The following is a 953,849-nucleotide window of genomic DNA, read 5'->3' as shown; positions in this document are numbered from 1 at the left end:
CAGACAATGCTAGACAGCGCAGCAGAAATCAGCATAGCTCGCAAGATCCTGATGAATCATCTGGAGACAGTGGACACGAATTGCTAGAGCGCGCAGTTGCCCCGGGTCACCCGAGTTACCAATTCTTTACACGCACTGGGCCCTTGGCGTGCAAAAACCTTTATTACCACACTAATTTGTTTGGGTGAACTGGGTGAGGATTTCTCCTCCTGCACGCTGCTAAGAGTAATCAAAGTTTGGATTTACCTCTGCTTACCATGTACCCGACTTACCTCAGGCACAATTCTTACGACGACCTAGAGCTATCAGGGAAAATAGTAGACAGGCCTAATATCAAATACTTTTTAAAATCAGTAAAATACTTTCCACAATTCTGTAAAATGACCACCGACACCTGATGAAGTTTAAAATTTTATATAAGAATTCAAAGAGAAGATGCCAAGATAATAAGCGATACACAGAGTAATATATCAAACATTAAAATCAACACCAATAGGTAACTTTGCAACAAAAATATGACCATTAGGATATATGGGAAGACTAAAGGTAGGGGTTTAGAACAAAACTAGTTACTGCAATTTATACTAGAACATAGGATGTGGATGAGACCTAGAACATGTACTTAACCTAAGTGTTTTAAACTATTCTTGCTAAGTTCACTGCAATCCACTAAAGGAAGGGGAAAACCGGGAACATGCTTATTACTTTTAAAAATCAATAGACTCCTAAAGGAGAGGGGGAGAGAAGGAACCAACTAAATCCAGACACATATATTTGATATTTCAATGGCAATAGAGCAACATCACAGGTAAGAATGCTTTAATAGATCAGACAAGAAAGAGGGAGAAAGAGAGGATACGCAAACCCACAATCAATAATTACCTAGTTTAGATTGAAGACCAACCCTGGCCAGGGTCAGTTGGGAAGACGGGGACAGGGACCCTCAGAAAAGGAATGCCAGAATGCGAGCAGGTACAGCTCACGGACAGTAAGGACAGGATACCCCTCAGGTTTCAGGTCAAAGGACTGGGCCTCCCAGGGTACGACCAACACCCACAGCTTCGGACAGCAACGCCTGCGTTACCCCCTCCTGCAAGTAATCCGCCAGAAACCCCGATTGGATTTTCGAATTTCCCAGCAAAGTGCTTCGCCAGCACTTAGGATTTTCCACCCCTTAGGAGATTTGTGGAAAGTATGGACAAAGTGCTCCGCAGCACTTTCAGAATGAGCACCTATTGAGATCGTAGGGTCAGTGACAGGTCTGCTACTCGGACAAGTCGGACAATTTCCCTAAGCGAAACTAGGGCAATTATACTGTTTTGGGGACCCTTAGACCACCCACCAATGTTGCAAGTGACAGTTTCCCACATTGTGATTGGTCAGGAGAGGTGGCGCGGTCATTACCACCTCCTAGAATTCAACTTTTCCCATCAAGAAATTTAAATTTTCTTGTCCGCCCCTCAGGTTCACGTTCCCATCCATAGAATACAATAGAAAATATGAGCGCACAGCATATAGCAACAGTGTATGACAATTCAAGGTGTAATCTTGCATCTTCGGGATGGGTTCCCAGGCGCATCGGGCTCCAGGAGCCAGCTGGCTAGTTTTAGCTTCTGCGCAGTTAGGACTTTCCCTGGTCAGCTGACAGGGTTCAGAGTAGCCTCATCATGGCGTTGCTCATGTATGCCCCAGCCCACAAAGATGCGGTACATGAAAAGTAAGCGAAAACAAATTAAAATCACACATAAAAATGATCGCACTGTATACCATGATAAAATCTAACCAACCCTTACTTTATAATGACTATAGCATTATGGATTAGTGCGAAAAGACAGATAGGCTAAAGCAGCAGTAGCAAGCGGAGAGCGTGGTGAGAGACAAGCGGCCATGTTTGCATCAGTGCGCATGAGCACAGAATCCCTCCAGAATGCGAGTGCGTCCCATCACATGGGTATGACCGACGCATGCGCAGACTGAATTTCGGCAAAGCAGCCATTTTAGTGCAAGCTTCGTTTAGTACGAGAAAAGACAAACAAGCAAGCATCCTGGGGACACCCGTGTGTTGGGAAAAACACTTTACAAATGACGAATAAGGAGGTTAATATTATTATGCAGTTTAGACAAGGGTTTTGTATACGAGCAAGGCGCTTTACGTGCGAATCCTTGCTCCATCAATCCCCTCTTTGATGATATTTACTATCATCACTACATAAAGGAAACAGATGCCAACTTTTCTCATTCATCCACATCGTCCATTTCAATTTCAATAAACTTATTGTTTAGTTTTCTTTCAGCTTCCCTATGAGAGTGGTGATTTTTCGCCTTTTTGTAAATTGCACTCTTTAGCTCTTCTAGTTCTAGTTCATCAATGTTTCTTTTCACCCCCCTCTGATTTACTGTATATTTCTTTTTGCACTTTTGGCATTTGCAGCAGATAAAAATGATCAACACAATTACACCTATTATAACTATTGGCATCAGTATTTTCCACAAAAGATTTTTACCTAAGTTAGTAAACCAACTACCTATAGAGGAGAGACCTCCAGTCAGTCTCGTCCAGGCACTGTCAACCTCCAATGGTTTGAGTTCCTTTTCCAAATTAGTTATGTTCTTTACATATTGTTTTAATTCGATACTTTTATCAGGAATGTAAGTGCAACAATGTTGCGCTTTCAGCATTCTACAGACCCCGCCCTCTTTTGCTAATAAGGTGTCAAGGGCAAGACGGTTTTGTAAAACCATTGATCTGATCGCAACCATTTCAGTATTGACCAGCAGGAAACCAGCAGCAGTGTCCGTTGATAACCGGTCCACTACTGTAGACAATTTGCAGATTCTATGGGTGTTCAGAACTACCCCCATTCCAGGTATCAGTGCACTAAAAATATCACCTATAATTTCACCTACACTTTCACGTCTACTACGCACTAAGCCATTAGTTTCTTCATCGCTTCCAGCTGCATTATTCACATGGTATATTTTCGGGAAAACAATGCCAAAGTAGCAGCTTCCATACCAGTGATCCGGCAATTTGAAATAAGCCTTGTTCCCACATATATAATATATTCCGGGAAACACAGGTTCTGACCCATTTTTGAAACCCCAACCTCCAATTACCTTGTAATTATGTTCACACTCGCTGGAACCGATGAATACATTGTTATAGTACTCTGTCTTTTCCCTATGGATACAAAGTTTCCCCTTTCTTTCAAAATCCAGCAACAAGGCAGGACTAGCTTCGCCTTCTGAGGTGTTATCCATGTGCTCAGCCCACCTAGGGATTCTATCCTTCTCGTCATTTGCCTTCTTTTGAAACTTTTCTCTCCTTCTGTCTGCCATCTTTATAAACATCTTTTCCTGCTCTTGCAGTGAACAGGTCAGATTATCTTCTCTTGCTTGATTTAAATCTATGTTACCTATAGTCAGGAAATATTCTCCCATATAGCGGGTCACGTCACTTGTAGTATGTACACGGTTCAAGTGTCCTCTAACAGGAAGTTCAGAAAATACTACGTCATCATTTGAATAATAGTATTGCAAGGTGCTTCTATAGAACAAGCTAGCTAATATACTACAGGAGATTCCATAGGTCAAAGGTAGATGGTGGTATGTCACGCCTTCAGCCACTGAGGTTGGTAGCTTCATGCAGACATAACAGTCCTCTATTTCCATTGCTTCTACATAATGCACTAACAAGTTAGCAAAAACATTTAGATGCGTCCTGTTTTTCATTTTGTGAAAATGGAGTCCATCCTCATCTGGTGCTTCTAATTTAGGTCGTGTGTGTGTCAGTCCTACTCGTTTGTCGCGTCTTTCTAGGCTTCGTGGTGTTTCTGCAGTCTGTACAACCCCTACGTCTACTGCTTCGGGTTCAGTAGGGGACAAGTTAGGATTTTTACTTATCATAAAAGGTAGAAAGACTGTTAGTCCTATCCACATTATTATTAACATGGCTACACTACACAAACATATTTTACAACAGGTTTTGAGACACCCACACCTGGATCTCCCAGAGACATTCGGATCAGACATATTTAGCTTACAGGTGGCTTTTGCTACCCCTCTTCGTTTCTTTGCACCAAAGGCTCACTTCAGGGCTCTCTCAAGGAGGGTCTTCGTCCGAACTCCGATCAGCAATGGACTCGTCGTCACTGTTGCCACTGTGGTGTGGCTCGTCAATTTCCTCCAACACAAAGTACGTCCACTCAGGGCTCCGATACAGTCTGTTCTGTTTCTTTATTCTGTCGCTCTTTCTTAGCGATTTGCCTTGGGCTGCATTTCTTTCACTTTGAGCCCTTTTTCTGTCTTTCTGGTTTTCTTCGACTGTCTTTAGTCTGAGCCTCAGTCTCTTGACGTATCGGGGTGCACTTCTGCCTCCGTGCCTCCCAGTTGTTGAGGAAACTTGGCCTTCTTCGTGCACTCTTTTTACTCTTTGATGTGGCACTTCTGTTTCCCTGCCTGTCTGACTTGTTCCAGGTCTTTCATCTACTTCTTCTGCCTGGTCCCTAATCTGTCCCTGCTCAGATTCAAATCGCACTTTCTTTTTATTTCTGGTTACTGTTGTTTCCGTTGTCTGAGCACTTTGATCTAGTTCTATCTGTTCCTGTTCACGCTCTTCGACCTCTTCGTTTTCTTCTGCATGAACGTCAGCTCTGATTTCTAACTGTCCCTTTCCACTCTCAGGAGTTTCAGGAGTAGTTTCGATGTCCTGATCTGACCCTACTTGGCTTACGTCCTGATCAGGTGTGTTGTGGCTTTCGTTGACCTGACCTTCTTCTTCTATTTCTGACTCACCTGGACTATCCCACTCACTGTCTAAGTAAGAATATTTCCGGGTTCGTATTGGATCATGAACCGGTTCGTCGGCGGGATACCATTCAACGTCTCGACTTGTGCTCGGCAGTTCAATGTCAGCTAGCTCCGTACTCTCTTCCTCGGAAGCCTCTTCGGCTGCGCTGCCTTCAGCTCCAGTCGCGTTTTCTCCAGATACCCGCTTTGTGTGGCTGGCGTGGATCCACTTCGGTACACCAGCGCACTTCACAGCAGTGGTAGTGACGAGGATCACTTGTCGTGGCTTTCCCCACCTTGGCTTCAGGCAACTGCTCCGGGTGTGTTTCTTTAACACCACCCAATCTCCTGGTTGCAGTTTATGTGCTGGAGTCTTTGGCCACTCGTCTTCTGTCTCTCCAATCTGCTGAGAGAGAGAACGCACTTGGTCACCCAGCTGCTTGCAGTATTCTAGCACCATATCATCAGAAATGCTTAGCAGTTTGTGTCCGGGTACCCATGCCTGGCGCATCACTCTTCCCATCAACACTTCATGGGGACTCAGGCCAGTCTTTCGGTTCGGGATACTTCTCAAACTCATCAGCACTAGGGGTAAAGCCTCTATCCAGTTCATTTTTGTGGAATCACACATCTTTCCCAATCTGGACTTCAGGGTGCCATTTATTTGTTCCACTACCCCAGAAGCCTCGGGATGGTAGGCACAGTGCAATCTTTGCTTCATTTTGAATGCTTTACAGAGTTCTTCCAATACATCGTTGGCAAAATGCCCACCTTGGTCCGTTTCGATTGTCTCTGGGATCCCATACCTAGGTATCAACTCCCTGAGCAATAGTTTGGCTGTGGTGATAGCGTCATTTTTCTTAGCTGGATATGCTTCCACCCACCTGGAGAATAGACAAACTATGACTAAGATATATCTATATCCTTTGCATTTGGGCATGGTTATGAAGTCTGCCTGCATTCTAACGAAGGGACCTACTGCCTTTCCAATAGTGCTCTGTTCCACTACAGTCTTTTTTCCTGCATTGAATTGCTGACACACTAGGCACCTCTGGCAAAGCCTTTCCGCCTGGTTCCTGAACTTTGAATTACAGAATACCTGTTCAAACACCCGACACATCGCGTCTCTTCCCATATGTGTTGGCTCATGTATCATTCTGATCATGGGGTCGATCAAGCTATCAGGCAGTACAGGCACCCCATCCGGATTTGTCACCACACCATCTTCTCTCAACTCGCATCCATTTGCGGCCCACCTGCCCTTTTCTTGCCTGTCTGTGGCTTGTTGCAACTCCTTTAATTCTTCCCACGTTGACACATTCTCAAACAACATAAGTTGGCAGCTGGTTCCATCCCACAGGGCAATTTGTAGGGACATATGGTGTCGGGCACAAAACTGTGCAATTTGGTCAGCGTACCTATTACCGGCAGTCACATCATCATTTCCAGATCTGTGAGCCGCACACTTGACCACAGCCAATTCTTTGGGCAATTGGATAGCTTCCAGTAAGTCATGCACCACCTTCCCATTTCTGATAGGTGTGCCTGAGGAAGTCATGAATTCTCTTTGTAGCCACAACTGGCCGAAGTCATGAACGACCCCAAAACAATACTGGCTGTCTGTGTAAACAGTTATTCTCTTGTTCTTACCCCTCTTACAGGCTCTGGTTAACGCGATGAGCTCTGCCACTTGTGCAGATTTCACCTCGCGCATGTAAGATGCTTCGATGGTTCCTGTCAGTGTAACCACAGCATAGGCAGCACTCAGACTTCCACTCTCATGTCTCAAACACGAGCCATCCACGAACATTGTTTTATCCCCGTCAAGTAGCGCTATTTCACGGATGTCTGGACGGGGCTTTGTGCTATATTCAGTTAGATCGATGCAATTATGTTCCCCGTCCTCATCAGATTTCACATCCAGAGGGATAGGCAACAGTGTCGCAGGGTTTAGGACATTGCACCTGGAAATAGTTACATTTTCAGCACCAATCAAAATTCTCTCATACTTAGTCAGCCGACTAGGTGTGAGGTACTGGGTCTTAGTTCTAGTCAGTAGGATGACAACAGAGTGAGGAACATAGACAGTGACGGGATGTCCCATGACAATGTTCTCACTCTGTTCCAGACTGACGCAAGTAGCAGCAACGGCTTTTAAGCATCCCGGCAATCCAGCAGCCACCGGATCTAGGGTGGCCGAAAAGTAGGCTACTGGTCTTCTGACTAATCCGTGCTCCTGGGTCAGGACTGAAAGAGCACAATTCTCTCTCGTGTCACAGAACAGCTCAAAGGGCTTAGTGTACTCCGGCATACCCAATGCAGGGGCGGTACATAGACAGTTTCTCAGAGTTACCCAAGCATTCATGCTTACACTGTCCCAGTGGACGGGGTCTTCTACTCCTTTCTTTGTCATATTTATCAGGGGTCGGGCTAGAGCCGCAAATCCTACAATCCATTGTCTGCAGTAACCCACAACTCCCAAGAACATTCTCACCTCTTTCTGGGTTCTGGGCAGTTCCATTGCTTTGATTATTTTGATCCTTTCGGTAGTGACCTTCCTGATTCCTTTTTCTATCTGGTGCCCCAGATACTTTACTGAGTTTTTACAGAATTGTAACTTGTCAGGCGACACTTTATGTCCTCCTTTTCCTAAGTGATTCAGCAAGGCAATTGTGTCAGTGACGCAGTCAGTCTGGGTTTTAGATGCCACTAACAGGTCATCTATGTACTGTACCAAAACAGACTCTCTTGGCAGCACTAGGGATTCAAGGCACTTTTTCAGTATCTGGTTGAAGATAGAGGGACTTTCGGTGTACCCCTGGGGGACACGATTCCAGACATAGATATGGCTGTTAAATTCAAAACTGAAAAGGAATTTGCTTTCTGGGTGCAATGGGATGGAAAAGAAGGCGTGGCATAGGTCAATGACAGTGAACCATTCTGCGTTCCAGGGAATCTGATATAGAATTACTGCAGGGTTGGGCACAATAGGACAGCAAGGCACAACAATTTGGTTTACCTTGCGCAAATCTTGCACCACCCGGTACTTTCCACTAGGCTTTTTGATCCCAATGATAGGCGAATTACAGGGGCTGCTCATCACTTCTTCTATTATTTCTGCCTCGAGCAGCCTGGTAATTTCGGTCGCCACTCCTGCTTTTACTTCTGCACTCATTTTGTACTGTCTGGTTTTGGGGTATACAGCATTTGTTTTTATGGCTATTTTCACTGGGTCCACATTTGCCATCAGGCCTACATCTTTTCCTGTGAAATCCCACACTTCTGGTACTACTCTTAACTGGAGTTCTTCAGGTAAATCCTCAATTGTCAAAGGCTTGATATCAGCATCTTGTCTGACCAACATCAGTTTATACAGGCCATCTTCATCGGGGGTCTGAATTTCTACGCCATTTGGTGTGCAGAAAATGGTACACCGCATCTTGCACAACAAATCACGTCCTAGCAAGTTTACAGGACTGGAATCACAGACCACAAATCTGTGCATTTCCTTGAAATTTCCTATAGAAATTTCCATTGGTTCAGTTACAGGGGTACTTATTATCTGATTTGAGACGCCCACTACTTGGATTGCTTCTCCCGAGAGGGGTAGGTTAGGAACATCCACTGTTCTTACAGTAGATCTGGTAGCACCAGTGTCCAACAGAAAGGTGACGTCTTTTCCCTCAACCTTTCCTTCAATGTATGGTCCAGTCTGGTCTACCGGTAAGGAGGCGCCAAGTACGCACTCCTCATCCTCCCCTCTCAGGCCCCGTCAATCTTGATCCTCACAAAGGAAGGTATCATTTAGCAAGTACTGTGGAATGACTGCGTTTCTTTCACTCTCAACCTCCCATACTTCCGCCCTCTCATTCTGCTGACCCTGACTCTTAAAATTCTGTCTGGGAGCGCGGGGTACTGGAGGTAATTTTACCTGTTGCTGGGTTTTTCTTGTCCCCTCTTTCGGCACCTGTGGATTTAAACCATTTACAGGGGCATTACCGGCCTGTAGGTGTGGACACTCGTCTCTCCAATGCCCCATCTGGCCGCACCCATGGCACGGAAACTTTTTCATGGCCTCTTCACGACTCATTTTGGGTCTGGGCTTTCCTCCCCCCCCAGTAGTGGTATTCTGAACATTATTATCGGAAGTCAATTTACTTAACTGTTTTTCTTGCTGTTCAGCTAATTTCACCTGTGCCCACATGACCTTTTCCTTGAGGGCCTTCTTTTTATTTTCGATTTCATCTTCGCAGTATTTTGCATATTTCAGGACATCATCTATGGGCTTTCCCTGCCAACTGATTTTGTTATCTCGAATCCATTGTGAGATTTCAGGCCTTAATCCTAGCACAAATCTGTAACTGAAATGGGTCATGTCTTTCATGTCTACATTATCGATACCACTGTAAGTTTTGAATACCTGTAGTAACCTTTCATAAAATGAATGCACCGTTTCATCACGTTCCTGGGTGGTTCTATCTATTCGGGTCCAATCTGTTTCCTTTGCTGGTACCTTTTTCTTGAGGTATTGTATGACTTGCTCATATTTCCTCATTACTTCAGGTGCGGGAGCTCCTGTTTTCTCATCTCTGGGGAATTCCTCACTGGGCCAATCAATTTCAATTTTACAGTCGGTCCACAAATCTACAGGGACCACAATGTCGAAAAACCCATCCAGGTCTTTCAGCAGACATTTCTGAACTTTTATGAAACGTTCTACCTGTCTGTACCAGTCAACTGGTTTCTCACGTAATTTCGGGAAGTCGTTTGTAAATGACACAATGTCTTGTCTGGACCAAGGGACATGGACATATTTTCCTCCCGGGACCTCTCTCATGGGGCACAATTTTTCTGTTTGGGTTACTTCCTTTAATACGAATTCTGAAGTTACTGACCCAGCCCTGCTACCTTCCTTTTTCTTTGCCCACCTGGTTCTCCATTTTCCCACTTCGCCCCATTTCTGCAGGATTTTCAACAATTCTCTTACTTGGATCTGTTTTCCCATCACATTCAGGCTTTCCAAATCCTTGTCTGAAAAGTCCACTCTGTAGGGTTTCTGAAGAATTTTGGAGCGACTAACATCAACTCCCATTTCTGTGGCGGTATCCATTATCTTTTCATGGAGCACCCTAGCACTCCGGGTAAGACTTTTGCTGATGAACAGTAACTCTTCTTCATTATACGAGCTTAGGCGCTCAACTCCTACGTTCCCAGCCATCATTTCTTCTATTTCTATTCTTAATTTATATATTTCCAATGCTTTAGGTTGGGGAGTGGTCTCCTTTTCTAGCTCCTTTGTCCATCTGTCCAATTCTTCAGGGGAAACTAAAGTGGCACTCCTAACTCCAGTTGCACTTTCAATCACCACCTCCTTTTGTCTGGGCTGACTTCTTGTCCCTGCTATACTAGCCCTCGATTCCCTAATGGGCAGATCCATCAGAACCACAGATTCACACTCACTTTCCTGATCCTCATCTATGAATACTTCCTTCCTCGGGGTCTGGATGCTAGGAGTAGGCAGTATTGGGGTGATAACAGGAGGGTGGGGACTAGTCAGGTCATTTCTATACAGGGGAATAGCAGGACCAATAGTTACTGGAATAGTCAAGGAATCAGGATGGGGATGCATCTGGGCAATGGTTCGAACTAATTCTTCTCGCTGTTTGGTCAGGGCTTCTTTCTCTTTTTCCTGCAACCCCCTTTCTGCAGAACTGCCATGCAATACTTGAGGTACTAAGGACGGATAAATACTCGGGGCAGTCGGAGCAACCAATCGAGGTGGACTTTCTCCAAATGGCTGATAATTTGGGACTGTGGATTTAGGTCTGCAAAACCCATCCCTTTCACTGGTTTTACTGCCTGTAGCTGTTCCGTCTGTATCACTTTCCCTCCTACTTCGGGGATAATTTGTAAAGGGATTTTGAGAATGCACCGGTTCTAATTCTGCAACATAGGGAGGTGGATTCTTCATTAACAAATCTTCCAGGTGTTCGTCTTCTATGTCCCCCATAGGTGCTAGGTGATGGGTCTTTTCTTTACATTTTCCTCTCTTCTCTTCTAACACCCCCATCATAGGGAACAGCCCTTCAGTCAACATAGATTGCCTCCACTGTTTCATTTTCTGCTCTTTGGTGGGCGTTGGAAGCCTGGGATACCATTTACTCACTCCCTTATCCATCCGGGGTTTATCTCGCTCTGCCGCCTCAATCTCCCATTCCTCCAAAGCTTCGTACTGGGTCAACCTGGGTCTAGGGTGTAATTCATTCATGCGGGTCCTTAAGTTAAACAGGATCCGACCATTAAATGTACCTTCAACAGGGAATGCTAGGACTCCGTCATCTACAGTATACTTTGCCCAATTTTCTAACCAGACACAAGTGTGATGCCCTTTATCGAACAACATGAATGAAGCAGGGGTATTTGGCGGGGGAATGAGTACGCCTTCCCTCGTTCTAATGGGCTTGTCAGTTTTGAAAAAATTCTTTACTTTATCGGAAAATGACAGTTTTCTCTTTATTCCATACATCATGTGTGGTCTACCTCGTAAAGTCTGCTCCTTATGAAATCCTAGGTACTTGGGATTTGGTATGAAGTCTGGATACCACATACAACTCTCCAGACTCGCCTCTAGCTCGGCCGGATTAATTTTGTTTACCTTTGTGCTTCCAATGCTAGCGCGACTTTTATTTCGCACCACCCAATCAGGTCAGGAAATACAAATACTGTTAACCAATGGGTGCGCGGCCTTTTCGCAAGACAGAGTCTCACGCTTCGGCACTCACCCCTCCTTTACAAATTCAGCTCCACTACCCACCCGCTGTTTTGACCAATACCAGCGCGGCACGGAGTGACGTCAGAGCAGCTCTCCGACTGACTCCCTCCTTCACAAGGTAACGGAAACTTTTTACTCTCTCTAAAGTGCGAGTGCACGTTTTAGTTAACAACACACAACGTTTGCCACTATGTCTGAGTGTTCTAAAGAGAGAAAAGACTTTTCTTTCGCTACTAGTAAACCACTTCTGTCTACTTTTCATTCACTCTGGATAGACTTCGTTGCCTGTCCCTTCACACTAGTAACATAGAACCCGTTATTCTTCTGACTCATCCACCTTAGTCGGGGATATGTACTGAGCCAGGATTTCACCAGCGAACTATTTTACTTACCAGACAAGCCTCAGAGACCCTACTACTCCTTCCGTATGCGACCCTTACTAGGTGATATCGCAATGAAAGTTTTTATAAAGGACTCGTAGCTATCATTCACTCTAAAACAAAAAGGACCTAATTAGTGCTTCCAGTTACTCCTTTAACCCTGCACTAATGATTCAAACCCTAGTGACTTCAACAGCTAACTGGATTCTACTCACCGTTAGCTAAAATACTTCCCCGGGGATTCGGACTACACTGAACTTTCACAAACACTGGTTAATATAACATTTATAGCAGCAATGCAAAAATCATGTACATTTACATATAAATCCTTAAAACATTTCAAAAATTTGAATCAATACAGTAGAAAATCAGCAGCACACTTAATCTTCACGGTTTGTTTATGACCTATCCTGTCTACCTAATCTAACTAGTCCAAACCATCCTCTGGCTGCCAGAAAATTACTGCTAGAGCGCGCAGTTCCCCCGGGTCACCCGAGTTACCAATTCTTTACACGCACTGGGCCCTTGGCGTGCAAAAACCTTTATTACCACACTAATTTGTTTGGGTGAACTGGGTGAGGATTTCTCCTCCTGCACGCTGCTAAGAGTAATCAAAGTTTGGATTTACCTCTGCTTACCATGTACCCGACTTACCTCAGGCACAATTCTTACGACGGACCTAGAGCTATCAGGGAAAATAGTAGACAGGCCTAATATCAAATACTTTTATAATCAGTAAAATACTTTCCACAATTCTGTAAAATGACCACAGACACCTGATGAAGTTTAAAATTTTATATAAGAATTCAAAGAGAAGATGCCAAGATAATAAGCGATACACAGAGTAATATATCAAACATTAAAATCAACACCAATAGGTAACTTTGCAACAAAATTATGACCATTAGGATATATGGGAAGACTAAAGGTAGGGGTTTAGAACAAAACTAGTTACTGCAATTTATACTAGAACATAGGATGTGGATGAGACCTAGAACATGTACTTAACCTAAGTGTTTAAACTATTCTTGCTAAGTTCACTGCAATCCACTAAAGGAAGGGGAAAACCGGGAACATGCTTATTACTTTTAAAAAAGTCAATAAACTCCTAAAGGAGAGGGAGAGAGAAGGAACCAACTAAAATCAGACACATATATTTGATATTTCAATGGCAATAGAGCAACATCACAGGTAAGAATGCTTTAATAGATCAGACAAGAAAGAGGGAGAAAGAGAGAGATACGTAAACCCACAATCAATAATTACCTAGTTCAGATTGAAGACCAACCCTGGCCACGGGTCAGTTGGGAAGACGGGGACAGGGACCCTCAGAAAAGGAATGCCAGAATGCGAGCAGGTACAGCTCACGGACAGTAAGGACAGGATACCCCTCAGGTTTCAGGTCAAAGGACTGAGCCTCCCAGGGTACGACCAACACCCACAGCTTCGGACAGCAACGCCTGCGTTACCCCCTCCTGCAAGTAATCCGCCAGAAACCCCGATTGGATTTTCGAATTTCCCAGCAAAGTGCTTCGCCAGCACTTGGATTTTCCACCCCTTAGGAGATTTGTGGAAAGTATGGACAAAGTGCTCCGCAGCACTTTCAGAATGAGCACCTATTGAGATCGTAGGGTCAGTGACAGGTCTGCTACTCGGACAAGTCGGACAATTTTTCTAAGCTAAACTAGGACAATTATACTGGTTTGGGGACCCTTAGACCACCCACTAATGTTGCAAGTGACAGTTTCCCACATTGTGATTGGTCAGGAGAGGTGGTGCGGTCATTACCACCTCCTAGAATTCAACGTTCCCATCATAATTATTCAATTTTGCACACCCGCCCCCCTGGTTCACGTTCCCAGGCATAGGAATACAGAAGACAATGCGAGAGTCCAGCATATAGCAACAGTGTATGACAATTCAAGGTGTAATCTTGCATCTTCGGGATGGGTTCCCAGGCGCATCGGGCTCCAGGAGCCAGCTGGCTAGTTTTAGCTTCTGCGCAGTTAGGACTTTCCCTGGTCAGCTGACAGGGTTCAGAGTAGCCTCATCATGGCGTTGCTCATGTATGCCCCAGCCCACAAAGACGCGGTACATGAAAAGTAAGCGAAAACAAATTAAAATCACACATAAAAATGATCGCACTGTATACCATGATAAAATCTAACCAACCCTTACTTTATAATGACTATAGCATTATGGATTAGTGCGAAAAGACAGATAGGCTAAAGCAGCAGTAGCAAGCGGAGAGCGTGGTGAGAGACAAGCGGCCATGTTTGCATCAGTGCGCATGAGCACAGAATCCCTCCAGAATGCGAGTGCGTCCCATCACATGGGTATGACCGACGCATGCGCAGACTGAATTTCGGCAAAGCAGCCATTTTAGTGCAAGCTTCGTTTAGTACGAGAAAAGACAAACAAGCAAGCATCCTGGGGACACCCGTGTGTTGGGAAAAACACTTTACAAATGACGAATAAGGAGGTTAATATTATTATGCAGTTTAGACAAGGGTTTTGTATACGAGCAAGGCGCTTTACGTGCGAATCCTTGCTCCATCAATAGCACCTCTAAGTTTGTAGGGAGAGATGTGTCCAGCACTGGATCCTTCGTACTGATGTTAACACTAGGGAGGTCAATATCTAATCCTCCCTTAGGAGAAAGTCAATCAACCTCATCCAATACACAGTACCTATTTGGATGGGCAAACTGCGTATAGGAAGGGTTGAAAGACAGAGATGGAGACGGATCCTGCCATGGCTGTTGCCATTGCAGATTAGTAAGTGATGGCTGGGGAAGTTGTTGCCACTGCTGGGTAGGTTGGAAAAAAGGAGGTAAGGGGTGGAAAGGTTGTTGCCACTGGGGACCAGCATGATGCGGGACAAAAGATGGAAAGTTAGGCGGTTGCTGCCAATGGTTAGAGGCGTAATGGTGAGGGGGACGTACAGGCCCTTGATTACTTGGCCAATGGAAGTTGGGTCTTGTCGAATTGGGGAGGAAGTAAGATAGGGGGAGTGGTTTGATCTGGGTGGCTGGACCGCTGTTAGGTGCATTACAAATGAAAGTCGCAGCCCCCACATCCCTAAAATTGACAGTAATTACATCCCCTGGTATTGTTTTCTTACTCCTACCCACCCAATCTCCTCTACGCACAGTGAGAATTTCCCCACTCATACTACTGGGTAGTGGTCTGTGTAAATGGAGCCACTGGGCACATTTATTTCTTAGCTCTACATAGGTCTCTCTAACTCCTTCCTTCAGTGGGGGGACAGCAGTCAACACAACCACAAAAGGAGAAACTTCTCCTGGCAGACTAATAGACTTAAAACGAGTCTGCCTTGGTTTGGGGGCTTCAGAGTTATTGGTAGAGTGAGGGGCTGGGATATTCGTGGGTTTCCCTTTGGGGTCCGTGGCTTTGGGAGTGGTGGATTTCAATCCAGCAGCTGGTTGCTGGACGGGTGGAGAGTTGCTCACCGCTTTTGGTAGTGGTTGAGCAAGATTAATCACTGAGTGGGGAGGATGTGAAGCAGATTGTTTTTTAAAAGGTGTAAAATTCTTCACTTTATCAGCTGTAGACTTAGTGACCTTAGCTGGTGGTTGGGGATTGGGTGGTGGTTCTCTGTACCCTTGTTGCTGAACGGGCCCAGGCTCATTGATCTTATTGGGCCATTTAGTATTAATGAGCGATGTTAGTCTGTCCAATTTAGAAATCAAGGGTTTAATTTGGGCCACTATTGTGGTTTCAAGGTCATGCTTAAGGTCCGTGACCATGTTTTCGACCCAGCATGGGATGCCAGGCGTTGTATGTGGAGTAGGTGTCACCAAATTATGGTTGCTAGCTTTGGCTTTAATCTTCTCCTTAGATTTAGACTCCTTGATTTTGGGCTTAGTTACTGCTTTTGAAGGGATAACAGTAACCTTTCCCCTGGAATCGCTGGGCACATAAGGGGTCGACTTGGCAGTTAACCCATCCAGGCCCGGCTCCATCTCTCCGGGTGTCCGACAGGCTTCTTGATCTGGGGTCCCCTCCAGATCCACAAAGGACGGGTCCGATTCTGAGCAGGTAACTGACAAGTCGACAGCACTCGGTACTGTAACAGTGCCCATAGTGGTCAAGGGCAGGGGTAAGGAGCAATTGTTCGAAGCTTGCTGAGAGGGTGAATTTGCATTTACAAGGGAACCCAGGGAAGAACGCTTAGCATTCATGAGGTCGAGAGAAACTCTTTTCTCTAGGAGTACAATGCTCTTGTCGATTGTCTCTGTTACCCGTGAGATAAAGAGGTCAATAGGGCCAGTCACTTGAGCTACCTCCGCAGCTTTTTTGGTACAGCTTCTAGTTTTGTGCCGCATGGTTGGCGTTAGCAAAAAACAGGCTATACCTGGTATTAGGTAGCTGTGGCCTCAAGGAAGGCTGAGCAACAACGATCTACCTGGTTGATGGTCTCAGGGCGATGAGACAGGGATTCAGGGCCTGGGCCGTCCTCTGCCGTCCTTGAACGGCCTTAAACGGCCCGCTCTTTGCCCGGTCTTCGCCCCGAGCTGCGTCCCGCGCTGCGGGAGAACACACACTGTTTATGGTAGTTTGAAAGGGCGGGGGGCGGAGCTAGAGGGAGAGCGGACCGGAAGATGGAATCGGTCTCGCAGGGACACCTGGATCTGGTAGTCCCTGCACGCTCGCAGCCCTCAAGCCTTCCAATGCCCAAAGTTCGCCCTGGAGTGCCCCAACAGAGAGCAAGCAGAGTCAGCAGCAGGACCCTCGGCGAGCTGCAACGTTGATGTCAAGAGATGAGCGCAGGTCCAAAGATGCGCTGGTAGCAAGGCAGGCAAACAGGCAAAGTGTCCCAGGGGTCGAGGGCAGCACAGGTGATTTTATCGGCCCTCCGATGGGCGGGGGGCGGAGCTAGAGGGAGAGCGGACCGGAAGATGGAATCGGTCTCGCAGGGACACCTGGATCTGGTAGTCCCTGCACGCTCGCAGCCCTCAAGCCTTCCAATGCCCAAAGTTCGCCCTGGAGTGCCCCAACAGAGAGCAAGCAGAGTCAGCAGCAGGACCCTCGGCGAAGCGGCACCCGCGGAGCGGGTGCGGCGAGCTGCAACGTTGATGTCAAGAGATGAGCGCAGGTCCAAAGATGCGCTGGTAGCAAGGCAGGCAAACAGGCAAAGTGTCCCAGGGGTCGAGGGCAGCACAGGGGATTTTATCGGCCCTCCGATGGGCGGGGGGCGGAGCTAGAGGGAGAGCGGACCGGAAGATGGAATCGGTCTCGCAGGGACACCTGGATCTGGTAGTCCCTGCATGCTCGCAGCCCTCAAGCCTTCCAATGCCCAAAGTTCGCCCTGGAGTGCCCCAACAGAGAGCAAGCAGAGTCAGCAGCAGGACCCTCGGCGAGCTGCAACGTTGATGTCAAGAGATGAGCGCAGGTCCAAAGATGCGCTGGTAGCAAGGCAGGCAAACAGGCAAAGTGTCCCAGGGGTCGAGGGCAGCACAGGTGATTTTATCGGCCCTCCGATGGGCGGGGGGCGGAGCTAGAGGGAGAGCGGACCGGAAGATGGAATCGGTCTCGCAGGGACACCTGGATCTGGTAGTCCCTGCACGCTCGCAGCCCTCAAGCCTTCCAATGCCCAAAGTTCGCCCTGGAGTGCCCCAACAGAGAGCAAGCAGAGTCAGCAGCAGGACCCTCGGCGAAGCGGCACCCGCGGAGCGGGTGCGGCGAGCTGCAACGTTGATGTCAAGAGATGAGCGCAGGTCCAAAGATGCGCTGGTAGCAAGGCAGGCAAACAGGCAAAGTGTCCCAGGGGTCGAGGGCAGCACAGGGGATTTTATCGGCCCTCCGATGGGCGGGGGGCGGAGCTAGAGGGAGAGCGGACCGGAAGATGGAATCGGTCTCGCAGGGACACCTGGATCTGGTAGTCCCTGCACGCTCGCAGCCCTCAAGCCTTCCAATGCCCAAAGTTCGCCCTGGAGTGCCCCAACAGAGAGCAAGCAGAGTCAGCAGCAGGACCCTCGGCGAAGCGGCACCCGCGGAGCGGGTGCGGCGAGCTGCAACGTTGATGTCAAGAGATGAGCGCAGGTCCAAAGATGCGCTGGTAGCAAGGCAGGCAAACAGGCAAAGTGTCCCAGGGGTCGAGGGCAGCACAGATGATTTTATCGGCCCTCCGATGGGCGGGCGGCGGAGCTAGAGGGAGAGCGGACCGGAAGATGGAATCGGTCTCGCAGGGACACCTGGATCTGGTAGTCCCTGCACGCTCGCAGCCCTCAAGCCTTCCAATGCCCAAAGTTCGCCCTGGAGTGCCCCAACAGAGAGCAAGCAGAGTCAGCAGCAGGACCCTCGGCGAAGCGGCACCCGCGGAGCGGGTGCGGCGAGCTGCAACGTTGATGTCAAGAGATGAGCGCAGGTCCAAAGATGCGCTGGTAGCAAGGCAGGCAAACAGGCAAAGTGTCCCAGGGGTCGAGGGCAGCACAGATGATTTTATCGGCCCTCCGATGGGCGGGGGGCGGAGCTAGAGGGAGAGCGGACCGGAAGATGGAATCGGTCTCGCAGGGACACCTGGATCTGGTAGTCCCTGCACGCTCGCAGCCCTCAAGCCTTCCAATGCCCAAAGTTCGCCCTGGAGTGCCCCAACAGAGAGCAAGCAGAGTCAGCAGCAGGACCCTCGGCGAAGCGGCACCCGCGGAGCGGGTGCGGCGAGCTGCAACGTTGATGTCAAGAGATGAGCGCAGGTCCAAAGATGCGCTGGTAGCAAGGCAGGCAAACAGGCAAAGTGTCCCAGGGGTCGAGGGCAGCACAGGTGATTTTATCGGCCCTCCGATGGGCGGGGGGCGGAGCTAGAGGGAGAGCGGACCGGAAGATGGAATCGGTCTCGCAGGGACACCTGGATCTGGTAGTCCCTGCACGCTCGCAGCCCTCAAGCCTTCCAATGCCCAAAGTTCGCCCTGGAGTGCCCCAACAGAGAGCAAGCAGAGTCAGCAGCAGGACCCTCGGCGAAGCGGCACCCGCGGAGCGGGTGCGGCGAGCTGCAACGTTGATGTCAAGAGATGAGCGCAGGTCCAAAGATGCGCTGGTAGCAAGGCAGGCAAACAGGCAAAGTGTCCCAGGGGTCGAGGGCAGCACAGGTGATTTTATCGGCCCTCCGATGGGCGGGGGGCGGAGCTAGAGGGAGAGCGGACCGGAAGATGGAATCGGTCTCGCAGGGACACCTGGATCTGGTAGTCCCTGCACGCTCGCAGCCCTCAAGCCTTCCAATGCCCAAAGTTCGCCCTGGAGTGCCCCAACAGAGAGCAAGCAGAGTCAGCAGCAGGACCCTCGGCGAAGCGGCACCCGCGGAGCGGGTGCGGCGAGCTGCAACGTTGATGTCAAGAGATGAGCGCAGGTCCAAAGATGCGCTGGTAGCAAGGCAGGCAAACAGGCAAAGTGTAATACTGTTGTGCGCCTGTTTACGTGCACCCTGTTACAGGGGTACTGCTGCAATTCTGGGACTGTTTGTGTGCACTCTGTGCAGATAGTAATTGTGGTGCGTGCCCGTTTCTGTGCACCCTATGCCAGAGTGCTGCGGCTGTGATCCTGTCTGTGTACAACACTACTGCTTCTTGCCTGTTTGTGTGCACCCTGTGCCAGGGGTGCTACCGATGCGGTGGTAGTGTTTGTGTACATCCTGTGCTGATAGTAATATTGCTGTGTGACTATTTCTTTGATCTTTGTGTCAGTGGTGTTGCTGGAGTGACATCGTTTGTGTTGTGTACACCCTGTGCAGACAGTAACACTTCTACATGCCTATTTCTGTGTACATTGTGTCAGTGGTACTGATTCTGCTGCTGTGGTAGTGTTTGTGTACATCCTGTGCTGATAGTAATACTGCTGTGTGACTATTTCTTTGATCTTTGTGTCAGTGGTGCTGCAGGGGTACTGTTTGTGTACACCCTAGGCAGATAGTGATACTATTTTGTGCAGGTCTTGGTGCACCCTGTGCCAGGGGTAACGCTGCTGCTGTGGTACTATTTGTGTACACCATGTGCTGATAGTAATACTGCTGCAAGGCCTTTTCGGTGTACATTGTGCCAGTAGTGCTGCTGTTGCAGTGACACTTGTTGTGTCTACTCTGTGCAGATAGCAACCCTGGTGCGTGCCTATTATTGTGCACCCTATGCTGGCGTGTTGCTGCTGTGACACTGGCCGCTTTTGACCACCTTATACAGAAGGCACTGCTGCGGGACTATTTCTGTACACATGGTTCAGCTGGTACGGTTCTTGTACTGTTTATACTTGGTACTCGTAGTACCTTTAATGGACATACTTTATGTACACCTAACTCAGGTGGTAATACTGATGTACTCAAATAGAGTTGTTAGACAATTCCCAAATTCATGTGCAGGTAACACTATTTGTTGAAATACTATTTTACATATTTTGCAGTAAAGTGGTCAGATTATTACTAATAATAACTAAATACTTTTGAACTTAAAGTTATCCGCACTTCAGCGTTTTTTTAAAAGTGGTTGTGCTATTCATTTTGCTCGAACCATGGTGCTTTTATTGTTGTTGAGAAATCTAAATATTAGTGCTGCTATAAGAACTAGCCTGTTGGAGGATGTTATATGATGCAAAATGTTTAGACATTTAACCCCTTTCGTTAAACTAAAAAAAAATTCTTGTGCTTATATGTAAAGACATGGACTTGCAAACTGATATAGTTTTGCTTTCTGTGTGGCGTATAACTAAAATCCTTTCTCGCATTTTGTTGATAAATGGAATTCAAACACTTTTTTTTATAGTTTTATAAAACTTAAGTTAATGTATTTGATAGATATGTGTTAATTTGATACACTTGTTTTTAAACTTGAATAATCAATAAAAATTGAAATAAGCACCTGGTGTAAGTTGTACTGCCTCTTTCACACTGGCGCCTTGATGGACTGGCATGATCAGGTAAAGTACACACATTCCCAATATCTTCCCTTTTCTTCGAGTCCCCGTGGGTTTATTATTAGTTCAGCTTTAAATACCAAACATGTTGGCATTCATGTACGTAAATAAACAGGTATTTTTTTCCACTTAATGATTTTTTAAGCTTTTCAGTCTTTAACTTCACAAGCCTTGCCACATTTCAGAAAGGTGACCCACGGTTGAAAAATTCTGCTAACATGAGGTGTCCACTGCACAATTCTTCCTGTTAGAAGAGAATTTCTTGTAAAAAAAAGTGTTCTCAAGAAAATCGTGTGGTGAATTTTTTTTTTGCTGAACGTTTCTGCCACAAGATCGTCTGGGACTGGTTGGGGAAACTACAACCTGTGTAAAATTTACCAAGTTCACCCCAATTTGTGGCACAGTTTGACGCTTTGTCAACCCTAACAACATGCACTGCAAAGGCAATCTTTGGCTTGCGTACATTTTATGCAGCGAAAGAGTAACATAAAGCAAAAAATGACCCATCACAAAAATAAGAATTAAAAAAAAAATGAAAGCAAAAATAAAAGTAGGGATTGATCGGTCAATCCTTCTACTGAAGTGGATCTATTTTGTAGGTGGTTTTACATAAGGGGCAAGTTGTCATTCACAGTGAAGAGAGCCAAGGGCTGAATTGGATCCTCTGTCCCCTCTTGTATACCGAGGTGGGTGGAAGCAAAATTTGCATTACTTGGACAGCAAATGGTTGAAGAAGTCTGACCGAATACATACATCTTACATACATACAGACGTGGCCTGTTCTAATGGGTGGAGGGACCATGCCCCCTTTCTTTTTGTCCAACAAGAAGAGTGTCTGTCAGGCTAAGCAAAGGTCACCTCGACAGACATTTTATTTTCAGGTCATACAGCTAGCAGTTAGACATGTGCTTAATGTGCAGGCTCCTGGATGCCTGAGCTGAAAGTTGCAGGGTTGAAGATGTGGGTATGACCTCTCCAGTCACCTCTTCTTGTTGATATGACCTCTTCAGCCTGGCAAAGCACCTTGAGGCCCTCCCCCTCATGACGAGGGGGAGTGTCACTGATTGTCTTGGATCTGGGCGCTTCAGTTATATGCCTTGAAGTGCCTAGGGCTGAGTGTCAATCACTGACACCTCGTCACAGAGAGGATGGGGTCAGCGTCTCTTACTGATCCAATCCCACTCAGTGAAGAGGTAGGGACTATTGCCTCCCCTCCTTGGCTGACCTAAAGGTGGCCAGTTAGGGAAGGCAGCAGTTCCAAACCTCCTGGGATCTCTGGGGCAGAGCTGCACAGGCAAGTGTGATTTTAAAAAAAAAACATTTTTTATTGTATGTGTATATGTATGAGTATTTGGGAGTGAGTGTTATCAATGGATGTGTTTGTGAATGCATGGATGTGAGGGAGTGTGTGTGTTCCATCCGCTCCCCTTCCTGCTAAAATGACTGTCAGCCATTGGATAAATGTATTCGTTTCTTTTGAAAACATGAGGCTGGTGAGGTAGCTAAAGTTATCTCTCCGTCAAACCTAAAAATTAGGATCATTACTATTTTCTTTTCCATTACATTTTGGTTTCCTGTCCTGTACTTCTCTGTTATCAGAGCTTGAGATAAGAAAGCTAATGTGCAGGTGTCATTTTTCACAGGGCCTGCGTCCTTCGAGTTGTATTGGCACTGTACTATTAAGAGCATTTTAGTCCAGCTAAGAAACACCTGGAAGTTCCAGCGCTGTCACTTAATTAATTTATTTTAAAATAGCGATTCCGAGTGGGGTCGCAAATCAAACAACTTCATGAATTTTAATGAGGTAGGCCGCAATTTGTGACATACTGGGAATCGCAGCATAACAGGGATGGTGGCGTGCTGGGGTCAGCAGACCACCATGTCTCTGATCACTTTTTCATAAAACAAAATGTTTTCTTTGAAATGCAGCATGTTTTCCTTAAAGAAAAATCGGATGACTTTCAAACAAAAAACTAAAAGCTTTGTTTCTTTTTATAAAAGTAGACAGTAGTCCGTTTGACCACTGCCTGCTCTTTAAAAATATATGTTTTTTAATCTGTCAAAGGGGAAGGGATTCCCTGGAGGTCCCTTCCGGTTTGTAAATGGTTAACACTACCTTTCAGTAGTCTGTGAAAAACAGTTTTGTGACTGTGAATTGGTCGCAAAACATTAAAGGATGCCCTAAGCATGCCCTTTCCAAATACCGACTTGCAAAACCAAATTGTGAATGAGTAGCAAGTGATTGAATCGCAATTTGGTTTTGTACATGCATTTTTGTTATTGCAAAGCAGGCCGTTTAAGACCTATAAATAATCTTTGTACATATGGGCCTTGGGCCTTCTAAGATTTGCGGTTTTGTCTTCTAAAGTGTTTCAGGTGTGCAGAATATCATCCTTACAATTCTTTCAGCATTTTAAAGCGGTGTTGTTCAAATAGTTAACAAATTTATTATAAGCAGGGCCGGCCTAAGCAGGGGTGAAACAGGTGCGGCTGCACTGGGCGCTGACCTGGAGGGGGTTGCACTGACCTCAGGGGGGCACTGTGTTTAGCAATAACATGCAATTTACAATACCTGCTGCATACCTGCTGCAGAGTTCCTTGTGCATCCTGCTTTCAGGTAGCAATACAATGTTACAATAACTCTGGTAGTTAATGTTCCTGCTAGAGGGAGAGAGACTGGAATTTTGTCTATTAGCAGTTTTGGCTCACCATAATGTAGTGCAGATTGTTAATATGGCTGATGCAAAGAACAGATTTGTATATTTTGTGAATTTGTAAAGCCAGCCTTTACCAGCGCTTTAAAACAAACGAAATGTATTTGTGAGAGGTGCTATGCAGAGATGAGGGGTGCTTTTGCCGGCTGGTGGTGAGGGAATCCGAGAAAGAGATCACATGGGTGTGCACCAAAAAACATTGTCGACCCGGGCGCTACCAGCGTTAAAGCCGGCCCTGATTATAGGAATGAAAGCGAATAATGCCCAGCTTTTAGTAGTGCTTCATCCTGCAGTTTCTCTCTAAGTGCTGTAATTAATAGATTTTGCCACAAATAAGTGTCTTAAGAATTTACCTTTAGCAACTTGAAGTGTTTTTTTGTAAAATGGATTTCATAGGGAGCCTGTGAAGACCTAGGCCAGGTTTATTAAACTTTCTCAATGACTTTGCGAGGTCAAAGTCTGGGTTGAAACCCTTAGGTCGACAGCAAGGAGCCAGAGTCACAATCTGGTGATGCTTGGAGTGCAGAAGATTCGGTTGAGACCTGCTCTTCCATATAGGCTCTTGTTGATTTTTATTGTTTTTTTTTTTTTAGGTCTCGCTTGAGCCAGCGTATGCGCTGATCTGGTGAGACATTTAGTAGCTGGCTTTTAAAAGTGCTACTTTTGCCGGCCACAAGCTTGCTGTCACACACACAAGCGCGCGCGACATGCACAGCTGCCATCTGGCTTGTAAAGGCTAAGTGCACGTGCGTAGACGTGATCACTGCTGCACGCGCACATCCTCGCAATCGCTTTTACTGCGATCGCGATCACTTTCGCTTTCATGGCGGCGCGGCCGTTACTTTTACTGCTGCGCAGCCAATACTTGTTCATAGGGTCTCTCTGCCCTGTTTTCTGTGGTTATTTTTCACCTTTCACTGGCGATGATATTTTACAAAACCTGACTTTTATTGATACTCACACATACCTTGTTAGTACATTCATTATTTTTGAAAAGTGGTGTAACTGGTTTGTTTCTGTGTTTTTACATTAATTCCCAGCAGTGAGGTTACCATTTTATTTTACGTAAATCACACATGTTTAAGAGCACCCTGAAGAAGCAGTTTTCTGACCCCTCTTAATAATTTCCAGTGGCTGAGATTAATTCAACAATTCCACCAAACACGTTTTTGTTTTCCTCTCAGCTTTCTGCATTCGCCTGAGTCTACAGAAGATGAAAGTTAATAGCACATGCTCACACTTAGCATTAACAAAGGCCCACCTCTCTACTAAACATGAAATATGAAGGTGTAATAAATTGCCCATGGTCCTTTCAGAAAATTGTTCTGGAATGGTTAACGGCATCAAACTTCAGAAATATGTCCAGAATTAAATCAAAAATTTCAGTTTCATTTGTGATAAATTAGCTTTTTGCAATGGATCCAACGCAACCTGCGTGTGTTATTTTATTTTCGATTCTTGGCCAATATTACGTTTCCACGTTTGCTGGATTATTTTTTCTGCTGCCCCTGCTCAGTTTGAAGTTTGAAATGCCCAAGGACAACCGTACAGTGTACAAAATGCAAAAGTGGCTAAGCCTTTGGGGTGCTCTGCAGTAAATCATTTTACACTTCAACGAATTCTGCCCGGCCCGTTTCTAACACTTGGAAGTTCTAAAACTAATAATCATGGAAAAGCAGCATGTGCAGTATGCCACCTAAATGAAACCGCAAATATTTAGCTAAAATATGTACTTAATGCTTCATTGAAAAAATACAAACCCTCAGTGTGTTACGGCCTTCCAGAGCAAGTTCACTGCGCAGCATGGCAGAGTGCTGACAGATTGTTCGAGAGCGCCCGCTCCGCTTACGCAGGTGCGACTTCAGTTCTGACAGGCCCGCTGGAACCCACTGCGTCACGCGGGCAGTACCATTCCTAGCAGGCATCCGCGGTCCGAGCAGGTAAGAGCGCGACGTCCAAATCCCCTACCCCAATGCTACAACGCCCAACCGCTCTTACCTGCACGGGCCGTGGCTGCTAGCGGTGTATTCAGAAGTCTCCAGAGATCTTATTTTTTGGAAAGCCAGAGAGGCTTATGGCATCGTGCTTCAGGTGAAGATGGCAACACCACCTGTTAGAAATGAGTGTGGAGTGTTAGCTGACCCGTGCCGGTTTAGCATGACGTTTGCCTTCCCTTTCACACATATTCCCTTTATAAGTATTTTTGCTAGACATATCGTCACAACAGCCTCATTCATAACAGCCTCATGCACAACTGTCTAATCAATACTGTTTTCTTGGATTTAAATTACTAACAGGCCGAAATGGCCTACGAGTGCATGTCTGTGGGTTCTTATTCACCCAAAGCAACACAGAAAAAAGAACACGAAATGAAAGGCTCTGACCAACCATTGAAGCATCAAGAAGCCTTCAATAATTGTGTTAAATGACTTAACTTGGTGAGATGGAGAGCACTTTGGGGTCTCGACAAGAAGTAGGAAACGTTGCGGAAACACCACACTAGAATACAAGTGAGAGACTTGCTTGCTATGTGAACATATTTGCTTTTATGAAATAGGTAAAATTTTATAGCAACAAACTGCCACTCTCACCTATACCTAATAACAGGGCACAAGTCCTAAACAAGCATTGGCATAGTCAAAAGGTCTCCCCTTTTTGGACCTTATAAGTGTTTAGTTATCCAGCACAATATCCTTGGTGCAACTAAATCAACTGTTGCATGGCTAAACACCTATAAGGTCCCAAAGGCGAGATCTATTGGCTATGCCAATGCTTGTTATTTTCTGGACCCAGCATAGGCCAGTTCTTTTTGGGGTGCAGATTATTAGTATTTACAAGCCAAGCTGTCATTCAGCTGGACTGTATTACATTATGAGGTGACCATTTGCCTTGCACCAGGTATGTATGTCCAACCCTGGGAAAACCCTTAGGTAAAAGGCACTGCTAAGCTAAGTTGCACTGCACTTTGGTTCCCCATTCTTCAGCATACCTTAGTTGCAGTTTGTATTCAGAACGGGGGTTATTCCCCCAAATCTCGGCCTGCGCTTTGAAAAAGAACATCAAACACTCAATTTCAAGTATATTTTTCAGTACAAAGCATCTCGTGGTGAAAATACCAGCAGCAGTTGGCAGGGAACGAGAGTGGAGGGGTGGGGGTTGCAGGGTTTACAAAATAAAAGAAAACACTTACCGCCTCGCAGCGTCTCGAGTAGTCTCTCCTCCATGTCCCTCGTCGTGACATCACGCCTCCGCCGGATGCACCCAGGTTCCCTCCCTTAAGCCAATCGCAATGCAGCAGTGAGTGGTCTGTGTGCCGTTGCTCGTTGCTCAGACAGGGAAAGGGATGCTTGGCATGTTCACCACCAGACTGTGTAATGCAACCTGATGGGAAACATGCAAAGTGCGCAGGGTTCCCAGCCACACCCAACTTGGCTGAAAAAGGTAAAATAATAACAGAAATAACTTCCTTATTATCATTTTTCTTTACACTGCTCCGTGAGAAGTGGGGTGATGCTCCTTCGCCTTAGCGGAGGAGCCGCCACTGGAAAATACACCCTCAAACCTACTTGTGGCCCCCTCCATGCAGAGACATGTAACATGCTGTGCACGGGTTTGAAGCAGAAAGTTCATGTTTTTTTCTGAACAGATGCCTTTGAAACTGCACAGGGAATCTCTTTTCAAAACTTTATTGTATTTTATTTTTAATATGTATGGGCACTTTGTATAGCTTATAACTGTCTCAAAGGCAGTGGAGCGCTGAACATGGGTTGAAGGCGGCGATACATTCGGAATAGGCAGAAGGCCCTTTCTCTTACTGACATCACTTCTTACAAGCGGCATGGAGTTGTATGCTTTTCATCAGGGCCAGACAGGCCTTTTATTCCATCGGGCATTTCCCTGGTAGGCCAGAGCCCTTGAAGGCTGGTTTTAAAAGCTGGTCCTTGTGCCACCTGCTCTCCGTTTGCTTTTCTGTTACTGCTCCACCCCAAAGTTTAATTTTTTTATTTTGCACTTTTGCTCTAACGATGTAATTTTGAAACATAGTGATCCAAATGGTGTCCACCATCTTGGAATGGTAAACAAAAATTTAAAGCAAATGGCACCTGCATCATTCCGATGGAGTATACATGTGTTTTGATGCATGTACTCGCTTATGACATCTTGCATGCATGTGCCAAAGGAATATCGAGACAGTCATCAGCGCTCAGGGCATTAAAGTGTATTTACTTATTTTGGACTTTGCTGCACAGCATCAGGAAAAATCCAGACACTGTATAGCATCGCCATATGGCACTGGCAAACCCAGTACTTCCCAAAGGCAAGACCTACCGGCTTTGCCAATACTTGTTACACAAGTCTCGCTGTACCTCTACATTAAGTATGGGTGTTCAAACTCCTCATTGCTATGCCGCACCGTGTATTAAAAAAAAAAAACTAGGGCCCCCTAGGATGTTATGTTATGTTATGTTAAGGTGTGCTTGTAGAGCGCACTGTCACCGTGGGTTTCCTGGCGCTGATCTGATGCTGAGGGGACAAAGGGATTTAGCTGGATTGTAGGAAAAGCCAAGTTTTTAAGGATTTACGGAATTGAATGAGAGAATTGGAGGTTTTGAGCGGGGGAGGGAGAGAGTTCCAGAGTTTAGGGGCCAAATGTGCGAATCTCCGACCTCCAGATCTACAGAGTTTGATAGAGGGGACAGCCAGGAGATGGAGGTGAGAGGATCTGAGATTACGTGAAGGACAGTAGGGCCTGATGAGGGATTTCAGGAAGGCAGGGCAGGGACCGGTTAGAGATTTGAAGGTGAGGCAGCCGATCTTAAAGGCTGCCCTCGAAATGACAGGGAGCCAATGCAATTTGGTGAGGAGAGGTTTGGCGGATTGCCATTTCGGGATCCCGAAGGCCAATCTCGCCGCTTGGTTCTGAACGATTTGTAGTCTGAGGAGAAAACATTTAGGCAGACCGTGATAAATAGAGTTCGAAAAATCCAAGCGGGAGAGGACAAGAGCCATGATGACTTGGATCAGGGCTTCGGGAGTCAAGAGATAGGCCACCTTCCTGATCCTGCACAGCTGGTGCATGCAGGAGGAGACCACCATCCCTATCTGGGGTTTGAGGGATAGCTCGGAGTCAATAGTGACCCCGAGACTTTTCACCGAGGCCACAGGGGTGGGGGGGGGCCCAAGCTCTGCTGGCCAGAAGTGCGGGCCCCAGTGGGTAGAGCTCTTACCCGGGAGAAGGAGCTCCGTCTTTCCGGGGTTCAGTTTGAGTTCGTTCTGGCACATCCACTGGAGGATATGGGACATGGCCGCCTGGAAATTAGGGATAGCAAAAGAAGAGTTAAGAGGAAAGATGAGTTGCAGGTCGTCAGCGTAGTTGAAGACGGTGACGTCCCACTGCCTCAGAGAGAAGAGAAGAGGTCGAAGGTAGAGATTGAAAAGGAGAGGAGATAAGGAGGAGCCCTGGGGGACCCCGCAGAGTGAGCGCTCCCTAGGTGCCCTAAAAGAGCCAAAGCTGAGTGTCTGAGACCTCCCGGTCAGAAAGGATTCGACCCATGCCAGCGCCAGGCCCTGGATGCCGGCCTGCTCGACACGGTGGAGAAGGATGTTGTGGTCCACCGTGTCGAAGGCGGCCGACAGATCTAAGAGTACCAGGGCCTGGGGGGTACCCTTGTCAGCGCCGTCTCTCAGAGCATCCAACACGGCCAAGATCACTGCCTCCGTAGAGTGGCCGGGTCTAAAACCGACCTGGTTGGCCTCGAGAAAGTTGGAGCTCTCGATGAACTGTGAGAGACAGGCGGTGACGTGAGCTTCCAGGATTTTAGAGAAATAGGGCAGGAGGGAGATAGGTCGATAGTTCGCCAGGACTGCGGGGTCGGCTCCAGGCTTCTTCAGTAGAGGCACCAGGACAGCCTCCTTAAAAGAGCTGGGCACCGTGCCAGAAGAGAGAGAGGAATTCAGCAGGGGGAGGATGCAGTCAGGTAGAGTAAGGCAGATGTCCCGTAGTATGGATGGTGGGCAGCAGTCGTCCGGTGATCCAGACTTGACGTGAACGGCCAGTGTGGCCAGGGATGCAGGATCTAGGGGGGGGAAGTGTGTGAAGGAGAGAGCATTGTGAGGGGAGGGGGGAGACAGAATCAGCGCCAGGGAGGGTGACTGGGATAGTGTCCTTAATCATAACAATTTTCTGTAAAAAAAACGTGCTAAGTGCGTTACATGATTCCTGCGTAGGGGCCTGGGTCGGGAGCGTCCTAGAGTCAGAAGTGAATTCGTCAAGGACTTTAAAAATCTCCTTCGACTTGCAAGGGGCTGATAGGATTCTTTCGGAGGCATAAGCTTTTTTGGCCGCAATGATAGCTTTTTTGTATTTGTTGCGAGCGGCCACATAAATATCTCTGCTTGACGGACAGTAATCTCTACTCCACTTGCGCTCCAATTGGCGAAGTTCCAGATGTAAGGTTTTAAGTTGGGAGTCGAACCATTTATGAGAGTTGCTGTGTCGAGAGCGGGGGAACTTAGTTAAGGGGGCGAAGATATCGCTAGCTGACGTGAGCCAGTGAGAGATGTTACCATCTAGCTCATTGGTGCAGATATCGTTGGGGAAGAGGGGACGGGTTTGTGACAGATGAGATAACAATTTAGAGGAGTCAGCGGCCCTCCACTTGCGGGCGGCACCGCCCTCCCGCGGGGGGATCCTGATCTGACCGACGACAGAGATTGTGGTCTCAATCAGAGAATGGTCAGACCACACACAAGGTGTGATCAGTGGGCAAGAGGATTGAACCCCATGGACCCAAATGTGGTCGAGGATATGACCACCACTATGAGTAGGAGATTTGACAAGTTGAGTGAAATTTAAGCTCAAGAGGGCTTCGAATAATTCAGTGGCATGAGGTCCGGCATCCTTATGTTGGAACCAGTAGTTAAAATCGCCAAAGATGGCGACGCGGGGGGAGGAGGTAGTGAGATTGACAAGCTGTTCGGTGAAAGATGAAGGGAAGGAGGGCATAGGGTGAGGGGGGCGGTAAAGAATTATGAAAGTGACTGCGCCCACCTCAGTCCCAAGACTGAGAGCCAAGTTATCCACTTCAGGGAGAGTCATGGAAGCGGTAGCAATGATCTTTAAATTTTTACGTATTACCGCTGCCAACCATCCCCCCCCCCCGGAGCGACCCCCAGGGCGATTAGTGTTCAGCAGATACTAATCTGGGGATAAAGCCGCCAGGATGTCAGGAAGGGAGTCGTCGGTGAGCCAGGCACACACATTTTCTCACAATTATTCTATAACACGTGCAGCTCTGAACATATTTAAAAAAATCAAACAATGCATTTATGTTTAGTTATTCCGTTTCAAAATACAACCAGTCACACGATAGCTTATATTGTTTTGGGGGTCAAGTTTTACTTACAGTCTAAAGCTATCTACAGTGTGAGCCTTTATCAGAAATATGCGGTGGGACTTTGATTGTGGGGTAGATCTTCAGCCCGATAGTTTAACACCCACTAGCAGCCAGGAGATGTGTCACTAAAGACCTTACTGATGGCCTATAACAGAGAAGCTCTCAGCCGCTCAGCTTTCTTTCACGAAGGACACAGCACTGTTTTCGCATGCTGGTTGACTTTCTTCCTCGGGGCATAATAAATGCTGATCTTGGCTGGGCGCTTGCACCCACAACCCTGTGGGATCAATACAGCCCTCCCACACATAGTTTGAAGGCTTCTGAGCTACATGCATGCAATTTTTTGGGGAATCAAAGGTTTGCACCTTTAAATCAGTGGCGTAGCTACCTGTTGTGCCACCCGTGGCGGCCAATGCGCTTTCTGCCCACCCAGCGGCCGCATGAAGAGTGAGGGGGGGCAGTTAGGGGGGTAATGGCGAGCCCCGCGACACCCGCAAGTAAGGGGGTTGGCCGCAGCCCCCCCCCCCTCCCCCTAGCTACACCACTGCCTTTTATTAGTCAAGGTCTCCTGCATGGAATCGTTCTCTGCAAAGGCTTCTAATCTTTTCTACCTAGTTGTGCCTTGTGCTGCATTTTATTGCAGATAAATGTAGTTTCACATGAAAGATGGGCACCTTTTCTTCAGGTGCTGTCTCCTTTAAATAAATATATTCTCATTGAAGATTAATAGTCATGAAAACAGCACTGACCATACTAGCACGTATTGGCTTTAAAAGTGCAAATAGTTCGTGTGATGATGTTGGTGCTTGGTTGCTGTAAGCTTTTGTGTAGTTGCACCTGGTGCCAGTTCCCTAGCCTGCTGCAGCACCTTAGGGTAGCTCCTGGACGTCCTTTGCTCTAACATTATGATTACAGTCTACATATGTAAACATACATGAATGGATATTGAAGGAAAGAGATCTAGTCTTTTTGGTGCTCACACCATGATAGGATTTTAAGATGGCAGATGAGGTGTGTCTTCAAGACTCTCTCCTGAATATTGTGATGTGTTCAACAAATGTCTTGGATGCCATCACCTACAGCTGAAGGAATCAGAACATGTGCAATCCCGCTATCATGTACACAAATAAATGACAACAAAATGGCCACTCTACGTGGGCTGGGGTGTGCTGCTACTTTATGCAAATAAATGCATCTAATTTCAATCAGTTGAGAAACATTATTGCAGCACATACTTTGCATGACATACATCATGTCCTAACACATTAGAATATGCATGAACGTAACCTAACCCAGCAATTCTAGCTGTCGAATTGAAAGCGAATACACACCGCAGTAAAAGAACCACACTCAACAGAATAATTGGCACTCCTCTGATGCTTCCTAAACATCCAGTCTATCACATGATAACAGCATGACCACATATGCATGACAACTAGGTTACAAGTAGCATGATCATTATGCATGCATGACATGAAAATTAGAGTACAAAACCAAATGGCTATTGTAGTATCTATACACATGTAAATAATAATAGAGTGAATAACCTTGAACTAACTAGAACACTTGTAAACTAACATTCATATACAGAAGTTACAAACTCTCTATTGCACAAATTGTACGGCATATGTATTAAAGTCAGGACCACTCGAATTATGCGATTGTGTGGTCGCAGTGTTTTTTTGCAGGAAAATGGATTTGCTGCATTTGCCACATAGTCCATCACCTGCTGCATAATCTGCAGATTTCCTGACACCTGTTGGCGCTCAGTGGAAGGCCCTTCGCAAAGGTTGACTGGTTACCTTTCTGTTGCTTATTATTATATTTAGGTGTTACATTGGAACCAAAGAGGGGCAACCTGCGCCCAGACAGTGTGAATAAGTGTAAAAATGTCAAAATAATGAAATACTAGTACAAAGTGTGCCACATTACGCCTCATAATTACATTTTGGGCCGCATAATATAGCCAATCCCTGCCACATAATTTGACCTTCACCTGCCGCATAATTCCTAAGGCTTTGATTAAAATGCATGATCCTGAATGCAGACAGACCTTTATGTATGCCCAATCCCCCAACACTGAGCTCCCACAGAGTAACGTGTTACCCATTCGGAAAGCTTTTCTGGGGTAAGTGCTATGGAACTACTCATACCATACCTCAAGGGTGGTCCAGAGTAAAGCTCACTGAAAAGTGGGGAATCTGTTATTCTTTTGAACGTTGGTGACCAATCTCGGGCGCCTGGAAGGTTGTATCTGTGGTAGGAAACATAACGCAAGGCTATTCAGAAGGCTGCAAAGAGCCACAAATGATCACTTTTGGTTGTCTGCTGGCCAGCTCGGTTAACCGGGAGCACAGCCGATGGAGCCATTGAATCTTCTACAATGCAGGAGGTGGTGTGGCATGATTTGCATCCTTTTAAACCTGTTCAAGTGTTGTTTCTGGCAGTGTGGCTCCTATGCTCAAAATGAAAAATAAAATGATAAAAACTGTTATTAACTTTTTATTTTCCATATTGCAGTCAGTGGTGGGTAGGCAATGCTGGCCAGAGCAGGGGAGGAGTAACGTGCACTCCCTAAGTGCGCATTAACTGTTTGGCAGTCCCTCTTGGGACGACCATACAGTTCATGCCCACTTTGCATGTTCCTACCAGGCTGCATTACACAGCCTGGTCAGGAACATGCACAAGCTCCCTGTTCCAGTCTGAGCGTCGATCCACTGCGCTCAGACCAATCACAACGCTGCAGGTTCAGGGGAGCCTGTCTGCCGGGTGCTTCCTGCTGCTGCCGGCTGGGACAGGAAGAGGACGAGGATGAGGACAGTGGAGATGTGCCGGCTGGCCATTAAAGGACAGTACTTTTTAAAAAAAACAATTTTTTATTACATTCCTCCCCTCCCGCCCAGCACACCACCACCGTCCGGTAGCAGCCTCCCTTTATTTTCATCAAACCTTGCCTGCTCCCTACTTCCGCTTGCAGTCATTCAAGCTTACACTCTAGTTTGGTCAAGGCATTCACTACTTCCCTTTGGCAGCCACATTCTGCCACTCATGAACGCATGCTTTCAAGGTGCCAGGAATACCCAGAGTGTAAGGTGAGGGACCCTCTAACATCTTAGATTCTTTATTTATATTCATGACCTCCACCCCAATACCTTCAATTCCACAAACGGACAATTCCACATACAGACAATCGTGTTTGAGTCTACCCTTAAAAGAATAGTCTGATTGAAATAAAAAAAGAACTAAAACCCATGACTACAGCAAAGATTGTGAACTCATTACTGGTATACCTTTCCTAGCAAAAATCTTAGACGAGTGTGTAGATAAACAGCTAAAACAATTCATATAGGAAAAAAGTTCCATAAAAAGCTACCAGTCAGCTACACTTCGCTTCAATGACGAGGATGACCATCAAATGCTGGGCAGAAATAAATCCTACCCACCTAACACCATGCCCCTGTTATCTGAAAAGAAAGAAATGAATATCCTAATGCAGACTGGGACACCTCCTGCTATGGGAGGCAATAAAGCTTCCTATTTATTCATTTATTTAGAGGTTTTCTATAGCGCTAGCCAGACCCGAGGGTATCGGAGCGCTTTACAAGAAGAGGAGACAAAAATAAAATACAGGGCAAAGGCATGGTAGGAAAATACAGAAGAAGTTCAAAAAGAGACTTTACAGTTCTGCTGAGCGTCAGAGGTGTGCCGTTGAGGTAGAGAGGTCGAGGGGGCCAAGGAGTGGCATTGAGGAAGAGTGGTCACAAGGTAGTCTCAAAACCTAGGGAAGGCAAGACTAATGCTGGAAATGTTCTCTTCTCGGTTCCGACACAGGGGCTGAAAGTCCGGAGAGAGGGTATGAGGTAGGTAGTGGTTGTGCAAAGACTGAAGGTTGCTCGTTGGGGATGCGCTGTCAGGTGACTGCCTGGTGGAGGTGAGAGCGTCAGGAAGGCGCGGTTGAGGTAGAGGGTTTTTAGGAGGCTTTTGAATTTTGGAAAGGAGGGGGTGGTCAGTGGCGTCACTAGGGGGTGCGGGGGGTGACACCAATCTAGTTACTGCTTTACTTAGCTGTCTGCTTGCCTGGCCAGTGGCACTAGTGTGCTGCTTAGTGCACTGAAACTTGAAGCGCACGCCACCACCGTGACCGCGCCACGCACGCCCCGCACCAGATGTATATGGAATGTGATGATCTGGTCACTGGTGGTGGTGCGATGGCGATGCGCGCGGCGCGGCGTACGTGCACAACAGTTTGGTCCCAGGGCCCTCAATCTTAGCGCTACTACCAATGACGGCCCTGGGACGCCCCCGCGTGCTGTGCGCAGCGCACCTGCTGCTCCGACGCATTGCGGCGTGGTCAGGCGCCCTCCAGGGAGTGTAGGACTGAGTGCGTGCGCGGTGGTGACCGTGAAAGATTTCATCACATCTCAGAGACCACCATCTTCTCTGTGATATCGCGTTGTGATTCGCGAGCTCCGTAGTGGTCTCTCTCCCCTTCAAATTTGGGACGCCAGGGACGGTGAGAGAGAAATAATATAATTACATCTATTTATATGATACTGCATGAACAGTGAAGTAAGTTAAAAATGTGACAGTGCAGTGGCACACAAATAAACTGATCCGATTCAGTGCACAGTACATGCTTTTTTTTTTTTACTGTAACTGGCTGGCACAAACCAAACGAAAACACGGCCCTCTTCGGGCGGGTGCACCAGGCTAAGCTTTAAGTTCCTTCCTCGGACTGTCAGCACAATAGGCCTGAACTGCGCGGTAATGGCATTTTGTTTGCTTAATTGCTTTGATACTTGCACATCATTGCACAAGTGCCACCATTGCTTACGAACGAAACGTTTGTTCTGCTGTGATTGAGTGTCCAATGTCCATTGCAGTATTATCCTTCTACCTGCATTTGGTACTCCTTTGTAACATGCACACGTCACTTTTCTCTTGTTGTAACACACTGTTTGCTACCTCCTACATTTTATACTACTGCAACAACTCATCTGGATGTCCATTACTTACTGGACCCAGGTGTATACATGAAAGCAGCTGCAGTACAGGTTCGTTTCATCTTTTATTTAGGATTTAGAAAATATCATGACATGCATTCTACATAAGATATGATGTATAAGAAAGAGAAACGTTGCTGAACAACGTTTTTTACAGTAAACAAGAACAATCTACAATTAATGATAAAAGAAAACGGGTACGATTATTTGACTCAACATTCTTTGAGAAGGATAAAAACAAAGCAATAAAAGGTGGAAAAGGACATATATCAAAAAGATATGCATGAATATAAGATGATGAAATCTTTCGAGAAGAATAACCATTAAAAATTGACAATTCCAAGCAAAAACACTGAATTGTATTGCATTAGCATGTAAATGTACATGAATTTATATAGCGCAAATCACCACTGGTTTCTAAGCGCTTACTTAGGGAACCCGTCCTGGTATTCCCCTGTGAGATAACACCGGCAGGGTATCCGCAAGGTGAAAGCCAGGCATCCCGCCGCGAGGGGCCGTTGTGGAGATTAAGCAAGCTATTGACCAGAGTCGCAGTGTGTGAACCCATGAATCGAGTAGGCACCGGAACGAGAATTGTCGAGTCCATGGACATATTAGGACTCAAGACCCCGCCGAGCCGGGAATTGAACCCTGGTCCCGGGCTGACCTCTGCTTCCAGGTCTGCCTCCTCTAACCAGTGAGCCACACTTCTCCAATAACATGGCAGCGACAATTCAGCCTCCAAAAAGACGCAAGAAATGTTTTTCAGCAAGCAGCAGGGGCCTTCGTGAAATTCCCAACTGATACCTAGGGTTCTTGTGTCCTCATCTGTCCCCTCCAACCAAATGCATTCTAGTTGAGTGAATCAATGGTTTGTTTAAAGGATAGCGTAGTTTCTGTATCTTGGCATTTCTCTGTTAGTGCATTACAGGTACCAAAAATACACTTTATGTGTGTTTGCTTATTTAGTTAGCATTAAGACTCTTCGGAAATAAACATGTATAATAAAATCAATTTATTCTAAGTTTTTCTAAATTTGGAATCAATGATTTTAGGCAGTTGTTTGCTTTAGATACTTGCACAAGTGCCACCATTGCCTACGTAACGTTTGTTCTTGTGCTTGAGTGTCTACCATATATTGCAGTATTATACCTCTTCTTATTGTACTTTTTTTCTCTAGAGCAGACTTCACTTTAAAATAGTTTATTGGGATTAGACTGTAGACACCTGATGCAGAGATCTATGTTTACCCAACAAATTCCAAAGCATTGTAGCTGTAAGATTAAGATAACTTTGGTGGAGAATACACTTGCTGGCGAGATCTGTGTGCAGTCTAGTTACAGGCTGGCCTGACTCATACAAAGTATAAAGAGTTAATGTAATGTCCCAGCTGCAAAGTGAAGCATGCACCATTTAGGTCACAGATTTGTATTTTTTGTAGGAAGCTCAGCGAGTTATTGCTTTCATTGCAGATATTCTCGAGTGAGATAGGTCTCAGGTTACCATCCTTGTAATAGTTGGCAGGGTATGCTCAGACGTGCTCAGACGTGAGTCCCTTGCTCACTTTACCACTGGATTCAAGCAAGCCTGGCTGAAGACGGCTGTAATCCAGAAACCGGTCCTAGGAAGCTAGTTTCCGGTCCAGGGAAGGCATGGCTTGGCAGTTCGGGCTGGACTGTTCCCATGAGACACAGGGTCAGACTGATTTGCATATGGCAATGTCTGAACTGGGGTGACAGAGTGGGCTAAAGAACGGTGATGGATTAAACCCAGATCTGTTGACTGGGTGTGAGTGTTTGTTTGGTTCAGATGCTCCGTCCATCATCACCCTCTTTTGTACCGCTTTGTTCGCCATAAGTTGGCAGGGTATGCTCAGATGTGAGTTCCTTGCTCACTTTGCCACTGGATTCAAGCAAGCCTGGCTGAAAACGGCTGTAATGCCAGAAACTGGTCCTAGGAAGCTTGTTTCCGGTCCAGGGAAGGCATGGCATGGCAGTTCGGGCTGGACTGTTCCCATGAGGCACAGGGTCAGACTGATTTGCATATGGCAATGTCTGAACTGGGGTGGCAGAGTGGGCTTCTGCCACCCAAAGAACAGTGATGGATTAAACCTAGATCTGTTGACTGGGCGTGAGTGTTTGATTGGTTCAGATGCTCCATCCATCATCACCCCCTTTTGTATTTCTCCAAGTACACTGGCTGTGCCATTTCTCTTTTGGGTTTCTGGTCTGTTGGAGGTAAAATCGGCATTATGGGGTTACCAGTTAGAAAATAGAGCATTCATGCTGTGCCTTTTAAAGTGCCCACAAAGAGAAGAGTGGAACCAGATTTTAAAGTGAAAGAGACAGTCAATCATGAGATGAAAATATGGTTCTATGATTTCATCACATGCCGCAGTAAAGAGAAACTGTTTGAACATATATATATGTTTGCCATCTGTGTCGACTGGCGGACACGGAGCGGAGGAGGTCCATGCGGTAAGCCGTGAGGGGGTGACACCATGAGTTACCCGCACCGGGTGACACCAACCCTAGTGACACCACTGGGGGTGGTTCTGATGTCGACTGGGATGGTGTTCCAGATTTTCAGAGGGTTTCCTGCAAAGGAGAGGGCAGCAATCTTTTGTTTACACGTTTTTAGGGGAATGAGTAGGAAGGAGTTGGAATTCCTGAGGCTTCTTGCTTTCCCGGCTTTCTTGAGTTTGGAGGCTAAGTTTTCCGGTTTCCCTGTGTGCAGGGCTTTGTGTGTGAGGCAGGCTGTTCTGAGTGAGGCAGGCTGTTCTGAAGCTGGCCCGCAATTTGACTGGGAGCCATTTTAGATCTCTGTGCGCAGGAGAAATATGGTCAAACCTCTTGATTCCGGTGACCATTCTGGCTGCTGCATTGAGCGTAGTTTTGAGAGGGGCTTGGTGAAAGCGAGCTGTACCTGAGAGGACTGCGTTCCCATAGTCGTCTGGACAACACCAGAGATTGGGTGGCTTGCTTGAGGTCGGCATGAGGGATTTGATTTTGTTGAGGAGCTTCAGATTGAAGAAGGCGCTCCTTGCAGAGTTCTTGATGTGATTGCTCATGGATAGTTTGTGGTCAAGGGTGATTCCCAGAGATTTGACCGAGGTTGACCGGGTGAGATTTCCATTGAGGCCATCAATAGCTTTCAACCATTCAATGATTTGCGGATTTTCTTCCTTGTTGGAGATGAGGAGGATCTCGGTTTTTTCCCTGATTGAGTTTGAGGTGGTTTGTTGATAGCCAATCATGGACTTCTCTGAGAGTATTGTTGAGTCTTAGAATGTCGTTAAAGGATGAGGTTTCCAAGTAGATCTGTGTATCATCTACATATAGATGAAAAGGGATATTTGCTTTTTTCAGAATGGAGGTGAGGGGTTCCATATAGATATTGAACAGTTGAGGGGAGAGAATGGAGCCTTGAGGGACGCCTCTGTTTACGGGGAGGAGTTCGGAGGCAAAGGATTTGATTTTTACTCTTTGGGAGCAGTTTTGGAAGAAGGAGGAGAACCATTGGAGGACCACTTCGTCTGCATCTACCCGCTCTTTGAGAGCTGTGATGAGAAGATTGTGGTCTACAGTGTCAAAGGCAGCTGACAAGTCTAGGAGGATAAGGAGACAGCAGTGGTCTGAGTCGAGGGAGTTGAAGATGTCGTCCATGATGTTGAGGATTGCAGTTTCGGTGCTGTAGCCTTTTCTGAAGCCTGATTGGTGGTGGTCAAGCAAATTAAAGTTGTCAATCTGTTTGTTCAGTTGACGGAGAACACATTTTTCTAGGATTTTGGCAAGGAAAGGAAGATTGGAGATAGGTCTGAAATTATTCAGGTCGGTTGAGTCTAAGCCTTAAGAGGAGTGACCTGGCCGACTTTAAGGCAATCTGGTATGGTGCCAGTTTGTAGGGAGCTGTTTATGATTTTGCACAAAAGTGGTGCCAGGGTGAGTTTCAGTTCTTTGACCATTTGAGAGGGAATGGGGTTGAGGTTGTGAGACGATGGTTTGGAGGAGGAGATAAAATTGAGGTTCTCTTATTCTGAGATGGGGTCGAAGGAAGGCCAGGTTGTTGCTGGTCGCCGTTTCGTGATAGTTTCGCTTGTTGGAGAGCAGTCTCTGTCGAGGGGGGGGGGGGGATCGAGGTTAATGTCCAGAGAAAGATTGATCATGGTGATTTTTTCATTAAAGAAGTTGTCAAAGTTGTCACATAAGGATTTTGAGGGCTGGACGAGGGATGTCGCTGGCTTGGATGTTTGTTTTTTGATGATGTAAAAGAGTTCTCTTGGTCTGTTTTTTGCCTTGTCCAGCGTGGTGCAGAAAAAGTTGGATTTTTCGTTATTGATATGTTGTTTGTACTTTCTTCTTGCTGCTCTGAGTTCCTTGTAACGGCTGGAGGAGGGGTTCTTTCTCCAGAGACGTTCAGAGGCTCTGAGTTGCCTTCTTTCCTCATTGATGTCCTTGTTGAACCAGGATCTGGAGGAAATGTTCCTGGGTTTTTTCAGTTTCAAGGGGGCTAGTTCGTCAAGGATAGGGGACATGGTAACGTTGTAGTGGGATGTGAGTTCTTCAGTAGAGAGGCCGTCCGGAGAGATGGGCAGGAGGGAGGATATTTTCTCTTCTAACTCAGCTGTGTTGATCTGCGATGAGTTTCTCGACCATGAGGGGGGGGGACTGAGATGGAGGGCAGAGGCAAGGCCTGATGAGGGAGGTGGAATAGGATAAGGAGATGGTCTGACCAGTTGACCGGCAGGATGTGATCTATAGTGATTGCGTTATGATCGGCGATTATGGCATCCAGGATGGCTCCTTTGTTGTGGGTTTCTCATGAACAGTGCTGGGTGAGGTTGTTGGTAAGGAGTAGGTCATTTAGGGTTTGTACAGGGGCACTGTTCTTATCATTCCAGTGGAGGTTAAGGTTGCCTAGAGTAACGTTGTTGGTATCTCGGAGAGAGCAATGTGCAATTAGGTCTGATAGGTGTTCGGTGAACGTGAGGGAGTAGCCTGGGGAAAGGTATAGGAGGTGGCAGTGCACTAGATTATTGTTGGTGGTTTTGATGTTGGCGGTTAGGCATTCGAAGGAGTTGTACATGATATTATTGGTATCGGACACTGATAGGGTATTGTTGTAGATGATTGCCACGTCTCCGCCTTTTTGGTCTTTTCTATCTTTCTCGGTGATAGAGAAACCCGGGGGAACGAGCATATCCAGGATCGGAGGGGAGGAGTCATTGAGCCAGGTCTTGGTGATGAAGGCAATGTCAATGTCATGGCTGAGAATGGATTCGGATAGCTCTGTAGCGTGTTTCATGGCAGACCTGCAATTTATGAGCATGCAGTTAGTTCAGTGGGTCTCTTTAATTGGTTCCGTGGGGATGGTGATGAAGGAGGAAGGGGGTCTGAGGGGTTTCTGGATAGGAAGCTTGGTTCTGGGCCCAGTGATTACCTGGATTTTGGATTGCAGGTCGTGGGTTGGAGGGGAGAAGTAAGAGGAGCCCAGCACGATCGCTTCCTCCGGGGACATGGCTTCAATAGCCCTCTTTGGTCTCGGGGCCTGGGGCTAGGGAGGGTGGACTGACTGCTTGGGGAACAGAGGGTTTGGAGGACAAAGGGGGGATGAGGGGGGCAGGGGGGGCGGGCGGCGGTGTTGAGGGGGAGTGACGAGAGGTTGGTTAGGATAAGACTCATGCCCTGTGTTAGGGTGGAGAGTTGGCATTTAATGCGGGCGAGGCGGCAATCCGTGTCTTCTGGACAGGGGTGGGTTGCAGCTGGGAGTGATCTCTTCGGTGAGGGGGAGCGCTGGCAGAGATTGGTTGACTTATTATGTTAGTGGATGTCACAGTTTGGGTTATGGGGAGTGACGAGGGATGCAAGGGATCGGGAAGAGGTGGGCTATTTTTCTTGCTAGGGGGAGGATGAGGCTTGCGGATGCCCAGCACAGGATGCTGGTGGGTTCCGCGCGCGGGGTTTGTTCTGGAGGAAGAGGTATAGCAGGGGGGGGCCGTGTCATTGGAGAAAGGGGGATTTCCCATGGTCAGAGGATGTGCTATGGTGGATGGGGTGACAGAAGGCGGAGTGGGGTGAGAGTTCCTTAAGAGGGATTGACTTTCCAGGCGGCGGGTGAGCGGAGGGTGGGGGAAGTGAGGGGGTGCTGATTGTTAGAAGAGAGGGGAAGAGGAGATCAAAAGCTTCCAGGTTGGCATTGTTGGCTTGGATCAGGACTATGCCGTTAGAGTAGATGGTCACCGAGGTGATCCCGCAGAGAGGCAGTGGGGAGGGGGCGTAAAAGGAGAGTTTGCAGCTATGGGTCGTCTTTGTCATTTTGGTGATTTGGCATCTGTCTCTCAGGGAGGATATTCAATAGGCGGGGCTGGTTGTGTGGAATATGAGGTCCATTTTTAGTTGGCCTAGGGCAGAGGAGTGGTATTAGTCGGCAAAGAGAGATTCCGAGAATTGTCTGATTAGTTTGTGTTTAAGGTTTTTTTTTATTTCGGAGAGAGAATGGGTGGGAGGGTGATCGAGAAGGAGTTATGGCCGTGCTGTTTTATGTAGGGTGTGGAGAGAGGGTTTAGGGCGGGAGTCGAGGTGGGAGACATTCTAACTGGGCAGATGGTGAGGATTAGTGAGGATAGTGTCTGTTGTGGAGGGCTATTCTGTAGCTAGGGTGAGAGGCGGCTAGCCGCTGCGGAGCAAAGCTGTTAGCGGTGGCCCGGGACAGGTCGGTTGGCGGAGGGAGCTCTGTTCAAAATTAAGAGAGGGGGTAATTGAGGAGAGGTCGTGAGGGTCAGGTGGGGATAGGGGATAGTCGGTAGGGGAAGGTTTTAGTCTAATTAGTTTTAGTAGAGGGGAGGGCGGAGGACCCCTAGAGGGGCAGGTGGGGATTTAGGAGGACATCACCAATGCTTGTGATGTGGCGTGGTTTACCTGTGCCGGCTTCTGGGTGCCCCTAAGGAGGAGGCAGAGTACTGAGAGGTGCAGGGCTGGATGTGCTGCCCTATTAGAGTCAGGGGCGAGGAGGCGAAAAGACTAGGGGCTACAGATTCAGGACCAGGCAGCTAGGAGAGAGGGCAGGGGGCAAGAGGCAGTCTCTAGCGCTGCATGGTTCGACTGTGCCTTCTTCAGGGAGCTCTCATGGAGGTCGATGGCAGGGAATTCTAAATAGGCAGTCCTGGTTGTGCCGCCCTGTTGAGGTGGAGTGGAGAGGGCAAATGAGGGCTTCAGGTCCATGAGTGCGTACCTAAGGCGAGCTGGCAGGGACCAATAGGCTGTCTCTAGGAGTGGTCCGGCGCAATTCGCGTTCGCTCGTTTCAGAAAGCTCCCGGAGAGGTTGTGGCCGGCAGACTTTGATTGAGTCGTCCTTGCAGGGCCGCCATTTTTAGGTCCTTCTCAGGGTGTGCACCAAAGACCTGGAATAACATCCTGCTAAGTATAAGAATGAGACTCATGCTTCACATCTTTCAAACACCCCCTGGAAAAGCACCTTCTCCCAAAACAGCAGAACATTTCTGTTAAATCCTGGACGGTCTCTAGGCGTGATTCATGACCAAAACTGCATAAACGGATAGCTTCTGGTTACTACACAGTATCCCATTTACCTGTGAAACACTCTGACATCTTAACTTGCAACTTGCCCTGGGAATGTCTGACCTTATTTCAAATCATATTTTACTTTGCCAGCTTGTACCTTATCTCATCTACAAACCTCTGTAATTTATTAACTATTATTGCGTATTTTATTTGTTTTTATGTAAAGCACTCTGACTTCTTAGAAAATATCCACAATTAAATAACAAGCAGTGGCAAAGCAATTGGTCTCATCTTTATAATGCGTCAGCTGAGCTGATGCTAATGTTGGTCTGTACGTATTGTTTAAAAAAGTAAAAAGATGGCATCTCAAAAACGTACATTGAATGCTATGTTTGGAATGGCTTGGCTTATTTATCAAATACATTTCATTCAATGAACAGTGAAAGGAAGTACAAAAAATAAAGTGTCAGAATGTAAAGGGAAATTATTGCAAAAGCATAATTTACATTCCACATTATTCAGCCATTTGGTCCTCTGTAGTAGCCCAGGGAGCAGATTTATGGCCCTTCAAGAGAAGTGTCATGTTAAGTACACCTTTTGCCTCCGATGGAATCACTTCCCACAACGCTATTAAACCCTTCATGTGCCAAAAATTATGCTTTCATACCATATGTGGACTGAAGGAGGTGATCTAAAAATATTTAAAGGCTGCTCTTCAGTGATACCCGGGCAAAATGTCCCTGTTGCTTTATAGAGAAGTGGGGAACAACACAGAGTGAAAGAGTGCATTTGAGGGTGGGGACGCGGCATATGAAGGAGAGAGATAGAAAATACATGCACACTCACTGTTTGGAATGAAAAAGAAAACAGTGGTTCCCTAAACGTGAGTAGGTGAAGGATACAAGTCCGCCAATCAAAACGTTTGTAAAGAGGCCATGCTCTAGGGGAGGGAAAAATACAAGAAGAGGAAGGCAAGCCACTGAATAAGCAACAAACAATTGAGAGTGACGAAGCCGACCAATGGTACGCAAAGGACAGGCTATAAGCCCGAGATAAGTTTACACAATAAGTCTTTCACAACCAGACCGCTAAAAATATGAAGACATAAATAACTTGGCATACAACTGCAGCTGCTACATTTCAGTAACTTCTCCCAACCTGTGGATTTACATTTTTAGCCTCTGAGATCACAGACAATATGGTTTGTTCAACTGACAAGGCACCAAAAAATGTCTCCTGGCTGCACTAAAACAGATGAGTGGAAAGTAAACTGGTTTGGACTCAAAACATTTGAATTTCAAGGAAGCCAGGGCAATCTCTAAAGGGCTCCTCACTGCTACAACAATGCTCAACAACCAACTTTTATATAAATATAAGTGCTTCCTAGTGATTGGAAATTTCCGGTCCAATGTAAAAAACAAAGCCCACAATATTATTGTTTTGATGGTCACTGCCCACCCTTTTCCTGTACGCTCGCTCAAGGGCTTCTGATTCAATTTAGAGCATAATCCATAGCCCCTTAAAACCAAATATTCCCTTCAACCCTCACCAGTGCAGGGCTTCGAAATGCAGCAATGCAAAATAAAAAGGGGAGTTTACATGTAAATTCATTTCAGAGGGGGTAGGGGAAGGTTAATGGAGGTGAAAAATCCACTTTCGACTTTTCAAACCGCATGGCCAACTGGCCCGCAACACATTTTGAGAAACTGTATGCGAGCCAAGAAATGTCAGCTTTTCATGAAGCACCAAATAGTCTCGCGTTTCTCATACCTCTGCTTGAAAATAAAAAGATGGATTTAAAGACGCACCAAAGGCAGGCCGTAGAACTTGCCAAGGATGCGAGGTGTGAGCTGAGATTATATATCCTTTCCCTGGGCAAGTTGTGTGTCGTCTACTTGCAGAAGCTGGCAACTGCCATGATGAGCTGTTAAAGGAAAGTGTTTTGACATCTGGCGAAGACTGTAAAGTTACAATTAAACAACCCGTGTGCGTGTGCGCGCGCATGCATAGCTTTAAAGGGACAATGCGGTGAATGATGTCACAATAAATCGCTAATCCCAATTGACATTACCAAACAAACAAACATTCTATAATGTGCATTGCAGAACGGAACTAAGAAATGCCCCCACCCCTACATTGGCTGGCCTCTTTTGCTTCCCCTTTCGTTGTCTGCCATATTGCACGGACAGCACCAGCTGCTGAGAGGAATGGAGGTTAGTTATATTGTCCCACCCCTACTCAGCTTCAAAGGTACTCCAGGCAAAATAAATCAATGTTTTCACTGCATTCTTCTTGAAAGGGCCGTTTTTAGGGGCTCGAATCCGAGTGATGAGGGAGGTGTAATGGAAATACTTTCATAGCCCAAATCGGTCAAGCACACATAGTATTTTGCTTGGTTATTGCCTGTGCTGTTAATGACCCTGTGTGAGCATGTGGCCTTGCAGTTGGTGGACCGGTAGTGCCAGGGCAGGTGCTGTGTGCTCTAGTATCTATGACCCTCTTCCCATTCCCCTATTCTTAACGAGCCCTTAGCGTACCACCCCATAGCGTCAGATCTGGTCATGTGGATGGGACATTTGTCTGTATTCACTGGCATTGTGAGAAGCTGGAGTTTTGTGCCACCGCCTCCTGCAATGTTCCTAAGGGGTAGCCAGTTCTTTAAATGGGCAGGTACTCTTAGGTACCAAGTACCTGCAGTCCTTTACCTTTAAAAAACACTTCTCAGTGGGGCAATACCTTTTTAATGGGCACTTTTCAGATGCAAACATACAATTGGATAGTGAGCACCCGCACTTCCTTATTTTGCATTTCCAACTCTGGAATGGAGCGAGACCACCACGGACTCTGTGGACGATGGGCAGTAATGCTGGCAAGCTCCTGGCCCTCATCCTTCAGGCCCAGCCGCCATTGGCCTTGGCTGCCTTTATGCGCATTCATTTGAATAGCATGTCTGACTGAGATGATCTACGTAGAATATGCCATTTAACAGTCAGTGACTGCAACAGTGACGAAGGGAGGTGTGTCGATTGCAGGGCGCTTCATAAGAATGGGGCCATTACACTGTGGTTAGGGGAGAGATCATTCTGTATCTTAGCTGTGTGGCTTCTGCTGGGTGAGTTAATGGTGATGGTTTTTTGGATGCAAATGTGATGGTGCTATTTAGATATATCCCAGATCAGAGTGGACAGTCTTCCAATGAAAGTGCGACAGGTGGAGAACATGTTCAGAATGATGTGTTTGGGAAGAGTTGATGTGCTGTACAATGGTTCTGGATTAATGCATGGCGTTGGCGAGGGGTACAGAGAATGAGTGAGTGTGCATGGTGGGTCGAGTGGCCATTGGTAATTTGTACTCCAGGTCCTGCACATTTTTAGAAGCACCAGGGGTCGTAATATTAAATTGACACTTGGCCTAGGGGGTGAAGCAGCGTGGGATGGGGTATGTACATGCAGATCATTGGTGCAAATCCAAGTACAAGCTACTCTCGCCGGACCTTTGTCGCGAATCAAGGCTTCTCATCTGTATATCAATGACCTTGTAGCACATTTTGCCCCACAAGGATGACAGAGGGTAGTAGATTTTCGAACCATAAAAGTTTAACAGATTAGAAAAGTTACAAACTCAATTAATTCAGGTTAGTTATAAATCAATCACCTTGTGAAAGTGAAGTTCAATATATTCCAAGGCATGAGTCAAAATAGCAAATACAGAGACAAATTATTTAAGGATTGTCCTATGCAATCGAATCAAGTTCCCATGAAGGGAAACTCACTATTGCTAAGCTAAGAATTCCAATAAGGTCGGGGAGATTAAGCAGCAGGTGTCAGCCAGTAAAGCCTGTAAAGGCAGAACCAAATAAAGGTTCAAGCCGGCAAAGGATAGATTTGCTTGCCAGTATAAGTCTATGAGAGTGGTAAAGTAAGCATAAGATCTAAAGACAGAAAGGGCATCTACTCTCGAAAGACTACACAGGAGAATAGGAAAAGTAACTAGGTCAGCAATGCACAATAAAACATAAGATGCAACTAATGGCTACACTGCCCACTGTTGTGAAGCAATCAAAAATCAGCATTTTGTCAATGAGGTGTCATCCCCTTCTTCCTAGGATCACACAAAGGAAGGTTAGGGCTGCACGGCCTTCAGAATATATCTCGTACATGATGTTATATCATGGTGAGGCCGTCCCAGGCATCGGTGCAAGAAATCAATCATGCAGTTACAGTGAAACTACCAATAATATTTCTCATGACAACGAAACAAATCAGGTTTTTTTGTTATTTCAAACTACTGCAATATATCTTGGCCCCTGAAATGAGAAGAAAAGGTGAGATAACACACAGCTGTCAAAAACACAGTTTCGATGTTCTTATTTAGCTGAGGCCTACATTAACTATGGCTAACTTAACATGAATACACTTTGACTATGATCCACTATAAAGCGAGAATCACTAACTATGGTCAAACTTAACATGAAACTCACAAACTAAATACAATATGTAATGTGCATTAGTATAATTGCCAAGCAAAAAGGAAAACAGTGACAGAGCGTGACCAGGTGCACCAGAGCTCACCTGAAATGGATGCATCACGCACCGGGCGAGGTCACGTGTTTCGTAAACGAATCAAATGGTGATTAATCCTGTATAAGCACCACATGAAGCTCAGATGTCCTACACACAGATCTGCAGCTGCGGTCTGCAGGTGTCCTCTGATACATGTGAAGGATCCTGAACATGCCTATCAGTCAGGGCTTTAAGTGGGCCGGGTCTGAGTACTGGCAGTTTTGTAAAATGGGCCTTGAAACGGGTCTCTATCGGGCTCTGTTTTGAGCCCTGGCACAGGCGTTCCGTTTTTTTCCCGGACTGCAGTGACAGCAGTTTGCCTTCTCTTTTTTTGAAACGCAAGAGCAGCAACATTGTGGTAGGGTCACCAGGGCTTTAATTGGAAGCTTTTTCAATATTCTATGTAACAAGCCATAGTTGCAGCTTATTTATCTTATGCAACTAATAACCATTGACAAAGCCAATAGTCCTTACTTGTTGTAGGTATGATGTTACTTGTTGTATCACATATCTGGATGCAATGACAAAAACAGCAAAATACAAGTCGGGGGCACACTATGCTAAACACAGATTTTTAGCTTGTTTTAAAACCACGCCCCTAATTACACTGGCCACGACCCTTTGAGAGACCCCCCAATTTTTTCATCCCACTTAAAGCCCTGCTTATCAGGGGTGATGGAGCACACCCCTTCTGGGGACTCCCAGGTCTCTCTCAAGGACCCGGGTGAGGGGAGCCCATGTGCAGATATTGGAAGTGATTTCTGTTATTTTTGTGTCAATTCATTTGCAACGTTCCTTTGAAAGGGGACAAGCCCGTGCCCCTTCAGCCCCCTCCCGTCATCGCCTTTCTGTTGTTTAAACACGTGCACATGCTTCAGTAATTTGCAGCATGCACATAGGCAAAGGGATTCCTTCATTTTCATGGACCCATATCCCTATGAATTCCCTATTTGTAGTGTGCACCGACTGCAGGGGCTGGCTCTATACAACATTGTGGAATGAGCTTTATGAGGGCCAAACTCAGAATAACCGAATGCTACCGCATATGCTCTGAAGAGGTGGTTGGACATTGGGTAGGTGGCCGCACAGTACGTAACTCTCATCAACTTTCCTCTGTGTATCATCAGTTCTGAACTTAAGGACAACTATAAAGAGTCCTCTTTTTCCAGATGTTGCTTGTGCCCTTTGGAGCCAGCTTCCAGATGGTCATTTTCTCTGGTTGCACAGTGCCCAGTTGAACATTGTCCCTTCTGACACAGAATGTAGACACAGGGGTATTTTATATGGCTCTATATCCGGGTGGGTTTTGTTTCCACTGGTATAAGATTCATCCTTGTCGCACACGAACTTGATGGATATTTTTATAGCAAGCAACCTATCCCGAATATTATTGTTACTCTATTTTCAAAGTCTCCAGAGGTAATGGACATTCACAAAATACTCAATTCTTTGGGACACTCACAAGCTTGGTTGGGTGGGAGTTTATGTTCCTAATAACCTTGTTGCTGGGTGTTGAACATTAATGGACCCACACTAAGAGATCACTAGCACAGCAACAACTATTGTTGCACTATTGAAAAGCATTATTAATTGTATTGCAACATTAATGTAACGCTTACTACCCCTACGTGGGTGCTGAAGCGCTGCCTACATGGCTAGACCCTACACTGTGTATAGTGTTTGGTTAGAAGTGTTTTGTCGTTATTAATGCCTGTTTTAAGCTGATCCTCATGAAGTGGTTCAAAATGTGATCCAAGTGGACCCTCAGAAAGTGTAAATGAATAGAGGTTTATTACAATTGGACAAAAGATGAAATCCCAAAGATGTGAAAATCCAGAAAAAGCCAACATCCATTATGTTTTGTGGTAAAAACTGTGTTTGCTGGTATGTTTTTTAACTGATGAGTTTCACAATTTTGGACACCAGCGAGTCCAGCATTTCTGTCTGAAACATTAAGGAACTTTCAGTCTGGTTTTGGGCACTGAACGCTAGTCTTATTGAATTCAAGTGAATCTTCTGTGAAAACGGATAAGTGGCAAAAACACAGAGCAGCTACACTTGTAAGAGATAGGCGTCATGAAATCACTGGCCAAGACATGGTATCTTCATTTTATTGAGAGTTTTATAAAGCACATACAAGACCGGGGGTGCCAGAGTGTTGTACAGTGTAGGATAATAACCGTTAAAGTGGGAAGAGTTTTGAAGAAATACACAACGACAAAGAATATATACAATAGTTAGATAGTTAGATATAGGAGAGAGGGAGTAACTCATTTAATCAATATGGAGGTTTTGAAGGGACTATAGGCCATATGTACTAAAGTTTTTTTTTTCCCCATAGACACAGAATGAGTAAAAAAACCTTTGATACATCAGGCCCTAACTTCAGTAGATAACGATTGGTCCGTTCATTAGATATCTTTCAAGCAGAAGGACTTCAAATCTTCTTGAAGAAATCCAGGAGGGGTTTGCGTGGATCTCTGGAGGTAGTGAGTTCCAGATCCTTGGAGCGTTTCCAGTGATGGCGCGTGCGGGATCTCCCTTTCTTGAATCCAGACGGCTCAAGGAGTAGCGGGTGGATGTGTCTGTACACCTTATTGGCAAACAGTACGTAAATCCTGTAAAACACGTCCTGAAAAGGTAATGCAGCAGAACTATGTTCAAAGTTACCATACACCAACATATCCAACAGAGGAGAGAGTCTGTTGATAGATCCATAAACAGCTAATAAAAAGACTTGAATCATTAGACCTACCTGTAATAATACTAAGGACTGTGACCCCCATCAGACCTGTCAAGAGTAGCAGTGCATGGAACTGTCCGCAGCACCTCTTTGCTTGGCAGGAGGGGGGAATGAAAAGAAATGGAGCAAGTCACAGTCAGTACTTGGAATGTATGCATTGAATGGAAATACAATGTCAAAACTGGAGATTATAGACATTAGGTGAAGAATATAAAGGCAAAAACACTTCACAGTGAATATTGAATGAGTTTTGATTCGAAGTTATTCTGGATATATGCACAGCATAGTGCACAGTTCATTGCACAGGCAAGTTAATTACAGATATCAGCTGAACTGGGGCCTAGCTTGAGGGAAACGGATGTCTAATGTGTGGAGTGGAGTGGTGTGGCTCACTGGTTAGAGGCGGCAGACCCGTAAGCAGAGGACGGCCCGGGACCAGGGTTCGATTCCTGACGCGGCAGGGTCGTGGACCAGGGTCAGCGGGCTCGATAATTCTCGCTTCGGTGCCTACTCCAGTCAGGGACCACACTCGGCAACTCTGGGCATTAGCTTGCCTCATCTTCACAACGGCCCCCCCAGACCGCCGGGGATGCTTGGTCGCACCTTAGAGATACCCATTAAGGACCATCTTTTATGGTGAACCAGGACGGGTTCCCCAGCGGTCGAAGCGCGGAGATACTCCTCCGGGAGTCGATTCTAGCGCTATATAAACCCACAATTAAATTAATGCACACAAATATTGGTAATGCTACAAAATACATAAAATGAAGCCATACCTTCAAAGCTCTGGAGGGCAATAGCATTGTGCTCTCTATCATAGCCATAGCTATATCAGTAATTCTGGTTTAAAAAAATGCGCTGATTGACATTAAATGCTACTATTATTTGTATCTGCACTAATCAAGAATTGATTACTTACATATTTCTGCGCAGCAAAGTTATTTCTGCACATGAAACCTTTTTATCTGACAGGCCAAGGAACTAGATGCTTGCTTTAGGAACCAGAGTGCTTTTCTTGTTGTTGGCTTCTTGTGTGTTTTCAGTGCAGTAAAAAGCACGTTAAGCATTTTTTATTTTTTTTATTTTAATGTCTGATAAGTATTGAACGAACATTTGCTTTCACAAACTGAGCCTTTGCCTACAACAAAGGGCCAGGCGGGAAAGTTTGATCTTTTTTTTTCCACTTGGGAACGCTGTTTATTTGACCTCTGCTAAACTTCTTGAGTCTGGTAAACACATTCTAAGCCTATGCACTATGTAGCAGCTGACAAACTATTCTATTATCCGTTCACCCCCTGTTACTATTGGCATTTCCCGAATCTGGCTTGACAGTGGAGTGGTGTGGCTCACTGGTTAGAGGCGGCAGACCCGGAAGCAGAGAACGGCCCGAGACCAGGGTTCAATTCCCGACGCGGCAGGGTCGTGAACCAGGGTCAGCTGACTCGATAATTCTCGCCTCGGTGCCTACTCTAACCAGGTATCACACTCGGCAACTCTGGGCATTAGCTTGCCTCATCTCCACAACGGCCCCCCACAAACGCCGGGGATGCCTGGTTTCACCTTGAAGATACCCAGTAGGGACCATCTCACAGGGATAGCCAGGACGGGTTCCCCAGCGGTCTATAGCGCTAGGACGCCTCCGGGTAGCAGTGCGCTTTACAAGACACACACATTTTCATTACATTATACTAAACCGTTACTGCAGCCTGTTGAATTTCTACAAGGTGGCTCCCTGATCCTGCAAGATTGGTGCAGTGTAGGGTATGTCAGCCCAGTTGTAAGGTAAGACGTGCAGCTTTGTGCTCTGCTGCATTCTGAAAACCGCTTGCTGCAAACCAGTCTATCTTTTTAATATAATGCATCTCCCATGCATTTGGAATTCTACTATGAAAAATACCTTGTTACAAAAATTCTGTCCTTAATGGAACCTTACTCGAGAAGTTAAAATCCACAATTGTACACAAGGCATCTATTTTAGTTTTGTAACTTTTGCAACATGGGATATTGTGTAGCTAATCCAATTGCAGTGGATAAATGAGATGTATATTTTGGCAGGGAAAGGAAGGTTATTCATGACTGCTGCACCCTTCTTCCAGGGGGTCAGTTTCAGCAGACTCTATCTGGGCAGTGCTTTTGAGAATGCATCTTCTGCTCCATTGAAACTGGCCTCCAGGGCAGGACTGGCCGGTAGCGGGCATTGGGCGTTTTCCTGGGAGGCTGGAAGGCTGAGGCCGATTTTGCAGTGGTGGCGGCTGTTTTTGTTATTGAGGGTCGGTTTTGCAGCAGTGCTGCTTTTTCGGCCTCCAGTAACAAAAGTAGCTGGGGGGCTGATCCCTTAAAATTGCCAGGGCTGCTTTGAGTTCCCAGTCCAGTCTTGCTGGACTCACACTGTGGCCAGGATGAGAAATGTTGTTTTTACTTGCAGGTAATGCCATTACTCTGAATCCAAACCTCCTTGTTGGGATCATTATGAAATGAGGTGCCTACGCCTCCAGAAACCGATTTAACCAGCTCAATGTCCTAAAATCACAAAACAAAAATGAACTCCTCCCTCCTATATGAGGATACTTGCCCCTTCCTTACCCCTTTCTACCTGTAATGTAACAAACTATCATCTTATTTCCCTAATTCCACTTCCCATATAATAATTTGATATTTCATAACGGGAGGGGTAGAGGGATTTAATGATCAGAACAAGGAAGTTTGGGCTCAGAGTAATGTACCTGTAAGTAATTTAGGCATTGCCTCTTGACCCCTTCCTTGTTACTCTCATTATGAAATGAGGAATACCCAAGCTTTACCTTCAAATGATTATTTACCATAAACACCTGTCAAGAATTAATGAACACTTTTGCAGATATATTTTTATACTATTTGCTTTATAGTGGATACAACCTTAATACCAAACACATCATTCTGTTTGCTGACATTTTCAAGCCTGTAATGTTTAACAAAGGCTGAATGATTTGACCACTTTGCTGCCCGCTAAATCTTTGTTAAAGAATCTCCTTGAAATTCTGCCCAAGAAACAGCCCTTCTTCTGGTGGATCTACCTTGGGCCCCAACTGGAGGAGAAACTCCTTTCTGTCGATATGCCAGATACATTGTAGAGGTTAGCCACCTGCTTAGTGTCTGAGAAGAAAGATGACCCCATTATTTCCTGCACCAAAATTCACAAATATCGATTCTGTCTTTCTTAAACGAGATCCCCTTTCCAAATAAATCAGAATGGCCTTTTTGATATTGTTTATTCCGTTCTTCCTCCTCTGGAGAGGATAGATTAGGATAAAAAACTCCGGAAGATGTATCTCTTGCTCAAACTTTGATCTCGAAAGACACTTTAGGAAAAAGAAACAAGCATTTGCAATGCAATAGGTCTCGCATTAGGAAAGTTTGAGCTATTGGTATTGTAAATGACAATTTTTTTATTTCTGTGTTGGTTTTGAAAGTAGCGAAATTAATAGCTTTGTCATTTACAATGCCAATAGTTATAACTTTCGCAAATGTGACACCTATAGCATTTGTAATGCAATATGTGTTGTATTTGCGTGACTTAGATGTATTGATATTACAAATAACAATGGCTTTTAATTTTTTTTAATATAGATAGAGTGAGGGCGATAGAGTGAGGGCGATAGAGTGAGGGCGATAGAGTGAGGGCGATAGAGTGAGGGCGATAGAGTGAGGGCGATAGAGTGAGGGCGATAGAGTGAGGGCGATAGCTAGAGTGAGGGCGATAGCTAGAGTGAGGGCGATAGCTAGAGTGAGGGCGATAGCTAGAGTGAGGGCGATAGCTAGAGTGAGGGCGATAGCTAGAGTGAGGGCGATAGCTAGTAGAGTGAGGGCGATAGAGTGAGTGAGGGCGATAGAGTGAAGTTGAAGTTGATAACAAAGTTTATTTAGACAATAGTCTATAAACCATACATAGACAATGGATTACACATAGTGATAAAAGATCTTTAAACTACAATTCATTTTACACATTTACAACACTTGTAAAACCATAGCATAAAATTGGGAAACACTGTACTTTTTAATCTCTCTCGCCCTCCTTTGCTACCTCCGCTACATATTCTCTAGTTGCTTTCAGAAATTTCCCCAATGCAATTGTAATATCCAAGAAAGACATTTCTGTAAGGAGGTCAATGGCATCTGCACGGGAGGTCACCTGATATTTTAAAAAAATTGGACGTAAAAAGGTTTTCCGAATTGCTAAAATCCATGTACAATCAAACAATATATGTAAAATATCATTTCTTACTCCTAGACCACATTTACAGGTTCCGTCCGGATGGATCAGGGCCATTCTTATTTTTCTTTTAATCTTCCATGGGTTTAGGCCCACCCGAGCCTTTAAGATTTCGTGTCTTAGCCATCTATTGGGCAGTAAATCCAAATATGGGAACCGGACCTCCTTTTCCCATTCATTCCTTACCCAATTCACTGATTTTTTTAACCTCAGATAATCCAGGTCTTGTGATCTTGAAAATTCAAGCCCTTTGTCTCTAAGCATTTTTTTTAGTGCAGACTATATTCCACAATGGTGGAGAGAGGCTCAATTTCAAGCGCGCAGCTACCGTCTGGAGAGTTTTCTTCACATCTCGCGCCCAGCGTAAGCTGCTCGCTTGAATTTCCTCTCTACACCAAATCGATACCTTCTCTTCACCACCAGACTCCTGTCGGTTCCAAAATCTTATTAAGGACGTTTGAGTCTTTACATCCCATGATGTCAATCCCACCTCCATTCTGATAGATTGGATCATGGAGCTATTTGGTAAGGCCAACAACATTTTTAAAATTTTACCTTCTTCCCGATCCCACCCTCTTTTACCACTCAGGTAAAGCACCTCTGCACCATAAAGCACTTGTGGGGGGATAGAGTGAGTGAGGGCGATAGAGTGAGTGAGGGCGATAGAGTGAGTGAGGGCGATAGAGTGAGTGAGGGCGATAGAGTGAGTGAGGGCGATAGAGTGAGTGAGGGCGATAGAGTGAGGGCGATAGAGTGAGGGCGATAGAGTGAGGGCGATAGAGTGAGGGCGATAGAGTGAGGGCGATAGCTAGAGTGAGGGCGATAGCTAGAGCGAGGGCGATAGCTAGAGTGAGGGCGATAGCTAGAGCGAGGGCGATAGCTAGAGCGAGGGCGATAGCTAGAGTGAGGGCGATTGAGTGAGTGAGGGCGATTGATTGAGTGAGTGAGGGCGATTGATTGAGTGAAGGAGGGCGATTGAGTGAGTGAGGGCGATTGATTGAGTGAGTGAGAGCGATTGATTGAGTGAAGGAGGGCGATGGATTGAGTGAAGGAGGGCGATGAATTGAGTGAAGGAGGGCGATGAATTGAGTGAAGGAGGGCGATGAATTGAGTGAAGGAGGGCGATGAATTGAGTGAAGGAGGGCGATGGATTGAGTGAGGGAGGGCGATTGATTGAGTGAGGGAGGGCAATTGATTGAGTGAGGGAGGGCAATTGCAATAATCTACATATACACGGCATTCACACCTTCCTCCAAAAAGCGGACTGCGTGTGACACCCACAAGAGCGAAGAGTAACGAGGGTGCCGTGGGCAGTACAGCCCCCCGGACCCGCACAGCACGTCTGCAGAGCAGCCATACGGACACAGGGCCACACACTGCAGCATGGTACCGTGGAAGAAAGGGAGCCCAGGGTAGGCAGAGACCTAAAAACTGATCTTATTGCAGACTGACTACATCTACCACTGTAATCAAACAAACTTGTTTTCCGTTTTAACTTTGTGACAGAGGCGGTTCCAAAAATTACACCATGACAGGGCACAGCCCTGGTGATGCGAAAGTGTGGTCTGGTGCCAGCAGTATTGCCCTCGCTAGCCGCTCACTGGACAGTCACCCAACCCCAAGACATGGACGGATGGAGAGAGTGGGACAGTGCTCCTGCCCAGTGTAACTCATGTACCTCCTCAGTCATGGTGACCTTAGTCTGACGACGCGCATCACCCCGGCCTCCACTCTAGCACCCCTCCCTCCCACCGACCTCCCTTTATTTCTGTTTTAAAAAAACACACATTGTCTTGGGTTGTGTTAAAAAAGGGTGCACGTACCCATCATGCAATGCTTCACGTTGGTTTTATTATCTGCATGTCATTTGCATTTTGGGAAGAAAGTAAAACGATGACTCCTGAGGTTGAAATGTTGCAGTGTCTTTGTGGAACAGGCAGCCCAGCAGAGATGGGGCAAAGTCAGTGACTCGCTATGTGAAACCCGCATGGGTCTGGGGCAGTGACACACTAGGTGGTTGAAACTGAAAGACCCATGGGTCTGGGGAGGAGTCAGTGGCAGGCGATAGCCGCATTATGAGGAGAAAGTATAGGGCATGTAAACAGCAGGGAAGGCGTGGTTCTCCATCGAGGGTGAAAGAGAGTTACAGTGACTAATGGGCGCCACACTAGTTTTATAGACCTCTCTAGGATAAAAAAAAAAACTGAGCCGTCCTTTCCGATACTGGAAGGTCCAAATCGGCATTTTCATGTGGATTTTTACGGCAAGTGTATGAGTGAACTGACCAATCCGGGACTTGCTGGTTCCCCGCATTCTCTGCAGTAAATGCACCGACCCTCTGAGCTCTTTTTCACGGCATGTGGGTGACTGCCCTAGCCCAGCCTGACTGCCCAGAGGCTGCCTTCGGTCTGTTGACAATGCCCCAGTGCCCTGCACCCGCCCCATGGGATGTGTGTAAATAGCATTTGTCTGCCTGGAGGGGGCGGGGTTCGCGCTCTATAGCACATGCTGCCCCGGGTGGTGAATGCCCCGTGTCTGGGCACCCATGCTCGCTGGGCACCGGCCGCAGGGACGGGTGGTCGCCGACGCGAAGTCCAGTTATTCAGAGTAAGCGCATTACTTTGGTGCGATGTTTCTTTGCAGAAGCCCCCAGGGGCACGGTCACCCCATGGATGGACCCCTCTCTCCTCCTCATGGTCTCGTCCCACGCCCCGAGTGCGTGGAGAGGTGACAGTGGGCCATTGACGCGCCCCTCGCATAGCGCAACTCTCGCCTGTGCCCCACTCGAGGTTCATCATCTTGCAGACACTCACTGCACCTACGTTGATGATCCATCCCCTGGCACAGGCCTGTATGTTCATTAAGCACCATTTTCTGGCGCAGACTTATTTTATGCCCATTGAAGAATCACCTTGTTACATAAACTTATTTTGGGTATATAAAGGATTCATCTTCCTACGCTAAGTCTCACTACATCTGCCTTAAAATCCATCTTGGTTTCGCTGACTCCATTTATTTGCATTAGGATTTTTTTTTACCCAGTCTCAAATGTACCTGCTGCGAGGATTCATCTTCTTACAGATGCATACTCGTTGCCGCGCTGCCATTGGCGGACCCCTGAGGCAGGAAGCCAGGCAACGGGAGAGAAGACGTAGGCCGAGCCAGAAGAAAGAAGGAAGTCCCGCCTGCTGCTGGGCTATGATTGGCTGCCCGCCGGGATGAAGCAAAGAAGCCGAGTCCTCCCGCGGCCCGGGGCTCCCGTGAGCTACGGAGAGCCCCGGGGCCGCCCCAGAGAAGAGAAATCCTGCGTAGCCGGTGAGTGGGGTCCGGTGCTGGTGTGTGTGTGTGTGTGTATGTGTATGTGTGCGATTGCAGCGGCGGCGGCGGGGGGAGGGGGGTCTTTGTATGTGTGCGTGCATGTGTGTAGGTGCGCTGGTGTGTGTGTGGGGGGTCTCTGTGTGTGCGTGTAGGTGCGCTAGTGTGTGTGTAGGTGCGGGGGCAGGGGGGGTGTGCCTGTGTATGCATGTGGCTGTGTATGCGTGTGGCTGTGATGTGTGCATGCGTGAGTGTGGGTGCGCGTGCACGCAGCTGAATCCAGCCGGAGAGAAGCGCGTGGCAGTTTCTTGTCCTTCATTCCCCCGAGTCAGCTAGCTATAGTTCTCCACCTAGACCGCATCCTTCGGATGCGTGTTCCCAGGCTCGACCTAAAAATGACCTAACCTCAAAAATACACTATCTGGGAATTCCATTAGATAAGGATCTCTGAAAAATAACCCAGTTCTCCTATTTTGGTTTCTGTGATTGCCTCAAGAAAACACACTTTCGTAGACTGAAATTTTAACACTATTGACTCTAAGGGTTCAAAAGAAGAGTGCTTTAACCACATCGATGCTAGGCATTTTCCCCTGCTGTGCTGGGGAAGCTCCAAAATAATGGTTTCATGACTAGCTCAGCTCGTCATCAGTGTACCAGCAGTACACTGCATGACAAGCTGAGCTCGTCATGAGTGTCGAAGGTGTTAAAGTGTCTAGCACCAGTAATATATACTAAGGAGGTAATTGAATTCTTACTTCTGTTCATATATTAGAGAACCCCTTAAATAATCTAGTTGCCAAGATCGAGACGTCTCTCCAATTCTCTCTGAAGTCATTAATAGATGGCCACTGCAATGTTAATGTGACCACTTTCTGATATAACTCAAAACCATCTTGAAGAAACTGATGTATTGCCATGTTCAGACAATGCAAAGGATCTAACTGTGCACTTCCACACCTTATGGAGAAAGCAACCCAATGGCGAGAGTAAGACATTTGAGTGGCTTCTTTCCTAGATGTTGGGATAGTGACTGCTAACTCATGTAGAATATCCAAATTCTTTATCGCGAACCTTTCCATCTCCAAGCCATTAATTGGAAGTGCCGAAGTGCCATCAGAGATAACTGATGGAAAATCAACTGAGTTGGCCCGATGGGAAGTAAACATTCCTGCCCACCGTTCGTTTTCACAATCAGAGGGAACCAGAAGGAATATACCCAGGCTGGAGCAATAAGAATTATTCAAGTTCTCTCTGTCCTCTCCCTGATCAGAAATTTCGATATTAGAGGGAATGGGGAAAGGCATAAAGGGTTTTCTGAGGATAAGAATAGGTAGAGCATCCACATTCAACACTTTGTCATCCTTTACCCTGGAATAAAATTTGGCAAGAAGGGCGTTCTGCTGACCTGCAAATTTATCTCCAACTGGTGTTTCCATATTTGTGCAAATATCTGAAAACAATACAGGATTTAGATGTAAATTCTGCAAGGAAGGAAATACTCTGTGTGAGAAGTTGGCCCGATATGCAGCGTTCGCTATTCTAGCAACCACTATGCATCGGTCCAAACGACCCTTATGGTGATTGGTTGTAAGTCAACCTTAGACCAGCTATCCTAGTAGCGTGGATACGAGCAGTCTTCGGGCTAAACTCTAGAGGGCGTGTTAAGCCAGCTGTTATACCATCACATACCCCTTGAACACCAAGTGAAAGGACACCACACAAGTGTTATGAAAATAAACAGTATATTTATTAAGAATCACAACAGCCCTGGACTCTTTATGAGGACAGGGTACTAAGCACAGAACAAAACTCTTAGGAAAATACTTCAAGTGCACAATTAAAACAAATGCCCGAGGGCACGGAAAGTTCTAATGGTCTCGGGCGGACCCGATAAGGCAAGTCGGAAGCGAGGGACTCAGGACCCTAGAGTAAGGAGGCTATGCAGGCACCGAAATGCCGAAGTTACCTAGCCACGAGGGCTGCGGCTGCACAAGTCTTACAGGCGTCGGGGGTCTTCGCGGACGAGCCAGGAGCCGGAAGAAAAGGAGTTGCTGGCCGGCGACCAGTGATGAATAGTTCGTAGAGATCCAAGCCTGGATCAGTGATCGATGATACCTGAAAGCAGAGGGGACCAAGTTCGTACTACTAGCCAGTAGTCAGAGGGTACCAGGAAGGCACCGGATGGCCGTCACCTCGACTAGGTGAGTGGGCGACGCTAGGCTCTGTAGTCTCACGGACCAGGAGGCGTTGTCGGCGACCAGGATGGAGGTGCGAGCTGTCCCACGAAGGTTGAATGCTGTCGGCGTCGCTGGGCCCAGGATTGGGGCAACAAGCCTTGGCAGATTTCAGGGCCACGTGGTGGGCCTAAAATGGCGTCTTGAGTGGGCCAGGAGGGTCCGGGGTGCTTCTCTCAAATAAGGAAGCAAGGGCTAGTCTGGAGCAACCAGACCAGCAGCGTTGGTTGTCGGATGTCGTCAAAGAAGGGCACAAGCCAGCGGCTAGTGACCAGACAACGTGCTGAGCAGCGAGCAGAAGGGCCCCACGCAGATCGTGGAGATGCTGGGAGACTGCACTTCGGTGCTGGAGCTGCTCAGGGTCGGGGCTTCTCGGACCCCAGAGCACTCGCCAGAGAATTGCTTCGATGGTCGTGCTGATTAAGAAAGCGTGCAGGTTTTGATGATGGCCGGTCCCTGGAGGTCTCGTCGCACCCACCGATCTCAGCTGAGCTGACGACGTGGGTAGAGGTCAGAGGTGCCAGGGAAGCCGGTTCTCGTCGAGCTTGGCCGTCGGATCCTTGAGGAAGGACTTGCAGCAAACCGCAGAGTTCTTAGATGGTGCCCGCTGATGCAGGGTGACTACTCCTTAGCCACAAGGGAGAAATCTTGAGAAGAGTCTCGAAGTCCTTTCGTAGAAAGTATTCTTGATTCAAAGATGATCTAATTTGGAAGGGTCCCCGCTCCGGCCTTTATCCCAAAGAAAGGGGTGGGTACATGACTAGGTCCTGCCCTAGGGGTGGGACCAAGAAGGGGGGTAGTTACACCCCTCTCCCCTGCCGGACTTTCCCCAGGTCAGGGGCTGCGCGCCCCTGGAACTGGTTCTGACCGGCAGATGCGTAGTGAGCACCGGGGTGCCACTCCGCAGTCACCTTCTCGCAAAGCCCTACCTACCCAGAATACACAAACCCTGTCTGGGACGGTGCAAACACCGCCCTGGACAGGAAACCCTTTGTCCAAGCTCTCCTCGCTGGAAGGACTCCCAGCAGCAGGAGGTCAGACTCGTGTCTGTGGTGGCAGCATCCATTTTGTGGAGCTGAGGCTTCAGTTAACTTTAACCGGGGTTCACAGTTACGTACATGTCGTGTCCCTCTAGAAGGGTGGAATGCTAACCTCGTCGCCAGAATTGGTGAGGGGGCAGCATCCCGATTCGTATGACACCTTACTCGACATGTCTTGATAACGCTATACCGAAATTAACCGATATGATACGCGTTATCATGGAACAGCCATTGGGTCTTGGTTCCGCAAGCTGCAACCGGGCTCGGCTCGTGCCAGAGCCCAATTCACACGGGTCCATGCACTCTGCCTTCAGGATTGTCCAGGCCTGCCATAGGAGTGACTGATAGGAACCCGGGTGTCCATTGTGAGGTTAGATATAGGGATACTATACCTAAAGCAACGAGCGAGTACGCTACGTTGCCCCAGCTGTCGTGCAGCCAGTTGTGTCAGTTTTAGATGGCCATCCAGGGGTGGCATAATACATGCTTCAGCCCCTGGTAGGCCCTGGGTACACCGATGCCCTGAGTTACAGGGTCTGACAAGGTGGCCCAGTTCCAATTGGGTAATGCACCTAAGGTACACGCATCAATTTAGCGAGAGAACAGCTAGGCTGTGGGTCTGATTAGCAGGCCCACAGCCCGAGAAAGTCATAAACCAGTGAAACAAAAGCAAAAAGTCCGGGTGATCATAGGATTGCAGACCCTACTCTCCTACATGACCCCCCCCCCCCAAACGCTGGGACAATAAGCTAACCTTGACCAGGTGAGTCTTCTTGCTCTAAGTGGAAATACCTGGAGAGCCCATCTGCATTGCCATGATTAGTGCCAGGTCTATGCTCCACTGTGAAATCCATCCCCTGTAGGGAAATGGACCACCTAAGCAGTTTGGGGTTTTCACCCTTCATCTGATTTAGCCATAGGAGGGGCTTATGGTCGGTCTGAATCTTGAAATGAGTGCCAAACAAGTATGGCCTCAGTTTCTTCAGGGCCCACACCACAGCGAAGGCCTCCCTCTCTATAGCTGACCAATTTTTCTCTCTGGGGGTCAGCCGTCTGCTTATGAAAGCAATGGGCTGGTCATTACCATCGAAATTCAGTTGAGATAGAACAGCTCCCACACCCAACTCAGACGCATCTGTTTGGACAATGAATGGTTTGGAGTAGTTTGGACTCTTGAGGATAGGTGCCGTGCACATGGCCTGTTTTAGGTCATCGAATGCTTTTTGACAGCTCGCTGTCCACTGAACCTTTTTTGGCATTTTCTTACTCGTCAGTTCATTAAGCGGAGTCACAATCGATCCGTAATTTCTGACGAACTTCCGGTAGTAACCAGTCAGGCCCAAGAAAGCTCGAACCTGAGTCTGGGTGGTTGGAGGAGCCCAGTCCCTGATTGACTGTATCTTGCTCTCCAGTGGTTGAACTTGGCCTCCGCCGACAAGGTGGCCCAAGTATACAACCTGTGTCTGCCCTATCTGGCACTTGGTAGCCTTGATAGTGAGACCTGCTGCTTGCAGAGCCTCTAACACTTTCCGCAGGTGGACCAGGTGATCCTCCCAGGTGGAGCTAAAGACAGCAATATCGTCAAGATACGCCGCACAGAAGTCATCCAGCCCAGTGAGAACGTGATTCACCAACCGTTGGAAGGTGGCAGGTGCATTTTTCAAACCAAAGGGCATCACCACGAACTGGTAATGCCCACCAAGGGTAGAAAATGCGGTCTTGGGCTTAGCGTCCTCAGCTAACCTGATTTGCCAATACCCAGCTGTCAGGTCAAACGTACTTAAGTAGTTGGCCGAAGCCAATCTATCGATAAGCTCTTCTGCCCTTGGTATTGGGTGGGCGTCAGTCTTAGTGACTGCATTGAGACCCCTGTAGTCTACGCAGAACCTCATCTCTTTCTTACCGCCCGGGGTGTGAGGTTTCGGCACTAGAACTACGGGACTAACCCAGGGGCTGTCCGAGGGTTCAATGACTCCCAGCTCCAACATTTTCTGTACTTCATTCTTGATGCAGTCTCTAACGTGATCGGGCTGCCGGTAGATTTTACTCTTCACGGGCAAGCTGTCACCAGTGTCGACCTCATGGGTACACCAATTGGTCTGACTGGGTGTTAGAGAGAACATATGCCGGAAGGATTGAAGAACCTGTTTACAATCCTCCTGTTGATGTTCGGAGAGGCTGCCACAAAAGACAACACCGTCTACCGATCCATCATCAGGATTCTGAGTGAGCAGGTCGGGGAGAGGGTCACTCTCCTCCTCCTGTCCCTCATCTATGGCCATGAGCAAACTCATGTCCTTCCTGTCGACATATGCTTTGAGCCTGTTGACATGGAGCACCCTGTGGGGGCTCCGGGGAGTTTCAAGGTCCACCAGGTAGGTGACCTCTCCCTTTTTCTCCAGGATGGTGTAGGGCCCGGACCATTTGTCATTGAGTGCTGCTGGGGCCACTGGATCCAACACCCACACCTTCTGTCCGGGCTGATAAACAGTCAAGACAGCCTTTTGGTCATGCCAAGCTTTCTGGAGTTCTTGGCTGGCCTTAAGGTTTTCAGATGCCTTCTCCATGTACTCAGCCATCCGCGAGCGGAGACCAAGCACATAGTCCACTATGCTGGTTGCAGGCTTTTTGAGAGGTCTCTCCCATCCTTCCTTCACCAAACACAGGGGTCCTCTTACAGGATGCCCGTACAAAAGTTCAAAAGGGCTGTAGCCAACCCCCTTCTGTGGGACCTCTCTGTAAGCGAATAAAAGGCAGGGAATCAAGACGTCCCATCTCCGCCGAAGCTTTTGAGGTAGTCCATGAATCATCCCTTTTAGGGTCCTGTTGAATCTCTCAACAAGCCCATTGCATTGTGGATGATAGGGTGTAGTGAACTTGTAGTTGACACCACATTCCTTCCACATAGCAGTTAAGTAGCTCGACATGAAGTTTGCACCTCTGTCGGAGACGACCTCCTTAGGGAAGCCCACTCTGGAGAATACTCCAACTAGGGCTCTTGCCACCACAGGGGCTGTAGTGGTCCTAAGGGGAATAGCTTCAGGATACCTGGTGGCATGATCCACTACCACCAGTATAAACTTGTGCCCTGATGCTGTTGGTGGTTCCATGGGACCGACGATGTCGATCCCCACCCGTTCAAAGGGCACCCCCACCACAGGCATTGGTATAAGGGGGGCCTTTGTCGCGCCACCTGACTTACCACTGGCTTGGCAGGTGACACAGGAGCGGCAAAACTCCCTGGTATCTTCGTTCATGTGAGGCCAGTGAAAGTGCGAGACAAGCCTGTCCCACGTCTTCGTCTGGCCTAGGTGTCCTGCTAAGGGAATCTCGTGGGCCAAGGTAAGGAGGACACCACGCTGAGACAAGGGGATAACCAGCCTCCTGGTCATGCCAGGCTTGGGGTCTCTTGCCTCAGTGTACAGGAGTCCATCTTCCCAGTACACCTTGTGGGTACCTGTGGCGTTCCCAGCAGCCTCAGCAGCAGCCTGCTGTCTGAGGGGTTCAAGGGAAGGGCAGTCTAACTGGTCCTTCCCCAGGTCTTCTCGTGTGGGTCCCCCTGAGCCCAGAAACTCAACTTGATCAAGTTCGAGTTCTTTAGGTTCAGTTTCCCGCAATTCCTGGAGGTCAGCCTCCTCTGAGACTTGATCCTCGACCTGGGGCAAGGGGGAAGGCGAGGCCTTAACCCGACTGCTCTTCTTCTTGGGAGGTGTCTGGTCCGTTGTTCCAGGATCCAGCACCTGTTCAGTGGGGCATCGTCTGACCTGTGACCTGGTCACAGCAAACACATGTGCTGGCAAGCCTAACATTTCCATGTAAGTCCGTTGCTCCACTTCCGACCATTGTGATGACTCCAAATCATTGCCCAACAAACAATCCACTGGGAGGTCTGAACTAACAACAACCTTTTTCTGGCCATTTACCCCTCCCCAGGAGAAGGCAACAATCGCCAAACTATGACTGGTAGTGACGTTGCTGGCATTGGTCACCAGGAAATCTGTACCTGGCATGATCTGTCCAGGGTCCACAAAGTGAGGCGTCACCATTGTGACACTGGCACAAGTGTCCCTATAGGCCTGAGCCATTCTTCCATTTATTAAAGGCGTCTGTCGGTATTTGCCCAAAGTATTGGGACTGACATCAGGGGATATATCCACATCCCCCGTACAGACAAGGACAGCCTGAGTGAGCGTACCAACTAAGTTGTCACACCCCTCAGAACCCCAGGTTAACCCAACTAGTCCCTTGGGAGGCGCACTCCTACTGCTGGCTGTACTAGGGGGCACAGGTGCCTTAGGGGCTGCAGTAGCAGGAGTCTGCCCTCCTTTCTTGGTGCACTCACTAAACCAGTGAGTTTTACTTTTACAGTTTTGGCACCACCTTTTCGATTGACCTTCTTGATTCTTCTTTTTCTGGGAAGCCTGACCCCCCCCCCCCCCCCCCCCCCCCTCTTTGGGTTGTTGGGGACCTGTCGAAGACTTCTGGTCAGTTTGTTCCCCTTTCGAATCTCTACCCTTCTGGTATGCTTTCTTCTGACCACCCTGGTTCTGGCCCTGGTCTTGCTTAACCCTTGTTCTGACCCATCTGCCTGCCTTCTTTCCCAATTCTTGGGGAGAGGTCAGATCCGAGTCGACAAGGTGCTGATGCAACAACTGGTTCTGACAATTGTTTAAAATCTGTTCTCGCATGATCAAATTATACAATCCTGTGTAATCAGTAACCTTACTGCCCAGCAACCAGCCCTCCAAAGCCTTAGTGGCACAATCAACGAAATCAGACCAGTCCTGAGACTGAGTTTTCTGGGTATCCCTGAACAGCAACCTGTACTGCTCAGTGGTTAAACCGAACCCATCAATCAGTGTGTTCTTCAGGACCTGGAAATTGTTAGCATCCTCGACCCTTGTGGTGAGGAGCTTATCTCTACCTTTACCTTCAAAGGAGAGCCACAAGATAGCTGCCCACTGACTCTGGGGGATGCACTGTACAGTGCAGGCCCGCTCCAAAGCAGTAATCCATTTGTGGATGTCGTCCCCTTGCTTAAAGGGGGGCACTATCTTATTCAGGTGCTTAGTGTCTAAACTCCTGGGTTCCCGTGGGGGAATGCTGCCACCAGTGGGAATTGTCCCACTCAACTCTTGCTCTCGAGCAAAGGCGAGTCTCTCTTTGGCTAGGGCAAGTTCTTCCCTCTCGATCCGCAGTTTGACTTCCCGCTCCTTTGCTTCGTACACTCTCCTCTGAGGTGATGTCATCCCTCTTCGAGCAGAGCCTCGAGAGCCATTGGTTCGAACAGATCTGTTAGAGCCTCCTGACAGAGACCTAATTCGTCCGTTCCCAATGTTAAGCTGGCCCGAGAGAGGGCCCAGGGGTCCCCTAGTACCAATCTCGTGCCGGCTTAAGTTGTCCTGAGTTAGCTGACTAACTATGACTGGACCTTTGTCTGCCTCGTCCCCAGATGTCTCTGGCTCCTCGTCCTCCTCTTCGCCCTCGGCGGAGAGATGGATAAGGTCAGGGTCACCTCGGGTTCCCTCGAGGGGGGGCATATCCACTTCCGTATGAGAAGGGTCGGTGTTACCCGCCCTTCTAGCATCATAGGTCTCCAAGAGACCAATCAGAAACGGAATGGTAGGGTTTGCACCCTGTTTTAGCTTTCGAGATGTACAGATCTGTCGCAGCTCGTGAAAGCTAAGCGCAGCATATCTGGAGGTGACCTGTGGAAGGTCGACTGACACAAGGGGAGACTCAGAGTTTCCGCCTTTGTCCGACATGCTGCTTCTAGTGTGGTGTAGGTGATGCACCTACCTACACTATGGGTTTACCTACTGATCCCTTGCTAAGAGTTGTAGCCAAGGTGTGCTAAGCCTTGAGGAGCTACAACAGCTGGTTCAGTAGAACTCAGAGTATTCTAAGCTAAGTTATATGTACCTGGAGTACTTATGTGATCTTTCACAAGATATTCTTAGGATACGCGTGGTAAAACAACAGCAAGCTCAAATCCCAACCGCTGCTCACCAATGTGAGAAGTTGGCCCGATATGCAGCGTTCGCTATTCTAGCGACCACTATGCATCAGTCCAAACGACCCTTATGGTGATTGGTTGTAAGTCAACCTTAGACCAGCTATCCTAGTAGCGTGGATACGAGCAGTCTTCGGGCTAAACTCTAGAGGGCGTGTTAAGCCAGCTGTTATACCATCACATACCCCTTGAACACCAAGTGAAAGGACACCACACAAGTGTTATGAAAATAAACAGTATATTTATTAAGAATCACAACAGCCCTGGACTCTTTATGAGGACAGGGTACTAAGCACAGAACAAAACTCTTAGGAAAATACTTCAAGTGCACAATTAAAACAAATGCCCGAGGGCACGGAAAGTTCTAATGGTCTCGGGCGGACCCGATAAGGCAAGTCGGAAGCGAGGGACTCAGGACCCTAGAGTAAGGAGGCTATGCAGGCACCGAAATGCCGAAGTTACCTAGCCACGAGGGCTGCGGCTGCACAAGTCTTACAGGCGTCGGGGGTCTTCGCGGACGAGCCAGGAGCCGGAAGAAAAGGAGTTGCTGGCCGGCGACCAGTGATGAATAGTTCGTAGAGATCCAAGCCTGGATCAGTGATCGATGATACCTGAAAGCAGAGGGGACCAAGTTCGTACTACTAGCCAGTAGTCAGAGGGTACCAGGAAGGCACCGGATGGCCGTCACCTCGACTAGGTGAGTGGGCGACGCTAGGCTCTGTAGTCTCACGGACCAGGAGGCGTTGTCGGCGACCAGGATGGAGGTGCGAGCTGTCCCACGAAGGTTGAATGCTGTCGGCGTCGCTGGGCCCAGGATTGGGGCAACAAGCCTTGGCAGATTTCAGGGCCACGTGGTGGGCCTAAAATGGCGTCTTGAGTGGGCCAGGAGGGTCCGGGGTGCTTCTCTCAAAGAAGGAAGCAAGGGCTAGTCTGGAGCAACCAGACCAGCAGCGTTGGTTGTCGGATGTCGTCAAAGAAGGGCACAAGCCAGCGGCTAGTGACCAGACAACGTGCTGAGCAGCGAGCAGAAGGGCCCCACGCAGATCGTGGAGATGCTGGGAGACTGCACTTCGGTGCTGGAGCTGCTCAGGGTCGGGGCTTCTCGGACCCCAGAGCACTCGCCAGAGAATTGCTTCAATGGTCGTGCTGATTAAGAAAGCGTGCAGGTTTTGATGATGGCCGGTCCCTCGAGGTCTCGTCGCACCCACCGATCTCAGCTGAGCTGACGACGTGGGTAGAGGTCAGAGGTGCCAGGGAAGCCGGTTCTCGTCGAGCTGGGCCGTCGGATCCTTGAGGAAGGACTTGCAGCAAACCGCAGAGTTCTTAGATGGTGCCCGCTGATGCAGGGTGACTACTCCTTAGCCACAAGGGAGAAATCTTGAGAAGAGTCTCGAAGTCCTTTCGTAGAAAGTATTCTTGATTCAAAGATGATCTAATTTGGAAGGGTCCCCGCTCCGGCCTTTATCCTAAAGAAAGGGGTGGGTACATGACTAGGTCCTGCCCTAGGGGTGGGACCAAGAAGGGGGGTAGTTACACCCCTCTCCCCTGCCGGACTTTCCCCAGGTCAGGGGCTGCGCGCCCCTGGAACTGGTTTTGACCGGCAGATGCGTAGTGAGCACCGGGGTGCCACTCCGCAGTCACCTTCTCGCAAAGCCCTACCTACCCAGAATACACAAACCCTGTCTGGGACGGTGCAAACACCGCCCTGGACAGGAAACCCTTTGTCCAAGCTCTCCTCGCTGGAAGGACTCCCAGCAGCAGGAGGTCAGACTCGTGTCTGTGGTGGCAGCATCCATTTTGTGGAGCTGAGGCTTCAGTTAACTTTAACCGGGGTTCACAGTTACGTACATGTCGTGTCCCTCTAGAAGGGTGGAATGCTTACCTCGTCGCCAGAATTGGTGAGGGGGCAGCATCCTGATTCGTATGACACCTTACTCGACATGTCTTGATAACGCTATACCGAAGTTACCGATATGATACGCGTTATCATGGAACAGCCATTGGGTCTTGGTTCCGCAAGCTGCAACCGGGCTCGGCTCGTGCCAGAGCCCAATTCACACGGGTCCATGCACTCTGCCTTCAGGATTGTCAAGGCCTGCCATAGGAGTGACTGATAGGAACCCGGGTGTCCATTGTGAGGTTAGATATAGGGATACTATACCTAAAGCAACGAGCGAGTACGCTACGTTGCCCCAGCTGTCGTGCAGCCAGTTGTGTCAGTTTTAGATGGCCATCCAGGGGTGGCATAATACATGCTTCAGCCCCTGGTAGGCCCTGGGTACACCGATGCCCTGAGTTACAGGGTCTGACAAGGTGGCCCAGTTCCAATTGGGTAATGCACCTAAGGTACACGCATCAATTTAGCGAGAGAACAGCTAGGCTGTGGGTCTGATTAGCAGGCCCACAGCCCGAGAAAGTCGTAAACCAGTGAAACAAAAGCAAAAAGTCCGGGTGATCATAGGATTGCAGACCCTACTCTCCCACACTCTGCTCAGCTGATCTTCCATCTGATTACGAATCACTAGAATATGAATGACGGAAATCCTCTCTAAATGAATCTCTGCCCACTGAAAAATGTGCATTGCACACTTCATCAGTAACTTTAACCTCATGCCTGCCTGCTTTTTCAGCTAATCCTTTGTTGACATATTGTGTATCCTTATGAGAACAGGTTTGTTCTCAATTGTTGTGGAAAATGTCTGAGAGGTCGATGTACCACTTCCATCTCTCTCCAGTTGGAAGACTTTCTCTGCTCCAGAGAGGACCACCTCACTTTAACTATTTGGGAACTCAACCAGACTCTTGAAACACTTCTTACTGGTATCTGTTGTTATGATTAACCAGTTCGGGGGATCTAAGTGGAAGACATTTGACAATTGTGCTGGATCTAACCACCATTCTAATTCTTTCCTGATCTCCTTGGACAGAAATAACTTCTTCTCCAAATAATCTGATGCTGGAGTTCAAACTTGGAGGTTCTGTTTGACAAACACATTAAGGTGAAACTTCACCTGAAAAGCTAGAATTATGGCAGCCGCCACATCCCCCTGAATTTTTAACCAATCTCTGGCTATTGGATGAGTCCGCTTCCGAAAATTGCGAAGAATTAAAATTATGATCAGCTGCCTTCTTAAAGGGAGAGATAGTCCAACATCTGTTTGGAATCTTGCTCATGTGAATTCTAGGTCCTGTGAGGGAAACAGCTGGGATTTTCCCAAATTTATCAAAAATCTATGCTGCTGCAAAGTCTCTAGAACGTTGTCCTTCTCTTTGTAGATCTGGTCCTCCGGTGTGGACTAATCATCCAAGTAGGAATGCGAAAGCACCCTTCTCTGCGCAGAATGCCCACCAAAGGAGCTAGCACTTTAGTAAACATCCTTGGTGCAGATTTGATCTTAAATGTGAAGGCTGCAAATTGAAAATGTTGATTTTACTACTACAAATCCCAAATATTTTTGGTGATGAAATAAAATCAGGACATTTATATATGCATCCTGTTAATCTATGGTGACCATGAACTCTTTCGGTAATGCCATAGGAATGATTTTCTGTAGACTGTCCATCTTGAAATGTACTGTCTTGATCCATTCGTTGATGCTTTTCAGATCCAAGACGGATCTGAAGCTCCTATAATAATAATAATAATAATAATAATAATAATAAAAAACATTTATAAAGCGCCTGGTTACACTATAATCAGTGTGTCCCCGCGCTGTGAATACAGTCCAAAAGGGGGCAGTCAACATGGCAATCAGCGGAAAGCAGAGGTCAAAAAAACAGATTCAAATTTTATTCTTAGTGAAAAGGCGAGTCTTGAGTTTCAGGCGGAACCTTGTTTCCGAAGGCTCCATCTGGAGTTCAATGAGTAGGTCATTCCACTGTTTGCAGGCTAAGTACCTAAAGGAGCGACCTCCCATCCGAGCTTTGTGAATACGAGGGACATGAAACTGCATGCTTTCAAGAGGTCTCCGGAGTTGTTTAGGCCGGTAAACGGTCAGCATATTTTGAAGATATGCAGGGCCCTTACCCTGTGCAATACGGTGAGCCATGCACATAGTTTTAAACCGAATGCGTTCCCGTATGGGGAGCCAGTGCAGGGTAGCTAAGGCCCGTTTCCCTGATGACTTCCTGGGCAGGTTAAGTACGAGCCTTGCGGCCGCATTTTGGACACATTGGAGTTGGTGCATACCTTTCTTGTTCAGACCACTAAGCAAAGAATTCCCATAGTCCAGGTGGGAGGTGACTAAGGCGTGTATCAGCGTTTTCCTTGCTTTAATGGGAAGAAGGTCTAAGACTTTACGAAGAGTTTTCAGAATGCCATATCTTTTGCCTGTCATACTTCCAATGTGTTGTTCAAAGGAGAGATTGGTATCCAGGTATACACCTACGTTCTTCACAAGGACAGAAGGAGTAGGTGTAGGACCTGATGACTTTTTTACGAGACCGAGGATGGAATAAAACCTAGACCATGCTCCTCCCTGAGAACCAGCACTACTGCCCTTTTTCCAGCAAAGTCTTTATACATTCTTTCAAAGCCGTACCTTTTTCTGTGTTCTTGGGAACAGGAGTTTGGATGCTTCACCAGTTTGGAGGCTTGGATTTGGATTCTATCACATATCCTCTGTGAGTAATATCCAGAACCCATTGGTTGAAAAACAATGTCTTTCCATCCTTCAAGAAAACATTTCAGCTGGCCCCCAACTGGAAAATTCTCCTTTCTGGAATAGTCAGGATATCTGATGTCTTTGTCTCAGCCTAGGTCCTAAAGACATGGAGCCCCTTTCTTCCTTCTTAGGCTGGAAATGCTTCCAATGTGATAATTTGATATAATATTATCCTTTCTTCTTGACTTCATAGTTTCTTAAACTGATTTCGCCTTTGTATGGCAAAGCGTGCTTCCTGTCTTTGAAGATCTCTCTCACCATTTGCTTCAGCTGATCTCCAAACAATTTTCTGCCTGGGAAAGGTATTTTCAACAATGTTGTCTTTTTTCTGCTGCTTTTGCATTCCAGTGGCTCAGCCACATGTGTCTTCTGGCTAAGTGAGGCCCCTGTTACTAGTGCTGCAGATTTTATGGAATTGCAGGAGCTATGTTAACTAGTAACTCAGAGCAACATTCTTCCTCCAGAATTGCAGCTGCAAGGTTTTCAAAATCATTTACTAAGGATTATTTTGTATAGGTGGCAAATGTCCCAACTCTTAGCAACATATTATTAGCTTCATGTGCCACTTTTATCGCCTTTTCAATCCTTTTAGCCACCTGATCCTTAGGTGTACAGTCTTTTGGATTAAACAAAGTGTGGCCAATTAAGGTGGGTAACATTACATCGATCTTAATGCAATGAGGAGAATGTTCCTCTGCCTCCTCCAACAAGTACAATTTTCTGGAAATCTTTTTATACTCAGGTGTTTCAGATCTGTCCATTCATGTAAGATTAAAGCTTGAATTTTCTAATGGAGCAGCATGCACAGTTTTGACGGTCTTAAACTGTTGAAACAGTTCTTCAGCCTCCAGGGAATTCACCACTTCCAGGAAGACAGATTTAGATCTTACATGATCCAAGAATTGGCAATACTCATCTTCGCATATATATTTGTCACCAACTGCAGAACTTGTGCCTGGCTCAAAATCTGAGAAACAAGAGTACTCTTTCGTTTTCTTTCTCCTGCTCCTTTCTTCTTTTAAGGTTATTGCGACCTCCTCATTAATCAAAGTGTCCACCTCATCAGCAGAGACAGATATGTCCTCAAGAAGTCCCTTATCCCTTTTACATAGCATGAAAGGGCTTCTGGAGCAATGTCTCACTTCCTCCTCCTCAGAAGAAATAGAAGAACAATGTCTTCCCTTATATAAACGTGTACCCTCCATCAATCAATATGTATTTGTAGAGCTCGGCTATTCACTCGGAAGTGTATCCAGGCGCCATGGTTCTCACTCAAAAAAAAGGGAGAGTTTCCAGAATATATGTAGGCCCCTTAGAACACATCCAATAAAGTAAAAGGTTGCCAGCTATCCACCAATCCCAGAAAAGCCTCCTTTTTGCTTTTTTTGTTTTCAACTCTCTTTGAGTGTTCAAATTTATACATATCCTGCTGCTCGAGACAGCGCGTTTTCGGCACAACAGACATCTAATAGTTTGTTGCCGCTAGGTCTGAAAATTCACCCGGCAATTCAGTATGATAGGCACAACAGCCATTTCATCCTATTTGTGTTCACGAAAAGAAAGGTGACGTCGTGTGTGGAGTTCTTAGTTGAGCCAGCCTGACGATTCCTTCTTCTGTTCGAAAGAAATATTAACAGTTTAATCGGCCGGACGAAGCTCTTGTCTAAAAGAACGAAACGCGTTGGCTGCCTGCCTGGTGTTTTGTCTCAAATAAAAAGAAGAATACAGAAATCTGAACATTTCTAATACTGGATGGTCATTTAACAATTATTTTTATTGGATACTTGGATTCGGTGGTGCACCCTACAGTTGATAATAGCCTGGAAGGGCTTCTGGAGCAATGTCTCACTTCCCCCTCAGAAGAAGAAACAGAAAAACAATGTCTTCTCTTATATAAACTTGTACCCTCCATCAATCAATATGTATTTGTACAGCTCGGCTATTCATTCGCAAGTGTATTCAGGCGTCATGGTTCTCACACAAAAAATAAGGGAGAATTTCCAGAATATATGTATGCCTCTTAGAATACATCCAATAAAGTCAAAGGTTGCCAGCTATCCAGCAATCCCAGAAAAGCCTCCTTTCGTTTTTTTTGTTTTTCAAAAACAGACAGGACTAAAAATCCCATACATTGTTATTTTTTTTTCTAAGGGCCAAGCTGGCTTGATTATTGCTGCTACTGGCGCAAGAGCCTAAAACCATAATGCCTTATTATAATCACAATATGTGAGTTTTCTCCAGGGGCGGCCTTAGGCATGTGCAAGCTGTGCACCTGCACAGGGCCACCAAACCCCAGGCGCCACCACGACAATATATATCCTTAATATATGAATCCTCTGAGGATGGATACATATTTGCGCAGTGGCCCTTGGTAGGGATTTGGTGGCCTCTGGCCAGGGGCGGATTGGCAAGGCAGGCATTCGGGAATGGGCCGAAGGGCCGGTGCCTCAGTGCCCTCTGTGGGCCGTTTTTTTTTCTCCCCTGTCCCAGTCCACAGAGAGTGGACTAGGAAAGGGGAGAAAAAAAACGGCCCACAGAGTGCACAGAGACAGAGAAAATGAAAGCAGCCTCGCTGTGCGGCCAGACAGCGATTTTCAGCTGCGGGCTCTCCTTCACCCCTGCCCTGCCAAGCAATCAAGCTGAGGCTGGGCTGGGGAGGGGGGATTGTTTGCAATAATCGGCCTCTCTGGGGGCCAGGTGTTTCTCAGGCCTTTGAACCATTTGCACCTCGGCCCCCTGGCGCCCATGCAGCCCAGACACGGTGTTAGTCTTAACACCTCGCCCACATTCAGGGCACAGTGGGCGAGGAAGAATGGGTCTTGCTGTGGGGCCCTGGTGATGTTTGAAATTTTTTTGTTTTATTTATTTATTTATGCGATGTTATATAGCGCAGACTTTACCCGAAGGTGTCAGAGCGCTTCACACTAGGAACAGCAATAATACATGAGGAGAAAATTATAAGTGGACAAACTACAAAAGCAAATGTTAAGTTACATGAATCAAAAGTGACAATAGTGAGCAACCAAAATACAAGAGGAGCAAAGGATACATTACAGGAGGAAAAAGTGACATGTGTGCAGGTTACAAAAGCGTACAAAATACAAGTAGAGGTATAATACTGCAATTAATGGCAGACACTCCAGCACAAGAACAAACGCTACATAGGCAATGGTGTCACTTGTGCAAGTATCTAAAGCAAACAAAAGTGAGAGGAGCAAACAGTGTGTTACAAGAGAAAAGTGACTTGTGTAAGTTACAAAAGGGTACCATACACAGGTACAAGGGTAATACTACAGTAAATGGTAAACACTCAAACTGCCAGAACACACTGGGAAGGCACTTCCCATGCACCAGCTTCACCTCAGCCTCCCCCCTGGCTACCTAGCTACCTTGGATGACCCAGAAAGCTGTGTTTTGTGCTCCCCTGCCAGGACATTTTCCCAAGGCCTGGAGGGTTGATTAATTTACTAATTGCAGGGGCCTTACCTCTGTTCATGTGCTCCTGAGCTGAAGGTCTGGGAGGGATGAGTAGGTTAGTAATAGCAGGGGCTTTGCTGCTTTTCAGGTGGTCCTGTGCTGGAGGGCTGAAATAATTTTGTGACAAAAAGGGGCCTTGCTATTTTTTTTAGTTGCTCAGCATGTAGGCCATTGTCACCTTGGCCCTGTGTTGTGTGCAAGAACAGTATCCTCCCACTTTCATTCCTTGTCTGTGCAAATGGTGTTTCATGAAAGGGCACGCCCCTTGAATGTGGGCCACGCCCCTTAAATATGGGCCACGCCTCTTGAATGTGGGCCACTTTTTTCGTCAGTGCCCGGGCCGAATTGTGATCCCAATCCGACCCTGCCTCTGGCTCTGTTCCACTTCCAAACACCCTGACCCCCCCCCCCCCCCTCTTCACTGGCCTCCGCGCTCCGCCCTGCCCGGACCCCCTCTTCCGGGCCCCCTACTTACGCTCCCTGCCCAGGGCCACCATGAGCCTAGAGCCGCCCCTGATTTCTCGCTGAGAGAGGCTAGAACTCATACGTTCTCTCTTGAACTGATACACAGTAACAATGTGAAGTTGCTTAAAGACAAGGAGCTGCTGTTCAAATGTCTAGCGAGCCCTCCCTTTCATTCCGGCCGACGCTGCTCAGGAAATAAACTGCGAGCGTTTTTTGGGGACTAATACATCCTCCACGTTTCCTGGGCCTGTTAACCGCTGCTATGAAATGCGCGGTAAATAAAGAACTTGAAACGCTCTCGGCTACTATAGCACATTAGGATAAAATAAAAGCACGTTTAGGATGAAAGTAAAAGGGAATGGAAGTATTCAAAATAAAAAGGCTTACTTTGTGTGCAGACGCCCCCCCCCCCCCCTCTAGCTCGCCTACAGGTACGCAGCCGGCACGGATGCTTCAACCATGACCCAAGCACCGCAGAGGTCATGGAAACCGATTTGATGAGACCAGTTGATGCAGCCTATGCCTCGCACTCAGCGGACCTGTAGATGGTGACAAAACATACAGGCAGAGAAAGGGAAGGAAAGGACATATATCCTCATATGGGAGGGATGAGTTTGTTTTTTGTTTTGTGTTTTTGGGAGATTGCGCTTTTTTAACCTGTCTGTCGAGGCATAGGTGACGCGTTTCGTAATGAGAGTAACCAAGAGGGGGGATGAAGAGGTAATCACCCGGAGCACTAGTTAGCGATTCTACTCTCAACGGAGGCGATCACACTACATCCTTTCTACATGCTACAGGTGTTGGGGCCCAATATGAATAACGTACTAGGAACTTGAACAAAATTAAGAGAGATGACATTGGTCATACCGGATAAACATAAAGCAGCAATCACTGCAGAAGGATAGAAACAATCTATAGAATAGAAAAGATAAGGCATGGATTGGAGATCTGCTTCTTTGTTGTTAATAAGAAAATGGGGAAGTCTGTTAGTAATTCAGATAGAGGTGAACGAGGCAAGTTTTTGGATGCTGCTTAAATATGAGCACTGAGGGTTTCGTTTGTCTACCTGGAGGGTGATGGTTTCACAGAGGGGACTGGAAATGGGGCGCCTCTGCTGTGGCTTCTGTTTGGTAGCATTGCTGAGGTTAGGGAAGAGCATCATGACCCATTTGCGCTTTCAGTCTTATGGATCATGGCCCCTCCCCACACTCAATAGCAGTAATAAATAGCATATTGCACCCTGAACATCTGCATGTATGGTTTTTGCTTGGGTATTTTTTCATGTGCATTAAATGTGTGCACTGAGATGGAATGATGACATTGCCGAAGCTAGGTTATGGCCCTAGTTGTTTTCTTCTGTCAACTGTTTCTGGAACAGTATCTGTGAGGCAATGAGCATTGTTTCCTCAAAGTAGCTAATCAGCACTATGGTAATACCATGGAATTTGACATTTGCACTCTGGTGATAAATGCTTTCATGAATGTTTCTTAGTATGCTTGTTCCTAACAATATGCTGTGTTTTGTATCATTTTTTTTAGCCGTAGCACAAATGTATTTGTGCATGGCACTGAAAACAATACTTGTTCGTTAATACGTTATTTGGAGCAATTATACTAATAAATATACATTTGTACATTTATTACTACAGCGGTACGGTTTTCACCATAGCACAGTGAAATAGCACAAATTTAGCCCATAGTGTCTTGATATTGGTTAAATATATTTATTTAAACAAGTACATGTGAAAAAAACATGGCATAAACAACATATGCAACTGTGTAGAGTGTAATATGATGTTTATTGGTGCCTGAGGGTAGGGGCTTCGTGACCCAGTCAGTCAGTCAAAATAATTTATTCGATAATTCAATATCATAAAAAGACAGTGATGAACAAAATACAATCAATTACACTCGCACATTTTAAATATATTAAAAAAATCCAGCCAAATTTAAAAAACGTTAAAAATTCAAAAGCATTAAAAACGATCAGTTCACAGAGTGGTAACTGTTATGATAGGTCACTTATTTAAAAAGACAGTATATACAAAAAAGTGCATTTTTATAGTACATTTAAGCACGAAGTTTCATTATCTTATTTCTCTCCCTCGCTGCCCCTACCAAAAAACTAGCAACATGAGAAATAACCCTCGGGCTGTCTAGTAGTTGCAGGTATAGGAGTGTGGGCCTCACTTGAATGAAGCCTGCCTCCCTAAGGATAGGCACAAGAAACTTCCTCCTTGCGGCTAAATAATGGCCACAGAACATTACAAAATGCATAGTGTCCTGCATTGAAAAATTATCGCAGGAACACGGCGGTGCCTGATCAGGAGTATTCCATTCCGTGAGTTGACCCAATGTTAAATAAATCAAATTTAAACGAAAACGCGTTAAAAGAAACCTATGATAGGGTCGATTTGTAAAACCAAGTAAAGTTCAGGGCCAGGGGGATTAGCAACCATAATAAAAGATCTATCAGTGGTTTTTCTGAGCTCCCTTTCCTCCTTTTCGAGAGACAGCATCTGTAACATAGTCTCCTTCGTAAATGCCATGTCCCTACGAATTATACTTTCCGGGGAGTGAAAAAGCTCAGGTCTTCCAATTTTCTGAAAACCCTGTTTGACGTAGGATAACCACTTAATTTTATTTTGGTTGTCTAAACTAAGACAGTCCTTAAGAATGACATGATTCAGGGAGAGTTCATCGTTCAACCAAGTCTTCAGCCAAGTTATTAATGGGGCTACCTTCAACATATCTGTGATAAAACCAACACCCAACTCTGAATGCACTGCAAATGAAGGGGGTTGACTGCGGCACCGACAAAATTGATCTCATGATTTTTTTTTCGGTGATTTGCAAGCAGTCCGTAGTACTGTATCCCCAAAGTGAGCAGCCATACGTGGCAACTGCCAAACACTTTGCTTTGTAGATGTTTAACATAGCTGATATGGGTCTAGCCCCAAGTTTTTTGCTGAAGGACATGACTGCCATAGAGGTTCTAGCAAAAGCAATATTTCTTGCTTTAATCTGTGGGCCCCATTTCCCCCTCTCCTCAAAGATAATACCCAAGTACGGAAAGGTGGGGACTCTGCTCAGTTCCTCATTGCAACAGAAAAAAGTTTTTATATTTTTCTTTCGAGAACCTCTCCCAGCTATCATTATTTGTGATTTTTTTGCATTTATTTTAAGATCTAAGGAATTCATAAAACGACCGAAGGCATCCAGCAATCATTGAAGCCCCACCCCGGTTCGTGATAGAAGCACAGCGTCATCCGCATACAGGAGAACCGGTATGCCCAGGTCTCCTACATGCGGTATGTCTGCCATGGCCTCCCTGAGTACAGGTTCAAGAGCATTTTTATAAACTGTAAACAAGAGAGGGGCCATAATGCACCCTTGTCTGGCCCCCCTTTCTGGGTGGAAATGGCTAGAACAGCGTCCCGCTGAGTTTACTCTGACAGAGTCCATAATTTTGATCGGTTCACAAGGTCGAAAGCCGACGAAAGGTCCATAAACCCCAGATATAATATCCCATCCTTAGCAACGGTATATTTGTCCACTAACAATTGTAAGTTAAGACACTGATCCACAGTACTTCTTTTGGATCTGAAACCGTAATGAATATTTGACAGAATCCCTTTCTCTTCAAGCCAATCCTGTAATTTAAAAAGGATGACCCGTCCCAGAATTTTAACTGACAAATCTATTAGGGAGATCGGTCGATAGCAAGCTGGATCTGACCGATCACCCTTCTTAAAAACAGGGACAATAATGGACTCTTTCCAGGATGCTGGGGTGTTATTATGATTTAGTTTATTAAAGACCTTGCACAGTATCTCCGACCATAATTTTAGAGCACACTTAAAAATATCAGCGGGAGCCCCGTCCGGGCCGGGAGCCTTATTTCTCAAGGTCTGGTCTATTGCCCTTCGTGACCCAATTGAGCCTTTGACTTGTCATTATTGGCTCGACCCATACTCAACAAAGATAATGAATAGCACATTACATTCTGCACATCTGCGTATGTAAAATTAGTTCGTGCGTAATTGTCTTCCTGTGAGAAATTTGAAGTGTATTGCATTAATTGATTAAGATTACTGTTGAAGACAGATTGATATTATGGCTGTTTTTATATTGGTGTGGCTTTTTGTTGCTGTTAACTTGTCGATTCTTTTGTTAAACATATCCGTTTTGCTTGATTTATCACCTTTATTTTAATTCCTCTTCTTTCGATTTGATGTCCCTGTGGTTAAGAAATATGCAGTACCACTTCCTGTGATACGGTCAGGTTCAAGAGATTTTACGTTATTTTCTGTCAAACTCATCAGATATCCAAATTAATACCCCACCTTAGAATTCGGAAAATTGGCTATTTGCTTCTACCATTTTAAAGCCACAGTACCTACTATTTAGAGGGCAAGAACATATTTTAAGGGCGGACATAGAAGATAAAAATGTGTGTTCTTAGGTGAAAACCTCTCCTTGAAATGGGTGAGGCATGGTCCCTGCATATGAATTCTCATGTCCCTCAAAGTGCTCACTCCTCACTCCTCAATGAGGATTACGTTAGGTGTAGCCATTTTGGGACAGTGATTTACAGTTACCCAGAACATACATAATGGCAACATTTTAAAAGAGGAAAGTGGGAAATTTGGGGGAAAAAACAGTCACGGGAGTACAGCTTCCCCATTGATATCTATTGACGTAGAGGCAATTTCAGGCAGAAAACAGATAAAACAAAGCCATTTTTTTTGTGCTTAAAAAGTCGTGAGTCTTCCACCACCCGAGTCGGGAATTTTCGCAATGATACCAGTGGCTGCTTTCATTGAGAGCTGTCAAGGCAATCAGCTGGTTCATGGGGTAAAAGCGATTGAAAGGAGGCTTAAATGAAACCACTGAGCAAATCTCTTTAAATCAACAGCATTATTTGATCATAATCTAATACACAAATGCAAAGTCAATCAATCAATCAATCAAGACATTTATAGAGCGCACTACTTACCCGGAGGGTCTCAAGGCGCTTGGGGGAGGGGGGGGTGCTGCTACTGCTCGAACAGCCAGGTCTTGAGCTTCTTCCTGAAGGAGAGGTGGTCTTGGGTCAGGCGCAGGTCGGTCGGGAGGGAGTTCCAGGTCTTGGCGGCCAGGTAGGAGAAGGACCTTCCTCCTGTAGTCGTTCTTCGGATGCGGGGGACGGCGGCGAGGGCGTGACTGGCTGATCGGAGGTGGCGTTTGGGAGCGTAGAAGTTGATGCGGTTTTTGAGGTAGCTCGGGCCTTGATCGTGTAGGGCTTTGTGTGCGTGGGTGAGGAGACGGAAGGTGATTCTTTTGTTGATGGGGAGCCAATGCAGGTCTCTCAGATGTCCGGAGATGTGGCTGTGTCGTGGGATGTCGAGGATGAGTCTGGCTGAGGTGTTCTGGATCCGCTGGAGTCTCTTCTGGAGCTTGGCGGTGGTTCCGGTGTAGAGGGCGTTGCCGTAGTCCAGTCGGCTGGTGACGAGGGCCTGGGTGACCGTCTTCCTGGTCTCGGTGGGGATCCACCGGAAGATCTTCCGTAGCATGCACAGGATGTTGAAGCACGACGAGGAGACGGCGTTGACTTGTCTGGTCATGGAGAGGGAGGAGTCCAGGATGAAGCCCAGGTTGCGTGCGTGGTCTGTCGGTTTGGGTGCGGTGCCCAGGGCGGGGGGCCACCAGGAGTCGTCCCAGGCGGAGGGCGAGGAGCCCAGGATGAGGACTTCCGTCTTGTCTGAGTTCAGTTTCAGGCGGCTGGTCATCATCCATTCGGCTACGTCTTTCATCCCTTCGTGAAGGTTGGCTCTGGCAGCGGCGGGGTCGTTGGTCAGGGAGAGGATCAGCTGGGTGTCGTCGGCGTAGGAGATGATGTTGAGGTTGTGTTGGCGTGCGATGGCCGCGAGGGGGCTCATGTAGACGTTGAAGAGGGTGGGGCTCAGCGAGGATCCTTGAGGGACGCCACAGATGACTTCAGTGGCCTCTGACTTGTACGGTGGTAGACGGACTCTCTGTGTTCTTCCGTCGAGGAAGGAGATGATCCATTCCAGTGCCCTCTCCTGGATTCCGACGTTGCTGAGGCGCTGCACTAGGGTGCGGTGGCAGACAGTGTCGAATGCCGCGGAGAGGTCTAGGAGGATGAGGGCCGCTGTTTCTCCGTTGTCCATCAGGGCTCGGATGTCATCGGTGGCAGCGATGAGGGCGGTCTCGGTGCTGTGGTTGGCTCGGAAGCCAGACTGTGAGGGGTCGAGGGATCCATTAGTCTCGAGGAAGGCGGCCAGCTGTTTGTTGACGGTCTTCTCAATGACTTTGGCTGGAAACGGGAGGAGCGAGATGGGGCGGTAATTCTTGAGTTCGGTGGGGTCCGCAGTTGGTTTCTTTAGTAGAGCGCTGAGTTCGGCGTGCTTCCAGCTCTCCGGGAAGGTCGCGGTGTCGAAGGAGGAGTTGATGATGTCCCGCAGGTGGGGTGCGATGACAGCGTCGGCCTTGTTGAAGACGTGGTGAGGGCAGGGGTCGGTCAGAGATCCGGAGTGGATGGAGTTCATCATGCGGACGGTGTCTTTGGTGCTGATCGGAGTCCAGGTGCGGAGGGTGGCGGTGGGGGGCGTTGGTGCGGTCGTGGCGTGCGTCGGTTGAGTGCTGAAGCTGTTGTGTATGTCCGCGATCTTGTTGTGGAAGTAGGAGGCGAGGGTGTTGCAGAGGTCTTGCGATGGGGTGATGTTGTTGTTTCCGGCGTTGGGGTTGGAGAGCTCTTTCACGATGTTGAAGAGTTCCTTGCAGTTGTGTGCGTTGTTGTCCAGCCGGTCCTTGAATGCAGTTTTCTTGGTGGTGCGGATCAGTTGGTGGTGCTTCCGGGTGGCAAGCTTGAAGGTGGTCATGTTGTCCGGTGTTGGTTCCCTTCTCCAGACTTTCTCGAGGGCTCGGCAGTTCTTCTTGGAGCTCTTGAGTTCGTCGGTGAACCATGGGGCTTTCTTACTGCCGGGTCTGCTGGGCGGGGTCCTCAGTGGGGCGAGTTCGTCCGCGTAGTTGCTGATCCACTTCGTGAGGTTGTCGGCGGCCTGGCTGGGGTTCGCTGAGCTGGCGGGAGGGTGCTGGCTCAGGGAAGCGGCGAGCTGGTCGGCTGTGATCTTGTTCCAGCTTCTTCGAGCAACCTGTTGCTGGTGGTGGTGGATCGTCGTTCTTCTGAAGGTGAAGTGGACGCAGCTGTGGTCCGTCCAGTGGAGTCCTGTGGCGTGGCTGAAGGCGATGTCTTTGCTGGATGAGAAGACGGAGTCGAGTGTGAGTCCGGCGAGGTGGGTGGGGGTGGACACCAGCTGCTTGAGTCCGAGGTTGGCGAGGTTGTCGAGCAGGGTGATGGTGTTGCGGTCGTTGTTGTTCTCCAGGTGGAAGTTGATGTCCCCCAGGAGGATGTAGTCAGCGGAGGGGAGGGCATGCGGGCTGACTAAGTCGGCGATGTCCTCGCTGAATTGTGTGCGTGGTCCCGGGGGTCGGTAGATCAGGGTGCCTCTGAGGGTGGTCTTCGGGTCGGTGTGGATCTGGAAGTGTAGGTGTTCGGCGGTGGTCAGGGTGTCGTCGGTGTTGGTCGTGATGTGGATGGTGTCCCTGTGGATGATGGCGATGCCTCCTCCCATCTGGTAGGCGGTGCGGTCCCTCCGGGTGATCTTGTAGCCCTCTGGGATGGCGATGGCGATGTCGGGCGCTGAGGAGTCGTTCATCCAGGTTTCCGTGAGGAAGGCAACGTCAGGTGCTGTGGTGTCGAGGAGGTTCCAGAGTTCGATGGCGTGTCTGTGGACGGAGCGGGTGTTGAGCAGGATGCACTTGAGGTGGTTGCTGCTGGTGTTCGGCTTGGCGGGTGCTGGTGCGAGGCAGGTCCGGATGCAGGTGAACTTGCAGGCGTGGCAGCTGAAGGGTCCGTGGGTGCGTCTCGGGGTGGCTCGGTAGCATCCAGGGGTTCGGCCGGTGTTGAGTGCGTTGAGGGTGGCGGCGTCGTACGTCCGGCGGGTGGGCAGGGGTCTGCGAGGGCCAGGGGTCCTGGCGCGGGGCGCGGTCCAGGTGCGGACGGGCGCAGACGGGCTTACCTTTGGCGCACCTTCGGCGCTCAGTCGGTGCTCCCGCTGCGCGGTCGCTCTGGGGGCGTCATAAGAGGGTAGCCGGGAGGGAGGGTCTGCGGGGAGGCGGGGAGCGCGGCAACCAATCGGCGGGATAGGGCGGCGGGGTTTCGTGGGAGTCCGGCGGGAAAAGGAAAAGCCTGGGGGCTCGGCGGCGGCCCTGCGGTGGCTGGGGCGGCGCTGGGGCGGCCCTGCGGCGGCTGGTGTGGCTCCGCGGCGGTCCTGCGGCGGCTGGGGCGTCGTACAGTGCGAGGCTCAGGCAGCTGGTAAGGAGGAGCAGGCGGGGGGTGTGGGGCGACCAGGCCAAGGGCGCAGTGGTCACTCCTGGGCAGCGCGGTGGGTCCCCTTAAGAGGGGAGCCGGGAGGGAGGGTCTGCGGGGAGGCGGGGAGCGCGGCAACCAATTGGCGGGCAGGGGGGTGGAGTCCGATTTGCTCCACAGTGTTACCTGACTGTTAGTTCCGGCTGTTTGAAACAAACAAAAGTATTACTGATGTTGTGTTACTATCAGTAGTTAATTTGCTCCGGGGCATTGGCACTTATTTCCTGCGAGTGCAAGATAGGGAAAAACACACAAATTGTAAAGAGGAAGGAAACGGAAAAACGCAAACAAAAAGAAAGTAGGAACATGCAAAAGAGAAAAAGGGGCAGGGAGCGTCTGGTAGTGGATACAAAAATTACCCCAGGCTTGGTATTCGGCGAGCCGACGTTTAATTGCACCGGCCACTAACTTCTGAGTACAGCTTCGACAAAGGCACTTTTTGTTTCATCAAGTAATCACTCACTACTGTGAAGAAGTTTTAAACCAAGCGCTGGGTGCCTTGTACATCTCTGCCTTACCCATAAGCCCAGCGCACTTTCGGTCCTTTCGGTGCAATAGTTTACTTACAAGCCTTGTTTTTACATCACGACTTTTAAATGACTGAGAAAACCAACAAGAAACCCCCAAGTCTTCTCTTCTGAGTTAAAAATGGAAACAGGAAATGCAAGTAGAAAAAATTCTTGTGTTTTGCAGATGCATCTTAGACCACTAAATTTATAGCAAAGCCAACAAAAAAAGACCTACGACGAGGTCAAATGAAAGCTGGTTTTGCAAGTTGTACTCGTGCCCTCTACATGCTTCTAGAAACTGGGAAAACCCTAAACTGATTTGAGATCAGCCATAGTCTCTACTTCTCGCCTGCTCAGCATCCTGTTTCAAGCTCCTAAGCAGCGGCCCTCATCCTCCCCCCAGCAGTTTTATCAACGCCCTGCCTCTTGCCTTACCACAGCTGTCCCGTAACTCTTTATTTTCCTTCCATGTTTTTAGGTCTCGCCTGGCGTCAGCAGCGCGCATGCACTGCTCTTGCCTTGCGAGGGCTTCTTGGAATTGATTCGATTCCAGAAGCTCGCTTTCTGCTCCGCCTGTGTTTTGCATTGGTGCACGTCATTTTGCGTCACCAATTAAGCAAAACCGGGTGTTATGATTGTCTAGGAGGGGTTTAGTCCCTCCTGGTTTCCACCCTGTCTGCTTTTGGATCCACCCACCGGGATTGCATCTTTTCTGGCGGCGGAAGACTGTCTCCTTATTAGCCGCTACTCACTTTTATGTTCTCATTCAGCTTTGGCAAAAGCAGCCGCATGTTTATTTTTGCATCCCGCTTTCACTTAAAGTGAAGGCGCAATGCAATTATAAACAAGCGGCTAACTTTGCTGAGAGCTTGTATTTAACGTAATTTAACCCATTCTTCCAACATAGGTGGGGCATCGGCAAGGACGTCCAGAGTAGGTGTGCTTTCATTCCTCAGCTGGTTTCATTTAGTTGAAACTTGTTTTCTCTTGCTGTGGTGAGCCCAGCCTGTGCTCAGACTCAGTGCCTAGAAGCCCTCAATATTATTGGCTGGGATAGGATGGGTGATTACAGAGATGCTGACTTTGGAACTAGTCAATCCGACTCGAGTCCCAGCGTCAGCTCAGCACCCTGTGAATCCAGGCAAATCGCTTCACCTTCCCTTGTTCACAATATGAATGCGTCCCTGTGTTATGTAACTGGTGCTTGTGTAAAGCGCTCCCTTGGGTCGGTTTCGCGTTAAATAAAACTGCTCTGATGAGAACTAAACAAGATCTGTGCACAGCCCATCCCCGCCCTCATCGCCGCCACTGATGACATCCGAGCCCTGATGGACAACGGAGAAACAGCGGCCCTCGTCCTCCTAGACCTCTCCGCGGCATTCGACACTGTCTGCCACCGCACCCTAGTACAGCGCCTCAGCAACGTCGGAATCCAGGACAAGGCGCTGGAATGGATCGTCTCCTTCCTCGATGGAAGAACACAGAGAGTCCGCCTACCACCGTACAAGTCAGAGGCCTCCGAAGTCATCTGCGGCGTCCCTCAAGGATCCTCTCTGAGCCCCACCCTCTTCAACGTCTACATGAGCCCCCTCGCGGCCATCGCACGTCAACACAACCTCAGCATAATCTCCTACGCCGACGACACCCAGCTGATCCTCTCCCTGACCAACGACCCTGCCACCGCCAGAGCCAACCTGCACGAAGGGATGAAAGAGGTAGCCGAGTGGATGACGACCAGCCGCCTGAAACTGAACTCGGACAAGACGGAGGTCCTCATCCTGGGCTCTTCACCCTCCGCCTGGGACGACTCCTGGTGGCCTCCCGCCCTGGGCACCGCACCCAAACCGACAGACCACGCACGCAACCTGGGCTTCATCCTGGACTCCTCCCTCTCCATGACCAGGCAAGTCAACAACGTCTCCTCGGCGTGCTTCAACATCCTACGCATGCTACGGAAGATCTTCTGGTGGATCCCCACCGAGACCAGGAAAACCGTCACCCAGGCCCTCGTCACTAGCCGACTGGACTACGGCAACGCCCTCTACGCCGGGACCACCGCCAAGCTCCAGAAGAGACTCCAACGGATCCAGAACGCCTCAGCCAGACTCATCCTCGACATCCCACGAACCAACCACATCTCCGGACATCTGAGAGACCTTCACTGGCTCCCCGTCAACAAAAGAATCACCTTCCGCCTCCTCACCCACGCACACAAAGCCCTACACGACCAAGGACCAAGCTACCTCAACAACCGGATCAACTTCTACGCTCCCAAACGCCACCTCCGATCAGCCAACCACGCCCTCGCCGCCGTCCCCCGCATCCGAAGAGCGACTACAGGAGGAAGGTCCTTCTCCTACCTGGCCGCCAAGACCTGGAACTCCCTCCCGACCGACCTGCGCCTGACCCAAGACCACCTCTCCTTCAGGAAGAAGCTGAAGACCTGGCTGTTCGAGCAGTAGCGGCACCCCCCCCCCCTCCCCCAAGCGCCTTGAGACCCTACGGGTATGTAGCGCGCTCTATAAATGTCATTGATTGATTGATTGACCTTCAAGGCTGAGACGGGACCCACCAATCAGAAGGCGGTACAGCAGAGCGTCATCATCACCAGGTGGATCCTGGCTTCTGTCCTTTTGTGTTCCAGTCTGATCCTTTTTACAGTGCTTAAAAGCTCCCATCACCTGCCCTGGCTGCCCACCACAACGAGGTGTCTGCACAGGGGTGTCATCCCCAATCCCATGTTGCTTTTTTGTTTTAAACCCCCTTTATATGTACAAGATCAGATTGTCAAACACACGTGGCATAAGAACCTGCCTGTAAGAAATCTCTTATTGTTTGAGAATGCACCAGACCTTCACAAGACTGTGAATAAACAGGACGTTTTCCTTTTGATAACGATAAAGACGACCGACCCATGCCTTTCTTGTGTCTGAATACCATGTTTTGACTATTACTCAAACATCTCGCCGTGTGTTCAGTTCACAAAAAATCATAGTGCTATACGTCTGTAGGTTTTTTAAATGACAACTACATTTTGGGGCATTTTGGAAAAACTTGCTTTTTGTAGCTTACATCTCAGTGGTGTCGGTGAATCGGTTCCAAAGTTTTCATTTAGCGGAAAGGCGTGTTTCTTTTTTACGTGCAATACTTACCAGACTTAAGTACATGTCAATTCAATCCCCATTCATCAGTCTCATCATATTTTGTGCTGCCTATATGATCTGCTCACACCTTCAGCTTTAATATACCAAATAATCCCATATTAAAAAGTATATAACAAGCATTTGCAATGCAACAGGTCTCACATTTACGCGAGTTTGAGCTATTGGCATTGTAAATGACAATGCGTTTTATTTATGCTTCAAAAACCAAAACATAAATAAAAGGCATAGTCATTTACAATGTCGATAGCTCAAACTCGCGTAAATGTGAGACCTGTTGCATTGCAAATGCTTGTTCTTTCTGTAATTAGTTAATCTTGTCCCATCGATGTGTCCACATGAAACGTCTAAAACTAAATTGTGGGAGCAGGTCTGGACTGACTACCGGGCGTTTTGGAATGCTGCCGAGCTGGGGGCTGATTTCACTGCGGTGGGGGCTGATTTTATTGATGGTGACCTGCTTGTGCTTCGAAATAAATAAAGCAACACAAATTTCGTTCAGCACATGCAGGTCCCCATCAACGAAAGCCGCCCCAGCTCAGCAGCATTCCAAAACGCCCGGTAGCCAGTCCGGCTCTGTTAACTAGGGCAGACAGAAGAGAAAGAACTAACATGGCTACTACAAAACGCTTCCCTCAAACTGGCCAGGCTCTAGTTAAAAGACTCTGTGGCCCCAGTCATGTCCAATTGGTAATACTGGAGACTAGGTTTGCCCCCTGGCCGGTTTTATACTGTCATGACGGGTCTTTGAATGTTCCTGCTGGTACAACAACTAGAAAAATCACCTAAATCCGGTATTTGTTTTCACTGCCTACTAAAAACGGTAAATGTTGAAAGAAAATGCTTTAAAATTTTGTCTACAGCTGCCCCTTTAACCCCTTACTGATAATTAAAGTACACATACAGACGATTTCATGTAAAGTTCTACTTAAGAATCTGCTTCGGGCCTTTGCAGAATCTTAAAACCTAAATGGATGGGCGGTATTTTTCCCTGGGAAAGGTGGCAACCGTACACAAGGCCCACAATCCAGTTAACTCATCCGCAAGTACGTTTTTGGCAGTGCCATTTAGTTCATCAGCATTGCGCCTCTATCGTGTAGCTACTGTGTACCTAAGTCAGAAGAATCGCATTTTGCCTGCTTGGAAGATATTACACAGGTGACTGCTAGCGGCAGACCTGCAAGGGCGTGGCTTGGGGTGGGGGAGGTGGGGTGGGAGGGGGGGGGTTGGTTGGGAGGGGGAACTAGCTATGACCATACAGACATGGTAACCTTGAAAAGTATGTTGCTATAGAGCTAACTGGGACCTAGTAAGGCGGGGGACTAAATTTGAGTCTGTGCTGCCTAAGTAGCCCGATAGGGGCCTTGCAGAGCATAGATCCAAGGTGAGTGTGTGGGGTTCTGAGCCATCACTGCTTGAGCAACCATTTGTGCACTCTTCAAAACACAAAGGCTTCTACCACCTGGGAGGATGGAACATCATGCATGCCCCAACTCCACACATGATTTGAAGATCCAGCTTCCAGCTGCCCTTGAGTTATCGTGTGCCATCAGCTCTTCACTGGATGACCTTGTGAAAGATGCACTTGTACATCAGTTCTTCACTGGATGACTTTGTGAAAGAGGCACATATATCAGTTCTTCACTGGATGACCCTGTAAAAGATGCACATATATAAAAGTTCTTCAATGGATGACCTTGTGAAAGATGCATATATATCAGTTCTTCAGATAATGACATTGTGAAAGATGCATATATATATCAGTTCTTCACTGAATGACTTTGTGAAAGAGGCACATATATCAGTTCTTCACTGAATGACTTTGTGAAAGAGGCACATATATCAGTTCTTCACTGGATGACTTTGTGAAAGAGGCACATATATCAGTTCTTCACTGAATGACTTTGTGAAAGAGGCACATATATCAGTTCTTCATTGGATGACTTTGTGAAAGAGGCACATATATCAGTTCTTCAATGCATGACCTTGTGAAAGATGCACTTATATATCAGTTCTTCACTGGATGACTTTGTGAACGAGGCACATATATCAGTTCTTCACTGGATGACCTTGTGAAAGATGCACTTATATATCAGTTCTTCACTGGATGACTTTGTGAAAGAGGCACATATATCAGTTCTTCACTGGATGACTTTGTGAAAGAGGCACATATATCAGTTCTTCATTGGATGACTTTGTGAAAGAGGCACATATATCAGTTCTTCAATGCATGACCTTGTGAAAGATGCACTTATATATCAGTTCTTCACTGGATGACTTTGTGAACGAGGCACATATATCAGTTCTTCACTGGATGACCCTGTAAAAGATGCACATATATAAAAGTTCTTCAATGGATGACCTTGTGAAAGATGCATATATATCAGTTCTTCAGATAATGACATTGTGAAAGATGCATATATATATCAGTTCTTCACTGGATGACTTTGTGAAAGAGGCACATATATCAGTTCTTCACTGGATGACTTTGTGAAAGAGGCACATATATCAGTTCTTCATTGGATGACTTTGTGAAAGAGGCACATATATCAGTTCTTCAATGCATGACCTTGTGAAAGATGCACTTATATATCAGTTCTTCACTGGATGACTTTGTGAACGAGGCACATATATCAGTTCTTCACTGGATGACCCTGTAAAAGATGCACATATATAAAAGTTCTTCAATGGATGACCTTGTGAAAGATGCATATATATCAGTTCTTCAGATAATGACATTGTGAAAGATGCATATATATATCAGTTCTTCGCTGGATGACTTTGTGAAAGAGGCACATATATCAGTTCTTCACTGGATGACTTTGTGAAAGAGGCACATATATCAGTTCTTCATTGGATGGCTTTGTGAAAGAGGCACATATATCAGTTCTTCAATGCATGACCTTGTGAAAGATGCACTTATATTTCAGTTCTTCACTGGATGACTTTGTGAAAGAGGCACATATATCAGTTCTTCACTGGATGACTTTGTGAAAGAGGCACATATATCAGTTCTTCACTGGATGACTTTGTGAAAGAGGCACATATATCATTTCTTCAATGCATGACCTTGTGAAAGATGCACTTATATATCAGTACTTCACTGGATGACTTTGTGAAAGAGGCACATATATCAGTTCTTCACTGGATGACCCTGTAAAAGATGCACATATATAAAAGTTCTTCAATGGATGACCTTGTGAAAGATGCATATATATCAGTTCTTCAGATGATGACATTGTGAAAGATGCATATATATATCAGTTCTTCACTGGATGACTTTGTGAAAGAGGCACATATATCAGTTCTTCACTGGATGACTTTGTGAAAGAGGCACATATATCAGTTCTTCAATGCATGACCTTGTGCAAGATGCACTTATATTTCAGTTCTTCACTGGATGACTTTGTGAAAGAGGCACATATATCAGTTCTTCACTGGATGACTTTGTGAAAGAGGCACATATATCAGTTCTTCAATGCATGACCTTGTGAAAGATGCACTTCTATATCAGTTCTTCACTGGATGACTTTGTGAAAGTGGCACATATATCAGTTCTTCACTGGATGACCCTGTAAAAGATGCACATATATAAAAGTTCTTCACTGGATGACATTGTGAAAGATGCACATATATATATATATATATATATATATATATATATATATATATATATATATATATTTAGAGTTTTATATAGAGCGAAATAGACCCGAAAAATCGAGTTTCAGAGTGCTTTACATGAGCACCAGTTTCGTTACAGAAGGACACATTCATTTTTTGTTAGGCATGGGGGATTAAGTGATTTGTCCAGAATCACAGGATGTTGAACATCGTTGCCGAGACTCAAACCTGGTTCCCCATCATTGAGGTCGACCACTCTAGCCACAAGTCTACATCCTCTTCCCATATATCAGGTCTTCACTGGATGACCTTGTGAAAGATGCACATATTTCAGTTCTTCACTGGATGACCTTGTGAAAGATGCACATATTTCAGTTCTTCACTGGATGACCTTGTGAAAGATGCATATATTTCAGTTCTTCACAGGATGACCTTGTGAACGATGCACATATTTCAGTTCTTGGCAGGATGACCTTGTGAAAGATGCATATATTTCAGTTCTTCGCAGGATGACCTTGTGAAAGATGCATATATTTCAGATCTTCATTGGATAACCTTATGAAAGATGTACCTATTGCAGTGGAACTGGTTGAGATGGTGTGCCTGTAATGGCCAGAATACAATTCCAGCCCTTACTGTTGGCTCACAACGGTTTGGCCTGTCTCAAGTACAGGATCACGTGCTACGTCTGCTTGAACACTGTACTCCAGCAGCAAGTGTTCTTTTGGGATGCTGAAGGTGGTTTTTTTAGAGTAGGAAGGGGTTCTTTTGCTTCAGCTGTAAAGACCTGCACAACAATCTCGCATCTGTATGGGAAGTAAAACATTTTTATTCAAAGGAAGGCTAAAGATGTAATGATGCCAAGACTCTAATTGTCTGGCTGCCTCAGGGTTGAAGTGCTTTATAAAGTGCTGCTGATTATCAACCACTTTTAGGAAGGCCCTCAAAATCTTCATATTCATCAATGATCGCCTTTGAGATGAGGACTGGCCCCAAATCCTCCTGGTCTCCTCCGGGACTAGATTGAACTGCACCTGACTAAGCCATGTGTGGGCCGTCTTTGTATGCGTGTCGTATGTATGCAGCTCGAACCTCGCCTAAAGGCGTTGGGGCGCTATGCAGCATCAAAGAGCAAATCAGCATGTAACTGGAGGGGTAGCTGTTGCCTCAAAGGGAAAGTGGGCTTTTACTTCATCATGATGTAGTGTTCCTTTAAAAGTTGCGCCTTCAGATGTTTCTTAATTACTTTATTTATTAGTTGTTCCATTACTACTCGACTATAACGAGAAAATGACATGGCTTCTCCATTGTGTTATCACAGTCAAGTTATGACATATCCACATTTCCAGCTGGATCCAGCAGACCTCATGAAAGCCTGGCCATGGAGCAGAATGACTATTGTTCCACCAATGGGAGATCTAACTAGTAGCTTTCAACTCTTTCTCCTAAATATGTTTGCCTAAAGTTTCACAGTTGTTAGCTGATATGGAGACATGTATTATAGTATGTGTGTTATTGCACTGCTGGACTTCATTTGAAGAAACCAAAACGACCTTCTGTCCACCAGACATTCTAAACTACAGCCAATATTTCACAGTGACCTGTTCTCCATATCGGTACAAAAGGGGGCGGTGATGGACGGAGCATCTGAACCAATCAAACACTCACACCCAGTCAACAGATCTGTTCTCCATATCAGCAACAATAAAATCTTATTGAAGAGGCCTTGTGGCCATAAGTAGAATTGCTTCCTTGTGCAAAATAATTCTAATGTGCCATATGTAAGGCATTAAACAATGTTTTTCTCATGTCTGTTCACTCTACTGCTGTAGTAAACTGAAATTCGATGTTTACACTGGAGTAATATAAATGTGTGAATATGCGTTTATTAGCAAATAAAGAACATGTTATTGGGTCACATTTATTTTCACGGCCGTGGGATAAATGCTCATAGTTGATCATGATGTGGCCCTGGGCTAAGACTGCAGAAATGCCTACATGTAATGAGGTGATATAGACTAACGCATACAAACTGTGTCGTTTTTTTTTAACTCGAATACCAATTATTATGAACCACGTTTGCGATGGTCATTACAGATCACTAACTACTTGTTTAATTAGTTTGCGTTTTTAGCACATCGAAGTGCTGTTCTAGGAACTACTCGGACATTTCGCACCAATAGGAAAACTGCAAAAGCTTTTGTAGAGGGACCAATTTTGTTTATCTGCTGTTTTTCCCATTCAGTTCTATGCAATGGGACTTTCTGTGACTCTGTATAAATGCCAAGGCAGAAAAATGCCAATTAAGATTGCATTATACCATATGGGGATTATACAGTTCTATAAATAGACCGTTGTGAACTTGAGTACAATCTTTCCCAGGCACCTATGAAATGCTGGAAACAATGATCCATTATATGGATCCCTTGTTTTGTATGGCGTTTCAGTTTACAGTGCACAGTAGCGCCAGTTACTGGCATAGTGATGTGGTTGTTGTAGCGATATTAGAAATTCTTTCATGAAACAGATATCTTGCTGCTCTCTTTACAAGCTCAAACATGCGTCCTCGGGACGGGTGCACACCTCCTATGTCACAATGTCTCTGGCATAAGCAGCGATCTATTTGGGTTGTCACTGGCTTTTCCTAGAGGGTACCAACTCCATTTGTTCTGTCCCACTTTGGATCCTACCACAAAAGTTGTTGAATGTCACAGAAAAAGACACCTCGCATTGTCGAACACACTTTTGTATCCAACCACCTTTCCCTGTAAAAAAGAAAAGCTAGGGGCAGATTTATGTTAACTGGCGCATCCCCAGGGATGCGCCAGTTAATGTGCGCCACAGTGCGCCACAGCTACGCCATCCATGGTGCGCCGCATTTACAATGCGGCGCACCATGGTGCAAGGCAGGGAAGATGCGTGTCGCATCTTTCGGCGTACGGGCGGCGCATTGCTGGAGTCATGTCGCAAGTGTGACATGACTCCTGCAATGCACAGGTGCCACCCCTACATTGCATGGTGCATCACCCTTATGCCTGCTTCAAGCAGGCGTAAGGAATTGACGTAGAATGTGACTCAGTGAAATCTTATAGATTTCACTGAGTCACTTTCCAGGGGCGTTCCTGCGACGGAACGCCCCCCCCTGCACCGGAACGCCTACATGAAACCTGACGCAGGTTTCATGTGGCGCAGGGCCTTACGTGACGCATCTCCATAGATGCGTCACGTTGTAAATGCCTCGTAGGGATGCACCACGTTTACGCCGCCTTGCGTGACGCAACAGCGGCGTAAACGTGGCGCAAGGGCCTCATAAATCTGCCCCCTAGTATTTAAGGAAATAAGCGAGCCTACGTTTACTTAAAAATGTCAACATCTGACTTTGTGTATGCCTATATATTTATATATATGCATAGATACATTTAAAGCCATAATTAAGCATTTTATCAAAAGTGTGCACATGTCCCCAGACAAGCACTTCACGATTGCACCTAGCAGGTGGCCCCACCAGTTTTATCTGTGACCCTTTGTGGGCTCTGTGTGGGGTGAAAAAACAAAATTGTCTATAATGTCTGCAAACTGAAACGCCCTTCAGGTGGCACACAATAAAAAGGGCACCTCATATGCCTTGTAAAATTTGGACAGTGCTCTCTAAAATGTCATGTAGGTTGGCCACCTCATAGATATACAAAGGCCATAGGCAGGCCTGGACTCGGGGCCAGTCCTTGGCACGGGTGAGCTGGGCCCACACCCAGGAAGAGGGGTGCAGGAGCTTCCTGCAACAGTCTTTTTCTGACGTGGCTCCAAAGAAAGGTGAATTGAAACACTGGTTCTGGTGGTGGCTTGTGCCCATGTCTGTATTTTGCTGCTTTTTATGGTCTGGTTGACAGTGCAGCTGTCAATTATGTGAGAATCACCAGGAGAGGGGCTCTGATCCGCCCAGATGTTGAGAGCCGGGAGTACATGTTTTGATTTTACAGAAGTTGTGTGCTTCTACCAAACGGTGTTTATTCCCCAAATACTGTGATAACTTTGTTTATTTATCCAGCTGCCTGAGCTTGAATTTTCAGGGGCAGACACGTGACATATTAAAGTGTGTTCTAACAAGATGATCTTTAACCTACATATATTTTTAGGTCTGGCATGACAATGCAACAGTCACATGACCTTATGTTATCAACAAAAAAAGCTTTCTGAGTTCTACCGATGGAGAGGCTTAGTCTCCTCTCACATGTTGGTCCACCTGAGCACAGGATTTGATTGGGCCGAATTTGTGTTCTTCTGCTAAAATCATTGCATGTATTTTACTTTTTGGCTTCTTGCAAAGTTCATATTCGAGGTAGCAGGACTGAGTTGGTTATGATGGCAAGCCAAGGTCACAGTTCTGATTTCTTTATTATGAAATGTTATAATAAAGGCATTAGACCAAATGCATTTATTGTGAAAAGCATATGTTAAAGTCTATAGAAGTTTATGGGCTGGTTTATATCACATGCTAGTTGCCAGTTTATGTGCACTTGAATAGGCTGAGGTTTGGTAACGTTTAATGTTAAAGAGTAAAGGCTTCATCAGTTCATTAGGAAAAACAAGACCGATTTAATAGATTTGATCTGTTTATTATGAAATGCTATGGCAAAGCCAGTGGGCCTGACCTACTTATTGTGAAAAACACGTGTTAAAGTCAATAGGCATTTAAGTGTGGGTTGCTATTACTCTGAATTAAAGCCTACTTTTTGTTGCATGGAATCATATAAATCACCTCATTAGGCAAGAGTTTTGGTGCTGGTTACATCCTCTGATAAACTATGAGTACAGAGGACTTGCACTGTGAATATCACTGTAAGCCCTGTTAGGATGGATACAATTTTGCATTCCCAACTTTAATTTTGTCCATTTCATGACTGTGTGCCTTTTGGTAGCCTTGTGGCAATGTTCATGCTCAGTACAGAAGGTGTGAATTGGTTATGGTGACAAGCCAATGATAACAGCTATAGGCTTGATTGTTGTACAGGGAAATGCTATGTCTAGTGTAATGGGTCTGGTCTATTTATTATAAAAAGGTATTGCAAAAGCAGGAGGCCTGGCATATTTATTGTGGAAAGCAGTAGACTTTTAACAATGTTTTGGTGGCTAGGGGTGGGTGGGATTTGCGTGGTTGCACTACGCACAGCTCCGCAAAGCTCTGCAAAAACGGTAAAAAATCTCCGCAAGCACGTTAAAGTTCCTCGAACACGCGGAATTGCTTGTTCTGCCCATTCGTGATGCTTTTTTCCTGTTTGTGGACGCTGTTTGCATGCTCGGGGAAAAATATCTTGCAAACACGCATTTTGAAAGTGCGAACAAGCAAAAAATTCTGCGAAGCCGCGAATCGGGGCATTTTTGGCAATTCCGCGTTCTACGCAGACCTCGAAATTACCCAAATTCCGCAAATTTTGTGAGCTGAACAGAATTCACCGCCCAGGCCTATTGTTGGCACAGTATATTACAGGCTGTAAAATGGTATTTGGTTAGATATAATCACAGAGATTACCATAGTAGGCAAGGGTATTGGTGCTGGTCACTGTAGGAAGGTGGATATCTGACTATATGGTTACCCCCACTTTTTGCCTAGTGTTTAGCTGGTTTTTGACTTAGTTGGCCTGGGATCCTGCTATTCAGGGCCCCAGGCTATCTTGTCTCTCTGTAAAATGGACTCCATGTACTTTAGGTACATATCTAATTGGGAAGTGGGCCACCTTTGTTAGCCCCTGTATAGTGTATCATAGGTACCCAGGGCATAGGTGCATCCAAGGCCTACCAGGGGCTGCAGCATGTATTATGCTACCCCTGGCTGGCCATCCAAACTGACACCACAGGCTGATCACTCAGCTTGGGCAAGGTGGTGTAATCACCCCTTGCTTAGATATAGTATACCTATATCTAACCTTATATATAGACACATATATACCTATAAGTCACTCCTATGGCAGGCCTTGACAATCCTGAAGGCAGAGTGCTTGGTTTTATGTGAGATGGTGCTCTAGCATGTGCTGAGCCCATCTGCAGCTTTCGGAACCATGTCCTTATAGCTATTCTATGATATAGCCATACCATATACTCTTAAGTGCATTATAATCCTCGCGGTTAATGCTAACTTTGGTTTGGCTTTATCAAAACATGTTGTGTAAGGTGTCAAACACTTTGGAATACTACCCCCCCCACCCCGCCAGTTCTGGCGGTGGGGGTAGCATTTCACCCTTCTACGGGGAGAAGACATGTAGTTACTGCTTTACCCGGTTAAAGTTAAACAGAGCCTCAGCATCACAAAATGGATGCTGCTGCCACAGACACGAGTCTGACCTCCTGCAGCTGGACAAAACCCCGGCAAGGGAGGCCTGGACAATAGGTTTCCTGTCGAGGGAGGTGCTAGCACCTCCCCAGACAACCTGTAGTGTATTGGGGCAGGGTGGGTTCAATGGAAAGATGCTTTTCCAGACACTGCCTGGGGCACACAAGGTGCTCCATGCATAGCCCGGTTCAAACCAGTTGCTGGGGCACTCCAGCCCCAGCTCTGGCGCGAAACTGGACAAAGGGAAAGGGGTGTAACCACCCCCTTCCAGGTTCCACCCATAGGAGAGACCTAGCAGGTGATCCAGCCCCTTAGTTTAGTATAAAGATAGGAGCTGTGTTTAGAGACATTAGATTATCCTGGAAAGAAACTCTGAAATGAAACTCTTGGACCTTTGACGTTCCATATTGACTGGAAGACTGAAGACATCTCCCTTGTGGTCAAGAAGTGACCACCCTGTGCAAACAGGCACCACCAGTAACTTGCCGGTTTGCTTTGTCGATGCTCCCACCGGAACCCGAAGACTTAGCAACTCAGGAACTAGACTTCCAGACTTCTCTGACTCCGATCCACATCCACAGCAAAGCTGAGACCTGTGGCAGACACGAGAAACGTGGGACCAGACACCCTGGACTACCTGCTCTTTGCTAACCGTGCAGCTTCTGAGGTACCCTCGAAGTTGTACATTAGGGTTTGAGAATCCCCAGACCCGAGCAATTTGCACCAAAGCTCAGCCCTCCACACTCCACGAGTGCCGCGTGGGGCCTGCGCCTGCATTTCAGCTCAACGCATCTTCCCGGTTGCTAGCCCATTGGCTAGTGAGCCCTATGAAGACTTCCTTTTGAAACAACACTGCTTGCCTGGTTGCTCCGGGCTTGTTCCAGCTTCCCTGCAAAGGAGAAGCTCCCCATACCTTGCTGGTCTGACCTGAAGCCAATTTCCCCATTCTGCGTGGATTGCATTTGCCAAGGCTTGTTGGGTCCAATCCGGATACCAATACCACAATCAACAAAATCCTTTGTGGGACAGCTCGAATCCAGCGCCTGGTTGTCGTTGACACCTCCTGGTCCTCGTGGCTGCAGAGACCAGCTTCACCTCTTCACATGATTGCATCTCGACATCGCCTGGTATCTTCCTGGTTCCTTCCTGGTCACTGGCTAGTGACCCAGGCTTTGTCCATGCTACCACTAGGATAGCTGGTCTATAAGGTTGACTTTACAACCATTACCATAAGGGTTGTTTGGACTGGTGCAGGGTGGCCACTAGAATAGTGGACATCATATACCAGGCCAACTTCTCACAGTCACCAACTCTAACAAACTTTGAGAGTACAGTTTCACTGTGGTTGTTCCTGTTAGGCCATATTAAGAGAGGCTATATATTGTTTTCCTAACTGTAAGTTTGTACATATTTGTAATTTTATAAAATGTATGACTGATGGTTGCCAGCTTTTGCGTTCTTTACTAGGCCCTGGTTGTATATAGTTTCACGCCATTGGTAAAGGATAGAGGCCTTATCAGTTCACTGGGAAAAGGTATGTCAGATTCTAACATTTTGAGCTGTTTATAATGAAAAGTTATGACAAAGAAAGTAGGCCTGCCTTACTTCTTGTGAAAAGTATGTGTTAAAGACAAACCGCTTTTAATTGTGAACTGTTATTGCACTGTGCTAAAGACATTTTGTTACATGGAATCTAACAGATTACTGTAGCAGGAAAGGGTTTTTGAGCTGGTGACCCACCTGAAAAAACCATGGGGATAGACAATTTGCACTATGGAAATCCCTACTAGGCTCTATTAGTAGGATTTTGTGTTGGTTTGGCAACTGCATTTAGTACATGTTTGTACATGATTACAGCACACCTGAAGGTTTCCTTGTGGGGAGGCTTATGAACCAGCACTGTAGGTCTGATTAGTTAGGGTGACAAGCCAATGAGTAGGTTATAGGCATGATTGTTTCTAATCAAGGATTATGATAAAGCCAGTAGGCCTGACATATTGATTATAAAAAGCATGTGTTGAAGTCAATAGGCGTTTAAGGTTAGAATGTTATTGCTCTACATTGAAGCCTAAAGCTAAGCATTTTGTTACATGGACTCTCACAGATTACCATAGTTGGCATGCATTTTAGTTCTTGGTAGCCCCCCTTGATAAATCATGGGAACAGAGGATTTTTACTGTCAGAATCCCAGTTAGGCCCTCTTGGGAGAGATAGAATTTTGCTTAGCCAACTGTAATTTTGAGCACTATGTAATTTTATGAGTGCATTCCTGATGGTTGCCTTGCGGGAAAACTTACAGTCAGTATAGAATGGCACAGTTGGTTGTGGTGATCAACCATTGCTAACAGCTATAGGTCTGTTTGGTATACTAGGAAAAATATTTCTGTTGCACATATGTGTGATAGGTTTATTATGAAAAGTTATAATAAACACATTAGGGTTGATATATTGTTTGTGAAAAGGATATGTTAAAATCAATAGGCAATTAATGGTGGGTTGGTATTTCTCTGTTTTAAAACCTACAGATAAGTATTTTGTTACACAAAGTGTCAGATTACTTCTTTAGGAAAAGATGTAGGTGTTTGTTACTGCCTCTAACAAACCCTAGAGTCAGACGATTTGTGCTACAAAAATTCTTGATAGCATCTCTTCGTAGATGTCTGCCCTTTTGCCTCCACTTTTTTTCTGCGATTGGTTGGTCTGGGTGTCATTTACACTCTACTTCCACCCATGACAGCAAACCGCAGGGGGCAATGGGGCCGTCTGTTTCAGCCAGTGGCCTTTTTGCCTTGTGAATGATGGCATTTTCTTATCACATGTGTACATCCACCTGAAAATGAGAGCGCTCCAGTATCAGGGCTGGTTGGCCAGTCCTTTAGTTTTTAATTTTCTCATTTTATAGTTCCCATTTCATTTATTTGCTTCTCCGCTTTTTTATTTGAATGTTTCTTATGATGATTCTACAGTTCTCCATGCAGTGCTAACGAGTTGCTTGCTTGCTACTCAATTCATCTGTGGTGCACCACATTCCACGTGACCACTTCCTTTAAACCAGAAGATCATTATGGAAATGCTAACTGTGGCGGCCATCTTAGAACTTTAAAACAATGATAGACTATCTATATTATCTTTATAAGATGGACGCCTGCTGCTATATTTAGTTTTGTTATTGCAATCATATGCCTGCTGTGCTTAGTAGGCAGCATCTTTTCTTTTTTCTGCTTGTATTCTTTTATTTATTTTGTATATGTTGTTGAGCTTGTGTGTGTGTTTTATTGCAGTTGCATCAGAGGGTGAATGGAAGAACGAGTCAGTGGATTGATTAATGGATGCATGAACGTTAGGATGAGCGAGTGTATGATAACTTATTGAGTGTCCACACATGCCAACGTTTTAGATGAGGAAAGTGGGAGATTTTTTTTTAATGGGATGCTGTATTTCCCCCATAAACTCCTATTGAAACGGAGACAATATCAGGTGGGAGAAAAGTAAACCTGAATCTGGTCTAGTGGCATGTATGAGCGTCTGCACCTATCAGTGACACAAAAGGCCCTTTCCTTCACCTATTGTCATCGCCAATGCTTTTATTCCCATGACTCTCCTTTCTGTTACTCTCCAACCCCTCCACTTTTTTCAACACACAGCCAGTTAAAAAAGATGGATGGGAGGGGGCACACCAAATTGGTTTGGCCCAGGGTGCTCTCTGAGCAGAGGCCAGCTCTGTCAGGACTGGATGATTTTTGCCACAGGATATTTCTCTGGTGGCCTGGAGCCACTGGAGGTCAGTTGTTAAGGCAGGAGGCAGCTGCTGCACCTCTGCCACTTTCTCTAGCTCCCTTTGGTAATTACAGCAGGCACAGGGGAGTTTCTGATGCGAAACAGGTGAGACAGATGAGAAACGAGGAAGAGAACGGCGCTGGCCTACACATGTTTGCCAGAACTGCTTTTGGCTCACAGTCCAGTCCAGGCAGTGAACAGACCACTAGAGGGATGGGGCTGAGGTTCCTTGCACCAAAGGGGCCAGTCTGCATTATGCCAATAACAGCTGGTATTCTGCAAGAAGTGTGAGATTGGGAGAGAGGGGAACAGCACATACCATGGACAACGATTTTTGTGTGAAAAAGGGCTGCTTTTGTTGAAACAGGTTTACATCAAACGTTTCCCTGGGCATTCTGCCTTACAAAACGAATGCCTCACTGTACAGAAAAAAATACCTAAATGTCTTCATACCCCCATGTCCCCTCTTGTAACCTAACCCTGTTACTATCTACATCACAGCTTTCCAAACTTTTCATGTTGGTGACACACCTTTTAGCCAATCTTCAGCTGGTGACACGGTAATGTGAACGAGCGCAGCCAGCGAGCCCGAACCATTTAAGGGGGGAACACTCTGAATAAATAGTGGGCAAATGGTGCATTTTCAAGCAAATTCGAGAAAGCAGGAATGTTAATAAAGCAATTGTGAAGTGGCAGACAGGTTATTGCCTGGGACGCTCCTTGGGATCGTGTGACTGACCTTTGGCTTCCTGTTGGATTTCTGCGTGCTGTTGTCGAGGACCCGTCCAGCGCCTCGCGGGTCCCGCAGCGCTTGAGGATAGTGGACTGCAGATTGCTTGGAACATTACCGAGGGGAGCGCGGGGCAGGCAAGTGTGTCGGCGGGGCTGCGAGTACACAGGCAGGGACTCCAGTGTCCAGGAGTCCCTGCGCGCCCAATCTGCAACACCTGGGCTGCTCTCCCCGCTGGCCACGCCCCCCGCCTACGGAGCTAAAAACAGTTCCTGCCCACAGCCTACTGGGACCCTCCTTGGGATCGTGTGACTGACCTTTGGCTTCCTGTTGGATTTCTGCGTGCTTTTGTCGAGGACCCGTCCAGCGCCTCGCCGGACCCGCTTCGCGGGTCCCGCAGCGCTTGAGGATAGTGGACTGCAGATTGCTTGGAACATTACCGAGGGGAGCGCGGGGCAGGCAAGTGTGTCGGCGGGGCTGCGAGTACACAGGCAGGGACTCCAGTGTCCAGGAGTCCCTGCGCGCCCAATCTGCAACACCTGGGCTGCTCTTCCCGCTGGCCACGCCCCCGCTCAACAGCCTATGAGCCCGTAGCTTCTGACATTAAAGGTGACCAGTGCTACCGCTTCGCGGGAGCGCGCCGGGAGAAGCCCGGGACAAGGGCGGGACCGTCTAAGGCCGTCATAGGCCGGAGTAGGCTGGGCTGGGCCCACTCTCTTGCTTTGGATCTCTGAGTCCCGGTTCAAATAGTAGTTATAGCTCCCCATATACTATCATCTAATTCCTGCTGACATGCCGTCTCCGGCAAGGGAGGGCACCCCCATGAAGCAGGGAGGAGCTAAAAATAGGACCTTAGAGAACTACTTTCCCCAGGCTGTGGGGGATGGGGACAAGGAGAGTACCTTAATCCGACTCAGGGCAGAGCGGAGACGCTCTATAGATAACTTGAAACACAGACCCCTTGCAGAATATTCTACCACGCTTAGTGAAGAGTCGACCTCAATAGACGATGTCCCCCTCCTGTTGAGGGACTGTACGAACACCCCACCAGTCCCATCTACGAGTCTAACCCCAGCCACCAGTCCAAACCCAAGCAGGGTAACTATCGACTTAATTTCTCAACCCCCCCCAGCCCCGAAAGCTAGGAAAGCCAAACCTAAACCAGCCGCTGTACAAGGTGCACATGGGTCCCCCCCAAACAAACGTAGGAGGAAGTCGAGGGGTGCCCAGGGCAAAAACAAACCCAAAATTCCTCACTCTGAGTTTGGGAGGTCATCAAAACCCTCAACACCGACTGTGAGATCAGAGGATGATTTACATCCCAAACCCGCTGCACAGGTTGCCTTGGCCCCTGCTCTGACAAAAGATACTGGAAATAATATTGCTAATGTCCCCCTTTCTGTTGCCCCGCTAGGTAACCTGGAATTCCTGCTCAGGTCACTACTACTACCAATCAGCGAGAGCATTAAGAAGGTCGAGATAAGACTCACCATCCTGGAGGCTACATTAAGTAGCATGAAAACCCCGGCTGGCCTCCAGGGAAGGTCCCCGGAGCTCATTTCCACTCCCACCGCCCCCCGGCAGCCCTTAAATAGCGTAATGAGCTTAGCCCCCCCACAGGCCGCGAATGCTGCGGCCCCTCCACAACCCCTGAGGACTAATCCAGTACCAACCAAGTCTCTTAACCCCAATAGGCCTACTCCTCCGGTAGACCCTGTCCCTCTGGCACAGCCTGTAGTTAGTGCTGCACCGACACATTTAATGAAGCATCCCCCCAGGCCACATAGACCTAATCTACCTCCAGAGGCAAATGATTTCACGGTTGTCATGGCGGGCGTCCCCCCACTTGAAGCGGGTGAAGCTGAGGATTTTTGTTCCTTAAAAAGCAGGGTAATCAAGTGGCTAAACATGAACAGACCCCTCCCGGTACATCTAAATAACGAAATTATAATGGTTAGAAGGGTGCCATGGGTGGGGAGAACACATAAATCTATAACTGGGGACTGCATACTGGTGAGCTTCAGGGATGCTGGAACTGTTTCTCACATATGTCAAGGAAAGAACAGATCTCGGGAATCAACAATTCAAACCCTTCAGGTGTCCTTCTTCTTTCCCCCCATCCCTGCCCCTGTGCATCCGTTTCAAACCTATGATAACTGGGAGAGGGTTGGTCGGAGGGGAAGACATCATGAATTTAACCCCAGGCCACTATTTAGCCGCCCAGAGCCACCCTTTCACACTTTCAACCGGTTCAACTGTTTGAACGGCCTTGAGGGGGTTGATTGACAAACGGATACTGTCCCTCTTGGAGATGGGGAAAAAGAGGCCTTGGTAGAAGAGATGGAGGAGCAAAGTCTCCGGGCACAGCAAACTCCATCGAGTTGGGTCGGGACGGCTGGGTTAGAGGGGCCCAGGGTTACAGATATTGAATGCATAGGAGGGGGACACGGGCTGGATATACAAGAGTCAGAGTGTGAGACACAAACGGGGCTCCAAGGGGGATTAGAGCGGAGTGGTGAGGTACTGAGAATGATTTCTTGGAACATAGCAGGTTTGGCAGGTAAATTTAACAATAAAGAATGGCTTGATTACATTAGAAAATTCCATGTAATCAGCCTGCAGGAGACATGGGCCCCGGAGAATAATTTTCACTTGCAAGGGTATAAGTGTTTCTTTGTTCCCGCACAAAAATCAAGATCAGGGAGAGCCATGGGAGGACTATCTATTTACATAGATTTAGACCTTCCGGGTAGTTGGTCTTCCCCAGATTGGAACTCCCATGGGATTCAGGCAGTTCGGTTCTCCGGGAAGGGGCTAAGATTCACAGTCTTTAATATCTATAACAACGAGATAGCGGGAATTCATACCTCACTTGTAGCTGAACTGGATTATAGGCTGGGTCAGGAAACAACAGTCCAGAAAAAGGGTCAGTCATATGCGCTGCTGGTTATGGGAGACTTTAATTGCCACCTTTGTCCGGCATTGGTCCCAACAAATACTGACTGGTCCCAATGCCCCACGGAGAAGGGGCCACATTTTTCCCATACGCCGACAGGGTCAGCCTTTAGTATGCTCCGGCTCAAGTATGATCTTGAGCATACTATTAATATGATAGGCACACAGCAGGATGGTACACTCCCACCCACATTTAAGGGCAGAGGATGCTCATCCGTCATAGACTACATTCTGGTCTCAAGATCCCTGCTAAATAAGATAGTTAATGTAGGGATTGAATGGAGCAGTTTCAGCGACCACAACCCACTCGTTTTGGAGCTGATGTATAGGGCGGGCTCAAAAAGTAGAGACCATCGCACAATCACGGAGAGGGTAACAGACCAAGGTAGGAGATTAAAGTGGTCCAAAATAGATGGGGAAAAGTTTTATAAGGCCTTGGTGGACGCTGGCAAATCTGCCATTAATGACTGTTTAAATACAGAAGTCCACGGATCAAGGCCACTGGAAGCATTCGATCAGATTGCTAATCTGATTGATGGCCTATTAAAAACTAGTGCGCCCACAAGGAACCACGGTAACCCTCGATGGTTCGATAATGTATGCTCCAAAGCACTGAGGGAGCTTAAAAGCAGCCTTAAATTTAACCAAGGGACCCCCAAAAAATCAAGGCGTGTAGGGTGATATATAAAAAAGAGACTAAGAGGAGGAAACTCGCTCTCCAGGCAGAAGCGTGGGCAGACCTAAGAGAAGCAGGGGAAAGAAAGGATTTAGCGGGTTTCTGGAGAATCATTAATAAACCAACCTTCCAGGAAAACGACACCCCGGAGATAGGGTCAAATATTCTCCCAGAACAGTGGGTCACCCAATATAGGGGTCTGTATAATCATGAGCCCGGTACTCCCGTAGAGCTACCTGAAATTCCAACCCAGGCTTCAACGGTTGTATTTACTATTAAGGAGATCACTGCTGGGATAGAGGGTCTGACCAAAAACAAAGCCCCGGGCCCTGACGGAATTCCCCCCGACCTGTTCCTGAGCAGCATAGAACTCTGGGCCCCTTTAATGACCAGGGTCATAAATACTGCCATTACTTGTGGTCTGCCACCGTCCTGGTCCAAAGCGATAATCGTGCCGATTTTCAAGAAGGGCAATAGGGACGATCCCAAGTGCTATCGTCCTATTTCCTTGATTGACGTTTCGGCCAAACTCCTGGGTAGGGCGATCCTCAACAGACTGTCCGAGTGGACCGAAGAAAATAACATCTTCTCGGACACTCAATATGGATTTAGGACAGGGAGGTCCACTAGTGATCAATGCCTGAACCTTTACATGTTAATAGCCAAATATACCATGGCCAGTGATGAATCGATCTATATGGGATTCATGGATTTGGCAGCGGCATTTGATCACGTCAACAGGGAGAAACTGTGGGACATGATGTCCAGCATGGGGATAGAGAGTGGCCTAATCAACATACTTAGGGACCTGCATAGCGATACCACGGCCAAGGTCCGATATAACAGGGAGGGGGGACTGACCGACTCTTTTCCCTGTATGAGTGGAGTCCGGCAGGGCTGCATTCTCGCCCCTTTTTTGTTCTCCCTTTATATTAACAACTTGGAGCAGCACCTGTTAGGTTTAAAGGCAGATTGCCCAAGGGTGGGGACGCGTCAGATTCCTGTCCTGCTTTACGCAGATGACGCGGTCCTGATTGCACGCACACCCAGGAGCTTACAAATCTTGATCGACGGATTCGTTAAGTTCATGGGTGCCTTAGATCTCTCTGTCAACCTGGGCAAATCCTACGTGCTCCTGGCTGGCAAAAAAACTTCCTCCAAATTCACCTACACAATAGAAAGCCATGTAGTAGAAGAGGTCAAAACGTTTCCTTATCTTGGTGTAACTTTTGATGGCGCCTTACAGTTTAATTCCCTGGTAGAGGAGCGTTGTAGCAAAATGATTGCTTCTAACGGGGCAATAGCAAGTTACGGAAGGAGGCTAGGCAGATGGAGCCCGGAACAGGTGATGAACCTGTACAGCTCTGTATCATGCTCTAAAGTAATCTATGGGGCTTTGTTAATACCATAAGAATTCAACGGGAAGAAAACAAATATCTAAAATCCATACTGAGGGTACCCCCAAGTACTGCTGGCTTCGTAACACACATGGAATTAGGGAGGCCAAACCTAGAAGACTTGGTAAAACTCAGGCCAATTGTGGCCTGGCTAAAAATCTGGGTTAACCCTGATGCGTCTCTAAGCAGAGAAATTTTAATGGACTGTCTAGAGAGGGACAAATGTATGCGTATTCCCTGGCTCAATTATGTAAAGAATACCGTAGAGGAACTAGGCTTTGGGAATATCTTCACTAACCCTGTAACAATTGTAGCCCAGCATAAGATGCAAGTAGGGAAAATTTTCCTAGAGCTGAAAAGTCAACGCAGAGCTGAGGCTGAAGGGCTTAAAAAGACAGTGAGGGCCCACAACCTGGTGAAGAGCGTGGAGGGTATGGAGCCATATTTGTACCTTATGCATAACGCACAGGATAGATTCTTGATGTGTCGTTTTAGACTGAACCTACTCCCTTTTATATTGGCATCACCAGCAGGCTTCACAACATCAATTGAACAGAAGGGATCCTGCGGCTGCGACAATAGGTCTCCGCAGGATTCCCTTCACTTTGTTTTACTCTGTCCTTTTTTTACAATGCCCAGGCGCAGATTTCTTGTAAATGTCTTGAAAAAAGCCAAACTAGAACATGCCAGGGAGGCATTAGTCTTTTTACAAAAAGCATCGGACCCCTTAACACTGTGCTGTATAATGAATTTTATTAAGGTAGCGGTCCGTTTAAGGCTAACTAGGGGAGATGAATGAAATGTTTCTGATTTTTACCTTTTTAAATTGTTATATTTTTTCCTGCTTGTGTTCTACATTAATATTAACACTTTGTATAAGGATCTTGAAAATGTTTAATGTTTTTTTATTCATGTAAATGTGTGTGTGCTTTTATGGTGTTTTTTAATCACCGAATAAAGAGTCTTTGAATTGAATTGAATATTGCCTTGTGGGTGAGGCAGCAGAATGGAGTGAGTGGCGAGGATAAGGTAAAGTGGGGGAACAGCCAAACTGGGGAGAATAATTGCTCCGGTCATCAGAGTCCAGCAAGTTATGTGGTTAGGGTCCATTTCGCTTGCGTGAAAACACAAGTAGGGGAGAACAGGCTACTTCCTACTTAAAGGCTGCTATGTCATCTCACAGCGTGAGGAAAGGGTTTCCAAGAACCCGTGGGTAACTGGTGCGTTGTCATCCGCACAGCCCTCCTGAGGTACAGTGAAGGGGGTTCTCGGAGGAGCAGCAGTTAGCTCTCCTAGAGGCAGATTTAGAAATCATGTCCTTTCTCTGGTGCACTTCCAGGACCGCTTCTATTCCCCAGAAGGAGGTGCAGCCTAGGAGGAGGTGGGGTGCTCTATGGGGAGAACAATCAGAGTGCCACGCATGGATGGTACCTATACATCCCAGGCCAGTTTAGCGCAACACCTCTACTCCTTGATGAGTTTGAGCTCACCAGTTCTGCTCGATGTTGGTGCCTGGTGTGTATCACTGCAACTCCACTCCCTCCTGGCTGATATCAGGGGCACTTGCCAGAACACCCAAGGCTGGATGTAGGGGCTGTGGTACATACCCCGTTTTAATCTGCTACAGTTCGTCACTTATGCTGTGTCTGCTGAAGTCTCCACACCCACCTGGTATAAGATCACAGCAGGGCCTCCTCTGTCTGTCCCACGCAGCACACGTGTGTCACCAGTCTGGCTGCAGTAGATTGAAGGGTTCAACAGCCAGTGCTTGCTACTTCAGGGATAGAAAGGGTGTGCAAGAGATGACTGCACACCCATCTCCAGTTATGTGCCCTCCAGGCCCATCACCGCTCCAGTGACCTCTGGCATTTTGTACACGTTAGTACGACCACCTGTGCATTTAAGCTGGGCGTTCACAACAATGGAGTGTGACTCCAGCAGGCGAAATCGGGTCGCAATTGTCACCTTTGCAGGACAACACTTTCTCATCGGCTGGAGAGCACTCAAGCTGTTCACAGGTTGGTGCAGGCCAGTGGCAGCGCAGCTTCTCGGTCCATCCTGCGCCGCTCGTGGGTGTCACTGAGTCTCCCCTGTAATTCAAGCCGTTCACACCGGCTGAGCAGCCCCTGAGCCGAAACAGACCGACTGGGGCGGTGGTACTCAGTAGAAAGGCTCCTAGCGCCAGGTTGTACACGACCCGATAAAGCATTTTTTAAAACATGTCTAATCATTTGATGGGATGCAAACTTCATCCTTTGTTAAGTTCATTAGACAAATGAGAATTTTGAAAAAAAAGAACTTAGAGGTGAATTGTACGTATCTAAAAATGTAAGGCAAATTTTACAAGGTGAGCATAGCAATTATTCATCATTCCACAAACTAAGACCAGACAGCAAATCACGAGCGTGAGACTGCACACCTTTTGTTATCGATCTTGCTATAAACAATGGAGGAGATAATGGCGGCTACCGGGGCCTCTGAGGTCTCTACGTAGAGTCGGCCCTAAACAGTTTTAACATTTCGAAAATGTAGCTTATGTCACTGCGTCATTGAGCGACACACCCACACCTGGGAGGCGACACAGTAATGTGTCCAGACACACTTTGGAAAGCACTGATCGAGACATGCCAACTCTCCCGATTCAGGCATGAGACTACCGATTTGAAGGCTAGTCTCTCGCCTCCCGATTCCTACAAGCAAAAACCCGATTCCTCGTTGGTTTCAGCTGACAGGGCTTGGTATTGTGTAAAGTGCTAATTCTTTCAGCAAAGAGTGGAGATGCAGGGGCTCTCGAAGGAGTGAAAAACCAACAAAGCGTCATTAACAAGGGAATCGTCTTTTAAAGACCTGCAAAGTAGTGGTGGTGGAGGAGGGGGGGGTGAGGGGGGCTGTTTCAACCCAGGCTGCCACATGGGGGGTGGGGGGTGCATGTGCTGCCATCAACCTGCCAGGCCAGTGCCCAACACTTGCATCACCCTCTCTCTGCCTGCCATTATGCTCAATGTTTCTGAAAGGTAAGAAAAAAACGTGCATTTGCGTTTCAAAAGTCCGATCCTACAGCAGCCACTTCCAAAGCCCATACATGCCAGTAACCCGATTCAAGGCCCCATTCTCCCGATTTTTTTTTTTTTAATCTCCCACTTTGCTCTCCTGAAATGTTGGCATGTATGCTGATCTACATCTTACCAAACTAAACGTCTGCAATTGTGACCTTTAACTTTTCCTACAGCTTATCGCTGCATCTATTAAAATCTAACTAAAATAACTTCCTATAATGTAATCTTTCACTTCCTGCCTCATCAAGGTGTGAGCTTGTTCACACCCTCTCTTTCACTCTGGTACACCAATAGTACAACCATCCAACGCACACCATGACCGAACAACCACCCCCCACCACCACCCTCCACGCCTGGACCCCGATCAGCACTGAAGACACCATCCGCACGATGAACTCCATCCACTCCGGATCACCGACCGACCCCTGCCCTCACCACGTCTTCAACAAGGCCGACGCTGTCATCGCACCCCACCTGCGAGACATCATCAACACATCCTTCGACACCGCCACCTTCCCTGAGAGCTGGAAACACGCCGAACTCAGCGCTCTACTCAAGAAACCAACAGCGGACCCCACCGAACTCAAGAACTACCGCCCCATCTCGCTCCTCCCGTTTCCAGCCAAAGTCATCGAGAAGACCGTCAACAAGCAGATGGCCGCCTTCCTCGAGACGAACGGATCCCTCGACCCCTCACAGTCCGGCTTCCGAGCCAATCACAGCACCGAGACCGCCCTCATCGCCGCCACTGATGACATCCGAGCCCTGATGGACAATGGAGAAACAGCAGCCTTCATCCTCCTAGACCTCTCCGCGGCCTTCGACACGGTCTGCCACCGCACCCTAGTACAGCGCCTCAGCAACATCGGAATCCAGGACAAGGCGCTGGAATGGATCATCTCCTTCCTCGACGGAAGAACACAGAGAGTCCGCCTACCGCCGTACAAGTCAGAGGCCTCCGAAGTCATCTGCGGCGTCCCTCAAGGATCATCTCTGAGCCCCACTCTCTTCAACGTCTACATGAGCCCCCTCGCGGCCATCGTACGCAAACACAACCTCAGCATAATCTCCTACGCCGACGACACCCAGCTGATCCTCTCCCTGACCAACGACCCCGCCTCCGCCAGAGCCAACCTGCACGAAGGAATGAGAGAGGTAGCCGAGTGGATGACGACCAGCCGCCTAAAACTGAACTCGGACAAGACGGAGGTCCTCATCCTGGGCTCTTCCCCCTCCGCCTGGGACGACTCCTGGTGGCCCCCCGCCCTGGGCACCGCACCCAAACCGACAGACCATGCACGCAACCTGGGCTTCATCCTGGACTCCTCCCTCTCCATGACCAGACAAGTCAACAACGTCTCTTCGGCGTGCTTCAACATCCTACGCATGCTACGGAAGATTTTCCGGTGGATCCCCACCGAGACCAGGAAGACCGTCACCCAGGCCCTCGTCACCAGCCGACTGGACTACGGCAACGCCCTCTACGCCGGTACCACCGCCAAGCTCCAGAAGAGACTCCAGCGGATCCAGAACGCCTCAGCCAGACTCATCCTCGACATCCCACGAACCAGCCACATCACCGGACATCTGAGAGACCTTCACTGGCTCCCCGTCAACAAAAGAATCACCTTCCGCCTCCTCACCCACACACACAAAGCCCTACACGACCAAGGCCCGAGCTACCTCAACAGCCGGATCAACTTCTACGCACCCAAACGCCACCTCCGATCAGCCAACCACGCCCTCGCCGCTGTCCCCCGCATCCGAAGAGCGACTACAGGAGGAAGGTCCGACTCCTACCTGGCCGCCAAGACCTGGAACTCCCTCCCTCCCGACCTGCGCCTGACCCAAGACCACCTCTCCTTCAGGAAGAAGCTGAAGACCTGGCTGTTCGAGCAGTAGCGGCACCCCCCCCACCCCCCCCCCCCCCCAGCGCCTTGAGACCCTACGGGTATGTAGCGCGCTCTACAAGTGTCACTGATTGATTGATTGATTGAATAGTGACAACAATAAAACGAGCTGAACGCATGCACGCTGCTCAGCTAACCACCAACTGTACTGTCATGTACACAGCGCGCAGCATGAAGGAAGACTCAGGACGCTGATCGGGTGTGTGGAGGTACTTCTTTATTTTGTTATCTCGTCAGTCCGCCAGGGCACGTCTGTCCTCGTCCTCTTACTCCTGTGTAATGTCCTTTCCTGTCCCTCGACAGGAAGTGGTGTCCGGTGACCTGGTCACCACCCTGTGACCCACAGGGTCCTAGCGTCCAGCGTCTGTCGTCGTGGTCATCACATCTCCCCCCTTGTCACAACAAATACTTTTCCCATGCACAAGTCCTGGCGATACTATCCACTCTGGAGAGAGAGAGAGAGAGAGAGAGAGAGAGAGAGAGAGAGAGAGAGAGAGAGAGAGAGAGAGAGAGAGAGAGAGAGAGAGAGAGAGAGAGAGACACTGACTCTACATTTCTTCTATCAGTCTCTTTGTCTTTTTGCACTCTCTTTTCGGTCTTTGTTCTCCGCTCTGTTCTGGTCCTCCACCTTCTTCTTTGTATGTTGTCGCTTCTCCGTTTGTTCCTTGCTCTCTTTCCTCCACTTCCGGTGTCGATATTGCTCTTTCTCCTTCTTCCATTTTGAACTCCTTGAAGTGTGAGCTGTTTCTTGTTATCTTCCGATGGTCTGAGACCGCGGTCACCATTGACCCATTTACTCCAGTCACTACCAGCGGATCTTTTGAAAAAGGGCTGTCTGATTTTCTTTGCTGTGTTTGCTTCACTATTACTAAGTCTCCTTCCTTTAGTTGGTGTTCAGCTGCATGTCTATTTTTGTCAGCATATTCTTTCATTTTCTTTTTTTCTTTGTTGTCTCTTTCTGTGATCTCTTGTCTGCTATGGCTTCTCTCTGTGGTAGCCTTGTTTTGCTTGTTCTTCCTAACACCAGTTCTGCTGGACATCTGCCCGTGGTGCTGTGAGGGGTGTTCCTATAATCTCGTAGTACCTGACACAGCGCTTGTCCAATGGAAATCTGTGTCAATTTTGCTCGTTGGATTGCTCTTTTGATGGTCCCCATAAATCGTTCTGCCATCCCGTTGGCTTGTGGCCACAGTGGAGTTATTTTCCTGTGTTTGATCCCCAAGTAGTCCACGAACCTGTGGAATTCTTCTCCTGAAAATGGAGGACCATTGTCTGTTTTCAGTGTTTGTGGTGAGCCCTAGGCAGCAAATATGTCGTCCAGCACTGGTAAGGTGGCATTTGCCGATGTCGATGACACTTCCCTCACAATTGGGAATCTCGAAAATTCGTCAATGACTACCAGCAGGTACTTTCCAGTCTCCAGTGGCCCATAGAAGTCTGCCGCTAGTTCAGTCCATACTGCCAATGGCAGTTCCGACATCCTCAACGGTGTGGGCTTACTGGATGATCCGGTTACTTGACAGGTTTGACATTGTGACACTTCTTCCTCCACCATGCTGTCTAGTCCGGGGAACCACACTCTTTCTCTCAACATCTTCTTTGTCGCTACTATTCCTCTATGTGACTCATGTGCTATCTTGATTGTTCTCTTCCTTAGTCGATGTGGTATTACAATCCTTGAACCTCTCATCAGGACTCCATTCTCCGTCTCCGACAATTCTTCGCCTATCTTTTTGAACGCCAACAGTTCTTCTTTGTCAACCCCTTCTTCTGTGACGGTGTTGTTATTGATGTGTCTCCATCTCTGTAGCCTCACTATCGTTCCTATTGTCTTCATTGTCGGACCTCTTTTTGTCTCTCGCTCCAGTTCTTCACTTGTTATTGACGCTGGAGTGTTTTGTTTCACGATGAAGTTTAGGTATTCTTCTGCCATTGTGGTACCACCATTCCGATACGGGAGCGGGTGTCGCGACATGTAGTCGGCTGGGTTTTGGTCTTTGCCAGGTTTGTGTATTATTTTGAAGTTATAGTCCATCAGTCTTATTCCCCACCTTTCTATTCTTGGTGGTATTTTCGCTTTTGGGTTGCCATAGATAGTCACTAGCGCTTGGTGGTCTGTCACTATTGTGAATGGTTTTCCATATATGAACATGTGGTAGTGCTCACATGCCCATACTACCGCCAAGCTCTCCTTCTCTGGTTGAGAGTAGGCTCTCTCAACATCGGACAGGCTTTTTCTTCCGTATGCTACTATTTGTCGAGGTGAATCTTTCCCAGGTTTGTGTTGTGCCAGTATTGCACCCAGGCCTACCGGACTGGCGTCTACTGTTAGTTCTGTGCATAGGTTCGGGTCGAAATACGCTAAGTGGTCTACTGCCGTTACTGACGCTCTTATCTCTTCAAACGCTTTTGTGCACTCTGTGGTCCATTCGAATGGGTGTCCTTGTTTTGTCAGTTCTCTCAATGGTGTGCTCACCGTTGCGAAGTCTTTTATGTACCTCGCGCAGTAGCTGGCAAGGCCAAGAAACGAGCGCACGTCAGCGACGTCTTTTGGTTCCCTCGTTTTTTCGAGCGTGTCTATCTTGCTCCTGTCTGGCCTCATTCCTTTTCGTGAGAATATGTGTCCAAAAAACACTAGTTCTTCTCTTCCCAGCTCGCATTTCTTCTCGTTTACTGTCAGGCCCACCTCTACTAACCGTGAGCATACTTCCCTCAATGCCGTGTCATGCTCTCCGTCTGACTTCCCAAAGACCAGAATGTCATCGCTGTAGTTTAGACTGTTCGTTATCGGTCTTATTATCTGCCTGATCGTTTCTTGGAATATTTCTGCTGCTGAAGATATTCCAAAGCTCAGCCTTTTGTAGCGAAACAGTCCGAGGTGCGTTGAGAAGGTCGTTATGTATCTGGATTGCTCATCTAGCTCCAATTGATGATATCCCTTGCACAGGTCTAGTTTGGAAAATTTTCTCATTCCCGTCAGGCAGCTTATCATGTCGTCCAAATGTGGCCCTGGGTGCCTTTCTCTTTCGATGGCTGTGTTTGGTACTCTCATGTCCACACAGATTCTTATCTGCGTAGTGTCTTTCTTTGGTACAGCCACTATTGGGGACACCCATGGCGTTGGTCCTTCTGCGGGCTCAATGATATCCTGTGCCAGTAAGGCCTTTATTTTTTCCTCCACTTGAGGTTGTAGATGTATTGGTACCCTTCGATGATGCTGTGCAACTGGCCTGACAGCCTCATTTATGTGTAGTGTTATTTGTTTTCCTTTTAGCTTTCCTAGTCCTTCCGTTAGTTTCGGGAATTCCTGTAGTATGCTCTCTTTTTCTGACATGTGATACATCATTTTCAATAGTCCCATTACTTTTGCTGTTACATTGCTTAGTAGACATGGTGCTGTAATGTCTCCTCGTAACACGTGTATTTCTTCTACGACAGTCTTGCCTTTGTGCGTCATGGTGTCCGTGAATTTTCCCATGTTTGTTACAGGATTTTGTGCACCCCACGTAAATACTCTTACACTTGATGGTTGGAGCGGCGGCTTCTTCTTCATCTTGTCATATTCTGTGGCACACATGATGTTGCACGTGGCTCCGCTGTCCAGTACAAATTGTGTTTGATGGGGCCCTACTTCAATTGTCACCCAATCTGTCTTCTTTATTGACTTCCTGTCTATTAGCCTGATATGTTCCTCTTCATGCCCTTCGTCCGTGGTCATGAGATATAGGCGTTCTACTTTTCTTGTTGTTTCTTCCTCTTCCTCTTCTTCTCCTGATTCCCCCGACGAGCTCCTCTCCGTCGCTTCCATGTGCCGTACATGTTTTGTTGTTGTTGTTCTTGGCTTTCCTGGCCTGCCACGTTCACTTTTGAATTGTCCACCTTGGCACATAGTAGCAAAATGGTTGCTTCTGTTGCATTTTCTGCACGTTTGACCAAATGCTGGGCATGGTCCTCTGTGAGGGAATTCCAGGCCACACCTGTAGCATTGGGAACTTTGTTTCTTCGCCGCTTGTTCCTTGTGTCCTCCTTTCCAGTTCCCTTTCTTGCCGGTGTCTGCCATTCTATGTATTTGTTCTCCTTTTCGATCCATCTGCTTCGCTTGTATCATCGCTCTTGCTTCTGCCCTCGCAAGATCTAGAATTTTTTCTACAGTGGTCGGTTCTTTTAGTAGTCTTGTGCGAAATTCCGTGTCTCGGCAGCCTTCTATCAGTATGAGTCGAAGTGCCTGTTCGTTGTCGTATTTTTCAAATCCGCAATGTGCTACTAGCTTTCTCAGCCTCGTTGCAAAATCATCCATTGACTCTTCTGGCTGCTGATATGCCATGTGAAAAGAATATCTCTCAAAGTCGACGTTTCTTTGGGGGTCGAACTTAGCCGTCAGACACTTTATTAATTTCTCATATGTTTCTAATTCACTCTGTGGCAGTGTTATGAGGAGTACTATCTGGTTGCGCAGGGAAGTGTTATGAGGAGGTCATCCACCTCATCCCCCACTAGGTTTAAGAATAGATCCAACTTTTTTTCATTCACCACATCAGTCGCCTTCATGTATCGTTCAAATTTTATGATCCACTTTTCCCACCTGATGCCCACTTGTGGCTCCGATACAACGAAAGGCACTGGTCTGCGGTATTGTGCACTCTGTGACTTTGTGTCTGGCATTTTCTTTAAGCTCTTTTATATCTTTCTTTAATACTCTTGTCTTATGCTGACAGTGTTGTCCCTTTTTCCTTCTTTTTTGGTGCACAGGACACGATGTTGATTTCTCTAAGTGTTCTTTTTATTTTCTTTCCTTTGTTTAGCCTTTATTTCCTATTTCTTGGCTTTGCCTGTGCCTGGTTTCTCCTTTTTCTTGCAATCAGCACTTTTTCTCCTATTTTCGACCTTTTCCTGACTTTAAAATGGCCGCCCAACTTTCCTGCTCGCTGATTGGCCCTCGCGCCTGACTCCAAAATGGCCGCCGAGACTCTCGCGAGACTTCTTAGCCAATCCGGGCACTGCCTGACTTCAAAATGGCCGCCGCGCTTATTCTTCGTTTCTATTGGCTCTCCCGCCTGGCCCCAATATGGCCGCCGAGACTCTCGCGAGAGCTCGCGCTGGCTTTTCAGCTTTTCAGCTCTTTGAACTTCGCGCTCTTGTTGCTGGCGCTTACCGGCTGTGTTGTTTTTTCTTTTGCGGCGGTCGGGGTGGGCTCCCACGTCGCTGCTGATTTCTGGACGGCGCTTCACTCTTCCCTCTTCCTTTTGGCCACAACGCAATCCAGGGTGGGCTCCTGGTTTCAAATCGCGACTTCTGCACGCAGGGACCGGATCCGTCCTTCGTCGCCAGATGTCATGTGTCATGTACACAGCGAGCAGCATGAAGGAAGACTCAGGACGCTGATCGGGTGTGTGGAGGTACTTCTTTATTTCGTTATCTCGTCAGTCCGTCAGGGCACGTCTGTCCTCGTCCTCTTACTCCTGTGTAATGTCCTTTCCTGTCCCTCGACAGGAAGTGGTGTCCGGTGACCTGGTCACCACCCTGTGACCCACAGGGTCCTAGCTTCCAGCGTCTGTCGTCGTGGTCATCACATGTACCTTTCTCAAAGCGTCAACAACACAACATAATGTGCCCTGCACATCTGTTCCAGCATAAAGCACCACACAGGACGTGAATCCACATAGCAATGAATAGCCCACAACTGTAGGGAAAAATTAGGAATGGATCAGAGGGACAACATTTTCGTTCTTACCCAATACCCATTACAGCCACCAGGTGACCTAACACACATTGGTGGCGAATATCCCAATTACCTGTGACTATAAGCTTCTGCTCCACCCCTCTACTAGATATAGCCCAAAAACCTGAGGACAGTCACCCGGAATGTACCACTCACCCAAACATTCCAGGGGGCAAATATCCCCTGTTCAGCTGCCCCCAACCCCTTATTATTCACAGAATTGGAGATGCCACACGCACTTGGAGAGCGCGAGACAAGGCAGACACGTGCTGCACTTGTGCAGCCATCAGCTTTGGCACGAGAAATGAGGTCTGCAGATGGGCAGGCCCCCTGTGAGCAGCAGAGAAATAATTAAAATCCTGCACAATCACTTTTTTGAAAACTGAACACTCCACCGTTAAAAGTCCCCCAGGCCTCTTCGGTAAAAGCCCTTTGAATATTAAACGAGGCATTTGGAAATGCGTCAAAGCTTTCAGTGGTGTGCTGAGATTTTTGCTGGCTGTAAAGGCAGAAATTAGGTGTGCCTTCTTGAACCCCCCCCCCGCTTCCAATTAACATTAAAAGGCAGTAGTCGACTGACATCTCTGGCACTTGTCTACAGCAAGAATTATTTGTTATGGACCAAATCTTCTGACGTTATTCCAAGCAGATGTACAAGCATCCCAAAGTTAAATAAAGTGCGGCTTTCCTGGGAAACCATCGGTTCTTTCAGCTTACATGTTGTTGTGAACTGACAATGTGGCTCTGTGTGAATCTATACTACTATTATAAAGAGAGAACACAAACCTTTTGGCAAGGTAAACTCGGGAACCACAGTGCCAATCCACACACCCAATACATTGTTGTAATCCTCAGGGTGTGCAGATGGACATAGGCTATAGAAAAAAAAAATAAAACGTAAATTTAAAAATATAACTTAAAAAAAAGTAGTGCCCTGAAAGTAGCGCCACAAAAGGGGGTGGTAATGGACAGAGCATCTGAACCAATCAAACACTCACACCCAGTCAAAAGATTTGGGTTTAATCCATCACCGTTATTAAGCCCACTCTGCCACCCCAGTTCAGACATGGCTATATGCAAATCAGTCTGACCCTGTGCCTCATGGGAACAGTCCAGCCCGAACTACCAAGCCATGTCTTTCCTAGACCGGAATCAAGCATCCAAGGACCGGTTTCTGGCTATCAGCCTTCTTCAGCCTGGATAGATTGACTCCAGTGATATGGAGAGCCTGGGACTCACGTCTGAGCATACCCAGCCCACTCGGGGTGAAAATTGCAAAAAACACAGTTGATGGACAGAATGCAGAACAATGTCTTACATTCACCCCAGTACAAATATCTGGGCCGAAATCCATCGTTTTTTTGCACTCCACACCACCCTAGGTCAGACAATGGCTATATGCAAATCAGCCTTAACCCTGTGCCTCATGGGAACAGTCCAGCCCGAACTACCAAGCCATGGCTTTCCTAGACCGGAATCAAGCAACCAAGGACCGGTTTCTGGCTATCAGCCTTCTTCAGCCTGGATAGCTTGACTCCAGTGATGTGGAGAGCCTGGGACTCATGTCTGAACATACCCAGCCCACTCGGGGTGAAAATTGCAAAAAACACAGTTGATGGACAGAATGCAGAACAATGTCTTACATTCACCCCAGTACAAAGATCTGGGCCTAAATCCATCATTTTTTTGCACTCCACACCACCCTAGGTCAGACAATGGCTATATGCAAATCAGCCTTGACCCTGTTCCTCATGGGAACAGTCCAGCCCGAACTACCAAGCCATGTCTTTCCTAGACCGGAATCAAGCATCCAGGGACCGGTTTATGGCTATCAGCCTTCTTCAGCCTGGATAGCTTGACTCCAGTGATGTGGAGAGCCTGGGACTCACGTCTGAGCATACCCAGCCCACTCGGGGTGAAAATTGCAAAAAACACAGTTGATGTAAGCGCTTTTATTCATTTATTTCTTTACTCTCTACTTTCCCGTCGTATGTCACACTCCACTACCCCCTACCAGCCCCGCTCTCGCCCCCCTCAGCGTTACCTGTGCGAGCCGCCACTGAGGACAGCACCATTGAGGACAGCGCCACTGAGTCCCACACCTCTTTGGCCAGAGCAGGCAATTCTGTGAGATCCTCTGCTTCCAGAGGTTAATGTATTCTTGACAAGAACACCACGTTTTAGGGGTCTTGCAGTCTCCTCCCTGTTAGAAAAAGGTCTCCAAGAAAAAGAGTACCACAGGGAACTTCCTGGTGCCATAACAGTGCTGCACCAGCGTGACTCGTCCATATGTGAATCATTCAACTCTGCACAGAGAATGAGTTGGAAGGAGGACATTTTGAAAATCCCAACATGTGAAATGAATACCAAAGTTATCGTCACATGGTCTAAAACCAACAACTCATGGCGTTAATTGTATTACCACAATGGATAGGTCTCTGGGAGCTGGCCAGCCAATCAGAATGCTCCCTTTGCGGGTGAAAGCTATTGTTAGAGCCCCACTAAATGTATTTTATGCCAGCTTCTACCAACCCTCCACTGTAGCCTTAGGAATTCTGCAGGGGCTTACTCATACCTGTAGAGTTAGGAAACAAGAATCAACAAAGCCAGACCTCGACTTTCTGAACTATTGGGTTTGCTGATGATGTGCAGCTTTACAAAAAAAGCAAAATTGTTTTTGATAATTGTAGGAAAGTGGATCATTGTTTGAGGTGGATGTGTGTCCACTTCAAAGGAAAAGGCCACCCTCTGCTAGGTATCACACAAATTAAGTAAAAACAATCTGTGGTCAATACCTAGCAATGTGACACAAAGCAGCCACACGTAAATCAAAAGCAATGTGTTAAGTATTTAAGAAGTGCATAGACAGTAGAAAAGTCACCCAAAACAACATAAAGCGCTATAACCCATTTACATTTTTTATTTTTCTTTAAACTATGAGTAAAGTAAGTCCAAAATAGCAAAAATCAAATAAGGTGAACCAAAGATGAATTTGATTAAGTTTTAAGTAGAAATAGCACCAAACAGAGCAAAGCATCAATGATAGTCAATGTTCGCAGTAGACCGGGACCTATGTGCTATTTGAGGTAGACTGCGATGAAGCCTTGGTCAGACATAGCAAGTGAATTGTTCCCGGTGAAAGTAAAACCTTTCATTTAAATTTCTTCCAAGTCCCAATACAGAAAGGGTCTTTGACACTTTCTGAGAAGAAATATCCTCCCTAAGTGGGCGTCTTCTGAAATTGTAGCTGCTGCCATTAAACCGAAGGCCAGATACTTGAAGGATGTTGCTCCTACTGGAAATCTGGAGTTTTGGAAATTTCTCACTAAAACGTTTTTCAAGTCCCAATGCAGAATGGGACTCGGTCGTTTTTTCGAATGTGCTGGGAGCCTTGAGCGGGACAAAGCTGAAATTCATTCAGACGCTGCGGAACTGGCGGTTGAAAACTTCTTCCTGGAAGTCCCCCTTAGCTCTGGAGGAAAGACTTTCAAAAGTTTCCAAACTTTCTCCTGGTTCCCACAGGAGGGCACTCCTGAGGGCCCAGGACATTGGACCTTCAGAAGACTTCTCAATACCTGTCTCTTCGAACAGTAGCAGCCCCCCCAACCCACCCCCCAGTGCCTTGAGACCCTCACGGGTATGTAGTGCGCTTTACAAATGCTATGATTGATATTTGATTGGCAAGTGCAAGGTAAGTGGTTTTATTTATTTATTTATTTTATTTTCTCTATCCTATTGTATGTCCACTTGCCGCCCCACTCCACCACTCCTACCTGTACCAACCGCGCCTGAACATTACATTAATAAAAGAAAAGCTATGGCACAATAAAACAATACAAAACCATTGAAATTAATAGGTACAACAGCATTCCTTAAGGATTGACATGACTGTTGGTATTGAATTTTTCAGTAAAGCATTTCAAAATATGTCAGTGAACACCATTAAAACATGTAATGACTGGCTTTTAAGTTTGTTTTCATCAATAAAATCTTTCCATGCCTAATTATTTAAAGAGTCCTCTATTTTTCACATGCTGCCACTACAGCTTTAGGGTCATCAAACAATTTCCGTGCCCTTAGAGTTCATGTGCAAAAGCACGCTCCTGGAGTGCTTAATAACCAATTGCACTGCTCCCAGGGGCATCAATATAACCATTTTGTCGTTTTAAGATGACGTTTTGGGGGGAATAGTCAGACATGAGGGTCTCTAGTTGGCAATGGCTGGCCACTGTCCAAGTTGGGACCCTTCTTCCTAAGTCAGAGTAAGGGGGCTACACCCTTTGATAATCCCTGCTCAACCCTGTGGTAACGTAGCACGAGCAGCTAGGCGTATCTCAGAGGCATTGTGTGAAGCATTTATGATCATACACAATAACACAGTGAAAAACAGTACAAAGGGCCACCACACAAGTATTATCAAAAAGAAGTATTTTTATATATAGACTTATCACAAGACCAATAACTTTAAGAAGCCACAATACTGTAAAATAGCGTTATTCCTGAAATGCTGTAAAAATAGTTCAAAGTGTGCAAATAGGAGTTCAGTTCAAAGCAGTGGTCTCTGCGACCCTTTTACTTGCAAAATACCTGGATTTCGTAGCAAAACGAACAAAATGTTGCAAATGAGCATTAGCATTGATTTGCCTCACGCGAGGCATTGAATCCTTTCCACAAAGGAGGATGATGCGCTGATCTGTGGATGCGTGCGAGACACAGCAACAAACTTCTTCACGCAAGGCCAGCGATGCGTTAAATCCTTGCTGCAAGGGAGGATGATGCACCGGGCCTGTTGCGTGTGTGACCTTGTTGCGATGAGAAGAAATGGTGCTCCGCGAGGGAGCGACGCTCCGGGTTTGATGCAATGAAAATGGCGGACGCATGGCGCCCACACTGCGTTGTTGCGATGCGATGATCTCGATGCGAGGATCGGGGGCTAGCGAGCACTTGAAAAGCCCGCAAACGTGCAATGCGATGATCTTTTGGTGTTAGTGAGCACTTTGTGGCCCGCAAGCGTGCAATGCAACAGTTTTTGGTTTGCGTGCGCTCGGCGGCAGCAGCACAGTGATTTTTCTTACGCTCTTCAGCTGCGGCGGCTCACAAACGGGCGTTAGCGACGATTTCAGCACTCTCTTCTCTGTATTAGAACTAGAGGCCCTGGAACTCACAGGGGCCTCACCTGCAGATAGAAGTCCTCACTGGGAGGAATCAGGAGGCTGGTGGGGGAGTCAGATGTGCTTGTGACTCCAGCAGTAGGCTAGCTCTCTTCTAGCCCTTGAGTGATTGCTTTAGCAAGTTGAAATTAAAGTTCTCTCAAATTCCTTTACACTCTTTTTCCAAGTCCAAGGCAAACTACTGCAGGCCAATCCAAGAAACAGCACACAAGCACAAGGATAGTCCTCTCCTGCAGATTCCTTCAGTTACACAGACAGAGGTTCATCTTGATGTCCAGCAGCAATACCAAAATCAGGGGTTTGGGCACAGATATTTATACCCCAAAATTATTTGTTCTAAAAAGTCCCTGGTCACTGAACTCAGCCAAAACCAGTTCTGCTCATGCCTGGAGCACTTTGTTTACCAGGCTGCATCCTTCCTTTCAGCAAGAGGGGATCTGCCATCAGACGCACAGTAGGAGGTGGAGCCAGCATTCACCTTGTCAGGCACAGCCCTATTAAGGTCAAGGAGCTACCCCTCCCCAGTAGATTTCTCTATTCAACCCAGGTCTGACTTAGCCTGCCTTGCCCCTCTAAACACAGACAGCCAATACACATAACAGCAGAGCACACTGGAAGGCTTAGACAAGAAAATTCCTACTTTCTAAAAGTGGTATTTTCAAACACTGAATATTAAAACCAACTTAGCTAAAATATGTATTTTATCTTTCTGAGTTCAGGCATACTAAACTCGAATTTCAACCATGTTCCCTGAGTCAGTTAGGACTATAAGATGTAATAGTCAAACTGCCCATTCTAGCCTATAGAGAACAGGTAGACTTGCAGTAGTGAAAAACGAAATGGGGTATAATTCACAACCAGGACATGCTACACATATCAAGATATGTCCCACCTTACACACACAATGCACCCTACCATAGCGGTGACAGATATGATGCCAAGGGAAGGTTCCGGGGCTGGGAAGTGTGGGCACTTCACAGCCAAGATGGCAGTTCTGGACTGCACACAGACACTGCAGTGGCAGGTCTGAGGTACACTTTACAAGTTGCTTCTGTGGGTGGCGCAAACCAGCGCTGCAGGCCCACCAGCAGCATTTGGGTTACCAGCCCTGGGCACACACAGGCCACACTACTAGGGACTAGCAGGTAAACCAAATAAGCCAATCGGTGATATACCAATTCACAGTCATATTTACACAGGGAGCATTCGCGCTGTGGCACTGAAGGGCAGTGGCACAGCGCCCAGAGCATCTAATACCAGCAAAAACAGAAGAGACAAATGGGAAAAATGGAAGGGAGACCCACGCCAATGGTGCCAGGTCTAACTTGAATCTTCTGTGGGGGAGGAGCAGCTTTTCCTTTGCCAGACCCCCAAACACTTTCTCAACACACTGGTGGTTCCCCTTCCACTCCCCTTCCTAGGGCACCATTCCAGATTACCAAGTAGACTAAGTAGGCACCGGCCTATGGGCCCTACTCCTTTCAGGGCCCCTAGGCAACGGATCAAAAAATATCGATTTGATCTTGATTGAAAATTACATTCAAGCTTATTGCTTCTAAAAGACAAAAAAAATTAAACAACTCAAAGAAACACAAATTTTACACTATATGATCTATAGAGAAAATACAATATTAATGTAACGTTCCCATTAACAACTTAAAGTACACAATCCAGAGACCTCAGAATCACATAGCTAGAGCATTAGCTGGCCATGACAAGGAATGAACGTAACATGGAAACATCTTGTGGGGGACTGGCAGTAGACAGCGCTTGCACTTTAGCAGGATCAGGTGTCCTGTCTCCATTAGAAAAAATATGGCTTAAGAATTTTAACTTTGTCTTATGGAATTAACATTTCTAAACATTCAAAGTTAAACCACCAACAGTGAGCAACTGACACACTTGAGTAAGAGCTTTGTCGTGCTCCTTCTGTGCAGCATCAAAAACCAATATGTTATCACTGTAATTGAAATCATTCTTAACAGGCTGAATGATATGTTAATGACATCTTGGAATAGCTCTGCAGCTGTTGACACACCAACCCTTAGTCTCTTTTAACGTAACAGACCAACATGCGTAGAAAATGTTGTAATGTATCTTTACTTCTCTGTGAGTTCCAACTGATGATATCCTTTATTCAGATCAAGGAGAGAGAATACCTTTGCCACATTCAAATGTGTTTTGTCAGCAATGTGCGGGTCTGGATGTACTTCGTTTTCACTGGCCTTCTTCGCTGGACGCATATCCATGCAGATGTGTACAGCTCCTTCACTGTCCTTTGTGGGTATTACCACTATTGTAGAAACCCATGTAGTCAGACCAGTAGAACACTCAATGATATTGTGCTTGAATAAAGATTCAAGTTCCTTTTCAACAGCTTCCTGTTAAGTGAAAGGCGATTCATCTCTATCTTTCATAGTCCTGACTTTTCCCAATTCATTAAATAATGTTGGGAATTGACTTACTATTTTGTGATGAGCATTCATGTTTTAGTTCACGGATATCAGTCCCATATCAGTGGCTTTGCTGAAACAGAGCACACAGGCACTTAACACTTTACGTTGAAGTACATGAATAGGCACTTGAACTATTGTTTTCTTCTGTTTCATCGTTGCCACAAATGAACCTTGACTTTTTAGTGGCATTGATGCTGCCCCCGTATACACTTTAGTTTTCGATGGCATAAGGCGAGGCAATGGAGATAGTTCATTATATTTCTGCTCAGGCATAATTTATTGATGCACCACTATTGATAATTAAAGGTATTGAATAACCATTGAAATTTAGCATGATCGTTTGGCAAGGTTTTAATGTCTTTGGTGCTTTGTCATGTCGGTGTCTCTTGGACCGATACTTTTTCTCAATGATCGCCAGTCCAACAAGTGCATGCTTCTCTGAGGTGAACATATACATGGCACACCCATATTCTTCACCGTCAGTTGATATTGACATGGAAGAACTATTTGACGAAAATGTTAGTGTCTTTCAACTTCGTTTGATGAGGATTTGCCTTAGCTGATATTTTTGCTTAGCCTTATGGGTATGCGTCAAACATTGCTTCTGGATCGTCCGAGTGGCCATTTTGTCTTCACTTTGTGATGCACCTAATATTTTTTTCTCCTTGCACTCCATCACAAAATGGTTCTCCTTTCCACAGCCTTTGCAGACCTGCCAAATTGTGGGACATTTACATTTGTGTGGAAAAAAATCCACACCTTAAACAACTTCTTTTTCTGTGGAGAATTAACTCTGTGTGCTTTGGCTTATTTCTTACATTCATGACTGATTCATTCTGGGCACCTCTGACCTCCATGTCAGCAGCTTCTGGATCAACACGCTCTTCAGCTCTGGCAGCCATGCAAATGCAAATTCACTTCAGACTACAGGTTTCTCTCAGTATTTGTCGTCTGAACAAACCTGACAGGCAACCATCAAACACTCTGAGGCGTTAGCTTCCTCATCGTTAAATTAATTGAACTTAGTGTTTGAGCAGATCTAGTCTCTCAACAAATTTTTCAATGGTCTCACCAGCTTTCCGTCTTTCTCTCATAATCTACATTTGACAGTGGATTGAATTTAAGATTCAAGTGTGCTTTGATTTGACTGCATGTCATTTCTTTAGCTCTCAGCATTTTCTTTCACTTCTTTCATGCTTTCACCAGCAAGATAATCTTAAGCTACTTGATAAAGATAAAAGACTTGAAAAATCTTTTTTCAATGTTTGTGTCAATTTTGTATCAACCTCTTCGTATCACTCTTTGTGAGTTTTTTATTTATTTTGGACTATACACCAAATAAAGACAGGTCAGTGTGCTGAAAACAAAACTTTAATAATATGGAGAAGAATGACAGAGAATGGTACTGCAAAAATATCATTGTATTTATATCTCTTAATACCACTGACGAGGCATGAATGTTCTATATGGTGAGTAGCATGCTACTCTTGAAATCAAGATTAAAGTTTTATGATTAGTAATACAGGTTTTTTGCCCATTGTACATTAGTTGTGTTATGTTTGTGCTTTTGATTTCTTATGTGTTTAGTAGAGGTAAGGTTAAGGTTAGTATAGTGGGTGTGAATTTGAAAGGGGAAGCAGTTTTTTCTTTCTATAACTGGCCATGTGTGCCTGTTAGGAGACATGGCTAACAAAGGTCATGGCAGTTTGAGACGGATGTGTGGGAGTTCAGAGTAGTCAGAAAGGTTTGGAATGGGACAAAGGTTGAAGGGAGCATTGTCTTTTTATATGTTTATGCACATGTGACTGGGTAAAGTTGTAGTGCCTGCAGTCAACTACTCTATATAAATGCAAGCAGCAAAATTTACATTGTCTGATGTGCACTTTGATCTTGTTGGGTAAAGTATGCACATTTTTCTTAAATAACTTTTACATACAAATATACACACAGCATTTCTTAAAGTTTCAGTAGCAAGTGTAAACCCCTCTATATAAGCAGCTATGTGTACATAGCAGAAGCCACTATGACATGGTCTGATATGCACTTGTATGTTGTGGTGTAATATATATTTTTTCTCCTTCTATAAATGTATCTGCTCATAACTGGAAGCATAATTGAATGTACAATGGCGCTTGTATAACAACAACCCCATCTTCATACCAAAAGAAACAGTTTGTCATGTCTGAGTATGCTTCTGTGTTGTAAGTATAGTCGTCATGTGGTGAAGAACCAGCTCTTGACTAATCTTCTGAAGCTGAGATGGTTGTCAATGGATCTTATGTTTGTGGGTTGTGAATTCATTAGTTCTTTGTAAAATGGGATATATGGATTCTGTATATTTTTGGCTTACAGATTTCAGAGAGTATTTGACAAAAATAAGAAAGTGAATAAATACATTAATGGAGTTTAAGTGACAGTAACACATTGTCACTGTAAACACATTAGTATCTCCAAGGTCTGCCTCATTATGGAGTGTGCAAGACAATGTTGCAGCGTGGATTTCTTCAGGAAATGTTGTGGGAAATGTAGGTTAGTCGCTGAATTTGTTTGATATTGTACATAAGAATGCAGCAATACAAATATTTCAATTTACTAAATGATTTACAAACAGAAAGCAGCACCATACAGTTCAAAACAATGGTAAAGTGTTTCAAAGTCTTATCCGGGTTTCATTGAATGATTACATTAAATCATTGGATATTTTATTGTGATAGCAAAAACAACTTTGCCTGACACTGAGGCTGTGTTTCATTCTTGAGATTAAAATGGTGGCGATTATATAGTTTAAGCTGTGCCCATTGTTACAGATGCTTTGCACGGCTGCAAGTTTGTTTCTATTGAGAAGTATGCCATTGTTCTGAAGCCTGATTGTTTATAAATTTCACAGAGAGTTTTAATACTCAAGGAACAAACGGTGCTTATTACATTCACAACGGTGCAAGCATTTCAGAAATAGAAACTGATAAAAAAAAAAAGTGTCACAACACAATTAATTGTCAAAGGTTTCAGTTCTATATTTGATCGGGGCAGGAGTTAAATTGCAAAAAAAAATAACTGCCGGGTCTCTCGCCAGGAGGCAGCTAGCACCAGCTCATTTCTCCTGTTAGGGCAGCGGAACACAGAACCAACTACCATGTGGGGAGAGGATGGGGCATAATTGCCAGAGCCGCTGACTTTGGAGCTGGGGAACCAGGGTCGAGCCTCGACGCGTCGGTTCAACATCCTGTGATGCTGGGAAAATCCCTTAATCTCCATGTGCCTACCATAAATGAATGTGTCTTTAACTGGTGCTCATTAAAAGTGCTGGTGTTCATGATTAAGTGCTGGTGCTGAGCATCGGAAACTACTGGCTCAAATTAAGCACTGCATCCATGGCTTTAGGGGCAGCACTGGGTCTGGTTGTCTGGTGGCTCAAATCCCACCAGGTTCGCTCAACCCTTCGCTCCTATGAGGTCCATAAAAAAGTATCACTACATTGGGTACAGATAAACACACCTTTTCTGCCAGTGGCCCCAAGGGGCTGCCTCAGGTGTGAATGTGTGCTATACAATTATACCTGTTATGATCATGTTGCTTTTCCTAGCTACCGTTCAAAACCATGTTTCTTTTGTGCAAACTGTCAATAGGATACAAGATAAGCTGTAAGCAAAACCCTTCTGTGCAGATGTTTACCTTTTGCTGACGCCATAATTACAGGTCTCTGCCATCAAAGGTATAATCTAATATGCAAAGCTCCAGTACAAGTCATTTATTTATTTCTAACCGTCAGTTGGGCTTGCAGGAGCCATTTCGGCTGGAAGGGGTCTTTGAACTCAAATAGGGCAATCCAATAATAACCCAGGAAATTGTGCATGAAACTGCGAGTGCAAAAGGAGCCCCAGAAGGAATAATTTAGGAAACAATACAAATAAATTCAAGAAAGTTGTAATCGCATTTATATATCGCTTATTACCCCTGATGAGGCATCAAAGCGCTTTTTCGGCGAGTAACATGCTACTCTGGAACCCAAAAAGGATTAGTGGGGAATTAGTATAGGGAGAAAATAAATTAATTTGAGCGGTGCACATATGAGTTTATTTGGATTGAAGGACGGTGAAGGGATAGAAGAGGGAACGGTTTGTATTAATGAATCCAACCTAATAAACTAAGCTAATCAACATCAACAGCAAATACATAACTGTATAGATAGTATGAAGAATTAATGTTGTCACTTTTTTTCATTAGTAAATCAGAGGCACAGGTGATGAAGACATACACAGAGTCAGAACAATCACACTCACTGATGTCTGCAACCCACTTATTACATGCGACGTTCTTGGATCTAGAAGTGGCATTAATCATTGAAAGTTCCACTTGGCCATAGATAAAGTGTCCATCAAAATCAACTTAGTCGTAATGAAGGAAGCACTGTGAAGAAATCTAGGGCCAGTGTGTAATAGTCGTTGACCTTTCAGTCTTGAAGGTCAATAGGAAGTAAGACCATCCTCAGAACTATGTGACGTACTGTCAAAATGGCAGTCTCTTTGAATCCAGAATGTCAAAAGTAGAAGGAAAATTATTCCTATGCTGGGATCCGAGAGGCTGCTCAACAAATCTATCTTTCCCATGCAGTGACTCACAGTTGTATCGTGCAAGAGTAAATAGGAATTGTATCTTTGTAACATCTGAACCACAACGCAGAGAGGCACACCCAACAGTGGACACTGGAACCGCCTATTATGAGTTTATGATTTGTTGTGAGGGGCGGCGCTGCTCTTGTTATGTCGATACAAGGGGATTGAATTTATTGTGTGTATCAATTATGAAAGGGTACCGAACAGGTTGTTCTGCACTGGACTCACTGCACTGTTTTTGTTACTTTGATTATTTACCTTATTTAAATGGTCATTTAATTGCATATAATTTCTGCATATCTTTGTAACTCTCCAGTATCTTCAGAACTAGAGATATATTTGATATTCATGCTAATATTTCTGGTCCTACTATCCAAAAAACACTCACAGGCAAACAGTGGGAGAAGGCCCTAGGAAACACACAGATGGCCTCCCGCAATGCAAGGTTCAAATACATGTAACTAATAACCTTCACACAACCTACTTAACACCCAAAAGACTCTGGTGAATGACTTCTGGCACTGTATACAGTTACCTGAGCTGTGAGCTTGTGGACGCTGACTTTACGCACATGGTATAGGACTGCGAGATGATAGCTGATTTCTGGAGGGTGACTTTGGAATACATTGGCAAGGAGCTGGAAGGGGAAGTACCCTGCACCCCCGAAACATGCCTACTGGGACAGTGAGGGTCAGCTCCAGGTTCCTGACACTTGCGATCACCCTGGCCAAAAGATGCATAGCCATAAGCTGGAGGGCTGACCTGCCTCCTCCACCATGCAATGGAGGAGAGATGTGGCCCAATGGGCACAGAGTCGCACGTGGCACTGAAACTAGAGGGGAGAAGGGAATGTAGGAAATACCCTACTGGGGGAAGTCCTGGCATCATTTGAAACCCCGACCTGACACTACCGTTTGATTGAAACCCAAAGGGGAAGACTGTCAATCTGTTACCCCCATGGGTGGTAACCTATACAATGAGGAAGTGTTGACAGTATATTGTATGGTCAAGCTGGTGAGGGATGTGTTTAGTTTGGTGAACTGTTGAGTCGATAAAGTTACAATGCATAATATGTGCCAGCATAGAAACACACTGTTATATGCAAAGTTATTGATGCGTAAGAGAAGTGAAATAACCAATGTGGAAACTGATACTCATGTACCAGACATGCTATTGGAGGACAATGTTTATTCTTTTTTGGCCGCGAAGGTGTAATGTCAATATTAGTAAGGATGAGATCCAAAATAAAACCAGGTCTTACACATCCAGTAAGAGTATTCTAAGATGGAGTGTCGCCCACTATTTCTTCAACCTACCAGGATTAGATTCTTCTCTGGGGCCTTCATGATTTCCCATGCAAATGGAGCAAGAACCTCGTGTCCTTCCCTGATTAACTCAGATGCATATGAATCTTCTAGGTAGGATTTAGTTATGAAGTGATGACCTTGGTCTCTACTGATGAGATGTCTTAATAGTAAAACTAGGGGCCACTGGGGACTTGACTAAGTTGGCTCTAAGCTCTCTCTCGACAGGAGAGATGTCAGAACTAATTATTTCAATTGTATCCTTGGGTGTTCGCTATTTTTTTTTTAAATCAGTAATTCCCTTACGTATTGGAAAAAAAACTATTGTAGTATTCAGAGCTGCTCTGATCTGTTCATACTGTTGTCTTTTAGATTTTATCATAGCTTTTTTTGGCAAACACTTCTATCCTTCTGTGGTAACGCTTTTTTCAAATCCGTGAGCTTTCTGTGTGGCCCGTTCATATTTTCTGGCCATTCTCTGAACTGTTTGAGGTCTCTTTGAACACTGAATGCCATTTATTAGTACACCTGCTCACTGAAGAGTTTAGAGGAGCAAACGCATTGGCAAAAGCAGCTAAGGTAGAGTTAGACTGTCTGGAAAGCACTTTTTCCTACAGCCACTTCGCTCTTCTAGTAGCTATACATTTCCAAATCAATAGTGGCATTTGATGAGAGGATCCAATCAAGGACATCACCTCTGGTATTTGTCAGCCGAACAGAGTCATCTGTATGGTTTAAATGTTTTTGTTAACATCAAGAACCATATCAGCAATTAAACATTGCTATCTCCCACGTTTTTCATTTCAACACATATTGTATAATGCATGAAATGGTTCTAAAGAAGCCCACATTTATTTTAAATATGACGTGTTATGTCTCTGATCCTCAACACCGTGCTTGTGTGATACAAGTTGAGGGAACAGGAGAAAAGGAGACTTGTCAAAAAAGTAAGCCTGCCACTCCTTCAACAGGGACTCCTCCATACTGCCTTTTGACTTTGTTTACTGTTAATGTCTGGGTGATTGCCCTGTCCCTCACCACAGTGTGGGGACCCGCTTCATCCTGAGTGGTCTTCTCCCTTTCACTTCCTCATTGCCATGTGTTGGACTTAGCCCTTTCTGCAGGGTCATCTCCAAACTATTTGCTTGCACCCTTCTATTTTCTGGCACCATTTATGCTGACCTTTAGTACTCTGTGCACTTTACCACTACTAACCAGTCCTAACATGCTTGCGCTCTCTATTTAAAACACAGCAGAATTGGCTTACACCCAATTGGTCCATTTTGTAAGTCCCTAGTAAAGGTGTTGTACATGTGCATTAACTGTTACTAGTCATTAAGCTAGATCTCCTGAGAAATATAACTGCAGGAATAGCACTATCCAGTGAGAGTAGTAGCAATTTCCCAACCCTATACTACAGACTAAAATCGATTTAGTAGCAGTCCCCAAGAGTTACAAACAGCAGATTAGAACCATTTTCATTATGGTCTCCGCTGTTTGATTTCATGAATGTACGACTGGAAAAAAGCACTTGTGAAATTGTACACATGATTTGTTTTTAATTTGTGAATTTAGTTTCTCTGGTTTTTGTTTCTGTTTTGTAATAAGTCTTTCACATCTTGATTTTGTTTGATGTATTTAAAGTGTACACATCCAAAATGATGAAAGTGGTCCCTTTTATGACAAAAAATTAACTGTGATTTTATGAAAATTAATGAAAGAATCATAGTAAATAAATACAAGGGCCAATTAAACTGAATTATTGGCCCTATTTTTAGAATTGGATAGTGGTGTAAATAGACAGCTAAAACCTTTTTTGATAATTTATTAGAGAGGCCTATTCTAGCTGATACTAAGGGCCCAACCCATTGAAATACGTGAAACTTTTAGAAAGTCTGTATTTTCTTGCTTTAGCCATGTAGTGCCAGCAGACGGTTTCTTAGTAACATGACTAGGTGTGGTTTGCAGATGGCCTTTGTGTATTCCTCTTGGACGGCCAATCACAATATGGAGTTTAGGTGTTCCTGGATGAACCATCACTTGCAGGATGGGGGTGGCACAGATGGACACAAGCCCCACTTACACCTGAATAGGCTGTGTCCTGCCTTTCGCACAAAGGACTGCAGACCCCCTGTAGTTAGTCTGGAGCCAGGGCAGGGGAGGTAGTAAGTCTGAACATTTCAGCTTTTCCAACTACAAAGGAGGTATAAATATTTGACCACAGAGACTAACTCTTCAGTACTCTTCTGGGCCCCTGGGGATACAACAAAAGGGCGGATGTGCTGCTTTGCTGCCAGGCCTGCCACTCTCCTGCCCTCCTGCTTTGCTGCCTGCTACCCTGCTGGCTGAGAAGGAGGATTGGACCTGCACCCTTCATTCCAGTCTGAAGTGGTTCCAAGGGTCAGCCAACTGACCTCCTGTAATGAGCTACAGGGACATAACAAGCTCCAGGGGTTCCCTGCAGCTGACCAGCCAACCTATTACCTGGACATGCAACTGGACCTGCCTGAGCCCTGCTGGTGTCTGCTGAAGTGGTTTCCTAACCGCCAAGTGGTGCCGCTCAGTGCCTGGATCTTTGGTGTGGCCTCATTTGAGCTCCCTGAAGTATTTGGGCTCTTCACAAACACGAACGGGCCCATTTGCATGAAAATCTTACCACCCACCAGCACAAAGTTCCTGGAAACCTGAGTCTTCACGTTATAGCAATAACCAATGATGCTCAGCACCGCGAAATCTGCACTTTACAGTACAGCATCGACAGCTCGTGCTGATGGCCAATGTGAAGCTCCATTTAATTATTTTACAGAATGATATGGCGCCAAAAACACACAGGTCTGGAAGAGATTTTCATAGTAATATAACATTGTATAGTTTATATAGATCACAAGGTCCAAAATTGAATGTGAAATAATTGTTAGCAGGTACATCACAAAAAGATATGTGAAGACTAGAGAGGAGGACAGAGTGGGAGAGACATAGGAGGGAGGTAAAGAGGGCAAGGAAAGGGGAGTGGGAGAAAAGAGGGACTAAGAGAGAAATATAGACTATGTAGGTCTTGACAATACCAAAGGGGATGATGGACCCGAAACCCGTCCCAGGATGCTTGTTTCCGGTCCAGGGAAGACATGGCTTGGCAGTTTGGGCTGGACTGTTCCCATGAGGCACAGGGTCAGACTGATTTGCAGACTGATTTGCATATGGCCATGTCTGAACTGGGGTGGTGGAGTGAGCTAAAGAATGATGATGGATTAAACCCAGATCAGTTGACTGGGGGAGAGTGTTTGATTTGCTCAAACGTTCCGTCCATCATCCCCTTTTGTATCGCTTTGTTAGCCCTAAGTCGGCAGGGTATGCCCAGACCTGAGTTCCTTGCTCACTTTGCCACTGGATTCAAGATAGCCTGGCTGATGAGGGTTATGAACCCGAAACGGTCCCAGGATGCTTGTTTTCGGTCCAGGGAAGACCTGGCTTGGCAGTTCGGCTGGACTGTTCCCATGAGGTACAGGGTCAGACTGATTTGCATATGGCCTTGTCTGAACTGGGGTGGTGGAATGAGCTAAAGAATGATGATGGATTAAACCCAGATCAGTTGACTGGGGGTGAGTGTTTTATTTGCTCAAACGCTCCGTCCATCATCCCCTTTGGTATCGCTATGTAGGTCTTGAAGCAGAAGGAGAGGCTAAGGAGAAGGATGAAAAGGGTGAATGAGGGGATCATAAGGGGAGGCAGAGGAGGCAAGAGGAGGGCCAAAGAGAGAAGGGGAAACCTGAGGAGAGGAAAGGAGAACTAGAGAGGACAAAATGAGCGTGAGGGGAAAGGAATAGTGAGTGAGGAAGAGAGCATTGAAAAGAAGTTGGGCTGAGAGAGGGAAATGGGTTAAGTAGGAACAGAGTTGGGAGCAGGGAAGGTAAGAGTCGGTGGGTGAGGGCAAGAGATGGTGTGTGAGGCTCAAGGAGAACAGAAGGAGATGGTGAGAGGATGGATTATGGGAGGGACGGGCAGGACTCCAGGCAAGCTGAAGGAGGTGCTGGATGCAGAATGAGGTAGAGGGAAGAAGACCTTGAATTCTTGTTTGGTGATAGGTGTATCATGGCTGACGGCGTATGTAGTTCAAAAAGAAGGATTCCTCTGTTCCAACCAGGACATTTGAGTGGTTTAGTTATCTTTGCATGTCATTGGTACTGAAATTCTTGAAATCACACTAAATGTTGATGCTGGGCGTTGGGTAATGAATGCTTCACATCCTGGCTCACATCTGCAGAAGGATATACCTAGTGTTACATTACTTAAAACCTGATAAATCCACAAATTATCCAAAACTCTGTTCTGGTGGAACACCTCCACTTATTTGTCTACCATTTTATACTTGCATACATCTGTTTGGGTATAACATTAGTTACATTTCATGCTGTGAGCTGCTGTTGCATCCTTAAGCACATAAGGCAGTTCCATGTTCATTTCCGCTAACAAACAATGTTTTGAAAGAACTGATTTTGCTCTTTTAGATAGATTTGTGGAACCAATCAGCCAATAAATTCAGTCCCATCAATCATGACATTGCCCAAGTAACTGCTCAGTGGCTACCAATAAATCCAACCCAGCAGCCAAAGTTGCTGCCCCTTAACTAATAAAACCCAGCAGTGGTCCATACCCTCCAGAGCACCAGTGTGCCCAACTATGCATCCATGTAGTTACGGTATCTATGTAGCTCACATACAGGCCGGTACCTCAGTTGGTGGTATTCAATGATTGGAAGTTACAGGTGTTTGTAAGGGATGGGAAATGGCATTCTTACCCTTATCACTGCACTCACATATAATATTAGCCTAGTTTGTTTGCTGCTATTTGTATTTCCTTGTTCTGCCATCAAATTATATGTTAAAATTCTATTGGATATTGAAAGCTTTGTGACTACTTGAAGAACCAATTAAGCCACACTAGAAGGGGAGGAGCTACAAACATGATGATATTACACAATAATCATAAAGAAGCAATTGGAAACATAACAAATGCTCATAGTCAGTCATATGTTATGCTATCACTTTGCCTGAGTTCCACCGTACTGTATTTCAGTAAACGTCATACATATCGTGAAATCTGGTTTACAGAAATCTGAAGTTCAAATTAATCAACTACCATATTAGAAACTGATCATCTCAGACACCAGTAAAAATGCTAAAATGTGTGAAATTCACACTCATTTAAAGAGATCCACAATTCCAGAAATGCACCTATTGGTAGCGTGACTACAGTTCTGAAAAAGGTGAATAGGGAATATCAAGGTGAAGTATGGCTGACTTTCCTGGAGATGCTGGCAGTAGCGGTAGTGTAGGCAGAGTCTGCCGGAAAAGCGTAACATAGGTTACAACAGATATACAAACTGGTACTGAAGGTCTAGTGTCCAACTTTGCATTTACTAGGTGGGACCGTGCCTCTATTAATCAAAGATGAAAAGCTTGTGTTCCCATTAGTTGGTTTCTTATTGGCTACTGGAAGGACAATTGGATCTTTAGTGCCAATAGTTCTCTGTGAAACTCTTGTAGTGTTGTCTCTTTTACTAAGTTATCAGTTTCTGGTCTGCAAAGATCAATCTTCTGTTCCTAGATGATTCGTTTTTCTTTGCCACTGCTTCTAGGTTGACTCACCTGCTCTGAGGGTCTCTTGGCACACCTTGAATTGATCCCTTTTTAGGTCGAGCAGACGTACTCTCAATGCGTGAGCATTGAGAGTGTCTACTCCAGACCTAATGTGGCCCGTATTTAGGAAAGTGGACACGACTCAGACGCGCGCTTTTGCAGTCTCAGTTTTGACTGCGGGAGCGCGCGTCTGAGCCGCGCCTGCGCAGAGTAAGTCACAGCCCCTGCTCACACACAGACACAGCCAGCCCCCACCCCTCTGCATGCACGCACACACACACAGGCGCGCGCACACACACACACACACACACACACATACACACGCTGCCGCCCCCCACCCCCCTGCATACACACAGACACGCAAGCACGGAGCCCCACTCACCGGGACTTCTACTCCGCAGGACTCTTCCGGGGAGACAACGTGCCCAGTCAGGTCCCGCTCCGGGCTGCTCACTCCGACGTCAACGGGCACAGGGACACCGGCACTCCGCTCCTTGGCTTCCCGGGCGGACGCCGGCTGCATGCAGGGCTCTCCTCTCTCTGCACCGGAGCCATGCGCCAGCCACTGCAGCCTGCCTCCTGGGAAGCTCCTGTCGCGTGTCCGGCCCCGCCCCCGTCCCAACAAAGGTTGCCTGGCTTCCTGTTGAAGCCGGGCTGCGGCGGTGAGTTTGCTTGTTTACTTTCGTTACAGTGGCAGCACCCGCGCTAGCGAGACCTATTGCATTGCAAATGCTTGGTTCACAGGTCAGTACAGCAGTCAAGAAAAATAAAATGCATTATGTTTAATTATAGCCACTCTTAAATAAAATCGCTAAGGCTCGCATTTCGAGTAGCAAAAGCAGTTACCATTACTGCCGTGATTCTGATCGCCAGGAACGCCGTGTATGTTTAGGTTTTTTCCCTCTTAACCTGGAGAGTAATCTCTAGGTTAAAGTCTGTAAAGTCTGTAGGAGAATTTGGGGATGTGATAAGGGACAAACGAGCCTTGAGAGAATCACATTTAAATGTCTTTAGTAGTTTGCATACTAATGTTCAGGCATAATAAAGCAAAACCGGAAACTGCTCGAAGACCTTCAGCAGTAGCTTATGCATGCTAATAACAAATGCCCCATACAGCTGCCACAAGCACACAGTCCATGAGCATCCAAGTGATACTTGATGAAAAATGTCTTAACAGGTAATGGGGGAGCTGTTTAGCCAAAGTCCTTATTTGCTGGATTCATTGTCCGATGGTAATATTAATTGGAAGCCATGGAATGTAATGCAGCCCTACAACTCACTGACTCTCCCTCCCACTCACTGACTCTCTCTCCCACTCACTGACTCTCCCACCCACGCACTGACTCTCCCACCCACGCACTGACTCTCCCTCCCACCCACTGACTCTCCCTCCCACCCACTGATTCTCCCACCCACCCACTGACTCTAACCCACTGACTCTCCCACCCACCCACCCACTGACTCTCCCACCCACCCACTGACTCTCCCACCCACCCACTCACTGGCTCTCCCACCCACCCACTCACTGACTCTCCCGCCCACCCACTCACTGACTCTCCCACTGTCCCGCTCTCAACACAACACATATTGCATTACAAATGCAATAGGTGTCACATTTGCGAAAGTTTAAGCTATTGGCATTGTAAATAACAATGCTATTAATTTATCCATTGTCAAAACCAACACATACAAAAATATTGTCATTTACAATGCCAATAGCTCAAACTTTCCTAATGCGAGACCTATTGCATTGCAAATGCTTGTTATGTAAATAGCCCCTTATATATGGAATCTATAAACTGAGTCTAAATAATAGTTGGCATGCCGCCCTCCTCGGATGTTACATTAGTAGGGCGCATTTCCACATGGTAGGGCCCTGTGTTTAACGGCACAATGATAAGAAAAACAATGGAGTGGAATACACCAGGAGCAAGTCCAATTTGTCAAAATCAGTACATGCACTTAAACGCATCACTTTTTCAGATCCTGCACAGATTTCTTATGTTTCACATAATCTTCTTGCAAACAAACTCTTGCAATGTGCTGCTGCCTCTCACTTCACATGGCTTACATTTTGCATTTAAGAGCAATTGTGATGAAGACCAATCCCCTGTGTTTTGGTACAACGCTCTAGAAGAGGTTGTTCCAAAGCACCTACTTTCAAGCCTCGATTTTAGCTGCTTGTCTATCTGATCCACTCATCTGCATGGCAGAATATGGTTAATTAAAATGGCATCTGGGATAAATATTGTGGTCTACATGCTCCTTATAAAATATATTACTCTGTTGGGTGTACTTTTTTGATTAATAACTCCAAAGGGGGTAAGTTTCTGTTACAATATGTGGGAATAATATTTTTGGCGGATGATATTTCATCATTGATATTCTGTGACATATTTATCAAATGTGTGTTTCATACTTGGCATGGTTATTAATAAACTACTCCAATACGTGTCTGCGCATTATTGCCAGATGTTTTGTATCCATCTGTGTTTTTATGAGCAATCACCTATGCCTTATAGTGTGTCTTGCATGAATTCGATTCAGGGACATTTTAACGATTTGGGGGCCCCCTGGCCCGTCTTATCATGTGGGCCCTTTGAATGTATCATCCGGTTTCAGCTCTTTCATGCCCTCTCTTTGATCAGCTCACTGACACTGCACAGGTTCACTCATCCAAACTCTAAATGTGTTTACATCTACTATTCAGGGATAATGATGTGTTTTTAATATTGTAACTCAGCAGCAGCTCACTAATATTGCAAATGATCCCTCTGACACCCTCCAATTTCTCATAAGTGAGGTCCTGTTTTGATCTAAAAGAAACTTTCTTTTATAGCTGTTACATGAAACATAAACACAACATTTGTTTGCAACAGACTCTCTCACACATCACCCACTTGAAAAATAAATTAATGGAAAACAGTATTTAAAACAATAACTTTCAGAAATATTCAAGGTCACCGGGGCAAGACTCTTTGGAAGAGAGCTGGCTCTGCCAGGGGACCCCCTGAAAGGCTGGGGGCCTGGACTACGGCCCACTTTGCCAATACCTTAAAACGTGCCTGATTAGATTGCTTCCTTTCTGTATGATAAAACCCAGGTTGAGAGAAGCAACCTCCCTGTCCACATCTCACCATGCCAAACGTGGGGATGCCCTAGAATAAATACTCTTTAAATGTATACAGAAGATTAAAGGGACATACCATGCAGTCCTTTATATTGAACCTATTATTGATGCATTTGAGCCTCAAAGGTGATGGCATATAAACAAGCAGTTATCAGATTTTCGGCTAGCCAACACTGATCCAATTAGAACTCTCATGAAGAATTCACTCTAAACAACCATTTGCTTAGCGGGTCCAAGATTCTTAATTCTATTTTATAATAAACTGTCTTCCAGTTTGTAGTTTGCAAAGCTTCTACCAGCTTTCCCTTCTGGAGCAAATTACACTACATTTCAGTTTCATTTTAGCCTCAGATAATTTTATGAATGTTTTTTACTGTAACTGCAGAGGGATGAAATAACCAGCTATGCTGTACCCCCAGCAAGCTTTGGGTTTACAAACAGTGGGGCTCTTCTTTACATGGTCTTCTTGGACTCAGTTTCAGCCCATACTCTTAAGACTTCACTGAGGTCTCCTGTCTAATTGTTCATGGAACAGCTCAATACATGTAGTCTCGGCTCTTTAAAAGGTTTAAAATGATTAAATTGCGTACATCCTTTTGATGCTAAATGAATAACCGGTATTCATTTTACTTCAAGATTTAAAAACATCTATTTGGGACATATAGAGACAGTGTGCGTTACTTTGCTGATTTACCAACTAAAATGTAATTGCAAATTGGTCAGTAATACTTCTGTGGCAAATGGGTTGTGCCCTTTAGCCCACCAGGATTTCTCACAATTGACAGTGGTTTTCGTACTTTTACTGTGAGTGACTCTCACCACCTGAGTTCCACCCATGGTAAATTCCTAGTAATTGGACTGAGCGTTTTAAGCACCAGTGTTTGCCTTAGAAGATGCGGCCACTGCTGCGCAGCTAGGGTAAGGGGCACTAGGTTAGTTACTCGTGAACACCTGTGCACATGCCTGTGCACACGTGCAGATACCATTGTGTGCAGCTCCATATTTGCCTACAGGTAGCCTGACGCAGAAGGCACTCTGCAAGGATTAGTACTGACCTAAGGAAGGCCTTATAATATGAGTGGGAATTCATAGTGTAGGTAAATGGTTCTTAACCTTTTGACTTCTGTGGACCCCACTTAACCACTCCCTGGAATCCAGGAACCCCCACTAAATAATCATTGGAAACCGGGGCCCCCCATGGTGCCTTTCCTGGAAGCCGGGGACCCTCCCTAAAACAATTTCGAAGATCTGAACCACAAAACAATACACAAACGATTAAATATTTGATTTAACTCACAAAAAAGTGTGTATATGATACTGGCTCTCCCCACTTCCAGCCGGCGAAGAGAGCGTCATGGACTCCAATATTGTGTGCCAAAAACAGGTCTTTATTTCTCACAAAGCCATATGACGCGTTTTGGACATCAGAGTGTCCTTGATCACATGCGGAAATGCAGTCCGCCTACATTTTTATACTATTGTGTTTTACTTCCCCCGTGTCACGTGATAGATGGACATATACAGCATACTATGTTGCAATATCTCACATAGTCTGTTTTCCAATCTGTATGCTCTATAAATCAGGTAATTGTAATTTCCAATGTACTGTAAGTGTGTTTTCAGCAGGCGACATTTCAATGACTCTATCATGTTTGAAAAAGCACATGCTTTTGTATAAATACAAATAACTTATTGCATAAATTAAGCATTGGTTCAATTGTTACATACAAAGTTATCTAAATTCAATAAATAAATAAATATATATTTGAATATTACACAATTAATTGAATGATAGATAATAAATATACAGTGTAGAAAACCTTTTCTATTGCTTCATGGATGCAGTTTAAAACATTTGATATTAGTTAATCGACTGAACTATGCAAAGACCCACCTGACATCACAATAGTTCTTCATATTCAAACATTTGAACATGACTGTTGCATGGAGTGAAACTCCTATTACTGCATTAATGCTGTAACCTACTGTAGCGCCATTAGTTCATACTGGTCACCTGTCTAAAATATTGTAACCACTATATACCCTGGGGATGTCTTCTGATGAAAGCTAGAGCATAGATCGCTGTATATATAAAGTGCAAAATTAAGTGCATAACCAAGTGCTGCTACCTTGGGAGGGCAGCCACCCGTCCAAGCTATAAAGTGCTAGTGCAAAGAAACTATAAAGTTTAAAGACAATGGGAATAAAACAGTGAATTATCAGCTGAAAACCACTTTGTGCATATACCTACGCCACATCATACCTGAATTAATTCATTCTTATATGTCCAATTCCTTCGTACTGTTACATGTGCTATGGACATGGGCAGTATTGTCTACAGGATCGCTATTAAATCTCATATCTAATCTTTCCACGTTACAGGAAATTGTGCAGATCCTCCCTGTTGTTAAGCCCTTTGGGAGTTCTGCTATCAAGCGCTAGAATCATGCGAGATTCTAGTTGACGCAGAGACCTTTCCCCATTCCCTCCTCTACGAGGGATGGGAACCGCCGCAATGACAAAGGTATTTCAGGCATTTTAAGTCATGATTGTGTTCGAGCCAGAAATGTCTGGCAACTGGATACACTGTATCGTTATTTACGATCGCTCGTAGATGTGGCAATATTCTGACATGCACCTGTAGCTTTTTGCTTCCCACGTATCTTAGGCCACAGGTGCACGTCAGAACATATACAGCGCGTACTCTGTTCTACAGTTGCAGCTGCCTTTGATCAACATTTCAGTAGGACTGAAAGGGGTCATATACTTTGTCGTATTTTCTCCAAATATACATGCGTTGCATGTTGAGCATTTGAAGAACCCCTGTCTTGGCTGTATCCACATTTGCTTAGAGTGAATTTCAGGGCTACTCTTGACAATTTGGGACCTCATATAGAAACCCTTCCTGAAAGTGATTGTGGGATTGTCAGTTAGGTTTGGTGCCAGAACCGCATCTGTGAGAATGATTGGCCAATTTCTTTTGATGATTGATCTTATTTGTCTTTCCTACTGGTTATAAGTTAGGATGAGTCTAGGTGCATTTATTTCCTGAGAATCATCTATAATTTAGTTTTTTAGTTCCAACTGTGATTCCCTAGATTTTAGGGCCACTTTGGCTACCGCCTCCTTGAGGACTGAGTCACTGTACCCTCTGTGTCTACATCTCATTAGTGCCTCCTGTGTGCACTCATCTTGATCTTGTTTGGTACTGCATATTATTTTTATTCTCAGGAGTTCCCCATAGGGTACCAGGTGTTTGAGATGTGCACTGTCAGCATGGAGCGTGGAGCTTCCTGCTGGTGTTTTTCTGTGTAGAGTAGTAGCAATATGTCCTTCCCTAATGAATAATCTAACATCTAAAAACTCGATTCTCTCTCTGCTAACATGTGAGGTGAATCCTAAATTTGCATAATTGACATTAATGCTATTAATGAACAGAGTGGCACTTTCTTCATTTCCTTGCCATACAATAAAAACATTGTCTATATATCGGAGCCAGTATTTCCCATGCCTGGCATACATGTCTGAGTGTGTAGCCCTGAGAGCCCGCTCCTCCCACCAGCCTACCATCAGACAGGCATAGCTGGGAGAAAATCAGGCCCCTATGGCAACCCCCCTCAGTATTTTGTACATATCACTTCCAAATATAAAGTAGTTGTTGTTGAGGCACCATGCTATACATTCCATCAACAATTTGTTATGTTCACAACATTCTACTGGTCTGGTATCTAAAAAGTACTTGATCGCCATGACTCCTATTTGATGGTCCATGCAAGTATATAATGACTCTATGTCCAAAGTTATAAACATCATGTCAGCTTCCCACTGAATGCCTTTACCTTTTTTCAATATATATATATATATATATATATATATATATATATATCCCACTGTCAAAACGGAGATCACCCAAGTTTTGTAAAAGTCCAAATAGTGATCCGAGACAAGCCGGGGACTCCCGCAACTGATCTGTCTTCTTTTTTAAGGATGATGTTATTGAGAAAAAGCTTGCAAGACCCTTACGTTAGCAGTTGTGGTGGTCAATCCGGCAACACTTCAGTCTACAAGCATCTAAAAAGTACATGAGGCCATCCTCCGGACCAAAATATCTAGCTTTACATATGTGTAGAAAGACCCTTTATATACAATGGAGCAGTAAGCCCATCTCAAAAGTAGACTAGGGAGACTTCTATGTATAAAACCATAATCCGGACATACTGTACCAAGGAGTAATGAGAAAAACAAGATCCTCAAATATATATCAACACACAGACACATGTTACATGCAGTCTCCCGTGTAGCCAATTCACGTGAGGCTCAGTATACTGCCTGCACGAGTGAATCCTTTCGCCATTTTATAAACGTTGGCAAAACTTTCCTGGAGTGCAATTTTGCTCTACTTAGGCCTACAAAGTCCAACCAGGTGTCAAACTGGGGTAAATCATGCAGACCAAGCTCGAATTTGCAGTTCCCAAAACAAACATCCACTTCTTATGGACTTCAAGAATAGTTTTATTTGTCTGGCTGAGCTTATACACAAAGTCCAGGCTTATGTCCCCTCCTACAGGGCGAGGTTAATCACTCTTCTCCCCAGCAGAGAGAACATAGGCTTTCCCACACAAAAAGAGCAATCAACAGCGATTAACTAATTTCCTGGGAAAGGAAGAGGTACGGGGGAAATCTGCATTCAATAATTATCTTGTCATACTGCACCTGGGCATTGGACAGCTCAGGTCCATTTGAACGAAGGAGGTAGTCCAGACACCCGGAGCAACACTGGAGGGGGCTTGCCTTTGACATTTTGGTGGGAAGAGATCAGGTGGTGATGCCAGTTAGGTGTGTAGCTGAGAACCTCAGAGGAGCTTTTTTTCAGGGAAAACGAAGTCGCTATTTTGGTTTGTACCAGAATGTTGTGCAGGAGGGTTGAGACGGAGATGTAAAGATGATGTGGCATTGCAGGATTGTAACAACAACTATTCAGAAGGAGGGTCCCAGGGGAAATAATTTAACGACCAAGCACAGATACGTCCCCCAAAGAAAGACAGTCTAAACAACAAAGAGTATCTGTGGGTCTAAACAACATGATCCATGACACAGTGTCTGTGGTGTAGCTCTATTTCAAATTATATTGTACAATATGCCAAAACATACATAGGCTCAATGGGATACTCCCAAGTTCTAAAAAAGTACCCATCCGTTAACGTCCGGTACCGCCCTTGTCATCATCTGGGCCTCCTCACACCAAAGAGAGTATTCTTGCAGCCACTTATGATGTCAAAAAGTGGGTGCCCCCGTGTGTGGATTGTTTTCAGGAAGGTGACCATGGACTGATAACTACAAAGCAGTGTGTCAAAAATATGTGAGTAAAAATAATAATGTGCGACTAAGTGCAAATATTAAAATTGGAGAACCGGGAGGGAAAATTATTTATTAGGTACCTCACGTGTTTCCAATACTTAAAACCAGTGCGGAAATACTGGTAGGTTTAACAAATAACTACCATATACATTTATATAAGGTCAACTTGTTTCTGCAGTAAGTGGACCTATAATGGTGTCCGCTGCTTTCTTCAGCACCATATCTCGCTACTGCTTCAAAATAACAAATAATAAAAATGGATTTTTTACTTTACGTGTTCACAAGTGTCACCTGGACGTTCTTGAACAGTATAGATCCTCCTAAACATAGACTTGTAGGTAGGAGGAGAATGCTACGCCTCACCTGGCTGCGGCTCAGGTAGATAGAGCAGGGAAGGGGTTAAAGACTGCCGGCTAACTAAATGTACAGGCCTTGGACATATGGTATACCACTTTACAAGGGACTTATAAGTAAAAGAAATATTCCAAACCGGTGTAAGCCAGTTTTACTATATTTTAAGTAGGTAGCACTTTAGCACTGGCTAGCAGTTCTCAAGTGCACAGAGTCCTAGAGCCAACACAAACGAAATCAGCAAAAAAGGGGAGGGCAAAGGCAAAACGTTTGGGGGTGACCCATCAGAGGGGGCCAAGTCCAACAGCAAGGATAACTGGGAAAAGGGTTGCAACGTTGTGCCTGTATAAAAGTAAGAGTATCCTGCCTATTGCCTGTGGATGTTTGTGTTATGCAGCCCTTGCCGAAGGTCAGTGTATCTGATGTACAAAGTCAAAGGAAAATATAAGTCCCCTGTGAGGTAAGCAACCCTGGCGCCTTGTTTGGTAATCAGCTGAAAATGAAATTCAAAACATTAATTATGTTATAGTGCCTCAACTTTGAGTTTGAGCCAAGGAGAAACAGAGAAAACCTCTGCCTGAAATAAGTCTGTATTACCATTTACAACAATTTGCAAGTGATGGCAACATCCCATTGTCCTCATTCTCTATAAAAATGACTGCAATTTTACAAGAACACGTAAACAGTTAATACACACTATTTCAGTATTGTTTCAATATGTATACGCGCCGCACAAATTACCGTAAATCAAGTGGTAGTAGCATAACAGATTCTGTGGCCTGATAAACGCCGTGTAAATGCTGATGAACGGAGGGGCAACTTGTTGGCTAGAATAGATTTCATTGGTGAGGTGCTGTGTGCACGTTTTATGGGATTTCTGTAATTGACGTCCGACAGGTGCAGTCCGGCCCCTCGGTTGATATAGTGTGTTGTACCTTTAACGACAATATTTCCAGTGTTGAGGGGAAAAGTACGCCTTTGTTTCAAATCATATAATTATGGAAAAGATACAACTGAATACAATGTCTGCTGATGTCAGCAAGCGCGCCCAGACTCGCTCGACCCCATTTCAAGGTTTCTGTGTGGAGTGCGCTCTTTTCTGTAACAATCCACCGTCACCCACCCGCAGGTTCCGTTCCACTAACAGTTCTCCTGCTGGGCGCCGCTTGCTGGGAATTCAAACATATAATCTTAATTTAATTACAGCACAGTGGGCCTAGACGCGTCTAGTGCCAGCAGCCTGTCTTTTTTTAACAACTGTTTATTAAGTGACAAAGCAAGGGTTCCGTAAAAAACAGACCCGGTCTGCACACTTAAAACCAGCATCAAGCACCGAGCAATCCCCGGGTTTCTGCGCTGTTTTATCAACAAAATAATTACAAAGCTAGTGGTAAAACTCAGAAGAAAGCACAGGGCCGCTCGCTAGGAGCGAAAGAGTGGGAGAGGAAGGTACTGAGAGGAACACATCATCACCAACCCGTTGTAACCCCTACGGAGCCCGCGAGGCAACGTTACCACTGTACTGTATGTATATATGAAAACATTTGCTAATAAAATCTGTTGAAATAAAAAAAATCCACTACAACACAAACTCAAAATCAATCCGGATTTATAAAGCGCGTCTTATCGCCTGATAGGTTATAGAGGTGGGTAATAATGTCTAGCATAGAGGTGGGTAATAATGTCTAGCATTCTCATCACCTCTCTTCCTGGGGGCTTATATTGGCAAGCCACAGTTGTAGGGCCAAAGACCACCTCCATCCCCTAGGCTGCCATAACCAAATTCACAAGGGACCCCTAGACGTGAAGGTCGCTGTCCAATCCCTTCCAGGCTGCCAAGGAAGGACCAGGCTGCTTTGCCTTGAATGCAAACATACTCTCGCCTTTGGTGCTCTCTTCCATGGGGTTTTTCGATTGCAGGCCAGGAAACAGAAGTAGATGGGGACCATCGCGCATCATTGTTCTCTTTGGGAACGCTCCATCTATTTCCTCCTCTCATCACAGACAGCACCGCGGACAGGTTCAAAGGCTGCATGCGTGAAGTAGGTACTTGGATGGCCCAAAACTGTCTTAAATTAAATTCTTCAAAGACAGAGGTGCTGCTCTTTGGCTCCAAATATAACTTCTGGTCCCCGAGATGGTGGACTGAAGAAATGGGAACCCTGCCCGTCCCTGTGATGAAAGTGAAAAATCTTGGCATCCTGGTGGATGATCTATTGTCTTTTAAACCTCAGATTAATGCCCTGGTATCATCCACCCATTTTGTTCTCAAAACAATCAGGAAAGTGCTACCATTTTTGGAGCAAGAACATAGGAAAACAGTGGTCACCGGTCTAGTGTTATCTCAGCTTGACTACTGTAACAGCCTTATGCTGAATGCCCAATCCAGCATACTTAACAAATTACAAACACTACAGAATGCTGCCGCACACCTGATAACAGATACACCCAAGTTTGCATCTGTGGCACAGGACCTGGCAAAACTTCACTGGTTGCCAGTGCGGAAACGAATCACCTTTAAATCACTTTGTGTGGTCTTCAAAGCGCTTCATGATATGGGCCCCAAATGCATGAAGGAATTATTCTTTTGGTACAAACCGGCAAGATCTCTCAGATCTGGTCAGCAGGCATTGGTATCAGTCCCTAGAGTCAAGAGAGCTAGATGGGGTGGGAGGAGCTTTTCTTTAGGAGCAGCAGTAGCCTGGAACAAGCTTCCCCTCCTCATCAGACAACTGCCCGATCTTCTATCCTTTAGAAAGGCATTGAAGACCTGGCTCTTTACCCATTAAATCACCTACCCACACACACCAGTTTTAAATCTGCTAGCGCCAGGACACCTCCGGGTAACAGAGCGCTCTATAAATGTAAAAAATAAATAAATAAATCATTCCGCTGAGGCCAAGATCAACACCACTGTTATTCCTGTATTTGACTCTGATGCTTGGAAATTGAGGACTTTCTGTTGCTCTCACACCATCTGCTGTTCCATCTCTTCTTGTTGACCAGTGGATCATACAGCTCCGTAACCATCACACCCATGAGGGATTCCTCAGAGATGGATCGAGGGAACACCAAGCAGATGTTGCAGCGCGTTTCTCCTCCGGTGATCTAGCTCTTCAAGACACAAGAAAACAGTCTTTTGGAGCTTTTGAAGATAAGGATTTGACCCAGCGTCTTGTTGGTTTTGAATCTCTGACCTTTTAGAACTTGTATCATGGCACAGCGAAGATCATGTTAAGTTCCCTCCCCATCGCATGAGTTGAGGGGCTTTCATCTTTCCTTTCAATTTTTTTTTAAATATCTTTATTTGCATTTTGTTAAACATACAGATTACGGGCAGATTACAGAGGCCTGTGGCTTGACCCCCCTGTGGAACGGGAGGATTTTCCGGGGATGACATGAAAGGACTGACATAGTTGGTGACTGTACACATTTGATTGGACACTGTATTTGGAATGTGAGATAATATCGTGCGGCGGGGTGGGGAGGGACCGGGGAGGGGGGAGTTTGGGGCGAGGGGGGGGGGATAAAGGGTGGGGGGGGCAGAGAGGGCGATTTGATATTGTTGCTTATTCTAAAATATATCCAGATTGCCAATTGACTGATGCTGTATAAATGCTTGCAGTTTACTCTGGGTTACGGAGAGCCGCGCCTGGGGTGCAATCTTTCAATAAAATCTGTTTTGAAAAAAAAACATACAGGGTACAATTTTTTATTTTTTATTTTTTTAATACATTTTCAAAAACATATACAACCATAAAGACATTAGTAGTTGTTTAGCCATATAAAACTTAGGCTGTTGAGTCAGCTCGTTACAGCAGTTTCTTACCAAATTACTAAAGAGTCAGGCATCAGTACGACAGCAATAGACCTTAAAAGAGAAACGAGCAGAGCGTAACATCACAGTGCACAAAAAGGCCATCAGATATCATTTACAATATGCAGGTAAGGGGTTAGTGGACCCCATATGTCACAAGGCTTCGAGGCCTTGGGTAGTTCTTCAGGATAACGAGTGGGTTTATCCCGGGTGTATACCATGTCCTGTAATGTCTAGGTGTGGGCGCGGGTCTACCACCCCAGCATATAGAGACTCTGCGTTTAGCTAATAGAAGCACCACTGCCACCAACTTTCTAAAAGCTTTAACATTGGCAACATTTCCCAACAGGCATAATTGTGGAGTGCATGCTATGGTGCTCCAACAATCAGTGTCAGGCTGCGTGTGACCTGCCCCCAAAATGCGCCTACCTTCGGACAGGACCATGCTAAGTGATGAAAATCAGCATCTGGAGTACAGCACCGTTTACAAGTGGCAGATTCACATAAACCAAATGTATACAGTTGAGCAGATGTGTAATATATTTGATGCAGATATTTATAGTGGATCAACCTTAGATTGCCATTTGCCGTTAACTGCCCTGTCAGCCTACAGCAGTTGCTCCAGTCCTCTTCCGACAGTTGCTCGGAGAGAGTTGCATTCCACTTATCAATCAATCAATTAATCAATCAGAGTACTTGTAAAGTGCATTACTCACCTGTGAGGGTCTCAAGGCGCTGAGGGGAGGGGGGTGCTGCTACTGCTCAAAGAGCCAGGTCTTGAGGAGTCTTCTGAAGGCGAGTAGGTCTTGGGTCTGCCGTAGGTGGGTAGGGAGGGTGGTCCAGGTCTTGGTGGCGAGGTAGGAGAAGGATCTGCCACCGGAGTCATTTGTTGGATGCGGGGGATAGCGGCGAGGGCGAGGCTGGCGGAGCGGAGCTGGCGGGTTGGAGGGTAGAAGCTGAGTCTGCTGTTCAGGTAGGCTGGTCCGGCGTTGTAGAGTGCTTTGTGTGCGTGGGTGAGGAGCTTGAAGGTGATCCTCTTGTCGACAGGGAGCCAGTGTAGGTCTCTCAGGTAGGGGGTGATGTGGCTGCGACGGGGGACGTTGACGATCAGTCGGACGTAGGCGTTTTGAATGCGTTGTAGTCATCATAGGTGTTTGGCTGGGATTCCTGCGTAGTGCGTTGCCATAGTCCAGTCTGATGCTGACGAGGGCCTGTGTCACCATTCTTGTTTCGGTTGGGATCCACTTGTAGATCCTGCGGAGCGCGCGGAGGGTGTTGTAGCAGGCGGAGGAGACGGCGTTGATCTGCTTAGACATGGAGAGGGAAGAGTCGAGGATGAATCCTAGGTTGCGTGCATGGTTGGTGGGTGTCGGTGCTGTTCCCAGTATGGTCGGCCACCAGGAGTCGTCCCAGGCTGAGGGGGTGGGTCCGAGGATGAGGACCTCCGTCTTGTCCGAGTTAAATTTCAGACTGCTGCTCCTCATCCAGTCGGCGACGGCCATCATTCCCTCGTGGAGGTTCGTTTTGGCGGTGTGTGGGTCCTTGGTGAGGGAGAGGATGAGCTGGGTGTCGTCGGCGTAGTAGATGATGTTGAGGTCGTGATGGCGGGCCACTTGTGCAAGGGGGGCCATGTATACGTTGAACAGCGTCGGGCTGAGCCCTGAGGGACGTCGCAGATGATTTCGGTGGCTTCGGGTCGGAAGGGTGGGAGGCGGACGCTCTGGGTTCTGCCGAAGAGGAAGGACGTGGTGCAGACCAGGGCCTTCTCTTGGATTCCGGCTTCTTGGAGGCGTGTCTTTAGAGTGCGATGGCAGACAGGTCCAGGAGAATGAGGACTGATCTTTCGCCGTTGTCTAGTTGGCGACTGATGTCGTCTGTGGCGGCGATGAGGGCTGTCTCGGTGCTGTGGTTTCATCTGAATCCGGACTTCGACCGGTCCAAGATGTTGTCTTCGAGGTGGCGGGTCAATTGTATGTTGACGATTTTCTTGATCACGTTTGCCGGGAATGGGAGCAGGGAGATGGGCCTGAGTTCTTGAGGTTTTAGGGGTCCGCCTTGGGCTTCTTGAGGAGGGCGTTGATTTCAGCGGGCTTCCAGCTTTCCTGGAATGTCGCTGTGTCGAAGGAGATGTTGATGACCTTCCGTAGTTGGGGTGCGATGGCTGCGTCTGCTTTGTTGAATACGTGGTGTGGGCACGGGTCTGACTGAGATCCTGAGTGGATGGAGTTCATGACCTTGCGTGTCTCGTCGTCGTTGAAGTTGGACAAGGAGGTCAGGCGGTTGGCACTGGTGGTGTTCGCAGGGGAGGTGGAGTCTGGCGTAGTCGGGGCGGTTGTGGTGTTGAAGCTGTCGTTGATGTCCGCGATCTTGTGGTGGAAGAAGATGGGCAGTGAGTCGCACAGTTCATGTGAGGGCGGGATGTTGTTGGCGCTGGAGTTGGAGAGATCTTTTACGATGCTGAAGAGCTCTTTGCTGTCGTGTGCGTTGTTATTCAGGCGGACTTTGAAGGAAGATCTCTTGGCTAATCTGATGAGGTGGTGATGTCTGCGGGGGCATCCTTGTGGGCTGCGTGGTTGCCCGGTGTGCGTTCATGGAGCCATTTTTTCTCCAGTTTCCGGCATGCGCGTTTGGAGGTCTGGAGTTCGTCAGTGAACCAGGTGGCTCTCTTGATGGCGTGGCTGTTGGAGGGTTTCTTGAGTGGGGCAAGGGTGTTGGTGCAGTCGTCGATCCACTGTCTGAGGTTGTGGGCTGCGGCGTCTGGGTTGGTGGGGTCGGTGGGTGGATACTGGGCGAGGGTTGTGATCCGCTGGTCTTCGGTGACTTTGCTCCAGCAGCGGCGAGGCAGCTGTTGGGTGCGGTGGTGTATGTATTGCGACTTATATAGCGCACGTATCACCCGAAGGCATCAAGGCGCTTGCCTTGGGAACCCGTCCTCGCTTTTCCCTGTGAGATAACCCCTACTGGGCATCCCCAAGGTGAAAGCCAGGCATCCTGCAGCGGGTGGGCCGCCGTAGTGGAGATTAAGCAGCTATTGCCCAGAGTTGCAGCGTGGGACCCCATGATTAGAATAGGCACCGAGGCGAGAATTATCAAGTCCGTGGACATTTTTGGGTTCAGGACCCTGCCGCGTCGGGAATTGAACCCTGGTCCCGGGCCAGACCTCTGCATCAGGGTCTGCCGCTCTAATCAGTGAGCCACACTTCTTCTGCGTGGTGCGTGGTTGGTTTCTTGAAGGTGAAATGGATGCAGCGGTGGTCGGTCCAGTGGAGTTGGGTGGTGTGGTCGAAGGCGACGTGGGTGCTTGTGGAGAATATGGGGTCCAACTTGTGGCCGGCAGCGTGGGTGGGTGCGGTGACGAGTTGTCTGAGGTCGAGGTTGTCGAGGTTGTTGGTCAGCGTGGCGGAGTTGCCGTCGTCTTTGTTCTCGAGGTGAAAGTTTAGGACCCCGAGGAGGATGTAGTCCGTGGAGGCGAGTGCGTGGGTGCTGGCGAGGTCGGCGATGGAGTAGCTGGAATGAGCCCGAGGGGGATCTGTAGACGAGTGTTCCTCTGATGGTGGTGTTGGAGTCGGTGTGGATCTGGAAGTGCAGGTGTTCGGCGGTGTTGAGGGTGTCGTCTGTGTGGGTGACGACCTTGAGGGTGGACTTGTGGATCATGGATATTCCTCCTCCGATTCCGTTGATGCGATCCCTGCGGGTGATCTTGTAGCCGTCTGGGATGGCTGTGGCGATGTCGGGCGTTGAGAAGTCGTTCCACCAGGTCTCGGTTAGAAAGGCCACGTCTGGGGCGGAGGTGTCAAGCAGATCCCAGAGCTCGACGGCGTGTTTGCGTGCGGAGCGGGTGTTGAGGAGTATGCAGCGGTGGTGGTTGGGTCCAGTTCTTGGAGGTTTGGGGGCTCTGTCGCAGGTGAAGCTGCAGGTGCAGCAGGAGAAGGGTCCGTGGGTCCGTTTCGGGGTGGCCTGGAAGCAGGTGTGGTTTCGGCCGGCATTGAGTGCGTGGAGGGTGCTGGCATGGTAGAGGAGTCTGGTGTTGCAGCGTTTGCGGGTTCCAGGGGTTCTTTAGCTGGGTGCTGTCCTGGCGTGGACAAGTGCAGACAGGCTTGCCTTCGGCGCGACAGCGGCGCGGCTGTGCAGCGTCCGGCATATATGGGGAGGTGGGAGGGAGGAGCAGCTGGGAGGTGGGAGGCGGGAGCAGCGAGTGGGCAGGGGGTTGGGGAAACAGTGGGACAGAAAGCAGAATGGGGCACAAAGTGGGGGAAAACAGTGGCACAGAAGCAAAAACGGGGCACACAGAGGGGGAGAAACAGTGGCACAGAAAGTGAAAACGGGGCACACAGAGGGGGAAAGCAGTGGCACAGAGATCAAAAACAGGGCACAACAGAGGGGAAAGATGAGTGACAGAAGCAAAAATGGGGCACACGGGGGAAAACAGTGGCACAGAGGGCACAAACGGGGCACAGAAACGGGGGTAGAGCACACTTACCAGCGGGTACTCGGCAGCGGCAGCAGGGGCACACAGGCGGAGCTGCGTGGAGGGGTAGCGACCTACCAGGAGGGTCAGGGGTCGCTCACCTCACCGGCAGCGTTCGGCATTTAAGGGCGTATCCATCGAGCTTACCCCTATAACAGCCCCCTCTTGTTGTGAAGCTCAATATAAAAGTGTGATGAGTTTCCAAACGCGACGGAGTGGAGTAGAGAAGTTGTAGTGCCTCCAAAGTTGGTGTTTCTGCAGGAAACTGTGGGTATAGTGCACGCAATGCAGACGGCAGCATGGTGTATACAAATGTTCCCATTGGGGCATGCTTCCCATCTGCAAGGAACGTCGTTATCTCTACAAAGTGACCCCCAGGAAACACGTCACCCAGGGTTTACAATCCCACCTCGTGCAGAGTTTTAAGTGCACCAGCCTCCACTGAAATAGAGATTGCAGCATGGTGTAAAAGCAGCATATTTGGCCCGTAAAGTGGCAATTTCTGTGCTCGCCTCCCAAGTTCTTGCCACGCTCTGGCCGTGTGTGTTTTGCACCATGTCTATCTCACCTTTTTCAAAGACTTTGTGCTTATTGACTATCATAGCTTTAGGTGGTATTGGAGTACCCGCCCCTGCTTCCACCGCAACATGGGGAATGTAGTCTGGTGTTTGTTGCCAGTAGTAGGCGTAGTGCGCCTCTGCGCAGAGATAGTACAGCTGAAAGTCTGGTGCAGTGAGGCCACCCATATCATAAGAAACATACAGGTTACAATTGAATGAGAGGGGGGGGAAGGGGAGGAAGGGGGAAGGAAGGGGGAAGAAGAGGGAATCGGGCAAGGGGGAGAGAGCGTGGGTGAGATAGGGAACAAATAACCATTACAAGTGCAATAAAGGGTTCAGCATGTACTGTCGGGATATTTGCAAACTGTGATTAATATAAGTTCTATACAGCAGGTAACTGACCACAGATTGTATTCCTTTTGTATTACATATAAATTAGTTATCAGAAGGTTCGCACATTGATGTTCAAATGGATATAAGGAAAATATTCATCCTTTCTCGGCTTTACCCATAAATATCTGGATCTGGTTATACATTTTGGTATCAAAATTGAGGCAAAATCAGATACAATTTATAATCCTACAATCGAACATAAAAACAAATGAAGAAAACTATTGTCATATCATCAATCCCGGGTCAGGATATGTAGTGGAAATGTGCCGCCATCACAATTGCCCTGTTTTAAATATACCACCCTGTCCTCCTGGTGATGGAAGGAATTACCGGCTGGGTCTTCCCCTTCCTAGCTCGTCTATGTCCCAGGCATGGCGCCCCTCCCACGTCAGTCCTCGATTTCACTCAATCCAGGGGAGCCATGCATCTAGGAGCCAGTAACTGTGTCTCGTCCTCCAACCCCTTGTGGAGGGCTACTCCCCGCTTCACCATCTGTACGTGTAAAGTCCCCAAGTATAGCGTCCCAACGCTGTGCAATGGGGTATTTACGTAGCCCTGCTATTTCCACCCTGTGCAATGGCGTTTTCATGTTTCCTTACATGCTCTCACAGCTGCTTCCATATTGACATTTTGTTTACTTTTTTATTTACTTATTTCAGACTTACCAGAAAAGTTAACAGCCAACTCTGTGTCCTTTCTTATTAAAGGTGCAAGATTAAAAAAAAGTGCATTTATTTTTGTGTGTTTCACCCATTGCCCTTGGAGCAAGGAAATGTTTTGTGATACATCAGCCAAATGTAAAGGGCAAAATACATGCAACGAGGGCTGGAGAATGGAGATCTGTACGGAGTCCCATCCAGCTATACGTGCGTAGCCTCTACAGGGTCCTTGGAAAACTTTACCTAGTGTCCGGGGCATAATGAGGGCTGGCAACTTGCCGCATGTAGGAATAAAGCATGGGGCCCAAGAGGGGAAACATCCTTTACAACGCAACTTTTACCACGCAGTGCCTTTACGACGCAACTTTTACAACGCAAACCATTACACCGCATTGCGCTGGGGGGCGCTCTAGGATAGGGAATAGGTTTAATTTACTATCCAACACCTTCTCTATTATCCACGGGGACTGGAGTTGGAATAGTAAATTAAACAATTCACTATCCAGCGCCCCAAAGCACTATGCGTTGTAAAGGCATGCGTGGTAAAAGCATGCGTTGTAACGTCATACATCCGCCCAAGAGCCACTGTCACTTCAGGTGTGTTTCCTCACCGACCTGTGGCTCTTATTTCACTGCAGTGCTCGCGGCTCTCGGAGTCCTTCCCCATGACGCGTCACTCATTTCTCTGGTTTCTATGTTACCTCTGACAATTGTGGTCTTGAGGCCAAGGGACGCTCAGGCCAGTGGTGTAACAAAACTTGAGGGGGCCCACCTGCAAAGTACATGAAGGGGTCCCATTCCAGACTTACTCAGGAGCTCTCAGGCCAGGGTACTGTGCTGAGGGGGCTCTCGCACTGTGGGGGCTGCGGAGGCCTTTGTTACGCCACTGGCACAGGCTTACTGCTTCCAACACTGTGTATGACTGTACACTGGACTCAAGCTGCCTCCAATTCCAGGCCATGTTGAAGGAAAGGTGTCCATGGGGTCTGCTGGAGCTGACAGACCTTTTGCAAATATTGGGTTTTCTCACAGATTCCTACACTGTGTTCTTAGTTTGTAGTGGATCCAAGGCCCTCCAAGGTGAGTTAGAGAATCTGGGTACTCATCAGGAGCCCAGAAACATTGCCCCCATCTTGCGTTCAGCCTAGCCACAACCTTTGGCCACCATTAGTCTTTGATTTTTAAAAATGTTTTATTTGTAATTTTTTTAACAATTTTTATTGCAGCAGTAATATTTGCATACTCATGTCGTCTACAATGTCAGAGACTTGCATTCGTGGTATAACAGTTCTGAATTGGGATACTTAGTCTAACACGGCCATTTAGCTCACATCCCTGAGGTCGAGCGGCAGTCGTCAGGAGAGTGGTATTCGCTAAGAGCTGCCAGGGTATTCACCTATAACTGTTTCCCATGTAGTGCATCCACTGCGTTACCAAACAACAGGTTACCACTAGTCTTTGATGCAATAACAACAGCTAAACTCTGATCAGGGTGCAATTCACCTATACAAATCATTTATCACTAATGTAGCAATTGGGCTTTAAGCCCCAGGCACAATAAAACATGTGGCCTATTATTTTCATATATACCTGTTATTTAAGTAATATACAAAACAAAGAAAAGGGTTACTTACCTCCCCAGCGGACACTATAATGGATCTGCCTTTGCATGTAACTGCATTATAATTAGAGATCCCACTTTTATGGTATTTATTTTGTTAACATTGCCGTCTGTCATTTTAAATTGTTCTTTTTTTGCTCATCTTATCTGTATTTGTCCACCGAAGCTGAAGCACATTTAGCTGCTAAATGTACACTTGTACTTGAATGCCAGGCAGGTTTAATGATGCCAAAACCCACAGATGATAAAACCATACACCTGTTTTAAATCATGGATATGTGACTATCAACTTTGTATACATCTACTGTTTAAGCCTCATTACTTAAACATCTTTCTTTTTTAACCTCCTCAGCTGTAGGTCCACACAGCTCATGACTGACAGCATTTAGAATCATTGAAGAAATAACCTAATTTCTGTTTTTATCCATATTTACAAATTAATAGAGACAGGAAAATACATGTTTTTTTGTCTGTATTTATCTGTAGCAATCTGTAAAAATGGAAAACTGTGAGCCTTAATTACGATGCAGTCATTAGAGCATGATAAAGCAGATTTATTTTGCATTCACCATGCTTGAATGTGTATTACAGGGAGTTTGGTTCCAAGTCTGCCTGTAAGGAGGATATCCAGGTAGGCACATGAGGGATACCTGGCTGGACTCTAAAACTTACAAGGTTGTGAAAAACACAAGAATTAAGAACCTTTTAGTATGTAGTAAAGAGAGCCATCCTTACGAGAAAAGATAAATGAACATGTTCTCTAATAAATAATACTAGGAAAATATATGAGAACAGTTCTCTTCAAAATAAAATCGTACAAAGGAAATAAAAGCAAACACAGAGACACTGTTCTAATGGAAAATGTTGAAATGCCCCATATATAAACTAAAGGAGTCCCACAACCGTAATTATGGATCCCAAAATCAGGAACTCCAAAGTGAAATGAATAAACTTAAGGGAACAGTAATGATTCTGAAACAATGAAATGAATATAACAGAGTGGGGTAAATGATAAAACACAGAGGTGCTTGGTCAACCAGAAAGAGACACAGAGAAGAACTAAAATGAAACATTTCCATAATAAAACTAAAAGAGGAAGAGAGGCTGATTGGAAAAATAAGGAGGAGGAATATAGGAAAACTGTGACAAAGGGAAACAGGGATGAAAAAGAACGTGTAAGACTGAGTTGAATGGGAAGCGTAGGTTTTTGGGAAAAGAGACTTGAGGGGAAATCAAAAATGACAACCTCGGCATTTGGTAGTGCTAGCTAGGGTCTCCTAAGAAGCATTTCGTTCTGGCATTGGGGCAGTGCTAAGTTTGTAAAAAAAAAAATTATCATAATCGTAATATAAAGTGCCAGGATTCACGCTAGGAGGCCACTGCAGCTTGCACCACATATTGCCCGTCCCAGCGCTGCCAATGATAATAACAGGACAAGTACTAACCATCACACTCCTACAAGTGTGACAATTAGGACTATTTCGGACCCCAAAACTACAAGAATGGCTTGGACATCAGGTAATAGTCATTCAGTGGCGGCCGGCATAGTTTGCAGTGGCGGGTGGGTACAGACATGCAGGTGGGAGCAGAAAGGGGGGAAACTGTGCGCAATAAAAAAAATATATATAATAAAAAAATAACACTTACCTTGCCACGCCGGGTCCTGCGTCTCTGCTCTCCTCATCAGACAGGCACCAGAAGTACAGCCAGGCTCTCCTGACCAATCACAATGCTGCAGTGCATGTTTTGAGTGTTCTGTTTCGATGCTCAACCAGGGAATGGGGGCCTGGGGTTGTTCTCCACGCAGGCTGTAATACAGCTGTGCTGCTCTGCTGTCAAAGAGGATGCAAGAACAACTGGTAAACCAATATGGACAAGGCAAATCGATTTGGCCTTAGGATACTGGAAAGATTTTCACAAGAGTCAGTCAGAGACACAGGACAGCTGGCATATCAATGATCTGATCTGATAGTGAGACTGACACACTGAATAAACTGAATAAACACATGTAACAGATTAAAGATGACCAGATAATTATTGAAATCACAGGTGTTTTAGTTGGAAAACATTATGATGTAGGTTTATTAGCACAATAATTGTTAACTTACAGGTGATCCAAGGTTAGTCAGCAATAACATCTAGCCTGGCTGCTTAGTTAGTCAACAAGTACCAGAAATACACAACATCTGGCGCAAAAGCTTTGGGGTTTACCCTACATCTGCACCCATTGGCCAAGAAAACAAACAAGCAGGATGGAGAAATAGTCGGCAAGCGCGAAGCTCCATTTTCAGTAACTTGGTCCGTTTGAGCTAGAAACAACTTTTTTTAATGAAAATCTGTAGGTTATGCAGCAGGTGATGGATGTGGCAAATGTGGATAATCATGGTTATGCGGAAAGCACCGCACAACCCCAGTGGCCTTGTCCGAGAGTGATTAAATCAGTACGCTTACAGCTGTGAGTGGGAATAATCGAGCACCACTGCATTCATCCTGGGCCCTGCAGTAAGAATGCCTGATTTTTGGGATGAAGCCACCTCATCCCCTCCATTGGGGATTTTTGTGGTTGCTTTCTGCAATAAAATACTTTGGATCACTGTGTAACTCTGCCAACCTCAGGGCTCGGCAACTATCAAAAGTGAGGGACCTAACCATTAACTGTATTGCTATGTGACATGCATTTATTTCTTGTTCTTCTACTTGCCAAGCACCATCGTTGCCTCCACTTGTTTAACGTGTTTAAATAGAATGTTACTGCCATTTATGGTGCTTAATTCACCAAAGAGGGGCATACCGATGGCATCAGTTTTATGGAGACCCCTGTCTGGGGTGACCTAGCTAAAGCGGGCTGCGGTGGGGTGGGGAAATGGTGTGGATAGTTACAGATATGGTTTGATTACGATTTGGTCGAAGCTTTCCAACCCCAGTTTGGATAGGATTTGGGAAGGTGAGTTGGGTGGTATTTACCTCACCTAATAATTACCAGGTGTGTAAATATCTCACCCTTTGTTAAATTTTGGCAGGTCAAATCTGCTGGAATTCATCAGCAGAAAACAATATAGTATTTACTTAACATACAGATTTTGGCGCATTAAGAACCAAAATCTACATGTCACTCCCCTATTTAATAGGTGCAATTTATTACACCCAATAAAATCAGAATCTTGGGGAGTGGAGTTATATTGGGTGTGACAAATACAGTGCTTAATTTGAGCAGGTGATTTCCGGTGCTCGGCACAGGCACTTAATTGTCAACACCGGTGCTTTTGACAGTCTGCTACAAGGTGGCACTGTCTGGCTCATTTAGATAGGACCACAACTAACAACAGTCCATTATTAATTCGATAATCATTAAAATGGACTATTACCTGCTCCCAAGCCATTCTTATAGCTTTGGGGGCGCGGAATAGTTCAAATTGTCACACTTGTAGGAATGTGATGGTTAGTAGTTGTGTTGTTACTATCATTGGCAGCGCTGGGATGGGAAATGTGTGGTGCAGTCTTCAGTGGCCTCTTGACGAGAGCCCTGGCACTTATTATTTTTTGCAAATGAAGCACTGGCTAGGCTCTACTTAGTAGACCAACTCAGAATCAGGTCAAGGTCTTCAATAATGTATGCCATTACCCGGGCATCAAAAGGTGTAACTAGCTCCCAAGATGACGAAGTATTGGTTCCCATTACTGACTGCAATGCAAGACTTGTCTAGAAGCAGAAAGATATACGTATAACTCAGGCGTATAGGTAAATGTAAACATTTACGAAAAGCGCTTACAAAGGATGAAACATCATAAATGGGAGATTTTTTGGAGTGAGGGATCTACTTAATACAGTTATTTTGTATATATTCTATTGATTCAAGGTACATCCCAGGGTTTCTTAGGACATCATTTGGTCTTAAAAGATTTTAGTAGATCTGTCGAACTAGAGTTTTAATTTACCCAAACTGCTTGCTGATGACACCTTGTAAAAGTCCATACATAAAGCGAAAATAAAAAAATCTAAAGTGATATAATTTGTAGCAGTTTATTTAGGGTTTTGCTTGAAAATGAATGCATAAATTGGGTATTGAACTTCACTGAAAGGAATAAGCACAAATATGAGTATTGATAGCAACCTCCTGAGGCGGAAGCCGGGAGTATTGACAGCTCGTAACTTTTATAAGAACGTGTAGAAATGTGTGTGTTTTAAACTTTGCGATCCCCTCCCTGGGCACTTATCATTTCCTTATTACTCACCTGGCATCCCCCACACAGTGGATTTATCGCTGCCGCGGGTTAGAAACTACGTCTTGCCGCCATTTCCTGGAACTCCCCAGGACATGCCCACTATTGCTGGCCACGCCCCTTCACCAGGCTACTTAAAAGCGCGCTGACTACAAGCGCCTGACATTGATAGCAACCTCCTGAGGCGGAAGCCAGGAGTATTGACAGCTCGTAACTTTTATAAGAACGTGTAGAAATTTGTGTGTTTTAAACTTTGCGATCCCCTCCCTGGGCACTTATCATTTCCTTATTACTCACCTGGCATCCCCCGCACAGCAGATTTATCGCTGCCGCGGGTTAGAAACTACGTCTTGCCGCCATTTTCTGGATCTCCCCAGGACACGCCCACTATCGCTAGCCACGCCCCCTTCACCCGGCTACTTAAACGCGCGCTGACTACAAGCGCCCGACATTAATAGCAACCTCCTGAGGCGGAAGCCGGGAGTATTGACAGCTCGTAACTTTTATAAGAACGTGTAGAAATTTGTCTGTTTTAAACTTTGCGATCCTCTCCCTGGGCACTTATCATTTCCTTCTTACTCACCTGGCATCCCCCGCACAGCGGATTTATCGCTGCCGCGTGTTAGAAACTACGTCTTGTCGACATTTCCTGGAACTCCCCAGGACACGCCCACTATCGCTGGCCACGCCCCCTTCACCAGGCTACTTAATCGAGCGCTGACTACAAGCGCCCGACATTGATAGCAACCTCCTGAGGCGGAAGTCGGGAGTATTGACAGCTCGTAACTTTTATAAGAACGTGTAGAAATGTGTGTGTTTTAAACTTTGCGATCCCCTTGCTGGGCACTTATCATTTCCTTATTATTCACCTGGCATCCCCTACACAGCGGAATTATCGCTGCCGCGGGTTAGAAACTACATCTTGCCGCCATTTCCTGGAACTCCCCAGGACACGCCCACTATCGATGGCCACGCCCCCTTCACCAGGCTACTTAAACGCGCGCTGACTACAAGCGCCCGACTTTGATAGCAACCTCCTGATGCGGAAGCCGGGAGTATTGACAGCTCGTAACTTTTATAAGAACGTGTAGTAATCTGTGTGTTTTAAACTTTGCGATCCCCTCCCTGGGCACTTATCATTTACTTATTACTCACCTGGCATCCCCCGCACAGCGGATTTATCGCTGCCGCGGGTTAGAAATTACGACTTGCCGCCATTTCCTGGAACTCCCCAGGACATGCCCACTATCGCTGGCCACGCCCCCTTCACCAGGCTACTTAAACGCGCGCTGACTACAAGCGCCCGACATTGATAGCAACCTCCTGAGGCGGAAGCCGGGAGTATTGACAGCTCGTAACTTTTATAAGAACGTGTAGAAATTTGTGTGTTGTAAACTTTACGATCCCCTCCCTGGGCACTTCTTTCTTTATTACTCACCTGGCATTCCCCGCACAGCGGATTTATCGCTGCCGCTGGTTAGAAACTACGTCTTGCCGCCATTTCCTGGAACTCCCCAGGACACGCCCACTATCGCTAGCCACGCCCCCTTCACCAGGCTACTTAAACGAGCGCTGACTACAAGCGCCCGACAATAATAGCAACCTCCTGAGGCGGAAGCCGGGAGTATTGACAGCTCGTAACTTTTATAAGAACGTGTAGAAATTTGTCTGTTTTAAACTTTGCGATCCCCTCCCTGGGCACTTATCATTTCCTTCTTACTCACCTGGCATCCCCTACACAGCGGAATTATCGCTGCCGCGGGTTAGAAACTACATCTTGCCACCATTTCCTGGAACTCCCCAGGACACGCCCACTATTGCTGGCCACGCCCCCTTCACCAGGCTACTTAAACGCGCGCTGACTACAAGCGCCCAACATTGATAGCAACCTCCTGAGGCGGAAGCCGGGAGTATTGACAGCTCGTAACTTTTATAAGAACGTGTAGAAATTTGTGTGTTTTAAACTTTGCGATCCCCTCCCTGGGCACTTATCATTTACTTATTACTCACCTGGCATCCCCCGCACAGTGGATTTATCGCTGCCGCGGGTTAGAAATTACGACTTGCCGCCATTTCCTGGAACTCCCCAGGACATGCCCACTATCGCTGGCCACGCCCCCTTCACCAGGCTACTTAAACGCGCGCTGACTACAAGCGCCCGACATTGATAGCAACCTCCTGAGGCGGAAGCCGGGAGTATTGACAGCTCGTAACTTTTATAAGAACGTGTAGAAATTTGTGTGTTGTAAACTTTACGATCCCCTCCCTGGGCACTTCTTTCTTTATTACTCACCTGGCATTCCCCGCACAGCGGATTTATCGCTGCCGCTGGTTAGAAACTACGTCTTGCCGCCATTTCCTGGAACTCCCCAGGACACGCCCACTATCGCTAGCCACGCCCCCTTCACCAGGCTTCTTAAACGCGCGCTGGCTACAAGCGCCCGACAATAATAGCAACCTCCTGAGGCGGAAGCCGGGAGTATTGACAGCTCGTAACTTTTATAAGAACGTGTAGAAATTTGTGTGTTTTAAACTTTGCGATCCCCTCCCTGGGCTCTTATCATTTCCTTATTACTCACCTGGCATCCCCCGCACAGCGGATTTATCGCTGCAGCGGGTTAGAAACTACGTCTTGCCGCCATTTCCTGAAACTCCCCAGGACACGCCCACTATCGCTGGCCAACCCCCTCCCAACACCCCCACTCGCCTATAAAACATGTGCAACCACCGGACGCGCAGCGGACGTGCCGTTTGCGCGCCAAAGGCGCGCCTAAGGCAAGCCCGTCTGCGCCCGTCCGCGACCGAACGGGGCACGGGGCATATCACTCGGCCCGCATCACCCAATATTCCTCTGCTGACCTACTCGACCTGCATGCCCCCTGGCCTCTAGCCCCAACTGCACGCTCGCAGCTTAACCATCTGGCCCTGGGTCATACCCGAAACTTCTTTCCTGAGCTTGACGCCTACATAGACTCTATTCCTCCTCAATTCATCTCTCACCCCACCTCCCCCCCGGACTTCACCCCCCCAGCCTCGAGCTTAAAGTGTGCTACCTTAACACCCGTTCACTCGCAAAACATCAGACGGAAATCTTTCACCTCCTAGACACCGATAATCCCGACATACCATTTCTAACTGAAACCTGGTTGCACGACGGATCCTCCCCCGACATCTTGGCTGCCATTCCACCTGGCTACTACATCCTTCAAGCCAATAGGACTCCCGGCAAACCCGGAGGGGGTGTGGCAGCCATCATCAAGCTCTCTATCAGATTTTCCACCCTCACCGTATCGTGTATTCCTCAGGTCGACTGCCTTGCACTCAGACTGGAATCCCCAGCATCACCCCTTACTTGTGTCTTAGTCTACCACCCCCGTCAGTCCATGCCTGACTTTCCTTCTATGTTCGGAGATCTTTTATCCCAGGTAGTCATCAACAACTCTAAAACTCTAGTCCTCGGACACTTTAACTACTGGCCCCAGGATGAGAAGGAAAGCGCCAGTTCTGCGGCCTGCTGCGCAGCTTGAACTGCTGTCAACATATTAACACTGCCACGCATACCAAAGGCCACACACTCGATCAGGTCTGCACCTCCAATTTAGTGATCTCGGCCCCCCTCATACTGCTGTGTGCATGGTCCGACCATTTCCTTATTTCCTTCTCCCTCAAAACTCCTACCTGTCCCAGCAGGCCCCTCGAAACCAACTTCTCCGCCCGAAATTGGAATAAAGCCCACATCAACCAATTCATCGACCTACTCAGTACCTCCCTCCCCCCGGAATCCGACTCATTAGATACACATGCCTCAAACTTAAGCCACTGGCTTGAGTCCGCTAGCGACGCAGTCGCCCCCCTCAAACGGATCAAAATCAGACGCCCTCACGACACACAGAAATGGTTCTTCAAGGACCTTAAAGTTTTAAAACTCGGTCTCAGACAAGCCGAGCGCCGGTGGCGCAAAAATTACGCCCCGAAGCTAGGGTAGAGTTCTTATCCCTACTCAAAGGGTACAAATCCTCCATTGCGCTAGCCAAAACCATGTACTTCTCCAATAAAATTGTGGAGTCAGCTAACAAAGCTAAAAGCATCTTCTCGATTGTGGAGGAGTTATCCCACCCCGACAGGGTCTCCATCAAACCCCTCCCTTCCCAGAAGCTCTGCGACTTTCTCAACCACTTCTTCGTTGAGAGGATCGCAAAAATCAAAAACAGCATCTCGGTGCCGCCCCTATCGGACTCCTCTGTGCCCCTAGCCAACCCCCACGCTAACCCTCTTAACCCCCAGTCTCTCACTCAGATTCCCCTCATTACGGAGGCGGACTTCCCCGCCCTCCTCAGCAAAGTCACCTCAGGATCTCCCACTGGTTGCTGCCCCCCCAAGTTTTTATGCAAGGCCTTTACTGCTTGCCCTGCTCCCCCCTGGCACTACTGAACAACTCCCTCACCTCCGGCCTAGTCCCTAGTATTTTCAAGACAGCCGAGGTAGTACCCATCCTAAAAAAAACGACAGCTGAGCCCACGACCATGAGCAAATTCCGCCCCATCTCCCTCCTCCCTTACCTCGGTAAGGTGCTCGAGACCCATGTTACTAATATCCTGAGCTCGTTTGTTGAGCAGTCCCATTTTCTTGACTCCCAACAGGCCGGCTTTAGACCCGCCCACTCTACAGAGATGGTCATACTCTCTGTCATGGAAGAACTGTGCAGGGGAGCTGATTCCAACACCAGCCAGTCCCTGGTACTTCTGGATCTGTCGGCCGCCTTTGACACGGTCGACCACGTCATCTTGGTCGACCGTGTCAGGCAGGCTGGGATAGGGGGTACCGCCCTTGACTGGGTCCGCTCGTTCCTCACCAGCCACCAACAAGCGGTCCGGCTATCCCAGTTCTCCGCGGACAGGGTTGGGCTGACCTGCGGCGTGCCTCAGGGATCCTCTCTGTCCCCACTCCTTTTCAACCTATACCTCACCCCTCTGATCAGTTCTCTCCGAGATAAAAATGTCTCCGCATTTAATTACGCGGACGACATCCAGCTAGTCTTTAACATCGACTCCCTGGACCAGTCAGTCTCCAACTTTCAAGCTACCCTCTGCCACATCAGCAACTGGATGGGGGCAAACCACTTGAAACTGGACCCCGACAAGACCGAATTGGTTCTTGTCGGAGGCCCTTCCAATCCCTGGAACTCCAACTTCTGGCCCACCAGCCTGGGCCTTCCTCCCCGCCCTACTGACTCGGCAAAAAGTCTGGGGGTTATCATCAGCAAAGATCTTTCGATGAAACCCCAGATAAATGCCACTGTCTCTTCTTACTTCTTCCAACTCTGCAAAATCCGGAAAATCGCGCGTTTCCTCACCACCGAAGCCCTCACCTTGGCCCTTCTGGCGTTAGTCATCTCCAGAATTGACTACGCCAACTCCTTGTACGTAGGCATCCCTGACTACCAGCTTAGACGTTTGCAGCTTGTTCAGAACCAGGCGGCTCTCCTCATCTTCCATCAACCAAGGCACCACCACACCCGCCCGCTGCTAAAATCCCTGCACTGGCTCCCTGTTTCTGAACACTGCAAATTCAAGTTAGGCTGCCTCGTCTGTAAATCTCTTGCCGGCCTAGGCCCCACGTTTATCTTCTCTCTCATTCACCCGTATGTCCCCTCCCGCAATCTGCGCTCGGCTCACTTGGCTCTTCTCAAAGTCCCCAAAGTCAAGCGCAAGAAATGGGGCGGTCTAAGATTCTCGTTCCTAGCCCCATCTCTCTGGAACGCCCTCCACCTGGACATAAGATCGGGCTCGCATTACACCCACTTCAGATCCCTCCTCAAGACTCACCTATTCCACTCGGCGTACAATTAAATCAAATTTCCTTCTCTTCCTAGTTCCCTCTTTTCCTCTTCGTCCTCACTCTTGCCTCTACCCTCTTCTCCCTCTCACCACTCAGGCAGTTGCTTTCCATCCCCTTCCTCAGCGCCAAGAAACTGTATAGTGTACGCTGCGCTTTACAAATGCCTTTCACATCACATCACATCACAGTGATGCTGGGAAGGGTATATGTGCACTCCGCTCACCTAGCCCTAATTCATCCTTTTCATACTGGTACTTGTATTTTAACATGCTCATCCACCTAAAAAGAACTTCACATCAGTACCAAGGCTGGTGGGCCAATATTTGACTTTGCTATTTTGTCTCTTTCCATTATTTGTCCTTTTCTTCATTTGTTTAGTCATCCTTGTAATCTAAACTATGTATGTAGGTTACACTAATTCAAAGCCAAAAGCACACTTTCTTTGTAGCAATAAGAACCATATTCTGCTGTCATGCACATTAAAACTGAAAACATCTTCTATACCTTTTCATTTGCCTGCTAGGAAGCACCTATTCTGTTCTATCAAAATTACATTCAAAAGTTAATTTAAAAAAAAATTCCCGAGCTTATAGCCACCATGTTTTAGGGAAGACATGGCTTGGAAGTTCGGGCTGGACTGTTCCCACGAGGCACAGGGTCAAGGCTGATTTGCATATGGCCATGTCTGAACTGGGGTGGTGTGGTGAGCAAAAAAACAATGGATTTAGGCCCAGATCTCTGTACTGGGGGGAATGTATGACATTGTTCTGCATTCTGTCCATCAACTGTTGTTTTTGCATTTGTCACCCCGAGTGGGACGGGTATGATCAGACGTGAGCCCCGTGCTCTCCACGCCACTGGAGTCAAACTATCCTGGCTGATGACGGCTGATAGCCAGAAACCGGTCCTAGGATGCTTGATTCCGGCCCAGGGAAGACATGGCTTGGCAGTTCGGGCTGGACTGTTACCATGAGGCACAGGGTCAAGGCTGTTTTGCATATGGTCATGTCTGAACTGGGGTGGTGTGGTGAGCAAAAAAACGATGGATTTAGGCCCAGATCTCTGTACTAGGGTGAATGTATGACATTGTTCTGCATTCTGTCCATCAACTGTGTTTTTGCATGTTTAAGCCACAGCATTTTTTCTTTTCTTCTTCTTTTTTTGTAGCATATTCTTGCAATAAAAACAAATCATTATTCCAGCCTACAAGGACCAGATCTAATGGCTTTGACAGTTTTGTTTACCGGAGGAACAGACTTATCCTTGAATATAAACAATTTGGTCTTGTGTCACAACCAAACTGATTGATATCATGCAAGTCCATCCCTTCTAGGCATCAGCAGCCTGCCTTCTGAGTCTGACGCTTTATAGCTAGGAGTATAAAAAGGAACTAAAACAGTTTAGATTTTGATTTTGGTGTTGGTGCTGGTGCTGGTGCTGGCGAAAAGACTTTTAAGGCATGGGCAAAGTGGTCTCTGGACCAGGGCCCCAGCATTTTAGGGGGGCCACTGATAGAGCCAGCTATGTTCTGCAAAGTCTTACCCTAATGGCTTTGAGGACTTCTTATACAGAGGGTTAGCGTTTTCCTTTAATTTATTTCTCATATGGGTGATATGTAAGAGTCTATTACAGACATTTTGCAGAGCAATGTCGTGTTTGTTTCATGCAATAGCCTAAAAAAAATCGTTTGGATCAAAACAGGACTTCACGTATGAGAAATGGGAGGGTGTGACAAAGATTATTTGCAGTAATACAAGTGAGCTGCTGCTGTCACAGTATTGAACACACACGCCACTAGCCCTTAATGTTAGAAGAAATCACTTTTACAGTTTGGCCGAGTGTCAGTGACTTTTTGCTAAAAAGAGCGGGAAAGCTGAAATTGGATCATAAATTCAAAGCTTTTCCGAACAGGGCCCACAAAATCCTTAAACTCTCCATGCAAATGTTTGAGATCCAGCTGTGCTCTGATATTGAGTGTCTGGGTTTATGATGTGGGTAAACAATGTTGCAGATTGGGCAGCGCACAGAGATGAATCCTAGGCATCAACGAGGAGAACCAATTGGTTCTATGAATAAAACAGTTTCTAGAATTCACTAACAACACTGAGTTCACCCTAGAGCAGGACCACTGGAATTATGTGTCAGGGAAGGACTGAATTATGTGGCAGGGTTGACTAAATTATGTGTCGACAAACTGCATATTGTACGCGATCATGCAGCACATTTTTAACAGTATTATGTGATTATTTTTCATCTGTACTTGTTAAAAGTGTCTTTGCGAACGTTTCAACTCATTAACTCCAGATTAGCACCCAAACACAGCCATAAGCAATGAAAAAGTGACCACTCAAAATTGGTCAAGGGCTTTCCATCGCGGGGCATCACTAGGTGCTGCCTTTTTAGCAACTTTGTCTGTTTGAGCTAGAAACAACTTTTTAGAATCAAAATCTGCAGGTTATGCAGCAGGTGATGGATGTGGCAAATGTGGCTAATCCATAGTTATGTGGAAAGTGATGCACAATGGCATAATTCCAATGGCCTTGCCCTAGCAACATTAAATCATGCGCTTATGACATACCTTCCCGCTGTCACAATCATTCAGTCACTACATTTGTGACTATAATGATGAATCTCATATCCTCTTTTTCAACTGTCCCAATATGCATACCCTGGGTAGAGCTCACAGCTCATTGGCCCTGCACCTTTGGCAGTGTGTGGTTGCTATGTGCCTGGGATTGGATGGGTTCAATATCTATTATTGGGTGAATGCTGGGGTTGGATTCAATGAGAGGGTAAGGGTATTTGCCTGTCTTCTTGTTAGGAAAGGAATTAGTTAGTTGGCCCCATAGTCCTTTGTATGTATTATGTGTTTCCTGTCTGTTTCATGCAACTTTACTTATTGAAAAACAATTGGAATGTTAACAACATATGGGCAAAATTGTTATCTCTGTAAATGCCTCAATCAACAGCTTTAACGTGAGCAATCAATTTTTACCTGTGCGGCTCCTCCATATACTTCAACCCGGATAACCTTTCATTCATTTGAGCTGGAAAGAAAATTTAGTTTTTTGCTAAATTGTAGTAATTATGCAGATTTGCAAAGTGTGACAAATTACTGTCTATGTGGGGAGAAAGCAACAGCCTCAGAATGTTTCCCCAAAGACCATGATTAATACACAACTCTTTAGTGCTCATTTTATCAAACTTGGAAAAATTAAAGGAAGCGTGTTGCCTGCAGCTTACATCCAGACCTCTGCAGCAGGCACATTAGTCAGCTGAGCTATCCCATCCACTATAAGTATTAGTATATGTGCTACGTTCTTTGGATATATTGATGTTGAGGTCTGCTGCAGGACATAGAACTTCTAGATGGGTTTTAAATGGGATGTGGTGGGCTTTAACATCGGAGGGAGGAGGTTGAGGGGGTAGTAATAGCTTCAGGCTGTCCATCTTGATTTTAAAACCGCCAGTCCAAAGTAGACAGGCGGGTGCCTTGCTCCTTCCACCACCACACGCGGGACTAGGAAAAGGAACAGCATCTAAAAGGCTTAAATTGATCCCTACGAGGGGAGAGACGCGCCGGACCAAGATGGCCGCGTAAGATCTCGGCTCAGCCGTAACCATCCCCCAAGTCCAGCATTCTGCCAGCTATCCTGACTTTGAAACCTGGTGATCGACAGAGGAGTGAGAGCGGCACACCCGGCGGCAACTCCGACCTTCCTACGACGTCCGGGCCGGAGATTTGAGTTCTGTAATTTGCGGCGTGAAATCGGGGCTGCCACGGAGTGCAACAACATCGGGGACTCGGGCCGGAAGTTGCTGGTCACGTTGAAATCGCCGTGAGTGACGGTGGCGGCCAGCCGGGGCACCACGTATGAGGTGGAGGGAGTGGGCGGTGGCACCTTAGGAAGAGACCCCCCCCCCTTACGCACACTCCCTATAGTGACTGGGCAAGCACAGGAGCCACGGAGACGCTGCAACTTTGGTGCAGGCTGCGGGGCATCGGCAAGAATCAGTGCCCGACAGTCCCAAAGGGGGACCGGTGTGGGTGAGGGACCAGTCCTCTCCCCCCCCCCCCCTCTCCATAATACTAAGAGGGAGTAAATACTGCCGGGTCTGAGAGAACTGTCTCCGGTGCCCATGGGGTCATAGAAATCGGTCTGTGTTCACTGCAACCGACCTGTGGTGGAGCGCAAAGGTTCAGAGGGGTCTAGTTGCTGGTCAAGACCGCCCGGAGGCTATTTCCTACCTATGGAGGGCCGCAGCAATATTCATTAAGCTGGGAGGAGGCGGCTCTGAGACAAGGGTCGTGGATCCGGCTCGGGTTCTTACTACTGGGGGGGTCCGAGTGGAGTGGGCCCCTCCCCTGATTAGGACCTTTACTAAGAAACAGGGTCAACATGTGGGGAGCCGTTTTGGACCAAGGGGGACAACAACTCCATGCAGTATCAGACGGACCGGGGTGACTGAGGAAGTTACGGGTCCGCATTGGCACAGATGAGCGCTGTGTGTCCCCCGGTGAACAGCGTCCAGATTAACCCCAGAGACCAAACGGTCAAGCGGAAGGCTTGCAATGCGAAAGCCGACTGGTGAATTCTGCAACTCGATCCAAAGGGGATATAACACTGGTGTACGCTGAGAGACGATCTACTAATGGCGACCAAACCGGACACTGACAAACATCAATCCAGGACAACCAAGGGAATGAGGCAAGTCCAGATCATTAAACTGGATTGATACACGCTGCCCAAAGGTTCTCCAACAGATGCAGGGCACACCATCTTGGTGGGAGGAGATTCCTCGGGCCCAGCATCTGACCTGACTCTGCTTGATGTAATGGCAGCTATAGATGGGGTCAAATCATCCCTAGGGCAAAAAATGGAGTCGCTGGACAATAAGCTAGACACAGTCTCCATAGGAGTAAATCTCATACGCGCATATCTCACCAAAGTCAACGAAAAGGTCAAATCACTGGACATAAAGACAGCCAGTTTGACGGACGATGTGGCGCAGCTCCAGCAGTAAGTGCGCAAACTTAAATCTTTCCATGAAATGGCTGAGCATGAGCTGGACAACTACGAATGGAGAGCCTGGCGCAATAATATCCGCATCTTAGGTGTGCCTGAAAAATCTGAAGGCCCGGCCCATGACCTGTTCATGGAAGACCTCATTCTAACGCATCTCAAGCCCAAGGGACTTGGTAAATTCTTCACCATCGAGCGTGCACACAGGGTCCCAGGAGGGCGGCCAAAGCCCGGTGCGCCCCCGCGTCCGATGATTGCCAGGGTCCTGAATTGTAGGCCTGCAGGCTGCCCGGATGGGAGCCCCCTTACGCTACGAGAATGCCACCCTCACTTTCTTTCCCGATTTCACACAGTTGGCTGCAGAAACAACGCCGGAACTTCCTCGCAAAAAAAAACTTAGGGTCAAGGGGATAAAGTGCGCCATGATGTTCCCGGCACATCTTAGGGTGGAGATTAAGGGAAGAGCATAGTTTTTTAACAATGCGGAGGTGGCTTCTGACTGGATCGACAGCCGTCCCCGGTGGCTCGGGGTCATGGAACCGAGGCGGAGAGCAAGCAGGACAGGAGCAAGAATGAGATCCGGCACTTATGCGCATGGACTAAATGTACATTGCCAGGTACCGGGGTATAGGTCCAACGTTAGGATATTTGACTATCCCCAGGGTGCACCATGACTGTAATGCGTAATGTGAGCTTCAAGGGACAATTTTGTTTGTTGATAAGGGTTGGGGGAGGGGGAGATGGAGCGCGGGTCTTCCTCCTCTTTACTACCATTAGTCATATAGTAGTTTTAGTGTGTAGGACGACAGGCACTCTGCCATTTGGGGATGGGCAAACGTCGTGAGCAGGGGTGCAGGGAGTGGGGAAGGCGGCAGGGGGTTTGTATTGGTGTTCATTTTTGAGTTTGTATTGTTTGCAAGTTTGTTTATTTGACACCATCAAGGAGCAGAGCAGAGCTGGGAAGTCTTCTGCAGAAGCGAGATGTCGAGCGATAGACAAAGATCAGGGGTCAGAGTGCTCAGCTGGAAAGTAAATGGACTGGGGGACAAACTAAAGCGGGCATGGTCAACCAATTTATCAGAAGGCATGCCCCAGATGTGATCCTTTTACAGGAAACCCATCTGATGGGGAACAAATGTATGGCTTTGCATAGGGGAGGATATAGACTGGTGGCACACACGGGATTCATCTCCGGGTCGAGGGGAGTATCCATACTGATCAAAAATTTGTTTCCCTTCACGCTACAAAACACATGGGCAGATAATCGAGGTAGATATATAGGGGTCTCGGGCCAATGGGAAGGGAAGGTAGCCACATTTGTTTCAATATATGTCTCTCCCGGCCTACAGATGGAAACGTTTAAAGACCTTGGTGCGATTTTCCTGACTCTCAGGCTAAGTATTCTGGTATTGGGAGGCGATTTCGATGCTGTTATGTCTGGGGATTTAGACTGGCATCCCCAAGAGCGATCAGAACGGCCCAGAGGTGGATCCCTGAGTTTTTGAACGCAGTAGGTCTAGTGGATGGTTGGAGGACACATAACCCTGATAGAACACAGTTTACACACTTGTCGGGGGCACACCAACGTTTGACTAGATTAGATTAAATCCTAGTTCCGGCGGTGCATGCCCATACTATTCAAGAGGTATGTCATTTGGGGCGAAGGATCTCAGACCACTCCCCCGTGTGGCTCCAATCAGAGTGGGACTACGGGAGTGTTGGTAGAGTAGCCCCCATTAATCCATGGTATTTGAAGGATCCGCACACCCGTAGCAGATTAGTTAAAGTCACAGATTATTACTTTCAAGAAAACAAGGACTCGGTGGACTCCGCACAGACAATATGAAAGGCTTATAAAACGGTCGTCCGGGGAGAGACGCTCTCCCTGATAAAAGGGAAAAAGAGGGAGAGGCAGGCTGATCTCGAGAGAGCAGAAGAGGATGTGGTAAATTCAGAGGAGGAATTGGCCCGGGCGGTTTCCCCGGAGGGTCTTCACCTCCTGCGACTGAAACAAGTTGAGTTTCACAGTATCGCTAAGGATAGAGCCAGAGCGCAGAGTAGAGTGGTCAAGGGCAGAGTATATGAGCGCGGAGACAAAGCAGGAAAGCTAATAGCGTGGCTGGATAGATGGGAGTGGGCGTCCCGAGTGGTGCCTGAGATAGAGGGGCTTGATTCCACTCCCATAACAGACCCACAGGGACACATTTCCTGCCCACTACCGTACCATATATACTTAGGCCGGCAGGTTCACGGAAGAAGACCATGCGGAAATGTTAAGAGATATAAGACTCCCCAAGCTCTCTGGCAAAAACAGAGAAAACCTGGACTCCCCTATAACTGACGATGAGGTGACGCAGGCTATCCGGGGAGTGAACTCAGGAAAAGCTACAGGGCCCAATGGTATCCCCATTAAATTGTATAAACTGAATTCCAATAAACTGGCCCCTTATTTCCGGTCCTTGTTAAAAGAGAGTAGGGAGAAGGGACTGTTCCCATACGACCAATGAGTGGCGAACATAGTGTTCATATACAAAGACGGCAAGCCAAGAACTAGGTGCTCCTCCTATCGGCCGATATCACTTTTAAATGTGGAGCCCAAGGTCCTTGCTAAATTATTGGCGATACGTCTGATCAAAGTAATCATCACTCTGGTACACCCAGATCAGTCGGGCTTTATGCCGCATCGCAATACAGCCCTTAACCTACGTCGACTGCATGGAATATTGAGTAGAGCGTCCACCATACAGGAGCCGGCAGTTATAGTATTGTTAGACGCCACCATGGCATTTGATATGGTTTAATGGCCCTATCCATTTGCGGTCTTAGACAAGTTAGGTTTTGGGTAGGAATACATTGGCTGGATTCGTCTCCTCTACTCAAGCTCGATGGCCCGGGTGGTGGTAAATAATCGTAAGTCCCCGGATTTTCAGCTTAGTAGAGGTACTCGGCAGGGCTGCCCCCTGTCTCCGCTCCTTTTTGCGCTGGCAGTGGAGCCATTGACGGCTTGGATCAGGCAGGACCGATCCATCCATGGATTGAGGTGGTCGCTGGAGTGGTAGGACAAGATATCACTGTATGCAGATGACGTTCTATTGTACCTCACAAATCCTAGAGGTTCATTATTCTGCCTCCTTGATGTGCTGGTAATATTTGGAAGGTACTCTGGATTTACTGTAAACTGGCTCAAATCAGTGATCTTCGTCCTACAGGGTAAACTGCCTAAAATACTGTGTGGTTGCCCAATTCAGATTGCGTCGGAAGGGTTCCAATACCTCTGAATCTATGTGACCCTAGACTCGAAACTCCGTTATGCCCGCAATCTGGATCCACCTCTACAAAGACTCAAGAATGATGTCGCGCATGCCCATACTATTCAAGAGGTATGTCATTTGGGGCGACCGTCACTAAACACCTGCGATGGGAGAATAAACTCACGCTTGCCACACCACTGTGGAGTTTGGAGAAATTGGGTAACCTTTTAAAATCCAAGGGGTTCGATAAATGGGACCTCATAGGGATCTCCCGAATCAAAGATATCTGGGGGGAAGGAACAGTACAACCATTTCCGGCACTACAGGCACAATATAAATTGTCAGACACCGAGTGTTACCGTTACTTTCAAATCCGCCATGCATTACTCACTCATGTGCCCGGTGGCACGTCACTCCCTGAAGCCTCCCCCCTAGAGGATAGAGTCCTCGATGGGCATCTTCCAGAAAAGACCATATCCCTAATATATAGGAAATTGATTAACAACATGGAGGATCCGTTATCGGCCCTCAGAGGGAAATGGACAGTCTAGAACTAGACGATGAAGACTGGCAAGAGGCGATTTCCTCCGCATGAGTGGTTACAATTCAAACCAGGCTGAGGTTAGTGCAGCTTAAAATATTGCATAGGGTCTATGTAACGGCTCCGGGCCTGGTTCAAATGGGATGGGCGGAAAGTGGAGAGTGTAGACAGGGTGTGGGGCACTGGGAACTTTCATACACATACTGTGGGACTGTCAACAGATAGAACGGTACTGGACAGACATTCACCGCATACTGCGATCTGTATTGGGGGTAGACATGCAGCCGGAAGCTCGAAGATGCATATTAAATGTCTGGGAGCCTACAGATCTCAATGCATACACCACGCAATGGGCTACTCTTGCATACATGATCGCAAAACGTAACATCGCACAGCTGTGGGTGGCTAGTCAACCGCCTCAATTGGGGAAGTGGAAGGAAGATCTAGACTGGTGCATGTTCATAGAAAAGTCAGTCTTCATAGCTAAGGGATGCCCCGGGAAATGGATTAAGGTATGGGGAGCGTGGAACCGATATAGAGGCGACATCCGTCTCCCGCCAAGCCGTCAGGTGGACTCTAACACTCTTGCTACCCCTTAATTTACTCATGTAATAACAGTGATTTATTTTGCATAATCTGAATGGTCTCTGTGATGGACGAAGCAGCCTGCTTGAAACTAATTTGTTGTGATTTGGTCGAACTGTTAATAAAAAGAAATCTAGTTTTAAAAAAGTTGATCCTTACAAATCATTCAGTGATGTTGAGCTTTTTGAGTGTATAACTAAAAAAAAAAAAACTAAAGCATAATAAATATCTGGATTCTAAGGTTCCCTGAAGAGGTTTGCACACAGGCTGAACCACATCAGTTGCAATAGGAGTGGACTGAGTCATTCGCCGCCCCCTGAGGTTACCCTGGCAGGCAAGTCTCCCCAAGCCTGAACATTTAAAGCTCGGCCGGTTGGTGGGAATGATGGACCTCTTTCAGTGGACCACGGTGGGGCGACTTAAGCTACCAGTATCCAGAATCTGATGCTAAAGCAGGGTGAGAGGAAGGGCTGGAATACGAGCCAGAAACAATCCATGGTTTCTACCACCTCACATCACACAGACCAAGCAGACCAGCATGAACCTTTCCATGAATTTTGGAGGGTGAATTATTCTCCCTTGTAGAAAATGTTGAAATTATTGCCTTCAAATTATGCATTTTACAGCACAAATATAAATATATGTTCCATGTATTTACGAAAGAGAAATTGCTACAAATTAGTACAACAATGTAAATACCTAAGATTTACAATATTCCCCATGAATAATATTTAATCATAACATCAAATCATGTATTACTAAACATTTGGTGCACAACAGAAAGTATATTTGAAAACACAGGAAAAGCAAGGCCAAAGGAATCCATTTTGTCCACCTGTAAAATATGTGAATTAAAGAATACATGCCAGGAGAACTACCACCATAACACTCATTTCAAATATTGTAACAGGGTATAATGCCCATCACTGTTTCTCTGCCTGTAGAAGCCTATAATAATGGCAATGCGATGAAAATGGATACCATTATATGCCAGTATACTGGCATTATAGCAGGGCAAGACCAGAAATGCGTTGGTCACATACTCATTTTTTTTATTATATACTTTTAAAGCGCTTGATTATCCTGGGGTGTCTTGGCGCTGGCTTTGATACCAGAGAAGAGTTTAAAGAAGGGCAACAAAGAGCTAGTGGGCACTGATAAGCCAGGTTTTTAGAAGCTTCCTGAAGGTAATATGGTTAGATATACTATTGATGTGCAGTAGTAGGGCTACACAAACTCCAGACCATCCAGAGCTCCGTAGCCAGACTAGTCCTCTGTACCACTCATGAGCACATGAGCCAATACCCCACTTGCTCCCTGTCGAGAAGAGATTAACTGTCAAACTACCGACTCACGTCTACAAAACACTCCACAACATCGGACCCAAATACTTCAACAAAAGAATCTCTTTCCACGCACCCAAAAGAAATCTCCGCTCTGCCGCCCTCTCCTTGGCCGCCACCCCATGCATCCGCAGAACCAGAGCTGGAGGAAGAGCCTTCTCCTATGTCCCCTGATTCATTGATTCCAGGTTACTGTCGTACCCAGAAAGAAGCTCCTGCCTCCACAGCTGGAGCATTTGTATTTGGGAAGAACGATGTGCTTGGACGTGTTAGAGTGTAAGGTTTGGCTTGGGGTATACCAATTAAACGTTGTTGAAGACAGTCTGGGCCTAAGCCATGGAGTAACCTTGTAAGCGATGCAAAGTGCCTTGAACGTGATTTGTTCTATCTGGTGATGGAATAACCTGGAAGTAAAGCCGCTAGCTTATCTGGAATTCATGCAGGTTGGCCCATGTTTTAGTAATGAATGCCAGGGCAAGCCTGTGAGTGTCAATAATGAATGAAATTCCAGACTATGCTTAATTATCGTTCTACCATTAAGCAGTATGCAGAGCAAAATGTTCTTGGAGGAGGAGTTGTTAGCGTGCAAGTTAGGGGAGCGAGCGCGCATAGCTATTGCTGTGTTATGTATGATTAGTTGTTTGCCACAGCTGGTACAGACGTGTTTGGTGTTTACTGGGGTTATAAGACAGTAAAGTTTAAGACAATCTATGGTTTTAACTGGATGGCAACTAAGCAGGTCATTGCGCGAGTATCTTTGTGTCGTTGATTCTGCCTCAGGAGGACCAGGGGACAGGTGCTAAGTGCGGTTCGGGTGCGGACGGGCTTGCCTTTGGCACGCCCGCTGGGCAGATGTGCTTTGGTGGAGTTGATACATCTCGTCATGTCGAGGGGCATGGCAGGGGTGTGGCCAGTGTGCTCAAACAGGCGTTTAATAAAGACCAGCAGGTGAGAACAAACGGCTTTGGCAAATTAAAATAAAACCCGGGGCCCAGCAACCCCTGATATTAGTAGCAGGCTCCCCTGCAACTAATGACTCCTGGTAACTTAACCACAATTAAAATAATGATACAAAAGTTAAAAGCATAAAATAAACTAAAAGCAAAGGGAAACTCCCTTCTGAAATGGCGGAGTTGTTAGGCTTGGAACCAGGCACCTCCCGGAATACAACGAAATTAAAGCACAATTGAAGCACAGTGTCCTGTTGTGCAACAAATCTGCTTGGAGGCTAACCGTTACATTTTATGGTTCTGCTAAATTATTTTATAGTTCTAAAAATACTATGATTCTAAAAATACTATGATTCGCTATATTCTATCTTCCCATAAAGGCGTAGTTCGTTTATTCCAGAAGAATGCTCATGGGTAATCACTGGGGAGGGTAGTTGGTCAGTGTTAAGAATGCCAGATGTGTTAGCGCAGGGTGCTAGAATGAGTACAGATTACTTATTATGCTTGTATGGATGTATGTACGAGTATTTGTAGAGTGCAAGCCTTGCAGGCGACCTGTGGATGGGTGGGAGCACCGGTATCTGATTTATGATCATGTACAATGAGGAAGAAGATTTATGGGTTACTTACTGTACACGCGGCAGATTCAGATAGTAGAAGTATCTATAAGGATGCTGACACTTCTTTAAACCCACAGTGTATAATGTAAGTGTCAATAATGCCTACAACCATACATAAAGCCCACCTCTCCATGCCCGACTCTGAGGAAATATAAATGTTATGGTCAAGTTGTGTTCCCTAGCGCGTACCCCACCGACTCCATGTACCAGCTTAAAGTGCATGTAACTTCCCTCCTGTGCCAGCTATGAAGACGCAAATACATTTGCGTCCAACGTTAACTTGTCCTCTTCCAGATCCACCCTGAATGGGTTAAATAGTCCGTTCCTAAGTATGCTATGCCAACGTCTTTTTGCAGTGTACTCTACATGTTTTCCTGCTCTGACAGAGTAGGCCCTGAATTTCTGCCATCAAGCCTCTTTTTCTGGCTTCTGACTATGACAGCCTCAGCCCAGGCTGCCTCTGTACCCGTGAACTCTGACTTACTTCCAGCGCGGCCCCTCGCGCTCAGCTCAGCCTGCTTTCTGCCAAGACTGACTATAACCTTCGAGTTATCTGTTCCGCTCCTCGAGAATACATTCCTGCCTACCAGTTTCAGTAAACATCCTCCTCAGCTGCAGAGCCAAAGGGCCGACCCGTCTCCGTGCAAGTAATTCATAGCCTCTGTTACCATGCTCCCATGGAAGGCCCCGTGCCCCCACGCTTCTCATGTAGACACTTAGGCGCTTATACACGCATCCACAGTTAGCATAGCATAGCTTCTGCCCTAGAGACCTTTCCGCCCAGATAATATGGTTCCTAAACATCAGATATCAGATATGATAGAAGTACAAGTTGATCTGACATGCCAGACTTCTGTCTCTTTCCGTCAGTGTAAATGTCAAGTCCCCTGCACCCCGTCAATCACACGTCATGCAGCTGCGCGCGCATCCAAGCTTCCGATTTCTGCTGACATTGCAACATTTCTGTTAGTGCCACCCACTCGCGTCACCTATCTGTGACGTTTCTAGCACACACCTCCAGTTCACGCCTCTTGATTACGTACTAGTACCACGTGTATACTGTTATCTTGTCTTCTCTCAACTGTTACGCCTACTGCATTGCTTCTTATGAAATGAATTAAGTATATAAGCTATGTATTGTCAATAAAATGTAGCGCTCTATCCCTTCTGACACCCCTGTGGTGGTCAGAATCCGATATCCTGGTCATGACCATTCCTTTCTGAGGAATAAAACCCTTAAGAACTCTAACACCACGGACTCTGTTTTTTTCTTCCGATCTGAGTTATTATTGATTAAGTACTTACCTGCATAGAAATTAAGAGAGTATATTAATTATTTACGTCATTTTGGCGCCCGAATAGGGACCCCTCCCCCACCTCACGCGCCGGTTGGCGCATTGCAAGCTCTGTCCCCTGCCATCAGTTAGATGGAACCAACGCGTACCGGCAGGATTTCCTGCATCTCCCTCTGACCCAAGGAGGTGACGAAGACTGCGATCAGTGCCCAGACGAGGCGGTGAGGAGTGCGGAGGATCCCGACCAGAGCCTAGCCGAAAGAAGCAAGGTCCGAGGTGTCCAGAGGCCCACCAGGTTTCCGAAGTTTTCCGAAGTTTTCCGAAGTTTTCCGAAGTACCGAGTCGAGTCCAGTCGAGTTTTCCGAGGCCTTCTGTTTCCGTGCTTCCCGGTGAGTACCATTGCTGGGACGTATCTAGACGGGTTTGGGTACACAAGTCCGGTCTGCACTGTTTTTAGGCAGTGTATCTGTACTGTTTAGCAGTATATCTAGTATTCTGAATTTCTGCACTGTTACACCAGTGTATCTGTACTGTTTAGCAGTACATCCAGTATAGAGGGTAGTCATCTATGTTTTAAATGTCTTTTCATGTGATTAATGTCGTGGTATGAATGTGACCGTTTTTATGTGCATTATTGTGTTTCTTGTATAAACTAGCTGTAACCAGTATTAAGTAGTAAGGATTGAGTATTCAGTAATAAGTAAACAAGATGCCGTTTTTCAGCAAGTTAAAGCAGATAGGAACTAGGAAAGGGATACTGGAGGAAGAAATTCCTATCCCCCCTAGGGACACTCCAGGTAACTTTATGTATCATAAACATGGCATAGATGCCATATTGTATCTAGACTTATGGGCCGACTACACCAAGCACCTAGACGAAAGACACAGATGGCCTGTTACCGGAACATGGGATGCCGAGTGCATCATGAAGGTAGAAGAAGCATTATGGAAAAAGAAAGCTAGACAATCTCAGAAAGACGCCATAGAATTCTGGCGTAAGGAATCACATAAGCGTGCTGAGAAAGCACTCCGTAGAGAGGACAGACTTAAAGAATCAGACAAGGCCCAAGAAAACGAGTTAGTTACTGAAGGGATCCGAGTAAAAACAGAACAAATAGACCGTGCCCGAAACAATCTTGTAAATGGTATGTATCTCGCGGCCGAAGGTACACCTGAGGCCCTATCAGAAATACCGAAAAACTTACCGCCACCATTAGTTCCAACTAAAGTAATGCACAAGACTACTAAAGACATATTCCTAAATTCATATCTAGAGGATGTAGCACCAGCCTACACCAATTTGCCTGTTCGTGCCCTGCCTCCTGACAGGGACGGGGGTGGCACCCCGCCCCCGGATCATGTCCCACCAGTACCGCGACAGACCTCCCCCGCTCCGCCAGCTCCGCCACTTCCCATACTCAAAACTGACCTACCGAAACCACTTCTACCTGATCTTACTAAACGACAAATTCAAGTTCAGATCCAGACTCCGCAAGGAGATAATGCCCAAGCGTCCGCCTCAGGAGGTGCGACCGCGGGTCTTCGGACCCCGCCATTAACACCCAGATTCAATCTCAGGGACATGCAGAGTCCTCTCACGTTCAGGTCACCCCGCCTTGACGCACTCGGAGAAAACATTTCCGTTTGCAGATATGATCCAGTACCCGGTAAAAACGATCTAATGATATTGGCATCACTACGGTTAAGATCTGCCACTGATATCTTGCTATGCTATGTAGGGATGAAGGACCGTCTAGATAGAATATATGAATTTGTTCAGACAGGGAAAGACCCTGACAGTATCAAGGATGCCATGGAGAAACAGAAAGTTGACGTTCAAGCACAGATACTACGATTTTTCATAAATTGCCTAATAAGAGAACGAGACAGGCCTGGAACAGATCAAAGTGAATTAGATGCACTAAACAAGTGGGGTCAACATATAGCCGATGGAAAACATGATAAGGGGGCTTGCATAGCCAGTATGTACAAGAAAATTAGAAAAGCAGTGATAACAGCACACCAGAAAGAAAAAGCTTCCTCCGAGGAGGAAGAAGAACCTGAAGAACCAGAACAAACTACAGATACTATAGCGTATGTAGGTAAGGGAACTTACCTTAGGAAAGGCACCCGTCCGGAAAACAAGAGAGTTTTTCTCTCTGCTTTAACAAACCCGAATTCTTCTGAACACCAGTTCCAGGAGACTGATAAAAGACTACGAGAAAGAATGGGGTACCATGTACTCAATTCGATGGATGAACAAGAACTAGCCCGGTCAGCCATTTTATGGGCCGAAAATCCAGACATATATAATGATGATACCTTAGTACAGACGTTTCTAAACCTTTCCCCAGACGAACAGAAATTAGCAGGTGTATACATGATTCAGCACCTCCTCACGAAATACAGAAATAAACATTCCGATCCAGGTCCCTTACACGAAACATTAGAAGCACTACTCATGGATAGATGGAGAGGTTTCAGTACTAAGTTAATACAAATAATTCTAGAGCAACGACATAGATATAACACCTTCATAAGCTCTGAATATGTTCCGGCCCCGCCTCCAGAAAGGAAAATGTACCACATGCAATGCGGAAGTGGCATTGAAAGCCAGAACCCCTTACGAGAAGTACACCCAGTTATGGGTACGGATCACATCTTGAAACGTGTATATGTGCACACGCCACTGACTAAGTTAGAACTGTTAGAAATGAAGAAACTAGTTCCGTGTCATGATAAAGACCCTGCAGGTTTTCACAGAGAGCTTAAAGACATGTTGTTAATGGGGGATTACACGTATGATGATATTATGAAAATGTTAAAGGTACTGCTGCCCACGGGCATTTACGAGAAATTAAAGGAAAAGGAATGGGAGGTGGGGGACACAAAGATTGCATGGGCAGAAATAGAAGACGAAGAAAGCAAACGGGTCCCAGGGGTAGGCCTTGGGGACAAGACTAAAGCATTACCCGGATTAATAGTACAGGTTTTGCCAAGATTATTGACAACTAGAAAGGAAGATTGGGACGCCATCTCGTCCTGTAAACAGAAACATGATGAAGATACTAGTGACTTCTATTCAAGATTCGAGAAATGTTTCATTATAAATAGTGGCCTACAACCAAGCAGCGAATCATATCCACATCTTTTTGTATCAAAACTAGTCGAGAACTCCCTACCATTAGTTAAAAATAGAGTGTACAAAGTTGAAAGTACTTGGCAGGCAAATACGCCATCCCAGATGTTACAAATGTTACAATATCATCAGAACAGAATTAGAGAAGAACAAGATCAGGAACAGAAACGTATGAAAGACACCAAGATGAAAATGTTAGTAGCTCAGACGGTCCCAGCCGACGGTCAGAGAAAAGGTGGGACCCAGACAAGTCACACTACAGCTTCCGTTAAAGGGACATGTAATTACTGTAAACAGCCAGGTCATTACGTACATGAATGCCCAGTTCTGAAACATAACATAGCCACAGGTAAAACTAAAGAAAGACCGCATCCGTCCAGACAAGATCAGGTCCAGCAACAGACCTCACAAAATGTACAGCCAATGCAGAATACACAGCCTATGCATGCTCCATCTCATACAGCACAGACAGTAGCAGGACCACAGCCCATTGCCGCGACTCAGCAAGTTTCGCAACAGATGTACCAGTATGCCCAATCTGCATATCCAGATTACCCCCGATATACATGAAACAGCCTAGAGAGGGAAGGTGGTTTGCCTCTTATTGAGATTCCTGTAGATCAAGAAGGTCCTTATGTACACAGTCACGTATTGGGAAAAGACAGAAAGTTTTTAATTGACACAGGGGCAAGTCGCACCACAATCAGTCATAATGAAGTCCCAGGGGCACCCCTCTCAGGCTCACAGAATGTTTCCCTTGGATTTTCAGGACAGCCTATTGTAAATGAAGTATCGGAACCAGTACCCCTGGCTGTGGGTCCATTATCACGAGTTACAGATTTGCTACTTACGAACTCATGCCCAGAAAATCTGTTAGGAATTAAAACACTGAAGGCTCTAGGAGCTATAATATGCTGTTCCCCGGAGGGAGTTAGACTCTTTCTACGGGATTTCAAGGGTCATTATGTTTTACGAGAATTTGATGTCAGATTGAAAAATGTACCAGATCACCTATGGGCAAAAGGCCCAGCTGACGTAGGTTGTATGCATATCACTCCATACCGTGTTTCACTCAAGACAGGAGTTGTTCTACCCAGAATCAGACAATACAAGTTACCACCCGATGCTGTAGTGGCTTTACTGAAAATTGTTGAAGAGCTTATTGCCCAGGGAGTGGTCGTAGAGACCGACTCCAATATCTGTAATTCACCTATCATCCCAATTCTTAAACGTACTGACCCCAATGCACCGCCAGTATATCGGCTGGTGATTGATCTTCGAGAATTGAACAAATGCATTGTACCACAGTACCCTGTGGTCCCCGATATCTCTTCCCTATTGACTGCTATTGATTCAGAAGCAACGTTCTTTACTGTAATTGATCTCAAGAACGCTTTCTTCAGTGTACCTATTGATCCGGAGAGCCAATATCTCTTCGGATTCAGTTTAAATGGACGAAGTTTCAAATTTTCCCGCGCACCTCAAGGATTCACAGAAAGCCCCAGCATCTATAGTCAAGCACTGAAAAGACAACTAGATTGTATTCAAATGCCAGTTAACACCGCTTACTGCAATACGTCGATGATCTACTGATCACCGCACGAAGTGAGCCCGAATGTGAACAAGCATCACTGACAGTTTTACATTTTCTGGCAGACAAGGGACACAAGGTGTCTCCTTCGAAGCTACAATTCTGTGTTCAGCAAGTTGTATACTTGGGTCACTTGCTGTCCAAAGTGGGGAGACAGCTCACTCCCGATCGCATTCAGTTAATTGTAAACATGCCACGACCCCAGACACAAAAGGAAGTGCGGGCCTTTATAGGCCTCACCTCATACTGCAGACAATGGATTCCTCAATATGCATTTCTAGCTAAACCACTCATCCAGTTAACGACGCAGGAGGCAGCATCTTCGACTGTCCTCCCTTGGACTCAGGAACATACACAAGCCTTTGAGGAATTAAAGAAAGCATTATGCCAAGCACCAGTTTTAGCGACACCATGTTACAGCAAACCGTTTACACTTTTTGTTACAGAACGTGATGGTACAGCATTGTCTGTCCTCACTCAAGATCAAGCAGGTTCACATAAGCCTTGCGCTTATTTTTCAAGTACATTGGATTCAGTAGCCCAGGCACTCCCTGCATGCTTAAAGTCAGTAGCAGCAACAGCGTTAGCAATAAGACAGAGCGATTCAATTGTTTTAGGCCATCAGTTAACAGTACAGGTTCCACACTCTGTAGAGGTTCTTTTAAACAGAACTCAGACTCAACACTTGACTATAGCACGACTGACAGGTTACGAATTGACACTATTCCAGCCACACATAGAAATCAGACGCTGCAGCATCCTGAACCCAGCAACACTGTTACCTACCATTATGACAGATCCAGCTCCGCATGATTGCATAGAGATCATTAATGCAGTAACAAAGCCCCGACGAGACTTAACAGATGTTCCATTGACAAATCCAGACCTGACACTTTATGTGGATGGTTCATGTATGAGAACAAGTACAGGAGAACTAGTGGCCGCGTATGCCGTGACCACTGAAACTGAAGTTAAAGAAACACATCGTATTGACACACTATCTGCACAAGCGGCAGAGCTCATCGCTCTGACCCGAGCCTGTATTCTAGCCAAGAACAGAAATGTCAACATATACACCGATTCCCGTTATGCGTTCGGAGTTGTACACGACTTCGGCATGCTATGGCAAGAACGAGGTTTCCTGACCTCTCACGGTACCAAGATCCAACATGGTCCCCTCATTCAAGCACTGTTAGAAGCAATACATCTGCCTTCAGGCATATCCGTTATGAAGTGTAAAGCACATACTAAAGTCACAGATTCTGTTTCCCAGGGTAACGACCTGGCAGACCAGACAGCAAAACGTACCGCATTGACTAACACTCAGACAACTGACACAACAAAGACAATAGGACCGACAAATTGCATGACAGTCAGGGATCCCGCACTAGATGTTATTGATATTCAGACACACGCTACCCCAGAAGAAATAAAGAAATGGATTGAATTAGGAGGGATCCAGACAGATCAAGGTTGGATGACGAAGGGAAAATCTACATGGTTTCTCCCTGACTCTATGGTTCAAGTCATGATAAATACAGCACATAGCCCAGCACACCTAGGAGAGAAAGCAATGTTAGACAGTTTACAAAATCTTTGGAACAATAAACACTTACGAGCAGCAGCGAAACAGAAAGTGCGTACTTGCATGATCTGTTGTCAGTTCAATCCAGGTAAAAGCGTCCCTGTAGAGCAAGGTGGATTTCATCCTCCCGATCACCCTTTTGAAGTCCTCCAGATGGATTATATCCAGATGGACCGTTGTCGAGGATTTAAATATGTTCTCGTAGTTGTCTGTGCTCTGTCCCGCTGGACCGAAGCATACCCAGTCCCAGATTACACTGCTCCGACCACTGCCAAGCAGCTGGTTCGTGAATTCTTCCCACGATACGGCTTGCCTCGTGTCGTGTACTCAGATAACGGTCAGCCATTCTCCTCTGCATTAATGAAAGAAGTTTCTTTATTACTGGGATACCAGTGGAAATTCCATTGTGTCCGACATCCCGAAGCCGCAGGCCTTGTAGAAAGGCATAACCAGACACTAAAGATCCGCCTTGCCAAAATATGTCAGGAAAAAGGGGTCGACTGGATAGTCGCCCTGCCAGTGGCACTATTCTACATGAGAATGGTTGCCCATTCGAGATCAGGGCTATCTCCGTACGAGGTGGTCTTTGGCAGACCACCGAATATGTGGGGGACGCCCATTCCGAAAAAGATTACTGATGTTGATTGTAACATGTTGACAGATTACCTTGCCTCCTTGATGTCTGCACTCCAATCATGTCGTCCACAGGTTGCCGCAGCCTTCCCTGACAACACTGATGTAAAGCCGCATGACGTCCGTCCTGGGGACCTCGTCTTAGTGCGCAATTTTGATAGAAAGAGTCCGTTGGAGCCCCGCTGGAAATCGCCGAAGACCGTCCTTCTCACCACGAGGACCGCCGTGAAGATCGAAGGGAGAAAGGGGTGGGTTCACACGAGTCATGTGAAAAGATTCTTTGGACTGAAACCTGACCGAGACTCGTCCACCCCCACCAAAGACTGTGTTGAGCCAAAAGACTTTACAGATTCTGAACGAGAAAAAACTCCCCAAGAAGAGTATCGCATGAAACTCCGATCTAGCAAGTCAGACAGTTTAATTGTTTAAGTCCTCCCCTAGGTGAATCGGTTAAATAGTTTCTGACATGTATCCCCTAGATAGAGAGAGAGAGAGGCGAATTAAGAAACATGTATACTGTAAATCACTCCGTAGTCACTGTATAGTGACACTATTAATCATGTTTATTCTGAGTATTTTAATTATTGTTGCTAGCATCCTTTTACCTATCTACTACCCTATTTTCAAGCGTGAACAATCTGTTTACAATGTCTCTGCTGAACACACTTTTAGCAAGTTACCTCCACATGAACTCTCCTACAGACTTGCGCTGCGCAACAACACTTTTATCAGTATGCTACATCATTCCCATCAAACTAACAATGCTACAGACTGCTGGATATGTGGCCGACTCCCTCCCTATCAGAATTACAAGGGAGCTCTGCCCCTCTTTCCGTACCCGTTCACTCATAATGGCTCCTGCGGTGCATGGTTTAAAATAATAAATTCCTTAGATCCTGATATTGCTGTTTTCGACGGGGGCTGGGTTTGGGGAAACCTGAACTTGGTCCTGCTCGACGTTTGTTACCCAGATAAGGAGGGACTCCCCACTAGAATAGGAACTGATCTAGAAAATGAAGTGTATGGATTAGGTAACTATACAATTAACTTTATGATTCTTACTGTTGAATCAGAAGACGCACCTGTTATACCGACTATGTCAGTATTGCCAGTTACTGGCGAATTATGCATCAGGAAGAAAGGTTCAGTACACTTAGGTCATAGTAAATGCACTACTGTGGTCGAATTCAGCGATCATGGAAAATCGTCCTTTAAAGCTATTAGTCATTCTTACTTTGTTTGTGGTCATACCGCATACATACGTCTACCTCCAGATTGGGATGGTACCTGTTACATTGCATTCCTTCTGCCACCTGTTTTCCTAGCTCCCCCTGATTACCATAGAAATACCAATCTAGTAAAGATTAGACCCAGAAGAGATATCCCACTTGTCGACTACACAGAAACGGCATGGGAACAGTACACCGATTTTAATAAAGGATTCTTTTTCTTTTTAGGACCTGTTCAGAATAGTAAATTAATACGCAGATTAACTAGAACACTTGAAGCAGTAGTAAATGAAACTGCCTCCGCCTTAGGTAACCTAACAGAAGAGCAGTCCGCCATGCGGGTTGTTGTCCTTCAGAACCGTCTTGTTATTGACGTCATCTTGGCAGATAGAGGCGGAGCTTGTAAGGTCATCGGGTCAAGTTGCTGTGTTTTCATCCCACAAAACGCACCATCTGTATATCAAGCTATTACACGTCTCCATAAAATTGCAAATCAGATACATCAGAATCCAGGCACCTGGACTTGGTCCGGTTGGTTCTGGACAACGTTAACCGCTTGGGGATAGAAGATCCTATCCTTCCTAGGCATTGGCCTAGTCCTAGTATTCAGTTGCTGCCTGTGCCTGCAGTGTGGGCCAGCGATTTGTGGACTATGTGCCACTTCTTGTATTGAACATTCCAGTTTTCTATCAAAACGTAAAAGAAAGAAAGAAGAACAAATGATGTTACAAGAACAAACTGATCGATTCATGAGGATTGATATATCATGAAGGGTCCGTAGGGAACAAGGAGGGAATGAGGAAATATAAATTTTATGGTCAAGTTGTGTTCCCTAGCGCGTACCCCACCGACTCCATGTACCAGCTTAAAGTGCATGTAACTTCCCTCCTGTGCCAGCTATGAAGACGCAAATACATTTGCGTCCAACGTTAACTTGTCCTCTTCCAGATCCACCCTGAATGGGTTAAATAGTCCGTTCCTAAGTATGCTATGCCAACGTCTTTTTGCAGTGTACTCTACATGTTTTCCTGCTCTGACAGAGTAGGCCCTGAATTTCTGCCATCAAGCCTCTTTTTCTGGCTTCTGACTATGACAGCCTCAGCCCAGGCTGCCTCTGTACCCGTGAACTCTGACTTACTTCCAGCGCGGCCCCTCGCGCTCAGCTCAGCCTGCTTTCTGCCAAGACTGACTATAACCTTCGAGTTATCTGTTCCGCTCCTCGAGAATACATTCCTGCCTACCAGTTTCAGTAAACATCCTCCTCAGCTGCAGAGCCAAAGGGCCGACCCGTCTCCGTGCAAGTAAGTCATAGCCTCTGTTACCATGCTCCCATGGAAGGCCCCGTGCCCCCACGCTTCTCATGTAGACACTTAGGCGCTTATACACGCATCCACAGTTAGCATAGCATAGCTTCTGCCCTAGAGACCTTTCCGCCCAGATAATATGGTTCCTAAACATCAGATATCAGATATGATAGAAGTACAAGTTGATCTGACATGCCAGACTTCTGTCTCTTTCCGTCAGTGTAAATGTCAAGTCCCCTGCACCCCGTCAATCACACGTCATGCAGCTGCGCGCGCATCCAAGCTTCCGATTTCTGCTGACATTGCAACATTTCTGTTAGTGCCACCCACTCGCGTCACCTATCTGTGACGTTTCTAGCACACACCTCCAGTTCACGCCTCTTGATTACGTACTAGTACCACGTGTATACTGTTATCTTGTCTTCTCTCACCTGTTACGCCTACTGCATTGCTTCTTATGAAATGAATTAAGTATATAAGCTATGTATTGTCAATAAAATGTAGCGCTCTATCCCTTCTGACACCCCTGTGGTGGTCAGAATCCGATATCCTGGTCATGACCATTCCTTTCTGAGGAATAAAACCCTTAAGAACTCTAACACCACGGACTCTGTTTTTTTCTTCCGATCTGAGTTATTATTGATTAAGTACTTACCTGCATAGAAATTAAGAGAGTAAATTAATTATTTACGTCAACTCCACTAAGCCCCTCTGTTGGGGCAATGCTCTCCTTGTCCTCCTGTCCCTCCTCCTAACCAGTGCAGGGGTTGCAGTAACAGAAAAAAAATAGGGAAATACAGGGGCTGCTGGGATATTTTGAATACTAAATGAGTGAGACAGCTCTTCCCCTTGTCCTAATCATTATTTAATCCACGAGCAGCCCCTCCTCTTCACTCTGGTTCAGCTCATTTTGTGGACTGGAGGAAGCAGAAGGACAGAAGTTTAACGGAACATTTTGTGATTCGAACACAGGGAAACCGTGAAGGCTTCGGTCATGGACTTTGAGTGTTGTTCAAAAATGAGCAGGTAGCTTCTGCTATCCACTCTACTCCCCCCAGCAGCGCTGCATGGCATGCAAAGAAGCCCACTATCTGGTAGGACCTCTGAAAAATGTGGATGCAGCCAATCCAATCACGGTTTGGGGTGACCAGCGCCCAGATGTGGGGCAGGAAAAGCAGAGCGAAGACCAAATGCAATCCAATGCCCTATTCATGTCCACGCATGGTTGAGGGGCTGGGTCTCAAAATAGGTGTGTATAAATACAATAAGGACAACTCCTTTATCTTTAGTTCCTCCAAAGCTCATCCATGAATTGTGCCACTTGGAGCCTCATTTCTAGCCGGACAACTCAGCGCCGTTGAAATAGAGGAACTGCAATGGGAGCAAAGATTGCACCTCTTGCAAAAGCTAATGGAGTTGCTCTCTTTCCAAAATGGCAAGCATATCTTTTCATAAAAGCAATCACCATGCCAGGCTTACACCGGATGAACACAACCCCATGCATGCACAAAACGTTTTTTAAATCCCTTTTGCAAGGCATAATAAAACCTCCAGCCATTCCTGTGCTAGAGTCCATCATCTGTAATAGAAGTACAATCCTTTTCTTCTAGGAGAACAAAAGTCTAACTTGGCCGGACGTAAAAAAAAATACCATTGTGTATTCTGCCAAAAGGCAACTCTCTTGGGACCCATAGAGTGAAGAAAGTTAGAGGCTGATATTCTGCCACTCTTGCTGTAGCAGAACATTATCCAACATTTCCTGGTTCTGAATCCATCATCATGCATTATGTGATGGGAGCCTGCATGTGTTTAAAAATGTGAATTGAATTATCCCCACTTCAGATAAGCCGGCAGTTTAAAAAGAGCATCCTTGATGTCTAGTAAAACCCATAAATCAAGCCTAAATTGGACAATCAATCATGGACATTTGTATAGCGCGCTACTCACCCGGAAGGGACACAATGCGTGTATGATGTGCCTTGCTAAAAGCACGCACACAATCTAATCTGATTAATGGGTATTGATCCAAGTAGAATAAGAAATTAGCAACAAAAGTTACAAAAATGAAAACAAATAAAAAAGACAGAAAACTGTGGCACATCTGTGTGAGTAGCGTGCATTAGCGAGGACAGACTGCCTCATCCAGTTTTTGTTTTATAGATTAAAAACGTTATCCCCGGACCATGTCTACATGTCGGTCACAGATCTCAAATAGGGTAAGGTAAATCGTGCATGTTTTTGGCGGGTTAACCCCTTAATTTAGCAGCCTGGCTGTGTGTCTGGCCTTTTTGTTAGTGTTGTGCGTTCTGGTGATTGTTACGTACGAAGAGTTGTGAGTGACGTTTATACCGGGCCAGCAGCTTGCCACGCTAGGAAATCCCCGTATTTTGTTTGTAGCCTTTTCACAGAGCTGTAAATGCCTGCTGTATCCAGGCGCTAATAGACATCAGTTTATTAGCAAATCTTTGTGATGCTCGTCGCATTTAGAAATCAAAAAGCATGTTTTGACCTAGCATGAGTTGGAAAGGGAGACATTGGTAGCCACCAGTTACTGACTGGGCACTCTGACAGGCTGACAACCATTTCACACAAGCCTCTCGGGAAGCATAATTTCACGCTCCCTTTCACTGCCTCAGCCTTAAGGGCACGAGATGGCTAGCAGTGTTTCCCTTCACAAAGAAACCTAAAAATAAAATAAAACAAACATTTTGCTTCGGCCTGCAAGGGTCTGCTTTAATGGGTTGCTTTTATGAGTGTTTCCCATGCAGCATTGGCCAGTACAGGGTAAAGAAAGAGGAGCACATTTCAGAATCCATTTAAAACGAAAATAGCTATCAGAAAGATAGCTTGCCCAGACCTCTAACGCTGATACACCTGCCAAAAACAATAATGTCAAGTCAAGTCAAGTCATGAAATTTGTATAGCGCACTACATACCCAGAGGGTTTCAAGGCGCTTAGGAAGGGGAGGAGGATTATTTGTCAAATATCCATGTTTTAAGCTGCTTTCTGAACGCTAGGTGGTTTTGGGTGAGGCGAAGGTAGGCGGGGAGTGAGTTCCATGTTTTAGCAGCCAGGTATGAAAAGGATCTGCCTCCCATGGTGGTCTTGTTGATGCGAGGTACAGTGGCGAAGGCTTGGCTGGAAGAGCGTAGTTGGCGGGAGGGAGTGTAGAAGGACAGTCGAGAGTTGAGGCAATCTGGTCCGATGTTGTAGAGTGATTTGTGTGCGTGGGTAAGCAGTCGGAAAGTGATCCTTTTATTGACGGGTAGCCAGTGGAGGTCTTTAAGGTGACCAGAGATGTGTTCGTTGCGTGGGATGTCTAATATGAGCCTGGCTGAGGCGTTTTGGATTCGTTGGAGTTTCTTCTGGAGTTTAGCAGTGGTACCTGCGTAGAGGGTGTTTCCGTAGTCCAGTCGGCTCGTGACCAGAGCGTGGGTGACTGTTTTCCTTGTTTCGGAGGGGATCCAGCGAAATGTTTTCCTGAGCATGCGGAGAATGTTGAAGCAGGAAGAGGATACGGCGCTGACTTGTCTGTTCATTGAGAGTGAGGAATCCAGGATGACGCCAAGGTTCCGTGCGTGGTCTGTCGGGATGGGTGCTTTTCCGAGGGCTTCCGGCCACCAGGAGTCGTCCCAAGCAGAGGGGGATGTACCTAAGATGAGGACTTCTGTTTTGTCTGAGTTCAGTTTTAAACGGCTTTGTTTCATCCATTCGGCAACTTCTTTCATTCCTTCGTGTAGGTTAGTTTTGGCGGTGCTGGGGTCATTGGTGAGAGAAAGGATCAGTTGAGTGTCGTCCGCGTAAGAGATGATGTTGAGGTTGTGTTGGCGTGCGATGGCCGCGAAGGGGCTCATGTATACGTTGAAAAGGGTGGGGCTGAGTGAGGATCCTTGAGGTACGCCGCAGATGACTTCAGAGGCCTCGGACTTGAATGGAGGAAGGCGGACTTTCTGGGTTCTTCCGCTGAGGAACGAGGTGATCCATTCAAGTGCTTTTCCTTGGATTCCGATGTTATTGAGGCGTTGTAGAAGGGTGCTGTGGCAGACTGTATCGAATGCTGCAGAGAGGTCGAGGAGGATGAGGGCGACTGTGTCTCCATTGTCCAGTAGAGTTCGAATGTCGTCTGTTGCTGCGATGAGGGCGGTCTCAGTGCTGTGTTTTGCTCGGAAGCCAGATTGTGAGGGGTCGAGGGATTTATTGGCTTCGAGGAAGGCGGCGAGCTGGTTGTTGACGGCTTTCTCGATGACTTTGGCCGGGAATGGAAGAAGCGAGATGGGGCGGTAATTTTTGAGTTCGGTGGGGTCGGCTGTTGGTTTTTTCAGAAGGGCGGTGAGTTCAGCGTGTTTCCAGTCTTCTGGGAAGGTAGCGGAGTTGAAGGAGCAGTTGATGACGTCTTGGAGGTGCGGTGCTATGACGGAGTCTGCTTTGTTGAAGATGTGGTGAGGGAATGGGTCTGTGGGGGATCCTGAGTGGATGGAGTTCATCAGGTGGATGGTGTCCTCAGTGGAGATTGGGTTCCAGGCGTTAAGGGTGTATGCAAACTATTCATACTTATGTTTATGTGACCACTTGTTCTTCCTGCATTTTTAAGTTTGTGCCTGAACAGAATAAGAACCAACAAAGCCTTACTTGGCATCTACGTTCACACATTGGCGTTTGCTGAAATCAACATGTGTGTGAGTAGGAATTGTGATTTAATTGAAGGGGACATGTCCTCAGCGCATCATGGACTGGGAACAGCAATGCGTTAATGCAGGGACCACTGAGCAGTTGACTCGCCTCTAATGAAGTTTGATTGTCAGGGAGCATAGCTGGATGTGGGCAGGCAACAGAAAGGTGCTGATACCTTAGGCCAGACTCTTGAGTGGTCCAGTTTCTGCATTTGGGCCTAAAAGCTGGATTTTCAGGTTGAACCTGAGTGAGCATGCACTAGCGCATGTACTCTCACTTGCCACTGTTCTTTGCTCCCTTTGGGCAGCCCTTGCCATGCGTCACATCCTTTTATTTTTGTGTCACTTGGACCAAGCACAGATTAATTAAGTTTCATTTATGTCCCTCCTCTGGCCATCTACTGCTCATGCTGTGATTCAAGAAGTATTTCTTCTTCTAAAAAAAACCCACAAAAAACCCCCCACAATAATGAAGTCCACACCGTCTGCGCCATGCAGCTTTTTCCGCCCTCCCATTCCTGTTTGTTCTCCCCCACCCACCCTCAGTCCCTTTTTCTCCTCCGCACCTGCCCTCCCGTTTGTTTTTCTCCCCCAACCGCCCCATCCCCGTTTCTTCTCACTGCTGTCTGTATGTTTTCCCCTTCCCACCCACACCTACTATCTCTGTTCTCCCCATTCCACCAGACCTCCCATTCCTGTTTCTTTTCCTCCTCCCAGCAGCCCTCCCGTCCCTGTTTCTTCTCCCCCACCCACATGCCCTCCCGTCCCAGTTTCTTCTCCCCTTCCAACGAACACTCTTGTCCCACTTTAATCACCCTCTCCCTGTTTCATCCCCATCCTTGACCCTTCTACTCCTTATCCCTGTTTCTTATTCCGCCTCCCACCCATTCTTTAATCTGTTTTTGTTCTCCTCTCTCACCAGCCTGTTCCTAATTCTTCTCCCCTCCCACCCACTTGTCCCTATTTCTTCTACTCTCTCCTATTCGTCCACCCTTGTTTCTTCTATGCCTCCCACTTGCCCGCTCATCCCTGTTTCTTTTCCCTCCTGTGTCTGTTTCTACCCTCCTCCAACCGCCTCGTTATTCTCCTACCTTTCAACGGACCGAAAAAGATTACTATGACAAGGCCAACACTTGCCGCTTCATGTCACTTTTTTAACCATCCTATTATACACCCCAACCCGCCCTCCCATTAACCTCGCCCACCTGATTGCCAGAGCCAATAGCTCATCATAGGGGAGACCTATTGGCCTTGCCTATGCTTGTTAGTTCTGCTGCTGAAGAAAGAGTCAAGTGGACAGTACCAGCCAGGAGATAGTTACAACTAAACACTTTTTTGGAAAGGCATCCTGTGCCCTGGGCATCTCCAACTTTTTGCTGACTGGTACTGGTGGTAACTGACTCTGACTGACCCTAGGCTCTGCCTAACCAGGCCCAGGGCCAGTGCTATGCTGAAAGAGACACATTTAGAATACAGTGAAAACACCTACATACACTATGGGTTGGGGGTACCCCTGTGATTGGTATGACCTACCTATAAGGTCCTAGTACATAATAGGGTAGGGGATTGTAACTACCTATCAGTCCCTAGTATATAATGGGGCATGGCAGTTTAGAGGCCAGCAGCCCTTTCTACACTTGCATGTGTACACTGCTGAAGCCCGAAGTCAGTGAAATTGCATATTTCACTCACCAGATTGCGATAAAGTGCTGCCCAAAATCGACTCTGGAGGGAGGATCTGCAATATTTTTGCATATTCAGAACCCCTAAAATCTTCCCTAGGTGTTCCTGGGGGTGGGGGTCTTGTAGATATATGCAGAGTACTCATAAGGTATGTATTTATAAGCCCTGGTGCTGGAAAAATGGCCCATGTCATGTATCCCATTGCAAATCCCATGCCACATAGGTTAACATGGCAAGAAGTTATTAATTGCTAACTCTTGACAGGCGAGAGAAGGCTAAAAATACCATTCAAAGACTTCCCAGAAGGTATTAATAATCCAACAATATTATATAGATGAATTTCTTCTAAAATGTACATTCAAGAAGTAATAATACTTTCTTGTTTGTAAGCCCAGATTCAACCTTACGGTGGTTTGTCCTGATTGGTCAGAGTTAAGTGGATTAGCCAGGCTTCTTTAAAGCGGTGATAAAGGGCCCCTGGGGTTAACCAGCTCTACTGGTAGTGCAGTTTTCTGTTACACAGGAATGTGAGAGCAGGAGGAGGGGTCGTAAACACTGGACTTCAAGAGAAGGGGAAGACACCAGTGTAATTTACAACTCTATTCTTTTGACCCCAAACCAGATCCTTTGCTTAAGGAGGGAATGAGCAGATGCAAGGGAAAGAGACTATGGAGATTAGCCATATTAGAGGTGTGTTTAACCAGCTCTTCTCTCCCTGCTGGAAAATCAGCCATTATGAATTTGGAAGAATTGGTGCACACTGGGACAAAATAGTGCCACACTCTGTAGGAAGTGGTCAGACCTTTGGGTGGCATCCTGCAGCCCATTGGACAGGAGTGACCTCCTGCTTGACCCAGAGAAACTAGAATAAGTGTCTGGAAGGGCAGAGCCCCTCAGATATGCTGCTTGAAACTTAAGAAAGCAAGACCGGCCTTAAGAAAGCAAGACAGGCCATGCCAGAAGTTAGATATGCATTTCTGAAGAATGCACCTTCTGCACCATCTGAAACTACAGCCTGTGGATTACCTTGCTGCAAAAAGGCCTAAAGAGTGGACTCCCTGCAAGCTACAGGTTAACAGAGCTCACCTGGGACATCACCACCAAGAATCCACAACCTGGAGAACTACCAGTGGATTTGTAAAGGTTTGTCCAAGTGGATTGTGGGAACTGAAGTCTTCAACTTGGAGTCAGTTTGAGACACTTTGGGGTCCTTTGGGGAACTTCAGGGAGAAGTTCCATAGATTAGGAGAACTTTGGAGCAACTTTGGAAAAAAGCTCCATAAGGGGACTGACTCAACCTGGCCAGCCAAGCCGCCTGCCTTCAACTGAGAGCCGGCCTGCCGGCTAGGTTCGCCCCACTGAAAAGCTCTGCAGATGCTACTTCCAGACTTTGGCAGGGAGTAGGTGAAATCCGAGGCTGGTGAACCCTCACTGGATCCAGCCTGGTGAAGTCTATAGTGACCAGATTTCCTGATAAGGCGCTATTTGTTTCAATGTGCTAGGAATAGCCACATCTTTGAAAATTCACATCTCCGGTTCCCTATATTGGATTTTTGTCATTTCGGTGTAATTTTAAAGAAAAAAATATTTCTTATTTTTGTAAATTGGTGTTGGATTTTTATTATGCATTGTGTCTTAATTATTTACTGAAATAGTGTTTTTAAATGCTTTACATACCTGTCTTTTAAGATAAGCCTGCCTGCTCAGAGCAAAACTACCAAGAGTTGAGCATAGGACTAATTTTCTAAGACCTATTCTGAGCCCTATACTGTGTTAGTGGCCTTATTGCCAGAGTCAGATATTCATTTGCCCCTACTGATAATCCACTCTCCAACACTCTTAATATGAAATTTCTTCCGGGCTAATATAATGAATGGAAGTTATTGGAACCACAGGTGACTGAACATGTTTAAGACTGTTTCACTGCCCTCTAATGACTCCAGAAAGTTGGGCGAGCAGCCACAAGTGAATTATCTTGTTTTGGCGTTGTCTTGACTTTCAGCATTTATGTCCTAGGAAGGTAGTTACCCTGTCAGGGCTGTTCGGGAACTCCAAACAGCTGAGTCACCGAAGGCAAGTGTGGATTTTCTAAAGTACAACAATATCAATTTCAGCCTGAGTTTTACTAGTCCTAACTGAAGGGTCTGCTTCATTGTCGATCTGGATCCCGCTGCATTCGCATCAGGTTCCTGGGAGGATCACTTAGATGTTTTTAGTGCCCATCATAAACCTGCTCAAAGTACATTGAAAGCTCTTCAATGCCGAGATTAGATTTCAGGTGAACCTGCAGCATCATGGCGTCTTGCAGCCGATGAGAAAGCAGCCGCTGAATGAGATTTTACGCGGAGTGATGAGTGAATTGTATATAAATAATAATGAATCCTCTTGGATTATGGTGAGTTGTTTCCTGTGGTTGGCCAGGGATAGGTTATAAATTCTTTGAAATTGTTTCTGACGTTACCCTGTGGCTATTATTATGTACTCTTGGTCTTTGACATTCGGTCAAGCGCACTCATAGCCAGTGCTCAGTGTTGCTTTCCAAGCAGTGATTCCAGATCCCAGATGGCCTCATGCCTGTTGCATTCTTTGCAAGCCTTGCTTTTAGGGTTGTAGACTTACCTTCTTTTTCAAAAGGACCTTTGCAAACCCATTGCCAACCACCGAGGACAAAATGCTTAGATCCCTACCTTGCTACATAGGAGACAATTAATTTCCCTTTCCCCTCTTTTGACTGTTTATGCACACTGAAGATAACCAGACTTTGGTGCACTGAATGGCTTAAAAACGAATTAACTCTGCAAAGATGCAAGTAAACATGACAAGTAACAGAAAATGCATAATTAGCTGCACAAACACTCCTATGCAAAGAGTGTGATGAAGGAAAACTGTAAGATGACAGTGGGTGGGAGGCATCCTCTACAGGATTGACATGTCTCATAATGGCAAGGGAAAGGGACCATGTCTTTAGAGTTAATCAAAGTTTGAGCGATCTCTTATTTTTGTTACGCGACTGCTAAAAGCATCATTGGTGTTAACAACTGTAGCAGAGAAAGAAACATCTTCCTTATGTTGTCTTTTTGACCCCCACTTTTTAAACTGATTTAAAATGATGGATGGATGGGGGGGGGACGGGGTGGTCGGGGATGTGTGTCAAAAATTCTCTTGGAATTCTCCCTTTTCAACGACTAACTCCATCAGCTGTGATCCGGCGGATGATTTCTTGTCAAGATTGTCGAAGGGTTTTGGATAGATGTGTCTTTATGCAGCAAATAAGTAAAAAGTCTGCCAGGTTCTCCAGTTGGTAAGATTTGTAGGTCATGGACCATCCTCGCTGGTATTGCCACTTCTCAACTGCAGCCTTGGGTTAATTGTTTCGCCACTAACTGGGATCTGTTCCGTGAATTTGTGGATTTTCATACCAAAGAAATGATACCAATCATTAGTCCGTCGTTTGTTTTATTTAACTTGGGCAGGAAAACTTTGAGTTTCACAATGTTACGACGTTCTGATCTCTGAAAGAAATTATGTGTCTGCACATTCGGCTGCTGTTTGTATGCTATTGTCTTTCTTTGATCCACCTGTGAGGACCTGCTGGGGGCAGAATTTCTGCCTTCTGTATGGGTGTTTTTCAGCGGTGATGTTTGGTGTGCTGATTGGAGAGAGACCAACTAGAACTGGTGTTTTGTGGTAGTTATTGTACGAGTGATTATTTATTTATTTGATTATATGATGGCCTTTATAAAAGTAAGTGTCTCTAGGTGCAGAACTGTGAAATAAATGTGAACTACAAAATTAAACAAACCATGCTGTACTACAGGGGCGGTGGAAGGGGGGGGGCGTTCAGCAGAGTCTCCAAGGTCTGACAATTTGTGTTTTTTCTGAAAAAGGTATTCAAGATGTTCCTGGAGCTAATGAGTATAAAAGTCTCTAACATTTGAAGGCAGAGCACTCTACATGTGAGGACTCAATGGAGCGAGCCTCCTGTCATCTCAGATGGGTGAAAAGTTGACAAACTCAATTGTTGGATGGTAGTTGGGAGATTAGCAGCGAGCTGTTTTTGACAATCCATTTGCCAGCAGAATGTTTCCATCCTGGATGAGATACTGTTATGCTTTCCTAGTTTGAGTGTCAGAGGGCAGCCATTGCCATTGTTTTAGGGTATCTCTAGAACTGCATTTGCACAGTCAATTTCAGCACTGATCACTGCCCCGTCCACTTCCTTGCTGTCTTTTTTTACATAGATGGCATGATTCCATTTTCACCAAACTACTTATTGATTTTTTTTCATTGCACCAGATTAGGGCAGTTGTAGGTACTATGACTGGTAGCCTGCTTTGATGAAAGTGTGACTATAGGCACTGCTCCCTCTGAAGATCTTTGTCGCCCTAATCTGGTGCAATAAAAAATCAATAAGAAGTTTGGTAAAAATCATGTTACGAACGACTCCACTCCATATACGCAGGCCTTAGTGTGTATACATCTATTGACTAGGATTTTCCCTACAAGCTTGGTGCTGAAGAAAGCCACTGTGACTCATATGGCATGTATATTTGGCCGAAACATGTCGACCTAACACTAGGATGTGAGAGATGATTAATTTCTCACTGCAGATTAACCATCACTGTTTTTAATCCTACCCAAGGGATCCACTAGTAAAATTTCCCAAGGGAAGGATTCCCCTGAGGTAGTTTTAACTCACTCATAAATTCACTACATCAAAAAAACCAGCTCTACGATGCATTAGGCATCTAAATTATGAACCCAACGATGAAGCATGCCCCCCACTAGTTGGTGGGTGAGGGTTATTTTAAAAAGAACTAATGGTTTGTTTGAGACATGAGTGAAAAACATTTGTGACCGCACATTGGGATGGTAACAAGCGTGTTCTCATTTGTTTAACATCTCAACGACTACCACCAGCACCTGTAAAGCACCAAAGAAGACGCACTAGTCACCTGCATTGAGGCCAGCTGTAACCACAAGTTGCTCTTCAACATCATCAGAGACCTCTCCAAACCCTCAGCAACGGAAAACACTGTCACTCCTTCCCAAGATCTCTACAACCCCTTGCAGACTTCTTTCACAACAAAAATCACCCCCATTTGCTAACACTTTGACCCCGAACAACCCGTCACCAGCATCCACAGCCTCCTCAACTCCACTGACTCCCACCCCAACCTCAGGGTTACAACATGGGACCAACTCACCATGCAGGCCATCTTTGCCATCAGGAGCTCCATTCACACAGAAGCTCCCAGGGACCCCTGCACCCACCACATGTTCAAATTAGTGAACAACACCATCAGAACAAACTCAACATGATCTTCAACACCTCCATCACCTCTGCCAACTTCCCAGATGGATGGAAACATTTAGAAGTCAAACCACTCCTCAAAAAACCATCCTCTAACCCCAAAGACTTCAAGAACTACTGACCATCTCCCTGCTCCTGTTTCCTGCCAAAGTTCTGGAAAAAGCCAACAATCACCAACTACCTAGGGAAAAAATGACCTACTGGACCCTTCACAATCTCTGTTCCACTTGAATCACAGCACAGAAACCCGCCTAATCATAGCCACAGACACCATCAGAACCCTCCTAGACAATGAAGAAACTGATGTTCTTATCCTCCTGGACCTCTTGGCAGCTTTCAACACTGTGTCCCACTACACCCTCCTAAAAAGTTTACAACAGATGTGGATTCAAGGGGATGTCCTCAAATGGATCACATCCTTCCTCACCGAAAAAACCCAGACTGTCTGCCTCTGATCCTACAACTCAGGCCCCAAGGACATCATCTTCAGCATCTCCCAAGGGTCCTCACTCAGCCCTACCCCGTTCAATGCCTACATGTCCCCACAACCCACCCTGATCAGGACCTATGTAATGAACATGATATCATACGCCGACAACACTCTGCGCATCCTCTCTCTACCCTCTAACCCTACCACCACCAAGGCCAATTTCCACCTATGCATCACCAATGAGGCACACTGGATGCAATACAACTGCCTCAAACTCAACACTGACAAAACAGAGGTACTCCGATACGGAAGCAACACATCTCTGTGGGAGGACTCCTGGTGGCCAGCAGAACTGGAACCTTTACCCACACCAACAGAACACGCTAGAAACCTAGGCATCATACTGGAAAACAAAGCCACCATGAAGAACCAGGCCGACAAAGTATCCTCAGCCTGCTTCCTCACTCTCCACATACTCCGAAAAATCTTCAAGTGGTTCCCTGCCAGCACCAGACACACCGTCCCCCAGGCCCTTGTCACCAGCCACCTAGACTACAGCAACGCCCTCTATATAGGAATCACCTTACAACTGCTCAACAGACTACAGATCATTCAGAACTCAGCTGCCAGATGTTCCCTCGACCTCTTAAGACGGGCCCACATCACCCCTCACCTCAGAAAGCTTCACTGGCTCCCCATCCGAAAGAGGTATTCGTTCAAACTGCTAACCCACGCCTACAAGGCCCTTCACAATCAGGGTCCATCCTACATTAACCACTGGATGAATTTCCACCAGCCTTCCAGGCAGGCGGGCAACTAGACCCAAATTTCTGGGGGGGGGGGGGCTGAAAAAGATTTTGGGGGGCTAATTCTTCCAGCCGTAACCAGAGCGGCTGTAAAAAAGGATAAAAACCCACCAAAAGCCTCATTTGCAAGTACACGGTCTTTTTAAGACCTGTGAAGTACTCGGGTGCGACTGCATTTAGACGTCGCCAGCCCGCGAAACTGTCAGCCCGGGCTGACAGAAATGATGGGAGGGGGGGCTGAAGCCCGGTGAGCCCAATGGGTGTTGCGCGCCTGCTTCCAGGCAACTGCGCTGCGCCTCCCTCTCCCAGACTCCTCGCATTCACTGAAGCAGGAGCGGCAGCCGCTGCTTCTCCTACCTGGCTGCGAAGACCTGGAACTGCCTCCGTCTCTGAACCTCCCCCTCCCTTGCACAAGTGAATGAATGAAATGAAAAGGGATTTATATAGCGCGTGGCTGCCCGGGAGCGTCCCAGCGCTGAGATTGCAATTAACAACTGAGAAGAAAAAACAGAGGGGTAGAAGCGGGGAGTTGAAGTTATTGCGGGAAAAGCAGCGACGGCTCGTGGAGGGAGTTACGGTGGGGCAGGAGGGTGGGGAGGGGGAGGGGCAGGGTGGAGGTTGCTAAAAACCGGCATATGGATAATTGCAGGTAAGTAAACAATTTAATTAATAAAACGAATTTCGTAGCTCGCACTGCATTGCAATGTGCGATGCAAGGCGCACTACGAAATTCGTTTTATTAATTAAATTGTTTACTTACCTGCAATTATCCATATGCCGGTTTTTAGCAACCTCCACCCTGCCCCTCCCCCTCCCCACCCTCCTGCCCCACCATAACTCCCTCCACGAGCCGTCGCTGGGGAAAAGGTAGGTCTTAAGTAGCTTCCGGAATTTCATGTAGTTTCAGAAAGGATCTGAAAACCTGTCTGTTCGACTGACTACACCCAGCAGTACAAAACCCCAGCGCCTGGATACCCTCACGGGTGACAAGCAGCACTATACAAATCCCTTTGATTGATTGGTTGATTGCTCTCTTTGATTACAGGGTACCTTCCCAAGTGCAACTGGCCCTTGCAATAATTAATAATTAAAAATTAAACACATGGGTAGGTGAAGAATTGTAGTAGATGACATTTCCTTTTTTTTGCAGACGCAGTTGCAGTTTTGTGAGCCATTGACTTGACTGTTTTTTTTTTATCACCGTGGCTCAATGTCAGATCTGCAGATCGCTTTCCCGCGGCTCGCTGACACTCCGGTTTCCAAACACAACTTCCGCATCTCAATTGCGCCCGCCCTTTATGTAGAGTTTATTAAGAGCGTCAGAGTGCAACCAAGAAAAAATGAAGCCTTGGAAGGTGCAAAAACAGGCAGCTAGCGTGTTTAATCTGCTCGCCTCCTCGAACTGAGGCCTTTTGTTCGGTTGCCTGGCATCAGGGGGGATTTCGTAACCTAGATTTACAAATCTAGTGTGTTGGAAATATTTGCTGAATGCTCAGCAGTAATTGAGCCCTGGCCATGATATCACTTGACATTTAGCGACGTGGCAGTTACTCCGAATTGTCTTTCTGTTCCTGGAGTTAGCCGTGTGATCTCACTGGACAAGTGTGTCTAATTAAACCGTCATCCTCCGATAATAACCTGTAGCTGATACTTGCGGCTTTCCGTCCACATACCTGGCGACGAGGAAATTGAGCCTTCAAGTATGTTGACAGTAGGGCGGACTCAGTCAATAGGAGCAATCGACAGATGCCTAAAAGTCAATATCACTTTTTGTCCTTCCTCTAAACTGGACCTTGGGTATTGTTCTTTAAGTCACTTACGCTCCTGTTTATTTGCATGTATCATGTTCGATCTTGAAGTAGGTTAGGCATTGAAGAGGATAGTTGTGCTAATCAGTCTACTGATGTATTCTAAAATCATGTTAGACAAGCCTTTATATTTTGCAGATTCTGCCAGTAGTATTATCTTTAAGCATTATATAAGCATTCACTATCCATAGCATGGGATTAAAAATTCTAGTTTAAATACTAAGATCGTATTTGCCTCCTTTAAGCCTACTTTACTGAGACAGTTTCTCCGGACAAGGGGCCATATGTATCAAGCAAATTCGCATTCGCAAAGGCCGAAAGTCGCAGAATTTCGGCCTTTGGGAATGCGAATTTGCTCTATGGAATGTATTAAGACAAATTTGGTGCAAAATAAGGAATCGCGCAAATTTGCGATTCCTTATTTTGCAATTGCATTTAAGGAATCACAAATTTTGCGATTCCTTACATGCAATGTATGTAGCAAAAACAAATTTGCAAAATGCCCTTAAGGAATCGCAAATTACCACCAACTTCTAGTTGGTGGTAGTTGCAAATTCCTTGAAAAATGCACATTTTTGCTTTTTTCAGTGCCATGTGATGCACATACATGCCCTTAGGGTATGTATGTGCGCCACATGTGCTCCCATGCATATTTCAGGGGTGCAACAGGGTGTCCTTTGGACACCCCTGCACCCTTGAAAATATTCTCAAATTTCGATTCGCAAATTGCGAATCACAAATTGAGAATAACTTCCCATCCATTTCTATGGGCCTCCTGGCATAAGTATTCCTTAATTGCGATACGCAATTTGCTAATCGCAATTAAGGAATTTTAAGGAATCGCAAAAAAAATGTGATTTTGTACATATATACCCATTTGCAATTCTCAAATAGCGATTTCTTAAAAATCGCTATTTGAGAATCGCAAATGGGTATCTTGATACATGTGGCCCAAGGTCTTTTTTTAGGTCTGGCTTGACAGCGCAGCTGAAAGTATGACCTATTGTTACCAATTCTTTAAAATATGCTCAAATGGTCTTTGGAGCTACTCAGGGAAGTCTTTTTCTTTCACCTCCTGCTGTTGGCTCTTTCATGTATCAATCCACCTTTCATGCAGCGTTTGCATCGCAATGCATGAGGAACTACTGTAAATCTAAAAAGGATAGTGAATCACATCCTACATTATTTATCAAAGCAGACAACTCTGCTTCGCCAATGCTTGTTTTTCTTATGCTACTCAAACCGCATTGCTGCAGCTCTGTTTTCTTTGCAGGGCACAGAAAATAGACCTTCCAATACAATTACTTCTTAAATTGTCTCATGCTTCTGACATCTGTAAAGTGCACTGCTACCATCTGGAGCCTGGTGAGCACTGCATTAATCTACAAATGAATAAATAATCAACCTCAGTTGTGACAGATCCTGTTTCACTTCTCATCCATCCTGAGGAGTTTATTCCCTCTTTCTTTCTCAAGCACTCACATGGGCACACTCCTAGGAGACCAAGAAAGTGAGATCTGTTGCTATATTCCTCGACTTGCTTGTAACGCACGCGGCTATTACTTGTTAAAGTGCTCTGCACTCATATTTATAATTTCTTAGATGAAAGCCTCTTCTGTCAAATCACACTTAACCTAATTGCAGCGTTATCTGCTTTGGGTAAGCCCACAAGGAAATGACCATTGGCAATCAAAGTAGCTCTGGGTTACAAAGCCTTTTCCATCACTAGTGAGTTTAGGCACTCCGTTCCTCATCATGCATGAGCTCCATCGGTAACTCTTGCACGTATGCATCCATTCTCCCAACCACTGACTCATTCTTGCATTCACATATTCACCCATTATAATAAACACGCGCACATAAACTCAGGAAGCGCAGGCAAGATACATTAAGAAAAAGTCTGTAATTTCAAGAAAGTAAAACCATAATATATTATGCACAATACCATTCCAAAATGGCCGCTCAGAAAACCTCACACTTGATGGCCATCTTGGAATGGGAATGTGCATATTATATCATGGATGCACCTTGGAATGGTAAAACTGTGATGCAGTGTGGCCAGTCACATTTGAGCATGACTGGACAATTTAGAAGCAATGGCTTCATGGAATGAGACGCATTGCAGATTAAATCAGAGGAAAGCGATTACTGTCTGGGGAGGTGCTGGGATCACTTAAAAAGAGCAGCAAAAAAAAGGAACAATGTGAAGGGTGACCGTTAATACAGAAAATGTAAAACTAAAGGGCTGGCCCACCATCCCTGCTACTGAAGCACACCCATTTTAATGCAGCTGTGCACATGTGACACGGGCACAGTGTGATCGAGCTTATGGCTGAAGTGGGCTGATGCACTGTCTCATGCTGAATGCTGCTATAGGTGGAAGCAGAATGTGAATGATACTTGAACAAACCAGTAACTAAAGAGGGTGTGCGCAACGGTCCCGCTATCAATACATATTTTTCTGTGTTATTATAAGAGCTTGACACACAGCTAAAGCTTTCTGGTCAAAACTAAACACTTTAATCAAAATACAGCTTAATACTATGCATAACATTACAAATATGCACAAAATTGCAGATTGCAAAAGAATGTGTGAATACCCCTCAAAAAGGTCTAACAAGGATTCTCACAGCGACACCCATGACTTGTTGGACAGGTTAACCAACACCTAAAGTCTCGTCTATTATGTAATCTGTAAACTACCACATAACACAATACGTGTCCGTACTTGTAATACAGTGTAATGCTAATCTATCCTTAAACGATTACTGGCTTTTACATATTCTTTCACAATAAATAAGTCAGCACTACTGCTTTTGATGTAACTTTTCATAATAAACATATCTGACGTGGAATCTGATATAGCTATTTTCAATAAGACCTACAGCCTTTATCATTCACTTTTAACCATAAACGGCCCTCGCCTACTGTACTGAGCCTGAGCTTTCCCACTAGACAACCATGAGACACATAGTCTTAAAATAACAAATATGAAAAACATTTCATTTGGCGAGCAATATTTAATCCTTCCTAAGAGGGCCTAACAAAGATTATCAGAGTAAAAGTCTTTTACTTCCTGGGTTTGTCTTTGGGTATCCAAAACCCTTGCCTACTACATCAGCCTTTGAGATACTATGTAAAAAATACCTGTATGCAGGCTTTCATATAGTGAAATAAGGATCCACCCTTAAAGACCGATTGGTTTTAACATATGCTTTTAACAATAAATAAGTCATGTTGACTGTTGTTGTTGTAACATGTCATAAGAAGCAGCTTACACCTGTGGCATCTGATAGAACATTTCCCAATGAGCCAATATTGCCTATAGCCTTGACCATTGGCTTGTAACCATAACCAACGCAGACTTACTATATTGAGCAGAAGCTTTCCCAAAAGGCCAACCAAGCCCTCTTTTTTTCAGTGGAAGTACACGTCTTCTACCCAATGAACACTTGCAAAAAGGGGACAATCAGCATGTGGGCCGAATGGAAACCCCTCTCCTATTGGTTTTCTTTGAAACTATTTTTCTGGTGATTACGTACGGTCTGGTGACAAAAGAGACCCTTGACAAGTAGAAGCCCACGGTGAAGGGAGCCATGCTTCAAGCCTTTTAGAGACAAAATAATTGTCTTGTGCTTAATGTTTAAAGGATGGACCAAAGTTGTAATCTCACATTAGGCACCCCAACCCTTTGGGACGGGGACCCTAAACCTTCAGGGCGCTCCCATTAAGGCCTATGATGAATACCCGTGATATTTGGGAGGCTCAGTGGCCTTCATCACCTTCATCGCATTCTGCAGTGGTACCCCATCATTTTGCCTCATGCCGTGCAATGTAATCATGTTTTCTGGGAACAATTGACCTCCTGTAGGAAGCATGAAAAGAGAAGTCTTACAATTGTGTACAAGATAAGCGTTGAAATAGCAACTTCAGGTTAGCATTTGAAAAGACGATAATCTGGAGATTCTTAGGACAAAAAGCAAGAAGCAGTGGCACAGAAGCTTCTGAAATCAGTACTGATCAAATGATGTTCAGCAATCTATCTCAAAGGTATACCTCCTCAAGGGTTTTGAACTGAGTGATCATTGAGTTCAATAATAGGAATCCGTAAGACGGTTTATTTGTTAAAGTTTGTGCACAAAAGGATAGGGTTTAACACTGACATATTAAAGATGTAAAAAAACCTATTCACTCAAGCTGAAGGCAAAATGATTAATAAAACTTTGTTTGGTTTATTTTCACAAAGGTTTTGACAAATGAACAATGACCTTCAACGTGCTCATATCCCAAGCTGGAGACTAAAGAGAGGAGGTAAGAAAGCTGATTGAAATTTATTTCCAACGTGAGGACCTTTAATCCTTTAAAAGTGTGTTTTTTTGCAAAGAAATTATTGTGATTATTTTCATGTTCACTCTATATTTTAAGAATTCTCTAGTTCCTTCACAGTTACTTTAGTGTCCATCATCCACACATGATCCGAAAGGTCATAGTTTTTTAAAAACTTATATTAGGCAATGTTGTGTTATGTTATAGAGCTTTTTAGAGTGCAGCGGTTACCCAAGGGTGTCCTGGCGCTAATCACTTATCCCTAGAGCACTAAACGGTACAAGCAAGTTTTACTTCTCAAACAGCCAGGTTTTTAGTCCCTTCCTGAATGCGAAAAGATCAGTGGCATTTCTAAGATGGAACAGAAGGTCATTCTAGGCTTTTGTCGCACACGAAGCAAAACTTCTCCCACCCCACAATACTTTTTTTGTGGAAGGCACTGTCACCAACTTGGCTCCCTCAGACTAACCAGTCCTTTAGGAACCTGGAGTAAAATGCCTTGCGTTCCGGGTGGTCGGGTTGGTGGACTGTCTCTTATCAAGTACCTGAAAGCACAAGATGGATATCGGCTGTACTTTAGCTGTGATCTTTTCTTTGACGAAAGAGAAAAACCCATTCACCAGCTGACACTGACATTGAAGACAGCCAAACAAGTTCAGAATCCTTGGAACTAAAAACACAGGACAAACATCAGAGGGAAGTAGTATGTGCATATGCTAGAGGATCATTCTCTGAGAGATCATTGCAAACTCACCTGGAGTGGGGATAATGATGTTATTTTTCTCATTGTGACTCTTCAATAAGAAGTCAAATCTGCTCATTGTTTTCCAAAGGTCTTCAAAGATTGTGTTAGTGGGAGTCTAAAGAAGCCAGAACTTAGAGACAAAGAACCACCATGTGTTCTAAAGGCAGGATCACAAAAACACAAATGATTGTAGAAGGTAAAATGTGAGTAATAAGGTTTAAAAAGATTAACACAGTTATCAACCTGAAAGTACCCGTGTGAAGCAGCAGTGGACTTATGCTGCCAGTGTTCTGGTTGATTGCTAGGTAGGTGGGGGCCTGATGTATGTTTCATGGCTGCTATGCCATCACAATTATAGCGCAGTGCTCCAATCAGCACTCACCCGCCACATAAATATTTGCACATGCTCTGATGTTGCTTGGAATTTGGAGGATCAATACAATCTGTTACTGAGTGAAAAGCTGACATTTACAGGATAAAAGGTTACTTGCCCATAGATAACAATCTTTTATTTGGAAAATCACATATATATACTCAAGATAGAGGGCTGGTTTATGGGTAAAAAATGTGTGTATTGATAGAAAAATCTAAAAGATGCTGGGGGAGACAACATTATTTATTTTCCTTAAAATATATTGATCCGATATGTTTGTGATAATTGATAAAGATTTTGGGGACATTACTGCTAGTATTACTTCATTGGTGCCAGTGGACACTTTCTAATATTGTTTGTAGTGACATTTCATTATCTATATTGCTAAACCATTGTACGACATTATCTTGACTACTGTTGTCTGAGTCCAAAGTCTGGATGCTTGGTCTGCTCTCTGAACCTGTAAAGATTTTGTAGCCAGTGAAGCAGTTTTTGAGCCTGTGATATCAATTCTTCTTGAAAGATGGTTCAACTTTTTACTGTCTGCAATTAGGAGACCTGTCCTTTTTTCCACCCTGTTTTCTCCAATTAGATTCTCTGTCATGTGACAGTGTAAATGTACTTGCAAGACACATGTTGTGAGTATGAAGGTAGAAGATACAAAATAGCCTATAAATATATATATAGATTGAGAAACATTGTAGGAAGTCCTGTCAAATTGAACAGACAGATTAGTTGAACTACCTGCAAAACCTTTGGTTTTTTAAATTTATTAATGGGTAGTTGAAACAAAAAAAAGACGATTTGCCTCCATTTTTATCAAATTGTTTTAGGGTGGGATTCAAGGCCCCCAATCATCCCTCGTGAGCATTCGATCTGTTTTACAGAACATCAGAGTTTTAGAAAATTCACCAGTCCACCCTCCGTACTACTTGTAAAACATAAGGCCTTTAAGCCCGTAAAACTAAGACTTTCTTAGCCATGAAAGACACAATTGTGCCTTTTTGTTCCTTTGTTTGTTCCTTTTGGTTTCTTAAAAAGATGATCAGGGGCTGTTTTACAAACCAAACTTTACTTAAAAAGCACGTTAGACTTTTGCTACTTGGGTCTAAAGGAAAATCCTACTTAAATAAACTGGCTTCTCGAAGCTATTGAAATGTGCAGGTGGTGCAAAGATGAATTTCCTGTCCAAGTCAATTTCCTACCTTCAAATGGAGGGCTCCAGGTCATGTTATGGTCTTTGCTGTTTTCAGTCGGTACCTATGGGCCATCTCAAAAAACAGTAAGAGAAAGAAGAAATCTCAAATTAGGTAAAGTGTAATCATCAAGGTTTTCAGAATTCACATGTCGGTACTCCTTTTGTAACGTTTTGGGACAGTCGTTTGTGTTTTTATCTAATGTTATCGTTCCTATAAACGCTCCGGCTCTTTGGTACCAGATGCAGCCCTCTGTACTGTCCTGAAATCACCCGGAGTCACTAACTAAAAAACCTGCAATGTGAGTTGTATTTGCCAATTTATGACAGTGTAAAAAATTAACCTCATTCTCCTGTTGTTTAGAGGTGAGGTCTTCCCACAAATTAATGCAAATATTGCAAAGGCAACGAATTTCCTATGGAAAAAAAAGGGTGTCCTACCTCGGAGAGAAGGGTGGATTTACGGGGTAAAAGTTACTTTGGAAAAAAAATAAACATTATGCATATTTAAACTATACCCATACGCTTAAGATGATTGGGAGCCAACCACATAAGTCTTTTAAAAAGAAAACTCAACTTCTTGAAAAATATGCAATATTAACTTTGAATATGTCTTTCTCCTGCCTCTAGTGTCCCCATTGAAGTGCACTATCTTTCAGTAAAGAGTTCTGTGTTTTTTAGTGTTGTGTTGCCATGATCCATCATTTGCTGGTGACAACTCCATTTCCTCTTACTCACAACACCTACAACGTACTGTCTTCTTCACCACAACATAATTCTCCTGATCCTGTAGCGAGGAGAACAGCAAAATGCAACACTTCATCACTACGTTCATCCACCACTGTTCGTCAAAAGTTTCGTATTTCGTATTTCCGGTTTATATAGTGCCAACTCACCGGCAGGTCTCAAGGCGCTTTTGACCAAAAGGACACAACATCTTACTCAGCAGGAAGACCAGAGGGGGAGCGTGCTTAGGCTAAACTCAAAGCCTCTCTGAACAGAATTGTTTTCAGAGACTTCCTGAAGCGAAGGAGGTTTCCTTCTTTTCGGAGGGATTTGGGCAGTTTGTTCCATATTTTAGGGATCAAGACCGAAAAGGATCTTCCACCTTTTGCAGCAAGTCTATAACGGGGGCAGACAAGCAGTTGTGCATCGGAGGACCTAAGACACCGTTCTGGCTTATACAGCTCCAGTCGTTTTTTTATGTATGACGGAGCTTGTCCATAGATCGCTTTATGGGTTATACAGAGGCTCTTGAATTCAGACCGCTGCCTTATAGGCAGCCAATGGAGGCTCTGTAGCAATGGTGAGGCATGTGAGCGTCTTGGTAGCCTGAAAATAAGGCGGGCCGCATCATTCAAAGTCACCTGCAATCTGTAAGTTAGAATTTTCGGAAGGCCTAAGTACAGCGCATTTCCGTAGTCCAGCCTGGATATTATGGTCGCGGATACGACCGTACGCAGCATGGACCTAGACAAAAGAGGCGCTAATTTGCGTAGTTGTCTAATCAACCCCGTACAGGTGCCGGCTACGGTGGCAATCTGACTCGCCATTGACAACTCACGATCTATCTTAATGCCCAAACTTTTTACTTTGTCCGCTGGTTTAGGAGTAGGGCCCAGATCCTGTGGCCAGTACAAGTCACTCCATGGGGAGCAGGTTGATGCGACCACTAAAACTTCTGTCTTCTCAGGGTTTATTTTCAGAAGATTCGAAGACATCCACCTAACGGTGTATCTGAGTACATTCTGTGCCTGGGTCTGAGCTTGTACTGTATTATCTATCATCAGCAACAGTTGGGTGTCGTCAGCGTAATTAAATATGCGACAACCCATCTTTGCCAGGGAGTTGATTAATGGCTGAAGGTACAGGTTAAATAGGAGAGGAGATAAGGCGGAGCCTTGACGTACCCCGCATGTTAAGTTTTCAACCTCTGAAATCTCCTACCCTAGCTGAATCCTCTGTGTTCTCCCAGTCAAGAAAGATTTCAGCCAACAGAATGCTGACCCCTGAATCCCAAAGCTGGACAACCTGTCCAGGAGCAATGTATGGCTGACAGTATCGAACGCCGCCGACAGATCTAAAAGTATCAGGGCGCTCGGTTTCTTACTGTCAGCCATCTCTCTCAACTCATCCAGCACCGAAAGCATCACCAATTCGGTGCTGTGGTGTGCGCGGAATCCTGCCTGAAGCTCGTGGAGAAGGTGGTGTGACTCCAAGAACAAGGCCAGGGACTTCAACACATGTTGCTCCAGGACTTTGGCCAGGAACCGGAGCTGGGAGATGGGCCTGTTGTTTTTCAGGGACTTGGGATCGGCTCCTGGTTTCTTTATTAAAGGCTTTACCCGAGCTTCTTTAAATCCATCAGGTAGCTGCCCTGTAAGTAATGATTTGTTTAGCAACGAGAGGACATGCTCCTCTAGAATGGGATATGCTAGGCGGAATACGCTAGGGGGGCACGGATCAGCTGGGGACCCGGACTTGGTTTTGCTCATAATTTGCTCCAAGCTCATAGGGTCAAGTGGAGGAAAATGTGAGATGGCAACATCCTTCAAAGGATGATCAATCGATTGATCAGCAAGGCCTGGCCCAGCATCCTTTCTAATATTCTGTAGGATGGTGTCTACTTTTTCTAAGAAGTAAGTTTGAAAGGTATTGCAGGGGATTGTTATTTCCGTTTCTTGGGGTCTTTTACTTAGCTCCGTTAGGATTTTAAATGTCTCCTTCTGGACGTTATCGGCTTGGCTAATCCGATTCTCAAAGTAGGCAGCCTTGGTTGCCAGGATGAGCTTTTTATAAAGATGGAATAGATTTCTATATTGTTCTCAGGCTATTTCATCTTTTTTCTTTCTCCAATTTCTCTCGGCATTTCGAAGCTTCTTCTTATGATCCCGGAGAGCTTGAGTGAACAATGGTACTCCCTTTCCCGCCCCCTTGACTCTGTGATTTCTCAGGTGCAATCAGATCCAATGCTTTGGTCAGGCTATGTGTTAAATCCCTGTATTCCTGATCTACATTGCCTTGTTCAATTTTCTTCCACTGCCGGACCTTCTTCATTTTAGGTGGCACTTGCAACGGTCTTGCCTTCATGGGAATGTCACAATAAAGTAAATGATGGTCAGACCAGATGCAAGGCACAACCCTTGGGGTAGCTACCTTAGGATCCAATGTCCAAATGAGGTCCAGGATATGTCCTTTTATGTGTGTGGGTGTATCAACTAGCTGTCTAAAACCTAAGGATGACATAGTCTGCTCTAAATGACATGCCGCAGGTTCTTTTATTAACCTGTCCCACTGTAGATTAAAGTCTCCCGTTACTACTACATTTTTGTAGCGTGATCGGATGTCAGATATGGAGGACAAATATAGATCATTGAAGTTTGGGGTGGAGTTGAGTGGGCGATATTATTTATTATTATTATTATTATTTATTTATTATTTATTTGCAAGATCTCTCCCAATCTTGCTCTCCACTTGGCCAAAGTCTTTTTTGATCAATGTGCTGATCTTCAGCAGGAACTAGAACTGCTGCAGTCCCCTTGTAGGGATTCCTTAACACTCCTCTCAAGTCCTAAAATTCAGAACCTAAGTCCATTATAGGTTACCACCATCCCTGCCACCCATCGACTTCCCCATCTATCTCCAAGCAGGCTGGCTAATAATGCAAAACAGAAGTTAATTGATCTATCCAAGAACTTGCACTGTTCTCCTTTCTCAAACCATCGTTAAATACACCCCACATTTCCCCGCTATTCACTGGCTACACTACGAGTATCCAGGGAGGCTATGATTTTTAACTCACCCAATAAAATATTTTAGAGTTCAGAATTTACCGCAGCGATAAATCGAGCCTGGTCCAATTTACGTTTAAAAATAGAGAATTGCATAAAATGTTCATGCGGGGCAGAAATATCAGGGCCCATGTGTAAGAATGCTTTAATAAGTGAAAACAAGTTTTTTTAGGGCTCTCTTGAGACTGCCAAACAGTACCCCATTAATACCCGTACTGTTAGACCTAAATATGAAGCACACTGACCTTTATGCCATCCTGCAACCGTTATCCTTGTGGGTGAGACTCTGGTGCACACCAGAGTTAGACGATTATAAAAATGGTCTTCAGGAAATAACGAGAATAGACTGTAATACTACAAATGTTTGGTTAAAACATGTGCGCAATTGGTTAAAAAGAATCGGCCTGATGCAGTTTTGGGAAGATCCGTCAACAAAGATTCGAAAAAATTACTTAAAACTGTATTTTGGCATATATTTATAGTAGTATTTCTAATGATCAAACAGGTGGACCTTTGATAAACAGCTTCCTTGTATTTAAAGATATTCCTTACTTTGAACAGTTCTTAGACGAGGTGCAACCACCTTTGGCAAAAACTTTGTTTATGAAGCTAAGGTATGGTACCTTGAAAACAAATCAGACCGTTGCCAGGTGGACAAGTAATTGTGAGGAAAAGACTTGTGATTTATGCACTTTATGTACGAGTAACACAAAAGAAGATGAAGCTCCTATCCTGTTTTTATGCCCTATTTATGAAGTAGCTAGGAAAAAATGGATCATACCCGTTTGTCAAAATTTGGGTGTACGCTCCTATAAGGAAGCACAAAGGATACTTAAGACTGATACCAGGCAGGTGATAGTTTTTGGTGTCAGTAGATTTTTATTGGCAATAAGTTTTCTACGCAAAAAATGGGTCTGAACCTATAATTAAATTTGTGATGTAAGGTCATAATCATATATAGGAATTAGTGATGAAAATGTATTGCAATAGTAGATCTTTTTTTGGCAATAAGATTTTTACGTAAAAAAATGGGTCTGAATCTATAATGAAATTTGTGATGTAAGGTCTTAATCATATATAGAAATTAGTGATGAAAATGTATTGCAATTATTTACAAATTGCTGCTGCCATTATGTCCATATATTTAAAAAAAAATTAAAGTATTTTCGTAATAAGAAATGATTACAAATTGGTTTTAGATGTATAATTTTATGTGCTTTTAATTAGATCCCTTTTTAGCTTATTTAATTTAGATTTTTAATGTTACGATTTCCAAAGGTCTCCTGTGCTATCTGTAAGAGTATAAATCATCTTAATGGAATTGAATGTAATGTTTGTTTTATGTATCTTTTATGGCTCTACTGGGCCGAAATAAAGATTATAATAAAAAAATTAAAATGTTCATGCTTTCCATGCCAAAATACCCATGTTCTGGTAATAACTCAGCCTTTTCCCTATTTTAAATTTCCAAAATCTATCTGAGGAAGTGCACTTTTTTGCACCTGGTAATTATTTCATGCGTTAAATCTACAGCACCTGTAATTACAATTACTGCACAAGCAGATGTTTGTGCAGGGATCGTAAAAAACAGGATACTTGTAATAGAGGCCATTGTGTTCTTCGTTGTCAGACCACCCCATCCTCCGTTGGTTGGAATAACAGAATGGACCGTTTTCACTTTTTAATCTGCGCCACATGACTGCCATGTCATTCTACCTACAGTCATCATCTCCAACAATATCTTCAAATTGGCCCTCAAAGACTGCTACCTTGTCCTGGCAGAAGCCTTGCTTCTCCACTACCCTCAACTTCTCTTTAGCTGCTCACTATTCAAGCTCACCAAGCAATACCTAAACATTGGTCCATATTTTAGTTTGCTTTTGTACCTTTCTTTGACCATCCTTCCTGTGCATTCTCTGGGTATTGTAATCTTACACCCGCCACACTGAAGGTACTATCTGTAGGAACTAATGTACAACATTCCTATTAGAAACTATATAAAGGAGTACTCTAATCCAAATTAGTCTCAAAAATTAACTTCAAGTTTTGCTACTTCTTATCAGGCAAATACTACTCAAAGAAGGGGCAATTCATAACATTTTGGAATAACGCAGATGGCACTGACGCAATAACTTAATTGTATCGATGCCGCATTTAAGATTATACTGCATAGTTTTGGATGTTTATCCATTGTACAAGTGATTCAAGTTGTCTTCACTTAAGCCAAGGAAAGGTATCAAAACCTGGAGTATCTGAATTGTCGAAAACGCTTGAAGTGGATCATAAGTATCTCGTCTCTCCAGGAATAAAAGTCACAAGTATAAAAGTGGCAGACCAGTTTCCACTTTAGTTAGTGACCGAATAAACTCTGCAGTTTTATTGGTGTCATTTTGTGGTATAGATGCCAATTTACTTTCGGTGGTCCTAATCTCAAATATCCAGAACTTTATCTACATTTTTAGCAAGTCAAAGATGGCGCTTTTCCTGGAGCAACGTCTGTTCGCACGATTCCTTCTGATAATCGATTTTAATGGGACTAGATAAGGGTCTGGTGGATGTTCACAGAGTGTTAAACATTGACCTGTCAACCTTTGTGAGGATTGGAGTCCATGGAGAGTAATTGAGCTTTTTCAAGTTAGCAAGGGGTTAACGACAGGGGTGCCTTCGCCCCCATATTATTACTTTTATATATGAATGATCTGCATCCATGGCTCATTGAGGTCGGACATGCCTATGGTCAAGAACAGGCCTTTACCTGCACTGCTTAACCACATGGGTGCTGCTGACGAGCTGAGCTCGTCATGGCCGTTGGAACGTTCGCACGCGGGGCTAATTTCCCCGCTGTGCTGAACGTTCTAAAAACGGGTGCGGCTGTGACAAGCTGAGCTCATCATGAGGGCAGCTCTGCTCTGCTCTCGTCACCAGCACGGCGGCGCGCGCGCGGTCCCCACCCCCCCCGCACAGCGGGAGGAAAACACCCCGCAGCGATGGGGTTAACGCTGACAACACTTTTCTGATTGCAAGAGATGAACAGCAAGTTGTTGATTTCAAGGATACACTCATTCTTGATACTAATCGTAGTAAGACTTTCTTTATGAACTCCTGTTTTTTTAAACAACATTTTTATTGTCCTTATCACTGTGGAGAACCACAAGAGTGATCGGCATCAGTTACTTCATGTTCTGCTGGTGTAAAAAAATCTATTTCAATTTATCAAGAGGCATCGCTTAGAGAGGGCTTTTCATTTTCCCTACCTGGGTTGACCTTTGGGGAGACTGGAACATGGGACCCCAATTTGCTTATAACAAGGCCATGTTTCTTGCATTCGGTTGGTTTTATGCCTAATCTGGCCACCATATTGGGGCCATACAGATTGCTGTCCTCTTGGAAATCTTCAACCATAAATGCTTGCCTGTGTTGCGCTACAGTTCCAATTTTCAGGGATATATGGATGTCTTTAGCCTCCAGAGAGAAGAAACCCATTTTTTGGGTATTTGCACTTAAAATTACGCAAACACAAGGAGATTATAGACGGAGTGCTGAAACTTTTCAGAAACTCACCCCCAGTCACAGATCTGAGTTGAATCCATCATCGTTCTTTAGCTCACTTTGCCACCCCAGTTCACACACAGCCAAATGCAAATCAGTCTTGATCCTGTTCATTATAGGCGGTCCAGCCCGTACTCCCAAGCCAGGTCTTCGCTGGACCGGAAACGAGCATCCTGGGACCCGGTTTGGTGTAACACCCCTTATCAGCCAGGCATGGGTCCCTTGTTCACTTTGCCAATGGATTCAAGCTAGCATGGCTGATGATGGGTGTTACCCTCAAAACCGGTCCCGGGATGCTTGTTTCCGGTCAAGGGAAGACCTAGCTTGGTAGTTCAGGCTGGACTGTTCCCATGACTGATTTGCATATGGCTGGGTCTGAAACGGGGTGGCGAAGTGAGCTAAAAAACGATGATGGATTCAACCCAAATCTGTGACTGGGGGGTGAGTGTCAGAAAAGTTTCAGTGCTCCGTCCATCATCTCCTTGTGTTTGCTTTGCACTTTAAATCACACCAGTCATGGGAAGTTCGAAGCAGGCTCCATAGAGGATCCGGTAAAGCTATCACCACTTCTATATCAGTATGCGTCATTAAAAAGGTTATTATCCAGGACTGGTTGTCCTGGGAGCAAGGATTGAATATCCCTTGGGTCCACTGTATTCAGTCTGGACCTGTATCTTTGGTAAGGGGTGTGCTATTCAATAAACCCTTAGAAATTCTGAGCTCGGATAAATTGAGGGTAAAACAGAATTTAATGGATAAAAAGAGGAGAGAGTAGAGTATGCTTGTGCTCCAAAAATCGGCCAACAGAGAATATGTGGGGATCATGACAACTCCTAGAATGGAACCGTATCTAGCCCTGGTAGCAATTCATATGGAAGCTTTCAGTTTTAACAAGGCTTAAAATTGGTCCATAAGTTGGCAATTAAGTTTCCCTCTGAATCCATTTGATCCAGGTATGCCGAGTTTGTGATGAATCTCCACAGCAATCTATCTTATGTTTTTAGGTTTTTCTGTAAATTTTACACTGTGCGAAGGAAATTCTCAATTAAACCAATTTTAAAGGCTATAGGTTTTAGAAGGTGTAAAGCTCCCCTGATTTTCAAATGCTTCCATCTCTGCTTGTATGTAGCTGGATGTTTTCCTTCTTAACAGCAGCTATTGGTTTCCGGAATTCATTAATGTTTTCATTTTTGTATTATTTATGTGTTGATGTTATTCTCATTAATATATTTTTAGCTGATGTTTGTTGAATGCCTTCCATGGCCAATTGATTTATATGGAATGTTTTAAAATGTTGTGGATTTTATTCTATTTTTGTGCTTTTATGATTATTTTAAATAATCAAATGAAGTATTTTGATAAATTTTATTGTAATGGTAAAATGTTGGCTTGTTCCAAAGGATAATTTAATGGTACCTTTTCAAGTTGGAAGCTCCGTTGATAATAACGGACTTTCAGAGGCTCAATGGCAGTTGGCATAGGCAGGCTGCTCCTAAATTCCAAAGATTGCCTTTCTGTGTATCCTTATTTAATTCGGAACACGGTACCCTAACTGGGTAACACATACAACGATAGCCCTTCTGTCCAGGGTTATACCACTTGTTAAAGGCCCTCTCACTGATTATTGTCCAACACCCAGGGGCTGGGGCTTGAACTTTTAGAGGAGGCCCTATAGCACCCGTGACAGCTATTGGCAACGAGCTCTAATAGAATTGGCATCACTAAATTGGGTGCTGAGAAAATGCGTGTATGACCATAATTTCATCATTTGGAATCTAATATGTTTCCAGTAATATTGTGTCTGTCTCCTCCGGCCAGTAAACCTGCCACGGTTTGACTTAAAGTGACCACAGACTATCTAATTGTCTACCCTTTATCTGGAAAAGACTGAGGAATATGAAAGCCTCGCGTGCGCACCTGGCGATAATAAAATATACATATCTAGATGTCTCTGTACGTTTGAAAGGTTATTGCTGTTGAAAGTAGGAGCCGGTTGCTAGGAGGGAGTAGAGCTGTAAACAAATGGGTTCAATGAGTTTAATCGGGCAGGCAGCGGTACCGAGGGTCAAGATCGCCCTCGAAGCCTTCGTTCGAACATATCGAGCGCATTTTTAGTCGAAACACGTAAAACGCAAAGCCTTTTAATTCGACAGATGGTGATGATGGGGATGGCCGCGTCAGAGATGAAAGTTTATGAACTTAAAGTGCCTCATTATAGTTTGTAGTGCGTTTTCAGTTTGATACGTCATAACTTGTGATTTCTATATAGGCAATTAAATGTACGTCACAGTTTTGAAGCCGATGTACTTGTGGATCAAGTTGATATAATCTCAGGAACATACAAATCAGACGTTTTTTGTATCACTAAAGGATTTATTTTTTTGTTTTCGCAATTTTAGTGGTTATCGTTCGTGACTTGAGCAGTTTAAATGTTTTCAAAACATAGAATGTGGACTAAGCATCACAGAAACGTGACAGTACTCTTAATTATAATTTTAATAACAACAATATTAGCTTATTATTATATCCATGAGTACTGCTGTAGATATTACTCTGCTCAGTTGGATGGTACTCAATGTATCGACCTCATGAGGATGAGAGGCTGAGATCCAAACGCATGACCTGCAGGTCGCGCACACATGCTACTCAGCAGAGTGCTCAACTCACTGAGCCTTTTTGTCTGAGCAGGGTGTGACGTGTCGCCATGGGTCCTGCATAATGCTGGAATGTATGTAGCATGTGACTTGTGCCAGGGTGGCCTGGTTGTGCTTTTGCTTTGTCCTGTGATTCAGAGTGAGGTCACTATGCATACTTTTGTAGAGTGGTGGGGTGGTGTAACACGTATAGGGAGAGTCAAGAGTAATGTGTGAGGGCCAGAGGTTTGCTTGGATGGTGCTTTGAGAAACTTGAAAGCGCTATGTGCCTGCAATGTAGCCAGAATCTAGGGTCTTTGTGAACCTAAGGACTGCAAACCACATTGCTGTTTTGAGAAGGCAGGATATTGTTGTTATGCAGTGCTTTTATCAAATGGCAGGATCCCAAAGTGATCTATGGACCTCTGCAAAATTAGATCCTATATTAGAGCATTGGAATGTTGAGCACTCCATTGAAGACAATGGAGTTCTCCGGGCTTCTAATGCCGGGTAGAACCCCCGAGCATCAACATTCCAATATTTGTTCACAGCTGTTGCTTTAAACAAAAGCCTCACGGGCCCAGGGGATTTCAAACCCCTCAGGCTTCATGAGGTCTTTGTTTTACAAATTAGAACATTCTGCCATCTAGAGGCGGAATGTTTAATAGCCTTAGAACCCTCCGTAGCGGCCTCTACCAGCCATTAAAGACACGCTCCCTTGTTAAAGGCCCGAGCTGCCCGCCACGGCAGGCTCTAAGGCTATAACAGACAATCCGTATGGAATTAGACAGTGACCGGATGTTCCCAGTAGCCTATCGGGAGGTTCTGATCATAGATAGCTGTTCTGATTAGTTGAAGAAAGCTAATCAGAAGTGATGAGCAGCCTTCTGATTCATCATAACAAGCAGTCCATGCCTCCCCACACTGTTTGCTCTTGGTAATAGCACAGTAGGGACCTTCCCCTAGATGTGTGAATGAGGAAGTATGATTGGAGAGAGTTCTGCGGCCATACTAGCCCTTCAACTGTGTCATAGTTGATGTGATTGTGGATGGTGGGAGATTATCATTGCAGCGCTAGTTATGTTTCTTATACAACAATGGCCTGCCCCTGATAGGCTCTATGGCTACAACAAAATCTTTGTCTAGTGACAGAGGAAACATATACCTTCTGTCTACGCAGTTATGCACTCCGTTGCACTTTTGAATAAGGCAGAGTTGCCTATATGTATGTGTCTACTGGTTCTACCATGCCGCTACATGTGTCCCCTATCTTCCAAACGTGAAAAAAGGGGGAGGGAAGGTTGGCAGTGCCTCACGGAAGCAACACCAAGGGGAGGATTCTATCAGACTGGTACTCGCCTGATTCCTCACTTCTCATCATCGGCTACTGCCAACCCCAAAAGAAATGGGAGACAAACAAAAATAAAGAAAGTGCATATAGATCAGACAGCCATCAAGTGTTGTATGTGCTAGAACCCGCTGTGATATATCCGTGCCCAGAATGGTGAAAAACAAATATACCACTGTTAAAAAGAGTAAGGCTAACTGGCAACTTCTGACTTTATTCTGTGCTGTTAGCTCACTCTATTAAAAGTCAACCAACATGTTTCATCACTTTATCTTTCTGAATCTTCCCTTATTGTACCAGGTGGCCTTCTCTGGCAAGCCTACCCGGCCCCCGTGGAAGACTGCTTGACGTGCGCCGTCCCCTGTCTCAGTAGTGGGACGTTGTGAACCGCCTCAAGGTCGGTATCGCTTACGCGTTCAGGTGTGGTCAGCGCTCACCCCTCATGTCACATGATCGCGGACATCGGACTTTCTTTATTTTTGTTTGTCTCCCATTTCTTTTGGGGTTGGCAGTAGCCGATGATGAGAAGTGAGGAATCAGGCGAGTACCAGTCTGATAGAATCCTCCCCTTGGTGTTGCTTCCTTGAGGCACTGCCAACCTTCCCTCCCCCTTTTTTCACGTTTGGAAGATAGGGGACACATGTAGCGGCATGGTAGAACCAGTAGACACATACATATAGGCAACTCTGCCTTATTCAAAAGTGCAACGGAGTGCATAACTGCGTAGACAGAAGGTATATGTTTCCTCTGTCACTAGACAAAGATTTTGTTGTAGCCATAGAGCCTATCAGGGGCAGGCCATTGTTGTATAAGAGTAATTTGAGTGGGGGGCGGCCTGCTTCCTTTTTCCCCCTTAGGCTCCTGTTAGTTGAGAGCGCTAGTTATGTGCCTGGACTGAGTCTGGAGTGATTGACCGCAACTGCATGGGACTAATTGGTTTTCTACCTGTAGATGAGTGATTGACTATGATACTGAAGACCAGATCTGAGTCAATTGTTGTGAACGAACGTCATGCAGGGTGGTGCTGTGAGGCTTGGCTTCGTCGGTGCTCCACAGAGTGGGTGGCTGGAGCGAATCCTTCAGCAGGTTCTTAGATGGGAAGGTTCTTTCTAGGGGAACTGAAGTATTTATTTATTTTTGTGATTTGGATATCGGGCAGACATGGCCTGGAGGCATCAGAGCCCTTTACAATAAATCAGAACATGAAAATATACATGTATATTAAAGCTGGGGTGATCTCCGGGTTGACCTCCCCCTTGAGGCAGACTGCTTCACACACATTCATTGTAAAACATAGCAATGGAAAGCAGGTGGTACAAGAAAAAGTGAAGATCTTCATTCATTCTTGTAGGTTGAGGTTGGTATGCACTTGTGGGATCGTGAGGAGGTTGGAGTGTTTTAGACCAGGTGCCACTCCGAGAAGAGCTTTGAGGTCAATTTTTGAAGGTGAGAAAACATGTGGTCAAGCGGAGACCCGGTGGAAGAGAGTTCCAAATTATTCCAGACACTAGGAGAACCAAGGCCTGAATGGGATACGAGTAGGCTTGTCCAAGTGACACATGGCCAGAGAATCCACTACCCTCCTGTTACTGCACCATTTCTGCAGCATCAGAGATGGTTGTAAATGGAGGGAGATGTCATAATGTGGATACCTGGTCTCCCATTAAGGCAGTAAGTGAATGATGCATGTTGAGTAACCACAGTAGGGCTACCAACTCATCTAGGAGAAAATGTATTCAGTTTGCTGCGCAATGATGGGGCCTGATTTGACCTGTCATACCTCTAGGCATGCACTACAGCTCATAGACAAATATTTGAGCATTGTATAAATAATAGGAGATTTGAGAGGGTCACTTGAGGTTAATTTCTCACACTAATTTACCACAATCTGCTAGATTAATTTATTCTCTGTGGATTATAGGAGAACCCAGCTGGAAATTGCAGGAGAGTGGATTTACCATTACCGTGGAACAAACCGATGTAACCCTTACGTTTCATAAACTTTTATTTGATTGCCATTTGTTTTTGCAACCATAAAAAGTACAAGAACAGTTAAAAATGTATACATTAAAAAACATTTTCAGAGTAAATCAATCATAGTATATAAAGGGTATGAAAAAGCAGAAGAAGAAAAAATATTAACATTATCTAAAAATGTTGATTACTCATGGTTACGTCGATATTTAATACAAGTTTTTAAGAAGTTAGCTATGAACTTTGCAATAAAGCTTGACTCCAAGGATTGCAAGGACAAATATGCAGGGTGACATGATCTGAGGCCTATTAGTCTGAGAAGAGGCAGAATCCAAACCTTTCTAGGAAAAGAATAAAATTTGCAGAAAAATAAGTTATGTATTGTTGATTGGGATGAAGAGGCATCACAGGGACAGGGAATAAGTGTAGGAGACCAGTCTTGAATGTTTGGGAAAGTGACTAGCCTGAAAAAGAGATTGAAGCGAAACCTCGTGAGGAGGTACTTTTCATAATTGTTTAAGTAAAAAGTCAGATATGGTTGTATACCCAAATGGGTCTAGACAACAAAGATTTGAGAGTTTGTAGTATTTGCCAGTTCTGTTGTGCTTCGAAGAGCTCTAAGATGGCTCAGACACAGCTTTTTAAGTTATTTCCTTGAAATGTCTCCCATGCAGGGGGGGTCCAGAAAAAAGTTGCTGCGATCCATATCCCGGCTAAAGTTCCTTAAGTATACTAGCCAGGGTATTTTTTCCCAATTATCGAGGGCAATACAATCCAGAATTAAAGAGCGTGTTAGGTGGCACTCCTCTTTGGACCATATACGGTGCCACAGAAGCATTGGATGGCAGCGAATGGTGTCCGTAATAAAGTCCATACCTAGTTCTGCTAGCGAAGCATAGGTTGGGGCACTAGTTGGTAGGGACAACAGATATTTGGCAAACCCATTTTCTACTGTTTGTAGTGGGTTAATTGGGCCGTAGCCTTACTCATTGGGCGAACCTCTGCTTCCTGTAGTTTAGGCAAGACATTTAAACATCATTTCTGACTTATATCAGTCTTTTCAGCCTCATTTTAAGAAGGTTGCTACCTCCTTTTTTGGCACTCAGAGTTACACGAAAAAATGTTGCAATTCTATTTGGTTTAGGAAGACCATGGTACAACTAATAATTTTGGCCACCTAGACTATGGCAATGCCCATCTCTTAGGATTATCACAGTACCTGCTTACCAGTCCTCAGATAATGCCGAATTCGACTCCAAGACTCACTCTGGGACTCCAGCCAATGGATTATATTCCAAATCATTTAAAAAAAACTCCAGTCACTGCCTATCTCCAAAAGAATTATTTTAAATGCTTAAGTGTTTATCGTAAAGGCATTACTTAGTTCTTCTTTTTCTGTGTTCGCTTCCATACTTGTGCAGTCCAGATATCTGAGATCTTAATCTACCTTTTTTTCTGGCTGGTCATTTCTTGAGCCAGCCTGGCCAAGACTGAAGGGACACCAATCTCATTCCTGACTGCTAAGCACTGGAATGCCTTCCCGCTGCACAACCAATTCACCGTCTTTCAGGAGACTACTCTAACGCTGCTTATTTATGGTCCCTTCGTAAGTTCTTGATGACTGTTTAGGGCTGTCTTTGTATTCTCCACAGCACTGAGATACCTTTTGAGTTTGCTGTGTGCCCTTTAACCCCTTCGCTGCTGATGACGAGCTGGGCTCGTCATGGTGCACAGTGGTCGTGTGCTGATGACGAGCCCAGCTCGTCATGAACAATGGGAATTAAGAAAAGTCAGCATCCTGGAGGATTAGCTTTAGCATTCAAGGTGTTAAGCTAATTTCATTCATTCATGTAAGGAAACCTGAGCAGGAAGTGCTTTGTGTTATGAGTGTTAGATCCCTGCTTCAATGATAATAACATTATAACTTTCAACATTTCTCTGCTTTTAAATTCTATTAGTACTTTGCAGTGTTGGGAGTTCCGTTGAAAACAATGGAGTGATCCTGGCTTCTAATGTCCAGTAGAAGCCCAGAGTTCCAACATTTCAATGTTTGTTCACATCTGGTGCTGTGAACAAAAGGCCCCACAGAGCCCAAATGAATTCCAATCCCCTCAGGCACCGTGAAGCCTTTGTTTTACAAATTAGAACATTCTGCCGACTAGGGGCAGATGTTTTAATAGCGTTAGAACCCGCTGTAGTGGGCGCAACTGGCCATTAAAGGCCCGCTTCCTTGTTAAAGGCCCTCGCCTTTGGCTCGGTCATTTAACGCTGGAGCAGGTTTTTAATGGCCAGTAGAGCCCGCTACAGAGGGCTCTAAGTCTATAGAAAGCGCTGAGGTCTCAGTGATCCATTTCACACATCTTCGTTTTTTGGGTCGTCTTTTATGATGCTGTCCACTAGTATCTGGCTGCTGTTGACACTGAGAGCACAGGCCACCACAGGGGAGGTCTCTTTTCTTCATGCATTACTATTGCCAAGCAGACGGGGGGGGTCTTTTAATAGACACATCATCACTCCCAAAATGTTACTGATATTTCCTAACTGTTGAGAAACATGCCATTGCCTCGTCTGATTTCACCCATGTAATCACAAGTCTGCGATGCAACGCATGCAGTTATTCAAAGATCCTCCGAATTCTCAGACAGTGTCCGCCATGATCATTATGAACGCACATCTTCTCTGTGTTTGAAAGTGCTGAAAACAGGTAATAAAGTATCCATATGATTAAGGGCAAAGGGTGTGGGGGGGACAACATAGCAAAAAAATACACATGTGGATTTTTAAAGTGGCATTTATGATCCATCTAAACTCAGACAGTTATTGGAATTTAATCAATTCTTTCTCCGTTTCCGTCTGAGCACAATTTGTGAACAAGTCAACATCTCAAGACAGGATGTTCACAAAGCATCACTGTTCAGTTTCTTTCCATTTGTAATTTCTTTTTTTTCTTGAAGCACAATAAATCAGAATTGTGTGTCCCTAAAAACACCTTTAAGAAAGTTTGGGGAACATCTCTATGCTTTGGGTGAATTCCTTTCTTTGTCTGATATTAGCAGTCTTTACCAGTTTGTGGTTTTTTGGGACATAACAAATTTCCGCTCCAAGTTCAGCTAATACCAAGATGTTTAAAGCTTGCACCCAGTGAAGACTGGACTTGACTTTTCTGGGAAGTTGCACTTAATTTCTGCAGGTCAGAAATCAACCATCTGAGTGGAGAGTGTAGGTCATCATTTGCCAGGCACAGGTCCTCAATAAAGATGCGCTAACATGTGGAGTTTAAGGCGGGTCTTTAAGGATCCAGAGACCGACCCATTTGCCTTTTGGTGTTCTCCCTCCCTATGCAGACACACAGAAGTAAAGCCAGTCAGTCAGTCAAAAACACTTTATTCGGCCACTAAAAGCCATAAAAGCAAACAGTTCAAAAGAAGACATTTGACAAGAGATACAATGATTAAAAGATCCCACATGTACAATTAGAAAACCAAGTCACGCAAGAAAGGATAAAACTCATTATTAAAAACCAGCAATCACGCAAGTAAAAAACACATCACTCATCATGACTAATGCTCCAAACACTCAATACCGTCCTGTGGGCTGATCCAAACTGTGATTGGCACATCCATCAAAGCAATGCCTGGAGGCGACCCATTGTCCCTCTGTATGTAAGTTGTCCTATGGGCTGATCCAAAATTTGAATGACACTTCCTACAAGCAATGGCTGATGGGCGCTGACCCACTGCCACGTTCTGTTTGTTGTCCTATGGGCTACTCAAAATTTTGAATGACACGTCCAATGAGCAATGCCCGAAGGGGGCTGACCCACTGCCCCCCTCTGTTTGCTAGTCCTGTGGGCTGGTCTCAAATGTAAATGACACTTCCTCCAAGCAGTGGCTGTTTTAGGCTGAACCAAAGCCTTATGTATCATTTTCCCCTCGTGTCATGACCTCGGATAGTCAGGTAAAGCTGTCTTGATATGTAAATGGATTACAGAGATGCCAGGAGTCGGCTTGCCCTCAGAGCACTGGAGGGCAAGTCTATTAAAACGTACTAGTCGGCAATCGGGTGTGTTTGCCTGTTGAATGTTTCACCAGGCTGTGCGCCTCCATTTTTCCTGCATATTCTTCTCTGAGCTCATAACCACATTCGTGTCCCGTCCTCGGTTTCATTAGCCGAGAATGCCGACGGTCTGTGGGAGGGAAGCAATCAAGCAGTGAGTGAATCTGCAGCTGTGCCGACATTTCAATAAAAAAAACAGAAAGCCCTCATTACTGCTGGAAAATTGAATACCTCTCTCCCGGGTCATCCCATGCCGGTGTTTTTCTTACCCTGCTGAATCATGCCTTGCTGGTTTCTCCCCCTTTGCTTCCTAATCAGTTTACAGTTGAGTCATTCTAGTACCGCTGTCGTCATGCGGTATCCCTGTCTTATTAATTTTAATGTGGGCCATTCAGCAGTTCAATGATGAAAGTAGGCGCGTTTTTGATTACCTTGTCATCTGGAGTTTCACGACCCTTTAATAACAGGTAATTTAATGCAATCCAGTGGCATTATTTTACTTTGTTTGTGTTTAGGTCATTGTGTAGGTGGCTGTCGTCATCTATCTGTTTTGGAATGCAGTTGTAGGTTACGTACTTTGGCACAGAGCTTGCAGAAAAAGGCAGTTTTTGTTCCACTCCCATTTAGGTGGCTATTCATTCTGAGATATTGATTACGAATGCTATGTTTTCCTTTTATATGGGTGCATTTACCCATTTTCTAAAATCATAATCTCTCTTTAATAATTTGTACTTATTTCATTCGCATGTTCCCCAAATGAAATTTTACGCAGAGCAGCCATTTTGTACGTTCTTTAAAGATACCACTAATACGCGGAGTAGCAATCTTCTTTCCATCAGTGACACGAACAACACGGTTAAAAAGCACGCGAGTTCTGCCTGGGTGCCTCTGTGTACCATCCTGGGATCTCCATGGGAGCCATTTTGGTAGCTTTGGAGTTCTGCGGGAGCTGCCAACGTGGTATTTTGAAATAAAGAGTGTTTTAGGAGGGTTGGTATGATTAAAATGTCAGAGTCCTGTAGACACCATGGTGGTCCACCTTGCCCATGTGCTGTGAGAGAATGGTGACATCCAGGCCTATAGTGCCACAAGAACATAAACCATAACTCATCAGACTTGCTTGAAGCTCAAGACAAGCCCTTGAGTGCTGCACACAACCCTTAGCAATCCGACCACTAGATAACGTTTGCAAAACGTACCTGCCTTAATAGCACGTGCCATACAAGCACAAAAGGCCCTTGCAGAACCAAAAAACCATATCAGACCACAGAAAGGTCCCACAAGCACAACACAGAGTCAAAATCATGCTGATGGCAAAGTATTGCTACCCCAAGAGCATACACTTGTCATCCAACACAATTATCAGAAGGTGCTAAACATAACAAAACCACATGCACAACAGTTTCTCTAGTATGGGGACCACCTCGCTCTAGGTCTTTATGGACACTCTCTCCAGTCCTGAACTTTTTACCTATAAACAGTAATTTCGGGTTTAATGAGTACAGTGGCAGCAAAACATGTGTAAAACACCCGGAATGCATTAGACCATTGCAAAAAAGTCCTGGACTGGAAACAGAGTCCGCAAAGAGATGGCATCGGAGTCCTTCAGGTAGATTCTTGACTCTTGGCAGGAGAGATGGGAGAAATACACTATACAGATGCTCATAATATCACATAAACCTCCCCTCCCCTGGGCTGTCGATAGGACCTTCCTGCTGCTGAAGGGTAGATTTTCAGACCAATGGAAGTCTGATCTTACAGACGGCTCCCTCCTCTTTCCCAGAAGGCTCCAGTGAGGTTAACAGATAATCTGGCTCTGGGTTGCTGTGATCTTTCCTTGTTCTTGAATAATTCCTGGAGGGCACTGGATCACCTGACTCCAGGGGCTAATAGAGCATACAGCCAGCCCGCCTTCACCACCCATGTACAGCTCTAGAGGAATCTATCATTTCCTACGTCATCAACGAAGTCTGGGCATTCGCAGAGCTGTAGCGGATCCAGTGAGCTTGATCAGAGCAGTACAAGGGGCATGGAACTTCTCTAGTGTGATAAACATAGACCATAGTTCCTCTCAGTCCTTCGTTGGCCGGGGAAAGAACACGGAGTACATGTTGTGGGCAGTAACTCCCGCCCTCATCCAGCCTTTCAGAAGTGATTTGCAATAGGCTTGTCAATGGAGACGTATGCAGTTGATACATGCCACAGGTATGGACAGGCAATGGACACCAGATGCCCAATGTTAAGGGCCGCAATGTACCTAAGAGAGTGCAGTACCTGCAGTCAAGGTCGCTACAGCTGAGCAACGGACTAACGTAATACCTCTTAATGGTCTTTACACTGTTGGTAGGGGCTCTGTGCACTGAAGCGGATAGAGTTCCAAGCCATGGTTGCAAACACAAGCATGGAGTGCGGCTTCATTGCAGTAATGTGTGTTTTGGGTTCTGGACGCTATTGTGGGGAGAGCAGACCCCTCATCTTTAAAGAAATCATCAAATAAGAAGTGTAGTATTACTTTATCCGTCAATAATATAGTTGAAATTTCTGGGAGGTTTGATTTGCTGTCCTTCCTTTCCGCTAACCAGCGTCGGATTGGTAACGGGGGCATTCGGGCAATGCCCGAGGGGCCGGGGTCCGAGTTCCAGCTGAGGGCTGCTTTTATGCAGCCTGGGGGCCGATTTGGGCGGTGTCTCTGTTATTCGCTATACCGCCAGCGGCCCAGTGGGTGTCTGAGTGGCCATTCTGGAGGGAGATGGGCACTCATTATCTCCCGTATAGCGGCAATAGGTAAAGGTGTCACCCCTTTTCTTTCGCTGGGCCTCCCATTAATGTAGGCATACTGAGCGGGGCAGGGGGCCTGAGCAGAAGTGGCCTCACTTGTTGTCAGGTGTGTTTCACTAGTGTAAACTGATGCGTGCATTTTTTTTTACCCAACCCCTTTTATGTGAAATTACGCTGAAAGCAGTGATTTGAGGAAAGGCATTATGCAAATGTGGGCCGATTTTTTTATGCGTGCCCGGGCCGATTTTTTTATCCCAATCCAACCCTGCCGCTAACAGGTAATAATTATATGGGAGAGCAGACATAACGGATTAGCGGTAGGATCCCAAAGTCTTGACATGGAGGCTCCCCACTGACAAAGAAAAAAATATTCTGCTTGACTATTGTATTTATTACTAAAGAAAACGTAGGCCACTTGTAGTGGATGCTGCCATTGACAGTAGTCTATTAACCCGTTGCTTTGTTGTAATAAATCTAAGGCTGTCTTTGATTTCAGATGCTCCATTGAATAGACAGTAGAAGAAAATCTGTCCTGAGGCACAAGTACCGGATTAAAATCTCCCCCAAGACTATAAATGATGTAAATGATCCAGGCACTAGCACCACATTTGTTAGTTGATGGACCTGTCAATTATTGGGCCATAGTGGCAGGCTGCGGTGTAATTCTGTGCTTTACCTCCAAGTATGCAGTTATCCATTGGATCTTGGCTCCCATCTTAAATATGAGTCTTCTTGTATCTGCAACAATTTCTGAGTCCCCTGAGATGGAGCAACATAGTGCCATCAACTTCCGCCTCTATCTGGAATTTTGTTAGATCTGAGATAGGAAGGATTGCACCTCCACTGCCTCATCGAGAATGCAGAATTCACTTTCGCAAAGAATGCGTACATATAATTGTTCTACAACTTGCATTTGTGCAGCGGCTTGCATCAGTTCTGGAATGAGCCTCCGTAAGGGTTTTACGCTTTTAGCAGTTTTAAATGCAAAGTCTGAAAAAACGCTGAAAGTTAAATCATTGCGTAGCTGTACTATTCTGACTCTTCTTGCATGTTTCATAATAAGCTCTTTAATGCCATAATCTAAGAAGCGCACAATGATTGTATGTGGCAGGGTTCATGGGTAATCCTTTTGGAAAGAGGTCTGATGCATATTGGCTATTGTTAAATCTTTGCTATGATCACTTGAGAGAACATATTCCCTGATTAGTTTATCAATGAAACGGTTCATTGTTGTTTCTCCTTCAGTATCTTCTAGTATTCCGACAAACCTAGGAATAGATTTTCTAGTAGATTTCTAAATTATAATTTTTTTCTTAGGATTTTTTTCGAGATTGAGTCATGAGAGAAATTCCTAGATCAGCAAGAGGGTGCAAGGGCCTGTATTTAGTCTATTTTTTCAGTTGTCAAAACCTTCAATCTTCTGATCCATTACTTCAAGGTGTTTGCTACTTTTTACAGCCTTATTCCCATGTATTCCTGTTTTTGCTTAATTTCTTGAACCGTAGATAGTAATTGATGCCTAATCATTTCACTTGGAACATTTTGTATGAATGAGGGGGGGGGGGGGGGTGTTTCACGGAATATTTGGAATAAAGATGGTGATTCATGGTCCATTTTCGATACTGGCGTCTTTCTGTCGCAGCTACGTTTGTTTCTGAAGACACTTGGAGTTCTTTGTAGTAGTGGGATAATCTAGGCAATCTTTCCAGTTGCTCTTGTTCGTGTTGTTCCAACCAGCTTTCACATCTTCGCATGTAGACACACTAATACGAGTCCAGCCAAAGCCGTATGTATGTCTCTTTGTTGTTCTTTGTTTCCGGTGCATTGCCTGATTTCCTTGGGGAAGTATAAGAGACTAGTCGGCTTCAAGCTAGGGGAGATCGGGGATGTTTGGTAGACTCCCAACTTTCCTTGAGCACCAGTTAGGTGTTACTAATTTCCTCTTTAATTTTAAGCCCCAGGCAGCAGGGGGAGCTTCCAACTCTTCCGATAGCCCAATTTGTTGAAGGGGGAGCAGGGTAAGGCTTCTCCCATTTAATAATGAATCCCTAACTGTGCATTGGAAGTTAGATCTCTTGTTAATCTCTCTTGTTAAACCTCCCCACTTTCCATCTCCCTTTGCTTGAGGCTACACTTCACTTGAGAAGCATTTAGCATCCTCCATAACTGCATTTACTTTAAAAGAAGAACTCGGACTATCCGTATAAGTATGCTGTGCTCTACTGGTTGAGGATTTACTAGATTTCTCTTGCTGACTGGGAACCACTCTTTCTTCCAGCAGGTCTCAAGTCTTGCATTGCACAGTGGCCTGTTGCTCCCCAGTCCCTTTGCTTAGTTGCCCAGAGACCCCCATCTCTTTAATAGGTGCAGAGGTTGAATTTTTTTTGGGATTGGTTGACACCACTAAGTTACCAATCGCAAATGTCTCTTTTCCCCTTTTTCTATTGACACCTGATTTTCCATTTCTTCTCGGGGGTTAATGTGGCTTGTGGATTTTCTAATAATGGATCTGCCTTAAGCAAAAATAGGAAGTGCATATATTGGTATCTCACTTTCGTTATGTCTATACTGTGAAGTTTGTTTGTATGGATAGGGTTTCATTTGTGGGCTGAGGGTTACATATCCCCCATATAGCTATTGCCTCACCTGGAATTTACCGTAAGGCAAAGCAGCTCACTCTCTCTCCTTCCCGCCACCTGCAACAGTGCAAGTGTCTCCTTTAAGTATACACTTTTTTAGTTCATATCTGAGTATGAGCCGTTTCTCTTTCTTAATCCCCGTTTTAATGTATGCATCTTAAAGTGTCGATGATCTTTCTGGGTTTCTGTGGCTTTTTTATTGTTTATTGAGATGTTCTCATAAAAACACAGATAATAAAGTAAAAAAGAAGAAAATGTAACATCACAGAGATCGAAGTCAGCTTGAATTGGATATAGCAGGCATTTCACAGTGCACAATACGTTAACATCTTTCCACCAGCTGCCAAGGTCTTTGTGTAATGAATAGGAAGATCATACATACTGCAGTTCTCCACAATACATACTATGCAAGATGTGCATAGTTCCCCGGAGTGCGGATTATTCAAGCTGGTTATGACCGTCCTTTGGTTAGGATGGTGAGTCCTGTACTGTCAAGACAGGCAGAGTAATATTTACTAGGACTGTTCGTAGTAGGGCAATACACCTTTAGGCCTGTTGGCCAGAGAAAGTGTATAGGGATGCGCATCCTGGTAATACTAGCATGGGGGACAGCGGAATCCTCACCTCAAGCATTGGGGAGAGGGTGTAGCCTTACGGCTATAGCGACCAATCTCGAAGCTGTGGAACCGGGTTCAAGTCTCGGCAACGACGCTCAACATCCTGTGATTCTGGGCAAATCACTTGATCTCCCCGTGCCTAACAAAAATGAATATGTCCATCTGTAATTATACTGGTGCTCATGTAAAGCGCTCTGATACCTGATATCTTCGGGTCTAGTTTGCGCTATTAAAAACTCTTAAAATGTGTTTTAAAAAAAAAAGAATGACGGATATCCCCCCTTTACTCGTGCCAAATCTGCTCCTACTGCTACGATCTCCAAATAAACACTTTCTAGACTCTTCCTTCTTATGTCCCTCCACTACCCTTTTCTGTCCCTCCACTACCCTTTTGAATCCAACTAACAGACTTGGTGTCCACTGCTCAAATAATATCATATTACCTCATACTAATGCACCACTAATCCTGTTTGGGTTCTGGAGTAGTGAGCTACTCCTCGAAAAGCACTTTGATGCCTCATCAGGAGTACCAAACGCACTATAAATGCGAATCCCTCAGTCTACTATCATTTTCAACCCAAATAACAGACTCACATGTCCACCGCTCAAATAAATTTCATATTTCCGTATACTTACTCAACACTAATCCTTTTTGCGTTCGGTTGTAGTGTGCTACTCACCGAAAAGAGCTTAAACGCCTCGTCAATTGTAGTAAGCGCTATATAAATGCAATAACAATAGGCAAAAATCTCAAGCCAGTTTTTATTTATTTCAGGGCATGTCTATGCTAAATGGAGAAAGTCCATTATTGTGACATGACCGCATACATCTGGAATCCTCCACAATACCACATTTCTACTGCCCTACGGGACACCATATACTCGATGTAGGGATTTAAAGTGGTTCTTGGGCAGCCTACTATTGGGGGCTATAGTTCCCATCTACCCTCAGCAGAAGCGGAATTTTTTTGTCTGTGAGAAGACGATTAAGCTTTGCTACCCATGTTTGTTTGGTGGCCGAGCCAGTGATAATGGAGTTCTTCTTCTGTCCTGGGCAGGATAATTTGGTGATAGTGTGCCCGACTGCTTTGACGGTAAGTAGCAGGAACAATGTTTTGCAGGCTGGAAGTTCTTATGGGAAGGCGGGATAGGCTGACCTGCATAATGCCCACAGTCTGTCATATAGCAGTATGTCAAGCGGCGTGTGGTTTGCCATACAAGTGATGGTTGAAAGCTCCATAAAGTTACCCGTTGGAAATAAATCGCCCATCCTAATGAGCCCCCAACACCGCCATTGCATCCTGACCTCGCGCTCTTCTGTGAGTCGTGAAGTGGTGAAGTGGCTGGAGGATGAGCCCTTGTTTTGGTGCCTGCTGAGGGAAGTGTGATTCTCTTACAGATCGTATCCAACGCCAGCCGAGTGAATGTCATTGAGTTTATGGTGGTTACATTGCATGCAGGGCACATCCAGATTAGAGTTCTGAGTAATGCGGAACCCAGTTGTAGTATAGTATAGCTCAAGGTCGGGTGCAGCAAAGCCTCCTTGGTCATACGACAGTGTAAGAACTTCCCATTAGACGACCCTGCGCTGTCCCTCAGCCAAGGCGAAATCCACTATGCCAGACCCCAAACACTTGAAAGAGTGCTGCTTTAGGGGATTAGAACGGTCTAGAAGAGACAGAGCATTTTTGGGAGGATGACTTTATCAAGGCTAACCTTCCTGCTAATAGTAGTGAAATCTGATGTTTAACCGATTGTCACCATCACTGCACCTTATTTTTACAGCATAATTATATATTTATCCCAACAAACCCAGATGCCTAGGTATTGTACTGTGTGTGCACCAGGGAAGGGAAAATTCCAACACTTGTGGCAGTACACAAGGCGTAGGCGAGAACACCATTGATTTATTCCAGTGTATGGATAAACGAGGCACATGTCCAAATACTGAGAATTTTCTGATGACTGGGCAAAGGTTTAATGCCCGACCGCAGAAGTACAATGAGATGTTGTCTGCATATAAAGAAATTATTAGATTACTGGATGTGAAATTGAGCCCTCTGGCAGCCTGCTTCTGTGTAATCATGCAGGCGAGAGCTTCAAGAGCCAAGGCACAAAGCAGGGAAAAGGGCCTATCTTACTGGGCGCTTCTTTCGCTGGAACTGAGTCTCATGGTTGAAGTAAAATATAATACTTGGACCCAGGTCAGGAAGCTCATTGGTACATTGGCCATTCTGGCTAGGGTGGCAAAGAGGAAGTTCCATTTAACGAATTGAATACCTTGGTGCATCGAGTTGCTGATCTAACTGTGTATTAGAGCAGAGAGACTGCGTGGAATATGGGCGGTTTACCTTCCAGGAATAAATCCTCCCTGCTCTGGCTAGACCATGCAGCAAACTGTTGACTAGCGCCCTTGCAAAATCGTATCTCTGTATTCCTGTGGTTGCCTGGCTTTTAATTGGGTAATATCCGAATAAAGGTTTTATGACTGACTGACAATAGGCCAATATGAGGTGACCATTGTAGTGAGGGGGTAGGTAGGGTGTCAGCAGCTCTCACCTACTCACCCAGCTCATTCCTTATACAATTCCTTGTAGAATTAGTATTGGAGGTCATCATTTCCAGGCAATTTAATCGTAGGCATGCTAGACTGTACGGTCATTATTTTCTCTACAGTTATGGGGGCTTCAAGGTATTGCCAGTACTGGAAATCTAGCCAGGGTAATGCTATTCGCTCAAATAAATTGTAAAGATCAGTGGGTGCTTGGTTCGTTTGATAGGTTTAGAGATTGAAGTAATATGGACTGAATTCACTAAGAATATGATCTGCTTTGAAACCCACCCCTCCCTCTGCCCTAATTTAAACTACATTGTTTGCTAACCACAGGGAGTATACAAGGGCCACTGGTGTTTCTGACCGGTCACCCACACTCCCTATATATTACTGCTCTAGCTAGTTTTCCCAGATGTTTCATTCATCTCCTGTTCCACCACTTCATTACATTCTGAGAACTTAGCTGGGATTTTGGGGCTGGGTTGCTACGTGTAAATTGTTTGTATTTTCATCCTATAACCTGACTCCGTACTGCTTCTCCATACACACCCCACTGATGTATACTTTGAAGGCTTCCAAAAGACTGCCCATAGTTCTCAGAGAGTGCTCATTTTGCTCAAAGAATGTAATGATCTCCGCCCTTAATTCCTGTTTGAAAACTGGGTCTTGGGCTGCCTGGGATCTAAGTAGTCCTTTGAAAGCCCTATCCTGTGAGGCAGGTATTGCTATATCCAACTTGACTGGGGAGTGTTCTCTGGAAGAGAGGGTGTCAGATGCTCTATAGACCTAGCCGAGGCACAAATGTCCTTGGTGCCAATCTACGAATCAAGCCTGGACCATGTGCTGTGTACAGAAGATGTCTGTGAACCCTCTCTCTCTAGGGATGCCTGTTAGCTCAAATGTCTGCCAATTTGGATGCTGCAGGATAAATGGAGTGATCCAGCTGATGTAAGTGGTCTGTGAACTGGTTTAGTACAAAATTAAAATCTCCCCCTCTCCACACTATAACCTGTCTAGCAGTAAACAAATATGTGCCCCAAAGCTGCTGAATAAAATAGAGTTCATCCACATTTGGATCATATACATTTATGAGTGTGATGTTTCCTCCCAGTGTACCTTGGACTATATTGAATCTCCTGTGGCACTTATCAATGATGTGTAGGAATCTGAAGGGCAGAAAACTTCTGATAAAGTTAGAAGTTTCTCTGGCATATGTGGAATATGTTGATGGTGATTGGTACCACTCCATCTTGATGCAATTTAGATTGTTAGTTTGGTTAGATGAGTTTCTTAGAGAAACACCACATCCATTTTAGAATGGTCTAGAAAGGCTAATACCTGTCTGGCCTTGTGGAAGTTATTGAGCCCCTGATGTTCCACCTGAGGAATTGATAAGTCACAGCGGCATTAGCCAATGCACAGTGTGCTACACCAGGGTGTGAATGAATTGTGCCAGCTTCCCTTCTCAAGATATTAGGTGCATGAGATCTTTGTTTTAGACTGGGGTTTTTTAACCCAGTTTTGTGTTGATCCTTGTGAGTAAACCGTTCCCTGCTTCCACCACCTACGTCACTGTCCCCAACCAGCTAGTAGATATTACCCTCTTACATAACCAGCCACAAACTATACCAAGGATACAAGCAAACCAAAAACATTTGAAAGCATCCAGTGTAATCAGTGGGGCTACATGGGCGAAGCCATAAGATCTGGCATGCCAGCACCTTCACAAGGGTGGACCTTGTTGGGAATATTCATTGGCATGGACTATTCTTCATATGAACGTCAATCTTTGTTGTACTCTCTTGGTGCACTCACCTCACCGAGCAATGTTTGTGTTAAGCCTGTACACATTTAAACTTTTGCACTGCATTCAGCTGGTACATTAGCTCTGCTAAGGTGATCCCCAGTATGCACCCCTGCCCTTGGACAGAGGCTGTGTCTATACTGGTCCACTCAGCAGGTCAATGTTTCAATCACGTAGAAAAGTATATATTTGTCTGTAGACAGTGGCTCATTCAGTCCTGGAGCAGTTCAACTCATTGTGTGGGTCCCCTCAGATGACTTGGGGTGTTCTATATAGTGGCTATTCTTGACTGCAAGGATGGTTTTTACAGGTGTACTGAGCTGAGTATTCACATACATGTCATTTATTTATTTATTTATGGAAGTTTTGTATAGCGCTGGCTGGACCCGAGGGTATCGGAGCGCTTCACAGCAAATACAGACAAGCAACAAAGGGAAATGTGGACAGAAAAACAAAAACAAGGTACACAGGCGGGAAGTAAAGTCTGCACAACACCAACTTGATCGCACTGAGGGACGGACATCAGGAGCGAATCCTTCGGCACTGAGTTCAAAGAGATAGCGGTCTTTCACAGTCAGGCGTGTGATTTTAAAGATTTGACCATTATTCTATGTCATTCAGCTGCTCTTTCAGCCTTTGGGTGACTCAAGGCGAGAGCAGGGTGGTGTTGCTTCTTGGAGCTTTAGAAAGGGGCCTGTCCTCTGTGGTATCTCAATGATGTGAGGTCTGTTGCAATGCATTGTCCTAGACACACCTAATATGGCATGGCTTATTGTATGACCACGTGTTGTAGCTTGCATTTGATGGGAAGATATTGATGCTGACACTCCTGCACAGCGGTTGTGAAGGCATGATTGATAGACATAGTTCTGTTAATTTGATATGACTTGTTTACCCGTGACAACCTAAGAACTATGTTGAGATCTTTGAAATATAACTGGAAATGTTGGGGCAGAGAGCTGCCCTGGCGGAAGTCTAGACCTCTGTGAGCAGTGAGCTCTCTCTTCTGCGAACATGCGGTTCAAGTCAAGTCATGCGGTTGTCAGCATCAAAGATCACAGTGACTAGACTTTCTATATAATCTTCAAGTCTCTCTGTGGTTGTCGATTCTGGCATGCCAATGATGTGCATATTGTTGTGCCAGGATTCAGCGTCTAATTCTTCATTCTCTGCTTTGATGCTTAAGACTTTTCCCTTGTTGAGCAATTTTTTGTTATTGATCACAGTGACTACTTTGAGGATGGATATATGTCCGGTTGTCAGCCTGCTCCTCTATCTGTCTAATTTAGTTTTCATTGGGTCTACCTTGTTGGTCAGAGAATCTGTCCTTCTCTTGATTGGGGCAAGACTCTGTGTTAAACAGAAGGTCTTTTCCATCCATGTCTTCTGCCTCTTTAATGTTTTCCGAAACCCCCTGCGATATTCCAGCACCATCGCGTTCCATCGTTTTTAGGTGCTCGTTTGAGTCGAATGTTATTTTAGTTTCTTTGGCATCTTGCTTCCCCATCCTTTCTTGCAGTTAGTCTGGGTGTAATACCCCCCACCCATCCTCCCTCCCTGACACTGCTAACAAAGCTGTGGTTTGATGATTGCAATCTCCAAAAGAGCTTTTGTAGTCCAAATAAATATCAGCACCCTGGCTCTGGGCTTGCAGAGAGTCCCTAGTGCTTGGACTGTTGGTGCTAGTAACTAGTCATTTCCTTTGAAAGAATTGGCCGGGCGAGGGCAAAGTCACTTTACACTGAGTGGGTTCTAACCCCACAATCCGGTGGAAAGGAGGGCACTATCATGAGGACATATGGTTCCTAAGGCCTCTTTGATGCGTTTGTGATTTAGAAATATTCTAGGTACATTTCTCGTCTGTTCTGGGGGGCTGATCCGACACCACCCCCTAGTGTTACAGAGGCACGGGGGACCATAAGCAGGCCACCCAGTCCCCAAATACAATGCCTTTGACTCTTCCCGCCATCAAGGGGCAGATGCCAATAACGGAGGCCTCCAGGTCCCATGCATTCCCCCCATTTTCAAATGGTAATTACATCTTCAAGCCCTCCACAATATGTTGTATTAGTATCACCTATTGACTAAAATCAATGAATTAATATCAATGTCACTAGGGAATACCATGCCTAATTGAGATTACGTTCAGCGGATAGCAACATTACAGTGTATCTATATCATGTTGTTCTCTCGTATGGCTATGAAATGAAATTCTGTCAGATTTACCACAAAACTAAGTGGAAAGTCTTCTAATGATATTTTAGCATTTGTCTTCACTATATATCAAATAAATATTTTTGCTATTTTGAATATAAAATAAATCAGATCTTGACTATGTATCATATTGATCATTAATGTAATTTTGGATTAAGTTATGTTAGACGGACCGGGAGGGTCGGCCGAGACTACGGGGAGAGGTCTCCGGGGAGAGCCGTCTCCAACGACTGTACAGACAAGTAACTTCCCCCCCACAGACGGACACTACACAAGGTTGAAGTTTAACGAGGCTTTATATGCAATTCTTAGGTTACGATGATATGATACAAGGAGGTCTGGACTCAGGGGTCCCCTCGGTTCTGGTCTCTGGTTTAGGAAAAGGGGTAGCGGGACAGTCTTGTTACCAATGAGTGGAAAATAGCTCTCAATCCTCGAGCTCGGCGTTCTAGATGATCGGGCCGCGGCGGAGCCAGCCGGTCCCGAGATGGACGAAGGAAAAACGACGGTCCGCGGCGGAGCCTGCAGGTCCCGGTGAAGATGACGGTTACAACGGTCCGCGGCCACGCCAGCAGGTCCCGACGACGATGAAGGAGATGAAGGTTGCGAAGGCTGTGGCAGCGCCAACAGGCAGGACGATGGTGCACAAGACAGAGCTACGGCAGCGCCAGTAGTCGGCCTAGGATGAGTTCCTCTTTACGTCTCTCGACTCCAAGATACAACTGCCTTCCTGCTCTGGAGCTGCCCCAGTTATAGGGCTGGTGTGCTTTGATGTCCGGACCCTCGCACTTGGAGGTCGGGAGGTCCGGGATGAGGGAGTCCAGACACCCAGCAGGGGGGTGGAGCCAACGCCCGGGGAGGCGATGGGCGAGCGGCACTCGGTGGTGGAGAGCCATCGACACCTCCTTCTCCCATTGACTTGCCAAGTAGCCCGCTCACCTCCTGGGTGGATGGTGGTGCCGGGATGTCTGAGGCCTGGCCAGGCCCAGGGTTGAGGTCGGCCGGGGGCCAGGCGGCCACGTGGGGGAGTGTCCAAGATGGCGCCCCAGGATGGGCGCGTAGGCTGGCAGTGGATCGGACCCACGAGGTGGACATGCTCGAGGGCAGGGGTCCCTGAGGGGACGGAGGACGTGCAAGGGTGGTGTGTAGTACCTGCGTGACCGGGCTCAGGCCTGGTCGGGCCGGGGGAGAGCGGCCTTTCATGTGGCCTGTCCAACATGCGTCCCCCCCAGCTGAAGGCGGGGAGAGTTACCCATCCTCTTGGGGACTCTCCTCGTCGAGGCGGAAGAACCGGGACAGGCCATCCGCGTTGGCGTGATCTGGCCCAGGCCGGTGTTCGACTGTGAAGTCCATACCTTGTAGGGAGATGGACCAGCGTAGTAACTTCGGGTTTTCCCCCCGCATCTGCATCAGCCATTGCAGGGGTCGGTGGTCGGTCTGTACCCGAAAGTGTGTGCCAAAAAGGTAGGGCCGGAGCTTCTTGAGGGCCCATACCACAGCGAAGGCCTCCCTCTCTATGGTGCTCCAGCGCTGTTCCCGTGGTAGGAGTCGCCGGCTAATGAAGGCCACCGGTTGATCAAGGCCGTCGGTGTTCACTTGAGACAGGACTGCCCCAATGCCATGGTCGGAGGCATCCGTCTGAACGACGAACTCCCGGCTGTAGTCGGGGGCCTGGAGCACAGGGGCGGAACACATGGCGGCTTTCAATTGTTCAAAGGCAGCTTGACACTCTGGGGTCCAGTTGACTTTCTTGGGCTGGTTTTTCGACGTGAGTTCTGTGAGGGGCCCCACTATAGTCCCATAGTCTTTCACGAACCTTCGGTAGTAGCCTGTGAGGCCCAGGAAGGCTCGTACCTCGGTCTGGGTGATGGGGGACTGCCAGGACTGGATGGCGGCAATTTTTAGCTGCAGAGGGGCCACCAGGCCGCTTCCCACCTGGTGCCCGAGGTAGGTTACAGACCCTTGCCCAATTTGACATTTGCTGGCCTTGATCGTGAGGCCAGCCCGCTGTAGGGCTTGCAGCACTGCTCGGAGGTGGTGGAGGTGCTCGGACCAATGGTGGCTGTACACAGCGATGTCGTCTAGGTAGGCGGCGCTGAATCCTTCGAGCCCCGCCAGGACCTGATTGACGAGCCGTTGGAATGTCGCTGGGGCGTTCTTCATGCCGAAGGGCATGACGGTGAAATGGTAATGGCCATCGGGTGTGGAAAAGGCAGAACGTTCTTGCGCCCTGGGTGTGAGGCCGATCTGCCAGTAGCCCGCCGTCAGGTCGAAGATACTGAGGTAGCGGGCAGCTCCCATGCGGTCGATCAGTTCATCTGCCCGGGGGATGGGATGTGCGTCTGTTCGGGTGACCGCATTCAAGCCCCGGTAGTCGACGCAGAACCGGAGTTCTGGTGTGGTGCCGGGAGCAGCTGCTTTGGGGACCAGTACTACAGGGCTGGCCCAGGGGCTGTCTGAGGCTTCGATGACCCCGAGTGTGAGCATCTTGGCTACTTCGTCCTGGATGCAGGCCCGTACCCGATCTGGCACGCGGTAGGCCCGGTGGCGGATAGGGGGGCTGTCCCCCGTGTCCACATCGTGCACACACCAGGAAGTGACACCTGGGGTGAGGGAGAACAGGCTGGCGAACTGTGATAGGAGGGCTTGACAGTCCTGGCGTTGCTCTCTGGTGAGGGCCTCCGAGAGTCGGACCCCATCCACGGAGCCGTCTTGCTCCCGAGTCCGTAGGAGGTCAGGGAGGGGCTCGGAGTCTTCTTCAGCCCCAGTGTCTGTGGCCATCAGGAGGCTGAGTTCTGTGCGCACAAAGTGGGGCTTTAGTCTGTTAGCGTGGAGGACCCGGAGTGGGTTCCGGGAGGATTCCATGTCGATGAGATAGGTGGCAGGGCCCTTGCGCTCGATTACTTTGAAGGGCCCCGTCCATTTGTCTTGTAGGGCGCATGGTTCGGTGGGGGACATCACCCATACCTGTTGGCCAGGTTCAAATTCAATGGATGAGGCATTCCGGTCATACCACTTTTTCATGTCCTCTTGACTGGCCTCTAGGTTGGTTTTTGCCAGTTCCCGGAACCGCCGGGTCTGGTTGCGGAGGGTTAAGAGATACCGGAAGACATCTGGAGGGTTCTTTAACGGAGGCATCTCCCAGCCTTCTTTGACTAGGCTGAGCGGCCCCCGCACTGGGTGTCCATATAGCAGTTCAAATGGGCTGAAGCCCAGGGATTTCTGGGGGACCTCTCGATAAGCGAAGAGGAGGCACGGCAGCAGCACATCCCACTGGCGACGGAGGGGCTCTTCCAACCCCCCGATCATCCCCTTTAGCGTGCGGTTGAACCGCTCAACGAGTCCGTTCCCTTGAGGGTGATAGGGGGTCGTGAATCGGTAGGTGACCCCGCACTGTTGCCAGAGGGATTTCATGTATTTAGAAATAAAGTTCGTGCCTCTGTCGCTGACGACTTCTCGGGGGAAGCCCACACGGGAGAAGATCCCCATCAGAGCCCGGCCGACTACCGGGGCTGTCACAGTCCGCAGAGGGACAGCCTCAGGGTAGCGGGTGGCGTGGTCCACTAGCACCAAGATGAATCGATGGCCTTGTTTGGTGCGCGGGTCCAGGGGCCCCACAATGTCTATTCCGACCCTCTCAAACGGGGTAGTGACCACAGGAAAAGGTTGCAGGGGAGCCTTTAGTTTGCGGCCGCTCTTTCCACTGGCTTGGCACGTGGGGCAAGATCGGCAATGCTGGTGCACATCGTTCCTCATTTTGGGCCAGAAGAAGTGGGTCACTAGGCGACTGTAGGTTTTATCTTGTCCCAGGTGTCCTGCCAGGGGGACATCGTGGGCCAGGTTGAGCAGAAAGTCTCTAAAACGGAGGGGCACCACTAATACTCGGTTGGCCCCCAGCTCGGCGATTCTTTGCTCGCTGTACAGCAGATCATTGTCCCAGTAGACCCAATGAGTACCGGAGGTATCTCCTGCGCTTTGGGCGAGCGCTTGCTGGCGGAGTCCCTCGAGGGAGGGACAGGTCTTCTGTTCTTGGCGAAATTGTTCTTGCGTGGGCCCCCCCTCTTGAGGCCACTGGTCGAGGTTAGCAAGGTCGGAAGGTGGAGCTGGTTCGGGGGGAACGTCACGGTCGGTGGTTTCGGCTGGGGCGACCGGGGGCGGTGGTGCCGGCCACTCGGGTTCTTCTGGGCGGTGGTTGGCACGGGCGGCCATGGACCGGGTGGTGACGCACGCCCAGTCCGGGACGCCTAACATCCCCAGGTGTTCTCTTCGCTCCACGGCTGCCCACGGAGAGCTTTCAAGGTCATTCCCCAGGAGGCAGTCTACGGGGGCATCGTCTCGGACCGTTACTTTCAACATGCCGGAGACCCCTCCCCATTCGAAAGGGACGCAGGCCATCCGACACAGACTTTCCGAGTTATCGGCTGATCGTACAGGGCAGAGAATGTTCGGTAAATACTGTTCTGGGGTCACCAGGTGACAGCGGACGGCTGTTACACTGGCCCCGGTGTCACGAAGGGCTTCGGCCCGGCGTCCATTGATGCTCACCCATTGGCTGTACTTCTGGGTGTTAGCGGGTAGGGGGACCCGCGGGACCATGTCTTTCCCCCCTAAGCATGCTAGAGCCATGGCGGCTGGCTCCCACTCTTGATGCTCTTGTTCGTATTCTTCCTGCTCCTCGGAGATCTGTTCTTCCCCTAGGGCCGCAGCGGCCACTTGGCTGGGTCTTGGGCTCTGGTACTGCGGGCAATTTGGGTCGTTTGCATAGTGGCCGACCCGTTGGCATCGGTGACACGTGACATTGGCTCTGTACCCCGGTCGCGCCGGGGTGCTGCCCCGGTTGGCCGGGGGGGTGGTGCTGGTAGCGGGGGCGACCGGAGCGTTGTCTCTTCCTCGTCCTTGGCCCCCTCCTCCTCCTCTGGGTCGGTGCTGACCATTGTTGTTCCGGTTCTGTTCGTAGGACCCATTCCGGCCCACTCTGGTGATCTCCCACCGGTCAGCTTCGGCTGCGAGCTGCCGGGGATCCGTTAACTTGCTGTCGAGGAGGTGCTGGCGGAGTTCAATGAAGCAATTGTTCGACAGATGCTCCCATACCATCAGATTGAACAGTTGTTCGTAGGTCGTGACGTTGCTTCCTCTGATCCAGCCCTCGAAGGCTCGGCTAAAGTAGGTTACATAGTCCACCCAAGTTGTACCCGGGATGCGGGTGCAGTCTCGGAACCTCTGACGGTACATCTCGGGTGTGAGGCCATAGCGGGTGAGGAGTGCCGCTTTCATATGGTCATAGGAGGTCATCTAGTGGTCCGGGAGCTGTAGCAGGGTATCGCGGCCCTCATTGAGGAATCTCCCCCATAGACCGGCTCCCCAATCGCTTCTATCGATCCGGTGTGCAGTCATGGCGATTTCATAGGCCTTAAACCATTGCTGGATGTCGTCCTCTCGGAAATATTCTCGGACAACATCCTTGGGGATGTGTACCTTTTTCTCTGTGGCCTCTGAGGTGTGGGGTCGCTCGGGCACCCCTACTTCTTTATTCTGCTTGCGCAGGTTGATCTCGGCTAGGTTCCGTTCGTGTTCGTACGCCAGTTTCTTTTCCTCGAGCTCCCTTTGTCTCTGTTTCTCCTCTCTTTCTTCTCGGAGACGCAGGTGCTCTAAGTTGATTTTTTGTTCGGCCAACTTAAGTTCAACGTCCATTTTGAGCCGGGCCATTTCTAGCTCGTGTAGTCGGGTTCTTTCTCTTTCCTGGATCTCGTCTTGCGAGAGACCCGTTCTTTGCCCTTCAGGGGCCGTGGTGGTTTTTTCTGCGGTGCTTTGATCGGGGGTTCCGGCAGCCCCGGTCTCTGCCCAAGATTCTAGGGCATGCTTAAAATCGTCTTTGGTGCTTAGTCCGGTGGTAGCGATACCCAGTTCGATGCAGAATTGTTTTAGTTCACGATGGCTGTACTCCTCCAATTTCTCCATTTGGAACTTCTCGGTTGATCCGCTTTCTTTTGTTGTCATTGTGATTTCGTCGTGGGGTGAGCTACTCTCTGTACGTTATGCGGTGATTCGGATCGCGCCGCTGGCCACCAATGTTAGACGGACCGGGAGGGTCGGCCGAGACTACGGGGAGAGGTCTCCGGGGAGAGCCGTCTCCAACGACTGTACAGACAAGTAACTTCCCCCCCACAGACGGACACTACACAAGGTTGAAGTTTAACGAGGCTTTATATGCAATTCTTAGGTTACGATGATATGATACAAGGAGGTCTGGACTCAGGGGTCCCCTCGGTTCTGGTCTCTGGTTTAGGAAAAGGGGTAGCGGGACAGTCTTGTTACCAATGAGTGGAAAATAGCTCTCAATCCTCGAGCTCGGCGTTCTAGATGATCGGGCCGCGGCGGAGCCAGCCGGTCCCGAGATGGACGAAGGAAAAACGACGGTCCGCGGCGGAGCCTGCAGGTCCCGGTGAAGATGACGGTTACAACGGTCCGCGGCCACGCCAGCAGGTCCCGACGACGATGAAGGAGATGAAGGTTGCGAAGGCTGTGGCAGCGCCAACAGGCAGGACGATGGTGCACAAGACAGAGCTACGGCAGCGCCAGTAGTCGGCCTAGGATGAGTTCCTCTTTACGTCTCTCGACTCCAAGATACAACTGCCTTCCTGCTCTGGAGCTGCCCCAGTTATAGGGCTGGTGTGCTTTGATGTCCGGACCCTCGCACTTGGAGGTCGGGAGGTCCGGGATGAGGGAGTCCAGACACCCAGCAGGGGGGTGGAGCCAACGCCCGGGGAGGCGATGGGCGAGCGGCACTCGGTGGTGGAGAGCCATCGACACCTCCTTCTCCCATTGACTTGCCAAGTAGCCCGCTCACCTCCTGGGTGGATGGTGGTGCCGGGATGTCTGAGGCCTGGCCAGGCCCAGGGTTGAGGTCGGCCGGGGGCCAGGCGGCCACGTGGGGGAGTGTCCAAGATGGCGCCCCAGGATGGGCGCGTAGGCTGGCAGTGGATCGGACCCACGAGGTGGACATGCTCGAGGGCAGGGGTCCCTGAGGGGACGGAGGACGTGCAAGGGTGGTGTGTAGTACCTGCGTGACCGGGCTCAGGCCTGGTCGGGCCGGGGGAGAGCGGCCTTTCATGTGGCCTGTCCAACAAGTTACCACTGTACTGTCCTATTCCTGTAATTTAAGTGTACATTTTCTTGCTCAAGATACATTTCCAAGCTTAATTGGTCTCTCCCAGCTCTTTGCAAGTTACCCGTATGCAGGGGACCCCTTTGTTTTTCAAAATAAGTCACCCCATTTTCACGCAGCGCTGCCTCCAGTCCATCTTTCGTGCCTGCCACCAATCGGAAACACCAAGGCTCAAACCAGCGCAGCGCAACCAGGCCCAGCCAGAGCATGTCCTGCTCCAAGCCTTCGCGTCGTGGTCAGTCACTTGCTTAGGTCAGTTCAGCAGGCCCGCCAATCTAGGCAAAACCATCACCATTAGCCAGGGGCTGTACGCAGGCTGGCTTCCATCCCATGTTCACCTCACATTCAAGATTATGTGAGTAGGCTTAAGCTATCACAGATATAAGAAGGACACCCCCACATGCTATTTTTATGTATGGGAGAGGGGTTATATAAGTAAAAAAAATAGTAACTCCAGTAGCAATAAGGTCAACAGGAAGGCAAAAAGCAAAATGTCTGTGGGTGAACCAGCAGAAAAAGCCAGATCTACCAAACGTCCATTTCATCAGCAGCTGCACAGTGTCCCATGATCTATGACACAGCACTACAGCACACAATTTGTTAAAAACCCTTTATTATTCACCCTCACATATTTGGATATAGACCAACAGTGTCAATTGTCAAAACACCAACAATCAGATGTACACTGTGCTAGGGGGATCTTTGATGCTGTCCAGGATTGATTGTTTATATTAGTGAGATGAGTAAGTATGAGTTTGCGAGTAATGGGAGTGAGGGTTCATGAGTTATTATGCAAAATACATTTTTTACATTGATTCTGTTAATGAGGCAGTTATCTATCACCCAATGCGTTAAAGTTGAAATAAATTATGATGCAAAAATGTGAATAATAATAAATACTTGTTAAGAATTTTTCTGTAATGTGTGATAGATCACGTGATATTGTGCAACTATTGAAGCAACAGAGGTTGAAAGGGAGTCTGGCTCTTGTAGGATGCATTTCAGCGGTGATCTGCAGCTGATGAAGGGTCTCATCGTGGCTCTGTGGATTCCCACCTTGTCTGTAGTTCCTCAGGCATCTCGCTGTTAATTTCTGGGCAATGTGCCTCAAGTGGCAAGGGCGGAACCAGTAACTGCCGTTACCACTTCTCTGAAGCCTCGTTCCTCCATTTCCAATGTGGTGGTTCCCGCCTCAGCTACTGTCGGCGTGTTAGAAGCAACAAGGACGGTTGCCGGGACCTCCGACCTGTTCACAGGCATATCTAGGTTAGGTTGTGTTTTTTTAATAGGTTGTGATAGGTTCATCCCTTGAGGGAGTGTCGTCCTGCTTGGGCACCCTGAGAGTTGCAGGACACTGATAGCCTTGCCCCGTCCAGGTCCAGGGCGCCTGGTAAAAAGTGGAATCCTAGTAGGTGCTGCATCCCCCCCCCCCTCATTTGTGTTGTCCACTGCCAGGAGATCCATAGGTGTGGAGAAGCAAAGTGATTATCATTGATCATAAAAGGGGGAGAGTCTGTGTGAGTGGAATGTCGAGCGGTTTAGCCAGTGCGTAATTTGTAAAAATAAAATAGATACCACAGCCCTCCTCAGGAGGCCATTGCAGCTTGCACCACCCATAGCACCTGCCAGCAGTGTCGGTGACAGCACCTACACAGCTACTAACCATCACACTCCTAAAAGTGTGACAATTCAGACTATTCCAGGCCCCCAACGCTATAGGAATGGCTTGGGTTGCAGGTGTAAGCTATTTATAATGAATATTGACTGAAGAAGCAACTGTGGGTCTGCTCAGCTCTAAATTAGACAAACTGTCATAAGTTCCGATGTTGACAATTAAGTGCTGCTGCCGAGCAACCAGAACCCACTGGCTCAAATTAAGCACTGTAGCGGAAAACACATACAATTCCTCACTATGCACGTTAGTTTGATTGTAATGAAGAGCCAGGTAAAACAGCTGCGTGGGGCTTCGCTGCTTCTGGCACAGCGCCCAACCTCACTGCATATTGTTAGCCTATTTTTTTTCTTGGGGGGGGGGGGGGGGGGGAGTTTTATATGGCACGAACCTGACCCAAAGGTATCAGGTATCGAAGAGCTTTACATGAGCACCAGTTACGTTACGCAAATGCACATTCATTTTTGTTAGGAGGAGATTAAGTGATTTGCCCAGAATCACAGGATGTTCAGCGTCTTTGCCAAGACTCGAACCCGGTTTCCCAGATTTGAGATTGACAGCCCTAGCCCGTTCGGCCACATCCTTGCTCCAACGTGTAATGGCTTAATCAGAATAAATCGTACCTCCGAGTATTTATGGGGCATGAAGAAACCCCCACATTTACACACAAAACCACAAGAATCTCTGTAATCTAAAATACAGTATTAAACCTGCATTTCGGGGGGTGAGAGCAGGCAGGTGATGAGAAATAGCCGTAATTCATTTTGCATCATGAGTGCAGCGACTTCATCTCTTTTCTGTCGCACTCTTGCAAGTGCAGGTTGGCCTTCTGACTGTGGTTTCTTAGTTTGAACCATGACCTGTCCAGGATGAGATTGTGTGCCCTTGTGGGCCTTCAAGGGCATGGGAGGAGCTTTGGGCCTTCAAGGGCATGGGAGGGGCTTTCGCCCTTCAAGTACATGGAAGGGGCTTGGTGCAAACACTGCTCAAAATTGGTATCTTTCAGCCAGTGACGAGCACTGCTGTTCCACTTATTATCTCACTAGTCTGCCATGAGTCATGAGCTGCAATAGGTTGCCGCCTTTGAAGTAACCCACGGTGGCATTACCTTTATGGCACAATTGGGATCCTCACAGTCAGGAAATGAGCTGGGCGGTAGCTTGAGGAGGGGTGCTAGACCCGAGTGCGCCTGCCTGGCCAGAGGTACTGGCCTTAGACAATGATCCAGGGTCATGGGCTGTTTTGGCTATATTTGTTATTTTTCTCTTTCTCCAAGTTTTACCATTTCCTCTTGTTGATCAGCTTATGCAATGTGTGAATTGCAACTGTGGCACTCATCTGGTACCTGTTGGCACATGCACTGCACACAGTAATTGTGATAAGACTGGCTTAGCAGGGTTCCACTCTGTTGAATCTCTGGTGTTGCTTCCAATTTAGGTGTATTTGCAAAGACAAGGGAAACCGAAAGGTACTAAAGGACCAAGAGTTTAAGTATCTTTAAAGGAACAAAGGTCCCTTACACGCGAAGTAACACAGGAATCGGTACATTGTGATACAGTGAGGCCTATGTTGAGTATCCATAGAGCTCATTGTATACATATCCTTTGCTGTGTTACTTCACGAGTAAGGGACCTTTGTTCTTTTAGAGATACTGTTTACGTGTCAGATGCAGGTGCTACCAGTAAAATCAATTAGGAGCAATTAAAAAAAAAACACCTTACAGCAGTATGCAATAGCCCTGACTTTAAACAGGTGCAAAGATACAGCCCATGTCACCCACTTGGATTGGCATAAGTGTAAAGTTTCTTGTGTCGTCATGGGGGCTATTTGATCTAGGCAGCCCCCCAAAACCTGTTCTTCTGTTCCCCGCTACTGGGGGCCTGGCCCCACAGTTCCTGCTTGGCTGTTAATATTGGAGCAGAACCAGGACTGACTTGGCACTGGCTTTATTCTGTCTTGAGTGGCATCATAGGCTGGGATGCAGCCAGAATAATTACCCATAGCTGAGGTTAATTTCGGCATTGCACCCGTCACTTTGTTTTTTCTGCAAATGTCTATATGTAAGTGGGAACCCAAGTGTCTGGCACCAAATAGTAGTTTACACGTGAGCACAGGTGGCAACAATTATACAAACTACCAGCATAACACCTCAGGGAGAAGGTCACTTTCTATGGATTTAACCTATGAAGGTAAGCCATACAGTTGGTTATCACCTTTCTAACAGCAGCACACACTAGCTAGCATCCAAGAGCACATATTAGACAGCAATCTTCACATACATCCAGCATGGCCCAGGTATGCCATCTAATTCACTATCAAAGTACCCAACAGCACTCTGCACCATGAAACACTACACGCATCTTAATTTACCGGTTATTGGATCTAAAAAATGAGCTAGAAGATGCTTTCGAACTTGACAAATATTTGTGGCCTTAACTATTAGCAAGGCCTCGAGAATTATCCTTCAGGAGCACAACAAATTATATGGTATAGTTGACTAAATTATGCATCAAGGAAAGGTAAATTATGCAGCATAAAACGCATTATCTGCTGACTACATTATTTTGTCTTTTCCACACATGGTAATACTGTCTGGCCAAATATTTCACCTTATTAATACCAGTTTAACAAGCATGAACAGAAAAAAGCAACTGAAAGATGACCAGATCACCTTTGCAAAGGGCCTTCCAATATACATGACACATGTCACCACATTTATAGTATGCAGCAGATGATGAGTTATGCGGTAAATCCATAATTATGCGAAAAAAGCTGTAGAATTTTTAATTCCAGGAGCCCTGACAATTAGACACCAAAGTCATACATACACAGCTCAATGAAGAAGACAGCTGTGTAACTGAAACACGAATAGAACACAGTTCCTGAAACATATCTTCGTAGGCTTAATTAGACCCCTGCCTTCAATGGTAAACCAGTGGAAAACAGGGAGAATGTGCAGTGCTGCACAGACAAGAAAGCAGCGGTATTTACACTACACACGTTCTGGCTACAAAACGCACGTCAAAAAAATTAAAGCATGTATAAAACACTAAAAATTCATAAAACCATAATTTGTTTGTGTTATTCAGTGTTATTTTCCATTGAGTGACAATATAAAAATGTGGATTTTTAGGTCTGGGTTTTTAAGTGCATAGGTCAAACTGACATATCGCTGAAAGTGCACACAGAGTGGGTTTTGACTTTTCCCCTTGCTACCATTGGCTTTCTTTAGGCAGCCTCTTTCAGCCATTGATTTGAGAGTTTGCCAGTCATGTCTTAGCTCAGCCCAGGGTAGTAATAATTTCTCGCCTAAAGGTATTGGCTGTGTGGATGTATCCTGCCACCTCTACTCCAGTGCTTGATATCAACTGTGGGAGGGGCTACTTTACAACCATAGCCCTCTCTATCCTGCTTCTGTTGGGTCTCTTCCATGCATTTTGCTCAAAAGTGCTAACACTACATGCGTTGGCACGTTGTACCTAAACCTATTGGCTTTACCAGGGCTTGTTTGAAATTGCAGGGAAAGAGACCAAATTAAATTTTCTGCCCTAGTTAACCAGCTAAATGTACAAAGATTGCCTGAATTTAAATCGATTAGGATTGGACTTATGATTGTAGCGGAGAGGCCAAGTGGTTTGTCAACGGCCTTATATAAGAGCTTTGGTTCCAATTTGGGACCACCGGGTGCGTAAATGTAGCGTCATCGTTAACTAATCATGAATGGCTGATACTATAAGGGCCAGGTTTTTGTGTAGCTGAGGATACTGAGAGCATCACGTTCTTTCTAGATGATTCCTGTCTTGGAGTTCTTGGACCCTGACTTTAAATCAGTACAACTTGGCTACAAGAAATGTAAATCTGTCCTTATTACTATCTTGAAAGGTCCAACAGGCGCAGAGTGGAGACACTCTGGTGCTGAGATGAGTCTCTCGCCCAGAGCACTTCACATATATTTTCAAGATCCTCTCAATTAGCTATGAAATTCCACATCTGCTTCATAATGGCCTTACTGGCCTTCAAAGAAGACTAGACCACAGCACCAGGGATTCCAGATAAAACACACAAACTTGGATTCTCAGTGGAAACACGAATAATCGGATCTAGGGTGGCAACGCCATCTCTGGGTGGACCAGACATCTGTTACAGCTGTGGAGGTGCAGAGGTCACTCACTGACGGTGTAAGAATATACATTATCTTACACCTTTCCTTTCTAGCTGCACTAGAATATGTCTTTATTGCCAGCATGTGTGAAGAAATAGTTCAGCCATGCTATGTCTTTTCCTATATTTTATACTTTTTATTACATATACCCTTATGCTCAGTTGTAAAAATAGAGCATAAGGACTCAAAGGGGCAATACATTGTATAGGCAATATTTAAGTGCTAGCTGCAGTGTTCATGGTATACTTTGTCCATACATACGATATTAAGCTAATATTCACAATATTTAGTGCAGATATATAATATAGGGTTAGTGTATGCCATATGTATGGTGAGATTATTTTTTGCAAGAATACAGACCGTAGCCTGGAAAGCACATCTGCCCCCTGTGGTCAAAGGTGATTCGGATATTGAAAGTTTTTGGAAGAACCCAACTTTCTTTGCATCCATTTTACAGTAGTATATTTTCCCGCACAACCGATTTGTTCCTCAAGATGACCCTTCCTCAGTGTACACCGCACACCACACACCACACACCACTGAAGGTTTTTGCATACCTGCGGCTGGGTATGGCAGTCGGGGAGCTATTCTCATCGTTCCCAGACGAACCACCACAGCTTAACGCATTGCAAATCCTGCTAACAGCTCCTACACGCCAACGATTGGTAACACGCCTGTATAACGCATCACAGGGGGAACAGGGTCAAGGCCAGATTAGATCGCTTCAGAGATGGGAAGAGTCCGTTGGCAACCCTATAGATAAGAAAGACTGGGATTATAGTTGTACACAAATGCAGCTGCTAACATCAAATTGCAATCTGCGCATTATTCATTTTAAATTCCTACATCAAACATTTTTATACTCCCGCAAAATTACATAAATATGGACTTAGGCCAGATGATAGGTGCCACAGATGGGATGTACGACATTACAACGCATGCTTTTACATCGCATGCTTTTACAACGCATACCATTACAACGCATAGTGCTTTGGGGCGCTGGATAGTGAATAGTTTAATTTACTATTCCAACTCCAGTCCCCGTGGATAGTAGGGAAGTTGTTGGACAGTAAATTTAACCTATTCCCTATCCTAGAGCGCCCCCCAGCGCAATGCGTTGTAATGGTTTGCGTTGTAAAAGTTGCGTCGTAAAGGCACTGCGTTGTAAAAGTTGCGTTGTAAGTGATGTTTCCCCCACAGATGTGGTGTTCCTAATGCGGACTTTCTACACATGGCGTGGGAATGCTCCCAGCTCCAATCATACTGGGAGGAAGTTACTAGCACTCTTACAGCTATGCTCTCCGAGGAGATACCACATGCTCCACTTGTCTGTTTGTTGGGACTCTATAAGATTCGGCTGGCTAGAAGAAGAAAGCTTCTGGCGGAGGCATTATTACTAGCTAAACGCCATGTTGCACTATGATGGGGTAGGAGGCGCCCACCCCGACACAAAGACTGCTATCAGATATGATCTACTGCAAAGAGACACTGGAAACATATACAGAAGAAATACAGCAAACCTCTAGACCTAGAGATTTCTGGGAACCTTTTGTACAATACCTCAGGTCCACACAGGATGCTGATTGAACTAACGCTTAATTAGCACAGGGGTGATTTTGTGGTAAAGGTGAGGATGGTAAGAAATATGTACAGGCGGCTAGCAATGATCCTGGGAATGGGTGAACACTGTACGAATATTATACTATATAATCTATGTATGGACATGAATATAAGACCTCTGCGATTTGAAATTGTATGTACCAAATAATGTCTTGCTGTGTAACTATTTTTTCCTTTTCTTTTGCTGACCAGAATAAATAAAATTATTATTTTTTTTTTTTTAAAACGTGTTTACAGTAGTAGCCGGTGAACTCTTGAAGACATTTGTTTTAATTTCTATAACAGCATCACAATTTTAGTCCACATACATTTTCATGTTTATTCTCTTTTAATCTTCCTCTGTGTTTATTGGCAAAGCAGCTTTAGCCGATGCACGTTTCGTTACCTCTATTGCTTTTTCAAGATTCTACTTACAATACGATAGGTTGGGTCTAGGAGTGCACCTATATGTCTTTCAACTGAATACAGTCTTCAGATTGAGATTCTTTTGCGTAATTCAAAACACATATATGCTGCAGTATACGTATGCCTTTTAAGTGATGAGCGAGCATTTTATGAAATGTGCATATTCATAGTATTTATTTATTTATTTATAGAGTTTTACTTTTATGTGTGTGTTTTTATTTCTCCTGTGTTGCTATCACTGTCATTTTTGGGGGGGGGAATTTTATATGATAGATACCTGATTTTGGAGAATTATCTGCAGTACCAAAAGAGAGGATGATTCAAATCTGATTTAATGTCTATTGCACATAAATTATTCAGCAGCCCATCAATTTAACAAGGAACCCAAATTCACGCCGTTGCTGCCGGCAAGGGACTGGAAGCCAATTACCAAACCAGCCATCCAAACCTACGGAAGCTGAACACAGATGGTAAGTTCACCGCATCTAGTACTAGAAATTTCCAAAGGACCCAGTGCTTCTACATTAGCCAGAGCTGTCCAAGCATGAAGCCTGATGCAGTCCCTAAACAGATCAGCTGCACCTTATGGGTAGCTACTGTTGGGATGACATTTGCGATTATGTCGCCCTGTTTGGATAAAGAGTGGCATTGAATGTAATTGGTGCTGCATACACAGCCCTGTCAGCATAGCCTGTCAGCTGCCTGCAGTAAGCTTTCTGGGGGCCAAGGTGTATTTTGAGAACTCAAAATGAGTGCTGTGGGTTTTGTTTTGGGAGTGGGGAAGGAGTAGTTGACGGGTGCCTCTATTCTCTTGCCTCACTGTCCAGGATCAGCTTATGATTGTGAGTCCTCATCCAATGTTGTCAGGATCTGGAAAGTTGCTTAGGGAGGCTGTGTAAACCTTTTGCTTTTGGTTTGTGACTTCCTGTGCCTATATTTATACTCAAGCTTGTGAAATGGTTTCTCAGTGCAGGATCGCAAAGCCAAGAATTGGCCTTTCCTGCACCTGAACGTCTTCAGCATATAAGTAGGCAACCTTGTGGGCATCTCAGGATTGCCTAATTGTATACAGTTACCTCGTAGAAGAATGCTAGAGATGAGTGTACCCAGTACAGGAGTATGTAGACAAGCAAAAATCTAGAATCCAACATAACTCTTAACGCTAAAAAGGTGTGCGGAAAGCTCAGGTAGGCTTCAGGGTGAGATATGTTGGTGTTTATGGAGGTGATGGTACGGGGCGTTCTGCAACCTACGAACTTCGTTGGAGCTCTTATAGATGTATACAAATGGTGAAAAAATAGGAGTGGGGGTCTTTTTATGTGAGAAAGAAAAATGGATGCCTAGTAGGTAAAGTATTATTCATTCGGACCGCTAGTCTGTATGATTAAACCAGGGAAGATTATAGGCAAGGTAATTATGTCCCAGCCTTTCTAAGGGTCTACATCTTTCAAGCCGTTACCCCATGACTATTCTTCAGGACCAAGGACCTAAACCCCCTGATGCCACTCCTTTTATACCATATAGCTGCACACACACTGCATGCTAGAGATATAAAATACATATATACAGCACCTATTTGGTGTTATAACTTGAACATTTAAATTATGCTAAAATCTTGCATCATGGATCCTCCAGGGGAAGGGACGCTCCTAGTCACGTTTATATCAAAGCTAGGCTTTGTATCATTGATCCTCAGGGGGGAAGGGGCGCTTCTAGTCACGCTCATGCCAAAGCTAGGGCTTTGCATCATGGGTCCACACAGGGGAGGGGAGCTTCTAGTCACACTTAGATCAAAGCTAGTGCTTTGCATCATGGATCCTAAGAGGGCGAAGGGGCGCTTCTGTCACGCTTATATCGAAGCTATGGGTTTGCATCATGGATCCTAAGGGGACGAAGGGGCGCTTCTTATCCCGCTTACATCTAAGCTAGGGCTTTGCATCATGGATCTCCAGAGGGGGAGGGATGCTTCTAGTCACGCTTACATCAAAGCTAGGGCTTTGCATCATGGATCCTAAGAGGGCGAAGGGGCGCTTCTGTCACGCTTATATCGAAGCTATGGGTTTGCATCATGGATCCTAAGGGGACGAAGGGGCGCTTCTTATCCCGCTTACATCTAAGCTAGGGCTTTGCATCATGGATCCTCCGGGGCGAAGGAGCGCTTCTAGTCACACTTATATCAAAGCTATGGCTTTGCATCATGGGTCCGCCGGGGGGAAGGGACGCTTCTAGTCACACTTATATCAAAGCTATGGCTTTGCATCATGGGTCCGCCGGGGGGAAGGGACGCTTCTAGTCGCGCCTATATCAAAGCTATGGGTTTGCATCATGGGTCCCCCCGGGGGAGGGGGGCTTCTAATCACGCTTATATCAAAGCAAGGGCTTTACATCATGGGTCCTGTGAGGGAAGGGACGCTTCTAGTCACGCTTATATCAGAGCTATGGCTTTGCATCATGGATCCTAAGGGGTGAAGGGGCGCTTCTAGTAATGCTTACATCAAAGCTAGGGCTTTACATCATGGATCATCTGGGGGCGAAGGGGGGCTTCTAGTCACACTTATACTGTGTTTACTAGGGACTTTGGCCAGGAGAGGGAGTAAAGTTTTATTCAAACAGTATTGTTAGACTTCAAGTTAGTGAGGCCTTTATCTTCAGAAGTCCAACGTATGGATTGAGCCTGTCTGTCTCCTAGGAGATTCTGAATAGGAGAAGCAGACTATTGGCTTTTCAGCTACCAGGCAACTCTTAGTCCTCCTCTCACACTTGCCCAGGCCCCTTAAGGCTTTGCTGGGTGCACCCCAAATAATTATCCTCCATTTGTGAGTTGCAGCCTTCCTGTGCCCCAGATTGCAGTGAGCAGAGTCCAGTAAGTGTTAAGGAGACATACTAGTGTGGTCTCTTCCCCAAAACAAAAGTTGTTAAAAAAACGATTTTCCCTTTCTGTGATTACTGTCTTTGCCTGTGGTTGTTACAGTTTAAAATTGTAGTTTTAACCTGCCTGTGATTGCATATTTTATCACCTGTTTTGGGTTTTAAACTTGTGGTTTTCTCTGTCCATGATTGCTTCAATTTAAATTGTTGAATTGTGGGATTTGTTGTCCAAACTCTGTAGTTTATCCCTCTGATTCCTGTTGACAATTCAGTTTTCCCTCCAAATTTCTCCTCTGCTCTGTGCTAAGACCTGTATGTTAAAACAGTGCACCCCAGCCACCATTTTGTGTTCACAAGCCAGTGAAACCAGCCCCCCTGCCCCCCTACCCCCCCAGCAACAGGGATATTCTACATCAGAGGGTGCTTCTGTGAGCTTTTTAAACTGTGTTTACTAGGAACTGTGCACTTTGTTTTTTGGCCAGGAGAGGAAGTACATTTTTATTCAAACTGTATTGTTGGATTTCAAGTTGGTGAGGCCTTTACCTGCAGAAGTCCAAAGTGCAGATTGAGCCTGTCTGTCTCCTAGGAGATTCTGAACAGGAGAAGCAGCTTCCAACTACCTGGCCAGCAACCGTGTCTGAGGTCGCCAGGACCTTATAAGGTCTGCTAGTGGTTGGTCCATGTGTACACTGATTGGTGGTTGTATCTGGTGTTTCTATTGGATTCGGGTTAGTGTCCTCATTGGTTGGGTATTTGAGGGTTCTGATTGGTTTCTGGGTCTGTGTTTCAATCAATGTAGGGTTGGGACTAGGGCTAGGGTTAGGATTTCTATTGGAAGTAGGGACTAGGGCTTCCTATGTTATTGGTTGTGTGGAGTAGTGTGGGACTAGGGCTAGGGTTAGACCTTTAATTGGAAGTAGCGATTAGGGCTTCTGGTGTGATTGGTTGCTGGACTAGTTGTGGGACTGAGAGTAGGGTTAGGCTTTCTATTGGAAGTAGGGACTAGGGCTTCCTGTACCATTGGTTGCTTGGACTTGGGTTGGGACTACTGGTAGGGCTAGGATCTCTATTGGACGTAGAGATCAGGGTTTTTGAACTGATTGGGTGCTTGGACTAGGGCTAAGATTGGCTGTAAAGTCCTGGTAACCTATTGGTTCTAGATTTTAGGGCTAGTGTTGTGATTGGATAGTGTTAGGGCTAGGGTTCCCATTGGCTGAAGGGGTTACCTAATTACTACGGCTATAAAAGGCCAGGGTTAGGGCCCTTGCGTCCAGGCTAAGGGCTGCTGCCTGTTTGAGCCTGTTCGAGACTGGCTAGGGCCAGAAATGCTGCCCATTTTCCCATTTAGCAAAACCCAGCCCACACCATCCACATCCACAAACTTAAGGTACTTATGGATCTATATATTTATCACTTTCTTCTAACTTAGCATTTCTAATGCACTACGCTATTTCTCAGCCTATACATCTATCAATATACCCTCTAGATCCACTCTCATTTATCCCAAACCCCATGCCACTACTATGATCCCCAAAATAACCCTTTCTTGACTCTCTCCTACTCTACACCTCCTTGTATCATCTGACACCTCTTTCTGCTATACCTATCCCCAAAACAAACCTGTCTAAACTCTTCCCTCTGACTCCTCCCATCTAAAACTCCTTTTTACTCATCCAAAAGCCTCCTCCTAATGCTAAGACCTAAAAACAAAAAAAAACAAAAAAATCCTTCACTCTTTTATCCCCCCACTATCCTTTTCAATCAAAATTAACAGACTAACATGTTCACTTCTCAAATTCCATATTCAACGATACTAATTCACCACTAATCCTTTATGGGTTCCGGAGTGGCGTGCTTCAACACCCCATCAGGGGTAACAAGTGCTATAGGAATGCAAACATTTCTTCCCCTTTTATCCTTCTGCTATCCTTCTCACTCCAAATAACTGACTAATATCCACCACTGAGATTACTTTCATATTTCACCATACTAATTCACCACTAATCCTTTATGGGCTTCTGGAGTAGCGTGCTTCAACCCCCCATCAGGGGTAACAAGCGCTATATAAATGCAAACCGTTTTTCCTCCTCTATCCTTCTGCTATCATTCCAAATCCAAATAACTGACTAACCTATCCACCACTTAAAATGTACTTGCATGTTTCACTATACTAATTCAACACTAATCCTCTATTGGTCCTGGAGTAGCGTGCTACTTGCTGAAAAAGCGCTTTGACGCCTCGTCAGGGGTAGTAAGCGCTATATAAATGCAATTACAATACAATACAATACAATCTATTCTTTCCTGGTGCTCCTTCTCAAAACCGTTTAAAGGGTAAAGAGCAGTCCAACATTATATTCTAGTTTGTCCTGGGTGACTCTAGTGTAGGTGCTCGGGTTTCCGGTTTGATTCGAGTAGGACCCAAGGGAGAGATGGGAGGTGATGGATTGTTGCTTACTTTTACCATAGCGGTAGCCAATCAGGAAGTGAGTGTGGCTCTGGATTGCCACGGGCGATCCCTTCCAGATTGAGTTTATATCAGTGTTTACTGGGTGGTGGGCACCTTTAAGAGACATGTTGTGGAACTTACACTGATATATTGTCAGGACGCCACTGTAGTGCCACAGGTTGTGTTTGGCGTCATTCTAATATATTGCTTTGATTATTTATTTTGGATTGTTTTTTCTGAGCTAAGGCTGAGCTAGGTGTGACCTTTCTTTCAGCTCTGTACCCAAAGTATTTGTCTGCATGTGACTATGTGGACAAGATCTGAAACTTTTATACGTATACATTTCATCCAAATTTTTTATTATTTTATCATTGGGCAGCATTTAACTTGTGGGCCATTTCCATATTTTAAAGGAAAAATGTGCGATTCATGTATTTTGTTTTTGTTCCTCCTGTGTAAAATAGTTTAGCCAAATTACTCTGTGAAATTAATAAATTGATGAGTAACACACAAATTCGATTTGTTGTATTTGAATACCTGAATAGATTAATGTGTAAAGTGTTTTAGCCTTGCTTGCACATAATCTCCATTGAAAATTGCAGCTCTCAAGGATTTGCCATTGACCCTTCCCTACAACACCTTCCACATACCTATCCGGGCACACTCAAAGCCTGGAGCCCGTCTAGCTACAACTCTGCTGGTGTCACACAGATGAATCTAAAGGTAGGAGATACAACAGACCGATACAGAGCGCCCTCTGCTTCTGCCTGCAGCCAGTTGAAAACATATGAATGGTACACACCTCAAACTCACAGCAGTGAAAAGACAATCCTTACCTGTGGTAAATGGTCGACTGTCCAGCAGTGTGCCCAATTGCCTAAAGACCATGCATGAGGTACAACATGCTGTAGACAGCAGTATTACAATCTTTGGTGTCCTCTCTGACTTCAAGGTCTCACTAATTCCTGAAGTCAACAAGTCATCAAATCTCTTAGGAAGCAAAGGCTCGTTGTGCGCTTCATGGGCTTCCTTCATCAGGACCAGGCAACCATCTGCCTCTTATTTTTCCAGCCAGAATATGCCAGTGGCATCTAGTGGAGGGCTCCTTGCGTCCTCCTCTGCTGGCTGCATGAGCATCAGAGCACATCAACCAAGCTACTCCTCCATCTCTGACCTTCAAAATACACATGCGCAGTTCAACTAGGCATACACTTATTCCCAATAGCCAGAATGCTCCTCCAAGGCACTCAGCTTTGCACATTGAGCAATCAAAGGTTCTCATTTCCAGTAACAAAAGCTCTAAACCGACCAACCAAGGCGGAAGCTTCAATTTAACATGAGCATTCTAGTTGCCATCCATAGTTTCACCCAACACAGTAGGGGCGGGGCTGAATTCATTGTTTAGGTCTGTTATCCCAGTATCATTCCATTGATGGTAAAGAGGAAACAGACCTTATTGCAGTCAAGAAAGCTATAAATATCTAGCTGTTTCCCCTGCAATTCTGACTTTTTCTCCTACGCATGCCCCACACCATGGTGGGCTCCATACTGAGACCGGCGGAAGTTTATTTGTTGTGACTTCTTTCTAAAGACACCTGTGCTTATTTCACTCTGATGCCATCTTGGCATGCCATGACTAAGAATTAGGGCCCTCCACATTTGTGCTGGGCCATTCCACCATAAGGCAAGCAAGGGTATCGAGTCTTCCAAGCCCTGCCTGCAACCGACCCATAAAAGGCAATGGTGGGCCCAGGCTCCGTCCCACGCCAAATGTGAGAAGTAACCCACACTTTAACTCTGATTTGCAAAAAAACAGATAAGACAAATAAGCCCTAAGGATTGGGCTAGCTGCCTTGAACAATACCAACACAGCACCACGCCATATCCAAAGATGGAACAACTTGAAATCTATTCAACAAAAAAAGAAGGCACACTAGCTCTAGCTACCATATTTCTTTACATGAAACTAGTGTGTACACACACATTGTGGCGTTGCAGATACAGGTAGGGGCTACCTTGCAGACCTTCATACACAGCACCAACATTTCCCACAAAGAGTAAACTACAGTGACACTCTGCAGACCCACACTAGGTCTGCTTTGAACTCAGACAAGGCAATTACATGCAGTGAGTCCCTCTATTTATGGTTCACAGCAGTGTGAGAACTATGCTACTGCTTTCTAATAATGCTGGTTATATGATCCCTTACCAATTTACATGTAGGTGCTGTAATGTGACTAGCAGGAGATGAGAGCTTATTCTCTAAGAAATATAGCTGAGCCAAGTCGACCATAAACCTTTTATAATAATATGGTGACATATGTGTGTTTGTATTTAAAAATATATCATCACCTGAGGCAACAAAAACGTATGCTTTTATTATATATTGGAATATAAATTGCATTTATATAGTGCGTACTACCCCGACGAGGCATTGAAACGCTTTATGGTAAGAAGCACGCTACCTGGGAGTACGAAGTTAGCGGTCAGTCCATTGGTTATTGGGGTTAGTCTTCCAGGCTAAAGAAACCATTCCATCCATTCACTCCAGTTTCCTTGTAGTTCATTTGTAGCTGAGCTATGATCATTAGAGGGGGCTATGTGAGAAGCAAATACTTGTTGGAATAGATATTGGTATGGTTTCAAAAAAAGAAGCTTAAGAAAGAGAGGCATGAGGTTTAGAGTAGTGTGTATCTAGAAGAGGGAAGCATAAGGTAGAAAGGAAACAGAAATGCATTCAAAATAAATGAGGGAGGGAAACCATAAGTAAAAGTTTATTTCAAGGTACATTTTTCATGCAGGATTTTAAGGAATATAGCAGGTGGAGATTTGTTTGCATGCAGTTTGAGTCTGTAAACCCCCTGAGGTCTGTGTGAGTTGGCACTGTACCCCAACTTCGCCTATTTCCGAAGAGTCATGCTAAACTACGTGTCCGTTCCACAAAAAATGGGCAACAACAAAGTTGCTGGACATAACGTCTTCAGTGTGCCACAATAAACATCATTTCCTTGGATGGAAAACATTATTTTGCTTATTACATATTAACTGGCAACAGAACTGTACAGGTGACAGACTCTGCTGTACACAAGCTTTACTTCCATCCAAGTTCTACTCAACTTCTGTACCACACTGTCAGGTGAAACCATTTTCGAATCTCTGTTTCAGTACATCAATGAGCAGCTGGCTTGAGCTTAATAGTACCTCCACTTTTTTCAACATATTCCCTCACCGGGTCATGCTATAGAAAATACTACTCCGCTTTGGACGAACATTTCTTCCTTGCGGAGATTGTGATGTTTTTGGTGAAGGTACAAACAGATGGCCTTTGATAGGTTCTCTGCCCTTATTTCTTCACACTTCTACAAAAGCAAAGCAGGTGAATAGTTTGGTAACTAAAAGGTGCTCAGTGTGTGATATTCCAGCAGCTCACCTGAAATACTATTGACTTCATCTCTCATGAGCAGCAACTCTACTAAGGCGGAGGGGCGGGGGGGGGGGGGTCACTAAAACTCATCTGTGGTTTCAGGAACCAGGGACTCTCACAGGATAATTTGTACGAAAAAAACAGCAGCGGACCTTAAAGTGCCGCACCTAAACTCCAGTTCCAATAAATCAATGTTTATATATATTTTTCTCTCTGTGCTGCCAACCCCGACACCAGCTGCTGTTTGGCGTCGCTGTGCTCTCCAGATCAGTTAGACCATTTTTTCATGCTCATGGGGGCGCACCAAAATAGAAGTCCAAAGAAATGAGTAGAAAAGATGTTCTTTATTTATTTTTGTCCGTTTAAAATACACATCATCAGTAAAGTATGCAACAAGTTCAGCCAACGCGTTTCACTCCCTACCAAGGAGTTTCTTCAGGGCACTGCAGTTCTTTTTGGAGTGTTACGTTCAGGTATTTCCCCTTATATTGCACCAGTTTTTCTATATGTATGCCCGTCGTTTATTCACTCCCGTATAATTCTTAAGTTCATGCAGATTCTGTCAACCCTTATTTCTTCATGTTTTCAGAGACTTGATATCTTTTGCCCATAAGTCGGTTCAATTGGTCCACTTTTTTTCTTCCCTGGCCGTATTAGTGCAAGGTTGTTGTGATGCTGTATGATTAGACGTTCGGTCTCAGCGTATCGGCATGGCTGGTTTCAGGCTGGATAATCCTCAGAGAAACCTGGAATTACCTCTTAAATTACAAGCCTCCATAGGGGCTAGCAGTAGCCCAGGCCCCAGCTTCCACTTATCTGGTCTGGTTCTCCAACCAGTCTAAGGCCCTTTTGGACCTGACCTCGCTGACTCGAGGCCCCGCCTTGTTCTTGCGCTCCTTCTTATCTCTCTTTTTGCCCGTTCCCTTTTTTCACACTCTCTTTTGGGCCTCTTTGTGCCTGTTTGTCACTCTCCATCCTTTCTCTTCATGCCTCTTTGTGCCCTGCTTTTTCCTTCTTTGTGCCTCTTTGTTCCCCACTTTTCCCTTCTTTGCGCCCCACTTTTTCCTTCTCTTTGGCCTACTTTACCTTCCCGCCAGTTCTCCTCTACTTTCCCACCTCCAGCTCCCCATTGCTTTCTTGCCGCCCACACTCCTTACCTGTATGCCTTCTCCCACCTCCTACCACTCCCTTCCCTAGCCTGGCCCTCTGCCCCTCCCCATTGCCCTCTCTCACTCCCAGGACCTACTTATTGGCAGCTGCTGTGTGATCACGCAGCAGACACACCAAAGGCAAGACTGTCAGCGCCTGTCCACTTCTGAACCGCACCCAGTGCCACAGGCCCTGGTCCGACCGAACACCACCACTACACATCTTCCAGTCTACATGCTCTCAACACCGGACGCCGCCACACCAGCTACTTCCGCACCTCACCTCGCTCCATGGTTGGACCTTTCTCATGTACTCACTGCTATTTCACCTGCACCAACATGCACTCCCCACATACTACACATGCTTCACCTCGTCTGGCATGCAAGCTCCTTAACACCAGATCTCTCAACAAACATGTTTCCGAGATCTGGGGCACCATTGAGACGCACTCGCCGGACATCTTTTCCTGACAGAGACCTGGCTAAAACCTACATAAGCACCCACCATCATCACAGCCTTACCCCTGGGGTACAAGATCTCCTGCCAGAACAGACTGAACAAACCGGGAGGAGGACCAACCTTTTATCCATAAGGACTACTTCAGTTGCACTACCTCCACCAACAAGAACACAACCTTTATAGAAAACATGCACATCTGACTTAAGCCAGTCAACCATACCTCCATCAAAGGCACCCTAGACTACCGACCACCCGGACCATGCGCCACCTTCAGAAATCTCCTCACAGCTCGTATTTCTTACTCTGTGATGTCAACTTACATTTCGATGACCAAACAAATACCCCCTCCACGGATCTATTTGAGAGCCTCAAGATCCTATAGCTCGCCTAGATCATCCAGGGCCCGCCAATATTCCTGGACACACTCTTGACCCCATTTTCACAGTTATCAACAAGGTCAAATTTAGTCATCTCACTCCGCTCATCTCAATGGAGCACGCCATCGTCCATTTCTTCATCGACGTACCCCAACCCCCCTCTGCCAAAATTACCAACAAACTCAGACATAGCTGGAACAAGATTAAAGACACAGACTGGACCAACACCCTCACCGCCCACCAACCAAACCTCATCTGCGACCTGCATACCAACATCAAAATCTTCAACAACCGGATCTCTACCATCGTAGACACCCTCGCGAACCCTGAAGTACTTCAGACGCACAAGAACCAAAACACACGAGCCAGCTGGCACACCATAGACCTTTTGAAACTCCAAACGGCTCTGTAAACAGTTGGAGAGAAAATGGAGAACCAGTAGGGACATCACTGCAAGAAACTCTTGCAAGCGCGTATTCAGGAAATACCACACCCAAATCAATGAGGCAAGGAAAAAAAGCCATCGCTCTTGGATTGGGAAACCTCATCAAGGAATTCTCCAACCACTCAGGGGCCATCAACTCCATCACCCTTTGCAAGAACTCTGTGGAAACCTCTCCTATTTCTTTCACAACGAAACCCTCAACATCGAAAGCAACTTCGATACCCAGCGCAAGACACAAGAACTCATGAACCAGTTGCTCACCACCACTAAAGCGGACCACCAGATCACAAACTGGAAACCCCTTACCCCAGAAATCACAGCTGAAATCATGAGAACAATCCACTCCGGGCCCCCCCTACCACTATTCCCACCAGATCTACAACCGTGGAGGAATTCTGTTAAGCTCCCACCTCACCACCATCATCAACACCTTCATCCAAAGGGGAATCATCCCGGACAATTGGAACCATGCAGAAATCACAGCTCTCCTGAAAAACCCACGGCAGACCCAAAGGAGCTCCGTAAATACACACCCCTTCCCACTCCTACCCTTCCCATCCATAATCGTGGAGAAAGTTATCAACAAACAATTCTCCAACCATCTTGAACAACACAACCTACTAAGCATCTCGTAGTCTGGATTCCGCAACACCCACTGCATGGAAACTGCTCTCATCTCAGCAACTGATGACATCCAGACCATCATGGACCAAGGAGAAACTGCCCCACTCATATCAATCGACCTCTCCGCAGCCTTCAACATCATCTCACACAGCACCCTTATCAAGAGATTCCACAATTCTGGAATTTATGGTCCCGCCTTGAGCTGGCTGGCTGCCTTCCTCTCCGACCAGCTAATCAGGCTCCCGCCCTACATCTTCGAACCCAAGAACCCTATCTGCAGTGTCCCGCAAGGATCATTATGGAGCCCTAACCTCTTCAACATCTATAATAGTTTGTCCCAAAGCACCACCAAATTTCACAGTCTTGGTCTGTCAAAGCAACAGGTCATAATGGTAGTTTACACACACAGAAGACAAATTAGATTTATACAAAATATAATCAAAGTCAAGTACGAGAAAGTCCTTTGTCTGATGTAGCAAATTATTTTAATTTTCAAGGATAAACAAACTGGATTGAAGTCCACAGATGAGCAAAACCAAAGATGAGTACAGCCAACACGTGTTTCGTCGTATGACGACTTTGTCAAGGCTCAAAATATTATGGATTTCCATCAAATTTAATAGAAATCACTGGATACGACTCATTGCCCTGAGGATAAGAGTTCATTGGTAGTCCCTAGTCCGAGAAACCCTTAACAACTAATATGACACGCACCGTTTTAAGGCAGCCTTAGTAGGCACAAACGTTGTCTGTGAGAGTGACGCAAACAAGGGGACTATGATATGCCCTTTGCAAGCCCAAAATCACTTACGCGCAATTGTCGTATGTGTGCTTGAAAAGAATGTGGACTATGATAAGCCCAAATTTAAAATTCCAAAACCGCGGCTCTGCGTTGTGTTCCGTAGTAAAGTGAACAGGCCTGTGATTGAAATCCCATAATATTTTGAGCCTTGAAAATATCGTCATAGGATGAAACGCGTGTTGGCTGTACTCCTCTGTGTGTTGCTCATCTGCGGACTACAATCCAGTTCCGTCATCCTTGAAAATTAAAAGAATTTTCTACCTCAGCCAAAGGACTTTCTCGTACTTGGATTATATTTTTTATGAATCTAATTTGTCTTCTGTGTGTGTAAACTACTATTTGGACCTGTTGGTTTGACTGGCTAAGACTGTGAAATTTGGTGTTGCTGTGTGACAAACTATTATGTATTAAGTATTGGGAGTGTCCTGATACTTTTCAACACTAGGCGGGTGGTATAGTGTAACTAATCCCTGTATAACACATATGTGCCTTTCTGTTTGGTTCTTTACTTACCCTTATTTGTGATGTGCGAGCTTACATTTTTGATCACCACCACCCACTCTTGATTACACTCTTCAACATCTACATGGCACTCCTTGCCCATGTCATAAGATCGCAAGGAATCAACATTGTATCCTGCGCAGACAACACCCAGCACATCCTCTTCCTAATGGACAGCAAACACACCACCAGGATCAAATTCAACACCTACACAATGTAGCTAACTGGATGAAACAAACTGCCTAAAACTCAAGACTGATAAAACTGAAGTCCTGATCTTCGGCAACAAGAGCTCTTCATGGGACTCCTCTTTGTGGCCAACAGAACTGGGACCCACACCCAACCCCACCGACCACACCCAAAATCTCTGTATTATTGTGGACAACAGACTCACAATGGCAAGACAAGTGAACGCTGTTACCTCATCCTGTTTATTCAACCTACGGAAAATATTCTGCTGGCTCCCCATCAACACCAGACACATGATCACCTAGGCCCTTATCACCAGCAGACTGGACAACAGTAATGCACTCTACATGGAATCATTAATCAACTCTTAAAATGACTCCAGTCCCCCCGGAATGCCACTGCAAGACTCACCATCAACATCCCCGCTATGCACAGATCACACCCCACCTCAGAGACCTCTATCAGCTACTAATCCAGAAGTGATGCCAGTTAAAACTGCTCCCCCACGCACACAAAGCTCGCTACAACATGGAACCTGCCTACCTCAACCATCACCTCAACTTGCACTAACACGCAAGGCAACTGCGCTCAGCCTCACTCCTCTTCATGCAAGTATCCCGCATCCATAGGAGTAAGTCTGGAGGATGCTCTTTTACCTACATTGCCATCAAATCTGGGAACGACCTTCCTCACCATGTCTGGACTGCCCCAGCCTTTCTCGAATTTCACAAGAAACTGAAGACCTGGCTATTCAACTAGGAGCCTGATTGGCCTCCTCACCTACTCCAGCACCTGGATAGCCCCTGGGAGATAAGCGCACTCTACAAATCTTCATAACATTACAGTATGAAGACTTCTATCATGGTTATCTACATTGACCAGTGGCTTCTGGCTTCCTCCCTTTCTCTGCTTCATGCCTGACATTGACCTTTCCAGCTTCCTATTCCTAACAACATCACAGTCTCTAAATTCAACAGCTATATTCTTTTAATGACATTTTATTGACTTTGACTTTGGCTCGTTAGAACACTGTACACATCAACACTTAGGCAGACATCTGCCATGCGGACCAATTAAACAAAAATAGATATGCACTCCAAATCAGTAAACAAATCAATGGTGCAATAAAGTGTTCCTGACCTAAATAACACTGCTGCTGAACTAGTGTCCCAGCATTACTTGTGTTATAATATGTGGGAGTTCGTAATCTCCCTATAATATATTGTATTTTATTTTCTTATCCCAGGCACGTTCTGACATCAGAGCAGGCTTTTAATAAGAAAATAATGCACTCTGTAACTGGTAATAAGCTATAACTAGAGACTCATGACTTCACAGGGCTCAGGGGGCACAGCTACCTTCACTCAGCGTAAAATAAGTTTGTGCATGGGAGCTCACATACCATTTGTGTGACTGCAGTTTTTATGTCTTGCCTAAGACAGTGCATGCACTGTCTGTTGCCACATATGGAATTAGCTTGCAGTGGGCTTGGATCACACCCATTGTTTACCATTGGTTGGCATCATAGTGGGGGCTTTGCTTCCCCATCATGGGTTTGTCTGTCCCTGGAGCATGGCATGGATGCATTACATGACTTGTTTCTTTAGAGCTAATTTTTTTAGGTTTTTACCTAGACAGTGCTTGCTCGGTCTCTTCGAGACATGCTGCATCTAGGATATGGGCTTGAAAAAACGCCCATCTTTTTCATTGGTTCTTGGTGCTGTCCTTTAGAAATGCCAGCTTTTCATTGGTGAATTCACTTAGCAGTCCCTCCTTTCAGAATGATGTATCCTCCCATGAGGACTGTCCCACTTACATGTGTTCTTACTGTTCAGGTTATTTATACTTAGAGAGAACACTTTTTTTTATTTGGTCTGTCTCTTTGTTAACTGTTCTGTTTACTTGTGCAATGAAACTTCAGTATCATTATTTGCTTGTGATCGCTTTATCTCCCTGTGCCTCCCCCTCACCCATCCCACAACAATGCTTTGGTTGCTTCATGTCCCTTTATTCTCCCCTGCCTCCAACTCAACCCACCCACAAAACTGCTCACAGCCCCCCACCACCCCTTGCCACTGCTGTTTTGACACTGCTTGACCCCCCACCCCCGAGATCACTGCATTCAATTCTTATGCTATTTTACATTAAACACTTTTATTTATATAGCGCACCTACCCATGGGCTCGGGACATTAAACATCAGCCCATTATCACAGGATGTTAAGCCAACAGCAGACTAGCACACGGATCACCAGCTCACCAGTCGTCCGCTCTCACAGCTGCACCATATTCTTTGCCTAGCCATATCTCGGGGTGCAGTGCCATATGTGGCCAAAAGAGGTCCCCAGGGCACCTGGTGAAAGCAGGTGGTACTGCACCCTCACAACATTGCTTGTTTTAATGTGAAGTCGGAACTAAACTTTTCACTCCCAGCGCTAGAGCACCATTGCAGGTGTACTACATAAAAATATATGTGCAACGACAGGCTACAAAGCAGAAAACCACAGCTTGTACCCCATTACACTTAGTGAGATGTGTCTCTCCAAAGAAAATAACATATTTTCTCGTTTAAACACTTTTCATGGGCATTTGAAAACAATTATTAAGAGAACTCTAGGTTAGCTGCATTCCATCAAGCTTTGTCAGTCTGATGCCTCAGAGAAAAAAGCTGCAAGAAAAGAAACCGCAGCAATGGGAAGATGCTTTTGGTTCGTGACTTCTTGTGATCTGTAAATTAACTTGACACATTTGCACACAAGCTGCGCTGTTTGAGTAAAACTGATAGGCTTCGGAGGATGTGGGTAAAAGGTGAGCAAGACTAAAATGTGCTGCACGGGTCACTCCCTACTGCATCCTTCTTAAGTAGCAAAGCTATGCTTTATGAAGAGCGGGTCCCCCTTCACATCATTGGGACTGTTCCTAAGTAGATCATACTGTAAATGACCAAGCAGTATGATACTCGTTTCCATTGGCCCACTGCCTTAAAAGGATAAAATATACTCACCTGCAGTTGCGTTATTACTCTTTATCTATAGGTCCCCTCCTACTACAGGGTATTCTGTATCTTTAGTTATTATGAGAAACACCAAGTTAACATTTTAAAATGTAGTGAAACCAGTTTAATGCACACCAGCCACACCTAATTATACACTCAGCTCAAAATATGAGAAGTCACCTGGAATAACCCCAAATAAATGTTTAGACCACAGCATATTCAAATTTGGATCTCCAGCTCACGAGTCGACATCTGTGGCCAAAAGAGGTCCCAAAGGACACCGAGTGCCAGCCAGTGGTACTGCAGCTTCACAACACGTTGTGTCGGAATTGCCATTTTCACTCCCAGTGCTACGGCCTGATTGCAGATGTATTATTTGAAAAAAACACAACTCATTTCTTTATTTTATTAAGGTGGGACGGGCATATCTACTGCATAGGTAAAAACATTGGCATTTCTAATGCCAATAGCTCCAACTCCAACAACTGTGAGACCTATTGCATTCCCAATGCTTGTCATTTGTTGCAGTTACACTTTGTGCCCTAAGTGAGACGGGTGTGCCCAGACGTGGGACCCTTGCTCACTGTGCCAATGGATTCAAGCTATCCTGGCTGATGAAGGGTGACATACCCCGAAACTGGTCCCAGGATGCCCAGACGTGGGACCCTTGCTCACTGTGCCACTGGATTCAAGCTATCCTGGCTGATGAAGGGTGACATACCCCGAAACTGGTCCCAGGATGCTTGTTTCCGGTCCAGGGAGGACCTAGCTTAGCAGTTTGGTCTGGACTGTTCCCATGAGGCATAGAGTCAAGACTGATTTGCATATGGCTGGGTCCAAACTGAGATGGCGTAGTGGGCAAAAGAACAATGGATTTAACCCAAATCTCATGGCTGGGGGAGAATGTTTGAATCATTTAGCATTCCGGCCTTCATTTGTTGCAGTTACACGTCTTTTTAGTTAAGCAGTCTAGGCAAGTGTGTGTGTGTTTTCCAGCTACCTCCCTTGTGTGCTTCTCTGCCCCCCCCACCATGTCTGTGTTGCTCTGTTATTCACGGTTATGTCATGTGCTCCACTGCCCTCCATCTCAGTGTTACTCTGTCTCGTTGTGCACTTATTTATGCCTCTTTCTCAAAGAGAATGCCTCCTAAGAACCAGTGGGGAACCAGCAGCTCAATAAAAGTATCTTCTTTAACCAGCAAGGGATTATTGTACTTGCAAACAGTGTTCCCTTTGCAACACACACATTTCAAAAGACCACATACAAATATTGAAAACAAAACTGTGCGCGATATAGAAAATAGATGGAATAACCATTACATGACCTATTATGTTTTTAAAGCATCCAGAAGGCATGCAGTTATTTAGTCTTTGACTGAGCCTTGTATATCAGTGGTGAAATTGTGGTTACAGCAAGTGGGTGCTTTATGTTTAACATAGAAGGATGGTGTTCTTGAGATCAGATGGCTGCTTAGTGTGTTTTGGTGTTTTAGATTTCTTTTGGAGTCTGGCTGTGTGAATGCGTTGGGCTTTTAGGCAGAGGGCCTGCGATTTCATCACAGACTGTTGAGGCTGGAACCGACTGATAGATGTGTGTGTGGCAGCTAAACAGGCAGATTGGGGTTGAGCTGGAGTCTAGACTGAGCAGTTCAATGCATCACCTAAAGAGCCTTAAAACCATTGCTGCTGATGGAATTCTCCTATTGTGCTGGCCCTTATTGAAATGGGTGTGGTCGTGACGGAACCATTCCGTCATCAGCACAGCCCAACCGTGACTGATGACGGAATGGTTCCGTCACAAGCATCGAAGGGGTTAATGTCAGTGGTTCCGAGCAGTGGCAGCTGGTATTTGAAGGTGGTGAGGAGGAGGGAATGAAAATAAAAAAACAATACATACTGACCTGTCTGCTGCTGTCGCCCGCCATCGCCTGCCGTCACCGATCCCTCATCTCGGTCCTCTATCCCGCTTCCAGGGTAGGTAGCAGAATGCACCCAGCTCAAAGCCTCCCAATAGCCAATCACAATGCTGCATTGCAGCATTGTGATTGGTCTGAGCACCGTGGATCGGCGCTAAGCCAGAGAATGGGAGGATGGGCATGATCTCCATGCAGGCTGTAATGCAGCCTTCATGGAGAAAATGCAAAGTGCGCATGAATGTTTTGCTGGCCCCAGAGGGCCGGCCAAACATTCATGCGCACCTTAGGGAGTGAAAACCACTCCTTCCATCCCCTGACAAAATGTATGTTAATCTTGGAGCACTATAGCATAGTTGGTGTTTTTCCCTCTCGAATAGGACTCGGGTCAATGTAGCCTCATGGAACCAAGGGATTGATGTCACCTCTCCTCTGTTGGTATGGAAAAGTTGCATAATAATTTGCCTTTGTGTAGTTAATTGAAATTTTGGAAATATTATGTGAAATGCAAAACTGGCACTTAGCTCTATATTTTAGCGTGAGATGGATCTTCATGTCCTTTCAGGATGCCAGGACGCATTTAGCCCTAAATATATATATTTGAAATACAAGGGCTGCAAGCAGCAGCCACACATGTCCTGGTCTGTCTCGCTATTCCCGTGCACTCGAATTGAAGTTTTGCCATGAATAGCGAGGAATTACTTGATGTGGCCTAATAGGGTAATTTGCATTACAAGCATAACATGAAATTAACAAAATTACGCAAGATTACGCCTGGGTAATGGAAATTTCCCCCAGGTCTACTCTCCTCTTACCACTACACAGCAGCTTGTTCATCAGATATATTGAAAGTATATGTGTTGTTCATTGGTATAGTGCATGCAAGGTTTGCTGAAATGCAATATAAATGCACACATGTGAACAGAAAAGCATAGTGATCTGCTGCAACTTAAAAGAACGGTTGTTTTTATAGTTTTTGCTGAGATCTTTTTATTTCAGGATTTCATTTCTAAACTACACATACTAGTTTGGAGAACTAGCCTTCTCTGCAGCAGATACAAGATTGCCGGTAATAGACAGCAGTACAGATACTCTTTAGCCTATCTTTATTTATTTATTTTATTTATTTTTGAGATTTTTATTGCGCAAACAAATACCCTAGGGTGTCTCGGCGCATGTGTGAGCTAGCAGGACCATAATAGCAGAGTTCACTGGTCAAACAGCCATGTCTTTACGAGCCTCCGGAAGCTCATCAGGTTGGGGGCATTTTTGATATCTAGAGGAAGAAGGTTCCAGAGTTTTGGTGTAGCCACTAAAAAGCGACGGTCTCCCCAAGTTGCCGTTCTAGTGCGAGGTACAGGAAGAAGGCAAGTGTTAGCAGATCTCAACAGTCTTTTGGGGGTGTACAGCTGAAGTGCCTCAGTCAGGAATTTGGGTCCTGTGCCATGCACTGCCTTGTAGGCAATGCAGAGAGCCTTGAACTTAATACGGCTCTCTACTCTGAGCCAGTGAAGCTGGCGGATGGCAAGGGTAGTGGCTGGCGGCGAGGGATGTTTAAGAGAATTCTGGCAGCCGCGTTCTGTACCGACTGTAATTTTGACAGCACAGATTTCTGGGTGTTGAGGAAGAGGGCATTTCCATAATCTATTTTGGAGAATACCAGAGTGGTAACTAAAGTCTTCCCAGCAGAGGAGGGGAGGTAAGGCAGCAATTTCTTTATTTGCTTTAGCGTGAAGAAAGCAGAGGAGACAACCTTGTTAACATGAAGGTTGAAGGTTAGTTTGCTGTCGAAGATGACTCCCAAGTTCCTCGCCTTTACCACTGGGACGGGTGGAGAGCCCAGTTGTTTGGGCCACCAGATGGAGGACCATTCTGGGGCGAGGTTGCCAAAAGTCATACCCTCGGTTTTATCCGAGTTGAGCCTTAGGCAGTTGGAGGACATCCATGCACTGACAGCAAGCATTGCTTCCTGAAAATTAGCTGCCACTGCTGTGCCGTTCTTGTGGATCGCCAGCACCAGTTGGGTATCGTCTGCGTAGGAAGTTAATCGCACCCCATAGGCCTTTATTACCCTCGCTAAGTCCGCTACGTAGATGTTAAATAACGTGGGACTTAGCGAGGAGCCTTGTGGTACTCCACATGGTAGTGCAGAGACGGGAGAGTAGAAATTACCCAACTTGACTGTCTGGGTGCGGTCGGCCAGAAAAGATGAGATGAGGTCTCTAGCCGAACCGTCAATCCCCAGAGCTGTGACACGGTCGACCAAAATAGCATGGTCGACCGTGTCAAAAGCAGCGGATAGGTCCAGAAGAATTAAAATGGCCGTTCCTCCCTGATCCATGATGGTTCTGATTTCATCAGAAGCTTTTATTAAAGCGGTCTCCGTCCCGTGTCCCTTCCTAAAGCCAAACTGCGTTTCGTCTAAGAGTTGGTGCGTGTCGACGAACTCTGAGAGCTGTATATTCATCAGAGCTTCGCAAATTTTGGCCGGGAAGGGAAGACAGGCAATTGGTCTATAGCTGACCGGGGCGGAGGGATCCAGGGAGGGCTTCTTCAGAAGAGGCTTAATCACTGCCTTCTTCCACGGGGCTGGATAACATCCGGTTTGAAAGGCAGAGTTGCACACATCATAAAGCTAGATTTTCTAACGTTTTCGTCTTCTAAGCAACTGTACTATGAAAAATATATATTTGGTTCTTTAATCCCTCCCTTGCCAGGCTCCCCGCGTCACGGCTCCTGCATCGGGTTGGCTTGCTGTTCATGTCTGTAGTGTACCTGTTTTCTGTGCCATGATTGGTGCACTCTAGTCTTTTGCTGTCCATGGTATGTGTGCTTTTTGTTCGAGTTAGGAAGGTTTGGGGGAGGTATGGGGTGGGGGGCAGCGCTGTTTTTCCAGTCTACCCGGTCATTGAACCCTGGCACACTGACTAGCAGGTTTTAGAGACAAAACTAATACCAAAGTGTCTCTCTATATAGGATTTAGGCTAGAAACCCCACCACTTGCACCTGTTACCAGCAACTGAAAGGATCTATCCGAAGGTTGCAGACCCTGCCCAGCGTGTAGAGAAATAGAAGAAACGGAAGCGCATTTATTGTTCTTTTGCCCAATGTACACCAGGCAAGGCAGGCTTTGGGTTGTGCCTCTTAGCCATTCCCTTGTTATTCACCAATACAAAGTGGCACTGAGACTTTGCAAGTCGGACAGTATGATACATTTTGTATTTCCAATTGCAAAATATCTTGAATCTCTCTCTTGCAGCAAATTGAGCTAATGGTCCCTGGATATCGAGGCGACCACTTGAACACACGTGTAAATAACTTTGGCCACAAGGGTGATTTTATGCAACTGAAAAATTTCCATTTTTCTGTTTTGTTTTTTAATGATGATACTGCACTCTATTGTTCTGGACATGGAGGGATTACATTATCCAACTTCACGGAGATAGTTGTATTAGTTTTCCCATTTTAAATAGAACTGTTTTGCTAATGGAAATTTCAATATATTTTTTTTATTTCAAGCACTGAAGCATATTTGCATTACATGCGAGTTTTTATGGAAATTTTACAAATGTATTTTTGAATATGTCGTCGTGGATTCGAATTCTGCTTGCTGGATATGTTGTTTTATATGAAAGAATGAATGTAATTTGCTCATGCTTCTTTTAAGGGTTTTTTTGGATCGAAAAAGTGTTATTGAAATAAAGTGCTCAGTACGTGGAATGAGCTAGCATTGTTGTTGCAATTGATATGCTTGCTTTGTGAGGGAGGGAAGCGTGCAGTGCTGCTCCCCATGATATAACTGCTCGGTATGTGCGGGGAGCTTGCATTGCAATTGATGTGTCGCTCTTTGAGTGAGGGAAGCTTGCAGTGCTGCTCCCCATGATATAACTGCTCGGTATGTGCGGGGAGCTTGCATTGCAATTGATGTGTCGCTCTTTGAGTGAGGGAAGCTTGCAGTGCTGCTCCCCATGATATAACTGCTCGGTATGTGCGGGGAGCTTGCATTGCAATTGATGTGTCGCTCTTTGAGTGAGGGAAGCTTGCAGTGCTGCTCCCCATGATATAACTGCTCGGTATGTGCGGGGAGCTTGCATTGCAATTGATGTGTCGCTCTTTGAGTGAGGGAAGCTTGCAGTGCTGCTCCCCATGATATAACTGCTCGGTATGTGCGGGGAGCTTGCATTGCAATTGATGTGTCGCTCTTTGAGTGAGGGGAACTTGCAGCGCTGCTGGCATGAGCTGCTAGCTTAATGTGAGGGGACATGCTCATAATGGACTTGGTGTGTTTCTTCTGTGTCTCTAATAAGCGTGTAATACTACTGTCCTTCATTTAATAGTTGTGAATATAAGTAAAGTTTAGAAAACCTTTTAATGTATACAGGAAGGTTATTGGCTTTGACACTGAGTTAGTTTATATTAATGTAATTGGTTTAGTGATGTTGAGTCAGTTTCTGTGATCCGTGTACTTCAAACACAGGCAATGGCCTCCAGTATTCCTCCACCTGGGAAACAAAGGAATCAATCCCTCACTCAATGTCCTCGTTTTTCTTTAGGGTTTGGTTTTAATTGGGTAGATGTACTCTGGAAGTGTGGTGTGGGACAGAATGTATCCTTCAGACAGCACCATATATATACTGTTCAAGCAGTATAGTTATTTTGTGAATGATGGACTTTTATTACTATTCTAAGTATCCGAAGTAAGTTTTATGGCATTAAGAGTTCACTTCTGAATCTGCATCTACAGGTCCTCTGTAACTAGGCTATGTCTCAGTCTTATACAAACTGGTGAAGGTATACAATAAATAGGCTGATCCCGGCTATATAGTCCAGTGTAGCATCCGCATGTAAGTATTCTTTGGGAGGATAGTTTGATACCCGCAGTGCCTTGTTGTACTGCCTCATGGGAGCCACATGTGGGCGTCTTAAGCAGTTCTGGAGTTGTGCGGTCCTGATTGGACAAAAAGTTGTACTCTTGGCCAGGTGGGAGGAACAAGCAGCAGGTGGGTTTGGTGAACAGGCCCATAGTCTTGAACTAGAAGCAAAGTGGCTGAAGAGGTCTTCGGCGGGAGATGCAAAGAGCACTTCACCAATTCACATGGATGAAATGTGGCAATGCAGGATATACCAAATGGGCTCAGTTGATCAAATTATGTAGAAGTGCCACGATGAAGGGTGTACCCAATGGGCTCACATCGATAGTGGTACAGACAAATCTGTGTCTATGCAGGTTGTAGTATACGGACACCCGAACATCGAGCACTCAAGGAAATAGCAGTCAATCAGAGGGCAGCATACTGGCTCCCAGAATCCTTGGGCACAGGAACATTACAGCAAATGCAGGGTATGGGTATCCCAGGCCTCACATGATCATCAGTTTCAGGAGAAGTTCTCATGTAGCTGCAGCAAGCTAAGGCTGCTGTCATCAGGTACTGTTCACAAGTGGAAACACAGGTCAGACTCCTGGTCTTGGCAGGTTCTGCATCTTGGACCTTTTTACAACAAGAATTTGAACACATATCAGGTTCCAGGTAAAGAGGGAGATCCACCACAAGAAGGTCAGTCTCCTGAGTCCTTGAGCATCAATGTTTATTCTTCTTTTCTGGGTGTATCTGTATATTGCGGTATGTAGACGTGCAGCGCTCCTTGAAGTTGAACATATGTTCAGCATATATGCATTCAGAGACGTTTTAAGGCATGAGCATAGTGGGCTCTGGTCTAGGGCTCTAGCCATTAAGGGGGGGGGATTATAGAGATGGCTCTGTTCTGCAGAGATTCTTGCCCTGATGGCCTTGAAACATTTTTAAACACATTGTTTTAAATATCATATACCTTTATTTATTTTTAATGTGGGCGATGTGTGAGTCTATTACAGAAATTTTGCAGAGAAATACTGTGTTTCTGTTTCATGCAACACCCATAAAAAAAGTTTCTTTTAGATCAAAAAAGGACCTCATATATGTGAAGTGAAAGGGCGTCACGGAGATCATTTGCAGTAATATTACTGAGCAGTTCTGTGTTACAATGTTGAAAAAACACATCACTATCCCTGAATACTAGATATAAACATATTTTGAATTTGGATGAGTGTGCCTGTGCACTGTCAGTGACCTGGCAAAAGGGGGACATGAGAGCAGAAACTGGAACATAAATTCAAAGCTGTTCTGAACAGGGCCCACAAATATTCACTTGGCCCAGGGCCCCTAAAATCCTTAAGATGTCCCTGTATGCACTCCTGGGGCAGTAGGCTCAAATTCAACAGTCTAGACAGATTCAAAGTTAGACTCGGGCACTGGGGGGGGGGGGGGACTAATTAACTTAGAGTGGATTTTCTTTTCAGTGTGTCATACATCCAGAGCAACTAGTCACACGTGAAGTTGTTCTTCAAAGTTTGTGTTTCTAGGTGACTTCTCTCAAGCACCACCAAGCTCAGGCAGTATGGTTGGGCAGACCGCCCCCTTCACTGTATGAGGTGGGCGGTCTTGCCGTACAGTTTGGCCATCAATTGTTTAAGGTATTGCTCTGCTCACGTCACAGGCTGACGTTCCCCAATTGGTTTTACTCAGGCTGATGAACTACAAAATGACTCTCCTATTCCCTCCTTGATGATGATGATGATGATGATGATTCAATCCACAAATTTTCGCTTAATCTAAGGAGCACCAAAGAGGACTCTGTGGGAGAGGGAGACAATAGCACTGACTATGACTGCACTCCATGAAGCAGCTTACAACCTTAGGAGTTACATACGGCTGATGGGGACCCCAACACGGGTACCCTGCTTCACGTGTACCCAAGCACACAAGGCCTCACTGACTGGCAGGGGGTCGTGTCGTGATATGATGTGCCAGGGAGAGACAATTGTCAATCTACCCAGTAGAGTTCTGGTATGAAGGCCAGTATATCACTACTATACTCCACTTCCACCAACTTTTAGTAGTGTCATGGCCTGTTTATGGGGCTGCTATCCAGCCACGTCAATGGAAGCGCCATTTTGGGTGGATCTCAATCGCCCAACAGAGTTTAGCATTCTATTAGTGCGCAACTACAATAATCCGCTTCTGCAGAAGGAAACCTGCCAGGTCTACAAGGATAAAATAAGGAGAATTTGGGAACAGTGCCATGGAGCTTCGAACCTACAAGTGGTGTGGAGAAAATGCCCGTGATTATTATTTGAAATGTTGATATCTGGTTGTTTCATTCAGTATTTATAAGTAACCAATAGAAGTTGCACCAGGGTATGATTCATGCATATTGTCCTTAGCGATCCACCATCAGGGTTCTATGTGGCATTACACTGGACATGCTCTGTGGTGCCTTGGTTAGGGTTCAGTCTTGCGTGATGCTCCTGTCTGTTATGTCCTCTTGCGCTGACCCTTGCAGTGAGTAAGTTCTCCCACTTTGCCCATCCTGGGCACTGTTGAGTTTGGTATCAGCAAGAGGAGAGGGGTTGGCGGTGCGGGCCCAGTTTCTCTGACGTACTAGAATCAGGCTGCTGCTTATGATGGGGATGCCAGGCACCCAGCGCAGAGGATGGTGAAAGGGTGGATTCAAATCTGCGTTCTTTCCCCTGAGACCCTGCGGTTTAGAGCCAGAACTCCTAACCCCAGGACTAAAGTAGATGAAACCGGACGCAGCTCAGTAACTGTCTTAAGGAGCGACGTTTCCCACCGGGATTTTAAATGCCTGGAAAAAGTGTCGCCCCATTAGCAGCCTCCTGTTTATTTACCGCTGAGGATCTAGAGGACGAGCACGGTGTGGGAACAGGACAAAGTAAACAGGACTCCTAGAGCCGTATTTACTTTATATTCATGCCTCTGCCTTCATGACCCCTGAGTCCGAAGATTGCAGGTGCATTTTGGGGGTGTGTTTTGCTTCGGGCATCTGCAGAGCACATGGAGGCCAATGTAAAGGTGCTGTGCTCTTCTGATGCTAATCTTACATTTCTCTCTTTCTCTTTGGAGAGGGAGAGAGAGATAACGAGTTGCTGGCACAAGTTTTAGTGTTTCGTGGTAATACTATTATAATATCTGCCCAAAAGGCAAACCAGCAATGCCAGCACACACATACCGTGGCTACGAGGACTTCTGAACCTCCAGCAGATCCCTAGCTGAAGCTAATTTGGGGGAGGCTGGTACATCATCGATTGCACACTGGCACGGCTCTGAAGAAAACTGTTAAGTACAAATCTGCAGCGGAGAATGCACACATCGTTTCAGGGACATCTGAAGGGTTTTGGGGCCCTGGGCCAAATTACTTTGGTGGGCCCCTGTTCAGAACAGCTTTGAGTTTATGATTGAATTTCAGCTCTTTCATACCCTCTTTAGCCGGGTTACTGGTTGAGGCCAGGCCCTTTGGTCCAAATTTTAAATGTATTCACATCTACCTTTCAAGGATCGTGTGTTTTCAATGTTGTAACCCAGCAGCATCTCAATAATTTTACTGCAGATAATGTCTGTGACATCCTCCCTTTTCTCATATGTAAGGTATTGTTGTGATCTAAAAGAAACTTTTTTATTGATGTTGCATGAAACATAAACACATTTTTCAGCAAAACGTCTGTAATAGACTCTCAGACATCAATCACATAAACCTTCAATTCAAGAAAATAGGTATTTAAAACAGTATGTTTCAGAATTATTCAAGGTCATCAGGGTAAGAACAGGGCTGTGTATCAGGGGGGCCTTGAAAGGCTGGGGCCCTGGGCCAGAGCCCACTTTGCCCATGCTTTAAAACGTCTCTGACCAGTTTACTGGTTTTTGTAGAGCTCCCCACGTAATAAAATCTGGGAGCAGCCCCGCAGCAAGGTGAAGATGTTTAAAACACCCCCATGACACAATTTTCCTGAGCAAACTGTATCGTCCTCCATAGAAAACAAAAGTTGAGGCTATGGATGGAACATATACGGTTAAAACATGATGAGGAAAAGTGCAAGACTGAACAGCTAATCTAGGAAAATTAAAAAAAGAAACCAGTCAGCAAAACGAGTTACAGCATTGTGCTGGAAATTCCTACAGCCAATTGGAAAAGAGATTTGGGAGTATTGTGAATGGCTTTCGAGCTAAAAATAACCGGATTGGGGGTGTGCGTGCTGGAGATTAGAATATTGTCAAGCAAGAGTTCTTGACACAGCTTTACCATAGGTTTTCAATTCTAACTCTATTCTGACATAAGAGAAGGGTGTTTGAGATTGCTAAAAGTTGTTAGGGTCAAAGTCATTTGTCTCTCCTCTTTTTTTCCTATAAATGTTTTTTCGTATTTAGTTGGTACAAATAACAGGTAACTATGACTGCAAATGATCCCACCTTTCTCAGAGGCATTCTGAACATTTTTCCACATCCTGGCGCCGCCAATGACCAGTAACCCCCACATGTTGCTCTACCCTCCTTCAGTGTTTAATTTAAGCCGGTGGTTGAGGGGGGAGGGGTGCTTGCATCAGGACTCATTTTCGGGACCTGTACTTATTTTTTTTTTATCAGACTTTGACCAAGAGAGAGAAAAACAAAAGGAGGAAATGAAGAGAAAGACAGGAGAGCGGTGAGAAATGTTGAAAGTAGGGCTGACAAAGAACCTCCCAGAGTGAGATAAAGATTCAGGAAGTTTCTGGTGATGAATTAAAGAGGGATGGCAAGGAATCCTGACATGTAATTTGCACTCCAACATTCTATAGCACCGACTGCAGGCTCCTGCCCCGGCACATATTCTTTTATGTATTATATCATATTATTTTATCATATTATTATTTTCCAGTGGTGAGGTGTGATGCAGCGGCCAGGGCAGCTGACTTCGGAGCACAGGGTTCACGGTTCGATCCCCAGGCTCCGGCGGCAGCTCAGCTCAGCACCATGTGGCCCTGGGCAATAGCTCACTTAATTTCCACGATGGCCCCCAGCGCCTTGAGACCCGTAAGGGTGAGTAGTTCACATTTTACAAATACGATTTAAATTTTTTTTTACAAATTGCGCCCTACCAGCTTTGTTTGGAAACCAGAGCAAAAGAGGACCTCCTGTACAGGGGTGATAGAGGAAACCGTTTTACCAGGCGCAGCACTAAGGAACCTCTCCATTGTAGCACAAGCAAATTCTGTGTGTGCTGGTTTGATTTGTGTTTTTTTTATTTGGGAGCATATTGTTGCCCCAGACAAGCCAAACACACTAGCTGTTGTCCAAGCTGGTGCCACCAAGCTCATCTTGCTTGCACATTTAGACAGATGAGCACCAGGGTAGGTTAGAATGTTACTGAGGTGACGTGTTCATAGCATGGAAACTGAAGGAGCCAAATGTGGTTTAATCTTCCCTCTTATTGGAGGGGTGGGGGTCCGATCACAGACTGTGAGGTGAAACTACTTTGTTGGGGTCTTTCAACACCGAGGCTCAAACAAAGCATCGGCTGCAGCGTCTACCTGGAATGCGGTGGACTAAGTGGCAGCTGAAGTCTGATAGCACTGCTTGTCCTAAAAAAAACCAAGCACTGGCATAGCCAATAGGTCTCCCCTTTGGGACCTTATAATGTGTTTAGTAACCCAGTACAATATCCTTGGTGAAACAACATCAACTGTTGCATGGCTAAACACTTATAAGGTCCCAAAGGCGAGACTTATTGGCTATGTCAATGCTTGTTCTCTTTGTCGCTGTTTTCCTATCCGTCTCTTATCATTTTCCTTGTTTCTGCATTTCTCTCTGTTGAGCTGAGTCAAGTCTGTTGATGAAACATAAGTGTGACCCCAAACGGAGTGTCGGTGCCCAACCAACCCCTGCAACAACTGGCACAAAAGAAAACAGTGGAGCTATCTTAGAATGTAAGCACAAAATACTTAAAGATCAGTGGTGTAGATAATTATTTCGTGATAAATTACAGCATTTACTACAAAGGAAAAATCTAGAAATGTATGTTTTTTCAGGTGCTAGAGCCAGGGCTTTAGAGCTGTTGGCACCTGGTATAACAATCATTTTTGATCCCCCCCCACCCCATGTCCGCCTCCTTGGATTCTCTCACTACCACCGAGCATGTGTCCTTCATCTCTCCAATCATAAGTTATTGCTAAACAGTGCTCACTCCTGAGGTCGGCGCCCCCTCCACAGGTCAGCGCCCAGTGCAGCTGCACCAGTCGCACTGCCCTAAAGCCGGCCCTGGCTGAAGCTAGGATTAAAACCCAAGTCCTAAAGTCAATAACTGAGCCACAAGGCCACACTCCTTAGCATTTACTCTGACTTGGATGACCTGTGTACTGGTGTGGATTCTGATGTTCAATTTCTGAATTTCTGAAATACCTTCAGTGTGTCGAAATTAAACAATGGCATTATTTTAGGCGCTTTTTATGTAACTCAGTTGGTCTGAGGATAAATATATAATAATAATAATATAATAATAATAAGGGAAGTTTGTAAAGCGCATGGTTACGCTGAAAAGCGTGTCCCCGCGCTGAAGGCAACTCAAAATGTTTCTCACTGGGGTCTAGATGCCTATTGTGTTTTCCTTTTTTGCGTTGGGGGTGAAACAATTACTTTAAATATACTCTTATTGCTTTATAGGCCTCACCACATGATAATGTGTTACTCTCTGTGTGTTGACTGGCAGGCGCCATGCCCAATGGCTTGGATCACTCTGCAACTTTTTAATTTGGTGGCTTTGACTCATGAAAGAGGGAGGCCATCCTAAAATATGCGAGTGCGCAATGAGCTGTCGGGGTATATTGTAAGGCCATTTTTAGGTCTAGCTCTGGGCAGCATTAGTTTAGTGAAATAACTCATTCTATCAATTCCTTAAAAAGGTACAAAAAGACAACGTACATAGAAAGAATGGTCTTTACCTGGGTTTTTCATGGCTTGCCATTGCTTGTTCATCGGGGCCATGACATTTCTAAGATATTAACCACACCAAGTACCCGACACTTCAGCTCAAAAAGGGGTAACATAAGCACATTAGTGTGGCTGCTCAGGAAAACCTAGATTGCCTAAACGTTTTCCTTGAAAAGGACAAAGGCCCTCATCCACTGAGATGGCATGCTTCGTCATCGGCCCCCTCCTCACTAATCTGTAGGTTACCACGGTGGGCTCCCCCAGGAGCTCATGTGAGAGGGTTGTGAAGAGCACCCCCCAGCTGTTAAGGTATCTGGGACCTTGCAGATACATAAGTGATGGTTAGGTAATAGTCAGTGTACTGATACCTCTCTACTGCATCAATAAAAGCAAATGCACTAATCCATGTAATGTAACCCCTCAGTGACATATAGTTACATTGCCCTATTTGTGTTTCTGTTACATTTTGATTAGGGAGATCAAGTAGTCTCTTTGTTGAACTGCAAAGGTAAACGTGAAGTGTGGCTTCTAATGGAGATCCAGAGCGTGTTCTTTTATGCATTGACTTTGCTGACATGATGGCATTTTGATTGCTGATTTATGGCTTTTTGGTTTAGGGAGTACTTGCTGTCTGGATGCCTCAGCCTGTCATCGGGCTACAGTGTTGTTGACTAATTGCCTTTGTATATTAATTTGTTTTACTTTGTTGGACTTATAACCTCTTTTGTTCCTGAAGTAAAGACATGTGGTCACATAGGCTTTCCTACAAATGCAATGAAAATAAGGGCTGTTTGCCAAAATGCTCTTGTTTTAAATATTTTGCTATGTGTGCCTGTTCAGATCACCACCTGCAATGCCAATCGCACCTTAACCCCTTTTCTTTTTCCTCCTGTGTGAGGGTACTACTTAATGCTAATGCAGTTTATTCAGCAATGAGGTCCGATTCCATCTTCAATAATTATTTCTTGGCCCGCTTGGCACTCCACACACGTAGCTGTGTACTACCATTCAATCCCCCTAAGAAAAAGACAGAACTATTGGCTCAGGCAGCTTGTTCTTAACTGGGGTCACACATTTTTTTTAAAGATTGTGTCTAAGTTCTCCAGTGGAAAAGTCCCATCACTGAAAAGATTGATTTATATTACCACCATGTTGCCCTCTTGTATGATGAGCTACTTCCTGACGGAGATGTATGTTTCACACGTGTGATTCGGCTCTCTCTGATCCTCTTGTGCCTTTTGAAACCTGTGAGTTGCTATACTCCTTTTCTTTATTTATTTTGTATTCTTATTTCAGAGTTTAATATAGCATGTCATGCAACCTCCTTACCTCTGGAGTCTTGTCTTGTGGAGGTTGCTTAATTTCCCGGTACATTGGATGACCATTACAAGACAGTTTGGTTTGGGGGAATGCCAGGCTGCCACAGAAGTGACAAAAGCTACTTAAAAAAAACAGGCATCAGCAAAGCTAATGTGGCTTGCCTTTGGGACCTATTGGTTTTGCCAATTACTTTTGGCTGCGCTGTACAGCATCTGGACATTGCAATCTTGTCAAAATAAAAAAGAAGCGATGGTGGTCGTGCCATTCGACTGATGTGCGCATGTGCCAGAACGTATGTATGGCCCTGCGGAATGGAATGGCTTGGGCGCCATTTCCTTTATTTATTTTTGTTTGCTGGATAGGTAAATAAATAATATAAGTAGTGTTACAGTGTCAGTTTAAGGGGGAAAAAGGTCTGCAGGTGATATGGGGTGGGTAAGGGGAATAGAGGAGTGGGTGAGAAGACGGGAAAAGCAACCCACAGATGGTGGGATGGAGAATCACAAGAAGAACCAAACACCACAGAAGCACATGGGTGAGAGCGAGCAACACAGAGAGCACTGAGGGGGAAGAGAAGCACACGGGCGAAAGGGAGAGCAACAAGGAGTGGGAACGGGGAGAGAAGCACACAAGGGAGACAGCTGGAAAACATATGTACTCTTGGCGAGTGGTTAAACAAAAGGAAAAAGTAGTTCCTTAAAAGTGAGCAGTGGAAGGACACAAGTATAAAGGATATGCTGCAGGGAGGGACAAACACAAGTTGGACAACGCATCAAACCATCCAATAAGAAGCAAGCAAATGAGAGTGATGATAAAGCCAACCAATGGTAAGCAACAATGAATTTTAAGGCCTCTATAGGATCTTGGTAAGCTCAAAATAGATCTTTTGCAACCAGAAACCTTGTGCTGTCTGGTAAGCTTGACCTGATAAAATACTACCCCTCACCCATTCATTTGTTTAAGGAGCCTTCCCTGCAGTATTTCACCCTCACGAGCCCCTAGATTTTCCAATCTTTGTTCCACTTTTCCATTTACCTACTAGCAATCAAGCCCCATTCTCCAAAGCCTAGGGCAGAGCTCGGCCTTTGGTGTCTCCCACACATGTGCCCGGCCACGCTGTTTACAGGGCAAAGGACTCGCAGGCACACCTGCCCTTCACTTGATTTTGAAATGAGGAATACTCGGCGAGGAATCTCCACACCACCGGCCAGTCTTTTGGCGCCACCTAGTGTGTGTCTTTTGAAGAAGTTCATTGAAAGGGCCGCAAGGTTAAAACAAAATATACACTAATGCAGGCTTCTCCAATGAGTGGCCCGTGAGCTACTGATGGCGCTCAAGTTTCCAATAAGTAACTCCTGTGTGCTCCCAACATACTAAATTAGAAGCTTTTACTTGGCTAAATTAATTTACATTAATAAATGGAAAAGTGTGCATTCGAGACGGAATGTGTGTATTTTTAGAACTCCCACGCTGATGTTCGGAGAAAAAAGTGGATTTCCAAAATATATTTAAAGTTAAAGCTCTCAATATATAATGCGTACCATTATGATTGACTTAAACTTTGTAATCCTCATTGTTTTAAGTAACGATTCCTAGTCATTGACATACACACGTGCATGAGTCATTGCCTATGTACATGTTTCTGATATAAAGCGCTCTGACACGACACATTGGGATGAGTAGCGCTATAAAATAGATAAATGCAAGAGCTAAGGGGAGATGAGGGGCACTGTCGGAAGGCTGCCGTGTAGGAGGAATCTGTGAAGAAGGAAGTAATTGGTGGTTGTCAACAAAGATTGGCACACCGGGCACCCCCAACGCAAAAGCCAGCAGCCCTACTTGGGAGTCTTAACAGAAAATGCCATCAAGTGGTATTTTCAAATGCATGGCAGTGGAATGCTGCATCCCTACCAGTGCCTTTCTTTTTGCTTCTTTGCCATTGCAGGCACCCGCACGTGCCAATTTCATGAACCTCTCGGATTAATTCAGTGTTCAGAGATTGATTGGCACGCGCTTACCGCTCGCCCTGCTCTCTCTGTCTGGGCCTTGTTACCCAGTGCATGATGAAGACCGTAGTTTCCGGTAGGGAGCAAAGCGAGAAGGCTCTGTCATGGTCTTAAATGGCTTAATTCAGGATAAGGAAAGCCATTAAGGTCAATTACAGGAAAGCCACAAATCATTACATTAAAATAATGCAATTATAAATAAATCCCCAGCGTCCCAGCACAAGAGGATTTCTTTCGTTTCTGACCTTTCAAAAGAGAAGCTCGGTTTGCAATGAAAAGAAAGAATGGAAACGGAAGTGCAGCAGTACTAGATCTGGCTGCTGATTTGCATTCGGTGGTGTTGCCTTGTGCAGTTTGGCTGTTTCCCTGAGCTGCGCCTCCGTTTCACTCGTCATTCAGACTTTGCGGTCTGTGTGTGTAAGCCTGTCGTTTCGAAAGCGGGCCCGGGCCGCTCCGTGAGGTGCTAATGGCGACGACGCACCCCCGGATAGAGTGTTTAGACTGATTGCGTCACTCAGGTTGATGGTCATAGGGAGCATGAAGTGTGACGTGGGTGTGTCAGAGCGGAAGTCTCTGTTCCGCTGCGTGAGGCGCGAGACCCGAGTGCGCACGTTCTTGCCGAACCAGCAGAAGTGTGTGGTTGCTGCCAAGGCTCTGTCGGGCATCGCATTCTACAACGCGCTGTAAGTCATTTTTTTTATCCGAAACATTGTTAAGTGGAACAAACAGATATGCATTTTAAATCATGAATTGGCAGGTGTTTTTAACCTTCATGGCCGTTGGGGCGAAATGTACTCTTATTGACTTAGTGTGCTTAATTTGTTTGATTTGTGGCGAGGTTGTGTAGCTCATAGAAGGGATCTTAGCTGTGATATTCGTTGGTGGACTGGGCAGGATCAAATTTCCAAACAGTCTTTCATTTATTCTGTTTTAGTATTTGGTTGTAGCCTGAAGCGAGCTTCAAAGTGCAGTAGCACAACAGGTGCGTGTCAACCATGATGTGCTTTACGTAAACGAGCATTGTTTCCATTTCACTATGAGGTAGGAGGCGGTCGTGACATGCCTTTGGGATAGAACACTATATGGTTGTCTTTGTTGGCATTACACAGATTCATAGTTGCACATCCATGTTGATTCATACGGAGAGGAAGTGATCATGCAATCATTGATTAAGTGGTAAAGCGTTGAAACCCTCTTCATTGCTAAATTCGTAAAACAAATATATAGGGACCCGAGGTTTTTCTTAGGAGTCCACCACAGGTGCTGTCTTGTCCTAGAGTCCACCACAGGTGCGGTCTTGTCCTAGTCTTGATTCCCCGCCAATGCCTCTTTCTTTTGCCACTCTCACTCCACTTTCTTCACCTCATTCTTGAACGTTCTGTTTTCTTCATGCTTTCTCCCTTTGTCACTGTTTTCTTATCCCTTGCTTTCTTCTTTCTCTTTTTTCTTCGTTTCTGTCTTTTGATCCGAGTCAGAATCTCACGATGAGTCCTGGGGACTCCCGTTCCCCAAATATGAGTGTCAGTGCCCAGCACCTGCGATCACCATCACAAATTAAGCCCTTGAAGCCAGATTTCCATGTTCCAGGTTTAGAAAGTAAACCTCTAGATTACATGTCTGATTTGCATTCAGGTAGATAGACAAAAATCCCCCTATTAGTGAAAGAGCTGTGAAACCCTTAGGAGAAGCCACCAGCACAATTGCCTCCACCTTACCAGGGTGGAAAAAAATTCCTCTGGTCTTTCCTCCTCAGCGTTCAGCATTTTCTCCTCAAATATGAGGTTTTTCTGTTACCACCCAACTCTAAACCATCCCATAAACCTCGATAGGAAAAACTGCTTCCTGGTTTGAGAAACAATATTTTGCCCTTAAGGGTGCGTTTGTAAAACGTGGATGCTATGGTGAAAGGTGGGAGGGTTGGTAGGGTTTGGAGTGCCACCACATAAAGAATCTTCCATGTCTTTCTTGGTGCCTGGTACGCTGAGAGCCACTCTGGCTGTACTGTGCTGACTTTAGAACTGAATGGCACATGCCACATCGTAATAACTATAACATAACCAAAAATATACTGAAGTATGGGAGTGAGTTTGTCGTATATTTTTTCACTGAGGAAAACAGTCCTTTTCCTTCGCTGTACAGTCACAAAATATTCTAAGAATGTTGTTTGGCATTATCCACTCGTGTATTTAAATTATGTATTTAGTAGTTTTGTTTAGAACCCAGTCAGATTAGTATATATCATTTACAAAATCATTATCTGATAGAAATATTGTGTTTTAAATATCGTTTACAAAAATAACGCCCCATTGGGTGTGGAGTTTCTGTTGTTACTTCCAGTGGGTGAATATTTTTCTAAACAATATTTAGGACATGGTATTTCTGTCAGAAGAGGTTATGTTAAGATATGCTGGCACACTACCCCACTAAGCCATTCCCTGAGAATGCGGTACAAGGTCACAGGGAGACATTGCTTCGTTTAACCTGTTGATGGAGTCTGACAAAGGGCCCTGTGCATTGAATCCTTTGCTTATGGAGGTATGCACAATCGATACGTCCTGCACAAATGGAGGCGATGGATTGTCAAACGTTATGCCTGAAATGGCCAGGTGAGCTCACTAATCCAACGTGCAGAGGTCTAAGTGGGCAGTTTGCGCTCACTTTAGGCTAGCCAATAGGGGAAGTACTGGACTTAAGAAGTAAGAGGGTTTTTATGCACTCCAGCCCTGGCTGCACATTGTGAAAGACCTTTTTTTGTGGCTGATGCTGCAATTTCCTCTCTGGGAGTTTCTTTGCTAAATGTGTTAAGTTTGTTGCGAGGTCATGTCGCTCTGTTTGTAAATCACTCCATAAAGCTACACCTCAATAACATTTTTTGAACTTAAAGCTACAGTGATCCATGAAACATGGTTTCAAGACACTTAGCAAATTTTTAGGTTGAGGTATTCTGGTAAAAATGATTGATTCTCTTCAGAGAAACTCTGTTTCTCCATTGACTGTAGAGAGGAGGCGGCTTGGTTTTCTGAGTGTCACCACGTTCAGACTCTGAAGCTCATTGTTTGGTCAGGGAAGATCAGGCACTCGTGGTGTGGGAATCTTTAAGCATTCCTCCTGGCCTTTTAAAGGTCATGTGAGATGAATACGATGTGGAACTCGCCACCAGAAATCAAAAGAAAACATCTTCTAACTCAGATATTATTATCCAGGCTTACGTTTCATAGCATTTCCTAGGGCAGTTATAGGTCGAATGAATATGAGTTGCAGGGACAGGTAAGTCATGTGACAAAAATCTGGCAGAGGATCAGATGTCTGTTTAAACTTTCGGCTAGCCTACAGGCTAAGGCATAAATAAGCGCTGCCCAATACACCAAGGATTTTGCCGGTTTCCAATGTGGTCTTGTCTAAGGAGTAAAAAGCTGGTATGAACCTTGGTGCATATAGAAAGGAATAACACACGAGACCCACGCCAGGTGTACCTTCTCTCAGTTACACCAGCAGGACATCTGTCCCAGCCACACCTATAAGTGGGCTTCCCATGCCCCACGAACAAGAAGGATTTCCCAGCCACTTCGACATGTAAAGATTCCCAACCACATCGAAAAAGGGCTGTCTGGGGCGTGGCAGCAACAAGGCTCTCCCAGGCACAGGACGGAGAAAGCTGTTCAAGCCATGCCAAAAAGAAGTTTCTCCCATCCACGCCAACAAGGTGGCTTCCCCAGCCATGCCAAAAAGACAGCTTTCCTAGATACGCCAACAAGAAGGCTCTGCCACCCACACCACTAAGAAGGCAGTCCCAGATCGACTATCAAGAGGTCTCGGTCAGCCACTTCGATAAGCAGACTCTCCCGCCCCATCGGAAAGACGTCTCTCCAACAATAACACACTCCAAGCCACACCAACAAGAAGGCTGTTTAAGCCACACCAAGCAGGCTCTCCCAGCCACTTTGAAAAATAGACTCTCCTAGCCATATCAAAACTAGGCCCTTCCAGCCAAACCCACTAGAAGGTTCTCCCAGCCATACTTGCAAGAAGACTCAGTTCGCTACACCTTGGAGAAAACTCTTCGGGAACGCCACTAAAAAAGCTCTCACCAGGCCACTTAGAAGGCTGCCATACATTCTTATGCTTCCAAGCCCAGGGACCGCATATTTAGCTCATGTTTGGTTAATGCTGTGTTCCTCCTGCCTAAACCTCTAGCTTCCGTCAAGAAGCAAAATAGGCAGTTTCCATCAGAGTCTTAACAATGGAATGACCTTAAACTTTGATGCCAAAGTCAATGAGGTGTCCGAGTTTGAAGAGAAATTGGTGGTCTCCAGTGTCATACACATGTTGAGCCAGTGTTTTGTACTGACAGAACACGTACTGCCTCAAATGCTGGAGTCAAGGCTCCTGACTTTGACCTCTCCGTGTATAGAGCCAGCTATTGGTGTATTATATTAGAAAGTATTGTATTGGTATTTTAATAAGGCATATCTACCCTTTGCAAATCCCAAAGCACTTAAAGTACAGTTAATATACACAATTGTAGCTTGAAGATACTTTAATAAAATTCCAATATACATAATATAAGTTCATAGTTCACAAAAGGTTTTTTATGAAAGACCACCAAAAAGGTTCTTGATAGTCACTTCACAAGTCACAAAGGTCTCCCCCCCCCATTGCTGAGTGAGTTCAGTGCTGAACTCCCTTAGCACATATTTTGGACCAAAAATTAAGACATTTTGCATGTTATGAGATGGAAATAAATATTCTTCACCATGAAATGTGCTGTGTTATCACTTTCTGTAGCAACTGAGGTTTAAAGGAAGGAGACTGACAGAAGGACAATCTGGGCAGAGGAGATGGCCTAGGCTCACTGTTGGTAAACAGCACCCCCGTTGCACCTTGGGGTTTACGTACGTACTTGTTTTTACCTGTGCATGTATGCAAGTGACATGTTAGGTGCTAGCACTCTTACTTAACTATATTCATTCAATCAAGCATTGAAAAAAGTGGCGCTCGCTACGTTGCACTTATTCAGCTGCAGCAAGCGCATGGCCCTAATGAGCTGTCTTTTTTTTCTGTGGTCTCATCAAACCCCCATTCTCGCCCTAATGATATCAGCATAGGTGGTAAACTGGCTATGAATTTACTGGGACAATGCTACATTTTTCCATTTCTCCAAGTCTTTGTTAGACAGGGAGAGATGCAGTTTTTCCTAGAAGTCCACTGCAAGTGATGTACTGTAATTTAGGTTGTGTTGTTTTTTAGTGTTTCAAATAAAATTTTGATATGTGAGGACTTGCTACTTTAAAATTCTGAATTTATAGTGTATTACTATGCCTTTGTTTTGATTTAGAAATGCCCTTTTCTGCCTGTTTTATCTGGTGACTTCACACGTATGCACGAGCATGTGCATCCTCACACAAGGTTCATGGCAAGCAGTGTGAGCAACCCATCACCCTCTCCATCAGTGGCGGCGGCCCTAAAACGAAAGCGGGGGGGGCGGATGTCGCACGGGGCGGCGAGGGATGGGGAAAAAGACTGGGCAAATAAAACATTTTTAAACGTACCTTTCCTTTCACTTCTGCTGCCGCTGCCTCCGACGCATCCCCGGTGTTCTACCAGCAGTCTCTGGGAAACCAGGCTCCCTACCCAATCCAGGGGCTGCTCACATGCAATGAGGGCCACGTCAGGATTGGCCTGAGCAGCCTGGTTTGGCACTCAGACAGACCCTGGGAGCCTGCAGCTTTTCTCCTAGAAATGAGCATGTCTGTTTGGCCTGCCTAAGATGGCCGGCCAAACTTACATGCACACTTTCAAGTGCCCACCACTCCTCCCTGCCCCTCACTGACTCTGAAGACTGGGGCAACGCTCCTCCGCCATTACGGAGGAGCCACCACTGCTCACCATGTAGCTCTCTGTGCCTCGCAGTGCCTGATCACAAGACACTCCGTAGTGAAAAGCTTTAGGCATTCAGCTTCTCGAGTAAAAATCCCCAAAAAGTTCGTGTTTTTCTTTAAAGACAATTGTCATTATTTCCTTAGAGCATCTGAGCAGACGTTATCATGAACTTATCTGCTGCACAGTTGGAAGTGAGGCCACCCAATACTGATAGCTGCTCTCTTTGTTTCCAGCCTGTCTCTAACTTGCCACCAAAACACACAACACTGTGTCAAGGGCATTGTAATTATTCGATTCTGTTGCTGCGGCATTTTCCCCGTAATTACGGGTTTGCTCGCATTTGCCGCATAATCCATCCTCCGCTGCGTAACTTGTAGATTTGAACAAAAACATGTTTTTAGCGCAAGCACATCAAATGTTATTAAAAAAACGCAGCAACATGTATTACCGTGCCGTAAAAGGGCCTTCACAGGGGTTGTTGACTGCTTATTGCTGCATTGGTGTGTTAAAATGTTACTAATGAGGTGAAACTTTTGTCCAGACAGTGTTAACTTGAATAAAAATGACAAAATAGTGATTACTTTCACAAAAAGTGCCACATAGCCTTGCATAATTTGCCTTTTCTTGAGTCCTAATTTAGTCAACTCTGACGTATATTTTGGTCCTCGACTGTGTACTCTCCTCATCCAGACCTGCATCACAAATGGTCACTTACCTTGTATTGGAGATTAGGTCTGGTCGAGGGGTGTGGGAAGCTACTAAAGCAGGAACCACAATCTCTGTCAGGGGGAAAGACAAGCAAACCCCAAAATAATGTTAATATTGTTGTGCTTATTTTTTTACCATTCCTATACATTTATGTCTATGCACCCTTTATGTACCTCATGTTATTGTTGTGTTTACTCTGTAAAGCACTCTGATAACTTCGGGTCTAGTTTGCGCTACATAAAACTCACAAAAAAATAAAATAAATAAACCTGTACTTAACCCTCTGGTAGCTTGGCACAAACAAGTCGAGCTTAACTTAGAGGCAATGTGTAAAGTATTTATGCAGCACTTCAAACAGTAATAAAGTAAAAACACAATATATAAAAAAAATCCCACACCAATTTAGAAAAATAGAGTAAAATGTGATAAATAATTTGATACAAACACAAAAAAAATCCAGTCAGTAGAACTGGAGATATGCAATTTCAAAGTTTTAGGTAAAAACAGTGCCAGGAAGCACAAAACTCAAACTGGGGTTATCTGGTCAAAGTCCCAAATTGAGGCCATCTGTGACAGAGCATGGGCCAGATATAAGGACCAAGTTTGGCCCTCTGATCAAGAGTACCATAAATCCTGGTTGCAGAACGATGCAAGATCCTGCTTTCAGGATGTATTGCGCAGTGTCCGTTCCGAAGAGTTGCTAGCCTGCACTGCAAGGTACTGCATCATCATTCAGGAAGCCGTTGAGGAGGGGCTTGCAATGCGAAGTCCTGCATAGTCATTGAGGATCCCATCAATGAGGTGCTTACGATGTGAAGGCCTGCGTTGAGCATGCGTTGCACAGTGGCAGCTCTGGGGAGACTGCTGGTTGCAATGCGCAGTCCTGCATCGAGGATATGTCACACAGTGCTGTTTTTCCTAAGTGTAGCTGTGTTGCAGTGCGTCGCGCTGCGTTGGTTCTGTCCACAGGGCCGCAGCTGGGCTGGCAGAGCACATTGAGACCCACTTTCAAGGGTGCAGGACTTTGGTGGCACCACTTGGGGGACAAGACTCTTAGAAGACTGAGTCCAGATGCTGGGTTGAAGGTTTTTGAAGCCTATTGTGTCCCTGAAGCTTCTGATCAGGAGGCCACCCAACTGGCCCTTCAAGATGCAGGTCCAATCCTTCACTTATGCAGCAGGGCGGCAGGCATCAGACTTTCTGAGTCTACCATGAATACAGATGTGTTCTGAAGAGTTGCATCTGAGGGTCCAATATTCATACCTGGTGCCAACTTTGATTCTGGAGGTTTCAACCCCCATAGGTGTTTGGAATTTCCTGCCTCCCTGTCCTGATTCCAGATTGTCTGGGGTCACAATGGACTAGCGTCAAACCCTTTGTGAGTGTAGTACCACTTTACTAGAGACTTACAAGTAAATTAAATGTACCAAATGGGTGTAAGACAATTCTATCATGTTTACGGGGGAGAGGCACAAGCACTTTAGAACTGGTTAGCAGTGATAAAGTGTGAAAATTCCGAAGGGCAGCAAAAACAGGAGGATGGAAAGCAAGAAGATTGGGGAAAACACACCAAGGATATCAGGCTCCACTGTATTCAAGTGAAATTTGATACAGCTCCTGGATGAGTATGGGATTGGGGTCCAAATGGGCATCAGCAGTATTAGTTTCTTTTTCTTGGATGAGGTTTCTGGTATCTAACATGACATCAGTAGCTAGGGTGGACAAGTTTAATGAGTAGGGACCACTACAAGCATAGGACGCTTGAAAGAGTCAGCCGTGGGTTGTTCCACAGATGTGCAGTTCTTAATTTTCTGGATGGCATTGGGTATCGGATGTGTCCAGAGCCAGTGCATAATTAATTTTTAGGTCTGGTGTAGAGGTAGCTTTAGCTCTTTTCTTCAGCCTCATGTAATACAAATGAGTACTTATAAATTAATACAAACAGGGGAATTTAGTCTAGTTTGGTATCATTCACATTTTTCTTCTACCCTACAGAGCATGGGACAGTAGATAAGCCCTCTTTAGACATAGTGTTGCTTTACTGTGAGTGACAGCGTTTGTTTTGGCACATCCACCGAAACGTAGCACAATTTAGTGAAAGGCTGCTGGGCCACTCTCTATTTACATGTTTTTGCCATTCTTTTTTTTAAGATGGGTCATTATTAGTTATGTTTTGCAAACATGCACACACTCTCTATAAGGCAGCATTTTTTTCTTTTTATTATTTTTTACACCTATTGCGTATGTTTGCAAAAAAATTCATCACATAGCATGCTTGCCATGACCAGATTGTCGTGTAATTCCTATAAACCTATATAGGACCTGCGTGTTTAGACAACATACACTCTAGGAACGGTGTTCCGACTGATTCTAGACACCCCTGCTGGGTATGTTATCCTGTGTACCAGCAGGCTCACAGTGCCACTAGAAACCCCTCTTACCAAGGAGAGAATAGTTCTTGGCAACTATCGAACATGACAACCCTGATCCCTCAGGATCGTGGAAACAGTGCGATACTATTCGCTCAGTCACTCGTGCTCACTTTGTCTCAGAGAGATACACAGAATAAATGGTGGGGCGTTTTCAAATAAGCATTTATTGAACCAGCGTCATTCAGTGTAAAATAGTTGTGCTGAAACAACCATTAGACAGAAAAATATATAAATGATTAGAAGCACCAACAGAGTAAAAGGATGGTAGATTTCTACCATTGTGCTAAAACAATGAATACAGGCAAATATATAAAATACATGACAGTAATAAATGCATACTCCTACGATGCAACCCTAACTACATGTACCTAAGTTTACCCAAGATGTATGTAGGTGTAAAGCCAAGAATCCCTCTAGGATAAAGTCAACCCCGTTACCAGGAGTGAGAGACTGTGGGACCCCGTTTTGGTCTCGCGATTTACACTCGCAAGGAATGTCAGACCACTGCGAGCTGGAGTGTCTGCGTACAGGAACCTCAGTGTCTTGCGTCAGTGTGTCAGCATGAAAGTCCTTTTTTCCTCTGACTACCTCAGCAAGATATGGTGTTTATATACCCCAAGAGGTACCCTCAGGGGTTCTACCTTGCTGTGTCATGTCAGACTTAGGATGACGGAAGGAATGACCCTTATACATAGTTATTATGCAGGAGATGGTAGTCCTGCTGAGTTTCCAAGAATCCTCATGCATAATGGATGAGGCTAGTTTTCAGGGAAAACCCTTCGTCCTGTTCGCAGTACCATAACTAGGTAAAAGGTCATTCCCAAGAACCTTTATGCAGTGCAGTGGTAGGGGAGAATATAGTTGAAAGGGTAGGTTGCTACCTGAGCCTATATTGGGGTACCTATATGGAACATAAGATCTATTGTCTTTGCAAATTCCTGTTTATATCTTTTGTTTGCTCAAACACCCTCTTAATTTATTCTCATTCCCTTATATTTATAAATCACTCAAGCAGTGTATATAGACCAATGGCAGGCAGGGAAAAGAATGTTTCAGGTATGCTTTTCAGCACTACAAGTTATCAAGAAAAGGCTAGTGGAAAATGCACTTTTAGAGAGGCCCAAAAATGTGCAAGTAGGAGGAGAAGCATACAGACAGACGGAGGGCGTCCATTGTGCCACGTCTGTTCATGTCCTGTAGGGGTGCCCCGTGAATAGCTGACAGCCACAGCTGGAAAACATAGACACTGCCCTCCCAACCTGGACACATCAATATTGTTCCTTATGACATTTCAAAATTTGCCCACTCTTTCATTGCCGTCAGTGGTAATGAACGGGGTCAGAATGCATGCCCCCCTCAATCCTTGGCCTCTCTGTAGATCTCACAGAGCAATGGCAAGGTGGGTCAGTTGTAATTCTATGCAAAAGTGTATCGAGGGGGTACACAGCTGTCAAAATTGATGGGGCAAAAGGTAAAGAAAACGCAATCCCTACAGGTGAGTGGGTGCCTAGTGAATTGAAAAAGAAGCAAGGGAGTAAGTGCAGAAGAGAGTGAAAAGAGTGCTGAAGAGGAAAGAGATGAAATGTGAGACATACAGATGGAGTGTTTCATAAAGATATGAGGAGAAGAGGGCATAAGAGTTTAACCGTGAGACTGTAGAAGACAGTGAGTGGAATGAAGAGAACTGAAGTGAAAAAAATGCTCCGAAGACCACTACCCCCACCACAAATCCTAGTACGGTTTAATTATAAGGTTGCTTAAAATTTGCTTAAAATGTATTCACTGAAAAAATAAAAGTTTAAAGCGATGTTATAGTTAGGTGAAGATGTCAGTTGAAAAATTCAATTTAAAATGTGAAAAACTACTGAAATTCTCTATTTATAGTCCTCTCAAGTAACTATAACTCATTCACTAGGGTAACTATAATACATGGGATTCTGCAATCCCTGTATAAACACCAGTCTCTAACTTCTTTATAATCGGTAATTTGTGACCCACCAAGGGACCAAATGTAAAGAAAAGACATCAGAACACATAATAACTTACTGCAATTAACTTCTAACCTCAGCATAGATGAAAGCCAGGTCATGGAGAATAATTGAAGCAGCAATGGAAAAATGAACATTGTTTTTCTTTCTTCTGCTGTATTTTTCTAGCTAACAGTGACTGGCAGAAAGGACATGTTTGTTTTTTCCACTCCTTAGATAATTATAGAAAATTTAGAACCATTCTGCATGTTTCTACACATTCTAAGCTACTGTAGCTTTTTTGCTTAAATGACCTGTATTGAACTGGTTCTATTATCTTTTTGCAACTAATATCTAACAGGTTTTTATGTGTTTAATTTTGCACTAGAAGTTCTATTTTTATTCTTCATGTTTGCAATAGTGCTCTCTTTTGTTTGAAGGAGCTACACACCAAGGTTTTAAGTGGTTTGTGGGAAAGGTGATGGTTTGACAATGTATTATAAGGGCTAAAGTACCCTCTGCCATACATTATAAGGATATTGCAAATCACCCCGGAGTTCCATAACCTCATAAAGGCGCTTGGCCTTCTGTCTTGTTCATCTTTATGGTTATTAAACTCCTCAGTGACTTGCAATATCCTTATACTGTATGACAAGGGGTAATGTATCCTGTATATGTATATATATATATCAGCACAATATTCTTCCAAACCTCCTCATTGGCGAAAAGAAGAAGCGGACCCCACGGCTTGAGGCAAGGAAATGTTTTTATTGATCCAACCTCCTTTGATGACGCGGTTCGAGCATATATGCATATATATATGTGTGTGTGTGTATATATGTATATATGTATGTATGTATACATGTATGATATATAATGTGTGTGTGTCATGTCTCACATGCCCATAATCTTCATGATTGCTCATTGTAGGTGGCATAGCATAAAATTATGCCCCTCCTTGCAGAATATGATGAGGGGCCCGGAGTCTTCCATACTTCACACATTTTCATTGGCCTTGGCTTGAATGGGCCCCCCTGAGGGACTGCTTGTGTGTGCATGACGCCCTTGTTGTGGCCCTTTGTGTGCCCTTAGAATCACTTCTAGAGACACCACCGAGGACAATATATAGGAAATGGAATTAGTTTTATGCATTTATTTTGTGCAATGTACCCATCCCCCTTTATTGGGCAGTGCGTTTTAGCATTCTAGATAACCATTAGATGATTCAGTGTTATTTTAGAACTCCATTGTGTAAAAAATAAAAAATAAATACTTCATGGCGACTTTTCTGCATGCAATGTGTGCTTGCTTTCTTTGTCAGAGTGAAATTGGATCTGAAATCGTTGCTAGGGAAGTAGCTTCGTGTGGTTCATGTCCAGCGCAGCAGCCTGTTTTCAGCTTGATGTAGCATGGCCTAGCTACCCGACCACTGATAAACTGTTAGATAACTGGATCTGTGTTTTGGGTGTAACAAAAAGAAGCAGAACTGCAGAAGCTAACTTTCTCCATCACATGTTCAATGCATAAGCAGAAACGAGCTACTTCCTTTTTTCTTTCTCTCTACTCCATCAGCGATGGAAGTTTTGGCCTCTTTTTGATATAACCTTGTGTTTCATTCTTCTTATAAGGGCCCCCTGCTTGCACCGGAAGTGAATACTTACACATGGACACTGCAATGGATTCAAACCCAAGGTGTTTACTTCTTTTTTACCCAGAAAGGGTAAATATGGAAAAGTTAACACCTTAAACAGAGATCTAAAGTGGATTTAAAGAGATATATTAATAGCGTTCCTGAAGTACAATCTTTATATCATGCAGTTATTCGGGTAGGAAGTATAGGAGGCCCGGATGCAAGTCAGTAATGCCCCTCTTTAAGTAAGTAGTGTGCGATTTTGCACTTCACTGTATCAGTAGATGGAGAGGAGGACCTCTCAAGGAATTAAGAGTAAGTGAACAGAGTTGGTGAGTTTAAACTATGGAAAAGAATGTGCCCCCTTGTCAGCATTATGGGTCAGAATTCACCAGTTAGTACTGCCTTGTGCCCCCATCTTGTCTTTGATATATAGAAATACAGAAGGAAATGCCTTTTATAAAAAGAATATATAGCACATTAAAGGGAATCCTGAAGCAGATTCACATTTTTTCAGGCCAGTTTTCTTGATTTTAAAACATTAGAATCATTTACAGAGCTTATTTAATGTCCTATTATTTTATGAAAATTACATTTAATTTCTTTTTAAATGAAATCCAAATCAGTGCCTTGCATACTGTCACTACGCTACCATTGATCCGTTAATTACCATTCATATTGATAACCAAAGTTTAGATTTCATATATATGTTATTGTAGAACAATTACTGTTGAGAGTGCCATTGATGAAAATGGAGTAGCTCAGGGCCAATAATGGCTGAAATAGGCCTTCGGCTCCAATATTCCAAAGTTTGACTTTGTGTTTCTCCCTTTTTTATTCAGAATATTTTACCCGGTATGGATGGAATTGCCGAGCAGCCTTCTAATAACTTCTGTCTCAGGCTCTATTATTTGTTCGCTGGTATAGGACTTCACCTGTGCCTCTGGCTTATGACTTGGGTTCTTGGTCATTTTCAACCAGTATATTCATCAGTAATGGGATGTAATACACAATGAATCAAATGCTCCAGAGTTTTTCAATTTGAAAACAAAATCAAGAAATTTTGACTTTTGTAATAATCTTGCAATTGTCACTAGGTCAATAAAAGGAGGGTGGGCAGGAGAGAGATGTAGGAGAGAGATGTCACTTACCTCTCTCTTTTTCTCTCTCTTGCGCTGCATGGCCAGTGATGTCACTACAAGCTTCTTACACCTGAGAAGCTCTAAACAAGCCGCCAGCATAGTAGGGAGAAAGAAACTGCTGGAGGTCCTACCCAAACCTAAGTGGAATAATAATGGACCGCACAGAATGGATGGTTGCTTTTCCACTAAACTAGTGGACCTGTCTTCAATTAATTCCTACATATATTCAGGGGAGTATCGGAAGCCCCTGCGGTGTGGAGGGGTGGACTAAACGTAAGGGGACCCCAAAAATTAAGGGTGGCCTCTTTAAGCCCAAACGCAATGTAATGTAATGTAATGATGTCTTGTAAAGCGCATGAATCACCCCACATGGGGTATCTCTGCGCTGTAGACCGCTGGGGAACCCGTCCTGGCTTTCCCTGTGAGATGGTCCCTACTGGGTATCTCCAAGGTGAAGCCAGGCATCCCCGGCGTATGTGGGGGGCCGTTGTGGAGATGAGGCAAGCTAATGCCCAGAGTTGCCGAGTGTGATCCCTGGTTAGAGTAGGCACCGAGGCGAGAATTATCGAGTCCACGGACATTGAGCCCAAGACCCGGCCGCGTCGGGAATTGAACCCTGGTCCCGGGCCGTCCTCTGCTTCCGGGTCTGCCGCCTCTAACCAGTGAGCCTCACCACTCTGTGAGATATGAGCCTCAAGGGCCTCTCATCACACTCGGCGGGGAGGGTGGAGGGGAGGGGAGGGGGTTCTGCATGTATTAAAACAATAAGCAGCGTTTATTATCTAAATACAAACCTATATGTTTTAATTGATCACCTTAGATCGATACGCAGAGTTCTCCTCCCCATGATCAACGTGTTTCTAATAATGATGCATCTTGCGAGGAAGAAGGATTTTTTCCTTTTTGTTCTCAGAATGTGTTTCAGGGTTTACCAACACATTGTGGGAAATGGTTTGCAATTGTCTTTAAGTTAATGGGCTCATTAACCGAAGACAGAGACCAGATGCCATGTACAATTCACGAACTGACTTTGCCTTGCTTGAAGAGACTGTTCTGACTCAAAGTATTACAGTGAATTCGGTTCAGCCATGAATAGGGTCAGTGCATTCACATTGCAGGTGACCTCTGCCCCTCTTTTTTAGAGTAGACTTAAGATTTTACTTTGAAAGCATCAGAAGTAGTGTTACTACTTAAAGGACTTGGGGAAAAAAAGGTTTTTATTTAACAAATTCACCTTTATCTTTTTTTCAAGGGCCGAATGTTCTTATTAATAAACCAACTTTATTTGAAAATGTACTTTTTAAGTGATACAGAACACAGTTTTCTTTATGCAAATATTCAATATAATTCCCGTAAAACAATATTTGAATGTATTTCTTTATTGATAAATGTATTTGGATATATTAGGTACATTTGTATTGCACATTCCCATGATTTGTATGGCACCGGAGTACTTTCAGAATCTGAGTACCCTTTAAGGTTTTGGGATTTTTGTTGGCCATAGTGAAAGTGACCTATTGAAATTGTATATTGTTTAGAGGTAAGTCCCATTGAATAGCAGCAGGCGCGGTTGAAGAATACTAGGGCGTTGTTTAGCGATGGATCATATTGGATAGTGGCCGGCTAGATCCTGGTATGGCTATTTAGTGAGCGTTATGTAGATGGATACATGTGCCTAAGGATTGTTTTTTGTCATTCGGCAGGGATGTACTGTTGTTCATTTTTCAGCTACAAGTGGTTATGTGTCGACACACGTCTGCCCATTACGTGGCTTTAGTATCATTACATGTTTACATGAGTGTGATAGGTTTGATAGGTTTAAATTAGCTTCATGAGGATGGTTGGTGTAGAATGATGAGAGTGTACATATCTGGTGAAATAACTTGAGTAAACGTATCATTCAGGTAACAAACACATAGCCAAATAAATGACTTGGAAGCATGTTGTTCATATAAGGTTTCCAAAAGTTGTATCCCGTGTGCACTGTTAATGTGGGACGAAGTATGAGTGTGATGTGCTGTTGGGGTGGCAAACACTTCAACAATGATATTGCTTGAAACCATATTGGGTGCATGATGCTGTCGGAAGTTGTCTAATGTATAGGTTCATTTGTGATGTATTGTTTTTGTTGAATTTGTTTTGGTTGGCTTTAGGCTACTAGTAGGCCTGCAACTCTAATTGTGCAACCACTTAAGTATCCCTTTTAAACATGTCTCAAGCTTGCCATTGCAGCCTGGGTGTGCAGCTTTAAACTGCCATTTCGGCATGGCAAAAAAATCTTTTGCCAGGCCTAAACCTCCCTTTTTTATACATATGTGACCCTAGGTTAGCCCCTAAACAGCCTATAGGGCAGGGTGCAGCGTATTTAAAAAGTTGGAAATGTACTTTTAAGTTTTACATGTTCTGGTAGTGAAAAACTCCTAACTTCGTTTTTCACTACTGTGAGGCCAACCTCTCCAATAGGAAAACATTGGTTACCCTATTACACTTAATAAGCGATCACTTTCAATTGGGAGCAGGTAAGAAGGTTGGGTTTGGTCTCTAAAGAATTGTAATTTAATGCCCTCTTTTATAGTAAAGTTGGATTTAAATCACAATTTTGAAAATGCCACTTTTAAAAAGTTTGCCTTTTTTTGTGCCCGCAGCCTATATGCTGGGGCACATGAGTAGATGTAGTTGGCAGGTGGCCTTTGTGTGCTCCCAGACAGTGAGACAAAGGGGAATAGGTGTTGGCATTATGGCCTATATTTGACCTGATGGGGGTGAAGCTGTCACCTACCATACTTGCACATGACAAAGACTGTGCCTCAGCACTCTCGCAAAGGGTTTCACACTTGTCTTTTTTACCCCCAAATAAGCTGGGACCAGGACAGGGAGGCAGGAAATTCCAGACACCTTTGTGGGGAGGGAGGACTGTAGAAGTTTTTTCGTACTTCAAAGTGGGCATCAGATATATATCTGGACCTATGGAAGACTCATAAGAAGGACTGCTGTACTGCTCTGCTGCAAGAAAGACTGATACTCTGCTGCCCTGATACCCTGCTGCCTGGGTGAGGGCTGGATCTGCATTGTAAACCCAGGACCACTAGAGTAACTCTAAGGACTAGTCAGCTGGCCTACTGATCAGAGCCTCAGGGACAGAAAAGTCTCCAACCACCTTGAACCCAGAACCTGGACTCTGTCTGCTGTGAGTCTTGCCCCCAAATGGTGCCACCCAGTCCTGGGTCCTTGGAATTGGGCCTGAAGGTGCTCTGCCTACCCAGCTGTGGTGCAAACAGAGCCAACACATCACAACGCATCACCTTGCAGCCTCGCATTGGAACTGCCACTGTGCAACACATCCTGACACAGCACTCCACAGCTCCTGTGAACCGCTGCTTTGCACTGCATCCTTAAAGCAGGACTTTGCTTCACAGCCCTGCAGCTTCTCAGAACCACCACTGCTCGATGCATCCTCAACACAGTCCTCACATCGCAGCCCCACAGCACCAAGGAACTGCCTCTGCGTGATGCATCCTCGATGCAGGACATCGTATTGCAGCCCCGAATCACCGATGCGTGACACAACCTCAAAGCGGGACTCCCGACGCTCCGTAACCAGGATTGAAGGTACTTTGTTCAGGGGACCAAATTTGGTCCCGGTAGCTGGCTCACATGCAATCACTGTCCCCCTGAACTTGTGAGATTTTTCCAGCCCAGTACAACCAGATAACCACAGTTGGTGCTGTGTGCGTCTAAGCACCATTTGTACTTTAATCTTTAAAGTTGCATATCTCTGGTTCGACAAATTGGATTTTGGTCATTTTGGTGTCAAATAGTTCAATACATTTTACTCTATTTATCTAAAGTGGTGTGGGATGTTTCTTGTATTATGTTTTCACTTTGTTATTGTTTGTGTACTGCATAAATGTGTTACACATAGCCTCTAAGTTAAGACTGACTACTTCAGTGCCTTGCTACCAGAGGATTAAGGAGGGGCAAATTTGGGGGTTGCTTGTGTATTACCATGACAAGAATTCTGATTGCTGCTTGAGTAGGGTTGCACCCACTCAACCAGTAAACCCAATGTCCTACACTAACATACTGCCTCTTTTGTTTGCGTCTGTTGGCAGTCATGGATTTAATGTAAGAATTAAGGTATATTTATAGTAAAGCTCTACAAACGATAGCTCTTCAAGTTGCATGCTGGGTGCAATGAAGGTGCCCACAGTGCTTTTGGAACATTCGTTTACTCTTGATTCAGAGGTGGTTCCCCTCTGTACAAATATGCAGAATTATAATGATTTGTTACTTTGTCATTGTTCGTCACATCTGTTTCAAGGGTGACTTGATGGCTTTTACCTTGGGTGCTGGCTAGTAATATCTGTCGTGTGATATGTGGAGACATTAGATGATTAGTTAGTGGTAAATGCTGTGTTTCAAGTCAAGAAACAGTCATTCTGCTTTAGAGTTTAGTTTGCCACTTTAATGAATGTCCATAATTCTGTGCCGACCAAGGTTCTGGGGGTGGGTATTGATCATTTCTGCCACTGACTTTCTGGAGCTGATCAGATAGATGTTGACACAGTTCGGTAATACTGATGACCCAGGGGACCAGGCAGATATCAGAAAGGGTGGATGTTAGATTGTGTTGCTGTGGGCGATTGGATAAGACAGTGATGGAGGTAGAGAGGAAAAGGTTATTAGAAAAAGAAATGATGGGGCAATCACATACTTGTGAAATTACTGTTAAGCTGTAAATGGAGGAGTAGAACTAAGAGGTAAAAACAATTTTCTGGTGGCAAAAATACTAAAACAAGGCTTGCAAGAAATTGTGTTATATTAGCTGGGCAGGGGGTAAGTACCCACCTTTAGTGGTTAACAGGACTGTGATTATTAATTAAGTCACAAAATAAAGCTGAGCTTAGTCTCTGGTAGCTATAGTACAGAGCACACAGGCTCAACTTAGAGGCAATGTGTAAAGTATGTGTGCAGTACTAAAACAGTCATAAAGTCAAAATGCAAGACAAAAGAAATCCCACAACAAATTAGAAAGAAAGAGTAAAATTTAATAAACAAAATGAAACCAAAAATGATGAAAATCCCATAAGGTGAAATAAAGATATGAATTCTTAGTGTAAAGTAGAAATAGTGCCATGAAGCACAAAGTGCCAATGATTGTCTATGTGCACGGTAGAACATAAGCACCTAAGAGTAATTTGACGCTGGCAGCAGTGAAGTGTGGTTCATATATACTAACCAGGTTCATCCTGGTCACACATTTACCTTCTGGCGTTAGTCCTTTAAGCTTCAATTTTCCACTGGAGTACAGTTTTAAAGCCCCTCCATAACTCAGGGGAGGCACTTGGAGACTCAAAGGGTGGAAGACAGAGTGCAGTTCAGTTCCATTTGCCAATGATCAGCTGAGGATTTAACAAAAAGGTGTCTAGGAGCTTGTTGTATCCCTGTAGGTTGAACAGGAGGTCATCCTTTTGACCCTTGCAGCACAATTCTTTGTCCTTCATACAAGAGAGAGGGTAGATCCAGTCCTCCAGGGATCTTCTCAGGTTGCAGATATCAGATTCAATGCTCTTTCGATCTTACTCAGGTCCAGGGTTGTATTCTGGAGTGGGTGCCAGGAGATGCCACATTTATGCCTAGCACCAGCTAGTGGGTGAGAATGACCCCTGGGGCATGCCTTAACCAATGTGGTAAAGGTTCCTGGGGTTACCCTACCCACTCTGGTCGTTTTCAAGATGGCCGAAGTCTTCTGCCACTCTAAATTTGGGCTCCAAGGGCTGGGGATATGTGTCGAGAAGTGTCCTAGTTGCCTCCCACATCTAGCGCTAAAATCTAATTTGAGGCAGTCACTGTAACCCCAACAAACTCAGAGACATAAGCCTGATAGAACAAAGCGGAGCTATCAGAAAACCAGACAATGGGTATACCCAAATTGTTTTGGCATTCTGTTTCCCTCATTTGAAGTGTCCCCCAAACGCTATAGATAAGCCTATCAGACCTGCCAAACAGGCTGTGACACTTTAATGTCAAAAAGAGGCCAACTGTGATTGGGGCCTGACTGGTTGGCGGGTGCAAAAGATGGGCCCTGCCCAAGTGTCCGCTAACGTTTGCCTGTGAAAGGGGATGCCTCATTGTATTGCATCACAAGTGTCCTATGAAAAACATCAACCAGGATGTGACATTCAAGCAGGACCTGACACTTGAATGTCAACATTTATCCTGAGGTAATATGAATTTGTATGGTCAATTGTGTCCCCTAACGTAGACCCCAACGGCTCCATGTGCATGCTTCAAGTACATGTATGTTCCCTCCACAACCAGCTATGAAGACGCAAATACATTTGCGTCCAACGTTAACATGTCCTCTTTCAGATCCACCATGAATGGGTCAAATATTCAGTTCCTAAGTATGCCTTGCCACCGTCTTTACATGGTGCACTTTCACGTTTTTCTGGCTCTGGCGAGTTAGGCCCTGATTCCTGCCATCGAGCCCTTTCTGCCTTCTGCCTTTGAAAGCTGCAGCCTGGACCTGCATCTGTATCCCTGACCTTTGTCTTACTCCCTGCACGGCTAGCAGTGCCTGGCTCGGCCTGCTTGCCTGCCAAGACTGTATTCAGCCTTCAAGTTATCTGCTCCGCTCCTCGAAAATACATTCCTGTCTAGTAGTTTAGGTAAACATCCTTCCCAGCTGCAGAGCAAAGGGCCCGGCCTTTCTGTCTCCATGCAAGTAATTCATAGCTCCTGTTACCATGGTAGGCCCATGGCCCCCTTGCTTTACACGTAGACACGTAGTCGCATATGCACGCACTAGCAGTCAGTATAGAATAGCCTCTGCCCAAGAGACCTTTCCCTCTAGATAATACAGTTCCTCAAACACAAGATACCAGATATGATTTGGGTTTAGGTTGTTCTGACACGCCAGACTCCTGTCTCCCTGTATGGCGCAAATGTCAAGTCCCCTTCACCCTCCAGTTCCACGTCAATTACACGTCATGCTGCTGCGCGCGCATCTCTGCCACATATTTCTGCTGACACTGCAGGATTCGTCTATGGATCCACCTACTCATGCTAATCTTATGTGACGATTCTAGCACACACCTCCGTGTACGCCCTTGTGCACGCCTTCTGTTACGCACATGTGTTCTTATCTCGTTTCTCTCAGCTGTTACGCCTTCTGCATTCATCATCACTGTATGCATGTACTATATATATGATATTCTGTTAATAAAGCATTGTACATGTCCATGTCCATTCCCTTCCTGAACCCTTGTGGTGATGGAACATGATACCTGGTTCGAACCAATTCCTTTTTAAGGAATAAAACCTTCATAAACTCAGATGCCACGGACTCTGCCTCTTATTTTTGACTGAGTTATTCTTATTGAACTTTACCGCATAAATTAAGTATAGGTAATTTAAATTTACCACATAATTGGCGCCCGAACAGGGACCCCTCCCCCACCTTACGCGCCGGCGGTGCGTTGCAGGCCTGGTCCCCTGCCACAGCCGTGAAGGACAACTACGCGTACCCGCAGGATTTCCTGTATCTCCCTCAGGCCAACGGAGGTGACTGAGGCTGCGATCGACACCCAGACGAGGCGGTGAGGAGTGCGGAGGATCCCGACCAGAGCCCAGCTGAGAGAGCAAGGTCCGAGGTATTCAGAGGCCCACCAGTTCCGAAGTTCCGAAGTACCTACGTCACGAGTCGAGTCGAGTCCAGTTCAGTCGAGTCCAGGGTCCAGTCCAGTGTCGAGTTTCCGAGGCCTTCCGTTTCCGTGCTTCCCGGTGAGTACCGTTACTGGGGACGCATCTAGACGGGTGCATTAATTTGTGTCCGGTCAAGACGGGTTTGGGTACACAGACCCGGTCTGCATTGTTTAGCAGTGTATCTGTACTGTTTAGCAATATATCCAGTATTCCGCTATCAAGTTATTGTTCGTTTCCCGAAATGTTTTAATGTGTTTTAATGTCGTGGTATGAGTGATTGTTTGATTTTCATTACTGTGTTTATTGTATTAGTGGTGTCCAAATACGAGTAAGTGTCAAGTACCAAGTATCACGGCTCAACATGCCGCTGTTTTCGAAACTGAAACAGATAGGAACTAGAAAAGGGATACTCGAGGAAGCTGTTCCCATCCCACCCAGGGACACTCCAGGGTATTTTATGTACCATAAACACGGCTTAGATGCTGTATTGTATCTCGATTTGTGGGTGGACTACACCAAAGATCTAGCAGAGAATCAGAGATGGCCCGTTACAGGGACATGGGATGCCGAGTGCATCTTGAGAGTAGAAGAAGCTTTATGGAAAAAGAAAGCCAGACAGTCACAGAAAGATGCCATTGAATTATGGCGTAAAGAATCACACAGACGGATAGAGAAAGCACTCAGAAAAGCAGAGAGAAGTAAAGAGGAATCTGAAAAAGCCAAAGAAAAAGAACTACTAGAAGAAGGAGAACGAGTTAGGATAGAGCAACACGATAGACGTAGAAATGCTATTATGACAGGATTGTATCCAGTCCTGGCCGAGGGCCTGCCCAAGGCGACCCCGGAAGTACCGAATAATCTGCCCCCTCCATTGGTTCTGACTAAATTACGTCACAAGACCACAAAAGATATTTTCCTTTCTTCTTATTTAGACGATGTAGCACCCGAATATATCAATGTTCCGCCTGCACGCATACCACCCGCTGATCGTCATCCCCCTGACCGTCATCCCCAACGACAGGACACTCCTCCACCACTTCCTGCAAACCCCATTAACCCTATTAATCTGCTTAACCCTTTCGGGCCTGACACGGCCCTACCGACAGATCATGCTCAAGCCTCCGCTTCAGGAGGTGCATCAGGAGGTTTCCAGACCCCGCCACCAGTACACCGATTAAATACTAGAGAACTAGCAATGCAACGTACTCCGAAACCGATTAGCAGTGAAAAGGCGAAAGAACTTATCACATACTGTAGATATGACCCCATACCAGGCAAAGATGGTTGCATGTTATTAGCCTCAATACGTATAAGACGTGCTGCAGACTTTTTAGTTCTGTTTCCAGGAATAAAAGCTAATCTAGATAGGATATATCATTTTGTTCAGACGGGGGAGGGTCCGGAATGTGTTCACAAGGCCATGGCGCATCAGAAAGTAGACATTCAGAGCCTACTATTAAGATTCCTCATAAACTGTTTCATAAGAGAACGAGACCGGCCTGGTGTAAATGAAGAAGAGATGAAGGTATTAACTGCATGGAGTCAGAATATTTCAGACGGAAAACATGATAAACAAAATTGTATAGAGAGCATGTATAGAAAGATTCGTAAAGAAATAGTAGTATTCCATGCAAAAGAGAAAGCTGAAAGGGAAGAGAAAGCAGACGAGAATAAATCCTCAGAGGATGAGCCAGAGACAGAGACAGAAGATAGAGGAACGATAGCATATGTGGGAAGGGGTAGATCCTTTAATAAACCGATACGTCCAGAAAGCAAGAGACTTTTTCACTCTGCTATGTCAAATCCAAAGACTCCTGAACATTTATTTCAGGCTACCGATAAAAGACTTCAAGAACGAATGGGGTACCATGTACTCAATTCTATGGATGAACAAGAATTAGCCAGGTCAGCAGTACAATGGGCTGACAATTCTGATAAATATAGTGATGACGCATTAGCGCAGACCTTTTTGAATCTTTCCCCAGACGAACAGCGACTAGCTAGTATGTACATGATACAACATCTCCTTATATTGTATAAAAGTCAACATTCTGATCCAGGTCCCCTACCTGATATATTAATAGAGCTAATCATGAATAAATGGAGGGGCCTGGGTACCGACTTAATTAAGGTAATTCTAGAACATCGGCACAGATATAGTGCTTTCCTGAATCCACAGTTTGTTCCAGCTCCACCCGTAGAAAGAAAAATGTATTACACAGACAGACAGAATCCCTTACGAGAGGTGCACCCAGTCAGGAATGATGATAATACCTTTAGATGTGTGTTTGTGTACACGCCCATAACTAAAATGGAATTATTGGAAATGAAAAAATTAGTGCCTAGTCACGATAAAGACCCTGCAGGTTTCCACCGTGAAATAAAAGACATGTTACTCATGGGTGATTATACCTATCCCGACATCATGAAAATATTGAAAGTATTATTGCCTGCCGGTATTTACGAGAAACTCAAAGAAAAAGAATGGGAGGTGGGAGAGCAAAAGATTGATTGGGCTGCATTAGAGAACGAAGAAAATACTAGAACCCCAGGCCTAGGGCTCGGGGATAAAACTAAAGCATTACCAGGATTGTTAGTACAAGTATTGCCACGTTTATTAGCAACGAAAAAGGAAGACTGGGATGCAATCTCAGCCTGCAAACAGAAACCAGATGAAGACACTAGTGATTTTTATTCCCGATTTGAGAAATGTTTTATTATTAATAGTGGCCTGAAAGCAAGTAGCGAGTCATACCCACACCTTTTTGTATCCAAATTAGTCGAGAATTCTCTGCCCCAAGTCAAGAACCGTGTTCTGAAAGTCGAGAGCACATGGCAAGCAAACACGCCTTCCCAAATGTTACAAATGTTACAGTACCACCAGAACAGAATTAGAGAAGAACATGATCACGAACAAAGACGTATGAAAGACACGAAAATGAAAATGTTAGTAGCCCAGTCAGTTCCAGATGACGGTCAGAAAAAGGGTATGACACAGTCCAATAATTCAGCAGCTCCTGTTAGAGGGACATGCAACTATTGTAAACAGCCAGGTCACTATATAAACGATTGTGCAGTTTTGAAACACAATATAGCTACAGGTAAAACTAAAGAAAGACCGCGTCCTCCTAGACAGGACCAGGTCCAACAACAAGTACCACAGAATGCACAGCCTATGCAGGCTTCGCAACAGACAGTACAAACCGTAGCGGTACCACAGCCACAACCGATTGCCACAACACAACATGCAACTCAGCAGATGTACCAGTATGCCCAAACTGATTACCCCGATTATCAGCGATACACATGAAACAGCCTAGAGAGGGAAGTTGGCTTGCCTCTTATTGAGGTTCCTGTAGATCAAGAGAGTCCTTACGTACATAGCCAAGTGTTAGGAAAAGATAGAAAGTTTTTGCTTGATACAGGGGCAAGCAGAACAACAATAAACCACGACGAGGTTCCAGGGGCACCCCTCTCAGGCTCCCAGAATGTTTCCCTTGGATTTTCAGGCAAACCTATTGTAAATGAAGTATCGAAACCAGTACCTCTTTTAGTTGGTCCGTTGTCTCGCACCACAGATTTGTTATTAACGAAATCATGTCCAGAAAACTTGTTAGGTATCAAGACACTGAAAGCTCTAGGAGCTGTGATTTGCTGTTCTCCGGAAGGAGTAAGACTGTTCTTACGTGACTTTAAGGGTCACTATGTATTGAGAGATATTGATCCCAGATTACAGAATGTTCCTGCACATTTATGGGCACAAGGCCCCACTGATGTAGGTTGTATGCACATTACACCATATCGAGTCACACTCAGGCCAGGAGTAGTACTACCACGAATCCGACAATACAAGTTACCCCCAGATGCTGTAGTGGCTTTGCTGAAAATCATTGACGAGCTCATTGCACAAGGAGTGGTTGTAGAAACCGACTCGAATCTATGTAACTCCCCTATCATTCCAATTCTTAAACGTACTGATCCAAATGCACCCCCTGTTTATCGATTAGTGATCGATTTACGAGAACTAAATAAATGCATCGTACCACAGTATCCCGTGGTCCCAGACATCTCGTCTCTATTGACTGCCATTGATTCCGAAGCAACGTTCTTTACTGTAATTGATCTGAAGAACGCCTTCTTTAGTGTTCCAATTGATCCGGAAAGCCAATATCTCTTCGGATTCTGTTTAAGTGGTCGAAGCTTCAAATTTGCACGCGCACCTCAAGGATTCACAGAAAGCCCCAGCATCTATAGCCAAGCACTGAAAAGACAACTAGACAGTATACACATGCCTGACAACACTGCCCTGTTACAGTATGTCGATGATCTACTGATCACCGCCCGCAACGAACCTGAATGTGAGCAAGCATCACTGACGGTTTTACATTTCTTGGCTGACAAGGGACACAAGGTGTCCCCTTCGAAGCTGCAATTCTGTGTTCAGCAAGTGGTTTACCTTGGGCACTTGCTGTCCAAAGGGGGGAGACAGCTAACACCTGACCGTATCCAGTTAATTGTAAACATGTCACAACCCAAGACACAAAAGTAGGTACGAGCCTTTATAGGCCTCACTTCTTACTGTAGACAATGGATCCCTCAGTATGCATTTCTAGCGAAACCACTCATACAGTTGACAACCCAGGAGGCAGCGACATCGACTACCCTCCCTTGGACTCAGGAACATACACAAGCTTTTGACGACTTAAAGAAAGCCTTATGTCAAGCACCAGTTTTAGCGACACCATGTTACAGCAAGCCTTTTACACTTTTTGTCACAGAACGCGAAGGTACTGCATTGTCAGTACTCACCCAAGATCAAGCAGGTTCACACAAACCGTGTGCTTATTTTTCTAGTACATTAGATCCAGTAGCCCAGGCGCTGCCTGCGTGCTTGAAATCAGTAGCAGCGACAGCTCTAGCAATCAGACAAAGCGATTCCATAGTGTTAGGACATCAATTGACAGTACAAGTTCCACACTCCGTGGAAGTTCTTTTAAACCGAACACAGACCCAGCACTTGACTATAGCAAGACTGACAGGTTATGAATTGACATTGTTTCAGCCACACATAGAAATCAGACGTTGTAATACATTGAACCCTGCTACACTTCTGCCATTAAGTGAGACAGATCCTTTGGCACATGATTGTATTGAAGTCATTACCATTACGACGAAACCCAGACAAGACTTGACAGATACCGCATTACCAGATCCAGACCTGACACTTTATGTGGATGGTTCATGCATGAGAACAAGTACAGGAGAATTAGTGGCCGCATATGCAGTCACGACAGAAACTGAAGTCATAGAAACGAATTGTATTGACACCCTGTCAGCTCAAGCAGCAGAGCTCATCGCTCTGACTCAAGCCTGTATTCGAGCAAAGAACAAGAGAGTTAACATATACACAGATTCACGTTATGCTTTCGGAGTCGTACACGACTTCGGTGTACTCTGGAGAGAGAGAGGTTTTTTGACTTCTCACGGGGCCAAAATTCAGCACGGTCCCCTCATTCAAGCTCTGTTAGACGCAATACATTTGCCTACAGCGATATCCATTATGAAGTGCAAAGCACATACGAAAGTCACAGCTACCATTTCCCAGGGTAACGACCTGGCAGACCGAACAGCTAAGCATACAGCTCAGACTCAGACTCACGTAACTGAATTGACAAAGACAATAGTCCCGACACCGACACATTGCATGACAGTTAAGGATCCCGCCCTAGATGTAATTGACATACAGACACATGCTACACCAGATGAAATCAAGAAATGGACTGAACTAGGAGGGATCCAGACAGAACAGGGATGGATGACGAAGGGAAAATCTACATGGTTTCTCCCCGACTCTATGGTTCAAGTCATCATTAACACAGTACACAGTCCTGCACATTTAGGAGAAAAAGCCATGTTAGACAGTATTCAAAACCTCTGGTTCAATAAACATTTACGAGCAGCAGCCAAACAGAAAGTGCGTACTTGCATGATCTGTTGTCAGTTCAACCCAGGTAGAGGCATTCCCGTAGAGCAAGGTGGTTTTCATCCTCCCGATCATCCTTTTGAAGTCCTTCAGATGGATTATATCCAGATGGAACGTTGTCGAGGATTCAAATATGTCCTCGTAGTTGTATGTGCACTCTCCCGTTGGACAGAAGCATATCCAGTCCCAGATTACACTGCTCCGACCACTGCCAAGCAGCTGATTCGTGAATTCTTCCCCAGATATGGTTTGCCCCGTATCGTATACTCGGATAACGGTCAGCCATTCTCGTCCGAGCTTATGAAGCAGGTATCACTCCTGCTCGGCTATCAATGGAAGTTCCACTGTGTCCGACATCCCGAAGCAGCAGGTCTCGTAGAGAGACATAATCAAACTCTGAAAATTCGTCTTGCCAAAATCTGTAGAGAGAAAGGCGTTGACTGGATAGTAGCTTTACCAGTTGCACTCTTTTACATGAGAATGATCGCACACTCACGAACAGGGCTATCCCCGTATGAGGTGGTCTTTGGTAGGCCACCGAATATGTGGGGGACACCTCTGCCTCGCAAAATTACTGATGTTGACAGTAACATGCTGACAGATTACCTTGCTTCCTTGATGTCTGCACTACAATCATGTCGTTCACAGGTTGCTGCAGCTTTTCCCGACAACACCGAGATGAAGCCACATGAGGTTGTTCCGGGGGACCTCGTCTTCGTGAGAAATTTTGACAGGAGAAGTCCGCTGGAGCCCCGTTGGCAAGCGCCGAAGCTAGTACTATTGACTACAAGGACTGCGATTAAAGTCGAGGGCCGTAAGGGCTGGCTTCACTCGAGTCATGTCAAAAAATGCCATGGACTGCCGCCAGATCTAGACTCCCAGCCCTGCCCTCCTCCACAGACTGACTCGAAACTCCCCCTGGTCGAGAAAACTTCTTCTCAAGAATATAAATTAAAACTGAGGTCTAGCAAGTCAGACAGTTTAATTGTTTAAGTCCTCCCCTAGGTGAATCGGTTAGACGAGTTTCTGACATGTATCCCCTAGACCCCAATAGAGAGAGAGATAGACAGAAACAGCTCAAGAAACGTGAATATTGTAAATCACTTCGAAGTCACTGTATTGTGACATTATTGATTATGTTTTTTCTGAGTCTCATGATTATTGCTGCAAGTATACTGTTACATATATACTATCCTATTTTCAAGCGTGCACATTCCTCCTTAAATGTCACTACCGAGCACTCTTTCAGTGAACTACCCCCGCATGAGTTATCTTACCGACTTGCGCTGCGCAACAATACATTCATTAGTATGTTACATCATTCCCATCAGACCAGCAATGCTACAAATTGTTGGATATGTGGTCGACTCCCTCCCTATCAGAAATACAAGGGAGTTCTGCCCCTCTTTCCGTACCCGTTCACACACAATGGTTCCTGTGGTGCATGGTTTAGTTTAATGAACTCTTTAGACTCCAATTCCGTAGTTTACCAGGGCAACTGGGTATGGGGAAACCTGAATACAGTTCTGCATAGAGTATGTTTCCCTGACAAGGAGGGTCTTCCCAAAAGGACAGGGACTGATCTAGAAAACAAAGTATATGGATTAGGTAACTTTACACTTAACCTCATGATTCTGAATGTTGAATCCGAAGCCGAACCAGTCTTACCCGCTATGTCAGTGTTACCAGTAAAAGGTGAATTATGTGTCAGAAAGAATGGTTCAGTACACCTAGGTCATAGCACATGTACTACTGTGATTGAATTCAGTGATAAAGACAAGTCTACATTCAAGGCTTCCCGTCATTCCTATTTCGTTTGTGGTCATACAGCATATATACGCTTACCTTTAGATTGGGATGGCACCTGTTACATTGCATTCCTACTGCCACCTGTTTTCCTAGCCCCTCCTGATTATCATAGGGACACCCATCTAGTACACAATAGACCACAGAGAGATCTCCCGATTGTCGACTACACTGAAACGGCATGGGAGCAATACACAGACTTCAATAAAGGTTTCTTTCCCTACTTAGGTGCTGTCTTTAATAGTAGAGACATCGGATCGAGCTGCTGTGTTTTCATTCCAGAAAATGCGCAATCAGTATATAGAGCCATAACTCGTCTTCACAAGATTGCAAGTCAGATACACCAGAATCCAGGCACCTGGACTTGGTCCGGTTGGTTCTGGAGTGTACTATCAGCCTGGGGATGGAAGGTCCTATCCTTCCTAGGAATAGCCCTTCTCATCGTGTTCAGTTGTTGTCTATGTCTACAATGTGGGCCAGCGATTTGCGGCTTGTGCGCCACATCATGTATTCCCCATTCAAGTCCACATTCAAAATCTCGTCGGAAGAAAGAAGAGCAAATGATGTTACATGAACAGATTGATAGATTAATGAGGATTGATATATCATGAAGGGTCCGTAGGGGACAAGGAGGGAATGAGGTAATATGAATTTGTATGGTCAATTGTGTCCCCTAACGTAGACCCCAACAGCTCCATGTGCGTGCTTCAAGTACTTGTATGTTCCCTCCACAACCAGCTATGAAGACGCAAATACATTTGCGTCCAACGTTAACATGTCCTCTTTCAGATCCACCATGAATGGGTCAAATATTCAGTTCCTAAGTATGCCTTGCCACCGTCTTTACATGGTGCACTTTCACGTTTTTCTGGCTCTGGCGAGTTAGGCCCTGATTCCTGCCATCGAGCCCTTTCTGCCTTCTGCCTTTGAAAGCTGCAGCCTGGACCTGCATCTGTATCCCTGACCTTTGTCTTACTCCCTGCGCGGCTAGCGGTGCCTGGCTCGGCCTGCTTGCCTGCCAAGACTGTATTCAGCCTTCAAGTTATCTGCTCCGCTCCTCGAAAATACATTCCTGTCTAGTAGTTTAGGTAAACATCCTTCCCAGCTGCAGAGCAAAGGGCCCGGCCTTTCTGTCTCCATGCAAGTAATTCATAGCTCCTGTTACCATGGTAGGCCCATGGCCCCCTTGCTTTACACGTAGACACGTAGTCGCATATGCACGCACTAGCAGTCAGTATAGAATAGCCTCTGCCCAAGAGACCTTTCCCTCTAGATAAGACAGTTCCTCAAACACAAGATACCAGATATGATTTGGGTTTAGGTTGTTCTGACACGCCAGACTCCTGTCTCCCTGTATAGCGCAAATGTCAAGTCCCCTTCACCCTCCAGTTCCACGTCAATTACACGTCATTCTGCTGCGCGCGCATCTCTGCCACATATTTCTGCTGACACTGCAGGATTCGTCTATGGATCCACCTACTCATGCTAATCTTATGTGACGATTCTAGCACACACCTCCGTGTATGCCCTTGTGCACGCCTTCTGTTACGCACATGTGTTCTTATCTCGTTTCTCTCAGCTGTTACGCCTTCTGCATTCATCATCACTGTATGCATGTACTATATATATGATATTCTGTTAATAAAGCATTGTACATGTCCATGTCCATTCCCTTCCTGAACCCTTGTGGTGATGGAACATGATACCTGGTTCGAACCAATTCCTTTTTAAGGAATAAAACCTTCATAAACCTCGATGCCACGGACTCTGCCTCTTATTTTTGACTGAGTTATTCTTATTGAACTTTACCGCATAAATTAAGTATAGGTAATTTAAATTTACCACAATCCACCCAGCACCCCTTGCATATTCTATTAGTTCAGATAGGTCATCTCTACCCATTCAGGAGCGTCTATATTATCTATATTATTTAAGTGATAATTACTGGCGAGTGGAAGAGCAAAATGCAGATTTAGCTTCCAGGGACTTCAGGCAGGGCATAGGGTACTTTCTAAAAGTTACTGTTTCGTAATATTTAGAAAAATATGACTTCACAATTGATTTGTTTTTTTAATAACTATTAAAAATAGTTGTTTGATTAGTTCCTACCTAATCTCATTCCCAAGATACAGTATTAGTACTGAATATTGCTTCCCAGTACTTTCCTATGGAACAGAGAACCTTGCTACAGTGAAAATAGGTTTCAGGGCTTTCTCACTGTAAGACTTTTCACAATACATTTTTACATTTCCTATTTTAAGTACTATGCACCCTGCCTTGTGGGTAACAAAGCCTATTTAAGAGTGACAAATATTTAAAAAGAATGTTTAGGCCTGTCAAAAGGGGCCCTTTTGACATGTAGAATTTGCAGTTCAAAACCTATATAGTCAGACTACTTGTGGCAGGCCTACAGTAATCTTACATTGTCCCTGGAGTAGTTGGCACAATGGGTGCAGCAATCCACTTGTGATATTTAACCTGGGTACACCTTGGTACCGTATACTAGGGTTTTATAGGTAAGCTAAATGTGTCAATCAGAAGTATATCAATTTTATCATGTTGAAAGGAGGAGCACAATCCTGTTAACTCTGGTTAGTGGGGTAAGGTGCACAGCTTTCTATAGCCAGCAATAACAAGGTTCAGCAAAAGGGAAATAAATCTTGGTTGAACATGCAGAAAGCACTACATTTCCAACGGGGTTGGTTGCACCAATTGAAAAATGTTGTTGGTACTCAAAATCTACACTAAAAAGAATATCAGCAGGTGGGAAGTAGAGGAGACTTTCTGTCATGAAATGGAAGTAGGAAGGAGGGTAGATAGGGAAATAATGTCAAAATGTTTTAAAAAAAGAAGGAAATTATGTAAAAATGTGCTTTATGCCAATATTTCTTTCTTTCAGTATTTTAACCGAACATCATACTCTGAGATTTTAGAGGCACAATTGGTCTTTAAACTGTCAATGTTCAATAAAGAGTCCAAAACCCATGTTGAAGTAGTGGTGGATACATGCATTGCTTCTGTGTGTGTAGTTGGTTTATTTGGTGGTTGTGGAGTTGGAGTATAAGTATAAGTGTAAGAATAAGTTCAAAAGGTGATTTCTTTTTTTTATCCTAGTGGTCTGTATCAGAAGACTCATGGGTTAATTTGGGAGAAAAGGATTCCATGAAAGGGACCTATTGTCCTTTGTACTGAGTGTTTTGTGAAATTCGGGTTTGGAGTTGTAACTATGACTCCGGCCAGATTGTCTTCTATTTGATTAATGGCCTGATTTAATTTTTGGTAGTTGCGCTGTCCTCCACAATAGACTGTCACCCTGGTGGAGGTCCTGACTGCTGAATTAAAAAATATCCATCAGGCCGAATGCATTGACATGTACCATCATCAAGGCTTTTCCTATCAATGTATTGTAACTTTGCTATACGACTCCATCACATGATGGAGCTGTACGGCTATGTTAACCATTTTTTTTTTCAAAAACAAAACCCAAAGCAGTATTTTGTTTTTGAGGCGAGGGAAGAATTGTGCAGTTTCTACTGCCTCTCACATTCAGTGTTTTCTTGCCGATGATGGGCAGTGAAAACGGACCTATATGTCTTCCCATTTAAACTAGGTGTACAAAAAGTAAACCGGGACACAAGAAACCCAGAACTGGTTATTTTCCAGTGGCTGAGATTAATGCAATCACTTTTTGTGTGCTTTAGTATGTCACCCTAAGTGGGTCATGTATGCCCAGACGTGGGTCCGTGCACACTGTGTCACTGGAACTAAGCTATACCAGACTGGTGATCCCATAACAAGGGCGAGAGAGGTCCTGGGTTACTTTTGCTCCGGTTCAAGGAGGACCTGGCTTGGCAGCCCAGACTAGACTGTTCCCATTGGAGCAGTGTGAGGAATAGTTTGTATGTAGCTGGGTCCCAACTGAGGTTGCATGGTGTGCAAAATAAAGAACTGGGATTCAGCCCCAAATAATTACCAGTGGCTAAGAATAATCAAAGCATTCCATCCATCACTTTTTGTATGTATTTAAATTAGATGGACGGACATACAGGCCAATGTCTCATGGCCCTTACTCTATCGGGCCGTTGGAGTGATCTACACATGACAGAGGCTGAGTAGTCTACATTGTGGTTACAGCAAAGGTCTGCCCATTTTTAAAAATGAGCAGATAATTATATTGGTAGGAAGAGTACTCCATCGCTCTTGCGACAGAGTACCCTTCCTGCCAACAAGTCAAGTCAAGAGATACTTTTTTTCGGCCCCACAAGACCTTAAAAGCACCGATAAAACATTTTAAAAATTCAGTGCAATTAATCAGTATAAAGTTCTTATATACACATAAAAATATAGAAACGTTGATATTATTAAAAAAACTATTAAATGAGCTGATAGGCGCCAAGTATCTCAAGCATATTATACAAAGTTCATGTATATTAAAAACAAATAAAAATAGAGTGTCCCAATCGTAACAGGTGCATAGAGTGGGTTATTTAAACTTGAACTTTCTTTAGAACTGCACAACAAGCACACCACATAGAGAACACGAAGCGGGAAACTGAGTAAACAATTGGCATGCCAGTGTCATATTTGAGGATCCTATAAGCCTGTAGGCAGTGGAGGGTTCTGAGATTCCTACAAAGCTGTTGTAACCAACAAACTCTTATTGCCTTGTAGGTGGGGCAGAAAAACAGCACATGCAAGTCAGTCTCTGCACAATTTTTACAAGACCGGCAGTCTTTCGTAGAACTCCCCCCCCCCCCCCCCCCCACCCTACCTAAACTGCATGTAGAGATTTTTTTTTAGCAAGGGAGGACTGTGTATCATCTATGCTAGATTCTAAAGTATATTGCAGTTTGACTTCTAAGAAGGATGATTTGTGTGTGCTTGTCCTCCGGCCCCTCAATATTAAATTGAGGTGATGGTCTTTAAAGTTTTTTTTCAAGACTTTTCTTGGTGTTGCCAAGGAGCTCTCTTCCGGACTAACCCATAGATCTCCCATTCCGATGGATAAGAAGGAATTCTTGATAAAGGTGAGTCAATGTATTTTGCTTGCTCCCCTAAGATTTACCACCTCCCTCAATTCCTCCCTGTACATAGATAATTCTGGGATGCTCCATAGGCGGCGCCAATAGAGTAGAGGTCTGAGCGCGACCTCCAAAGACATTGGGCTAACACCCAAATCCATTTGGAGCGGGAATAATGGGTGCTACTGGGAAGTCCCAACAGCTGTCTAAGAAATTAATTTTCCATCCGAGCAAGTTGATCAGATGACCTGTGGCCCCCACAACTCCGCTCCATAGAGGTTAGCCCCTCTGGCTTGCGCCTTGTATATTTCCAGCACCAGCCCCAGCATCTATTGTGATTTTAAACTTGCACTTGTGATAATACTTTGTGGCACTCACTTTGCCTTTAAAACAAAAGATCTTCCTTATACTTTTGTATTTTATTATTTGCGCAAAAATTGTTTGTACTAACGGGCACTGACCCGCGGCATTATAGTATTTGCCTCCCTTTGCCTTATCCGAAAGCCCCCCTGCAGCCGATTAGGCGCTGCCTGGGGTTCGGACCACCATCCGCCATCTTTGGTGAGGATTAGGGCGAGCAGACTAGTGCTCGGCCCCTCCCGCCCTCGACTGCATAAAATGGCTTCTCCACCTAGGAAGCGCAGCCGACGAGCGCAGCGGGCGCGCCAAAGGCGAGCCCATCTGCGCCGGTCCGCGACCGGGCGGGACCTAGGGCCATACCACTTACATCTCAGCCGCCAAATAGAAGGTACTATAGTTCGGAAGCCCTCCTTAGTATGCAGCCCATAGTAAATAAAGGCTGTCCGCACTCACTCCAGGCTACAGCACTGCCAGCGGTGTGTCCGGTGTGTAAACAGACTCTTAAACCCAAGCAGTTACGCGATGCGAAACTGGAATACAGCATGCTTATGCTAAACTGTAGATCTCTACCAAAACATAGGACGGAACCTGCTCTCATGCTAGAAGAACGCATGCCAGATGCAGTTTTCCTCACGGAAACTTGGCTTATGACAGACTCCGATCCTGACATCGTGATAGCCCTTCCTTCAGGCTTCCAAATCATCCGGCAAGATCGCCCTGAAGGGAGAGGAGGAGGTCTAGCTATTCTACATAAAGAACAGTATAACTGCCGAGTAATCTCTGAATCAGTTCCAGAATGTGAGAGCCTAGCATTTAGCCTGGAATTCTCCCCAACAACTGTTTTTCAGGCACCGTTGTACACCGCCCCCCCGGGCCCCTCTAAACAGTTTCACAAGCACCTTCCATCCATTGTAGCCGAACAGGTTACAACTGCCTCGAATTATACATTGTTAGGTGATCTCAATTTTCATTTTGATGCCACCTTTGATCATACTGCATGGCGTTGGCAGATGATTTAGTGGCCCTAAAGTTAGCACAACGGTTTGAGGCACCCACCCATATCAAGGGTCATCTCCTGGACCCAGTGTTTAGTAACTGCACAGAGCTTATGGTTGGGCTACCAATTTCCCTCCCCTGGACTGACCACCTACTTGTGCCCCTTACCTGGACGACACGTAAGCCACCCCTCCCTAGCCCCATTGTAAGGAACGCTAGAATCTGGGTCGACTACCAGTCGACTCCTGGTCCAATAGACTCGCAACTGCCCAGCCCTCTTACAACGGGGCCCCATGTGTGGCCAATCAAGAATATGAAGAGTGGATTGTACAATCCCTCGAGGCCACCCTTCCCCTTTGTAAAGTTACATCGAAACGCTCACAAAAAACCGCCCCTTGGTATTCGGAGTCCCTCAGGGAAGAGAAAAGTCACTGAAGGAAACTAGAAAGACGTTGGCGCATGGATTACTCACTGGATGAGAAGACCCAATATAGAGAGGCAATCAAATCCTATAAGGTCGAGGTTAAAAGTGCCCAGTCTACCTACTTCTCGGATCAAATCATGCAAGCCAAGTCTAAACCGAAGGAAATTTTCCAAATAGTGAAAAGTCTCACTAAACTCCCCTCCCCCGGGATACACCCGGGTAAAACCACAGCCCACTGCAATGACTTGGCAGAATTTTTCCATCACAAAGTTAATCAAATCTACTCCTCTTTTCCTTCGATAGCACCTGACTCCAGAGCTCAGGGTCAGGCAAACCTGGGGGATGCTCTAGCACAACCCCCGATAATTCTGGAACACTTCCCATTGCTAGATCCCGAGTCCAAGGATTCCTTAGCCCGCCAAGTAAAATCTGGGTCACCATGTGACCCAGCACCTCCAGAAGTTATGATGCTGGCACCTCAGGTCGTTCTACCCACCATCATGAACCTCCTGAATGCCTCCATCACCTCCGGCACCGTTCCACCTGCCTGGAAGCGGGCCATGGTCCGTGCTCTGCTAAAAAAATCAAACTTGGACCCCGGTGAATTCAGTAGCTATCGTCCGATCTCCTTGCTCCCCTGGGTGAGCAAAATTCTCGAGAGGCACATCAACGTCCATCTGGTGGACTATCTCGAGAATAACCTGCTGCTAGATGCCACCCAGAGGGGTTTTCGACCCAGACATGGGACGGAGACCGCTCTGCTGGCAGTCACCGAGGAAACCAGAAGGATCTTGGACCAAGGTGGATCAGTGGCAGTGATCCTCCTTGATCTAAGCGCGGCATTCGACACGGTCAGCCATTACACCTTGCTGAGCCGTCTCTCGAATGCCGGAATATCAGGCAGGGCATGGCTGTGGTTCAAATCTTTTCTGAGCAACAGGTCCTTCCAAATATTTGATGGAGTTATGGTATCCACGAGCAAGCCATTGAGCTGTTGAGTCCCGCAGGGCTCCTCCTTAAGCCCTGCGCTTTTTAACATTTATATGAGACCGCTAGCTGAGGTTGTTTGGTATTAAAATCGTCTCTTACGTGGATGACACTCAGCTAGTGGTTTCCTTGGCGCAGGAGGATGGCCCATCAGCATCAGCGGGGCTGGCGAAGTGCCTGGAGGAGGTAAAGGGTTGGATGACTTCATCCTCCCTCAAACTTAATGGGGACAAAACGGAGCTGATGCTCTTGGGCCCCATGAGTCCCATACTTTTTAACTCCCTCTGGCCCTCATGCCTAGGCACCCCTCCAATCCCAACATAAAGAGCCTGGGGGTCTGGCTGGATAAAGCTCTATCTTTTAATACCCAGGCCACAAAACTCTCGGCAACCTGCTTTGGTCTCCTTAGGATGCAGAAGAAAGTTCAGCCACTTATACCTATGGAGGCCAAACAAGTGGCCATCCATGGCCTGATTCAGTCCCGACTGGACTTCAGCAATGTCCTCTATCTCGGTGCCCCTGAATACACACTGCGTAAGTTGCAGATAGTCCAAAACTGCGCGGCCCGTACATTAATCCAGCTGCCGCGTAGACTGTCAGCCAAACCGGGACTGAGCAGTCTGTATTGGTTACCGGTACGTATATCCCATCAAGCCTTCTGGGACACAGGATCGGCAATCATCCGTGCACTAATATCACAGTACCATCCCAGTAGAAATCTTCGCTCCAGCCAGGCGTTTTTGGCCTCAGTCCCTAGAATAAAAAAGGCAAGAGCTGGCGGCAGGGTGTTTACTTACAACGCCGCCAAGATATGGAACTCACTCCCCCTTCAACTCAGGTCCAACCCTAATTTGTTCTCCTTTCGGAAGCAGCTGAAGACTTTTCTTTTCAACGTTCCTCACTAACCCCCCAGCTAAAACCCTCTGCTAAGCAAACTTCACCTGTCAATTAGCGCTTGGACGCCCCAGGGCAGCAATCGCGCTTTACAAATATACATTTAATTTCATCAAGGCAGATACCTTGTGGCTCACTAACTTTGGAGCGTCTAGATCCCCTCCTGCTGACAAAGCTCCTATTAAGCCTTTAATAAAGATGCAGAAGAGGGTGGGGGCCAGAACACACCCCTTCTCACACCTTTCTCTATGGGTATGCGGTCAGTGAGGTCTCCATTCTTCCCATATCTAATTTGGGCATAGTTGTTCACATGCAATCTTTTCAAGATCTCGCATAAATACGCGGGCGCCCCCAAATCAGATGGGATAGCCCAAAGTTTTTCTTTGGGAACTAAATCGAAGGCCGATTTTAGGTCCACAAAGATCATGTAGAGATTGCCACCCTCCACGATCAATGTTTTCCAGTGCAGTAACTGAAACCTGAAAATTTGATCAATTGTGGACGTTTTAATTCGGAAGCCGGCCTGATATGGATTAAGAATGGAGAACTCCTCCATCCAGTTCTGCAGCCGGTCCAGAAGCATTCGGGCAAAGATTATTTGTGCAACATCAATAAGGCTAATGGGCCGATAGTTAGCAGGTTGGAGGGGTGAACCCTTCTTAAGAATGGGGATGATTTCCGCCCCTAGCCATGTTATGAGGATCTCCATTCCCTGCAAAATAGCATTGAAAATGCTCCATAGATACGGGGCCCAATCGCTAGGTTCGGTGCGATAGAGATGTCCCGAGATCTTATCTAATCCCGGTGCCTTTGCAGGGATTACTCAAGCAATAGCAGCCGTTACCTCTTTTAGAGTTATTACAGGAATTTGCGGGCAGGCTGGATGTAAAAGAGGGATGTAACTTTCAGGTTGCTCATGGATGCCTTCTGGCCTGGAGTAAAGTGACTGGAAGTGGACCCTCCAGACCTCGGCACACAGGTTAGGTTAAATGACTTGTTTGTCCTCTTTTGAGTCTGTACTTATCAGTTTCCAGAAGGTCCTCATATCCCTCCTTTTTAGAGCATATTTCAGACTCTCCCATTTTTCCACTTCCCACTCCTTTTTGGCATGCTTGATTGCGCGCTTAGATAATAACCTGCTTTCCTTTATTACCGGCTCAACATTGGATTTTATAGCTGTGCGCTGGGTTGTCTTAGCCTTCCGGCATTTCACATTGTACCAGGAATGTCTGGATACATTGCCCACCTTTGCTTGTACTACATAGGAGAAACTATTCGCCATGGCTGTCACTAGACCATGGTGGTTTTCTGCAATTTCATTAAGTGGGCGAGTAGAAGCTCCAGACTTGCTCCATTGGATCGTAACCTCCAGATATGACTTGATTATTTGGTAGAGTGAAGATAGTTTATCTTGAGATTCACATAGGGTGTCCCATCTTACTCTCCTCCTGTAACTAGTTGGAATAGGGCCCGGTATTTTCAACAAGTGGTCCTTGTGGGCGTCCCCAATATATGGAAAGTCCAATTCTAGGATCAGGGTGTTATGATCACTGTCGTATCTGGGGACGATCTTAAAATTAAGCATCTGATGCCAAGATTTAGTGTTCACCATAATGTTGTCTAAAATTGAAGAGGAGCCAGACCTATTGTAGGTGACATTTGCCAGAATATCGGAATTAGAATGCCCATTGCATGCCCTAAGAGTCAAGACAAGAGTGTTAAACTGTACAGCTAGAAGTGTCCATATCCGGACTGGTGGAGCATTGGCCACATGGATGGCCCTGTGCAGATCCTCCTCATTTTGGTCCCCAGCCTCCAGGTCCTTAAAAGGTTCGTACTGACAGTTAGAATCGCCAGCCAGAATCACTGTAATTGTCCGTGACTGTGGATAGAAATGATAATAGTATATCAAAGGGTGGGAGACTCTTGCCCATACCCTACTGACCTTGAATATATGTTAATAAGCACTAACCTGGTCCTGCAGGTAGAACTCAAGATGACACCGTGAATATCTCTAGATGGCGTCTCAACCTTTTTCACTGTAGAGCCCAAATGTGTAGCAACCCAAGTGGTGAGTCCCCAAGATGGTCTGCCCTTCCCCCTGATATAGCAGATAGATTGTAGGTAACATAACCAGATCTGTGTGTAATCTTCCTGTCCCAAGTTTCCTGGAACATGCATATGTCAAAGATTTGGATAAAGGTACCCGACTCCGGGTTGTCAATTTTGGAGCGGAGACCTGCAACTTTCCACGATAATATTTGGAACTTTGGTGAGGGATTTAAGGGATTACTATAGTTTTCAGGCTCCATATCCGAGGGGCAGAGGTCACTTCTAACTATGGACTGGTTTGCTTCTGCAGTTATAAGAGGTAAGTTTGCTATCTGTTGGGCATTATACATTTCTGCTAGTAGTTCTGCATTATTATTGAGAGTAGGTTTTCCCATTGCCTCATTCCTTGCTCCGCTTCTATCTCCACCAGCCTTTGCTAGACCCTGCATATGAGACGTTGCAATGCCGACGGTGTGGGATGCCTGGTCCACACTCAAAGGCTTGTTTCGGTCAGCAATGTTGGACTTAAAGCTGCACTCAATGGAATTCAAAGGGGACAGGTCCAGAATTGACAGATTTGTGGTCTCTAGAGGTCCGTGCTCTTTTTTGGCCAGCAAAACACACAAGGTGATGGATGGAATGTTGCACATTGGCAAAACATTCACCCCCAGTCACAGATCTGGATTTAATCCATCGTTATTTTGCTCTCCACGCCACCCCAGTTCAGACATGGCTATATGCAAATCAGTCTTGACCCTGTGCCTCATGGGAACAGTCCAGCCTTAACTGCCAAGCCATGTCTTCCCTGGACCGGAATCAAGCATCCTAGGACTGGTTTCTGGCTATCAACCGTCATCAGCCAGGATAGCTTGACTCCAGTGGCCTAGTGAGCATGGGTGCCCCGTCTGGGCATACCCTTCCCACATAGGGCGAACAGCAAAACACACAAGGTGATGGACGGAATGTTGCACATTGGCAAAACATTCACCCCCAGACACAGATCTGGGTTTAATCCATCGTTATTTTGCTCTCCACGCCACCCCACTTCAGACATGGCCATATGCAAATCAGTCTTGATCCTGTGCCTCATGAGAACAGTTCAGCCCAAACTGCCATGCCATGTCTTCCCTGGACCGGAATCAATCATTCTAGGACCGGTTTCTGGCTATCAGCCGTCATCAGCCAGGATAGCTTGACTCCAGTGGTGTAGTGAGCACGGGACCCACGTCTGGGCATACCCTTCCCACATAGGGCGAACAGCAAAACACACAAGGTGATGGACGGAATGTTGCTCATTGGCAAAACATTCACCCCCAGTCACAGATCTGGGTTTAATCCATCGTTGTTTTGCGCTAAACGCCACCCCAGTTCAGAGATGGCCATATGCAAATCAGTCTTGACCCAGTGCCTCATGGGAACAGTCCAGTACTCTGTACTGGGGTGAATGTATGACATTGTTCTGCATTCTGTCCATCAATTGTTGTTTTTGTCTTTTTCGGCCAAACACTGCCTAGATGGTTCAACTTGCAGAGGGCCTCTTGTTACTACTCGTCTTTCTGATGGCTCATCATTGGATGTCTCCAGTCAATCATTATCCTCCATGTTACAGAGGGCACCATAATGATTATTCACTGGGATGTTATATCTGGATTGTGTCCATCCCCCACCATCATCCATTCCAGATAGCTACTGCTCATGGCTAGGTGGCTTATAGAAAAACTCTAATGGTAGAATATGAATCCCTGTTTGCACAACTGGCCAATTTCCCACCCTATCAAGGATTTTTTGAACAAGGTTGGCCGACCCAAAAGAAAGCACCACACAGCCCCCCCCCCCCAGTAGCTTTTTTGATTTGCCTATACAACCAACCCATCTAACCATTTTGAATTCTGAGAAATGTAGAGAGAATATTCCAGACCTCAAGCTTAGCAAAGACAGTGCTTTATTTTTAAGTAAATACCAATGTTCCCTAGTTCCATCATGCAACATGGGATGTTGGCTATTCCGGGGGAGGTATTGCTATAGCATTGAAGGTGTTAAAGGTCCTATTTGTGTAGGCAGGGACCTATTGTCTCCTATTGTTTGTGTATTCTCAATGGCACAATGACCATTGGAAGGGTTGATCAAAGGGGGCTGACTAGTATGCAGACCTGAGTAACTCTGCAAAGGCTGCTGCAGCCGTTCGAGTTTTTCAATGCTCATTTCAATACAATTTAATTTTTGAAGTAGGGGTTCTAATAGGGTTGTAACCAGCCCACCCATTTTTTGCCCAGAACTCTGGATTGTCAGTGCCTTGTAGAGTAATTGGGGGACTTGTAGGAGGCACTATAGTAACTGGTCTGGTTGTGGATGTATGCCCCTCAGCCACCTCCTCCGACTCCTCCCTCGTGGTTTTACTTTTGCAACCTCTCTTTGGTGCAGGATGAGTGCGCTTGTCTGAACCCTGCCCCTTTCTTTTTCTGGGTTGGGTTGCGGAGCTATTCCCCTAATTGAACTTGCTTTTCTGGCCCCTGGTGTTTATAATGGATTTAACGTTTACAACCCTTGAAGTGGTACTATCATTTGCTTCTGTGGTATGACTTCTCTCTATCCTGGTAGGGGAAAGACACTCTTGGTGATCAATATTGCTAGAGGCGTCCATAGGGTCGGACTGCTCCTGGGAGGATTTTGGTTCCAAGGACAGTCTTCGCTCTGTTAGGGAAATTTCATGAATGAGAGCTGACTCAACACGAAGCAGGAAGGCATCAAGAATCCCCACCACTCCCTGTCCTTTAAGGGATATTCTTTTGTTCATCTTGTTATTGTGGCAAAAAGAAAAAAAAGTAGTAGCCTATGGCAGAGGGTTGGCTGCTTGTCAGATCGATTGTTTAGCTATGCCAGTAAGGACCCTTGCCTCACAAACACTTACCCCCCAGTACAAACTATAAGCATATAAGTTTTGAGGCACAGAATGTTAATAAGGTGGCCCTGCCCGGCCTCTTACGGTCTCTGGAAGGCACGAACGGGCCCGCCCTTGGCCCGGGCGCTGCCCAGGCGCGTCCCCGCGCAACCCTCACTGCCGGAGCACTTTTTTAATTTTTTGTAATTTTTTTTATTGAATAGAGCAATAGGTAAACCAAAGGTACAAAACAGGTTATACTTTAGATTTCAATAACAACACATTTCCAATAGATTTCTTAAATACCAAACAAGAGATAAAAAGATAAAAAGATGTACTGACAAGGTTTTATACGCCTCCTTGGTGCTTTAGGCGTCAGGATCCAGTGCGCTTACCCCAAAGGATGCTGCGAAGTTTAGTCCAGCACGCACGCAGCCACCTCCTCGCGGGAGCTGTGTCTCAATGGCGGCAGTGACGGTGAAGGCATTGTCGGTTCCAGAGACCCAGCAACGGTGAGTGTTCCCTTTGAGAGTTATGACAAGTTATGTGGCAAAGACTCCCCTGCCAACATAAAAATGAGTCCCTCACTCTGTGTTCCCCATCAGAATCCAACATTGGCGGCTGCTATGGACCAGTAGTGGTGGCCAGTGGGGAAGAGGGATGGGATGGGAAGGTTTTGAAGAAGAAAAAAAAGATCACTTCTCTATATAAGGCCACTGCCTCTCCTCCGTCCTCTTCTGCTCCTGACTCCTGGAAGCACACAGGCTCCAAGACTCCTTTAAGCCAATCACAAAGCTACTGTCATGCTGGTACTAGCATTATCAGCATCGTGATTGGTCTGAGCAGCCGTTTGCCACTCAGACGGTGCCTGGAACTGTTCTCCACCCAGCTGTGCAGGACAGACGGCCAAACAGTCATGCACGCTTATGATGCCCACCACTCCTCCTCCCTGCTGGCTTCTGTTGTCCATCAGCATAGCACAGCGCCAACTGGCTCCATACTGAAAAATAACACAATAATAATATTTTGTTATTTTCATTTTATTTTTCGTTTTTGCATTGCTTAGAGAGCAGTGGAGGGACGCTCCTCTACCTTAATGGAAGAGCTATCTACCACAGGGTCAACTAGGAGTGTACTTGTCGTGTGGGTAAGCTAGAATTCTCTGGTTGCTCTGCAGTAAGATCTTTGGGCACTAATGAAGTGGATTTATGTTTCTGCTTAAAGTGTGACCTAGTGGTGAGTTTTTTTGTGGCCATTGGTAAGGTGGTTTTGGCTTTTGAGTTTGTGCTCTGATGTTGTCCTTTCCCAAAACTGTTAATAATGGTCGATATGAATAGTTGCTGATGGGTATACGAATGAATGTATGGTGACGGAAGTTGGTGATTTGTACAGAGAGTGGCTGTTGGTGAATGATGCAGGGAGTGGCTGTGGGTCGAGCAGTGCTTAAATCAACTATAATTGATTGGTTCGGAAGGTGACTATTGGTGAGTGTTAGAACTGGCTATTTCTGGTTGTCTAAGGCTGACGCCAAAGCTAGACAGAAACCACCATTCTAGTCAGGGCAAGAGAGTCACACGCCAAGATAACCCCTGCTCACCCCCTGGTAGCTTGGCACGAGCAGTAAGGCTAAACTCGGAGGCAATGTGTAAAGCATTTGTGCCAGCACACAACAGCAACAACATCCTAGGCACACCACAAAAGGAACTCCACACAAGGTTATTATAAAATAACTTTTGTATTGTAAAAACACATCAGATAGAAGTCACACAGGTACATTGTGCCAACTGGCACGGGCAATATTCACAAGGGATTATTTACACCAGGACAGGGCCACATGGGCCACTGTCAGAATCAGCACTTTGTAGAAATTAGAATAAGTATAGCACAAAATAAGTTATAAATCACAACCAGTAACTACTGGTAAAGGTAGGTACACACTACGCAATACTAATAACCATGGGCCTAGATCACGCATGGACACATAACCTCTCTAGTATAACTATACTAGGCAAAACAACCCCCTAAGAATAAAATACATTTAGGGGTATAGGTAAGGACACATTACACATGATGCATAAAAACATTCAGAGGTGTAGGGAAGGAAAAACACATGATGCATAAAACATACATTCAGCGGTGTAAGGAAAGAAAACATATGATGCCCAAAACATTCAGAGGTGTAGGGAAGGAAGAACACATGAGGCATAAACCAACACATCCAGAGGTGTAAAATCCAGGAAGACACATGATGCATAAAAACATTCAGAGGTGCCAGAACCTAACTCAATAGCGCAAAAACACATGATGCCTAAAAACATTTAGAGGTGTAAGACAATGTGCGTAATCATATTAAATACATTACATTTCCTAGCACCACAGCACATTGCGCAAAACTCACATTAGACAATTACCATCAAATAGATAATCATATACCAGCCCCCATCTAATAAAGGGACTAAAGAGCCCTGTGTCCAGAATGTCAGGGCGCGCTGCCACGCAGCGCCAGTCCGGGGTGCGCCACTGGCGCAAAACCTAAACGTTGCAGGTGCCCACTACTTGCTGGGCACCTGGGAACCATCACAAGACCTAAACGGTGCAGCTGCCCACTAATTGCTGGGCAGCTGGGAACTTCAAACTGCGACAGGGTCTTCACTGACCCTTAGGCGCGAACTGCGCCCACTGCTGGAGCCACACAGGCTCTGAAAACACTCTACACACGTTGGAGCCACACAGGCTCTGGCATAACACGTGCCCAACGTTGGAGCCAAACAGGCTCTTACACAATGATGGCCCATGGAGCCCTCAGGCTCTGAAAACAATGGCGCCTCGAGCCTCTCTGGGGACTCTGAACACACCATGGCCCGTGGAGCACAGATTGCGCCCTGGGGGGGAGGGGAGAACCGGCAATGTGTCCCGACGCCCCCCCTCTCCTTACAGCAACAAACAAGTGTCCCCTCTGCGCGTGGGAGTCCTGCTATAGCCAGGGACTCCTACGCTGTGCCTCGCTCTCACGCCCCCCTCTCTACCTGGCAGCTTCACTCACCGGACTGCCCGTGGGGGACGCTGGCTGCCTCTTTGGTCTGCCGGGACTCTCCCAAGCAGCACGGGGCTCTCCTCTTCCACCGGAACCCCGCCTGCACTCTCAGCCGCTCTTCTCTGGTGCCAACGCGGGGCTCTCCTCTACGCATGAAAAAGTGCGCAGAGGCCTAAAAATCACCAACACCAGGTCACAGAACCAGGCTAGGAAAAATCAAAAAGTCTCGGGGTGAACCTGCCAAAAGGGCCGGGTCCAACAGTGAGATTTGAAGTGATATTTCTTGGTGGTTAAGCAGGATGACCTGGAGGGGTGGAAGTAAAAGAAAAAGAAGGTGCAAGGTTATCATCTTAGTGGCTGGGGCGAAAACTGCAAAGTCAGAAGTCAGAAGTCCTTATGAGGCAACAGTATCTGGGCCATGTTGGATTATGTTGTTATTCTATGACGTGCGAACACGGTCTATGTGCCAGCATATCAAGACTGTTGTCTGGAAATCACTTAACCCTAAGTACCTGCGTAAGATTGCACCCAGTAAAATCTGAAACCAAGTTTATCAGGCGAGATAAGTATTTCCAAACCCAAAATTTGGGGGAATAACATGCATATCTGGTTCCCTTGTAAAATTCTTTCAGGTTTGACCTGTTGACATTTAACTGGTGGTATAGTAAACATCATACTACTTATAAGTGCGATCCCTGCACAAACTGGGGTTTGCAGAGGGATCCCAATTTTCTGTGGCACTTCTAAACAGGCCTACATTTAGGCTGGCCTGACATTTTCATAGCGATATTGTCAGTTTAGCAGTTTTCGTTGATATAACAGATGAAATCTCAATGTGCACAGTGTTTCCTCTCCTGTGGTTAGGCATACTTCCTGTTTCAGAATCTGATGATCAGAAAACACATGACAACTGGAGCTCGCTGTGTAAAGGGAGACTGCTACATAGCTTGTGTATGTTTTATTGTGTTTCAGTTTTCTAATGTGCTTTGTTGTCTATACAAAGAGTCTACCTGCTGCTTTTGTTCTCATGAAATGTAGGACATTGTATAGTTAGAGCATACGGTTAAAAAACAAACAAAAAAAATGTTTTTTAAATATTTTGAGCAACTTGCAAAGTTAAGCTCAAGACGGAGGAGGAAGATAAAGTGTGTGTGGGGTGGGGTCAAGGGAGGGTTGGTGCTTATCACATCAAAAAAGTTATCCACCAGAGGCCTGTATATCTTCATATTTTTCACCATCTGCAATTTTGTTTGGGAGCTGGGGCCACGGTGCTGCAGCCCAATACTTTTTAAGTTAATTTTCTACCAAAGACCCATTGAGATCTCCATCCAAAGTTTGCCTCAAAACACTAACAGCAATCTATCACCCAGGGTACTGCTTTTGAGCTTAGGAATTACCAGGAGGCACTTGCCAGCCAATCGTAATGCTATCTGCGGTCTAGTGTTTGAATAACATGGGGTGATGGCCAGATGACATTACGGAAGCAACTTCCAAACAGTTACATTACACAACATGATGCCCACCCCACTGCAGAAATGGCCGCCGGAGTCTCCCATAGGCCTTGAGATGAATGGGAGCCCACTCAAGGGTTGAGTCCCACTCCCCCACCGGCGCTGAGGGGCTCCATTGACCTTCATTAAGCTCCTACTTTGAAAGGCTTTATTTCATCACTGGCTGCCTGTAGCGTGTCCTACAGCTACTTTTTATGTAAACTGTTTGCTACATTTGTCGTTAAACTCATTCACAAGGTATTATAGTAGTCCAGCTTTGTCCTTTTAATGACCCTGTCAAAGCTACACAGTCCCCTTCTTCTATCAATGGTTGAAACCTATGCAGCTCTTGGTAGCACCATTCATTTGATGTTCATTTGACAGACCGTAGGCTACACAGTTTCAAATTTATTTTCAATTGCTGTCTACAGGGAGGTAGGGCGTGCAACACAGAGGCTGTAGATGCTTGTGACCGCACAATAGTTTTTATTAAACATTCAGCCATTCTGCACATGCATGCACTGCTGTGCAATATGGCAAAAACATTGACAAACCCAATAATCTGCGTAGGCGAGACCTATTGGATTTGCAATGCTTGTTTTTTTCTGACAAGACGGGAGGGTGAGATGAGAGAAGCAACAATGTGGGGTGAGAGGGGGCAAGCAACAAAGGAAGCAAGCAACAACATGGAATGGGAGAGGGCAAGCAATAAGGGGGCAAGCAAAACTGTGTGGGACAGGATGGTGGGATGGGGTAGCAAAAAGCAGGGAAGCAACAATGCAGGGTGGAAGGTGGCATGTCACAGTTTTGGAGAGTGAATCAACACAATATAGGTAGGGTGGGGGAAGCTACAATATGGGCAAGTGGTGTAGGAGGGGGCAAGCAGCAATGCAGGAGGGGAGGGTGCAAGAGAGCAAGCAACAATGTGGAGCGGGACGGGAGGTGGGAAGATGGCCTGCACACCTATGAAGTGCTGCAACTAAAATAAAAATGTAGCCCTGAAAGCACAAGCAGTGTAAGGAGACTGGAAAATGAAGCAGTTGTTGTACCATGTTAAAGGAGGGACAAACAAGAAGAGAAAGTGAAGCCTGCATGCCCAGACCACAGCATAGCAAGGAAATGAGTGATGATGAAGCCAACCACTGGTAAGCAGTGGGTGGCCTCTATACTTCCTCTAAGAAAACGTAATGTTTTGCAAGCGAGAACACATGCCCTGTCTCAAGCAAGACCTAACAATTTAGAGACTGGTGCACATGCACATGGAAAGTACATAGTGATTTAAAGTCCTACCACCAGATGGCAATGGCTTCTTCAAGTGAGATAAAACAAGCATTAGCAAATCCAATAGGTAGCTTCCATGCAATAGCTATTGTTATATTTTATAGAAATGTATGGAGCGTAAACAATTACCTGGAGGTGTCAAGGCACTAGCTCCATGTGAGAAAAGATGGGAGCCCTAGTGATTCAGCTTGTCAGAGGTATCCTCATATGAAAAGAGGTAGTACCTAGTACTTTACTTGGCAAACAGCCAGATTTTTGAATGCCTTCCTAAACATGAGCCGGTATGAGATATTCCTGATGTTGAGGGGGGAGAAGTAGATTCCATTCATTAACTGTGATATTAACAAACCCTCTACCGCTGCAATTAGTACGTTTGAACCTTCAAGCCTCCAGTTTCCGGGCACCGGAGGACTTCAGATTTCTCCATGGATTATACAATTTAAAGGATTGTTTCAAACATTCTGGGGCCACTACCTGAAGAGCCTTATGAGCAAGGCAGAGAGCTTTAAGCTTAATTCCCTGCCTAACCGGCAGCTAGTGAAGATGTTTGATAGCCTGTGAGACTGATTTGTGTTTGGGAATCCCTGTCAACAGTCTGGCAGCCGTTAATGTGCTCTAGCCATGTTATAAACCAGCGTGGCTGCTGTTCAGCATGGCTAAAAGTTAGTGTCATAGAGTAGAGACATGTAGAGTGTCGGACAGTGGAATGACGAAGAGTGGAGTCTCTAATGATTTGAGACTTGCTAGCGGCTCTCCTTTGCCGTTGGTCTGGTCTGATCATTTCGCAGTACCACTACTTCTTTCTCTCTCTGCCTCATGCTCCACCAAGCAGGATACAACTTCTTTCGTTCTTAGAAGAAACCTCAGAAACCTTACGGATGAGGCTCTTGCCTCTCTAGTTCTTTCTCCCGAGGTCCTCTCCCCTAAAGACGCGGATGAGGCAGCCTAAGATCTGATGGATTCTATCACTAACGCAGTGGAAAAGCTTTCCCCTGCATCCCTGCGATATGTAGCCCGACGCAAGCCGACAGCACCATGGTTCTCTGACCATCTGAGATCACTAAGACAGGGCTGCAGAAGCAGTGAGAGAAGATGGAGGAAATCCTGGGATCCTAAGGACTGGGAGGCCCATAAGTCTGCTCTGCGGGAGTATAAACAGAAAGTGATATTGGAGAAGCAGGAATACTTTTCCAATCTTACTAGTTCACTCACTTCCTCTAGGGAGCTTTTCAAAATCGCTGACTCGCTATGCTCCCTCCAACTCCCAGATCCCGTAGTCCGCTCTCAGGATCTATGCAATGACATCTCAGACTTTTTTCACAACAAAATCCTTGACATCCATACTTCACTAGAAGTACAACGTCATTCTCTGGACGAGAATATCCCTCCTGGTATAAGTTCTCTGGATTCTTTGGATGTAGCCCCTTCCAGTTCACTCATGGAATTTCCTTCTCTGTCTCTTGAAGGACTGAATCTTCTACTTGACAGGACGAAATCCTCCTCCCCTATGGACCCTCTACCTCTTAAAAAACTGAAAGAGTGTAGAAGCAGTCTTCTTCCCTCCATGTTGGAGGTGATGAATAAGGCGACTGCCCAGGGTTCCTTTCCATCGGTATGGAAGAAGGCTATTGTGAAGCCTCTTCTCAAAAAACCATCACTTGACCCAGGCCTCTTTAAAAATTTTAGGCCTATTTCCCTACTCCCTGCACCTGCTAAAATACTGGAAGCACATCTGAACTTTCATCTGTCTTCCTTTCTGGATGCCTCCGAGTACCTTGACAACACCCAACACGGTTTTAGAAAACATCACAGCACAGAATCTGCTCTCACTTTTGTGGTCGACAACATTCAACGCAAAGTGGACTCTGGTCAAACTACAGTTCTAGTGCTTCTGGACCTCACGGCCGCGTTCGATACCCTGTCTCCCGCCATCCTAACATCTCGGCTTAGGGAGGCAGGTGTCACTGGGTCGGCCCTGAGTCTCCTCAATTCTTTTCTCCTTGATAGGGAACAGAGAGTGATGCTCGGAAACCACCTCTCCCCTGCCAAGTCTTTGCAATGTGGGGTGCCACAGGGGTCGGCATTAAGCCCGACCCTGTTTAACATCTACGTGGCCCCCCTTGCTAGGCTGGTAAGATCGCAGGGGATGGAGGTGGTATCATACGCCGATGACACCCAGATCATGGTGTCATTCCCTCATTCCTCTGTCACTACATCCGCCTTCAGCTTCAGGTCATGCATGCAGCATGTGGCAGATTGGATGATCATCAACTCCCTGAAGCTGAATGGCGACAAGACAGAGGTACTGGTCTTTGGGAAGGACCAAGATGTCTGGTCGAGTGAGTGGTGGCCTTCCTCTCTTGGCATCTGGCCCACCCCCTCTCAATCTGCCAGAAATCTCGGCGTGGTTTTTGATACTTCACTCTCAATGTCTCTACAAGTGAATCGGACCGTGGCGACCTGTTGGGGCGTGATCGGGATACTCAACAGAATCCGTAGTTATCTCTCCCTTCAGGCACGTAAGCAGATTGCAGTCGCCCTTGTTGGCTCCAGGTTGGATTACTCTAATTCCCTATACATGGAGTCCAACAAGGGCCTCATACATAGACTGCAAACCGTGCAGAATGCTGCAGCATGCTTCGTCTTAGCCCTTCCTAAGACATCATCTGCCACCACTGCGAGGAGAGATCTCCACTGGCTTTCCGTCCAGCACAGAAACTATTTTAAAATTTTGTGCCTGACGTATAGAGCACTCGAGGATGGCTCTAAGGGTGCTATCAGCTCTCTACTTACCCGCTATTATCCAACAAGGTGCCTTCGCTCTGTGGGATTACTCCAACTTGTTGTCCCTCGTTTCAGGCTGACCAGATGGGGAGCTAGGGCTTTTTCCGTCGTTGCCCCTCAGCTCTGGAACACCGTGCCAATGGAGATTAAAACCCTACCTTCAATGGACCTGTTCAAAAAGGCCTTAAAAACGTGGTGCTTCTCTAAAACCTATTAAGGATGAACTGCTTCGCCTTTGATATGAGCTAGTATTTTGAAATAGGCGCCTTGACGCCCATTGGGCTAAGTTTGCGCAGGATAAGACGCCTTTCATTCCATTTCATTTCAGAGTGTTGTGAAGTGGCATAGTGTGGAGTCGCATAGAGTAGCATGCATTGGAGAGGCATAGAGTAGAGTGGACTGGTGTAGAGTGCATTGGCATAGAGTGTTGCAGAATATAGTGGCGTAGATTGCAGTGGCATGGATAAGAGTGGGTGCATAGTAGACTGGTGTGGCACAGGCTGTAGTGGCTTAGAGTATAGTGCTATAGAGTGCAGTGGCATGGAGCACAATGGAATAGAGTGGAATAGTGAAGAGTATAGTAGCATAGAGTGCAGTGGTAAAGAGTGCAGTGTTTCAGAATAAAGTGTCAGAGTGCAGTGGTGTAGATTGGAGCAGTGGCACAGAGCACAATGATGCAGTGGCGTAGAGCACAACAATGCAGTGGCATAGAGTGCAGTGGAGTAGAGTACAGTGTAGAGTGAAGTGACACAGAGTGGCATAGAGTGCAGAGGCATAGAGGAGATTGCTTCAGAGTGGAGTAAACTGGTGTGGAATGGTACAGCGTAGAGTGGCACAGAATGTAACGGCAATGAGTAAAGTGGTGTAGAGTGCAGTTACATTGAGTGTGGTGGTGCAAAGTAGATTAGCGTGGTTTACAGTGGATTGATGCAGGGGCATAGAGGAGTGATACAGAGTAGAGTGTATTGGCATTGTGTGCAGTGGCGTAGAGTGCATGTTGCATATTGGCCTAGAGTACAGTGGCAGAAAGTGGATTCGTGTAAAGAAGATTGGTGTGGTCTAGACTGCAGTGCTGTAGAATGCAGTGGTGTAGAGTGCTGTGCTGTAGAGTGTTGTGGGGTAGAGTAGAGTGGCAAAGAGTGCATTTGCATAGAGTAGAGTGGTACACAAAGTAGAGAGGCGTACCATGAAGTGGCATATAGTGCAGTGTGTAGAGCGGTGTGGTATAAAGTGGAGTGGTACAGCATAGAGTGCTGTGGTGTGGAGTGGTGTAGAATAGAGTGGAGTAGAGCGGAGTATGTGTGGCAATATAGCGCACTGCAATTACAGACCACACATATTCAGTTGAAATGACAATTACATTTGCACAGGCATACAGTTTTACTAATAAAGCTATACAGTATACAAACGAAAATGTGCAAAAATTGCCTAGTGTAATGATTTGTTTTTTATCATATTAAAGTATTTGTTTCCTATACACTTCAGAAATAACAGAGATTGTGCCTAGTTTATTATCTTAATTCGGATATATTCTGAAATACCTACACAGTTTATTTAATTGTTGATGTGTACTAGAAAAACGTCTTTCCTACCCCCAAGGTCCAGGAAGATTGCATTATATACATCCTCTCACTTTGAAGTCAGAGAAAGAAAAGTAAACAAGCGCCCCCAGAAGAAAAGACAGCACCTGACATTTGACCTGGGTGTTTGAATGCACAGCAAATGTGACAAGATCAGAACAAGATTTAAACCCATGTTTCATAGAAAGGGAGTTCATGGGGGAATACAGTAAACATGGCTTTGGCAATGGGAGGGAAGAACTGAACCTGGGGAGCGTAAATCAAATAAAGACAGCAAATAGAAAGCCTGAAAATGTGAGTTACAAACCACAAAGCCAATGTTAATCAACGGGCAGAATGTATTCCCTAGGTCAACTTTCTGAAAGTCCCCAAGATGTCAAGCAAACCAGACAGCTGGTAGACTGTGACCTAAAAAGAGAAGCATCATTGAAACCTGCTTCCATTTGATCCACTTACCAATAGAAAAGAGCAAATGATACAGGAGCACACCAGTCCACTATCATAAGAGTCTTTGTGTGGTACAATTTTGCAAGAAGGTCATTTGTACTGCATATTCATACCTTTGGGGGCATCACAATGGTGGTAAATCCGCCACCAACAGGCTGATGGTGGCGGGTTCACCGCCATTGTGAGGCCATTTTATGCCCCCGTATTATAATGGCGGGCGGTACCGTTGCGGTCCGAAACTCTGACCGCCACACGTCCGACAGGCTCCTTGAGTCCGTCGGTGCTGCGGAGGCACTCACCATCCCATACATGGTGGCGGTGCCTACCAGGCACCGCCATTGTGATTATGATGGTCCATCCCCGCCAGCCTTTCCATGACGGTACACCCGCCATGGAATGGCTGACGGAGAGAGCTCTCAGGGCCCAATGCGGGCCCCCCTTGAGAAGGGGCAGTCAGGTTTTGCACCACTGCGTGGTACCTGCCACATAGTGCAGGGACATGCAAAACTTGCATTTTTTCCATTGTGGCGGGTGCTGCAGCCAGCAGCACCCGCTGCAATAGAAAACTTGGCACTTGCGGCCGCATTGTAATGCCATATGTTGGACCGCCGCCTTATAGCTGGGCGGTCCATATCCCATCGAAATCAGGCCGTTTATTCGGACCACTCCAGTAAATACCAAAACAGCTCATTTAGTTGCAGTCACTCTATGGCAAATTTACCAGACACGTGTAGGGCAAAAACTACATTTCTTTTCAATTGAAGCTTGTAAGAGATGAGAGACAGAAACTAGACTCTCGATTGAAAAGACAACAGGATTTAAGGTCATTCTTTCGATGTTTTGCAGGATGTTTCTTTTGTGTTTCGTACATGGGTGATGAGGCTTTTTTTTGTCATATACAAACCTACCTTCTCACAGAAAAGGCCCAAATATAAATTCTGCTTTCTCATTTGAGCTTTTGAAAAATAAACTTTTTATTCAACCAAATTCTAAAGGCTGTATTCTTTGAAATTTGAAATGATTGGTTCTTGTGGTCATTGTTTGAGTGCCTTCGGTTATTTCATTTGAATTTTTACCTTTATATGTTCTTTGAAAAACATTGTTTTCTTTAACCAAGATCTTCCCGTTCAACGCAAATTAAACTCCATTTGTTGTAAGCCATTTTGACAAAGGATACTACTTCTGCTGCAGAGGACAAAATACAGCCTCTCCTCATTCTAATGATCTTAGTCTATGAGAGAAAATGTGTTTTGCTGATCAATGATTTGTAGGTATTTCCTTCTGCATGGTGCCTGTAATAACTGAAAAAAAGAATATTTTATAGTGTTTTGCATTCAGCTTCTCTCTGTTATATTGCAGAATCGGTTAGACCCTGCAGCAAGGGTGATGACGTTGTAGTATTCGCCCTGAAATAATCTTTTGTACAAGTGAGAACTGAAAAATTATGTTTCTCCAACCCAAACACACAACGGGTTCCAAGCAAGGGTGTGAAATTTGCGTATTTTGCATTTGTATACTCAATAAATTTGGGCAAAATTCAATGAAATTCCACATAAATCCATGCATTACGAAACCGGCATTTAATGATAAAAAATAGTGCAAAAAACACATGCAATGCAAAAGGAAGTTCGTCTGGTGGTTCACAGTACACTTGTGTTAAATGTTTTCCATTGATGGCTCATAATTACGTGACGTAGAGTAATAGCGCAACTTCAGGAATTTTGCCTAATAAACATAAAACGAAAATACAGAGATTATGCAAGAATAAGCTGGTAAAATGGACATTCCAACGAGGCAGGTGTGTTCTTTGAAAGAAAAAAGAGTTATGCAAACCTACACAAACTCATTATAGTCCTTAAGTAGTGATGGTGTTATGTTATATGATGTGAATTTGTAGAGCGCTGCTAATCACCAGATGCTGGGTAGGCCTAAGGAGGGAGGAGGAAATCCTGCCTGTTTCACCTGGAAGAGCAATGTCTTGAGGTTCCATCGCAAGGCCTTGAGGGAGGGGGAGGATCGGAGGTGTTTCGAGAGGCCATTTCAGGTCTTGGTTGCAAGGTATGAGGAGCGTCTTCCATTTCTGGTCTTCTTGATACGTGGGAGGTGTGCTCTTGCCTGATCGCTCTGATCCGACATGATTGATTAATATTCAAATTGTTCAGATCAAACGAGAAGGGTAGCACCTCACTCCCCTTCTGCTGCTTCTGCAGGATCAGACTGAGGACAGTGTTGAGGATGGTGCCAGAGCTTTTGGTGTGTGCATGATGCTGACCCCACAAAGCAAATGGCATTACAGCTGCTGTTTAACAGTATTAAATAACAAGAAATTGTCCATTCCTTCAATTGTTTCTAGCAAACACTTTGAACTGTTAACTAAAATGTAAATAAAGTGTGAGTACATCACAAAGTAAAAAAGGGAACCTATTTTATTTCTATCATTCTTGGTGATTACTTTATCACATACAAAGGTTAAATGAATAAAATTCACTGTCAATATCAAAATTAATTATACTATTTCACACATCTTATGAGTTATTCTTCTGTTAGAAATACATTTAATAATGGGACAATTTCATCCTATACACGCTTTCTAACACACGTCCATAAAGCAAGATTATTTTTCTTTATTAAATCCCCACCTATGTTAATCATACATAAATTACTCTGTTTCTGCATGCTTTTAGGATACAGTAACTTAAATTCTTTGTTTTCGTCATATTTCCATATGTTTATTCCTTTTCTCTCAAAAGGTATCATGTCCAGTTTTTGCTCATCTTTAAAATACAAATATAATTTCTGCTCTTTCAGTCCACAACTCAATAAATAACTTAACAAGTGATTTCTCATTTTCAAGCAATATATTCTCCTTCCCATAATGGTTTTGATCAACCATTTGTTTGAATAAACATTTAAATTACATTTCCTGGCTTAGATCCTTATTACTTCTAGTTGAGTAATCCCAATAGGAATTTTAGTGGGATTTACTGGTCCCATCAGGATTCCTAACCCTGCTGGAACACCATGAGTCTAGTATTTTTCACTGACACACTTCACCTGCTGCAAATAGACAAAGCGTCCCAGTGAAAAAAATGGTAAATACATGCAGGAATCCATACAGGAACACCAATTCCTGCATGTTGTCCTCCAAAAACTTGCAATGGGGAGTAATTCATTACCCAATAATTCCGGACGCATCCAGTATTGGTAATGTGGGTGGGGATTGTTGAGCCATTTTCTGGGCCGCTCATAATGGACCCCTAAAAATCAATCAAATACCTCCTTCTGGAAGGCCTCAGGCTGAGGGCAATTAAGGGGCATATCCATGAGACTAGATTGCAGTGTTCTGTAGTTGGAGGTTTTCCTTAGATTTAGATTAACTATTTTAATGATGCCCGCTGGTTATATATTATTATTCTCTATTGAGTATAAATTATACAGCATTATTCACTCTACTCGGGGGGCATCCTGGACTTGCCGATTTTCTTCATGAATAGCCGCATCAAATTATTTTTGCAATCTGTGTTAGGATTTTGTGTTGAACGGCTATCATTTAAAAGCACAGATTATTTTTTGGTTAAGGTGAATGTTTAAAAACAAAGATAGATAACGGTTATACTAAATTAAGGGTGTTTTTTACATTTTGTGATATGTGAGACTGACATGCGTATTCACAACTCCTCTGATCTTGATCTTTGTTGTGCCAATAAAACACCTACATCTTAATCATTTATTTGTGGATGTAGGATATTAAGGTGCCTACTAAAATGACAAAACCTGGTTCAATTAACAAACAATTGTTAATGCTATATTATCGCTAATACCGGTGCTTCTGCAATTAGTTGTGACGGGTGTTGGCATATGTTGCGCACTACAAGGGAGGATGAAAGGCTTTAGAATCACCATAAAGAAAGGAGCTCAGTGGATGCTGACAGTTCCCCTGTAAACTTTTCCTTTGTTTTGTGTTGAGGAAGAATGAATTCAGTGTCTTGAAAGGGTTTCTGATATCAAGAATGCTCTGGAGTATTTGAAGTAAAATCTTATTGCCCAGAATAAGATCAGCACAAGTGTTTCTTCTGTTTTATGGATGTCTTCCTGGAGGGAGACCATAGCCGACTCCGTGCTCTACATGAGCCTAGAGCATGATGTGAGAGGAGTGCTTTTGGTGGGGCTTTAGAATTGAGTGTCCATTACTTGTTTCCTGATGGTGGAGATGATATGTCTTTGAGATGGTAGGTGAGGGAAACAACCTTTACAACGCAACTTTTACACCGCACTACTATTACAACAAAACTTTTACAACGCAACATCCATTACAACGCATGCATTTAGAACACAACCATTACAATGCACACCACTACAACGCACACCACTACAGCGCATGCCATTACAACGCAGTCATTACAACGCAGTCATTACAACGCATACCATTACAATGCATAGCATTACAACACATAGTACCCTTACACTATCCAACACTTACCCTACTGTTGCACCCCCTGGAGTTAGAATAGTAATTTTTATCCCTACACTATCCAACACTTACCCTACTGTTGCACCCCCTGGAGTTAGAATAGTAATTTTTACCCCTACACTATCCAATACTTACCTTACATGCAATGTAATGTTATGCGTTGTAATGGTATGCGTTGTAAATGTAGTAGGCGTTGTAGTGGAATGCGTTGTAAAGGTAGTTTCAAAGAATTTGTTGTAATGGCATGCGTTGTAATGGTATGAGTTGTAATGGATGTTGCGGTGTAAAAATTAAATTGTAAAGGTAGGCGTTGTAAAAGTATGCGTTGTAACGTCATACATCCGGTTGGTGAGGTTAGTGATGTCTTGGCAAGTCATATTAAGCAGACTAATGCCCTCTGTGAGTAGTATATTTGGTAGGTTGGTGAAAACGCTTTACTAAAGGTAGGAATGTCATTCCTTCAGGAGCTTGTCGGACATGGTGGTAGGGAAGGGCTTGAAGCCTTGGTTATTGCCTTGAAGACTTATTTTTCTAACTTTGTGAAAAGGTTGAAACTAGGTGCCGAACTGAAGATAGAAAAAATGAACCTCTGACATGGCGTGTTTTGCTCATGGAGCAGACTCTAGGTCTCCAGTTGAGAAAACAGTGCCTTAATTATGGGAAGGCACAAAGTATGGGATTTCCAGACTCAGAAACATTAAGAACTAATACTTGAGCTCTATGGCCTAAAACTGAAACAACTCTATAACCATGGGTGGGCTTGGATGAGGAGATCACTGCTGATTTATTATTATTTTTTTTGCTGCTGCTGCTGTTTTTATTCAGGATCTGGTTGGTGCCATGGAACAACTTGAGGGCAAACTTGATGTGACCCTTATAAAGCCACTTTGTGTGTTCAGGTATTCTAATTGCTTAGTCATTCACATATACATAGTGATAGTTTCTTGGTTATTCTGCCTATTCAATGGTTCTCTAGAGTTCTATCCGCAAAGTAACTTGAATTCCCTTCTGAGGCTATGCAGCATTTTCTTACTGTTCCTTGTCCAGCTGATGTTAACATGCTGGGTACTTGATCTAGATTTTTTTTTATTGGGAATGTTCTAACATGGGACCTTTGTGAATTTACAAGTGCATTCTTTGATACAATTGTAAGGTGCTACAGTTGCCCATAAGTGGTTTTTAGTGCATCTGGGATGTCGTGGCAGGTGTCAAAATCTTTCCTCTGCTTTCAATTTTGGGACTTGTTGGCAAGCAGAAAGCTGAGGGTGTTGCATAAGTAAAATAGCTATAGTTTAATTGCAAATGCAACTAATCTTACTCCTGCCTTGCACCCTTTACCCTCTTTCATATGCCATTTTGGAATGCCACACAGACAGTTTCTTTTTCTGTCTGAGAGTGCTGATTAGGCACAAAGGAGAGCCATATGATTCTAAGAACACACCCACTAAATATGTTGACCTCAAATACCCTAACAAGAACTAGTAATGGCTGACTCAATGTATATCGAGTGAGGAAGGCATTTAGCCCATTTTAAGGTGCAGTGTGTTTTGTAGGAAAGGTAAAAATCAGGGCCACTGTTTTTGTAGATATATAGCTTAAATGACTGATGTTTCAATATATTTACACATATGTTTTTGCCGAATTTAAAAAACATATTTATATTTGTAAAAAATAGTAGTTTAACATTTTTTGATATATTTCTCATATGAAACAGTTGTGCCTCTATGGTGGAAACTTTTTATGTCGAGCCTGGCGTAAGCCGCGCGAAAGCGCTGTCGCCAGCGAGCTCTATTGTTAGGGACTTGCCTTGGAAGTAGGAAAGGAGATAGGCACGTGCAGAGCTTTCGGCAATTTGAGCAGGTGTACGCGCTGCTGCAGACGGGCTTGCATCACGTGTACAGCTGCTGCTTGGCTCTGCCGCTCTGCTAGAGGCAATAGCTGGCAATAGCTACTTTGTTGTGGACGTGCTTCCGAAGAAGTGCTAGCTGTACACTCCCTGTTAATCACTTTCCTGCTTTGTTTTCGGCAATTGGGCTTCAGCGCCCATCTTACCCGCGCCAGTTAGCTTTACAAAGCAGCATTTACGTTACATGTATCACAGCATGCACTCCCTCAGTTGGCTAACTTATTGCAGGCGAGTGGAGAAGTTCTATGGTTGTGGGGTGACAAAGCCTTTAACTTTCCCTCGCCTTCAATCCATATTAGTCCCAGGGCACGGATATTTTAAACTTGGGTACGCTTCAAGACCGGGAAATGCCTTGGGTCACGGGTCGGCTATAAACCAGAACAGGGCAGGTGTTCGGTCAGCTCCACTAGTGTGTGAGTTTATTCTAGCCTTGGTGTGATATGGGGCATGTTACAGATTGATGAGATGTATGACTCCTACGAGACGGGACTGACATAAACAAAGGTGGGTGGTTCTGTCTGAATTTATCCAAGTACCCACTTACTGCACACCAAAAACAGGTGGTGCAGTGCTGGCACATCTCACATGACGCGACAGGGACAAGAAACACTCACCCAGCATCCGTCCTTCCCTTACTGCTTCTGCCGGTTTACTCTGTGCTCTGCCGGGGAGGTGCCGAACATTTGCCTTCCTCCTTTCAGTAGACGTGGCAGTAAGACCCGCCTCAAGCAGTCACCAGTCCCTTCAAATTTTTCCATTTAAAACGCCACTCTGAGAAAATAGGATTCCAATGACGCCACATTTCGCCGGTGCTGACGTAATTTCCCGTGCGCATGTACATTTCAGCCGCAAGCACCATCTTGACTGGCAAATTCTCATTTGTACAAACTCAGTAAGGAGCGCCATGCTTGCTCAGGATGATGCATTTCACGAGGACGAGTGCTGAGATGCTTGTTGTGTTTGCCGTGGAGGCTCACTAAAGCCAGACCCAGCAGACGATTCCTCTCCCTTTCCCTGTTGCAACCTGAGCTCAGCTCAGCTCCATACCAGGGTAGCACGTAATTTTGTAACACTTTATTTACAAACCACACCACATCAGGACTTGTTTTAGTGAAAAGTGATACCTCTGGGCAGGCTTGAAAATAAACCCGCCAACAAGGGAAAATTGAACAAGTTGATAAAGCCAGAGTGGCAGCCTTCAACATTTAGAATATGTTCAGGCCACTGAGGCTGGTATTGCACAGTGGTTGGTGCACCCACTAATTATATGAGCATAGTGGGGAGAGAGTGACTGAGCTTGCTGTGATATCACAAAAAGGGAACTGCTAGTTTGCTGGGCGAATAGGATTGGTACCAGGAGCATTGGAAGCCTTGTGAGTGTAGGAGCATGCCAGTAGCAGAAGGGGCTCCCAGAGTGGAGGTCCCCACAGCAGAGGGTAAGGGATGAGTACAGATAGCTCATGCAAGTTCAGGAGAGAGAGAAAAAATGCAGGGGAGGAGGCAGCAATGCTGGGAGATGCATAGCAAATGGTCTCTGCTGCACAGACATGTACACATGGACCTGTCTTTGGTGCGGCAGCAGCATGTCTCCTGCATGCTTCCACACAGCAGCTGACCCTTAATAAACCCGAGACAACCTGCACATCCCAGATGAAAGAAAAACTAGAGGGAACAGTGTCAAAAAAGGAGGCTCTAGTGTGATGGCAAAGGAGGTGGGCTCTCTCTTCAAATGAAAGCAGACCGGAGAGCAGGAAAGGGTGATGTGCAGCAAGAAGACACCGAGGTAGAAGTAGGTAACACAGTTACACACACACACACACGAACTGTAAGATACAATTAAAACACACTGATGAGGGACAGTAGGCTCCCTGGCATGCACAGATCACAGACCAATAGGCTAAAAAGTAGGAAAACCGTCATTAAAAAGCCCTCATTTACCATAGTCAATTCAAATAGAGAAGTAAACGAAGCTTAGCTAACTCTAGTCAGGCACACAAGTGCCAACCTCTTCAAACAAGCATTTTCAATGCAATAGGTCTCTCATTCACGTACGTTTGAGCTATCAACATTGTAAATGACAATGCCTTTTATTTATGTTTTGTTTTTTAAAACAAAAATAAAAGGCATTGTCATTTACAATGCTAATAGCTTAAACTATCGCAAATGCGAGACCTATTGCATTGCAAATGCTTCTTTTAAAGTACCTACCATGGAGGTCAGGAACTACGTACAACCCCTTGCCTTAGACGGCTGACCGCTGTATACAGTGGGGATTGGAGCAACCTCTGTGGCCAATCTTCACTGTGCATGGACTTTGGCTGTGCTCAAAGGGAGACCTAGTCAGTTGGTGGTGCATAGCCAAAGGCTGGGCACAGTGGAGATTGGTAAACCATGTTTGGACAGGAGGGTATCCATGACTGAATGTCAGCCCCAGCAGAGGTTGGTGCGGCTAACCCCTGCTGTACACGGCAATGAACTGTGATTTGTAGTTTGATAGAAGATGGATATAGTTATTATTATTAATAAAGAAAAACATAAGGGTAAGTTATGGGTTCTTCTACTTATAATACATTGAATTATGTTTTTAAAAAATCTGAGAAATTTGCTTCAAAATAATGTTTAACCAAAGTGAGAATTGCAAAAAAAACTGGAATCTTTCTGAAAATCTGCTCGTAGTGATTAACTGTTCACACCATAACTTGTGCCCAGCCACAAAACCATAAGAAGCCCATCAATTGCATTGCACATGACTTCACAATATTTTTGCCAGTAATAGAATAACTTAAGAACACCTAATTAAATAAAACATATGCAATGAAACAATATTGTATCTATAGTGCTGCCATCCATAATGTCAATGGTAAGGTGATGTCGGCACTGATATCATTTGTGGTTTCACTTGTCACCTATGCTAGCAATTGTTTGTAATGTGTATGGAATATATTTGAATCATCTATTATCACATTGCAGTGTTAAACTTTTGAAATCATATTTTATATGTTCAATCTCTCTCCCTCTTTTTGAGGGACATAATTCGCAAAATGCTACAGTGTTACTTTATGTGAACATTTGTACATTACTTCAGCTGATATGGCACCTGTTCCAATCCGGAGTTTGTTCTGTCATTCTTGAAAACTGAAGAAAACACAGTGAAGATTCCAAGTTATGGTTAGCTATGCAACCCATGAGAAACACCATCATCATCATCAAACCACTTTATTCGGTTTTCAAAAACCCATAAATGTACCATAAAAAACGACAAATAAGTCACATATAACACACAATAAAATATCATATCCAAATCGTCAAGGATGAAGGTGACAAAATACAGTGCTGGAGGCTATAAATCAGGTTAAAGATCTTGACTGTAAATAAAACAGTTAAAACAGGGCGTAATGCTATAAATTAATCCGTATAAAAAGGCAAGTGTTTAATAATTAATAATAAGCTAGCCTTTACAAATAAACATTGGATAGCATAGGGAGCCATTTTTTCCTTCGTCTAACAGCTGCGACGAAGAAGCTAGCAATGTTAAAAATCTTCCATCGGTCATTAAGTAGTTGCAAGTACAGTAAAGCAGGTTTGACGTGAGCAAAGCCTTTCCTCTTAAGTATTGGAACGCGGAGCCTCCTACGGATATCATGAAAGTAATCACAGAACATAGTAAAATGTATTGTGTCCTGTGTTGAGAAATCGTCACAAGTACAAGGACCTAGGTCACTCGTCCTACTCCAAACTTGTGAGTTACCTAGAAAAAAGTGAATCAAGTTAAAACGAAATCTGGTTAGAAGCAGGCGGTGTAATGGCTTCGTAAAAACCCTCAAGTAAGGTTTGATCATTGGGTTAGTTTTTTACAGAAAATGGGCTTTAACTGATGGTTTCATTAACTCTGTATCCTCCCGCTCTGTCAACTTCAGGTTAAAAAAGTGTAATTTTATCCACACCAAATCATCTTTTCCTATTTTATCACGGAAATCAAATAGATCTGAAAGTCCAAGCTGAGTTAAAATGTTCTTAACGTAATTAAGCCATGGAATGTTACTAGGCCGGTCCAGGGTGACACTTTCCCTTATAATCATATGGTTCAGTGTTAAATGTGGGTTGAGCCACTACAGCGGCTGGAGGTCACTGTCTATAACTACGCGGATGACCTCCAGCTCATCTTTGATCTGTCCCCCTCTCCTCTTTCGGTCTCCAATTTCCAGTCAACTATGACATTCATCAGGGACTGGATGAACCACAACCACCTTAAATTGAACCCGGATAAAACCGAGCTGGTTCTCACCGGTGGTTCATCCAGTCCCTGGAACTCTCTCTTCTGGCCCCCTTCTCTTGGCTCTGCACCGACCCCCTCCACCACGGTCAAAACACTTGGGGTCAAAATTAACAGCCAACTCACTCTTCATTCACAAATTAGCTCTGTGGTGTCCTCTTGTTTCCTTTCTCTCCGCACTATCCGCACTGTTTCCCGCTTCTTTTCCCCCCAGGCACTCAGGATCATCATGGCCGCACTTGTAATATCCAAATTGGACTACGCAAACGCTCTTTACCACGGCATCCCTGCTTACAGTTTGCGTAGACTCCAGACCGTTCAGAATCAAGCGGCCCGGCTTGTGTACGGCCTCCCTCGATATCACCATTCCACCCCCCTTCTCAGGGAGCTCCACTGGCTCCCCATAAAGGAACGGGCTCTATTCAAGATCGGGTGCATGGTTTTCCAGGCCCGTCAGGGCTCTGCCCCTGCCTTCATCTCCTCACTAATCAAGTCCTATGTACCTGCAAGAGAACTCCGGTCTTCCTCCAGGTCCCTCCTCCAGATCCCTCGCTTCACTCGCAAAAAGTGGGGCGGGGCTAATTTCTCCACCCTAGCCCCAACCTTCTGGAACTCACTTCCTGACCACCTCCGCTCTGCTACTCAGTATCTCCCTTTTCGCAGAGATCTGAAAACGCTTCTTTTCAGTCAGGCTTTCCCCACTTAAAAACTCCCTCAATATTTTTTTTTTCTTCATCTCTCCCTGGTCCCTCTTCATCTCAGTTGCCGATCCCCCCAGCGCCAAGAAACCGCAAGGTGTACGCTGCGCTCTACAAGTATTTTAAATTAGAAATTAGAAATTAGCCATGATTTGAGCCAACAAATCACTGAGGCCAGCCACAGCCTGTCTGCCACATAACAAACACCTAATTCTTGATGGATTGCAAAGGTAGGAATCGATTGAGGGACAGACAAGAGGGCAGGGCCATATAATGTAATTACCCCAGTATTGGAACTTTCATAGATTCCCATGCTTTGTATCATTCCCCGTCGTCGGAATGGGAGTCTCGGTAACAAAAATACCATAGCTGTAGGTACAAAAGACAATGGAAAAAGGCCTAGGCCTCATTACCTTTTGTAGCATATCACCCTCTTTGTGTAAAAGAGACCAAACTTTTGGCCTCAGCCAATCAGAAGTGCCTCACCACTTAGAACCTTCCTGAAGGAACCTCAGAGCCTCAGATTTTCTACCGCACGTTGTGCTAGGGAGTCTCCATTGAGCTCTGCTCAACTTCTACAGGATTTCATCAGGTTTTTTCTCAGTTTTTTCTTCAGGATCTTTTGGATTCTTCTCAGGATTGTTGCTGCCTGCCAGTATGTCGGAGATTGTGAAGAAAAAAGCGCTTTTCAAGCCTTGTTCCTCCTGTGGCAAGAAAAGGCTGTTTGTGGAGGACAAGCATGAGGACTGCATCTATTGCCTCTATCCTGACCATCTGGTGGATAAATGTGCAATCTGTCGCTCTTTTTCTGCCAAAACCCTCCGGGACCGTGAGGGTAGGCTCCTGACATGGCTGCAAAAGCTTAAATCGAGGAAGGATACTGTCTCCAGTGACAGTGAAGATGCTGGATCGATGACTTCTAGAAGGTCAGTGAAAAGGGGTAGGGGTTCCCCTTCTTCTTCTGTCAGTCGATCTTCTAAGGCCTCAAAAAAGACCCCCAGTGAGTCTGAGAGCCAAGGTCCCAGCAAATCTCCTCACGGAAGTGTAAAGGAGAGGGATGGACCTTCTACGCACTCTACTGGCGCGAAGACTTCCACAGCCTTCAAAACGCCTCAAAGCCAGTCTTCTGAGAGGACTTCTAGGTCCTCGACGACGAAGACGTCGACAGCGGGAGGCCCGTCGACTAAGTCATCTAAGGCTCCGTCAACTGGAGGTCCGTCGGCGACGAGACCGTCGACGGCGGAGAAGGCGCCGTCGACGAAGGCACCGGCTGCACAAGTGTCGACGAAGGAGCCGTCGACGAAGGAGCCGTCGATGAAGGAGCCGTCGACGAAGGAGCCGCCGACGAAGGAGCCGTCGACGAGAGCCCCGTCGACGCCCAAGATCCAGTCGACGACGAAGGCCCCGTCGACGAAGGTCCCGTCGACGAAGGTCCCGTCGACGAAGGCCCCGTCGACGAAGGCCCCGTCGACGATGATACCAACGAGGGCGACGACGACAGTGTCGACGACGAGAGTCCCGTCGACGACAATGACGACGGTGTCGTCGACGATGGTCTCGTCGACGAGGGCGTCGACGACCACTACGATGACTATGATGACGGCTGGTGTGTCCACAGTCTCGTCGACGACAACGTCCACGACGCCTATCTCGACGGCGTATGTACAACCGTCGACGACGGAACCCACGATCTTGGCCACGGAAAAGCGTATCACCATTTCTGTGACGCGGATTACACCGGAGATGACTTCTCCAAGGGCAGTGTCCCCTCTGCTACCAACAATGCTCTTGCAAGAGGGTCAATCAGAGGAAGATGACCAAGATGCATATAGTTATGCCAATAGTCCTTCGCAACTATTTGTCAAATGCCAGGACACCGACTCAGAGGGCGAATACACCCACGAGGAGCATGATCATGGTCAACATCAACAACGGCACTCGGACCAGGGAATGGTTTCAGTGCCAACATCTTTCCTACAGGATCTACATAGGATGCTGCAGGACTATAAGTCTAAGGCCAGTGGACCTTTGCCAGCTACGTCAACACCTGCTACGCCTTCCACGACTCAGGCGTCAGTGGTGCCACCTACGCTCTCGGCTCCAACCTCTCCGCAGCCTCAAACAGCCGTCCCTCAGGATTCCTTTGGGGTACCAAGATCGCATGAGGTTGATGAATCCTCGGATGAGGATCAACATTCGGACCACGTCTCTATTCCTGACACGGAATATGATGAGTACATTATTGACAATCCCGCATCGCCGAATCCAGACCCGGCGGACTCCCCGCCGGTGGATATTGGAGGTTTCCATCAGCTAATGGAGAGGGCGGCGGCAAGATTTAAGTTAGCAATGCCTAAAGTCACCACGGATTGCTTCTTATATGACTTTAAGGAACCTTTCCAGAAAAATGCCAGATCTATTCCGATTGTGGATCATTTATGGAAGGAGGGCCTAAAGACCATGACACACCCGGCGACGGTGGTGCCGGTGCTACCGCGTCTGGAAAAGAAATATAGAGCAACCGATGATGCCCCAGCGGCCTTGACAGGTCATCCGAAACCAGACTCTGTAATCTCACAGGCAGCGCAGAGGAAATCGCGCAACCCTTCAGCACCGCTGACAACTCCTCCAGACAAGGAAGGACGGAGGCTAGATAATGTGGGGAAAAGATTCTCAGCGATGGCGAGTTTGCTGGTGAGAGCGGCTAATGCCTTAGCCATCCTGGGAAGGTACGACCGTCAACTCTGGTGCGATGTCTCCCCGTACCTTGACCAGTTACCTCCTGAATCAATGTCGGAGGCAAAGAAAGTTTTGAAAGAGGGGGAAGCGACGTCGATGGAAATAATCGATTGTGCAATGGATATTGCGACTACGGCATTTCGTTCACTAGCTGGAGCGGCAGTGCTCCGTCGCCAAGGGTGGCTTAAAGCTACTTGGTTCCGACCAGAGGTCCAGAACAAAGTGTTGGATCTTCCCTTTGATGGTGAGGCTCTATTCGGCAAACTTATTGACGACACCCTTCAAGATATTAAAAAGGACACTGAGACCGCTAGGTCTTTAGGAACACTTCAGTACAGGAAGTCCCCCTTCAAGGGAGCCAGAGGCAGGGGTGGTACGTATAGAGGATCCTTCCAACACCAACGGTATTCCAACACAGGATCCGGTTCCCAACAGCACCGCCAATCTTACCAACAGCGGCAAGGCCAGTCTACCAACTACTCCAGGCCTTACAGTAAAGGAAAGCAAGGTGCGCGAGGACGGGACTCGTCCAAGCGCCAATAGCGGCCTCCTGGCTCTTCCTACTGGACCCTCCTCCAGGAAATCAGCAGTTGGAGGCAGGGTCAACAAATACCTTCACAACTGGTCCCTCATAACATCGGACCGTTGGGTGCTCAACATCATTCGGAAAGGGCATACCTTAGAGTTCACTCAAGTTCCGCCACCCAAGCCCCCGGCAGCCACTCCTTCAAAACACCAGCGTCTCCTTCGGCTCGAGGTTCAACAAATGCTCCGAAAAGGGGCGATAGAGCCAGTTCCATCGAACCAGAGAAATCAGGGATTTTATTCCAGGTTCTTCCTGGTGAAGAAAACGCTCGACAAGTGGCGCCCCATTTTAGACCTCAGGGGGCTAAACACCTATCTCATCTCTCTATCCTTCAGGATGGTGTCCCTCCAGGACATCTTGAAACTAATCAACCCGGGAGATTACATGGCCACACTCGATCTCGAAGATGCCTATTTTCATGTTCCGATTCACCCGGCACACAGAAGGTTTCTGCGATTCACAGTAGCCAAGAGCCATTACCAATTCAGGGTTTTACCCTTTGGACTCCGTTCAGCCCCAAGGATATTCACGAAAGTGCTGGCTCCAGTAGCGGCTTTCCTGCGGAGGCACAAGTTTCAAGTCTTCCCCTATCTGGACGACTGGCTGCTGAAGGCTCCGTCCAGAGAGGCAGCACTACAGGCGGTTCAAGCGTGTACCAATTTATTCCGAAACCTGGGTCTCACTCTAAACGACGAGAAATCTTGCCAGACCCCGTCCAGAAGAGCCCGGTTTCTGGGAGCCATCTTGGACTCAAAGCTTTCACGAGCTTTTCCCACTCTGGAAAGGAGGCACAAGTTACAGACGATGGCCCAAGACTTACAATCAAAAAAGTCTCTTTCAGTTCGCCGCTACAAGTCTCTGCTGGGAGTAATATCGTCGTGCATTCCGCTGGTTCCCCATTGCAGACTGAGGATGCGTCCCTTGCAGGAACAACTGGACAATCAATGGCGGCAAGTCCACGGTTCCTTCGACGACACAGTGGTGATCACTCCGGAAATGAAGAATGCGGCCCTATGGTGGACAGACCTAGACAACTTGTCCCAAGGCCTATCCTTCGCAAGCGACCCGTCTCCACAAGTGATAACGACGGATGCGTCATTGGAAGGCTGGGGAGCAGTGCTGCAGGACCTTCATGTCAGTGGTCATTGGTCACCCCAGGAGAAATGCCTCCACATCAATCTGTTAGAACTCAGGGCGATACGTCTGGCTCTGCAATCGTTTCTTCCTCTCCTGGAGGGTTCACAAGTGCTTATAAGGACGGACAACACCACGGCCATGCACTATGTGAACAAGGAAGGGGGGACCAGATCGCGCCCATTGTCACAAGAAGCCCAGCAGATTTGGGAATAGGCTATTCGACACAACATGTCTCTGATGGCGGAACACTTGCCGGGCGTCCTCAACGAAAACGCCGACAAACTGAGCAGGTCATCCTCGGTCACCCACGAATGGGAGTTGAATCAAGACGTTTTGGAACAAATCTTCAGCCGGTGGGGAAAACCGGACATCGACCTGTTTGCCACCCCGACCAACAACAAATGCCGGTCCTACGCAAGCAGGCTTCCCCATCCAAATTCTCTGGGAAATGCCCTGTTGATACCCTGGTCGAAGACATTTGTCTACGCTTTTCCTCCCATTCCTCTAATACCACGACTAATCAAGAAATTCAAGATGGAACCGTGCAGGATGATCCTGATAGCCCCGGCTTGGCCGAGGCAGTTCTGGTTCACGGAGCTCCATCTGCTGTCGATCGCTCCCCCTGTACCTCTCCAAATTCTGCCGGACCTTCTCACGATGTCCGAAGGACAGATTCTACATCCAGACCCTCAGTCGTTACACCTGACTGCATGGCTCCTGAGCAGCGAGAATTTATGAACCTGCCATTGTCTAAGGAAGTTAGGGAGGTTTTGTCCCAAGCAAGGGCCCCTTCCACTAACAAAACTTACCGCCTTAAGTGGAAAAGATTCTGTTGTTGGTGTCGACAGCAACACATTGATCCATTCAATTCCAAACCTCATCAGGTCCTCCCATACCTACTGTCCTTGGCCAAGTCTGGTCTGGCCAACTCATCAATTAAAGTCCATTTGGCTGCTTTGTCACGATTCAGGAGGATGGAATCTGGACCTTCATTATGGTCTTCAAGGATAATCAAACAGTTTCTTAAAGGTCTGTTCAGGGTCTATCCACCGGTGAGACCACCTCCACCAACGTGGCATTTAAATCTGGTCCTTTCTCAACTCATGAAGGGCCCATTCGAACCAGTCCATCGTTCTGACATCAAATACCTTTCGTGGAAATTGGCTCTTCTCCTCGCTCTCACGTCGGCTCGGCGTGTAGGGGAGTTACAGGCCTTAACCATTCAGGAACCTTTCCTTCAATTCAAAAGGAACACTGTCATCATGAGGACTAACCCTAGGTTCATGCCAAAGGTCCCCTCGGACTTCCATTTGAATGAACCGGTCATTCTGAAAACGTTTTTTCCTCAGCCTTCCACACCGGCGGAAAAAGCCTTGCATTCACTGGATGTACAGCGATGCTTGAAGTTTTACTTACAGCGTACTAAGGATTTTCGGAAATCTACCCAACTGTTTGTGGCCTTCGGAGGACCAAGTAAAGGCCTTCCACTCTCCAAACAGGGTGTTTCAAGGTGGATCACAAGTGCTATATTACATTGTCACAAGGCTGCTGGTAAGCCTCTGACTGGAAAGATAAGAGCGCATTCCACAAGGTCTGTGGCTTCCTCCACAGCACTCTTCGCAGGGGTGCAAATTAAGGACATCTGCAGAGCTGCAACCTGGAGCAGCGTCCACACTTTTACCAAGCACTACTGCTTGGAATCTCTGCAGCAGGAGGATGCAGCAGTTGGATAGGCTGTCCTGAGGAACCTCTTCCACTAATGGTGAGCTTTCCTATCTTCCCACCTTCCATTTTTTCACATTTTGTATCTAATGTCATGTTGTCTACTGCTATTATTTATGATGCAAAATGTGATTATCTTGCTACTGCTTGCTACTCTGATACAAAGCATGGGAATCTATGAAAGTTCCAATACTGGGGTAAGAAAACAAGTTACTTACCTGTAACTTTAGTTCCCCAGTATTGGTAACTTTCATAGATTCCCATGCGCCCACCCACCTCCCCGGGGAAAGCTCAGCCTACAGCACAGATGGTGTCTCAGTACACAACGGCTACGAAAATCTGAGGCTCTGAGGTTCCTTCAGGAAGGTTCTAAGTGGTGAGGCACTTCTGATTGGCTGAGGCCAAAAGTTTGGTCTCTTTTACACAAAGAGGGTGATATGCTACAAAAGGTAATGAGGCCTAGGCCTTTTTCCATTGTCTTTTGTACCTACAGCTATGGTATTTTTGTTACCGAGACTCCCATTCCGACGACGGGGAATGATACAAAGCATGGGAATCTATGAAAGTTACCAATACTGGGGAACTAAAGTTACAGGTAAGTAACTTGTTTTCTTTCTAAACATTTGGACTTGCAGATATTAAGCATGGCCTCTTTTGGTTTGGTCCCTAGTCGCTGTGCAAAACTATTCACTACGGCCGCCGACCTAGCCATCACATATATTTTTACTTTCTGTTGAGGAACCCAGGAACCTCTCTCATCAAAAAGTAAACCTAGATAGGTAAAGGAGCTCACCCTTGTCAGTTCAGCACCTTCTCAAAGGAATGTTTTAGATTTTTTATGTTTTCGGCCCATGGTCCTTATATGTGATTTGGCTTTGTTAACCCCTTCAATGCTGTTGACGGAACGGTTCCGTCATGAGCGTCGGTTGGCCTGTGCTCATGATGGAACCGTTCCGTCATGAGCCCGTTTGCTCATTAGAACGTTCAGCACAGCGCAGGAATCTGCGCCGCACTGAAGGTGTTAACCACTAAGTCCAGATATTTCATAAAGGCCCCAAAGGAGCCTAAAAGCCTCTGGAGCCCTACAGCTGTGCGAGCTAATAGAACTGCATCCTCCGCATATAAGAGCACAGGAATAGACCTGTCCCCTACCCACGGTACATCAAGGCTAGCCAAATCTAAAAACTTGCCAAAACTATTAATATAAAGGCTAAAAAGTAGTGGTGCTAAAATGCATCCTTGGTGAACGCCTCTACCAGATGTAAAGTACCTGGGGCATACCATCTTGGTTGACCCTCGCCCATGTAGTGAGATCCCTGTGTAGGTCAGCCAAGAATTAAATTTAGTTTGAGTCGATGCTCATGTCAAGCAAGGTATACGAAAGCTTGGATCTTTTTATCAAGACGAAAGCCGACAAAAGATCCATGAATGCCAGCTGATGCGTACCCTCTTTATCTCTAATATATTTACCTGCTAGTAGATATAAATTGAGGCACTGATCTACGGTTCCCCTACCACTTCTAAAACCATATTGGAAATCTGTTAAAACCTAATTTTCTTCCAGCCAAATCAAATAGCTTGTTTAGAATCACTTTCCCTAGGACTTTTACAGTGGAATCTATTGGTGAAATTGGCCTCTACCAACATGGTTCCCCTCTCTGGCCTTTTTTAAAGACTGGTATGATAATAGAAGATGCCCACGTTGACGGGAAACCCTGGCAACTCAACACATTAAAGATGTTAGTCAGGATTTTAGCCCAAAAAGAGAGAGTGATTCTGCTTATATAAATCAAGCGGGACACCATCTGGGCCGGGGGCCTTATTGCTGGTCATCTGTGTAATTGCCCATTCTACTTCTCGTTCATTAAAAACTATTGTTGGGGAGGTCATCCTAGGTTCACAGCAGGTGGTTGCTTCCTGGCTGTCAGTGGCCTTATATATGGCTTCAAAGTGGGAGAGCCATTGGTCTTCTGTAAAATTACATTCAATAGGTGTGTTTCATCCCCCAGTGAAGAAAGGTTTATTTACAATAGCCCAAAATCTATAGCGGTCTTTTGCAACCTCTACTGATAGTAGGGCACTGCGTGGCTCTTTGATTTCCTTTTTTCTTAGAGAGAGGGCAAACTTGTACTCCTTTCGTAGCCTAACTATTTGGTCCCGATCTCATGGGACCCTTTTTAATTCGCCTATCAGTTTACAATGCGCTTCCGAGCATTTACTGTCAAACCATTTCTCTCCCATAGTGCGCCTAGATATTGTTGGAAGGGTTAGTCTGACGCTACCTGTGTGCAGATACCTTCAAAAGCTAAAAGGATACCCAGTCCCGGTTTGGTGTTATCAAGACAGATTGCAATCATATCCCCAGTCTTCTCACAAAGGTCTTGGAAAAATAAGTCTGGGAGTACTTTGGCCCATTTTAGCCTCCGTCCTTGATCGGATATTTTAAGGCAAATTTCTCCCCCTGGTTCTTCCAATTTCCCCTTTAGACCGCAACCTCTATCCAAGACAAGAATTACCGGATTGTGGTCGCTAAAATGAGACCGTATAACATTATAGGAGAATACTTGGGATGAAAAAGTGGAGGAAATAAAGATACAATCTATAATAGTATCCCTCCCCTTGCTTTAAAGGTCAGAATTCTCTCCTCTTTATCTATATAGTTAGGTTCAAAAAGATCTAAAGCAGCCAAAAGCTCTTCCAGACATTCCCCATGTTGAGTATGTTCAAAGTGAGGTGTAGGCAGGTTTGGTGGTCCTAAGAACTCATCTCCGTGACAATACATATTGCAAACATGAATAATAAAATCACCCAAAATAGTTAATGAATAATACGTGGTTTGCTTTGTCCGATACGTTTCTAAAAAAACATTTCAATTTGAGTAAATGTTCATTTAAGGAGCTGCTTTCGCCTGAATTATAAAAATTTAAAAACACTATAGACAAATTGTGGGCAGTAAATTCAATCGCCTGACAGATATGAGACCCCACCTCCACCATCCTGTGGGAGTCTGACAGTTTGAGTGAGAACAGCATTAGGAGCCCCCCTCTAGCTCTTCCTGACTGGGATGGTTGCGCAGGGACCCAATACGATTTGTACCCATCCACCCGAAAGTTGTTGTCTATGTCCCAGGTCTCCTGCATTCCAATAATGGCATATTCTTTTAACAAATTTAGCCACCTGGAATCCTCTTTTTTGCTTCTCAGTCCCGCAATATTGCAACTAATAATATTGCAGTTAGAAATCATGGCGTCCTCTTGGTCCTGCCCTTTGTTGTAATCACAGCTATTATGCAATGGGTCCGGGAGCTTCTAGGCCAGGCCTGCTAAATTCCTAGATGTAATGTTTATGTCAAAGGCACTGGGGCCCCCTTATCTTGTGCAGGGTGATACTGTTTAATTAACGCTATCTCTTTGTCCGCTATTTGAGGGCTAGTAAGTCAGTCACAAGACTCCATTGCAATTAATGGTAAAAATCTGTTAGGTAATGCCAGCGGGAAGGGGACAAAATGCGGTTGGCTTATGGGCAACTGATGCAAGTAAGCAGTAGCGGGTGGCAGACATGGGGGAACAGATGGAAATCTATGTGGCGGGTCATCTAGGGGGACCCCAGAGTTGGTATGAATATACCCTGGTCTATCCGTTTTATAGAAGTATCCAAGCGGGAAAACTGATGGATGATCTAATACCGGAGGGAACAGAGTATGGATCCGTGGACAGGTTCCTTTCAGCTATGTGTGGTCTGTTAAAGTTTACAATAACACAATCGCCCATACCTATCTTGCGAGACCTGACTATCCAACTTACTCTACGCACCATAATGATGTTTTTTTCCACTGTTGGTCCCAATATGGTATTGTTCGATAACCAGTGAAGAATTATGTTCTTTAACTGGGAAAAATCTTCTTACAATCCTGTGGAAGCGATGGTACATTACCAAAAACCACTACATAGGGGGTGGATTCTGGGGCCAAATGGATAATTGGTAAATGTTGCGACTGGGCCTCATTTTTCCCCTGCAACCTACTGCCTAAAAGTTGATTACCTTCCAGGACCCGAGCCTGTGCGGGCATTATCCTACTGTTACTTTTACTTGGGCCTTGGTTCATTAATGCAGCCCCCCACATTGGAGGTGCTGCCCTAGATGTAACTGTTCCCCAGAGTTGTTAGACAAATTTACCAAGGTGAGTGGGTCCTTTACAGCAATATGACCCGGTTGAATCCCTATTACTTCTGTTACCAAAGATGGGATATTGTTATGAAGGGTCGATAGACTTCTCTCTATCAATGTCAGCCGATCAATTATTGGGCCCAATTTTGAGTCCAGCAAGCTTGAAAACTTTGCCTGTAAGGATTCCAAAACACCTGTCAGATCCGATCTGGGAAATGGAAGTGAAGGTGAGGAAGGTTTTGGGGCCATGTTGGGTTTGGATTTCTTTACTTTACCCCCAATAACCTGCGATTTCCTGTGCTGTTCAGAGTGAAACAAGCCTGGTTTTCTTGCCTGCCTTGAGAGCAACCTTTCAGGACAAAAGTCAGCAACTTGTCTCAGTCCTCTAGACTAAGTCCCACTTTTCTCAACCAGAGATGGTTCCCCAGGCCTAACTATTGTGACTATTTCTGGTTGCTTACTGGCTGTAATACCCGGATTGACTTGTAATAAGGTTTGACCCCCCCTTGTTGCTTATTGTAACGGCAGGGGATGGGGCAATGGCAGGGACGGTGGGTGAACTATTGGCTGGCTAGATGTTCTGACACTATACTGCGTGCCCTCGTAATTTTCGTTGTTATTAGATATACTCAAAAGTTCATCTTCAATGTCAACTCCCCCCAGCAGTGAAGCTTGACTGTCAGCATGCAGGGGATGAGGGGCGAAAGTTGGTTACCTAGAAAGGCGTCTATTAACCAGCTCAATCTCCTTGTCAATCACCGCTGCCACCCGCTGTAAAAAAGAATCCATGGTAGTCACTGAGGCTAAAGAGGCAGGCGTTTCCCTATCAGCTGCTGATATAATCTTACGCCTGACCGTTGTTCAACAAATGTAGGTTCGATAAGGGTCTAAAACAGGAGTGGCGTGTTACCAGCTATATGTTTTAACACAACTGTTGTGCCGTAATTGACGCACGGACCAGTCCAGATTAGGTAGGTCCGAAGATCTTACAGGATACACAGAACACAACTCTATGAGCACAGACACCCCAGTAATCTGCAAGAAATAAATCAGTCCACAATAGACAAAACAGATAAACAAGAGAGAGTAAATAGCCGGACGCTGTCCTACCTAAACCTCCCTAGAAGTCACTAGGAGGGTTTGAAGCACCTCACTAAACTGGAGCAGCTTCTAGCTGCTAGTTTCTAGTTGTTGGAGGATGTCCAAAAAAAGGCCCCAGAGGGCATGTCCAGCCCAGCCTCCTCCGGACTCTGTGCCTAGAAAGTGTAATGCGATGCTCCTGTGTAATGCTCAGGGGCTCCCCTCCAGTCATGCAACAATCTCCACAAGGCGAAATCCGGGTACCACAATTCCGCGTCGGGTTGGAAGGGGGGGGGGGGGGGGGGCAGAAGACTCAGTCAGCACTCCATCCGCCACACAGCAACTCAATGCGGGGCCACCTGTGGGAGAGCACAGACCCAGTCAAGGCCAGCACACCCCTGCACAGTGGGCAATCTGATGGGGGAGGTCGAGGGGGGGCACCCACCACACTACAAGGAAGCTCTTAGTGGCACAAACGGCTTTCCAACACATGCAGAGTCAGTTGATTAGCCCCGTATCCACCTCCAATGTCGTCCGCCCAGGCTCGATAAGGGAAAAAATCAGCAGCAGTAGAGGAGGGCCAGAGCTATAAGCCGGCCCTCCAGGTCAGACCACGTATCGCCAGCGATCCACCGACCGAACCTCTCAGCAGCCACAAAGTTCAAGAATTTCCCACCATCCGCTGCCGCTTGGGACCACTAGGTGCTGCCACAGCCCGGAGAATCTCCGGCCTCCGAATCTCTAGCCTCCGAATCTCTAGCCTGAAACTGGTCTGAAACTGGGGCCTCCTGTATGCAGGGACGCTGCCTTCTGGCTCCAGGCTCCGGGCAGCCGGGCAGATTGCACGGCAACGCACTGCTTCAAAAACTCATGCTGGTGTCTGCTGATGGCGGAATACGGAACCAGCAACTGTAGAGGAAAGCACTGCGTAGGCTGTATACAGGAGAACAGAATACGGGTAGGGAATGGTCCTGTCCTGCACTCCGAGGATTAATTGGCTTTGACGGACTGACTCCTGTCTGCATCAGCGTGGCTCTTCCCTTCTCTGCGTTCTGATGGTCTCCAGTTCCTGATGGACTCCAGTCCCTTCAAACTCCTTCCGGTCCCTCGCAGAATACAGTCCTCTGAAGAAAACATAGTGAAGATTACAAGTTATGGTTAGCAATGCGACCCTTGAGATACACAATAGCCATGTAAACCCATAATTTGCAAACCAGATCTAATGCTTAGGACCTCACAATATTTATATAAAAAAGTAACAACACCTGAAGCACAACTTAGTTAAGCCACTAAAACATACTACATTCATAGTTACATCTTTCATAGAGTAAAGGGTAATATCATATGTAATCCGTGTAAGATTACTTACCACAAGAGTCAGGTCATGAGCGTTGCATTTGGTGTGCATGGTATATTTTAAGTCTCATGTGCAAGTTATGGATACCATAACTTACTGTCAGAAATTGGGTTAATAATGTGGAAGAGGGGTGACCTCTCACAAACTTAATAAACACAACATGGTTAGGTCAAAACACAACGCTTAGAGAATCTCAGAGAACGAGACCTAGGCACGATTTCAGACTGACTGTGATGGAGCATAGGTCAGATACACCGACTAGGTCATCCCTGTCAAAGTTTTTACCTTTGGAGCCAGTCTGTGAATTGAAAGTCACAATCTTCCAGTGGGGCCTGGTCCAAAGGTGGGGCTGGTGGGGGTCCCTCGCAGTCAATAGTGTAGTTGAGTTCCCACTGAAGCTGTTGGCTTTAGTGGCAAAAGCTCACAAAAGGACAGGATTTCCTGCCGCTCAGGTTTCTTCATTAGTAGAATAGATTTGCATCCTTGCCCTGGTCCAGGTTTTATCTTCAGTTCTTAGTCAATCTTTCGAAGTTAAACCCTTCAGTGGAGCAGGCTGGATGTGGTAGCCGCACAGGCGTCCACAAGGCCAGATACCTTTGCCACAACGTCCGTCTGGATCTGTTTTTTGTGCTGTTCAGAGTGAAACAAACCTGGTTTTCTTGCCTGCCTAGAGAGCAACCTTTCTGGATAAAAGTCAGCAAATGGTCTCAGTCCTCGAGACTAAGTCCCACTTTTCTCCTACTGCTGAAAAAGTTCCTTATGGTCAGTCCTACAGCCTTTTGTTCCTCAGGGAAGGCCTGTATACGTGATCTGTGGTCCTCTGTGCCACATTAGAGCTCCCAATCTCATGGCTTTTTAGCTCCTTGGAGCAGATGAGCTTGAGTTCAGCAAATTGACCTTTGGAATGCAGTTAAAATCCCTAAGTGCCAGCAGGAGTCAGGGGTCCTTGCTCAAGTCCTCTTCTTGTAAAAGAAGGCTTAAGACAGAAGTCTTTTTCTGAATAAGCCTTCTTCAGGTGGAGTCTTATCAGAACCAGGGTTGTTCTGAGAAAAGTGTGGTTGATGTGCTAGACTTATTCTGTGCACTAGGTAGTGATGGAAGCTAAAATGTGTAATCCAGTGCTGGAGCTGTGATGAGTAGCAGAACTGGCTTTAAGCCTTTTTGGACTCAGGCAGTCTAAAGTACATTTTTATAAAGTTACTTTTCCACTTAGGGTTTCAAACATCTGATGTTACTATTACAGTCAGATTTTGAAAATTAAGTAGGAAATAGATTTGAGTGATTTTGCTAGCAAGTTCTAACGCAGAGATATCGAATTAAATATTTTAATCACAACTAGGTCTGTTATATGGCAAATATAGCTACGCCTATACCATCAAATAGCTTACAGGCCATCAGTCACTGTGAGGGCACACTTTGTTCTAAATATATTCAATTAGGGGCGTGGCCAAGATGGCGGGCTGAGAGGTCGCACTTGCCGAGAGCTCCCGGACCCCTGAATTCCTGCACCGCTTGTAACCGCTGATTCCCCCCCGGATCACGCGGCGACTGAGCCTGGTGCCCACGGTGGAGGTGTGGAGCGACTGCTGAGCCCGGTTTGCGCCGTCGGGGGTGAGATTCTGACCGTTGAAGCCCGGGTCGAGGCCCGCTGAATGGCCCGTGTGCGAGCCGGAAGCCGCGAGTCTCCCGACCCTCGGAGCATGACGGAGCGCTCGACCTCCTGTGTGTGAAGCCCGCAGCGGTGCATGAGCTGTCGGAGTGGGAGTCGGCAGCGGCTTCGCGAACGGCTCGGAGTTGTCTGACGGCGGTTGTACGGAGCGGAGCTGAGCGGAGGTGAAGAGCGGAGGCGGAGTCGGCGTCGCCTCACTACGCCGGCCCGTGGATTGAGGGGGCTCGCTTGGAGAGGCCGCTTCGGCCAGTTGTCTGTGTGGAGCAGTGGAACGGGGCTTCCGGGGCAGATCTCCCCCTGAAGCTGCGGGCCCCGGCGACCATCGCACCGTGAGTTTGCCCACCGGCCGGATTTTTGGATCCCGGATCAGAGACGGAGAGGGGTCCTCCATCTTGGGCGTTGGCCCCTCGATATTACAGAGCGGCCATTTTGTGAACTCCGGCTGGGCAGCTCGGCCTTACTGGTGCTCTTTGTGTGGCGCTGCCCCCGGCTGGTGTATAGCTGCTTTCTTTGCTGGACAGTAAGCCTCAACGTCCTCTACTCAGCTGAAATGTCGAATGCTAGAGGACAGAGACGGGGCGAACGAACCTTGCCGGACATGCTGGGACGCGGCGCCCTACGCAGCGGAGGAACCCAACCCACCACGACCTCCCCAGCCCCGACCAGGGGTGCAGATGGTGGAGAACCCCCAGTGACGAGATCATTTCTCGAGTCGCTCTTTAGCTCCCTTCGGGAGGACTTTCAAACGCTCAAGCGTGAGGTGGCCGGGGAGGTCCGTGAAGTAAGGAGAGAGATGGACTCCCTGGGGGAACGTGTGAACACAGTGGAGGAAGCGGGACACTCCAGGGATGAGGAGATCACACATCTGCAGCAGGAGGTCCTGCGACTGCAGGAGCAACAGATTGAGTTACAGGCCCACGCCGAGGACCTTGAAAATCGGTCCAGGCGGAATAACATACGGGTCCGCGGTGTGCCGTCCGGCGAGGAGGGTGAAGACGTGACTGCATACCTGGTGGCCCTCTTTCGTGCGATCCTGGGAGAGTCGGAGGACTTTCGGATCCGCATAGACCGAGCACATCGGGTGGGTCGCCCCCGCAGAGCTACGGCTCCCGCCCCGGACATTCTGGCCTTCCTCCCAGACTTTCCCCTGAAGGAGCGGATCCTCCGAGAAGCACGAGGGCAGCAATCTTTCCGATTCCGGGACCACCCTGTGACCCTGTTTCAGGACTTATCCACAGTCACGCTGCAGAAGAGGAAATCATTCAAGATCGCTACTGACTTCCTTCGGGAGCAAGGGACACAGTACTCTTGGGGGCACCCTTTCCGCCTGATATTTAGATGGAACGGTGTTTTGCATCAGCTCCGGTCCCTCCAGGATGTCTGCGCGGTGCTGGGCCTCACAGCATCAGATACGGATACCCCGGCTCCGCTGCGGAGGCGAAGCACTCGTGATGGATGGCAGCAAGCTGGAGAGGGGGCCTCTCCTCCGTCGGAGCGTCCGGGCTCGCCCACGATCCGGGCGGACATGGCGGCCGCCATCCAGGAGGCCTCCAGAGTGGCGGCGAATGGCGAAGTGGCCCTGACGGCCTGAACTCACTCCGGGGGGAGTCTACTCTAGCTTATTCCTTTTGCAGGTGCGGGGATTCGGGGGGTGGGCTGGGAGGAATGGCGAGTGGTGGAGGTGGTGGCTGGACGTCCACTAGACTGATTTACCACGGCCTTGCCCGTTACGGGCCGGACTGGGACAATGTCTTTTTTGAAAAGTTTGAGAAGCGGGGAGTGGGGATGGGACAGGCGGGCAGATGTTTTGATTCTGGGGCCTAGAGGGGGGGCTAGTTGCGGGGGGTGGTGTAGATTTGGTTGTGTGGGGGCAGGGGGGGCTTTTCCAGTTGTGGGGTGTTGGGGTTCGGGGACTGTACTGTGCCAGTGGACGGTTCAAAGTTGCTCTGTTTTGAGGCCTCGAGTGGTGCCTTCTGTGTTTGCCTGCGGGGATTTGCTTCTTGATATGTGCTCCATTGATTCCCCTCCTTGATGGCTCTTAAGGTGCTTACTCTCAATGTGAAAGGGCTGAATAATCCGGTTAAGAGGCGGGCAGTGTTATCCTTGTTGGAAAACTCACAAGCGGATATCTGCCTGTTGCAGGAGACCCATTTGCTAGCTAAGGACTGCTCGAGGATGCGTACCCCTAAGTTCCCCACGCAGCTGTTCTCCTCTAGCGCCTCCAAGACGGCAGGGGTGGGGATCTTGTTCTCTAGGGAGTTCAGGGGAGAGGTCGTGTGCAAGGTGGCAGAACAGAAAGGGAGACTTCTGGTATACAAGATCAAGATGGGGGGTTTAGCACTGACTGTTGGCACCATCTACTGCCCCAATGATCATCAGGACCAATTCTTGCACAGGGCTTTGGAGGACGTGGCATCCACCTCTGATAGGCACATAGTGTTGGGGGGTGATTTGAACCTGGTTTTCGATGCGGCAATGGACAGGTCTGTGCAGCGGCGCCACCAGTTGGGTGAGCTTTCGGGCTCGATTCGAACTCGACTGGAGGAGCTGGACTTGCATGACATGTGGCGCCACCTCCACCCCCACCACCCGCGCATACTCCTACTTCTCACATGCTCATAGATCTTATGCGCGATTAGATCATCTCCTTGTGTCGGGCCCAATGCTCCTTTTGGCTTCGAGGGTCCTCTCTCTTTCCGACCACGCTCCGGTGGAGGGCGCTTTTACTCTGCCACCGGTGGTTCGGCCGAGAGGGGTCTGGCGGCTCCGAGACACGCTATTGCACAGGCGGTCGGTGGTGGATCAGATCCGGGCGGCCATTTTGGATTTTCAGACCGTGAATGATAATGGGGATACTTCTCGTGCGACACAGTGGGCAGCCCTGAAGGCGGTGCTCCGAGGCGAATTTATAGCGATTTCCTCGGCCGAGAATAGGGACCGACAGCTCAAGAGAGATGAGCTCACCCGGCAGGTGAGGGAGCTGGAGCAGGTTCATCATAGGACAGGGGCCCCCAGGGTCTGGAGGCAGTTGAAGGCGGCACGGAAACTCCTGGCAGCTCTTGATACGGACCGGGCGGAGTATGCGATGCTTTGCCTGAAACACAAATATTACACAGGGGGCGATCGGTGTGGGCGGCTCCTGGCTAACAAACTTAGGGTGCAACACCAGCAGCACCGAGTGAAGGAACTAGTGGACCCGACCGGAGGCAGGGTCACGGCTGATGAGCAAATAGCAGACGTCTTTCGCAGCTTTTATGCTGACCTCTACACCGGGGAGGCCCCTTCGGCCCAGGCTGAGGTGGACTATCTGGACTCGGTCCCGCTCCCGTCGTTGACACTGGATCAGGCTCAGTATCTGGAGCGTGACATCCGTATCGAGGAGGTGATCACTGCGATATCCCGGCTCAAATTGGGCAAGGCCCCGGGTCCGGATGGCTTTATCCCTCTGTTTTATAAAACCTTCTGTCAGGAACTGGCGCCTATACTGACCCGCCTTTTCAACTCCTTTGCAGAGCCGGGAGCCATCCCCTCCGAATTTCTCCAGGACATGGTTTCCGTGATTCCGAAGCCGGGTAAGGACAGGACCGCCTATGGGTCCTACCGTCCCATCTCGCTGCTGAACACAGATTTGAAAGTGTTCACCAGTATATTAGCTGCACGTCTGGCGTTGCACCTCCCGGGCATGGTTGATTCGGACCAAGAGGGCTTTGTGCCCGGTAGGCAAACAGTAGATAACACAAAGAGGGTGACACACATCCTCGAGAAGGCTTCCAGGATCCCTGGGGAGAGGATGCTCCTGTCCATAGACGCGGAGAAGGCTTTCGACAGGGTGCACTGGCCCTACCTAGAGAAGGTCCTGAGCAAATTCGGGATTGGGGAGAAGTTCCGTCATCTGATCTTCAATTGTTACCGGTTCCCCTCTGCGGTTGTCCGGGTGAACGGAGGCAGCTCTCGACCCTTTCCCATTGAACGGGGTACGAGACAGGGGTGCCCACTCTCCCCTTTGCTCTTTGCTCTGTATATGGAGCCATTTGCCCAGAGGGTTAGGCAGAACCCCGACATTGTCGGTGTCAAGATGGGTGAATTCCATCATGCGATCAGCCTGTACGCGGATGATGTTATTCTGACGCTGGATGACCCGCGGAGATCGCTGCCGGCCTGCGTAGAGGAACTGAACTTATTCGCCGATGTGGCAGGCTTCAAGGTGAACCTGGGGAAGTCAGCCGCCCTTGACATCTCGCTTACTAACGCCACTAGAGCGGAACTACAGAGGCTTTACCCTCTGAGCTGGTCCAGGGACCGGATCCCGTACTTGGGGATCCTGTTGGCGCCCTCCCTCCCGGAGATGGTCACGGCCAATTACGCGGCTTTGGGCGCGAAAATCAGGGAGGAATTAGGCCGGTGGGATAAGGGTACGCTGTCGTTACTGGGTAGGGTGGCCGCGGTGAAGATGACCCTCCTGCCTCAGGTGCTTTACCTCTTCAGAGCGTTGCCGCTCCAGCCCCCCGCGGGGTGGCTTGCGGAGACACAGACTGCCATTGCGCGGTTCGTATGGCAGGGCCGCAGGCCGAGGATCAAGAGAAGCATCGCTATGCTGTCACCGGAATCCGGGGGGCTGGGGATACCGGACTTGCGGAAATATTTCCAGGCCGCTCAGCTCCGCTATCTAGTGGAATGGAGCCGGTGGGAGTCTGATAAGCACTGGTTGTTCCAGGATCAGGCGGTGGCGGGTAGGACGCTGCAGGAAGTACCATTCTTGAAGCGGGCCCATCGACCCCCCAACCTCTATGCGTCTCTGGTGACGCGGGTCCCGCTCCGGACGTGGGACTCGGTGGCTGCCAGGTGCAAGCTTACCACCTTCCCCTCTCCCTTTACGCCGCTCATTGGCAACCCGGACTTCGGCCCCGGGATGGAGCAGGGTGCTTACGAGCGCTGGCGAGTGGCCCGCTGCTGCACTTTGTATCACTTGTACTGCCCTGAGGGAGTTGTCCCCTTCCTGGACTTGAGGAGGGATTATGGCCTCCCGGAAACGGAGTGCATGAGATACATGCAAGCGCGTCACTGGGCATTCCAACCCCAAGTGCGCGACACGGCACACCGGGAAATCACGGCGTATGAGCGCTGGTTAATTACTCGCACGTCGGACGCTAAACTGATCTCAGACTTGTATAAAATGCTGCAGCCCCCCTCCTTTCATATTCACAACCCCGGTCGGGAACGGTGGGAGCGGGAGCTCGGGCGCGTGTTGAGCCATAAGGAATGGGAACACATCTCCTTCCGCGCACGTCACTCGGCCTATCACACGGGTCTTACGGAGACCTTCACTAAAATCTCGACCTACTGGTACCGCACTCCGGAGAAACTGCACGAGATGGACAGGGCAATACCAGGGACGTGCTGGCGCAACTGTGGCAATACTGGTACACTAACACACATACTGTGGGAATGTCCCCTGCTGGCTCCTTATTGGGAAGAGGTCTTGGGCGAGGTGGACAAATGCTTTGGGATAGAACTGCCGAGATTCCCTGCCTATGTTCTGCTAGGGTTTCCGAATGGGCTGATGTATCCCCTTAGGTCTAAGAGAGGTAGACAGATCGCGATTGCTCTGGGGTCAGCGGTGCAGAATATTCTCATACACTGGCGCACTACCACACTTCCCTCTGTAGTTGGTTGGCTGCACAGATTATGGCATGTCCTTGGAATGGAGAAGATGTCCTTAGTAGCCCTGGGGGATACTGATACCTTTGAGGAATTGTGGGAGCCCTTTCACAGCCTGTTATGCTCCGAGTTTCGGGAGATCACCTGCCCTAGATACCTTAGGTTGTTAAGGCTGACACCGCCACCGGACCCGCCTGCTTGACCGGGTGGGGTTGGTACTGTATAGCGGGGATTATTGGAGAGTTGCAGGTAGCAGAGACTGTAGATATTGGCACAGTACAGGGGGTGGGTTGGGGTATGGTAGTTGGGGGTTCTGTTTGGTTAGGTAGGTTTTTGGAGCGGGGATGCTTCTCCACCCTTCACCCCTCCTTTTTTCTTTTCCCCTTTTCCCCTCCCCCCTTTCCCTTTTTTCTTTCATTTTCTCTTTGTCCCCCCCTCCTGATTTTCTCTCCTCCCCCCCATCCCGTCCCTCCCTCCCTTTCTCCCCCCCCCCCCCTCGTTATTTGTACGTGACCACAGGTGCGAAAGCTATGCACACGAGTCGGATGGAGCCTCTTGCAAAGTTGTAACTGCATTGTTGTACTTGCTGTATAATGCGCATTGATTGTGCGGTTCCTGTGGTTTACCTGTTCCTTGCCCCTTTGTGTCCTACCCCACCCTGCTTCAATAAAATACTTTAAACCTAAATATATTCAATTATTCCACCTCTTATTTATGCATAAAGTTTAAAGTATGATTGAAGATTTTGTCTATCGGTTGAATAAGACAAGCTTATCTAACTGTTAAAAGTGATATGTCAATTGGAATAATTAGGCCTTAGTTTATTTGAGTTATGATAAATATATAATATACATTCATAAATCAGCCCAGCCCGCTGGGCTAGCTTACACTGATGTCACACCCCTGGTCACAACGAGACCAGGTAACCTTCAAAGGTGGTGGAGGGTGGGGGGTGGGTAAGAGGGCGGGTGGTCGGGCAGATCAGTTAGTTTATCGACAAATTTTACAACAAACTAAAAGAATATCGTTAATATATAGACACAAATACCAGGATTGATAGATGGGTCCATTAAAAATACTATCAGTAAATATATGTGGTTTAAATGACATCAAGAAGAGGCAAATGGTAGCAGTTGGTTTACAGAATATTGGCGCCAATATCGTATGTTTACAAGAAACCCATATTGAAGGGTCACAACTACGAATATTAAATTCATTTGGATACAATTTGATTGGTGCAACTACACAGGGTATAAGGGCAAGAGGGGTAGCACTTTTGGCTAGAGGTAGAGGGTTCAAGTTTTAAAAAACTAAATCCGATAAATTGGGAAGATGGGTGATCTCAGAACTTCATACAGGGCAATCCTCTTCCTTAACCATCTGCACAATTTATGGATGTAATAACGACGACCCCCTGTTAATTAATAATGTCTCCAATGAACTTACCAACTGGCCGCTTCCACTTATAATCCGTGGAGACTTTAATATAAATCTTTCACATGATTGGTCCACAAAAGACAATTGGCATTACCATGGTCGAAAATCAAAAGTCTTTAAAGCAATCAAGGAATTGTGTATTACCCATGGGCTAATTGATGCTTGGCAGACTTTAAATAGTAATTTCGATGATCCTGGGTATACATATTATTCAAATCCACATCATACACATGCTAGACTCGATTACTTTTTGATATCTAGCTCAATTGAAACTCACTCAAAAATAGAAAAATTACCCCGAATCATGTCGGATCATAATCCCTTAATACTAACAACTGAGATAACATCTTTGATACAGACGCCACGGACTTGGACCTTTGAGAGGTCTTTGCTCCTTGAGAGTGAATACTGTTAACATATGAGATGTTGGATTTCAAGCTTTTTGTTGGTTAATAACGGCAGTACAACGGTTAACTTTGTCTGGGACGCTTTAAAAGCAGGTATTAGGGGTGAAACTATACAATATTCGCTATGGAGCAACAAATGTGCAAGAGAACTACTAAGATCCTCACAAGAAACTCTAATGAGGTTGGAGGAAGAGCTTATAAGAGTAACAAGAAACTCTTCTATTACAGAAGATATTAGTAATGCACAAACTCAGGTTGCAATAGCTAAGGCATCAATTACAAATATATACACCAATAAAGCTATTAAAAATGCTACTGCTCACCGAGAAAAAATATATGAGATTAATGAATCGGTTGGCCAGCAATTAGCAATTCGGATGAGACAGCAGACTACACAAAATTTAATACGGGAAATTCAAGACCCAATAATTGGTAGAGTAACTGACTCAGAGAAGATCCGAGAAGCATTTTGGCAATTTTACAGTGCTCTTTATACAGGAGAGGGAGAAGTAGATCAAGCGAAAATCGCTGAATATCTAGATATAGATACCTGTGATAAACTTAACACCGAAGACCAGCTAATTTTGGAAAAGGCCCCTGACATCGAGGAAATCAGAAAAACCGTGAAAGATCTTTCTCGTGGGAAGGCAACTGGAGTAGATGCCATTCCACATTAATTTTACATAACCTTTTTGGATCAACTTCAAGGAATCTTGCTGAACCTATGCTTACATTTATTTGGAGGAGGGCAACCTCCTAAATCATGGTCTACGGCTAAAATTGTGATATTCCCTAAGAAAAACAAACCTCCCGATCAGATGGACTCTTATCGGCCCATCACCTTAATAAATGTAGACTCTAAAATTTACTCCAAACTACTCGCCAATCGTATCTTGTCAATAATTCATAAAGTTACATCCAAAGTTCAGCACGGCTTTATCCCTGGGAGAGATACTACCGACCACACACGAAGAGTAATTAGCTTGTTTGACTTCACCCAGGTGGCAGGAGACCCGATGGCACTTATTTTACTTGATGCCGAGAAAGCCTTTGATAGGGTCTCCTGGCCATTCTTGTGGCAGGCAATGACCAGGGTTGGCTTCAAACATATATTTATACAGGCAATACAAAAACTTTATATTAATCCAGAGGCGATGGTGATGGTTAATGGAGAGAATTCTAAAGTATTAAAAATCTCGAGAGGAACATGGCAGGGATGCCCCTGCTCCCCGCTGTTGTTCGCTCTCTATATTGATCCCTTCATTAGGAGACTACAAAATACTAGTACTATAACTCCCATTCGGACAAATAAATACTCAACAAAAATTCTTGCCTACGCAGACGATATTGCTATTGTCACTGCTAACCCAAATTTGGCTATGCCAATTATCGAACAGGAGGCACTATTATTTGGCATTATTTCAGGATACGCTTTGAATCGAGGGAAAACTCAAATAATTATTAACATCAAATGTACTATGATAGATTCACGTATAACAAATTCAGCCACTTACCTAGGGGTCACAATAACTTCTGAACTAGAGAATCTAGTCGATCTCAATCTCAAACCTGTCTCAAATATAATACAAAAAGACCTTCGCTGTATCAATAATCTACATCTTTCTTTGATAGGACGGACAAATGCCTTAAAAATAGTCTACTTTCCAAAACTCTTGTATTTATTTAGAGCGATCAATCTGGAAATCTCAGATCAATGGTTTAAAATAATGGAACGTATCTTTACGGATTTTATTTGGGCATATACGCAGCCCCGCCGGGCCTATAAACTTCTCACACTTCCTAAAGAAAGAGGAGGGTTACGTCTTCCAAACCTTAGGTTATATTATTGGACAACAGTCTTGCTAATCAAGAGCTTTTTCTTCTTGATGGAACAGGGATATCTCGGGATAAAGATGCACAGACTATTCATCAAATAATATTAGATGATAGAAGTATCGGCTATCTTTGGAGATATCTCTTTGATAGCTATCACAAAAAAATAAAACTAAAAACACTCTTAGCCGTGTTTAAAGTTTGGAAATCTGTGAGGAAAATAATCGGTCTGGGACGGTTATCTGTCTATACTCCCATACAAAATAATCCTCTCTTACCAGACATATTCAAAGACTCTTATATTGATAGATGGATCACAGCTGGAATTACTAATATAGGTTGCTTCTTCTCCGCAGAAGGGATATATTCTTTTGAATTTTTGAAAGCCAATTATCATCTCGAATGGAGAGATTTTTTTAAATATCTCCAAATTAGAGATTTTCTATTACGACGAATGAAGAGAGAAGACACCATGCCTAAAAACATTATAGCTGAAACTCTTAGCCATTATCAGGAAAAAATACGGATTGGGGTTTTTTACCAATTATTACTTACATATTTACCAGATGATAGACAGAAGATTATTCAGAAATGGCAAAAGAAATTTATAATTTCAGCTGATGAATTTGAGTATGTAAATGAGCTTTCACAAACTGTACTCATGTCAGCCAAATTACAAACACAATTTTATAAAATATGCTTTTTCATGTATTATACTCCAGACAGAATCGCCAAATGGGGTAGTGGGAGAGAAACATGTTGCTTTCGTTGTAACTTACAAGATGCGGATGATATACATATCTTTTCATCTTGTCCTGCTTTAACTTCTCTCAAATCAAAAATTGAACATTTCCTCTCATTAATCCTAAAAACGGTGGTTAAGTTATCTGATCAAACAACTCTATTAGGCGTAGTAAATTGTACTAATTTGAATGCTGGTCACAAACTGATTTTTATCTCGATGGCCGTTTTAAGAATCTGTATAGCATCGGCTTGGCTAGATCCTATCGCCCCCTCATATCAACAGTGGTTCTCTAAACTGTTAGCAATTTTTAATTTAGAAATGGCAATATATAAAACTAAAGGTAGGAAACGTAGAATAAAAGGTTTAAAAATGTGGTCTCCTTTAATAGAATGGTCTGAACTTTAGACATTCATTTAACAATAATATTGTCAAAAATATCTAGTTGTAATGTATACCCATCTATCTTAATGTTTATTTGTATATTGATGATTTATCTGTTAATTTAAATATTCAATTTTATGTATTAATATTATCTATAAGCTCTTGAATTTCTTTTTGTTCCACATTTAATCTGCCCGATTAGAGGGGGGCGGGGGGGGTTGGGGGTTCTCTTATGTGTTGTATTGTCTTTTTGTTGTATAAAATCCAATAAAAAGAGTTAAAAAAAACAACTAGGTCTGTTATATGGCAAATATAGCTACGCCTATACCATCAAATAGCTTACAGGCCATCAGTCACTGTGAGGGCACACTTTGTTCTAAATATATAGCGTGCCCACGTATTTACCAAAACTATTTTAGAGCTAGGCCAGATGCGCTGTGGCAATAAATAGCAGTGCCACTGCTCACAGAGTCCTAGTACCAACAAAAATAGGGTGCAGAAAAAGGTGAACAATCTGGGGAGACCATTCAGAAAGGTGGATTTGCTACACTAACCTTAACTTACAAATTTCAGTGTATTTTAGTTTTAATTCACAACCTTATTTGTGCTTTAACTGTGAGTTTACAAAGTTTTTATGAACATATGTTAAAGTACTATAACCAATTCTAACCACACACAAACTCTGTCTCACTGTCTCTCATTTTGTTAACTTTCTACCACTGAGGAGGTGGGGAACAATGGAAATCGTGGAGATGGAGTCAGGGGAAGGGTCGTGCAAGCCAATCTAAGGAGCAAGATATATGTACTATTGTATCGTCTTCAGATTATGTCAATTCTACTAATAGGAAAGCCAAACAGTCTGTTGGGTTACCTGTGGTTCCCCACTAATAAGATGTAAAGATGGAGATGAAAGCCGGCTCCTAATTTCACACTATTATAGGCAAAGGCTGGGTGTTATTACTTAGATGCAGTGATATAATTAAACAAGAGTGTAAGGAAATGGGCCATTCGTTGTGTGCCTTGCACAAGTAATGGTTCCGCATTTGCCCTCCACTGGGAACCAAGCGCCCCATTGTAGTGCTGGACTCTCTCAGGGTAGCAGAGCAGAGTGGTCCAACTCCTCCTCAATTGAGGTGGTGAGGGCTAGTAATCACCATTCGCTGGCATGCAATAATAAAACTCAATAATTGCCCAATCTGTGCTTTTCTTTGGATAAGTAAAAGTACATTTATTACACACATTACTCAATACTACGTGTTGATTTACAACTATATGTATTAGGCAGATGGAAAAAATTATAGATGAAATTGCGTAAGCATCTCTGACCTCCTAAAGGGACATACAAACACATCAGCTAAGTCTATTGCCTTGGGCAAGGGTTCAAGATCAACAAACCGCATACCAAAAACACCACAATTTTATGAGTAAATGCAATAATCAATAACCATGTGTAAATACTCTTATTAATGTTAGTAAAGCATATGCACTTTCATCATCAATCTGTCAACATTATTATATCAATAAAACATTTAAATATGAACATTGCTTGTCTGTGTGCTTTTTATATACTTTCAACCCATGAAAGCGCAATCTTAAAAACAACCCCCAGCGGGCATCACTTGTTGAATACATACAAGCAACCAATGATTTAGCTCCCAGAGGGTGCTGTACAACATGTACCTTTCTTTAGACACCTTCATACCACAATAACTGTAGCCATAGACTTAGCCTCTGGAGAACGCTGCACTCCTACTGTAGAGCACATGCTCCAGCCTTGGTAATGCTTGAAAATGTAAGTAACACTTTAGATGGTCATTCTTTTGGAGACACTACAGACATAGGGTCAGTTTCTAGAAAAAAAGGGGGGGGGGTCCAAAGGAGAATCCAAGGCTATATCAGTTTTCACGTGGTTTTTGTAGGAGAAACACACTCAAAAAACTCTGGACCTCTTGAGTTTTTAGGGGGATAGTGAGTGTGTTAGCAGCAGTTCTTTATATCTTTAGGCTGAATCCTTGCTCATATAAATTGAATCAGAAGTTCATTGTTGTGTAGAAAAAAGCTCTTTATTGATTTTAATAAAAACATGAACAGCCGACACGTGTTTCGCCCCCTATGGCGATTCGCGCCAGGGCTTTTTCAAGGCTATTTACACTTCAATTTGCTCATTGCAATTCTTCATCATTATTAGTATTGGTTTCCAACAAAAGTCCAGTATTTCGAAATATCAGCCGACACGTGTTTCGCCCCCTATGGCGATTCGCGCCAGGGCTTTTTCAAGGCTATTTACACTTCAATTTGCTCATTGCAATTCTTCATCATTATTAGTATTGGTTTCCAACAAAAGTCCGGTATTTCGAAATATCAATATCAATTTGTAAGGGGAATCCCTAGGTTTTGAAGTCAGGAGCATGCCATTCACTCCTTCCGCTTTCGCGCGAAAGCGGAAGGAGTGAACGGCATGCTCCTGACTTCAAAACCTAGGGATTCCCCTTACAAATTGATATTTCGAAATACCGGACTTTTGTTGGAAACCAATACTAATAATGATGAAGAATTGCAATGAGCAAATTGAAGTGTAAATAGCCTTGAAAAAGCGCTGGCGCGAATCGCCATAGAGGGCGAAACACGTGTCGGCTGTTCATGTTTTTATTAAAATCAATAAAGAGCTTTTTTCTACACAACAATGAACTTATGATTCAATTTATATGAGCAAGGATTCAGCCTAAAGATATAAAGAACTGCTGCTAACACACTCACTATCCCCCTAAAGACATAGGGTCAGTACTTTTGCAGGTTCCTTAGTGGGCTTCTTGGGGTGAGCTACGTCACTCCTGCCGCTTCCCCGCACTCTTTGTTTCGCCATTGGTGGTGACCCTATTGTTCTAGGGCCACCACAAGTAGGGAAAACACTTCACCAATTCCCAGCCCCTCAGGGTATTATGGGGCTCTCCCTCGGCGAGCGTGAATAATGAAGAGCAGCTCCAGCTGCAGGTTTCTGATGTGCCGGGAAGCTTTTATTCTCCTTATTTCTTTTTTTAGGGGAGTGCCTTGTCCCACCTGGGCACTCTGGATGCCTTTACTTGATAGGGGCATCCCAGGAAGCCCAACCGTGGCCGTCACCCTGGCTCCTGTGTGGCAAGTACTCCTGCGTTTGGCCACAGGAGCGAGCACACTCCTGTGTCCACTCCCCCCAGACACAGGCATGGGGACCAGGGCTAGCCGGCTGCTCTTGGGAGGAGCGCAACTGCACTCCCACTGCACTTGCCTGGTGCTAGGGCCCAGGCACAGGGTACTGGCCCCTCCTCCTTTCTTCAGGGGAGCGAAACATGCATCCATAAACTGATCCAGAGGATGGGTTACTGGGCCCTTGGAGGTCTGGGGAAGGGGCCCCATGCACGTCCTTTCCCAAGGTTAAAGCAGGTAATTACTTATTGTTGACCTTTGGGCCCTCTCTCACCAGAGGGAGTGTGGGGGGGGGGTGGTTGAGCAGCTGAGAATCGGAGCTCCATGTGCTCAATGATCGCGTTGGGAGTCAAAGGTGAATTCCTTCTCCTGCTGACTTCTCGGGCCTGTTGAGCCGTTTAAAAAAAAACATCTTTCTATTAACTAAACCACAAAAGAAAACATCAGGTGACATGCATCGCTTCATGTTTGTCTTATATACTTTTCCGTACCACAGGATAATACATACAGAATAACATTTGGGATTCACGGGGACTCCTGTGCTGCCGCTTCATCCCGAGCAATTTGAGGAACACAAATATCACCACGATACCTATTCCAGGCACCCCAAACCTTCCCCCCACTTGGTGGGACAGCCCCTAGCAATGTAGACCAACCTCTCACTGTACATGCACCAATCCAGGTCCTCCGTCTACTTCTGGACCCGGGGCGGTTGACTAGCATCCCACAACTGGGCAATGTTATGCTTGGCAATCATACACGCCAGGGTCGCCCACTGTCTCTCATTCACACTAAGGTCAGTGGGTTCCCAGACATTTAAAACACACCTTCGAGCCTCCATTGTCATCTCCATCCCCAGCAACTCTCGCATCTTACCATGAATTTTACTCCAATAGTCCTGTATCACTGCACAGTGCCACAAAATATGTATGAAAGTTCCAAGCTCCCCGCACCCTCTCCGACACTCCCCGCCCTCCACCCGACCCATGTGCACCAACTAGGGGCCCGTGACATATAACCTATGTAGGATCTTTAACTGGACCAGTCGGAGTATCATCTGAATAGCCACAACCTTCGGAGAGGAGACAGCTGCCCCTCCCAGTCCTCATCGTCTAATTCCAAGCCATGGGCGCCCCATTGTGCCCCAATAATTACCAGCGGGTCTTCCATGTTGTTAAGTTTTTTATATATTAATGAAATGGTCTTTTCCGGGAGATGACAGTCTAACACTTGATCTTCCAGAGGGGAGGCCTCTGGGAGCGTAGTGCCTCTGGGAATATGAGTAAGCAGGGCGTGTCGGGCTTGGAGGTAGCGATAATGCTCACTCTCCCGTAGATGATACTTTTCTTGGAGGGCACCAAATGTGAGAATTGCATCCTTTCCCCAGATATCCCAGATCTGCGTTATCCCAATGAGATCCCATTTATCAAATCCCTTTGTTTTCCACAGGCTGCCCAGCTTCTCAGAGTTCCATAGTGGAGTGGCGAGTGTGAGCTTTCCATCCCATTTAAGATGTCAATTAGCTGCGTGCCACACACGCACTGCATGAGCCGACGGTCGAACAAGGAGAAATTGGCCGGCCCTGGCATATAACCCCTACTGAGGTCGCCCCCGGCACCAGGCAGCGGTCCATAGCATACCCGGGGTCTCCGGGAGACCCATAGATAGAGTGGTTCACAGCGCTAGCTGGGATGCCCAATAGTAGTTCCGCAAATCTGGCAAGCCAATTCCACCATCATACCAGGGAAGGGAGAGCTTAGAGAAGGCGATGCGCGGCTTGCCTTCCCAAAGAAGCTGCCTTTGAAGTGCCTCAATTTCCCTACAGTAGGACGAAGGCACCGGGTCCATTGCATTCTGAAGCACGTACAAGAATCGGGGGGAGGGCCATCATCTTGAAGAGCACCGCCCTGCCCAAAAGAGAGAGGGGTAACGCTTTCCATCTCGCCACGTCCCTCCTAAGCCGGTTCAGGGGGGGGGGTCTAAATTGTTTGCATATCGCAACCTCTGGTCTAATGTCACATAAACGCCGAGGTATCGGAACTCCACAGGTTCAATCTGTATCAGGCAGGATGACTTCGCCTGAGGACAAAGAGCACTGACTTCGACCAGTTAATAGCGAAACCGGAGTATCTACCAAATATAGCAAGCACGTCAAGAAAACAGATCAGTGATTCCCTAAGAGTGGTGAGGTATAGAAGGATGTCATCGACATAAAGTGAAATGTTATCCTCCCACTCCAGTGTCCAACGCAGCCCTCTGATCGACCTGTCCCATCGGACCATGCCGCCAACGGCTCATGTGCCAGGGTGAATAAAAGTGGGGACAGGGGACACCCCTGTCTCGTGCCTCAGCCCAGAGAAAAGTCAGCAGACTTCCGGTTATTCACCACAACCCTGGCTAGAGGGTCTGCATACAAGAGACGGACCCAGTTGATGAATTCAGAGCCAAAACCCATCTTCCCCAAAACTGCGAATAAGTAGGGCCACTCAACCCTGTGAAAGGCCATAGTGGCATCCAGAGACACCTGCACCACCGGCTCCTGTATCTGTGGGGCACCTCCCAATATCCCGTGTAGCATCCGCAGGTTGAGGGCTGTGTTTCGACGTGGCATATAGCCAGACTGATCTGGGTGAACCAGGGTGGTGATAACTTTGGCCAATCTCGTCCCCAGGAGTTTCGCCAGAATTTTAGGCTCCGCATTTAACAGCGAAATGGGCCTGTAGGAGGAGCAGTGCAACTTAGGTTTCCCTGCTTTATGAATAACTACGATATTAGCTACCCTCTGATCAAATCAGAGCTGACCCCCCTCTTTACTCTCAACAAACCTAGCACGAAGAAACTGAGCCAGCCTATTTGCGCTCAGTTTGTACAGTTCCACAGTGATACCGTTGGGGCTGGTGGCCCTCCCGGAATGCACTCCCCTAATGGCTTGCGCCACTTCATCATTTGTGAGAGGGGAATCTAAATATTTCTGGTTGTCCTCTGACAGTGTGGGCATACGAATATCGTGTATCATGGTCGCGATGTCTGCCTCAGTGAATCCCCCCATGGAGGTATGCACTTCACCATAATATTCAGAGAATTCAGTAGCTATAAGTTGCGGGTCAGTTATCTTTTCGGAGTCTCCTTTCTGCAACTCAAGCACTAACCTCGACGCCCACTCTCCCCTCTCGAGCCACGCTATCAGTTTGCCAGCTCTGTCTCCGTGTTCGTATATCCTGCTCTAAGTGTCCGCGTGCTGTGATTTGGCCCTATCTCTAGCTAGATTCCTATATTCATCCAGAAGGAGCCTCAACCGGTGTGTACCCTCGGGGGTCACATCCTTGGATACCTCAGTCTCCATCCTGGTTACCTCTGCTTCCACGCGGTCTACTTCTGCCCGACTTTTCCTTTTTTACCCGCAATTAAAGAGAAAGCCTCTCCTCGGATAACCGTCCTGTACGCCTCCCACAATGTCAGAGCCAAATCGGCGGATTCCGTATTTCGTGAAAGTACCTCTCTGTGCACGTGGCAATATCTTTCTTGGTAGCGGGGTCTCGTAGGTGCCATGCATTTATGGGGGCTATTCTTCCTATGTCGTGTTGGTCAATCTCTACCCGAAGCCAAATTGGCGAGTGGTCAGAGATTCCCCTACCCAAGTGTCGAACCTCCTGGACCATTGCTACCTGAGCCGCCGGTACAAGTACATAATCTATTCTGGATAAGGTGTTGTGAGCGGCCGATGCTTGTGTGTGGTGTATCTTGCCTGGATTTCTAAATCTCCAACCATCAATTCGCACTGTTGTTTCTAAGAAATCGGGCAGCCACCTCTGGGATGGCCTCAGAGTTTGGGCTGGGTGTCTATCTACCTCACCTTCTAACACCGCATTAAAGTCCCCACTCATCACCAACAAGCCCATGGGCAGAGTGAGTAAAATTGCGCCCAAGTCTCGGAAAGTATCAGTCTGCAGGCCTGGTGGAACATAGACATAAAAATGACAGTTCTCCCCTCCCACAACCCCGATATGCCAATATATATGCCTCTATGGTCAGCCCATGTGGCCTGGATGGACAGGGGAAAAGAGTTTTTCATTAGAATACCTGTCCACCTGGATACGGTGGAGAATCCAGAATGAGCCACCAGTTTGTATCCCCCCTTATGTAGAGCCATGCAACGATTACCAACAAGATGCGTCTCCTGCAGCAGCACCACATCTGGGGCATGACGCCTAATCAGCTGGTTCACCATTCCCCTCTTAATTTTATCCCAGAGACCATTCACATTCTAAATGAGCAAATTTATCCCTAATCCCCTTCTAAGAGTAGACATTATGGTGGTATGGAAGCAGCCTTGTTATAGCTATGTCTTCTGATGCATTGAAAACGCACAAAACAAACAAACCCTCAAACAGTGCAATCTTAAACCAAGTAGAATACGCCAACCCTGGATCCCTCCCATCCTCCCTGCACCCCCGCTCCCGGCTTACACCCATCCCCAACTGGCAGTGTGCATGTCGCCCCACAATCAAACTCTACACACTAACTAAATGTAGTAACTAGGAGGAGAGTTGATAACTTAAGCTTCCTCCCCCAGCTCAACTTTAAACATTGGTCCACTGTTTCGGATTCAACCGCTCACCCTCAACTACTCCGTGCCGCAAAGCAAAGTACCACAATGTGCCCGGACCCCCCAATTGTACATAGTCACAGTTCCAAATCGTGCCCTCCATTTTCACTCCCGTTCCTGCTGCTCGCCTTCTCCCTCATGGCTGCGTCTTTCCATCTCATCCGGATGGAAGCTGTCTATCCAGTCTGCTGCAACCTCCGGGTTGTCAAAGAACCAAGTTTTCCCTTGGGCCTCCAATCTTAATCGCGCCGGAAATATCATTCCGTATCGCATGCCCTTGTCTCTCAATTTCTTTTTCACCGGTAAGAAGCTCTGACGCTGTTTCTGCAATATTGCATCCCGGTCCCTGAAGTTCAGTTTGCCGTCTAATGATTCAATTTTCTGCCCTAATGATGCCTGGACACCTTCAATGGCCGCCATCACATCTGATAGTGTCAGTTCCGTCGGCGTTCCCAAAGAATCACCGCTCGTCGATTGGGCCTGTTTTGCCTCCACAGGTGAGCCTCTTGGCATGGTGTATCGGTCTAATTTATTTGACTGGACCTGCTTAGTTCCTCTAGAAGATCTGGGCAGATTTTTGTCGGCATCCGCCTTGACTGCCATGCTGGTCACTCCCCACTGGACCCCTTTGCTCCCGGGCTCTGCACTGACACGTAGGCTCCCAACCAGTACGAGCCCCTCAAATGGACCACTCCTCCTCCGTCGTCCGATATCACCGCCTGTGACCGGCCAGTTTATAATAATCGTCCTGTCAAAAGTGGCTGTTTGTGGCCCAGGTATTTCAAAAGACAGTGGTCCCTAGTAGTTCAGGGATTAGGCAGAATTGATGGACATACACTCAATAGTCAGTATGACCTTTGTCCAGCAGGACAGGTTTTTATTTTAAGAGATATGGAAAACATAAAAGGATTTTTTACAAGATGGGTACAACCAGTAACCCACAGGGGACAAGACAAAACAGGGGGGTAAACTTGACGCAACAAAGGCGGTCTGTGCTAGTATCTCAGTGAACAGACAATGGTAAAGTACAAAGCATCATTGTGAACAATTTTCTATTTGTAGGGTACATATGATGCTACTATGTCGACGGCGTTTCGATGCCTACACACAGATACATGGCATCATCTTCAGGACAAAGAATTAATTTGTTTGTCTTGAAAGCATAACAGTTTTTTGGGGCCAATATTGTGGTCCACAAAGTAGTCTGTTAAGCAGTACCTATGCTTTTGGAATCAAAGCAAGTAAGGAAATTGAAGGGTTTAGGAGCACAATAGTATCCAAACCAGGGCAAGGGAGCCTCTAAATACGAGACCGGACCAATCGTGTCTCATTCCTGGTTTGGCTGCTCCTTGTCTATGCAGGATACAAAATGGCCCAGGAGCCCAGGAGCAGGGCGTTAGGGGCACGGCCGAAGTCTAGGCTGGTCAGGTCACGACTTCCATCGACCCAGATGCACACAAGGACCCCAATTGTGATGAGTCGCCCGGGCACCCTCGGCCGCTCTCCAAACACTGGACTAGAACAGTGATGCAGGTTCGAAGGGCAACAGCAATGGACAGGGGCAATGTCAACCCGGGGGCCATCACCCCGGGAAACCCCCCTTTAATATCCCACCGGTGGAGCGAGGCCGGACCGGTGCCTTCCGGTTTCCGGCCCCGCTGTTGTTGCGCTTCTCCCCGGGCGTCGGGCTCACGCAAGGTCCCGGCCTCTGTAGCTTCCCAGGCCGCAAATTCTCCTCGGCATATCTCCGGCCCCTTTCAAGGCAGCGGGACCCGGAGAACAGCCGGAGCGGCAGTGTCTTCTCCTCCGTCAGGTGGCGGGTTCCGATATCCGGATTCGTGTCAGGATTGTAGAGCTGGGGGGCTAGCTACGCGGAGCTGAGGTCCTAAGCGGCCATCTTGCTCGAGGCGTAGCTCCTCCTCTCCCCTATTGAGCCGTTTGACTCCATCTTGCGTTCATTTTACTCCTGGTTGTGAGTCCTAGCCAACTGGAGCACTTTTCCTAGGCCACCTGGCCTCTAAGGTGGTGAACTTTTCAGGGAGCCGGTTTCACTGGCTCCCTGCACCAGCTTTTTCTACTCTCTTCCTTGGCGCAGAAGTCCAGTTCTTTCCCTCAACTAGTACTTAAAGGGTTTAAGGGGACCCGCTTCCCTAGTTCTGGGGAGAGCCCCACTGGTCCTAAGAGCTACTGTAGTCAAATTCTTTTGTTCAGATGGATATCAGGGGGTTCCTCCTTACAGTTGTCCATGGCTGCCACCTTCAGTCCAAGCGTCCGGCAGGAAAACACAACCAAGAGAGAGCTCGCCCTTTGTGCAAGAACTTTTAAGTGGGGGCAGAAGGTTCCAGGAGCGAGGAACCTCTGACCTATCCTGGGGTGCCACATCACCTCTCTGCCCCATCCCAACCCTACTGCACAGCATGCTGGGACGATTCAAAATGGCGTTTTCAGGAGTCCGTCACATCTGCTCCAGTGGCCTCAGTCCCTCCCCTCACTGACAATGCTGCCAGGACCTTTCTCACCAAATTATCAAAGGGTAGCCCCCCTGCAGTATTGGCTGCAGACGTCTGTGCTCCCTCTTTCTTCAGTGGGCTTGCGATGGCCTATCCTGCTATAATGTAAAAGCTGATTGACAGATGCAGATCCTTCATCCCCACCCCTTTCCTCCTCTGGAGCTGAGTGAAGCACTGTTAATTGCTCCCTTTCTGTGGGGAGGTCTTTGTTCCCGCTGCTGGAGAGAAATGTAATTAACTTTGCATATCATGGTGACAAATGGCCTGGGTTCTGAACCTTTGCGGAGTCAGAGAAATATGGCAACCCTGGATGACCCATAAGGTGTTCTGATATCTTCTTGGAACTCTCCTACTTGGGTTTGGTATACAGAGTCCACCTCAGCTCAATATGTCGCTGGCTTCTGTAGGCCACAGGAAAGCAAAGCTATCTTTTAAGGCAGTCTTACCCATAGGTGTATAATGGAGTGACACTGCAGACAAGACAGTATACCACACTGACTATCACTATGAGTTCACAATAACATTGAGGCCTGCCCCAGGTCAATATCCAACCCTGAAGTGTCCCCTCTGCATCGGACGACCTGAGCACAGTTATCGGCGGCTGCACACAACAGGAATCTCATGCACGCAGTCTCCACACGTGTGCACACGTCTTCATGTGTAACAGGAGCCACCAGTGGTGGAGCTCACCACAGTAAAAAGGTACATCCCGAGGGCTCAAAAAGCAAACCCTCCAGACGGATTTGATGGCCAAAATCTATCGCCTTGCAAAGAGGTTATGCGACGTCCCTCTGTGGGCTCCAGTGACATCTACAGACATGTGATGTCTGCGCCCCCCACCTATGATTTTAAGGAAATTCTGCTGGAAGAACCATCGCCAGTTGCAGCACTGGAACCCTTATTATCTGTCAAAGCATGAAGCCCTTTAAAACAATAGTATAAGATAGACTAACAAAAGCAATACAAAAGGAGAACTTTCTTTATCCCAGTAGTCCATGCTTTCACTTACATCGAATTCCTGCTGGTATTGTAATTTTAGTTCTGCCTATTCCAAAAGATAGCTCTTTCTTCCACCTTTTTAAAGAAACACCCACAATCCAAGAGTAGGAGTTCCGGGATAATAATATAAATTGTCTTCTAGAGTTTGGCCTTTAATTCAGTGGCAGTATAAAGAAAGATATTATGAAGGCTAAAAAATACAACTGATTTATCTTCACTTTATAAACCTTGATTCAGCAATAGATGGATACAAAAGAAGTAGTGGAAAGTATTTTCCAGTGTAGAATATCATTAGATTTTCGATTAAACGTGAATATATCGTCAAATACATTTTTCAGGATGGACTGAACATTAATTGCAACATAATACTCCAAACGCAACTGTACTATAGCAGAGACAATAAAACAGCATTCCTGTGGCTAGAAATAACGTGTGACTGTAATAATTCGTGGTTTGCTTTTTGTTTCTCTGAAAAAATGAGGCGTACCAACAGATTGCAAATATCTACGTCGGTGACTCATTAACTAGAATAGAGCCTTTTCTTTAATAAAGTGTACGCACCCTTCAATGGTCAATAGAATTATTAAATCAGGCAGCAAAGTAAATACTGCGTGGTGAAGAACCTGCGGAGTTTGACACACAAATCATCATCAGAAAACAGTTCTACCTTAAGCATTTAAGTAAGGTATAATAAAGGCCGCTTTGAACATGCACATCCATTGTATCTGCGTAGGTTATAACATATCCAACTAATACCTGATTTGTTTTCAGACCACGAGGTTTGAGAGTCTTCTTTCAGAATGCTTTACCGCTTGTTCCTGGTATTTTATAATATTTACTGAAATACTATGTGCCAGGGGTAGAGCTACTAATAGCTGTGGAGACTGCTCTTTCTTGAAATCGTCTTAAAAATCTCCACAAAATACCTCCATTTTCCACAGTTTGGCTTTTATCTTGCTTTCACTATTATTATTTTCTTTATTGAGAGCTCAGCAATAATCATTTTCTGTGGTGTATGGGAAAGCATTTTTGTGGCTTCTCTGATCTATTCATTAAACAAAATGTTTACTGAGTTGACGTTTTTTAAATATGTAGCTGATAGTTGACAATCCTCAAAATAGGGACTGTTAGAAGACGGTATTCCCGCGTGCACCGTTGTTGTCAAGGTCGCGACCCGGACCGCCCTGCTCCCACGTTAGGCCAAGAATGAACACCGTCCGAGACAGCCCTGCTCACCCCCTTAGTAGCTTGACACGAGCAGCCAGGCATATCTCCAAGGCACGAATGTTCAGTATCAGTGGCGGCTGGTGACATTTGAAAGTGGCGGGGCGTAAACTTATTGTCGTACTGCACAATGGCGAGCAAGAGTACCAAGCGAGCCCGAACAACCTACAGGTTTTTTGAGGGGAAATTGTGGACAAATGATAAATTTTCAAGCAAACTTGAGGAAGCAGGAACTTAATAAAGGAGTACGATTTAATTATTTATCAGTTAAGAAATTCCATATGTCTTCTGTTACATTTTTCGACCCTTTTCAGCATTCACAAACATTACTCATTTACTCCCACTGACTAACAGTTCTGTTTCCTTTTTCACCACATAGCTTTTCCTACTCATGGCCCACATCAACAGGCCCTTTCCCTCACTTCACTGCTGATCTCTCAATCCGGCCCTGCATATTTAAAAAAAGACCAGGGCAGTTCAAAATGTCCAATATGGTATTCATTAATGAGGTTAAGGGTAATAGGGCTGAACATCAAACCAATTGCGTTTTTACGTAGATGCTTGAAAGGTCACAACATAAAGCAGGCCGAGGCACTAGCTTAGACTTATAAATGGAGGTGGGATTTAGAGCTACACTGCACAAATGCGAATCACCTAAATAATCTTGCGGAGGGGTAAAGTGAAAGCAGCACAACAATCTGTGCCTTCCAATACATCTGAACGCATGGTGAGACAAAGAAAATAAAAATCTGATTTAAATTCTCATGTCGGCTTCCATTGCATCTGCTTTGTTTTGCTGTATTACGGCGAATATGCACCTTGGCGTGATGTTTGCTTCAATCTATATTAATGTATGCATATGCAGTCCTTTCTCAATCAAAAATCCTGGAGCATAACCCGGCCACTGAGTCTCGGGCCGCGCTGCTGTGCACCCGGTGCTGGCTGCAGTCCCTCAGACCTGCAGGTAGCCTCTGCGGGCCGGCGAGTCGCCGAAAAAGTTACTAATCCGCCCAGCAGTGCCAAGGTTTGGACTGGAAGTGCCAATTACATCTTGACAGGGGGAAAGAAAAATCAATTTTTCCCGCCCGCGTCGTCAGGGAAGAGCCACCTGGCTAAGCAAGCAGGGCGGGGTGCCGCCTGCTCTGGGAAATGAGGACGGCGAAACCTTGGCAGCTATGTTACAAGTGGCATTTGATGTAGTCTGTAAAGGGCTCTCTGGAACAAACCGATATGGCCTCTACATAAATAAATCCAAAGCTTACTTCAAGCCCACTTTCAGCCGAGCCTCCTCTCATGCACCTCGAAATGATAAAAGATGGAGTCAATCTCCCTTTGATTCACTGCGTCACCACAAGGGTTTTCTAATCTTACAGCTGCTCCATGTTCTGAACAGCGACCTCTCTAGTCTTCTTTACATCTTCTTTTGCAGCCTCTTAAATGTGCAGCCATTACCGCCTTGTCCGTCTTCATGCAGCAGACATCATCAAGCAGATGGCACGAGTGTCTTTGCTAGCACAGACCCCACACACCTCGACGGCACTAGATACACACAACCTGTGCTGGCCGGCTAAAGCAAAGCCGAAGACATTTTGCAAAGTTTGTCTGACGAGGTTAATTTGAAAATGAAAAACTTACCTTGGCTTCCGGACTCGAGTCCCGAGACTGGTCCGATTTTGAATGCTGCCGCTCTCCTCACTGAAGCCTGCCGGCAGCCTCCCTCCCCTCCATGGCAGCCGGCGCTGATTGGTTCGGCCGGCTGCCCTAACTACGTCATTTCTCCGAGTCTGCATCCTGCAGAACGGAGAGTGGGAGGAGGCTTGGGGGAGAGGCTTGCCCACTGTTGCTAATACTGTCTGTTTGGACAGCCTCTCAGGCTGTCCAAACAGTCGGTATTAATAACAGTGGGCAAGTCACTCCCCCAAGCCACTCCCCCCTGCCCTGAGGCTCGAGTTAGTAAACACAGGAAGTTCGCTGCTTTCTCGCCGTGCGAGAAGGGCAGGCAGAAACAAATGGTAGTTATAAATAAATAACTACCATTTGTTTCTGCCTTCTTCTCGCACGGCGAGAAATCAGGGGGGGCGGCGCCCAAACGCCCCCATGTAGAAACCGCCACTGTTCAGTATGTGCAACCACACCCACAGCAATCCCAATGATGTCAGCACAAATGGACTCCACACGAGTTTATATAAAACAAGTATACTTTATATAAAAAGATATACGAAATGAACACACAATACAACTCCCACATATATATACTGGGTAATATTGTTTCCGATGGGTTGGGCGGTCCTAATCTCCAACCACCGCTTCTAACCAACAGTTACGCTGACTTTTAACCGTTCTCAACAGGTTAGGTACATTGTATCACTAGATTCACACATGTTGTAAAATTCATGCAACACTGCCACAGTAAAGAAATGCCATGCGTAGCGTCAAGATCATGTGCTGATTCAACACAAGATAATGCAACTTGGTTCGCTAGCAGCATGCTCTGTTCAAGGAAGAAATGCAGCAAAGCGTCACGGTGCAATTACGTACAGTGCGATAGGAAAACAATGCAATGCGCATCACCACCAGCATGCCCTGTGCAAGGAAGGATTAAGGTAATGCATCACAGTGCAATTCAGTACAGTAAACAACCAATGCAGTGCGCTATGCTATGATCCTGTATCCTGAAAGAGAAACATAACATAGTGCATAGCACACTAACAACTGAGTTCGTTAAGCACCTCTAGTGTCAGACGTTGTTCAATAGTTCGATAGTTCGTTAGCAGCAAATATGCAAAGTGTTATACAACTGTTTTAGAAGTTGTGCGACTGGTTGCCCCCAACACGACTCAACGATGACACCCCAGTTCCACTCCGGGCCCTGGCCCCTGTACTGCCCCGTCCGGGACCAGCTCGCACCAAGATCTGGGCCGAAGCAACAGGCGCACACAGCTGCCAGCAGCGAGAGGCCGAGAGAGTGTCCCTCCGGGCCTGCATCCTGCCCCAGTCGATGGTCCACTTTACCAGAGGGGCGTGACCCCACTCTCCTCTCCTGCCGCGGCGGCTTGGCCTCACTCCAGAACCTATTCACCACAGGCAAGGTGCGCTGGGCCAGTAGTTCAGCTTCTGCGGGGCTGCTGGTCCGGACCGCCAACATTCAGCACAAACTCCTTCCACAAAGCCTTTCACATGACGCTGGTGCCTTCGAGGGCCCGATCACTATGCTCTCCTCTCCAGCGCTGTTAGGACTTCACCTTTGACATGCCCCCCCGGCGCGTCCGAGATGCACTCGGTCTCCTGGTGCACAAAGTCTTCTGGCACTCTCCACTAACACCCGGGTCGCACGACGATGCGCACACTGTGCGTCTGAGTCTCACCTCTCCACCACACACCGATCCACGTGTCGGAGACTCACTACTTCTTAGTGCCCACAATGACCCAGCACTCTTCACTAGTGCCTGGACTTCACAGCGACACGCACCCCCTGCGTGTCTTGTATCTCGGCTCTCTTCCACGATGCCCACAATCCACAGGCACTCCAACACCTGTAGCCACACCAAGACACGCACCCTGGGCGTCAGTCTTGATTTGCTGCGGGTGCCCACGATCACTTTAGGCACCCCTTCGGAGGTCTCAGGTTGCTACGAAACGGTCCCACCACCGCGCCACTTGAGACTTCCCGGAAAATTTTATGTTCCTGTGTTTCCGAACAGGGAGCAGCTCACCTCGAGCCCTTGGGGTACAGGACGCAGGAGACAGTAAAGTCCTGCTCAGGAAGAAGGGGGGACACGACCCACTGCAGCGCCCCTTCAGTCTCTCCTTGGTCAAGAGCTACAAACTGCCCACAAGCCTCAGATCACGAAGCAAGGGTCAAGTGTCTCCCTCAGCCTATTCAGCAACTCTTGCCGAGGCAGAGGTTTTCTTCCCGGACATGTCAAAGCTGCCAGAGGCTCAACCAGTCCACGGCGTCTTCAAAGCACTCCCAGCACTTCTCTCAACAATACAGATACCTTTCTCGACGATATCACCAACTTAACCCACACCAAAGTCTTGGGGGGTACAGTTCTTCCAGTTATACTCTCATTGTCTATGAATTTTCCTTGTGCTCAGGGGTCCCCGACCTCGCCCTAAATCAGTCTTGCGTATCTAGTCTTGTGAAGTCTTTTGTATCCTATCTGTTTATGTGGGTGTTCTCTCAAGTGCACCTGCTTCTGAGAGGCGGATTGGAATTTATCTTAACATAAATGTAATGTTGACAGCAAACGGTCCAAATGTTCCGTCATCCTTTTACTTTGTGTTCACTAAAGCCAAAGATAAATGGCAGTGACCTTTCCCAAGGTTACAAGAGAACCTTCAGGTCACCAAAGTCACAACGTCTCAGACTGTCATTAGTCAACCGCATGAATTTCGCGCCACTGCTCCCACCTGGAATACGCTTCTGGTTTGATCATGTAAATCTCAGTGCTGAAGCATTCTTCCTAAGGTGAAAACAGAGGGATTAGGTAAGTCCAGCTTAGATTCCTTCCAGAAACAGATATTCGGTGACAAACCAGCAGATACATTCCAAAACTCATGTCTTAGTGATGGTAGTGTGACTGTATGTGCAGAATGCTCACAGGGGGTTCTTCATGTATGGCATGTTTTATTGGCGGTATATGTTGCCTAAGAGAACAGGTGGCATGTGTGGCAAGTGCAGGTTATATACATGCTGGAAGTGGCTACTTCAGGCTATAGGTGGGGATTGACGGAACTCAGGGAGTTTCACTCCATGGAATTCCACAGAGTTACATGAAAACTCTGCAAGATTCTGCGGAGTCCCCTCAAACGTGCAGGAATCGGCGTGTCGCACTGCTCGTGCTGATTTCTAGTGTTGGGAGCTTGTCCATGCTGAAAATTCTGTGCAAATGACACTATGAGGCGGGACAGAGGGCACTGCTTCTTGAAGATGGTTTTGTGCCGCTGGAGTAGAGTTTCTACTTGAGCGCCAGCTTTCTCACCGCAAACAGTTGTGACCGCCTGCGACCGCGCACGATGGGAAAATCTACCAGGATGCCCTCCTAGAAGCTCGATATGAATGCTAGGGGACGCCAGTTCGCACTCGCCAAGTTATTGTTGGTGAGCCGCGCAGCGAGAAAAGACTCCACCATGCGACGGTTGGTGGGATTTGGCTGGAACTCCACATTATTTGCATAATGCGGAATGGCAAAAAACATCGGCAACTGTGCTGGCGGACCGAAATTTATCGCCCACTCCAGAAAAATACATGAAAATGGTCTACATCCTACAAGCTTTGACCTAAACTCAAGAGATAGTCTCTACTTCTGAACATAAGCTATAAGTAGTTACTGTATGAAATCCAATAAACTTAAAACATGCTGTAAATCACTTATTTGTATGCTCTAAACATAAAAACAAGCAGGGTTGGCGCTTTTGTAAGGGAATGTAAGCTGGAAAGTGCCCATGCGTTCTGTGGACAAGTGTAGTTTGCCACGAGTGAGTTGTGTGGTGGGCTGTGAGTGTGTGCAATTTTGAATGTGTGTAGACACTGTATCTATGAGGGTAGAGGAAGAGTTGGATTTACATCCCAAGAACACCTCTAAGCCAGGGGCGTAACACAGGCCCCTGCAGCTCCCACGGTGCGGGGGGGACCCCAAGCTCTAGGGGGCCCCCTGAGAGCAGTACTCTGGCTGCAGAGCTCCTGATTGACCCCGGAGGGGACCCCTCCACGTGCTTTGCAGGGAGGCCCCCTCAATTTTCGTTACACCAGTGCTCCAAGCTTCCTTCTTCGCCTTCAGGGCTTGCTAGATTCTGCTTTATTTCAATTTATAATAAAGCGCTAAAACTAGTACAGTGGCGCCTGTCCCTTAGCATGATGTTCTTCAATTGCAAGATTCAGTTAATCCTGGAAATGTCTCGATTTTTAATTTCTTTCAGAACAAATGAATGTTTTCTTCAAATTCCCAGTTGAGTGGCGCGTTAATTCCTCAGTTTGACTCCTTTGCAGACCACCATCGTCCTCTTTGAGTTGGCCACTTAGCTCCGTTTCTCTTGAGATTCTAAATAGTTCCTTGAAGGCATAGCTTGCTTTGGAGTCCAATAACGCCACCTGGCCTCTCTAAATAACGCTTTTGTCTTAGAGCGCTTAATTTTTTACTTTTCTAAAACTAGAGAACGACCATTAAGTAAAGAAAGTATGGCCAGCTCTCCGAATGTAATTCTAGTGTCAATAAAAAGCTTGACGTTCACTTTCGGTCAGTGCGGCGCCTCCTCCTACCTAGTCAGTGCAGAATAATCACACTTTATTTAGTGCTAAGGTACTCGTAAGGAAACCTAAAAAATACATGTTATGGTATTTGAAACATTTTTGTGATAGGATGCTATGCAGTGTACTCTCGCCCTCTTAAAAGCAAAACAGACCTGCCAGTGTCAAAATATTTTAACTGTTTGATAGAAGAGGGCGGGGCCTTACAGGGGAAGATCTGGAGATGGGTCGGGGATTTTAATGCATCTTAATTAGTCAACCAAAGAGAGAGTGGGACCAAAGACAGGGCAGGGCTTGGAGAACAGACCATCCCCCAGAAACATTTCTGAGGGTGCCGCCGATGTCCTGGGGACATTGCATTCACAGCCAGCGCTAGGCATGGGCAGCAGCCAAGGGCTCTGCACTCAGACACCAACATGGGCCCACACAAGTATGCCACAGCCAGGACATGGCACGCTGGTCCTCTTGTTCCCCCTGCTCATCTAATTAAGAGCAATGTGTCTTGTTGCAAGTGTTCCTATGGGGGCCACATACCCCTCCCCGGGGCCCCGAAGCTATGTTTTAACGAGGTCAGTCCTAGGAAAGGAGCCCGCCCCATTCCTATGGTCCCAGTTGAAGGAAACACATTCTGCAGGTTTCGCCTGCAATCAGACCCCCCTACCCTGCTGCTCATGCAGAGGCAGGGGGAGGCCCATCATCCCACTCTCTAATGCCCATCAGTTTTAACCCTCACAGCCTACAAGCAAACCTCACACCTTTAGCCCTTGATGAGATGTAAAAGAGGTCCCTACAGGTGGTTCAGAGGGAGGGGCTGGAGCCTATGAGGGCTCTGAATGAAGCAGCGTCAGGAGTAGTGTTATCTATAGAGATGTAAATTGTCCTGAATGTCTCATGTTGTATGCAAATTAGAGGGGCCTCGCGCATTCCCTGTCTGCCTGGGGCCCCAAAAATCCTGGAACTACCCCTAATTGTATTTCAAAATCCCTCATTTATGTAGGCTGCTCAGTCTACACACACCGGGGTGGAAATCCATTCCCTCCAGGGTGTTCATCTCATCTTGTGTACACCATGTGATTCCAGCTCTTCACCAGGAGTACATGTGAAGAGAGCTGAAATCATGTGACACGCAGTGGCAGCATGTGATTTGGCATGTCCAAGCAGGGTTTGTGATCATCAATGCTTGTGCTTTTTCCAGCTGCCAAGCGGGGGGGGGGGAGTGACAGCCTTTTTAAAGGAGGGGCATCAGCACCACTGAGAAATACACTCCAAGTTCTCAGGCACCCCAAGGCCCAGATATTGACAACAGGTATGACATCTGCCTGTGACCGGTTGGCATGTTTCAGGGTGGATTGTGTAGATTGGCAAACTGAAGTTATGCCATAGAGAAACTCTCTCTATCCTCTGGAGGTTGTACCACCCTGCAATCACCTCATCCCTCCCCTCCCCACACAAGGTCTAATATTTCAAACTTGAAGCTAAACATTCCGTTGACTTACAGAAAAATGTAATTTTCTAATCCAAATGCTTCAAAGAAAAGGTAGTGGTATATTCTAAAAGTGTACAAAGTTAGTTCATTAAGGCGAGGCCAGCCACAGTCACATTTTTAGTGCATTCACATCGGATGAATCATTTACAAACTCAATGGTAATCTGGAACATTCTGCATCGCTCCCACCCGCCCCTCTTGGGTTAACATTGGAAGATCTTGCTGTCGACCACGCAGGGTCTACATGACCGACCCAAGAAAGGAAGTGGGTAGACCCGATGGATTAAGTGTCGCAGATCAGAATGCATTTTAGAGAATTTTTTAATCCAGTTGGTACAAAACTTGCAAAAGCAGTGGCAGCATTTTTCTTTCAGACATGTATGATTACCCAACACTTTACCCTCCTCTGGTTGATCAAAGGTGGTGCTGACTGGCCCTGTCCTATACAGTAAAGGGCCCACGGACAGATGCCTAACTTTGTAGGGTACGTGCAAACCCTCAGATGAGCTGACCAAAATCATAAGTCCAACTCATACATATGTACATTTTTACCTACACTTGATCTAGACGCCTCACATTTCTGAAAGACTTGAGACTGAGAGTAATATGCCATAAGACAAGTTATGGAATCATGTGAGGGACTAGTATTCCTTTCTTCTTCAGGGGCACAACAAACACTCATGGAAGCATAAACTCCCTGTCTGGAAGGACTGGTATGACAACTTGCTGTGTCTGAGGGTAAGACTGGGCCCACCACCTGCAAATGGAGCTTGACCCCAGCTTCCGCCATCTCACCCACCGGATGGGTAACTAAAAGGTGGTCACAAGCTACCCACTTACTGCCTCATAGTATACCAGTGTATGAGGGTGCCAGAAAACTCGTCCTCCCCCCTGCGCCATCGAGCACTAAAGCTACAGCTTGGGACTACATTGGCCGTGGAGAATCCACCTAGTGGTGGCGGCAGCTCAGAATCTGCCCATTATCAGCCTGTTCAGCCCTTTGCTCCCAACAGTTCAGTCCTGCCTGCCTGCCAGGCCCTCACGGGCCCTCACAGGCAGGGGTAACCAACAGGGACCTTCCAGCAAGGCATGGCACACACAATCCATACGCATGCTAAGCTGGCATGGATGGTAGAAAAATGTGGCTCGCGGTTTTCACTGTAAGTCAGTTATGATTATTTTAACGCTGAGTTCTTCTGTCTGCCCAAGGCTGGGCTCTGCCTGGCAAGCCTGATATCAGTCAAGTTTACTGTACTGGCAGCTATCTACTTCCTGATTTAAGACTGGCAACTTCTAGTACTAAAGAGTGACAAAATACTACTCTGTCAATCTTCCTGTTTACAGAATGTTTAATTCATAGCATGGGAACTGATGTCTGCTGTGTTTCAGTAAAAAGTAATTTCTCCATTTGGAAAAATATTTCCATGTGAAGATAAAATTAGGTCAACATTGCGCACTGTACGCACCCTCTAATCCTGACGTGTAGATTGTTACTATAGACTATTTGTTGCTACAAAGTTCAGGGAAATGGACTACCAATCCCATTACAGTATAGCCACTCGAGTGCTTGCTATAAATATATTTAGGTCCTGAATTCTTGACCAGACCCAACCACCAACAATCTGACATGTGAATTTGCAGGCCAGCCCCTTGGACCTAGGCCAGTTGGGCGCTCAGAGGCCAGTTGGCCAATTAATATATCTTAATGGTTTCAATTCCCACGGGAACTGTGACCAGCACAGCCTCCTCACATTCATGTGGCACTTTATAACAGGCATGGGGATAAGGGAGGATACTTGTATATTTACAAATCTCTCGTTCATGCGTGTTACACACAAAAAGGAATGAGATAAAGAGACAAATGTAAGGGACATGTTTGATTGCCAAAGAGTTTTATTTAGGTGATCTGAGTCCATAAAGCGTCATAAAAAAAGAGTAATACCCAACGTTTTTCTTAAGAGTCTACAGTTGGCACAGCCAAATGCCTGGGTTGCAAATACCAAGGCTGCCTAGCTTTGTTTCCTCCTTATATCTCTTTTTTCCACCTTCATAAACTTCCTCTTTTTTGATCTCACTACTTAAAGTGAACTTTGGATGAGCTCATTGCTTATCGGGTGGTCCAGGGTCCAGCTGTTCTGGTTTTGCTGGCTTCCGTGTTGTACATAGATTTTTGCCTGTGGCTTGAACTTTTGTTGCCATGTTCTGTGCAGTTACCCTGCCCCGCTTTTTGGCTTGGGTGCATCTCAACGAGTGAGTCATCACAGCAAGAGGGATGAAGGGGTAATCGACGATTACTTACCAGTGATAGCATTGCTTAGAGTCCTTCTCTCGCCGACGTTACTCCAGCCCTCCCTCTCTCCCGCCCTTTTTGGCCAGTCCAACTGTGTGGTGTTTGGGCTTGGTACGGATCAGGGAGTAAGGAGCGGGAGATTTATATGTGGGAAAGGGTTGTGATTGGAGGCACAGGGGTTTCAATGAGTGAGTCATCACGGCGAGAGAAGGACTCCGAGTAACACTATTACCAGTAAGTAATCGCCTCATTCTTGGTGAAGCATGTACCCATACATACAACATTGATTAAAATAGACAAAGTCAATAGGAGATACCATTGTCTTTCCCTAAGCTGCACAGTGGTTGCAGGCTGACGTTTGCCTGAGCCGTCTCCCATTGGCTGAAACTTCCACTTGGACAAGTGCTGCTGGTTTGCCCATACACACTTTTTTCTGTCAACACATGTCCTGGCCAATACCATTCTGTGCTGCTTCGCCATGAGGCCAGCCCAGTGCCATCAACCCACCCTACGCCACTAAAGCAGTAGGATTCATGTGCCAAGCAGCATGCGTTATAGTGCTATCCCTGGCCAACAGAGACCAATCAGGTTACATTTGGTTCTGCACCAGAGCATATCATCTCTCCATCCCCATGGAGTGCTTAGTCATGACTCAAAGTAGCAGTAGTAAAGAGTTGCAGTGATTTTGTAAACAACTCGTGCAATGCGGTTGGCCTTCCGGCATGACTGCACACGTGCTGGTCCTTCACCTTAAAGTGCAAAGCTGCTGCAACATGAAGTAAAGCCATCCTCTGCCTTACTCATATTTCACGACAAGATAGAAAAAATACTTATTTTAAACAACTAAATAGTAAATACATTTCAATACAAAGAAATCACTTTCATCGCCTCCATAGACTGCTTGCCCCACTGCGTGGCATTCTCAGATCTCAGTCTTTCCCCTCACAAGTTTAACCCCAAAAAGGTTTGTAAGGCATATTTTCTGGGCTTGCTCTGGCTGTGCTGCAGAGATGCCGGTTTTCTTCAGATCAAAACCCCAGTCACTGCTACAGAATTGCAAAAACCTAAAGGGGCTGCTTCGTGTGTAAATTGATACCACAGAGCTCCATGGCGAATGATGCCCTACTAAAACGTGAGCACGTTTTATCGCGAAGAACCAATGAAATGGCCCAGTGGGATAAACGCCTGCTGCTGAGATGTGTGCATGATTGGATCAATACACCTAAAGGCACCAGCATCTAAGTGCCAACATTATGCAACAGACATAGTACCAGCTCTACTCCCGGAGACTTTTCAACTTTTTGAGCCTGATTACATGATTGCCATGAGTCTTGGTGGATACCAGACAGAACACACAATTCATGGCAATTCGAAGTGCAGTGAGCCACATGGTAGAAGCAGTGATTGGGAAATTACCTATGGGCTGTTATTGCCACCCCCAGCCTCAATCCAAATACATTACTGTGCCCGAATCCTACCTTTTGCCGTGCTCCCACATATCGCTTATGTTTGAACAAAAGCAGGTAAATAACACCTTATCTCATGCAGGCGAGCTGGGGTGGCTCAGTCAAAGGGGGTGTGAGAAACTTACCTGAGGCTGGCTCTCCTCAGCAGCCCTGTCGAAATACTGTATAAACATAAACAGGATGGGGCAGGTGTTTTGTCACTACTGTCTGCTTTGCTGGTTGTTGATAAAGGCTAAGCTTCAGCAAATCAACACTAGGAAGAGTCACATCAAAGAGAGTATGAGAGCTATGTGACAGAGGTTTGTGGAAACAATCTGTGACAATCATTTATTGCAGTAGTTGTAAACGATGGTAGTAACTAGGCCCATCAGGCTGTAACCTTGGTCATTGATAATCATTAAGTCTGGCCTACAGACCGCTTTAGCTGTCTGTCAAGCTTATACCATCGTGTCACGTGACTAGGCTAGGCCCATGAAGAAACACTTCCATTTTACTTGTACACTTTTCTTAAGTTGCCTACTTTTCTGCACAATTACTTTTGAAACACATTTGCTTATGTGACAGTGCAGGGTTGGTTTCTCTGAAACCACATTGCTTACAATTCCACTGCGTTAGCAAATGTTATTGTTTATTTTTCGTCCATGAGGCACCATGGCTATCACAAAGACAGTAAACAATGTCAGCGCGGCTGAAGCCTCGACGCGGAAGCGTGGGTGATGTTATTATAAGTACACAAGCAGTCCCATGCTCAAATTTGAGGGGCACTCTGCTGTCACTGTGAGGTAGTCTCTGTGTCAGTCTCAGCCCAGCTGATTCCTGTTTACCTTCTGCGAGGAGGGATGTCCAACTTGTGACCAAGACGGGGACCTACATACCTTGCCTTCAGGTAATGGGACCTTAAATCATCCAGTAGGGGATTCTTGGCAGACCACCCGCCGCAGGCAACTAGGTTAGGGAATGCATAGAAGGAGTACACTATACCCAGTACTTATATGCCAGCACATATACACTGTTTTAGCCTTTGTCCTTGTATTGCTTATCACTTTTATCTGCTTCTGTTTGATAATCATTGCAGCACCTATATTTTATAGAAGAATCACAAAGGTTCAATAAATATTGAAAACTCCCCTTTGTGTATTTCTTGTGAGTAAGCACGAGTGACTAGGCGAAGAGGTTCTAGATCTGTTTCCACAATTCCTTGGGGAGTTAGGGGTGTCATGTTCTGAGGTTGCCCAAACCATTCCTTACCTTACCAGGTTTAAGGGTACTTACGGTGGCACTGTGAGCTGGCAGGTATTAGGCCAATGTATCCTGAGGAGGATCGTGGAATCAGTCTGGCACGAACACAACGTTTTTGTTGTCCAACAAACAAACAGTTCCTACTGAAAACTGGAAACTGCATGACAATCGCATATCATGCACCACACACCGACACAATACACACACACATATACATAAAGAAAGGGGCTCTTGAAAATCTTCCTACAGCCAATGGCTTCTGGGTTCACATGGTTTTAGGCATTGACAGTCAGTATTTGTTAGCAGCCCACTGTATTTTTCGAACGTGAGCACTCTGACAAAGTAGTTCACACATGCACACACACCACATCACAACACACCCACACCCATGAATTATTTTATTAGTATTATTTTTCTTTTAACATGAGGTCCACATGCTCTCGGTAGATGCTCCCGTCTCCTTCACTGCTCGCCATCTCAACAGCTCTCCTACCCTGTCTCATCCTGGTTCGCCTTTTCTGACAGCTGCACAGGGGTGTTGATTTCACTTTTATTTACTGATATGCCCTTTGTAAAAAAATGTTTTTTTACTATTTCGACATGGCCACTGCATGTGTTACAAAACAAAGGTGGCCAATGAGCTTGTATCAACTTCACAGTTCTAGCGTAGTAACTATTTTGGTATTGTAAAGGAAAAACAAAAAATAGAGTGACCCAGTTACAAGAAAGCATTGACAAAGCCTTTAAGTTGCCACTTGCGTGCTGAAGGTGAGGCCTAATGCCTTTGTCAATGCTTGTTCATCCATGCATTATCCCTTTGTCACTGTTTTCCTAACTTTCTGTTCCTCCTCATTTCTCCATTTACTGCCTTTCTCTCTTTTGCTCTGGTCAAAATCTGAGGATTGAGGCCAATATCACATGCCGCCTAATTTTTTCAAAATGTGGTGGGTCACACATCTTTCTTGTGCGGAGTGGAGTACCTCATTTCTGCGGCAGCCAGTGGATACCGTCTGTGGTGGAACCACCTTGAGTCCAGACAGCTGGGGAGAAATGGACTTATAAAAATGGAATTATAAAATAGGGACTTCCCCGGAGTCAAGGGAGAAACCACCAGATTTTTAGGCAGCGCTGTCTCTTTGAGACATGCTGTATTCAGAATATGGGCATAAAGCTCCGCCCACTTTCTGCCCATCTTTTTAATTGGCTCCTGTCCCTGTCCTTTGTAAATGGCTTTTTATTGGTCAGTAGGCTTAGTAGTCCCTCCTTAGTGTTTCCTTGTCTCTTCTTGTAACCTCTCACGAGGACACCCTGCTACTTACATGTGTTGTAACTCCATAGGTTTTAATTACAGCCTAAGAGCACTGTTTTCTTAAAGGGCTTCAGGCAGAACACACGCTTGGTCCTAAGCAAGGCAGGCAGTAGTTACTTTACTCACTAGCACATTTCACATTTATAAGAGACCTTCTGTAAATTTCTTTTCATCAGCTCCACACAGAGTACAACCTAATCCGGAATTAATATAATTATTTTGTCACATTTCAAAGCTACTAATTGTATATATGAGCATAGCAATTTGCAATGCATTGTGGGTAGGGTGGAATTACCATTTCTTCTGGAGGGCGCAGTACCATATGTGGACCTCTTTTGGGCACATATGGTACTTCACCCTGCAACATGACTAGGTAAAAAACTTTGGCATTGTCAACGCCAACAGCTCTAACTTTAACAAATGCTGGACCGATTGCATTTCCAATACAATAGGTCTCACACTTGTTTAAGTTAGAGCTGTTGGCATTGACAATGACAATGTTTTTTACTTTTGCTTTTTTAGAACATTAGCAATAGTGCTATGCAAATATAATAACTCCTGCAAATAAAAGAACAAAAGTAAAAAAAACTGTTATTTTCAACTTCAACAGCTCTAACTTTCACAAATGCGAGACCTATTGCATTGCAAATGCTTGTTATTGCATTTACTACTCTAGAATCAAGGTGTTTTTCATTGAAAAAACAGAATTTATTTTATAGGTTGTATGCTCTGTTTTCCTTAGACTTAAGTAAGCATTCTTGCCACGGACTGACCTACATAATTTTATTGCACACACTACCCATAATAACCATAAGTGAACTGCCGCCTGGTACTGGAAGTGTTTCTGTTTTTAAAGACGTCTGATTTTGTTAAACTTGGCAGAGAGTGTCTCGAGGTAGTACACTGACGTCAGACGCACTCCAGCCACAGCATCGAGCTCCACAGGCGACCAGGACTGCAGCCATCCGACCCACCATACCTTTGGCTCATCAGCAGAGTTTTCATTATTTTCAATCATGTATTTCTGAAGTCACATTAACATCTGGACTTGTGTTTGAAGCACACAGCTGTCTCCCGCGTGACCCATGCATCCCTGGTCCCTCCAATCCCAGTGCGGGGAATGAGATTTTAATATCTTTTTATGATCAATTTAATAACTTATCTCATTCGTCAATTTTGGATCGCTTGTTTTCTGTCATTGAGTAAAAGACAAACCCTGCATAGGTTAGATAAACCCCATAAACTGACGCAACTCTGAAGAACCACTTACAACTGATGAAGTTTAAAAGTTTTAATATAAAATTAAGAAAAGTTGCATATACAATCCTCTCAGGATAAGGTTCATCAAATATACAGGAACTAGAAGGAACATATATTCCCTAAAGAACCTCAGTCTACAAACGAATACAATTAAAGTCAGCTCGAGAATCAACAAATTAAAAAGCATAGATATGATGTGGTTCCGTTGCGTCATCTAAAGAAAGAGAAAAATAATCAAGTTAATCTGTCCCTACTCTATACTAAGTGACATCCCTACTTCGCAAGTTTCTAACCTAAAAAGGTGTCAGCAGTTTGACTTCCAAAGAAGTACAAACTCTCTTAGCCTCTAAAGGTAGTTTCGATCGAGAAGCAGTACCCTCTCTGCCTACCCATCCGCTCTCTAAGGGCCCTCGGCCTACTGCTCTCTTGCGCTCTGATCTCTCTCAGCGCATCTGCTCAAGTCATCTACTCTGAGCTCTTCGCCTTCGCCTTCGCTCTCGCAATTCGCTTCGCCCTTCGCTCTCTTCTCTCCGGGGTGCTGTCCCTAAAATACACAATCACAGTATGGGTGGAACGCCCCTTCGACGCCCACCACGTACTTTCCCCATGATCTCATTCTTTGTCCTTTTTCCATGGCTTCATCTCTTTCCGTCGTCCGTTAAGTTGACCCTTCTCCTTAGGCGCCATCTTCGTCTTCTTGCTGGTGACTTCATTGACATATCAGTTGTCCTTTCGGAGCAAAAGTCTATCACCTCAGCGGAACTTTACTCTTTACAACTATATGCATAACCTTTCTTGGTCCTGTGAATGGTCATTTCAAAACAAGACTCAAATTCCAAGCGCCTCTTATCACGTTTAGGCCATAAACTTCGTCCGGCATTGTCACCTTAAATCTAACAAGAACTAGACTCCTTGGCTCGCACGTTCACATCAAGGCTATTCACGACTCCTGTGAGCCCACTAAATTACAAACAGCGGACTACACTCCTGCGAACCCTTGGTCAGCTAGGTTAAAATCACACATGACCTAAACCCTTCTAACATTCTTACAAGACTTTCTACACAGTATAACCTTTAACACGCATTAATATATAATCGTATTTAGTAATCGTTTGCTTAAGTGAATACATTCTACATAGAATATAAATTACATAGGATACAAATTACATAGAATATAACTTTATATTCTCATTCGTTACATCGTTATGTATGTTCTCTGCACATCTCTCCATGTTACATTTCTCGCCGTTTCTCCATTTAAAGTTACACATGTACATGAATTCTACTTTGCACGTTCTTCAATTCGTAAACATTTCTACACATTTTTACATTAGCCCGCTATGTATACGGGCCTTCTAAATTTAACGCATGTTCAAGAGTAAATACAGTTACATTTCCTATATTACTTTGGTTACATCGGTTAACTTTTATGCTATAAGTGTCAACTTCACGTTACGGTATACATTTCATTCCTACGTTATACGATATGCTTGTAAATATGGCTCGGATATACATTTTATTCAAATTGCGCTCTCTCAGTTCCCCCCTTTGATGACTTCTGGGAGTCATCACTAAATGCAATTTGAATAACACCTTTACACAGAACTAGTTACAATATTCCCTCTTTTTATCGTTTCGAGAGCTCTTAAACTTTTGTACTGTTGGTCTTGTAAAGCAGCTAATCTCCTCTCTTGCTCTTTCATGGATCTTTGTAACCGGTTCGACCTATACCATTTATACAATTTCACTAACCCTAATAATGTGATTATGCAAATCAATACTATCAATACAGGTTTTAATATATACCACCCAATGCTTTTACCAAGGTTGGCAAACCAACTTCCAACCTTTCCTACTCCATGACCTACTTTTTCCCAAACATTTATTTTTGATAAATCTTCGATTTCTTTATGTATCTGTGTAATGTTTTGTATGACTTTCTCAAGTGGTTTTGAATTGTCAGGAATGTAAGTACAACATTCCTGGACCTTCAAAGCCTTGCAAACTCCGCCCTCTTTTGCTAGCAGTACATCTAAAGCAAGTCGGTTCTGAAGAACCATTGCTCTAATCGACTGCATCTCTCCTTCTACTAGCATTAATGACCTTGCAGTACTTGCAGATAATCTATCTACAACTGTAGCTAGTCTCCTGATCTTAACATCGTTAAGTATCAAACCTAACATAGGAAACATCGCTCCAAATATGTCTCCAACTACTTCTGCATCTCCTACTTCCCTTTTCGTTCTTGTCGAAGCCTTTCCTTCTATGATCGCTAAATCCTTTGCATGATATATTTTGGGGAAGACAATTGCCAAGTAACACGAACCATACCAATTGTCAGGTAGTTTTACATAGGCATTTCTTCCACATACAAAATATACATTTGGAATCGCTTGCATCCCTTTCATAAAATCTTTCGTGTAGTACTCTAACCTAAAAGCATGTTCGCAATTCACTTCACCTACAAATACACTCTCATAATACGTCTTGCTTCGAGTTAAACATAACTTCCCTTTCTGCGTTCTATCCAAAGCTATTGGACCATTGCTACCTTTCTTCTTGTGTGCTTTTTCTTCTTCGGTCCAATCTGTTTTCCACTGTCCTGACATTTTCAGAATCTTCTGCCTTCTGTATCTGTCGTCTACTTGTCCTATGAACCTTTTCTCTACTTCTGACATTTTGCAAGTCAGATTATTTCTGCGTGCGTATGATGTATCTAATGTATCCCAAGGAAGAAAGAATTTAGCTAGTCTATCCTCCTTTTTATAATAGTCCCACTTATTCATTTGTTTATAATTCGGAACTTCAGGCAGTACCGAATCATAATTTGAAAAGTAGTACTCAAACCCTTCTCTACCATAAAATATACTAAGCAGTAAACTACATGTTATCCCATGAGTCAGTGGGAGATGATGATATCGGATGCCTTCGTCTACGGAAGCCGGCAATTGCATACAAACGTAACATTCTTTGGCCTCCATGGCATCGATATATTCGTACAACAATTTGGCATATGCGTTTGACCTAAAGTTTCCCTGTGACTCGTCTACGTGTAACCTACGAGCTTCATTCGCCAGTAACGCCTTTTCACGGATGACATTGCTCTCCTCCTCCTTCCCAACAAGAGCAGGTTTCAAAGTCGTTACAGGCTTTACATCTTCTGTTTCTTTATCACTCTCATGTCCTACCGTGTATGATATGGTCACTACAGTAATTATGAGAAAAATTACTACTGCTATTAGTGTACCTACTATGCATCTAGCTTTTTGGTTTGGGTTGCCGTTCTCCATGTTATCAAAACAGCGTAACTCCTTCTTTTGCGAAAAAAGTTTCTTTTCAAGTCTTTAGTTTGCTTATTTGCTTTCTCAGTCTGTAAAGTGCTCTTTATCAACAAAAGTCTCTTTTCACAACAATGTCTTTTTCTCTTTAGCAACAGACAACCCTAACCCTTCTCCGTCCTCTAAATGTAATCCCTAAATTTATTCTTCTTTCCACTCGGCTCTAGGTTATCCTCTTCTTTACAACTTATATACAAAAGTCTTTATGCATCAACAATTATTCTCGTACCTGCAGCTTTAACAACAAGTTCCAATAGTTCAAAACGAACAACTTTTTCTTCTTCTTCCGGAATTTGATGACCAAAAGTCGGAAACTGTAATCGATTTAGCACTAGATCTTGGATCCGACTTAGGTATGGGGGTATGGGAAGTGTGAAAGTCAGTAACCCCTCAGTCTCGAGTCCAGGCGTCAACATCCATATCTCCACTGCCACAAATGGATCGAGATCGATTACCTTCACTTCTTTCACTCTCCCAGATTTCTGTCCCCAAGACATCTGCTAGATAAGTCCACTCTGGGGTGGCGTACCTTCTGCAGGGCACACGTACCCTTCTCGATCTCCTTGGACTCTCAGTGCCTGAGTCTGTAGTTTCTTCTTCTTGATCCGACTCTTCAGCGATCGGGACAAGGGTTCTCTCTTGTTGTGCCTTTAAGCTTGGCCTTCTCCTTCTCTCCGGCCAACTAGCTTCGTCACTCCTTGTCCTCCTGCTCCTTGCTCTTGGACTTGTCTCTTGGTCACTCTCAGCTTGTTCAGTATCCGATTCGAACTCCCAATTACTTTCTTCTCCTGAGGCGACTTCGGTCCCACTGGTGTCCTGACCGTCGTCGACCTGTTCCGACACAGGCTCAGCCTCTTCGATCACCTCTACAGCTTGGCTTTCCTCCCCTGTAGCTTCTCCGCTTTCCGCTGGATTCTCATCCGAGAGAGGAGCTGTTTCTTCTAGAGGTGTTGGCACTCTTCGGGTGTGCGAGGCGTGTATCCAGTTGGGCAAACCTCCACACTTTACTGCAGTGTTCGTAACAAGTATGACTTGAAACGTTCCTCGCCAGCGCACGTCTAAGCAGTTCTTCCTGACGTGTTTTTTCACAAGGACCCAGTCCCCCGGACACAGGTCATGGCACAAGTCTTGTGCTGATGGAACCTCTGCAGCCTGGACCTGGAGGGACACAGAATTTATGGCATCAGATAGTCCCTTACAGTAGTCCAAGATCAAATCGTCTGTGATGTTCAACAACGCTGCAGTCGGAACCGATGGCAATCTCATAGCTCTCCCCATTAGCACTTCATGTGGAGAGAGACCTGTTTTCCTATCGGGTGTGCTACGTAGGCTCATAAGAACCAATGGAAGTGCGTCTGGCCAACTCAGGGATGTTGATGAACAGACTTTGGCGAGTCTGGACTTTATCGTGCTGTTGATTTGCTCTACAATCCCTGAAGCTTCCGGTCGATAACTGCAATGGAGTTTCTGATCGATACCCAAAGCTGAGCACAACATCTTCACTATTTCGCTGTTAAAATGAGTTCCTCTGTCCGATTCCAAAGAGGATGGCACCCCAAACCTCGGTATCCACTCTCTAAGTAACAATTTCGCTACTGTGAGTGTGTCGCACCTACGTGTCGGGTAAGCTTCAACCCATCTAGAAAATATACAGACAATCACTAACACATATCTGAGTCGATTGCACTTGGGCATTTCAATAAAATCCAGCTGCATTCTATTGAAAGGCCCCCCAGACCTCCCAATGTGACTCAATGTGACTGGTGTTCTCTTTCCTACGTTTAGCTGCTGACAGATCGCACATCGCTGACATACTGCTTCTGCCGCTACTCTAAACTTTGGGTTAAACCACGTTTGTCTGAATACTCTCACCATAGCATCTCTACCTATGTGTGCTGATCCATGCAATTTCCTTGCCATTGGACTAACAAGTTCGTTTGGTAAAACTGCTCTCCCATCGGCAGCGATCCAAAAATTAATTTCACTTCTAGTACATCCAGCTGTCTCCCAGCCCTTTTTCTCATCCTCTGGTGCATTTTCCTGAACACTCTTTAGCTCATCCCACGTATCTACAGTGTCTAACAACATTGTCAATTCAGTTCTTTCCTGTATTCCCCCCACTTCTACATTGGTGTGAGAATAACCTTGTTCTGCGCAGTAACGCGCTACCTCGTCAGCATAACGGTTGCCTTGCGACACAAAGTCTACGTTCTTCGTGTGCGCGGCACATTTGACAACTGCTATGGCTGACGGACCTTGCAATGCCTCTAACAATAGTCTCACAAATTCTCCATTCCTAATGGGAGAACCCGAGGAGGTCATGTAACCTCTTTGAGACCATAACTGCCCATAGTCGTGAACTACCCCGAAACCATACTGGCTATCGGTGTATATGGTGACTCGAATTTTGTTACCTGCTAAACAGGCACGGGTCAAAGCAATAATTTCAGCTACCTGAGCGGAATGTACTCCTTCCAGGCAGGCGGCTTCCACAACTCTGGTAATAGTACAAACTGCATATGCTGCTCTCAGCTGACCAATATCGTCTCTTACACATGAACCATCAACGAAGAATATTTCATCGGGGTCAGTCAATGGCTCATCTACGATATCTGGTCTCGGTTTGGTGCATAGTTCAGTCACATCTAGGCAGTCATGATCTGTACAAATTTCATCATCAATCTCATTTGGAAGTGGCATCAAAGTTGCAGGATTCAAGACGGAGCATCTCTTTAGGGTCACATTCTCGGCAGCCAGTATGAATTGCTCGTAGCGTGTGAGCCTGCTATTCGTCAGATGCTGAGTCTTAGTCCTGGTCATTAACAATTCTACAGAGTGCGGTACGTACACCACTAACTGATGTCCCATTACCACACTTTCACAACGTTCAATGCTGACACCCGTTGCAGCAACGGATTTGAGACATCCGGGCAACGCTGCGGCTACTGGATCTAATGTAGCCGAAAAATACGCCACTGGCCTACGCGCATCTCCATGTAACTGGGCCAAAACTGCTAAAGCGCATCCCTCTCTTTCGCAGCAGTAAAGCAAGAATGGCTTTGTGTAATCAGGCATTCCTAAAGCCGGGGCATGACATAAGTCCACCCTCAGCTGCAAAAATGCCATCAAACAATCTTTGTCCCATGGTACCAGATCACTTACTCCTTTGTGCGTCAGTTGTAATAACGGTTTTGCCTTCAGTGAGAAGTTGGCTATCCACTGCCGACAATAACCGACCATGCCTAGAAACATCCTGACTTCTCTTTGTGTTGTAGGCGCATTCATTTTCATGATCGCCTCTATTCTAGTCTGGAGACACCTTCCGCTTTCCCTTTTCAATCCTATGGCCCAAGTATTGCACTTCGGTCTTACAATACTGCAATTTACTTGGAGACCCCTTGTGTCCGTTCTCGGCCAAGTGATTTAGTAAGGTAATGGTGTCTACCTTGCAAGCTTCCTCAGTTTCTGACGCAACTAGGAGGTCGTCTATGTACTGGACCAGAACCGAATTCTTGGGCAGTACTAGACTTTCAAGATTTTTCTTCAGCAGCTGGTTAAAAATCGATGGGCTTTCTGTATACCCCTGAGGGATACGACACCATGTTAAAACGCGATCTTCCAGCTTAAAAGCGAAAAGATACTGACTCTCTTCATCTAAAGGAATCGAAAAGAAAGCCTGGCACAAATCTATTACGGTGAACCATTCAGCTTGGAACGGTATCTGAAATAATATCACTGATGGATTCGGTACCACTGGACAACATGAGACAACAATATTATTAATCTTTCGAAGATCCTGCACTATTCTGTATTTTCCACTAGGCTTCTGTAAATCCATAATCGGGGAGTTACATGGACTTCCCACGATCTCCTTCAGTATTCCTTGTTTAATCATGGACTCGATCACAGGCTTTATTCCTGCAATCGTCTCCGGTGTCAACTTATACTGTGGTATTCTCGGATACTCGGCGTTGGGTCTTACCATGATCTTTACTGGTTCTACCCCTTTGATCAATCCTATTTCTTCTCCAGTAAAATCCCACACTTCAGCTGACACTTTCTCCCTCAAGTCCTGTGGAAGCTCCTCCACTGTCAAGGTAGGATATAGTTCCACGCATTCCTGTGAGTTTACAACTTTAAAATCGGCATCCTCATCATTGGTCTGCACTTCTACTCCCTCAGGTGTGCAATGTATTGTGCAATTCAATTTACACAACAGGTCTCTTCCTAACAGACACACAGGGCTAGAATCACAGATTACAAACTGATGTTCGTCACTGTAATTCCCTATCTTCACTGACACTGGTTCAGTTAGAGGATTTGTCATTCTCCTGTTTGCGACTCCTACCACCTGTATCGTCTCTCCCGATATTGGCAAACCTGGGACTACCGCTGATCTCAACGTGGATCTAGTGGCCCCCGTGTCCACCAAAAAGGTCGTAGGACATCCAGCTACTTCAGCCTCTACGTATGGTCCTCTCTGATCTACTTCCAGGGCTGCACCTAGAGTACAGTCTTCTTCTCTATTCACTCGTTGCCCTGTAAGAGGATCAACGTAGTAGCATTCTTCTCCTCCGACGAACAATGGCATTTGTCTATAGGTTTTCCCTCCATTTGTAATGCGAGGCGGTTGAGGAAACGGGGCTCGAGGAGTCTGATTCCCCCCTTTGATAAACTTTCCCTTCGGGACTGCTGTTCCCTTTTCCACGCTGGGTTGAACCTCATCCTCCTCCTGTTCTAATTCCCCCGTCTCGACATTATATGGACACTCGCGTCTCCAATGTCCCACCTCATTACACTGATGACACCTTGTTGTCTTTTTCAGTGTCGCGATATCCATTCTCGGTCTCGGTCTTTCTTCCTCATCTCTGCTCTGATTATTCTGTTTCTTTACTGGTGTTCCTGTTCCCTGTTGCCGCTGTCCACCCTTTCCAGCTGATTGCATCTGCACCAACATCAGCTTTTCTTTAAGTTTCTTTGCCTTTGAGTCTATTTCGTCGCTACAGTACCTTGCATACCTCAGAATCTCATCTAACGGTTTGTTCTGCCAACAAATCAAATGCTGTTGTATCATTAGGCTTATGTCTGGTCTCAATCCTAGAACAAACTTCGACACAAACTGTCCTATGTCTTTAGGATCCATGACATCCAATCCACTATACTGTTTGAATGCTTTCAGCAATCTCTCGTAGAATTCGTGAACTGTCTCTTTAGGTTCCTGAGTTGTTCGATCTATCTTAACCCAGTCTATGTCTTGCACTGGCACTTTCTCTTTTAACCATGCAATTACCCTCTCGTACTTTTCCATGACTCTATCGGACGGACCGTTTGTCCGGGTATCTCTCGGAGGTTCACAAGTGGGCCATTCAATACTAAGTTTGCATGCCGTCCACAAATCTCCGGGTACTAGGATATCAAACAAGGTGTTCAAATCGATCCACAGCACCTTGGAGATCTTCACAAACCTCTCTACCTGCTTGTACCACTCTACGGGGTTTTCTCTTAACTTTGGGAAAGAATTAGTGAATGCCGCTAAATCCCCCCTACTCCAGGGTACATGGACGTAGTTTCCGTTCGCGATTTCTTGCAAAGGGAAAGCTTCCATTCGCATTAGGTCTCCATCCTGGGACTTCACAAGTGTACTCCTTCTGACAGATCCCCTCTTGGACCATTTTTCCTCCCATCTATCCAGATCTCTCCATATCCTGATACACATGATCAGTTCCCTTATGTGTACTCTTAGCCCAATCGTCCTACGCTCATCTAGATCCCGATCTGTGCAATTCAGCCTATGGTTGGCCTGTAAGGCTTTAGTCCGTGACATGTCTATCATGTACTTGTCTGCCAATTCGGATAATTTTTCATGAGCTGCCCTTGCTTTCCGAGTAACATCCTTAGATAAAAACAGTATTTCATCTGGGTCGTACAGCTCTAATCTTTCTATTGCCACCGTGCCGTCAATTATCTCATCCAAGTCTGATTTTAAACTCATTACGTCAATCCGTCTTGCTTTGATTTCAGCTCTCAGTACGTCAGTCCTAGGTTGTTCTCTTACATCCCTCTCACCTCCACTATGTGCCCTACGCCTAAGCACAGGTGAATTATGAGGAGTTTTTCTTCCATCTCTTTGTTCCCACCTCTCTAAATCCCAAGCCTTTCCATCTTCCCTTGGGGTGTGGTGGAACATTGCTCCATTCCCCATCACTACATTCCGTCTTTTCGGCTCGGTGTCTCCAGATACGATATAGGATCCACCGTGCTGTTCTAAACCATTGTAACTCGCTTGCTGTCTGGTGTCGCTCAACAACCGATAAGATCCTTCATGGCCCTCCATGCTCCCGCGATCTCGTTCGTGATCACCGGATGCATGGCGAGACGTTTTGCGACTCCCTATATTCTCATGACTTCGTTCTTGATCACCGGACGCATGTCGAGACGTTTCACGACTCTCCATGTTCCCGTGATTCCAATGTTGCGCATTTGAGTCCGGGGTATGGTGAGTGCATCTAAAAGTATTTCGATACTCCTGCGTCCTGCGTTCTCCTTCACTAAAGGTGACGCGAGGCACTTCCCCACACCCTGCACTTCTGTCTTCGCACATTTGCCTATTGCCACTGTTAGTAGGGCAAGTATCTCCTCTGCTTCCTTGACTCCCTCTCTCCCACTCTGGGCTGCTTTCGCCAGCTCCACAATGAGAGAGGATCCCGTTATCCTGAGCACTCCATTCTGCTCCTGTTTCTAATTTCTTATTCTCAGTTTCTTCGGCAGTATCCCATTCTCTCAAATATTCCCTTAGTTCCTTATAGGATTTCGGTTTCGGTCCCCTTAAATCCATCTGTCCTCTTTGGCCCCCCTGTTCTACCCAGGGACCCGTTGCAGAATCTAATGGGGTACTCCGACTCATTGGTCCTGACAACTGCCTTTGGGAATTGGTCGTGTTATTCCTTCCCCCTGTCTCTGCCCTTTCTCTGTCCCATCGTGCCTGTTCCTCCTGCTGGACCCCTTCTGGGTTGTAGATTGACACTATAGGCCCTATGGTAACAGGTACTTGTAGAGCATCTGGCATTTGATACGACCTTGCATACTGCGTTTCTGGCATCTTCTGGACCACGAATCTTCCTACTACTCTCTGTTCGGAACTAGATTGAGGTACTTCCTCACCCTTCTTGGCATCCCACTCTGTTACTGGAAGCGATTTATATTCCCCCCCACCTAGCTCCGTCCTCTTGTTGTAATACAGGACTTTCGGCTCCTCCGCTGTACGGAGGTGGTCTATCTGTTAATAGCCTCTCTATCAGATCCTCTTCTGTCTCGCTATCCTCATCTTCTTCTAGAGGTTTCTTTTCCCCCGTAACTTCTAGCATCGGGTACAGCTTGTCTGCTTCTATCTTTTGCACCCTCCACTTTTTGGCTTCTTCGTCCCATTTAACATCCTGTACTGCTTTTACCGATCGCCTTACTCTTTCCTGGCGTCTCTTTACGCTCTTTTCGTGTGCTGCTCTAAACCATGCACTAAGGGCTTCGAACTGTGTTGGCCTCGGTAGAGGTCTTGTCGCAAGCATTACCGCTTTCAGTTGGTTCAATACTTCCAACTTAAACGTTCCGTATCTCGGAAACGTCAGTTCCTTATTCCCTTCCGTTAGCTTATTCCACTCGGAGATCCATAATATCGAGTGTAAGCCTACATTTACTGCCATATGATAAGCTGGTGTGCCTTCTGGTGGAGCTTCTTCTCCGGCATACAAATTTCTTCTATCTCTCTTAAAGATCGCCCTTAAACGTTTAAAACACTTCATTTTCGATAATCTACAATTTTCCTTAATTCTCTTCCTTGTTTACGTCCCGATAACAAACCAACCAATCCCTACGCGACTCTCGCTAATCGGCCTATCCCAGCGCGACTCTACGCTGACCGACCAATCTCAGCGCGGCTCTACGCTGACGTCACTCGTTCTCTTTGCAGCAGTTCCCCTCCGTTCTCAACTCGTCTCACGATTTTGCATGCGTTTCATTCATACACCGAAAAATGACTACTTCCGTCCAAGCGATCACTTTTCTCTGACTGTACGGCCACAGTCTAACTGTAATTGTCACCTCAACTGGCGAAACGTCTTTCCTCTTACGGTCAGACGCTTGCCTCAACTGATAGGTTACTTACACACAGTAAACGTACGACCAGCGTCCGTTACTCATACACTTCTCTCTTACGCTCCCCCTATCATCGGTCTGTCGGGCGATCAATGGTACCTCATTTCAATGGTAGACCAATTACTCTGGGTGTTCGATACACCCGAACCACTTAAGCTCTCCTTGAACTTAAGATTTTTATCCGGTTGCGCGCGCTCACAACCTTCCCTCAATCACACTACAGGCATTCAACTCCGCTTGACATTACAACACAGGTACAACATAAAATACCGCAATCTTACAACGCATGACCCTTATACTCACTCTCGACCGACTCTGCTGCTTTTCTCTCGACGCACCGTCAGCACCGTCTTCGGCAGGGATTCTTCTTCTGGTCGTCGATGACTAGGGACCTTGGGGTAATCTAGACCTGACCTAGGTTGTCTTCCTCAAGAAGAAAACCATCTTTCTCTGCTACCAACTGCGGGGAATGAGATTTTAATATCTTTTTATGATCAATTTAATAACTTATCTCATTCGTCAATTTTGGATCGCTTGTTTTCTGTCATTGAGTAAAAGACAAACCCTGCATAGGTTAGATAAACCCCATAAACTGACGCAACTCTGAAGAACCACTTACAACTGATGAAGTTTAAAAGTTTTAATATAAAATTAAGAAAAGTTGCATATACAATCCTCTCAGGATAAGGTTCATCAAATATACAGGAACTAGAAGGAACATATATTCCCTAAAGAACCTCAGTCTACAAACGAATACAATTAAAGTCAGCTCGAGAATCAACAAATTAAAAAGCATAGATATGATGTGGTTCCGTTGCGTCATCTAAAGAAAGAGAAAAATAATCAAGTTAATCTGTCCCTACTCTATACTAAGTGACATCCCTACTTCGCAAGTTTCTAACCTAAAAAGGTGTCAGCAGTTTGACTTCCAAAGAAGTACAAACTCTCTTAGCCTCTAAAGGTAGTTTCGATCGAGAAGCAGTACCCTCTCTGCCTACCCATCCGCTCTCTAAGGGTCCTCGGCCTACTGCTCTCTTGCGCTCTGATCTCTCTCAGCGCATCTGCTCAAGTCATCTACTCTGAGCTCTTCGCCTTCGCTCTCGCAATTCGCTTCGCCCTTCGCTCTCTTCTCTCCGGGGTGCTGTCCCTAAAATACACAATCACAGTATGGGTGGAACGCCCCTTCGACGCCCACCACGTACTTTCCCCATGATCTCATTCTTTGTCCTTTTTCCATGGCTTCATCTCTTTCCGTCGTCCGTTAAGTTGACCCTTCTCCTTAGGCGCCATCTTCGTCTTCTTGCTGGTGACTTCATTGACATATCAGTTGTCCTTTCGGAGCAAAAGTCTATCACGTCAGCGGAACTTTACTCTTTACAACTATATGCATAACCTTTCTTGGTCCTGTGAATGGTCATTTCAAAACAAGACTCAAATTCCAAGCGCCTCTTATCACGTTTAGGCCATAAACTTCGTCCGGCATTGTCACCTTAAATCTAACAAGAACTAGACTCCTTGGCTCGCACGTTCACATCAAGGCTATTCACGACTCCTGTGAGCCCACTAAATTACAAACAGCGGACTACACTCCTGCGAACCCTTGGTCAGCTAGGTTAAAATCACACATGACCTAAACCCTTCTAACATTCTTACAAGACTTTCTACACAGTATAACCTTTAACACGCATTTATATATAATCGTATTTAGTAATCGTTTGCTTAAGTGAATACATTCTACATAGAATATAAATTACATAGGATACAAATTACATAGAATATAACTTTATATTCTCATTCGTTACATCGTTATGTATGTTCTCTGCACATCTCTCCATGTTACATTTCTCGCCGTTTCTCCATTTAAAGTTACACATGTACATGAATTCTACTTTGCACGTTCTTCAATTCGTAAACATTTCTACACATTTTTACATTAGCCCGCTATGTATACGGGCCTTCTAAATTTAACGCATGTTCAAGAGTAAATACAGTTACATTTCCTATATTACTTTGGTTACATCGGTTAACTTTTATGCTATAAGTGTCAACTTCACGTTACGGTATACATTTCATTCCTACGTTATACGATATGCTTGTAAATATGGCTCGGATATACATTTTATTCAAATTGCGCTCTCTCACCAGCTTGTGAAAGGATGTTTACCTGTTCAGCTCGTGCACTTGGGAGCTTATTGGCCGCATGTAGAAACAACGCAATGGCTCACTGGAAAATGGCGGCGTTTTGAAATGACAATTAAAAAGTTGACAGTGACCCAAATGCCCTCAATTGAAACAGAGGTTAGGAGAGTTGCAAAGCAGTGGTTATTGTGGAAACGTGTCGCTTTTGTGAGTGTCCCTGCTATTCTAGTGTCTAAGAACAAACATGAGTCAGTTGTCTGTCTGCAATAATCATTCAGATAGGCTGAAATGGGCATGCATCAAATAGATCCAAACATGTTTGTACTGTAGTACAGCGCCATCTTGTGTTAGGATGACCTATTACCTTCCTAGAGCAATGTCTTACTGCTCATCGCAGTAGGAGGCGACAGGTGAATGAGCCATGCAACGTAAATACCCCCAAGGGCCATCAATAATAACACATAATTAATGAGTTTCACAACACATGGACTTTTTTGCAATGTGTTTGACATAACTTTTAATATATTTTTTCAATAATTAATATCACCACATTTACGACTTGGTATGCAATTAAAGACAAACATTTCTCATATACGCAATAGTTCTCCAACTGCTTCTTTAACACAAACAGTACAAAAGTTATGACTGCCTGACTTTTAACTGGGCAATTTTACAAATATCTTATATGTATGAACACGGAATTACTTCAAAAACAACTAACTGGGTCACCTGTGAGAGAGAGATGCTGTTTTCTGAAACTGGCATAAACCCCGATCAGGCTTTATCCTAATGTTGCTCATATGTGAAGGAAAATAAAACTTGCTTATGTCAATTTTACAAGGCTTCAATTAACCCGTCCCAAAACCTCTGTTTTACTAGAAATGGGAAAACCGTACTACCTGTTTCTATTCTGCCCCCCCCCCTTTCATCTATTCGATTGCAGCTGTTTTTCTGTATCACTGGAGAGCACGTGTACGCCATCTGCGGCATGTTTCAGAAGATAAGACTCCATAAATTCAGTTCACCAAATGCATCCGGTCTACGCGCAACAAGAGTTCAGGGGGACGTGGAGATTTTGGTCCGTCGCTTAGCAGCTCCCTGGCAACAGCACCGAAACAGGTCACCCACATGTGGATTCATTATTGTTTGGTGACCCAATTTGTTAAATATTCTTCAACTGGAAAACTATGCTGGTTGAGAACTCTAACAGAAAGTGAGACGAATGATACTATCAGGATAGAGCGCTTCCACCTATCAAACAGGCATTTGCAGATTGGAGACATCATTTGGAAGGGGCATGGCAACCATACGAATCTTCCGTACCTGACCATTGTGAGATGTCCTAATGGTCGTGGACAGTGTTCTTTTCTTACATTATCACGTATAGACGCGACAATCGACACCAAAAGGCCTAGGTTCTATCCCAACAAAAGGAACCAGTTGTTGTAAACTAAGTGGAGACCCCGTACAACCTGGCTCTTTCTACATTCAGTTCACAAAATATCTTTTACTTGGACAATGATGACAGACTATAGCTCAGAAGGATTGGGTGGAACTGGAACCCCAGCAAAGAACCACAAAAGATAGTTTGTTGTTTTATGGAGAAGCGCCGCACATCCCTTGCAAGACTGAGATATTAAAATGATTCCAGATTGCTCTCTGGCTGCTGGGCTTCAGTGCCCAGCAGCCAGAGCAAAATGGAATCTACTTACTAATTCCAGCATCTTCCAAGGGCTTCAGTGCCCGTGGAAGATGGCGGAATTAGTAAGGAGAGCCCTTTGATGGACGAATACACCTCTTGCATTTCTTATATAAAGAACTGTAATGTCTGTGCCAAAGCAAAAACATTCATATGCCTACAGCTTAAGTATTGTAACCCTTCCTACATCACAGCAGCCTTGACAAATGACCTCCAGTGATTCCATCGCTGATTGGCCTTCATCTCGGGGACACATTAGAGTCTTGGTTGGGATAGTCTACTTCACAGTGATGGGGCATTTTATCTCCTTAAAGAAACTTCCCACTTCAGCTGAATTAGCAAGAGTATTCATTACACACTTTTTATTTGCATGGGCTGCCAGATGTTCTAATCACAGACAGAGGAACTCAGTTCACTTCCCCTTTTGGTCTACACTTGAAGAAAAAGTCATCAAAAGCCATTTCAAATCTACCACTTTCCACCTGGAGGCCGATGGACAGATCGAGTGGCTGAATCAGCCAAGAAAGTAATAGGGCTGTTTTTTGGTGGACCGTCCGAAAGACTGACCTCGCTGGAAAGCACTAGCAGAGTTTGCTTATAACTTATTATGCTCAGACCATGGCAGATTTCACTTATTCTGCTCATATGGCAACCACCCCCAGATGTTGCCTATTTAAGTGTCGTTCCCATTTGTGCTTTATGACCACTTAGTTGAAAAAGACTGAAGGAAGTTCAGAAAGCTCCTCATCAGCACTTAGTAGCAAAGGCTAGCCACAAATATTTCACAGCAACACATCGCATAAAAGCCCAAGACTATCAAGAGAGTCATAAAATATGGCTATCTATCAAGTACCTGTCTATTTCTGGTTCTCAATATAAGTTTACGCCAATGTTTGTAGGTCCTTTTCTGAATAATTCACACTTCGGTTACTACTTCCTTCACAGTGGCAGATACATCCCATGTTTCCATGTTTCCTGGCCATCTCTGGCACTTCCAGTAAACAGCAAGCTATGCAAGTGGATGGCTCTCCTGAGTATGTAGTTGAAGATATTTTTGATTACTGTATCTTCTGCGGCCAATTACTTTACCTAGTAGCCTGGAAGGGTTACAGCGTGCCATGAAGATCTCAGGAAACAGCAGACTTCGTACATGCCTAACGATTAGTAAAGAGGCTTCACAAACAACATCTATTAAAACGTAGGCGTTCCACCTCCCTGTTTCTGCCCGAATCCCTACATCTTATGGCGGGTTCCTTTGCGCTCACTGGTGTAACTATTCAGGGGTGACAGGGGCTTTTCAGGGGTCTTCAGCTTCAGAACATGAAAACCAGTGAAAGGCTAGAGTTAATCTTATGCAGTAGTAGCGGGGTGTAATAAATCATCCACCTTGCAAATAAGTTAACACAACGAAAATACGCCCGCCTTAAGAGCTTGTACGTAAACTAGTATTTCAGATGTTTAGATCTTGCTCCTATTTTTTTTCTTTTTTTTTCTTAGGCCATTTCTCGTAGACAATCTCCGATACTAGTGCAAGTTCCAGTATGAGTATCATTAAATAAAGTATCCATGATTTCAGCTGACTAAAAGTGACAAGCTTTCACATGTGGATTCACAACACCTTCTGAAATGAAAGATAATACCACAATTGCTTATCATTTACTCGATGTTGCAGTTCCTCCAAGGTACACCAACAGTTATCTGCCCTAAAAAAAAATCACGAATAGTACACATCCCATTAATTCCCATCTAAGAATCTCAGAAAATCTATTTCTAGTCCCACATTTTGGCAATCAGATAAAATAATGGCACAATGTATGGAGGAATTTTGAAAAAAATTGGAATTAATTTATTATGGACATAAAAACGTGAAGACTTGTATAAGATCATTTTTTTAATAGATGGGGGATTTAAAAAATGTTGGTAAATCCAATCTTGCTGTATATGTAGTCATACAATAGAATTATCATACATGGACAGACTATGAAAAGGATTAACTTGTACTAAAACATTGGATAATGCGTCAAAGTAGTATAATTTTAGCTTCGGCATTGAGAGACCTTACTGCCTTGTATCAAGTCCAAGCTTTGCCGGTCACATTTACAGTTTGCGATTTTGCCAAATAAAAGATTATACAAGCTGTCGAAACTGCTTAAAGGATAGAGACAGAAATGTACATGGGACATTAAGAAACATGAAGACTAACGATAATAGTTATGTGAAGCACAAATGCCCAGATATCGGACGTTCTGTAGCAGGTGAAAAATATTTTGAAAATCAAATAAACCAGTAGAACTGCTGGTTGTACATTGAAGAATAGTGTTTCGGTTTTAGATGGATTAACTTTATTGCCACTGATTTTAGTGTATTCTTGTATTTTCACAAAGGAATACAAAGGTATATAAGAAAGCAAAGAGAGTAGGACAGAATTGACAACTCTGTTGTGTACGTCGCTTAATGCATATTTTTCTGGCTAATTGGTTGTTCACTAAACTGGAAGCAGAAGTATATAAATGCTGAAACCTACAATATTTTCCTGGCTAAACATATTTAAAAGTAGAGTATCCCAGTTAACCAAATCAAATGCTTTTTCACTGTCAGTCATAAACATTGCCATTAGAAAAGTCTGAGCATTAGAAAATTAATCAATGTACTCCGTTAAATATCTACTACTAGAGATGGTTTGCCTACCTGTAACAAAGTCAGTTTGATTTGAATGTGTCAACCCCTGTGCAATTGAAATCATTTTCTTATCTAATAATTATTTTTAATTATTTATAGTCGGAAGCTCAGGTTTTCAGGATCTTTATCCTTCATCAAGAAACTCATAACACTCACTTCATAAAATGAGTTTGTAGATGATCCACCTGCTAGTACATGATTGAGTAATAATAGTAAAGATGTTTTAGTTCTATTAAAAACGCCCTATAAAATTAATCTGGGAAACCATCTCCACCACAGGTGTTTCAGTTGGCAAGCTTGCAGTTTGAAAACTCATTTGAAACAACACGGGATATTCATTCAGATGCCTGCTATGCGTTCATTTGGGGGCACATTAATTGAAGAGAGAAAATAATAATTTCTAGGGGCGAGGCTTTATATTCAACAGTATAAATGGATTGATAGTGATGTAAATAATTGATCTGCTCTGGAGTGGTCTTTATGTGATTGATAAAAGGATCTCTTAGCCGTATATGTAGATTTTTAAAGAGTTTTAGACTTTGCAGATCAGACAAGTAATCTGCTTGTACACTCACGTTCTTCAAAGTTTGTGGGGCAATCGTTTTATCATTTAATAATTGTTGCCATCGTATACAAATTGTGCTGTCTTGATTTAGCTTCCACAAGCTGTTTGTGGGCTGTAATACTAATATTGACAATACATTGGTATGGGACCCCAATCATTTTTTTCCATCCTATGAATTACCAGCTACCCCAGTTTATTTTTCCTAACATTATAGACAATGACAGAACTCCAGAAAGTGGCTTTAAAGATGTCGCTAACATTAACTAAATTAGCAGTGCAAATATTGACTCAAAGAATTCACTAATAAACTTGTGTGTTTCACTTATCCACACAGTCTTGAAGTAATAATTTTTGAATGCTCAAGGGATGCAAAAGTTGGAGTTATCCCTATGCAATATAAGGCCACAGTATTTTCTCTAATCTCAATTTGTAACAATATTTTTGTATGTTTAAAAAAAAATCAAAGCAAGCTGTTAAAACCTGCTTGAGAAACAAGCAAATTGTTTTTTGTAAAGTGTGCATTGTTCTACAAGGATCTACTAGCCCGAAATCAGATGTCAGTAAATTAATATGATTTAAAGTATGTCGTTCTTATGGGTTTTATCTTTCTTAGAAGATTAACTTTGAGAAGATTGCAAGTAATAAATCCCCTCTCCAATAACCAACACTGACACCTGACATCTAAAGAGATGTTTACAGCTCCTGAATTGGCTGTGAGTTATCTTCATTAGGGCCTTAATAGCTTACAAATGTGAATAATGAATTGTCTAGCACATCAGTAACCCAAACCCATTGTCCACCTGAATTCGATGCTTTCCACAAGACGTTGATTTTAGCAAAATATTATTGGAACACCTTTAGTAGGTGCAAAGCAATACAGCTGGGACCCCATTATACCTTACTAGGATTATAATGTGTCTATTGCAAAAATATAACAGCAGGTGATGTTTTTTTACAATCTCATAATTACCTTTTTCCATTCTTCAACTCATTAAGGTCACATGAACATTTTAAATTAATTCACTTAGGGATGAAAAATATTGCTTGCCCGAAAATATGCAAATCTTCTTCTCATATGCACCTGTACGATCCCCCTCTATGTACCCTCTTCCACCTCTCCAAGCCTCTGACCCACCCCATGCATCCTCGGACCTACACTGGCATCCAGAGGCCTCTGGAAGCCCCCACCCTCACCAAAAGAAGAGCTGTTGTATTGCACAGAAGGATTCCAGTGCCAGTGGAACCATACTGCTGAGAAAACTAGAAGATATGAGTTAAAAATCACTTTGTGGGATTAAGTTGTAATGCAGGCTGAGATCCTAAAACATTTGCACCTAGCCATTATGAACCACCATGAGTTTGTATTGCTGAAACAATGCTGGGAATAAGTTCAAGGACTGAAAGTGTGGAAAGAGCTGTTTGAAACCTTTACACATCTGAGCTGTTTCATAGGTCATGTCTGAAAATATTCTGAAATCAAACCTTTCTTTAGTCTTAAAAGTTTCGGTAGTCAAGGCCTTAGCTAGGATCCTTCCTTAATCCGGTAATCAGCAAAGCTGATAATTATAATATGTGGAAAATTCAAATTTGTATATATAGGTATATAAAATGCATGCATGATTGTTAAATCCCCTTTACAATACAATAGAATCTATTCTTTAACAAGTGTGTTCATTAAGATTGCGGGATTAGAGTTATTTCAACCTGCTTAGGGATGCCAGTGAAGAGAAGATTTGATGGACTGGTCTGTTCTCAAGATCATCCTGATTAGATTTAAGAATTTCAAGATCTTTTTGATATTCCTAAATGATGCTTTATTTCATGATCCTCCAAGTCTGAGACACTTACTTCTAATGCTTCATATGATGAACAAAAGCAAACCTTCGAGCTTTTCAGTCTGTTCTTTAATATAAAGGGAATATTGAGAGTGAATTTATTTAACCTCCTTGATCACTAAACTCCTGAAACCTGGGCTAACAGTTTCATCACAACCGAGACCCCTGAAGCAGAAACTGTGCATACATTGAGAATGAGAGATCCCGCACACTGGCTAAAGCACAGCCATGGTGTCCTAACCTACATATAAGGGCCTGCTAGAGAAGGACACAGATAATATAAGTACAGCACAAACAGAATATTGAAAAGAGGATGTGGCCTAACAGTTAGAGCGGTCGACCTTGAAGTTGGGGAACATGGTTCGAGTCTCTGCAGGGACGCTCAACATCCTGTGATTCTGTGCAAATCACTTAATCTCCCTGTGCCTACCAAAATGAATATGTCAGTTTGTAACATAACTGGTGCTCATGTAAAGTGCTCTGATATCTTCAAGTCAAGTTTGTGCTATAGGAAACTCCCCCTCAAAGGAAAATTGAAATACCTGTCTTACTGTAATAGGACACGCAGGCACATTTGTGTGAGACTGAAGAAAAAAGCAAAAGAGCCAACATTTGAATGAGAAGTCTTTTTTCTTACTGCATTTGCTAGCATAGGTAAACCATGTCTGTAACCGATATGATTGGGGTGCGAAAGACTAATGAGAACATAATATTCCTTACTAATTCTCATTGTTACCTCTTCTCAACATGTTCTTGAGATCACAGATTGACTGTGTTGAAAATCAGCATGTTGGGCTGCCCTTTTCCTCAATGTTTGTACAACACACAACAGTACATGGCTCTCAGTAGATTTCAATGAATTATCAGTAGTCTGGTCTCATTGACTTTCTCAGGTGAGAGTGGAAACTGGGGAAAAAAACACTTTTATTTTGGCAAAAAACTCTTGAAATCAGATAATGCAAAGGGGACACCTTGACAAACCTGCCTTGCTGTTTGGATTGCCCGTGGATTCCTTGCATCTCCACCAACGCCTCGCGGAACCCGCTGCGCGGGTCCCGCTTCCCAGAGGGGCACTCTCCTTCGTGGGCTGTTAGCTGCTGCTGGGGTAAGACAGGGGCTGAGGGCTGCGAGCAAGAGGGCTGGGACTACATTTCCCAGGAGTCCCAGTAACCCCGCCCGTTCCACCTGGGCTGCTCTCCCTCCCCGCCCCGCCCCCAACGACCGGGTGATCAAATACCGGCTTGCCCTGCACTTCGTGGGACACCTTGACAAACCTGCCTTGCTGTTTGGATTGCCCGTGGATTCCTTGCATCTCCACCAACGCCTCGCGGAACCCGCTGCGCGGGTCCCGCTTCGCAGAGGGGCGCTCTCCTTCGTGGGCTGTTAGCTGCTGCTGGGGTAAGACAGGGGCTGAGGGCTGCGTGCAAGAGGGCTGGGACTACATTTCCCAGGAGTCCCAGTAACCCCGCCCGTTCCACCTGGGCTGCTCTCCCCCCCCGCCCCGCCCCCAACGACCGGGTGATCAAATACCGGCTTGCCCTGCACTTCGTGGGACACCTTGACAAACCTGCCTTGCTGTTTGGATTGCCCGTGGATTCCTTGCATCTCCACCAACGCCTCGCGGAACCCGCTGCGCGGGTCCCGCTTCGCAGAGGGCGCTCTCCTTCGTGGGCTGTTAGCTGCTGCTGGGGTAAGACAGGGGCTGAGGGCTGCGAGCAAGAGGGCTGGGACTACATTTCCCAGGAGTCCCAGTAACCCCGCCCGTTCCACCTGGGCTGCTCTCCCTCCCCGCCCCGCCCCCAACGACCGGGTGATCAAATACCGGCTTGCCCTGCACTTCGTGGGACACCTTGACAAACCTGCCTTGCTGTTTGGATTGCCCGTGGATTCCTTGCATCTCCACCAACGCCTCGCGGAACCTGCTGCGCGGGTCCCGCTTCGCAGAGGGGCGCTCTCCTTCGTGGGCTGTTAGCTGCTGCTGGGGTAAGACAGGGGCTGAGGGCTGCGAGCAAGAGGGCTGGGACTACATTTCCCAGGAGCCCCAGTAACCCCGCCCGTTCCACCTGGGCTGCTCTCCCTCCCCGCCCCGCCCCCAACGACCGGGTGATCACCGTAAGAGCCATATATTAACGTGTGAATACTGCTGCGCGGGAGCTCGCCGGGAGAAGCCCGGGACAAGGGCGGGACCGTCTGTGGCCGTCAGTGGCCGAGTGAGGCCGGGCCGGGCCACCTTCCTAACATTTACCACTCAATATTTATAACATCTCATGGTATCACCTAACAGACGTTTTAAATGTTTATTTTGTAAACATTGCATCTGACCATAACCAGGCTTGTGTCCTCATTGTTAGTTTAACCGCTTTGACCTAACTTTGCCCATTATTGTACATAATTTGAGGTCTGAGGTTGGTGTTAATTTGGTTACTTGTATATCTAAAGATGACCCTAAGATCTGGCAAAGAGAGGCAAGTCCAGGTCTCCACCTCTAATGGCACTTTTACGGGTACAATTGACCAGTTTTTTAAACGCTCTACTGCCATACTGGAGAAAGAAATCGCTCTAGTTGAAAAACGTCTTTCACTAGATATAATTACAGGCAAGCGATCCTCTCTTGGGAAAATTAATGAGGCAGTCTCCCCCATTCCGCTTTCCCTTTTAGACACTGATAGCAATGATGTTAATACAGATTTAGTGCTTGTAACTGTTCCTGAGACCCAAACTGTGGAGTTAGCGGGGACGGGTCAAGATAGCTCATATACCACTGCACATGATAATATGCTAAATGGAGGGACTACTATTTTTTTAGACCAGCCTGGAGAGAAATCAGGTCTCTCGGACTCACCTAATCTTAATATCAGTAAGGAGCAAGTGAATTCCTCTCCCCTTTCACAACTTCTACCCTCACAGAACCCTGGGAAACGTAAAAGGTTAGACTCTCCCGACTTAGATGAACATATTGAGGGGGCGAGAAGTACTATTGATTCACCTATACAGTTGCCTAATACTAATGTGGTGGTTCAACTTGAAGACCATAACACCACAGTTAGTATTGCAGAAGGCATACTTCTGGCTAAGATAGAGTTACTAATGAAATCCCTGCTCTTACCACTATTCGAAAGGACAAGACTATTGAATACAAAAATGGATTCCTTGGATAGGTTGGTTAAAGATAATATAGCATCTACAAACAGAACTCTTGCCAGTTTAGCCCCCAAAGGCTTGCCCCCCACTGCCCTGTCATCATCGAAGTCTACTCTGGTGAATAACAAAGCAGGGGCCTCAAGTTCAAAAGCGGGACCCACTACGTTAAAAGCCCCGCAGTCAACAACTGTATCGGCCCCCAAGAAAACAGTTAGCTCTGAGGGCGCACCTAGACAGAAGGCCGCAAAGCAACCCCAGGCCAAGAAAACTCTTAGTAGTCACGACCAAAACATCCGGCCCTATATCAAACCTATCCCGAGGAAACAATGTGTTAATCTCCCCCCAGAGTCACAGCCTTACACCATCATCTTAACTGGCGTGGCTCCTTTAGTAGATGGTAAAAGAGAAACACACAAGGACCTCTACAATAAAGTAACATTCTGGCTTAATAAAAATCGCCCGCTCCCACCCAACATGAATCCTGAAATTCTTAATGTAAGAAGGGTGGATTGGATAGGTTATGGTAAGAAAGATCTTGAGGGGGACTGTGTGGTGATAAGTTTCAGAGAGCCATGGGTGGCTGAATTTATCAGCAGGGAACCTAGATTCGGAAGAGTTGGGGATGTGCAAACATTATTGTTGAATTATTTCTATCCTGCTTTATATACAAGTAGACCCCACACCCCATTTCAACATTCTAGTAGAGACAGGCCAAGAGGGAGATTTCACTTTGATACCCCAGTCTACCCTTTGTTTCACCCGCACCTCACAAACCGGTTTGCTCTGCTATCCGGCTTGGAAGGTGTGGATTGACTTGACAATCTACTACCGATTCCCGGGCCGAGTGAAGTAGTACTGAGTTCCCCTAACCCTACTCCATCTCCCAGGGTTGAGATTGTAACAGGGCTGAGTGGTAATTCCCAAGGGGAGGTAGAAAGGGTAAAACTTCCAAATCCCACACATAGACCCGTGGTCCCTGAGGAGACTGTGAATCCATTTAACAACTTGCCGAAAGAAACAAGTAATACCCTCACAGTCTTGTCTTGGAATATAGCGGGATTAAAAGGGAAAATGTCTGAGGATGACTGGGGCTCTTATGTGGACTCTTTTGATGTTATCATTTTACAGGAAAGCCGGTCAACTGATGCCATCTTTCGGGTTGGCTATCTTAACTACTATAAACCAGCCTGTAAAGGACCTAAAGGTCGTCCTTCAGGTGGTCTGGTTATTTGGATCAGACAATCCCTAGCCTTTAAAATTATAGACATTCCTACCTTAAGTAGTGATATTCTTGCCTTGAAATTGTCTGGTAAAAATAACGAGGACTTTTTTCTGATTAACATATATGCAAGAGGGCAACCTGGTGGGAAGCCTGCGAGAGCGGCTAGCGATTTAGATTCCCTATTAAACAATATTACTAGCGACAAATGTATAATGGTGGCAGGTGATTTTAATTGTTCTTTTGAACCTTTTCCTAGTCTTGACAAAGAAGGATATGGGGAAATCGATCAAATTTGGAATATTCCACCATTATCCATCCCTCCAATTAAAAAAGTTACAGAGGCCGCAATGCAGTGGTTAGGCCTCTGCCTTGAATGGGATCTGCGCGCAGCTAACGGTAGAACTAAATCAGATTCGATGGGAAAGGTCACTTTTGACAATTCCCAGCATTCGAGCCGTATTGACTACTTCTTAATAAAGATAGAGTTTTGGAAAATCCTAGAGGATATGGAAGTAGTCCAAAGACCTGAAAGTGACCATAATCCCCTGGCAATTAAATTACTTCTGAATGAGGGTCTCAGATTGGATTCTGCATCCACTACCGTTACAGCCGAGGCTGTTCTCACGAATGACTGTAGAAGGGTACGCTGGACTAGGCTTATAGACAACCCTACCGTATTAGAAAGGGTTGCGGTGGAGGTCTCAGCAGCCACCAATTCGATGGTACCCATAGTTAATGAAGGCACTTCCCTGGAAGAAATAGGGTCGATCCATGAGTCTCTGTTTAATAAGATTAAAACTTTTTTTAATGAACCCACAAAAGTAAGGAATAATGGTCCAGTACCAACTAGGACCAAATGGTATGATAAATCTTGTCGTCTTGCCCATAGCACCCTAATAGCTGCTATTAAATCCAAGTCAGCCAATGATATTAGGCTAGCTAGGGTTAATTACAAGAAAGTACTTAAAGAGGCAAAAACCAACTGGGACAAACAGCGCTGGTTAGATTTATACCAAGCAAGCACCTCATCTAACCAACAAAAATTCTGGGAGGTTGTGAGGTGGGGTGGGACTGGGGACTCGAAAGTCCCTGTTAACCATGTGCCTGCAGAACAATGGGTCAAGCACTACGCGACGCAGTTTAGTAACACGGAACGGATCTCCCACACTTGGGAAGATGCCAGTGTACAGACTGCGGTGCCCATACTTGACCACATTGTCTTCACAGAAACAGAAACTGTAGTTACTCTTAAACAAGTCCAGAACGGTAAGGCCCCCGGTATGGACTGTGTCCCAGCGGACCTTTTTAAGTATGACCAGGCGCATTGGGTTCCGTACATAACTACCCTAGCAAATGCGATAGCTAGAGGGACCAGGATCCCAAATTCATGGAAAGGGGCAGAGATCCTGCCCGTGTATAAAAAAGGGGACAAAACTGATGCAGGAAACTACCGACCCATCAGTCTTATTGATGCCCTACAAAAGGTAGTGGCTAGAATGCTTTTAGGAAAAATCGACACCTGGATGACCGAAGCTGACATTCTCTCTCCATTACAAGCTGGCTTTAGGGCTCACATTAGTACTGTAGATCAGATCTTAAGATTTGTTATGATCTACTGGAAAACTGTGTTTTTGAGAGGTGGCACGATATACGCTGCATTTGTGGACCTCAAATCAGCGTTTGATTTGGTCCCCAGAGGAAAGATGTGGGCTGCATTAAGAAAGATGGGAGTTCCTTCTGCGCTCCTAGAATTTACCATCAGGATGCACGAGGGAAATTTTGCTAGAGTCCGGTGGGGCCGCCAGGGCCAGGTCACAGAACCCTTCCCCGTGACTCGTGGAGTGAGTAGGTTGAGGTTCTTGGCACCCATTTTAAGAGATGCAGGCTTTGTCCAGGTACGGCCTGCTCTACTTTACCTACAGTTATTAGGCAGCACCAGGACAATCCTCGGGGTTGCTAGCTTCCTGGTCGCCGCCATGCGTACTAGGTCCAGGATGCTATCCCCGAGACAACAGGAAGGGTGATTTTATTATTATAATTCCCGGCTTGCTTAACCTTCGTGAATTTTACTGAATTGTAATGTTTTTTAACCCACATGACTTTAGCAAATTGTAATGAATTTTATCCAATTGTAATCAATTTTTTAAATATATGTTGTTTGTTGCTTTTATGATTTTAAATGTAATCGAATAAAGCTTGTTTTGACTTGACTTGACTTGACTCGTGGAGTGAGACAGGGCTGCGTCCTGGCCCCTACCCTTTTCATACTTTTTATTAATCAAGTGATTAAGTTTCTCTCAGAAACCCCTACCGATGCCCCATCACTGGGTGGGACTAAATTCCCCCTTTTAATTTTTGCTGATGACACGCTCATATTGGCTAAAACACAGAAGGGTCTGCAGGTAGCTATAGACAAATTTGTGGATTTCTGCAATGAGAACGATTTAGAAATTAACATCAACAAAACCAAATTTATGGTCTTCATAAAGAAAAAACCACAGAGGGGCAATGTTACGATGAACGGGTCTAGTCTGGAACAGGTTGAAGTTATGACCTATCTTGGTGTGACAATGGACTATAGATTACGCTGGAAAGAGCAAATAGCGGCGCTTAGCTTGAAATTTACGCGTCTGTCCGGTTGTCTGGTGAAGGAGCAGCGGAGTTCTCTGACCAAAAGGGTATTGCCCGCTCTTAAAATATATAGTGCAAAAATCAGCTCTGCCATATTATACGGGGCTGATATATGGGGTTGTGTGGACCTGGCTGTCCTTGATAGGATACAGAACAAATTTTTCCGAAACCTAGTCAGTCTTCCTCCATCAACACCCGCTCTACCACTATTGATGGATATGGGGTTCCATTCAATTAAACATCAAGCCCAGTACAGGATGGTGGCGTTATGGAGACGCATATGGTCCACACCGGAACTTGCCATGTTTGCCCAAGAGCTTCAGGATGTTAGATCACAACAGGGGGCAGGTGAAATTCCATGGTTTAAGTCAATTAGAAACACTCTTATCGGAATGGGCCTCCCCCAGTTGTGGTTTGAGCCGGGCTCTCACATCTTTCCCTCTAAGAAAGATTTTAAATCTCTCTTCTGGTCTATGGTTAAAGATGAACACGTTGCTCTTTCAGAGAAACCGAACCTGACCGGTCTGTTTCTGCTACATAAAATAGTCCCTCATACCGAGTGCTTTTGGGATGTAATTGTCAAAACCTTAGATAGGAAACTTTACTTTCAGTTCCGTCTAGGTACATTGCCATTACGGGCCTTCACCAGTGGTTGGCAGAAGCCGGCGACTTCACTTTGTCCATGTTGTACTGACCATAAAGAAACAATAGGTCATTTCTTGTTTGTTTGTAATGCTTACCGTGAACCACGCCACAAGTGGCTAAAGCCTATATGCTATAGATTAAAGACCCGGTCGAGCAGTGAAGCCTTGCTCATTCTAAGAACTAACACCTCTGAATGTCTTTCCATTGGATTGGCCAAATTCCTTGGATGGGCTTGGTTATTAAGGTCTAAGACAGTTTGTAACATACCGTCATGAAAAACCCATATAGTACGTTACTTTACTAGATTGTGTCTCCGACCAGTATTGATGTTGTGTCTTTTTATATGCATTTGTTCAATAATAATCTTCTCTTGTCGTCTTTATGCACATATTTAATTGAGGTTTTAATCAATTCTTAATTCTTTTTGTTCTATTGTTCTTTACGCTTAATTTTCATATAATGTCATTGATTATGTAATATTGTTATTATTGATATGTATGTAAATATTTTGTCTTTTATGAAGAATATTCGAAATAAAGACGTTAAAAACTGTAAACTGCAAATCCCCATACATGCAAATGCACCATAACTATTATATAAGAAAAACAAGATATAGCTATTGCTTTCTGAAATCCACATTAGTACTTTCCTGTCATGAGTTGCCTCTGGCTGGAGGGAGGATGGAAAGAGTAGTTCTTTGTATTTCTTCCTGTGAAGGTTACCTTTCCTTTGTCAATGAGATTTTACTCTGTCCCCTCATGTCTTGAAAGTCTACCAACAATGGAGGAGAAACACAGTGTACCATCATAAAACAGCCGTTGTAGCTCAGGTCCAAATTCCATGAGTGAGTCAACAATAAGATTGAGCCTGTGCCAGTCTCATTCATACTACTTTTCATAACAATTCTGCCTTAACAATATTGGCAAACTATTTTGTTACCCCAATGTATATAAACATGTGATTCCTATGTGCTTAACACTTTCCGTTTGCATGGATACCTGTATCCCCAGTTTCTCCTGTCTTTATAATGATGTGTGACTATACCCTGGGGGCAAGGAATTCCTTACCCCCTGGCTGCCGCTTGGGATTCTTTTTGACATGTCTAAGGAAGCTCCTAATGCTCTTTATCTCTGGATGTTTTATTTTATTATTATTTTCAACAGTGGGGCATGAAGGGCACTATTTTAATATGCTCACCCATATGGGTGTTATATTTCTTCACAGAAAGCATTCTATTGCATTTTGCCAATTTCGGGTGGTTAATTGGGTGACCATCATATGGATGCAACAGGTCACCCTTTACGGTCCCCTAATGCTCCGGCATCTCCCAGCCCTGTATCTGCCTGATAAAGTGCTGTCACTCCTCTAGTTTGGAGTGGCACTACACAAGTGGTGAAAACACAGGCCCCATCATCAGCCTGAAGAGCCTACTCATCATTCAGACATGCTCTCCTCTTCTGTCAATGAGCAGGTGGCTCTGCTCTGAGAGTCTGAGTTTAATCCAACCCACGGCTCAGCATGCTCCATCTTTTTTGTGAGCAGGTTGGTTCTGTTCACAAGCAGCCAATTCTTCTTCTCCAAGGTTTCTCTCATCACCACCCTCCAACAGTGCTTCTCATCTCTCCATATTCCTTCTTTCACAGGCATTTAATTTTAAAAGGAAAAGGGAAACATCTTCTCGAGGACACGAATAATAAAAAATCATCTGGTGGTGGTGTCTTTTACCTGTAGGTTGAAATTAAGAGAATCAGCAGGAATATTAACCCTCTGTGCTACTTTATGATTGGTTTAAACTTCCATTGGGTAAAACTCCAATCTCTTTCCAGCAGGTGCATCAATCATCAGAGTCATCTAGCTATTTTTATTGTTGCCAGAAAATTGCTGGACACACAAGGAACTTTGAAGCAAAGGCTTTTAGACCCTTAAACACAGCGTCCTCCAGCTGGGCTCCCATCGCTATGGCACCAGTCGCACTGCCGTAAAGCTAACCATGCTTGTAGCTGGCACCTTTTCTGCTGTCACAAAGGTGCTCATCCCATGATGGCTGCTGCTCCTGTTGTTCACCCCAATTTCAGCCATGAACCCGCCACCCCCACCCCCTCCGGGCTTTTGAGAGCAGAACGTAAAAAAGCCAGAGCCATGCAGAGCTTAGTGAAATGTCTCCATCTCGGAGACTCTCCTGTCACGCCTCTCTGACAAGTTTTAAAAAGCTTATTGAAGTCAAATCTAAAGCCTTCCTCCCCATTATTGCTAAAATACTAACGTGTTTATAAATTCTAAGCCAGTGTGAATAGTAAATGGCTGCTTCTGAGATCTGTATGTATTGTCAAGCTCTACATCTTCCCTTTGTTCTTCCCTGAGGTTCACTCTTTTCCAGCTTCTCCTAATGATTAAGTCAAGTCCACGCTACTTAGGAAGCTAAGCCGCCAAATCTGAATCTTCTGGCTGGCATCAAGTATTGAAAATCTGTGGCTTGAACAATGGCATGTATTGGCCCTGGCAGCTACACAGTTTAAAGCTGCTTGTATTCTTAGCTTGCTGAGACCTCTCATCCAGCATAGGCACAGAATGATGTCTATTCCAGGAAACTTCCCAGCCGTAGGTGCTGCACCTGGATAGGCTTGAATGGAGTTGAAGGATTTGTCCAGGGTTTAAACAGGTCACCACAAATGTAGGGAATCCCACTGAGACTAACCAGTCATGTAGCCTATAAATGTAAATGTTTTTGTACTTGTATAGCGCACAGCTACCCGCAGTGGGTTTCCTGGTGCTTGTACGAATACCGCAAGGGAACCCTTCCTGGCTTTCCCTGTGAAGTGTCCACTTCTGGGTACCCCCATGGTGCAGACCAGGCATCCCTCGCGTTGTGGGGGCCGTTGTGGAGACTAAGCAAGCTATTGCCCAGAGTTGCAGCGTGGGACCCATGATCAGGATAGGCACTGAGGCGAGAATATCCGGTCAGGGGAATTAATGAGCCCAAGACCCGCCCGGTCAGGAATCGAACCCTGGTCCCTGGCCAGAGCTCTGCATCGAGGTCTGCCTGCTCTAACCATTGAGCCACAGCCTACTCTCCATAGCTTGTGCGTACTGACTATTAGACTGATTCAGACATTTCTCACTCCTTACGACCCTGTGAGATAGCATCCGCTAGCCAACAATTGTTTAAAGTTCCCAGGATTAGGAAATCCAAGAGCGGGGGATGCTGCTTTACGTCCTTGGTCCCCAAGTTGTGGAACGCTCTCCCTGAGTATGTAAGAAAAACAAACTGAGTCAGAAGCAAAATTCAGAATTACCGGTTCAAATACCTTTTCTCTCGGTACCTGCCCTACACCCTCTCAGTCTGCTCTGAATCTGGGCGTCATCTTTGATTCCTCGCTTTCCTTCGATAAGCAGGTCAGCAGGGCAGCCTCAACTTGCTGTGGGGTACTGCGAATCCTGAGGAAAATTGTACATTACTTGTCAACTGAAGCCCGTAAACAGGTCACGGTAGCCCTCATAGCCTCCCGCCTGGACTATTGTAATGTACTCTATCTGGGAATTTCCAAACATCTTGTCCAGCGTCTCCAAATTCTGCAAAACGCGGCCGCAAGGTTCGTTGTGGATGCTCCCAGGCGCTCATCAGGCTCAGCCATTAGGAAAGATCTGCACTGGCTTCCTATGCAAGCCAGGATTGATTTCAAGGCCTTGTGCCTTACTCATCGCGCTCTTCATGGGCTGGGGGCAGAAGACATTAGGTCTCTTGTGTCCCTCTATGTCCCCGGTAGGGTCCTTCGCTCAGCAAACAAAAACCTCTTTGCTGTTCCCAGAATTCTTAAGGCAAGATGGAGCGGGCGAGCTTTCTCCTCCCTTGCTCCTAGGATGTGTAACACCCTTCCTCCAGAACTTAGGGATCAGTCCTCTCATTCTCAGTTCCGGAAGGCCTTGAAGACCTGGCTTTTCAGGGAAGCCTATCTCTAGTTGGCACTTATTTGTTTTTTCACATTCAGCTTTTCTTTCCATCTTTAGCGCCTTGACGCCCTCGGGCAAAGTTGCGCTATATAAGACTCTAATCATCATCATCAAATACAGTGATGTCCCAGTGTCCACATTTGTAACTTCTGCACGTTGACAACCCACTAGTTTTCTAGACTTTGCCAGATAACATTTTGTTTAAATAAACTTTAATAGTGGAATTTTCAGTACAAAACATAGCACCACTTTCACAACTATCATCTATGACCAGGTGACCGAGTCATACTAATTCAAATACAGTGGTATCCCAGTACCCACATTTGTAGCTTCCACACATTGACATCCCTGGTTTTCCAGCCTCAGCCAGATACTTTTCATGCCTTTACCCCCGGTCAAGATTTCTGCCTTTGACTTTGGTCCTGATTTAGAGCTTGGTAGTCAGGCACTCTGTCACAGACATTACATACATACATCCCATCCAGCTTGTTATAGGTGCATTAGAACATTTGGCCACAGTGTATCTGACTTTGAGTGCACGTCCTTGAATACAGCCTTCAACTTTGCCCATTGGAGAATTTTTACTTCCACAAAGTAGACTAAGTCAGAAGGTAAAAACTTTGCTGGGAGCCTTGGCATGTCTGACCTCCTTGGCATGTCTGACCTCTGTTCATTTGTGATTAGTCTGAAATCCTGCCAAGGTTCTGGTCAAACGCGAACAGTGACTTTTAATTGGTGCTTAAACTTTTCTTGGTACTTTTTGCCCAAAAATTCATGTATAGGAAACAATTGGATTGCATTCGTTTTGTATCAATTTTCTTATTACATTATTCTCAATTGTTAGAAATTGTTGTGTGATTTTTATTGTGTTGTGTGTAGACTTTTTATTGTTTTGCTACTTCTAAATACTTTGCAAGCTTTTTCCGAGCTAACGCAACTGCTCTGTGCCATAGCGAATTGGGCTAGCTCTGGTTTAAGGGATTGAAATTGTATGTTTAACCAGGCAGGATTTAGAGACTTTTCACTTAAAAAGGAAACACATCCTCCCCAATTATTAACCAGTTTACTTTCACCCACCATGTGAAGACTTGGAAGCACAACATCTTCAGACGCATTCACAAGTAATCAGATTTCCCCTCTGCTAAGAACTCAGAGGAAACTAACAGCTGCAGGTAGTGCTTTGTAATAAATAAATAAATAAATACATACATTAAATGAGGTTGTTCATAGCTGAAAAACAACTTGCTAAATTAAAGAAGGTAATGGCCAGAAACACTTTGACCTGTGATTCTTATTGGTGGGTGCCGTTTTGCTGGAGTACATTTATTTCTCTCCAATGGTTTAGGAAAGTTCATTCTGCCCTGACAAGCCAATGGTTGTACCTGCCTAAAGTGCGTTTTTGCTTTGATCTTCCTGTATGAAATCCAGTTTACCACATTTAAAGGCCACTAATGGCATACCTTTGCAGAATACATGCAATTATAAGCAAGCCGTTCATTTGAACGGTGCTGGCAGTCCTCGGCCTGCTTGTACTTGCATAATCGCTTTCCATGATTGTTTTTAATAATATGAGTTTGTTGTAGGCAGGGGGTCATTTTCTCATTTTAGAGCACCAAAATACTCGGCCTTATTGATAAAACCTGTGACCTGTCATCACACGCTCACAATGGTATTAGTAAAAGCTTTTGTTTGTAAAGTTTTGAGTGTATACATAGCACCATTTGCTTCCTGACAGAGCACCAGTCAGAGACAGTCTTTCTATGTACAGCGCAATGTCAATAGGACCAATATATTGATTTTTGGCGCTGTAAGGAAAGCTGCCTTTTTTTTTTTTTTTTTTTTTTTAAACCTTTTTATTTTTATTTTATTAGTGGCATTCAACACAGAGGCATGAAAATCAGAGCATTAACAATACGATACAATACTGGTCATGGTACATACACTGGATAGAGATCATCTTCGCAAGGGCTGGGTCAGTACATGCATTGCCATTGGTGTCCTGGGCTGAAATGCATCGCCACCTGTGGCCCCCCCCCCATTCAACCAGGGGTTCAGACTGCGGAGACATAGACCCACTCTGAAATATACAGGCATGTCGGCAAGTAGGGTGGGAAACATCGCAGGTCATGTCAACCTACGACCGTCTTGGCATTAAGTGATCAGCTAACTACATCCCCCTGTATGATATTGTGTCTTATGTGCAGTGAGCGAGCGCTGTTCCGTCAGGTTACCCAACGGTAGTCAGCGAGAGAGTGAGCAGAATATGGCGCATTACAAATCAGGGCACAGCGCTCTGCAGCACAGCAGCCATCTTTAACGACTGGCGGCGGTGGGGATCATAGCGTTTGGTCTCTCCCGTTGGCCCACCACGTCAAAGTAGTGGAAGACGAGGAGCGACCGGTCGTCCAAGCAGTGCTGTGTGTCTCATACATTTGCTGGGCTTCTCAGCTTCGCCCCAACGGCTATCGTCCCTCCTCTCTCCGGGCAGGGCGGGTCAGGCTAATTCCACCGTGTGATATATAGTGTGGTGTGTGTGGCGTGAGGTGTCTATACACGATCATGGGCCCGGCACCGACTCGTCATCTCCAGAGGAGTCGCTGTGCGCCGTCTGAGATAGCCAGTACACCTGCAAGGGGGACCAGAAGTCGCTGGGTTTACAACGGGCAGGCATCAGCTCTGCATAGACGCCATGTTGATCCTGGCAGTACTTGAGATCGTCTAACCACTCCTTAAATTTGGGCGCTCTTCCCCTACCCCATCTGCACGCAATTCTCCTCTTTGCAAGCAGCAGCGCTATATCAACATATCGGCGGTCAGCCTTGGGCACATTCCTGGTGTAGCCCAGCAGCATCACCACGGGGTCCATGGGAAGAGGGCCAGCTATCATAACTTGGAGCGCAGCATGCACCTGTTCCCAGTATACCTGAATAGCTCCACACTCCCAGGCCAAGTGGAGAAAATCTGCGCCCTCCGCCCGGCATCTCGCACATCTATCATCTTCCGAAAGGTGAAAACGCAACTTCCGAACTGGAGTGTAGTAGTATCGCTGCACGTACTTGTAGTGGATAATTTTTAGTCTACAGCTGGAGGAGATCTTGGCCGTGACTGAGCAGCAATAGTTCCATTGGTCATCGGTGAGAGCCGTGGGAAGTTCAGAGTCCCAGGCAGCTCGCGCCTTGGCCAGGACAGGGGGACGCTGCTCTCGAATGGCCGCATACAATTTCGACACCAAATGCCTGCCGTCCGACATCAGCAATATGTGCATAGGCAGTACCGTGCCCGGTTCCTCCGGAAAGCTGGGGAGTATATCCCTCATACCCTGGCGAAGCCGAATATAGTAGAACACCTCCATTGGCGTCGGCGGGGCGCTCTGAAAAATCTGTTCCTTGGAACGGAACCGTCCATCTTGAAACAAATCGCCCCAGGTGTTAAGATGTACTCGGGTGCACATGGATCTGAATCCACGTTCCGTCAGCAGCGAAAGTTTCGGGTGGTATGCGAGGGGCAATGCCGGCGAGTAGAGCATAGGAGCGCCTAGCAGTTTCGTCACTCTCCGCCATGAGTCTATGGTGCAGGTGACAGTGGTAGGCGGCGTTTCGACATCCCCCACCGATCCCATCAGCATGCCCCTGAGTGGCAGTGGGTGCACGATCCAGTCTTCAGCGGCAACTTGGGGCATGAAGGGCGCGGGGTTAACCCAATGGTAGGCATGCTGAGCCTGGGCACTGAGGTAGTACACCTCCAGGTCTGGTACATCAAATCCCCCCCTGTCATATGGCTGTGTGAGGACAGTCCAGCTGAGGCGCGGCTGTTTGCCCCCCCAGAAGAGTCGCAGCAATTCAGATCGGAGACGTTTAAAAAAATAGGCCCCAGGGTAGTAAGGTATATTCTGAAATAAGTATAGAAACCGTGGGAGAACCACCATTTTTATCAGGGAGGCTCTACCAGCCATCGACAGCGGCAGGGCCATCCAGCGAGTCACGTTGTCAGACAATTGTGAAATGGCCACCCCATAATTTAGTCGGATCAGGTCCTCTTTGTTAAGCGACACCTCGATTCCTAAGTATTTTAAGTCAGAGTCGCACCACTCCAAGGGGTAATCCAGCGGAAAGCGGGTTACGGATGCCGTGAGGGGGAAGAATTGCGACTTTTTCCAATTGATGTGCACTCCTGAAATACCACCAAATAAAACAAACTCCCGTAGCAGCGGATTGAGGTTGTCCTTTGGATGTCGCACATATAAAGTGACGTCATCCGCATAGAGGGATATGCCAATCTGCCGTTGGTTGCAATTAAAGGCGCTGGCCTTATGTAGTTGTCGGATCCTGCAGGCTAGCGGTTCGATTGACAGGGCAAAGAGCAGGGGTGACAGGGGACAACCCTGCCTAGTTCCCCTCGTGATCGGCATCTGTGCCGACAGCACACCGTTAACGACAACCCTGGCGACTGGGGAAGTATATAGTAGTGTCACCCAGGCGATAAATATCCGGGGGAACCCCATTCTGCCCAAGACAGCCAAGAGATATCCCCACTCCACCGAGTCGAACGCCTTGGTGGCGTCTAAAAACACAGCAGCGACCGGAAGCTCGGGCGATATGGTGGGTGCGAGGGAGAACAGTGTGCGGAGGTTATGGGAAGTAGCTCTCCCCGGGATGAAGCCAGATTGGTCTGGCAGGACCAGAGTATTCATAAGGAGGGATAGCCTAGTCGCAAGCACTTTCGCCAGAATCTTCGCATCGCAATTTAGCAATGACAGGGGCCGATAGGTATCGGTATCCACCGGGTTCTTCCCTGGTTTCAGTAGCGAGGTGATCGCCACCTCCCTCATGGAGCCTGGTAGTATTCCCTCCTCCAGCGACTCTTCGAACACCTCCTTCAGTACTGGTGCCATTATATCGATATAGCATTTATAAAATTCTGCCGGAAGGCCATCAAGCCCTGCAGCCTTGCCATTGCTGAGCGACATGATCGCTTCCCGGATTTCGTCCAGCTCGAAGGGGCATCCCAGGAATGCCCTATCGCTGTCGCTTAGCCAGCAGAGTGCTATATCGTCTAGGAAGTCGCCAAACTCCACCGCATTTGACTGTTGAGTGGAGTATAGGCGTTGGTAATGTTGTAGGAAGGTGTCTTGTATCCCCTTAGTATCCCGGTAGGACCTACCCTCACCATCAGAGATTTCCAAGATGTGTGTGGCGAAACGTTGGTGTCTCGTGAGTGCTGCCAAAACTTTACCCGGCCTATCTCCCTCGCAGTACCGCCTGGCGGTCCAGTATTTGCCCCGGAACTTCACTTCTCTGGCAGCTTCTTCTTCATATGACGACAGTTTAGCCCTAAACGCCCTTTCCAGGTCAGGGCTGGGATTCCTGACCATCTCCGCCTCTAGTGTCTTAAGTTCCGCCTCAAGAGCAGTCAATGTACGGACGATTTCCCTTAGTACGCCACAGCTCTTGGAGATTGTGATACCCCTCACGGTAACCTTAAAAGCCTCCCATATCGTTTCGACCTTGTCGACAGACCCTTTGTTCCTAGGGAAGAAGGCTTCAATTTCCTCACCGAGTTCCTGTTTAAAGACAGGGTCAAGTAGGGCCGAAGGGAAAAGTCTCCACGGGGGACGCATTCTTGCATAGCCGGGCATTTCCATAACCGTCATAACAGGACAATGGTCCGAGTACGTACGAGGCAGATGTTTTACCCGGACAATTCCGCCAGCCAGGCCCCGAGAGACAAAACAGTAGTCGATTCTTGCCCATGATCGTGCGTATGTGGTAAAGTGGGTTCCTTCCCTAGTCCCCGGGTGTAAATGTCGCCAGCTATCCAGTAAACCCGCCTCCGTAAGTATGCCCTGTAGTGTGTCCCTAGCTTTGGTGTTATATTGTCCACTACCGTCCGATCTGTCCATCCCCGGATGCAGCGAGAGGTTGAAATCCCCCCCCCAGACTATGTGTGTGGCCTCGACCTCTAGCACATGGCCCCAAAGTGTCAAGAAAAACCCCGGTGTGTCAACATTAGGTGCATAGCAGTTCACAAGCATTATCACATCGTTACCTAGTCGCCCCCACAGGATCACATACCTCCCCTCCCCATCTGCCCGAACCCCCAGCTTCTGAAACATCAACCGTTTATTTATCAGAATGGCCACTCCTCTGGAGTACGTGGAATAGGAAGAAAATTCTCTCACATGCGCCCATCTACTTGCGAACCGAGGATCACATCGTAGGCTTAGGTGGGTTTCCTGCAGCATCGCTATCTGCACCTGGTGCCTATCCAGATATGCAATTACATTCCTACATTTCCGTGGGTCATTAAGACCTCGAACATTCCAGGACAATATGGATACAGTAGATAAGGCTTGATCACCCGCGCTCGTCATCACAATCTAAAAGCATGTACATCTCCAGCTCTCCAGCCCTTCGCAGGAGCGTAACCAGTACCAGTCTCTCCGACGTCATGAACCACCGTTGTGCTTGATCATCCAAACAGTAACATTCCGCTACACTAGCACCAGCACACGTTCCATGTATTTCTACCTCAATTGCTCTACCACTCTCAACAACATTCACCCCAACAGGTAACTTCCCCCCCTCCCTCCACGCGCAACATCTCAGCTCCCGTAACCCCGTCCCTCCCCCAGCCCACTGAAGCAACCCAAACTTGCCAGTATCAGAAACCCCCCCGCCACCCCAATCCCCACTCACAAAAACCATAACTAAGCCACATGGGGTATCCCCTCTTGGGGGCATTAGAGGCACGCACCCATACACCCCTGCACTCCCCTCCCATCCCGCACAAGCCATACGGGGAAGACAGAGAAGAAGGGGTGGTGCCTGGCATATAGAACCCCTGCGGGCCGAAGTCTTTACATCACACCATAATATCTCCCGCTCGCCTCCCACCAGGCTGAGTCAACAATGAGGACTGGGGGAGTAACCAAAGGTCCTTCCACTCCCCCCCTTCCCACCTGTAACACCAACAGGTTACGCAATCCATTAGTCATCCCAGTGGCGCATATTGGGCAAGCCATACAGTTCTCAGCAGCGAGTTGTCGTGACCAGCAAGCATCCGCTCATGCCGCCACTGGTAGGTAGGGTCACCCCGCCGGAAGCAGGGTACATGCTCCGAAGTAGGCTCCAGTAGTTCACGAGCAGTTCAGTGCCCAGACGACTGTGAGGGCTGCACCCCTCCGACGCCCTTATCTCGGCAGTTAATGTACTGTGCAAGCAAAGATTGTCGCCAACATGTAGTCCGCTGCTCCTATTTATCTCCTCTGCGCCACAAGTTCGCGCATTCTCAACACCATACCAGTGGCGGGGCAAAATGTTCAAAAGCCCCTATCGCCCCACCGCTTATCTAGAATGCAAGGTAGTAGTCATCATTGGCTCCGTGGGTAGGGTATGGAAGTCCTAGCATCCCAAGGGAACATTCTCCGAAGCAAGCATCAGCAATTCAGAAAGGAGCCCTCTAACACGAGCATTAGGCCACCATCAAGACTCCTCTTGTTTGGCTGGATGTCCTCCTGCCTCATCCTCCTCATCATTATGCCTGTCCCTCCTAGTAGCGCGAAGTCTTTTTACGTAGTCCTCAGCTTGCTGCGGGTTCGTGAAGAAGTGTTGTTTGCCCTGATGAGTTACCCTGAGGCGTGCCGGGTAAAGAAGAGCATAGTCTACCTGCATGTCTCTTAGTTTCTTTTTCACATCCAGAAATTTTCTTCGCTGGTCCTGTACCATGGGTGTGAAATCTGGATACAAGGAGAACTGCACGCCATCGCAGTTCAGGTTACGGCTAGTACGGGCTGCTCTCAGCGCTGCATCCCTATCCCGGTAGTTGAGTAACCGTGCGATGATGGGACGTGGCTGCGCCCCCGGTTTGAGGACCGGGCCCAGTGAGCGGTGCGCCCGTTCAACAATGAACTGACTAGAGAAGGCCTCTTTACCTACTGCGGCTATCAGTATGCGTTCCACATAGTCCTCCATCCGTCCGGTGTTGGTGGATTCCGGAACTCCCGTGACGCGGATGTTATTGCGCCTACTCCTCGCCTCCAACTCCTCATTCTTAGCCGCTATTACTCTGAGGACGTTATCCATTCGGCTTAGGCGTGTTTCGTGAGTGTTGGACACGTCTTCAGTAGTGGAGATGCGCCGTTCCGCCTCCGTCAGCCGCTCCTCGTGGACCTCTATCTTTTGCGCCACTCCGTCCATCCTGGAAGACAAACGGTCGACCTTATCCACGATTGTTGCGAATCCCTGCCGCATCTCGTCGATAAGCAGTCTCAATTCTGGAGCGACAGGGGCAGAGGATGTGTCAGCATTCGATGGCCCTGAGGCGCCGCCGGACCCCATGGTGCCTCGGGTTGGTTTTTTGGAGGCTGTTGGTTCGAAGGATAGCTTGGGCTGCTTAGCGTCGTTCTTGCCCATAGTGCCCAGTCTGTTGGCGCCAATCGGGGCTGGCAAATGGCGTACAGTTATAGGGTTCCCCTTCTCCAGACTATGGTGCTCGAGTTGGTGGCCCCCAACGTGGCGATCCCCACCGAGGCGGCACCAGCCGATGAGCAGTTCAGCAAGTCCCAGTGGCCCCCTGTCCCCCCTTCAGCCTCAACTGCAATGACCAGGGCGTCTTGAAAGCTTACGCGCCGGCTGGAAGGTCGCAGCTCGCCCGTGCAATGATGTGCAATCTTCGGCGGTAGGAGCACCTAGGAGGGGGAAGATAGTGCGCCAGCACGAGGCCCAGTCCGCTCCTAGGATGTTCGCTTATCTGATCTGCCAGGCGGCCCTCCGTTATCACAGCCGCTATAGCCAGCGGTAACAATGTCCCTCAGGTGCTCCAGGGAGGCCGGCAGAGAGGCACACAGTGGGGCTGGGTGCAGTGGTATCTCCGTGGTAGGCCCAGGCAGGACGCACCGTTTGCACCGGGAGCGCCAGCCGGACCCAGGCACAGTGTCTCTGCTTGTCCCTCGCTGCGGCGCTGCCAGCGGTGGCAAGACTCACCTCCGTTCGCCGCCGGTGCTCTGCCCGCTGTACGCCCGCCTCCCAGGCAGTGCTCCGCGACTTTGCGGCCTGGCCGCCTCGTGGGAAGCCGCGGCCTCGCGTAGGTCAGCGTCCCGTGCTCCACAGCGCCCCACCGAGGCGTCTTCTCCCGGCGGAGACACTCAGAGCCGTATCTCAGGCGTCGGACCTCGGATCCCCGCCAAACTCGGTCAGGCACTGCAGCACATGTAGGGCCACCCTCGGTGTGAGTTTCAGGCTCCAACTCCCAGGTTAAGCAGAGAAATGCAGGATATGTCTGGCCAGGCAGCCAGAGCCTCACAGAAGTGCGGCCATTAGCTTGTGCGCCCTCTAGCGCCCCCCCAAAGCTGCCTTTTTCTTCTGCCTCTTCGCTTCCCTGCTCCTCCACCTAGCACGAGGGCCACCTTTGCCTCTTCTTTGGGCATTCAGACCCTCTTCGGTTATCGCATGTGTTGCCCTAGGCTGTCACGCGTATGAGCACAAGTAGGTGAGCGGACGCAGTTCATTCATTTATTATATTTTACTTGTACACAAAATGTTTAGAAATTAGTAGTTGGAGTTGTCAGAAGATGCATGTCTTACGGGAATTGCATGCTTTTTCCCTTCAATGGCACATCAACAGTTGACTGAGTTGGCAGATTCTGTGACTGGAATGTCCCCTGCATGGTAAATGGGTACGTGCCCCTGCGGTGAGTGGCCAGATGTGTATGTGCAGTGCACGTGTAGAACATATTTGATAGTAGGAGAGAGTACTAAGGCTAGTGGGATCCAATCAAGGTGCCCTTGGTTAAGCATGGCACAACGTTGAGAATAAAGACCTGTTCACCTAAGAAGTGTAAATGTATTGCCTGCATTCCTGTGCCTGGAAGATGGAGACCCAGTCACTGAAGTGAAGAGGATGGACACAGGGCACTAATGAGAACTAATCAACAAAGAACTTCTATTTAGATTTTGGTAGATCGTAGGGGTGTGGCTGTGATTTATATTGCTCAAGTTGGGGACGTTTCTGGGCAGGGACTTGACATTTGTCTCTCTGATTCCTACATAAAGGAAGGTGGATGATAGCCAGGTGCTGAGAAATCAACTTCATTATGCCCATATTTTGGAAACCTTTGCTTTGAGAAGCTACATTACTACCTGCTCTGAGAGTCATCACTTTGCAGAAAGGATGTGTGTGGACAGCAGTCTGAAATTGACATTTGCCATTGTGAATCGGTTTTAGTCCAGTTCTGGGATTCTATGGCTGTGTCTATCAAGGCTCAATGGGTTGCTGGAATAAATACATGCATGGGGGCAGAAAAGGTGGTGTTCACAGCCAAAGGGCGCCCTAGAAAATTACAAGAAAGTTTGGGGCTGGTGGATGACAATTTATGGCATGAAACATGGAGGATCCCAGTTGTCTCAGCGACAAGATATGGACACTGAATAACTGGCTGGGTGGGACTGGACCAGTGTCTAAGGTGGTGGCTCCCACCTCAAGTCAAGATGTATCCTGGCAGTCCTCTCTCGCCCTTGGGAGGTGGGCTTTGGGCTGTCCCCATGCAACTATGTGGTACAAGTACAGCTCTTTTAGCAGGAGGAATCCTGTCAGTTTGTGATGATGTCATATACCATGCTCACTTTTTATGTTTGTGCCCAAAATGCTAATAAAACACAGTTTATTAAAAAAAAGGAAATTCGAAAGATAACCAACCGAAAGCAGTTCTGAAACCTCGGGCACTGGGTCAACATCTACTTTCTAGAACATGTGTATAAAAGTGAGTTCCAAACCACCAATCCTTGTTCCAGTTCCAAGTTCTTCATGAACAATAAAGGGAGTACTCCCCAGAATACCCAAATGACTGCTGTTTGACTAAATGGTTCTGATCCTGAACCAACTAGCTTTCAAAAAATCAACCACTGTTTGAAATTGTCATTCTGCTGTGTCTGAAAGTCTAGTGCTACTGGCCCACAGTCACAATCCGAATGATACAGTATCACGTTGGTGTGCACCCTGATCATGCCAGTAGGCCAATCCTGTCAAGACCATATGTGAACACGTGATTAGACCGAAGGCCACACTTGCTGAACAACCCACCCTCCAGTTCCCAGCTTAAGGGAGGCCACTGAAGACTGGAAGCTGCCAGAGGAAGCTGTCACACTGAGATCACCAAAGTCTCTACATCCTCAAGACGCTTCTGATGCAGCCATGACAGCTCCAAATTTGTCAGAGTTGGACTGCTGCACACATTTAATCCTGCACCCCCTAGACTCCAGTTGCCAAAAGCAAATAACCATGGGGCTGCCTAAAATGCAAGTGGAAGGCTGAGATGCAGGCAGAGCCTGCTGCACAATCTGCCTCTGGGGTGACCGAATGACTGCCCCTTTGACTAGCCATCGCTCTGCCCCTGATGAGATGTCCGACATAACACACCAAGGAGAATTCCTTTAGCGGGGATGGGTACAGAAGAAACTATTGCATATATGCAAATAATGCTGTTAACCCTGTATTGCATTCTCCTGATTGATTTGTGTATTATTGAGTAATGCTGTGTGATTACAGTGATTTCTTTTAAGTGGTACTGATAATCTTGAACTTCCTGGAAGTGGCACCTAAATTGTTGACGTGGCAAAGTTATACTCTCCCATTCTTGAGAATACCTTTGACATTGAGTACCACGGTTTCTAAGCTACTTAGGGCCTCATTACAAGTGTAGGTGTTATTTATCGCACATGATAAATAACAATACTATGTGTTACGTTATTTACCATGTGCAATAGATTTACACCTATTTCAAGTTTGTGGGGAATAACATGCAGATTTTGGTGTTTAATGAACCAAAATCTGCATGTTACGGTAATTACTGTATGAATTTCCCTTGTAAATTTTTTATCAGGGTTGACCAGCCGAAATTTAACAAAGGTTGAAGTATTTAACACATCCGATATTTGTTGGATACATTAAATAACACTCAGCTCGTAATTCCGACCATTGCGCAAAGAGGGTTTTACAGAAGGATTTACAATTATCGACCCACTCGTAATCGGACCCTTAGTCTCCTTTTTGGTCAGGCTTCAGATTACATACTGAAGATCTGTTCTTTTTAGTGATCGAGCATTTTTGCAGCATAGTTTGTGAGTTTCCAAGCTAAAAAGTCCTAAATTGTGTGGTACAGACTTGACATAGCACAAGTCAAGAGATTCCTCCTCTCACATTGATTGATTCACATAGGATGTGTTCTTGAAGTTCTTGTATACCAGGGGTCTCCAACCTTTTGTGTAGTCAGAGCTACTTCTGGCCAGTGAAAATCGCTGTGAGCTACTGAACCCGAAGCAACTCGCATATTTTTCCGAGAGACCCCCCCACGCCCAGTTCCATTGACTTTAAGCCTAATTTCACCAGAGCCCGTACTGTGCCTTTCTGCCCTCTGTTTCACTCATTTTCCCCTCGTTTTTTGTGCCTTTCTGCCCTCTGTTTCACTAGTTTTCCCCTTGTTTTTTGTGACCTTCTGCTCTCTGTTTTACTCGTTTTCCCATTGATTTTTGTGCCCTTCTGCCTTCTGTTTCACTCGTTTTTGTGCCCTTCTGCCCTGTTTCACTCTTTTTTTGTGCCCTTCTGCCCTCTGTTTCACTCGTTTTTTGTGGCCTTCTGCTCTGTTTTACTCGTTTTCCCTTCTGCTTCACTCGTTTTCTCCTTGTTTTTGTGCCCTTCTGACCTCTGTTTCACTCGTTTTTTGTGCCCTTCTGACCTCTGTTTCACTCGTTTTCCCCTTGTTTTTTGTGCCCTTCTGCCCTCTGTTTCACTCGTTTTTCCCCTTGTTTTTTGTGCCCTTCTGCCCTCTGTTTCACTCGTTTTTTGTGCCCTTCTGCCCTGTTTCACTCGTTTTTTGTGCCCTTCTGCCCTCTGTTTCACTCTTTTTTGTGGCCTTCGGCTCTCTGTTTCACTCGTTTTTTGTGGCCTTTTGCCCTCTGTTTCACTCATTTTCCCCTTGTTTTTTGTGCTCTTCTGCCCTCTGTTTCCCTCGTTTTTTGTGGCCTTCTGCCCTCTGTTTCCCTCGTTTTTTGTGGCCTTCTGCCCTCTGTTTCACTCATTTTCCCTTGTTTTTTGTGGCCTTCTACCCTCTGTTTCACTCGTTTTCCCCTTGTTTTTTGTGCCCTTCTGCCCTCTGTTTCCCTCGTTTTTTGTGCCCTTCTGCCCTCTGTTTCACTCGTTTTGACCTTGTTTTTTGTGCCCTACTGCCCTTTGTTCCGCGCGTTTTTTGTGACTGGCGTGTCAGTGTAGCTCCGGTAAATATTCAACATCACATTCATTAAAAAACAGAATCCAACTTCACTAAACTATCTATCTGCTTGTCCATTGAGCTTACCTACGGTCGAAGTCACGTCTCTGCTCCGCTGCTGGCACCCGACGATCAGGCCACAAGAGTCAGACCCTCACGAGACGAGTCTGCAGCTCCAGGACAGGAGCGTCATCCTCTTCGCCCGCCCCCACCCCCAGCTTAGCTCTAATCTGAACGGCTGGTTTGGGTGAGGGCGGGTAAATGGAGCCGGAAAAGTAAATAGCCCATGAAGGGCTACACGAGCTACTCCCGGGGTCTCCGCGAGCTACCGGTAGCTCGCGATTGACCGGTTGACTGGTAGGACTTTTATTAATTTAAACTCTTCAAGGTAAGTTATTTTCCAAAATAAGTAATGAGGTATATATGCGAGGAAAAAAGTTAGGAACGACCAATAAGATTTCTAATCTAAGATGTAACAGAAAGAATCAAACAGGGATTATAGAAACGAAGAGTTCAGTGGTTAATGCCCCCAGGTGACACCACAGATAACAGAAACGTGTGTGTGCGCGTGCATGCAATGACTAAGTTTCCTAGTACTAGGCTAAACAAGCATTTGCAATGCAACAGGTCTCGCATTCACATGAGTTTGAGCTATTGGCATTGTAAATGAAAATGCCTTTTATTTATGTTTTGAGTTTTAAAACCTGAATAAAAGTAATTGCCATTTGCAATCCTAATTGCTGAAACTCTCGCAAATGTGAGACCTATTGTTTTGCAAATGCTTGTCTAAACATACTTCGGACGCTGTTCCTTCGCTGAGCCAATGATCTGTTCCTAGACCTAGAGGATGGAGACTAGATGCTGCTGATTATGTAGTGCCTGGAAAACTACAACCACCTGTCCGAGGAGCTACTCACCCAACATCAGCAGTGAGGAGCTTCTGAGGCCCATTCGCCTCATCTAAAAAAAGTCCCATTGATCTGCATTTATTTGTCCATACTGAAATCCTGTATGTGCAGGATACAGAATTAGCCTATTCCCTCTTGTATGGCGCAGCATTGCTTTCTAACTACGTTTGCACTGTATACATTCAAAAACATAAATATGTACAGCTCGACAATGAAGAAAAATGTAGAGCAAAAGCCACCGGAAAACAGTAAGATGTTAAAAGTTAAGTGAATAAAATGAGCATAGAAAAAGCATGAGTGACAAATAGGAAAACTGTCAGAAAGAGAAAGCAACAGAGCGAGGTCAGGCACACAGCAGTTGCAACAGAAAAGCGAGAAACTATGAGGGATTCAGTGCAAGAAAAAATAGAGAGAAAATGGGCATAACATGGAAGGAAAAAGAGCTGGGAGGTCAGAGTGGAGTTAGGGTACATATGTAGTTCCTGGGTAGAATAAAGGTGTGGCAGACAGGAGCTATAGAGACGGAGGAGAAGGGCAGAAACAGAAAAACAATAGACCAAGAAAAAGAAACGAAATAGGAGCAGATCGAAAGAAGGACTTGGAAGATGAGCAGTATCTAATGGGATATTTTATAGACGAAAAATGAGTTATCTCGGTTTTAACGTGGCAATAAAAGAACATGCAGATTTTTATTTGTGAGCTATGTGCCTGCAGGAATGAGAATCCTACGCCTCTACAAGAGGTACTGTGAGTATATATCCAGTCACACACTTTTCTCTTCCACACATGAGCATAGCTGTCAGTGAATCTCGACACTTTCAGGAGCAGAGTTTTGAGAGAGACTATGCTTTTTGCAGAAGTAATATTTGGAGAATTATTTTCAACATGATCCGGATATAGGCACTGGAATTAGGGGTGCAGGTGGAGCTGCAGCACCCCAAAATACCTATGCTGGAGTTCAGAACGTAATTGAGCAAAAAAGATGTATTTAAAATATATTTTTATCTAGTTTCATTTGTGTCTGTTCAGTTAATACTGATTACTTGATGCAAACGCACACACACACACACTGCAGACAGCCACTGCACTCGCACACATACACCGCAGACAGGCACTGCATACACACACTACAGACAGGCACCACACACAAACAGCAATGGCATACCATCTAACACTGCCCTACAGCTCTGTGCCTCCTGTTTGCCCTGGGCCATTCCCCGTAGAGCTTCTACAGAAAAATGCAAGAGCTCGGAGGGCTGCACCTCTAGCAACGGCACCAGGGCAGGTGCCTCGGTCAGGACAAGAACCTGCTTGGCCATCGTCCCTGCACCGTAACGGCACGGAACCATTAGCTCCACGGTAACCTGAGTCACATACCTAAGGAGAGCAGCCTTGACTCCACCCACACAGTCATCAGGAATAACAATCTCCGTGCACCTACCAAAAACAAATGTTTTCATCTGTAACGTATGTGGTGTGCAAAGCGCTGCAATACCTACATATCGAGCTTGCACTAAATAAAAACAAGAGAGAACAAATCCGTACACTGGGCCATAAAGACCAACGGGGGAAGGGATGGAGGTGAGTGGGGACGGTGTTAGGGGGGAATCAGACATGGGGATAGAGACAAGGGACAGAGAAGCCACGAAAAGGAAAAGGAGAACTGAGGCAGCGACAGACGACCAGACAGGGAGACACTGACACCTGCTACAAAACAAGGCCCGGGATTAAAAGCAAATACATAAATAAATTAGCAAGCTGCAATCAGATGGCAAAAAGGGAGCATGAAAACCACACAAACACTAGGCGAGGCCCGGTATTAAAAATAAATTAGTAAAATAGCAAGCTGTGTGGAGATGTATCAGAAGTTCCGGTTCGTCACGCCTGTTGTGGGGCGGGACTTCCGTCTTCTGAAGCCTGCGCTCACGGAGTGGCCGGCCCAGAGAAGCAGTGGTGACGCGGGGGTCCCATGCCCGAGGGTGAGCCCCGCGGAGGCTGCAGAAGTCTGGAGTGGCACCGATGCGGTGAGTGGGGCTTAGTTGTACTGGGGGGGGTGGCGGCGCCGGCGGCTGAGAGGGTGGTGTGGTGTGTGTCTCTGTATGTGTACGCTTGTGTGTGTGTGTGCGTGCATGTATGTGCGCTCGTGTGTGTGCATGCGTGTGTCTGTGTGTGCACTCGTGTGTGTGCGTGCATCTCTGTGTGTGTGTGTGCGTGCGTGTGTCTGTGTGTGTGTGTGTGTGTGTGTGTGTGTGTGTGTGTGTGTGTGTGTGCGAAGCGAACACATGGGGGTGTGGCTGTGTGTGTTGGAGGCTTTCAAGGGAGACAGGAGATGGTGAACGCGCGAGCGACCTGATCCGATTCCGGCATGCTGCGTGTGCCCATCTCCTGTCTCCTTGAAAGCAGACTCGCCGACTATAGGTCTCGCTGCAACATCGCTTTCGGATGCGTCGCAGGTGCGAGACCTAAAAAGGTTGTGTTTCCCTTTGCTTGATCAATTGGCTTGGAGGGCAAACTATTAATCTTCCAACTTTGTGAAATGACTGAACTTTTGAGAGAAATCTTTATAGAAATTCCTAGTTTCCTCATAACTAAGGTGCACGTTCTGAAACAGTCTCGTTTTCCATGTGACATAGGTCACTTTTTGGCTTATCCGGTCTGGTGTGCTTGCCAGACCTGTCTATGTTACAGTTTTACAATCTAAACATGTGATCATTGTCCCGTTTTAGCAATTAGTTGCTCATGTCTGGAGGTTTTCAGTGAATAGATAGTCTGATCTGCCCTAGTTTCTTCTTAAGCAACTATAGTGGGAAGCAGGGGCGTTGTCAATCCCCCCTACTTTAGCAGTAATAACACTGTTTGGGTGGCTGGATAGATGGATGAATGAGTCAAGGGATGGATGTAAGGATGGATGAGTAAAAGGGAGGAAGGATGGATGAGTGGAAGGGTGAATGGATGGATGAGTGAAAGGGTGAATGGATGGATGAGTGAAAGGGTGGATGGACGCTAGAAGAAAAGGATGGATGATGAGTGAGTGAAAGGATCAATGGATGAGTGGGTGGATGGATACAGAGATGGACTGAGTAAAAGTATGGATGAATGGGTGAAAAGATGGATGGTTGAGTGAAAGTTTGGACGGATGGGTGAAAGGAAAGGGTAGATGGATGGCTAAATGAAAGGGTGGACAAATGGATAAGTAAAAGGCTGAATGGATGGACACGAGTCAAAGGGTGGATGAATAAGTGAAAAGGTGGATCAATGAGTGAAAGGATGGATGGATGAGTGAAGGGGACGATGGATGGATGGGTGAGTGAAAGGATGGATGGATGAGTGAAAGGGAGGCTGTATGGGTGTATGGAGTGAAAATGTGGATGGATTAGCAAAAAGATGGATGAAAAGATGGATGAATGGCTGAAATAGGGGATGGATAAGTGAAAGGATAGATGATTAGGTAAAAGGACGGATGGATATGTTTGATGGATAGGTTTTAAGATAAATGGATAGGATTGGATACAGACAGAAAAATAGGATGAAGTACTGAATGGATGAAAGACTGTAAAGGTGAATTGGTGGATGTCATCAGGTAGATGGAAGGATGACAAGATGAATGGTTAGATATGAATGGTTAGATGCTTGGATGGAAGAGACAAGCAAGCTTTACTGGGGAGGGTCGCAATGACTTGCTTCGCTTGCTTGGTGCCATAAGAGCCTTGGTTCAAGTGGGGGTATTTTCATTTTCTGGCTACTCTCTTGGTGCGAAGCAATTCATATTGTTCTGGGTATAGGTTTCCTATTTTATTCTTCTTCTGACAGCAATTAGCTAATGGAATTCTAAAGCTGTCTTGTGTAGGTTTTTTTTCCTTTGGAGGTAAAAATCGAATGCCTCACACGGGCCATATTTGATTGTTTTTTATATTTCTCATGTCAATTTTTACATTTTTTATGCCGTGCACGTTTGGTACATTTTCACCTCCATCAAGATGTATCTGTGTTTCAAAGTCTGTATTTAATGCACAACAGTAACAAGTATATCGCATATCTGGACTGTGTTGGCTTTTGGGCAGTGGTTTTTGCTTTCTCACTTTCCAAGAATTCCCGAAGGGACTTTCTTGAAAAATGCAACCTTGTGGCACCCTGTAACTTTCTCCACCTTAGATAAATCTGCTTATAATTTTGAAACGTAAGTGGACATATTTGTATTACAAAGTTTTGTGTAGTTTTATGATACATGAACAGAGTAATAATCCAAAAAACGCTTTTTTCCCTACATGTAGCATCAGTATCTACATGTACTTTATGGTAGCAAGGGTTATTCCATTTGCATAGTACATACTCTGTATCAAAGGGTTTTGGGACCCCCAGGCAAGACGTGTTTTGGGGCACACGGAAGGTTCAAATTCGAATTTTATTACCCATTTCCAGCTACTTCAAAAAATGCATGACGCCAAACAATTCTACATTCCATGTTAATTGTTAAAAGTAAGCCAGGGTTGCCAACAAATAGGTGAAATATATCTTGTCCGGTCCCCCAAAAATCCTTAAGATGACACTGCATAGAGAGACAGAGTCCGAAACAGAGGTATGTTGAGAGGTTTAAATAGAGAAATAAAATAGACGAGTCCAATAGAGTTAAGGTTCATTTTTCCAGGGTGCCCCTTGGAAGATGGGGGCCCTGGACAGTTGCCTATTGTGGCCAAGCATTAAAACCTCTCTACATGTACTGGCACTAGTGTCGATCTAGAACACAGTGTATGTTATAGAAATGTATTTTATCCAAACATGAGTGTGGCACAGGAGCGGCTCGTGCAGGTAAGAGCTATGGGGCGGGGACTCGACAGACGACGAAGGAAATTTTTTATAAATCATTTTCCCTCGCCATAGTCTGTCGAGTCCCGTCCCAGAGCTCTTACCTGCACGGGCCACTCCTGGTGTGACAGTAATGGAAAAACAGGCAGATCAGCTCATGGTCCAGAATGGAATGCAATCATTCTGCCAGCAGTTAAGGAATCAATTTCCAAGTTTTATTTGTTGTTGATATTTGTGTTTTATTATTCTTGATACTCTTTAATGAATGTAGCCTGATTTCAAGCATATGAGTACAAGTATTATCATCTTCTGAACCTAAAATTTTGTTTGTGAGCCCTATAGCTGAATAGATTTGTTTTTCTATGAGGAACATTGAGTCCTCCCTGGTTTGCAGAGCCTGCCCCACAAAGCCCTACGGAATGGCATCTCGCAGTGAGTGAGCTGGTTTGCCAAACAAGAAATGACTGAAAGTACTAAAAACAGTAGCTCTTCTGAACCAGTAAGATTTTTGTTAAAGCTTGTTGGAAGCAGTTACTATAAAAATTAGATATTCCCCATCTATCTTTAATTTTGGGCTTTAACATTTCCTGAAAACTACTTAATGTATATACGTCTCCTCTTTTGGTTAGTTACGGAGTTCTGAGTCTTTGCCTCCTACATTAACTCCCTGAGAAGACATAGACGTATTGCCCTCACTATCCTGATGGTCAACGTTGAAGGGGTGCACTTGATCCAGATTACGGGGTCACATTAGATGAACACCAGAGGCAAACAACCCAAATCCCCACAGTTGTGGCCCAGTAGCCCGTTTCTGTCCTGTGGCCCCAGAAAGAACAGAGTCTGATTGTTTAAGTAGCAGTGATTACCAGGTACTGGTGTTGCACAACTCAGTGATACTTATACTGGACTGAGAAGAAGGTGAGGCTCTTTGGAATTTGGACCTGTGACCTTCAGTTTAGAGACCGCTCACTTCAGTGGGATCACCAGTCCATTCAGCCACCCCTAAGCAATGATAGGCCCTGAATCACACATATTGTCCGATAATTCACAAAATCTGCATTTAAAGACATTTGTTTGTGAAGATTGCCTTTTTTACTGCAGAAGATCTGCAACACATGAGGATTTACCCGCAGTTAGGTCACCAAGTTGAAGAAAGTAGTTTTCCTTTGGAGCGTCAAGAAAGGGGACTATACAAAACCTATGAACACACACAAAGTTGTAACTTGGTAGGTCTTCTAAACATTTCTAAGGACCTCCTGGCATGTTTCTATAAGCCTGCACCTAAATAATATAGGTGGAATTGATTTAGTAATTATAGGAAAATATCGCAAACATCCTGATTTTTAATAGGGCATATTAACAGTGGTTTCTCATATGGAAAAACATGTTTTCCATGTGATCGGGATAAAGGAAATTGAAATAATTGTGCACATGCACCTTCTAACTGATCCTTTGCCTATAGATTGTCCCCACTGTGACCAACTGTAAGTGTTGGATGTGCAAAAACTGTACAAGCATTAATTTCTGCAAAGTAGCCCACTTCGCTCAGATACGCCTGGACGTTGTAAATATATGCAATAACTAATAATTGTGTCTTTGAGAATTTACACCTTTTTCCCTGGGCTAAGTCAAATATTTGCACAATGTGTAAGCTACATCTCTACTTCTTGAGAGAAGTTGTCCAGGTAGGCTTATGTTTACAATCACTTTCTCCTTTGCAATGAAACATTTAAGGTGTTACCTACCACAGTTACTAATGTGTTCATTAAGTAGCCTGATTTTGACTTTGGAGAATAAATCCATCTGGTGCTAATTTCAGTACAGAAAAAATGGTATTAAATTATACGATCAATGGTTTACGGAGAGAAACCTAATTAAATAATTGTTTCTTAATCATGTTCCCAGCTCCGCCCAGTATGTGTTACTTTCAACGATGCATTTTAAATTCTTTATGCAGCAGAACATGTATCATGGCACCCTTCCTTTCGAAGCGTATTCCCTCAACCTTGGGATGCTGTTCACAATATATTTCTTTTTATCGCAAAGTCTCACTTCTAAAATATTGTTTGTAATTTTTCATTGACGCTGTTTTTATGTAAATGTTCTGTAAATTAATCTTAAAATGTTAGTTAATCTTAAAATGTTTGGTAATGCATAAAGAGAGTGTCTGGTATATAAGATAATTAAAGGTTCGACTACTTGTGATGCAGTTGTAAGTAGGGTGGATGTTTTAGAAAGAGCTAGATTACATCTGTTTTTTTCAGTACAAATTACATACACGCCATGATTGCGATGGCAATAGTTGTTACCAATGGTAAAATTTGCTTTGACATCTGAGACGGTCGTCGGTTGACCTGCAACTTGGCGCACTTTATCCTGCTTGGGTGGTGAATGGAAAGCTAGTTTGGTTAGAACATGTCAATAAAGATGGGTCAGCAAGACTCAGGCCACAGCAAAGGGCCAACATCTAGCTGTACACAAAGTGAAACTACTTGGGGAAACTGCAGACCCATGAAATCTCTTACAACAACAACTTGCTTGCAGTATATGTTTGTTACAATCAATGCAGCTAAAACTCTTCAAATATATGTGGCCAAGAAAAGAACGCGCACCCTGCCTCTTTGGAAGCCTTTCACTCTTACGCTGCTCTCTCTGAGGTGTGGTGGTATTGTGAGTGCGTGTGGATTGTTTGTGCATGAGCAGTATCAATTTATTGCTAAATGCCATTCTTAGATTTTGTCTTTATGCATTATTAGAGCTATTGAGGCCCAAACTAGTGGCACAATAAATATTTTAGCCTCCCTCCATCGGTTGATAAGCGGAAGGGAAGTTCTGCACCGGTGTTGTTGCCTTGCTGCTGCACGCCTGCTGTTTCCCTAAGAGGTGTGGGTGTAGCTTTCATGTTTTGGAGGTACTTGCTGTGCTCAAGCCCTACCTTCCCTGTCTGCAGATAGTTCAGTACCTAGTTCAACTTCAGCACTATGGACCACTTCTGTTGCACTATAGAACTAAAGCTGCCGCGTTATAAATACAACCCTACCATGAAATACCGCTTCTACTACAGCACTCAAACACTATAACTACAACAATCCAGTTCCATCTAATCATTATTTTCCTGATGTCCAGTGGCACGGCCGTCAAGACAAATACACATCCACCACATACACATCCACCACGGAAGCATAACTCTAATTGTATATTTTTGTGATCAAAGTGTAGGTTTCTACCACCAAAAGGAATAAAATCCAGCAACGTGGAGTCCCATAAAATGTGTCATAGTGAAATCCATTGATTCTTGTTCGTATATCTTTTTGAGACTGGCAAGCTGACAAGTCCATGAGCATTGACCATAGCAATTGATTTGTAGAGTCCATTGGGTGGTTGTACTACTTTCATTTAGGGTTCTCGCTTTTAATTATTTAGTGTCACACTGCTATTATCATCCAAATCGTCATATAATCCGTGACAGCCAGTGGACATAAGAGTATAAATATGTTCTTTTTTTTCAGGAACTGAAGCAAGACTGGGGAAGAAATATCACGCTGCATGGAGCTCCCCATGAATAATACTTGGGTCGGTGGAGGACTAAACCCTATTGCTTTGCATGCAAGGTGAACATAGATCCATCGTCCATGTCTCGAGTGTGGAGTGGGAGTTAACCAGTGTCCTTGAATCGGCCAGCGCTTTCACCACTGTCATCACTTGGTCCGTGAGCCAGCTGCCCATGCTTCTTCTCTACAGAAAATCTGGCACTCAAAAGGAGTCACACTGGAAGAAAATGCCATCCAAGGGAAAGTACTTTATAAATGATAATGAAGATTTGAAGGACTCAGACCTCCTCTATGAGTCGTACCGCTGTGCCAGCCACCATTACCCGCTGTTGCTACACCTGCTCTTCATCTCCATCACGTCGTGCCTCACTCTGATCATCTTCTTCTTTGCCTCCTACCCTTTCTATGTGAGTACAGTTGTTCTTCAATCGAGGTCATTCCTTTAATGCATGGGCTTGAGGCCAAGAGTGTTAGGGTGATAAAACAACACTACACCGTGTCATTTTTCCTTCTGTGATCACTGTGCATTGGAAGTTTTGCAAGCTAATGTTTTGAATGTATGTGTGTATGCATGTATATGGTATGTATGTAGTCAAGACCAAGATGGAAGGTGCAGCCTACCGATTGTAAAGGATCTAAGGCAAAGACATAGTCAACAAGAGACTGGATGAGTTGCTGGGCTGTAAGATGGCAAGTGGAGTGTTACTGCATCATGCTATTGTTGGGGCTGGATTCTTATCCAGATTTTCTCTTACAAATCTTAAGAATCCTTGGTCGACTGGACCGTCTGGTCTGCTAAGAAGTGTGAAGGGAAGAACAACAGGTTCATAATAACTTTGGAAACAACCAAATTAATCCAACTCAAAAACCACTGACTACGGAATAACATTTTTAGGGGTTTATTACACAGCCAAAAATAACTGAACATACAGACACCTCAACAAGAGGTTGAGAAAATAAATGGGCACTAATACAAACAAAATACTACGCAAAAGTCTCAGGCGACTTAAGATAATGACTAAATTAATCTCTAAAAGCATCAGGCAAATGATGACAGTCCATGCTTGAAGCTTTGACTGTATTCGATCAAAGGAAAGAAAAGAAAATTAGTCTGTCCCTACACTAACACTAAAGTGACATCCCTATTTAGCATCCCTCCCAAGCAAGAGAATATGGTGTCAGCAGTGAAGACTTCCTAAGAAGTACACTCACTTCCCACGGGTATGCAGCCTAAACTACTGAACTCGTTCTAAGATGCTCCTTCTATTCTCCTGCTAAACTGCAAAAACTAAAAACAACTGACTCTCCTCCCTCGGGGTACTGTCCCTAATACAAAAACCCAAAAACGTTGAACACGCCCTAAACACGCCCCTTCGGCAGGTCTTCAGGCTGTGCTTTTCCATCGAAACTGCATCTTCGTCCAAAAGCCGTTGGTTTGTCCTTGGGTTCCAGGCACCTTCTTCACCAAATGTATCTTCTCCGCATTCCAGTACCTTCCCACATCTCTCGTTCCTACCATCGTAACTCCTAAAACAGAGTTCTCCTGCCTAACTAAACGTGTGTCCTTGCACCTGCAACACAAAGCCTGTGAACGAATTAGTCTTGTACACACACAGATCTGCAATGCAAAATTCGACTAGGAAAGGAGCCGTCCCAAGGAAAATACATTTTCAGGCCCACAGTTTCTCGTCAAGCTAAGAACCACATTAGGCCTCTTATTAATGCTTTCATACAGTTAGGTCTGTACATACTTTAAACACATTTCTAAACTACATTCTAAACGTTCAATTCAAAATCATGTTCATGCATTACAATTTGCTCACAATAAGCAACCCTACATGTGCAACTTTTAACATGTGCACGTTTAAACCTAATGCAATATCTCATACGTGAAGCAATAATTTCTACATTACTTAAGGCACTTTCTTGTTTTAACACTACATTAGTTTCCAAACGATATGAACACTCCTAAACATTCTAACATAATTATTTACTACATTTCTAATGCTCACACATTCATACAGTCCTCTAAATATGCAGGTGCTGACTACCCATGATTATGACGCACCCCTACAATTTTCAGAATAACATTGCTCTCTATCACTATAGTGTTATTTAAAGAGGTCTGTCTTCCGGGCTTTCCTGATTTCGAGCCGGGTTATAGTAGTACTGATGGATGTGTTGTTCAAGATACCCATCTGTGCATTGTATTTTATTGTTCACGTCTCCAGTCTTGTTTCCTAAGAAAGTACCACCTTAAATTAGTGCACATGCATACTCATGCATACATTTAATTAACAATAAGGACCAGCACAAGAAATAGAAAGCAAGCTAGCCTTTTGTACAGCCTTGAATCTGGCAAATACTTCCTACTGAAACAGGAGGAAATAGCTAATCACAGGATTCTGCCCAGACTTCTGCTTTCACTGTCCTAGTAATATGTCCATGTCGTGGCCATCTGCAGTTAAGTGCCACTAAAAGCTGCGGACTGAAGAGAAGCTTTAGGGTGAAAAATACATATTTTCGTTAACGTACATTTCCAGTTATGTTATGTACGATACTTGTGCGCTAGCCTAGCTATAGTGCTGAGAAGCATGCTGTATGATTGGGAGGTTACTAAGGAAGGCTGCATCTAGGGGTCGTAGCTCTTTAAAAGTTGTCTCAAGTTACTAGTGCACAGGTAGTTACATCATGCTAACGAAAATTAGAAAAGAAAGCATAGGTTATGTATAGTTTAAAATTAAGAATGCTTATTTTGCTTCATATATATTTAAAATACTCCAATCATGAATGAGAATTATTTTTTTCCTCTCAAAAAAATAATTTCATTTTCGACTTTTAACAGCAGGTGATTAATTCTCTCACTATAAAACTTTATTTAGCACACCAGATGCAATATTATAAGTTCGGCAGAAGTATGAGGAACCCCTACTTAAAAGTTAAGCAGATCAGGGGAAACCGGTAATTTCAACGAAAAATTGCATGCCGAACCTTTATTTTGTTTTTCAGGAGTCAATATTGATAATAAACACAGGATGGGACTCGATTAGTGGCATACTACAATATGTGGTTCTAAATATGCTTTTTTCTTTTTATGAGAGCACACAATAAATACAAAATTCATCCATTAATCAATTCCTGAACATTCATATTATTCATTGTGCAGCATTAATTTATACAAAATCAATTTTTAAATGTTCCTTTTGTCTGCATCCAAAGAACCCCACTCCATCAACCTTATGCATGTCATACACTCTACTACAGTCATACCAATACATACTCTTAATAGAAAATTAAAATCACCGAAAAATTCAAATAACACTAAAATAAATTTGTACAGATACCCCCGTCTTTCACATAGCGTGCCCACTTCTTCTCATATTTTTAGTGGGCCCACCAGGATGTCTTTTGACACACGTTTCGGTGACTAATGCCATAGAAGTGGTCACCTTCCTCAGGAAACACAAACTTTGTTTCTTATAGCATAAGCCATGGTGCAGGGGTATCCTGTGTGGGGCATAACCAGAACAATGCCTCCACTCCAACTCCATCTCTGTATCATGCAAAATGGGATGTTCTTGACTTAATTTTAATTTGTGGAGGAAAGAAATTATTGCGTTTGCTGGAGAGGAAGGAATCTAGCACGTCGTACAAGTGCTGTAAGAGAGAGGAGCATAAAATGGAAGTACAATGGGGGTTACGGATTGTCTCCTTTTCAAATTTCTTTTCTCAATGAAATAAAAGCAGCACAAGAACATCCCATGATGTACGGTGTAGAGACAGGAAGCATGTTGACTAACTTTACTAGCAGGATTTCAAACTTCTTTGGAATATGGCTAAGCTGTCAGCTCAGCCTCCTGGGAGTCTTATATCTGCTCCTATGTGTGACTCTCATACAAACAGATTGCTGCCTCATACAAGTAAGTCCTGAAATTACTCCTATTCATTACATGCATGGCAAATTAACTTGGAGCAGTAATCAATCACAACTAGAAATCGAAATTAGAAATGCTTCCTAGCAAAGTTTATTCATGTAAAAATAAAAACTTAAGTGGCGATAGAGTAGCTATAATAAAATCATATAATAATTTTTATTTAAATATTGATGTGAAAAAAAGAAAATGTACACAAATCCTCTCCTCGGCATTAAAGACTTTGAATGCCATTATGCTGTGTGACAGTTTAAAACATAGTTTACATGTCACAAGCTTGTAAATCAAAATAGGTTGCCCTTTTCCCAATCTTCTTGTTACTCCCATATTACCAAAAAGACCACCTACTAATTTTCCTTACTTGTTTTTATTACTTGTTTATTTGTATGGTTCATAAAAACCTTTACAAATAAAGATTATTTACTCCCCTCCAACGAACTTGAAGACCTATTAAGAAAAGACCTTTAAAAAAGAAGACCATCAATTCAGTCAGCCAATCGCGAACTAGTCCCAAATCTGTTTCACTGTTTTCCTTGTTGCACACATTCGTGTGAATTGTTTTTGCTTTTTTGCGAAAAGTTTGTTCTTTTTAATGATTTTATTTTGTAAGGCATACACTGCAAGCTAGATCTCATCTAGACTTTCCCAATAAGGGAAACAACGGATTTACCCAGTATCTCACAATTTGTTAACATTATGAAGCCAGAATTGAGATGCTTTCAAGGATGGTTAAAGTTTTTCCTATTGAAATAAAAACGATGACACAATTTGCCCAGTGTGTGTATGACAGAGTGGACGTGACAATGTCTGTAGACATTCTCCTTTCTAGCAAAGTGTTCTGTAAAGGTGATGTTTCCCCAACTCAATGCACATGTTAAATTTTTACACATATCCTCTTTAACCTTCCAACATCCTTTTATTGCTTGCTCATGAGTAATGATTCCGTGGTAACTTTACAAATCATATTTTGGGATATTTAAAGGAAGTCTTGAGCTCCCTCTTTACAACTTATTAACTGAAATGGTTTACAAATGTGAATCAAAATGGACTGCTTGACCCTATCCAAATCCAATTTAGAGGTGAGCTTGCACACTGCACTCGTTCACCAAGTGACACGAACTGTGTATCACGTAGCCTCAACTGAAATTCTCCAGAGCGCAGTGCAAATTTGAGGCAGAACTAATTCTTTAGCTTAATGGGCAGCTGTATGTATTTTGCCATTTCTCTGAATACCATTCATTAATTCCCTATTACTGAAGCCTGTCTTTTACTTTTTGATTGCCCTGTACTTCCACATATGTGCTTTACTATTGCAACTCAAATCCCACCCAATTTAGGCGCATATGCCATGTCAGATTAATGGTCAGATGGAGTAATGGTGTCCAAGGTCAATTGGGCGAAGTCATGGGGTAGCACCCATTATAGTGCATTCTTTGGTGATGTGAGATTCCACTAAACACATTTCCAATACAGTGTGATATTTTGTGTTGATAATATTTGAGGTTTAGCGGGATAGAAGCAAGATGTCCAGCGACCTCTCGATTTCCATGACTCGCTGTAGACCTGCATGAAATGAGTGTATGTTGCATGTACGATCAATTTTAGTTTTGTTCTGGACCTCCACCATGCCACCCTGTATAAGGTATGTTTCTGCTCTGTTTGTCACAGGATCCCAGTGAGCACCTTGCCTTCGTCATAACAATATTCGTCACCCTGGTAATATTCTGCGTCCTGTATCTGCTGGTGCGCTCTGAATCCTCCGTTGAGAGGCAGCTGACACTATTAGCGGCGCTGATATGGATCTGCCTCATGACCATCGGCTATGTCTTGATTTTCGACAAAGGTGCTGTTTCCGCGTGGGATCAGGTATTCTGCTTTATTCTAATTTATCGACAAATCAGTTGATGTCTGTATTGCCGACATAGCCTTTGCACTTAAAGTACAGTAAATAATCCAAAAATGTAAACTTTAAGTACACAAGATTGAAGACTAGGTTTAAAAATATCTAAGTGAATACGCATTATAAGTAACAAAATACAAAATGAATGCCGAGAAGTTCCATTTGATCTTTAACAACCTCAGTTGAAAATCGGGGCATGGGACAGACTGCTTCAAAGTGCATCAAATATCACACCTATCCCAGTAGTCTTTCCGGATAAGCTCCATCAATGTATTAAACGCACATAATATAATATAATATAATATAACAAAGAAGGGGAAAACAGGACAAGCATTTTCATCACTTTGCAGTAATTGCGTATTTAACATTTAAAACGTTTTTAGTTGTTTCTTTTCGAAAATGTACTTTTTTTCTCAAGCATCCATATTTTAAGGTCACAGTTTAGGGGCAGGCAATAAAAGGTTTGCATCATACATTGCTTACATTGTTGCGACGATGAACTAAAATGGTGTTTTATTGTCCACTTCACTGTTCAGAAGACGGTGGAGGGGGGATTAACACGAAGGGTGCATGCGTCTGGTTTGGGCATGCGAGTGCCCAAAGATGGGGCACTCTGTGCAGTCCCGGGTTGTGCGTCACATTAACAGTAAAAGCACACTCTTCTGTGCACAAACTGATAGAGCTTTATATGTGTAAATAACAAAACAAACAAACACTCGACAGTGCCACAAGAGCATAATAAGGCCCCCGTAGGGCCCCCCACTTAAAGGCCTACACATTTTTTGTGAGATTTAGGTGTCTCACAGGGCCCCTCCCCGCATGCTGTAAGGTCTCCATCATTTTGTGGTATGCCACCGGGCAGTTCACCTGCTGCTACTTGTCTGTGTGAGGTGGCCCCTGACTGTTGTGGATGTTGCCTACATTCCCAATGAGAGGCAGCGTACTAGGAGATTGCATTGATTCGTGGTGGGGCATCAAGGCCAGAGTGCTGCTTCCGCAGCTGAATGTCACGTCAGATGCACACCTGGCCACGCCCCAGCCATAGAGTTTATTTTTTAAAGTAGAGTGACCACTGAGTATGGTTATTAAGAGGGGGGACCTCAGCCTTGCTACATTACTATAAATTCAGTGCCAGTTCTCCATGAGACCTAAGCTGCATCGGAAGCATACTCTGATGTAAATGTACTTGAAGTTAGCTTTTGGACTGCTTGAGTTTGGGTACCATCTAGAAATCATTGCTGAATGTAGGTCAGGTTAGTACAGAGCGTGGTTGTGTGGCTGCGAGAGATATGTACCAGCCTCTGATAATGAAGCGTGTATTTGATAAACCTCTGGATCGAAGGTTTGATTGCATAGCTCAGTTCTACTATACCCTGGAAATTTTCTGTTCAAGATTTCCAGGTACCTCGTCCGTGATTCGACCGTTCTGGAAGTAAACGCATAGGACGAGACAGTATCCAATTTAAAGTGGGTTTGAAAATAAGGGACTATGGTGTTATATACACACTAGATTGTGGGTGATGGTGGGATAAATAGTGTAGCCGGCATGTGAAGTTTAAGTATAACTAGGCAGATGACTCTCAGCTTGGAGCACTTGACGGCATGACTGATCAATGAGTGCTTCTCAAGCGGGAACAATGCACAAGGAAAACAGAGTAGGCTAAAATAAGGAAGTTTAAAAATGTAAACACAAGGTCTTTCCCTTTATCACAACAAATGGGATTGCTTTCTTAAGGACGAACCCTACAATAAGATGTATGCATGAAAAATTGCATGAGCATCGGGACTCCTGCTCACCGCCTGGATTGCAGTGAAACTGGATCTGAGATGCAAGCAAAGGCTAACCAGATCCCAGGAAAGTGCAATCTAATTGCCTTATGAAGGATCTCTAACCTAAGTATATATTTGAAGATGAATCGAAATCCACATAATATTTGATCACTCATACTTGGGTTGATAATCCTGTTGGTAGGCATTGGGCTTTGGACATATAATGAGAGTTTATGCTATACAGAAAATACTGATTAATTTCAGTTCTATTTCGGGACTATAAATTGGTGTTAAAGGATATCTATTGTGTTCACTATTTGGTAACTGTTATGAAACCAGGAGACATTTTGTGTATCCCCTCATGCCTCATATATGGATGCATATTGTTTTTTGAGCAATCACCTATGTGCCATAATAGACACTGGTGATTAGAAATTTGCAACATAGTCCAGTTCTGTTCATTAGCTGACTAACTATAATGTATGTGACAGTAGCAGCCGGTATGCCAGTAGAGTCTGGGCATTCAATATATACTCAAACCAATGGTTCATCTGGAATTTAGTCATAAGAACTTTAGATAGATGAGGGAAGAAATATATTATGCTATGTTATGTTATGTAATGTTAAGGGAATTTATAAAGCGCATGGCAACCCGAAGCCATACCAGCTTTTTTGGGCAACACAGATTATGACCGCAGGATCCTTAGGGGGTTCTTCACTACAGGAAAGTTTTGAGCCTTTTCCTAAAGGACAATTCATTATCAATTGTATGCAAAGAGAGGGTCAGGGAGCTCCAAAGTTTTACCATGTTAAATCTAAAGGATCTGCCGCCCTTTCGACTTCATAGACAGGACTACAGCCCGTAGGGTGAGAGCAGATCTGAGAACTCTACCTGGTTTATAGGGATCGATCAGCTGTCTGGAAATATTCAAGGAATACAAGTAATATAGTACAATGACTAATACACTCTAGCCTTATGGGTGCTTTTAGTTAACACAGAAATGTATAGTAACTACACGCATAGTGTAGTAATTTGTAAACCACATAAATGTTTTTGTATGTGGTTGTGATGTAAGTAAGGACTGGGTTTTTCTGTTATAAATATGCCACTGTGTCTAAAGGCCACTGGGAGCAAGATGCCTGCTGTTTGTAAACGCAACACTTTGAAAAGGGAGAACATTAAAATGATGTGTTTTATGGAATGCATATAAACAAAGTTAACTCTTCAGTTTAATTTTCTCCCATTTCAATATGTTGCATTTACACCAAGCAGGCATCTTGATATCAGTGGCTGGTAGGCACGCTACCATTTTTAGGTTTTGCCTGCTCAGCGCTGGTGAAATCTCTTGTAATTTAAAAAAAATCTTCAATGGGGCTTACAGCCAGTCCATTACTTACCATTCGTAGGCTTTGCTGTCACTCACATTTTCTTGCTTCTCACTAGTCAGCTGCCTCATGGTCACATCATCAGCTTTCACTTCCTCATTTCTCGGCTGTAACCTGGAGCTTGGACCAAGTACAGTTTCCAGCTGGCGGCCAGTGTCCTTCCACTGGCCGGGTGCTTCCGAGGTGCTTCTTTTTTTTTTCTTTCTTCCCTAGACTCCATACGGGACTTTTCATTTTGTGTAGTATAGTGTATTTATTTATGGTTAATACTATTGAAACTGATTTTAACTACTTAATAATTATTTCGTCATGTAATAGTTTGGCACCATATGTTGCATTTCGAGACACTTCAGTTCTCCCTACGTCATTAATCAGTCTCAGTTAAGACCTTACTGGCCTGCGTGAAATATTTTCTAGCATTGGGCTTGAATGTGAGTAAACTGATTTTTCCAGTGCCAGTTTAAGTATTTTCTTTTTACCAGGAGCATTCCAAAAGTCTATCGGATTAAAATAATATTGAATTATGTGAGCGCCTGAATTCCTGGAGAACTTTCACTTGTGCACCAAAAGTCTGCCTGCGGAAGCTCTGGCTCGATATCTATTTACACTTTGCTGTAAATGTTTGAAATTTGTCCTTATGTTATGCCCAGGTTACGGTTGCAAATACAGTGAACAGATGGTGTGCTGTAGAAATGGAGTGCTACTTAAATACAGCAGGCAATGCTGGCATTTTAGCCTGCTTTTAAGAGCTCTCACTCTAGTAACAGGACAACCAGGTGATTGCCCACACATGCGTAGTCTAAGGGGTGTTGGATTGGGTTAAGACCAAGTGTCTGAAAATCCAGTTCAGTCATGTAGCCTACACTGCAAAGAGAAGCTCCAGAGGCACAGAGAACACCGCATCCCTCTGAGGTAGACTGCACCAGTGACCCACGTGCAGAGCTCACATTTTGTCTAACGTCAGCTGTGAATAGCTGCGCACCTAGTACTTCCTAAACTACATTGCCTCTTTAGGTCGAACCTAGCGGCAGCGCGCATGCACTGCTCGCTCTGTTAGGCATGCTGTAATAGAGTATGCAGTGGAAGCCCTGCCTACTCTCCTCCCCTATTTCTTATTAGCTTGTGCCATTGTCCTTCGTAAATGCTAGCTTCTGATTAATGGGGCCCCAATTGATCTTTTCAAGTCCAACCTGGACCTATGGCCCCCTATCATAACAAGGGTTTTGCAGGCAACTTGCGATTTGGGGCTTATTGACTCCTGGTCCCAGTCAATCCTCGTTCCCATTTTTGAGAAGGGGGATCGGCAACTTTCATCTTGCTATCGTCCAATCTCCCTTTTGGATTCGTTGGGGAAAGTGGCTGGTCGTGTCATCTTAGATCGCCTCCAACTGTGGGCCTCAGATAACAAAGTTCTCTCTGACTTGCAATTTGGTTTCCGTGAGGGGCTAGGAACTACTGAGCAAGCACTTAACTTATCCCTATTGATAGGGAAATACGTAAACGCCAAGGGAGGGGCTCTTTACATGGCATATGTCGACCTCTCTGCAGCTTTTGATTGTGTCAATCATAATAAGCTCTGGTCAATCCTGGCAGATATGGGTATAGAGTCCCCCCTTTTAATGTTTTTGCGTGAACTATACTCTGATGCAACTGCCAGAGTTCGATACGGCATTGGGGGCGAGCTAACAAAGTCGTTCAGAGTGGATCGAGGGGTAAGGCAGGGTTGTGTCCTGGCCCCGTTCTTATTTAATTTGTACACAAACGGCCTGGAAAAAGCAATGCTGACGGGAAGCCGGGACCTCCCCACAATAAAAAAGCGTCCAATCCCGGTCTTACTCTACGCGGACGACACAGTAATTTTGGCTCGCACCCCCATGGAACTACAGCGTGCTCTTAAAAGATACAGCACATATGTGGCTAACCTCGACCTAAAGATTAACATCAAGAAAACATTTGTCATGGGGCAGGATCGAGGGCCAAAAACATCAAACCAGTGTTTGTTGATTCACAAAAGATAGAGAATACATCCATGTATCCTTACTTGGGAATAATATTTGACCAGAATAGCTCTTGGAAACCTGCCATAGAATCTAGGAAACTCTCCCTTATTAGAACAACTGCCGCGTTAGCTAAGTTTGCAAATAAACTGGGAAGGCGCCCTATTGTAGAATTATTAAAAATCTACAGAGCTAAATGAACATCTAGTGCACTCTATGGGGCGGGTTTTTGGGGACACGCCAAAACTGATGAGGTACAAAAAGTAGTAAAACACCTTCCTACGATTCCTCCTGGCAGTACCTCAGGGTACATCCATGTATGCCTGCCACTTGGCGGTGGGTATGTCCTACTTATTAGATCTGATCCGGATTCAACCCCTCCTCCTGTGGCATCGCATCTGGACAGCAAGTGAAACGACTCTCGCCAGGGAAATCATAGAGGATTGCATCTCCCTCGATATGTCACTAAAGATTAGCTGGATCGCTTATATTAGAAAGTTCTTTAGTGACCTTGGCATGATTCAGTACTATCTATCCCCCACCACAATAGCTGTAATTCCACGTAAGAAGTTTAAAAAGATCTGTCTGGCCCATTTAGAATCTCTTCGACTTGTTAGTGAGGTTTCAAAGGTCACGGTCCAGCACTCACTACAGATCCAAACAACACCTATGGTTCAGCCTTATTTAACATACAACTTCACGGGCTACAAAAGATTCCTATTAACTAGGTTCAGACTGGACAGCTTTCACCATCTGGCTACCTTTCCTCAAATTAACATCTGGAAAAAACCTCTCCAAGCTTGTCCCTGCGATGACAGCTCCCCCCAATCGACAATTCATATTACACTCTTCTGTAAATTCTATCAGGAACTGAGGTACTATTGGCTTCTGCCAATCCTCAAGATTATGGGCCAACGCAAGTGCCGCCCAGCCAACCTCGCTCTGCAATTCCTAGAGGCTGAACCCTTCGCTAGAAGGGTAGCGATTTTTCTAAAGCTAGTCATCAAACATAGGCAGAATTTGGGCTAAAATATGATTGTACTCCCTCGCCAGCTAGTCTTCCCTAATAACTAATAGTATTGTAACTCGCTTACAGGGTGCCAACTTCTGAAATTTTTAAACTTCTTTTGAACTATTCATGTATTTTATCTGCTAGTACTGTTAAGAATTCTAGCGTCTGTTATTTTAGTAGTGTCTTTCTCTACCCATTCATCTGTGGGATTTAAATTATTCCCTGACACAAAAATCCTATTGTACTTATTTGTCTAACAGCTTGTTTCTGGGTGAAACTATATTATACATGCAATGAAAATATTTGATGTACAGTATGAAATTTTAACTTTCGCAGCATGTTTATCCCTATTTTACTAGTCGCCTTTTTAACGAAAAAGAATTTTTATTGAAACATTTTTGTATATGAGTTTTACTCTGCTTTTATGGTGGTTTATCTTACACCCGAATAAAGCTTGTTTTAATTTGATTCATTATTAAGCTTGTTAGTCCCTCCTTCGTACCGCCTTGTCTGCATTTGTTACCGCCCATAACAACTGGACCTTTTACTTGTGCGTTACCGGTCTCCTTCATAAGTCGGTATGCACCATTTTCTTTAATGATCTTCCCTATTCCGCCCACGACTTCTCAGCAGGCCCTCTGGTTTTACTAATGTATATATTTAAATTATAGCGCATCTGCTTTACCCATAGCTGCCGTGCTCAATTATTTATTTACTTAATAATGCTGGCCGCTTTCATAATGTGTTTATTTAAATTATAGTGCATCCGCGCTTACATATTCATTTACTTAATAATGCTGTCCGCTTTCATATTCTATTGATATAAATTATAGTGCGGCTGCTTTAACTATAGCGGACACGCTTATTCATTTATTTTATTAATTGTCCAGTCCGCTGTCGTTAGGGCCAAAAAGGGGGGGGGGGGTGCTTTGGTACACAACGTCATAGCTGCACCAGCAGATTGAGTTACCCAATCTCGGCGCTCGAGGAGATGGGATGTTATTAGCAATCATCTCGTTCACTGGTGAGATCGAGTTTCCTTGGCTCCTCTTCCCTTGATGAGCTTGGTTACGTATTTTAGTGCATTTAGCCTTTTCGAGTGGGAAGAATGGATGTACAGAAAGAGACTGCTTTCTGCGGTGCAACCAGTTTACGAAGGCGTGGGGTGCGGGTAAGGTAAAGCAGCCGCCTTATGATTTTATCAGAAGGGTGCAGTGATGAGGGCAAGCCCTTCCTGGAGATTTGCCTAATTAAGCCGTTTAATAGGACTTACATTTCGCGAGTTTAAGCTATTGGCATTGTAAATGACAATGCATTTTATTTATGTTTTAAAAACAAAACAGAAATAAAATGCATTGTCATTTGCAATGCCAATAGCTCAAACACGTGTAAATGCGAGACCTATTGCATTGCAAATGCTTGTTTTTGTTGCATTTATGTAGCGTAAACTCTACTCGCAAGTGCATGTGTTTGTACCCTGTCATCTTCTTGCACCGTATTGCCATTTGAATTTTTTTTATTTTAGGTGCATTTATGTAGCGCAAACTCGACCCATGAGTGCATGTGTTTGTACTCTACGTCATTTTCCTGCACCGTATTGCCTATTATTTATTTATTTTATAGCTGCATTTATGTAGCGCCAACTCAACCTGTAGCGATTGCAGTCCATTACATGAGCCCCACTTAGATTAAACAGGGGCACTTAGTGAGCACTCCATAAGAGTGCATCTGTAGCCATCCTCTCTTCAACACGGCATGTTAACCCAACACCACCAGCCCGCGGCCACGGATTTGAACTAATCCCCCCCTGCTTTGAACTCACCATGTCCTCCTCTGTGCTCTTTGTTGCTTTACCCACCCCCCCCACCCCCCCTTCATTCACCTCGCGCAACATCCCTCATGTCCACTATTCTCCTACCTCATGTCCTTTTAAACTCCTTTCTGGGCTTTTTATGGTTATTTAATTAATTTTGTTGGTACATTTATGTAGGGCAAACTCAACCCCAAGGTATTGGAGTGCTTTACATGAGCACCACTTGCATTAGACAGGAACACGTTCATTTTTTTGGTGGGGGGGGGGGGGGGGGGGGGAGATTAAGTGATTTTCTCAGATATTAAAGATGTTGAGCAGACGTCAAGGCTCAAACCAGTGTCCCAGTATCGAGATCGGCAGCTCTAACCTTAGTACCACATCCTCGCACAGTTTTAATTTAAGCCATGTTGAACAGCAGCCCGCGCTGCTGTACGTATCTAAAAAACCTTGATAAAGTCAATGGATCTCATGTAGCAAAATCATGCTTGTTTTAAATGGGAGATATTTAAAGTGCAGAAAAATGTTCCATATTATGACCAATTTTGCACAACAGTTTCCTGCACTTTCAAAAAGAATGGTTGTATTATTTGTGCTGTACATGTAACGGTGCCGCAAATGGTGCAAGGTATGTCTTGTACATACAACGCAGGCTCTCAGTCTTCCATACACATATATCCCATTCATTCACACATGTTCATACATCCCCACTGACACACATGGCAGCCATGCCATAGTGCCCCATGTCAACCTTTTTTGTTCAAATCATAGTATCTGGCTTCATGGACATTAGGTTTCAAGTCAATGAAGCTGGGTGATGGGGTGTCTGGTACAATGCCTAAGTTTGACTGGCCTTCCATAACTCACAATGATTTTCACTGATCAGAAGTAGCTCTCACCACGGAAAGTTTTGGCAACACGTGCTGTAGTTTGAAGTGAAACATAAATATCCTAATTAAGGTGTTTGTGATGGCGAGAAGTCTCAGCTTGCCAGGACATTTAAATGCATGTCAGACATTGTGCAGTCTTTGTCTTGGCTTTGTTGCAATTCTGTGGTTTTGGACTGTTGACGAACCTGTTCATATTTCAAGGTTGTGTCCTGATTACCTAAAGATGGCTGAAACAAATGATCTGGTCACTGTTTGCAAGAGTGCTAACCAAAAGCAGGCACTGGACATATTCTTATTAAATGATTTTGGCAACGTATTTAATTGCTTTGGCTTCGGTACCTTCTAGTGCATGTCAAAAAGTGTTCAGCATTTTCAAATTTTTAAGATTACATCTTTGTTCAGAAAGCCGGGCACTGGCACGTCCAGTCGAGTTTTTTTCTATTACTCTTTCAGTTTTCATTAGCGCATGTTATATGCAGTTTATGACCTTATAAAACTGCTGCAACTCCTTTCGTATGTTTCTGATATTTTAACTGAAAATTAGTATTTTAGTTTAAACTGTCTCCAGGTGGGCAAGTCTAGTTTTCAGATTTTTTTTCTTCTCATAAATGGATTTTGTAGTTTTAATGACAAAATTCAGCATAGAGTGAACCCAGAACCAGACATCAGTACATTGAATCTGTTACTTTCAAAGGGCCACATCAAGATTTGGCATAGCGATAACCTAATTACGATGTTCAGCGAGTTTCATTTAGCAATACATAGGGGCTCGCAAATAGACCTGCATCATTAATATTAATGAAGTAGGTCCCCCATGGAATCGCTAAAATCCTGGGGATGGTGGCCTGCTGGGGTCAGCAGACCACCATGTCAGAGATTGTTTGCAAATAAAGTAAGCATATTTTTTTTAAAGCAGCCAGTTTTCCTTAAAGGAATTTGGGTTGTGTCTAAAATCCATGGTCCTACTGCCTGCTCTTAAAAAGAGTTTTCGCCACCATTCCCAAAGGGGACCCCTTCCCATTTGCAAATGGATTACCACCAACTTGAAGTTGGTGGTAAATTGCGAATGTTTTGCCATCGCATTCACGGTCACAAAACATTCAAACATACAGTTATGATTCTGTATTTGGAAGTGATGCCCTAAACACGCCTCTTCCAATTGCCAAATCGCAAACCCATTTTGCGATTCGATAACTGGTTACTAAATTGCAAAATAGGGTTTGTTACATGTGTAAAGCATTTTTTGGATTTGCAAACGGGCTGATGCTGAGAATCGGCCCACTTTCTTTCTGGACAAAGTTAAGAAAATCTACCAGGCGTTTCCGAGCACATTGCCACCAGTGATTCCCTGGAGCGGCTCTAGTAGCTGTCCATCGCTGCACTCCCTTCCCACTCTTTCTAATGAGGAGTTCGCTAAGTGGGCCCTGCGAGTCAATTCTGGCTCGCCTGCAGACCCGGTATGATCTGCCCTTTTCAGGGATGCTGCCTTTCAGGGACGCACAATAGTGTGTTCTCTGATTAACCTCTCCCTGACTTCCGGCCTTGTCCCTGCCAAGTGGAAGCAAGCGGTGGTTTCCCCGATCCTAAAAAAACCATCCTCGGATCCGCTGAAACCAGAAAACTACCGCCCTATATCTTTGCTCCCTTGGCCGGCCAAGGTCATGGAGGCCCATGTAAATCTGGCCCTCACGGAGCATATGACCCAAGTTAATGTCCTGGATCCCACGCAGAATGGGTTTCGTGCTGGTCACAGCACTGAGACGGCCCTTCTGGCAATGGTTGAGCATTTGCGGACTGTGCTCGATGCAGGTCAAACGGCAGCGCTTATTTTATTAGACCTGAGCGCTGCCTTTGACACTGTTTCCCATCGCATCCTTCTACACCGCCTGCAGGACATTGGCATCTGTGGCTCAGCTCTGCAGTGGTTCCGCTCCTTCCTTAGTGATCGCTCCTTCTGCGTTGCCACCCCTCCTTTTCAGTCCAAGTACCATCCTTTGGACCTGGGGGTGCCTCAGGGCTCCTCGCTGAGTCCCACGCTTTTTAACCTGTACGTGCAGCCGCTGGCTGAGGTCGCCAGGCAATGGGGCCTAACCATGGTCTCCTACGCCGACGACACTCAGTTGGCGGTTACGATCAGCGGGGATGCCAAGCAGGATGCCCTCAGGTTCCGAAGTGGACTGAGAGAGGTGGCCAGCTGGATGATTAACAACTGTCTCCAGCTGAACGCGACAAAAACGGAGGTGATGATCGTTGAAAAGGATGCGGACCTCTGGGGGGACGGATGGTGGCCTCCTGAGCTGGGATCAGCTCCGGCCCCCGTCCTGGAACTCAGGAATCTGGGAGTATGGCTTGACCACACGTTAAGCTTTGTGACTCACACGAAGAGAGTGGCGGCCTGCTGTTTTGGAGTATTACGCGGGCTAAGACCCCTGCTCAGATTTTTTGATGCTCCTACAAGACAGCTGGTCATTCAAGCAATGATTATCTCTCGGCTGGACTACGCTAGTTCACTCCTTTTAGGAGCGAACCAAGCTGAGAGCCTTCGTTTACAGCGAGTCCAGAACGCTGCGGCTAGGGCGGTGGTCGGTTTGCCCCGGGCCTGCCCCACCTCTAATACTCTGCGGTCCCTGCACTGGCTCCCGATAAACAAGCGAATTCAATTCAAGGCTCTCTGCCTGGTTTTCAAAATTCTTCGAGAGTCGGCACCTGTGATACTTAACAAACTGCTCTCTCCCTATGTTCCTACTCGCTCACTCCGATCCCTTGGACAATCCTTGGTGGTTGTCCCCCGTTTCAGACTTAGTCGGATGGGGGGTCGCTCCTTTCGAGTGAAAGCTGCAACCCTCTGGAATGCGCTCCCCTTGGAAATCCGCCTCTTGGATGATTTAATATCCTTTCGTAGGGCCCTGAAAACCTTCTTGTTTTAAATGTTCCCTGTTTTAAGTGTTCTGCTTTTTTGCTGCTGGATTTAGTGTTATGTTGTGTCTACCTTTCCCTGCGCCAGGACGCTCCTTCGCTGGAGCAGCTGTGCGCTTTAAAAATGTAAATAACATAACACATAACATAACATTTGCGTATGCAAAAATGTTTGATACATGTGGCCCAAAGACATGTTCTTTTTCAAAGTCTTTTAACTTGACATGCAATCCAGTACTAAATTTGAGCCGGTGATTGCAGATTTGGCCCACCAACACTCATTTTTGGAGTCAAGCACCTATTTTAACTCCATGGACTATGAAGCTGAGCCAGAGAGAGAAAAACACAAAATGGGGAGAGAAGACGGAAGATAGACTGAAAACAAATGTCAAAGGGATGAGAAAATGGCTATGAAACAGAACCTGCAAGAGTGAGATAAAAAGACAGTGACGTTTTAATAGTGGACTAAGAGGCAGGTGGTGGAATCAAGACTAGATGTCCTTTCTATTTGGCATCCAACCTTTGATAGCGCTTGCCCTTTGCTTCTGGGCAAAACTTTGGGTCAGGCACTTATTCTTTTACAAACTAGACCCAGTCTTTGATACCATTAGACCTTAATACAGGGGTCTCCAAACCGGTCCTGGAGGGCCGGATCCATTCCAGATTTTTTGGATATCCCCATTGAGATACATGTAGTAATTTTAAAAATCTGGCATGGATCCTGCCCTCCAGGACCGGTTTGGAGACCCCTGTCTTAATACATAGTTGCACATTGTGTATGTTGCTTATTTATTTATTTTAAGGTCGAATCTGCATTTATTAACTTTTAAGTTTTTGCTAAATGATTTTAAACTGTTTGATGAATCCACATCAAATTTGACTTGCCCATGGCGTATTTTACTCTGGGTATCCACTATAAATTTAGAACAAATTGTTCAAGGTGGTCAAACATTAGTTTGGAAACACTATTTTGGGATGGGAATTCAAAACCTTCCTATAATTTTTTTTCTCTTCTCTCCTCTAAATCCCAACCTATTGAACAGGTTTACACAAAATGTACTGTGTAGATAAAATATTTTACACATTAGTTAGCATTGTAGCTTGTTGTAAATCTGTGGAGTAGGAAGGGAGATCTTAACAATTGAATAATTAACAATCCACACCTGGAAAGTTTTGTTTTGAGTATATGTCCCCCAATAGAACCCGCCAAGCAGTCCTAGTTTTAACTTTTTCTGCAAGCGTAATCAGTTAACCTCATTTATAGTCTTCAAATGTGCATGTACACTTTCTCTGAAGACCGGCTAGATTTTGTTTGGCGAGAGTCTCTCCCAACCATAGACACACGCTTGATTGGAAGCCCACAGATGCAACTTAGAACAACCATTAGAAAAGCAATAGGTCTTGCCTTTCATTAAGTTAAAGCCATTTGCTGTGCTATACAATACCATTAGCAAAGCAAATGGCTGTAACTTAATTAAAGGCGAGAACTATTGAATTTTCAATGCTTTTTTTTCCAGTCTTGGCACTGTGCTGGGATCGGTGACAGTAATGTCGTGTGCTGACCCACTTTTTTCTCTGCTCCTTTCTTGGTATCACCTTCTTGTAATCTTTAGAAAAGCGTCACTCTTCTTGTCCGCTGGGTTTGCCCTAGTCACCTCCAAGTTATGAGCCGAGGGGCAAATATGAGTGGATCCAGACCATTCAATCATTAGCCTCTCTTTAGAAACACTACCCCCCCCCCTTTCTTCGGGCAGGCAAGTCGTGCCATTTCCAGGGAATTCAAAGGTTAGGAGACAGAGACGACTGTTGACATGACAACATGTCAGCCCCTACGCCTCACCCACAATTCTTACCTGTCCTGGGTACAACCCCTGATTGGACACTGGCAGGCTGATGAAGAAAGCGGACTCGCAGTTATATGATCCTATGCGAGCTAATCTTTGTTTGTCCCTTACTTTTCCGCATTCTAATGATGTTTGCCCATTAAAAAGGAAAACCTACCGTAGGACAAAATGCCGTAAAAAGCTTACAGTGTAATAACATCGCGGAACCAAGAAAAGCTCTGCAGTGTACAACAGCACCAAAATAATACAAAAACATCGCTTGTGTGTGCGCTTCTTAAAAAATGTACCGATAAACAAAGCATTGTGAAAAGCTCCACAGTGCCCAGAGACATGTAAATAGTACAAAAAGCATATGCTCGTGTGTGTGTGCGCATATTTAAAAACCTACAGAAAAATAAAGCACTGTGAAAAGATGAGAAGTGTAAAAAACCTATGCTTGTGATAGCGATACCGGTGAAACGATATCGCCGTGCACAACATTTATGACAGCTTGAAACATATAACCTCAATAGTATACTGATGCAGCTGCCTACCGAAAAACAAAGCGCAGTGAAAGCGGCACGTAAACAATTTAAACAAACTGATCGCAGCAAAAAGACAGAAGTGAATGCCTGCTTGTGCCCCGGGGGAACTGCAGGGTGCGCGCTGGTTCGGAGCTATAAGCGAAGCAGCATTTTCTTTTTGCTATAGCAAAAAAATTGCGTGGGACTGTCCACAGTCCCTATGGACACGCGCATGCTGTCTGCTATGGACAAATGGCAAGAGCAGCCATGTTTGTCCATGCAGGTGCGTGCAGAAAAGCCCTCGGAAGAATCGATTCCAAAAGGTACTCACAATAGCGAGAGCAGCGCATGCGCTGCTTTCACTAGGCGAGACCTAAAAAACTTGGGGTTGGACTTCGTGGAGAACATCCAGGCATGTGCGACCTAATGGGACTGAGGACAGTGGAATGGAAAATGTCCTCCTTTTCCCAGGAGGTTGCTAGTTGGATCCTTCGTCTGTGGATAATCTTTCAGTAACTAAAGGTCTTAAAGCAATCACATGCAAATTGTGATAATTGAAGTCACTGGACTAATGTTTAGTTTACAGATGCTTTCCACAGTCTACACCTGCTGTCGTGATGGTGATCACTATGAGCTCACATTTGGTCAGGGGACTGAAAGAAACAAAACATATAAAAAGTATGTTTACGAATACAGACGCCACAGAAAGTCTACTTTCGAGGACTTTAGGGTTGAAATCAACCTAACCTTGCCTATATTGGTTATTGACCTCACTGGGACCGTAGCACTCTGGTAACACTTCAGTGGAAAGAACTTTGCATTTGGAGTGCAGTGGTAGTGGTGGTTCTAATAAGCATAATTTGCCAATTTCAGTAGTTCTTTTAGAGTTTTTGATGATATCCACTATAATGTCCTTAATATGATTTTGTCTGTTAGAATATTGGGTACATTTTCTCTCCCCTGCACAGCATAAACACGTTGGTTTGGGTATAGTTTTGATGCTAGTGTATTTTGAGGTTTCATACTATTTTTCTGCTGCTTCCCTACAGTCATGTATGAATATGACCCCAATCATACGCACAATTATAAAGTGTATATTGGGATGAGCTCCAGCCAATCGAAATGCAGAATGTTTGTTACTGTGTTTCTCCTTTGATGTGTGGTATGCTCCATCTTACTAATGTATGTACTTTCATATTTCTTGAATAGGTGCCATTCTTTCTCTTCATAATTCTCGCAGTTTACACCATGTTACCATTTGGGATGCGAGAAGCCATCTTCATCAGTGTATTATCTGCAGTGTCTCATATTGTGGTTATTAGTATTGCTGTCACGGTGTTTTCTTCAAAACCAAAGGACAACGTTGCTCTCCAGGTAAGGTTTTTTCAGCTAACCACCCAAGCACTATTAAGTTCAAATCCCTTTGCAGTAAACTTGTCAGAACAGGAACATAACATGATATTGTGGTTTAAGTGGTTAGGTCAGTCTCTATTGGAAAAAAATATTTTAAGGAGACATTGTTACTAGTCAAAGCTTACATTACTTTCACATTTTCATCCATCTCTAAGTCGACCATTTAATGGTTAACAAAATCTATGTCCGAAAAGAAAAGAAGTTTACTCTTCACAAGCTGGGCCTTGATCTTCAATTGACGAATAAATACTGATTGATCATTTAGAGCTTAACTTGTTAAAAACCAAAACTATCACTTTTGGGAAGCAAAAAAGGTCAACAGAAAGGTGGTACTTCAACAAAACAAAGCTAGATTCAACCCCCAGTTATAAATACCTGGGCATCTTTCCAGATACAAGAGGTTCTTTTATGAGGCACAAAGAAGCATTAAAAATTAAAGCTCTGTCGTTAGAGGTGGTCGCTGCAAAATTGGCAAAACAGCTACTAGGTCCCAGCCTAACACTCATGCTGAAAGTAATGAAAGCCAAAGTAATCAAATCCCTGACATATAGACACGAGATCGCCAAGGGCACAACCATTATATTAATAAACAAGTTAACAACAAAAATCTTTAAAAGAGCCTTTTGGTTGCCAAAATCTGCCTCGCCAGCTCAAGTGAGACTCGAATTGGGACTCAAAGATCACCATGGAGTGGAGGCAGGTGCATTCGTTAAACTGTGCCATAGACTGCGCCACGCCCAGGAGGGTCCCTTAGAGGCCCGTTTCTGGCAGGAAATACAAAAAAATCAGACCAGCCACAAGCATCGGCAACACCTGGATTACAGCCTACAGTTACTAGGTGCAAAAGACCTCTGGGATATAAATCCCTCTCTCCTGGTGTTAAAGTCCGCCGGATAAAAAAGTTAGATTGTGGTCCTTTCACTCGGACAGGGAGCTACTCACTCTCAAAGAAGAGACACGCCTGGGCTGTAATCGCCAATTTTAAAGTGGGTGTTCAGCCGCCCTACCTGTCCAGCACATACGCACTTTATTAGAAACACAAGTTTTTAACCTTGAGGATGGGATAATGGCCCTTTCTGAAGAATCTCCCGGAATGGCCCCGGCCGGGTAGTAGCACGGAATACAGATTGTGTGGCTACCATTCTGAAACAATGGAACATCTCGTCTGTGCATGCCCTGCACTGCTCACAGCCAGACGGTCACTGTTGCGAGGCCAATGTATTATGTTGGGAGTTCGATCTTGCTGCCAAGCAATAATGGCCGCACTCAACCCTGACAACAGCAAGCTAAACATTGGGCTTTCGAAATTTGTCCATAAAGCGTCAAAACTTCTTGAAGCCACACTCCCAATCAAACTCTCCCCACCATAGCAGAGCGGCCGAGTTAACAGGCACAACATCCAAATCAGAGACTACAAGAAATCCAGAGTGATGTACTGTATGAGAACATTATCAGATCTTACTGGCCCCCCGAATTTTAAGTCATTTTAAATTAATTGTTTTAAAACTCTTATCACAGTCATTTCTATTCAATTTTTGTTATGTTTTAAATTGTAAATGTTTTTTTAAACCAATCAATAAAGATTATTATTATTATTATTTATTATTACTGATTGATCCAAATTTAGATGTTCTAGATCCGGCCGTAGAAGCTTTATCAATCAAACACTTAAATGCTTCATGAAAAAGTCAATCTGAAAACTTGACAGTCACAAGCTTTTGCGATAGCATGTGGCGCCCCTGCTTCTGTAGGAGGCTAATACGAGTCCTTTCAGGGCATGGATACCATTTGCAGGCTCTGTAGTGCTACAGAGATGTTTACAGATTTGAATTCACATTTATATGTTTACCATCTGCAGCCCCTTTTGTAGAGGGGTCCGTGGAGCGAGAATAGAGGTCCATACCTTTGAGGGTGAAATTGACTGATGACTTAACGATGTTCCGTGTTTTTAGCTTTCATTTCACAATCATATATTTTTGGAGTGCTAATCTTTGTTCACGTCACTGTAACTGACCGGGGAGCATATGCCAATGCAATGTTTTGCAATCAGAAAGTATGAAACTGAAAATATGTTTCCCTGGTGACTCAGAGCCACTGGCTCACCCTATGTCCCTACGTTCGACAAGGCGCTTCTTCAGAACAAAGTGTCAGTTCATCACCTCACGGTACTTAGTGGCGAAAAGTATCCTAGTCTTTGTATTATTGATCATATCACCAGTGAGTAACTTGTAAAAAAAAAATACATTAAAAAAAAATGAATGAGTGTACTGGCCCAAGTTTTTTTCCCCTTGGTTTTGTGGTTGACCCTGCTGAATGCCCTAGTCTTTATTTCACCTCATACCTTTTTTTTTACTACCGCTCTTAACTTCTTGTCTCTTTATCTCATTCTTGCTTGTTCTTTTTGACCCCCCCCCCCTCTTTGTCCCCCTGTCACTGCGTTGCCATATTTCCCTTAATTCTCATTTTCTCTGTGCCAGTCTGATGATAAAAGGTATGTCCTGGTCCCCATCCCCGGCAGCCTACGGCACCCATGAAGGACTGCTAATTACTACTGGTGTCATTTTAGTGGAATGTATCCTTGTTGGTGGAAAGGTAGACAGAACATTGGTCTTACCTCCATAAGTCTTACGTTCCACGGATCTTCCACCGCATCCATCACTAATTAAAGTCTTGTCGGTGCTAAAAATACAAAATATCACAAAAAAGCTACGTAATGCCTTTGTGGCACGTTTGAGCAAAATGAAAGGTTGGCATCTGTATTGTTTGAATGATTTGGTATGTTATGTTCTCAAAGCTATTTGAATTCATTCTCCACTAGTCCAAGTAGAGAGATCTACACACACAGCTGCAGAACGGGTTCACCAACCAGAAGCCGCTTTACTGCATTCATCTTATTGCATGAGTATGTCATACACACCTGGAAAGTGACTGCACACATTTGCCTTTAATGTAGAAGAATCACAGTTTCTTCATTTAATTTGTGAATTTTCGAAATGTATAGGGTTCTCCAACAAAACAAATAGGTCGGAAAACCCGGACCAAGTATGAACAGAACGTTGTTTTCATGGTTGAAGATTTTGCAGGCACCATCTTTGGCTGGAAGAGGCATATATGCGCATCCTTCCACGAGCCATTCTCCAAACAAATCGCCATGGTAGTTAATGTTTAGTACTGGTCTGAATACTGCTTTAATTTAAAACAGGAAACGTGACGTATGAGTCGAGCGGCTCTGCAGATAAGGCGCCACCGCAGTGCAACCACATGTAAGGGAACCTTTTGTTAGTCATGTCTACAAACACTCACCCCTGCCTCTGCAGATCTATGCAAGGGCTGAGGTCACTGAAGTGTCTGTATGACTCAGACCCTGAACTTTTTTTCCGTGCATGGGATCTCTGGATCCGGCCCTGATCTCATTCCTACCACGGTCTAGTCCTGTGGATGACCAGATCACTGCGGTTTGTATCTTCGGGGAGCTGCGCACCTTTGTAGCTTTAATGCTTCAAATGCCCCTGGCAGATCTTTAGTTTATAATTAAACTAAAATGTAAGCGGGTATTTAATCTCAAAATATGAGGTAATGAAGCCAAAATAGGTCTTAAAAATTGATATTAAAGTAGGGGTGTGGAAACTGCAGAAAGTCATGACTATTGAGGTGTTTGAAGAGCATTTCAGAGGTAGAGCTTTTTGTCCCAATGCTCCTTAGTGGAGACCAGCCTAAAGATAGAAGCCCTCACTCATGCAGGCGGAACGGATTCCTCCCTCAGGAGAGAATTATGCTGATAGGCTTGGTCTAGGTCTTGGCTTCCGTGAGGAAGGTGACTGGGCAAGTTGAGTAGGCTGTAAAAGTTAAGAGGCTGCGAGCTGTACCTACTATCACCTCGATATATGTGTGCCACGCAGAGCTGGGCTAGGTTATAGCACAGATTAGATTAAATTGCGCTCCTAGCTGCTGTCACTATCTGTATGGCCTAAACAGGAATCCGGCCTTAGACAGGTTCTGTCTTACTACCTTCAATTAGACAAAGCATTAAAGAGTCCTTGCTTTGCCTACCTAAAAAGGTAAGCCTTAGTGTCAATACGCATGATTTGTTTAGTAACCCACGACAATTGTCTCTGTCTTGTAAGTATAGCATTAAGGGCTGTTTTTAGGTTTTGCTTGCAATGTGCTTGTGAAATCTCTTGTATTTAATATATCTTAAAAGGGGGCTCTTATCATTTGCCATTACGAATTACTGTGCTCATTCGCTTTTGTGTGGAACTTCTTTTTTTAACTTCACATGGCTGCACACATTTACGATACTTCTACTAAAGCTGTTCACCCTGTTTAAGCCCCATTCACTGTCCAAATAAGATCTCTGCCCACTGAAAAGGCCGACCACTTCTAACAGTATGCTTAAATGTTAGCTTTTTATTTCTTAGCTGTGCAGAGCAGATGCTTTTGCCTTAAAACGTTTGGGGCATTTTCTATTTATGCCTCAGTACCTTTCTTTGCCCTTTGTAGGCATTATCGGATTGATTTTTTTCAACTTAATTTATTTGGTCATTATAATCAAATGCTAAATGTCGTAATAAACATTGCACGTTAAACATACATTTACTATACAAGAGCTATGCTATATTTTACTACTAAACAGGCAGCCACAGTGCAGTTACCATGAAGAAAACAGGGTCATGATTTGAATGGTGCAGCAGGTGCAGTAGCACCAGGCCCAAAAGTTGTCAGAACTCCTTTAAGCATATGATATTGCTATATTTGACTACTAAGCAGGTAGTCACGATTGCAGTTACAAGGGACTTGATTTGAATGAAGCAGCAGGTGCCATGGCTCCGGGGCCAAATGCTCTAGGTACCCCACTAAGTCAAGATTATTGCTAAAAATTACTACTAAACAAGACACTTCCATTTATTTAGCAGGCAATTGGGTCATGGATTGAATGGCGCAGCAGGTGCAGTAGCACCAGGACCAAAGATTCTAGGCACCCCACTAAACACCTAATATTGCTATATTTTACTACTAAACAGGCAGTCACAAGTGCATCAGGTGCAGTAGCACCAGGCCCAAAAGTTGTCAGAACTCCTCTAACCAGCTAATATTGCTATATTTTACTACTATACAGGCAGACACATTGCAGTTATCTTGCAGTTAAAAGGGACTTAATTTGAATGATGCAGCTGGTGCAGTGGCACTGAGACCAAAAGCTCTAGGGACCCCACTAACGAAAAATATTGCTATATTTTACTTCTAAACAGGCAGTCACAAGTGCAGTTATCTAGCAGGCACTAGGGCCCTGATTTCAATGGTGCAGCAGGTGCAGTAACACAATAGGGCTCAAAGCTCTAGGAACCCCCTCTAAACACTAAATATTGCAATATTTTACTACTAAACAGGCAGTCACAAATGCAGTTATCTTGCAGGCACTAGGGGCATGGTTCGAATGGTGCAGCAGGTGCAGTGGCATTGGGCCCAAAAGTTGTCAGAACTCCTTTAAACACGTAATATTTCTATTACATCAATCAATTCTATTATTTTCCTCATTTCATTTTTCAAAATTATGAAATTTCTTTCCTGCACTATACCACTACTATCAACACAACACATTGTCTTTTTGTACATAATCAAGTCTTAGCACTTTTTTTGTTGAATAATCTTTATTGATATTTAGCAAGTTATACAGGTAAAATACACCAGTCTCTGTAGTAGTAATGTACCTATGTTGTTCTGCAGAGGCTATTTTAATTGTTGCATAAGAGATCACCCAAGCTCCTCTGCAGGTTGTGGGTTGACTATTGGGCCTCCTTCCATCATTGACCAGCGTGTTGTGAGGCCGTTAGCTGTAGTGTTTGATCCTGGGCCGTGTCCATGTCGGATTCAGATCTTGGAGGGGACGTGGAGTTACCAAGATGTTCCGCCTGGCTTGCTCACGCTCTCTCTATGTATATGTCTATGTGTACCTGCTAGTTTCCATGGCTGTCGGGGGTCCGCTGAAGTTGTAGGTTGGGCATGTGCGAGGCCATTCTGGTCTATTCAGGACCAGGCCTCTTCAGGGGTGGAACAGAAGATGTTGCTATCTTTGTATCAGATGTGCAACTTGGCAGGATATTGCAACAAGTATTGTAGCTCGTGGTCCCAAAGGCATTTCTTGACATCCAGGTAGGAGGATCTGCAGCATTGCACTGATTGCGTATAAACCAGGTAGATGTGCACCGCAGCATTTTCAACTTGCCGTGCTCTGCAGGACCTGGTTACCTGGATGTGATCCCTATTGTGGTAATTAAACAGCCCGCTACCTCAGGCCTGGGGTATTGCCTGGGCGGAGGGGGCCTCCCCGGCACTCTGTGTGCCCGCTCAACTGAGAAGAATTTTGAGATTATGCCCTTTAAAATATCTGTGGAGAACCAGGTCTCTAGATAGAGCTCCATGCTTTGGCCTTTTATTCGTTCTGGTAGTCCCACTATACGTACATTATTCCTAAGTGACCTACCCTCCTGGTGCTCTACCTGGCTCTTCAGATATTTCACCTCTTGCTGGAGGGTTTTAATCTGATCTGTTGCCATGGACACTGTAGGCCCCAAGGATGCTAGCGCCAATTCCGAATCCTCCACTCTGTCCTTCAAATTTTTGTGATTTTCTCTCAGGAACCCCATTTCTACACGTAGCGAGTCAATCTAAGGGACCAATGTGGATTTAATGTCCAACACCGCTGTCATCAGTTTGTCGAACCGGTGCGAGTGATCTGTGTGTCCTACAGGGTTCGGAACCACTGACTGCACAGTACTTCCTGCGCTAGTTGCCTGAGATTTTGCGTCGGTTGGTTGGGGCTGCGCCTTGTCTGTTCTGCGCTTGCCCATTTCATGGTCTGAATGTGTGGCGTTGTACAGGTGTTTATACTAGCAAAAATGGCTTCTTGGAGAGAAACAGAACTATTGTTCTATTGTTGGGCAGCATGTTGGCAAGGCCTGTTCAACTGGCACTTTTTTAGATAGGGGTATGGTATATTGCTACAACAAGGCAGGACTCACAATGCGTATACATTGGACAATTTGCCGCTTGTGGCACAATTATGACTCTTTGTGAGGATGTTGTCCTTGGTACCCCATTTGTGCACCATTTGGCAGTGGAATGAGGGCATAAAGGACATTTTTTGACCATTCAGCACCCATCTATTCACCCACGCCCAGCCCTCTGTACTTTCGCCAGGGTGCCCACACTTTTACCCATTTTCTAACACATCCCCTGCCTTTGTACACTGTTTCTTAGCCCCGCTGGCCCCAATCGAGATCTCGTTTCCACTCCTCCTGTGGAGGTTCTGGTGCCCACCACGCACTGGCAATGTTGCGCTTTGCAATGTCCGCTGCCAGAGTCATCCACATTCCCACATAGCTGGACCAGTTAGATTCCCCTCTGATCATTAGTAAAAGTCACTTAGGCTCCGAAGGGACATACTCTCCCACCACCTCGGACATAATATCCGTGATTTTCTGCCAGAATCGAACTATCTCGGGAGACTCCCATAGAATATGCAGGAAGGTACCCTCCCTCTGACATCCCCTGATGCACAGCGCTGTTGGTGTCCTACCCCAAGTATATAGATGGGTGCGAGCATAATACGGGCGGTGCAAAATCTTGAGCTGCACTAGTTTAAATCTGGAGCGTATTGCGACCTCTCTAGGGCTCTGAATAGCCTCCTGCCACTCCTCGTTGTCTATGCTACCAAGATCTTTGACCCAGGCCTCTCAGAGAGTGATCAGGGGTTCTGGTACATTATTTATCAATTTGCCATATATCATGGAGGTTGGTTCCTCAGTGATGGGATACAGTAGTATACTACCTGCTAACGGGGAGTAGACCGGGACTGATACATCACTGTGTATGTGCAGTGCTTGCAAAAGTCTCAAGTAGGGGTATCTCTGCGACTGGTCCAAATTATATTCCTTTAGGAGATCCTCAAACGTGAGGGAGGAATCCCTTTTCCATACATCCCCCAAATATTCAATACCGATCAGTTTCCACCCTTTAAAGCCCGTCAGTGCGGCCACTTCAGGCAATGGATCATGCACCCACAACGGGGTTCTACCCGTCAGTTTTTCCACCCAGCCAATTCGTTTATTGGCCTCTCTCCAGCACTGTAGCATCACTTTAGTGTGTTCAGGCCACTCGGGTCACTCACAATTCCCTCCTGGCATGACTGTTTTATCAACTCTAAAGGCAGGCTCCTCCTCTCCTACATAGACCCAGTCGTTTATGACCTGAAACTGCGAGGCACAGTAGTACAGCCTGTTGTCCGGAATATCCAGGCCACCATCTTATACTCCCTTCTGCAGCTTGTGAAGCGCGATTCTCGGGGAGCCACCCTTCCACAACAGTGTCCAAACTGCCTGCAGTATAAGTTTGAAAATAGACGGGGGAACCGGGTAAGGGAGTTTTGAAGAATATAGAGCAGCCTCTGCAGCATCATCATTTTAAAGAGAGCCGCTCTTCCCACAAGAGAGATCGGGGTAATGCCACAATGACTGCCATCTACACCTAAACAACTCATTTGGAGTCCTAGATTACTTTCCAGGGACGACTTAAGATCTCGCGTGACGTTGAAACCCAAATACCTAAAGCCCTCAGACACCACTGGAGACTAACACCATCGCGGAACCCTGGGGGGGGGCCCGACAATGAAAAAATCACAGATTTTGACCAATTGACATTGTAGCCTGAATAACTACCGAAGAGCTAAAAAATGTGTAGTAATCGTGCTATTGAGTAAAAAGGCAGTGCCAGATACAAAACAATGTCATCGGCGTAGAGGGAGATTTGCTCCTCCCACCCCCCTGGCACCACGATACCCCAGACCATGGGATCTCTCCTGATCCAGTGTGCCAACGGCTCCAGTGCTAGAGAAAATAGGAGTGAGGACAAGGGGCACCCCTGCCTGGTATCCCTACGCAAGTGAAAGGATCTGGATAGAGCCGTGTTAACTCGCACTCGGGCCGTGGCATCTCATACAAGAGTCTAACCCAACCACAGAAAATAGGACCAAAACACATCCTCTGAAGGACCATGAATAGATATGGCCTCTCTATACTATCAAAGGCCATTGAGGTGTCCAGCGCCATCAATGCCGTCTGTTGGGTCTCATTACCACCAGTCATGTGCAGCACCCCATTTAGTCTACGTAGATTGTGCTGGGTACTACTACTGGGCATGAAACCTGATTGGTCCACCTTCACCAACTCCTTAATGACGGACACCAGCCTGTCTGCCAAGGCCTTTGCCAGGACCTTGTCCTCCACATTGATGAGAGAGATAGGGCGGTAGGAACTACACTCGTCAGGCGACTTTCCTTCTTTATAGATCATTACTATTGTCACTGCCCTTTGGTCCGACGGCAACTGCCCCAGTTTGTGTGCCTCTAGCAGCATTTCTCTGAGCGGAGGCAGTATGGTAAAGGCCTACCTCTTGTAAATCTCCACTGGGAGCCCATTGGGACCCGATGCTTTCCCTGATGTAAGGGAACCCAAAGCTTTACCCAGCTCTTCCACTATAAGTTCCGCTTCTAGCAGGTTGTGCGCCTCTAGGGACACAACAGGCAAGTTAAAATCTCTCAAAAACTCGGCACAGTCCTCTTCTGACCTTGTGCAGACTGGTGAATGAATTTGCTCAAAGTATATGGCAAAGGCTTCTGCTATATCATTACTGGTGGACTTAAGGAACCCAGTCGCGTCACACGCCCCGTCACCCTTGATCTATCCTGGTCTCGTCGTTCCAGCTGCGCCATCGTACACACGCTGCTGTGTTGCTAGCACGAATGCCCTCGCCTCGCCATCTGCAAGAGCCCTGAGGTCCCACTGTTTGAGTGCCAGCCTGTGGCACAATTCCGCAAATGAGGCAGTTGCACTGTCTCACTCCATCTGGCTAATTTCCTGCTCCAGTCGTCGAATCTGCAAGGTCTCCTCTTTTTTCTGTGCTCCAATCAGCGCTTGCGCCTTTCACCTCAAAACTGTCTTATAGGCCTCCCACAGTGTAATGTGTCACTCTACAGACCCCTTGTTCTCCTTAAAATATAGCTCCAAGCCCTCACGGAGCTTGTCCCCAATGGTTGGATCCTGGAGGCGCTAAGGGTCTATCCTCGGGAACGCGGCTCTATCAATAGACGGGCCTCTAAGAGTGACGCACACAGGAGAGTGGTCCGAGATCCCCCGTGCCATGTGTTTGGCGTTAAGGAAGTCCCCCACCTTATCATTGCGGGTAAAGTAGTGATCTATCCTGGAAAAGAACCCATGCCTAGCCAAATAAAAGGTGTAGTGTCTCAATGAAGGGTTACCATACTCATCGCCATAACGAAGTCTGCCAGACCGTGTTCTCCTTACCTGCCAGCCCGGGAGCCGGACCGATCCATCTCCGGGTCCATAACTGCATTTTTTCCCCCACCAATAAGTAGAATACCTAGGGTGAAATCAGCTATGAATGAACTGTGGGAGGATCACTGAGTGGAGACCCGGCGGTGTATATAGCAAGAACAGAGTGCAATCAGGCGTCCCTCTCATTTACCTGCTGCCACAACGAAACATCCCGCAGCATCTGTCCATGTACCTGTGATAACAAGGGGCAGTTTGTTACGTGTCAGGATTTCCACCACCCGTGCCCCTGACGTAAACTCAGAGTGACCAATCATTTTGTAACCAAAACGGTCTAAGGTCTTACATTTACTTTCCCTGCAAGTGTGATTCTTGGATCAGAACAACGTCTAGGGAGTGTCTCTTGAGATGCTGCATCACCAGTGTGTGCTTAATCTTGTTCCCAAGACCATTCACGTTCCAGGTCCATATCTTCATGCTAACTGGGTCTTCCATGGTTGCTAGTTAGGCCTATAGTAATGAATGTGCCCTCGCTATTGAAATACTCTCTGCGTCATCCTCCAGTAACTGTTGGATATCAAGGTCTCAAACATATATCCCCTACCCCCCGAAGAAAACAATCAACAAACCCAACAGCCCCCTCCCAGCAACTCTGCTAAGTGAGTCCCCAACCTCCCACCTCCCAAACGTGCAGAGTGCCTGTCGCCCAAACTGTACAGAAAGAAACATTTCTGAGGAGTCGTGGACTAGCCTCTAGCGTTAAGTGATTTAGGACTGCTGACGGCGATTACAATCCCGTAGCGAAACGTTTCAAGGCCCTCTGCCCTAAGATTCATATATTCGGCCCAACTGTATGCCTAAACAAGAAGAGAAAATAAAGGTGGGCCATGTATTACGGTAGTCTGTTCAGAAGTTGCAGACCCCAAGTAACAGGAGGCATCATGCCCTTTATCCTCCCTCCCTGGATCCACTGACACACTAAGTAGTGTTCGCAAAAAGAATGTTATTCAATGTCAGCAAATTAAGAGATGTCCCACAGGTCACTTATTTGTCCGTTGCGTCTGGCTACTGGAGGACCCCTCGGACTCCTGCTTAATCTCCGCGCTGCCATGCTCCGTCCCTGTCCGATGTTTCCCTCCTTTGCGACAAACAGTTCGCCAGCCCTCCAGCCAGTCGTTTGCATCCGCCGGCGTGTCAAAAAAGTATGCTTTCCCTTCGTCGAGAATTTTAAGCCTAGCTGGAAAAAGGATCATATATTTCACATTTTGCTCCCGGAGGGCTTTTTTTACGGCATTGAAGGAGCACCTCTTGTGTTGAACATGCAATGTGAAGTCCGGAAAGAAGCAGATGATTGCATTTTCATGTCAGAGGTCACCATGCATGCATGCCTCTTGTAAGATGGCATCCCTATCCCTGAAATTCAGGATGCCGGCAATGATTGTGCGTGGAGGCATCCCGGGCGAGGCCTGCCTCCCAAAGCCGTGTGAGCATGTTCCACTGAAAAGAAGGCCCACAGCCATTTGGACTTCAGGTAATTTAAGATTAGGTCCTCCAGGAACAAGTCCATTGATGGTCCCTCCATTCCCTCTGGCACCCCCACCACTTGCGCATATAGTTGCCCTAGGCTCTCCCTTACTGGTCTTCAAGCCGGGTGTAGATGTCCGACTGATTCTTTGTGAGAGTTGCAACATGGTCTTCGAGCAATTTTGTTTTAGTCTGTAGGCCTCCAATGCCCGCCTCCACCGTGGAGACTTTCTCAGAGATTTTACAGAGATCAGCTCGTAGGAAATTTACATCCTCTGTTATGGAGTTAAGCTTTGGCTCCAGAGTGGCTTTCAGTTCCCTGATGGCCATCATAATGTCCTTCAAGGATGGGTCCGAGGTATGGTCACCAGCTTCCTCTTGCGGGCCCCCTCCTGTCGCCCCCTCCTCGCGACCCATGGCCACCGTGCACTTGTCGATGTGGTTGGCCTTTCGATGAAGTGCCTGGCCGCCTCTGGGCCACTGTTTCACTGGGGGCAATGTCTTAAGGCCAGATTCCACACAGGTAACAGTTATAAAACATTCAGGCCCACAGATGCCGGGCTCACAGTTCTCTCGGCCAGGGACTGGGAAGCAGCGTAGTCTCCCGGCCGCAGCACCACTGACCTTTAGGGGTTGCAGGAGCCGGTCTCAGTCCGCGTCTCCCTCGCGTCAGGGAGCGCGCGTTGTTGCTCCGCAGTGCTCTGACTGCGATGGCGAAACCGCTGGAGCCTGTCGAGGGCTGCGGTTCCCCTCTGCGGCGGATGAGCGACGCGATGAAGTGCCTCCGCGGAGGACTCCCAGAGGGGTGCTATCTTGCCGTTGCGAGCCGCCGGCCATTTCCCTCCATTCGCTCGATATTTCGCCCTTTTCCAAGGGGTTGTTCGCACCACCCGGTCACCACCACTTCACGACCACTTTATCACATGGAAGCAGTCTGCAGGGCCAAGGATTATGTTTGATATTACGAGCTAATACGCTGTCTGCTAGCGCAGCGCGATCAACTGGCAGTCATCTTCTGCGGCTGCTAGCCATGGCCCCAGAACAGCTTATTATTAATCACATAAGTTAACCGAATGAATTTACCAATGCTTGTTATGATTATTCTTATAATGGCAGAGAATGTCGAGAATTTCAGAAACATAAAGTGAAAGATTAATTTTTAATTCAAACCACGCTAGGGTTAGTATCTTATCTGAACAGGGTACCATTTATTTAAACACAATACTCACCCGATTCAGGCTAAATTCCATACGCAACCTGGTTGCGTTTCTGTGACCAGTCATTATATTACCAAGATTCCTGTATTTCTGTGTGATTACTGTTCTTCCAAGATGACAATGCATTTTGTGTTATTCCACAAATTTTACACTTTAACTTACGAATCAATTTTAGCTTTCTATTCGGAAATGTACTGGTTTTAGGCACAGTAGACATGTAGTATTTTTATTCAATTATTCCCTTCTATACCACTATCTGGCTGTAGTTAAATGTATTCAGCAGTCGATTAAATTGAAAGAAACTTTAAGAGTGGAGGTAAAAAAAAATGACTTGGGCCATTTTCAGCACCAGGACTTACAAAAAACATATTTTAGAAGTACTCGTCCTATCTACAGGAACCCCACATGTGCAACTAGGGGAGACTTTAGGGGTTCTGAATCTGTAGAAATATTGAAGATTCTCTCTCCACAGTGCTCCTAGCATCAAAGTCGAATTTGACCAGCAGTTTACCGCAATGTGGGGAGTGAAAAGTGATAACATTTTTGTAAGTCCTCGTGCTGAAAAAATGGCCCAAGTCATTTTTCCCATTGCAAATCCCCTTTTACATAGGTTAACATGGTGGGAAGTTATTGATTAATAACTCCTGATAGGAGAGGGCTAGAAATGCCATTCAAACACTTCCCAGAAAAGTATTAATTAATCCAACAATATATTGTTGAATTTCTCCTAAAGTGTACATACAAGAAGTTATACGACCTTCTTGTTTCCAAATTTAGACTTCCAGCGGTCTGCTCTTATTGGTCAGAGTTAAGTGGATTAGCCAGGCTGCCTTGAAGAGGTGATAAAGAGCCCCTGGGGTTAACCAGCTCTGCTGGCAGGACAGAGTGTTGTTCCATAGGAATGCCATGTCAGGGGGAGGAGTCATAAACTATGTTCCTCAAAGAGGAGAGTAGAGACCAGTGTCATTTACAGCTCTGAACTTCCCACCTTAGGCAGATGGTAGGATTAAGGAAGGTATGATCAGTTGCAGGGGGGAGAGTCTAAGTAAATTAGCCCTCATAGGGTTGTTTTTAGCCAGCTCTTACCTCCTTGCTGGAAAATCAGCCATTACGGATTTGGAAGATTTGATGCACTCTGAGACAAAATAATGCCACACTCTACAGGATGTGGCCATATATTGGAGGAGTTACCCTGCTCCCGTTGGTCAGAAGTGACCTCCTGCTTGACCCAGACAACTAGGAATACGTATCTGAGAGGCGCAGAGCCCTCCAGATCTGCTGCTTCAAACTTACTGAAGCAAGAAGTGCCCTGTTGAGTAGTTTTGCTGTGCAAAGATTTCTAAGGCTTGACCTCTGAAGACTGCACCATCTGAAACTACAGCTCTGTGGATTATCTTGCTGAAAAAGAACTAAAGAGTGGACTCCCTGAAAGCTACTGGTTAAAAGATCTCATCTGGAACATCGCCAACCAAAACTACACCTTGGAGAACTACCAGTGGATTTGTAAGGGTTTTGTACCAGTGGATTGTGGGAACTGAAATCCTCAACTTTCAAGGATCCAGACCCTTGGAGTGAGTTTGAGACACTTTAGGACCCCTTGAGGAACTTCAGGAAGAAGTTCAAGAAGTTTTGAAAACTTTGAAGCAACTTTGAAAAAAAGCTTCATAGAGGTACCGACTCAACCTGGCCAGCCATGCCGCCAGCCTTCAACCACGAGCCGGCCAAGCCAACCAGGTTTGTCCCGCTAAAAGCTCCATCGCTCCAACTTCCAGAGATTGACCGGGAAGAAAAGCTCCAGAAAAGTTTCTAAGTGTGTAGGTAGAAACAGACTGGGGCCTGCCGCGAGCTGTAGCCACTCAGGGCTCCATCGCGCCTGGCCTGTAACTTTGACTTTGGCCCGTTCTATCGCGAGGAGGTGTCACAATATGGTGCTATAATCTTCTAAGTGCTATATTTTATTAAATCTTTGAAAATTCACATCTCCGATTCCCTACATTGGAGTTTTGTTGTTTTGGTGTCATTTTAAAGATACAAATATTTCCTATGTTTATTATAAATTGGTATTGGATTTTTATTATGTGTTGTGTCTTAATTATTTACTAAATTGGTGTTTTTAAATGCTTAACATACCTGTCTTTGAAGTTAAGCCTGTCTGCTCCCAGCCACGTTACCAAGGGTTGAGCATAGGAATAATTTTCTAAGACCTATGCTGTGTTCTATCCATGTTAGTAACCTTGTTGCCAGTGACAGACCTACATTTGACCCTACCAATAACCCACTTTCCAACACTCAAAGATTCTGTCACCCAGTGAGGATGCTAAGAGCTTTACAAGGCCTTCATTTATGATTGGATTATTACCTGCATCCCTGAATACTACTCTATACAGTGAATCTTCCTTCTGGAAGAAATTAATTAGTACTTCTTTAAGCACATGGAAAACCGCTTCATTTACTTTCTAGAGCCAGGTCACCTATTCTCCCTGGTCGCATCCTTTTTTTCCTTTTTCTGAACCTTGTTTATGCAGTTACTAGTAGTTAATTCACTGTTAAACTTCCATCCAGTGACACTGTGTGTGTACTCTGCCCCTACAATGGTACTGTAAAATTTGTTTAACCCAATTGGTGTATTTAACTTAGCAGTAAGACAATTGTAAATAAGCGCAGAAATAGCACCAGTGTCATGGCAGTTAAATATCATATGTGGACCGCAGTATGTATTTTCATTATCACCACCCATATGTATGACATACAATTCTGGCTGGCAGGGCCATTATTGTGCTCTGACTGGACCATCATTGAAAAACACTGCAACGACACATGGCATGGAAAGGTGTTTTTCCATTTTGAAAAACCGATTTGTATATTTATGATAAGTAGCCCAGTATGCCTTGTAAGCCCACAGGGCTTGGTGCTTACTAATATAAAAATGTGGCATAATTCATATTGGGAATTGTATGCCGGCTCAGTGAGCAATTGTCGAAAAGCTGTTAACACTGTGTAGGTAAAGGTACATTTTCCATGAAGAAGCTTAGCTATAAATAATATCATTATTTTACATCACTGACTGTGAAAATACTAGTTTTAAAAGTCCAATTCAACAGTGAAAGCAGAATTTTGATAACATTAGTGGAAACATAACTTGAAGAGCATCTGCTTGAAACAAAACTGGTTTAGAAGCAATCCACTTCTCATCCCTACTCCAGAGGCTCAATACGTATTCCTAGCAGGGTGATGTTAAATACCTTGCCCCCAGAGGACAATGGCTTGGCCTCTGGGCCTAAAATGGCAGGGATGTTGTCAACAACTGGTTCTTTAGCAGGGATTAGCCAGCCATTTCAGAGAGTTATAGGGTCAGCTGGCAGAACAAAGGACACCCTTAACACTTCTTTAGGGGTTTTGGCACTTCATTTAAATAATGAAGTGGCAAGGGGAATCCCAGAGTTCCTTTCGGGTGGTGAATGGACAGAGCCCCTTTGGTTTTAGTGCTTCTTGGAATTTTGTAAGTAAATCAAAGAGGAAGTGCTGAAAAGGAGGTGGGGATAGAGCAGTTTTTTGGGTAGATAATTCGCCAATCAGTGGCCACTGCACAGGATAAAACTGGAACCTCACCAACCCCTCCTTGGAACATTCTGGGACATGGAAAGGAACCATTTCTGAAAAAGAAGGTTCTGCCTGACTGCTGCACAAACAGGACTCAAGGAATCCTGCTGGTACCCAAGGACTGGAATTGCTTTTAAGGGTTCAAATGGTTGGCCTCCTATTTGCATTCTCCGACTTGACGAAAAGCAGACCTCTGACTGCAAGAAAGACCATCTGTGGAATGACCCTGCAGGACCCCTGGCTAGAGAAAGAGTCGTGGTGCCAAGAATCCTTCCATGAGGATCTTTTCCAGCAGTTGGAGAAAAGTGATACTATGGTTTTTTCACCTCGGAGGGGCCAAAACAAGGTGCTAAGGCTTCCACAGGCAGCATGCACATCCTAGCGGGGCAAGAAGACCAAGTTCAACCAGTTAGGTTTTTTTTTTCCATGCGGAAATCAGTTTAGCAAAAACTTGAATTAAAGGTGCTCATCCTGGTGGAGACTAACTCGGCTAAAGCTTCCTGCCTCATTCAATAGTTGGATTTTCAGAAAGAAATGGATGGCTAAGACTAGAGGTGGAATCTTATACTATAATGAGGCCACAGCTCTATTCCAGCGGTAAATGGGCCTCAGTGGCTAGGAAATCTAGTTTTTTCTCATTCTGAGCTTTTCATATCAAAAACAACTGCTTCAGGGGGAGCTTGATGATGAAGTAGAATAAGTCCTACAGCAAACACTTTAAATGGTGCGACCTGCTTGGTTTCAATGACATCCACTCAATCCTGATCAGCCCGAAATCACACCTACGACCCAGTGAACTTCAAATTCAATTTTTACAGTGGGTCCTTACTTTTTCTAATCCCTTTTTGCCTTAAAACTGAAAAATTGATTTATTTAATCTCCTTCACCCAATTTGAATTGTTTCTTTTTTTGCTGTCTTGCATTTCTCTGTATATTTCTAAATAGGTTTGGGAATTGTATTATGTTGTCTGTTACTTCGCTTTTGTTAGTCCTGTTTGACACATATTTTTCTGGGGAATTACCTGCTGCTTGTGCCACATAGACCAGGAGTTAATCACATTTTCACTGAGAATTGTGTAGGAGAACAGGTACTTTCTAGAAACCTCACCCCACATATGTCATTTCCATGGCAGAGAACTGGGATACATCAGATGATTTCTCTAAGTGTGACTGTGCAGATACATTCTCTCCATGGATAGCACGCAAAACATTATGTCCAGGCTCGAAGGATGGACGTACAGTTCAGGCACTACAAAACCAGATCATGGTTGTCATCACTGAATAATAACGTTTTTTGGAGCCGTTCACAACAAGTTCTGAGATTGGGTAAATGATTAGGTAGAATTCCCCCTCAGTTTCTATCCTAAAGAGGAGAGGCAAGGTCAGCCGCATACATAATTATCGCCAAGCAGCAATAGGCACATAGAGGAAATACAAGAGCCATATTAGCTCCTTCAAAGAACATTGCCCTGCTGAGCCCACTGGGAGACCTGGAACTGATCAGGAACTCTGAAGTAGCCATATGACAGCTGGAGGGGAAATACTTGAAATATAAGACTATATAAAAAAAAAAGCACTGGAAGAATTTTACCTAAGAGAAGAAGGAAACTGCTAAGTGGCCCCAACACAGCACATATGAGTGGCTGGACCAACAGGGAGCAGATTGCGCATAAAAGTATAATCATATCCAGGCACCGTACTGCTGCTTGTACTGTCCTTACGGTTACAGACACAGAGGTGAAGCAAATATGAAACCCTGTGCAGGCTATGGAATGTTGACAGCAAATTTAGCATCTTTTCCTGTTTTGGCCTGAATTTTAAGACCCTCATACCCATCAAATAGTTAATTTGTCATCTGCACTTGACTTTTCACCTCCTCCCCAGCCACCCTTAGCTGATCCACCACCGTCGCCATGTCAAACTGTGGAATCATTTGCCGAGATGACCACTATTGCTCCATGGCCTGGGCCTTTGCAAGGGTAAGTGCTAAGTCATTTTAGAGCTCCTGGCAGTGATTTGCGCAGCCTTTCCAGTTATTTATGTTCCCTAATATCTTCGCTCGTTGTGCTCTGGAGAAAACCATCTAAAAGGAGCTATGCAATTCTGTAGAAACTGCTTGAGTCAGCCAGAGGTCTGTAAATCAGACAGGAGTGGCTGGGCTTTTATCAATTCTAGAACACGATTAGCCAGGCTTTCATAGTAGATAATCTGATGCAGAGAAATAAAAGTTGTAGTATCTCCTTATTGATAATAGGAGGCCTCCACCCCCTTTTACCTCTCTCTCTGATCAGAATGTCTTCGCATAGAGCTCTCTTCTTGTTTTTCAACTATGTTTTGGTCATTTTTAGACTGGTCAACTTAAAGTCATCAATGAAATCTCAACTGATTTTGTACTTTATGCGCTGCTGACCAGGAATTTAGAGGCCTCTTCCTAACTCTTGCCAACATCCTACTATAGTTAGTATTGAGACTAGATCCACACAGACCTTCCTGCAGGTTTGTGGAGACCACCGCTCCTGTCAGCACTGCCTGAGTGTCTCACGGCTTCCAGCTCTTGTCATATCCCTGTAGGAGCAAAACCATCTCAACACAGAACAACTTTCATTTTCGGTTCATATGTGTTTCCATCCAACCTACCTATCCATGCCCACTACCTTCATACTCTCTGTCCTTTGATATGCTGGGACCAATGCCTTCTGGACCCTTGTTCTTCCGGGTTTCGCTAATTGGTCCCATCGATCCCATGTTTTCTTAGGTAATGACCTGATCAGAAGATTCTGAATGATTGACCCAACTCCTAACTTTGACACTGTCCATCCAAACTATGCCTCTTGCAGTGAGGTTTGTGCCTAGAGTATCCTCTAACTGGAAACCAGGAGTGTTATGCAATGTAATTTGCAGCACGTTTCCGGTATATTTTAGGACATAGACCTTACCATGGACATTTTTCTTTCAATTATTAATGGACAACTAGGCAGGTGGGGTGGTGCCTTACACAAGGTACTCAACTTAAGCAACTTATGTACAACTAACTCTGTAAAACACAGGTAGTCTCACGGGCCTTTGAAGGTGCACAGGTATTGCTGCATGTCTGCACAGCACATTTATTGGCCTGTATTCCCTCTAGTGAGGTGGTTGACTTCTGTCTACAGGGGAGTCTAGCAAAGTCCTGGATTCCACTGGCACCCACAACGCTCTGTGAGTCCATTTCCCGGTCTGTCTGTAGCAAGAAGAGTTTATTATCTTGCTCTTGTTCCTTAACTTTTAAAAACATTTTTGTACTAAGAAACCAAGTTAAAAAGTGGCACTGATTTGTTTGATGGGTGCTGACATTTCCAGGGGCTCAGAAGTTTGAGCCTTTCCTCAGTTGTGAGTGATATCTAGAGGTGGAAAACTGTGGTTTCACATTTGAACGGGTAATGCACAGTATTAACTTCCCTCACCTGGAATGGTTTTCCTCGCAGTCACATTTTTTAAACTCACGCCTGGACGACCCAGGTATAAGTGGTGCGAGAGAGGGCCCAGAACACCCACATTTTGACAGGGGTTTGGAGAAATTCTAATTTTCATGCATAAAATAGATTTTAATATATATATATAAATTAGAATATTTTCACAATTCTCCTGCTTACAGGCGCACCTCAAGAACTTCACAAAAAATAACATTTTCTGTGGTACTCTGTTGAGCTATTAGGAATCAGGAAAACGTACAAACCCCAGTTTGAGTCATTTTGGGCCTACATTGTGCTATAAAAGTGTAACTACTGACTCACTGTGGATGTCCACATGTTGTGAATGTAGGGAGAGTAGAACTAAAAGCACACACGTTAATTCAACACGCTCAAGGAAGTCCAAGACTGGCTCACAACTAATCACTTGAAACTGAACAAAGAAAAAACAGAAATACTACTTATCTCCAACAAAGATGATAATCCTCAAATCGAAGAATGGCTCAAAGCCATCGATGCCCTCAATGTTGACCTCTCCTTGGCAGACTCGGTGAAATCTCTAGGGATCACCCTAGACCCTAAACTTGACATGAAGAAACACATCTCAAGATCGGCTGAAAGTGCCTTTCTCAACCTAAAACTACTATACAAAATAAAACCCTTCCTCCCACCCAAGGACCTTCAACAAGCCACCCAAGCATTAGTCCTTTCCAGAATAGACTAAGTGATCGCGACCTTGACGGGGTCAGCAAAAACCCACCTTGCACCCCTGAAGACTACACTCAATGCAGCAGCAAGAATGGTCTCCGGAATTAAGAAATTTGAGCACATCTCTCCAGCCCTCAGAGAACTCAGATGGCTCCCAGTCGAGTTGCGAGCCAGCTTTAGAACAGCCTGCCACACGCACAAAGCCCTGCCTACAGGTAAACCAGAATACCTGGCCACTAAACTCAAAAGGGCAGGCCAGTACAGAAACCTCAGGAGCTCCATCTCTCTACTGCTCATCCCACCAAAAATTTGCAAGCAAAGAACCACAGCCAAATCTTTTGCTGGAAACGCACCTAAAATCTGGAACTCCATCCCACCCCACATCAGAACAGTCCCCTCGTTTTCAGAATTCAAGAGCCTACTCAAAGACCTCTTCCTTGACCGCACTTGAGGAAACTGACAGACCCTGGACAAACCCCCAACTGTCACTCCTTCTACACTAAAATTTGAGTCTGACGACACGGTCGCAGCTCAAGAAATCCTATGTGTACAAACATTTTGATGGCCGCTTTTGTATGGTTGAATATCAGACCCTACCCTCTGAAGCAGTGCAAGAAACCCTTCTATGTTTAGTCTTTTTGATTCCCGATTATATATGGATGAATATCAGATCCTACCCCCAGCGCGTCTTCCCTGCAACCATATGCCAGTCCCACGCTTGCCCTTACCCACATGTTCCCCCACTTTCCTGGATCTCATGTCTGCTCATTATTGTATACGATGTATATGTTGTGCTGCGCTCTGATACCCTTTGGTTCAGCTAGCGCTATACAAAACTGCTAAAATAAATAAATAAATAAAATAAATCTTACTGAAGTAACTCACTCACTCATCATGGCAACTACCTTAACGATGTCTTAGCCAACAAGAAAGCTAAAAATGCACGCAATAACTGCTTTAGTTTGCCTGTATTTAAATTAAGTGAGTGAATGAGTAAGGTTAGGGCAGTGGAGGCTAGTTGGAAATGAGGGTGGTGAGGCGGGGGGTTGAAAATATTTTTTTAAAACGCACCTACCTTTTCCGCCGGCCACATCTCTCCGCTTCTCTGCTCTTCCTGACTCCAGTCCGGAAGAAGCTGCAGGACGCACCCGGGCACACTGGCTCCCCTAAGTCAATCACAACGCTGCAATACAGTCTATGCATATTCCCTAGCAGGCTGTCCATTACAGCTTAGTGGGGAATAAGCAAAGTGTGTATGACTGCTTTGCTACCCATAACGGCAGACCAAGCAGTCGTATGGACTTAGTGTGCATAGTCCACTCCTCCTCCCTGAGCCACCAGCCCCGCCTTAACCCAGCCCCGCCGAAACCAAATATAAAATGATGATAACGTTCAGTTATTATCCTTTTATTTTTCCCTCTTTCACTGCTCTAAGAGCAGTGGGGCGACTTCTCCGCCTTAGCGGAGGATCCGCCACTGCATTAGGGGACATGTAACACCCACACCAGAGTTCAATAGTAATAACCGTTTTTACTTTCGAGGATACATACGCTTAGATGCAAAAATAGGAGTGAACTACGTGTAAATATAGTATTGTCAGGTGTTGCTGATTGAGTGCACTGTGTCTTTACCGCAATTAGCCCCAAACCACATTTTACATCTTAAACTGGGACTTCCGTATTTGAGTGACTCCATAAGGATGGCCCCGGTCCTCCTGTGGTTGTCAATATGGCAGAGAACTACGGTCGACCTGACACAAACCATTATAAGAGAATGCTGTGATCTAGATCATTATAAAAGGATCGGGTGGCTAAATTATGTAGAAACAGTACTGAAAGCCCTAGGGATGGCAAAACTTTTTCAGGACCCCGACACTTGCAAAGAAGTCAAGAAGAAATGGTTAACGGATCTATATTCCCAAAGAGCAGAGCAAGCCATAGGGAAAAAAATCGAATCTATCCGTCTTCTATTGCATATGACCTGGTTCCACCATTATCAGGAGAGGGTTTTCATTATTTATCTCGAATAAACAATTTGCAGCACAGATTCATATTATTACACTTCAGATTGAATATGATCCCGATACGCTTGGGCTACCCACAAAATAAATATAGATTAGCAGATCTCGCTCCCTGCCCCTGTAACAACCATGCTGTCCAGTAGCACCTGCATATTATACTATTTTTTAAAAACTACTTTGAGGAAAGGAAAATATTTATACTTCCAATCCTTAGGTACCATAAATGTAGGCAATGCCGGGTCGCCATGTATTTTCTAAAGGCTTTACCAGACCCATTTGTATGTTTTTGTGTTGCTTCATTTCTATGGGCCTGTTTTAGGAAGAGGAAAGAGGTAGGACGATTTGTTGATAGTAGTGTGTAATTTTTAATTATGAACCGTTCTCTCCTTTTATTCAAATGATTTTAAAGGTCATATTTCTGTTCACAGCAAACTTGTTTAATATTTATTTTAACCAATGTAAATATGTATTTAATAACTTGAAATTATTTTATATGAGCTGTTGTGCTTTTAAGGTCTATTTACAAAAGATCGAATAAAGCTGTGTGACTGACTGACTGGGTGCACGACCTAGATGGATGGTGTTTTCTCCTTCAGCACTCTTGTAGTACAATCATTGCCCAATAATGTGCATGCCACAAATCAAAGTAAATTTGTATTTTTCAGGGTACATTGCTTTTTTTCAAGTGCTGGCTTGCAGATTGCTGACAGTGTTCCAGCAAATGTGAGGTCCTAATCAGCCCCTTCTACAGTATATCATTTTTCTGCAGACACTCGTTATTATGTCTCTCAGGGCAGTTATTGACAAATCCAATTGTATTACAGTAGTAATTACCTGTGGCCATGGCGTTTACCGCTAATGTCTCCTGACGCCGGGCTCTTCGCCAGGCCCTGTCGTCTGCCAAATGGCACTTTCAAAGCCAATTGCAGCTCTTCACTTTAATGGCTTAAAATCATCTAAAAGCAAAACTTATTATTCTCATTAATTAATTAAACTGAGGGTTCCAAACAATCTTAATGGAGATGACAAGTGAAGCCAGTGTGACAAAGAACTGAATTAACACATAGACAAAATAAACCTTTCACCTTAGTGGTGACTGGTGATCTCTGCAGATTGCTTTGCTCACCGTGCTTTTCTCTATGTTGTTGGAGTCATGACATAGTTTCATTTTAATGTTTGATGGTGATTTTAAGGATTAGAGAAATGTGCTTAGCTCGTCCTTGGAAGATGGAAGTTGTTGCTTTGTGTGTCTCTGCTCTCTGGACTGGGGTGAGAAGTTTGGCTTGCTTTGTCTCCTGAGTACTGCTAGGAAAAGATTGTTTTATGTTGTTTACTAGTTATCAACTGGCAACCTACATTTGATTTATGAGCTTCAGGACATAGTTTACGACTTAAGCGTTGTTACCCGACGCGGGGGAGGTGGGTGGGCACTCCAAGGTAGTTATTGTTCAGGGTGAGGCCAGAGGACTGTACTTCATCCTGGTCAATTACAATTTGGGAGTGCCCTCCCCCTTGGATAATATTGCTATTGAAACTCTCTGACCCTTAAATTTGGGTGACATTCACAAAACTGTTTGTTTGATGGTGTGTTAGTCTTGTGACTGCTTAAGTGGAAGGTTACAAGAAGCGCATACCTGTTAAATCTTTTGTGTTAATAAGGCTCCACCATTTTTCTTTCATTGAATGCATTGTAGTGAATGCCTCATTTTGAAGGACACAGAAATGAACAAGGGGTTATAACAAATTTTACTTACAATATAAATCATTTGTTGGTGGAATCCTGCGAATTCTAGGAATTGTGATGAGTTCTAAGCTAACTTTACCATATAAAAAAATGCTGACCCTCTTCTGGGACTTAATGAACCATGTTTGAGAGAAAATGTTTTTCTTTCATGATTTTTGTGATAGAAGTTACGGAAGGTGCTCCAAAAGCTAAAATGAGAGCACATTTTCTATAAATTCATACATATGTTCCATAGCCATTTGAGAAAAAAGTCTGACATGCTAAGTAAAAAATATACTTTCAATAGCAGGAGCATTCTGTCTCTTATGTGTCTAGTGTTCTAAAGCAGCTTCAGCACAGAGTTCTAAGGTACAACTAAAAAGCTAATATTCTATATCTAAGACAAATGTGAGGCACACCTGGAAACTATGTTGCTGAAATCAGAAGGCTTTTTTATTCTTCCATTTAAATGTGAATAGATTGTTCAGAGGCTGTTTATAGAAATGTTTCATACTTAAAATGAATACATTTGTGCTGCATGACACAATGCGTTTTAAAACCCAGTGAAGAAGCTGCTGTTTGGACATTTAATATTTTCTTTTTAGTTGTTCCCACTTCCTCATAAGTAGTTGCATCACTTTGCATAAATGTTCACTAGCTTCAAAATCTTTCCACTTTGAGCTAAATATAAGGCAATTATAAAACATATTAAAAATATATATGTATTGGGTATAAAAATGAGTTTTTATATAGCCTATAAACTACTACATTTAAAATTAATTACAATTGTAAAACAGTTAAAAAAGTGACGGTACAATTTTAAAACACAGTCAAAACTGCCATAGGCTGGTCAATTTTCACAGACTAGGGCCACTTTAAATGTATAATACCAATGCATGGAAAGGCGTATTTTTAGAGACTTTTGGGAATTTGTAGCAGCAGAGATCAGAAACTTTTTCATGTACATATTCAGACTTCTGTACAATAAACTGAATGAGTCTGAAGTTATCTTCTCCAGCAGCATGTCCCCATTTTCGACCCATACTGTGAGCTAGGTGAACATTGTAGTTCTTTCTCAAAACTCTGTGAGCTTCACAAGCCACTGTTATGGGAAGAAGGCTTTGTGATAGGTTGGTTGTTGCTGTAATGACACTTGTCTCATTTGTTAATTATGAATCTCCTGTTTGTACTAACTAAGAACCAATCAAAATGCAGCATTTTTTGCAGTGTGTACTATAGCTGTTTGAGTTATAATTTGTATCAGTAGTCTGAACATTGTTAGTTGGTGACGTCACAGAGCTGCACCATGCATGAAGCAATATTCTTCTTAGATGTGGAGCAGCAAAATGTAGTGCTCCACTCAGTTATTTCCCATCTATATACTCTATTAGTGTTTAACAGTATTAATCTAAGTGCTTTTTTATTAATTCAATGAAGTATGCAGTTGTACTTACCATTAAGATGAACAATTCACATATATTCTCGACTTGAAGTCAATGTGTTTACTCATGTTAATTGTACTTGCTTGGAAGCCATGTTGATTTAAAGTTGCCATAACCTATAACCATGCCCTAGTTACACAAAGTGTATTTTTTGGAATTAATTTGCAAGTTCTTTCCCCTCTGCAGGTGTCTTATCAATATGCTCGTTAGTTAGAATAGGCACATTGTTGTTATTCTGAAACAGATAGATAGATTGATTGGTTGATTGATTGATTGATAGATAGACAGACAGACAAAAAGACAGATATAATTAATTGGATTTTGGCCTTGGACACGGAGAGCCTCAGGATGCGAAGAATCCTCCTGTACTAATCAGACAGAACTGTAACAACTTCACAGCCCTGCAGATGTGTATGCTTGTGTCCAGCACTGGGAAACTAGGGAGTCTACTTTCTCCCAGAGAATGACCATTCTTGATTGGTCCATTTAGTGGGAATCCATAGAAGAGCCTTCCAGAACCTTCCTTTATGTATTTGTGTGTTCCATAGAATAGTTTTAGAAGACTCTGTCCTGACTTTGCGGAGAGAAGATTCTTCTTTACTCTGCTGACCTCCTAAGGCGGGGTGTTGAACTTCATGTTTGCGCACCTGTGTCTAACCCCTGACCCTTAAACTTGGTTCATTTGATGCTAACACATTCCTCTTAGAAATATCCTGTTCCCCTTTTAGAACTTATTTAAAATATGGAAACTCCTATATGGAACTTGTCTTCCTAAAATTCTGTCTACTCCATTGTTACATTTTGTATGTTTTTCTTGACAAATATACATTTTTTTACTACAAGAGCATTTGTCTATACGTGCTTATTCTATGAATTGATTAATTTACTGATTTTTTTTGCGTGTTTTGTATAATTTGCTAATAAAACCTTTATGGTTTGGGCAACATTCTCTCTGTCATTTCTGTAGAACACATTGGTTTCACTGTACTTGAAATGTATTGCTGATGCTAATTCCTTTGTTACGCTTCAAGTCGACAATCAAATACGACCAGTGAAGAGTCCTCTCTGATGAATACAATAAACAATTGAGATACAAGGATCTCCGCTCCATCAGAAGAAATATAAATTACAAGTATCGTGTTAAATTGTGGCACCCCTGCAAACTCCTGTTCCAACTGGTATTCCAATTATGAGTGGGTTGGAGTTTTCCAACTCCTTAGAGTATTCCCAAAGTAAATATAGGCAGGTCATACTTGACGATATTTACTCTGTGATAAAACTCAGTAAACACCATACATGCAGATTTTGTTGTGTTAGGCACCAAAGTCTGCATGTTATTACCAATTTCAATAGGGAAAACACGAATTGTTTGCTAATTATCACACCTGTTAAATTCCGAACCCCAGAGTATTGGTATTTAATGGGTGACATAAAAATCATCTGTTCTAAGAGGAAATCCTACGTGATTTATACTTTTCTTATAGTCCATATTATACGCAGACGCACTTGGTCTTGTCCATGAAAGCATACAGACTGATTGTGCTGGAAGCGAGAACAACCAAGCTTATTTTGTCTGTATCTATCCTGTAATGGTGCCAAACATGTGATTTGCAGGGACTATTTACAAGAATACAAAAATGAAGAGTAAGCCGCCTGCCTCTTACTTTGCTCTACACTTACTCATACCAATCACTTACAACACTTGCAAGACAAGAAAGTATATACCAAATGCTAGGTTATAACAATTACTTTTAATTTGTTAGATCTGAGTCCAAAACGTATGACATGACAGGTAGTACTCTTTTCTTGATTCTTCTTTGGACTTCTAGAGCAGATAAAGAGCGTTAGATTATGTGGGGTAAATTGCTACAAGAAATATGTTAATCTGCCCAATCAGGAATACTTTTGGAGCTCCCCAAGGGGAAGTCCTACTTTAATCTATCTTTGACTTCCCAACTCCTGTTTTCTGAAGGGTTTTCTCTTATTCGGAGTATCACAGCAGTTAGTTTGTGTCATTGGCCGGCATCCTACATCTTTCCTTGTTCAGTAATGGTGCCCTGATTGTACTTGAATGGACCGGTGCATGGATTCACAGGTAGTTGTTGACTGTCTGATCTGGTGGAATCAACTTTAGAGCTAACTTTCCTGCAATGATTAAGGGTTTCGCTTCAATATTTCTTATGTTCAATTCTTTCCAGAAGATACGCAATTTTTCAGTCTACCATCAAAGGTGTGTTACATTGTGTATTTTACGTTCATTAAAGTTTAAATCAAGGTGCTTGAGTCAGGAATTCTTTGTGCGTTTCTGTCTTCTTGTTACATGTTTCTGGCATGTTTTTTGACACAGTATCATTCTGTTTAATTTATTACAACATTCAGAAGGATTCACAGTCCAATCACAGCAGCCTGTTATGAACAGAAGGACACCAGACCTAATAGCTATGACCTAATCATAAGGCTCATTATGAGTTCACTAGTCTGGATTTTCCAGCGTATCACAAGCGCTGCTTCACTCAGTTGAACAATTCAATCATGCCAGGCACTACTTTCTGGTTGTTCCTTAGTTTCACTGGGCTCACATTTGCTTCCATTCATTCTAGTTACTGGGACCTCATCACCAGAACAGAGTGATTGGTGAAATAGAGCTATCCCTTACTTCAGGCATTTAAAGTTCAGCCTCAAAACTCATCCACCACCTTGAGGTCACTCCCACTACTTTGCTGGACCCAACTTAGTGAGCTTACAAAATGTAACTGCATAGAAATGCAACCAATTTTTTTGTTAAGTACTGCCACCCAGTGTAGTGAAAATACAGTTCTGTTTGCCTATTTCTACATCTCAAACAATCACCAACAATAGGCTATCTAGAAAGTTGGTTTGATGACTTCATCTTGAGTTTTGAGATCAGTTGCAACGTCATTCACTGGATGACCCCTGGAAAAAAGAACCACACAGCCATTTCCCCAGTTCTAAATATGGTAGACAAACTGTACTTTCAGTCTCACATCATCAATCACCTCCAGCTGGATCACCTAGTCTTAATCTATGCTTTCTCGCTGTTCATGTCTACTGTGACAACATAGTTTGTCATATAAAGTGATTCAGTTTGAAATGCTGCTCTTCAATTCAATTATATTAACAACTCCAAGCTTCCAAGTGTAATATGTCCAGCACTACAGAGTCAGTTGTACAGTAAAAGGTTTATGTTCATGTAAGAATATCACCCCTACATGTCCCTACATCTCACCTTAAAGGAGAGTCCTGATACAATGACAAAACAGTAAATGGCCAGTCTCATTAAATAAAGTACTTTGGGACATATTATGCCTTTCATTTAATACCAAGGCTTCCATCTGAAGATTCATGTTATAGGTCAGCCTATTTCTGTGACTGTTTTATCTTTCATAATCTCCGTATTCAGTTATTTTTCATTTTTTTATGGAGTTTATGAAAAAAAGAGTATTTGATTTGATAGTCTACATATCCAATGCATAGCTTTCTTGTTTGTAGATGGCTGAGGGTGACTGAAACAAGCAACACCTTTTTATATGCACTCAAGAAGAATTATTGACCGCCCCTGATACGCTATTGTAAGGACACTTTGATGGATTTGTGTCTGTTTTGGCTTATTTAGATCTCAAAACTGTTAGCTGCTCAACAGTATGTCTTTGCTCACATCGGTTTAATTAGGCATCAACTAATGTAGCTTGGCCAAGAACACTTTGTGTGCTGCTTTGTGCTTCAATTTTAATATTTACTTGTCTTAGAGACTGTTGGAGTGCTAGTGTGTCGGCCAGTGTGCAACTGTAGGCTGCCACCTGATCTTGGTGACCTGTGAGTCCGTACTTCATGTAGCAAAGTTCAGTGGTTCTGTCTACAATAGCATTCTCAGCTTGTTGCAATGTCAAACGTCTGTAAGCACGCATTGCATGGGTGGGCTCCTCTTCTTCTGCAGGTAGTCTGAGGAACTCCACTTGACATGAAGGATTCTGTGACAAGTTTGAATAATTACATGTTGGATTCTTTGAATGAAGGACACAGTATTCACTTAAAGAAAGTGTCCCATTCATGCAGATTTTGAGCTCGAGGTTGGAGTAATACCCTGTACTTCTTGTTATCATAAGGGTATGTTGGAATTTCAGTATGGGATTAAACTTGTCCACAAATCAGTCTTGACTTTACTGCATTTATCCCTATGTTTTAACTTATGAAATTCTGGTAATGTAATGGGAGGGGAGTGACTTGACATTAGGTTTCTGGGTGGGAACTCGTGGGGTGCCAGGTACTAGGGATGTTCTGAACCCTTTTCCCAGTACATTTTGTTCATGTTGCACAGGAATTTAAAGTAGATCCAGTACTCATTTTGGAGCTAATGTGATGTCTTTAGGGCACGGATACTGTGGCTGAACTTTTTTGGCTAGACACTGACGGCTAGATTCTGCCCTCTCTGCTTTTGCAGAAGTTGTTCCTTGAGAAAGCTAGCATTAATAATATTACAATAGTCTAACTTCAATTCAGCTACATATCTGTTGATTTCTCTTTTGTATCCTGCATGCAACAATGACAACATCTTTTGAAACCTGTTAATTTAGGGATTCAGCATTAGAGCCTTTGATACTCACATCCAGTTTGCTGTCTAGTTTTAGTAGGGCAATCTTAGTGTTTTTCATTATTGGGTCACTCCCGAGTGGGTGTGTGTTGGCTGTGAGGAGGGCAAGTGGGTTGAGGTTTTTAAGTAATGCCCTTTCTAGCTGTAGCCAGGCTGGTATGTAATTTGTTGTGTGCTCTATCCAGTGTGGGCCCTGTTTGGCTAAGAATGCTAGTTGGAATGCCTTGAAGTCTGCCAGATTCACCCCCCCCCCCCTTGGTTCTTGGGTCTTCTTTTTTCATGCTTATTCTGTCCTTTTTATCTCACCACAGAAATCTGGAGCATAGTTTGTCTAGTTTTTAGTGGAATTCTTCTGAGAAGAATATTGGGAGCATGCTTGAGAGGTAGTTCACCAGGGGGGTGATAATCATTTTTATGGTCTCGATTCTCCCCCACCAGGACATGAATTTGGGAGACCATGCTTCAAGTTGCTTTTTGATCTTGTCTAGCACCAGCTTCTCATTGTGTCTGAGCGTGGTGAGCAGGTCAGTGCTGAAATGGATCATACGATATCTCACGTGACCCGGCTGCCACTTGATTCCCGACGTGCCCAGCACCTCTTTGTTGCAGTGGACATTTAGCGGTATACATTCTGACTTATCATTATTGAGTTTGTATCCTGAGAGGGTGGAATATTCGCTTATTGTGGTCATGAGTGCTTCTATTGAGATCTTTGGCTGCTCTGTCATAATTAGTATATCGTCAGCGTAGGCAGCTACTTTTGTAGTTGTGTCGCCGAGGTGTATCCTGTATATTTTCTCGTTTAGTTGAATGCTTTGGATGAGGGGCTCTAGAGCCAAGAGGAAGAGGGCTGGCGATAGTGGCCAGCCCTGTTGTGTGCCTTGTTGATAGTCTATGGTCTATAGCTACACAAGCCAAGATCACCCCAACACTGGCGCAAACAAAACTGTGGCTCTTACACAAAACATTTTGGACACCGGAGCGTCTACACAAGCTAGGACTCAGGGACAACAATACATGCTGGAACTGCAACAGCGCTAGGGGGGACCTGGAACACCTGATCTTTCTGTGCCCGACTCTCAAGTGGTTCTGGGGAAGAGTCTTTGATATCATAGACAAAGTGCTCAACTGTAGAGTGCCAAGAGACTTCCCCTCTATCATCACAGCCCCTATCTGTACCGACTTCCCCACAGTAGGGGAGAGAGAACTCCTGGACCTCCTCTTAATAAGTGCAGTCAAGCTAATGCTCACAAACTGGAAAGACACATCCAAAGGGTCGTACAGCGGATGGCTGTCATGGATCACCTACTTACGAGGAGCTGACTCATTAGCGATAAAATACTCACCCTTGAAAAACACCTCTAGAGACTTATGGAAACCACTGGACAAGTTCCTACTAACTTTTGACCCACCGTAAGAAGCAACCAACCAGAATGAACCCTCTGCATGCAGATATACACCCCAGTACCACAATTGTTACCAGTCTTAAACTACTGTCTCAATCTCTCTTTACTTATTCACATCTTTTCTATTTCTTTCTCCCTACATTACTCCTACAAACAAGAAAAGGGGGCCAGACAAAGGACCTGTATTGTATGTCTTAACCTGTATGCACACCGGCGGGCTTCCCAAGGGGAAGCGATCCCTGTTTACTGTATGCATAAATACCATAAATAAAAATAAAAAAATAAATAAAAAGAAGCCTGTTAATTTAGCAGCGGTTCCTGTAACACTGTAATTTATCTCTGTGCCCAATGACTCGAATGAGACATAATTCTGAGCTGTATAACTTTGTTGAATATTGTTGAGACAAAAACTAGAAATGTACACCAATCCAAAAGAGTGTATGATCAGAGCTTGTAGAGTGTGCACGCACAAGAGTGTGGGATACTCTTGTTGACAATTAACACGATGAGCAACTGAATGCTGTTCTGAAGAATTGATGTACATTATGAAAATACTTAAAGACTACTTTAATGATAGTTTAAGAATCACTTCCTTCAATTCACAAACAATTCCTCAAGGTTAATAAATTAGGCTACCTTTTATTCAAGCAATGGTATGTATATATGGCAACAGCCTACACTTGTTTTGCTCTTGAAATTCACTGTTATGTTCGCATATCCAGAACAAATGTTATAGCTTTGTCAGATTAGTCACCAAATGGAGGTCAATTAATGTCACTGCATTTTATACATACTGGTTTTTTAAGCCTAATTTATCTTCCCATCACACAGGCAAACATTAATGATTTGAACGAAATGGATTAGTGCTAAAATGTCTCCTCCTCTAGCTGAATTTGCCCAGTGTTTATCTTTGGCACAAATGCTGCAATTATATATGGGAGCTGTGCCAGCCCTATCACCATTTCTAACCCTAACAATACGGAATACTTTAATGACAGTTTCATGTGCTAACAAAAATAGGTGATTTAGCAAAACTGATAAAGATTGCTGTGTTGCACGAATTGTAAACTCCAGTGAAATTTATGTAAAACATAAGTGCAGTTTAAAGAGAATATAATTGTGTCTTATTGTATTGAATTGTTAATCTAATCCCTGCTGCAACATGTTGTCCCCGGTTGCTATCTATGCATAGCAATAGACTGTTGAAACAGGAGACACAGTGAAAATGCAGTGCAGAATGTAAAGGGCTGATGCTTGTTCCTTTTTGGGGGGGTTGGGGACTGTCCTTACCAAGTTCACTTCAAAGGGCCTCACTGTTTATTTCTGTTTACCAGGTACTCTCCAATGCTGTGATTTTTCTCTGTGGAAACCTGGTGGGTGCATTTCACAAGCACCAGATGCTGGATGCCTCCAGGGATTTGTACAGATATACTTTGAGGTGCATCCGGATGCGCATGAAACTAGAGGATCAGAAGAGGCAGCAGGTAGCCATCAGATTGTAATGGTGAATTTGCATTGCTTCTAAGGATACTTAAACCAATTTCCCATATTCTTGATTCACCCTTCTAAAGTTGATCTGGTAATAGCAGAACTAGAGTTGCACACTTTTGTAAAAGTCTCTCTCCTTGACCCAATTAAATGATTGAAAGGTTCCAGATGTATTCCATGAGGAGGGGCGGGAGTGTATTAGGATTCAGCAGAAGCTGTGGATTGGTTCCTCATGCAACAAAAGATGGGGAATGAGGGCTGGTAAAATCTGGCTCAGCATTAATGCACACATTTTTTCAGTGATTTTTACAGTGAGGCACAACTAAATATCATAGAAATACAATAACTCATGGCATATCCTCACTCACAATAGCTCATTATATTAGCCTTGGTTCCATTTTACTCCATATTTTGTATAGCTTAGTGTATAGCTTAGATATACTTTAGATACTTTATTTCTTCGCTAGCCTGGAAAATTTGTTGTGTTTCTTGGTCTGAAAGCGTCTTGAGACCGGTGGGTGAGCTGGCGCTATACAAACTAAAGTAACAAGAACAATAACAAGTGGACAGGAACCTTAGTACATAGATTATATGGCTAAATAGAAATCAGCAATACAGCCTTTTAGGAATTTTAAGAAAAAGTTGCTACCTTGTTTTAATTAAGAGGCACTGTCTTCTGAAGTAAGCATAAATTAACTTCTTTGGATAAGGCACTGAATCAAAGGACTTCAAATTGGATTTGAGGTATTCGTCGAAATAAAGACGTAGGTGGCCATCATTCTTTACAGAATGTCAAGGAATTGACGGTCCAGTGTCTGTTTCAAGCTTTGGAATTGGTTGTTCTTAGACTCTCAGAGGTATTCTAAAATTTCCAAACATATTGTATGCCAGTGTTGACAAACTGGCCCCCTTAGTGCATGAGGCTTTCACGAGCATTCAGCTTTAAGACTGTTCAAGGATGTTAAGCACTTCCTGTTCACATTCATGAGCACAGGTAATCACAGTTTCTGTTTTTGTATTATGAAAGGGAAAAACTAGATACCAATAGAAGACATATTTAAATAAAAAGGTACAGAAACACAAAATATAATTCTTAAGTATTTTCATCCAGTCCATAAATGTGGTAGTTGCAAAAAATTATTAAAGCATCGCAGAAATTAATGATGTCAATGCTATTTATCCAGCATTCAAGTTAAACCAGTTGTCTAACTGTCCCCATATCTCCTGACCTCTTTTATGACTTGGTTTCCTTAGCCTCTAAAGAGAAATTTCTCTGTGATAGCAAGCCCCATACCTTGGCACCCATCACCGGACTGAGGGTGGCTTAAGCCAAACAGCAGCAATACAAAGCCGAGCAAGCACAATAGCTAGGAAGAATGGCCGAAGATTTCTTTTGAGGTGATTTTGATCATTGCCTAGAATAATCAATTGAATGGAGACTTGAATTTGTGTTTGTAATATTTTGTTTGACATATTAAATATATATTTCCAATATTCTTGCAAGCAAGGGCATTGTGCAAACAATCATTTGCAAAATATCTGCTCCATCCTGCTGAGACTTAGGACATTCAGAGTGGTCATGTCTACACTTTTTCAATAAACTTTAAGGTGTATAATATAAGCAAAACATTATTTTATAATGTTCACTTTTCAGGATAGTTGATAACAGTAGGTTATTCCCCAAACATATTGATTATTGCTGAGCAGACAAAGTTATTTTAGTATTCAGCTTTACCCTCCAGTAATGTGTTTAAAATTCTAGATCATCATTGCAACTTTCTGAAAAGATCCAGTAATAAACCCAAAGCCTTTGATTTGTATTTTCTTTTTAGATTGCACTGAGTAGTTGGTTGTGCCAAAAACTCATTTTAATCTACTCTCACATTTGAAAGAAATCCCTAATCTGTACTATTTGAAAAACCAATTTGGATAAATGAAATATTTCCTGAATTTTAGTAAAGGTGTAACGTAGAGCTGTTACAAAAGATTCGTCCATGTAGCATCATTACTGGGTTTTCCCAACCCCTGCAGTGCTGATTGTGGATGCTATGCAGGAGGAAAGCTGACCTCCATAAAGGGTACATTTGTTAAATTGAGTAATATCAAACAATCCTGGCCACATTTTCCAGACCCTAATCACTGAGCGTGCTGTCCTAAAATGCACTTTTTTATGTAATAGCGCAGCTTTACAAATCACATAAGAAATATTTCTGCTTTATCTTCCACACTTATTTCATATGTAGGTGAAAGCCAGCATTCCTGTGATTGTATAAAGGTAACTATTTATTAAAAAGCCCATGTGCTTCAGCATTGCTGGGAAATAATAGAATTTAAAATTAGTTAGGAAAAAACCAACCGCCTCACTGTAAAGGATGTCTAAGAATCTAGAGTGCCCTTTTTCGTCACCTGTAACCTCAAACAAGCTGCTAATAGCTCAATCGATTTCAAAGAAACAAGTATTTTGTAAAAATAGGGGCCTAACTCTGTGTATATAAAATACATTTGGTGAAATAGACGTTTTAACAATATTACTTTGTCTAATAAGAGTAATCTGAATGAGGTAAAAAGTTGTTTAAAGCTTTTTTTGCTTTTTGCATTAAACGGCCATAGTCCATGCTATTAGATCATTAGTTTTAGTTGGCAAAGTAATTCCTAAATAGATGGCAGATTCAACTCTTTGTAGAACTTATGCATGAGAACAAGCATTTACAATGATTTGTGTTTTATGTTATTTTAGATTATATCCAGCTATTTGACAATAAATCTCTGCTGCAGAATTAATAGTCTTTACAGTTGTATCAGCTTCTGGGGATAAATTAACAATATTGTCTGGTCGCTAACAACTTTATTAAGTGACTTCTACATGCGTTATTCTCTCTATAAATAAGCTTTTTCGCAGAAAGTGTTCGAGATTTAATGCAAAAAAAAGTGAAGAACAAGGACATCCCTGGCAAGTTTCCGTACAGATATGAATATTGTCAGAGGCTCTTTCCATCATTGCATTCTTATCTTTTGGTTGCTAATATGTAATGATTTTATGAATCCAATGCCAAACAGCTCCCCCCTCGTGACCACCCACAGATATTGCAATGAGACCTTGTCAAATGCTTTTTCTGCAGAATCACTGGTGAGAGATCCCCCTGTTCTGAAACCATATTAAATAGTGGTTCTTCCAATTGATGTGAACTACAGTATCCCGACCCATTACAAATCCATGATGCCAGGGACCCCACTTGGCAATAACTTCACTTATCAAAGTGCCCAAATTTTAGAATAGATTTTGACATTGCTATTAAATAATGAAATAGGACAGTATGACAGCGTATGTCAGGGAGTTGTTTTTTTAATACAGTATTTAACTGCATCTGTTATTCTGATATGGTCTTTGTGTGCTGAATCTTTAAAAATAGAAATACATCAATGGTGTAATAGCAGAAGAAAAATATTTGGAAAATTGAAATGGTCTTCTTCCCTCAACAACCAACTAACAAGATCAAGTGTAGAAGTTTCAATTTCGTGGCTAGTAATGGGTGAAGTAGGATAAAGGGTTTCAATAATTTTCTTTTAATAAATCGAGGCAGATATCTTCATTTACAGGATAACAATCTTCTCCGACAGGCTGACAAAAATATATACTTTTTTCAGGTATTTAAGTTGTAGTTATTTGAAAGGAAATTTAGCACTACGGTGTTTATCTACTCAAATTTGTAACTAAGTAAACTGTTTTATTCAGAGAGACTTGAAATGTCCCTGTTCATTCACCAATTTATGAAACTTCTCCCTGATTTATCTTCCACAAGGCAATGCTTCCTTATGTTATGCTATGTAATGTAATGTAATAAGAGATATGTATCACTGTATTGCCATAGGTATAGCGTCAAAGTGTGAGTGAAACATTAACATTAATGTAAAGGGTTTTCCCAAGTTTACAACTGTTTGCTGTGTTAATATCGAGGGACTTCACGTAAGGCATGGTGCCAAACTCCTTTAATCCATCACCATTATGAGTCCCAGCGCAAATGTGCCTGGAATGCATTCTACAGTGTGGGCTATATAAAATATGCAATGTCATTTTTTCTGTTTGCTCTTATTTCCAGCATTTATTATAGTTCTGTGACTCATAGCAAGCCATATTGGTAAATTGATCTTTTTGGCAACCCACCTAAAGCTGAATCTTTTTGGCATCCTTACTAGAGCTATGTAAAAAATACATGTTGGTTGGATAGGAAGTTCTAAAACAATTGTGGAAGAAAATGTCTTTGTTTTAGAAGCATGTTGCAAAAAGTACCTTGCATTTGTCAAATGTTTCATAAAAAATTAAAAAAAAGGCCTAGTAGGACCACTCCTATCTTGCTTTCAGCCCTACAGCTACCTTACCCTGAAGGAGTTTTGCACATGCTCAAGGAAAATGAGAAAATAGTGGTTTTGTTGCTGTACACAGAGAAAATAACTTAGAGGGAATATTGGTTGTTGTTAAGATTTGCCTGCGTATGAATTAATTCGAACTTCTCTAGAAGTTTATGTTTTCTGAATTTGAATTTGTGATAGTTTTTTCTTCCTTACTGAATAACTTCATGTAGCCCCATGGATTCCAGTTTTAATAGCATCCCCTGCAGTATCGAGGTAGCAGTACCTTAATCATGCGCGGCATAAAATCCTACAGCCATTTCTGCATCATTTGAGTATCTTGAGACTCTAGCTGCTAAGAGCTATCAAAAGTCCATCTAGAGCACGATCTTCAGTTTCTCCACCTTGAGTTATGGCATGAGCGGAGTACGGTTTCCTAGAACTTTCGGATAGAGTTTTATTTTTGCAAAATGCAATAGGTCTTTATCAATGAAAAATAAATCTATTTGAGCATTTTTCTTGTGTGAATGGGAATAAGCTGTATCCGGGGGTTCTATGGCCCTCCGGGACGTACTTGAACCATTACCGATCTATCATTTGAATCATTTGCTTTACTTAGCACATGAAACAAATTAGGACAGGCTAATACTGCAAACCCACAGAATAAAACATGTTTGGTTGTACACTCCAAAGTCCTATGTTCCATCTGTTCCAACAGTTTTATATCTTTAAAGTATATGTGGGTTTATTTAATACAAATCATACCTGCCTTGAGAGTTTTCTGGTTTTACAGCCTGTGACTTTTTTTACTGCTCTGATATAAGCATTTAATGTTTCTTGTTAAAATTCATAATTATGCCTTCGTGATCATAGATTAAATCCTTAGTGTATTTCCAATCGACTAGGTTTTGTGACAGTGGTTCTTTAATTTTGTTTTTATTTTATAGACTTCACTTTCTACCAGACCCAGCCTGCCCTCTCATTATGTCCACTCAACCCCGTTCCATGCATCCCAACCCTCATGCTCTTGTTTTTCTTGACAGAAAGAACCCATCTGTTAGACCTAGCATCCTTGGTGTGGTTTACCCCATTCAGACCTCCTGATTTTGTTGGCCTTAGGCCTCTATGGACTTTACCACTGCTAACCAATGCTAAAGTGCTTGTGCTCTCTCTTTATAACATGTTCAACTGTTATTTGGAATTGTCTGTTTCCTTTTATTGTGTAGATGCTGGCAGTAGATAGCGGCCACACTGCCAGGCTTGACAACCCTGCTTTTTTGGTCATTTCACTGATGTGTCAATTGCTGATTAATATTTTTAATGTACCTCCTTTTCCAGGGACATCTTAAGAATTTCGGGGGCCCTGGGCAAAACTTACTTTGGTGGCCCCCTGTTCAGAACAGATTTTTAGTTTATGATTCAATTTCAGCTCTTTCATACCCTCTTTTGCCAGGTTACTGGTGGCGCACAGGACCTTTGATCCAAATTCTAAATGTATTTACATCTACCTTTCAAGGATACCGGCGTGTGTTTTCAATGTTGTAACAAAGCAGCATCTCACTAATTTTACTGCAGATAATTTCTGTGACATGCTCCCATTTCTCATATGTAAGGTCTTGTGTTGATTGAAAATAAACTTTTTTTATGGATGTTGCATGAAACATAAACACATTTTTCTGTAAAACGTCTGTAATAGACTCTCACACATAATTCATGTACACCTTAAGTTAAAGAAAACAGGTATTTAAAACAATATGTTTAAGAATTATTCAAGGTAATCAGGGCAACAACAGAGCTGTCTCTAACAGGGGGCCCCTTGAAAGGCTGGGTCCCTGAGCCAGAACCCACTTTGCCCATGCCTTAAAACGTCTCTGGCCTTTTCTTACAAGCTTTTATTTAAAAAATGTTTTGAGAAAAAAATACACGTTAGATTGACTTATACCCAATTGGCATATTTAATTTACTTGCAAGTCCCTAACAAAGTGGCACTTGCCAGTGCCCAGGGCCTGTAAGTTAAATGCTACTAGTGGGCTTGCAGCACTGATTGTGCCACCCACTTAAATAGCCCCTTAAACATCTCTGAGGCCTGCAATGGCAGTCCGGTGTTTGTACAGTTTTAAACTGCCATTTCGACCGGGCAAAATACACTTTTTGCCAGGTCCAAACATTCCTTTTTAGTACATATAAATCACCCATAAGGTAGGACCTGGACAGCCAAGAGGGAAGTGGGCAATGTATTTAAAAATTAGGACATGTACGTTTAGGTTTTACATGCCCGGGTAGTGAAGAACTCTTACATTTGTTTTTCACTACTGCATGACCCACCTCTCCTATGGGATAACATTGGAGTTACCTTGTTATATTTCTTAAGTGTAGTTTCCAAATGGGACCAGGCCACCATTCTATGTTTGGTGCCTCTGGAATTGTAAATTGAATCCTAACTCATGGTGGAGTTAGAGTTTGAATTACAATTTTGAAAATGCCTCTTTTAGAAAGTTGGTATTTTCTTTCCATAGCCATTTGGTGCCTTAGCCTGTCTCTGGGTCACATGAGTTGGTGTGGGTGACAGTTGGGCTTTGTGTATTCCTCCTAGACAGCCGCTCACAATGCGGAGCTTAGGTGTTTCTTGGTGGGCCGTAACTAGCAGGATGGGAGTGAGGAGCTGGGCCCATCCCCACTTCCACTTGAAAAGAATGTTTCCCGTCTCCACACAAAGGGCTTTATACCCCCGGTAGTTAGTCTGGAGCCAGGGCCAGGAAGGCAGGGCACCGGTGCACTTTAAAGACATGCCTCTAAAAGCTTCTCTCCACTTAGACACAACTGGGCATTAATACTGGACCCCAGTCACCAACACTTCAATACCCTTCTGGGCCTGTGGATACACTGCCAGGAAGAACTGCTGTGGTGCTGAAAGGACTACCACTCTGCTTGACTGATGGTCAGAAGGAACTTCTGCGCTCCTGTACTGACCAGTTGCACTCTTGCCTGGTTGAGAAGGACTGGACCCGCATCTCTTGAACCTAGAACTCAGGGTGACTCCAAGGGCTAGTTTGCTGGCCTCCTGATATGAAGTTTCAGGGACACAACAGGCTTCTTACAAACTTTCACCTGCACCTGGACTCTCCACTATGTGAGTCAACCGTGCCCAGGGTTACCACCCTAATCCTGGACCCTTGGAAGTGGGCTTAAGGTGCTCGGCCAGCCTCTGTGGATCCAGCAGACTCAATGCATTTCCTCCGCTGCGTGGCACAATCCGTACAGAACCAATGCTTCTCCGCTGCTGTATGGAGACCAGTTGCAAAGACCGGCAACACCTTCAGAACCGCTGCTGCATGTGATGCATCCTCGGCCAGGCCCTCGCATTTCTCATCACAGGCAGCCTTAATGACGTTACTGAAAGCACGCATCACAGCCTTGTAGCTCCTTGGAACCGACGCATCGCCCCGACTGTGCACAGCATCCTCAACCCTGGACTTCAAATTTCAAGTCCCGTCGAAGGGATCCTCAATTATGACACAGGCTCTTGCATCGAAGCCTCGCTGCATCGCGGAACTGGCACATTGCTTTGGCTGCGTCATGCATCTTTGATGCAGATTCTTGCAACACTCCGCAAACCAGGATTTAAGGTACTCTGTTCAGCAGACCTAACTGGGTCCCTGTAGTCGGCCAATTCTATATATTTAAAATTACATATCTCCAGTTCTACTGGTTGTATTTGTGTTGTTTTTGGCCTTATTTTATTTATTAAAGAACGTTCTATTTTTATAACTTGGTGTGGGATCTTTTTTGTGTAGTGTTTTCACTTTGTTACTGTTTGGAGTGTTGCACAAATAATTTGCACAAATAATTTACACATTGCCCCTAAGTTAAACTTGATTGGTCTACGCCAAGGTACCAGAGGGTTGAGCACAGGTTAATTTAGGGTTGGCTTGTGCCAAGGGTTGTGGTTGCTGCTTGGCCAGGGCTCAAACCCCTGTCAACCAACAAACCAATTTCTCTCACCTTCCCTGATCAGTGTGCCAAGCTTACCTTCTATCCCCTACCAACCAGACAACACTATTAATGTGTGACATCTAGTTAATAATCTAAATTAAATATTAGACATGCCTCCGGGTTTGAAAATTCTTTGGATTAGATTTTCTAAGTGAAGAATCTAAGACAACCGTGAGTCTGGAATCGTAGGGGAATCTGCATTGCTATGCTATGCTCCAAGAGACCCACCTAACCGTAGCAGAGGGGCGAAAGGTATTGGCCAAATGGCGAGGCAGAGTTGTATAAACAAGAAAAGAGTGTCCAATGGTAGTATTCGAGCACCGTCAGGAGCAGGTAAACGGCTTCACTTAAAGCGTTAGAGAAAGCCCTCACTCACCACCTAGTGATGACATGCTTCATCATCGGGCCCCACAAAAGAGACAGAGTGTCTCTTTTGTGTGCTACAACACCAGATTTACTGCAGAGCGAGTTGGTGAGTTCAGGCAGTGTTGTGCAAAGAAAACTAGTGAGTGGTGGATGGTTAAAAATTAGTCCGTAGTGTATCAAAATTAACTTTATTCTAATGATCACTAAGGACAGGTTAGTTAAAACTTATGTGTTGGAAATTCGTCCACAATTAATTAAGTGGTAGTTTCCTAATTATCAGTCGACATGTTTCAGCCACTTTTACTTGTAAACACTGGCTCCCAAATAGATTGAGCTTTATAATGAAGCATATACCCAGGGTTAGCTGCCCATCACCTGGGAGGCACTAGTAACAGATCTACTTAAACCTTTGAGAATGCAGGAACAACTTTACTCACTTTCAGTTCTTAATGTGTATTATAAAATATTGAGATAAATCACAGACTGGCACAAAATCTTACACACTTAGTCCAACCCAACTGGAGTGGTTTTATACTGGTAAACGTACATCTCAAAATATCCGCAGACTGTTTCAAATTACGGAAACTGGTCCGAAGCAGTGGCCTAAGTGCTCTGGTAGAGATTGATATAGAGAAGACCTTCGACTTCCTTAGTTGGAAATTCTTACATATGGTCATGGCCCACTTTGGCCTGGGGCGCATTCCTTAAGTAAATTCAATTACTCTATGCTATCTCTTCGGCCTGGCTACCTGCTGGCTGAATGATATCAGAGTCCTATAACGTCCATAGAGGTACATGGCAGTGCTGCCTGGTTTCTCCTCTCCCTTTCACCCTTGTGTTGCAGCCCTTTGCAATTTGATCCTGAATGATCAGCAGAAACTGGGGAATACCCATTGACATGGGTACAGACTCATGTTCTCTATATGCAGAGGACATTTTGCTTTACGTCAGAAACGTGGGGACTCATGTAGAAGAGATCGTCGAAGATTTGGGTGTATTCGGCTGCATTTCTGGGTTGCAGGTAAACTGGGATATGGCTACCATATTCCCGAAGCAACCTCAAACTCTGCCTGAGTGGGGATCCACAGGGACTCTACTTCCACAATGGTAGTCCACTACATTTAGTTATATGGTTACATGGGTCCCCAAGCTGAAACAGATGTGATAGGCGAGAATATTGGGCACATGGTGCGATCCTCCTCGCCCAGGTTTCCTTTTGGCACATCCTCCATTTGTCGACGACGGGTAGAATAGCAATGGTAAAAATGGTAATGCTACCTCAATTGTTTTATTACTATGCCAACCTACCTTATGCGCTGCCTAGGTAAGAGATGGTTGTGATATTACATGACTTGATTTGGAATTGGGGCCGCCCTAGGGTTGCTGTGGCCACCCTGAGATGATGGATTGATCAGGGAGGGCGTGGAGTCCCTGACTTCGAGCTCTACTACCTTGCAGCGCAAATGCAATAGCTTTCGGGGTGGCTAGCAGGCTTCTTTTTAACTGAGCTTGGCACTTCACAGAGAACTAATGCAATAGACTGAATGGCACAGTGGGTACTATGCCCTAAAAGACCACAAAACGATCAACATCTGCTTTCCGGGGTGTCACAAACCTGCAATTGGTTGAACCTCAATCGGTCCTGAGCCACTACACCATTTGCCCCCGATATGCCTCTAGCACTTTTATTTACAATCCCGCTTCCTCGCAATAAATCTATGACAGTCCACTGAGCGCACACTGGCCTCACCACAGTAGGGTATCTTTTCGAGAATGGGATGATATCTGTTTTTAATTCATTGCAGACTAGCTCATACACCTTCCATCCACAGTCCGCTTCTGGCGTAGATGAGGATTTATTACCACTGAGGCACCACCTACACTTAGCTATATCAGGATCAGACTAATTATGTGGCTCAATAAATAACTGTAATCACTCCTCACCCCCATGGATAAGCTCAAATCTCACTGGGAAATAGACTTTGACCACACATTCACTGACAAGATATGAGACAAACTACTCTAATATCCATGCAAGGTTTCCCACAATGCCTGACTGCACTAAATTCAATATTATCAGCTTCATGGAGCACATCTATTCTCCACATGCTCAACAAGATGTATCCAGCTTCCACAGCTCACTGTCCCTGCTGTCAAATAAAAATAAAAAAAACCTATTTTTATTGACATTTTGTATTTAACGCTTTAGTGTACTCATATAAATCAATTATTCCATTTAAATGTATTTTTCTTTACAGAGGCAATTGCGTATAAATTCCATTCTGATTTTACAGCTTAAGTCTTACATGTGTTTCTTCTTAATGTTTACAGAGTATGCGCCATGTTTATAGTCGAGGCAGTGATTCACAGTTATATATACTCCAAAATGTATAGCCTTTTCCTAATGCCCCTTCCATTTGGGAGGCATCCAGCACCTGACTGTGGCTGGGAAATGTCATCTATACTTCTGGGATCAGTTATATAAACTGAACTACTAACAAAAACCTTGTGCAGAGAGGGTGGTGAGTGCAGGTCCTAGTGGGGAGCGTGTAGGTTATCAGTTATGGAGTACAGTGAGGGCTGCGTGGTGGGCTCCACCTTCATTTTCATGCCCTTCTCAGCTCGCATGTCTACCCCTCTGATCGGGGTGCGTATTTTATGGGATGGCCACCTCTGCCCATCTGGGCAGTTGTAAGCTATAGAGCTATTGCAATGAGGCGCCCACGTTACTCGCTATCACTTCCAAAATCCCCTCCCTCACTACTCGTTTCTGTTGGGTTTTCCAAGACCATCAGGGCTTCTTTCCATTGGTCCGCGATGTGGCACTTCTGTATTCCCCTCGATTCCTTCCAGCTGAGCGCTCTACCCTCAGCTCTAGCCCAACCAATTACGTCCCGGTTCCAGCTGACAATCTGTGGCCCGGCAGCGGACTTCCAAGCCAGTGCTAAACCCAAAGTTAGATCTATTAGACTATTCCCGACTTTCCCTTCATGTGGCCGGGGAAATAGTCCCATCAGGCAGACCTCCACAGTAGAAGCCAGTTCCTGCCCCAGTGTGTCTTTAATCTTGGCTAGTATCGCTTTCCAGTATGCATGGAGATTGATGCAGCCCCATGTCATGTGCATGAAATCGGCATCTATGTGGGCGCAGCACCGGCAATTCCGCATTTCCCCACCAAACAGAACATTGAGACGACGTGCTGTCATATAAGCCATGTGTACAAAGTTAAATTGCATGTTTTTGAGACGGTATTTTGGGAAATCTTCTTGGGGGATCGAAGAATCCTGCACCACTCTGCGTCTGTAAACTCCCTCTCTACTACCCTCTCCCACTTCCCTCGGAGTTTCCTTAATGGGACGGGGGACGCGGTGACAATGGCGTCATGATGCCACTTCACTTGGCGCCTCTCAGTGCCCAAGGTGATCAGTGAGTGAAGCATGGGGTGTGTCAAGTTCCTCTCTACCCTTTCCCCACAACTGCCCAAAGGTCGGTGCCAACGCCTCGTACTGTAGGAATTGACCAGGGGGAAGACAACAACCGTCCAGCAGAACCACAAACGGTATTAGGATATTATCCTGGTAACAGTCTCCAAACCCGCCTTCGTCCAGGGTGCCAGTTGTTCTGCTGTAAATGTCATCATAGGGTCACCGCGAGGAAGACCCACTAATGGTAGCATAGGGGTATACCTTGGCAGGGCTCAAAAAATCTAAAAATTGTGACTGGACCTCCAGGTCTAATAACCTAAAAGAATACTTGTATTGCACTTGACCTCTGTGAGCCAATGCGACAAGTTAACAAGATTTAAAGCCATTTTTATTGTTCGTTCACTTTGTGAGCAATGAAGATGCCTTTAAATCTTGCTATCTTGTCACATTTGCTCTGCTTTCTGAGACAGGGGTCAAAAGTCAGTTTATCTTCCTACTCGCCAAGAAGGGCAAGTAGGACCTAAAAATAGCTTACCACAATAAAATTTTGCTCGCAAAAGGGAGCGGGCGATTGAGTTTTTCGAGCCCTCCTTGGGGATCCTCCTAATCTGGCCAAACATCGCTTCCAGGTCTGTGAGGCTGTAGTTTATAGCGTCGAGCGGTATGGAACTGCAACTGCCGCCTCCAAAAGTTTAGCCAACAATAGGCGTGAGCTGGGCTCCATCAAGCATGTACCCTCTGCGTTCACCCCTTCCACCAGCCATCGCAGCTAGGCAGCCAGCATGTAGAGTTCAAAGTATGTTACCCCTAGGCTACCTTCTGTCATGTGGCACTGCAGCGTTTTCAAAGACACCCTCCGCCGCCCTTCTCCCCATATCAGGTCTCTTATTAAGGAATTCAATGGTTGAAACCACCCCCTGAGCCATCAAGATCAGGAGGTATGGTAGCTCAACCATCTTATTCAGTGAGATCCTGGCCATGATGGGCAATTGCAGGGTGCGCCAAAGGAGAACACAGGATCTGAGGGGCCGCAACGTCTTATCCAGGTTCTCTTCCTTCAGGTCGTCCATAGCGTGAAACACATGAATATCCAGGTAATCTGCAGGCCGCTCGGCAAGCGCAAATAGAAGGGTTGAGAGGGGTGCACCCTTGCCGGGTTCCATGTAATATCTGGCACTGGGGAGATACAGTTTTACCTGTCCTAACCCTCACCGTGAGGGATGTGTACAGGAGTTGCACCCATTTCACCCAGCCGTTCCCAAGGCCCATCCATAACATTGTCTCAAACAGGTAGTTCCAGCCAACCGTGTCAGTCTTTTTCGAGGTCGATCGAAAGTACCGCAGTCTGTGGCATGGACTTCGCCTAATCATGGTAAAGGATCGAATAAAGTCTACGAAGATTGGAGGAAGTGTTGCGGGATGACATTAAGCTGTTTTGATCTGGATGTATAAGGGCCTACATGTGCGGGAGCAGTCTTAAGTGCCAATGGTTTGCTGAGAATCTTGAAGCCCAAATTAAACATAGACAGCGGTCTATATTCCCTAACCGCTGCTCCCATGTCTACTGTATTGGGGAGAGGGATCACCAGAGCACTTTGAGTGGACTCAGGGAAACCTCCTAGACGTAGAGATTCAACATACAGGATAACCAGTTGCAGCGCTAGCTGGGCTGCATATCTTGGTTAAAATTCTGCAGGGAGGCCATCAGGCCATCAGGCCATGGTGTTTTGCCAAACGCCATACCCGCAATGGCCCCACGGACTTCCTGCAGTGTCACCAGGCCTCCCAGCTCCTCCTGTGTATGTCTGTCCAGAGTTTGGAGCGGCGAACGGCCAGGAAATCTCTAACCATGGAGCGAAGGGCCGGTGGCAAAATACAGTTTCTCATGATATTCTTGACACATAGTAATTGCTTCGGGGCTATAGATCAATTCACCTGTGTCCATCTGGGCTCGCATGATTGGTGCCCCTTTAATTTTGGGTTTGATCAACCACACAAGCAGTCAGCCAGCCTACCCCTCCTCCCTCTGCACCTTATCCAAATACTCCTTGTGGCTATGGCATCTCAGCCTTTCTAATACATCATTATAACTCGCATGCGTCTCTTGCAGTTGCACCGTGGATGCAGCGTCGTGTCCCTGGGTGTTATCTAATTGGCGAATCTCAGCCACAAGATCTAGTAACTCTTGTCAGATTTCCTGCTGCGCTCCAATCGACTGACCCCGGCAATGTCCTCTCACCATCACTTTAAATGCCTCCCACTCTACTAACACAGTGGGAGCTGTTTGAGCGTTGGCTGGGAAAAATTTATCAATGAGGGTGCCCTGGGATTCCTGGAAAGGAACATCTTCCAACGTCAGTGGGGTCATCTTCCATAGAGGGATAGGCTGCCGTCTCCCCAAAGGCTGATGGATCAGTAATAAGGGATCATGGTCTGAAAAGGTCCGTCCCAGGTATTCTGTGTGTATGATGGAGGTAATAAAGGCTGGTGTGTACAGGAATGTATCTAATCTGATGTGCACTTGATGTGTTGGAAAGGAGTAAGAATATTCTCTATCCACGGTTTGCTGCACCCTCCAAATATCCTCTAGTCCCAAATGATTTATCCAGCTGCATAACCCTGATGCTGTGCGATTGGCCTTTGCTCCTGGGACAGGGGGGTGGGAATGGTCTGCTACAGATTTTTTGCAAAACAATTAAAGTCTCCCACTAGCACTACATACCCCCATGCATCCAGCCATCCGAGCCGAGAGGGCAGCGAGGAATGCAACTTGATCTAGGTTAGGTGTTTGCACATTACCAAGCATCACTTTCCGACCCACCAGCCTCCCTACAATAAGCACAAATATACCTTTGCTATCTATTACAGTGGGGATATGATCAAAGGGGACCCCGGGCCGTATCCAACTCAATACTCCTCTAGCATAGACTGAGTAAGTAGTTGCATATATCTGCCCTCTCCACCTCCTGCGCAGCTTTTTGACCTTGCTGCCAATTAAGTGAGTCTCCTGGAGGAGGGCTATATGGACATCTGTCCGCTTCAAGTAGGTATGCACGTTGTGCCGTTTAGCCATGGTCCCCATCCCTCTTATATTCCAAGTTATAAACGTTAACGTATCATGTGCAGGCAGCATAATGACACAGAACCTCTCCCCAGCTCGTCTCTGCAGACCTCCCAATTTTCAGGCCCCCAGTTATACACACCCACCCTCCTCTGCAAACTAAATGCGAGAAACCAGTAAGAAAATGCCCATGTCGAACAACTCCCCAATTGCAGGACAATCGGACAACCGTCAGCCGCCCAAACCTTAAGTAAAACATCAGCAACTAGTTGAGATCCAAACCCACTGTTGTGAGGACCTTAAGGGGGTGTGGCAGTTATCGCAATGGAACCAAGAACAAGAGAAGCTGTATATGGTGCACCAGCCCCAGTTGGTTGTACCGGCCGGCGCCCGGGAACCCAGCAGGCAGCCCATTGCCCCCACGGAAGCCCCCAGTAAACAGTTGCAAGTGTTGATATCAAATAATCTCACCAGCTGTCTTCAGGGTCACCACAGTAAGTTAATGCTACCACTGGGGGAGGAGTCAGATTCCGACCTCTCGGTCCCTCTCAGGGAGCGGGATCCCCTTTCTGATGGCCTGCCCTGCATGACAACAGCCTACAGAGCCTCTGCTCTCTCTTTCTCTGTTTGTGAGGAACTGTGGGGCACCTCGCCCCTGAGTCATTTCCTAGGGTCTCGTTCCCGGGGCGGCGCCGCAAACCTCGGTGCTGCTTGTGGGCCCTCCGTCTTATAGGCCTCAATCCATTCCCACGCCATTTTGGGATCCTCACAGAAATGTGCCTTCCCATCCAAGAGTATACGCAGTCTGGGTGGGAATATCAATGAATACTGGAGACCCTCTTCTTGTAGGGATTTCTTAGCCTCAAGGAAAGACATGCGGCATTTCTGTACCCCTAGTGTGTAGTCAGGGAAGAGTGGAACTTTACTATTGTCCACCACATAGCGGCTCACAGCCCGTGCCTTTTGTAACAATGTATCTCTGTCCTTGAAGTGAAGGAGCCTGGCCACCACTGGGTGCAGAGGCCGCCCGGAGCCGGCGGCCTGGTAGGGACACGGTGGGCTCCCTCCAAAGTGGCAAATGTTGACAGGCCCTCAAGTGCGACCAACGTTCGGAGCCAGCGCTCAAGGTAAGCAACCATGTCATCTCTTTGCGCCCCCCCCCCCCCCAGGCAGTCCATGGAACCTGATATTGGTCCTCCTGTTCCGTCCTTCGGCTTCCTCTGAGCTCTGTTGTAGGGTACAGACCCTATCAGATAGATTCCCTACTTGAGGTGTCAACACCTTCTGTGCCTGTGCAATGTCTGCAAGAGAGGACTCTGTCCGCTTCACTATCTCTACTAGTTTCGTATGTTTGCTCTCAATAAGCCCAGCCCCACTGACACCGTATTTATTTCCTGATTTAGCGTTGGCTTTGTATCCGCTATTGCGTCCAGTATTCTGGTCAATTGCTGTTGCACAGGGTCCTCAGGGGGGCTACTGCCTAAGTCTTTTTGCACCTGTTCCTGGGTATTCCCCTATAGGTCCAGGGCATCCCCAGGCTGCTTCACTATAGGCTTGCCCATCGTAAGGGGGTGCTCCAAGACCGGTATGTTGTTGGTGCTCTCCTGCAGTCCAGTAATCTAGGCATCAATCCACCCCAGTGGTACTACCTCCAGCAGACTCCCAGCAGGCCGCCTCTCAACCTGGACATCTCACTTTGTATTGCCAGGCCCACAGTGCACGTTTCTGGGCGCTCACCAAGCGGCCGTCTCCGTCGCAGTGATAGAAGTCAGGTACCCTAAAGGCATCCTGTGAGGCCTGTTCAGCACCTGCTGTATTGGTTCTGGCCTTGGTAACCTCTTCCCAATCAGGCAGGCCTTGCTTCCCCCTGCGTGCGGCATGACAAGTGCGCTTCCACTACAGCCGGGACCTTCCCGCTCAGGTACCCTCCGCTCAAACCAGTCCCAGGGTGTCTGCAATATGGGCAAAGGCCCTAGATCTCACGGTCTTGTTGGTTCCCAGTGCACCGGCCCTCAGGGCCTCTTTACTGTGGCCAGGTCACTTTCCCTTATACCTGCCTCCCACTCAGCGAGTGCTTCCATCCGTTTTAGTGTCCTGGAATCCGTTTGGTGTGCCGTCATCACCCCCCTCGCCCATCGACTCCACCGGGCCACTCTCCACAGCCGCTTTTGCAGCCTCGCTTGCTCGGGGTCCATCCAGGGTTCAGGGCCGCAGTGCCACCAAGGCCTCAGTCGGTCATCTCGGGCTCCAGATGCACCCGACAGCCCGGGTCTCCTAGCTCTCTCCGCTCATGCAGGATGTCCTCGCCCGGGCTCCCTTTCACCTGCAAATTCTCTTGGTGGGACGTCTGTCTCAGGCTGCCTCTCTCTCCTCCATCATGCTGGGAGCCTGTACTTCTACTGCCGGACTCCATGTGGCCCCGTCGTGGTGTCCTCCGGGCCTCACTTAAATGCCCAGGGTGCTGATCGCTCTCCGGCTGCCCAGTTCCCGCTGTTCCCTCCGCACTGTGGGACAGTTGCCTCTGGGAGACCTTACTGCCGACGGGTCGTTCTGTCACAGCCCCGCAAACCAGAGTTGCCTCAGCTTCTTCTGGCACTCCAGGGACCTAGGCCGCCATCTTGCCGGGGTGCGGTCCGCAATCCCGCTCCCTGGTTTCAGCCATGCGGGCTCTTTCGGGTGACCGGTGGCTTCTGGCGCTCACTGGGGCTCCCCCGGTGCACCAGTCCCACCCCCTCACCGAGCCTCTGATCCGGAGCTGTCGCCGATAAAGCAGGATAATTGGCAGGCAGGTGCAGAGCTACAGGCTCACATGTCAGCTGCTTTAGGCTGCCAAGCCATTCCCCATCCCTGCTGTCACATACATAGGGAGGATTTTTACCACGTGATGTCTGGTAGCTTAGTTTTGGCAACAGGTTCAATCGACATACAAAGTACCACTAGTAGGACCTATTGCACTACTCGGTCGCTTGCCTTTTGGGCTCTGAGGGCCATCCAGAAATATGCAAAGCAGGCACGAAATTCACTGACTTATTGCTGACCCTAGCAAAGCTGCCCATTGCTATGAATTGGAAGTCCCCCTTAGGCCCTCCGATACAGCGGTTCATAACCTGGGAAAGCATAGCCGTACATAGAGAGGAAGCAAGAGGCCTTTGTAAATACCCGATAGCGTGGTAATGGGATGAATTATGAGCAACCCTCACAGAAGGCAGGTATTAATGACTTTAGTCCCCCATTAAACCAATGTAAATACCACAGAGGACACCCCCTTCCTATACATACTGCTCCCTAAAGACCGACAGCTAGACTCTGCACTGCTTTCCCATCCCCTACTCCATAAACGATAGAAACATTTGGGCATCTCCCTTCCCTTATTTTAATCCCTAGGATAACAGTGTCTGTGTACCCTCCTTTTTGAGGAAAGTCGCTGGCACCCCACAGGAGCTGATGGACCTGCATATTTGCATCCCCTTTACACTGACCCTCTATCGTTATTGGCTTTTGGTGAAGTGTTACTGTCACTTTAGTTATTTTTTCTTTTAACCTACAATACATAGCTGACTCATGTAAGTAAACGCATGTTCTTCCATCTCAGTTGACCTTTACGCACAGCCAATGGCTTAGACCGAGACGGCTAAGCTCTACTATGTTGATCGAATTGAAGCCTCCAACTGACTTGCTATGCACATTTTGACTTACCAATATGCCACTATGGGATTGGCTGTTCTGTATCGAATATCGATAGAACTGTGAGAAAATATACATTTATAAGATTATATAGTTTTTCTCATGTTTGGAAAAAACAATAAAAATATATTTTTTTAAATCCTTGAGTCTGGCAGGGGCTAGGGGCAATGCATGCAGCTTCCTGTCTTCAAAAGGTTTGATCATCTGACAAAGTCATCTCATTTTCTCCACAGTTGTGTAGAAAAAATCAGGGGTCACTAAAACCAAATGGCCATCAGTCATAATCTTTACTTCCAGTCTGGCTCTTTCAAAGAAGTCCTGCTGGAGTAAAAAGTTACCACAGAAAAAGAATATAGTTCTAGACTAGAGGCAGCTTTCATTGAGGTGCAGAAGAAATTTTACATGGTCAGTCAAGTGAAAGTTTTAGGCCTGTTAATTCTGTTGATCCCAATCCTAGTCACATATGCCTGGAAATACATTTTTAAACTAACGACTGGGGTCTGAGCCCTCTATTCCTTCCCAGTGCCCATTTTGACATTGATGATGTTCGAAGTCTTTGCACTTCCATTTTCTGTCGAACAGTTAACTTTCATGCCATGCAGTTTACTTGGTTGTCCTTGCCTAAGACACATTCTGCCTCCAATGTGTACTCTTCAACTCCCTTCATCCTTACTGCAATGTTTGTACACCTCTTGGATATCTTCTGAAGGACACCTTAAATTTTCATGGTGAGGTGTTGACCAGGTGGCTGTCCTTACAGGTCTTTTCTCAGTAAGCCATGATGAGCTAGTACATTGTACTAAGAGAAGGCTCAGCTCCTTCTTTTGTTCACCCCTCCTGAGAGAGGGAGGAGAATGTAAGCCTGGTCATTTTCACCAAGGTGAGATGTAAGGTGGAATAATCCCATTTTAGTGGTGTTGGATTCTCTGTTTCAAATTAAATAGCCAGAGCCCACTCTTGCTGAGTCTTTCGGCGGCTGTGGGCATTTGAGGGTGCATATTAAGTGTCAAACTAGGTGAACATTCACCAACGTGTAACTTTGTGGTATTCAGAAACATTTCATGGCACATTCACGCTAGGTTGTGTAAATTGCATGTTTTTTGTGAAATTCAGGTAAACGAAGTGAAATGAGACAAGATTACATGAAATGTAATTTACCAGTATATGAAATGAACATTTGGTGTTCCCATTGCTTTTTTTAATGTTACCAAATTAGTTACCCTACTTCTAGACCGGAAACTACCCTTCCTTCATAGTTTTTTGTTGTTGTTGTAAATCTTTTTATTAAACAGTCTCGACATGAGGTACAAAATTCCCAGAATCAATAAAGGGTTACAGTGAAATCAGGTTACATACAATACAGCAGCGTACTTCATTGAAATTCATGGGGAGGGGGGGACAATCATCCTCGGCTTCACGGATAGGGGTACATATATCGCCCCGGTATGTTTTCCAGGGGGCCCAAATCTTGGACCATTTGCGGGGACAACCCCGGGCCACATAGACTGTTTTCTCTCTTAGCATACTCCAGTCACGATCTCGCTACCAAGCTATGACCGTGGGCAGGTGCGGGCTCCACATAGCTGTGCAATATTTCTCTTGGCAATCATGCAGCCATGTGTGACCCATTTCGTAGTATTAGTGTTGAGGTCGGTAGGTTCCCAAATGTTAAGGAGGCACCTGGGCGCTTCCGTCCCGATTTCCCCTCCCAATACTTCACTCATGACCGTGTGGATGTTGCGCCAGTATTCCTGGATTTGCTCACAATGCCATAGTCCTTCCTACATTGTTAAGGCAAAACCTTGATTTACGTCAGGTGAAAGCGAAGGAGGGAGCCTTCCCCACTCTGAAGGAAGAATAGCTAAACAAGAAACGCAAATTTCTTTTTTTTAATTTCAGTTTCATATCAAAAGTTACATACAGTACATTATATATATATATATTATAATGCAGAAAGAGGAGAGAAAGAAAGAGGGGGGGGTCTGTCGTTAAGTCCTTCGTGACTCCAGGTATGTGTCGAGGAGCTCCCACATTCCATCTTTGGCATTGTGCTCCTTTTTAGGTCGAGCCTGGGAACACGCATCCGAAGGATGCGGTCCAGGTGGAGAACTATAGCGAGCTGACACGGGGGAATGACGGACAAGAAACTGCCACGCGCTTCTCCCCGGCTGGATTCAGCTGCGTGCACGCGCACCCACATTCACGCATGCGCACAGCCACACGCATACACAGGCACAGGCACACGCATACACAGGCACACACACACACACCCCCCGTCGCCGGACCTACACACACCCCCTCCCCCCCGTCGCCGCCGCACCTACACACACACCCCCTCCCCCCCACAGTCACACACACACACACACGCATACACACAGACTCCAAGACACATACACACGCTCACACATATACACAGCCCCGGCCCCCGCACGCGCGCGCACACACACACACATGCCCCACTCACCGGCTTCCTTGGTGCGGCGGCTCTCCTCTCATCGGCAGCTGCAGGGCCCGGCAGCAGGACTCTTCCTTCGGCACCGGGGCGCAGGGTAGGCTCCTGCCTGCTCCGGTGCTCCAAACAGCCGCGGCTCTTCCGTGGGAGGCGGGGTAGGCTCCCGCCCTCCTACTTCCTGTTTCCGGTTGTCCTGCCCGGCCTGCCTGACTTCCTGGTCGCAGGCCGGCGGCGATGTTCCGTTTGCCTGAGGAAAAAGCAAGACGGTGGTATGTGTGTGGGGGCAGGGGGCCGGGGGCCGGGCAGTGGTAGAATAGCAGCCACGGGGGTCCCTGTACAACGCCCGCTTATTTATTTGACGGGCTGCATGAGCCCAGCCTGCAAAGATTCTGCTGCATTGGCATTAAAAAAGGCATTTGCTTTTTTGTGTTTTGTTTCTGCTTCCCTTGACGAGCCTGTAAATTGCGGGCCTGCAGCTGCCCTCTCTCTAACCAATGATGGGTGTAGGCCATTGTATGCTTCTCTCAATCCACACCCTCTGGCTCCCCGTCATTCTTGTACCATGCCTTTCTGTGCACCCCGCCTGCCCCACGATGCACATTGTCGTCTTGCCTGTGTGACTCCCTCATCCGCATTGCTGTCTCTCACAAATCAGCGGATCAGTGCAGGGGCAGTAGAAATGATGCAACATAGAGTAAGTCGAAACTGTGACGGGCGTATTTTTCTTTCCAACCTGTATTGCTTCTTTCCCCGCCCCACCACTTCTCATAGTTGCTGTCACTCGTCGCCTTTCTGCTGCTTGCACTGTGATTGCGCTTTCTAAAAATGTTTTTTTCTGTTTTGCCCTTGTTGTTTTGCTTGTGTTGCTTCTTTCCCATTGCTTGTGTAACATTGCAGCCCATTGCCTCCTAACAAGATGCTATCAGCAGGCTTCCGGAAAGCAGAATTAGCTGCCTTACTCGGTGCCATACAAGCATTTAATTTGTGTCGAGGCAAAACCGTTCCGGAGCATAGCTTCCCTACGCTACAATCCTGGAGACGCATGAAGCGAGCATTGACAAAGCCTGTAGTTAGGCTGAAGTGTGGTGAACACGTAAAGCGGACAGCTGAATACTGTCAGTCCTCACATAGGGTGCAAGTGCATCGTAGAACCCTATACAGCTGCGCCTGTCACAGGATGTAAAATCCCGTAAAGTATGAAACTTCATCAGTCAGTTCTGAGCTCTCTTCGGGTAAGTCTCGATTCTTCAAGGTTGGGAATCTCACTTGCGTACAGTATATTCTAGCTTGATCAACAATTTAATAACTGGTCTACTGTAAATCCTGTGCTTCTAATAATAACATTTCCTTCTAAAATTCTCCAGATTAATTGTCGTTTTATTTGCGGAGTTTGGCTTCCTCTAAAGGGCTGTTTGCTTGCTCTGTGGACAAACACTTTTGTGATAGCCCAGTGTAAAGGAAGCCCTAACTTACATACTCATGTCAAATTCTTTGTTTCTTCCGATGGGTGACGATGCCTTTCATTCATTTAATTTCATCTTTATTTCGATATAAAAGTATCATAAAAGGTACATAAAAGCGCAGTTCATAGAAAAATTATCACAATATTACAGCTACCATGGATAGATACAATTCAAGGAGTAAATGATTAGTGGGTGGGAAGGGCCTTTCACTTCCTCCAGGCCCCCACCCACTCCCCCCCGTTACTTTCAGACTTTTCTTTCTTAAACACTGCAGGTCCTGTCTGGCTTCTCCTTCCTGTTCGTGCTACTGAAGTTCAGATGCAGGATTGGAAGTTTTCTTTGCGTATTTGCATAAATATGTTTTAAATTGGCTGCTGACTCCTGAAAACATGTGGAACTTCAAATGCCCGTGGGTCTTTTGTCTTTGTGTTACAGCTTACTGTGTGGGCGTTTCAGTTGGCTCAGGATTTCAGCCTGATCCAGTGAGTGAAATCTGGAATTGTGGGCATGTGAACTTCTGAGGCCAAAATCAGTTGGTTACATTTATGACTTTTTCCAGTTTATTAGTGTCTTGTTTGTTTACGTTATTTTCCACATCATCACCACATCACTCAGGGGCACCACCACATCACTCAGGGGCACCACCACATCACTCAGGGGCACCACCACATCACTCAGGGGCACCACCACATCACTCAGGAACACCACCACATCACTCAGGGACACCACCACATCACTCAGGGACACCACCACATCACTCAGGAACACCACCACATCACTCAGGGACACCACCACATCACTCAGGGACACCACCACATCACTCAGAAACACCACCAGATCACTCAGGGGCACCACTCAGGGGCACCACCACATCACTCGGGGACACCACCACATCCCTCGGGGACACCACCACATCACTCGGGGACACCACCACATCACTCGGGGACACCACCACATCACTCGGGGACACCACCACATCACTCAGGAACACCACCACATCACACCACCACATCACTCAGGAACACCACCATATCACTCGGGGACACCACCAGATCACTCGGGGACACCACCAGATCACTCGGGGACACCACCAGATCACTCGGGGACACCACCACATCACTCAGGAACACCACCACATCACACCACCACATCACTCAGGAACGCCACCATATCACTCGGGGACACCACCACATCACTCGGGGACACCACCACATCACTCGGGGACACCACTACATCACTCAGGAACACCACCACATCACTCAAGAACACCACCACATCACTCAGGGACACCACCACATCACTCGGGGACACCACCACATCACTCGGGGACACCATCACTTCACTCGGGGACACCACCACATCACTCGGGGACACCACCACTTCACTCGGGGACACCACCACATCACTCAGGAACACCACCACATCACTCAGGGGCACCACCACATCACTCAGGGGCACCACCACATCACTCAGGGACACCACCACATCACTCGGGGACACCACCACATCACTCAGGGACACCACCACATCACTCAGGGACACCACCACATCACTCGGGGACACCACCACTTCACTCGGGGACACCACCACATCACTCAGGAACACCACCACATCACTCAGGGGCACCACCACATCACTCAGGGACACCACCACATCACTCAGGGACACCACCACATCACTCAGGGACACCACCACATCACTCAGGGACACCACCACATCACAACAGCTTTTTTGATTGACTTGATTACGTAATTTATATAGATAGCAATTTACCTTGATTTTCTTGTTGTGTATACTTTTACTTCTCTCTTTGACTTACCTTTACCCAGGTGCACTGCCTTTGAGCTAAACTATTATCATATATTATACACATTGTCCACAGGAACCATTGTTCCTTGCTATATACTAGATACCCTGGTTCCTTGTGAGTAGGGTGGCCCTTGTTTGCCTGTACACGATCAACTTGAGTACAGCATTCGACTGGACAGAGTGTTGTGATTTGTAATGTACACTGCAATCCCTCGCATTTTTGGAAGACTTAACGCAAGGGATTGCTGTTTCAGTCGGAATAGGAATGTTGGGAGTTTCAAGACCGAGCAGCTGGAGTTCGGCTGCTCTGGGGAGTTATCTTAATAAAGGAACTTTAATTACACGGTCGTGCGTATCATCTTTGGAGAATACTGCTACATTTATGTGGCGACGAGTTGGATAACTCTCCGGCGGGTCCACGACGTAAGATATTTCTGGGAATCCTTCCTCGTCGGATTTCAAGTTGCAGTTTTCATGGAGGCACTGGTTTTCATGTTGTGGTTCTCACCTGATCGTGCTGGTCTATCCGCGTTGCAGTCCTTCCTTGATGGCTGTTTGGTGTTGGCTGGTGTGGCTCCTATGCTGATTTTAAAGAAGAGGTACTTCCATAGCAGCCTTGCTAGAGCTAATGCTATAGGTGTCACATTTGCAAAAGTTAAAACTATTGCCATTGTAAATGCCAAAGCTATTAATTTCGCTATTTTCAAAACAAACACATAAATAAAAACATTGCCATTCACAATACCAATAGCTCAAACTTTCCTAATGCGAGACCTATTGCATTGTAAATGCTTGTTGAATTTGCTGGTGATGTTGTCTGCGCCTCTGAGGAAAGTGACCCAGTTTATCCATGTTTTGAAGTTTGCTTTGGCTGTGTTCTTCCAGTTTGTTAGGATGATTTTTAGTGCTGCCATAAGTAGGATGTCTACCAGGTCTCTCTCCTCTTTGCTTTCCAGGCAGTCCATCATGAAACCTGTGGCAAGGCTCACGAAGGTTAGCTTTATATTCTCGTTGGTGATGTCGTTGATAAAGTTGTTTACTTTCGCCCAGAACTTCTTGACTTTGTGGCATTCGAAGGTGAGGTGTTCAGGGTCCCTTCCTCTTTATCACAGTTCCAGCAGATACCCGTGTCCTTTATGCCTACTTTGTGGAGTCTCGCCGGGGTCCAGTATGCTCTATGGAGGAGCCAGAACTTAGTTTGTGCCGGTTGTGGCGTGACCTTGTTTGTTGTTGCCGACCGCCACAGTTTGTCCTTTTCTTCCTCGTTTAGCTGCCTTCCAAGGATTGATTCCCATTTGTTCGTTATTTTCTTGTTTAGCGAGGATGTTTGAGGGTTGAGAAGCTTGTATATTTTTGCTGTGTGGTGGCCAGTCGCGTTGAGGGATTCCATGTATTTGATTACGGTTGGCGGGATTTTGCTTAGGTTTGCCTTTGTAGTGGCCGTTTTGATTTCCAGGAATGTGTATAGTTCCTTTGCCGGGAGGTCGTGTAGTTGTTGCAGAGTTTGGAATGTGATTGGCAAGTTTTTTGTTTCCAGTTGGTTGGGTGTGGTTATGCCTTTTTCCATCCACGTTTCACTGCTTAGTGTCTTACCCTGGTACGTTATTTTTGTGTTTAGCCAGATCGACTCCCAGGTTGATCCCTTCAGTTTCTGTTCCATTCGTTTGTCTATTTTCATTAGTGCTCTTTGGTGGGGCAGGATTGAAACGATCAAGATGATGGTTACACCAGCTATCAACTACACGCTCAGCATGCTGCCCCTGGCAATGACAGACAACTTCCACAAGAGACTCGATAAACTAATCAACGGCTTCATCTGGAGAGACAAAAGACCGAGAATAAGTCTACAAAAGCTGAGGCTAACAAAAAATTTGGGAGGCCTCAACCTAATGAACTTCAAAAACTTCCAGACAGCTTGCTTAGCGAAACAGGGCACCTTTTGGCTGACCAGCTTGCAGGAATACGAACCAGAGTGGCTGAAGGTGGAAAAGAACATCTTGGGGGGGCTCAACCCCATAAGAAACACACATTTCTATCCAGAGTGTCTGACTGCCACCTGAAAGAAATGTAAATGTGTTCGATTAGTCAGCATATCTAAAGGGTTCTTGGGAGCCAGTACAGGCTTTCATTGCTAGAATCATTTGAAGCATCCAGGTGATGAGTTATTGTTTTGGAGCGGTACTTTAAGTCTATTACCGTTCTGGGATGCCTCCCTTATATGGAAACATATAAGAAGAATTCGCACTAGGTACTTTCTCATTGTGTACAACTAAAAATATACCTTTGTAAGCACTGCATCTTATACATTGTTTAATCTGAAGCTGCTTATCATATACTGTTTGTAATGCACCTTTCAAACTAATGATTTACCTATCCACAGGGCGGTCTGTCACAGGCTGGGACCTCACACCATTATAAATACACATCTTTGTCCCCAAGTGCGTAAAGAAGGATTGAAATCAGTTACAGTACACTGACACCCCTCCCCCCATAGTAATCACACTAACCAACTGAACATTCCTATCATAACAGTGCATTACGCACAGAATAGTTTAAATTACATGTAACAGCGCCCAAATTGGTGGGAGGGTTATTTCTCCGGTGGAGGAAATGTTCTCATTTCACATTTCAAATGCATGGCTTTTCATCCCAACCAGTGAAAATGTAAAGCTACATGTTTGCGTGCGGAAATGTTTAAAGATGTGAGTACTCGTGGCAGTCTGCGGCTGCTGCAGGTAGTTCCCGGAAGCACTTCTAGGAACATTTTTAAACTCAAAAACGTCCAAAACATGCATACACATTTAAGCTAAATCGTATGTGTTAGCCCATGAGTGTAAATGTGCAAATGTCCAGTTTGGTGCTTTACGAACAGCGCTCAGTCTTAATGACTTGTTTTCTTTATCAAGAAAAAAGAAATCACATGTTGACACATCATGGTAACCATCATTTGAACTTTTGAGGAAACTTCAGTGCTTGCCTGTCAGGATATCATTAACGTCTGCATGTCCTTTGTCTCTTTCTAGGAAAACCTTCTGTTATCGGTGCTGCCGGTGCATATCTCGATGGAAATGAAGCTGGCTATCATGGAACGCCTGAAGGAGAACAATGACAGGAACGTGCCCGATAAAAACTTCCACAGTCTGTACGTGAAACGTCACCCGAACGTCAGGTAGACAAAGCGCCTTCCAGAGTGATGCATGTGCGCTGCGTCCTGTGCCTTGTTCTCGCATGGGCGGCTTCATGGGAACCAGTGGGGTTGTGCTGTTCGAGCCGGAGCTGTCCTCCCAGTAGGCCTGCAGTGTAAAAATATTTTTTTTTTACTAGTTGAGCTGGTCCTCTTCTGCATGATTCCCACCACCCAGGGGCTTGCACACATCTGTTCTCAGGTTATTAATACGCCGTAAGTATGGGCGCATCTTAGATTATCGATAGAGCTGTCAATTGTCCGAGAACAAACAAGCAGCACTTCCTACATGGACCCACAGGTGCACCCCGCCTCTCCTTCAAATGTGTGTTATGTCCTTGTACAAGGGAGAGAACGCGCTATGATGTAATGCAGTGAATGCATTAGAACCCATTGTACTAGAATTTAGCATATGTCATGTGGAATGTTTCTGTTCAATTACTGTGGCAGTTTACTTGTACCTTACTGGAGCTGTGGGTCATGATAATACGTGTTTCTCAACTGAATAAAGGAATTTACTTCAACACCATGATTCAGTGTTCCTTACAACACTGGCGACGAGGATTATTTATTTTTTATTTTTGTTTCTTATATAGCGCCTGAATCGACCCCCGAAGGGGTATCTCCGCGCTCGCCTTGGGAACCCGTCCTGGCTTTTCCCTGTGAGATAGCACCTACAGGGCATCCCCAAGGTGAAAGCCAGGCATCCCGCCGCGGGGGGCCGTTGTGGAGATTAAGCAAGCTTAATGCCCAGAGTTGCAGAGTGTGAACCCATGATTAGGTCAGGCACCGAAGTGAGAATTATCGAGTCCATTGACATTTGAGCTCAAGACCCTGCCGCGTCGGGAATTGAACCCTGGTCCCGGGTCTGACCTCTGCTTCAGGGTCTGCCTGCTCTAACCAGTGAGCCACACTTCTCCAAGGATTGGATTCCTTACAACAATCTGCCTCATTCAAAACTTCCCTAATAGTGGATGCAGCTTGAGGTATAGAAAGACACTCTTTCCTTCCAAATGATATACTAATGAAGACATCTTTACACTTTAACTACATCCTTTATGTTACAGAAACCACCACAATTGACCCTAAGAGGTTGTCGTAACCTCAAAATACAGTTTTCCCCTGGAAAAATGGAGCCCTTGAATGAAGAAACAGAATTTTGACTGAGGTTCTGAAAATGGTTGCATCGGAGCTAGGACCACTTGATGGACTGCTAGAGCTGGCAGTGCCCCTTAGGGGGCTGAGTTGATCCCTTAGGACCATGAAAGGCCTTAGTTAGACCTGAAAGAGGAGGGCATACTGAAACTATGTGTGCGTCAACCTCACATCAGTGATGGGCGGGAGAATCACTAATAAAGCAAAACAAAACCAGTTAAGCAGGGAAGTTGTATGAAGGTAAAGACATGTCAAACATCCTTGACTGGCTGCAAAGATAAATAGAAAAGACACAGCTACGGGTTTCAGTAAAACATTGGGTATTGACCTCAAGTAAGAGATTGAGCGTAAACCAGGTTGGCGCAGTGTTGGAATGATGATGCAGGGGAATTGCATTCACTTGGAGGGAAGTAAAGTGGCACACGGAGTGTAAAGGAAATCAGTTCTTGCAGTGGTAAACTCAGATGTCACTGACAAAACACACAATATGCCGCTGGAGGTCAGATTCTAAGCCCATTCTCTGCTCCGTCAGGTGCAGCTGTGAATCCCACTGTCCGCAGATGTTTTTTGTTGAGACACAAAGTCTTGTGTGCAAGGGTGACTGCTGGTGTCTTCATCCAAAACTTAGGTTTAGCAATATCTTCATCGTTAGTCTAGCTCTAAAAATATTGAGGTGTTTTAGGGTCTCTGCTGTGGGAACAACTGGAGGACATTTTGAGATGCATAATATAAGGTATGTGCATCTGAAAATGGAAACTTGTACAACTGGCATGCATCTTCAGGACAAGAGAATCCCTAGTAGTGGAGGTCACAATTTTAGAGATCACAATATCAGAATAGAAGGGGATTGTTAGAAAGAACACTAGGCCATGTTTTCTTAAAGGGAAGCGTTTTGATGAACTCAACACCCTCTCAAAAAGAAACAAACAGGTTACGCTGGAGCTCAGGCAGCATCTGCATTTATAGAAAGGCCGCAATTGGATGCACCAGATGAGATTGACAGGCCCTAATTGAGTCCTATTTTAAATTGTATTTTTTTGTATCTCTATGATCTAAAAGTTTTTTAATCATTTGCCACATCTTTTGTTCTTTCAGTCATGCGTACCAATAGAATGGCACATTCAATACCTATGGATTCCTCCGTGCCTACCGATGTGACCTTTGACCCAGGAATATAACAGCCAGACAATGTAAAAGACTGCCCTTCTCATGCCATGTGTGCCTGTCTCTAAAATGGAGACATTGCTGTAGTCAGACATTTAACCAAGTAAAAATTTTACCCCGATTGTGCAAACCTTATCAGTTGATGGGCTGGGGAGACTGCCTTTACTTATAGCAGAAAAATTAAAAAAAGGAAAAAACACAAATGTAATGCAAACAGGGTGGAATGAATGATTCATTCTTTGTCTCTAGTGATTTGCGTCAATGTTGATTCATGCTTCCATCACAGATGTTCTCAAGGTTCACCTGAAACTGGAGACAAGTTTTAGAACATAAAAGGGGAATGCTGAATGAATGAGTCACACCGGGCATTACAAGCAGTGTATACATCTAGGCTTCTCTTTCACTCCATCCAATGTTGCATTTGTTTCACCAATTTATTTTATTCTGGGAGGTAGACAGGACAGTATTCATAAAACAACAAACCTGTGTTACCATGCAAGTCAAAGTTTTTAATTGGCGACGAAATAATCTGCTGTATGGCCTGGGTATGAAATATTTTGTATTAGTGTTCTAAATTATTTAAAATCTAGACTGTAATGCCACAAAATGTGTTGCTCAATTTGCCTTGACTCGGATAATGTGCGACAAAAAGTTCCTTTCTGTGACTCATAATTTATTTAGCACTGCCAGACAATTTCTCCTCCTCTACCACATAATTCCAAACAGTTTTTTATCACTTCTGTTTGTTTTTACCAGTAGGCTGTAGAAGTTAAAGTTCTCGTCACTCTCTTTGCAGCATCCTGTATGCAGACATTGTCGGCTTCACCCGGCTTGCTAGTGACTGCTCCCCCAAAGAGCTCGTGGTGGTGCTGAACGAACTTTTTGGGAAGTTTGACCAAATTGCAAAGGTAAGTTACTAAGGAGAAGCCCTGCCAGCTTGCCGCAACCAAGGAAACCGACTTGTTGTACAGCCAGGTTTCCATTACTAAATTACCACTTACCTCACTACACGTTTAGCAATCTCTTTCATAATTATTAAAAATGTTAGTCCATAAGGTTCATGTGTTCTTATCTACCCTAAATGCAGTAATTAATGTTTGACAGGTTGGCTGATGGAAATCTCAAGTGAGGTAAGCACTGCATTTTGCTGATGTGAATCCCAATTTCTTATGGCTGGCCAGTGTACTTTCCAAGTGGTTTTCAAATGTCCTGTTTCCTGCTTTGGTGCATGTTGCATCCTGTCTGCTTGGAGTTGTCCATCATCCAAAAAAGTTCACCAAACCTCTAGATGCGATAAAGCACAAAGAAGAGGAAATAGATGGACTCAGTAACTATGCAGCGTACTCCACTAGAAGCATATTGTAATCTGGTGCAATGATTAATGTAATTGAATTTTTTTATTGCAAGCCTTTGCCATAAAAATAAAAAGGTTAAAAAAAGAAAAACATGCCCCAGGACAACAGGATGTGATTTTTTTTCTCCTTGTAAAAGAGAGGTGCAGTTGTATGAAAATGCCATTGTGATTTGCAGTCTGCAGTGACATTATGTAGGTGACACAGGGATGAAGCATCACAAGCATACAAGGTCTTGCCGGTAACAAACCACCATGCATCATGGAGGTGACATTAAATGGGGTATTTTTGTGCTAGTGAACATTTGACAAAAGTGGCAGTGGGAGACATTGTGTTACCTATGTTTTGAACATGGTTCCCATTGATGTCCATGGCCAATGTACAACATTTCAAAATAAAAAATTCAATATATTTTTTCATGGATTACTTTACATCACTGAATCGCTCAGCAATTTATCAACCAGTGCGCAAGTGACATTTGTGCAAGGAATATGTTATAGTGAATGACTCAATTAAAGGCATGCCAAGAAATGGGTATTGATATGATGGGATTTTCGAGATTCTTTGCCGGTCATTTATATTGATTGTTCATATAATCATTTTGGGCTTGGGTCAAAGGTTTAGGTAGTCACAAAGAAATGCATCTCTAGTTTCATCAATAAACATAACATGTATATTTGTAGAGTGCATCATTCGCACTCCTCTGCTCCCAATGAAGTCTCTTGAAGTTATTCACAAATACAGATATTTATTGCTATGTAGATGATTGGTACTCATTTTATTTACCATGACAGATCGGAAATACGAGTAAACCTAACAGTATTCAAACCTTTGCCCATTGTGTTCAGGACAGAGGTGTGTTGTGGATCCACCGAGCCACCAGACCAGCACTTATAAGATGTTTATTGTTAAAAGTCACATTAGTTAGGTAGGATTTAATTTTTCTATGGCATTTAATTTTCCAAACATTATTTCATGATTGCCAATGTATGCATAGTTAAAACATAATGTATTTTTTACAAATCAAATGCATGAGAGAGAGGGACATAGATTCGTTCTGAAAAGGTAATGGCTTCATGTACTTACCTGCCTCCTAGGAGCCCCAGCTTGACCTCTGCTCTTTTACCTTAACTGAAGGCGCTAAAACTCAGGAGGACAACAAATTGCTCCTGGAAGGAGTGGCATGGTGGTGTGTAGTGTGTACTCTCTGGTAATTTGTTTTGGGATTATTATTGGGTATGAAGAACCATAAATTCCACTCCCCTGGACCTATTGAGTGGAACTACTGATGAGCATCTTATAGAAATTAATATATTAATATTTACATTATAGGAGAGTATCAGGAAAATTAAGACCAGCGCTTCTGGCAAAGACCCCGGACCAGATGGTGTCCTTATGGACCTCTTAAAAAATTACTCTGACTAGTTGACCTCCTACAGCTACCAGGCTTTTAAACAAGGCCAGCAACTCTTTTACCCACATCCTAGACACATTCTATTACTGTGCCAACCTTTAAGAAGGGATTAAGGGGGCCCTTCGCTGCTGTTGTCCAATCTCCTTGACTGTTTTGATCATCAAGGTAGCCCATGGAGATATTACGAAGAAAGATTAAACCTAGGCTCAAGAACGGGATTTTATCATGAATACCCAGCATGACTTTAGAGCTGTCTCTTCACCACAGAGCACTGCCTACATTTGCACTTGGTTGTCAGTAGATACTCTACAGACTTTAAAGGCTATTTACATTTTGCATTCATGGATCTTAGCTGATCTCTTGACCGCCTCAATTGGTCAAAACTCCTGCATAACATTCAGGGGTTGCAGCTGTAACTCCTGGTTCGCTCCTGGTGGCCACCGGCACTGCCTTTGTGATCCATGGCCTCAGAGGTGTCAAAATCAGTGCAATAGTGGACAGTACACAACTGATCATCACCATCGATTCAGATCCTGCATCGACCAGAGAGAGATTCAAAAAGTGCCTGTTAAGGACGGTGGCCTAATTCTTTGCAGCAACCAAACTGAAATTGTGCTGTATGGGAAAGCAGAGGAGTTTTGGTCTACTGACTGGTGGCCTCCTGAGCTGGGTGATTTCCCCCCCCCCAACTCCACAAAAATGGATGAAAAATGTAGGTGTTGTCATAGATGATAAACTCTCCATGGAGCAACACGTGAAAAGCATCTCGGGCACCTGCTTCGGCTTGATGCGTATTATCAGAAAGCTCTTTTCTTGGTTTCCCCTTCCTGCAAGAAAGTCACTCATTCAGGCGTTATTAGTAAGTAGGCTGGATTATTTTAATTCCCTACTGGTAGGGATTAGGGAAGATCTCCTCTCTAGACTGCAGATCGTGCAGAATACTGCTGCACGTCTTGTCCTTAATCGCCCATCCCATTCTCCTTCGGAACCTCTCCTGCGTCTACTTCACTGGCTGCCCATTAGGAAGCGAGCATTATTCAAGCTTCTATGTCTGGTATGTAAAACTCTACAGGGGCATGGCTCGGTCTACCTCAGCCAGAAGCTAATACCTTATATCCCTTGTCGGCAACTGAGGTCGAGCAATCAGAGGTTCCTGTGTCCAAGGAGGATCACCAAAATCAGAATGGGAGGTCGCTCATTTTCCTACCTTGCGCCCTCCCACTGGAACAAGCTGACAGACGACATTTGTGCTAGCCCCACCTTTGGGCTGTTCAAAAAAGTTTTAAAACCTGGCTGTTTAGTCACTAATCAGTTGTTTCTCCCCTCCACTCTTCTGATACTGTGGCGCCGAGAGATCCCCTTGGGGATGATTTGTTTTGCACCTAACAAATGCTAAATAAAGAAATAAATAAATAGCATAGGGGAGTGGCACCTTATGGTCACAGTACACCCCCCTCCTTGTTTTCCGCCCATTTCTTATTAGGCTAATAGTGGCTAATACTCTTATTTATTCACTATTCGTGTAATAAAAAAATGGAGCACAATTTGTTGAACAGCACTTTGCTACCAGCTGAGGTAAGTAAAAGAAAGCTTTAAAATGTACGTTTTGTGAATGCTTCCAGATGATGGTATGTTTGTGAGACAGAGCATGTGTACATGTGAGTATGTGTCTGCATGCGTAAGCATTTGTGAGTATGTGTCAGTGACATGGACTGGGTACAGAGTGAGAATGAGAGACTGTCAATAAATGAGTATGGGTGAGTCAAAGTGAGCTATAGCAACTTTGACTGCAAATGAGTGTGAATGAATAACTGAGAATAAATGAGTGTGAGGGAGTGTTAGTGTGAGTGGCAGTGAGTAAGGGTAATTGTGAGTGAGAATGAGTGTAAGGGAGTGTGAGTGGCAGTGCGTAAGAGTAATTGTGAGTGAGAATGAGTCTGAGCGAGTGACAATACATCAGAATGAATGTGTTAGAGGAATGGTCAGTGTGTGTGCATGAGAGTAAGAGTGAATATGAGAGTGTGAATGAGTAAGTGAGTTAGAATGAGGGAGTGTCTGTGAGTGTTAGTGAGTGAGAAAGTATGAGAGTCACAGTAAGAATGAGTGACTGAAAGTTAGGAGAAGTGAGAGTAAGTGCAAGAGAGTGAAAGAGAATGAGTGTGGGTGAGTGAATATAAGTGAGCACGGGAGAATATGTGTTGTTATGCTTGCGAGTCTGCCATTGGCCAGTCATAGTAACGAATATTCTTGCCTTGTAGAAGCACCCATGGCAAAGTACTGTCACGCGCACATACTGGAGATAGTTCTTATCATCATGGGAACCCATGGTAAGGTACTGGTACTCGCATAGTAGAGGCAATTCTTGTCATATGGGGCATCTTATGAAAAATGCTGGCATGCATGAAATTCTTGGCAGAGAGGGCACTCATAGTAAAATGCTTTCAGTAGCACCTTGGAGGTAATTGTTGGCTTAAGGGAGACAACCATGGCATACAGGACTGGGACTACCATGGCAAAATGCTGCTGCTGACTTACTGATGAAAACTTTTACATAAGGGCCCCCCATGTTGCATGGATACCATTATTGGCAACATTCTGGCACTGGCATTTTGTATGTAATTTTTGGCATGGAGACCTATTGCACATGCAGCCCTCATGACAAATTGCTGACCCTTGCACAGTGGAGGTAATTTTTGACGCATGGGGACAGCCATATCGCATTTTTTTTCATGGAGTCACATCCTGCGGAACGTCAGATTTCATTGGCTTGGCACACCATTAAGGAAATTGAAGATTTAATGAGTGGCTTTTCAGAGCCTATGGCATTTTAGCAAATGTATGTAAAATAGTGCTCTAAAATGTGCAATTTGACTCCATGTTTTTCAAACTTTTCTCACAAGAGAATGCTCCAACCCCCCCTACAAGAGGTCTGGCTCACTCAGTTTCCTTGCTTGCTACTATTCGGGGCAGGTATTGCGCCCTTTTACTTCTCAGAGACGTGGTGAGCAGTGTAATGCATCTTGGCCTAGATGTATCATCGTTCCTATTTGCGATTTCTTAATAGCGATTTTTACCGAATCGCTATTAAGAAATCGCAAAATGGGATGTATGTTTTAAATCGCTATTTTTTTGCGATTCCTTATTATTCCTAATTTGCGAATTCGCAAGTTGCGAATTCGCAAATAAGGAATAATTTTCCATTCATTCCTATGGGCCAGGAGGCCCATAGGAATGATTGCGAAATAATTCTCAAATTGCGAATTCGCAATTTGCTAATTGCAGTATGAGAATTATTGCAAGGGTGTAGGGGTGTCTCATGGACACCCTGCTGCACCCTTGAAACTTACATGTGTGTGCATATGGCGCACATACATTCCCTATGGGCATGTATGTGTGTCACATGCCACCCTCAAAATTGCCAAATTTTGGTTTTTGAAAGGATTTTGCAAATTAACACGAACCTCAAGTTGGTGTTAATTTGCGATTCCTTAACCTGAATTTTCAAATTAAAAAAGCTTCATACATGGCCTTTAAGGAATCGCAAAATTGCGATTCCTTAAATGCTTAAGCAAAATAAGGAATCGCAATTTTTTGTGATTCCTTATTTTGCTAATTTCACATATATCCCAAAAGATGCAAAATGTCCGTTTGCGATTCGTTAAGGCCGAAATTCTGCGAATTTCGGCCTTAACGAATCGCAAAATGCTTGATACATCTAGGCCTTTTTTCTAAAAAAAGCATTTGTCTGTGTTGTGTTATATTAATCATGCAGTTATTATGGAACTTCAGAGATGTCAATTATTATGATGTCTTCAGGGTTTTGGTCTTGTGACACGATTTCCTGGGGGTCAGGGTCAAAAGGTCATATGATGTCACTTGCTGTGATGTAATTAATGTCAAAAGGTATGTGATGCCAATACTGCTATTCCTGGCATTTTGGTTAGTCGACGTCCATGTCAACATTTTGCCCCCTCCTAGTTAAAATGGGCATAGACAGTAGTCTTTTTGATTTTCTCTTAAGTCTGTATTCATGTCTCACAGTTTGACCATGGGGATTAAGACCACGTGATCTAGCTCAGTCTTTATTCTATATCTCACTTTTTATTAAATGTGGGCTTTAGCTTATCTTTTAGATAGTTTTGGACGAGAGCCTTTACTTTTGTAGACAAGGAGGCATATTTAGTCGCACTGGGCTATTTGTGATTTGGTGGCTAGGTTAGGCTAGTCGTTGCATTTTACTATGGATATCTCCATAATTTAATGTCTTATATCTACTTGTTACGGAGTGGGTATCTAAGATATTGCACACTAACCGTGTTCAGATAGCAGAGAATAGGTTCTGCACATGACTCTTGAGCCTAGCACATATCACTTCCCATCTTCTTGAAGCAAAAAACTTGGTTTGAGCTATCTGGAAGATGTCCTAAAATGAGCATGTCCACACATCCGGATGTCTGTTTGGGGTCATTTGGCTACTCTGTAAACAGAGAAAATATTAACGAGTGCCTGAGCTTGGTGCTCACAAGTCTGTGGCTCAGCATACAAGGCTCACGTGCTGTACTCAGTAGAGCAGATTTATTTAAGAAACAGTGACTTATATGCAAGAAAGTTACCATTTGGGTGAAAGATACTTTTCTCCAGTAGATGCAAATACTCAGAGATTCTGCAGAGTTATGTAAGACAACAATTAGATTTGCTTTTATTATTCAAAACAACAGAAGGTCACGTTTACAATTAGTTCCGAAGGCAAACAAAAGCGGTTTATTAACCATGTTCAGGATGGGCATTGTCCACTATATGCCTGTTGATTATCTGAAGCTTTCTCGCTGTGACCAGAGTACATTGCACGCACTGATTCACTTAACTGTTTTTGCCCTTTTTTTAATGTAAAATTTCTCTGACTTAAATATCCTGTAGTCTTCTTGAGATCTAGTGTTTCTCCTAGTTACAGACCAACTTTATCATGTTTTCAGATGTTTTCCACCCAGTGCTCAATTTGTAAAAAACTAAGTAGCAGTCCCACAATTATGGTATGTCAATGTGCTGCTTATGGAAGATGTGGAGTCCTGATCCCACTTCATGCCTCTTTTAATCCACCTCCAGACACTCCATGCCCTTCTATCGCACCGGTGCAGATTCCTGCATTCTCCATTTTCTGTCTCTCTTCCTCTTTCATTTTCCCTTGTAAATATTTCACTATCTTGCTCTGATTTAAAGTATGATGAGGAAAAATAAGTGCTGGTCCCCAAAAATGAGTGCTGGTGGGCCCAATCTGCAACCGCTGAATCAAATTAAGCACTAGTTCCACCACATTTGTGTTATGCTGTGGGTGGCTTCCAACACAGACCTGGAAAAAACTGGGCCGTACAAATGAACTGGGCCTGGCTTATGGAGCGGAGCAGCTGAAAATAATTGTCCAACAATGTTCGAAGTAGGGTCGCAGGAGGCACCATTGTTTAGCCTGAGACAGAAGGCCATATTGGATACACTCCAAAGCTGCATAGAAAAATTTGAAATGTTTTGGAAGTCTTCCAACAGGGATGCTGGTATAGAAGATGCAGACCTATCGAAACTGAAGAAGGCACCCTGCTTGGCATATATGTGATATACGGAAGTGGGCCTTCCCCAGAATGACCAATAAAAGGGAGAAGATCCCACAAAAGAGTTACTCTATAATCAGAGATTCGGGCATAGCAAAAGGTTTGCATGTAGAACTGTCTTGCAAAGTGAGCCGTTGTTTTGGTAGCCAGAGAAAGAGAATAACCCAAATAAAAAGAAATTCCAAAATGGTAAGGGAGTAAGGGAGTATCCTACAGGTGCCTTTGTGAAGTAGTGTGGCTCACTGGTTAGAGGCAGCAGACCCGAGAGCAGAGGACGGCCCGGGACCAGGGTTCGATTCCCGGCGCGGCAGGTTTCTGGACCAGGGTCAGCGGACTCGATAATTCTCTCGCCTCGGTGCCCACTCTGATCAGCTATCACACTCGGCAACTCTGGGCACTAGCTTGCCTCATCTTCACTAACGGCCCCACCAGACCGCCGGGGATGCCTGGTCTCACCCTGGAGATACCCATTAAGGGACCATCTCTCAGGGAAGCCAGGAAGGGTTTCGCAGCGGTCGAAGCGCCTTGGGACCCTACGGGTAAGTAGTGCGCTATATAAATGCCTATACATTTACATTTACATTTTCCTTAGTAGACGGTAGTTAACTTAGGAAAGCGTTTGGGTACCAAACAACGCTGGTGGGGTATAATAATGAACAGAGACAGCTGGTCTTTTAGGTTAGAGGGCAGTAACAAGCCATGGTTATTATGAAAGTGATTAAGGGCCAGGTGTACAACGGCTTTTAGTGGCACAATCGGAAAATCAGGCTGTTTGCGACAGCCACATAGTCTTTTCACATTACTAACCCTATTTTGCGAGTCTGTAATCTATTACCGACGTGCAAAATAGGGTTCGTAATTTGCTATTAGGAAGGGGCGTGCCCAAGGCATCCCTTCCTAATAGCAAGCCGCAAGGGCATGTACGATTGTTTTGAAACTGGAATACGGTCGCCAAATAATTGCAGTTAACCATCTACTTCAAGTAGGTGATAAGCCAGTCGTAAACTGGAAGGGGTCATCAGGGAACCCCTTCATCTTTGTGACTGGCAGCTAAAATACTTTTTAAGAGCAGGTAGTGGTCCCACAAACAGTACAAAAGGGGGTGGTGATGGACGGAGCATCTGAATCAATCAAACACTCACACCCAGTCAAAAGATCTGGGTTTAATTCATCACCGTTCTTTAGCCCACTCTGCCACCCCAGTTCAGACATGGCTATATGCAAATCAGTCTGACCCTGTGCCTCATGGGAACAGTCCAGCCCGAACTGCCAAGCCATGTCTTCCCTGGACCGGAAACAAAGCTTCCGAGGAACGGTTTCTGGCATTCCAGCCGTCTTCAGCCCAGTTTGCTTGAATCCAGTGGCAAAGTGAGCAAGGGACTCACGTCTGAGCATACCCTGCCACACTTATGGCGGCCAAAAGCAGTACAAAAGGGGGTGGTGATGGACGGAGCATCTGAATCAATCAAACACTCACACCTAGTCAAAAGATCTGGGTTTAATCCATCACCGTTCTTTAGCCCACTCTGCCACCCCAGTTCAGACATGGCTATATGCAAATCAGTCTGACCCTGTGCCTCATGGGAACAGTCCAGCCCGAACTGCCAAGCCATGTCTTCCCTGGACCGGAAACAAGCTTCCGAGGACCGGTTTCTGGCATTCCAGCCGTCTTCAGCCCGGCTTGCTTGAATCCAGTGGCAAAGTGAGCAAGGGACTCACGTCTGAGCATGCTCTGCCACACTTATGGCGGCCAAAAGCGGTACAAAAGAGGGTGGTGATGGACGGAGCATCTGAATCAATCAAACACTCACACCCAGTCAAAAGATCTGGGTTTAATCCATCACCGTTCTTTAGGTGACTCTGCCACCCCAGTTCAAACCACTGCCTTCTCTTAAAAAATTACACGTTTCATTTTTCTTATTGAAACACATCCCTTTTTCCTTTAAAGAAAACGATCTGCATTTAAAAAATATAAAAGTTGCTGTATTTAAAAGCAAACACAGACACCGTGGTCTGCTGTCCCCAGCAGGCCAGCAATCCTGTGTTATTGTCCATTCCCAATGGGTTGTAAATTGCGACCTGCCTCATTAATATTGATGAGGCAGGTCTTTTGTAACCCATTGGGATTCGCTAATGTGTCTGAGACACATTAGTACATTTCATTTTGTGACTCAGAAATTGCGAGTCTCTAAAAATCACTGAATGCTATCCAAATGGCTTGTTAGGCGGTTTAGTGACTGAGCATAACATTGAGGCTTTTTATTAAGTACCAACTAAGAATTTCCGGTCTGCAGAACCAGTTTGTGGTTCTTCCTTGAACTCTCTATGCCCTTCCTTGACCATTAGGGTGTTGTGTGGTTATAATGTGGTTAAACATTTGGTAGAGAGAACAGTTTAATACTTATTCCATTTTTAACCTCATTCTGAAAAATCTGGAATTCCTATGTTTCAAAATTACCAAAAGGGAAATATGTTCCTTCAGCTTCTAATTTTTCCTTAGAGAAGTTTTACTGCTTTGTTCTGCCTTTTTCATCTTGGAATGAGGACTAACATGCAGAATCAGTCATACCAAACCAACATTTTGGACATTTTCCTCTTTTCTATTTTATTTTTTCTAAACAAATTCATCCAGTTAATACCTATACAAAGAAAACACACGGACGCCTTGAAACCCTTACGGGTAAGTAGCACGCTTTACAAATTTGGTTGATTGATTGATTGATGTGTGAAACTGCTACACAAGTTGTGATCTTGATACAGGCAGAAATGCTTTTGCTCTCAAGTCTGAATTTATCTTCACCTTTGGAAGAGTGCTTTAATATGTTGACAAAATATTTTAATTTAAAAAAAAGCAAAGCCCTATTTCGCACTACGCTAACCTGTGCTTATAACAATGCATTGTTTTTTCCTTATTCTGCAGGAGAATGAGTGTATGCGAATCAAAATTCTGGGAGACTGTTACTACTGTGTCTCAGGACTGCCTGTGTCATTGCCAACCAATGCGAAGAACTGTGTGAAGATGGGACTAGATATGTGTGAGGCTATAAAGTGAGTAAAAGAATGCTTGCGAAACCAGGTACCAATAATAAAAGAAATGAATATGTCCAAATATGGCTAATTGCAGTGCTTAGATGGTCTATTTACCAAGCAGTAACTTTAGAAACATATGTGGTACTATTGTTTTTTTCATTAATGTTCAGCAAAATATGAACATCAACTGGGGGCGAAGTTGCTCAACATAACTTTCAAATAACTGCATGCCAGGAGGATCACTTACGCATAGCACAGTCTTTTTCAGTCATCAGCATCACACTTGCTGGCATTTGTAGGCCCATTCTTACAGCAGTGAAAAATCAAAGTACAAGGTTTGACCAGCATGTTTAGTAATGTTGGGTGAAAGACCAGGGTTTAATGAAAGTCAACCTCTGGACATTGAAGACCGATTTCCTTGAAGAAATTCTCAATACATTTGAAATTGACCTTGTGTCAATGCACTTTTACCATCCATTCAAATTGTAATTTCAATTCTGCAGTCTACCTGCTTTTGCTGCTCCAGTGATCCCCATCAACGACCTCCCTCCAGCTGCTCTACACCCAAAGAAATCAATTCTTTTTATAAAGGCATGCTATATTTATACTTGGGGTATGATTTATGGGATCATTTGTAAGACCATAGCCTGAAACATTTTTCTGTTTGAATTAGTCTTGTTTATTTTAACTAGTATTTGGATCTGACTTAATGCTATGATTGACCATGTTATGACCCACATCCAAGCTCTATCCCTCTTTGTGCTGGGGCTATACTGCTCAGCCTGCTAGCTTCAGTAATCTCTTATGGCCGGGACAAGATGACTAGGTCCAACATTGGTGTGATACCTACATCATGCGTCACTGGCAGTGATACTTAGTGGGCAGTCAAAAGACTAGCACTGTGTGGTAGCGGACTGTCATTTACTGTTTATCTATTGAAATGGGCACTAAATTTGCACAGGCATACAGTTTTACTGATAAAAATATAGCACACACAAATGATCATGTGTGGAAATCGGGTTTCAGTGAATATGTATAATTTGTGCATCACCAAGTAATGTGCCTTGATGTGTTTTGATCCTATTGAAATCTTTGTTTCCATCACACACCAGAATTACAAAAAAAAATTGCTTAATTTTTTTCTTTCCGAACTCCTGAATTTGTACAGTTCAGTTATAGGTATTTACAATTTGTTGTGTGCTACAAAAAATGACATCCTACAGCCTTTCCTTTCACACTTCCTGTAATCCAGTAAGATTGCCACATAATTCTCTTTACTTTTCTTTCTCTGACTGTAAACTGAGGAGTTTGTAAACACCAATCCCCATGTTAAATAAAATAAGCAGCAATTTGTCAGAAGACAGCCTGACATTTGGCCTCTGTCTTTGAACCGCAGCAAATGTGACAAGGTAATACCGAATTTAAAGGCTTCTTTATTTATTGCTTGGACTTTTGCGACCCAACAAAAATCAGCTCAGGACCTAGATTTTGGGAAACACTGCTCTAGATGAAAGTTTGAGAAGATGTTTTGAGTTTCTATCACTAACACTTCTTGGGAATAAACTACACTTTACTCACCAGATTTTAGTAATAATCTGTATTGTTATTTCGAATACATATTTCTTCCTAATGGCTAAAACGAATGTACTGACGAATGTTCAAATTAGTGTTCACAATTAGGTTCGCTGCTCTTGTCTTCTTCCCACCTACCAATGCCATTTTCACAATCACACCAGACAGTCTTCTGGTGTTACTTTAGGCAAACACTTGGGGAATCTGGGCTCTCAATGTGTCTCAAGATGTGAGATGCTGCATGTCCTGGATCTTGAACCTGGATTACTCTTTATCGCAGGGACTCCCTCTCATCTACAGTAGTCTGACTGAAGACTGGATATTGATTTACTGAAGGACATCTGTGGTTTCAAGATCGAGAATGATGTGTCTCGGGATAAGCCAGAGAGCCAGGGGATAGTTTTACAAGGGCCTGTCTCAGAGTAAGCTTCATGCAACTGTAGCTCCTGGTCTCCACCCCTCCTCTTCTCTCTCCTGACTCCCGTCTAGTTCGATTCCAACTCTCTGATTCTCTTCACTTCTGCACATTTTATTTATGACATCACGTGTGCTCCTGCTTCAACTGGTACTAGAACATTCTGCACAACTGCCCTCACACAGACATCTGCCATAAAGACCAGTTAAATAGAAAGATAATAATACCCTGAGATGTTCTAGTCCCAATCGGTGAAAAAATTAGTGCTGCAGGTGATACTAGCCAGACTAAACAACACTGAGACAGAAATGGTTTTGTGTGAGAAAATGCTCCTTTGTTCGTGGTAGCTCACATTGGTAGTGTTGGTTTTCAGACCCTGTACACCGGGACACTGATGACCTGTGTGTGGGCTCTGACCCCTAAACATGTAGAAACTGGTTTATCTATGATTGGCATACATAACTCCCATAAATCCCCGAGGGGGCAGAAAGCCTACTAGACACCGGGAAATCCGGGACTTTTTTTAACATTTTTTTTATTTAGGAGGTGTGGGCTGCCCACCATTGGCATGGCCATGCCCCATCCCAACAGGAAGCCAGATAGTCTTTCTTCCCAACGGGGACAAATGGGGGAAGCAACCCCCGATATGCCCCCCCCCCCTTTCAGGGCAGAAACCCCACTAGACACATGGGAAGAAAGAAAAAATCATAGTGTTGGGGTTGGCCACCATAGGCATGTCTATGCCTCACCTCAAAAGAGTACAGAAGGTCTTTCTTACCCCTTTAATGGTGGATTATGGACAATATCCCAATTCCACCTGAGGGGCAGTAAGCCCACTAGACACCAGAGACTACATTCATGCAGTATTTGTGTCAGGGGTGCACCCCCTGGGCATGGGCCCATGCTTTCTCCCACCCATCTGGCCCAATAGATCTTTTGCCTCCGGGTGGGTGGTTAGGGGAATTCCCTCACAATCTGCACCGGGGGAGTGGATGGGGAATAAAGCCCAATAAACACCAGGCAGGGTGCGGCCTACCTTGACATCGAGCCATACCACCTCCCCAGAAGGGGCAAAAGTGTCTTTCTTCTTTCTGCTCCCCTGGGAACAGGTGTGTCCAAACTGGGGGGTAGAAAGTAGATTTTGTCTTTAGGGAAAAAGAAAGTGGTGTGGATGCTGCACTCTGGCATTGTCCACCCCAGCCCCCAAAAAAGGAACAAAGCAGTCTTTTTTCCTCTCCTCTTGATGGGGCATATAGCTTGTTTGCTCTGGGAGCCAGAAAGCCCACTGTATGGCAGAAATATATGTTTTTAAATAAAATATTAGGGTGGGTCTGGCCAATCCTAACATCCGCCCCACCCTTAATGCTCACCAGACTTTCTCCTCCCCTGTGGACTAAGAAATCCCATCCCAATGGCAAACGTGAGGAAATGTGATTCCTTAGGGTGTTTTTACATATGTGTCAGGAGAGTGTGGCTAACTCCCAATATTATCCCACTTGCACTAGTGAACGGCTGCACTTGTTGAACTTGAGTAGGCTGCCACCTGGGAAAGCCTACCAGACCCAGGCAGTTCTGAAAATTAAACACATGGGGGAGTCTAGAGTGGTGTGCTTTGCTTGCATCCCACACCATTTTTGTTGCCTACAATGCCCTGCAACTTTCAAACTTTGACTAAAAATACCCACTTTCCTCAAATGCCTGTGGGGAAAACTTCTGGAATCTGCAGGGAGCCACACATTTACTACACCCCAGAATTCCCACAAGTCTCCTCATAATAATGGTACCTCACTTGTGTGGATGGCTCAGGATACCTTGACACAAAAGGCCATAAAATGCTAAGTGGAGAGATCAGTGATAAAAGTAACTTTTTGATTTGGGGCCGTGCTCGGCCGTCACCCATGGAAACCTATGAACCGCAGGTATTTTTGAAAAATAGATAGCCAGAGTATTTCAGATTGGGGTGCCTTGTGTGGATCCCATGAGGTTTTCTTACCCACAATGCCCTGCAAACCTCAAACTATGCCTGAAAATCACACATTTTCTTTATACTTCTCTGATGGAAACTTCTGGATTCTGCATGAATCTACAAATATCCTACCACCCAGCTTTACTCCATGTGCACAAGAAAAATGTTGTGCCACTTGTGTGACTGGGACTAGTGCTTGTGTGGATCAAACCGGGGTCAATGTGAGGAAAATTTGTTTTTTTTAGTCAAAGTTTCATGTTTTCAAGAGATTCTGAATAAAAAAAAAAATCTGGTGACAGTAATGCAAGTTACCTTGCCCCGGATTTACATGGATGTCTAGTTTTAAAAAATGTGCAAGTTGCCGAGGTTTCCCCTGGTGCTGGCTGTGCTAGGACCCAAAGTCTACAGCTACCCACTTTGCAAAAAAAGGGTCAGTTTTGAGTGGAAAAGTGTGGTTCATATATGTTGCATTTTGGGCTGTTTCCTGCTGCAGACACTAGACCTACCCCACACAAGTAAGGTACCATTTTTGGAGTGAAACAACTGTGGCTGACCAGAGGTTCGCACTTAAACTTCGATGTAGGAAAGTCAATGGAAGGTTGTGCATGTCACATCCGGAGCTAGCCAGATAGAAACTCCACTGTCAGGACAGATATCAAGTCGTATATCAAATGGATGGTGCACCAAAATAAGAAGTCCGCAGCAGGTATAGCAATTAGAACAAATTCCTTTATGGTAACGTGGATACTCAGCATGGACTGCAACCATATCAAACATGAAAGGTATAGGACAGTAAACCTGGGGGTAAGCACTGCAAAGGAGCAAAGATCAAAGTGGGATGAAGCATGTAAAACTCCTTATCACCACATCAGTAAGGTACTCCCCGTCTTGTAGGTATTTACTAGATTCTACGCAGCCGCGTCCAGACAAGCGGAAATTCGAATTTGATCTTTGCTCATTTGCAGTGCTTACCCCCGGTTTTACTGTCCTAAACCTTTCGTGTTTGATAAGGTCGCAGTCCATGCTGAGTATCCACGTTACCATACAGCAGTTGTGCCTACAATATATGGCCCACTGACCAACCTACCTGCAGTCTTGATCTTATGACTAACTGCTTTGGAATACTATCTCTCTTCACCCACTTGGACTGTTACCACTTTTATCTATATTTGATGCAATTGTGATTTTCTGCTACCCAACTGACCACGTCTCTTTCAATAGTTAGAAGATTCAGAGGTTTACTTGCCCACAACGTGGATGATTTTTGTGATTTGCGTTTCCTTGGTTACTCCATGGGAGACTGCTAAACAATATAGCCCTGACGAAGTTCCTACGGGAACGTAACGAGTTGGCTGAGGCCTTTTAAAGATTTACAATAATAAAGGAATTTGTTCTAATCGCTATACCTGCTGCGAACTTCTTATTTTGGTGCACCATCCATTTGATATATGAGGTACCATTTTATTAGGAGACTTAGGGGAATGCTGGGTGGAAGGAAACCTGTGACTTCCCACAGATTCTAGAACTTTCCATCATAGAAATGTGAGGAAAATGTGTTTTTTAGTAAATGTTTCAGGTTTGCAAGGGATTCTGGGTAAAAAAAAACTGGTGAGAGCTGTGAAAGTCACCTCACCATGGATTCCCGCATGTAACTGTTTTTCAGAAATGTGTAGGTTGAGCTAGGACCCAAAATTCACAACTGCCTACCTTGCAAAAAAAGGTGTCCATGTTGCGTTTTGAGCCCTTTCCTGCCTCAGGCATTAGACATACCCACACAAATAAGGTATCATTTTTATCAGAATACATGTGGGAGCATAGAATAATAGAATATTTACTATCACCTATTGGTATTTCACTGCATTTATGCCTTCCAAATGTAACGCAAACGAAGTGCTACACAAACAAACGATGGATGGAATGCTGAGTAAATCGTACATTCACCCCCAGTTAACAGATCTGGGTTAAATCCATTGTTCTTTTGCTCACCATGCCACCCCAGTTTGTATTTAAGCCATTGTGTAAGAAAGAAGACATTTTGAAAAATACCCTCTAAATCATATGCAAGTACTAGAACCCACAAATTCAGAGATGTACAACTAAGCACTGCTCCGAAACTCCACATCTTGTGCCAATTTCAGAAATACATAGGTTTCCCTGATACCATTTTTCACTCTACATATTTTACCATATGAAGTGCTCTGTACACAATGAAAACCCATTGTATGGTGCAGCTTAGTTATTGACTCTGGGTACCTTGCGTTCTTGGAGAACCTACAAACCTTATATATCCCGAAACCGAAAGGGTCTAGCGGACTTAATGGTATTTTGCTCTAATGAATCAGCCATTGTGACAAAAGGTCACAAATGAAAATGTTGCAAATGGCCTTTTTTCCTACTCATTTTCAATATCTCTGTATTTCAACAGTTAGTTTCTTTGGGGAATCCTTGAGGGATGTACACATATGACCCCTTGCTGAATTGAGAATTTCGTCTACTTTTTTTGGGGGAGAAATCTTTAGCTTTTCTGGATCACTCGTGGGTTTCATACTGGTTTCCACCACAAACTGGACGTAGGTTGAAAGCACACAAAATAGGAGAAATGGGCTACCTCTTTGTAAAATGCTAAAACTGTGGTAAAAAATGTAGGTTTTTTTCTTCAGCGCTGGATGTTCCTGGAAGATGGTGACTTTAGCACAACAAACCGATTGTTGGAGCTAAATGTTAGGTAAAAAACCCAGACACTTTTATCCAGAGCACTTTTTTCCTATGTTTCTTCAAAAACTTAAAATGTTTCTATAGTTTGCATATTTTCTAGGTCCCCTCAAGGGGACTCCACAAACGCTAGGTACCTTTGGAATCCTCAGGATGCTGGAAAATAAAGGACGCAAATTTGGCATGGATACCTTATGTGGAAAAACGTTATAGAGCCCTTAGTGCATACTACCCCAAATAACCAAAAAAGGTTTCAGCACGGGCGGGGGGGGTGTAAAGCCCAGTAGTTATGGGATTAAATAAATCTCTTAATTTGGAATTGTTGACCTAAAATAGTTCCACTATTAGTCATTTACGTCCATATATCATAGAACTGGGGTTACAATAGTAGATTGTCAGTCCTGTAATACATGTGAAATAAGTGTGGTGAATTTATTTTGTCATTTATATAGGGAATTACATATGTGTCAATAATGTTTGTAGCGATGTACTTACCTTAACCGAGATTTTGGCAGTCTGTATTTCAATAACTTTGTCGTGCCTTAAGATCTTTTTCTGGTCTATGTTTTTACATGAAACCCACAGAAGTGCACCGTCGGAGAATACTGCACTTCTAAAAACCCCTAGGCAGGATGGCGAGTATCTGATGTTGCTTACCTTGGACATCAAAGCTATTTCTGCACATTGAGTTTCACTGTGGGGCAGTGTGCGTCTTGGCAAGGCCACAGACTTGGTTAAGTGTTAAATTCATGAGTTCCACAAAATAATAAAAGCGTCGGCTTTTCTTGAAACTGGCAATTTATTTTCAAAAAATGAAATTCCGAGGCGAAGAGAACAGTGTCATATGCTTTGTTTTCCAGAGCACTTCCAGAAATCAGATAACATGTTTGACTTCCCGTGGTGAAGTGAGCCTGTCTCCCCTCTTATTAATTACGCAAGCAATTTTCCACAAACCCGCTTCAGTGAATGGCTTTTACATTAAAGTGAAGTCTATTTTATGGGATGTGAAAAAATGAGTGTTTTTTGACCAACATAAATATTAAATTGGCTTTTGGCATCAGACAATGGCTTTTAAAGAAGTGTGGTCTCAAATGGCGCATTAGGCATCTCAAATGACACTCGAATTAAATAGCACAACAATGTAATGTGGACAAAGCGTATGCGTGGAAAACAAAGTAATTTAGGGTCTACCAGCAGAAGCCTTCCGTGCCCATGTGCGTCTCTTTAATCTATGTGCCAATAGTCGATTGCATGTTAGAATATTGCATTGACAATATTTTCGTAAAAAAATATTAACTGCCTTATATATCGACTACCATCAAATGCTCAAGGTAAGTTTATAGGTTTAAATATAATTAACTACACACACAAACATATATATATATACACGCTTATATAAATGCAAGTGATGAGAGACTAACATTAAATCTACACTAGGCTATCCATACTAATATTGACTATACAGTGGCAATTGATTTCTGGAGTCCATGTCGGTCTACATTCATGTGAATTACACGTAATATTGTGATTGTACACCCTAGCAACCTGTCATGGTGAAAATATTATGGTGTTTAGATCCATGCAAAAAAGGCTAAATTATAAATGGCAACAATAAATGTAAATAATGTAGATTAAAAAAGGCACTGTAAACAGGAGGAGTAAAGCCATGTATTGTCACTAGGAAGGAAAAGTAATGTGCAAACCTAGTGTCATAATTGGTGGCGAAAGAGCTGATTTGACTGATGAAGAGTTATTGATTCATAAGTCTTCTGTTTTCTTTCATAGAAAGGTGCGTGAAGCTGTGGGTGTGGATATCAATATGCGAGTTGGTATTCATTCTGGCAGTGTCCTCTGCGGTGTGATTGGCCTCAGGAAATGGCAGTACGATGTTTGGTCCCATGATGTCACACTGGCTAATCGTATGGAATCAGCCGGAGTACCTGGGTAAGCCTTCAGTATGATGTATTGATTGATTGGAAAACATATCCCTCCAATCTATGGATTTTCATTTTGGTATCGCAGATTAGCTCTAGCTGCCCAGTGGTTAATGGTCCCACACTGGCTGGGAAAGAGCTGGGATGAGCAGACAAGTTCTATAAGCATGACTGCTCAAAAAAGGAAAAGCTTTTTTTAAATTTCTTTATCATATTGTTCTTTTGTTGTCAGTATTTCATCGACCTATTCTTGGAACGTGTTACTGCATCTTTGACAAGGTGTGTGGCAAGTTGTACTCTTGGAAGTTGAAAAAGGATATTCCTTCTAAATATGTACCTGCTCTTCATAAAGTTCAGAGGTTGTAAATTTCTGTAAAATAACTAAAGAAGGTCTTGATTAGATTTCAAATGTTCTATCTCCGGACCGAATTCAGAGCTTCCAGGCTCTGAAATGAACTAGAGGGTCCATATTACATAGATTCTCCTGAGCGAGTTGAAGCATCTTGTTATCAAAGTCATTACCAGAGCTATCTGATATGGCCTGAAAGATGTGCAACCTAAATATCAAACTCAGAATATCAGAGGGAAAGAATATCGAAAACAATATTGACAGGTAAGTAATTACCTTACTCCACATATATGTACATATGCGGAGCATATATCTTCAAGGTATATAGATGTGGAGTTAGGAATAGTAAATCTATATTTCCCCTTACCTTTCAATATTCAGTCCCTCAACATTCTGTCCTCGATATTCTTGTATCTCAATGTTGGTGATGCCTATATTCAGTAGTACAACCTGCCTGGAACATCTCAATGATGAGTAGAAAACTTTCCTTTTAAGGACATCCGACCTAAAAACACCTTTCAAATTCATTACTGTTTTTAGGAGTAAAAAACTCCATAAAACAATGAACATCTGTTCGATGCAAAAAAAGGAAGTGATCTACAGTGGGTGAAAATTGCTCTTAGGGAATATGCAGGAGAGAAACATTCTGTCCTTGTCAATGCCATTGTGATTCAGGATTCCAGCGGTCACAAGGGCAGTATCTCAGGACCCTATAGGTTGTCTTGAGATATATATTGAGACTTTGGAAAATCTCTAGATAATACCCAGATATCATAAACCTCTCTGACATATTGGCATGTCTTAAAGCACTCATGCCCCTCCTCTCCGCAGTGAATGCACTACTCACTCAAAATTGATTTCAGCTACAGTGAAAACTGGTCAGATTCTGTTGACCGTAAACATTTTCTCCTATCCACTACTTTGGAAAAACAGCCACAAGCATACAACACAGGCCCACATGCAAGAGATAACCACAACCATTTACAAGTATACCCATCCTCCAATGTGGCAGACTTCCATCAATTTGCCCAGATCAGATCCCACCTCTGCCCAATTAGTGAATTCCCAAGGACTCCGTCGTATTCTACTTACATTTAACCTTTAAATAGAAATTCTATGGATTCTACTAGTACACCAAGACATTTATATAGACTCTTACCCCAAGTATACTCAAATCTAACTTAAACCATAGCCAAATGATATTGTCAGGCACCTGAGATACTGCCTCCCCATCAGTTAACTCTAGATGCTCACAGTGTGTCAGCCCCACTAAAACTCAATGTATTTTACAAATAACCAAAGGCAAACATTCAAAAATTGAAGCCAGGGAAAAATAGATCTCAGGCTAACAGATAGTGGGGTTGTTCACCACTCCTCCTAGTTTAGACCAGAACACTGCGCCTTCATATTGATCATCCGCCTTTGTTTTAGTCACATCACAGAAAAAACACATACAGCCTGACACCAACTCAAACTTCTCAAGTCAACAAGCAAACTGAATGCCCTGTATATGCACTCACGATTGATCGTCTTTAAGGGGGGAATGTAGTATGACAAGTCTGGAATCCTCACTTTATCTCATGGAAGTCACAGCTCCGTTCATCAAAGGAAAATTAAAGTTCAAACACATTACTCTTACCCTTGTCAAGCTCCACTTGATAATCTTAAATAAACGTCTTGTTCAAAACCTTATGTGACATTTACGAAGTACGTTAACCTGAAACCTCACCCCGGCTGGTAAGCTTGCAGTCTGTGGAACATTTCTACAGACAACAGCCAAAACATCATCCGATCATAGCAGCACAACTGTAAGGAGGAGTGGACATGTATTGTATGTCCATCGAGCTAAAACATAGAATGATGTCTCTCTACATATCAAACACAGAAGGTCACATATTTTTCTTATTTAACATAATAGATCAGCAACCTTCTTTGCTTCAAACTGCTAAGGACTCTCTTTTATATAATACTCCTGTGTAAAATACCCAATGCAGTATCTACTCTGGTCTCCCCGATGCTCAACCTCACTTCAGTGAACGATTGGGCACATGTGTTGGTTTGTCTATGCTCGTATGCTCATCCATTTGTTTGTGAAGATATGGGATGGTTCATAAATACCCCTATAGCAAAAGAAAACTGACATTAATGATTTGCCATTTTAGGAAGAGTTATTGGTTTGTTTCTTTCTCTACAGCCGTGTACATATCACAGAAGCAACGCTTGCCTTCCTGGCTGATGCCTATCAAGTGGAGGAAGGCAATGGCCATCTGAGAGACCCCTATCTCAAGGAGATGAACATAAAAACTTACCTGGTGATTGACCCCAGGGTATGTCACTGCATTCTGGAAAGAAAATATTTGCTTTTGAGAATAATGTTACTCTGCTTTAGTACAAATACTGCCAGTGCCACTTTGATGGCCATAACATCTCAAGTGTCCGAATTCTTGTGTTTTTTTCAATATTATTGTTTCTATATTTAGTTTCTCGAAAAATGGTTAGGAATATTTAGTTGAAGCCAAATATGTTACAAAGTGGTTCAATATAGCAGTCATTTTAGAAAGTGTACTGACTACTCAGCTGCACAAAAGTTTCGTCCAATAGAGTCTACGGGTATGAATCTTAGGACATATATCTGACTTTGATTAGGCTTCTAGAGGGGTGGGTGGGGGTGAACATCAACTACAAGCATTATATGGCAAGGATAGATTCTTAATCAGTGAGCCTTACATTGCCAAGCATTGACATTAAACAGTTTGACTTCATAGTTTGACATTATGTGAAGAACTGGTCTTCTGTTAGAGTTAATACCACTTAACTTTATAGTATTCAATTTAGTACACTATGAAAAAGGACAGTATTGGCACAGTAGGTTAAAAGATGGCATTTTCAAGCATATGCACGTTGTATGTACCCTATAGGCATATACCTATATGAGGTGAATGCCAGCCCAATACATTAAGAAGATTTTGGGTCCATGGGGCATATATAAGAATAATGAATTTTCTAGGATTCATTCACTACATTTCACAATTTAGAGGATTGCATCTCAAAACCGTAAGTTATTAGCAACTTAATAGATTTAGTAAAGCACCGGGCATTTTATTTAAAAACAGAACAGCCCAGGTGGGCCCATGGATGAGAGGTACAAATAGTGAGCATCTAGCACAGCAATAAAAGCATCACCGGGTAGCTAGAGAAAATCGGCATGAAAAACAACCAAGACGGCACTGCCCATCAGTCACTGTCCATGGTAGGTGAAAAGGAAAAAGAGAAATCAGTGAGCAAGATCAAAACCTCTGTGGTCTTTCACTAATTCATGCCCCTACTAACATCTCAATACCAAGAAAACACAGTTCACAAACGAGGATATGTAACCTCAGCCCAGCAAAAGAGCAAATAGTACAAGGACAGCTATTTTAGAAAATGCTATATCTGATGATTAAACTACAGAACTTCTATAACTAACCTTTAGGATCCATCATAATTCTTATTGAATTCAACAAACGCCTAAAGGAGGATCAGTTTACAGGAAAATAAAACAAAAGGAACTCTGCAGAAACAAACTCTTAAGCATATAAAGCAGTTAAAAGTACATGGCTAAAGAAAGCCTTGATTATGAGTGGCCCATAAATTTCAATGGGCCAGATATAAGTTATTACTTATCTAATTTATAAGTTTTGTTTTTTCATGCTGAGCCTTTCGATGCAGATTCCTGCTCGTTAGTCTCCAAAACTTTGTAATCACAGTTATTACCTCCTCGTCAGTCTTCCTAGCCACAGTAATGACATAATGAGCTTTAGCCTCCCATAGAAACTCCAAAAGTTAAAGTCAGCATACCAGCCTCCCATCCCTCCTATATGGCCGACGCTGTCATCCACCAATAACATAAAAGGAACAGCCTCCCCATATAACATACTGTTTTTTAGTTTCTGCACTCAAACTTCACGAGTTGCTAGTTCCAGGAATTGCAGGTAAGGGGAGGATCGAGGTCTTGCCAGAGTGAACTCATGGTCCTGCAAGGTCGAGGTATTGCTTTAGCATACCCGGGACCTTGCTGATAGGGTATTTCTACATTTTTTGCTCTTTGTGCATTTTCCCTATTTGTTCCCTTGCGCTTCCCCATTACCTGTAATCCTGCTTGAGTGGGCTCATTAGGTGGTGGGGCGGTTGCACTGTGGTGACATTGCTTGGCATACTCATTGGTGCCTGAGGATTGGGCGCAATATCTATATGATCTTGTGCTCCCCTTGAGGTCTCTGCTTGAGTGGGCTTGTTGGGACGCAATTGGGCATCTTCAGATTCCTGGAGGTTTCTGTGGGGGTCACGTTTCTCCTTCCGCGCTCGGCATGAGCGGGTGTGAACGAGCTGGTCTTCTTGCTGTGCCGGTTTACGCGAGTAGCCAATGTCAGCATTTTATTGTACTATTCCTGCGTGCACGTTTCACAGTTACGTTGTGGCTGAGACCGCAAGGTATTGTGGGGCTGTTGCTTGTCAACCATGTTGCTTTGGCAGAGTCATGTTTTGGCTGCTTAGCAATTATATTAGTGGGAGATAGCTACTTACTGTAGTTGTACTGCGTGCAGTATGGAGGGCAACGGTAAAGTGTTGGAGAAAATCCACAATGTAAAGTAACCAGGGGCTCCTGAGGCAGTTCCTTTTTTATCTGCTATTCAGCAAATGATACAGGCTGCATTGGTTGGCGAAAGAGAGCCTGTCCCTCTGACTAAGAGACCTCGTATGGCGGCAGTGGCCTAGGCTGATTCTGATGAGGATGTTGAACTTAAACAACGCTATGTGCAGGGTCCTGAGTTGAAGGAGGTCCTTCAGCAAATCTTCCAGAATCTGGTATTTCCAGATGCTGTGATGCCAGAGGAAACTGAAGCTTTTTTCTCCCAGTATCAATGTAGGGAACATGAATCCTTACCACTCCATTCTTCTGTGCAAACTGTGTTGGAGAATGAATGGTAAGATGTGGACAAACATGGTTTTCCTCGTTTTCTGCTCAAACAATATCTATTGCAGACTATGCTGACAAGTTTCTGGCATCTGTTAAAGTCAATTACTGGATGGCAGGGATGGCCTCCCATGGTAGGATAATTTCCGAAGATGCCACTCCATCTGACCCAGTTGATAAAAGGGTTGACACTGCTGTGAAACGCACTTTTTCTACATCTAATTTTGCAATCAGGGCTGCTGCCTACTCGACATACACTATTCAATCCCTCCTCAAAGACGTCCAAACTCTGGTGGCGTTGATGGACCAGGAAGAGGACATCTCCTACTTTGGCCGTGATGGAGCAGCAGATCATGCTCTTGTGGAACATTTCTTTTGACTCCTTGGGTGCGGCTGAGTCCTCCATAGCAGCTAAATGCCAGATGTGGTTACAGTCATCCAAGGCTGATAATGCCCAGAAAGGTTGCTAATAAAAATCCCTTCTTTCTGGGGGGAAGTTGTTTGGTCCTTCTTTGGAGGACACGGTGAAGAAATCAGTGAAGTATTGCAAGCTGCTGGCTCCTGAAAAGGCTGGCCGTCCTAAATTCTTTAGTAACAAGAGGGTTTTTGGTCCGGGATGCCAGGGTAAATCACACCAGCCCTTTATTGGCAGGGTGTTGCCGGGGTACCCCTTCTCCACTGAAAAATCCTGGTTCCACCAGCCTACTTCCTCTTCCTCAGCCATGTCTAAACCCTGACTATATGGCAGTGATGGGCAACCAGGTGGGGTGGTCGCATCTCCATCTACTTTCCCAGGTGTGGCAGCATTCGGGGATGGACCAGTGGGTGCTTCAGGTGGTGGCAGAGGGTTTCAGGATTGTTTTTTTTAACCCCCCCCCCTATGTTTTTCGAGTCACGCCTTGTCCTCTGGGTGAAGCAAAATGTCAGACCCTCTTAGATGGAATTCACACTCTTTTGGAAAAAGGTGCCATTATTCCAGTGCCACATTTGCAGGAAGGAGAGGGAGGTTTTTCTACTCTTTTTCTGGTGGAAAAAAATACATTCAGGTGATCTCAAACATGTTCTGGATCTGAAGTGGCTGAACCATTTCCTTTCCAATGTACTTTTTAAAATGATGTCTCTTCAACTCATTCTGCCCTTCATCATTCAGGAGGATTTCCTGGCGTCCCTGAACTTACAAGATGCATATCTAAATGTTCTGATCCATCTGACATTGCAGTGATTTCTGTTCTTCTATGTTCTGGGTCACCAATACCAATTCAAGGTATTGGCTTTTGGTCTTTGTCCTTCTCTGAGAGTCTTTACTAAGGTAGCACCCCTGATTGGGGTTTTGCATGGTATGGGGATTATGATTTTCCCTTATTGGGATGATTTGTTGATGTCTGCCTCTTCTTTTCCTAAGACTGAGCAACATATCATAGAAGTCTTCAAGGTGCTGTGGGATCATGGATTTTTGGTGAATCTCATCAAGTCATGTCTCACCCTGACTCAGCATCTAACTTACATTGGGGCCCAGTTCAGGACTTTAGTGGGGGAAGTGTTCCTGCCTCTGAACAGGAAATTGACTCTGGTGACGTAAATTCAAGAGTTACTGTCACTTCACAAGAATGTCCTCCTGTGAGCCTATGGTTGAGAATTCAGGGGCTTACTTCTGCTTCTCTGATGGTGCTACCCTGAGTCATGTGTTGGCTACTGAGTGGCCAGTATTACCAACAGGGGATTCCTGTTACTCCACAGGTCCGGGAGATTTTGGGCTGGTGGTTGAGCGATATGTATTTGTCCCAGGGACATTGTTTTCATATGGTGCCTACCCAGATAGTGACCACCGATGCCAGCATTTTAGGCTGGAGTGCGACCCTGGGGGATCTTTCTGTGCAGGGAAAGTTGTCAATTACTCAAGCTACTTGTTCTGCTAACTACCAGGAGCTGAAAGCTGTACACTTGGGTCTCTTGGCTTTTGCTCCACATTAGTGGAATCATCATGTGCTGGTCCAGATGGACAACAAAGTTGTCATGGGGCACCTGAATCATCTGGGGGGAGGGGGGTGCAGAGTGAAGTCCCTCCGTGGTCTTAGTAAGGTTATTTGCAGCTGGGTAGAACTAGAGTTTAGGTCCCTTTAAGCAATTTATTTGCCCAACAAGGAAAATGTGGTGGCGGATAGGCTCAGCCGGGTCTTTCCATCCATGAGTTCCCTGTCTTTAACACAGTCTGTGTTCCGGATTTTACTGAGGAGGTTTGGGTCTCCAAAGATCGATTTGTTTGCTTCGCTGGAGAATGCCAAGCTTCCTTGTTTTTTCCACGATTATGCATTGCCGGGAGGCATGTTGGGTGGATGCAATGTCCTTCCTGTGGCCTCAGGAGCGCTTGTATGCCTTTTCCCCATCCCCTTGATTCCAACGGTGTTCCGGAAAATCAGGTTGGACAGGGTCTTGGTGATTCTGGTGGTGCCTGGGTGGCGGAGAAGCTCCTAGTTTCCCCTCTTGTTGAAGTTGACGATCAAGCTGGGTGATTCCTTATCATCCCTATCCATTGGTGGGTCGCCCACTTCCTCTCCTGGTTTTCCAGTCCATGCATCTTCAGGCTTGGTTATTGAACGGAGTAGTCTGATGAGTAGGGGGTGTTCCCAGGTAGTGTCAGGTTTGATTCAGCGCCCTTCTACTTTGTGTTCTTATGCCAAGCAATGGTCTAATTTATCTGCTTGGTGTTTGCGAAAAGGATTTTCTTCTTGATGATGTTGACCCTCTTCGGGTCCTGGATTTTTGGTCCAATGGCTTTGAACTGGGTTTGGCCCATTTTACACTTTGGGCTCAGTGGACTGTGCTTCAGGCTTTTAAGTGTCCTCTTTTTGATAGGGTGGAGCCTCTGGTGTCTCAGTTGTTGAAATCCCTAGCTCTGAAATGGCTGAGGCCTATGCTGTCTGCCCCTCCATGGGACTTGCAGTAGGTTTTGGAGGCCTTGCAGGGATGTCCGTTTGAACCTCACGAATCAGTGGACTTGAAGTTCCGGACTTTGAAGGTGGTGTTCTTGGTGGCGATTGCCTCAGCCAGCTGATTGGTGAATTGGGATGTTTTTTAAGGTCTGGCCCTTTTTTACGGATCCTCGATTACTCACCCCTCTTTTGTTCCTAAGGTGGCATCATTCTTTCACATGTCTGGCTGAGGTGGTGCTACCTGTTTTTTTCCCTTATCCTCAGTCTGGGGAGAAGTCCTTCTTGCATCTCTTGATTGTGAAGAGGGCGTTGTTGGTTTACTCAGCCCTGATAGAGCCCTTGTTTAAAGTGGATAGTCTTTGTCACATTTGTTCCATTGCGGGATGGCTTGAAGCCATCCAATTCTACCCTTAGCCGCTGGATCAAGCAGGCAATTTTTTGGCCTATGAGGCTCAGGACAGGGTGGTGGTGAACCAAGTTCAGGGAGGTTCTATGAGATCAGTGGATGTGCCTTGGGCTGCTTTTAAGGGCGTATCCATGGAGGATGTTTGCCGGCCAACCACATGGACTTCTCCTCACACTTTATGGAGCATTTCAGGCTGGAGGGCGGGATGGTGCTTCTGAGTCTTTTGCTACCTCTGTGCTGCGTGGCAATATGCATTGATTTCTCTGTGTAAGTATGGACTTATGTAGATTAAACAGGCTCTTGCATATCTCTTCTTGGTGTTTACATTATTGGCATGTTTCCTAAAGCTGATGCTTGCTTTGTTATCAGCTCATTATGTCATTACTGTGGCGAGGAAGGCAGATGAGGAGATAATCCCCGGTTACTTACCTGTAATCGTCATTATTCTGAGTTCTAGTCTTCCTCTCCACAGTATAGCTTCCCATCCCTCCTGCCCTGTTTTGTGTGGGGCTTCATCTTTATTGTGGCTTTGGTTACAGGATGTTATGTGGGGAGGCCGTTCCTATTATGTCATTGGTGGATGACGGCGTTGGCCATAGTGGGTGGATAGGAGGCTGGTATGCTGACTTTAGCTTTTGGAGTTTCTGTGGGAGGCTAAAGCTCATTATGTCATGACTGTGGCGCGGAAGACTAGTACTTGTAGTAATGAAGATTACTGGTAAGTAACTGGGGCATTCTCGCACCTTCCAAAATGACCTGATAATCGTAAATCCGGGAAAGAGGGTGTAATAATGAGGAGCTTAACAGGCTGCTCATAATGAGGGTCGTAGAGTGTAAATACTAAGAAGCTAAATTAGAAATGTCTGCGGGCGTGGCTTGGCATGTCAGGATGGGGGTCTCACTCTAAGAGTGCCCTGGACCCCTCCATCATCCGCGCCACGATCCATCGCCATCAGCTCACTAATTATTTATTTATTATTTATTTATTTGTACGTTTTGTATAGCGCGATCATGACCCAAGTGGGTATCAGAGCACTTTACATAAGGATGACGAAGAAAAAGGAACATAGTTCAAAGACATAACAAGTTACAAATAGGTCAATGTGTCACAAGAGTAAAAATTACATAGTGGAGGGAAATAGGTAGAAGGCAATTGCAACAGGAAATTTAGGACAATATAGATCAAGAACATTATTCTCTCATCTGCTGCTGTGGCCTCCGCCTCGACCTGCGCTGACCGCACTGTGTCTGCTGTCGATTCGCCTTCCCGCAGAGTCGATTTTCCTGTCTTGGAAGCAATTGCACCTTCACCATAAAATGGCAGTGGCTGTCCCCTGAAGCTTTTCTGTGCCCCGGTGCCTGGTGTTGCGGCCTACTCGGTGGGACTCGCGGACCTTGGTGATCTGACTGGGTCCCATCTGCATATTCCCCGCTGCTGGTGTTGCGGACTACCAGCTCTTCCGCTGTGGACCTCTGGCGCGGATTCCCCCTGCCTGACCCACCTGCAGACACCACTGGCCCAACGCACGGCGCCAGCGGTGTGATCTTAGGGGCGCGGATGACTGAGAGGCACATCGGCCACCAGATCGGGTGGCGGAGTCCGAATGCCTGAGTTTTTCCCCATGAGTGGCCCGCTGCCTGTGCCCTGGGGCTCATCTAGCCTCCACCGAGGGTCCTCGATGCCTCTGATGTTCACGGGCTGCTGTGGCTGCCTCTGAGGCCTACCTGGAGGCCTGACCCCCCGTAATTGCTGTCCCGGCTGGCTTTGCTCCTAACTGCTGTCTGGGCAGCTGCTGCAGCTTCATCGACTGGACCCTGCCCCTCCCTGAAGGCAATCAAGAGAGTTGGCCCCCGTGGCTGCTCCGGTTCACTGCCTGGCCCTGCGGCACCCCTTGGAGCTTCTGGGCCTGCTGGTGCTTTGGGGCCGGACGGTGGGCTCCCATGGATTGCGAGGTGCCCCCACCCTGCTGGAGCCTACGGAAAGCCCTGTCACACCTGCTGGAGCCGCTGTGCCTCTGGTGCCCTCCCATCAGTACCCGGGGAGTGCTGTTGAACTTGCCTGTGAGACTCGGCCCGGACGGAAGTCCAGGGCGACAGACTGCTCTCCCCGCACCTAGTCGGCATCATGGATCTACAACTTCACACAAAGGTGGGTGCCTGTCCACTCCTGTGACCGGGGGTGCAGGAGGCTTTCAGTTCTATCCGTTCCATGCTGTGACCCTCTGGGGCTTGGAGCACCTGCAGGCTTGTAACAATCAGCCACTATCGGCTGCACCCATCGAGGCGTGGGGTCCCTGGTGTCTGTTCTTCCTTCGTTCATGAACTGGCCACCTGAGTGCCCCATCTCCAGGGCTAGGCTTGACCCCGCTGGCCGGGCGCCTGGTTTCGCCTTCCTCTGACCCGAGGGATTTGTCGCGAAGACCACCTCCATCTCGTGGGCTTAACCGGCCACACTCACTGAGCTGAGGACAAGCCCCCCACCTCCCTCTGGCCTGGCAGCGTCAACTCCGAGGTTGAGGAGGCGGTGTCCCTCCTGACTCGGTCGTCGGGAGACAAGGTCTCCGGATTGATTGGACTGATCCCTCGGGACTGCGGGGCTGGTGCGGAAGTGCATTTGGTGCCCGGGCCTGAGAATTGATGGCATGGGTATTGGATCCCTCCCACTGGACACCATCTGGCTGAGCCTGCCCCCGGGACACTTGGTTCCAGAGCTCACAGCGGAGATGGGTTGAGATTTCGCCCAAAAGACACCCGCCCCACAGACCCAAACTAAGATGGATCAATACACCACTGCTGACCGGAATCTGACGAAAGGGGATACTGGTGGTACCCCCCTTGCTGGAGGGGACCTCTCGACCATCCTGAAGGCTATCAGCACCTCTCAGGCCTCAGTGGAGGGAAAGATTGACGAGGTACGGGTAAACGTGGCCCTTATCCACCAGGACCTACGCAATGCCACAGCAAGAATCTCAGAGGCTGAATTGCGCCTCTCCACGGCTGAGGATGAGCGAAGTCAGTTGAAAACCCAAGTGGCTCACCTACAGACTCACCTCGGAGTTAAACTGGCAGGCTGAAGATGCCGAAAACCGCTCCCGAGGGAACAATTTGTGCCGCATAGGTTTCCCTGAGGGAGTCGAGCAGGGGCGGGTGGACACCTTTATGGAGACATGGGTGAAGTTGTGGATACCCAAGGATGCTCTCTCTGCGTGGTCCATCATCCAGCACGCCCAACGCTCGCTGGCAGCCATGCCTTCTCCCGGGACGCCATCTCGTCCCCTCATCATTAGGATCCTCAATTTCTGGGACAGGGATGCGATCCTTCGAGAGGCTTTGGCCCACGGCCCCTGAAACACCAAAAGTATACCATAATGGTCTTCCCAGACTAAACAACAGAAGTATAGGCCTAACGTCGTACCTACACGGACGTCAAACAAAAGCTCCACAACTTGGGACTGCAATATGATCTTCTCTTTCCAGCCCATCTCAGAGTTATCTTTCAAGGTAAGACAATCTTCTTTGATACCCTGAAGGTGGCCTGGACCTGGCTCACAGAGGAGCGTCTACTACAGACCTGACCCCCTTCCCCCCCTTCTCATCGACATCCCCGCGGTCACACTTGTCTCCTCCCAAGCCGCAGCGGAGGCACAAACGGTCCCACAGGAGGGGGGACTGGAAGGGGGGTGGGGTTCCTCACGCTCGCCAGGCGCTGGGTCCCAACTGCTGGTCTCCTCTGAGGTTCCTCCGGCTCTTGATGACCACAGCCGAGCCAATTCTCTGATAGACTTCAGCCGTGGCCCTTCCCGTCTGGGACACTCCGCCCGTCTTATCAGACTCCGACCTATCTAGAAGTCCAACACTCCGTGGATCCGGCAGAGATACGTAAATCTGATTAGTTGAGGCCCAGGGGACTGGATTTGGGGCAGAACTCTTTGGTTACTTTTGCCGTTAAGTAGCTGATGACACTATTACATCCGTCTGCATGGAGAGGTCCATCATTGCCACAAACTGCCCTGCTAAACTTTTTAGCTTTAGTCTGTTATTGTTATTGTTCATTTGTTACTTTTCAGGGCAACAGATGCTTAAATTTCGGAAGTATAGAGTGGGGGGTGTTGGATGAGGTTAGGGTGGGGGTGGGCGTTGCCCTCCGGACTCTCTTTGTTTCTACTCTGTTTGAATTGTTGTTTTCTGTTTTTAATGACAGCTCACCACAGGCACACACCATCACCATAAACAGAGGACATATCACCCTGTACAAGCCACATCTTCTTAGCCTAGTTGCAATGTCCTGCCTTGCCTGGGACCCACGTCCCCCCAGTCCTTCTAATCCCCGAGCCAACTGCTCCTCAGATGCCCACTCGTGGTAGATCCCTCCACGTCATGTCGTGGAATGTAAATGGCTTGCTAGATCATATCAAACGTGCAGCAGTCCTCAAGAGTGCCCAACGCCAAGCGCCCAATGTACTCCTTCTTCAAGAGACACACCTCTTGGGAACCCACTGCTCTTTTCTTGCCCCCTATGGGTTTGACAGGGACTGGCACTCCGGTATCACTAGAGGCTCTCGGGGGTGGCTATACTGACACAGAAGGGTCTTCCCTTCACCCCAATACACTTAACGACAGACACGCAAGGCCGCTATGTGGCTCTGTCCGGTAGGCTTAAAGGACAGGCACTCAACCTGCTATCAACATACATCCCTCCAGCCACGCTTCCCTCTGCTCTCCACCATTTTACTGAGGCTATCTCCCCCCTGCCCCAGTGTCAGACGATAATTGGGGACGACTTCAACACAGTTATGCAGCCATCCCTTGATATGACTGGTGACCCCTCCCCATCACGCCTAGCCTGCTCTAAACGGCTGTCGGACTGTTTAACTGCCCTTGGTCTGTGTGACACCTGGAGGATCTGGCATACCCGTGGGAAGCAGTACACTCCCACTTCGGTGGCCCACCACACCCACTCCCGCATCGATTTGATCCTCCTCCCGGCCACCGTCTGCCAACAGGTCTCTGATGTCTCTATTCCCCCCGGTGGAATCACAGACCACTCCGCCATTTCCCTCCGCTTGGGAGGCCCCACCGATGGGGTGCGTACGGTTTGGCAGTTGAACGCATGTTTCCTGCAAGACACAGAGATCAAAGACGCGCTTGCAGTAGATTTGATGCACTACTTTCTTGCCAACACGGGCTTGGTCCCTTCTCCAGGCGCACTGTGGGAGGGCGGCAAGGCTACCTTGCGTGGCGTGGTCAGAGGTCTGGTTCACACGAAACGGGCGGCGCAGACTGCTCGCCTGACCCGGCTTGAGGCGCAGGCCACGTGGCTGGAGTTGACCCTTGGTGACACCGATGACGCCCACCCCACTAGACAGCTCACGATGATCCAGGACAAGTTCCGTCAGATCTCCCTGGACTCTGCTAAGATGCTGTGGTGCTCCTCCGTGACCCGTGTCTATGGGTGGGGTGACAAAAATGGTAAGGTGCTCCACAATTTGGTCTCCTACCGCAAGGCCCACAGAACTATCCCTGAAATCTGTGACGCCACGGGAAACCATCACTGTACTCAGCGGGCTATTGCCCAAGCCTTCGCGGGTTACTATGCCTAGCTCTACTCAGCTCGATCCCATATGGCCTCATTGGTCGACTTGCTGGAATGAGCGGAGGCCCAGCTCCCCTGCCTTGCTCAGGCCGACTCGACAGACCTCGACCTTCCCTTTACCCCTGAAGAGATACATGGAGCGATCTCCGTATTGCACTCTGGGAAGACACCAGGGCCAGACGGCTTCCCGCAGGAATACTACGCGATGTACCGAGAATTACTGGTCCCCCACCTGGTCGACCTCTTCCAACATGTGGTGGAGACGAGCTCCTTCCCCTCGGAGACTGAGGTAGCCACTATTGTGGTCATTCCAAAAACCCAGCCACCTTCTCTCTCCTAGGTGGACTACCGCCCGATTTCTCTCATTATCACTGAAATGAAAATCTATGCCACTCCCCTGGCTCAACGTCTTCGTCCCTTGTTACATCAATTGATCCACCCGGATCAATGTGGCTTCATGCCTGCCTGCGGATCTCAGCACTGCATACGGCGCCTTCACCTTGCCATGGCCCATTGCCATCTACTCACTCCGTACCTGGCCCTGCTTCTCATTGATTTTGAGAAGGCCTTCGATACAGTTGACTGGAGTTACTTTGAGGAAGTTCTCATCACGATGGGATTCGCCCCCATTTTAGGCGCCTCATCCATGTCCTGTACTCCAACCCCAAAGCAAGAGGCCTGACCAACGGTGCCTTCTCAGAGGCATTTTCCATCCGATGAGGCACCCTCAGGGGTGCCCTCTCTCGCTGCTCCTATTCGCGCTGTTATTGGAGTCCCTGACCTGCCTCATACATAATGATTCCCAAATCTGAGGGTGGTCCTGGGACCTGCATCAGGTCGATAACATTGCCCTATATGCGGGCAATGTCCTCCTTTTCGTGGCCGACCCGGAAATTTCGGGCCATGCTGTCTGGAGGTGCTTCAAGCTTTTGAGACCGTCTCGGACATGCGGCTCAACCCGGGGAAATCCACTCTGATCCCCCTCCATCCCTCGAGCGCCTGCTTCAACTGGCAATCTAACATCCCCATACGGAGGCAATAGTTTAAGGATCTGGGTGACCCTTCTTCCAGAGCCGAAATGGGCTTTCAACCTGACACCCCTGGTCACGAAATCCAAAGCCGACCTTAAGCGTTGGCAATCCCTCCCACTCAAACCCCTTGGATGATGGGCTCTTTTTAAAATGATGATCCTGCCCCGTTTTTTATACATTCTTCAAAATACCACCTTTCACCTACTGGGTAGTTGGTTCTGTGAGTTTGATGGGGTAATTACCAGGTTCTTATGGGGAGGCCGAAGACCGCGCATGGCCTTGGCTCGCGCCGGATACCTCCCTTTGACGGTGGCAGGGGTGTGACCAACCTTCACCTCTACTACTTGGCCACTAGCCTCATTGTCGTCCACAACTGGTGTGCTGGGGGCTGGTCTGACCTGGCTTATCGAACTGAGCTTAGAACTATGGAATTCCCACAAATCCAAGCCTACTTGTATGGTGCCCCCATTCAACAAAGTATTCCACTCATCACTAGGGTGGTGCTAACGGTTTGGCGCTCTGCACTATACGAGATAAGACAATAGGACCTGTGGTACGGCACATGGCTGTGTGTGAGGCATCGGCTCTTCAGGGCTTTCGGCAGTGGGATCTGGTCGGGATTTCACTCCTTGGGAACATATGGGTGGGAGACCATGTCAGGGCCTTCTCCGACCTGTAGCAGCGCCACTCCCTTCACGCCACCCAATTTTACAAATACCTGCAGCTCCGTCATGCCGTCACTACGCATATCTCACCAGGCACCTCACTCTCTGAGTTTAGTGCACTGGAAGCCCAGGTCATGATGGGAAACCTGGGTAGAGGGGGGGTGTTGTGGATCTACTGCTCCCTTGTGAACAATGTCTCTACTACCTTAGACTCGCTGCGAACCCGCTGGGAGGGTTGGCTGGGCCCCCTAGAGGAAGCAGACTGGCGAGACGCCCTTATGGCTCCCAAAACTCTGACGACCTCCTCTAAGCTACGCCTCATCCAACTTTATTACCTTCACACGGCATACCTCACCCCGCATGCTTACACAGTGCAGGACTACACCCCTTCCTAGAGTGCACACGATGTGGCCACGTCCTAGCCGATTTTTACCACACAGTCTGGCTGTGCCCTGGCCTCGCTCCACTCTGGTTGGGTGTGGAATCACAGCTCACACAGACTCTGATCCCTTATGCCTTCTCCTGAGAGTATTTGATGGCCTGGACGGCTCCAGAGCCGATAAACGTTTCTTGGGCACTGCTGTGGCAGTGGCCAAGCGAGCTATCACAGCAGCTTGGACAGAGGCTAAACCCCCTACTATACGTAAGTGGCGACGGTGAGTGGACTGGTGCGCGGCCCAGGAGAAACCCCTCTTTGAGGCCTGGGGACGTCCTGAAATTTTTGAAAGGGTTTGGGGCAAATGGCTCAATCTACTGTTTTGAGTTATGTGCTTATTTTTCTCCCATATCGCTTCATTGTTTTTGCACAAGGTGGTTTGCTCAAGGGCCTTACATTTAGGCCGGGTCTCCTGTTGTCTGCTGTTGATGGACTTAATACTTTGTGCACTTTCATACTGTCTTTGTATGTTTTGTTACCTCAAATTTGAATACATTTGATTATCAAAAAAAGAAAAGAAATGTCTGCTGTAAAGCCTGATTCAGGTATGTAACTTGCACTTTCTTGTTACTCCACCTTGTGACTCGTGCATTTTGTCCACAATGAGTACGTTCCGAATGTACCTATGTTTTTGTGTGTGTGTTTAGACAAAATTATCATTAAAGAACGTTAGAAGTAGATCCTAAAATTGGTAACCTCTAAAATTGACCCGGTCATAGGTATGTTCCCTACTGTCAGATTAACACATTGCAAATACATGCTTCTTTTCCTAACAATCCAATCGTGGGAGCATTAATTATAGTTTTGTTCTTAACAATAAAGAGCATTTTAATTATTTTAATCTCTCCACAGAGTGCTGTAAGTATTGTCTGTGACGCGTGTCCCTGTTGGTGCTTTTTCTGAGACCGAAGCGCCATGCAACATAGTGTAAATATGCTGATATGGACATGCTATTGGCAGAACTACAAATAGCGATGGGATGGAAGAATGTGGATGAGCATCTTTGTTTAGTTGGCAGGAAGAAATTAGTAAATTGTAAGGTCGATGATAATGGCCTTGGATATCTTGATTAAAAATGGGTCTGTGTTTCAAAGGTGCACTGAATGGGATGCATACCTGCTCAAATTAGAAAGCAAGGAGGACAGCAGACCACCATAGCAATCTCTACCTAAACCATACGGTAAACCTGGGTCCTTGGTAGAAATGTGTGCTCTGTCCAGATAACATACCTCAGGACAACATGTAGTTGAACCATGAGTTAGAATTTAAGCGAATTGTACTGCATATTTGAAGGTATTAATGCTCTTCTATGACGTAGATGTATTTTGAGTCGTATATTGAAAAATGTCATTAACAAAAAGTATGTGAATACATCATGTTTCTGAGCTCTATGCAGTGCTTATATTGTAAAATGTAAATTAAAAATACTAATAAAGAAAAGTTGTGTCAGTAAAATGGGGATGTGGTGTAATGGTATACCTATGGAAGCAAACAAAAACATGAGAACATGAACTGCCGCATGAAAATAAGGTGCGCTTTTAACCAGCCTAAAAAGATGGTTGCTGTCACTTGCAATAATTATTATGCTTGCAAATTTTTTACACAGATACAGTTTGCAAATACCATTAACAATACAAATCTTCAAAAATCTGTCTTAATTAACTCCTGCAACAGGGTAGCGCCACAAGAAAACTAATTGATGAAAGTTGATAAAAGTTGTACTTGCGGTGTGCAGTTTATAATACTCCGATTGAGTTATATAGCTATGAAAGCACCATAACTGTAATAGCTTTAAAATGTAGTGCATTTCTACGTTGTGATTTATGAAGCCCTCTATCCCAGAGTCCTTCGTTTCTGCAATCATAAACCCAGGTATACCACCAAACTGAGAAAAGGACCAGAACAAAATTCTTGAATATGTCATTACAAGCCAAGGAAGACTTTGGTCACTGATGTAAATCTCAGCACCATGTTTGCCGCCAGCCATCACCCCACACACACACACACACTCAGCGAATGCGTATAGCATTGAAAGTCTATACCTATAGCAGAAAATGTGTTAGACAAACCTACTAACATAACCTATATAAGAATAATGTATTTGGGCCCACATGCATCAAGGGTTTTTGGAGTCGCAAACGGTGCGATTCCTTAAAATCGGCCGTTTGCGATTCCAAAATCCATTTTTGGAATGCATCATACATTTTCAGAAATCGCAACATTTTTGCGATTTCTAAAAATGCAATTGCTTTCAAGAAATCGCAAATATGCGATTTCTTAAAAGCAATGCATGATTAGTTTTAAAATTGCGAATTCGCAATTAGGGTGTCAAATTTACCGAGTGGTTGAACCACTCGGTAAATTTGCAAAAAGTGTTAAAAACGCAGCAAATGCATTTTTTAAACATTCATGTTACGGACACACCCGTGAAATCACAGACCACTCCACCATTTCCCTCTGCTTGGGAGGCCCCACTGATGAGGTGCGTACGGTTTGGCCGTTGAACGCATGTTTCCTGCAAGACAGGGAGATCACAGACGCACTTGCAGTAGATTTGAGGCACTACTTTCTTGCCAACAAGGGATTGGTCCCTTCTCCAGGCACACTGTGGGAGGGTGGCAAGGCTACCTTGCGTGGCGTGGCCAGAGGTCTGGTTCACACGAAACGGGCGGCGCAGACTGCTCACCTGACCCGGCTTGAGGCGCAGGCCACGTGGCTGGAGTTGTACCCTTGGTGACACCGATGACGCCCACCCCACTAGACAGCTCACGATGATCCAGGACGAGTTCCGTCAGATCTCCCTAGACTCTGCTAAGATGCTGTGGCGCTCCTCCGTGGCCCGTGCCTACGGGTGGGGTGACAAAAATGGTAAGCTGCTCCACAATTTTGTCTCCTACCTCAAGGCCAACAGAATTATCCCTGAAATCTGTGACGCCGCGGGAAACCCTCACTGTACCCATCCCTTTACCCCTGAAGAGATATATGGAGCGATCTCCGTATTGCACTCTGGGAGACACCAGGGCCAGACGGCTTCCCGCAGGAATACTACGCGACGTACCGAGACTTACTGGTCCCCCACCTGGTCGACCTCTTCCAACATGTGTTTGAGATGGGCTCCTTCCCCTCGGAGACTGGCGTGGCCACTTGTTATCGATGCTGGAGTGTTTTGTCTCACGATGAAGTTCAGATATTCTTCTGCCATCGTGGTGCCACCTTTCCGATGGGGAAGCGGGTGTCGTGACATGTAGTCGGCTGGGTTTTGGTCTTTGCCTGGTTTGTGTACTATTTTGAAATTATAGTCCATCAGCCTGATCCCCCACCTTTCGATTCTTGGTGGTATTTTAGCATTTGGGTTTCCGTAGATAGTCACTAATGCTTGGTGGTCCGTCACTATCGTGAATGGTTTTCCATATATGAACATGTGATAGTGCTCACATGCCCATACTACTGCTAAGCTCTCTTTTTCTGGTTGAGAGTATGCTCTCTCAACGTCCGACAGACTCTTGCTGCCGTATGCTACTATCTGTCGGGTGAATCTTTCCCAGGTTTGTGTTGTGCTAGTATCGTGCCAAGACCTACCGGGCTGGCGTCTACTGTCAGTTCGGTGCATAAGTTCGGGTCGAAGTATGCTAGGTGGTCTACTGCCGTCACTGACGCTCTTATTTCTTCAAACGCCTTTTGGCACTCTGTGGTCCATTCAAATTTGTGGCCCTGTTTTGTTAGTTCTCTCAATGGCGTGCTCACCGTCGCGAAGTCTTTTATATACCTCGCGCAGTAGCTGGCAAGGCCAAGAAATGAGCGCACGTCAGCGACGTCTTTTGGTTCAATTGTTTTTTCAAGTGTGTCTATCTTGCTCCTGTCTGGCCTCATTCCTTTCCTTGAGAATATGTGTCCGAAAAACACTAGCTCTTCTCTTCACAGTTCACATTTCTTCTCATTTACTGTCAGGCCCACCTCTACTAGCCGTGAGCACACTTCCCTTAGTGCCTTGTCGCGTTCTTCATCTGACTTCCCAAAGACCAAAATATCATTGCTGTAGTTTAGACTGTTCTTGATTGGTCTTATTATCTGCCTAATCGTTTCTTGAAATATTTCTGCTGCTGACGATATTCCAAAACTGAGTCTCTTGTATCGAAATAATCATCGGTGCGTTGAGAATGTCGTTATGTATCTGGACTGCTCGTCCAGCTCCAGTTGATGGTATCCCTTGCATAGGTCGAGCTTGGAAAATTTTCTCATTCCTGTCAGGCAGCTTATCATGTCATCTAGATGTGGCCCTGGATGTCGTTCTCTTTCGATGGCTGTGTTGGGTATTCTCATGTCCACACAGATTCTTATCTGTGTGGTGTCCTTTTTTGGTACAGCCACTATCGGGGACACCCATGGCGTTGGCCCTTCTGCTGGCTCAATGATGTCCTGGGCTAGTAGTGCCTTTATTTCTTCTTCCACTTGAGGTTGTAGATGTATTGGTACCCTTCGGTGATGTTGGGCGACTGGTCTGACAGCTTCATTTATGTGCAGCGTTATCTGTCTTCCTTTCAGCTTCCCTAGTCCTTCCGTTAGTTTTGGGAATTCCTGTAGTATGTTCTCCTTTTCTGACATGTGGTATGTCATTTTTAGTAGGCCCATTATTTTTGCTGTTACATTACTTAATAGACACGGTGCGGGAATGTCTCCTCGTAACACATGTATTTCTTCTGTGACCGTCTTGCCCTTGTGCGTCATGGTGTCCGTGAATTTTCCCATGTTCGTCACAGGATTTTGTGCACCCCACGTAAATACTCTTATGCTTGATGGCTGTAGCGGTGGCTTCCTCTTCATTTTATCATATTCTGTAGCACACATGATGTTGCACGTGGCTCCGCTGTCCAGTACAAATTCTGTTTGGTGGGGCCCCACTTCAATGGTCACCCAGTCCGTCTTCTTTATTGACTTCCTGTCTATTAGCCTGATGTGTTCTTCTTCATGCCCTTCGTCTGCGGTCATGAGGTACAGGCGTTCTACTTTCCTTGTTGTTTCTTCCTCTTCCTCTTCTTCTCCTGATTCCCCAGACGAGCTCCTCTCAGTCGCTTCCATATGCCGTACATGTCTTGTTGTTGCTGTTCTTGGCCTCCCGGGCCTACCTCGTTCATTTTTTAATTGCCCCCCTTGGCACATGGTGGCAAAATGGTTGCTTCTGTTGCATTTCCTGCATGTTTGACCAAATGCCGGGCATGCTCCTCTGTGTGGGAACTCCAGACCGCACCTGTAACATGGTGAGCCTTGTTTTTTCGCCGCTTGTTCCTTGTGTCCTCCTTTCCAGTTCCCTTTCTTGCCTGCGTCCGACATTCTGTGTATTTGTTCTCCCTTTCGGTCCATCTGTTTCGCTTGCATCATTGCTCTTGCTTCTGCTCTCGCTAGATCTAGGATCTTTTCTAGTGCGATAGGTTCTTTTAGTAGTCTTGTTCGAAATTCTGTGTCTCGGCAGCCTTCTATCAGTTTTAGGCGAAGAGCCTGTTCATTGTCGTATTTTTCAAATTCGCAGTGTGCTACTAGCTTTCTCAGCCTTGTTGCAAAGTCATCCATTGATTCCTCTGGCTGCTGATATGCCATGTTAAAGCAATATCTCTCGAAGTCGACGTTTCTTTGGGGGTCGAACTTGGTCGTTAGACATTTTATCAATTTCTCGTAGGTTTCTGTTTCACTCTTTGGCAGTGTTATGAGGAGGTCATCCACCTCGTCTCCCACTAGGTTTAGGAATAGCCCTAGTTTTTTTTCTTCCACCACATCGGTCGCCGCCATGTATCGTTCAAACTCTATGATCCACTTTTCCCACCGTATGCCCACTTGTGGCTCTGATACATTGAAAGGCATCGGTCTGCGGTATTGTGCACTTTGCTTTGTTTCTGGCATTTTCTCTTCTTTACTTCTCTTTGCACCTTTATCTCTTCTTCCTCTAGTTCTTTTGTTCTTCTTTTGTCTCTATTTTCTATTTCTTATATCTTTCTTCTTTCTTAGGTATTATTATCTTTTTTTTCTTGATACTTCTGTCCTATAGTGACAGGGTTGCTCCTTTTTGTTTCGGTTTGGCTTTTTCCTTTGTTTTGCCTGCCCTTCTAATGGCTGCCCTTTATTTCTCATGCACTTTGTTTCACTTGTCTTCTACAAAATGTCCGCCCGTTTTCCCGTGAGATTTCGCGATCGAAATCTCGCTTTTTGCCTGACCTTAAAATGGCCGACTCGTTATTGCTGTGTTTCTATTGGCCCCCGCCGCCTGTTCTCAAAATGGCCGCCGAGATGTGCCCCGTTCTCGCGAGACTTCGCGATTGATTTTCTAGCGCGATCGCCTCGCGCTTCTTCTTTCACAGGCGCTGCTCCCGGGGGCTCCTCTTACCGCACTTTGCAGCTTTTGTAGGACGCTTATCGGGGTGGTCTCCCGTGTAGCTCCTTGCGTCTTCGTTGACTTTCTTGATCCTATCCCGTGCACTTCTTCGGTCACGTTGGTGTCGCTGTTTCCCGACCACCCTCGTCGCCAGATGTCGCGTAGTGTGGTGCGCGGTCAGCAGAAACAACACAGGACGCCAGATCTCATACAGAGGTACTCCTTTATTTTGTTGTCGTGTCAGTCGGTCTGGGCACGTCCGTCCTTGTCCTCGTCCTCCTACATAATGCCCCTTCCTGTCCGTCCACAGGAAGTGGTGTCCGGTGACCTGGTCACCGCCCTGTGACCCACAGGGTCCTAATGCCCTGTGTCTGTCGTGGTCAGTCGTGGTCATCACACTTCTAGACACAGAACTCTGGCCGCAGCCAGGCGATGCACTAAGTCCTCCTCACACTAACTTAAACTGCATTTCTTATTTGGCCTAAGTAGTGACCTTTGGGCCCAGCCCTAGTGACTATCCAATCTTTGAGTACAGGATAAAAGCCAAGCCCTGATTCGATCAAAATGTCATGTGCCCTGCCTTCTGCCACCTGTTGAGGTCTCCGGGCAAAAGGTCCTGGCATGCAGTAAAGCAAGAGATGAACAATCAAGTTTTAACTTTCTAGTCGCCTTGGTGCCCTTTAATTTGATTAAACTGCATGAAATTCACCACACAACTCTTTAAGCCCTGTTCTGTCATCTAAATGTCATGTTGATCCATGAAGCAACAGAAGATCGATTCACTCCATGCTAGCCTACCCATTATTCCCCACCATAACAGATCTGCACACGACCAATATACCAAGAACAGGCTAAACTTGTTATGTTATGTGTATTTGTAAAGTGCACTATCACACTCCAGGATAGTGTGGAGTGACGGCATCATGCTTGGCGTAAACAGAATTTTGTGCAGATTCATCAACTTTTAATTAATTTATAAACAAATCAAAAAAGCATGTTACACACCCAGAAGTTTAACTCTTAGAAGATCATCTGACGCTTTTTTTAACACAAATATCGAAAAAAAAATACTGACTGGATTTACACCAAATCACAAAAGGTCTACTTTGAGTACAGTTTTATGTTCATGGCAGTGTAAATGTAATTCAGTTCAGCCGTTCTTTGCTGTAGCAAAGAGCAAATGTGGGATGCAAAATGAAAAAACTTTCCTCAAGATTGCATGAAAAGTAAACCTTACAGTACTGATGTCAGCGTAGCTGTCCTTCAAGAGGTCATAAAGAGAAATACAGATACTGTAGTTACATTCACAATAGCTAGCCTCGCAGATGTTAAATACAGATGCAAAGCAGCAATTTTAGTCAGCAACTGGAGGTTTTCACAGAGAACCTCTAGAGAGAATATTTGCTATAGATATAAGTCATTGTTATATTCATTACCACTGGATAAATATCTAAGCCGGATGTGCTACACAACTAACAATATCCTCACAGATAATCAGGAGAAGGGTATCAAGAGGTGAGAGGGTATACAATGGGTGGCCATTCAATAATGTCATTGCAGATGTTGTTTGGGAGGTCTTCTGTGTTCTAATATGTGAGATTATTAATAGTGCATAGGGGCTTTTTATCGCATTACAGCTATATCTGCAAACTCCAGGTTTTGATTGCTGATAACTTTCACCTCATTTAATTAACCCCTAAGAAATTTTAGAAAAGAAAGTTCATTAATGTAAACTTGATCCTGGAATGTATATCGAAAAATTGTCTTGGAATGTGGCCACATTTACAGCCTGGAATGGGTGCTAGAATTTGTATTTAAGATAGTTCATTATCCAGCCTAGTTTTCTGGGTTGACTTTGTTCCAACCTTTCCAAATCAATAGTAATAATCAATATGTTTGTAAACCAAACTTGGTTGAGAAAATGCTATTTATAGACACATCGGCCCTTTTTCAGCTCACAAACTCCATTGTGCAAAAACCCATTCCATGGCAATCTATGGGCTGCCACATGGCACTACGACATCTTGAGTGCTCAGAGTAGAAAATGCAATTGTCACACGCAAAGTGTCATTTTTGGGGATAAGAACAATGTGCTTCCAACACAAGCAATTGGTCAGGCAAAAGTGTTTCCCACCAAAGTTCATGATCTAGCAAAAGGCAGAAGGGTATAAAATTGGTCCGCAATCTCTAATAACAAGATCCCCAAACATGCTTAATAAGAGATATATGTTCAAATGACGATACCAGAGTGCACTGACATAATATAGAAAAAGACAAACATATTTACAGGTCCATAGCTCCTAAAGCCTTGGACACGGAGATGGCCCTTGATAAGGTGCCACAGTTTGAGAAACGCTAGCCAAATTCACATTTGGCAATACCTTCAAAAAAATGGATTTGACCTTCCTTAGCATTCCATGAGCCTTGGTGAAAGTAATCAGTATCCTATCAGAGCCATTCCAGTTAGACCAGTGTTGCTAATTCTCGGCATTGCGTGCTTATTTGTGCATTGAAGCCTTAGCAACCTCAAAAGGAGATAGTCTAAAAAGATGAGGCAAGGAGTACTTTTAATATATTTCTCTCACATCATCTTATACATATGGAAGCTATGTGTAGGGTTTGTAAAATTAGCAATTTTCAATATGATTATATATTTTCTTTCTCCACCTTAACTATCAATATAGCCTTCTCCCCTTTTGAAAGGGACATCAACAAAACAATCTTTTGTAATCGATACCTACCTACTGAACTTGGTCTTCTCATATCCAGTATCATGAAGATAGCACCATCTTTCTGGAGACCTAGATTTTATTTTTCTGGAATATTCTTTGCTCACCTGTTTTTCTTCTGCTGGTCCCTTTAAATTGCTCTGTAAGGTACGTCCACGGTCTTGACGCACCATATCAAGAGCCCAAATAAATGAATACTAAGTGCCACCTTTTCCTGTAAACAATTTGCGAACACTGGATAAAATGATGTGCTTTACTCAAGATCAATCTGAGTGGTAGTTAAGTGCTTGGATAAGTGTAGAAAAAAAACATTAAGGCCTAGTCACAGTGATAAATTAAAAAGTGTATATTTACTCGTGAGTACAATTACAACTACACCTATGTGTAACTCTACACTTTTTTGCTATTCACTATTTCCTAGTGTGCGTATACACCTAGTTGTAGACTTGCATATCTCCACACCCTCAAATCAGGGGAGTTGAGCATCCTACAACAGGTTTTAAAAGTGTAAAGTAGCTACTTATAACTTTGCACATATGGGTGGAGATCCCTGTCAACAGTGCTGAGCTCTCCTTATGGGAAATTGTAGGAAAATATATTATAGTTTATCAATATTTAAAATATATATATACCTTTTTTATGTAAAATATAAATGTAGATTAATTGTATATACATATTTTAACCTAGAACTATTCAAAATAAAATGTTACAGCACAATAACTCAACAAATTAATGTGCTAAAATAGGAAGATCATGAAACCCACATCTTCCGTTTGCCTATCAACATAGCCAGCATACCTTACCTCCTTTGCCTCACTTCATTGTAATGATCTCTTCCATGCCTGTATGTGCTTATTGTCCTGAATACTCATCAGCTCATTACCACCAATAAAATAAGTATGTTAATACTCACTAATTCTAGGAGCCTGATTTAGAGTATGGGAGACAGGTACTGTGTCACAAAAATTACAGATATCCGGTTTGCCTTACTACAAGTGCCTAAGGATAACATGCACTCATATTAGAGCGGACATATTAGAGCGGACTGGATAGCCATCACATTTGTGATGTAGTACCTGTCCGCCAAATTTTAAATCAGGCCCTAGGTTCTCTAAAGATTTTTGTTTTTATTCACACATAATCAGTGAGTAAGTGTGGATTGGTGATCCCTGCTCCATGAGAAATACTGTATAACATTGAAAAAAATCATTCTGTACTAAAGTATGTTTTTTCCTATTTTCACGTGTTTATATTGGGATGGAGGTAGTTTCCTACGCGGATGACACTCAGATCCTCGTGTTTCTCTCCCAGTCAATTGAGCTGACCGCCTCCAGATTTAGATCTTGTATGGAGGCCGTCGGCCAGTGGATGATTTACAATTCACTGAAATTGAATGGGGAGAAGACCGAGGTGATGGTGTTCGGCGGAAGGGAAGATATTTGGTCCATGGAGTGGTGGCCTGATTCGCTCGGTCTCTGCCCTAAGCCTACTTCTTCGGCTAAAAATCTCGGGGTGATGATTGACCCTACTCTGGACATGCGCCAACAGGTCAACAGGACGGTATCGACCTGTTGGGGTATAATCCATGTTCTTAGGAAAATTAGGAACTACCTTTCCCTGCAGGCAAGAAGGCAACTTGCTGTCGCCCTTTTGGGATCTCGTCTGGACTACTGTAATGCGCTGTATGCTGGACTGAATAAGAGTCAGATGCAGCGCTTGCAGGTAGTCCAGAACGCGGCAGCCAGATTTGTCCTCGATCTTCCTCGACGCTCTTCGGCCACGCTGGCCAGGAAGCAGCTGCACTGGCTTCCGATAAAGGAGCGGATCGTCTTTAAGTCCATGTGTATGGTCTATAAGGCCTTGGCTAAAAGCAGCCCTACAGGGATTAGAGCCATCTTGACCTACTACAACCCTGGCAGGAACCTCCGCTCCTCCAATCATTCTCTTCTCCACATCCCTCGCATTCGGAAAGCCAGATGGGGTGGTAGGGCATTCTCCCTCTTGGCTCCTAAATGGTGGAACGACCTTCCATTAGAGCTTAGGTCCCTCCCTTCCCTCCAAACTTTCAGAGCTGCCCTTAAAACACGCCTCTTTGTCCAAGCGTATAAGTAAGCGCATGAGTGCCCGCTTTCTGATCTTTTTGTTAGGCGCCTTGACACCTTCGGGTTTTAGTTTGCGCGTTACAAGATGCACAATAAATAAATATACATTAATGAGATTGGATACATTCTGATCAGGTGTGTCATATATATATATATATACATATATATATCAGCTGTCTAAAAATTCCATGTTGTTTGCACCACTAACCAGAGTGGCCTTTCCACTGGCTCTTAGCTTTCAGATAACTGAAAGAACAGTTAATACCCATGTTTAACCACATCCCAAGATTTTTTCTTTACGAAAAGTGTTATTGTGTCTTCTATTCCAGACTAAGGAGAGACACCCAAGAAATAATCACTTGCCAAAAGCAAGAGTCAATGGAGGTCTGAAGATGCGTGCCTCAGTCCGAATGACGAGGTACTTGGAGTCTTGGGGTGCTGCCAGGCCGTTCTCCCAACTGAATCAACGAGAAAGTATAAGCAATGAGTCTGCTGCTCTGAATGGCACTACCAGAAAGGTGAGCACATTTTCAGCAATCATTTCTTTTTGCACCAGTTCGAATGTCCTCAGCACGCACACATGCTTCACGTAGCTCTGGTTTTGTTATTCTTGGTTCTCCCATTGTAGGGGTCACCTGCACTACCACCATTTCATCCTCCATCTCTATTGCTCTCCGACTAACTCTTCTTAACTTCAGTGACAACATTCTATTGGTGACATCACAGGAGCTCAGCAATGGCTGATGCCAGATTCTCCTGCACAACGACTCTCTCACATAATAAATAGACAGTAAGTAGCAGAGAAAATCCTGGGAGAGATTGTGAGAAATTGGGTTGTTCGTAGACTGGGAAATGAGCCCTAGTCAAACACCACCCACAATCCTTGTCAGGGTGAGCCTGGCACAAACCAACTCCAAATTAACCTTTGCTCAACTTTCTGGTACCTTAGCACAGAGCAGTCACACTTAACTACGAGGCAATATGTGAAGTGATTCATCATGTTCCTAAACCATGGAGAATTTATGAGTGCTGCTAAAAGCAGATTAAGAACTTTTGCATGATTTGAATAATTTGTCCTGATGAAGCTGATGTGAACAATTTTGATTTCCACCCAAATGGAGTCGACATAATCGTTTTTGAGTTAATTTTATATTTGTTTTCTTGTAATGAAAACGTCTTTTCATAATGAATTTTAGAAAACAAAGATTTTAGTATTCGAAAATGATGGACCGTGGAAAGTGCTTTTTAATCTGTGATTGTTTTCATGTATGTATATGATTATATGTTATGAAGATAAATGTGAAAACATGTTTTTAAAGAAATATTTATAGTGAGACAGAGATTATTTATATTTGCATGTGGCAAGGCTTATAGTACATATCCTTTAGGCATTGGGAAGCATAATCTGGATCCTGCACTTTGAGGGTGGACAAAGGGAAATTTATTTTGTTCTAGGTATAAACCACCCTGTTCCTTTTACAACCAAGTCCTGGGCACACATAAAAACCATACAGTGATCACGTATCAACACAGTTCAAGTGGAGTCAGAGGCAAGGATCAATAATCCTGATGGGTAGAAAGTTTCTTTGTCTTTATTCCATATGTCATTTGAGCAAAAAAGAACCCAGCCAACACATGTTTTGTCGCAATTGGAAATTAATTCCTCGACATCCTCACGGCTGGGAAGGATACAAAATGTATTGTCAACAGTAAATGGTGTGTGTCAATGTATATCAAAGAAGGAAAATTCATGTAAAGTATTTGGTGACTTTACACCTTAGAAGTGGAAACCCTAATTGACCAAACATAGTATAAGAGAAAAAAGCAGGTGAAATATGAGATAAGTGAATTCTCATAATAAAATAACAAAAAAACACTCAAGTTGAATAGTGCGGTGCTCTTAAACAATTTGCAAAGAATATCATGTTAATCCATCACAATTTCACGTATTTATGGCATTCTAAATAAAGCCTACACGATTTATATAAGGTATGAAGAGAATGACAGAAGGAGAAAGGGGGGAAAGGCTATTAATTGGAAAGAGGATTTCTACCTGTCTTTTGGATATAATGGTCTCGGTAGTCTGTGAAAGTAAAAGGGAAAAGGAGATCTCGGGAATATGAGTCACAAATATAGAGTAAGGGCAGGGTAGCAGTTAGTAAAGTGTACGGAAAAGGAGTGAAAAATTGGAGCGCTCACTGCTCCGCTGGTGATAATTCCAATCCGGCTGGCCAAGTTGAAGTCTTATAATAATGGACTATTCAGTTATATCAAAGGAAGACACACTGGCGTAACGGTCATCTATGAAAGAATGTGTTGATATACGAAAGCAATCAATCTAAAAGTATGGGATATTGCTATGGGTATGGTGATCCATTATTTGGATCCGCCATGAGTATTCCGAATGCAATAGTTGGTGCGTGTCCGTATTGAAGATCTGAAATGCAGATCTCACATTCAGTATTGGAATATTTCGAATTGCTTTAAAAGTTAAAGAGATGGCCGGCTTTGCAAAAAAGTGGCATATCTCTTACCCAAAAAACCTTTGCACTGTGGTTCCTCACAGCTGTCTGCTGTGTTCCGAGTGTCGACACAGCAAAAGAAACCCGGAAGTGGGTGTTATACACCCGGCTGGAGTTAACAGACTAGAGCGCAAACACTCGCTTATCTGGATATAGCAACTCTATTGTCCCAAACTGCAAACAGTTCCTGTGAGTAATCCTGTGGTTGTAAAATAAAGTTACTTATCAATGGTACTAAGAAACGGTCAATGTAAATCAAATGTCTGAAATGTTGAGGTTAAGAAAATGAGCAAAGGCAAGCTAAAAGGCATAGCATAAAAGTATAGGAAGAACTTGTGGATGTGAAGGGAAAACTTTACTCTCTGCAAGGTGCTTGATGTTTCGAAATAGTATTTAGTATATCTCGGGAAAGTGTAGGCAAATTATTCTGGTTTACGGTCTCAGTGTTTTACATTACAGCACGCTATAGAAGAGAACGAGTTTGCTAAGTAAACACTGTTTTCGCACCATGCAGTTGTGAAGGGCTAATTGTCATACAAATATCAGTGCAACAGGCCGTGATGACAACACATTGTCTATATATTGTTTTTTTTTTAGTATTGTTATTTAAAACACGCTAAATCATAGTGTTCAGCAGATCTATGTATGCATGTATAGTTGTTACAATTTTACAAAATTATGGTGCAAGTTCAACGTGAACACAGACATATTTTAGAATATATTTACAGATTATTATTGAAGAGCAGCAACTTCAGATATACCGTTTCCAGTTCATAAAAAAGGTGACCGAATGTTATAATCTTGTATGCGTGCACATTTTTACATATTTTTCCGAATATATTCACAGATTTTTCATGAAAGGAAGCAAACCCAGATATATCGGTTTACAGTGTATAAAGCGGGTGACCGAATGTTATGATCTTGTTTACGTACACAAGATAACGCGTTTCTCACATTATTGCTCTAATCACCTAAAAAATATTGAATATTATGGTCACAATTTAAACCATGTTCAACCGTATGGAGATGCTTGATCCAAGTGGCTTCTGTACGTCTAAGTCTGAGCTCCCTGTTGCCACCCATGGCCGGGTGGCACCACTAGACAGAGTAGACTCACAGATGGCAGAGTCTAGGCGCAGGTGCAAGGATGTTGGAAGCCTGTTGTGTCCCTGAGGCTTCAGATCAGGAGGCCAGCCAAATAGCCCTTGGTGACACTCTGGGTGCTGGGTTCAAGAGATGCAGGTCCAGTCCTTCTCACCCGGCAAGAAGGCAGCATGTCAGCACACCAGGGCAGCAGAGTGGCAGTCCTGTCAGCAGCACAACACTGCTACCTGGTAGAGTATCCATGGGACAAGAAGTGTACTGAAGAGTTGGTGTCTGAGGTCCAGTATTTATACCCTGTTGGGCCTTTGAAGTGGGGAGAAGCTTCTAGAGGTGTCTACACCCCTGAGGTGGCAGGCATCCCCACTTCCCTACCCTGATCTGGGATCACAATAACCTAGTGACAAGCCCTTTGTGCTCAGGCAGAGCCTTTGTGATGTGAACGTGTGGTAGGTAACAGCTCCTCCCCTTCATTAAATCAGAGTTGGCCATCCTGCCAACACCTATCTTCCCTTTGTCTCACTGTCTGGGAGCAATACACAAAGACCAACTACAAGCTACGCCTAGTCATGTGACCCAGGATCAGGCTGGAAGCACCAAATGGTGAGGACAAGAAAATGCCAACTTTCTAAAAGTGTCACTTTCAGAATTGTGATTAAAAATCTGTATTAACCATTAAAGGGGGCTTTTGAATACAATTCTTTAAAACCCAAACGCGACTGTCTATTTGGTTCCAATTCGAAGTTGCAGTGTATTAGATGTAATAAGGTAACTCCAATGTTATCCTACGGGAAAGGTAGGTCTTGCAGTAGTGAACATTTTTCTAATGGTGTTATTTTTATTACCAGCACATGTAAAACTTAAAAGTCCAGCTTTTTAAATACACTGGAACATGCCATGTCAGCTGTTTAGGGTCTACCCTAGGGGTGACTTATGTGTAGTAAAGAGGAAGGTTTGGGCCTGTCAATAAGGTTTATTTTGCCAGTTTCAAATGGCAGTTTAAAACTGCACACACAGACTGCAATGCCAGTCCTAATAATTGTTTAAAGGACTACTCATTCCCCATCCTGTCGGGTGTTATGCAGGGCTGTTCACTCTTCCCTCTTCTGTTCATTTGCGTTACAGAGTTCCACGAAATTAGACAGAACAAGAACATCAGGGTAGTGACAGTACCGGCAATCATCAGGAAGGGTGAAATTAAGTGCTCCCTCTAAATGGACGATGTCTCTGTCTTCTGCGTGGACGGGCACTCTGAAGGAACTGGAAAGGACTTGTATCGAGTTTGGAAAGGCATCCGGAGCAAAGATCAAGAGCGCAAAGTCGAAAACCCTACTCTTCGGCCACTGGACCCCACCTGAGATCCACTGGCATTCCCCATCAATCAGGATTTCCTGAAGATCCTTGAAGGCTGGTTCAGCGGAGAAGGTGCAGCGGAGAAGACATGGGAAGAGAGACTAGAGAAGATGAAGCAGAAGCTGGGACTCTGGAGCACCTGGAAGTTGACACTCGAAGGGAAGTATTTGGTCCCGCAGAATGAGACCCTGCCAGTGCTCCAGTTCTTCGCTCAAGCGTGGCCACTGCAGCCTCAAATGGCCAAGGCTATCACAAGAATGATCTTCTACTTTATCTGGAGCTCCAAGATGGTTAGAGTGAAGAGGGAGGTGATGTTTAAAACCTATGAAAAGGGAGTGCCAGACATTGCCACGATCCTAAGGGTAATGTTATATCCTACATAATTATATAACATGTATTCTAGCCCTGCTGCCACTAGCTGCTCAGCCTGAGTGTGTCTTGGTATTAGAATGTTGGTGTGCCTGAGATGCGTGGAATGCCTGGGTGAATGAGTGGGTGTTACATCAGGTCTTCGAAGAGAAACGGAGAGAAGACTTGAAGAGTAGAAAGGTTCTTTAATGCAGATCCTTCACAGCAAATACAAAGCAGGTCAGCCAGGAACAGAGGTCAGGCAATAACTGACACCAGTTAGAACATAGACCATAGAACCATGAAAGCATTCCAATAACAATAGAGTAACATAAAGAAATACAGACAACCCAAAACTCTAAACCATAGATACCACACATCTCCCTTCCCCAAAACAAAAACAAAAAAAAAACATTAAAGATAAAAATCCTTGAGATAAGCAGGAGCACAGGTGTTGCGACTACTCCGCCTAAGGACAGCTGGAACATCATTTGGAGCTGAAACAGAACAATCAGGTAAAGAATTGGAAGGAACATCATTTGGAGCTGAAACAGAACAATCAGGTAAAGAATTGGAAGCACTAAAATCATCAATGACATCAGGAAGCGAACAATGCTCCGTCAAAGCAGAAGAGGGACCAGGAAGTTGTGAATCACCAGCACCAGATAGAGAGAAAGAATCCCCTTGATGAAAGATGAAGAAAGCTGCAAATCCGTAGTAAGACTGTCCGAAAAATTGCTGTCCTTCAGGCTTTTGCAGTCTCTGAAAACAGGAGGATTAACAACAACAACATTTCTCTTGCTCCACCATTTGCCATTAGCAAGTAACACAGCATTCTTAGAAACCCTGATAATGTTTGAAGCAGGATAAAATTTAGATTTCTGACTATTGTTTTTTAGAGGTCTTTTGACCTTGACCAAATCACCCACATTGAAAAGAACATCTTTAGTTTTGAATTTGTCATCATAAGCAACTTTCATTTTGTTTTGCACAGAAACTACTCTGTCACGAACTTGATCAACAGTGGGTAATTACTCATCAACTTTTGTCTTGTCAAAGACCCATAAAGGACTAAGCTTCGAAGAACCAAAACGTTTCTTTAACAAGACAAAAGGAGTAACACCAGTTGTGGAATGAGGTGTATTATGATAGCTCCACAACCTTTCTTGGACAGCTTTTGAAACATCCAAATTCTGCATACAGGCTAACTGGATAGTGTCTTTTAACATTTTGTTGACCCTTTCGACCATGCCATTGCCTTGTGGACTGTACAGGGCAACAGTCAAATGTTTGATATCAAGATTAGATAAAAACTTTTGGGTGACATGGGACTTGAATTGGACACCATTATCAGATACCAGATATTTAGGAATACCTTCTCTATGAAAAAGATCATCCAAAAAATCAATAACACCAACAGTGGAAGGATCAGACATGAACCTACACTCAACCCACTTTGAAAAGTAGTCCACAAGGACTAAGGCAAACCTTAAATGAGGTTTTAAGTTATACATAGGACCAATGAAGTCAATGCCCAGTTTCTCCCAGGGGCCCTGAGGATAAGGAACAGGAAGAAGAGGAGAATTCCGCAGCTTAAGAGATTTGTCTGCTTCAAAACAACTAGAACATCTCCCGACAAAATTTTCTACATCAATATCCAAATTTGGCCTTAACCTTTTCTTAGTGCCAGTGATCCCCAAATGACCAAGATGAGCCAAATTCAACAGTTTTATTTTAAGCTTGTTAGTAGGAATTAATAAGGAGCCTCTCATCAAAAAATCATCCTCTACAGTGAGCTCATCTTTGACTTTAGAAAACAAACGTAAACCAGAATCAAGATTCCTATCATCGGGCCAACCCTTGATAATATGACCCTTGACTAAGTCTTGAATCTTGTCCAGTTTGACACAATCCAACCACTCATCCTTGCTGATGATACTCTCCGAGAACATCAAACCATCCACAATACCAACAACGCACTCTGAATCCTCACAAAGAGAGGAGGAATTTTCCGAATAACTCAGAGGACATCTAGAAAGAAAATCAGCACGGGTATTTTTACCTCCAGGGATATGTGTAATGGAGAAATTAAACTCATACATCCTGGAGAGTAACCTGACTAATCTAGGACTGAGATTATTGTGATCTTTCTTTGACAATAGGAACACTAAGGGCTTGTAATCAGTCACCAAAATGACCAAGATGAGCCAAATTCAACAGTTTTATCTTAAGCTTGTTAGGAGGAATTAATAAGGAGCCTCTCATCAAAAAATCATCCTCTACAGTGAGCTCATCTTTGACTTTAGAAAATAAACGTAAACCAGAATCAAGATTCCTATCATCGGGCCAACCCTTGATAATATGACCCTTGACTAAGTCTTGAACCTTGTCCAGTTTGACACAATAACAATGGGGGCAACCCATTCTGAAGAATTTATAGGTTCAATAACCTTGTCGTGACATAACTGTTCTAAATGTAGCTTGAGTTGGGACCTAACAGAAAGAGGGACATTTCTTACTTTATGGATAACAGGTATGGCATCCTTTTTGAGAACAATGCGATGCTCAAAGTCATGAACAAGACCCAGCTTGTCCTTGAAGAGGGCACTATGTTTGACAAGAAGTTGGTGTAAAGCCAAATTAGAGGAAGAACAAACATCAACCAAGGAAATCGGGCAAGAAGTCCCTGGTCTTAAGACCATACCAAACTTGCCTTGATCTTTCCATACCAAAATGTTGTACCCATTTTTAGCTACATATATTTTAGTAGCAATGCACCTGTCCTCAAACTTAATGGTGTCATTGAAAAACCCTAACATGTCAATGGAATGACCCCCAAACGAAATAGTGTGAATATCAGGAGGAAACAATTGGGAGGATTTCCAATACATGTTAAATAAATTGTCAGTGACAAAGGTGATTGGAGATCCAGAATCCACAGTCACCTGAATTACTGTATCACCAATGGTGACATCACAGATAGGACCCCCATCATCTAACTCAGCATCTATGTATAAAACAATCTTTTTAGAAGAGACCACTGTACACACATTCTCAGGATCAGAAAGATCAATATTTTCAATCGTGTTAACTTTTACAGGATTTCTGTTACATACCCTAGTGAAATGTCCGGTTCTTTTACAATTAAGGCAGGTTTTGGTAAGAGCTGGACAACTTTTCGAATTGGCTAAGTGTGAAGAAGAACCACACCTGAAACACGCAAAATTTTTCCTAGGCTCTTTAGAGTCTTTGTTTTTAAATTGGAAAGATTTTGGTTTAATGCTTAATGCATTGACAGCTTCAGCAACTGCTTCACTTTTATTTTTGTTCAAAACCCTTTGAGAAGAGACAGATCTCTCAATACCTCTCGCAAGCTCAAGAGTTTCTTTGAGAGATGGGTCCCTGCAACATAGCAATCTCTCTTGAACCTTTTTATTATAACAATTAACAATTATTTGATCTCTGAGATAAGAATCAATGTTACCATCAAATTCGCAAGTAGCAATTAAAACTCTAAGTTCTGTTAAAAATGTGTCAATTGACTCAAATTCAAATTGATGTCTGGTATAACATTTGTGACGTTCAACAACTACACTGGTTTCATCAATAAAATACTTGGCTAGTCTGGAAACAGCTTCTTGGAAACAATCCCAATCAGTTTCATGAGATTGAGGAGAAATAGGTAAATGGTCAAAAATGCGTTGACCCTCAGCTCCGAGACTGTTATAAAGTAAGGCCAATTTCCTGTCTGGATCAAATTTCTGACCATCTAAGGCAATAATATAACTACCAAAACCTTTGAACCACTGTTTCCATTTAGTTTTAGGTACACCTGGATCAGGAAGAAAGTAAGGAGGAGTAACAATATTTTGTGACATATTATTACTAAATGTGAAAAATGAAAATGAAACAATCAAAGGTAACAAGAAAACACAAAAATAAAATTGTCTCTCCTAAACAATTTTCCTGTATATTTTTTAAAGTATTTTGCAGGATGTGCACATCATTTTTTTTTTTTTTAAATCTGTTTTATTGAAACACTTGACGTACAGTTACATTTCTTGTGTGCGTAATTCAAAGGGGAAACAACAATTGGAGTAGCTCGTACAGTATCAGAGCGAATATTGACGACGGTTGAAAATCCAATAAATGCACTTGTTAATAAATAACACCATCAGTTGTCATGGGGGCAGTCACTGCATGCACCATACCAATCACTTCATCATTATATTACAATTTAATTCACAGTGTCGATCCTATCAGAGTGTCTGACCTTACCCGTCAAGGCGGGCAGCCTGATGGCCAGCCGTATCCCCGGTGCCCACAACCCTCTGGCTAGTAATGTAGCGTGTTGTTCCTCAACAGTGTAAATAACCAACCAGGCCCGGTTCCGGGCGACGTATATGGGTGCCGCGGACGGCTAGAATGGTCAGTATTTTGTCGCCGTGAGGTAGAGGGTTGCGGCAGTGGCTGTCATGTGTGCTGCACTCCCGTGTTTAGTCGCCATGTGTCTAAAGTAAAAGGGTTGGAATGAGAAAGGCAGATCCAGCGTGGTCAACTGGGGGGCGACCTTTGCCGTTGGTGCCACTGCCCCAATCGGGGGAAAACAGGAAAGAAAGTGGGGGCGTAAAGTATCTTAACTCGGGGAGGGGGGAAGGGGTGCTGCAGTGTGGGCCCTGTCGTGATAGGTCCGGGTGGAGTGGTTTCGCAGGGTGCTGGCATCTAGTGTTCGCGGGGAGGTGGTTCGAGTGGTGTGTGGTAGCTCTAAGTCCCGGGGTGGGGCTGCATTGTTGTAGTCGGCTGTGTGTGTGGCCCCCTGCTGACAAGAGGGGGGGGGGGGAGGGTGGAGAAGGTGGAGAAGTCTGGGGGGGGGGAGGGGGGCGAGCGATGAGCTGTGGGGGTGGTGTTATATGTCTATATGCGCGCGGCTCCCTTTTCCCCCCTTTCCCGCTACGCAGCCTGCTGCTCAGACATGTCCCCTCGTTCCACTGGGGGGGAGTGGGGGCGGGCTGGTCATCACCTCACATCACCCCTTTATCGTGGCAGGCCCTGGTGAATGTTCGTAGGAAGCCCTCCCAAATCTGGGCTATCGGTATGGCCCTCCGCCCCGCTGTCTCTTCCCTGCGTAGCACCGTGCCCTCTGCGGTCGCCCAGTAGATGAGGGAGGCACTCCAGTGTTTCGTCAGGGGTGGTTCCGCGGCCTTCCAGTGACGAGTTATGAGTCTTTTGGCGGTTATCAGCCCCAGATCCCAGAACCTCATGTGGGGTTTGTTGTGTTTTGTCCTAGTGAGGAGGCCTAACACACAGGTGTCCCAGTCGTGACGAAGTCCCAATGCCGTCCCTTTCGTCAACAGCATGGTGACATCGTGCCAGTATGTCCGTAGCTTGGGACATGCCCATAGCATATGTAGGAGATCCGCGTTCAGTAGCGCGCATCGTGGGCAGCTGGAGGTATCCAGTCCAAAGTAGCGGTTAATCTTGTCCGGGGACAGGTATGCCCTGTGTGTGATGTAGAACTGTATGATTCTGAATCTCGAGTTGCGGGGAATGTGTTGCGGTCCCTCTAGGATCCTTTCCCACTCCTTATCCGACCAGTCCTTCCCCCTGTCAGCTGTCCACCTGTCCCTAAGTGACTGTAGTGAGCTCGTCGTGTGGGACCTCAGCGCCTGTGTTAGCCAGTGTACGACGTGCGACCCTGCCCCCATAACGTGTAGGTATTGTATTAAGAGACGTGTCTCTCGTTCCGCGGACATGTCGCCCCAGCGTTTCGTTAGGACCCGTATCATTGATGCATGCAGCAGGAACTGTCCCGCTGGCAGTCCTGGATTCTCCACTAATCCCTCGAACAGTACCAGGGCCCCATCGTCCTATAAATCCGCCATTGTCTCAAGTCCCACCTGCACCCAGTCGTGCAGGCGCGTTGCAGTCACCACTCCCCCAGGCCTGGGCATTCCCTCCAGTGGAAGTGCTGGGGCGTAGGGTGTAGTCTCCTTGGTCAATTTTAGTGCACGCTTGTAGCATCGCAGTGCCACTGCTAGGTGCAGTTGCGTCTCGTGAGTTGTGCCTCTAAGGGGGTGGAACATTGCGAGAGCCTCCGCGTGGGTCAGGGCCGGGGCCATCGAGGCCGTGTCGTGCAGATTTCTACCCGCGAGCCAGGCCACCACCCACTGGAGCTGCGCGGCGAGGTAATAATGCTCATGGTTCGGGACCGCAAGTCCCCCCGAGGACGTCGGGGCATACAATTTCTTCAGGGCCACCCTTGGTCTCCCTGCATTCCATATAAGCGTTCGTGTTAGGGTCTCCAGGTCTTTGAAGACCCGAGCAGGGACATACACCGGTATGTTCGAGTAGTAGTACAGAAGTCTAGGTAAGACTATCATTTTGGACAGGGTGATTCTGGCCGGGACATTAAGCGGGAGTGTGCCCCAGAAACGGATCTGGGCCCGCAATGAATTTATGGCCCGAATCAGGTTGCCATCCAATATATCCGCCGCGTTCCTGTAAATGTGAATGCCCAGGTATTTGAAAGTGCCGGCATACCATGTCAGTGTCGTGTCCCCTAGCTGTACTGCGCACTCCTGCATATCTGGGCGAAAGGGGTAAACCCCAGATTTTCCCCAGTTGACCCTCAGTCCCGAGTGAGTTGTGAATTCGCGGAGGGCACCGGTGAGCCCCGGGGGTATCCGCGTTAGGTCTCTGACATAGAGGAGTAGATCGTCGGCGTACAGGGAAACCGTGTGTACACCATCTGTCAATGGGATGCCCCACTCGGCGCCCTGCATCCTCAGTATCTCCGCCAGCGGCTCCATGGCCAACGAGAAGAGTAGAGGCGATAACGGGCAGCCTTGTCGCGTGCCCCGCCTCACCTGTATGGCATCCGATATCAGGCCCCCTATCCGGACCCGAACATTGGGCGTTTGGTATAAGAGTCCCACCATGTCCAAATAAGCGTCACCCAGACCGAACTTCTGCATGACTGTTCTGAGATATGGCCACTCTACCGAGTCAAATGCCTTTTCCAGGTCTAAAACTATGCAACCCGATTGTGGCCAAGGGTCTCTCGCGTACTCCTGCACCCTGAACAACCGGCGGATATTGAGCGATGTGCTACGTGTAGGTACGAACCCGTTCTGGTCAGGGTGGACCAGGGTAGGTGTATATTGGGCCAGTCTCCTCGCTAGTGTAGAGGCTAATATTTTGTAGTCAGTGTTCAGGAGGGCGAGGGGCCTATAGGAGCCCATAAGCGACCCTTCTTTACCCGGTTTTAAGAGGGAGACCAGGGTGGCTTCACTCAGAGAAGGGGGCAGGGAGGAATCTTCCAATGCCGTCTCATACTGTTTAACGAGTTCAGGGATCAGGAGGTCCTGGTATGCTTTATAGAACTCCGCTGGGAGTCCGTCGGGGCCAGGGGACTTTCCATTGGAAAGCGCCATTATGACCTCCCGGAGTTCCTTGGGGGCAATGGGTGCTGCTAGGGCGGTTCGCTGGGCATCGTTAAGTGACGGTAGCGGTACCTGGCTGAGATATTCCTCCGTGTCCGGGGCGGGGGCGGGCAGGCAAGAGCGATACAGTGTTTTGTAATGTGCGGTGAATGCTCCGTGAATCTCCGACTGTGTATGTAAGGGCGTCCCATTCGCATCCAGCACTTTCGTGACTGGTTTCGTCCGGTCTTCTCTGGCGATGAGCCACGATAGCAACTTACCAGGTTTGTCCCCCCTATCGTGTGTGCGCGCCGCATGAGCCGCAAAATTCAGGCATCTGAGCCTCTCTAGTAGTCTTTCGTGAGTCGCCTGCGCATTTTGAAGCCCAGCGATGTTCCCTCCCACCGAGTCCCGCTCATGTCGACTCAATTCCTCCTCTACCTTATGTAGGTCCTTCTCCACCTGCCGTCTGAGATTCCCCTACGTACCTAAACACTGTCCCCTGATGACCACTTTGAACGCCTCCCATTCCATCTGTAGAGAGGTGGCAGAGCCTGCATTGTCCTCAAAGTAATGCACTATATGTGTAAACAGTGAATCCCGGAAGGGTGCGTCTAGCAGGAGGTCCGGCTGCAGTCTCCAATTGGGGACAGGGGGGCGAGCGTTTGTCCATGAGACCGTTAACATGTGTGGATTGTGGTCGGAGTGTGTCCTACCCATGTAAAGCGCTTCCGTTACCATCGGGAGTAGATCATCAGTGAGCATGAATCTGTCCAATCGGGTGTGTAGGGTATGGGCTCCTGAGTAGTACGAATATATCTTGGCTGTTGGATTCCGGTGACGCCACACATCATGCAGGTTCCAGTGTGAGGCCCAGGCTATAAGAGCTTTCATGGCACCCACTACTGGTGCATTGGGTAGCGGTGGGAATGAGCGGTCCAGTGTGGTATCCAATACACTATTGTAATCCCCCCCCAATATCCAGGGATCCCATGCCAATGTGCTAGGGTTGTGGACACTGTTTCGAGGAAGCCCTGTTGTTCTGTGTTGGGGGCATAGAGCGACGCCAACACCAGCGGCCGCCCATCCAGGCGCCCCTTCACTGCTACTAACCTCCCCTCCTTGTCTATGTGTGAGTCTTCAACCTCAAACGGGAGCCCTGGTCTCACCCATATCAGTACCCCCCTGGCGTAAGAGGAGAACCCAGTCGCATAGATCTGACCACGCCACCGCCTGCGCAGAGTGTGTACCTCAGGGGCCGTTAGGTGTGTCTCCTGTAGGAGTGCTATCTGCACCTTGTGTCTCTTCAGGTATGAATAAATCATGTATCTGCGTGAGGGTGTGTGTATTCCGCGTACATTCCAGGTACACATTATGACCTCAGCCATCAGTATTCAACAAGTCAATCACACCCGTTGTCTCCCCCGCTCCGTGTACCCCCTCAAGGAGCCCTCCACCATCCAGTTTCAGAGCATCCCCACCCTTGACCGAACAACACCCGGAAAAGTCTAGCGAGCACCCCTGCAGGCCATGTGTGCAGCGTATCACAATAGGGAAAAGGAGGGTAAACATTAACTGGGGAGAACACCATCGGGTCGGTTGCCAAACGTGCAGCCGTCCAAACATTCTACAAAAAGTACGAACAATCCATTCTGGGGGGTTGCTGCCCATCGCGCAGTCCAAGTGGCTAATGAGTGTCTGCTGAGCGTGGAGACGTGAGTGCCCTTCCAAGGGGGTGAGAAATATAGGTCTAAGTGGCCGTCGGGCGTGCTCGCCGCCTGTTGAGCAGTGTTTCCATAAAGTCATGGGGCCACACCCTGATCAAGTCTGGAGCTAGTAACCATCGCCCACCCATAGGGACCCTGCAATGTTGTGGCCCATGTGGTGTGAGTGCCACAGGGCGACTGCTCCGCAATAGACTATTGCAAGTATGACCTTGACTTAACTTACTGCGTGTTCAGTGTCCGTCTCCACCTGGCAGTGCTGTGTCAATGCTTCTGTCTCACTCATTCGTTCGATACCTCCTGGCCATCTCCCTCCCATGCCTCAAGACCGCCGGCTTGCAGGAGTTGGGGCAGAGGGTGGGTGGGTGAGCGCAGCAGGGCGCTGAGGGCCTCGTGTTGCGGTATTTCATCAGCCATACAGGTCCGACGTTTGTGGGGTGATGTCTGGCAGCCCACTTGAGATTTGTGAGTCCGGGAGGCCATAGATTGCCTCATCGTCGCTCGGTGACATCCTGGGGCTGGTGGCAGGCGGGGAACGTTGTGACGGGAAGCCGCTGAGCTCCGAGACCATCCGTAGGGCTTCCCATTGTTCCCTGCGCATTTCCTCTTCCGGTGGACTCGCGCTGTGCTGGGTGCCGCTGGCCGCGGGGGAGGGTGACCTGGCGCCGCGCCTCCTCTTGGACCTCCTGCGTCTCCTCGGCCTGTTCGGATTTCCCGATCTCTCCGCGTTCTTGTCTGTCCCATTGCCCAGCCAGGCTTCCACGTCTTCCGAGGAGTCAAAGAAGTGTGTTTTTTCATTCGCTATCACTCTGAGCTTTGCTGGGAAGAGGAGGGAGTATGTGAGTCCTAGTTGGCGTAGCCTCCGCTTCACCATTAGGAATGATTGTCTCTGGCGTTGCACCTGGATCGTGTAATCTGGGAAAAACATTATGTTCGCATTTTCCACTTGTATGGTGCCCAGTTGACGAGTTTCTCGCAGAACAGCATCCCGGTCCCTGTAGTTCAGGATACGGATCAGAAAAGGGCGCGGGTTAGAGCCGGTGTGGAGTGGCCTGGTCGGGACTCTGTGCGCCCGTTCCACCACGAAATATGGCGAGAGGGTGTCTTCTGGTAACAGGGTGCGCAGCCAGTCCTCCACGTGTTTGGTCGGATCTTTGCCTTCCCATTTTTCGGGCAGACCCACTATGCGGACGTTGTTGCGTCTCGCCCGCCCTTCTGCATCCTCTGCCCTGTCCTCCAGGAACTCCACCCTGTTGAGGAGGTCTTTAATCTGTTTGTCCGACTGGTCAACCCGAGGCTCCATGCCTGTCACTGTGGTCTCCAGGGTTTTGGTGCGTTCAGCCAGCTTCTTGTGGTCCTCCTTCAGGTGCGTGAGGTCTATGGCGACTCCGTCTATTTTCGCCTCCAAGGACGTTCGAGTGGACTGGATGGAATTTTCCAGGCGTTCCATGGCCACCAGCACCGAGTCCAGTCTGGCCGTTACCGGATCCGTGTCCGTCTGCTTCTGTGCCTTGTCCATTTTGCCCTTTTGGGACGTGCTCCCCGCTCCTGTGCGTTTCCCGGCACCTCCAGACATGGGCGGGAACTGGCTCGCGGTGGATCCGGGTGGAGTGATGGTCAGTGGTCGCGTTGATTGTCAGAGCCACTGGCCGGGGCGTCGGAGGTGTTCCCAGGGTGAGATGTGTTGGATGTGCTCACCGCGCAGCCTTTCGTGTGGGCTAGCTGCGTATGTCGCAGCGTGGTCCAGTGGTGGCTGCTATTCCACCCGGGTCAGTTTCCGGTCTGGACAATGGGTTATGTTGTTCCGCTCTCGCGGTTGGGTATAGTTTGGGCTTCGTGCCGTTCCCCTGTGGTGTCGGGCGTCCAGTAATGCAGTGGTCTTGAGGGCACCGGAGTCTGCTAGTGTCCAGCTGCTGGCGTCGGTGGCGTGTGCAGCGTGCAGCAGGCAGTGTCTCCCCTCGGCGCTCACCCCACTCAGTGGTCCCTGCAGTGCCGTGGACGTGGTCAGCAGCGGGACCCTCTGGCTGGCCGTGGCAATGGCGGGTGACGCGGTCAGTCGGTTCCCGAGCCCTCTAGCCAGTCGATGGCTCCCTCTGGCGCTACCCCACTGGCATCTCGCGTTGTGGGCTACTGATGCGGCCTACAGGGCGCCCTGGTGGGTGCGGCTTAGCTGCCTGGCTGTCGGATCGGGCTTGTGGTGCCGTGGGAGCCTGGGCCCGTTGGCTCCGCTATGGTGGGAGGGGTGAGTCCACGCTCGGTGCCCGTCGGGCGGGTGATCCTCCAGGTGTGCCCCACGCCGCGCCACTCACCGCTCAGGGCCGCTGCAGGTGGCGTCGGGGGTCCGATCTCCAACCCGGGGGGCCCCCCCGAGTCCTTCGGGTGCTGCTCTGTGGGGCCCTGGTGGGTGGTCAGCTCATCGGGTGTCCGGACTTCTCCCGGGTCCGCTCTCCCCAGCGCTGGTCCGCTCCACGAGTGTAGGCCGAGGGGGGGAGGGGCGCCTCCTCGTGTTCAGGTCGGTCGCGGCAGCCCAGATGGCGACCCCAGTTCTCTGGTGCTGCGCCACTCCACCGTCATCCGTGAGCGGCCAGTCGGGTCACCGCCACCTCTCTTAGTCTGCCGAGGGTCGGTCTCCTGTAGTGTGTCCCAGCGCCGCCGCCTCTGTCCGCATCTCCCGGACGCCTCGTCCGCGCGGCCCTCACTTCCGGCTCCAACACCGGACTTGCCTGCCGGGTCTCGCCGAGTCCGTGTTCTCTCCCTCGGCTATGGCGGCCGCACAGGTGCCGGTGCGGTTCCGGGGCTCGTTGGATCTTAAGACTCGGTCCGATGCTGCATCATCGCCCCATGGCCACTCGCTGCAATTTGTGGCCGCCCAGGCGGCGATCTCGTCGGATAAATTAACCCCTGAATGCGGGATCACGCCGGAGCTCCGCTAGGGTGCAGCCAGTCTCGCTGCGCGCGTAGCCACGCCCCCCGCAGGATGTGCACATCATCGAGTAAATTCACGGTAAAAGGATGTGCAGTAGTCAAAGTAGAATCGAATAGTACTTAAAAAAAAAAAATATCGAAGGCCAAACCTGAAGAAGGTGCAGACTGCTTGAAGAAGAAATCCAGAACAGCGCAGTGGAAAAACACAATGTAGAATGAAAAACGCTGTGAAAAAATGAAAACGTTGTCAATCGTAATGAGTTGAAAAAAAAAACAACGGTCTTTAAGAATCGACCGTATGAAACTGACTACGCATTCAAGTCGGCTTGAAGGACTTCCGTGAACTGTACCAAAATGGAGGCACGTAGGACGAACCAGCGTAGAATGCGTCACTCCGTCATTGTTTCGACGGAAGAAAGTGACGACAGAGGCTGATCGGGAGGCGGAGACGAGGATGGCAGGAGAAGAAGACTCAGAGGTAAGAGTTCGATGGAACGAACGTGGAGTCTATGTGGCGCTCGAGCTGTGATTCGCTCGAGCTGTACGAACGTGGAGTCTTTGTGGCGCTCGAGCAGTAACTCGCTCGAGCTGTTAACTGAAGTGCGCAATGAAGAAAAATTGAGAATAGCGCTAGACAGATGAGGAATTTCAGATGGAAATAAAAATTTCATACGACCTTATAAATGTCATAAAGCGCTTCTTCACAGAAAGGTTCAGGCGCACATAGATGAGAACACCTCCCGGTGCTTCGAAAATGCTGGTGAGGTGAAGGACGAATCCCAAACGTCGCCAAATGTTACATCAGGTCTTCGAAGAGAAACGGAGAGAAGACTTGAAGAGTAGAAAGGTTCTTTAATGCAGATCCTTCACAGCAAATACAAAGCAGGTCAGCCAGGAACAGAGGTCAGGCAATAACTGACACCAGTTAGAACATAGACCATAGAACCATTAAAGCATTCCAATAACAATAGAGTAACATAAAGAAATACAGACAACCCAAAACTCTAAACCATAGATACCACAGTGGGGTGAATGTGGCAGTTGGAGATGGGCTGAGTGCTAGGGAGGCTGCTCCTGGTGGGGCTGGTACCACACTAGGCTGGCTGGAGTCAACAATGATGTAACCTGATCTACAGATTTATTAAAGAAGACTTAAGAGTACATCCTGGCTCCTGGTGTTCTTCCACTAAGGATACAACATTATTTTGGTGACGAGGATGGGCTTCATGTGTCACTGCATGAGGAGCACCCTGGGGACCAAAGATGAAAGCCATGCCAGCTTTCTGATGGCATGCTTCTTCTACCTGCCAACGTGGAGGTGCCTTAGATGGGCAGAGTGGGTGAGCCCGTCTCCTACAAATGGGATTCTGCATGGTTCTACAAAGAAGTGGAAAAGTCTGTCAAGGAGTTTGGTCTGGAGGATGCTGCCTCGGCCTAGTGGACTCCAAAGATCTTCCAACACCAGGTACGTGTGAGGGATGTCAGCAAACCAATTGGCACCCTCCCCGCTGCCACAGTGGACAAGGTGTGAGAGAACATTGCTTCCAAGCGCCTGACCAACCACCACAAGGACATCGCCTGGAAGGCCATCTAAGGAGGAATGCCAGTGAGAGCCTTCCTGCACATAAGAGGGTTCAACCGATATAAGTCCTGCCCAAGAGGGTGCACTGTAGCCGAGAATACCTACCATCTCTTCCGGGAGTGCGCTTATGTACAGGACCTGGTGAAGGCCCTAGGCATGGAGCTTAGGGGCTGCATACCAACATCATGCATCACCACTGACTCTGTGATGTACTGTCTGTTCCCAGGGACACACGCACTCTGGGACTTCCAGGACTGCTGAAGGCTCCTGTGCTGGTTTAAAGATGTTCTGTTTTCCAGAAATCTGCCTGGTAGTAGGGTAGGAGGAGACATTGACATTGGGCTGCCGGAACATGATCCACAGTCGACTACGCTGCACTGAACAGAAAAGAAGAGGACAGCAACGACGAAACCAGAGGACCCAAAGGGGTCCCTTGTACTCTCACATGGGGGCATGTCCCTGGAAGGCTCAGGCAATGACGAGGACGATGACACCTGAGAATCCAAAGGGGTCCCCCTGCCCTTGCCTGGGCAGAAGGCCTGAAGGGTCACTTTTTTTCTCTTTAATTTAGGAACCAGATGACAACAGTAAAACACAAGCATTAAAAATGCAATAGGTCACACCTTTAATTAAGCTAAAGCCATTTGCTTTGCTAATGGTATTGTATAGCAAAGTAAATGGATTTAACTTAATAAAAAGCTAGACCTATTGCATTTTCAATGCTTGTTTAAACTGACACTCTCACGCTGAGTTTACATCACACAGAGATGTAGGATGCCAGGTTTCTCTCCAAGTGCACCTGCTGTTGAAGGCCCGAGCCTGTTAAGTCTGTGCAAACTTCTCTGGCTCATCAGAGCTCTCCAAAACCTGAATGAGCCTTTAATAGCAGAGGGAGCCCCAGGGAGATTTTAGTCTGTGTATCATGAGATGACAGGCCAGGCTCGATGAAATGCTGTCCGGGCAAATCTTCGGGCTCCTGAATCTGGCCCTGAACCTGAGCAAACAAGTGGCACCCCGGGGGATATTTCATGTTCATATTAAGGGGCCGATTCCGATTCGGTAAAATCCCTTTACAAATAGCCGTACGGAGCATATTTCCCATACAAATCGTACCCGTAAACATCCCCGTACGTATGATGAAGTACGATTCGGACCCAAAGCAGATCTCCGTACCAATCATACGAAAGACCATACGACTTAAAAATATGTACGAATCGTACTCGGAACACGCAGTACGTGACATCCGTACGGATTGAAGCAACATTTTCCGACCCAGCAAGTACGATTCGTCTCGTCAACACTCCGTACGACTCTTTTTCTTCGGGAGCTCAAAATGTCCGGAAAAGCAGATTTTGACTCGAACCGCGTACGAAAAGGACCCCCCGGGGAACGCGAGTACACCCCATGACTGCAGGGGTACGGTGCGTACACACCCCATGCATTATTGTGGTACAGTGCGTACACACCCCATGCATTATTGGGGTATGGTGCGTACACACCCCATGATTGCAGGGGTACGGTGCATATGTGATTGTGTGGCTCTCCGTACGAATCGCTCATACGAGACTTTTTCGTACGAATCGCGTTCTCATTCCCCGGTCCAGATCATCCTTGTCAGGTCGTACAGCATGTTTACGATTCGTACAGTTCACTGTGAGGGTCCGTGTCGTATGGATTTTCCCTTGCTTTTCGTATGGTTTGCAGCGATTAGGTCGTATTTTTTTCAAACGAATCGTACCTGGCGGTTCGGACGGAGTTGTACAAGTCGTACGGAAAGGGCTGCGGATTCGATTCGGTCGTACCGATTGGTTTACCGAATCGGAATCGGACCAAAAATTTTATTTATTTCCCTGCATTTATAATGGTAAAGGCAGCTACAGATTGTGTATGAAACCAATAGCTGCTGAGAATTCTGAGAAACTTAAAAACAGCATAACATAGTGTGAGTGTTTTGTAAGTGCCCTTTCTCCCTGAAGGTTATCTTGGCCTTGAAATAGTAGATTTTTATTTTTTCCCACCTCGAAGACACTCGTTTTATCGACCTCGGAAAGATGAAAGACTGAGTGGACCCGCAGGATTCAAACCTGTGGACATGAGGTCAAACAATGATCCATCGATGGCACCTGTTAACCCTGTATCCATGTGATTCTGTCTGTGATATTTATGATATTTATGTCTCCCACATGTATTTGTGCAATCTGAGGGGTAGCTCTGCTACCAACAACTTACTCGAAGCCACTGTCACCTGCTGGACTGCAGAGGTATTCTTCTGTTGCCATGCATAGTATTCTGCCTAAAGTACGGCTCTCTCACTTGCATGACGTGCGGGACGCATCATGTGATTTAAGCATACCACTACATTATCTCTTGAACCTCCGACATTCTTTGGCACAAAGCTTTAGCGCCTCACAAAATAAAAGTTGACAGTTTAGAGTCTCATTAAAAAAATGATGTGTTTATTTCAATACCTCACATGAGCGCGAGATCAATACAGCGCCTCACTAGAAAGTGTTTATAGCACAGAGTCTCATAAACAACGCCGGCTTCCTTTAACTCTGGGTCCTTCGCGTGCACACATGCACTATTTAAAGTGAAAGGGTGCCGCCATGCGCGCGTGCGTACACATCTCTTGATGGAGCCAGAGTTGAAGGAAGCCGGCATGAACAAGATATTGGCAGACTATCCACTGTCTCACGGATACGCGCATGTTGTCTGCTTTGGACAGATGGCGAAAGCAGCCATCTTTGTCCATGCAGGCGCGTGCATGAGCCCATGGGGAGAATCGATTCCAAAAGGTTCTCTCTGGCGAGACAGCGCATGAGCTGCTTTCGCCAGGCGAGACCTAAAAAATGTGTGCAGTCACCTGCTCTTCTTGGCTTCCCATCTAACGGAGTGGCATTGTGCATGCAGCGCTGTTAGTTCATGCTAGTAACCACACTGCCTCGGTTCGATACAAGGCCCACCACCCACTACTCTTAGCCACATCACTGACCTTTTGAGCAGGAGCAGTTCTTCCCAGTCCAATCTGCTGCTCAATGTGGGAGAAGGGAGTAAGAGAGGAATGCATTATATTTTCATAACCGATACATTTTGAATTCTCCCATGCAGGTCCTATGGAGATAAGAATCAAAAGAAATAGCAATAGTCTTGCATTCTTGGGCAATGTGCAAAAAAGGCTTATGTGCTAAAGCAATTATGTAGTAATAAAATATGCAAGGGTAATGTTGTAGCAGAATGTTTAATTTGCTTCATTCAGCTAGATAAAAACAAATGTTGTCCAAAGATTTAACACTAAAAATACTATCAATTTCATGCATCACGGTCCAGATGACTAAACAATATGCAAGTACCCAGGCATTTTTTTATCCGCTGTTATATTCAATAATTATGCGTCCATATTAAGAGAAAAATGCCTGCAGGCCCAGACCTCTGCAAGCCACATGATCACATCCATAGCATTCTCGTCTCGTCCCACCCACCATGTTACTGGCTGGACGCCCTACCCTTGCAGCACTGCAGGGTGACAGCAGAGCTCTCTTTATTGTTAGAGGGTCTTGAGAGTCCAATGAAGCTCATGTGCATGACTAAAGCAGTGCAGTGCAGAGACTTCCTCAGGCAGTGAAATGCATTAATCTAATTGTCCATGCATGATACATGGCAGGGTTACCTTTTGGCAAACAATATTGTACTAAATAAGGCTGTACAGACCTGAATAACTCCTATTCACACTGTGCACCAGAATTGCCCGCTTCTGTGTGAAAACAAATCATTATCCTTATGTGGGCTACACCTGTAGCAAGCAAAATTACACCATGATTGAGATTTTTTTTTAAATACGGCAATTAATTAATTCATGCTCATTTATCAGAGACTACAAGGAGTGGAATTTAATACTTTATCAGGTCTTTTTTTATTAGGGTGATGCCTTATCGCTATATAAACGAGTTACTCGCACATCTCATACCTTCATGGTGAGCTGATGGACTGCTTGGGTTCCAATTGTGAGTGAAATGATTTAGGATTTTGTTTTTAAATTCTCTTATAGGTTCTGCTACTGAGATGCTTCTCACATATCACCTAGTCAAATATTAACCCTTTTACTGCAGGTGTCTGCCAATGGCCAACACCAGCACTACCTCACTAGTGAATCTGTCTGCCATTTGCAGACACTGGGGAGGTATATAAAGGCCCCTACGATGCTCTGCACCAGAGGGAGTCCTTTATTTTATTGTTAGCTTGGACTGCTTGGGAGGAGCTTCCCGAGCAGCCTGAGTGTTTTTTCGTTCTTTTTTACTGCAATGACTATCAGCGCGCAGGGCGCTCTGACGTCATTGCAGTAAAAGTTAAAGTAAAATGACCCAATGGGCTCATTTTAGTTAGACTGAATCAGTGCTCGGGGGCATAGCTCAGCCACCTTGAGCACTGATTCTCTTGGAGGAGGTATCGTTGAAGAGGGGAGAATCTCCCCTTTCCAGTGGTACTTCTTCCCAGTAGATCCCTGCTTGGGGATTCCCAAGCAGGGATCCACCAGTAGGCACAAGGGATGGGGGGGTGGCCCCCTTGGGAGGGCTTGTGCTCCCCTGGGGGTAACTATAAAAAAATCTGTCTTTCTATCCCCTGATGGGGGTGAATGGTGGTAGTTACCCCCATATGCCCCCTGGGGGGCAGAAATCCCTCTATACACCAGTGTTAATTGATATAGGGGTGGGGGCTGCCCACTATGGCCATGGCCATGCCCCATCCCCAACAATAGAACAGACAGTCTTTCTGCCCCTTATAATACATAAGAAAGAGGAGGAGGCGAGCCACCGTACATCCCCCTATGAAGATACAAGCAACACAAATAGGTACGGCAGCTGTGGGTAGAATACAAGATATGGTATTACCCTTAAGCAGACCCAATTAAGTTCAACTAAGATATTCACAGAGTTAGTGCAGAGAGTAGGGAAGGTCATTCTTATGGAAGAGGAAGACACACACAGAAAATTGTGTCATGCTTCATAATCGGCAGCCTCTCCCCAACCTGGTAGAGCAATACCACCAGGGCAGACTCGACTTCCTGTTAGACTTGACGAGTTCTTAGGTAAGACTACTACTATTTATCTTTAATCTTACCTATAGTTCCTACCAATAAAGATGAACTGTCGGGAACTGTAAGGTATTTTAACTCACTGATCTGGTTCCCTTTCTTTGCCCAGTGGTCTTTTATATTTGTGATCTGTAATTGATGACTAATCTTTCAGAGTTTCCTCCCATAACAGTATAGAACTGCTGTGGCCATCTTGTTGCAGTCAATGTTAAACTGCACTGAATCTATCTTAGTAAAATATCTTACCAACCGAAGAATGTTACAATATCAATCTAGTTACTGGAGGACATCCTGATATGGACAGGAGTAGTGTGGCTCACTGGTTAGAGGCGGCAGACACAGAAGCAGAGGACGGCCCGGGACCAGGGTTCAATTCCCAACACGGCAGGGTGTTTGGGCCAATGTCAGCGGGCTCGATAAATCTCGCCTCGGTGTCACTCTAACCATGGGTTCCACTCAGCAACTCTGGGCAATAGCTTGCTTAATCTCCGCAAACGGCCCCATCAACGCTGGGGATGCCTGGCTTCACCTTGGGGTTGCCCAATAGGGACCATCTCACAGGGAAAGCTAGGACGGGTTCCCCAGCGTTATACAGCGCCAGGAAACCTACGGGTAGCAGTGCGCTTTACAAGCTCAAATACATTTACATTTACAGAAACTCTGAAAGAATAGTCATTACCAATTGGATTTTGTTGCATTTGTGCCTTCCAAATATATGCCAGTGTGTAAGAAAGAAGACATTTTGAAAAATACCCTCTAAATTATATGCTAGTACGGGTACCCACAAATTCAGATATGTACAAATAACCACTGCTCCTGAACTCCACATCTTGTGCCAATTTCAGAAATACATAAATTTTCCTTTACACCATTTTTCACTCTACATATTTCACCATATGAATTGGTCTATACTCTGTACACGATGAAAAACTATTGTACAATACAGCTCAGTTGTTGGCTCTGGGTAGCTTGGGTTCTTGTAGAACCTACAAACTTTATATATCCCTGCAAACAGAAGGCTCTAGCGGACATAATGGTATTTTGTTTTTTTAACTCTGCCATTGTGACACAAAATTACAGATGAAAATGTCACAAAGGCCGTTTTTTTCTAATCATTTTCAATATCTCTGTATTTCAACAGTTAGTTTACTTGGGAAAACCTTTAGGGATGTACACAGGTGACCTTTTGCGGAATTCTGAGTATTGCCTATTTTTCAGAAATGTATAATTTTCCTGAATCACGATCATTGGTGCAGCAGTATGGGGACAATGCTCCACAAGGAAAGAGGGGAGAGAAGAATTTGGCAATGTTTCTGAGAAAATGTGGATGTTTAAAAAGTCATGCCTGATATTAGGTTCAAGAAGGATTCTATCTACATTGCTCCAAAGTTAAAAAATAGAAAGGCTTTAAAAGGGGAACGTGAGAGAGTACTCACAGGGTGGGATCATGTAAATATGGAAGCTTGTCAGTGGTTCAGACTAGTGGTGGATGCAAGAAAGCCTTTGACTGATATAATATTGTGCATAGACCTCAGATGTCTCAACATGTGTTATATTAAGTAGGTATCCTTTTCTTATTTTAGGTGAAGTGGTCTCACTGTTGGCAAATGCAGATCCCTCTACCACACTGGATCTTACTTTAGCCAACACCAAGTCAGGCTGCATCCTGTAGTAAGGGTCTGACAGCGTTCATATTACCAGAAGGGTTATTCAGGTTCTGCAGGATTCCCCTTGACCTGTGTAAACTATATCTGTATTTCCTAGTGATGCAGCAAGTATTTAGGGGTGTACCAGGTGGTCTTATATTTTCAGGGAGACAATCTGGTAGCAGGGAAGTGGATGCAAGAGCATGGTTACGAAGAGTTCTAGAGATTTAAAATGTGGAAGGTTTTGTGGTGATGGATGATTTTTTTTTTTAAAGAATGACATTACACACAAGTTGTCAACTCTGTATCAGCCTCAAAATAAGAGGACGATGGAGAGACTGACTAAAACATTAAATGCAGCATTATGATGGGATGAGTGAGGGAAGCGATTAGAAGAATTATTTGAATAAGACACTCATGGGATACCGGGCAACACTTCAAGGGATCACGGGGTTAGTTCCTTTTGAAATGTTGAGCGGAAGGAAGCCAAACAAAAGGTTGCACCTATAGAAGATGGAAAAAGCAAAAAGAGTGAAGGTGAATGGTGAAAGAAAGAGAAAGGAGGAATTCAGATGAGAATAAGGAGAGGGCAGATTCCAGAAAAGCCACCAGGAAGATGGATGTGAAGGTGGGTATTTGGTTCTGCAACCAAGTACCTAGAAATGTAACAAAGGGTTGAGAGTGTTTTCTTTTCACTTTGTAGAAAAACAGGAGCTTTCTAAAACGGGGAGAATTATTGATTGTGGGAGCGTAGAATTTGCACCGGGTGGTGTTGGCATTTAAACAAAAGGTGACAGAGTGACGGGTGATGCAAGAGCTAAGATGAGAGTTGGTGTGGCCCAGTGGGTTGTGTGTAAGGACATGGTTGTGCCAGTAAAGACTGCACAAAATCCAAGCTCGACATCGTGATGGCCGCACGGTAGCTCGGCTCCGCCAGCCTCCCTGCCCAAACTCGACTATCCTGGCACTCATCCTGCCCAAAAAGAATAACAATTTATATGCGAAGTTCTGCAGTCACTCACCATCCATCCTGGTGGATTCGGCGCTCAGTGGATCCGCAGCGGCGTCCTGCCGGAAAGTGCGGCCTCGTCGGGGTGGAGACCGGGGCCTCGCCTTCTGCGAGTTGCCGGCGAGACGGTGTCGGCGGCGGCCTCGGGTGGAGGTTTGAGGCCGGCCGGAAGATGCCGATGTGCGAAGAGCCCGGAGGCAAATGAACGCGCCTGGGACTATCGTCCGGTGTTCCAGAGGTGGTGTGCGGCAAGCTGTGTGTGGGGGACGCCGTGCTGGTGGCTCCCCCCTTTGCTGCCGTCCGGCCATTCCGGACTCCATCGCTCGGTGGCGGAGAGTGTTTTCAGCTGAGAAGTGGCGCCGGCGGGTCCCCCTCTTTTGGTGGTCATTATTTCAGCACCGTGGGTGTTGTTTGTGCGCTTGAGGGGATCCCGCGGGGGCCCTGCAGGTGAGCCCACCCCTGGAGTTGGTTTCGAGGATACGACGCAACAGTTGCAAAATGGCGGCTGCTGCCATGTCCAGTGGACCGCCCCGGGATGCCGATTCCTTGCCTTTGTGTTCCACTTGGGCCTGTTCTGGTGAGAGCGAACCCACGATTGGTGACGTCCTGCAGGCGCTGAAGATTTGGCAGCTGGCCATGGCCCAAGATTCTTGTGTACGGGACGAGGTGTTGACCGCCATTGTTCCCGGGTCGTCCCTTGGGGACGCGGATGGGCCCGAGGTGGTCGTTGATTGTTCCCCGTTTTCTGGTGGGTGTAGCGACGATCCGATATGTAAGCGGATGGAACTGCTGGTGATCATTGACACTGGTATGCATAGCTGCCGTAAGCTCCTGCTTTGCCATCGGCAGAGGAGATCTCCTGGGTTGCTCCCATTGATTGTCCAGCGACTTTTCCACGGCCTTTTCTCTTTTTTTTTTTTTTTAAATATTTTTATTGTAAAACAAAGAATTTTTCTGGCACACACATAACACAGAATACAGATAACTTAATACATATAATAAACTAAAATTACTATCAAGAAAAACATGTTAGTACTTAAACATAGCCTTCAACATAAAAAGGGAGAAAAAAAAATTAGAAAACCATTGATCAAATTAATAATACATCAGACTACGTTTGCATTAGACCTTTCCTTCCATCGATGTACCGGTTCCCAAATTTTTCTTCCCCACCTTTTTATCCTTTTACCTTTTTTCCCAAATATACCCTTTTCAAGATTAAACGTCCCCAATAATAAGGCAATCCACTGCTGTAATCCCGGAGGAAGGGGGTCCAACCAAGCTCTAGCAATCAGCAACCTGAGAACCGCCATCGCTACAAATAAAAATTCGCTATGGTTGCCTTCGCAACCCCTAACTCCTAACATAATTACTGTCGGTGTTAGAGTCGCATTTAAAGCAAGTGTTTGGGCCATACAATCCTCAATACCCTTTAATAAGGGCCTTAATTTGGGGCATAGCGCAAAAATGTGGATGCTATCTGCGGCCTGAGCATTGCATCGCCAGCAGCTAATCCCTGTAGTGGCCCCCCACTGTGCTATACGATCTGGCGTATGATAAAGTAGGTACAGCGTCTTAAAATGCTGCGATTGTAGTGGGGCAGAATAGAAGGCTGAACAACCTAACTCCAAGGACTCCTGAAAAGCCTCACACGATATCCCTAATTTCCCAGCCCATTTATTACCAAATCTATCAATGTCATCCTTCTTTGTATCAGCCAGCTGGGCATAGAAATATCGAATGGAGCATACCCCGCTTTGCTCTATTGCCTCCATAATGTTGCTTGTGTTAAAACCGCCTGCCCCTCCTTTTTTTTTTTAGAAAAAAAACTCCTAATCTGTAGGTACTTAAAAAACTATACCTTGTTATATTAAATTTAGCAACCAAATCTGAAAATAGAAGAATATTTCCGTCTGGATCTAGCATATCTCCTAGTTTCCTAATACCTTTTCTGTCCCAATCTGTCATAATGGAATCCGTGAAAATTGCAGGGGGTAGAGACTTATTCCTATACAATCTGGTGTATCTGTTAAATCTACCTAAGCCACAATTTTTTGCAACAGCAGACCATACATTATAAGCTGCGGCAACTGTCTTGAAACGTGTACGTTTGTAGTATGATGAATCTGTACATTTTAAAAAAGCATTTACTGTATCTTCGCCCAAAACAATTGAATAAATCATAATTGAAACCGCTTGGACTTTCGAATCCCCCTCATTAGCACCAATTAAGCCTTGAATGTATTGCAGCACCGATGCCCAATAGTAAAACCTAAAGTCAGGAACCCCCCAGCCTCCCTTATCCCTTGGCAAAGTCATAAACTTGTATGCCCGTCTTGTCTTCCCATACGACCAAATAAATTTATTGAGAATCAACTCCAACTTATTAAACCATATTGACTCAAACAAAAGCGGAATTGTACGAAAAAAGTAAAGAAATTTGGGAAGTATAAGCATTTTAATAATATTAGTGCGTCCTACTAACGTAAGCCTAAGATTATTTATCCTCATCAAGTCCGAGCTGACTTTCCTCAATAAGGGCGCGATGTTACGTTCAACTACTGTCCCTAAATTAGGAGAAATTTCAACCCCAAGGTAGACTGCAGACGAAGTCACTCGTGGATCATTACATTGAGCTACTATGTTTTTAATAATCTGTGTTTTAGCTCTATTAAGCTTATAGCCGGAAATGTTGCCGAAATTTAGGGCCTCCTGTTCTATCACACCTATTGCCATTACAGGATCAGGAGTAATGATCGCGACATCGTCTGCGTATGCCAACACTTTAACTACTGTCTCATTTACACGCAAGGGGGGAATACTGGGATTAAGATCAAGACTGCGTAGATACAGATCCATATACAGCGCAAATAAAAGAGGAGAACTAGGACAACCTTGCCTTGTTCCTCTTTTAATCTGCACCGCCGCTGTTAACTCCCGATTAATTTTAATTCTGGCCGTTGGATCCCTGTAAAGAACCTGGATTAATTAATTAATTAATTGTGGGTTTATATAGCGCTAGGATAGACTCCCGGAGGAGTATCTCCGCGCTTCGACCGCTGCGAAACCCTTCCTGGCTTCCCTGAGAGAAGGTCCCTTAATGGGTATCTCCAGGGTGAGACCAGGCATCCCCGGCGGTCTGGTGGGGCCGTTAGTGCAGATGAGGCAAGCTTATGCCCAGAGTTGCCGAGTGTGATCGCTGATCAGAGTGGGCACCGAGGCGAGAGAATTATCGAGTCCGCTGACCCTGGTCCAGAAACCTGCTTTTATAAAATTATCTCCAAACCCAAAAGTTCTCATTAGCACCCACAGGTATTCCCACGCGACCCTGTCGAAGGCCTTTTCGGCGTCTAGAAATAGAGCTGCGACAGGGCCGCCAGAGACCTCCATGGCATCGAAGCAGGTGATCACTGTCCTGACATGTTCAGTAGTCCCTTTCCCCGGGATAAATCCATGTTGAACTGGGGTAACTAACTTTTCTATTACAGCGGACAACCTTGTAGCCAAAATTTTAGAATAGAGCTTCACATCAGCATTCATTAAGGCGATAGGTCTATATGACCCAGGAATTGTGGCGGGTTTGCCTTTTTTCAGGATAACTATAATTTCAGTCTCGCCCCATGATTTTGGGATTGAAATTCCTCTCTGGGCCTGAATGAGTGTATCCAGTAGCTCCCCTCTAAGAACTGATATAAAAGTCTTATAAAATTCAATCGGTAGCAGATCTGGACCTGCAGCCTTTGAGGATGGGAGATCTGTTAAAGCTACAGACAGTTCTTCTAGTGTTATGGTGGCATCAAGAATAGCTTTTTCCTCGGCCTTTTCTCATCACCTTGTTTTGTGCCCACTGCATCGACGTACATTGTGGCGTTAGTTAAGAAAGGACTAGGATGAGCCCGGTTCTTACTCCGGAGGACTACTATTCGGTGCACGGAGATATGGACTGCCCCAAAATTGTGATAATTTGTTGATTCTTTCATATTCATGGATATCCGAAAACCAGTCAGTTTCGTTTTGGGCCACGCTCATGGTTTATGTGGGCGGGTAGCGAGGGCCGCGCTTCCTGCCACATGGTTCCTCTCCCCAGGCTCTTCTTTTTCTCTTTCTCTTTCTTTTTCTCTGTACCATCTTATTCTATATTTCGGGTTCATAATTAGGGCGACAGGCACGCTGCTGGGGGGGGTAGGCCGTAGCCTTCTGCAGGGGTGCAGGGTGGGGTGGGTGGATTAGGGTCTATTAGATAGTTACTTGTTTCTATGGCTCTTTTGTGTCCTTTCCTTGGGTTTCCACAGCTGTACGTATGAGTTATTGGGGGAGAGGATTAAGTACTTGATGTAATATGGTACCCACAGCTTTGTTTATCCTGAATTAGTTGCCCCGCCCCCGAGCACGTTTGCTATTCGCATTATTGATCGCCATTACCGCCGTGGGGCGGGTACAGTAACGTGGAGTCCCCCTATTTCCTCCTTCCTTTTTTTTTTTTTTTTTAGTATCTTTGTTTTCTTATCTCCAGGGTTGGGTTGTATAAGGATTGCAACTTTATCTGTCTCCCTGATGGTTTTTACTATTGTGGGAACGCTGTTCAGTTTGTCCCTGGGTACGTGAGGTTGCGAGTGGACACTACCACCGAGGAACTGTAAGTGAAGCTATGGTTTGCATGCTTGGGACCTTTCTGATTACTGATCTGTGGATTTATTAATATGATGTAGTTGGTTTTGTTCCCCGCCACGTACACCAGGTCGTTACTTATACGACTGATCCTTTATTCTTTTAATATATAAAAATGAACCTCCTTTGATCCTATGTCGAGTGGTTCCATTTAGTTAGCAACATGGACTTGCAGCGTTAGGTGATATCGTCTAACCACTCCGTGCTTTTAATTGATAATGTTGCTTTCCAGTCTTGTTCCGTGGCCGGCCCCCGGGTTGTAGGCCCGTATTTGTATGCATCCATTTAATCAAATAAAGGTTTTCAAAAAAAAAAAAAAAAAAAAAGACTGCACAATATGACAGGTACTATAAAATATAATTTTGTCATATAGCAAGCCATCCATTTTTAGACTAAAATATATTGTTGTCGAGTATACGTTGCCCCTTTGTTTATTTTTTGGAGGTGTGTGGTATCTTACCAGTTCCATTCCAGTCCGTATGGTTTAGGTAAATATACATTTTAGAATGTATGTTACATCTAACACTTAAAATGCAGACAATCTGTGGCTGAAGGAGGACATGGTCTCAAGAAGACTCTTGGGATGAAGGCTGCTGTGCCACCTTCAATTTAATGGCCAAGCCCCTTTAAATGATTTTTTAATAAATACTGAGTCATACTCTAGTAAATGAACATCTCATATTTTTCCATATATTGTGTTTTAGGAGATACCCCTGCAAACCGTTGGACAGAACACAGCAAGCGCTGGGTAAGTACTAGAAAAATCCTTTGGTAAAGTGTAATGTCACTCTCCTCCAGATCTCTCAGATTATCTACATTCCCTCAGAAATTCACTCAAAATTAGAGTTAACGTCTTTATGTGTTTCGATTACATGAATTTTTCACACCTCTAATTGCAGTTTGCTTCTTAGAGGGTCCGGCACTGTTTGATTAAGAAAGAGACTGCTGTACTATACTATTAAAGGTTTAGCTGTCTATTGCCTGGAACCTGACTTAGAGGAAGGGGGCAGCTGGGAAGCGGTGTTCCCCATCCCGGTCCTTGATAAGATTGGATTACAACTCAGCAATTTGATTACAAGTTGCCTAACACTAAGAGTAAGTCAGATCCCCTCCAAGACGTATAGAAAGCCTGTCAACCTCACACAGGTTGCAGAGGTGGGAAGGGAAGAAAAGATTCAACAATTCTTAGTATGGAAGTCTCAGAATAAGAGGAATTTAAACTTTTCACCCCCAGCTCTCAAGTGAACAAAGACTTTTAATTGTTGGAGGAGATGGGTTAGAAAACAGAATATCATTTTATGAAGGTGGGCTAAAAGGCATCAATGGAGCATCAAAAAAAAAAACTTTATGAAAGAAACTGGAATATACTTTTGGAGGCCATGTGCAGAAATAACTGTTAGAATTGGAGGTATTCCATCAAAAGCAAAAGGATTGGTTTCCCTCTTGTAACTTTTACTGAGACTGTGTTCGTAGAGACATTTAGAGAAAAACTACCACATAAACCCTTAATGACAAAGTATTCAGAGTAGGAAAAGGCATGATTAATCTGCTTTCATCAAGAAAGTTTTATGTACGGCTCTATAGAAGTTCAGTAAAACATTACAATGTCCAGTAGTGGTAGCTGCTGATCTTTGTGGTGAAGCCTAATACTCGCCTTGAAATTCTCTGAAAATGAGCGAAGAAAGCTTTGCATCTCTAGGAGGGTTTGTGGAGGTAGATTTCTTACCCCAAGAAAAGTTTGAAGAAATTGGGTCAAATGGTACATTTTAATACACAATGTTCATATAAACATGCTTAAATGACATATGGCACTAATGAGTACTCCAATGAATGGTCCCTAGAAACTCCAAAAGCTATATAACCAATGTCTGTTTACCAACCGCAGTAATTTACTTACATGATTATTAAATGAATGAAAATTAAGGTGATCATAAAATGTTATTTCCTGGTAAATTGTGTAAATGCTACTAAATATAGCTAAATGCCAATAGTTACTCCAATCCAATAGCATCAGCAGTGGCCGTAACACAACTAAGGAATGCAACAACATTCTTTGTTTTGACTCGGACATCTTGTCTGCCTTTGATTCCAGTTATGTTGTGACAGAATTTTAAAAATAATTATCATCGTCTCCTAATGATGCATAAAAACTTGTAAACTTAACATGGAAATTCTTGAAGTACTGATTGTCCTCAAATTAATCTGGTAAACCTACCAGCAGCCGCTCCCAGATCCTAATTACTGTTTTCACACAAGCTTAGTTTTAGTCCCTTGGGAGGGAAGGAGAGGTGGTGGACGAGGATTCCACATCGCGATAGTGGTGGTCAGGGGGCTCCCGATCTAAATATCCACTCAGTGGCCCTTCTTTCTCCTTATCCTCCACTTACCCATTGATGGCAATAGAAAGGAGGTAAACGGTGGGTGATCGAATCTGGAGGTAGGGAAAATGGGCACTTTCTAAATAGAAATCAGTGTAAAATGCTGGCCTGGGCATGTTTTGAAAGCCTCAACAGCATTTTACCCTCATTCTAAAAGTAAACATACTTTTTAACTCAGTACCAGCACATTATGGCCAATGAAGACACTTCACTGATTGGTTAATCTTGGGTCAGTGCTGGAAAATGATAACATGTGGATTAAAATTGAGCTTAAACTGTTGGATCTGACCATCAGAACTCTAGATTCATACTGAGTACAAAAAATTTCTTTTTTCCTACAATTAATAACCAAGTTATCCATTTGGTCCAAAGCATTTCACTAGGAAGTTCAAGTAGGTCCACCACTTCTATATCAGAAGGGAAGATCCTATTTAAAACTGCAAAAAGTTAAGGGCAATCTGTTAGGTAATCACACATGGAGGAGACAGGAAGGAGTGATGGGCATATATATATGTGTAGCATAGGCCTAAAGAGGTGCTGTAGTGTTGGCCTTAGAGCACTTTCTGGATTCGATTGATCATAGAAAGTAGGATTTATAACAGAACTTTAGACAAGTGCTGGGAACAAATAGCAAAAGCATGGATGGACTGAACAATTAACAAACATTACCCACTATCCCACTAACGATTTTAGTACTGCATTTGATGCTCCATTTATTTGGTTTGACCTGCAATAATTTCACCTTGTCAATTCAATTCAAGAATCTTTATTCGATTGTAGATTTTACAATCATAAAAGTACAATTCATAAGTACACATTTAAAAACATTCCAAACAATTAATTTAATGTGGCAAATCAGAGACACAGTATACAGTACAAAGAGAAAGATGGTACATCGGGCACTATGAGCATGAGCAGTATTTGGTTAAAAACATAAATTACTATATTGTTTAAAAGAGAAAAAAAAACACCTAAAACATTCACAGCATGATTATCCATCCATACTTTTCCTAAAACAGATGGCTTTTTTTAAAAAGTTGCAGACAAATAAGGTACAGTCGCTATTCAGTAGTTGTAGGTAGTAAAGTGCAGGTTTGATTTGTACAAAATTCAATTTTTTAAGGCACGGTTTAAGATATAGTTTCCGCGGTTAAGTATAATAAGGGCAAATAAAAAGAAAGTGCGCCAGATCTTGAGGAGACTTTCCGTCGCAGCCACAAGCTGGCAACACTTCACCCCGTTGAGCCCCACTTGGTACCGCCAGTAGAAGATGATATAGATCAAAACGGAACCTTATTAGTAAAAACCGTTCATAGCTGTTCATAGGCCATGTCAGGTAAGGTTCCATTTGTAGACAGGTTTTGAGTAGTAAGTGTTTCCTAACACTGTCCTTCTGTATCTCAGCATCTTCTCTGTCAGTGCATCTTAACAATAATATGGCATTTTTTACCGAGATGACATCGGATTTTGTAATCAAGTTGGGAGCATAAAACAAGTTAGGGCGGCCAATTGCCGTTAAACAGTCCTTTATGTACTTCACCCACAGGACTTTGAACCTCCCGTCTAGCAGTAAGGCTTCTTTCAGTAGGGCATGTGTGAGTGGAATGTCAGTATTGAGCCAACAGTTCAACCAACACAAAACCGGGTTTACTGCTATTCTATCGCTTAAATAGGGGACCCCCAACTCCTCATGTACAGAGTAGTTCCCAGTACCCCTTGGCAGCCTCAGTATCTTTTTCAGGACGTTATTTTCTGTAACCTCTAGGTCTTTTATCTTACGATAGCCCCAGAGCTCGCTTCCATAACAGGCGACAGCAACACTTTTTGCCTGATATAATTTGAGCAATGCGGCCGTAGGGCAATTGCCAATTTTTTTTGCAAAGCCAAGAATGGCCGCATTTACCCGTGTTGTTTCGCCCTTCTTTTTGGAGACTGCGGGGCCCCACGATAATTTATGATCTAAGAGGACCCCAAGGTATGAGAAAGAATTAGTTGAAGGGATTTTCTCCCCATTTATGCTAAAGGAAACAGTTTTCCGGGTACCCTTTCCTGTTTTCATGACATAGGACTTGGAGTTGTTTATGCTTAGGCCACGTGACTCCATAAATTTGAAGAAGGCATTTAGTAATTTCTGAAGACCAATTGCTGTTCTAGATATAAGAACAGCATCGTCTGCATAAAGTAACACAGGCACCCCTTTGCGCTCAACAAGAGGGTAATCTGCTTCAGTATTTAAAAGAAATTCCTCCAATTCATTAATGTACAGGTTAAAGAGGAATGGGGCCAAGATACAACCTTGTCGAACTCCCCGGGTTATTCTAAATTCGTCCGTTACTTTAAGGTCTTGGGTGTAACGGACGTTGGCTCTTGTATCCGAGTGCAAATCGGCTAGGAAGTTGACAGGATTCCTCTCTACACCCATTCTCAGCAGGGTAGCCCATAATAAGCTTCTGTCCACGCAATCAAAAGCGGACGACAGGTCCATAAATGCCATGTAGACAGTTCCTTGTCTAGCCAGGGTATATTTACTTAGGATCAAATATAGGTTCAGGCACTGTGTAATGGTCGAATGACCGGGTCTGAACCCATATTGTATAGGTGATAGAATGTTGTTATCTTTAGCCCATGTGGATAGCCTGTTAAGAATTACCCCCCCTACCACTTTAGCTACTGAATTTATTAAAGAAATCGGCCTGTAACATAATGGGCTGCTGCGATCGCCCTTTTTAAAAACGGGGACTATAGTCGATAGACCCCACGTATTTGGGCACCCCGTTAATACTGCTGCATTTATTACAGCCGTGAGAACAGGAGCCCAAAAGGGGGTACTAGACTTGAACAGGTCCGGTGGTAGTCCATCCGGGCCCGGGGCCTTGTTGCTGGTTAGACCTTCTATCCCCCTTGCAACCTCATTTGCTGTAAAGCATATTGGGTTCACAGATGGTGTTAAAAAAGCATTTTCTGCCCAGTGCTCATTACTCTTAAAAATTGTACTAAAGTGGGACACCCACTCCCCCTCTGAAATATTTGTACCAAGAACTGTGTCGTTAGGGTTATCAAACAAAGGTTTGTTGATAATTTGCCAGAACTTGCTGCTGTTCCCCAGCACTGAAGGATCAAGGAGAGATTCTACGATGATAACCTTGATTTCCTTTTTTCTAGCGGCTAATGCCTTCCTATAGGCCAGGCGAAGATTTTTTATCATGTCAGTGTCTCTAGGTTTGATTTTTAGGGCATTTTTCAGATCCCTACTTGCCTTTGAGCAATTTTGGTCAAACCATTTTGAATTTTTTCCACTTTGCCCCTTTGTTGGAGCTGTTAGCATGGACCCAATTTTAGAAACCAACCCCGCAAACCCGGTCAAAATGTTCGTGGGGGATGAGTCAAAAGATGAACATGCAGACAGCTCCTCTTCACACGCACTGTTTATTTTGGAGTATAAAGTGTCTTGGTTTGTCATTGTCCATTTAATGCGGCGTCTGCCATTTATACAACTCAACGTGCCTCGGTCATTGCGAGACAGTCGTTTTGTGAGTAGAGACCCGCCCAAACTAATAACTAGGGGGTTATGGTCACTATAAACACTGAAAAGGATAGTAAAGTGCGAGACCCATTGTACAATATCAGAAGATACTATTATATGATCAATAAAGGATCCCTGCCCGTGTCCTTTGAAGGTCGGAGTGTCAAAACTTTTTGTATCAGGAACCAAAGACATAGCTACAGTCAAGTTATTATCAGTCACTAAGTCATTTAAGTTCTTACCTCCCCTAGTATGAGAGAAGTGGAAACCTTCAACACTATTACATCCCAAGGAGCCCATTGGGGTAGAGCCTGGGTTACCGCATGGGTGAACATTAAAATCACCTACTATCAACAGGTGCCGCGATACAGTGTATGCATTTTTACTCATTAAATCTGTTAGGGATGCAATGTTACAATCACCATTACTGCTGTTAGCATTATAAAAGTTAACCAGGGTCAAAACATTCTTGCCATATTTTAAGTCAAGCATCTGGATGTTCAAGTTATCATTGTGACAGTTGCTTACTTTGCAGAGCAAGCCCAAGTTAATAAAGGTGGCCAGACCACCCTTTGCTCTGCCCCTACTCGAGGCAACCGCTGGGATAATGAAGCTTAAGAAACCTTCAATGTGGACGTTTTTATCCTCCAACCAAGTCTCTTGAAGGCACACAATACTAAATTTTTTGATAAATGATAACCAGACTGGGTCACGTATCTTATCGGCCAAACCAGCTATATTCCACGAGATTAGGCTCACACAATCATCAGATGCTGGGCATGTAAAAATTTCTCTGATAAATGGAGCGGATATTGGGGTAGGTATCTCTATATTTGTGTCCCCCAAGTCCACGATGCTTGCTACAACCGGTTCTGGGTGCTCTAAAATAGGATCAAAAGCCCCATACAAGGCAGAGAAATTATCAGTTTTAGAATGAGAGTCCAAAGTTAACAGTGACATACTGGGGTGGTTTTTGTGGCAACCTATCATACATGCACCTTTATCAACATCACTTTCATAGTCGCTACTTTCTGGCCTCATAGCGGGTAAAAGCATTAAAGACACCTCGTTATTCCCAGAAGACACTGTGGATAATACAACAGGGGAACTACTATTCTTATCAGCATATGTAACAGCAGTATGTGTTTCTGTTTCATAGCAACAAATACCCATCTCTTCATGTGACCTTATAGTGCATGGGACGTTTTCACCCCCCCCCCCCCCCGTGCCCTCAACACACCTTAAACATCAGTCGCATTCCTCCAGGCCACTGAAGGCCTCGAACCTATTAGAGAGCTCTAGAGGAGTAAATGGCATCAAATGTGACATATTACCATTAGCTCCTATTTTATGGTTTAATGGTATGGTATTCCACCCTTGCACTGCAGGTGTTGGAGCTAGATGGTGCATATATGCCGGATTCAGGGCAGACTCCCTATTGAGGAATTGGGAGGTGAGATAGGTATTATTAGGTAAATATTGTGGGGGAAATACAGTGGATCTGGGGTAAAAGTACGTCAGGGGACGTGGTACAATGCAATTATTTTCATTGCCGAATGGCCAATTCAGAATATGGTGAACTGCTTTTCTGTCCCTGAAGTTTATAACCACAACGCCACCCCCTATATCCTTCGCTCTGCCCCCCAACCAAGACAGGCGACGGACATGGACTATTTCGCCATTTACCAGGTTGGGTTTTGGTCTGTACAGAGAGAGCCAGTGCATTCTTTTATTTTTTAATTGAGAGTATCCCTCTCTTTTTCCATTTGGCAGTTCGGGGACCCCGGTGAGTACCACCACATACGGTAGTGCTTCCGGTGGGAGTTCCATAGGCGGTCTCCTAGACTGACCCCCTCTCCCCCGGATAATCTCTTTCCCATCGGGTCTAGGGAGTCTATCTGGGAGGATACTACTAGGTTCCCTGGTCAAGATGTTAGCTGAAGTAACAGCATTACTATTTGATGTTATAGTGGTTGGTCTACCCTGGACTGCTGTTGAATCTGTTGACAGAGATTTATTAGGAATATTGCCATCAGGTATTATCACGGCCGCATGCAATCGGTTAGAGGCAGCTGGGATTGCTACTGCTGCCTGGCTATTACCAGTAATGGATGTAGGGGGTGTAGAGACCACAACATTTTTTGAAAGGGAGTGTGTTGTTGTGATAACTTTTTGTTGTTGCACTTTTGAGGGCCTTTGTGACCGTACAAAATTCCCTAGTGCAGTCAGATCCCCCTCTATTTTACCTAGCCTTAACTCCATCCCCTTAAATCTTTCTGCCAGTGCAAGCATGTAACTACGTACAATCAGCTCAATGTTATCCAAAAGCGACTTAGGAGAAGCCGATTGTGAATCTTCTTCCATTTGGGTATGAATAATATCTGGTACTATAGTTACTTGAGATGGCGATGTTAGGGTAGTAGAGATAGCTGCTGTTACTTGATTAGTAACTGGATCTCCCGATGACGTTATAGCAGCAATGTTCGCCTTTTTGTCAAACTCAGTGTGACTTAATTTGGACTTATTCGCAGTTGTTGTTTTCCGTCTCCTTTTAGATGGTGGGGGCCCATGCATTGTATGTGGCAGTGACCTCAAGCTTTTGCCTCTTACAACCTTGCCAGGTCTAATTGTAGGTGAAATCAAAATCTTGGAAGTGCTTTTAAGGGCATTAGTCACAGTTGGTGAGTCTTGTTGAGTTTGAGTAGGTGACACGGCTGGGGCTAAACATTCTTGAAGGAGCAGGGTTACACTGGCAGTTAATGATGTATTATCTGCTGTTGTGGTGATCAGGTCGTCGTCCAGAGTAACAGACAATATGGGTTCAGAAAATGTTCTGTTTTTGATACGTTCTATTGAGCGACGGCGATCTGCCCTCCTCTCAGCTAGCAACAGCTCCTTGTTACCCTCAGGAGTGGGTTTAAGAAAGTAATCGTCCAGGGTTCGATTTAGCGTACCCCCATTTTTATCTACTCCCGCAATAGCAGGGCTGGTAGCAGCTGTAGCCATCATACAGTGAAAGGTAGAGGCGGACTATATAAAGAATCAAAGCACAACTTACAGAAGTCGGGAACCAGGACCTCTGGCCCAGCCCGGCCTCCTCTGGCCGATGAGGGCCGTAGAGGGCCCGCCCTTTGCCCGGGCTTAGCCCGGCTAGTCCCGCGCGCGGTCCCGCGACGCGGGAGGTAGTGCGGTAATTTATGCGCCGCTTGGCGCGATGCTCCCCAGGTGCGGCTCCGGCCGCAAAGGCTGATGGTAGATGGAGTCCCCTCGCTGCAGAGGCCCCCTCTCCACTCGGCGGCCACTCGGTGCTGTTATTCAAGAGTAGCAGTGGGAGGCGGGAGGCATGCAGCGGGGACCCAGAGCAGGTGAAGAGGGATTCCAGCGATGTCAGGGACAGATGAAGGCGAAAACCAGGCACAGCATAAACAGCAAACAAAGGTCGCCCACTCCACCGGAGGTAGTGCGGTAATTTATGCGCCGCTTGGCGCGATGCTCCCCAGGTGCGGCTCCGGCCGCAAAGGCTGATGGTAGATGGAGTCCCCTCGCTGCAGAGGCCCCCTCTCCACTCGGCGGCCACTCGGTGCTGTTATTCAAGAGTAGCAGTGGGAGGCGGGAGGCATGCAGCGGGGACCCAGAGCAGGTGAAGAGGGATTCCAGCGATGTCAGGGACAGATGAAGGCGAAAACCAGGCACAGCATAAACAGCAAACAAAGGTCGCCCACTCCACCGGAGGTAGTGCGGTAATTTATGCGCCGCTTGGCGCGATGCTCCCCAGGTGCGGCTCCGGCCGCAAAGGCTGATGGTAGATGGAGTCCCCTCGCTGCAGAGGCCCCCTCTCCACTCGGCGGCCACTCGGTGCTGTTATTCAAGAGTAGCAGTGGGAGGCGGGAGGCATGCAGCGGGGACCCAGAGCAGGTGAAGAGGGATTCCAGCGATGTCAGGGACAGATGAAGGCGAAAACCAGGCACAGCATAAACAGCAAACAAAGGTCGCCCACTCCACCGGAGGTAGTGCGGTAATTTATGCGCGATGCTCCCCAGGTGCGGCTCCGGCCGCAAAGGCTGATGGTAGATGGAGTCCCCTCGCTGCAGAGGCCCCCTCTCCACTCGGCGGCCACTCGGTGCTGTTATTCAAGAGTAGCAGTGGGAGGCGGGAGGCATGCAGCGGGGACCCAGAGCAGGTGAAGAGGGATTCCAGCGATGTCAGGGACAGATGAAGGCGAAAACCAGGCACAGCATAAACAGCAAACAAAGGTCGCCTTGTCTTTCTTGGAGTGTTTTGCATTTATGAGCATGTCTGAGAATGTATTTTGAAAAATAAAGCCAGGTGTGTCTGAAATACCTTCCTAGATCCCAGACACTTGGGGGATTTGCAGTTCTTGAAAACAGCAGTGAGATGGGGATACAATTCAACAATTATACTCTCTGTATTTTCCCTTAGAAATGCATCTCAGAAGATAGAAGATGGCCTACACGACAAGATGAAAATGGCTATTGATGGTCTCAGTTCAGCTAAGTATGTCAACTATTTTCTCGTAGGTTGAGACTCCATATATCAGTTAAAACCATTTTACATATGTTTCGCAAATGCTTCTTAGTGCTAGAATCTTGTGAGATAGAGTGAGGTAAAAAATAAAGCTTTTCATGTTTCTGATAGAGAAAATGTATACAAGTAAATTACTTCTTGACTGCAAATGTTGAGACTGAAATTAGTTCTGGTTGAACCCCATGTATCTATTTCAGCATACATCTTTTACCCATAAGCCTTTTGGAATCTGTACAATGAAACTTTGTGATCGTATGTTGTCTTCCAATAGAACTGATGTGGGATTGGTAGGTGTTCCGAGGTTCCTAATCCTTGATCAGTGCGTGACTACAGGGCGGAGCATCCCCATAAGGTCCATGATGCAGTAATAACCCATAGAGAAGGGTCTTCAAAAAACAGTAATTCAGGTTTAATGTTTAGCATTCCTTAGTGTGCTGTGTGTTTTGAGAGAAATAGATGCAAGGATACCTACATTAGTTAACGCCCTCACAAAAGCTGTTAACCCATAGAGGCATAGGAAAAGGCTGCAAGTATAAAGTGGACGGATGGTTCATTATATCTCATCTAACACCCACAGTATTGATATTTTAATTATTTTTGGGTCTCCAATCATTAAAGTGGAATATCTCATAGGGGAACATCCCATGTTTTCACAGGAATCTGGATCCCTACAAATATCCTGGTAATTTTATCTGAACTCTCAACCATTTCTTGGGTCTGCCAAGGTGTTATCTACCTACCTTGGTGTGAAAAGGTAATTGATGATGAAGCATGCCACCATACCATGTAGGCGAGGTGACACATCCATTTCTTTTTAAAACATGCTGCTGATTGAATGAGTAAACAAACACATTGTTAACTTTATTAACCTAAGCACCTGTTGTGTGCTGTAATATGCTGGAAGGCATTTTTACTAGAAGTATTCCATTTATATATGAATGGCCTCTTGGGACTAGACCAAATCTAAGAGTGTTATGCAGGAAGATGGTTGAGGATATCAATGATATTCTAAGGGATAAGTGGAAGACAAATCTTTTAGTGATGCTCTGAACCTGTAAAAGTGGGACATTGACATAAAGTAAGAGAAATTCTTTCACTCTGTGAGAGGGCGCTCAACCAATAAAGGTCTTGCTAATGAAAGGTCATCTAAGTCTACATGTGTCCTCCTTTTACAATGCTCAGACTTCCATACCATTACACCCAGAAATCAAACAGCTGTTGACATTTCCCACTTTCTCCATCCTTAATTGTATCTAGTATGAAAATGACATGGAAAATGCTTATGCATTAGTTCAATTGCACTTTAATGTTTTTGTATTTTCCCAAACACACACTTCTAATACACCTACACCAATTCTAGCGATATTCCCTTCCAGTTCCTATACTTGACAAGGGTACATTGTGACTTTTTCCAGGGTACGAATGGGCTGAGAAAAGACTTGTGAATACTCACAAACAACTATGTTTGTAGGAGATTTACTCACAAGAAAGTGTAGGTGAGAGTTTAGTTTTTAGGAACTGGAAATGTACTTTTGTGGTGTTTTTATAGCACAAACCCAAAGGAGAAGTGAAGAAAGTCAAAGGCAAAGAAGGAGGGCCCGATTCACAGAATGAATTTAAGACTAAATCCTAAACTTACTATTATTTGGTATTCACAGAATGCACTTACTACTTTCGGGATTCACAGAGTGAACTTACTACTTTCGGTATTCACAGAATAGATTTAAGACTACTAACTTTACGTCCGTACTCGGGCCGGAAATTCCGGGACGGAGGTGGAGTTTCCGGCCCAGAGGCAGAGCTTCCGGCTTGGGGGCGGAGCTTGCGGCCTCGTTGGTGGAAATTCTGGGCCGGAGGCGGAGCTTGTGGCTTGGAGGCAGAGCTTCCGGCTCGGAGGTGGGGATTTAGCCATGGCTGAAATCTCCACCTCTGGGCCGTAAGCTCCGCCTCCGGGCCGCAAGCTCCGTCCCCAAGTCAGAAGCTCCGCCTCCGGGCCGGAAACTCCGCCTCTGGGCCGGAATTTCCGGCCCGAGTGCGGACGTAAAGTTAGTAGTCTTAAATCTATTCTGTGAATAATGAAAGTAGTAAGTTCATTCTGTAAATCCCGAAAGTAGTAAGTTCACTCTGTGAATCCCGAAAGTAGTAAGTGCATTCTGTGAATACCAAATAGTAGTAAGTTTAGGATTTAGTCTTAAGTTCATTCTGTGAATCGGGCCCACAGTCATTTAGTGACTGGAGGTGTGGCCATGTTCTGAGAGTGGGATTAGGTCATGCTGATAGATCTGGGGATGTCACTCCAGATCCTAGGCACATAGATGGACGAGGCTTGTTGTTTGTTTTTCTTTCTGCACTTTTTCATTTTGATGTCTAATGATGATCTGGCTGTGGGTGTGCCGAGAGCCACCTGTGATGGTGAGCTCTGTAGCCTAATAAATGGGGTGCTGGTCATGATGGCTTTTTTAAGCTGATGCAACTGGTTAGAAAGATGACTCATAGCTGCAACAGGAGCAGGTAAAGTTCCTTCAGGGAAGGGGTGATCTGGTCATATTTCATCAGGCAATCGGTGAGGCATGCTACAATGTGTAGGATGTTGTACTAAAGTCACTTTCTAGGAGGAATGATTCTACTTTCTTTAGCACAGAATTCTGATACCAGGATGTCTTGGTTTTCTTTGCAATGTATTCCTTGAGGGTGAGGTCGGCGGCCAGGCTGAATCCATGTAATTTAGCACTTGGTGAAATTTTGGGTTTGAATCCTTCGGGATTCATGCAGTTGATCAAGGTTTGGACCAGTTGTTGTTGGTTGTTCCTGGTAAAAAGCAGAAATGTTGTTTTGGTGGGGTTGAACTCCAGGTAGGTGCTGAACATCCAAGTCTGTATAAGGTGCAGGGAGTGTTTCTGGTCTTGAGAAGTAGAGTTGTCTTCTTTACTATCAATAAAACATGTTATTTTCACATGTAAGAAGACCTTCAGGAGCAAATAGTTTTGAGGACCAGCCCCATGCTGTGATTCAGGATTTACACTGTACAACGTCAAACTTCAAACTAACGTTTTTGCATTCCTGCATGAGACTTAAGAGTGTGACAAAATTATTGTACCAGACGTTACATGTTTCATTCCATTTCTACCCCTCAATATCAATATTTTGCAATACTCCCACACGCAGGTACTATTTTGAGCACCAAACCCGGGCATTAGCATTTTTAGTCTTTATAATTGCATTGTATTGTAGCATTTCTATTTCAATTTCTTTCCTCTAGTGAGGTATCAGATACTTTTCTGGATAGCCAAGTAAGAAGCTACTCAGTTTGTTTTGCATGGTAAGCAGAGACTATGTTTCATGGTGTGACCTATCTGGGAAGCGTTTTGGTGTGTCTGTGAAATTAATGTGTGCCCCTAACATTTTGAAGAAAATGTGTGGGGGCCTAGGCATGGCATGAAGCTGAAGTAAGTAGAACAGATAGAATTGTGTTCGAATATGCTTACTTATGTTCCTTAATGTATTTCTCAGCATTATTTTTTATGATGACTGTGTGAAGAGCTACCCGTCTGATAGCTACACCTAGGATGGCGTGACTCAATGATATCAACATATATCCTAATTAATTGAATCTATTGGGTCCAGTCGGGAGCAGAGATGCTATGTGCCACAAAAATCCAGAGACATTTTTGTTTGTTGGTCTTCTACATCGATTTGGGAACCCTTTGAAATTGGGTAACTATGAGGGCCACCCAGGATTAGAGAAGGTTAAGTCCCAGACGCAATTTTTAAATATGTCTAAGGGGCTTCCACACAAGTGGAAGATCTGTGTCCTTGGAAATATGAACAGATACCACTTCTACATGGGTCCATGGCCTCCACCCAGGATTGGGGATGGTATGCCCTCAGAAATAAACAGTGACTATTCATACATTAGTCTATGGGGGTCGCAGGAACGCAAAATGTTGTCTCAAATGAAAAATGAAGAACCACCCCATGTGCATGGGTCTATCAGATCCACAAAGTGGAAGAAGTTATTCTCCCACAGTAAAATGAATAGTTCCAACAGGCACATGGAATCAGAGATGCTATGTCACAGGGAAAAAAGCAAACATCACAGATGTGTTCCACCCACCAGAAGAAGACGCATTGTCCCAAGAAATCAGGAGCCCGAATAATCCCCTGGAACGTGGGCTCGCATCTATGTATAAAAAGTGTGGTTCCCTAAGGGAAAGATCACACCTAACGGCCTTTAACTTAACACAAGAATGTACCCATCATTTTTGCTCAATTGTATTGACTTTTCTTTACGACAATTATTTCTCCTACTCTCCCCATGGCAATGACAGAACATAAAGTATCACTTTATCTTGTATAATAGGCAAACGTTAGTTACCTTTTGAAATTCATTGCTCATTTATTTTTAAATTTTTTCAAAATACAACTGTTAACCTTATTAACCCCTTGCGTGCTGCCGTTGGCCGACGGGAGCACTACCTCGCTTGTGCTGCCGTCGGCCGTTGGCCGACGCAGCCCCGCCCACCTAATAGAATGCCCGCACCGCGGCGGAAAAACCGCCGCGGTTAAGGCGTTAAAGTGCATACCGTGTATGTAAACACTATGTGCAAAATGTGACACAGTCCATTGTAAGCATTTACGGGGGTGTATGCACATAAATTGTGTCATTTATACACCCTGAGGATGTTTGAAAAATGATACTCCAAAGGTAAAATTCATAGGCCAGCGTCTGATAAGGATGTAATCAATCCTTATATGCCACTTGCAGTGGTGGCTAGTAGGGAACGGTGGTGGGGAGGCAGGGGTGGGTTTAGAAAAAAAACAAAGGAGAAAAAAAAGAAGACTTACCTGCTGGTTGCCAGCCTCCGTCTCTCCTCCATCCTCCCTGTTTTCCTGGCTCCCGGCAGCACTCAGGCTCCCAGAATCCCGTTGCCAATTACAACACTGCTGTCAGCCTCATGATAGTAGCGTCGTGATTGGTCTGAGTGGCCTGGTTGGGTGCTCAGACAGGGAATGGGAGCCTATGCATCTTCTCCACCCAGGCTGTGCAATACAGCCATGTGGAGAACATGCTAAGTGCGCATGATGGTTTGGCCGGCTCAAGACGGAATGCCAAATCGCCATGCGCACTGATGGTGCACCAACCACTCGTCCTCCCTCTGACATAAGCCCAGCCCCACCCCGCCCTAACCTGGCTCCATAATAAAAATAAAATGATAATAACGTTCTGTTATTATACTTTTTTTTCCTTTGCACTGCTCATAGAGCAGTGGGGCGACGCACCTCCGCTTTAGTGGAGGAGCCGCCACTGTACCTCTTGTATTTTCAGAGTGAACTCCTCAAGCGTTAAAGGTGTCGAGGTATTTCAGCCAGTGATTTATGGCCTCATCAAGACAAAGTTTACATAGGAGCTTGTGAAGCATCCTAATCAGGTGTAAAAATACAATTAAAAGATACCAAATTCAGTTATGACGATTATACAGTAGAAAAAACAATTGTATCCTCTCCTTATAACAGCTCCTAGAAATCATATAACTCGTAGCACTGTAATATACGAGGCAACAAATGGCTTCCAGGCATTTGCGTGATCACAAACTTTTGAGAAATTGGATAATGGCTCAAGAGTTGACGACAAGACAATGGCGATGTGTGATACCCAGTAGTTCCTCATGGTACGACCGGGCTACTTCGCTTTCAGATAGATACTGGCGTCATTTAAGACAGCCCTATTCCAAAAAAAAGGCCGCCAACTGACCCAGTTCTCCCATTTTCATACTTGTTTTGGTTTAGCCTAAAGTGAAATAAAAGACGTCCAGACTACACAAACCGTAGAACGAAACCAAGAAATCCGCATTAGCTGATAATATATTTGTCTATGGAGTTCACCCAGGAGCAGAAGACTATATCCCATGAAAAGTGAACAACCACCACACACACAGACAGGTGTCGTGAGGTCTAGAACTGGGTGTGCAGCAATGCTAAGAAATTGACTGGTGCCCCTCATAAAAAGGATTATACAAAATCAAGGACGCCATTTATGCTGCTGCAACCCAAGGAGATAAACAGACGCCCCACTTTAAGGGTGATTGGGTCTACCCAAGAGAAGGAGATACTGCAGATAGCACAGGAATACATTTAGAGAAGATGGGGTGCAATTAGGAGAGTTGCCGGGCATATTGGCCAGTGTTGCTCAGGCACAGGGTCACGCACTTGGTACCAGGGCCGGCTTCAACGCTGGTGGCGCCCAATGCGTCAATCATTTATGGCGCCCCCACCCCCTATGACTGCCTCCTCAGATTCCTTCACCATCACAGGGCAAAATGGCCCCTATCTGTCCAATCATAAGTTATTGCTAAACCCAGCACCCTCCCCCCACCCCCCAAAGAGGTCAGCGCCCCGTCCACAGGTCAGCGCCCAGTGGATCGTACCGTTTGCACTGCCCTAGATATGGCACTGCTTGGTACTACTTGCCCCTAACAGGCCCACACAGGGAAGAAGCTTCCCACACCTTGCAAACACTTATATAATGTGTGCATGTGCCGAGTTCAGAACTGCCCCAATGTGCAAATGTGGATGACTTTTTTTTTTTACCTCCCTAATTCGCTAATGGGATCCACTTTTATTTTGGTGCTGGGTATAGTGTTTGGTATAGGCCGATCCTGCAGGGAAGCACTGCAGCTTTCTGAGTTTTTACAGCTCGGAGTGGGTGACAATTACAGTATTACGTTGTTACCAAGCTGTGCATCCCAAATGGGAAGACACTACCACTCCTGGTAAATATGGCACCTTCCAGTGTCAGGGCTTACCAACCGTTAAGAGGGCTGAGCATGGTCGGACTGCACTGTAGGGCAGCTGGCACTGCCAGAAACACTGGTCCGACTGATCGGTGTGTAGGCCTTTTTTGGCAGTTTGCAGGCATGTTTATGGTCTGGTGGGCCCGTTTTTACAGTTGATTTCCCTGATATTACCACAACATTGCCTGCAGCAAGCCCACATGCATACAGTCTTCATACCTTGCAAAACACCTACATAGTGTATGTGTACACGTGCAGAACTGACCCAATGTGCAAATGTGTTTTTTTTGCTCTCTGATTCGCTAATGGGGTCAACTTTCATTTTGTTGCCTGGGCCTTTCTATCCCCGTCCCATCCTGGGCCTCAGTAGGTTTTTTGGGTCATTTTCAGACACTGGGAATGTGAGATTTTTAGACACTTGATCAAACTTATGTGGTTCTGTCTTTTACCCCTGCCGAGTGAATTCAAGCGCGCTTTTCCATCTCAGCAGCCGATGTATGTACACATTGGATTACGTCAGAGGCAACCCCATGATTTTTCGTACATTGTTTTCTAAACAGGTCAGATCCACACTTTACCTATTAAAAACAGCACACCGCGGCGCGCCTGCGTCAGGAGCACAAGATGTGCTTACATGATAACCTGTATTCCTTTTCCCCTAAACAATGATGCGTCATCACACGGCCCTGTCATGTTTTCGTGAAAGGGTGTTTGGATCCTATAAATAACCCCAGCGCAGCGCTGTAGCACCCCGTCGCCAATGGTGAGGCACATCGCAGCTGATGACGTCGATTGCCTGCCTGCCTGCCTTGGGTTTGAAAGCCTCTGGAGTACGCTTATCAGCCATGTTACAGCTTCCTGTTCCTGGCTTGGCGGGATGTTAATCATTGTCAAGTGCAAAATGTGATTGCGCTGTATTGTGGGGGCACCCAGACTGGAAGCTATTATTTTTTAAAACATGGTTTCTCGTATCATGTAATTAATGAAAATATTAGCCGTTCTGTAGTGTAGATTTTTTTTCAGTATTTGATCATTGGGAACAGCAAACATCGCTAAAACCCTTTTTTCCAGATTACGTCATTTTGAGATATTCTTGAGTGCCGACCAGCTGTATAGTCCTGTATGTTGGGGCTCAGAATTGAAAACATTTCGAGCTCATATCAACTGCTAATCTTTAAGACCAAGGGCTTCATTTAGACTTTGGCAGATGGGATACTCCATTGCCAACATGGCGGACATCCCGTCTACCTCTGGCACTTGTAATGCAGTGCCTGGGTTGTCCGTCATGTTTTGACAGTGTCCCATATGCCAGAATCTTTCATTTCCTGTTAAGCGCTGCACCCAAAGCCATTTTATCGTCCATGCCTTTCCCATGCTCTACAATCTTCGTACGATCTTGGGGTTCACTTCTGCAGCAAAATGTGTCCCTCATTACCTCTGCCTTCAGCCACTTGTTTAACCACCATTCTAACATCCGCAAATGTCACCTGCCTTTCACTTCTCCAGCGCAGTGATTAACACACCGATGGTCAGAAAACTGGGCTGCTGCATGCGCCTTTCCTGGGCCCTCCTGGATTACTCCTTCCATTCGCTTTAAAGTCCTCAGTATTGCAATCTCGTCTTCTTCGATTTGTCAGCTGTCCCTCTCCCTCTGGACGTAAAGGGGAGGCTTAGCACCTCCACCGTAGGCACATTTTCAAATCCACCCTTCGCCTTGCTTCACCAAGCCTGCACAGACCACCCTTCCGCTTGCAAAAACAGCACTGCGTTGGAGACCCCTCACAACAGTGTACTAATCAGATCTTTCTCTGTTAACCCTTCTTATTTGGAACATCCTTCTCCAGAACTGAGCTTTCCTCAACTCTGAGAACTTTCAAGATGACCTTCCCCTTACACGGCTTCTTTTATTACCTCTTCTCCTCTGGGTTCACTTCATTTAGAAACAGCAGTTCATGACCACTTCTCAGGTCTACTCTAGAACTGATGTATTGTCTCGGACTGCGTTGAGCCTCATCTTAAAATCTTGATATTAGTTACTGTCATTGTTTTCCTTCAGCAGCCAAACCTCAGCCAAACTGTAGCATTGACAAATTTCATAGCTCAAATGCAGGTGTGGGAGGTGATGCTAAGCACAGTAGAAGGATCAGGACGGAGAAGAAGAAAGCCGAGCAATTTGGATCGATAGTCCAGAGAGAAAGTTAAGTTAAGGAATATCTCTATCATCATGTGAGTTCCCTGAAAAGTTTCTTCTTTAATCTGTATAAATCTAATATGAGTCTCCTTCCGTGGGCAGAGAGCCCCAGAGATGCGAGTCTCCTTCCATGGATAGAGAGTCCAGAGAGCGAGTCTCCTTCCGTGGGCAGAGATTCACAGAGATGCGTGTCTCCTTTCATGGGCAGAGAGTCCCAGAGATGCGAGTCTCCTTCCGTGGGCAGAGAGTCCAAAGATGCGAGTCTCCTTTCATGGGCAGAGAGTCCCAGAGATGAGAGTCTCCTTCCGTGGGCAGAGAGTCCCATAGATGCGAGTCTCCTTCCATGGGCAGAGACCCCCAAAGATGCAATTCTCCATCTATGGGCAGAGAGTCCCAGTGATGCAAGTCTCCATCTATGGGCAGAGAGTCCCAGAGATGCGAGTCTCCTTCCATGGGCAGAGAGCCCCAAAGATGCAATTCTCCTTTCATGGGCAGAGAGTCCAGAGATGCGAGTCTTCTTCCAAGGGCAGAGAGTCCCAGATATGCGAGTCTCCTTCCATGGGCAGAGAGTCCAGAGATGCGAGTCTCCTTCCGTGGGCAGAGAGACCAAAGATGCGAGTCTCCTTTCATGGGCAGAGAGTCCAGAGAGGCAAGTCTTCTTCCATGGGCAGAAAGTCCAGAGATGCGAGTCTCCTTCCATGGGCAGAGAGTCCAGAGAGGCAAGTCTTCTTCCATGGGCAGAAAGTCCAGAGATGCGAGTCTCCTTCCATGGGCAGAGAGTCCAGAGAGCGAGTCTCCTTCCATGGGCAGAGAGTCCCAGAGATGCGAGTCACCATCCATGGGCAGGGAGTCTAGAGAGGCGAGTCTCCTTCCGTGGGCATAGAGCCCCAGAGATGCAAGTCTCCTTCCATGGGCAGAGAGTCCAGAGAGCGAGTCTCCTTCCGTGGGCAGAGATTCACAGAGATGCGTGTCTCCTTTCATGGGCAGAGAGTCCCAGAGATGAGAGTCTCCTTCCGTGGGCATAGAGCCCCAGAGATGCAAGTCTCCTTCCATGGGCAGAGAGTCCAGAGAGCGAGTCTCCTTCCGTGGGCAGAGAGTCCCAAGATGCAAGTCTCCTTCCTTGGGCAGACCCAGAGATCTGAGTCACCATCCATGGGCAGAGAGTTTAGAGAGACGAGTCTCTTTCCATGGGCAGAGAGTCCCAGAGATGCGAGTCTCCTTCCGTGGGCATAGAGCCCCAGAGATGCAAGTCTCCTTCCATGGGCAGAGAGTCCAGAGAGACGAGTCTCTTTCCATGGGCAGAGAGTCCCAGAGATGCGAGTCTCCTTTCTTGGGCAGAGAGTCCCAGAGATGCAAGTCTCTTTTCATGGGCAGAGAGTCCAGAGATGTGACTCTCCTTCCATGGGCAGAGAGTCCAGAGATGTGAGTCTCCTTCCACGGGCAGAGAGTCCCAGAGAGGCGAGTCTCCATCCATGGGCGGAGAGTTGCACTGATGCAAGTTTCCTTCCATGGGCAGGGAGTCCAGAGATGTGAGTCACCATCCATGGGCAGAGAGTCTAGAGATGTGAGTCTCCTTCCGTGGGCAGAGAGTCCCAGAGATGTGAGTCACCATCCTTGGGCAAAGAGTCTAGAGAGGCAAGTCTCCTTCCATGGGCAGAGAGTCCAAGAGATGCGAGTCTCCTTCCATGGGCAGAGAGTCCCAAAGATGCGGGTCTCCTTCCATGGGCAGAGAGTCCCAGAGATGAGAGTACCATAGATGTGGCTCTTCTACATGGGCAGAGAGTGCCAGCAATGCAAGTCTCCATCCATGTGAGAGAGTCCCATAGATGTGGCTCTTCTACCATGGGCAGAGAGTCCCAGAAATGGGAGTCTCCATCTATGGGTAGAGAGTCCCAGAAATGCGAGTCTCCATCTTTGGGCAGAGAGTCCCAGTGATGCAAGTCTCCATCTATGGGCAGAGAGTCCCAGAGATGCGAGTCTCCTTCCATGGGCAGAGAGCCCCAAAGATGCAATTCTCCATTCATGGGCAGAGAGTCCAGAGATGTGAGTCTTCTTCCAAGGGCAGAGAGTCCCAGATATGCGAGTCTTCTTCCATGGGCAGAAAGTCCAGAGATGCGAGTCTCCTTCCGTGGGCAGAGAGTCCAAAGATGCGAGTCTCCTTTCATGGGCAGAGAGTCCAGAGAGCGAGTCTCCTTCCGTGGGCAGAGAGTCCAGAGATGCGAGTCTTCTTCCATGGGCAGAAAGTCCAGAGATGCAAGTCTTCTTCCATGGGCAGAAAGTCCAGAGATGCGAGTCTCCTTCCATGGGCAGAGAGTCCAGAGATGCGAGTCTCCTTCCATGGGCAGAGAGTCCAGAGATGCGAGTCTCCTTTCATGGGCAGAGAGTCCAGAGATGCGAGTCTCCTTCCGTGGGCAGAGAGTCCAAAGATGCGAGTCTCCTTTCATGGGCAGAGAGTCCAGAGAGCGAGTCTCCTTCCGTGGGCAGAGAGTCCAGAGATGCGAGTCTTCTTCCATGGGCAGAAAGTCCAGAGATGCAAGTCTTCTTCCATGGGCAGAAAGTCCAGAGATGCGAGTCTCCTTCCATGGGCAGAGAGTCCAGAGATGCGAGTCTCCTTCCATGGGCAGAGAGTCCAGAGATGCGAGTCTCCTTCCGTGGGCAGAGAGTCCAAAGATGCGAGTCTCCTTTCATGGGCAGAGAGTCCAGAGAGCGAGTCTCCTTCCGTGGGCAGAGAGTCCAGAGATGCGAGTCTTCTTCCATGGGCAGAAAGTCCAGAGATGCAAGTCTTCTTCCATGGGCAGAAAGTCCAGAGATGCGAGTCTCCTTCCATGGGCAGAGAGTCCAGAGATGCGAGTCTCCTTCCATGGGCAGAGAGTCCAGAGATGCGAGTCTCCTTCCGTGGGCAGAGAGTCCAGAGATGCAAGTCTTCTTCCATGGGCAGAAAGTCCAGAGATGCAAGTCTTCTTCCATGGGCAGAAAGTCCAGAGATGCGAGTCTCCTTTCATGGGCAGAGAGTCCAGAGATGCAAGTCTTCTTCCATGGGCAGAAAGTCCAGAGATGCGAGTCTCCTTCCATGGGCATAGAGTCCAGAGATGCGAGTCTCCTTTCATGGGCAGAGAGTCCAGAGATGCAAGTCTTCTTCCATGGGCAGAAAGTCCAGAGATGCGAGTCTCCTTCCATGGGCAGAGAGTCCAGAGATGCGAGTCTCCTTCCATGGGCAGAGAGTCCAGAGATGCGAGTCTCCTTCCGTGGGCAGAGAGTCCAGAGATGCAAGTCTTCTTCCATGGGCAGAAAGTCCAGAGATGCGAGTCTCCTTTCATGGTCAGAGAGTCCAGAGATGCAAGTCTTCTTCCATGGGCAGAAAGTCCAGAGATGCGAGTCTCCTTTCATGGGCAGAGAGTGCAGAGATGCAAGTCTTCTTCCATGGGCAGAAAGTCCAGAGATGCAAGTCTCCTTTCATGGGCTGAGAGTACAGAGATGCGAGTCTCCTTCCGTGGGCAGAGTGCCCCAGAGATGCGAGTCTCCTTTAATGGGCAGAGAGTCCAGAGATGCGAGTCTCCTTCCATGGGCAGAGAGTCCCAGAGATGCGAGTCTCCATCCATGGGCAGAGAGTTGCACAGATGCGAGTTTCCTTGCATGGGCAGAGAGTCCAGAGATGCGAGTCACCATCCATGGGCAGAGAGTCTAGAGAGGCGAGTCTCCTTCCATTGGCAGAGAGTCCAGAGATGCGAGTCTCCTTCCATGGGCAGAGAGTCCCTGAGATGCGAGTCTCCTTCCATGGGCAGAGAGTCCCAGAGATGCGAGTCTCCTTCCATGGGCAGAGAGTCCCAGAGATGCGAGTCTCCTTCCATGGGCAGAGAGTCCCAGAGATACAAGTCTCCTTCCATGGGCAGAGAGTCCTAGAGATGCGAGTCTCCATCCATGGGCAGAGAGTTGCACAGATGCGAGTTTCCTTCCATGGGCAGAGAGTCCAGAGATGCGAGTCTCCTTCCGTGGGCAGAGAGTCTAGAGATGCGAGTCTCCTTCCGTGGGCAGAGAGTCCAGAGATGCGAGTCTCCTTCCGTGGGCAGAGAGTCCAGAGATGCAAGCCTTCTTCCATGGGCAGAAAGTCCAGAGATGCAAGTCTTCTTCCATGGGCAGAAAGTCCAGAGATGCGAGTCTCCTTTCATGGGCAGAGAGCTGAAGGGATGTACCATAAAATTATTTGCACAGTTTGTAGCAGTCTATCTTATAATCTGTGTAATGCAAGAATAAAATAATGTTTTACATGTTCACAGTGCTTTCTGTCACAGACTTTGACCTCATAGCACTAAAAATACACAAGTCACTATTCTCCACTGCGCTAGCCAAATTTAATTCTGTGGCTCTCTTGTTACACACAGACCTCTGCAGTGCATTAACTAATAAAGGTTTCATAATGTACTACAGTTCATTTCCCACTGAGTAACAGTTTTTTTTAATTAATTTTTATTTTTAGCTCACTATTATTTTATATGTAGCTACCTGATGGTAAAAGACTTGAAAAATGGCCAAAATATTTTGGGGCTGATTTATGAGAAGCTTGCGCTGCGTAAGCGTCACTTTATTTTAAGCTACGCTGGCACAAGCGGCTCAACCATATCTATGAGGAGACGCAAAGTCACCCTGCGTAGCTTTACATGGACTCATACATATGGAGTAGGACAAAGCAGTGTAAATCGCTGCCTTGACTTAGTCTGTCAAGTTGGCATTCCATGGGCATTGTGGTGGGTGTTCCCGCGCAACACCCATGGATTTTCACACTGCCACAGATTTGCAAAGCCATGTAAACCTAGTGCAGCGCCAGAACCTTACGCCTCCCCACAGCAGGCATACAAGGAGAAATGTTTTCATTTCTCATCGTTTTTTGCCTTTTTTGCCTTTTTCTATGTGTGTTGCATTCTGCAGCTCACATAGAAAGAGGAAACCTCTCTCTGGATTGTTTTTGTGCAGGGAGGTACTCCTTCCTGCACAAAAACAATCCTGCCTACATTGGCGCTAGTAGAAAAGGAGTGGGAAACCCAATAGACCCTTGGGCAATTAGTACATCGGCGAGTATATGTGCCTAGAAGTGATTTTCTTCCTTTTGTTCAATCTAAGCAAACAATATCATAAGCTCTATCCAGTAACTTACATCAAGTTATTTCAGAAGTTAAATTGTCTTATTTCACCATGAACACATCCGCCAAAGATTATTTCACACAGGTGTAAGCTTTTTGAAACATAAATTTATAATGAAAAACTTATAAGAGGGTACAAAGAACTGTTACATATATAAATATACATCAGCAAATAGTGACTGAAATTCAAGAAGTATGTGCTGTTATAAGCATCTCATTGTCACTAATGTGGCCACCTATTTCAAACAATATGCACAAAAGGAAATTGTGACTGATTAAACAGAAAACAAATCCTCCGGTAAATAATACACAAAGAAAATAGGTGTAGTGGTCGACGTTTCGGTCTAGGTAGTGGAGACATCTGTTAGACCATCTTTAGGACGGTAAATTCATATGTTGAATGACCCTTAAAAGACTACATAGGTGACTTGAGAATGTAGTCTAGTTCATAAAATCGTGTACTATACATTATAGAAATAGCTAGTAAATAGCTTGCGATATTCCAAGGAGGTCCCGAAAATGTGTAACACTGTCGACCGACTGTTGAGACAGCGCACCGTTGTACCCGTTCTGTTCCCGTTCTCTAAATTTATACCAAGTGATCGGCGGTGCCGGCACTTGAACTACTTTGTCCGTGTGGACCGCTGGAGAATCGTAAGCACCTCTGTGTTGCACATTTTTGGGACTGCGAGAATTGGGGGCGTTTATGGTTGTCAATAGGTGTCCATGATGAGGAGTACCAAGTTAGAGAAAGTTTGGTCAGGAGTGGGTCCTTACGCCTAAAAAATCTTGACAGGGGGTCTCTGCAACAGAAAGTTTGAAAACCTCTGCTCTAGATACACAGACTGTGATCACAGTGATCCTGGAAGATTCCAGAAAGGGACAGCATGATGGCGTTGTGTGCTCCTATTGTTCCACCAATCAGCTTCATGCAGTATGGTCACTCATACAGTTCTACTGGTGCGCCTGCTAGCTGCTCGAAATAGCCATAATTGGCTCAGTTGTTCCATGAAGTTACTCCTTTCAGGCACAGAAAGCGGTGTCATTCTTCCACTCGACTTACAAGCAGTCGTTAACCCTTTGTGGCAGCCCCATACCTCATAGGCTGGCACTGCTGCTTGTCTTGTTCAGTAAGTCAGTGATTACCCTGAGCCATCCTCCTTGAATACTGTTATACCTGCGTCAGGGACACACAGGTGAGCTTGAAACTTTACATGTCCTCTGAGCCACCCATAGCGAACTTTGATTTCTGTGTGGACAAAAGCGCAAGAAGGATGTGCAAAACCAATTTTAAAAAGCAAGCATTGATAAATCAATAGTTTGGGCATTTTTATGGTCAAAAAGCTTTTAGGTTTCAGAAGTACACACAAAACTGTGTGGCAGCAAGAGTGTGGCGTGTAAGCTTCCCTCACAAACAGAGCAGATACAACACTGCGGCAACAATGCAGGCTCATATTACACATGAGAATAATTCTTACGGGGTAACCCAGTATCCCTGAGAACCTGGGCAATACAATAGTAATTTCAACAGTGGTTCCTTCGGGTATCTGTACAATTGCTTTGAATCATATGCATGCCTTCAGCGGTAATCAACACATAGCTTCAAAAATATGCTACATTAGTCATCTTTAAAGTGCAAAACCAAACACAAGAAGAAGGGTCAGAGTGATTTTTAATTAAACAGTTATTTTTTCTATTCTTTTTAGTTTTCAACTGACACCTTCCGTAAGAACATAAAAAGCAATTTTTTACTTTATCACAAAATACAAAATGCGGCGCAACAATTCAAATCAGTGTAAGAAGTGACTGAGTGTGAAATATTGTGACATTGTGACATATATCAGTGAAGGTCTATATACAAGTGAATGAGTGATTATGAGGGAGAGGGGAAAGGTTATAACAGGCCAATTCCTATCTCATTAATACTCGAGACCAACACGCTATTTCAATTAGCTATGATGTGTTGGACACGGTAAGTTGGTCCTTTGATGGTTCTGTCGACGTTTCGACCCTGTGGACACCTTATTTGTGGGTCACTGGCGGGTCTTCTTCAGGACGGGGACTGGGAAAGGATTATTGCGCCTGTTGGTTTAAAAGGGATAAAACCATCAGGTTTGGGTTTTGCACGAGAAATTATTATTGGAAGACGTAGTTACAATTTATTACCAGGTCTTCAACGAGCAGACATCCTTATATTCTACTTTGTGCGGGTGTCTTCAGCAATCTTGAATCTGAATAATCAAACAATGAGTATTATTGGACTGATTACTCAATATTAGCCATATTAGGAATTGGATCAGACCTCACGGGTGTGTTACACTCACCTATTCCGTATATCGTGTGGCAATATTCAAAGGTATTTCTATTTGTAGGGTGACTGTTCTCTCTGATCATCACGATCGTTGTGCATTACTTTCAACAATCTGCAAATTTAATGTCATTTGCAAAATATTAGTAGAGTGTTTTTTTAAAAAAAGGGGTTCAATGGGAGTGTCTAATCATAGTTAATCATCCCGCTATATTTTCTTGGCAGCACTCACCATTTATATATGTGTGCTTCCATATTGCTGTCTGCCATCAAATATGCCCTCTCACATTCAATGTGGGATTCCTGTAATATTAAAACGGAAAAGTCCGTCAGATAACCTGACCACACAGACAGAATTAAAATCTGTGTAGGTCTGCGGATTTGCAGCGCTTACTTTTAATATGTTGTTTCCTTCGTCCGACCAGGATTCAGAACTCGTCCGCTCGGCTGAGCAGTGCCGATTAGTTGAATGCGAGTCACAGAAGGCGGTAGTTATCAACTTCCGCGTTCGCCTCGAGGACGTCGGCGTTGGCGTTGCCTAGCAACAACGCGCGAGACAAGGCACGCGTCAGGGTGACGTCAGCCCGTCTATGTTAGAACTATTACCGAATCAGTTACACGAAGCCTCTCGTTGCTAGGCGATCAGTACGAGAAGGTTAAACAGACTTTGATGATATTAAACAGCGGTGTTTGGACACGACGCCTCTCGTTGCTAGGCGATCAGTCCGAGAAAGGCTAAACAGACTTTGGGGATATTAAGCAGCGGTGTTTGGACTCCTACATTTATTCATTGACCGATACTTGGCAGATTAAGGGAAAGGAAAGGTTATTACAATCATTGAAACGAGACACAGAGGAATCTTAACATATCTCAATGGCAAAGTCAAAACCCTTCCATAGCGACAATTAACGTTAACGTGATCCATGCACATTATATTTGAAAACCATACAACGTTAACGTGATCAATGCACATTATATTTGAAAAACATACAACGTTAGATTTCCTTCTCCTTTCTGCTAGCGATGTGATATTTTTAAGCTAGACTATTCAGAGATGTTTTGGTCAAAAGTAAGGCAGCAGATATACTTATAGCCAAACATTCACAGCTGTCCCATTTGTCTCGCTGTTTCTTCTCTCTCATTAAGCCCCTGTGAGACACTGTTCAAAGAATGTATCCATCTACACTCCTTATAGCTCAATGCCTTCGCTATAGATCCACCCCTTGGGCCTACGGTTACCTTTTCCACAACTCTCCACTTGATCTCATCAGGCTTATGTTTATAGGTGTTATAATGCTCAACTAGTGGGGCCCCAATAGTGTTGCATCTAATTCGGCTCATATGCTGCAATATTCTTATTTTGACTTTTTGTGTAGTTTGTCCTACGTAAAGCAACCCACATGGACAAGTGATGGTGTATATCACATGGGTACTGTTGCAATTCGTAAACTGTGCCAATTTGTATGTTCTGGAGTTATGTGTGAAGCTGGATCCTTCCTGGCAAAGATCACACACCTTGCAACTGCCACATTTGTGGTTGCCAACCAACGGAGGCAAATTCAACATGCTTCTTAAGTCTTGTTGTTTGGGTGGATTGAGAAACGCACTGACCACTACATCCTTGATGTTCCGTCCCCGTTTGAATGCAAATAGTGGCTGCTCCTCCATCTGTAGGTCACTCGCCACCAGGTTCCAGTACTTCTTTATAGTTTTTTTGATATCCGCACTTTTGGTGTTATATGTGGTTACACATACCAGGTTCTTCATGCCGTCTGTCTTCTCCTTTGGTTCCAGCAATTGTTCACGTGGTTGGTACCATGCGCGTTTTCTCGCTTTTTTTAGCAAGCTCGATGGATATCCACGTCCCCTCAGTCGCAATGTCAGGTCTTCCGCAGCCTGGAAGAAGTCCTGTCGTCTATAGCAGTTCCTTCTTACCCTCAGATACTGTCCGTAGGGTAAATTGTCTCTTAGGTTCCTGGGATGATGTGATCTATATATCAGGAGTGTATTTCTTCCCATTGGTTTGCGGAACAAATCGGTATACAGTTGACCATTTTCAACCTTAAATGTAAGATCCAGGAAGTCAATCGATTCCGAGTTGCTAGTCATCGTAAATTGGATATCATTACTCCTGGTATTTATCCAAGTATAGAAGTCTTTCAGTTCCATTTCTGTTCCCGACCAAATCATAAGCACATCATCAATGTATCGTTTCCATACATCAATGTTGCGCAGGTAGGGGTTGCTAAGGTCATACAGATGCTCCTCTTCGTAGTGATCCATAAAGATGTTAGCCAGACTAGGAGCATAAGTAGCCCCCATGGCTACTCCTTTACATTGATAGTAGAATTGATTCCTAAAAACAAAGAAATTTTTCTTCATCGCAATCTCAAGGAGGTTCATCAAGAATTCAGTCGGTATCCAGTGGGGTCTCTCTCTTCTGTCAAGCGTTTTCGTAATGACTTCCATTGCAGTGGTCTGGGGAATAGAGGTGTACAAAGATGACACATCTAGCGTTACCATCATCTGTTTCTTGCTGTCAAATGGTTGACCCTCCAGGAGCTGTATAATGTGCATACTGTCCCGTACATAAGATTTAGTATGTGTGACCCACGGCTGCAGAAAGTGGTCAATAAATCTGTTAAGAGGCTCCAGAATCGAGCCACAACCCGATACTATGGGTCTACCGGGAGGCTTCTCAAGTCCCTTATGCACCTTGGGGAGTGCGTATATTGTTGGAATTCTTGGTTCACGTTGATTGAGGAAATCGTACTCATTCTGGCTTAGAAAGCCCATATCGATTCCATTTTTAGTTACTGTCTCAATCAGTGTCTTTATTTCAGAGGTCGGATCTCCTCCGATCTTATTATAACTGTCCTGCACTTGGAGTTGCCCATTAATCTCATCAATGTAGTCTTGTGTATTTTGTACCACAATTGCACCCCCCTTGTCCGCAGCTTTTATTACTATGGCTTCATTACGTGACAGTTCATAAAGTGCATCCTTTTCTTCTTTACTTGTGTTGTATTGTATATATCTTCGTTCTTCCAGTGATTGCATGACTTCTTCTAAGACCACTTTTTCAAAGGCCAATATTCTTTCACTCATGGTGAATGAGGCTGGGGTAAACGTAGAGACTGGTCTAAATATCGTTGCCGTTCTTGTGGGTGATGAGTCATTTTTAGTGAAGAAGTATTTCAGTCTGATTTTTCTAAAAAATCTCTGCAGTTCTAACCTCACTTGGAATGAGTCTGGGATAGTTGTTGGCACAAATGAAAGCCCTCTGGATAGAACATTTCTTTCTGCGTCCGTTAGGGTATAGTTAGATAGATTGATCACTGGATCAAGATTTTGTGTGGGGGTATTGTTATCTTGACTTGGGAGTGCTATTGTCAACAGGCGGTTAGGGTCCAGAGTAGTTTCAACTTGTACCTCCGAATTCTGGCCCCGTGTAGCTTCAATTGGTGGTAGTGACATGTGTTCAGGGATTTGCGATGGTGCTGCGCTAACTTTAGAAATATGTTGACCTCCATTGTCGCCCAGTCCCTCTGAAACAGATGAATTTAAATGGTTTGTAACCCCTGATGTACTTGGAATCTCATTATCGTGGAGCCTCACCAGCGATATGTCTGCCTCCTTGTAGATATCTCCCCATGTGTATCTGGTTGATAAAACCTGACCCGGGATGTGCCCTGCGTTGACCTCCCCCGCCCCCATCTCCTTGGGCGATCCCAATTCTGTTGTCTCCCCCCGCCTCTGTTTCCTCTGGAGGGACCTTCCCCTAAAAAAGGGTCCTGTGCCTGATAATTTGAGTTACTAGTAGAGGGTTGGTTGATGTCTGAATCAGAGCCACTCCCTGCGGAAGAGTTAGAGAATGTATGGAACCTACGTGGTCCCTGTCTTCCTTTGTTTGTAAAGAAACCTTGGGTGTCCTGCTGGTAATAGTTATTGGCTAAGTATGGATATGTAACCTTTTTATTGTAGTTCTTGACGTCTTTTGCTAGTTTGTCAAGCTTTCTACCTAATGTGATTGTATTGAATTCAGCCAATGTTTTCTCAGCGCGCTCCAACGCCTCCTTCGCGTTGGTGAGGGCTGAGTCACCCAGGATCTCAGTTTTTAGGTCAGCTATTTCCTGTATTAGTTTCCTCACGTACTCAATGGCCGTCTCAACTCCAAGCACCATCCAGTGCCTGGAGCAGTTGTTGGCCACGTGGCTAAAACCTTCCCGAAACTTAGGAACGTCTATAAATATACCTGGCTCATTCCGAACCTGTAGGCCCAGTGGAATTATATTGGCTTCCAGGTATTTGGTCAAAACATGACCATGCAGTCGTGACCTGATCAACTTTTTCTCCAATCGCTTAAGTTTGGCTAGTTTCTCATTCAATCCGGCATCTACCGATAACCTCTCGCTCCCTAACAGGAAACTAGAAGTACCTTGATCCCGAATCAATTTTGCTATATAATCTTCAGTGTATGAAAGAATTTCCTTATCAGACATAGTAGAGTATATAAGATATTGGTTAGAAAGAATTTTCACATTAATAACGTACACTACAATACAACATTCAATGAGAGTAAAAGAACCCTCGCAGGCAAGAAACCTGCACTCTAACAAGAATAATTCTTACGGGGTAACCCAGTATCCCTGAGAACCTGGGCAATACAATAGTAATTTCAACAGTGGTTCCTTCGGGTATCTGTACAATTGCTTTGAATCATATGCATGCCTTCAGCGGTAATCAACACATAGCTTCAAAAATATGCTACATTAGTCATCTTTAAAGTGCAAAACCAAACACAAGAAGAAGGGTCAGAGTGATTTTTAATTAAACAGTTATTTTTTCTATTCTTTTTAGTTTTCAACTGACACCTTCCGTAAGAACATAAAAAGCAATTTTTTACTTTATCACAAAATACAAAATGCGGCGCAACAATTCAAATCAGTGTAAGAAGTGACTGAGTGTGAAATATTGTGACATTGTGACATATATCAGTGAAGGTCTATATACAAGTGAATGAGTGATTATGAGGGAGAGGGGAAAGGTTATAACAGGCCAATTCCTATCTCATTAATACTCGAGACCAACACGCTATTTCAATTAGCTATGATGTGTTGGACACGGTAAGTTGGTCCTTTGATGGTTCTGTCGACGTTTCGACCCTGTGGACACCTTATTTGTGGGTCACTGGCGGGTCTTCTTCAGGACGGGGACTGGGAAAGGATTATTGCGCCTGTTGGTTTAAAAGGGATAAAACCATCAGGTTTGGGTTTTGCACGAGAAATTATTATTGGAAGACGTAGTTACAATTTATTACCAGGTCTTCAACGAGCAGACATCCTTATATTCTACTTTGTGCGGGTGTCTTCAGCAATCTTGAATCTGAATAATCAAACAATGAGTATTATTGGACTGATTACTCAATATTAGCCATATTAGGAATTGGATCAGACCTCACGGGTGTGTTACACATATTACACATGGGCAGGGACACTCTCCCCCCCCCCCTCTCTCCCCTCCCCCACACACACACACACACACACACACACACTCTCTCTCTCACATACATACACTCACACACCATCTCTTGCGCGCACACACAAACAGCTGGCTCAGACTATTTTTATATTCTCAGGAGGGGGGGGTGGGTGGTAGTCGTTGGACTGGGTGGAAGCATCCACAATGGGTATTGGTGGCAACATCAGGGCAGTCACCCAGAATTTCAGCTGTGCCTTGTCTTACCTAATTGGGCTGAGGTCAAGCTTCCCTCCTCGGAGTGGAGTCTGGACCGCTGCCCAGCTTGCGGGGGCTCCAGTTGAACCGTCTTGAGGCACCTCTGGCCGGAAGGTATCCCCCATCTTGCAACCACCGGTAGTATTATCTGATACGTTTGCAGAATTACTTATAGGGAACCTTAAAACCAGACGCACCATTAATGACCGGTGGCACATTTTGAGGCTTCAAGCAAACTAGTGTTTTCAAAGAATGATGCTAGCGATGACTGCAGGTGATGCTTGCGCGCAGTATATTTAATAAAATATTTAAAGACACAAATTGACCTCTGTGAGTCCAAATGTTAGATATCAGTTGGCCTGGGGAGCCAGCGGTGCACCTGGGCTCGCCATAAAATGGGAATCCGCTCCCAACACCAAAGGCTTGGCGAGCAAGTAGTTTGTTAAATCTGCATTCAAATGACAACTTTTTCATCTGCACCCTTAAGTGTAACACCTTATTTTTCTGTTTGCAGGCCGTGGTTTGGTAAATCCGATGACTTCTACGGGATATTCCTTTTCTTCACTGAAAAGGGACTGGAGAGAGAGGTAGGTAAGATGTGTTAGAAGATGGGTCCATGGGCCTACAGAATGCAATTTGGCAACTTATTCATATTTTAGCATAAACACCAAGCAGATTATTATTAGAATGGGTGTTTATATTCTTAAAATACTTTTTTACATAATTGTCATTGTAATGTTTTGAAACCGCACGACCCCATTTTCCGAGGTCTCAGCCAAGCCAGAAGGACATCAACATATTCTGCATTCCAGTTTCAAGTCCTTTTGTAAATATTCTGTATTTGTGAAAGTTAAAACCCGAATGGTTTATGGCCTCATGCTCTGCAGTTTGGTGGTCCTCTTGCAGAAGCTTCCAGCATGCGGTGCTGTCTGCCCTTGACACTATACATCAAACAAGTGTGCGTTGCAGGACAGTGGGAAACGCAGTGATTCGGGTTTAGGGCGAGCTGCCCCTGGTCAATGACATGGATGTCAACTGACGTCAGGGTTTCAGATTTTTTTCTCTTGTAGACGTGCAGGCATTCAGGGCTGGTGTCACACTGAAAACATGGACAGCTGTCCATTCACACAGATGACGCCTATGTTTCAGACAGGCGACTACCGATATTTAAAGCCAAACAATGGCTTTATTGAGCCGTCTCCTGCCTAAAATTGCCTCTGTTCCAATTTTAGTTAATGGGGGGATAAGTGGCCACATGTGTTTCATTATCTCCCTCTTTCCTGCTTCGAAATGTTGGCATGTATGCCTTGTTAACCTAAATTATTGCAATGTTTGGATTTTCTCAGACTCTACAAGAGTTGTTTTTTGCAATCGCATAATTTAGGAAGCCCAGTGAAAATGTACTTTTAGAGGGCGTCTAGGATCATACACTCTTTCCTTTTTTTGTGGGAGTTACAAGGGGTGGTAAATTGTGGGCAGAACCCCACAATCGTTTGCCTGCGTCCTTATTTCAGTATCCAACTTATGGCCATGAATGGCATTGAGAGCAAGGAAAAAGGCTAGTACTTTGTAACTTTACAAAACAGGGAAGCAGCACTCTGATTGAAGTCAGTAGGGAGACATGCGTTATCCAAAAGTCTTCTCTTTATTAATGTACTTAGGTTATAACCGGCACACAGCCAACGCGTTTCGTTCTCTAGTGCCACGGGAACTTCGTCAGGGCTTGCTAATAGAGCTACTGGACATATATGGCCTAAAGGAATTCCAATTATCATCAGTGTGCGACGTAACCAATTAGGATTGTCCCATATATCAAGTCCAGTAAGATCTTGAGTGTAATCCACTCCTTCCAACATAAATATAAAAGTTGTATAATATCATATGTTCACATTGCCGTGAATCACCTAGGTTCTGAGAAATAGCATGGATAAGAGATACCAATCAGTAATAAAAGTAAAAAAAATACAGCCCAACAGATGGTAGGGATGATTACACTTGGACTCTCCTCACCATAAAGTCAATAAATTGGATCGTCAATTTATAAAAGACCCCAGAGCACACACAGTTGTCCTCTAATATAAGCAAACAACTGCGGAGAAGCACCAGCGGAAAAAAATCCTTTCAAGAGACTCAATGTGAACAAGCATTTACAATGCAATGGTCTCGGCATTATTAAAGGTAGAGCTATTGGCATTGCTCATGACATTTTTTTTCATTTTTTTTTAAACATAAATAAATGGTATTGTTATTTACAATGGCAATAGGTGAGTATTAGAGAGTAGTGGAGAGTATTCGCGGACACAGAGCTACACACACACAGACAGAGCTGCACACACACAGACAGAGCCGCGCACACACACACAGACAGAGCCGCGCACATACACACAGAGAGACCCACGCACACACACAGAGGCACGCACACACACAGACAGAGCCGCGTACACACACACACACACACACAGACAGAGCCACGCACACACACAGACAGAGCCACGCACACACACACACAGACAGAGCCACACACGCACACACAGAGCCACGCACACAAACACACAGACAGAGCCACGCACACACACACAGATAGAGCCACGCACACACACACACAGACAGAGCCATGCACACACACACAGACAGAGCCACGCACACACACACAGACAGAGCCACGCACACACACACAGACAGAGCCACGCACACAGAGGCACAGAAAAACCGGGCTGACAAGCATGGAACAGAGGCACAGAAAAACCGGGGGAACAGAGGCAGAGAAAAATTGGGATGACAATCAGCACAGCTTGTGCTTAGTAACCCAGTACAGAGTGCAGACACCCTGCTCTTTCAGATGTAAACACTTGCAACACCACAATACTCAACCAGCAACGAAAGGCTGGTTGGAGAAAGAATACCACCCCAGTATATCAGATGAAAGCAAGTACAATGCCACAATTCGCGCATAGTAACCGAGCCGAGCTCTATGGAGGAGGTACCCATACCAGTAATCAGATGTAAGGTAGAAAACCACAATTGAATTGAACTTCGTGCAGGAACATGACACTAACATCCTAGATGTAAATATGTGCAGCAGCGCAATCTGCACTATCAGCAAAAAGATGTCTTTGCTTGTATTCCAGATGTCAAAATAGGGAACGCCACATTATCTGTTTTGAAAAAAAAATAGGGAACGCCACAATACTTGCATATCAGCTGTGTCGTGTCCAACATTGCTATAATAGACTGGGACTGCAGAGAGATGACCACATTAAATGTCAGATCTAGCTACAATCCCTGTATATTAAGCCAGTAGAACTCTGCAGAAGACTGACCACACTATCATTTCCAATCCTTGAACAGGCAGGAGCTATGCGCTGAAAAATGTACAACACAGCAATCCCTGTATTATAGCAGATCAGGGACCCTTAAATAATTGGAGATTAGTGGCGCCTGCAAAAAGTGACCACAATGAAGATTCTTATATGTACAGAATCACGAACCAAGTGCAGGGACAGACCAGTTGTGTCTGCAGAAGGGTAGGAAGATGTGCACAATGGATATGTACATTTGCAATGCCAAAAGCCCCATTGAGTAAGAGATTAATCCTCTCTGCCGAAAACTAACAACGTGCGCACTTCAGTTACATACACGTGCAACACCAAGGACGGACGAGTCCTCTACAGAAAACGCCTGACACTTACATTTCTGATTTAAGCACGTGCCTCACCACAATCTTTCTACAGTGACATACTAGTGTTATATGCAGAATAGCAGCACCATTTGCCTCTCAGATATTAAACTATCACCACTCTTTCCTGACTCCCCTTAATCCACTCCCATCTATTCCGCTCAATGGCCTGAACCTCATTTGTACCCATTTAAAATCTGAGTACAGCAATCATCACTAGTAAATAACCAGTTAACCTTTGCATGGGCCTGCCTCTAGACAGCACAATTTGTTGAAATCTGTAAATTATACAACAAATGACGACACCGACTAACCATGCTCACAACCTCGGCATCATCCTCGACAGCCAACTGACCATGAAGCGACAAGTCAACGCAGTTACCTCCTCCTGCTTCCACACACTTCATATGCTCTGCAGACTATTCAGAGGAATCCCTACTAATACCAGAAAGACCGTCACTCAGGCCCTCGTCACCAGCCACCTGGACTACGGCAATGCCCTCTATGCCAGCATCTCCACCCAACTCCTCAGAAGACTCCAAACGATACAAAACGTGACAGCCAGACTCATCCTGGACCTCCCCAAATGAACCCATATCGCCTCCCAGCTGAGAGACCTCCACTGGCTGCCCAGCCACAAGAGATGCCAGTTCAAGATCCTCATGCACGCCTACTAAGCCCTCCACGATCTAGGACCTGTCTACCTCCACCATCGACCGAATTTCCAGAAACCCTCTAGACACCTGCGCTCCTCTTCACTCACCCTCGCACACACCCTGCATCTGTCGCAGCGGCTCCTTCTCCTACATCGTTGCCAAGACCTGGAACAAATTTCCCATCCAGTCTGCACAGCCCCCTCACTGCCTGACTTCAGAAAGAGACTCAAAACCTGGCTCTTCGACGGAGACACAACGCCCAGATACCACTAAGGGTGACAGTATCGCGCTTTACAAATGCTGTTTGACAAGCATGTAACAGTTATCTTGTGAGGGACACATTTTATTTCCACCTCGCGCTCATCTGGAATGTGGAACCTTGTGCCACGTTCCAGGACGGTTGGAGATTAGAGAAGGATGCTGATCAATCTGGTGGTTGCCCTGTTGATGTACAATTCCAATAAAGCACTTCGGAAGCATATTGTTGTGAACTTACATTATAATATACATTTGCTACTGAGTGACTATTAGACGTTCTGGATTTGGGGTCGGGAATAAGTGCTAAAGGGGGATTTGGTTCTGGCTTTTACCTCAGGGAGCATATTACACGTATAAATTGTGTGCGGTAGACAGCTCGTGTGACAGCTGGAGAGCAATTTGCATCTTAGCTCAGGAGCTTCAGCACCCCACTCCAGCAACTGCACCTCTGCCACACGTGGTTGAACATTCAAATCATGTATTCATCTCCAGTACGTTGCGGATTGACGGGTTTGGACACCACCATGCCTGAATAAATACGCTTGTCAGCATCGTTAGCAAGTTAGTGTCGAGAAGACCTGGCTTTTTACTCTGTAGATATCAGTCTTGAATGTTAGTTTAGGGATCTGCCATTTTTCTGTTTTTTCCTTTTCCGTTATGTTGTGATACAGGTTTGCAATAAAGCGCCGGGACACTCTTTGAGTAGCCGTGCGCTATACAAGACAAAAATAACATAACATAACATAACAAGAGCGCCTGCTATCATGCGCAACGGCAGCTCTCCTTTGTCTCATGCTAGAAAGCTCCTTCCTCCTCTCTATACTGCCACAAAGAAATAAATACAAACGACTGCGTGGAGGGAGGGGAGAAGTAGTGAGATGTCCATGTGCACTTTTGGTGCATTCGTCTTTCCGCTCTCCTAACCTCCACCACCACCCCTCCCAGGCTCCCACACACCCACCCATGAAATAGCGATTCAGAAGCATGGCTTAATATATATATATATATATATCAGATGCCTGTAGCATTTAGGAAAGCACACACAATGCTCTACCATCCGGCTGTGTACTTCTGTGCCTGCCTCCATGCTTCACAGTCATTAAAGTGCCGACGCGTTTCGAGGTCCAAGACCTCTTCTTCCAGGGCTGCGCAAATGACTCGAGGAAAGATTGCCATAGATTTCTGGCTCTTTTTATTTCAAGCCCCCAGTGGGCGTTTATTAACTGCAACATCACTGCATGATTTATGGGACTTGAAGTCCGTGACACGTTTCAAAGGTTATTTAGCTTTGAGTAAGTTAGAGTTCATTTGTTGAATTATGCTCAGTATTTTATTTTATTGAGGCACCATCGCCTGCTGGAAGAGGAATGCTTTATCCAGTTGGGCGAGGCTGGGGATTGGAAACTTTGTGACTCATTCAGCACAGTGCTCACTTCAAACGAAGCCTGCTTTCATGTAACACGACCTACTTAAGGTAAAATACTGATCATAATTCAACAAATTAACTCGAACTTAGAGCCGGAAATCTATGGCAATGTTTCCTCGAGTCATTTGCGCAGCCCTGGAAGAAGAGGTCTTGGACCTCGAAACGCGTTGGCACTTTAATGACTGTGAAGCATGGAGGCAGGCACAGAAGTACACAGCCGGATGGTAGAGTATTGTGTGTGCTTTCCTAAATGCTACAGGCATCTGGTATGACAATATATATATATATATATATCTATATATCAGATTTATATAGCGCGAACTCAGCCCAAAAGTATTGGAGCGCTTTACATGAGCACCAGTTACGTTACACAAGGACACAGGCAGGTCAAACTATATTTTGAAAAGAGCATCGCATCGCACGCCTGCACATAGCACAGTACAGTGGAGAATCTCTGCTCTTTATCTTCGGACACGCACACGCAGTTACTACTGTTTTTCAGCTGCGCAATAAATCACTAGGCGAGTTACGGAGCCACAATTCTACCCCCGTGCTTTTTAGAAATTATAAGATTTATTGAAGAAGACGTGTACTGAAGTGCCAAAATTACTAATCACGCCCCGCAAACTGATAAAAAATGCGCTGTACACGTTCCATTTAGGGCGCACGCCATGTCTCGGGATACAATACTCTGCGCCAGAGATCTATAGCATGTAAACGCAGAGCACGCGCAGAGATCAGCCCGTGACACGGGCCGGGATGGCGTACGGCTTTAAATAGAGCCCATTTAAATGCACAGCATGTCCCCGGTGAACTAACACGGTAGGGTCACACTGCTGTCATTGTGTTCACAATCACCATCAGTCACGCTGCCAGGACGGAAAAGCTCAAATCAGCGTTGTCTGTAATCCCTTCTGGAAGTGGAGCAGACAGCGGGATTCCTGCGTGGTCCCAGCTCTGCAACATAGCGGATCCTGCGGGATCCTCCTTATAGCTGAAGTATCATCCACGGGAGGACAGCGCGCCAGTCAAGGAATGAAAAGATAGCCATACGCCTCTTCCTGCACCGCAGTGCTCCTTCCTCGTGCGTTTCAAGGAATCCGATGCAAGATGTAAGCTTTGCATCTACAATAATCCTTATTTGAAAGATTTAATCACACATTGATTGTGAGCACAAGTAGGGACCGAACAACGGCACAAACAGGGGTGCAGGAGCACTAAAAACGGCGCAAACGGGGGCAGAGGCAGAGGCTAGAGGCTCACCTTCACTGCGGGGGAAAGAAAATGGCAGCTGCAGGCTTCCGAATTTTTCGGAATCGGGGGCGTGGTTTTGCTGTTTTGAGTGACGCATGACGTCACTGTCTAAAGAACAGCAAAACTTACGCCCCCGAATCCGAAAAAGACGGGGCTAAATTGGAGTGACGCATCTCTCCTCCAATGGCTGGCCTCCGTTTAGGAAGCCAGCCAATGGAGGAGAGACGGGGCAGGGAGGCGGGTTCTACAGCCCTACTAACAAACATTAATTCTCCGACCCCAGACTTCGCAAGCGCAGCCTTTAGGTCCTCAACCTAAAAAGGGAATCCGGAATAAGGAGTCCCAGGACGCGCACTAATCCTTAATTTCGAAAAGTCAACTCTTTGCAATACAAGGGTCCTAAATGGCATGTGAACCGACGAACCCCAGGGCATGCAATGGTCCTTAATTACGGATATTCAACTATATATCATAGCAGGTTCCTAAGTGGCATGCTAACCAAAGAACCCCATCACGCCCTTTTATCCAAAGCAAAACGTCCCAAACGGCGTGATAACCGGCAGCGACACGGTACAGGCAATAAGTGTCATACCCACTAGCACTTCATTATAGGCACAGATTTTGAAAGTTGGCCAATGGCAACTCTAATAATGTTATGATATCTTTGACAGACACATTCTTTTCAACCCACTGGCCATTTTCGGCCAATGGAAGATAGGCTCTAGGTGTCTGAAGTATTGCAAGTTGAACGGAGATGTAGAGCACCACTCTGCCCCCATGTGAGGACCACTGACGTCTCATGCACCCTGATGACTGGGCAGAGGGAAGGGATAAATAAAGGGGTACTGGACCAATGCTTAATTTGTAAACAAATGTGTACCAAACCAGCTACTAACCATCACACAAGTGTGACAGTTCAGACTATTCCAGGCCCCCAAAGCTATAAGGTTAGCAAGGGCGGCAGGTAATAGTTATTTTTAAGGTATATTGAATTAGTAAACAACTGTTGTTCTCACTCTAAATCAGGCTTGCAGCCCACAATGTAGCAAACTGTGATAATTGCCTGTGTTGCCAATTAAGTACCAGTGCTGAGCACCAGAAACCACCAGCTCAAATTAGCACTGCACTGGACCACTTGAGGTCCACTTCCAGACAGAGCCCTTTGTGTCTAGTGTGCCTGTGCTCAGTCTGTGTGTCGTGTGGGCCGGCCACGTTACACTGGTGATGAGGATCAGAGCGTCTAAAGGTACATTAGGCTGATGCCTGAATGTCACTGCAGTCTGCCAACGTTCACCTACTTAGACGACCACCCGTCGTCCCCCAGCCCGACAGGAATGTAAGCACCGGCAGTGCATACATGGCATTCACGGGCTGAGGGACAGCTAGCGGCTCGATCAGACACAGTAGAGCCCCTCCCTGATATCGGAAAGCGGAAGAATGGATCATCCCCATAAGTGTGACATGCATACCCGTGTGGCTTATGGTTGCCACAGCACCCGCCCGTTGCTGCTTCAGATCTCAGGGCCCTATACAATACAACATAATGGTATTTTCTGTCTGGCACACCCATGAGAGTTCCCCCACCCAATGATTTTCTATCACTGCACTTTCCCACACCACAAATGCAGAGGAGCATAAACAGCCGGTCTGATTTATCATCCCCTGGTCACTGGCATGTCTGAAAACCCACAGGCCACACAAGCCAAGCCGCCAGAACTTCTGCACATGCTTCCCCTGCCTGACGGGGCTACGACACATCATGTCTACAATAGACTATATCATTGCGGACTTCAAAGAGTCAATGGTTTTCAAAGCTTGACCTGAATGCAAGTTACCTTCAGCTACTCCCAGACCTGGCCAGCAGATACATAACCTATCCAACACATCTTGCATTAAGGGGGTACATGCGACTCAACCTCAGAATATCCTCAATAACTGAGGCATGGCCAACTGAGCCCCTGAGAGCGCTGACAAAGACCGATGCCTGTTGGGACTGGAGAACCCAGGCAACAGAAGCATTTAACATCATCCTGCTCTGTAACACCACTTGGTATATTTCTACCCCCAAAAGACATGGAACGCATCATAGATGCGTGTTTTGTAGGGCTGGGTGCTGTTCTAGTCCAAGAACACGAATGAGGGTTTCTGACGCCAATCTCTTTTGCAAGAAGAGTGCTGACCCTCACTGAGACCCGGTATTCCCAAATTGAGCTCGAATGCCTGGCTATTAAGTGGACAGATCATCACTTACACCTCTTGTTCTATGGGGGTGAGTTATGAGTTGTAATGGCCCACAAGCCACCTGTCTGCCAGCACATCTCAACACCACCCACTGAGGCTTCAGCAATACAACTTCACTTCACTCTACAGACTAAGGGTCAGCAACCCCACGGACTACCTATTAAGCGACCTGCAAATACCCAGACAAGAGACAATCTCGCTAGGTGATGACACCAAAGACTACATTCGCCTGATTGCACAGGAAGCATGTCCCAAAGCCATGACTCTGGATGAAAGCATCACTGCTTGGGAGACATATGTTTACAGAAAACTGTGAAAGCAAATCAACAACACAGGTAGAAAGACTGCCTGCAGGACTCCCAGTTGTGAAACTCAGTCGATAAACCAATGCTCATGGAACTGTCAAAGAGGGAGGACCTGAGTGCCACCAATGGAGACCTTCTCCTGCAAGCATGATGCATCATGAGACCTCAAACCTTTCACAGAGGATAGTGGAGTTGGCACACCAAGGCAACCTGAGGTTGCCAAAACAAAGTCACAGCTGAGGGAGAAACTGTGGTTTAGTGGTGGATGAGGCAGTAGAGGACATGGAAAAAGTATGTCACACCTGTCAGCTGACCAGGGGAGCAAGTTGCCCAGCCCCATCCTGACTGAAGACCCATGAAGGACTCTGTGGACGAATGTCAGCATAGACTTTGGCCGCTTCCCAGATGGACAATTAACCCTGGTGCTAGTGGATGAATGCACTAAATTTCCAGTGATTGAGTTTATGGTATCAACATCCTTTCACATGGTGTGCCCTTCACTGGAAAAAATGTTTGCTACTTTCAGACTGGGAACAGAAATTAGGACAGTGTTCTTGCAGAGGTAGTGACCAGCTGCTCTGGACAATACCACAACTCAATAGCAATGAAGACAGGCAAATGAGGTTGCGAGTCAAAATTGAATGACCAAAGACTACCCTATAAGCTCTGGAGACCAAGTGCTTATCCCAGACAAGTACACAAGGTGGAAGGTTCAAACATATTTTGGAAGGGGTCCAGGGACTCTAGAGGAGGTCGAAGGCACAATGGTTTTGGCATTCTTGGGAGAGGAAAAAGTTACCCTGAATGTTTCATGATTTAAAAGATACCTCCTGTGGAAACCACGAAGAACACCGACAGGGAGATGCTGTGTCAATGAAAACCCTTCTACTGGGAATAAAAGTGCACAGTGCCCCACCAGAGTATGAGGAAAGATGGCTGACTCCAGTGGACATAACCCAGGAGCAAGGTAATGCCCAGGCAGAATCAGCCCCCTCTGCTGAAGAAGGACAAGTCGCTGACAGCCCTCTGACAAAACTCCAGACCCAAAGGTACCACTTGAAACCCAACCAGGCCTCCATCCAAGCATTATGGACTGTGTATGCTGCACTTACCAAGAACCCTGGGAATCACCCCAGGTGCAAAGGACCTAACCAAAGTAAGAAGGGATGTAGAGAGCCAACCGAACCCCTATGTGAGGGACACTCATGTTGCTTGCCCCCTGATGACTGAGCTCAGACAAAGGGATAAATTAAGGGGAGCGGGGGCAACTTCCAGACATAGGTCATCATGTCTGGGTTCCCCCTGTGTCGTGTGGTGCTGCTACGTTACAGGTGGGTTGTGCTGAGGTATTTGTGCTGAGCTAAGTACAAGCTCTTCAAAACAGATCTGTCTTGGTGGCTTTCCTGAATTGGTTTTGGTCGTCTTCTTTATGCAGACTGCTAACAAAGCAGTGCTAGGCAGCACAAGGGCACCATCTGCTGGGAGGGTGGGGTCGTGCCAGTTTGCCCTTAAAGCTTTAAGCCAAGAAAATGCATTAGACACCCACCCCAGGATGTCACATCATAATCCAATGCTGAAGACATACAGTTGCCAAGGCTTGCTTTGATCCGGAGCCAAGCAGGCCAAGAGTGGCGGCTGATCAGATAGATCTGAGGCGCCTCGCCAGCTGCTGACTTGGAAAGGGGCCGTAGAAGGAGGACTTGGTGATAGAGTGGCCTGCTTCAGTGGGCAGATAGCATTTTCAGATTCCTTGCAGGGCTTTAAGTGGGATGACAAAACTGGGGGGCTGGTCTCTCAAAGGGGTGTAGCCTATGTAATTAAGGGTGTGACTTAAAAACACCTTAGCTAAAAACCTGTACTTAGCATAATGTGTGCCCCGACTGGTATTTTACGGTTTCTGACATTGCGTCCAGATACATAAGACAGCAGGTAACATTATATCTACAACAAGCCAGGACTATTGGCTTTGCAAATGGCTGTTAGTTGCATAAGATAAATAAGCAACCCCTATGGCTTTGGTGCATATTATATTGAAAATGCTTCAGTCCTGAAATGATAAGACTGTGAAAGAACGACTGTGAAAGAACAATAACGAGTCTCTTTGAAGTTACCTCAAAGGCAGTCAAGAGTGGTCCTGCTGCAGAGTTAGGATTTTTTTCATGGTGAGGGTGAGGGCAAAAATAGTAAGCCTGAGAGTGACCTGTCTCAGCACCTGCTTTTTAGAAAAGCCGGTGCAGAGCACCAGCAGAACCCGTCCCATTTAAAGCCCCGAGCCTTGTATAAAAAAATATGTTAATGTGGCTGGGAGCTGAATCCCCGGGGATTGGTGGTGGTTGGAAACATGGCTTATATTGTTCTGCTCTGTTTTAAACAGATAAGCGTGCAGAAAACAAAATGCAGCCATAATTTGTCCTGTTATTCAGTCATGCACACAGTGGTACAAATGCACCTTCATACATGTACATGTGAATAGGATACACCAGTTTCCTCAACCCAGGAGAGGTTGTGGTGTAACAGCCAGAGCTGCTGACTCTGGAGTTGGGGATCCAGGTTAGAGTCTCGGCATCGCTCAACATCCTTTGATTCTGGGCAAATCAGTTAATCTCCCCGTGCCTAAAGAAACTGGATGTGTCCTTGTGTAATGTAACTGGTGCTCATGTACAGCGCCCTATACCTTTCGGTCGAGTTCGCTTTTTACAAAACTGCAAGGAAAAAAAACCATATCTAAATCCCTAGAATTATCGCAGTAGCAGCTGCTACCGGATGGGGTTGGTGGGGCAGGTAGGGGGGTGGTGGAAAAAAATAAAAATGACTTACCTGAAACAGACAGACTGGCAACCCCCATCCGTCCTCTTCATCTTTTGGTCTCCAGTCCTGGTCGGCAGCAGGAGGAGGCACCCGGGCACACAGGCTCTCCTGAGCCAATCTGAGCGCCGTAGTCGAGGACAGGGAGACTTTGCATGTTCCCCATCAGGCTGTGTAATGTGACCTGGTGGAGAAAGATGCAACCAGGCCTCCAGAGAACAGGCCAAGCTGTCATGCGCACTTAGGGAGTGAAAACCACTCCTTCCCCCGCGATGCCCAGCCCCACGAGCCACTGACTTCCATAGGAAAAATACAATTATAGAAACAATAGGTTATTATCAAACTTTTTTTTTCATTTTGAGCAGTGAGGCGATGCTCCTCCGCCTTAGCAGAGGAGCCGCCACTACAAAGAGATCTTTAAAAGTTGCTGCTGCAGATCTCCTTGAAAGGCCACTCTTCATTCTTAAATGTTTTTGTGTTAAAGTTTAAGTTGTTCCTCCAGCAGTAAACCTTCTTTGAATGTATATCTTTTCCTTGCAGTATCGCACCATCGCTATTCCGAAGATCCGGAATTATTTTGTCTGCGCCACTTTTGTGTTCCTCTGTATATTTTTTATACAAATTTTAATCATGGCAAGGTACGTAAGCATGTTGTTCTCCTAATACCAAACTGTTATGAATATTTTATGTCTCCTGATAATGTTTTTATGTACAATTGGCACTGTTCAAAAAGCTATTAGGCGAAGTCGCTTGCATTTCAGTGTGAATCACTTTCAAGTGGAGTAAAGGGAAGCAAGATTACACCCACAAGGCACTCTGTTTCAAGATGGCAGAAGTCAGATAAGATGAGTAAAAAAAAGCTTTTCGAGATGTTATGTTAGATGGTATAGTGTGAGCAATGCAAATTAAAAAAAGAAAACGTTTTTTAGTATCAGGAACTATCACAGTGTAAAATATTGTTTGCACTGGACGAAAATGTAATCTTTATAGCACCAAGGAGGGTGCATTACGCACTATGGACAAGCAAGTTCTTGCCACAAACCGTCACATTTCACTTAGCAACAGTGATCAAAGTGCTTTGATGCTGGTCGCACGTGATAACACGTTGTTGATCCTGTAAAAGGATGACCAGTTAGCACGTTATGAAATTGATCATACATGAACGTGACAAGGAAAGGCATTTTGTAGGGCGTAATGGTCAGAAACTGCCGATTCTGGAACAGGGGCATTCAGTTTGAACCCGGCCTTTGCTCAAGATCGTGACCTTATCACTTAACCTCCCAGTGCATTAGAAATGTGTAACGTCTGCTGCTCACGTAAAGCGCCCTGACGCCCTTAGGCCAAGTTTACGCTGTATAAAAAACTGCAAAAATAAATATTCTAAAGAGTTCCACGTAATTGCTAAGGCGTGATGTGAATGTTTGTGTGCGATCACAATTCAGGATTTTATCAAAAATGCCGAAATTATCCAAAGGAGAAAGGGTAGTAGAAGTGTATACCAATCAACGTCAATTCACTGCTCCTTGCCAGCTTTTGACCCTCTGAAGCACTGGCTGCCATTCATTGCGTGCCACCGATGATAATCCCGCCTGGGCCATTACTAATCATTAATGCCCCCTTTCTTTCCCTCATAGGACTGCTGCGCTGGGAATTTCCTTTGGCATCGTCGGAGCAATCGTTTTACTTATTTTATTTCTATGCTCTGCTGATAAATTCCAGGTGGGTAAACGGATGAAAACAGGTACGTCTTTGGTGCTCCTGTGTGTTCTTGAAATTATTGATGCACAAGTTCAAAGGTCAAGCCATGCTTTCAGAATGCTTATGAGAGGGCCCCTCTGCGCCATAGTGAAGGGGTACTGCCGCTTGACTCATGGTATTCTAAACCCAAGGCTTGTTTTTCTGGTTCTTCTTTAAAATCCCATCGTTTTTCCAGTATGATTTGCCCCCAAGAGAAAATTGACCTCATTCTATTTATAAAAAACAGAGGGTGTGCTGCAGGTGACCCACACCAGATACCTACCCTGATAGTCTGGGGCTTCACAAGTGGGGATCAGCCACAGCTATTTACACCAAGCCCTGCTTTTTTTTGGAGCCCTACTATGCTTCTACTAAAATAATGTGTATGTTAGGGGTGGGCGAAAAATTCCACTCCGCCGGCTGAGTTCCCAGAGTTTTGCCCACTTTGTGCTCCATGTGAAGTGTAGAGTTCTGAAAAACGTAGCCAAGCAGAGTTTTTTGCTTTCGAGCAGCTCGCCAAGGGTAAGTTGGCAAGCGCTCGCGAGAAAAAATCACGCGCTAGACCTCCTCCCTGCGAGATTTCTCATCCCGGGCGGTCGTGGCAAGTCACGGCCGCTCGCATTGAGAAATCTGCCATCCACGTTGAGGAAACTGCCGCTCGGGTAGAATGTCTACTCGAGTGGCAAAGGGCAGCAGTGCCCTCTGGCACGACACGTAGTGCTATTCGCGCTGATTTTACAGCGTGGGGCAAATTCCCGGCACTATATATCAGTGCGAGCAGCGCGACTTAACAGACTTTGCCGTTGGCAGAACTCCGCAGAGCGCCGCAGAGTTTTTCTAGCACTTTGCGGAGTTTATATAACAAAAGCATAGGTAGTCTGCTTTTGTGATATATTGTCAATGAGGCAGCCAACCACTAGGTGTCGCCACAAAACCAGTGAAGGTTTGCATTGCGTTTGTAACCTGAGCCCCAGTCTTGACCTGCAAATGTTGTTGTCTTAAATTGCAGCATTCGTTGTGTAAGTACACAACATATCTAGAATTTCTTGTGCATTAAGAAACCAGGGAGCAGTATTGCTGCACAGTTGCTGTAAAAAATAAGCCAGTTATCCTAAGGCGCTCCTGAAACTGTGTTTATTATTGTTCCAGTAAATATGTAGAATAGTCTTTGGCAGCCTTCACAGAAAACAGTGTTCCCTGGTATGGGATCTAAGGAGTGTGACACGAATCAGGAGAATGGAATTAAAAAACACAGGGGAATGGGGCTAATGGAGTTGATGCAAGTAGAGAATGAGCAGCTATTTTAAGAGTCCGGGGGGCGATACAAAGTTTTTAATTGTGATCCTGCGGAGAACAGCAAGCCAACCAGGCGGCTTGTCACAACTTGCTGTAAGGAGCATCAAAGCTGCTAAATTTCCCAGATCCATGTGTGATGTGCTATTCCAGTCCAGATGTTTTCCTTTACATTCTAGAACTTATAGTCCTGTTTTCTAGTGGAATAAATAAGACTTAAAAGAAAAAACAAGCAGGTGGTGTATTTTCAATGCTGTACTGGCATTTTCGAAGTACCTAAACCTTTCCTCCAGGCATGTGCATAAACGAAGAGTAACCTTGCAGATTCCTTTCATTTATGAGTGCCTTGAAGTGGCCGAAAGATAACATATTCTGTGCTATTAAGACCACCCAAAGAAATAGTGAAGCTGTGTTAAAATGAATATGTTATCCAGGAATAGGAAAATCAATGTTAATGAGCAAAATGATAGGTTTTATTGAGATTTCATTTGAGAAAAATTGCAGGATTACACCATCTGAACATGTGGAGGCAGGATCTGATTTTGTGTTGGTGTACAATAGATTCCCTTTAAAGGTCACACAAGATATATGTTGCATATCATCAGGTTTCACAAACAAATAAGTACACCTACACAAAAACGAGCATTTGCAATGCAATATGGCTCACATTTTAACCTTTTCGTTGCGCCCGTCGGCCAACGGCCATCACAAGCACTACCTCCGTAGTGCTGCGCACGTCCGTTAGCCAAAGCGGCCTTGCCCACTCAATGGAACCCCCCGCATCGCGGCGGAATTTCTGCCGCGGTTAAGGTGTTAATTTTTTAATAGAGTTAGAGCTATTGGTGTTGTAATGGAAATTAGAACATTGGAATGTTGGGAGCTCCATTGAAAACAATGGAGTGCTCTGGGCTTATAATGGCTGGTATAAGCCTGGAGCTCCAACATTCCAATGTTTCTTTGTTCTCAGCTCTGGCTCTGAACAAAGGCTTCAGGGTAGCCTGAGCGGATTCCAATCCCCTCACGCTCCCAAAAGGCTTTGGTTTTTTTGTTAGAACATTCTGTCCTCTAGAGACAGAATGTTCTAATAGCCTTATGGCCCTTCGTAGATCGGCGATACCGCTATTAAGTCCCTCTCCCTTGTTAAAGGCCCTCGCCTTCGGCTCAGGGCCTTTAACGCTGGAGAGGGCCTTTAATAGCTGGTATAGCCCTCTACGGCGGGCTATAAGGCTACATTATTTTTACTTTTAGGCAAGGACAGCTGACCCATTCAGCGGGTTGGATGCTGAAATAATGGGTGGGTGCAAACCTTGAATGGAGATTCTTCAAATGCTGGAATATTGTATTCATGAATTTGACTCACAGTATTAATTGTAAAGCAGGGTGGGATCCATTTTGGATGCCTTTGGTTTGACAGGGGACAAGATGAAGAGTAAGTACAGCTTCCCTTCTCAGTGGAAGTGTACCACATGCATTCCTGGGGCAGTAGGATGGAAATCCAGATAGTGAAAATCAAGAAAGTCTTTGCTAGCAAGGGGCTGCTAATAAGACTTCCTGAATTAGTGTGATTTGGTAGATGTCTTGCTTTACACTCCCAAATAGAAGAAAATTACCACTCCCCAGCAGAGGCACCCAGTAAAACAAGAAAGCACCTAGAAAGGGGCTCCGTCCTCACCTCACCAAATGAGGCACATCAAGAGGCAGTTTTCAGAATAAAGCATGGGGTTTTATTAGTGGAACACTCTCAAACAGAAAGGCTTTCCCAGGTGTCAAATAATTCAGATAAAATAATGTGCAAATGTAAATATACTTATATCTATCTATCTATCTATCTATCTATCTATCTATCTATATATATATATATATATATATATATATATATATATATATATTACCTACTGGCGATAGCCAGTAGGTATATATAGTTAGGATTTTTTCCCTATGGGACTTTTGAAAATTCTATGTCTAATAACTTTGGCGTTTGTGGACGGAATCGGCTGAAATTTTCAGGAAAATGGCACATTTTGTTTCTGAGCAGCCCCTGAAAATTTGGTGGGGTTTCGTCAAGGGGGGGCTGAGAAAAAAGGGGGGTCCCAAAATGCGTTTTTCCCATTCATTTTTCCATAGGGCGGTTGGACTCACTTTTAGCTCGAACGGCTGAATGGATTTGCACGAAACTTGGCAAAATTGTAGGGACTGTTAGCCCGATGTGCCTTTGCTAGGTCTCAATATATGTGCTCCAGTAGTTTTTGAGAAATTAACGTTCAAACCAAGATATATATCTGTAACAGCGCTCTGGGCAGCGATCCGGTCCGCTTACTTTTCGCTTATCGGAACTTTGCGCGCAGAAAGCTGATTGGCTCTCCGGTGTCTGTCAACATTCTAAACAGTCCGGAGCGGACGCCATCTTGTCTCTCGGTAGGATCGAGAGAGAAGAAGAGGTGGAAAACGAAGGGGGAATTTAATGAAAGGGGGCAAGGTATCCCCCTCTTGACCCCCTAGGAATGTTGTTGGGGTTATTAAAGGGTCCCGTGGGGAAAATAAAAAAAAATGATTTTTCACGGTAGAAGCGCGGCCGCGAACTGGTAGCGAAACGGGAATTCGCCATTTTGTGCTTCGTAAATTAAATTACTAGTTATAAGTGGGTGCGGGAGACGTATCCTAATCCCCTATGTTTCCTGAGGGTGGGTGAGGAGGCTGATATATGTTGATACATCTCTTCCAGCGGCTGTGCGTGAGCTTTTTTTTTTTTTTTTGCTGCGTGACAGTCCGGAGCGGCCGCCATCTTGTCTCTCGGTAGGATCGAGAGAGAAGAAAAGGTGAAAAACTAAGGGGGAATTTAATGAAAGGGGGCAAGGTATCCCCCTCTTGACCCCCTAGGAATGTTGTTGGGGTTATTAAAGGGTCCCGTGGGGAAAATAAAAAAAAAATGATTTTTCACGGTAGAAGCGCTTCACGGGCCGCGAACTGGGCCGCAAACTGGTAGCGAAACGGGAATTCGCCATTTTGTGCTTCGTTAATTAAAGTACTAGGTATAAGGGGGTGCGGGAGACATATCCTAATCCCCTATGTTTCCTGAGGGTGGCTGAGGAGGCTGATATATGTTGATACATCTCTTCCAGCGGCTGCGCCATCTTGCCTTTTTTCGAATGCCACAATTTTGTCGTGCACGGCAGCCATTTTAGATGCCAGGCTGGTTCCAGGCTATCACCTAACCCTGCGGATGTAGTTTATGGCCCCAGCTGTAGAGAATTCAGACATGCCAATCCTCCTGATTCAGGCGTGTGAGTACTGATTTCAGTGCTAGTCTCCCGCCTCCCGATTTCTGCAAGCAAAAACCCGGGGGCATATTACGAACAACTAGCGATAATTTTTGTCTCTAACTTGTTTAGAGACAAAAATTATCGCCGCACATCGGCGATTTTTATCGCAGATAAACCTTGCTATTATCGCAGAAAAGTCAGCGATATTCATGTATTATCGACCTAATGCTCTTAGCCATGTTATCCACCTCCCATTGGATAACATGGCTAAGAACTGCTCAGGGCAGGTGTTAGATTTTGGAGATATTCGCGCTTAGCGCGAATATCTCCAAAAGTTGGTAATAGAAGGTAGCGATGTTAGGGACTGTTTCCAGTCGCTAACATCTTGGCACGCCACTTTGCATGTCATTAGTGATAAGTATCACTGACATGCAAAGCGGGGCCCAAGATGGTCGCTATCTCCTTTTAGCTGTCACTAACTGGTGTTAGCGACAGCTTGATAATAGGGAAATAATTTTATCTCCGCTTTCATGGTTTTTAAAGCCAAAAAAGCGGAGATAAACCCCCTTGATAATATGCCCCACGATTCCTTGGGGGTTTCAGCTGACAGGGCTTGGTATTGTGTTACATGGTAATTTTTCCATGAAACGTCAGAGGGTCGATGCAGGGGTTCTAGAAGAGGTGATAAACCATTTAAGCCTCATGAACAAGCGCATGGTCTTTTAAAGATTTGTGAAGTACTCGGGGCGGCGGTGTGTGTGTGCCCTCTTTCAGGAGCGGGCGGGGGGGCACTGCCAGCAACTTGCCAGGTCAGGTAGTGTTCAACACGTGCATCACCCTTTCTCTGCCTGCTATTGCGCTCCATGCTTCGGAAAGGTAAGAAAAAGAACGTGCATTTGAGTTTGAAATGTCCGATCCTGCAGCAGCACACTTCCAAAGCCCACACATGACAATAACCCGATTCAAGGCCCCATTCACCCGTTTTTAAAAAAATAGATAACACTCCAACAAAGTAAGGTTATAAAACTTTATTAACTACTAACTTTAACAAACGGAACAAAAACTAAAAACATTTAAACATTTCTCAACACAAAAAGCAACAATGGTTAGAAGCTGTCTTTTGTGCGAATAGTCCCAAGGCAGCACAACGTGCAGAGTTCTGGACGGCACCAGGTGATGTCGCCTGGGTGCCGCACTGGTTTAGGGATCCTACAATGCTGCTCCGAAAATTGGCGTGGGGCGTCCCGGGTGGGGCGGGGGGAGGCCTCGTCAGTAGCGGTCTGTTGTGCGAATAGTCCCAAGGCAGCACAACGTGCAGAGTTCTGGACGGCACCCAGGTGATGTCGCCTGGGTGCCGCACTGGTTTAGGGATCCTACAATGCAGCACAGAAAAACAGCGTGGGGCGTCCCGGGTGGTGCGGGGGGAGGCCTCGTCAGTAGCGGTCTGTGTCCAGTGTCACATGGCTGACACAACATGTACGACAGGCACCCAGGTGATGTCCAGTAAACTGCCGCACTGGTTTTGGTATCCTACAATGCTGCTCCGAAAATTGGCGTGCGGCGGCTCGGGGGGGGGGCGTGGGGGAGCCGGCGTGAACGGGCCTCCCCAGGTGGCGGCCATCTAGCTGAGTTGCGCTCGCTCTTGCGGCCACAGCGTCTCGCTCACCATGTTGTTGAGTTGCTCCCACTCTTGCAGTGCAGCGATAGGCGGCTGCCACATGGCTCTTAAAATGGCGGACAGCTCCTCGGTTTTAGGCCTGGTCCACTGAAATGGTCCTGGGACACTTTGGAACTCGGACGCTTGCCTGCTAGGGCTTGGGTTCCATTCTCGAAAAGCGTCCCCTCAGCCGTGAAGATTGTATAATAGTCTTGGGGGCCCCCGACTCCCGCAGGGTTCCGGTGGGGAGCGGCTGCCATGATTGCTCGCGGAATGACCACGACGGAGCCACGAGATGATGGTGCTCTCATGGTGACGCCAGCTTCAGTATGAAACATCCAGAAACAAGGTGGGGCTTTCATCGTTTGGGAAAAAAAAATGTTCTAAACCAATGAAAAGTGTTATTTTTAGGTCATATGACCAAGCCTTCCATCTTTAGGAAACCAAAAGTAAAATGAACCAATGAAAAGTTTTATAAACAAGTCACATGACCTGTTATGCGGCATAGGGCTACAAAAAGCATAGAAAATCCGTTGGCACGTGAGGCGGCGTCAGTAGCGGACCGATGTGCGAATAGGCCGAAGGCAGCACAACGGGCCGAGATCCGGATGGTACCGAGGTGGTGTCCAGCTAATTGCCGCACTGGTGTGGCCATCCTACAATGCTGCGCCGAAAGACGGCGTGTCCAGCTGAATTGCGGTCACTGTTGCGGTACAGTGACTCGAACGCGCCGAGATCCGGATGGCACCGAGGTGGTGTCCAGCAAATTGCCGCACTGGTGTGGCCATCCTACAATGCTGCGCCGAAAGACGGCGTGTCCAGCTGAATTGCGGTCACTGTTGCGGTACAGTGACTCGAACGCGCCGAGATCCGGATGGCGCCGAGGTGGTGTCCAGCAAATTGCCGTACTGGTGTGGCCATCCTACAATGCTGCGCCGAAAGACGGCGTGTTCAGCTGAGTTCCGGTCACTCTTCCGGCACAGTGACTCGAACGCGCTGAGATCCGGATGGCACCGAGGTGGTGTCCAGCAAGTGGCTGCACTGGTGTGGCCATCCTACAATGCTGCGCCGAAAGTCGGCGTGGGGTGCCCCGTTGGCTTATGAGGTGATGTCAGTAGTGGACTGATGTGTGAATAGGTCGGAACCAGCACAAGGCGCCAAGATCCGAATGGCAAGTCCTGGATGTTGAGTGCCTCAGTTGAGATTTCTGAGCAGTGCTTGTAGGACTGTCTGAAGCTTATTTGCACCTGCTGCAGCTTCACTAGGTCCGGCGGAACTTTTTGCCTTTTCCTTTCTGCTTCTTTTCCTACAATGCGTTTCATCTGAAGACACGACCAGGTCCCTGAATGTGTGCAGGGGGACGCTATTGATTGAATGAACGCGCCGAGATCTGGATGGCACCGAGGTGGTGTCCAGCAAATTGCCGCACTGGTGTGGCCATCCTACAATGCTGCGCCGAAAGTCGGCGTGGGGTGCCCCGTTGGTTTATGAGGTGATGTCAGTAGTGGACCGATGTGTGAATAGGTCGGAACCAGCACAAGGCGCCCTGCACTGTTGAGCCTTTTTCAATGCCTGTTTTTCGTTGTTTCCCCTCCATCAAAAACAAAACAAAAATACAAGGCGCCAAGATCCGAATGGCAAGTCCTGGATGTTGAGTGCCTCAGTTGAGAGTTCTGAGCAGTGCTTGTAAGACTGTCTGAAGCTTATTTGCACCTGCTGCAGCTTCACTAGGTCCGGCGGAACTTTTTTCCTTTTCCTTTCTGCTTCTTTTCCTACAATGCGTTTCATCTGAAGACACGACCAGGTCCCTGAATGTGTGCAGGGGGACGCTATTGATTGAATGAAAATGGCGGCTTGACACAAAGCTGACTCAAGCGTTACTGTTGGTGCTATACAGACAAAAATTGGTTTTCAGTTTGTACATTCTTCAGGTTTTTTTTTTCCATCCAAGTCTGATTGAGAGTTTGTAGAAAAATGGCTTCAGATTTTCCACATACTACTCTTCAACATTCTTCCTAAATGTAACAATGTGAAACTCACTAGGAGAACGGCTGTTTCTGTTTCCTTTCAAAATGCTGCCACCAATATTTTCTGAATGGAAGACACCATCTTGTAGCATAAAGGGCCGAAAGGGGTTCTGGTCTGGCCGATGGTTGGTGGAGACATTTTGACTATATCTTGGACCTGCCCGGCCTCGCCCAAAATGGCGCCGGTATAAATGGGACTCGTAACTCTTTGCCCGCAAATGTATATCTAGAAAATGTTATTGTAAGTGGCCCTGTCGTATTTTAATTACAAAATGTACGTCCACCGATTCCGCAACTGTTAGACACCTTTGTTCTTGTCACCTAATGGCCCGCTCGTTACGTTCTTCTACAGTGTAAATGTCTCCTCATCATATACGATTTCAGTTTGCTCCGTGGCCGGCCCACGTGGTTATAGGCCCGTATTTGTATACTGACATTTTCACAATAAAGGTTTTTAAAACAAAACACGGTAGTAGTATTTTCATTTGTAAAGTTTTTACTTTTAGTGACTGTTTTCGAATCAGTAAAAGGCAAGTGAAATAAAGCAGTCCAATTACATGACGGATAAAAGGTATAATATGTAGGAACGCAGTAAAGATAAATGGTCAAGGGCAGTTGTGTTTTTCATGTCTGCAACATGAAGTGATCGATAAGAATCTGATAATCAGGCGTATCGGCGACTAAGACAGCAGGCCGAATCTCTTTTACTCAACGGCTCCGTCATGGAAGGAAGAAACGCCCTTTTTCTCGAAAAAGGAATATATTTTACTTGCAAGACAGTTGTAAATTTTCCGGGAAAGTACATTAGCCTGGAATATTATAACATATGTTTGAAAAAAAAATATTGTTCGAAAATAATAAAAAGCGTAATTTTTAGGTCATATGACCAAGCTTTTCATCATTAAATTAACAAAAGTAAAATGAACCAATGAAAAGTTTTATTAACAAGTCACATGACCTGTTATGCTTACGTTACGCGCTGCGCGCCGCGCCTCGGATCACTTCCGGGTGCGCTAACGCGGCGTGTCATAAAACGCATTACGCGACAACGTAGGTCAAGAATATAGTCTAAATGTCTCCACCAACCAGCGTTCAGAACACAACCCCTTTCAGCAGTCCAAAAAGTTCTGTTAAATGACAACAGAGGGGACAGGCAACAAGAACCATCAGTCAAAGAGGGGAGGGCAAGTTCTTCTCTTCCGGGTCATGTTGGGGCGCTACCGGAACTGATCGAATTGGTAGTCTACAGTGTTTCTGGATGTTTCAGACTAAAGCTGGCGTCAGCATGAGACCACTACCATCTCGTAGCTCCGTCGTGGCCATTCCACGAGCAATCATGGCAGCCGCTCCCCACCAGAAGCCTGCGGGAGTCGGAGGCCCCCAAGACTTTTGTAGAATCTTCACGGCTGAGGGGACGCTTTTCGAGAATGGGACCCAAGCCCTAGCAGACAAGCGTCCGAGTTCCAAGGTGTCCCAGGGCCATTTTAGTGGACCAGGCCCAAAACCGAAGAGCCAGCCGCCATTTTGAGAGTCCTGTGGCAGCCGCCTATCGCTGCACCGCAAGAGCGGGCGCATCTCAACTACATGGTGAGCGAGACGCTGTAGTCGCAAGAGCGGGCGGTAAACAGCTGAATGGCGGAAGAGGCACAGTGTAGCAAAAGCGGGCGGAATGGCAACTAAAACGATAAAGGGGCGCCCCACTACAGCTTGTCTTCAGGTCAAACGGATTGTGGGACAAGGTCCAGAATTGAAGAGTCATCAAAAGGCAAAAAGTTCCGCCGGACCCCGGGAGCCGGCCGCCTATGTCGGGGGCGATCTCAGGCTACACCAGTGCTATAAGACTTGGGGAGGGTGTCGGAGCCAAGCGTCTTCTCCGAGTCCATGGCCATCACACCGCCCCTCAGGGGCCTCCGTCAAGCTGTTTAGGAAGGTAACATATCACATTGTTTTCTAATGCAGTCAGGTCCACAAACGACACTCACTTACTTTGAGAATAGTGAAGCTGCAGTTGGTGGAAATAAGCTTCAGACAGTGTTACAAGCACTGCTCAGAACTCTTAACTATGGCACCCAACATCCAGAACTTATGCTATTTGAGAATGGTAGTGACATCGAAGCATCTCAGGGACCAAAACCATTAACGTACTTTCACGTATGAAAATCTTACTTGGGGAGGGGGCAGGAGCGAAGCGCCCCCTCCCAGTCAGCGCCACCACACCGTATGTTGAAAATCTGAAGCCATCGTTCTACAAAGTCAACCAAACTTGGATTGAAAAATCTAGAAAAATGTACAAACTGAAAACCAGTTTTGGTCTGCATAGCATCAGTAACAACGCTTGAGTCAGCTTTGTGTCAAGCCGCCATTTTGATTCAACAAAGCACAGGCATTGAAAAAGGCTGAAATTCAGAACTCTAAACTATGGCACCCAACATCCAGGAGCTTGCTATCCGGATCTTGGAGCCTTGTGCTGTTTTCGATCTATTCACACATCGGTCCACTACTGACATCATCTTATAAACCAACGTTATGTAAATAGTTTTTTAATAAAATGTTTTACCCTGTTTCTTTGCTGGTGTGTTGTCTATATTTTTAATATTTGCATAGGGTTTGTCGTTATTTTGTGCGGGATGGGTGATGGAGCCGAGCTGTCTTGCAGCCCTCATGGTGTGGAGCTCAGTTCATCTCACTATTTTCGTATTTCTCAAGAAGGGTTGTTCCTAATATTTCTATTTTAGCGAGGTCAAAAAGAGATCCAATTAGTGGCCTACTGATTTTGCTCGATTACTTTTATTTTTGTACACGATTTTTCACTATCTGCAAAGACTAAACAGAGTATTGCGACTTTGTGCTTGTTTGTAAATAGAGAATGATCCAAAGAGAACCAATTCTAAAACAGTAAATGCTTGGACAACAATCAATCAAATGGAGAGACAAGGAGGCACGACGGATTACAACGGGGGTAAAGGCCTGCGTTAACTACCCTTCAGTATCTGCAAAGAGAGAGTACTACTAAGGCAAAAGAGGGGAGGGGGGGGGGGGGGTGCAGCGTTCAAAGCACATCAGCGTGCATAAATACGAAAATGTTTTTATCTATCACGTACTTGACATTTTAAAGCTTTTCATATTTGCTATTAAAAAACCAATGAAATTCACAGAAAAAACCATAGGTTATAGTGGATATATAGTTAGGAATTTGCATTTACAAAACCTTGAAAATTCAATGAAAAAACCATAGGTTATAGGCCATATATAGTTAGGAATTAGCATTTACAAAACCTTATTTTACTCGCATAAAACCATTGAAATTCCATATATAGTTAGAAGCGCTAACTATATATCGCGCACCCGCAATCCACTGCTGATGATGTCACATATTACATCATTCATGACATGGTCAGTGACATCACTGATGACATCACTGATGACATCTCAAATGACATCACTGATGACAACTCAAATGATATCAATGATGACATCTCAAATGACATCACTGATGACATCACTGATGACAACTCAAATGACATCACTGATGACATCTCATTTGTCATCACTGATCACATCACTCATGTGATAATACAATGAACCTCTTCAGACTCTAATATAACCTTAGATACACTCAGTGTAAACAGGCACTCACAGACTGTCACACATCCATGGAGTTACTCACACACCTAGTCAGTCATGCAAAGAATCAATCACACCTCCATTTCCTCAACTATACAGTTATACACATCTTACTTATTCAAACATATAATAACACATATTTACTCTCTTATATAATCCCTGATACAAGCTCACAGTGATCGATACAGCCACTCACACATTCACTGGCTCTTATGTTCAGTTATTTATATATCTCAACTCTCACATGTATTGTGTTTTACATACGTACTTACTTGCACATGTAGCAATGAGAAATCCATTCACTCACCAACACACCCATGCACAGTCAACCGCCCATATAGCTGTTTCCACATGCACTCTTGAACTCATACTCCTAGTGAATCAACTGCTTACACATCTATGCACAGAGTCACGCACCTCCCAGCCACCCACACACACACTCAGCCTCCCATTCAAATACTTGGGCAACCAATCAATAACCCATATGGCCACTCTTATAGCTACTGATCAACACATGCAGCAGCTTACACAACAACAAACATACTGATGCACGAATTAAGACAGTTTAGTCACTAACCCATGTACTCAGTGAGACACATTTAATCACTCACTCATACAGTCAGTCATGCACCTACTAAATTCTTCATCCAGACACTTATACATCCACTCATTCTTCAATATGTGAAACATATTTAAACTTTACAGACACATACAATCACTGGATGTTGTGATCAGTGATGTCATCAGTGATGTCATTTGAGATGTCATCAGTGATGTCATCAGTGATGTCACTGACCATGTCATGAATGATGTAATATGTGACATCATCAGCAGTGGATTGCGGGTGCGCGATATATAGTTAGCGCTTCTAACTATATATGGAATTTCAATGGTTTTATGCGAGTAAAATAAGGTTTTGTAAATGCTAATTCCTAACTATATATGGCCTATAACCTATGGTTTTTTCATTGAATATATATATGTATATATATATATATATATATGTATTACCTACTGGCGGTCGCCAGTAGGTAGTTATAGTTAGGATTTTTTTCAATGTTAAATCTCAAAATTCTATTTGGAATAACTTTGGCGCCGGTTGACGAATCTGCCTCAAAATTTCCTCAAAATGGCCTCGCGGCGTTCCGGTCCTTCCCTGAAAGTTTGGGGGGGATTCGTCAAGCGGGGGCCGAGATAAAAGGGGGGTCCCAAAACGCGTTTTCCCCATGTTAATTTCCATAGGGCGGTCGATTTCACTTTTAGCCCGAACGGCTGAATGGATTTCCACCAAACTTGGCAAAATTGTAGGGACTGGTAGCCCAATGTGCCTTTGCTATGTCTCAAAATATGTGCTCCAGTCGATTTTGAGTAATTAAGGTTCAAAAAAATATATATATCTATAGCCGCGCACTGGTACGTGCACCGGGCACGCCACGCGAGGTACGCACGGAAAGCTGATTGGCTCTCGGGTGTCTGTAAACATTCGAAACAGTCTGGAGCGGCCGCCATCTTGTGTCTCGGTAGGATCGAGACACGAGAGGTGGGCAAAACAAAGAGGGAAATGACCATAAGGGGGCAGGGTAGACCCCCCCTTGACCCCCTAGGTTTGATGTGGGGGCTATAAAAGGGCCCCGCGGGGCATTTAAAATATTTTTTTTTTTTCGTTTTGCGCGGGGGAAGCGCCCGGTACGCGCACCAGGTAGCGCACCGGGGAGCGTAAAATGAGGGAAAAAGATGACAGAGTTTATAAAAAAAAGAAGCCTTTATTTAGAAATTGGAGGTAGTTCTAAAAAGAACTTTTTTTTTCTTCTTTTTGTTGTTTTTTTTTTTGTGTTTTTTGAACATTTTGAACTTTTTTTGGCTTTTCAAAACAGTTTTATATTTTTTTTGTATTTTTTTAGGGGGAGAAACAAAAAAAGGGAATTGAAACTGGCTCAACTGGAGCAAAAAAACAAAAAACCCAAAAAAATACTTCTTTTTGGGGCACTTGTGATTTATCACCTGCAAGGACGATGAGCTTAACGCTTTTTTCACCATAGGCGATAAGCTTGCCACATGCAGAACAAGTGATTTTAAAATCAGCAAATCTTGGCTGAATGCAAGGCATCATCTCGGATGTTTCTGGTCCCGATGAAGTGGGTTGGTTTCTTTGGGAGGTGGTCCTTGACGACTGGGGGAGGTTACTGGCCAGTTCCCTGAACTCTGCACGAGAGTAGTTGTTTGGGTGCTTTCGGGTCATATGACGAATCATGGTATGGTTACCAAATGAATATTTTTTGTTTGGGTTGCCCCGTGAAAGTTCTTCATTGCAGATTAGGCAAGTTACCTTGGCCGCATTCACTTTTTTCTTGCCCTCTGGGATTGAAAAAAACTCCCATACAATGTGTGGCTTGGGTTTGTATGGGGTATTTTCTTCAGGCAGCCATCTTCTCCTCCCCTCCTCCTCTTCCTCTTCCTCCTCCTCCTGTTCTTGACCACCAATATAATCTGGAGCTGGTCCTGTTGGTGGTAGTGGTGGTGGGGCAGATGCACCAGCTGCTGCTGCTACTGAAGCCATTATTAAGATCAAAAAGGTACAGAGATGTACAAACAGGTCTTCCTCAGTCAAAGGACAAAGTCAGAATAAGGAAAAAAGGTGGGGTCTTTCATCATTTTGAAAAAAAACTGTTATGAACCAATGAAAAGTGTTATTTTCAGGTCACATGACCCGACGCGCTTACGCTACGCGCCCCCGGGCGCGCCCGGGGGCGCTCCGGGTCGCGTAGCGTAAGCGCGTCGGATGTTTACGTTGCGCGATCGTATTCGCTCGAGTACTTCCGGGTGCGCTTATGCCGTGCGTATCACGCGGACGCGGCTACCCGATACGTCATGATCGTGTTTTCGTTCGCGATATTGGCGCTTACGGGACGCTCCCCGGAGCGCGCCCGGGGGCGCTTTATAAAAGTACGCTTTTCGGGGAGCTCCCCGGGAAGCGCACCGGGAGCGCTCCAAAGCAAAAAATAAAAAATAAAAATTGGGAAAAATTGTAGGGACTGGTAGCCCTATTCTTAAGTGGTTTTTACGAAAATTAACTTTGATAAAATATATATTGTGCTACATTGGGCTATATATATGCCAAAATGTAGCCCAAATGTAGCCCAATGTAGCCCAAAGATGGCCACCAGAGACCAAAAAATGCAAATGTAGCCCAAATATCAGCTAGATGTAGCCCAACTGTAGCCCAATGACAGAATGTACCAGAGTGTTCTAAAGAACAACTAGAGTGCTAACAGTCTTATTTATAAAGTGAGACTTATAGTTAGGAATTAGAATTTAAAAAACGTTTGAAATTCACTGAAAAAAACATAGGTTTCACACCAGTTATAGTTAGGAATTAGCATTTAAAAAACCAATGAAATTCACTGAAAAAACCATAGGTTTCACACCAGTTATAGTTAGGAATTAGCATTTAAAAAACCTATTAAATTCACTAAAAAAACCATAGGTTTCACATCAGTTATAGTTAGCTGGAAATTTTACTGACATAAAACCAATGAAATTCCACGTTATAGTTAGTTGGACTCACTATAACTTGCGCGCCTGCAATGCACTGCTGATGACGTCACATATTACATCACTCATGACATGGTCAATGACATCACTCATGACATCACTGATGACACCATCCTTGTGACAGAGTGACAGACCTCCTTTCAGTGTAATGTAACCATTGAAACACATATTCAAACAATAGAAACTAACATTTTCCAAAAAAATGGAGATACCCATACCAGTTACAAAAACCAATTCAGTAATTCCACCATCTATATACACATCCACTCATACACCAACAGTTTTATATAGTCACTCATACATATTCTCACTCATCATATATAGTGAAACACATATACATCCTGTTACACACCGACAGTCTTACAAAAGTTACTCACACACATACTCACACATGCAAATAAACTATTGAACATCCATTTATTTGCATATACAGCTATACATACATTAGCACATTACTTCTAAGGAAACTTACACATACTTACTCTCTTAACCCTTTCGATGCTGATGACGAGCTCAGCTCGTCATCAGCCACGGGTGTCGTGTGCTGATGACGAGCTGAGCTCGTCATGTAAAGCGGGATAACGAAAAATGCAGCATACCGCAAAAATCGCCGCAGCAGCGATGCGGTTAAACAATCACTTATAGAAACAAATACTTATTTAAAAAGGAACTCTTTCAATCTCTCACTCTCACATATACTGACTTATATACATCAATGCTCATACATACAAGATTAAAACATATGTAGTTACTCATAAAGACACTAGTGAGACAGGCATTCACTCACTAACACACACATATACACACTCATCCACCCATACAGTCCTGCACATATGCTGTCTTCAAAAAACATACAAACAGTGAGTCAGTCACCAACCCATGCAGCCACTTATACACAAAGTGAAACACTGATACACATATTTTAAAATATAAAAATTACTCGTTAATATATGTATTCATTAAGATACACTTAATAAGGCAGTTAACCAATCAATTCTTTTAAAAAAAACATCCATTTACACACTTATTTAACCATTTACTCTTCCATCGTCCTTTACAAATACAAATATAAAACATATTTATTTTTCATAAAGACACACATTCACTGGATGGTGTCATCAGTGATGTCATGAGTGATGTCACTGACCATGTCATGAGTGATGTAATATGTGACGTCATCAGCAGTGCATTGCAGGCGCGCAAGTTATAGTGAGTCCAACTAACTATAACGTGGAATTTCATTGGTTTTATGTCAGTAAAATTTCCAGCTAACTATAACTGATGTGAAACCTATGTTTTTTTTAGTGAATTTAATAGGTTTTTTAAATGCTAATTCCTAACTATAACTGTTGTGAAACCTATGGTTTTTTCAGTGAATATATATATATATATATATATATATATATATAGATAGAGAGAGAGAGAGAGATAGGTATATATATGCAAGCAAATAATATAAAACACAAGCACATAATTAAGGTAAAACACAGGTAATGATGATGATAATATTAATGGATGTCCAGTGCAAGAAACAAGCACTGTTAAATGCAAGTAATCAGATGCAAGAAATAAACACGATCAGATGAAAGACTCCAATATAAAGAGCATGTGAAAACAGAATGGAAGCTTGTAAAATGTATTCACAGATTACATCAGATAATGCGAAAGAACAAGAACCAATGCATACAAATACTTCAATAGTTGGTCAATCAGCTCAGAAAAAAAACACATGTATAAATAACTCTGTATCTATACATATATCTTAATACCACAGATCAGAGAAAATACCTCACCGGCTGTAATATTTTCATCTTTGCCCACACAAGACCCGGGGATCCCAAATAACAATCTGGGGGTGAAGAGACTCCTCAAGCCGGGAAATGCAGCACTGAGCAGATGCGTCCATCTCTCAGGAAAGAAACTCCGGTTTCCGATCCATGAAAACTTAGTTTTTATAATATCCTTAATGTATGAGAAGGCAACCTCTACAGCAAGGAAACTTACTGGTGTTGGTCAAGCTCCTGCAAGCATTCCAAGACAAAGATTTCTCAGTCATTCTCCGATCGCTCCCGCACTACATGTTCCAGCGTCTTATCTTAGTGAAACTCGAAAGTGGAAAACATCTCAAAGAGTACAAAAACACGCTCAAGGAGGAAAACAATCTTGAACTGGAATAACCTAAATAACCATGAGTAACCTAGTGGCCTGTTTGTGTTTCAGTACTCAAAAAAACAGAATCAGAATGCAAGACTGAGTTAGGGCACATTAAAGTCCATAGGTAAAACTGAATTTCACAATGTACAACATAATGCACACTTGTGCACCACTGCCTACAGCACTATACTCTGAGACAGCGAAGTACATACCACACATTTCTCTCTCTCATGCTTTCAAACGCACATCCCACACGATCTGTTTCAGGCAAGGCTGTTTTGAAACACTCCTATTCTGAAGCTATTGGGAGACACAAAAGGAAATTGCAAGTCAAAAATGCAAGTACGTACATTAAAACACATAGTGTCAATTAAAACAATGGTAGTCAAAGTTAATCATGTGGTCCTAATACATATGAGTGCATAAAGCACTACATAAGAGCATAGAGGTAAGGGGTAGAAATGCAGATTTTGTTGTGAAAGGTAACGGGGAACCTTTATGTGGGGTCCAGCCTTTTTAGGTTTCGCCTGTCCAAAGCTGCACTGTCTTCCATTGGCTAGCTCCATAAATGGAGGCTAGCCATTGGAAGAGAGAGGCGTCCGTCATTCTGCGAGGCGACTCGTGGGCGTTCCGGCGATTTTTTTTCTCATCCAGCCCCTTTTAGCACGTCATTCCGGCGGTGTTTTTTTTTTTAATACGTTTGTTTTGGTAATTTCTTTGAAGATGGCGCCCGGTGGAGAGTCATTTCAGCCCCTGTCCCGCTCCCCGTCCACGCATGCGAAGAGCCCGGGATGCACCGTCCCGCCCCCCTCCGGCTGTCCGTGTGCCCGTTAACCCGCCCCCCTCCCGCTGTCCGTTTGCCCGTTCCCGCCCCCCCTCCTCCCGCTGTTCGTGTGCCCGTGCTTAATGCTTGTTGCTGGGGTTGGCAGCGCTCTGTGGCTGTTGCCAGTGTGCAAACAAAACATCGTACAGTTTAGTCCTACTTTTATTTTGTCGACACACCGATGGGCCATTCTGGTGACGCTATCACATTACCATGGCGTCGCTGAGTACACGTTTTCACGATTTCTCGCGAGGTATCCTAGCAGCTGACCGGCAAGTTGCCATCTTGTTGCCGTGTCTCTAGGTTGCTGGCTCTGTGTTTCCGTTCCCCAACTCAGAGAATGCTGAGGCTTCGGTGTAAGTCCCGTCAGGGCACGGCACAGCTGCAGGGCCTGAGCGCCGCCTCTTCGGTGAAGGAACTGCAAGAAAGGGTCCGAGCCCTCACCGGAGTCCCTACCGAGCGCCAGCGCATCCTGCTGGGCTTTCCTCCCCGAACTTGGAGCTGAGCGACGGCGAGGCCAGCCTAGGGGGCTGCGGATCCAGAGCGGTGAGAGAAGGGTAGAATCGGGTTGGTGATTGTGAAGGGCGGCTTGCTGCTTTGGTAAACGGCGCTCTTTTAGAAGGCGTAGACGGAACAGGTCAGAAATGTTTGTTTTTTGTTGGTAAATAAGGCTGACGAAACGGGGTTTGGAGAAATCCATTAGTGCATGAAGCAAAATCAAAATACGTTGCTGCGAAATTAACTGCAGTGCTGGCAACATATTCTGTCACCTTCTGGAACAGAGCGTAGATTAAACATATTTTCGTGGCCCCTAGGCATAAACATATCATCCAGTGAGCCGTACCGCCGCGCGCACGATGCAGACCTGATCATGTGTTTGTTGACAACTTCGTACATGCACGCAGACATGGGACAGTGTGTACTTTGTGTATCCCCGAGCCAGCACACAAAGACCATCTCCACAAGGGTCTCCGCCAGTCTGGGTGGTCGGTGCGCAGATGCGCAACGGGAATTCCTCAGACGCTACAGTGCGGGTGCCGCGATTATTCTTTCATTTTGGTTGAATGGGCGGACAGGCATGCCCTTTAAAATACTTGGACGGATAATGCGCGAGTTAACTGTTGCATGTGCATAGAGGAAAGGCATCTCCAGTACAAGTACGAAATTACTTCAGGGTTCTCACAGAGCCGGAGACGCTTGGTGTATACCATGCAAAAGCACAAAAGCCACTCTGAATTTTGACAAATTGTAAGAAAAGAGTTAGTTGAGCTTGAAGGATTCTGTGTTGAGTAGTAGCGAGTGACAGAGTGAGAGAGAAAGGGAGCGATAAACAAAGCAAGAGAATGAAAAGATAGAGACTGAGGAATAAAAAAGAAAGGGAAGGTGTGCGTGTGTGGGGATGGGATACTGCTGAGCTGCAAGTGCCCGTACACTGCAAGTGCCCTCCGCAGTTGTATATAAAAGGAGACTAGTAGTTACCCTTAAACAAACCAACTGTGAACCTTACCTTTCCTTCCTAGGCTGGACCATAGTCTGTGAGCAATGCTGAGCAGCAGAACCACTCGTCACACAGCACCACAGGCCCAGCGCCTGGTATTCAGGGCTGGATCCTGAATCCAACTACCCAGCAGTGGCAGAAAGCCCAGTGGTGGGAGGTGGTATGACCCACATCGCTCTTGAGCTCTGAATTCAATAGCAGCAAATATGCGTGACCACTGCATTGTGGGTAAAGGCAGCTTAGCGTTTTCAGTAATGTTTATTCAAAACTCTGGTATGTCATACCCAAGTGACCAATGGCAAAGAAGCTTTCAGATGTACATCCTGACAGGTGGGGAGACGAGAACCCCCTCCTCTCCAGGAGCAGAGGGCACCTTTTGTTTAAGGTCCTGAAGTGGAAAGGTGTCCTTGAGTGGTTGTGTCCTTTATGTCTTTTAAAAGGTGGCCTTTATACTCTATCATTCTGCACTGTGCTGTGGGAACACAAACTTGGAACCAACAGGTCGTCCTGAATCTGGAAAGCACAGAGAGGTCTGTTTCAAAAGGAAGCCTGGCTGCAGGTTGTAACACTCGGCATTGATGTGTTCAGTGCCATTCGCATCCCTTTGGCTTATCTGATGAGTCAAGACTGTGAATGAATTCGACATGTCATAATATCCATATCTTGGGCACAGTGTTATGTGCTCAGCAGGGAGTCCTCTTGAAAGCACGGCTCTGGGTGGGTGTGTGTGGCTCTGGGTGGGTGTGTGTGGCTCTGGGTGTGTGTGTGTGTGTGGCTCTGGGTGTGTGTGTGTGTGTGGCTCTGGGTGGGTGTGTGTGTGTGGCTCTGGGTGGGTGTGTGTGTGTGGCTCTGGGTGTGTGTGTGTGGCTCTGTGTGTGTGTGTGTTGCTCTGGGTGTGTGTGTGTGGCTCTGGGTGTGTGTGTGGCTCTGGGTGTGTGTGTGTGTGTGGCTCTGTGTGTGTGGCTCTGTGTGTGGCTCTGTGTGTGTGTGGCTCTGTGTGTGTGTGTGTGGCTCTGGGTGTGTGTGTGTGGCTCTGGGTGTGGGTGTGGCTCTGGGTGTGTGTGTGTGGTAGTAATTGCTGTCTGCTAAGCTCGTCCGTAGGGTACAATAGGTCTCACATTTGAGAGAGAATAAGCTAATGGCAATGTAAATGACAATGCCATTTATTTATCTGTTTTCAAAACCAACACATAAATACAAAATTTGCCATTTACAATGCCAATAGCTCTAATTTTTCCAAAGGCGAAACCATTACATTGTAAATGCTGGTTTCCTACTTGATCACACTTTCAGCTGGGCTGAGGTCAGCCATTGCAAACTTCACCCATCTTTGTGCCTTTGTGGTGCCTGCTCCAGGCTGGAGAGTACCGACTGTGGAGAGCATCACTACTCAAAGGCTGTCTGAGAGCTGCATGGAAGGACATTTAAACGAAGAACCACCAACACCCGTTTTGCAACATTTAGGTGTTTTTTTTCAAAGCCACTCCCAGGCTGTGTTTAAAATAAAGCCCAAATCCTGAAAATATAATAAAATCTCATACCACATCCAATAAAAAATATAGAACCGGCGGTAGAAAAAAACACCTTTTCCCCAGACAGTCAGCGCGACCAGGCATCTTTTTAAGCTACTCACAACAATGCATAGAGATGACCTCTCAAAGAGGCTCAGCTTCACCTGAGTGAGCCTGTCTGTGTACATCCGCTGCAGCCAGTCGCTTCCCGTCCCTTCCAGTTCACACATCACATGTGTGCTTGCGCCGAGCCATGCGTGCCATGTGAAGGACTGATACCAAGCTTGTAGGTGATCTTACACCTAGCCAGAGCAGCGAATGAGTCAAAACTTCCTCATCTCTTCAGGGGGTTTCTACTTACCTCCCGTTGTAACTTCAGAAAGTGTTTGGAGTAAAAAAAAACAGGCATTTAAGTTTCACAATAAAATAAAAGCACGATTTAAGCAAAGGTTCTGACAGAGCAAGCATTCAAAAATACATTCTGCACATGATTTAATTTGATTGGATGACTTGTATCCATCCAAGCCTATCAGGGAACTCCCTTTTTAGGTCGAAGCCTGCATTGCAGGGCATGGCCCTGCTGCAGGCAAAGACCTATTGTGAACAGGGGGATTTCAGTACTGCGTGAAACCACGCCCCATTTTTCCATTGGCAGGCCTCTGGAAACGGAGGCCTGCCATTGGAAAAAGATCCTGTTTAGCAGATTTGTCTGCTCTGGATGCCGCCTCTCGAGGGCTCCATGACCTGCCTTACGGCAGCACGACAATATTTTTAGAAATATTGCCTTGGCAACCATGAGGCAGGTCAGGGAGTCCTGGAGGGGCGGGATTCAGTATCCTGTTTCCTCGGCGGTGGAGCAGGTTGGGGAGAGGCGGTGCTTGTTTATGAAAGCAAGCTGTCTGGTTAGTTGACCCTCTCTAAAATCCGGGACATGAGGTTAAATTCCTGAAATCCGCCGGGACAGCTGCTGGAAAACCGAGACTGTCCGGGCAACTCCGGGACGCCTGGTCACCCTATATGTTTCGAACATGACTAGAATTTGACACTTCACAGTAATAGCTAGAGTATTGCAAATTAATTTGCACTTATACAATACGGGAATTAATAGTGTTTCAAAAGTAGTTTGCTACTGCACACTGTTGTGTTTTGCCTGACCGGTAGATGGCCATTACTCCTCCCTCAAAGCCCATGTGCGTTCTGTTTTGATAAACTGACAAGCGAGTCGTGCACGGTGCGCGCGCTGAATTCAGCTGCCGCGCGCACGTATTGAAAAGATGTACGTCCAGGGTTTCGGGGGGTAGTGATGATGTAATCGCTGCACGCAGCTCTGTGTCCCGCAGGTGCTGGGGCCAGGGCAGACGGACTGACATCTGAAAGAGGGGGTTCTCCCTAAGTGCTTTAGCTGCGTTGTAGCGCACCCACTGTATGAGTTCACAGAGGGTGGCGCGCGCTCTGGAGCAGCCGGCGCGAGGCACCCCTTGGCAGCCGAAGGAGCATCCTCCTGTCCTGTTGCACGCTTCCTGCTGCAGGTAACGTGGGTCTGTGTGAATACTACGCCACACACACCCCTTTTTGGCCGCAGGGGAGGTCCAAGAGCGGGTCTGGGTCCACTCCGATCCCTGCATGCGAAACAGTCTGTCCCGAAGTGTACAGAGCCCCCTAAGATTGTCGGTCAACGTATGGCAACGTTGATATAGGATACACAGCCCCTGGTGAAACGCGATCCTTACAGAATATCCAGCCAGTGCATCTAGCGGACACTGTATCTTCTGCTGTTTCAGTCTCAGGCCTTTAACTGGGGCGGCTACTGACTTTGAAACGGGACCCTACCCAGCCCTCTCTATTCAGATCCTTAAGTCTACTGCAGGCGAAACATTGATCGGTTTCTGAACAGTGACTAAAACCTTCAAGGCAATCAGCGGTAGGAGTTAATAAAATATCTATGGGAACTGATCCTGAGTACAATGTAGGAACTGTAATCGTGAGTACTACGTGGGTGGGGTCACAGACCTAGGTAACGTCATATAACATCTAATACACAAACCTTCAGTGAAAAAGAAACTCTATTTAAACTAAACAATCGAAATGCAGTGAACGTATAGTAAAGCTCAGTTGATAAATGCAAACTAGTATTTTAAATGCTTAAGCTGAAGGGCCATTCAGTCTCCTGTACTGTGAAACCTAAGCAGGGCAGACAGCTAAACACGTTTTTCTGCCAGAGTTCCTGCTTGCAAGAAAGAAATGCAAATGTAGGCAGGGAGTTAATTATGCAAATGTAAAGGGTAATATGCAAATGTAAAGGATGCTTGGGAGCTGGTACTGGCTTTGATCAAATCATTTAAAGCTTTGTGATGACAAAGATTTATTCTTTTTGAGCGGTAGTGCAGAGAGTTAACAATCGAGCGGAATAGGGCATCATTTTAATTGTAATTGTATTTATTTATCACTTACTATCCCTGACTAGGTGTTGAAGGGACAGTTATGTAAAAAATGGCATTGCATATAAACTGGGTATTGCTAAACTCAGTTTTTTGGAAGCACCATTTTATCTTATACCTTTTTGCACATTTTGTAGCAGTCTATCTCATACTGTGTGTAATGCAAGTTTAAAATAATGACTTGCATATTCAGCGTTTTCTGCTACATGCTGTGTGACCATGTAGCATTAAAAATACACAAGCCACTATTCTCCACTGCACTAACCAAGTACCAATTCTTTGGCTCTCTGGTTACACCCAGACCCTGCAGTGCATCGACTAATAAAGGTTTCAAAACGTGCTACAGTGCATTGCCCACGAGTAACATCTTTTATAATTATTTTTAGGGCTCGCCTCTCAATGCGCATGCGCATTGAGCGGAGCGAGACTATAGGGGCTTAAACAGAGGTTTAACTAGCTGGCGATTTGATGCTGTGCCCGTGCGCTTTTAGGTCAATGCGCAAGCGCATTGACCTAAAATGCGCGTGCACAGCATCAAATCGCCAGCCATCTGTTCCCCAGCAGCTCTTCCCGCTCCGCCCCACAAGCTTCCCCCAGCGTGCGCTCTGCCTCAGCCGCACTCCTCCCATGGGTAACATCTTTTATAATTATTTTTAGGTCTCGCCTCTCAATGCGCATGCACATTGAGCGGAGCGAGACTATAGGGGCTTAAACAGAGGTTTAAATAGCTGGCGATTTGATGCTGTGCCCGTGCGCTTTTAGGTCAATGCGCAAGCGCATTGACCTAAAATGCGCGTGCACAGCATCAAATCGCCAGCCATCTGTTCCCCATTAGCTCTTCCCGCTCCGCCCCACAAGCTTCCCCCAGTGTGCGCTTTGCCTCAGCCGCACTCCTCCGACACCTCTGAAGTGAAGCTTAGCTTCACTTCAAAGGCCCCTGCTGCTTCACACTATTCACGGCCGCCAGGCCGTGTCTCTCCCTCATCGCCGCTCTCCCCGCTCCGCCCCCTGCTGCGGCCGTGTCTCATTTCTCCTCCCCCCTCCCCACAGCAATGCCCTCCGTCTTGTTATTTGTTGCAGCTTTATATAGCACCAAATCGATCAAAGGTATTGTACACTGGTCCCTCTCACCCACTTCTTGTGGCGAGGTTAATGCATACTCGAGTTTTATTTTGGTGTGGTTACTTTCAAACCTTCCCCCGTCCCATTGCTGTTTTCAATGCCATCATCCACCTTCCCATTATTGTTTTAAACCCCTCACCCCGCCACTATTTCCAGTTCTCCCCCACCATCCCTCTATGGCTTTCTCAATTCACCCCACCCCTCCTGCTGTTGCTTTTAAATCCCCCAAACCCTCCAGTTGTTTCTGTCAGACCTTCCCCTCCTACCTCGCCAGAAAAAACATCACCCGCTAGCCATCCCACCAGATTGCCTTTGACAATGCTTTTTTACTTAGATTTCTGCCATGCTGCGCTTGGGCAGCATGCATTTCTGAGAATGACAGTCCGGCAACTAGCCCAGAGCGTGCTCGGGGTAAATAAATACAAGTAAGAGTTAGAGTCCTAAACAGCACAGACAGTGTGACTGACTCGAGACGGGGTGCTGCAGTTCCTCAATGCTGCTGTCTGTCAGACCAGAAAATGTGCGCGTGGGACAGCAATACACCGGACTTGTTCATATAGCTCTTTGCTACCGTCCCATATCTTTGTAAACCGACTTTGCTGCATGAAGTGACTGTTCTGCATGCCGAAACCTAAAACCCACGTGCCTTTATTATTTATCGCTCTCTCTCCTTTATTGTTATTTATCTCTCTCTCTCTCTCCTTTATTGTTATTTATATCTCTCTCTCTCTCTCCTTTATTGTTATTGATTTGGACTGATCAAAGTGAACAACACTGCTGGAGTCCTGGTCACACGTTGTCATTGGTGCCTGAATCTTGTTTCCCGTGGGTCTCAGCCGGTCGGTCATCCCTTTGTTTTGAATCTGTGCTTTGTACATATGGATGCTGACAAAAAGGGGAGGTTCACAATAGGCTGCAGCATCACAGTCATGTGTTTTGTCTTGTTTTGGGTAATTACAACATGACTGTGGGCTCCGTCACTGCTCACGCGTCCACGTAGCAAGACTAATAAGCATTTGCAATCCAATAGGTCTCGTTTTGCTTTGAAGCCAACTGCACCTCCCCTCTCTCTCACGGCTGCCAGGCCGTGTCTCCCTTTATTTCGAATTACCTGATAACAACGTTCATTTTCTTTCTTTTTAGCATCACATGGCAGTCTGAAAATAGAATTCTTAATCAGTGTTGCATTCCAAATGCTATAGGTGTCACATTCGCGAAAGTTATAACTATTGGCATTGTAAATGACAAAACTATCAATTTAGCTGTTTTAAAAACCAACAAATAAATAAAATATTTGTTATTTACAAGACCAATAGCTCCAACTTTTCTAATGCGAGACCTATTGCATTTCCAATGCTTGTTCTTTTAGCACTCCCTAGGAGCGCATGCATGTTTTTTGCCCGCTTCCCTGTTTGCTGCTTCACTCTCACAAGCATCCTCAGCGCTTTCCATGTCTCCCCACCTAGACTCATCCATTGCTTCCACCACTACTCCCTATCCTGCTCAGCTTTTCTTTTCTTTTTTTAACCCCACGCAGCCCCACCTTTGATCCCAAACACCTCCCTGCTCCAAGTCATTCCTGTGGCCTTTAATTTCTCCCACTACCCGTTCCACCATTGCTCCCCGTCTTTTCCCCATCACGTTCTTTTTGAGAAAAAGGGAGGATTTTTGATAGACTCAGCAGCTACAATTTCCTGCTGGGCTGCTCCATTCAAAATTATAAGTTTTGTATGCTTTTTATATTTTTTTATTTTATTGCTCCAAAATAGGTGAGATCTAATCGGATTACGGCAAAAGCTGTGACAAAACTTTTTGGGTTGTGCCGCCACCTTATGAGATGCCCTGCTGTACATTCGGAAGAGGAAACTTAAACATAACCCACAATAAATAGTATTATAAGGCGCCCAACTCACATAAGTGCAGACAATGAAGAATGGCGTCCGACTGTCAACTGTAAAAACACATTTGACCGAAACCTTTTTTTGAGCAGTGGGTACCTATGGTTATGTACCCGAATAAACTATTGCATGAGATTGTAAGAGTAAATTTGCAGGTGGAGGTTATAGCTGGAATCTACAAGAGAATCACCAAAGTTACCATCTTCTTGAAATCAGTGGCTGGCTTTGTGCTGTCAACGTACAAATAACTTCATACACTGGTGCTTTATATCAGCTGGAGAATGTATATCAGCTGGAGGAAGCAGTGTTTAAAAGAGCAGCGGGCTGGCTTATACATCTAAAAGGCAGTCTCCCGTAATTGAAGCCCTCAAGAGTCTGCAAGTAGGAATGTGGGTGCAAACACAGCTACTCAGCGCCTCTAGATACCTGCAAGGAACTAAGGGCCAGATTTACGATTTACGGTTGCAAACAGGAAATCCTGTGCACACTCTTCACATCTGCCTTAAAATAGTTCCTTTATTCTCAGCCCCAAAGCTGGTTCAAAGTGTGCTTGTGTAGTACCCTGGATGTCCCCATTATCTGTATTGCTGAACTGGTGTCTGGAATGCTGAGAGTGAATGATGTAATCAGATGTTGGTGTGTGGTGTGGTGTGGTGTGGAGTGGAGTGGAGTGGAAGACAGAAACAGTAGTAGAGAGGGTGGAGCTTATACAGGACTTCTCTGTATTCCTGTAAACTACAGGACTACCGTGCAATAAAGAACTTACCTCCCACCTAAGTGCCCCTGGCTCTGTATGAAGATCCTTCCCTCCAACTACGAAAGCTTTCTAATATATTTATTTTTATATATTAACGTTAAATATAGGCTTTTTTATTTTGCCTGCACTACTTCTTAAAGTTTGTTGTGAAGTACTCAAGCAGCATTGTAAGCATTATAAGTGCCTGTAGTTTGAGTGCTTGGTTAGGTGGGGATTTATTGTTGTCTTCTTCACCAATAATAATAAGAAAACTCATCGCACAGCTGCAAGTCTTCTTGAATGTTCTAAGGGTATATATTCTTTTTCCTTTTTTTAAATTTTTGTGGCATATGCTAGCATGAAATAATTAACCATTGCTCCAGCTTGCCAAGGCCAAACCCATTGGTTTTACCAATATTTCTAATCTTCCATTTACCTTTCATGTTAAATATAGTTCAGTAAATGCATTTCTTTTATTGACTTACTGACTGATTGATTGATTGCTTGATTGGTATCTCCCAGAGAGTTAGAAGTATGCTACATCTCTGACATGCCTGCCAATATTGTGCCTCGAGGAACTCTAATGTAACAAGCTCTGCACAAGAACCAGGCCTCTCACTTAACTAGACTTGTTGGCTCACTTGATTTGTCCCTGCTTCTTTCTCTGTTTTTCCGACAGAGCTCCTGTCTTAAGAAGTCAAGCGTAGCTCAATGTTTAGATGGTTTTCCAGAAAAAGTGGAAACGATCCCATGCGTCAGACTGCCGCTCGCCGTCATCACCATCGGTGCCTTGCTGATAATCGCCATTTTTAATCTGGTGAGTGTTGGGATGCAAGTCTTAGAAAATAGACAGCCACTAGTTCATTGTAATGTTTTGTATTTGAAATGCATGCTTCTCTTGGACCATCTCCTTCAAGAATAGAAAGGTACTGTCAATTTCTTCTTAACAATATTCCTGTTATGTTTTTCTAATTACTGGATGGTTCTTTGTTGGATGTGAAGGTCTCAAAAAAAAGTTAAGTTCAGAAAGTTATCCAATGGGTCTGTTTGACAGTTTTTTTGTACATTTTCTACTCTCATTAGATTTTGTTTGCACTCCAGGATCCCTGGGTCCACCTCTCACAATAGACATGAGGCACCCCAGATTGGTTCTCAATATTGTTGTCCCAGGGATGTGGGGGAGGGTACGAGTATGTGCATGAAGGACAGAGTAATCGAAGGGTTACTTGTGCTCCCTGGATGCAGGGCGAAGGGTACCAATGTTCCTCTACCCCAGGTCTCTGAGAGTTCCAGGGGTTCGCATGTTGCTTGTCATTCATGTCACAGGCTGCAGCGGCACATCGGAGTTCCGTGTGGACCAGTGAGAGGGACAGAGTGGGTTAATGCGAGCTCTGACCTACCTATCATTGCCACCATACCTAATGATGGAGATTGTAGTAACCTGGTCTTATGAGCAGCCATTTTTGTCCAGAAATCCTTACTCATAAGAAAAAGTGTAATGACAAACCGTAGCACAAAAGCCGCGCCACTAAACCTCTATAACACATAGAAAGAAGCAAAAACTGTCCTGAAAATCACTGCTAGAAAAAGACTCATTAATACATAGTTGGAGAAAAACAAACCCACTTCATCGTTCTCTTCACTACTTGCGTTTCCTCTCATGCCCTAACCTGATTTCAATCAAGTAATTAGAACTGTGTGTGTGAGAAGTTGGCCTGATATGCAGTGCTCACTATTCTAGTGATCACTATGTATCAGTCCAAACGACCCTTATTGATGATTGGTTGTAAGTCAACCGTAGACCAGCTATCCTAGTAGCATGGACAAGAGCAGTCTTTAGGCTAGACTCTAGAGGGCGTGTTAAGCCAGCTGTTATACCATCACATATACCCCTTGAACACCAAGTGAAAGGACACCACACAAGTTGTTATGAAAATAAAAGTATATTTATTTAGAACACAACAGCCCTGGACTCTTTATGAGGACAGGGCGCTAAGCACAATACAAAGCTCTTAGGAAAATACGCAAAGTTGCACAATTTACACAAATGCCCGAGGGGCACGAAAAACCATATACTCTAAAAGTGGAATGCGAAATTACTAGCAGGTAAGTACTACGCTAATAGGCTTTGGGATCGCTAGGACTTGACTACTGAACCTTCAGATTACTAGCAGGAGGCCTAGGGAGATCGGGTGCAGAGTGTGCACTCTCACGCGGGATGCGGGACAAAGTCTATGGATGCTAGATTTCGTAAAGTTAGTGATATCGGACGAATCTGACTAGGTAGAGCTGAAACGAAAAAGGATCTGGACCCTTGGATAGCAAGACTATGCTGGAGCACCAAAATGCTGAGTTTACCTAGCCCAGGGGCTGCGGGTGCATAGGTCTGGAAAGACGTCAGGAATCCTCGTTGCAGTCTATGGAGCCTGAAAGAAGAAGTTGCTGGCAGGCGACCAGTGAAGAGATTCGGAGGGATCCAAGCCTGGATCGAAGATGGAAGACACCTGTAAGCAGAGGGGACCAAGTTCTGAATCACTAGCCAGTGATTAGATGGGCACCAGGATGGCACCGGCTGAAGTCACCTCTGCCAGGTGAGTGGGCGACGCTGGGCTCTGCAGTCTCACGGACCAGGAGGCGTTGTCGGCGACCAGGATGGAGGTGCGAGCTGTCCTACGATGGTATCTGCTGTCGACGTCGCTGGACCCAGGATTGGGGCAACAAGTCTTGGCAAATGCAAGCCCACGCGGTGGACTTAAAATGGCGTCTGGAGTGGACCAGGAGGGTCCGGGATGCTCCTCTGTTGGAGGGGAGCAAGGGCCAGTCTGGAGCAACCAGACCAGTGGTGTTGTCGTCGTGGAGCGTCGTCAAGAGGGCCACAAGCCAGCAGGCAAGTAGCCGGACAACGCGGTGAGCAGCAAAGAGCAGAAGGGCCCCACGCAGATCTGGTGAATGCTGGGGGGCTGGACTTCGATGCTAGAGCTGCTCAGGGTCAGGGCTTCTTGAACCCCAAAGCACTCACTCGAGGATCCCTCGGCAGTTGTGCTGGATAAGCGTCGTGCAGTTCTGAAGATGGCCGGTCCCTCGAGGTCTCGTCACACCCACGGATCTCAGCTGAGCTGACGATGTAGGTAGAGGTAAGAGGTGCCAGGAAAGCCGGGTCTCGTCGTGCTGGTCGGTCGGATTCCTGAGGAAGGACGTGCAGCAAACCGCAGTGTTCTTAGATGGTGCCTGCGGGTGCAGGGTGACTACTCCTTACTCACAAGGGAGAAATCTTAGGAAGAAGTCTTGAGTTCCTTTCGTAGAAAGTAGCTTCAGGATTCAAAGATGATCTAATTTGGAAGGGGGCCCGCTCCTCTCTTTATACTAGGAAAAGGGGCTGGCACGCGACTAGGTCCTGCCCATGGGTGGGACCAGGAAGGGGGGTGGTTACACCCCTCTCCCATGCCGGACTTTCCCCAGCTCAGGGGCTGGTGTGCCCCTGGAACTGGTTCTAGCCGGCAGATGCATAGTGAGCACCGGGGTGCCACTTGCAGTCACCTTCCTCTAAAGCCCTGCCTACCCAGGATACACAAAACCCTGTCTGGGATGGTGCTAGCACCGCCCCTGACAGGAAACCCTTTGTCCAAGCCTCCCTCGCTGGAAGGACTCCCAGCAGCAGGAGGTCAGACTTGTGTCTGTGGTGGCAGCATCCATTTTGTGATGCTGAGGCTTGAGTTAACTTTAACCGGGGTTCACAGTTACATACATGTCGTGTCCCTCTAGAAGGGTGGAATGCTAACCCCGTCGCCAGAATTGGCGAGGGGTTAGTATTCCAATTCGTATGACACCTTACTCGACATGTTTTGATAAAGCGATACCAGAGTTGGCATATAACCGCGAGGATTATAATGCACTTAAGAGTATATGGTATGCGTTATCATGGAACAGCTATTACGACTTGGTTCCGCAAGCTGCAAACGGGCTCAGCTCATGCCAGAGCACCATCTCACACGATTCCAAGCACTCTGCCTTCAGGATTGTCAAGGCCTGCCATAGGAGTGACTGATAGGAATCTGTGTGTCCATTTTAGGGTTAGATATAGGTATACTATATCTGAAGCAAGGGGTGATTACACCACCTTGCCCCAGCTGTCGTGCAGCCAGTTGTGTCAGATTTAGATGGCCAGCCAGGGGTGGCATAATACATGCTGCAGCCCCTGGTAGGCCCTGGGTACACCTATGCCCTGAGTTACAGGGTCTGATAAGGGGGCCCAGTACCAATTGGATATGTACCTAAGGTACATGGAATTCATTTTAGAGAGAGAGCAGTAGGCCTGGGGCCCTGAATAGCAGGGTCCCAGGTCAACTAAGTCGAAAAACTAGCAAAACACCAGGCAAAAAGTTGGGGGTAACCATAGTCAGGTATCCACCTTCCTACAGTGTGACTAACCTGGAATCAGCCACTGTATAAAACAACAAAGAGCACCCCACAAAACATTGGGATTACTTCAAGGAGACTACCCAACAATTGTAAATAGAAATCCTGTAGATGGGCACTAGATGCAAGTTGTGAATAACTACCTACAAATCGACCACAACTGCTGGCCTCGAAATGTGAAAGAATTTCAATAACAGTGCAAAATTATAAATGTTAAAATAATCTAACTTTGCTCAATCTATTTGAAAACTAGAGGCGTTCATTTAAAGTCGAGGTACCTTCTCTAACACTCTCCTCTCACTGGCAGTCTTCCCCCAGTGCTTGTTGTGAAGTTGAAGTGAGAAGGAACCTGCCCATGCCCATTGTCTGCCAGTACACATCCACTTCCCCTGTGTCTGAGGGCCAGGCCATGGGATAACATGAACGTCGGCCACGTCCTTTCTGAAAATGACTCTGATTGGCTACCTTGTAAAGTGCTCACTACTCCCTCGCATCTCTTGGTGCTATTGACCATTGAAGAGAAGTAGGAAAACAGCAAATTCTTTGGGCAGGCTAGATCTGTGGATGGCCTTTTTAGTTATAATCCAGCAATAAATGAGAACGCACAGTCTGAGTCTAACAATTGTTTTACTGTTTTGTTTGCAAAGGCACAAGTGGCAGAATTATTATATTTACTTTTTTCGCTTCATGGCAGTTTTTAAAAATATTTTTACTCCGTCTACGCGGAAAAAAACACCTTACCCATGGTTTTTGTCTGAGGTGGGGGAGGGAGTTAAAAGTCTGTAAATTGGTGCTATAATAGTTTCAAAGTGGCATGCCTGAATGCCCTCTTGTAAGGGATTCGGCTGTAATCTATGACACTGGTTATGTTGGCACAGCTTAGAAGGGATTCAAGAGCAGTCAATATCTTTGCCTAAATAAATCGAACATGGGCAGGAGAACCTTGGTCAGGCCTTGCGACTCTTTTAACAAAGTTACTAGAAATAATGAGGGAAGAGAATGGATGGAGAGGAGCGAATGCCATGCTAGTGGGCCAAACATTTATATCTTACTTTTTCAATACAAAGTGCCCATGTGTGTTTTTTCTAGTATAAATGCAGATTCGGTAGGCATACACTGAAATATACGATATGATTCATACCACAGACTACGTTATTTTAAAAACAAACCGTAATCCAATGTTTAACTAAGTTATTTTCCTAAAGATGCACTGATTGGTTTAGAATAAAAATAACCTGCAATCTTCCTTATAGCCCAGTCCTCAGAGTGTCCTACAAATGGATTTTAAGGAGGAGAGAATACATTATTCAAACAAGTACAACTGACCTAAAATGGCAATTGTTTCCTGGGATTAATCTTTCTTTCCCTTAGACGGCTCGGGAAAAAAGATTGTATTGTCTCCATTTTATAAACCTACAGACTACGTTCATTGAGCACTGATGTGAACCCCCTTGTTCTAGGCACTTAGCTGGGTGTTGGAGTTTATTCACTGAATTGGCTATGCCGTGTATTTTTTTGTTAGTCAGCACTACTGACTGTTGCCTTCATAGATCTTAATTGTGCATTTATATTGAGTGAACAGTGAACAGTGGACTGTGACACTGTTGATCAGTGTGTTTTTTGCCCCTGTATTTAACATTTAGAAGCTAATACCAACTAATATTAGTAGATGGAAGATGTTTTATGTATTTTTATGCTTAAGGTTTAAAAAAATATACACCTCTACATAAATAAGTTAATTAACATATTTGCTTTAAATGTAACAAACAGAACAGATTTACAAACAGATGGCTGTTGCTGGCTCCGGGTTGTGCTTTTATGGGACCCCCTATGGGACACTTACTGAGGCTGCAGGACAAAGAGTAGGTGCATACGGGATGGTCCTAAAATGGTCTCCTCCTTCTTACATAAACCACTTCCAAAGGGTAAAAATCAAATCCTTTACGTTCGACCTACACCCCTTCAGCAGAGGTGTCCTCCAAGGCTCAGTGCTCTCCCCTCAACTATTCAACATATGCATGGAACCCCTCATCACCCTACTCAAAAAAGCCAACATTCCCTTCCATCTATATGCAGATGACACCCAGATCTACTTGGAAACCTCCTCCATAAACGACATTCTAAGACTAAACAACACCCTTAGAGAAATTCAACACTGGCTATCAACTAACCACCTTAAACTCAATCAAGACAAAACGGAATTCCTCCTCCTCTCCAACAAAGAAGAAAACCCTCAAATTGTAGAGTGGCTAAAAGCAATAGATGCCTTCAAAGGTAATCTCACTCTGGCTAAATCGGTAAAATCTCTAGGAATCACCCTAGACACGAAACTGAACATGAACAATCACATTAAGATCTCTGCGAAGAGTGCCTCCCTCAATCTGAAGCTACTCAACAAAATCAAGCCCTTCATCCCTCCCAAAGGCCTCAAACAAGCCATCCAATCACTGGTGCTATCCAGACTCGACTACGGTAACGCAATCCTCACCGGTACAGCTCGATCGCACCTAGCCCCCCCAAAACAACTCTCAATGCAGCTGCCAGAATGGTCACCGGAGTTAGAGCATATGACCACCTTTCACCCGCACTCAGAGAACTAAAATGGCTCCCAGTCGAAATGAGGGCCATCTTTCAGACTGCCTGACTCACACACAAAGCCTTGCACACAGGGAAACCAGAATACCTGGCCTCCAAACTCAAGAAAGTCGGCCAAACAAGAAACCTCAGGAGCTCCAACACCATGCTACTCAGCCCCATGAAAAATCGCAAACAAAAAACTGCAACACGATCTTTTTCGGGAAACGCACCAAAAATCTGGAACTCAATCCCTGCCGATATCAGGATTATCACTTCCTTTATATAATTCAAAAGACATCTAAAAGTCTTCTTCCTCAACCATGCCTTCCCGAACCAAGAGCTGCCGTCGAAACGCACAAACTTTCACTCCACAGCCCCTGGATAATGCTCCACTACTACCTACCTCTTAATACAATCTGCAGCCAATCGATAATGCTCCACCTCTATCCACCTCCTCAGGCACCTTACAGCCCCTGACAATGCCCAACCTCATCCTACCTCTTCCATCTTCCCCGATCCCCCCACGCTACCTCCTCCCGGAATGAGGTTAAGCCCAGGTCAATGTGCGCTCATTGAGGCTATCTCAGGACTTCCTCACCTCAATGACGCGCAGCTCACTGGGTTCTCTGAACATTTATGTGGGACTATGCCTTTCTTATGTGATTACAGCTTAATTTATGTTGTAAAGCGCTCCGATACCCTTGGGTCTGGCCACGCTATATAAAACTTCTAAATAAATAAATAATAAACTGGATACCTCCTCCTGAGCTACTGATCCCTATCAAGTCCCGGGAGGTTCTCCCACCCCCCTCAAACACCCCTGCACCCTAGGAGAGTTGATCACCAGGGCATCCTCCCCAGGGGACCCACTGATGCGGGATTCCGCTGCCCCGCACATGTAGCTCTGCTCCCCACCCATAGTTGCTCTGAAGACAGACAGGGCCGAAAGTGCTAATATCTACAAGATAGCACATTAATACCCCTTGACACCTCCCACCCCCACATGAATCTTTTACCACTTTTTAGTAACAGAGGCTCCATATTCAGACCCTCTATCTGCCCCCACAACCCCCGCATCTGGATTGGTTTTTCAACTTGTTGCACTATATAACTTTGTTCATCAATGTAAAATAGATATGTTTGAATGGCATTACTCTGGAGACCCCATTGTTCACACCCACCCCCATGACACAGGGATTGGTATTATTATTAATATAATGAAGTGTGGCGTGTAACCACTCCATATTGCTTATGTTACATTTCTGTGATTGTCTTCTGACTCGTGTCGACACAAATGTAATCACATACATCTATCCTTGATCACTGTTGTAACAATTTGACAACATGCCAATAAAGACATAGTTTAAAACCAAAACCACAGATAGCTGTTTAAACTTCATAAACTTTAGTTCAGTTTTGATTTATTACTTAAAATCAGTGACACCAAACTACCAGGACAAAATCTGCCAGGACGGTTGTTTTTTGGAGTATTCGATGGTCGGATTATGGCCCAATCGCATCATCATTAATGTAGTAATCATGGTATTGCTTGAGCAGGATTATACACATTACTGTTGCCTATTGCTCTGACATTCTTTGGTTGCTGAATGAATATAATACCCAATGGATATGCCAACCTTTGTGGTGCTGCTGGTTTGAGATATCACTCACTAAGTAAGCATATTTCTGTGACATTGCTTAGCTGAGTCAGTTTGCTTTGCATTGCACTTTAACTTCCTAGGCATTTATAGAACCGCACAGGCTTAACATTAGGGATAGTATTTTTTTTACCAAAATGAAAGATCGCGTAGGAAAATTTTCATGAGCCCTTTGATGGCACCTTTTCTGCCTTCACACAAGGTGCAACCAGTACTGAATATCAACATTAATGAACTATGATAAAAAAAATCCAAGGGCATGCAATGTACCTTGGTTGCCTTTTTACTCGGTCCCAAATCAGTCACGGTACATCAACATTTCCCCAGTGTTAGCCATCTGCCATGTTTGTACACATGGATGCAATCACCCCCCACCCCAACATCCTTATGCATAATTTTCCATTCCTCAAACAAAACATTGTCACATTTTGACACAAAGCTTGATCTAATTTTGAGAGATCTGAAATTCAAAACCCTGACCAGTCTTTCTACTTCACAGTGATTGGATTCTCATTGAGGTTATAAATGCAGGCTGGGCCAAAGCTGTCCACATATATGGCAACGAGTGTAGCCCACTAATGTCTCGGACCATAGATTACCGCTCTTCCCCACGAAAAGCAAGCACAGAGGCACAGCTTCTGCAAGAGGTGCAGCCTCCCCATTCCTCCCGTGTAAGGTCCTGTACACCTCCATTTGAGCACTCTAGCTTTAGCACAAAAAGGAGACCAAAGAAAATAGCGCCTCTATCTGCAGACTCCTGCTGTGCCATCCCCTGTGCGATCTGCATTCACATCATTACTAAGCTATAAGCAAAGGTGTATCTTTTTGGAAAAAAATGCCAAATATAAAAGGTACAAGAAAGTTGAATATCACTTACTATAATAGACAGTAAAGTTCACATCTGAAAAATAGCTGCACAAATAAAGCAGCACAAGTTCCTGTTAGCTCCCTTTTCCTGTCATGGAAGGTCTCCCCTAGGAGGATCTTACTAAATGAACACACTCCCACTCTTGTCTGTATTAACTCAGGTGACATTGTCTTTCTGACGAAGGCACCTCACTGCAAACTCAGACTTTATTCCCTTTTGCGAGTGTTCAGACCAGCATCTCCTGACGGACACCATCAGATGGATACCTGGAACATGTTTTCACATCACCTGTATTTTTCTTGCAACTTCTCCTGCGATTCCTTTGCTTCATGAAGCTGCCGCTATCTTGTCCTTCTCGTTTCCAATGTCAGCTACTGTCATTGTTTTTGGCTACTGCAGACCTCTTGTCTTTACGGCTTCTTTCCTGGTACTTGCCTTGCGGTCCTAATCGAGACGTTTTCCTCATTGCTGGTGTGATAGTTGAAGTCAGGATGCCTCTGTAGTCAGGCTATAGTCTTATAGCTATATTCATATCATTCTTTAGTTTGCTGGTGCATGCAATGAGACACAACACCCAGATCATTAATATTTCTTAAGCCTGCCTTCAGATCAACAGACTTCTTCCAGCTGCCAGGGACATGATCTTCAGCACACAACACTCATATATCATACATTCCAGAACAGGAGGAGGAATCAAACATACAAGAACCATGTACTCTACAGCCAAAGCTAGCTAAAACATTACAGAAAAAAGATGTTTCTTGCTTAAGGTATTTATACTAGTCATCTTGAAGGTTGAAAGAATTCAAAAAAAGTATTAAAGTGTTTAAAATATTAAATATTTATTAAACCTTAAATTAAATATGTTAATGTTTTAATATTCTTAAAAAGTATTAAAAATGTTTCCTGTTAAGGATTTAAAATGTTTCTTTGACCATTTCGTACTGATGCACAGCACGTTTTGAGAGTTGATTAATTTCCTAAAAAAGTCATAATGGTTGCAACTTGCTCCAATTACCAGAATTCACAAAGAGGTGTACATAGTTCCTCCAATGAAAGGGTCCAGATTTGGTCAAAATTAAGAACATTTATGCTCAACGAAGCAAGTCATATTTCAACCACACTCACTTCAATTCAATTCAATAAAGCTTTATTCGATTTTTTCAGAGAAAATCATAAAAGCACATGTGATACAGCATAAAAATGAATATGAGCTACAATCAAAAAGACATACTACTTGTTAAAAACATGTTAAAAGGAGTTAGATTTGTGCAAAATTGTGCAAAGTTTAGCTGATGGGGGGCGAAGACAGTTAGTTCATGGATGCTCTACACCTTACTGCATATTTCAAAAAGCTACTAGCTGCATTGATTGTAAGTTCGTCTTCGAGCATATATAGCTTAAGTAAGGCTGGTCGACACTGTCTTAGGCCCCAGTGTTTGAGGAGCGGAAAAAGATATTTCCGTCTACCATAGTCGTAAAATTTGCAAAATAGGATAACGTGAATGTTGGACTGCTTGGAAACATTGTCACAAGGACAGACCACCGGGGTAGGTGACCAGTCGTTCACAGTGGGAAAGGTTAGTAGGCGGAAGAAACAATCCGTCCTCATCCTTGTCAACAACATTCTCGTGTAGGGAGTGGTGAGCGGGGAAAGGTAAGATGGGATGCCGTCATCGTACAATAGGAGGTTGTGATTGGCAATCGATGCTTTGTTGCATTCGAGATAAGAACGCCTATCTGAAAGCAAGCCTATGCAGCGAGCCTTGAGGTCCTTTTTTGAAATCTTTTGACACGTTGTGGGGTTAGTATACATATCAGCTAAATCCAGGGAGGTTAAGAATTTCTGTACATAGACGAGCCAAGGTATCTTTCTTGTGTTGGTTAAGGCCATACAGTCCTTGATTATGTCCTGGTTTAATACCGTTTTTTCCGAGCACCAGATTTTGTGCCATAGCAGGATAGGCGCAGTTTTAATTATGTCTGAAATATATACTCGTGCTAACTCGTTATGGCAGACTGTAGTTGAGATTGATCGAGGGACAGCCAGCAAAAATCTTAGAAACGAGTTCTCACTGGTTTGGATCTCACCGCAATCCGCCAGGCCCCAGATACCTGCTCCATATGTTGCGGTTGAGATACATTTGGCAGCGAATATGTCCAACAGAATTTTAACTGGTTTCCCTCCTAGTTTGGCCGCAAATTTCTTTAAGGCTCCAATTTGTCTAATAAAAGCCAAGTTTCGGGTGTGTACAGCATTTTTCCAGGTGCCAGTGCTGCTAAAAAGTATACCTAGATAGGTGAAAGTTTTTGTGAGACAGATCTTATTTGCATCAATGTACGTATTGCAGGAAATGTTCTTTTTGGTACTGCAACACATTGTAAAGGTTTTACTTACATTGATCTTAAGACCTCTCATATCCATAAAAGTAGAAAAAGCGGTCAGCGCTTTTTGAAGGCCTAGTTGGGTCCTGGACATAATCATGGCGTCGTCCGCGTATAAAAGAATGGGAACTGCATGGCCTTTTATTTTAGGATAATCCACATCTAATTTGGCCAGGCAGTCGGCGACGCTATTGATGTATAGATTAAAAAGAAAGGGGGCAAGGATACAGCCCTGCCTGACCCCCTTTCTGATAGGGAACTTTTTTGTACAAGCTCCATCCTTCCCATAACGGACCTTGGCCCCAGCTCCTCGATAGAGTTCTTTGATGAAAGATAAAATGTTAGGGTCAACGCCCATGTTAGTGAGGGTAGACCAAAGTAGGCTATGATTAAGACAGTCAAAAGCAGAGCTTAAGTCCACAAAGGTCATGTAAATGTTGCCTCTTTTTGCCAGCACATGTTTGTCAATGATCAGGGCTAGATTTAAACATTGTTCCACTGTCCCGAGACCAGAAACGAACCCATATTGAAATTTAGATAAAATGTTATTCTCCTGTGCCCATGTCTGTAGTTGATTCAAAAGGACTCTCCCGGCCACCTTCATCATGGAGTCCAGTAATGAAATGGGTCTATAACATTTTGGGTCCGTTCTTTCGCCTTTTTTAAAAATGGGTATTATGATCGCTTCTTGCCATGTTGTGGGGAATCCTTTCTGGGCATACGAATTAAGAACGTTGGTAAGAATGGGTGCCCATAATTGGATGTTATCTTTGAATAGATCTATAGGGATTCCATCTGGGCCGGGCGCTTTGGCATTTGAGCTTTCAACGATGGCCATTTCCACTTCCAGGTGATTGAAGTAGATGGAGAGTGGAAACGACTCTAGGTTGTTGGTTAGCGATTCATTGTTCTCCATTGGTTCGATTCGGTCATCTAGTTTGTACAGCTCTGTAAAATGGTTTGTCCAGACATCTTCAGAGATAGCGATTTCTATACAGTCAGTAGTCCTATCATTGAAAAAGGGGGCATTCACCTCCCTCCAGAATGCCGTATTGTCTCTTAAAGTACTGGCTTTCAACAGGGCTTCCCAGGCCGCATTTTTTAGAACCTTTTTCCTGTTCTTAATTGCTCGTTTGTATGCGGCACGGGCGGATCTGATTTCCATCTGGTTTTTTGGAGTTTTGTTAAGGCTGGCCTTCAGGATGTCGCGAGTGTTTGAGCACTCATGATCAAACCAACCTTGATTCTTGACAGCATTGTTTTTGTTGTTATTATTACGGGTCAGATTTTTTCTAATTAATGACGCGATTTGGTCGAAGGCAGAAATAATTTCTGATGGATTAGGTGGAAGTTCCAAACAAGTCAGAAAGAGGTCAGGACCCGATTTGATCAAGTTTTCAACAAACTTCGAGGTGTCGATTTTAGCCCATTTTATGGTGTATCCATTTCTAGATGAAAGTGAAATGGTATGTGAATGAAGATTTTCCAGGTTGCTCCTGGGCTTAGTACCACAGGAGGGGGAGTATATTTTAATACTGATGGGGTAGTGATCACTCAGAACCAGCTCCTCTCTGTTGAATTCTAAGGCGTCTCCATGGTGACTGTGAGACAGGAGGAAAAAGTCTATTATCGTGAGCGAGCCCCTTCCATGGAATGTGGGTAGGAAGTCAGTCGGAGGAGAAGTTAAATCATTAAAGAAACCCAGGTCCCACTCATGTAGTAAGTTGTTCAAATGGGTTCCCGTGGTTGAATGTTCAAAGTGGGTGGTGTGTTCTCCATTTGGGGCTCTTTGGTCACAGACTCTGGTTCCACTATATGGGCATATATGACAATTGAAGTCACCTAAAATAATCAAGCGCCTGTCTGAAGAAGACCCTCCCATGCCCTTCTTTATTAATTTTGAGAGAAACTCCATAAATTTTATTTGGACGTCCCTCTGAGCACCATTGTATAAATTAATGATGAGAGAGTTGACGATCTCTTTCCCGGACATTATAAAGGCCTGAAGTAGGCGACCAAAAGACTTTGAGCTATGATCAGTTTGCGGGAGGACAACACGTTCTAGTGATACATTTAATCTGTTCGAGACATATAGACAAAGGCCTCCGGAGGGTCTGCCTCTATGGGATTGGGTGGAAGGAGTGAAATGTGTACTGTAGCCATCCAAATTTACGGGTGTCAAATCCCAACATTCCTGAAACGCTAAGATGTCGAAAGTATGTATGTAGTTCAGGAAGGTGGGGTCGCCTAATTTATTTGAGAGCCCGGCTATATTCCAGGATAAGATGGAGAGGTGATTATCCTCAATGGAATGCTGTGAGGAACAGTGTAAAGGATTTCGTGCGGGTGTTAAGGGTAAAAGAGAAATCTGTGAATCATCAGTTTGTGGTCTTTCCAACCCAGAAGGGCCATACGGCGAAGCCGGGTTTGGAGGGACCAAGGGGGGTTGGGAAGGGATAAGGAGCCCATATTTACTTGACGACAGCCCTGGGCTAACAGGAGACCAGGGTGTCATAAAATTAATGTTTGCCGATAAATGGTTGTTTAGTGGTCAATCAACCATTTCGAGGGTAGAAAAATAGTTACTAGTTGGAGCCCCTCTCCACCCCTCTGCATAAGGTTGATCTCTACTAGGGTTCCAGGGCTGGTAGTCCCAGTCCCTCCTCCTATTACGCCTTTCTACTTGAGACCAGCTCCAGCCTGGTGATTGGTCCCAGTTTTGGGGGAAATCCTGTTCACATGGAAACCTCGGGGGGTAAAAGAAGGACAGACGGTTAGTGTCTATACTTCCCCTTCTCTCCAGGGTTGACCAGGAACATATGTAACTCACTGTCTCAGGGTTGTCAAAGTTAATGATGATGCAGTCCCCTTTTATTCTTTTCCTTGTATCCCCTATCCAGGGGACCTTTCGTACCATGGACAGTCTACTTTTACAGTATGAAGGAAGGGGTCTATTGATCTGAAGCCACTGCATAACTTTATTTTTCAATGACCAGGTGGGTTCACTCATGTGTTCCTCTAATTCTGGTACCCCTGTAAGGATCACAGTGTAGGGGCTTGCTTCTGGGGGAAGATGGATTGGTCTCTTTGGTCCGACTGGGTTGCTGGGTGCATCGGCATCCTGTTGGGCAACCGGGGGTTTAGGGGATGGGGGCTTAGGGTTCTTTCTGGTGGGGTCAGCACTTGTTGATGGTTTTCCCTGTGCTTGTTTGGTGGGACCCTTAGCGACTGTAGGAGTTGCTAGGTTAATATTCGGGGTTTTGGGGTTTTTTCCAATAGGTTGGGGAACTGTATGCGTTGTCGGTTGGGGCACTGGTTTTTGTACGGGGACAGCCTTAACGTGTTTAGTGGTCGTAACGACCGGTGGATCTAGGGTGATAGCGGGAGGCTTGGGATGACTAATAGGATTAGTTAGTCTAGCGAGCTGCTTCTCAATGTTATTTAGCGTTCGCTCGATAGGGAGTAATTGTGATTTTATGAAGTCTTTAATTGAGTCGAACACTTGTGCGTTGAGCTCTAAGTAGTTGTTATTAACAATGTTGTGACTCCTATGGGACTCCTCCACTGAGGCAGCCAGGAGAGAGGAGTCATCCAAGTTGTCTGATAGTGGCTGTCTTGTGTTTTTTGGAGGGTTGAAACGTAGGGGTTTTTTAGACCTGGTTCGCTTCGGTGGACAGTGTTGCTTGGTCTTAGATGTTACCCCTGCCCTGGCTTGTTTGGGGATAGCACCCTCCTTGGACACCTTTTCGGGTTTTGGGGGTGAAGTTACGGCTGCGGGTGGGGACAAGGGTTGGGACTCTGTCAAAGTAAGCGGCACAGTTTGAGTGGGGCTAATCACCAGGGTAGGTGTTTTCTCCAAGTCATTCATCGAGACTTCACCCAATGAGAGGTGTGTGACTGATAAGTCGACGCTCATTGGGATGGTATGAAGTTCTGCACAAATTTCTTGTAGTAATGGAGCGTTAATTTCCTGGTGAATCGGTGTTTTGGCTAAAGCCAAGAGGCCCATAGAGGACCTTCGTGCTGCAGCGAGGTCCTGGGAAACACGTCTTTCAAGCAGGACAATTCCCTGGTTGATGGCATCATTGGCTTTGGTAATGAATTGATCAATTGGACCAATTATCTCACCAGCACCATGAGCCGTCTTGTTCCTCATAGCCCTGGTGGTCATATTTGAAGATAGGCACCCGTAGATTAAAGAAATGGAGCAGTAATGGTGATGAACTCCCAGAATAGATGGTATTGTGTTGTACAGAGCGGAGATGGAAATTAAAAGGGATTGGCCCAGACCAGACTTAACCAGGCTTGAACGGGCTTAAACGGGCCCGCCCTTGGCCCGGGCTTCGCCCCGGGCTGCGCCCCGGGCTGCGTCCCGCGCGCGTCCCGCGATGCGCGTTGTAGCCCTTGCTTTTGAGTCTATGAGGAGAGGGCGGGGCACTGGGAGGGGGCGCGGCACCCTCGGGAAGAGGAGACAGCTGGTGTCAATAACGCTGTCCCTCGCAGTCCCGGGGCCGCGCCTCTCACCTCCTCTGCGGCCTCGCTGTTCTTCTCTCCTTCCTCTGTGGCAGTGGACTTTGGCAAAGAGTTCAGCTACTCCAGTAGCGAGTGTCAAGCAGGAAAATGCTGGGAACACCTCTGTGTACGAGCGGCACCCGCGAAGCGGGGGCCGCGAGAGGTTATGAACGCCTGGGGGCGGGGCACTGGGAGGGGGCGCGGCACCCTCGGGAAGAGGAGACAGCTGGTGTCAATAACGCTGTCCCTCGCAGTCCCGGGGCCGCGCCTCTCACCTCCTCTGCGGCCTCGCTGTTCTTCTCTCCTTCCTCTGTGGCAGTGGACTTTGGCAAAGAGTTCAGCTACTCCAGTAGCGAGTGTCAAGCAGGAAAATGCTGGGAACACCTCTGTGTACGAGCGGCACCCGCAAAGCGGGGGCCGCGAGAGGTTATGAACGCCTGGGGGTGGGGCACTGGGAGGGGGCGCGGCACCCTCGGGAAGAGGAGACAGCTGGTGTCAATAACGCTGTCCCTCGCAGTCCCGGGGCCGCGCCTCTCACCTCCTCTGCGGCCTCGCTGTTCTTCTCTCCTTCCTCTGTGGCAGTGGACTTTGGCAAAGAGTTCAGCTACTCCAGTAGCGAGTGTCAAGCAGGAAAATGCTGGGAACACCTCTGTGTACGAGCGGCACCCGCGAAGCGGGGGCCGCGAGAGGTTATGAACGCCTGGGGGCGGGGCACTGGGAGGGGGCGCGGCACCCTCGGGAAGAGGAGACAGCTGGTGTCAATAACGCTGTCCCTCGCAGTCCCGGGGCCGCGCCTCTCACCTCCTCTGCGGCCTCGCTGTTCTTCTCTCCTTCCTCTGTGGCAGTGGACTTTGGCAAAGAGTTCAGCTACTCCAGTAGCGAGTGTCAAGCAGGAAAATGCTGGGAACACCTCTGTGTACGAGCGGCACCACACTCACTTAAAAATTTGGTCATCAACATGCCTCCTTTTGAATTGAAGAACAGAATTTTTTTATCTTTGCTTGACATTGATCCAGCATTTTCTGGTCCTACTTGCTTACCATTGGTCCTCTGATGGACTTTTTTAACCCGACAGACAGCTGATGAAAGTAAGCATTTACCTTCAATCCGATTCAATTAGCAGTGCAACCCAATTGGCTACAAAATGAGGACCAGGAATCAGTAGCCAAGTTTAAGAAGGTTTAGAACAGATTAATAATCAAGTTCTAATACACAACTTTTTTTTGAGGCAGACCAGTATTAAACAAACAAGCAGCTCAGTAACATCAATACAAAATAGCAGAATCAACATTTGATGCTCAGAAAATAGTCTAAGACTCTCTCACCTATACATTAGTAAACTAAATCTCCCAAATCCAGTCCAGGTCAAGTGGATGGTTCAGTAACCCAAGATCTCAAGGGCAGGGAATTTGCATGAAGGAATTTAAGACCAGACAAAGCAAATCAAGAAGAAAAGTGTTAGCATTTCAGAAGCTCGTCCAAGAGTCTACAGTGCATCGGGAATAAGTGTGAGTCTGAGCCACGCTTTGGACAGAATTAAGGAAAAACATTGCGGTCTAAACCTTTCAAACTCCATTCAGGTAGTAGGGACTCGGGGAAGGTGTCTGCAAGGAATCTGCAAGAGAGATCTGCCAAGAGTCTACAGAAGGATTCAGTAAAGTAGTTCTGAAGTCAGATGGGATATGAAGGGATCTGTGAATGGGTGCTCTCTGAAGTCTGATGGGGTGAATACTATGTTATATCTCACAAAGTCTTTGGGTAACACCCCTTATACGTGTCACCCGGGGTCAATTTATTCTCGCCCACTTCTCAGGTTGCAGACTGAAACATCCAGAGAAAACCACAGGTTGAACATGGGAACAACTTCTCCTTCTCACACTGGTGGTAGCAGTTTTGACACATTGCTGAAAGGGCATTTCAGTTAACGCTCTGGTTCCCCATGTACTTTCGTGCAGGTCTTCTTCTCAGGCTCTATCCTTTATCGCTAATACAGTAATGTATCCATTCAAAACTAACAATGCATGTGAATACCTGCAAGAAATGTCTCATTAACAGAAAAGGGAAAACAATATTTTATGAAATACAACATGGTGAAATACAGGCCTAAATTGTCAAGACAAATCGAAGTATTAACTCAATGGTGCATATTTAAGATACATGTGCACATTTAAACACAAGTGAATATAAGTTTCTAGTACATTGTATTCAATTTGTATTACATGTGGCATAAAGTAAATCTTAATTTTAATCTAGTGTAAGTATGGCTAAGAACTACATTTAAATGCATATATGTATAACACTAGTGCACACATTACATAAACGTTATAGTTTTAGGTAAAATCACATTCTACATCTCGGGATGGTTTCCATCTAGTTTTCAAGCTGTTAAATGCTTTTCATGTAGTATAGCTCACATCTATAAAAGTCAATTTCTTCTTCACAGAAAGTACATTATCTACTAAGTGAGAATGGGTTTAAAATAATTAAGACGTCAATTAACAGGTATTAATATACCTTGTAATTGACGTCTTAATGAATTATGATTAAAACACACACATAAGTATATTTCCCCGATTCTACAGTAAATGCACTCTTTAATGGTAATGTCGAATGCACAATTTTCATTAATCATTGAACCACGTAGGAAACATGTGCTTAATGCACGTTCATGTCACGTACCTGTTAACATCTTTTGTGACGTATAAAGAGTGGGCAACTTTGCACTGCACCAACATCTAACAGAGCAGAGCCTGTCAGAGTCTGAATATTTATGTGCATGATTTCTAAAATCATTGATGAATTCTACTGTAGTTGAGGTTCACGAGTACATGGTCAGTTCTTGGCTACTAGGTGTGTCTTCCTTTGTCCCAAGGAATGTATACTCCAGTCCTGTGTCCAGGAAATGGATAAATATCTGGATAATCTCTCACATGATCTAGTCTTTCTAAACCAATTACTGCATTGAAGCTGTGGAAATTATAAAAGCGTAACTGGATGCATCTTTATTTTTACCTGTCATTTGTACCTGTTGCAGATCTTGCTTTTTCACATTATGGTTTGTCATTAACACATTTTCATCTGAGTATTTCCTGTTCACTTTGGCATCAGAGCTGAAGTCTGAATAGTTTGATGAATGTACATAGTGCCACAACTCTCTCAATAAATCTTTATCCTGTGCTGGTCATGACAGACCTAGTTCTGCCTGGGGCCATATTACAAAAAGTGCCAGTGGACACAGCAGGCTTGTGCACCTGCTTCTTGCACCCCAGGGAACTTTGGTATTATCAAAGGGCCTCATATTCTTGTGCTGCTCCATCTGTATTGGGAATTGAGCTGGCATTCATTACGGAGTCAGTGTGCCCCCACAAATGGGGAAAAAGGGGAACCCATCAGTGCTACAGGCAGTCACTCACTGCACTAACCTCCAGCAGGATCTTTGCCCCCCTTTGGAATGTAGGCCAGTTAGCCGTCTGCCGCTTAATGTCGCTAGTCTGTCTTTCACTAATGCGCCATCCCCAAAGTAGGTGCAAGGTTGTGGCCATGCTGTGCACAGCACATTGACTGTTATACAGTGCGATGTCCCAGTCTGCATCTACTGCACCGATATAAAGGTGTGCAAATTGCAACACTGCACCCTATGTGTACACTTAGGACCTAAGGTAGAGTTTGGTAGTAACTGAGAATCCCAGGGAAAACATTAGATGTAGAGTAGAAACCACAGCTCTGTTTTTTATCCTTCATGGTATAGTGGAGGAAATGAACTAGTGAATTCTAGTAGGTATTTAGAGTCTGTTTTTGAAATTGATTTAAAGAATAGTGCTAATTGACATTTCTTCAGACACTTAATCCTATTCAGTTTGTTGGTAAGATATCAGCCTAACTACAAGAATTGTCAGACAGCTCTGCACCTTTGTTGACAGTCTTAACAAGCATTGGCATAGTCAGTAGATCTGGTTTTAATGCGCTGACACGTGCAGCTTCAACCTATAAGAGCGAGACACAGGATAGGGAGCCAGCAAGAGCCAACCGAGAGGATTATATCTGTAAAGTAGTCCCTCACGCAGTTCAGGGAGAGCCAATTGAGTGGAGGTGGAAGAACACAGACAAAAGCATTAGAAGAGAGATGAATACTCCACTGGGCTGAGCTGTGGCATGATTGACCAGGTCTCAATCCAGTGGCTGAAAAAGGGCGTTCAAAGAAAGACAATGGTTGATAGGGGCAAGCCCAAAGCCCACTCCACGTATATTGTAAGCAATATGTGTTTGTGGATGACAGTTCTCCAATGACGTCTGTGCTGTGACTGGCTTTCTGATTAAAAGAGCATGTCATTCCCAAGGCACTCTGCCAAGAACATTGCATACACACTGCTTTTCCCAAAAACCAACAATAGTTACAAAAGGACCTTAATAACAACCTGTACTTTATGTCTTCATTGTGTATGTTAATTGCACCTTCTATCCAGTGCCAATGACAGATCTCTTTTTTACTTTCTAGCCACTAAACACAACACTTCAAAACTGCAACGGATCAAGCATTGAAAACCACAGTGACTGCCAAAGCGTTCCTGTGAGTGGAAAAAAAACCTCTGAGTTCTGAAACTGAAGACAATAAAATCATCAATAATAGCATACAAATGCCTGCAACAAGAATGTATAGTTGGTACATTCTATAACCTGTTTTTAAGTGTGAATTGATGAGTGAATTATGCAGTTCATTAACTATTCTAAACTCTCTTTTACAGTATTATATTTATAGTTGCATATTGGGGTTTATCGCTTGTTCAGTGTTTCTTCGATTGAGCTTCGAACTCAAGCTACTTCTTCTATCCACTGCTTTCATCATCTACAACGTTGTCATCTTTCGCACCCATCAAAACTTGTTTAAAACGGATGATCCTCAAGGAAACATCAGGTGAGAGGCTAGAGACGCTCTTTATGAATGCGCATGTCTATTTTATAGAAAGTGTAGTGTGCAAACTTGCAAGAGGCAGGATTCATGTAGGAGTATATTATCATTTGACCTCTTGACTGCATGTGTAATATCTACCCCAGAATAAAACCTGCCACTCTATCGTCAAGGTAAGTATGTATATAGGTCACTGTAGATTTACTTTTTTCTACTCCACATCTACTTAGCTTAACAATATAGTTTAGTTCAACACTGTTGCATGTCATTCTTTTGTACCATAAGTCAGGTTCCCAGTGTGACATTATTATGCATGTCTATTTATATACACACACATCATAATACCACAATAGGAACCCATTGTGTGTGTGTGTGTGTATATATATAGATTAATTTATTACTGAAAAAATAAAGGTTACAGGGATGTTCTAGTTATGCTCAGATTTCACTTTTACAAAAACCATAGAAATTCAGCAGTTATAATCACCTGGGCTAACTATAATTTACACCTCCACAGTGCGCTGCTTTTGACCTCACATATTACATAACTCATAAAATGGTCAGTGACATCACTGATGACATCATCAAATGAGTGTGTTTTTAAGAGTTTATGGATTTTAAACATATATGCTAACCTACTACAAAAGTTAGATTAGTATTCTAGTTGTATATCTAATGAGTGATTCTATCTCTAATTTGTTATCTTAGTGGGTGTGTGATTGTGTCAGTGAGTGGGTTTGTGAGTGGCTGTATGGTTGTGTGAGGGCATGCATGAGTGATTGTATGGGTGAATGATTGGATTTCTGACTAGGTCTGTAGGTGTGTCAGTGGTTGTGTCAGTGATTGTGTCAGTAGTTGTATGGATGTGTGAGTGGATATCAGAGTGCTGTATGGGTGTGTGAATGGCTGTATGGGTGTATAAGCAGGTATTTGAGCCGCTGTTTGGGTGAGTGAGGGGGCAAGTGACTATGTTGGTGAGTGGGTATGTGAGTGAGTGGCTGTGTGAGTGGTTAAATAAGTTGGTGTTTATTGGAGAGTGAGTGTCTGAAAGACTGTATTGATGAGTGAGCAAATATGGGAGTGCTTGTATGGATGTGTGAATGGTATGTAAGTGGGTGTGTGAGTTCTTTTATGGGTAAGTGGCTGTGTAAAGATGCTGTATGGTTGTGTGAGTGGATGTACAGGTGAATAGGTGTGTGAGTAGCTGTATGGGTGAGTATGGCTGTGTAAGTGAGTTACTGGCTGTGTGGGTGGGTGGCTGGTTGTAAGAGTGGCTGTATGGGTGAGTGACTAGGTGTGTGAGTGGCTCTTTGGAGGAGTGAGTGGGTGTGTGAGTACTGGTATGGGTCTATGAACTGGCATGTGAGTGGTTGTGGGGGAGTGTAAGTGGGCATATGAGAGGTTGAGTGGGTGTGTGAGTGGTTCTGTGGATGGTGTCATCAGTGATGTAATTTGAGATATCATCAGTGATATCACTGACCAAGTCATAAATGTGGTGTAATATGTGAGGTCATAAACAGTACATTGTGGGGGGCGTAAGATATAGTTAGCTCAGGTAACTATTACTGCTGAATTCCTATAGTTTTGTATGACTGAAACCCGAGCTTAACTATAATGGCCCTGTAACTTGTGTTCTTTTTCTATGAATTTCTAAGGTTTTTTAAATTCTATTTTCTAACTATAACGTCCCTGTAACCTTTGATTTTTTTTTAGGAAATTTCTAGGGTTATTGGAATTCTATTTCCTAACTATAACTTCCCTTTACCCTTTGTTTTTTTCAGTGAATTTCTACTCGTTATTTCCTAACTATAACCTTTCAAAGTGAATGTGTGACTGAGTGTCTCAGTGGGTGTCTCAGTGGGTGTGTGAGTGGGGGCGCAAGTGTCTGAGTAGGTTTGTGAGTGGATGCGTGAGAGTCTGAGAGGGTCTGTGAGTGGCTGCGTGAGAGACTGAGTAGGTCAGTGAGTGTATTAGTGTATAGGTGAGTATGTGAATCTTTGTCTCCAACGTCTTAGCAATCCAGCAGTGTGGAACTTACTTATTGCAACAGTAGGGGTTCTTGGCCCCAACGACTCTGAGTGGTAAGGTGACTTCATCGGCCAACCGGTAGTATGCTTGGAAGCTCCTGTGCAGAGTTGGGAAAGGGGCTGGGCCCTCTCATGATGTCTCAGCAATCAGGCCGTGGAGGACTTAGTTATAGCAACAATAGGGGTTATAGGCCACCAACGACCCTCAGCAGCGATGGGGACTTCCTACCCCAACCAGTATTGCACCAGGAGGCCCCTGTGCAGAATAGTTCAGAAAGAGGGTGGGGCCTCTGATGCTGTTTCAGCAATCCGGCTGTGAAAGACTTACTTATCATAACAATAGGGTACCTGGTCCCCAATGACCCTCTTTAGCCAGGGGGAGTTCATCCCCAAACAGTAGTAGCCCAGGTGGCCCTAGTGCAGAGTAGTTGACCCAAGGGGCCAGGCCTCTGATGATCTCAGCAAGCTCGTTTCTGCCCTTTATTTGACCACTTTCTGTTCGTTTCTGATCTTTATACTGCCTCTTTCTGCTTGTTTCTAACCTTCATTGCCTCTTGCTGCTAGTTTCTCAGCTCTATTTTGCCTCTTTCTGCTCATTGCTGACATTTACTCAGCCTCTTCTTGTTACTGGCATTTAATTTGCTTCTTTCTTTTAGTTTCTGATCTCTATTTTGCATCTTTCTCCTCATTTCTCACCTTTATTTTGCCTCTTTCTGGCCTCTATTCTGCGTCTTTCTGCTCGTTCCTGACCTGTTTTTCCCTTTTCTGCTCTTACCCAGGACTGCTTTGCTTTCAGACATAGATAGCTGCTAGACATGCAGCTCCCTTTGTCTGAAAGTAGTTCCGCTCCGCTTCCAGAAAGCAAGAGCACCTCTGAGCTCTCACTTGCTGGAAGTGGATTGTTTGCTGTGGCTTTACGGGAACGGTAAAGCTCCCACTAAGCCACAGAAATTAGCTGTGTCCTGGGGGTGGGCACCCCAGGACATAGAAGAAGCTGGCCCAGGAAGGGTGGCGATCCCCAGGATCACCTATGGCTCCAGGAGTGGTGCCCTTCGCCCCCCCTCCATTCACTACTTAGCCCTGGGGAGGTAGTGGCTCCGGGGCTGCGGGGGAGACCCTGCATTAATGTTATATTTAGCCCCAGGGAGCTGGTTGTACCTGGGGCGTGGCCCCCCCACAAACATATTTTTAATGCCCAGGGAGGTGGCTGTCCCCAGACCTGCTGAGGTGCTGGGCGGGTCCCCCGCATTAATTGTAAATTTGGCATGGGAAGGTGGGTGTCCCGAGGAAACCGGGTTTGCCGCAAGAGCAACCACAGCATACATTTAAAACCGTGCCCTGGGGAGATGCCCTGGGGAGGTGGCAGTCCCTGGGGCTTTTATAAGCCGGAGGAGGGGGGCCCCATGTACCCCCTCTTTTTTATACCTCCTCATTCCCAGGAATCTGGCTCACCCGGTAGCTCAAGATTGTGTTTTTAAAAAAATGCTGCGGGAGACTCAGATCCAGTAAGACTCGCACCGAAAATTCTTTTTTGCCCCAGTGGGACCCCCCCAAGAGGCCTATGGGGGTAAGGGTAGTTCTACCCTGCCCCCTTTTCTTTTTTTTAAACTTTTTTTTCTGGGACTGGTCTCAAGCAGAGTCCCAAGATTGCTGCCAACACTTCCTGGTTCTGTGTCCCTATAATTGGAAATTTGGATTTTGGTTAATAACTCTGCAACTACTGAACAGATTTACACCAAATTACAAACAGGCACTTCCCTTGACCAACATCTACCATCACGCCACATTTGGCGTAATTCCGTTCAGCGGTTTGGGCTGTAGCCATGTCTAAAGGTCCTATGAAAATAAACATGGGAAATGCACTTTTTGTTTACCCCCCCCCCCTCTTATTCTCTGCCCCCGCATGACGGATCACCCTGAAACTTTCTATGTGCAACAAGAATCACCAGGGCACTTTTTTTGGTAAATTTCGTGAAGCATTAAAAACGAATCCAATGGTCTAGGCAAGCCAAAAACGCTTTTCCTATGGAAACTAGGTCCTAACTATTACTACCTACTTGCAATTGCCAGCAGGTGAGATATACCTACAAAGTAATAGTTAGGTGAGGATTGTAGTGACAACGTAATGTTTTAAATGTACAAAGCCACAGAAATTTACCAATTACAGTAAGCTCTGGTAACCATAACTCGTGTTCTAAGGTAACTATAACTCACTTCTCTGCCATGCATAGTTTTCTCCTCAATAATTTCTTGCAAATGTTGCAGTGAAATTATTGTCATCAAAGATGTCATAAGTTATGTAATATGTGGGGTAATTAGCTGTGCATGGCAAGGGCACAAGTTATAGTTACCAAAGCTAAATATACTTTGGAATTTCAGTGGTTTTGTACATTTAAAAAGTTACATTGTCACTGAAATTCTCACCCAACTATAAAGTTACTTTAACCTTTGTTTTTTTTATTGAATTCTTTTAACGTAAAGTAATATTTGTTACCATACGTAAAGCCAACCCCCAGCCAATCAGGGCTGTGGCCAACCCCATGCTGCACATGGCCTTGGGTTGTGTGCAGCGGTCGGTTACTTACAAGGCCTAGTCTGTGGCCAGGGCCTAGCATCCAACACCTGCACAGGCAGCCAATCACACACTTCGCACAGCCTTTGGGCATGCGCAGCAGGGGGTTTGTCACAGAGATTGGCTTGCAGCCAGGCCCAGTGTACAACTCCCCCACCCCCAGCAAGCAGCCAACTCCATGCTGAGCATAGCCTTTGGTCACAGGGCTGCACATGGCCATCAGCTGCATGCAGCAGGGAGTTGGCCTCAGGGACTGGCCTGTGGCCACGCCCTGCACCCAACCCCTCACAGACTGCCAACCCCATGCCATGCACAGCCTTTGGCATGCGCAGCTTAGAGTTGGCCTTCAGGCAAAATTATTAAGTGTCATTAAAGCATCAAAGGATAATGTTGCACATCATTTGCTGGATGACAACAGCATGAGAAAAATGCAAGCAGATTGAGCATTAGACCTACAAGAGAATATAACAAAGAAAGAATGGTAATAAATGCAACATGATATTCCAAGGTCCAGAACACATGTACCCCTTCGGACGATAAATAAAAAATTGTTGAGTGTTTGACGCTCGTGACAGAACGGTTCCGTCAAGAGCGTCGGTTGGGCTGTGCTCGTGACGGAACCGTTCCGTCACGACCACGCCCGTTTTCAAATCTTCAGCACAGCGCAAAAATTTGTGCCGCGCTGAAGCGGTGAACACTAATAAACAAAAATTGCATTCAGTGCCTTAAGGTGTTTTAGCCTGAAGTTTCAGGAATTAAAAGGGTCATATTCCGTGTTCCTTGTATGAAAATAAATAATATTATATATTGTATATATAATATTAAATGTAAAAATATACTAAGACAATTAACTTGTGAAATGACTTTTCCAAATTGTTCATCCTGTCGCAGGTCATCTGCTCCCTCATACATATAGAGATGTCCTATTCAATGTTTCTATCATCTATCAGTTTACTCTCTATAAAGAACGAACAACAGTAATGATAACAGAACAACATTTTGCTATAATGGAAGACTTTTGGAAGACTGGACCACAGAAACCTCTACATAGCCACATTTGGGAGAATTACTTAAATGATCATATAAAAAGACTTCAAGAAAATATTGTCTTATTTCCAGTATCTTTGCAACTAATAATACATTACATTTATTTAAAGAGGAGGTTTGTGTAATGCTGCCAGGAATGTCTTTTTTTATTCTGCCACTCGTTCATCTATAATTAATTTTTATTATTTTGCTATAGATAAATTGATTTGAGGAGCAGATGATGTCTAATATTTTGACGTGATTATACAGAGAAATTCAAGAGTGTTCTGTGCCTCTGATGACTTTCTCTTTTGCCATGCCATTTTTCTCCTGTTCTGCAATTATTAAAACAGTAGTAGTATTTTTTATGTGGAAACAGAAGTAGATGGGTTTCATAGTGCATTCATCTTTTTGATTATTTGTGGGGGAACTGTCTTTCAAGTGAACTGCTACTTCCAAGACCCTTCGCTGCTTTGAGGACAAGTTAATCTACAAAACCCAGCGCCCTCGCCCACCCGCCTCCCGCCGCCTGACTCCTGCTCCATCTCGGGGTCTGGCCGCCGAGCGGAGCGCGGTGCTGGGCCTTGAAAACTACATTACCCAGCATTCTTTGCGGCGCAATCCGCGTCATTTGCGCGCCAGGAGGCGCTTAAATTTACTGTCACCCCCGTCTCGCGGGACGCCGGGCGAAGCCCGGGCCAAGGGCGGGCCCGTTTAAGCCCGTTCAAGACCGGGTAAGACTGGACTGGGCCACCCTATTGACTTTGTTATAAATCCTCAATCCATGTGATATATTATCCCCCCATTTACTATTGTGCCTCGGTGTCTCATAACAGTTTATTGCATTGTGCTTATATCTCTTTGTAAGTATGTCTCCTAGAACTACTAGAAGCACTAAACCATCACTTGCAGTACAGAGAATAGGCCCAATTGATCAGTTTATTGCAAGGGCAAATGATGCCATCAATCAAGGCGCCCTCTTGTTAGAAAGGTGGGTCTCCCAAGATTTGGCCGCAGCCAAACGTTCCTCTTTGGGCCTATTGGCATCGGCTAAAACCCCATTGCGCAATTTAGATCAAGACGCACTATTAGAGACCCACTTGGTTCCAGGCATTGTAGATTTGTCGGTGTCTATAGATCTTTCAGCTACCCATATCTCACACTCCCCTACACTTCAATCACCTTTATCAATTGAGAGAACCCGGATTCTATTCTCAAACCCAACCGAGGAGGATTCTCATACCTCCAATACTAGGGGTCAGAGGGAAGGAGCCATCCGAAAACTAGAAAGGGGAGAAAAGGGAAAAAGAAATCACCACAGAAAAATAATTCGCAGAACGGGCAGGGATCTCCGATACCACTTACTGCCCAGCCCTCTATTCCTGATCAAGGCATAAGCCAACCATTGCTTCCCCAGCAACTGGCCAGTCCTATAATGTCTGACATTATTAATCTTACACCAGATATCCCCAACGGTAACGCGGGAAGTGGGCGGGACACTTGTACCCATGACATTCAAACACTGGCTTCATTAGAAGCACTGATTAAATTATATATAAAACCTATTGAGTTATCCCTGTCAAAAATCGAAAAAGCATTAGCAACTTTAGCATCCGAATCAAATACTAAGAAGCCCCCAATTCCCACCCTTCCCCCTCCTGTGGTTCACACCCCCAATCCAAAAGTTAATAAAGTTGGGGCAAAGATAACCCATCAAAAACCTCAGACATCCAAAACTGTGACTACCACAGCCACTGTCCACCAACAATCGTTAAGTACAACTGTGCACCCAACACTTACAACTACAGCTGCAAAAAAGGGCCCCGCCACACCATCTCTTCCAGCTCCGCCTTTGTTACCTGTTTCTATCAGTACCAGTACCCTACCACATGCAATGAACCCCACAAAAACGCCAGCAAGCAAAAATGCTGCTTATAATGCCAGGCGGATTGGAGCACGACCAGCACATCTGCCACCGGAAGCAACTCCATTTGTTGTTATAATGACCGGGGTTCCTGAGTTGCATACAAACTCAGAAGAACCAGGATGGTCCATAAAAAACAAGGTGCTACATTGGCTTTCAACCAACAGGCCACTTCCCCCCTATGCCAACAATAAAGTTACATCTGTTCGTAGGGTTCCTTGGGTAGGGAAGGAGGCAAAAACAATACCTGGAGATTGCGTAATAATAAACTTTGAAGACACCCAAACGGTTAAATACATCTCCTCTTGGGGTCCTCAAACATCCCCAGAAGGTATAGGCACGAAAAGACTGTCCTTTTTCTACCCTCCTGCTAAACGCTACGCTACAGGTCCCGAGTGGAACTGGACTCAGGTAGGAAGCTGGAATAGAAGACCAGATTGGACAGACTGGACCGGTCAAGGAGGCAGAGACACTATGCCATCTTTTGATTGGAGGGGTGTTCCCACTTCTAATAGATTTGATTGTTTGGAGATGGTGGATTGACCACCATCGGCCAACAACCAGGATGGCAAGAATTCCTCTTTTCTAGATCTACTAGCCCCTATGATATCCATACCACATAGATCCTTATCTCCTTTGAATTCCCCCCCCCCTTACCAGCGTCATCACCTCCCAACATAGTTCCATCGGTTGTAGAAGAATTATACTCCCAACAAAGAGCTAAGACTAACTCCTCTTTTGTTATAGTTGATAATCAAACCCCTCTTTGCACCCCGTCTTTATCACCAAGTCCAGAACTTAATATTATTACCTCATCGACCCTGCTAGTATCTGTACTATTCTGGAATCTAGCAGGTCTGCGATCAAAGGTTTTACAAAAACCGTGGCTGGATTTTGTAACTAATCATTAGATAATTTGCCTGCAGGAGACCTGGGTAATAGACCCACTACATATACAAGGTTACAAAACATTTCATTCCCCTGCGCGTTCTACCACTCATGGTAGACCTATGGGAGGTTTAGCAGTATACATTTCTAACAACTTGGCAGTAAGGAATATTAACATTCTCCATACCACTTCGAACTACCAAATATTAATGGTTACTTTTAATAATTGTATGTCATACTGTATTGTTAACTTTTATAATAATGTATCCCCAGTAGACTGTGTGAAAACAGTTTCTGCAATTTCACTGTCTATAAATGAACAACACTCTAAACAACCATCACCCGTTTTCAACATACTATGGGGAGGGGATTTTAACATCCCACTGTGTGTTAATCATAAAAAAGGCATATGTGGCCTTACAGGTGAAGACGACTGCCCATTGACACACTTCACCCACTCCCACGTAGGTGATTCTCTTAATGATAGTCTTGCGTCTTTAGAATTGGCGTACGCTAACAAACTTGTAGATCCTCCCGTGGTATTTAAACCCACTTTCCACGGCAGGGGTTGTTCTAGTATTATAGATTTTATTTTGTGTTCTTATTTTTTAAAGGGCAAACTTATTCAGTTCACAACAGGTTCAGTAATTTCAGGCGATCATTTCCCTAATAGTATCACCCTTAAGTTAACCTTGAATGAACCCGATCCTATCAGGAAGAGTTTATTGTCACAGAAATCCCTGACCATGGATAGAACCAACGGTTTCTCCGTGAAATGGTCAAAGATAGACCCTATAATAACTACGAACAAGGTTATATCTGAGGCTCTTCCATGGATAAACATCTGTTTATCGGAAGATTCAACCCCCGAGCAAATTATATCTAGCTTCAGGGAGATTCTAAGACTCATCCAGGCCGAATTACTCCGTCATCACAAAGCCGGCAATCAGCCTACGTCAAGGTGGTTTAACTCTGAATGTCGTAAGGCGTTATCCGCCCTAAAAAAGGCGTTGCATAACCCAGTTAGAGATAAAAACGAAGTAGCCAAACTTAGATCTGAGTATAAACAGGCCCAAATTAACTGTAAAAAAGATCATAAGAAAAAACTGTGGGCCCAACTCCATGAGAGCTGTCATAGTAAGGACAGCTCCCAGTTTTGGCAGGTAGTCAAATCTCCCTTCCTGGCCGACGTTAATTCTCATCAGCATCTGGATGTGGCCGTGACTGCGGACGAGTGGGTGACTCACTTTTCAAAGATCTTTAGTGATTCCCCCTCGGCCTGCGCAGCACAGGCTGTATCGTCTCCTGATTCCATCAAAATGGAGGTATATCCAATAGATCTCCATTTTTCCTTAGGTGAGATCGTTCATGCTTTATCTTCCTCAAAAACTGGTAAGGCTCCCGGCCCTGATGGGGTTCCCCTTGACATCTTTGTCACCAATATTGACTTATGGTCACCAATCATCACCCAGGTGATGGCGGCAGTCTCAAAAATCGGCCTATTGGAATCTTGGTCTTCTTCCATACTCCTCCCAATTTTCAAAAAGGGCGATAGAAATAACCCAGCCTGCTACAGGCCCATATCCCTCTTGGACTCCTTAGGGAAGGTCGCGGGTCGCCTAGTCCTGGAACGTCTCGAGGACTGGGCGACAGAGAAGAACATTATTACCGACCTTCAATATGGTTTCCGGGAGGGACTGGGCACTGTTGAACAGGCCTTAAATTTAACCCTTTTAATAGGAAAGTATGTGGGAGTAAAACGGGGCAATTTATACCTGGTCTACGTCGACCTTAGCGCAGCGTTTGATTGTGTGATACATGCCAGGTTGTGGTCTATCCTGGAAGAGTTGGGCGTTGATCCTCCACTTATCAAGTTCCTGCGGGAGCTGTATTCCGACGCCTCGGCCTGCGTAAGGTACGGGATAGGTGGAGAATTATCACCCACATTCCCAATAACGCGAGGAGTTAGACAGGGCTGTGTCCTGGCTCCCTTCCTGTTTAACTTGTATACTAACGGGCTGGAAGCAACCATGTTAGAAGGGAGCCAGGACTTACCAACCATCAACCACCGCCCTATTCCAGCATTACTCTATGCTGATGATTCTGTCATACTCGCTAGAACCTTAGTACAGCTGCAAAAACAATTGGACAAATACTGTAAATATATGCTTTCATTGGGGCTAAAAGTGAATAAAAGCAAGACTTTTGTCATGACTACGGGTCCGAAAGCAAAAACTTCCAAACATCTTTTTATCGACCAAACCAAATTGGAACAAACCAAGGAATATCCCTACTTAGGCATTTTAATTGATGAACAGTTAACCTGGAAAAGGGCGATGGTAAGCAGGAAGCTGCTCTCCCAGCGAGCGACCTCGGCGCTTGTTTCTTTTTCTAGAAAATTTGGCAAACCAGCTCCTTCCGAGTTGCTCAAATCATACCAAGCTAAATGCCATAGTATTGCAACATATGGTTCAGGTGTCTGGGGTTACGTAAACACTACAGAATTGCAAAAAATCCAAAATGGCTTTACTAAATATCTCCTGGCACTCCCACAGAGCGCCCCTATATACGGTTGCCATATCGAGCTTGGTATTGACTACCTTTCGGATTACATCAAATGTCAACCAATCCTCCTATGGCACCGTATTTGGACTAAGCCACAATGCCATTTAACACGTGCCCTGATCTCTGACTGTTTACAAATGATGTCCTGGAAAAGAATTCCATGGCTAACTTATGTTGACAACTTTCTGAAAGACCTGAACCTCACCCACTATTTTACTGAGCCATCTTCCCTACCTGAGATAAGTAGAAAATCCTTGAAAAATCACTGTCTCAATCATCTAAGAGAACTGCGTCTTGTAGGTGAAGTAGATAAGCAAATGAATGCTCAAGTACTGATGGTCCAGGTCTCCCCTGGCATTCAGCCTTATCTTACATTTTATTTATCAAATCATGAAAAATTTCTATTAACCAGGTTTCGTTTTAATTTGTTTTTTCGTCTTGTTACCTTCCCAAAAGTATTAAATTGGTCCCATGATTTAGCTAAATGTCCGTGCGACCAAGTCTCCCCCCAAACAACTATTCATGTTGTCTTGTTTTGTCGCCACTATGATCAACCACGCAAACGTTGGCTCATTCCTTTGTTGCGCCAAATGGGGCTCAGGACCTGTCGTCCGGCACTTTTAGCACTTCAGCAGCTAGACTCACAGTATGTCGCAAAGAATGTAGCGCTGTTTTTGAAATCATGTTTAACAATCCGTAAGAGTATGGGGATAATGTCCAACTAAACACATGTTTATCCGAATTAATTTTTGTATACAGATTTAAAATATAATCTTTTTAAGCTCTCATGTTTTTATCTGGTAATGTAATAATGTGATTTTACCTGAATGTATTCAATTTGTATGACACACTTTTTATGGTTATCAAAATGTTAACCGAATAAAAGATTTTGAACTAGAACTAGATTATTTGTTATATAGTTAATTTGAAATAAATATGTAACATTACATTTCAAGTTATATGTCAACATACTGGATCGGAAATTATTTAATTTCACGCATGTGTTTTAAAATGAGATCTACATATTTATTCATATTTATTTTGTATTTCAGTGCTGGAGTAATGAAAAACCCACAGATGATGGCCTGTTTTTATCTTTCACTGTTTTATGTAACCCTGGTTTTCTTATCAAGACAGGTAAGCATGAAATAGAAGTGTCTCTAAAAGGGAATTGTAGAAAATCGGGATTGGAAGCTAAGCCTATGTGTAGATTAATTGAAGATTCGTGTTTCAATCAATACACCTCAATGAGAGAGAACATTTGAATTAGATTTACAAAAATCTTGAAAAGTGGTCTAGGAGGATGCAACTAATGTACAATGTAGATTAATGCAATGTCTTGCATCTGATGATGAAAAAAACCTTTGACATGAGGCATGGTTAGAGGTGAGAGTTTGAAGGTAACTAAAATACAAAGAGCGTTCCCGTCTAAAGTCCTCATGTGACAAAATGGTTAATTTTTCTTTTTTGTTGATACGCAAAGATTTTGAAAAACAGAAATTTTTAAAATACATTGAGGAACCAAAACATTGAAAATTATATTTTTTTGCTTAAAAACGAAAAGGAGTATGTAACATTAAAAATAAATAGTTAAAAACAATGTCTCATTATTGGGCAGGTGTTTGGGCATGGTGCCATTTATTTTCGTTAAAAAGAAAATCTCAATGTATGTTTTTCTCTGCAATTACCCACTTGTTAGTAGAAAAATGTTGGAATTATGAATTGGTATTTTCGTTAGTAAATGTTCTTGTTTGTGACATTTGTTATTTGCACATCCGCCTGCAACACGCAGGCAGCCCTTCCATTTCTGCATTATCTCTGCATCTGCTCTACCAATCACCAGTCACCTCCGTTTATATTGGTGGCAAGCCTGCCTCCCATTGTATCCTTTGAGACATTGGCATGCACGAGTCCTATATTGGCAAAGCAAGAAGATGCAGAGCCCTTTTTGAGACTCCAAGGAAACTCAGCTAGAAAGAAGACTTTTGCTCTCTGCTTCTCCCTTTCTGCTCTGTCTGAGCGCAGTGGGGTGCTCTGCCACGCCCCTCAATCCAGCCCCTGCCCGCCCTGTCTCCCCCCGCCCCAGTTGTTGTGGGTGTGCCCTGCATTGGAATGCAGATTGCACTGATTATTCAGGTAAATATAATCAGAGGCATCAAAGCTGCCACGGAGGCCTCCTGTAAAGAGAGATGCTGGCAGGACTTCACATTAGCGTTTCCTCTTGCTGACATCTCTCTGGACAAATGGGGCCCTGCAGGGCCCTGGATATGGAAGGAAGGAGTAGCTTTTCTGGCTCTACTCCTCATGTGCGTTCTGACTCCACACACCGGGGCTAGAGAAATAGAACAACACCTGTCCCAGCCTAAGGATGGATGTTGAGTAAAAGTGGGCAGTTGTCAGTCCTCTTCAGGACATGCTCTAATTCCCAGTTTGCCTTTAAATATTTGCTGTCCTTATCCATACATAAAATCTCCACCCCCCTGTTCATTTCTGTCCTTTCTCACTTCCTTCATCTGAGAAAATCAACATATATTTCTTTCCCATACTTGCACTCTACAAGTCAACTTTTTTCCTTCCAGTCTCAGTGCCCCCCTAATTGTATTTGGTCTGTCACTCAATTACTTTGTCGAAAACGTACATTTACGTAATGCAGTATTTACTAATTGTAAGTAAGAACATTTTACTGATCAGTTAATTAAAACCATTACAAACGTCCATCTAATTACACATTTTCATAATAAAAGTACATATCGTGACACATTACCATTATGGCAGTTCAAGAGTAAAAAAAAACACTATTAAATAAGAAAGGTAAAAGCTTTTAAAATGCGCTAATTATATATATATATATATATTAGCCTGAGCACTGACCTGGTTCACGTCTTAGAGTGCAAAATTCGCAGCGGGGGGCTTAAACCTGCGGAAAGCAGATACAGGAGTGTGCCGTGAAAAGTGCCACGTGCGCGGGTGACTGAGGCCAAAGGCGGGGCAGCCAGGAAAACATTAGGTGGACTGTTTTGTTAATCAAAGCCTGTATACTCGGATGAGGCACATATATTATTGTGCTATCCTTAAGAGCAAGTACTGGGGTCTGTGTGCGCAAAGTTGCGTTGAAATCTATAATCAAGAGACCAGGCACTGGTTAAAATTTGTACTTAGTTAATACAGTAAAGTGCTTAGCATGCAAATATTTGTCAGTGCCAAGGTTCACGGTAGATTAAGAGTAAATTAAATTAAAGATCGTGGCTGGAGCTATTGTAGGTCTGTGATTAGCAGCATGGCCTGGCCATTCAGCTCCTTAATCGAGTGCTTAGCAGCAGTCTGGTTCGAGCAGCCGGAAACAATGTAGGGGTGTGCCGGGAAAAGTGCCCACTGCAAGAGCGGCTTAATGAATGGGTCCAGGGCATCTGGGGTTGGCCCGCCACGGGGCATTGAACTATCTTCTTCATCATTTCAAATCCGCAAATAGTTTAAAACCTGTAAAACGATGAAGCAGCAAAACAGAATTCACTAATTGTGCAGCTAAGGACTCTTCACTCTTGATCTGCTCCATCGTCTAAATGGATTATTGGTCAGCCTTTTAATGCGTGTGCATCTTTCTTCTCCTTCTGTTTTTTTCATCTACAATTTGGCCATTTTGCAAAGACAGGGATTCAATCATTTTCTTCCATCTTTCCTGCTTGTCTCACCTCATATCTACTCCCTCTGTCATCTCTAGAATATAGTAACTCTTTCTTGCTTCCCTGTACTTTTTGTGTTCCCCTTCTTTAGTAGCTGCTGGACAACAGTTCTCAGCACCTACCTCCCCCTCCCACATCTTGATTCCCTTCAGACTTTAATCTGAACATATTTCTGCTCCACTCCGTTACCCTCCTGGGTCATTTTTCAGCATTCAAACCTAGACCAAGGAAATTCCAACTCCCATATCCTCTCTATCTTGACTTCTGGTCCGTTTCAGTTCCCTCATTTGTCTCTGCTTTTCGTCCCCCTTATCAAGTGACAACCTCTTATTTTCTTGTATTCCCTGTCCACATTTCTATTTTCCTCCACGTTTCCCATTGTCCATCATTGTGACTTTGTAATCTCATAACCACAATCTTGGCCTCCTCTCGTTCAATCTCTGTAGATGAATAGTTTACCTTCTGTAGACTTGTAGTGCAGGTGATTTTTCGAATGCAACCTGAAGTATGGGCTGATTTGCAAGCCAGTATTGGAGCTATGGAGGGCCAACACAACCTTCTGTGCTAGATACACTGTGTATCATTACATTTGGTAACAGTATCTTGAGCACCATCAAATTTGGTAATTGTCATCTACCATGCTTGGAATTGAAGGAAGTTCATAATGAAGCAATAAATAAAAACAAGGTATTATGTTTATATAGCTACTGTTTGGCAGTGGCAGCTGGCATAACTCGCAGGGGGCGAAGGCTGGCGTGGGAGGAAGCAGGGGTGCGCTGGGTTGTGCACTGGGAAGAAAAATGAAAACAAATATTTTACACTTACCTTGCCACCAGATCCCGCATCTCTGCTCCTTGCTCCTGCTCTCCTCGTGGGACTGGAAGCCTGGAAGAACAGCCAGGTTCCCTTGACCAATCACAATGCTGTAATGCAGCCTGCATGGAGAACGGGGAAAGTGCGCCTGACTGGTTTGGGCGGCCCGAGAAGGCTGACCAAACCGTTATTTCTTACTTAGGAGTGGGCAAACCACTCCTCCCTTGACCTTCTCCAAGACCAGAGCAGCCCCGCCCACCCACCCGTGTAGGAAACCTAAAATGATAATAAAACCAAGTTATCATTTTATATTTCCTTTACTTTACACTGCTCAAAAGCAGTGAGGCGGCGACGGTCCTCAGCCATAAGGGAGGAGCCGACAGTGCTGTTTGGCCTGTATTATGTCATCGATATTATAGTCTCTAAGGGTGATGCATGTTACTTGGAACGCCGATATGGGTTTTTAGTATATCCGTTTATTTTCGGAATTTCCCTAAAAGAAAAGAAGTCCGTCATTTATCATCTGCATGAAGAGAAAATGTTAAATTATTAAATATATGTTTTGAGCGTGCCTTTGTCTAGAGTTGCTGTTTTAGGAAATTAAAGCTTTGAGTCAGTGAGGCCTCCCACTTCAAAGACAGGACGCGATTAAGATTTATATTAGAACGGTTTTGCTTCTTACAACTCAATCTCAAACTGGAGGCCTTGTTCTTCTTCAGTTTCTTACAAGTTCTCTTTAATTCCTTTGAATCTATCAGGGAAAAGGGTCTTACCATAGTTCATGTAGATAATAGAACCAGGTCTCTGGTAGGCGAGCATCTTTGATTACTCCAGGTGTCTTCGTATTCCTGAGGTCACCCTTTTGTACATGCAGTCATGTGACTCCCATGTCACTCATATATCACCACCAATGCGGGCCATCCAATCATCAATTTAACTCTTACTCCACCAGAGTTCTGGCATTATAATCAAACACTTAATTGTTTAAAACTCAGGCAACACACAGACTACACCCTAAGTCAATTAGACATTTAATCACTTCAGGGCTTCTAAAATCCCTCTCCATGTCATGTTAACATTAGATTACTTGCTCTTATTGTTGCTGGATATGCACAGGTCACTGAGGTCCCCTGGGTTCTGTCTAAGACCCTCATTGCAAAACATGGATCTAAAATCAGTTATAAACAACTCGGCAGTAGATGAAGCAAATTCCTTTAATCATAATAAATAATTGGCCACATTAACCCAACATACGCCCTGGTGATTCTAAGCTATTCACAAGTGAAAACACAGATTTAGCACTTCATAAACTCTGAAACTAAGCATCTCACACTGCTGTAATCCAGGGTGACATTTCTATTCTGATTTCTACTGGCTTAGTAAAATATTGTATCTGCCTACAATGTTATTCGTACCCTTTCATAAAGATCCCCAACTTTGTTCACTGCCCCACTTCCATGGTTGTACCTTGTTCATTCAAATCTTTTTGCAAAGAAATAGAAACAGTTATTTTTTAACACCTCTAATTGCATCACTTTGGAACTGTCGTGTGTTGCATAAGCCTGGGCGGGTAATTATGCTCTACCAGCGGAGTTTACGCAGTTTTGCATACTCTGCGTTCCATTGAGAACGCAGAGTTTAGGCAAAACTACAACTCCATGGCGGAGCGTAGTTAGCCGACCTCTCCACCCTTTCAAAGTAATTATAAAGTAAGAAAAAAGGCACTTACTTGCTGTGGCTGCCTCCTCCTCGCCATGGCTGCTCTCCTTCTTCGCCGTCCTTCTTCTTTGATAACCCCTATGTTGTACGTCTTGCACGTGCGCATGTGCTTCCGCAAGACGTACAACGTAGGGGTTATCAAAGAAGAAGGATGGGGAGGATGAGGAAGGAGAGCAGCCATGGCAAAAAGGAGGCAGCCACAGCAGGTAAGTGCCTTTTTTCTTACTTTATAATTACTTTGGGAGGGGGGTGGGAGTGGAGCGTAGTAGCACAGTTTTTTTCCAACTCCTTGGAACTCCATTCGATTGCACTACGCCTGCTCTGCCCGGGGTGAGTGTTGCATTGAAATGCATTAAGTGCAATATTACAACAGTTCAGTTGTTTTATGTTTGAACAGACAGGCTAAAATGATTGTAACAATCACCAACACCTTCAAACACATTTCCAATTGTAGCACTAAACAAATGTAAATATAGCGGTTAGCCCTTTAATTCAACGTCTTAATCTTGCACACCAAAACCCTTAACCTTTGTCTCTTAACCTTTAACCATAACCTGATAACTGAACCACTATTCCATTCACTTTACACCTTTAAACTTGATTTGTACCCTCAACTCTATATATCAAACAGCTAACCATATACCCCAAACCTTAGCCATATACCTTAATCTCAATATCCAATGTCCTAAACCTGAAACCCTAACACCCTGCACTAACCACTATATCCTATACCCCTAACCCATTACTCTTAACCGCTATCCCCCAAAGCACTAATTCTCTCCTATACCCTTAATCCTATAGCCTCCAACCTATAACCCCATTCCTTTGATGCTATTCCCCAAACCCATTGGCGTAACCCTATAACATTAACCCCCGCCCTTAGCCTATACCCCAACCTTTAACTCTTAAGCCTGTGCCCGTAACCCCTAACCTTAAATCCTAACAAATTAACCCTGTACACTAAACCCGTATACACAAAACCCTTACTCCTACACCCAAGCCCATAGCCTTGTACCTTTAACCCTATATCCCTAACCCGTTTACCCTCTACCTTAGACCCTAAACCTTTAAACCCTAAACCTTTAAACCCTAGCCCTTAAACCTTTTACACACAACTTTCAGTCTGCCCTTACGTTAACATATTTTGGCAAAAAGCACTTTGGTATGTGTTTTTTCCCCCAAAGTATTTATTTTAATAAAGGTATAGGCAAGACTTTCTTTTTGTAAGCGCAGCAAGTAGCAAATAAAGTCCCTTTACTTGGGCCTGTAAGGGCTGTTTTTGAAGGCTCTTACAACAAGGCACACATGTTTTCCAATTAGCCGCATAGCCGGCCCATGTAGGGGCTTTCTTGCTGCCTTAAGAAATGGTACTTCCTGGTCGTTGGCTCGGAAGAGCCTCAGCGATTCATCCTGTAATACAACCAGTCGGTCCCATTGGTGACTGATGGTCTTACTGCGCTGAAAAGCTTTACAGGCATAACTGTCCAGGGCCCCTTTGGAGGCAAAGCTTATTGACCAAATGCTGGTCCGACCAAGGCATCTTGTTAGTTACAGCTGGGGGAAAAATTAAAAGGCTTGTTCTCTATACCACCCCCCCTCCACTACTAAAGTAATTCTTAAACGCCCTCATCCTGTAATGCTCAGCACGAGTCAAATCTGAAGCAACCCGGCAACCCAAAGTTGAAGTCTTTAGCACAAAATTACTGGAGTACTTGAAGACTTGACCAAACCTGGTGGTGTTAAAAACAATATGTAGTTTGGAGGGTGTATCCAGATGCATTATGGATTTCAGCAGAGGTATCACAAGTTACCTCAAAACCGAAACCGCTTCGAAGAAAAAAAGTTTCTACGTCCACACCCAGCACTAGAAGGCTGGAGTCAGTAGCAAATGCCGCAAACTGTACAGACATGCTAGACCATTACCCAAACCACTCCTGATTTACTTTTGTATGTATTTGTTGGTCCACACTCCTAGTCTCCCCATAGAAAATTCACTTCCTACCAGTCCCTTACTTTCTTTTTGCTTTTACCCACATCATCTGTTTTACACTATCATCACTCTTCCCTCTCCTAGCTGTTTCTGCCACTCTAGTCTTTCTTCTTGCAATTTTACAAATAATTCTACGTTAGTTGACTCCACTACCTTTTATTTAGTTACCTCTCTCTCTCTCCTCCATCTTCTGGTCCTGTCCATAAACCCGTCCTCCTTCATTTTCAACAGTTTTTGACTTTGAATAGTCCTAAGTATCTACCCATGATAATCCTACTCACCATCTGAGCCCCTTCTTGTGCTATTGCCCCAGTTATTAGATCCGACTATTTATACAAATCCTGTAATTTATCAAACCAGCCCAGGGATTCTAGTTTAGAAATCCCTCCATAAATACTGGAAATTGAATGACACTTGAACAAGCCAAGTGAATTCTGGACGATCTTAAGGTGTGTTTGGACCAGATTCCAAACATGAGAAAGATAGTAGTGTTTAAGGTGTAGCAACAGAATATTGTAGAAATATTATATAAAATCAATACGGTGTCCTAAATATGATCTGCAAAAATATGCCCCATTGGAGTTAACAATGGAAAATCTATATGCAAAGTTACAACATTTTTGTAAAGGATATTTAGGAATGATACTTATATCAGATGGTATTTATCTCTATGCTAGTCTGACATGCAACCATTGTGTATGTGACACTGTTAGAACCGGCTGTCTCTAGTTGGCAGAGGTATACACTTCTGACAAATAGGGACACACCTTTTCTAGTCAGGGCAAGGGGATCACACCCTTCGATAACCCCTGCTCACCCCCTTGGTAGCTTGGCAGAGCAGACAGGCTTATCTCAGAGGCTGTGTGTTAAGCATTTATGACCACATACAGTAATAAAGTGAATACACTACAAATGGGTTTCACGCTCCAAAGCTAACTTCTCTCTTTCAAACTCTAACTTTTTGATCTCCAAATCAGCTTCTCTTCTCCCTCTTGCATTTTCTAACTCCAACTGCCCATTTATCTTTAGCCTTGCCATTTCCATGTTGTATGCACGCTCCTTCGCCCTTTCTTCTTGTTCTTCAGGGGAAAGACCTTTGGAGGAAACACTGCTTCCGGGAGAGGACTCGGGCCCATTCGCTGGCGCCTCCTCATCCCCTTCCACTGGCGGTACCACCACCGGATCAGTGGGATCTCTGGCCTCTAACCAGGCTTGCAATGCTTTGAGATATTCCTCTTTAATCTTGAGGCCTTTGGTAGGAACTTTAAATTTCTTGCAGAAGGATTTCAGCTCCTCCAGTTTGTAGACGTTTATCTTCGCTCTGTCGAATTCCTCCACGACAACAACAGGGGTAGTGACTCCGGTGTCACTCATGGTCAAAACTGGCAGTGTTCAAAAAATCAAGTTTCAGAAAAGTGGAGAACCAAAAATAGGATCCTTCCCAATTAGATTGTGACTACGCTATGGTCTGCTTTCACTATGTAGCACACACTAATCACTGCACATGGGTCATAAATGCAAGGTCCAAATCCCACCGCTGCCACCAATGTTAGAACCGGCTGTCTCTAGTTGGCAGAGGTATACACTTCTGACAAATAGGGACACACCTTTTCTAGTCAGGGCAAGGGGATCACACCCTTCGATAACCCCTGCTCACCCCCTTGGTAGCTTGGCAGAGCAGACAGGCTTATCTCAGAGGCTGTGTGTTAAGCATTTATGACCACATACAGTAATAAAGTGAATACACTACAAATGGACACGACACAGTAGTATTATAAAAATAAGTATTTTTATATAAGGCTTAGCACAAGACCAAATAACGACAAAAATGTACACAATCTTAATAAATACTCTGGGAAGGGAAAAGGGATAGTTCAAAGGTAGTTTCTTCTTTAGCACAAAAGTCTTTAGTATCAAACAAATCTTCTTCTTGGCAATACAGTTCTTAGCAACAGGGTAACCCACACGGGGGCTACACGACGTCGAGGCAAAGTTAATCCAAAGGTTCGGCGTCGACCGCGAGGGGCGCTACGTCGAGCCTGGAGTCACACGGACCCCCAACAACACAGTACCTTTGGAAAATGAAGCACACAATGATCAGCGGCGTCGAGCAATCCGGCGGCGCGTCTTCGGTGTCGCTCAGGCCTCAGCAGGCGTCGTTGTCGATGATGCGGTTGCACAGAGTGAGCAGCGCTCATGGCGTCAAGAGGGCACGAGGGCGATGCGATCAGCAGCGGTGCAGACACGAGGTCCCTTGGAGCTGGAGCCGTACTCCCGCTCACTGGCGTTGCTGCTGGCGTCGGTCGGGCCCGGCGGCCGGTCGTCGAGGAAGCGGGACACTGGAGCCGTTACCCACTACGTCGAGCTGGATTCGGCGACGTCCATCGGCGTCGAGATGGCTGGCTCTTTCAGAGGTGCTGGATCCACAGGTTCCAGCGAATAGCACTTTAGCAGGTGAAGTCCTTTAGCCCTGTGACTTCAGCAGGAGACTGGCACTCTTCCAGTCCTTGGAGATTTTCTTAGCAAGCGTGAGAGTACACACACAGTTCCTCTCTCCTGGTTCCTTGGCAAAAATAAAGAAGCACTGCAGGATTCCCCCCCAGCAAACAGCACACTGGCAGAAGGGGTAGGCAAGTCCTCAGATCAGCAGGCCTCTTGTCCTTGGTTACAGGGTTCCTTGTCAGAAGTGATCTAAATTCTTGGTTCAGGGGTCCTTCTCTTATACCCCTTTTCGGCTTTGATCCCTTTGTCCATGCCGGGGGCTTTCCCAACATCCTGGGTCTGTTGTGGGTGGAGCCAGGCAGTAGCACCTGGCCTATTCACTGAGCAGGGCTGGGTCCTCAGACGCCCAGCAGGAGGTGGAGCCAGCATTGACACTGGCAGGAGCAGAGCTATCTGCCTCCTGGCAGGAGGTGGGGCTAGGATCGTCCATGCCAGGCACGGAGCCATCAGCCGCTTGGCAGGAGGTGGGGTCAGCATTGTACCAGGCAGGGCAGGCTATCAACAACTACTCTCCCCCTACTCTCAACGCAAATGTCCCACTCATCCCACACTGACTCATCCAGACCTGTGGAGCCACCCAGCTCCTGTCACACACACGCAAGACCAGCAGAAACCAGAGATGGTTAGACAAGAAAATAGCCACTTTCTAAAAATGCTATTCTCAAACCCAGAGTCCAAAAACCATCCACACCAACGGATGCGTAATTAAACCCCGAGTTCAGGGATACCAAACTCGACATTTCACCATGCTCCCCGAGCCAACTAAGATCATAGCGTTAATAATCCCGGCGGCCCATTCTAACTAATGGAGAGCAGGCTACCTCGCAATAGTGAAGAACGACGATGGCTGTAATTCACTATTAGGACATGCCAACTTGGTCAGGCGTGTCCTACCTTATACTTACAATGCACCCTGCCCATGGGCCTACCATAGGGGTGACTAACATGAAGTCAAGGGAAGGTTTGAGGGGCTGGCAAGTAGGTATACTTGCGCAGCCTGCGTGACAGCACTAGGCCGCACGTGGGTCTCGCAATGACCGACCCGTAGACATCCTTTTACGAGGCCGCTCCTGTGGGTGGCACAACACGTGCTGCAAGCCCACGAGCGGCATTTGTATTTACAAGCCCCGGCACTCCTGGTGCACTAGACTAGGGACTGACAGTAAACCAAATAGGCCAAACATGGATACAATCGATACATCAATTTAACAGAGGGAGCACTTGCGCTGTGGCACTGATCAGCAGTGACACCGCGCCCAAAGCATATACCAGCAAAACATCGAAAAACAGTGGAGGCAAACAGAAAAAATGGAGGAGAGACTCAAGCCAATGATGTCAGGTCTAACAGACACCCTAATGTCTTCTTAAGCCATATAGCCCACCTTAGCAGGCTATACCGGCCATTAAAGGCCTGCTCCAGGTTTAACAAGGGAGTATGACTTTAATGCCGGTATAGCCCAGTTACGGAGTGCTATAAATCTATAAGAACATTCCGCCACTAGATGGCAGAATGTTCTAACAAGTAAAACAAAGCGGAAATCCCCTCGGGCTCCAGGAGGCCTTTGTTCACAGCAACAGTTGTTCATGACAACATTGGAATGTTGGAGCTCTGGGCTTCTACCGGCCGTTAGAAGTCTGGAGCACTCCATTGTCTTAAATGAGGCTCTCAACATTCCAGTGTGCTAATAAGGCTAAAGGCATAAGGGAGTAAGGTCAGTGCCTTCTAGGCTAAGGCCATAAGGTGCAAAGTAAGCTGAATACTTAAAAAAGAAATACAATGATATCCTGTAGGCTTTGAGCATTTGCAGAACCCTCTGTAATTAAATGACAGCGCAATTTTTCTTTTCTAAGGGATATACATCTTACTATACAACATTAAGAGCTATAGATGTGATTTCTGAAATAGCATACATTTTCTTTGTAAGGTGTTCTATCTCTAAAATAAAATTGGTACCTATAAAATGTTCCTGCAAATATCCCTAATATGCTAATTAGCGTCTTATTGTGACTAAGCAGATTGTGCTGTCAATATCTGAATGAACTGAATGAGTGCTAATTCTGTGTTTATAATTATCCTCTCAATGTGACACACTGATTTAGATGCTACTAGATGGTGCTATAGTTGAAAATCCACACGGTAGGTGGAATATTTTCTTTCTTTCTTGGGATGTTAAAGTGCAATACATCAATTTCTTGTTAGTTCAGAGCACTTCAGGTGAGAGGAAAGTAGCCAGGAATTGGCAGGTAGCAGCAGTTTGACCAAATGTCATACGTGGCTCACTACTCCTTGCTCACTGTCTTAAAGTCTAGACATTTGTCAGAGACCAGACTTAATAGCTCCATTTTCAAGAGATCTTTAAAAAGCACTATATCACAATGCAGTAACAATCCACTCGACCAGCTCCCTCTCCTAACAGTCATTGATTTCAGGCTTGCCTTTAGACCTGTAGAGCACGCTGCTGCCTTTCAGCTAGGTTCACGTTGTACACATACCACATAAAATACATTCAGGAGTTTTCTGATCAGTTTTACTCTCAAATGTCAGGTTCAGTGTGTTCCACAGCTTTGGGTCTCGAACTCTTGGGGAACTGCCTCTGTGTTCTTTAATGAAATGTAATGAAAACTGAATTTATTATAATGTCCTTGAATCTATTCGAGAAACATGCTAATCTTTTTTTTTTTTTATTTCAAGTCATTTTTATTGAAATAGAAAGACAAAAGGAAAAACAGTACAATAATTCTTCCAGTACACAAAATGTTCGATTCATCTATTGATAAACACATACAGAAAATGAAATTAATAGAAAATAAATCAACTCTTGCTTGCATTATCATAACATACATACAGACATAACTCTCAGTGCGTAGGTGTGGTGAAGTGGGCTCTAATGGATGACAGCAAGTGTACTCACAGGTGACATAGGCCGTTGCAACAGGATCGCCTGAATTGCATCAAGGCGGCTCATAATGAAATGAGGAAGCATCTAGCGATTTCCACAGCTTCCTATTGGATGGTTTCCACGAAGCTGCTTGTAACGCTGGATTATTAGCACCTCTCAGAAATGATAACCACTCCTGCCAAATTTTAAAGTTTACCTCTTTCGCGCTTTTCCATTTGCAAATGGAAACATGCTAATCTTAAAAACAAATCTGTTTCATCCAATCATCATAATCAATCGGTATTTTCTGATATGTGCACTTTTTGTTCGCACTCCATAATAACATTTAAGTTAGACCTGAAACTCTACATTTCTGTAGAAAAATATGATTTTTTTTCATCTTAGTTATAGCACACTACTTGAAAATCTCTTTACAGATTGACTATTATTGCAGACTCGACTGCCTGTGGAAGAACAAGTCTAAGAAAGAAGATGAGAACACAGAAACCATGGAAAATATGACTCGGCTCTTGCTGGAGAATGTTCTCCCGGCTCATGTCGCAGCACATTTTCTCAACGACAATAATTTCAACGAGGTAAAAACATGTACAGCTGTAGTTCTTTGATACTTCCAGTTCCCTCGTTGTATTGCCTAAACGTTATCTCTTTAAAGGAAGACATTTTGAATTTGTGTCTTTTCAACAGTCCCATGTTCTACCCAAATTCTAGTGGGTGTCATCTGGTCAAGCATGGAATTACAATATATATTCAAAAAAAAAGGGGGCATACAATAGAATGATGAATATGTATGTTAACACAGGTGGTGACAATATGATGTTTGTAAGAAGAGAGGGGTGTTTGACGGTATTCCCTAAACAGGTGATCTACATGGGTTGGAGTGTTAGGGAAGGGGATGTCATATGTGCAGTGATTGGTACTCCTACTGGGCTGGGGGTGTACTATTCAGATGGAAATCAATTAAATAAACTGCATATGACCAGCACTAGTATTAATGTCAACATTCTCACATATTGATACATATACCTAAAAAAGACAGCACTTATCATTTAAACCATATTTCATAAAAAGTCATCTGTGACTGGTATGGAGGTACATGAAAAAACATAGAAAAGGAATGGTTGAATAAATCTGTGTTCGTAAGCCTGTACGTACTTATTTCAAAGTATGCAAAGTTTTGGATTAAAATGGATCTCGTTTTTGATATAAACATTCCAACATCAACTTGGCCAGTAAGAACAAGTCACAGTGTATCAAAAAGTACAAATCTAACCATTTTTAACCATGTTAGGTATTTCTAAACACCGTAATGAATTAAACTATAAACTTTTACCTTAACAAATTAATTCACATGAGAACAGAACATATGGCAGTGCTAGATCATGAATAAGATATACAAGAAAAAAACAGTGACTAAGAAAGAGGAAAAGATAGTGTTATGTTGGAACTAAACCGGCAGTTACTAGGAGGATTTAGATTACCTTGTGACCTAATATAAAATACGATTCAGAAAAGGGGGTGGTGGTGATGGACAGAGTATCTGAATTAAGCAGAACACTCGTACCCAGTCAACAGATCAGGGCTTGATCCATCACCGTTTTTTAGCTCACTGCACCATCCCAGCTCAGAACCTGGCTACATGCAAATTAGTCTGTCCCTGGCCCAGTGCATGATGGGAACAGGGCAGACCAAACTACCAAGCCAATTATTTTACTGGGAAGGAAACAAGCTTCCGGGGACCGGTTTCTGGCATTACAGCCGTCTTCGGCCCGGCTTGCTTGAATCCTGATGGTGCAATGAGCAAGGGACTCATGTCTGAGCATACCCTTCCACGCTTATGGTGGGCAAAACGATTCAGAAAAGGGGGTGGTGATGGACAGAGTATCTGAATTAAGCAGAACACTCGTACCCAGTCAACAGATCAGGGCTTGATCCTTCACCGTTTTTTAGCTCACTGCACCATCCCAGAACCTGGCTACATGCAAATTAGTCTGTCCCTGGCCCAGTGCATGATGGGAACAGGGCAGACCAAACTACCAAGTCAATTCTTTTACTGGGAAGGAAACAAGCTTCCGGGGACCGGTTTATGGCATTACAGCCGTCTTCGGCCCGGCTTGCTTGAATCCTGATGGTGCGATGAGCAAGGGACTCCCCCCTTTTCTGAATCGTTTTGTCCACCACAAGCGTGGAAGGGTATGCTCAGATGTGAGTCCCTTGCTCACTGCACCATCAGGATTCAAGCAAGCCGGGCCGAAGACGGCTGTAATGCCAGAAACCGGTCCCCGGAAGCTTGTTTCCTTTCCAGTAAAAGAATTGGCTTGGTAGTTTGGTCTGCCCTGTTCCCATGATGCACTGGGCCAGGGACAGACTAATTTGCATGTAGTCAGGTTCTGAGCTGGGATGGTGCAGTGAGCTAAAAAACGGTGATGGATCAAGCCCTGATCTGTTGACTGGGTACGAGTATTCTGTTTAATTCAGATGCTCTGTCCATCACCACCCCCTTTTTCTGAATCGTTTTGTCCACCACAAGCGTGGAAGGATATGCTCAGATGTGAGTCCCTTGCTCACTGCACCATCAGGATTCAAGCAAGCCGGGCCGAAGACGGCTGTAATGCCAGAAACCGGTCCCCGGAAGCTTGTTTCCTTTCCAGTAAAAGAATTGGCTTGGTAGTTTGGTCTGCCCTGTTCCCATGATGCACTGGGCCAGGGACAGACTAATTTGCATGTAGCCAGGTTCTGAGCTGGGATGGTCAGTGAGCTAAAAAACGGTGATGGATCAAGCCCTGATCTGTTGACTGGGTACGAGTATTCTGTTTAATTCAGATGCTCTGTCAATCACCACCCCCCTTTTCTGAATCGTTTTGTCCACCACAAGCGTGGAAGGGTATGCTCAGATGTGAGTCCCTTGCTCACTGCACCATCAGGATTCAAGCAAACCGGGCCGAAGACGGCTGTAATGCCAGAAACCGGTCCCCGGAAGCTTGTTTCCTTTCCAGTAAAAGAATTGGCTTGGTAGTTTGGTCTACCCTGTTCTCATGATGCACTGGGCCAGGGACAGACTAATTTGCATGTAGCCAGGTTCTGAGCTGAGATGGTGCAGTGAGCTAAAAAACGGTGATGGATCAAGCCCTGATCTGTTGACTGGGTACGAGTATTCTGTTTAATTCAGATGCTCTGTCCATCACCACCCCCCTTTTCTGAATCGTTTTGTCGACCACAAGCGTGGAAGGGTATGCTCAGATGTGAGTCCCTTGCTCACTGCACCATCAGGATTCAAGCAAGCCGGGCCGAAGACGGCTGTAATGCCAGAAACCGGTCCCCGGAAGCTTGTTTCCTTTCCAGTAAAAGAATTGGCTTGGTAGTTTGGTCTGCCCTGTTCCCATGATGCACTGGGCCAGGGACAGACTAATTTGCATGTAGCCAGTTTCTGAGCTGGGATGGTGCAGTGAGCTAAAAAACGGTGATGGATCAAGCCCTGATCTGTTAACTGGGTACGAGTATTCTGTTTAATTCAGATGCTCTGTCCATCACCACCCCCCTTTTCTGAATCTAATATAAAATACGGCATATGTGTGTTTCAGGCCACAGACGGATCCGTCACCTAGGCCTTCATCAGGACAAAACACATACTATCAAGAGAGGGTAGGATAACATAATAGAAATTCTAGGAGCAGTAAATAGTTACATACCCAGTTGCAGAAGCAGTAAGACAGAACAGTGGACACTGTGACAATGGACTGATTTAACTTTAGGTAAAATATATGATTCATGCCACAAACAAAAGATCCCACAGTGTCCTAATTCACATGCACTTCTCTTAACTGAATGGACTCAAAATTGTGTTTGAGCAAATTAGATGGGAGGGATAGAAATACTATGCTACTGGAACGTGCATTCAACGGGAAAAAAAACCTGACCCTGCCAAAAGTTCAAAGTATGTATGTGTGAATTCAGTTTTCACACAAGTTTTAAAAAGTGCTAAATATGCAAGTGGTAAACTTGAAGAATAGAACACTTTGCTTTTACAGGATTAGAGGGATTGTACAGCTAAAGCAGGGTTCTCCCTTTTGCTGTTACATGAAGCAGTGACTGAAAATATGCAGCAAATCTGCTACACTGACAGCCTTGAGTAACACAATGGGTGCCAGCACAATTCACAAGGACACCGCTGTGGTGATATTGCCAGCGGTGCCACATTCATAGTTCAATGCATAATGTATACAGAGGATCACAAAACAACGTTTTCTCTGTGTGCATGAGAGCCATGGTTGGTTTTCCCTACCCTAGTAAACCATTATTTACATGGAAGACTCAAGTCGGACAAAACAGTTGCGGTCAGACACATTAAAGAGGGCAGGGCTATTGCCCTGTAACCGGGTAGAGTGTCAAAGGTTGCCGGGCCAATAATTTCAGACAGAGCAGCCAACAGAGGCTCTGCCATCGGAAACCCAGCAGTTTCCCGAACTCTAATTGAGAGAGCAGAATTGTGGGTATGCTGAGAGGGGAGCAGCACCAATTTCCAGTGGAGTTCCCACCCGCCAAACTCTAGATGAGCTCCTTAACCTGCAATGGTGTTGGAATCCTGTGCGACAGAGTGCAGTTCTGACACCTAATGCAGTTTTGCTGCTCCAGAAATACAGAGGACGCCCTTCAGTAAGGATGGGCATGATTATTACTTTTGATTGATCCTCTTAACATTTCCTCATCTACATATGCGAAGCTGGGATCCCACCCTGCAGCTCCTCATTAGCAATGTGTTTTGTTGGCCCATCCTGTCCCCTCCACTTCCCCTGCTTACGCTTCCAAGGAAGTGGTGGCCAGAGCAGCTCGCTCAGCCATTCTCTCATTCCCAAGCATATTCTTCGACCTTGTCATCTTGGTGTCATCGACATGGCATAGGTACTAACAGTTGTCTATATATGCAATACACTCTTCTCACAGAGCAATCGCAGAAGTGAAGGCTGTATCCTACTTTTCCCATGTAGTTCTGAATCTGACCTGATCGCATAGACAGTTCTGCAGGGGCAGCTCCTCTTCAGGAGTGTCGCCTTGCCTGTTGCGAGCGCAGCAGGCAAACACAAATAAAAACCTGGGCTTTTTAATGCCATTTTATTTATTTGCTACAGCACCGGCTTGTGCTGTGCACAGTGCAAGGATGAAGCCGGAGCAGAATACTGCAAATGAAGGATTACAGCACTGCTCTACAGTGCGCATGACAGATTGGCCGGCTTTCTACAGCTGTCCTATCAGACATGTGCAGTGTAGACCCAGCAACCCAAAGGCTGCGAAACAGCCTACGGTTTGCTGGCACAGGCCCCCAGCCTCAAAATGAGCGCTGGGTGAGCCTGCTCCCACCAATCCTGGAGCTCCTTTCACAGCATCAAGCAGCTCCGGGATTATATGGAGTTTCGTTCCACGAGCAGGAAGAAAGTCCTTTGTTTTCCTGCTCTTGGAAGGGAGAAGTGCTGCAGCAGTTGTGCTCTATTTCCGAGTCAATGGTGAGTAGCTCTTTCGCGCCCCACATTTTTTATTGAAGGCAGCTGCCACTACAGTTCTGTTTAATAAATGCTTGCTTATGTTATTTTATTTACAGTTGTAGCCTGCAACATTTAGCTAGTAGGGCAGGTAGATGTTGACTTGTCCATAAAACAGCTGAAGATAAGGCACATATTACTGAGAACCGATGCTGAATTAAGCCTCGGAAACTCCCACCTATTGCAGCCCTCAAACCCTGTGCCTCTGTGTAGTGCTTAGACGATGGTCACAGAAATTACCATGCAAGTAGCTTCTGCCACTGCTGGCTCAATAAGGATGGGAAAGGGAAAAAAATAAGAATTTGGGAAAAAAAAGCAAAAATAACATCAATAAATTAAACTTCATACAAAAACAAGCCTGAACCAAACTACATACGAACCCATAAAGGCAGGTAAACGGATTTTTGCAAAGCATCTTACATGCAATTCTACAACGTATAAACCACAAGAGAATGATCTGCTTAAAATTGTCCAACATTCCTGTGAGATTTTAATTTCTCCCTTTCATCCCGGCAGGATTGGTACCACCAGTCGTATGACTGTGTCTGTATCATGTTTGCCTCCGTTCCAGACTTCAAGGTGTTCTACACAGAATGTGATGTCAACAAGGAAGGTCTGGAGTGCATCCGGTTGCTAAATGAAATAATTGCTGACTTCGACGAGGTAACCCCATTTTCACTCGGCTAACTAAAATTCAGAATGCACTCTGCGTTGGCAGTTGTCTGGTACTCTGAGTGGGGCAACCAATCACAGTAGAGTTTTGGCATGAACAACTGTTGGTTACCTTTCTCTTTCAGTGAAAGCGTGAAGGGAGGGCACAAAGCGGACACGCAGAGAGTATGTAGGTCTGTGCACATTGAGATTATGAGGAATCGGCTAATAGGTCTACATGGGATAGTTGTCAGTTCCAGTCCTTATGCACCCATAATTGAAGATCAGGCAATTAACAATGATAGACCCCGAGCAGTGGTCAATAATGCTCAGTGATTATGGTTGTCTGCGTGAAAATGCTTTGCACATCAATACCTACTTGAAAGGATGGCCTGCTTGTGTAATAAAATGTGTGGGAAACCACACACCAGGCTTGCCCTACAAAGTTACAGGACTGAATGAGAGATTTGGTGTGCCATGGAAGAGGTTCCCTGCCTCCTCCTTTCATGGCTGCCTTTGTCTCGCCTGCATTGCTTCTTCAGCGCTCCTACACTAGCCTGAGTTGCAATCTGCTTGCCTGTGGACTCTCCTTCCCGCCTTTACTTTCCATTGTGTCTGCCTGCAATTTGAGATACATTCATCAATTTTATGTATTCTCTTTTGTATGGAATTTTATGCATCACCACATGTTGCCATTGACACTTCGGAGGCTTAGTATGGAAGCTTAACATGGTTAATGAAGAAAATGTTCACAGGGAGTCCAAATCATTCTGAACACAGGGACTGATCCAGGCTCGGACATCCCTCAGTCGCTGATAGTGTAACATCCGGTGTTCAGTGGAAAGCCTTTCTTAGCAGCTCAATCTTCAGGAGTATCTTAAACGAGATAGTTGAGTTAATTCCACAGACGCGGGTTCAGATTGTTTTAGGGTCTGGGTCCTGGATTCCCCAGTGGACTGACACAGTGGTTTTATTTTGGGATGGGATGGTCTGATTGCTTTTTAGGGGGGGTGGGGGCGGGGGCTGGTGTAGATAGCATTGCATTCGCTCTAGCAGACTATTGCAAGTGCCCACGCAAGTTATAATCTATGGTTGGTTACTAGGAGCAGGAAACGTTTTCTGAGTAGTGCTAGCTAAAAGTTCACAATTGTCATTGCGGCGCTCAGTCGAGGTACAAATATGAGGTCTGCGTTAACTATGGTCACCAGGATGTCCTTTATGTGAATTAAGCTTGCACTGCTGCAGCCCTTCTGTGTGTGTTTATGCTTGTAACAGGGGGGGCAATCTAGCATGCTGCTGCTGCTGCCCCTACTTTACCAGTTTGAATGTCTGAATGAGCCTTCTCTTGCTTTGCAGTGCGGGTTTTATTCAAGTAGAAATCTTGCACAGCCGATGCCATCCTGCACCCATTCTACCCGTGCAAACAGAGCTTGTACTGCTTGCTCTGTGAGGGCAGACTTTGCTCTGTGTGTTTATGTGTTAAGAAGCTTGTACTGATAGCGCCAATGCTTTCCCTGTTCTGTGTGAACAAAGGAAACCTTGCACTTCTGCTACACATTTTCTTGTGCTGTGTGGGATTTGTTCAATTGCTACTGCCCAGGATCAGTGGCGAACCGTAATGTGACTCCGCAGTAGGGGGTACCACATGCGTGCAAACGCACCCATCCACACACACCCATCTATTTACAAGCATATAAACATGCTCACACCCATTCACTAATACACCTACATCCATATATGCATGCACACACACACACACACACACACACACAAACTTTAATTAAATAAAGGTACCTACCAGGCCGGTCCAGCGGGAAGAGAAGAAGATGACACAGAAGGTGTTGGACACTCCAAGCTGGGAAAACAAGAAGATCCCCCTGTCTCCACTCACTCGCTGACCCTGTCATGGGTCGGCCAATGAGAGGAAGACATTCTCTCAATCGTCACAGAGTTGGATGGAGTCAGTGAGAGTCACTGACCTCACCCCACTCTGTGATGCACTGTCACTGATTGACAGTCAGCGCAGGGCACTTCAAAGCTTAACCCTGAAGCACCCAGGTCTGAGTCTATCAGTGAAGTGCCTCCTTGTCTCTGAATGCAGCCCAGGTCTAGTCAGCACAGCCCGGGCTCATTCAGGAAAGGCGCGACACACATCAACCCTCCCGGTGGCTGTCTAGGAGAATGCACCTCCCCAGCCCCTGTCACCCCAAAACCAGACAGTCAATACACAAACAGGCAGAGGCACACAGAATGGTTAAACAAGAAAATGCCTACTTTCTAAAAGTTTTTTGACACCAAAAATTGCCGCCCCACTTATTCCATTAGCCCTTGGTTATAGGCAACACATCAACTTTGGTCAGATATGTTAGGTATTTTATTTACCTTTGTTTTCAAATCTTTTTATGAAAAAATCATAACTTCTCATGACAGAGAAGGAACACTACACGTATAACACATAAGTACATCAACTATAATACAACATTTATAAAGTGAACAAAATCACAAGGTGAAACATACACAACAATTGTACCAATTTCAGACTGTTCAAAAAAGGCAAGTCAAATTTACAAGCCTCAATGACCATCAATGAACGAAATTTTAAGAACAGTATTAGACAGAATCACATTAACAAGGAGATGTCACATTGCACAAATGATGTGAGTTTAAAGCTCTCAATGATCAAGAATTTCATCTCCTTTCATGCCGACGCGTTTCGAACTCCAAACAGTAGTTATGGGTTCTCTTCAGGGCCTTGTCACTTTCTGTCTGTATGTATATAAGAGAAAGGTAACAGTGTGTGAATGTAATTGTCTATGGCCTCCTTGTTTTATACTGCTAGTGGTGTACCACATTCAAATGTAATAGTACCTTATTTGTCGCTGTAGTTATCCTATGGGTGTTTGTGCATCTTTGGAACTGTCGTCTAAAGGAAATTAAATTAAAAATGTCAGTTTCAAGCAGCGTTCTACGCTAGCTCTGCGGTAACCTCATACCAAAACACTGCTGGACGTACCTTTCAATATTTTTGGGTCCGTGTATGGGCCATCCCTATGGTGCGGTGAAGTCTTTTTGGACCTGGGGGGAAGGCGGGGATAGGATTACTATCATTGTGCTTCTATCGTAATCTCACTGGGCAAAGAACATTGTGAAATCATTCCTACCTTATTCGCGTGCACCGCGAGCTTAGGGAGCCGCTGGCTCCGTTGTCAGCTGATTTCGCTCGGGTTCTGTTTGGACGGATCCCGTGTATAGTTCCGTGTTTTCTCTCTAGTCGCGCACTGTTTAAGAAAACGGGGGAATCAGTTTGTGTCCCTGTAGCGGGCAGCGTTTGTATCTAAAAACCTTCTATTCGGCTCACCTCGTTTGCCGCGACTTGCTCCCACTCAGACTCCGTTCGCTATGGAAGGCGGCGGCCTGGTTGCTTGGTAACTAAAAAGCAATTCTGGGACCGTAGGTGTTCTGGGATATGTAGTTCAATGTGAATGCGCTAAGTGCAACAGATTACGGAAGCATTATTCTAACTTCCCTAATGTTCTACCCTTCAGTCAAGGGGGCCATAACAACCCTCGTGGAGCCCCACGCAAATATGACATTATAGCCTGGACACTTCGGAAAGTGAGTTTAATCCATTTTGTGTGCTGTTAAATTTTAGAATGAGGTATGCCTCTTTCCTAAGAAGTGTTTCTTCAATGTCAATTGGACCCTTATTGCCACTTGGCGCTATTGTCCAGAGTACAGTCCATTTAAAGTCCATTTCACTGTGGTTTAAATCCAGGAAGTGTTGGACCATAGGAGCGCTTACAACTTTCCTCTTGATTCTTGATCTGTGTTGAGTGACCCGGCTGTTGACCTGTTGGGTAGTTTTACCTATATAGATCTTCTGGCAATCACAAATGATCGCATATACCACGTTTCGTGTTTTGCAGTTAGAAAAACAGGCATGTTTACATTTAATACCCCTATGGTCAAACTCAGACCCTTCAATTGTGGAGTCGCATGATATGCAGTTTCCACACTTGTGGTGTCCTTCAATTGGTTTAAGGCCCCATATTGATAGTAAGTCACTTTTGGGCTTTGGGGTTGTCACGTGACTTACTATCAATATGGGGCCTTAAACCAAACGTGGTATATGCGATCATTTGTGATTGCCAGAAGATCTATATAGGTAAAACTACCCAACAGGTCAACAGCCGGGTCACTCAACACAGATCAAGAATCAAGAGGAAAGTTGTAAGCGCTCCTATGGTCCAACACTTCCTGGATTTAAACCACAGTGAAATGGACTTTAAATGGACTGTACTCTGGACAATAGCGCCAAGTGGCAATAAGGGTCCAATTGACATTGAAGAAACACTTCTTAGGAAAGAGGCATACCTCATTCTAAAATTTAACAGCACACAAAATGGATTAAACTCACTTTCCGAAGTGTCCAGGCTATAATGTCATATTTGTGTGGGGCTCCACGAGGGTTGTTATGGCCCCCTTGACTGAAGGGTAGAACATTAGGGAAGTTAGAATAATGCTTCCGTAATCTGTTGCACTTAGCGCATTCACATTGAACTACATATCCCAGAACACCTACGGTCCCAGAATTGCTTTTTAGTTACCAAGCAACCAGGCCGCCGCCTTCCATAGCGAACGGAGTCTGAGTGGGAGCAAGTCGCGGCAAACGAGGTGAGCCGAATAGAAGGTTTTTAGATACAAACGCTGCCCGCTACAGGGACACAAACTGATTCCCCCGTTTTCTTAAACAGTGCGCGACTAGAGAGAAAACACGGAACTATACACGGGATCCGTCCAAACAGAACCCGAGCGAAATCAGCTGACAACGGAGCCAGCGGCTCCCTAAGCTCGCGGTGCACGCGAATAAGGTAGGAATGATTTCACAATGTTCTTTGCCCAGTGAGATTACGATAGAAGCACAATGATAGTAATCCTATCCCCGCCTTCCCCCCAGGTCCAAAAAGACTTCACCGCACCATAGGGATGGCCCATACACGGACCCAAAAATATTGAAAGGTACGTCCAGCAGTGTTTTGGTATGAGGTTACCGCAGAGCTAGCGTAGAACGCTGCTTGAAACTGACATTTTTAATTTAATTTCCTTTAGACGACAGTTCCAAAGATGCACAAACACCCATAGGATACCTACAGCGACAAATAAGGTACTATTACATTTGAATGTGGTACACCACTAGCAGTATAAAACAAGGAGGCCATAGACAATTACATTCACACACTGTTACCTTTCTCTTATATACATACAGACAGAAAGTGACAAGGCCCTGAAGAGAACCCATAACTACTGTTTGGAGTTCGAAACGCGTCGGCATGAAAGGAGATGAAATTCTTGATCATTGAGAGCTTTAAACTCACATCATTTGTGCAATGTGACATCTCCTTGTTAATGTGATTCTGTCTAATACTGTTCTTAAAATTTCGTTCATTGATGGTCATTGAGGCTTGTAAATTTGACTTGCCTTTTTTGAACAGTCTGAAATTGGTACAATTGTTGTGTATGTTTCACCTTGTGATTTTGTTCACTTTATAAATGTTGTATTATAGTTGATGTACTTATGTGTTATACGTGTAGTGTTCCTTCTCTGTCATGAGAAGTTATGATTTTTTCATAAAAAGATTTGAAAACAAAGGTAAATAAAATACCTAACATATCTGACCAAAGTTGATGTGTTGCCTATAACCAAGGGCTAATGGAATAAGTGGGGCGGCAATTTTTGGTGTCAAAAGTATTTACAGGGTCCAGCCTTCCCCATTTTCTAAGGACCTAACTCCTTTCTACTTTCTAAAAGTGGCATATTTAAACACCCAATTAAAAAAACATCTTTAGTAAAAGATATGTTATTAAATTCTGTGTTCAGAGAGCCTAAACTTTATTTTTCTGTCTTATCCCTATGGGAAGATATGCTTGTCAAATTTGACAAAGCATTCCCCATTCTGTCATATGGGGCAAGACAGTCTTTCAATAGCGAAAAACGAAGTTAGCAGTATTTCACTATCAGGACATTTTACACACATCAGTGCATGTCCTACCTTTCACATACTGCCAAGTCGACATGGCAGTTAACAAACTGTGCACAGGCACTCCACTGGCAGGTCTGAGACATCTTATCTGGACTACTCATGTGGGTGGCACAATCAGTGCTGCAGGCCCACTAGTAGCATTTGATTTACTAGCCCTGGCACACTTAGTGCCCTTTACTAGGGACCTACTAGTAAATCAAATATGCCAATCAGGGAGAACCAATTATAATAACAATTTACACAGAGAGCATACACACTTTAGCACTGATTAGCAGTGGTAAAGTGCCCAGAGTCCTAAATCCAACAACAGCAGGTCAGGAAAAAACAGGAGGAAGAAGCAAAAAGTTTGGGGATAGCCCCGCAAAAGGGGCCAAGTCCAACATGCACATATGCCTCCTTGCACCTGAGCCATAACTGACCTGTATGAGTGCAAATTTCTGTGATGTTCACTGTATTCTGAGTTTTACTATGCCATTATGTATGCTGTGCCTGCAGTCAAACTATCTATGAATACTTTGCAGAAAAGACTATAACACACCAAAAGAACTGAAACTTGCTTTGCTTTGAAATATATATTTGAACGATTTTCTTTTTTCCAGCTGCTGTTGAAACCTAAGTTCAGTGGTGTTGAAAAAATTAAAACTATTGGAAGCACATACATGGCAGCAGCAGGACTCAGTATTACACCTGGGCAGGAGAATAACCAGGTATGGCACTGTTAAGTGTTTCAAAGCTCTTATGTATTGTGAAGGGTTTAACGGCAGTTGGGGTGAGAGAGACACTGATTGCATATATTCTTCATTAAAGTAAAACAATTAAAAGTTCTTAGAAACCATGCACTCAAATACAAAAGATATTAATATTTAGGTGTGACCGAGTCAGAACTTTCAGTAACAAGTCCCTGTGATGTGCATTACAGACACTGCCAAAATCACAGATATGGCTTGGTGTGCAAACAGAGTACTTGTATTTTTTCTTGTGAGAAGGTGGTTCTGACCATCTGAGCCAACAGATTTTCGCTTTTTGAACACCTGATTTTTGAGCTTTTACAGTGGGAGAGCCTCGTAAGCCGGACTCATCCACAGTGAACTCATGATGAAATGGACTGCATGTGGATTTCACAGGTGTCTTTCTTGTGAGATATGGCTGCTGAATTGCCACCAGGGTAAGGGGCACCGGACTGGTTACATGTGCACACATGTGGACACCTGTGTAAGGGCTGCACAGGGGAGATTCCTGTTGTGTGCAGCCCAGGAGCTGGTACAAATAGAATGGTGTGGAAGGGATTATGCAGAGTTAGATGGTGACATGGAATAGGCTTTATAATGTGGGATGACACATATAAGGGCAAGTCAGTGTGCTTTTCTGTTTCACTGTAGGGGCACTCCATTAATCTCCCACGGAGACAGAGACCACATGGAGAAGTTTCAGTTCCCTATGGCCTACAAATTCCAGACATGTACCAAAGTGCACTGTAAATTGTGTAAAAATAGGTATTCTGCGGAGTCCAGAGCCATATCTGTACTGCTAATGGGTCATTCAGAAATGCCATATTCCTCTGACTCAGCTCATAACCAGAGCTCGGCCGGGTAAGACCCTGCCAGGCTGGATTGATTACCCACGCTGTATCATCAGAGGCCTAGCCCTTCACTGCAAGCATTCCCAATGGCGAAGGTGTTCTCTCTAGGAGGGAGAGATGGGGGTGAAGCTGCAGGTTATCAGTCAAAAGCTGTCACCTGGTGCCAGGCACCAGGCCTGCACTGAGCCCAAGCCATAAAGTCAGCAAGGGGGCTTTTCAGGGACCATGTGGCATGAGACCCCTGGATGATGCCATCTTGAAGTATCCCAGAGGCCTGAGCAGGAGCAGAAGCAAAGAGGTGACTTGTCACTGCAGGATAGGGCAGAAGTGCCTTCCTACCAGCCCCCTTCAATTCCTCTTAAAAAGTCTTGCACAGGAAGAGGAGCTCTCTCTGGGGTGTGGTCTTGCTGAAGAAGAATGGTGAAGGAACCTGACATCACGGGTAGTAGGAAGGAGCAACCCCCTGACTGCCCCAGGACTCTGGACTGTGTCTTTGAGGCAGTACAGGGCCAGTGAGAAGAAGCCTGGGCCTCTGCGCATGGAGAAGAGAGGCCCAGAAGGAGTGCCAGGTGAAAGGCTGGCGCAGGGAGCCAGTGAAGGCAGCTCCTTGCCGAGTCATCCTTTTCGAGGCCTCGAGGGTGGTGAAGAGTGCTCCATATGGCTAGGGCTGGTCACCAGGAGCAGGAAGAGACAGAGATTGTCAAAATAAACAGCACGTGGGCCGAGATATGCCCCCCCAAAAGTAGGCAACCTTTCACCTCCGAACAGACAGACGACGAAGCGCGTGGGGCTCTGCCACTGGTGTTTGATGTGCCCACAGGGTGGGTCAGGTCCTGGGGGCTGCCCACAGATGAAGGAGATGGTGGGGAGTGCAATCATCCCCCCTGAAGGTGCGTATAGGGCCCAGGCTTTCCATCCTGGGCCCCCGAAAAGTCAGGGAGTGCCGATGCACTCCCTGTGTAATGGCCCCGGGGGTGCCAAGAGCATACCAAGCCCCGACGAAAACTGAAGTCGGGGACCACCGTCGCACCCTTGTGAAGTAATGCCAAGGGCCCGGGGCCCACAACTCCAGGCCCCCACCAAAAAGGAAGCCGGGGAGCGCCATTGCGCTCCCGCCCTGTCAAGAAATTCCTAGGGCCCTGGACCCCCAGCTCTGGGCCCCACAGAAGAGGAAGTGGAGGAGCACCGTTGCACTCACGGTGAAGGTGGGTGGGGCCCAGGATCTTCCCTGGGCCCCGGATGCCGGAGGAAGGAGGATGGAGTGCCGTTGTCCTCCCCCGCAGCTGGAGGAAGAAGGGGGAGTGCCGTCGAACTCCCCCGAGGCCCCGCCCCTGTGGCATCATCCGTGTTTGCCGACTGGAGCGGGCGGACCAGAATGAAGAGCCTGCTACCATGGCAGCACGCAAGGGTGCTGGGCAGTCGAGGAGCCAGCGAGAGCAGCTGTGGGTGGGCTCCTCGAGCTGCTCTCCGACCTACCTGGATGCAGGGTGCCCGGGTGGTACCGGTCCCCTGGAGAGATGTGAATGCGGTGTGAGGCCGGCAAAGGGACAGCTGCTACTCAAGTATTCATGCGGTGGTGTGGAACGCACCCCATAATGCCTTGCCGTGCCTGGGAAGGCCTGAAGTGAAAACCTACCCGTTTTCAGCGCGTGGTGGCCCTAGGAGGCTGGGGTCACCTGCATTTGTTTACAAGGGTGCAGGGGGAGCTGCAGGAGCAACGCAGACTCCTGCAGCACAATAGTAGAACGTCTCACCATCAGCCTTTCGGGGCTTGAAGGAAAGAACCCTTCAAAGGTTATTCAAGTTTTCTTAAACCTACCTAATGCTGGAACTTTTGTTCTTCAGCTGGGAGCTGATGCTTAGGACTACATTGAGGTGTTAGGGGCTGAACATGGATTGTCTTCCTGGACTCATCCCCTAGAGGTGGAAAGGTGTAATTGCACAGGTGGTGCATTTACAAATGGTGTTCCTTATGGAGACTGTAAAATGTCAAATGATAAGTAATTGGGGAAGATGTTGCTAGGCATTCCTGCCAGGGTGTCTGGTTAGTACAGACTGGACAATTAATTATTGAGTGTTAATTCTGCATACCTGTAAATGGCGATAACTAGCCCACACCACCTCCCTTGAGTAAACTTTAAACTGCTCTGCAACTCTACCCTCTGAGATTCAGGTGCTACAATAGGGTGTTTTGGTTCCCAGTGAAGGACAAATGTCGACCCATTATTTGCGCAGGCCTCACAACTAATGCCTAGTTTTCCAAAATCCTCCTTCTCCGCTCTAATCTCTAGAGCAGGGGTTTCCTTTTCTGTAGTAAGAGCTAAACAATGTGCGCTTTGTTACCAGACACCCCCACACCCAGCTTTATTGACTTTATGCCTAGTGTCTACAGAGCCAGATATTAAGGTTTGAACAAAATACTTTGACTAGGGGTACCATGACAGGGCTGCCATGTGTGTCAGTGAGAGTGTGGTCCTTGGGGGTGTATGAACATGTGTGCGTTTGAATGGGATATATGTACATGCAGCCTTTGTTGTATGTTCTAGAAGCTTCTTCCACCTTCCAGAGGAAGGAGACCAAGTATAAAAAATAGGGCCCTCAGATCCACTCTTCAGTTCACTTTCTGAACCTTTGGAAGGGCTCTCAGAGGACTGACTGCTTCTGTGACCTCCTGTACTTGAAAGGATTGCTTTGATACTGGAGCTTGGCTTGAACCCTGAGGTACCAGCCCTGTATCTTCACCTGCACCCAGAACTTCCAGAGTGACTCCAAGAGCTTCTTTTCTGACCACCTGTTCAGAGCTACAGGAACACAAAAGACTCCCACCATCTTGAGCCCGAACCTGCACCTAGTCCGACTGTGTCCTGAACCCCAAGTGGTGTCCCACAAGTCCTGGACCCTTGCTTATGGTACTAAAGGTGCCCAGATAGCCAAAATAAAAAACTGAGAACTTTGAACATTTTTGGCTAAAAACTGCTCTGAGAACTGAGGGGGGACTGGTACCAACCTGCTCGTCTATCCACCGAAAGTGCATCTTCAGTAAGCCCCACTATGCGGCTGCTCCTACTACATTCTTCTCCACAGCAAGAAATCCTATTCAGCGGTCTTTTATCAAAGGGGAATTCAAGCCCCTGGAACTGTGTTTGGCTACAGACTCCTGCCTTGTTCTGTTGGAAATGTTCAACTTCCATTAAAGCAACTAAGCCAGAACGTAAAAATCTTCACCAAGGCTTCGTGACAAGGACGCTCCCTCCTCAGAAACTGCCTGCAGCATTGGCCCGCTGAATTTTACCTTCTCAGAACTTTTTTCTCAAAATGTCTTAAAAGTTTGAAGCCAAGTGCTTACAAGGCCCAATCCACTTCTTGATACTGAGCAGTGCTCCATCACGCACTGCCATATTATTTTTACTTTGATCCGGTCTTTTGCGATTTGATGTGCGCAGTAGGTGCTTTGATCTTTTAAGTGCTAGTTTTCACTAAACACTTTAAAAATTCATAACTTCTTCGGATTGGATTTTTGGTGTCAAAAAATGTATTAAAATGTACCCTATTTCTCTAAATTGGTATTTTTCTTGTGTTGCGTTTTCACTTTATTGCTGTTTGTGTGTTGCATAAATACTTAGCACATTGCCTCTAAGTTAAGCCGCTTGACTGCTTTTTATGCCAAGCTACCCAAGGTAAAGCACAGGTAAATTTAGTGACTTTTTGTGGTTCACCCTGCAAGAAATTGTGGCTGTTGCTTGACCAGGACACCCCAGTCAACCAACAACCCAATTTCTCATACACATTCACTTACAAAAAGTTAAAATACAGTTAATAATAGAACAGCTATGGTTAAAAAAAATAAAATTGAGAACTAATTAAATTCATGGTTAGCTGAGCAATAAGGAACTTGCACAACAGCCATCCAAACCATAGCTTGCATATAAAATGTTATTCTTACGACCGTGCAATATTTATACCAATATGTAAACTACATCCAAAAGCATAAGCTCATTCAATAACAAGGCATACTCAAACAAATAGGTAATACTATTTTCAAACACTCTCAGTGATAGTGTTATTAGTAATGTAATATGAGCTATACATATTTTGCTGAACATTCATCATAATAGCACCTTTGCCATTGTTTAATTAGCAAACCTCTTTATAAAAGCTAAAGCAAAATCTGAACATTCAAATTACAGCTAAGTTCCATTGATAGCTGAGAATTGAAGAAGTTTCAAACAACTCAGAGCTTCCTCATGTTTTGCTTCGCCATGGTTTAATGTTTTAAAAAAAATGTTGGACTTTTAAATTGCAATTTACATACACTGGAAGATGGATTTCACTGAAGTATCATTGTCAGTTCAACATTTGCAGTAGAAATAGTCCAGGACATGTTTCCCTATTTCCACTGCCCCATCCATTTTTCTTACCGCAATGCATTTCCAGCCTTGGTGGTACTTATTTTAGCTTCCCTTTCGCAATACCAAGTATAACTGTTTGCTTTTCTCCTTGCTAGCCATGCCTGCCTTTATATAAAGCCTCTATAGTTTGCATTGTAGTGCATGGTGGCCTAGAGTCTGGTGGATTGGTCCGTTTCATCAATATTCCGCCTGGATACTCAAGCCTAAGTGGCCAAGAAGATCAGAACCACCCTCACGTGGATGCAGGAGCTAGCCAGCAATATCGGGATCATAGCACAAATGTCCTGGACTCATTGTGGGGGGAGCGGGGGGGGGAGGAGCCCTGAATTCCAACGTATCCAGGATTACCCCAAAGAATGGAAGCCTCCGAAAGGGGATCAGGAGCAACTTCGGCTCATTCATGGTGAAAATCAATGATGTTAGGAATTCCGCTAATGTTCAGAGGTGGTCCTTTACAAATGCACCATGCCTGACTTCAGCAGCCATTCATTGAAGTACGGAAGTACAGCAATTCCCAACCACCTAAGATAGACAGAGACTGCTGTCATCTCTTTTGTGAACACCCGAAGAATGCTGGTGAGGCTGAAGAGGAGAACAGTAAACCTAAAATGCTCTTGGCCTGCCCTCACCTCCCCGCAGGTAATGACTGCGAGACTGCATGATGGGGAAATTGAAAATAAAGCAAGCTCAGGGTTACTATTCAGTCGCCCGGGTGTAACTCAGATAGGATCTGGGATCACGTCTTGAATCTGTCCTTTTGAAAGAGGGCTTTGATAGGACAGAGTTCCAAGATAGACCTGAGGCTCCCAACCCTTTTCAGATTGAGGAAAAAGCGAGAGTAACAAACCCCACATTTTTACAAGTTTGGTACCTTCTCTTTAGTATCTTTGGAGAACTGGTGCACCTCCTATAGAAGGATGGAAAGATATTTGGAGGGAAGGAAAGAAAGGGTAAGACACAGCCACTGTGAAACATTTGTAAGATGCACCGGTCAGATGTGATGGATCGCAGGAAATGTTGGTTCCTGCCTCCCACTGGGTGGGCATGTGCTTCTGAGTACAAACTTAAACAGTTTGTTGGCAGGTGTAGCAGGGGAGGAGGAGTTAGAAGACTGGTCCCCTTACTGGTCTGCTTTTTGTTTCCTGGTTCCACAGCCCAGAAAGGCCTGCGTTTCCTGCTCCATCATTGCTTTTGAAGGCTGTTTTTGTCTACATAGCTTTACTGTCTTTAAAGCCTTACAGACCAGAGTCTGCGTCTGACCGTAAAAGCTGGTCCATCAAAAGGCTTGTCCTTTAGTGAAGCCGGCACATTGCCGGAGAAGACAGTGGACCTCATCAAGGCATGTTAATGATGAACCACATTTGTACCAACTGCCTTGCCAATGCAATCCGTGGTATCGAAACCTAAATGGATAACATATTTGGCATTGTTTGTCCATTATGTATCATTTGGGCCGGTATGCCTCAAAGGTCCTCCGGGAGTGCTGGCAAGATCTTCTTGGCCATGTGCCAAAGTGCAATGGTGTACGGCCCATCAGACAAACTGCGTTGACAGAAAACACTACCAACCTGGCTGAAGAAAACATGTTTGCTAAAGTAGTTAATCCTTTTAAAGTCCCTTTCTGGAGAACTGATGGGAATGAATTAGGATTGACCTTAATGATTGAGGCCTGCTCAATAAGGCTCTCTAGAGTTGGATACTTGGTGAGAAAATCTGAGTCATGAGTTGCTGGTCTGTGACGTCTGGCCATCTGGCGGGACAGAACATGGTTTTGACTAGTAGGTATCATTACATGGAAATAAACGCTCAGATATTGCAGGCCCCAGCTGCAAAATGTATGTGAAAACATTTGTCTCAGTGGATGCCCAGGGTTAGAGTCAAGTTGCATGACAACTGGCTGCCATTTTGTAATCTTGTAGTGCAACATCAGTTGAGCTCAGGTAGATGTTGTTTTGGGATCGAATATAGGTGTGGCTGCAGCATCCAAGTGGAAGTGTGTTATTGGGATCAGCACCGACCTGGTTGTGGGTCACAAGAGCACAGACAGTGCCATGGAAAGGACCCCTGGAAGTACCACGAAAGGAGGACCCGCAGGTCCTTGGGCTCCAAAGGCAGCAGGAAGCTCACTGAATATCTGTAGCATGACCTCTTTGAAGGCCTCATACTGCTGCAGGTTCAAAAAGAGCCTGGAAAACTCTGGGCACATCAGGATCAGCTGAGAAATTGACTTCGTGACCTATGACCCTGACAGAGTTTGACTTGCATCTTTACACCCCTCGCCTTACCTTTGGAGTTGGAGCGGCAGGATGGGGGTGAGTCCCACTTTGCTTTTTTATGCTTACATTTAGACTTAAACTTACCAAAAGACTTTGAGTGGGAAGTTTAGTGGTCGTCGGAATGCCCCCATGATCGCGACAGAGTACTGATCCACAACATGGAGCAGGACCTACGCAAAGGCTGGGACTGCTTCTTGTTCTTGGCAATGTACAGTTTCCCACCTGCTCTCAAATTGCCTTCAGGTACAGAAGGACACACGTATCACATGACCTAGTCATGTCCTGAGACTAGACACTAAAGACCCACCTTTTGCCGATCTTTGACAGCCATTTACTTCCTGCTGTCGCTGCACAACTTGAATCCTGACGTTTTCGGTGGGGGGATTGTTCACTAGCACAATTTTGTTTTAGAAATCCCTGCGGAAAACCAAAAATTCAGGAGCGGCTCTGCATTGAAAGGTGCTAAAAGGAAGGAACTGATCTCAATGGCAAGGGAGGCAATTATGTGGGGCTCAGCTTTGTTACTTCTGTGGCAATATGGAGCAATGGTTGAGCCGTACAGTGCTACCTAGCAGCACACAGGAGTATTACTATGAAAAATCTCCAGATCTAGTTTGATGCCTGGGGAATATTCGAAGGTGAAGAAAATGCAATTAGAAGAATCCATCAGAAAGTAATGCCTCGCAGAATTCTGGTGAGTTAGGTTCCCTTCTTGAGATTTTTCTCCCGGTTGGGCTCTTCATCAAACCAAGTCACCACCTGTTGTAATTTCACTGCTGTGTGATATAGGGGTAAGTTGGGCAGTCATTGCCCTCCTTTTGCCCATGGGAGCTTCTGAGCTGCCAGTTGGCTATACGCGTACACCAAAACCATTAAGTTTAATTTGCTTCCTCGGCTTTGAGAACATAAGGCAACATGGTAGAAAGACCATTTTAGCCTCTGATTCTTCCCATACTAGATTATGGCAGTGATTTCCAAAATTCTACTGAACGCCTCAGTCCCTCCAAAAAACTTCCCATGTTCAGTAAGCACTGCTCCTGTCTAACATTACATTGTATGCCCAAGTGTGTTCCTATGTCAGAAGAACATGCTTTTCCAGTCCTTGAATAACCCCAGGTGTAAATAAGTGTAATGTTCCCCAGTTACTGAGTAAGCTTGAGACCTGTCCTGGATAATAGAAACTGACTGGTCCATATCACTTAAATACACTAATGTATTGTCAGTGTACAATATCACATGCGTTCTTTCACCCAGCTGTGTCTGCCCATCCCCCCCCCCCCCCTGCTAGATTTGAGTGTAATTTACACCCTAGCATCTCCATAGCCCGTTAAAAAAACATTGCAGACAGGGGGTATCCCTGGTTGGTACCCCTTCCTAGCTTCCAAATTTTTTGAGATCCATCTGTTTACTTGGATTCTGAGTGTTGATTCTGTATTAACAACATGAACCATCTTAGAATGTTTCGGGCGAATTCCATCTTTTCCATGACTAACCATATGTATTCTCAACCCACTGTGTCAAATGTATACTCAACGTCATGCATCACTAGAGTGTAGATGTGTGAATCATCTAATATCATGCTTCTATTCAGGACAAAGCAGAATTGATTGTTAATTGTTTTGTCTAAAAGCCAAACACAACCAAAATATTCTGGATACAATCTGTTCTAAATTATTGTGATTGTCTTGCTGGCAGTAGCTGCAGCAATCTCGGAGCATAACCACTGCATATTGTTCAATTAACCATTAACTCAGGGATGCTGTCAGGGTCTAATACAAACTATGTCTGACTGGCATTTACTTCAACAATCTCTGTTTTTTATAACCAGAATGAGATTTTTAAGAAAGCAAAACCTGATGTCTCTGAACCTCTTAACTACATAATTAAATACAATTCTCTTTTTTTCACTGCACACACTCCAGCTTAGTACTTCAGGCCCTCATTATGAGTGTCCCTTTTATTCTGATAATGACGGGTACCCATCCCATCGCAATTTTATTGAAGATCTTAAGTGAATATTTGTGATATATTTTGCAATGGCTCAACAAGTGAACTGAGGCTTTGTGTTAATCATATTTTCCCACAGGATGTAGAAAAACTACATGCTCAAATTGGAATCATGGTAGAGTATGCCATTGCTTTGATGAGTAAATTGGATGGAATTAACAGACATTCCTTCAACAATTTCCGACTGCGTGTTGGTAAGTTTTGAGTAATGAGAAACTTGAATGTATGGTTTTGCTAATGCATGCTAAAATCCTTCAGATGTAGCACCCAAATGACCAGCTAGTGTTTCGGCTTCTTTGTGTAACTATTACAAATTCTAAAAACTACTTGATCCTCATTTATAAAAAGAGCATCAATTTGTTAGGTTTCATAGAAACGTGCCATTTTGTAGCTTATAAAGGCTTCCAATCCTATACAGTTTATATATTTCCTTCTCTACTTTTAAAATATAAAACTTAAAGTTTCATCCGTTTCTTGCCTATTCAGCTCTTTTAGCAAGGCTTTGGAATAGCCTTGTTCAAGATTTTTTCTGAAAATCTGTCAATCTTTAAATGTCTGAACACACTCTGTGTGCGAATTTTCACTAATACAAGAAACTCTGAAATAATAAAACATAACAAAATTGTCCTATTGTAATCCCTTTTTCTTTTCTGGCTTTTCAGTTGTGGGGTGAAGCCTCATATACTGAGAGGCTGTGTATTACATTTTAACTACAAATCATAGGTTTTACTCACGCCTCTGAGCCAGCCTTGCTCACCCAGGCTCATGACATGATGTTTAGTTCTAGATATATTCATTCACAAAAAAATGCCTGCCATTGGTACTGTCTTGATCACTCTTTTCTAAAGTTATAGTAATACCTTCAATTTATACATTATGCATCACCTTTAAACTTTATGTATTCGTTACCTACAAACCAAAAAAGTACACAAAATAAAAAATTGCAAACTTCTACTTATACCTTTGATTTATAATTTAAGTAACGCATTCAAATTATTATCACTGACACATCCCCATACACAGTGTATTCAACTATGTAGGCAGACTACATTAACTATAACTTACCACTGTACCATGCATTGTGTTCTCCCAAACTATATTATTTGTGATGTCATAATTATTATTATAAATACTGTTATTTCAAATGGTGTGATATACAACTGAATAAGCAGTGCATGGAGAAGGTGCAAGTTGTACTTAATGTAGTGTGGCTACAGAGTTGAATACATTGTGTATGGAGGTGCGCACGTTCTAATAATATGAAGGTGTATCATAAATATTAAACTAAAAGGTATGAGTAGAAGTTTACAATTTTTTATTTTTGTGTAGTTTACGTTTCGTTTGTAGTTATAGAATAAATAAAGTTATATGAATTTAAAGGTGGTGCCTAGTGTATAAACTGGAGGTTTAACTAGAACTTTAGAATTTGTAATGTTTATGTATTTTAAGTTAGTTTTATGTAAAAAGAAAAAGTGGAGTGATGTACACTGGAGTGGCATAGAGTAGAATAACAGAGTGTAGTGTCTTAGAGTGGAGTTGATTACAGTGGAATAGCGTACAGTGGAGTGGCATAGAATGGAATGGCGTAGATTGTAACAGCGTACAGTGAAGCGACGTAGATTAGTGTAGTGGACTTTTGTAATTGAAACAGATGTAGCATGAAAGTGTGTGAATGGATGTAGATGTAATGTGGCTGAATATACATTGAGGTGTTAATGGTAAAATTTGGTAGTGTGTGTGAATGGTGTAAGTAGTGTTAAAGTTATACATAAAAAAACGTAGTTATATATTGTGCTGCGGTACAGGTGGATGAGAAGATATTATATGGTTGGCTAATGGCTGTGTTTACCAAAGGTAAAAAACAGCCATGTAGTTTTTGCCACAGTTTGGCTGCGTTCCGCTGCTTTCTGGGTTAGTCTTAGTTATAGGTAAGTAGTAGGTTTTATTGTGGCTCACTACCGATTACCACTTTATTAAAGTTCAGGGAGTACTGCCCATCTATTAACCTTTTCTTTTATGTGGTGAGGTAATTTGTAACATGATATACCTGTATAACTATAATTGGTACATTTCAGTGGTTTTGTATGTTTAAATCTTTGTTGTCACTCACATTCTCACCTAACTATAACATTACTTTAACCTTTGATTTTTCTCAGTGAATTTCTAAGATTTTTGAAAAAATCTTTTAGCATAAAGTAATATTATGTAATCCTACATAAAGGCCACCTCCCCTAACCACGCCACAGCCTTTGGCTTGTGCTCCCATCTCCCCAAGCCACTTTGGGCCCGGACTGCATCCCCTGGAACTCAACAATATTCATACAGGGGAAAGTAGCCTTCCTCCCCAAGCCAGAAAGGATCCCATCCCCAGGCTATTAAGTGGATGGGGGCAATCCTCCCCCGCCATTTAGCCAATAATGGTCCGGGGATCCCATCCATGGGACCAAACAATACATGTAACGGGGAAGGGTAGTGCATGGCCCCCTCTCCCCAGAGCCAATAGTGGCCCCAAGGACGCCATCCCCGGGGCCAAGACATATATTTAAGGGAAGGGGGCACACAGCGCCCCTCTCGAGCTTTAAAAGGCCCTGGGGCCCCAGGGTCAAATCGTGACAAAAATGGAAGGGGGGACTCTGAACACCCCCCCCCAACCCATTGTTGCCCCCGTAACCCCATCCCCCTGACTATCTAGATTAAAGTTGGGTTCCCCGGTGCCCACCCACCAAGCACCATGTTGGGGGCTCGAAGGGGCACCAGGGCCTCCGCAGGCTCCCCCTATACTGCGGTAGCCGGCACTGTTCCCATCCGGAGAAGCTGTTTTTTTGCATGCTCCCTTGGGTGGGAAAATATCTGTTTCCCTGCCTGCAACAGTGGGGGCTGGGAAACATAAGTCTGCTCCCACCTGGCAGGGGCATTTTTAAATCTCCTGCCAGCTGGGAGCAGGCTTAACTTCCATGCCTGCACTGTTTCAGGCAAGAAAGACATGTTGACTCCCCCTTCATAGAAGATTTATAAATGCTCCTGCCAGGCAGGAGCAAATACACGTTTCTGTGCCTGCATCAGTGCAGACAGGGAAGCTACTCTGTTGCAGTGGCGGGTCCTGAGGGATGGGGTCTCTGAAGCCTTGTAAAGCTCAAGGAGGGGTGGGGGAGTCGTGCATTACCCATCTCATTTTTGGTTGAATATAGCCACGAGGAATGGGTTCCTCTGGGTCTTTTTAGGCTAGATGAGTAGGGAAGTGAAGAAAGTGAAGGGAGGGGAGTGGGTGGCTCCCCCCCCCTTTTTTTTTTTGCACCTTTCGGCCCCAGAGATGGGTCTTTAGGCTGCGTGCACCCCTCCCTTCACTTGCACATCAGCCCCTGGAGGATGGAGTCCCGGAGCCTCCCCCCCCCTACTCAATTTAAAAAAAAAAAAAATACAATTTGCACCACTGCCGGGCCCAGGCCCTTCCTGTGAGGGTTTTAGGGAAAAAAACACTTTAACAAACTTTGCCGCAAATATTCTATAAAATGAAAAGAAAAAACAACAACTAGCTTTTTTGACTCTAGGCGGGATTTATATGGGACCCCCACCACCAGGCCTCGAGAATCAGGGTATCCCTACTCTGCCCCATGCCTATTTTTGCACCTTTTATTACTTTTTTTGGACTCTGACTGAATCCCCGAGTCCTAAGATGGCTGCCGCCATATCATTGTTAGTGTGGTGGCAGCCAGTCAATTCTCCCCAAGACATCTGTTGGGTCCGCGGAGCCTCCACAGCGTTAAATATATAACATTGTTTAGCATTAATTGCTCATCAACTACTTAACAGATTTACAACACATTATAAAAGCACTGTTTCTGGACCAAGATCTAGCTTCCTGCCTAATTTGGTGTAAATTTGTTCTGTAGTTTGGACTGTAGCTGTGTCTAAAGTTCCTATGGAAAAATGAATTGAGAAAACACATTTTAGGACCCCCCATTTTTCTTGGCTCCTGAAATTTTCAATGCGCAAGCTAAAAGTAGGAATTTTTTGGAAAGTTTTGTGAAGATCTGCCTAATGGGACCACAGTTTTTAGCAACACAAAAAAGGTATTTCCTATGAAAACACGATCCTAATTAGAACGCTCCAATTGCAGTGGGTTATAGAGAGACAGAGACAAGCACATTACATTTAGAATCATGTCTCTTTATTGGCTGAACATTTTTTTAGAGCGGAGACAACCAGAACTTAGACACCAACCTGTACACCAAAAAGACAGTCTCTTTTGTCTTCTGGTTGATCACTTCTCAGTACTTTCCAACATTTCTCTTGCTCTCTCCACATCCTATCCACATTTCTCAGCCACCTTGGGATCAAGATGGCCCTTCTGTCTGTTGGCTTTTTTGAACTCTCTCCTTGAATATATAGAGTTTATCTGGTTTTTCATATTCGAAATGCATGGCAAAGCATTGAGCATTGCATCCTTCCTTGTGTATCGTCTATTTTTGTATTCATTATTTATTTTCATTAAATTAGGGATTTCCAAATACCATTGCAATAAAAAATGAATGCCTGTCAATTATTTTTATTCAGGCATAAATCATGGACCTGTGATAGCTGGTGTGATTGGTGCTCGCAAACCTCAGTATGATATTTGGGGGAACGCTGTTAATGTGGCCAGCAGGATGGAGAGCACAGGTGAACTCGGAAAAATTCAGGTAATGGACTGACATGAGCCTATTCCGTTAATGACAAAAGTTGATAGCTTCTGTAAGCTACATAAAGACTTTCCCTTCTGTTGCAGGTTACCGAAGAGACCAGCAATGTTTTACAGGGTCTTGGGTATTCTTGTGAATGCAGAGGACTGATCAATGTCAAAGGGAAAGGAGAGTTAAAGACCTACTTTGTGTGCACGGACACAGCAAAATCCCAGAGCATTGGATTCAACTGTTGATGCCAAAAAAGATCATGCATTGCTCAAATCAACATTCCTGTTCGCCTGTGTAACTTATGAAGCTGCCTAACAGCAGGGCAAAGAAAGACTAGATAGTGATGTCCAAGAATACTAAAGGTTCCGCTAACAAGAGAGACATGGAGGCATATGGACCTATAGACTATTTGGGCTGAGCTACTTTCGAAGTGGTGGAATGTGCGTCTTATGTTGAACTTGTGGCGAGTGGGAGGAAACACCGCCTCTATTCCCTGGATCACCTAGATTCACCACTTATTGCCTTGAAGAAGATAACTTATTTTTTCTCGCCTTAAAGAACCGTGACTTAAAGTGTATTTTTTTTTGGTTTGTGACTCGAAAGGCTTTAGAAAGTCAGAAATAATTTTAATATCCAGTATTGGACCATACCGTGTTTTACAGACTACTGGCCTACTTTAAAAGCGTGCTGCCTTTTTATGTCGAGTTTTCTGAAATAATGTTGTTCATTCTTAAAATGCGCAAGTCTGCAGATTAATATTCAGATAATCTCCAGCTTCCAAGTCATAGATGATATAATAACGATCTGTTGTCCATTCCTACAAAAGTGATGTTTTGCATTCATCTCACAGAGAGATATTGGTCTGCTACATACATACTGCATACTCATTGTTAATTGAAAAAACTGTCAGTTGCTTTAGTTATTTGGGATGCCTGTTTTTTACGTGACACTTGTTTTTCCAGATGCTATATTATGTGTGGAGATTGTGTAAGATGGTTATTTATTTTCCTACAGTTTTAATACTATATGTGGCAATCATTATTCATACAGACGTATAGCATTGTATCACTTGTCGAGAACCTGGAACGCATGATTTTTAACTTATTTTACCTGTAAAATATGTGAAAGATTTCGGGCCTATTTAGTTTAGCCAACAGGGATACTCAGTCAAAATATTACGGCTATACTGTCTGCTGTATCTAGAGGTGCCATAGGCTATACAGCCTATGGCACTTTTAAAACTGCCGCCACTTTTATAACTGAGTATCCCATTCACCAGCCTCTAAATGGGCCCCTTGACTTGCCAGCAGAGCTTGGTCTTATTAAATAGGGATCGTCTCCAGATTCTGGGGATACTCAAATAGTGAAATTAGAAATGCCAAGAAAGATTGCAATGTAGAATTTTTCCTATATTTCGCTGGCAATTTGACCTTAGAGCCTCACTCCTTTCAGTGTGACTTGTAATTTGTTCTGTCCCTCTTTGTTGCTGTTTTGTTTGCATTACAACAGCCTTTGAAAGTTGGTTAGCCACAAATGTTACAACATAACACATAGAATGCATATTCTCTTCATTTACTATATGATGAACGTTTTGACTGAATAAATGTATACCTGGTCAGAAATGTCCCATTCTGAATGGTTCTTTTGGATCCAAAGGATGACTCTAGGAGCAGGTGCCAAGGGTAGTGAGTTGAGGTGAAACAATGGTTTATTAATACCTTTCCTTGTTTTCATTTCATATCACATTTATGGTGGTTTGTGATAGTTACAAAAGGAGGAGGCTCTGTTGTGGAGTGGGAGGTTGTTCCGCGCTTTAGGAGCTCTATAAAAGAACGCCCAGCCTTCTGATCTCATTCTGTGTATGCGTGGGGTGAGAATGAGTAGGAGTCTTGCGGAGCGGAGGTGTCTTGGTAGTTGATGGAAGGAGATGTGACTGTTCAGGTAGGTGGGGGCTGATTTGTGTAGTGCCTCAAATGTATGTGTGAGGAGTTTGAATGGAGCACATTTGTGTATGGGGGTCCACTGTAGTTCCCTGTAGTGTGATGCGAGTTATGTGTGGGAGGTTGAAGACGAGTCTGGCTCCCAAGTTCTGAATGGATTGTAGTCTTGTAGCGAGTTGCTTGGTGATCCTGGCGTAGAGGGTGTACCCGTAGTCCAACTTGCTGGTGACCAGGGCGTGAGTGACAATTTTTCTAATGTTGTTTGGGAGCCTTTGAAGATCTTCCTCAGTATCTTTACGGTGTGAAACAAGATGTGTGGACTTACGTGCTCATGTCTAGTTTGCTGTGGATGATTATTCCAAGGTTGCTGATAATGTTCTGGGTGTGAGTCTGATTTCAGCTGGCCACCAGTTGGAGTCCCATGGTGAGATGTTGTTGCCAAAGATCACAATGTCTGTCTTATCAGTGCTGAGCTTGAGAACAGTTGGCTTTCTTCCAGTTAGCATGATCATGCAGGTAGGGAACTTGTTTCTTGAGTTGGGGGTCTTATCCGAGAGGGAAAGTATGAGTTGAGTATGTTCTGCATAGGAGAACATGTTGGCCAGCGGGTTCATGTATGTGTTGAAGAGGGTAGGGCTGAGCAATGAACCTTGAAGCACTCCTCAGATACGTTTGTGAGCTTCAGGGGAATAAGGTGCCAGGCTGACAGCTTGTGTTCTGTCTGTTAATACAGCACAGATAGCAGGCCCTTGGATGCCATCTTTGTTCAGGTGCCTGATGAGAATGGGGTGTGAGACTGTGCCAAATAGCCGCCATGTCTCCTTTGCTAAAGATCATGCAGATATCTGTGGTGGTGATGTGTGCTGTTTCTGTACTGTGGTTGGGCCTCAACCCAGACTGCGTGGCATTGAAGTGGTCAGTGAGGCATCAGTTGATTAGTTTTCCAAGATCTGTGCAAGTATGGTAGGAGGGTGATGGGTCTGTAGTTAGAAGTGTGGCTGGGTCAGGAGAGTGTTTCCTGAGCAGGGGCATGATGGTTGCATGTTTGTAAGTGTCCAGGAATATCTTTGGAGAAATTGAGGATGGGTGTTAGTGTTTCGCTGATTAGTAGGAGTTCTGTAGTGAAGGCTTGGTGGGGGCAAGGGTCAGATGGTGCCCCCCCCCCCCCCCACTGAGTGGATGGTCTTCGTAGTAGCAGCCATTTTGTCGGTGGTTACTGTTGGCCATGAAGTCAGGGTTCGTTCATCAGGTGTGATCGGAAGTAAAGTTGAAACGGTGAAGGGGTCAATTTGAGACTCAAAGTTGCTATATATGGAGGAGATTTTGTTACATAAGAGTTCCGAAAGCTTGTTGCAAAGTTCTTGTGATGGGGATGTTGCAATAGGCGGCAAGAGACACAGTGAAATCTTTGATGATGGTGAAGATTTTCTTGCTGCTGTTAGTGATGGTGTCAATGCGATCTGCTTGGTGTTTTGTATCGAAGGACTGATTTGAAGACTTCTTGTTCTTCATTTGCGCTCCAATTGTTTGCAGTAAAGTTTCATCAGCCTTAGTTTCTCTGTATACCAGCTGGCCTGTGGTCGGGCTCTTGTTATCGAGTTGTGCTTCAGGGGAGCCAGGGTGTCGGTGGTTGCGGTGATCCAGCTGTTGATGTATTTGATGGCTTTCAGCCAGTCTCTGGTGTGCTTGGGCTGGTTCTCGGAGAGAACGGAAGCCCGCTCCTCTTCTGAGGTGCTTTTATAGCAGCAGCGGTTGGTTCCAGTGGTGGTGGGTCTATGATGTGCGGGATAGGTATGCTGAAACTGATGATGTTGTGGTCTGTCCAAAGTCATAGTTGCTGGCTTCTCAACTGTGATGTTGGTGATTGAGGCAGCTTTACAACTTCCTCTTGGGAACTTGTTTTTTCAGGTCAGTCTAATTATAAAGTACGTAAAGAGCTTCAGTGCTTTAATGTGACAGCTTAGTAGAATCTACTGTATACTATGTCATGCTGTTGAACTGCATCTCAATTTGAATTTTCCCCTGATGTGGAAGGTAGCATGGGATGGTTCATTCTGAAAATAAAGGAAGACCATAATGATGAAAAACATAAACGAGGAGCACAGAATGAAGACTTCATTATGATCATTTTCCTTTTAACATTTGTCTATTCTTACCCTTTTTGAATACCATATTGATTTTTAATAACAAACACTTTTTATGCCCTCGTTTTCTGCATTTTCAATTAATAAAATGGTAATATTCACTTTTCATCACTTTAATTGTGTCATCAGTGCATTAAGTCATTATAGTTTCTTAATTTTCACTTAAGCTTGACATTTTTTGAGTGCAGGCTCACTGTGCTCTTTAAAAAGTTCCCTTGGACAGTTGTGCCTACCAAGTAAATTGCGAAACTTGTGCTAGTGGGAGCAGAATATGTATCTGGACTCTTATCCTTCCTATTACTATGAGGAGGAAATGACGTATATTAGAATAAACGGGTGTATTATTATGCTTTGGACATTGAAAGGTATTAGCTTTGGACACAAAGCAGAAATGTCTGCATTCCAAGTGGGTGGAGGGTAAAATCCTGCAGCAAGCAATAGTAGAGCCTACTGCTCAACAATTTCATGTTAGGAAAGGTTGCATTGTGGTTGGTGAAGAGAGTAGGTTTTATTATCACATTAAAATGCCAGTGCGATCTAATATTATATTTTAAACAAATAAAGGAAATAAGGGTTTGGGTGACATTTCTCATCAGAATATGATTAAGCAAAGTGAGGGGAAATTATCTTGTACAGTTTGCTACTTGTAAAATATTTGAAATATTTTGAATCTGAGTTTGAACCCAACTCTACATTCAGTTTGCCAGGTCACAATTTCTTTCTGCCCAGTGTGTTTTAAGAGACATTTCAAACAAACTAGCAGACTTGGGGATAAAAGGGAGTTGGATTCAGAGAAAACTACCCGGCAGCCGTCAAACATTCTAATCTGATGGTTACTCAAAAGATAAGTGGTGACAAAGAAAATGAAAGGCTAGAAGAGAAGCATATTTGGACTCTCTAGTATCCTTTCTTCCATATTTGATATTAGACGTTTGGGCTCCTTAAGTACGCCCTGTTCCATATGAAGGGCCCCTTTATAATTTTAACCTAGAATATTAATCCACCCTTTATTGTTTCCAATGAGTTACTACATAAGGTGTATTTTCCCCTTGACAATTCTATTTTAATATGTCATACTACAAAAAGTACTGACTTCAAAACTTTACCTTGGCTGTAAACTTTTCAAAAGGCCCAAAGCTTAGAGTATGCTTGAAAACAAAGTCTATAGGAAATATATTCTGGAGCTTCTCTCAAGTCTATAATTTCCATGATGTATATCACATTTGAGTACAAATACAAAGAGTATGGGCAACCATGTTGTATCATTTTCGAGCTAGTCTGATTTGATATTAATCATCACAGTAAAAAAGTTTGAAAGTGTATCTAATCTTTAAAAGTATTGACACATAAACTATCATAAATTAAAAAGGAAGAAAAAAGCAAACAACAATCCACTGCACACAACTGCATTCTGCACTGTCAGATGGTTACTCGTGGTGCTGAGAAAGCGTAAGAATTTAAATCACACGTTAACATGCATTATGACACCAGAATATTATTGAAAACCTTTTAGTTGAAAAAATGATTACTTATCTCGCACGTTTTGCAGCATTTTTTTCTTCAGAAAAGTATCAGATTGGGTTCTCATGAATGAAAGAATTCAAGCGTATTTGGCGTAGTGAATGATGGAATATTTTCACTTAACAGTCTGTAGGCAGAATATAGGGTGTTCAGAAAACACCTACTACAGCTCAGTTTTGCAGCATGCTAAAGTCAGAAAATTAAAATGAGCTTTTTAACACCACAGCTAAGAGTTTGCCACTAGAGAGTGTTGACCCTTGCTCGTGATACGGCATGTTGGCTTAAATTGCAATAAAGTGCCTTTAATATACGATATTTAGCATTTTTCCAATAATATGTGTAATTATTTGTAAATACCTATATCATGGTAATATATTCTAAATAGGCCGTGTCCAGAAACTGGTCATAGGAAGCTTGATTCCGTTCCAGGGAAGACATGGCTTGGCAGTACGGTCTGGACTGTTCCCATGAGGCACAGGGTCAGACTGATTTGCATATAGCCATGTCTGAACTGGGGTGGCTTGGTGAGCAAAATAACGATGGATTAAACCCAGATCTGTGACTGGGGGTGAATGTTTTGCCATTGTGCACCATTCCGTCCATCATCTTGTGTGTTTTAATATATTCTAAATAGGCCGTGTCCACCCAGAACTCCTAAATTCAGCTTTTCTTGTTGTTACTCCTTTCAAAGCAAGCCCTTCTCAAACACGTCCACATGATCTTATATAAGAAGCCTGGCCCTTACCCCTCATTCACCTGGGCCAGTGGGCCTTGCAGATGCCCCTTGCCCGGGAAAGGTGAAGGGCAATATAAAGATATGGGCGCTAAGTGAAGAAGGCTGCTCAAAACTTCAAAGTAGCTTGATCATTATTCTTATGTTGTCTCTCCATCATCTCCATACTTACTAAGGAAGCCGGATATTGCGTGATAAATATTCCCCCTTTCATCTACATGGCTAAGGGCTAGAAGCTCCCCTTGGAAAATAACAACTTTCACTGAGTTTCAAAACTCCATTAAATAAAGTAATAATGAGATCCTGCTACCTCTTCTCCATGTGAATATGGCAAGAAGGCAGACAAACACATAATAAATGTGCATCTCAATAGGTATGTGAAAGGCAAACACAGGTATAGCTTGAATCAGGAAAGCAATGAGTATGCTACATAGAATAGGGCCATCTCTTGAAGAATGGAAGTTCAGTCTACACGGAATAATCAACATTTTGTTTTGGATTGTAAGATTTGGTTAGCACGGCATGCCACTGGAATTCTAATGTAGCTGTTCTGGAAAAGGTGAATAGTGAGCACTTTGTCTACTTTACCATGAGGATGCCATTTCTCTAGCTAGCGTTGTGGGGACTTTGACCTCACTAGGGTCCTCGGGGCACTAAGTAAGCTGTGGGGACAGCAAGATAAATCGTTGTGCTTAATAATGGTATACAAGTATGCTTCACATGCACAGCAAGATCACAGCACACATGGAAAGAGGGAAATGCCTTAGGGGATTGTTTCTGTGCAGTAAGGTGCCCCTTCCTGCTCAAAAACAATTCTGCTTACAACGTTGGCACCCATGCACCTTGGTGCAAGAGTGCTTGCTTTGGCATTTTAGGCAGCACATTGTGTGCCAGTGCATGAAAAAAAACAGGTAGGAATGGGCCATATAATGTTAAATATAGCAAATTCCTGCCCTTTCCCTGTCTCGCAGCAAGGTAGCTTGCTGTGCTGCGTGAACTATTGATAAATATGTCCCTCAGCCTCTTGTATGGTTGGTAATTGAATGGCTTAAAACTGAGTAGCATGAAATTTGAAAAAAGTCCATTGTGTATCAATGCAATATCATTTCCAGACTCAGCTGTTCTTCGCAATTGATTACTAGGCTTTAAAATACATGAATGGACTTTTCCAATGGGAGATAGGCTTCCTATGAAGCATCACAACTATTTGTAACTTATGACTGCTATGAAGACATTGTTGAAACATGCTACTGAAGGGAATTTGTCTCTAAAACTTAAGAACATGCAAGTTGATGCTGGAACTGGGAATGTGTACGAAAGGGACAGATGACCGGTACTTTTTAAGTTGTTGCAGTTTGGTGTCCAGCTTGGCACTAAGCCACTGTGAATAATACTTTGATTAGGGAAGTCTAGCTTGCCATTATCCACCTCACAATCTATTCAACATTAACAACTTAGGCATCCATCTATAAACATCAATATTTCAGCATGGTTCCATTCAAAATCTACACATTTTAAAATTGGAATGATGAGGCGTACCCTTTCTGTCCCTTTTACATTTTCTTTCTAAGCAATCTACATATCTATCGTATTTACATAAGGTACAGGACCTAGCCACAAGAGCAATAGAGTGGTATACATGTTATATTATAATACACCAAACAAGGAAACAGTAAAACATGAAAAAATTGGCTCTGTATTAACTTTCTTGTTTTAGGTGGACAGATTCAGATCTTTCCAGACAGTGAGTACATGCGCTGCAGACATTCCTATCTTGGAGAAGCCATCCAATGTAATGGGTACTGTATTTGAACAAAGAAGTAGATTGTCTGTTCTGATTCTGAGAAAATACACATAGATTGGGTCCACAAAATCAAGGGAATATTATTTTACCAATGTCACAGTTTCTTCTGAATAACTTGTGGTTTCTCTCAAAAGTGCCTAACATATTGTTATAGAACTATGTCATATTATAAACATCAACTTCTTCATTGGTACAGCATGACTCCTGCATGGTTAAGGTTGCTTTCTCACTTGGCCTTAACTTGCATTACCAAAATGATGTAGTGTGGATTTTTGAAAAGTCATCTGATGTACAGTAAGTTTATGTTTACATATAAAAAAATAAGACCTTTGTGTGCTATCTGCACCTAGAATTGGTCATGTTAAATGTATATTTGCTATATGCTTTATTACATTAAAACAAGCTTCTACCACACATTGTGAGATAGACATGTTTTTAAATGTTTAATTAGGGCAGAATGTGTTTATGACTTTAAAACTTACAGAGCATTACTTTCTCTGGATAGTTAGAGTTAACATATTTCAATGCCCATGTTGCTAACACTGGAAATGTGTGTGTGTGTGTGTGTATATATATATATATATATATATATATATATATATATATATATATATATATATATATATATATATATATATTGTAATCTTTGAGATCTTATACATTAATTCTTGTAACATGAGGAACTGTGTGCCAGTCTAAGAGTTCAACACAGAGTTTCTTACTCGAAGTGTTGTGAATCTCAGAATTCACATGGCACAGATATTGGTTGGTTTGCAATATGGGGTCTATTATATTTGTGATCTTGACGGAGTAAATTCCTACAAACTTAAACCTTTTATGCTAAATTTAGCTCTTAAAGCATCTTATCTTTCATACTGAGAACTTCTCAGTAAAGGCCAAGTCAGAAAATTAATATTAGTTCTAGGACACTGCCACCCTTACATGAATTTAATTTTTGATGAAATAACTAAAACGTGCCAATTTTGCTATAAAAATGTAGTGGTGTAAATTGATCATAGTTAACCCTAGTTAGCTATACATATGTGCATAATGAATATGGCTATGTAAGGTTTGTCAGAACAATTTTCTTTAAAAAAACTGCTATTGTGACACTGCTGTAATAAATATGACCATTGCCTTTTTCTATCACTTTGTGGAATCTAATTAATAAACTAATGCATGATGTAATATTCATTTCATTACCCCACTCAAGGCAAAGGCTTGCACTCATGGGTAAAATACTTGGGTGCTGATGTACTGCCAAAGAAAGAAGTACAGTTTCTTACCTGTAACTCCTGTTCTCTCTTAGGGGTATTTCCTTGATAGGTTAGAAAACAAAAAGATCCACCTCTAAGAGGTTGCTGTATGTCTAGGAGTTAAGGCATACACGGTGTTTGTTAAAATACCCCTCACACACCAAAAGGGCCCTTCGTGTCATGCTTCATCATCGGGGTCTTCCCGCCCCACTGCAAACGGGGCGTGCTACGACTAGGCCGAGGCACGTAGATTTTGTAAGTGCTATGTGAGTTGTATTTGTAGTGAGTGAAAAGGGTCAGGGGTGGACGAAAAGTGTAGTAAAAAGTACCTGGTCTTATGGTTTCAAAAAAACTTTATTTGGTCATAGGCTGGTACTATTAAAAACGTGGTTCGGAGAAATCACGCTAGTAATGTGCTGATTCTCCTGGGCAAGTCAACATGTTGCTGTAAGATCCCTCTGTCACTCACTATGTTGCTATCAATATGTGAAGAAATATGTGAATATATACAAGGGATTTTAAAATACAATACCTATGTGGCACAGATATATTTTTTCTAAAGCTCTGTCAGTATTTCTGAAAATAAGCCTGTAAAAGAGAGCACAGTTACTTCAATTGCACTTCCCAATGCGCAAACACAGATCACCTATGTAGGAGAAAGAGGTGATGCATAGTGAACTTTGTAAACATGAGTATGCTACAGTTAAACATTGGTGCTGTGAAATGTTCTGGAAAAAGAAGAGGGAGGGGGATGACAATACACATGACAAAACATACATAAAACGGAAAGCACACACTCTGTAAGTGAGTTCTGAATAAATTGTTTTTAGCTGAAAAAAGTGAGTTTGTTTTAGAGCCAAAGAGGTGCATACTAAAAAGGTGAGGAGTCAGTGCTCCATGAGCCTTCGGGTTGAGAGGTAAAATGAAACTGTCATCTTTTAGTAAGGGAAAAATTGGAGAGAAACAGCGTTTCATATTATTAGGTTGAGGTGTCCAGGTTGTTCTCCAAGCCGGAAGTTTTGGAACGAGAAAAAGACTAGTCCACTAACTAGTTTTTTGTCAAGATGCGGAGGTCACGTGGAAACGGTGTTTTAGGGAGAAGAGCACCCGTTTCGCCGCTCGTTGTATTGTTGCATCATCGAATATGCCCAGTTTGCTGAAAAATAGGCTGGCACCGAAAAGTCTATGTAACAAATATATTTCCATATTCTCATATATTATTGGTAGTGGTGCCTATTGAAAAAAAACAGTTCAAGTTTATTGAACGAGAAAAAGACAAAATAGGGGCTAGTCCGTTAACTAGTTTATCTGTTACGATGCAGAGGTCATGTGGACAGTATTTTAAGGAAAGGAGCGCCAGTTTTTTGAGCCGCTCGTTGTATTGATGCATCTAGTTCGTTAAAAAATTGGCTGGCACCGGAAAAATCTATGTAACAAATATATTTTCATATTTTTATATATTTGATTGTGGTGCTTTTCTGAAAAACAGTTCTAGTGTGCAAAGCTCAGGTTTTTACTAAAACCTCAGAAGTTTGTAACAGAGGTGAAAAGAGCTAAACCTTCAGTGGATACTGCAAATATGGGCATGTAGTGGTAAAATTCTAGAACATTATTGGCGACAATAGTTACTGGCTAGTTGTGGAGTGCTAGTTTAGTTGCGCCCACGGAATGTCATCGTTGAGCCCAGTGACATGTGTTCCTAGGCGAAACACCCAACGCTGTTCTTTTTCAAGTAGGCCCTTTTCGTTCCGGATTTGTTCAATCACAGTCCACTGTAGATCTTTGATGTTATGACCCATTGTCAAGTAGTGGCTGGCCATCTTTGTCGTGCTTCTTTTGCATCGTGTATTACTCTTGTGCTCGCCGATCCATATCTTGACGGGTCTCAACGTCATTCCAACATACTCTTTGCCACAGGGGCATGTGATCAAGTTGATGACGTTTATACTGTTGCAGTTTGTGAAAGTCCTCTGCTCTCATGTTGTGCCATTGGCGAATTTTATTTTTTTACTTCTCTTAGTTAATTCACAAGTGCTACATGAGCCACAAGGATGATGTCCCTGAATTGGTTGTAGGCCTGTCATTAGGGGATTTTGTTCTAGGGTGGCCCTTGGTCTTGTGTGAAAATCTGGTATTTTTAGATCTAAACATCTATCCAGACAAGGGAAAACCCAAGACCAACACCAATTTCAAACCCACGGCAAAGAATTGCCTCCTACTGTACAATAGATTCCACCCTAGACATCTGCGAGACAATCTCCCTTATGGACAGTTTCTTCATCTTCGAAGAAAATGTTCAGATGTCACAGAGTTGAAAAGGCAAGCATCTGACCTGGAACAAAAACTGCTTAAAAGAAACTACCCTAAAAAGATTGTGCAGAAGGGTTTAAAAAGAGCAAGAAATAACAATAGGGAAGCTCTATTGGAGAAACTTGCACCAAAGGAACCAGAAACGCATCCCATCTGCGTCACAACCTATAATACTAATTCCAATAGGATTTCCAAAATAGTCAACGAACACTGGAAAATCCTTAATTTTGGCAACCTTGATTTCCCTAAACCTATGTTCTCACACAGAAGGGGAAGAAATCTAAGGAACATGTTGGTCCACACAACCAAGGGCCACCCTAGAACAAAATCCCCTAATGACAGGCCTACAACCAATTCAGGGACATCACCCTTGCGGCTCATGTAGCACTTGTGAATTAACTAAGAGAAGTAAAAAAATAAAATTCGACAATGGCACAACATGGGAGCAGAGGACTTTCATAAACTGCAACAGTAGAAACGTCATCTACTTGATCACATGCCCCTGTGGCAAAGAGTATGTTGGAATGACATCGAGACCCGTCAAGATACGGATCGGCACGCACAAGAGTCATATACGATGCAAAAAAAGCACGCCAAAGATTGCCAGCCACTACTTGACAATGGGTCATAACATCAAAGATCTACAGTGGACTGTGATTGAACAAATCCGGAACGAAAAGGGCCTACTTGAAAAGAACAGCGTTGGGTGTTTTGTTACATAGACTTTTCGGTGCCAGCCTATTTTTCAACGAACTGGGCATATTCGACGATGCAACAATACAACAAGCGGCTAAACGGGCACTCTTCTCCCTAAAACACCGTTTCCACGTGACCTCCGCATCTTGACAAAAAACTAGTTAGCGGACTACTCTTTTTCTCGTTCCAAAACTTCCAGCTCTGAGAACAACCCGGATACCTCTTCAGTTTGTTCTTCAATGAAATGGGGAACGCTCTTGTATTTTCTCCGACCTACTTGGCCACAAACCGTCAGGTGCATCTCATTTATACCCACTTAACCAATTAAATCATGTATAAATATGCCACCTCCCACCCTCTCTCCCATACCACGGAACCGCGGGAGGCGAGAGAGGAAGCGAGGACTTCACGACTTCATGTAAGTATGGCATAGCCGTTTTAGGAGGGAACTGATCTTTATTTTTCCTCGACAAAGATAGCAACAATGGGCAATTTCCTCCCAGGAACCTAATAATATGAAACGCTGTTTCGTTCCAATTTTTCCCATACTAACAGATGACAGTTTCATTTTACCTCTCGACCTGAAGGCTCATGGAGCATGGACTCCTCACGTTTCTAGTATGTACCTCTTTGGCTCTAAAACAAACTCACTTTTTTCAGCTAAAAACAATTTATTCAGAACTGACTTATAGAGTGTGTGCTTTCCGTTTTATGTATGTTTTGTCATGTGTATTGTCACCCCCCTTCCTTTTCCAGAACATGTCACAGCACCAATGTTTAACTGTAGCATACTAATGTTTACAAAGTTCACTATGCATCATCTCTTTCTCCTTTATAGGTGATCTGTGTTTGCGCATTGGGAAGCGCACGTGAAATAACGGTGCTCTCTTTTACAGGCTTATTTTCAGAAATACTGACAGAGCTTCAGAAAAAATAAATCCGTACCACATAGGTATTGTATTTTTAAAATCACTTGTATATATTCACATATTTCTTCACATATTGATAGCAACATAGTGAGTGACAGAGGGATCTTACTCCGTCCTGATGAAGAAGCCTTGCAGCTTCAAAACATGTTGACTTGCCCAGGAGAATCAGCAAATTACTAGCGTGAATTCTCCGAACCACGTTTTTAATAGTACCAGCCTATGACCAAATACATTTTTTTGAAACCATAAGGCCAGGTACTTTTTACTACACTTTTTATCCACCCCTGACCCTTTTCACTCACTACAAATACACCTCACATAGCACTTACAAAAACTAAGTGCTCCGGCGTAGTCGTTATTCGTAGCACGCCCGTACCGCAGCGGGCGGGAAGACACTGATGATGAAGCATGACACCAAGGGCCCTTTTGGTGTGTGAGGGGTATTTTAACAACACTGTGTATGCCTTAACTCCTAGATATACAGCAACCTCTTGGAGGTGGATCTTTTTTGTTTTCTAACCCATAGCAGAGAGGAGAATGCATCCACCATAGTACTCTTGTTGAGCACTACCTCTTCACTCCCTAACCTCTGTTCCTTTGATTTGTATTTCCTTGATAGTCATAAGCATTGAATAGTCCTGCCTGCGGGGACCCTGGAGCACTTTTTTTCAATATATCTTCTTAAGTGCTTAAGTTCATCTTTCTTCAGAAAGGCCTTCAATAGTCACTTAAAGTAATCATGCAGCCTATAGAATTATGCTACAGTGGTCAAAATTCTTCATCTTGTTGTAACAAAAGGGAAATATCGAAGGAAACATGCAACAAATGGATGACAAACTTTGTACGGTAAAAGAAAACATCTTTCATAAACCCTTTTGTTATGGGAGAGAAGGATGAAGAAGTGCAGGGCAGGTCAGTCCATAGGCTGCTTTATCAGGAGACTGTGCCTTCAAGAACTGACTGTGTGACCTCCAATATACCATCATGCTCAGCCAGAGGCATTTAGCTCAGTTCTTTTTATGGGCTGTACTAGCTGAACAATAGAGGAGCATAAAAGTGTCTGTCTAATCCAGTGGGGAGGAGGAAGGGTTGCTTATGACTACCATGGAAATACCCCTACTAGAGAACACGAGTTACAGGTAAGAAACGGTACCTTCTCTGGTAGGGGGTTTCCATGTATAGACATAAGCTTTGAATAAAGTAGCAAGACCATCCCCCTTGAAGCGGTGGAGTAGACAGAAACAGGAGCGAGATGGATAGTTAAGCAAAGATATTTCTGAGGGACGCCTGTTCTACTTAAGCATCTGTTCTAGCATCAGAGTCAAGACAGTAGTGCCTATAAATGTGTGGACTGACCTCCATAAAGCAGCTTTGCAAATACCTGCCATGGGAATATTTCTCATCAAGACAGTAATTGCTGCCCAGCCCCTAGTGGAGTGTGCTTTGGGTTTGCCAGCAAGAGTCTTATTAGCTAGCTGATAGCAGAACAGGATGCAAGAGACAAGAAAATCCACCTGGAAACTGACTGTTTTGGAGGTAGCCAGACCTGTGTGAACTGGGCCATAATTGATGAACAATTGTTGTGATTTGGGAATAGATTTGGTTTTATCTAGATAAAACTTTAAAACTCTCTTTACATCCAGAGAGTAAAGGGCTCTTTCTGCTCAAGTAGATGGATTTTGAAAGAAAGTGTTTACAGCTATAGTCTGATTTGTGTGAAAATCAGAGATAACTTTAGTGAGGGACTTGGGATGGGTCTTAAGCACTACTTTGGAAGAGTGGAAGACTGTGTATGGCTCATGAGCACAAATGGCCTGTATCTCACTAACTTTACGTGTAGATGTTATTGCCACAAGGAAAGCAGTTTTCCAAGCTAGATGTTGGTGAGATGCTTTATATGTGGTCTAAAAAGGTGATAGCATCAGACGTGAAAAAACTATGTTGAGTTCCCATGGAGGAGAGGGGCGCCTAAAGACCTTCTTTCAACCCTCCAGGAAATCTTTGATGACCGGCATCTTAAAGAAAGAGGTTCATGAAGGACTTTTCCTGTATGCCGTGAGAGCAGCCTGGTGTACTTTGATGGAAGAGAATTGCACCCCAGATGTAGCAAGGTGCAAAAGATATGGGAGAATAACATCATCCTGGCAAGATGTAGGGTCCATCTGTCTGAATGAACACCAGATGCAAAATCTCCATTTGAATGCATTTGCGGGCCTTGTCGATAGCTGCTTGCCTCTTTTAGATTCTCCATACAGTCTTTATGTAGGTTCAGGTGGCCATACTGTACTCTCTCAGGAGCCATGATGCCAAATTTAAGGAGGAGAGTTTGGGGTGTAACATGTGTCCTCCGAATTTAGTCAGGAGGTCTGGCCTGCATGGTAACCTAAGATGTGGACGGAGGACCACTGAAGAAGGTCCGAGAACCACAATGGTCTTAGCCACTCTGGTGCGATAAGGATCATCTTGGCTGACTTGGTGAAAACTTGATTAGGACTGCCGGGATCAGGGGATTTGGTGGAAAAGCATAGAGAAATTCGTTGGACCAGTCTATCCATAGGGCATTCCCCATTAATTCTTGATGGAACAATCTGGCGGCGAAGTCTCAGCATTTTTTGTAATCCGCTGTAGCAAAATAGTTGGCCGAAGGTGTGCCCCACAAGTGGAAGATATCTTGTTGGACATCTTCATTCAACACCCTCTGGTAGTTTTCGTGCAGAGCCCTGCTGAGCGCATCTGCTTGGAAAGATGAGTGGCTGTTACCTTCAGATTCCTGGCGAGGAGCGAGTGCCAGATCATCTAAGCCTCTTGTGATAGGACTCTAGACCTTCTTTACCCCTGATTTTTCAGGTAGTACATGGTAGTTGTATTGTCCGTCTGAACAAGCAGTTTGTTAGTCATGAACGACGGGTGAAACGACTTGAGTGCAAGATGAACTGCGTGGAATTTGAGAAGATTGATGTGGTATGTCCTCTCCTTCGGAGACCATGAGCCTTGCATTTGCAGGTGACCCATGTGGGCTCCCCATCCGAGCAGCGAGGCATCCGTCACAATGGTCTGCTTTGGATTCTGTTGGTGAACTGGCATCCCCTGCAGGATGCTCAGAGAACACCACCACTTGAGTGACAGGATTGCAAGAAGGGATAGAGTGCATGTGGAGGCGAGCATTGGGAGTTAAAAAGATGCAGGAGGCCATTGAACTGTGAAGAAAAGAGGTTATGCGGACTGTTGGACGACACATTCGTTGTGTCAATGGTACCGCCTAAGTAGTGCAACTTCTGAACTGGTGTTAACGTGGACTTGAGAAAGTTGACCTGTAACGCCCAACCGATGGAGGAAATGCCCAATTTGCTGCCTGACAGATGTCCAGGACTGGGACACCCAAAGCCAAGGCTGTAGTGTCAGAATTTTCCCTGGTAGTATGGGCCCTTAATCCCTCAGGGGGCTGCTTATTAGCCACGGCATAGCAGATCTTGATTTACGGCAATAATCCAGCGAGAGATGGTCCTTTTCTGCACTGCCTGCCCCTTCTTAGCTCCCACGTACTCCACATAGAGTTTGTCGTCCACCCTGAACTCTTTTGTGCAGTAAAGGTAGGACTACAACTCTCTTTTTGGGTCCAGGCAGTGGATAAGCTCCTCTTCCTTTGAAGGCTGTGGGGGAACAAAGAATGGGGTCACCACCTTCGGCAAGAATGAAGCACGGATGCAAAGCACCACCTTTTCTGGAATAGACATTATGTAGGTAGGCGTACAAGATAGCACCTGCAACTCACAGGCAGATGTCATCGCCACTAGAAAGGCGGTCTTGATGGTAAGCAGTTGGGGGGGACAGTTGTGTAAAGGCTCGAAGGAAGCTCACATAAGATAAGTGAGGACCAAATCAAGGTCCCACTGCGGCATAAGAAAGGGGGTGAGTGGGAACAAGTGAGCCAGCCCCTTTAAAAACCTATTTACAATTGGAGACCTAAAGAGAGAGAGTTGGTCTGGCAGTCGCAAAAAAAGTGAAGAGAGTAGAAAGATAACACTTGAGAGTTCCCAAAGCAGACCCCTGTTGGGCAAGGGTTAGAATAAACAGAAGAACAGTTGAGAGAGAAGCAGAAAGAGGGTCAATAAACCTTTCTGTTCAGTATAATACAAATTTCTGCCAACGGCAGGCGTATACCGTCTTAGTGGAGGGCCGCCTGGCCACCAAGATAACGTTACATACTTTAGGAGGAAGGTTAAAAGCCATCAACTGCCGCAGCCCAATCTCCACGCTTCGAGGCGCAGAGTTGACGGGTTTGGGTGGAGGACCCTCCCCTGCTGCTGCGACAGAAGATCCTCCCAAAGGGGCAGCCTGATCAGAGGATGGTGGCTCATTTTCAGAAGCTCTGGATATCAGACCCTCCTTGCCCAATCCAGAGTCACAAGAGTGACTTGGACCCGTTCGTTCCGGATCTTCTTCATAACCCTGGCCAGGAGTGGTATGGGCGGAAAGGCGTACAGCAGGCCTGAGCTCCACTCGCGACAAACGGCATCGCCGAGCGATAGCCGCCTTGGAAACTCCAGCGAGCAGTATTGCTGACACTGCGCGTTCTCTCCGGAGGCAAACCGATCTAACCAAGGTTGTTCCCACTGCTGAAAGAGACCTTGCACCACTTCCGACTGGAAACATAATTTGTGATTCACTAGGCATCGATGGCTGAGTTTGTATGCCCTGGTGTTCATAGAACCTGCCAGGTGTTAAACCACCAGGGTTATGCCCTGCTTTTCCAGCCATGTCCAGAGACGCAGGGCCTCTCAACAAAGGGTCCATGACCCCACCCTACCTTGCTTGTTGCAATACCACTTGGCAGTGTTGTCCGTGAACACCTGCACTAACTTCCCCTTGACAGAGGGAAGATGTGCCTTCAATGCCAATCGAATCGCTCGAAGCTCCAACAAACTGATGTGGAGCCCTGACTCCGCCGAAGATCAGTGTCCCCTGATCTCCACCGCTCCCAGATGGCCAACCCATTCCAAAAGTGATGCATCTGTCACGTCTGTGAGCTCTGGTTGGGGAAGGGAGAGGGGTCTGCCATTGACCCAATTGTGGTTCGTCAACTACCACTGCAGATATCTTGCAGTTCCTTCTGAGATCTGGACCACCTCGGTGAGATTTCCTCAATGCTGTGCCCACTGGAACTTCAGGTCCCACTGCAGAGCTCGGGTACGCCACCTGGCCTGCTTTACCAACAGGATGCATGAGGTCATGAGGCTCAACAGCCTCAGAGTCAGTCTCACCAAAATCCAGGGCAGAGGCTGAAACATCGGATTCATAACCTGAATATTCTGGACTTGCTGCTTGAGAGATCAGCCCAAAACTGCACTATGTCCAGAATAACCCCAATGAAAGGGAGTGTCTGAAGAGGAGTCAGGTGTGACTATGGAACATTTATAGAGCACTCCAGTGAATGCAGCCTGGGCAAGGACTCTTCAACAACCAGTTGTTGAGGTAGGAGAAGACTGACGCCCCTAACCTGCGCAGACAAGCTACGACCACTGCCATCCCCTTGGTGAACACCCAAGGGTCACTGGTATGCCCAAAGGCGAGCACAGTAAACTGAAAGTGCTTGCGGCCTACCTTGATCTGCAGGTAACACCTGTGTCCCGACAGGATGGGGATGTGAAAGTACGCATCCTGCAGGTCCAACACTACCATCCATTGTTCTTGGTCTAGGGCGGACAAGACCTGAGCTAGAGTGAGCATCTTGAATTTCTCCTTCTTGATGGTCCGAAGATCTAAATTGGGCTCAACCCTTTGTTCTTCTTCGGAATCATAAAGTAGCAGGACTAACAACCACTGCTTACTTCTGAATATGGGACCTTCCCTATAGATTCTTTGGACAAAAGACCTGTAACTTACTCTTAGAGCAATTTTAAATGATACTCCGCCAGCCGTTCTAGATTTGGCAGAATGGGTGGAGGAAAAGAAAGGCAAGGCGGAGAATAGCCCTCCTGAATGATCTGCAAGACCCCTTGTCTGATTGTATGTACCTCCAGAGGGAGAGATGATGATGGATCCCCCCACCAGCTGGAGTGGTGTGGCCTTGCAGAGTCAGGCTAGGAGTGCTTGGAGGCTGTGGCTGCCGAAGGCAGGGGGGCCAACGACTCCTGGCTTCCATTCCTTGGTCGGACTGGTCGACGTCCTCGCACAACTTGGGAAGTCTTCACAGGACGTTGGCTGGGTTAGGGCTGGCAAACCAAACCTCTTCCATTGCCTCGAAAGGGGCAAAACCGAGACTGGCCATGAGGGGTAGAAGAGAGGACCAATGATCTGGCCATAACTCGAGAGTCCCTGAACCTCACTAGGGCTGAGTCTGCCTTCTCCCCAAAAAGACAGGATCCATCAAAGGGCATGTCCATCAAATTTGCCTGGGCATCCTGAAGTCGATCCTGGCTTCAGCTCTGCCGAACCGCGCCTAGGGCGTTGGTGCTTCTTACCTAATTCGTTGACGAATGACAGCTGAGGCGAAGATGAAGTCTGCTTGCACTTCTTCTTGTGCCTTGTCTACGAGTGTCCCGAAGAGCTCGAGTGGGACGAAGAGGACTTGGGGCTCCTGCAGCTGTCCTGCAACCTCCTTTTCTTTGATCGGGACCAGGACCTCCTCTCATCACTTCACAATTGAAACCCAGTTTTCCTCTAAGACGTCTTCCCACACAAAGTTGGAAAAGAATCCAAAGTTGAAAAAAAGGCCTGTCAAAAAGCGACAGAGGGGTAGGTCTTTTCAGATAGGCGCTTAAGTGAAATAGAAAGAAAAGAACTGACGTCCCCATGCCTGTGTGGGGCCTATATGTGTGTCAGGGCTCACGGGAGGTTTCCTCCTCGTGGCCCTGTTGTGGCCCTCACTTCAACCCCTTCCTCACAGGCTTCTAAAATTAGGGCCCATTGTGCATGGAGTTGGTGAGTGTGCTGGCGACGTTGGACATAGAAGATGGCCGCCAGCACACCCGCTGTTTAGCGGTCTAGTTCTCCACTTCATTTTCGAGTTTGCAGGTGAGGTGCGCGCGTTAACGTTCCTCGGCGCACTTCACCGAGAAACTTCCATGGAGTGAGTCCTACCTTTGGAGTGTCGTGACTAGATAGTCAGAAACCTTCGTCTTCAGCGTCGGGTCTTCAGTGTCGATAAATTCCGGAGTTCGAGTGACCGCAGGTTAGTGTCTGAGGTCTGCACATGTTTCCAGACTCGAGAAGAGTGCACATGCTTGAAGAGGGTAGCGGTTGTTGTTTAGAGTAGTGCGCAACACTTCAGTATCGAGCCTTCCTGTAGTGCGAAGTAATGCGCAAGTGACAAAGGTAGTGTCTTAGCAAAAGCATTTCTCAGTGAAACATAATTTAGATGTTGAGAGTAATTATGAAAGAGTGCTGAGCGGTATCAGCGTCTTCCATCGTCTATGTTTAGTCAGTTCCATTAAGGGCTGCGAATTCATGAAGTTTAATTTTGATAAGTGCAAAAACAAATTGTCTACTCTTGGCAGAGCTCAAGGTTCTAGTTGGGCATTCTTTGATTTGGTGAGATATACTGAGTTGTAGACAAGGTGCAGGCGTAAATTTTGGGTAGCATTTGAGTCAGTGGTATACTGGACAACCTTGGAGGCTAGTGTTCTGACCTCAAGGATAAGAAACCATCGACCACCTTATACTCCTATTTAATAAATTCATTCATTGTAGGAAGATTAATAAGGTGAAGTTTGGAATAAAAATGAGTGAGTAAAAGGAAGCAGATACATATATATATTTTAAGAATTGCAGTAACAGTTATCGAAGATACTTACCTTGTCATCTTTCCCTTGAAGAGTAGTCCCCAATCTTCTAATGAACCTGAAGAATAAAAGAAAAGATATACAAGAAATACAAAAACACACATACAACAGAAGAGGGGCAAGCCCTTACGAGGTTCCTGGTAAGAGAATACATGTTATAAACAATGTAATTAAAGCAGTTAAAGGTACAATTAATTGTATATGTTTACAGCCTTTTTTGAAAAGAAATGAAGAAGAAGCAGAGAACTAGGAAGACTACAGGGCAGTCTCTTCTCTCTCCCATTCCCCTTTCCCCCCTTGGTACTTACCTGCAACGGAGAATCTAATTCCTTGAGGGCGAGTCTTGAGAGGGGAGTTGAGAAAAGGCTTCATTCTGCTCCTGGGTGGTTAAAGATTACTGAGCCCTGACAATAGGTAACACAACATCATAACCGTCTGCTATCTATGTCATGCCAAGCTGGATGGAGCTATCAGATTGTTCATGCAAGAAGTATTGCTCGAGCAAAGGTTTCCGGATCCAGCCTGACGCCGGAGAAATTCAAAGGTAAGGGATCTGCAGCTAGAAGTCTATCAGATGAGATAGCATGTCCAGTTGTTAGCAGCTTTAATCCTGCACTCAATTTGCTTCCTCCCTTGAGTCTGCTGAACTGCATACCGTCTTTAGACAAGTAAAATCTGGCTCCCCTGCAGGGCCGCTCAAATCTAACTGAACTGCTTCTCAAATTCCATGACCTTCTCCTCCAACCTTGCGTGGAAGTAATTAGTCTCTTCTTTTCATCAGCTTGTGTGCCCAGCACTTGGAAACATGCCAAGGTTCTCCCCCTTCTGAAGAAACCTTCTTTGGACGCCTCCAAATCAGAAACCTTTCGTACTATTTCCCCGCTCTCATTTCTCAATGCATTAAGTGCCTGGTTGAACAAAATATAATATTTCCTAAAATGGCTTCAGGCCAGGCAAAGTACAGAATCTGCGCTTCTTGCAGTCACTGAACAATTCTACAGTGCCCTTTATGAAGGCCGGTCCTTAGCCCTAAACTTACTGGATTGGAACTCTACATTTGATACAGTGTCTCATAAAATCTTACTACAGAGCTTAGAACTCATTGGTATAGGTGGGACGGCACTGTCCTGGTTTGTGTATTTAATATCTTAACGCTCCTTACAGGTATTATCACCCACCCACAGCTCTAAATCACACACTTTGCCCCATGGTGTTCCCCATGGCGCCCCACCTTGTTCAATATCTATATCCAACCACTGGCACAGGTCCTAGTTTTAGGACACCCCCGCGCCCCACGGCCACCAGCTGCTGCGTGTGCCTCCCAGCCTGACTGCCTCGCTGCCCCGGCTGCCGCCGCGTGACCACGCCCCCTGCCTTCGAGCGGCGTGGTCCGTGCTCGCCTGACCTGCAGGCTCCTGGGCGCCGCTTCTCGCCCTGTTCCCCTGTTGTAATTGTTTTTGTATTTTTCTTCTGTAAGTGCCTGTTTTGCTGTTTACAAGTTGCCCTTCGTCTTCCCTCCCCGCTCCCCGCTTCCCGCCACCGCCGCTAACCCCGCCCCTTTTTTCCTTCTGTACCCTCCCCGCTCCCGCCTCCCAGCTGCTCCGCCCCCCGCGCACTTGGCCATATATGGCGACTGTGCGACGCAGGTGAGTGTGACCTAGTTTTAGGACACCCCCGCGCCGCACGGCCACCAGCTGCTGTGTGTGCCTCCCCGCCTGACTGCCTCGCTGCCCCGGCTGCCGCCGTGTGACCACGCCCCCTGCCTTCGAGCGGCGTGGTCCGTGCTCGCCTGACCTGCAGGCTCCTGGGCGCCGCTTCTCGCCCTGTGCCCCTGTTGTAATTGTTTTTGTATTTTTCTTCTGTAAGTGCCTGTTTTGCTGTTTACAAGTTGCCCTTCGTCTTCCCTCCCCGCTCCCCGGTTCCGCAGCTAACCCCGCCCCTTTTTTCCTTCTGTACCCTCCCCGCTCCCGCCTCCCAGCTGCTCCGCCCCCCCGCGCACTTGGCCATATATGGCGACCGTGCGACGCAGGTGAGTGTGACCTAGTTTTAGGACACCCCCGCGCCGCACGGCCACCAGCTGCTGCGTGTGCCTCCCCGCCTGACTGCCTCGCTGCCCCGGCTGCCGCCGCGTGGCCACGCCCCCTGCCTTCGAGCCGCGTGGTCCGTGCTCGCCTGACCTGCAGGCTCCTGGGCGCCGCTTCTCGCCCTGTGCCCCTGTTGTAATTGTTTTTGTATTTTTCTTCTGTAAGTGCCTGTTTTGCTGTTTACAAGTTGCCCTTCGTCTTCCCTCCCCGCTCCCCACTTCCCGCCACCGCCGCTAACCCCGCCCCTTTTTTCCTTCTGTACCCTCCCCGCTCCCGCCTCCCAGCTGCTCCGCCCCCCCGCGCACTTGGCCATATATGGCGACCATGCGACGCAGGTGAGTGTGACCTAGTTTTAGGACACCCCCGCGCCGCACGGCCACCAGCTGCTGCGTGTGCCTCCCCGCCTGACTGCCTCGCTGCCCCAGCTGCCGCCGCGTGTCCACGCCCCCTGCCTTCGAGCGGCGTGGTCCGTGCTCGCCTGACCTGCAGGCTCCTGGGCGCCGCTTCTCGCCCTGTGCCCCTTTTGTAATTGTTTTTGTATTTTTCTTCTGTAAGTGCCTGTTTTGCTGTTTACAAGTTGCCCTTCGTCTTCCCTCCCCGCTTCCCGCCACCGCCGCTCACCCCGCCCCTTTTTTCCTTCTGTACCCTCCCCGCTCTCGCCTCCCAGCTGCTCCGCCCCCCGCGCACTTCGCCATATATGGCGACCGTGCGAACGTGCAGCGGTCACGCGCAGCGGGCAGGCCGATTGTGCGCCGAAGGCGCGCCAAAGGTAAGCCCGTCTGCGCCCGTCCGCGCCTGGACCGCGCCCAGTGCCAGGACCCCTGGCCCTCGAGGACCCCGGCTCACCCGCCTGACGTACACCGCCGCCACCCTCATCGCACTCAACACCGGCCGAATCCCAGGATGCTACCGAGCCACCCCACGATGCACCCACGGACCCTTCAGCTGCCATGCCTGCAAGTTCACCTGCATCCGGACCTGCCCTGCACCAGCACCTGCCAAGCCGAACACCAGCAGCAACCACCTCAAGTGCATCCTGCTCAACACCCGCTCCGTCCACAGACACGCCATCGAACTCTGGAACCTCCTCGACACCACAGCCCCTGACGTTGCCTTCCTCACGGAGACCTGGATGAACGCCTCTTCAGCGCCGGACATCGCCATCGCCATCCCAGAGGGCTACAAGATCACCCGGAGGGACCGCATCGCCAACCAGATGGGAGGAGGCATCGCCATCATCCACAGGAACACCATCCCCATCACGACCAGCACCGACGACACCCTCGCATCCGCCGAACACCTGCACTTCCAGATCCACATCAACCCCAAGACCACCCTCAGCCCTCAGAGGCACCCTGATCTACCGACCCCCGGGACCACGCACACAATTCAGCGAGGACATCGCCGACTTCGTCAGCCCGCATGCCCTCCCCTCCGCTGACTACATCCTCCTGGGGGACCTCAACTTCCACCTGGAGAACAACAACGACCGCAACACCATCACCCTGCTCGACAACCTCGCCAACCTTGGACTCAAGCAGCTGGTGTCCACCCCCACCCACCTCGCCGGACACACACTCGACGCCGTCTTCTCATCCAGCAAAGACATCGCCTTCAGCCACGCCACAGAACTCCACTGGACGGACCACAGCTGTGTCCACTTCACCTCCAAAAGAACGACGATCCACCACCACCAACAACAGGCTGCCCGAAGAAGCTGGAACAAGATCACAGCCGACCAGCTCGCCGCTTCCCTGAGCCAGCACCCTCCTGCCAGCTCAGCGAACCCCAGCCAGGCCGCCGACAACCTCTCTAAGTGGATCAGCAACTGCGCGGACGAACTCGCCCCTCTGAGGACCCCGCCCAGCAGACCCGGCAGCAAGAAAGCCCCATGGTTCACCGACGAACTCAAGAGCTCCAAGAAGAACTGCCGAGCCCTCGAGAAAGTCTGGAGAAGGGAACCAACACCGGACAACATGACCACCCTCAAGCTCGCCACCCGGAAGCACCACCAACTGATCCGCCCCGCCAAGAAAACTACATTCAAGGACCGGCTGGACAACAACGCACACAACTGCAAGGAACTCTTCAACATTGTGAAAGAGCTCTCCAACCCCAACGCCGGAAACAACGACATCACCCCATCGCAAGACCTCTGCAACTCCCTCGCCTCCTACTTCCACAACAAGATCGCGGACATACACAACAGCTTCAGCATTCAACCGACGCACGCCACGACCGCAGCAACGCCGCCCACCACCACCCTCCGCACCTGGACTCCGATCAGCACCGAAGACACCGTCCGCATGATGAACTCCGTCCACTCCGGATCTCCGACCGACCCCTGCCCTCACCACGTCTTCAACATGGCCGACGCTGTCATCGCACCCCACCTGCGGGACATTATCAACACCTCCTTCGACACCGCCACCTTCCCTGAGAGCTGGAAGCACGCCGAACTCAGCGCTCTTCTCAAGAAACCCACAGCGGACCCCACCGAACTCAAGAATTACCGCCCCATCTCGCTCCTCCCGTTTCCAGCCAAAGTCATCGAGAAGACCGTCAACAAACAGCTGCCCGCCTTCCTCGAGACGAATGGATCCCTCGACCCCTCACAGTCTGGCTTCCGAGCCAACCACAGCACCGAGACCGCCCTCATCGCTGCCACCGACGACATCAGAGCCCTGATGGACAACGGAGATACAGCGGCCCTCATCCTCCTAGACCTCTCCGCGGCATTCGACACTGTCTGCCACCGCACCCTAGTGCAGCGCCTCAGCAACGTCGGAATCCAGGAGAAGGCACTGGAATGGATCATCTCCTTCCTCGACGGAAGAACACAGAGAGTCCGCCTACCACCGTACAAGTCAGAGGCCACCGAAGTCATCTGTGGCGTCCCTCAAGGATCCTCGCTGAGCCCCACCCTCTTCAACGTCTACATGAGCCCCCTCGCGGCCATCGCACGCCAACACAACCTCAACATAATCTCCTACGCCGACGACACCCAGCTGATCCTCTCCCTGACCAACGACCCCGCCGCCGCCAGAGCCAATCTGCACGAAGGGATGAAAGATGTAGCCGAGTGGATGACGACCAGCCGCCTGAAACTGAACTCAGACAAGACGGAGGTCCTCATCCTGGGCTCCTCGCCCTCCGCCTGGGACGACTCCTGGTGGCCCCCGCCCTGGGCACCACACCCAAACCGACGGACCACGCACGCAACCTGGGCTTCATCCTGGACTCCTCCCTCTCCATGACCAGGCAAGTCAACGCCGTCTCCTCGTCGTGCTTCAACATCCTACGCATGCTACGGAAGATCTTCTGGTGGATCCCCACCGAGACCAGGAAGACCGTCACCTAGGCCCTCGTCACCAGGCGACTGGACTACGGCAACGCCCTCTACGCCGGTACCACCGCCAAGCTCCAGAAGAGACTCCAGCGGATCCAGAACGCCTCAGCCAGACTCATCCTCGACATCCCACGAAACAGCCACATCTCCGGACATCTGAGAGACCTGCATTGGCTCCCCATCAACAAAAGAATCACCTTCCGTCTCCTCACCCACGCACACAAAGCCCTACACGATCAAGGCCCGAGCTACCTCAACAACCGAATCAACTTCTACGCTCCCAAACGCCACCTCCGATCAGCCAGCCACGCCCTCGGCACCGTCCCCCGCATCCGAAGAGCAACAACAGGAGGAAGGCCCTTCTCCTACCTGGCCGCCAAGACCTGGAACGCCCTCCCGACCGACCTGCGCCTGACCCAAGACCACCTCTCCTTCAGGAAGAAGCTCAAGACCTGGCTGTTCGAGCAGTAACGGCAACCCCCCCCCCCCCCCCAAGCGCCTTGAGACCCTACGGGTAAGTAGTGCGCTCTATAAATGTCTTTGATTGATTGATTGATTGATTGATCAAATCCACAGGGATTGCTCTAATATCATATGCCGACGACACTCAGCTGTTGCTCTCCTGTACAGAAATTAAATGAAATGAAAATGATTTTTATGAAGTGCACATAGCTGCCCTGAGGCGTCCAAGCGCTGAGATTACAGCTGAGACTGCGGTTGCTTGAAAGGAAGGATATCCACCCAAACTACTGATTGTTAAACAGGAGCGTTTTCAGCTGTTTGCGAAATGAGGTGAGATCGGGGTTGGACCTTAGATGCTGGGGAGAGCATTCCACATCTTGGCCACATTATAGGAAAAAGAGCGGCCTCCCGATCTTGTCTTCTTTATTTTAGGAACAGTGGCCAGAGTGGCAGGGGCTGAACGCAGCTGTCTGGCAGGGTGGTAAGGAGTTATGAGGGATTGATTGATTGCTGGGCCTAAAGACCAGAATGCCTGATGAGCAATACAGAGGGCTTTAAAGCTGACTCTTTCCCTAACGGGGAGCCAGTGTAGTCTCCTTAGCCCAGACTTTACTGATGAGCTGCGGGGGATTTGTAAAAGAGTCTGGGCGGCGCAGTTTTGTATCAGTTGCAGTTTGCCCAGAGTGAAGTCAGGGGCTCCCAGGTATTGGGCATTCCCAAAATCCAGCTGAGATTGGATCAGGCCCAGAACCACGGTCTTTCTTGCTTCAAAGGGGAGTAGAGGGAGGATCTTTCTGATGACTCTGAGGATGCCGAAACAGATGGCAGATAGTCTTGTTGCCTGCTGGTCAAATGACAGGGACCTGTCCAGCCAGATAACAAGGCTCTTGATGGTATCCTTGGGTGCCGGGAGAGGACCTAAGCAGGGTGGCCAAAAAGCATTGATGGACGATTGTGCAAGCCGACCCAGAAGCATGAGCTCAGTCTTGTCTCCGTTGAGTTTGAGACAAGACTTGTTCATCCAGCTCTTGACTATCTCCAGACAGCCTGCAAGTTCCACGCCCACTAAGGAGTCCCCTTCCTGGGCCAGAGAGACCACCAGCTGAGTATCGTCCGCGTAGGTAATGATCTTAATACAATACGGACGGACCATCTCAGCCAGTGGCCTCATATAGACGTTGAATAACGTCGGGCTCAACGAGGATCCCTGCGGGACTCCACAGCCCAGAGGCTTACTGGTGGAGATGGCATTGCCCTCATATACCTGGAAGGATCTGTCGTTCAGGTAAGACCTGAACCACTCCAGGGCTCTGTCAGATATTCCAGTATCCAGGAGACGCTGCAAAAGAATGCAGTGGTTAACGGTATCAAATGCAGCGCTCAGATCGAGGAGGATGACTGCCACAGATACTCCCCGATCTAAGATCTTCCTGGACTCCTCTGTGACAGCCAGTAATGCAGTCTCGGTCCCATGCTTGGGCTGGAAGCCTGTCTGGGAGGGGTCGAGCAGCTGGTTTTGTTCAAGAAAGGTTGTTAATAGACCGTTTATGTATTTCTCAAGAATTTTGCCTGCCCAGGGCAGCAGGGAGATCGGGCAAAAGTTGTTAAGATTCTTAGTGTCCAAGTTGGGTTTTTTGACAAGGGACCTCACCATGGCCTGTTTCCAAGCCACTGAGACAGTGCTGGTGGAGATTGAGGTGTTAAGTACTTCTAGCAAAGTAGGGAGGATGGTCTGTACAGCCGAGACTAGGATATGTGGAGGTGCTGGGTCACTGGGGGAGCCCGATTTCACCTGTCGCATAAGGGAGGTGAGTTGGTCCGCATTCATCAGGGGAAATTCTGCCAACACAGGGGGACAGTTGGATTTGTTTTCTTGTAGGGGACATAGAGGTATCTCCTTCGATCTAATCTGCTCTGAGGATGGAAAGGAGGAGTATAGAAGATCGATTTTTTGAAAGAGGAAATTAGCCAGATCTTCGTAGCGGAGCAGAGGATTTTCATTGATTAATGGAGGCGTTGGGAGGTTAATGAGACTTTTTACAATTTTGTAGATCTCCTTGGAGCTGGAGCTGGCCTCTGCAATTTTATGGGAATAATATAGGGATTGAGCGCTCTTTATATCTTTTTTATAGGGTCTAATGGCCTCTCTATTAATAGTTTTATTTGATTCGGCATATCCCAGCCGCCATTTTCGTTCTAGTCTTTTGCAGTAGCACTTTTTCTCCCGGAGCTCATCCGAGTACCAGGGAGCAGAGATCCTAGATCTTTTTAAGACAGTTTTCTTAATGGGAAGTGTGGCGTTTAGAGAGTTTTTTTATCCATTCATTGAACATTTCATTAGCCAGTGATGGAGTCTGACCAATTGAAGGAATTGAGTTTTGTAGCTCATGAGTCCACTGATCCAACGGGATTTTAGACCAATTGCGTGTTTCTCGCACTGTCGGTGTGAGAGCCGAGGGCTTATCAGTTTTCCATACTAACGGAATTAGTGCATGGTCTGTCCAGGGAAGTGCTATAGGGAGGCATCCTACACTTGACAGATCTCATTTTCAAAGAGGACTGTTGGCGATCGCAGAATGGATTAATGCCAGTTGCCTCCACCTGAATGCAAATAAAACTGAAGTCCTTCTATTGGGAAAAGACACCCATTCTTGGGGTGGCCATTCGTGGCACCTTTCTCTTGGGCCTCCTTCTATTCCCTAGTCCTCCATAAAAAATCTAGGAGTTGTCATGAGGCTCAAGCTAACTCGGTAGTAGGAATTTGTGTTGGGTTTCTGAGAAGCCTCAAGCCCATTCTTGGCCTCTTTGACTAGCACACAACAAACTATCATCTAGGCAGTACATTTGTCAAGGCTAGACTATTGTAACATCCTGTGCCTAGGCACCAACATTTCAGTCGTCAGAAGACTCCAGTTTGCCCCAAATGCAGTTGCGAGGCTGCTCTTTTCTCTCCTGAAGTTTGGCCCTCTCTCTGGTCTTCTCTACAAACTGCATTGGCTAGTGGAAAAGCACATCCACTTTAAAACCCTGTGTGTTGCTCATAAGATTCTGTCCTCCGAGAGGCCCCCATTTTGTCCAATCTTGCAACGCGGTACAAACCATCCCGCACTCAGCCGATCTTAATCTGGCCACCTTCCCGTGTTTCAGGAAAGCCAGATCTGGAGGCCGCTCCTTTCGTGCCAAGGCCCCATCTCTGTGGAATTCGCTACCTCTGCCTATCAAATACTGAGAGCCATCAGCACTTCAGGAAATCCCTGAAGACATGGTTCTGCTCCATCTAATGCTGGTCCTTCTCTGTTACGCTGTTGGTTACAGCATTTCCATCTTTGAGGTCTAGTGCTTGGAAGCCCCATTTTAGGGGCAGCTATGGGCTTTATAAATGCCCTTAACATAACTTTAGCACTAGTTAGCAATGGTAAAGGGTGCAGAGTCCTAAAGCCAGTAAAAACGAAGTTAGCTAAAACAGTACGATGGAAGGCAAAAAGGTTAGGGGTGGGTGTTCCCCAGGGATGTCAGGTCCAACCATCCTAACTGACTAAACCTATACATTTTTACTTTTTTCCCCAGTATTTTTCTGTGGGATACTATTTTCCTCTGCAGATTCATCATCATCTCAGACCCTGCAGTGCAGTCACAGGGAATTGAAGTGGCAATGGTGACTACAACATGGTAATGAAAGTGATGTCTTCACTAGAGAGAAGAGCCAGCTTTGACTCTGTACCCAACGTCCAACCAGAATTTCCTTCCCCATGGAGCCCAGGAAACAGTGAACAAAAGAGAATGCATGAAAACCATTTTGCATGGACCTTCGCTGCAGCCCTTACAAAAGAAAGAAGGAAGGTCATTCTAGGAGGAAAGAAGAAACTTTTCTAAAGGCTACATTCCTACTGCTCATTCTTCATTTTATGAGGGATTATCAAGTAGTGTCTTTAAGAGATGCGCCCACGGACAGGAGAAAATATTTCGATTCCTAGAACAAAAAATGCTACAGTACTGGATGCCCAAATCAGGGTTAATTTACCACAAAAGCGTTATACACAGGTGACCAAGTAGCAGCTTAATAGATTTGCACCTGCAGGTAGTCCTAGTTGCTTGGCTTATCAAGCATCTTTATGCACTTTATATTTCCTGGAAAGAGTGAGTTACAAAAGCGCCTTCTCTTTCCGTGGGCATCTGAAATCCACAAACAGCTGCCTATCTTCATGTTAGAGGACATGTGACAAAGAAAAAGCCTCTTTGGCTCCACCGATAAAACTATCTTCTCTGCCTACTTACCGGTGCTATGTGCCCTAGGCTAAATAAAGTATACCTAAAAAAACAGCACGATTACTAAGTGCATAAAACTTTTGTGTCTATCACCAAATAAAGTGTTTTACTGATAATGCTGTCAAGAGATGTTAACCCTGCGTGGCTTCTTAAACCCCCTTACAAATGTTCTACTTTGCAAGGACAGTTAAGCTGGTTAGCACTTTGGAAGATTAGATGCAAAGCTTTATTAAGTACACATTAAGGTCTATAGATCAAAAAGCGACATTACTTAAGTCATGCATCCCAATGGTTACTAAGGGAGAAAACCACTGCATGATCTTGTTAGGAAACTGACACATTCGCTCTACAAAATATACTCATGCACATTTTCAATAGCTCCGGAAAGTTTAATTTGAGTGCCACCTCACAGAGTGCAAGAAGAACAAGTTACTTACCTTCTTCACAGATTCCTTACCTTAGATTATTTCCCAGGTGTCAGACTGAATACCGATGTTTTTGAACAATGCCCCTATGAGCCTCTTGACAAAGGGTTCATGGCCCAATCCTGCACTGTTCGCTGGTGGTCCATTAAAATCTGCACCAGCCTTCCTTTGATGGAATAAAGAAAGGCTTCCAATGCCAAGCGGATTGTCCAAAGCTTCAACATGTTTATGTGGAGTCCAGATTCTGCCGGAGACATCCCAGCTGTGACGTATCTGTTACTACAGTTATTGGTGGTTGTGGAAGGGAGAGGGTTCTACCACTGACCCAATCACAGTCCATCATCCACAACAGTGGATCTTTCGCAGCTCCCTCCAAGATCTGGACTATGACAGAGAGATACCCCTAATGCTGTGCCCACTGGGACTTAGGGCCCCACCGCAGAACGTGCATATGCCAACGGGCATATGTTACAAGCAGAATGCAGGAGGCATTACACACAACAACCTCCGAGTCATTCTAACCGAAATCCAGCATAGAGGCTAAAACATCGGGATCGTAGCCTGAAGATCCTGGACTCGCAGCTCAGGGGGATATGCCAAAATTACACTGTGTCCTGAACAGCTCCCGTAAAAGGGAACATCTAAGAAGATGTCAGATATGACTTCAGCGCGTTGATATGGAACCCTAGCAAATGCAGGCGGTTCGCCATAGTCGGGAGGTGGGAGACGACTGCCTGTGGCATGCCCAGCTTCAAAGGCCAATCTTTGAGATAGGGAAAGACTGCAAACCCTGACCTCCGCAGGTGAGCCTTGGTGAACACCCAAGGGGCGCTGGTAAGGCCTAAGTGGAGCACAACATACTGAAAGTGCTCTTGGCCCACTGTGAACTGCAGGCACGACAGGGATGTGGCAAAATGCATCCTGCAAGTCCAAAGCTACCATCCAGTCTCCTGGGTCCAGGGTAGACAAAAAATGGGTGTGCATGAGAATTTTGAATGTCTCCTTTTTCAGAAAGCAATTCAGAAGGCGCAGGTCTAGGAAGAAGGCCTCCTTCCTTTTTGGGCAACAAAAAGTAATGCGAATAACAAATTTTTTTTGTAAATTGTTGTGTCTTGTAAAGCGCACTGCTACCCGGAGGCCTCGTAGCGCTATAGACCGCTGGGGAACCCGTCCTGGCTTTCCCTGTGAGATAGTCCCTCCTGGGGGTCTCCAAGGTGAAACCAGGCATCCCCGGCGTTTGTGTGGGGCCGTTGTGGAGATGAGGCAAGCTAATGCCCAGAGTCGCCGAGTGTGATCTCTGGTTAGAGTAGGCACCGATGCGAGAATTATCGAGTCCGCTGATCCTGGTCCAAGACCCTGCCGCGTCGGGAATCGAACCCTGGTCCCGGGCCGTTCTCTGCACTCGGGTCTGCCGCCTCTAACCAGTGAGCCACACCTCAACCACAACTTCTGATGTCTGCACCCTCTCAATGACTCCCTTGGACATGAGAGCTAACTGACGGAGCAAGGAGAGGTAGTCCTCTGTCAGCCAGTTGTATTTGGGTGGCATGGGTGGTCACAAAGGGGATCGAGTAGCCCCTTTGGACGATTTGCAACACCCAACGGTCTGATAGTAATTAACTCCAGTGGTACAGGAGAAGGCGTATTCTTCCCCTACTTGATGCCCATGATGGTTGTAGGGCACACTAAAGGGGTTTGGAGGCTGCGGCTGCCATGGAGGGTGGACTGGCCTGACCTTTGGCCACCTGTCCCACGCATTCTATATGACCCATGTCTTCGTCCATGAAAAAAGACTGGGAAGTCTGTTTGCCATGCGGTTGGGAGGGTATGGACTTGGCAGGAAACCCCTTTCATAGCCGCGGACTGGGGTTGACAAGGAGCCATGGAGTAGGCCATGGACTTGGCAGTAGCTCTACTGTCCTTAAAGTACTCCAGCATAGAATCCGCCTTCTCTCCAAAAAGACGAGAGCCCTCAAAGGGCATGTCCATACGCAAGGCTTGGACATCTCCTGAAAAGCCAGTAGTTTTAATCCAGGTGTGGCACCGAAGGCTCACTGACAAATAAATAGCTCTGCCCAGCGAGTCAGTCATGTCCAGTCCACATCATATGGTGAACTATGCTGCGTCTCTCCCATCAGCAATAGCTTGGGAGAGTATGGCTCGGACCTCCCCTCAGAACATAGGCAGCACTTGCGCAACCGAATTCCAGACTTTGGTTTGGGTCTCCGCCTAGACCATAGGCAGCACGTGCACAACCGAATCCCAGATCGTATGGGAATATCAGCCCAAATGGCACGCAGTGTTCACCAACTGCAGTGCAAGGCTGGAAGAAAAGAACATCCTCTTGCCAAAGATATCCAGCCTCTTGGATTCCCTATCCAGTAGAGTAGTAGAGAACACCCCAGGGTTGGCTCTAGAGGTAAAGGCTTGGACCGCAAACCTCTCTGGGATGAGGTGCTGGGCAAGGAAACTAGGCTCCCCAGGAGCAAAGCAATGGTGGCAGGAAATTTTCATATGCACAGGGCTTTGACTAGGCCTAAGTAGGATGTTGGTAAAGGCTTTAATAAAAAAGAGTAAGGGATAGGAATGGGCGACTCTCGGATAAAGCACCTCTGTCAAGACATTTGTCATGACTTCCACTAAAGGTAGCTTAAAGTCCAGGACCTCAGCCCCACCACCATAGAGAATGAGACTCCCTCCTCCATAGCCACAGTAGGAGGAGAGACCAAGCAAATGTCTGGTGAGGTGTCTAATTCACTGGCCTCTGACAATTCCGCATCCCAGTTGTCCTCAATATCATCTAGGGGAAGCTGCTATCAATAAGGGTCCTCAAACCCTCCCATTTGTCTCCCTCTCCAGGCACTGCTCCGATCCGGATGCTAATCTGGAGAGCATGATCCTGGTCAGCTCTGTGTCAAAGTTGCGAATGACGATGGGGATGGTGCTGCTGTTGGGGCGTTGGTGGCACTGGAGCACGCACTGAGGAAGGTCTCTGTCTCACAGGCAGCTCTGCTCTGGATCCATAATGCCCGACTGGCAGCGTGGGCGAGCCCACTGGCGGGGCTCTTGCGGTGTCCCCTCCCAAACTTTTAGGACCTGAAGCCCACCCAAATATGAGGTGCATGGCCTCCTAAAATTCTTTCAGCTGGGTGGGTGTCACTCCGGCTCTGGGAAAGTCAATGAAGCACAGAGTGGACCCTTACTCAGGCTTTGAAGAAGCAGATGCCTGGAGTGTTGACTCTGCCGTACCTCGTCCGAAGACTTTGAAAGGTGTGAAAAATTTGAAGACCTCTCCAACTTCTTGGATTTCTTCTTGTGGTTGGACTTACCGATGACAACTGCTGGGAGCAGCTCTGTAAAGGGTCTTGGGACCTTATGCGCAACTGGATCTTGAGCGACATGATGTCATGCAACGTCAGAAGTCTAGGAGCTTGAGAGAGGGCTCTTGCAGCACCTTTGGGTGCATGGTGCAGCAGTCCTCACCGGTTTTGGACTCATGGTCCCTCTCAAAGCACCACAGACAGACCAAGTGTGGGTCTGTCACAGACATTTCACTATGACAGGCAACCACATGGTTTGAAACCAGTCGTTTTCTTTAGGGGCATCCTGTCGCACCAGGAGAGAAAATCTCTCAAAAAAGGGTTTGATAAAAGTCAGGAAAAAAGCCACTCAAAAACAACTAAGGGTAGCTCTTCACAGATCGGCACTATCTAGTGCAGAAAGGAAAGAACTGACATCATCATGGCCAGGTGGCGCCTATATAGGTGCATGGAGAACGCAGATGCAGAGCTGAACTATGCCATCTCCGGTGACCTGGGCGACTGCTAAAAAACTTAGTGAGCCAGTCTGATGCCTAGTGAATATTCTAAGGTAAGGAATCTGTGACTAGAAGTCTCTGTCAGACATACACATTTAATCAGCAGTATTGCACAAGTTACTTACCTTTTGGTAATACTCTTTCTGATATATACTCTCTTTAACAAGAAATTCCTGACCTTGTCAATAAATATCTCCAGGTACCAGACTGGATCGAGAAACTCAAAAAGCAGTGCTCTTGCACGTATGCGTTGTGCGGCTTCACGTCAACTTCATTCCACTCCAGAAGTGACAAATTGAGCTGCATTTAAGCGCCACCCAGGCACCCTAGATGTTGGGTTTTTTTCTAGGCTTGTCTGTGCCCCTAGACCATCTGTGTCCCGTGCAGGTAAGAGCAGTGGGGCAGTGCGGCTGGGTGGGGGGTATTTTGACGGACGATGACAAGTGAAAATTAATTATTTATTTAACTTTCTCTCATCATCATCTGTCAAAATCCCCTCTCACCCGGCCCAACCGCACCACCACTCTTACCTGCATGGGCCACGGCTGCCCCAGATGCGGAGCCCATCAGCAAATTGGAAGGACCAGTATGCAAATTCTTTAACTGGGACCTTTTTGGATAGAAAAAGAGAACATTCGACAGAATGGGAAGGTGGGGCGGCGGAGAGGAATCTGAAATTAGATACCGTATCCACCAGAAAGAGTGTTACGTAAGGTAAGACAAGCCTGGCTGTGAAGACAATAGTGTTTAGTGAAAGTATGCAGTGGTGCCCCTGTAGTAGATTAACAGATATCTGGGAAAGGCATCCAAGGGCCAACACAGTGATAACAGCCTCGGCTGTGGTGGAACGAGCCCACTGACGTTCTGGAGGCTGCCTACTTGTCAATGCATTGCAGACCTTAATGCAGTGGACGGTCCATCATAATAAGATTTGATTCAGAATCACCTTGCCTTTCTGGGCTCTAAAGAACCCCTTTAAGAGTTAATTGTCTGCTCTGCTGTTTGTTACTATAAATTTAAAAGCTCAGCAATCTTTTGGGGTCCAAGTGATGGAGTCTCTCTTCTTGTTTTGAGGGAAGAGGCAGAACTAAAAATGTCAGAAGAGTGATAGCTTGTCAGACACGAAAAGGAGTCTCTACCTTTGGCAGGAAAGCAGCTCGGGTTCACAACCCCAATTTGTTCGGAAAAAAGATTGGTAATGATATTGCAACAAGTATGACTGTTTTCAAGGTCAGAAAGCATAATGGATAACTGTGCACCAGCTCAAAAAGGGTACACATTTGGAAAGTGAGAACCACATTTTAGTTTTACTGTTGCATCACATATGGTTTTGGTCAAAACATATGTTGCAAACCTTTAAAAAAATCTCATCACAACAAGTGATTTGAACAAGGATGGCTTGTTCGGCAAACATAAAAGGATGAAAGGGCTGAAAAGTAATCCTTAAAATGCCCACTGAAATTTCCTGCTGGACCAAAGAAAAAACAAACATCCAACAGTTTATGCTGCAATGGATATCCCTGGCAGGTGCCGCATCAAGCCACACATGTATCCCTGCACTCAGCTTACACTAGTTTTGTGAAAAGGCACATTGCTGGCCAGATCACATAAACAACTCTAGTCTACTGCTGCTTTTCAATCTCCATGCATGGAAGTGCAGAATGCCCAGACCTGGGTACAAGACCTTGCTCTGCTGCTGCGACAAGAAGGTCCTCTCGAAGTGGAAGACTGATTGGAGGCCACTAAGATAACTTGTGCCTGGCCGTTCCTGATCTTCTTCAGAACTCTGGTCAGGAGAGGTAGCCATAGGAAGACATTCAGGAGTCATCCACATAACTCTAAGTAGAATGTGTCTCTGAGAGAAAGCTGTCTTGGGAAATGTAGCTCACAAAATTATTTATACTGCATGTTCTCCTTGGTGGCAAGAAGATCAAGCTAAAGTTCTCCTCATTGCTAGAAGACACCCTCCGTCCTCTCTGTGTGTAGCTGCCACATGTAATCTGCTTGGAATAGTCAGCGGAGTTCACCTGCCCTGGCATTCAAGATCCTGCCAGGTGGTGCACAACCAGGGAGATCCCTGATGGCACAGCCAGTTCCAGAGGCGCAGGGCCTCCTGGCACGGGAACCATGACCGCACCCCACCCTGCTTGCTGCAGTACAGAATCTCCCAGATGACCTAACAGAAGCGGCACATCTGTCACCTCCCTCAGCTCTGGGTGGAGTAGGGAGAGGGTCTGCTGGTGGTCAAATTGTGGTCAAGCAGGCACCACTGCAGATCTTTTGAAGTCTACTCCGAAACCTAGATGGAATCTGACAGGTTCCGTCAGTGCTGGGCCCATTATAGAGCTCACATGTGCCATCTGGAATTGTCGACAAGCAGAATGGGAGGTCACTAGAGAAAGAAGTCTCTGTGCCGTCCTCACTGAGACCCAGGATAGTGGTTGAAATGCAGGGTCATAGCCCTAATGTCCTGGGCTCATTGATCTAGAGGGAAGGCTGAAAGCGCCCATATCCAGGATGGCTCTGATTAAAGAACAGCTCTGCAAAGGAGGTTGGTGCAAGTTCAAAAGGTTGATTGTGAACCCTAATGAAGTAAGGAGGAATACAGTCACTGAGTTAGGGGAAAACTGATACTCCCAACCTTCCAAGATAGATAGCATCCGGCACCATCACATTCATGAGCACCTGAAGGGCACTGGTGAAGCCGAAAGGGAGGCCAGCAACCTGAAAATATTTGTGGCCCAGCTTGAACCGCAGGTAGCGTCTGTGGGCACATGGAACAAGGATAGGGAAACAGGCATTCTGCTGGTCCAATGAACCATCTAATTTCCTGGATCCAGGGCAGATAGAACTGGGGCCATTATGAGAATCTCGATTTGTCATTTTGCAAGAAGTGTGAAGATTCTATTTCTAAGGCCAATACCCTCTATTTGGCCAACACAGCATGTTCTTCCTCACACAAATTGGACAGGTGGACCCCCAAAAACTGCTCTGATGTAGATGGAAGGTGCAGTGGGTCAAAAAGGATTGGCAGGAGGTGGCCCCACTGGATGATGCGAAGGACCCAATTGTCAGATGTGTTGCTCTGCAACTGTCCCTACAAGGTTTACACCCTGTGGTTTAAGGGGGTGACGTTCCCTGGCACACCGATAGATTTATGAGGAAAACATTGTTCAGAAAATATCTCTTAAAGATATGAGAAAAGGACCAGAGCTCTGGATCTGCGAATGAAAGCGAGGACAGAAAGGAGCGGACATTAACGTGCATGGGTGGTTGCAGATGCCCTTTCAGTCAACTATTACAATGGCTGGCTGTGAGCATTCTGGAGGTGCCAATACATCACTTACAATGAATACAGAATGTACACAAAGGGCAAGCACAGACCGGTCTTTGATGGCTTTACAACGTGTCAAGATTGTGGTCTACTACTCATTATAGTGAGTTCTATTGTTTCTCATTCTGAGGTCACAATTGTACATCAACAACACCATGACCCAAGCCTCCACTAAGTATCCGAAAGAGCCCTTTCATAATAGTAAAGAATTGTCACTATTGAGCAGAGATACATTATGTAAGACCAAGAGTAGACTCATCATATGCAAACAGACACAGCATCCGTGAATGGTGTCCTGCCTATTTTAGAGGTGAGGATTTCCAAAGGCTTCTCTTTGAAAGGATGACTACATTTTCCTTTGTACGCCTATCACATGTTCCCACAGTGAGCCTACAGGAAGAAGTGGAAATCTCACCCAAACCACAGCTGATATTAAAACAGAGAATTGAAAAATTACAGATCACTACAAGGGAAACAGATCCGAATCTGCAACCAGTCATAGGTCTAAGGAACCCACAAACACTGTATCATCCACATCCGACCACACTGTACTCCTAATAACCAGGAAACAAGGGAAGCATGGAGCAATGAATTCTCCATGTTATCATGGACTATCGCTGGGTATGAACGGCAATTGACAAAGGCAGGGACAAACATGATTAGTTTCATTCAAGAGCAGTGCGTAATCTGTTTTCGGGAGACCTGGCAATCCGCAAATTTAATAATTCCAAATCTTACTACACATGAGATTAGAGCAACCAAGAATGCCTTCGGAAGGCCAAGCGGCGGTTTGTCAACATCAATCTGCAAGAAACTCAGTATGATAAGTGAAAAAATAAAAACATCTTCGGAGTACAAACCAGCAGTCCTTTTACCAAGTCAATTCGCTACAAAATGGCTGATTATAAACATCTACTTTCCCCCACAGCTTGTGAAATGCAGCCATAGATACCGGAAAATACTAGAGGAATCGGACCAAATTATGGATGCACACAGTCAATCATGGACTTTACTCCAACACTACTGCCTCTTGCTAACCAGTGTTTAACTATGGAAGAGCCAGATTTAAGTTATAACATTCCTCATCCAAACATCCTACCACATAAAAAAACCAAAAAGGTCCACTGTTCCATCTAGGTTGACATAGGACCTTTTAGTAGGCTCCAGATACAGACCACATAAGGAAAGTTGGCAGAAGACCAGCCTGCGGCCTCCACCATCATAGATTTTACATTTGTACATTATTCTAATTTCCTCCTATGTAAAGGATATGCAATCATACCAAGGCCCGAGAGCGATCATGATCCGCAAAGATTAGTTATTCATATCAAGCATGAGTGGTGGAAGACGGAAGTAATGGCAAACAATGATAGAATGATTTGAGTTAATGGGAAAAAGCTTTTCTGGAATAATAGCTTAAGAATAAGGCATCTAACCTAGAGGGAACTACGTTTTTACGCATCCAAAAAGCAGTTTTGCAACTGGAAGCCAGGGACAATTGGATGAACCTCTGGCAATCCATTTTAAAGCATATACTAACGATCTTGACGACTCAGTTAGGAAAACCACGATTATATACTTTTTTTCATTTAAAGCGAAGAAACTAACTGAATTAAAGTGAGTATAAAGTAAGCTGGTGCGACAAAATCCCCCGAGTCTAAGGATCATGATCTGAGGTTGCAAAAATTTAAGCGGGAATTTAAGAACAGAAACAAACAAATAAAGTGCGACTGTGAGGACAACGCTTATGCAAAATTATTTCATGCTATTTCAACAAGAATTGAACAAGCTTATTGGACCTTGATAGGATATGGTACAACTTTGTATAAGCAGCCAGACAACTTATTTATCTCTTTTGAGAAATGGGGAACCCATATTAAAACCTTGCACAATTAAAAATAAGCTGCCAATATTTACAGTAAAAAAATTATGGAACATACCCCGATATTACGAAGGAAGAACTATCCAACCTAATAAAAAGCTCTCGTCCATCTAGAGCAGCCGGACCCACTTGTATACCAATAAACCTGGTCAAACTAAGTATAATATATTGGAGTTCATTGTTAGAACTGTTGTTCTCACATGTAATGAAGTCGGGGAAAGTTCCATCTTCCTGGAAGGGGGCAATTGCACATCCAATATACAAACGAGGGCCGAAAGTTGATCCAACCAGCCACAGATTAATTGCATTATTGGATTTTGATGGGAAACTGTTTGCTAAACACTTTCAAAATAAATTAAGGCTATGGGCAGAGGACAAAGCAGTAATTCCTATTACTCAAACCGGGTTTTGCTCAAGATGCTCACCAGTCGATAACATTATAACATTGTCCTTACTCTGATAAAAGCATGCATACAGAAAACAACATTATATGCCTGCTTCGTGAATTATTCCATTCCACGGCATTCAACAAGGTTAATCGGCAAAAGCTATGGAGCAAACTTATAGCATGGGATATAGGTTATATCCTTTTGAAACTCATCACTGAACTGCATTTCAATACTTGGATACAGGTAAAACTATCAACAGACAGCACATTATCACCTACATTTTGTACTGAAAACGGCCTTAGACAAGGATGTATCCTAGCCAGTAAACAACGTTTACCACAAAACCTTCTTCCCGCAGGGAATCACAACGCAGTGGTTACAACTACTGCGTTGTGATTCAGCATACCATGGGGGGGGGGGGGGGGGGTTAGGTGTTGGATTTAAAATCCAACACCTTCCCTAGTGTCCGCACAGACTGGAGTTGGAATAGTAAATTATTCTATTCCAACATCCAGTCGTTGTTCTGACTTGCGGAGTAATGGTATGCGGAATCACAACGCGGTCGTTGTAACGACCGTGTTGTGATTCCCTGCTGGAAGAAAGACTGCGGGTTAAACGTACCTATTCATCCTAGCCCCACTATTATTTTCGTTATACATTGCTGACCTAAATATGTTGTTAAAGGCTGACGAGGGTATTCCTCCAAAATTAGGAGGTACAAAAATAACATATCTGGCATATGCAGATGACCTAGTGATCCTGTACCAGAGGCCAAAAGGACTACAACACCAACTCAAACAACTACGTTTGTAGAATATGGAGAATGGATTTACTGTCAATCTGTCCAAAATAAAAATTATGGCCAGGGTGCGTCACTCAAAAGCTAGGGAGTGGGTACTAGGAGAATAATCAATTGAAGTAGTAAACCACTATGACTGTCTTGGAGTGACCTTCAAAAATAAGTTATCTTCAGCAAGTCACCAGGCCAATAGGAAATTGTAGGCGCCGGTGATTACTAGGTTAGTGCCGAGATTTATGAATATGTTTGGAGGAAAAGTGATTAATCCATCACCCAAAGCCCTACACATGAGACTGGGTCCATATCTATTGTATGCATCCATGGTATGAGCAACAAGGGCAAATCCAATTTCGATATTGCATCTACAGTCGGCAACTCCTCACTGTATTATGAGACTGGAATTAGGTCTATAATCTTTGGTGACACTCCATTATAAAAGTACTGTGAACTATATTGTCGATTGTGCCAAGGCTGACCCAACTTCATTAAAATACCCATTATATGAAGAATTAGGGAGAGCTGTACATAAAGACTTAGAATGGCACAAGTTATCGAGAAGTGTAGAAGCCTATGACCTGCCTGATGCACAGACATTGGGCCACATGAGCTTTATTCGCTACACATTTACTACCAAGCAGTGGGCCTACGACCTAACAGAAGTCGCAAAATATAAACACATGAACTTAGTAATTGACACTTATAGTGCACAGAACCAAGATTATCTAGGGCTAAACTTGCCCGGCCGTGTAAAAAAGAAATTCTTAAGATTTAGATTGGTATTTATTCCGTTTTGGGTGTTCAAAGGGAGATGGAACCCAATTTTTAAAGGAAATAGTGCCTGTCGTCTCTGAGGTGGCACAGTTGAAACTCTTAAACATACTATATGCATTTGTCCCGAACTGTTGATTATAATAATGAAGAAATATCTATGTCCCTTTTAAAAAAATCCAAAAATAACAACAGTCGACCCTATTAGATATAGTTTTCGAATCAGGTCTATAAAGTGCAATCTGCATGATTGTTCATTATATCTATGCATAGATAGGGAAATTATAAAATCAGTCAAAAGAGTATTGGGCCTCCTTTTTAGGGCAATTGTTGGTTGCCTAAAATTTGGGATTTGTATGAGTTTTACACATTTAGGCACATTTGCACTTTATTATTGCCGAAAGGTAATATATTGTGGTAAAGATGGTAGTAAATACAGCTTTTGTACATCAAACAATGTGACCAGTGCTGCCAATGGCAGCAATGGGAAGATTTTATGAATTAGCTAAATGTAAATATCCGTTGATGTCGAAATACAAACAGATGACTTTTAAAGATGTATCGCTGTAAGTCAGATTTCAATGCTTTTATGGCTATATGCGATGATGCATATTTTATTGTAATCCTTCATTAATACAATAAACTACTTTACTACTACTACTATTACCACAGAGCCTCTATCCAAGAAAAGACTATTCTGAGACCTGCTTAGCTGATACATGAAGATCAGCTTTAAATATACTCATGCCATTCTAGCTTTCGTAGCCGCTCTACATCAAGGTCCTAGGGCCATATGTATCATAGTTCCGTTTTGCGAATCCTAAATAGCGATTTTTAAGGAATCGCTATTTAGGAATCGCAAAATGGTATGTATGAAGAAAATCACTTTTTATTAGCGATTCCTTAAGCTTCCTTAATTGCGAATTCGCATTTTGCGAATTCGCAATTAAGGAATAATTTCCAATGCATTCCTATGGGCCAGGAGGCCCATAGGAATGATTTCCAAATAATTATCAAATTGCGAATTCGCAATTTGCTAATCGCAATTTGAGAATTATTGCAAGGGTGCAGGGGTGTCTCAAGGTCACCCTGCTGCACCCCTGTAAATTACATGTGTGTGCATATGGCGCACATACATGCCCAATGGGCATGTATGTGCGTCATATGCCACCCTCACAAATGCACAATTGTGCATATTTACAAGAAATCGCAAGTTGGTGGTAATTTGCGATTTCTTAACCAAAATTCGCTAGCCAAAAATGCTACATACATAGCATTTCAGGAATCGCAAAATTGCGATTCCCTAAATGCTATGGCAAAATAAGGAATCGCACAAGTTTGCAATTCCTTATTTTGGGAATGTTTCATACATCCCAAAACATGCAAAAAGGCCGTTTGCGATTCGCAAAGGCCGAAATTCTGCGAATTTCGGCCTTTGCGAATTACAAAAGGCTTGATACATATGGCCCCTAGTTATTATTTGTCCTCAAAAGTAAAGTGCATGGAAAATTATTTTGATACTAATAAGTTGTAGCGACTTACCTAAGGGCCACCGCCTCAGTGCTTATTAGTGTCAGTAGCACATCTGCACCTGCAATCTAGACCTTGTATCTGCTTGCTGGGGAGCATAATCATGTTGCTTGTTGATCTGCCCACGATACTTCTGCACACTGCGGTCCTGCCTCCTTAATGGAACAAGAGAGTTATAGTAGCGGTGTGCTCTCCAGAAAGAACATTTGCCTATACTGGAGAGGGGGACAAGAAAGAGGTGTTTGATGAGGAGAAGAGTTGGCTTCCAGCTAGGCTTAAACCTTCAACCATAGCCACTATAAAAAGGATTCAACAACTAATGCAAACCTTTGGACCGTCTAAGATTTTCCTCCCCAAAAATAAAGCTGTGGCTTTAGCACCACTTTAAAGGGGTACGCCAATACCATGGGAGGGCAGAGTGAACTTAAACCTGCCTAGTGACATCCTGGATTTCTTTTTGGTTACAAACAAAACCACTGGCATTGCATATCATAGAGACGCTTAACATAGCACCCACCCATTAGCCGACTCTCTTACGCAGAGATGGTACAATCCTAAATATGAGGTTGTGGGGAGAAGAGATCAAAGAGCACCTTCCCTGGACCCTTGTCATTCCATCAATAGAGCAAAGGTCTGAAATTGATAACCTCCAAACAGAACAGCAAAGGTAGAAGAGCTCCTGGAGGCCACGTTTGACCCAGCCTGCATACAAAGCTGAGAGGCCTCTAGTTTGCACAGAAGATCTCATCCTAACATTCAAAAGGAAAAGGAAGCAATTTGTCGATTAGATCCCTTCTGATAGGATCAGTCTACCCTGAACTGCCAAGCAGGCCTTCTCCAGAATGGAGCACAAGCAACTCCAGACTGCTAGAAGTATAGTTTGAGCATGTTCCTCAATTGGTAGATAATGCGGAGGTGGTTTGGCCTATGAGTGCCTGAGGAGAGTGATTACTCAGAAAGGTCATGAGCGATCCAGGCGGCACAGCTAGAGTTAGTCAGCTGAAAATGATCTGAGGCTGAAGCTAGTCAGAAAGGAAGAGAAACCTGGAAGGGCCTTTGACCTGAAACTAAGAAAGTGCCCTCTGAGAGGGCAAGTGGCTGGGCAAAAGGAAGTCCCCCCCATGTGATGCACTGATGAGTAGGCCAGGATGATATAAACATATTTTTGCTAATCTTTTGGACAACACATTGGTTAGTAACGACTTTGGGTGAAGAAATATTCTCATGTTTTAATTGACTGATTACCAGTTAGTTCCTGTCCACATCGAGCAAGATCGCTCAATGAGTCAAGTGCTTGCTGCTGTGACCAGGAAGCTATAAACTGCAACAACAGCAAGCCCTTTGATCATACCAAGGTTGGTAAACTGAGCCCCATTCAGGTGAGTAATTGTTAACACGTTAGTTGGAGGATGTATAAAATGCAATTCAACGTTATGAGGTGATACATTAAAAACATTGTACTGTTATCAGCACACTGGAAAGACAAACGGTCTTTCCCAGAACAACATTTTTTAATGCAGGTATCAAGACATTAAACGGGTTCTACTTAAAGGTCTGCTCCCACTCAGTTTCCATCAAAAAAAGTAAACCACAGGCCATGGAAAATGTGACTAATTGAGAGAGCTGTTTGGGTTGTGCCATGGCAGTCCAAGGTTAATGGTCTCCAACTGTGACAACTGTAGGCAATTGCTATTGGTATTCTGGGCCCACTGTACTATCAAATCCCAAACTGGACTAACTAGCATCCTCCTCAAGCACTGGGCTCTCGCGGTAGCGAGGCAGAGCACGTTAAGGCATACTCAATAAGAGGGTGGGGGCTCAGTTCTTCACTAGATGCCGGTCAGTGGTTGACACGTTGTGATTTCTAGATTTCAGTTGGAAATGTAGCTGCATGTCTCACTTGACTAGGGGAGCATGTACCTCTTCATCTATGCTTTGCACTGCAATGAATTGGGCCCAAACTGATGCACACCCCCTAAGATGGCCAGAAGAGCCCACCCTAAACTTAGTGATGGCAATCAGACACAAAGGAAGGCAAAGAGGGGGCTAAGGGGAGAACGTCCTGTGCCTCAGGACAGGCACAGCTCGGGAGAGTCCACTCTGGTAGGGAGCTGAAGGGGGGCAGTATTAAAGGTTCATAGGGGGCCTAGAGTTGATTCCAGTGACCATGCACCACAGTTATAGTTATCTCAAGTAACTATAATTCGTGCCCTACGGTAATTATAACTCGCACCCTCGCCATACACAGTTTTCTCATTAATAATTTATTTGCAAATATTGCAGTGATATTATCAATGATATCACAGAAGATGTCATGAGTGATATAATATTTGGAGTAATTAGCAGTGCATGACAAACGCACAAGTTATAGTAATTATAACTGGTGATACCTATACCTGGTGCATATCAGTGTTTTTTATAGTTCAAAACATTACGTTGTAACTGACATTTTCACCTAACTATAACGTTACTTTAACCTTTGTTTTTTCCAGTGAATTTCTAAGGTTATTTTTTTTTACGCAGACTAATATTATATTACCATACATAAAGCCACCGCCTGCCACACACAGCCTCTGGCCGTGCACGGAGGAGGGTTGACCACACGGCCTGCGTCCAAGCAAGAAAGCCCATGCCACACACTGCGATGTGTGGTTGGCTGCAGGGCCTCGCCTATGGTCATGCCCTGCCAACGACCCCCACAGGAGGCCAACTGAGCCACACACGTTCTTTGGTCATGCAGCGAAGGGGTTGGCTACAGGGCCTTGACTGCAGCCAGGCCCTCTGTCCAAGCCCCTCCTCCACAGACAGTCATCTCCCTGCTGGAGGAGGGGGTGTGCTGCCCCCTTCCAAAGTCACTATTGGCCATCCCCCAGGGTCATAAATAAACTATAGGGAATGTGGCATGTACCCCCCCCCCCCCCCCCCTTACCATTAAAAGGCCCCGGGACCCCATCCCCCGGAACCAAAACCAGGTATTTTGGGGGAAGGGAGGTGTTAGAAATAGAGTGTAGGAAGGTAGGATCCTTCCGAGTATGTACCCCAATTTTGTGCCTGGTGCTAAGCTGATTTTTTACTAGTCTGACTGGGATCCTGCTAATCAGGACCCCAGTCTATTTGCTTTCTCCCTAAAATGTTATGTCATGTACTTAGGTACACTCCAGATTGGATACTGGGGTACCCTTGTCAGTCCCAAGTGTATGGTACCCATGTACCCAGGGCATAGGTACCCCAGAGGCCTCCCATGGGCTGAAGCATGTATTATGCCACCCATTAGAGGCCATGCAAAATGGATCTACAGGACTGCCATTGCATCCTGTGTAAGTTGGTGCATGCACCACTTACTTAAGATATAGGTTTCCTACATAAAACCTATAAGTCAACCCTATAGCAGGACTTATCAATCCTGAAGGAAGAGTGTTTGGTTCTAAGTGAGAGGGTGCCCTGCATGTGCAGGACACCCCTGCAGCCTACGGAGTCCATTCTCCTTGGTTGTTAGTGTATCAGCCATTTAAGACATGTAGAGTGGTATTACGTGACCGCATAATGACCAACTCTAAAACGGCTGAAAGTAACTCTATCGTGTTTGGTATCGAACATTGTGGAATCATACCTCCACACACCTCCACACCGGTAACCGGTATGGGAGGTATGATTCCACCCTTCAGAAACCAGCTTTGTGAGGTCCCTGGTGTTCCTGGTACCAGCTTTCTAGTCCCGGGCAGCCCAAACGGGTTGCTGCCGACCAAAGACACATTTCTGCACTGATCCAGGATTTAGTGTATTAGGCCTGGGTGGGTGCGCTTGCCAGCGACCGAAAGTCTGCATGAGGGGAACATTTGGTGTCCCTGTGCATAGTCCAGTTCAAACCAGTCATGGGAGCCGTTGCCTCCTGCTCTGGAGCAAAACTGGAGAAAGGACATTGGAGTAACCTCCCCACTGTCCTGACTCTCCCCTTGGAGGGTCCCCTGAACCTGTCCAACCCTCTCCCATGGGTAAAAAAGGATGTACCTGGTTGTAGGACCCTAGATTCGACGTGGACAAGATTCTGAATCAGAAACCACTGAACTTTGACCGTCTGGACATTCTGGACTTCGCTGGACTTTGTTTGGGCACAACTTCGTCTCCCACTCCTTCCAAAGAATTGTCTTTGCTTGTGCACCATACAGGCTCTGTGCAGGACCTGTGGAGCATTGAGGACAACCAAAGACATCTCCCTTGGAGTGAAGGAGTCACTGCCCTGCAGTCGCAGGCACTGTAACGCAACTGACCGGTCTGCTGATCCTGAGCTCCTGCAGACTCTGAAGGATCCACAACACAGGAGGTGGAATCCATGTCCTTCTAGGTGAGAGCTGCCCTCTCACCAAGTTTGAAGTCAAAATTCCTCATGGGGGCTGCTTTACCCATACCACTGTGCACTGTGTACTTTTGCAAGTGCATATGCTTGTTGGTGTTTCTGAAACAAGTGGACTGGGCTCAGAGTAGCCTCAACCTCCAGCGCCATTTCCACCTAAGAGCTTTGGCCACCTCGCACTGAGTGCTTCGTGGGCTGTTGCTTTGTAATTCAGCTTGAGGTCCCCTCGCGACTCCTGTGCCTCTGGCCTGTAGGTCCTCTTTAGGGTCAACACTGCTTTTCTTGGGCTCCCCTGGTTGCTCCAGGCTTGCCCTGACTTCCCTGTGTTTGTTGAGTCTCCTTGACCTTGCTGGTCCAAACTGTAGCTTTACTTGTCCACCTTAGTGGGTTGCTTTTGCCAAGACTAGTTGCTGCTCCAGCTATACAACAACCCCTCAACCCTCGATATCCTTCATGGACAGCTCGTATCTGGCTCCTGGTCATCCTCGATATGTTCTGGTCCTGGTGGCTGCAGAGCCAAGAACCCCCTCTTGTCACCTGAAGCACCCGACATCGGTGGTCATTCGTCTACCAAGCCCCATGGTCACTCCTGAGGGACCCAGACTCTGTTCCCCCTGGAGTCTGTTCAAACCAACCTACTTTCCCCTCCACCCTTACATGCCGCCTGGACTGCTCCTGAACCTTTGCCCGCTAGCACCCCAAGCTCTTATTGATCTCGAAACTCTACACTCCAGAGCAACTAAACTAACCTAGAGCATCCATAGCTCCATTCAGGACCTTATGAACCTCCTTCACCTGGCCGAGCCCTCCCTTGCTAACCTCAAATCACCTCATTCCTCCCCCCCCCCCACGATCACGAGCCTCCCAAGCACCCACTCCCGCTACCTCAGAGACATCTCAGCCCGCGCAAACAACCCTGCCACCTGTCAGAGGAGGAATCCCGGGCTCCCGCACTCTCCTACACCTCTACCACTGCCCCTTCTAACCCTCCAGACCTTATGGGAAACAAAATCCTAGCCTCCGAGACCACAAATCTGCCCAAGCCATCCCTTGTCCGCAAAGCACGAGTCCGGGTCACCCCATCAGCACGGTCACCATCAACCCCAAGAGGCCACCTACCCTCCATGACCGAAGTATGATGGAAAGCAACCTCGCTCCGGTATTCCTGACTGTCCAGACCCCGGTCACCTCCCCTGACCCCCCTTATCTGGTCTCTTAATCAATTGCCGTTCAGCAGTCAAGCATGCCGCTGATATTGCTGACCTCATCCTGAACAAAAACTTAGACCTAGCTATACTAACAGAATCTTGGCTCAATGAATACTACTCCCCTTGCCTGGACTTATTAGTCCCTCCCAACTACAATATCGCCAGACTGGACAGACGCTCCTACAAGAAAGGTGGAGGCATTGCCTGCATCTTTCGATCCTCCCTCCTTGTCACTAAACTCTTGGCGGACACCACTGACTCCTGAGAATACCTCGCACTCTCCATCTGCAGCAGCTCACTACATCTCTGCAACTTACACATCTTCTACCACCCTCCAGACTCTAACGACTCTTTTACCGATCACCTCTTTCAAATCATCACAACTAAGATTTCCTCCAATGCTAAAGAGATTTTCCTGGGTGATTTCAACCTGCACTGGAATGACATTAAAGATCCCCACATCAACGCTATCAAAATCCTACTAGCTGACGAAGCCCTAACTCAAGCCTGCTCTCAGCCAACTCACTCAAAAGGGGCCATCCTTGACTGGATCATTTCTAAGGAATCCTCAGTCAAGCCCATCTCCATAGACCCATGTGACTGGTCCGACCACCACTCCATCTCCTTCATTTTGCCTGGGATCCGCAAGTCTAAGACACTGCAACCGGTGATCCCCAAACGCTGGACCAGAGATACTAAAATCCTCGACCTTATGGAACTGGAGGCTCGCTGCAAATCTGACCTCCTCCCACCTCCGAACATATCCTCGGTCAGCGACCTAAATGAGCATTACTCATCAACTATCTCAACCATTCTGGACGACCTTGCCCCTCTTAAGCTAAAAAGAACACAAGTCAAAGACAGGAACCCCTGGTTCACTGGTTCCCTCAAAATGGAGAGGAGGTCCCTACGGCAATGTGAAAGAAACTGGAGACAACACCCCTCTGCGACGTATCAAACTTCTCCGCCAGGCGAGAAACTCCTACAACAAGCACATCCTCAATTCAAAATTCAAAAAAAGAATATTTCAGATCTGAACTGGGCAATGCCAAGAATAGACCCCGTAAACTCTTTGAACTGGTCAAACAACAATCCAACAAATTGGCTAAAACACCGAAAGAATCCCCCCAAATCTCTAATTTCGTCAGAGGAATTCTCCTCTTTCTTCGCGGATAAAACCACAGCTTTAGGAACAGAACTCAGTACAGTTTCCTACTCACAACCCCTTCCGGACCTGCCCCCTTTCCCCGCTCCACCCCCTATGGCCTCTCCTAAAAACTAAGCCCGTTTGTCTGACTTCTAATACTATGATAAAGACTCCATCTCCAAAATCCTCTCTACCCTAAAACCTAATAATCACTTTAATGACCCGCTACCTTCCAACTGCCTCACTGCTGCCTCCCAATTCATTGTTCCTTGCTGGACTGCAATAATAAACGCCTCTCTCCAACAGGGATCGACTTCGGACCCCTTGAAAGTCGGCCAAGTCCTCCCCATTTAAAAAAAAAATCACAAGATCCATCCTCCCCCGACAATTTCAGACCCATCTCCAATATCCTGCTACTAGCCAAAGTACTTAAGAAATGTGTACAGCAACAACTAAGTCAGCACATCAGTAACTTCCACCTACTTGATGACTTCCAATCTGGGCTCAGACCGGGGCATAGCACTGAAACCACTATGCTCCACATCGTGGATGATCCCCTCCAAGCCCTAGACCAAGGAAAAACCTGCTTGCTAATCCTCTTAGACCTATCCTCTGCCTTCGACACCCTCAATCATGATAAACTTCTCAAACGCCTCAATCTCAGGATGGGTCTGGATGGTGTGGTCCTAGAATGGTTCAAGTGCTTCCCCCATAATCGATCACAGAGATTCCTCATCAACGGCAACCTATCAGCTCCCATTCCGGTCATGGTTGGAGTCCCAAGGCTCAACCCAGTCACCCACCCTCTTTAATGTTTACTTAGAGCCACTCACTGAAGTTCTTCTTACCGCCAACATTTCTTACCATATGTAGAAAGACGATACCCATATATACATCAATATCTCTTCGCTGGAGGAGATCCTCTCCCTGAACGAGACCCTAAAACTGACTGTCCAGTGGCTAGCCGCTAACCAACTAAAACGCAACGCAAAGAAAACCGAATTTCTCCTAATCTCACCTTCTAAAACCAACCCTGAAATTCAGATGTGGATCAAGGCTATCACAGCCCTAAACTGCCCGCTGACCATTGTGGACTCTGCCAAATCCCTGGGCATAATCCTAGACTGTAATATGAACATGCAGGACCACATCAACTCAATGGCTAAAGCAGCTAGTTCCACTTGAGCTATCTTTGGAAGTTGAAACCTTTCATTGAGGCTGCTGACTTAAAATAGGCAGTTCAAGCACTAGTCATCTCCAGACTGGAATATGGTTGCTCCACCCTCACGGGTCTACCCAAGATCTCCCCTTGCACCCTTAAAAGCTTGCCTCAACACGGCCGCCAGACTACTCACCGGCACCAGGAAATTCAACCACATCTCTCCACATATGAAAGCACAGAACTGGCTCCCCCTAGAGGCCAGAATTCAGATGAAACTAGCATGCATCACACACAAGGATCTTTACTCAAACTCCCCTGCTTATCTGGCACAAAAACTAGAGGTATCTGGAGGAAGCAGGAACTCCCGGTCCGCCAGAAACCTCCTACTCCAACCCTCCTTCTTCCAGAAAAAAAGAACCTATAACAGGGCATTCACCGGAGCAGCTCCTTAATATCTGGAACTCTTTCCACCCCCCATCAGAAGAATCCCCTCTCTAGCACTTTTCAAGAAGGAGGCCAAGGCCTTCCTCATGGATAACTTCCTTGTCTAATGCCTGCCATGCCTGACCACAAGTCTGATGTTTCTAAGACTAGTGCTTCTCCCTTAGATCACCTCTCCCCGCCCCATCGCCATCCCCTTGTACAGTTCTGTATTTTTCTGCACCTGAACATTGTTTGTACTCCCCTGTGCATCTTGCAAAGCGCCCTGATACCGTCACGGGTCAGGTTCCTGCTCTATAAAACACTAAAATAAAATACTCTTCATCAAGAATCCACCTTTGGATTTGAACTGACACACTTTTCTCCTTCCCAGCAGTGGCTCTTTCTTGAAGTCCTCCATTGAGATCGACAGTGGTTTCCGACACAACTTCAGCCCTATGCACCCAGCTTCCCTGTGATATGTAACTCTGGTACTGCGGAATTCACGGGTGGGGTGGCTCTCCAACCTTCCATGATCCAAAGGGTTTCTTTATAGTCCACTGGGAAAGGTCCTTAAAGTTTAAAACTGCAACCACGACTCTCCCATAGAATTGTTTGGCACCCGCGGTGGTGTTTCCACACTACACCTATCCTCTGTGGGGTCCCTACTTATTCACCTTGGGTGGTTCCTTCGGGTCCTAGGGATTCTACATCCTCTAGAAATTGTCTTGACTCAAATCTTGGTTCTTATACCACTATTTTAGTTTATGGTTTGGCCTCCCCCTGGAGCCCACTGTGTATTAGTGCTACTTACGATTGTTTCTGTGCTACAGTATGGTGTGCTTTGTGTTTATCTGCGTGTAGCAGATACTGTAAAGTATTTAGAGTGTGTTATAATAAAAAATACATATTTTTATAACTACTGTGTGGTGCTCCTTTCATTTAACCAATAAAATAAGGTTGCATTCTGGTAAAACAAGCTGCTTAACATTCCTTCAATACTAAGCCTGAAGGCTGCTCTCCACAGCTACCACTTGGATAGCTTTCTAAGGGTATATTTGACCTCTTAAATCACCATAAGGGTTGTTTGGACTGGTACAAGGTGCTCTCTTTAATTAGTGATCAGCATATACCAGGCCAACTTCTCACATGGATTCTCTAGCTGGCAGAAGTATGCAACCTGTACAAGCGGGGACCACCACGTTAGTCAGGGTAAGTCAGATCCACACCCTAAAATAACCTGTGCTCACCCTCTGGTAGCTTGGCCTAGAGTAATCAGGCTTAACTTAAGAGGCAATGTTTAAAGTATTTGGCTCACTTTATTTTCAGTAACTCAATGCAAACACCACAAAGACTCCACACTAGTTTAGAAAATTAGAGGATATTTATCTGTTTAAAACAAGACCAAAACAACAGAAATCCAATAAGAAGAAGTAGAGATAGGAATTTTTAAATAGTAGCACTAAAGGGTTACTTGAGGTCGCGCTAGACCAGGCCAAATCTGAACAGTCAATCCAACTGAGATGGAGCGCGGGCGGATACAATTCCAAACAGGTCCTGCTGAAGTTTTACCTTCTCAAATTGAGCCAAAAGTCCTTTTCACAGGGAAAGATTTATCCGGGAGAACTGTGAGCGTCACTGGTGGTGGTCTGTGGGGCCTGACGAGCCATCGGGCATTTTTGGACAGACAGGATGGGGACTCGTGGTCTCAAGCAGCAAAAGACAGACATGCACCAGTTTGCGCTGATCCTTCAAGCGATCGAAGCGGTTCCAAAATGAACGGTCCTGTTTGCAAAGAGCCAAAAAGCTTTATTTAAAGGGGCTGTAGTGCAAGAAACCCACTTCTGAGTCCCAGGACTGGAGGGGCACCTCAGGAAAGGTTAGGGCTCACAGATGTCAAGCCAACACGCCCTTGGAGAATCTTGAGTTCAAGCATGTAGAAAGCCGGTCCAGTCCCTCACACTCTCAGGGAAGAAGCAGCAAGCCAACACAAGGAGAGCCGGAAGAAAAGTGGCAGTCCCTTCTATAGCACAGCAAACAGCAAGCCAACACATCAGAGGCAGTTGCAAATTTGCAGTCCCTCCTGGCGCACAGCAGCTCTTCTTACAGGCAGAATGTCCTTGGTTCCAGTAGATGTGCTTTTGAAGTGGGGGAGACATCACAGGGGCTTTTGAAGATCACAAGTTCCCTGCCTTTCCTGCCCTGGCTCCAAACACACTACAGAGGGTATGCAGCTCTTTGTGTGGGGACAGGTACAGCACTATTTAGGCTCAAGTGTCTCCCACTCTCCCTCAAGAAGGCCCTTCAGAATGATAATAGGCCATCAGGATGCAAATGTCCCACCACAGCTTCATTTGTATGATTATCTAGAGGAAATGCACAAAGCCCAGCTGTTACCCCACCCAGACATGTATTTAGAGACAGGCAGAGGCACATAATGGTTAAAGTAAGAAAATGCCAACTTTCTAAAAGCAACTGCTCGCCACTCCAGGCTTTATACAATGGTACGTACAGGTCAATCACAGGTTTGAAATTGACACACTATTTAAATATCCAATGCATTTCGAACCCTCTTAGCTCTTCGTCAGGGATTACTGAACCAAATACAAAAACAGCTTAGCCACATGTTTCATTGTAAACAATGTAAAACTTTTAACAACCCAACATCAACTATAAAAATGCATAACCACCTACATGTCCTAAAACCCAGTCAAACTGAATTAGACTGCTGCTGAATTCTACCCCTACACCTCACCCGTGTCTCTCAAATCCGATTTTCACCCTGAGAACACTGTGAAAATAAACGAAGACCTCATGCCAAGCATTCCACAAAAGACCATTTAACCCCGCTCTTAATCCTCCCTTTTCCTACAATCCCTTCACTTTCCAGTTCACATGTCCTGCATCTCCCCATCCCATATTTTTACCTTCTGTGCAAAACATTCACCATCCTCGTGTTGTTCACCATGAATGCGCTACTTCCTCCCTCTTCCTAGCCATTAGTTCAAATTATCAGCTGCACTCATTAGCGCTCTTAAATCTTCGTGCTGCTTTTTACCAAGCCAGTAACACGTGATTGTTTTCCCCAGCACCGGAAACCAATTACCTCTGCTATGCTATCGAGAGACTCAAACTTCCACAATCCACCACCCTCCGTCACGATCAATAGCCCACCATCCTCCCTCACAGAATCCTTTGCATGTGAAAGCGTCAATCCAAAATATCAGGTGTCCTAACTGAACATCACCCCCACATTATGTAACAACTATTTTTGTTACATAATGTGGGGGTGATGTTCAGTTAGGACACTTGATATTTTGGATTGACGCTTTCACATGCAAAGGATTCTGTGAGGGAGGTTGGTGGGCTATTGATCGTGACGGAGGGTGGTGGATTGTGGGAGTGTGTTAGGGCTGCCTAGGGGCTTAGGAGTGGCTCATATGGAAGGTTTGGGCCTGGCAAGTAGGTCAACTTGCCAAGTTCAAATGGCAGTTAAAAACTGCACACACAGGCTCTGCAGTAATGGGCTTAAGCCATGTTTATGGGCTATTGAAGTGGGTGGCACAATCAGTGCTGCAGGCCCACTAGTAGCATTTAATTTACAGACCCTGAGCACCTATAGTGCACTTTGCTCAGAATGGACAAGTAAATTAAATATGCCAATTGTTGATAAGTCAATGTTAGCATGTTAAGAGAGAGAGCACATGTACCTTAGACTGGTTAGTAGGGGTAACGTGTCCAGAGTCATAAAGCCAACAAAATCAAATTCAGCAAAAAGGGGAGGAGGAAGGCCAAATGTTTGGGGGTCACCCTGCAGAAAGGGCCATTTCCAACAGGAGGCATATGGCGCCCTTCACAAGCCCAAATGTTCATTGGGGACCCCATCCCCCAGGGCCAACCACTAAAATAGGAGGGGGGGGCGCATGGCCACCCTCCCTAAACCTTAAGAGGCGCAGCATACCTAGGTCCCTTTCCAGTTTGGGTGGGTTGTCTGGTGCCTACCAGAGTCACACACAAAATATATAATTGAGGGCAGCAGGGGGAGCCTCGGTGCCCTCGTGGCCCCAGTCGGCTCCCTGCATGCTGCAGGAGCTGTCATCGCTCCCACCCAGAGGGAGCAGCTCCTTTTGCATGCTCCCTCCGGGCAGGAGCAATATCTGTTTCCCTTCCCGCAGGAGTGCGGGTAGGAAAACAAAAGACTCCTCCCACCCCGCGGGAGCATTTCTAAAGCTACCGCTGGGTGTGAGTAGATATGCCTTCCCAGCCCACATTCCTGGAGACAGGAAAGGCATTTTTGTTCCCATCTGGCAGGAGATCTATAATACTCCTAACAGGCGAGACCAAACATATGCTTCCCTGCTTGTGCTTCTGCAGGCAGAGAAACTACTATGTGTTCTGGGGGAGGACTCCCTGGGACACAGTCTGTGATCAATCCCCAGGTAATGGGGCCCCCTAAGCCTTCTAAGGCTCAGGGCCATGTCCATCCCCTTTACTTATTCTGTGGCCCCAAGGGATGGGGTTCAAGGGGCCCATTTGGACTTGAGGAAAACACCCATGCAACACCTATGGAATGCTTCACTGGTGCAGATTAAGGCAATGAGGAGATGTGCGGTACGTTGCTTTACTCGAGATTCATGAAGCCACTCAGGGCCATGCAAGGTGGCCTTGTGGGGTTTATTAAATCTCATTTCTGAGTTGCATCGTTCTTGCACCTCGTTGCGTGGCGCAAGAGCGACGTTACGGGGCTCGTAAATATGCCCCTTCATTTTAAAGCTTGAAGGCAGAAATAAAGTTACTTTTTGTGTGAGCATGTATGAACCTGGGAGATAAATTAAGTAACCCCTATCTTGAAGCCCTTCTATAAGACCCAAATACCACAGCCGATGACTTCAATATAGTTAAGTACTAACAATGAACATTTGGGAGAGTCAAAGCCCCATCAAGACATACACAGGAGGGGCAGAACCAAAAGAAAACAGCAATGGCAAAGCCAATAGGTCGAGCCTTGGGACGCCCACAATGTTTTTATATTTTTTTTATATGTACTAGATGCTAAAAGGTTTAAACGTAAAAATGACCTAGTAGACTCATAAAAACATGAAATAAAAGTAGAGATTTGTCAACCAACCGTAGCGCTGAAGTGGAATACATTTTTGGTGGATGTAGTACTGTACACAGGTAAAATGTTGTATCACTTACAGTGAAAGGAGCTAGTGGAGTGGGTTGACCCATTGCTTTAGTGGGCAAAAGCAAAATATGAATGAACCTTGAGGAGTCGGATGGATGAAGAGAGCGAATTGAAAGCCCCTTTATTTATATTATGATTTTTTTTGTAAAACATAAGACTGGAGAAACACTAAAGCAAAATGTAGGCCAGACGCAAAAAAAACACAACGGAAGTATGAAAGTGATGTACTCACCACAGACCAGGCTTCACTGGAAACCCCACTTCCAACCCACACCTCCAACCCACACCTCCTGAAGCCCAGGGAATGGCGTTCCCAACATGGCGCAGGTTTTGAGTTACAAGGGGAGACTCAAAGGCAATCTCCGTCTGTACAGTGAAATAATTATTTGCAGTTTCCGAACTTTCATAGTTGATATCATATTTATGTTTAGTTGGTTTACCCAAAAAATATACCATATATAAAACATAATTTATCTATAGCAATTATAATGTTCCCAAAAATGTAATTACATGATCAACGTATTGTAAACAAACAACCCTTTCCAAACTAAATATCAGGGTTTAAGTTTTCCGTAAAATTACAATCCGGACCAAATTGACTCAATCCATACTCCACAGAACACGGTTTACATCTCTAATGCGATCATTCTTTACATTCCAGTGATCTGAGATTCTCACTGCATAATCGGCACACTCGTTTGGAGTGCTTGGCGATTATTTCAAGCGAATTCTTATTAATGTATCCATTTTAACGTGGCACATTAAAGTTTATATTATCGTCGATTGGATCAACTTCCGAAATACCGAACATAGCCATAAATTAATTTACTATATGTAATATTAGCTTGTGTTGCTAAGGGATGTAAATTCGACTGAAGTGCTCTTTAAAGGTTGGCTTCCCGACCGTATAAACTAGAACAAGCATTGGCAAAATCAATAGGTCTGGAATTGGCTGCTAGCCTTTTGGCAGTGTCTGTTTTGTCATGTTTTTGCAAAACTTTATTGTTTGGGAATACGCCCAACACTCATGGGTATGGGAAAAAAATAATTTGCTACATGCTAAAAAGTTTTTGGGGTCTTAAAAAGCCCACATCTTACCAAACTACTCTTTGACACTGAAGGTGACTACTTCAAAGTCAATCAGTCTGGAATTGGCTGCAATAAGAAAGAAGGCAAAAAAGAAATAAAACAGGCAAGAAATAAGGTAAGAAAGAAAACATATCAGGGCAAGTAAGTTCTTAGAGGTAGAGGCTCCCTTACTGAGAGTACCTCTGCCTTTGCAACTGGACCCTGTAAAGAAGCCCAATGAGAAGCCTCTGTCACCCTATTGGTGATAACCCTGCAACTGGTAGGACTGAGTTTGTTCTGGAGAAGTGGTCTTGGCTTAGTTTGTTACTTCCAATAGGAGTCCCTGCGTGAAGGAAGCTGGAGGGCAACCGTAGCTTCAGAAGTCTGTGTGTTTTCTTGATTTTCTCAAGCTTGGTGTCCATCTGAGGCTGAAACAGGTGTGCCCAGTGCTTTTGTACCTCTGGGTTGAACCCGGACACACAGAGCCAGGAATGGCGCCGGAGGATGATGGAGGTGTTCACTCCCCCGGCTGCTTTATCAACTGAGTCTAGGGAACACCTAACGGTAGAGATGGAATAGGCTTTCCTCCCCTTTTATGATATGGTCAGGGCAGTGCTGTTGGAGCCCCCTATCTCCTCTCAGTGAGCCCTATCATAACGAGATGCATCACCGCACCCACCACTACCTATGAAAATTGTACACAAGATCAACCCTTATGCCAATTACTAGAACCAGGGTAAACTACAGAAACAAAACAACAGTTCTGTGGGACTCTCTTCTCATACAACGATGAAGTTATCCTGTATTAAACTCTCTCTCGCAACATTATAACTATATATCACATACAATTTTTAAGTTGTGCAGATGGCACCGTAATCATAGTTGCAGAGCTGTGAAATACTAAAAATGATACACATATCCGATTGAGATGTCACAAAAATTGTACAGATCCACAGTTCAATCTAAATTCTGATTATTGTCTTCAAATCATTGAACATTGGACAATCCCTATTTACAGTATCAACGTTCGACCCAACATCAAGTTTGTTTGTCTCTTCAGGACATAAACATGCCATCTAGAGAAGCTATTTACTCCATGGGTCAGATATAATGTCCTTATAAACCACTCCTTGAAACTTAAAACCTACCTCCAAGCTGTGGAAATCCTTCACATGCTCGGGTGATGTCTCAATAGCTGGCCTCTGGTACCCAACTGAAGAAAATGGATATCAGTATATCAATTAAATTAAATGAAAAGAGAATTTATAAAGTGCTAACTGCCACTCCTAATTGAGTCTCCTGGCGCTATCAACAACAAGTCGAGTGGGTGACGAGTCTAAATGAGCTTTTGGCAAGAGGCCAGTGGTAGACCAAAGATGCACGTCTTTAGCTGTTTTCTGAACTGCCCCTCATGTTCCATGGCTCTGAGCTCATTGGGCATGCTGTTCCAGGCCTTAGCTCCCAAGACAGTCCCTGATCTTCCGCCTCTGGTGACTAGCCGAAATGCTGGAACACTAAGCAGGTTGGCCGTGGTTGACCTTAACGTTCTTGCCGTAATGTAAGGCCTAAATCTTGCTGAAAGATATCCTAGGCCTAGGTGACGATGAGCTCTGAAAGTTGTCAAGAGAAGTTTGAACAGGACCCTCTTGCAGTCCGGGAGCCAGTGAAGGGTCTTCAATGCAGCCGAGGCGGGCGCCCTGCGTGGTAATCCTAAAACCAGTCTGGCCACCGCATTCTGGACTACTTGAAGTCTTCTCAGGATAGATTTGTTAATGCCTGCAAGAAGACTATTACAGTAATCCAGTCTGGATGATATGAGGGCTACTGCTACCGTCTTTTTGGCTACTAGGGGAATCAAGTTAAAACATTTCCTCAAGGTTTTTAAGAACCCAAAACATGTCCCAGTCAGTTTCAAACGTGGGGGTTGAAGGAAAGCGCAGAGTCAAACACGCCTAGGTTTTTGGCCATTTCTACCGTTGGGGCGGTCCTGTGGTGTCGTCTGGCCACCAATCCTTTGGACAGAAGGCATTGTCTTTCCCTATCGGTAAGATTTCTGTCTTGCTGGTGTTGCAACAAAGATGGTTTTCCTTCATCAATTGCAACCCAGCCATCAGACAGGCTTTAAAGTTTGCCTCTACATTGGTGGAGGTCTTATCCAGGGAAAGGATCAATTGGGTATCGTCGGCGTATGATGTGATCTCTATCCCATAATTAGAGATCAGAGTGACAAGAGGGGCCATATATACATTAAACAGCAGTGGACTCAAAGAAGCCCCCTGCGGCACGCCTGTGGTGATGACTTGTACAGGTGACATGAAAGGTCCAGCGCGATTGATTGTGTCCTGTTTGTCAAAAAAGATGTGATCCATGCCAAGGCCTGATCTGATATGCCACACGATCTTAATCTGTTAAGCAGGTTTTTATGTGAGATCGAGTCAAACGCTGCTGACAGGTCTAAGAGGATCAGCACCGCCCTCTTGCCCTCATCCAAAATGAATGGTTTCTGATATTTCCAGTAGTTTCGACTCAGTAGAGTATTTTGGTCGGAAATGCAGATGAACAGTAAACAATACTGCTTCTACACTATAAAAACACACTATTAATAGTAAGAATGTCATATATTTGATTTATTGCACTTGTAAAGGAGCATCATTGGTTAAGCCCTATACGGATGAACATCACACGGAGGACATACTACAGTGGTATGTCCGGCAAGCAGTGAAACCTGACTGAAGAGGTAGAAACCTAAATGAAATATTGGCAAATCAAGAATGTAGATGGATGGATCGGCTGAAAAGTACAGAGAGAGGTCTGAATGATGTGTGTGAACTGAGAGACATAGCTGCTAGGAGCATGCTGTTTCTGAGTGGTTTGTTTGAAACGTTGACACTATAAACAGGGATTGTCCAATATTCCATGATTTGAAGACGGTAATCAGAATTTAGATCTGTAAAACATTTTGAGACATCCCGCCTGTATATATGTATTTTTTTTAAATATTTCACAATGTTGCACCTATGAGCACTGTGCTGTCTGCACCACTTGCAATTGTATGTGATATATAACACCTGTGTGGAGAATAAACATACAAAATGAGTTATAATGTTGAGAGTTTAACATGGGATAACTGCATGGTTGTATGAGAAAAGAGGCCTATTGAATCATTCTATTGTTTATATACCTTCTTCCCTGCAGCATCCATCCACTCGCTCGCCTGGGCTGCTGCCTATTTCCTGGCAGTGGTGACAAGTAGGGAGTCTGGGGGACATACCGCCTGACGCAGAGTGGGTGGGAGTGGGCAGACTTCAAAGCTTTTCTAAATGAGGTGTGATTACCCGGGACTTAACAGGTTCCTTATTTTCTCAGGCAGATTTTAGCATGCCCCTGAGCATGGCAAGGTACTGAACAGGACTGCTCTCCTTCTGAGAGCATCTCCACCCACCACAAAATCATCATCGCCAGGGGTGATGTAGAGGTCCACCTTATGGAAGGCAGACACACATTGAAGAGCGCTGTGGCACGCCATGATGTCATTCAGCAGGGGGCCCTGACTGAGATGTGTTCTAGATCTGGGTCAGCCTGGGGGTCCATGTCATAATTTTTCACCAACCTCTACTGAAGGGCCTACAGATCTGAGCGCAAAGCCTAATTTGTATACCGTTCAATCAAATGGCCTTCCAAGCCAAGGCAAGTACCACCAACAGCATTGTTGCCATGTCTATGATGATTGAACAATCTATTCAAAAGGAAAAGCTCCTGTACGCTCGTAGACTTCGGTAGGGCCTTTCATCAAGTAAGTAGAAATATGCTGTTGAAAAAATGGACAGCTGGTACATTTCGGCATATCTTCTATGAGCTATCCAGCGATTACATACAGACAACTGGGTCCATGTGAAACTGGGCACAAACCAGACTATCTCTTCAAAAATCCACACAAACAGAGGTCTGAAGCAAGCAGCAGGCTTGCTCTGCTACTCTTGATTCTATACATTGGTAACCTGTGCACACAACTCGAAATTGTCAACTCTCACCTGCCGATAGTTGGCAATCTGCACAATACATCAATTCAATACATTGACAATGTTGTTCTATTAAATCTTACATGGTTTGGTCTCCGGAAAGGGTCATTCCAGGCATGCATGCGAGAGGTTGGGATCTGGATGGATGTAAATTGCCTCAAGTTGAATTCCACAAAAACTGAAGTTATTATTTTTGGTAATAACACTTCCTTTTGGAATCCCTCGTGGTGGCCGGACGAATTGGGTTCTCTCCCAGTACCTGTGAAGAGGGTGAACAATTTGGGTATTCTGGTTGATGGTAAACTTACCTTAGAGGAACAAGTTAACAGGGTTATCTCTACCTCTTTCTTCATGCTGCGCATAATCAGGAAGATAGCACAGTTTCTACTTTCTAATTTATTGTCTACCATGATCCTCTGCCTTGTAATCTCCAGGATTGATTATTGCAACAGCCTTTATGTTAACCTTCTTCCTATGGTTCAGCTGAAAAAATGACAAATTCTACAAAACACAGTAGCTACACTGCTGATGAAAATTCCAAGATTTCAGTCAGCTTCACATGCTCTGGTTAGACTGCATTGGCTACCGGTTTGGCAAATAATTATCTTTAAAGCGCTTTGTATCAGGCCAGCCTTCCTGAGGCACCAAAAACATCTGAATTCCCGTAAACCACAGGGATTGCCACCATGCTTCATTTTTTGAGCCTTTAAGCAAAAAAAAAAAAACCAGAAACTGTCACTAATCCCCAGACCCAAAGTGACAATATAAAGTCTCACTTCTGCTTTCATATGTGGTGCACCGATATTTCCTCACAAATCTTTTCTAAGTATATATCTCAATGCAAATTATACAAACTGTTGATCAAATTATCGTAAAATTCAATTCAAGCCCAGACTAGGCTAGAACGAGGACTGATAGACCAGCATGTGGCTTTAAAAATAGCATTTTTTCAAATACGCACACAAACTAAGAAGAAATTAAGTTGGGATCTTCTAACACGAATCACTCCTGGTCGATCTTTGCGAATACTGCCTTAACCTTTCTGTGGGTTGATAGTATGTGGGAATCGGACCTCCCATAGGCTTTATTCTAGAAGTTTCTTTTTTTTTTAAAAAAACTGGCAAAACAAACGTCTCTCATGTCACACAAACTATCGCGGAAAAAGAAGCCACCCTTGGTCAGTAATCTACTCTTACAACAGGGGCGGCTCTAGGCTCATGGCGGCCCTGGGCAGGGATCGTAGGTAGGGGGCCCCGGAAGAGGGGGTCCGGGTGGGATGGAGCGCGAAGGCCAGTGAAGGGGGGGGGGTCAGAGTATTTGGAAGTGGAACAGAGCCGGAGGTCGCCACATCCCTGCCAGGGGCCGTCACGCAAATATGTATCCATCCTCAGAGGATTATTATATTAAGGATATATATTGGCATGGAGGCCCCTGGGGTTTGGTGGCCCTGTGCAGGTGCACAGCTTGCACATGCCTAAGGCCGCCCCTGCTTACAAAGCCCTTCGTCCACAGAATTATTTAACGGATGCCTTCCCTGTACCTAAAGCAAGGCTAATGCAGACAGTTAAGCTTTAGTCTCCTCCCGTTTGGGCTTTTTGCCCAAATGGGTGGTACACTCTCTCTTGCAGGTATGTCGGCTCTGTAAAATGCTGCAAGGAACTTTGGCTCATAGGTTATGTACTTGCCCTTACTCCATGAGCGTCTAATGTACTTATGCCTTCTCATGAATCAGCATGGCATCCGCACTTGCTGCATTGCCATTTTCTTTTGCCTGCAAGGAGCACACACTCAAGTGGTAACCAGATTCATTAAATGTATTAATTCAGCAGACAGGCGAAAGTAATGGACCTGTTACTTACCGGTAATCTTCATTACTCCGAGAATTGTCTTTCTCGCCACATGAGTTATGAAGTGAGCTTCAGCTCCACACCAGAACCCTCCAAAGCGCTTTACATTCTATGCCTCCCATCCCTCCCAACATGGCCGACCACTTTTGGAGGCAACAAGAGGACAGTGGCAGGGCAAAGGGCATCTCACCACATGATGCTGCACGTAGCAGCCCCTCCCCCCCCCCCCCCCCCCCCCACCACCCTACGTCCCAGGCAGGGAAGATCCTGGTAAATGCTTCCTCTTGCACAGCACTCTGCGGTCCTCAAGGCACTCTGCCACCCAGCCCAGCTGGAATACCAGCCAGTATCTTGCCCTAGGGTAAATCCCGATGAACACATGGCCAGCAAGGAATACAGAGACTGCGTACTGGTCAGGTTCAGGGAACAAGTCGTAAAAAAAGAAGTGGGGGGGACGCTGTCACCGGAAGTGATGTCACGGCCGGAAGTGACGTCACGAAAGGTGCCGAGCTCCTCGTCCCAGAGAGGCCAAAGAGTGAAGTCCAGCTGTTTGGCTGGGGGGGATGGCGTCCCCCGCTAAAATAAGTGGGGGGATGCCGTCCACCCGTGTGGTACCCCGACTCGAGCCCTGGTCAGGTTGGCCAATATTTGTTCCCAGGGCTGACCACTCAGCTCATGTGCACTATCTGAATTGCATGGCTGCTGTTTGATCAACACATCATGTTAATGTCATGGGCAACGCAACGGGACTTGCACCAGCTGGTTGCAATCAATTCAACTGTGTATGTGCATTTGGACCCAAGCAGGCCAGCGAGGCCTTTGTAAGGAGCATCAGGGTCAGGGAGGAACATGTGAAATGTGGCAGAGCTGAATGTGGTCTGGCAGAGAAACCGCTGGTCTCACCCACAGTACACTGTAACCCTCTGCAGGAGGGAATAAGAAAGGCAGGCGAAAGGAGAAGTGAAAAGAAGGCAAGAGGGGAAGCAGAAACTAAGGAAACAATAGAAAGGAATAAAAGGGAAAGGAGCAAAAGGAACTGAAAGAAAGGCAAAAGAGTGACAGATAAAGGGTAGAAAAAGGAAGATGAAATTACGAAAAGGCTGGGAATGAAGAGATAGGAAAGGGAGGTAAGGAGGAAATGGATGAGGATCGAGTAGAAAAAGGGGTATAGAATTAGAATGTCATATGTCATGGCTTGCCACTTATGCTCGCACCTGCTGGTATCCACCTTAGGTTCTGTGCATTACCAGCAACACCTTCTACCCCTTGTTGAGTGTATTGCCACCTTAGATTTCATGTATGTTACGTGACAGGACATGCAGCGCTGAATTGGGGCTGCTATGTTTGACCAGTTGTTACACCCATCAGCACCACAGTCAATTCTCTCTCCATACAGGCACCCAAAAAACTGTGACTGTATGCCACATCTGAGTGACAGGCTATAGTGGAATTTGAGGATCTAACTCAGAATTTGAGGATGCAGAGATTTGAGGATCCCGCATTCCATAAAAGCCACATCAAGGTGTGAAATGCATGAAAATGAAAAAAACTGATGCAAGAGCAGAGAATAACTGTAGTATAGGGTTATGTTTAGTATAAAAAATCTAGCTCTCACCTGTAAGAGACTGCAGAAAATCAAATAGAATCTTGAGCCGTGCAGAGGATCCGTGTAACCTTGGGTGCCTTGTCTTCTACCCTTTCAACTCCTTCGTCGTCAGCATCACGTGCAGTCGCTGTACACAGGGAGTAAGGCTGGTGGGTTCCACGTAGTTCCTGCAGCAACATTCAGATCAATAGAGATGTGAGTTTGATATTGGATGGGTAGAGGGAAAGGTTAGGGAGGGCAAATATTGGAGCTAAAGGAACTAGGAAGGGAATAGAAGGGATTAAAGCAGAGCAAAGGATATGTAGGTGAGAGGGGATTGAAGTGAATAGGTGCTATAGGAAGGGAAAGGCGAACAGAGGGGAAGGACGCTGGAGGACAGGGAAGGGACTGAGGAAATTTATAGTTTAAAGGAAAGGCAATTTGAAAGTTGAAAAACTAGAGAACCAAGAGGTGGGAAGGTGGGGGAAATCTTCAAGAAGAAGCCCAAGGCACCGAGTGCCCACAATGATCTGGGCCCCCTTAAAGCCCCTTTCCAACCCATGGAACAAACTACTCTTCCTGATGTGCAAAACAGCTCACTAGAACGCGATACCGAACAAGTAATCCCTAATTTCGAATGCTTCAACAGGTACGATGTCCTTCAAGTAGATTATCCATCGGATAGTCAGTCTCAGAATCCTGCTCTGCCCCCACCTATCCCTACACCTGGTTATAGCCCCTCAACCCTAGAATAAGCGGTCATCCTCGTCAAAGGGATGGGGTTAATGGCTTAAAACAAGCATTCCTTGATGTGAAAAATTCTCCCGCCACTGGAAATCCCAAAGATTTAACATGGGTACCAAACGGGCTGGCAAGAAATTATAGAAACAAAGGGCCTCATTTATGAGGCTGTGCGTCACTTTTACGCCGCCGGTGCGTCACTAAGACGAACCCTTGGTGATATCTTCTTTGCCGCCCGATTTATCCCAAATAAATAGGACAGAACATTTTTCCGACTGGACTAATTAGCCAGCTTACTCGAAAACCGCAGACTTTGTCCCATATTCGTCTTTTTGTAAGACATTTATGTGGACCGTCCATAGCATCTGACGCGGTTCCCCTTGAAAAACATAAAGGGAGTTCTTTACAGCATTTGAATAAACATCGTCCTGATGATGGTCTTATCGATGAATACAGCAAAGACCGAAACGTCGACATCCTGTTATCATCTCCTTTAATGTTGTCTCTAGACGCCAACCTACAACCACTTTTCATTGTACAATTTGGGTTGTTTGTTTGATTTAGCCGGAGTTGATACTTAATGTTATGAACCATAGAAAAAATACTGTCTTTCTTTGTTCATGACTCTTCTTGCTTTAATTAATTTGTGTACAAACATCCCCTGTTACTTTTTCTAAGTAAAGAATTGATTTAAAAACATACTTCCCCTTTTTTTGCTCTGTTTTTTCCAACCTTCCATGAATTTATGTTGTGTTATAAAAAGTTTGATATCCTAGGATACTAAAGAGTGTGAGACTGTGATACCACTCAATAATTCAGAGAAAATATTTCTGAAATAAGTCCCTTGTAGCACCCTTTGTTTTGAACCATATACTGCCCTAGCCTACAAGGGTTGATTGGGTTTCCCCTGACAAAAATACTACTTTTTGTGACGCATCAGTGGCGTAAAAAATGCGCCTTGTTGCGCCATATTTACAAAGTGAAACATCTAGGTAGATGCGTCACTTTGTAAACTCCTGCGCCACATTATACCTGCGCCAGGTATAATGTATGCAAAAGGGGCGTATTGACGCAAGGAAGGGTCGTAGAAGTGACGCAGTGAAATCTATGAGATTCACTGCATCACTTTTAGGACGCTGTTGCGTCAAAATCTTGCATCTGCCTCACAGCAGGCGTAAGACTGACGCAGGCCCTTTCACATGGGGCTTGCCCCATGTGAAAGGACGCATTGCTGGAGTTGCGTCACTTTTGTGACGCACTCCAGCAATGCGTCACTTTTGCGCTTAAAGATACGTCAGAAATACTGAAGTATCTGTAACTCCGTGCGACATGATGCGCCGTACATTAAATATGACGCATCAGGTATGTCGCAAGGAGTGCGCACTGAGAAGTGACGCATTGCTGCTTTCACGCAGCTATGCGCCATTACTCATAAATGAGGCCCATTGATCGCCCATGCCCTCCATACATCTGTAGTAATGGCCCTCCCCTAACCCCCGCGCGGCAGCTTCCACCCATGCATCCATCAAATGATCTGACTTCTTGCAGGGCACTTTCCACTCAGCCTCCTCGTCTTTTACAAAGGCCTGGCATCTCCTCAGTGAACTCTGTGCCCTCTCAAGGGGCTACATCTGCAAGGAGTTCGAGTACTCTGCATCTCCAAGTGGGCAATATTGTTTTTATGTCAAAGGTTCCCAAATTACACCACAGTGCTCTTGAAGATAAAGTTTCCTTGAAGAACAAGTTCCTACGTTGGATTAAAAATGTTAGACATTGCTATTCAATTGTTTACTTCTATATCGTCTATGCCAAGCACTTTTCTTCACAGGACGTTGGGAAGAAGGCCCTGCGAGACCTCCATTGGTTGCCTGTATGGGACAGAATCACCTTTAAATCTCTGTGCATAGTTTACAGAGCATTACACAGTACGGGTCCTTTACCAATGCAGGAAAGATTCACATGGTACAAGCCCACTAGGTCTCTTCGTTCCTCTAATCTAAGTCTGGCAACTACTACCAGATTTAAGAGATCTAGGCTGGGAGGCAGAGCCTTCAGCATAGCAGCCTCTCGCCTATGGAACGAGCTGCCCCAGAATATCAGGCAAGCCGATTCCTTGATAAGTTTCAGGAAGAGCCTACAGACGTGGCTATTTGCCAAAGTCTGAGATCCTGGCGCCCATTTTTTGGCCTTTCAATCTGCAGTTTCCATCTGATAATGTTTTTCCCCCAGAGCGCCAGGATACCCGTAGGTTGACAGTCACGCCATACAAAAGCAAATACAATACAATACAAATACGATTGTATCAGAATGAAACTTGGTAGAGGGTTTGATCTCCCTGGACACACGCACCCCTCCGCCCATAGGGTCTGAAATCTGCTTCAAATTGAGTCCTCTAGGTGATGGCATTGATGGGGGGAATGAAAGGTTTGCTGAAACTAGCTTGAGGTGCAGCGCGGCCTACATAAGGAGCTCTCCCTTCACAACCCGCTGATATCGGTTGGACTGCAGTCGACTGAATGCGCAATCTTCTTGCTTCCACAGAATATGGCGCATGCTGAGTGATGATGTGGTTGGGCTGAGTGATGTGGTGGTGTATTAGAGTGATGTGGTGATGTCCCAGAGTGATGTGGTGAAGTCCCAGAGTGATGTGGTGGTGTATTAGAGTGATGTGGTGGTGTCCCAGAGTGATGTGGTAGTGTCTCAGAGTGATGTGGTGATGTCCCAGAGTGATGTGGTGATGTCCCAGAGTGATGTGGTGGTGTCCCAGAGTGATGTGGCGGTGCCCCTGAGTGATGTGGCGGTGTCCCTGAGTGATGTGGTGGTATTCCTGAGTGATGTGGTAGTGTTCCTGAGTGATGTGGTGGTGTTCCTGAGTGATGTGGTGGTGTCTGTGAGTGATGTGGTGGTGTCCCTGAGTGATGTGGTGGTATTCCTGAGTGATGTGGTAGTGTTCCTGAGTGATGTGGTGGTGTTCCCGAGTGATGTGGTGGTGTCCCTGAGTGATGTGGTGGTGTCCCTGAGTGATGTGGTGGTGCCCCTGAGTGATGTGGTGGTGTCCCTGTCCCTGAGTGATGTGGTGGTGTCCCTGAGTGATGCCCCTGAGTGATGTGGTGGTGTCCAAGAGTGATGTGGTGGTGCCCCTGAGTGATGTGGTGGTGCCCCTGAGTGATGTGGTGGTGTCCCAGAGTGATGTGGTGGTGCCCCTGAGTGATGTGGTGGTGCCCCTGAGTGATGTGGTGGTGTCCCAGAGTGATGTGGTGGTGTCCCAGAGTGATGTGGTGGTGTTCCTGGATGACAGAGGATCTGGCCCCGTATAAAGACCACCTCCAGGAGATAGTGGTCAATCGTTCGGCTTCCATGATCCTGTGTCTCTCATGTAAAAACCTGGTTGACCAGGCTAGGGTTAACTGAATTCTGGCTGAACCCCACCTCCATACCTAAAGGTGCCCAACAATCAGTTACATTGTCCTACTGGGATGCTGCTATCTGTAACAGAATATCAACTGTATCCTCAGGTAGTCTGACTCAATTATATTTGTCCCACAAACGTCACCACAATTTGAGGACTTTATGTACTATGTAAAAGCCCCATGCATAAGATCTCTGTTTATTAAATTTAGGATAGGAACCTTGCCAATTACATTGTTTACTTGTTCATGGAGCAAAAACAGTGGCATTCTAAATAACCTATTTCCCTTGGGCTGTGTCAACTGTTGGGGAGAGGCTGTAGCCTTAAAGCTAGAGCGGTCGACCTCGAAGCTGGGGACCGGGATCGAGTCTCGGCAACGACGCTCAACATCTTGTGATTCTGGGCATATCACTTAATCTCCCCGTGCCTAACAAAAAAAAAATCATGTGTCCTTCTGTAACGAAACTTCTGCTGATGTAAAGCGCTCTGATACCCAATGTCCCGGGTCTAGTTCATGCTATAAAAACTGTGGAAAATGAAGAACATGTTTTATTTTTTTGCCATGCATACGCAAAACAGCATGCTCGCTGGAGAGCGCCTGTTTGTCGCCTCCTTGGGATTGATAATGGACATACAGCCCTGGGAATCTTATCAGAAAATAGGTGTATTGTCCCACTTTTGTATGCTCTATCGAGCACATTAGAGCTATGGCTGGGTGAAGGATCTTACCTCAAGGGCGATTTCCAATGACTTAATGTTTTAAAGATTTTAGAGACTTTTTATTATACTTTGCGCTTTATTCTTCCCTGCATCAGATAGCGCTTGAGCACCCCTGAACTAATGTGCACTGCTAGATACCATTGTTGGCATAGCGGACCCTCCTAGAGCTCATTTGTAGGTTTTTTTTCTGAGGATTTTTGCCTCTTTTGATATTGTTCAAGCATGGAGGCATTTCAAAAAGCTCTATAGCAAATAGATGCATCATGATTTTAAATTATCTTAAATTATTTGTTTGAAATGATTTGTATATTTATCTCGGGCAAATGTCCCAGAGTAGAGCTACTTTACTGTGCTCTATCGCACATAGATGTAATATGATCCTAATCTATTTTAATTCACCTTAACCGTAATGATTTCTGAGATGTTGGTTACTGTGCACTTTTATGGTTCTTTGAACCGATATAAGGTTTTTTATTTCTGTAAAAAAAATTATATTGTAGAAAAATATATATTTACATGGAGCATAACATATACATGGGTGGAGAAAGAGGAAGAAGAGAAAAAGGTGAAGAAAAAGAGACAGTCAAAACAGTTCTGAACAATTGGAAAGACGCAGGGAAAGCCACGCCCAAAGCATGGCTCAACTGGGTCACTTTCCTACGAGGGGCGGACACCATCACAGCGACACACTCACCCAAAACACACAGGCAGTCAAATATGTGGGAGTCCCTAGACAATTACCTATCGTCGTACAAACCCCCATAGGCAGCGCAGCTAGACACCAAGCCAATAGATGCAGAGTACCTTGCCTTTTTCTGATAGTGCACACACCAGGAACGGAACCTGTGATGCTCCTCTCTCTCTCTCTATTCTCTCGATTTTTTTTTTTTTTTTTAAAGTAATCTTTATTGTAGTCATACATAGATCAGGCCAAAGCACATACATGTATCGCAGTAATCAGGGCGCTGTTGCGTATCATTTCTTGCCCCGTCTCACACAGCCTGTAAGCCCACAACCCGGGGGTCGGGCGGCAATAAGTTCTCAGCCCCTCCATGCCAGATGCTAATTTTGCAGGAGTACCGTGCCGTAGAAGTGTGTGCATGACTACTTTTACCCCTCACCTGACTGGTGTAAATGACCCCCCCTCCCCCCTCAAACTAGAAAACTCCCCTGCCCCCCCTCCCCCCCACCACCAGCCCGAGGGCCTCCGGCTATGTCCGTTCCTGCCCATCAAGGGCGTGTTCCTTGGTCTCCAATAGCCAATGATTATGCGTCGGTTATTCAGCTTATCCTACCTTCCCTGCCCATGCCAAGGGTCTCTTCCTCCTCGTCCACCCCACTGTCTCTGAGGGCCTGTACCATCATCTCCCACGCTGTTGCTGCCTCGGTCGCCCCCGGGTTAGGAGTCCTGCGCGCCAGCTGGTACCTGTGTGTGCTGTCAGAGGTCGCCCATTTCAAGAATTCGTTGAGCCACCGTCTAGGGGTCGGGCCCGCCCTCGCCTTCCAGTGCCTGGTTATCTCCCGCTTAGCCACTATCAACCCCATATCAATGAATTTGCTTGTGAGTTTATTTTTGGGGGTGTGAGGGAACCAGTGCAGTATACACTCCGCCGGGCCGAAATCTACGGTTCTGTCAGTTACCTCGTTCAGAGTCTCCCCTATGGCCTGCCAATAGTCCCGAAGGGCCGGGCACGCCCATAGCATGTGCACCAATTCAGCCCCCTCCTCTAGACAGCGAGGGCATGTCGCTTCTTCCGCTCCAAAGTACCTCTTTATCCTCCCCGGGGTCATATATGCCCTATGTAGTATATAGTAGTGGATAATCTGAAACCTGGCGTTTCTCGTACTGTTGCGGGCCCGACGCACGAGCTGTGCCCATGTCGTGTCAGGGATGTCTTTACCTAGGTCAACTTCCCACTTGGCCTTCAGCGACGCAAGGGGTGGGAGATTTTCACGCACCATCCTATTGTAAAGGCATGTCACTGCCTTGATTGTACCCGCTGCCATCATAGTGTATTGGCATGCCGCAGCCGTCTCGGGTTCCTCCAGCCCTGTTCCCCAGTGTGTCTGGATTGCTCCACTCACCGCCGCGTGGAGAAGATATCCCCCCCCTCGGAAGGTCGAAGCGTTCCAGCAGTTCTCGGAACGGGAGTAGCGTTCCGTTTTCGTAAAGGTCTCCGACAACCTGCACGCCCGCGTCTTCCCATCGCTGTAGGTGCGACCAGTCACCTCCATGCGGCAGCGCCGTCAGCATGCCCAGCGGGATCTCGGGGGCGTACGGGCGTCGAATTCCTGCCCGCTTCTGCGCTCGGTTCCAGCACTGACGGTACGTGCGTTGTTCTAGCGACAAGTCTCGACCGTCAATCCGCTGTTGGAGGGTGATATAGGCTAAGATGTGGCGGGGCGTACCCTTCAGCCTTCCGTCTTCCGGGCCCCTGTATACTCGCGCTACCTCCTGCGTGAAAACCTGCAGTTGGGCAGCTAGATAGTAAAGCTCGTAGTCCGGCACCGCGAGTCCCCCCTCGTCTTTCGGGCGGGTGAGCGTTGCCAGCGCCACCCTGCATCGTCCAGCTCCCCATAGAAACGCTGTTATCTGGGACCTGAGCTGCCGGTAGAAGGAGCTAGGAATCCATACCGGGAGCGTGCGGAAGTAGTACAACAGTCGTGGTTGGGCAACCATCTTCAATAAGGATATTCTGCCGGCCACAGAGAGCGGCAGTGTGGCCCAGAAGGACATGCAGCCCCTCAGTCCCCGCACGCAGCGCCCTAAATTACCCTCGAGCAGGTCCGTTGCCGTGTGATAGATGTGGACCCCCCGGTATTTAATGCAGGTAGGTTCCCAGGCAATCGACGGCCGGTGGTGCGGCCGAGCAGTGCCCCCCCGCAGTGGAAACAGGCTTGTCTTGGTCCAGTTAACCTTCAACCCCGATAGTGCTCCAAACCGATCTAGCAGTGCTTCCGCGCCCTCTAACTCAGCGACCTCGTTGTTCAGGAAGAGCAGCAAGTCGTCGGCGTTCAGTGAGATGAACTGCTGCCCATCCCTGACTCGCACCCCAGCGAAGTGCCGTCCCGTTCGGGCTTCAGCCGCCAGGGGCTCAATTGCTAGCGCAAACAAAAGTGGGGACAGGGAGCATCCCTGTCGGGTGCCCCTCTCCACCGGATATCGGTGGGATACCGTCGTCCCGATTCCCACTCTTGCCACCGCCTCCGCGTAAAGAACCCGCGTCCACTGAATATAGCCGGCGCCTAGACCGAAACGTTCCATAACCGTGTATAGATAGTCCCACTCTAGACTGTTAAATGCTTTTTCTATGTCAACAGAAAGGACCAGCGCGGTCCCGTCCTCCTCCCCCAGACCATCCATTAGGCGGAGAAGTCGCCTAATGTTAAGCGTGGTGTTGCGGGCCGGTATGAACCCGTTCTGGTCTTCGTGTATCAGTCCCGACATGTGTGGTAAGAGTCTCGCCGCCAGAATGGAACTCAAAATTTTATAGTCGGTGGTGAGCATAGATAGCGGCCGGTAAGACGCGGGGCTGCTGCTTTCCCTGCCCGATTTCAGGAGCGGCACCACTATTGCTTCACGCATAGACTGAGGTAAGCGGTCAGCCTTCCTGGCCTCCTTGTAAACTATTTGGAGCCGCGGCGCTAAAATATCCAAATACTTGCTATAAAATTCAATGGGCAGCCCGTCTATCCCCGGCGACTTATTGCGAGTCATTTTCTTCACAGCCCTCCTAATCTCGCCCAGTTCAATGTCCGTCCCCAGCTCCTTCGCCTGCTCCTCATCCCGCCGCGGCAGGGTAAAGCGGTCCAAAAAGGCCTCGGCCGCTCCCCCCCGGTCACCTGGGGCACTTTTATACAGGCCCTCATAATACTTTTGGAAACCATCTACTATATCTGATTGAGTGTAACGCATGAGGCCAGCCTCATCCTGTATATGTAGGATGGGAGAGCAGCGCCTAGTGGGGTTCGAGAGCCATGCCAATAGGGTGCCTGATTTATCCCCTTCCACGTGGGATCGCAGCATGTACGTTCTATAGTCAAAAGCACGAAGCCTCTCTACCTCGGCCGCCACCGCCTCCCTAGCTGAGCCGACCGCCTCCTGGAGATCTGGACGGCCCGGTCGCCTCCTCCCTAAGTCTGGTTTCCGCCCTATCCAAATCGCCCAACAACACCTTCCTCGTGCCTACGTACTTCGTGATACATAGGCCCCTCATCACTACCTTAAAGGCATCCCATTCCGTAGCTCTAGAGGCCGCCGACCCCTCATTCTCCGCGAAGTACTGGGACATCCCCTCCTCCAGGGCCGCACCAAGTAGGGGGTCCTCCAGAGTTTCTGGTCTAAGTTTCCAGGTCGGCACCCTGGGCGCCTCAGCCATCCAGGCCAGCCAAACCAAGAGTGGGTTGTGGTCCGAGATCGTTCTCGATAGGTACTCCGACCCGGTAACGGCTGGCAGGACGCTCCGAGAACACAGCACCACATCTAATCGGACATGTAGATCGTGGAGCCCAGAGAAAAAGGAAAAATCCCGGTCAGTTGGATGCTGCGCCCTCCACACATCCGTCAGCTCCCAACTCTCCTGCCATTCCCGCCTACCCCTAGTCAGTCGGTGCACAGGGGAGTCCCTCAGTGGTGGGTGGGATCTATCCAGGGTAGCGTCCGCTATGGAGTTAAAGTCCCCCCCCCCCAGTAGTATCGGGCCCGCTAGGGAGTGTGCCAGTGTCCCCGACAATTCCGCAAAGAAAGCTAGTTGGTCGATGTTCGGGGCAGATATACTAGCCAGAACAATGTCTCTACCCCTAAGCTTCCCCTCCACCACCACATACCTCCCTCCTGGTCTATCAGCTGGCGTGTGAGTTGGAACGATGTGTCTCCCCTGATCCAAATCAAAACTCCCCTAGCATAGGCTGAATAACAGGTATGAAAAAGCTGGCCCCTCCACCTCCTCTGCAGCGCTGCTCCCTCCTGCTTCGTGAGATGCGTTTCCTGTAGTAGTGCAATATGCACCCCCCTCCGCAATAAAAAGGCATGCACTTTGTGTCTGCGCTGCATTGTGTGTAGCCCCCTCACGTTCCAGGTTATGCAGTTCAAAACGTTCACATTAGCCATTGTCCCATTGGTCAGATCGATATCTGCCCTCCAATGCCAGCCCCTCGCCGATGGTGGTTCCCCCCCCAAACAAACCATGACCTCCCAACCGCCCACCCCCCAGGGTCAACGGTGGTAAAGAGATCAAACAAACCCCAACTGTGTCACCCCCTTCCCCCCCCCCCAGAACAGGCCCCAATACCAAGATATCAGCTCCCATCCAAACTCCTGCACCTGATTGACCCAGGTTGCTGCTACACGGCCGTAGCCGTGGGTGCCTTAAGGGCCTATGGAGCGCGGCCTTGGCCAGAAGGGAGCTACGCTGCCCCCCCCCGCCCCTTCCCCAATCCCCCATGAATGGATCTGGCTGTGAGCCCAGTGACTTTCCCCAGGCCTCATGTCTACCAGGTCATGAGCCCCTGCCCAGTGTCCCAACCGTTACCCCTCGCCTGCAGTGTGCAAATCAGACATTCAGGATCTCCTCCGACGTCTGTGGTGTCACCAATGGGCCCTTGGCACGATGGATTCCAGATAGGTCCGATTCCGACCCTGAGGCCGAAACATGCGTGTCCGTGTCCGTGCCTTGTTTGGAGCCAGGGCCCCCAGCCCGCGCCAGCTTCTCCACCTCCAGCAGCACGGCCTTCCGTTCAGCTTCAGTTTGGGAGACCGTCGGCTTGCGCGACCCCGGCTTCCGTTTCCGCAGCCTCTTCGATTTCCGTAGACCTGCTGACGAGCGCTCCCGTTCCTTTTCCCTTTCCTCTCGGACTTTGGCTCCATCCGTCCCTGCCTTGTATGTTTCCCACCAGTCCCAAGCGTCCGCTGCCGCACTGAAGAAGAGCGTCTTGTCATCCACCACTATCCGGAGCCTGGCCGGGAAGAGCAAGGAGTAGGAAATGCCCTCGGTGCGCAATTCCCTTTTAATCGTTAGGAAGGAGGCGCGTTGCTTTTGCGTCTCAAAGGTGAAATCAGGAAAAAGCGTGACCTTACTGTTCGCAATCTGAAATGGGCCAGCGTCCCGGGCTTTTTGCAAGAGCAGGTCTCTGTCCTTGTAATGTAGTAGCTTGGCTATGATCGGTCTGGGCGGCAGCCCCGGCTTAGGAGGACCAGACGGGACCCTATGTGCTCGCTCCAATGTGAAGAATGGCGACAGCCCCTCCGGTGCTACCACTGTCCTCAGCCAATTATCAAGATAGGCCACCATATCCTTCTCCCCCTCAGTCTCCGGCTCGCCTACTATCCGGACATTGCTGCGTCGGCTCCTATTTTTCGCATCTTCTGCCCGCCTCTCCAGGGCTTGAATGCGGTCTAGGGAATCCGTGAGTTTGCTCTCCAACACTTTCTGAGCGGGCGCCAGGTCCTTTAGCGTGGTCTCATTGTCCCTGACCCTGTCCTTTAGCTTGTCGTAGTCCGCCCGGAGTAGGCCCAGCCCCGACACTACCTGAGCAATGTCGTTGTGCAGCGTTTCACGCGTGGTCGTTATGGCCTCTAAGATGCGATCCTGCAGCCGCTGCAGGTCAGTGGGCTCAGCAGGGTCGCCCTCCGCTGCATCCCAGGTCGCCGCCCCCTCCACCTTGCTTCTCGGCTTCCCCATTGTGTCCAGGGCCCTGCCTCAGGCGTCTGTTCAGTGCCCGGTGCCCCTCTTGGGCGTCCACTGTCCCACGGGCCCTCAATCGGTGGTGCAGTCCTGTTGCTCGGCTGCCGCCGCCCCTCCCGCGTTCGTTGCTGTGGGCTCTGGGGGGGATATCGGGAGTCTCAATCGGCCCTCTCCGTCTCGTGCCTTCAGGGACCGCTCTCTGCTCGCCCCTCTCCGCTGTGCCCGCGATGCGTGCCTCTGCGCCCCTAGGAGCCGCCACCAGGTAAATTCAGGGCCCGTCCGCCGCTCCGTGGTAGGTCGCCGCTGCCACTCGCGGCCTCCTTGGGCCTTGACCGCCCGGCCCCCTGAGCGGTTCTTATCTCCTTCGGTCGATCGCTGCCCGCGGGGGGGGGGGGCCGATTTCCTTCGCCCCCGGCCTGCTGCACGGTCCCCTCCTCTCACCTCCTTTCTCGCCGGGGAGGGGGGGAGTCTCAGGACAGATTCCGGTGCTCCTGTCTCGATCTGCGTCCCCTTTCTCCCGCCAGAAGAGACGCCTCCGGGCGGCCGTCTCCCCCAGCGCGGCCGCCTGCGTCACGTCGATGGCCGGCCCCTCCCGCTAAGGCAGCGGCAGTCACCAGGTCCGCTGGTCACTTCGGTCTCAGTGAAGGCGGTCGCCGGATGCCTCGTGGCCGCCGGCCGTACCCGATCGTAGAGCCGCGTTGCAGCGGGCGGCCAGGCCAGTTTCAGCGCCCTCGGCTCCTCATTGCGGCCGCCATCTTGAGCGCCTCCTTCCTCCGGCTGCTCCGGTGTTCGGCGGCCGCACCCGGCAAAACAGCCCATGCAGCGGCTCCAATTACGCCCCGCAAGTCACCGCGATGCGCCCCTTCAGCACCGGGGCTCAAGTGGGCTCGCCGCCGTTTTTATCAGGATGATCGAGGGGAAGAGGCACGGAGCTCTGGGCTCACGCCGCCATCACCCTCGGCGTCCAAGCCACGCCCCCTCTCTCTATTCTCTCGATGATTAAAGTAGGAACAGGAAAGGAATGGAACCAGAGGGCAGGGAAAAGAACAACGTTAAAAGAATGGTAAATAGCAAGAAAAGAAAGGTACAGGAAGTGAATGGGAGTACAGGGAAGGCAAGGGTTAGGTAGGGAATGAGAGGAAGATACAGGAGGATTTTAAAGAAGAGGGGGGTTGGAAAAGGTACAGGAGAAAGAGTTACAGTAGCTAAGCATTGTGAAGGGAACGCAATGTACTGGGAGCGAAGAGTACAATGTAGGGAAGGAAAAAGGTATGAAGGGTAAATCAGTAGGAAAGGGAAAAGATGACAGTAGGAGGAGGGAAGTGAAGGGAATATGGTATGATAGAAAAGGAAAGAAAGGTATGCCAGAAGTATGTGGAAAGAAAGGAAAAGGAAAGGAAATGAAAGGAAAGGGGTAAAGTAGGTTGTGAGGGAAAAGAAAGGCGAAAAGTCCCAGAGAAGACAGAGGAGATGCAAGGGAAGGAGAAAAGTAAGAAAAAGCAGGCAAATGGAGAACTGAACGAGGATAGGTTTTCGTGGAGTCAGCAGTGAAAGGTAGGTGAGGCAAGCAAAAGATTGGGAACCAATAGGGAGAAATGGGGTGGAAAGGTTACAGAAACAAATCGAAGGCGGGGATAGAGGTGCTGAAGAATGAGTAGGGTAAGAAAGCGGAATTGACAGTAAAGGGGCGGTAGGAAGAGGAGGTCAAGGTCAAGTTGGGCCGGTGGGTGAAGGTGAAAGGAGGGCAAGGCAGGGGTTCTAAAGGGACAGGGTGGGGTTGTGAAAGCCAGGAGATGGGAGAACAGTGGAGGAAAGGATGCGTAAGAGACGTGGAACATAAACGGGCTTAACAACAAAGTAGCGGACACTGATTTCATACAATACGTGAAAACATTTGACATCATCCTTCTCCAGGAAACATGGCTGGAACAGCCGGTACAACTAGAGGGTTATACCTGTTACCATTCTGCAGCAACAAGGAAAAGCAAGTTAGGTCGGTTGTCAGGAGGTCTAGCAACCTACCTCAAAATATCAACCATTGGTAGTGCACGGGCTTTAAGCAATAATTCCTCGTCTACAAATACAGTAGAGATATCACTTAACTTTGGGGGCATAAAGAAATATATCCAGCTGACCAACACTTATATTAACCCCAAAAATAAGAGTCATGAGGGGAAACTTCTAATGAACCATTTACATCACGTTATCACTACTCAAACATCAACAAACTTAATTCTGTCTGGAGACCTTAATCAATGCATCTTAGGGTCTTCTGCAAACAGTGATATTCAAGCCCAGTCGTACCATTGGAATATACCAACTCAATCATTTAGTAGCCAATGTAAAACATCCATGCTAGCAAAATCACTATTGGAAGATCTGGAACATATGGGCCTAAGGGCTCTAAATGGTAGATTTCCTGATGATTCACCATCTGTGGCCTCATTTATCTCAGGTAAAACAACCTCTACTATCGACTACACTCTAGTCTCTCTTTCATTGTTCCATCATATATTAAGCTTCAATTTAGGGGACAAGGGTGATAGCGATCATCGCCCTCAAGAAGTCATCCTAGGAGCCCTTCCTACTCTCAAACCCAACAGGACTGCTGGACAGTCACACCATAAATCATAAACGAATTAAAACTTCGGTAGCAAATACTGTGGAGGTACTTCAAGCTGCAAAAAGGCAATTGAACAACTTAGACTATCCTTCGGGCAATACAGTAGCAGGTTGGGAAAAATTCACGACTGAGTTTGCAAACAATTATTCAACAACTGTACGGCACTTCCCACCATCTGCATCTGGTATTGCAAGGAAGATCTCAGGCACCCAGAAACTGGCCATGAAATCCCACAAACAAATTATTAACACATTTTTAAGACTGTTAAAGAAAAGCCCGGGTGACGGAACACTTCTAGCGCAGCTTCAGAAGCATCGTGCTGATCTCAAAAAGCTGAAATGGGGAATCAAAAGAACCAATGATGAGGATTTCTGGGCAAAACTCCATTATGCTTCCAAGGATAATAACAGCGCCCAATTTTGGTCTACTATAAACAAAATGTTAAATCCAAGAAGTAATGGCATAACATCTTATATAACCAAATCATCTTGGGAATCTTTTCTTGACGAACATTTCAATCTACAGGTCGCAAAAACAAGCGAGCCCCAGGTTCAGCTAGAGAGCCGATCACTTCAAACAGTTTTATCATATGAAGATGTCAAACCTGAACCTTCTGCGGTCCTAATCAGGAAATTAATCTCCAAAGGCAGGAAAGACGGCGCAGCCGGGCCTAATGGAATTCCGCCGGCTCTCTTTAAACTTGAACCAGAATATTGGGCTGACACACTGACCCCCCTCTTTATGTCTGTCAATAATTCGGGGTGCTTGCCTGCCTCATGGAGGGGCTCAATCATTTCACCGATTTACAAGGCAGGGGATAGAATACTCCCAAAAAACTATCGCCTGATTGCACTCCAAGACATTGAGGCTAAATATTTTGCGGGCCTTCTATTGACCCAGCTGTGAGAATGGGCAACAAACCATAGCCTAATACCATCTAGCCAAACGGGATTCTGCAGAGACATCGGAACAACAACAAATCTGGTGGTCATTTCATTACTCATCGATAAGGCAAGAGCGACCAAACAGGCTCTTCATCTCTGCTTTGTGGACTTTAAGGCGGCCTTTGATAATGTTAACAGAGGAATCCTTTGGCGAAAATTGGCCTCCTGGGGGATTCCCTCGTCATTATTAAGCCTCCTGATTGAATTGCACACAGACACGTGGGTCCAGGTAAAGCTTGGAAATGGCTCGCACCTCTCTAGGCGTATTCCAACTACAAAAGGCCTAAAGCAGGGGTGTGTGCTAGCTCCTACCCTCTTCAATCTATTTACAGCTGACCTGCCACCCGCACTAGAGGCTTTCAATTCCCACGCCCCCCAGTTAGGGGTAAAAGCATTATCCAGCATATCTTATGCTGATGACGTGGTCCTGGTCAGCCACACAAAAGTGGACCTTCAAAATCTGATTAACACGCTCCATGGATACGCCGACGACAATCTATTAGAAGTCAACATCAACAAAACCAAAGTGTTGTCCATAACTAGGAACAAAACGTTGCACACTTGGTCCCTTGGCACAAAAGTAATTTCTAACTGCTCAGAATATAAATACCTTGGGATCATAGTTGATAAAGTTGGCCGCTACCAAAATCAATTAGAAGCCATTAAGAGGAAGGGGATGCTAATAACCATGACACTGAAACAGCTAAAGTCCAACTTGAGTGGTGAGACTCTATTGCCACTGCTTCGAGTGGCGAAAACTAAAATAGAGTCATCAATCACGTATGGCAGCGAGGCCCTAAGAGGTACTGATGCAAAACTTCTAGATATAACTATATCAAAGGCCTACAGACTTCTCTTTTATTTGCCATCCTATACCTCACAAGCTCAGATTCGTTTAGAATTTGGTCTGACGAGCCAAATGCTTGCACGTAGAGGGTCATATATAAAGTGTTGGCACAAAATAAAGAGTTCACCGGAAAACTCTTCGAATCAACAGCTCTGGCAATACCTGACCAACTCCTCTGGAACACCGGCGAAAAAATACTTAGAGGAGTCCCTGAGTACTACAGGTCTAAAAGAGCTATGGGAGATTCCTTTATCGCATGCACAATTTAAGCATGCAGTGAACAAGAGCTCAAAAAGACATTCTCATGTGGAGGACAAAGCCACCTTTTCTCACAGGCGCCATGCCTGGATGACTCTGTGGACATACAAAACACCGGGGCTCCAAGCATATTTTGGTCTGGGATATGGCTGGAAAACAAAAGAAGCCTTTTTAAAAAATAGGTTGGGGATCCTACCTGCCATTCCATATCTACCACCGTGGCTGAGAACGAACTATGGGACTAGATGCCGGCTGTGCGCAATAGGAGTTGAAGACTTAGAACATTTACTATGCACTTGCTCGAGGCTGAACGAGGAGAGAGCAGCCCTGTTAAAAACAGCCTTTAACGAACTAAGTATCCGCTCACGCAGACAAGCAGTTCTTGCTTGTTTTGATCCTGGTCTTCCACCGCTAAATGGGAAGCTGGTGAAATTTCTGATACTAGCAGAACGAAAATTACAATGCCAGGCAGTCGGCTAAAGAGGAAATTTCGGGCTGTGACCAGCTGCTATGAACAATTTGCCACTCACGTTTATTGATTTTAGTAATGTTACTTTTAAACAAAAATTTCTCGCTTTTACATTTTCCTTTTTAAATTCTACTTGTGGTGATTGTTTTAATGTATTTTTTTGTAATGGTTTTAATTAACCTAAACAATAAAAGTTACTTACTCGCGTAAGAGACGGAATGGAGAAGACGGTGGGAAGGGATGGATAGAGGCAAAGAAAAGGCAAGGGCTGGATGGAAGGGGACAAAAGGGAAGGTTGTGAAAGAAGAATGAAGTAGAGGGGAGTGGTAGCCAATGGGACAGCAAAAGAAGCGTAAGAGATCAAATAAAACAAAAGGGAAGAGAAAGTAAAATGGTAAGGAAGGACATAGATTGAGGGCAGCAGTAATGTAAGGGAAAGAGTTACAAACAGGAAGGCAAGTGAAGTGTCACGTGGAAAAGGAGAAGGTAGGATAAGGTGTTATGGTAGGGAAGACAATGGGGGAGAACATAGAAGTAAGAAGAAGTGAATAGGTTACATTAGGTTTGGGATAGTAAATGATGAGAAGCTAAAGGATGAAAGAAAGGGGGAGAGATAGTCAAAGGTAGGGCAAGGAAAAGGCTGCAGCAGGGCAAATCAGTGAAGGGAAGTAGGAAACGTAATATAAAGTGAAAAAGAGAGACATGTAGGGAAAGGCAGCTGGGGAAAGCAAGGAAGCAAAGGGGCACAGGCTGCTGAGGTGAGAGAAGGAACGTGTTGGCATGGAGACGGAGCGGTAGGGAGGTAATGGAATGAGGGACAGTAAAAGATAAATGGAAAGAAGATGATGGGAGAAGGAAGGAAGTGAGAGGGAAGGACGAAGGGAAGAGAAGGAAAGTGCAGGAAAATGCAAAGTCGAGGGAAAGAAATGGACGGCGGCAGAAAAGAGAAGCAAATGGGTAGGGAGATACAGGAATGGGAGGGAAGTGAACAGGAAGAACGAAGAAGGAAGTGAAAGAAGGAAGGGTAATGAAAGAAAGGGAAGGGGTTTGTATACTGGATAAAACAGAGGAGGAGAGGGGACAGTTAGGAAGGAATGGGAATTAGGCAGGGAAAGGAATGAGAGAGAAGGAGGCTAGATGGGGAGGGAATGAAATAGGGTATGGCAGAGGAGTGAAGGTACAGGGAAGGACACACGGAAATTGCAGGGAATATCAATCAAAAGCAAGGGTGATGGAAGGTGAAGATAAAGGAATTGATGGGCAAAGAGAAGGGGTTGATTTAGAATGGAAATGAACAGATATCGAGCCAGGCACGTTTCAAGAGAGGAGAATACGGGGATGGGAAAGGAAAATGAATAACAGAGTAAAATGAAAGGGAATAGAACGGATGGGTTTATTGTATTTATGGACAATAAGGGAAGGGGAAAGGGAATGAGAAGGCAGAAAAAAAGTTGAGAGAAGAGAAGGGGCTTGGGCAGGGACAGAGAGGGGAGACAACCTGAAGCCAAAGGAATAAGAGTATACTGTCAAGGGGTGGGGAGTGAAGTGGGGAGGGGAAAGAACAGGAGGGAAGGAGAATCAAAAGTTGGGAATGTAATGGAAGTCGAAAGGATAGATATGGTGAATAGGAATGTAAGAAAATGGAGGAGAGGGAACACATTGGTGGGCTGTATGGGGAAAAGAAAGGGTGAGGTGGATGGGAACTAAAGAAAAGGAACAGGGGTTCTGATATGGAAGAGAAGGGGGAGTAAGAGGTAGGTACGTTAGAAGGGGAAGGAGAGGGGAACTGAAGCAGCAGAAATGGAAAGGGATGGGATCCAAGGGGACAGAGTTGGGGTTGGAATGGCAGGGAGGAATTGTAGGGAAAGAAAGTGGTAAGGTGGAAGGAAAGAGTAAAGACTAGGAGTGCAGGCATAGGAGGGGACAAGAGGGGACGGTAGGACACAGAAAAGAACTTATGAAGTGGTTAATGGAAGGAGAACAGAGATGGCAATCAGTTGCAGAGGAAAGAAACACCACAACGAAAGAAGTAGGGGAAGAAGAGAAAAAAACGATGTAGTATTGAGGTATAGTAAAATGGGGTAGAAAAGTGTGGGGCGGTAAGTGATGAGGAAGGCAGGAGAATCAAAGGGAACTGGTTTAAATGGGTGGGAAGATGGTACAGGTGAGATGGGATGAAATATATGCGAAAGGAAAGGTTGTGTGACAGAGGCACGCATGGCTAACGTAGCCCGTAGAACGAGTGTGTCACAACAACGCATTCCTTTACCAAGCATACCTTTACCACGCAATTTTGTGGTAAAGGCATGACTGGTAAAGGGATGTGTGGTAAAGGTCACACCCCAGCCCTAAACCCTAAGTACCACCCTGACCCCCCCCCCCTTCCCTCCTCCTGGGCCTAAACACTAACCCGACCTCCCAAGCCCTAAACACAAGCTTGACCCCCCTGAACCCTTAAAACTACCCAGACCCCCCTCAGCCCGAAACTCTACACCTACCCACGAAACTAAACCCTACCATGACCCCCCCGGAGCCCTAACCACTACCCGACCTTACCCCTCGTGCAGGAAAAGTAAGCTTGGCATGGAAGAAATGAGTGGGATGGGAAGGTGGTGTAGGAAGGGGAAGGAAAAGGGAGAAGGAGATGGAAATGGCTACTTGAGGAGGGATTGAACGTTGTGGTAGAAAAGAGAAGTGAGTGGATGAGGTGAGGCAAGGAAGAGAAATAAGTAGTAATATTAGTAGGAAGAGAAGATAGAATGACATAGAGCTGGGTAAGAACAGGGAGTACTAGGGAAAGATTAAGCAAACTAGGAGAGTAGGGAATAAGGAGGGAAGCTGGGAGGATGAAAGAGGTAAGCCGGAAGAAGGCAAGAGAAAGGAAAGCAAAGGAAGTGTGGAGGTAAAGGCAAGGGAGTGAAAGGGAAGGGAAGTTAACGGAAGAGTAGGGGATGGATGGAGAGAAATGAAGCGGGCAGGAAGGAAGGGAAAGGTATGGGTGGGTAGGAGGATGGAGTAAGATAAAAGAGAAGTAAATGGAGGAGGCAGGAATGCGGAAAGGGAGGGAGAGACTGAAATGGGCGAAAAAGCTGTGGAAACTGAAGGGACGTGGATATGAGAGTGAAGATGGTGGAGAGAATGGGGAGGGAGAGGAGTAGAGTGAAATGAGTGGATGGACTAGGCAAGGATAGGGAAAGGAAGGGCACTGACAAGGAAGGGAATGAGCTAGGGTAGGGACAGGACAGACAGGGCAAGAGGTCAGAGGGGGAAGGGAACAAGGAAATAAGTTCGAGAGTCTGGAGGGGTGTGTGTGTGGTAAGGAAATAAAATAGGAAGGAAAGAGAAGGGGTGAGTAGGAATGGAGAGGGATACGGAACAAAGGGAAGGAAAGAAGGGTGATGGGTGATGGAAGGGAAGAGTTGGAATGGTGAAGGGGAATGCAAGGGAAGTGGAGGGCCTGGGAGGCGTGGATGGGCAGGACACGTAAGGGAAGAGAATGGAATCTGAGGACAAGTAAAGGGGGGAGGCACAGGGCTGGGTGTGAAAAGATGGGGAGGCAAAGGGGGCTTTGATACAGGGAAGGGAGGAAATAAAGCAAGGGAGGTGGGGGGAAAGAGTTGTTATGAGATAGAGAGAAAGGGCAGGAAAGAGGGTAGGATGGGGGAGGGGTAGTGGGAAATTGTAGAGCCGGCAAGTGTAAAGACAATTGAGAAGGAATGAAAATAACTAGAAGAGGAGGGTGGAAGGGATGGGTAGGGAAGCTTAGGGAAGAGCGGGAAGGGAAAGGGTGCAGCAAGGCAGGGAAATAAATTGCACCGGTGTCAGAATATCAGAAGGAAGGAAGGATAAATAAGATAAGGGAACAGGGCTGAGTCTGAAACAGGAGTAATAGGCAAGGAAAGGGGTAAGGGAATATCAATGGATAGTAGTTGGTAATAATGCAAGGGAAGAGGGGGGAGGGGGAAAACTGGAGGGTAAAGGATGACAAGGGGTAGGTTAGGGACTGGAAGGGATAGGATGGTAGAGGTGAGAGAGTGTAAGGAAAAGAAAAGGATTTGGACAATAAAGGTTGCAGGGCAAGGGGTAATTGAAAAACAGGATGAGAAAACTGGATTAGCAGGGGACAGGTGGGTATGGATGGAGTGTGGTGAGGTAAGAGTGGGAAGGGAAGGGGTGGGATGGAAGAAGGGAGTGAGTGGAAGATAACGAATGGGAAGTGATAAAAAAGGGGTACAGATTGCAAAGTGGAAGGGAAGTGGAAAGGACAGAGAAAGGAATTGGAGGAGAGAGAAGGGAGAACAGGGAAAGTAATGAAGGGGCATATGATACACAATGGTATGGAGAGAAAGGAAAGAGAAAGCAACTTAAATCGAAGGGGGTTGGGTAGGGGCAGAACGGGCTCAGCTAGGCAATGTAGCAAAACGAGCGAGTAAGGAGTGAGAAAAGAATAGGGGTGTGTGATGACGGGGAAGGGGTGGGAATCGATAGGGTTCAGCTAGGACAAAATGGAAGGGAACATATGAAAGGAGAATTGAAAGGGAAGAGAAGAGAAATAGACTGGCTTGTTTACGGCAGGGAAGGGAAGTGGGGAGCTAGGAAGGGGGCAGGATTAGCTTGAGAGTGATGTGAATGGGTGGGGAGGGAAGCTAAGGAGATAGATTGGAGGGAAGTGCAGAGAATGAGTAGAAAAGGAGGGGGTGGAGAAGAAAGGAAATGAAACGAGTGAAAAGAATGGCTAGTTTGGACAGGTAGAGAAACGGCAGGGAAGGGGAAAGGAAAGATATCACTGGGTGGGAATGGCAAAAGCAGGCCGGGGAAAGGGAAGGCAAAGCAAGTGATTATGGCATGTGAGGGAGGGAACAGAAAGGAGGAAGGTCTGAGGTGAGGAGGGATGGCTGGATTGAGATGAGGGAGGGGGAGAGAAGCTAGGGAAGGCAAGAGGAGGGCTAAGGCTAGGTAGGAAACTGATGGGAGAGAATAAAAAGGCACAGGAGGAGAAGAGTATGCTGGTGAGCAGAAGGGTTGGCTTGGAGGCTTTGTAGGTGGGAAATGAGTGAGGGGGCATGTGGAAGAATCTTGACTGGGCTGTGGATGGGGCAAAGCATTTAACGGGAACGGTAAATGTAGATTTTGATGACATTTTTCCTGTTACGATTTCCGTTTTCAGTTCAGTTTCATGCGGTTATTCATTCACCTTTGACCTCTTGCCACACCCTTCTCACCTCTTCTTTTTTGTGGACTTTCTTGTGTCCCAGCACCAATGGCTTCAGTGTCCCGAGCTCTAGGCACGAGCAATGCCCTTTCCAGAGTGGCGTCCTGGTGTGAATGCTGCAGCTCCCTGGATACCAGACTTTATTATACAAACGACATGTCACAAAGGAGACCTAACCCAACACTCCATTACGACTCTGTGGGTGATACCATCAGTTTACAGGGGAAAGTGGGTGCTGAGCAAGGCATGGTGACGATACAATTTCTTGACAGAATCCAAATATTGTCACTGAAGGGGTGTCGGCGATGAACCAGAAAAGAAGTCCCTTGCTCCATGATATACTGCCTCAACAAAGTCACAGACGCTCGCTTTCTCTCTTCGGCAGTGGGGGTCTCCCCCGTTTAGACTTTGCTCTTTCCCATGTACCCTGGCCTGGGCCTGTGACATCACGGTGCAGAACCTGCGCGCTCCATGCGCCCGGCTGCGCTTTAACTGTAGTTAGAGTGACCAGATCTTGAGAACCAAAAACCAGGACAATTTTCAAAAATAGAAGAAGGACTACAAATTTACATCAACTGACCTGCGCAGTATGACAGTTCCTATTATCAACATAGGAACACAGAAGAGGCACAGAGAAAAAAAAAATTCCAAAACCAGCATCATACCTGTCAATGAAATTGCTTGCTTATAACAGCTGCTAACTAGCACTAGCACAGCTTGTGGACACCCAAAAAGTGCCTCTCTCTGGTTTCAGTCAACCCCTTCAAAACAAGCATTTGCAGTTGTGAGAGTTTGAGCCTTTGGCATTGTAAATGGCAATGCCTTTTATTTACATGTTGGTTTTTAAAACATAAATAAAAGGCATTGTCATTTACAATGCCAATAGCTTAAACTCTCGAAATGCGAGACCTATTGCATTGCAAATGCTTGCTACTGGGATGTTACCACAACAGTATCTGTGATGTAGTATGCATGCACTTGTGGCATATATTCCGAGGCCCTGTGCTTGAAAAAAACTAAAACGTGTGGGGCCAGAGCCCAAGGAAAAAGAGGAGTTGCTTGTTAATTGCATCAAACCTCCAAGGTAGAGTGAAGACTCCAACTCCTCAGGTGCATCCCATGGGAAGAAGACAAATTGCAATAAAAACCTATAATGTGCTGGTTAATTTTTAAGGGCAATAAAACTTGTGAGCCAATTTATAGACCAAAATTGGTTCATAAATGCGTATGCCAAAAATTTGTATAAAATAGCATTTTAAAGGGCGGCCTATGTGTTGCTGCAAAAGGCCTTTGATGTACCCTGATATATGCTTCACATTAAATCAGTAGTATTTTGTGACCCAATGCAAGTAGAAGTGTAACCTCAAAACTAACATTGCAAATGGAGACATAGCTAGCTGGGGAGCCCACCTGAAGCCGAAGAATGTCGTGATTGAGACCTGTGATGTTGTTTTTTAGGTGGTACGCCCGCCTCTGTCCTTTTACATAGTCTTGTTCCCTGAATAGTTATCCACCTGTTCCAAAGTAACCGGCTGGATTTCATGCTCACTGTGCCAGTTCTAAATAGTGTGGTGCTGTGGAAGCACCTACCATTGCTCCACTGGTGAAAGTAATCTGCAGGGTTTGGTTTTTAAACAGAGCAGGATGGAGTCCTTTTGTGTGTAAAAACCACTGTAGACTAGCCGGACAGCTCTTTCTTCTGGCCCGGTTTTAAAAACCACTGACTGCGCTGCTGTGCATACCCCTCTGCGCCCTTACATGCTCTGAGTATATAAGGCTCATCTACGCTGGGCTTGTAAGGGTGCGAGGATTATGCACAGAAGTGCATACCTCTCGGCACCTATACATACTCTGCAGTAATCACTGCAAGTATGTAAGTACGCCGAGAGGTATGCACTCCTTAAATACTCAGCGTATGAGTATTTAGGTGGGTGTATGCACAGCAGTGCATTTGGTGGCGCAAAATGCACCCTTGTATCCTTTTTTTTTTTTACATGATGGTGCATTTTTTGCTAAGGAAATAGCGCCAAATGCTCACTCCACCCACCCCTATTCTGGTGTTCATTGATCCTAGTCCTGATCCTTCCAGTAGTCACACCTTTATAGCAGAGGTTGCAGGGATATGTTATTGTATAAATAACATTAGCAGTGATTCAATTTGTGTGCCTCCTGATTTCCTATTGCTGGTGATCCCTAAAGACTCCACGTTCGCCCCTTCACCTCCACCCGCAGCCCTGAAATACCCACACTTCACCCTCAAAATGTGACATTGTTGTTCAAGTTCAAGTTCAAGTTCAAGTTCAAGTTCAGGAATTTGTATAGCGCACTACTCACCCAGAGGGTCTCAAGGCGCTTGAGGGAGGTTGGGTACATTACTTATCGAATAGCCAGGTTTTTAGTTGCTTTCTGAAGGAGAGGTGGTTCTGTGTAAGGCGGAGGTGAGTGGGGAGAGAATTCCAGGTCTTGGCCGCTAAGTAGGAGAAGGATCTTCCTCCCATGGTGGATCTATGGATGCGCGGAATAGCGGCGAGGGCTTGATTGGATGATCGTAGTTGACGGGTGGGTGTGTAGAAGGATAGTCGTGTGTTGAGGCATTCGGGTCCAAGCTTGTAGAGGGCCTTGTGAGCGTGGGTGAGGAGACGGAACGTTATTCTCTTGTTGACGGGGAGCCAATGGAGGTCTTTCAGGTGACCGGAAATGTGAGCTTGACAGGGGATGTCCAGTATGAGTCTGGCTGAGGCGTTTTGGATGCGTTGGAGTTTTTTCTGTAGTTTGGCTGTGGTTCCGGCGTAAAGGGTATTTCCGTAATCCAGTCGGCTAGTGACCAGTGCATGGGTGATTGTCTTTCTTGTGTCGGTGGGGATCCAATGGAAGATTTTTTTGAGCATGCGTAGTATGTTGAAGCAAGAAGAGGAGACGGCGTTGACTTGTCTGGTCATCGAGAGGGAGGAGTCTAGGATAAAACCCAGGTTACGTGCGTGATCTGTAGGTATGGGTGCTGTACCCAGGGCCGGTGGCCACCATGAGTCGTCCCAGGCAGAGGGGGATGATCCTAGGATAAGGACTTCCGTTTTGTCCGAGTTTAGTTTTAGACGGCTTTTCTTCATCCATACGGCTACTTCTTTCATTCCTTCGTGTAGATTGGTTTTGGCGGTGTTTGGGTCTTTGGTGAGGGAGAGGATCAGCTGAGTGTCGTCTGCGTAGGAGATGATGTTGAGGTTGTGTCGGCGCGCAATGGATGCGAGGGGACTCAAGTATACGTTGAAGAGGGTGGGACTGAGTGATGATCCTTGAGGTACTCCGCAGATGACTTCGGTGGCAACTGATTTGAAAGGGGGGAGGCGGACTCTCTGTGTTCTTCCGGCGAGGAACGAGATGATCCAGTCCAGTGCTTTTCCTTGTATTCCAACGTTGCTGAGGCGTTGTATGAGGGTGCTATGACAGACTGTGTCGAAGGCGGCGGAGAGGTCAAGTAGGATGAGGGCAACTGTATCTCCGTTGTCCAGTAGCGTTCGGATGTCGTCTGTAGCTGCGATGAGGGCGGTTTCGGTGCTGTGTGTGGCTCTGAATCCGGACTGTGATGGGTTGAGGGAGTTGTTGGATTCAAGGAAGGCGGCGAGTTGACTATTGACGGCTTTCTCAATGACTTTGGCAGGGAATGGGAGGAGTGAGATGGGGCAGTAGTTTTTAAGTTCAGAGGGGTCTGCTGTGGGTTTCTTCAGAAGGGCGCTGAGTTCGGCATGTTTCCAGCTTTCCGGGAAGGTAGCGGAGTTGAAGGAACAGTTGATGACATCGCGGAGATGGGGTGCAATGATGGAGTCAGCTTTGTTGAAGATGTAGTGGGGACACGGGTCGGTTGGTGAGCCTGAGTGGATGGAGTTCATCAGGCGGATGGTGTCTTCAGTGGTGATTGGGTTCCAGGTGCAAAGGTTGTGAGAGTGCTGTTTTTGTTCGGGGGTGGGTGAAGTGGACTGGGCTTCGGACTGGTTATCAAAGCTGTTGTGTATTTCAGCGATTTTGTTGTGGAAGAAAGAGGATAGAGAGTCGCAGAGGAATTGAGGGGGAGTGATGTCGTTGGTGCCGGCGGTGGGGTTGGTAAATTCTTTGACGATGTTGAATAGTTCCTTGCTGTTGTGGGCGTTGTTGTCGAGTCGATCCTTGAATGCTGATTTCTTGGTGGATCGGATCAATTGGTGGTGTTTGCGGGTGGCGTCCTTGAAGGTGATCAGGTTGACAGTGGTAGGGTTTTTTCTCCAGGTTTTCTCTAGAGTGTGACATAACTTCTTGGATTTCTTAAGGTCATCGTTAAACCAGGGTGCCTTTTTGCTACCTTGTTTGATTAGGTGGTTTTTCAAGGGTGCTAAATCGTCAGCGCTTGTTGGTTTAGGAATACTTAAAGGAATCTTTAGTCCCACGGCCAGCTAGAAAGAGCAGCTAAGACATATGTGCATCTTGATAATGCATATTTTCACCTTCTGTGTTATCCTGCTTTTCAGTTAGTCCCTTGTGCAAATTTGTTAGTTTTGATCCATCATACTTTTCCAGCCAGGCTTGTAGTCTGCTCCCACTTTCAGCAAACGCTTTAAGTAATTATTAATCCTCCAGAGTTTTTATCTGCAGTTGCTTTTGTGTTTCACTATCATACCACAGTATGAATGTAGAGGTCTGTAGCTTTTAATACTGGGTAACCTTCATTTTAACTTTGTAAAAGTTTTAAACTTGACATCGGGCAGTGTGCAGATTCGTAAGCAAACCACCACACCTCAATGTTGTGAATCAGAGTGAGAACAGACCTTGCTAAGTTCGTGTGTTGGAGGGCTGGGCTGGCAAGAGGGGCTTGGAAGTTGGTTGTTGCCCAGAAGAATTTGACATTATTTGTTGATCGTGTAGTTTACGGCTCCAGCGTGGGTCCCCGAGATGCAGGGGCCCCCCGAGCCACAGCGCAGAATCCAGGCCTGAGCGCTCCGGAGCGGTGGCCCCTCCCAGTACACAGCAGGGGGCCCTTTAAACTTTCATTCTACCCTGAGATGCGCTAAGCGCCCGCAGTCGTGGGATGCAGGCTAAGGACTGACGTGGACATGCTACCTGCTTTCAGGGGCAGTGTAAGCGGGGAAGGACTGGACCCGAGGAGTTTGGGCAGGTACACGCGAGTGTGTGGTGCCTTTGGACATTGGAATCAGTGCACAATGGCCCACATGCACCTTGACGCGTTCCTGCCACACACGTGTTTGTTTAGGCTCCAGGCAATGTAACGCAGGCTTAGATTGTGCTCTAAACGGAAACACAATGAGTTATGGAAACGATGACCAGATGGGGAACATTTAGTAATAATACAATATTTTATGCTGAGCTTCTTACACCTCTTTTATAGTTTTAGTCCTACAAATCATAATTACTATTAAAACAATCTAAAAGCACTTATAATTACTATTAACCAATTTACTTGCACTTATAGTTACTGTTAATTAATTTATTTTATTTTATTTATTTTATATTCTTATATAGCGCCTGATTAAACTCCCGAAGGGGTATCTCCGCGCTTTTTTCCAATGGTAGAATATAACTCATAGTGACCATGATCAATGAGGGATTGAACTATTGCCCAAAGGAGATTAGTTGCTTGTGAACAGGTGAGTTTTGAGAGTCTTTCGGAAGGCCAAATGGTTGGTATGTGATCTCAGTGTAAGAGGAAGTGAATTCCAGAGCTCTGGCCCTGCGTGGGCTAGAGCACGGCCTCCTTGCCTGGCTTTTTTTATTCTAGGAACCTGCAGCAACTGCAGGTTGCTGGATCGTAAAGAGCGTCCAGGAACATAAGGTTGAAAGATTGTGGTCAGGTATTTGGGGCCGGTGCCTGTTAGACACTTGTGAATGGTGCATAGGGTCTTAAATTGTACTCGTTTTCGCACTGGGAGCCAGTGGAGTTTAGTCAGCAGGGGGCGGGAGGGAGTCCTGGGTGGAACATTCAGGACAATCCTTGCCGCAGTGTTTTGGACTACCTGTAACTTGTTGAGTTGTTCTTCGTTTGCTTCTAAGAGAAGACCATTACAGTAGTCCACTCTGCTAATGACTAGCGCCTGGACAAGTGTTTTTCTGTGGCAGTCTGGCAAATAAGGGAAGACCCTCCTTAGCAGTCCAATGGCCCGAAAGCATGTACCAGCCACTTGGTTGGCGTGATCTTTTAGTGTGAGTGCCTGATCTAGTAGCACCCCCAAGTTTTTAACAGTATGCTTAGGACTGGGAGCGGGTCCCAGTTCTGGGGGCCACCACTCAGGGGGCCAAAGTGCTGCTGCTTGCCCAAACAACATGACTTCTGTTTTCCCTATATTGCACTGTAGGCAGTTTGATGACATCCACTCTGATACTGCCCTCATTCCATCTGCAAATGATTTTTTTAATGCAGGCGTCAAGGTTTTAAAGGGAAACAGGAGTTGGGTGTCGTCTGCATACGACACCGGGGTGAACCCAAAGGATCTTACTAAGTCGGCCAAGGGGGCCACATACACATTAAATAGTGTGGGGCTCAGGCAGGAGCCCTGTGGCACTCCCTTGTTGAGCTCCGGTCTGTATGGAGGGGCCAAGGAGGGAGATCAGGGGGGCAACCATTTTAGCAGGGAGAAAGTCATTGGGGGACCCTGATTTTATGTGGGTAATAAGAGGGAGAAGGTCTGTATTACCAATAGGTGGAAAAGATAGCAGAGAATGTTTATTTTGATTGGGCGGGTTGAAGGGGGGGGCTTATTATTGTTTCCCATGTTGTTAGATGCTACTATTCTTTCGTAAATAAGATTGATTTTATCTTCGAAGAACCGTGAAATTTCGTCACAGAGAGTCTGCGAAAAGTCATCGAGGCTTTCGCAGGCTGTGGGTTTTACGAAATTTTGTAGAATTTTAAAAAGCTCCCTAGGGCAGTTACCCGCTTCAGCAAGTTGTTGCGTCAGACAATTTTTCCTAGCTTGCTTTATGTTTTTGTAATAAGTTGATTGAGCATCTAGGAACATTTTTTGGTTCTCCTTGGTTTTCAGTTTCCTCCATGCTTTTTCAGCTCGCCTACACTTCTGCTTTTCTGCTCTAAGTTCTTGTGTGTACCAATTTACTTGCACTTATAGTTACTAATAACCAATGTGCACTTAATTAATTGACCCCCGAAGGATGGGGGACTTGGGTTGCACAGCTGGTCCCACATGCCCACCAAATCACTGCATGTGTCAGTGGCAAGTGTTAACTCGCTGAGTCGTGTTGCTGGCGCAGCACAAACACTGATCAGTGCGGGGTTGCTTTGCAACAATGTGAGCGAACATTGCCAGATGCAAGAAAAGCATGAGAAAGAACCGACTTGTGCAAACAGTAAGGAATTATAGTCACTTGGTGCAACCGTAGGTGTGCAAGAGGCGGCATTTCAAATGTTACGAACCAGCTGTTCAGTGGAGCTGTTGTTGCAAACCGACCTACACATTTATCGGGCACTAGCATCCTTGATTTACATTAATGCACAAGGATTCACAGATTGAAAAAGAAAAGTATTCAAAAATATCTACTTGCGCAAGAACACGTGCCTGTTCCTTCAGACACAGATCTGGAGTGCGGTGTTAAGGAAAACGGAGGGGCCAGATTGAAGGCTTCTGAAGCTAAACAGAACAAGCTGGCTCCGTGGAGCGATGGGAGGAGGGAAACTGAAGGCGCGCGCTGCCAGCCTCTGGGGACAGGAGATGTGCACGCGCACGAAGTGCACATCTCCTGTCTGCGCGTGCCACCTCCTGTCTCCCTTCGGGACAGAAAGTGGCAGCAATATAGTCTCATTAGCGAAGCAGCTGCGCTGCATTCGCTAGCAAGACCTAACAAGCATTTACAATGCAATGGTTTCGCCTTTGGAAAAGTTAGAGCTATTGGCATTGTAAATGACAACATTTGTATTTATGTGTTGGTTTTGAAAACAGATAAATAAATGGCATTGTCATTTACATTGCCATTAGCTTAATCTCTCGCAAATGTGAGACCTATTGTACCCTACGGACGAGCTCAGCAGACAGCAATTACTACCACACACACACACCCAGAGCCAGCCACACACACCCAGAGCCAGCCACACACACCCACCCAGAGCCACACACCCACCTAGAGCCACACACACACACACACACCCCCAGAGCCACACACACACACACACCCAGAGCCACACACACACCCAGCGCCACACACACACCCAGCGCCACACACACCCAGAGCCACACACACACCCAGAGCCACACACACACAACCAGAGCCACACACACACAACCAGAGCCACACACACACACCCAGAGCCACACACACCCACCCAGAGCCACACACACCCACCCAGAGCCACACACCCACCCAGAGCCACCCACCCACCCAGAGCCACACACACCCACCCACCCAGAGCCACACACACCCACCCAGAACCACACACACACCCACCCAGTGCCACACACACACACACCCACCCAGTGCCACACACACACACCCACCCAGAGCCACACACACACACACACACAGACACAGAGCCACACACACACAGAGCCACACACACACACACACACACACACAGGAGAGCAAGCACAGCGAGGGGGCAGGGAAGCAAGCACAGCGAGGGGGCAGGGAACTAAAAGTAAAATACTAAAAATAAAATATTCCCTGTCGCAATTAAGGTTACCATCACCCAGTCACTGGTTAATGACTGTAAAAACATCATCATCACCTATGTACCAAAGGGAGGAGTAAAGAACCTCAGGATGCCCTTCAGTGTAAAAGTCTTTATTGGCTTAGGGTGCAGGTGGGCCTTACTTGTGTTTGAGCCCGCAGGCTCTAAAGCAACTATGCCCAGATGTGGGAGTCCCTCCTCAGGGGACTCGGTACCAACCATGCCCAGGTGGAGTCCTTGTGGTCTTTAAATCAAAAATGCCCCTGGGAGCCTCTCACTCAATTATGCCCCTTGAGCCTCTCTCCTTGCTCCGGTCCCGCTCCGATCGGGTCACTCTGCTGCCGGCATGCGGGACTCTCTGGCTGCTGGTCGTCTTCCTTCGCCGGCCTCTCGCTGGGGCCCTCCTCTCGCTGGGGGAGCCTCGGGGAGAGACGCTGGCTACACTCCGGTGGTGGAGGAGCGCGGGGTAGGCTCCCGTGGACTTCCTGCCTTTCTCTTGGCCAATAGCTTCCTCCCAGCCGGAAGAAAACGGAAATGGAGCCTGCGAGGCTCTTCTCTCTGTCCCGGGCGGCCCCGCCCACCGACAGGCGCGGCGCCGGCTTCAGCTCTTTTCCTCGTCCTTCGTGACAAGACGGGCAATCGCAGCACACATTTTTGCACTTACCTGATGACAAAAGATCAGCGAGAAGGCATCGGACTGGGAGGGGGGTGGAAGGACCGGGGAGAAATGCTGCGGCTGCGTGATCAGCGAGAAGGCATCGGACTGGGAGGGGGGTGGAAGGAACGGGGAGAAATGCTGTGGCTGCGTGTCCTCTGCTCTGGCAGGGCAGGGAGAGGCTGCAGGAGGTTCCTGACGAGAAAGGAGCATTACGTGAACCCACCTGCTCGCCCTAGCTCCTAGAAACAAATGCCGGCCGCAAACATCCTGGGGGAAAAAAAATAAGACAACACCCACCGCCGCAATGACGGCAACAAAGGGGCGGAGAGGGAAAAAATCACCAGAACGCCCACGAATCGCATCGGACAATGACGGACAGATCTCTCTTCCACTGGCTAGCCTCCATTTATGGAGCTAGCCAATGGATGAGAGAGGCGGGACAAAGCCACATACTGCTTCTCAAAAGATTTCGCCTGACCAGAAAGGAGCAGCACAGTGATGTAAATCTGGAATTAATAATAATCTTATTTGGTGAGGGCTACAAGAAATGTGGAACAAACAATAGAAATAAGAAAAAAAAATGTACCATAGCTTAACAAAGCAAAAGAAGAAAAAAAAACGAGATAGTCGTTTTTAAGAAATGCGATAACGCCAGGACACGTGGCTCAGTGATTAAGTTTGATGTAAAAATATATACACAAATTTGTTGCTGACACTAAAACCAAGATTCAGAAGTTTTAGAGCTGGCTTTCCCACTTGTGATCCTGGACAAATCTGTTACCTCCCTGCCACACGCTCTTCATCTAAAAGACGTGTGAGCGTGTGCTAGACGACATTTCCCCAGTCCTTACAAGGAAAATCTTTTTACAATGGCGATATGGCACACTTCCTACAAGGGCTTTTACAAAACATTGGGCCCAGACTTCATTGAGTGAGTATTGCCCGTCTTGTTCGCACCATCGGGAAGATGATCTGCACATTATATTCTTCTGCAAGGCCTATCGAAGACCCAGGAAATACTGGCTTGTCCCTCTCCTCAAAAAATTGGGCTTCACAAGATACCTCCCAGCTTACAGGATTTTAAAAACAGACCTCTCACCTATTATTGTATTCGGGGTGGCTAAATTCTTAACTGCGATGTGGCATATCCGTAATCGACTTTTAAAATTTGAGCAAGAGCTCGCATAAATGAAATGTTCTGATTTTATGTAAATCTAATATTCTTTTAAATGTTGCGTAATCTCGGCTTGACCGTCTTGCTGTTTTAACTGTATGTGTTTTGCATATCTTTTATGATCTAAAATTGATCGAAATAAAGATGGAAATGAAATTAAATGAAAAGACACACCGACTGTTTACTCAGACTAGCTGCCACAAAAAATAACCACAAAACAAGAGATTTGCATAGATCTAACAGCTAAAAAAAATTCAATAATTATGAACAAATATGGAGGAGAAAAACCTTGAAGTTTCTGGCTTTAAAGAGAACGTTTCCCCAGGACCACAAATACACCGCACACCCCCTTCCCTACTTCTAACAGGAGCATTCACCCCAGAATCAAAGCACTGGCAGGGACCCACTGCAGCTGCCAAGCAGCATTTACGAGATCATCAGAGGTGTCTGCCGACCTGCCAATCACATACATCTGATAGTGCAGCCCTCAATCACACTGCAGCTCTTCTCCTCACTTGTACCCACTCATGTGTGAAGACAGAAGGGGCCACTAGAGAGTCACTGGCACTGGGAGACAGACAGCAGAGGGCGAAGGCATGGACACGAGGAACACACACTGGGAGACAGGAGGGAGTGACAGATGTAGGGGAACGCAGGAAGAGGCAAACACAGGCAGTTACAGACACTGGGAGACACAGACACTAAGAGACACAGAGGCGGACCACAGAACCTGCTGACACTGGGAGAGAAAGACCATGGGAGATGTGGACACATGGGAGGTAGACACAAGAAATCACAGACACTGGGAGACACAGACACTAAGAGACACAGAGACAGAGGCGGACCACAGAACCTGCTGACACTGGGAGAGAAAGACAATGGGAGATGTGGACACATGGGAGGTAGACACAAGAAATCACAGACACTGGGAGACACAGACACTAAGAGACACTGAGACAGATACAGATGTGGACCACAGAGCCTGCAGACTCTTGGAGAGGCAGACCATGGAAGATGCGAACACATGGGAGATGCACATGGGAGAGACAAGCCCATGGGAGAGACAAGCACATGGAGACACAGAAGTGGCCCACAGAACCCGTAGACACTGGGAGAGACAATCCGTGGGAGATGCATATGGAATATGACGGCACGTGGGAGAGAAAGACACATGGGTATCACAGACACTGGGAGACACAGACACTAAGACACAGAGACACAGTGATGGACCACAGAACCCGCAGACACTGGGAGAGAGAGTCACATGGGAGAGGCAGATACATGGGTATCACAGACACCGGGAGACACAGAGACTAAGACAGAGAGACACATTGATGGACCACAGATCGCGCAGACACTGGAAGAGCCAGACCTTGGGAGATGCAAATTGTAGATACCAGGACATGGCAGAGAGAGATACATGGAAGAGAGAGACACATGGGAGAGGCAGATACATGGGAATCACAGACACCGGGAGATACAGACACTGTGTCACAGAGACACATTGCTGGACCATCGAACTCGCAGACAGTGGGCGATACAGACCTTGGCAGATGCAACACAGGGAGTATCAGACACATGGGAGAGGCAGACAGAGTGACTCACAGACACTGGGAGACACAAACACCAATAGACAGATGGACGACAGAGCCTGCAGACACTAGAAGAGACAGACTTTGCGAAATGCAACAAGCAATACAGGGAGACTCACACATATGGAAGAGGCAGACAGAGTGACTCAGACACCGAGAGAAAGAGACACTAAGAAACAGAGAAAAGGAGATGGGCCACAGACACTGGGTGATACCCACAGACACTGGGTGATACAGACTTTGAGATGCAACAAAGGGAGAATCAAACAAATGGGAGATGCAGACGACTCAGACACTAAGAGACAGACGGACAACAGAGCCTGCAGACACTAGAAGAGACACACCTTGGGAGATGGCAACACAGGTAGAAACAGACAGAGGACACAGTCACACAGACAAGAGCTGCACACACAGAGAGACTAAGACACAGACAGCAGACAAAGAAATGTACCACAGAAGCCACAGACACTGGGAGAGAGAGACAGAGAAACCCCAGCAGCCGTGAACACCGAGACACACGCTGCTGCACACTTTTTTTTATTACAGAGTCTTATATAGCACAAACTTGACCCGCATCGGGTATTAGAGTGCTTTACATAGCACCAGTTCAATTACTTGAGGACACATTCATTTTTGATAGGCAAGGGATATTAAGTGATTTGCCCAGAATCAGAGGATGTTCAGCGTCATTGCCGAGACTCGAACCCAGTTCCCCAGATTCAAGGTCGACTACCCTAGCCGTTAGGCCAACTCCTCTCTCCCCTAACACCTTGAGCGACGGACGCTGAGAGACTGAACCATGGACACTAAGACAATGGGGTTCAGAGACATTTGGGCGACGCGAGCAATGGAAGACACAGGGAGAGCAATGGACCCCGCGAGATGCAGATAGGATGACAATAGATCGTTACGGACATAATAATAATAATAATAAAGAGCTTATAAAGCGCACAGTAACACCATCCCGGCGTGTCCCCGCGCTGAGAAGCTACTAACAACCACCATTATAGAGCCCCTAGCCCTACAAAGTGTAGAGTAAAGTTTTGAGCCTGGCCCTAAACACTGTTTCACTACTCTCCAATCTCAGAGCAAGAGGAAGTTTGTTCCAGTGCTGAGCTGCTTGGAGCGAAAAAGATCGTCCCCCATTCTGGCCTTCCTTACCCTTGGGACTGTCAACAGCCCAGTGCCCTCCGACCGGAGGGCCCTTGGCGGTTCGTACCGGCTGACTAAATCCCTAAGATAGGCGGGCGACCTGCCCCAGACGATACGGTGACAGAAGAGGAGGCATTTGAACAGCACGCGTTTCTTCACTGGCAACCAGTGAAGCGCATCCAATGCCTGCTGGGAATTAGCTCTCCTGGGTCTCCTTAGCACCAGTCTGGCGGCGGAATTTTGGATGACTTGCAGGCGGCCGAGACTGCTCTCGTTGGACCCAAGGAACAGAATGTTTCCATAGTCCAACCGAGAGGTCACCAATGCCTGCGTCAGCGTCCTTCTGGCCGCTAGAGTTAGCAGGTCTAAAGTTTTGTTTAGGGTCTTCAGTACCCCAAAACACTTGCCCACAAGACGCCTTATATGGCCTTCGCAGGAGAGGGTGGGGTTAATCCATATTCCCAGATTCTTAGCCTCCTCACAAGGTGTGGGAGTAGGGCCAAGGCACGAAGGCCACCACTCGGCTGACCAACTTGTACTCTTTCCCCCCACTACCAGAACCTCAGTCTTGGAGCCGTTGAGCTTTAGGCAGTGGGAGTCCATCCACTCAGCTAGCGCCTGCATACAGGATTTAAAGTTGGTGGAGGCATTGGTGGTGTTCTGCGATAGAGAGATCAGCAGCTGGGTGTCGTCGGCATAAGATACCAATTCCACCCGAAAGCCTGAACCACCTTCGCCAGGGAGGCCATGTACAGATTAAAAAGAGTTGGGCTCAAAGCTGAGCCCTGAGGCACTCCCTGGTCTAGTGGCATCTCTACCGATCGACAAGCCCCTTGTTGTACCTGGAAGCATCTTCCTGTGAGAAACGACTGCAGCCAGTACAGCGCGGGACCAGCGACCCCAGCCTCACTAAGACACTGTAGCAGGATGGAATGAGCTACAGTGTCAAAAGCTGCGCGGAGGTCGAGCATGATCAGGGCCATTGTGTGTCCTGCATCCGCTCCTGCTCTTAAAGTCTCAGTGGCACGAAGGAGAGCTGTCTCCGTCGAGAAGCCCGCTCTAAATCCTGATTGGGAGGGATGAAATAGGTTCCCTCTCTCCAAGTGCTCAGTGAGCTGAGCATTGACCATCTTCTCAGCCACTTTCGCCACATACGGCAATAATGAAATGGGTCTGAGGTTTTCCAACACCTCGATGCTTACATTTGATTTTTTCTTTATAGGGAGTACTATAGCCTTCTTCCACTCTTCTGGAACTCGTTGAGTGGAGAAAGATGTCTGTAAGACATGTCTTATGTGTGGTTCCAGTCCAGCAAGACCCTCTGCAATGACCCAAGGAGGGGCCGGGTCATTGGGGGAACCAGACTTCACGCTCCGACAGATCTTTATTAGCCTATCAGCGGAAGGGACCTCGAAGGTTTGCAGAGAAGAGTCAAGAGCCATGGGCGAACCAACGGCTCTAAAGTCTATGCCCCTTCCTGGCTGTTGAGAGAAGGAGGCATAAATGGCTTTGACTTTATTTGAAAAAAAGTTAGCGACTCTGTTGCATCCCTCCATGGTGGCACTAACAGGGGTATTTGAGCTGGACACTAGCGAAATTTCCTTATAGATTTTAAACAATTTGCGCGAGGAGCTCTCGGCTGCCTCAATGCGTGTCTGGAAATATTTAGCTTTTGCTCTGCGTACCGCATACTGATAGCTTCTATGTGCTAAGCTATAGCTGTTTTTTCCCTGTTCGCTAGGGTTCCTTCTCCAGCTCCTTTCAAGTTTTTTACAGTTAGACTTGGTTTGCTGGAGTTCCTGAGTGAACCAAGGGGCAGTACGTTGTCTACCTTCCTTGGCTTTACCCTTACTCAGGGGAGCTAGCTCGTCCAAGGTGGCAGCCACAAGCTGATTGAATTCCTTATTGGCCTGGTCACTATCAGTGGCAAGCGGTGGTTGCGCTTTATAAATGGCTCGAACAAAGTTCTCTTGAGAATATTGTCTCCATTTATGTCTCATAACATTGCTAGGCCCAGTCTTAGTGGACTTATATAGCTTGTACGAGAAATGGAAAGGGACCAAGAAATGGTCGGTCCAAGGGAGCTGAAGGGGGGTGAGTGCCTTTATCATATCCCAACTGGCGAACAAAGGGTCCAAACAATGACCCCGCTCATGTGTGGCAGCTACACTTAACAAGTCCAGTTGCAGTTCTTTTAGGACTAGACGAACATCCGCTGCCTCCTTCTGTAGAGGATCCTCTAGATGTAAATTCAGATCCCCCAACACCAGAACTTTGTTGTGTTTGATCGCAGTCTGAGTAACCCCTTCCAGTAAACTGCTTCGAAAGTTACCCAGAGACCCCGGAGGTCTATATATTAGGATGCCCGAAATAGCCTTGTGCTGGGTCAATTTAATGTTGAATTCGCCAGCCTCACTGTTGTCCATTTTTACCGGTTTCAAGACACACTCAATAGGGTGTTTAACAATGATGGCAATACCACCTCCCCTTCCCTTTTCTCTGTCAAGTCTATGGAGGGTGAATCCTGGCGGTATTGCATTCAAGATATCTGGATCGGGGAGATGTGCACACTGAGGGAGGGGGGTAGGGCGAGCTTAATGGAGGAGCAAACATATGGGGTGACACCGAAAGATAATGGGGTGTCTGGGACACTGGGAGACAGAACCGGACACAAGGGAGTCTGTGACACAGAGACAGAGCCGGACACAAGGGCGTCTCAGACACTGGGAAAGGATGAGTCGTCACAGAAAATGACACCCTGGAGTCCTGGTCTCTGGGTGACTCTGGGGAAGACACTGACATGAACCCAGAGGCGCAGTACCATAAGAAGACGCGCGAAGCCGAGGGCACAGTGTCTAAGCTGAGCGCACACTGCTAACAAACAAACCCCTCACGTAGCAGGTTCCATTTGCACACATATAAAAGCAGAGAAACAAATGAATGGCAAAAACGGTTTCTGACCTATCTATCGACAGGTCCTGGCCTATCTATCACCAGTTCCTGACCTGTGACCAGGGTTGTGACAGTGAACGAATGAACGAGCACAGCTGCTAACTCCACCTGCTTCTAACAGCTGTACTTGGGTCCGTGAGCGAGAGGGCCAGAACAAAGCCCAAAGTCACACAGTGTGTCAGTGATGAAGCTGCTAACAACTGAAATGCAGGGAGAAGTGAGAGAAACCTAGAGGCAATTTGATTTTGAGCTCCCGCAACGTTAAAATCAAAACTACAAATCCCATAATGCATGTTGTTGGCCGAAAAGCCCGACATGGAACCACGTGCATTGAAGTGAGACACATCCACACACCGACACTCAAGGGGGTGAGGACTGCAGTCAAACACAGATCACACCAGGGGCAGGAAGTTTCAAAAAAAGTTTCAAAAGTGGCAGCTGGTAATCTCCTCTCCCTGCGTCCTATCTGTCCGCACTGCTCTCGCCCCCCGCAAGGGGGGACCAGCACCCACTGGCCCCTCTTCACTGTGACCGGAAGTGGCCCCCGTAGCCCCGTCCCCCTCAGCGCTGCACCGCTGCCTGGAGTCTACCGATAAAGGCTCGGCAGCCGCGGCCCAGCTTTCATACCTTCGCCGTCCCCCGCACCCCTCTCAATCAAAATACTGAACTCTTATTAACAATCGCATCGTGCTGGAGATCCTATGTCTCTGGTGTGTTGGAATTACAACCTTCTTTATATTGCGCGTGCAGTTCATCTTCCCAGGGGAGGCGGGTTCAACTCCAACAAGCATTGGAAATGCAATAGGTCTCGCATTAGGAAAGTTTGAGCGATTGGTATTGTAAATGACACTTTTTTTATTTATGTGTTGGTTTTGAAAATAGCAAAATTAATAGCTTTGTCAGTTACAATGTCAATAGTTTTAACTTTCGCAAATGTGACACCTATAGCATTTGTAATGCAATGTGTGTTGTATTTACGAGACTTAGATGTATTGATATTACAAATAACAATGGCTTTTAATTTTGTAAATAATTAATACTTAAATAAAATGTATTGTAATTTCTAATGGCAATAGCTTAAACGTTTGTAAATAACTTTTGTGAAGATTATGTTCAGTGTATTTTATTGTGACGAAAAATCAAGAACATTGCATTTGCACCTACACACACACACAGAGCCACACACACACACACACACACACACACACACACACACACACACACATATATATAGATGTGGTGGTGGTGGATCTAGGGGATATGGTGGTGGTGGTGGTGATGATGGTGGATGTGGTGGTGATGGTGGTGGGTGTGGGGGTGGATGTGGTGGAGGATGTGCTGGTGGATGTGGTGGTGGATGTGGTGGTGGGTGTGGTGGTGGGTGTGGTGGTGGATGTGGTGGTGGGTGTGGTGAAAGTGGTGGTGGATGTGGTGGTGGAAGTGATGGTGGGTGTGGTGGATGTGGTGGTGGATGTGGGGGTGGTGGTGGATGTGGTGGTGGTGGTGGATGCGGTGGTGGTGGTGGATGTGTTGGTGGTGGATGTGGTGGTGGTGGATGCGGTGGTGGTGGATGCGGTGGTGGTGGATGCGGTGGTGGTGGTGCATGCGGTGGTGGTGGATTTGTTGGATGTGGTGGTGGATGTGGTGGTGGATGTGGTGGATGTGGTGGTGGTGGATGCGGTGGATGTGGTGGTGGTGGGTGTGGTGGATGCGGTGGTGGTGCATGTGGTGGATGTGGTGGTGGTGGATGTGGCGGTGGATGTCATAGTGGATGTGGATGTCATGGTGGATGTGGAGGTGATGGATGTGGTGGTGGATGCAGTGGATGTGGTGGTGGTGGATGCGGTGGATGTGGTGGTGGTGGATGTGGTGGTGGTGGATGCGGTGGTGGTGGATGCGGTGGTGGTGGAAGTGGTGGTGGATGTGTTGGATGTGGTGGTGGATGTGGTGGATGTGGTGGTGGTGGATGTGGTGGTGTTGGGTGTGTTGGGTGTGGTGGATGTGGTGGTGGATGTGGTGGTGGATGCGGTGGTGGTGCATGTGGTGGTGGATGTGGTGGATATGGTTGTGGATGTGGCGGTGGATGTGGCAGTGGATGTGGTGGTGGATGTGGTGGTGGATGTGTTGGAAGTGGTGGTGGATGTGTTGGATGTGGTGGTGGTGGATGTGGTGGATACGGTGGATGTGGTGGTGGATGTGGTGGTGTTGGGTGTGGTGGATGTGGTGGTGGATGTGGTGGTGGATGCGGTGGTGGATGCGGTGGTGGTGGATGCGGTGATGGTGGATGTGGTGGTGGTGGAAGTGGTGGTGGATGTGTTGGATGTGGTGGTGGATGTGGTGGTGGATGTGTTGGATGTGGTGGTGGATGTGGTGGATGTGGTGGTGGAGGTGATGGTGGATGTGGTGGTGGTGGTGGTGGTGGTGGATGCGATGGATGTGGTGGTGGTGGATGTGGTGGTGGAAGTGGTGGTGGATAGGGAGGTAAATTATTTTAGAGGGACACACAGGAGTTTTGAAAAGTTGAACAAATCAGGGTAATCCGTACAAACCGAAAGAGAGGTAGGTGTGTGTGTCTGTCTGCCAGCCACCAGGCCTGTAGAAATGCACATCTTTGTGCAATGCATCAGTCTCTATCTGACATGATCTGTGGACACCAAAGTGACGCCTTAAGCTTGCTGCCGGGGAGCGCCCTCATTGTGTGTTTGTTTTGAATGCTCAGGAAACGAGAGCATGTTGCTGGTTGTGATGTGAACAATGCACATCTTTGTGCAATGCATCAGTCTCTATCTGACATGATCTGTGGACACCAAAGTGACGCCTTAAGCTTGCTGCGGGGGAGCGCCCTCAATGTGTGTTTGTTTTGAATGCTCAGGAAACGAGAGCATGTTGCTGGTTGTGATGTGCACAATGCACATCTTTGTGCAATGCATCAGTCTCTATCTGACATGATCTGTGGACACCAAAGTGACGCCTTAAGCTTGCTGCCGGGGAGCGCCCTCATTGTGTGTTTGTTTTGAATGCTCAGGAAACGAGAGCATGTTGCTGGTTGTGATGTGCACAATGCACATCTTTGTGAAATGCATCAGTCTCTATCTGACATGATCTGTGGACACCAAAGTGACGCCTTAAGCTTGCTGCCGGGGAGCGCCCTCATTGTGTGTTTGTTTTGAATGCTCAGGAAACGAGAGCATGTTGCTGGTTGTGATGTGCACCGTCTAAAGGGTTTCATCTCGGGGGGTTTGATAGAAGTATTTTGTTTATCACACTAGGGCAGCGTGACAGTGGCACGCCTCTGGCTGCGCCATTCAAAGCCCCGCACCACGCGTCATGCTTCCGCCCGCGCTGTCCCTCGCTCGTCCATTTTCTATGGACTCTGCTGACAAAAGGGTCATTTCAGCAATTCCAGAATAATATCGAAACCAGAGCATTTACTGCCAAAGCTTTTTTGTGTGTTTCTTGTACATGTGAACAGTATATTTTACAAGCACCCGTGTGCTGGGAAGCGGGCTGTGCTTCTGCACTGTTAACATGACGTGCACTGTAGAGCGGGCTCAGCACCGATGTTTTATGGACTTTTAACAAACTGTTTTCAGGTCACAACTAAAAGGTAGGTAATGATATGGTTGTGCATTTCAATGCTCTTGCAATTGTTTTTAGAAGCACACGCAGTAATATATCTAATACTGTTTATTAGATCCCTAGAAAGGTGATGCTTTGCAACCTGGCGGGCAGGGGAGGGGAGGGGGCGGAGCGGGTAAAAAAAAAAAACAAGACGGAGGGAAGGCAGAGAAGGGGAGGGGGGAGGAGAAATGCGACACGGCGGGCAGGGGAGGGGGCGGAGCGGGGAGAGGGTGTGAAAACAGCGGGGGCCTGGAGTGCGGCTGAGGGAACAGACGGCGATTTGGTGATGTGCACGCGCATTTTAGGTCAATGCGTTTGCGCATTGACCTAAAAGCCACGGGCACAGCACCAAATCGCCAGTCAGTTAAAGTCTGTTTAAAGCCCTATAGTTTCGTGACCTCAATGCGCATGCGCATTGATAGGTCACGAGACCTAAAAACCAATGTCTTGTATATACCGGTCACCTTGCAAAGGAGCAAGCCTGTAATAACCCTAAAACTACCCTGCGTGCTACATCCGTGTTGCCAAATCTATCCTGTGCAAGGGGAAATAAAGTTTGAGAATACAACCACTCGCTAACAATAACGCTCTCACCCCTCCCCCTCCATCACGAGAAAACACACTAGAAACCAGTACTTCCTTTGTTGTCTCCGGTAAGAAAGTGCTGTTTTGTTGGGGTGATTCAGAAAAGGGGGTGGTGGTGAACAGAGTGACTGAATTAAGCAGAACACTCTTACCCAGTCCAAAGATCAGGGCCTGATCCATCACCGTTCTTTAGCTCACTGCACCATCCCAGCTCAGAACTTGGCTATATGCAAATTAGTCTGACCCTGGCCCAGTGCATCATGGGACACTCTGTTCATCACCACCCTCCTTTCTGAATCGTTTTTGGCCACTATAGGTGTGGCAGGGTATACTCAGACATGAGTCCCTCTCTTACTGCACCATCAGGATTCAAGCAAGCCGGGCCGACGACGGCTGAAATGCCAGAAACCGGTCCCCGGTAGCTTGTCTCCTTTCTGGTGAAGAATTGGCTTGGTAGTTTAGTCTGCCCGGTTCCCATGATGCACTGGGCCAGGGACAGACTGATTTGCATATAGCCAGGTTCTGAGCTGGGATGGTGCAGTGAGATAAATAACGGTGATGGATCAAGCCCTGATCTTTGGACTGGGTAAGAGTGGTCTGCTTAATTCAGACACTCTGTTCATCACCACCCCCCTTTCTGAATCGTTTTGTTGGGGCATCGGTTGGCTCGGACCTCTCCCGCGCGGTGTTGTATGGCTGTCCTGTGAAGGCACGCACTGTTGGTTAATGGGGTCGCTGTTCCGTGCTTGACTTATGTGCACGCGCTCGGGGTTTGCCAATCGTACTGTGCCGCCTTATTACGCTGCTCCCCGTGCCTCACTGGAAAGGGTGGTGTACCGCACCGTGCTCTACAATGTTTGCTTAATGTTTGCACACGGACAGCGGGAGGGGGGGCGGGCGGGCACACGGACAGCGGGAGGGGGGCGGGCGGCTACACGGACAGCAGGAGGGGGGCGGGCAGGCACACGGACAGCGGGAGGGGGGTGGGCAGGCACACGGACAGCGGGAGGGGGCGGGCAGGCACACGGACAGCGGGAGGGGGGCAGGAAACAGCCAGCGGGACAGGGAACAAGACGAACAATGAACACAAACCGGTGTAAAAAAAATAAAAATCAAGTCCACGCCCACAGTGCCCACGTCTTCATGACATTGTGGAGAGAGAAAGAATCGGCGGAACGCCCACCAATCGCCTCGGGAAATGACTGACAGATCTCTCTTCCAATGGCTAGCCTCCATTTATGGAGCTAGCCAATGGAAGAGAGAGGCTGAACTAAAGCACACAGTGTAAGACATAAGATTTCGCTCAGCGCGAAACGCTGCTTGCGCAGCTTTCGGCAGGCGAAACCTAAAAACGGGACATGAGCCAAAAATGCCGATATCTGCCGGGACACCTGGCGGAAAACCGGGACTGTCCCTGCAAATCCGGTGCGCATGGTTACCCTAACTGTATATTTTAACCATCCTGTTTAAAGTAATTGATATAGTCAGTTAACATAATGTTAATCTGCAGGATTGGTCAGCACAATGCTCCGTCACTTTATAAACAACAAGCATTTGCAATGCAATAGGTCTCGCATTTGCAACAGTTTGAGCTCTTGGCATTGTAAATGACAATGCCTTTTATTTATGTGTTGGTTTTTAAAATATAAATAAAAGGCATTATCATTTACAATGCCAATAGCTTAAACTCTCGGAACTGCGAGACCTATTGCATTGCAAATGCTTGTTTAAATTTAGCATCAGTTTGTCTCTTTCTCAGAGAGGTTGCGTTCTTGTAGCCTCCAAAATCAGCTTCACGTGCATCTGTACTACCCGCAAAATTCCACCAGATGTGGCTTTAAACATTGACACTGCTAATAATTGAATTTCTCTTCCCAATAGAGCAATTTACTGGACCAGATGGCGGGTTTGAAAGGGAGAGGCCTCTGTACAGCACAGGGTACAGGGATACACAGTGACCAGTATGTAGTTTACTTTGTGTAAGGCAATCCTAGTGCTCACCAGGAAGAGGCTGTCACGAGGAGTGTGAAGGAGGCCCCAGCATTAAACCCCCAAAGCACATACAACCTTTGATGTAAATAGTTGACCCACACATTTAGCTGACACCCTCCTCCTGTCTATCATCAGTGACTGAAATTGAGTTTGACATATTGAGAAACCAGTGTGCAGTCTCACCCCGCAGTGTCAGTACAGTGCAGTGTCAGGCAGCAGATTAGAGGGAGGGTGGGGGCAGGAAAGTGCACAGTTTCACACTTGTGCAGTGACACCCCCGCGAAATGTCATCTGTCAGTGCCGTGAAGTAAGACACCCCGTGCTGTCAATGCAGAGCAGTGTACCACCAGGGTCTGCCACACATGTGCAGTCTATCATCCACGCTGTGTCATCTCAGTGCAGTGTCGTCGTCGTGCAGTTACCCCGTGCAATGTCGTCAAATGTGCTCTCAGCACTGTACAGAGTATTTGGTGTGCAGTGTCACCACTCTGCAGTGCCAGGAAACGTTCTGCAGTGAGTGTGAGGTGGGGCAGAAGCACAGTGTCACACCTGTGCAGTTTAACAGCCCTGCTGTATGCGCATGTGCAATGCCACCCAGTGTCTGTCATTACCGACTTAGTCGGTGCACTGGCAACCCGGAATGTGTCACCAGCGTGCAATGTACCCCCAGTGCTGTGTCACCGCCGTGCAGTATGAAGCGGCAGTCTAAAGAGAGGATGGGGGCTCTTGGCCACAGGGCAGCAGGGGGTTAAATCACAAAAGGATTTTGGCGAAGCAGCATTGCATACCATATACACGACACACAGACACACGATAGCTGTACAGACCCAGTCGGCAGGTCTGTGTTTATTGGTCACAAGTTGGCATGTTTTCATTACAGAGATGTTTACGTGAAAAGTCTGGCCATATCTAGGGTACCTTGGGGCGATATGGACAGAGAGGGCTGGGGAGAGGCCACAGAAGCGAGGGTGGGGCAGAAGTTTTGCAGGATAAACAAGATACAGTTTGGAGTAAACAGAGGCAGGTTTAAGGAAAGGGGGTGTCCGGTGTAGGGCCCGGCAATACCAGTTCTAATTCCAGCTTCTCCACTTGAGTAACTAACTGTGTGATTCTGGGCTACTTCGTTTTTTTATTTATTTTATGCGTTTTTATATAGCGCGGACTTTACCCGAACGTGTCAGAGCGGTTCACAACAGGAACAGTAGCGTTACAAGGGAAGAAAGTTACAAGTGGGCATGTTACAAAAGCAAAGTTAAGTTACATGAGGCAAAGGTGACAATTGTGCATGTATCAAAAGTAAACAAAATACAATAAGAGGTAGCAAACGATACGTTACAAGAGGAGAAAAAAAAAGTTCCCTTACCTGTCAGCAGCGGAAGTGCCTAGACACCATTTTAAACGCTATACAAACACTGGGCATTTCCGCTTAGGTGAGTGGCCACTCTGGAGCCGACGGGGGGAGGGAGGGAAAGTGAAAAAAGCATGCCATGAGAGCGTTGTGCTGAAACACCCGTACACTTGCACATCTCCTGTCCGTACGCGTGCACATATCCTGTCCCCCTTCGGAACAAAAATCGATGACAGTAGATCTCACCAAGCGAGCAGCGCATGCACTGCGCCACTAGGCAAGGCCTAAAAAGGACTCTGACCAGACCAAATCCACATTTTAATGTCTGAGAGGGTCCCCACTAATCTCCACCTCTACTTTGATAACGTGCTAATACCAACGGTGCCCTAATCTCCAGGAAGATGAATAGAAATGGCTCTTACTGTGGCTATTCATTTAAAACATGGAATTGTGGTTGACTTCTTGAGTCTCCTCCCACGAGCAATGGGGCCGTACCATGATGTAGGCCTGGAATGCGATAATTTTTGGTATCTTGACCGCAAACATTAGCTCTAATTAGTGCATGGTTTACTGACGGCAGAGCTCAGAAACAAGGGGCATTAATTGCTTCTGTGTGGTGCCGAACTCTGCGGTCAGAAATGTGCATTAACTCGGAGAAATGTGTTTTTAATGCATGCGCTAAAGATGCAAAACGTACCACACAGACCCTTTCTTATGGAATGATGAAAAGCTAAAATGGCCTTGCCAGGAGCTAAGCTTATAACCTGCTCGTCACAGCAGATGTCAGGAGTGGGTACTCAACTCGCTAAACCATCTTGGTGGCAGGGAAGTAAGCAGCCATTTAAATAACAAATGGTAAGAAGTGTAGCTCCAGTCACAGTGTTTCACAACCAAAGCTTTGACCCTTAGGTTGGTAGCGATGTTCAATCTCTTCAAGGCCTGAAAGTGACAACCCTTCAGTGGCTCAAAGGGCGAAACACACCTTTCATGTGTCTTTCCTAAGTGGGTTCTGTCTTATACTTTGATCAAGACCCCCTTCTCCCCTCTTCCCAGGATTTTTTTGGGTCTTGCTGAGTCAGCGCGCATGTGCTGCTCGGAGAGACATTTAGTAGCAGCTTTTGGAAGTGCTCTCAGAGCGGCCACCAGCTTGCGCTCACACGCACAAGCACACACGCTGCTGTGCACGCATCCCTTGCGTGCTTTAACGCGTCATCGCGATCACTTTCGCATCGATCGTGATCGCGATGACTTTCTCTTTCACAGTCGCGCAGTGTTACTATTACTGCCGCGCGGCCAATGCTTGTTTAAAGTACATCAAAGTACAGGGAAAGTAGCTCCGAAAGACTGCCTGAAAAGTGCCCAGAATCCCCTTACGTGGTTGCAGTGTTGGCAAACTGCATCCTCTGTGCTCGGCCCCGCCACACCTCTCATCGTATGCAGTTCAGGAGAGAAATTGTTTGTAGAGAGGCAAATGTAACACCAATGTATCGCTACTCCGCTACACTGCTACGAGTATACACACAAAGACAATTAAACAGCCCAACAGCTGCTATCCACGCATTTAAATCTCAGAGCCTCCACTTGGAGTTAAACAAGATTTTTTGGACATGTGACTTTGTAATTCATTCCATACCTAGGATGGAAAATACAGATTGTAACTCCCTCTCTGTATTCTTTCGGTAGTATTTTTCTCCGAACTGTAGCACTGTGTGGACCATCGTGTAACCCCCCCACCCCGCATTATTCTGATAGGAGATTTAGATTTCACAGAGACAAAGATTATGGCGAACCTTCTTTACCGTAAACTCTAGCAACAAAAGTTAATTAAACAAGCATTGGCATAGCCAATAGGTCTCACCTTTGGGACCTTATAAGTGTTTAGTTATCCAGCACATTATCCTTGGTGCAACAACATCAAGTGTTGCATGGCTAAACACTTATAAGGTCCCAAAGGCGAGACCTATTGGCTATGCCAATGCTGGTCTCATTTACACCTTCCTCCAGGCAGCCTTCTGAGTGGAAACCCTTCCGCCTAAGACTCCCTACTGTTCCACTCAGCCAGAGCTTACTCCGGCCTTACAGGCATTCCCTTTCCAAAGATGTTTAAAGTGGGCCCTGTGTCCTGGCAACCCAGACAATTGCCAGAGTGGCAAAACCGCTTCGGCTCAGAAAAATCTTTTATGCCAGCCTAAACATACTATTGCTCGGGTGCCTGCTCTGAAAAAAACAAACGCAAATGTGACGCTTAGCATGGCTGAAGGCTGCTTGTGAGGCCAGATGCGTGTGATCCGCAGCCATCAGCAAAACTTTCCCTTTTTAGGTTTCGCCTGTCGAAAGCTGCGCAGCAGCGTTTCGCGCAGGCAAAATCTTTTGTTTTGCAGTATGTGGGCTTTGTCCCGCCTCCGTTTTCCATTGGCTAGCTCCATAAATGGAGGCTAGCCATTGGAAAACAGAGGTGTTTGTCATTCTGCGAGGCGACTCGTGGGCGTTCCTGAGATTTTTTCTCATCCAGCCCCTTTTAGGACGTCAGTGCGGCGGTGGGCGGGGTTTATTTTTTTGCTTGTCCATGTTTCTTTTGGTCATTCCGCGGCCGACCGCCGCCGGAAGTCCAGGTCCAGGCGAGTGCTTTTGATTGTGGCCGTTCCCGCCGCCCCCCCTCCCGCTGTCCGTGTGCCCGTTCCCGCACCCCCCTCCCGCTGTCCGTGCCTTTCCCGCCCCCCTCCCGCTGTCCGTGAGCCCGTCCCCCTCCCGCTGCCCGTGTGCCCGTCCCCATTCCCGCTGTCCGCTCTCGTTTCTATTTCTTTCATCCCACGGTCAGGCTCGTCCGAAACAACACCCCCTCTGCCCACAGCCTAGTCGGATCTCCAACGCGTCCATCATTCTCTAGAAAGCTTGCTTGCGGCCTGACAGAGAGCCTGGTGACATGGTGGAGCTCTACGATAAAACCCGGAGAGACGAAAACGGGTCATTCAAGGCATGCTACGAGTTCAATCAATGGAAGTGCAGCAGCATTCTCGTTTAAATAACCCGCACAGCAAGAGAAAAACAAAGCACACCGTTTCATAATGCCGTAACTGGTTAAAACCAATGTGTACATCCATTTAAAACACACGTGAACAAACCCTTTTAAAGCAGAAAACCTGGGTACTCTTAAAGCACACAAGGATCTAAACTAGCATTTACAATGCAATGGTCTCGGCATCATTAAAGGTAGAGCTATTGGCATTGCTCATGACATTTCTTTTTTTTTCTTTAAATCATAAATAAATGGCATTGTCATTTACATTGCCAATACACAGCACTCTGCACCTGCACTCACTGCTCTGCATACTCACTCTGCATACTCACTCTGCACACTCACTCTGCACCTGCACTCACTGCTCTGCACACTCACTCTGCACTCACTGCTCTGCACACTCACTCTACACTCAGTACTCTGCATTCTGCACTCACTACTCTGCACTCACTGCTCTGCATTCTGCACTCACTACTCTGCACTCACTACTCTGCACTCACTACTCTGCATCATGAAGACCCCCATAAGTAGCTGTGTTAGTTATTTGCTAGGATGTACTTATTCTTATGAAGAGTTAGTGTTTGCATGTGAGTGGGTGACAGATGTGTCACATGGACTTTACCAATATGCTTCTTGGCGACTGATGACTGCTTTCAGCCTGGCAAGCAGGTTAATGCTGTACATGATCTTGGTGTTGTAGTGATACAGAGGAGTGTCGTGTACGGTATTAGATGGACTGTTTTGAAAATGTTGCAGGGACGAGGCTTAGTTACGCAACATGTGCTCACATTAGTCAGAGTTGTATTTTGTCAGGTGTGGTCTGCAACTGAGACAGAGCTCTCTTTGTAGCTGATGTGCTGTGTTGCTTGAATGAGTGGGCGGGTCTGGAGTATTCTGCCTAGGGATGTACACATTTGCATAGATTTTCTTATAAAAACTCTAGAACCTGTTTTCAAAAGTTTGTAAGCATGGTAAAATGGTAGCTTTTGCGAGAAACAACCACACAAAACACCCGTGAAGAAATTCTGCTAAAAAAAGTGTGTGGAATTTTCACCTACAGGGAAAGTTTAGTTAATTAGAAAAGTTAGTAAACTTTGTGGGTGAAATTCAAATTTAGCAGTGTTTATTAGATTCCTTTGACGCTGCTGTTTAGGAGGCCTCACTAATGCACAGCTAAATTCCAGAGCTCTTCTGTGGGCAGAACAGAATGAAATATATCAATTTAATGTGTCGCATTTGTCCGGCGTGAAACCCTTATAGAACGAAACTGTTTAGACTGCTTCGAAACATAAGAATTACAATGTGCAAGGAACAAAATAGGACACTATCACCCTCATTACAAGTGGGCTGGTAATATGTGCAATATTTCATGCACCCGATCAAATCCGGTGAGTCGTAATTTATCGAGTGTAATAAAAACCACCGAATTACAAATCTTTCCCATATAATGGGCAGTAACATGCATATTTAGGTGCTTACCGCAGCAAAATTTGCATGCCACAGTACTTACTTGCCATTTTTTACCTGATAAATAAAGGCAAGATTGACCTGCCAAAATGTAAACTGGTGGTGTGATTTTTATCACAATACTCCTAATTCCAACATATATTATAATTAGCTGTACACAATGTATAGAAACTTGAGGGCCAACTCGTAATGAGGACCAAATTATAGCCACATTCTTCATATGTGATCCCTGGCCTTAAATTGAGACTAATCCTCGTAAACATTTGCATCTCTGTCGGAAATAAAAGCCAAAGCATTCTGAGAAGAGCTGCCGCGCCCATCAGTTAAACGTCGGCTGCACAAATGTTATTCACGTTTCGATATTGCACTTGCTGCTGAAAACTTTGAAAGGGTAACGCTTTTCAATAGGCAGTGGGGTGACTCTGCCTTTCATCCACACAAAGCCAATACAATCTGTTCCGTTGACTGTGGGTGACACTGAAAGTCTGAAAAGAGAGTTGTGTGCGATAGATTTACTAAAACACACACGCACAGCTCACACGCGGAGACCTCGGCACCAACCCTGTTTGTTGATAAACTCTGTCACAGCTGCTGATGACGTGTAATATGCGTGCGCTGTGAGGAGAGCGCCAATCTGCGGATTGAGGTATTTAAAGTATAAATCCATTCTTTTAAGCGGGTTAGTGCAAGACCCCGTCAGAGCTGGGTGTGCGATAGCCTGAGGGGGTTGGGGTGGGCGTGGCTTCGAGTGCATCGCGACCATCACCCTCGCATATCTGCCACCGTCCGAGAAAGAAGCCCAGATGTAAAACCGCGCCCGCAAAGTTGGCAACAATCATCTACACTTAGCAGGGCTCTAGTCTAGACCCATTTCTCGAGTTCACCCCGGAAAAGTGATGAACAGAATGTGGGGTGTGCAGACTTTTTTACATCCTTAACCACTTCTTTCCGCAAGATGTCCGCGGAGATGGGGGGGAGGTGGGGCGGAGAGCCTGGCCCAAGATAGAGGGGGAGGGGTGTTCACCCCGTGACGCCCCCTTTAGGATCACTCTTAATAATGACCCGCGGTTATCTGTAGCTTCAATACCCCCGTCCCTTCCTTTAGTATTAAGGTCCGAAACCCCCTTTAAAGATCAGTCTGTCCTCTTTCGAAGTAAAGAAAAATTCAGAAAACCTCCGGATTATTTTACTTAGCAGTACAGTGTTGAAACTGCCCCCCCTTCCTTCACCATCCACCACCCCACTCATCGGAAGTAATGGCCAGGACGGAGGAGAGCTGCGGGCGGAGGGAGGGGAGGGGGAGCGGGACGGAGGAGAGCTGCGGGTGGAGGAAGGGGGGGGAGCGGGACAGAGGAGAGCTACGGGCGGAGGGAGGGGGGACGAGCACTGCACCATCCATCAGAGTTAAAGCTGCTTATGGAGCTGCCAGGCCATTTCAATACAGTACATGCTGTTGCATAGTAAGAGACATTGGGAGCAGGCACCTAGCGCCGAACCAGGGCGGGAAACATACACGGACAGTTCACGGCTCCCCACGGCCCGTCTCGCTTCCCAGAAGCCCAGGCTCTCAGCCTTGGCGACCTCATCAGCGGGAGGGGGCGGGAAACATACACGGACAGCGGGGGAGAAGGCAAGACAAGAAAGAAAAACAAGAGTGCAATCAGGGGGAAGAAGGCAAGAGGACAGCGAGGAACAGCTCACCTTCACTGCGAAGGAAACAAAATGGCGGCCGGCAACTCTGAAAATTTTCGGATTCGGGGGCGTGGTTTTGTGGTTCTGAGTGACAGACAACGTCACTGTCTAAAGAACGTAAAAATTCACGCCCCCAAATCCGAAAAAGATGGAGCTTCTTTGGAGGGACGGCTCTCTCCTCCAATGGCTGGCCTCCGTTTAGGAAGCCAGCCAATGGTGGAGAGACAGGGCAGGGAGGCGGGTTCTGAAGCCCTACTAAGTAACATTAAATCTCCGGACCGGAAGCTGCTTCGCAGCTTAACGGTCCCTCGACCTAAAAACAGTTCCGGGAACTAAGCAAGGCCGCCACAAATCTATGTATTTCAGTTTGCATATCACTATTTATATGGAATACTGTCTCTCTAAAGTGCAATACGTTTTTTTTTTCAAAACGGGAAAATCAGCCGTTCATTAGGAAATTTGCATAATCTTTCACTTTCGCAGCTCACAATCTAAATGTAGCGCTATGTTACCAGCTCAGGCGCTGGCCGCAGCCTGTACCGACCTGCTGCACAGCCGAGAGCCACTGGGGCAATAAAATAAGCACAGGCAGCAGTACCTCTCTCACCTCTGCCCCCAGCATAGAAACAAACCTTTGACAAATAACATGTTAATAAGCAAGGAGGACAGATGAGGCCAGGTGCATCCTTTGAGCTGTTCTAGCTGCAGAGTAATGGCCCGCGCGGGCGTCCCGCATCACTTGGGCTGTGTTGTACCCCCATAACTAGGACAGTGGAAATGCAATAAGTCTCGCATTTGCGAGAGATTAAGCTATTGGCATTGTAAATGACAATGCCATTTATTTATCTGCTTTCAAAACCAACACACAAATAAAAATGTTGTCATTTACAATGCCAATAGCTCTAACTTTTCCAAAGGCGAAACCATTGCATTGTAAATGCTTGTTTTCAAAATGTTTTCAGTTTGACTGATTTATAATCCCTATTACACCTTTACCTAGGACCGAGACATCAACAGAATGAGTTTGAACTATAAATGATAACAGTTAAAGAGTTAACAGCTCCTTAAAGCCACCTTTGACTAACACAGAGCACAAAGTGCTGACTGTTGGGCTTCCTTGTTACATGAATGGGGACCCAATAGTCATATAAAATGAATATGTACACAGAAAACCAGACCTCTCTTGTCCTGCCTCTCTCTAACTTGCAGTCTCTTAAGTAGTGCAAGTATGCACAGACCAGTGAAACCCGGCTTGTATGGCTGCCTTGGCTAAGAATCCGCATTTGCTGGATGGGGGTTGTGGGTCCAAGTTTAGGTTTGCTGGCCCAGTATGTGCGACCACCATACATAAATAATTGGCGTACATTTAACATTGACAGGAGCTCAGCGCCTTGGTGTTTTGAAGACATTTGGATTCAGAACTCTGGCTGTGAAAGGACGCAATCCATCTAGTATTTTGTCTTCATATTCATTTCATGAGTACGATTGGATTGTGGGTGAAGTAAACAACGTTTTACATTATGATGGCAAAACACTGATTAGATATTGTTTTATAGAGCGCTTTTTGCCGGTTTTAATATTTTCTGAATTTCTAACCCATACCTCTTCCTCGAGAAGACTTGAACTGCTCTGTTCAACTACTATGAAGGAGTCAAATACTGCAGAGAAGTGCTTGGTAATCCGGTAGTAAGATGTCCTAGGACACCAGCAGTGAACAACTCAGCGTGTTACAATTGGAGCCCAGTAGCTTCTGCTTGCCCTGGCCCCAGGTCTCACTGCAATCAATTCCCACTTCTCACCCCTACCTTAAGCCTGGTTAGAAGGCAGTCAGTGACCTGCCCAGGAGCAACATGTCGATATCCCATGGAATCTGCAGCACCTCACAAAGCAGGGACCTTCCTTCCACCGATTTCTGCACCAGTCACAAACGCCAGGGAATTCGAGTGTATGTGCCCGAGAGCACCCAAGTCTCATTTCAGGATGTCGATGACTACAGAAAGGGGCTCCACTGGCTCCTTCCCTCACTGCTAGTAGCCATGAGGTTCCTTCATCAGGCTTTTCCATTCGACATGTCCCGTCAGCTTCACCAGACGCACTTCACTAGCCAAGGACAAGGAGGAAGGTCCTCCTCTCCACCCCCCTTCTGGTGCTGATCAGAGGACCCACTCGATGTTCCTGCTGGAGCAATGGCAAGCGCAGTAGCCTCTCCCGTTAGGTTTCTGCCCTTGTTGATCTGAGTTTTTCTCCCCGCCAGCTAGGAATTATGTGGCATGAGCACAGTGTTTGCATGGCAAGTGTTGCAGGGCCTATTTCTCTATCAAAAGTTACATGAGTATGGTTGGGCACTCCTCTCTTGGTTGGGTCAACAATCAACCTGTCTTCATCATGATCTTTTACTTCGATGCAATATACCACTATTCCCAATTACATTATACCTTATGCGTCCAGGTCTCATATGAGATGACTTGTGTCTTCTTGTTCTACCTAAAATTCTGCTGGAACTGGTCAGCAGTCAATCCAAGCTTCCAGCTTATAGGTTATTCCATGAGTGCATAAAAAAATCTTGCACTCTCATGCACCAGGTTTATTATCTCTGTACCCTCAAAGGGTAGGCTACTAAGGAATCACCTAACCCATTTGTGCTTAGCTGGTTTCACCTCGACTATCAATAATTCTTTTGTCAGCAGCTCCTCTTTTCTCTGGAATGGCTCTAACCTTGACCTCCTGTCTCTCTCCTGCTTCTTTTCTTTATCTTTCCAAGCCTAATCCTCTTGTCTATCCATTCTTCATCTGCCTTTTGGGGCACCTCATTTTTTCCTGCTGAAACTCCATAGCCTTTTCCTTAGCTAAATGTTCTGCCTGCCTGAGCTTCAAAGCATCTGATAGTTTGGCCCCTTCTGAAGGGCAACATCTAGGACAGGGGACATTTTATCCTCAGAGATGTGAGGTTCCCGGGGGAGTTTAGTAAAAAGGTCCTAGTTTTACGAGTTTTTCAGCTTCGTCCCTCGCTTCAGAGGCATATTTTATAGTTCCCCTCACCAAGTTATCTACATGGAAACTCCTCCACAGAAAACGGCCTTTCTCGCTACATCACATTTGTAAAAATTATTCTATAAGACACATTTTATGCTTTGGCCCAGGGACCATCCAACTGCCAGCAGAACCCAATGACTCCAACTTTTCTACCGTAACGTCCTGCACTTCAGCTTCTTCACACTTGCTGTCATCTTTTCCATAAGTTTGCTTTTTTAGTGATATTAATTTCAACTGAGACTGCAGTCCAGTGATTCATTATTGCTTTCCAACCAGTGCCAGATCTAATTTGGGTAGTCCCATGGGAAGCAAAGGTGACTTACGATTCTCAAACTGTGACAACTGGAGGCATTTACCACTGTGGCCAAAATACTGTACTATTGGTCCCAAACTGGATTATCAAGTACTTCCCGTTAGCACTTGACTGGAGGAATAGTGAGGGAGAACAGTTCAATGCTTAAAGAAGGATGTTTTGTGGGCTAGACAGCCAAATCAATTCAATTCATGAAGCTTTATTCGGCACATAAAAAATGACCATAAAAGCACAAAACATATATAATATCAATATTACAAAATACAGAGCATATATAAAAAAGGTGTCATAAAATACAGACAGCATTCCTTAAATAACATACTTTTACGTGCCTTGATAGAACGATTTAAAAAGGTAGCAGTAAAAAAGCAGATATCAGCGGACTCCATATTAAATAGTAAATTCATCGCCTGATTAACAGTACGTACACCATATTTGATAAACATGGGTTTCAGATAGACTAATCTGAAATTCATGTACAATTTACAAATCAATAAAAAGTGCAAAGTGCTTTGTTTGGTAACGCCATCACACAGAAAAGGCCCAGTTGGATGTTTCTTGAGGTTTGGCAGGGCCACTAAGTGATGTGCTACGCCGAACCTCAGCCTGGTTAGCACATACTTATGGGATGGCCTAGTCACCATGGCAAGGTAACCTGGAAAACCTTCATTCATGTTGTATTTACAGTAAAACATGACTGTGGACAAAGATCCATTCGCTGAGGCCTATATCCGTGCTTTATGGGCCAGGAATGTAGTTTTCAGCTCTACTTTGGATATCTTAGATGCGGCACTGGGATCAATCAATACATTAATATTAAATATTTCTGAATAACAGTCGGCAACATATTTTAACCATGGGATATTGCGGGATTTATCAGGGATTAACAGTCCTCAATAATAGATCTACTAAAAACCTTTTCTTCCTGAAGCCACATCGATCGCCATAACATCAATGGCCTCATTGATAGTAGATCATCTAAAAAATGGATATCCAATTCCCGATGGATCAACTCAGTCGGGGCGGAGGAGGGTAAACATAAAAGTTTTTTTAAAAAGGAGTTCTCCTCCAATTGCAAATTATGGGAACAGGTGTGTCCCCATACCCCAGCACCGTACATTGCAATGGTGACACATCTGGCTTGATAAATGTAGAGCATATTCCTTGTGCGTCTGTCACCAACTTTTGTCGCAAATCTAAAAACACCATGTGCGTTTTTTACCATTTTGTTGCTAATATTATTGAATTCATTAGTCCATTTTTTGTTTTTTGAGAAGGTTATCCCAAGTTAGCAGAATTATCTACTTCTAGCACCTTTTCACCCTCAATAAAGAAGGCATTGGATGTTTTCCTTTTAGCCCCATACGTCATGGTATGTGTTTTCCCCTTATTGATAGATAGTTTTCTATCCTTAATGAAGTTAGAAAATCTATCGATCGGACGCTGTAGTCCGCAAAGTGTTCTTGAAAGCAGGACAGCGTCATCAGCATACAATAGCACTGGTACCGAGACACCTTTAATTTTAGGGGCATCTGTATTTACAGATTTTAAAATGGAGTAAATTTCATTAGTAAACAGTATAACAAGCATTTGCAATGCAATAGGTCTCGCAGCATTAAAGTTTGAGTTATTGGCATTGTATATGACAATGGGTTGCATTACATTTTTAGCAAAGTCTGTATTGGTGTTACTAAAGGTTTTCGCCCACAAGGCCTAGTACCTCCAAACGACAAGCAGCCATCTTTTTTCCAAGCCACACTTGCAGCTTAATGCACTGCCTTCAGTTTCCCAAAACATAATCGGTGGGTTATTTTGTGTGAATGCTGTATGTCTAAATGATAGGAGTGTATGCGCGTGTGTGTGTGGACTGTGAGTGTGTGTTTGTGTGTAAGTGATGGAGTGTGTGTGTGCTGTATGTATAAGTGAAAGGAGTGTGTTATATGTGTGATAGGGGAGTAAGTGTGTGTGTGTGTGAGTGTGTGTGTGTGTGTGAGTGTGTGGGGGTGTGTGAGGAGGAGAACAAATTAAGAATTGGTAGTAAAGTAAATGTATTCTAAAAAACTAGGGAGCACTATAGGAGAAAATCACACGAAAAATGATCACTATAGACAGAAAGGTTCCAGAGTACATAATACTATACTATATGCTCGGTAGTCACATTTTCTGTGTTATGGACATATTTTCACATATTATATGCAGCCAAAAATACCAACAACCACACGAGTATGCTTACACCTTATGTTCACAGTGTGCAGGGTGTTGGAAAAGTACCATCCCAGGACTCCCGGGTCAATTTATGTGTGTCACTAGCTCCTTAATGAGTGTTTTTGATACCTTTATGTGCAAGAAGTGAGAAGGTGAGCTGTTTGGCGTTGTGCACCAGCTGGGTGATGAAGACACTCTAAAAACGGACAGCGTTACATAAAACGAGACACAATATTTTATTAAAGGGCACTGAGTGAGTGAGGGGGAACGAAATGTAGGGCTGGACAGTAAATTCCTGTACTTTGACATTTTATCAGCACAGTATAAAGTACTAATAAATTGAAAGGTATTTTCTATAATTCGTGTCTTCTGCTTACATTAAATGATTTGTGATAAGCAACTTTTTAAGGTTTGTCATATTTGCGTCTGACCATTTCAGGTGTAAAAATACTGAGCATTTATAATTACATAAGCACTAAAGATGTACTTTCTGCATAAAAGTAGTGGTACTATTGCATTTAAAATACAACAGTACTGCGTCCAAGAGTTATAACAATTCATTATAAATAAGGCAGTACAGCAGACATGCAAGTACCATCCCGCTGAAATTATGGCAGCCCCATTGGTATGTACTGATAAACCTCCATAAAAAGTTTTATAGTTAGCAGTACCAACTCAGTCTTTCAGCCTTCCCACGTCATTGAATTCAGTATCATTATATTGAATAGTAGTAGCTGAAGTTTACAGCATTTTATGACAGAAAAGATTGGGCTGTATTGGGCAATCATAGACCACAATATTATCATGAAAGTGGGAGCCATACTGGAATGGGCTACTGCTGCCCACTACGAGTAGAGCATCACTTCTGAAAGGGGCTGCACAAGACATTATGATTACAGCGGTCCTGCTGAAAAGAGATTGTACTACAATATTGACGATGTAGGGGACAGCTGAGTAACTGTTTCAGTACGAATATACAAGTGAAATAATGGATTTAGGAAGCACATTTCACTTAGACAGTCAATTAGTTGCCTATCACAGTGAGTATGAGCCCTGCAGGTAGCTCTCCCCATGCCACCTTCTAACCAATAGTGAGTTCTCAGGGCTTTGCCTGGTAATTCCAGCAAAGGGTGGACATAGGAATTATAAGTAACCCAATTGAAGCAAAAAAGGTATGGTTTCAAACAAAAATTTTGGGGAATTACAAAGTGGCCAAATGGCGACACGCAGCTTTACCTAATTAGTTTGATTTTGGTTATTTTACTGGGATGTTTTGAAAACACAATATTTAGAAGCCAGCGTCTCCTGTAATATGGATTCATGTTCACCAGCAAAGCAGAATTTAAATTGTATAAATCCCGGTACGGGGCTGAGTTGGCTGCATCCAGTCATTGTGATGCAGTCTTCAACGTGAATAAAGTGAAACCAAATAAAAGGCGTTGAGGACAGGGTGTCAATTAGTATTTATAACTGGGCTAGTCTTTGACCACAAAGTGAAAAAAAAAAAGTTGGTGCGGAATGTAGAGCAATCCAGAGGGGGATCAAGAGGAGACAGAAAGAATGACAGGAGAGGGGTGCAGAGCAGAAACCTAAACAGTATGGGGGGCAGAGACCTGGGTGTAAGTAGGGAAAGAGAGGTCAGCCAAGGGGTGGAAATGACAACGTTACAGCAGCGAAGCATAAAGGGAAGTGCATGTAATGCCAGCGGCTTGAGTGGACAAAAGAGTAAAAATAATTCCTTTCTTTGCGGATCACACAAAGGTGGCAATCCCCTCAAAACAACAAGCATTGGAAATGCAATAGGTCTCGCACCATTAGAGTTAGTGCTTTTAGAATTGTTTATGGGTTTTTTTTGTAAATGTTTACATTTTTGTTTCCTGTAGCCAATGCTAAAGAATTACAAATAAAAAAAGCCATAAACATTTCTTAAAGCTCTAACTGAAATGGTCTGAGACCTATTGCACTGTGTGAGGGTGAGGGGTTGAGGGTGAGTGAGGGTGAGGGTGGGTGAGGGTGAGTGAGGGTGAGGGGTTGAGGGTGAGTGAGGGTGAGGGGTTGAGGGTGAGTGAGAGTGAGGGTGAGTGAGGGTGAGTGAGGGTGAGTGAGGGTGAGGGGTTGAGGTTGAGGGTGAGGTGTTGAGGGTGAGTGAGGGTGAGGGTGAGTGAGGTGTTGAGGGTGAGTGAGGGTGAGGGTGAGGGTGAGTTAGGGTGAGGGGTTGAGGGTGAGTGAGAGTAGTTGAGGCTGAGCGAGGGTGAGTGAGAGTGAGGGTGAGTGAGGGGTTGAGGGTGAAGGTTTGAGGGTGAGGGGTTGAGGGTGAGTGAGGGGTTGAGGGAGGGTGAGTGTGGGTGGGTGAGGGTGAGGGTGAGGAGTTGAGGGTGAGTGAGGGTGAGTGAGTGTGAGGGGTTGAGGGTGAGTGAGGGTGAGGGTGAGTGAGGGTGAGGCTGAGGTGTTGAGGGTGAATGAGGGTGAGTGAGAGGTTGAGGGTGAAGGGTTGAGGGTGTGAGGGGTTGAGGGTGAGTGAGGGTGGAGGGTGAGGGGGTGGGGGGGTGAGGGGGTGAGGGGGTGAGGGGTGAGGGTGAGGGGGTGAGGGTGTGGGGTGAGAGTGAGGGGGTGAGGGTTAGGGGGTGATTGTTAGGGGGTGTGAGCGTTAGGGGGTGTGAGCGTTAGGCGGTGTGCGGGTTAGGGGGTGTGAGGGTGAGTGTGAGTGAGGGGGTGTGAGGCTTCGGGTGTGTGACGTTGCGTGAGTGTGAGTGTGTGTGAGGGTGAGTGAGGGTGTGAGAGGTGTTGTTATGCAGAGGGTGTGTGACGGTGTGTGAGGGTGAGGGTGAGTGTGAGTCATTGTGAGGTGTTGAGGGTGAGTGAGGGTGAGTGAGGGGTTGAGGGTGAGTGAGGGTGAGGGTGAGGGTGGGTGAGGGTGAGGGGTTGAGGGTGAGTGAGGGTGAGGGGTTGAGGGAGGGTGAGGGTGAGTGAGGGTGAGGGATTGAGGGTGAGGGGTTGAGGGTGAGTGAGGGTGAGGGTGAGTGAGGGTGAGGGGTTGAGGGTGAGTGAGGGTGAGGGTGAGTGAGGGTGGGTTTGAAAAGTCCTACGTACATCTCCTATTGTTGACCATCCTCACAATAATTCGGTACTTCAATCACATGCCGACTAACACTATGAAGATAAGGAACTTACAGTTACTCGCGCAAGTGAAATCCCGATAAATGTTGGAGGGCGGACAGTCAGACTTGCACGTGCGTATTCAACAGTTTTACCAGCAATAAACAAGCATGACCTGCTGTAAAAATACGACGAAAAACTAACAACATTCTAAAAGGACGGCTACTGGTTAGATATCCAAATTAGCTAATTCCGAACTGGACACCGAGAAGATTGTAGTCCGTTCTTTATGTCTACCTTGGTGATTCCTCCTTTGTTTCGCTTCGGGCGGAAGTTTTAGAACGTGTACCGGAAGTAATCCATTGTTTCGTTGACCCCCCTCATACACCGCATCAGGTAGGAGGAGCATTTTTTGTAGGGGAAGTTAAATTGGAAGGTATCCGAGCTTATGCTAATATAAACATGCCGATGTAAAAGCTGATCTCAATAGATGTCCCTCCAAAAATATCCCCGTTCAAGCTTCGTGACACGACTCGCAGCGTTTTATAGCAGAGTAGCTCCTTTGTGACTCCTTGTCACCCGAACACTTTTTCCACTCTTGGGATTTGATACTAGTAAGCCGGTTGCACTAATACATCTGAACGTTAGTACTGGTAAAAAAAAGCCCATAACTGGGAAAACAGAGTCTTGATGACATGTTCAGCCTAAGATTTAAGTATGTGACCTAAGTCCTGCCAACACTGATTTTTGGCTGCACACAGCTAATGTTTTTCCTAATTGGAACGTGACTTTATTTTACCTTTCTGTCACATTTGTTTACAGGTAGTGGTGTATAATGTAAAATATCCTACCTATTGAGAGGGAATTCAATTCTCGTCTTGTCTCGAACAGACGGCGGGCAGGGGAGGGGGCGGAGCGGGGAGAGGGAACAGACGGAGGGAAGGCCAGATAAGGGGAGGGGGGAGGAGAGTAGGAGGAGGAGAGTAGGGGAGGCACGGCCTAGCGGCCGTGCAATCAAGAAGTGAGGGGGCGGGGGAGAGTAGGCAAGGCAGGCGGCTGGGGGGAGGGGGGAGGAGAAATGCGACGCGACATGGCAGGCAGGGGAGGGGGCGGAGCGGGGGTGTGGGAGGAGTGCGGGAACAGACGGCGAGGGGAGGAGAGTAGGAGGAGGAGAGTAGGGGAGGCACGGCCTAGCGGCCGTGCAATCAAGAAGTGAGGGGGCGGGAGAGTAGGCAAGGCAGGCGGCTGGGGGCATGTGCACGCGCTTTTAAGCTCAATGCGCATGCACATTGAGCTTAAAAGTCACGGGCACTGCAAGGAATCGCCACGATTCCTTGCAAGTTGGACAAAGAGTGGATAAGCCCCCATAATCTCGCTTGCTCGATGCGCATGCGCATCGACAGGCGAGACCTAAAAAGCACTTTTCCCAAAGTTGGACTTACCTCTGACGCCCTGAGATACTGCAGCCTCAGAGTATCCAGAGATTCTTCAGACAAACCATGTGTGCAGCAGAGGAATCACATGGGCTGTACACACTGCAGCACAGGGGATCTAAAGTGAAACTATGTGTGCAACTGGAAGGGTGCCCTAAATGTGCCTTTAATTTTGAAACTCATACCACATGTACCAAAGGAGTAGAGCTTCCAGCTTCTGCAATGCCCCAGAGAAGCTGCTGCGGTGCTGTGCTGTAGAACGCAGATTTGCATTCTGGAACGTGTAGTGCGGAATGCTACTACAGCAGTAACAGGACTGCAAGTGTCAGAAAGCAAAGCAAAATCTTTGACCGGATGAGCTCATCCATCATAGACCTGGGAAATGCCGGAGCTTTGCACAAAGCCGCGTTGCTTCGCAGGAAGTTGTGCAAGCCGGCCTGAAGAGACAATACCTGCGCGCGCACGCGCACTGGCAAAAACGAAACCTATCGTGGGGCGGGACTTCCATTTTGTGATGTCTGGAGTGGCGGTAAGTGGGCCTTAGTTGTAGGGGGGGTGGGGGGTGAGCTTCTGTGTATGTGTGCGGCGGGGGGGGGCGGGGGTCTCTGTATGTGTGTGTGCGTGTGTAGGTGCGCTGGTGTGTGTGAGTGTGTCTGTGTGTGCTGCTGCGGGGGGGGAGGGGGGTGTCTCTGTATGTATGTGCATGTGTGCATGGGCGCTCGTGTGTGTGTGTGTGCGCATGCGTGTGTGGTGTTGGATTGCGAGAGCATGTGAATGGCAGGCAGGGGATGTGCACAGTGCCGTGCGCGCCCTCGAGGGCAAATCGGAGACAGCAGAGGCTCGTGCATGTACACCGTCTCACATTCCCCCAGACACGCCAGCAAAAGATGTCTTCGCAGACAAAAGCATGCTTCGCATGCTTTTTAGGTCTGCTCGACCTAAAAAGTAGGGGGTCTAATACGCAGCCCTGTCTAATCCCTCGTTTAACCCTGAATTTCGGGGTGCATTCACCTTTGGAGCCATAGCGTACACAGGTTTCTAACTTTTCGTACAATCTGGCGAGAAAGAAAATTATTCCCTCTGGAGCTCCAAGCTGTAACAGGGTCGGCCACAGTATGGTGTGGTCGACCATATCGAAGGCGCTACTAAGGTCTGCAAAGCAGAGATATAATAAGCCCTCTTTAGCTTCAGTGTATTTGCCTAACAATAAATCAAGGTTAATACACTGGTTGAGTGTCCCCCGACCCTTTCTAAACCCAAATTGGCTGTCAGCCAGGACACCCTCTTGCTCCACCCACTCTTCTAGTCTAACCAACATAACTCTACTCATGATCTTAACTGAGGAGTCTAGAAGAGAGATGGGCCGATAATTTCTTGCATCAGATCGATTACCCTTTTTGTGAATCGGGATTATGATGGATTCCCCCCAAGTTTTTGGTGCCATAGTGCATACAGCAGCATTAAAAACAATGGCCAAAAGAGGGCTCCACAACTCTGGGGCTGCTTTATAAACATCTAAAGGGACCCCATCAGGTCCCTGGGCTTTGCCCCCCTTACTCGCACAGATCCCAAGCTCGACCTCTTTTGCACTAATGTCCAATGCAATAATGGGCCATCTACTAGAGTAGTTATCAACAGTGTTAGACAGACCAAATATTTAGGAGAAATGCGAGACCAAGTCATCACTAGATATGTTGGAGGTGAACTCAGGAATGTTTTCCTCCTTAAGAAAAGCAGAGTTAACTGTAGCCCAAAACAGTGTGTTATTTGATAGCTCTGCAGCTTCATTAAGTGAATCCCATGCCTGCTGCTGCATCTCACCCTTCCTCCTCTTTTGTGCTTGCTTATACTCTAGTCTTAAATTAATGATTTCACCTGGGTCCCTAGGCTTTTTTGCAAGAGCACGTTTAAGCTTAGTTATTAGACTGGTACACATATGGTCAAACCAACCCGGTCCATTTCAACATTGTGTTTTTTCAGGTCTTTTGAACCTAGCATGGATGGATTTATTAATATCGGAAAAAGCAGTTAAAACCCTCCCGTGATTGGTGTCATTATCAACAATAAGGATAATGTCAGTCAAACTTTCTTTGACAATAGAATTCAGCAGATCTTTAGCCTTCTCCCCAACCCATCTTATTCTTATGCCACTAGGTCTGTGTGGCTCCACATTAGTAATTGTGGTACCCGCTTCCTCAGTGCTTTTCCCCCACAGAGTACATTCCAAAATTATACAACTATGCTCACTTAAAGATGAGACCTCAATCCTGGGGGGGGCACAGTATGGGGTAATGTTCGATGAGACAATGACATGGTCAATTACTGAGCTGCTCTGCTTATTTTTAAAGGTAGGAATAGTCTGGCCCAGATCATCTTTGGCAAAATCTAAGATTTCCAGGTCATGGCAGCCCATGATCTTATGTAATGAATCACCATAGCTGTTATGTTTGAAATGCAAGTCATCTGAGCCTCCATTATTGATAACCCCACAAACCTTTTGGGTTGACAGTTCACACAGCGGTAAATTAAAATCACCCACCCAAATAAAGTCGAATAAAACATTTGTTTCCATGCTAAAATTATCAATTTCACTCGCTAGATCTTTAACTACTTGAATCCTAGAGTTATCAAACCCATTATTGTAGTAGTTAATAAGTAGTATATTACGCCCTTGGTTCGCGATGAGCCACAGAAGCTGTACGTGTGTGCCCACGGTCAAGTACCTTTTTACTACAATATGACGTTTAACAGAGACCAAAATCAAAAGACCACCTTTGGCTCTCCCCGAGGTAGAACCTTGCACCACCAAACTATAAGAAACGAACCCCTCATAGTTTACATCTTCTCTGCACCAAGTTTCCTGGAAACATAAAATATCATGGCTATTAATAAGGTCTTTCCAGCCCAGGACATTCCCCTTAGATTTTAATCTGGCGATATTCCAACTAACAATTGAAATACCATTAACATGCGTAATACCTTTAGCAGCTGATGCAACTGTTGCGTGCTTATCTAGGATCCTGATCGATACTGTAACCTTATGCCCCTATTCGGCTATAAATACATTTATTCCCTATATTGGCATAACCGTTCAAGTGCGATATTCAGAAACTAATCTCTGGCCTCACACGAACAGAGCCACATTCCAGAATAGCTTTCTCTGCCACTTCCTTTGCAACCAATTAGTGCAATGACAGAGCAGAAGTCACTATCTGAGATTCCTAGATCAACACTCTGAGTTCTTCAACAAGATAAAAACTCAGCAAACCTGGAAATCCCCGCTTGCTGTGTTTTGATTAGTAATAGAACTCTAATGAGCACTGATAGACGATCACTTCCTAGTGACATCTTTTATTGACGTCTTATGTCCAGCAAACTTACGTCAAACAAGGCACCTTTCAGGTATAAATATTACCAACATGGCCTTAAGCAAACGCTGCTGTCTCGTTGCTGTTGGTGAAGCAAGGCCCCTGTTGCCCGTCGCCTGAAGCTGCTGTTATGCTGAAGATATCATAGCTGCTATCGCTACTGCTATCGCTGCTAACTAGCGAACGATGGTGTGGTGAACCTAGGAGCTGAACAGCCGTCCCCCTGCAAGAGCCCAGCAGATGCAAGCTGCCCGCGGACGCTGTCCCCCCTCCTTCTCCTCCTCGACGCGCTGAAGAAGAGACGCTGCCTTTCTCCTACCGAGAAATCCAGCTCCAGCGTTTCTGGTCTACCCTTGCGGGTGACTGGGATATCGAGCCCTGAGGGAGATACCAGACCTCCATCATTCTATTCCAGAGGTATGGTGTTGACTAAACCCTTGAGAGAGAATTCTTGAAGCAAACCTTGGCAAAACCAACGTAACTTACTCACTCCCCTCCCAAGTATTAGGCTTAGGTCAGGTACACTGGGGTAGGCGTAGTTAGAAGCACCAGTTGAGTATTTTAGCCTAAATGTATATATGACTGTATATATGTTTTATTACTTTTAAACCATTGTATGGCTAAGAAACCATATCAATGCTTTTACAGTATTATTTCGCAATACTTATCTTACTGTACGTACTTTTTATAATAACAAGTCTTGCAATTGTGGCAATACATTTCTCTTGTACGAGAAGAAAGACTGTTCAATAAATGTTAACCCTTTATTGACAAACGCCCGTCTCTCTGTTCTCTACATATTGTGAAAGTAAACTGCACCAACCTGACTGAGTAAAATAACTGTCTATTGTTTCCCACGACCCTAGAGATTGACTCTTGATCTGAGGAGCAAAGTTGTCATGTTGCACGGTTGTTGGAAAACTGAATCCCTTCTTGTCTGTGCCAGGGAAGCTGATCACTTCCCATTTCAGTCAAGAAAGTTTCCAGTGACCTCTGAGCTAGTTGGTAACAAACCCAATTAAGTTTAGCATAGTCAGTGGAGGCCTGGAAGATCCGCACTTCTACGTCGATACTACTGTTTATGTTATTCCAATGCGCAGGGCCTGCGCAACTCTGAACCTACCCACAAGGCGGGCAATCTGCTCGACCCTATTCTATCTAATTTGGATGCAGTATCCTGTAAGCTCCCCTTACCCGTCCCGTGGTCGGACCACTTTGTACTAGAATTTTCCATTTCATTTGCGCACTCCTTTAATGACCTAGCTATCGCCCTAAACCTAGAATGACCCGCAACTGGAAGAAATTAGATTCCAGTAAATTCAACTCTACTTTGTCTAACTCTATACCACTCACTGAGATCAGTAGCATTAATCAAGTGGACGTCATTCAGCACTGGCTCACATCTGCTGTAGACATCTGTCTCCCACTTCGTAAGCAGACATTTAATATACATCATCCTCCGGCCCCTTGGTTCAATGATCAACTAAAAAAAGAAAAAACCAGCTGCAAACATCTTGAGCGGAAATGGCGCTCAGATTACGACCCTCAAGCTAAACTACACTATAAAGCTGCTCTAACTAAATACCATTCTCTCTGCAAAACTGCCAGAACAGAATATGTTAATTCATCCATCCTGAACGCTCAAAATCGTCCTAAAGCCTTGTTCAAGGTAGTGCAGGAAATCTCGGGTGCCACCAGTCAACCCAAGGCCCCTTGTTTGGATAAATCACAATGTGATTCCTTAGCAGACTTCTTTGTCTCCAAAATCGAGAGTATATACTCCAACTTTGGTCCATCTAATGCTTGTCCAGTTTCTGAACCTTCTGCTTCTATGGCCGCAGACTTCTCTCAGCTGGAAGGGGCGGAGATTAAGGTCTGGGATCCACTTACTCCTTCCACACTACTTAATTTAGTGAAAAGCATTAAATCTGGTTCCCCTCTTGATCCCTTCCCTCCTCAAATCTTGCTTACCCTTGACCCACCCTCCCTAAAACTCATAGTGGATCTATTAAATACTTCTCTTAGGGAGGCTAAGGTCCCTAGTTCCTGGAAACATGCAATGGTTGTACCATTGCTCAAAAAGGCCAATGCTGATCCTAGTATTTCTGCTAATTTCCGACCAATTTCTCTGCTTCCTGTCTATTCCAAGATCCTGGAAAAACATATAAATATGCAACTTACCAGCCATATTGAATCTCACAGCATTCTACATCCCTCACAATCTGGTTTTCGTTCTGGTTTTTCCACAGAATCCACTTTGCTGGGAGTCTCTGAAACCATTCGTCATCTGGTTGACAGAGGGGAGACCGTGGCACTTATTCTACTAGATTTAAGTGCCGCATTTGATACGGTCTCCCATCCCATTCTGATTAACACTTTAAGAACATCTGGCATCTCTCAATCTGCCCTTGAATGGCTCATTAGTTTTCTGTCCGATCGGACATTTCAAGTCTTTTCGGCTACATCTATGTCAAAAATTCATACATCTGCATATGGTGTCCCACAAGGCTCTATCCTAAGCCCCCTTCTTTTTAATTTATATGTTCGACCCTTAGCGGATATTGCAGAGCAGGCAGGGCTCTCTATATTCTCATATGCAGATGACACACAGATTATTTTTTCCCTCTCCACCAGTCATCTTTCCACCACATCGTCCCTCTGTCTCGGACTCAATAATATTGCGTCTTGGATGTACAATAACAAGTTAAAACTGAATGGAGGGAAAACGGAACTCCTCCTATTTGGCAACAATCCTGCCTTATGGGGACCCTCCCACTGGCCTGTTCAAATGGGCACCTCTCCCAACCCTTCGAAAACTGCTCGTAACCTGGGAATAATATTCGATGATCAGCTGTCCATGAGACAACATGCCGTGAGAGTCTCCTCCATTTGCACAACTATCCTCAAATGGTTGAGGAAAATCACCTGGATGCTTCCTCTTGAAACCCAGAAAACCGTAGTCCAGGCGCTAATAACATCTCGCCTCGACTATGGCAATGTTCTCTTCCTGGGTGCGGGCAAAGAGGTCATTCGAAAACTACAAACGGTTCAGAACATGGCAGTCCGTCTCCTTTGTAACCTACCCTACAATTCCTCCACTTCCTTGCACCGTCGTAGTCTTCACTGGCTAAACATTGACAATCGATGCAAATTCAAGGCTCTTTGTTTTGTACACAAAATTAACACTGGCAAAGCCCCCCAGTATTTGAAATCTCTTATTCATCCGTACCTTCCTTCCCGCACTCTCCGTTCATCTAGCCAACATAAACTTCGGATCCCCAGGACGAAAAGAGCTAGAATGGGAGGTCGATCTTTTGCTTTTCTGGCCCCATCCCTGTGGAATTCTCTTCCTCTTTCCCTTCGGACGGAATCCAACTATCTAAAATTCAGAAGGGATGTCAAAACGTGGCTCTTTGATCTTTAATTTCTGCTACTGTACACTCTCCTTATTGGTTTAGCGCCGGGAAACCTCAGGGTAGCTGTGCGCTCTATAAAATTAAATATAATAATAATAATAATAATTGGGAAAATAGGAACTACGCTACACAACACTAGTGTGTATACCATCCCCCGCCTTAGGATTGACCATTGATGCATCCCTACAGTCATTGTTCGCCAATATACCACCTGTCAAGGTTTGCTCTGGGTCTGTAAGCAGGGCAATTGGTTCAGTTGGCTGGCTATTTATAATTGCCCTTACTGGTGATCCACAACCCTGTAGATGTCAGTCATTTGTGTCCAAGGAACTTAAAGCTTGGAACCTATTCTGCATGGTTAGTTCAAAGACAGGGCGGACTATAGGTAAAAAGGGTCTGCTTCTGCTGGTATCAGGAGATGCCGCAGTGAGGTGACTATAGAAATAGCCAAGTGAACGCACATATACACTGTTCGCATCTTATACTAGGGAGGCTGCTCTTAACAAGGCTGTAGCAACGTGTTGGGGATGTTTAAAATTAATGATGACACAGTCACCCCTACAGGTCTTTCTAGACGGGCCAATCCAATTTACCCTTCTGGTAGATAATATTGGATCAGAATAGGCAATTGGGAAGCCACAATGCTTATTTAGCCATGAGACTGTTTTATTTTTAAGCGACTCATGAGATTCCTGATGAGACAGGGTGGTGTGGGGTTCATTAGGCGGAACATTGGTCAAAACGACCACATAGGGCGCACAATCAGGGGGGAGATTAATAGAAAGGCTTTTCTTTACTTCTCTAAAACCCAAATTACTCTCTGGTGGTGCAATAGCCTGTTTATTCTGACAGTTAATTGGTGTTGGATCAGGCATAGCAAATTGGGTAGCGCTTATTCTCCCTCTAGGTGGGTTAGATATGTTTTTACTCGTTACATTACCCTCTACGTCTGGACCCAAGGTAGCATCCTTAGATCTTTCAGCTGCGGCCAGATGTGTTTCCAAGAGGCCCTCTAATCTTTTGACTTCTAAGGAGATAATATCCAATTTAAGCACTAGGGGTTTGATGATCTCTTCCATCTTGGTTTCGATAACTCTGACTAGAAGGTCAAGTTGCTCAGGATTAATTTTTGCTGAACCTATTCTTTCTGATAGTACAGGAACAACCTGAGGGCTTTTTGGGGGTGTTTCTACTCTTTTTTGGTACGATTTCCCCCACGCTAAATTTGCAGCTTCCTGCATGCCCTCATCGCTCTAGGGGCCGGTGGACAGTGCTCAATTGCCTCAATCGATACATCCAGGATATCCGGATGAGAATCAGAGTGAACCTGTGCTTCTGTCGTGACAACTAACCTATTATCTCGTTCTATACTGTCATCATTTACTTGTGCAGCCGTTGGGGAGGGGGGGAGAGACTGGGTGTGTGGCAGGTGGACTCCCGCTTCCTAGCGAGGCTCTCCGATCATTATTGATTTTATTGACAACTTTCACTAGGTAATTATCTAAAGTAGCTAAAACAGGTGTGGTTTTATCGGGTTTTTGTTTAGACATGATCAAATCTAGCGACAAACCCTTAAATGCTTGAAAATAAATTTAAAAGAACAAAGACTATCATGAATATACAAATATAATAGTATCAGGATCAGTACACAAATCCGGGGCCGAGTGTGATAAATAAAACTTCACACGGTGAAATAAAAAAAATAAAAAAATGATAAGTCTCACTATAGTTAGCTTGAGGGGAATAGGTGTATGCGGTATCAGGACCAAAGTCTGTGGCCCAGCCCAGCCTCGGCCTGCCCCCGACTGCCACAGACTGCTGGCCCTTTGCCCTGGCTTAGCCCGGCACACGCCCGCGCGCGTCCCGTGGGACGGGAGGCGTTCCTTCCTCTTCAAGCGCCTCTGGGCACGTTGGTGGCGTCGATGTTCCTGCGCCGGTCCCCCAGGGCAGCTGGGAGATGTAGTCCTGCTGCGGGTGGAACTGGCGTAGGCTGTGGCTGATGGGACGTTGCTGGTAAGTCCAACCAGGCGGTCGTTTCCCTCACGGCGTGCTGCGGCCCAAAAGCTGTGTGCATGGGAAGCAAAGGTGACTTACGATTCTCAAACTGTGACAACTGGAGGCATTTACCACTGGGGCCAAAATAGTGTACTATTGACCCCAAACTGGGTTATCAAGTACTTCCCGTTAGCACTTGACTGGAGGAATAGTGAGGGAGAACAGTTCAATGCTTAAAGAAGGATGTTTTGTGGGCTAGACAGCCAATCGTAGTAAAACACCTGAAAAACCGAATGTCCAGCTAGTGCTTTGACTTTTGCACAAAAAATATAAACACTACACTGGGGGCGTGGTTGGGAGGATCAAGATGGCGGACGTCTCTTAGCGAGCTCCTGACTATAAAATCCACTTCCATCCTTGTAATAAGTCCATTTAGTCGAGGTGTAGAATAAAGAAGAATGTTTTATTGATACAGTTCTTAGTTGTAGGTAAGTATCAAGCATTGAGCAATACATAACTAGATATAGTATAGGTCTTCAGTACAGAGTGACAGACTCCCCCAGGAGCAGCCTCCTTGCTGCTCATCAGCGCATCCTCTCACTGACACTCCACACACAGGCATTCCAGCATTCTATTATCTCACCACACATACCAACATTCCACAGTACATCCACACTGGCTGAGCAGCAAGGCAGAGAAGCAGGAAAGGTGCATTACACTCAAGACCAGCATACTACACACCTTCCCCCTTTAATAAACAGCAACAAAAGAATTATGTAAGACGTAAGCATTGTAATAGCATAAATAAACATAGGAGTAAAATTGCTGCCAAAACAAGTAAAAGGAAAGTAAAGCATTTATAGGAAAATCATGCAATAAATCCATGAATAAAAACAATGCATTCATTAACAAAAATGACATAACACGCCTCTTCCCCTTTCTACGGAGAAACTGACGAATAGTAATAGTAAATGCAAAACACTAAACTATAATTACAATAAAAGATACATCTTGCAACAAAGGTCTGAAGAAGAAACAGAATAGATCAAGGAATTCTCAAAAATAAAGAAAAGAATGTGAGAAAAAGAAAATTTCCCACTATACGTGCAGCTAAACTAAAACAAACCAAGAACAAAAACAAGAACTTGACATCAGGGTTACCAGCAAGACACACCAGTTGGCCAGACTAGCATGAAGATGATAAGCAGTGAACGTCAACCAATGAAAAGAATTAGCGCAACAATGAGAAGGACAAGAAAAAGCACTCACAAACGAGAAACACTAATAAGGACTCTCTTACTCACACACACACACAAGGAAAAGGTTGGTCATGATCCAACACATATTTCCTGGAGAAAGAAACTAGAGAGAATTAAAAGAGGAGTAAAAGAGGAGCGAAAACAACACCCTGTTGGACTTTGAAAATAAGTCCAACGTAACAGTAATGAAATCACGCACAGGTACCATGTGAAAAAGTGAAAAACAAACGCTGTCCGAAAATCAAAGCAGTAGATCATACGCATAGTGGATTTGTAAATCCAGAACCATAACATAAAATAACAAGTAGGAACACGGCAGGTGATATTTCCATGCACAAGTGAATATCACATAGCCAGTAGGCTATCATAACGTATACATTAATCAATGACGGTCCCCTTACTAAAACTTGAAAACAAAGCACTGTAAGTAATCATGTAAAAACAAAATAGGTGACAAATTCACGTACCGGTGGAAGGTTACATAGCCAGAAGGCTATTACAACATAAACCTTCAACTAATCCACACACAGTAAATATGCACAGGTGGAGTCAATAAAGAGAATCTTGCTCCAATAACTCTTGAAATAAATAATGCAAATGTAAACTGTTAAATTTTAAAACAGACAAGAGAATAAACAAGATGTGCATCATCAAGAAGAAAGTAAGAAAAGCACCTTACACTTACAGATTAGCAATGGGGATTACATGAAACACATTTCAAACTTATGTAAAAAATTTGTTACACTTTGAAGATAAGATGTCACCATAGAAGTACTTTAACTGCCCAATTGGATAAGTCGAAAAAGGCATGAGTTTAATTATACAAATGCAAAACTTTAATTTCCGTAGTGAAAGGAGATAAATGAATGAAAATTCTCATCCGGAAATTTGAATACCAAATAATTCCTTAACACCTTGGGTGCTAGGGGTTTTCCCGCTGGGTGCTGAATATGGCAAATCTCCATTGTTCATGACAAAGCCAGCTCGTCATAAGCACAACGCAGGTAACACCCATGACAATAACTTTGTAGATGTATAACATGCCCAGTAGATGGAGCTCTAAGCACAGCATAAAGATCTTAGGTGACTATAACAGGAAAACTCTCACGACATTGAATGAGAAAGCACTTTGTACAACATTTTTCAATATAACTTTTTCTTAACTTCGCCGCATAGATGACTGTATAAAGCCTTGATGTATGATCCAGATATAGAGTATTCCTCCAGTATTGCCATTTTATTGAGTGTTCAACCTTTGATTACTTCGTTTGAAGACTAAATATAGAATGTACCTTGGTAGTCATCCACTCAGTGACAGCCGCAAGATCGCTCCAGAACATTGGGGAGTCCCACGTGGAGTCGTCCGAGAGTGCCACCACCAGCTGAGTGTCATCAGCGTAGGAGACTATAATCAGGCCTCTGTTTTTGGCTACCACGGCTAGGGGTTGGACATACAGGTTAAACAGCAACAGGCTCAAAGAAAAGCACTGTGGCACCCCTTGATGGATGGTATGGATACCAGAGGTGAAAGGGGGGGCTGTCACCTGGAATGCCGTTCTTGCTAAAAAGGAAGATAGCCAACCAAGGGCAGAGCCAGCAACTCCAACCTCCTCCAGACGAAGCAGCAAAATAGAGTGGGACACCGTATCAAATGCGGCACTGAGATCCAATAATATCAGTGCTGACTTGCGCCCATCATCTAGAGCTGTCCGCAGATGTTCAGTCACCGCTAAGAGTGCCACTCCGTTCTGTGGCCTGGACGGAAACCATTCTGGGAGGGGTCAAGAATGTTCTTGGCATGTAGAAAATCAGTCAGGAGAGAGTTGACATAAGCCTCCCATGGCAGGAGGGAAATAGGGCGGAAGTTCTCTGGCTTGGCTACATCCAAGATGTTGTTTTTTTAGCAAGGGTACTACCTTGGCCTGCTTCCACGCCCTAGGAAGGGTCGCCTTCGTGATAGAGCTGTTGATCACCTGGCCCAAAGGTGCCTGGAGCACAAGTAGAATTTTCCTGAATTGATTAGGCTTAAGGGGGTCAGCAGAGGAGCCGGTTTTAATTTTGCCACATAGTGATTGTAACTGATCCTGAGAGATCAGAGGAAAGGCTTCCAGAGTGCTGGTAGTACAGGGGTGGGGTGCAGCACTTAACCCGACTTGAGCCGGCGGGAAGGACCTGTAGATATTTTCCACCTTCCTAACAAAGAAGGTGGCAAGGTCCTTACATTGTTGATCAGACATGATCATAGATGCTGTAGAAGTCTTAGGAGATTTAAGGTCTGAGAGTATCGAAAAAATACTCTTTGACAGGTTTCTGCTCTCTCGAATTGCATGAGCATAGTAAGTTGCCCGTTCGGACTGAATGGCCCAGTAGTAGTCTTTGATGGCGGCTCAATAGTCCCCCTTCACAATAGGGTCAAAGTCCTGTCTCCAGGCTCTTTCCAGTCTTTTGCAGGCCTTGTGCATGGTCGCCAGTTTATCCTTGTACCAAGGGCTGGATTTAGTTTTATGATTTTTAGACCACTTGGTGGGGATTAGGGCACCCAGAGGCTGGGAGATCCAGTTATCTAATGCTGCGTTAGCATCATCCGGGACATCAGGTAAACAAGGGATAGTAGTGGAAAGAAGGGCATGGAAGTGGTCCCAGTTCAATTTGCGCCAAGGGCATCTGAAGGTAGACCTTTGGCCAACTGTCCGGGATGGAATAACGCCCTGGAGGAACATGGAGACCAGGTAATGGTCGGACCAGCACATCGGGATAGGAGTGTGAACTATAAGGGAGGGTATATTAGAGAATACAGGATCCAACAAAAGGCCTGCAGGGTGGGTGGGACCTACGACCAGTTGAATTAACTGACAGGCAGTGAGGTCAGCAACAAAGTTAGCAGTTTCAGCATCCAACTGGTTGTCTAGATGTAGGTTTAGATCCCCAATAATAGTGAAATTGGCACCACTGACAGCCAAAGAGCTAACTACCTCAATAAGAGCCGTCCTAAAGTCTTTGGACGGCCCCGGTGGCCAGTATACCAACAGTCCTGATATAGTGTAATTAGGGCTGAACGAGATCCTGAAACAAGCACAGTCAGGCACGGTCTCTTTCTCAAATGCGCAAGAACATCAAGATCTAAAGATGACCGCAACGCCTCTAGTCTCTCTATTCAGGGTCACAATACTGTAACCCTCGGGAAGCGCCAAGCCAGGTTCAGGAACCACAACATCAGGGAGCCATGTCTCAGGTAAAAAGAGGACATCTGGAAAATAATCCTTCAGGAGATCATGGACGTCTGCAAAATGATTGGCTAGCGAACGGCAGTGAGGCTGAAAATATTAATAGTGTTCTTAGGAGGGGGGGGTAGTGCTAGGTGGCGCTGTGAGTCAAACCCACAGTGTTTGCAGCAGAACGGGTCCTCAAAACAACCGCAGACAGGTCGCTCGCAAGTGCTCATCAGCTCCCTGATAGCTAACAAACTTCTTTGAGAGTATGTGACGGGACCACTCGTGAAATTGGCAGTATTTCTGGCAAATGGCGACAAACTGGCATGGACGGGTGCAGACGGGCTTGCCTTTGGCGCGCCTGCTACGCGCATCCACTGCGCTTCTGCGCCATTGGCCCCTTTTGAATCGGCCTGCTGGTCCGATTTCTATCGACTAGACCGCCTCCTCCAAAATGGTGGATGGAGCATGGCCAGCCGAAAGTGAGTATCCGGTGCAAAAGTCTTCCTCCACTCAAACAACCCGCTAATGGCTGAGGTGGACCGGGGAGAGATTGCCACACGGAGAAGCCCCCAGCGTTTACAAGTAAGTATAAAAATGTGTCTGAGTGCAAAATGCACAAGATACTAAAAACACTAATTTGGCACACACAGATAAGTTAAAACACAACAGGTAAAAACAAATGTAGCGCAGTCAAAATACACGCCCAGTAGTAAAGAAGGGCTGCCTCTGACTCATGGGTTTGCTGCATAAAGTCAACAGCGCTTCCGCGCCATCGGCCCCTTTTGAATTTGCCTGCTGGTCCGATTTCTATCGACTAGACTGCTTCCTCCAAAATGGCAGATGGAGCACGGCCAGCCAGAAGTGAGTATCCGGTGCAAAAGTCTGCCTCCACTCAAACAACCTGCTAATGGCTGCGGTGGACCGGGGAGAGATTGCCACACGGAGCAGCCCCCAACATTTTACAAGTAAGGATAACAAGCACTGGCGTTGCCAATAGGTCTCGCAGTAGGAAAGTTTGAGCTATTGGTTGTGTAAATGACAAATCCCTTTATGTATTCAAAATGATAACAACAGTGAAAGGCATTGTTATTTGCCATTGTAATAGTTCCACCTGTCGTACTGCGCGATCTATTGGCAACGTGAGTGTTTTTCGTGTGTGAGTGGCGTTGTGTGTGTGAGTGGCGTTGCGTGTGTGAGTGGCGTTGCGTGTGTGAGTGGCGTTGCGTGTGTGAGTGGCGTTGCGTGTGTGAGTGGGGTTGCGTGTGTGAGTGGCGTTGCCTGTGTGAGAGGTGTTGCCTGTGTGTGAGGCGTTGGCTGTGTGATTTGTGTTGCCTGTGTGAGTGGCGTTGCCTGTGTGAGTGGCGTTGGCTGTGTGAGTGTTGTTGGCAGTGTGAGTGGCGTTGCATGTGTGAGTGGCGTTGCATGTGGCAGTGGCGTTGCATGTGTGCGTAGTTGAGTGGCGTTGCGTAGTTGAGTGGCGTTGCGTTGTTGAGTGGCGTTGCATGTGTGAGTGGCGTTGCATGTGTGAGTGGCGTTGCATGTGTGAGTGTCGTTGCGTAGTTGAGTGGCGTTGCGTAGTTGAGTGGCATTGCCTAGTTGAGTGGCGTTGCGTAGTTGAGTGGCTTTTAGTAGATGAGTGGCGTTGCGTCGATGAGTGGCGTTGCGTAGGTATGTGGCGTTGCGTAGGTGAGTGGTGTTGCGTAGATGAGTGGTTTTGCGTAGTTGAGTGGTGTTGCGTAGTTGAGTGGGCAGCGTTGCGTAGTTGAGTGGCGTTGCGTATTTGAGTGCCGTTGCGTACTTGAGTGGCGTTGTGTAGTTGAGTGGCGTTGCGTAGTTGAGTGGCGTTGCGTAGTTGAGTTGCGTTGCGTATTTTCGTGGCATTGCGTAGTTGTGTTGAGTAGTAGCGTTGCGTAGTTGACAGTGGCGTTGCATGTGTGAGTGGTGTTGCATGTGTGAGTGGCGTTGCATGTGTGAGTGGCGTTGCATGTGTGAGTGGCGTTGCGTAGAGTGGCGTTGCGTAGTTGAGTGGCGTTGCGTAGTTGATTGGCGTTGCGTAGTTGAGTTGCGTTGTGTAGATGAGTGGCGTTGCGTATTTGAGTGGCGTTGCGTAGTTGAGTGGTGTTGCGTAGTTTTGTGGTGTTGCGTAGTTGAGTGGCGTTGCGTAGTTGTGTGTATTTGCGTGGCGTTGAGTAGTGATGTTGCGTAGTTGAGTGGCGTTGCGTAGTTGACTGGCGTTGTTTAGTTGAGTGGGATTGCGTAGTTGAGTGGCGTTGCGTGTGCGTAGTTGAGTGGCGTTGCGTGCTTGAGTGGCGTTGCATGTGTGAGTGGCGTTGCATGTGTGTGTGGCGTTGCATGTGTGATTGGCGTTGCATGTTTGAGCGTTGCGTAGTTGTTTAGTTGTGTGGTGGTGTTATTTATTTATTCTTTGTTGGTGCTGTCTGAGTGTATTTTAGTGTTGCTATGTTTATAGTGTGATGTGTATATTTGTATATGTGATGTTTTGTAACTATTTTATAGCATTATTTAATAAATGCAATGTGTATGTATTTTTTGTGTATTTTTTAGTGTATAGTAATATGTTGACTGCTTTTGTTGATACTTATGTATGTATTGTAAATAAAAAATGGCGGACGCAATGCGTCCCCTTCACGTAACCTACGTTTAGTAGGTCATCTGTCTAGTTTTTTTTTGGTTTCCTTTTGGAAGTGTCCAATTTTTGATTGACGTTTAATTTCAGCCAATCGGAGCGCTACGTTTTTGACGTTGCGTTTCGATTGGTGTGCGTCAACGGTGGAATTCCCCAGAAGATCGAGATTCGCGGGTCGCAGAAGGCGTGTTCTTGTTCCTGTGCTATTGTTGCGTCGTTAGACAGGTAAGACTTAATTTCTAACTGTTTTATTTATGTATTCGAATGTAGTATTGATAGTATGTATAAAGTAACGAATATTATATTATTTATAAAAATGTAAATGTTTTGTTCGCGACTATATGACTTTTTTGTTATTTACTTAAAATATAGTTAATTAACTGTTTTTAAAGTTGATATATAATGTCTGTTTCAGTCAATTTGAATATGTTAATTTGTTCTATTTGTATTTTTACGTACATGATTTGTATTTTAACTTACAAGAAGTATGTACTTTGTATTTATGTAGTAACTGGATGTGATACGTTTTAATGATTTTAATTGTTTATTTTTACAATGACAATGTTTGTAAATGTTTCGAAGGCACAGTGTTTAATTGAAGATGTGTAAATGTATAATTTTGCGAATGTTATTTATGTATTGAATGTTTATTAACGAAATATGCGAATAATGTAAGGCAACTGCTAATGTGGATGTTTCTTTGTGTTTTAATTTGCAAATGTATGTTGACGTTATTTCCATTATTCCTTCATTTATCTGTGTTGATTGTTTCGCTTTTAAATTTGTAGTTTTGTGATTGTTACCTAAAGGTGTTAATAATGTACGTATTATGAGTTAGTTCTGTGGTTGTTAGCTAGTGTCGTTTTTATTTACTTGGTGCGTAACAGATCTTGTCCATTTTAGTTATTTATGTTTGTTTTTTGGCTTTTTCGTTTTGTTGTTTGGCCTTAGTTTTGTACTTCATTGTCTAGGTCTTAAAAGGATTTCGTAATTTAATTTTTTGTAAAGTAGTTGATGTGAAACGTTAATAATAGTGTGTAAAAAACTTGCTGTGTAGTACTGGAATAAAAAGAGCATGCTAGTTTAATAATGATGTGAATTTTGTAAACGCCAGAAGTTGTCTGTAGGTGTTAATTGGAGGTGAAGATAGTTCTAGACAATGTACCCTTCAGAGTGAAGGCATCTTCTTTCTGCATAGCATTATTGTTAGGTTGATAAGTTGGCAGAAACCTTTATTTTTGATGTTTCCTATTTGTGGGTAGGCGGACATTTTCATAATGTTCTGAATCCGTGACCTGTGGGACTCCTGTGTAGTGCCTTGTGGATGAAGCAACGATCCACAGTCTGAGCATGTGGTGTAAAGGGTGCTACCTGTAGCTTTGTTGTTTGATGATGAACAAGTTGTGTGTGATAGTAATGTGTTAATGCAGTCTAGGAGTGTTCACCGCAGGAGCAGGGTGCCCTTGTGTGGGAGAACAAGAATTTGCAAGATTCCCCAAAGTAAGCTTAGGTGATAAAAGACACAATAGATTACGTCTTTGACATTATGAATGAAAGTGAAGCATAATATAGTGTGTGTGAGGATGAGGGGGGAGGGTAAATGTTGCCTAACGCTATTTATGTGTTTTACGGTGTAGTTGGAGGGTGGACTTGGACGGTGTGAGTGTGAGTGGATGTGAGTGTCTGGGCATTTGATGTTGTGAGTGAGGCAGAGCGTGTGTTGGTGAGTGATGGTGTGTGAGGGTATGAGTGTGATTGAGGGTGTGAGGTTGTGAGAGTGTGAGAGTGTGATGTAGGGTGAGGATGAGTGAGGGTGTGTTCGGCTGAGGGTGAGGGTGTGATTCATAGTGATGATGCCTATAAGTGATCATTTTTTCTTTGTGAATATTGTACACTTCAAATGTATTAATGTTGTGAAGCGTTTTTTCAGAAAGCTAATCCTGCCCTAAGTAATGTTGATTAATGCTGTTGTTAAGGCAGAATCAAAAAACAAACACATCAATAACCTTTGTTATATAATGCATGTGAAAAGTAATCATTTTTTTGTACGGTACACATCAATTAGCACTGCAAAAGCTTGGCTTGCATTAACATAGATGCGCATTGATTTTGTCTGTGTTTGCTTATTCGAGACAATGTTTACATCCTTATAAATTTCCGACAACAGATGTGCATTAATTGTGGCAAACTATAAGTATGAAGCCACCTTTAAAAATAGTATTGTTGTTCTTGTTTAGTTTCAGTGAAATTCTTTCTTGTACTTATTAGTGAATTGCAAGTAGGATGTGAGGTCTAGTGTTCTTGTGATGACGCACTTTATTGTTTTTGTGGATTATTTCCACCATTGTTTAATTGTTTATTTACTTCCCCTTACTTTAGTGACTGCTTTATGTTGTGAATTTTTGTCCTTTAGAGGTCTTTGTCCCCTTTTAAATAGGTGTATTACTCGCTGTGTATTCAGATGTTTCCCTTTTTTCTTCGTATATTTTTTGTTTCTTTAAAAAATGTGATATTGAACAATCCTTTACTGCGTTTTTATGTATTAATTTGTGCACTGTCCTTTCGATGCATTAAGTTGTTATTTTAGAATACCTACAAGTGTGTAATCTGATGATTTGTTATTGAATTAAATTTTGCCTAATGCTATTTACTTTTGGAGTTGGAGGGTGGATTAGTAGTTGGAGTGTGCATTAGTAGTTGGAGGGTGGATTAGTAGTTGTAGTGTGGAGTTGTAGGGTGGTGTTGTAGGGTGGTGTTGTAGGGTGGAGTTGGAGGGTGGACTTGGACGGTGTGATTTTGAGGGTGAGTGGATGTGAGGGTCAGGGGGTGTGAGGGTGTGTGATGGTGTGTAAGGGCGAGTGAGGGTGACTGTGTGAGTATGAGTGAGGGTGTGAGTGTTGTGAGGGTGAGGGGGGTGAGGGTGTCTGAAGGTGAGGGGGTGAGGGTGTCTGAAGATGAGGGGGTGAGGTTAATGGGGTGTGAGTGTGTGTGATGCTAGGTGTGGGTAAGTGATGGCGAGTGTTGTGAGGGTGTGAGTGTGTGAAGGTGAGTGAGGGTGTGCAAGTTTTAAGCTTTAGTGTGTGACTGTGGGTGAGGGTGGGTGAGGGTGTATGAGGAGGTGTGAGGGTGAGGTTGTTGAGGGTGAGGGTGTGTGAGGAGGTGTGAGGGTGAGGAGGGGATGTAGAGTGATGGTGTGTGAGGGTGAGTTGTGGAGTGTGAGTGAGGGTGTGTGAGGGTAATGTTGTTGAGGGTGAGGGTGTGTTGTGGAGTGATGGTCTTTGAGGTTGTGAGGGAGTTTGAGGATGAGTGATGGTGTGTGAGGATGTGTGTGAGGGTGTGAGTGGGTGTGAGTGAGAGTTGTTGTGATGATTGCTCTAAGTGTTTATATTTTTTCCGTGAATATTGTCCACTTCAAATGTATTAATGTTGTGAAGCGTTGTTTCTGAAGCTAAGAGACCTATGTAATGTTTCTTGATGCTGTTGTTAGCGCTGAATCCAAAATCACAGACATCAGTAATTGTTTTAATATGATACATGTAATTGTTTTTCATGATTTGTTTTGGTAAGGTACACATCAAGCCGCACTGGAAAAGCTTTGCTTGCATTAACATAGATGCGCAGTCATTTTGGAGGGTGGAGTTGTAGGGTGGTGTTGTAGGGTGGATTAGGAGGGTGTCCTTGGACGGTGTGAGTGTGATGGTTATTGGATGTGAAGTTCAGGGGGTGTGAGGGTGATTGATGGTGTGTGAGTGTGAGTGAGGGTGACGGTGTGAGCATGAGTGAGGGTTGTGAGGGTGGACTTTGAAGGTGTGAGTGTGATTGGATGTGATGTTCAGGGGGTGTGAGTGTGTGTGATGGTGTGTGAGGGTGACGGTGTGAGTAGGAGTGTGGGTGATGGGATGAGGGTGTGTGAAGATGCGGGGGTGAGGGTAATTGGATGTGAGAGTGTGTGATGATAGGTGTGGGTGAGTGAAGGTGAGAGTTTGAGCGTGAGTGAGGGTGAGTGTTGTGAGGGTGTGAAGGTGAGTGAGTGTGTGGGAGTTTGAATGTTGAGTGTGTGACTGTGGGTGAGGGTGAGGGTGTGTGAGGGTGAGGGTGAGTGAGGTGGTTTGTGGCTGAGAGTGTGTGATGTATAGTGAGTGTGAGAGTGTTGTGATGGGTGTGAGGAGATCGTGGGTGTGTGAGTGTAAGTTGTTTGTGTGTGAGGGGGTGTGTGAGTGGAGTTGCATGTGTGAGTGGCGTTGCATGGATGAGTGGCGTTGCGTGCGTGAGTGGCGTTGCGTGGGTGAGTGGAGTTGCGTGGGTGAGTGGCGTCGCGTGGGTGAGTGGCGTTGGGTGGATGAGTGGCATTGCGTGGATGAGTGGCGTTGCGTGGATGAGTGGCGTTGCGTGGATGAGTGGCGTTGCGTGGATGAGTGGCGTTGCGTGGATGAGTGGTGTTGCGTGGATGAGTGGTGTTGCGTGGATGAGCAGCGTTGCGTGGATGAGTTGCGTAGATGTGGGAGTGGTGTTTCTTGGATGAGTGGCGTTGTGTTGGTGAGTGGTTTTGCATGGATGAGTGGCGTTGCGTGGATGAGTGGCATTGCGTGGATGAGTGGCGTTGCGTGGATGAGTGGCGTTGCGTGGATGAGTGGCGTTGCGTGGATGAGTGGCGTTGTGTGGATGAGTGGCGTTGCGTGGATGAGTGGCGTTGCGTGGATGAGTGGCGTTGCGTGTATGAGTGGCGTTGCGTGGATGAGTGTTGTTGCGTGGCTGACTGGTGTTGGGTGGATGAGTTGCGTTGCGTGGATGAGTTGCGTTGATGTGGGAGTGGTGTTGCTTGGATGAGGGTGTGAAGGTGAGTGAGGGTGTTCGAGTTTGAATGTTGAGTGTGTGACTGTGGGTGAGAGTGTGTGAGGGTGAGGGTGTGTGAGCGTGAGGGTGAGTGAGGTAGTTTGTGGCTGAGAGTGTGTGATGTATAGTGAGTGTGAGAGTGTTGTGATGGGTGTGAGGAGTTCGTGGGTGTGTGAGTGCAAGATGTGTGTATTTGTGCATGTGTGTGTGGCGTTGCATGTGTGTTTGGCGTTGCATGTGTGATTGGCGGTGGATGTGTGATTGGTGTTGCATGTGTGATTGGAGTTGCATGTCTGAGTGGAGTTGCATGTGTTCTTGGCATCTGTGAGTGTTTTGCATGTGTTAATTTATCGTTGTAATGTAATGTGTGTGTGTATTTGTGTATTTATATAGTGATTATAAGTGTTGACTAATTATTTTTAAACTGTGTTTTATTTTTAGTATTTAAAAATGACGTACGCTATATTTTCCCTTTACGTTAGTTACGTAAGGGATTTTATCGTTCTAGTCTTTTTTTTATTTTGCTGTTGTGTTTAGTGTGACGTAATTTCGAGCCAATCGCAGCGCTAGCTTTTGTGACGTAGCGTTGCGTTTGACGTGCGTCAACGTGGAATGTTCCAGATTGGTGTGAATGTTTGTGCGGGAAAGGCGTGTTCTTCTTCCATTCTTGTTGCTGCGTGGTTTGACAGGTAAGATGAAATTTTAATAACTTTTAGTACATGAAGCTGAATCTATTATTACTTGTGTTTATATTTTTATTAAAGTAATTAATTAATATGATCTATTATTGATGTTTTTGTATTGCGACTTGTGTATTTTCTCCCGTTTGTACTTAGAATAGAGTGTTGTAGTGTTCTAAACGCTAGATGTTCTTAAAATTGTAATGTTTATAAATGTTATATATATCAATGTATATTTTTGTATGTGTTATTTTATTTTTATTGAGAACGTTGTTATATTTTGTGTATGTACTTGCTTATTATGTTTTGAATTACTCGAATTTCTTGAATGGCAAAGTTTTGATTATGTATTTATGTCGAATATGGTTATGTTATGTCGTTTTATTCTGAATTTGTGTGATGTATTGTTATTCTTCCCTTAGCGTATGTGCGAGTTTGTGCAATATACAGTTATTATTTTCAAGACAGCATTTTTTTTAAATATGTTCAATGTATTGTGTTTGACGTGGTATTTTCCTTTATATAAGTTATTGTAATTATTATAAATGTTGCCTGAATCTTGAATTTTTTTTATTGCTCGAAAGTGCTTATCCCAAAAGTTTTATTCTAATATTTGAATGTAATACGTTGTTTTTGTGGGACGTTTTTGACGTTAACGTCAGTTACGTAGTGATGGTTCGTGACGTAGCGTTGTGTTTTCTGTGCGTTTATTGAAATTTCCAGCATCACTGTGCACCACCACAGTTGTATTTAGCACACCAACAGTTTCATTCATACATCCATCAGTAGTGAACAGCAAAAAAACATGATTTTATACCTGTAATTGTGTCTGCTAAGTTAGAATGTGTGTTGAAAGCGTGCACTTACGGCCGGTGCTGTGTATGCCTGTTGAAAGTGTGGAATGCTGTCTGTGTGTGTGTGTGTGTATGCCAGTTGAAAGCCTGCACTGATGACTGTTGGTGTGTGTGCACGCCTGGTGAATGCGTCCATTGATAGCTGTTGGTGTGGGTGCCTGTTGAAAGCGTGCATGTTATGTTAGTGTGACGTTTCTTTGCTGAGTAATGCTGTAGTGGTGATGAGTGTTGCTGTGGTGGTGATAGTGCTGCTGTATCGTTGTAGAGTGATAGTGTGTTGTTGGTGAATGATGCTGTAGTGGTGGTGTAGAGTGATGCTGGTGTGTTGGTGAGTGTTGTTATTGTGGTGCTTAATATGCTGTTGTTGTGATGAGTGTTGCTGTGCTGGTGATGAGTGGTGGTGTGTTGGTGTTCAATGATTACCACCACAGCATAGCTCTGCACCACAACAGTAGCACTTCTGACAACACCTGCATCACTGAGCACCAACAATGCAACACGCAGCAACACCACATTATCACTCAGCACCCCCATGGTACCATTGATCAACAACACAGCATCCCTCTGCACCGATACAGTTGTATTTAGCAGACCAACAGTTTCATTCATACATACAGCAGTAGTGAACAGCAAAAAAGCAGGCTTTTATACCTGTAATTGTGTCTGCTATGTTAGAATGTGTGTTGAAAGCGTGCACTTACGGCCGGTGCTGTGTATGCCTGTTGAAAAAGTGGACTGCTGTCTCTGTGTGTGTGTGTGTATGCCTGTTGAAAGGCTGCACTGATGACTGTTGGTGTGTGTGTACGCCTGGTGAAAGAGTCCATTGATAGCTGTTGGTGTGTGTGCCTGTAGAAAGCGTGCATGTTATGTTTGTGTGACGTTTGTTTGCTGAGTAATGCTGTAGTGGTGATGAGTGTTGCTGTGGTGTTGATAGTGCTGCTGTATCGTTGTAGTGTGATAGTGTGTTGTTGGTGAATGATGCTGTTGTGGTGGTGTGGAGTGATGCTGGTGTGTTGGTGAGTGTTGTTATTGTGGTGCTTAGTAATGCTGTTGTTGTGATGAGTGTTGCTGTGCTGGTGATGAGTGGTGCTGTGTTGGTGTTCAATGATTACCACCACAGCATAACTCTGCCCCACAACAGTAGCACTTCTGACAACAACTGCATCATTGAGTACCACCAATGCAACACGCAGCAACACCACATTATCACTCAGCACCCCCATGGTACCATTGAGCAACAACACAGCATCACTCTGCACCGATACAGTTGTATTTAGCAGACCAACAGTTTCATTCATACATACAGCAGTAGTGAACAGCAAAAAAGCAGGCTTTTATACCTGTAATTGTGTCTGGTATGTTAGAATGTGTGTTGAAAGCGTGCACTTACGGCTGGTGCTGTCTATGCCTGTTGAAAGTGTGCACTGCTGTCTGTGTGTGTGTGTATGCCTGTTGAAAGCCTGCAGTGATGAGTGTTGGTGTGTGTGTACGCCTGGTGAAAGCGTCCATTGATAGCTGTTGGTGTGGGTGCCTGTTGAAAGCGTGCATGTTATGTTTGTGTGACGTTTCTTTGCTGAGTAATGCTGTAGTGGTGATGAGTGTTGCTGTGGTGTTGATAGTGCTGCTGTATCGTTGTAGTGTGATAGTGTGTTGTTGGTGAATGATGCTGTTGTGGTGGTGTAGAGTGATGCTGGTGTGTTGCTGAGTGTTGTTATTGTGGTGCTTAGTAATGCTGTTGTTGTGATGATTGTTGCTGTGCTGGTGATGAGTGGTGCTGTGTTGGTGTTCAATGATTACCACCACAGCATAACTCTGCACCACAACAGTAGCACTTCTGACAACAACTGCATCACTGAGCACCACCAATGCAACACGCAGCAACACCACATTATCACTCAGCACCCCCTTGGTACCATTGAGCAACAACACAGCATCACTCTGCACCACCACAGTTGTATTTAGAAGACCAACAGTTTCATTCATACATACAGCAGTAGTGAACAGCAAAAAAGCAGGCTTTTATACCTGTAATTGTGTCTGCTATGTTAGAATGTGTGTTGAAAGCGTGCACTTACGGCCGTTGCTGTGTATGCCTGTTGAAAGTGTGGACTGCTGTCTCTGTGTGTGTGTGTGTATATGCCTGTTGAAAGGCTGCACTGATGACTGTTGGTGTGTGTGTACGCCTGGTGAAAGCGTCCATTGATAGCTGTTGGTGTGTGTGCCTGTTGAAAGCGTGCATGTTATGTTTGTGTGACGTTTGTTTGCTGAGTAATGCTGTAGTGGTGATGAGTGTTGCTGTGGTGTTGATAGTGCTGCTGTATCGTTGTAGTGTGATAGTGTGTTGTTGGTGAATGATGCTGTAGTGGTGGTGTAGAGTGATGCTGGTGTGTTGGTGAGTGTTGTTATTGTGGTGCTTAATATGCTGTTGTTGTGATGAGTGTTGCTGTGCTGGTGATGAGTGGTGGTGTGTTGGTGTTCAATGATTACCACCACAGCATAGCTCTGCACCACAACAGTAGCACTTCTGACAACACCTGCATCACTGAGCACCAACAATGCAACACGCAGCAACACCACATTATCACTCAGCACCCCCATGGTACCATTGATCAACAACACAGCATCCCTCTGCACCGATACAGTTGTATTTAGCAGACCAACAGTTTCATTCATACATACAGCAGTAGTGAACAGCAAAAAAGCAGGCTTTTATACCTGTAATTGTGTCTGCTATGTTAGAATGTGTGTTGAAAGCGTGCACTTACGGCCGGTGCTGTGTATGCCTGTTGAAAGTGTGGACTGCTGTCTCTGTGTGTGTGTGTGTGTATGCCTGTTGAAAGGCTGCACTGATGACTGTTGGTGTGTGTGTTCGCCTGGTGAAAGAGTCCATTGATAGCTGTTGGTGTGTGTGCCTGTAGAAAGCGTGCATGTTATGTTTGTGTGACGTTTGTTTGCTGAGTAATGCTGTAGTGGTGATGAGTGTTGCTGTGGTGTTGATAGTGCTGCTGTATCGTTGTAGTGTGATAGTGTGTTGTTGGTGAATGATGCTGTTGTGGTGGTGTGGAGTGATGCTGGTGTGTTGGTGAGTGTTGTTATTGTGGTGCTTAGTAATGCTGTTGTTGTGATGAGTGTTGCTGTGCTGGTGATGAGTGGTGCTGTGTTGGTGTTCAATGATTACCACCACAGCATAACTCTGCCCCACAACAGTAGCACTTCTGACAACAACTGCATCATTGAGTACCACCAATGCAACACGCAGCAACACCACATTATCACTCAGCACCCCCATGGTACCATTGAGCAACAACACAGCATCACTCTGCACCGATACAGTTGTATTTAGCAGACCAACAGTTTCATTCATACATACAGCAGTAGTGAACAGCAAAAAAGCAGGCTTTTATACCTGTAATTGTGTCTGGTATGTTAGAATGTGTGTTGAAAGCGTGCACTTACGGCTGGTGCTGTCTATGCCTGTTGAAAGTGTGCACTGCTGTCTGTGTGTGTGTGTATGCCTGTTGAAAGCCTGCAGTGATGAGTGTTGGTGTGTGTGTACGCCTGGTGAAAGCGTCCATTGATAGCTGTTGGTGTGGGTGCCTGTTGAAAGCGTGCATGTTATGTTTGTGTGACGTTTCTTTGCTGAGTAATGCTGTAGTGGTGATGAGTGTTGCTGTGGTGTTGATAGTGCTGCTGTATCGTTGTAGTGTGATAGTGTGTTGTTGGTGAATGATGCTGTTGTGGTGGTGTAGAGTGATGCTGGTGTGTTGCTGAGTGTTGTTATTGTGGTGCTTAGTAATGCTGTTGTTGTGATGATTGTTGCTGTGCTGGTGATGAGTGGTGCTGTGTTGGTGTTCAATGATTACCACCACAGCATAACTCTGCACCACAACAGTAGCACTTCTGACAACAACTGCATCACTGAGCACCACCAATGCAACACGCAGCAACACCACATTATCACTCAGCACCCCCTTGGTACCATTGAGCAACAACACAGCATCACTCTGCACCACCACAGTTGTATTTAGAAGACCAACAGTTTCATTCATACATACAGCAGTAGTGAACAGCAAAAAAGCAGGCTTTTATACCTGTAATTGTGTCTGCTATGTTAGAATGTGTGTTGAAAGCGTGCACTTACGGCCGTTGCTGTGTATGCCTGTTGAAAGTGTGGACTGCTGTCTCTGTGTGTGTGTGTGTATATGCCTGTTGAAAGGCTGCACTGATGACTGTTGGTGTGTGTGTACGCCTGGTGAAAGCGTCCATTGATAGCTGTTGGTGTGTGTGCCTGTTGAAAGCGTGCATGTTATGTTTGTGTGACGTTTGTTTGCTGAGTAATGCTGTAGTGGTGATGAGTGTTGCTGTGGTGTTGATAGTGCTGCTGTATCGTTGTAGTGTGATAGTGTGTTGTTGGTGAATGATGCTGTTGTGGTGGTGTAGAGTGATGCTGGTGTGTTGCTGAGTGTTGTTATTGTGGTGCTTAGTAATGCTGTTGTTGTGATGAGTGTTGCTGTGCTGGTGATGAGTGGTGCTGTGTTGGTGTTCAATGATTACCACCACAGCATAACTCAGCACCACAACAGTAGCACTTCTGACAACAACTGCATCACTGAGCACCACCAATGCAACACGCAGCAATACCACATTATCATTGTGCCCCCCCACAGTACCATTGAGCCACAACACAACATCACTCTGCACCACCACAGCCGTATTTTCCACATCAACTGTGTCATTCATACATAGTAGTGCAGTACTGTACAGCACCAAAGCATTCTTTTATAGCTGTAATTGTGTGTGGTCTGTTAAAAAATGTGTAGAAAGCGTGCACTTACGGGCGGTGGTGTGTGTGACTGTTGAATGCGTGGACTGATGGCTGTTAGTGTGGGTGTATGCCTATTGAAAGCGTGCATTGATAGCTGTTGGTGTGTGTGCCTGGTGAAAGCGTACATGTTCTGTTTGTGTGACGTTTGTCTGCTGAATAATGGTGTTGTCGTTATGAGTGGTGCTGTGTCGTTGTAGAGTGATAGTTTGTTGATGGTGAATGATGCTGTTGTGGTGGTGGAGAGTGATGCTGGTGTGTTGGTGAGTGATGTTAGTGTGGTGCTGATTAATGCATTTGTGATGATGAGTGGTGCTGTGTTGGTGTTAACTTATTACCACCACAGCATAACTCAGGCCCACAACAGTAGCACTTCTGACAACAACAGCATCACTGAGCACCACCAATGCAACACGCAGCAACACCACATTATCACTCTGCCCCCCCACAGTACTATTGAGCAACCACACAGCATCACTCTTGTATAGTTATTGTCTTTTTAAAAATGTAACAGCAACAGCTATTGTTCTGTATGTAGTATTGGCCCATTGAACATTGTTTGAAAAAAATATACCCACCCAGAACGAAAATGACCATGCTACTGGATATGTTCAAAATATTATATTTATTTTCAGTAAACACAAATCAATAATTATTTATTTTACTTTGTCAAAAAATTGTAATTGTGAGGATTTTTACTTAATCACTTAAATCTTCCTCCGACTTTTCTTTAACAATTTTAGTAATTTTGCCATTGCAAAATATAACCTCACATGTTTGAGGCAAATAATGAAGTAGTGCTTCACCAAGGTCATCCACCTCTTCGTCCAACATAAACCATTGTATAAGTGTTTGATTTTGTACATCCATCGATTGATAAATATCTGTGTTGGTTATTTTTGTTGTTAAGGTGCTCCAATCTCCGTTTGTGCTTTCCACGCCATATATTTCGACGTCAATATTATCTTGTGGTGGTGTTGTTACCTGTTGTAGTAAATAAAAACATAGTTATTTTTTTTTCCCCAAAAATGTTACAGTGTGTCTCAGAGAGAGTGTTGTACAGAGGCAGTTGTAGAGAGAGGCTGCTGTAGAGAGAGGCAGTTGTAGAGAGAGGCAGTTGGAGAGAGAGGCTGCTGTAGAGAGGCAGTTGTAGAGAGAGGCAGATGTAGAGAGAGGCTGCTGTAGAGAGAGGCTGCTGTAGAGAGAGGCTGCTGTAGAGAGAGGCTGCTGTACAGAGAGGCTGCTGTAGAGAGAGGCTGCTGTAGAGAGAGGCTGCTGTACAGAGAGTCTGCTGTACAGAGAGGCTGCTGTACAGAGAGGCTGCTGTACAGAGAGGCAGTTGTAGAGAGAGGCAGTTGTAGAGAGAGGCAGTTGTAGAGAGAGGCAGTTGTAGAGCGAGGCAGTTGTAGAGAGAGCGTGTTGTAGAGAGAGCGTGTTGTAGAGAGAGCGTGTTGTAGAGAGAGCGTGTTGTAGAGAGAGCGTGTTGTAGAGAGAGCGTGTTGTAGGTAGAGAGAGCGTGTTGTAGGTAGAGAGAGCGTGTTGTAGAGAGAGCGGGTGTAGAGAGAGCGTGTTGTAGAGAGAGCGTGTTGTAGAGAGAGCGTGTTGTAGAGAGAGCGTGTTGTAGAGAGAGCGTGTTGTAGAGAGAGCGTGTTGTAGAGAGCGTGTTGTAGAGAGAGCGTGTTGTAGAGAGAGCGTGTTGTAGAGAGAGCGTGTTGTAAAGAGAGCGTGTTGTAGAGAGAGCGTGTTGTAGAGAGAGCGTGTTGTAGAGAGAGCGTGTTGTAGAGAGAGCGTGTTGTAGAGAGAGGGTGTTGATGAGAGAGCGTGTTGTAGAGAGAGCGTGTTGTAGAGAGAGTGTGTTGTAGAGAGAGGGTGTTGTAGAGAGAGAGTGTTGATGAGAGAGGGTGTTGTAGAGAGAGGGTGTTGTAGAGAGAGCGTGTTGTAGAGAGAGCGTGTTGTAGAGAGAGGGTGTTGTAGAGAGAGGGTGTTGTAGAGAGAGGGTGTTGTAGAGAGAGCGTGTTGTAGAGAGAGGGTGTTGATGAGAGAGCGTGTTGTAGAGAGAGCGTGTTGTAGAGAGAGTGTGTTGTAGAGAGAGCGTGTTGTAGAGAGAGGGTGTTGTAGAGAGAGAGTGTTGATGAGAGAGGGTGTTGATGAGAGAGCGTGTTGTAGAGAGAGCGTGTTGTAGAGAGAGGGTGTTGTAGAGAGAGGGTGTTGTAGAGAGAGGGTGTTGTAGAGAGAGGGTGTTGTAGAGATAGGCTCTTTTTAGAGAGAGGCTGTTTTAGAGAGAGAGTGGAGAGAGTGTTGTAGAGAGAGCGTGAGTGTGTGTCTGTGTGTTGAAGTGATAGAGTAAGGGGTGCGTGAGAGAGCGTGTGTTCCTTACTTTTAATTTGCTGTGCCTTGTCGTGTTCAATATTTTCTGTCCATTAAATTCATGTACTGTGACATGAGTTAACATGACATATTCTCCAATGTTTATTGAGAATTCAGTAGCCTCTCTCCATAATGTGACTTTTATGTCATCAGTGGCATCTTTTAATGTAATAGATTTTATTGCCGTATTTTGTCCATTAATGAGTACAAGTTTACTTTCCTCTTCCTAAAAAGAAATAATAGTGTTAAAAATGTAAAAGCACAGAAGTAATACGTAATAATTGTCCAAGCATTGAAGACATAATTATTAAGGGCTATTGCTCTTTTCCAATGTACGGTGTTGTTCCCAAGTATGTTAAAAAATCTTGAACTCTGATGTCTCAGTTTGGCGCTCTTCTTTAAACACCTATCAACTTTACTTTTAGAAATGCAGTGTAGCTTTAGCTCACCTATTTACACATTGTTAATTGTTCTTATTTGGCTGCTGTACAGATCATTTATGATGGATAGAACCCCTCAGAAACATACCACCATATGTAATGTGTTACAGAGACCACACACAGAACTGCAGCGACTCTAAATGAAAGAACATCTAAGCATCAAATAGTACACATACACACAAAGACACACACACTGATAAAGGGAAAATAAATATTGTCAATGGCATAGACAACACCACACACACAAACGGACAACTCAAGCAGCGAGACCAACAGTATAAATCACCACAACTTACTTCTGAAATGGTCCCACACACTGTCATAAGACTTCTCAAAGATGCCCGCTTTATTTCTTTTATTGGCGAAGCAGATGGTGCAGGAGGCTGCAAAATGTTTTCCGCTTCTTGAATTAGTGCTTGAGTTATAGTCATTGCTGGAAATTTTGTTACTTTTGTTTGCTTAGTAATCAGAATTGTGTTGTTTTTAATTATAAAATTGCGTATAAGTAGTCCACAAGTTTTTTGTGTCTGCTGATATAAACTTTCCTGGTAGCACGTAGCTTTGATTGTTCCAGTTTTGTCTGCCAGAGCCAAATAAAAAAGTACTTTATTTTCTTGTTTTGCGTTTTTGTAATTTGTTTTGCTTGAGCACTTGATCACATTAACTCTTATGGGTTTTTCATACGGCTTGTTGTCATTTGTGGTAATGTTAGCGATTTCTTCAATAGTCAACATCTGAAATAGAAATATAGGTTACAACAAATGTTAAATACAAACCCATAGTGCTTTATGATCACTGTAATAGCATTCTAATATACCATAACTTTGAAGTATGTAATTGGTATATATATGATCTAAGATAGATTGGTAGTCTGTTGTGTAAGTATCTATAAGTTGTGTACATTGCAACTTACTCTCAAAGAACCCAATGAGTTTGTTAGTTTGTGAATTGCTTTGAGAGACATCCACATTGAAATCTCCCATAATGATGAATTTGTGTGCTGGGTAAAAATTAGTGATACTGGTAATAATTTCTAAAAGATCTGTAATAAGTTTCTGTGGTGGTTTGTAGACTATAATAATAAGGTAATCTGTGTACTGAATCTGTAATGTAAAATGTCTATCCCTTGGTGTGTTTCATAAATAGGTAATATCCTAAGCTCTTTCTTGTAGTAGAGTATCATCCCATGGTTAGTGTTGTATGTATGAAATTTATCAAATATCATGTGATCATATTGTTCTACATTAAAATCATTTGCAGTTGAGTTCCTTGTTGTGTTGATCTCAGTTAAGCAAATAATGTCTGCTTGCATTATGTTACTATCAGCTATCATTGATGTGAAATGCTTCTGAAGTGATCGTATATTGTGTGTTATAATATTGAAATGTGTTTTGTATGTATCTAATTGTGGGATTGTGATTTCAAGTTGCATTTCGGTCCTTAATCTTTCCATTTCCTCATTAACTTTTGGGTGTATTAGAATTTTAGTTTCATCAAAATTCTTCACGTATATGTTCTGTATACATTTAGCTCTGCTTATAGCAACATAATGTAAATGATGAATTTTGCTGTTATTAAAGTGTATATAAAGTGGCTCTATAGTGTCCCCTTGTGTGCGATGTATAGTACGTGCTGATGCTTGTCGTAAAGGAAATTGTTTGCGTATAACAGTAATAAATTTCTTAGTGTATTGAAAATGTCTAGCTATAGCATGTATTGGTGTCCATGACTTTTCTATTTGTGAATGATATAAATGCTTATATTCTTGCCTTGCTTTTTGCCCAACACTAATATTGTCAAATGATACCCAGACTAGAAATGGAGTATTGTTAATAATGTCAACAAATTGGACTATACCAGTTGCGCCATTTGTTAAACCATCATTTACATCCACATTGCAAGTTAAATCATAACGGAGCTGTAAAGCAATGTGTAATGTATGTGCAAGTCCCATAGTTTTTGTTGGATCCTTAGGCAATTGCTTTAGTATAGTTTTTTTGACATTTTCTGAAACATCTGAACTCACGGTATCGTTAGCTACTGTTATATACACTGGATAATCCTTGCTATGTTTATCCAAAACAATTCTGTTAATTTCATTAACTTCAACATTTGTAGACATAATGTATGGGATTGTTTCTAAGAGACTCTCATCAGGTGGCATTTCTCTTTGCTTAATTATTAGAATATCTTCTTTAGTATGCTTCCCTTCTCTTAATCTGTTTAGTAGTTCTGCAAATTGTAGATCTTCTTTTTGACGCATAATCTTCGTTAATTCAAAGAGTTTAAAATGTTCTTTCCATAAATTAATACTTAAAGGGCCATACAAATTATTAGAATCCTGAAAAATGTATCTGTCACAAACAGGTTTCAATTGGTAGAAGTCACCAATAGCTATAATAGAAAGTCCTCCAAATGGTTCATTTGACGACTTTATTTCTTGTAGTCTGTTATGTATAAAATTAAACATTTTTTGACCCACCATCGAAATTTCATCTATAATCAGAACTTTAACATGCATCATTTGCATTTGAAGTGAAGTTCTATTTTCATGACTTAGTGGTTTATAATCAAAACTTTGTGAGACTGGAATTTTGAAAGTACTATGCAATGTTTGCCCTTGAATATTATGTGCTGCTTTGCCTGTTGGAGCAGTAAGTAAGACATGTATATTATCAGGATTTTCACCTGCCTTTGTATTATAGTAGCGTAGTAATGTTTGATGTAGTGCAGTTATTAGAAAGCTTTTACCAACCCCAGCCCCTCCAGTGCAGAAAGTATAGCATGGAGTACTTTTCGTTTTTAACAAATTCAAGTGATGGTAAACAAAATTGAGTTGTTGAGCAGTTAAGTTGTGCATTATCTGTTGGTATTTATCATCAGGTAGAATGGAGTTAGTTAAGCTTGTTTCTTCAGTTATTGTTCTAATTCCTAAATCTAATGACAAATCATATAGATGTTGATTTTCTTCATTATTCCCTTCATCACATACATTTTCTGTTGGTATTAATTGAGGTGATAGAGGAGGGGATATAATATTTTCATTCCACTCTTCATTCGTAATATTTCTAACTTCACCGTGATTATGGTTATATATTTTAACTTGTGAATCAACTACCTTTTTTACTAGTAGATACCTTTCAAAGTAAGTATCCTTGTTAGCGATAATTTTATGTTCTTCTCTCCATGGATAGTGCAACATTAATAGTTCTCTATAATATTCTTCTGGCTCTTTGTCTTTGTTAAATCTGCAAAAGCGTATAATTTTTCTCCGTTTGCGCTTACTTAAAGCATACTTGCTATTTATATTCTGCATACCTACATCCTCCTCAGTACATTCTATTTCAATTTCTTCCTCATCTGAGCTGTAAAAGTTTCTTTCAGCAAGTAAATCTTCTGAGTCATTTATTTCTCTGGTATATTTTTTTTTGCTGGAGTAATTAAAATTTGAGGCATAATCAGCTAAAGTACACATTTCTAATGTTTTGCGTCTCTTGCAGTACTTAGCAATAATATTTTCACATTGAATGTCAGTCGAATTTTCTGGCAATGAATTAATAGTTTCCATATCGCGCATTAAATAAGTTCTTTTTTCTGGAGGGCTAGTATTAATAAATACAAATGCCCGTGAACTTTTCCGTAATGGTATCTGAAGAATGAGATATGCTGCTTCTTGAGCACTAATTTCTGTGCAATTGAGGAATTTGTTCCCTATGTGTTTAAGTTGTTCTTTGACATTACTATTGTTTTTCACTTCTTTAGCAGCTTGTGCAATAAGTTTGCTAATTCCTCTTTGCGATTTGCTGATATATGAAATAATATAGACTGCACAAGCATAAGCATCTAGTACAAACTGCAAGTCTATGTTTGCTCGCCAAGCTTTTAAAATCGTACTATTGTAGTTATTAATGAAGCATTCATCTGGTGTTCTTTTTAAAAAAATTGTTGGCTTTTCTAAACTAGTTTGTATCGAAGTGATATATTCTTTATTATCCATCTTAATAACACCTAAGAAATCATCAAAAGAAAGTGTGCTAAAAGTAGCATTATTCATAGCTTCATGGATACGTTTTAGATTATCTTTCCATTGCCTATCTGTGCCTTCAAGTGTCAATGGCTCTAATATGAGAGTTTTTGACATAGGATATTTTGGGTATTGATATTTACATGTTCTTTTTTCTTTCCGGCGGCAATTTTTAGTGTGTCCATGCCTTTGTAAATTAATTAAAGGCTGTAAAACAGTGTCATGTGACTTATTACATTGAATATATTGCTCAATAAAATCATTGACATCTTCTAATGGCGACACACCATAGAGAGGTGCATTTTTTACCCATAGTAATGCATGTATATGTGGAGAACCTCTCTGTTGGAATTCTACTCTGTAAAAGTAGTCAACTATTTCCCCAATTGGATTTGTCCCGTTCATCAAAACACAATTAAACAATTTCCTCACTTGATAGTCAAACTGTCTAGCACATGTAATAGGATCTTCTTGTATTAATCGACATTTAGTTTCCCAAGACATGTTATTGAATTCCTCTTCTGTGCATTCATTTAAGTTTTTAACTCTCAATAATATATTTATTAAATGGTGCCATTTTGTTTCAGCAGCAGATAAAGTCAAGAAAAAAGTTGGTATTCCAAGTTGTCTTATCATAGCAAAAAGATCTCTTTTACAACTTTCCCAATAAGGAGGTGAACTGCGTATAGTTTTCAAAACTTTATAACCTTCATTAAACTGGAACAAATTTTCAATATTATATTTTATATCTTTAGCAGTAATATTCTTACCATCTGTATATTTTTTCCGTATCGAAATATTAATTTTCCCTTGAATTTGCTTAATATGTAATTTTTTAAGTTTAAAGAAAACATTAGTCATACTTTTAGCTACTCTTCTATCATGACTTCTTAATTCCCATTGGCAAATAGTACTATAATGTACCGGTATATGTCTTTCCTTATTGTTTGGCCTTCGTTCTCCACAATAAATTGTAGGGAAAGCCAAAAATTCTGAATCTTTATCCTCATATAAACCTCTTGGTGTATTATATTCAGCTGGAGCTAAACTTAAAACATTTACCCTATTTGAGGTAATGGTTTCATTTGTTAACATAGTATCTAAATTTCCAGCTTCCATGTTCTCAGATGTATCTGAAGAATAGCTTGTGTCCGAATTATCATTTACATTGTTGATTTCTGGAGGTATATACTGCCATTCGGGGTTAATTGTCACACCATATTCATTAAACATGACACTATTGGTTGCTAGCCATGTAGCTGCCTTTTTAACGGTGTTTGGGCGAATATTTTCATAATGCGTGTGCGATCTATACATTAGTTTCCTTTTTAATTTTACTGGGATGGTCATGGCATCATTCATTTGCCTTGGTAAAATTGTAACTGTTGTCATTACATCTGCAGGTACATTAACAACAGCACCTGATAATGATTTTTGAAATCCGCGTGGTAAACTACGAATTTGTAAAAAAGGTATCCTAGGAGAAACTAATCTTTCTTCTAAATCGTATAATTCTAATTCAATTGGTACATTTGGAAATGACATGCCATTTAGGACTGAACATGGTGGTATTTTATCTTTTCTGATGTAAGCATAGCAAGTCATACAAATTAAATTTGTTTTCTTGCTACTAATGTTACACCTTTGAAACATTTCTGTTTCACAAACAGTGCGAGTATTTTTAATTGTTTGTTTATGCCACAACTGGTTGCAAATAGTACAAACATACTCTGGTCCATGCAATATTTCACGATGGAATTTATTAATAATTAAATGGATTTGTTTATTACCTTTGCGTTTTTCTCCCACCGTTAACATTACATTTGGTGGGTTTTTTTCAACACCTTTATTTCCAAGATTGTCAATGGCTCCTTGTGCATCACTTTTATTTTTCCTTTTTTTCAGACTATGTTCTGAAAGGCTAAAGTAATCAAAGTTGATTTGAAAGTGTTTATTTGTCTCCAGAATAGAAGTACTTGTTTGTAGCAAATGAGTTTCCTTACTAGTATTGCTATTAGTCACCTTACTTTGAGTTGCTAAAGCGTCCATAGAAAGTAAACTCGCTTTATTTGCTTTTCTTTTTCGTCCCAGAGGTAAACTTACAGTTGGTCTGTTTGGTTGAAGTACTTTATTCCCAACATTGTCAAGGGTTCCTAGTGCAACAGTAGTATTTTCACTATTTTTTGCACTATGCTCAGAAAGTGTCAAGTTTGCTTTTTTTATTAGAGACTGTTTGTTTGTCCCCATAATAGAAATACTTGTTCCTGCCAAATGAATTTTCTTACTCGTATTTCTAATACTGCAATTACTTACAGTACCTAAAGGCTCCGAAGAAAGCAAACTCCCTTCAAAAATCGAATTGTCAATCACTTGAGTAGTATGTCCAAAGATTTTAGTAACTGGAGTTAAATGACTATTTTTCTTGTGCACTCGAAGTGCTCTTTGGAATGTTTGCTTCAAAATTTCTTTTACATCTATTGGTGTTAATTCAAATGGTATGCAATCCTGCGAAGAATTTCTAAATTTTTTGGCTAGATTCATTACATATTCCAAAAGTGCTTCAAAATTTGGAAATTCTAGGGTTACACAGGTTCCATTTGAATGAGGCATGCCTTCATTGTCCCTGCTATGTGAATCAAATACATAGTATGTTTGCCTATTTCTAAAAATAGAAATGACATATACACTCATACAAAGTAGTACCCAACAGTACTTAGAAATCCCTAAATGCAATGCACTGTTAATATCTGGATAGTTTTCATCAAAACGTTTAAGGACATTACCATAGAAAGGGTTGCGTAGGGTAAGTGAATAAAACCTATTATTGTGCTCTATATATTTTGGCAAATCATCAGGATGCATAAGTGTTTCTTTGTTAAAAGAATGCATTTGTAGATACAAAGCATCTCCAAGGTCCATGATATAATGTAGATCGTTGGAGTTCCATGTATTAACTGGTTTGCATACATTGTGCAAAATAGCAAAAGTACTATTTGGTAAGCATTGCTTCCCTTTAGATGTACTATTAAATCTTGTATTGCCTTGATGGTAACTGGCTTTTAAACATCTATGGATGGTTTTTTTTTACTCCCTTTACTTTATTCCTCTAAAGTCTATTCACAGAACTAAGTCAAATTACTTATGTAATAACTATTTATAGTTGTTTCCAACCAAGAATATTATTTACCTTGATTTGTGGGTGATTGTACCTCAATGGATGAATCTGAAATAAGAGTAATATGAATTGTCAGAATATTATTTACATGAAATGACACGTCAAATCCCAAACAAAAACAGGAAATGCAATAGTAGTTTGTAAAGTTTGTATACTTTTGTGTCAGAGTGTGACAGAGGGCATGATAATAGATTGTGTGTGTGTGTGTGTGCCTGCTTTTAGTTTTATGAGCAACTTTGTAGTGTGAAAGTGTGTGATGTGTAGAGTGTATGCTTGTTGCCCTGCATACTGAGTACAGTTTGTGAAGTAGAGAAAAAATGAATGTAGTGAGATACACATTTCTATGTTTGGTATGAAATGAGTGTTGATAGAAAATACTGAGAAGTAGGAAGAAAAATATTTGAAGCATGACAGTGAGTGAGCCAGTTAAAGTAATTGGTATTTTTTTTGTAATGTATTATTATGAACACATCATTCTGACAAAGGAAAGTTGTGAGGTAGGATAGTAAGCGGCAAAGTGTGTGCGCTTTGGCATGCACGAGAAATGCTTAATGTGAAAGTGAAATTGATAACTCAGTTTCCCTATAAAATTGTCACTATGAGCATCCTCCACCCCCCAAAAGTAAAGAGTGACAGTATTTTACGTTGTTAGTCCGAATACCTGAGTATCATAATGCCAGCTAAAAGTGGGAGTCAACTGTTGTAAGAAAGTAGATGAAAGCATCTGCTATTCTAAATAACAATTAGCATGAGGCTTGTTATAGTTGGAAAATAGCACGAAAAAAACAGTAATGTTAATGTAATAAACGTTCCTGATAAGTAGCAAAGTGTTGTAAGCTTTGTGTGCCAAAGGATGGAGCAGTGGAGTAGCAAGGAAATGTTGTGCAGGGAGGGGACAATATGTATAATTAGTGTGAGCTACATATGCAGAGGTAGGAGCTGACTTTGATAGAGATTCTGTGCATTTATGGGACCTGTGCTGTGTTTGAGTAACATATGGTTCGAATTAGTGTCCCCTGTTTGTTACCATAAGGAGGGCTCATCAGAGTTGGAAGGGTAGGCTGTGCAGGCATGGCCTTATTATTTGTACAAAGCATTGGCACTTTAGTATTGAATTAGCAGGTCAAATAGTTCAAGAGATGTGGCAAAGTGGTGTGAGATGCCCATGCCCGAACAAAATGCGTGAGCAGCAGAGTTGGCTCACGAGTGTGCATGCATTTGACTGTGTGTTGATATGTAGTGTAAATTTGTAGTGATGTGTGGCGAATTTGTGTATGTATTGTTTTTGTTAGTAATGTTCATGCAACTGTGCTTTATAGATGTGGCAAAGTAGTTCGATGTGTGTGTGCCTTAGGAGGACCCAGCGGAATAGGCTCTAGATGTTGTTAAAAAATTTGTTGGAACGAAGGGTGTGCTGTATAATAATAGGTATAGCTGTAGGAATTATAGTCTAAAAAGCCGTGTGTTCAAACGAATTTTTTTAGCTCTAAAAATTCTTAATGTAAATGTTGTGAATTGGTGCAAACTGGATTTTTAATTTAAAAAAAGGATGGAATAGCGTAGTATGAAAGATGGGCTGGGCATGTAATGTACAAATGTGCTTTAAATCCCAGTTTCCCATGTTTGTTGTGTAAATTAGCACGACCCAACGTTAGAATGTCCAAATACCAATTGACATGCATGTAATAGATTGCCTAAAAAAAGTGTATTTTTCCAAGAGAGTCTGTGGGCTGCTTGTGCGTGTTGACGTGCGTAACTAAAAGTCGAAGGTGTGTTTGAAGAACGTGGCGATGAATGAGAGCAAAGCTATGGTGTGCGTGTTTCCGTGCAAGAGAGACTGTGAGTGTGGGGGTGGGTTTGGGATAGAGAATTTGTGTGTTGCTTGTGTTTTAGTGTTTATTTACGCTAGTGAAACACATAAAAATTCAGATAAGTGAATGAGACAGAAGGTAAGGCAGGGTGGGTGTGTATGCTTGCAAGATGCACGTCTAAATGTTGTCAACGTGTGCGTGTTTGCGTGCGTGTATGGAAAAGAGAGAGTCTGTAAGCTGTTTGTGCATGTTACCGGGCATGCGTGTAATAAGATAAGGAAGAGGCACTCACGTGTGCGTGTTGGCGTGCGTGTTATTTTTTGTGGGGGGGGGGGTGTTTGGAGAGAGAATTTGTGGGTTTGTTGTGTTTTTGGGCGTATTTACGCAAGTGAAACGCAGAAACATGTGGATGAGTGAATGAGACAAAAGGTAAGGCAGGGTGGTTGGGTATGCTTGCAAGATGGACGTGTAAAAGTTGTGAAAGTGTGCGTGTTTCGTGGATGAATGGAAAAGAGCTAGAGTCTGAGGGCTGTGTGTTACTGTCGTGCGTGTGGACGTGCCTGATTGGGATAGGATAAGCAAGAGCCACGACCAGAAAGATAATTTTGGTGGACTGTTTGTGCATGTTGCCTTGCGTGCTGAATGGAACAGAGAGATGATTAGGTGTAATAGTTCCAGCAATTGAAAGACAGGGTGGTATGCTCAAAAGTCGGAATTTTTTTTACGTCAGAATATGAAAGTCAGAAAAGTGGAGATGAATGAATGAGACACAAGGCAGGGGGAGTTTGCTTGGAATAAGAACGTCTAAATGTGTTCAAAGTGTGCGTGTTCCTGTGCCTGAATGCAAAAGAGAAAGACTGTGGTCTGTTTGTGCGTGTTGGCGGTCGTTATTGGGATAGGATAAGAAAGAGACACGAACAGAGATGTTTTTTTCGTGTATGTGTCCCAGCTAGTGAAAAAGTAGAAATTTATTTGATTGTATGCATTCCTGATGCCGGTGTGACTGCACCTTCTGCACGAACGGAAATCGTGCCTCTGAAAGAGTGTGTGCAAGGGAGAGGGGAGAGGCATGGTGAGCTGTGCTTGGTGTTTACTGAGAAGGACCCTGTAGGGCGTTGTAGGTGACAGGGCAAGTCACCACAATAAATATATAGAAAAGAAATGAGCGTCCGCCATTATTTCCTGTTAAAAGAAAGACAAACATGTGTCTGAAACGTGCTGGAGGGAGAGGTGGGGGTAGGAAGCGACAGTAGCAGGGGGAGTTTGCTTAAAAAGAGAAAGTCTGTGGTCTGTTTGTGCGTGTTGGCGGTCGTGATTGGGATAGGATAAGAAAGAGACACGAACAGAGATGTTTTTTCGTGTATGTGTCCCAGCTATTGAAAAACTGGAAATATATTTGATTGTATGCATTCATGATGCGGGTGTGAGTGCACCTGCTGCACGAACGGAAATCGTGCCTCTGAAAGAGTGTGTGCAAGGGAGAGGGGAGAGGCATGGTGAGCTGTTCTTGGTGTTTACTGAGAAGGACCCTGTAGGGCGTTGTAGGTGACAGGGGAAGTCACCACAATAAATATATTGAAACGAAATGAGCGTCCATTATTTCCAGTTAAAAGAAAGACAAACATGTATCTGAATTGTGCTGGAGGGAGAGGTGGGGGTAGGAAGCAACAGTAGCAGGGGGAGTTTGCTTGCAAGATGCACGTTTGAATGTGGTCAACGTGTGCGTGTTTGAGTGCGTGAATGGAAAAGAGAGAAAGTCTGTGGGCTGTTAGTGCGTGTTGGTGTGCATGCTTGGGATATGATAACGAACAGACACGAACATCGTCCAAATGTTTGAACAATGCCAGTTAATATTAACTCAAAATTTGCATGCTAACACCCTTTTGAAGATATTGCGAACTTGTGTGAGATAAGTTTCCTAAATGAGTGACCAGCAGAGTAGTAAAAAAAATGTGTGCAAGCGTGTGTCGCGTAGGTGTTATGCCATGTTGAGCACACAGACAGCTAGAGGGAGTCTATAGTGCCATTGTTAAATACCATTTGTTGACAAAGTGTTTACGGAAGACAGTTAATTCTATGACAACATTAACATCCACATGTACTTACCTAAATTAATATGTTTTTTCCAGATCACAAGTGGTACAGAATGAATTGAAAACAGTCTGTGTTGTATCTGTAAAAGAAAAGTCTAATTTACTAACATGTATTACCTCCGCCTTTGATGCTCAGTAGAGTACGATTGATCGTTTTTGGGTGAAGTAAATAAAAAAAATGAGTTGATAAACATTATTGTGGATCGGGCAATGCAGTTATAGGAACAATAAAAAGGAGGCTAACATCGAATACTATAGTATTCATGATCTCGAGTGACAGAAGGAAATCGGAAAATTCATGTTGAGTGTGCTGTTAAAGGGAACGAAAATAGTGAACGATGAGAAAAGATATGTTTAGAAACTGGAGAGATAGAGGGGAGAATGTGTAGAGGTAGCAAGCTTGAAGCCCGCAGACGTTTTGCTGTGTCCCCCTCCCCACCTTACAGAGGTGAAAATAAAGAAGAAAATAAAAGTTGTTGTGCATGGATGCAAAAGAGTCTAGAGTGTTTGTTCTTTTACTGCGTATTTGCGCGAGTAAAAGCCTGAAAGGTGCAAATGAATGAATGAATGAGACAGAAGTGAAGACAGGGGGCGATAAGGTAAGGCAGGGTGGGTATGCTTGCAAGATGTACGTCTAAATGTTGTGAAGGTGTGCATTTTTCCGTGGATGAATGGAAATGAGATGTAGTCTAAGGGCTGTTAGTGACTGTCGTGCGTGTGGACGTGATTGATTGGCATAGGATAAGCAAGAGACACGAACATGGTGCAAATGATGTCAAGATGGCATTTAATATGAACGATTAATTGTAATGAAGGCCGCAAACGTTTTGCTGTGGCCCCCTCCCCACCTTACAGAGGTGAAAATAAAGATGAAAATAAAAGTTGTGGTGCATGGATGTGAACGATTCTAGAGTGTTTGTTCTTTTACTGCGTATTTGCGCGAGTAAAAGCCTGAAAGGTGCAAATGAATGAATGAGACAGAAGTGAAGACAGGGGGCGATAAGGTAAGGCAGGGTGGGTATGCTTGCAAGATGCACGTGTAAATGTTGTCAACGTGTACGTTTTTCCGTGGATGAATGGAAAAGAGATGTAGTCTAAGGGCTGTTATTGCCTGTTGTGCGTGTGGACGTGATTGATTGGCATAGGATAAGCAAGAGACACGAACATGGTCCAAATGATTTGAAAATGGCAGTTAATATGAACCATTAATTTTACTGCTAAACACATTTTTAAGATATTGCGAAGTGGTGTGAGATACGTGTCCTAAATGAGTGAGCAGCGGAGTAGTCAAATAAGTGTGTGCAATCGTGTGACGCTTAGGTGGTATGTCATGTTGAGCATACAGACAGCTAGAGGGAGTCTATAGTGGCCTTTAAAAATACCATTATTTCACTAAGCGTTTCCGTAAGACAGATAATTCTATGACAACAGTAACATGCAGATGTACTCACCTAAATTATTGTTTGTTGAAGATCACAAGTGGTACAGAATGATTAGCAAACAGTCTGTGTTGTATCTGTAAAATAAAAAGTATAATGTAGTCACATGTATTACGTCCGTCTTTAATGCTCATTAGAGTACGATTGATCGTTTTTGGGTGAGGTCAATGAAACAAATTTGTTGGTTAATATTATTGTGGATCTGGCAATGTAGTTATAGGAACCATAAGAAGGAGGGTAAGATCGAATAAGAAAGTATTCATGAGCTGAAGTGAGCAAAGTAAAGGCGAAAATGAATGGTAAGAGTGTGCTGTTAAAGGGACCGAAAAGAGTGAACGCTGAAAAAATATCTGTTTAGAAAGTGGAGAGATACAGGGGAGAATGTGTGGAGGTAGAAAGCTTGAAAATGAGAGGAGAAAGAGATAAGGAAATGTAGAGACGACCAAGTAATTGAAACTTGTAAGGAAAAGTCAAGTATAGTACGAAAAAAAGTACAAATGCACTTACATTCCAAAGTAGTCGCGTAGTGTCTTTGAATCTGTAGTCTTCGTTGCAAATACAGCGTCGTTCCGTCGGTCACTGTTGTGTTTCTGGACACGAAAAAGGCTATGGCTCACAATGAGCCTTTCGTGATCTTAAATAGGCCGAAGTGGAGAAGTTTCCCGGTAAGGTGTTTGGAAGTGGACAAAGGATGAAAGGTACATCCCCTTCCCTTGGCCCCGGGAGATGTCTCCAGAGATAATGTGTGTAACTCCCAAGTGTGAAAATTTGAATGTGTATGTAGATGTAGGTTCGATTGTGGCGCCACTAGCGACTTTCGTGTCTCCTTGACGCACCACTTGTTAATGTACGTGTCTTCCCGCACGCAGCAAGGAAGAAGCATTCAGAAAAAAAGTAACGTAAATCCGAGTAAAGCTTATATTTATCCATATTTTTTTAAAAATAAACAAAGTATAAAGCAATGAAGGGTGTAAAAGGTACGTGGGTATAAAGATAATGTAAAAATATCGCAGCGTTGGAGTCCTAAATGTGACGTTAAGAATTCGTGCTCATTATTTCACAATAAATGGTAGTGAAGTAAAAGAGCACTTGGCACACTAAGATGTCAAACATATTGTAACTGTGTAATCTATCCATCAGTTGTGTGTGATACAAAAGGATGTATAGTGTTTGTGTGTATGCATGTGCTAAGCATATACTGAGGGCTAGTGTTCTGTGTAGATTGTTAAGAACTGCACAAAAAGTTGCCGACTGAGGCCTGTGTGCACTGACAGTGAGGGCTGTGTGGACTGAATGATGGTTGTGTGCACTGTGAGTTATGTCTGTGTGCAGATAGTGTCTGCAGTAGGAACGGATATCGTACTGTATGCAGTGTGTTTGAAGGATGTGTGCATTGTTAGTGAGGCCTGTGTGCAGTGTGAGTGACGCCTGTGTGCAGGTGGATTTAGAGTTGATAAAAGTCTCAGAATGAGTTCTGTGTGCACTGACAGTGAGGTCTGTGTGGACTGATTGATGGTTGTGTGCACTGTACGTTATGTCTGTGTGCAGATATTGATTGCAGTACGCACTGATAGCGTACTGTATGCAGTGTGTTTGAAGGATGTGTGCATTGTTAGTGAGGCCTGTCTGTAGTGTGAATGACGCTTGTGTGCAGGTTGATTTACAGTTGTGTGCACTGAGTGAGTGCTGGGTGCACTGTAAGTTCTGTCTGTGTGCAGTAAGTATGTGCAGTACGCACTGATAGCGTACTGTATGCAGTGTGTTTGAAGTCTGTGTAAAGTCTTAGTGAGGGCTGTGTGCACTTTGTATGCAGTGTGTTTGAAGTCTGTGTAAAGTCTTAGTGAGGGCTGTGTGCACTTTGAGTGAGGCCTGTGTGCAGTGTGAGTAAGTGCTGTGAGCAGTGACTGAGAGGTGCTTGCACTGAGTAACGCACTTGCTTACAGTTTTCTTTTGATGGAAATGCGTTAGTGATATGTTTAGAATTAGTGTTCCCTGTGTGTTTGCGAAAGGAGTGAGCAGCGGAGTCTGAAAGGTAGTGTGTGCAGGCATGGCCTTATTATATGTACAAAGCATTGGACTTTCGTTTCGTATTTGCAGGTGAAATCCTTCAAGAGATGTGGCAAAGTGGTATGAGCTCCCTGTGCCTAATGAGTGAGTATCCGAATAGATCACGATTGTGTACATGCATGTCACTAATGTGTGTTGATAAGTAGTGTACATTTAGTGTGATGTGTGGGCAAGTTGTGTTTTGTTTGTCAGACATTGTGAATTCCGATGACACAGACTTTTATATATGTGTCGCAGTGTTGTGATCTGTGCGTGCATTAGGAGGGAGCAGCAGAATTGGCTCAATATACTGTGTGGATCAAAGGTAGTGACGAAGGGTGTGCTATTTAAGAGGACGTACAGCTGTAGTTAGTATATAGTATTAAAGATGCATGTTATAAATAATGTGTTTGTCGTCAAATGCGTCACTTATTTAAAGTGTTGTGAGTTCTATGTAAAAAGAAAGGATGGAAGAGCGTAGTAGGAAGGATGGCCTATGTAGTCATGGGACAAATGTGTTAAAAATGCCGTGTAATATTTTCTGAATATTTTCACTCCAAATAATTTTCAAGATGTGGCGAAGTGGTGTGATGTGCCTGTGCAAACTGAGTGAGCAGCAGTGTTGTTTTTCGAGGGTGTGCATTTATGTGACGAATGTGTGTTGTGAATGAGACTGAGGTTAAGACAAGGTGGGATAAGGTAAGTAAGGGTGGATATGCTTGCAAGATGCACGTGTAAATGTTGTGAACGTGTGCGTGTTTCCGTGGATGAATGGGAAAAGACAGAGTCTGAGGGCTGTGTGTTAGTTACTGTGGTGCGTGTGGACGGCCCTGATCCGCACACGTAAAATGTCGTCTCATGATGGTCGATTTGTTGTGGGTGAATGGCCTAAGCAGGCCCTTAGGGATGTTGCTATGCATGTTTTGTGTGTAACTTTGCACTATGAAACGTAAGTATAAATAAAACAATAAGACCATTGTAAGTGCATGTCATCGAATGTGTAAAAGAACGTGCCGCTTGACACATTGTTTCTAAAGTTGCTTCCCTTGCTTTATGGTTTGGCTGAAAAAAAAGGCGCCTTTCGGTCTCTTTAGTTAACATTTGCATTTCCCCGCGGATGGCCGACAACAGATTACAATCTTTACGACTCTGATGAAAGCAATTCAGTCTCCTGGGGTGGTTAGGCCACAGACGTTTGACTCTGGCCCCCTCCCCACCTTACAGAGGGGAAAAGAAAGAAGAAAAAAAAAAGTTGTCGTGCATGAAAGAGAAAGAGTCTAGCCTGTTTGTTTTAGTGCGTATTTGCGCGAGTAAAAGGACGAAAGGTGCAGATGAATGAATAAGACTGAAGTTAAGACAGGGAGGGATAAGCTAAGGCAGGGTGGGTATGCTTGCAAGATGCACGTGTAAATGTTGTGAACGTGTGCATGTTTCCGTGGATGAATGGAAAAGAGATAGAGTGTGATGGCTGTGTGTTACAGTCGTGCGTGTGGACGGGCCTGATTGGGATAGAATAAGCAAGAGCCACGATCAGAAAGCTGATTTTGGTGGACTGTTTGTGCATGTTGCCTTGCGTGCTGAATGCAACAGAGAGATGTTTTGATGTTATTGTTTCAGCAATTGAAAGACACGGTGTTATGCTTAAAATGAAAAAAAAGTGCACGTCTGAATAGGAAAGGCAGAAATGTGTAGATGAATGAATGAATGAGACAGAAGGAAGGGGGTGTTTGTTTGCAAGAAGCACGTGTAAATGTGGTCAACGTGTACGTGTTTCTGTGCGTGAATGCAAAAGAGAAAGTCTGTTGTCTGTTTGTGCATGTTGTCGGCCGTGATTGGGATAGGATAACAAAGAGACACGAACAGAGATGTATTTTTCGTGTATGTGTCCCAGCCATTTAAATAGTGTAAAATAATTTGATAGTATGGATTGCTGAGTCCGGTGTCACTGCACCTGCTGCACGAACGGAAAGCGTGTCTCTGTAAGAGTGTGTGCAAGGGAGAGGGGAGAGGCATGGTGAGTTGTGCTTGGTGTTTACTCAGAAGGAACATGTAGGGCGTTGTAGGTGACAGGCCAAGTCACCATAAGATATATATTCCAAAGAAATGCGCGTCCAACATTATTTACTGTGAAAATAAAGACAAAGATGTGTCAGAAATGTGCTGGAGGTAGAGGTGTGGTTCGGAAGAGACAGTAGCAGGGGGATTTTGTTTAGAAGATGCACGTGTAAATGTCGATGCTACAGACTTTTCTATATGTGTCGGCGTGTTGTGATCTGTGCGTGCATTAGGAGGGAGCTGCCGAATTGGATCAATATACTGTGTAGATAAAAGGTAGTGAGGAAGGGTGTGCTATTTAAGAACACATACATCTGTAGTTACTATATAGTATTGAAGCCGTGTGTCGTTCTTTTGAGTGAGTGCTGGGTGCACTGTAAGTTCTGTCTGTGTGCAGTAAGTGTGTGCAGTACGCACTGATAGCGTACTGTATGCAGTGTGTTTTCTGAAGTCTGTGTAAAGTGTTAGTGAGGGCTGTGTGCACTTTGAGTGAGGCCTGTGTGCAGTGTGAGTAATTGCTGTGATCAGTGACTGAGAGGTGCTTTCACTGAGTAACGCACTTGCTTACAGTTTTCTTTTGATTGAAATGCGTTAGTGATATGTTTAGAATTAGTGTGCCCTGTGTGTTTGCAAAAGGAGTGAGCTGCGGATTCTGAAAGCTAGTGTGTGCAGGCATGGAATTATTATATGCACAAAGCATAGGCACTTTCGTTTCGTATTTGCAGGTCAAATCCTTCAAGAGATGTGGCAAAGTGGTATGAGCTCCCTGTGCCTAATGAGTGAGTAGCCGAATAGGATCACGATTGTGTAGATGCATGTCACTAATGTGTGTTGAGAAGTAGTGTACATTTAGTGTGATGTGTGGCCAAGTTGTGTATAGTTTGCCAAACATTGTCAATTCCGATGACACAGACTTTTATATATGTGTCGCAGTGTTGTGATCTGTGCGTGCATTAGGAGGGAGCAGCAGAATTGGCTCAATATACTGTGTGGATGAAAGGTAGTGACGAAGGGTGTGCTATTTAAGAGCACGTACAGCTGTAGTTGGTATATAGTATTGAAGATGCATGTTATAAATAATTTGTTTGTCGTCAAATGCCTGACTTATTTAAAGTGTTGTGAGTTGTATGTAAAACGAAAGGATGGAATAGCGTAGTAGGAAGGATGGCCTATGGAGTCATGGGACAAATGTGTCTAAAATGCCGTGTAATATTTTCTGTTATTTTTCACGCAAAATATTTTTCAAGATGTAGCGAAGTGGTGTGATCTGCATGTGCAAACTGAGTGAGCAGCAGTGTTGTTTTTCGAGGGTGTGCATTTATGTGACGAATGTGTGTTGTGAATGAGACTGAAGTTAAGACAGGGTGGAATAAGGTAAGGAAGGGTGGGTATGCTTGCAAGATGCACGTGTAAATGTTGTGAACGTGAAAGTTTCCACTATGAAACGTAAGTATAAAAAATAATAAACAACAATAAGACCATTGTACGTGCATGTCATCGACAGTGTAAAAGAACGTGCCGCTTGTTTCTAAAGTTGCTTCCCTTGCTTTATGGTTTGGCAGAAAAAAAAGGCGCCTTTCGGTCTCTTTAGTTAACATTTGCATTTCCCCGCGGATGGCCTACAACAGATTACAATCTTTACGACTCTGATGAAAGCAATTCAGTCTCCTGGGGTGGTTAGGCCCCAGACGTTTGACTCTGGCCCCCTCCCCACCTTACAGAGGGGAAAAGAAAGTCGTGCATGAAAGTGAAAGAGTCTAGCCTGTTTGTTTTAGTGCGTATTTGCGCGAGTAAAAGGACGAAAGGGGCAGATGAATGAATAAGACTGAAGTTAAGACAGGGAGGGATAAGCTAAGGCAGGGTGGGTATGCTTGCAAGATGCACGTGTAAATGTTGTGAACGTGTGCATGTTTCCGTGGATGAAAGGAAAAGAGATAGAGTGTGATGGCTGTGTGTTACTGTCGTGCGTGTGGGCGGGCCTGATTGGGATAGAATAAGCAAGAGCCACGACCAGAAAGCTGATTTTGGTGGACTGTTTGTGCATGTTGCCTTGCGTGCTGAATGCAGCAGAGAGATGTTTTGATGTTATTGTTTCAGCAATTGAAAGACACGAATGAATAAGACTGAAGTTAAGACAGGGAGGGATAAGCTAAGGCAGGGTGGGTATGCTTGCAAGATGCACGTGTAAATGTTGTGAACGTGTGCATGTTTCCGTGGCTGAAAGGAAAAGAGATAGAGTGTGATGGCTGTGTGTTACTGTCGTGCGTGTGGACGGGCCTGATTGGGATAGAATAAGCAAGAGCCACGACCAGAAAGCTGATTTTGGTGGACTGTTTGTGCATGTTGCCTTGCGTGCTGAATGCAACAGAGAGATGTTTTGATGTTATTGTTTCAGCAATTGAAAGACACGGTGTTATGCTTCAAAGGAAAAAAAAAGTGCACGTCTGAATAGGAAAGGCAGAAAGGTGTAGATGAATGAATGAATGAGACAGAAGGAAGTGGGTGTTTGTTTGCAAGAATCACGTGTAAATGTGGTCAACGTGTACGTGTTTCTGTGCGTGAATGCAAAAGAGAAAGTCTGTTGTCTGTTTGTGCATGTTGTCGGCCGTGATTGGGATAGGATAACAAAGAGACACGAACAGAGATGTTTTTTCGTGTATGTGTCCCAGCCATTGAAATAGTGTAAAATAATTTGATAGTATGGATTGCTGAGTCCGGTGTCACTGCACCTGCTGCACAAACGGAAAGCCTGTCTCTGAAAGAGTGTGTGCAAGGGAGAGGGGAGAGGCATGGTGAGTTGTGCTTGGTGTTTACTCAGAAGGAACCTGTAGGGCGTTGTAGGTGACAGGCCAAGTCACCACAAGATATATATTCAAAAGAAATGCGCGTCCAACATTATTTACTGTGAAAATAAAGACAAAGATGTGTCAGAAATGTGCTGGAGGTAGAGGTGTGGTTCGGAAGAGACAGTAGCAGGGGGATTTTGTTTACAAGATGCACGTGTAAATGTCGATGCTACAGTTTTTATATATGTGTCGGAGTGTTGTGATCTGTGCGTGCATTAGGAGGGAGCTGCCGAATTGGATCAATATACTGTGTAGATAAAAGGTAGTGACGAAGGGTATGCTATTTAAGAACGCATGTGGCAGAGATGTAAACAAACTACATGCGCGGCCGCCATTTTTTTTCCTGGGAGGTGCTGGTGTGGCAGGAGTGCTGATACGGCAAGGCTGTGTTGGCGGGGAGAAAGAGAGGAGGTGCTGATGTGGGAGGGGGAAGTCGCGGAGAGAGAGGGGAGGTGCTGTTGTGGGAGGGGGGAGTTGCCGGTGTGGGAGGAGTGCTGCTAGGGCAAGGCTGTGTTTGCGGAGAGAGAGAGAGGAGGTGCTGGTGTGGGAGGGGGAAGTTGCTGGTGTGGGAGGAGTGCTGCTAGGGCAAGGCTGTGTTTGCGGGGAGAGAGAGGGGAGGTGCTGTTGTGGGAGGGGGGAGTTGCCGGTGTGGGAGGAGTGCTGCTAGGGCAAGGCTGTGTTTGCGGAGAGAGAGAGGGGAGGTGCTGGTGTGGGAGGGGAGAGTTGCTGGTGTGGGAGGAGTGCTGCTAGGGGAGGAGAAGCCCTGGACGTGAATGCTCGTGCAGTGTCGGAGTGTTGTGATCTGTGCGTGCATTAGGAGGGAGCTGCCGAATTGGATCAATATACTGTGTAGATAAAAGGTAGTGACGAAGGGTATGCTATTTAAGAACGCATGTGGCAGAGATGTAAACAAACTACATGCGCGGCCGCCATTTTTTTTCCTGGGAGGTGCTGGTGTGGCAGGAGTGCTGATACGGCAAGGCTGTGTTGGCGGGGAGAAAGAGAGGAGGTGCTGATGTGGGAGGGGGAAGTCGCGGAGAGAGAGGGGAGGTGCTGTTGTGGGAGGGGGGAGTTGCCGGTGTGGGAGGAGTGCTGCTAGGGCAAGGCTGTGTTTGCGGAGAGAGAGAGAGGAGGTGCTGGTGTGGGAGGGGGAAGTTGCTGGTGTGGGAGGAGTGCTGCTAGGGCAAGGCTGTGTTTGCGGGGAGAGAGAGGGGAGGTGCTGTTGTGGGAGGGGGGAGTTGCCGGTGTGGGAGGAGTGCTGCTAGGGCAAGGCTGTGTTTGCGGAGAGAGAGAGGGGAGGTGCTGGTGTGGGAGGGGAGAGTTGCTGGTGTGGGAGGAGTGCTGCTAGGGGAGGAGAAGCCCTGGACGTGAATGCTCGTGCATGTTTGATCACGTGATTCACATGAACTGCAAGAAAACCGCGGCTGAAAGCCCTTTGGTTTGAAGAGAAAATAGCCGACTTGAATTCTCCCCATTTCCCATTCCTGCGGAATGGTAAAGGCGAGACCTAAACACTGATTTGGCACACACAGATAAGTTAAAACATAACAAGTAAAATAAATGTTTTGCAGTCAAAACACACGTCCAGTAGCAAAGCGGGACTGCCTCTGACTCGTGGGTTTGCTGCATAAACAATACTGTATTCGCAGTAATGTTAACCTACAGGAGCTACAGTGTGTGCCAATTGTATCACAACTGTATCCGTTTACCTTGTTTATGCAAAGAGCATTTGCCCTGGGGCTTGGCTAGCAGACTTCCAGTCGAAAAGAAATCAGTATTGGTGAGCAAAGAATGGGGGTGACCATGACAAAAAGGGTCACTTTCC

At 45.4% G+C, this 953,849-nt stretch overlaps 2 protein-coding genes and 1 non-coding gene across 5 annotated transcripts; 1 reads left to right on the top strand and 2 right to left on the bottom strand.

The window, feature by feature from the left end:
• Nucleotides 1–56,553: 56,553 nt before the first annotated feature.
• Nucleotides 56,554–56,677, bottom strand: LOC147673778 (U4atac minor spliceosomal RNA). The gene has a single exon (XR_015303008.1). It is a non-coding gene; the product is annotated as a U4atac minor spliceosomal RNA (small nuclear RNA).
• A 153,489-nt stretch (nucleotides 56,678–210,166) lies between these two features.
• Nucleotides 210,167–776,156, top strand: ADCY7 (adenylate cyclase 7). 3 transcript variants are annotated; one of them, XM_086947700.1, is made up of 26 exons: nucleotides 210,167–210,233; nucleotides 462,895–463,343; nucleotides 468,537–468,734; nucleotides 484,106–484,270; nucleotides 517,688–517,837; nucleotides 545,465–545,610; nucleotides 548,741–548,852; nucleotides 559,231–559,358; nucleotides 567,791–567,949; nucleotides 570,483–570,615; nucleotides 595,825–596,013; nucleotides 627,588–627,631; nucleotides 637,225–637,299; nucleotides 660,006–660,078; nucleotides 672,653–672,750; nucleotides 673,747–673,831; nucleotides 702,122–702,259; nucleotides 722,354–722,425; nucleotides 722,601–722,770; nucleotides 734,819–734,903; nucleotides 747,787–747,945; nucleotides 753,418–753,564; nucleotides 760,193–760,300; nucleotides 769,944–770,058; nucleotides 774,419–774,543; nucleotides 774,630–776,156. In XM_086947700.1, exons 2-26 carry the CDS (start codon nucleotides 462,990–462,992, stop codon nucleotides 774,777–774,779), a joined length of 3,378 nt encoding a protein of 1,125 aa, XP_086803826.1. In that variant the 5' UTR covers nucleotides 210,167–210,233; nucleotides 462,895–462,989; the 3' UTR covers nucleotides 774,780–776,156. The 3 variants fall into 3 exon arrangements, with proteins under 3 accessions (XP_086803826.1, XP_086803828.1, XP_086803827.1); XM_086947702.1 differs by lacking the exon at nucleotides 210,167–210,233 and adding an exon at nucleotides 291,247–291,539; XM_086947701.1 differs by lacking the exon at nucleotides 210,167–210,233 and adding an exon at nucleotides 291,422–291,539 and having other exon boundaries at nucleotides 545,465–545,583.
• A 154,180-nt stretch (nucleotides 776,157–930,336) lies between these two features.
• Nucleotides 930,337–934,681, bottom strand: LOC147673776 (uncharacterized). Its single transcript, XM_086946414.1, has 3 exons — nucleotides 932,832–934,681; nucleotides 932,106–932,321; nucleotides 930,337–930,712 (listed from the first exon to the last, which is right to left on the bottom strand). The coding sequence occupies exons 1-3, from the start codon at nucleotides 933,267–933,269 to the stop codon at nucleotides 930,428–930,430; spliced, it is 939 nt and encodes a 312-aa protein (XP_086802540.1). The 5' UTR covers nucleotides 933,270–934,681; the 3' UTR covers nucleotides 930,337–930,427.
• Between the last annotated feature and the right edge of the window lie 19,168 nt (nucleotides 934,682–953,849).

This window comes from Lissotriton vulgaris, chromosome 12 (genome assembly GCF_964263255.1).
Source record: "Lissotriton vulgaris chromosome 12, aLisVul1.2, whole genome shotgun sequence".
Classification (NCBI taxonomy): domain Eukaryota; kingdom Metazoa; phylum Chordata; class Amphibia; order Caudata; family Salamandridae; genus Lissotriton; species Lissotriton vulgaris.
The sequence above is the reverse complement of the archived record's forward strand: the minus strand, read 5'-3'. Positions and strand labels throughout refer to the sequence as shown.

Coding starts and splice junctions, on each gene's coding strand:
- ADCY7 (XM_086947700.1), top strand. CDS start 462,990: ATGCAAGGTGAACATAGATCCATCGTCCATGTCTCGAGTGTGGAGTGG. Junction 627,632..637,224: donor CAGAACACAGCAAGCGCTGG/GTAAGTACTAGA, acceptor ATTTTCCCTTAG/AAATGCATCTCAGAAGATAG. Junction 672,751..673,746: donor CAAATTTTAATCATGGCAAG/GTACGTAAGCAT, acceptor TTTCCCTCATAG/GACTGCTGCGCTGGGAATTT.
- LOC147673776 (XM_086946414.1), bottom strand. CDS start 933,269: ATGTTGACTATTGAAGAAATCGCTAACATTACCACAAATGACAACAAG. Junction 932,322..932,831: donor TGTGTGGGACCATTTCAGAA/GTAAGTTGTGGT, acceptor ATTTCTTTTTAG/GAAGAGGAAAGTAAACTTGT. Junction 930,713..932,105: donor CAAGGCACAGCAAATTAAAA/GTAAGGAACACA, acceptor TTACTACAACAG/GTAACAACACCACCACAAGA.